Source organism: Cottoperca gobio, chromosome 2 (assembly GCF_900634415.1).
Source record: "Cottoperca gobio chromosome 2, fCotGob3.1, whole genome shotgun sequence".
NCBI lineage: Eukaryota > Metazoa > Chordata > Actinopteri > Perciformes > Bovichtidae > Cottoperca > Cottoperca gobio.
In genome coordinates, this window is record NC_041356.1 from 8,445,434 (window position 1) to 9,477,933 (window position 1,032,500).

Below are 1,032,500 nucleotides of genomic sequence, written 5' to 3' on the forward strand. Positions count from 1 at the left end.
AGGGAGGGTCCACCGGTGCGCGTCTGCCCTTCAGCAGAATCACGATTTTTCATGTTTGAAAACTGACTTTTACAAATATTGCAGAATCCTTTAACATTCAACAAACTCACGAGCCTTTTATCGACAAAACAATAGCCTGCAAGCTGTTTTTTCATTGCATTGTGGGTAATGTAGGTGCCAAGGGAGAAGAATGTGTGGGGCAAAAAAAGATCTCATAACTCTGATTCTGCTGCATCGATTGGTTCCTTTTTTTTTAAACCTGTCCAATGTGAGTTGTTGTACTTGGAGGACCTCATCCTACTACTACTATACTTATATACTATACTATATTAAGCCTTCCCAAGCTCATTCAGTTATTTCCACTGGCTGCTTACATTATATTCTCATAACTTTCACTAAAGACACAACTCACCAAAGCAGATTTAATCCATTTTTTTCCCCCCCTTTTCATATTTTTTATAAAGCGTAGTAAAATCTGAGCAAGGCACAAGAACATTCTCCTTCAAGGGATTATAAAGAAGGGATAATAAAACCTGGTAATTGCTGCAATTCATTTGCATATCTTCTATTGTCAGTGGCTACGGATGTGCAAACCATCACGCTGTTTGCATAAAACGACAAACAGTAAGGACAACTTAAGAGAAAGCCGTCCTGAGGACAGAAGAATCTTCTCTCAAAAAGGACACGGCGTTCATGACCATGGGACCTTGTTGTACTCGTCTGCCATTTTGGTCGCAGGTTTCTGTGGCAAACAGCCATCAGCTAAATGACTAAAAATGGAAATGATAGATTATTGCACTTTTAATGTGCAAATTAGTGGCTTCCAGACTGACTGCATTTCAAAGCCGCTATGATGATTGAGACTGAGTGAAAAGACCATTCACGCGTTAAAAAAAATAAATTCAAAATGAATGAAATCTGTTACGCTTCAATCAGAAATGGCATTCATGTTATTGTATCTGCTGTAACTTATTGTTTTTGCTGCCGGGTTCTTCAGATGTACAATATTAAGTGCTCAAAGAGAAGATTAAAATGTGTATTTCGCTAAAAGTCATGGTCATGAACTGTAAGAAGATTTCTCTTTTTCTTTAACATTTCAGCTTTTCAAACAACGCCTCTTTTACGAGGAGCGTGTTGGATTTGAATGTATTGTCATGTCTCTGATGTGATCCGTCTCAAAACCAATTTGCTTCACACTGGCCATTGCACAAGTGCAAACACAGAACGGGGATTTCCATGGATAGTGCAAATGAAAGAAGTAATCACCTTAAAACTCATAAAAGAGACGTTTTCCCATCGGGACACTCTGAGGAGACGGACCGTTATTCATAATGTGTGCATGTGTGTGTGTTGACCTCGTTCATGACCATGGGATCTGTCTGTCTTGGGAAATCTGCTCCAAATTGGACTATAAGCAGACCTGACTGTGCTTAATGAGGTGTTGATCAGGAGTACAGGTATGTAGCAGCGAGAATAGTTTACCAGCCTTAACAAGATTGACGGGCAGAATTATTCTCAGTTCAGTGTGGAGATGAGCAGTTCAGGTCCCATGTGATGTGGGAAATGAAAGTGATTGAACAAGCGCGGCAGCTTCCCCTTGTTAATGTGATGCTGTGTGGGATTGCAAAGCCCAAGGGACTGGATTCCTGTAAAGGAAGCCAGAGGGACTGTATGCACACACACCCCCCGTTTACTCTTCACATTGTCAAGTGTCTCATATCCAGATACAATCCAGATGTGTCAATACACTTACTCTATTCCAGATCACAAATCTGATTGCATCTTGCTTTTTTTCTTCTTCCCTGTACTAGATGCATAATCCAGTCCAGCTGGTGTTGATAAAGCACTTCAAGCTGCTTGGTGACACCAGCAGAACAACGACAATGTGGTCAGAACAGTAAACACACTGATGAACCACCGCTCACTGATCATTCAGTGGCTGCACTGATCAGGGATCAGATCAAGTCTACTAGAGCATGACATGCAGGTGATTAGAGTAGGCGTGTAAGGTAATATGCACAAATATAAAAAAACATCCAAATTATTGGAGCAATATCTTTTAAAATACAAATCATGTTTTAGTGTTTTGATATCGAGGTACATGCATGGTACATGAATTGGCGGTAAAAAAAAAACAGAAATGTGAAGATGTAGGGTTAGGTTTAGGGTTAGGGTTCATGCACCTTTTTACCATCTGGTTTAAACCACCTTGGATTGAAATGCATCTCTAAGGCCTCTTGTATTTACTGGACTTCAGAGGTCCAAAGGTTCAGAGCTGACAGCACTGAGAGACCACAGAGAATGTCTGCTCTCTCTGTCACATAGCAATGGTCAGACATACAACCACCTTCTACATCTCCATTAAACTCCCTTTACGCTGTCCTTTGCTCGATCTCTGTCACTTTCTTCCCCTCTTTCTCTTTTCCTCTTGTCCATTTAAAGTCATTCTTTCTGTCACTCTTCCTCTTGCTGGTTCCTGGGAGACAGCCATTTGGTGCAATTGAAGCCTCTTCGCTCACTCACGAGGGGAAAAAAGGAAAACAAAATGTTCCTGATTTTTTTTGCCACACCTGAACTCCGAATGCCAAATTGTAAGCAGAACTGTTTTGACACTGTGATTATGAGAATAAATCTAAACACAAGTTCAGGCTGCATTACTTTACACATCATTATCAGCAAGAGTTCACGTGGGGCCAAAGAGGATTTCACTTCTTGTATCTCCTCTGAAGACTTATGATGCGGAGGCAGCGCTATCAGGCCGCGCTGGTTAATTGTATTTGACAATTGGAAATAGTACAGCCATGTTCAAATAATTATGCTCGGCAAATTAGAAGATGGAAGGGATACAGGACAAAGAGGAGGAGTCCCTTTTTTTTATTCTTCAGTCCAATTCAAGGTTGACCTGAGGGAAACAGTCACGCAATTACAATGAGTTAATTTTGTGTTAATGATGTGTAAGTCCTGCCTCTCATATTGCACACGCACAGACCGGTTCAAACATGCATTTGTATTATGCAAAATATCACCCAAAAGTACACACATGCAGAAACACACGCTTGAAGCTTAACAATAGGTTTGGCTGCAGCTCAACAATCCATTATGCGTGGACTGACCCTCGAGGCTGAAGCGCCCTTTCTTTCTCTTTGGTGGTGCCTGTTCTCCACCGCCCGAGCTCACACTGAAGCGGCGAGACTTCACAAGTGGGGAAAGAGAAACTTCAAAAGGTTGGAGATGATTTCCTCAGATCTTTGCTCAGTGTGGTATCGCCTCGACGCACGCAGTGCAATTGTCTGCGCGGTTAGACCTCACAGACTCCGACCCTTCGGCCTTGAATGTGGATGGTAATGCAATAAGATGAAGAGGCCATGCTGAATCACAAAGTTACACAGTCACAGATACATGGGAAAATTATTTGTAAAATCTTTATAAAATGAGATAATAATATAAAATACAAATAATTACACTTTTATTATTTATTTTATTGTGAAATTAGCCAATTTGGTATTCAATTATTAAAAACATTTTTTTTTCTTTTCTTTTTTCAGTGAAAATTAAATGGTAAATATTATCAATTAATTAAAAAGATTTTTGGAAAATGTGTTTGAAAGAATATGAAATAAGTTGAAGAGTCTTTTTAATACATCAATGGGTTAGAAGAAATGTTTTTGTGTCAAGAGGAATTTTTTTTCTAGCATGTTTTTCCATCAGTGCCATAATAAAATAATCTTGATGCAGTGTGAAGACGGCTGCTTTGTTGCTTTGTTTTCAGCCCAGAGCCAGTTCATTTATCAGTCCACTTTACCAAACAACAAGCTAATTGTATTTCTATACTTTCGTGTTCTGCAAAGTTATCATCTGGTAAACGGCAGGAATAACTGCAGAAATAAACAGATGTCTGCGTAACATTTTCTTTGTTCTGCTTGTAGTGTTGCTGCAGGTCTTGGTGATTATATGATTTACAGAAAACAAGTGTGCGTCACTGCTTCCTCAAAACACTGATGGAGATGTTGACGTGGAAAGATTCTCTACATAAAGTCTCCTTATTTTCAACTTTACATGGACACACACATGGACATTTAGAATAATGGATTTTGTGTAGCGTTCGTATCATGTGGTCATGAAATGTTTGCCTTCAGTTTGACAACTTGTGGAGCCGTGGCTTCAAATCAAGCCTGCACACCTACAATCTTTAATTATTCTATTAACTTAGCCTAATGTTGTGTATACACACCGTAAAAAGTAATGATCTATCACACTATTATGGCCCTGTTTTGAAATAAAGCAGATATGCTTGTAATAAACGCAGCCATGCCAATCATTCTGACACGAGTCCAACGGAGCTTACAGGCCATTTAGGCTCCTTCCCACACAGCCGGGATCTTGTGCATCTCTGCTGCCGCGGTTCAATCCGAGGCTTCACCCATTAGAGACTACTGAGACAGACGCATATGGTAAAATAGACGGGTAATTGGATGCTGATGGACCTCTTTGCTCTGATGAGACATTTTGTTCCTCGCTCTGTTTCCTGACCAATTCTTGATCTCATTCAGTGTAATGGAATAAAACCGTCTTAATATTGCCGTGCTTCTTTGCATAGCTATGTGAATATGTGGCTTGTGATTACCCAACGCTTTAAGCACTACTTGTTTTTTTGATGCTAAGATGTCAAGTTACTACCATGTGTCTCTCCTCTACATTGTCTTGTAATAAACACCCTTAAGCTGCCTTTTTGTTGCCATATGTAGCATTCTCGCCTTGGGTTAGGTCTATCTTAGGGTCATGTTGTTCCAGTCAGTTTGTATTCTTCTCTCCACCTTTGGGATATTTGAACCTTGGCACCGTGTTTTGCTGAAAATGGCTGATTGTTCCTTGCACAGGGTCATGGAGGGAAATCACACAAGAAGCAGAATTACATTATAGTTTATTTGGAGGCCACAAGGTTCCAAGGGAGCCATCCATCAAATGTTTGCGGTGGGGTTTTTTTTTGCAGATCGTAAAGAGGGGATTCTGCAAACACTGCATAGTCTCAGGTAAGTTCCGCTGATCAAATCAAGTACAGCACACAGAAGCTCACCTCTTTACACATGGGCATGGCCAGCAGGTCTGGGTGAAAGATCAGACCGGAAACCTGTGCCCTATGATTGCGACTGCAGCTTAGGGGTGTAACAAAGCACCTTGATATGCATATTAAAGTATTAAGCCACCCAGGCAATCAAAATGTTTAGCTATTTTTAACTGGATATGACCTCTGAATGAGTCTCAATACTACAGTAGGGGGTTCAGCTGCCCCAGATAAAAGTTTTTGTGCCATAACCAGACAAAAAAGCTTAATTTACTACTCAAGCATATATCTATGACACCGCTCACATAACTTGCATTAATTCACTTCAAAATACTTAATCATACCAGCTTGTTTGCAAACATAGAAAATAATAAAAGTAAATGTTCCATTGCTGACCAACAGTGTCACGTTGTGTCACATATTTCTCCGAAAACTAATAAAAAAAAACATGATTACCACGACCGTGCATCAATCCCACGTACACCGTCTCGCTGCCAAAAGCGCCTCATTAAATTATAAAAGTAAACACATGCTCTATTTGCTCTAGTTTGAATAATGCTTGACAAAAACTACAGTTGCCACAAGGTCTCAGTTAGTGTTTCACTAAGCTGCTCATTAATAAAGGGGCACAGGCCGAGCCACCCACCACAGCCAGCCAGTCGTGAGCGTCCTAGCGGTGCTGCGTGATACACGACACGAGAGCATTTTACGCTTTGGACTTTTTTATGCCTTTGGATGGTTTTACATCACGTCCGGGCGCGAGGCGCCACTTAGCACATTTACAGGTGCAACTATTATCCGCTTCATCTCAATAAAAGTTTCAATTACAGGACAGAGATTGGATCAGATAAATGGGCCGTGATGGTGAAACACTGCGCGCTCATAGTCGGAGAGACGGAGAGGGCAATGGAAGGGAGAGGTGATTCACGCGCAATGAGGCTTCAATCACGACGGAAAGTTGGATTGTGTTCATTAGGACAATCTCTACGGCACAAATATACACATTGTAATATGTATACACCCTGCACGCATTAATGAGAGTCTTGTAAAGGAAGTGGAACAAAAGCAGTTATGATAACTTCGATAAATGTGTGAGCGCGTGGTGTAAAATAATCTCAGGGCAGATGCATATTCAGTAGGAAACGTGCATCGGTTTTGGCAGAAAGAGATACAAATATAGGTTTATTTATTTTTCATTGCAAGGGAAAGGATGTAGATTATGTTTCTTTCGACTCATTTTAAAACAATCACTCAGATCAATGCAAATGTAAGATCTATATATTACACTTTGTCTTGAGACATTTCTTTCACAGCTGCGTGCCTTTGTGTTGCTAAACATTGCATGGACAATGGATATCTGGGAGGAAGATGAGGAGTTTGCTAACAATAAAACTCAATAGCTTTGATAAATAGTGTTTTTGTAACGCAGCTAAAAAATGGCCAGCATGAAGCTCCCGGATAGGATTTAAAAAATGTTAAAAAAGTGAAATATTGCCTTATTGCCACACTAATGTTGAAAAGGTTGTATGGCATCCCACCTAGGATGTCTCCCTTAGTTCCACTTTTAGTGTGAAGGGTCAAATGTAGGAGCAGCGAGAGAAAGTGTGTCCTCTCTAACTGAAATCACATTTGATCCCTTCAAGTCTTGTTTCCCCAAGTCTGCATTTCTGTGGAAGAAATCACTTTGAGCAAGCAAAATGCTCTGTGCATGTTTTGTAATGGAGTCTCTTATGTCTATGAACGACGGGGAATAAAAACATCCCTCAGATCAAAACTCAAATAGGATTTTTAAGTGCTTGCAATTTGGGCAAATTACAAGTACTCAGTCGTACAACGATTCCATATATTTTTTGTTTGTTTTCTCTACCGTGATTGCCTGCATCTCACACACACACACACACACATTTTAGTACACATAATGTACTGTGCATTACACATACATGGGTCCGGTTGGTCCTCTTCGAGGCTACGCTGGCTGTGTAACGCTCATACGTATGAGATCATCCACTCTAGTTTCACGCTTATTTTCTATTTAGATAACGGCAGATGCTCATCAGTCATGAGCACATTGGCTTGTCCTTCACTTAACAATGTTTCTATAAAGGGTCAGTAGGTTAAAATAGTAATGTACCCAATAACACAAACAGACTCTACGCAGCTTCTATTACAATTTCCATTTTACCTTCACACTTGCACTCCGGCGCTTAACGCAGATATCATAAATCTTTTTATCCCTGCCGCCGTCTTTACAAACATAACCTCTAATTCAAGGAGGAAATCATTCATAATACTGGCCAAGGTTATTTAAATGAGCGCATCCGTGAAGAATCTTCCCAATGTTTCAGGGCGCTGAAAGCATGTGCTTTAGTGGATGTTTCAGCTTTGTGCACTAATGTGAAGTTTAAGTCTGATCACATCCTTCACCACTGCAGGAACAGTCATTGTATCACCTCGCATACCTTATTCTGGGGAAATATACAAAGATTTGATTCATGCACGTTCGTGTGTTTTAATGTGTTAACCTTGGCCAGATCTCTCTTGCAATGCATCTGTTTTTAGTTAGATGCCCAATGAGTCTTACGTCCTTCACTTCGCTTGTATAAACACTGTCATACTGCAATCGACCGCAAGTTCAGTGTCTTACTCAGTAAGACTTACTTCCTTTAATCACCGACACACTCTGACACTCACCCGTGGCCTGTTAAGCATGGCAGCTCTCAGCTCAGGACAGCGCGCGTCTGTGAACTACAAGTGTCTTTCCTTGACACTAACCTTAGTGTGACTTTTGACATCTGTAATCCGAAACGACTTCCCACCCCCCCACCCCCCCCAGTGCAGTTCCGTCTCTCAGTTAGTAGCGGGCCCTGAGATCCTCCGTCAGCAAGACAAGGATCTAGGCCATAATGAGCAGACAGTGGGCCCGCGTTAACACTGACGCTAATGGATTTCTACACTTCAGGAGTACGGCGGCGTCCCTGTGGTCTTAATTCAAACAGGGATTAGCAACAGGAGAGGGAGTGGTGTATGACGAAAGGGAGCAGATGATGGAAATCAGCGAGGAAGCAAGGTGGTGGTGTGGTTGGATGGCGGGCTCTAGTATTTTGCATCGAAACAGCGATGTATATTTGCAACAGTTGCAACGCTTGTTCACTAAATGGTTTGAAAAGAATTTGCGCAGGCAAAGGACTAGTGGGATCCTATTGACCCAGAGCAGTGTCTGGCAGTCTCTCTGAGGAACATTGTTGTATAACCTAAGCTACTGCAAGCAATTTTATTGAGTTCCCTTTCAGCGGTATGCTCTGAGTGAATTTTAGTTACCAGGTGAAGATGTCTAGGTCTTTTATTGTGAAACGTAAGAGCCGAAAAAGGTGGATCTGGTGTGCTCTGCCTTTGTCAAGGTTGAAAGTAGAGAATGTTGTTTGTTGCTGTTTACTTACAGCGTGGTTGATGCCTTTATTTGCAGTGCGAACACTCAGAAAAATCGACTTTGTTGGGAAAATACATTTTGAAGTGATGTCTTTTGGAGGAACGTTGTTCATCCCTCCAGAAGAGATGTTTTTCAGCATTGTATTGTATATTTGTACCAAATAGCACTTCAATGCACTTCATTTAAACTTGTCATACAAAATGGTACATTGTGTAAGTTCCATAACAACATAGGTGATGTTGCACCTATTTTTAGTTTGCCTTATTAACACTCATCCTCAACAGGAAATGCTACCGCAGAACTTGCCACACTACCTGCCGTGTTTGCTGCTATGTGAGCCACATGTACCCAATTAAAGTGGGTCTCCACAACCCCGCCAAGATGGCTCTACTGTCCAGGAAAAGAAAATGCAAAAACAATTCTCCTGTAAATACAAATGCGTTTCTAGTGAACTTGTGGTTTTGAATAAAAAAAGGTGTTTACTCTGTTTACTCCATTTACGTATCATTGTATGAAATCAGCCAAGAGGGCTGCAGCAGCTGTCTCTCACCCTAACTGTCACCGTTTGCTGAGGGTTTTCATGTGCTATGCTCATTAATTTGTAATTTACATCTTGTATATATATTGTTTTTCAAGACTGACGGCGAGCAAATCCTGAGAGTAATTCAATCAATAACATTGGTAGCTGCCAAGTCGATCACAGCCGCAAAGACAGTTAAATCACAAGTCTTATTACTGTGTTCTCAAGTCTGAGCAGAAAACAGAGAGAGAGTATAGAGGGAACTCTTCACTGATACGTCTGACACTCAGCCATGTGCAGCAATCTGCTGCCTCTTTGCTATATTTACTCCCAAAAACGTGCGTTTCACTAAAACACGTCGCTGAATAGCACAGAGCTAAATGAAGTAAATGGAACAGGGAGTGGGGTGGGGAGTGCTGCTGCCCGTTCGCTCGCTGATAAAATTATTCAGCATGAATTGTTGATGTTTTGGATAATTGCATTGTTTCCATGGATACGGTCCCACTGAATATGGCGTGCTCTCAGAGTGGAGAAGGGAGAGGCGGCGGCGGTTGGATTAAAACGGCAGAGAACATGGGAAACTTTGCACAGCTGGCGGTTGCTATCGCAGGGTCACAGCTCCAGAATAGCAGCATTAGCAACTGTAGTGTTACTGCGACGCTGCTCCCTATTTCCTCCATCCACTCTGTGACGTGCACCACATGCTGGCGTGATGGCTACCCCCGCAGACCATACTGTACTGTAAAAATAAATGTGAGGGAGATACAGTATGATGTAGCGAGTACGAGCAGATGTCAGTGTTGGGCTCATGTCAGTATATAACCATTGATAATATTTCAAACCTTTGTGATACACACATTGCATCAGGTAAAAAGAGTTTACCTTCATGACATTTGCTGATTCTTCTACCATTCCCCCTCATGTAATTGTTCAAACTGAACCACTGAAAAGTGCTGGAAATGTCAATATCGTGTTGTGCATTAAGCTATAGCGAAACAAAAGCAGTCAGCCTTAACGTAGGGGACAAATGCAACACATTTTCTGTAGCTGCTTCACAATTAAAGCCAAGGGTTGTAACGTGAAACAAGAGCAGAAAGAAAGGGTTGATTTGATAACACAGCCGCAGTACAGCCATAGGAGAGCATTTACATTACAGTACCTTTCAACAGACAAGCTCCCTCCCAAAGTTTGACTATAATTAGCAGTTTGGTGACCCCTGCTTCAAAGTAGGCTTTGAACAAAGAGCAAACAATGTACAGTTAAAGTATTGCCAACACTGATACTCATATATTTTGTCGGGTATAAATCATGAGTATGCAGCACACTTCAGAAGACTGCTGTCAAATTCAAAATGAAGCCTTGTTAGTATCTACCAAATTGTAGGATTTATTATGTTTTATTCATGTAATCATTGTGTTAAATATTTTTTACCGCCTGTCTCTGAGGATTCAACACCCAGATAAGCATATTGAAATAGAACATCCTGATTCATAATCATAGTATTATGGGGTAATAGTGTCAATCAACACCCACACTCGAAGCTCAGACTCACAGGTAGTGTAGAATTGTCGAATTTTTACATATACTTCATTTTGTAACTCTTTCCTAGTGATTATGCGCAGCAGACAAAGAAAAAGGGACATAAGCAACGTATTCATTTCGACAGTCTAGAAAATATTCATCTTGGCTGCAAGGTGTACAGTAGAACTTTCACCTCGGCTGCATTGAAAGGTAGACGTGGACAGAACGTAGAGGTACACTTAGTTGTCCGTCTGTGCTAAACAAATCCTCCCACACGACATGTAATAGTTTAAGTAGCAGCGCACAGTGATGGTTTCATCCACCACAGAGGGTAGGCGGCGCAAACGCAACAGAATCTCCCTTCGACTCACTTGTGTGTGAAGCAGAGTATCGTTTCTTCCTGTCTATGCTAGCATTGCAACGAAACGGTAACCATGGCCGAACAAACAAAGAAAAATGACTGCAAAGGGTGAAACTTCATAAACACAAGAAGAAACACATTAGAAGTTCAGAAGAAGCCAACCGCCACACTTGACTTGACTACACACAGGCAAAACCGAAAGGATCCAAAAATGACACCTGCAATTACCGCTTATCGCCATAAGTGGCGCCAAAGAGAACAAAACGGTGATCTTTGAGATTGTAACTTTAATACACTGTTAGTTAATGCCTGCAATGGACATTTAGCATTCTGCTGCATCATGCAACTTATCAACTTAGCCAACTACTACTCTCTTTAATTGTTTCTACTGCTGTATACTTATTGGTGTCAGTACATTATTTATATGTAACCATTCCAACCCACATTGATTTCCCTACATTTGTCCTACAACCATCTTACACTGGACATTTAACAGTCGGAATACATCGACTTTCTTCAGCTTTTTGTTGGCTGATACATACAAGTTGGATAAAAACTTTATTTTATTATTATTTATTTTTATTGTGCTGCCAAATGGGTAATAGGAAAACTTGCGTAACAGTTGGCAATGACATTACGGTGCCCAATTCCATTTTCCACCCATGCTTCGTCACAAAGGGTGTCCTAGGCAAAAATCAGAGCCAATATATCACTCAAAACAGCAGAGAAGTTGCACAAAGCCAACGTTCAAATAGCAGAGATGTTGTAGAATTGATCATGGTTTCAATAGAGAAAAATAGTACAGAATGAAAAGAGCAAATTATCGGTCTTTGAAACAGCCAAATAGTTCCAAATGCATCAATAGGCCCTCATCTTGACTGAGGTGATAAATTAATGGGCAAGGCCCATTTTCCTCAGTAGAAGCCTTAACTGGAATTCTCTCATGCGTGGAACTGAGCAGCCTGATGGGTTTTCAGCCTCAAACTGTCAAAGCATTGAAGAGAGGAGAGGGGGGGCTGAGGGGGTCCACCCTTTTCTATGCAATGCAAATTGAACAGATAGGAAATGTACATGTGCACCAGAAAACTGACCCTCTGTCCGAGGACAGGTAGCGTTTGTGCATGCATGCAAGCGGTATTGGACTTTTCCCGAGTGAGTTGAGGTGAAATGCAGATAATTACCAATTCTATTATGGATTTTGGAGTAGGAGGAAGGGGGGGGGGATATCTTAAGCCAGATTTTCTAATTATACAGTAGCAAATGGCCATATGCGATTTAGTCGGCAACCCCACATGAAAACAAACATCCTGTTTGCATGAGCCAAGATCCATCATAACAGCCTGCAAAAGTGAAACACTCAGGGTTTTTAAGTAATTTTAGAATGCGCCATGAATATAATAATGAGGAAAAGAAAAATCCCATAAAATCTGATTGTGTTTCTCTTATGAGTTCCATTGGCGGTGAATTTATCCAACAGCTGGGACCCATTGAATGAAACCTGCGAGGACTCATTTGTGTTGAATATCAATTCAATGCTCAAATGCATTTCTGAAAGTAGGGGCAATTAACAGGCTAATTATCAGGACCGTGGAGAACATTCTAATCAGTGGAAAGAGCTTAAGTGAAATAGTGTTGTCAACATTGGCTGAGGGAGGGAGGGAAATGTCTTTGACTCCTGCAACCAGGACTTGACCTTTGTAGAAAACTTGTGAAACTGATTAACTTAGTCCATAAATGTTATAGGGTTGAATATGTTGGTCGGATTCGCTTTCTAAAACAACATAAAGAAAGGAACGCATCCTGGATTTTGACTTATATACGGTCTACTGCCATGCTATCATCTCTGTGCGGCTGTACTCAGCCACACTTGTGCTCGGGGCTAAATGCTAGCGTTAGCATTGCAACACACCTAAAGTCATTTGTAGCATGGGGAGGTCATTAGGATGCAACCTCTGGGGACCGTAAATGTCTGTGACCAATAAAATCTATTATGCACGCAATATTTGTTGACATATTTCCGTCCGAACTGCCCAATCATTAGCAGCATCCCCAGAGTCCCACACCGAGTGTAATGGTGAGGTTGAAAGAAGGGGTGCTTTATTTACTCCTGAAAGGCTGACATTGCAAGAATTTCTCCCTGCACTGGCAATTTGTCGGCAGAAAATTGATGCAGCTGGATCCTTGGCACATGCGCTATCTTTTGCTCAATATTTATTTATATGAATGGGTAGAAGCTTTAGTGAATAGCAGCAGATTGTGAGTCAGGTATCCTTTTATACTTTGTATAAAATGCTTTATTTCCCCCAAAATTGGAACTAATCTGAGTGAAATGTTCAGCGACACAGGGACTCTTCATCTCCATGTGTGTGGTTGTTGTATAGGAAGACACTTTTTGTAAACAGCGTTTCAGTTAGTTTTCATATATTCAATAAAATGTAGATCTCTGCATTGATTAGCATCTGCACCAAATGCAACGGCACTCACCATCTCATTAACTGTGTGGTTTTCTTTTGATCTCCCGCCAAACGATACTGGGGATTGGGGAAAGGTGAAAAGTTTACATTGGGGTGGAGAATGCATATATTAAGGCTTTAATGAAAACACTTCACCGTTTCTGGCAGCGCACCAGAACTAGATGCAATGCAAATTCACTGGACCTGAAGGAAAGATGGTAATGTTTCCTTCCAAGCAGGTTCAGTCCCAGTCTGAGGCTATCTGTAAGCTTTATGTAAATGTGTCTCATGAGAACTAACATTGAATTAGATATACAAACCCATAACGGTACATTTATGTGTTTGCACTTCTCGTCTGCAGAGTATCGGTAAAGCCACTTGAGATCTTTTCCAGGCGGCTGGCAGTTAACCATTGCATTCAACTTTAAATTTAGTTAAGCCTGATGGACTCAGGCTGCGCTTTGTCCGTAATTTAGCTTCTCTGATTTTCATAGCAGCTCCAAGCCCTGGAGAAATAGTTAAACGTGAGCAAGCTTCTATGCAGTGTATACATGAGTAGCCATTATAAACACTGTGACAGTTGCTCCGTGCAGTTGCCTTGGATCACATTCTCTGTCCAGTGTAGGAGACACACAATTAACATTTTGTCTTTATTCTCACACTTCGAAATTGACCATATCAATTGAGTAAAAGCCCCTTGACATTAATTAAAGTTTTATTAACCCACATTACAAAAACATAACCATCATAGCCTTAGCCCTTTAAAGATGGCCTTCGGTGCCAGACACAAACCCTTGAAACTAATCAGTTTGTTAAACTACTATTTCCAGTTCAAAAAGGAACTTCTATGCTTAATATTACTATGATCTGATAACGAGAAACAAATTCCCATTTACTTCCATTGCATTGGAGTAAAGGCGTGTTAAAACCTAGATAAATAAAACATTATTAAGATGGTTGGATACCACTATGAGTGGGAGTGAGTTTATTTAATTGTATTTAATGAACAAATGAGGTGAACCTACCCTTTCAACTACTCCAAACTAAGTTGTTGTGGCAGCAAAAACGGTCTGCAACAAACCTGCATGACAATACCAACATAACACTCTCTCCAACATTCCTAGCTCTTCTTTCTCATCTTGCTCTCGTGCATTATACTGTATATATATATATGTGCAGGTTTGGAAATAACTATTCAGCTTACTTGAGTATTTGTATTTTGTAATTACGCCAACAAGTGTGAATATGATCTGTCGGCCAACGTTCTTCTTTTCTACATTTCCTTTGAAAATAAGTCTCGTCAAAAGACAGGAGTTTGATCTCTGGGGCCATTTTTACCTCCAAATGGTTCTATATTGAGCAAGTTGCCTGTTATTATACATCAATATAGAAGCACTAACAAGCTTTAGCAGTATTTTTTGTGTTTCTTATGTGGCAGATTCCGGCTTCCTCTCCCTAAAATGTAAGCAGATAATTAAGCACTGGGGACACAATTAAGCAGACAGGTATGTGTGCCTTTGAGTTAATTGACTGATTTAAAGAGGGTAAGTACAGAATAATGTTATCTGCTTGGTTACACATTCTCGGCAGTTGGATGTCCGCATGGGGAACATCATTTATCTTCTGACGGCACATACATTGACCTGTAGTCTGTAAACAAAAGTTATAAATGTCCAGTAATCAGACAGCAGACTCACACACATAATAATTAAGCGTGGCAAATTTCCCAGTACGATACTCCAGAGCTAAAGTGTTTCTATTTGCAATGCAAATGTATGCTATGAATTATAAAGACAAAAATAAAAAAGGGTGTGTTACATTAGTGCGCAATTAATCAAATCTACACCTGATTAAACATATGTTTGAGGCATCGGCTGACATCACATTACCTCAAACAATGCAAATTACATTTTGTGGCTTGTGCGTGTATAAGTTATGGTTTTCAATGCACACAAACATTGTTAAAACCGTTATTAATGCGCTCCTAAATTCTACAACTCTGGGAGTATTGTTGCTTTGTTTTTCTTAAAATATCTGCAAAGAGGTTATTTATTCATAGCACAGAGCAAACATCGCTCCCCAGGTAGGCACTGAATCATTATTTACTGCATGTCACTGATTATTCTGTAATGTCTACATGGACGGAGTCCTGATTGTTTTTTCTTCTGTATATTGAATCACGTGTGCCATTTCAGTGATAAAGGACCTTCCCACGGTGGGATCGATAAAGTTATACTGCAACTACTAATACATTATAGATGCTTGTCTTTCCTTATGCTACTGCTGCAAAATGGTTGGAAATGGAGTGAAGTCTAGTCAAGAGTATGTATGTACTGAATTTCTTCCACAGACAGTGGCTGGAACATATTACCAAAAGCAATGATACAACAATCCACATGTTCTAATTAGCAATTATGATTTTATATGGGTGAAATATTATATTACTCCTGGTGGACACATTGAATGTTCTTGGTGTTTGTGTTTGAGAAATGTCATTATTTCTTTTTACTATAAAAAAGGTTGAATAGTAATTACACTCTTATTCAATCTCACACGAGTTCCACGTTTCCCCTCAATTCTTGGTAATATTGATTGTGAATTTTTAATAAACCCAGATAAGATCAGAGTAAACAAACTCAGTTTTCAGCAATGAAAATACAATTACGGGTCCATCATGGAGCCTTATTCTCTGTGTTTGTTTCCATCTATAAATCCCCAAGTCATTAAAAGACTGCGGGGAGAAGGGAAAGATGTACTTTGTTTGACTAAAGTTGCTATCTGGCCTGCATATGAATAAGTCTCTTTCTATCCAGATCAGCATGCCACTTGGACGCCCCCATTGCTGTCTCATCAGCATTCAAATAAAGTGAGTCAGACACTTCCTGGTATAGAAAACTGTCTGGAACACTTAATCTCATTAAGGAAATCTAGTTTTGAGCAGATGTGCAGTGAAAAACTGGATTTCTTTAGGTTTTCCGAATCTCACTTTCTCCATGTCTCCATTTAAATACGGAAGCCTTAACCAGGCTGCCAACATTTGTTATCATATTAATGTGCAAAACATTTTTAATAGTTGTTCTGCAGGTAAATTGATCTTTACGGTTCTTGCCGTTGCTTTAAATTACAGTTTCTTCACACTTCCCTGCTTGAGCATTGATTTAGGTGGCAGGAAGAAAGGCTGACACCCTGTAACGCTGGATACACCACACCTTTTTCTTTTCCATTTGTGAGACACATGCTCGTCTAGTAATAGATTATATGACTACTTATTAACACACTTGTGCAATAACACATCTGGCTTCCCAAGAGTGTGACTACTATTCAATCAAGTGTATATCCCGCAGCTTCTAATCCTGGACAGAACTGGTTTTATAGACTTCTCCAGAATTTATTTAAGTTAGAAGAATTCCTTATGAGCTTTGAAGAGTTCATGCTTTTTAGTTAGCTAGTTCCACATTTAATATATTCTTGAAGATGAAGAGAGTGTTGGATCTTCGCTGCACTATATTACATTTTCTTATTTCTTTTTTTTTTTTTGCCAACATCCTAAGGATAATAGGTTGCTCTAATACCTCACAGGGTCTTTACAGAGCTATGAGTTATTAAAAGAAACTATTAACATGTGTGGTTGAAATGATCTAAGGCTGGCAATCCCTTACCGGCCAGGTATTCAGGGACACTTTATTTTATTCAGCAGAGAATTATGGCTAAACGATTCTCAAAAAAAAAGTTTAGTAGTCTATATAACGTAGACCTATAATTAAGAACACATATCACAAAAACATTTGCTTATCTCTAATTGTGTGAAAGTACGATATGTTTCTGATTTACTTAAAGAGGATTCATCTCATGTCAAGACCTCGGACCTCTGGACGCCTTCCTCTTCACTGTATATATACGATCTGTTTCCAGCTGCCCATCAGATAACATCAATACAATCCCTTCCTTCTGGCAAATTTCTTTTTTTGAAAATTAGAACCAGCTCCTCCCAGCACTTAAGCCAAAGGCTGTAAATAGAAATTCCGGTCTATTTTGAAATCAACATTTCCTCGAGGAAAATGATTGAAAGTGATTGTAAAGCCTCTAGGTTATTTGGAAATGCACCACATCTTTGGAAAGCTTCAGTCTGGGCCGTGGGCCCACGACAACACAGACAACACTTGTGAAGGTGGCCAATGATTTGAGAATCAAAACCAATTCCAAGAGGCTTTCTGTTTTCATGCTGCTCGACTTGACGGCTGCAATTAATACAGCTGAAGATGAAATTCTGCTCGATAGACCGCGTTAGTAGACTGGGCGGTCTGTGGCGTTTTAAATTCCTTTAGATTCTAAAGGGAGGCATTCTGGTTGGTTTAGGACACTTAAGCTCCGATTGTGGAATCCCTCAGGGCTCCATCTGTGACGTCTTTTGGTATTTATATCCTATGATCTCTCTATCCAATTGAATTGAAGATACAGTACAGGCTCATGGATGGGGTGGACTTTAGCAAGAATTCAGCAAAAAAAAAATATCAGCTTCAGCTTACAGAAAATGCTGGTTCCAGACAAAAATGATATATTTGTTCATTTGATCATTTCTCACCTTCATATTTCCTTCAATCAAATGTTGCATTACATCATGTAACATGTATATATAAATAGCCCACTTCCTGGCTCCATTCTTAACTTGAAAATATATAATATATAATTCCTTTCACTCCACTTGAGTGTGAAAGCAACAATGTGCATACTCTCTATGTCATATCTGTGCATCGTTAGGAATAGAAACAATCACCATGATCGTTATGTGGAATTGTTTTTGCATTCTGATAATAGGTATTCTTTAATGGTTGTGGGCTGAAGAGTTAAATTAATCCTGCATAGCTCGCGCCTCATTTAAACAAACCACCTCCGTAACTGCATTGCTTCGAAAAGATTTGCAATGCATAGCAGCATCGAACATTCATAAACAAGACTGGTAGAGACTAATACAATAAGACGGCAATTGAAGTGTTTAGTCTTTACCATTTGTTCTGAGTGGGACGTTCATAATTACGCGAGCATGTGGGTAAGTTTCAGTGATTCATCCTTCCTCAAGTTGTAGTAGCTCAGAGAAGTATTGATTAAAGGGGCAGATTCATGATCCTACAGTCTTAGAGGAACATGTTCTGTGGAAGCCTGGAGGTGCCGTGCAGCACCTCAAGTGTTAATGCGAACCGAAGGCGTAGTTGGACTCCATTTTTAGAGTCACTTGCATATGTGAGAGCTCTGGAGGGAGTTCTTGTTGCTACAGTTTGCATATTGATTGAACTGTATACAAACTTGAGAATAACATAGCGCTGTATAATCTCATTTTAGGATGGACATTACATTAAGTACTTACTAGGAGATTTAGCAATGAATAATATTTATGTCGAGCAAAGCTGTTCACCAGGGTCTCGAGGAACGACTGCAAGAAAGTGGAATTAAGCCTACCAAATATGCTTCTGGTATGTTGTGCCTAACACAAACATGATTATCTGGAGACCTAATGTGATTAACTTGTGAGAATGTAAACCTCTGTGGACCTTGAAGAGGAAGAGCGGGATCAGCTGTAATCGGATGTTTTTAGTCAACGATATTATGCATGAATCCTCCTCTGGTCCTAGAATGAGAGCGAGGGAGAGTGAGAGAGATCACGCTTGTGTGGGTGACTTTTATTAGCTGTGCCAAAAGGAAAAAGGAGAAAAGCAGTTTGGTTATTTTTCCTCCCATTAAATAGCTCGCCTGAATTCCGAGCAAATCCATGTTTATGAAAAGCATTAACACGGTCGTACCGCAGGGTTTGACAGGTTTTAACCAAGATTCAAGTGTTGCCAAAAGACTGTTGGTAGTTGAACTTGGTGTGAACCAATCCAAAACCAACTGAATGCAGATTTATTTATTTTTTGGCATGAGGAAATACACTAAGTACGCTTCACATGATATTCATGCTCATGGCTTTTTAATGGGCCGGTTCAAATTGTCTACATCACTGCTTTATTCATACTTTGGAGTGTTCCACCTACTCATTTGGGCTGGGAAAAACCCATAGTTAACTTTGGACGTACTTTTTTGATAAATAGCGCTACACTCTTAGGGATGATGGATGATGGGAGCTAATAGCAAAAGTCAGACAGGTCAGTCTGGCTGATTGTTCTTACAAATCAACAATAGGTCTGTAAGTATCGCATTAATAAAAAAAAGCTTTAATGGAAAACTTTTATTTGACAGACCCGGTTGGTACAAACAACACAACAGATTTTGGCACCTTCTGCACTGCACTACTGAACCAGCTACCCCTTTACCATTAGTCGTCATGCCTTGCCAACTAAAGTCATCATCCAGGAGTGGGCTGCTCTGCTTTAGCACCCTCTTCCACTTCTCCATTTTCCCTTACACACTCCATTCAGTGTTTTTTGCTGGCATTGCAAATATGGATGAGCATAGGTGGGAAAGCAGATACTGATTTCCCAAAGTGCTCGGAGTCTCTCAGGGTACACTACATACTGAAATAGAATTCATATGCGTCATTGTGTAGTGCGCTTGGAGAGTCCAGTCAATATTTGTGAGGTACTTTGTCCCATAGCTAGAATCTGGACAACCGAGCGTGGTACTGGAGGAGAAAATGTCCCCACATTGGCAGAAAACCCACTGGAAGCCATGACATTGTCCTCAGAGCGAGAAAGTTATCTCTGGCTGTATTAGACACAAAAGTATTGCTCTCTTCCTAGCTTTCTGAAGCGAGTATGAGTTCAACTAATTGATATTACAAATACTCTCAGTATTCTTTATATACAGGATCACATTTGTTGACAGTATTTTGTCACTCAAGAGTCCTGGAATATCATAATCAAGGTCCATTCACAAATTCCAGCCATTTTTTTTGGGTCTAAAGAAAAAGCTGTAGCTTCCCTAAATGGCCAAACTTAAAGCCTTCTTTTCTCCTCAACCCACCGTAAGAAAGGGATTTCGAAAAGAGCAGCCTGAGCTTCTTTTCCTTCTCCCATCTCTACCTCCTTCCATTTCATTAAGACATGTTATGGGTCACTGCAGTATTGCTACACTGAGCTGCCAACAAGCATATTATTTTCCATTAAGATCCCGCTCAATGGTTTCGGTGGCATTATTGGTGGAAGGAGCAGACGGAGATTATTTGACCAAAAGTGATGGCTCTGTCAAAGAGACACTGGTGGAAAGTACCCTATAGAGCCATAATAGACCCAAGTATCTCTGTATAGCAGGGAGAAGAGATTGGGAAATGTACTCAGTGGCAATGCCACATCGGTTTGAACTAGATGCTAATGATTTGGTTTCCATTTTATTGTGTACATTTAGCTTTAAAATAATCTAAATTTTAATATTAAAACAACTAATTAAAATCCTTAATGTTACTTCCTCTGTGCCAGTGTACAATTATAATTTAGCAATAATTCATGTTTGAGTTCTGATCCCAAAGCTCAGCAGCACCTCTGTCTGAGAAAGATTTACACCATGTGGCACTTGCTGTAATAGGCTTGTCCACAATGTCCAGCAGTGATTGATCTCCGCCATCATGCCTCATGTGTAAAAGTACTTTGATTTACACTTTGTTAATCTTTCACTACTGTGCAGAGGCTGTGGAAGAGCTCCCCTGGCCTGATACTGAACCTAACAATATGAACCCTGCTTGTGACTTATGAGGAAAAAGTAGGTTCATAAATGGCTATAACTGTGGGCTGTATGAAAGCATATAAAAAGATATGCATCCTGCTTTCTCTTGCCCTGCAGCATTATGAAAAGTGAATGCCCCATAACGGAGGCTCATGATGGGCCAGAGTGGAGTAGTTAGATGTAACACTATAATAGTTTAAGCCCTGTTTAGAGAGTAAAACGTAATGATAATATTCAAGGACTTAGAGCAGAAATGTTTCTTAACACATAAAACAAGTAATATATTTTCCTTTTTTCTCCAATGAGACCATCATGTAGAAAGTCCTTGCTTTTTATCTAAATGCCAAAACTCATTATTTATACATTATTAAAAGATCATTAATAAAACAGCTCTTATGGTTTACAGGAGCCGCCTAACAAATCAGCCACTACAGGAGTCCCTGTTGGGCCCCACACAGGATTTATGCTAAGAGAAGTAATTACATTCAGAAACACTATTTTTGCATAAATATACTGGATTTCAACCTTTTTGAAGCCTCGGGTTTGTGAATTGTCTTAGTCCATCGTGCTCTTTATTGTTATCTTGAGGAAAGGTGCTCGGAGATGCCAGCCATTTGCATGTCAGGCGTAGTAACACCGCTCCAGGACAGTTTTTTCCCCACTTTGAACATAGTGAAAGTTTTTCGCATCACTGTCAATATATTTGCCCTGTCGGCGTGCATTATGTGTCTGCGTGTGTTCAGGGTCAATGTTTCTGTTGGAGCGCCACGAAAAAGATGGGAGTAATGGGAATCTAAATTTAGTATTATCCAACAAATAGCCCTAAGCTGTGATTAATGTCTCCTGTTGGAAACCCAACTGCTGTAAAGTGTTGATCATAAATTATTCATACCACCTTGCACACATATTGTTTACAAACAAGTGCATTACTTACTGGAAACATAAAGCCAATTAAGGCTAGGATTTGTGACACTGCTTCCTGGTTTAACTATTATCTTTGACGACGCCACACGTCTCTGTAAGGACGATTGAAGCTTTCGTTTGTGTCTTTCTATATGTGTCAAGGGGATAACCTGTACATTTGCCTTCCATCCTGTAAACTCTGACCTAATCATGTATCTGTCACATGCTGCTGAGTACTTTCAGGTTGCCATTTGATCCCTCCCTCTATTTGTCCTCCTCTCTTTTTATGCACCATACTCACACACAAACGCGTGTGTGCACACAACAAAGGGGGAGTATAATTAACAGCGAGCATTTGAAGACAAGTAGTCATGCCATCGTTACAGGGCAGCCCATTGCTTAGAAGGATACACACACACACACACACACACACACACACACACACACACACAGTTCACAAGGGCACAATCTCCGCTCGACAAAGAGAGAAATAAGAGTCGGTGACAAACGGATGGACAGCATCTGTTTCTCAGTGTCAGTCGGCAGCCTGGTGCTAATTGCAAACGCCAGAAGATACAAAACCATGGCAAAGGTCTCTAGCAAACTTCTCCTCAGCTCTTTTTTTTTTTTCTCCTTTCCCTTCCTTTCTTTAAGCTTCGGGGGTAAACAAACGAGAGGGCCCAGTGGCTAGAAAAATCACATTATATATGAAGCGCTTCATGCTATCGCTGGTGTGTGAGTGTGTGTGTGTGTGTGTAATGAATCCCAACCACAGGCTTTCTATTCCCCAATCACCCTCTAATATGTTTCTGACAGTGGCTGTCATGTTAGAAAGCACATATTAAAAGGCTTGATTCCTAAAAGGAGGATTTATCAGCTCGTGTACGGAGCTTGGTGAGGCGGTGTAATGTTGTACATAAAATAATCATATCTTTATATTACTTAAAGTATACATCTGTACAATAAGAGTAGCTGGGGCATGCACCATATCTTGATTTCCATATGTGGCTCATGAGTGTATTACATATTATTGCGCTAAAATACATGATTTTCTTACATAAATTACAATATTTCTTCGTTTGGAGGATTTCTGCATTTAGACGACAGATAAATGTCATCATGTCATTACTATGAAATTGGTACCTGCGGTGTTGGCACCGTAACACCCTAACATAACAACCGGCTCCAAAATGTACCGATCTCCCGTTAATAGCAGCTGTGTTCATTTTGCCTCAATATTGTGTAATTTATGTATTCATAAATATCCCCAGGATACGATAAGTGATCATCCACGATACCCTCTCTGTGTTCATTTACTGTTTAATTTCATGCAAGCCATTTATCAACCAGATGTTTCCAATGAGTCCTAACATTAAGTACCTGTGGTAATAAATGAGACTTTATCATTCGTGAAAAGATTTGTGTGGTGAGGGGAAAAAAAAAAAAACTTGCTGAGTGTGACGGTAGATTAATTATCGGTCAAAAGCAAAGTCAAGGAAATGTTTTATTAAAAAAGGTCAATGAGGGATGACGAAGTTACTGATAAGTTACGTATATATTAAAATTGTTTGTTTATTATTTCCGCTAGCGAAGGTTCTTGGATAGCGAAGGTTGTAGTACATCCTGTCGAATCCTCCATTATTAATGCATTTCTATAGAAACTGGGCTTGTTTACAACCCCAATGCTTCCATGACATTCATCTATTGTGACACCCCACCAGCATGGCTTCTCAGCATGTCATAGAAGACATTCACATGTAGCGAGCTCTTAATGGCTTGAAGAAGCATGTATCCACAACAGGTGGTGCAGCAGTCTACTCTGGAGATGTATCTTCATACCGTCTGCAGTACTAATAAAATAAACTGATGGACTAATCAGCATTGCTGTAAAAAGGAAAATATAAGAAGAAGCTCCTTCATAGGTTCTCTGAACTTTACAACCCTGACCTTCTTTCATGTCATACCGAAGTGAAATATCAGTGGGCCGTGTCATGTTTCTCTCTATAGGCTCTCTTTCAGAGGAGGTGAAGAAAGATAATTGTGGACTGAGCTGCATTTTACATTTCGACAATAAGACATTCAAGGAAATGTGTCAAAGTGGTGACTTCCCATATTCAACCTCTAACTCTTTTCATAAGGCTGTGTGGAAGCTCGGTGATAAAAGTGTTGGTTTATGATTGGGTGGATCTTTTCAGTCTCGTTTTCTGAAATGTCAGTCCACCTGAAGTATATATATAAAAAAAAAAAACATAGCACATATTAAATAAAATAACATGACATTATGAATTAAAATAAAGGAATAAATACAAAATAAATGAACATATGTCAAGATGTTTTTTAATTAAAAACTTTAGTCACAGTATAGGGATTTGTGGTTGGCTACAGGGGATTTAGATCAACAGTGTTAATTCTCATAGCTTTAAAATTATATATTTATTCATTAAATATCCTCCATTTTGTCCACAGCTGCTTCCCGTCGTTACATACCACCATGCTGCATGCAATCCAAGGCCATTTTATGATTATGCATCGTCGGATTACTGACATGAAAGGGATTTAGCCATCCCATGCAGAGCTGTTTAAAGGTGAGCTACTCACAGCTTGACACCAGGAGGCTATTACCGCATCAGGCTGGAGCACAGCAGCCAATAGCGGAAGATTTAATGACCCTGGTGATATTAAAGGAATATGACAAATAAAGGAAATATCTCTACAAAGATCATATCAAAGTCTATGGAGGAGGTGTTTGATCTATATACAAACAATATCATCTTCCCTGGAGATCAGAAGACTTGTTTGGTTTAGTGCAAAACTTGGATTAAAGTCTGCACAAGACTAAAAATAGTCTCCGGTCTGACACACCAGTGGAGAAACACATCTTTTTTTTATTTCATACACTGGACATGGACCTCAGGACAGACACGTGGACAACAAATAAAAAGCAAATGCATATGTGCGAGAGAAAAACTACATGTAAACTCGAGGTCAGCTCAAGGAAACAATTCATAATTCATACATGAGCTCAGTTACATTTCCAAAGTAGTTAACATTGATGTAAGGAGAGAGCAATGTGTTCATGAATGATTGACAATCCTGGGCTTCGCCCTCCAGCTTCAGAGTTTGCCTCACTTATTTGGCCGTAAACAAGCATAGCATGACGTCGCAGAAACACTCTGTGCAGAACTCTGCCCTTGATCCTGTGGCAATGGTTCTACTTTAGATTTAGTTTTAAAGAAAGTTTCTCGATTTAGCCGTTAAAACTCATCCTGCAGCAACTGCATTAGCATTATCTCTTTTACAACTCTACAGACTGATGAGAGCTGAGATGGTGAAACATGTGTTTGTTCATTGCCATGCCTTTGTTTATTGGAGCAATGCATTATTTCCATAGGAATCTATCAAATGAATATTATCTAGTATGCCTGACACGATCACAGGATGCTGTTTTGAATTGAAGATGACCTTCCATTATATATCAGCTCATCAATCATGCAAAACTTGGTAGCAATCATATTTCCTTTCTTAGTCTTAGGGGTGAAGGTTTCCCCATCATTTTTACATTATTACTTCCTGGGAATATATTCTCACTTGAAAGCTTATTCAAATTGTATGATGTTTATAAATACATTATGTAAGTTCTGTCTTCAACACTATCTTTGAGGTGGAATCATTTGCACCCGTCATCAACTGAATTTTCTTTATTGTAATTAGTTAAATACTTGACTTTCACATCTTCCTCAGCCGTGCTAAAAAGCAAATGTTAGTATGCTTACAGGCTGAACTAAGATGGTGAATCTGTTGGATAATAGCATGCAGATGATTTAGCTAAAAGCTCAAATAAATACGGGTGAACTGCACGTATTTATCCCCAGAAATGGGACCAGATTTGGCTGAGAGTTCCCATGAAGTACCAGGATGAGACATCATCATCAGAAGGGCAAGACATCCCATATAACACAAGAGCACGGTGCAGTACAAGCACACACAGTAGAAACTCTCGCCACTCTGTAGCTCTGTGTGAGAGTTGAGCAGTGTTATTAAATGTGTACAATGAGTGCAAAGAAAAGATGAGCCTGTCAAAAAAAATATATATATATAAATAATAATCGAGACTTATTTGTGGTTAACATAAATGGATGTTTTGGCATGTGAGGCGACGAGTTGCTGTGTTCGGTGGGTGGGCCGGCATTGTTCATTCATGATAAATGTGCATTACGCGCATGAACGGCTGTAAACCGATTAAACGCGAAGAGAAAACAGTCGTCGGTTCCAACAGTTGGGGAGTGCCAGTGAAAAGTAGGCTGAAGTCCCGACATGTTAGCCCAAGCATATCTTGAGTTGTTGTGATGTTAAAAGCCATTTTAGTTATAGGCTTCGATTTTGTTGGCCGTATTTCTTCTGCTACACCCCTAAAAACCATCTTGTTGCATTAATGTTGTTGCCTCTTAAAGTTTCTCACAAGTGGAAAGCTACCTGCTCTAGCTGAGGAGAATCTGTTACATACCATTATGAATATGTTCATTCTCCTTGACATGGCTATAGAGCACACTCTGGGGTTAATGTTAAAGACCTCTCTCTCATCCCCACCCATTTCTGCATCTCATACTGTATAACACACACACACACACACACACACACACACACACAGAGACATTTGTGATTACAGTGATTAACAAGCGGTGAAATGAAGTCATATTTTGTTTCCAAATAACAGATTGTCAAAGCAACAAATGAATCTGCTCCCGCCAGCGATGCAAAATAGACATATTATTTTCAAATTTCAATTTATTTTCTTGTGAAAGCTGCTATCTTGTGGGGCTGCCACTCACACAATTGTTTTTGCTCAATAGTGTTAGCAATCAGGCGGTGAGACGTTGCCACAGTTTGTCAGAAGAGGCTTTTTTCCCCCCACATCTGTGGCTGCCACTGTTGAAGAATGTGGTTAAATCACATTCAGATGAATATTTGTTGTGTGCTTACAACATGTGCATGACTGCTGTGAAATTGGCGGGACCCCCTGTGGAACTTTGGGATCTCCCATGCTGCGTTGGTTCAGGCCCTTCATTTTATCTTCTCTGCTCTTTTTTCCCGGCTACTTCTAGATGAAAAGCATCGACAGCACAGGAAGCCTCTGAATAAGACACAGCTGCCTTACTTTAGTTGTTTTTAAATCAGGATTGTTGACTTTTGTTTTAATAATTCATGTTTATGTGTTAAGGTTAAAGATGATATTGATATAGGAAGATGCCAATCACAAACTCTAAAATCTCTCGCTGGATAAGACCATGTGATATGGTTGAAAGCTCCGGTTATAAAACATATTTCCTACTAGCTTTTTTAGTTACACAATATGGAATATGGACATTTATTAGATATCTTTCCCAAAAAGACAGAAACGTACACAGTGGGCCTTCAACAGAGCAAACTGCTGTAAAGAGTGTTCTGTCATCACTGTCAAACTAATGATTAAAAATGGATCTACGCTCATTACAGTTTCAGGCATTTCTCTGTCAGCTAAGGCGTTGTCACAGAGAGGTAATAAAAGAACCGTGAAACCGTTGACAGTTACCAAAGCAAAACAATTTCTCTCTGTCTGAGATGCAACAGAGAACAAACAATTGATTTCATGCAGAGACTTATACTTTATTCATTGCAGGGATATGGAACTGCCAAACTACCGGCTAACTTGTACGATACCAAAATCCTTCAAACAAAGCGATAAGAAAATCCAGACCCATGGCCCAGTCTGATGATGTCTTATCCAACGCTATTTTAACACAAAGCATGTAAAGATTCTATTCTCCTATAAACCCTTAGGATTTGTATAGATTGTTCCCTTCAGAAAGCTGTTACGTCAGCTTCTGTTTCAATGTCACACAACCCAGGACTCCCTGGAAGAAGAGATGGTGTATCACAATGGGGATAAAATAACTTTTACTCTTCTGGGATTAATGAGGCATCAACGAGGCATTGTATCTCCATTCTACTTTAAAGGCTAGTGTTTACCTTGTCAAAATTAAAACAGGGGCACCTCTTGTTGACCCGATTTAGCATCTTGTGCACCCCGATCAATGTACGCACAGAGATCAGAGTATGTGCAGGTCTCTAGTGTTCTTGGGAACCAGAGCATTGCTGCAAAAGAGACAGTTGACTCCAGAAATAGCATTGTTCTGTACTTGAGTAGCTCCCTAATTTCCCGGGTGAGGGCATCTACTTCCTTTAAAAAGGCCACAAGTGACTCACCCACTCCAATGAAGTGGCTTGGTACACAGTATAACTAGAGTGTATATCCCAGACCATGCCTGTGACAAACAGCTACAGGCAGTGGGTCTTTACCTGTTGAATGGCCACAGGTAGCTGCACCGTCACTCTCTATTCTAACTACTAATGCTAAGGTGAGGGTGTAACAAGAGAGACCAGCACCCTGCCACTCCTAGGTGTGTGTTAAGGGAGACCTAAGAAGGCAGCTAGAAAAGGATAGCCAAGGCTGGCAGCAGGTAGCTCATTATTTTGTAATGCGTTTAAATGTTTTATTAGTCTTCAGAACAAAACATTTTAGCACTCTGGATTTCTTTGTGCACATGGCCGATGATGTGTTCACTTCTGTTATTCTTGTGTCTGATACTTGGATGTTAATAGATCACATTTAAGATGCCCACTAAGCAGTGACATTATTTTTTTGTCATTGGCCGTAATCATTGATTGCTCTGCATGTTTAACCTATTTTATTTATCAAAGTGTGGATGCATAAATGAAAAAACAAGAATAGTGCAGGCTAATACAGCCATGCGGAGAACAAGATGCACACTGCAGGGAATCTGCATGTTGGCCTGTACTCTGTCCCTTATGTGGCGTAGTGTATACTGCATGTGCTTCCTCCACTAACAGTCTTTTTCTGTATTCTGCTACCATCAGTTCATCTGGCACATAATGTGTTTGTCAGGCATGGAGGCCCCCAAGCTCGGCCAGGCCCGAACTCCAACCATACGTCTTTCTTTCATTACTTTGTCATAGGGATCCAGTGGCCTCCAACTCTGGCCATTAATCCTAGGCCAAGTCCCCACCTTCGAGTCCCATTTTGTTTGCAAGTTGAGCCTCGTCTGACCGTGGTAGTTTCACTGAAAATGAGGACTTTCATCGCCCCGAGCCACAATAATTGCTCCTCTACACTTTTCTCCAGTGTTTGCTCATCAACCAAGCGAAAACAAACAGGAATTTCTGCTCTGTCATTGTCACAAAGCTATGATGCAGTCGATCTTGATCTCCTCCAAGACATTCAATAAGCACATTGCCTAAAATATACCAGTAATAAAACGTTTCTAGACTCAATAGCATGTGCTATGTGTTGGCCTACGTGTTCTACCATTCTTTGGCCATCAAATCCAAATTCAAACTGTACACCTAGAGATGAATCAATGCAACATTAAGCCACTGCAGCTTCATTGATCACACTTTGGGAAGAACTTCAGGGAGATTAATTCACCTGTGAACCTTTTTCTGACCAGCAGAAACTGCTTCAAAACTAATATTTGCCTGGTCGCATTTAATCTTCATTGCGGAAACATCTTGCAACGTTGGTTGTTTACTCATCATATCCTTATTCATCAGTAAACAGTTGAAACTACAAATAGGGGAGGAGGTAAGGAATGACTTGACATTCCTATCAGCACAATACACCGTTCTGGTTTGAAATAAGAAATGTCTGCAGTGAGGTATCCTCAGGTCGGTGCTACTGACAAATAAACCCAATAACCTCGAATAATAATAAGCACTAAAAGCCTCTTTAACATTACGTAATCAAAATACCATCAAGCAAATGTAGGGCAAGACTGGATCCATGGAAGTATGAATCAGACATTAATATTTATTACTTTAGTTATATAATTAGGTCTCGCTTTCATCGTTTAATGTTAACATCTTCCGTGTGATGAATAGCAATTTGCAAATTGAGGATAAACATTTGAATAAGACTGAAAACCTTGTGTATATATCGGCCTAATCTGGCATAGAAAAATCATTGAGAACATTAATAATTACATTGTGTTGTCAGCCATACTTACTCCATCCTGTGTAATGTGATGGGTGAAGCATTAACACCGTCTTAGCGGAATGAATAATGCATGATTTAGCTGCACGTATCCACTAAACGCTTGTTACCAATACTTGACACTAATAAATGTACATTGTGATTGCGCTTGATGGCTGGAATCACAAAACAGAGGGAGATGGTAGGAAAAGGAGTGAGACCTCTGAGTGACATAAGTGCTGATGGTGATGTGAAGCGCTTGTATGATAATATTACCCATCTAATTGCTTGGAAGAAATGATGATTATCCTATGTAAAATTAAACCAAACTCTATTTTGCCAGGAGCTGGTTAGTAATAAAGCAATTCATCAAATTATTTCCTGGAATGTTTTGCAAATAACAGTACAACTTGAAAATGTAATACTCTTGATTACATGGCATGACGTAATGAATCATTGATTCAGGGCTTGCTGACTTACTCACTCCCTGTGTGAGTGATTGCCTCTAGAGATCATTTGTACATAAGTGGCAACAAATATGTTCAATCCTCTGAGAAGGAGGTGAGTTGCATTATTGAGCATTGGGATTATCTTTGTTTACCGCTTTGCTACCCTTAATCTCCCTTTATCCGGAATCCCCACCCTGAGTATGACAAATTTATTTATAATTTGGTTAATTTGTGTTAAGACGTGTGTGTACAAAGCGGCTCGATTTGCTTGAACGCCCTTCACTTTCCTCTCAGCGGCGAAAACAACTTGGAACATTCCTCACTCATCTGCTGTTTTCCCATGCATACCAATAGGCCCGAATCGATGGCATCTTTTAATTGAAAATAGATGGAGCCGTTTATATGCAGACTGATCTGCTGCACCTTTAGCCCTGTTCCTCTCATGCGCTACGATTGCAGATACATGCTCTACCTAAACATCTTTTGCGTGTGTTTGAGGTACAAATCTGCCAGGCGTATTTCTGAGTAAGGAGCACTAATGCTATGAGGAGCTCAGGCCTTAATGCCATTAGTCAAAGATGGAATGTTTAATCATCCCTCCTCTCGGTTATTGATTTGCCATTAGTCGACAACTATTTAAAGAAAACCTTGAATGGAATCTCGAGCTTCAGCTGACGGCGTCTCTTAATCACCAATGGACGACCTTGGACTTGTTTAGTCGTATCACAACACCACATCACGTATCACAGATACCTCGCCTCTGCACTTCCCCAGGACTATACATCATTGCGAAATGCCCAGAAGGCTCTCTTGATTGTGCTCCTGAGAGCACATAAGGGATTCATGAGGGAACATAAAAAAAGGTAAGAAGAGGAAGATGCCACACAACAGCACGATGAAAACGACTCCCAGGTGCACCACTTGTGTGTGGCAACTTTTGTTTATTCATCACTGCGAGTAAACCTTAGTGCCTTTGTAAACACACAACTGGGGAAATTAATCTGATGGCAGAAATCAAGAATGTTTCAATCCAAGAACTCATCGGGTTTCAAAGAGCTTGTCCTTTGTCACATGTGGTCTCTTCATTGAGGTCAAGGGTCACTCACCCATTAAGGAGACACACAAGTTGCTTAGATCGCCATAGCATAGCACCAACTATATATGCTTTTTATGTAAAGACTAGATTGAAATTCAGGGAATGCGTTTTCCATCATGAGCTATAATCTGATCTGATCTGTCGTAAGGCTACCGTTGCAATCACATTTGATGAACCGTAACTGTAATCACACATATGCACTTCCCGTGTTTAAAGTGCTTCTGCCCCGCACACACAAACACATCACATGAAAGCTCGCCGAGATGGCATGACAGATAGCTTTAAATCCCTTCGGCTGGCAGATGTTGCGTTTGTCTCACAACATGGTACACTGTATGTCAACGCCGATTCTAACCCAGATTACTCTGCAGATGAGCACGTTCACCTTCACTTATGAAAGCCGCTCGAGTGGCGTCTATATGATTGACACACATCATAGCATCATTATCTGATAATGTGAGAGAGGTTGATGGAAAGTAAATTGGTTCATGTTTGTAATCCTTTGATCCCTACGGTTGATCTTTGCTATTGGAAGTAACCAAACCAAAAGATCATCTCTCTTTTGCATTTCAGATTAGGACGAGCACACACGTCATCGTCTCTTTATCCACACAGGGTAGTGGGCCAAAGACCTGGAGAGATGGCATTCAAGAAGTGGGTAATGCCAGGAATCGATCTCTGGCTCTCGCAGGTTTCAGAGTCAGCTGTCTTACAGATTGCAGCGCAGCACGTCTTCCCGTCACCACCGGGCAGAGCAATAATTATTGCGTTTTACATTTCGTGCACTTCTTTGACTTCTTAAAATGTTCCCATCAATGTTTTAACACTGCAGCACAGCGGCGTGGCGTTCGGCGCTGTCGCCTCACAGCGAGGTTTGAATCCTACTGGGTCCATCTGTAAGGAGTGAGCATGCTCTCCACATGCTTGCATAGTTCATCAGGCAAGAAGGTCAGAACAAGTACACGTAGCTGCCCATAGATCGGTCAGTCTGCTGGATGTCAGGAAGGCGACCTCTCCAGGGTATTTCCCTCCATCCTGCACAATGCATGTTGTGATCGCCTGCAGTGCATTTGTGACCCTGAACAGAAATACATTGGAATCTTGAAAATTCACCCTCACCCCCTTCAGTTTAGTTTCGCTCAATTCCTGGATGCCTATGGGATTATGATTATCTTTGATTCCATACAGATACAGTTGAGCCAAATAGCTTCATATAACATTCCTTTAGACTGAACATAATACGTAAACAAGGTCTGTCCTCAGGCGTTTATTAGTTTCTGACTCAAAACACCAAAATTCCCTCAAACTCCTATATCTCTGAACTATCTCACATTTAGGCTATTCTATGTGATGTTAGATTTTTTTTTTCCATTTCCATTCACTGATCCCCTGAAACAGTTTGGAGCCCTGCAGGGAAGCCCGACTCCCTCTTTAAAAAACTTCTGGTCTAGAGCAAGGCTTTTCAAAGTTTGACACAAAGTGGGGCCTCCCCTCAAGCAGAATTGAACTGCAACACCTCAACACCCCCCTGTCTACACCATGCGTCAAATTTATAGTGCATGAAAAAAGTTATTTAATGGACTTTGTAACTTCTATTAATACTGGTTATTACATTATATATATTTAGGTTTCACTTTATCCAAAGCGTTCAACCCCAAAAAGTCAGAATGAATGGATTCCATCAAATACGCTGATGTACTTTGATGTACTGCGACCGTAATCCGGGAGAAAATATGCTTCCCTTGAAACTTAATTGAGAATGCAGTTCAGTTCTATAGGAGACAGGGTTGTACAACTTCGTTTTTCTCCCCCCCCACTCACAGTTTGACAAAATGATGTGCTTTTCAAAAAGTTTTATATGTAAAGAGAAAACTGTTTATCCTCACAGACACAGAAAATGTCCTGAATCCTGATGTCCATGAAAATTCTATCAGATATTTTCATCTTAACTGCGTGTTCTCCGTCGGTATAAACAGACCACATACTGTATTGCCTGGTTGTGCATTTGTTTGCATTTGCCTCCTAAAACATGTTTTATAATAATAATGTGCTTTGATCAACTATACCATCTGCAGCGTGTAAAGCCCAGCTGAGGCAAAATAGTGGATTCGTCATCCTCCACGCCTTTCGTCTCTCTCTTTCTGTCTCTCTGGTGGAAATAAGCTGTTCTTTTTAGATCAGGAAACAACCACACAGCTGGTCCGCTGTCACACTTTGACTGATTTTCCAAGCCATACAATTCATAATGATTGTGATCAATTATCATCCTGTTTCCGGATGACCATTTGGTGTACCCTCTGTGGATTTCCATGCACTGATTGGTGGCAAAGTCATTTGGGAGTATTAGGAATATGACTTATCTTCATGCAATATATTTAGCTGTGTTTCTCCCCTGTTGCAATTTCAATTCCTCTCAAGTTTTGACCTAATAGTGTTTGGTGATTGACCCACTTATTAGGAACAACAACCTTCCCAGTTTAAGATTGATCACTGCATTTAAACCTACACTAAGTGGACAGGTAGGGAGATTAATTTACGCTGTTCATCTAAGAACATCAATAATTAATTACCAGATTTGGACGGGGCCGCAAAGTCAAAACATGCATAAATTAAACTGTTTCAGAAGAGGAGCTTCTGAATTCTATACCTGGATTGGATGGAAAAGTATGCCCTATGGATGACATTTGAAATGAATCTACGACTGTACAATGCTATAGATATATTTAAATTCCTCATAGCAAATACATGTGAAAAACTAGAAACTGCAGTAGAAAAGCACTGCTCCTCATTCAACTGCATTATGCAACTCCAGCTCTGACATTTAACAAGGGAGTAGCATCTGAAATGAACTTTTCCTGTTGATTTATATTAGTGCTAATGACAGCAGCATAGAATTGTTATTGACGCTGCCGAAATGAGGCTGGACATTTCCATGTTGCGGGGAAGCTGTCAATGAGCATTTCAAGGGTGTTCATGCTCACTCGCAGTGATTGACGTTCATGGAGATGCTAATGCTGCGGGACATGGGATCATTTTCTGTTTCCGTGTGTGCGCGCGAGTGATAGTTAAAGGGAGAGAAAGCATGTGTATGTTTGCGACGGGCCTTGTGTGTGTGTGTGTGTGTGTGTAGCTGGCCAAGACAAAGTCTCCTGCCAGAGAGTCGTTCAGGTTGAGCATTCTCATGCAAAAATGTCAACATCACTGAAAATGAATTTGAAGTAAGTGCGTTAATGGACTCGTTGGGGAACTGCCTATGTGTCAAAAGCAACTTGTTAGAATGAGATCAAGAGAGAGAGAGCTGATTAATTATTTGCATATATTACATTGGCATATCTGCTAAGGCTAGAGCAGTGTCTCTTGACATCAAGTTACCCCACAGAGGTTCAGCCGGTCTCCACGCACATAACACAAGGATCATCACCCATCAGCGATGTTCTGTTTCCATCTCAGTAAGTTTCTCGGATGTAGCAGTGGAATCATATGCAGCTTAATACTTCCAAGTTATTATGAAGACATTTTGACACTTTTTTGAGTCACCTCGGACTCATCCATGGGGTGCCTCGAGGTTAAGACTCAAAGGTAATTTTGCATTCTAGAGGAAAACTTTCAACAATTCTCCTCGCTTCAGTTATGCCTCTTGAAGGGAATATTTAGTGATGCTTAGATACATCCACTAAGCAGTCCTGCAGAATGTGAACCCCCCCCCCCCACACACACACCCACCTTTCTGGTTTAATATGAGTCACCTGAGAACCGCATGCTGTGTCCTCTTTGAGGGAAGGTGAGACGGAATGTCAATTAAACGCTCTTCTCTTCTTCAAAGTGTGGGAGATACAAGGGGCAACAATAATTCATTAACTTTTCTTGCCGTTTAGAATGTGGACGAGCAGAGTGACATGTTTCCTGGGGAGAACCTCGGCGAGGCGTCCTTTTATTACATTTATTTATTTATTTCGATTTCAAAAATGTGCAAGTAAAACAAATTAAAGCGAGACTGCTAGGCTTTTAATTAAATTTCATGCTACATGTGTAACACTTGGGAGAGATGCTTTAATTTCGCTAAAGGGGGTTTTCCTTTCAAACAACCCTCCTCCTGAACCCCCTGGAGTGCTTTCCTTTACATCATGCTTTGGTGATGACCACCATATCCATTTTTCCCCCCACCCCCACACTAAATTGAATACACAGTAGGACTTTGATGCGATTTATTCCAACTCACTGTGCATGTGATAAACATTTCAAACCGGGAGATATACATTTATGTATTTCTTTCACCTGTTTCTCTCCACGGAGCAGTTATACTTTCAGTCAGATGCATTGTGATGACATTTATGCGAGTGAGGGCTGAGAGGCTGAGACAGACGATGATGCGTCAATGATAGGCCTTTGATAGCTGTCATGTGTGCCGTGCATTCTCAACGGGCCTCAGTCAGGGATTCAAAGTGGAGAAATTGCGTTATAATATGAATATAGAACCAAATAATCCACCTGTATCCTTATGACCTTCCTAAAGTCACAGAAAATACTTGGCCACGCCAATTGTGTCCCTTCGTGGTATCCTTACAGCGGGCCATTGAGGAATATTCCCTTTGGTAATTGAAATCCATGTCTCTGTCAGGTCAGTACATTTGTTAAGATCTGCATTAGTTGGCACTGTAACAATGGCATAAGTGGCCTCAAGTGCTTTTTATAATTCACTGCCCTTGAATCTAAATTGAATTATCCATGAACATTTCATTGTCTCCAGAGAAAAGCAGCTGACAAACCAGCGGGCTCGACAAAGGAAACGTGGACCCGAGGTGAACTGGATTTTTGGTTCGGCGCATTTTAGGCACATAGCACAGAAAGATAGTTGAAGATAGACGTTTTCCTGCCACCACATGAAACTAGTTATTGATTCAATAAAGCTTTAGGAAATATATGGAGGAAGAATAAACCCATCTTATCGGTTAAAATGATGGGAAAAGGTGCTCCTCACTAGATACTGTAGATTTGACTTATTGGTCTAATTGGAACTTTGATATTGGTCATTTTCTTTGACACTCATCCCAATAAATAGCTGCAATTTTGTCATTGCCATCAAAGTCCAACTAGCCCGAGTCGCAGTGTGGTGCAGGGTATCTTGAATGAAGGAGGTTTTTTCTGTTATGCAATATGATTTTTTTTTGTGATTGCCAATGACTAACGGGGCACAGATATTGTATCATGTTCTTACTCATCACAAGGTCAGATTCTGGTCCTGACCTGCATTCACAGATTTGGATCTTTGTAATCCATTCACCATCTCGCGTGGTGCATAATCACAAACTAATATGGGACTGGTGTTGCTGGATCTGTTGCACAGGCCACACATCCTCCGGGATCAGATATCAAGAGCTGGAGGACTTCCAATTACACAAGGAGAGGGGATAGAGCGGAGTGTTCTGGTCAAGTCATGTGAAGTGTCCGTCCCTATAGAAAAGCCTAACTTACCATCATAATGGCGATTATACGCCTAACCATTATAAACTGTGGTGAATGACTCTGCTGCTGCCACCTTCTGCCCATCACTGAATAGACATATTATTTCCTTTCATTCATTCATCATCTATAAATGTAATTAGAGGGAAATGAGCTGAAATCTAGAATTATGAACCCCATTCATGAGGGTCTTTGTATGTAAAAAAGAGTGCTTGGAAAAGTGTGCATGCATGATAAAAACATGTTTGACCAGTAGAAGCTGTACAAGCAATACTGAGTCCTGGCTATGAATGAGAACTGCACAAGTGTTGGAAATGCAAAGAGAGGAACAACTTCATGCTAGTGATTCCAAGATTGTACATCCCAAGATCAACAATGTACAGGGCCTTACATTTGCATTACCTTTGATCAAATGGCAACCAATTTTGAAACATGCATGTGTTTATGGTTGCACTTGAATAAAAAGCGAAGCGAACATGGCAGCAACACTACACGATAATGAGAGTGAAATTCTAAAACTCTTTATTCCAACCGTCAATAAGATCCTATGAAAAGATCAAAGAATTGCTTGTGAAGCCAAATTCTTCTGTGCCATCGAGCTCCAGAAGATGATAAAACACATTTACGTCATCTCAGTATTTCTGAGTTGTGTAAGATCTCGGCACACGTAGACAATGAGGCAGTCTTGGGCTGACTGGTGGTACATTAGTTCATTTATGATCCAAAGCTAATACCAGAGCAAACTACCAACTGCTGGCCTTAATAAATGGAGAAAACAAACAATGCAAGAGATGACTGGTATCCCTCAACAGTAGCACGAAAGGGCACCAGATAAGTACCCTTTGGCTGCTGGGATATAATGCCTCAGGAATTACCGTAATAGAGTAGGGCATTATTTGTGATTCTCGGCGAAGCTTTTGAAAAATCTGAAGAAAGAGTAAACACAAATTGAAGAAGCTTCCCAATTCCTGCCTTTGAAAAGGTAAGAATGTTGTGCAATAGCTACAGGTTCACAGGAGTTTGCCTTCCCTATCCATAACCAGAACCTGTCAGGAGGCAGTGGAAGAATTGGTCCACTTTCCCTATACTCTCCAATGTGCCAGCCAAATGAATGTGTGAATGCATCATCAACCCCAGAGAGATTGTTTTCGTCCGCAAGACAACGTCTGAGAAGAGCGGTCTGAGATCATTCCTTAGAAAGTTGACATGTTTGTTATCATGCATAAGCATTATATTGCTCATTTGCCAAACAACATTTTTTTGCCCATTGCCATTTTCTTAAAGATTATTATTCATTTTTTTATACTATGTTGTGGTTGCTGCACAAGCAAGGAATGTATTAAATAAAGTGTTAAGCAATGGAAACTTTAACCCTGGTTCTAATCTGTGGTCTCACAGTATAGTGTGAATAAAAGGTAATGTGTACAAAAACACATTGGAAAGGTCAGTGTAAATTGCTGGAAAATACATTTTCTAGCTTGTTAATGCATTCCAATATGTAGCTAATGGATTGTTCGCCAGTTCATGAATGTCTTTTTTTTTTTTAAATGATTATAAAATAAACAACATTCTGGCATTTGTTGCTTTTATCCATTACGTATACCTTTTGAAAGCGCAGTGCAGGCATTGTACTTGTGCAGTAAAAGCTTATCGTGACTGATTCTGGGTCCAAAGTTTAGAAAGAGTCACAGTTACCAAGCATGGAGCCTCATTATGCCAGTCACAAATGTAATTTGTCTGTGTTTATTTACTCTTAGGTTGGTCAACATTGGATTAGAGCTGGTGGAGGCCACAATCCAGACACTACATCTCCACAAAATCAAATCTACAGCATATTGACGGTGAGCAAAAAACACAACCTGCACCACTTTTAAATCCACTTCCCTAGAAAATGGGACTGGAGTCAGAACTTCAGTCCCCAATGGTTGGATAAGTTTCCATACATTTCACTTTGTAATGTGAAAGTCTGCTGCTTCTTCAAATGTTTCTCCAAGTTAGAAGATAACTGCATATCCTCACTGACCATGATTTATCATTTCCTCATGACTGGCTCGGCGAAGTGTTTAACAAAACACATTTCTCTGAAAACCAGAATTCATAATTCCTTCACAAGGGTTGCATACATTCTTGTAAAATCATTCTCCATTTCCAGTGAGGAAAGAACAGCATACCTACTCAGAATCCTTAGCTTTAGAGCCTCTGTTCAGTAAAAAGCCCTTTGGTGTTTTGGATGTGGTACAAGATCCAAGCACTGAAATGTAAATTCAGCACTGCCACCTTGAAGCAAAATGCTGTAATGGGAGAAGTTGCTCCAGGCTCAATAATGCCAGTAGCGGTTGTACAGAAGTGGGCCTCAACCGAGATCGTTTTCATAGCTTGCATTGCCGCCATATTTCAGCTCTAAATTGCTACTCTAGTTTAGGGATTCTTTCTTGAAAAATAACAAATAAAAGATGGGGATTATGAGGTGGCATGCTCAGATACTGTAGCGGCATAGCGACACAGGTTTACCACTTCAGCCTCTAAGTGGACAACCAGGGAACACATTACGTTGCTCCTGCACTGTGTTAGGTGCTGTTGGTGCACTCTTCATATCTATCAGTCTTAACTTTATCTGGGTTGCAAATTATGTAATGTTAGGCTAACTTTGGAGTGGGGTGGGGAGGAAACCTCTGATGTATGCAAGTGCGGAGGGAGAGCAGGGATTTTTGGATCACATAGACGGAAGCCATTGGAGTATAGTTAGGTCTGAGAAGAGGAGATATTTACTGATATTGACGTTATAGGAAAGCTGATCATTACTCATACGCATCGTATATATATAAAAAAAAAACTATTACTCTGTGTCCCATCTTGTAACCCACTTCCATCCAATCCATATTAATCTCCAACTTCGACACCAGTCCAACTGAAATCACCTTTAAAAACACAACGTACAGCTACGACAGCGGTTTTATTTCATTCCTCCACAGGGGTAGGCTCCATGGGTACCTTAAGATACATCAACCATGTGATTCTGCTGCACACAAGAACCTTTGCCATAAGATAATCCCTCTCTGTTCTAGCTGTCGGTGTAGTGATGGCAATTACAGGCCATATGGTGCCAGGCAGGCGGCCTTTGAGTTTTAGATCAGTCAGGCGGTCTATAGGGGCCGTTTAACCTATCTTACCTGACTTTTTGTTTGAAACAATGAGAAAGAGAGAGAGAAAAATAACATGTGTGCATGACTGTCCTCACATGAAGATGATACTGATTTGAATTAACTTTATTGTACTGCAACTTTTCCAACTACCCTCGTTACACACACAGTATATGTGGATTTAGCTTATCTAGTGAGGCAAAATGCAGTTCAGCTACCCTCTAATTATATCTTCCCTCAAACGAAACTATATGTTTAGACTGTTACACACTGAAGGGTGGGATGGCAACAACATAAACAACATTTTCTCTCCCTCAGCAGTTCCTCATTCTGATTAACATTTCCCACAGTACAGTGTCAGCCCTTATATGACCGTTGGCAAACTTCTGCGCCGCAAACTTAACTTCCCTTGTTTTGAGGTCCGTTCAAGTAGAACTGCATAATCAAAGAAAATGAGCGTAGATCACAGTATTTATCTTTTTTTAAAAGCATATTAACTTTCCAACTGTGAACCCTCTTGCAGACAGGTTTATTTTATTGCGGGTTCTATTTTTGGAGAAACATTTCAAAATAATTGGGCAACAGAAAAACCCAAAAGGTCAGGTAAACTCACAGGAAATATGTAACTACCAGAGTCTTTTCAACTTTTCCATTAGTTTCACCAGTTTGGTGTTCAAACTGGATTGAAACTTTATTTTTTTTGTTGCCCGGAATATTGCATGGATTAGTTGCTAACTAAATAGGGTTTTTCCTTGTCATTGAAAAGACTACACTTTTCCCCTTTCGTGGACGAGTGTGGATGTGGCGTCACATAATTATGTTCTGGCCACGTGTGCTCTTTCACTTAAATGTCTCACTTGAAGAGCCAGAACTTGATCTCTCCAGCTATGTCTCAGGAAATATATATATATATATATATATATATATATATATATATATTTTTAAATCATCTTAATAAAGACTGTGACTAGGGGTCCGGATATTGTTACCTCAGCAATAACTGTATGCCCGTCTGCTGTGACAGTGAATACAACCAAGAAGGATGTGCCATCACCAAATCATCAACACGTAGCTAGGATTTTACACTGATTGTATCTGTGCTGTTACTATGTCGATGTATCGTGAAGGCACCTTCTCTCTGCAGTTTCATGGCCAGTTTGCGTGTGTTCAGTTCCTTCTCCCTCTTAATCATGTCCAGATGCTTTTTTTTCTGCATCAAAATGATCAACATGTCTCCCACACTCTCCTCCATCCATTCATTCAGTGTTGTTCTATACAGAACACATACCAACATACTGTATGCCATGTAAATACAAAAAGGAACTGAGCACAAGAGCCAAAGGTTCAAAGGGTTAATTGCCATGTGGTCATGTTTTGACTGCACTAATTGGTCGGGTTAAAAGCTAAAAAGGTGGAACATTAGCAACGACTATTTTCTTACGTGTGTGTTTTCAATAATATTTGCCATCTAGATTATATACTACTTGTTGGTGTCTTGTAGATGCTCTAATTATTAATTAATGTATAATTATTTAATAAATATTGCCATATTTGCGGTTTTTTCTTTTCTTATACGGTATATAGACCACAAACCTTATCTGCATATCCTCTGGAGTCTTTGTTAGCGGTTTGTTATCGCTCACTTCAACTTGTACATAGGATTTGTTTTTTTTTGACGCATCACATGTTACTCATCATTGTCCCCGGAAGAGATCATACCTAGTAGACCACTCTTCATGCCCAGTGTGAAACTAAAAGTCAGCGTTCACTTCCATATCTTAAATAATGTAACTTATTTTAAACCCAAAACCATGAAACACAACCAAGTAGTTTAGTTGCATTTGTTTCAATTTACAATGTTAACCACGTATTTAAATTTGTGGAAAATAAAATTAAAAAAAGGCAGTTTAGCTGTATGGGAACATTATTTTGTAGGAGAGGGTTGCAGGAAGTCAGCAAGGACAAAAAAAAAAAAATATATATATATATATATATATATATATATATATGAATGTTGGTTCTTGCATTTATATTTATATAAATGCTGCAAACGTTTATTGCAGACACTAACTCTGATTAAAATCACATTTGCTTCGTACTAATAGGGACCTCATAATGTATGTAGTAAAGATGAACGTACAACATTTATCACAGAGCACTGTCCTTTACTCCCTGCTTCTCCCAGCTTTATTTACAGCCTTGCTCCCCAAGCCTTCCCCTTCCCCTATAAGAGTTCCCCCTCACTCGCTCAAAATAACTAATCAACTATACAGCATGCTGTAGAGTACATGGTGACCAGTACCTGCAGGATACGCTGGTATGACGTATGTATTCATTGCCATTCCTCATCACATCACTTGACTCCTGCTGCATGCGTATTGTTATGTCTTCACACCAGGGAGCAGCACACAACACAGTTCCCTATTGCCTGACCCGAGCGGTGGCAAATCACTTTGACATGTTGTTAAGGTATCGCTGGGTAAACATCACTTGTCTTGAACTTCCCAGCTGCAGGTCTTCTTAATACATGGCTATACAGTGACACAGCGTTCCACTCCCATTAACCTCTGTCTACAAATATGGCTGTGGCGGAGGAAAGGGGGCTGCTTTGCATTTGCAGCACAGGTTGGGCGACGGGGAGTTTGAGGTAGATTGAGCATGATGAATGTTAATCGATGATACAGTATGTCCCAAACTGCATAATGAGCTCGTCTCTCGAGTCTTCCACACCCCTGCGAATAGAGTTTGGCTTCTTCCCTTCGTTCTGTATTCAAGTGTGTGTGTGTGTGTGTGTGTGACGCACCATTAAATCTTCACTTGAAAAGCTGAAGGAATCTCCGCACGCTCGTGTTGTTCCGAGAGCCTTTTGTCGTAAAGTCTGAAATCCAAGTGCAGAATGTGCCAGAGAAAAATGACTGCCGTTGTGCGATGTTTCTGCCACTTTGATTATTTTACCATTCAACATGCGGTAGCATTTGAGGATGTGTCTCACCTGGCTGTCATACAAAACAAGCAATCAAGGTTAACAGTCTGTTCCGTATTCTTTTTATTGTGATGTTTATGTGCTTTTGTCATTTGAACTGCTATAAATTGCACCAGACATCAAACTGGAAGTTTTACAAAGCAGCAATTAAATAATCAGGCGTTATTTAGGCGCTTTTTCCCTTTGATTATTTCACTCAGTTTATTGGATCATCTCACTGATCATGCATTCATCAATGCACAGTCAAGATCACGATTCACTTGATGAACAGACGGTAGCATCTGAGAGGGGCAAAGACAAAAGTGCGTTTAAATGACAATTACCGGTTTATTGAAACAGCGGATTATAAAATTGTGACCCAAACTTGAAGCATCTATCAACGTTTACAGATTGCTGGGTTTAAGTACCAATACGACAAAATGTATCTTACCAAACAAAAATGAATAGTATTAAATGCAGAGATATGTAAAGATAAACAAATGTGCAATGGATGAATTGATGTACTCTGATATATAATAGCAGCAATATGTATATATACAATATTGAGTCAAATCAAAGTCTTTTCAAATACTATGCAAAGTCTTGTAATACAACACACCTATAAGATGGTAATGTAATCTATTGTACCACTGTGCGCACAGAGAAGCAATAAAGAGTGTCATCTTTTGAACAGGAGAGTTGATATAAATGGACACGGTGATGAAACATTGTGAAATATGCGAGCCCCCTCCTGACTTTGCAAAGGCCATGTCTCTCCCCCGTGTTTATTATACTTGGGGAAGTGACTTGTACATAAATGAGATTTGACATGTTTGAGTAAGGCATAACAGACAAGCTGTGAAAAGTGGTCCTATAATCAACACCTGGGTCAAATAATGAGGGGAATGTCTCATTTCCTCTCATTACTGGTACCTGGAGCTGCCAAAGCTTCTAATGATGATTCTGCAGACGGCGGCTCGTCTTTTTACGCCTTTTATGTCTTATGTAAAACACGATGTATTGCCTTGTTGTTGCAAGGTGTGAGACAAACTTGCATCGCCTCTCCTTGACATACCGCAGCCGAAAGTCAGATATATTCGTACATTTAATACGCGTTACAATCTGGAACAATCATAGAATTTACTTTTGACAGAATTAAGATCTTATTCTCAGTCACTTCCTTTACCATTTACCATTTGAATAAATGTGGAAGAAGAAATACATAAATGTATTCCTGGCAGATGAGATGAATAATATATTGAAGGGTGAATAGATGGGAATTTGAATGACTTAACTGAGAACGGGAGTTTGCATTGATGACTGAGTGACAGATTGACTTTCAGCCAACATGTTGGCTTTCTTGTTGCATAACCATCCAGCCTTGAATTTGGTCAATACGGGGCATTGCTCTGAATTCAGGATGGTCACGGCCTGGCTTTTCTTCCTGTGTTGTGACAGCAGGTGTTCCCCTCCATTGAGGCTCCCAGTGGAATGACAAATCCAGAAAATAAGGGAGAGTTTAGTGCTGGATTCACACCGACCACTCTTGGCAGACGAGAGCGTTTGAAACATCACATGGGGCATGAAGGTTTTCCCAGCTCTCACTGCGGGGTGTTGGTGTGTGTGTGTGTGTGTGTGTGTGTGTGTCTGGAGGCCATCTTGGACTGCACTCAACAAGCTAGCAGTGACTGATGGGCTGAAGGGATGTTTTCCCCGTTGCCCAGCGGAATAAACACTTCGTTTTTTTTTAAGCACGTAACACTGTACAGCTCTGAGAAATCATGTGGGGAGTGAGCAGGTCCCAGAGCCTTAAATGGTACACAGTGAACTGGCACTCAGCCTTGGAGTGGAAGTCAAATGCATGGATAGCATTTTGTGTTGATGTAAATGAAAGTTGTTTTTTTAAAGATGTTTTGGCTGCAACCAAGTACGCTGTTCTATAAGTGTTATAACCGAAGCAATTCTGTAATCCAGCAATACAGTATCCCTGAAACACTCAATTCTCCCAGGAAGGAATGACTCAAATCCAGTTGAAGCAGCTCTGGTGTCCTTACAGTATGTGGCACTTGGTAGGATGAAACCTATCGTAGTCATCAGTGAGGGTTTGAAGAGCATCCCATAGTCTAAGAGACATAAATAACTGGTGACATACAGCGGCTTATTCTTTTGACCTTGCCATTGTCGGCTGTCTGACTGGATCAAAGATCAGCTTCTCGTGTGAGGGCTGCGCCAGTGAAGAGATAAAACCCTTCTGTGCAATTGCATAATTGTCTTTTTTGATGCCCCATTTGTAGATAATGTAAAAAGGTACACTGTTAAACAAAGGCATTCATTTCTGCACAGTTTTAGTTTGAGGCATTAAAAGAAAATCGACTTGGAGTTTGCTTAAAATAATTGACCCCCGACCCTTAATGACAGATCAGATGAACCGTGCACGACTCCACTGGACCATTTCTTTGAAGCTTTCATGCAACATGAGTCATTGCTAATCCTTTAGGGTTTGACTCAGTGTTTGCAGAAACACCACATTCACCCATCTATAAATCTGCAATTCAAAGTGCTTTCTAAAACTATTTATGGCACATATTTATGGCTCTTGTGCCTCCATTAATCTCTGTTTGGTTTAGGGTGCAGAAAACTGGTCCTAGATCAGCCCCTTAACTCTGAGATGGTTGATAAATGTCATTGTGAACCACTACAGCCTAAGTGACAGTTGACGTTTTATGATCGGAGCAATCTTAGTTACAAAGTGTCCGTATCTTGTCTGCCGTGTGATGTACGGCTTCGGAGGCGCTGTCAGAGAGGCTGCCCTGTTGCTTTGATTACACCGCCTACCTTGAGTTACTTAACAAAATCCACCGGGAAGAATATTAAAATTCAACTTGCCGCTTCAAAATATACTCATTTCAGATATATTGCCAAGAAGGACAGTCATCTACAAGATCATTAAGGGAGGAATAACTATCATAGCATGGCTGAACTCTCACCGGAACAGTGGCTAGAGATTTCATACATCATAGAACTGTGTGAACGTCTGCGTCAAATCAAATAGGAGCGGAATTGATTATGCTAAGCTAATTGCTTGTACAGAACAAGGACTCAGATGGGTTAAACACATACTGAATCAACATCTCTGTTAAGTAAGTGCATGATCTCCTTCTGCATATACAGAGAGGATAATAGAATGAAGTAGTCCAAACAAAAGCAAGAGCTTCCAGATACCTACGGTGGGTGGTTTAGAGAGTTCAATCAATATCTTCCTCGCCACAGTGCGAGCCTGTGCCTCTGGATGCAATGCCCTCTCCCACCCTGGAAGAAATCCATGCAGAAACAATAGCACTGTAATGATACAATAGAGAGGATAGTGGATGAAGTAGAGATTCCACCAGCGGCGTGGAGTGCGGGGCATTAATTTATACCCCAGTGTAAATGTGATGTTATTTGAAGCAAGCAAGAGAGCATCGCTTCCGTAAGCTTGTGACATAACCGTCCCGAGTCTTCCACTCACTCTCCCCGTCCTATCCTTCTCTCCGGGGGTTGAGACACAGTTCAACCGAAAGCCAGATTTGAAATGCCATGGGTCACTTTTTAAAAGATCAACGTGGATTTTAACTGACAGCTTCTACTCAGTGCAAAATTAATGCCTTGAGGTGGCGGTGTGTCATGTGATTTCATTCTCTTTTAATTGTCTGTGCAGTGAGTAACTGAACTAAGAGCGGAGATTAGGTACTAATAAAGATTATTTTTAAGAATCATTTCAAAGAGCCCTGGCATCTCACCCATGACTAATGCAGTTAGCAGCATTCTTCATACTACTGCTTTAATACAGCCTCTGTCGTGGGATGCAGTGTCATTTTATTTATTTTATTTTTATTTTATATGACAAGACCCGACACATACTACATGTTCCCGCCTCCTACAGCGCTTTGACGCCAAAATGCTTGATGAAATCTGCAGTCACTTTAAAATGTAATTCATTATCAAATAATTTAATTCCACCAGTTATTAAAACTATTTTATTTAAAAAGGCCAAAAGAGTATGTGTAGGTGTAGTATTAAATCCAAACAGATTTAAAATATAGCTGCAGGGCACCATAATCACTCTGAATGTTAAGGTTTCTTCAATTTATTTAAATGCCTTAGATTTTCTCGGTGATATTTTTTAAGCACTCGTACTGGTGGACAAAAAATTATACATTCTAGAAATATTCAGGGAGAAGCAGACATTCTGATTGCTGCATGATTCAACAAGAGTCGGCAGTCGCTCAGACTGTGAGGCTGTGTTTAGGTACAGTGCTGCTTTGCGCCAAATGCTAACTTTAAACATGCTGATGTTAAAGAAACATTATCAGTATCTGTGTGATTTTCAACATCCCCTGAAGCACTGACAGAGCCACCATTCTCCCGATTACAAGTCAGTGTAATCATCGAAATGAGTCGGGCGATCACAGAAGACAATAGGTTTCACTATCTGGGAACAAGTTACATGGTAATCCATCAAAATGTTGTTCAGCCTGGATCAACCGACAAAGACAAAAACAGAAAATATTCCAGCTCGCACTAGTTTCCTCCATATTTGCTGTACACAAGAATGACACGACCGCTGGCATACCTGAAGTACCTGCCAGGCTCAAGTGAGCAGACCAGTCACACAACTTAAGCTCATGTAGAACACGGCAGATATCTTAAATGGACATTATCTCACAAAGCTTCCGCCAGTTGATTCCCCTCCACTGAATATAGGTCATTGTACACAGGCAGATTCAAATTAGCTTCATATTCTACTTAGCTCATCCTCACCCGTTTGATTTCAATCTTCAAGCTTCAATCTGGGAAAAGTAATCTGAGTTGATCCCGTTAAAGAACAGATCCCACATCTGCAAGTCAACATCACATTCAAGCTGGTGGAATTAATCCACAACCGATGGCACTCGTGGAGGCCTCCGTGCTTTAACATAACTATTGTGTTCCCTCATGGTTCGTTTACCCATCTGGCTCAGGGATGACCGGGACTGATGGGTAATTCTCCATGCTCTTTGTTTGACCTTTTCATCTTGATGGACTCACAGAAAGAGAGGCGAACAGGGAACCTGTAGCGGGACCAAGCTTGATGCTGTATTGATGTTTTCTCCAAGTGGTTAAGTGTCGCTGTAAGCTATGCTGTCACTTCACAAACAGAATAAGAGATTTGGCGAAGACGAGCCGCCGTGCCAGCATGGGCGGCGGAAAGAGAATACATACATAGCAAAGCAGGGGGAATGCGGTTGTGAGCGAGCTGAGTGTCATCACATTACGCCGTGTCTGCCACCCTCCTCTACACAACAAGGGAGTCAAAGGAAAACGTCAACAAAATGCTTCCCATTTAGCAGCATCTGGTCCTCTCCCAGCAGATTCTGACCATTTATTATGTCAGGTAATTGTTTGGTAATCTTACTTCCACCATTCGCCTAGCTTTTGATGGTGCTGCGACGCTTTTCACGAGAGAAAACAACATCTCCAACAGTGACAGCGAGTCTTTCGTTTCACCTCAATCTTGAGAGTTTGGATACTTGGTGGTTATTGCAGAAGACCTTCACTTTGAAAATACATTACAGCACCCAAGAGCTGTGGCAGCTGCCCAGGACACGTTCAAAGGAAAACACACAGTCGCCCTCGCGTGCACTATGCCCTCGTATTATAAGCATGAGAATCTGCTCTTAGAGATACACACTTCAGTCGAGGTTGTGATTATGTGTCAGCGGGGAGGAGGGGGGGTTGTTATCTTCATGGCTGAACGAGAACGAGATGGAGGAAAGGGAACATCTTTCAGAAAACTCTAGCCGGGACTCGGGAAGATAAGGAGAGAACGCTCCATCGGACTGGCATTGTGGAAGGTAAAATTGAAGCAGAATTATCACAAAAGACCCAATACCCCCCGCAATTTACTTTCCGGATAAGGAATCATTGTAAATCATCCGTTAACAGACAGAGTGACCACTGCCGTGTAGGCTGATCTATGCTCACATGTGATGTTTTCCGTCCTGAACATGCCTCATGCTCTCCAGGACATGTTAAATAACACATGTTAATGTGTTTGCTTGAAGGTAAAGATCGTGCTTCAACAAGATTGCATGTTTCTATACTGCATAGGTCTAAATCGAGTGTGGAGCCCGACTTAAAGGCTTAACATTCCAAAGGCTTTACATGTAACAGTGTTTTCTGTGATTGAACAAATGGTGCTATTTATTAATTCATGATTTCTGACATGTTGTAAAGGAGCAATGGGCCGATCTCCCTATGATATCTTAATAAGGCAAGCAATGTCTGATGTGATGACTTGTAGAATAAAGTAGCTTTGTTCTGGTATATGGAGCGTCCTTCAATGATATCATCAGCAGAAGGAAATATTAGGTCAGCGAAGAGCAGACGTCTCACTTCAACCAATATTATTGTCCAAGAAATCATCTCGAAGGGCCTCCAATAAAACTGAAAGCGAACTGAACCCCGACGCAAGACATACTATATGTCATTTCCAAAGGTTCTTTTGTTTTTATTTGTCGCTAATGTATGTGACACAACGAGCTTTAAACTCACCAAAAATAAAAGTCCTTGGTGCAGCTCCCAGCAGGCTGTCACTCGCCCTCTGCGAGGCGATTCAGAGACAGGAGAGCTGCGGTCCCTTTATAATAATTTCAGTCCAAACTGTTGGCGCTCAGGCTCAGCTGCTTGCGGTGGCACACTGGGGTTGACAGGAAATGTGGGAGGAATAACTGCTGACATTGCTGTTGCTAAGGCACCCACCGGCCTCAAGACTGGAGGGGAAAATATATCACCTTGCCATATCTTTTAGACAATAAAATTAAAGAGCATAGATTACAGTGCATCTTCCTATAGTAGCTGTTGTTGAAGGCTTCTTGAGAGAAAAGAAAATAATCCCGTTGTGGTGTTCTGGAGCTGGAAAAGTCCAGGTTCTTATGCAACACAGTGCAAGATACAATAGCAGGAGAAGTGTTGGAAACAGATTTAAATTAAAAACACCAATCAATGTACGTCTATAAATAGCAAATGAGTTACGTTTTAAGATGGTTTTCCCCAATAGAAGGTAGATAGCTTAATATATTTTGCCTGTTACTTTATTGATGTCACAACTGGCAACTGTTGTCTTTTATGATTGCATTTACCCCAATCAAATCTGTAGATTTGCCAAAAGTAAAAAATAGTGGGGGTGCTTCAAGCGATCATTGTGCGATATAAAGTTTCTATTTCAAGTAGAAGACATCTCAAATCGACATGAATCTCAGTGTGAACTTAGTTCTGAGTTTAGCTAGTCATCCGGGGATCGCTCCCTCCTGATGCAAACATTTGAACGCTCTGCTGCTGCCACTTCTTGGCGAGACTGCCCAGAGTGCGGTCTGAACACTTAATAAACAAAACAGGAAGTCTGCCGTTTGTACTCCACAGAAGAAACACTGCTTGGAATTTACTCTACGGTTCCAGATAATGATGCCATCCTCATCATGAAAGATTAATCCAAGGTACAGCTGGCCACAGCATATATGATCACACATTTTACATCTGTAAAATGCAGCTTTCTAAAATAGGGATTTAATTGGATCTCTTGGGGTTCTCTTCCCAAACGTAAGACTAACTGCCATCAATGAAGTTGTATTCCTAAAAATACAAGAGTTTGTGATATGAAAGCTAGATTACTTGACAACCTCAACTGGCAACATTTGAGTCCTCTGACTGAAAATCTAAGCTGGTTGATGAATAATTGATCTATTGCCACCATTGCAGAGCAAGGAACACAAACTGTATTAGCATAAACTTTGTAAATGAATAATTTCTTGCAAACTCCAAACTGTTATTTTTAGGGATTAGCCTCACCTTGGACACTAATGGAAAAAGAAAGTGACATAATTATCGCCTTGAAAGTGAGATCACAGCAGTCTAATGGGGGAAGTGGGTGACCTCTAAAAAAACTTTTAGATATATAAAGTGGTTTGGATGTCAAATGCAGTTGTTGAAATTATTTGTTGGTTTCTTTTTTGCCAAAATTAAAAGGGAATTTATATTTTACTGTCTCTCTTGAAATGATGTGAGCGCATAAAAGCTTCACTGCTAATTACGTTTTGTTTTGTCGAGGTTATAAGAAAGCAATGAGTTATTTTGAGACGACCAGGCTCAATAGGAAAAATACAAATAAAAAAACGGTAAAAACTAAGACTTTTGGACACAAATCACAGAAAACCAGGACCTTATTACGTGTCGTTTAGGAAAGGGTTGAGCTGCAGTAGGAGTAGTCACTTATGATTCTAGCAGGGCTGCTCAAATGGAGTATAACAATTAGCTTTTTATTTCACACTTAACAAAGCAAACAAATTAACTGCGCTCTAAGTGCATTACTTGTCAACATAAACCAACAGCGCTCTGATTTACTATGATGCTCCCGACAACAAAGTGTCCATGTGTTGACCCGCAGCACAGACAATTTCAGGAGAGGTCACTTTTTCATTGACTTTTATGTGACAGCTACCCATTTTATCAGCAATGTGATACTTCTTTCCCTCCGCATTAAAGAGGCAGAGCAGTGTGCCAGGTAGGAGGGAGAGAAGAACAGTTAGTCAGCGTGGGAGCATCCAGAACCGTGTCACTCTTATGCGTTTCTGCAATTCATGGTGTTGATCATGTTGAAAATGCAAATATTGCAAATGGTGAATCGTCTTAATGACTTCTCAAAAATGCTTTAGCAATCCATCCATCGATTTAATCAGTAATAGCCTCTTTCACACTTTTAAGTATAGGCTGAAGTGTGTCAGGTAGCGGTGATGTGACTAGTTAAGTATTCCACAAAAAGCTTCTCCGATGTAATTCAGGGCCCGAGGCTGTGCATTTGTTAGCATATAAAGAGGAGAGGCTCCAGGGCAGGAGAAGCAAAGACACTTTTATTTTACCTTCATCTTGAAACTTTCCTTAGTTCTCTTTTTGGGGAAGTAGTCAGAGTGATAGTTTACGTTCATATTAAATGCCATCATCTTCTAAAAGCACACTGCGGACTATTTAGCTGAGTAAAGTCTACCAGGGGTGGGGGGGGGGGAACCCCGGCAGCTCAGCAGGTAGTGCTTTCCCCTTTTCCTGTCTTTAGCTACTAGTAAAAAAGGTCTACAATGAAGAAAGAGGCGATAGGCTTATGGTGACAGCTTTGCAATAGTGCAAGGTAAACTTCACTAAGGCCTGGGCTTAAGCTCAGCACTCTCATTACATTGACTGTCAATGCAAACAAGGTGGCAAGAGTCTTTTCAGTACACACGTTGTGTCTGTGTCAACATCCCTCTGGTAAAGGCGATGGATTCTTTATCCAGACATAGTATCGGATATGCTCCAAAACTCAAGATTATCACTCTTCATAGAATTGAAGCCTTAAGAAACCCGATTCATGAAGCTCACCTGACTTTCCATTTTAAAAAAGGCGATGCGAGAAGGAAAAATATAGGCTGACGTGTCATGCTGATTGGTGGAGTTGAACACATTTAAGTGAAGGGCTCTAATCATGCGCTATTGAGTTGCTGTTGTGCAGCTGATTACAAATTACATTCCAGGCTACCGTGTTGCCTTTGGGGTCGACTGCAATTGAATTAGACTGTCAGCGTTCAGACATCTCCAACTAGAGTGTGTTCTGTCTCTGACAGGTGTTCTTTCTCCAAGACAGGTGAGTATGTGTTGGAGACATCTCTGTTGCTTTTGATGGCGCTTGCTTTTAAATTTGATGGGAAAAGTGTACTATTCAAAGAAATGACGCCATGTCTGATGTATATTGATGAAAATAAATACCCAGCCATCAGTGCTTTTCTCTCACATATGCATGTTCATTCTGTCATCGTCTTCATAGCACATGAGAGAAAAGGAAGATAGCCATGACGAATGCATGCCACAAACTGTTTTTCCATTTATCCGCCTCTCAAAGTCTCTTCAAACAAGAATGTATTGCACATTTTTGACATGTTGACTGATAGCGAGATATACCAATCCACTCATGTGCAGGCCCTCTCGTGAGAAGTGGGCAGAGAGCTGCCGTTTTGGTGCGACTGAAGATTGAACTGCCAGGCATTTGCAATCGCATCCATGCAATAAATAAATGGGAAGAAACATAACAAATGCAGGTGCGTCCGTACAGGACAAGCTGACTGAATGTTGTTACTGGTATCAAGTTGATGTGAATCATTTGCTATGGCCTTCACAATCAACAGATCCGAAACACCTATAGGGATATACCATTTGTGTGACTGGTTTTATGACAGAGGCAGCACTCAAGAGGGTAAAAACTCATTTGCATTTGACTGATCTGTCATTCAGGAATCACAGAAGCGATTTTTCTCCAAGTTTGTCTCTGAAGGCTGTTTCAAGCCTGGTTATCACTCATAACTCCCTCTGCACTTCTTCCCCCATAAATAAAGATTTGACAAATATACACAGTTAACTCTTATTGTAGCATAACTCATTCAAATCTGTTGTGGAGGTACGCTGGCTACATTCGACTAGTGGTCACGTCTATCCAAGGAGAAAAAGCTGGAGGTAAAGGCCGTAGCTTCTCACATTTACAGACAGCATGGTGTTTAAACCGCCTTGTACCGACTTCGCCTCACCCTCATCGTCACAATAACTTTACGAGGTTTAGCTAAGAACCAGAAGATTTTCATAAATGCTTTCATGATTGCCAAGTTGGAATCAATGTGTTAAACAGGAGCCTTTCACAGGCCTGTATTGCAAATTAAACAGTTGATAAACTCTGCGGTGTTGAAATCAATACCCTACCCTTTCCTCTTAATCACACCACATATTGCATAACGTGCGATCAAAACGCCAAAGGTTTATATCAGTCGTCGCGAACGCTCACACCGAGGAGATGTATGCATTACTGGATTCATGTCATTGTACCCTGAATTTATTCCTTTCCCATGGGGAATTATTAGACAGAAGCACATTTAGAGTGCTGCAGTGTGTGTTTTCACAATTACTTCCTTCCCCATGTAATCTGCCTTCACGCCAGTTGTCAGGGGAAATGACAGCATCCCATATTGTGCCACACTAAAAGTCGAATTGTGCATGTTCTAATCACTGGTTCTGCTAAATAATACATTAATTGCATCAACAGTGGCTGCATTGGCACTAAGCTTCTTAAGCGAGCTGCTTGCATTGTGTCTGTTGTGCTGCCCATGAAGAGTGGAGATCAATGCGGCATCCTAATGGTGATGCTGGTGTGGTGGAGCCAGTGGTATGTGTGTATTATAGAGAGAAAGAGGGCTCTGGGAAGGCTGGATTCTCCACAGCAAGACCCTCGGGGCGGTGTGTGTCTGCTGGGGCCTTTATGGCTAACATAATAACACATCAGTGTAAGATGCTTATTTTGTGTGTCATTTAAAATCAATAACAACAGCATGATGCATGTTGCCAGTCTATTAATTCCACATGGGTCATAACATGCACCACAGAAGTCATGCAACATGGCATATGGGCTATATCTAAATGTATTATTTATCATGACAGATCTATTCCCGTCATGTCACATTAAATGGGTCTCATAAAAAAAACAATACAGACTATTTTTGATGATGTGCGCAAGTGCTTAAGGGAACAAATTAGATTTTGAATTATAGAGTATATGTGAAATACTTTGCAAAAATTGCAGCACGATTAATGAGAAAAAAGATTCAACAAAATCCCTACCTCCTACTAATAATATATAATATTAATAATAATAAAATAAATTATTAATAATAATAATAAAATATATTATTAATAATAATAATAAAATATATTATTATAATTAATAATAATAAAATATATTATTATAATATTAATAATAATAATAATAATAATAATAATATTTACTGGGCCTGTACTCCTGTTCTTATACCTCTGCACACTGAAACAAAAAGCTTTGAACATAGTCCTAGAATGTGTCTCTTCTGTGTACTGATGCTATTAGGTGCAGCTCTTTGCATTTTAGCGATTCAACCTTTCCAACCAAGAAGGCGAGTGCAGCGTTGTACTTTTGACAACTTTTTTTTCCAGATGTTTCTCTTGCTAATGAGAAGGTATTGACTATTCTGAGCGAGTATTCGATGAGCCTATGGAAGCTGGAGCTTCAAGTGCAGCCACATTATTCTGTTTTCCTTGTGAGACGCCTACATACATCAGAATGATCCATCTCCAGAGTCATTAGCAAAATCACTTTAGCGCCGTTCTGACAAGCCTCAGTGATTGCCGCTAATGAACTTAGCACATCAAAGATAAATCAAAGGTGAGAAAAAGACCGAGTTTGTGCCAAGCTCGGAAAATAGGTAAATAATCTCAGGTATCTATTCTTAACTTGGTTTGTAAAGAACATTGTCGTGTCACTCAAATACACAGGACTTGTCCTTTGAAAAAAGAAAATCACTCATCCATCAGGTAAACAAATAGAAAACTGCTTTCAACATGAACGCTTTGTTTGCACTAAGTGCTGTGACATAATGCTAATATTAACATAACATTACAGTTTCCATACAGAATGGAATCTTTTGTCTCCGAGGATGAAATCCATTCCTGAAAGAACATTTCCGTCCGAGGCTTTGAGAGCGCTCCAGCGTTATCAGTCGGTAAACTGACAGCTAAGAAAAATGTTCCTGAACAGTAGGATGGCTGTGAGCGCCACGTGTATGTTTGATAAACTCTCACCGCAAACGCCCTCAGCAAAGATGTGTGTAAGCATTTTACATAAGTCGAGCGCATCGTGTCAGAATCTTCCAGCGTGATTTATTTCCTGCACGGCATTAGTATTCCCCGTCGTCAGCGTCTCTCAGTTGTTGGAGCATCCCGCCGCGACTGCTCGCAGCCACAGGTCTGCTTACAGTACAACTGTGGTTTGCATTAGTAAAATCTGTGTTTGCTGGCTGAGGGTGGGGGTCATCCAAGCCGTCTGCTCAAAACCTCTACGGATGTTTGATTCATGACCTCATGTTCATCAATATTTCAGATATCCCTGCCATTGCTTGGGAGAAGAAAGCGTGCATTAGTTGAAATATCTGCCCATGTTGTACGATTTGTCTGGTATTGTTGTAAAAATGTGTCTTCTCCGCTTCCTTATTTCTACGTGGAACTATTTCCACGTGGATCTCCAAGGAGAAATAGACTTTTCGTGCCACGTTTGCCCATAATCGCTGCTCTTGAAAAATAAGGGGAGGCCAGCGAGCATCATGAGATGCTATAATCTTTGAATCAAGGCCCTGGCTCATGAAACATATCCAGTTCTTATTAGAAAGGTTAACTCTCAAGCTGTTTAGGGCTGCATTTTGCATCCATATGATGATCATTTACATCAATGGTGCCCAGATTCTCGAATGAAAAGTAATTCTGTAGCACTGAGTCAGCAGTTTCCCTTCGGCTTTAAATACCTTCGCACTAGGAGAGATTTGTCTTCAGCTGTTGGGAGGGATGGTGATAACGATGATTCACCTCAATCACAGGCATTTGTTTTACTCACACAATCTGCTGACCTTACGACTATCAAAGACACCGTCCGCTGCAATTTAAAGAAACAACGTGAATGGACAGATTTGATCACAGAACGGCTCACAGAGATTAGGCAGATTTGACATCGTGATAGTTTAGTGAGGAGTGTGTTTATGCCTACAGTGACCGCAAATCAGGCCGTGGTTTAGCTGGGAAGGCATCCTTTTAGGGAGCGACCCTCACCGAGTCCTCCTTTTGAGCTCAATTATAACCCTTGTTATTGAATGTGAATAAATGAACAGCCGGCCTTAGTGCAATTAGAGAAGACAAGAGCCGAATGAACAGCGAGGAGACGTAAAGGGCAGGTTCACGGTGTTACACCAGTCTTCACAACCTAATTGGAGCCCCAATTCTCTCCTTGTTTCAACACAATGCTTCCCTTCTAAAGCACTTTTTGGTTTACTGGACACACATGGGGATTAACATACAATCAATCAGTTGACCGTGTGGGCTAATCAGGGCACATTTATATGACGTTTGGTTAAACAGGGATGGTGACCAAGGGGGTTTCTGGTCTAATCAAAATGTCCACAGAGCTCACGGCGCTATTAAAGAAGGTCAGTTCTCCAAGAAGTGTGCCTTTTTTTTCCCGAGAACACACCATTTAAAATGAGTTTTTTGAAAATCATGATTTTATAACTGAAGTGTGTGGGAGAAATGATTCAACTCGTTTCAAAGCCTTTTAAACTTTGAAAGACAACTTCTGACACACGTTGGACTATGGACTCACTTTATAAAACACTCCGGAGACTTTCTGCTTCCAAAGGTTTTACTCTCCAATCCAGTGCAACTTTATTGAGTCTTTTTTTGGTTCGGAGACAATTTATGTCAGAAAGTAACACTTTTTCCAGCTTTTTTTTTTTTTTCCAGATTCCCATCAATGTGTGCAACCAGTGTGGGACAGTTTATTGTTTTTAAACAGTTTTCAGTCCCACAGTTGTAACTCTTTAAGCACTTACACTTTAAAAAAATGTAGCAACAAGCTTCATCCCTGTCAACATGTAAACATCTACCGTCGCGGAGTTCTAGTTCTATAGATCTAACATTGATGGACACTCGTGTAAAACTGCAAGCTGGCTCCTTTCTCACCTTCTGCTTTGGTAAACCTAAAGATTTGCACCTTGATTGTAAACCAGTACAAGCATGTAAGCGTTATGATCTCATGCTCCGCTGTTCTTTTCCACTAACAAACTGTAAAAACTGCTGATCTAATCCTTCTTGAAATTTTCCCTTTCTTCAACTTGCAGATTGCCCTTTAATTTTAAGCTTGTGTAACCAAACAATATGTTCTCAGGCTCGACTACTCCTGCTGACACAGACGCTTTAGTTTATGGGCAATTACACCGACTACGTCCTTCATTTTTTTTTTGTCTTTTTCTGGAAGGGTTGCACTTCTCGTTGTCAGAAGGGTCCGATCCCCCGGAGGGGGGGCGGACATCCCTCACAGCTCTGATCTGGTATTAGCAGTCGGTTGACTGGATGCAACTTTCACATGACTCCTCCCACACAGGTACATGGATTTTGGCCTTTATTCATTGTAATTAATTACCATCTGTTCATATGAGAATCACCGTTTATACCAGAATATGAGTCTAAAATCCAATTTAATGCAAGTGCACATGCGGTATGTACTCAAAATGTTATGTCAATTGTTGTATACGTGGTGTCTTAATTAGGTAACCAGTCGTACACAATGCACTTTTTGGTTTGCAGACACAAATAGGCGTTGGTGGTCTACGGTAATTATATTTACTTGCCATGTATTGGTTGAGACAAGTGACTCCTCTTTTCTCTAACAAAGCCCGAGCCCATGGGTTTGCCGACAGCAGAGAGAACTCTCTTCTTCCCCCCCCTTGCATTTCAAACTGATTTTGTCCAGTGCACAAAAGGCACCGTCCAAAAGAAAATCGCAGCCTAATGAGACACAAAGGATTTTAACACAGCTAGTGAGAATACATCAGACTTGTAAAGCAGATGCTTTGAAGATCTTTCACTTCTTTTTCCGCCTCCGCTCAAAGCCTCGCTGTCCCCGCCGCCACCTTCCCCACAGCAAGGCCGCACATTCTGCAATATGTTGATTCGGAACAAGAACAGCAGGGACTCATATTACTGACGTTGATTCTAAGTGTGATTGATATCGCCATTGATAAAACTCTGCAAGATCACCATTCTTATGGTCTGCTTAGTGGCTAAATCTCTTAAACAGTTTGCTCAAGGAATTTTTGAATAAGTGAACATTGAAATGTATTTGAGAGCTCCCTTTGGACCGGACACATTAAATGCTCCTGAATGTATCCTTGCTGCCGACCTTACCTTGGATCTACCTTGACAAATACAAGTCAAGTGAATCTGGGGTTCTGAACCCAGAGGAACAGATTTAAAAAAAAAAAAAGGCACTTGTTGCATATAAACTGGTATTAAAATGTGGAGGAAGTTATTGTGCATATACTCTTGGCATTGTTAAACTGCATATAATCAGTAATAATAAGTCAAGTCTATTCTCACTCATTTCCTTTTCTCTTTTCCCCCTCTTCCCTCTTCATTTCCTCGACTTTGATGACTTTCTGAGAAGTATTTGACGTATTTTAAGATGTAAATTCCCTATGTGAACAATTTGGGCTAGCTGTATTTGTCGGAGTTCATTGCTTTCAGGGGCATTTATTTGATCATCTTCCCAAAAGGAGAAGCTTCAGCTTGCAGAGTTCCAGCAACATTTTAAAGTAAAAAAAAACACCTTCTTGGCAAATTTGCCCAGGATTTGTGGATAATTAATACCAGAAGCGACATGCGTCTTTCCTCTTAGAGACGACAGTGACCTTGCGTCCCCTCCTGCTGTCAGATGATCACACGGAATTTCACGAGACACGCTTGCAGATTTAAGTAGAGGAAAATTGCACTTTCTGAGATTATTGCAGACAGGTAGGACTTTATCATCAAGGGCTTTTGCATTAACTCACAAAGCACACACACCACCCGCTCCCCGACTCTTCTGCATAAGAGAAAAAGACTGATTGTGCTTGACACCACTCTCAGTTCTGATATTTCAAGAGAACTTCGCCCCCCCCCCCCCCCCCCCCTGCCACTCGCTCTCATGTCCCTGCTGCGGCTGCCTTGTAGGATCATCAATATTTCCTGTGTGCAGCCATGGGTCTTATCGTGGGCATAAAAAGCCTTGGTGGAAATGTAAGCGGTGGAATGGAACATTTCAGACTCCATGTCTCACGAGGAGACAAATATTTCAGCAAATAGGAGCCGGGTCTGCTAACTCGGATGAGACAACGGCGGGGGAGGAGGTGAGCGAAGAGGGCGGGTGGGGAGAGGCGACGGCACCACAAGTCGTCCCTAAGACAAAAGGCTTCCCTTGGTTAAAAACACAGCTGCAGTCTTTGTTTTTGGCACTCATTTCACAAGTCTGATGGAAATTTGCAGCTGAGGCATTCATTCCCCGAGTGCATGGGGAGAGAGAAAGTGATTGAATGGGGGGGGGGGGGGGGGGGGGTGGAAGAGGAGGAGAAGAAGAAGAGAGCGAGCAGGGGAGTGAGGAGGAATGCAGAAAGTGCAAGGAGTGCACCATTATTCATGCAGCACAACATGTTGACCCATTTGTTCCAAAGATTTTGGAGAAGAGCCTGATTATGGTTTTCACGTAAGTAATTGATTGTCTCCCTTTGAGAAGGAGGACCAGGCTCCGTGTTTGACTTGATTTAGAGGATTAACTAGCTTAAAGTGGAGAGAGGCCTCAAACTCTATTGCGTGGAACGACAAAAATCCCCTCATTTCTTATCGTCTCCTCGTTTTGCTGCCTTTGTAATTAAACAAGTCGTATTAGTTGGTTCAATCAACCCAGGCGAATGAGTTCACAAAAGAATCTCCTGAATTCATCCAGCGCAAGATCTCAAACTAAATAAACCCACTGTTAATGGTTCATTTCTGTGTTATTACCTAGCAAAGTGCAGCAGTGTGGTCCTCTGCTTCCCCCCCCCTTTCTGCAGCTAGCTAAACTCAGAATCCGTAATTGGTTCCCTAGCCCTGTTACACCTCAAACGGCTTACCATCATTACTGCCATGCAGAGGAACGAGAAGGAAGAGGGAGCAAGATTCCCGACAATTATCTGTCCCTAGCGAGCAGGGCCTGCAAGAAGAACTGAGGCGAAGGGGTGAAGAGGAGCAGCATATCAAAGAGACCCGTGTTTCCTTTTTTTCGCCATTCAAATGCGCCGTCATTTTGCAGCCGAGGAGGGAGAGAGCCGCACAGAGGCAGGGATTGCCGGGTGGGGAGGGAGGGAAAAAAAAAGTTGCATCACTGCGTTGTCTCGGGAACAAAGACTTCCTTTCATGCGGCGACAAAACGGTGTTTGTGTATGTTTTCAGATAAAAAAAATGATTTCTGGTGTGGAAGTTTGGGAGACAAGTGCTGCTGCATGGCTGCCGTGGAACGTCTTAGTCACAAATACCCACATCTCAGAGGCCACAACATCATGAAGTGTTGTTTTGCGTCTTTTGTGCGAGCAGGGAAGAGCTTAAAACGACGACGTCGCAACATGACATTGTCGGAAGGCAGTGGAAGCCCGTGCGTGCTTCATGCGTGTTCCCATTAAGCCAATAATAGTGAGCACCTGTGATGCATGTGGTCATTGAGATCTGACATTCATTTACACAAAGCGTGGTGCAAAGTGAGGCGACAACTCGTAAAAACGTCAACTCGAGTTGTGCATTAGCGTGATGATATAAATGTCCCACAACTCATCACCGGATTCGGTTTTCCATCAGCTAAATGCAGGTTAGCAGACTGAACTTTAAAAAAAAAATAATAAAATAAACAAATTAACTGCTGCTTGAGCTGCTTTTTTTTTTCCCCCTGTCACATTATACAAATTGAACTGTACCACCATTTAAAGCACCCACAGAAGACATCAGACTATACGCATGTAGCAGGTACAAAATATAGTAAACGCATCAATTAACTGCTTTATAAAACATAATTATACATTATGTGCGACACATTAAGAGCTATTTTTACATTTGGATGTTTAATTGATAACATAACTCATTACTTTACAGAGCAGTTAATAAAGCTGATAAATGGCGTTTATTATAACATTAGTTTCTCCATCTTTATGCTGTACCCGTTATAAATGATGGAATTTTTATTTAATTTATTCAGTAGTAAGAACACATACTTACTCTTTTTTTTGTTTAACATCTTGTGCAACGATTAAAGTGAGTAACATTATGAATAGATTCAACACTTGTGATGGAGATTCACCTTGAGTAATAATTTAGCTTAGTTTGTTATTTCAATAAGTTGTTCACATTCGTCGTATCATCTTTCAGACATTTGCTTTTGTAAAGCAAAGTTCTCAGATCTCAGCAATTATTTTGGTGTTTACAATGTTTTTAAAATCACCAACAGGAATGATGGCCATCGCTGTAATAAATGAAAATTATTATTAAATATGGCTGTATCACAAAATCTAAATCACAAAGAGAACATAAAGTACTAATCAAGCTCTTATCTAACACAAGAGTTCTCTTGGTGAACATTTCAAAGTTTTATGATAAGCAATCTAGACTTAGTAAACATGTAAGTGTGCATCTCATTAATAAAAGAGGGCTCAGCATGCCACAGACAGCTGAGACAATTGCACTCTGACAATTAGAGGTAATGTGGAGATTTGGTGGGGGATCATTTCCACTGTGGACTATCCACTCTGCAGGATGTCACAGTGCGTCGTTCGCAGCAGCTGTCACACTGTGATGGGAAACCATTACATTTGTGTTCTGGATCTCTTTAGCCGTGGCGAAATGTTCAGTGTACACTCCAGCAAAAAAAAAAAAAAAATTGAGGAGTTTCTATTAAAGCGGGTTTTAAACCCTAAGAGGCTTTTTTTCACACAAAAACGTGCGGATGAGGGACAGAGAGGGTCTAAACACCATTATGGGAGAGTCAGCACCTCTGGCGCTTTAGAGCTTGACACTTTGTGGTGGAATTCCAGCTTTGACAGGTTCAACTTGACACAGAGTCCTTACTATACACTTAATATGCATCTCTCTCATCTGCAAGAGTCTCGTATCCACTCATCACCTCCCCTGACTTCCCTTTATCATCATCATCCATCCATCCATCCCAGCGGGGTTAGAAAAGTAGGACACACTTTAAACTGACAACCATGTACCACCACCGCTTAATAAAGTGGGGGAACATGCACGGTTGCATGCATATCCCAAAATTAATTAGGAGAAAAATACCTGTTGTGCGTATTATAATTACCGGCCACTCACTCTGGCAGAGGCGGCCTCCTGCGTGCACTGTCGACTACAGGATGACTGGCGGATGCAGAAGAAGGGGAGAAGAAGTGCAGGACGCTTTAATGATTGCACAGTTTCAATGTTTTCTTCCTCATTTCTTTTTATTTTTGTTTTTGTACTATTGCATATGCATATCATCATTTGTGTTAACAAGGAGGATGCCATCCTCTTTACCCTGCTTCCCATCAGGCTTCCCTCCCTCGGGATCCCACCAGCAAACAATTAGTTACAGACTTGATAAAACTCTATTACCGCAGAGTAAACACGAGCCTCTGGAAAGAAATCAAAGAAGTTGTTAATGTATTTAACTAAATGTATGGGCGGCTTGTTTGGGAAATATTCTTCAATTCACGACAAACAATTGATTTTGTTCCCCCCCCCCCCCCTTAATAATAGAAATGCAGTAATCTGCTGCTGCAGAAGTCGAGGAGAAGTGACACAAATTGTAAGGTTCAATCAGCAATTTAAATATGACCCTGTGAAATTTCTGCTTAGCTCTGGAATTATAGGGGCTGATAAAACTGATCTAAAATCAGATTCATCTTATCACCTTTAATCAACATATATATGATGTGTTTATCAGTTCAGACTTGCATGCATCCCTTCCACACATGCAAGCTTTCTAATCTCCACTGTTCTTCCCAAACACATTCTCGTGCTGTGCATGGGGCTGGTTAAATAGTGTGACACTGATGTGGAATGATTAAAACAGAAGAGACCCCCCCCCCCCCCCCTTTTCCTCACGTCCTCCCTCCCTTTACCCCCTCTCTCTTCCTCCCGCCCATCCTTCTCATCTCATCTCTGCTCCAGCAGTCACATATTCTTTGAAGGAGAGATTTAATTGGATCTCCTCAGAAGGTGCTGTCGGATTAACCAAGCAGAAAAACAGAGTTTGGCTGGTCATGCTTCTATCTGGGGCCTCGGATCGCTTCCGACAGACAGTGATCCCAATAATCCCACCGCAACATGATAAAGGGGGGGGCAGAGATATTGGATCAAAAGCATCTGTGCATTTTGACTGGGCTTTGAAGGCATGCGTGGCGAACAGATAGCGAGATAAATTTGCGGTAATTATGTATGGCCTCGACATGAAACATGAAATTGAATGGGATGTGGTGGTTAGAGACTTTTACTTTGTACTTACAGTGTGCTTTTGGAATGCCCAATGAAAGTTTTCCTGCTCGCGTCTGCCGAGTCGATATTGTTTCGGCGAAAACAAAACACATAAGTGGCGTACGGCACGTTTCAGAAAAACACAGGGAAATTTCAAATGCATCACAGACTTGACTTTCTATCATTTTACACTTGTATAGGCGTCTATGCTCCGCTACAAGAGTTTATCTTCTTTACAATTGTACGTCTGATTTCTCTTTATGTTTATCCTTTGAAAATGTCCTGTTGCCATGGGGACAGTTTAGAGATGTCTTATTCCAAAAAAGAAAAACTCTGGGCAATCGTGGAGCCACCAGCCCAAGTTTGAAGCAAAGCCCCTTCCACTGAGGGCTTCTTTGCAATTGGACTTTTGATTAAAGACAGCCACCCCCCCCCCCTCCCACCGTTTCTTTTATAATTAGAAAAACAAAAACGGATTTATTGTGGCAGCTCAGCTAATTAATAAATATTGTGAACAGTGAAGAACTGCGTTGATGGGGATGTGAGAATAAATCATTCCGCTTGTACAACCCAGCAGTGAGTTCAGAACTGTGTGTAAATGACTTGAAACTGTGGGACTTTCCCGTCATACTGCTTCATTTTGATGCCATCTGACTTTCATTACGCAAAACTGTGGAGTCACGACTCCATTTCAAGGACAGCATAACAGAACCGGGACCCTAAGAAACAGACTCTAGAGATGTAAGCCGATTTAATTAGGCTTCACATAAAAGGTTAGACGTGATTACCGTTGGCAAAAGACAATCAGGAATGTAAAGCGTCAAAATGCGACATCTGAAAAGGTTATCATCTGCTCTCTGAGTTGACGATGTCCAATCATAATTTCACTCATTATTATTGTGTCTTACTTTTGGGCGATTCACACCGTTGAAAGGATGCTTTATGCACTTCCTGCTTGCAATGTTCCCATGGATGTACAAACAACTGTACCATTTGAACAGGTCGTGAACAGTTCATTTAGTTGGAACGTCCTGCTGTAAGTTATATATGGTCCGAGTTACCTCTCCAACAGTTTTGGTTTTTCATTGTGTAATGAGCATTACAGCCTTGCAGGGCTGCATGTGGGGCTAAATATTTATACCATTTACTTTTTTTCCTCTCTCTTAATAAATAGAGCGGCTGTTGGTAGCAGTGAGAGGCCCCATTAACACATCCCCCTTCGGGTGCTCTTGAGGGCAGGGTCAGCACTGCATAGTAGGTAAACCAGGATGCTGTTTTCATGCTATTTTGTATCATGACCTCTGGTCAGTGCAGCCTTAAATGCTCATGACAGCTGTGCCTGGGGCTGTGGCGTATCAGAGCACAGGGTGTGTTGGGATGCTCTACATCAAAGTCCAGGCCTGTTCATTTGTCCGGTCTCTTCCTGGTTAACAGTTATGATGATGATATAATTATTTGTTTCAACAACATTGTTTGATAATAAAGAGTGTTCTTCAAGACACATGCATACTAATACAAAGCTGCACCTGTGTGTGTGTGTGTGTGTGTGCGTTCACACATAATTGTATTAAATGCTTCAGGGTTTTTTGATATGAATAATACATGCCAATGAGTCCCCCTCAGGATATTATGGAAATTCTAATCAGGGAAACGTATGAGTAGCATGAAAAATATTTGTATCACCCTTGTCTCCACTTGTTGTATGTGTGGGTTATAATGTGATCGTGATTGGGAACGGGGCTATAGATTTCCAACGTGGTAGACAAACGTCTGTTGACAGTGATATCCCACCCCTCCCCTGCTGTGATTAAGCAGTCCCCTTCTGGCAGAGATTACAAACTGCCTACATAATTTCATTCAAAAACAATTATGTATAGTTTACAGCCTGGTTTTCTAAACTGTGGGCCGGGACCAACAATGGGATGGGGGGGCTGTTTCTGCAGGATATCCATGTTTTAGGGATAACAACAGTGAAAGAATGGGTTCATCGCATAGAGTCCGTTACAGTGATTAATCAAACCTGAAAGAAACTCCGCTTTTGTTTAAATGTACGAGCAAAGTTTGACAAGAAGCTAGTGATTTTTTTTTTTGGTCCACGGTTTTGTTCTGTAGAGAAAAACAAATTCTAAAAAAAGGTTTGCCTTTTTTATTTTATCACTAGCTTAGGGCCTTTATTATTTTCATCTTTTTTGATATGATAACTACAGGGTCAACTATAACTATAAAGAGATGCACGTCTGTGGACGACAGCGAGTTCATGAACAGTGTCTCTAATTTTATCAGGACATATCTTTGCACTTAAACAACAGTGTAGCCTTGGCCTCCTTGGCTTAAACATATACCACCACACTGTACTTGTGAATGAGTCATGGGCTGAATGGACTGATGTGTTCATTATGTTCAGTAAGGAGACAATGGGTGCTGCACAAAACCGTCTTAACTAATGGACTAAGTGTGTTTTCTGCTCTGGCAGATGTAGTGACAGTGAGATAGTGCTTATTTCATCAGTTGTACAACTGAGCAAATCAGTATAACTACATTTCTCATGTGTAAAAGCTTAGCAATCAGGCGCAGAAAAGCTTAGGTAGAGTTGTTCGGCCCTTGGTACTTCTTGTCCATTTATATAATGTGATAGATTTGTGATTTCTGAGCAACACGGTGTTTCCTTTAGCTGCAAAATCCAGCATCAAGTGGATACACTTGTACAAACAGTTGAATTGATCAAGTTTTGGATAGGATTTACAGCTACGCAGATATTCTTCGGCAGGCTGTTCATGTTCTTGTAAGATATGGTGAAAAATACGGCCACATTAATGCAGGCAAGTAAACTAAATAACTGAGCATTACTGGTTGCAGCACACTGCAGCAAAACAAATCTTGAGTAAAACCCATTACATTATTTATCATAGCTTTCAATCACCCACATAATAGCATACTAATTAACCTTTTCACTGGCAAAGATGTACGGCCAATTACCCCACTGGATTGGCACAGACTGTTGATCACCAAAGATGTAAAATGGGGAAAAGTGATAACCGCGGCTGTCTGCACTGATGGGTTGATGCTGCCCGGTGCTCATCAACAAAAACATCAGCCCTCACTGTCTGTGCTAGAGTCTCATCAAACTGCAACCTATAAAGCACATAGATACAGTGTATTTCAGCAGAAGATGACTAACTGAACCCATTCAACCAATGGGTGTATTATGCATGGGGTCCACGTGGAGTATGATACAATCCCTTGTTCAAAATTACTTCTAATAAAAGGTCAAACGGGTTAAAGACTTGCTGGATGCTACTCACATATTAAATGTTTCTGCTGGTTGCAGTGCTCTACGTCCACTGTCCAGCCACTGGTCTGTGGATTAGGACACTAAAATAACCCAATAAAACGTTCATACAGCCACAGGGGCATTAGTGAGGTCGGGCAATGATGTTCGGTTGGATGGGGCCAAGGTCAGGGCTCTGTGTGGACATTTCTCAATGTCAAGTGCTAAATGGCATGTTAAGATACAACAAATATACATCAAATGATGTGTCACTACTTCAAGGTCATGGAGCCAAATCGTGTGAAAAATTGGTTTGGAACCTACTTAAGACTTCAAGAAAAGTATTGACCACTGTATAGATCCCCCACTGGGATCAGTGTCTTCAATAATAGCCTCAGCTTCCCCCTGCCCAGACGACCCCCCTCTGTGTTAACAGTCTGCAGTGTGTACACAGGCCATGTTTCAATCCCATGCATGCATATCCTCCCTGTGGACTGGCTGACACGCTGTTCTTTGATCGTTGTGGTCATTTCTCATGTCTACAAGTAACGAAAAATGCATCAGAAGGGTGGACTATCCCAGACGTGTCCTTTAATGCTACACAGCGGGTGAGGGGCGATTCATCTCTGCCTGTGTCTTGTTTCCTAATCAGCTCATGAAGTCGCAATGCACTGTGCCGTTTGTGAATGGTGCTGACAACAGAGGCTGCTTGGCTGATCGTCAGCTCCATCTGCCATGATAGACAGAGCCAGATTGGAGACGCTTCCTGGGTCTTCTCCACATGTCCATGCACTCTCTAGATGACTGGGTCCCAACCAAATTACTTGTCACTTTGATACCAGAGCAAACATTAGTCCCCTGTTATATTTTAGAATTACCAGGAAATGTAGTGCAAGTTATACCATGATGCATAGCTGCACATTTACTTCTGGATAACATTTTGTGATACATTCTGCATCCTGGATCATACACCATGTGTAATTAAGTTTACTCTGCTCTTTTTTACAATTCTGAGTGTGATTTATACACCGTGTCCAAGAACAAAGACATGCTGCAATGTAATGGGCTTTTTGCTTTACTGGAACTGAATGGAAGCTTTGAAGTTCACACTTGGATATGCAAATAGTACTTGTTTGAACTACACAGTGATACAGAAATAATTTGAGTCAACACCATTTACAATATATTGCATAGTAAGTGACTTTCCAAGCCTGTAGAGGAGTGAGTGTAATGAAACTAACTAAGTTTTATTGTTCAATTTTAAGCAAAAGATTAAACACTATATAAAGAGAACATTCTTGGATTGGAATCCCTTTTTCCACAAAAAAAAAAGATAGCTTTGAAATCCAGAGATGTCCTTGATCTTCACTGCTATTTGAATATTTTTGAAAAGTGGAAAGGGGCAGTGAAACATCGGATTTTGGCACTATCTTACATATATTTCCTCAAAAGAAATGACTTGGCAGGCAGGGAGTCAAAAATATACAAAGTTTAAATTGTCAAGTCTGTTTTAGCTGCGACTGTGATGGAAGTCGAAAAATCTACAAGTCTTGTTAAGAGGGGCAGTCACATTTTGGTTTTGAACTATATTCCATGTTGAGTTGAAAGGGATGAATGCTGGGATCATAGTTGTGGGACTTAAACATGTTGCATAATGAAAATAACCTAAGCAAATATCAGTGTAACCTTAAAAGGGATTACATTCCTTTGTAGTAACTAGAAGGGCACTTGGAGAGAGGAGACCTAAGCAAAGGCCAATGTGCTCCGCAAATGAATGTTTTCTTTCTTGGCTCATGCATCAACGTTCCACTAAGTTTCATAAAAATTGTGCTAACAGTTTCCCCCGTAATCCTGCTGACAAACAAACAAACTGAACCAAATACATGACCTGCTTGGCGGAGATAATAACACTAAACTCAGCAGCCTACCAACAAATGTATGTTTCAACGTAACATAATGGTTAACCAACAAGTCGCTGTGTGGCTTCCATCAAAGGTCGTGTTTTCTCTGAAGAGAAACTCCCATGGCGTGACCTTATTCTACGTTAATAAAGAAGTGGCAGGGTTCACGGACACCTGGAATGTCTGGTCCATTTCATCTAGTCCCTAGAGCATGCAAGGCTCTTAGTGAGATTGCGTCCTTACTATATTAGGAGCTACACACTAACAGTTTGTAGTGATTATATAACATTGACCCAGCTTCAAGATGTCTGAAACAATGACAAACACACAAGTCTGATGGCCTCAGTGAAGGTCCTCCATGCTTGGGCAACAACAGATGCCCTTTGGCTGTTACAACGTACTGCACAGCAATGAATAATACATGCTTTAGAATAACAATTGATTATTGCATTAGTATTGAATCCAAAGTAAGTATTTTAAGTGACTTGGAGGCAAATGTTCAAAGGGAATTCAATGATTTTACACATCAAGTTACAGTGACCCTTGACAATAAGGTAGGATCAAACGTAGGGTAAGATTCTTGGCTGTCACACTTAAATCACACACTCTTTGATCAGCACATTACATAAATCACCCAGATTCTCTTTTTTCCCCACCTACTCAAGATAGCTAAAGGTTGGTGCTTTATGTCCATAGCTGATATGAAGACCGTACATTATGCCTGTGTTTCATCCGGACTTAATTATTGTAACTTGTTGTCAGGCCTGCAAATTGATAGTACTACAAGTCTTCAAATGGTTCAGAATAATGTAGAATGTTAACTATGGATGGCTCCTGAGTCTATCAGATCTGATTTAAAAAAGGTACTTCTGATGACTTACACAATTGTAATTGGGGATGCCCCTTCATAGTCGTCTGATCTCCTTAAAGTTTAATCTCATCCTGTGCTCACCACTCTCAGAATACAGGGCTCCTGTCAGTCCCCAGAGTTAAAAAGTCCACGGGCTGCAGGGCATTTTCCTGCTGTGGTCCCTTTCTACCCTCTCTGCTTATATCTGACACTCTGATTCTGTTGAAGCCTTTAAATCCAAACTTACAACTCGTCTTTTTTGCCTTAACTTTAAGTTAGTTGGTATTGATGAATCTATAAAGCCTAGTACTTCAATTCCATGTTAGTCCTGCCGACGATAACGTCTCCAACCCGTGTGCGTTTGTGTGGTACGTCATCTTTCCAGGTGTCCGTGGTGAAGAGGAGGTCATGTGACTCAGGTCTGATTGGCGGCACCTGGCAGCTGCTCGACGTCTTCCCTAAAATCTAATATGTACAAACATATCTTGCATGTCTGTCAGTCATGGGAGAATTATCCCACCTCTGTGGCTCTTCCTGACGTTTCTGCAGAATTAACCTTACAAGGTGAATTTGGAAGTGAGGAAAAACTTGTCTGAGCTCTTTGTCAATTTCTGCCCCTCTGAGGATGTCAACAACTTATCAATCTTCCATACTGTTCTTCCTTTATTCATTTTAAGGCCATTTCCTGTAGTTGGTTTGAATTTGGTCTCCCTTAATGAACTGCACCCCAGTTTGCCTGAAATAGAACTAAGACTTAGGCAGTCTCAGTGGGGCTGTTTGGTGTGCACCCACACTTGAATGGCTTTGTTTAACCAAGTGAACCAGACAAAAGGATTTTCTCCATAGTCTGAATAAACTGCTGCAGATATGCTTGACATAATGCAACCTCAGGCAGATTCAAGCAATGCTGACAGCTGTTTGTGGCTCAGCCCTCTGTAAATTACCTTTATTTGCGATAACCTGCCAGATACCTGCAGCGTTAATAGGTAATTCCCATCTTGCTTAATGAGTTTACCATATTTTGGAGGTAGGGTGATGACAAATACAAAGCAGAGAGATCATCTTGGTAACAACAGTTTTCTAAGACGCACGCAGGAAGATAAGGTAAGCTTTAAAGTATTTAAAAATCAAGTCACCCGTGGATTTAATTAGAATTATAGTCAAAAGTAATTATTGCTGATTCTTGTTGATATGACATTTCCAACATTGTGCAGCGTTTTCAATTATGCATTTTCTCCCAACCAAAATCAACTTAAGTACATGGAAAGTAGATGATACAACATGTCTGTAGTCAGTAGTTTAATGTGTCCTGGCTGGATGTGATGTGTTTTAATATACCTTATTAATAGCACATTTTTCTACATGCAAACCAAAGACACATTTCTGCCTTTTGCACACAAAAAGTAGAAAACATATTTTCTCTCTTGCTTTCCCTTTCTAATTTCAATTTGTGCATAAAAATCCTGAGTGGAAATGCCGAAAATATCTTAGAATATAGCAAAAACGTTTTTATCCTTGGCTGAGGTGAAACAGCGGAATAGCGGCAGATCAAAATCGTCTGCTCGTCGCGCCACCCATAACTGATTTAACCTTCCTCAAACATATTTCCATCCACTTTTCTACATTGTTTTCACCGATCTTGTGGTGCCCTCTTCATCTGCAAAGGTATAATGGTTTTCCACCTGGAGAATTGGCTCCACCTACTGCTCATCTCAATAAACCAAATCCTTATAGTCGCATAACAGTATTGGATTTTCCCAAAATTCGGTTAGAGTTTGCATGAATACATTTGGATGGTAACCTGGATGGTAACGTCATTTCCTATCATGCCAATGTGTACGTTTGAGAATTACAAGACGGATATGAGACAGCACCGGTGTAGTGAAGCGTTGAATCTTACATAATGCATCATGGGTATACTACCAGGCTTTAGCTGAATCCACAAATCAAATGTTCGTCAACAAAAGAGACGTTTCATTACTTCCATGGGAGCCGCAGCTTGCATGCATACTGTATTAGAGATAAGTCCTTGTTTTAAATGACTCAAGACATGCATATTTTAACAGTGAGCAGATTAAATGAGTCACTCTCCAAACACAATAAGCTAATTATGGAAATAAGCTTGTCTGATCCAAATTTAACTCATTCGGATTCATTTGATCAAACTTCCATTGCTTTTGCCGCCATCGCAACGAGCTTGAGTTCCTCATTTATGTTTATCAACACGTGTTGAATATTCGATAAATAATAATTTACTGGCAGAGAATTGGTTTAATGTTAATCAAGACGTACAGTACATTTAGAATACAACATTATGAAGACATTCATCTGAGGGGACTTGAAATAGACTGTCAAGAACATTACACTCATTAGTTTTATGAAAAACAAAAACGCAAATCCACCCCCTTGGCGACTGCAGTCTATTCGCCGAATGATCCAGTGTTCACAGGTCATTCGAGGACTCATCAAAGCACTCATGACTCACACAGCTAGATGGAATATTCCCAGCAGCTTAAATTGACTAGACACCCCCAAGGTCGGCCAGTTATTGGCTCACACCCCTCAGTGAGAGTCAAAATACAACAGAGGAACAGCTACAATCAAGGAACTACTTTTATTTGAGGTGAACAGTGTGCTGCAAGTCATGTTCAATGTCAACGGAGAGAAAGGTTTGGGTTTCTGGAGTTTAAAAGGCCATTAGTGAGAGAAAAAGAATGCAATATTGTCAAAAATGCCAGACTGGGTAAGTCACAAATCTCAAAGTGAACGTTCACGTCAAAAAGTATCAATGCATGTTTGGCATTCAAAAGACAGCCTACAGTGTTCTAGTTGGTTATCACTCATTCAACAACAACTTAGCAAACCAACAGCTAGCAGACCCTCTGCACAGGCTACAGGTGACTGAGCAACCAATACAAGCCTCAGCGGGCTTTCTTCCAGCCTGTGTTGACAGCAGCAACAACACAGCAGCTTCAGTGTCCAGGAAAACAAAATACAGTACAGGACCTCCATAACAGCAACAACAAGCAATTAAATACACACACTGCAGCTGCAGAGAGGATGTCAGCAGTCAGGAAACAAAGCAGCCAAAGAGACAGACAGAAGGTGTATCTGACTTCTTCTTCTTCTTTCTTTCATGTAGAAGTAACGTCACACTACACTTGTTACTGGGGCGGCCATCTTGTTTGTTGACAGAACTCCTCTCTCCATTGCTGCTTCCTGTCAACTGAAACAGTGGAAAACAAGCGAAATGTCCTTCATTCAACGCTGTGCGATACAAAACGACCGTGACACCGTGTTCACCTCTTTCCTTTTGGTAATCATGACAGCAGTTGGCCGTACACAGCCGACACAAACACACAGGTGTAACTAATGAGGCTAACGATGACAGTGAGTTAGCATGAACAATACAATAGCAATAAAACTAGCCTAGCTGAATGGAATACAGGGCTAATCAGTGTTATTGATTACTGGTCTTTTCCTGCCATGGCATGTCAACATGTCTGCTTGGGAAAAGGTCCATACCTGCAGTACACCACACACACTGATTATTTACCAGCTGTTACAACCCAGAAAGGAACATTTATGCAAACTGGGCAAGAGCGGCCCATTACATTGAACACTAAATGTCAGCTTTTTTTTATTGCTGTGTTCATTCATTTACTTTTTAAATATTATTTTTATGACATAGTTTTGTTGGATAGTTAGGGAGGTTTCCTGGGGACCACAAGGGCGTTCTTAATTAGCAGGCAAATGCATAACCAGTAGTTACTTTAGTGTTTGCTTTTTATAGTCAACACCTTATAAAACAACCGATGTTGGGCGAGTTACTTTCAAAATGTAATATATTACATATTACTTTACAATATTACTATGTAGAGCAATGTGTTACTTTCACCAAACTAGTCACAGACGGGTAATGTTATTGTCATATCAGGTAATCAAAGCACAGAAGTTTATTGTAGCTCATTAAAAATCCAATGTTTGGCAATTTTGTATTTCTTAAGGGGGCGTGTCCATATACAGTATATCTCAAAAGTGAGTACACCCTTTAGATTTTTGCAAATATTCTGTTATATCCTTTCAGGGGATAACATTATCCTACTGAAACTTTGATATAACTTAAAGTAGTCAGTGTGCTGCTTGAATAACAGTATAGATTTATTGTCCTTTGAAAATTACTCAGTACACAGCTGTTAATGTCTAAACAGCTGGCAACAAAAGTGAGTACACCCCATAGTGAACATGTCTAAATTGTGCCCAAAGTGTCAATATTTTGTGTGACCACCATTGTTATCTAGCACTGCTTTAACCCTCCTGGGCATGGAATTCACCAGAGCTGCACAGGTTGCTTCTGGAATCTTCTTCCACTCCTCCACGACGACATCACGGAGCGCACGGATGTTGGACACCTTGCACTCCTCCACCTTCCTCTTGAGGATGCCCCACATGTGCTCAATTGGGTTTAGGTCTGGAGACATACTTGGCCAGTCCATCACCTTAACCTTCAGCTTCTTCAGCAAGGCCGTTGTCATCTTGGAGGTGTGTTTAGGGTCATTATCATGTTGGAAAACTGCCCTACGGCCCAGTTTCCGAAGAGAGGGGATCATGCTCCGCTGCAGGATGTCACAGTATATATTGGAATTCATGTGTCCCTCAATGAAATGCAGCTCCCCAGTGCCGGCAGCACTCATGCAGCCCCAGACCATGATGCTGCCACCACCATGCTTGACTGTAGGCAAAACACATTTGTCTTGGTACTCCTCACCAGGGTGCCGCCACACACGCCGGACACCATCTGACCCAAACAGGTTTATTTTGGTCTCATCAGACCACAGGATATGGTTCCAGTAACTCATGTTCTTGGATTCATTGTCTTCAGCAAACTGTTTGCGGGCTTTCTTATGCATCGGTTTCAGAAGGGGCTTCTGTCTGGGGCGACGGCCATACAAACCGATTTGATGCAGTGTGCGGCGTATGGTCTGGGCACTGACAGGCTGACATCCCACTTCTGCAACCTCTGCAGCAATGCTGGAAGCACTCGCACGTCTATTTTTGGAAACCAACCTCTGGATATGACGCTGAGCACGTGGACTCAACTTCTTTGGTCGACCCTGGCGAGGCCTGTTCCGAGTGGAACCTGTCCTGGAAAACCGCTGTATGATCTTAGCCACTGTGCTGCAACTCATTTTCATGGTGTTGGCAATCTTCTTATAGCCAAGGCCATCTTTGTGAAGCGCAATAATCCTTTTTTTCAGCCGCTCAGAGAGTTCCTTGCCATGAGGTGCCATGTTGTCCAGCATTCAGAGAGAATTGTGCCCAAAACACCAAATTTAACAGCCCTGCTTATCATTTAGACCTGAATCCTTGTAACACTAACGAGTCACATGACACCAGGGCGGGAAAACAACATCATTGGGCACAATTAGGACATGTTCACTATGGGGTGTACTCACTTTTGTTGCCAGCTGTTTAGACATTAACAGCTGTGTACTGAGTAATTTTCAAAGGACAATAAATCTATACTGTTATTCAAGCAGCACACTGACTACTTTAAGTTATATCAAAGTTTCAGTAGGATAATGTTATCCCCTGAAAGGATATAACAGAATATTTGCAAAAATCTAAAGGGTGTACTCACTTTTGAGATATACTGTAGGTGTCCAACCACCATGTATGATAGACAAGCATTCCCCCTTTGCTTGTTATTATCTATTTGGGCTACTATCTATTTGTTTCACATAGTTTTTTCACCATGAGCACCAACAGGAGGATGCTTTTATCTTTTGGTTTTTATGGCAGTGCACTGGCGGAAGTGGTGCGGTTTGGATGAATGAAAAAGTGGAAACAATAACTTCATTTTAGGTCACGACACGTAACTTGACTTCGTGAATGTAATGATATTGTCAAAATCCTATTAGTAACACATTTAGTGAAATACCAGAAATGGAAAAAAGTAACCCTGCATGTTACACAACATGTTTGTTGACAGAAAACCCATCACATAAGTGTCTGATGTGGAGACGCCGTGGGCATGTTGTGCTTTAAAAAGAGTGGGTCTATAAAGACACTTTGATGTCCTCTGGTTTGCCCCAGAGCTTGTGAAGCCAGCACTGAAGAAGGAGAGCGTATGTGATGCCTATATTTCTATTTGAAAGGTTTTCATATAGGGGTCAAAATAATAACCGAGTGAAGTGTTCTGGTTAGATAGATTTGAACAATTGTAGGAAGCTTGAGTGTACTCAACTTTGCGGATAACCGTATTGTTTTCTCAAGAGTCCCAACATGACTTCTTTCACAAGGCTGCCAATGCACTTGAATAATGCATGAGGTCACAAATCACTGAATCTATTTGTAATGCTAAGAACAAAATACAAACATTTATAATTTCTTTACACCTTCAAAAAATGATGTTTGGGAACAACCAGTGAAGTTCTTGTGAGCTGCCGTTAAGGGTCAAATTCAAATCTTGACCCTGTCTTCGAGTCCAATTGGTTATTTATAGTATTTTAATAGTTGCATTTTTATCAAGATTGCATGGGAATTGGTTGCTTGTATTTTATTACCGTCTTAATTTGCATGTATCACTGTACATCATAAATTTGTGCCACCAAATATGGAGCCTTCATTACTTGCACTTGATTTTACACCTGGACAAGATAAGAAGATGTGTAAACAGCCCTCAGATTAAGTGCAGCAACACTGCAAAGGCCAGTCTCAACAGTGTACTAAATATCACCTCACACTGAAGTAATTGTGTGATAAAAGCTATAAGCGGCTTCGTGTCCCTGTCAGAAATGTCTGTTTTTGATACAGTGGTTAAGTCAGCGGCTCTGTTGCATCTTCAAAACAGAGCGAAGGAACCCAGGCAAGCTTGTCATATGACAATGGCACTTATTCATTCAGCTTCTTATATTCTCTTTCACTCTCTCCTCTGTCACTCTGCCAGGAGATACAGCACTTTCCTCCGATACACAGTTCAATCTAGAGTTGAATGAGAATAGGCAGAGAACTCCCTTTATTCCCTTACAGATATTGGAGGCCCCCGATTAAGTAGAAGCTGACCAGCTGGTTATCGGTGCTTCCGTGCATCCACACATCCAGAGCACCTGTGAATCGGTTCTATTAAATACCTTTAGCAGAAGTCTGCTCGGCCGTTTCACAGCCTGTCACTCATTTGGCTTTCCGTCAGTAAGTTGCTTTGATTTTTCTGTCTCCATTTCTTTGAGTTTTTCTGTCCCTATGTCTGTCTGCCAATCTGGAAGTCACTCAACAAGCCCGTATCCCTTTCAGTATGTTGTGAGCAAAATAGATATGAATCACAATACATTCCAGTGTAACCTCATGCAAGCTTGCATGCATACAAATGAGTGTCCATTAAGGATGCAGATATGAGAATCAATGGTAGCCTCCAGAGATGTGTGCTCTCCCCATTGGACTTCTAAAGACCAAAGTTGCTGGTGGCCCATTTCATGGCCTGGATCCTCCAAAGGTCTACATTTCCACACCAAATGCACCATAACATGTCAAGAAGTCCCAATTCATATGCTTAAAGAAATGCATTCCACATTTGGAGTGCAGTGATCCCTTTGTAGCTCTCAGAATCCCATAATCCATTGAGCACTGGCCAATTAATTAATGAAGCAGTCAGGCAATTCCCCTCAACTCGTAAAGTTGGCAAATATCACATAAACAAATTCCATTTACCAGGTATTTGCACTCAGGTAGTCATTGATCATTGGTTTTATATATCCCTTAAACCAGACCAATGAAAAAGCTCCTATGTGGTGCAAATAATGTGAGTGATAAACTCTACAGTTGTGTGCTTGTTAGCGGTGGGGACATGTTGTTAATCAAAAGGCATTACAGGGAATGGAAGTCATGGATATATTTACCAGTCCCTTATGTGTATAAGAGTCATCCAGTACAACTCTTACTGTAAATATAATTAACCAGTTTTACAATGGCACTTCCACACTATTGGACTTTTGCTCATAAACCTTTACATATTTGACATTACGGGTTGATGAAGGCGGCTGGAATGCATCATTAGTTTCACTCTGTCAGGCTAGACACTGTCATTTTCAGAGGGGACATAGGGTCAGCCTGGCCTTGAGGATTTACGAAGGAGAGGGCGTGTCCATCGGAGGATACGGCCCGCGATTTGAGACACCTTGGGTATACAGATGAGACGCTGAACAGCTGGGTCTCTGGTGTGAACCCTCCCAAAACAACCCCAGTAGTATTGTGAAACACGGTCTGGCAATATGGAGGCCTTTGGCCCCGAGGCTACAGATGCTAATAACACTAGCATTTGATATATTGTATACATAGCCATAAATTATAAAATGTACTTAATGACAGTTAAGGGCACAATTAGCAAGAACGTAATTAGCTTAGCAAAGCAATGGAGTTATGTATTGTAGTTGCCAGTTTTAATTCAAAATGTTTTCCTTTTGCCATGTTTTCCTGCTTTTGCAATCATGACTATTGCTTGCTTATGTTTTTGCTCTCTAGTACACAAGTCTCCCAAAATTCCACACATCATTCAAGAGAGATGAGCACACTTAACACAGCATCATAAATCAACATTAAATACCATTTCCAGTGCACTCCCATGACTATTTTGTCAGGGTCATTTGTGATCATGTAATTACACAGCGTCCTGTGCATCAACTTTTAAGAATGATTTACAGTGCAAGGTTCATCTGGCCACATTAATCATTCTCATGTTAATAGGTTCCATTGGTGCTTGTCTCTTCTAGGGCCCAGGGTGAACCGAGGAAGATACCCAAGAGCTCAAAATTAATGCTGAGCCATTGCATGTCATTACTCACTGAAGAGTACATTGTCAATATGGGTGTTGATTGTGAGCAGAATAAAAAATGATGCATTAGTGATGTAAAGGCTGTCATATTGTATGCAGAATTTAAATGCGATATGCTTAACAAAAATGTCCATAATAACAAAAAATAGCGGCATTAAGATTCCGCTCAGCTTTGAAAGGTTTGTTTTCTAGTGTCGTTTTGGCTCAGTCATTTACTAAAGGAAAAGGTCACTGCCATTTATTACTAATGCACAGAAATGGCTGCGACTGCATAAGGCAGTCCATTTTATTACACTGGAAAACTGTGCAGCAAAGGGTATTTCACAATTCTGTATGTAGGAATACAATAAAAATAAAGGTTCTTGCTAAATCTCTATGAACAGATGTGCTTGATTTGTGCTATATCTTTTAAAATGAGTGTCACTGGCCTCAAGTTCGCCCCATTATGAAACATGTTGATTTCATAGAGTTTGTCTGAAGTTAAATTAAAACTCTTATGTTTGTTCAAATACAATGAAGGAACAAAAATAAGAGTCGCAGCATGTTTAAAATCTGAGAGATGATCAATTCTGGTTTACAGCTAAATCCCCAGATTTGGTGATTGCTTTATTTAATGAGCACAACAGAGAGCCAGAAAGACAAATTCCTACATTGTTCTTTTAGGAATTAGTGAATCTTATGATGTCCTGGTGGCAAAGGGGATTAATCCTTGGTGGAAAAAAAAGATGTAGTCTGTATAAATACCAGTTTTAACTGGGATTAGTTTTTTGCTGTGTGTTAATGAAGAGATGAGCATGCCATCTGTACTTAATGAGACCCCATAGATTTTTCTATATTTGCTGGAATTAAATTATGTTGGAAGTGTATTATTGTGTGCCCACAGTTAAATGCAAACCAGTTAATAACTCCCTAAATTGCAATTGTTGTTTCCTAAACAGCGAGTTCTGGACTAACCAGCGTTAAACCTTTTACATCACATTGTTTTGGCATCTAGCAGTGACACAAACAGTAAACATGAGTCTAGCTTTGTGACCGTGTCATGAGATTTCTGGAAATTGTAGTTCAGTTTGTGTAAATATTTCAAAAGAACCACAAATAATGTATTTCCAGATACATATTGTATGTACATGAAATGAATTTGTTTTACGGAGTTGCTGGCAATATCTGTGTTTTCTAACACAGGCATGGGTGACAGATTGTTGGGGGGTGGGCATATTTTTGTTGATTGGGGAGACAGCTCTGTGGAAGAAGCTTCTAATGCGGTGTTTTTTTGTGTTGAATGCTCCATAAGCACTTCCCAGATGGAAGAGTGTGGTCATGTGCTTCTTAATCCTGGTGCTCTAAAGGTGCAAGAGGGAGGACTGATGGGAAGATGTGAAGCTGCCTTCTTCTGTCACAGGATCTGGATGTCTCAGAAGGACGCAGTGACTACATGAACAAGACAATCCACTTCATGTCTGCACACGGACTCCTCACTATCATAAATAAGTCAATGTAAACGGCTGAAATGTTGTGCTGTCAGTAAACTTTAGGAGCTTCTCATAGAGGTGCAGCCACTTGTGTAGAACGAGGGTAGCACTAGCGAGCCACTGCTGAGGATGTGTTCAACATTTGCTTTTTAAGCTCGACTTGTTGTGTCTTACTAGTTGGGAAGCTGGTGATCCACCAACAGATGGGAATGGGCACAGTCAGCCGGGAGGGCTTGGTTTGTAGCAGCTATTGGAGGACAGTATTAAACCCAGAGCTGAAGTCCTGGCATTGGTTTACAGGCTCTCAGGCTGCTGTAGGATAAAGTGCAGAGCCATGTTAAAAATGCCCTCCACTGACCTGTCGGCTCTGTAGTCAAACTGATGTGAATCTAACGGGTCGGTGATGGATACAAGATAAGCAGTACAAGTCTCTAGAAAACTTTTATCACCACAGAGCAACAGGTTCCTCTGCTTCTTGGAGCTGTGATATGGGGGAGTTTTCAAATAAGGCAGGCAACAAGCACCGGTTTAGTGACTGAAGATGATTTACGTGATGATATTTTTCAAAGAAAAAAGAAAATATCTGTATATTAATTGGGCGATACATTTAGCTTTTGATAAGTCTAATATTAAGAAATGATATTTGCATTTTGATAAACTTATTTGTCTCCTAATAAATTATCTCAGAATCAGGATAGGTCATGATTACAGTACTCACCTCTCTTCCTTGCTGGCCAAAAGCCCCATCCATGGTCAATGGTAAAGGTTTTGTGGTTTGTCCATTACAGGATGTTTTAACAGCTTATTAACCATGAAGGAATTGCAAAAATGTTGCCTAATTAGCATTGTGCACTTGGCTCACAATAGCCACCATAAACTTCTGGTCATGGAAGACAAAGAAAAGTTGTGTTGAAAAAAAAGAAGGGTGCATTTCACTGGCCACCATTTCTACTTTTCATTTGTAAGAGATATAATGTTCTTTTAAAAGTTACAAAGTCTCACTTTAAAGCTGGAGCAGTTGATTTGATAAATGTTGAAACCAATGGAAATAATCAAAGAGAAATCCTCATTTTCACCATACCTCTCCCGGCCATGTCTAAGTCTAATGCAGTCTACAATATCAGAGGGGTAGAATAGGTTTTTCGGCTGGGTGTATTTGGAGCCCCATTCCTATCGGTGAGCTCCAGCATGGAGAAACTGGCAACTTATCACTGGCTTTGAAGATTGCGCTTTTATTTTGTTAATATCCATGGAAGCACAGTGGGAGCTATATTGGTCACAATTCTAGGGTTCAACCATTCCTAAAATGTGATCACTAATGCAAAGGTACAGCCAATCCTGTACTGAATAGCCTCCATAGAATACCACATAGTCTTTCAAGGTTAATGTGCAGCTGCTTGACAGTTGGCACATGCATGGAAACAGATGGAAAAGGTTGTGGTTTGATCAGTAGAGGGGAAAATCGGTTGAGCTTTATGCAACCTTACCATGGACACACAGCCAGTCCAATGGCGTACACTTTATATAATCGGAAAAGCTAATGAGAAGGATGTATTTGAGAGTCATGGTAAAACTCAAAAAGGGCATTTCAGTCAGTGTGCAGGGATATTGTATTTGTAATCCTGCAAGATATCAGTAGGTGACGTTTCGCAACGCTAACAGCCATGGCAGAGGAAAGCACGTCATATGATTGAAGCAGTAAGACAGAGAGAAAGATATAGCATACCCTGAATTATACCATCAGCTCTCTCACATGGAAAGCTCAAGCCCCATCTCAGTGCACATTAGAGTCCCGATAGCCTATGTTCTAGTCAATGCAGGGAGCTCATCCATCTTGTTAGCCAACGCCTCCACATTCCCTATGACATTAGATGAAAGTTATTTTTTCATTTTTGTTCTATATTGTCTTTATCTCCACCTCCACCATCCCTTTAGTAACCCAGCAGCTCACTCAGTTGATTCTTTGGCCTCGGGGGTTCAGCTCTGGAGCACATCCCAGGTGTATCTCACTTACAATATGTTACATTTGGGCTGTAGAAATGTGATGCAATTGCAGTATAAAAACATAGACAAATGTGGCAGTTCTTCTAAGCATGCTTCAGGGCCTGATGGAAAATAAGAAAACAGTAGAATAATTAAAAGAAATGGAGAGCCACTGCAATAGTCTTCAATTAGTTTTGTTTCGGAAGAAATACACGGAATGTTGAGTGTTTCTTGAGGAGATTAGTTTCTAGCTAATGCAAGCAGAATGGAGAGCAACTGTTTTCCTAAAAATTCTACTCCAACTTTCATTATTTGCGAGTCAAACGGGAGGAAAGCCAAGGCTTAGTGGGACAATGTCCAGGTTGCTACGTAGTTGGCAGAGGTAAGAGGGCAAATGCAGCTGTAGACTTAGAGAAGCTGAATAAAATACTGTGAATATCCTATGGGCTGGAGCTGAAGAGAAGAGGTTATTACAAGACAAGCACTTCTGTGTTACTGGAAAAGAGAATATTCTGGTTCCACCAATACTTTAAGAGCACAGATCTGCAGAAAGGTTTTGTGGCTGCGGTGAGGGCCTCATATGACACATTGCTGCCAGGGATCACATTGAGATGCTTAGTGGTCTGGGCAGGATTCACTATGTTGTTGTCACCAAGGATGAGCTTAAAGCGGCAGGCAGACATCCAACTTGATATGTCAACTATTTGGGCAGAGACCTGCGTGTCTAAGGGAGACAAGATGATGAAAAAGTAGTCGGCACTGTGAGGACAAGAGGAATTGTGGAATACGTGAAGGGGGCAAATGGAGCAGAGGGAGAAGAAAGAAGAAGAGGATGTCCAAGAGGATGTTAGGGAATGGCCTTCTACACAAATATGATGTGAGGGGTCAAAACCATCCGAGTAGAGACCCAGATATTCAGAGGGCAACATGAGGCATTTGCTGTTTCACAGTTTTGAAGGTGGACTAAAAGTTCAAAAAGGCCAGGAGGGAAGCAGCTCGCTCAGTGCAGAGCACCTCACTGGCAACATGCAATGCAGTGTGAGGACTGGGCCGCCTGGAAGCCAGAGTCTTTGAAGTGCAACCATTTCAGTGAAGGATTAGACAACTGATCGGTTCATTTGAAGCAGCACATTCAAGCGTTTTACAAAGAAGTGAAAGACAAACACCCACACACACACACACACACACTAACAAATACAAGGAGCAGATGCTACATCTGCAGCACAATGTTAATGCAACTTTGCACATTAGCAGCATTACATGGCACGGATATAACAAAGCAGCAGTGTGACTGTCTGACTTTAAATATGCTGCAACCATGCAATGACATTAGGTTAAAAACAGGAGTCCATTAAACGGTATAGAGCTCAGTCACAGGTACTACTGCTGACAAAGCATTTCACAGTTTTAATCCACAGTCCCTGTTGTAAAGAGAAAAGATAAATCCAATTGGAGATGTAGTTATTTTTACAGTGCAGTATATCTTTCGTGAATGACGAGAAAAGAAGAATGCACAGTTGGAAGGTATTTGCACACTAATGCTCCCTTTGGGACAGTTTAAGGTGATTTCCTGAGGCTGCCTCTCAACTTGATTGACAGTTCTTTCATTAAGCAAACTACCATTTGACACCTATTCAATCCAAGTAATGTTTTGGATGCTGTTAAAAGATGTGTTGCCATTAATAATACCTTTATTCATGTACAATCAACTAACACAACATGTGTCACTGTCCCCATTATGCGAGTTTACTGCTTTTATCGTCACAAATACCAATTGGGGTCTTTAGCATACGATCTACTTTGATAGTTGACACATCATCTTATACACAGTGTGTTCTCTGAATAATAATTAGACATAAAATACATTAACTATAGCCAAAGGCAACCTTGGTCATCCCCATCTTTTCCTTGTGCGTCATCTGATACTTATATTGTGCCTGGCCTGTATGAGGACATTTGTGTTACAGCTGACAAACTATGTATATTCAAAATACAGTCTCTGACAGTAGTTAATGATACACGTTTGTCATGCATTATGCTGTGATGTAACAATGTCTTCATTGCAAACAGTGCCTTTTAATAAGATTGACATTGTTGCCATATCTGGGGGCCAGATATAAATGGATGTATTTTCATGTCTTTCTTATTCGGACAGCTGTTTATTTTTTTATTTCTTTTAATTTTTTATTTTGACAGAATTACCAAATAATTAGTATATAATAATCAGCATTTATTATCAAAACAAATTACAAAATATTTAGATGTACAAAAGTTAGTAGAGGTAATTTTATTATGTAAGTATCTCTTTAGTTATAGTTCTTAAAAAGACCAATGCTACTCTCACGTCTGTATGCTAAACATGAAGCTACATCCTGGAGATGGTTAGCTTAGCTTAGCACAAAGACTGAAAGAGGAGTTAAACTGCTAGCATCCTGAAGTCTCCACTGACTGGCAACCTTTATGGTAAAGACATAACTCCAGGAAAATATTCCTTGAATATATTTGATAATTCAAATTCAATAACCAGAATCCAGATTTTCTAAAAATTCTGTAAAATCCTAAACCCAGACACAGCACATGCCAAACCATCGATATTGCACTCGATGCACATAACATATAAAAGACACACAACATATTTTAAAAATGTCTTTCATGAGCATGTGCAAGCCTTTTGCCGGAACGCCGACAACACGCGACGATAACTACCTGGAATTATTTACGACTGAGAAAATAATTGCATCACTCTCAAATGATGCTGTGTGAGGATTTTCCCAAATGTTATGTTTTTTTTCAACACCGAACGTCTCATTTTCCCAGAAGTGTCCCCATTATTAAGACATAACATGGCATTATATACTGGCAGCTCAGCATGGAGCCTTCAAAGCTGCACAATTCATCCTTCTAATTACCCCTGGCTGGAGTAGACTGCAAACTGATTCTGCCGGTTCCATGTTTAAAACTCTCTTTAAAAAAAAGGGAGAAGGCCGCGGAGCGAGCAAGCACTTTTCTTTCCAATAAAAACCAAGGCCATGGCTGAGAGCTTGTGGTTTAATTTGTGGATGATAGTTGGGTTTGAGGTTCTGTAAATGAGAGTGCGGGCTTCTTAGAGGTTTTTCCCTTTTCCTTTAACCTCAAGTACAAACGAAGGCAACCCGCGGCAGTATTGGATCGTTTATGTCCATTTATGGGTTTTCCGATTAATTACCATGCAAGAGAACGCCAAACGCGTGCACGATCACATAAAACTTCAATTTCCTGAGATGAATTGAAGCCACAGTTGGTGTTTAGAATGTAATTCTTTGTTAGTTAATCTACTTACAGAAAGAAATCAAGGCCAAACAGGAGGCGTGTGGAGGAGGTCTCACGCATTCAGTGACACAAATTAGCAAACACAATAACTATTCAATGAATGTTTCAAAGTTGAGAGGTATACCTGTCACGGTAAATGATATTGTGCTTATGGAATGCGAGATCAAGTCGCATCCACTGGAATAAGAAGAGAAGACATAAAGCAGTCTTAATTGATCCGCTGTACTGCTCCTGAACATGGCAGCGGTTATCTTCCCTCCCTCTCTCTGGCTTTCTCTCTTCAGTCTCTGATCCCACTTCTTTTTCTCTAAATTGAAATGGGAATGATTGTCAGAATCCTGTGAATCCAGGCTGCGCTCTCTCCGCTCACGCTGCTCCGAGGACGACTATGGAAATAATCGAAATCGTGTCACCAGAGCCGGAAAGGTTAATCTTCGCAGACAGAGAGTGGGCAGTGCAGCTGAAGAGATAGACTTTGGAGTTTACTGCGCCGCTATTTGTCATACTAAGCCTTTGCTTTAGACAAGGCAACTGGACACCTTGATCCGCTTAAATTAACTGTCAACATAAATGCAGTGCTGGTGAAAAAATAAATAGGAATAACACCCCCGCCCTGCTGCACCCACGACGTCCCATAAAAGAAGTGCTCTTGGATGGAAAGGTCGAAACTGTGTCGACCGCAAGAGTTAAGACAGCTCACAGAGATGAGTTTGAGATCCATAACAAGCCCTTAAGGGCTAGAAACCTACAGAACTTGACCTGAGCCCCCACAGACATCCCTCCACTGTATGTGATTGAAAAAAAACATCTATGCCTGCCAGCACATCAGCAGAGTGTGGTTAATTCCACAACAACAAGAATAGGGACAGGCTTTGGGGGCAGATTACTCATAACCGTGTAAAGCAGATGATAATTTATGGTTGGTGATCCATGTTTCCATCAGAGAGATACAGTCTTGGGCAACTTATGAATGGGAATTATTACAACGTGCCTCAGCAAGTGGTGTTTTCATAAACTAAAAACAACACAAATGTACAGCACATATGGTAAATATACAAATATGCAGAATATGTGCAGAAGAGCATGTACACACTGCTGCAGGAGTTTGGGAAGGACATTGCAGAATGCATTTGATCATATAGCATCAAGGTATAAGCTATGTCATAGTGATTCTTTTAGCTGCCATTGTTATCCCAATGGGCAAATCTTGTATGAAAGAAAAAGGTCATCCTCTGTCCTTAAACCATTTTCAGCTTCTTTGTTGCACTTAAACAAAAAAAGGGATCCCAATAGACCCTGAATCATTTCAGCTTCCATGGCCGTGTTAAAAATCCCCTGTGAAAACGGATATTTTCCTTTCCAGATGTGACAGCCTTTTTTTTGGGCAGTTAAGAGTCCAACCACAGCAGGTCACACTTTCCCCCCCTCTTTGTTTTTTTTTAAATCACGGATTCAAAAAATACATATACAAAATACACTCAGCTGCCTTCAGAGCTTTGACCGCTCTCTCCTCTTCCACATAAATGCACATCATTGTGCATACTTCGGTTCGGATGTTTATACGTTTTGGGCTTCTGTTCAGTTCCCTTTAGGCGCTTTGTGCAAGCCTCCTGAACTCCCATGCTGTCAAGAGTTTTGAGTTCCAGCAGAGACTCCTCTCCATCTGCCCTGCGCTCTCCAGGTGGACTCTTCTGACATTTTGTTCATTCACTGGCAAACAACGGCAGACAGGGAGAGGGAAATGTGAAGACGCGTTTTACAGCATCGTCATCAAACTGTAGCCTCACTTTAACTCTACTTTGCATATTTCTTACATTGAAATGATGCTGATTCTACATTTTACTTTTGACCCACCCCGCCTGTTGACCCATGTTTCTACAAACCCCTACAAAATAAACAGATCGTACTCATGGATATGAATATATTTAGTAGAATATATTGTTGATTTTCAGATGACATTACAAATAATTTGTAGTGACTGGGGGAAATGGATGACTTTTACTTTTAATTAACATTTTAATTGCATATTTCTGTGAACTGGTGCTCTGCCATTTTATACATTTCGTGAGATTTATGTTTTCGTATAGCAATTTACCAAGAGTGGAGCAGTTGTCGACTGAAAGGATTTACTATTTACTACATTTGCTACATAATGCTGAATTGCTGTTTACAATAAGAGATCTGAGAAACAAACAAAAAAAAAATAAAAAATCCCTCATTTTTTTTGCAAGACAAACACAGAAATGCTGTGTGCGTAACTATTGTTGAACTTGCTTATTGTTGTGTCCCCCCCCCCGCTCACTATTAGATGTAGTGTTGGGAAAAACTGGCTAATGAACTGAAAAATCTTACAGACTCAACTCCTGCATGTATAAACAAAATAGTGAAAATAGAGCTTCCCTGGTATGAATATAGACTTGTTTATTCTCTCGAGAAGTGCTAATAACACACACACACACACACACACACACACACACACACACACACACACACACATCTGACCTAGCAACAAAAAAAGCTCTGGCTTCAAAACCCCAAATGTGCATGGCGTTTGTTCTCATTGTTTTTTATCTCAGTCTTTGTGACAGTGGGTTTGTTAAAAATACGGTTTTGCATACGTTTGACTCGACTCGGGTTTGAGGCTAGTGAGCTGCTCCGCTCAGCTGGTGATTCTCACCGCAGGCATGCTGGTAGATTGCTTTCTCATCACTCCTCCCAGCCAGCCGCAGTGATATTCCGGTCACAAGCCCGCTCCTTTAACCAGAAATCTCACTGTGTTTTTGTTGATTTGCAACAATGTTCGACTTCAAAAACCAACTGCCTGGAAACGCTACAGTATCATACTCATTCAAAAGGAATCATTTACAGGAACGCCTTCATTTATCCCCTGGGGTTCAATCATCAAGCTCAGTATTTATCTACGGATGAAACTACCCTTTATTGATCAGCGCTTGAGTCCTATCATCAAACTCAATAATCCAAGAGATTTACGTCAACAGTTATCGCTATTCACATTTTGATCATTTATTTATCAAGCTTGAGGGCTTTTGGGGAATGCAGCAGAACAGAATAACAGATCAGAAACCTCGGTGTTGATTGTCAGCAGCGAGGAACAAAAGGATGAGGACTGCGTTGACAGTGTTTTTCGGGAACGGAAGCAGTTTCAAATAGTGCTAAAAAAGAATCTAAATCTCACAGGACTAACTTGAGAAACTTAAAGTTGTGTCCTATTTTGCAGCTTGACAGTAATGCATTGTTTAAGGTCTGGGAAAAATGCATACTGGAATATGATGTGATATTTGCCTCGAGTGAGTTTGAGTAAATCCCAAGGATGCATATAAGCAGGCTGATTTTATTCAGCTAGGGTAGGCAGTAAATACACCATACAGGTTGAGGAGGTCTCAAATTGTTTGCGGCAACCTCATAAAAAGATGGGAAATTGTCTTGGTTTTTCAGATATGCAGAGCCAAGGTGAAGGACGTGGTTCGGTTGGAGCCACAACACACACACACACACACTGCTAGAAGCAATTGCCTTTATCATGCTATTGATCTTTCCTATGGCGCTTGTCTTGTGGATTACCATATGTAAAAAAAACAAGGTTATGTTAACAAAGCATGTAAATGAAAATCATGGAATCTTTCTCAACACACTATAAAATACTCTACCTACCTACATCCATCCATTTGTTGGGAAATGATTCAATTTCCGCTAATTGCTGCATGTTTGACTCTTAATGCAATTAATGCATTTTCTCAGACGAGGAACAACCTCTCATGGTAAGTCATTTAGCAACAAAATTATATAATTTTCTGTGCGATAAGGTAAAAATAATAATGGAAAGCTACTTATTGATTTTTGCTCGATTTCCTCTGGCTGTTGCCTTCCAACTCAAGCAGACAGCAGTGCCAGATAAAGCCATCTTTTATGATAAAATCAGCCCCGTGGAAACATAAAACAACTGATAAAACCACACTGGCAAAAGAATTCCAAAGAGAGAAGCGGACAGTGGCAATAAGTTCAACAAAAAAATGTTCAATGGACTATCGAATGGTGTCATTAGGAGTGGATTGCACCATTTGCAGTGCTTCAAAGCCTGGGACTGGCTTTTAGGGTCACAGGATAAGTGTGACAGAGCTCAGAAGTGTTTGGAAGAGAAGAAGAGTGGTGCTATTTAGGTATTATGCTGCACAATTTTACTGTGAGGAAGCCAACTGTATGTGCGCTTCCTTTTGTTTGAGGCCTTTTTTCTCAGCAGGAGAGAAGAAACTACACTGTGTCGGCGGCACAGTTGTTATTGTTCTGCTCACGTTGATCTTGTCTCATCTTATACTTTTTTTTTTTACTTTTCTCGTTCCTTCTCTGCCTGGATGAAAGGGAAGAAAAACAAACTGCATGACATCATAATTAAACCCAGTCACATAGCTTCTGAGGGGGAAACACAGACAAGTCCAATCCGATTGTGATTAAAAATGAGAAAAGACGGACGGATGATAAACAAGCTCCCCAGAGTTAAACTGTGAATGTCAGATTCGGTGATGTCCATATTGTTTTCCATTTGGCTTAATCAAATGTCAGTGGCAAAGCTATGGGATTTGTCGAACGTGGCCTTGGTCTTACGACCTCCAACAGTGAAAGAGTACAGCATAATCCGCTCGAGTCTTGTTTATTATTCAAAAACACCCTCAACTAAGGATTAAGGAAATACTTGACTAAATTGGCACGTTCTGCTTCTGTTACAATCCGTCTCCAGCAACCAAAGGCTGCACATAGATGGTAAGCTTTTGTTTTAGCGGAGTCATTTTCTTCATATGTATCCTGAAATTTGGATTAAAAAGCCAAAAGATTATTGGCAAAAACTTTTCTATCCACTTTACATGAGAAAAGCCTCAAACCCTTCAACAGACATGCTACAGTTGCGTTAATGATTCTCTAACAAACATCTTTCAATTGCCTTTGAGAACTAGTTCACTGTACTCAATGTATGTATTAAATCTTTTCAATTCATCCTTATGCATCAACATAACACTCTAAATCTCCACTGGACACTTGGTTTAGCTGACAGTTGTTTAGTAACCATCAACACACTGTACTGTACATCACATTAACTGATTTCCACATTGTTTGCCTTTAGGCTTAGAAAATGTCAGCAGCAATGTTTCAGTATTTGGTGAACGTGCCCCGTGTCTGAGGACCTCTAACCACAGAATAGCTTTACAGCATAATCCGCTGAAGTCTTGTTTACCATACAATGCAAGCACCCTCCTCCGAGGGGCTTTAGAGAATGCTCAGGATAGAATGGAAGCAATGCCCGTGACTGCGGCTCATCACTTGTCACCATAACAGCCTCTCCAGTTGCAAAGTACGTAATTAGAATAATTGGCAGCGAGCAGCGGGGTAAATGTTCGACACTATATATGCACTGTTTGGATGTACATTATTTTATTAGCTAGCGCCGACATGTCGATGATGAGGCTGAAGCGGGGACCTACAAAAGGTCAACTACTCTAAAGTTTTCCAATGCACCATTTGTTATAAAAGTATTTGCGCACAAGATTCTGCTGGATGTTGGGGATGCAAAATGTAATGTGCGTGGGCGGACCGGGGTTCGACCCGTGGCCATTTGTCCCCCTTCTCTGTCCCCCTTTCCTAATCTTCACTACACTATCATTAAAGGCATAAAAAGCCCAAAAAAATAACTTTAATAAATGTAATGTGCATTGTACCCGTTCAATAGATAAGAAAATAAATGAGAATAAACAGAGATGTGAATGCTCAATGAGTTGAATGGTTCCACAAGTCACGCACATGCAAATACACTTTGTCTCTTCTTTCGGCTATTTTTTTTATTCTGTATCCGTTTGATCCAGTTAGCCTTTGTTGTTCTGCCCAAGTTCTTTATTTTCTGTGTGTCAGTGGCTGGTTGTAGATCAGCACTCCAAGATACGATGCAGTAACTTGGAGGGCCCTTGATTGAGTACAGCTCTTGTCTTCACTCATGGTAGACTCCATTACTTCTCCATATATAGATGGCAGTAGGGGGAAAGGATCCCCAGCAAATTTGATCAGCGAGATTACAAACCACCGCGTACTAGATCATTTAAACCTCATCTCTGTTGCCTGCGAGGACCACAATACATTACTCCCTCTGTGCACTGCATCCATCAGTCCCCTGCGCCTTGCCGCTGCAGGTCTCCCAAGATCAGATGAACGAAGAGGGAAGAGCTTGCTGACCAAACGAGGGTCCTGACCCGACGGGGTCAAGAGAATGTGAGACATGGCCAACAGTGTTCAAATTATGCTTTGAATGGGTGCAGATTCATCACGCTAGGGGTGGCAGGGAGCGGTGGCCTCGATGGAAGCTATCTGTAATGATAGACGGCCGCGCAAGTGTCTCAGAGCCCTCCGAGAGTACCCTGGCCTGGTCTGCACATTGCAGAAGGACACATAATCTATTGCTGTAATTGGACACCAGCAAAGGGGAAATCAACAGTGGATTTGTGGATTGGATGAACCATAACGGTGGGCGATATATCACAACTGGCATCGTATGTCTGGAACTATGTAGAATCAGTTACATGTGGTAGTTATGCGTTTGATACATGCTGTATATATATATCATGTTGACATTTTTAGAAAAATCCAGCAAGGGAAGTGGACTCAAATGGGAATTCTTTCAATAAAACTGTCTGGATTTGTGGTCATAGATGTCACTTAACTTAAGGCATCTAAAAGGGCTGTGTCGATTTAATCTCAGCCCATTTATTATACACGGTATACTGTTTATAGCGCTGGCCATCTTCCAAAGCATTTCTTCTTCAAATGTTTGCATCAATGAATGCAGCTCACCTTGACTTCAGTATGAAAAACCCATGTTGGACGAATCGGCAACCTCAGGTGCTGAAAAATAAAGCTAATGTGGAAATGTTGTAAAACTGCATTTGCTTGAATTGCCACTTGAGGCAGACTCCAAAAGCAAGTCAATCCCCAGAGATCCCCCCCCATGTTAAAATGCCCAACTTTACAGCAGAAATATTATTAGAAATAATAATTAAGGGCGTGACCACTTTAAGTGACAGGTGGGTGCCCTTATCGGTGCTGCGTAATCTGGGCCCGCCTTTGGAATAGCAGGGATTTAGGCTGAATTAACATCGCCAAGATAGTTACGGCCAAAGACTCCCACAATGAGCTTTACAATGGCTCTTCAGAGACCTATAGATGGCATCAGAGACTAGGTCCACTTTTTATATAGCCTATGCTGTAAACACATGAATCTCACTGAAAACATAAAAGTCCTCCTAAAGCATAGTGATGTTTTATAAATTAAGGTTTACCATATCAATCTTGGAAGAGGATCCATGCCAGATAGAGCCTGTAGTCGCCAGGAATCCAGGGCATTGGGGGCACCATCAGGCGACTTCTTGTGTGGTCAAATCAATCCGTGAGTGCTCAAAAGAAATTTGTATGGAAATGGTAATCTTGGATGGAGTGGTTTGGTGAATGCCTCCTTGGTATCGGGCTCATAGTGCCAAACATATCCTGCGTTGGCATGCATTAGACAGAGTTCAGTGTATGGATCCACTGGAATGAAAGGTTGAACCCACAGAAACCCCGTTAGTGGGAGAGCTCGTCTCAAATACAACAAAGAGCTGGTAAGGTTTTCGAAAATATTCCAAAAACACCTGAAAGGTCTCAAAAATCAGAAGGCCCTCTCAACACTTAAGCTTGACTTGCCTTTGTGTAACGTCCTGACTCATTGTCTCACATCTCCCACCCATTGCCATGCTCTCATCTCATTTGCATGTTGGCCCTGTTTCAGTCTTAATGCTGCATAAATGTCCCAAGGATCCAAACAAAATTGAATAACTGCCCTTAATTATTCATGTTTTGCCAAGATGCGTGTCCAGATTTGTAACCACTTCATCAGCCTCACCTCTCTGTGAAAACACCTGTGCTAGCAGTTTGCCTAAGTGTTAAAATTATCCCCCTCTTAAACTCTTACTACTGACTTGTGTTGTTTTTAATTTAAAAAGGGAACAACCTTGGTGTATTATGGCAGCATAAAAAAAAGGACAATTCAGTTTTGCTACCCTAAGCCCATTCTCTGGAGAAACAATTATCATTCTTTACTGTGACTTTTAAGAGCTGCTCGAGGGCCAAGCAGAAACAATGACAAGGACGTCTCCCTGTTTATGGAATTGTGTGAATATTATATTTGCTCCCTGCTGAGATGTTGGACTATAAGACTGATTTGCCTAGTAGACTCAGCGTCGCTATACAAGCCTTTTGTTCCCCCGCATCTCCAAACATTTTCTTTGCAGCTGTTTGAGTTAATGCTGTCATTAGACTATTGGATCCTGTAGCCAAATTATAATGTGATCTCCCGCATCATCTATTCTACTCTTCCCTCTGAGCTGATGAATAGCTTAAGGTCAGACTATCAAATTAGTGGCTCCCATTACTCCCCAGACACTAATGGCATCTTTATGAAAGGAAAGATATGTAATTTCTCCAAAAGGCTTTTGGAGACCAAACAGTTTGTCTGTAGATGAAATGTGAGTGCAGTGCTTGGTGAATTGCAAAGTGAGCTGGGAGGGGGCATGGTGTGTGACTGTTTGTGCCAAACCCAGTTTCACTTTCCTTCACAAACACATACTGAGCAATGTTTTTAATTAATATGACTATGCCTATAGCTGTCTATTAATCTGCGTGTGTCACCGCAAGAAAACAAGGTCGAATAGTGCACAGAATGACAAAGCAACCACAAATTGTGATCAATTAAATGGGTTGGGTCAACCAAGTATCCTTCAACTTACCACATAATTAAAAATGTTTATTCTGCTAATTAAACTCAGTGTTATTTGAGGACACATTTCTGTTGAGTCTCTGTGTAGAATGGTAATTTGAGCCTTGATCACCATCTAAATCCATCGTGATAAAAGGACATGGCTGGTAACAATCTTTATATTACTGTATATCTCATGGTTGACAAAATCCATGAAAAAACCAAGACAAATGCAAATGATTGAACAATTGATCGAAGTGTAGCCAAAGCTCGATGTAGCTCATTCCTCTGTGCCATAGAGCTCAATTGTTGTCCAGAAAACTATTAAAAACACATTAGTAACACTGTTGTACTGGACGACATCTCTTTAGTACCATGGGCAGTGGCACTGTTGTTTATTTACGACATCCTGCTGCCAAAAATACTCACTAGAGATCCAAATGTGCATTAATCCGCAGCTAAAAATAGTCCCCAACAAATGCATCATTTAGTTTGATTAATGTTTACTAAAAAACTACAGAGCTGTTTAGGATATTAGTGAGTGTTCCAAACATATTTGTGACTAAATGGGCTTGGATTCACAGATAGGGACCAATATTTTGAGACACATTTGTCAGTTTTAGTCTTTTATTGCCAGCCTTCAAAACTACTTTGATTTGTCTCTTAATAGAAATTGAAAGCAGCCATGTCCACATTTTCTCAGAAAAAAACAACAAAACAAAAAGATAACAGAGATTCAACTTGTGTTTGATTGTTTTTTGGAACATTTTGAATGCTGTTATTGTACCACAATTAGCAGCAAGTCAAATCTTTTGTGGTTCTTAGAAACCGACGTGTTGCATTGCCCACATTTTATTTGAATTCCCTGCCACCGGAGAGGCCAACACGGGGTCAATTGATCAGGAGCAGGACGGAAAACAAACAGCTTGGCTTCAGCAGGAGACCCCCCGAACAGCCGCAATGGATGTCCATCACTGGTTCACAGCCTCAATCCGTCAATGTCTGCTGCTGCTATCAAGAGCAGGTCCAAGGAGAAGACGGGAATGACTGCAGCGCTCCAGTTCCCTCTTTGGGTCAGACACTTACACACATAAATCTGTTGTATTTTTCATATTTCTCTTGTTAAGCGCACTCATTAAATCTACACCAGCCACATGCCAGATGATGTAGTTGGAAGATGAATTGCTTTGAGACAATTTGAATGTGAAACCGCAACTCAATTTTACGCAGAAGTCCCTAATATTTTAATAATATGAATATTGATGTCATTTCTCCTGCAAATGTAGTGGCTTTTGCTTCCCGGGAGGCAGGTACAAAGAGACTGAATTTTCGCCCAGACTGCAATCAAACAGCTTAGTTCACTAAAATATCCCTCCCTCCCACCTCCGCCATCTGCACTGGAGATCCAGGTTATAACCTCAATCCCTCACTCTGAGGTTGGAGATAGACTGTATTCACTTTCCTTTCAGCCCGATCTTATGTGCTCTGAATCCAACTGAAATGACTTACCAGAAATACATCTGCGTGCATTTTAAAAATATATCTTTCACCTGGCATTGACTCGGTGCTGTAATTGAAATACTTTTGTATCTTATTTCTTGGCAGGAGTTTGACACACATGTTGTACACCAATGTTCTGTTTTAACCACCCACCACTGTACACAATTAAGGCTGTGCAATCACAGTGCAGCTTCACTTTTAGCCATGTCCACTTATTTTGTCTCTTTATTGATATTTTTAGCCCAGGGGATGAGATTAGCTATGACGGGGGTGAATCCAGTTACTTCCACAGGGGTAGAAAGGCTCCTTTTGGATTTAACAGCAGACTTTGCAGACCTTTCTCTCAGGCCTGTGCGCCAATTCTGTCCTTACCTTAAGAGGTGAAAGTATGACAAAGTAATTGTCAGGTATCTTCTTTTCCTAATTCCTTATTCTGACAAAATTCACAACTTTGCCTTTTATAGAATATCTTATATGGGCATGAGAAAACTAGACAGTGTCAGGGTCTATGGGACATATCCTACATTTCCTAACACGCAGTGAGCTTATCATATGCTGTCAAAGCTTTTTTGTCCTCTTACCGAAAACTTTTTGACCGCCGATGTCTTTTTATCCAAAATGACAGTGGCAACAACAAGATCAAACACAAAATGTTGGTAATAATATTCCCAGCAGATCCTGTAGGCTTCGAACTAGTGACCGTTATTAAATGATAACAGCCAGTTGTAAATACTCAGGGCATCAAATTCTCTGGGAGGCAATAACTTTCTCAAGGCTGTTGGAAGCCTAAACTTAATTCCCCACTCCTCTTGTCTCCTCGCCCTGAGTGGATGGATTTTGTTAAAGTGTGATGATCTTTGCCAAAGGAAAAAATAAAAATACCATTCCAGGCACTGTTGTCTACTTTGACATGAGCAGAGATACTGGAACAAAAGAGGAGAGTAACACAGGGTTATGACTCACAGTGAAAGGCATCTAAGCACAGCTCCAGACTTATGTAATATTAAAAGATAAATATTTCCCCGTTCTTTCCCGTCCAAAAAGTTTCCAATCCTTGAGTTGGGATTGTGCCCTTAAAATGTGCGAGTGTGATATGACAAATACTGCACTTATCCAGGATTCGTAGAGCTGGACGGTTTTCTATCAGGAAACCATTTGGAGTTGGAGCTCAAAATCCAAAGTGTGCCTTTGTGATTTAATTAGGGGATTGCAAACGAGGAGGCAGGTCGGTCTGGAGATGGCAGGCTCATAACTCACCACTTCTGTTACCCCTCGCTCTCCAGTCCCCAAGACAAAGTGAGCATCATCCTGTGTTACAGAGTTACAGAATCCCCTTTGCAACGGCCATCTTGGATCCATTTCTCTGCACCTCTCCTGAAATAGGTCACATTCTATTCCTGTACTTGCAGAACTTCTTAAAGCTTTAAATGATGTTCAAGTTGATTGGATTTTACACCACTGCCCCTTCAACCTCTGTTGAAGACCCTCAGGAATTCTGATGATCTAAAAAAAGGAACCAGTAACCTTTATGTGAAGAGACCGAAGTTGAAAAAAAGCACTTCACTTCGCTCTGTCATTTTCAATTACCTGACTCTCCAGAGGGACTCATTTACTGCACACTGATGTAGTACTAGAAGTCCAAAAGGCCACAGATGTGTCAGACAACAACAACATTTTTTAATAATTGGCCTCAAAATACAGTAAGAAAGACAGTTCCTTGGTTTGAAAACAACAGAAGTGCAGAGTCTAGTTTCACCTCCAACATGATTGATTCCTTCTCAATTCGTAAAGGAGTAGCTGAAAAGTCTGCTAATGCTCATTACAGAGACAGCCGACAAGCTGCAGAGCCAGACGGATATCTGCCACTCGAACGTTTTGGGGTTTGTGCTTATTGTTTTTGTCAGTGTGTACGAGCTGGTTCTCTCTATGCAGTGTGAAGGCAGGCTTGTAATGTAGCTCCAATTATATGGTCTGCCTAAAGGTAAGAGCAACGAGGCTTACTTGAGCATCTGCTACTTTTTGATGCAGTTGCTGACCTCACACTGTCTACCCTTCTGGGGAATTATTTATCATTAAATATAACACAAATGAATACAAACAATACCACTTTCAACTCTGAAACAATGAGAATAATTTCAGTATGAGGGACAGGAAACAGAACCAACACGTATGATGTAATACATCAAATTATACTAAATGTTTAAACAAAATGCTTTTCAATCCTGGGAAATACAATAGAATGTTTTAGGACTAATGTTGATAAAAATGGTTCCAACAAAGGGATCATCGCTTTATGCTTTGAGATAAATGCAACTGCAAACACATGTTGTCAACTTCACCATCTGTGTATAATTGGTATTCATAGGTTGTTCACCAATTGTTTATGTGCTTATGAACAGTACACAGGAACAGGAGTGATGCAGTGACAATTAATGCACAAGGTAATCTAAAAATAAGTTCAATTAAACTTGGGTTAAAATGGAGACGGGAACAATGTTGCTGTTAAAACTTAAGCTAGAGTTAAATCACACGTTTTCCTTAAACTCTAAGCTGTCCGTCAAACTTTTTTAATAGAAAAATGGATGAACAGTGTTTCAAGTCACAGTCTCTCTTTGCCATTGAATTGTGGACCGAGATAATGATCCCTGAACTTGGAGGATTGTTCCCGTCTTCCTCTGTCTGTGTCACTGTGAAGTCAAGGCAGGTATTTCCTCAGAAATTCACTCAAAGAGACACTTGATCCTCGGCTGTCAGCAAAACCATCACACGGCTGAAGACAGCTGAAATTCTTTAATTCTACAGCTGAAATGTGTTAGGTTTCCAGCTTGTATTGCATTGTGTGATATTCTGCAAGAATCGTTGTATTGTTGAAAATACACCCTCATATCAAACTACTTAAAGCCTTTATATGTGGGGTTTTAACTCTCCGTCTTTAGTATTTTGACTTTTAACCCAAATCAATAGTTAGATTATTGCATATCGCATTTACAATTCAAATGATGTGGACTGACTGTAATCCCACTTGTGCAGCTTTCTTTTATTATGATTCTCCATGTGAATGCCCGGCGTGGAAGAAACAGCCCCATGCATGCCTGACCTTATTTCCACTCAGTATACATTATGCAATCAAATTGGGGTTTGCGGACGATGTTAATGAAGCCAACTTTATTCCAGCGCGGGCCTCCCGCTTGGGCAAACAAACATCTGCTAGTCAGCTAAAAAAGGAAAGAAAGGGCCGCCAAGGAAGCCAAGCTTTTCAGGTCTCAGGCCTGAATGCTTTTTCTTCAGTACTGTCCTCCTCGCTGAATCATTCTAAATCACTACATCAGTCTTGTATCCAGAGTGGTTATGAGTGTAGATTATTAATGGGTTTGAGACATGCATTGAGGGGAAGGAACTCTATTACAGTGGCTGCAGAGTACACGATATTCCTTTTGACTTAAATGACCCCTATTACCTACTAGCAAACACATGGAGAACATACAGAACAATCTATTTACATACTGTAGACCCACATAGACCTCAGATTCTCTCTTTTTTATGCAGTTTCCAACCTTATCTGAATTTGAAATTCATAATGTATTGATTATTTCAGCATGATGGTTTAAAATGGAACAAGACGTCCAAATCCAACAGTAGCTGCTGTATTTAGCACTTAGCTCAAAGCCCGCAAGCTAACATGCTTCAATGAAAAGGCTAACATGTTTAGCAGGTTTAACATTAACTATGTCTACTTTCATGTGTTAGCACGCTATCAATTGCCATTGCAACACTGGTGGGAATGTCATTATCTTTGCAGATATTTGGTGATAAATCAAAGTATTGGACACATTGAGATTGACCATTTTTTATTTCCTTTGACTTTGTCATCTGGTCAAGAGGACCATGCAGTTCTCATAAACAAAATACATTTAAGGTTCTCCCTGAAACATTGTCATTGATTATTCCACAACATTTTTAAAAGTTCAGTATTCACCAATTAAAGAGAGGAAAACAATCCAATTGAAGCTTCTCAGGTCTTTGGTTTGTCTTTTCTGCTGCACTATGCAGTTTCAGGATTTCACTATTTAGATCCGGCGACCAGACGGTTTATTATACTATGCAAAGTAAATGCTGAGAATGATCCTTTAGCTCTACTGGTAGAGAAGTGGTATGAGGTTTCTGCCTGTGTCTCAAAGAAGCTAAGAAAAGCCAAGTGAGCTGTAACTGATGGTAATTCTATTCCCTCTTCTTTTGAGACATTTCTTTCTCATCTCATGAAAAGAGCGGATGACCTTGCCTTCTTAATGTCTTGTCAACATGAAGCACTTTCAAATATTGCCAAAATAAGTGACCTTGTACATCAGTTGGCTCAATGAAGAAAGCAAAGGCCTGCAGACGGACTAAAGCAGGGAGACTGTTTTTTTTTTTTGTCTCATGCTGTTTCTTTAAGGTCTGAACATGAAGGCTGAGAGAACATGCTTTATTTTAACTGGTGGCAGGAACTTGTGAAGAGAAGGTCTGACTCACTGCTAAAGATCAACCTAGCGCCACATTGATTTCAGTCTACTGACAGTATTCTCTAAAGTGCCTCAAAATAAGAATTAACTTGAACTGGACCAAGGCTTCTGTACCAACCCACCCTACCGATCGTCTTCCTTCCCACATGTAACGACGGATAAAGAGATAAAGAGCAGGACACACTCAGAACAGAAAGTAGAAACGGTCTCTTTTTGATCCAGGAAACAGAACATCTGGTCCAGATGCCATTGATCTGTTAACATTGTTGTGACACTGAAAAATTGAAGCGGCTGAAACAGACAAAGTGGTGGTGGAAAGTAATTGGGACATCATCCCATCATTATTTCTTCTGATGAATTCCCTATTTTATTTTTGTCATTTGAAATTTGCATCAATAATCCCAGTGCCACAATGAGGAAAAAGGATTAATGTCAGCAGAATAATTGAAGAAATGGATTTGGGGATTGATGTTGCTCGGCAACCCCTTAATTTGAGTTTCTAATGGTAAGTTTAATTGTCAATTTTCCCCTTCCCACCGTGTTGAAGTACAATGTTTATGAGTCAGAAGTAATACCACTTGATGTAACGGTTTAAATAACTTATGACAAATCCATACTATCAACTGCTGCTGGTGGGCCAATTGCTCTAAATGGTGCAAGACTGCTTTTGTATCCGTTAGCATCAAAAAGTTATTAAATCCTAATAGTCGATAACCTGGGTCTCATTTACCAATCTTTATGCTTACATATTCTCATCAGACTTCTGTCATTGCTCCACACAACAAACCAGCAGGATACAAGTGAGCAATGTCATGCTTCTTGTTCAGCTATTTAAAGACATGTTTCTGCTGTGGTTGTGGGGCTATTCTGTTGAAAGAAAAGTGTGCTAGTTAACATTAGCCAAGCAGCTAAATAAATATGTTTCCTCCAATCATAATGTTTGAATACAAACATGAGATAGAAACCTTCAAGAACTAAAAGTCTATAATGTGTTTGATGTACGTCTCAGTAGGCCAAAAGGAAGTTATTTCCAGTGCATCACGTCCCCGTCCCTTTGAGTCGCTCAAATGTCCAAATTTCATTTGATTTCATGGCAGGACAGGAAAATACAAAATTCAAAGCAAAACATTTTCATTTTCAACGTGGCCATGCATGTGTGTCCTCCTTTACGGTTAACCAACACTGATATCAGACTTGTTGTTTGCACAGCTTGAGTGATGTGGCACCAAAGTGACCTACAAAACAGCCGTGGTGGGGCCATAAATCACATTGGCTCTGGAATTAATCACTGTGTAGAGGACATCTTCTGCCACCGCTGTCCTCTCACAATCACTCTCTGCAAAACGCTCACTCCCTCCCTCCCTCCCTCCGATCCATCCTTCCTTCCTTCTTTTCCTCCATCGCTCCATCGTACACCAAAGCGACCACCGATTGGTCTCGAGAGGAATAAATAAGAGCGGTGTCCTTTCCACCACCCATTTAAAAATGCAGGTTAAAGTTTATAGAGTTGCCTTCGTGCCAGCCATCTGAAATGCTTTTCAGCACAAGACAATGAAGACTTTGTTTTTTAAATTAACCTCAAGACCACATTTTATTTCACAGCCGCCACCTCATGACGCCACCATTATGATCACTGTCGGATTTATTTCAAGATGCTGACCATAGGGACCAGGGTGAGAGCAAGGAAGGGTGTGGAGGAAGCGAGGGGTGTGCTTGATTTATTAGACGGCAGACACAGTGGGGATCCAATCAACATTACATTGGATGCCAACAACAAGTCTGCATGAGGCTTATGGCACTTCACTTCAAGGGCAGCTGCCATCAGTTCAAAGACAAGCAGGCACAATGGCCATCATCTTCACAGTAAAACTCAGTATGCCACTCTCCAATCCGGCAACCCTTCACTGGAAAATTACAGTGCTTATAGTAAAGCCCTTTTATTTCAGCGGTCTGTCATAATATGACAATATAAAGTAGTGATTGTCAATTGGTGGACCAAAGCTTACCATTCTGACCACAAAATATTAATGAATTCTGAAAATGGGAACGTTGAGTGCTCACTATTTACTCGCATGGACAGAACAGAAATTTCAGAAGGAAAAGTTTTATCAAAAAAGTTGTGTCTTCACGTCTGTTATGCCCGCACTGTGCAACCTAGCGGTACGGTTATCATTTAACAGTGAACTGCTTCCTTGGCGGAGGTCTGAGATCATTTTCTAGTTAGGTGTTTAGTTATCATTAGGGACTGGATAGTTTTTTGTCTGTTTACACTGATATAGGCTAATAAAAAAAAGTACATAGTAATATACAAAACAAACTGAGGTGTTCCTATGAGGGGGAACAGGCGTTGACAGTAGGCCATTAGCCGATGTCCCCGAAAATCTCTATTTTACAGACTAACGTTGGAAGGTACGTTACATCTGTTCTTCAAACTGTAATCATTTGGTGCATGGAGAGTGAAATTCAAGACCCTTACTATATCCCGGTCATGCAAAATAGAATATATTTCTATCAGATTTAAGCAGGAGTAAGAGTGTAGCAGTGGAGTGGATAAGTTGTGGAAAAAACTGATTTTTTTCAAATGGCTAATGGGAAGGCTTTTTAATTCCTTCACCACATTGAAAGTGGGAAGACATTTGATCCGCAGGTTATTTAACACCTGACTTGCTTAATTATCGGTGTGTTATTACACACCATCACAAAAGTGTCGCTGCCTTTTGACTACAGCTGTTTCTTTTTCTTTTTGCTGCACATTATCCTTAGTCAATTCAATTTGAACTCCTACTACCAGACACTCAAATTGCTTCATAACAAGAAGTATAAAAACAGTTCAAACTGGGATAAAAAAAAAAAAGGAACAATGCATAGAGCTTAACGGTGTTTGACATGCTGTCCTCACTGTAACAATGTCGCTTCAGGGTACTGAGAAGTGTTTTTTCACTGCTTTTCCAACTTTTCTTAGTATTAGGTTAGTTTCTTGAATGGAGTCTGGTCATCATCCATCACCTGCCAAGTAAACTGGCTCCTTTCGCCCTTTGTTTATTCTCCTCCATCACCAAACCTCTTACTTAACTTTTGAAATCTAGTTATATTTTATGTGACCAGGTTGCCCAAACCTTTGTCATTTCTGGTTCAGGAAATTCTGATTTTTGGTCTGTTTTTTCCCACCTGCATCTGTCACCCAGGTGGCCTAATGGATTACAATCTCACACTACAGGAGACAGGGCAGTTTCAGGGTCTGAAAGCCATCCGTATATGTCAAGCCAAATTTGAGAATGCTGCTGCGGGGGCTGAGAGGTATCTCTCACCTCTCACCCCGGTGGGTTGAGGCAGATTTGATAGCTGATGGTTATTGCTGACATCTGTCCGACATATTTTTTCAGAGGTCAGTCAAAGGCCTCAGCGTGAACAATGTCTAATGTGTTCCTGAACCAACTGTTTTTTGGTGTATACACATATATTACTACTACATATAGGGCTTTGGCTAGGCAGTCTGTCAGAAAAAAAGAGGGGCCACAAGCACAGGTCACGAGTGGATTTCCCAATTTCCCAAGAGATTATGAGAGTATTCTTGATATATGAACACTCAGAATACACTCATTCAAGATGAGCGTTTTAGTGGAAACTCAAACACCTTACCTTGTTTTCATGTTTTCTGACCTCACACATTATGATTCAACCCTCCCACACTCATAAACCCTACTCGAATGCAATATACAACAACAAATGTAACAATAAATGAATAGCTTAAATGTCTGTATTACCAAACATACTGAAGCTTGATGATTGGTATTTTACTGCACGGATTCATATTTTCCTGGAGAACTGTTGCACCAATGCCAGCATAGATGTCTACGAATAGAAAATAGCAAAGGATCATGAGTTTATTTGATCCACTTGTTTCACGTTAGAAATGTAGGTAAGTTAAGTGACATTTTAAGCAGCGAGGGTGGGTGGGGCAAACCACCGAGCACATTCCTTAACATCCAACAAATACATGATCCATTTTGTCATCCTTACATTGTATAAATCCTTTTTTAACCGTAGTAGGAAAGTCAGTCTTTCCATCTCATAAATCTCTTTGATGGTTTCAAACCAATTATCAACAACAATAGGTGTTCCATCCAGTTTTGGGTAAAAATCAATCAAAACAATCTTGTTTTACCAGTTTGGTCACTGTCAATTAGTTCAGGAATAAAGGAGTTTAGGTTCTTAGATATAATGGTCGCAAACAGTTTATAATCCTGATTTTTTAAATTAAGATTGGTCTATAGGAGCTACATAACATTTTATTATTGTCCTCTTTTGGGTTGACTGAAATTACTTCACTCCACAAAGAAGGGGTTGACATTTTTCAAATGTCCAGTTAAAAGGTGTTTAGGATTACCAGAGTCAAAACTTCTCTCTCTTGTACCACTCAGCTGGTAGGCCGTCACTTCCTTGTGTCTTCATAACGTGATCTTAGGCACTCATTTTGATGTTATTGATGTGAAATTAGAGTAGAGGGCCTTGCAATATGCTTGATATGCATAATCGATCTCATCTAAGTTGTTATACCTGTGTCCTGTTTTAGGTTCTAGTATTTTGTACACCGATTGTGAAATCAGTTTTTTCCATATTTTCTTGGCTTATATTTTTGTAGCTTTAGTGCTTTTCTTCGTATTACGATTGATTTATAAATGTATAGTTTTTCTCTAATTCTTCTTTATAAATGTCAATATTTTACTTTATTTAACCATAATTTGGGGATTCTGATTTTTCCTGTGTTGCCTTTCGATCTCTTTCAGATAATTTCTGCCTTTTTTGATTGTTGCTCTGAGGTACTGATAACTACCTTCATGAGGGTCTTAATTTCAGATGTACCTTGTTCTAGAACTGTTGTCTCCAAAATATCTTTCCTTGGTCTATCTAAATGTAATAAAAAAGTAGATTGGAGTGGTCTGAGCTTTGTCTAGTTCCAATATAGCAATTCATGATGATGTCTATCGTTTTGAAACATAAAAAAATGGATCTTGAATACACAAAATGTAATTGTGAAGAGGGAAAATACTCAATGTTCTGCCACTGTGGCAGCTAAGCCTTTTTCACATCATTTTGACACAGTAGGAAAATAAATAAACAAAAAGGTGTAAATAATGAAATTAATAATGGTTGAATTCTATTTAGCAGTTTTAATTTCAGGCTCCTGGTATTGTGCACGCTGGCTCACTGTCACCTCTCACTGGAACACTTGAATAAAACAGAGCCATCGTTAGTGTTATTAGTAACACCTGTGCTATTCCTAGGGCAAACAGGTGTGCTGCATTTACGATTCCTTATATGGGCGTCTAGTAGTCACATAGGCTGTGTCTCAATTCAGGGGCTGCAGCCTTCGGAGGCCGCATTTGTAGACCGATTACATCACAGCAGCTGTGACAGAGGTGTCCCATTTCGGCGACACCTTCAAATGCAGCCGACAAATGCGGCCTTCTTTTGCCAGATTTGGAGGATACATCTGATGTATCCTACACAGCCGCAGGTATCCCAAGATTGATTGAGCGCCCGGATAAGTTTCTTTCTGATGAAAAATGGCGACCCTCGACCCAGTAGTAACGGCAAATGGATATACTTTTAAATGTAAGTATTGGGTTTCAACTGATTATCAGAATCAGAAATCCTTTATTTGTCCCACGACAGGGACATTTACGTTGTTACAGCAACATATATATATACATATTATTATTTATAATATATGCACTTATTAGTGGTGTACAGCTAAACTTGCTCTAACATTTTGTTTTGTTTTAGGGAGAAGGAGACAGAGGCAGAAGAGAGGAGGGAGAGCAGGGAGAGGATGGAGAGCAGGGAGATGATGGAGAGCAGGGAGAGGATGGACAGACTCTTCTTTCTGCTGGAGAAACTTGTTGACAAATGAAATGTAAATTAATTGAAATAAATAATATATATATATAATGATGAATATATTGTGTATTTAATTTACATGAACTATAAATGAAAATTAATGAAAACTTAATTGATTTCAAGGTTCAAGAAGGATTTATTTTGTACATATGATTTATTCATTTAGAAAAGGGATTATTTAATTTAGAAAACTATCAATGAATGAACAAAGAAAATGATTGAATTATTATAAACAGAAAAATATTATAAAACAATATAACATTTACATTATATACAGATAAAGTTTGCTGCTGGACTTGAATATGCTGCCACAATAAAACCCCTGGTGTCTCCTGATGCATCATCTGGGGGGGGGGTCTCCAGAGTGTGTATGAGATGCCCCTCCACCGTCTAAAATACAGTATGTACCGGTGATAAAGCATATCTTCAATCATGATTGAAAAGTATTATCTCTGGTTCCGTTCTCTGGGAAAAAATGTTAAAGTAAGCCGTCAACTGCGCTTGATAACTTCTGAGAGTTGCGAGGCGACGGGAGCGGCAAAAGGTAGGGGTGTGAACAGCTAGTGACGTACCAGGAAGTCCCTCGTAGACCAGTCTCATTTCGTAGACCGCTCGGTTCAGGCTTCGCGGCATACGGAGGACCCGGCCTCTAAAGACCACAAAGGCGGTGTCCTCCGAAGGCTGCAGCGCCTGAATTGATACACAGCCATAACCTCCACTCTAAACGCGTTATTATACAATTTTAATTCTGCTATATTATATTTTAATTCTGGTATTTTATCTGCTATTTTATACTATTTGAATTCGGCTATTTGTATAATGGTACTTCACACTCATTTACACTGATTATTGTACTGTAAATGCTCTTATTCGCATTATATATTTTATGGTTTGATCCTTATTTTCTCAAAGCTAAAGCATTTCCATAGTTATATTGGGTCTTTCTCACATTTTCCTTTAATTTTGACAAATTATAGGCTTCATATTTGTAATCAACCCCTTGTGGATTGTAACACATTGTGGTGTTTTTCACACTTTTCTCAGATGAAAACTGAAAATAAAGTATTATTTTTACCTACTATGACAATCCACCATCATAACTCCATATTAATGTAAGTCAAGCCAGTATCCTATTTTAGGTTTCCTCTTACAGTTTACTTGGATATGAAAGCCTTTTTTCCCAAATTGTATCCTTACTTGCATTAAAGTCTTTATTTTACTATGTTTCACCTTGTTAATTTTCTACTACTATAGACATATTTGTCATAATTCATGTAACTCCCTTCACCTGTGCTGGAAGTATTTTGTGAGGGTTTTTTTCTCTTTATACTGATTTTATTTTCAAGCAAAGATGTTGTGACAATGCTTTCTCAAGGAAGTGGTTGGGACTCTTTTGTGTTGCCTATTTCTGTCTTTATATTGATATTTTTTCTACCAAATAACAATTGGTAAGAACTCACCCCCCTTATTGAAACGCGTCATATCGACTAAATCCCACTGATTTGTCCTAGTCAATCAATCCCCCACTCAAAACCACACTCCCTACTGTCACAGAAATTAATCAGAAACCACTAATCTAGATCTATGAGAGGAAATCCTCACCAGGACACAGAAACTGTCCCCTCATTGGTGGCTGGCGAGTAGCAAATGGCTGTTGGAAAATCAATACTTTCCAATTAAGTGACATTTGTTCCCAAGGGATATTTATGTCCCAGCATTTGGTGTTTTTAAGTTGACTTATTTATCATCCCTTTCCATTATGATTAAGAAACAAGGGAATAATAAAAACACATTTAAAAAGGCATGCACACACTGTAGAAAGCATGCCAAAATCTTACATTATAATCAGAGTAGAAGCGAGAGAGCATGATGAATTTAAGGCAAATGAAAACAACCTCTGAAAGACTTTAAAACAACCTGCCAAAAATGCCATCAGCTACAATATGAGTACTGCGAAACAGTGATGCTATGAGGACACAATCTGTTTCAAGGGGCCCGGTTAAATTGATCCATCCAGTCAGCTGCTGCAGACACATAACAACCTCCACTGTCACCACCACCACCACCGACAAGCAAATTGCTAGCACCTAGCTCTGCTCCCTGAAGCCCAGCACGCAGAGTCAATTACAATATTGGGTTAGCAGCCATGATGGTCTCAGAAGGGCAATAGAAATTAGGTGCTGCACTTACACCAAGGTGGGCTGGGACAATCGGTAAATGATTGCAGCATTAGCTTCCCCGCCACCTTCCTCCGCCTTTGGTGAGTCACATAAAACACAAAGAAAAATACAATCCAATGAATCAGACTCCACTCTTCAGTAAATGAATGAACTGTGCATGGTGTCTATTAATGTCAACCCATGACATACAAGTCTGAGTCTTGCCTGGTCTGCACTACAAAAAGCCTTTGTAACATAACATGGGTAGTGCATAATTTATGAACACCCATAAATCACATTCTTTTCAACTAACCTACTAAAAAATTCATTGCAGATGCTTTTTATACAGCAATCGATTATAAGTGCATACTCTTAAAATGCCATATATATTTCCAAAACTCATTCTGAGTTAAAGAAAAAAAACATTAAATCAGAGATTGAGGGGGAAGCTTCCCGCAGAGTACATGACAGTGTTTGATATCTGAATGTCTTAATGCAACAGTGATTGTGTTCATCGCTGCCTTTTAGACTACAGCTCAGTAATTCAGAGTCAACCGGATGTCTGTGAGTATGCGGATTTATTTTTAGTCTGTTCATTTCATCAGGGATATACAAAAAAACTAGAGAAAAAAAGGCCTGAGGACGTTTGACAATTTGTAAAAGCTACATCCATCTGTAAGACAAAGTATTGAACCTCGATGTTAAGGGAAATCAGCAAACGCATTCATTTCTGTCAAGCCATACCACTGCGGACAAGAGAGGTACATTGTTTTCTATTTGCCAATGATCAATTTTGGATGAGAGCAAAAATATAATATTTTAGATGGAAAAAAAAGTTCATCTCAGCAGTGCAGTGTCTTGGGGAAAAGGGTTATGCACGTAAGGTATTACACTCAAGTATATAACATTAAGTTCTCACTTTTATTCTATGCGGATTTTTGTGTCCTGCAAAATGGGAACATTTGAGTTGTGTAGTTAGATAACAAGCCATTTTTAAAAGATATGTTAAACCATTTCTGCTCTGTCTGAAGGGCATGCGGCAGCAGAGTGATAGTGATACAAAAAAAGTCAGTTTCCAAATTAAAAATGAATACAGGGCATGTGCACAAGCCTGCTGAGTCCTCAGACGTCCCTTTGACTTCCTGACTCCGAGAGAGCTCCAGATTAACTTCCATTTACATCTTGCACATTTTAATTGATTTTTTCATTTTTATTATTAATAAAAGGTTGAGTTTCTTTGTCAGTCGGTTACAGAGCACGGTGGACACGGACTATCCCTTATTCTCTCCTTTCTAGGATTTTATGAGATCATGACCTAGTGCTCTTACTAGATTAACACTAAGGCTTTTAGCGTCATACAGGTTCTAATTGTCCCTTGACAACACAAATCCATTTGCACAAACGTCACAGGCTTGACACCACACAGCCAAGCATCAACTAATGCACTTTACTTTGAAAAGACTAAAGGCTCTGTTTTCATGCTGTCGCAGATCAAGCACGGTGACCTCATCCTGGCAGAGTGGTAATTTCATTGAGCACAAGTGGATTCCTTCCCACCATTCCTGGTAATTTCACAGCATTCCATGACATCACTCGTGTCAAAATAAGTGTTGAGGACACTACAATGAGGTGACAGTATTAAATTGGGGTGTAGTGCAACTTATATGCCAAAAATAAGCTTGAGCCTTTGTCTGTTCAAACAAGTTTTGAGAACTGATGCAGGTGTTTAGTGCTATATTGTTTTGTCTTTGTGGCTTACAAAGGATGACTCAAAAGAAAGAATAGTATGAAATCACATAAATGCATGTAATGCTCACTCTCTTCTGTCTCATAAATACTGTACTCATTTCAATGATTATGTCTTTTGCATAATACTATGTCATCCACCTTTATGAATTGTCTCTATGTGCATCCATTTAAAGGACAGTACATGGGTTCAATTCAGTACATGGGTTCAATTCAGAGTTTGATGCATTGTTAATATACTGAGCACTTTCATTAAAAAAGTTCTACTAAACACCAAGTGCAGACTTTCTGCATTTATAAATCAGTCAGGTTGTTTTTCACAACAAGATACTAACAGTGACATCCTTAGGATGTTTTGGTATAAAAAGCAACTCAACTGATCTTCAAGACTTCTTTGAAAGTCGAGAGGTCATGCTCTCAGAGCCAGTCGATCCCACTTAACCTTATTCCTAAACCAATATTGTGTTGCCCAAGTGAATGCAATATGACTTATTGAATGCATCAATACCCCAGGGATCCATTCTTGGCCCATTATTATTCTCCATCTTCATAGATGATGTTGTGGAACAACGCAGGGACAGCATGCTTCTCTATGCAGACGATACCACCATCTTCGCACCCATAACAGCATTAAATGAGTCTGAAGTGGCAACAATCCTGAACAAAGAACTAGAACATATCAGAAAGTGGGCCGATGCCTGGAAGGACACCCTCGAGCCCAGCAGGTGTAATGCAATGATCTTATCCAGAAAGAGGAATCCCATCTTGCCATGATCTCTTCTGTGTGAGCACTTGTATAAAGCTCAGTGAGCAGATGGAAGTTCTAGGACTAAACATTGACAGAATACTCCAGTGGACCAACCATCTGTCTAACATACGTAAAGGTGCTGGAGCATTTTGGAAGTTGGCCAACAAGCTTTGTCCTATAGGCAGAGCCAACGTTTACAAAACCCAGGTCGGGAGGATCGTTGAGTAATCCTGCCTTGCCTGGCTGAATACCTTTTTAAAAGGATTGTGCCATCACCAAGCTGAGCCATTGCAGTACTGCATTACAGTTGCTGCAACAACAGTTCTTTTCAAGATGTATAGTCCAAACTGTCCAGGAGACCTGAAAGCAGTACAACCCTAATGGCTGCATTTGGCTTCTTTTGTCAGAGAAATATCTGAAAAATGTCCATTGACATTAGTAGAATAATCCAACCTATCAAACCCTCATATCTGACGCATTTGTATGATTAATTGTTAACTGAAAAGTTGTATTTTACACAACTCCCTTTGCCTAATGGCAAGAAGTGACAAGCTTTTTTAGGATGCGAGGAGTTGATCTGATTGGCATTTATTGGTAATGTTTTCCACCCAGTCCAACTCCTTCCACAACGGATGAAGTCCTGCTGGGACAGTGCCTCTAGTCATAAAATTACCAAAGAAATCTGTTGGTCACACTCAAATGAGCTTGTGCCACACTGTGTGCCTCGTCTGCCTGTGTGCACTCAAGTGGATTAGTCAAGAGCATCAATTGACAACTATGAAATGCTTAATATTTACAAAGTCGAATTGATTATATTCTGGGCAATGTACTCTTGTTTGCAATCATATATAATATTGACTTACACGCTTACCAGGAATAATTTCCTCAGAAATGGTGTTAATTTAGAAATGGCACACACATCTTCTAATGAAACTTCTCAAACAGAGAATTGATGTTTCATTTTATCCCGCTCTCGGTTCATAGCTGTCAAACGGAGAGCTGAAGTGGAGCAGTGATTTACAGTCACACAGGACAGCCCCACCCCCTTACCAATCTGAACTAAAGTGGTACTAAAGTGCCACTTTACAACAAATCACCTCTGACACTGGGGAATCATCATCGGTACAGAAGCATTGTTCCTTTATCAGTGTAATACAACACAAACAGCCATCTTTCACAAAGAAAGGAAAAGATTGGAAGTTTTGAAATCCATTTCATACTCATGTGGTAAAGAAAATAAACACCTTTTTTTTTTACATTTGCCCCTACTCACACAACTACATATGGGTATAGGTAGATGTATGAGGATATCTGTAAATATGTCAACATGATTTCCAATATCTGCCAGATCATTTAAAATTGATTCCATATTAAACCATGGGGCTTATTTCAAGTAATTTGTTAACTGGTGCAGTGACTTTTAAGTTGTATTCGGTCCAGGGTCGAAGGGTCTAATGAAAGATGAAATTGATTTGCATAATGTGAAATGTACGATCCAACATTTCTGACCATTGCTCGGGATTAGAAGTCTGAATATCTCTGCTCTGCCTGTGCTACATCAATTTTTTCCATTAGTTTTTAAATCTGTCTCTTCTGAGTCCACCAGCTTTATGGAAGAGCAATACTACATTGATGGGGTACTAGCTCTTTCATACTTCTGGGGAAAACCTGCACATGTTTGACAATATATAAAATGGTATTCGAGTCAAAAACTAAATGTTTTAAACTTTTGACTAATCCATTTATTGGTCATTTATTTGCGTTGTTGGATAATATGAGTTTAGGATTCAAAGATTTTAAGCTATTCATTCAATATGAAATGCACAAGCTTGTTCTTTAATATCTGCATTTTTGTCAACATGTCCACAAATGTCACACAAACCTAAAAACCAGATGGATGGTTGGCCCGTTTGTTTCCGAAGCAGCGATTCCTTTGCTACCACGCAAGCAAACACACTCGCATGCGAACAAATGACTGTGGACACCTTCCTTGTGATTGATATCCCCTTAGAGATTTCGAAAGCAGCTGATCCAGAAACACACATGGGCAGGTTAATGACATGACCCCAATGTGACCTCATCCTCTGGTGTGTTTATGCGTACCATCAGCACAGTTAAAGCTGACTCAGGCTTTGTGTGTGTGTGTGTGTGTGTGTGTGTGTGTGTGTGTGTGTGTGTGTGTGTGTGTGTGTGTGTGTGTGTGTGTGGTGTGTGTGGTGTGTGTGTGTGCATGTCTCCATTTGTTTGTTTTGTATTTTTTGTGATTTTATGTGCATGCATGTGTGTATCCACGCACGCTGTAACGATGTTCCAGGCACCGCATTCAACAAGGCAGAAATAATGCATTTAAGAGGCAAATTGTTGATTGCTTCTTTTCATGCTTCCTGTTTACTGTGGGAATGGCACAATTTAATTATTGACTAAGTGAAAGTCAGGCCAGTTGTCTATTTCTTGCTTTAGTTGGTTGGGCTGTTGAAGACTCCATGTCCTCTGAGTCGAAAAAGCATGCTTTTAGAGGCGAAGAAAAAGCTATTCCCACTGATTAACTTTGAGTTGTACATGAGTCTAGATGTTAAACAAAATGAAAAATATATTAAAAAGGCTGATGCAGAAAATTGCCTCAACTGGTGAGCAGTGTTGTGCATGTACGTGCGTGCATATATGTATTTTGTTTACTGCCACAGAGCTTTGGCAAAAGGCCCGATGCGTCATTACCACTCTTCATCGCGGACAGGGGAGCGTGTAACATTTGCATGCACTCTCGGTCAGTAGAGGCCTTAGTACTGAGCGTTGAATGCCGTCGGCATTATAGGCATGTATTCAAATGTCCGATTTCATTTCAGCCGTCAACAGTCACAGAAAATGTCTGGACAATAAACTGCATTGATTTCTTGAAGTCTTGTTATTGTTGTTGTCCCCCTCTCTCTTTGCAGGTGTCACTTTTTATCATTTCAGAAGCCCATACCCCCTCTCCTCAATTACCACTTTTTCATTTGCTTTTGCATTGAACAAAATGAAGTCTTCATTTCCTCAACTGTCAGGTTTTTACCTTTTTACTCGGATTGACATATCTGCCACCTAGAGGAGGCATGAGACGGCAGCATGACGGGAGGCAACACAAAGTAGATCATGGGGAAAGACTGCACTCCATTTGCACTTCAATATGTCAACTTTTGAACTTGGAGCTTCAAAATGCATCCATGCACTTAAACTCACACTATAAAAACACTTACTCAGGGCCATTTAGCGGCCCAGCAAAGGTTTATCCCACCAATTCCTACATTTGCAGTACCAGTGTAATCTGATTTCAAAAAGGGGAGCTAAATCACATTGGAGAGAAAAAACTGCTGCAGTGTTCCTTATGGGTCGGTCTGTTTTTAAAGCTTGAATCATGAAAAAAGAAGGAAAATGCAACTTTCTGACCTGTAAGTTGTATCCAGGAACAACAACTAATAGGGATTGTTCTCTCAAGAATACACTGTTTCAGATTCAGTTGCACACACACCTGAAAGCTGCATGATACAACCACAATCTTTACTTTTGTCCACTAAGCAGCTCCAGTCGAGTAATTGAGGATTGAGAGCTTTGCCCAAGGGCATCTCTATTGGGAGCTGTTGATGGAAGGCAGTGTCGCTTCTCCTGACATCCACAGCTACTGTGTGGATTCACTGAATTGATCGTAGTGTCAGTATAGGTACAAAACAATGTTCTTAATCTCACTTATTTATATCATCATTATTATTATTATTGGCTCTTTTAAATGTTGTATCGCTGCTAATAAAAGAAATCTAACAAAAGTTTCCAGTCCTGTGTTTTGGATTTTGACCATTCAGTTTACATGTATGTATTATGCTCTTTTATTACTCATCCATTGGGTGGTCTGGTTTAATGGATTGCAAATAGGCTTGCATATCCCAGAATAGCATTTGAAATGAAACAATAATTGTCATCTTTTGGGGATAGGAGTACGACGTGCAGGCTTTTAAAAACATATATATGCTTTAGTGAGGAAGATAAAGTATCAGTACAACTGTGCTACACACAAACCAGAGTTTCCACAGTGATGCATGGGGTTTTCTTCTATAATATTATATTATATTCTTTCCTCCTCAAAAATATGCTTCAAATTTTGCTGAGTTGGATTAAAACAGAACAACTGAGTTTTCCTCTATTGCCATACGATGGTCAACACTTGTCCAATACTCTGGTTTATGACCACATGCCATTCATATTAGCCTCAGATGTACTTTGCATTGAGCGTACATTTTAGCATGTTAACTAAGGCAAACATATCAGCTAAACATGCGCATATTACCACTGTCATTTTGAGCATTTTAGCATGCTAACATTAGCATTTAGCTAACATCTGCATGCAAGCCTCGCAGAGCTGCTAGCGTGGCTGTAGACTATTTGTATCACATAGTCATGTGTCCTCTCCATAGATTATAAAAAAAATATGCAACATTAAAAAGGCATAGCGTACAGATGAAATGCAAATGTGTTGAATAAAAGAAGCAACTGCACTAACATAGAAACCACTGTACTTAAGTCTGGAGACTTTGGGTGCAGATGGATGTTGACATGGCCAAGACACAAAGAGCTGCACTAGGACGACATGTACACAGAGTTCAAACACATACTAACACTTTGTCTATATCTGTCTCCAACACACTCTTTACAGAAGACTGCTTGTGTGCTGCAGCAGAAAGTCGAAGCAGGCTGTCAGGTACTACGAGCTCTTCATTAGACACAGCACTTTCACAGCCATACCCAGCGCCATGTAATAGAATTTATAGAGTAGTAGTTGAGTTACGCTTCCCCTTCCATAAGTTCCCAGCTGAACGTGTGGGGAGAGATATTGGGACCACGGAAACTGTACTGTAAATTGATTTTGGGCTTTTTGAATTAGCAGACGGGGAGGCGAGGTGCTGATATTTGGTTTGGAATCTTAAATTGGGAACACTCCATTGAGATCGTCATACGCCATTAGTGAATGGCTAGGTGAGTCGACTGAAACCATTCTTGACAGGTAGAGTTTAGACTGACATTGATTAACTTTACATACCGCTTTGTCATGGCAATGGGACTGGGCCAAAGCGTAGACCTATTTTTTTAGCTTATATCATAACTCAAGCCAGATCATAAAACTTCTAAATTCTACTACCTGAACCACCTGAATTCACTCAGAAGCTTAATCTTTAATTGTAAAGGCAAATAGGTGGGTTTCTGATCGAGCACTTTGGGGGGGGATTAGGAGCAAGTGTTCTGCATATTAGGCAGCCGCTCTTTGCCAATCTAAAGTTAACATGACTTTCATTATATGCCCCTTCCTCTGTGAAGGTGGGACATCCCTGCCCGATGAAGATTTATTTCCACATGTCTCTTGGAAATGTAAGAATCTAATAGATATTTATGGTTGGGCTCTTTTTAATCTAAGTGGAATCGAGACATCTGCGGCAAATTTTGGTTGAATAAGACTTTCAATTTATCATATACACGAGCACAAGCCCTAAAAAGCTGCTGCTTGGAGAGTAAGGATGTAAATCTATTTGTAAGTGCTCACATGTTCCTCTATGGTATATGATGAATACAACACTGATTGCAATTTGTTACTGCTCACAAATTGGATTCATTTATTAAGACTCGAATGGAAGTTTGCTAAATAATTCTCATCTTGGAGATCCTGATCATTTGTTTTCTATCGCTATAAAGAAAAGATATCTACAAAGTAGATATATTGTGCAATAAAAGGTTCCTGTGCAAGGTTGATGACTCACTACAGAAGACGTGAAGCAACAGGTTTGCCCGTGATTTTATTGTAATTCGAGACGGAAAGAGACAAAAGGTCTATGGTACATGTACCATGTTTTTATTGGAAGCAATTGTCACCATTAAATTCAACAAGAAGTCACATAAGGTGCATCTGAACTCTCAAAGAAAGGAAGGCCAAGGTCTATCAGTCCCATTATTAAAATACAGATTGCTTCCTTTCCATAATAGGAATTTCACACATATTTCACTAGCGAAGCATATAAATGTGTATTAGGCTTGGCATTGGGTCGGGAAGAATTAGTTTCATTTGCATTATTCATCGACCTAGCAGGCAGACACATCTATCAAGGCTTGGGTGACTTGCTGTTGCAGAATTTTAAATATTACCTGTTAAGTTATACACAGGGTATTTACTGAGGCAATTTGCTCTGAGTGCGTTTTGTTGAGTGGTCACAACAGTATATATATATATATATATATATATATAATATATATACACACATACATACACCCGGGACCTTGGGCTGCAGACAACAACCTGATGTGCTAATAATTGGCTGATATCTGAACAGTCGGTGAAGTTTCTTTAGGGAGAGAGAGAAAAAAAAAAACAGCTGAGTCCATTAAAAGAAAGCTTACCATGCTCTGCTAGGACAACAACATAAACAGCTCTAGTAAGAATGGCAGTCTGCCAATGAATAGACTGGTATGCTGTATTAAATGCAGCATAGATGGCTAATCAATGTGCTGCAGTTCACTTTCCAATAAGCCCATCAGTTGAGGTTGATTACTGTCATCAGCACTAATTAAGCAAACTAGAGTACCGCCATTCATATGCAGGTGGGTTGAGTGTCAACACACACATACTGCTGTTGGTCAGCAATACTATGAAGCCACTGTGGGAATGTAGATGAGTGTACAGACTGTTTACTCATGCTAAATCTAAAGATTTGGAATCATATAAAGCAGATTTACTGTATTCACATATGTAATCATTGTTCAATGAATTCTGGATTACCTGGATTTCCAATCATATGTGGTCAGAGCTAATCCCCATAAAGTTTATTTCTGGTAATATGTTCTTAATAGGGGAGCATTGCCCAGCGAATGAGATGGTGCCTCATGCACGCAGAAACATATTTTCAATGGGGGTTGAGACTGCCAAGCATACTCGCTTGTGAAACGACCTTGTACATGAAACAAGTTATTGTTCTTCCCCGTGGATATTTTGAACAATTTAAAAAAGGGAAGAAAAATGCTGTCCCCGCACTTTCAGCCGAGGTAATAACAAAAAGCAGTCAGGATACTAAGGTCGAACACCGTACTGTATGATGTCCATTAAATTTGCCATATTTTACAAACATAGCAGAATGAATGTTTTTTGATCAGATATTATCTTAAAAGGTCAATATTATATCTGTCCCCCCCCCCCCCCTGCGCCAATGGGGAGCCTGGTACTTTGCAGATGTGGCTTACAAGGCACGGTCCCAATTCTGTTTTTCCCAGAGAAACGGGCAAATTATTGCAGTTGCACTGCCCAGACTAGAGTCAATCAATAGTATTATAAAGTAGTTGTACAGACAATTTGCAACTTTAAAAAAAACACGTTTAGTGTTAAGTTACTCTTGTTCATTTCAACCATTGTGAGCATCTGAGCTGCCAACGCACATGTTCTCTGCCTTAGTGGGGCACAGACGATAGCAGACAGAGCTGAAAATGTTCACATGAATAAATATGAAGTGAAAGATACTGTATGGTGGAAGCTGCTGAAGAATACTCTAAATCAGAGCGCAGCATCGAATGTGTCAACGGGTGGTTGAACATGGCCTTCAGACTTTCTCATATAAAACAATGGTCTATGTAAGACTTTCAGAATCCAGCTAATGCAGTGAAGTGGCAGCAGTGATCATGTGCTGTGAAGTACATCTCTGTCATCTAAAACTGGTGAGAAGGTGGCAGCTACAAGCCATTTCTTCCCTGTCTAGCTTTAAATGAGATACAAGCCATGTTTCCTGAAACAAAAAAAAGTTACACTGCCAGCCAACAGGCAGTCTGCAGGAGCCTCAAATATCATCTTGTGACAAATCAACTGGGGTTGCAGCGAGGTAAATCTATAGATAAACACGTGGACTCTGATACATGACTGGATGCCGGTAGATTAATGTCTGCTGTGCAATGACGCTGTTCTGCTAGATGGAACTTATTCGAACAAGCTACCAGGGAGAAGTCTTGAACTTTAATAACCCACACAGTATGCAACATGACGTCAGCAGACTCCGCACATCATGCTTGTATATTTAGTTAGTCTGAATGGAGAAGAGCTGTCTTGTAACTTATTATAACGTATTCTATAGCGCATTATATTTAAACAAAGTGAGCCTTTTTCAAGGACTTACAGAACTTTTAAGATGCAACTTCTCTGTAAAGATGTATAATTACTCCATCCCTCCTCTAACAAATCTCAACATCTGGGATATCGTCTCGTCTTATCTTTAGTCGGTTTCAACTCAAAACCATAATGCACCTCAAGACAGATTGCATCAGAGCCTCCATATTAGCAGGAAGAACAATAGTGTATAGGGGAGGGTGGGATGGTAATGAGTTCTGGATCACCAACCACATAAACAATACCCTTAACAGATGGGCGCCAACAAGTACCAGCTGTGGAGGCAGTGGAGTGAGGAAGAGACTTGTCGTTGGAGAGGACTAAATAAAACCCACTTCTGTTGGGTTTGGTCTTTCAGGGAGGGGGGGGGGGGAAACGGTGGCAGCGGTGACATCCTTGGAGGGAAGTCAGTCCACGGCCGCTGACGCAGGGGCGGCAGGTGGAGTGAAGAGGACAGCAGACAGTGTGATGGCCCCACGAGGACGCCATCTCCACTTTGATCCAATGCATGATTCATCACAAGCTGACTTGACCAAGGACAGCCAAGGAGCTTCCACACAAAAAAAACTTTTCACCACATTTCTTCAAAGTATCTGCTTGATTTATACCGGCATACTGAAGGTGGCGGGTTTATGGGGATTTCTCAGGGAAGGTTTATTTGAATGTGTAAAGAGAGTAATAAGCTGTCAATTATATGGTTTTCTCAATAATATAGACCCCAGTACTGACACCCATAGCTTTCCATGTAATAATGGAAGCTACACATTTCCCCATTATCATTTGAACTTCTATAGCTTACATTCTCAGACATTTGCAAACTCTAAAGACATTGTTTCTAAATTTCTGTCATTCTTTTAGGGAACAACAAAAAGACATAAAAGACCTTTACAGCATACAAAAATACTGCGCAACGCGTCGGCCTGCACGGCAACAATGTATTCATGAGTCACCCTGAGGCTCACAAATAAATGATAGCTCTCTTCTTGAATCACTAGTCTTTACAGAGCAAAAAGGACCATTTTGTGATGTCTTTTCAAATCTATCCAAGTAGAAAAACCTTCTCCGTCACATCTTTTGTCACTGCCACGAACCATTTAGTATCTAAAAGAAACAGTCCTTGCTTTATCTGCTAGATTGTGTCCCATTATCTCAGTCTTGTTTCATGACCTTCAGACATGTTTGAGTGCAAAACATATGGACTTGTGACACAAACAGATCGTGACTTTCCATATAATTATTCCAATCCAAAAATCGTGCCCGTGATTGAAAATGCATTTGGCTGATATATGCTTTTTAGGCAACGACATGAACAGCCAGCAGCATTAACAGGAAAAAAAAAAAAGGTGCCAGGCGCACAGATTGGAAAGGTCTCTTTGATTAAGGTGGCAAATTAGTCTCAATAAACAATCATTAAAAATAATACCCAGTGGCTTTTAAACGCCTCGAAGAAAAAACCTGTGCAGAAAACACAAACCGCGGGGCAGAGCCTTGTTTTGATATGTTGCTGCTTGTGTTATCTGTGGCTGTGCCCACCTGTGTGATGAAGCATTAGGACAGAGACAAAAGCTCCTTGTGAAACACTGTTGAGTATTTTTGCTGGGTGTGACTTGGCAGTTTTAAGCCTGTGACCCTCTGGATCTGAAACAGTTCCCACATACAGCAAAAGGAACAAAGCAAAACACATGAGATATGATCTAGGTTTCACTGTAGAAAGATTGGTTTCAAGTGTTTTATTTATTATTATTATTATTATTATTATTATGAGTGAAGTCTTGTTAACCCAGCATGCATTCAAACTGCTAAAGCTCCAGCTTGTCCAACCAGACGGGAGCAATGTAAAAATTAAAATTAAATGTAAAAAATAATTCAATTTAATTATTTAAGGTGGTATGTGTACCGTCTTAAATATTGTAGTGAATATCTGAACCCACCCCCCCCCTTCCCTGCGTTAACGCTGCAGACAGTTGGAGCATATTGTAACATTAACTGTCTGTAGGAGTTCCCTTTGTAACGTCTGAAAGCTGAGCCACATTTTGATTCCGCTCCAGGGACGTGAGCCAGGATGCAGCAGGAGTTCAACAAACAAGCAGTAAAAAAAAAAAAAAAAGTAGAAATGCCATATCTGTACACACACACACACACACACACACACACACACTCAGACACACACTTACACCTGGGAGTGAATGTGTTGCTGTAATGCATTACCACAGTCCTGTGCTGCTGGCCACAGAACTCCAACATACTTACTCGATGGAATTCAGCCAGCATCCTCTCAATGTCAAACTCTCTTTAAAGCTACAACATGCCCCGCATATTTTAAGATTGGCCATGAATATTTTTTCAGCGGGGAAAATGTGTGCCACTTTTATTTTTCAACATCTCTGCCACCCCTCACCATGCCTTCTCGAATATGAACTCCGTCTACGGAGATTTGCACTGCTCACGAGTGAGGGTAATGTTTGATTTAGTGGTCAGGGCAGCCTGGTCATTTCACCTGAGCCAGCATTTTAATCCGGCTTTGGGTGAATTACGGTGCAGACCAGGGGTGCAAATTGAGCTCGCCAGTCTGCGCTTGGTGTGTTTGGTTCAGAGAGTTTCTGCCAATCTCTGTTATGTAGTGTAGTTGGAGTACAACTACTTGTTTTGTTTCCCGCATTAGAACAAAAGCAGAATATACACATTGTAAAAATAGGTTAAAAATGACTAGTTATACAAAAACGTACACCTCTGGTTCACCTTCTTTAATTGACACTGGCTGGCTGCAATTTCTTTATTTCTAATAAATGTACGTGTCAATATAAAGTCCTCAGTAAACACAATATCTGACGGCGACATAACAGTCTCATAAAATTACACTGCTTCGCCTCTCAATAAATGTCTATTTTATTTGATCTTCCTTGAAATGTGTGGTAAACAATAGTAATTTAATCTGAGTTTCGCTGCTGTATATTTTACAAGTGCACACATTGTTCTCCCCCAGCCTTTCAAAATGCATTATGTTTTCCCATGGCATATTGATCTTTGTTTGTATGGCTATGATGTAGCATGGGATGATATTAGCTTTCTAACAAGGGGGGAAATGGAGGTATAATCAGAGGAGGCGAGAGAAGAAGTCAGAGGAGAAAGAACGATGGGAGAGAGGGAAACACTGCAGGTGTGGACAGACTGTTCTCAGAGTCGTGCACTTTGCTGTTAAAATTTTAAAATGCCTCTGTAACTTTCATCTGAATATATATATATAAAGAAAAGAACTCAATCCAGCCACAAGGTCAGTTTTCCTCAAAGACAACCGCTCCGTAGCTTACTGCAGCACCTGCAATTACAACTTCTATTTTCTCATTCCATCACACACACACACACACACACACACACACTGCAGGCGTGAGGGTGCAGGGTCATCCACAAGCAGCGTGTCAGTGTTTAGTTTCGGGGCATTCCAACAGGGATGAACTCATTGGTCATCAGAGGCTTCAAACCTGTGACCTTCTGGTTACAGGGTGCTCTCTTTAATTACCACGGAGTACTTCTCAGCTGAAACACCCGTACGACCCACGGCATCACTTTAGCTGTCCATCATCAGTCGTCACGATGCGAGCGGCACTCATCTTCCTTTCTCAGGGCAGGGCAGTGTACACTTCAGGGACGTGCGGCGGCGCCAAACTGGAAGTACGCATCACCCAAAACTATTTTTTTTTTTTTTCCAGGACAATTTGACGATGAATCATTTCGACAACGCACGAGACACTACAGTGATGATATGCTTGAATTGGAGCCGCGGGCGATGCCACTTTGTATTTATTTTTCAATTAAAAATGACATTCAGAATGACGTCCCCACTGGTGCTCTGATGTATTTTGGCTCCGTGACAGTTTCAACAAGGTGTGGTACCCCTGACAATAACAACAACCTTCCCCCCACGTGTACCTTCAATACCAGATTTGGGAAAGCTGCCAAACTACGAGAACCGCAACCCTGACGGATCAAATAATTCAGGACTCACTCCCTTACCTCCTGCCATCCAAAGTGCCTCAGTATCACCTTCACCCATCATCTCGTGTTACAATGCATTGCTTACCAGCGCTATCTGATATCTAGTTAAGTCATGAAGGATGCATATCAACTCAATTTAGTATCGATTGCTCTGGTAATTAGGCATAATTACATTTTGCCCACAGCCCCCTCCTCCCTCAGTTCCATCTTACCCTTGTTTTTTTTAAACCCAGAGGAAATCAGGAAGGCGTTGCCTGCGGAATATGTAATTTCTCTGAAAATGTATTCCCCAGATCGGCTCAAGCTGATAGAACACAGCTTCATTTTTGGGCAGATTGCCGAAGAGGCATACGGCTTCATAACTGAAGGAGTTATAATAAGTGTGTCTGTTATAAGTTTGTTGGCTGCAGGCGTGTGTCTGACCTGCAGATGAACTTGTGTAATACAACTTGGCAATACAATAACACCAATGTGTGGATAGCAAGACTACTTGTCTGTAGTAAAAAGTTATTTCATAAAGAAAACTCCATTTTACGTTTGATGAAATGAAAAGAGACTTTCTGTATTATGAAATATTAAACAGACTGTAATAATATCAGAGCCACTGTAAGGTTTAGTATGTGCAGACTTGCCTGGAACTCTTAGTTTTTTTATTTAAAGGAGCAATTCTGAAGATTTTCATTTATTAAAAACTCATTGTTGATAGTATTTAGAGTGTGCATTGTTTTCTGCAAGAGCCATTCAATGTATTTACATGTTGTAATTACCTCTTTATGAAGTAATTATTATTGTTGGTGGCAGAGTCCGCCATTCTCGCATAAAGGATTCAGAGGAAATTATGCATGAATCATTATTACCATTTTTAATTATCTAAATGATATTAGCTTTACTGTTGACTGTTACTCTCCTAATGCCATATTGGAGCCGTATTAAAGAGCTTGGACAGTTTTTGTTTTTTTTACCTTTTTTTAATTCAAGGCTGTTAAAACTTGGTCTACATTATATTCATAACATATATTAAAAAATATATATATATATATATAATAAATAAATATATAATAAATAAATATCATAAATATATAATTAATAAATATATAATTAATACATATAATCATAAATATATAATTAATACATATAATCATAAATATATATATTTATTTTTTTTCCATTTTAAAACAAAACATAGGATAATCTACATATGCTGTTCTTTTATCTGGAATTATGTGTACAATAAAGATAGTAAAAAATCATATCTGAAGGAAAATCCAAATCCTGCCTATGTATGTGCATATCGTGTCGCTATTTTAAGGCTGCAGAACATTTGAGAAGCATATTGTGAGTGGGAGTACTGGTCTGAGATCAGCACCCAGTTTCTCTTCAGCATATGATGTAACTCAGCATGACTGTCAATCACCCTGTGAGAGCGAAACTTTAGGGTTTCATTTGTTGCGCCGATTTGAAAATGACTTCTGATAAGCAGCCGTGGTAAAACAAACAAGAGAAATCCGAGGATTTACACACTGCGAATTGATCCCAAAATGGCTCACAGCTCTGCTTTGTTAGCCCTTATACATTATTTAAACTGATAACAATGTCCGCATCGTCGCCACAAGAGAGAGTGACACAAAAGGAGGAAGAACATTTGCATACCCTTTCAATCAAATGTACAAGCATATAATATCAGCCTGGATATCTGACAGAGACCCAAATGTTGCCAGGAAGTAGCGCATTCATGGAGTTCTCATTGTTTGGGCTTTACTTCTTCTTTACTCTGACTTTGAGCCCAGCACTTGATTTAAGCACAAGTCAAAAACACATTCTCAGCATCCCCTCGGTGGCTGTTTCACAACTGATGAGCTTCATAGCGTTGTGCCTTTGTTAAGGATAGTTAAGCCTTCTCAAGAGAGACATTTTCAGTGGTATAAGAGGAGGATAAAATGCAGACAATTTCAGAAGCATTTAATAATAACAAGCAAGTACTGGTGGGCATGTTTTCTACATATTTCTTCCCTAAAACTCTACTTAACAAGGAGAAAAGCATTTACTAATTTGTGCTGCCTGCCTTGTTAAATATTCCCAAGGTTTCACACCTTTTTGTACAAACCCGTAATCTGGCACCAAATGCACAGCGCTGAACCTTTTGTCGGTTCTCTCAGCGTACACATTGTCGCACCGTCACTGCTTCTGCAACTCATTAATGAAGTCGCTTTTTCTGTCATTTCCAGCACGTGTTCAGAAAAGCATTATTTTTGAAGCACCCAATGATATTTTAATTACCAAGCAGATAACCAAAAGATACATTCAGACCAGCTAGATCCCGTAGTTAAAAAAAAAAATCCCTTTAGTACCATGACTATGGGATACAGTCATTTATCATGATAGCATTAGAGCAGAACGTTGCGAGGAAAAAAAAAAAACAACTGCTGCTCCGCTTTCCTTTCCTACAGCGCAGCCCGAAGCCAATATCCATCACTACTTCAGAGTTCTGGCAGCCATTGTGTCCTGCACTGTTCCTGCCACGTTGCTGACATTTTGGAGTATGTGACTCAAAAGAGCCTGTAGTCAACTGCAGTCACAAGTCAGGGGAGTAATGTCAAGCCTGAATCAGATGTAAAGTATAAGTCATATCGGGCTCAGCTGGTAAGCAGGTTGGTATGCTGTGAAGACCCACAAATGGCTTCGAACCATAAGATCACTGAGGAAATTGTGTAAATAAAACCTCAAAGAGTCAGCGTTACACGAGCCAATTATAACAATTACAAGTTCACTCCAACTGCACTTAGTCTGCTCAACAATTCCTACTGAAGTAGTGCACCAGCAGGACATGGAAAAGGAATAATTTCATGAATATGGGAGTTCTTTTTTTTTTTTTATCTTGGGATAAGTTTGTCATCTCTGCCCAAAGTCCCCATACTGACATTCAGCAACTACTTACTCACTTCTAACACAAATGGGACCGCCAGGAGCGATCCCAATGGACTTCAGCATGACTCAGCACCTTACAATCTGTGGTACTGCCCGAAAGCTCGAAACAAAAAAGGTTAAAGTTAAACTTAATTGTATAAGAATTGCACATATTTTTTAAAAGGGATGACACATTGGTTATTGAAGTTAAGATTTTGCTACCCATAGTGCACATATCAGTAATGTCCTTACTTTAGACCCTTACTGTGGTTAAAAGCTCAGCCACATGGTGCACTCTTCATTGTTTGCATTTGCAAGACACAATGGAAGAGACATAACAGCACATGCATAAAAGAACTGATGTCATTTCAGCTTTCAGCACCTCCAGAGAAATGTTTGTGTGACTGAGTTCCCATTCTGTTGTGTTTTCAGCTGCCAGTATGTGTGTGCTGTGAACCAGTGTGACAGTCAGTGACCTCCTGTCGTTCCTGCCCTCCCTCCCTTCCTTGATAGTGGACGCGTTTCCCTGCAGGAGTACAACTCGGATAGATGATTGCCTTGGCATCCCCACCAGCCCCCTCACTGCTACTTTACCCCATGAGCCTTCAAAGTGCAGCTAGCCATGGAGAGGGGCCTTCTAAGTGTACAAAGAACTCTAAGCCCTGCTTTTCCTTAGCACTTAACCACATCGTTATTAGCATGGCTGTATCTGTGAGAACAACTTCCATGGCAGGAACCAGGAACAATGCCAGTGATGCGTTAAGGAAGTGCAGAGAGTCTTTAGTTTGTCTGCATATAACTTCTGAAGCCGTTCATGCACAGATGTACATTGCGTGTCGAATTATAACTCATGCATACTAAATGTGTCCTTTGCACTGTGCATATGCTCCCACTTTTAAATCACGCTGTTCGTGGAATATTTGCAAACACACAACTTTAAATACGGCTGCATTAGATCTTTTTTAAATGAAGCAGGGGTACAAAGAAAAAAGCTATTTTCTCTGATATAAAGAACAGAGGGAAAAAACACAGTGTGTTGTTAGTGATTAGGATCTACTGATATGTTCAAAGATTTTCGTCTCTCTGAACTCCTCAGCAACGGTGTGGCTGAATTATACAGAAAGTTTGACGTGACAGACTTTCTTTTTCCCCTCCCTCCTTTAGCTTTGAAGTTGATGGCAGTTAATTACTGTGACGTTCCAGAAAGAGAAGTTATTACACGAGAAGCTCCTCATTTGCTTTTGTTGTATTGTTTTTAGCTCAGATGTTGTCCCCATTTCTAGTCTCGCACTCCTTTTTATACATCTCTCTCTCTGTCTTTACAGTGGGCATTTTGTTTTTGACTGCATTGTGAGATATAGATCTCGTTAATTCTTGCCTGGCAGCGTCTTTTGAGAAATGCAGCCATTTGTATTTATTTATATATATATATATATATATATATATATATATATATTATATTATATTATATTATATTTATATATATATATATATATAATATATATTATATATATATATAGTATATATATATATATATATATATATAATTGTCTTATTTATAAGACAGCAATCATTTCACTAAGAACAACAACAATTTATGGAGCTAAAATAGTGTAGAAGTATATTAATACATTTGTGTACAAATAAATATTAATAAGTATATACAAGTAAAATAAGAATAAAAATGAAAGCTAAACAAGAGCAGATCAAATTGCAAGGTAAAGTGACAGTTATGCAATATAAATATTGTGGTTAAAATCAAGATTGCACTGGAGTTTTCTTGCAAGTGCACATGGGAAATGTTCAAAATGACAAAAGCTGAGGATAAGTTAATACAGTTAGGAAAGCGAAATACATATCAAAAGTATTACAATGATAAAACAATGTTGCACAAACACATCACCGAACTCCTTTTAAATATTGAGAACTTCCGTGTGTAAACACTAATAATATGAAGCAAACACTTCTGATCGTTTCAAAGTAATAATAAATAACTTGAGTGTGCGTAGCAAATGGGCGGCTTTCAAATGGAGCGTACCATAGATCATGTTGCTGCATATTCCACACTCATAAACAATATGGATGCATTTACTGGCCTGCCACATGTCCAATCTCCCACATCAGTGTATCAACACTAATCCAGTTACCACTGCTCATTATCCCCCCCGTCTGCCGATACACTTTGATTGAAATATGATAGTCATCTGAGATTGAATTAGAGACAAGGTCACGGTGGTGACCTTCCGACAAATTAGCACAGGAATGCTTTAAATATCACGAGCGCGGCTTAGAAGTAAGTCTGGTTAGTCCTGTAATTGCATGTGGGCTGCTTGCAGATGAACACGGCAAACACACACGGGTATTATTTGTATCCTTGTTAGTTGTTGCACAAAGTTCTGTGTCCTTGTTGTTAAAGTCTTTCATGCTCTTAACTCACACTCGCATCATTTCACAATGCATGTCCTTGTGGGGCGTACTGCCAACTAAAACTGTCCTTGAAGTTGACAATTGGTAGAATGCTAGACTTTTTCCTTGTCACCAATACAACAATTCTATTAAAATGGAGAGAGTAAAAGTGTAAGACCTTAATGTTTCTAGGCTCGCAAGTTTCTCCCACTTCATTCGCAGGGTACTTAGGAAGTATTTAGGAAGCCCAGTTCAACCTGCGTTTCCGAACCAGTTGATCGCTTCTGACCACATCTTTGCTACAGACATCAAATAAATCGTCAATCAGCGTCTGCATTCTGCTTTAATGAAAGGACTTAATGTTACAATTGTAAGAGAGAAAACGGTGCCACTGCAGACAGTAATCTATCCATCAATCGGTGCTGTCATGTTGAATCAAACTGCGTTGCGTTTGAAGTTGTAAAGAAGCACAGATTCGCATTTGAAGGAATAAATGGTGAAACTACAGAATGGTGGCATTTTACTTTCTCCATTTAGCTGTCAGGTCACTTCAGGAAACAAAACAACCTATTAAATACCGATTATTCCGTCAAATCCGGTCCAACATTACAGTCAGTGCAATAAAATGCAGAGAAGTGTCTTTGGTGCTGCCTTGGCGGCGGAATAACAAAAGGCAAATTAAAGCTAATTAACATCTGTTTCTGGCTCTTCGGCATGATTTAGGCGGTCACAGACCAACCAGAGACGGAGGCAACCAGAGGAGGCAGGAAGGAAGCCGTCGTAAATACATCACACACACAGATCAACAGTCCACGCGTGTACGTACACAAGCCGAGCCACACAGCATTACATTTGTATTAGAGCGAGCGCGCGAACACGCTCTACAAAAGACACATACGGTCGTCATACGGGAACACGCCACACAGACGCACGCCGTTCTAATAAATGAGTTATTCATTCCCTCTGCCAGCAGTTACAGAGTGTGTTGTGTGGGTGCACAAAGACAGCATCCCCTGCTCTCAGTACATCTTCTCAGCAAAAGCTTCCAAAAGTCAAACTATAAATTTAACTTTGCGAGATAAAAAAAAACCCCTCAATGGACTGAATATATTTTTCAAATCCATGAACAGACAAGGCCAAGAGATACTTAAAGAAGCATCCTTAAAAAGGTTCTACCCTAACAGATAAATACATACTGAACATAACTTCCACATAGATAGATTAGAAAACCCTTAACATGAGAAAAAAATTAGTTTGAAATAGAAACAACAGCGTTCATTGAGCATCTTTTGATCTTAAAAGTATTTTCTGCTCCGAGATTCACCTTTTAAACTCTGAAGATTTTGACTTATAGAAAAATGTTCTGAAGAGCGGTAGACGATGGGTGGATGGAAAAATGTTCTGGATCAACACACAATAGAGGTTTTCACCAGTTCTTGCAGACATTAGAAATGTGTAGCCATAAAGGAGAAGTTATATAAAACTGTGACATACTGCCCCTGCTGGCTCAAAAGCTCAATGACATGCAGGAAATTAACACATCTTAAATCCAAACTGCTACCTATCTATGTTCTCATTCAAATACAAATTTATTTTAATAGTTTTAGGATTTATTTGCACATTTTGTTAAAGGTGCATCACCAAACAGTCTCATGGGGCTGCAAGCAAAAAGTTGTGTTTGATTTTACTTTTCCGTGGAGCTGCATCAGTCTATGCCAATACAGCATCTGTAAAGAGACATATAACCCTAACCCTGGTTTGACCACAGAGGCCAAACCACCTAAAAATATTACCAAATTATTAATATTATAAATGATAAAGATATCTGAGCTCCTCAGCCTATCTCTAAGGCTGATCTTTGTTTGCAGTAACTCCCAAACCAGAAGGAGCAATCCGCTGACCCCGATGCCTATCCCTGCAAGTGGTAGACCCACAGGGTTGGCAGCTCCATGTTGTCCGTTTGGGCCGTGCAATGGGTCAAGGGCCCGGCACCAGACTCCCTCCCATGTCTGGCTTTCCCTTGTGGAGTGACTCAGCTCTCTCAGTAACATCAAGCCCTCAGAGAGAAGCATACAACACAATACAACAAAGCTTGGTTTTGGGTTCCCGTAGGTGGGCGGAGGACAGAGATGGGAATGAGAGAGATCTCACACACACACACACACACACACACACACACACACACACACACGCATTCTCACTGGCATGCAAAAACACACAGGGATGCTAATGTCAGTACACAAGCCAGCAATCGTGCTCGTAGAGAGACGCACAAACTCACACACACCGGGTTTGTACATACACCTTCCAACTGCACTGGCTTATCAGCGAGGCAGACAATACCATCCCACATGTAGTGCGATCTATCATTGTGGGCCAGGGACTGCATTACAAGGCCTTAGATTGTGGACTAGATGGGTCTCTCAAGGGGAAGGAGCAGAGTGTGCCAGAACCGTGGAAGCGGGGCAAAGCTGCATAGCCAAGCAGCGGAAATGAAAGCCGGCTTGGGCCTCTTGGATCTCTTTTTCCCCCCCCCTATCTCTCTCTTTCCATCCCTTCGCCCCTCTTCGTTTCCCTCTTGCCCTCTCTGCCATAAAGGGAAGATCATGCTTGACTGAAGAGGCGATGTCGGAGGGGCTGGGCTCTGTGGATATAATGATTGAGGGGAGATTTCTGATAAGGATGAAAAGAGGAGGAAATATAAAAGAAGTCAGTGTTGTCACCGTCGTAGATGGTGACAGGGGCAATGGACTTGCATCTAATTAAAAGTTTGCCCTTGGTGGAAAAAATGTTGTAATGGAAATACTCAAAGGAGGACATTAGAAGCATTGCATGATGGACAACATTCAACTGCAGTGTTTAAAAGCAGTGAAGAGCATTCACGTAGATGCTGATTGCAATACAGATAAAGGGTATTCATGGGAGAAAATCCACTCCCCAGATGATAAAATGCACTAAAAGATGTTATTCCCTACTTTATTTACACTTATAGGTAAAGCACTATGTTTACAGACACTTCTGGATGAGTAAGAAATAAAATACGACAGAAATTTCCACTAAATTATGACTGTGACAGCTTCTATTCTGAGAGAAAAAACACATTTGCTTTGAATTGTTCCAATGGCTTATTCCTCGTAACCTCAACAGTTTCGTTCAGCTCGAGTTCAACGCGCTGATACTTTAATGCGAAGTGACAGCGAGTCTCTGCATCCAACTACTGCATTCTACTTGGCATCCAGATGCAGAATAATTCCAATTTAAAAATGAACAAATCCCATTATTTCCTTTACGATGACAGTCAAATTGCGGGAAAAAAAAAAAGAGAGTACATTAAGTCATCTGCATACATTTAATTTTAACCTACTTTTAAATGATGAGTAATGCAGCAAAGCGTCATCTTCAGAGCTCTAAAAAGGCATGCACAAGCAATACCTGCTTGTGAATAATTGAGGATTGCCTAACGGTCGAAACAAAGTTATCTCACTTAGGATGCAAGCTTACCGAGTATCAGAGGAAAAAAATATTGGATCAGAGGAGGAAAAAGGCCCGGACTGCATCGATCGCGCTGCTCTTTGTGGTAAGACAGCGTAATGATGGAAAAATGACTCAGTGGCTGAGAGTGGATGAATAAAAGCAGGGGGAAAGTTAGTTTGACTGTGATTTCTGATGTTTGTACTGCTTAGGAGGGATCTATCCTCTCTTATTAGGATGTTTAACATCTCTAAAGCTGGCAGCTCATGTTTTTAAATGATATATTTAAAGGTAATCCTTGTGAGTGTTTGAAGCAAATTGAAAACAATTGCTCCTTCCAATTGCATTACTGTGACACATCCGTTTTCAAAATCATTATTTTTATCCAGGTGTGTTGGCTAAGGTCAGAGAATACTCTGCAGGTCTTACTTTTCCGAGGGCCAGTGGCATTTCACAATTGTGCTTTGTTACTATAGATCTGGCTTCATGATACCACATATTTTGACTTTTGTCTGCATTTAAAGTAATTATGTGATTGCTGCATGTCTATCCATTGTTACAGTGCAAACGCGAAAGAGTATTACAATGAATTTAGTTCAGAAATGGAATTAAAGACGAAGAAAAATATAGCCATTTAGAGAAAATAGATTTTTTTTTCAAAGAGGTCACTAACCCGTCATCATTCTGCCGTTAAAAATAAGTGGATCCGATTCAAAATTGTTAGTAGGTAGCGGAGGAATCATCCTGTTTCATATGCACTCATGTGGGTCTATAATGTGTTGTTTTTTGTATGCAAACATACATCTCTTTGTGAATCTGTGTGTGTTGGCTGAAACAACTAGACTGAAGCCTGCCCTTTTGACCTCCCCGTGGTAAAGTTTCTGCTGCCAAGACTAAATAGAGAAGAACCCTCCAGCTACCTTTGTTCCATTGGGCTTTTCACACCCTCATCCTGACAAATAGATACTGGTTTATTAAACCACTATGCTAATTATAACAGTGGTTTGCGGGCAGTATTGCATAAATACTGTATATAAAGTGGCCAATTGCATTTGTTTAGTTGAAGATTGAGATGGAAAATGAAAAGGAGGAAGGTTGGTAAGGAGGACAAGAGAAAGGTGATAATGCAGAGAAGATAAATGTCAGAATCATTTTAGAGAGGTCATATTATATTTCATGTGTTAGATAATTCATTCTGCTCCCATAGTACCTTTTTATTTATCCTTGCACTTCTCCACTACATTCATCTGCATCTTTTTATGGCTTCTTTCAAACTGCTTTAAAATTCCCTCAAAACTTGACTTCAAATGACTTTTTCACGTGTTATATTTATGACTTTTTTACTATACATAAGCAGCAATCAATGTTAAAGAGGTATATTTGGCTATTAATTATAAAGAATGTTACACTAAAACATCTTCCGGACTGTGTGGGTTGAACAGATTTGATTGACAGTAACACTAAACAACCTACAAGACTAGGTTCAAATATTGCTAAATCAGGATTATTGCATTAATTTTTTTTAATTTATTTTTAATTTTATTTTTTAATCAACTGAGCCTTTCCTACTTTAAACCACATATTTAAAAACAAAAGTAAAATAACACAAGCTGTTATAACTTCTGTGTGTTCAGGAGCTTTAATCATGATTTTGAATCTTTACTTTTTTTAATAATTAATGAATTAATAATTAATTTATAAGATCCTACTCGGCCTGTGATAACAAGACATACTCATGCATTTCAAAGGTTTGTCAAATAAAAATGAATAAATGAATAAAAATGACTGGTCGTACTGAAGCAGCAAGAGTGATGTAGAGAAATTGGCATCATTCTCATACACACGTCCATAATGCCACATTGAGATCATAAACAGTCAAACTCGGCAACCTGCTGCGGATATGAACAGAAACCGGGCTTCAACGAGTGTGATTCATGTTTTACTCGATCACACGGAGAACTCCACACAATCACACCCCGAGTGAGTCACACCTAAGCACAAGAGTGGGTGAGAAAAAAAACAAAAAACAAAAAGATAGAAAAACACAACGATTTTAAAAGCTTGTTCTTGATTTCCACAGCAACCTGCTTGTCGTGCAACAGAGCCCCGTTTAAAGAGGTGGCGTCAGGGCAACCGCTTGTTCCCACTCTTCGTCTTTAAAAAAACGGCTCCTTTGTGGCCATACGTGGGGATTTCCAATCACGAGGCTCCTTTCATAGATTTAACGATGTGGAACGATGAGCAGGTAAATCACCCCCCACGTCTTGTTTCATATCGTCGTAGCAACAGGGATACCACCCCCCCCTACGACCGTGGCTTTCAACTGGACCCCGCTGATCATCATCACATGTTCTTAAAGCAGAAAACAGAAACTGCAACCGCCCACTGTGGCAGCCTGTCTCCACACACACGCACACACACTTAGAACTGTGAGGCTTTGGATTTATCCATCTGGTACAAGCACTGGTGATTAGTTGGATGCCTAGTTTCTATTATCCACCATCCATGTCAGCATACATACCAAACTGTTAAACCTTTGGCCCGTGTGTCCTGGAGAGCGGACTTCGGAAGCTGAAACCGTTTCATTTTCTAGTTCTTTTTTTTTTTTTATATAAATAAAAAGCTTATGGTGGACTTCTCATATAACAGTAGTGCAAACTCCACTGCTGTTCTCACCATACGATTAGATACAATCTGTCCCCTGGAGGTAAACCCAATGATTGACATGCAACACAGATGTGTGGCAGGCGTGAATTATGGGACGTTCTTCCGTGCATAATTTCACTGAGCATGTGGTATCCATAGCTGCAGAATACTTATAGCGTGGCACATACAGTACTTTCGTAATACACTAGTTACAAAAAAAAAACACATGTAGCCATTTGTCAGGAATTTGACTTAGACACCTTGTTGAATATTTTCAGGCAGTCAGTCAAGACTTTTGCGTCTTTGTAGTCTTGACGCAGTTAATCTTTCATACGTCGCTTTTGGAGATCATCCCCTCAAAAAGGCACAAAGTCACATACCATGAGGGTTTAGGAATATTTATTTTGACTTCAGTTGCTATGCTATGAGGAACATGAGGATATTGTACTGAACACCACATACTGATATGTTCACCATCAACATTGGCAGTTATGTTAATAATCCAGGCTTCTGTGGTAAACGAGTTGTTTATTAGCATCGTCTCTAAGAGTTATAGGGTTGCTTTGAAGCACACTTTCCGTTACTCACATACGATCTACATGACCTATAACAGTTTGAAGCATCGGGTCGTTTATTTGTAGCGAGGCCTTTGCGATTTCTAACTTGAGGGAGGATGAGAAGAAAAAAAAACACATCCCGTGAATCACATGTAATCTTTTTCTTTTGTATTAAACTTCAGAATCAGGGAAAATAAGGTTTCTTTCTATAGTTCTCGACTTTGAGAATGATGGCTCTAAAATGTATTTCTTTAAAAAAAAGGTTATTTTTATGGCTTTTCCTCCACTGCACAGCAAATAGACTCGTGACATGACATATGTGTTTGTCTGCTGAACCATGCCCCCCGACTTCCAGCGGGCTGTGTGAGACCCATGCGCTGAATCCCAATGTCCTCATCCGTCCTCCTGCATTAATCCTCGTATAAGGCCGAGGTAAAGTTGATTTAAATGATTGACTGGCTTGATTGATGGGGCTGATTAAACTCCAATCATCATTTACTCGGCTGTCATTTAAACCGACTTCATTTACCAATAAAAGAATACTACTTAAATAATTATGACGATGAACTAGATCCTGGATTCGCACTGTTCCTCTGCAGATTTTTGGAACACATTAATATTACATTAATGTATTTGGCTGACACGTTTTATCCAGATCGACTTTCAATGACTGCAAGAGTAGAAAATAAATGAGGACATTTAATCCCTCTATAAGTTTGGAGGTTATAAAATGTAGTTTTGATGAAGGATTTGGAGGAAAAAAAAAATACTTTTCCCATGCCTGGCTTCATAAAGACTGAACTGAGGAGACCTTTAATAAATCACGCAACGCAAGTTTCTCCGGGGAAATTTTTTAAATGGAAGATTTGAGCGAAGAAATATCTGGTAAAAAAAATAAATAAATAAAAATTAATACAATCATACACAAGTGATACTTTTAGCGAGGGTGAAATGTTAATGAGCCTGGTTGAAATGTGCATTTTTCCCCCCCATTAGCACACCCTGAGAAGAGCATTCCCCCCACCTAACTAGACATGGAAATGGATTCGCCCTACTTTGCGAAAATTTAATTCAGATGTCAGTTTTGATCAGTTATGGAAAATTAGGCTCTTGCTACCATCCAACCCCTCCAGTAGCATGCCAGAGATCATGGGCTTTCAAAGTCAGACACTGTGAGCCCCCTTCAGGCTAAATTGAGACAACTGAACCACCCCAAGCTCAGTTTCTCAAGATCAAAAGTATTTGTTTGGAAAATTGGCACTATAAAAGAATATGCCAAATGAATTATTAGCACTTCCTGTTTGCAATGTACCCATGCAAGAACACATAACTATCACTGGACTACTTTAAAACGTTTCATTCTTAGGCAAGTTCTACTGTTAATATGATTTCTAAGTCATGTACGTTTATGTAAATCACACGGGGATATGAATCAGAGAAAGATGTTTAAGGTGTAGATTTTACAGAAGGCTCAAATCTATTATCTATCTGATTTGATAATGATTAGACCTTAAAATCTTGCTGCTCTACAAGATCACAGCTCCTTCCTCTGATTCTTTTTCCTCCACACAAAAACAGCTTAATGATTTGATCCGCAGAGCTTTAAATGTTAATCACCACGTACGATTGCTGCTTCCGGGTCCAAAATCACAGCTAACAGTTAGTCTGATTAATCAGAGGTTTTGATCTTTCTTTAAAGCAACAACAAAAAAGTGTCTCATTTGTGGCTAATGATAGGCTGGCTGTCTGCCACTGTAAAATGTCACAGTGGTCACACAGTATTATCTCCACTCAGTCTTCATTATGAAGTTAGACAAAAATGTCAAGTTGACCTTAAAAAAAAAAAAAAAAAAGCAAAGAAATGAAGGAAAAAGGTAAATACAGTGAGACTCTGCCCTCATCTCCTGGGCTTCTTTATTTATTTTTTTATTTTAAACAGGTCGGTTTAATCTAATGGCAAGGCTGTCAGGAGGCGACCGAGTGCCATAACAGGCTGTCATCACTTCCTGAAGGTGAGAACCAAGGGATTGTCTACACTCTTATTGTCTACAGGGCCCTCGATCCATTAACATTCATTAAGCAGGAGTGATTTGATACCGGAAACCATTAGAAACCTCTAAGGCCTTTTATTAAAGAAGTTGTTAAGTACTCACAGGGAACTATTGGATTAAACCACTAATAAAAACTAATCTGGGAACAGGTAAATGTTAATATTTAAGGTTATCAGGCTTTTTGAGTTCTACTGCTTCATTTTTTTCCGTCAGGTAAAAATGATCACAAAACACTTTTAACCAGAAAATCTATTTTCAAAACCCTGAGAATTTATGTATTTTCAACATACTCGATCGCACCGACTTCTGAAGGGACCGATAGTGCCGTCTCCTTCCAATCGCAGGCCAACCAGAGCCAAACGCACACTCTAAATGTCTGATCAAAAGAGAGCATTACCAGCTCAGCGAACTTAAGTTTAACTCTAATGAGCATGACGGAACCAACCTTTGTTTTATTTCCTTATTTTTCCTAGCGAAATCTTTATGGCTCTCTTATATGCGCTCATTATTCACCTGGAGCTTTCTGTGGAATACAGTTCAATTAAACCGCTGTGCTGACCTTAGTTAGATGCTGACTACATGGTGCTGGCGAGGTAATGTTGTAATGTTCTGTCTAGAATGAATAAAAAAAAAGAGCTAATGAAAAGATAAGATTATGTAATATTTATAGAATTGCACAAGTGCAAGGCAGCAAGGAGTAGTTCCCAAATGTGGGCAGGAACAGTTTTTAATGACGGCAGTAGATCAGTTTCCTGACAGACCAGTCCCATTATGTTCCGCAGGTTTCAGCAAAGGCACAAAGAAACAACAACGCAACATTACAACGGCTGGGACTGGAAGGAAATGGATTACTGCAAGGCAGGTGAGAGGGGGAAAGAGGGAAACAGGTGAGGAAGTGGATGAATGAGTTGAAGTTGCAATCCTTAAATCCTCCCTTACATTACTTCTTATATTACGAACTGAAATGATAAACATCGTTGCATGTTTTCAGTCAGTCCCTCGTGTTTAAGTAGGCTGAATTCGGCACAGGAATGGCGGACTCTACCACCTACACAAACGAGCATATAGAGTGTTAATTAATTCATGTAAATGCATTGAATGGCCAATGCAAAGATGCTGACCATAAATTGTATAAAAATTATTGTTAGTCAGATAACTAATGATGCTTGATTACATGCATGTATTCATTTCCCTCGTGTTTTAGTAGGCGATCTGGATCGAGTGCTTATAGAAACATTAAATAGCCAATGCAGAAAAATGCTGACCATGAATCAAATAAATAGATACGATTTTATGAAAGCCTCAAATATCATTTAATCGCATTATTATTCAGATAACATGCATAACATACTAGGCGTCCAATGTGCGTGACCTTTGTTTGTAGCTGGACCGAGTGAGCGCAAGATGCACTATAGTGATGTATGCATCTTTTCTAATGTCACTCAGTAGAAGCCTATTGGGCGAGCCCAGTGTTCGGTTATGCTCCTGCTCAGGGAGGCATCGCAGCCGCTGCTGCACTGGAAGTCTTATCCAGAGGGCAGAATGTCAAACAGGTGGTTGGGCGGCTGGGGGCAGGGATGGCAGCGCTCTCTGTTGCCCTTTTCCTTACTCTGGTGTTAGGATCTTAAATGGAGGGGCAGCTGGTGGCCTGCTACTCTCTAAGCGGGAGACGCACTTGCAATAGAAGAAAGAGTTATTGAGACACAAAGAGGATGCTGCACACGGTGCTCCTCGTGTCCATTAAATAACAACATTTCGCTCTTTACTGTCTGAAAGTGCTGTCATGCCGTCAGAGAGAGAGGCTTTTTAATTGTGAAGGTTTATCATATAATGGAGTCAGTCTTTCAAAAACAGAACTTATTGCCTTTGAATTTATATTTGACCAAGGTTATCTCTTTTATTTTCAACACTACGTTAATGGTACCATGCAATGCAGTATATAAACGGACTCCATATACTGTACCACTTTTGTCACCAAGAAATACCCACTACAGTACATGAATAAAATACATCAGGTTTGTGTAATGTACATAAACCTTCATTGAATTCTCTTTTTTCTCACCTCAGAAGACTTACTCTTGGGATTTTGTTCTCAAGTCTGAGTCCTTTGAAGCTATTTTTGACTTGCTCAACCTACTTTTGAAATGACATTCACATTTTTGCTCTCTTTTCGCTTTTTTGAGCCAATAATCCCTCTTGACACAACCTTTGGTCCATTTTTTAAGGGGTTTAGGAGGCTCAAAATCGACTATGAAGGGTTGTAGAGGCTTGCCACGCTGACTACATGAGTCAACTGCTTTTATGAGTTTTACCTCCATCAAAAAAGAAGGTGATATTTTCAGCATGGTTCGTCTGTGTGTTTGTTTGTCAGCAGGATTAGGGGAAAAAACCACCGGTCCGATTTTCATGAAACTTTGTCGAAGGGTGTAGCGTGGGCCGAGGAAGAAACCATTACATTTTAGAGCGGATCCCAATCACAGATCAGATGCACAAACTGTGTTTCACGTTCGATCTCTGCGAACTCAAACAGCGGTCAGTGTGTTGTTTAAACGTCTGAGCAACAAAATACAACACGGCGTCTTTGTTGCGTCTACATTACGACGTAGAGGACAATGGCACCACGGAGGAGCGTGTGAATGCAGCATTGGCCTTGGCGGATGTGTGTGCAATTCCACACACACACACACACACACACACACACACACACACACACACACACACACACACACACACACACACACACACACACACACACACACACACACACACACACACACACACACACACACACACACACACACACACACACACACACACACACACACACACACACAGTAGTGACGTGATCGCAGCTACTGTGCTTGAAGAACTTTGTCTATTATTGTCCCAAAAAGCTAATAGAATGTTAAAAACAATGAAGATAGAAATTGCTGTTACGTCAACCCGTCGCTGAACAAAATAAGCATCGTCGGATACATGATGTGGTCAGTATTGAGTAATCAAGGGACGAACACAGTATAGAAAGCAACAGTCATATGTATTTGGCCCTGACACTGAATAACTACTTGAAAAACCAAAGCAAGAAGAGTGTAAAAATGAGCAGAACAATACATTATTCACCGTCTATCTCGATGCAACAGCCATGACAAACACGGCATTAGCGAACGCCATTAGCTTTACGTTGCCGTCACAATACTCCAGCGTGTGATGTAATGAAGTATTTTAATAATGCCTTCCGTACTGACTTCCGGATTAAGCTGCTCTGAGAGTTCATTTAAAAAACTGAAAAATGTGACAGCTGCTGTCATTATATATTCATCGAGACTCAATTAAGTCAGTGAATCAATTAGCAGAATGAACACTATGTATGTGATATCTTCTTAATTACTTGCTAACGTTGTATGTGCTCACGCCATGTGGTCCCTCTGTCTGCTTTTGCTTTGACTCTTGCCATTAGAGGAGGGAGGCGTCGATACCCGTGGACTAAGCCCGGCTATTGGCGCTCTGTGTAACACAAAGAGAGGGAGAAAGTGGGGGACTCCACTGACTGTGAGCCCCACACTCCTCTTTTACAGTACATCCACTCTTCTCTCCGCCTCGCCCACCACCCTCCCCGTCTTTGTGTCCTCCTGCCGAGTCTCCTTTTACAGAGTGTTAGCTCTGCCTCGCAGAGCGCTGCAACGTGCTGCGGCCACGTGCTGGCGGCCACCTCACACCACAGGCTGGAACCTTGACCTCACTGCACCCTCCTTGAGGCCCCCCCCCCTCCGCAGTGCTTTTCCCTTCTTTGTCCTCCATCCTCCCTCTCTAGACACATTTCTCCTCCTCCCTTTCTGGCATTCCAAAATGTTTTTTACTCACCCTCCTAAACTGTCCCACTTATTCTCTCTCCCTCTCTCTCTCTCTCTCTCTCTCCTCCTTCTTCTATCCCTTTTCTTCCTAATCAGAACGCATCCTGCTCTTCGCTGGCAGTGAGAAGCCGGCCGCTTGTGACTGGAATCCCTCATTACGCTGCCGAAAGTGACAAATCAACAGAGACACACACACACCCCCATTCGCTCTGCAAGGTGCGACTTGTAGTAGCTTGGGAATTCACTTATGTGTGTTGTCCCCTTCCGTAGTATTTCCCTGCATGCAGACACACTCGGAGACATGAAGATGGATGTACAGTGTATAAATGACAGGCTCAAGTGATAAACACAGAGTAAGCAATTATTATTTAATTGAGTAGATGCTCTTCTAGGGTCTGCATATAAATCAATACAAATGCTGTGCGCAGGGATTTCCAAAAGAAAATGCTACAAAAGGAGGTTACGGGTTTGACATAATAAATTAGCACTTCTAGCGTCTTTTTCTGCTCTCTTCGGTGACTCATACGTTGTATTTTCATCCGTTTAATTAACGCCAGTGAAACCTCGACTGATTGTCTTACCGACTCACTCTCATTACCCATCTCCGCACTGATCTCTGTCACATTCACCGGTAATGGCATGCATGTAGTGCCATTACCGTGCCGCACTCTCCGTGTATCACAAGAGAAATTGACCCGCTTTTGCGATGAAGACATGCAGCTTTGCTTGCGATTGCATTTGTCATCTGGAAGAGGCTTTCAGCTCGCTCGCTTTCATAATTCAACAGCGGCTGAGGAAAATCGCCACGTAATGTAGACATCTGAAACAACTTTTTCTGGATGTTTACCTTTTGGGCATTTTTCTTTTTTGATATCTGCAAAATATCCTTGAAGTTGAAACCGGCTTTGCTGATTAAATCTCTCGCCTCGCTTGATGAGTCAAGTGTGAATGCGTGTGTGCAAACCTGGCCTAGTTTCCTCCCCAACAAACATCTCACCTTAACTGCGCTACAGTACAACACTCACACAGAATTAAAGATGCATGCCAAGTGACGCAGCTTGCCTGTCACGTATTTCAGCATATTTCCCTGATTGCTCTGTGAGATATCTATAGGCTCACAGCCCTTTTTTTTTTTTACCCTTGCAGCTTAAGCTGGCTGGCAGTCAGCCCGCACACACTGACACTTACAGACACACACAAATACAGACAGCCACGTGCAGACACGAGCACACTTCTAAAGAGCTGCAGGAAAGGCAGAGGCCGATCACATCATGCAAATCGCTGTCACTTGTTGGGACGTGCATGGCATCAGAAAAGAAGTGAGCAGAGGGGATAGAGGAGAGCAGGGAAGGGGGAGAGAAAAAAAAAAGGCGGAAAGATGGAGCAAAGGCGCGGGACTTAGAAGCTGCGACCATGTTTTTCAAAAGCTTTTGTGCTCTTGACCCCCCCCACCGGTTCCTCTTCACGCTTGCCTAGCCAAGGCGACGGAGTGTGTGACATGCCGTCGGACGCCGTAAAGGTCAACAAGATAAGCATATGGCCTTTGTGATAATAGAAGCGGAGGCAAATATGTATGTCGACCTGTGTATGCGTGTATCACCTTAAATCCCCCTCTCTGTCGGCTGGTCGCCGGCTACAGGTGGCTAGCAAGGTGACACGGCATCTTGTTGTCGAAACAGGAGCCGACCATATGCTTAGGCTTCTGCGGAAAGCTGTTTTCCCTGTAAGGCAAGCTATCGTCCGTGCCAAAAGTTGCTGCTACACCGGTGGACTCGTTTACTTCATTGTTGTCAGCATTTGCTTCCTTCCTCCACGGACATCTGGGACGGTGACTGCAAAGTTAAAGGACGGAGCAAAGTCTTTATTAATCTCGCACAGCAACACGGGTTGGACAAAGTTTTAAAATGAACTCAAAAATGTGACTTTTTTTTTCCCCACCCAAATGACTGCTTTTCATTTCATTTCCACTTAAGGAAAAAAGATCCTCCATCTGAAAGAATTATTTAGATGTAGATATCAACAACACTCCTCTGGTGGTAAAACAGTAAAATATGCCATCTGTTCCTACATTGCCAACATACAAAAAGCAGTGAAGCTTAGGCAGCTAATTTATCCAAAATGTTGCTCTTGCAGTCTGGGAATTATATTTGCAGCCAAATTATTCCTCCTGCATTGCAGCACTTTCTCCAGTGAGTGATGGTCCTTTAACAAGCTCCTCTAAATAGCAGGAAGGATCCCCAGGCTTAATGATGTCTGCCATCACACCCACTGCTCCAACAGGTGAGGTCGGGATTGCAGTTTTGTGTCAGCGTGGGCAAAGTCACCTTTATCATGGAGGAACACTTTGTGTTTAGAGAGTTTGCTTTGCGAGAAGTGCTGGTTAGCATGAAAGTAACACTCGGGTACGCCTCAGAGGCTGTTCTGCAAGGAAACTCCAAATCCCAATATCAAAAATAAAACATCTTTCCAGGAATAAAATACTTCTTTAAGTTGCCAAAAAACACTTTTTGGAATTATCCTTCCAAACATGACTTCATGAAGTCTACATGTGATGTTTCTAAACTAACTTGGATGAATGGTCTTTTAAAAAAAGTACAACCTTGTGCCACAGCGTCACCTGTGACTGTAGGTGATTTTGCTCCTTCATTTCAAAAACGCTTTTATTATTATTCATTAGATAATCATCTACTGTAAATTATGCTGAACATGCACAAGGCCCACAAAAGAAATCCTTTGTGCATACCATCCTTGAACAAAGATTTTGAAATCAGAAAAAAAGATGAAAATCAATTTGGTTATAAAAGAATAAAAAAAAAATATATATATATCTAAATTTGTCCTGACAGCATGAGTCCCATCGGGCAGGTTAAAAATACCACAGAAGACGAAGGTGTTTGAAGATGATTTCCTCAGTCTGGATTTTAAGTTTTGAAAACAAGTTAATCTCCTCCCTCTCTAAAGTTACTGCAGTGTCAATGATATCAAGCATTTTCAGCACCGGAGGCCAACCATTAGCTCCAGGCTTGTTGTTAAAAGATACATAGTATGTTTGGACACCCTCCGCGGCCCTGTGTGCACTCACCGAGGAGAATTTCCTTCGGGTGTGCACACACACACACACCTTGTGATGTGACATGAATCCACCACGGATTATATGCGCCGCTGTCAGACCTGCAGAACAGGTTGAGTGCTAGCAGCATTGCTAAATATTAATCTCCTTTTTTTTTTCTTTCTTATCATTTCAGTTGCATGTGTGTAATGTTTGGCAGGATGCTGGCAATGCTCTGGATCAGCCCTGGGGAAGCTGAGGAGAGTGAGGAACGTGGAACGCACCTCATCACAGGACCCCACCAGATGCTGGAGTTGTTCACCCATCGAGCATGAAATTTTGTCTGCGGGGAGATGATTTATAATTTTAGTCTTATTGCTGGGGGAAGGCACGGAGAGAGAGAGAGAAAAAAAAAAAAGGGGGGGGGGGGGGAATGCAGATCTATTTGTTTTCTCTTCCAGCAAATTCCAGAATGGTTTCCAGACTTTGATCTTTCTGTGACTGCAATAACATGAATGAGAGGAAGAACAGCAACGATGAAGAGGACTTGGCGTTTAGTTTGTGTACTGGGGTTGGGGGCAATGGTCCTTGCTGATGTTTTGTTTGCACGAGTCGGCAAAATCATTACTGTGCATTAGAGGAAACGGGCACATTATGGAGAGCGCCACATTGGTTGGTTATCCAGCATGCGTCTACCACTGCAAGGCAGCCATTAGTGATACATCCATTTTTGGTTTTTAGAAAAGCTCAGATTGATGGTTTGCGTGTTCGCTCGCAGTCAAGGGGGCCGAGTGGAAGGTTCCCCATCGCGGCCCGGGGACAACACAAAACGGGTTTTCTTCAGTAGAACAGTTAGTTTCAAAACCCTGCGGTGGGAAGTTTTGTCCGTTACTTAGCGGCCAGGAACATTGCTTCATTTTAATGATTGGAAAATGTGAGAGAACAAGATGCATTGTGGGCTATGGTAGTCAATTCCATGCTTTAGTCCGAACCTTGTCTATTTTATCCAGAAGGGTTAAATCTCCTAGGATTCTACTGAATACTACCTATATTAACAACATGGCCTTTTGGAAATACTCCAAAGTATTTGCTAAACTTGTAATGTCGGCCAAACTTCTGTCTTTCTTTCTGTTAATTCTGTTTATACTCTGGACTAATTAGGGCAGCACCAACACACCAGCCAAAACTACAGCAGCGTCATGTAAGTCAATGAGAAGTTTGGACCTGCCCTTTACAAAAAAAACAAACAGCTTGTGACTATAAAGGGTGATATAATCCTCGCCACCCCTCTGCTGGCAGGGATATTTGGCTTGATACATAATTCTAAATTGATGGGGGGGGATTAAACACTGACAGACAAACATTTGTTATTGAGGATATGTGGGGATGTCATTCATTTTCCATTAAAAGCTATGATAAGTAGCTTTTTAATGGCTCATTGACAAAATCACCATATGGTATGTCTGCTTTAGGGTTTCTGATCAATACCAGTATCTTGTCAGCCACAGTGAAATATTAATGTTTCTGTGCTTTAATTAGTTCACCCATCTTTACACAGTAACATTGTTCGAGTATCCGTGAACGTACACACCCTCATGATTGACTACATCTCTGAGTTTCCAAATAAAAACTCTTTATTGGGTAAAAAGTAGTAAAGTTGAAGCAGATTGCTGCTGACACGCATGTTTCTCGTTGCATGTGTCATCTATTTGCCCTCTGGCTTTTCTAATCCACTCCTGTGTCACTCCAAATCACAAATCGTGTCATTCTGAAACCCTTTTTTTTTTTTTTTGCCTCTTCCCTTTGAATGAATAGATGCGGTGCAGTGCCTGGATGTAATTGACCTTGTGAAATCTGAACAGAAGTAAGTGAGTTTAACTTTAAAGTGCCATCCATCTAAATTGTCACCCTAAAAACAATCGAGCGGCTTCTGATATACCTTGAAGTCTGTTTGAAATAACACCTTTTGTTGTTGTGAAACTTTATAGAAATCTCAAATGGCTGCGTGGACTTTTCTGTTCGCTGACCTCCCCCGCGCCAACTTTGGTTCCCCTTACTGGCTCGTCAAAAAAAAAAAAAAAAAAAAAAAAAAAAACCTTAAATAGATTTATCTAACCTTCGCTTATCCCAGGAAGGTTCACTGAGCAAGCATGCTGGTTTATTTTATATTTTTTTGAGAATGGCCCCGCTTCACTTTTATACACTTACACACATTCACACCTGGGAGCTGCCCGGCACCACCACAGTCTTCAACTAGCAGCCTCGGAGGAATTCCTCTCGGGCAGGTGGGGATTAATCGTCTCGCTCAAGGACATTTCAATGGGAATTGAGCGTGTTTCTCATTAACTTCCCTGTCCACAATTTCCCAGCTGTTAGGGGCAAACTGAACCGGACACCTCTGTCATCTCTTTTTTTTAGTCTGCATGAGATAATTTGCCTGAAAGTAACTGATGCTCCCAATCTCCTGTTGTATAATTATAACCAGGGCTGCGGTGTTTGATTCTGGTCTCCAAGGCTGCCTTTCAAACCTTTTCGACTTGGTCTACTTTAGTTACGTCCCAATTCAGGGGCCGTCTCCTGTGAAGGACTCTACCACACGTATTTGTCATTGGCTCTATTGGTCCTTGCACTTCGTCTAAGCCACAGTTGAATTCTTCATTCCTATTGAATGTATGTTCGTCACACAGAGAAGAGAGCGGTTTCATGCATGCAAAGAATGCAAGAATGATCCTCCCACGTGTACTGTTTAACAGTTGGTCTCATGCCAGAGATTTGGGTCTCTGGCATGGGTCAAATTCAGTCCATATGAAAACTTCTCAGAAGTTGTTAGATAAGACGGCACACATCTACAATAACCATGAAATATGTACAAAATACAGCCTTCTGACCTGGAAAAACCCATGAATTCAATGATACTTGACTGAAACATAAAGTTTTTCATGCCCTTGCACTTGGCACTTTCATTATACAGAATACCCGGGGTAATGGCTTCACAAGCTCCACCATGTGAGGGGATGTCATTGTCTTTGGAAGAGACGCTCCTTTAGTCAGTCAGCCTGAGCGCCTCCATCAGTAGAGGTACATCTTAACATCACATCTGAAGGCTACGTCTGGGTGAGTGAAACTCTGACCCTGCATGCGACTCTGATCTGCATTTCATATATTCAACCCCAAGAGAGTCACATGTGGCTGGAAACTATTTCTCCGGCAGACAAACTGGAGAGCTTTAGCTCACTTTGTAGGGCAGGAGCCCAGGGTGCGCAAACCTTGTGTAGGCAAAGGTTTTAATAATTTTTTCCATTAATCATTGTCTACTTCACAGCGCAGTGTTCCTGTCGGTGCACTGCACTGTTTTGATGCCAATGTCATTTATACTACACGGGTATTCTGATTTATTAGGAGGCATGCAGTATGAATTTAACCTCTGAGTCACTGCCCACATCTCATATATTTTCTGCAATGCAAATGCATAAATAAAGCACAAATAATGGAGCCAATCGGAACTTCATTGACGACATTAAGGTGGTGTACCAGAGCCAAAATGGCGCCATAGCAAAAGACGTCGAGTTGACAGTGTAGCTTCGTATGCATGTGCCACTCGATACAGATTGCTCAGGTTCTGCAGGTTTCTTTTAAGCGCATGATGCCATATTTTACACGCATATAATTCAACATGTATAAAGAATAACTCGGGGTGCATTAATTGGATTACTGCCTTCATCTGGTTTTTACACGTCTACACATGGATTGAGACGGACTTGTGCTGCAGCCCCTGGACAGATCAGTGAAAAAGTGTGGGTTCCCCCGCTCCTGACCGATGTGATCCCGCCAAACGGTAATGATGACAAAAGTATCTGTGTGACAGAGTGCCCACGCAGACACAAACCGAAGAATCTTGAAGGTTCTTTCATCATGTGTGGAGGTCAGTGGGAGCGGCGAGAGAAACACAATTTATTGTCCAAACACAGACTTGTAAATAACTGGCAGGAACGGTAAACAGTGGGATGTCATCTCAGGCAAAAATGATGAGATGAGGCTGCAAAACAGGGCGGAGGAAAGCGTTCACGTCATTAGTTTAAAAAAAAAAAAAACAGATTAATCTAACCTCGACGGCGTGGAATCTTATCTCGGAAACAATAAAAGCGGACTTCCTTTACTTTGACAATCTCGAAGAATACACACAGTGATTCGGCGCCATGTGATGAATGATGAATCATTATGCCAGGTTGATGACGTTTGATATTTATCATATGCTGGATTGAAAAAAAACACAAACACTCGAATTCAATAATTCATGTGCATTCAGGGGGAAACTGGAAATCTATTAGTGTCTCCATCATCTCTCGACAGCCCATTTGTATGGAAGATAGTGGCAACTTCTCACAGTCTCAACCATTCTTCATGCATTGGCAAACGCAATATATTTTATGATTTTACAAGGTTGCATTAGGCATTATTACGGAAACAGCTGAGGGGAAATGACTATATACTGGCTATTAACTCTCAATGTACATGTCACATTGTGTACATTCAGGTTTATTGATAGTTTTTATAGTTCATTCCACTGTGATTAACTTTAATAACCATTTTGTTAATACTACAATTACTTCTCTCATTTCCACCTCCCGTTTCTTCTTCTTCATCTTTTCTTTGTCCTCTTGTTTTCCTGCTTCCTCATCTTCTCCCACTGCTTTTTTTTTTGTATACTTATACTTTCCCTCTTCTAGTTGGAACAGTATGTCTCCAAAAAATAATCATAATATATTGGTTTTTTTTATATCAGCAAATGCTACCAAGTGGATTTCATAGTGCTTATTTTTTTTCCTCTTCTTCCTAATTTTACTACATTTTATTTATTTAATTTACAGAAATCCTTGTCCTAACTGCTAAATAACAAAACGGTTAGGTTCCTATTGCACATCTAGCACTCAATATTAAACCTGGTTTCCTTATTGTCATTGACTTGTTGAATAAATATGCCTTGATCTTCAGCGCTTTGCAGATATATGTTCTCCTCATTACATTTCAAAAGAATTTTTCATTATCTGTTGAAGAAGCATGCACATCCTGATGTCTTGGCAATTTATCCCTAATTACATAAGACGGGGTAGCATGCAAAAAATGACAGATGGGTCATTCTAGTGATCCGGGAGATGGAAAGAATCATTTCCCCAATGATCCAGACACCAAAAAAAACAGACAACAAAGTGCATCATCTGGACCGCATTAGCAGTCTGTCTCATTATTTTGAGGAGGAAAAAAAATTATATATCCCAAAACTGGATCTGTATTTGGAGCAGAATCCAAGACAGCAGGTTTGTGGAGGGTAAACAGATTTTAATGATTGTAACAACTATTACACTCTCAAATGTAATGTTCCCGATTGAGTCCCTGACTACAAAACTTCCTTAGAACCAGTTGCGCGTGTCAAGTACGGCGGGAAAATACAACAAGATCAAGCGAACGTCTTTAAAGCTGGGTTAGCCTCAAACACTTTCTTTACAAGAGCCAACACAAAACACAAAAACGTCATCTATATTCTGCTAAGTAATGCAGGAAGGGTTCATTGGCCCCCCCCCAAGTCATCCTTCTGCACGACATTTATCCTGGGACAGACTCAGCGGGGGGTTGACATCTGCAGAAGGATCGGGAGTGGCAGGGGCAGCACCTCTCAACAGGTGCTCACTATTAGCATGAAACCAGCCCCACAAAAAGAAGGAAAGTGAGAATTAAGAGAGGGCGGATACGTCAAAGCATGACTCAGCTCATGTTTATGTATACGTATGTTAAGTGACTCGTTTGACCGACACTCAAAGACGCCCAAAAGGTGGAAAAAAGGTGACTGGAGAACTACTTTGCTTCATCTCTCATGCAAAGAAACTCCTAAAAAAGACGGCAACTTTTAGATCTTCGTAAACATGCCGCCACCTTTTCTCGATACGGAAGTGACAAGAAGGGGTTCCGCATCATCACACGGCTTACAATAACGCTTCTTTTTCACTTTAGTTAAGCCTTGATCATAAACACCTCAACCATGTTCCTCGTTTCCAGCCCTGCTTGAGCTCCTTGCATCGTGCAGAGTTCTTTCACACAAAAGAAAAGCAACAGCATGTACTGAGGATCAGAGACCCAGCAGCTCTTAGATTCATCCGATCTGGAGAGCCTGTTCTTTATTCCCATAATGTTAGTAAAACGGGCCCCCGCTGTGACTAATCTGCAGGAAAAGAGAAATGAGACTTCAGCTGTAAATGGAAGGGGCAGGAAATAGCTATTTCAGGAGTAATATCGGTCAAGTGTTGATATTCCAATATGGCTCTGGGTAGATGTTTAAAAATATGAAATTATAAATGTACTCTGATAGATGTGGTCTTTTATAAACCAAGACACCTTTCGATAGGAATTAAATTTGCTTCGGCTTTTACGCTTTTGGAATTTATATAATGTGGGGAAAAAAAAAAAAGCATTACCTGGAAACAGCTACTTTTATATTAATAATTAATTAGTTGGATTGTGGACTGCTCCGTGGCTGCAACCCTCCAGCAATGATGATTGTGTAGGTTCAACCTGAGCCCTTTCTTTATATTGTATTGTTCAAATCTGACCGGCTCCCTGCTGAGCTGCGCAGAGGATTTCAGAATGTTGTCTTATGTTATAATATTGGTGGTTTGTTACTGGTGCATTAAGCCACATTGATATGTTGTGGCTGTGCACAGTGGAGCTGATATACTGTGTGTTTGAATGTCTTATGCATGAGTGAATGTATGATAATGACTTCTATTTGGGTGCATACATGAATGTCATGCAGTCAAAAAGAAAATTTAATTAGAAGTTGTCCGTTTTAACTTTGTGTCAATAGAAAATATATTTTTTTAGTAAGAAGGTAAAGTTAAGTAAGAAATGTAACTTACTTTGGCACCAGTGCTGTGTGTCTTATCACTCCTTGTAAAAACATATTGAGCAGCAGATAAGAGCACCGGGAGTGATCACAGCAAAGCCCCCATGGGCATCAAAGGAGAGCAGGTTCACAGGTGTGTTGGAGGGAGCAATGAAAAAGTGTAGAAGCAGCGGGAGGCGGTGGCACCAGCCCACTGAGCGGGTAAACACAAGGGTATGCAGGAGCTAGACGGTGGCGGACAACAGCAGAAATGGCAGATTTAGCTTTTTGTCTTTATTGACCAGTTAGTCTTTGTTCTGACCCTCACTGAAGCTGCCGGGGAGAAACATTGTGGGTTTCTACTTTGTACTGCAACTGCTACACAACAACTTTCCGAGGGATTCACAAAGTTCTACCCCGTCTTATCTAAAGAGTTGTTAGAAAAATGGACTGTTAAATGGGCACCGTTTTAAATCCTCTGTACTAACGTTAAGACTCAGTCTACTGTCGCTTCAAAAGCAAGAAGCATGACTGGAGAAAGACTCTGATCACACATTTTCTGTGAATTAGATTTTTTTTAGAAAGGTCACTTTCAGGAAGGTCACAGCATGATTCAAGTTAAGAGAGACACATCTAGCAATGATAATTTCACCTCTGGATCCCTAACTCGCAGTCTTGCATTGGAACCAGAGAACACAATCAATCACGTCCTCTCACGCTTTACAATTCTGTTATTTAGTGAAAGAATATTCTGCACTAATGGATGCTTTATCCAGCCCACATCATAGGCCTACACACTATACGTGCCACGCAGTTATGGAAACGCATCCTTTCTTTATTTCTTTCTGCATGTAGCCCGAGCCTTTTACACCAATAATTCAAAAGTATGGATGCATCCAAATAGAAAATGACTCCGTCCTTGGGAGTTGATGAGACATGACTTGGAATGAAACGCATAATCAAATTCATTGAGGACAGTAAGCCAGGAACTATACCACAAGGAATCTACCTAAACTGTTCCCAGAGTTGTGTGATCTTGGTCAAAGACGTGACAAGAACCCGAGAGAATGGTTCCGACCCCACCGTCGACGTCTTAGTCTGCGATGGAACATTTTGCCAGAAGGACAGTCAGGGGCACAACTCCAGAAGTGTAGGCCACACTTGTTAAGAGCAGAGAGTCGCGAGAGTGAAGCCACTCTTGAAATAATGATAGCAGCCTGGAGTATGTAATAATCCAGTTACAGATCCTGAGAGCATGACAAAAGAGATCTTATTGGCTGATACATTTGAAATTAAACTCTTCGAGCCAGAATGCAAAATGTTCCAACTCCAGAGAGACAGTAAAAGGTCAGATATATTCTTTTAAAAACTTCAGGACTACCAATAACCTTGCACCTAAAAAGGTGTTAGCCTTAGATATGGTAAATCAACACTGCAATGGCTTTAGAACAATGTGAAGCTTTGGGGTGACTAAGATAGCAGATTATATGTTGAGCAAATCTGTAAACAATGATGGGACAAAATCCAATTTTCAAAAATGTGCCAAGCTCATACTGGGATATCCAAAAACACTGGCGGCAGACACTGCCAACGAGGCTTAAGAAGCACCGATTTAAGGTGCTGAATACTTCCTGCATTCACGTAATATAATGGGTGTATTTTTGTCTCGTGAATTTTGAAAAGCACTAAATATCAATCCTCACTGTGATAGCTGTGGATTAGCAGAAGACAATGTGTCACATGTGTTTTGGCTCGGCCTAAAATTAACAGATTGTTGGCAATATATATATTCAAATTCTCTCTGACACATATCTAAAGAGCCTCTTGCCATATTAGCAATATGTGGCCCTGTACTTTCGTTTTACTCTTTTCTTGCCTCAATATTCTTTGTGTCTCTTGCCTACCACTAAACATATGTTATATTGTACATTTGTAATGGTGCAATAGTCTAGGGGTAACCATTATTCCATTATGCCCAAAGTTTTGTAAATGCATTTTGTAAAAGCTAAAAACTAATTGAAAATGTTTCTGAAAAAAATAATTTCTAACAAAAATCTCCCCACAAACGGCCCTCTTCACTTGCAGTCAGAGATATCTTTTTAATAACGACCTTCTTCGGGTCATTTTGCAGGTTTGTGTACTAAAACATTATTAAGAAAGTGAAGAGGACAGTGTGCGGGAGTCTTTTGTTCACCGTTGACCCTTGGTCTTCATTCGTCTGCTCTTTGAAAATAAAACTTTTAAAAACTTTCCTTTGGCTTCGTAGAACATTTTTTGGTTTAGAGTGTTGACAGCATTATTCGAACGATTTTGAAAGCCACACAGATACTTTAATTTTCCAACGTTCAAGTCTTACAATCTCAGATTCCAATGGCATAATGACATAATGTGCGTATAAACACTTAGATTTCACTTTCAATTCCAGACAGTGGCAGTGAGACAGTAGCACACAATATTCTCAGAGACACACTCAAGGTTGAGCTCATCTTGTGAAGAATTACAGAAGATGAATAATACTTGTGTGGGGGGGGGGGAACAGAGAAGAGTTTTTGGTCCAGCGCATGTGCAGAGAACAACTGCAACAGTATTCATATTTATGCAGTATATAATTAACTATCGATTTAAGCTGAAGTCCTAGTTTGCTGATGAAAAGTACAAGGAGGTTGCAAGCTAAAAATCTCTAACATTTTTAGTCTGCGATGTTAAGGGCCCATCTATTTGCTGTAGTCCACAGAGGTCTAAAGGGCGATTGATTACCCAAGCATTTTCTGAGCATCTACTGGAATCCAACTGACCTCAATGTACAGCTTGCATCAGCCCTAATTCATCGTCGTAACCCCCCCCCAGCCTCACCACCTCACCCTGCAATGTTAATACAGTTCAAATGAGTTGGGCATGTCGGCAAAGTTTTCTTCTTTCAATTGGTTTTGAGTCGGTGATGGACAGCCCTTATTTCACTCTGCCATGTTGACATGGAAGAGATGGGGCACCACCATTTAAAAGTCAATATCACTGAGACAGATTGGCAATTTGAGAAAGAAAAGTGACACCGTGAGTATTCAGAAGGGACATATCAGACATTAATGTGTGGCCCACTATGCCGTACGAGTGTTACAAAAAAAAACGCAAAGAATGTGGCATTTGTTAAAATGAACACACTGGCTTTGTAAAGTATAAATAATTGGCTGCTATATTTTATGACCGACAAGGTCGACATGAACTAACTATGAAATTCACCACAGGTACTTTTGAGTTTTTATTTTAAAATAACTCGCATGCTTTAATAAACAGCTGGAAACCAGGGCAGCATAGCAATTAGGAAAAAGTGAGTCAGTCTTGATGACAAATCATCCGCCTTTTATGAAGAGTCTATGAGCAAGATGAAGATTCTGTACCAGCTCAAAGGTTTCCACTTATTGACCCTGAGCTTTGAGACAAAGAAAACCAGTGAAAAAAACAGTTTTCACCCTGAGGGACCATTACTACAACAACAGTGGGACTCTGAAGCCTCGCTATTGGCCCCCAGAGGCTGCAATGATATTCACACCCCACTATAAAAAGACACAGGATGGCACACACATAATTAGTAGTTTGCGGTTCTTAGAGCAAGTAGTGTGGCTACAATTCAAGGAGACTCTAGGAGGAAGGGCCATTGGGTCATTAAGATCAAAAAGGGTTTACCCTCTTGGGAGCGTGAAAGTGCATTTTAACCTGAGGGAAATATTAATCCTCTGGGAGCAATTAAAAATTTGACCTCATAGTGGTGCTAGGGTCAATGAATGCATGATTAGAAGTTGGTTTATTAAGAGTTATTTTTATATTACTTCAGCACCAATGTCTGTACAAAGTTTCATGACGATTCATATGATAGTTGTCGAGATATTTAATGCTGGACCAAGTGGTGGTCGAACCGTTGCCATCCGTAGAATCATGGTTTTGTTAAGGCTAAAAAGTAGAAAATGGTTACAATAAAAAGAAAACAAAAAAACCTTTGAACTTTTTTTTATCCTCAGATGCTCTGAACTTTTGTTCCAGTTTGCCTGGAGCACAGGATGGACAGGATGTTCTTTTTTTTTTATCTGCGACCCCATTTGCTCAGATGGTATGTGCTACTAAAAATCAATCATTGTGTTTTTTTTTTTTTTTTATAGTTCTTTGAAAAGCAATTTGAAACAAGATCCTGTTGTCCAAAAGTAACAGTGGTCATCTCCGTTCATAGTCTGTGCATTACAGCGCTGACTGTGATTAACTTGTTTTTTGCCATTTTGGCAGCGTTCCTTTGTCTTAGTGCGTGAGGATAGTGTTTAGCCTGTAAGCACAACTCGTCGGACTGAAAGAATAAATAGATTTTAAAGTGTGCATGACAGAAAAGCACAGCAGGCAGAATGAAAAACAAAAATAGGCTTTCAGGGATTTTGCTGCTGTAGCTTGATATAGTGAGAAGAGTAAGCTAAATGTGCAACACTTTGATGTAATGAGGAAGAATATAACCACAGCTAGATTGTATATATTGTATAGCTTTCACATCATTTATGGACAATAACAATTTCCATCAGTGTCATAGCATAAAATGCACAATACCGAGCACAGGACAGGAAAACAAATGTTCCTTTTTGTCTTCAAAGACGCCCTCCCCTTCACATTAAGAGCATCAACAGTCCTTCCTGTCATGGCCAGGTCTCTAGACGACCAGTTTTGGTGGGATCCTTGCAGATAATTTGATGTGTGACTTAATATTATTCTCATGCATAATATGTCCTGTGTGCCTCATTAATGTTGTTTGATCACAATACCACGCCTTCATGTAATTACAACACTGTCCTTCCTGCTGTTTTCATGTAAATCCTCTTTTGGCAGTTCCTTCTGTGTAGTTTAATCAGTTGGGATTTCCCGCTGCCATTGTGTTCAAAATTTAAAAAAAACAAAACCTCATGAATTGTTAGTGATTTACAGAAAGAGCTCAATAAGTCCATGAGGGAACCTTCAAGCACACGGACCGGTTTCATGTAAGACAATATTTTCACGGACCGGCCTTCAAAGTGGGCGGGGGGGGGTAGAGATGATGAAATAAAATCATACGACCGGCATAAAAACAAATATAAAGTGCATTAAAAAAAACTCACCGTTACGCTGAAGTAGTGGGAGCCCTGAGCTTGCATCTCTGCAAAGAGCCGGTCCAATCTAGGGGTAAAGGGAACAATGACACCGGAAGTGTGTTCCTCACTGCAGAAAACTCGCTCCACAAAGATAGGATTGCTACTATACGATTCCTCTCCAACAATTGTGTCTCAATGTCCTCTGCTATTTTCTCAATTCTCATAGTGATGGTGCTAGCCGAAAGAGGAACCTGTGCTATTTTTTTAACTGCCGCCTCTCTTAGAAGTTCACGGTAAATGTCCTGAGCGGCGGGCTTGGCGCAGGAGAATCACCTGTAGCGATAAACTTGTTTTTAAGTAGTTTTAAGTGACTCCTGATTATGTCTTTTAAATGCAGCTATCCGAAGTCGTAGGCTCTTCTTCTGTTTCCTGCATTTGGTCTTTTCCCCTTACCAAAAAAGCTCTTTAAAAAGGCATTTGTTTTCCACTCATTGTTGCTAGCTTGTGGGATAATTTGTTTAAGTGACGTATCACGTGACTGAGACGAGCGTCTTGTCAAGACGCACAGACGGATGTATCCGGTCATTTTTCAAAATAAAACATCTTCCAGACTGATAATCAATAAAAATAAGTAATTCTTTCTTTCTTTCTTTCTTTCTTTCTTTCTTTCTTTCTTTCTTTCTTTCTTTCTTTCTTTCTTTCTTTCTTTCTTTCTTTCTTTCTTTCTTTCTTTCTTTCTGTGCAAATGACCCACGGACCGGTACCGGTGGTTGGGCCAGTGGGCAGCACTGAGTCGTCACAGACGTATCAGGAATCTGGATCCTAGATCTCATTGGAAATGGGTCAAGTTGTAGAATTATTCAGAATAGCATGCTTACAGAACTATCATAACAACATATAGGTAAAAATAAAATAACTCCCAGTTAGTTAAAACTCCACAAGTATTGAAAAATAGAGCTTTTGGAAAATACTTCTCTCAACTGCTGAGAAAAACCTGTTGTTAGGGTTGTGTAAGGGGAGGAAAATGCCTCTATTTAAAGGTAAGCTCACTTGGCCCAGGGCTGCATGTTTAATTCGGTTTGGGTCTCAATTTGGTTCCAGAGTGGTCAAATAACAGGAGGATTTTGGAAATAATGACCAGATCTTGTGCACCACGAACAAGCATTTATTTTCACCCCCAAATGTTTGACAACTGGCAGGTTTCATTATAATCCGTCTCTCTGTTGCTACTTCTGTGAAACAGATCCCTAATTAACTGAGCAGAAATGTTCTACAAATATTCAACAGTTTCCGTGACACACACACAGTTTTAGAACTTGTTTCTGTATAGAAAATCCAATTGTTATCATAAACTGTATGCCAGAGCATGCAGTCGGCTTTAGATACGGTAAAACTACCCTGGTTGGTTTCCTTGAACAAAAGATGGTTCAGCTGCTATTGAGCCGCATTCACTTCTAAACACGATGGATCTATAGCTCTCACTGTGAAGCAGCCAGGGCAGAGAATGACTACATCCTGGCCAAAGCATCAGATCTAATCTCAAACTTTAGTCTCTTGAACATGGCTTCCATTATCCTGCTTGATCCTTTCTGGCTGCAATGATCCTGTGGCTCTGTCTGTTGTAACATCACCACACCAACTGGCCTCACTCGTTAGCACTTCCCATTGCACTAATGTAATACAATATATTTCCCCCTTCTGTCTCTCATGTGTCAGCCTCTTTGTGTGCCTCATCATGCCCAAAGTAATCCTTCAGGTGTGACCTCTTGATCCTTAACGACACTTAGGGCTTTGATTTCTGAACTTTCCTCATTAGGAAGGCTTAAGAGAGAATGCAGTACAATCACTACATCACACAACTCAAACCTTTCCTGCACCGACTCCTGGCTTTGTCATTTATAAAACACTGAACTCTATAGAGCTATTAGCACTATTGCAGAGATCACGTAGCCGGTCCGAGCGTGAGGAGCGCTTCGTTTCACATCTGGTACGGGCTCCAGGGAACCACGCTGGAGCTCGCTTGAAGTATGGACAGATTATGAGACAACTGGGCCACTGTGCTCATGTTGTGCGGTGTCTATACAGACACAAGTAAATATTATACAGAACACCTGAGGGTACACACACTTCTTTTGAAGATGCTATGGTGTCTTCTTTGAATATGTTCTTCAAAGTAAATGTGGAGGCTATTCCTTTAGGTTTTTTTATTTTTTTAAAGAAGGATTATGGATGTAGCTCTTGGAATCTCCAATGAGAAACGTTAATAACAGTTACTTCTCATAGAGTTCCTGGCTTGGGCCTATGCCTAAGAAAGGCCCATTTGGTAGTCTATCCAGATCTGGAAGTTTTGTCCAAACCACCACAAGTTCAACTGCAGTTTGTACATTTATCTGAATATATCAAACTCTCAGGCAGCGACAGCTCCCGGTGTCGAACAATATGTCCAAGTCAAACAACTCTAGACTGTCTAACAGTTACCCTTTGGCTTAGAAGTGTTGTGGACTTCACTGGGATTTCTCTCACATACCAAAAGAATATACATCGTGTAAGTAAACTGGAGAGTCTCTACAACCATTATATCTCTGATCAATGCCATTGAAACTCACTGATCATTGGAAAACAATGTTATTCAAGAAACAGCAGCAAATTGCCTGAAGGTGCAGACACTTTAAAGCCAATAGTTCAACTTAAGTAATACTTTAAACCGAATGCACAGGTGTTGACGTCTTATTGCCATCAGGTACTCGTACTCAGAAATCATCAATAACAAAATGAACTGAGGGCGACTTCATAATGACATCAAAGAGCACAGACATGTCCATCGCATAAATAACTTCACAAGGGCAGAAACGTGGTTCCTTTTCACCCTCACTGACAGCATGACAAAGATGTGTTGACCTTAATGAATTAAAGAAAAATACATGAACAATTAGGAAACTAATTATTAGTGTCACTTGGCAGAATGGATGTCAGACTTCGTTGGCTTGGTATTAACATAACCCGTGCAGACCGTCTCCCTCTCGGTGCATGCTGGGATATGCTCTAGCCCCACCATGACCCAAGAGGGCTTAGTGGGAAGAAAAAAGGGAATGATTGACAACAGATGCACATCAGCCCGTCTCATTGATGTGTCTAAAAGCCGATACCGAATGAGTGCAATGAGCATCTCAAAAGGTGAGCCCTGACCCGACTAAAGACTACTGACAAGTCGGTTTCTTTATCCTCTTTGATGATGATAAACAACTCACCCAGCAAAGTGTATGCATGTTTGTGGGTGTGAAACAGAGGGTGCAAAATGAAGGCAAGTTTGAGAGAAAAACAGAATCTTCGAGTTCATCCCAATTAAATAAATGAATCATTGCAGAGCAATAGCTGAGTAGATCAGAACAACACTGCCAATGGGTCTCCCACTGTTCCAGCCAGCAGGCCTCGGCCACCCTCTGAGATTAATCAAATTCATGGAATGTTTGATTTGCATTTCATTAAAGATTTGGGTGGAAAATTAATGGGGAGGCACTTTGTTTTCGGGGGACAGAGTGCTACATTTCAAACCCATCTTCATTTGTGTCGTGTCTCCACTTTGCCGTGTCACTCAAATGTTTTTTTTTTATCGTCGGCAAACATATCTTTGGGTTTCTCTTTGGAAAGGGATCAGCACGGTCTGATGTTTATTTTCCCCGGCCCCAGAAAAGCAAGCTATATGTTTTACTCTGCGTGTCATATTTGCTTATGTTATACCTAATGTATAGAACAGTGGCACATTTCCAAAGCTGTACTGTATGCTTCAGTCTTTGCCAGGCCTCAATTTTCTTCCCTATGATTGAAAATAAAATAAGTTATGTTACTTGACATATTTCCATCATGCCATGCCCTGCATATCACAGTGCTTTCTATGCATGGTGAATGAATACATGAATAGATGTATGATATAGTGAAGCCTGTGCAATTGTACAGGTATTTTCCATTAATGCATCCATAATAATACCCATCATTACAGTGTTCCCCACTGTAAATGTTTTTATCAGCTGCACACATGCATTTTCCCATATACCTAGACAGCTGCCAGTTGCAATGGGCACTATTTGCACAGATGGGTACAATCCTAATCTCTTTTACTGTCCAAACGCATCCAATGTTTCGGTGCCTGTGCAAACTGTGGAACATCTGGGTCACATCAAATGTGTGACATCTGTGTCCTTTTGGATGTATGCCCCAGATTTCCAAAAACAGGGATATGCATACACTTAAAAAGTTCTGTTTTATTCTACTGGTGTATCACACTAGTAGATGCACATTATACTACTTTATTTTAATTTTATTGTCAATGTAATTCTCCAGCAGCCCTAGTGGCTCTAGTTCATTAAGATGGCCTTTTGTAAACGCAGACAACATAATGCATCTCCCGTCCCAGAGCAAATTACAATCAGTGAAAAGACACAATAGTGCAAAATCATCCAATTTAAGAGCAATAATTGCTCCTGTGCTGACTTCAGGAAAATTGCTTGTTTGCCATCCACTTTTGAGTTGCACATTTGGGAGCATTTCAGCATTCTTCCTGTGCCAAGCTGCATTAGTTCAACCACTCGTTGATCAAACAGCTAAAAGAGTATTTCCACCAAAAGCCTCCGTCGGAGTTGCCAGCCTTGTTACCCATCTGTATAAACAACATCGACACGAATGGCATGTCAGGATTTAAAACAGTCCAGATCATATCAGTGGCACGGGTAGTGATAATCAATTTCAATGAAGCTGCACTTTGTTTGGCAATCAATATTATGGAACTGCTTACTGGACTGCAGCTCATGTCAGGAGGTTGGCGTCTGAGGTCCAAATGTGCATCTCCAGCCTATTTTAACTCCAATTTTAATGGGTAACTGACGACGGAGTATAATGCACAGGGCTAAAGTTACAAATATAACTACCTCCTCCAAGTATTTCATAGTAATATTTTTATATTCAGCCTTCTAAAAAAAGGAAAAGGGAAGAAAAAGAAATAGCTTGGAAATGATTTAACACATGAGAATTAGAGCTCAGCAGTGTTGGATAAGTACAGCCATCAGCTGTGGTAGAGACAGATAGAAACATGCAACACAATCCACGCTGCCAATACTAACATTTTGGCACCGGATTGCATTTGCTTCCTCACTGAAGCAAATCATCCACATAAAACCAAGAGTTTTGTTTCAATAATATCTGAAGATCAGCACCAAAATCAGCCTCAACGAATGCCAACGAGGGATCACATGAGGACTGACAAGATTGGAATAAAGCCCGTTTGAGTAAAATTGGAAAGACATCGTTATGAAATATGTGTCCACATGTGAATGTGTTGCTGCTGAGCTTCATTAGCAGAGCATAACTGACAAACATGCTTACCTCCATAGCATTTAATTAATTAACACATAAGTGGCTCATATTATGAGTGACACTGCATTTCTTATCTGTAAATGTGGTATATTTGCAATTGAACTCTTGGGCCAATCTGAACTACTGCAATGCAGAGGATGATAATATTATTGAATTGATTTTTATTACTTAATTAATTTTGCCGGTTTGTAATTTCTGATGAGAAGAGCAAGAACATTAATGACTATGACTATTTCCAGAGTAGAACATGACTGTTCATTAACAAACTATATACGGGGGCACAGATTAAAAAACGCAATAACAAAGTGAAATATTACTTTAAAAAAAAAGAAAAAAGGCAAACGTTGGCACCGGCCATTTTCTATAACCTAATATATTTCATGCAAACGAGCCCCGCGTATCTTTATTGATCTTGGAAAGAAATTATCATAGATTTGCAAGGCTCTTACTGCGGGGCGGCTCATTATGGAGAGCGGTTACTTCAAGGAAACAAGGCTCTCATGCAATGACAGCACATATTACATGATAAAGTATCGTGCATGTTCCATCTCTAAAGTCACTTAATCCCAAGTCCTTCGAAATGTAACACATTAGGACTAACTAGTATTTTAAGGGATTACAACTTGAAATTCAGTAATTACATTAAACCACTAATCCTTGCTCAATTAACAATGGCGTTGGTCTGGTGTAACCAGTAGTTTATGGCACCTAATGTTAGCAAACCGCACATAGTAATTGCTATGACTTGTCTGCACTGTTACACTACAAGTGAGTTTTGACCATTCTATAAAAACAGTCAAAGTAAAAAGTAGGGAGTCTAACTTCTCATGAGGTACATTTAGGTAAAAGCAATTATCCCTTATTGGTTTTCCTTTTTTTTTTCTTTCTTCCAAAGCTACCAATTATATAAAAAGGGCAGAAACAGATGAGAAAGCTTGAAGCTAAATCAGGTAGAGTGAAGGGCTGCGTCTCAATAAAGATCTTTCAAATGTTTTATACTGTACATATTGCAACTGAAGCCTACAGCCATTATGCATGATGCATATATAATGAAAGGGAATCATTTTGATTTGAACATAATTTCCCCCCCATGAAACCTCATGTAATGGCTGCAATGCCTAGCAGCAGCAGCATCCTCGCCACAGATACATATTCATCCCCCACTGCCCCTCATGGTTTTCCTAAAAGGTTACTTGAACATTTGCAGTAAACACTTGAAGCCACTACACTATTCTTACCCCCCCCTCCTCTACTTAACCAGAAACCGCCCTTGCTGCACAATTATGTAACAACTGAGGTTAGGAGTTCACAGATTCATTAAATGCTTTTCTAATTATTATTGATTGAGCGCTAAGGGATCGAAGCAAATCTGGAGCGGCGGCGAGGCCAAGACAGGAATGAGGTATGGCGCTTTCAGACCTGCCAAGAGACGAGCCTCTCCCAAAGTGCCGCGGTTAAAACTACACCACCAAAACTTGGTGAGTAATCGGACGGGATACTCTGTGTGGCACCTTTTTCATTTTCAGATTATCGCATCTCGGCGTCTCCAAGGGAATGGGACATAATGTCAATTTCCTGCATCAGGCCAGAAAAAAATATATTGGATAAAAAAAAAAAAAAAGAGAAACTCAGACAATTTGCTGTCACTGTTTGCCGTTTTCTTCTGCCAAGTCAAGGCACTCAGAGATGGAATTAAAATAAGCTGCATAAACTTTTCTTTCTGTATGCAACCTTCGCAGTCACACCAAACAGGACTCTTAAACGGCAGTGGAGCTTCTTCCAAAATTAGTGCCATTCCTACGATTAGATGACATTGAAAACACTACATTTGGCGCAGAGAGCATACTAAGCAGGCAATTTGTAAATTAAGAGTTATACTTTTATTTTTTTTAAACTGTCCCACATTATGATGGTAATCAAATGCACTTCTCCAAGCTATGGAAGGAAAGTGTATCGTAACACAATGAATAATATAATGGATTATTAGATTTAATTAAATCCTAGATAGCCTTGGTTAATTAAAATGGCTTTTGGTAAATTCCCAATGTTCTTTCCGTCATAAAAACAGCATCAAACGCAACACTTTGTCTTCACAACTTTGTATTCTGCTCGGTTACAGCAGTACAGTGATGTAATTCCTTCAAGAGTTCACCCGCATGCAGCATTTCTTTCCTGCGTTAGTCTCAATCTGTCAATCAATCAGACGCATTGTTTGGGCATAATAACAAACAAAAGAATGTGTAGGCTCTTCCTTTCATGACCCATCACTCTGTGAGTGTGTATGTCGACAGATACCAGCCACGAACACTTCCTTTATTCCTATTCTTTTAGAATAACATGAAATTACAGTAACTGGAGCATATCTATCTATCAGGACCTGTCACAAAGAGTCAATGAAAACTCATTAGTGGGACGCATCGGAGGTGAAACTAATTTTAGATTCCAACAAACGGTAGGCACGTGTGCATGTGCAAGTGTATTTCCTTTTGACTTTTCATCGGTCTTTTTGACAAGCAGACGGCCCGTGCATTCGTGTGTCTATGTTTGCGCGCACAAACACTTGATAAACAGCTTATTAAACTATTATGATAAGATTGTGTTTTTCTTGTTTAAATGCTAATTCATGCGAGCATGTGATCTCTCTTTGTCTCAAGGTTCTCTGATCCTGTCTGTCTCTCCTGTATCAAACAAACAAAGATTAGTCTCTCCTCGAGCGGTGTCTCTTTTTTTACCTCCACAGTGCTCATTTGCTACATCATAGCTATTTTTGCAGCATTCATGGCAAGCAAAGATTGTCTCATATTCTCACAAGAGAGAAAATAGACAATAACTCTCAGAAAAGATGAATGGGCAGCAATAACTTGTGGGGAATTTATGGTGATTTTCTGCACGTCAAGTTCCTCACATCCACAAATAAGGCGACTTCGCTCACATCTCATTTGTTACAGATGATGCTTCGGCAATATACAGTTCAGCATGAACGCTACACGTGGCTGCAGGCTGCCATCAGGATCACAGACAAAGCCACATTATCATAAGAAGCGTATATTGTCATCTGTGAGGCTTTTGATATAATTGTTGCCAAGTTCTCCCTTATGTGATGTTTTTTGTGTTGCATTAAAGCTGTCAATCATGCAGTGGATTGGATTTTGAAGTTTAAATTTGTCCTTGAGCAGTTCTTTTTGGGTTTAACTTCAACATTTGCAAAATGCAAACTCCCCCACAATGTTGAAAACTTAAAACGCAATATTTCCATACAACAGCCTTTTTACAGTGTCATAATTTGCCCTGTATTTAATTCATTGTGTGTGTTTAATGTTTTGTTACTCACCTCTCTTCTCCTTTCAGAGCATGTCACTTCCTGCCTTTGTGTGTTTTCCCGCCAATTCTAACTGCTTTCCCCACCCTTATTAGTTTCACTGCAGTCACCTGACCTCCTGCTCACCTGTTTCCAATCGCCCAATTAGCCTGTCTCTACATTTAACTGCATATTTCCTGGTTGAAAAGAAGTGCTCTGTGATATTTCTGTCCTGCGGTATGTCAGGCGTGCTACCCCAGCTTCAAGCTAGCACTGGCTCTCCCACTGGTGTTATTGCGCAACACCTATCCCCAGGTCCATTCATAATATTCAACAGTCAGCATGAGAGGGCATTGATTAAGTCAATGGTATTACAATCATCCCGGTAGGCTTGCAGAGGCCAGTATTGAAGTTGAAGTGTGCCATAGAAACTGGCTAATAACTGCACACTGTGTGTTGGCAGGAGTGTAACGCAGAGTCAACTTTAAAATGGTACATTTAGTCTTTGAAGTACTGAAGCAACACACTTCAGACCTGCTGCTCAGTGATTACAATCCAGTCATCAGGATGTTTAATATTATTGTTTTATTATATTATTTTATTGCATGTTACTAATTGCTGAATGTAAAAACACGATAAATAAATATGTTTGGATTGCTTCACAATCTTGCAATATGTAGATTTTTCAGCAAAAACAAATCTTATTTCGAAAGAAAATAAAAAAACATTGCAGATTTTCGCTTCAGCTCTTAATTTTAAATCAAGTATTGTCTGAGTCTGACACCTTCCAGTTCCACACTGCACATTTCATAATGCAATATCAAAGGTTTGGCTTTTGGTCAGCATGGATTCCTCTGGGATATTTTCTCTGAATGGGAGTCTGGTGTCTGGTGTCAGTAACAATAAAGCATAGCTTCCCTCAGGACGGTTGAGCAGTAAAGCAGCAATGCTTTATCCATGTTCTGATAGAGGTCTTCCTGTGAGACTGGAGTGGCCTTTCCTTTCTTGCACCACTTAGTCCGTTTCACTATGTCTAGCGAATGTGTTTCCTCCCGGTCCCAGAAGCACATGAACACAGATAGTGGGTCGTAATCCACTTGCCATCGCCAGTGATTGATTGTTTGCACAGCTGCGAGACACCCGCTAGCTCGCTCTTCCTTCAAGGCCTGCAGGACGCTTGGCATGGGACATCTCATACATATCAGAATCCGCTGTGGAAAGAATCTGCCGTGACAGTTCAGAGCAAATTTTTTAAATGTTTCTTTGTAAAAACGCTGCAGGAATTTTATTTGAAGAAGTTCACTCCTTGATCTTTTTAAAGGCATTTATGAATCTTTAATTACTTTGACATTAAGAGTGTTATACTTCAAATTGTGTTGCCTTGGGACATTTCTTTTGTCTAAGAAGTTTCCAAGTTTTTCCAAATTATTTCACAGTTTCAAGCTTGAAATATGTAATCTGTTTGTGCTGCTTTAACAATCACAAGGTTGTGGTGAATGTCTTAATGTTTCATGCTTGGCTGTTTTTTTTCTACGCCTTTGAATATGTGACAGGCAAGATCAAACTCACAAGCGGATGCCCACGTAAAATATTACGAGAATGCAAACCGCTGTGTGATCATCTCTGCCTGAACAGCTTTTGCTTACATTTACCAATTTCCTTCATGAATATGGAGGAAGTCAGACCTGTTTTCATCTGTAGCCTTTTCCTGACCCAGAATGCATCCTGCTGATGCTTAAAAAAAACCTGAACAAGGGGGTCATATTGTACGGACGCAGACACACTCTCCCCTGCGGGGAAAATCACACTGTTCTTGTATGTTCAAAAAGGACATTGATTTTACAAGGTGTTCTGTGTTAGAGGCAGACTTCTATGTTTAGAGCAGATTTATACTCGTTTAGCAAATAGCTATTCATGATAACAAACTAAATCTATAAGACCAGAAAGCAAATGAGGTTTTCCATCTGTTTCTAGTCACAACACACGCATACATCTCTAATCCTGAAGATCTGTGCAATCACCTAAACAAAGCATACGCTCTGCTGTGTTTCCATCTGCTGCTGCCATAGAACTATTTTATCAACTGCCCTGCACAATGTTGACGATGAAAAGTTACAGCGAACTAGGGCTCCATATTGTAAAAATGGTCTTAATAGCTGTGCAAATAACGTATTTGATTTGTTTTGATCATTTGAACATCCAAAGCCTTGACTTCCGAACCATATCAGCAGTTTCAGTGTGCAGACAAAAGACTGAGACTTTCATTTACTTTTGAAAAGCTTGTCAGTAAATGAAGAAAATTGAGAGAAAAATGCAGTTTTTAATATAGAAGAGTAACCTCTTCATGACTCATTTCTAAAAAAAATTACAGAAATACAGAAGAAGTTTCAGATAGAAGTATGTAAGCACTTATTGTATGGCAACAACATCCACCATTTTTCCATATTATTCTCTGAAATGACTTGTTTTCTGATCTGCCACCACTATGGTTAAGTTTATGTCAAGGTTGTTAACACTAATATTTAACGTTAGGTTTGGGTGTGTAGCTACTAATGAGGACAGTGAGGGCATGTCATGTATTTTTCTTCTGGAAACCTGCGGGAGGAGTTAAATAAAAACACTTTTCAAGCCTTATTCCAGACTCCATTTAAATGTGACTATTTTCAGGCCAGTAAAGTTAATACATAAACACATACATGAATTATTCAGTGTTTGCCAGCAGAATTGTATTCCTTGCAGCATGCAGAGGGCTTTTTAATCACCATTTAGCCCTTCATTTTGGGCAATAAATAGTTTTTTTTTCCATATTCTTTCCAAGGAAGTTTCCCTCAAAAATATGTGATCTGGTACTAATTATAGGGGTAAAGAGACGGTTAGAGTTTGGTTAATTGTGCCAAGTTGTTGATTTCCAGACAAAATGTGCAGAAAATATCAAATATCAAATAATGTTAAAAATACAATACATTGTAATTGTATTGCTAAACTCGTATCTACAGTCTTGATTAGACATGAAAACTACTAGATGGTTAAAAGAAAACAATATTCCATCTACACCGACTTGCCTGCTTTTCGCCACGCCTTGTCCGTCTTTGTATGTGACAGATAGGAGTCAAAATTCACATGGCAGGTTTGGTCATTTTTCTTGTCATTAGACTCCTGCCTCCACGGGGGAATGGAAAACCAAGCACAAGAACTCTTCATCTTAATCAATCCAAGAACAAAACAGATCATTTCCACAGATGCCTTTTTGTTTGTTTGTAGCATTAGCATGTGCCATCGCAGCTAATTGCACAGTGATAGATTCAAAAGAAAACGTTGCATTCTGCACAATTTAATTAATCATTTTTGAAAGTTCACCCTCACTTTGTGAAACATGCAACCGTGCTCCCAGAGAAAGGCTTCTCTTTGTGAATAAATCACACTGACAACCACCAACTGATCCGTAATTTGATATCAAGTCTATAATGATGGTGAGTATGAGCAATCCTCTGTAATAGCAGTGCCACATCGATATCTTCAAATGATTTCTATTGTCTCCCCTCCCTGTAGTGTAATTCAAGCCATTCTGTAGTTTTCTTCTCATGTGTGAACCCAACAATGGAAATCAATAGTTTTTCACAGGATAACAAAGAATGTTGTACGTCAACCTCGCTGTATTTCTCAAGATGAATTTAATCAACAGCTGCGTGGGGTTCATTATTCTGTAGCGTTTCCGTTTTCTTTAGCTCGTTTAACTGGCATGTGTCAAACCATTTGGTAAAAACAACTTTGCAAATATTCAATGAGGCAGTGTTTTCAGAGAGATCTGAGAAATGGGGACACATTTTGGTATAATTTTGAGAAAAAGGTAGCTTGTTCCTGGAAGGTCACCTGTTTGAATTCGCAGATATGCCAAGGTACAGGGAAAGTCAATGAGCAACACCCTCCACAGAGGAAGAAAGGGAGACAAGAGACAGAAAGAGAAAGATAGATAGATACAAACGACCTCGGCCTCTGGAACTAAATGTCCCAGTACATCTAAGAGCCTATTAGAACTTTCTTCCTCTTTTCCTCTCAGCATATCCACCTCATCCTTCCAGCTGTGTCCATCAAGAAGGCAGGGAGGTGAGGACAGCCTCGTCTCTCTCCTTGGGGAAATAAACTAAGCATTTGTGACTGGGATGAATCCGCGTCAATGCTAGATGGCAGGTTTCTCACAAGAGATCAGAGATTTGACTCCTGTCCATTATTGGAGACGATATATATAGATTCAGGGAATTGGTAGGGTCGCAGGATCCAAATGTTATCTCCTATTATTGATCGTGCACTTCACAAATCAGTATCGGAAAGGTCTAATTTCACTATGGTATTTGTTGCGACGGACGGTTAGGGCGTTAAGACTAGAACAATGTAATACCAACCAAGAAGTTGGATTACTTACCCAGAATACAGAACCGAAACACGGATCTTATGGAGCGATTAACCAGCAGTAACCGTCTCTTTATAACCACAGTTCACATGTCAGAAATCCCCTCGGACCGTGTTTTCTAGCAAACTTGTCATGGACCTTGGTGCTTTCATGGACTGATGTACATATTCATCAAAAATGCAGACAAGGCACTTTGATCACAAACTAGTGAGGCTTGGAGAGCCAGTGCACAGGTGTTCGCTACCTTGACAATGTCACTGTCCCTATCCCATCTGCTTCTTCTGTAATATCCATATGCATGGCGTTTTCAAGCCTGCCTGCCATCTCGTTACACTTCACCCCTTCATCTCCCCCATCCATTCTCTTGTCAGTTCTATCTCAAGAACAAATATACCCTTGCAGCATCCTCCACAACTTCATGATAACACTCTTAGTTTTCATGCATACAAGAGCCGTGAGTGGAATATTATTTAAAGTTGTGGGGGAAGTGCAAGCTCAAGCGGTGTAGAGCGTTTACTGTGCGTGCAGAAATAGTGTAATCACGATCTCAATTTACTTGACGTGATTCATGTTCGGGAAAGCTTTAATTTCACACATAAAATCATCCAAAAATAGACTTTGTGTTATTACTGCCATACAGTACAGCTCAGTTGCAATTTGGGCATTTGAACAAGCTTCCTTTTAAGCAGAATGGCACTGCAACTGACTTTAGTGATGATGTCATCCAGAGACAAACCCCGGAGCTGCTCAACCGGCAGTGAATAATTGAACAACTGCTACGTCTCTGACGGCAGACATGGCAATTTTACTGGTGTATGGACACATATTCTGATACACAGCTGGAAGCCCTTCACATAAAACCCATTCTATGAGCAGCCGGGGCGGGTCAATAATTGACATCCTGCATAGGAAGATTTCTGTTAGTTTGTAGACAATCGCTTTAAAGTGCAAAGTCCCCACAATGGGGATTTGCAGGGTCATTTTTTTCTTTAACTTAAAGACACTACTTCTTTTTTGTGGAGCAAAAATGTAAATAATGTAGGAATTATATAAAATGTTCATACATGCCAGGCAATAGTCAACAAACACAAGCACATTTGTGCAATACAATCAACCGGAGACACGATCAGCTGCTACCTTGGAGAACGCTTTATCACAGTCTTATTGTACTGACTTGGACGTCGTGTGCAAGTTATTAATTTGATATCTTTTTTGCCTCTCGTGAAAACAAACGTGCAGTATTAAACATTGTGTAGATTTGTTTTGCCTTATTTTCTTAGTGGGGTGTTATTTATTTCTAATGTTTATTCCTTTTAATATGCAAGTCAATAAATCAATCTGAGAACTACAAGTGCTTCACTTTGAATGTGTTCCAGCACTGAAAATCCTTTGGCATTTAAACTGAAGAATAACCTCCATTATCCAACACACTCATATTTGGTTATATAGACCCAGCAAGTTGTGAAACTGTAATTAGAACACCTAGCTATTAATATGAAGCAGTTGGAGGCTGGTGGCTGATTATTCATTACCTCTTGTCTACACACTTGCACAGCTGCCCGAGCAGTGTGTCGCTGTCACTGTCGCCCCATCTGTTTGGGGCTGGTGGTTAAAGAAACCAATAAATGAATGAGAGAGGGGAAACAAGGAGGGGCTTTAGAAAAGGGACTGTAGAGAGGTTGTCATGTAAATTAAAATTATTACAATGAAAGGAACAAAGACGCTAAATTGGTGCATGGAGGTTTTTTTAATGATAGGTTTAGGGCTTAAAATATTGCATGACATAAATGCTCCAAGGTTTTCTCTGACGTTGGGTTTTGGAATTTATTCAACGCTGCAGAAGGAGGCAAAATAAAAAAGATTTTCTACATTGTCTTGCTTTAAAAAGATGCTATTTTAAGTGCTCTATCTCAATTAATCAGTCTGAATTTTGCTTTACGGAAATTAATGAGCTTTCATCATTAGCTTTTGATTGAGTAATTAATTTCATTGAGTACATTTGACAGCTATATGTCATGCACGGTAAAACTTGAAATTACATGTTAATGCCTATGGAGGCCCATGGAAGGAAAAAAAAGATAACATTGATGACTGAGGTAATGGCGCACTAACAGAGAGGACGCGCAGAAAAGGTGCATTATGCAAGATAAATATGAGTTAAATTTAGAAATGTACCTTGTAAGCAGAAAGATAACCATATATGGCCATTATTAAACCGGTGATGAGTAAATGTCAGGTGCTGTGCCAGCTTGCAAACCCAGTGTTGGTGAGCTGGTGGGTTGCCCAGTAAATTGGCATGATAGAAATGGGTATAAATGGACGGGCAGGGCTAAGCAGGAAAATACTAAATATTAGTACTTGCATTGCATTTACAATTCCAGATTTGAACATCTTTGGTCTCTTATGATGCTGGCTGTGCCAACATTTCCAACGCCAACGTCTTATTTGTTTACCGAGATGGTAGAGATGGCATGCATCTCAGGGGAAACATGCAATAGAGCAATATATCGTGCACTGTTTTAGTCTTTTTAAAGATAAGTATGGGGCATTTTTCAAAAAAAGAAAATCCTTTTTTGAATGAATGTCATGAAAAGACCAAAACCATTATTATTAGCATTATCCCTTCTCTGTTGTCTCATCTGTTGCTCCAAGTCCATTCATTTCTTCTGAAGATGGAAATAAAAATCTTCTATAATTAAAATCTACAAATATATATGTGTATATGCATGTCAAAGAAAGTGGAACTGAACTTTATAAAACAGGGGGGCACAAGAATAAATACTAAAAACAGCTCAAGGGTCAACCCTGCTTATGCAATATCCTCATTTACATTATATTACCGATCGGCTGTAGGAGTAAAAGAAGAATAGACATGACCTTATAGTTAAAAGGTTGTGTAAAAAGGTAGAAGACAATGAGAAAATGATCTGCTTTGACACTGTGATGTCACAGCGGGTGCATGAGAAAATATAACGGTTCACATTTTGGGATTATGGATGCCAAAACTCAGAGAAGCTGTGTTGTTTTTTTTATTCTTGCTCTTTCACATCACATTCTTTCCTTTTTAATTAATCTCGAAGCTTGGAAAGTCTTACAAACCAATTAAAAACAGTCGGTCCTCTGCCTCGAGTTGTTCATCAACTCAGAACCTCGAATTCTCCGCCTGTAAAAAGCAGTGTGTGTGCATGCATGTGTGTGTGTTACTGAGCGTGTGCACATGTAGCTCTGCTTCAACCTCCTGGAACCTTCAAAGGAATAAAATACATGAAAATCCATCTTGCTTAAAATTCCTCATCCACCATGGAGGGGAGATACTGGCACTGTTTCATAAGAAGCAAGACCAGATATGATCGTCTGAAGAGGAAACTTTGTGAGCGCCTCCACCATTTTAATCCATCATGCTACATCATTTCCAATGCCGTTGGGACTAGGGACTACTTTTTTACTGCAGTCTACATCACAGCATGATGCACTACAGAATATTGGTGTTGAATTACTTAATGGCTCCTGGAGAGAATCAAATTATTGACCTTTATCAGTTTGGAGGAAAATGACTGCATGCATTATTGGACCTTGCTTAGCACTCGGGCGACCATATTTCTTTATCGATGACAAAGTGGTTCTAGAAAAGTCCCTTTTTTTAAATAACTTATTTTCTTTTCAGCCCTGATTACTATGTTAATGGCTCTAGGGATGGCAATGTTAATCTAATAGAAAAGCATTTTGAAAAGGATTGGCTGTATTGCCATGGCATTTACTCAGATGTCTATGGTACCCAGAGGGTGAATCCTAATAAGTTTGATGATCCCCTGACCTCTTTCTTCTAGGACCACATGAGGTTGGACATGTGTGGTTTAAAGTGAAACGTCTTAATGGATGGATTGCCGTCAGATTTTGTGCACACATCCAATCCAGTCATACCTTGAATTGTAATCACTTTTATGCATCTACCGCCATCAAATGCTCAAATTTGTCCACCACTTTGGTCTGTGCCTCAGCCAGACTTCGTATTTACTGTTGGTTACCAAATGTTAGCATGCTAAGCTAAAATGGTGAACACGGTAAACATTACATCTTCTTATTATCAGCATGTTAGCATTGCCATTGGGATCATATTAGCCTACTAATGTTAGCATTTAGCTCAAAACACAGATGTTTATTATGATCAGATTAGTATGGCCTCGCAGTGCATGCTTGCATGGTTGTATAGTTATTTACTTCCTGCGAAATCGCTTCCTTTTAGTATATTTCACATACACACAAACAGTATGGACACACACACTCAAGTGAAATAATTGGATAAATAACAGCAACACGTATCACCTTATTAAAATGTAACTCTTGATTAATCTTTATGTGCCGGTACATCAGATTTTTAGGCTGACCCGTTTTTACGCCTCTCCGCTCCCCGATATGGTTCGTCAGTTAGCACAATTGCTCCGAAAATTAATAACACATCATTATGCATTTAAGGTAACACAATTAAACACCTTGTTATCGTTATTATCGTCCAAATATAGTGTGCTATGTTCCACTCCGGGCACTCGCTGTAACATTTGCGGATACCTTAATTGAGGACAACTTAACGAGGGCTAATGACATTCAATGGGAAAGTGTATACGTGGGGAAACAAAGACATAATATCTGTCACACTAATGATAAATTAATAAATAACACAATGCAGGGAGGAAACTCCATATGCCATTATGATTATACTGTAACAGTGATACTGTAGCACAAAACGTGGACACATATTTGATGTGAACTGTACTTGATGGTTGGCTGACAGCGTTCAACTAGCGCCGGCCTCCCCCTTGCTTTTTCTCCCATTGTCAGAAAATATCTCGTCTCCTCTTGAAGCAGTGTTTGGAGCTGGCGGCTTGTGGTTGAAGGCTGTGATGGGATTTGGGGAATAACTGCTACTCTAGATTAAGGATGGAGATGAGGATGACTAGTGACTGACAAAACAGACTTCTGGGAGGGCTTAGTTACTATATAGCATCAAGGTCAAGCCTTGGTGAGGGAGGACTCTATGCGGTGAGTGCTAGCTGAACAGACATGCTAAATGTGCAGCGACCTGCCTATTATGGTTTGGAAAAATGGTTGTGATGAGTGTTTTGTCATGGTGGTGAAAGGCAGGTTCAGGGCATCGCCTCAAGACCTGAGCAGCACAATTTCTCAGGTATGAATTCACCTGTTTTCTTCACGACGCTCTAAAAATAGTTATACTAACAACCGTTTTCTGCTGTTGTATTAGATCTTTTCTGGTAACGCTTCTTAAATAGTATTCAGCTGGAAGAGGGAAATTAATTATAAAGCTTAGAAGAAGCAACATATTACTTCAATGTACAGCACCTGCTACACACACACACACACACACACACACACACACACACACACACACACACACACACACTAGGAGAATGCCCACTGTATCCCTCCGATGGTTTACATAACTGAAATGATGTGCTTCAGCTCTTCTCTGCTTATCACCATGAGCCACACTTTATTGCCAGGGCCACCTCAAAGAAAATTAAATGCAGCCTCATCCGTTTGATACCCCGGAGCACATTTTGTGAGGTTCTATTGCTGCTGAGATATTGTTGAGCTGTTGTATTTTTCACTCCCCCTCCCAAAGATCCAGCTAAACGCCATAGCTTCTCTCTGTTTTCTATTTGCCCTAATCACAATGGCTCACATTAGCTTTCGAGTCCTTTAACGCCCCAGTGTGTCGAACAATGTCCTTCTGGGTGGTAAAAACAATGAACAAGAGAGCAGACAGAATACTGTTCTGTTGCAATGACATTTTCTATTCTGCTTTACTTGACTAAAATATTCCACTAGAGATATGTTGCAATAACTTTGAGCCTCACAAAAAGGCTTGCCCAGCAAATCATTAAATTATACAATAAGATTAAAAGCCCCCCAAATTAGTCCCCCGTAAGCTTTTTGCTCTAGACCATTGATCCATGGTCCTCCCTGCTCACAAAATATAAAAGCAATTATTCAAATGGTAAAATAAATGACTTATTTTCCTATTCAAATACAAATTATTTAATGTCTGTTTGGCCTTTGCACTAATGATGCTCGCCAAATAAATTGGGAATGAAGTTTTTAGTCCACTCAGAGATAAAGGAAATGTTAAAGTGAAATAAGGGGATACAAATGAGACTCAAATGCAAAGGCAATATACTGCAGCAGCATCAAACTGTTGGATTTATCTGATGTGCACGGTGGTCCAAACCTTTGTTGTTCCATTTAGATATGAGGCCTTGTTGATGTCATGCCACCAGTAGGGGGCGCTAATTTAGGAAACGCTCCTGATGGTCGTTTTTGAGGTTAAGAAGAAATTACCCGTGTGGTTGTAGGACTTGTTGCATTTTACTATACATTGATGAGACCTTTGGTATACTGCATGAAAACTGATTGTGGACATAAATAATATACTGCACATGCATACAATATGTCATGCTTCAAGAAATGACCAAAGCCACTGAAAAACATCCCCCCTCCAAAAAAAACAACCTATATTTGATCCATTTATACTGTGCTTATATGGTGCAAATTCCTAAAGGCATTAGTGGTAAATGAAGTTCCCCAAAACTAATTAATATTTACTAACTTATACATACAAAATGCATAGTGAGCGATAACAAAAGGGGGTCCAATCAGCTCGTTTTTGCAAAGGGGCCACATATTGTTTTGGGCCTGTATTAAACAAACTACATCTAAATGGTTTATTTTTTTTGTAGAAAGAAACAAAGCAACAGTCACTGTTCACGTGGACACCATGTGCTTTCTCCCACAGGACTATTATTGGCGTGTGCTGTGGTAATTATTAAAGAGTATTGAGCTCAACATTTTAGCCACTCTGCAATTACTCGTGGATTGTGTGTCCTTGTAATTATATCTCTGTCTGTCATTATGTTCATATTACATATCACATGAAGGCAGTGATTATAAATACTTTATATTCTTTGTCCAGCACATCCACCCCCTTTTTCACAGCACACCACCTTCTGCTTCACAAATTAGGACTGTATGATTGAATACAACCATTTATAATTTTCAATGAACCTGTTTTTCAAGAACCAGGAAAACCCTGAAGTAACACGTTCACACCTTTTTTCTGCACATTTTTCTCTGACGGAATAATGATGCAACTGCCTTGCAAATTAGTGCAACTTCACACGTTTCATTTCAAAGTTTAAGCTCAAAGAAAAAAAAAAATGTCTCAGCATATACTTTGGAACAGGAATGCCAGAATACCTTGGCAGACCTTAGAAAACGTTGCTTTCATTAGAACTAATGCTAAAATACAGCCGAAAAGTATTTTCTAAATATAATCTGGAATTTTGCTTTTAGAAATGTAGTTTGAAAGAATCGTGTCAGTACAAACTATTCCAAAGCTTCAAAATGCATGTAAAACATATTCATAGATTCTGTAGACAGCCTTGCTTTCAACAACTAATCATAAATAATAAAAACAAACCCATTTTTAGACTGCCTTTTAATAAATTCAACAATGCAATTACTGACATTATTGCTCACTTCACCTACATTACACGTCTATTATTAAGGTAGCATGAGGCTCGCCGCCACGCTATCCTGACAATATTCATGAAACCACAGAATGACAATTTAGGTGAGAAGTAGTAGGAAATGAACTTTAACGAGCTAAGGTGGGAGAGAGGAGAGATTTTTAGAGCAATTAGAGTGTGGAGAGGAGAGACGTGAAGTGATTTGGCGAGAAGAAGTTGATGGAAAGACCTTCTTGAACAATGAGTGACTCTGCTGTCTGAAGTCTTGAGGGTCATTCCACTACTGGAAAGCCTGAAGAGACGGGTCAAGACTGATTGGCTCCATGAACAGGTCAGCATTGAGAGAGGGAGTGCTAAGTGTCAAGGAGTGGCAGAGGATGCGCCGATGGGCAAAAACAGGACTATGGGAGTGTGGATCTCTTGGAAGTGGTATGCCAGCTTAGATTCGGAGGTCTGAATTTGATACAATCAGACTTGGGCTGCCAGGAGGAGTGCAAGGAGCAATTTGGGGATGATGAAGGTGAGAGAGAGAGGAAGGTGAGCAGAAAGGAGGAGGCGGACAGGTAGAAGTTTGCAAATTGGGATATAATATAAATAGGAAAGTTAGGTTGTAATTAATTGTGATTTGTTAACTTTGTGTTTTGGACTAACTCGTCTCAAAACAAGGAGTCACCTGAAACTCTAACCCTTAATCTACAAATCATCAGTCATGGTTGCAGCCCTATGTTTTAGTTCTGGACAATTATAGAAATGATGCCTGAATCACTACCCCAACCATCTCTAATCTCAACCTAAAGAAATTCAAGTTTCAAGACTTTAACCTTAAAATAGTGTCAATACTCTTTCCCGTGCTGTGTTAAATGTGAATAATTAAACTCCTTTCTCTTGATAATAATTATGCTTTTCTTATTTTGGTTGATTCTAACCTTCTAGTTCACAGTGCTACCTCTCATAACCTCCGGTCAATACTTTCAGCAGCCTTGCAGGACTGTTTGTCCTTCACATTTATTTTTTGTTGCTATGTTCTAGTACACAGTGACACAGAACCCCTGTAGAGGTCAGGGACTTATTGGAAAAAGAGCAGCTCAGACTTGTTGAATTTGAGTACGAAATGGTCCGCAGATATCCATCTGTCTCCAAGGCATGCACACACTTGCACCGAAACCAGAATGAAAAAAATAGACCCGAGTGTTGTTGACGTAGAAAGTCTTGAAACAAGATCACAGGCCCAAGGACTTACTCCCAGAGGAGAGGGTGAGTGCTGACAAAAGTTCCCCTCCACCATTCCTACTAAGAATGACAATGAATCTGGCCTCAAGGCTGCATCATCAGATTCACACTTGCAATGGGCTCCTAAAGCGCAACTCAAACAAACAGGTTCCAAAGAGGGGCTCCTAGGAGATTAACCAGTGTACTGTGCAGTGTTAGCAGTGAATGTTTTTAAAAATTTCAACTTTTTCGTGAGTTCCACATCTTAAAGCAAAGAATATACACTTGAAAGTGTCAGGAGTGTATTTTGGAAAAATACTTTCCTTGCCTATACCAGTCGCACCCCAATTATTCTATACTAATTTTGTACTTTGTACCAGATACACACATTCCCATTGGCTTTGCCTCAAGATAAACTTTCAAGTGTTTCCATTTGATTGATTGGAAGTTTCTAAAACAGGATACCTGCAGCGGAGATGACGGCGTTCCCACCATCAAAGAACTCCTGTTTTCAAAGAACAAAAATAAGATGGCCTCTCACAGGGAATGTCTGGTAAGTTTACCTTTCAGACGGTATTGCACAGCTGCAGGTTGAAGTAATTATATACTGTTAAGCGTGTCCCCCATGGCTTATGAGAACATGGGATAGAAATGTGTGCACTTGAAGTATTATATTCCTCTGAGAAGCACTCCATTTTTTTTTTTTCCATTATTTATTTTTTTCTATCCCAGAGTGGTTAGACTTCAAAGGGCTGAAACATTCCTCGAGTATCCAGGTTTCTATGTCTAATTAAGGATTCGAGAGGTGCTGCTTCTTGCAACCATGTGTTTTTGTAAACAATCAATATTTCCCTGCTTGAAATAGATACTTCAGAGGTAAATATAATGCGACTCAAAATCAAAAAGCACCATCTTCAGTAATAAACCTGCTGAAATTAGTTTGAAACCTGCTGTTGTAAAACACAATGCCTGACATATGCAGGGCCGCTTAATTCTGCACTATAAGCCATTATTACCAGCGTCTTAAAATGACAAATACATCAGCTATATTCTACCAGATGTAGGTTTTGCCTATGCAATAATCAATCAAGATCATGCTATATTGTACTCCTCGGAAATACATATTCTGTATCAAACAGCTGACTTGCCTCAGGCATCAATCATTGCCTTCATAAACAGAATAATAAAAGGCAGAAGCCCTCTTGAGTACAAAGTAGCCTTCAGTTGTTTTATACATGATTGTCCTATTTGGTGATGCATTTATGAATAATTACCCTTGACTGTGTATTCCAGTTTTTTTGTTTTTGAAACAAACTTCTGTTGATTTAATGGGAGAACTTTTAGAAAAAAAAAAAATGCATTTTTCAGAATATTATTGCAAATGTAAAAGTAAAATAAAGGAGGCTGATACACGTGGATATGGGCATGTGGGAGACGGGGTTTTTTTTTTGGCTGAAAATCTAACCACAAAATCATCCACATTAATATGGCAGGATGGGATTTAGTTCAGCTATTACATTTACATAATCCTTTGGTGAAATGTGGCTATTATTGTAATAATAGGATATGAGAGGGATCTTTTCTTTTTTCATAAAAATGTGGAAATGAAGGGGAAAAAAAAGCCTTTTCTAAGATCTGACCAGCTGGTATATCAATCTGCAGTCTGTGTTTTAATAGTTCTTAGACGGTAACAAAGACGTTGATTCTTAATTAAAGCAGTGGATACTGAACACCATTAAATGTGATGGTACTGCGTTGTAACTCTAGTTCTATGATCACAGACAGAAATGACAGAAGAAACACAGTGGTGTATTAGCATTTAGAAGTATCCTTCCTGAATTATATAAAATTAAAACAGGTCTTTTTAATTGTTTGTCGCATTTACGAGACATTTAGAATAGTCATAGCAGGAAAAACCTTAATTCTGTAATATTACCCATGACCATGAACCATGTTCTCTTAAATTATTCAAGTAAGCCATGATTGTGTGACAGTGAGCCTGAAGCTCATAAATGAAATTCAGCCATCATTCACTTTATTATTTACAGGTGTGCTTTTCCTACAGTAGGTGCGATTCACAACTTATAGGGTGAAGGGCGTTTGGGTTATTATGTGTGCTAAAGGTGATTATGCTTCACTAAGCTCACACAAAAAAATATAATCACGTGGTATTCATGCAGATTATACACACATCTTTTTAAGTGTGGGCTTATTAATACAAGCAACGTGTACTCCCTCTTCATTAGGGCTCGTTTCCCAACATTACCAATGTGTTTTGTGTAAAATCATTCATTTTAGTCCAGTGTTTCAATTATTCAGTTAAATTATCAGTAAATTATTATAAATAACAGAACACAAGCATAATTTATTTTTTCTGTGGCAGTTCTGCCACCTGCTCAATCAGGGAAAGTGGCAACAGGTGTGCATCCTTAGGTCCTCTTAGCAATTAGGGACTGGGTGCTCTTCAGCTGTGGGAGAATGGGTAATGTTGTTCTGGCATAAATTACATTCTGTGTATGTGTGCCTATAGGTACACTATGATATCAGCAGATATCTCAAAATGAATGAGCATTGTTTTGTATTGATTGATATTTCATCTGTCTGACTCACACTATAGTTGCGTGAGCAGATGGTATGTGTTTATTTAGGCTGAGAAGGTAAAAGGGCTTTTGAGTTGTAACTGTTTAGCTCTTGATTAGTACTTCCTAAACTAGGTATCTGCATTGAAGAGGCATTATCTAACAGGTTAAACAGGAACACAGATATGAGCTTGGCACAAAAGACACACTTGGTTTAGATCAGGGGTGGGGAACCACCGTCCTCCGGGTTGTATACGGCCCGTGAGACCATTAGATCCGGCCCTCGGCGTAATTCATAAATGCACGCTAAAAAAAATCCACTAGAAAAAAAATAATAGACGGCAATAGAATAAATCGGGCGTTTTTCCTGGCCATGGTCAGGGTCTTTGAAGACAACACGAGCAGAACGTGTCATCACATGGTCACGTCATGTCAAAAATAAATTCAATATTAAACGAGACGGTCGTTGACATCAGTGAACGCAGCGTGGCGAGTGTAAAACAGAGAAGGATGCAGAATGTCGCACTTTCCAGGAGAAATGGACGAACGATTATTTCTTTGTGGAAGTAAAAGGCCAGTGTGTCTAGTTTGTGCATAGTTGTAGTTGTCGACTAGTTTGTGTGTCTAGTTAGCTTGCGGTGATGAAAAATCTCGACCGTCATTACAGCATGAAACATGTCAAACTGCACGAGCTGAAAGGACGAGTGCGTTTGGATAAAGTTAACGCTCTTCGGCGGAGTTTGGCCCAACAAGCAGCTCTCTGCAGAGCGGAACATACAAACATTGAAAAATAGAGAAGTAGACCAATACACCAAGAACATGTGCAATATTCACTTTATTTTCTATTAACCTCTTGGTACTTATGTTATTATTCTATTTAATTATTGTGTACTGCCTTTTTACTTCATATGCTCTTTTGCTGTGACCAGATACTTTTCCCCGTTGTGGGACTACTTAAGGATTGTTTTCTGATAAAACAGAAATATACATGGGATAAAAATGTTGCTCTTTTGCACAGCATAAAAGAAAAGTGAAATGAATGGGCTGCGTCTTAAATAAAATGTGCAGAGGTTAGGAGGTCAATAATTAGTATGGCCCTCGAAGGATGTTGTAAAAAAAAAAAATGGCCCTTGATAGGAAAAAGGTTCCCCACTCCTGATCTAACAGGATAAACAACAACACAGATATGAGCTTGGCACAAAAGACACACTTGGTTTAGATGCATACAGGCAGCCCACTGTATCCTGATCTGTTATAGTGTCCCTTGGCGTATAATGCATAAGTCCTTGATGATGCGGTGGCTCGCATTATGAAGAATAACATGTTGATATTCAAGGTGGGTGCAACAAAAGAATAAATAAATAACAGCCATTGAGTTTTTCTCCTTAAGCAGATATATGAAGTTTGGTTCATCCGAGGGGTTACATGCATAATACACTAATATAACAAAGCAATGTGAGATACAATATTTGCATTATTACTGACAAATGCTGCTATTCTGTTGGTGGTGGCATGAATAACAAAATAAGGTTGTAAAATATGGCGAGCAGTGATACGCATTCATTCGAGTGTAGTCTAAAAACCTTTCATTAAATCAGATTATTAAATTAAGTCTGCACATATCTTTATATAATTGGCATGAAAGTTAGTTTAACCTGTGCTAAATGCGTCACATTTTTAGCCACTACGAATCGCAAATATTTAATAGTTTATGATTTTTCTTTAAAACAATAAATCTTTAGCGTTGAGTCACCTCTGTCTTTTTTGACAGGATAAGGGTTGATACAGAAGCGTTTGCCAAAAAAGATAATACAGAAAAGGGAGAAAGATGGAGGGGGAAAAGCAGAGTCGTATGGGTAGGAGGTTGAATCATCAAGCTTGGTGGAATTTCAGCAGCTGCAGAGAAAGAGGGGAGCAACACATTGTTAAGGAGATTAGAGGAATAGTCAGAGGAGAGAATCCCTTTTACTTTAATCCCATATGGGTTTAAATGGAGAGAAGACACTGTTTGAACATTTGTGCAACCGGGGCAACAGTCAGTTTGGTGCAAAAGTGGCAGAAACAATGGCTACTATCTAAATCTGCTAAAACAGTGCAAAGAATACTGTTTTATTGTTTTTATCCTGGTAAGCTGGAGCAAACACGTTGGGTTGGTGACGGATAACGAAATGAAGCACTAAATAACCTGATCCTGCACATTTTATGTTTTTCTTTTTTAAACCTGTAGAAACACATACATTTCGAACATAATCACATAATCACAAGTTACATTACAGGTCATTTAGCAGACGCTCTTATCCCGAGCGATTTAAAGTGAACTAACTACAGGGACAGCCTCAGGGTTAAGTACCTTGCTCAGGGATACAATGGTGGCCACCACCACCCACAAGTGATAGAACTATCTGAATGCATTAAACCAATTCAGTAAGTATTGTGATTATTACAGTCACGCCTTACGTCTCCAAAGTGGAAGAACTAGAATTATGCGAATGGATGCAGGAAACTGCAGTTCGTCAGAAAGTAAAAAAGGTAAAACTGTGCACATTTGGTTTCAGCTGAACATTTGGCAAATGGCAATAAAATGTGACCTTGGCTATGCAAAATATAAAGGCTCTGTTCACAAAGTGCAATCATTAGAGAAACAAATTAAAGGGTTCAGTCCAGAGGGAGATTTTTGTGCAAAACAGGAACTGCTGAGTCCTGAGACTATAAAACATTTTCTCTCTTTAACGTACTGACAATTGATGATTTGGGTTTAAAGGCAACAATACCGTTTCATTACAGAGTTGAAACCCAAAGTCATGGTGTCAAACTATGTGCCATTTAACACGCCTCCAGCCAGAGAGAAGGGACTAATCAGTGAAATGATCCTGCTAGTGTTGGAATTTAAAGGGGAACTTGAATGCTGTGAAACCACCAGGGCACATTATTCAGTTACATGGACCCAGAGGGTGTTCATTTCATAGTCAGACGTTATGATTATTATGCTTTTTAAAAAGCACATATTTTTATCTGCACTGTTAGTGTTTTTTGTGCTTTCCGATTATGGACATATTAAACCTTATGTTTTGTTGACATTAGCTCATAGACTGTATATCAGATGTGGACATATTCAACGTGTTGTCACCAATTGGTTTGTGGACAACGGTTTGAAGCCTCAATTTTGGTATTTTGGCCGTCACTGTTTTTCACCAACAACACTGCGGTAGCATCAGTCACAAGTTAGCCACGCCAAAAACCATACCCCACTTCATCAAATGTTTTACTCAAAATGGGACCATAGTTAACTAAATGAATGTCATGCTGTATTGAAGATGACTTAAAACTAGAATGTTTACGGAGGTAATAAATCAAGTGAAAAGTAGCGTCATTTTCTCATAGACTTCTATACAATCCAGTTTTTATTTGCAACCAATGAAGTCGCCCTCGACTGGCTATTAGAAAGAAATCTGGTTCAAGGCACTTCATCGTTGGCTTCACTTCTCAGACCCAGAGATTGCCGCCTTCATTAACTGTACTTCCTCATTGTTTGCAGTTATAAGCTGCAAAAAGCCACTTTACACACTCAAAATGATATTGAGCTGTCTGATAGCTGTTTTAAATGCATTACCTGAGAAATCATAAAGCATGATGTCGATAACTGTACACAGCACTTTCATGTACCAACCAGCCAATATGGATGCTCCATGGGAAGGCAAAGGGAGGAGAGACAAATGGTTGAATGTCACTGGGAGCATTTTTTTTCAAGATTACATTTGAATAACAAAAATGTTCCCAAAGTATCATTATTTACCCTCCATTTCCTCTTTTGCTTTTTCGTCTCCTCATCAACCATGACATCTAATCAGCGTTACATTGTTTTCAGATGTCATTGTTAACATAATCAAGGTTAACATTGAAGGGGAAATGTGGCTGAAAAACAAAATAGGGTATGAAAAATGAATGTGAACAATATCCTAGAACTATCCTGTCCCATCCTATTTATACCATATTGGTTAATTTGGCCCTCTAGTTGTTAACCAAACGGACACAATCAGTAATGACAGTATTAGAAGCGATCCCGCATTAGCATTCTTTTGTTTCCTAATCTTCTGACCTTGTTTATCTCCATTTTGTATCCCTTAGGTTTGTAAAAACAGCATAAAAGGAAACTGACAGTAAGTGTATTCATGCCTAGTCCGACACTGTGACAGAAGTGTAACACCACTGCTTTTTTTTTATCATGCCGCCATCTTCCTTTTGCCTCTTGGACCGGAAGACTCCCACCATCAACGTCAGCATCTCAACGTGGACGAGGGAGATTTACGCGGGCGCTCCCTCAACACGGCGCCCAACAAAGTGAAGGTAGCCTTGACAGGCTGCGAGCCAAACAGCTTACAAACTGAAGTGAAAGGCGAGCTCTGGAACTGTCTAAGAAAGTAGAATTCAACAACTTCCAAATACTGTACGTTTTTCAGCATCCGATGACATCCACTGAACAGGCACTCTGTCTGAATGCAATCTCACTTTTATTTACCCATAAAATACAAAATATACATAATCAAACTAGGCAAAAGCATAACATGATTTGTCATAATGTGGCTCACTTCCTTGTGGTGCACATGTAAGCCTGTATACTGAAAATACCAGCAAAGCTAAGCAGCTGCCGTGGCTTGTCGCGCCTTTTGAAGGCTTCTCCTACTGAGCCATCAAACACCCCAAACATTTTAGCTTCTCTTATTCTGGCACAGGCCTGTCTGTCTCATCTTTCAAAGCCAATCCTCAAAGCCAGGGCAATGGATTATCTTCCAATTTCTCCTCCAGAAAAAAGGAGGAGGAGGGGGGAAGAAAAGAGAAAAGATGAGGACTAGGTGGTAAATTATTCGTTTGTCTGTTGCTCTCTGCATCCTGGGCTGCGGTCTGTTTTGGATGTTTTTTATCAATTCCTTGCTCTACCTTCTTCCCTCTCTTTCTCTCTGACTCAACAAAGCCCTACTCAGCATCCTTGACGGGAGAGATCACAGGAGTAGAGAGTAATGAGACTCCGGCAAGCTCACTTCCACTGTATCCTCTCCTTTCTATCTCTCAGTCTTTCCCTTCTCCACCTCCCCTCCCGTCCCTCCTGCCTCCCTTCACCACACACAGTCAGTCACTGTCTAGACCTCTGCTACCTGGTGTGAGAAAGGGTGTAATTCATTAGCGAGTGAGGCTAGAAGGGCTGTCTTTTGTGCTGAGGAAAAAAAGGTGATGAAATCAAAACACCGTCTGATAGTCGAGGCGCACCCTCTTGTTTTGCTGTGCTTTTATTCCTCCACCATCCTCCATTTTTCTTTCTCTGTCTCTCTCCACTTTTAAGTATCTCACCAACAAGAGCCTGACTCAGCAGCCGGTCTCTCTTCAGCTCTCGAAGACTGAGGTGAACACCAATGTCAGGCAACCTTGACAGAGACTTATGGTGAGCGAGCCTGACACAGGCATGCAAATAAATTAGACACGCGCACATCAGCAGCGACTACAAATCACGCATTCAAACACAAAGTGCGTGCGGGAGGCAACAGTGTCACGCTCGGATGCACTCGCACAAAAAAACACACACGCACACACACACACACACACACACCACGGTGCAGAGCGGGAGCTAATTCTGCCATGCTGAATGACAACGACATGGCAACAGGATTGCGTCACAGGCTGATAGCTGGAAGACAGAGAGAAAGAGGAGGAGGAGGAGGAGAGGCGTGAGAGTGAGACAGTGTGTGTTGGAAGAAGGTGTAAAAAGTGATGGAGGTAAAGATAAGTCAGGTAAAGGCCGATGCCATAAGTTATACATTCACACCTGCTGTTTTCATCCACTTCATTTATGAGACTCTGTCCACCCTAAAAGTCAAGGATCAAAGGATGGAATCAAAGGCCTTCAGTGAATGGGGGGCAGAGATCCAAGGAGATGTGTAACCCCTGTGAGGCTCACTCTTCCCTCCTTCCCTCTCCTCCTCGAGTCACTATCACTCGCCCAGTCATAATCTGCAATACGACACCTCAAACTGTGTCTCGTTTCTCTCACTTTGACTTCCTGTCACTGCTTGGAATGGATTGATGGCTCCCTTAAAGGAGTACTCCATCGATTTAGCATGTCCACTGACGGACTTACGATGGACATTTGGGGAAAAAAAAAAAAGAGATCAAAATTGATGCAGCAGAACCAGGGACGTCGTCTCTTTTACTCCACGCATTCTTATTCCTTGTCAAAACCTGCCGCCTACGCTATCCACAATGTAGCTGTACTGCAGACGTTTCAGTTGGCGATTTGAGCGTGTCATGCTAATAGCGGCTAATGTAGCCTCGAGCCACTAGCCTCAATAATAGGTCTGTTAAGATCACTTCTTTCAAACTCCTCACCCTCAGATTTCTTCTTGAACCTCAACTGGCGCCGACTCAAGTGACATCAGTTAGGGCAACATAGATATACAAATACTTTTTGTTTCACATATGAAGTATATAAATATATAGTAGTGCTCCCAAAGAACTGTAGCTTGTAAAGTTGGTGGAGTCGTCCTTTAAATATAGAAGTTGGTCCTGTTTCAGTAAAAAAATAAATAAAGGGAGGGGCATATGAACTTATGACCTGTAATAATTGTAGTTGTAACTTAAACAGTTGTAGCAGTCCCTCACTCTTTGGCATTTTTTGTGATTACCCTTTTCCCAATTAATTTAAGCTCAATGTCACAATTCTCCTGAGTTGATTGGAGGGTTATTCAGATCACCTGTTCCTAATTAAGCTCCTAATTAAGAATTGCGAGCAGCTGGGTGCATTTCCCCTCTTGGCCAATCAGGGTGCGAGGACGCCCTTTCTTCAGGGTTTAGGAGAGGTACAGAAATACAAACCCAGAACATTCTGATCCATCCTTTACTTAATGCACACCTCAGTTCAGAAGATGTTATCCGCCAGAAGCTTTCTTTTCTTTCTTTTGAGACATCTTTGCTGTCTTCACTTTTCCGAAATGTAGCTGGAGTGAATATTAAATGTCAGATTGTCTGACAATTGTTTACTTAAATTGCATATTGTAACACTTCTAATGCATTTTTCACATATGGACTTCCCGTGCATTATCACCAAAGGTACTACATGTAATTGCATGGATCTTTTGCAACTGTATGTAAACCCTAACATTAGATATAATCAAAATGAGATGTTGCTTGCTGTAGTCATCCATTTTATTTGTACTGGCCATTGAAATGTATGCCACTTTAGTATTTACATGTTTTCCTAATGAAGATGGTATGTACAACTCTATAGAAGACCGGTCTTGTTTTGGCTCCAGAGTAGAGATGGAGATGTTGCTTTTGATGCCTCTAGATCAGAAAAGCTGTCCTGAGACTTTTTTGTTTACAGCATCTTGAAAGACTCTGCAGTGTTTCAGAAAGCTATTACATAACATTGCGATTAATTAAAAATATTAATGTATCCTTTAGGGGTATTGGCACTTAAGCAATCAATTAAACTGTTTTGTTAAACATCCTTTTTTTTATAGATACAGACTTATCCATTTAAATATATTCTCATCAATGTAAACAGAATGCTGGTGTACATCTGCTTATTGCACAGAGAGCGGCGTGGAAATGTTGTTCCCCGTTTACACTGCAGTGCTTGCTTACGTGCCTCACAGATCGCACGTATTTCACTCTCGCACCATCCACAACAAACACAGACAGCAATATTGCTTTTATTCTAAAGACGGTCATAGTAAAGCCAATCCTTGATGTCAGGCAGCAGACATGTCTTGGCAGTTTTTGAACCAGGCTTACAATTGTTACTTCACTCTCCTGAGGCCAGATGTAAAAGTACCAGCCATCTATTTCAAATGGTTGGAGGATAATGAACAAGGGAGGGAGAGAAAAGATCTATAAGACAATTAGAGGCTTGGATTTCCAGTATTTCTTTCTCGTGTGGGTGTGCCATAGATGTGTTGTAGCCACTTATATATAAATGGTGACGGGTTAGCAAAGAAATGAAATTAGCAGTTGAAGAAAACACACATCTTGACTGTTTCAAGGTTGTTTTTAAGTTTTTAAGCAAGAGCGAGGAAAGAGTGAAGAGACTTGTGACATATGTCAAACTCGATTCCATTTTTCTTTTTTCGTATTCCTTTGAGAATCTCAGCCAGATCTTTGACTAATGCAGCCAGAACAAATGTCTTCTTTGTTCCATGTAGTTTTGAGAATCTGCCACCACAGATGGGTCTCACCGTCGAGAGGGAATAGTGGACGGATAAGAAAAGAGTGTATTTGTTTAACCAACAGGTTTTGTGTGGTTTTTCCACTAACATTTCATTACCTTTGCACTGATATAGAAAGCAGACACTGATTGGCTCTGATGCAAGAAAGAAAAAAGGTTGTGTGTACGGAAAAAGGGATGGGAGACAAAACTATTGGAGCTGACAGTCCAGCAGCTGTGTGGCGAAAAGTAGAAATCACTGTTCCCCCATGAAACATCCGTTGAGTCAGACTATCCAAAGTCATGCTCTGTGTCATGCAGAGACGAAATATTGGAGCTGGACGTCGAATGCTCATTTCTTTTGCCAAAATGCAACATGGAACAGTGGACGGTCGACAAAGAGAGGCCATAACTGCGGGCAGTTTTTTGAAAAACGAGCAAAAAGACACCGCTGAGTGTCGTTTTCCTTTTGCTGTAGCCTCCAAAAATGTCCTTTTTTGTGTTTGTCAAAGTATGTGAGACAACCAGCTACAGCAGTGCCCCACCTGTTTCATATTAAAGAGACAGCAAGATTAAAAGTCAGACACCCTGCAAATTATTCAAAGTCTCAGAACCAGAGTAAAAAACCAAAATCAAAAAAACACAGCTAGCGAGCCAAAGTGCTGCAATCATACTGCCTTTCTCACTCTGTCGTCTGCACACACAAGTGAGATTCGCTGAACTGCAAAGACAAACACACTTAGTTTGTCTCGCAGTCGGAGCCAAACGTCAAGCTCTGTTTCCCCAAGGTGCGACATGTCACATAGAGCTTATGCTCATAACAAGGAAAATCAACAAACCAGAGAGTAGAATCAGAAAAAGCCTTTATTCGCATGGTGCAACAAATGAGCGGGTATTTTTTTTCCTGGAGACATCGGAGCAGAGGCAACCTTCATAGTAACACGGTACAGACTGTCACATGGTACAGCAAGCACAGGATGTGGTGGACGGAGTGAACACCAAGCAATGCACGATACATATGCAAGCAATATATACAAGACAAGAATATACTGTATACAGGCAGTTAGGGTACCAAACAATGACTGGACATAAAGAATGTGCATGGACAGCACATGCATATATGTACAAATAAGTTAAACACTTTTCCCATTGATCAACAGAGTGTCTGTCTCCATCAAAATGTCTCATTTCCACTGCCTTGAAATGGCCTTTTAAATAAATGTGTTTCAAGTCAATATTCATTGTCTGGAAGGCAGGCATGGTGTGTTGCCTGGTTAGGTTTGTTTCTAGGGTGCAGCCAGGTTTGCAGTTTCATGCTGCTCAACTGCAGCGCGGGTCAATGGAATCAGTTGCTTCAGTGAGCAGATCTTTTCTTCAAACTGAGAGGCTTGTCATCGGATACCGGACTCTAATCAACATCAGAGTATCTACGTGTGAAACTCTTGACACTTTAAGTGATATTATTGATACTCTTTTAACCCCAGGGTTCAATATAACAACATAGTGAGGTATACAGTGAATACAAACTTGGATAGAGAAACAGTGATACTTTTTTTAATGCAATCATTGCTTTTTGTAGATTTTACCACTCTAGCTGGCACAATACTTCTGGTTACAACACAAAAACACGTTTCCAATTTTATCTTCCACTTGCATTTGATGTAAAAGAGAATTGTATGCATACTGGATTACTTATCTGCTCCACCCAAACATGATGCAAAGGATCAGGCCGCTGCTGCTTTGGCCATGAAAAGCACCACAAGCTGAGAATGATAAAGCCTAAGCTGCAGGGTGACACCAGTTCCTGATTAGTTTTTCTTGTCGCTGGTGCCAATGCAAGGACAGAGGGTGTGTGTGTGCGCGTGTGTGTGTGTGTGACAACCTTTCTTAAAGTTACACTGAAAGAAACTCTTCATGCAAACAGAAAGAAGAGACAGTTAGACCCAGTTATTGACTTTGTTTCTGCATAAATGGGAAAAGAAGGTCTGCAGAGCTGGGGGAAATTAGTAGAGAGAAACTGAAGTTGAGTCTATTTATTATTTGCTTATTGGTTGTTTGACAGTGTTAAAATTGGGCTTCTGGCTCTGCTTGTGTCAGCATCTGCTGCACCAAAAAGGCATATATAACTGGACACTATGATTTTCCTTGTAAATGCTGTGGTGTCACCTTTTTATAATGACTTTTTGCTGCAACACATTCGCATCTAAAGGTTTTCAATATTGGCAGTTATAAAAACTTGTAACGCAGTTTCTCCCTACAAAGTAAAATCCATCATGTCTCCATCCAGCTCACTGAACAAACTCCACACGAATGATTTGTGGTATTTCAGGCCCAGCTGAAAGTGACACATCGCTTTGTGTTACCAAGTAGATTTTTCCGATTTTTCTTGCCAAGAGAGTGACATGTCATGCTCTGTCCTGACTGACAACATGCCGGCAGAGGAGCTGGAATAAATCAAATGCACACTCACAGCCAGAGAGTCAAAGAGTGGCTCAGTTTCCCCGCTGCCATGTTGCTTTACTGATGCGTTATCCTGCACCTGCTCTGACAACTAGGGACAGTACGACCGGCAGCATGTCGAAAAAAGTCATATAAGGAACACTGCTCCCCTGTGCTGAAACATAGCATGCTGTCGTGTGTCACGATACTATGGCAAACCCCTTTTGTTCAGGGCGCGCGAAGACAAAACCACAGACAGGACAACAGCCTGTAAACATTACACATCTGACAGAAATGAAGAGTAAAAAGGAACGCATAGAGAGTGGAGACACCACACGTCAGTCTCCCTCTTTCAAAAGTTAGCTGCCCTCAGCTTCGTCACCTACATGTCACATTGAAGTGAGGAGAGAGTGTATGGTCGGGAGATGTGGGTGGGGTAAGGGGGGCTGCCTAAGGCATAACATGAGAGGGAAGAAGAGACATACACAAGAGCGAAGATACACACATGGAGACAGCAAGCATGGTCATTGTATGAATGTGGGAGGACTCAATGTTTTATTTTGTTATTGTTCGGGTGAATAAATGCGACAATGATGGATGGGTATGTTGAAGCTTCAGCCTTCAGCTTAAACAATAATTTGTTCATGCTCAAGTATCTAGGCTAAATAATAGCAAAACAAACACAGTATAAGGAATGTGTTGAAGATGGAGGCTGTCATTAGATAAACAACAACATGCAGCCCACTCATTCACTTCAATGAGGCGTCATTGGCTGAAAAAATGTTTTTGAATAAAAGTGTCATAGGCCAATCACATATGTGCAAGCGTACATTCTCTGCAGGCCATTTTGCAACATGTATACTATATTTTGACAGGATAAAGTGATTTCCATTGGGGAAACAACAATAAAACTAAAGCCAGGCTTTTGCAGTACTGTTCAGCTATAGGAAGAACGTTCACATCCACGGCTGCCATAACTTTTCAGAAATAAGTTTTACCTATGTGACAGTAGATTGATGTCTGTGGAGCTTTGTCTAGGGGAAACCATAAAAGAAATGGATCCTATACGGATATAGGTGGATGCTGTAAATCTTCCAGCAACTCTGCAAACATGGGAGAACCATATCATTGTGCATGTACGGTAAATACTCAGGAAAGCACGGCAGTAGAGGAAGAAACAAATGATGGAATTTTGGTTTCCCAGGTCTCAATGGACACATATGTTATTCTTTTTTACAAAGGGAGTATACTGTAATGTGGGACTGAGCCTTCATGTTCAGAGAATTCGAAGAACAAATGCGGGATTGACCGGAGGAGTGGTTGTTAGCGTGTCGAGCGACATGCCAGGGACAGAGGTGGATAACAATGGTCACATACTTAGTCCGAAAAAGACACACGGCACATGTCTCTTCCTGGCAGCAGATCAAACGTGGGAGGACTGTAATCCCGCGCGTAGTCGCTGAGAAGAGAAGGCAGCAGAATCTCTTGACAGCAGAGGAAAAGCAGAAAACAAAGAGAGGGATGGACAACTGGTGTGAAACAAGCGCTTCCAGGCTCATGTGTTCAGATGGGGGGGAAACATTGAAATTCAACTCAAGACAGAGGGAATTATTTAAAGGATAATACAGATGGAGAGGGAGAAAGGAAGCTAAGAGGGGCAAAGGATAGTGAGGAGGACGGAAAGACATGAGGCATGGAACAGCATGAAGCTTCAACACAGAGAAGATGCTAACAGTACCCCCAGATAATTAGCATAAAAGGAATTGATCCACGGCTTGCTTCTCTGGAGCTGCTCGCTGTGCACAAGCTCAAGGCTGTGGTTTCGCTTGGCAGCTCACAGGTAAGTTACTTCCCCCTGCGGCAGCTTCTTCCCGCGGCTACAGCTGTAAATAACAATATACTTTCACAGCTGCGGTATGCATCACCAGCCGCGATGGTACGTCATCAATGAGCGTGTTTCTTGGACATAGCCTTGGATGAGCTTTTCAAAGAAAGTTGCTGCGCTTCTGGGCTCACACGCTAATGAAGCTAGCTGGTTTGCAACATTAAGGCGCCGCTAGAAGCAACAGTGCAGGGGTGATGCAGCGACAACAAAAATAGAACAGCGTCCTTGAACTTCAATAACAGATGTTGTTAGTTTTTAATTACAGCTTTACAGCTTTAAACCTGTAGAAAGACAACATGAAAAGATTGTATCACTACACACATTTGATAAATAATATTGAATTATCGTTTCTTCTCAAGGGCATCACACACACCATCAAAACAGCTCTTTTTCATGAAAGCCCACAAACAAATGAGTGTGTGATACAGAGCTCCAGGTTGAACCTGCTGTAGTGTCACCGGGAAGTCTTTCAGGATCCAATAGCAGCCTGATTACTCATCTGCAAACGTCTTTGCATAGTGTAACTTGTCTGACAAGAAAGTGTTGGTGTGTGAGTGGGTGAGGAGGCGATAAAGGCAGAAGATATTGTCCCTGCAAGGTTGTGTGGGCATAACATGTGCTCGGCCATGTGTGGGTAAGGTGTTCTTAGGACAAGGATGATGTGTGTCTGCACACAGGTCTTAGTTATGATTGTTATAAAACTTTCGGGACTTTAGGGACACTTTGGAAGGACAAAAATAATCATCTTGTCCTTGTCTTTTGAGTAAACAAAACGTTTAATCAAAAGATGTGCTGCAAATGTATATCAGTAACGTTTGAGCAAATCAACAAAACATAGTACATCCACCAAACTATGTGTAGAGTGACACATCTTACTGACATATCTAAATGTCAAGGATGTACATGTGTGTAAGTTATTTCACTTGGACCAGATAGTTGTGTTTAAATGATATATGTGACATTTCCCCCAAGGAGACCCGTTTTAAAAGCACAATCCATTTTTTTTGTCACAAACCACTGAGACCAAACACAATGAAAAGCACTCAATCATTGTCTTTCACCTTAATTAAGCCATCCATCACTGGCTGTCTGATGCGAAGGAATAGTCAGGGGCAGAGGCATGAGGAGACAGTGGGAGTAAACTCCCACCCGGCGCTCTAATACGGGCATCATTAAAGGTAAAACAAACCCTTCGGAGATGATTTTCGGGGGAAATACCTTGGGAGTGTTTCTTGTCCTGTGCGCTTGTAGGTGTGTGTGACTGACAAACAGCCCAACGGGGATCTGAACCAACAAGCAGACAATCAAGTGGAAAGGATGCTGTATCTGGCTGCCGCTGTAGAGGACTGTGGCATCACTCGTTTGCTCCAAACCTGTTTCCTTCCCTGTCAGTCACGCCGGTCTGCAGCAGAAGCTGCTTATGTATGTACATGGCCTCCTGCTGGGATGGAAGACGTCTCTTTGTGGAGAGGAATGTCAAACATACATGGACAGACATTTGTAGAAAAAGGACATGTGCTCTCTTTGTAGTGAAACTCCCAAAAGCCACCATGTTTTTCCCAGGAGAGAGAGTCCTCGACGTCTGTCACTGATCTGATCAAAGTCAACCGGAAGAGATTTTTCTGAATTTAGGTCTCACATTTTTATATCACTGTTTCCACGTTATGTCCATATCTCTCTCACCATGTTGAAACGTGTCAGTCCTTATTACTGAGCAACGAACCCAGACGATACACAGCGGGATTTGACAGTGAAGGTGAATGTATTTTCGGGGCCGTGTGTGTGTCGGTATTGGGGAAGCTTTTTTAAACTTATTGTTCTTTCTTTATAAAAGTGTCAAGGTCTGAGCATCATATCCAGACATCAATCTTCTCACATATCAGACTTCATCATTGTTGCATCCGTTGAAGATCAATGGTGACGTAAGACAACATACATATTGAGGTCAGGCTGCGTATATAGAGAGCGAAGCAAGGTTTTACTGACAACATTCGCTGTCACTTTAAAAAGTGTTGCTCTGACACAATGAGTCAAACAAGAAATACACAGCTAACATTTGAAACTGAGGAGTTTGAAGCCAAGTGGAAACGTTAATATGCTGAAGTTTATTAGATTAAATGTTTGCCTTGTTTACCACCTTTGGTTTGCTAATTGGCAATTAAAACAAAGTAATAATTAGTTCTATGCTTTCAATGTGTGATCATTAGTAGCACTGTATTTGTACAACTATCTAATAGACTGTCATTTTTCAATTGTAAGTTATGCTTTCAGTATAATTAATGTATAAATTAATTAAGTCTTCAATCATAAATGTTAGTAAGCCTTAAAGGTCATAGATTTTTCACTTTCTGATTACATCAACTATGTAGTTATGTTATTTAATTATCATCACAGGATTCTTAGGTTCTGACAACCCATCAAGCCTGCAGTTAAAAATGTTTTGTAACTGTAAAATGTTAATGAATGAATTAAAATGGCATTAGTGAATTTGTACCGACTAAAGCCCTGAGATACAAGCTTGCAGAAACCTGGAATAGTTCCATTCTGTTTATTGTTATTTGTTTTACTCATCCTCAGAGACCCAAAACTCCATTAAAAATAGCAATTTTCTCATTTCGTTGTCATGCTAAATGTTCTATACTACCTTGACTTCTTGATTTCCCTGCAGAGTTGTGCTTCATTGGAGTGTGGCTCTGTATGGGCGTCGAGCCATATGCACACCTATGACCGTATTAACCTAGCGGAGTGTTCACTAGCCACCAGAGTGAGATTATACCACCCGGCCCTCCCGCTTTTTAAAGCTCAGCACTTACGGGATGATCTGGAACTGCAAACCTCTGTACGCACTGATCCGCGGATAATATGGGAGGGAGAGAGGAGGTAGATGTATGGGGTAAAGGTCACTCGTTATCAATTTGTTATCCTGTAAGTAACACCGCTGGAGTGTGTTCAGGCACATAGCAGCAGGACTTTCTCTGTCTTCCTGCCTGTCTCTCCTCCGAACACACTCCCGCACATAGTCTACATAACATACCTGAAGATACATGTAGGTGTTCACAAGTGAAGATGTTCACGCTTATTTAAAACCCCGAGGGATTTAAGAGATTTTCAGCACTGAATTACCTAAATTACACAAATTGCGATGGGAGATTTGTGTCTTTGCAGAAGCTTCTGATGGGGATTCAGCCTGCAGCTACCCATTCATGAGAAAAAGAACCTGTCATGTTACTGTTTCCTACACTGGAACACACGAAGCGTGTTTAAGTGAATACAGTCTGTTCTGTGCATACTCATTACAGATGTAGCTACTTCTGTTGGCTCATCGCTGGTATTGCACTTCAAAAAGCCTAAATTAAAAGCAATCAGTGCAATTGTACAAGACACTGTCGTCCCTGCCCCTTGAGGGACTTTATAATTCAACAGTTTGGAGTAAAGCTTGAGTTCCAGCAAAGCTTTGTAATCTAACACATTTCAATCGGGAAATGACCAACGTTGAGCCAAGTAGACAACTTGTTTTCTTTTGTATAAAGCACTTTTCAACTGCAAAACCACTTCAGGTATTGAATTCAAGATCTTGCAGGGTAGACGTTCTAACCGTAAACCTGCACTGCAGCTATAACACTGTGGGAGTGAGCCTTTAACAACCAGCATTGGGCATAAAAGGCTCCCTAAGCGAGACTTGACTTCCGATTTATTCCAAAAGCCGACAGGGTAGCTGGTGATTTGCAGAGGGAGATTAAAAAAAAAAGAAAGTCAGTCAGTGTGACTGTACAGTCGAGAGATTATTCTTCAACAACGCAACACTGTTTATCATGAGATAATCCATATCCTGTTGTGTTGGTGAAAATACTTTTTTCCATCAATATTTAGCACAAACACTCAACGCAGGGTCAAGATATTCTTAAGATTTCCCTTGAGAAGATGCAATTGCTATGCATGTGCCACTACACTGGCTCAGCACTCTGAAGATACCACTTGTTTTGATCCGTATTCAGTTTGTTAGTAGATGTGAATATGAGGCCATTGTCAAATGTTTCCCCCTAAATTACCTCAATGCCATCAATTCAAACGTCTTGAACTCAAAAGATTTGCATGAAATTACTCAACAGACGGAAACGGGATTGTCTCTGACAATAGAGGCTATTCGACCAATGCTTCTAAGGAGATATTTGATAATCTGGCACCAGTTATCTTTGCTGGATACATCACCATGGAAATATAAGCCTGAGTGGGAATGAGTGAACCCGTCCATTGTCTCCAACTGAGCTGGGGCCAAGGCTTTACTGGAAGCTATATTCAGAAATAGAGCGTAAGGAGAAGATGAATTTCTCAAAACGCGTGCAGGGATAATTAACCCTTACACCGCTCATTCATATTACTGACACCCACAGCTTTAGTTGCATTGAAAGAAAGGGCTGATTTCTGACCAAACATGTCACACTGATATTTCCTTTTTTTCTTTCTTTGTTCACAAAAAAGGAAGTCTGGATTTCATAGTCCATGTTCTGTAGTGCATGGCCTCAACTGGTATCTTCGTGTCTAAATCATAGCACTTTCTGGTGAGTTGCCATTTCAATGATCACGCTCGACTAGGCGCAAATGTGGAAAGGAAGTTCGAATTGTCTCTATGTATTCTGCCCGAAGCCTCTTCCCACAACAGGGAGCACAGGAGTAATGGTCTGTTACGTAAAAGAAGTGACTCGAGGTCCCCAGATATACCTGCAGAGGTAACGTTGGCAGAGGAATTGGAGGGTCCGTCTCGAGTCCTTTGACATTCCCGTCATCTCGGATTAAAATCTCTGGTAAATCACTTGGACTAAGGCATTCTGCTTGTGTCATCTGAAAGCAACCGAGCAGTGGACGCAACGAGTAAGGAGTTGAGTGACACCTGGTGTGATTTACTGTGACTTAATCAAATTTGCATATGTTAATAGAAGGTATGATAGACTTACAGTACATAGTGCCAAACATCACTCTGTAGTGTTCTTACTTGAGAAAAAAGGAAGCCTGGGAGACATTTTCTTATTGCATAGTCAATCACAGATACTGCTTTCATTTTCTCTCTTCTTATTTTTGTATAGCTTATTGAAAGAAAATAATAGTTACAAAGCAGTGTATGCGACATCCATATAAATATGTTTTAGGTATAAGAACTAAGTGGGAACTCGACCAATTTCACATATCAAAGTGTTTTTATAGGTCGTGGGAAGGATACTGCATATGTTGTAAAAAAGAAAGATGTATAAAGTATTTTGTGGCTCCACAGGGGGCTGTGCGAAGTCTGATAAGTTCATCGTTTGGCTGAAGACTACGACTTAATAAATAGAATAAAATAGAAAGCTGGGGGTGTGGAGTCAGAATGAACCCTAACCCTAACCCTAAAGCTTAGCAGACGAGTCAAATTGAAACTGACAAAGCAGAGTGGAGCTTATTATGACGCATGGTTTTATCATTTTGAGTTGAATAAGTGATCTAGACGGGTTCATGGACACCCGCAATCTGGCAAGAAAAGCGATACAGGAATTACCATGTAACACTGTCTACAGTATATATACACTCAGAGGCCAGTCTATTAGATACAACTAGTAAATCCAGTACACTAGAGAAGTCTCAAACAATATCTGCATCTTACAGAACATCTGTGGTAAAATATTTGATATTTCATATGTACAGGAACTAACATCTTCATGAAGGCAGGATTAGTTTGATCTAGGTGTACCTCGTAGACTGACGACTGAATGTATTTCATCACAACTTGAAAAGATGTATCTTGGCATGCAGGCATAGTATCAGCCACTGGCAAAATTCCATCGGTTTGGCAACTGCAGTACTTTCAGAAGTTAAAATCACAACAGTAATTATGCCGGCGGCTGCATCCGTCCCCTCTCTGTTTTCCCTCAGTCTCAAGAGATACAGCTCATCATTTCCCCCTAAGGATTAAATCTGTCTTCTATAGTCTCACAAAACAGGCCGAATCTTCTTTGAATGAAACTTCCAATCCGCCTCTATAAGGGTGCGATTCGTTCTTCGGGACAGCAGTTCAAGTAAATAAACCGCCTCAATAATTCAGGAAGTTCCACATAAAGAGGATGGAGTGTATATGATTTGGATCTTGCGCAACATACTCTTAGGATGTGGCGGCAGCCATCTTAATGAGTTTGCAGCTTATCATCACTCACAAGAGAAAGCAAATCAATCACTTCCCTTTGCATAGTGATGGGTTGGGGGGGGGGGGGGCGGAGCAAGGAGAGCGAGACAGAGAGAAGTAGGGATGTGACATGAGAGAAAGTCCACGGCGTGTTGTTTACCACAACAGCCCTCTGTCTGCCAAGGATTTTCCAAAAGGGACACTTGTTTTAATAAAAAACGGGCCCCATATTAAATTCTAATCCATTAGCGTGGCTGGCGGGCTCTGGCAATGCTTTATCAAAGAATTGGAATAGATTAATGTTCCTTCATTATCACGGCTGGACTGTTTCTATAAACAGGGTCTGGTCTTTTCTCATGCCAGGGTTACGTTGGAATTCACTGCACACCTTTCCTGCGAATAATGCAGCTGTTTGTTATGCCAATTTATTGCTAAAAAGGTTGTGTCAAGGACATTCTGACCATATGGGCCTTTATAGTTATGAGGTTATTTGACATCCTGAATCAATCATGTCTTTGTCTTTTCTTTTTTTTGCTTCAGCATGATATAACTATATTTAAGGATTATGTAGAAGCTCACGTCATGATGAATGTGACAGCCACAGGCTCTCTTTTCATTAATTGCAGGTCAGAACCCCCATTTTTGAGACAGAGACTTGATAACTGCAGGCCTGGCTGCTCATTAGTCACCAGATTGTATTTTCACTATATTTAGCATTATATTAGGCTATGTAATATAAGAAGTAAGTAGTAGCAGTGGCTGCAGTGCGGAAATGGCCAAAGTGCCTCCTTTTACCCTGCAGGCTGATGACCATCAGAAGTGTTTTTTTTTAAGAGTTAGCCTTCAGTGTGATGAGCAGGGATGAAGAGCAGGACATCGATAACAGGAACTGGCGGTGGAGTGGATAATTAGCCTTAAAAAGGAACAAAGGATCAATAACCCCCCCTTTGCCAAGAGTTTGTTCATGGGGAAAGCAGGTTGAGGCCTCCAGTGCAGGACCATCAGCTTGTACGGGTGACACGAGGACAGCAAGGGAGACTCATCTATCAGGTTGGACTGATTTAAGGGATATACTGTAATGGAAGTTTTTTTTTCATTCATTCAAGGCTGTCCTGCTGATGCAGTGTCGCTACATCTGAAAGAAAAGTTACTTTGGGAGGAAAAAAAGCATAGATTTTCCCCTCATAATACACATAGAATACGATAGAGTGGAGTTATTTTTGTATCTCTTATGTGATCGACACCATACCTGGCATGATGTAAATTGTCCTGACAAGGTAAGTCCCAACCATCTGCTACTCCAGGCAGGTTAAAACAAATGCCATGAATGATTTAGACACACCATGTCACCCAGGACTGACTATCTTACCGAGAGTGGGTTGTTTCAAATGTAATCTGGTGCACATGATTGATTACACAGTGACACGTTATAATTTATAGCCACTAATTCATAATTGGTATCTTGTTGCATGCATTTTATGGGTATTTTTGTCTATAAGTATGTTGCTATAACTATATTACAGGTACAGCATTTCCACATCTACTTGTATTAAAATAATAATGTTGTGAAATTTACAGGGCACATTTATTATGCATGTGGAGTATTTGATATGTAAGAATGCTGACCAGATGGAGTCATTTCTTGTCCGCATCAATATAAATAAAGTCTCCAATGCCTCATTGTGATGTATTTTGCTTTACACATTTCATCTTAAATTACAGATTTTTCAAAAGATTTTTCCCCAATTATTCTGCTCCATCATCCATCATTATATTTAAAATGTCACACAATACAATATGCTTAGTAGCCTAATGACATATTTCAGAGTGGTAGACTTTTTCGTATCTTTGACTAAAGTCCCCCAGCCCTTAAGAGGTTAATTTGAAAATACTTCAAATTCAAATAATTATTTTAAGTAACAGCATTTTTTCATTATTAACAATTCTAGTATTTTTTGACCCACTAATGGAAGAGTGTGTCTCCAGTAGCCGTAAACCCTGGAAAGATTTATGTGGCTGGATTCAGAGGGTGTCATGATAGTCTACAGGCAATTTTAGAAGCTTTTTCACCCCTGCTGGTGGAAAATGTGTTCCAGCATGAGGTAATGTTTGTCATTTACAGCATGAAAATGGTGAAAAGTCGACATGTTCAAAGCATTGCACCAGCATGACACATCATCTATTGGGTAGTTTCAGTAAGATATTGCGACTGACAGCATGTTTTAAAATCTTTTTTTCAACGTCTGAATTGTGCTGTTGATCTTATATCATATAAATGCTGTTATACATTCCTTTCAAAGCATTCTGGGTATGATCACCAAAGGGGCGAAGGTATACCAAACAGGCAGTAATAGATTCATCGGCTCTGGCATGACAATTCTTGGCAGTGGATGCGAACAACAACAACTACTGCGCCCTTGAGCAAAGAGTTCCCAGTACTGACAGCGTGGCTGCACTGGGAAACTAAGAACACAAAGAAGCTTTTTTTGCTCACAAATCGAAATGCATGTTCAGAGGAGAAATCTGTAAAATAAAAGGTTAAACTGTTCAATCCCAACAAAGTAGAGCTCTGTAGCACACCACCCTGAGTTAGCATCCAAACAGCCACCATGGGGGAATGGTGAATAAAAACCAGAGCACCACAAAGGCCTCTTATCAGCCTCGTCTTCGGGTATTCAGTCCAGCATCGAGTGTCCCATTTGTTGTTCACCATCGACCTGAAGATACAGCGTGATGCGTTCCATTGATGAGCTGTGGCTTCAAAACAGGTTGAAAGAAAAAAATCCACCTACTAATAAGTGTTTTTTAAAGTGAGTTACGCATTGAGACCTGAAATGCAGAAGTCTGCGAGGGTACCCTCCAGGTATCGCGGGTCCTGTGTTCATAATAGCCTTCCCAACTTTAATTATTACCACAGAAGTAATCTCAGAGGCACAAATTGATTATTTGAATTTTCACATTAAGCTGGAACCTACAGGGACCCGATTTCGACGCCATTTAAATACGATCTTCTTTTGAAAGCAAGTTTTCATTTTAAAGCTATTAACAGGTTATCCAAACACACGAGTGGATATTTAAGGCACACAAGTAATGTCATTTCCGTGCCATGAATTATTAATTCACCGTGACTGAGTAAATATAATTCAGTCAAGCACGTTGATAGCAACAGTGGGAATTTAGGCGTATTGGAAAGAGGATAGTTTTGTCCATATTAACCTGGCAAATATATACATATATTACTTTTTTTGAAAGGTGCAGGTGATGAATTTGAATTTTCTTTAACAGTTGCAAATGTTTCTTTTTATTTCAGCACAGTGATTTGACATCTGTGTGTGTGTGTGTGTGTGTGTGCAACCTTCTTAACTTCCTTTTTTTTTTTATTTCCCCTTGTTATTATTTGTCTGAGTAAAGTATGACTGAAATATTGCTCCTGCTCCATTTCAAATTGGATCCTTTACGGAGCACAAAGGTCAAACGCTCTTATCATCACATTAGAAACTGGCCATCTGTAAATTGGCCAATTGTGGAGCCATTAGACGTTAACATTCAGTCAGCAGAAAGGAGAAGAGTAATTTGGGTTTACTTTAGTTTAAATACAGCATGTTATTAAATATAAACAGTAGGAAAACCTGTGGATATGATCATAACACATGTGGAACTTATCTCTAGAGGACTGTGTTGCTACTTGTGCTGGCAGATTCTCAGCTTTTAACTTTTGCTTGCAGCAAAGGCAGTATAAAAATAAGAATGTCAGCCTCAAGAGCAGAATGGACAAAGCTTTTACTGCTGGCCAATTAAATCATTCTTTATTTTCTTTTCTTTTTTATGGGGGAAAAGTCCCTTCGGAGGTTATATCTACAGAAGGGGAAATTGTTGCACCGGTGGAATGTCTTTTTTGTTTTACCACAGGTCACAGTGTAAACCACATTATATTGCTTTGCAGGTCATTTTTTCATATTATTATTATGTTGCAAAGTGCCATGAAAAAAAGAAAAAGGAAGTCTTTACAGTGCCCTTCAAAACATCTCTCACAAAAGGAACCCATACTTTCTCACAGAGCGAAGTCACGTTGCTGTTTCCAGTTGGTTAGATTGATTCCTCCCTGCTAATGGTTTAATTTTGGCATAATTCAATAACCACATTCTCCCATGATGCCTTACACATTTATATGGAGTCTATAATAACGTCTTGGCACTTAGATGAGTTGGGAATCTCTGGTGGTTTAATTTAGTACTAATTCCTCCCGTTAACATGGCAAATGAGATACACAGCGCTGACTTGTTCCTACTGTTTGCAGCGTTGCCTCGCTTTGGACCAGGTGTGTAAAGATGGGGGCCACTCGAGGATTACGGGGTGAAAAAGGCAAGGTTAATGTACATCTGTGGATTTGTTGGGCGGAGGTTAAGTGCTCTGATTGGTGTAAAACTGTAGAACATACATCACACACAGCTGTTTTAGTTTTAGCTGGTTTTGTACATTGCATCATTTCTGTTTGTTTTGAAATCTCACCATTGGACCCTTGTGAACTTCATTACAATACTCTCCCTCTCTGTCCTCCGTACATGTAGCCTACACACACACACACACGCGTTCGTAGGTACAGCTCAGAGAACATCACAAGTAGCTGACGTCAACGCTGCTGTAAGAGCTCTGAGAGCCCCTCCACAGGAGCCTTTTTTTAACAAGCACACCCACACTCTGCCAACTTCAGCCTTGCTATTGTCCAAACACAAGCTGCCTGTCACTCACGGCGCTCCGGGAGGAGGACAGTTGCAAAACAATAGTTTTCCCATCATGACAAGTCCATTTTGGATGGTTAAACTCCGCGCTGAACTTTATCCTTTTAGCAAATCCATATCTCGCGAGTTGGAATCATTGTTGTTGGGATTGTCTTTTTCATTTCCTTGTCAGTACTATTCAGTGGTATTTTCAATAGCCACATTAGTATGTCTCTCTCTCTCACAAGTGAGAAAATGAGTTTTTCTACCTCCCACCATTTCATTATCTGAGCGATCTCCCAGCGCGCAGTCTAATTCCTTTAGCAAGGCCCCGCTTTCTGCAGACTCCTCGCCAAAGCCACTGTGATAGAAACAAAATGGGGACAGGAGAGAAAGGGAGCAGGAGATACGCAGAGAGAGAGAGAGAAGAAAGAAAGAGAGCTAACGAGTGGAATTTTACAGTAAATCAGAAACTGTTAACGTGCGTGCACAGAGACGCACCCACAAAGACGTGCACGAGCCACCCACGTACGAGCTTTATCTGGCCTTATCTGGCTCTTCTAAACCATCAGACTTAGAAACCAATTTCACCAACAACAATAGGGCTTCTAATTGCGAACCAAACTCGTACTATGTAAACACATTTTCTTTTGAAGAGAAATTGAGTGAACCTGTAGGCCAAACAATATGCTAGACATCGCTTTAAAGGGGTATTGGACAAGTCATTTACAGAGCCAGTGGTTAACTAGTCAGACAGATGGAGGAGACGTACATTTTGAAATTGAAAAACATGAGAAATGTATATAGAAATATGTATCGGTATATATCAGATCATATGCGACTACACTCTAGTACACTGCATGTACAGCTGGCTTAAAGGGGACCTGATGGTACACATTAAGATCAGTATGCTTCGACTGCCTGCTTTAAAAGCTTGGGGCACGGAGTTTGAAAGACATGCAGGCGATGAAAAATGCTAATTAGTTGCATTATGGGAAATGTAGGATCCAGTCTTTTTGGAGCCTGACCAATACTAGGGACAAAAACATGGGATTTAAATGCATCAAGTGTGACCTCTCTTGTTTAAACCTGTCCCATGAAAGACAAACATCTTCCTTTTTCGTTACTCCTGACGGTGCCCCGACTCAACCTTGTCCCATACTTGCGCTCTCATGACAATAACCTGCAACACATGCGTTTATCATACATTATCGACCCTCCTTTGTCTCGTTCTGTCTGCGATGTGATGACGCGCGCGGGGCGTGGCAGGGCAGGGCAGGGCAGGGCAGGGCAGGGCAGGGCAGGGCAGGGCAGGATTCCAAAGCACACGCAAGACATACATAGAAGCACTGCTGCCTGCACGGGCTCTAGTTACATGACTTGACACTCTGAAGGAAGCCATACATCAACCTGTTGTTGTTGGTTTTTTTTTGGGTGCTGGGCGTCACTCGGGAGTCAGTAATGCTACGGTTGCCATTTATCAAACGACAGGGTTACTGCGGCTACGGATCAACGGGTGCAGCCGCCATAAACAAACAAACAAAACGGGAGACCTGATGAATACGACTAGGCTCCCCAGTGGGAGCAGAAAAACAGAGCAAGGGGAGGGAAAGCATGACAAAAGAAAGACTAAATAAAGCATTATAAAGAACATACTGTAGCGTCTCCATATCTCTTGCTTTTCCCAAAATAACTGACATAATGATGCCTCGTTGAAAGCTTTGATCACATGTATGTGTATCCAACCACGTCAGCTTATCCTATGATTTTCTTATTTGGCAGAAACAGCATGCGGTACTTTAAATAGAGTACTGTACATATGACATCCATAGCTCACAGAATAATAGGTAATTATTCTGTATTGAGGATTTCCATCTCCATATCAACTTCATTATTTACAATTCAGATTGGACGGAGGGAAGAAATCTCTCTAATGCTAAAAGGTTCTTGACATATGTTCATCTCGGGAAGTAAATCAAAGAGTGAATCGGCTTCTCGTGGGGGAGTAAGGAGCTCTTTCTCTCACAAACACATTGTATGTACATAATACCATATTGTAATGTGAGTAGAACATTTTTGTCGCACTGCTTTTGGATCAAATAATGGAAGATCAAAAGTTTAGTACACAAACAAATTCTGATAATCTGGAGATTACATTTTTTTTTAACATTTTATCTCAAGAAAATAAAAAGCATTTGTAATAAAAACAGCACAAAATAATAAAAAATGTGAAAAAATCGTAAAATACTATCTCAATTTTTTTTAGATTTGACCATAACATACTCAAAAAGAAACTATTATTTCAGTCTTTACAATGAAGATATATCCAGACAATATCCAGTTTAAAAAAAGAAAAAACTAAAGATTTATTTAAAATCATATTTTGTCAGCATGTGCATCGCAAGAGGGGAAAATGTCCTCACACCAATTAAATAAATGGAATAAAAGCCAGCCAGCCACAGTGGGCATGTTTATTCGGCAGATGGCATTAAAGTCTGGATCCAGACTGCGCTTTTAAATGCAAATCTGGATCCAGACTGCGCCTTTAAAGCGCAAAGGATTATATCTTGAAGTTTATTCAGCACAGGCTGGACAGTGGGAGTGTTAACTGAGAGGCTGATTACACCAGTTGATAATGAATATCAAAGTTGGGGAACTAACGGTGGAGCAGATATTACTACAGAAGCTAATAGATGATAAGTACTAATTTTCCTGGACAAATAAAAGCTAAACATGTCGCCCTTTTATCCATCTTGATTGGAAATCCCTTCATTATTCATAAACCTTGAGTGCTTTCTATATTTATGTGAGTACGTGCTTGATTTTACACAGATTTTTACAATAATTGAGTCCTTGACTGTCCCTTTGAATGTTAATAGTTTGCCATGACATTTCACGATAACAACACTTCATACATAATGCATTTTGACCATAAAAACAATCGGATGTCAATGCGTAATGATACGCACGTTGGATTTACACAAGACTACGGGAGCAAACATATTTCCTGCTGCAAAGTGTTATGCAGGAGACGGAGGCATGAATAGGGAAACTGATCGGTAATTATGACAACATGGGGTAAGAGAGGAGGAGTTGGTGGTTGTGGGGGTAAAAATTGGTTGAGTGCTGATGAACATTTGAGCATTTCTACATGCCTGAAGGAGTTCCATTAACCACTCTGATTAAAGTAATCATTGGAGCCATCGGTGCCTGTCAGATGCCATCCCTGCCCTCTCAATTACCCAGATCTCCTTGAACTCAATTGCTCACATCATCATGGAGACTGGGTGGCAGGCAAGCAATGAGGCTGCGCTGAGGACGAAGGATCTCCAGGCAGTAGGGTAGGTGAGGCGACGCTCGAGCATATGGGATGCGTCCACCCCCTCTATCTGTCTCAGTACGCAGAGGGCGGCCACTTATTAGCCTAATTATCACTTATTGTTGCCATGTCGGGTGGTACAGTCCAAATTTAGAAAATGTGGTGTACAGGTTAAAAAGAAAATAAATTGCAAGTAACACATCGTAAAGCATCTGTTAAGTTGTCAATCACAATAATCTATATGCTGAAATGACATCTAGAGCTGCGATATATGCTTATTTTCATAACAATTACTCTCGAGATTGTTTCCTCTCTTAGTGTTGTGGAAAAAGATACTAAGTTTATGATCATATTAGACAAGGAATTAGCCAATACTCACATTTCAAAAGCAGCAATTATTTGGTGCTTTTTCTTGGAAAATGCCTCCAAATTTATTACCAAAATAACTGACTATTCATTTTCTGTTAATTGACCAATCAATGAATCATTTTTGTACACTTTTTTTGGCAATGACTGTGTGGTAATGTGCACCACTAAATCACAAAGATAAGGGCCTTAAGGTGGCGCTACATAATCTTGAGGCCTTGTATTGTACAGGGGCTGTAAAAATCTAGTAAAATACCTTAAATATTTCATTTTATATGACATATCTTTAATACATTTACCACAAGCTAACTCAGCGGTCAATATTCCAGCTGTACCTGATGGGAGCTTAAAGTTAACAGTATGCATACACAATAATACACAATGTGGGGCCTCTTAGCAGCGTAATCTGGCCATGTGCACATGTAGCATCAAGCTGTTTTTATTTACCATAAACACAAAATTGTGCCAACACCATCTGATAAGCGGCGAAATACAATTTATTTTAGCAAATAACCGCAAAATCAAATCCAGCAAATGTTTAATTAGCCTGGTATTTTCAGTACGCTGTTGCCTTCCAGTCAAAATCAGTGTTCTGAAAATAGCCGAGTGATGAGCCAACACTTCATGCAGCTTGGACGGGATTCACGCGTTGTACAATTCCACATTTATCAACTCTCGAATGGGTGCGAAAGCAGAAAATGTAAGAGAATATTGGAAGAGAAAACTGCCCATCACTGTCTCGCCCACAGCTTTGCATGAAAGAAGTTGGAATATGTGTTGCGCTTTTCTGAGCTCCGAGCCAAGAACAAACTTAGACACCGTCTTCTGAACTTCCCTCGCTGTGTGCGGCACGCATTGAGCAAAGAGTGAGACTTCTGTGACAGCTACATCTGCACCTACATCACGCCTTGCATCAGCCTCACATCATACTCCGCACAATAGGGTTAGCCATGAGTCGGGGTGGAGGGGGACGGGGCTCTTGTGTAGAATGAGGCAACACATGCAGAGATATTTCAACCCAGAACTTCTTTCTTTTTTCCAAATACAGATGTTGACCACTGCAGAAATCTCACTGCAGAGCATCACAGCTGCACTGGGTGAACATAGGAGAGCTGCATAGGCACACAAAGCCCATGACAAGATATCAATTGAATAATCCAGGGAGGCATAATAAACTCTTTGCCCTTACTGTGATGCTTCCATTTGTGTTAAGACCTAAAGAGCCCATTGGCTGATTAAAAGCATTATTTCAACTGGCAAGAGTCTCTACACACGCACACTCCAGCTTCCTGCAGTGGCTTCACGCTGCCATTACTCTGGGACAGGGTGCTCGGTGATAACAGTGATAAACACCCACCCTGCAAATCTGGCTGGGTGAAATGTACATACGCACAGGATACAAGCACATTTCAAATGCATGATTTAATGAGTATGTAATTGTGCTCAATTTGTTTTGTTTTTATCCAAATCATCCTGAAATATATATATATTGGGAGGAGAAAAGAAATGCAGATTACCATGCGACATTTAAAACATTTTGTCTTCGCACAAATCGCAAATGTTTTTGTCCACCTCTTCACGTGTCATGTCGAAAAACTGTCGACACCGTGCCATCCCATAGGCCACCAATGCTGGGCGACTGCACACTTGGCTATGATTCACATCCCCTGCTACATGTATGACACATCCACAGTTACACTCGGTTCCAGGACTCATCATCTCCCAAATGGTGCCTTCTGTTCTCATTCTGGGCTTCTATGAAAAGCTGCAACAAAAGAAGGACCCTGAGCACGCCTGTTTCATTTTCTTCGCTCTTTTTTGTCATAGTAAAAAAAAAAAAAGGCAGCTGGCACATCACTGCTATTAAGTGAAAACGACTGAAAAATACATTTATTATTTATTTATCTAATCATAAACAATAATCAAATTTGTTTGTTCTTCTGATTGATGAAATAAGGGACAGATTAACACAGGCATGGCCTCTCCCTGTCTCGGTTGGGGAACATACGCAACAACAATTCCTAAATGAAAATGGTAGCACCGTGCATCCTTTGCATTTTTATAGACTTATTTTGCATATTGGATTTAAATGGGTCAAGTAAAGGGTAACTTAAAGTCCAACTGAAATGAAATTGCTTTTTTTTTTTGTTGTTGTCTGCAACAGCATAGGGAAGATGAGATTTATATTTTACACTTTGGGTGTCATGATGGCCACCCCCCTAGTGATGCATCAATTTAACCTGTTACCGTTCCATTATCCGTCTGCTTAGATGAAGACCTTACTTTGATACAGTCAATCAAATCTTGCATTGCAGAAGGTCACGCTGAGCCGGACAGCCGCCCGCCGCACGACGCAAAAGAGCGACAACAAGCCACATTAGGTTTCCTGCTAAACGTCTCCTTCTAATCCAAACGTGTCCTGCACCTCAGCTTGTAGAACGAGCCACAAAACAAACATTCATTGGGCAAATTAGCTGCTCAGCTGCAGCACCGTAAACAGCATGTAAACATATACCTGCAAATGTCACATCAGTCCGCTTACATGCTGGTGTGGTTCTTACTCTTTAATGCCACTTACAACACTTGTCTGCCCACAACATGTAGGCTACAGGGCATGTTTTGTTTGTCTGTGGTTCTCTAAGGTGTAACGCTGCTGTCAATCAAACAAAGACACTGACCCGCCCCTCAAAGCCAGCTGAGAAAAAGGAGCATTTCTGTAATTTCCCCAGGTATCTTTTTTTTTTCTTCCTTTTAATAATAAGAAACTATTAACAATACATTTAAAAAAAAAAAGAAATTGACAACAAAAAAGGGATGACTAAATGTGATTTCAGTTGGACTTTAACAAAAAAATCAAAACAAGCGCTTAAAAGATTTTTAAAAAACATGCAGCGTTTTCAACACATTCTCTTAATATCCTTTACCTAAGTTAAGAAATGTATCTAAAAGATGGTCACTTATGAAAGCAATTTTAAAAAAAGATTATAAAGTGATGGGGAAATAGTTGAGACAGCAAACCCTTAATCCAGCAGCTGTGCGTCTTAATCAGTGTCAAAGTTAAAATTGTTATTGTTAAAACAGCATTCAATTTTCATGTCAACTCCAATTATATGAATGATCACTTGCCAGGGGGCAATGTGGATGCTGTTGTCATGGTATAGGGGCTGCCTTAGATAATGCTCGTTGATTGAAACACATTCCAAGACACTAGCTGTCCCTTTGAGTGAGGCATACAGTACACACTGTATCTTTATCTGCTTTGATTGAGTCCACAACATAGCCAACTTTCACCAGCCAATGTATTGCCATTTGATTTCAAAATAAAAATCACTTTTATAATAAATCACTGGAGCACTCTTTTTTTTTTCAAGCTCTCCAATCCCATAATTTACACTGTTTTGATTCATAATGTCATTCACTGCCGAAATTAGAAAATATATTGGACCAAACCCAAATGGCCTCCTTCATATTATCACCAACCAGTCTTAGTTTCCTCATACGCACATTATATGAACCTGACATCATGTTTATTTGATGACAATAACATAGTTTGGTCAATATAGTGCAATAAGTGCAAAGCAATCAAAACAAATAAAGTTGATAAGGGATAGAGAATCTGCGAATGCTTGTATAAAAATAGGTGTTACATTGATTAAAATATCAGTATTACACAACAGAATTAATACTTCAAATATCATTTATGAATTTTTGTTTTGATAACATATCAATTCTACATATTAAGAATGAATACCCATATTCATTTTTAATATAATAATCTCCTTTATGAGAGCTCATTGAAGGCTAACGAGCCTTTCAATTCCAAAAAGTGCAGAAAGCATACAAAGACACTTTTTTTTTCATCTTCTTCAAATGACGCAGTCTTTTTTAAACATTGGGGGGTGTGCCACTTTCAAAAAAAGCCACTTTTACAATGCAGAGCTACAGTAAATGAAACTACAAACATAAGCCTTTCCATAGGATCATGGAGTATGATGACACAGGTAATATTGATGTAGAATCAAAAGTTTTGAAAAGACATGGCAGATTATATCAATAAATACTTACTTACAGACTACAGCAGAAAATAGTCCTACACAGTTTTGATGATCTGCTGTACAGTGTTTTTGTCCAGGAGTGATTTTTATAAACATTTCTTTTCTGATTCACAATATACCTTATGTATGGTTATATTCCTGAAAATGAAGTTGGGTAAGATTTACCTGTACACTTACATTTTGTGTGTTATTCGATCTTCACCATAGAAAAATAGATTTTGCATCATCAGTTAAGTAGAGCAATTCTGTTCATCCATGTTTCAGAAAGCTGTATCCATTCCTGTAAAGTCATGTTTCAGAAATAAGAGTAAGATTGTTCGGCACACCCCAATTTAAACTCATTTCGCTTTTGCTTGAGTGTGTTGTGCCAAGGCACCCTATAAACTGAGCCACTGTTCCAAGGAGGGTCAAGAGAGAAAATGCTTCATTACATTAATGATTCTGTTGCTCAGAACTGGCTAAAGGTGGTCTGTTTCTCAAGAACTTCGAGGTAATCAGGCTCCGACTGCAGTTTAGCTTTTAGCTCCAAATACTCATTTCTGTTGGGCTCAACATAAACAGTACTGGGTGCCGTGCCATAGAGCACAGTTTCTCTTATCCTCTCCGGGTGCAAGAACTGACGTCTGACATCAAAATTTGGGTTATACGTGTACGACACAGGCCCTGTGTACTTGTACTCTAAATTTGCACCTGCTGGGATGGATTGGATTGACGGATGAGGAGGCTGCTTATCGTGCTCAAGGATGCCTCTAAAGAAATGGTCTGCATCCGGGACAGGGGAGGGGTTTTCACGTGGCTCGATGGTGCTAACACTGTATGTGGGGCTCCTCATCGTGCTGCTATCCCTCTCATCATCCGGGGTACTCCTGTACGTGACCTTGAGCTCATGGAGGTCACGGTAATCCTCCACTGTGTTGCCTTCTCGTGACCTGTAAATGGGGTTTTTGCACATGTGGCCCATGGGGTGGGGAATATACTCGTAGACGTGGCCGACTGGCGCCTTAACTTTGGGGCAGGAGCGGTTGCTGTAGAGGCTGTACTGCAAGTTAAAAGAGCTGACGTCGGAATTGTTGGTGCTAGTGCGGTCACTCTGTGACTTTTTGCGCTTTTTCATCACTACAACAAACAGCCCTGCGGCCACAAACACAGACATAATGAAAACAAGCAGGAGACTGAGGATGAGGACGGAGAGAGGGACCGTGCTGCTGGGGGTGTTGAACTTCTGCGGGGCGTCTGTGGTGACAACTCGGTCGTCCATGGGCTCTTCCGTAGGGGGTGTCGGCGAGATGTAAGCGTCCGAGTAGTCTGGGCAGAGTTGGTCCGACTGGATGGAGCGCACGTCCATCCCCGCGTGGCGTCTTGGCGTTTCACACACGAGCTCGTTAACCACAGTGCCTGCGCTGAGCTGCTCCAGCCATATCTTCATCCCCACTATGTCACAAGAGCAGTCCCAGGGGTTTTCAAATAGATCTATCTGCACCAGCAGCTTCAGCTGATCTAAAACACCACTCACAGGCAGGTTTTGGAAATGGTTGTTGCGCAGATTAAGCCTAGACAGGGAGAGGCTGGAGAAGATGCCCACAGGTAAGGTTTTTAGGAGGTTATTGTTGAGAAAAAGCAGCTGGAGATTAGAGAGGTAGCGGAAAGTGCCCACATCAACCTCCTTGATTTTGTTGTACTCTAAATAAAGATACTGCAAGTTCTGCAAACCAAAAAAAATCTCTCCTGTAAGCCTGTCCATGAGATTACCATTTAAATACAGCCTACGCAAGTTGTTTAAATCCCCAAAAGCCCGGTCGTGGATGAGACTTATCCTGTTGTTTCCCAGGTGAAGCAAATCCAATCCAACGGCATCCACAAAATCTGATCTTCGCACCACAGGGATGTAGTTTCCAGTGAGATACATTTTTTTAGGATTGTATGGCTTGGGTTTAAGATCAGAAATGCTTTCAATCTTTCTCTCTTGGCAGTTGACATTTAGTCCAATCTCAGATATCTGCAGGTTGCATGTGCAGGCAGTGGGACAGTCCAAAGGCACAGGAGATTTGGTCTGAAAAGCAATGATGGGGCCATAATTGTAAGGGTTACCGCCTGGTATTCGGGAAGTGGGCTTTAACCTAGTTTTGTTAAATTGCCGTGTGCCCTTGGTAGGCCGAGAGGAGGACCTAGAAACAGCAGAGGAGGTGGCTGAGGATGTGGCGCTAACAGGTGTGGTCTGGTAATATCCATTGGTGCTGCTAGGAGGTGCAGGCCTGACAGAGTCTTCTAGGGGTCTTCGTGGGCAGAGTTCCTGCTTGGACACCTCATCCAGGTCCCTACCATGGAGCCTGAATGGCGTCTCGCACACCACTTCTCCCACCAGAGCCGTGTAGGCTATACTCTCCAGCCAAGCCTTCAGAGCAATCAGCTCGCAGGAGCAATTCCACGGATTCTCCTCTAGTTGTAATTCCACAACTTTGTCCATGTGCTCCAGGAGGCCGATGTAGGGGAACATTTTTAACCGGTTCCCCCTCAGGTCCAAGTGTGTCAGGGGGACATTCCGGAAAATATTCACGGGAAGAGTTGAGAGCAGGTTGTCGTTCAAAATCATCACTGTCAGTTGGTGTAGTTTGCTCAAGGCGTTGGGATCTATATTAGTGATGTAATTATAATCAATCTGAAGGTATTCCAAACTTTCCAGTCCTGCAAAGGTGTCATCCCTCATAGCGTCAATCTTGTTGTTGTTCAGGTGCAACCTTTTTAATCCCTGGAGTCCATTAAAGGCACCTGGCTCTATCTCCGAGATATCATTGTTCCCCAAGTGCAGGATGGTCACTCCTGTGTAATTGATGAAATCATTGACTGACAGCTTCTTCAGGAGGTTCCCTGTCAGCAGGAGGTGATACATGGAGAAATGGACCGGGCTGATCTCCGTCAGTCTGATGATGCCCCGGTTTTCGCAGCTCACCGTCAGGATCCCTTCCTTCTCCTCGCACGTACACAGGTTTCGACAGATCTCCCCATAATTGTCATACATCTCGATCAGCCTCAGAGATGATGCAATCAGAAGGATTATTTTTAGGATCCAGATATGCATTTTTCCTGGGAGAGGATGCCCCAGCTCACTCAAGTGCGGTACCAGTATGAGGTGTCATCTAAGGAGGAAAAGAAAAGGACGTGTTCTGTTTTATATAGCATGGAAAACAACACATATGTGACACATGTGTTACACAATGCATATATAGTAATAGACTCCTGACAGAGCCCAACAACTATTCATAACAAACACAAACACACAGGCAAAGACAAGTGGGCCTATTTATGTTTGTTCATTATGCAGATGTTGTTCATTATGTCCGCAATGTTTTTTTTGGTTTTCAGGGTGTCAGAGAACAAGCGACCTGGATGAATCTTTAATAAAAACATACTTAAATGATAATATATAATCAAGTTGATGACACAACTACCCGCGGTGGATGGTCACTGCGCATTTTTGATAGCTCGCCTGAATTCCAATCCATCTTGGGAGGGGGAAAAAAATCCTTCGCCATCTACCGTGTGCAGACAGATATATCTGGTCATCTACTAATTCAATCCCTTGAGAATTTCCACCAAAAAAAGGCTCGCTTTGAAAAATATATCATCGCTTTGTGTGCGGATGCTGTTGCGTCTTGTTTTTGTTTTTTTAACGAGTCAATCTTTCCAACAAACTAACATTAAAATCTTCAAGATGCAACTCCTATCTCCTAACCATAAAGATTTCTCACTCACCCCGCATACCCGACGACTTGGTAACAGTGGGGAAACTGTCGGATTCCTTCCCTCCACCTCCGTCCAAAAAAACATGAGGATGGGGAATGTATTCGTCTGCTGTGTTTAAAACGATCCCGGGGTAAGAAATAATAAAACTACCGGCTCTCATAAAGGAATCGGCGGAGAGGAGCAGTCAATGTTCATCTTAAAATCCGGCCTGCGTTAGAAAATGTGAATATCAGCCTACAAGGCGACAGTTGCAGCCTTTCTTCTGCCCACGGGCGAAAAAAGAAATGAAAGGAGTTGATCAAAGGCAAATAAGCAAGTGTTGTTGATCTCATGGCGGATCTCTGATCGAAATTGCATTTTGACGGGGAGTAAATAATTCTATAATCAAGTATTCTGTATGGCATCTGCTATATGGTTACAGATAGTCCTCTCTCTCTCTCTCCATCTCCCCCTCTCTCTCCGCCACAGACGCGTGAGTGCGCGTGCACACACACGCACAGGCACACACACGAACACGCACACACACGTTTGGTCTGTGTGCGCTCCTTAAAAGAACACAAAAGACTACACATCAACCCCTCTAAATCACCTTAAATATGCGCATTTTAACACACACGAACATGTATGGTTGCTATATATGATAAGTGCATCCACTTATGTCATTTTTTTCCTTGCAATTAAATGTATTACCATAACGTCAAGAAATACCAATCGCCTCTGGATATAATATAGATAACTTGAAAGCCAGTGCGTCTATCGCCGGGTATGACTGTGCAGAGTCAGGCTGTTATTTGGAACGAATGAAACTGTGATGATATATGTGAGCATACAAATGCAGGCTTGTTATTACCATAGCAGCCGCAGACACCTTGCTGAACAGCATTTTAAATCCGGATCAACTTCAGCAATGCAACTAAGGGTAGAAACAGATTTCAGCACCACGGACAGATCCCCCCAAAATGTTAAAGCACATAACGCCTCAGCGCAGGCTGAGAACACAAAATCATTGTCCTCTTACCGTGCTGATCCCGGTAAACGCCAAAGCATCCCGAAAATCACGGCTGTCCCCCGTCTTTTTTCTCCAACCTCAGTGAAAACATGGATTTCGTGATTTCACCGCCCGTCTTTCCGTCGGCTGTCAAAAAGAAAAAATACTTAAAGTCAAGTCTCCTCAGTGTTTAGCTCCATAAACCACATATACAGTCTCATTCAGGCCAATAACGTGACAGCCCGCGCGGCGAAACGGGCTCCTGTATTCTTCCAGCAGCGACTGAAATTAGCGGTATCATCTCGGAAAAAGAGCCAAAACCAAAGTTCGAACATGGTAAAGAAAAGGGGGCGAATAAAAACTCGGTAATCCCACATCAGACAAGACTTGCCGCATGCATTTTAACTGTGACTTTCATCCATGCGCACTGAAGAAGCGGAGGAGAGAGGCACGAATCCCCTTGTCTGCTGCCAGTGGTGCGGCTTGTACCAGTTTATGTATAGATCTGCCCAAGGTCTCTTTATTTCAATTGCCAGACCGTTCAAATCGACCGGAGATCAGTGGATATGTTCCTCCAGCAGCCACGGATGCAAGAATCCGATCCCCTTTCTCCAGTCCTCCATTGGTCATTAGATATCTTATGTATTTACACAAGCTGTATCTTGCCACCGACGTTTCAACTAGTGGAACTTGATCTTGGTTGGTGCAAACCAGCGCATCCCCTACAGCAATGGACGTATTATGAAACAATTACCATAGTATGACAGCCCAAATCACTCGTAAAAATGCATAAATCCCACAATTGCAGGACTGTCACAGCACGGAAATGAAAAGCAATTTAATGCGTGCAATACTCTTTAAGGGGGTATGGTAATGTAGAAGAGGTGGGATGCAAGGGAGGGAGTGATAGGGTGGGGGGAAACAGGGAAGAGGGAGGCTGGAATAAGACCCGTAGAGGGCAGCACAATGATGAAAAAGGCAGCTTGGCAGAGTTTTCAGGCTGCACTTTGTAATTCAGTGTATTTCAATTCAACAGCAACAACTATTTGATTTGTCACTCAGGGCTTTAGCTTTTACATTTTTTTTTTTTTTTACCAAGCTGGACATCTTATTTCCATGCTTTTGAGAGGCTTAACTGTACACCTCAAGCTTTTCTTTTATTATTACAACACTTTAAATTCTTCTCAACAAGGCTTTGATTTCCTTGGAGAGAAGTGAGAAGCAGCTGTGTATTGGCCTGACACTCATCCTGGATTCATCATGTCTCTTCGTTATTCAAACTGTAGAGATATTGCTTGAGACAGCCTTCAAATGATTGCAGAATTCGCCGCGCAGCACATTGTTCAACCCCCCCCCCCCCCCCCCCCCTCTCTATCAGTGGGGAGAGAACAATCTGCATACCTGCTATAACACTGGGATTTTCCCAATCAAAAATAATCTTTATATCCTCTCAATCGACAGATATGTTCGGTATCAGCTCATAATGTTACATATTCCCCATGAAGATAACCTTTAACCCATATTTAACTCAGTAGAATGGGTTTTAAAGTTGCATAAGGCAAATAAGGTCAAGCATTCATTTGTACACCTCTTTATGGACACTTTTAAATACATGGATTAAGCCTATAGTCCCAGAAAACACACATTTACAAGAGATCTGCATTGAACAAAGTGAGTGTACTGTAGGATTAGGCTTAATCCAGTTGTGCACCAAATACTCCAGCCTGCTAATGCTGCCATGTGCCATGTAAGTGCTCTGTATTTCACCAAATCATGGCTTATTTGCGCCTTGTTGAAAGAGCAAATCAAGTGAAAGCCTCAGCTGCCCTCTTACCCTCTTGCTGTGGGACAAGAAACTTTAGAAGCACTTAACTAAAGCCTTAACAGAAAATCTAATTAAATCTAGCATATGGTGGGCCGCCATGTCCAAAGAGATTTGCCACTTAGTCAGTATTGTGTGGTAATAAGTCAACTCTTATGCTCGCTTTAGGATGCAGGGAGCGACAATAAGCGGATGTGGCATCCATGCCGCATTTCCGAATTTAGCAGTGGAGATGCATTGAATTATCTTAAAGTCTCTAACTCTGTAATCGTATTAACAGTGGTCTATCCTGTGGGGATGGACAAATGGGTATCTGTGGAACTCCGGCTGGAATACAGAGATGGAACGTAGCAGGGTGTTTGCTCCGTCCCTCTAGAAGGGACTGTGGTTGGCTCCCGTGAGAGGCATCAAAGAGAGCGGAGTAGCTGTCCTAAATTTTTTTTGGACATAAATGACTTTGTGTACTCCCGCTGGGAACGGTAGATACCCTTGATAAAGTAGCATCAGGATGATGATGGTGTGAGTTTGTGTAAGTTTTATAGATGTATAAAACGGGTGCATGCTTGTATGTACACACACACACACACACACACACACACACACACACACACATAGCTTTTGCTGTGTGTGCATGAGCATGAATCTCTTCCTCACAAAAGGCTAATGGGTTCCTACAAACTTCAAGACTATTATCATAGACCAGCTGAATAAAACGTTAACTATTACAATCAGATCTCATATAAATGATTAAGTAATTAAATGCAAATGGAAGTTCACGCTATGTTGAGTTTAACATGTGTATTTTGCATGAATCAGACTTGATTTTTTAAACCATGTTAAGAAATATTTATTTCTAATAAGCTCATTACCATAATAATCGTTGAGTAGCGCACAGCCTGCTGCACCTAAAGTGGGGTCAAATAGCTGAAATCCATTCTATTTTTAGCATATTTGAGCTTTTTCTTATGTTGAATTTGGCATTAGTTTGTCGGCACATTGGCATGGTTTGGTACCGTTGGCACTGCAACCCCTGGTGTGACTGTGCCAGACAAGCATTATGAATCAGAACAAAGGTTTAGTCCAGGTACTTCAATTAGAGTAAGCTCCATCTCTACATAACATGGTTCTCTGAATCAAGAACAAACGCTTTGTTCTTGTTTGACAATGAAAAATATAATGTACTTTAATATTGTTCAAAGCAGAGTAGTACAACTTTTGTCAGCACTTAACCAATTCAGTCTTAATATGCTGATGTGAAATTAGTTGTGATGGCATTCTTATCCAAGTTGGGACTTGTGTTGTCTGTGATATCAAAGAACAAAGCCTTCTGGTAAACAGGCTACGAGCCAAAAGCAGTGGGCAGGGGAAATAATGAAATGTGTCTAAAAGAAAAACATCTCAGTAGGAATACACAATGCAGCGCTGCACCATTGGTTGTTTTTGTAATTTATTTGACAATGGTATATTTAAAACAAATCACACATTTAATTGTACAGTTCTGCTTGATTAATGGATTTCAGTTTGGGGATTAGTGTGCTGACTGGATACATGTGCACTCACTAAGCCTGATTTCTTCTACTGGACCTTTATCCGTGTATGGTCTTCTTCATCTAAAACAATAAAACTTATAATCCTATCAGACTTAGAACCTGATTTTCAATGACATATAGGTTCATTATATAACAATATACTATCTATCTATGATTACCGAATAATAAAGATAACCTATAATCTACTTTAACTATCTTACATCATATTATTTCTAAGTCTTACATGCAGGACATGTATTGAACTTTTTGACTGCATGTCATTTTCGAAGGTAAATGATTTTGTCAGTGGAGATCCTGACATAAATATAACAAAGATTAACTTGTTAGGTCTCATCTGGCGTCTGTGTCCAGGGACCAATTGGTGCTGCTAGCAATTTCCGTCATAACCCAGCAGGTCTAGAACAGGTCCTAGAGGCCAGGATCCATGATGCGGAATTAGTAAACAATTTTAGTTTGACAGTACAATCCAACTGGCACATCTTCTCTGTTAGTAACACGATGCAGTGAAGAACTACCGAAAAATGATCTGTTCTAAATTGCTTTACATTAACAATGACTAAAATCTGGAGGCAACATTTGGCCCTGTGATGGAATGAAGGCTAATGATACAACCAAGTATGGATGGGATCGGAAAGTACAAGTGTTGTATTGCTATGCACTGGTGTCACTACACTAATCTTACCACTGAAATGATTTGGTCCTTGCAGAGACACATCTAATGCAACTATCATGAAAGTAATACACACATATTAGTTGTACTTCCTTTGGACTAGTACATTTAACATATATAAATAAATAATCTGTGATTTAGAACAGCTCTCTGCCCACTGGTAACTGATAATGACCTTATGGACAGTCCTTCAACACTATCAGATTTGATTACAGCTTCATACTGATACATTTCACATTGATGGCAGCAGAAACAGCAGTTTATTTAGAGGTGGAAGTTAGCAGTGTCATTAACGTTCACTATGGTTGTACAAACTAAAGATTATCACAATGAGAAGCTCTTATTTCTCCAGCAAAGCAGACAAGTAAAAAGTTGTCTTTTACCCCTAACCCCAATCCCTAACCCTAACCCTAACCCCTAACCCTAACCCTAACCCCTAACCCTAATCCTGCTAGTAGAGGCGGTTGCCATCTGGTGGGAAGTAACACAAAGTCGGTTTCAGTTTCAAGAAGCCTCCTGAACAGGAAGCATTTATCAACAGCATTTATCAGATACGACAGAATAAAATGTCATTCATCATCATCATATAATGTTATCATCCGTCCAACTTTTACTACATCGTCAATAAATGTTTAACGGATGTTCTGTCAAAATAGAGTCAACATATCAAAACGCATACATACATGGGAAAAGGATGCACAGCAAGTTAGGATCAAGATCAAAACATCTAATTGGCCTAGCTCATCTAAAACAAGACCACTACCATTGATGAAGTAATGATACCATTTCATTGGGCTTTTAAATGATTGTAAAATACATTTCCTAAAACAATATGTTTGCAACTGTGTCTGACTTTTTCTAGTCAACACCTTGAGACTCGATATCCGTGTTATTCACTGTTGTCATGATGCTACCTGTCGATGGCACGGCTTCTAATCAAAAGCACCTGAGCTACAGCCGGTGCATTCATCACAGCTCGGGATGATGTAGAGCTCTGGTGTGAGTTCCCACCAAAGGGCGAGAGCACAGCTGCTCTGACAGCCGTGATTGATGGTCAAAGGAGGGCGAGGGGTTGCACAGGGAGCCCTTCCCTTTGCTTTCCGCCATGAGTTGGGTCGAGCGTGAACGAGCGAGGTAATTTAAGAATGTTGAATCGGTAACATGCAAACTTAAACAGGGGCTTTAGTGATTTGAGCTGCTGACAATGCGATAAGTGCATCCTCACTGTATCAGCGAGAAGATGGGATTGACTTATTAGCTCCCTGCATAGAGGAATAAAAGCACTGAACCATAACCAAGTTAAGTCCATTCATTCAACTGTAGTCAGCCAGCATGAAGACTTTTAAGGTTATGAGTGCACTGTAGGGCTTTATGCACAGGGAACAAATTATGCTTTTTTAAAGTTTAAACTGTCAGTTAATCATTCTGTCACAAAATCAATCATTAGCTAGCTAAATCCATGTCAGTGCTTTTAAGATGGCTTATTATTTAGTTCTACTCTCTAAGGGCGGAGACAAGAAACATGATCCGTTTAAAAGAGCTTGGATTCATGTTAAACACTGAAGCAGCGGCTGCACGGCGGCGCTCTGTGTGGAAAGCCACGGGGGTCTGGGTCATTTGTAAGGTGCTGCAATGACAATACATGGTAAATGGTTAGGATATGTATTGAATTTGTATCACAGCAAAGGATATCATGCTGTGCAGTGAGGATGTTCTCTATAAAGTGATGTATTTCTATATATATTAATGTAATTCTAATGTAAGCAATTTTGCTTCACCCATGGAAGCAGATGTTTTTCCACCCCTTAGCTTGAAGAGAAGAGACGTAAACGAGGGGCAAAACGTTAATTCCGGTGATGTTCAGCCTCTGAAGAGACAGCCAGGCTAGCTGTTTTCCCCTGCCTCCAGTCTTTATGCTAAGCTAAGCTAATTGGCTGCTGGTTCTAGCATCATATTTAGCGCACAGACATGAGTGGTATCAATCTCGTCATCTAACCTTCGCTAGAATAATATATTACAACATAATTGTCACAATGTTAAACTTTTCCTTTTAGCAGGGAAAGATGTTAGGGTCAAGACAACACTATAGCATCTGTTGACAATATCATAACATAACTGGAGCCCAGAGAGAGTAAAGTCAGATGGTTTAAAATCCCAGGCAATAACGGTGCCAGAAAACAAAACACACACACACACACACACACACACACACACACACCATTAGATAAATGAGAATTCTCCCAATCAAATCACAAGTGCAAAGCTCTACATTTGGTCTGTGCGTGCTAGTCTTTAGAGCTTCCTCGAAATCTAAAAGGAGCACCACTAACTGGCACTTCACGGAAGCCCTTCAGGGTAGAAAACAACAACAGGTGAAAGAAGTGGAAGTGAGGTCACATGTGGATATATACAAGCTGGCAGACTCTTTTTTGTTCCCATTTATCTAAACATGCACTGACTGTGACTATTTCCTGCAAAGACACCTTCTTTGCACTTGTTTTAAAAGTGTTACACACAACATGTGACGATGAGAACGCACCAAGATGAATTCAAAGGCTTTTCAGAGCAGACTACATGTCCTGTTGATAATATCAAGGGCAAAGCTCACTGATGCACATTGTGTGCCGTGCTATGCTTAAATAAGATTTGACTTTAAAAAAAAATTCAGCTCTGGATTATCATTTTGACTGCACTTTCTTCCATTTCAAATTAAAAATCACTGCTGGATTTTAATCTTTCAGTGAACAAGCAAGGGAAAGAGGGGGCGAGGCTTGCCAAGCCAATTAGGCAGGCAATAATGGATTTGCAAGTCACTAGAGGAACCATTTGCCCTCTATTTAAATAGTCAAGATAATTACAGTATATTTAAAAAAAATCAGAATGAGAATATCTGCATGTACAAATCAATTCATCTTGCCGGTTTCTTTAATACGTCTTGAATCAGAAGTCAGACGGAGAGACACAGAGGGCTTTTGTTTTTGAGCACTCTGCCTCAACATGTCAGCACCTTCGATGTTTCTGACGTTTCCCCCCCGAACAGCGAGACAGCAGAAAGGAAGCTTTTGGCTCCGATCTTCTGACACAAACTCAAAAACAATATTTCCTAGCAATTAGCATTGTTTAGATGCTCGACTAGCTAGACTTCAACAACAAAAGCACATTTCTTTTTTTGTTCAAATCCGGAGAAGCTTCAGGTGCCAAAAAATCCATTTCCTTTATGCTTTGATGATCAAACAGCTTGATGTTCCTTTAAATGCCATCTTTGTGACTTATTCTACCTTCCGGGTTAGATCACTCAAGCCATATTAAAGCTTTTGTTTCAACCTTGTGCTGGTTTTGCAGACACAGTGTGAAGTACTAGAGGCCTCGTAACAGCTAGTGAAGGTTGAAAGATTGTGCAGTGGCTGGGAAGGGCCCGACAGTCTGGGCACTGGATCAGTCAGTGGATTTGGGGACTGGCGGCTGGTGGCTAAAGCTATCCCCTAGGTGCACTGACAGAGCAACTTGCTTCATACTGGAACCAAGCTTGTGTGTGTGTGTGTGTGTGTGTATGTGTGTGTGTGACGGTCTGTCTGTGTATCTGAAATCAGGATTTGTCGAGCCCCTGGTGGACTCCCCGATGGCCTAGATGGAGAGCCCAAACAAGCCGAAGACTCCTAAGGCCCAGAAATAGATTGTACGCAGCCAGTGCAGAAGTGACAAGATTATATGAATACGGCATCATATTAAAACATTATTACATGTGCTTGAAACATGTTTAAATTACACTTTTGTATCGTTTTGGCTCTGTACTTCTTGACTTGAAATCATTTCAAACTAATTAAAGGAATTAAAAGTAAGTTAGGGTCACACAATGTACTGTTTTGTACCTTCATTTTTGATACTATCAATTGATTAAATTTATGTTTATAATAATAACCCCCGTTGCATATTTACCAACAATATAATGGAATGAGTAGTCATAAAATAAAGTTTATAAGCGCGTTATGATGTTTAATATTCAGTTAAACAAATATGTAAAATAAATGCTGAATAGCCCAATTTTCCAGCCATGACGTTGCAATAACTAGAATTCACATTATTTCATTTCTGGTAAATAATATAAATATCATATCTCCCTGAATCTTTCTTTTTCTGTTGAGTAAATGCAAAAATAACAGTCGCATGTCACAACAGTCTCAGCATATTTGTTCTCACTGAAAACAAACAGCCAAAATTGCGGCTTTGTCAAAATACGTAACAGTGTTTCCGTATATATTTCAGCAAACAATGAGACTTGGGGTGGTTTAAGAAACAATATTTATTTTAGTCATTCTCGTCTCATTTCCAGGTGATTGTGAGGTCGCCATCAGCCCCGTTTTCTCCCCCTCCCCCCTCCCACAAAGAGACCATTAGCATAAAATCACTCTTTCCTTCCCTTTCATGCCTCCACAGTGTCACTTCTCAAGAGTCACTCGTCATGAAAAAGAAAGGAGTAATGTGCCTAGTAAGACTTCAATCATTCAGGAGAAGATCTCAAGGGAGATTGGCGTTCATGTAGAGCATTTGAACGTCATGTTATTTGACATCTGAAGGGGAAACAGAGCAAGTGTGTGTTTGAGAGAGATAGAGGGAGAGAGATGGGGAGACCCCTCTGATACTTCCAAACAATGCTGCATTATTTATAGCACTGAGACTGTGGGTAACCTTATTTGACGCAAACAGAAATGTGTCACGGTTTGTGTTTTTCTCGGTTGTGCAAAATATTTAGTCGCCCAAGTAAAGATTGTCTGAGGTAAATTCATAAATTGTGATATTTGGCTATATAAAAACAAATTAATTTGATTTAAGGTATGCAGTAATTCCACAGTATTACCTTGTTTTTTGGGCACCGTAAGCCTTTCTTACATTTCAGTAGATATCTCAATACAATACATCAACATTACTTACTTTTTCACATTCTGTTGATGATGTTAGGTAATATTTCTGGCTATATTTTACACATTGCACCCTTGATAATGTCCTATCTTGTGAGATAAACAGAAGTTCTGTATGTAAAATGGAACTAACTTGTTACTTTAGCTGTAAGACAAATATAAAAAGTAAAATTCTCCTCTCTGAAATGTAGTTGAGGAGAAGTATAAAGCAAAATAAAAAGGATGTACTCAAGTAAAGAACAAGTAACTACTGACTATGGAATGAACTGGAGAATAATAAGAATGCCCAATGCTGTCTAATGATCAAATCCATGAAATTAAAAACACGTTCTCTGGGAGGAGAACACAAATTATCTACACTTTCATAACCATTTTAATTTTAAGAGACTACAACTGGGTCTTTTTAATTGTTTACAAAGTCAATGAAAAAACATCGTCCCTCTCGGGCAACATTTGATAAATCCAGAAGTGTCTTTCTTATTATTAATTTGGGATCTCCCAAAATCAATTCTTACAATATTAAGCTTCTCTCTTTGTGCTTGCCTCACTATGTCTGCTCTCCCTTCAGAGAAAGCAAAACATAACATGAATTAGTGAATGCACAGTATACGTCCATTGGGGAGAGGGTCATCTTGGACAAACTATAGACGCAGTATTTAGCTTTCAGTCCCCGTTGACAGGACACAATCAGTGCAGAGCAGCTGTTTATTCTGGAAGCTAGGTGGAGGACGGGGCTGTCATGACGTTCCAAGACCAGTAGCTGGTTTGACTATTTGATGTCGCACACAATGTGTGTTCAGACAAAGAGGCAGAAAAATACAATGACCCCTGGATCGCTATTTGGCAGCAGAAAGGATCATGCAAATTGTACTTCTAAGCAGAGAGTATGGTCGTTGTAGAGTCGCTGCGGGTTTTGCAGTGACAGCCGGTCGGACTCTGGATGCTTTGGTAGGCCAGCATGTAAAAAAAAACAAATGGAGTGGGTGCAACGTCTTTGGGTTTGGCCCTGTTGATGTTATTCCGCTAAAATAATCTTAAAATAAGGAGAGTTGACTCCCAAATAAGGGCAATAAATTGTCAATATAGTGGCTCTCCACACCTCAAAACTCATCACCCTAACCCTCAACGTTATGCTAAGTGAAGAAGAGCACTTGTTAATAATCTATGTTCCAGCTGACTGAAAGAAAACCTGTTCCTGGTAAAAGTTTTAATGAGCAAAGCAAACTTTGTAGGATGGTACTGTTTAAAATGTGTTGTTGACAATGTGATAGCTCATGATGAGATGATCTAGCTCCAATGATATGGTACCGAATACACAACTGCTGTCAAACTGAATGGGAAATTGGCTTTGTGTTACTTTCACTGAGTACCATAAATGCCAAATCTGGCATAATAATAATAATCATTTACATTGCCTATATTAGTTAATAGTAATAACACAGCTGATACTCATTCTAAGTGATCAAGATGATTTTCAGTTTGCTGTGTTTTCCCTCCTCTTCCCGTCTGCACACCTGTTCAGAATCAGCCTCGTTAGTCCTTCCCTGCTCCCAGCCAATCGGCTCCTTTCCTGCTCCCAGCCAATCAGCTCCTTTCCTGCTCCCTAATCACCTCATTACCCTCACCTGAGCTTCTCCACCCATCTCTCCACCTGCACGTTATACCCTTGTCAGATTACTTTGTATTCAAGTCAGCCTGTGTTGGATCCTTTTATTACAAGTGAAATTCCGGCTACTATAAATATTGTGAAGGAGGACATGTATTGTCTTTAAAAGCTATGTCCTCTCAACCATTTAGATATGCATAGACATTATCACTTTACAATATTAACAAGCAGCTTAGATGTGATGTGATTGTAGCCCTTGCAGAAGGGGAAGTTTCCTTTTCCTTGCATGGGATGTGTTGGTGGCAGTCAGAGAGTCAGTGATGTGCTGCAGGGCAGCGACTGTTGTAACTGAAGCTAAGTAGAGGGCATGTTCTTCCACCTCAACCTCGATCTGCTCCAGTAGTTTGAACTATGATGAGTGAAGCCCCCCCCCCCCCCATTCCCAAGCTTTATTGTTCAAGCTCCCCTGCAGGCCTCCACTGTTATCTAGAGTTATAACAGGCAGGAGAAAGTAGCTGAACTATATCTTAATTGAAATAGAAATACAATGGAAATACATTTGTTTCCTGGTTTTAACACGCTGTTGTTTTGTTTGTCTCCCTGGAAATAAAGAGGGGTTAAAGAGAATGAAAAGTTGTGAAGAGAAGGTGTTTGTCCCTCCCACTGGTAATTACATATTGATCCTGAAGTCACTGAAGATCTAAACGGTGACGCTGCGTTTCGTTTTATCTTAAAAAGGAACTTCTCTGTTTTTCTTTCTTCGCCAGTTGAGAAGAGGGAGGAGAAATGATATTCAGCTAATTACATTTTCATGGAGCCGTCCCTCTTCCCTTGTCTCCTGCGCTCAGGTCTCTGTTGTTATGGACTTTACAATCACTTGATAATTAAATGGTGGAGGTCTTTTTACTCTACTGTTTGCAAAGTCCTTTATTCGTTTTATGCGAGAGACTTTTTAAATTATCCAGTCACTCCCTTCCTCCGCCACTCGCTCCTCACTCTCTCTCTCTCTCTCTCTCTCTCTCTCTCTCTCTCTCTCTCTCTCTCTCTCTCTCTCTCTCTCTCTGTCTTTCAGACTACAGTCGTTGTCTGTCCAATGATCCAGAACAGCCTTCAGTGTCCCCCCGCTGATGAATTAAAAGTGTTCCTCTGGCATTCGAGGCCTTGGTGGAGGATTCAAAAGCCGGAGGCAAAAAAAAAAAAAGAAGTATTTTCTGAGTGAGAGAGAGAAAGAGTCCCTCTGTTAAGTGCAGTTGTTAAGCTAAACTGAGAATCTTTCTTTCAGGATGCCAGAAGTGATGGAATGATATTAACAAAATGTTAACGACAACGGCATCTCAAGGCTACCGGCAATAAAACATTTTTGAAAAAGGCCACTAGCATTCATGGGTAAAATGCACTTTAAAAGCTTAAATGGGACAAAAGAACAATAAATAACAGTTATTAAGCATGTAATGAATGAAGCTGTGTGGCTATATGTGTTTTTTCGAGAGCTGCTGACCATTCGCATTGAATCATATGAGCTGAGGAGTACGGAGACAGAATTAAAGAAGTTATTTTTCAAGTATTCTATCTTTTTTCTTTTTTCTGCCTACAAAGCCTGCCCCACGTGACCTTGGGATATTGTTAAATTTCAATTCAGTTTTATCTTGCACATTTATTTCCCAACACTCTCCAGGGTCTGGTTCACAGTCTGCGCACATGTCTGACTCACTCTGAGATTTCCATTGAGCTGACTGAGGTGTTGCATCACAAAGCCACGGAGTGTGGATAAGCTGAAGAGCATTTATCCCTACGATTCTGTCTCTCAAACCACTCTGAGATGGGTCAATATTCTCAGCTCTTCTCTTATACTAAGTGACCAAATCATTAGTGCACAATAGCAGTAGTATTTGTTTCTGTATACACCGTCTATACACCATAACTTCTCTTCTTCCATGGCTCTAATTCCAACATAGTCATATCATGCCCTGCTCTTCTCTTAGTGAACAAATTGCCGTTTTAATTCGCTTCCACTTTGCCAATCGCTGTAGAGCTACCATCAACGACACGCAACACCAAATATGTTTCACATTACAAGCCTGCCAGACTTTTCCATTATTTGAATACCAGCTTGTTTATGTATATTGTGCCTTGTCACAATTTGCAGGTGCTATTTGGCCACATATCTTTTTTAAAAATGAAATAAATCACAGCAACTTTAACTTCTCTGGTTCTATTTTCAGTAAAAGTTTCTACCAGACAGTTTCAGCATTTTGGACCCTCTTTTGAAGCCATCACATGATGCCAGGCTTCAGTATGAATACTTGACACGTTAAGCTCCATTTCATTGAAATGCACATATCATATTTCCTTATCTTTCCATTGCCGAAGCCAAGCCAGAAGCTTTCCTTCCGTCTCTCTCTTTTATTTTTTCACAATCCATCTCAATATTTTCCTCTTTTGCTTGAACCCCATCACCCTTCATTCTAAAAATGGGATTGAATATCTTTGTGAAACAGTCTTGTATCATTCTACCATCACTTTCCTGCTCAATACCTAGTCTATCATTTCCAGGACTCGAGGGCCAAAATGAGCAATATTCACTCATATTAAAGTCAATGAAACTGCATAATTTCCCCAAAATTGGAATTTCTTTGTATCGCAGGGGCCTGGAATTGCAGGAGAAGCCAATTTTCTGACATATAAATTGCGAGAACATATTTTTATGAGACTACAAGACATCATTCACTGATTAGTTGAAGTAATATCCAGGAGAACCTTTCCAAATTGGTCTTATCTGGTCTGTTCTTGCCCAAAGAAAATTGGCCGAAGTGATTTCTTACTCACAATCTTTTCATCACTCAAAAAGTTGCAAGTGTGAGATTGGTCGTTAGGGTTCTTTAGTTTTCTCATAAAAGTTACATATATTGACAAATCAGCTGATTTTGTCTTGATGCCTTTAGAGTATTTGGCAGATTCCATTTTTTTTGCTTGCACCCCATAGGAAAGCTAATGCATATCAACAAGACTGCAGATAAGACTAGATTTCAACTGTCTTCTTGATTGCTTTGCATCATAAATCAATAGGAAATTAGTTGAAAATGCAACCGTACAAGTTTTATAATGTCCCATTAGAAGCATTCACAACTTTTCAATGTCAAATGTGGCTTATGTTGGCACATTTGTATTTGTAAAGGCCCAGAGATGCTTGGCAGTTAAGGAGGTCTAATGCAACTTCTAATTCTCGCACAAAGACCAGATGGAGCATTCTTAGCGAGGGCCAAAGCAAGATAAGCAAAAGCACTTTTCATTTATTCGGAAGTGTGGACTAAGTGACAAATAATCGCTCCAAAAAAAGACACAAAAAGCAGCAAAGTGACGGTGCATTGAGGGAAGTGTTAATCTGTTAATCTAAACAGCAAGTAGAAACCATCTTTAATTAACCAAAGACATGCAATGGCATGTGCTCAACGTGACTCGACGTGTATAGCTGCTCTTAAAGTCAGTTCCCCTCTTGGATAACCAACAGTTGCATCACAAAGGTAAATGTATTGAGAAGACATGATATATGTTTTGCTACTTCCCTTGAACATGAATAAACTTCCAGCCCCAGTAATTGCTAGATTTGATATGAAAGTCATCTCAACCTCTGAGGTGTCATTATTCTGCTTTTGCCTCAGAATAGCAACACAGAAGGAAGTGTCTTCCTCAGAGTCTGAATTATGGCACAATTGGGCATCTGCTCAGAAGTGCTATAATTTAGCCTTTGAGAACAAAGACGACACGGCAGAAGTTAGCTTGACATTTTTATAGGAAGTGGCAATTTTCGTAGGTTTCTGGTGCGTGGTGAGGTACGCTGCACTGACATGATGACATGAAGATGATGGAGCATTAAAGGATGCATATCATAGATAATGAAGCGCTTTCATGTCAATACTGCACATTCTCTTGCAAAGCATATTGTAAATTGATCCAGTCAAGTAAAACATGTTCATCTTCTAAAGCTTTAATACTAAGCTAGACATTGGCCTATAATTTTGCTGCATACTCAGCATGAGCATCCCCTTAGCACATGCATATGAAAAGAGTCAAGTAAGCCTTCTTTGAGCCAGAATAGCGCTCTGGGCAGGAGGAGAATCTTTGTATTGTTTCTGCACCATGAGCCAGTTTGGCACACTGGAGAGAGCCTGCAACACTGGATCAGACCTGAGAAGAGGAAGTTAAAGCACCGCTGAACAGATTCACAACATAATGGTTGACTGTGTCACCGGCACTCCCGCCGTCAGGAAAAGGTTAAGAGCGTTTCAGAGATTATGTGCCATGTAGGAAATCCAATGAGAGCTGGTGCTAAATGTGCCTTTACCAGGCGGATCAGTGCAGAGCCAGTGGATGGAGATCTACGCTCGGTGCCATTGAGCAATGATCTGCGCTCCCTGGCCTAACCTTCTTTCCCCCTCACCTTGATGAATGAGAATAAAGTTCTGTATAATATATTGGAATATATTATAGTACTACTGCACCGTGCTATAGATTAAAATGAAGGAGTAAAACAAGACCAGCGTACAAAATAAAAGACTGGGTCTCTACTTTCTATGGAAATATAAGGAATCAGTAACATGCTTCTTGCAGGTTGAGAATAATTGAGTACAATTTGTGAACAGTGGTGTATTTGTGAAGAATTCTAATTCCCTAAGGAGGGTCAGGTAATTACATTTTTTGCTCAGTAGTGTTAATCCCATCTGGCCTGGCTGTGTCTTTGTTTTTCACCTTGTAACCATAAGTGCATTTAAACTCTGTTCATCTTCTCTTTGTCAAAAAAAACCTCAAAGTTATTCTGTTCACTTTGGTCCCAACGAGACAGATGTCTAATAAAAGGTTGTTTTTTTTGCCAATGCATTATGGAGAACATTTTCTATTACGTTTACTTCTGCTCTGTATAGGTGGATGTGTTTATTTCACTCTATTTATAACAACTAGATTCCATATCTGGGTTTTCTATATGGGAAACATAATGATTTAGTCTTAAGAGATTTCCTTCATTCTTCTCATTCTGCTACGAACTCCCAACGCAAGCTCCCGACTCCATTTACGTGTTTGTTAGGGGAATACCCTCCCGGCCAAATTAGACATGTATGTTCGCAAACCTTCCAGAAAGGCTACTCTGGCACACACAGATAAGGAAAATGAAGAAATGATGTGAAGAAATGGGCATGAGAAGTACTAATCCATCCCAAATGCTATATGCAACTCTATAAAATGTCTCCCAATGTCCTGTCAAGATCCTCAAATGCAGTTAATTATGCCGCCTGTGAAACATCGATTCACTTTAAATCCTTCATGTCCTCAGTGCAGCTCTTGCAAGCTGACCAGAAAGCAAAATATATTACTCTGCAAGTCTTGCATACAGCCTAAATCTGTCAAGAAAGGTTTGATAAGGGCCTCCTTGTATTTTGTCTTCTTTTTTTGTTTTCTTTCTCCCCACCAGCTCTTGTCTGTGGAGGGCTCTAAAATAAGAAATCCCTTTCCGCAGATATAATTAATCACTCTGGGAGAACAGGGCGTGTAATTATTTAGGTTACCACAGAACTCTCCAAACCTCATCCACCTCAACAAATCCCCCCCCCCCCCCCCCCCGCCCCTTCACTCTACATCGAAGCGAGGCTTTTCGGAGAGACATAACCACACCAAACACGGCATCTGACGACGAAAGTATTCTGCTGAGCCCTGTTTTGTTTGAAGGACAAGTACATGGCCACCATGCAGACAAATCTCAAACGACTTAAGCATGCAAACACACTCAGACAGGAAGTGATAAAAGCTGAATTTAATGTCTCTTTTATATATTCTGTAGCAGAAGATGTTGCTTTTTTGCGATACAAGCCCTCAGAATTATCAACAGTATGTTGGCGTTTAAATTGTAAGATGAAAGTAGGTATTCAGGCTTTCATACAGCTTGATATAACAGTGTTGGTGACGACAGTGATGACGATGAGAGATGACGTCTGGTCACTGGCCAGAGAACCTTTTTCTCTTTCACACTATAAGAGAGATAAAAGTGTTGGCAAACAGTGGCAGCATATTTGTTGAGCATGAGGGAGACAGTGAAAGAGGGAGTTGGGATCGCCTCGCCTCTTCTTTCCTCCCCAGCCTCACTCGCAGGCAATTATACACCCTCCCCCTTGCTGATGAAGAGTTCAGCATCAGTTCACCAAAAGATTAATACGGAACGATGAACACACCCTTTGGAATGGTCCAGGCCGATTCAGAATTAGCCCGATTAGAGGGGACCTCAGCTAAAATCCCCCTGCAGACAAGTCCAGCAGCCCATAGAAAGTTGCTATTGTGCAGCGTCAGCGGGTTTGCACCAAGCAGCCAGAAAAAGGGGAGGCAGGCCAGTAATGTGAGCGCTGCCAATTGGATAACGCAAGTGTCTAAATGAGAGATGGCAGCACTCGTCAGAAGGGTGATTGAGCCATGTTTTCTAAAGGGAGGGGAGATGGATAGTGTACTTTCTGCATGGTATGATGCCCCAAACTGAGGGAGAATGAAGCAGCCAGAGGACCTCGACATAACACATCGCTAATTCTCCTGATGAGCTGTGTTATTAACGAGGTGTCATATTGCTGTAATCTTTACCCTCAGTGATGTGAGGACCTCATCAAGCAGACTGCTAACACTGATATGAAAAACTGTTTGGCGAGTAGGGACGCAGGGTTTGACTTGCACTACAGAAATAACACTAAGAGACTACAATGCTATCGGCTCTATGAGGGTGGACTAACGGCGCCAGCAAGCTAACAATGACAATGTTACCATGCTGATGTTTAGCAGGTACAATGTTTACCATGATCGCCATCTAAGTTTAGTTGTTAGCGGGCTAAGATTAGCTACTTAGCATGAGCCACAAACTATACTTGAGGCTGATAGGAATGACACTAGCTCATGGGATCATCAAAGTCATTAGGATTCATACTCTGGGAACCATGAATTGTGTGCCAATCCATCCATTAGTTGTCCTCATTGTGGGATTAATAAAGGATTTATGTAGGATTCTTTGGGTAAAAATGATTGTGTATACAAACTTCCACTGCCGTTAGCCTGGCTATAAACACTACAAAGAACAATATTTGGATGGAACGGACGTGGTAACATATTTAAAGAGAAATGGCAGCTTCTTGGTGTCCACTGTGGTGATACATTTTCCAACTCACTGCAGTATATCCAGGACTTTTGGTGAGAAGGTCAAAATGAAACTCGAGCCGTTCTACTGAGCGACAATGACTAGTGGTGGAGTGATTTTCTGAATTTAAATCAAACCATACAATGAATGAACGTTTGTATACTCAGGCTGATAGCCAAGGATTTTAAGATCGTATCAGTGTGTGAGTGATTAAAGTAAATGCTGTATACATTAGGGTATGTTCCTTTGGTGTTATCATGCCAGTGTGCAATGGAAACATAGATACAAGCCCATTCAGCCCCCTCTCCCCCAGCCCATCTTTGTCTTTCATTTCTCTCCCACACACTGTCTCTGCTACAGCGCAGACTCTGGAGTGACTAATACTTTAAAAGTTGCTGCAGCCAGGGGAAAGACTGTCAAGCAAATTATATGTTGGAAGATATTGCATCATCGTGAATGTTGTCATTTGCCTTCCCTCAGCAAATGACACAACTTTGCAATTGAAAATAAACTGTACATTGAGGACAGAATAAAAATTGTTCTGCTGTAATTTACATAAACCTGCACAAAGTGTCTGTTAGAATTAAATTATTCTTATTTATTACCCTCAAATCTTTCAAAACAGAAGACAAGACATCATAGCTTTCAGAATTTACATCTGACAACTGGCATTGAGGTTTTTGACCTTTAATTTTCCTGCACCAACCCACAATATATATATATATATATATATATATATATATATATATATATATATATCCCTCCTATTGTCCTTGGGGTATTAGGATCATCATTTATTTTGTTTCATATTTATAATGTAATAGGGACAACTGGGTAAACATACATCACCTTCCAAAAATGGAAAGTTATTATGGTCCCTCTCCCCATTTGTTCATATGAGGACAGTTGGAAAGACTTGTAAGTAACCCACTTGCAAACCTATACTGAGTTGCTCATTTTGGCAGCGGCGTCCAATTGAAAAGGCAAAGAAACAGTCAGTCTCTGAAATGCTGACACTGGAAAGCAAATATTTCTAGCCATCATGTCTCTGAAGACATTCCATGTTGGCTTCTGTGTCATACACTTTGTGACAAACTCACACACACTGTATGTATAGAGTATATAGAATGACAAAAATACAAACCTTGGAGCTGCTTCGTCGTAATGACTATATACTGGTAGCCAATGAGAAGTTTCACAGAGGCAAAGAGGGGTTACCTTATCTTTGTATCCAAATCTTTTCATCAACTTAAGTGATTAGAACCAGCAACATTTAAGCAAAGACCTTCGTTATTCTCCCTCTCTGTTCTGCTGATTGTGCACCCGATAATTGTCCCATTAAAACTTTCAGAAAAGCAAACTATTCTTCCGCACTCAGAGCTCGAGCAAGGTCTTTGAATTGTTGCTGCTGTAGCCCTGTAATGGGCAGTTAGACACTGTGTACCTAACTTGACTTTGAAAGCATGAATGTCTCCTTTTTATTTGGATAACACCCTTGTGCCTCAATTATTGAAGTGGACTTGTCAAATTATAAGTAGGAAAACTACTATGAGGTTTGATTTTTGTATCGTCCATGTTGTACTTGAGTGACAATTTCACATTTCACAAGTTTTGCATTCATATTCTTTTCATCTAATTCCTTAGACGTTGGACAAAAAGAGTTCTTTGCATCAAGGATTGACCGTGCTTAAAATGTGCTGCCCTTAAGCATAAAAGGAGTTCTCTTGATTTTAATTAAAATCCTAATTATGATTACTCTTATCAATAGGAATTACTGAGGGGTACGTTCAACATGTGACACTGCTTTATTGACCACTATGTTGAAAATCTAGTGTCCTTTTTTGCACAGCAAAATATGTGATCTTGTATGGGACGGTCAAAATATTCCCCCTCAGCAGGTATTCAAATCTATCATCTAATAGTGATAATGCTGAACTCTTGCCAAGTGACTCACACTGAGTAACATAGGGTGATGTAGCGGCCTTCATATCAGTGATAATTGAGATGAATGTAACTTTTCCAAGGACAATGGGGCCAAAAAGTTTCTATGCAAAATAATTAACTTTATTTTGTAAAAGGAGACTGTGACGAAACATATATGCAGGTCCTGCACAAGTTGGAACTTTGGAAGAATGCAACTGTACAGTTTGATAACGCGATCAATACATTTCATCAAGTCAGCGCCATGTATCGGCCTTCCCAGGTCATGCAAGCCTTGCAAGAAGCACCGGGGCACAGATAGGCGAAGAAGGGCCTGAGGAGAAGAAGGATCATAGGGAGAGTAAAGAACAATGGGGGAAAAAGTCAGAGTAAGAGAAGAAGGGGGCCTTGACAAGGGCAAATGGATGAGAGAACACACTTGAATAAAAGAGGTGTCATCTTACTGAGTGAGAGACAAATAGAGATGGAGGATGCGAGGATAAGGACAAAGGAAACAACAATATGCTCTATCTCCCTTTTATAGGATCTTGAGTGTGGGAAAGGTTAACAGAACGCGGTGCCATATACGGTGGCAAATGTTCATTCAATACCCAACCAATGTTATTTTTAAGGTCTTGGCCTCTGTATCTGCGGATTATTTTACAGGTGAGCGAGCAGAGGTTGGAAAATGAGATTTAAGGTCATCACAAAGAGTGCACACTCCTTGCAATAAACTCGCACTGCTGAAAACGAAACAAGATTGCTGATAGATATCTAGGGAACGGCGGCACGCTACGAATATAACGTTACAATTACAGATATGGAATGAAGAGAAGTCATAGAAACTAATCTATAAAGATCACTTTTGCTGTTTCTTTTCATTGACCTTTTTTGTTTCATTGACTTTGACTCAACTCTTTTAAAAAAAACTTCCATAACTCGCAGTCTTAAAATAGGCTTTGCACTGAGATCAAGGGAAACCTGAACTTGAAACCTGAACGTATGGCGCCTGACTGAACTGTCTGTCGTGGACACTTCAAAAGGACTACTGCAACACTTAAATGGAAGCTCCTGCTGGTTGCTATTATCAACTTTTGGCATGTGAGGTTTTTAATTATAAATTAATTTCAAAAGGGCTTAAGACGTCTAGCCAAGGCAGTTGGGACTTTTTCTTTTTTTTACATTTTAAATGACAATTTCTTTCTTTAAAGTTTATCCCCGACTGACTATTAGATTAAAACCTGTATAGTTCTCTTTTGTCCAGCATGTGAATTGCTGACCGGATGTGGTGGTCTAATTCAAAAGTGTTGGGCAGGCTGTGTGCTTTTTGGGGCAGCCCCAGCCACTGTAACTGACAGGGAACCAAATCCTCATTGGCAGGTCCACTCACCCATTCTCAGCAGCTCTCAGACATTCGACAGCCTGGGAAACAAAATTGCTGTGTTGCCTTCTGATGATAAGAACCAAATCAGACGGCGGTGGTGGCGCAGAAAGGCTGATTGTGCTTTTTTTTTTGTTTCTTGCGATAATTTTCTTACTTTACACACATTCTGTGAGTGTTCGAGGAATAAAGGCAGACGAGAAAGTCGTGCAATCATAGAAGTTATTTTCTACAGAGAAAGGGTGTCACTTTGTGTCCTATCCTGATTTCACGCTTTCATTCTCGATGCCTCTCAAAACAGTTCATTTATATGGGCTACTATTAGAAAATGTTCCCACCATCCTTTAATTATGAGGCCAATTTATCCTCAATATCGAGAAAAACAACAACTTTAAAAATACTAAAAACAGCTTGTACTTGAAAAGAGCAGTGCAGATTCAGTGTTGATTGAATGGAAATTGATTTATCCCATGTCTCAGTGGGATTTCATTGAACTGCTCTATTTAGAAAGAACGGAGACAAAGACGGAGAGGGTGAGTGTTTCAGGGAGGGGATTCTGCTGAGATGTATTTCTCCCCTCTATAACACTGACTCTGAGTTTTCTCTGTACACAACGCGTTTGCTCGTTTCACGGAATCTCTCCCTCATTCCCCCCCTTAATGCTCCCGCTCATTCTGATTATGGCATCTACATTCTAAAGGAATACTAATCGAGCAAGTAAATGGTAACACGTTACACGGAGTGAAGTTCAAGACCTCAAGTAATTTGGTTTTGCATCCGAGTGGAACCGAGTTTAATAGGTCTGAAATACAACAGCTCATATTAAAGCAGACACACTGGTTATGGACACAATGTATGCATGTGTGTTATTTTCTATGACAGCATACATGAATTTCAGGTTACAAGATGAACAGTATATCTGTGCCTTGTTTTTAAGTACGTTTGTTAACGTGCAAAATCCAAGTATAAATAATTCCAAAAAGCAGGTAAATGCACGTACTAAAGCTTTACTCCCCGACTTAAAGGCTGTTCTGGAAAATGTGTTAGTCTAATGAATCCCAGAGATCCACCCACGTTTTTTCTTCCCAAAATCATGATTAATGATTTTTATGATGACTTAATTACTTCAAGACATGATGACCAACCCCGTGAAGGCATAAGAGCTCACAGGATTGCGCCTATCCATTAAAGTTTACACAGTCAACAAAAAACTTAATTGCACATGGCCTTATACCAATGTTACATTTTGTCCTTTTGCTCTATGAGTCAAAAAATTCAGCCCGACCACAGAACGCTGGATCCAATGTTTTTCTACCGCCTCCAAAAACACTCTGAGCTGACACATTTATGCATTCAGTTCATTGAGACACTCACCAGCCACGGCCAAAATCTATTAGCATTTGGCTTGTAGGTGGTGTTCATTTTATTTCTCACTTTGCATCATTCTAGACCTTGGATACCTAATCACTGAGCACAGTCCACATTGCATTTGCCATTACCTCTTCCTCATAGTGTCATGTGGTGCTGCTAAACTGTCAAGTGATTAATTGTTTTTGACAGCGCATTGAAAGGTCTCAAGCAATCTGTGAAGTAACCCTCGGATAGTAAATGTGCAGCTTTATGGTTATTCTTCGATACTGCTTGACATTTGATTCTTATATTTATCACCTAGATCTAATCCCTATGTGATGAGATTCCATAAAATGGTGGAAGACGAGACATGAAAAGGACATTCCTAGCGCCAGGGACAATCTCTCCCATTCATTTGTAACCCCCTTTGGGTGTAGTCACCAAAGGTTGGCCCTGCGGATATCAAAATGCCACGAATAGCATTAAAGCAAGCATCATTCTTTTGGATGCCAGAGGAGGATTTTTAATTATGAATTGACCTGTGGAAACCTAAGGCTGTAAGATCTAATACAGTCATTTGGAACAATGCTCGCCTTGAGGAATGAAAAGAAGCAGGAAGGCATTCTCTTTTGACTAGAGAGGGCCGTGGGTCTATTGAAACAACCTTAAATCAGTTGCCAAAATATGCACAAACCTTGAGGATAGAGGCTTGGAATAGATATACCAGTCTGTAACTTATGGCATCAGAAAGTTACATAGACATATTTTTTGCTTTTCATCACATTACTTGAACCTTTTTTGTTTTAGCCATGATGGGCAGGATCCTGTTATGTGGCTGTGGAGAAACCGAAACAGTGTCTTGAGAGAAAATGTACGAGGTTTATATAATGATGATACATTTTGTGTCGATTTAAGCTGAGTCAGACATTGGTGGATATTCATACAAGCAAGAGCACGGTGACTAGGAAAATGCAGGAGCAGGCCAAGTCAGCAGCAACACAGGCTTTAAGTGTGGGCCAGAGGACGTAAACCCATAGGTTTATCACCAGCTTCAAGACAGTAACACTGCTAGCCAGAATAATAAAGTCTGCCTTGGTGCTAGCAGCTTTCCTGTGGGGACGATAAAGACTCAGCCGCTGGAAGCTAGCAGTGCTAGCCTACAGAAAACTATGCTGCAGAGACTTTGACCATGGACTGCTTTCTAAAACTTTCTTGTGCTTATACTAAGTCAGTGTTTCCATAATACAATGCCATGTTTTAGCATTGTATTAAATCAGTGGGATAGTGGATGATAAGTGACTTGCATTCAGTCTAACAGTGGTTAGCTAGCACAGTTAGCACACAGCTAAAGGTTTACATTGGAAATGGAAACAGAGGATTCCAATCTAATCAATTTTTAATTGTCACAAATGTACACGGCACCGCACACACACACTCACATTTAAACTCTGCATTTATCCCATCCCAGTATTCGGAGCAGTGGTTTAGAGATGAATACGCTCAAGGGGCAAATTCCCCACGTCAGGGTCATCTCTGTTTCCTGGGTCCTTATTGTAAGAGATTGGTAAGAAAGTAAGAAAATGCTAAATAACAAAGGGAGATTAATGTTTCAAATGCAGTTTGACTGGTAAAAATCCATTAAGCCACTGCGGAGATATGTCTAATGTAAAAAGAAAGTGTGATTTCAATATAACAGGGAAATACTTATGCTATATTAAATACTTACATTGAACATGTCACCTAGGGAGAAAAGCATTGCTGGAAACATAAAAACCCTTTTGAAAGGTGTCACATTAAGAGGATATTGAGCAGGGGAGCATAGGACCCTGGGAAGACATGCTCCCATTTAAACAAGTGAGCAGAAATTATGCATATTTTAGCAAATACAGCTAACCGTGAAGGTTGACTATAATGACGTGAAATGCACCATATTCATTTCCAGTTTGGAAAATGTGTTTAATTGCTCAAGTTGTCCATTCCAAAATACTGCCTATCAGCTGTCGACAGAGACACCTTGCTTTTACAAAATGAAACTGTGGTTGTTTCAGCTCTGATTTCTAGAGAGGCTTTAAGCTGCCAGAGATTTGAAAAGCTCACAGGTGTGATTTTGTTGTGTTTAAGGCTCGCTCCTCACTCGAGCGAAGGAGACAAAGCGAGTGGCTCTTGGCACACACACACCTTCCCACTCAGAGTGCCCTCCAAGGCTTTGCCGGTTAGCACATTCAGGCCTCACCGTTCCCTACCTGTATTGGCCCCTCTGTGTGAGTGAGAACAATAGCTGTCTGGAAATAGTGTCGTCCTGTCGCTTCATGTCCTTGGCTCTATGCTGACAGCAACAATGTCCATGTCATCTTTGCATGGCTGCAGATTGGAGGGAGGCAGCAGTGTGGCTCGACTGGAGCAACTGGTCTCTCACTGGTTGATAGGATACATTATTCACACTTGCCTTTTACACTGATCGGATTAACATCAGGCATGAATGGAGGTGTTGGAAACCATTTTTAGTTATTCTTGGCTATAAAGATGTTGAAAATGTTGCTATTTCTCCAGATTGTTTAAAGGTTAGTGGCCAAGCATGTAAACATGGCACCTCCTTTCCGAGCAAGTGCAGAGTTAATGAGAAGTGTTTATCAAACGTTCAAGAACTGTGGCTCCGAAAGCTTTCATATAAAGTCCGTCTTCGTCATCTTGCACCACTCAGGGTTTTCTTTTTTTTTAATAAATCAATCAGTACCATGCTAAATAACCGGGCAAGGTTTTACTCATGAGTAATGTGACTATTTATGCTCCAGCACAACACTTTAAAAAAAATGTGCAAAGACCCTGTAAAATCCGTAGTTAATAAATTCAAATTTAAGGAGGTGTCAAGCGAATGCAGTCTGCTGGCTTTAGAGATACGTGCCTTTTGCTTTTGTATTTAAGAGTCAAGAATGACATGTAATATGTTCTTTTACTATCAGTTATTGTAGGAGCTAGACAATGCAGCTGAAATAGTGTTGTTTGAAATACACTGACACTGTTGGAATACAAACATATTCTTGACATAATAGCTTGAATGATGTGCAGCATTGTTGGAATGTATTATATGGTTTATTCAAAGCCCTGCAGATTAGTATTAAACCTTTAGCCTACTCATAACATGTTTTTAATCTGACATGTGCTAATTTGAGGATTTATGAAGAAGAAGAAGAAAGGGAAATCTGACTGATTAGCAAAGTGTTCATTGTTATTTTCCACTATGAAGTCTCTAAAATGCGGTTCGTATTAGGAAATAGCATTAGTCTGTCTGAGCAATGTCACTGTAACTGTGCAAATAACTGCCTTATTCCCAATGGGGTATTATGACAATCCACACTACACCAATCAGGCTGTCTTGACACCCACAAATGTGATTAGATGATGACTTCAGCCGTAGAAATATGCACCGATTGTCTAGTTGTTAAAATATTAAAAAGGCATCAACAGTGTTGTCAAAAAACACAAACTTCATTAAAATTTGTCGTGCAAAAACAACCTGTTGTGTTCTGAAAACACTCCAAATGACTTTCCAAAACTGTTTCCATGACAATTTATCAGTCAAAGAGCCAGTTTGAGGTGGATCTAACATTGTGGGGCTGTGTGAACCTTAAAAGCAGACCTGAAAGCCACATTACTCTCTTTTCGTGTCATCTCTGTTCAGGTTTTTACATCAAGGTGAAATTACACAATTTGTGTCCTGAGGCTTTTTTTCTGAGCCTTCTTTGTGCTTTTTGTGGCAAACTTTTTCTCCGCACGTTTATGCTCCCTTAAGGTTAGCCATGAGCAAAGTGGCTTTGCTTGATGCTAAGTGTTCTCCGTTCTGGAAATAGTGTTGGCAAGCAAAGGGTAATTTTAGATGCTCGGGAAAAGAATATAATATGATAAGGGTCCCGAAAGTCTCCTCGAATGTTATAAAACGATTTTCCATGCGCTGCTTGTGGTTTCTTTGCAGCCATTCTGTTGTACTTTTTTTTTAACAGTTGTGATTGTTTATTTGAACGTCTGTGGCATCATTGTCGAAAATTAGACACACAGCAAATTCTCCCTGAGCAAAAAGTCTGCACTCTTTCATATGTTATCATTATCTTAATAGACTCTGGTGCAATCAAAACTGTTCAATCAAAATGCAATCTCAAAACCCCATCTCAGAGTTTTCTTTACTTTGCTCTCACATTTAAGCTTTCCACTATTCCCCAGCTTAACTTCAAGAACCTGTCGGAAACACATCAGTTTGAAAATGTTTAATCTTAGTGGATACAAACAAATGGTTATTTTTCTTCTTCACCTACAGTGTGGTGAGATTTTGGTAATGCCTGCTCCTCTGCAGACGGCGAGATGAATACATTTCTGTTGCCTTTTCTAACTCCCTGTAAAGATATCTGGAACATCTGTTGGAACACACTTTCACATTAGTACCACAGGGTGACAACTAAAGTCTGGATATGCTATGCAGTGTGTGTGTGTGTGTGTGTGTGTGTGTGTGTGTGTGTGTGTGTGTGTGTGAGAAACAGCTGGCCCAAAAAGCCTCCACTGAAGTTTATGTTAACAGTAATAAAAACCTCAAATACCAGCGCAACCTGACTGTGAGCCTCATTGGACCGAAACATGGGGAATAATAGCTGACGTTCAATCGGTGATGTTGTTTCTAAAGACGTAGAACTTATTCTTGGTCGCTGATCAAATCAAAGACCCGTACTCCTACACAAGTTCTGACTTTTAAAACAAGTATTTTGGCCTTGCTAGCTTGTATTTGTTGGTGTTTCTCTCACCATCACTGCATGAATTGTCCACGTGTCAGTGGGTGGACGGGTCTGCCGTAAAAGAGAGAAACATGCACACTTTGAGAAGTTTTTGCTGAGTCACTGGTAGTGTTTAATAGTTGTATCAACCATGATTCTGTGCTATTTGGTAGAAGAATCCTTACAAACTGCGTAGACATTTCTTCTATATACCAGCTTTTAGAGCATCAATATTCAACTTGTAGATTTGTCCCAATTTAGGGACTACTTTCTTTGAAGCCTCCTTTTCAAGATCAAATACATAATACTGGCTTAACAAGTGCTTTGGCGGCCCAAGCGCTCCGAGAAATTCATCTGAGAAACGTAGCCTGAATTTGGAGCACACAACTGATGATTATTCTGTGGCCCTCCACATTCAGAAATTCATTACCAGCTGGTCAATCGTTTGATGTCATGACATATCACACGACTGCTTCATATTTATAACGGGTTCAGATGTTCACCGCTAACTTATTTAGCGACATATTTTTGCATCTAATAGATGGATTGGCACAGACCTCTTCGTAGGCCGAAACCTTCCACGGCTCCATTTTGTGGGATATTTTCAACATGGCTGCAGAAAACAGCTTATTTTCTCAGGGGAAACAGTGGCATGATTGAAAGATATGTGGAAACAATTACTAATGAATGCACTGGCTGATAAAGTGAACGTATGCTGATTATTTGGGTTGGAAGCTGATGACTGTGTGGTATGCAAATTGGAGCGATTCTGTGCATGCATTATCAGCATTGACTGTTATTTGCTAGTGCACAGTCGAGATGGCAGATGAAATGTGATTTGTTTGGTTATGTATCCGGTTCTGTGTGTATGTGTGTGTGAACCATGAGTAATTCCCTGAATACAATTACCCCGGGAGCTCCTGGGTTAAATTTATCTCAGAAATTACACATTTCTGCAATGTATTTCCAGGACTTTTTTTATTTTGTAAATGTTGAAATTATGCAGCAGAATGAATAGAATCTGTGATATAGTACCCCATTATGGTTTAGCAAAATATCATCTTAGTGAGTCGAGGCTGAGTCGAAACATTTAAAAATGGATTATTAGCTTCCTGTTATCATTTGCCCTTTTATATCGCTTGAATGTTGAGTTACCAAAATATCTAATTTGTTTAATGTCAGTTTTGTTTCCCTGTTATCACCTCGTGTGTCGTTTCTTTTGGACCAGTGTGTGGGAAAGTACCGCATACAAATCAGCGGTGCCCTTCAAGCTCTAGTCCATACACACATTAACTGTGCTTGAGATGTGAATCCAGTGTGACACCGTTATATCAAGACACTACGTTTCTGCATTTCGCCTGTATTTTCCCTCCAAACAGCGTTCATATCTCACTAAAATAATAACAGAATTTATGATTAATTATCTTTGTAATACTACATAAACACGGAGGTGGCAGCTGCACTACACACAACCTAATTTATTATATAAATACAATAAATCATTTGGAAATTAAGTATTCTTCTTACCCGTGGATCGTGGAAACTCTCATTTATTTATTTTGCCTGCATTTATTAGGCATACAATTAACATAAAAATATTAAATGGTGTTTTAGTTATACATTTAACTACCTTTAGTTTGTCCCTAGGTCAAAATAACATTCATATATATGCACTACATTTTGTGGAAAATATATATTTATACAATATGAATTTATTTTGATATATTATCTCATATATAATCTCAAAGTCATAAAGGTTACGACTAAACACATAAAACTGACTGTAAAAAAAGCCAGCTTTTTGGTATTATAATCATGAAGTTGTACCTGAATGTTGATGAAATAAGAAAATAAAAGTATATTATATAAAATACGAAGGAATTAAGTGTTTTTTTTTCTAAATCTCCAAAAGCACCAAAAATGAATCACAAGACCTTACAATACAACCATAGATATACTGATTTCCAACCCTGTAGGGTGTCTGACATGTAAAGATGATATTAAAGGAAGGAATGTCATGTGATGCGTACGGTATGTACGGTAGGCCGATGTGCTGAATATGTCAATCCAGGAAATGCCTTTTCAATTCAGATCCCCCTCCCCTGCTGAGCAATTCAAACGGGTCACAATGGAATGAACATCCCCTCATAGCCGCATGATATAGACAGCAAATGCTGTTTGAATTTAACTGCAGGTGCTTTGAAAGCATTCTGTAAATGCCATGGAAATGTTTCTTAAATGGAGCTTTTGTGTCTGGAAAAGCCATTTTTGCCGCTCGTCACCTCTTTCAGAGAAGCAGATAGGAAAATGAATGAACTAATTCCTTTACATAAAGATACAAGATAAAGGCAAGACCACCTTTTTTATATAACACTTTTCAAAAACCCTAAATAAGAAATACCGCACAAGGCGTTAAGACACTCTTTAAAAAGGGCAGAAATCTTTTTAAAGATTATAAAGATCTCACCGAGGTTTTAAAGGTTGTCTGGGCAAGAATTACAAAGGTGGAGGAGGAAAGTGAACTTCTGTCAGCGTGCGTTTGAGTAAGACACTGATACGGCAGCTGCTCCATTGAGGCTGCTTTGTTTTTGCTAGTAGGAGATTGGTTTTAGTTCCAGAAATTGTGGGATGTGAACACAAGGCATTGCATGAACATTGTATTTATTGCCAGTATAAGAAGATGTAAGGAAGAGACAACCAACAATGGAGGTTATGAGCACATAATGTCACAAATATGTGGTATTAACCTTACCCCACCAAAGCCTGTAGTGTTTTCCCATTCCATTAAACCTCACATGGTCCCTTGCCAATGGATACATTCTTATCTGAGCAGCACACACACACACACACACACCAATGGGTAGGTCAACTATAAGGTGACCTAGCTAAGCAATAGGATGAAATTACGCTTCTTACACAGCCCTTGGCCCTGTGCCTGGTCAAAGCGATTGTCCCTGACATTGTGTATATGTGCGCACACGTTGGTGTCTATATGAAGGAGATAGTTTGTGTGTGGAAGTCAGAGAAAAGTGGGGGGGAGTTTCACCTGCAGTGAATATCAAGTAAATGAATTATTTCTTCCATGGAGGAGAGAAAAGGGAGATGCTGAAATGAATCTGAGGAACCAGCTGTCTTTGTACCCTGTGCACTTCGCTGATGATGTATTCTATTGTCTGAAAGAGGATGAGATGAGTAAGTGAGAGCGTTATTCCTAATGCTTGTTTGGAAGGGTCAAGGTCAAATCACTTAACTTAACCGCAGATATTCATGTTCATGGGTAAAAGGAAGGAGAATAAAAAGGCAAGGACTTGTGTTTTTGTTTTGACAGTATTCGCAGCACCACTTAAATATTTAATTCAAAGTGCAACGAGAAGGGCACTCGGAGAGCAGAGACCTCTGCCAAGGCCGTTTCTGTACAGTAAGTGAAACAGAATGCGTGTATCCGCCCGTGATTTGAATCGACTAACGGGTTCTTCCTCAGCCTAAGTTTCATGAAAATGGTGCCAGTAGCAGAACTTTCCCCCGCAGCAATCAGCTTTTATAAAGTCCTGTAGAAACAGTAGTTCAAACATGTCCCGCACCACTGAGCTGATTGATTTAACTTTCTTGAAAGAGCATAATTCAAACTTACAGAAAGGTTCAGTTTCTCCAAAATGGTGATATTTCTTACTGCTCGAGTTTGAATATTTTTGTATATCTCAGAGATGAATTGGAAGACCTCAGAAGTCTTGAATTTATATTTCTGTAGTGGCCTCACGATTCATAACTTCTAAAAAACAAACTCATTTTTCATTCCTTATTGCTGAATACCATTATAAACCGACAGCACGGGGACCAACTTTGCTGTCTGCCAACTAACTGGCAGGGGGTTTGGTCGTGAGGCATTTTTTCTGCTTTGTGTCTTCCAAAATACATATTTATGGCTATCTGGAGGTTCACCGGGACTATAAAGTGTCGCTCCTGAACGGTGATTGGTGTGAATACAAATAAAATCAGGTTTTAATTGTCACTGAAATGAAAGATTTTCTACCATCGTGTGCATCATCTCATAGATACAGATTGCTCAACCAGAACGGACAGGTTTAAACGTGTTTCTACCAAGTCTTTGAACAGTCCTGTAATTCCCTCCGTGTCCAGCAGTTGTACACGGTGTATCCCCGCCTTTCAACATCACCTGACCTCCCCGACCAACTGCACACATGCTCCCGTTTCCTTCTTCAGCTCCTTGGTATGTATACCAGCCATTTTGGCTTGTGTTGTCAGTGTCCTTGCTCCCATCTTAGAACGTTTTCCTTTTGCTGATTGTTGTTTTTTCGTGAACTTACAGCTGGTTGAATGAAAATGTTCACTTGGTCAGTGTATGTGCACAATACACAGATATTCATATCCCAATTTAATTTGGGGGAACCTGACTTTTTCTCCAATTACTTTACCAACAAAACTAAAGATATTCCCAGCTGATAGCATGTTAGCATGCTAAACTAAGATGGTAGACGCGGTGAGCATTATGCCTTCAGCCTGTTAGCATGGCTATAATTTCTTCGTTTTGTTTTTAACGTTTGGCAGACTCACTATGTTTGTCTTTCCCCCAACCACACCATGTTTAATCCTGCAATTTAAGTCCCAGTGTTGACATGTCCACTCTGTAGAATACCCTGCGCCAAAATGCAGCCCAACATAATTATTTTTATTTAAATGCCAGGAGGAAGTAGTTTTAACTATGCTATCCAAATTAATTTCATGGGGACATTTAGCTACTCGACGGGTAAAATCCCACACTGCTCAGTTACAGCTATATTCTTTGTACTTTTATCCAGTTTTATTTCCCCTAAAGGCACATTGTTCAGGCTGTGGTGCAGCAAATACATAGAAATAATAATGACAGTTGTGTTTACCGTTTCCATGTGGGTGTCGCACTCTGCATACCAAATAGTTTGTTTTGAAGAATTTGGTTAGTCTCTCCTTCTTGTTTGTACTTCCATGCATCTGATCATCTGTCGGACTCATCCAAATGGCCAAACCCTTTATTGGATAAATTACTTTTTAATTCAATTCTCAGACACCAATAATAGTCTAGGATTTGCTTGTTCGCTGCTGTATGATTGTTTCAATCAGAGCAATTAACACTGCTCATGTATTTTAAGAAGTTGGGGGAGGGAGTATTTGTGCACACGCATGTATTAGTACTCCACACCACAAGCACAAAACATTATACTGTTTTGGAATAATGACCAGGCCTCGTCACAAGCGGATGACTTTTAATCTTGGAGCTCTATTTTCGCTCTAGTAGATCCACTTGAATGGTGAATTAGAACAGGAACGTAGTAGTACTTCTCCATTGTACCCCTTGAACAGTGATCATTTTCTATGTGTCACAGGCCTGGGTACTTCCTGGGCTCAATTTGAGGGGAAATGAAAGGGTGTGCTTTTGACCATTTTGAAAATAATTTTCCCTTTTTTGAACTACTGCCCCATTTTCCATTCCCATTTAATTGAGTGACTCACCTCGCAATTTTGACATATAAAAGCTATCCATGTTATTAGCAGCATATCATTTTTGAGCGGGATCCAAATCACTGGGCGGATACACGCATTATTTTTCACTTATGAAAATGGCCTTGCTCTGCCCTCTCAGAGTGCACTTATAGCTTTTCCAATGTGTTCAGTGATCAACAGGTTTCCTTGTTCATATCAAGTTTAATCTGCATGAATCTCAACTTGTTTGTGGCTCAAGAAATCCAGTTTACAACAGAGAGATTATTGCAACCTTAATTTGTAGTTTTCAGTTACGTGTGACTATCATAAAGGCGGACTCCTCAACACCCTTGATTAAAAGCCAACTGTCCCTTTAAAGGTCTGTAGCTCATTTGCATTGACCTGTTCCTCTGTGAGCGCGCTCAGTGGGGAGTCGGCAGGAAGCACAGATGAGCCAAAGGAGGCAGTCATTTAAATGGCTGCATGAAATTAGTCAGGTGTTGGCACTGCATGGGGCATATCAATAGCATCCCCCCTTTGCAACCACCAGCTCTATCCCTCCACCCCCACCTTTTCTCTATCCAGTAATGTGAAGGAAACAAATGCACCTCACTAAAGACTCATCATTCCACCCAGATTATGTTTGTTGAAAGCCTAATGACTGTGTCCGTGAGCGCATGCGCAATCGTGTGTGTCTGTGTCAAATTCAACCTGTCTAAATTTAGTTTGCTCCTTTCAAAACCTTCTATGTGCTGCGCCAAACCCAGTGCAGGCTCGTTTCCACATCCTCCCAGGCACATTTCAACCTATTAGCTACCCTCTTCAAAAAGAAAAAGATATATTTGTCAGTTCTATATTTTCTCCCTGTAGGTGAAAACATTTCATCTTTTGTTTTGAAAAATCCCTTTTATCGTCACGTTCGGTTAAATGTGCATCATTCCGTCGTGACCCCTTGATGCATGTGAGCAGAGAGTCTGAGTTGACCTGTAATTAGTCAGCGTTTGTCAGATTTTCATATTAACATTGAAGTGTGTTTTCACTCTTGTTGCCCTGCTGTCGGTTTGGATTATGACCTCTCTGAGTAACGGTTATTCCATTTGAAAGCAATATGTTTGATAAATAATATTCTTAGAAGATGAGAAAAACCACATCTCGTTGATTTTAGAGGCTTTATTTATTTTATTTCCACTAACAATTGACTTGATTGTTCTCTTTCAGGAAACAAAAACGTGCCAGAATTTTGCCAGACTTAAAGAGTGACTAAACACCTTTTTTTTTTCTTGGAGTACATTAGCACATCTATCAAACCTGGGAAAGTGTTCTCTAATCCAGCATTAGCACATCCATTTCAAATGCTTAATTTGATCTATATTTACTTCAAACCTCTCACAGACACACACATGTTTGACTTCTTTCTGTCAGGAATAAAGGCAGACAAAGTGTGATGTTATTATTTGAAAAACTACGCCATCCTGCTGATTGGGCATCTTTTGGAGTTGCATATTTCACTGTTGTGTACCATATGTACTGTATAATACACAGCTTCACTTCATACATAAAGAAAACCAATCGTTTGAGTCTTTCTGATGGATGAAAAACAGATAGAAATAGATTTTCAAAAGAGAGAGAATAGGGGATAGGGAGGGTTGTTGACAACAGCTGGCAGACAACGATGCATCTCCTGAAAGTCTTCATCTCAAGGCTGATGGATGATGGCAAGAGATAGAGGGGGTCTGAGCGGCTGCCGTTCTCCATCTTTATCACCATCATAAGAAAACTCATTTTTTTATACAATCCTCCATTTGATGGTTCACACAACAGTGAGTGCACTCGTCCTTTCACCTAGGCCTTTTGGGTCATAGCAGGAATATAAGAGAGCATACATCTCTGCTGTATATCAACATTAGAGAAAAGTGTTTGAACGTCCTACGTCTGGAAGTCACACGAGTGAGGTGGGAAAATCTGTATATGTGTATGTTTCTAATGGCTTTTGAATATAATTAGGAAAACATACTTATTGAAACCAGTATAAACCATAAGCAACCATTAAAACTCAAAAAGGAGACCAGAATACAAAAATAGAATCGGCAATGGACACTGATAGGCCTTTTAAAACTAGCTACAGTATATTGTATTCAGTATTACATTGCTACTGTAAGACAGTAATGATCAGAAACAACAGTCTCAACAATTGAGGTTATGAGTTCTTTTTGACATGTGTGAAATCCATAGTGGTAATTTGAGTAAATGATGGTTAGCAGCTGGGAGAACTCGTCTAAAAATACCGGGTTTGCGTCTCAATAAAACAGCAGGGAATTCAAATTATGGAAATATATTAAATGAATGAGAGGATATGCTGTGGATTCATCTCTGATTTTGAAAATATCTAGTTAGCACTTAGGCTTAACAGCTCACCAATGTAGGTAGGCGCAAAGCCAGTAAGAATTTAAAAGTTACCCAAAAAATGTGTAAATCTATTCCAAATAAGAATAGATAAGTCTGGTATTATTCCATACTTTTTCAGGAGGAAACAAATCCCAGAAAAAGATCAAAATCAACAATCGTCTCTCAGTACATTATTCCTTCCCTATCCTTCCTTGTGGCAGGTTTAATATTCAAAAACAATCAATTCAATTTAAAAAAGGAGACTATTAACACGGTCACATATATCAAGAAATATACCAGTATCGTCTGCATATAGATGTAAATGGATTGTATGTTTGTGTAGAAGCGTTGTATAAATACAAAATGAGAATGGACTGAAAGAAGTGCAGACTAGGAGTGGCTGATCTGGTGAATCCAAAACCTACAAAGCCAGTGCTGTTGAATTTTGTTGTGTCATGATCACGCTGTATAACTTCTAATTAGAGGGGATTTAAATCACATTTAAATCTTTCACTATGTGGATTGAGTAAGAAAAAAGTACAAACCAGCTGGAATATATAGGGTACCATTGGAACAGCCTTTAAGACTCCCAGCCTGGTAAAGGGGGGGAGAAAAAAAAAGGCTCTTTGGGGGAAGAAGTGAGACAGAGGCCCTGAGGGCATCAATAATCCTAGTGGACAGTGTCAGACTGTGCAGTGGGTCTGTTCCTGTAAGTGATGCTGGCATGGCTGTTGAGCAGCACAAGTAATGTGGAGTTTAAAAGAAACAACTTCTCCATCTCACCCTCCTTCTTCCTCTTTCTTTAATAAGGACTAACCTTGGGCAATAAATAAACGGCTCATTGACCTTGCTTGTCACCGTGCCGTCTGTTAAGTATAAAGTCAGTGTTTGCCTCACTGCTTTGTGCATAATGTCATAGTAAGATGGACCCTTCCGTGGCAGGGGATGTGTAATGGTGAGTGATTGAGCCACTAATGGCCTTATATTAGGCCAAGTGGAGCTTTATTATGTCACTGCAGTTAATGGCTAACCGAGTTTGCCATTCAAGTTATAACTACAGTTTTCCAGATTTTTCTCTCTCTCTGTGTGTCCATGTTTAATCCCCTAAAGTTGCTTTATCTGGCTTTTTAAATTATCTACAGCAGCAGCGGTTTGTTTGCCGAGACTGGTTAATTTATGGGATGGAAACGTTTGTGATGCATTGGTTATGCTATGATGGACTTAAAGTGGACATTTTCTAATCTCTTGTGTGTTTTATTTGGGTTTGAGGAACACACAGCTGTGGCTGTTGTGTGCAGTGGATCCTCTGTGTGTTTTGAGAGCTCTAAAGGTGGATTATACACTTAAGATGCTCTTTTGTGGATGTGGTGTTCTTGCTGAAATTGTTGATGTGCAAGGCGGTTATTTTACAGTGGAGGCATTCCTTACACACAATTCAACTGACTCAGAAGCCCCTTCACTTCAATGCCAATTGCATTAAAACTTCTGCAAACATGTTTTATGCTCAGACATATCAGTTAAATGTTGTTGTTTTTTAAACTCATTCATCTTTATTGACAATATTTTTAAATAACAAAAGTAACACCAGCTATGAGTTACTGAGTTCTTTATATTTAAACATGATCTTCTTGTTCACATGCAATCACTCGAACTTACCATTTGGGCAGCTTATTAAATAAGGATATATGCCATAGGCTAGTATTTGGTGCCACTGCTCATTGCCATTGGACACAACATTCCTGGATACCCTTCGACTCGCTCCTCCCTCACTGCGAGTGGGACCCAGATTGCTCTCAAATAAAACCCACCAGTTTGCTATCCTGGCTCCAAAATGGTGGAACCATTGATATCAGGTCAGCAGAAAGTCTTCACACCTTCCATCGCAGACTGAAAAGCTTCCTGCTTCAGCATCTTGATCAATAAAAGAAGAAAAGAAAATCTTATTTCTGTATGAAGCACTTAGATTTCTTTGGCTTATTTGAAGCTAATGGTTGAGCTTTTCTTCTATCGTTACAGCACTTACATTGCTCTGGCTTATTGAAGCTATAGTACTACCTTTTAAAACAATTTAGCCTATTTGAAGCTAATGTACTTGCAAGATTCTTGGAATTGTATCCTCATGATTGTTCGCACTTATAGTAAGTCGCTTTGGACAAATGCGTCAGCTAAATTAAATGTACTCTTCACATTATGTCTCTAAAGGAATATCTTTTTGATTCACCTCAAACTGACTGTTTTTCACAGTTTACATAGAGTGGAGTGGATAAAAGGGGGCGTAGAACAGAATTTGGTTTCATATCTTACTACCCAGCTGCAAACAGGCTTCTAAGCTCCACCAAAAAACACATGGTTACGTTCAGTTTAGAGGTGGTTGAGGTTGGAGTTTAGTGTTGCCAATCCTGGCAGAGAAGTAGTAAGAGATGCAAGAGAGATGGAAGTTGGAGAAAAGACAACAAAATCTGTGACATACAAATCTCAAAGTTTGATGCAATAATACTTCTGTTCATGTTACAAGAAGTGTTAAATGCATCACATAAGGCTAGACTAAAGTGTACTGTAGTGTGTTTGTCCCCCACTCGCCTCCTCTGTGCTTGTAATTACCTCTCCATCCTGATCCATTAATACCTCCAAGTGGGCAAACGTGATGGGGGTCTGTGTGTGAGTATGTGTGCATGTGACTGCCCATTCCCATGTGAGTTGAGCTGTATGCTTGTGTGTGTGTATACGTATCAGTATGTGTGCATGTGAGTCCTCTGGGGCTTTTTGCGCGCTAGATAAATAATGATGAATTACAGATTCATTACCCAGGAGTGAACGCTCCGGTATTAAACTTATTATGAAAGGCTGCAACCTGTGAGCTATACGTGTGTGTGTGTGTGTGTGTGTGTGTGTGTGTGTGTGTGTGTGTGTGTGTGTGTGTGTGTGTGTGTGTGTACGTACACTGGAGAACGCCCTCAGCTCTTGCTTTGCTCATAATTAAGAAAGTAATATTTCTGGGTCATAAACATAAGGATTGGCAGCCTGGCTTTTTAAACTATATTGATTGGATGTAGTTTGGGCGCTCAGAGCGAGGCAGCGGCTTTCCAGAGCATCAATATTGTACCTGTATTCTTCACATAGACACATTGAGTGGGTCGAATTGATGTAGCTTTTACAGCCCTTGCACAGTAGTAACCTATGTCGACCTGCGTTTTGCAAAATGAGAAATGTGTTGTTTTTTATGTTCAGACACATTGGTGAATTGCACAATTGAGCTCTCAAGAGTCTTTTGAAAGTAACATGGTGATAGGTTTAAGTGGAAGAGACGACTCATGAGGAATGCCCTCTGTGACTGGACGCTGCTACAGCTGCACAGTCCTGAACTTACTGCCGTTAGCTGATTGCAGTAATGAATGACAACCTTTAACAATTATGCTGCATTCACGTAATTTAAGATGGATGGTTAAAAAAAATGGAAAAGATTCCCATAATAACAACGTCATCCAGATTAAATCAGGATAAAAAATATTGTGCATCGACAATGTAACACCATATCCGTGAAATGTGGGTTTGAGTGATCTGTTTTGTTTTCAGGGACTTTCCTATAAGTAAGTGCTAATTTGGATATATCGAGTTCCTAGTTGTAATCACTCCTCAGAAGTTGACGTGAACGTTACTTACAAGCTTTAAACTCTGCGACATTCTTGTTTTTCAGTAGACATTTAGAGTTGATTAGCATTGATTAACATGACTCTGGAAAAAAAAGAAATTCTAATATATATGAGTTTCTCACATGCTGAGTGTAAAACACTGCTCATGGAAAATCCATAAAATAGTTTGCACAGAGTTCGTCCCCCAAGTGCAGTGAAGTATCCGTGGGTTTTGTTTCTCAAATGAGAGGGGTAAGATGGACCATGAGACTGATGGGCGCTTTGGTCTGCAGTGATGTGAATACTGCATTTCACTGTCACGGTGAAGAAAATCAGAGCTGGAAAGTGAAACTTTTGGTTTATCTACGTTCGTTCCCTGTGGTCATGAGCTTTGCATATAACAACTGAAGAAATGAGATAGCCGATACCCGATTTAAGTTGCCTACACAGGGTGCCCAAGGTCACCTTTTAGTGTCAGGACCTCTGACAACTGCAACTCGGAGTACAATCCTTACTCCTTGATGTTGAAAGAAGCCAGTTGAGGTGATTTGGACATCTGATTAGGATGTCTCCCAGACACCTCCCTCTGGGAATTCTTTGAACTCTCAACTAGCAGAAGACACCTGAGCCAACACGGGACACACTGGAGGGATTACATGTCATATCTGGGCTGGGAAAGCCTTAGTTTCCCCCAGGAAGAGCTGTAGGAAGTGGCTGGGGAGGAGGACTTTGCCTCGCCTGCTGCTACTGCTGATAAAGAAATATGGACGGATGAAAACCACACTCTCTCTTTGAGCTACCTCTGAACTTCGTCCAGGTGGCCGCTTTGGATCTGCTGCTCTCTTTTTAGTTGCCATTTCCATGCAATCACTTTAATGTGCACTATTAAGCAGTTGGCTGTTTGGTATTGTAAGTCTCACTCGTTCGAATAAATGGTATTGTGCTTTTGTTTTGTACTGCAATAACTCCGCAGTATGGGAGTCCCGTCCCACATGATACATTATGCTGTCAACATTTAGCAAAATGCATTAAATAATGTCTTTGTTTCTTACTGATTCAGATATCATCTACATTTTAAAGCCTACCTCCGCATGGCGTATATATTCAATAGGACTCCAATACCCGATCCAGCAGTGGGTATGTTTTATCTTTTGCACCACTGTTTCCCACCACTTTAACACCCAATCATTTTGTCTTTTAATCCCACAACCTTACCTGCATCCACTACTGGACAAACTGGAGATTTAGCATGGTTCAATGTTGTGCTTCTCCCATTTATCACTCTCCTGCTTAACCCGATACAATGCACAGTAATGTGCACAGAAAAGAGAATTGTTGTGTTGTACTCCACTGTGTCTCACTCCATGTTTCTCAAAATAAGTTGAATTAAACCAAAGCAATGATGTCTCGCAAGTTTAATCAAGTGTATGTTTAAGCGTAGTTGCGTTATTCATACCCCCTGTGTTTCATTCTATTTCATCTAAATACATCCATTAATTCCTCCTAATTATTTATTTACTTTAAAAGGAAAAGACATAATGGAAATATAAATCTAGTTCTCATAAATGTTCAATGATCTTTAACTCTGCTTTTTGAGAAATGTGTTTGGCTACTCTTTCTCTTTTTCCTCATTCCTCCAATTGGCTCCATCTGCCGTCAGTCATGGGGGCACTATTATCTACACCATCGGAACATGTGGGAAACAGTGTTCTCACCACGGGGAGCGAATGCTGTAAAATGGCCTTGCTTCTAGGGGCGTAATATGATCACGCAGAGCAATCATCAGACAGCATGGCTCCCTGGTAGGCAGTTCACATATCACAGAATCACCATCATGTTTAACTGGGGGTTGAAGCAATCCTTTGGCTTTCTAAAAATAAATATGTCTTGCTGGCTCATTTAAAACTTCCATCGTGCAGAACTTCTGGTTTCGTGCTCATCACTCCAGGATACGCACCTCTTATCCAACTGTATCTCGGATACAAGTGGTTTTCACATATGGCAGCTTTATAAACATCTGCTTAGAAGCTTTTAGACGGTCAGAGAAGTATTGCATGAAGTCCTATTAGTTTGCCTTTGCAATGTGCGCTATTTAATAACCATGGCATTAATGCTTTTCTGTCCCTGGGTGCACTTTTGGTACGCGACACCTTGCCAACAGTTTGGTCATGCTTGGCATATGGTTCGTTACTTTGTTCCGTTTCTCTTGCCAAATCCAACAATTTTCACTACAACAACTTTCTGTGGCCTGTGCACCTGCACATGGGGAACTCAGTGGCCTCTTTGAATCATTTTGTCCACTTCTTGCGCACCAAGCACTTGGTGTGTATGTGTGTGTGAATTGAGTGTGGGTTGTAGCATTTACATTTATGCCCCTCGTGCTCAATAAGGCAAATAGTCAATTTTCTTCAATAGATGCTCTTATTCACTGAAGCCAACTATTTCATTCTTTATAGGACAATCGGCAGTCCTGCCTCCCTCAAGCGTTTTCCCTTCATTGAAACAGTACAAATGACGCTTGGGAGACGTTGATGGAGAAATATAAAACAGAGGCGAGAGGCAATATCTTCCATCAACAGAATGATGCACAGGCTTGTGTTGTAGATACCCCAGGGCCCACGCTGATAATAGACCCATGAGAACCTCACAGACTCCCTGGGACTTCATGATCACCACCTCTGTGATGTTGTACAGCGTGTGAATATTTTCAACAGAAGATATTTTTAAGCATGTTCTTATCTCATTGGTATGGAGTCTCTAGAGCGCCAACATTATAAAGCTAGCTGAATTATTCTATGACTATCTTAATCGGAAGCTAAATGTTTTGCAACTGAAGAATTGTATAGTTCAACATAGTATAAAATGTAGATAACTTAATTTACCCATACCCCTCCGTTCTTACTCTCTAGCACAGGGGTGTCAAACTCATGTTAGTTCAGGGGCCAGATACAGCACAATTTGATCTCAAGTGGGCCGGACCAGTAAAATCAGAGCATAATAACCTGTAAATAAATAACGACAACTCCACACGTTTCCTTTCGTTTTAGTGCAAAAAAGTACAAGTACATTCTGAAAATGTTCAAATTTGATCTTTTTACAAAACATTATGAACAACCTGAAATTTCTTAAGAAAAAAAACATTTTGTAAAGTAATCCCGCGGGCCGGTTTTGGCCCCCGGACCGCGTGTTTGACACCCCTGCTCTAACACTAGCTTCCATTGGCTCTGCAACTTTTAAAAATGTCCCAGCACAACATATTGAATCTGCAACTGTTGCAAAGTTGTCAACACCACAACAGTGTCTCATTCATATAGTTGTGGGGGGAAACTGAGATTGACCCCATTTGAAGCACCACGACCCCATAGGAGATCCCAGCCCGAGGATCTCTGGGCATTCTCTCAGGAGTAAGTTTAATATGAAACTCTTAATGTTTGATAGAGTGTGAACTGCAAGGAAGGTAAGTCTGGCCTCCTGCTGCTCTATCAGACCACAGTAAAGTGTGGTGACGGGTCTTTGTGCCTGACACTGTGACATTTGCTAGCATGAACAGCTTTCCACAGAGTGTTGGAGGTGACCACTGAGAGCTGTTAGGCAATCAGTAATGATTGAACCTTTATGGTATTTTTAGCCCTGCCACACGGCTCTCTTAATAAGACAACATGCAGTTGTCTTATTAAGAGTGTGTCGGCATATGGAAGCAGTGTTGTTAGACAGACGATGAATAACACTGTAAAGTAATGATATGGAATTATTACACACACAATTATTGACTATATCACACTATTGTGTAACGGCACAATTGAAAACTTAATTTAGTTGTGAGTTGAATTAATGAATTCAAGCCTTTTCTTTATATATCAATTACGGTGCGTTCACACAGCGTTGGTGCAACTCTGCTGCCATGGCTATCTATGCCATCGAAATGGCTTAAAATAGGCGAAATAGTAACGTAGAGCGTTTAGCTAACTGATAATGACCCGGGCTAAATAATTAAAGCTGGATGATGCTCCAACTCAAGGAAATTGGTGACTGTACAATTTAGATCCTGCATTTTCTTTTCCTCTGTGTGGTTTCTGTGGTTGCCATGGTGAGCCGCGGGGGAAACTCAGGCGGTAGTGGCAAATAATCAGGCACATTGGCATTGACACGGCAAACAATGGAGGCAGCAGCAGCAGCAGCTCGCTGTCTGGAAGCACTTTTTATAGCTGAAAAGTAGAATGTTTGCTAGTTTGATGTTTCCCTAAATGAGTGTGGAATATTATCTTCTAGACTTCTTCTTCTGCAGAAAAACTACTCATACTTTGATATTTTTTGCTGTCAAAACGTTTGTTCTCATGCAGTAAATAGCACATGCGCAGGGGACTATTTTCAGTCGCGGATTAATACAAATTAGGAGCAATATGATGGTGTATAAAAGACTACAGTGGCTGCATGGAGGTACATGTCTCATTGATGTGTTTTTAATAGTTTGTGCACAACAATGGTGCTCTGTGGCACCGAGTAAATAAGATACAGCAGGCTTTTGCAACACATGCAATACTTGTTAGAATGATCTATTGTTGTTGACAATAAGAACGTTGTAGAATATCGCCAGCCTCATCCTTTAAACTCATGTGCATCCAAATATCCTCTTAATTGGTTAGTTCTTCACTGTGGAGCCCTGTTCTGACTCTTTCCTAATACTTTGCAACTTTCCAAGCAGGCTCCAGCCAGAACATAAAGGTTTCCCCCAGCTTCACACAATGAGTTTATTTTTTCTGTAGTCCTGTATGATTTGAGTGCAGAGTCTGTGACACTAAGGGAAGAATCAAGATGATTATTTTGGCATAAAAACAAATGCTCTATGTCAGTATGTTTCCACTTTCAGACTGAGAGCCTTAGTTCCTGCCAACTCTATAGTTTCTGCTAACTGAAGAGGAACATATCATCGTCGGCTTTTTATCATAGCGATTGCAAACAACGGAGCGTTTATAGCTCTCCTCCCTTAGATGTATTTCTCCTACTACACGTTTACATCTCACTAGCCAATTCAACTTAACTAATTGTTCATTTGGCACTCGGCACCGGACTTGCCCGCGATGCTTTGAGAATAGCCGTGACAGTTATGCTAATGTCTCTCCATCCCCCCCCCCCTCTTGGCACTCGTTCTTTTTTTTGCAAAGACTTAAACTATCAGTCAGAAAAAGACTGTTTAATTGAATTAATTGGGGGGGGGGGGGGGGGGGATTACAGTGCACTATAGAGCAAGAGTTATTATAGTGAGTTATGAAGAACAGCGTCACGCTCATGCCTCTCTGATGACAGACTGACGAGCAAGCTGGAAACACTGTGTGTCAACTGACCGGAAGGCCAGAATTCACATTTGACATTTGTAGCAGGTTACAGTGGAGATAAATACACACATTCCCACGCATGCCCCCTGCTTTCTTTTCTCTCTCTCTCTCTCTCTCTCTCTCTCTCTCTCTCTCTCTCTCTCTCTCTCTCTCTCTCTCTCTCTCTCTCTCTCTCTCTCTCTCTCTCTCTCTCTGACACACATACCCACACTGTCGCATGACTCGATCCCCAGGGACACATCCACTGCCTTGAAGTCTGCTGCACCACCAATCGCAATCTTCCAAGGCTCCGAGAACAGAACGACTGCACCCTGCTGTATCTAAATATCACTGCCACTGCATCAGCACGCGCGTGTGTGTGTGTGTGTGTGTGTGTATTTTGGTGTGTGCAACTTAGTCACACAGATCTTGCCTCATAGTGGAGCTGACGAATGATTCCTGGATTTTTTTCTTTTTTGGTTTGGTTCTTCTTATTAACATCCCTTGCGACATCACAGATAACCCAAACTAGCTGCAGCGCTTTGCCAGCAACACTCCAGACGAGATATTTTTACACTACGTGCGCATATCGTATACAGCTGCAATGAGGCTCGCTGACATCATCTCCCATGATCGGATCAAAACACGAGAGATTCTTGTTACACAAGATGAGAGGAGAGTGACAGAATGAGAGGAGAGGGAAAGTGAAAAGGAAAGAGTGGAGATGCAGAGTAAATGAGAGGGAGTGGAAGAAGATGAGGAGGACAAGAGAGAGTGGAACAGAGGGAGGCTGAGGGGGGAAGAGAAGCAGTCTGACTAAGCAAGACAAGCCTGTTATGAAACAGCAATAGGCTGCATACCGACTGGCTTCTCAGATTGATTTATAAATGTGAGCTGACAGCTGAAAACGAGTGAAAACAAACTTTCTGGTTTTGCTGCCAACAGTCGTCAGTGGCTTGCAGGCATATTATTCACTGTCATGTGATGCAAGTTGTAACAGTTACGCCGGCTCCCAGAGGATTTGTCTGAATAAAATGTAATAAAAATTGGTTTATTGAATGGCATTCTTGATTTTGTTTTGTTTTTACATTAGCTCTTCATTTTCAAACAGAAAAGGTTAATATTGTTTTATGTCTTAAAAGGGTGAAATGTATTCCTTTTGATGATTGAAAGTAATTGAAATGATGCTGGAACTACAGCAAATATGGCAGAGTTGTCGTGGAAGTCTACGTACATTTACGTGCTCCTTTAACATAAAGCAGCATGTGTAAAATCATCTGCAATCATCATCAGTCCTAAACAATTTAACTTTCCTTCAATGTTCACTGTACTTTCATATTCCTGCACCGGTAATACTGTGGAACAGCACTAGACTTTGTTTCTTCTCCCACCGTCTTTTATTTTAATTTTATAGTGACATTAATTACTTTTCCACTCTCGCCCATGTTCAATCATATTCTGACTCTTTTTATTGTTGCAGTCTGAAAGCTTCCTTTCCCAACGTAATCATTTCTATTGCTTCAGTGATCCATGCTTTCAGAGTTAGTCATTAAAAACCGCATTGCTTTAAATGCACCATCGTCTTAGTTGGCCGTACCCAACGAGAGAAACATCTCTTTATTCTTCGAAGACACTCTGCAGAAGTTATGCAAATCTCCCAGTATCATGATGGTGGTGCAACTGGAATGGCTGTATTAGTGTGGATCATCGCTTTCTTTATAACGACTTTAATGGATCTGGTCGAGTGTCTGCATCTGTGCATGACTGGACCAATCAGTATGTGAGGAGTTATGCAACCATTGGTTCAAAACAACCAGCAGCAGTTAGCATAGATACTATATATCGGAGTATTTCTTCTTCTTAAAGGCCGTGTCACGCATATCCATATGGCAAAAACGTATGCTGGCGTATATGAAGATTTGTCCAAATACGTCCAACTTTTCATTGGATCGGAAAAGTGAACGCATACAGATACGCATGTCTAACCTATTGATAGTGCATCACTTACTAATACAAAATGTATCAGACGAATGCCCAACGAATGCATAACGTATACAAACATATGGCTCTTCTACCGACTGGTTTCAGCAAGAGTTGGATTGACAGAAGGTTCCTCCAATCACCTGCCAAGTTGATTTGATTTGAAGTGCCTGCCCGTTTCCATTGAGTCAAATCTTTTCATAAAACAAACAAATTTGTGCAGACACCATAAAGAATACCACACTCTCAGAAGTGGATTTAAATTCATATTTATTTCAAGCAGAAACACTAATGTGTGCTTTGTAGACAGTGTGCATGCTTTGCCAAACAAATATCAACTGCCTTTACTCAACCCTCCAGCCTGCACACACACACTCTCTCTATCTCCTATTTTACCTCGTCTCTCCCCCCTTCTCTCTCTCCCTCTCTCCTTGGGAGAGCGATGCAGTGGCTGATTGTGTGGGAAGTTCCTCTGTCATCGTTAGCAGGGTTGGAGGTACTTGTCAGAGGCCACATTAGGAGTTTCCTATGAACTATCCTTCGCCTCGCCAGTCACAAGGACACGCAGTGAGTGGTCGGCGCTTATCTCATTGAAAGAATACGTCAATGAAGGTCAAAGACCCCCAGCAGGAAGCTGAGATGAGTCATTCAACAATGCCTTTGTCCTCATAACAACATTAGACTATTTCCTGTACAGTATTAATTACAGCATGATGACAGAACAAGCAGGTTTGGAGTTCAAATGGACAAAACCGACCTGCACAAGATGAGATGCTTTGAATCGAGCAGCGACCAATAAGAGCAGCCTGGTTGCTACCGAGTCATTTATTTTCTTTAAACTGAAAAGTGGAAAGTCATCAGGGGTAAAGCTTAACAGCAAAAATAACAGCAATCTTTCAGATAGGACCGAAAATGGTACTCTCCGACAAAGGTTACCTGCTCGTGCACTGGGTGTGCCGTATTGATTTATCCACACAAGGAAACATTTATTGACGTTTGGATTTTTTACCGGGCGCTAATTTTAGACCCTGCACAGATGGCTGGGACTATAATGTCAGCTTTTAAAGCGTAATACAATTGTTTCCTAATACTGTAAAAGCATTGAGGAGAAGCAGGAATAGGTTACTCTCTTTGAACAACAACCACTCAGATGCCCTTGAGCAGCAGTCAGCTCCACGAGAGGACGGACCGTAGCCTGTACTCGTGCTGAAGCAGCAGCAACTATGCAAAGCAGTGTGACACTTCTGAGGAAGCCGAGAAGAAAAGAATCAAGAACATGCTGAAGAGATATTACGTCGAGATTTGATCGTGAACTCCGTGTGCTTGTCAGAAGCTCAGATCACAGCACTCGCAAAGAGCAAATGGGGGAAAAAGCATCAGCACAAACATCACCTGTCTTTAGAGCTCAGCTATTCTGAGCGGTCATCATTATGCAGGATGAAAGCAGAGACACCTAAAGTATGTATGAAATCATTCAACCTGTCCTTCAAAACGTAATTTTCCCACCAAAAGCCATATATCATTTGACAACCGAAGATTAAAAAGCAAGAGAGAGAGAGAGAGAGAGAAAATGACAACAGTAATCGTATCCCTTGATATTTGAGATCATATTACTGTGGGCTTTTCACAATGAAGAAATTAAATGCGTATACTGAAGCCCATACAGTGCGTACGCCGTGCTTCTATTGAGATGAATCTGCCCTGCTTAACATATTAGAGAGAAATACCCAGAAATATAAAGGGCACTTGCAGACTCATCTTATTGAGCTTGTAGTAACAGTCTGCTGTGAAGGTCAAAACAGAAAAAAGGAAAAGCGGCAGTCGATGGCTTCGTGTCATCTTTAAAATGCTTTTATCAGTGCATGCAGTAGGCGTATATGATAGTATCATAACATCATAAACATAAGCCAGGAGAAACATCTCATGTGTGTGTGTGTGTGTGTGTTGCACACAGACATCCAGAATGATTTTTTTATCATCACACTTGTTGGAAAGAGCGTATGACAGATAAAAACGAGGTTGGTGCTAGAATAGCTCAAATATCACATGAATGTGATCAAAAATAAAGATATTTTTTGTGTTTTATTATGTGTCATGGTCACACTATTTACCCGTGTGCATATCGTCTGCAGTGTTAGTACGAGTTATTACCTAAGAGCTCCGGCAAGGTGAGTGTTTAGCTTTTGAATTGTACACCCAATGTTACCCCCAGTGTGAGGCGTGGGTCACACAAAAGCAGAACTTCATATCCACCAAGTCATATACTTATTTTTAACCTAAACCACGATATTTTACTAAAACTAGCCAGGTAGTTTTAATGCATAAAGCGTAACCAAGTCGTTGGGTAGAGCGGGATGTTTAAAACTTCACAACTGTATTTATATGATGTGTTGAGAGTCACTGGCGGTGGACATGGTGCACGCTGTCGTTTTGGCACGAGGACATGTTGTATTTACTCAACTGAAAGGATTTCTGTTATTGAAGTATGTGCAATTTCTTCCACCGAGGTGATTATACACTAATGAAAACAACCCTAACCCTAACCCTAACCCACTGCAATATTATATTCCATTTAACAATAAATCTACAAACATCATTCAGACTGGCAAACAACTCTATTCATATTTGGTTTGGCTAAATACTCTCTTTTTAGGGTTAGAGTTGGGGAGTATGTGTATGGACATTCATTACTACTATGTTCTGTGTGAAATGTTTGCAGGAGGTGCATTTTGTAACGTATGTGTGCGCGCATGCAAACTCCTAATGTGGTTTCGGAGAGTAGCTTTGGATAGATAGAGGTCCTCCGAAAGGGGGAAGTGAGTGTTTTAAAGCCAAAGCTCGGCACGTCAAGGAGATTAATGCGCTGCTATTGTCTCCCGCTCTCATCAGAACACTTTTATCTGCAGAAAATGACAGAGCTTGCACTTTTCATTATGTACGTTAGCTATCGAGCTGCGCTCCACGCCCCTCTCAGCCCCCCACTTTCCCTTTCAAAATAAGGATTGCTTTTTTTGGGGGGGTGAGTGCGAATTTGTGTATATGCGTACTATGGTGTCTCAGAGGGTGTGTGTGTGTGTGTGTGTGTGTGTGTGTGCGCGTGTCCAGGCCTCATTTGTATATATGCGTACTATGGTGTCTCAGAGGGTGTGTGTGTGTGTGTGTGTGTGTGTGTGTGTGTGTGTGTGTGTGCGCGTGTCCAGGCCTCATTTGTATGCCCTACTTGTCATTCTTGACTTCTGAATGAAATCTGACAAAGTAATTGATGTTTTATGTCTTGCAAACACGGATATGGAGAATATGGATTACTCTGGAGATGGCATTGATTATTTTAAGTGTCTCTGAAAAATGGGATGACATATGTGTGTGTGTGTGTGTGTGTGTGTGTGTGTGTGTGTGTGTGTGCGCACATGTGTCTGTCTTCTTTATTCCAAAGTGGCTATAATAAGGGCGTGTGTGTGTGAGATGACTAGAATATAACACGCCGGGCTTTGTTGACTCAACTCGTGTGGAGAGATGAATTTTTAGCGTTTAGTATGTTTTACTGCTGTGACTATTAAAGAAGAAGTCTATTGCACGTGTGTGATAAAATAGTCATATTTAGATATCGTACAGTAACGAGATGATAGGTAATGTCGGAAAACTTTCCCAAAACTTAACCAAGGGATTTGGTGGAATAAGGGTTTTGGGACCAATAATAATGACCCATTTGCCCACTTGTTGAATTCCCATTATTGTTCACACATAAACATAATTAAAACACACTGCTGCATTTCTGTGTGTTTGTACCACAGTACGACTCTTGGATGGACAAAACAGAATATTTGTATGTTTCCTAATCAATAGAAAATGATAAGTATTAGTTGTGGCTCTATGAAAACAAACACAACCATTAGAGCAATTGAAATAATTGTGTATGAATATTGGTGTAACCGGCTTTAATGTTAACAACTAAGCAAAAGCTCCCCGCGACAGAAAGTAATTGCTGCTCAAGGACTCAAGCAAGACTTGAGCCATGTTTGATTTGAGGGGCCGACGTGATGAAGAAGCGTTCACGGTTCATGCCCCTCTGCAAACATCCCAGTGTAGTGAATAAAGCAGACACTTGTCATTTAAATTGTGAGACTGTAAGAAGGTAACAGGAAGCACAAAAACACCTTTTTTCTTTTGGTAGCTGCATACTGTGGAGGCTTCTGTGACTCATAAGGCAATAAAGCAATCTGTGTGTGCATCACTGCTAGTTGAAAATGAGGCGGAGAAGGGACGTGAACAAAGCTAGCACAGCAGTAGTCAATCTCTACATCCAACTTGATCAAAGGTTTGAGATTTACGAGCAGAGAACTTTGATGCTGCTCCACCACTTTCAATCCATCTCTTTGACAGTGATCATCGCGCTTCATTTTGGGCCAGTGCCCTTTTTGAAGCCACAACTCAATTTGTTATTTACTAGGAAAAAAAACATTAAATCTCTTAAGAGTATAACCATGTAGCCTCGCCACATTGCTTATCTCACAGATGATTTTGTTCTCTGCTGTGGACCAAAGAAATCCCCCTCGAGCATTAAACCTGCAGTGGAATGCATCACTTTCCCATAGAGACCCTTTCATTTGATTTCAGTTAATGCTGTGCCGAGGCCAGGTTGGTAATAGATTCATTTAAGTAATTATTTAGAGGTGGAGAAGGGAGGGAGCGAGAGAGGCATCGAGGGAAGCAGACGAGCGGGAGTGGACTTAGGATGTAAATCCGTTGATGATTGCATGTTGCCGCGAAAGCAATAGACGGTTATCACGGCGGGAACCGGAGGATGAGCGAGACGGATCGGCATCATTATGAGGAAAATGAAGAGGTGGAGGAGAGGTGATCTGTGCTGAACTTATTCACCATCCAGGGTGTGGAAAAGCTCGTCGCAGAGAGAGCGCATATCATATACATCAGGAGTCTCGACACTGACACGCAAACAGCACCATTATCGCCATTTTGAATACCAGCAACCATAACGGGTACCGAGCCCCAGACTTAATTAGATTGGATACTGACAGTGCATATGTCTTCCTTCAGCCCCTTTGGAGTGACTAGAGAGGGCGTAGAAATTGAATTGAGCAGAGAACCGTGTTGCGATCGACAGCGGGAGGGTCTGGAAGGGAGGCTAACGTGGACACTGATGTTGGTACCGATTTAGATTAAAATTAAAAAATGTAAAGAAAATAATCCATTCTTTGTGTAGCCTTCGTTCTTGTAAAGGAGAACTTCAGCAACTTACATAGTGAGCAATACTACAAAGTCTGTGAAGACATTCGTATAATGTTTTCTGTGGCTCTGGAGGAGATTTACAAAGTCTGGGAACATAACCCTCATGCGTCATCAGGACTTGAGCGTGGAGACTACAAATGTTTTTCTTTTAACAGAAAGCCTGTGTTACTAATTGGGGTTGAGTGGAGAATGAAAAAGTCTCATGAAAGAAGAAAATGTAGGATCCCACGTTGAGAAAAGTTTTTTTTTTAAATATAATTTAATTAAAATCAAAATCAAGTCAAACGTCCGCCATATGCTTCCACATTTAAATTTCCAATACTTAAACCTTTCAGTAAACGAGGTGTAAAAATATATTGAAAAAAGTCACCTGTCCCTGCGTTTCCATCTGACGACGATGCATTGTCTGTATTTTTCAGCTTGGAACAGCTGCTGAGAGGTTTGCCGCTTTCTCTGACAGATGGTTAACTGACACACACTTGGATATTTGGCATCTTTGTGTTCATCCTGACACCTTGGGTCCCTTTTTAACTATCACACACACGTCAGTGTTTACCTCCAAACATGTGTAGTTCACTTCCCAGTCGTGCCGCTGGCCGCTGAATGAGTGCGGGGGGAAGATGAATGCAGCAGGCAGTGTACCACGGTAGGCAAATGAATCCTTCTTCGCTTATTACTCAACTGAACTGGGACATGCAATGTCAGCCAGTCATTTAATTCCAATTTACCATGGCCTGTTGTGGGTTATATAATAATTAATGATGCGTGCCAATTAGCCCAAACAAACTGCTGAGTAGAGGCAATAAATAGAGGCATTGCATTGTGTTCATTTTTTATCTCAGTGCATTTTATTTACCAGCAAAGAGTGGGATTTTCAGTTTCACTTTTATTTACACATCGAGAGGCTGTGATTGGACGCAGCCCACCGGCACAGCACCGTAATCCGCGTGTTCATCAGCCTGATGGACACTGCGAGGCTCCTCATGCGGTGTGGACCTGCTAATCAGGAGGACAGGGAGGGATCCCACCGGGCCGGTTGGACCGGTCTGGATGGAACAGATTTATAAAGTGACCAGGTTGACTTGCCGTGTGAGACCACTGCAGGTGGTCCATATGGCAGGCTGTCATTTTCTGTGTGTGTCCGGCTGGCATACAACACAGCAACATGGACACACACGCTGCTGCTGCTGCTGCTGCTGCCACGGCCTTCCAAACACACTAGATCAGATGGGTTTTGCTTGTGCAGTGTGGCACAAAAAGTGGAAAATTAAAACACTGGAAGCTGATACGGCATGGTGTTAAACTCAGAGAAGGTGCCATGCGGGCTGACGTTGCTACCTGGCGGCTGCTAGCTCGTTTGCGCAATAACAATGCAGATGATGAATGTGTGAGGTTCAGGCTTTTACCTTTACATACAGGCCGTTCTACTGTTCTCCCCACATGGTGAGTGTCCGTGTAATATTGAATCTGTTATATTTGATGTAATATGCTTGTTATTTTTGGAAAGGGTGTCTTTTATTGATGTTGGCACTTTCTTCTGTATGTGCTACATTAACTTGGCAACCTTGCTGGAGCTTCACCAAGGTAACAGGCTGTTTGATAAATGTAACTGTGCCGTTATCTTTTTCTTCAAGCTCAAATACAATTATATTGAGTGCAAACTATTATTAATGCACCCTGCAAGGTCATTTTTTTTTTTAACTGTAACACATAAGCAACACGTGGGAGGAAAATAATGTACACAAAGTCAATATGATGTACTTTAGTGTGAAACGCATGAATTGTCCTCAGCTTTGATCGACGCCAAACTGGTTTAATACATTTTTGTGCAAAAGAGTAAAAAAAAAACAAGAGTATGCAGAGCAGTAATGTCAGTAATTGAACACAGGGAAATTGATTGAATAGACAAGCTTTACAAGGGCGTTTATTTCGCGGCTTCCCGGATCTGCAGCTTTCGGAAAAAACCGTTGAACCCTGAAATGGGATTTCTCCACAGAACATTTCAGATACTTGTTCGACAATGTTCACATGCAAGAGTTACACTAAATGCACAAATGCATTCAAATAAAATGCAAATGAAGCAACCATTGCGGCGATTCGCAGAGCCGCAACACAAATCCATATTCTTCATGCTGTTTTGTAGCAGGGAAATTCACTTCTTGTCTTTTTTAAACTGCATTCTCTAAACTTTACATTCATGTCTATAGAACGGCACTGTGAAATATTTCCCTCGGCAATCTAAAAAGTAGCACATGCAGCACATTTCTTTCTCGCTGATGTACTGCACTGCACATTGGGGCTCTCCTCGGCCTGATACTGAAAAGTTGTATCAACTGGCTCAATCAAATAGAGTTTGCACGGAACAAGTGTATCTAATCCCCAAAGCAAATTGATCCACTTGAAGATACAAGGCCAGCTAGTCATTAATTGTTATCCCAAAAAAGCACATTGCACTACCGCCACCATTGTAGATATCTCCATAGGGAGAGATAGAGAACTGTCCAAATTAAGATTCAGGATGTTAGCAACTGTCCCTCATTGGAGGAGGGAGCTCAGTTTGGGTCTGCGGGGAGGTAACTGGATCACAGCCTCACCAAGTGCCGATGGATTCCAAGCTACCGCGGGGACCTCCATTTAAGGAAAACCATTCAGGGCAGCGCTTGTGAGACTGAGGGAAGAAGAGTGGCACATGGGAGGACAAATCATACATGGTTTAGAGGTTAATGCAGAGGAAGAAACGTTCCGGAAAATAACTTTGTGGACAATTCCACAGGCTTTACAAGGTGTCCCATGACAGGAATAATGAAAGGTCATGCTGTGAAACACACCTGAGCTAAATTGTATTTATGTATGTTAGCAGAAATAAGCTCATCCAGGGTAAAAAAAAAAAAAATTCTCAGCGCTGCAAAGCATCCTGGTTGTTACAGTGGCTGCATGTACCATAAATAACATGCGGGAATATCTTCGCTCCCAGCTTATGGGAAGGTATACCTTCTAGTTACAATATAAGATGCCAAGAAGGTAAAGGGTGCACTGCAGTTTCCCTGTAATGCATAATACAGTATAGAATCGGTCTCCTTTATTTCGATGCTATTTTTATCGTCTTTTGATCAGAGCTGCTCCGTTTTTAAAGACGAGCATGCACAGAAGAATTGTGGTAAGAATGCATGTCTGTATAGACAGCTCTGGATGAAAGGGATGTTTTCTGAATATTCAAGTAAACATCTAAATGAAAGAAAGAATTTTTCAAGCAGGTTCGGTAATGATGAATCCTTTTTTGATGTTTCTTGACAAGAATAGGAATGGTGCGCTGCTCGGGGGGCTGGCGTACACGGCTGGCGATAACTCGGGGGGTCCCTGCGTTGGGAAGAGGGAAGATATAAGACGGGGAAATGTGTGAGTCTTGGCTGATTTTGTGTTTGGCTTTGGAGTTCTTCACAGAGGGATTCATGTAGCGTGATCACATAGTACAGTATCCATTTTGGATCTGAAACCTTTCAGGGTACATTTCAGTGCAACAAAACTGTCAGTGTGCTTTAAAACATCAAGTAATTGTTTGCTTACTGTCATCTATAAGTGTAACGGTGAATGCTTGTAAAGTACATAATGAAAACCATACTTCCACAAAACAATATGACACTTTATGTTTGTCACATTCACAGTATGATCTTTACAGCCTTGTGTCAGTGTAAAACCAGTAGGATAATACAAACAGAATGTGTGTGTGTGTGTGTCTGTGTGTGTGTCTGCGCTACACACTCCTGTGGTTTATTTGTGTCTGGGACTCGGGTCAAAATCTCCAGTTAATCAGACAGAAGTAATTAGGAATTGTTTGCACAGGTGGAGACCAATTGTTTGCCCAGATGGAGGGCTCATACTTCCCAAAGTGTTACCTGCGCCGCGTCGCACCGCCTGCTTATAAATCCCATCACAAATTAAATCTCAGTTTAGTTTGTGATATCTCATTCCTCCAACTCATCTTATCTCGTGGTTCCTACTCACGAAGTTGCCTCAGAGCGGGCGATAAGAGGCAGAGGGAAAGGAATGCTGAGATCCTCCTCCTGACAGATTAATTCATGGGGGAGGTTGTGTCTTTTAGCCTGAGCATGTGATAATGTCAGCGATGGCGGGGAAGAGAGAGAGATCGCCACAGGCAAGTGACGACGTGCAAATGGCAAAAAACATAAAAGTTGCTGACAGTGTTGTCATAACTGTACGTCATATTTAATGTTGAATGGAATCATTTGGGTGCTGCAGAAAATATCTCACTGGACACTGCAAAAAAGTAATTATCGGCTATGTAAGTGTGCAGGACACAAAGTGTGGTCTATTAAAATCTGATGACCTCCGCGGGTGCAGCTCAGCAAAATCTTTATCATTTTTTACTGCCCGACCATGACAGAATTACTCCATCCTTAATGATAATAGGGATGGAGTTTATTAGTAATTGCTACAAAATAGTTCAGTCTTTCTGTGGAAACGGGTAAGAAAAAAAACAATAAAGCTTTTCCAAACAGAAACGCAAACAACAAGTGTATTATGATGTGTTCAAGACAACGCTGAAAAGGTTTGTCCCCCCTCAAAGAAATTGTGCAGAGACGATAACTTTTAGAGATTGTTTAGCGTAACCCGCTACCTGATAACCTTACCGTACAACGTTTGCTTCCATCGTTGTGTGACGTCGGACACCCGCTTCTTCCTGAAGTCAGAGTAGATGGATTTGGACAAGTTTAAAAGAAAGAAGTCCGACTTTGAGGAGGTTTGACAATTTTCAAGTTCTGAGTTGTCTTGAACGCAGCATTATGACGCAAGCAATTGAGTTGCAAATTGGAAATGTAGGATCCAGTGTTTTTGAAGCTGTACTTGCACTAAGTAAGAGTGAGGATATTTCGACCTCTGCTGCTCGTAAATCCAAACTGTATGAAAGAGATACGAAATCGGAAGTTAGGCCGACACCCACCATCATCAGCCTCTTGATCCATGAGTTAGTTTAATGTAAAATATAACGCATTCAATGGAGAATTCAACTTTTTTGAAAAGAACATCCTCATTGAACAAAGTATAAATCTCTCTCTTTGCCCTCCATCCAGATATTGTTGAGCTTGTTTCTATGGCAACATGATTCAAGTCATCCTGTGGACAGTGGGGGGATGGAGTAAGAAAGTGTCTGAGTGTGAAGTTCACTTTTTTTTTTGTCTTTTTCCAAAACTTCCCCTCCTTTATTCTCCGATTCCCTTTGAAACCCTGAGAAATGCAACTCGCATTCATGTCAGGCGTGTCGAGTCTTGACACCAATAACAATAATAACCTGCTTGAAATACGATGAGACCTTGATTTTTGGAGCACTTCAACTTAGCGAGAATCCTCTTCTAAGATGATTATTCAATTATCAAGTAAGAAGACACTTTATCAATTAACAACTGGTTCCCTGATGTGTTATGACTGCCCAAATATGACCTAAAAACCTTTTGTAATGCGCTGATTTGGCTCTTAAAAGTGGGGCAGGAGGAAGAAAGACACAATCCCCAAGTCAGATAAAAGCCACAAAGCATTGAAACCATAAAAAGCTTAGTCTCTATGACATGTGTTGAACAACTCTGGACAGTACACACAGGATGATTGATGTCAGAGCACAGTAGGCTTGTAGAGCTGCATGTAGCGGCTTTCTTCTTGTCCTCGGATAACATGACACATGCCTCCGCGAGCTCAACTGTCCCCGGGCTTTTGGCATCGCACACTGCTAGCTTCTTATTTCTAAAGGGAATAATTCATTATCAAATTTCCTTCTCCTGAGCGGTGGAGTCGGGGTTGCACGCACAATGTCGCGTGGAAATAGTCATACGAGTGCTTGATCCACATAGCGAGGTATAAAATCTAATAACATAGTTACAAATCTTTTCCAATGAGCAACAGCCCTGACATTTTACAACCAGTGACTCACATGCGCATCATGCACATTTTGAAACACATATTTGCAAATGCTGTATCATTACCGAAGCTTTTCATGACTATGATTCGGCATTGCCGCGGTCTCAGTGCCAAACATGTACCCGACGTGTGCAGTATAAAGTAAGATGTGCTTTATGAAATCCTTGAAAACTGAATTTTCTAGTGAATCAAGGTATTTCTTTTTCTTTCTGACAGAGCTGAATGCATTTGCCTGAGTCTGAAGAGCCTCAAGAGCACTACAGCGACGCTAATGCTGGTTGATAACACATAAGTGCTTAATGGCTGCCCAGTGACTTTTAAGAAGCATGTTGATAAAAGCCCAAACGTACATAGTGTATTATAACATATTGGTTTGATTTTTGTATCATTTGATGACTTAGATATCCAGTTCTTAGAAATCTTGTTTTTTTTTCCCCCCATGTTTACTATGTGTCCGTTTCTGTTCAAAGATGAAAAGGACACAGTCAATGAATGGGAGAATATATGACTCACTGCTTGTGTATTGTCCAAATGGAGCCGAGCAGCAAGCAGATCAAGGTCCGTACAGCTACTGTATGTAGAGTCCTGAGGCTAGACCGTATCAGTCACTACCCACACTGCTTAAAGCGAGGCAATGCGAGGGCAAAGTGAAAACCTTTCTCAGGCCCCATGTACAGTTTATCTGATATTATCATGTAATCTGGATAATGACATCCCATCCATGAGCCTTCGTCTTGACCCTTATTAATAAGTGTTCCCGTTGCCCAGATTATGCCTACATTAGAATAGATGTTGTCCAATCACATTATCCAGATACAGTTTGCTTTAACATGCAAACTGTATATGGGGAATCAGATTGTGCTTCCTAGAAGCAGTGTGTAATAATGCAGACCACATACTGTACATACTCAAACTCGAAAAAGACACAGTAGAATTATTATTATTTTTATTATTATTAATGTTAGGGGTAGTAGTATTATTTGAATTATCATAAATATATTTATTCTTTTTTATTTATTTATTTATTATAAATATATATTTTATTTTTATTTGTATTATTAATGTTAGGGGTAGTAGTAGTATTTGCATTATCATAAATGTATTTATTCTTTTTGATTTATTTATTATAAATATATAGTTTTTATTTATATTTTTTTATTATTAATGTTAGGGGCAGTAGTATTATTTGCATTATCATAAATGTATTTTTTATACATTTTTATAAATATAATAAATCACTGACTGTGAAACACACATGCACACACACTGCCAAAGTGTTCCCTACAATATGCTCCGCTATTTGTTTACCCTGCAAATGTAGAAAACAAGTGGTCATTTAGGATTTGCGTGCGTGCGTGCGTCCGTACCGTAGTGCTGCTCGTGCTGCTCGTGCTGCTCGATGCGCCGTCATGGAGGTCATATTACTCTGAAGGCAGATCTTTAGATAACGGCCAAATTGGAAGCAGTTCCAGCCTTGCGAGACAGTGGGGAAGATGGCATAGACAGTAATGGTGGTGCTAATGAACATAGATGATGTATACGATAAAGACCTTCTCTTTGTGTTTCCTTGGAGCCCGAACTGCGGACAACAAAAGGACAAATGTTGTCGAGAATGAAAAATAAACAAGTTTTCCTCATTTATTATAACATTAGAACCTCAAACCACCTTTTGCTCTGGATGCTCTGTCTATTTTTGTCTCTCTTAATAATTTGATTCATCTAACAAGTGGCATTCATATCATTTTTCACTTGATGTAATTGATCTATTTTGGTTGCTGACAAAAAAACGGCGCATCATTAACGCCATTTGAATGTTTTTACGAGGTTATTGGAAATGTTTTTGTCTGAGGTTCAAAACAGCAATGGTGAGTCAGGCTTAAAATCTCAAAATGTTAATCCACTTTCTTGCCAGTTGTAGCAGCAGCTAATTCCCTAAGTAGTTTAACATCTACCAGCTGCCCATGACCAATGCTTCACACCGCAAAATGCTTAGTCACCATAAAAAGAGGCCCCTATTATTTAAGAGTAGAGATTAATCACTTTGTTTCGTAACGAGCATAACTTTCGCACAATTCTGTGAGGAAATAAGGAGTAAAATGAAAGTTTTTGTAGTGTTTTTGACAAACTGATAGCAAGTTTACTGCCATCATCCTAAATCCCTGCTTTATATCCTCTTATCCTCTTTCTTGTTATTCCCCTCATCTCCCTACTGCTCCCAAATATCACCCCACATTATCCACTCGTCACTACTGTCTCGTGTTTAATCTCCACCATTTCTCTCCCACTTTCTTTCTAGTTTCTGGAATCTGTTGCCTTTGCACTGTGCTTCCCAGCGATCGCATGCATACAGCAGTTGTGCGAAACCTTATTCCTTCTGGGTGCCATGTTATTGCCAATCACGTCCCATAGCTTACTTATCATAAAGAGCCATAATGTGACAGGGACTCACAGTGCGAGCCCTGAACCTGTTTATGAACATCCTCTTCGTGTTCATAAAGCCTGTAGGTGACCGTATCTATTTCTGCTGCCAACAAGTTCCCTCCTGTAAATCTGAGGGTGTTTCCAAGAACAAGGCTGGTCTGAAATTATGTACCGTGCACTGTATTTTACTGTCATTTTATTTGAGTCTAAAGTCCTGTTCATACTTGAACTAGACGCTGTGGCACGCACAGAGTGCCCTGAAGAATCCCACAATGCAAAGCTGCGTTGTGTTTGGCACTATGATGAACCTGTTCATATCACATCCTGTCATTTAGGTTGTGTGCTAATATCTAAAAAAGCATATTCAAGTGCAAGTTCATCGCTCTCTTCCTCACACATTCCTCACCCCCCCCCCACTCCGACACTTCTTTCTTCTAACGTGCAATGAGCAGCGGCGCTGTACCATCTTCACTCAGAACATCCTGTGTTTGGTGAGCTGTCGTTGTACCCAAAATAGTTGTTGTTCTTCTCCTCAGCATCCAATTGTCAGGGCTTTGAATCATATCTCAGCTCCTCCAAAAAACAGAAGGCGCAGCAGCATATTAAAGCACCCACCCCCCACCCCTTCCTCCTCCCCCCACCCCCAACACAAACATCAAGCAGGCAGCAGTGTCCTACATAAAAAAAAAAAAGAGAGAGAGATGCAAAGCCCTAACGGCCTCCCAGGGGAAAGAACAGCAAGGAGAGGAAGACGGACGATGCAGCAGGCAGACCCCATAAACAGATCGGTTGCACGTGCACAGACACTTGAACACATCAGCAATCCCCCTACAGGAGAGTTTCTTATTCTCTTATTGTTAAAGCCCTCAGTCCTCATGAGTCACAGTGTGTGAGAGCAGGGGCTGTGGGGGCTCACAGTGCCTAAGAGTAACCAGTTAACACACACACACACACACACACACAAGTGTGCGTACAGAAACAAAAAGAGACAAGTATAAACACAAACATTTGAAACCCACCATCGCACATAATGACCATCTCGTTTAATTAGGATTTGGCTGACAGAACGGTCTCTTAAAATAAATGATACACAGGAGGTGCGGTATGTCTGCACTCAGCAGATAGATGTTGAAATAAAACTATGTATGTGTACGATCAAGCATTTATTCTTTTCATTTAATGGAAATGAAATGATGGTACATGCAATTAAAATAAGGTTAGATATGCTAAAATGAAAATGATTAAACTAATAATTTAAAATCTCTTGTCCTCCTTTGCCAGACTATTGTTTAATCTGAACCTTTTGAAGTCAATTAGCTGAATGAATAACGTTGAGTTTCATAAACCAAGTGAGAAATAATCATTTAATTGAATTGCAAATCACTCAAATAGCAATCTGATAATATAATCCAACACATATTTAATATTCTGATAAGGAAATTAAAGACAACAATTTGAGAACTACTTTGTCGTTAAGCCCCTGAAAGCAACCTTTTTGTGGTGTTAATGAAAAAAGACTCCTGATCTTAATAGACCACCATCTTTGATAGCATAAATGTACTTTTACGGGCGGCATCAGGGTCAACCTGAACCGTAATGGTAAATCAATATCTCGCAACTCTCACCCACTCACACACTCCCTTCTTTCTCTTCAATGTTTTTTGTCTTCTACAACAAACAAGTGATCTTTCAAATTCCAAAGCCAGAAAAAAAAAGTTAATTATTCCCCGGGAACACTGATGAGCTTTAAAAAGCACACACACACACACACACACACAGGAGCGGACAATATGATTGATACTGCACATGCAGCAATGCTCCTCTCCCACGTAATGGAGATTTCAAATGAATCCGTTTGTTGCTGTCCAATAAATTCGCTAGCAAGGGGAGCTGTAAGACTTGTAGTGCTCTGATATTACAGTGAGGATGAAAGGGAAATACATTCTGCATAATCTCTTTTTGATTTAATCACCTCTAATTTTAAATGAGTAGTGAGAATACAGAATTGATAGATGGGTTAATAACACAGGACATTATTCCTTTTAGTACGGATAAGTAAATAAAACTGGAATGATGTGGGCAAGAGAAGTACTTACGATGGGGCAGTAAAGTGCCAGAGTTTCACGCAAGAAGAATGTTGTCTTTGGCAGCTACAATTTAAAAGTGACACTTGCACGTGTTAAACCAATCAGCACATCCAGTTCTGTTTGAAGCAAATGACAAGACTGGATGACAGAGCCGGGGACGGAGAAGAGCTAATGGCCATTACTGTTCAAACAGTCCCCGCCTCTCGGGTCAGTGCTCTCAGTGTACGGCGAACACTAAAGCAGGCAATTATCTGTCATCCGGGGGACAAACCGTGCTGGAATCAATCAAGTGTTTTCTGACAGTTAGCATGTTGGGAGGAGACACTTGTGTGACTGGCTCAGATCTCAGGTGATTGATTGGACAGGAGCATCACGGCAGCAGTCAGTGATGTTTGATGAACTTTAACTGACTCCTCCAGATCTGCCGCGGTCGTGCAGCTTTATAGCAAACAGAAATGGCTTGTATAAAAAAAAAAAACTCCTCCTTTTGTGGTGCCTATTGATCCAGCTTTAGCACTGCAGCCGTGCCTTTCATTTCTTTGAACGTGGAACAAAAACGACGGGCAGTCAAATGTCCTTTCTTACCTGTCATGCGCTGGCAGAATAAAGAATGAGGACGAGATGAAACCTTTGTACGATATACCTCACACACACTGACTGATTTACACCAGAAGAGGACATTTCTGAAAACTTTTCCATTTTCATTTTGTCTGCAGGCTTATACGTGTTTCTATACATGTTGATATATACTATTTTTCTGATCCCTCACTGGCTTCCCACCATCCAGGAAGTAGCCACAGCCTCGCACTCTTGAGTCATTGACACATTGTAGCTTGTTTCAAGTAAAAGTACAAAAGTGCAAAAGTAAAAAAGACAGTAGTTGGACACTTAGCGCGGGGAAAGGTAGGTTATTTCAGTGTTGTTGTACATTATTCATATTTTCAGACACCTTTCTCTCTTCAAACTCGCCAAAAAAGAGAAAATATGAAGAACATGACCTCAGTGGAAGCTTCAGCCCTTCAGCAGGCACATTTTAATTTGGAGGCTGTTTTGATAGAACTGGTATCTTCAGCATATGGGAAATGTAAACTGCAAAATCTAAATGAACAAGTTGTTGATCAAAGCTCCGAGAACAAAAAGCCCCCAGCAGTACGAACAGTGTTTCTAGTAAATGAGCTACTTGAATCAGCACGGACTCATTATGGTTTCTTAAAAATGATTTGGCTCTTCTTGGTTCTATAAAGCGTTCGTCGGAGGAATTAGACCCAGTTTTCTAACCATGTACAGATATGACTGTTGTCCACAGGTTTTATTCTGCGTTACATCCAATATATACACGAGCTGGCACAAACATTTCCAACGAAAATCTTAATCTGCCACACACATGTGGTCGTCATTGAGCCGAAGGACCGTTTATTACATTTCATGAAGACTTGTTAATCTACTGGAGAATCAATTTCACCTTTTCAGTAATGACTCACGAGATAGTCAAGAAGGCTTGACTAATTTCCACCGGATAATAGATTTTATCCTCTCGTTTTGATGCCGTTCTCGGACAGAATGAAAGGCGGAAGGAATCGGTTAATTAATCAATCAATCAGTAAGTTATTCGGTGAAATCCCTCCATGCAAAATGCAAATGTTTCCACCTAAGACTTGCACGCCGTTTGAAATTCCCCTCCGTGTTTGGGGGCTTAAAAAAAAAAAAACCTTCTCAAATGAGGTACAACAAATGACGCTTGTCTGACAGCCATGCCTTTCAGAAACATCCATTTAGTGTCACAGCTTGCATATTTAATTTGAACATTCAGCAGAACAAACAGGATGCCACAAACATTAGCGCTAATGAAGGAAAGACAGATGATATGAATGATTATCACCGTGTCTACTTTCCGCCACTTCTTATCATGCAGCCTGCCTCCGCTTACCTTTTCTTCCTCTCTCTTCTATCACTCAGTCTTTCAGGTGTCCACATGATTAATAACTACATTATATCCATTTAACACTGGCGAGCTACAGTACCAACATAATCCATGAAGAGTAATTCAGGCCTCAAAAAATAGAAAGAAACTCCACATTTTCAACAACCCCCTTTCTTGCTCACTATGTTCTCATTAATTTCACCAAAGAGGCCTGTCAGCTGGCATAGTACATAATCCATTCATCAGCGCGTCATACTCAGGCAGCCCCATATATTGGCCAAAAGAAAAAGGTCAAACAACAAAATTGTGTGTTTGCAACCTAAAGTGCGCCATTCAGCATTTTAATTAACAAGCAAGGCCCAATGAAAAATGAACGAGCTGGGAGTAGGAGGGGGAAGAAAAAAAAAAGGCTTTGTATAGCCTTGAGGAGCACAGTGCAGAGACATAATGATAATGTACTAAATGAAATGAAATGGCTAGCAAGGCTACCAAGGCTGGATGGCAAACATTCTGCACCTTGTTACCGCCTGTCACATGTCCAGTTATTATATTTAACATTGTGAGCAAACATTTAAAAACTTAAGACAGTTTTTCTTACAGTGACATTGGCTCAGAAGCAAATGTTTTACATGCAGACACAATGCGTAGTGCTGCAAAATCAATGTGTGATGAAACAGACGGAAAGGTTTCAGCACCTTGGACAGCGCAACTCGATATATATAAGCCAATATAAACCCACAATGAAAAAACTGACACGCTGGTTGTTTTTTTTTCCCTTCATATTCACCTTTTGAAATGAAATCTACCTCAAAATAAGTTAGTTTCGCTGTCACAATGTGTCTGACTCTGGGAAAATGTGTGACATTTCCTGAGGTTTTCTTTAAGACATAGGGACATAGTGTCTGTCTGTTGCTTTGTGATTTTATTTGTGCGGATGCCTGTCTCAGAGAGATCCCCCTTGAAAAAGAGATTATTCATCTCAATGGGACTCTCCTGGTTAAATAAAGGTTAAAGAAAAGAATACACTATTTAATACTATATAATAACACTTTCCAAGTTGGGACCAAATGCTCAACAAAGCTTGTCAGTACGTCTTTTTTTATATCAGCCAGACGTAAAAACATTTTTGCGATATTTTAACTTTGTAAATCTTCAACATTTCCTCTTTTAAGGCACAAAAAAAACATGGAGATGTCCAGCAATGCAAAAAGATCTTTCTAGTGAGCCGCTTTTCAAGCTCATTAACAAGTCAAATCTCACATTTATGTGTGACATTTGGAGATTCCCATTCCATGTCACCTCTGACGGCTTATGAACTCCCAGAAACGATTTAATTGCTCCGTAAATTACAACTCACAGAAAACCTCAAATGCCATAAGCATAATCTGAATGTACAATATATTGTATGGAAGAAGAAAAATGACCACATGGAGAAAGACTCTGCACTGACTGGTGTGTTAAAGCTTTAAAAAAGGGAAAACCTTCTGACTGCTCCTTCGCATCTTTGCTCTTCACTGAAGACAGATCATTGTGGAGTGGGTGGAAGTGTCCATGATGGCATGCAAAAGCATCCAATGTCACACACCCACAGTAAAATGTAGAGTTTGAGTCACGCATAGTCAAAGTGTCATTGCCCTGCAAACTCTTATAGACTCAATTTATTCTCCATCCATTTGTTTGTTTTTGCTGCCCACTTTTTCATTTTTAAGTCAGGGCTGGAGCCTTTTCCATTATGCATTTTGCTCGTGGCAGAAGGAAGAGAAACACTATGAAGAGTCCATCACATGGTGTACACACGGATACAAAGGCAGGTGTTCCCTTGTCTTCAACACACCCGACATGTCTTTACAATGTCAGAGGAAGCCTCACACAGGGAGACGCTGCAAACTCCACCTGACCAGACGAGCTCTTGTGTGCTCTACTTTAAATAAATATATATAACTTGGTGTTTAATACCATTCATTTAAAAAATAATGAGATAGCAAAGAACAAGGTAGATTAAACATCTGATAATAATTGTAAACAAGAATGCTATTACTCAAATTTAAGAAAATAGATGAAAAGTCAGAGGATTTATTGACCACTTGTTCAAACTCTGTAAAGGTCAGTGACCTTTAACCTCTTGGTATTGCATCACAGCACTTCATGGCACATTTCCAAACAAACGTATCCCTGGGTTGTGTGTGGGAGGGAGAGTTTGTTGAAATATTTGTGAAAAAGGTTCTGAAGACCTACTTGCTCCTTGAAAGACAAAAGATTTGCTAAACACAGAGAGCTTTATTCGGAATCAGAGAGAAATGTTAGTTTTGAAGAAAACAGGTTTCCGGCTGATTACGACACCATATGCTGTCGCCGCGGTGACACCGAGACAGAAAGGCACACACGACTGACAAATGATCTGATGAGTGTTTCCCTTCATATACGAAGTGACAAGAATCAAGATCAGACTGGAGTTGTTACCACAGCTTTAGATGTGCTGTCCTCTGACAGGCTGTAAATGTGAAGGATGCTCTGATTGATGGAGAGCAGTTCTCAACAGTTGGAGACATTTACACCAACAGGCGGGAACGGTCAGGTGTTTTTGAACTGTTGGTATGAAGCAGATGGCAATAAATCATATGATCAGAATACGGTACATTCCCATGCAAAGTGCCCTAAATGATTCAGCCATTATCATTTATTATTACAATAATGCAGTCATTCATTCCCAGCCTCCGAATGGCTGATAGTAGTAATATTCAGATCATTTACTCATGTAAAAGTACCAATACAACCAAAGCCATTGTATTCTAAATCTCACTTAGTAAAAGTACAATCGGCGTACATGTAACTAATGTATTAAAATGAAAACGGCCCCTGTAACTGATTATATATATTTGACATTATTAGATTGTAATTGATGCATCAATGCATTGGTAGGATTGTTTGAGCTACTTTTATACTGTTAGATAGTTTAAACCATGTAAAAGTGCAATATCTCCCTTTGAAATGTGGTGGAGTGGAAGGAGAAATTACCATAAAATGGAAAAGCTTCAAAGTACTAATTACCGCTAACACGATACTTCAGGAAATGTACTTAGTCACTTCCCACCACTTCTGTTAAAAAGGTCTAATAAGGTCTAAAAAGGTGTGACATCCTGATGCTTCCTCTCTGTATGACAGTGCGTGCGCTTATTTCCCCCAGAACACCTGAGGACAAATCCAAGGAACAAAAGCTAACAGCAGTGTCAGTAAAAGGTTGAAGACAGCAGTTTATTCTTTTTGATCAATAAGACGAAAATAGCAATAGGAAGGATAAAAAAAGGAATGCAAAACACATTACATTCGTTTTAGACTTAAACACACAGATCTTTCAAAAAGTAGGGCATAATGAAGACCATATTCTTCATGTTCCTTTAGCAAGTGTTTATGCTAATAGAGGTGATGAGGCTCTGCTCTATATAGATCATTGCTTGTGGGATCAGTGCAGGCGTAGGGTTAACTGGATACACTGCGGCCTTACCATGTAAGGCAAGCGCCGTGGGATTACATAAAAAAATGAAGGCGCTTATAACGTTCTGCTTTCCTGAACTTGCTTTCTTGTGAACTAAATTTGGCTGCGTTTGCTGTTAACCTTTGATATAATTTGGGTAAGTGGTGTGTCTTTTAATTGCTAGCCTTAATTTTAGAATAGCACTCAGTAATTGAAGCCATAAAAATGTCCTCAGGTGGCTCTGGCCAGACATAAAAGGCACAGCATGCATACAGCAACTGGAGGGCAACAGTGTCAGGACCGAAGCCAGAAAGCAGCTGGTTTAGTTGGTGTCATCCACCACCATAATATTTAATGTCACCAAAGATATATGAAACCATGGTCCAAAAAAGAGGAGGATAAAAAGATATTTCCGTAAATACAGTACATGAATCCCTTTGATGCAAATGTGAAGAAATGCCACACATGATTTACCCTCTGGCACTAGAGCTAACAAGTGTCACTTATGCTAAACATGTATGCATGCAGCAGCATAATGATGCATATTACGATTCATGCTATTTATTACGTGACAGGAACATTTTTAATGGGTTTTGAGTGTGCAAACATGACCCAGAGAGCCACAATGTTCTGTTCCACCATGAGAAATTGAAGCTGTGCCAATAACTGATGGTAGAAGGGGCAGGATTAATTTGTAACCTTAAGATTTCATTATTTCCAATATATTAAGACACGGAAAAACACTATTTTATATCTAAGTCTATGCGTTATAACGACTTTCAGCCTCGGGAACAGAATCGTAAGAGGAGCAGCTCTGGTCAGCATTACACCCTCTCTGTGTTACCCGCAGGCTCTCTAACATAGAGATGCAAAATAACTCATCCAACTGTTGAATTTTTTAATTAAAACTTCATATGTTAAATACCAAATTCACTTTCCGCATTTCATTACACAAAAATTGGACCTTAGTGCAGCATTGGTCTACAAGAGGAAGGTCCAGTGCTGCTGATGTTGTTTGTTCTTAATCAGTACAGACTCAGGCTCCAGTTCCTGACCAATTATAATTTTATCTCATGTGACTTGAAGTGACCATCATGGCTCCTAATTTAAATGAAAGCCATGTATCACAGTATTAGGACTACTGCACTTTATCAAACCCTTTTTCCCCTCTGTGAATATGTTATGCTGCTGCTGCTGCTGTTAAATCAAACGCTCACATTAACACAATAGATGGACCGCACATTGTAGCCTGGCTTTGAAGCAATCTACAAATGCTAGTGTAAAGTCAGACTGTAGCATTTTAGTTAGAATCATGATGTGCACAATTTACACAATTAAGGCCGAGATATCTGACTTTCAGTCCCGATTTATGAGTCCAGCTGCAAAAGCGCTGGATCCTACAATTCCCATAATGCAACATTCCCTTTGATCCAGACTGAAATATCTCAAGAAAATATTGAATGAATGAGATTGTGAACAGATATTCATAGTCCCCAGAGGATGAATCCTGCTGACTGTGGTTATCTGTGGTGTCTTTACCTGTTAGCACCACCAGGTTGACATTTCTGCCTTTTTAGGGAAATGTCTTGACAATCATTGGATGGATTGGTGTTTAATTTAGTACAGGCATTTATGGTTCCCAGAGGATGCATCATAATGATTTTGGCACCACCAACAGGCCACAATGAGTCCAGTACCGTGTGCATCATCACCAAAACTAATAACATTCCCATCAGCCTCTGCTGTACTTTGTGTTTATTGCAAATGTTAGTATTCTAAGATGAGTATACATGCGTCACATCAGCATTAGTGCCTTACTCCAGCCTCACAGAGTCGCTAGCATGACTGTAGACTTTCAGGGCTTTAAAAAGCTCCCTCAAAGTCACATTAAAAAACTGCTTTCACAGTCTGAGCCCTTATGACAAGTGAACTAATCTGCATGTGTAAAATCCACAGAGTGCCCCTTTGATGCTCAAATGAGCACACTAATGTTGATAAGATATGTACAGCTAATGAAGAGCCTGTCTCAGATTTTTAACTAGCAGTCTGTAATTGCGACGCAAAATGTAATCAACCCCTCATGCACAAATATTGTTATCCAGTCTGTAAATAAGGTAAGCAAGTGAATTGCATAGCACATGTCTACATATCACAGACACTAAATTAATAACTGTATTGTGTGAGGGTTAGTACGCTGTCATATATTTGGCAGGACCAGTAATTATAAAACTAGGCCATATTGCAATGGGAGATAATTAACGTTAGCTCGTCCCTGGGAGGTTTTTGTGGAGTGGGGGGAGGCTTTGACACAGCCTATTCAATTATGTCCTTCCCTGTGGGTCCGGAAACCCAGAATATAGAATATCTAAATTAGGCACATGACAAATCTCTCACTGAGTCAGATTGAGAAGGTCACAGATGGCAAGGTGGCCAGCAAGTTGTGGGAGCAAATGGTGTTTGCAATTAGAACTCCTTGTGGTGTGATAAGGTGAGGAATATACCCACCACCACCGCCACCACAGCCGGAAAGCATTTATATAGCTTCTAATATTACCAAGTTTCTATTACTGAGGACAAGGAAATACATGAAAATAGGAAGAAAAGGGCAACAGCATGCCCCAAATCAATTAATGAGATGCTGAAAAATCTTCAAAATTGCCTATTGATTTTTGCACCGCATGTGTGGAGCTAATTGCATTGGAAATTCCTACAATGTCATGATTATTAGTTTGCTTGATGAAATTTGGAATAGCCTCCCAAATGACGCTCACGAGATGATGGGATTTAATAAGGCTGCAATTATAGACAAGATGCTAGCTGTGGCACTTACACCTGAGATGTTGGCGCTATAAAAATGATGGCTGGAATTGGATTTGTAATGGAATACAAGGCACAGTGTACTGCGAAGAAAAAAGAAAGTTCATGAGGACGCTGCTCGAATTTATTTGAAAACCGATCACATCCAGTAGCTATTATGTATGTATGAAAGTCAGTAAACATGCATCATTGTTGGGACGTGCCTCATGAAGGAGTCATTTTAGATTTCCCCTCTGTATTAAACAATTTATACATCATTTGAAATATGGCATGCTTAAAACACATTCAGTAAAAGCTGCAAGGGATTTGTTACAAAACATGTCCTCCCTCTGTACTGTATCTAGCACATCATAGACAAAGAAATAGGTCACTTTTATCAACACGGGAATTCAAGGCATCACATTTGACCCTCTATGCGTAGCCCTTTGAACACCTGCACATTGGATATCTAGCTAAAAATAACATCCATGCCACCGGAGAAGGAGCTGAGTGAGAGAGAAGTTCCACATTCGATGATTAGATAATCAGTAAAGTAGCTGGGAGATACCAGCGGGGTTGTTTTTATGTATATAGTTTGTACTTTCAATTTCTTATCAAAGAACCAGATATTTTCTACCATGATTGTTTATCTGTTTTTCGCACTGATGATCACACCAGGAGAATTTCACGCTGATCCAAGCCATAGAAGTGCTTCAGTTGTGAGTCACGTAACATTTTCTATGGGTTAAAACTAATGGGATTAAATGAGATTTAAAAAAAAAAGGAGCATCCAGGACCCGGCTGGGTGATAAATTGGCGCCCAGAGCCTCATCACTTTTCAGTTGATAGTTTATCACTTTTTTTATGTTTCTTTGCACTGTTGTGTGTCATATCCTAATTTATCCAAAGAGATGTTGTGGTATATCTTTTGAACTTGCTCTAAATTGCCTCATCTCCCCCAAATAGGGCCAGGACTTCTTCTTTTGTCGAACAAGTTTTCTTAATTTTTCAGAAATATTGGTTGTCCTGATTGAGCATCAACCTCCGGATCTAAAAAGTGAAGCCAATGCGGAAGTTCCTTAAACTTGCAACCTCTCTAATATCCAGCAAGAGGGGGGGGACTCAACTGTTTTCAAAAAGGCGACTGATTGCATAGAAGTCTATGAGAAAATTACCCTACTTCCTACTTACTTATTTACTTATTACCTCAGTAAACATTTTCCGAATGAGTAAATGGTCTCAACAGTTAGTTTCAAGTCTTCTTCAACACAGCATGATTGTCATTTAGTAAATGATATTCCCTTTTAGAGTAAATAGTGTATGCTTTAGGTCGGGGCTACGTCATACAGGTCACTGCCACAGTGTTGTCCAGTTTGGATTTTGTCTTACAACTTTAAACCTTTTCAGCCTCTCGTGTCACTCAGAGTTCCAAAAAACACAAGATGGCGACTACAAATAGGCGTTTGTAGTCGACAAACCAATGGGTGATGTCACGGTGACTACAGTCCATTCCTTTATTGATGCACAAGCAATAGTAAAATGGTCATTGCTGTTGCAAACTTAACCTTTGCTTGTACTTATTTTAAGTGTTACTCATGTCATCATTGAAGTAACTGATATTACCCACCAGTTTAAACATAAAGCAAGGTCCTCAATATAAAAGCATTGAAATGACAAAGTCACTAGGGTTGCAGCAATGCATCTTTAAGAGCTTTATCCTTGAACATTCAGCAAACTAAATAAAGGATAGGATATTTTAGATTAATTACGAAGAAGTCTAGTGCCTCTTTTCATCTCAGCAAGTATTGGCTGGTGGAAATAATTGTGCGAGATGTCACAGAGTGTGTTCACTTTGTGCAACTCTCTCATTATGAAACAAAATGTTGTGTTTGCAAATGAATGCAGAGTTTTCTGGGCTCCCAATATCTGTTTGTCACAATTTTATCCAACTAGTAGAACTGTCAGTTCCAAACAAGAAATAATGCACCATGTTCCTTGGAAACACTGCAGTGTCCTAGCTGATGTCGCAGCCACTTCTTCCCTCGTTTCTTAATAATGTCGAGCTTCTCTCGGATCTGACAATGCAAATTATGAGTTCAACTTTTGTCCCCGCCAGCTAATGATGTGGCGGCGGATGATCATTTATAAAGACCTGTTCAAAGATGCAGAAAGTGACACATCTCAGAGATAAAGCTGAATGATATTGCCTATCATCTCATCTTGCTGTGCTAAATTTGAACGGTTTCAAACAACCACCCAGTCTTGAAAGGCAGGTAGAAGTCTGTCCATTAAACATATGGCTGCATACCTGTACTTTGTATTCAGGGGAAGCAAACATAAAAAGCAGCCTGGAAGTTGTACTTGGACACTGAAGTTATTGCTAAAGCATATTCTTATGGAGCATGACTGTTTTATTAAAGCCATTTGTCTTGTTACTTAAAAAAGATTATTTATGGAATGTCCCATTTAAAGTTAATCTCGTAAAGGGCGAGATTTATACCTAATGGAATGCAACCATTACCCACTTGAGAATTAAGCACAATGGTACATGGTGTATTTCATGTGTTTGACATCAGCACATTTCGCAGGCTCTGGACATAAAGCAGCTACACGTTAAAGAAAAAGCTATTCTGTTTTGTTTTGTAAGCCTTATTCAGAACATCTTCTGAGCTCAGACGGTTGAGAATCTATACGTCTGTCCTTAAAGTGATAATCAAAACTTAATGTGTATGCCTAAGGTGCAAGTTTGCCTCCACTGGCAATAAAGGGAAGATGGACTGTGTTGACATTGTGGCAGCAGTGTGGGTGATTTCCCACAGATAAAGGCACATTTACTGGTTCAGAACATGATGATATGAAGCTTATTTCAGTGCAAAGCTCAGAGCACCATTGTGCGATTCTACAGATCTGGTCTTCTATTCATCACCAACAGGGCAGCTTGCATTTTCTATCTCTTGACATCTCCCAGACGGAGTGTCAGTCCTCCGCTGAGGACCCGACTGAACTTTCTTATAATATCTCACTTCTTTTGTATATTTTCCCAGGGTCAGACGACCACTGGGAGAGAAAAAAACGCCACTCATACAATCAAGAAGCTACCCTTCTTCTCATGTCTGTTCTCTTTTGGATTGCAACTCACAAGTCCTTTGCTTGTCAGTGCTAGCAACAGCTTACCAAACCTTCAAGCCTCTTCAAAAGCTATATCTTTTGAAGTTGCCGTGCAGTGGCTTTTGGGAGCTGAGGAGTTAGTTTATCCAGCAGTCGTGCACCATCACATCTGCAGAGCAAGGGCGTTTGATTAGGCTAACATTATTGATTATGACAACGCACAGAGTGATTCCGAGAGGAAAATATGGTCAGTGCTACACATAGTGTTTAAAATTGTCAGGGCATTGCTAGCCTTGGGCTTTTAAGGCCTCATGCTGATTATAGCCCCAATCAGAAAGTTGAAAAATCAAGAAGATAGCGGAGAAAACATCAGAAGAGTCGTCAGGTTTTCGCATTTGCATTTGGCAAGGTGGTGGGTGGTAAGAAAACAGAGGGCGGAGAGGGGGGGGAGGAGGGGTGGGTGGAGGAAGAGCTGAAAAGTCTGTCAGAACATTAGAGTGCTGCCTTTTAAATCCTGCCATGCCCTGGTCTTCTAAACCCCATGCGGTATAAATCAGACGAATGGAATATGAATGAATGAGGTGACAGGAAACACGTAGGCAGCCCTGCGAGCCTCGCCATCTCCGAGCTCGTGTGTGTGTGTCTTCTTTGCAAGAGGAAGGAGGGCGAGCGGCCCTGGCTGCCTCCCCTCCTGTGACAGCTCTCCTGTGAGCCATATTCCGCTCTGCTTCGGGCACAGCGATGACACACACACATGCGCACGAGCAATCCACTGTATCTCTTTTTTTCCCGGCTGTACAGTTGCACAGATACACATAGGCGTATTGGGGGAGTGACGGGCGAGTGAGACAGCTCAGGGCCCCAGCAGGCGTCACAGAGGCGATGTGCCAAGTCATAGTCTCTTTCTGTTCCACCCCAGCAGTATGCCCTGAGAGGCTCTGGATGACACACTGCTCACTATGGATAATATATGACTGAGCTGTGTGATATGAGAAAAACCACACATAATGTTCATGTCAGCACCTCACTGCTGAGAAACAGTCATGCCCTAAATCAACATCTGACTGAAATAAACACAAACGTAATACCTCCATATATGCTCCACATGCATACAGATACATGCATGCACGTACAAACCGCCACCACATATCCACACAAAAATGCATAACGAGCCTCCTCATGTATTCATGCATATTGCATGTGTGAATTGTTCTTGTCGGCGTGTGTAGTTGTGTCGAAGCAAACACCTGCACGTGTAAAGAAACATGACGTTTTGACAAAAAAAATGGGCAATTTCATCTTCCCTTTTATTATGGATGTGTTTGGCAAAGCTTAGCTCTGGATATTGTGTTGACGCTTTCTTCCAGGTGAGTTTTGAAAAAGACATGATGTGTAATGTTAACTTTCTACCACACAATATACTTTTGTTGTGGTTAAAGTGTATGCAATGAGTATTAAAACAGCAAACACTTGGGGTGCCAGGGTCAGAAATTAATCGATTTGATTTATAACCAACTGCTGCTGGTTAATGTTTCAGCATTGCATCGTCATTGCAGCATCACAACAGCCCTTAAAGTTGAATGACTTCATTTGGGAACTGCCATAATACATCTATATACAAAACACAGGAGATGTTTTAGCTTTACCCTGTTTTCCAGTAACAGAATATAATGAAGTGCTATACTTACACATTTGATGTAGGCTACTTGTTAATTCAGTTAATTGGTTCAGCTGGAAAATACATCAGTGCAAAAATGGAGGAAAAAAGGGCTGGTTTTTTTTTTGGAGTTTGTGATTAATCTGTTAATTTATCAGCGAGGATATACTCTACACTGAACTCGAGCATGTTTAAATTCCACTAGGTTTTAATCTGTGTTGATGTACGATGTTTCTCTGCCTGTAGTGTTGAGGCAGGTCGTCTGCTCATTCAGTGATAATGAAAACAGGTGTGCATCATTAAGCAGTGAGTGACTCAGCACTGTCAGGGTTTGGAAGGAATTGGCTCTGCGGTAAGTGACATTTTATTACAATTATTGCACTCATGTGTGTGCCCATGGGTAAATTGTGTTGTCAGAAGTGACGGAAAGATAATCAATTATTAGTTTGTTAGTTATTGTATTTCCTTCACATGATTTGTTTCCGTGTGGCTCCCCCTTCAATCTGAGCAGATGGTATGTTCCAGTTAGGTGCAATCTGAGAAAGCAACAGTCTCTGATAAGTAGAGGGAGAGTTGATAACAGTGACTACATGCACAACAAGACAATATGCATAATAAGCTGTTTACATGGCAAATGAAGATTCATTCCTAATATTCCCGTTCACATGCAGCCGTGCAAAATATGGAAAAGTGGCGCCGCTTTGTACCATTTTGCTTCCCTTGCATCGAAATAGGAGCCACATGTTTTACAAACCAGGAAAAGTCTGCGATGCTTTATACAAAAACATAAAATGTTAGTCTATTAATATTGTCGAATTTGCAAGAAAACAGTTAGTGTATTCAAAGCTTTCATTTTATTGCTTACTGAGTGCAGTGAAGTGGTCATATCCGAGAACTAAATGCATCAGTCTACAGTGCAGAATATCATCGTCAATTACTTTCATTTTATTTGTGGCACCATTATTATACATTATTGTGACTGAAGATGTATTTGTGCATACAAATCTTGTCTAATGCAACGTTAACGTGACGCTACTCAGCAAGCGAGTGTGTTCACTTCCTGTCCATAATTCCCATCCAATGATTACACCTCGAAGCTCATACATAGCCTATTTATTGCATTCCTAGTCTTATTTTTGAAGTTTTCAACACGTATTTTACTTAAGAGTTGATTCTAAACTAGTTTTCATCACTTTCTAATGGTTAAACTCAGTCCAGAAAATCCCAGCCAAACTCAACAAAACGCCAACAATAGGGTAATAGAAAGGCTGACCCCGCTGGATTGAAATGACCCGCACACCAAATGTATCTGTGCAATACCTAATACTCTATTTCACTGTTAATGTTGTCGTGCTGCTAGAGCTCAACCCCATTGTTGAAGTGAGAGGAGGCTTATGGAAGAAGCAATGCTGGGCTTCTTTTTCTGCTCTGTAGCTATCACAGTCGTCTGAACAACATCAGCTCTCGACTGAAACGTTTCAAAGAGCCGGAGAGAAAATGTGTATCGACATGTTTTTTAAGGCCTTGAGGACAAAGACATATTTTAGTGATGAATGTCGTATGTAAATATAACCGAGTTTGTTTACAGTGAAACCTCCACAGGGTTGGTTTAACAGCGCTATCTCACGCTGCCAATTCATTGAAATGTTTTAATCTTCAGACGTTTTAATCAGCCATAATTAATCTGTTCTGTTTAACAAGGTTTCCATCTCCCGCCATCACCCCGGGTCTAAATGAGTCCAGCGTATGCAATTTGAGGTGATTTTCATTTTTGATAAGGTTTCAATCAAGGAAGGTTAGAGTTTGATTCAGCATGTGTTCTTGTTCGAAGAGAAAACAAATCGATGGATGAGATCATTTAAAGAAAAAAAGGTGTTTGATCTGCAACAGTAGTCTCACTTAATAAACAACTGCGGAGCACATATAGTACTCATATATGCTTAGTTTATTGTGTTCATTGTATAGCAGGAAAAGCACTTTACAGTGTAAGGACTTTTTACATGTCGGGCATCACAAATAAACGCATGATAATAATCCAATGGATGCTAACAGGTTGCTTTAGCTCAATTAGCATTTACATGTGGCTACTTATTAAAGGGTTGCACATGAATCAAGGGGGAAAAAATGTTTCATTGCAGTTCAGCTTTGTGACAAACTTAAGCAAAGTTTTATATAAAGTTGAGCCCCATTAAAGCAGCTAGCTTAGACAGGCTTGAAACGGCAGCGACGACATCCTAGCCTCATTAAATGTACAGTGATCACTGTACAGTACATTTGTTCTGACTGTTGTTTTATCATCTCAGTATCTTCTGACAACTGAATGGGATCAAATAAATGGCATACTGAAGGGAGGAAGGAATAGTTTTGCTTATTATCAATATTTTATTAGTTATTCGGTAGATATAAGAGCCACGGCAAAAGAGCCTTGGGGCCAAACCGATAGTTAACATATATTGCGGTGTATATATACTTTTATATTGTGATATTGATATGTATCATGTTATATGCAAAAGTTATACAAAACACACATGTAGAAAATATGGACATAGTCTCTGCAGAGCCGTTGTGAAGGTCTATCGCCATCTTGGCACAGCCGACTCCAGCTAACTCTGGGCTAATGCAAAAATGGGCAAAGTGGTGGATTGTTGGTGGAGCTGAGGCTGTTGTAATGTTGGCCATTTTAACATGGGGGTCTAGGGGGATTGATTCGATTCGAAACAAAAGGAGAATATAAAAATAACCTTCGTCTTCAAATGCTGACTGATTACGATTTCTCTCTTTAAACGCTCGTCCCAAGGGGTCTTAATCAAGAGGATGAAATAGCCTTTGCACCTCTAGTGATGTATAGCTACACTCACCCATGCAATCAATAGATTGAGATGATGCACTTTTGTACTTCTGATTGTGAACAACAACAATCAAATGTCTTTCTAGACTGTATCCATCACAATCAATGCTGCTTCTTTTTCCTTCCCTGAAGCTTGCTGCTCCATTTTCCTGGAACCATAATGGAACATTTACAAAAGTTTTCATTTACTCTCCCAACAAGTATTATAATACTTTCATTTTTTACTTTTTTTATCCATCATCACATCCTGTCCGTCCCAGTAAATTAAATCTGAATTTACTGATTTGGATTGGGTTCTAAAATAAGATTTAAAACCGCTGACATCCTCTCAGTTTCCGCCAATCGTTTTAACAAATATTTATACGCCTAAAATTAAAATTATTCATGAATGCTAAATAAAGAAATGAGAACAAGGGAGAAGCTATGAAAATAAAGTTTTCAATATATATTTTGAGCAAGATAGAAGCACGGGGCAGACGGAGAGTTTTGTGTCAACTTCCTCTCATTATAAGTAACACCCATCCTGAGCCATCATGTTGAAAAGCAGGGACTTTGAAGGTTGTGCAGTCAGACAACCAAAGCATCACTTAGACATGCAGGGAGTTCTTATATCTGAAAGGATTTTATAACATCAACCTGCATCAGCAGTTCTCACACACACGTTTTCCAGGCAGAGGTTGCCAAGTTCATTTTAAACCCTGTGTTTACAGTGTGACAGGCTTTTTACACGCCACTTTCAATGATAATGGCGTGAGCGTTGTGGTAGAGTGTGTAGGAGGACTACAAAAGTGGATAAGCAGAAAATGGGGCACCTGTATGAACACCAGAGAGATCATGCTATTGTTTCTCCCCCGAGAGAGAGAGAGAGAGAGAGAGAGAGAGAGAGAGAGAGAGAGAGAGAGAGAGAGAGAGAGAGAGAGAGAGAGAGAGAGAGAGAGAGAGAGAGAGAGAGAGAGAGAGAGAGAGATGTATATATATTCTCCGGCTTGTGTCACAAGCTTTTAATGCCCTCTTGCTGTCAATTGGTAAAATGCATTATAAAATGGAGGATGCACAGGTATAGTGGTTAGTGGTTATACGGTGACATGAAAGGTGTTGTCCTGCGTATGTGTGGGTTTGGGTGCTGTAGTTTCCTCCCACAGTTCCAAAAACATGCTGGTTATATGTACTGGGATAGGCACGAGCTGCATATAACCCTTTATTTCACGTGTTATGTTCTTTTTAACCAGGAACTTTTGTTCCTAGCATAGGTTTCATCTGACATTACAAACAGGGAGACTTTAAGTTGCCAATAAATCTAAATATGAGTAAGGCTGTGGCAGAAATTACTTCCTATTTACAGCAATTTCTGCCATTGTATTCATTCTAAGGGAAAGGTATCCATTATGTAGTGCTCTTCAACACATACAACTAGTGGGCTCTCTACCTTTTGCTCCAACAATGCTTCACCTTCTGATGGTACAGGCTACTTTTCTAACCTATGCCCTCAAATTTGTGGACAGACAGTTTTCTTGACTTGAGAAATCGATATCTCCACGGTGACTAAATTGATTTTTCCAATTCAAACTGCATTGGAAATCATTATTTTAACTGTCAAGATAGTAAACTGGCAGGAAAAGGTTCCACTTTCAATTTCGAAGCTTAGCTTAACTTAAAATGGCACAATGTATAAAGTAAATTGGGGTATAACTACAACCTCTGCAGCAATATTAATTAGCAAATGTTAGCATGCTAATATGCTATATATGCTATGCTATACCTCCTAAACATCCACAAGTTAGCATTGTCAGTTTGAGCATTTTAGCATGCTAACGTTAGCATTTAGCTCAAAGCATCCCTGTGCCTAAATTCAGATTCACAGAGCTGCTGTAGACACACAGTATCAGAGCTGTGTCATGCTTTAACCTCTGCTATGTCGCCCATGATGAACAGATGTGGGCAACACATTGATATATTTACAACAGGATGGAGAAGACAAGTCACTGTCTGAGTAATAAACTCACACATGACTCATCCTTCAGATTATACATTGAGTCCCACAGACAGCTTGCATCTGAGAAGAAATTAAGTTAATATAAAAGGATTTTGGGGTTACTCAAGGCCCATAACAAGTGAGTCATAATGTCACATGGTCTGTTCTGCAATCCCAAAAGAAGAGAAGAAGAGTTAGAGTCACAGATGCCATCCCTGCTGACAATGTTCTCAGACTGTGAAATGTACAAAGCTTCTCCAAAGACCGTCAACGTATTGTTGTGATCCTAATGTGACACATTTACTTTGGACACATAGTTTACTCTCCAGCAATTAATGTGACCTTATTTCTCAGCTGCTGACGATATCAAAGATTGTCCAAGAAGCTGGGACTTTGACAGACAGGCCCTGTGTGAAAACAGACCGAGAAATGTAGAAATAATGAGCTGTAGTGGCTACTGTAGCACTTCTAGAAATATATGAGACATGAAAGGGAGGAATCAGTGATGAATACCACTGTACTGTATGTTAGCAAAGATTTAAAAATAGCTTCCTGCCTAAACATATGTTCTTTCAGGCCGAGGGATTTAATGACTCACCGAAGACGAGGAGCAATAGATAAGATTTTTTTTTTTCCCTCTCACCAGGATCATTTACTCCACATTCCAACACATTGCAGATGTTTTTTTTCAATTTCCATGTTCCTGCTGGGTTTTCCTGAAACATATTGAGACTTCTTCTCTGAGTAATGGCTTTTTCTGACATTGGAGGTAGCCTATAGATACAATTTACAACCTCTGCTATCTTCAGGAAGCACTATGGAATACACAAGTGTCAATAGCTGTATCAAAATGCCCACAGGGATGGTCTGATTTTTAATCTTTTGAAAGCTGAGAAATTCTGCTTATCCTCAGCACCAAAAGACATTTTAGGAGGTTAATGCATAGTGTAGTAAAACTTTCCTTTTGTTGCTTGTTTGGAGATTTGACTCATGTTTTATCAAGTACAAAGAAGGCTAAAATGTTGCTCGTCATGTGCAGTTGTTTAAGTTGCAGTTGGCTTCAATAATGTTTTACTGTATAATTTCCTACATAAATGACCTGCGGTGCACCAGGTGTCATTAGAAACATACTTTCGCGGTATGTGTTTTATTGCCACTGTTAATTTTATGAGGGCCGTTAAGTTAAGTGGAGGTGTACGCTGCCAGCAATCATGCTGCTTGAATCAGCGGATTATTAACACCCCCGTCCCGTCCCGTCCCGTCCCCGTCACATCCCAAAAAAAAAGGAAGAAAAAGTAGATCCAGTTATGTTTTCTGCACACCCTGAGGCCTGTGAATGCCACTTGTGCCCTGCAAGTGTTGAATGATAAATCCCCGGGTGGAATTGGAATGCAGCGATCATCGCTTGTATCGATGTCCCGCACTAAACTTCCTTCACTGACTCCGTTTAAAGCGGCAATGAGGGAGATTTATACCGCCCCATAACACAAAATGACCATAACATATCATCAGTGGAGTTATTGATCAACGCTAGTGACCCAGTAAAATACTTGAGCAGGTGTTTGGAATATTCTGCCTTCCAAAACTAACAGCACACCCCTGGCATTTTAAACGGCGTAGCATGGACATGACTGTGGTTGATCCGACTATTTCCAAAGCGCGGAAACTTTATTGTAGTTAGTAAGATTTCACATCTTTTTATCACTATATTGTGATCCTGTGAAGCTTTACAAGGACACAGAGTTTTATCAGTGTTGCCTGTCGGTCACATAGTGGGGACAATAAAGTTACAAAATACTTATTAGCCTTTGAACATATGGTGTAACTCCGAAGAACAGACAATACAGCATTGTGCTCTGACCAAGGACATGCACAGAGTTGCAGAAACACTCACACCTGAAGCTTTTAGTGTGAGTGGAAGGAACTGTTTTTATCATCTGGACAAGAAAACTTTAATTGTTAGTGCAAATATAGTGTCACTCAAACATTATTAAAAGTCTGTAAGACCTTGTACATGTACTGTGTCAACGCACACGCAATATCAACTACAATCAAACGTTGATTCTAACAACTCTAACAAAGTTTAGTTCAAATGAAGGATGTTGGCTTCTCAGACAACAATTGAGCTGAGGTTGTTCATGGCCTCTAGCTGGATTTCTTCTTTCTTCTGCAGTTGGGGAGATTGTTTCATCATTAAGAGTAAAGGGAGGGGGGGCGTGGAAGGTCCCTGTCTTTGTCTTTACCTTCAGATAAACTGTTAACAATATAATTCAATTTCTTATGCAAAAGATATAATCATATAAGTGACCATGTCTGTAGACCTTTCTGATAATACCCTAGATTGAAATGCCTCTCCAGAGTGACAGACACCAGCAGTCTCCAAGAGTCACTTTAGATGAAGGTGACACACAGAATGTAACCCCTTCCTCTTGATTTAAGGATTAAACACGCACATCCCTCGCCAACGGCCCTTTTTCATGGAGTGACTTTGGCCGCTGTCTGCCCTGAGCACTTGAAAGCGCTGAGCATTAACCCACGCCCCTGGCACATGATCAATAAAGCTTGGGTGATGCATGCACGCACACACACACACACGCACAAACAGAAATCATGCATTCCATCATTGAAACTATTAACACCTGCCAAAATCGATCAGTCACCCTTGGCTCTCCCTTCTCCAAATCCCCCCCCCCCCCCCCCCCCTCAACCATCGAGTGTGCTTGTGTGTAATCAAAAATGCACATCATATTTGTGCTCTGCAGAAGCCACCATACTGTTTTTCCTCTTTCGTTCTTTTTTATCTTGCTTGACAGCGGGCATCACTTCTTATAAGTAGGAAACATTCACAGCTGGGCGACTGTGCCAAACGGTTGATAAAATGCACGATTAAAAATGTGGAGGAAAAATGTCTCCATATCTGAATAGTTGACCTTTTGCAGAGAGGAGGAGGTTCCTGCAGCACTCTGATGGCAGGGATTCAACTGCAGGTTCACAGTGTAGTGCTCAGCAACTATCTGCTCCCCAGCGGTGCCATTAATAATGTGCAATCTGCCTCACTGAGACGTGGCAAATGTAGTCATCTGTAGCGCTGTGGTGTGACCAGCTAAATGTTGCTAATTGATATGGACAGCAGGAGCTTCCCAGTGTGTGGGATTAGAAGGTGGCGGGGTAGAGAGATCCTGGCATGTTTTCAGGCTGTGACAAACCCGCCAATATGGATCAAAAAGGCACAAAATGATTTGTTCTACATTTCTTTCACTCATCCAGACCTTTATTCCTCTCTCATCGCACATCGCAAATGCATCCAGAGTCTAGACACACATCTGTATTCGACCAAGCCTATTTTTACCCGTCCATTGATTGATGTATCCTTTCAGCATGTACACCCTTGCTCTCCACAGGGATGAATAAACCACAGATGAGCAGCAATCTGTGGGGAGTACACACACACACACACACACACACACACACATACACACACAAACAAGCACTTGCAAAGACATGTTGAGGTACAAATGTATATAGAGGAATGCCAACATACAATATGAAGACTAAACTTCACAGTGATGCAAAATACACACTGGAGCACACACACGTCATGCTCTTCAGCTTTGACTGTACCTTTTTCCATCCTTCACTCTGTTGCATCTGTCAGGGATTCTCTCTTGTTTGGCAGCAGTGTGTGTGTGTGTGTGTGTGTGCGTGTTTGTGCGGGCCACATTCTGCTTTCATCTCCCCGCCCTGTGACTCGGTACAAGACAGCCCCACGTCTTTTCATCCGACATGCTTTGCGAAACGCAACAGATACGAGTCGAACAACCGTGACCGTCGAGATGCTTGTCTCATAGCAGAGTCGCCTATACGGCCTCGCTTGACATGCTAATAGGGCCAGTTTGTGAATGATGGGGGGCCATTCACCGCCATTATGACCAGGGGTGAGTTATGGAGTTGATGTGCCCCCCTCTGTTGTAGGGTAAAGATACAAACAGGAAAAAATAAATGCACAGTTAGAAAAGATACAGGGCCGTGTGCTGGATGCAGTGCGTACAGAGTGACATAAGGTCTCAATCTTTTTCAGTCTCAATGACAGACCTAATTGTGATCCCTTTTACTCACGGACAGGCAATTTATAGGGTATTCACCTTGGGTGACTATTTATATATGAACAAGTGCCAGGGAATAGGCTACTTACTCCAGGGGGCATTGCAGCATGATTGACTTGCCTGGACGCTTTGCAGTGAGTGTTTTGGAGAGCCACCAGTGCCCTCTTGTGTCCAAAATCCTTCTTTTTTTTTTTAGACCTGGCTGAATACTGCTTCAAAGACATATGTATTTGTGTGTTTTTTCTCAAGAGAGGGGAGGAAATGAAGTGTACACTTAAGAGTGTGCTTTTGAGTGAATCTGTAAAATCGCAGGCGGTGTTTGATGGTTGCAGTGAAATCCGTACCCATGTAGTGGTCGAGCTGAGGGAGTCGGGCTGCAAACCTGTCACCGCTGAACCAGACTCAGCAGAGCACACGTTCACAGTGTGTGTGACGATATTGCAAAGGGTAAGCTTTTCACGCAGGAGGAGGTGGGGGTAGATCAAGCTGGGTTAAAAGGCAAATTATGGAGTGGCGGCTACTGGTGACTCAGCAAGGCAAAGCAGGTTCCATGTTCATAAATCCACGGGCTAAAATCAGATACATCGACTTATGTCTCATGTCAATCTCTTTTTCTTCTCTCTCTACTTTCTCGTTTGCGACGCCGCTTCACTCCTTGTCGTAGTTTCCTAGTAACAAGTGTCTATCTTCAAGAAAAGCACTTTCATGCAGATCCCTGGAGCAAAATCAACCGTTCGATTCTACAGTTCTTTTATTAGAAGTGGCAATCATTTCAGCCTAGGATAAGATAATTAGCAGATTTAGTTTGCCGGTTTAAAAGGAAAACAACCTTCTTGTAATGCAAATCCCATTTAAGTGAAGTTATTGTGACTTCAGTTCATCATCTCTAATAAAGTGGTTGTGCTTGCATGTCACGCTGCAGCCACGGGGTGTAATCAAGAGTTTGTATCTCATCTGTCTCGTGTGGCCTCGACTGGAGCTTTGATATTATGCAAACAAGGGTACTAAATCCACCTTCATGGAAGTTAATTCTTGCAAAGGGAACCTTAAAAATGCTCAGTGTCATTTTAAGGTAATCCCTCTTGCTCCAAACCAAAACCCTGCAGCGTTTGATCGTAGCTGAGCTGGACGAGAGAGTCTACTGCGCAAACGTTCAAACTTTTTGCTGTGTACGTTCATCCCCCCATGTGTCTCACTCTCTGGCAGGTTGTAGCACGCACCTGTCAAAGACCTTGTCACAGATTATATCCAGATTAAATTCAGAAAGTATGAATAGCAAATAACCACATGAATGTTGATTTTTGCAAATCGAATCCAAACAACAATTGGAGGTGGTTTGTAATGCGAATCCAATCCGATTTCTCCAGGTTTCGTCTCAGTCCAGTGGGGCGTGGCGCTGCTCAAATCAGATTTGAGACAGACACAGAGCCCGCTAAAGTCCCTCGATGCATTGTAAAATTGGCAAGCCACCTATCGTCATCAAAGTTGCCTGTGGGCTCCATGTTCCCACCAGGCAGTACTACAGCTGGCATCACATCTCTCAGTAGCGGCGTGGAACATTGCAATGTATACCAGGCTCCTACGTCACACATGAAAGCTACGTAGTTACTAAAGCAACCCCGTGCAGATAGGTCGGTGATGTCAGGAAACGCAAATCTGATCACTCGCAAATTACAGAGCAGTCTGTCTTAAAGATTTCATTTGAGACACTAATTGGATTTACCTTCAGTCTGAACGCAGCCTTAAATCCTCATTCAAACTCCTGGGTCATCCCTTTGTGTTCAGCCCCGTTGATCTCAACCCCTCTCACTCATTAAACTTGGACCCTCAAACTCTCCACCTACTCATTTGCATAAATAAATGGTCTTTGTGAGTAAAAAATGTCTAAAGGAGCGGCTTTGAATAGGGTTGTATGTCACAAAATATGGAACAGTAATTATTTACATACTGCAATATACAGTGTATGTATAGTCGGATTTCATTGTGGCATAATTCCAAGTACTATTTATATTAATTCTGTATGACATGAAACAGCTAGAGAGAGAAATCCTGCAAACAAAACACATCCCTGCCAATTATTACATATTTGTCTCCCACGTTGCGTAATAGCAGCAGCAGAGTCAAACCACATCCGGCGTTCCTGTTGACAGTCTAAGACTTCATCGCAGCATAATTAGCTTTGAGGTGGCGGCTGAAAGTAAACAGATAAATTAATACAAAGATACACAGCAGCTATAAAGAGCTCTTCTCTGACTTATTTGGTCTGCAGAGTGTGTGGGGGGGGGGAAGATGGTGACTCCGACTCTCTCCTTAAACAGAAGTCGTACATTCTGTTTTTCTCGCTGGGTAATTAGATGGCAGGTCTTTGTGTCTGAAGTGTGTGTTTACGCTGAGAGCACGCATGTCTCCGCGTGGATAGCCTTGTCTCGTGCATAAGCGTATGCACGTGTTAAGCTCCCGTGCTCATCTGTCAGCTTGCATGTACCTGAATGTGTGTGTTTTGTGTGTACTTTTTTTTTTGGGCAAATCACCTTCATTATAAATGTGTCTCATTACAGTAATGAGACGATTTCATTATCACTTAAACGACCTTGTCCCCGGTGCTAAACAAGGCCGGCTGTTACAAACCCAGTGGGCTTCTTGAGCTGATTCGCAGCGGGGGGCCAAGCAGGTGGGCGGGTCGGCAGGTGTTGCCAGCTGAAATTTGAATGGAGACATCTAATTGAAGTGCATGACTGCATGTACACCTAAGTGTGTGCATGTTTGATTGTGGATGAGAGGTAATGACATGAATGTTTAGTAGGTTGGAGTTTTACTCTTGTAAACGTTATATAAACACTTATAGGCTTCAAAATTGTTACTCTGTACGCTGCGGCTAAATGTTTATCATACATTTTATATATATATATATATATATATAATGTGTTCCTTCTTATCTGTGTACACCAACGTTAGAACCAGGTGGCAAACTAAATATAAACAATGCCACCGCATGAGTGCCAAAAACTGCAGTTCCTAGATTCGCCACTTGAGGCGGCTCTAAAAGCTTTACAGCTGAAATAAACATGTTTACAGCCTTCTGCAAAAAAGGGTTTTGGTCCCCATAGCTAAGATTCCCGTTCATAACATCTGTACGGAGGGTGAATTTGTATATACCTCACCCGTTTAAATGATATCAAGGTTTAGGGTTATGCTTATACTAAGGGAATGGCAGGCGGATGCCGTCACAGGTCGTTAGCTGACTGCTCTGTTGCGTCACCTGGGCCATATTGTTTTTGTTTATTGTTGTAACAGTTTTAAGGCTGCCCTCTTTGCCAGATTTGAAACTTAATGAGACTTTAACCTGGTTAAATAAACAATATATATGCATCCTGATGAGTGGTATTTAAGAGAGCAACTATTTAAGAGTGAGCAGCAACCACCACTGAGTCACAAAAGGCATTAACACAAAAGGGAAAGGCATACGGAGGGTTGGACTTCGCCCAATTGTTACCACAACGCAAAACAACGTCATCTGCCAACACGATGCGTTAGACAAATACAAAGCACACATCAGTGGTAGATTGGTCTGATTCCAGATCTCTGAATCATCGCTCGCTTCTCCCTTTTGTTTAGCCATACTAATAGGTGTGTTGTTGTGTCACGCTGCATTCATACCTCGCCCACGACACACTACATACAATAACCCTGACCTTTTGCAAACAGGTCAAACATGATGAGGGTGCAGGGTGAATGTTTGAAGAAGAAGGTCATCCTATTGGACAGATTTAATGCTATTTTTAGTCTGAACAACCTCTTAGATCAAGACCAGTAACGTCAGTCAAGAGGAGTTGGGGGATTTCCTGCAATCTCAGGATTTTATTTTGTAACGTTGCATGTTTTTATACAAACTTTTGAGCATACATAGTATAGATGAGTGTGCATCCTCACATCCCTTTTCTTTTTCCTGAGCTGTACCTGGCTGCCCCTAAGATCTCATCTCTCCTTGCTAAGCACTCAATCTGTTTGGAGAGTGACCTTTAGTTGTTGGAGAGCTTATCTTCTGCTTTTAAAGCACCCTACACCCCTGAACTAATCCTTGGATCCACACTGCTACCCTAATCCCCGCTCCCTAAAGTCCTCATTCGCTATGTATTTTCACTCTAATTGTCTTTCAAGGCCCCTTTAAATCTCAAGCATGCTGTGTTTTTTGTTTATGAGTGACTTTACTGATCTGTGGGTGTATGTTTGCATCATCTCATCCGTGTATATCTGGGGCACTAAAAGCTTGGTCCCTGTGTGTGTGTGTGTGTGTGTGTGTGTGTGTGTGTGTGTGTGTGTGTGTGTGTGTGTGTGTGTGTGTGTGTGTGTGCACATGTCTTTATAAGGGACCAGTGACCACACAGCCATCAGGGTGCATTTAGGAGGATTGCCACTGTGTAGGAAGGGATCAGCACCAGAGTCAGAATTGAAGCTGCACAGGCAGAAGCCCAGAATCAGCATTCAGCAGGTTAGTGGGGTGTGTGTGTGTGTGTGTGTGTACGCTTGTGTGTATGTATGCAGCAACCCCAAGGGTAACAGTTCCTGGTCACAGTCTGTGGATGAAAGTAATTGCCAGTGGAGGGCAACCTGCAGCTGAGGCCCAGAGATGGTGTGTGCGCCAGTGTGTGTGTATGTGCATGAAATTCAAGGCTGCTGCTTTTGTCCAGTGAAGCAATACTCCAAACACACTGTGCATTTCTGCTCAGACACATGCCCAAATATGCAGCGTTTGAAGCAAGGGGCAACCTCTAGACGTGCCTTATACCTGCAAATAGCCAGCAGGGGGCGACTATACTGGTTGCAAAGAATAAAGACAGATTGTATTGAACTCTTTGAGAAAATGACCTCACGTTTCACTTTCGCTAGTTTCAAGTCTTCAATGCAGCATGATGTTCATTTTGTAAATATAAAAGCCCAATTAGAGTAAAATAGACGATGTATGCTTTCGGACGTGGTTGCTACACGGTGTTGTCCAGTTTGGGTGCTATGCGTGTTTTCGTCTTAAAACTTTAACCCTTTTACAGTGTGATTTCACTTTATGAAAGTTACAAAGTAACATGTTGGTTCCAAAACCAAAAAAACAAGATGGCGACGGCCAAATTGCCAAACTCGAGGCTTCAAACCATTGTACACAAAGCAATTGGTGACTCTGTCCACTTCTTATATACAGCTTATGGTTTGAAGTGGCTATTAAGGGATACTTTAGTTTTTTAAGTTCTTACTTACGATACAGCCAGTAATGAATGTGGGTGCGTGTGGCAAGTTATTTCAAGTATTGATCTTCCCTTCCAGTGTGCTGCAGCTCTGCAACAGTCTAAGGTGCAATATGTGGTTCACTTTAGCCGGACAGCTGCTGGAGGACAGTTTGACTCTCGCCTCCAAAAGTATTCTGTTCTCTTCAGCAGATCGGGTCAATCTGATAGAGTCGGTGTGGGCGGCCGGCTCACTGTGAGGCCGTTTCAATGGGTGACTTCCTCTCATTCGTGGATGACCTCAAAAGTCACCTGAAATCCCTTTACTCATCTATTGAGGCGTTACCATAAATCTTTCTGACTTAGATTGATGGCTTCCTCGTTATGATATAAGGCCTATATTTATTTTAAGCCTATAAATAAAACAAGTTTGCATTTCTTCACCAGATCTTTACTGTTTGAAGGATGACGAATGCTTTTGAACGGTGGGGGTTGTTTTCTCTGTCTGTTCTGTTGGGTTGCAGGTGAAGCAGGGGTGGAGTCTTGCCTACCAAGCATTAATTGTTGATGTGTGGCACCTGCTCTGAGTGCTTGAGTTTAAAAGCCCCTCCTCCACCCAGCAGCTCGCTCCAGAGTCTCCCCCACACAGTACTTTCTTTTGTTCGGTTGATAAATTCAAAGTTTGGTCAATTCAACTGCGTTTCTTCCTTTTTATCTTTTTCTTTTTTACTTTGAGTACATACTGCAGCTGCCCTTACAAAGTATGTACAGTTGCATGCAGTGTGAATGCAATCGGGACATGCTACTTCGTCCTACACTACACGGCGTCATGAACTTTGAACCTCCTTAAATTAAATATCTGCTGCGCAAAGGATTGTGGTGTGAAAAGATGCAGTAGGACATCCAGGATTCTTTGGCATTTTGTATTTGACATACTATGATGCTATACTAAATAACCATACTAAATGGTATGGTATTATGGGTATTGGAACGCAGGGGCTGTCAATCATCCAAAGTGCACTGGGATAGGCAACATTAAACCGGACAGAAAAGAAAAAGCAATTAGCTGCTTCTTTTAATCCATAAAGCAGCAAAACTAACTGCAGTTGAATTAAATGACTACATTAAGACTAAGATATTAGTATTATATAACCAGACTCGACACAGATGCATAAGAAATGTATCGCTGTATGTGCTGCAGGCTGCTGGTTTACAGTACTGGCACTTTTCACACTCCTTTTCAAGCACTGCAGGATGTGCATAATGTACAATACATTAATGGATACACACGCCACTACTAATATCCACCATTGTATTGACGCATTACGTGCATATTTTGCATTTTTCAAGCCTGTTTAATGAATAAATGTAACCATACACAGATGAGATGCTGTTTCTTTTGTACATGCCTAATTAATAATTACAAATATATATATATATATTATCCAGGGACAAGATCAACAACAAACAATAATAAACCTAAACAATATTCAGTGTTGAATGTTGTTATGTGAAAGCGCCAGCAGAGGGCCACCAAAACTAACAATTAACAACACACATTCCCTTCAACACTACAAAGGTTTCTTGGGCTTTGTGGCAAACAGTGGAATTGACGTTTCTTCCCTCTAATCTTTTTATGAATTCTCAAGAGAAAAAGTTGATCTTGTTAATTTGTGACAACATATCACATTCCCCCACTTCACCCCCCTGAGCTTTGGATGTTTAAAATGAAAGCAGCCATGGATGTCCTGCGTATAAATGTTACAGTAGGCCCACAAATTGGCAATGCACCTGCATGAAAAATATTCTGCATAAAGGTGTTTATACATGTGTGTTTCAGGCAATTAATGCAACACTACAAGTTCACGTCTGTCCACTGCTGAGACTACTGAACCACACTGGCCACCAATTACACAATGACCCAAGCATGTGGCTCATTCAAAATATAGGACAGGACAGCGTAGGAGCCGACATGCAGAGTGACAGACACCGCGAGCGAAATAAAACAGAAATCAGAGAGCAATAGACCGAAGGACCATGTGGCAGAGGGCTCGCACCCCGAGGCCCTTCCGATCTCTATTAAAAAGCCACTTCATCAGCGGAACAAGCTGTCCTCTTTCACCAGAATATACGTCAGTCGCACTCACATGTCAGGATGGGCTAGTCATTCGCTGTGTTTCCTGGAAGTGGCTCATAAATCAACAATTAATAAAGGAAGGCTCAAAAGAAGAGGCGGCTCGTAGCTTGATTGCAATGTTAGGTTTTAATTAAAAGCGGCCCCACGTGAACAATAAGCAGGATATTGCCCAGGTAGTCATCTTTTGTGGCGGTTTGCAGAATGGGTGTGGCACAGGATGTGGGGTCTCACATGTGGATGACTAGAGCGGTGTCGAATGAACATCTCTGGAGAGCCGACAGGTGTTCATAGGGTGGAAAATCACAAGGGCAACGTTATCAGGAGCGTTCATATAGCATTTGTGACTCACGCGGGACAGGTGAAAGAGGCATGATGCTGAGGGGAAGGGCACTGTATGACGAATGGGATTGGATTGCTAATAAGAGTTTGGCTCAATAATAGATCAATAGGGTTCAGGCATCATGAGTAATGCGTGTGCAACATAAGTTAGCTTTACTTCAACTCAAGGACAAAGGGCTTCCATGCACAGTGTGTTTTATGTGGAGGGTTTACTTTAGTTGATGAACAGGTCGAATAGTCGGACGCCAGGTTATGCTGGCATTGATCAGAGGTTAGCATTAATCAAAGGTCGAAGTGATGAAAAGCTCACAAAAATACATTAGATTTGGAGTAATTTCATTTGCTGAGTCTTCATGTAGGGAAATAATGTGTCTCTGCGGCTGTAATTCAGAAGATCTGCTCATTTTTTCCCTCACAATTATTGTAATTTGCAGTCACAGCAGCAGATATTGAAACAAGAACTTGCATCATAGATCATAGAATCAAAATATGTGGATAAGAAATATATTTTGATATATTTAATGCATGAGTTTGAAGGTTGTTCATTGTCTAATCTTAATTGCCTGGTTATTTTTCGCATCAAATAAGGAACTTGTGATATATTGTGTTTTTAAGGTTTCTTAAGTGTTTGGAGCTTACAAGTATGTTGAACTGCATTTCCCTTGTGCCCTTGCGAGACACAACACAGGTATGCTCAATTAGTTTCCATTATAAGGGGCTGGATTGCGACATGGCAAACCTTTGTCTCGATGAAAGTGTGTGATTGAATGCTTGCGATGGACGTTCTGCTCCTTTGGTCTTGAGTGTGGAGATTTTCTCAAAGTGTGTATGTTGTGTGTAACAAGTGTTGGCTTCAAATGTAGTACTACCTATATGAACTCAGGCAGCACTTGTGTTTTTCCTGTCCTTTCCTGTCAGATCGTTGTACTCGACCGACATGGTAGCCATTGGCACCGGTTTTCTTACACTCTGTCATACACTTGAAGTGTGTCGCCCTGAGGGGAATGGGATCAAAACTGACACCTGCTATGTTCCCCGTCCTCCAGTGCCTTTGCATCTGGCTGCCATGCTTTCACCTTTGACCTCTTGTCACAATAACAGTGTAAAAATGAAATTGGAAAAAGAAATCACCACCCATACTCTGAGAACTAAGCTCTGCCACAATGAATGAGTCAAACTGTCTAAAAGTGGTTGCTGAGCATTCTTGAAATGTGTAACATTTTTAAAGAACTTGAATTACAACAGTGAAACTCCCGTGCTATGGTTCCAAGCCAACAGTGACATTTAACATAACACTATGCAATACAGGAGGAATGTGCTTTAAAACAATAAATTAAAAAAAAGCATGAACAAAGATGGTAAAACTAAACAAGTTGCTCATTCTTGTTTATGCTCGGAGCACTTAAGGTCAAATAGCTTCTTTGTTGTTAGCCGCAAAAAAGAAATTCTAACAAGTACAGTATCTCATTACAACCCATAAATCATTGGAAACAAGGTGAGGTAGAAGGTAGTAAACAAACCTCCCGTGTCACTGGAGGTTAAAGAAAAGCATGTTGAAGCACGAGTTATGTTTTCAGTCAAAAACACAGGCTGCATAGGCTGCATAACCCTTCGTGTCTCATCACGCCACGACAATAGACATGGACAAACATAAATCCCATCTCTGTATTTTGTATTTAGCTTTAAATTAAGGATTTCGGCCATGAACCATTGAACTCAATGAATATGCTACATTGCTTTAAAGGGCACTTACTGTGTCTGTTGCATTTGGCCTACTCCTAAATGCATAACACCACAAGGACAGGTTCAACTGCCAGAGCGTGACGATCAAACATCCTACGAGCCTGGACCTGAGGGAAATGAGCGTGCTACCGACGTCTCATACGTGTTTGTCAAAAAGGCAGGGTTTGAAACTCTGTCAACGTGAAGTTGTTGTGCAAAGAAAGGGCAAACGCAGCTTATGTCAGAAGATGTAAGAGTTAGCATGTGTAAACGTCAAACAAGATGCACATGTCTTAGGACTGACAGCTATTACTATTAAAGTACTGAATGTAAATGTCATGCAAGTTGTTTGTCCTATGTGACCCTGTGCTGCCGTATTACTTTCCTTTCCTTATCCGACATGTCCAACCACAACCTGTTGCATCATGCCAACAATAGCTGAGTGATACGTGACGAGTAGCATTATCAAAAGTATGAAGACTGACCTCGTTTAAGTGACTCAACCATCAAGCTCCACTGGGGGGGGGGGGGGGGGGGGGGGAAGTGACACTTTAAATGCCAGGAAACAGTTTCTCAATGACGGTTTTTCTCTCCGCTGCCAGTCCAGGCTCACGCTCTTACGTCAACATCAATCTTTGCCGTGTGGAGTTATTGCAGGGTTAATTTTGCACCCTAAAAATCGCACCAGAACAGCATTTGTGAGAATCAAAGGCCGGACCACAAGGACCCTTTGGGAAGTTACAGGGCAATTAGTCGAGCTAAAGGAACAGTCATGCTAACTACAAAGGCACTTGGGCCAACCAGAGGAGCACTTGTGGAGTAACTGGTCTGACAAGAGGAGCCCTCTGGGGCACTTAATTGCCCCTCTAGGGAACATTGAAACATGGAAGTGTGCCATTAGAACACAGGCATACGTACCTTTAAAAAATCTTTAAAAACAAGACTCTTCAGCGCTCAGCACACCACTGACTCAGTCTAGGAGCTATACTGTACATGTCACATGTGGAATATATTCGGTAATCATCACTGTTATGAAAGGATGGAGATTGTCCTAAATTACATTTTAGGGTTCCTCTTACAGTGGTGGGATATAAATGAAGTGTGTGCCCTGATGTACAATACATCTGGTCTTGGTTTTGAACGCTGACAAATAAAAGTGTTTGTTGACCTTAATCCACATAGTCCACTTCACTTGCATGGCCGCTTTTTTCACGATTTGAGGTGAACAGCGTAAAAGACTTGATGGGATTCTAAAGTTTGGGGTTTGAAGGCTTGTTTCTGGTGGGTCTCCTTTTTTTTGACAGGAGAAGCAGCGACGAGAAAGACTAAATTTACACACTCTGGATCCTGGCAAGAATCCCTGATGCAGAGCATGTGAGACATCTCAGACTGCAGCACACAAATTGTGTAGCCTAGGACTGTGGGTGGGCTAGCTCCTTGGGCCACAACACACACACACACACACACACAAAAGCAAGAAGACCTTCCATTATTTGGGAAAAGATTCTCATTGCAGCAGAAGCAGAAGTTGCCCTGTCTTTCGAATGTCGTCACGCAGCAGTGTTTTAGTCCTGTGGCTTCTTTGGTACCACGCTATTTCCGTGAAGATGAGTGACAGTGACATTAGGAGTCCTAAAAGTAGGAGCGGAGAGGATATGGCCCTGAATGGGTTGCGAAATCTGGAGACCTCGCGGTCCAAACAACGCCAAGAACGCATCTACAGTTACTAAAACGCAGCAGAGAACACGACCTTGACTGAGGGGAAAAAACCAGACAAACAGCTGTGGAATACATTGATTATAATTGTGCATATTGTTACGGAGCCATTATGCAAAATATTATGCAAAGAAACCTCTGTTTAGTGAAGGAACGTTCTTCAGACGACACTGAACTTTCAGAAAGCACAAGAGTTGCCTAAGAAAGCTGTGCCTCGAGAGCTCTTAAATTATGCATAAGAGCAGTAGTAACTAAGAAACGAACAAAACCAAACACTCACTATAGAACAGAATATGGATAATCTTGTTGCAAATTGACTACTTTCCAAATAACACATATTTAGCGTTCAACCACACATTCACTTCCAAATGCAATGTGACTAATGCTGCCCTGCCCTTGTGTATCTCCGGGCTCTCTTTCAGCTCAAACACTTATATCTGCTGCTTTATCAGACGTGTGGGAGGCATGTGATTAGGTTGATACAATAGCCGCTGTGTCCCTTTTCAATAAATGGAGATAACAGAGAGGTAACATCGCACTCATTACCGACGGCACACCGGGGGGAAAGACGTGGCATCCAATTGCGGATGCCATTAAGTATATGACGATTATACTGAAAATAGGACGGATGTGATTGAACAGTTGCCAACAGATGCTTCCTTTTGTGAGCGTCACACCCTACTTCTTCGTTTGTGTTTAGTTCTAACGATTAGTTTCAGTGTACGAAATGTTAAACATGCATTGAAGCCCGGGGCACTTGACTGTGTATCTTAAAGCCTTGGAAGTCTAACAAACACAAAAAAAAGAAAAAACCTAGCTCTCATAAATATAATTAACTCCGCTTCACCATCAGTGTTGACAGCCTTACCTCGAACTACTGTACAACTAATTGCTTTCAATACGCTGCTGCTTGAGTTGCTGCTATGCGAACGCTGCAAGATTATGTAATGTGGCAAAGGGAAACTCTGGAAAAACTACGACCCAGTTGTCACACTATGAATTCAGCAGTGCCTGAGCAACAACGAGAAACGACATACACTATATACAGCTGCAGTAAATAGCAGCCATTTGCATCAACATCCTCAGCAGTCTCAGAAAAAGACGACAGCAGCATTTATTCTCATAATTGTATGAATCAATGTACATTTTTTTTCCAACTATTTTGTTTGCTCTCTGTCTGTTCAGTGGTCTGCAATTGAGCTACAGTCAGAATTGTGTAATACAGAACTTCCACTGAAATCGAACAAGGCACGTATACTGTAGACGCGTTTATTTATATCACACATTTCAGTAACAAGGCGATTTAACGCGCTTCACGAGCACCAAACAAACACATTAAAGAGCCAAGAGAAGTGGAAATGAAAACGAGCTCAAATCGAATAAGACAGGTATGAAATAGACAAATAAAAGGTATATTGCAGTGTAAGAAATTAATAATTATATAATAAAAGGCATGCTTTAAAAGAGAGTTGCAGTTTCCTGCGAGTTTGTTCCAGATATATGGAGCATAAAAACTGAACGCTGCCTCTTCATGTTTAATTTTGCCTCTGGGGCCATTTATTTTACCCGACAAGGTTTTGCATAAAGCTTTGTGTCTATTGTTTTCCCATCTGCACATCGGTAGAGCTAATATGTAATTTGATTAGGAACAAAAAGCACTTCATTCCGTGATCAAACAACAGGTCAATAAAAAAAAAGACATCAATATTTGAGACGAAGGCTCCATCAACACCCACTTTGATCCTAGTCCCAGTCCACAGAGCCAAATGCAATACAGATATGCATCTTATTCCTCGATCCTCAGACTACCTCCTTTTGAGAAGATATATCTGGGTTGGGGTCACTGGTGAGGACGTGCACCACTCCGATGTTCCAGATGAGGGGTACATATACACTAATAATGTGACAAAACCACTTAGCTTGGAGACGCATAAAACCGCACCGCGAGGGATACTTCCCTGGCCCATCTGGAAGTGATACGCTCCAGGGAATCATAGCTGAGGTTTAGTTGCAGATGAATCAGCTACTATCTCATATTTTGAAATATCAAATTGGCTTTTATGGCTATAATATTGCCATACTTTATTCGTTCCTGCGCTATAGAAAGGTGAGAGGTCAGACTGAGCTACAACTCAGCTGCAACTGTGTGCACTCTAGTTGTCTCATTCAAGGACATACACCAGCTTGAACTCAAGTTCGCTGCATGATGGAAGGTATGCAATGATCAACTGTGCTTATCCCTCACTAAAACAAGTACAAATAAAGTGCCTTACTTTCTCTCTTATGAGGACTGACTGTTTCACATGTGTTGTGAATGGTTTAAGAGAGTATTTATTGGCCTATTGGATCATTAATCTGTGTTTCGGGTGCATTTGTTTCATCTTTTGGGCATGGTGCTGCAGCTAGGCTATTTAAAGCCCATCAATGCAAGTTTTCTTTTCCCTTGGTATTGTAAGAACCTCCAAGAGGAGGAGCTCTGTGTAACTGCTACAGAGCTGTCCCAGCTGAATCAAAAATAACCAGGAAATCCCGGAAGTTGAGCGATCGTCCCTTCTAATTAAAATGTGTGGCTGGAAAGAAATTAAACACAGCACAGTTACAGCATGCTCGTTTATTATAATAAAATATTGACTTAAATGGGTAGAATGTGAGTGTTGAGCTTTTATAATTTCTTATACATGTGAGGGAAATTATGTGAAAGAGATCAACAAATCAATAAATTCAGTGCAGCTCATGTCAGTTTAGCTCGAGGCTTTTATTGTGAAATGCACTGCCAGAAATCCCTCTATCTGTTGTGCCTGCTTTGACGCAGCTTCCCGTGTATGTAGTCCTCCTCTACAGCATGCAAATTACGGAGCAACTCCAATATATCGCAGATTGGTTAACTACACAGAGCGCGCGGCGCGGCGCCAGAGCTGGACACTGTGCGCGCATTCCTCATTCAGAGTGCACTGTAAAAGAAGAACCAATATCCTCTTTTTAATTACACCACTGTGTTGTTCTCGTGGCTCAAACCCGCAACTTAAATCGTAATTAATTCTGAGGAGGCTTTGGGAGCAGGACGACACTCAATCATCCCGGGACCGGAGTGAAACCTCAACGCGCAAGGGAATAATTAGTAGCCCGTGTGTGACAGCGTTGACAGACTCGAGAAAAGACTGTGGAGCAGAGAGGACAAGTGGGGACTGACTGAGCCTGCGAAGTTTCTCCGTGTGTGTGTGTGTGTGTATAGCTGTTCTTGAGGAGCGGAGAGAAAGTGTTGTGGAGGGTAGCTCCTCTCCAATGCGTCGGTTCCCCGTACACTGATGGACTGAGCACGGTGACATTTGGAATAGCCTTCCCCTGTTTTCATCAGTTTTAGACGGTAAGCACGAAGCACAGTCACTTCTGATATATATCTGTATACATCTAAAAGGTTGAACTGAATATGCTCTATTACTTACTTTCTTTATTTGTTTATTTTTTACCGGGTGGGCTTTATGGAAGGTGTCATTCTGCTGTATTATGGAATAGCTTAGGTAGGAAGGAATCCAGGTGTCCATTATGGGCGGGTTCCAACTAGTTAAGCAGCAGTGGACCCCTCCAGTTTCCTGTGAAATATACTTCTGTACATAAAGCATGTATGATACAAGTTATGTATCACCATCCTGCTTTTACTAGGAGAGAAAGCCCTGTAAAAAGTGGCTGGACTTGACAGAAGGAGACCAGTGAGTTTCCCTGAGGGGGCTCCATTACCTCCAGCGCACCTGGCTATTTGCCACACGCAGTTACTGTATCCTACGGCGCTGTGCAGGCTTATGTTAATCAAGACTGGTGCTGTGCCTATACACTGCATTTAATCACATACCTACCAAAAATACCTGAAAGTGGATCTATTGTTTGAGCTTGAACCCACATTCAGCGGTTCCTCCTTTTTGTGGCGTATGAATATTTATCATTTCTTGTCACAGGTGTTTAATATGAACTGCATCACGACTTCTAACAGCCAATCAGAGAGGAGAGTCTCCGTGTTATCAGAGGCATATTGTGTCTGTTCATGTCATTTCAAATCATTAAGGGGACTTCAAACAGTATGCATTAATCTCTGGACCTAACCGTAAATCACGACGGATTAAATCATTCTTGACTATATTTAAAGCTAATTTAATCTGTTTGCACTTTGTCCTGCTGGACTGAATTTTTTTTCTTCTTCATGTGAGGTGAGGTTACCGTCCTATTTAAGTTAATGAAGGGAATAAGTATCTAATTAGCTTTAAGTTCTGAATTGCATAATTGAGTTTGAGTCCCAATTTCTTGCTTGGATGAATCACTGGTTAATAATATAATATCTTAGTTATAAGCGCTCCATAGCATAAATGTATGGGCTGCTTAAACATAATGTGTTTAAATTGCACAAGATTAATTATTAATGGATGGTTTGTGGAGATGCATGTGGGCCATTCTAACAAATTATGCAAAAAGGATGATTCACACAGGGTTTGCTGCTTTGTTCATGTTATTGCTTTCTCCCAATAATCCTTTAGTAACACTAGTTCTGAGTATTTGTGTTGTAATGTGCGAAACAGCCAAACAAAGTGAGTCTGACCAGAGAGAGGAGTCTGCAGTTATGAGAGCCTCAGCTGCGGGGCACAACCGCAAAGGAGTCATTGTGAAACTTTATTAAAGCACACTACTTTCAGACACGGAGAGAGAGAGAGATATTGGAGAGAATATGCCTCTCCGTGACACGGTGAAAGGAGGCAGCGTGAGCCCACAGAATATTGAATCAGTCAAAAAATAGGGCTGGAAGAAGGGGCAAGGGAGTTGAACTATCTCTTGCCTCTTGAGTGGGCGGATGTCATAATTATCATTTCTCCAGGATTGCGGTGAGGGCCGCGGGCGATGGCAGAATCTCTGCAGATATGTGGGTGTAGTGGTGGTGGTGTCGACCCTGTAGGGCAAGCCACATCACTTCCAATACAGAAAAGAAAGGGACAAGTCCCAGCATAATTGGTGCCTGGGAACACTGCAGGGCGCTCGGGGAACTTGATAGACGGTCAGAGCTCGTACGCGTTCATAAACAATGCTAGGGACGTGCATGAGCACAAACACACACTGGCACACATGCACGCTAAGGCAATAGAGTGCAGGGGGCTCTAATCTGCTATCCCATGTCAGGCTGAAATGAAAGAACCCCTAGCTGGACGCAACAAGTCTCGCTATCTTGCATTCGCAGTCTCAGTCCCCCTTCTCATTCTCTGTTACAGCCCCCAAGCAAAAGCAATCCTGACTTTAAGTAGTAGTGGACGCATGGAACTGTTGGTTGGTGACCTCCCAAGGATGAAAGGGGGGGGGAGTGGGGGGGGGGGGGAAGAGATGCCTGTCCTGTGCTGCTAAACCAGGTCGTTGGTATTATCTGCTTCATTCTATGCAGTAAGGTGTGGCTAGTGTAAATTAAATTAAATTAGCAGCTTGCACTCCCTGCAAAACGCTTCCTGTGTCATTTTCAGACGAGGTATTCGGTATTCTTAGAACTAGCCTTTGCTTGCTAGTGTACAGCTGTTGTCCGAGAGTGTGTTATCTGAAATACCTGGAAGGAAATAGTCTGTTTCACTAAAATCCCGTCTTGCAATAAACCTCTCTGACATTATATAGGAGGTGGGAGCTTCAGGCCCGTGTGTCTCTTATTGGAGTCTGGCAAGTCGAATAGTCCTTGAAGGGCTCCAGACTAGATTTCTCCACTAGGAGCACTGCGGCTCCTTACTTAGAAATGTGAAGAGCCTCAGTCCAAGCGTAGGAACAGCACTTAAAAACCGTTTCAACACAACATATTACTCAGAGTGACATTTTAGAGAAATAATGCACAATGCAACAATGTTTTCTTGTCTCCCTGAAAACAGACACACGTCAGGTGCTCAGCCTGCCCGTCTATCTTGTGGAATGTGTTATAAATATTGGAAAAGTAGCACATACAATATGATGGGCTGTTGTAAGCGTTCTGGTGAATTGCTCAGTGAGCAGATTTATTTAGGGCAATAAACAGCCTTTGTTTGCAATGCAACACTCCCTTCTGTTGCATCAACGTCACGTGCGTGCACACATTTCTTACGCCAGATATGTGGTACAGTATGTGCTGTGTTGTCTGTAAATGCCTTTTTTTAATCTTCCAGTTTCTGTTGTTATTATAAGCAGGTGCACGGGCAGTAATCCATCCCAAATGCAAATAGGGTGTTGAGAAGGTTTTATGATTTAACTTTGAAGCTTTTGTTCTTCCAACAGGTTTGGGCTCCTGGAGCTTTACAATGCTGTCCAGTTCCTCTCACTGCCCGCTGTGGCATTCCAGCTTAATTGGCCGTGAAAGGTCTTGTTCAGGAGGACGGTGCAGGTCAGCTCAAGTCTCTGTAGTTGTTAAGTTGTCAGACACTCAATTAACTCTTTAAAAAAAGAAAACAGGTCAGAAAAACAAGTTAACTTTTATTAAATCTGAGCTAAAGTTGTTGCTTAACATGTGATCTAATATATTATTTAAAGCTTCTCTAGACTCGTTTTTTAAACCCTAAAACCCAAACTGGGACTGCAATACAAAGCAACACCCCCCCCCCCCCCCACACAACTGAGATTCCCTAGGTTTGTTCTGAAACTCACACGTCAAAGCTGTCTTTTTAACATCAGAGATCAAACTTCACAGTGAAGGTTCCAAGTTTCTTTTTTCTTTTTATCTCTCGCTCCGTGCATTTTGGCAAACCCTAAGCAAACACCCTCTTATAAACAAGTGCACCTACAATGAACTGCATATGGATTATGCACTGAGTATGGATTTCATGCACTATCTTGCATACAGACTTGCACAGACTTGGCATCTATCAATCTTTCCATCTTCTAACCAGATTATCCTGTTGTGGGGCGCAGAGATCAGATATGTTTAAATCCTCTGTGATAAACATTTTCAACCCAGAAGCTCCGTCTCTGTCTGATACTGGCAGTTCCAACAAGTCTGGTTTCTTTTTCCCATTAGTCGTAGACCGAATTTCCTTCAGGCATGTGCATCAGTCTGCTGAGGGTGTCAAACGGGTGGACGTACTTGCGCTGCATCATTAAGCAACTTAAACTCATCCCAGTATGTCACACGCCTGAATTATAGAAGTGTCTACTGAATGAAGAGGGCAGAGAATGACAAAGAATCCGAATCGGGGAGTACACGATCCAAGTAAAACTAAAAAAAGTGCATGTTTCCCAAACAGTAAGAGATAGTCTGGGACTTTGTGCTAATCTTCTCTCCTGTTATTACTTTTTCTTCCCTGGAATACCTGAGGGACTCTCAGATATGTTTTTGCTAGGTTAACTGAAAGCTAATCCAAAGGCCTTAAAGCCAGGGCAGCATTCTTTTGTGTATTTATTTGTTATTCTATTCATTCCGTTCATGTATGGGCTCAGCATACTGAAATATATCAACTCTATTACAGGATCACTTGCAGCGGTAATAGTCAAGACGATGACACTTTAATTATCAATTAAATACAAAACACAAGTTTTGAATATGTATTTATTATAGTAGGCTCTTTGATTTATGGTCATGAACGCATTCAGCTGGTGCTAATAACTACATCCACTTCCAGATGTGACTGTAAAAACAAGCTTATGACTTTATAGTAATCTGCCCAATTAGTAAAGTCAGCAGGTTTCTGTTAAAAAAATAAGCATACCGTGTATTACAACTCAAACCGGTTATACGCCTGCCAATTAAGGACGCCACAGACATGCATGTACACGCATACATAACACACATTGTACTCGAGTCTAAGTACAAATACTTCTGTCCAGTTAAGCTAATGTTTTATAGAGCACAGATGTCATTTTTCTTTCTTAGCTAGTTCAAAAAAAAAAGAAATGGAGGATTAAAGTCTGTTCACATGCACAACACAAAGCACAGTTATTCTGGGTGGTGCTGTGTTGGGTGGTGCTGTGTATCCTCTGTAAGCAGGTGTGTCTACCTATAATGCGTGGCTCCTTTGAGTCTGAACAATCTATGAAGTGAATCATAACACTATCATTACCGTTACCCTGACACATTGTTACTGAAGGCGGGTACTTGCCAATATGTCTGACTGACTAATTAACTCAACTGTACACATTTATTCATTAGTACCAAAATGATCGTGCGGTGCAACAATCCAGATGAAAAAAATGTACCCGAGTGTATCCCTTCACATATTTGCTTTGCTTGTGACGTGCCAGATTTTCCAGTCACAGCTGCCTCCGGATTGAGTATTCTGAATGAATTTATCTACAATTTACAAGTCCTGCTGGACACTGGTTAGTCACTTCTGAATACAATGCGTAAACCTTTTTAGAGGGACAATAATGTACACAGAAAAAAAAATCTACATCTGTTTGGTGCAGATGTCTCTCCTTACAAAATGCACCTTGATGCTGGTGTAATCTGCCTGCTCATTTCTGGAGAACTAATTACTGCGCATTAGTTAAACAGACCATTTGAAATGCAAGCCTGCTAAATCACGCTTGCCAGGGGAGCAGAGCCACCCCCCCCCCCCCCCCCCATCCCCGTGCAGTCTTTGTGCTTCTATTATTAGTTCTATCATGCATATGTTCGCTAACAGAAATTAAGGCCCACGAGCAGGGAACGGTAAGAGAAGAGGATATTCGGTAAACAAGGTAGGCGAGGGAGTGAAAGTGTTTTTGTACCTTGCTTATCTTAGATGTGCGAGGTTCAAAGCAGTACAGTATATGAGGCTCCTGCTGCCATATGATCAGCTGTCAGAACTGCTGCATGATGCGAGAAAGCACACAGCTGATGTAGCTTATTTTTTTACCGGGCCACTGATGATACGTCTCAAGATGCAAACCTTGTGGCAGCCGTCGGCACACGAGCATGATCCTCGCTTCCCTGGCCACCGAGGCAGTGTGCTTACAGCACTGCCAAGAGGATCTTTGTTTCTGCATGGTGGAGCAGCTGGTGGAGAAGCCAGGGGTTGCTACAGCCTAACTCCTTTCCAGGTGGAGAATGTGGGGTTGATTTCATAGTTTGATCCGCTTGATGTAATACTCAGTTGCCTGGAGCTGCAGTAATATGTATTGATATTGTGGGTATACTTCAGGAACTTAGGAAAGTTTGCACCATTTGTTACATTTTCCTCCGAGCACCATGGGCTAGAAGCATGCCACCAATGGCGAGCACGGATTGGTACCTTCATCGAGACATAGTTTGGCTCCACTAATGAGTCCAAAAATAACATCCTGTCTAAGAACAATTTACAGCTACTTGGAATTCACCATCATAGTGTTTGATCCCTGTTACGGAGTACAGATTACATTTACATTTTAGACATGTGGATGGCACCAGTATATAATACACTATTTATGTGACAGGGAATCTCAGGCTTCGGGGAATTACAATGGACTCCTTCACACTCCCTGTTGTCAAGCTCCATAAATCACTATCACTGGAGGTAGCCTAGCAATCGGGAGGACTGAGGTCATCAAATTTTTAGACCTAAGGTGGCCATGAAGCCTTTTAAAACGAGTAGAAAACCAAGGAAATTCTGAAAAAGTATCTACAAGATATCCACTCTGTTTTAAAAACCCAAATATGGGGTGACTTTTATCAGTCTTGACGGTAGTTGGGGGAATGGTTCTATCTGTCTGGCGCCACAAGGGATAACAAGCCTTTCATACTTGTACATCAAGTTGCCTCACGCAACAGAAAATGAATTAGGCTCCTGCCTTATGGGCTATTTGTGGCTCCAGCAAGCTTTACTTACTTTGACAGTGACGAGGACAGAACATGACTAAAGCTACGTTCATATTATCTGAGAATAATGTCCTAAACTGTCAAGTGGATAGTGTGCGCGTAAGCACATGGGCCTTTTGCTCTTCAGTAAAGATTGCATGCTCGGTGCGACCCCTGGATTTCCAAATGTATAGCGAATACCAGTGTCTTCCAGAAGTCAAACTGCGTCAAAGTCACAATCTGACCATTCGTATTGAAAACCAAATGGACTGGATGGGAAATGTCGCAAGAAGGAAGATATGTTTGTCAACATAATTGGGATCTTTAGTGAGAATCTTAATGTTGCTTTCCGTAAAACTGTGGCAATACATGGAGCTCGTTTGCTTATTCACAATACAATGCCGGATGGTGCATGTTTTACTCGAGGCTAATTCACCATTTTAAATAAGTCATGAAGTATGGTACAGCATCACGGAGTGGTGAACCTAACTTCCTGCCTTTTTTATGTAGGCGGCTTTAGTGCAGTGTTCGTGAGCGAGACACTAAATCGTTACTGGCTGCAGGACGCCACTGCCTTGTAGCCAAACCTGACCTTCCTGTGAAGGAGGTAAAATACAGAAGAGAAGTCCCTTTAGGCAGCAATAAAGTCTAAAAGTTGAACTTGAACACCACTGCAAGTGATGTGCAGGGTGGTTTAGTGTCCAGCCATTGCATGGGATATTCTGCAGCAGATCTATTGGCTGTTAATATCGTCTTTGCATTGAATAACAGGAGTATATTATGTGCATTGGTAATCAGTGAATACAATGTAAATCTGATCATCTTGATGAGACAGCAGTTTCTTAAAAATCTTATTGCGTATTCTACAGCGCCCGTAGAAAGCCTCCATGTTTGATAAATATTCAATTCAGATTGTTTTTCTTCTCCAATTCCCCTCTGCTGTCTTTCCTTCTTGAGCTCTGTACGTTTTTTTCTTTTCTCGAACTCATCTCATTTGATGTTGGACGATGAGTTGGCTTCACACGTATGCATGAGTGGAGAATTCATAGGGCTTTAGTAGACCTCTAATTGAATTGTCTGAACAGCAAGAGATGCGCATAAAAGAGAGCGCACCATAAGAGTGCTTCATCTCCTGTGCCTGTCACGCTGAGTTCCATGCAACATTGATTACGTGGAAAAATGGATCAGTTAAAGAAGTCTGTTTGAAAGAGGGCATGAGGCTAATGCATTTCCATATCTGCCCTCTGCAGTGTTATCATGCAGCATGCGATAACATCTGGTAATAGTCTAGTTTCATTTTGCATTGTATTACGAGCCACCGGGGTCACAGAGGTGAGTGCCTTGGGTACCGTGACCACCAGCAGACTTCTGAACAAGCAAATACAGGAAAAGGAAATGGACAAAGATATTCATGGATGCCACGTTTTGGATCCGTTTTCTGCATCATATCTCTGTCTCTGTCTTTAATAGGTTTGACAAATTAGATTTCTGTGTTTCATTAGGGTTCACCACATTGTCTTCCATTGATAGACACGGGTAATTGGAGCTCATAGACAATAAGCACCATATTTGGCCTATTATTGGTTCAAGATGGTCACTTGTTAGCTTTGATATCGAACAGGCTTCACAAATGCCTGATCTTTTATCATATTTTCCAAATGTTATGTCATCATCCGTCTACAATATTTCCTCAAAGGATATACACAACATTATAACATAGTCAAATGTGTCTCTTTTCTGTATCTTTATATGAAGATGACGTGAGAGGTTTACTTCCAAAATGCAAAATGGTTTATAGTTAGAGCGTTACCTGAAATACCTAGCACTCATGTGCACAATTTCTAGTTTTCCCAAATGACTTTTATTGAGTTACTTGTCATTTTGAAGGATTTTTCAATGATGGGTCTCCCTGCAGCTGTGTTGCTGTGCAGAGCACTGGATATCCCTTGAGGCGAGAACATGCAACTAATTATTCTGGTGTTTTCTGTCTGAAGATGTTATGATTCCCTGTGGAAATGAGTAAAAGGGATCATTAATTTAAGTTTGTGATATTTATTTAAGTCTGCAGGTAGATTGTTAGTGGTGATATTTATAGAGAGGTATTTATTTATTTCCATTTGGTTCATGTTGTTTCATATTTCTTTGTGTTCTCTGTAATATTTCCCAGTTCCCCAGTTTCTTGGAGCGAGTGTTGTGGCTGAAAAGTTTAGAGTGACCTTGGAGTATATGCCCTAATACATCAAAGATGTTGGAGGTAGTGTTGTCTTGGTTTTCATTAATCATTTTTATTTCATCCAACAGCACAAAAAAATATATCGAGGCCCTTTGAAACTGGCAAAAAAGGTCAAAGAGAAAGGAGTGAAGCTACTTTTTAAGAGACTCCTTCAAATTCAGCGTTTGTCTTTGGTGCCGAGAGCCCCGTTGAGGGGTTTGGTCGTCTCCTAGGACGCCTTCCGCATTGTGTGTGGGGTTGGAAAGACTTTCATCTGAACTAACTGCAGTAATCTGATATATCTTTTAACGTTTGTAGCAAGTATTTCAATTAATATAAAGCGAGGCGCAGAGGTACAATGGATAGATGTACTTTCTGTACGTGTTTAGCCCTGAGTACTTCAATAAACACAGCTCCTGAAATGTACCTTACATCTCATTGATTTTCAATAAGGGGTACATATCTTTGGAGAATTAGCGTTAAGAGAGAGTGAAAGTAGCATGCATAGAAGGATCAGTCAGAGGTTTCAGTCCTTGAAAAACACCTTTCTCCACAGGCTGTATCAGCTGAACTACACTTGCCTCGTCTTGTTAGAGTGAAGCTTTCCAGATACTAATCGGATTTGTTAACAAAAAACAGCTGTGCCTTCCTGCCATCTTTCCATGTTTTATCTCTTTGAAGAATTCTGTAAGTAGATACGGTGAATATATAGCTCTCCTCGATAATGGAAAGACGTCTATACTTCTCCACCAGTCCCCTGAGAGTGATTGAGCCTTTGATCCATCGTGATCTCAAATTAACGTAATTGGTTTAGATGTGGCACTGAGGCCTCTCGTCATTAAAATCACATTTCAGAACATAGAGCTCGATCACGATGAAGTTTGAATTCTCTTCATAAAGAGCTTGGTTGAACTTGTTTTTGGTGGACAGTGCTGTCTGTGCGCCCCTCTTCGATGGTGGAGAACACTGGAATAACACAATCAGAATAACAGTAAAAGAAATCTGATGAATATGTGTGATTCATGATTAGTTGTCAAGCGAGAGTTAACTGGTTGAACAATAAAGACACGACTATTAATTTCCAGTTCTTTATTTAGAATGGCTTTTATAAATGTTGCCATGCCATAGACTCTAAAGGGACTGAGCTTCTCCCATTGTATGACTAACACTGAGTAAGTCTTTGTCCTTGTTCATGAGACTGCATATAAAGGGCAGGAATATCAGTCAAATGAGAAAGTCATTTCTTTAAATGTACCATTATCTCAGTGTGAGTCACCGTAAAGAGACGCTGTCTTACTGTCTTTGCCCAACCTGTGAAATGTATTTACTCATTGGTCACGCAGTGTCTACGTAGATACTGCGGTTTCCAATGATGAAATGGATTATCAGCTGCTACACTTGGTTTAACTCCCAATTCCTCAAGTCCACCCAGAACACAACACTGCTAAGAGTGTTATTTCTTTACAAAATTAAAGGGAGTGTAGAATAGTGGGCATGTAGACACTGTTTGCCTTTTCCTCTTATGTATTTTTCATGCATGTTTTCTATATAAAGACAATTTCACCGCATCCTAGACAAGGGTGACTTCCACTCATGCGTATGATTCACCCTTGAATGTAATTTTACGCTGTCGCACTTTTACATGCAAGTTACACCAAAGTTGATGTATTGTATCACATGAAACTTGTATGACATTTGCACTTTGACACATACTGTACAACAAGCAAAGTTCATGTATCGTCCCACATAAAACTTGTATGACGTTTGGATCATTGGGACCTAATATAGTTTAACAGTCTCATACATTTAAATATAATCATTATTCAGAATACGTTAAATATGTGTCATGCTTTGCATTACTTGTAAAACTAAATGTACTATTCTTTTTCTTTTTTTCCTCTCCCCACTTCTTCACAGATATCTCAGACCGAAATGCTGCCCTGCATCATAATAATCGGCTTGTTTCTGACTGCGGCCCGATCCCAAGATCTCTATCCCTCACAGGCATCATCCTCTATAAGTGAGTCTTGTGACTCCTTGTGCTCCTGCGAGGGAAAAGATGGCATCCTTCATCTTAACTGTGAGCAAAGAAACATCAGCAAAATCTCCCAAATCAAAGTCCCGTCAGGTGTGCCCTTCCACCTGAACCTTTACAAAAATGACTTGGTTGAGCTCCGCGCCGAGGAAATGGAAGGGCTTAAAAATGCCCTTTCACTGCACATTGGGAGTAATAGCATTCAAGAGCTGGAACCAGGGGTCTTTAGCAGTCTCGGTTCACTGAAAAAACTCCACATAAATAGCAATTTCCTTGTCACTCTGAAAGAGGACACTTTTCAAGGTCTGGTGAATTTGGAGTTTCTCCAAGCTGACACAAATTTCATTCAGGTCATCGAGCCCGGGGCCTTCAACAAACTGATCCGCCTCAAGGTCCTCATCCTCAATGATAATTCCATCGAGTTTTTACCTAACAACATTTTCCGGTTCGTGCCCCTCACCCACCTGGACTTACGTGGCAACAACCTCCAGACGCTGCCTTATGTGGGCTTTTTGGAGCACATCGGACGGATAATGGAACTTCTCTTGGAGGACAACAAGTGGATCTGTGACTGTGATATTTTACACTTAAAAATCTGGATGGAGAATATGAGGTCCCAGTCAGCAATCGGGGATGTAGTCTGCAGCACACCACATCACCTAAAGGGGACCATTCTGGCTAAAGTCAAGCGGGATGTTCTCTGCCCGTCCCATGCAGATATTAACTTGGAGGAGCCCTCAAAGTCACTGGATATGGTTGTTACTCCCTCGTCCAAAGTGTCTCAGAGTCCCAAGTTGATTGACGCCAAAGATGATGCCAAGGTACCGACACCGTCTCACATTCCCGGCAGTCCTTGTGTGGAGCACTGTTCTTGTCACAATCACCCTGTGGCTGGGTTTTTGATGCATTGTCAGGACAGAGGCATTCAAAAGGTATCAGATATCGGAATACTTCAGCAAAGCCCGACCAAACTAGTCATGACGGGAAATATGATTCAGAAACTCTTGAAGTACGATTTTGTCACATATGATAGTTTAGAGCTGCTTAACTTGGCGAACAACAGGATTGATTACATTGATAATGAAACTTTCCTTAGCTTGAGCAGTTTGAAAAAACTGTATTTGAATGGCAACAGAATTGAAAAACTGTTCTCCACAATGTTTGTGGGGCTCCACAACCTTGAATACCTGTATCTGGAATACAACCTTATCAAAGAGATTGCTCCAGGCACATTTAATCCCCTGCCAAACCTGAAGCTGTTGTCATTAAATAACAACCTGCTCAGCTCTCTTCCAGCACAGATATTTCGCAATGTGCCCCTCACCAAATTAAACTTGAGGAAAAACCTACTTATGCACCTGCCAGTGAGCAACGTGCTTGATCAACTCGACTCGCTAGAGCAAATTTATTTAGAGGACAACCCCTGGGACTGCAGCTGTGACTTGCTCAGCCTCAAACAATGGGTGGAGAAACTCAGAAAGGACACGGTGGTTGGCTCCATTTATTGTCACACCCCAAAGAAGGTGATGCAGGCTGAACTGAGAGGCCTTCGTCATGAGGTGCTATGTCCCGGTCTGGGGACCTACTACCCTATGTCCCCAGATGGGGAGGAGAGCGTGACCGCCACTCTGGGGCCCGACAGCATTGGCAAGGGTTTGTTCAGCTCACTCACGGACACTGTCCCACTCTCTGTGCTCATCTTAAGCCTTCTTATGTTTGTCCTAATGATTGTATTCTGCTCAGCCGGATTGGTGGTGTTTGTGGTGCACCGACGGCGGAGAAGGGCAAAGAGAAAAGCAGCAGAGGAGCAGCCCAGAGAAAACACCAGCAGTAGTCCCATCCACTTACATTACAGCATGTACGGGCAGAAAACCACACACCACACTCTGACACAAAGAACAGGGTCTGCCACTCTGTATGAAGACAGATCACATAGTCCTATTGTGCAGATCTGTCGCAACCCCACCTACTGCTCCCAGCACAAGGAGCACGACACAGATTTGGATTATGGCCTCGACGACCCCAACACCAAGCATCACGTCTGCCGGAGTATCATGGAGAAGGAGAACACTTCTCCACTCACAGGAAACCCCAGCTCAAAGTTCCGACCCATGACAGGCGAGTGCCCTGCAGAGTTCGTCACGCTCGGGAATCCCAACTCCTTGTACAGGAACATTCTTGAGAGGGAGAAGGAGCTGCAGCAGCTTGGAATAACGGAGTACCTTAGGAAAAACATGCCCCAGCTTCAGTCTGCTGTAGACATGCAAGTCCCTGGGCACCAGGAGGAGTTAAAGCTAATGGAGACAATTATGTACTCGAGACCACGCAAGGTCATGCTTGAGCAAACTAAGAATGAGTACTTTGAACTCAAGGCTAACTTGCATACTGAGCCAGACTACTTGGAGGTTCTAGAGCATCAAACTGCATTTAACTGAACTTAAGCAGAAAACAACAACAACTATAACTATATATTATGTTTTGAACCAAGTAGTGCCTTGTCCTGTTTGCCCTCCCGTACTTTCCACAGTGTGAGATCTATATATCATGGGCACATCACTTTTAGTTAATTGTAGCACAGAATGTAACTGGTTTAGTTTGTGTTACTTTTCGTCTGTTGACAGCCATGTTATGTAGCTGGTGAAAGGTGTAGTAATGTTGGCCAAATGTAACGTAAAGCTATCAAAGTGTGTTGACCGGGCCTGGGTTTGAAACCCTCTTTGAAATCCACTCAATCAGCTTTTGACTTTGAATTGATCCGCACAGCTCACCCAGATGTTTGAAAAGAAGCGGGTGAATTTCAATCACCACTTGACCCAGAATTGCTGTGTAATCAGCCTAACCTGGGTATGACCTGATTACACCCTCTGTCAACATAAGCCAGCTGGAATGCTGTAACCAGAATGCTCATTGTGCCGTAGAGTCAGCGAAATGCCAACTGTAAATAGGAAAACAGTGGTAGGAGTGTGGTTCCACTGCTATTCTGTCAGCTCCGTTTCATCGATCCAACACACTGCACAGATGCAGTCATAGGTCTTTTATTTATTTTTTATAAAAAAAACTGGTGACATTCACAGAAAGGATGTTTTATTTTCTTTCAATCAGTAAACACAGCACTTAAAGTATATTATACACAACTGTAATCTTGTAAAAAAAAATGCATTGCACTAATCAAATGCCATAAGATGGTGCATGACAATCAACAGAGTCCTGCTGAAACTTTTTGTTTGTTTGTTTTGTTTTTTTTCTGCCCGAAACGACGAGGCACACATGTGTATGATACTTCAGTATGTTTGTGTGTGTGTGTGTGTGTGTGTGTGTGAGCGGATGTGAGATTTTGTTTCATGTCACTGTTTTTTAAGTCTGACAAGAGCTTCTTCCTCATGCTGATTGGCTGATTTGGAACAGTTGTGAACTGATTAGAGGCGGGGCATACTCACCTGTGAGCACATGTATGCTCACTGACGAGCAACATCAACCCAAAAGCTCCAGTTTTCCACGCAGACAACCTGCCAACTGACTTCAGCCAACTTTGCTCTGTTTCTCAGCTCATATTAAAGGAACGGACTGCTGGCGACCAACATGTGGACATTGTCAGACTTTACACTACACACTTCATTCATGGAAACATTTGAAACGGTTCATGTAAGCACACACTCTGTAGCTTTTCTACTTTAACTAGATTTAATTATTTATTCTGTATATTTTGTATATACTTATGTTCCATTATATCTTTTGTTTTTTTTTGTGTGCCTTCAGTGCTGTACAGAATATAAAGAGAAGCTGTAACTGATAAACAGGAAATAAAGAGTTGCAATATTACATTAACTTGGAACTTGGATTTATGGTTAGTACAATTGTGCATCATGGTGCATCTTCTAGATACTGTAGAATGTAAAGTGCACCAATTGTTTCTTAATGTGTTATCAGGCCTCCACAGTCTAAACGTGTATGTGCATGCATGTACTTGTGTAAACATCATTTGGTGGTCTTCCTGCTGTGTGAATAATTTAAACCCCCCACGATGGCTCATACCTAGTCCTTAATCACACAACAATGGCTGCAGGGTTTTTTCACCAGCCTTGCTTTGCTGCATGAACAGTGGACCATCTCTAATTCCTCCATTTTCTATCATAATTGATGCATCTGAGGATCCTTAGCAAGAACACACACGTTGCCTCGCGGTTTTGAAACACTCGCACAGGTACGCGTGCAGGACTCGCATACAAATCCAGAAACCCCACTAACATGAATACATAAATGGTAATACATTTGTCTGCAGACATGCATCATTTGAGGGATGCAAAGTGACCGATGAGCGCGCACGCAAACAGCAGGGAAGACAAATTATTCTCCGCAGCTTGATCCAGTGAGACTCATAAGCAATATGCTCCTCTAAAGGTGAGACATTAGCAAAGTGCATTACTGTGTTCAGAGAGATTCTTTACTTAAGGGACTGACTTCAAATAAATGGAATAACTTCTGAACTAAAGCTCACCAATGTTCCCATCTTGCAAAGCAGCTCCACCGTTGAATATATTTAATATGTTAAGTAAACAAGCACAATTCAAAGAAGAGGTAATGAAGTATATAATAACCTTTGCACAGCACTAAAAAAGCATTTGGGAGCAGAAAAATGTACTTTTCTAATTTAAGTGTCAAGATTTATGAAGTGTATTTAGCTATACTGTATATATTCTCTGTATTTAATTTCCCTATATTTTAAATACAAGTTTTGATTCATCCCTGAGAACTTTTTAAATATTTTTAAATAAAAGAAACAACATGAAAGAGAAATGCATTTATTCAATTATATTATTAATTTCTTTAGTTAGATTTAGTCTCCATCAGTATAGCATATCAAACAACGTCTCCGTCGCACACTTTTTTGTGAACGTGATGAAGTTATGCTGCATAGATTTGCACAATAATGATAAAAAAAACAGTACATTAGAGCTAAGTACCTCTTGTTTGGTATAAGCAATGGAAACGGAGCTGCGGTGACGATGGATGATCATGTTCAGAGGCAGCTGCTGCAAAGTAACGCTCATGTTCACACTGTTATCACGTGTAATGCAATTATGTGGAAGCATGAACAGTGGTGCTTATTGTAGGAGTCATAATAAGGGAAAAGGTAACCAATGGTGAAAGATTCAATACATTGTTTAAACACACATGCTCACAGGCTAGAGTCCCACCAGCTCACAGACCTCAACTTAAAAAAATGCACCAGTAGGATTCATTTTGAACACTTGCACCACAAGCGAAATGTAATTAAACAGACTCAACAGAAAAGTCTTTTTACACACGAGCCCAGCAAAAACATAATGCTTTTGACACGCCAAGTAACGCAGCATATTATTGCGATAATCCTATTTGTGTTGCCTCCATTAATACAGACTTCTTGGAGTGTCCGCTGTCTCAGATGATGTATTAGCTTTGTCAGTGAAAAGAACTGTCTGGAAAAAAATCCATATCATGTCAGGCGGTTATTATTTTTTTATGGTGGTCTGTTGAAAATGGGTTGCATCGTTCCCCAAGCACAAGTCATTAATATTCATATCTGGGAGCACAACAACAGAACGTCTCTTCTGGGCAACATTATCGACCCCTCTTTTGCATCCAAGACTTTCCCCAGGTTTTTTTTTGTAGTCGGCTGCAGTTAATTAGTGCCATCGCACATTACATTATTCAAACTGCACCTCTTCTCTCGCCTTTTATTCCTCCTGACATTTAATGAACAGTGAGCGGCAGAAATGCAGAACAATCACAGCGTTGGATATGATTGCTGGAGGACAAAAGAGATTTTAGTACGTACAAGAGGTGAAAAAACGTAGGTCTAAAGTTGAAATTGGCTAGTGTTCCTCGGGGGTGGAAGAAATGTTCAGAATTAGCATTTAAGAAAAAGTAACTCTTAATAATATAATAATAATAATAATAATTAGGTTTATTTTGAGAGCACATTAAAACACAGCTTAAGAAGAGTGTCATGTCTTTAAGATGATCATATATTTTGCATGTAAAAGTAATAATTAGTGCTGAAATGTAAGGGAGTCGTAGAAAATACAGGTTAAGTCCTAAAAATATTTAAATAAAATATAAATATTAAAGGTTAGTCATTTAAAGTGTCACCCAAGTGATTCAGTATGCTATGCAATTCATACTGCATAGTTTATAGTGCAACCATGAAGGTAGCTGCTTTGCATTTTACATAACCTGATTGTTCAACTCATCACAGATAAATAACTTACTAATAAAATGTAAATACAATAAAACCTAAATTATTTAATGAAAAGTTTAATGATCACAAAAGCAATTATTTAGTTTCCCAATAAAACATTCACATAAAACAAACAGTGGATGGATTCAAAGCCTGCTTGATTACCAGTAGCAGGTGTGAAAACATTCATATTGTGCATTTGAAACGTTGATTTAGATATTTTGAGGCAACAAATTGGTATTTTTAAGACAATGTAGAGTTTAATAAAATAAAAATAAAAATTCTCCCCATGTCATCTTTATCACTTCAATCCCCCCTGTCACTTTAAATGATGGGGGATGATTTAGAACGAAATGCACATCCATCAATCTTTTTCCGACACCGTCCATTTTCTACACCCGTCCTTTTACTCTTCGGGTTCATGAAGGGTGCTGGACCCTATCCCAGCATGCACTGGGGCAATGGAAGGCAAACGTGCATGAAATGTTTATGTAAAGGGATACGGAAGATTGAGCATGTTAGGGGAGAAAATGTTGCTAATGGCTGACAAATGTGTTGGCATGTATTCAATAGAGTCCATTGGCATGAAATACTTTGACAAAAATGCGACTTATTGACTAAAAAAGAAGAAGAAACCAAGCGCATAAAAAAAAAAAATCAAAGGCAAGGCACTGAAGGGTAATCCATATCAAGTGTCCATAAAATGTGTACTGTATTCAGAAGCTCCAACCATGAATGAAGATCCATTATGACGGTCTGACTGTCTGTCAGTACCCCCCCTCCCTCCTGACTGTAGTCTGTTACTGAGCTTTTACCCCGGGGGCAATCTTATGATGCTGGCTTGCCAAGCGGAGCAGCTTGCTATGAAGCCTTGGACATTGCACCCCTATCCTGTTGTTCGCTTGGCACATAGTTTGAAGAGCAAGCCGGTGACCCAATTGTGCATCAGAACATCAGAAGTATTAGTCATGGGATGCACTGTGTTGAATCTGTTGTTCTGAGAGCAGCCTCTCGGGTACAGGGGATGGAAAACCGCTGTATGAAAGGAAAAATACTCCCTTGAAATGTTAAAACCGTCCTCTGACGATACATTTTTGAATGTTGCGGGTTTGTTTTGTGATGTCACTTCCGTCATTTTCCCCTTGCGCAGAAACACAAAGCCTCGATAGACCAGAATGCAATGCAGCATTGAAAGAAGTGTGAGTTACAAACTTCCTATGCAAAACGCTATTGCTGTGAACCTCCACATGCTCTGTGTCACAGGTGGAAGTTCAGAGAGTTTCTGGGAAATGTAGGAAATCCCTATCTGGACTACAAATCAAATATAGTGAGAGAAAGTAAATTACAGCACTTCATCACCAAATAGCTCCTGGAATACGTTGAACACCTCAGATTGATGATATGTAACACTAAAAGTATCGTCGGGAGGATTTATCCCTTTAATGGAGTGTGTGCAGCGTTTTATCACACGCAGTATAGCATTGTGAAAGTGGACGGGGAGCAGTGGAGGGAAATAAAGAGTGTGAGGGAGATTATAACCAAGTGATGGATTAAATGACTGGTACAATTGGAACATGTGTATAAATAGATGTTATGAATAGTATTGATTTGTTCTGTTCTTTTGAAAAGACCTTTCTCTTTCTTAAATGATCCGGGGGAACAATTACGCTTTCATGAAGTACAGAACATTCAAAGAAAAGCCATCATCTTATTATATCCATTGAATAAGACTAGATAAATGTACAAAAAGCCCTTTAACTCAATATATCATGATCTTTTCTTTTTCCTCACATGTTCTCCCATCACCACATGGCCTGTGGCTGGATATAATCGTTAGGATGTATGTTAATGTGCAGAGATGAGAGTGGAAAATGCAAACATTGACAAATGTAAAGGAATCAGAAATGACGTTGAGACATTCAATTGAGTCCAGAAATGTAGTTTTTTGACACATACTGTCAGAGTTAAATGTAGCTCAACATCCGGATAGTACTGAAGGCAAACCAGATGAAAGGATTTATCAGTTTAATCAAAACCATGAGGACTTCAAAGGAATGTCTGCTGATGATTATATGTTGATTCTTTTACACGTCGAATTTAGAAAACCAGGTGCTGCGTTAGCTAAAGGTTTCTCTGTAGCGTTAAACATTGATGACTAAATCAATACAATGGAAGTCATTGAAAGTGAATGAGGCTGCTCCCTCTCTGCCCAATTACACCCTGCAAGATTTTTAATCTGATCTGATGTCCAAAGAATGCAGAAAATTATGTTTTCTAGTTTTGCAGAGGCATTTTTGAGGTTAGCGCTAACCTCGGGGACAAAAACATCCTGTTTCCGTCGACTCTTTCAGAATAAAAGCCTCCGGGTGTTTAATTTGAAAGTAACTGCAGTAGGAAACATTGAGTTTAGAATTAGCAATATTATACAATATGTATAATTTTCTGTTTATCCCTCCAAATACCAAATCTAAAGAGGTATAACATTTAGTGTGGGTGGGGTTTGTCTTTTAATTTGATTGACAGTGGCCTGAAAATATGTCATGAGAATTTCATTAAGACATTGCTCAATTCTGATGGTTGAATCTGATATTATATATTTAATTTCACGCTTTCTTTTCTCCATATATGATCCCATTGCTCAAAACTAAGAAGCCGTTTTTCGGGGCCTTTAACATTTCACAGCCCCCTTTTCTTTTTCTTTTTCTTTTCTTAAGCATAATTTCATGTTGCTTCTCCTCCTTTTACCCCGAGGCAGCCTGTAAAATATTATTCCTGAATTCGCTCTCAATTTGCTTCTGCAGTCAATTACACAGCCACGCTTTTACTTTTTAGCACAAGTTTTGTATCCCCCATGTGAGAGCATCAATGGCAGATGCTGAATATTTGTGTTAGCCACTATGGAGTAGATGACAGGCAACTTCCATGTGCAGTCACGTCGCATGCATACCGTTGAAAAATGCTACTGTACTATTTTGCACATTACAGGCTTGTTGCTTGCTTTGCATTTCTACTGGATTGTAATTGCTCATTCAGGCCTATTGACTAATTGCCTGAAACAGAGCATGAAACTGAGCACGAGTCACATAGAAGGCAGCAGCAAGTGAGAATCCACAAAAGTATTGCCTATACAGAGATGAATATGAATAAATAAAGAGGCAAAGCTCAATGAACCTGATCCCAGAGGATTTGTATTCCCTCTCTGCGGATTCAATGGATTGATTTTTACAGGCGAAGAAAAGGAATTTCATGCAAATTGTGCACGTATGCAGCATGCATGCATGTACATAAGAGAATGTATTTGTTATATCTCGGAAACACAGCGCCGATTATGCAGCGAGGTCGCCTCTGACGTGTCCATCTGAGATAAGACGTGCGAGAGACAGAGCAACACCCTCCAGAGTCACAAGTCACACTTGTGCTCCCGACATTAGAACAAATGTCCTCGTGATCACGCTGCAGATAGATGAGATGGTAGCCCAAAGTGTTTCTAATAATATTACAAGCTAATGACCCATTTCAAGAAGTGCCTGGCCCGGCCCACTTGGAACATTGAACAGGATCACTGATGGGCTTTCATGGCTGGAGAAGACATGCAGCACAAGCCATTCCTTCCTCCACTGAATGATGGCGCAATTAAATGTTTCATAGTGTGCCAAGATCACCACTGCAGTGGAGCCCAGCCATCTTCTTCCTCAAAGAGCTGTCACGCAAAGCACAAAGAGATGAGATGTGAAGTCGGTTCTCTCTCTTTCTTTTTTTTTTGTTTTCTTCTGCCGCCTCATTTTTAACTCCGTCTAACTTTATCTCCCTCTTTGTCTGCGCACTCCAGAAGCACATCTAAGCCACATCAATTAGACGAGTAAACTTTAAACCTTTTGCACTCAAAACGATCCGCGCGCGCACACGTAAACTTTTCCCGGTTTGCTTCCTTCCCCTCTTCTTTAAAAGGGAGTGGAGACGAACAGTAAGGAGGAAAAGCAAAAAAATGCAAATGCAAAATGCTTTTTAATTAAGGTATATCCGGCGTGTCGCGAGACATTGCTTCAACTGTGCAAGGTATCTGCAGGAAACAGATTGAGCGTCTTCTCCTTTGATCCCTTCGAGAATTCTTAGATCACAGGCGTGCAGCAGGACAGTCGGTGATCAAAAGTAGAATGTAGCAAGAAGAAAAAACAAGGCAGGTGTAAATGAGGAACATGATGCATGAAAAGACCATGCTTTGTACTGTGTTTGCTTAACATGGTGCTACATGTATGAATAATCACTCCGCCTTGAGCTGTTTGTGCTTTTGAGACCAAGCCACCATAATAAATTCATGTCTATAAAGACATACAATTCATGAACTCTTCAACTTCTGGGTACGTTCTACGAGATAACGTAGTGGAGCTTATATGTGTTGAACCACTCACATATTATCCACGACAAGAGACTTTATTTCACGTAGATTTGGATTTAGATATGGAGGTCGAACGGTCGATGACGCAACACCGAAGGTAGTTTGGCTTGTAATTGATGAGTTGCTCAAAGTCAAAAGTGCTTTGGCGGATACAGAGTTACAAAGTTACGTATCAAAGAGCTCTCTTTTTAATTTAAAGCTAAAAAAAACACTACGGAATGCCAAAGATAGTAACTCAAATGTGTTGCGATGGAATAGTTGGACGAAGCAGCAGATTGTAAGGCTTTCTGACGGCGCTGCACATCTGGCTGACTGATTCTTTTGTTTGAAGAGCGGCCTGAGGCGCAGGCTTTAGTCCACTGAAGGGACCCCTACATCCAAATGTCTGTCAGTTCATCTGTTTATGTGTTGTTGTCATTTGAGTAATTTTTTTAAATGTATTTTGTGTTACGATAAAAGAAAATGTTTTATGCATGTCGGGGCCCCCAAAAGGCTTTGGCTAACCCTTGTTTGGACTATAAACTTTGTCACATTGTTACTTATTTATTTGCTATAGAATGATTAAAAACACAATGACAAGTGTGTTAAATCTACTGTAAAATGATCAATTACTAAAACGTTACATGTCAATCTGCATAAAAGATGGCCGCTTGTTAAAGCACTTGTTTACGTTTTCGTGAAATCAATCAACAAGCCCGTCCCAGAAGTCTTTCTAAACCATCGCTTGCGACTCAGAGGTCACATCCCCCAACTGTCTGGAGTTCCCCACTCTCTGTCTTAGTGACACACTTCCACTGGGTGTTTGGGGCTTAAGACCATCCCCTGGTGAAATCCCCAAAGTCTCTTATGTGGATTTATGAAGCCTCTTATTTGGGATTATAGCCCGTCCTTAATCTTGTGGATTTAAGAGGAAGGGATTGCTCTCAAAGAAAAACACTCATTTCTGCAAAACCGATAATTAAAAAGTATGAGCCTGTGAGGTTACTCTTCTCGCCATCTTTCAATTTGAATTTGACAATGCAAATTTAGTATGCATTTATAGTGGGGTTGCAGAATAGTTTTTTTTATTTCTGCAAACGTCATGCAACAAATATCTTGGCATCTTTTCCTCTGGGCCCCGTCTGCTCCTGTTGTATTGTGTTGTATTAAGTCAAAACAATTGCGTCAGTCTTCACCCATAGGCCTGTGTTATATACTGTAGATGCTGCAAGAGCTGAGAAAGTAGGCGAATTCAGACCCGTATATATTCCTCCACACGGAACAGGCACTTTTGTTTCCTTTTCCAAAGATCTGGGACAAATTAAATATGTATCTCTACTGTGGTTTTAAAATCCACGTCACAGTTTGTAAAAATATCCCTAATTAGGAGTAGTTTTAAGCAGAACTATATATAATATGACTGCACTACTTGTTCCATTTGGATAGTTTGTTTGACAAGAACACACACACTTTATTTTATTTTCAATCCTCCAGAGGGTTCAGGATGTACTTCAGCACGGTGTTATAAAACGCGCTGATTGCCGTACCTACACCTGTAATAAATGTCAGCTCTTTCAGGTGAGCGCAGTAAATGGGGAACACACACAATCGAGAACACAAGAGGGGTCATTGGTTTGGTTTATGTTGTTGTTGTTTAGCTGAAACTGAGACCAACATGCGTACTGTAGATTTGTATACCACTCAATGCACACATGCACAAGTCCCAGCTTGTTGAGGAATGATTGCTAGGACTTGACGTTACATGGCCCAGTACCCATGGCTGCATATAATATCAACATGGATGTTTGTGTGTGTGTGCGTGCGTGCGTGTGTGTGCGCGCCCGCCCAGGCCCTCCCTCGAGAGTTTACCGTTTCCATGCTTATTTAAGCCAGCATGTGCTTTTTCGATACCACCCACCGCAAATCTCACCGCACAGGCTAATTTGTTCCTGATGACAACATCACACACTCCTACATTCCCACAAACGCTCACACTTTGAGAATCAGAGGGTCTGGTTGTTCACGTGTGTGTGTGTGTGTGTGTGTGTGTGTGTGTGTGTTTTTCACTTGACTAACTCAGCAGCAGCGGATCAATATTTGGTGTTAACGCTGAACTCCTGCCTCCACAAATGATCTGTCTTACACATGTGGGCTTTACACGCGTTGCATGCCGACCATTACCTTCCCCAACAGTTGCACACAGACAAATGTGAGTCTAACCGACAAGGTGAATCACGGCCAAAGCCCCCTGGAGAATTCTTCTTTTCTTTTTTTTACATGATGTGTTCAAGGGGTGAACCGGACACTGTTCAGGCTTTTGACACTGCATTGTCATCCACCCTGGTGCTAGTGGGCTCTGGCTCCAGTCATATCCGCTGTGAGCTAGGTCAACACGCTTCAGCAGGATCGCACCCGCACACACACACAGACACGTATCCAAAGGTGCACAAGCATAAGGGGATTTGTGTAACTGGATACACACTCCTCTTCTCAGCAGGAGCTCGAGCCTGCTGTCAGTTTGGTGAAAGGAGGCTGTGGGCCCCTGCAGTTTGGCCTCTTCTCCTCCTATCTTCTGCCGGATTCTCCCCAATTCTCCTCACCTCTCTCTCTCTCTCTCTCTCTCTCTGTCCTTAACACACACACACACACACACACACACACACACACACACACACACACACACATTGATGTCTACCTATCAAACAGGGGACTTTTATAGACTGCAGTAGAAATGTTCACTGCAAATGTTTGTTTCATTCAATTGATCATTTAACTTTAGTGTTTTAAATATTTAAACGTTGTTATTTGATACAAATATTACAGAAATAATCACGTCCACTTTACTTGAGAATAAATACCTGCAAATCAGAAGCATGCACTTATATCAAGGACTGCAGCTTTAGCAGCAAAATGTACTTTATCTGGGCTTAAAGTTACATTTTAAAGCTTGATTACACTTCATACTCATTTTCTCTTTGGGTGTTATTGTTGGTTATTTTTATGATCTGTGTGAAATGGTGAAGAATACATTTTCCTGTGGATTATATCTTGTTGTGTATCTGCTCAGGAGAAAAAAAACATTTCCCAATCTTAGCTTTTGAGTCATGTGTCGACCACACTTCATCTCCGGGTAATTCCAGATCATTTGCTCCTTCTTCATGCATAATTGTGTAAATGTTGCTTCTGTCAGTCTAAACAGAAGTGGACCTATTAGTAAAATCTCATTTCAAATGCTCTGGATAATACACATCTTGCATTGCTGGAGTCAAAACAATAATTGTATTTTGATATGATAAACACACAAACAATCCCGCTCCCACACAACCTCCTGCGCTTTCCTTCCATTCACGCGCGAAACAAAATGCAGCAACACGCCACTATCTGTCCCATGCTCGTCGAGTTTCAAGCATGCAGCTTCTTTTGCTCCATCACCCTCTGGGCTATTTATAGCCGCCTTGCAGCACCTACACAAATGAGCCACAGCCTCCTCCGACTTAACCGGAATCTCATTATGCGGCACCTTCGGAAAGTTAGACGAGCGGTGGAGTAAATCTCCGAAGATCGAATCTCTTTGATTCACTGGGTTTGTGTTGCAGAACAGGTCCCTCAATTCTCCAGGAGATAACAAGGATGTGACTGCGGTGTTTCTGAATTCTCCAGGTCTCTTCAGTTCCTCTTCTTTGGTTCCAGCTTGTTTTCCTGTGTGCACGAGGACTCTGAAATCACTCAGGCATTTAAGCTATGCCCCCTTAGTTCTGACCTGTCAATCACTGTTAGAGCATGTACTTGTAAACCCAGAGGCCACTTTTCACATTTCTCCACACTTTCTCTTATTTGACTGTTTTTGTTACGGACATCTGGCTGTCCTGAACATGCGTCACAGGAGTTCCAGCACCGGAGGACGTTGACCTTTTGTTGCTGTCTCACTTTTATTTAATGTTGCACCAGCTCTTTGGCAATATGTATTTATGGGACGCGCATAGGGTGACTTCACCGGTCGGATTGAAATGAAAGAATCAGAGTGCACAAACAAACACGGGGAGGGAATGCTATATCACATGGCCGTGCCTGAGCAATGAGATGCTATACATGCTTGAGGCGTTTTGGCTAAGGGCCTGACAGCATATCATGGTTTGGAAACGGGATTCTTTTGTAAGGCAGGGTGATGTAAAAGGTATCAGCTGTGTCGGCTGGGTTAATTTCTCACAGGTGGGGTTTAAATGACAATGGCAGCTGCCATTTTGGAGCCAATCAAAGACACTCGCTCTTCACGGAGGCCTCGCACGCAGTCGCCTGGTGCTAGAAAACATGTGAAAATAACTAGTTCAAATGTCAGTGAAGTACTTGATGATTTGGGTGGTATCTTATTTTGAAATAAAACACAGAATTGACGAATAGGAACTGAGTAACTGCTGTGCTAGCTACAGAAAGAAAGTCTTAACATACAGAGTGGGTGTAAAAAGCGCTGTTAGCTAGGATAGCAGCGCTTCATTTTGTAATCACAAACTTTATCGACACTAATTGTTTACAAACTGAAAAGCTATTGTTAGATATTAACAGCATATATCTCAACATATATCCGTGCTATATCTAAAGCTATGAAACAATTAGAGCTTTTATACTGGTAAGGCTTATTAAAGAAACCAGCAAAGTCGAAATGATTCTTCAGCTGGTGAGCAAAATGCTTGTTTAAGCAGTTTGATTGTAGGTAAAGGTGATGGATGAGCTCATAAAAAACGGCCAGCATTACATCGAAATGACCAAGATATTGGCTGGGAAAAAGGTTGTCTGTGTGTAATAGCTTTGAGGAAGGGAAAATTCATTCTTAATTGCTGATTTCAAACAAAAACAAGCTTTTCTTTATTACGTAAATCTCACAGACTTTGCAGGCACGCAGAGGGTTACATAGATTTAAGTTTATTGTACCTAAAAGGAGCCACTGATATGCAGCAGTCGTTGTGACTTCAGGGCAGCTTTGTGCTCAACCATGGATACAATGTGAAATACAGTGACAAGCCTCATTCCCTCATGTGTCAAGATAATGAAGCCCTGCAAGGTTATGCATAGCAACCCAAGGAGTGTTCATGTTATTTGGGCTCCTACACTCAAAAGCTGCGATCCACACGTGAGTCTATTTTAAGGTGACGCTTCGGTGTGTCTTTCAAGGGCTACAAAACTTGTGCTGGTGCATGAAAATGTTCAAGTGTCAATTACAGATAAATGGATGGAATACTGATGTAATCGGGTTTCCTCACTGCGCGCTCCATACACAGTTAGGAAGTGAGATGAGTAGAGAGGGATGCCAGCTGCAATGTAATATACAATTAAGAGATTCACTGTTCACTGCCAAAATATGAAATGAAAGATTTAATGTGATTGCAAAATGTGTGAGCCACAGTGTCCTGAGTGGGGACCGTACGTGACGTTCAGCCTCTGAGTCGGCACTTATTTCACCACTCAGCCACCCTTTTTTTTTGGTTGTCACCTGTTTGAAGAGAACCGCTGTTATTTTAGGCAAGAAATGTGTTTCGACTAGCTTTGTTCAGGCTTACACAACTGCTATTTTGAGTTCTCGTCGTGTTTGCTAATAAAGTGTGTCAATTGGCTCACTCACTATGCTTTTTTAAGACGGAGAACAGGCTCGGTTGGATTGGGCGTGTATGATCGTTTTTTTTTGACCACAGTCCTTAACAGACGACTGTACGCATGCATCATGTCGCATCAGGCTGTCTCCGTCAGTGCGTGTCTGAAAATGCAGCAGCAAAATGAAACATTGTTCTGTGTGTATAGCAAAGGAAGATGAGCACACTGCGGTTTGCTTGACTCGGCCAACTAATACTTGAGTATTCTTGTCAGCTAGTTACTGTACTTCTGCAGCGAGTTGTCAATATGGGCTTTTTATGATTAATTACAAATCGGTGTTATGTGGGGGGAACGTTCTTTTTGAGGCACATCCCACAAACCGCTTCAAGGTAGCTGCCTAAAATAAATGATCTAATACAAATCAATAGTAAGTGCAAGTCTGTGAACAGATTAACATATTTTAGGCTGGAAATGTCACATCAAACATTAGAAAATGTCAACTTCCAAACGGACATCTTTGGCCGAATTCAATCATTTCCATCACAGCGTGAGCACACACACCTTTCAGGTGAATACTTGTGCATTTTGAGTCTATTTCATATTGTTTGTCCCCATTTTACTGTGCAATACAATCCATATTTCATTTGCATATTTTTAAAGATAAAATTAAGCTTCAAAAGAGACACTTAATAGGAAAAAACAAAGTTTGTAAAGTGACATGTTTGGGGGGATTATTCCCCGACAGAGACGTCTACACCTTCCTGCGGCAGATTGGCGGTTGGCAGAGTGTAAAGTAATGCCGCGCTGATACGAAGACACTCAACTGTGGCAACAATGAAATAACGATTAAACAAGCTCGGACAAAAGCAAATTAAGTCTTCGTGTTTACTATGATGGATTACCTAGCTGGAGCTGTGGCAATTTCCAAGTTGTTTCAAGTACAGACTTGAGTGGCGGCATATAGCTTCTTCTGAAGGGATGCAAACGAGCCTCCAAAAGAATCCTTTAAGCCGGCAATCGCAATGATTGATTTTTCTTTTTCTTAATTCCATGCTTTGTGCCTTAGAGAGGCTCCGTGCAAAAGTCACAGGGTAACGATTTTTGATTCGGAGGAACTGGAAAAAAAAACTTGAATGAAAAATGAGGCCCTATGTATTGATCATTACTGCCTGATGAAGTCCCCAAAGTGAGAGAGAGAGAGAGATAGTAAACCGATGGAGTAGTAAGCAGGCGATTACCATTTAAATAAGTCTTTGTGGAGGTGCTGAAGAATTACTGATGAATGAAGAGAGTTGCCTGTCCAAGACTTGCAACGCCCCCACGAGAGGGAGAATAGTGTCATTCTCCAGATGTATCTGAAAGGCCTGTGAAGAAGCCAGCAAGGTTCCTTTGAGGACATTATTGGTCGGTTCACTTCGCCACTCGATCAGCTGACAGACGATCTGGCTCCTGCAGAGCGTTCTTCACTTGAACAAGATCTGCTGATATCAAGGCTCAACGTGGACCTTCACGACCGCCCAGCTGCTCAGACGCTCTGGGCTGAAGATGGTTCAAATATTCTCACTGACGTCTTTTAGCATGACCAACTTTGTCATCACGTCGGACTGTTTCGGGTATTTTAATGCATTTTTCTATTCATAAGTATTAAAGAGTAGGGCTATAAGGGAAACAAACCACTTCAATAATAAAGTCCCTATTACAATCTTACAAGGAAAAACTATTTACAACACCAACAAATGTTGTTATTTCAAAAAGTAAAATAAGAAATGTACAAGAACAAAGTCATACTATTTCTGAAATAAGGTCGTTATTTTACAGTAAGTCATATTTCAAGAAAAGAAAGTCAAGAGTATAGTTGTAATTGTACGTATAAAGTCATAATATTATGACTTTCATCTTGAAATCTTTTTTAGTTTTATCTCAGACAGTGGCCTCAGTGCCGTGCCGTAGATTTCTAACTTTCAGTGACTAGTACAGTTTACAAATCATTTATTGCTTAGCCATTGCTGCACATATCTCCGAAATATAATCAGTTTCAACGAGAAAGATAAGTAAATGCAAAAAAAAAACGTTGCAAGAGCCTTAAAAGTCTGCTCCAGCTGAAGTAAACATTTAGTTGTGGGTATTGATCAGCCCTCACAGATAACTGTGCTCAGTGATTTTCCATCTGCTACAATGGCTCGAGGCCGCTTGCCAGCTGGCTTAACAAGTTTACAGGTCCTGGCTCGGTGTTAAATAAAGAATAAAAGGTTCATTTATCAGGAATAAATTGTCTTCAAGTACATACTGTTTTATCTTCAGTATTAAATTAGATGATTACCTCTTCTTTGGTACCCTCTTCCCATGTTGTTAAACACAGTCTTGCTTTGTTAAAGTGTTCATAGCAAACTGCAATATGCTGCGAGGCGATGTATTCTGTGTCAAACCGCAGACAAAATGTGATTTATTAATCCTTTTGAAGAGTTACATGTGATGTGTTTTAAAAAAATATGACTTTTAGATTTCCTCAGGGCAATAAGTGTGTGAACTTGCCACGTACTGGCAGGAAACCTGCGCGCTAGCAAGGCGATGATGCGTCACTTCCCAACATAGATTTCCAAACATGTTCATCATCAGCGGGATACAGAGAGTGCGAATTGTGTGGACTAAGGCCGTGGACCGTTAACATGTGATTCACACAATCTGCTGAGCAGTGTATGAGAGGGATGCACCCTCAGGGGGAGAGGTTAAGGCATGTGGGTGATCAGGCCGACCACACAGAGTTCATGTGTCTTATGTTTTTTTTTTTTTAAACTGCTTTTATTAGACACACTTGTTTAAAATGCTGAATCCATTCTGCAACAAAATGCACTTATGGCATTCCTATGGTCTTGGGTAGTTGATTGAACATAAACAAGAACAATTCTTAATGCAGTCTGGAATATCAGATGCATACAATCAAATAGCTTGCTGGATACCATGCAGTCGAAATGCTCCTGCCAATCATAAAGTTTGTTGATTAATAGCTTGTCACTAACTGATGGCTTCCATTAAAGTGTTAGCGTACACAACTCTTGCATCTCAAGTGTTTCATTTCCTTCATTGACAGCTGCAAACATCGACCATATGGAGGGGGTTCTTTAGCAGAAACCCAAACACAGATGAGGTAATGTAAACCGTCAAAATACACAACTTCATTTGGGAATGGCCTCGCTCGATTTCAAAGTAAAAAATATGCGGCGGTTTTTTTTATGGGACACTGGAGTCACTTTTTTAGGTTCATTTTCTTTTTGCTTTATTTTCCTTTTGAGCGCACGCATAGAAGACTGAAGAAGAAAGAGCCTTCTGTCAGTGGGCCGCTTTCATCTAAATCAAAATTATTACACTGAACCGCATTGAACTATCATTGGAGCTGAACTGCTAATGACTCTGAATCTCTGGCTTTGGAAAAGAAGGAAAGAAATCTCCAGCAGTGGTGAAAGAAGAGTCTAAAAGAGCTCATTACCATCCGGCTACCCTCATTCCTTCTACTGTACATTCGGCCATTATTAATCCTGCATTTTGGATATAATGACCTTGTGTTGTTACATGGCTGCCATGGGTTATATCAGTAATGGTCCTCAAGCCACTGTCTCTCACTATTGCTAAAAAAGTGACAAAAGTTCACATGTGCGCACACACACACACACACACACACACACACACACAAAGTCGATGACAGTGTTTTCCCCGGCCATCCCCGAAGGACCAGAGAACCATTGGCCAAGTCGCGCTGTTTCGACACCTTGTCACAATCCTTGCTCTGAGTGGTCAGAATTGTGCATGTGTGTGTGTGTGTGTGTGTGTGTGTGTGTATGTGGCAACTTCCTCAGACGTGTTCACATAGCGAGCCATATCGATGTGACACGGCAAAGTGCAAAAGTGATTGCGGGTGTATCGCTAACAGGATGTTTGACGGCGGTGAGCGTGCTATGAAGAAGGTCATTTGCATCAAGTTGTGCTTGATGTAAATTGGACCATTTTCAATTGGCTATTAGATAACTGGGTTACATGCCCGTTTCCGTGGGATCTATTTCCTGCTCCACTGATCAAGAGCGAGCAGAGGGATGAAAAAGAGAGGAGCACGTAGTAAAGGACGATGTCACAGATACTGTATTTTCGTAAAATGACGATGTGATGGTTAATTTTCGAACTTCACAAGTGGAAATGAGGATGCTATCCAATGTTACAGATCTGGAGCATGAAATAGCAACCAACAAAAAAAAAAGGATTTGAGTAGCCTTCTGTATTTCCTTTGATGTGGTCACTTGATCATGCAAGCGAGCAGTAACCAACTGTAATGTAAAAATACAGTTTGGGAGACACATCCGTTTTGCCTGCTTAATGTGCCTCAGATCAAAGAAAGTACATAATTTTGTTTTTCCACTCAAACTTTAACCGCTCCCAGGTCCACTGTGTATAATCCATTTTTAAGACTTATTCACACTGTGTACCTTTCGGCTGAACAGCGGGTTAAGGAGGTGGGAGGGAGCATTTGTCTTCCTCCACTGTTTCTTCCAGTTTAGTCACGACTTCTCGGGGAGGCCGACTAAAGCTCCTTGTCCTTTCCTATAACTCAGACGCGGGGAACAAAAGTAGGAATGCATTAAATATTTCAGGATGGTGTCTTCCTTTGTAATATCTCAGATGGAGGTGGCGCATTAATGGTGTTGAGGCATTGGCTCCAGCGTATCCAGGAATCTGAATTATTCATGTCGGACATGACAGTAAATAGAATAGCTTGTATGTGTTGTTCGGTAAATGTTTTAATTCCCTGTTAGCTTGAATATTTGGAGAGCCGTGTCGATGTCTAATCACCAGTATGAGCATTTAAGAATTCAAACCGTCCTTTGAGTTCACAAGAAATGTCGATATTTCTAAATCCTGATTTGAAATGTCCGCTCAATTGCTGTCCTTGAATCGCCCTCTAGATCCTGTATGTTTTCCGTTCCTTACAATAAAACTGATATCATCTCAGCAGCTTAATATATATATGTACAAAGATAAGATGGAAAGTCATTAATTTTTAAATCCTCCTTCTTGCATCTCTGTGTGTGTGTTTGTGTGAAGTGACTTTCCTCAGGGACAATGTGTCCTGCTACGCCAGAGTCATAACATCTCTTCCTGCAGGGATCTCCGAACCCACATTGTATTCCAGCGTGGGCACATGTGTGTACTTACATGTGTGCATGAATGCAAAAAGAAACAGAGTGAAAGAGCAATAAGTTATAATAAGAACATGCTGCTTCATGTATATTTTAAATACTTTACAGCTATTTCTTCTCCAAGGGAGGTATTTCAAAAGTTAGAGAAGTGTAATTTAAATACTCTGTGACATTGCATTTACGGAAAGAAAGATTTGGGATGACTGGAAGGAAGGCACTTTGCTCACCAAGCACGGATGGTCCTCCAGTTCTGAATCCAGAACTGTGAAGTCTAGGCATTCAAGGAGCGACGCTTTAAAATGTCAATTAACAGACAAAAGAAGAACGCAAAGAGAGTGACGGATCTAAAAGCGATGCGGCCGTCAAGTAAGAGTTTGAACATTTTCTGCAGATAGAAAAGATGTACAGACAAAAGTCCCCTTCACATATTCCATTCATCTTCCCTCGCATCACTTCCTTGCCTCCTAAATTGGAGGTACTAAGAAAAAGACAAAGTAAAAATTGCCTTTGGTGCCCCCACTAACCATTGTCTCCAAGATATCCATGAGCCGGCCCAGTGTTTCAAAGACTTACATCCATACTGCCTATATGGCTCCCGGCGTTCAGCGCTAATGCAGGAAGTAGGGAGAGGGAAAGATACAAAGCTAGTTAGGTTAGCGGATGAGCGTGTAGATAGTCCAACTTTCAAGCAGGAGAAGGGTTCATATATATAAAAACCACACACACACACACACACACACACACACACACACACACACACACACACACAACAGCACTGGCTGCTTAGCAAAGAAAGAAAGCCAAGCAAATACTAGATAACTCAATAACCTGTCCCTATGTACTTTTGCTTTCTGTCAGGCATATGGCACTGATAGGGCAATCTGGTATTACTGCATGGGGGGTTAAATTCATACCTAACTGCCTGACAGGCTGCCCCTGTACTTCCTGTCAAGCATCTGGTATTGTCTGGCAGCTACCTACTCTAGCTTGGCTTCCTGGGAGGTTTAACATGGCATTCACTGCCTGACAGACTGCTTGTATGTTTAGCAGCCTGTATCTCGCATCACTTTGTACCTACTGCCTTTAAGGCACCGCTTTTTAAATGCAGCCCGCGAAGCCAATTCTACTTTTCTAGAAGTGTCCGCCAAAACGCTTTGGCAGAATATCTCAGAAGTGAAGTCCCAGTTAACACAGTCACTGTTTCTGAGAGGATAATCTCTGCATGTATCAAGTATTCAGAGCTATTTAAGGACTGATATGAGTAACAGCATTTTTGTTAGTGCCAATTTTAATATAGAGAGGTCTAAGGTTCATAAGAAAGCAGATGGAGGCGGGTTGGATAATAAAATGCAAACTACCCAGAACACAAAACAGTCGCCTCTCACACTCTGGTATTCTCTGACAGTGTGGTCTGCACTCGCTCTGTTAGAAATCACTGTGGTGATTGGACTGTCCTTGATTACAACTTCAATTAGGATTTAAAGGTACCGGTCCAGTCAATCCTGCTCATTACTTATGATTGGCTAGTTGGCGGAAAGAGTTGAAGCAAAAGTGCCACGCAGACTTAGATTAGATTCATGGACAGCTGCGAATGAATCAGTTGCAGTCGTGTTTTATAATGAATTTGACCAACATTTACCAACATTTCAGTTTGAAAAGGTCCGCCTGTGGAGTTTCAGCGTCTCTTCCCAAAGGCATAGAAAGAAGAGAGAAGACAGACGGGAATAGAAAGGGCTGCAATCTGGCTCCTCGAGGTGGACTGCAGGCATCGGTGCAAACATTTTCAAGAAAGTCAGAAACTGGAAACATGGCAACAGCATCAAACAGTTCGTGAAGACTTGAACCAAATCCCAGTCCACCTGAGTTGGTAGACAAACGCATCGCCCGGAGCGAAAGAGGGGAAGTGTTTCATTTACAGAGCTGACAACGATGGACATTCATCTGACGTTTCAAAAGCAAACGTTTCAAATCAGCCGTCAGGTATAGTGGGATCCTGTTGTGCAGTGTAATGTAACGTTCACCTATTAAAGTCAACATTACTATCAAAGTTTCAAGAGAAACGTCTGGACTTTTTGAATTAGAGGTACATTTTCAAAGATGACTTTTGGCCAACTCTCCAAAGAATCCCCCTCATTTGGTGATCTCCATCAGAAGGGGCAAACGTGAAGCGATTTAAATGAACCCACGTTACACGCTTTAAGCAATGCTTCCAATGGGATTACGTTGGAGCTCTTCAGATGGATTTGTTTGAGTGTGTGTCTGTGTGAAAGAATATCGAGCTCTCAGCAGCCAGATGTCTGCAGAGCAATCCCTCTGCACAATTACCTCCGGACATCTGGGACCTATAAACACAGCGAATGAGCTCCAGCTCTGTTTCTTTTTCTTTGTGCCTTATTGTCTCTTCATCATTGTCCTCTCCCTTAAATATTTTTCTTACTCTTACTCCCTTTTAGGTCTGTATTAGCCCCCCCCCCCTGCAAGCAAACCTTTATATTTCTCTTCTTCCCTCTCTTGCCTGAACACGTGTTCTGACGCCCCTGCATCTGCATATACATACACAGTCGCTCTATTTTCTTCTCTCCCATCTGGTGGCCACCCTGCTTTCTCTCCCGCTCCCTTGTCTTCTTCTTCTTCTCTCACTTGTCCCCTCCTTTTGACTCTTGTCAAAACTCATCTCCTCCCTGAGCACCAACAGCAGCGGGGCCGATTTGCTATTCAAATAGTGTTTTCGTAACATCGTCACCAGGTGCGTGCGTGCGTGTGTTGTTTGTGCGCGGCATAAATCGTCATGCAAATGAATGTACATAGTGAACAGGCGAGCGTTTTTGAAAATGCACTTGTCACCCATTGAAAAAAAGTTATTTCTTACTTTATTCATTCCATAACTTCTGTTATTCAAACTTGCCTTCCAACAACTCTCCGCCTGCTACACCTACAGGTGCTGTGTTTTGTATTTAACTCGAGTAATAGAGCACGAGCAGCCAGCCTATGTTTTGGAAGAATTTAGCGTAGCCTGTCCTCACTGTGAAGCTGCAGAGTTCACACACCCTCCCAAGATAGAAGACACAACATTACAGGACCATAACCACGATTCTACTGAAGTTATGAATCCTAATCCTCCAACACAAATGCATCTTTCCTCACATATTTGTGAGTAGCCACCAAAAAGTCTGCAATACAACAGTTTTTCTGTTTCACAATGGTCTACGAGCTGCTGTCGAGGCCTTCTCAACAACATACAGTAGATGGAAATGTGCCCAGAGAGGCTCAAACTTAAGGGTGAATACACGTTTTTTGCTTGAGATGACAAACAATATTTGCACTTTTCCTGGCTTTATAAATGTATTGTTACTTCATAAATGTAAGGAAAAAAGTGTTCTGCATAAATGCTAATGAATCCTTTTTGTCCAAGTATGTTTTACTTGTTTTTGCACTATAGTCACCGTGACAAATGCAACATAATAGAAATTTTATTAAGTCAGTACACTGTTGCCCTTTTGAGATTTAAGTGTAATGGCCTCGCTGCAAAAGTGCTTATCTGACATAAATAATGACTTGGGTTTTACTGTTTGTGAATAGCACACAGTAATTGCCTTTTCCACTACTTCAAACATTCATTTAAGCAATAAAAAAACAAGGGCAAAGGATCAGTTTGTCCCGGACGGAAAGCAAACCACACTGATTGTGTTTAAACACAAAACACAAAGTTAGCCTCAGGAAATGAGTTTACCTGAACAACCGGTTTAAAATACTGTAATTGTGTGGGTGTGAGTATTATGAAGCAGCCATGCAACAAACAGCATAATAAGAAGAAAACAAGCATGTATCGGTGTGAAAGTGCAGAATCCAAATGTGCTTTGTTTGTAAAAGAGGCGAGTCCTGTATGTACCGCGGCTGAGGCAAGGATAAATAACTTCTCCAGGAGCGGGAGGCTGCTTGTGATGATTATTGGAGCCAGAGGAGTAAACGGGGCCCACGAAAGTTTACCATGGCCCAGATAGCTCAGGTAGGCTGTCACGGCAATCTAAATATGACCGGCGGGGAAAAAGCCGCTGTGAGTTAACTGTTTTTGTCTCGAGGATAAACATTGGTGCACAGGAGGCTGATTTAAGGGGGACAGAGGTGGGTGGCTGCATGGGTTCGAACTATCCTTCTCAGTATTTTAAATACAGAAGTTGATGTTCCTATTTTAGCAGCCATATACTTTAACTTAATGTCCAGATGATGTATAATAAAAGCTATTGAGGGTCATTTAACATGCTTAACCATGCGTGATTCGAATGTAAAGATGCCCCCTTCCAACTCAAACTGACTCTTTCGCCTTCCTATAGTGCAGCATGAGAACACAGACTTCCATACCCTTCTTCTCCTGTTTATGTTTTGTATCCCACCCGCAGTATAACACATCGAGGTGCAAAGGGCATCCAAGGACCGTGAGATGACAAACAATGTCATAACACGAGCGAGAGGAACATAAAAGGTTTGGCGGGAGTCAATGACCCTCTTCATTTTTCAGTAGAACATAGCTCTCTCCGACAGCGCGGGGGCTGTTTTCCCCCTCAATATTATCGAGCTGCTCCCTGACGGCTTTCTGAATGTGGGACAAGGCTTTCCATTTATTCGCGGACGCCGTCGAGAGTCCTTGAACTACTTGTCCCTATCATCTGGAGTTTCAGGTGGGACTGTTGACCTTGTAAAACAAGTCGAGCGTGGCTCGCGGTACACGCAGATCCTCACTCTGGGCCCTCTTGTCACCAAGTATCTCGCAGGGACACTAATCCAGTATCACAGTCCGGGTTTACATCAATACACTTCAAATGATCCATGTCACTAATAGGGAGCAAAGTCAGCTGCTTATGTCTACAGGCCATGCAAGGTTTTCCAAATGAAAAGTTATCCTTAAGATCTTAGCGTCGGTTGATTTTGCAACACTCTTGGTTACCGTGGTAACAACAAGTGCGGGTCATAAATACAGCAAGCGGTTAATGACGTAACAGTTGAGGCTAATTTGTCGGGAATACAGCAGAAGCTCAACTGAGTTATGTGTTTACAATGCAGCCAAACAATGTTTTAATAAAGAAGTCAATCTCACTGTAGGTTACCATGCAACACAGCGTAACCGCGGTGACAAGTGCATTGTGCAATGAGTAGTCTGCATTAGCAGTGGCTCTTCCAGTTAACAGCAAACAGTGAGGCTAATACATGTACAAGTAACTTTACTCGACAGTTCATCTTTGAACAGATTAAATACTGCGTTTTGTGAATACTCACTGTAGTGTAATGAATAACAGCGACATACAGTGTTTCTATAATCACCACTTTTCTTATCGATATTTAAATCAGTGTTTCCTTTGGAATTCTTCAAATACAAAATCGGTCACATTGCAACTTGAGAAAGTTAATTATTGGCAGGTGGCCACGGTGATGCCACGTCTCGGCTCCTCACAAACTGATTGCTTTCGACTTAAAAGCGCGTATTTGAGGACGACCACAGGGACGTGGAACAGGTATCTCATTGCTGTAATAGGAGAGTGAAGCTGTCAAGGTGTGAAATATGAGCTAATGACCTTTGGTCCCTGGCAATGCATTAGAGTGGGGGTGCGGAAAGATAAAGCGCCATTCAAACGGCTTTTGAATTGCTGTTGAAAAGACAGGAAAATGTGTTACTAAACATTCAACTTTGACCAGAGTTTTCTATTATATGCCTCCTCCTGACTTAAAAAACGTAAGTCCGCTGGATTCATATGGAGCTTCATCTTGACAAAACTTTTTTTTTTCATTTTATAACCATGTGTGTAATGTGCGCTTCTTTTCTTCACATAATCCTGCAGGGCAGTGAAGATTTGAGGCATTAAGAAGACAATTGTTTGTGAAATACTTTCACATAATCCTATGACCCACTTTTGGTCTTTGCAGAAGAACCTCATTGAATTCCTTTATATAGCTTTATCACAGGGTTTCTCTCAAGAATAAATTTCCATCGTTTAATGTGAACTTTTTGCAAGTTTTTTTTTGAGTTTTTTTTTTTAAAGATGATTCCTATACAGCCACTCAGCATAACGATGACTCGTCTTGTGGGTGAGCAAAGCACGAAGCAGACCTAACCCTGTTTATTTTAACAAATGTAAATGCAGGCGTCTTTTTGAAGCTGGGGATTTATTTTGTGAGTTCATTTCCAGGGCTTCTGTATCCTTAATAAATAATAAAGTGATGATATTGGAGGTGTTGTGTCCTATTTGGTATGTGGATTGTATTACAGCTAGGCGTTTCCCGTGTGAACCTTCGGATTAGTCAGGTGATGCGTGCAGGTACTGGGCCTGGAAACCTTTTTGATGTGACAGTGACTATGTTTAGACACAAAACATGGCTTTGAATTCAAAATAATTCAAACATGCAATGCTTTGCTAAAAGATACCAGTATATAAAGATCAGGAGCTTAAAGTTGTCTCCTTGCTTGTACATTTTCCACTGGGTTCACTCAAGTGGTCCTTAGTCGGGAATAAATATGTTGTTTTGCTTGGCCCAATGAGTTTATATCCTTCTCAAGAGCAGACAGATTTTCCAACCTAAACTATGTGCAAATAAAAAGACAAACATGTTGCGGAACAGCACGAAAAAGAGTATCACTTTTTATACGCTTACAACCTCCGGGGTGGACAGATAGAAAACAGGCAGCTGGCAAACTAAGAACTTCCTAGTCGTGTAAACCTTTTCTAGTTGAAGCCATTTGTCTTGATTCAGGAAGGAAACGAAAGCAGTTTAGTTATCGTTCAGTCTGTTTATGTGATGATGCACAAAAAAACAGAGCAGAGCTGGTGAAACACCTGTTCTCAGCTTGTACTTGCATTTAAACTACACCTTTTTGGATTTAGATGCTAAAAACCACTAAGCTTATGTAATTTTAGGAGGCAATCATTAACGTGTTGATGCAAATGGAACATTTTTCCATAAAATAACCCATCACAGAATCTTAATTTTCATATGATATGCTTTCTTCATAATTTGCACAAAATAAGTTACACAAGACTCATTGAAGTGTCTCTGAGACAAATATTCCTATAATCAGATGTGTGAATAACTGGTACACATGCGCGGCAAAAATCTGGATTGCGTAACGTCACTTGTGTCACTACGCGCCTTTGCGTACCTGACAGGTCATCAAAACGACACATAGTTTGTCTACACGTGTGTTTCTTGACATGTCCAAAAAAACATTAAGCAGCTACTTTGGAGTTTTGCCACATGCAAAAATAACAGCAAAGCGAGCCGGAGCAGAAGAAAACATTTTCTTTCTTCTGAAAAGTAGACCCAAGACGTGCCGTAGCTGGATGCTAATGATGAGCTGGTGCAACATATGCCGCTAGCATCCACAGCAGGTGCGTTTTATACAGACGCGAAGCATTTCAACCACCTTTTGTTTGAAAAACATGAAAACAGTAAGGAGCACGTCAATGTGGCGCAAGCTATTGCTAATAAACAAGCTAATGAAGAAGAACTATCCAGCCGCACACTTGCTAGCTAGCGAAATCTCGGAGGTGCATATCACTCACGTGACCCTCGCGCAAACTATCAGTGGGGAGTTGAGACTCAAGTTGCAGTCTGCTGAATTTTGGGAGCTGCTTTGGGACATCTGGATCTGAGGACATCACACAAACCGAGCAGGAGATCGTTTACATCGTGTCCAGCAACGGAGAGTTTACTTTGGACTGTTTGAACTTGGTGCTAGCCGAACCGCGCAGGCCGTAACAGACGGACGTGTGAAGCGTTCCCAGGAGGCAGGCTTGGATGACTGGAGGACCAAGGGGAGGGAGACTCTCTTGTGCACATTCTGTTAGTACTAAACACGGTCTCCTGGTACACATAACTCACAAAAAAAAATGTGCACCCTGGTTATAATGACACAATGATGTCTTTAAATACCAATTGTGACTATAGCAATTTATTTCACAGAAGAAAAAACAACAACAACAAGGTTTGGGAGAAAGGAACACTGTGATATTTTGGCTAGACTAGATTGAATAACATGTTCAGAATAATCAGATTACTAAAAAACCAGACAAACTGATTAGAAAAGATTAAAATGCCAAGACAACTTAATTACAACTTGACTAAAAATAACAGGATAATGTTGGAAAACTAACAGGGATATTTGACTAAGACGAAATAAAAAAATATTAAAATCTTTTTAAGGGTTGTTTTCCAGTCGGCTGTGCCCCACACAGTGGCACATTGTGCTTCTTACATAACACATTATTCCAACAAAATGGAATGCAAGTCAATATTTTTAAAATCAAACTACAGCAGCTGAGTTTCATTTCCCCCAGAACTACAACTAGGTAAATGGACACCATGTGGCAGGTTGTAAAGTGCACTTCCTGGAGATACTTTTGAACTTCCTTGATCTTAAACGGCTGCCGACGGGGACCATCCGTCATGTTCGAGGAGAAAAGTGAAAGCAGATAAGTCTCGTAAGAGTTTGACTGTAAACAGATCTGACCGGCTCGTATGGGCCCGTAAAGAACGCGACTCCGCACTGTAAACACTTCCCATTTTTAGAACGCTTAAGAGTCGACACTAACCAGACAGTGGCCTCCGCGCCTCCCGAGCTGCGCTGATCAGAAGAGCCATTAAACACAACTGTGAATTTGAATTTGAAAAAGAATCTTTCTTCTCCGTAGCTCTACATCTGTGACTTTTACACTTAAACGGAGCCATGATTCCCCACGGTGTCATCCTTTTGTAACACCTTCGCCTGATAAGAATATATGAGGAGGATCCCTCATGGGGATGACAAATGCATTTTTCTCAAAGCCCATGGTGTTAACAGTGATTACAATGCTGCAGTTCTGAAAACACACATTTCTTTTGCTAATGGTACAGTATTGAAGATGTTTTTCGACCTGTCATTCTGAGTACAGTCTCCCCTCAAATTACCCTAAATTCCAGCGTGAAATTGTTGCAGCAAAGCCACAAACGATTAGCAACAACGGCTCTTGAAACACATTCCCGTTGTTTCTGGGAGGCATATTTCACAAATGCTTTCAAATCCTTTCAATTCTTCATTGCCCATTACACGACGGATTAGAAATGCTGTGATCAAATCTCCACAATCCTTTTGATGACCGAATAAAGCTCCATGACATCAGTAGCATTTTGGTACACGATTTTTTTTTTCGGTAGCTTATTCAGAAGCTCAGTTTGGTATTTCCTGTCAAGACTGTGCTCCTATTCATAACCCAATCACTTTGATACCAGCCATCCTCTGTAGTCCCTATGACCTCACTTGAGAGTTCCCCCACATCACTCCAGATGTGATGTGATGTTTGATCCTCTGATAATAGTGCAAAGCCCTCAGAACCTCAGATAAGACCCAGACTTTGTGTCCAACTTGCTTCGGCGGCCCTTTATTTTCCAAGCTCTCCGAATTGCCATCTCGAATAAAAAGCATTTTGAAAAGTACAAGAGGAAATGCAGAAAAAGTCAAAAGAGGATCACTTAGTGGAGTAATGATGCCATTTAGCATCGCCAGTCTCCCAGTTTGTGTGACCTAGATAGAGGATGACACGAGCAGACTGTGGCGACTGGAATCGCTTCCATTCACTCCACACTGCTGCAGTGCTGATACATACAGAGATGGGATGACTCTGTCAAACACAATATGCAAATGTCAGTATTTTCCCCAAAAACCATCTGACATTTTAGCATTTAATTTAAGGATGTGCTTCAGCTGGGATGGGAAAAGTTTGGGCAGTGAAAGAAAAGGTAGTTTTCTTGTTTCTGCATGTTTCCTGCAGGATTCCCTCCTTTTTTTGTGTTTGTTTTCCCCCTGTGTATGAAAGCTTTTGAACATCAGGTTTGCTTATTATTAAATGTTAAATCCACAATGAGGAACATCGTATGATTGCAGAGCAAAGATGTTCCGACATTTCCAAATTCTTCAAACTCCTCCGAGTGGCCGTCCTCATCTCGCCGTTTACATATTCATGAGGAGCAACTGATATTTTGGTCTACGAGGCCTTCATCAGCACGGCGACGTATTGAGATGATGACAAATTGGCACAGATCCTCAAGCGCACACACACACACACTCACGCGTACACACACACACTCCTGTCACGATGCTGGAGTCCACTAAAGGGGACAATCCAAGGGCATCTTCTGGTCCCAGGTGCGCCATAGTCTGACAATTCTGCATCACTCTGCACTTTCTTCATAATTCCCCCTACCACGGGTCCAAGTGACCTGCGTGATCGCCATGAATATCAATGTCACGCGCGCTGGGCAGCGTCAATTTGGCTTGCTTTGATGCATGTCGCTGGTTCTGCTTGGCTGGACAAGGAGGAGGAGGGGGAAGAAGATGCATAGGCCGGGTATTGCTGGCTGAAGCATTTATGTCATCCTTTAAAGCTATGTATACATCACTTTGAAGAATGTTAGAGAAATTAGAGACTCTTTACTCCACTGGAGAGCTTCTTCACGATCTAAAGCATCTTTGTCACTGTCTCTTGCTTGCTAAATAATTGTTATTTTAACATCCTGCCCAATCATGATGGGAATTATGTTTTCGCTGCGTTACCTCTGACTTGTGCAAACAAGCCAAAGTGGAAAGTCATTTGACAGCTGAGTCAAATTTGCATTAAAGGTGTGTCCGATTTTAGGAAGAGTAAAAAAATGCAGCAGGGTTATGTTTTTTAGATTTATTAAAGTGTTATGTTCACAGAATCCAAAAAGCAAGTCAAGACGAGTTTAATAAAGTCAAATTTAATAGGAATATTTTGGAACAAAAACCTCTTTCTGATGAAAGGTGAGAGTGAGTTGTGATTCTTATTAACCTCTAAAAGTTCATATTTTGTAGTGAGATATTCCACTTTTTCCATTAGTGGTGGAAAGATGTTCAGATCCTTTACTTCAGTAAAAGCAACAAAATGTCAATTGAAAAAATATTCAATGAAGTATTTGACATCTTTTCATATGTTCAGCGGTTCAAATGTGTTGTAATTGAAGTCAAGGCTGTTCTGAACAGACATCCATTGGAAGTTTAACCAAACCTTTGCAATGAAACATTAAGAGAGTTAGAGCACGCTGTCGATGTTTTAATCTTTTCTTTGATTGAAGCTCATTTTTATTTTTCTTACAGATAAATAAAAATGAAAGAATGAATCATTGAAGAATGACTTTATTATTTTTATGGTTGAAGTTAAGAATGGTCTGAACAGGAAAGCATTGGCATTTTCAAAGAAGGTTTTCTATGTTTTACATTGAATTTTTTTAATTTCAGTTGACCTTAAACGATTAAAAATGGATTAAACAAAGGAAATCAAAGTAGAATGAGGTCAGTTTGTATGTGGTTAAAGTCAAACAGGAATTCATTCCAACTTTCAAGGAACATTTTTCACTCAAGGGAAATTATTATAAGCAAACATAGTTGCAATACCAAATGTTCAGACATAACGGCTGCTTTTGGTGTTAAATTTGAATTTATCGTATAACAAATATTATATTTTGACAGAAACTTCAGCTGGAATATATAAATTTAGTCAAAATTGATAGTTAATACTTGAATGCAAATGTTGCATTCTACCACGTATTGGAAACTCCTTTGAAACAGAACTTCCTCATTGGACACTTAGGGAAAATCTTTTAGCGTTGGCTGCACCTTAAGGCAAAAGAACCCAGTGAGAGTTCAGGGAAATAGAAATTAACACACTTGAATATGTCTGTATTCCTTGCACTCACCACTTTCATCCCTTATCACAGTGTTTTTTTTATCAAGCGTAATGTTCTAATTTTATAAGGATTGAGGAAGATTATGTCACATTGGGCTCCTGCTGTCATTCTGTGTCAGATTCTCTAATATGACACAGACTACCACTGGTACTCAGCCAGCACAAGTACCCTTCAAATAAAATATTACTCTGCCAGATTTCAAAACGCAAAGCCATCCGGCTCAGCTGCTCCAGCTTCTGACCTCTCAAACTGGCTGCTCTCCACCACACATTGCATTTGGATAACGAGGGCAAAACATAAAAAAAAAAAAAAAACTGACTCAAGTTCTAAAGGTTACATTGATCATCAATCCTTATTAGCATAGTATTAGCTCTCAAATGTTTCCGCTGTCTTTTATTTACTGATTGTTTTGTGTGTAACGTGTAGCAGGAATCAATGGAACACCCTCCCAAACTCTCCCCATCTGACATTTGAGGCAGACAAAAGCAAACACGTAATTGTCTGACGCAAATGAGAAATAAATAAATATGAAAAAGCCAGAAATATACAGGACCAGAAGAATTCCTTCTTTTTTTTTTGACTTCAATATCAGACCAAAAATGGTCCCTCCAGCTATTTTCAGCCTGTTCTTTCTAGTCTCTGAATATCAGCCCAGACATCACATGACACATCACTAGTTTCATTTACTTTACCGCTAAAGAAATCCAAGAAAAGTTGTGATTAGTATCTTTTAAAGAGCTTGTTCAATGTGACCACTTTAAGGCAGGCCAGCGTATGCAGCTGCGTGTGCAGTGCTGCTTTTGCTGTAAAAAATAATTGCATGCACAATGTGCCTAGAGTACATTGGGACCTGTGCCTTTTTATTTTTTTTATTTCCAAGCCCACTCTTGTGTCACTTTCCAGGACATCACATTTGGTGAGGGAACTTTACTGTAGTGATGCGGCCCACTGTGTGCTACAAATAGTCCCCTTTGTGCAAATAAGCAGGACAACAAGATGAAGCTGATGTTTCCTGATGCACAGCTCAGAGCCGGTACATACTATATGTGAAGCAGGACGGAAATGCTGAGTGTGAGATAAACTGCAACACTTTTGATGTCAGAAGCACAAATAAAATGCTGTGCACTAGTAGCTGTTCTGGGTCTTACTGTGTGCTGCAAGTTTCTTAACTTAAGCTTTTCTGCAGCACCTTGATCATACATTTCTCTCCAGCACCAGAAAGATATAGCTATCAATAATTGATTCACCAGAAGAAGAAGAAGAAGAAGAAAGTGTGCTCTTCAAGAGGTGGCTGGTGTCTGCAGTCATTTTTATTAAGCATCTCAACACCACACAGTTTCAAACTCCGACACTCCTTGCCACTTTATCTTCCTTTTTGAAGTAAAATAAAATATATCATTTGAATGGAAGTCCAAGCACAGCAGTACTTTAACAAAAATTGGCACTCTGTTGCAAAACAGAGCACATAATTCAACATTATAACCTCAAATCCTTCCAAGTAAATTTCTCCGAAAATGCACTTCCAGTGTAGTAGATATGTCTTCAGAGCAGGTTGACCCAGATAAATGGAAGGTCTAGGTTTATCGTTTTTAAACACTGCCATGGAGACTAATAGTCGCCATTAAAGGCATCCATTTGCAATAAATGTTCATGGGAATCATGTATTCTATAAAATATGAGTCCGACCGGCTTCTCCCGAGGGGACAACAAATGCATTGCACATGACTCATGTCTGGTAAAGAGGACACTAAGTCGAGGAACGAGTGCACTGTGTGAGTGGCATGTAGGGAATGAGACATGCTGTCGCTTATAGCACACTGTGCAGTGGATCGTGTATCAAGAGCCGAGCCAATGCAAACACAGATTAGAACTGAAAAGGCAAGAAGGTGTGTAAACAGGAGAGACAAAATAAGAGACGTGGGGAGAAACCCATCTGGAATATCCTCTGTTATTAGATGTGATTTTGCCTCTGAGGAGATGAGCAAAGAACGTCCCTGCTCATTACTGTAAAAGTGTAGCGGCAGGGGGGTGCGCACGCGATGACGGCACAATCGCTGTCACATACTTGATCCTGCTTTATTAACTCTCGGCGGACTTATTGTGCGACGGATTAAATGGAGCATACTTGAGAAGCTCTGAGATCAATTTGTATCACTGGAAGCATGTCCTGACGTTGAGGGGAGTCGGTGTGTGAAGAGACATTGCTCCACGTTAAATCTAGCACGATAACAATTAGCATGTTAAATAAGAAAGGTTGTTTTTTATTTAGGATCCAGGCTACAGCAATGTTATCGTCCCTTGAGGAGGTTTGCTGCAGCAGCTCGGATAAAGATTTTTCAGACTGATTCCTTCTGTCAATATGAAGTTTTGATCATAATCAAAGAATGCACTTGTTTCTATCGCGAGGGGAGTCGTCAGAGTCGAACTGACACGAGCCTTAATTAGAACGCAATCCCCGCAGCTCTGTCAATTAAAGCAGACCGTGAGGTTAGAGATAATAAAATGGGATTAGATGAAACTCATTGTCCTCTGAGGACTTTCTCACAGTTCAATTAACTCTGCAAATAACCTGCATAAAATATGAGCATATTGCAATATTCATCTTCTGCATTGAAACTGATACTGTGTGAATTATGCAACGCATAAAGAAAGGACCATCCAATGTGGAGATGCGTGCGTTTGTTCGCAATGTGAAAATGTGACCCAGAGAGGGTAAAATGAGCATTTTGTGGATGTAACCTAGCAGGGAGGCTTTGGCTGCAGTGTACACACCATCGCTCTCCCCTTTTTATTCCATCCTCTATCTGGCAGAGAGGAGCTCTTTTAACCTTTTCTGTCTGGAACTCAAATTAGAAATTTAGTCTCTCACTCGGAGAGCCAAGCTCATTAAAACATATTGGGCTTCAACTCGTACTTTTAGTATCCAGGCCATGAATATGCATTATTCAAGCATAGGACATTATCTGTCTCATTGTGCTCCCTATGAACGCTCGTTTATAACCCGGGGGCAATGGAAGTAACGATATGAAATATTTTTACGACACTAATATGTCATCCTCGTAATCATGAAAACATTGTGATATTTACAAGCTTCTAATTTATTGAGATATTCTCAACGGGGGTTAAATGCTTTTTATTGCTGCAAGGAGACATTCGTCGTGGTGCACGAAGGGATACAGCGACTTTTCTAATTTACCCGTTGATCATTTTGAGCATTATACCAACAAGAGTGCAGCAGTGTCAATTACATGATCTTAAACTGCTGTCATTCGCTCCCATCTTGCCAACAGCACAGAAGGGGAATGAAGTCTGTTCAAGAAACTGCAAGATGCTTGAGGAGAAAATCACACTTTGTGACAATATGCATCAGCTACACTGCTCTGTACATTGTGTCCTGGTTGTATAAATTCCCACACATGATTTAACCTTGCAGAGCATTGATTATATGGCCGACAGCTTGATATTCCGGCTCCAGTACATCGAACCGCCGCAAACTCCTTCACTGACGATGAACGCTTTTTTGGGAAGTTTGTGCATTTCTTTCTAAATTTAACAGCATTACCTGCACACAGGGAAGACGACACAAAAACGTTCCCCTCTGTGCAGCTCATTTGTCACCCTAATGATAATCTATAATAGCCAGGTTGCCTGCTTGTGTGGGCCGCACTCAGCTGCAGCCTGGAGACTCCTGTTGCCATGCACATTTGGGAAACTATATCAGATTTGAGTTAGCAAAAGGAGAGAGTTTGGATAAGGTGAGATTTCTTTTTTTACAAATGCAAAATAATTTCTGATGACATTGCTCTTACTAACACAGTTCCACATCATTATGTTTGCCTGCCTGCAGACTGCCAGCGCGGCACTGTGCCACAAATATATTGACCGTTGGTTGTGCCTGTGGTTTGATTGCTAAAATGTGTCATGGGATGTGCCTACCAGTGTCTGGTGCTTGTCTGTTATGGCCAAGTGATGATATTATGATGTGCCCTGGAGTAGCTTATTTTTGGGAAAAGACAAAGAAAAGAAGAGAAGAGAGGCAAAGCGAAATGAAATGTAAAATGGATTACGACATCTTAAAGACCCAGTTTCCATACTCCTTTCACAGTTGGAATAGAGGCTACAGTAAACCCTAGTGACCACTAGTTCTTGTGGAGAGATGTTTGATAAGTGTCTCCCAGTTTCATTTGTATCTCTTGCTCTACTACCATACACATGCGGTCCAGTTTTCTTAAAGTGGGAACCGATTTTCCACATCAAAGTCTGTTCCCAGGACTTGGAGAGTACAAAAAGAAAGAAAAGAAAGTGTTAGCTTATAAAGCTGTTTGTGGCTTCAGTGGGAGCTGTGTGAAGTTTGATAAACTGGTTGGGTTTGAAGACTACGAGTCTGAAAATCTGTGTGGGTGTGGAGTCAGAAAGAAGTGGGTTTACCAGAAGGCTGTCGCCCGCCCCTCACTCTCTGCTGCATGTGCTGCAGATTGAGTTGCATTGTGGGTAATGTAGGTGACGAGTGTCGTGTGGTAAAGCATCTGACTTTTGTACAGTATATGGTAGTTCACATCCAGTCTCAGAACTTGAAATAAAATGTTTTTATTATTTTTAACCCTAACTACGATGTTTCCCTAACTTGTGATATAGTTGCCTAACCCTAACCTAACCTTAACTAATCTTAATGATACCATTGTACGTAAGCAGAAGCAGTTGACGTAGATGTAGATGATGAAGGCTCCTAAAATGATATTGCATATTGCAAAATATATTTTTCAAACCTTAAACTCTGCATGTTAATCAAGTGCCGTGGTAATCTGTGACATCCAGTACACACATCGATTTGACAGTTTCTCTACGTGCCGTACAAAATCATCACAGCAATTTTGACGCTTAGTACAAGAGATGACTTGTCAATCAGCTACGTTTTTGATTTGTATTGACGTTCGAGTGGGAGTTGCGCTTTTCTTTGCTTTGTTGTTTTTTGTCTCCTGCTAATTACCCGCCTCTACTGCTGATACCAGAAATGTAAAACACATTTATCCTAGAGGATGCCAGGAAAGCCAAACAATTGTACTGTGTTGTGGCTGTAAGCAAATGTAAGCAAATGTAAAACTCCACAGAGAATGGAAAAATTAGACACTAATTTGTTTGATATTTATTTATAGCACAAAGAAATGGAACGCTAGCGTCTCACTATAACATATAGAACATTAATTCACCCCCCATCCCGACAATAATCCTGAGGGACATGGTTCAGAGACACTTGCCTGCTTTTCACAGTTTCCTGCTGCTCTGCTCGCTACGGGTCATGTGGCATCTTGCCAGTGTTTGAGGACGCCGGCTTTTGTCAGAATTTGTGGATGTAAACAACTCAATAGGCTGACAAGAACCCAGCCCTCTACAATAACAGTGCGCTTTTCCCCCCACGGCTCTATTTGCTTTCATGTTTGTATCTTAAGAGTGTGGCTGCTCTTAGCAGGGGAGAAAAAAAAGTGAATTTGCTTCCAGCGCTGGTCCCAGAGTTCCCTTGAACTTCAAAGCTGAAAGGGAAACTTTCCTACATCTTGATGCTGCGTTCACCTCTGTGCCACAATCAGGAAGGCTCCATCTATTTCCATCTTCAGCTGCTCACTGATACAGGCCTGGAATACATAAGGATTTCTTTTAATGATAAGGTTTTAAAACTGATCTGCTCCCACTGTGCTTCGAATCACTACAAAACCTGTAGCAAACTCACATGTGACATATGGTAATCTCATTCACTGCATGGTTGTTTTTAAATTAGATTCAGCATGTGAGTGTGGTTGCTCGAGAAAGTGGGGGTTTGTCACGCAGGGGGCAAGCTGATTGGACGGACTAATCAAAAGATACAATTGGGGTGATTGATGAAACGCAAAATCGAGATGCCTGCTCACTTCCATATTTGCATTTTTTCCCATTTAAGCCATTTTCCCAGAGACATTGTCACCTCATTCAAGCTCCACAGCCTCTCAGAAATATAGTTCATTTTAAAAGTGATGTATGATTAGCTCTGCCAGCCACGATCCTAATTGAAATGAGCTTCGGCTGTGCGGCGGGGGAACCGGGGCAGGGATCCACAGCTGTGCCTGTTTCAATTGGTCGGAATCAGTTGTTCGTCCCATACCGCTGTGCAGACTAATCATTTGCTTGCAGTGGTTGCAATTTAATGATAAGGTCATGTGAGGGAAAGTTTTAACATCGAAACACACTTGTGTTTTCTACCAAAGGAACTATCGTTCTCTTTAGTTCAGCGGTGAGCAAAACTAAATAGAAATCGGTTCATTTGCACCTCAATGCCAATCCCGAGTTACAGTACTCTGTTTACCTATTCAAAATAATTCATCTCCGGTGAATCGTGACACTATTGTCCTGGGGTTTGGTACCGCATCAAGATCTGAAAGCAGCTCAAAACTAGACGTGCACACTCTGACAGTCAGGAGTGCAGCAGTGTCACAAACAGTGTATGGTCAACTGTGTGGTGGCTTCTCTGGTAATGGGAAAGTGTGTGTGTGAAAAGCCCCAAAGTGTTTCCCTCTCACCTTCGGAGTAGCAGCACAAGGCATCCATCCTTTTCTTCCTTCCAGTAACAAGAGATTTGTCTCCCCCACCTGCCGCCCGTGGAATCTTGTTCGGTTGCTTCAGGTCTGTTTTTGCAGAGTTCTGCACAGTGACTGATGTCTAGCCTCAGCAAAGTAGCAAATTATTAAACACAGTTTGTGTTTGGCATTGCAAGGAGAGGAAATATCAGTTAATAAAAACAGGAAATGAAAAATTATTGAAGCCAGGTGCCCTGGGAGTACACACTTGTTGCAAAGATAATGATAAAGATGCAATTGTGACACCCATTTTGTTTTTATTGTTGTTGTTTGTTGCTGCCAGCGGCTAATTGTTATTCACAGCAGGGACAATTTGTCATCTTCTATTTGCTGGGGGATTGAATTGATATGGCTGGAAATGCACATGTTTATCCCAAGGAAGAGAGACGCCAAGGGCCCATATATTATAGCGGCACTTCATTTTGATAAGCACTTCCTCTTGATAGCTTCAAAAAAACTGAACCTTGAGGCATCATAACCCTAAGACCTTCTGTATAATTGAAATGCTGTGCAATAGTCCGGGTCATACTGTAAATTTGTTCCGTTCTGGAGCTACGCAATATTTGTTTTCTAAAGATAATCTGAGTTACAATTCTCTTAGATGTATCACCGAGTATGAGAAGCAAATATTTGTCCCTTTGTTGTCCCTGCATGTGTCCTTATTTGATCTTTCTGCTGCTTTTGCTTTTTTTTGTACTGAAAAAAGGTTGTCTTAAAGCACAAAACAAATCACTGGGTTTGTTTTTGTTTCACGTGTCATTTTCATTTTCTTACTTTCACAGTGGTGTGTTGCATCATTACTAAATCACATCAAAAATCATCAGGCGTTTGCTGCAAAATGCAAATAGGATTCATCCCATGTTTAATGTGAAGCATCAAAGTCCAGAATAAATGTGTGGCTGCAAACGGCATAAGAAATAATTGCATATATTTTAGTGATATGTAGCACGCAGATTACACTTTAATTAACAGTATCTTGATTTTATCCGGAGAGATTAAAAAATACTGCACAGTTACTGCAAATCAGATCAATTTAAGGAACACATTATCAGTTAAATCATCCAAATACTGCCGTTAGCTTAACTTCAGTATTCAAAGTTCTTTGTAAAGCCACAAGGGATCTTCTGGCCTCAACCGGGAGCTTGTTCCACCATTGGGATGCAAGAACAGAGAATAGTTTTGACGCATGTTTCTAAGGACCTTTGTGAGCAGCTGACTCCGGGCGAGCAACTTGAGAGACCTCGCTACAGCACGGGGTTTTGCCGTCGCCTCAAGGTAGACAGGTGGCAGCCCATTGTTGTCTTTGTGTTAGCATCAGGGTCTTGAATCACGGGGGGGATCAAGAGCGGTGTGACACAAATATTTGGACAAGTTGAAGAGGACTGATTCATTCTCTAGGTTTACCTGCATCGCCAGCCATAAGAGCGCTGCTGTAGCCAAATCCGCTGTTGGCCAGTCTCGTCCATGAACATTCCAAGAAGTTCCTCACTGTCCCCTTTCTTCCACCAAAAGATCAATGGAAGTTCTCTTTAATCATTCAATGACTGCAGGTATAAGGAAATTATATTACTCTTAGTTTTAAAGTTTGGACACGCCATCTGCTTTAAGGACATCATGAGATCAAGCCTCCCAGGAGTGTTCTCAATTAACAATAATATGATGTTTTTAGCAATTGGTACATTTTTTGTATTGTTCTTAGCAAAAATACACATTTTTTCTAACACCAGTTCCCCTTTTTTGTCTTTGATCTCCAGCTTTTGGAGACCTCAATGTTGGCCATGTTGAAATGTCTGATCATAGGGAATCATAACTGGGGTGTATTTTTAGTTTTGCTCCAGGCTTGGTAGGCAAAGTTAAAGGAAAACAGAGACAAAGGAAGTTGGCTCCAGTTTTTCCTCTATCCACTAGCAGAGCCAATAGCAGTTAGCTTGCATTTTGTTGACAACATGGGGTGAAGCTTTCATGCTCCGGAGAGTCAACTAGTCTGATGCCTGAGTTAGAAAATTGCTTTGGATTTTGACATATTATCATACTTATTTATCTTCACTCAGCATGAGGTTTAACACTAACGAACCTGCAGCTTTAAATGTCCAACACTTAAAGCATTCCCAAGACTTCAAACCATCGTGACTCGGGCTGTGAATGTGTGTGTACAGGGGGGCGTATGACTTACAACTGGTACCACTTTTCTCACGATGTCATCCATCGTAGCTTCTAGATCAGGGGTCGGGAAACTTTTTGACTGGGAGAGTCATAAAAGCCAAATATTTGTAAATGTATTTCCTTGTGAGCCATACTGTCCGAGATCCGCGCGTGCGTGGATATTTTTATTTGTTCACTCCTCTCCTTTCCTCCGCTCTGTCTCTGACTGTAGGTGTGTGCACACGTGTGTTTGTGCCGGGAGCGAAGCACCGCCCTTCGCGAAACATAGCTCAAAATTGTCTGCGAGCCATATGGCGTCATCAAAAAAGCCATAGGTTCCCAACCCCTTTTCTAGATGATCAGGTTTTTTTGTTGGGTGTTTCCCAATACAAACATGACAATCTAACATGAATTCAAATGTTTATATTGCAAGGCCTTAAATCTGTTGTAAACCAACAGACCTTCCACAATGCATGAATCAACAAGTCCATGTATATTAAGCTACCATACTCACAAAATGTTTTCTTATATTTACAACATTCTGCAGAGTTAATGTCATCATTTTTTTATGCTTCTGATACATATTCATAAGAACCACCTACAATATCACTCTTTGTTTGAGTTTATGGAAATGACTGTTAAAGTTAAAATGACCAGCCTGCTCTAAGTTTCTGTCTGTTCACATCACCCAATTCCCCCTGCTTATACACCGCTGTGACTTATACCTCACATCACGTGGTTTGAACAATGTTCTATACAGGAAATTGGCATTTTCATAGTGTTTAAGAGGAAGCGTTAAGGCAAGAAAAATGTATATGTTATTTCAGATGTGAAATTTTATTTTTCTTAGTATATTTTGCTCAGTTTTCTTTCTATTCATTGTTCAAATGTACTCTATTCAAACTTCCATTCCATGTACCGTCTTAATAAATAACAGAAAGAAAGTAGTATGATGGACAGGCCTCTGGTCTGTGAAAACATATTTTTGTTTGTGAAGGTTGACTACAGGGGCATTCTATTATCCATGTTTTCCTCTAAATTTTGAGTTACATTTTGTATTCATGTTTATCTATTGGCAGAAGTAGCAGACTCATTAGTCCACTACAACCCTATTGTCAGCAGGTCCCAGTACCTAATTCAGAACTCTCTATCCTCCATCGTCGACACAGTATAACTGCAGCTTTACGTCTACATCCACACATAGCTCTAATTGCCAGTGCCTGTCCTTTCCACTGACTCATTAGTACTGTAATGCACTGTGACATCTATCTTTGGGCCAGAATGCTGTGCTCAGCTCACTGTGGTCAGTCGTGCCAACAAGAGTCCTTAATATTCAGAGGGGAATCTAAAATATATCCACACATGGCTTCTTTTCGACTGATATTTTTGGAATGGTTGAGTAGTTCAACATAATTTGGAAAATTGTCTGAGATTTAGTTGGCCAAGTCACTCAACTTCACTCTCATCTCAATTTTAAAATATGTGACTTATATTTCAATTAAAGAAAACATAGTTATTTTTCAGAGATTGGTTGTCATTACCAGGAACCAATGAGACCATAATCATAGAGGGAAGTCAAACAGGAAGTCCCTCACAAAGGCCTAGTGAAAGGTGTAACAACAAAAAGGCAACAACATATTTAAAATGAGCTACAAATAGCACCCTTTTATTAAAACATTATATTACTAATGAATTCGGGAAATTGACCATTTTCCTCAGAGTTAGATGAGAAGATGCAAACAATGCATGTGCGCTAAATGTGAAGCTACAGCCAGTAGTCAATTAGCTTAGCTTAGCATAAAGACTAATAGTAGGTGGAAACATATAGCCATATGCCTTTTGAACGAGTGCAGCGAGTACTAATAAAATAATAAGTAACGAAGGAGAAAATCTAATCAAATGTCACTCATCTTCTAGGTGATGGTGTGTAATTACTGAGGTATTATTTCAACATAATTTATAGATGGATTGAATGTGCCCATGTCACCCACCGGCAGTCTAGCCTTTATACATGCATACTTTATCCGTTGATACTGAATCTGTTTTATCATACTGAAATATACATCTGAGTACAGAACTTTAACATTAGTAAATCACTTCAAGGACTCTTGATACTTGATATCATTACCAGAAACCAATTAAACCAAGATGAAGCCTGCAGCCTGTGATGCAGCTGAATTAGCTTGTGCCTTTTGGCACAAATGGACATTGCCTATTAGAACAGGAGGAAGTCATTTACTTTCTCACAGCAGATGAAACTGAAATTTCACTCAAACAGAAAAAAGACAAAAAAAAAGAAGAAAAATAATGTAAAACGCATAAAACTTTGAAAAAAAGGCACATACGGACCTACGTGTAACCACAAAAAGTCAACATATGTTGTTGTCTAAAATTACTTCACGTTGCAGCAATAAACTGCACATCATAAGTAATCATTTAGTGTAATGATCCAGTTCATCTGCAGGCTACAACACACCTTAAGAATTCTTTGTGAACTACTGTTGCTTTTTATGGCTATAAAACTTATTTCATAGCCCATCTGCTGTGCTACCACTGCGCCTGACCCTGGTGGTGAATCAGTTTTCACAAAGCCTATTGTTTGGTCTTTATAGATACACAAGTCCCAGGAAACAAATCCCTAGGTAATACATTGGAAGTAAGGTCACAGAGTTTCTGCAGCGCTGGCACAAACAGTCTTCCGACAAAAAAACTCCCAATAGCCCTTGACATCAGCTGAGGCCACTACATTTTCAGTCTGAGCTGGTGTGAAATAACGGTCTAAAAGCAAAAGATTGAAGTGGTGAATGTATATCCTAAATGGAAATCTGGACTTTTATTTAGAAGTATGTGGTAGGTAAGTGGGATGCTTTGTACAAATTAACTGCCACCATTACCTCAAGTTTAGTTTTGAAAGTTAGTTCAACTTTGAGGTAAAGGAAACCCTGCTGTTGATGATCTTCTAGCTTTGCAGACGGGACTGAAATACATTTGTCAGATATGTCATTGGAATATGTTCTCGTCCATTTTGCCGAGTTTGTCAAAGCACAATTGGTTCTTGTTCCTGAAGGATTTAGTAGCACTATAGCCGGGTCGATGTACTCTCCTTCTTTCTCAGCTCAGTCCTCGATGGCGTCTCCCTTCAGAGTGTGACATCACCCCAGGCATTTTCTATCTGCTGTTACACGTTCTAGTTTGAGATGATACTTTGCCCCATAACCACAGGGAATGGGATACTAGGCTGAAATCTTAACAGGAAAACAGCAGAATGTGTCACCTAATTTGGGCTTCAACATGTTTGTATAATGACATAAAATAAGATCCAGCCATTAAATTGAATTTTAATAACTAACTTGTGGCCAGAAATACACATAGTAAAAATTCTCTTACTACTTTCCTTCTTCAGGCAGGAATGGCAAGCATTGTGCTTCAGAAAGCATGGAGACTGAGGAACTGTGAGGTCAAGAGATAATTTGCAGAAACTTATATTTATTCTTCATTGTCAGCACGTTATGCATCAACGAACAATGGAAAGTTATAGTAGAAGTATTGTGGGAGCTAAAGGTAGTCGTTAAGGCGGTTAGCTCATCCTGAAAGCATTAGACTTCATATCAAGTGATGAATAAGAGGCTGAAGAAACATTCTGCCTTCTTTGATTATGGGCCTAATTGGCCCCCATTCTCAAATCTGTTATAATAATGACACCGTAAAGACAGAAGCGTAGCATATCAGTGAAAGGAATATGTCCAGGGATGTATGCAGTGACACATTCTAATGATGAAACATTATGTACATGTGAACTTGAAATATCACTTGCATAATCATAAATAATTACAGCTATTATATATTCAGGGGTGTTCTTTATTGTGACCAAGATGCAGTTAGAAATAAGGCACAGCGCTTACCGAGACCCCACAAACACAATGCAGCATATTATTAAGGGTGTTGTACTTCAAATTGGCAAATGTTAGCATGCTACAAATAAGAAAGTGAACATGATGCACATCATGCCTGCTAATCATCAGCATGTTAATATCGTCATTGTGAGCTGGTTAGCATGCTGGTGTTAGCATTTAGCTCAAAGCATAGCTATGCCAAAGTACAGCCTCACAGAGCCTGCTCATTCAGCCATTTTCTACCAGGCGCCTGTAATATAATAACACAGGGTTAAAAAAAGGAACAATCCAAAGTAGGAATCTGATATTCAGAACTTTTACAATATGAAATGTAAAAGTGTTTAATAAGTCTGTCAGACTGCTGGAGTAAACTTTCCCCTTTTTGTTTACAGATTAAATAATATCCGTGGACCGTCACAACAATGTTTACAATTCCTTCAAAAATGGTAATGAAAAGCTAATTACAGTGTTGCTCTGATCTAACCCCTTCCAGTTTGAGATATTAAGTTGTAAAATTGAGAAAAGAATCCCATTTCCTCTTCGGCTAATGCATCTTTTAGCAGTTCTTTGAAAATCCCCTGTGAGGGTTATTTGAATATCAATAAGCCAAGAGACTGTGTGTGATCAAAAAGGCTCCTGAGTCGAAAGTTTGCAGGCAAGCGCGGATGACCCAGACAGATGGCAGCTCTCAATCCCTGGACAGTGAAAATGAGACTCAAGGCAAAACTTGAGAGGGATGAAATTTGAGTGAGCTTAAGAGGGTTGTGTTTCTCTATGAGAGAGAGGGGGGAAAGAGCGGGGCTGTGTGTGCGATTGGAGAGAGATTGAGACAGAGTAAAGACTTGTATTTATGGGAGAGGTCTGTACTTTTACAGCTGGGGTCTGTACTTTGCGAGACCTTGCAAGGTCAAGCTAAGATAGTAAAAGGAGATGCCACTCTGGAACTGTTTTTTTCCACTGTCCTGCACAGTGCAAACAGTAACATTTAATTCTCGAGCTAGAGGAAAGGGAACCAGAATTGCATTCTGCGATGGCACACAGCCAGATGGGTAAAAACACCATTTGGCTCATATAATGGTTCATGAATTCCATAAACTATTGGCCCCAAATCACAATCATTGGCTGCCAGAGGGTGAATATTGTATGCAAAAGTATATTAATAAATGTTATAATGCAAAGCACAATGTTCCAAACCACAGGAGTGGAATGTATGAAGAATATGAGTTCCCCGTTAACAATTTAGAAAAGAGAATTTAACAATATTTCATGACGGTCATCAAGAGTTCTGGAAAAAATGCTAATGGATATTTTCTTTTATTTCTAAGAGAAGTATTACTGAACAAAACACAAGATTTGATGTAACTATTCTTGAAGCATAAAAATAGGATAAGCACCCACATGCTTGAAAGTTGGGAAATGTATGTTGCTGGAAATAAAGTACATAGTTCCCCTCGATCTACTTCCCATGAATCGTGACCACAGATATTCATTATGGGCAGAATCACGTCAGAGATGCCTCCCTAACAAACTGATGGCACCATCACAAGCTGACAAGAGTGCCACCAGTAAATGTTATGAAGTGACAGCATGCTTAAATTTACATAATTCTCTTCAACAGCAGCAATTAAGCCGTCAGGAATCTTTCTTCAAAGGCAACAAAGTATTTGTGGATAAAATGATGGAGGGATAAATAAGGACATCAAACAAGTATTAAACACAATCTTTAACACAACAATATGGGATGAAAGTTTAGTTAACCTTAAAGATCTACACTCCAATTAGATCTGCTGCTGAAGGTATAATCAATGGTATATTAACTGTTGTTTAACTAAACTAGAGAACATAAAATACCAAAACCTTGGTGAGCCATCTAAATCATAAAGGTTGGAAAAAGCGGACACACATCGATCGTTGGTTAGAACATGAATTAAGTTTTTTCGGCTTACAAAATTGGTTCTTGCAAATGACTGAGAAGAAACTACTGTATATTCAATTGAGTCAGCGGTGTAAAAATGTATATATTCTGAATATTTTACAGAAGATTCACTATTATTAATGTATAAGGGGAACAGCAGTGGCCCCAGCACAGATCTCTGACAAGCCCTTTATTTATTTATATTTAAAGGTCTTTATTGAGTTTCAACAATCAAGGACAAAATTCAAAACATACATATAAAAACAGTTTATAAAGTTAAATACAATAAATATCATACAGTTTAACTGCTATAGGCTATACAGTAAAGGGTTCCGCATTTTATTTCATGTTCAGTATGTTCCAGGGAAGAAAATGTCTCATACAATGCATCATCAAAAAATATGTCTTGATCGTCATAAATGCTGCGGCCACCTAGGAATAAACGTGAATATGAGTCGTAATAAACAGCCTGCACAGACGATTTATTCAGCTTTTGGATCTATCAGTAAGACAGTTCATAAACCAGGAAACTGCAGTACCATCAAAGTGTACTTTTACACCATCTGAGCGTACTATGTGAATGAGATAACTATGACGGTACTCATTTATGCAATACCTGTTTGATAAATAGCAACCACATTGGTCCACCCTCAATGTAATCCACAAAGTAGTCATCTGCGGCATTTAAGAAGTACTCATTCATGCCACCCAGAAATAAACTTTTGAAGTAAAGAATCCAAATAGCTTTTCTCTTTTTTTTCAGGGAAAATTGACTTTACCACCTTTTTGACTGGACTTGTGTTCCTGTAGTTTGGACCTATCCTGTGCCCGATAGGCCCATTCAGAAATCCATCCATGTTCAAATTGAGGTCCAGTACATCTGCTGTTTCTCAAGTGGAGAAAAATATTACGAATAATAATTAAAACCATTAAAATACCACATACAACCGGTTGCCTGCTTCCAAAACAGAAAAGTTTTGGACCTCACTGTACTAAACTAAATAATTTAAAGGCCTGTGAAGATTCTGGGAGGCACATCATTGCAGGTAAAGTTGAACAAAAACTCATCCTTGGGGTTGCCCCCAGTCATAGAACTCACTTGCGTGATGGCCTCGGGAAACTGTCCATGTCCTGCTTCTGCTGAAGAAGGGACTCTTGTTTGCTCTTACATTTTTCCTGTTCTGTCTCTACTCTTTAGTAATAACTGACAAAATACTAAAGCAGACTGGATTGCTCACTTTAAATTGGCAACCCATTCAAGTCTGGAACACTAACCCTATTTCCTCTTTTAATAAAGGATGTTTGTTTGACAATACGTCTCTACAATGACCCTTATTCAAATACATTTTCATACTGGAAGTTGTGGTCGTGGCTTTTTTTTTGGTCACCTTCCCAAGGTTACACTTCCCTAGGCTTTTATTTGTTCCTGTGATTGATTGCACTAACTCAATGGTACCAATTAAATTCAGACAGACAGACAGCGTAGCCTCTATCTGGCAATTGACAGAGCTTAACAAATGCTTTAAAGTCACTTCTAACAGTTTCAAATCCTGTTTTTTTTTACAGCATATCACCAGTGAATGTTTTATGCCCTGGTAATTTGATTTTAAATGAGCAAATTTAAGGTCCAATTTTATCCATTTAACTTGGATTTAAAACAACTTCATGTAGATGAAGAAAGACATTTTGTGGCCATGATTCAAATACATCCAGCACGTCCGGAAGTTACGATGAACTTAAATTCGCCAACATTTGGCTAACAGCTGGTATTGATTTAATATTTTTGCAGCGATGAAAAATTGGCTGCTCAAAAATCAACATATTAAAGCGAAAGGGTGGTTTGCGGCTGTTTCATTTGTTTTCTGGGGTATTTTTAGCTGTGGAATTATACACTCTGTAGAAAGCCTACAAATGTGTGTGTATGTGTACAAGACTGCATTTTCCTGGCGTATTTGTTCTAATTATAACAGAGCGGCACGATTCTGAAAATGTTATCCTTCCATCTACTCACAACAGCTATGAGCCCTCCACAAAAGCTAACCACACACACACACACACACAACACTAAGATGATTTCCCCACACAAGGAGAAGAAAGATTTGATTACCGAGTGTATCCTTTGTTTACCTTTTTGCATTTGGCTCGGTGAAAACCAGAATCCTTCCTTGGCTGCATGTTAAATCAAACTAATTCTTATTTATTTGTTCAGCTGACTAATGACTCTCACTTACACCAGTGACTTGGGAAGCAGCTGCAGGGGCACAAAGGGGTAACGCTAAGGGCCAAAGTTTGTCAGTCAGATACCTCTACTTCCCTAACGTTACCTAGATCCTGCTTTAGCTGCCATGAGTAACAAAATACGGGAATTGTGTGCATATCTTGATCAGGAATGTACAGATGGCTGACAAACAAAAAGGAGAGGAACAGCTTCTCTGTTGTTCTCTTGGCATGGATTCTAAAAGTCTTTGGAACTCTCCTGGAGGAATTAAAGCCGTTCCTCCAACAGATATTCCCTCAGTTAGTGCTGTGATGACGGAGATGGAAAAGGCTGTCTACCATGCTGGTCCAAAGTTTACCAAAGGGGCAAATTTGGTTGAGATCTGGTGATTACAAGGCCATAGCAAAGTGGTTCCCATCCATTTTAACCCTTAATAGCCAAACAATGCTTAAGGGGACATTATACAAATTTGATTTGGTCTGAACGTTAAAATCAAAACCAAGTACAACCGTATTTCCAACAATGCTGTAGTAGTGGCCATGGTAGCTACCGTGGTAGCAACAAGGTAGCAAAGTCCTAAAGCATACCCTGCTTTATCATCCTTCGAGGGCCATACTAATTATTGAATTCATAATCTCTGCAAATTATTTTTAAGACTTTTCTTATATGCTGTGCAAAAAAGCAACCTTTTTATCCATGTATTTTTCCGTTTTATCAGAAAACAATCCTTTATTAGTCCCACAACGGGGAAATGTATCTTGTCACAGCAAAATAACATATGAAGTAAAAAGGACAGTACACAATAATTAAATATAATACAAAATAATATAAGTACCAAGTGGTTGATAGAAAATAAAGTGAGTATTGCACATGGCAGTGATAATTGCACAGCAGTGGTGGAACAGTCTGTTCTTGGTGTGTTGTCTACCTCTCTATCTGTCCATGTTTGTATGTTCCACTCTGCAGAGAGCTGCTTGTTGGGCCAAACTCCACCGAAGAGCGTTAACTTTATCCAAACGCACTCGTCCTTTCAGCTCGTGCACTTCGGCATGTCTCGTGCAGTAATGACGCTCAAGATTATTTCTCCTGGAATGTGCGACATTCCGCGACCACCTTTCTCTTTTTTACACTGCTGCGTTCACTGATGTCAATGACAGTCTCGTTTAAAATTGAAGTTTTTTGACATGACGTGACCACGTGATGTGTTCAAAGACCCTGACCTGTCGGTTGCCCATTTCAAATATTGCCGTCTAGTTTTTTTAGACTTGTAGCTATTGAGACAACAAACTCATTAGGAAAATGTTTACTGAGGTAATAAACTAAATGAAAAGTAGGGTCATTCTCTCATAGACTTCTATATAATCTGACTTCTTTTTGCAACCTGTGGAGTCGCCCCCTGCTGGCCATTAGAAAGAATGCAAATTCAAGCCGCTTCCACATTGGCTTCAATTTTCAGAGCTGGAAGTTGTCTCTTGCTTGCAAACCATTAGGGAGTCTTGACCCCCAGTTTGGGAAGCACTGTCATTGCATACTGTGTGAACCATACACATAGTTTTCATAGTCAAACCTTTTAGTGACCTTTTGCTTTGTATTGAAGCATCTGCACCATTGTGTCATTCTATCGTTGATTAAAACACTTAAAAGTAAGTGTATAGTTTATGAATCTATTTCTGGCTTGTATTCTGGTATGAAATTAAAACAATGGCAACTGTTAGGTCCAGTGATTAGCCTGATTGCCACTTCTCTCAATCTCATTCAACAATCATTAGAGCTGTATGTCTACCCACGGTATCAGTGTTTTTGTTGATTGATTGACCCTGACCCTTTAATTTCTTCAATATCTGATGCTTTCCTCTCTCGTATAAATAAATCCCAATCATGTTACACATAAAGTGCTTCATTAGCCTTTTCATTTTGTTTTGGATCCATTTTTCCAACTTGTTATGTTACTCCTTGCCCTAGACAAAGTTAAAGGTTGTACCAGCTACCATGAAAGGTTGGAGGTCAGTCTAAACTAAAGTATACATATAGTATGCTTGGGAGCCTTAGTTATATGCTTTGTAAAATCTGACAAAGACGAGACAAAATGCTTGAATATTCAAATGAGTCCTTGAAAGTTATGAAACGGCTGTGATAATATATGCCTAACCTTTCATAAGGACATAGTTGATGATGTTTATCACTGAGGTTTGAGCATACAAAAAGCCTCAGTCATGAGGGTTTCAATGTTTGCATACTTGAACGAGAACGAATATGCAAATATATATAATCAGTTTGAAGACGTGATCTAAAGTCAGGTCAAGGTCAGCTTGTAATACATGAATTCTTTATACTTCCAGTTGTAAACATCACCATAATGGCTTCAATTAAAAATACCGGTGTGCCATTAACAGTGTTACCTTGACTCACTGGATATAACAATCTCTATGTAAATCAAGGGTCAATGAAAACACACTCATCTTGTAAAAATATATGAAATGGAGCTGTTTATTAAACACAAACCTTTTCCAAATAGTTATCTCCATATTTTGAGTTGAGACTGCAACACTGTAGAACTTGTATGCGCATTTATTTGAAGTTTAAGTATTATTGGCTGAAGAGTAAAAGCAGAGCAGGCCCACTGCCGATTTCACTTCTGTTCAATACAACAGCAGTGGAACATTTAAAATAACGATCCCATCATTTTTAACACACCTTCCCATTGTTCATGATTGATCGCGAGGGTGTACATAAAATATAATAATTACACATTGATCTCCTTCCTCACGAATCTATTACTTTTCCGCTCGTGCAAGTGAAGCGATGCGGAATCAACCTGTAAACCTCTTTGTGCACCTGATGCACGTTTTTCAATATATGCAGATTGTTATCTTGGATAAGTTGGGAATGGCGAGAGCCGTCACATCTCTGGGATCAGGAGACATTTTAAGTGGAAAAGAGTGTGTGTGTGTGTTTGTGTGTGTGTACATTACAGGAGCTAAGAGCTGAAATCAAATCCGCCTCGCCTCACTATCTTCCTTAAAGCACACAGACTCGTCACAGCCCTTAAACATAACACTACGTTTGTATGGAAATGGAAAAAAAGGGAACCAAAAAAGTTTCTTTAAAAGTAAGAAAAACTGAATACAGAATTGACAATCACACATTTTGTGAGGATGTTAATGTGTTTTCTGGGCCTGAGGGTTGAGAAAGCCACTTAAAGTCGAGCCACGTTTCCTATACAAGAGCAATAAACAATAAAAAAATGCTAATTATGCTAATGCTCAGTGGTGACCTATTGTTGCAAACTCCCTCCAACACGGCAATCTGGTACAAACTTCATTTGTGTAAATGTTGTCTGCTAATTGCTCAGCGCCACCTTATCCAGCTGCTATTATACATTCCCAAGTTGTAAGAATTTAAGGGAGAGCCGGCTTGTGTTTACCAGGTGTGGACTGTACTAATAAAGGGACGAGGATAGCATGACAACTGCCCTTCACTTTCATAACAGAGGGGCGCCTGCCAGGCACCTTTTGGCACTTAACGAATCATGTTTACACAGACCAACACGATTGATAGCTCCCGTCCATGGCTGTTTGACAAGCTGCCTGCATACTTTAATATATTCTCCTTCACAAGAGTGGTGCAAGACTCAGATGTCCACTCGCACACTTCCCCGTTCAAACATACATACATGCAGAAAAAAACAATGCGGTGCAGATTTGTTAGGACTTGCAAGGAGTCACGTGGTCCTGCAAGGCTTCTGCTGTAGCTGCCAGAGCATTTGAAACGGAATGCTGACCCACTTAGCTCTCTTGTTAAGCGCAAGAGGTCTGTGGGAACAAGCACACATAAACACGTTCAGGCAAAAGCGCGCGCAAGAGGTATGCGCGCTCTCACACACACACGGATGTGAACGCACACCTCAGCAAAGATATAACAATCCCCTCGCTGATAAACAAGCTCTTGGGAAACAACTAAAATAACTTGAATGTATTCACGGACGAGGCTTTGTATGGCTTTTGCTCACTGAGAGCTCTGACTTCTTCACACCTTGACAACACTGCCTCAAAGCCACTGATACCTGAGGTTGAGGCTTTCGTGCGTGTACCCTCGCATGTTGTGTGTCCATACCTTGAGGTGGCTACGCTACGTGCATCGGATTCCTCTGCCTCTGAGCCAACGACACCTTGTTTCACTATCGCTTTGATGTGCTGTCTGATTCTTCCCAGTTATTCTTTCTTCATACCCCCTGGTTGCTCCCGCTGCACAGCAGGGTGACTGCATACTCTGTGGTCAGCGGCTTACATAAATACCCAGCCACAATCATTCATCCAGTGCTGACTCTGAGCATTTTTAATGTTTCATCTTTTAAACACAGACGGCAACAAAGTCTCTTTAGCTTTTAGGAATTAATCGCTGTTTGCAATTACTTTGAAACGAATATATTGCTGTATTGCCTTATCGGTTATCGAAAATGAAGAAAGCTATGGGCCCACTCAGTGTGGGATGATCCCATGTGATGAATTTGAGGAGGTTTTGTTTATTTTATTAATTTTTAATCTCCACTTTCTCCATGAAAAGACTCATCTGAGCCTATTTAGTTAATTAAGTTCTTAAAAGTCCTGGTTTTAGGGCTAGAAACACAGTTGGGTGCCTTGTAATACTGCAGCGTGCGCATTAACTCAGAGTCCTTTTAATACAAATAAAACTTGTGTTTGGCTTTCATTTCCAACCGTGTGGTTTGGAAAGAATACTGTTTATGTGAATTATAGATATTTCTGACATATAATATGACGTGGTAAATGCAGTAATGGCAGTGTTGAATGGACTTTCCCTTTTTAAAGGAATTGCTTTCATATGGAAAGACTTGAACTGCATTTACAGAATTATGTAACACAATATGAATTCAATGTGCAAAATATGAGTCGAAGTCAAGTATGCTTTCACATTTAGTAGTTCTGCAAGAGAGCCAGGAACAGAACAGAAGAAAGAAAACATCGCTATGGTTTGGAAAAGCTGTGCAAAAATACAATTAGCGCTCACAAGATGTTTTGCAAGAACTAAAAAAAGATTGAGTTCTTGGACTTTAGTTACTTTTAATAAGACCCAAGGCGTACAGTGCTGTACAGTTTGCCCTCCACATTAGCACTGCTGTCTCCTCTTCAAATTAAAAGAGCTGAATAGACCCATTCCCTTCAGACGCACAAGAAACTTTGAAACACATGTATTCACTTTAAAAATAGATTAGAGTGTTTTGTGGTTAAAACTGTCATTTCTTTAAAAAAGAAAAGAAAGTGGAAAGTAACTGACAGTCCGTGCATGAAATGTACACGGAGAACACTGAACCTCAGCACAGGTTACACCCTTTGACAGTGATGATCTTTAACGGATCCAGGCTGCATCCTGAAGGATTGGGAGCAGCACTGGGAAATGCAAAGAGATTTATTTGTACACACTCCCCAACACACGATTTCTCATTTCTATCCTAATGTTTGTTCTTTCTAATTTCTCATTATGACTTAGCAACTCTGTTTAGGGAAGTGCTGAACAAATAAAAATATTAAGTATCTCTGTGAACTGATTTACCACATGAAGCGTTTACAGCGACACATTAGTAGAAGCAGAACAAATATATATATATATATATATATATATATATATATATATATATATATATATATATATATATATATATATACGTTTTTGTTGACTGTGTTGTTCTGTGTTTTCTAAAAATAGATCCTCGAAAGAAAATATATTTGAAAGATGACATATAGTTTAACAGACATCACAGAAACACATGCTGGACATCCAACATTGTTGAACATTTAAATAATGTAGAAAATAAGATGAAACCTCTGCAATCTAAATATTCTTTACTGTAATACACAGACAGGATATTATTTCCCAAATGTAACATTCAGCACAGATCTTACAAAGTTGCACAACCTCGCTAAAGCAGAGCTGCGAATGCCTCCGGGGCTTGTCAAATCACTTTGATATATTTCCCAATGAGCAATTTACAGAAAGGTAATGTTTGATAACATATAAGAAACACTTGATGTGAAATTGCTGGTGTCAGTGTTCTCATACTGTGTACTGGCTGGCTACATATCAGAACAACTAAATCCACCCTGATGGATGGATGATAGCCCAATCTTATTATCACTGTCATAATATTATTCATTTGAGCCAAGCAAAATGCATCAGGGAAGGTTCCCACCAGTTGAAATGATTGCGGTGTGTAATTGTTGGTTTATTCCGTAGATAACCGAACACAGACGATATTGTCTTCGGTACAGAGTAGCGTAATTACGCCCAATAATCTGACCGTGTGATGTAGACAACACTCTCTGTTTGCTGGTATATTAATAATACGGGGCTGGATGTTAGGCAAGCTATACAAGTAAAATATTTACGTAGAGCAGACTGCTAGCTACTGTAATGCATTATCACTGCCAATGTTTTATTCATTCAGGAAAAACCTGAATATTCTAACAACAGACGACACAAAAGTGATTTGTTTACCTAGCCTACTTAGCACATTGTTTCCCTATTCAATGCTAGCGAGTAAATATCTTTGTTGTCACTATTTTTCCTCGATTACAGACACGCTGTCGGTAATCCCGATGAAACTCGGCGAAAGGGCGTAGCACGGGCCAAGAAAGAGCCCAGTAAAATTTGGAGCGGATCCGAATCACGGGGCGGATACAAAACGATAGGGCACAGCCTTGGCGGAGGTCTGGGCTCTCTGAGTACCCTTCCTGATTTTTAATTGCCCGTGCTTCATCCCTTTTTTTGAAGTCCAAAGTCCCGTCAAAGAGATTTCTATGTATCACCTCCGCCAAGCAAATTATGTTTTTCAGTTTGGTTGGTTGATTTCTTTGTCATGTAATGAAATGAAACTAGAAGGGTGTAGCATGGGCCCAGGAAGAAACCATTACATTTTGGAGCGGACCTGAATTTTGACATGATTCTAATAGTTTTGGAAATATATCCAGACGTGTAACGTGTCGGCGATTTTGCAGGTCTGTGCTCTCTGAGTGACCTTCTAGTTTTTATCATTATTGAGAGGAGGAAAAGTCAGAAATGAGTGGATGAACGAATGTGGTGGTGTATTCATGGGGTTTGTTGAAAGTACAGAACAATGCCACTTGATTTAAAATGACATATTTCTCTGTTTGGACATAGTTGGAAACATTTGGGATAGTGTAAGTACACAGCTCGGCAAAACACCAAGTTGGTCTAGTAGTTTTTAGACTTTGTCATGTGGTCTAATGTGTAATGTAAACCAGTTTCCACCTCCATGGAGCTCAAAAACATCCTGTTTATCAAAGAGTCGTGTCAGTGCAAGTTAGTTGTCTTTGCTTACGTGCAACAACTACAATTTATGTAACAGCCAGCTCAGGAGTGTGATGCCCCGAGGCTTCAACAAGTAACACTATCAAAACCAGTATGAGGATCATGAGACAAATATTAAATCAAGTATCAAATCTCTGAGACTAACGCAGTTATTACTTTTCTCACGGACGTTGAACTGCTATCAAGTTAAGTTGTGTTTACAGCAGAAGTGCGGGTGTTACGTGATTAATCATGAGACCAGTAAACAGCAGTGAGTCTGTGCTTTTATAACAACGCTTTGATCTGCAAAATAGACAGTTTTCAAAATTGCCTGTTTTTACCCTGTGATCTGTTCAGATGTCTGAATAAAGATTATTCAGTGTCACATTTTGTTTTATTATCTTTTAATCAAAAAGTTCTGGTCTCGACCACATCATCAGAGCACTTTCACAGCTTGCATAAATAGATTTAAGTAGACTCGTATGTTTAGAAATGTCTCTCTAAATTTCACATTAGCATTCTGAAGCCATGAGGGACGTGCCTTTTTATTTCTCTGGGACATTTGAACTATTTAAGTTAATCTAAAGTACACATGTGGGAGCTTTTCCCTCAATGTTTTTGGTGATAAAGATGAGCCAGTCAGAATTAAGTGACCACTTTCTTTCCCTACTAAACAACCATCACAAGAGAAATGATTTGGGAGAATCAGTCCTTTTTGTGTTTATTTATATGTTCATCAAAATTGTGTTGTTGCCAATCTGAGGCAGAATCAAGACGAATATTTTATCAGCAGAGGGATTTTAATACCACGTGTAAATGTTCTCTCCACACGATAGATTTAATAGTTTGCTCCTTTTTTTTTTTTTTTTTTCACCCTGATATGTTGATCAATCACATATTTGTAAGAACACAAGCAGAGCATGTCCTGTCTGGCGGATAAAAGAGCATAAACTAAACCGGGCTTCATCTTATAGATAAGCACTCCTGCTCTGATCAGGAGGGCAAATGCATACTTTGAAGCTCTTTGCAGTAAAAAAAAAAGAAATCCTCTACAAAGATCTGCTTATGCAAGAGACGGGATTTCACCTCAGGTCCTCCGTGTTGGAAACCAAAGATTTACAAGTCAGCAAAAGAGTAAATGAATCCTTCCTGGCAAAGGGAGATATTTCTGCTTATAGGGTTTTAGGCAGAGCTGCTTCACTAAGTCCTTCCTATTTCTGTCACACGGCTCTTGCTTCCTCTCTGGCAGCTGAGGCCCTGGGGGTCTGAGTGTGACCCTTAGATGCCAGAAGTCATCTGTTTCACACCTGGACCACGACGCACCCCCACAGGCAGGTGTTCTAGGTGAACAATTCTTAACCTCCAGGTAGGCAATTATGACCCCCGGTGTATTTAAGTAGCCCACCAGGACCACACGGGGGGTTTTTATACAGACAATATGTCATCTTCTAACCTCAATCGGCAGGGTTCACAAATGTAAGTTGTGGATTTACATCAGTATACGCTTATGGGCACCATATACCACCATTATATAGAAACCATATGTACTCTGTTTTTCATCGCCTCCCAGCGAGGAGCGATGACGTGCGAGCAGTGAAGTGAAAATCCATATCAACATAGCCACAGATACCGGAGTAAGTGGCGAGATTAGCTTTGTGTTTTCAAAACAAACATTTTGACCGTGCATCAGCAACGCAGCCACAGATGTGTAATGTTTTTTTTAACAAACCGGGACCCGCAGGAGGTGAGGCGCTAAAAAGCAAGAATCTGGGGAATGTATCGACGCACTGGCATCCACAAGTAACAGAAGAAGACACGGAGATGACTGGAGTTTCTTAGGTGGACATGAACCATAGGGGATGTTTATATACACAATATGGGATTTGTATCCACCGTGGAAGAATACCTCGCTGTGCTGAAGTGCCCTGCAGAGATGTAATATTAGATCAGTGTGTAGCATTGTATATCATATTCCATCATGCTCACAATATATCAAACTGATGTCCTTTCTCCCTAATTGGCGCATCTCTCTTATCCATCTGTGGCTGCTGGTGCTCTTCTGGCACCTGGCTGGGATCATTACAGACACATGTGAGGTGAGGTAAAGCACGGTATAATAAAGAACCACAAATGACAATTAGGGTTTGGAAATCAACGTTGTGTGTTCCTGCTGCATTTCTGGGAGTAAAATAAATGATAGAGAATCATTTAGATGAGAATGTAAATGTTTTACTACATGTCTTGCTGTGCAACAAACACACAGGATGATATTAAAGACTAAGTTCTGGTTCTTGACTGTGAAATTTTAGGTCAAGTTTGTGAGTTGTTATTGCTTTGACCCCATTTGGTTACATTAATACGGCAATGCTAATGCAGAGTCACAGTAGTTTGAGCACATTTGTCAGACCCAATTTGGCGTCTTTAACAAACTGGCATCACCAACGCAAACGCATTCGAGTTAAATCTGCAACACTCCACTGACATTTGCTTTTCATTACTTGTCATCAGCAAAACTAGAGTGCCTTAAATTGACACATAATCACTCCCAACAGTACATCTATAAGCCTAGAGTAATTAATGAGGTGCACATTTTCTTTTTTTTTCTGTTCTTGTTGTTTTTTTAAACACTAAATATGTCAGCTCTGGCAAACTCAGGAGGTGCTGATTGTGTGTGGCCTGGCTGGAACTCAATTATACATAATTATAAGTATGTGTCATTTATTAAGTGTTGATTTACACAATGAAAGTGCATTTTAGCCGATAATTACAACATCCAGAGTTGATAGTTTTATGCACATAAAGATGAAGTGTAAGCAACTTGGGTCTAAGTAGAGAAGAGAAAAATCTGACTAATAACTCAATTTCATACAATCTTTCAGATGCATAAATATTACATAACTGTGGGGAGGGGTGCACTTAAATAATACACAAAGTCAGGGGTGTAACTTACTTAAATGCTCTATAAATTATTTAATTTAGAACTGTTGGATCCCCTGAGCATCCCTTGTCAGCAAGTCATTGGCATAATGGTTTGAATAAACTCTTTCCTTTTGCTATGAGCCGCCTGTAATTGAAACAAAAAGAAATGACATGGCAGCAAATCCATACAAATTACACAACCAGTGTTGTTAGAGCAAGAAAAGGCAAGATGTTTCTGTCAAAATAACAGCCGCCTCATCAGTCTGAATCACGCAATGGAGCTGCAATAAAGACTGTCCCCATCCTTAGTTGAGATATTGTTGTTAAATGTGTTCTATTATATAAGAACACTAGATATGTAGAAGGAGGTGACGAATCTGACAGTGAAGAAGTACCTTACGGAAAAGGGGACACCTTTTTCTTTCTTCATTTTCTAGCCTCCGGTCTTCGTCCCTTCGTTGCCGGTCAGTAGGTTCGTCGGATGTAGGCGCTTTAAAAAGTATTGAATGGATTGAAAATTCATGGTTCACAGAGGATGCACGTTTTAATACTTTGGGTTGGATTACTATCGCATCTTTTGCTTTATATAGATCAAGACTCCTCTAAGTGCAAAGAAGAACTGCTGTCATTGCATTAGGCGATGTGGCTTCTGGGTAATGAAGTCCTTCAAACAGTCAAGATATCAAATAGTCTGATGTTGCCACTTTGGAGATCTATTGAAAGGTTTGCATCTAGAAAGTTTATTGAAAGAGAATGTCTTCGTTATGGCTGCCGACATCTAGAGTGGCTTCACCTTCCACGTTGGGGAGTGCAGCTTTTACTTTATGTAGAATAGATAAAAAAAAGTGGGTTAGGTTGCATCTTTTCTTTTATAGGTTTATGCTCAGTATCACTTTCAAATTCCATGACACCTGGTTGACAAATGCAAACAGTGTTTTTGGCCGGCAAACATCATGCGCCGAGGAGTTGGCAGGCTGAACAGCCGAGCTCAGGTTCTCAAGCGGCAACAACAGGTTCAAACTGCATATCTTGTTTTCGTTGGCAGTGTTCAGATTCCAAAAAAGCAAGCTGTATTGTTGACATGCCTCCGCAGGGCACACCTTCAAATACTCTGCGTGATCGCTGCATCAATTTCTAGGTAAGCATGCGTCCTCCATGATTCCAGGTAATCTCGAGTGGTGGGGTAGTCACTATGGTGGATTACATGCCTGCTGTGGGACATGACTGTGGGACATGACTTATCCTTACATGTGTATGCTTGGCACATCTATTAACCAGCTAATCCATTCTGGCTTTTATGTTAAGGACCATATGGCGATGTTTATCCCCGCTCACAATTATGTAATCCTCCTGACTAGACTGAATTTCTAAAGCGTAAATACAAAAAGAAATATGCATGGAGAATTGTGATTTTAAACAGAGTCAATGTACATTTTTATTTACAGTTTTCTATTACAGCCACAAGTATCCAAATGTGATGCATAGGAACAAAATAACATATTTTAGACACATTAATATGACATGGAGAAGTTAACTGCCATGTGGAAGGAACTCAATTAAATGCTTATTTGAATAAAATTGTCATAAATTACATGTGCCACTGATTTTGAAGTATCGGCTGAATAACCAGCAGCTGAAGTAATTACTTTATTGAAAGTTTTAATCAGTTAATTCTCGTGCTTTTATCATTTAAATGTTAATCATTTGACTGATACAGTATTCTTATGAATTAATCTTACATCAACTGCCGTGACAAAGGGTCCAATTATCAGTATTATAAACGAGGACATGTGGAACTTGTGCAAGACATTGAAATCAATGGATGTGCTAAAAAAAAAAAATGAATTTACATATAAAGGAATAATTCAGAATACGATGATGCAGTTGGTGGTCACGATGGCTGTGAGTTGAATTTATATTTTTGGCACTTTTTTCCCATCCATCCATCACCCTGCAAATATCAAACTCCTTTCTGCAGTTAAGCCTGATTAGTGAACATGTTGGGTCAAGCGCAGGTTAAGCACAGATGTTTTTGGTTGCCATGTGTTATGATAAGGTCATTTATATGTTTCTACCTCTAGGCCAATAGTACAGCAGACGGTAATCACGCAGGAATGTTATCTGTCTGTCAAAACGCGTCGCGGCGAGATTTATGCAGATAAATGCTGTGGATACACGGAGATGTTTTTATTATGCACAGCCTGCCTTCTGTGATTGTGACTTTGTAAGAGCATAAGATATAATCAGTATATACTTCATTCAGCCATTTAGAGGATTTCTAGAGCTATGAAGGTATTTTTTTAATCTCTTAAATTACCGTTTTACGCATTAGCGCGGGATATTAAATGAGCAAAATGAAGCTGTTTCTCCGATAAAGACTCCTCACACAGAGAGGATGGCATGTTGAGGTGACAAAACAATGCAGTGAAAACACATTTCCTCATGTCATGCACCATGGGCGGCATTTAGAAAAGTAATTTTAAGAAAATCAGTTAAAATGCATCTTTAATCATGTCTTTATTTTTCATTGGGTCTTAACAGTTTATTAAAGTTCTGTTTTTGGAAATGTTCCTCTGATTATGACTGCTGGGAAATAATAGTGTTTTGGATGGGAGCCTCCTCTCAATGCTCTGCTGCCTGTTTCATTTTGGCTGCATTTCTTAAGGCTCTTAAACCCTAGGCAAATCCAAGCTCATTTGAATCACTCAAACCTTCTCTATTTCACACTCTAACTCCTTTCTTCTTTCTTCTAATCACATGCAAGCTATTTCTTTCCTCTAAAACAAATGCCACTGTTCAGCTCTGTGAAAAAAAATAAAAAACCCAAATAAACTTAACATAATGAGAAGAATTGTCAATATTTCAACAGCGGTTTTCCCTTTTTTTCACTGGCAAGTGACGACGTGGCGGTGATGAAAAAATAATTAGCCGTTTGTTGACAAGAGTCGGAGCGGTGGAATTCTACCGGTTGTGGATCAAAACGATCCATTCATTAATTTAATTGGCCGCTATGAGATGGCTTGGGTGTTTTCCTATGACTGCGTTAAACAGTGATAGTTGTGGCACATGGGAAATTAGATATGGCCGTTCTTTGTGACTGGAGAAAAGAACCAGGGGGGCTAATCAGCCTCAGAGATCTGTGGAGGTTTTCCCCTTTTTTTCCTCTACCATATAGAATGATCCTGCTGAAATCTATGGGAGAATGACTCTGAATGAACCCTGGCTATTATAGGGCATCGCTCTGCATTAGTGTGCAGGCTAGCAAACCATGCTAATGCGCTCCCGTCGCTGCACTCTCTCTCCTCTTTTACTCACTGCACACACACACACTCACACACAGACACACACAAAAGCCCCCTGTGTTTCAGGGAGCACAGAGGGGGCTCACATCTCACTTTACCAGAGTGGGGGCATATCAGGAGGCAATTCCAGACTGTGTCTCGGAGGGCAGACAATAGCCACATCTGATCAAAGTGGAGGAGATGCATGACACTTGAATTGAATTCAAGTTCATGTGCTGTCTACAACATCATGTACATAAAGGGAGAATGAGGGAGAGGTAGTGTTACAGGGAAAATGACAGAAAGGAGAGAGGGCAAAAGGAGAAAGGTTCAAGAAACGAAAGTGCAGAAATGTCCAACGGAGGAAGAATCGAAACGAAAAAACAAGAGGGGAGAGAGCTGGGTAATCCAGAGTGACAGAGAGTGTGTACGAGTGGAGCGGCGTACATAAAGGCATGCCTGTTGAGTGACACATATGCCATCCAAGTCAAAGAGGACTCCTGTCTATCCAGTTGGGTGACAGATAGGGTCTCCAGATAGCAGATAAGCGCTCCCTGCAAGCGACCGACCGTGACCTCTTTCAAATTCCTCCCTCGGATGGCAGTTTCTAATATTTACCATTCTAAACCTCAATGGATCCATTACTACCTCCTATTACCCCCTTGTGATGTAACGTATCCTCCACTTTCTCCATATTGTTGTCTGCTTGCCCCGAGTCCTCTTATGCTACCGTACAAAGGGGATCAGATGTACAACAGGCGCCGCTCTGGGATCTCATGAAAAAAAAGAAAAAGAAGGAGATTCTGTGACTTTTTACATGCTGAGTGGCGATGAATAGATTGGAGGAGAGGATAAGCCTCGGTAAACATGCGGCTTCCAGTCTGGAGCTGCGACTGGAAAATAAATAGCTTCGGAATATTTGGTCAACATGTTGTTGAAGTGGTAAGCCCCAAGCAACGACTTGGCTCTATGTACTTGCTTTACTGGATACTGCTGCAGAGTCTAACTACAAACTTATTTGTTGTACTTCAACGCTTCAAATCCTGTATTCAACCACACAAAATAATATGTCAGTGATAGATCGAAAAACATTGACAAACCTTTTGAGTTTTTCTGAGTCTCACTTCCTCATTTTCCCTTTTGTCTCCAGACAAAAACGCTGTGGAACAACAAACCATGAATCTCTCCGTAGCTTCAACTCCTCGCACGCTCATAACGGCAAACGCAATCAATCAACGTTCTTACATAAGCCACACGCACACACACAGGCTGTCTCCACCTGAGAGTGGATTCAATCAGAAAAGAGGAATAAGAATACATGCTCTGAGGCAATTGCCTCTTTGACAGTGAATGTAACCTTTAAGAGCAGGTGCTGCAAATCTTTGAAAAAAAATAATCTGGTGATGCATTTGGGTAGAAACTGGTAAATATGAGAGACGAATAAAGTGTTATGATACAAATTGTTGCCTCAGGATCAGAAAGGAAATAAGAGGGAAGGAGGGGAAGGGACCGTACAAACGGAAACCAAGCCAAAGGGGCATGTGAGTGAATAAAATGAACCAATGTAAATCCAACCATAAAAAACCACAAACCTTCCTTTTAAGATCCCTTTAAAAACAAAGCCAACAGTTGTTGCAATGTGTCTCCTAAGGCTGTGTGGAGCCAGTGTAGGCTGATGTCAAGCTTGGTGCACTATACAGATGTCCCCTTGCTGAAGACACACACAACTAGATGCAGATCAGGAAGCAGCTGAGTCTCAGGCGAGTGACTAGACAATGGTATTAAGAGAAGCAGAGGGAGATCATCCGGTCCTTTGACAATGTGAATCCATGCACTTATTCTGTTTATCTTCCGCCTACAGTAGTTTGTGTTGTGGTCTGTTTGTAAGATAAGGGGACATTTAAGAAACACCAAGAGGAATGCACCAAAAATCAAATGTAAGAATGGCTGTGGCCGTTTTTGCCTATTTCACAGATTTTGCCCTCCGCCTTTCATGTGTGAAAGTTTGGATAAATAGGTGAACCAGCATCTGAAGAACTCATTTCACTCTGTTATAATTACATTTCCAATGTAGGCCCCAAGGACAAAAAATATCACCCAAAACATGACCCCAAAAAAAATAAGACTCATGCTGCTGCTGATAGTAAAACACCACAAACATAACATAATATTTATTATTTTCTTGCATTTTACGTTTTACAAAGATTAGGTACAGCAGTTATGCGGCATTTTACTTGAGTTTTCCATCCTATTGGTATTAATTCATGAAAAAACATACATCAAACCAAGTTTAGAAGAAAAAAATCCTCAAGAAATTCCACAAAGCCAAGAGTGACCTGACATTCGTACTCGTCCTGTAACTTTTAACATGATCACAATGCCATGACATCCAATATTTTCAGCACGGGTGGCTCCTGTTGGAAACAACTCCTGATCTGTGCATGATAATACAGGACCGTCGCACCGACTCGCCAACACTACCCACTCTTCTTTCTCTTCGGATGAGAGAGAATGTCACATCAAACCGCATGCTGAAACCAGGCAGTTGAATGCGGCACGGCTCCCCGACATCCACACATACATTGTAGATCAAAATGCTTTATAAAAACGATTCCCCAGATGCACCTTTTCACTGTCTTCTACCAAAAGTCACTTTAGGAGACGGCAGCGAAGAGCTGACAAGTGGAATTCTTCTTCAGATACTGTTCTCTGACGTGTTGCATAGGGTGTACATGTATGGCAGCTAATGAGGTGACATTAAGTCACTTTCTCAGCCATATTTCCAATATTTGGAATTGTTTTGCTGACTTTCTTCTGTTCTACAAGCTTAATAAATACAAACGTATTGATAGTAGATGTAACTCGAATCTCTGATGACTCTAAATCCTACAGCATCTCATCTGCATTTTGTATCTGCATTGCCTGAATGGTATATATTGGCTCCTTCACAAACCTTATTGCAGAGGTGAAATAAACAAACAAAGAAAAAGCAGTTTTTCTGTAGAGTAAAGATTAATAATGAAGGAAATCCATCATCAAATGTGAAATTTTAAAGTCCCCCTCCGCTCAAAAATTCACTTCACTTCACTTGGATTCAGTCGTCCAGAATGATGTACGTGTTTGACACTAGAAATCTGAGCACCAGCAGGATTTGAGAAATTACAAGTAGTTTGAAAGCCAATCGATAAACCATGTCTGAGAGAGATGCATTCACAAGTGAATTCAACACTTTGGCACACGGCTAGATTGGCAGCATATTGTCTCTAGATGCTGCGACCGAGCGTGAACGTGTCGCAGCCAAGTCTGGTGGACATTGAGGGTTACGGGTCCTCCGAGGGTTAGGGTTGATGAAAGAAATTAATGAAGAGAATCTGCTTTACATGTTCCCTCCATCGCTCTACCCAAAGGACAACACTTTCTACAAAAGAAAGAAGCCAGTTGCACATACGAATACAAAGTAAAAATGGTTGCTCAAAAGGTTCCAACAAAGAGCGCATGACACATGCTCTGGCTCGAGCATTACTGTGTTACTTCAATTTCACTGGGACGCAGGTTTCTGTGGGGATTGGAGTTTTTGTAATGAGAGTGCACAATGTCAGACATCGGTCTTCATTCGAGGAAATGAAAGTGCAGCTCTGGTACGAAAGAGTGCCTCTATGTGAGCACCAGCAACTGGCGGATGTGGGCCATTTATCAATGATTCATGGTAAAAAGACATGCAGCTTTGGGAACATATCACAGTTCAATAATAAAAGTAAAAAGAAATATCATATGTGATAAATTTAGGGCCAGTATTACTCAGGGGAGCAGTTGAGCAGAACAACGCCTGAAGGTGACTCTCTTAGAAAACTGTATCAGCGCCATGTTTCTGTCACACATAACGGGAAGCTCAAGAGGCCATAAACACATATTAGTAATGCACTTGTGTGCGTGTTTGTTTATGTGCTTTTGACATGCCGAATAGTTTAGCAAGACATTTTTTAATTATCTGTTATAGGCACCGAGCAGAAACATGTCTGACTTTGGAGAGTGATATTATTATATCTGGCATCGAGGGGCTGATGCATCATTTCCCACTACAACAGATGAAACGACAAATGGGAAGATTAAGAATTCAATCTGGAGAAGGAAACGCACTCGCACAGGCTCATTGTGCGTCCTATTCCCGGGGTCTTGGACCAAACTTGATGTTATGAGATGTACTCATGATTTATGAAAGTAACTCCTCCATCAGCCGGAGTGCAGTCGTGTTTTTTGTCACACTCAGACAGCGGTTGTACACACACTTGCTTTTTGGGGCACCAAATGAAGTGACAAGGGGTAAAATAAAGCAGCACTCAATGAAATCCCACGCGTCTGGATAGTATATTAAAATTCTTTTTTAAATCAGAGCTTTTTAGTGAGATGAAGTCCCTTAGTCAGCCTCGGTGAAATGAAAGCGTATCAATACAGGCAAGAGCTGCAACAAATTAAAAGAAAGAAAAACATTTAAGACCCAAATACACAAAATGTCCCCGAAGAGCACTCATGCCATGTTTATAAAACATAAACGGATGAATAAAAAAATGGGAGGAAAAAGAAAAACTCAAGTCTCTCCAATGTCAGTTTCTCTTTGAATCTGATAAGCAAAGATGCACCCTCAAGTCAAATGAGGAAGTTCAGAGGGAGAGTTTGGTTGTGTGGAACGCACCCCTGAAGAAAAGCTAAACAGACAAATAACAGCTAATGGTTTCTAATGGGGCACTTCATCTGTGTCTGTCTACACCCATGAGTCACGCCACTTTTAAACGTAAACTTCTTCCAATGCGTCACTGTTGGCTTGTATCTTCTGCAGATCAGTTGGAACATGTTTTTACTCTTATGCTATGTTCCTATGCAACACGACACTGATGAAAATAGTAAATACTACTACTGCATATACCGTATTAGTGTATTTATTAAAAACTGTGACATGATTAGCTAGCTACCCTCCCTGATGTTATTATAGCACCCCCTACGGGCCAGGTCACAACAGCGAAACGTTTTAGTTTATTTTACTGGGATGAAAAAGTTGAGAATCCTTTGGAAATAAATCTAAATTCCACTTCTCACTGTCTTGGTTGGAGCAAGCACCTGGAGACAGCAATGTCTGAGTCAGAATTTCAGGTTATGTGATGCAAACTGGCCTAAAAATCACAATCAGGTCAAAAAGTACCAGCTGTAAAACAAGGAATACATTTTTAAGTTAAAAAAAAAAAGCTGTATCAATCAGTTATTTGCATGCCTGCAGGAAGCCAAGAGGAAGTAGTCGGCTAAGCCATAAAAAGACTTATCCTTTTATAGGCCCAGTTCTGAGGGAGTGTGAAAAACTTCTTTTGGTGTATGCATCTTCCTAGTATTCTCTCTTCTCGTAATACACCCACACAACAGAGAACTGGAGAGTCCATAGAAGGGGAAAGCTAGCCTCTTTAATAACAACTCTTAAAATAAAAATTCACTGAAGAGACGGCAATCACGTGCAGCACGTTGTCGTAAGGAAGTAAACATGGAGGCCACTGAAGTCAGGTTTTACGGTTGTGTGGATGAGGAGCCAGGAGTGGTGGCATCGGGGACTGCTTCAGTGAAACAGATTTCACCCAAAATGTCAGGATGTAAGAGTCGCTTTACATAAGCCTGTCAGTGACTCTGAACTGTGTTAACCAAGTGACTCCAGCCAGCGCAGAGTTGTGTCGGATTTTGATCTAGAGTCCCATAAAAGTCGCATCAAATCAGACTTGTATCTGCTTAAGGACCGCAGATGAAAGTGGCCCAAATCAGAATTGAAAAGATCAAATTTAGATTGATATCTGCACAAAAGGCCGCTTTTGCCTGCCGCCTGAATGTAGCCGTAGAGTACAGAAATTTGTAAGATACAAATGTGGGTCATCCATTAACTAATTTGCCTCACTGTGTATCATCTTATTCGTAGCGCCATAGGAATGAATCTCACAATGCCACTTTCTGGTCAGATCGAATTCAACTGTTAACTGGAATGACCTTAGAAGAAATTCAATTTGGTGCCACTATTGGACAAAATCACACTTTGTGCAGTAAAGTTAACGCATTAAGTGGACACAGTTTGGGCAAGGCTTTAAACCTGGAAGTAGACCAAGAGGTCCTCACTAGTAATAAATGTGTGTGTGTACTGTATTTACACTTGGGTCAGTGTGCACCAGGAAGAAAAATACAGCACACAGAGCAACAAAAGGAATCAATATTGCTATCAGAATTCCTTGGACGCCACTCCCTTGACTCCCTCCCTCCACCTCTCCTCCTCACCTGTGATTACCACTCCAAAGAAATCCCCTTCCTCAGTTCTGTCCACATCAAATCACACTCCCATTTTATTAAATTGGACACCGCGTTCAATGCATGAGGCGTAAGATGACTGTTGTGGATGATCCAGTTGGGTGGGTTGAGTATTTAAAATGAAGTGATTTATATAAAATGTCTTTTGCCCACGTTGTTTGTCCTCTCTTTACTCTTTGAATTTAAAGAAAGCCACCTGAGAGATGAGCCGTGCCCACCATCCCCTTTGATTGTGTGTGTGTGTGTGTGTGTGTGTGTGTGTGTGTGGGTGTGGGTGACCGTGCGTGCAGTACATGTGTGTGGGCGAGCGTGCGTGTGTGTGTGCGCATCTGATCGGATGCGTGTCTGTGTGTGGTTCTGTTGTTTTTCGGTGGGTGGTGTTAGCGTGTGCTAATTTGTGCCTTTTCAGTGTGCGTGCGTGTGTGTGTGGGTGGGATGATCTTTACTGCAGACGGGCTTTCTAACAGCACTGGAAGGAATAAATTGACCAATTTTTGAAGGTGCCAAACAATTGAAGTGAAAAGGCTTTTCCTCAATTTTCAGAAGGAAGTTTTAAAAGAGCACTATCGCCGAGCCTTGAAATAATTGACTTCTTTGTGGGAATATTCAATCATAGGAGCGGCTCCTTCCACTTGGCACGCTAATTAAGACTCTTCTTAAAGAGAGTGCGTACAACAACTTTACAGTCGTTACAGTGTTTCCTCTGTAGCACGGAGTGAAAGCAGCTTTCAAGGCCGGCAAACTTACTTTTACTTTTTAATGCCCTTGAGCTCTGAGATGTCTCATTTCTCGCACGGAATTAAATTAACGAACAAACATGCAATGCCATTTGGAATAATGTAAGCCCTATTTAGACAGGATTAGTTTTTCCGTGGTAGGTGTTGTAATGCAATTTGTATGCATTACGCCTGTCAATCTGGGGAGCCATTCATTTCAAGATAAAGGATTGCTTGTGATTTCCCCTCACATCACTGCCTGTTGCTCAAATGTAAAAAATATATATCTGCACATGCTTCTGCAAAAGCAAGCAGTGTTGCATAATGGAGATGAGCCATGAGCTGTTGAGTTTGTTGAGATCATTTGCTCTGGACCTTTTACTGCCTCTACTTAAAGATTTAAACACATTCATACTGAATTAAATTGCACATGTTCTCACTACAAATGTAAGTTACAGCACCTCCTTTAATAACAGTAATAGGTCAATCGCCATTCCCTCCACGTCCTGCAGGGGTCCTCTCTGTTTTCCCGCCTTTCTACACCTAACTTCCACACATGCCTGCACACCTGCTACCAATGTCCTAATCAACTCTAAGTATATACTACGCCTGACCTTCAGCTCTGGCTTTTTGCCCTCTTGTGCCATATCTGCAGTATTGGTTCAGCATCTCGTCTTATTTCTCCACCTGCCTTATTTTTTGGTTTGTTTTTGGACCCGTTTTTCTGAGCTTTCACAGGAGGTGCTACAATAACATAAAGCTCACTGCAGCAGAAAGTGTACTTCTGCACCTAATCAGAGGTCTCCTTATCGCTCTGTATGCAGGGGTTAATCTAATACAAATACTGACGGGTGTGTTTGTACATTGCAAACACTAAAAAAAATCTGACAACCCATTTAATTTAGTGTTGAAACGGAGATGAGAGGTCATTTGTTTTCTTGAATGGTGTGTGAATTATTTCATATTCGTTGAGTTCTGTGTCCTGAACCGGGATCTGAAATTGTTCACAGAGAATGACAAAGTAAAACTGCATTGGAAACAGTAAACAATGATCTCAGCCCATATCAGGAAATCACTACCAAATGTGTTGAGGGGTATATCTTGCTGTATTAAAGGTGTACTCCTCAGTGTTACACTTTAATGAGTTCATAAGTAGACTCCGAGCACCAAGCTTGTGGTGCAGGCTTTATTTTTTAATGTGTATCCATCAAGCCAAAGCCAAAATTAGCATGATGACGATTGATCATCAACGTTGCCAGGTTCCCCAGAGACCAGTGCCCCTTTTAAATGATGTATCTACTTAGATCTAGGGAACAGTAATTGAAATGCCAGAACAAACAAACCTATTACAAAAAATTATAATCTGGTTGATTTTCTTCTCCTACACAAACTGCAATGGTGTTTTCAGAACTACTATGATGTGCTGCAGGCAAAAACAAAGGGCAGCAATGAAAAGCTGCCTTAGAACTATCAAGTGTTTCCTGAAAACTAGACCTAATTCACAGGGCTGGAGTGAACATATTATATTGATGTGTCAGTAGTTGATAGCTTATATCCTCAGATTTTTAATATTGCACCGTATACCATATTTCTGACCTGGATACATTGCTGAATATTCAGCGTTGGAATATTGAAGAGCTGCAGCTCTTTTGATCTTTTAGTGATAAGAAGATGAGTTTTTACATTTTAGTTATTGTCTGAACTGTCTGTAACTAACGTTCCGGTTTTCTGATGTAACCTGCTGTAAACTGGCTGTGTGGTTACACCCGAGTCCCTTATTTATTGAGTCATCTGACTTTCTTTGCAATGCTTTGTTTACTGTTTTTTTCTGGTTTGTTGTATATCTGTCACCATTCAATAATCGTAGACATTCTGTACTGCCAGTTGGCATCAAAAAGTTGTCAAACTTGTCACTCAAACGGAGCTTGCTCATCCAAAACCAGATTTTTTTTACCGGAAACGCCTTGGTTTGCTGCATTGGAGTTAGAGAGTGGGCATGTAAGGAAAGATTAAACTGTGTTTTATCTCTGGAATAATGGAAGTTAATGGAGCTACTTATCATTGCAGAATACAAATAAACCTTCTCACAAAGCTTTTAGTGCCGCAGGTACCCCAACCGCTTATAAATATCACTAATTAAGCAGTTAATACTTGAATAATGCTGGAAAAAGCATGACTTGAATTTGTGAATATCATATATAATTGTGCATCAAAGGTAAATGCAAGAAATGTTTAATGAAAGCATTAATGCGGTTTGGGATTATGACGTACAGTGCGCTCCGGGGCTACTGTAAGTGAATAAGTAGTTCCCTCCAGTCCGACCAATGATGTACCTTCGAGAAAGACACTTAACTGCTAAATGCTCCAGTGGAGCGGCTCAGTGGCCAGAAGTGGAAGACTGTAGCTGTGCTGAGCAGCTCCCAGCTGTGAATGTGTCTAACTGTATGAAAGTGAAGCAATGCATTGACAGGGAAAGCATCCAAGCTCAGCGAATCAGGAGTAAGGGCTTGCAAACTTAAGTGTGGCTACATCTCCAGAATTTAAATACAACATTAAATGATTCATCAAATAAAAACCATTGATGGAAATCCAAGATTAGGACTATATATTTGGTAATTTGAGAGCTACTATTATATGAAATTCTTTCGCAAATTCATCCGTTTTAGAGAATACTTTTACTGATCAGTGGGCTCCACAGGCTATGAAAAATGATAGTAAAATGCTCCAAACGATGGATTAGTCCAATCTGAAACACTTAACACAATTGTCCTTGTGCAGATATTACAAACACAGCATGGTCCAGCACAGTTATCCTTCTCTCTGTGGTGCTTCATTAGGAATAATTGGCCAAATGACAAGTCACCATGTTGCACAGCCATTTCATCAGCAATAGTAACTGTAATTGGGAAGAGGCTTGGCGGCGAGAAGAAGGTTACCCTCCCTAATAGGGAAGGAAGGCTGACTTCAATCCCCACTCCTGGATATAAATATATAATCTTAATGCCTTAGAATAAGCCGAAGCACTGAAATGCGTTTGAGTCGGTCACAAAAGGCTTCAGAACCGGCGTTCAGCACCGAAGATGGAGGCCACTTCAAGAAATCAATAATGAGCCCAACATGGTGCTAAAACTACAAAAAAAACAATGTCTGCATGACACTGGCAAGCTTCTGTTCTGCTAATGTGGGGAAATGAAAGGAAAGGAGACTTTTTCTTGAAAATAAATAACAGGGGGGGTGTTGTGCAATGACTGCACAGGAGATGCAATAATGAGATCAGCTGATCAGCTTTGCTATTTTTGTCGAATGCAAAGACATTTCTATGTTGTTTTTTTAGTCCATGGAGAAGGCTCAGGGTTTTATAGTGTCATTCAAATCATCAGACATGACCATCGGTGGATGCAAAAACATGTGGACACCTATTCTAATTGGTTTTAGCTGCCTCAGCCACACACATTATTAGTAGGCGCATAGAATATAGCATACAGCGATGCAATCTGTAATAACAACAGTGACTTGGCCCTGCATGGGATACTTTCTATGCCATTAAGCCCTGCTGTTTTGAAATGGAAATGACGAGGAGAAACAGCCATTAAGCAATAGGCCACACAAACTGAAGCGCATAACATTTTTTGTCCACAGTTGCAACAACCAATGCAGAGTTTCAAACCTCCTCAAGAAACAACATAAGCACAAGATTAGTTCAACGGGAGCTTCATAACATGAGTTTCCAGCTCTAAGCAGTGACACACAAGCGGCATGAGTCATGAGCCATCTGGAGTGGAGTGAAGTAAACTGTCGTTGGACTCTGGAGTAGAAGTCTTCATATTTTGGACCTACCTAAACCCAAACCTTGTTCAAAAGGGAACCAAGCACAGTCGCCAACATCGACAACAGCAGCAGCTATTTTACAGATTGACACTCGGTGGCAGTAAAAATAAACTCTGGTTCAACTAGGGTCCTGCATCAGGTTTCGGTTTCTTTTAACATTTCCCCCATGTACAAATTGAAGTCCATAAAGAAGTTTCTTCAAACACATCCAACACCTCTGGGATTCATTTTAACGGCATCTGCAGGGTCAAGGCTTAAACACATGGTTAACGTTTTGAATTGAAATAAAACTACTTCGGTAAGGTTTAGAAAAATAGATGGGCTTTCATGGCGGGACTGGAACAGTGTGAGGGACTCTGTTTTGCGGAGGGCAAATGGTGGAGGGCTTTGTATGTGAGGACCAGGATTTTGTATGTGATACGTTGGGAGACGGGAAGCCAGTGGAGTTTTTTGAGGACTGGGGTGATGTGGTGCCATGATTTGGTGTGCGTAAGGAACAGGAGGTTGAGCCGATACCGTATCCATCTTACCAATAGATGATAACGGCCTACTGAGCCAGCTAGGAGGTGGATTAGAGCCATACCACCTCAAATTTATGCTCCCGACAATTGATAACGGCCATTTAATCGGTTGATAACCTTTGCAGTGGGTGGATACACCCAAGTTTAATGTTTGGGAACCCACATAGTTTTGACCAAATAGCGTAGATACACAGTCAGATATTGACTGACTTAAAGTATCAAACATGATCGCAAGTGATTATAAATGCAATCAATGGATGCAAAGTATCTGCATCGTCTATACTGCTTTACTGCAACGGGGCTTTTCCAAACATCTTTATGTGGTGGAGCAGCACAGATGCAAATAGAAAGCAGCTGTTTTCCACTCAGATGTATTCCTCAAAAGGTGTATGTTATTAATTCCTCTTTATTAGAACCAAATAACATGAAGATTCATTTAAAACCCCAAAACATCTGAAGTTGCTCCACATTGGCTCAGACTCCATCCCTGGCAGCAGATTCTGGGTCAGCGTTAATTCAAACAGTAAGACAAAAAAATATGGCGGCTTGGACCTCAGCCTGCTAAACCAGGCCAGACAGAATGACTTGAAACACACTCCAATAGCTGTTTCCAGGCTTCAGAATATCATTCCCATATGTATGAGGGAATGAGTGGCAGAGGGAGAGAAAACAGCGGAAGGAGACGGAGAGATGACCGTATGAAGGGAAGAGAATTTAGCAGCTAAAAATAACAACAAAGAGATTCACATTCCAGGAGAGGCTGTATCATATTTAGATGCAAAGTAGCTTCTTTAGCTGCATTAACAACTATGATTAAGCCCAGTACAGTGGGAGTTAGTTCAGCTCTGCCGCATTCATTGGCAACTTGGTATCTGAAGAAGTTTTTGTGTGGGTTGGAAACCTAGAGAATTCATAATAGGAGAAATTGAGATTGTCTTCATGAAAAATGTATGCAAAGAGCTTGAGGTTAGAGCCAAATTGCAATGCATTATGAGCTGTACAAGTTGGAAGGCTATACAAGATGTATAGCATTGTATCGTGTTTTATGTTTTGGGAATTGAGTCGGTTTTGGTCCAGGAGACGTAGTGCTGCTTGCCTGCGTTGTGGCTAAGCTATAAACTTTACGGCAGCTTCGCTGATTACTTCCACGTGGCTTGGTTCACTTTCCGGTTGTGCAATGTGGTATAACTCGTGAAAAAAGTACAGTTACACTTTTGGAGCCATTCTGCTTATGTTGAGCTATATATATTTTATGTCTGGGGGGTTAGGATCATTCCTTTTCCTTCGTGGGCAATAATTAAAAAAAAAAAATTCAACCCAGGCTGCAGTGTGTGTATATAAATATATCTGTATGCCACTGTTTTATAACATCTTAATATCATCTTCCTTTGAGAGGAAATGGAGGTGGGAGAGCAGGAGGAAGTTATTTTATTGGATAATTTTGCACAAGGTAATGTAAGGTGACAAGCTGGCGTGTGCCGCCTGAGTGCTGTGTTTTCTTCAGCGCCTCAGGTGGAGGAGTTGTCTCTGGGTTTGAGTATCTTTGTCTCCATTGGCTGTAAAGCTTGTCAGATTATTATAGATGGTTCATTAGAATCCATTAGCTGGCAGAACAAACAACGCTTCCCTACACATTATCACTGAGGACTGACGAGGGCACACAAGAAGAAAGATGAAATGAAGAGAGCAGTGAGTTTTGAGATGAGGCGTAGCTGTGTGCATGTTGTTGTGCACATATACCATACCAGTGGAGGTGCTGAGTTTTGACATGTGCTGGAAGTCATTCGGAGCCCACTTCTGTTTTCCAGAAAGAAAAGGGTGAAATGACTGTTGGTAATGTGAACGCGGTGGCTGTTGTGATAGAGCCACAGATAATTATCACCTTATATGGAGCATTTTAGCATTTCTAACATAATGGTTTTCGTTTTATGGCCTTTAACTTCCCTGTTTTGGTTTACTCTCCATGCTGTTATTAACCAGTTTAGCATTTAGCTTCTAAAGAGCCAGACATTTCCCTCAGGAGTTAGTGGCGACCCAAAGAGAGCCAAAAGGAAAGCGAATAGTGCACTGATATTCATTAAATACTCCTCTAAATGCATGCTAATGCTGCTCCATGGATGCTGTCAATGTTGTGTTTACAGCTTGGTCCACTGAATAAATCATTATTAATGCAGCTTTAATTTCATGTTTTCAAGGTCAGGTTTCATCTAAAAATGTAGTATTTTCTGAAAGATCAATCTGTGCAGAGAAGCACTCTCGTGAATCCCTTTACTGACATATTAAAACCAGCCTTGAGATAAAGGCTGTGTGAAGGAATGGTAACCACATGCATCCACACAAGCTAGGAAAGTATACTACAGCTAATTATTGTCATGACCCTGGAATGGATTAAGAGGATAGAAAAACTGTACGAATAAGAATCAGATGTTTTACATGTGCTCATGAAAATTGCACGCGTAGGAGATGTAACCACGTCACGATAATCGTCATGGAAGATAAATATGAACACTCACCAGCATATTCTGACTTTTAGATTGCAACAAAGGCTTCAAAGCGCAGCTCTGCAGAATGAGAAGACTTTATCAGCATTTTCTTTATCATCTCGAGTACGTTCAGTTGCCAAGCTGGGGCTTATCTTCATACATCACAAATAAAGATACACGTCAGACAAAAACAATACGCAAACCTAACTAAAGTGATTGTGACGGCTGACAAAAGAGTGTCTGCTGTTTTTTTTATTGAGAGGAACTGGTTTCAGTGGTGGTTGCATTACACAGTGGCATGTTGTGCCTAATACTTTCTGTACTTGGCAACAAAACATCATGCCAACTCGAAAGAAAAACAGTGCATTTGTTGCACTTGGCAGGAATCCATCTTTCTTTCCTGTTTGGCTGTTCGTCCGAGTCTGAGTTGCGGGGGCAGCATCCTCCAGCTCTTACTGGGGGATCCTGAGGTGTTTCAAGGACAGCTGGGATAAGAAATCCCTCCAGCAGCTTCTGGGTCTGCCGCAGGGTGCCCTCTCCTGTCAGACCGGCCCCGAGACATCTCCACAGGGAGGAGTCCTGATCAGTTCAACTCAATGGGAAAGATGAAGCTGCTCTCCTCTGAGCTCCTCTCATAAGATAAAGAACCAAATTATCAAGAAGTGCACAACTTGAAATAAAGCAGGAAGTAGCTGTGTAAGTAGAAACAACAATGTGATGGTCCATCTCTTTTTCCTTTGGCTTCCCTGCCTTGTGGCACTCGGCTCCAAACCCTACTGAAGATTTCAATGTTTTTAAATGGAGCACAGAAATATAGTTTAATTTTCAGAAAATGCTCAGTGGTACTGTATTTTTTGGCAAATGTTATTTAAACAGAACCAAATTTGCAATTGTGGGGATTTGTTTTAGCCGTAAATACATGTCAATGAGAATTTAAAGCACCAGTGTAGTGGATTTTGGTTATACTCAAAACAAACTCCAATGCCCATGTTTGTTAGTTAACTTTCAACACATGCTAACAGTATAATAGCCCGACAAAGTCCCCATGGCGTCCAAAACTGCACCTGCATGCGTGTTGAAAATGATCCGTGCATTTAATTCATCGACAAGTTTCTCTCCAGTGACAAGTGATCCGGCCTTAAAGCCCTGCTTGGTGGCTGTATAGGGTCCCAGATAATGTTGTGAATAATTTATGAAACAATGCCAGTGCTTCTTCATAATGACTTCAAATGGACATCAGCCAAGCGTTAAATGACAGGGATTAATCTACTTTAGAAATAATAGTCCTAATGGAATATTGAATCCTCTGGGACGCAGCCCAGCTTGAGAGCCAACTGTGACACATTTGCCTCTACCTTCAGTGTGCAGTGACCCCAAAAACACACTATTAAAAGTTCAGAGTGTTCAGAAGTTCACTGCTTTTCTTCGGGCTGTGCTGCAGCAGTATTTTTTCAAACGGGGGCCCGGTTGTGTGACTCCAGAATTACCTTGGGATTTCTTCCAAAAGGAGAGATGGGTAAAGCCAAGTCAAACGGGTCAATTAACACTCCAAAGTACATATCGTTTTGTATGAATTAGGGTGTTACCTTTGGACAGAGCCAGGCTAGCTTGTGCTAAGCTAGGTTAACCATCTCCTAGCTTAAGCTTTATATTCAGCATAGTACACATGAGAGGTATCAATATTCCTTAACTCTCTGCAGGAAAGCAAATAAGGGTATTTCTCAAAATGCAATTATATTCCACAATGCAATATATAAGCCAGTTTATTGCTTCCGCTCTTCAATATGACGCTTGGCACTAGATGGCATCACTGCAGAACCGCAATAGAAATTTGAAGGGAAGGTTGAATAATGCATGTGGTATACTGGGGAGGTTTGGCAGGAAGTAGAAAGTAAGTTTTAAAACAGTTCTCAGTACATACAGTACAAACATTGCACATGCTAAAAAAAGAGTCCTACTTCCTGTTGTATTAAAATTTCATACGTGTTTGACGAACACGTGTCCTCAGTTTGACAATTACATGGTAAACTACGAACAGCAGAAGCACACTGACGGCAGACATGCATTAACGTTGGAACTTTCTTCGTTGTGTAAATGATCTATGATCTAACTCTCATGAATATTACAACCAAGACACAGTGAAAAAGAGATATGATCACGAATACATAAATAAATTGCACGCCAGGTTTGCTTTGACTTCACCAACCATTCAGACATCTTTTTGTCCCAACTGCATGCAAATGTAAATATGATATCCTGCACTGGAGTTGATCCAATGGAGTAATTGAATTGCGAGAGACACACATGTGATTGAAATTATACGACGAGCCTGGAGTAGAATTCCATCACGAGCCGTGGCTCATTCATCCAACAATCTTGCTCAGTGATGCAAATACTCGTCATTTAAACTCATTTATCCCAGCTTTAGGGTAAAATGTGATAGCTCTCTCACACACACACACACACACACACACACACACACACACACACACACACACACACACACACACACACACACTCTCTCAAAAAAAGGTGACAAATAAAGCAGGAGTGGAATCCAGTGGAACGCATTCATTCATTACTCAAATAGACTTGTTGCTTTTAGCGATACGAAATTGGTGCCATTTCATTTTACAGCCTTCCAAGCACTTTCTCCTCTAAGGTCTCGCTCATTCATCCTTTACCCCCCCCCCCCCCCCCCCCCCCCCCATTTATTCATACACAAATGTTCCAAATGATGAGAGAGTGCAGGCTAAGTTCAGACGGGTATTCAACAGTGCAGCTGCCAGGCTGAAACAAAGTGGTGAAATATCCCATTCTGTTTCATAAATGATACCTATTCTGTATTCTTCAGCCTTCCTTCCTCTTTGATAGCTTGTGCCTCAGAAAGATGTTAATGGGAGTTATGATCTAAGAGTGGGTGCGGGATATAGTAATTGACCCTTATGATATTCATGCAGATATTATTTATTGATCTAGGCCGAGGGCATGGCTCCTTACTCATTTCTCATTTCTAGCGGGGGTTGATGGACGCTTGTCTAAGTTTAAATGAGGGTTTTTTTGTCCACCTGATGACCGTATTTGAATAAAGTTGCTCTTGGAAGAAAAAGCATATTAAAAGTAAAAGGTGGGCATTTCAATGTGTCGGATGCAATTAAGCAACGTTTAAAGCTTTTCCTCATTTTCAGGTTGGAGCTACAGGTTGTGAACATTAATTAGGTTGCCTCTCAGTCAACAAAAGGTGATTACATATTGTATTTATAGCTTTAATTGCTGGAAAATGTTTAAAATTAATTAGATTCAACAAGAGATTAGAAAGAGTTGTTGTTGAACCCCAACGCTCAATTGATCACATTTGACCTAGCAACGAGGCTCAAGCTGTGTTCGACTACTTTTCCCAGGAAATATGCTCATTAACATAAGGAGTGCCCCTTTCTGTGTGTGGATGAAGTTAATAACATACTTTGCATTTCTCACAAGTGTTGCGTGTCACACACTGGAGGCAATTATTGCATACTTGAGCAAACGGCAACAATGGGACCTACCTGTACAGTGCACTCAGAGGATGCATCAGCGTTACTGTATTATTATACCCCACCTGGTGTGACGTACATGCAGCCCTGCACGCTGATGGTGACTAAGAAAGGTTCACATTCAGCAGTTAGATACAGATCTATATCTGTTACGCTTGATACACTGAATAGAAAACATTACAGACATCAAATGAGGCAAACACGCCACCTCCACACAGCTATGGTGATAAAAGGTGTCAAAAATGTTGTTGTTTTTTGATCGCTGCAGTTCAGTAGAAAACTTTCCGTGACAATATAATCTGACTGCAGGAGTAGCTATCTGTCTTTGACAAAATGAAACGAGAATGCGTGGCTTTGGGGACGTAAATAAGAAAGCCTGCATGCAGTGTGGTGAGCTCATAGCTGGGGAGATAACTACGATAGCGAGCGAGAGATATGCCTTGCTGAGTTTTGTTGCCTTTTATGTGATTTATCCTTCCCTTGTTTTTACTTTACCTTCCCTTTTTGCCCATGCAGCACACACATTACACTTCATGCAGTGGGTATGTAAAGTACCATCAGACTCCCCGGTGGTGTGATCTTCTGTGCATTTTGAGCGCGTTCTTGACCTGCAGAACACTTTAAGAAAACATTCTTGTCTGTATCAGCACATCAAGCAGTCCTCCTGTGGGGCTTGTCAGACGCCCGTCACAAACAGTGACTATGACTGGCATCCTGGTGACCCGGCGTAGCTTTGGCACATGCACACAAACACACATAGAAGCTTATTCTTCTCACAAACACACACAACTTTAAAACTCCGCTGAACTTCAGTAGTGATGCGCGCCGTCCTTAGTGACGTGTGATTTGATTACTATGGAGAGCTGCCAGCAGTGTTTGTGCTAGAAAATCGCAGTTCTGACACTCTGTTGCACACACACATTCATTCAAACACACACAACACCTTCCCGTCCTTTCAAATTCTCGTAGAAGTGCTCACATTCCTGTGATGGGAGTCACTCGGACAGTGTGTCTGATCTCAGTAGCTGCCTAGTGATTGCAGAGATAAAAGGGCATGGAGAAGCCTAGCAGGCGACACCGGCGGCTGCGAATAACACCCAACACTGATTCGCGGCAACATCAGCGGCGATGGGGGCCGACAAGGGTGTTGAGTTCCATCGAGGGAGGTCAGGGTTATCGCGGACGTGAAAGAAAAAGCCCTTGTTCGGTCGGTTTGACAAGCTGGAGTCGATGTAGATCGGTAAAAGGAGGAAAGTTTTATCGTGTTTTACAAGCGTGGAGCGGTCAAGCTGTTGTACAATGCCACTAGATCTAATGTCGGAGGTGTACGATAGCCTCGTTTCAGTGTAGAATATGACCCCTTGCTGACTTGGCAAAGGTGATTTCATTGTTGTTGGTGTGAGACAGTGTGAGATTTTGCAGCCGTAGCTTTTTCCTCTTGTTTTTTTTAAAGGGTATTTGTAAGTTGTTTGAACTGCAAAAGTTTCTAATCAGATTTCTTTTTCTTTTTTTATAGTTATCTCATTCAACCCTGGATAATACCCCATATCTGATTACAGCGAGGTAACAATAACTTTCATGATTACTTTGTGAGTTCAAAACAGATACCAAAGTTTCCCAGTGGGTCTCTTGTTTTTGAAGCACATCAACTACATTCTTGACTGAAGGGCAGCCAGCCCTCTCCTGACGTGTGGAGCCAAGCCAAGTGCATGATTACTGTCCTCTTGACGAACGATAAACTGCAGTGATGGGGAGGTTATTCAAATTGAGCCGAGGGTAGGAACTGCTGACAAGTGGGAGTGCAGAGGGAAACAGACAAATAGAGACAGACGTCTACCTAAGTGACGGAGCTCATTCTTTAGTTTGCCAGTCACAGGCGGATACTAATGTTATAACTTTTAATTTTAGCTCGGACATCAACACATTCTGTGTGTACTTAGCTGGCCTTGGTGGTCCGTTGGGGAAGATACTTTTTTTTTAATGCGTCAATGTTTTATATGATAACAGCCTCGTTAAAATAATTCCACTGGCATATGCCCACGGAAATATAAAACAGAAAAGAAAAAGACGCTTCTTTTGTTTCGCACCTCAGAGATGAGCTGTAAAACATAGATAATACAATGGATTTGTGTTGTATTCTCTCTATGATTGGTGTTGACATTGGTGTTCAAGCAGCATTAACTCCCAAAACCCCAATAAGTCTATTTGGATTTGTTTGTTTATAATAAATGGAACAGGAAGAGAGTTGTAAGTCAGCATGTAGGATAATATATTCTGTACATTTCTTTCTAAATAAATGGAATAAAACTGCCCTTGCATAATCCATGTAGCGTGTAAAACAGGAAAATGGTGAAATACCACTGCTTTATGGTAATTTCTGTATTTTTACACCATCATCAAATGCGCAATTCTGTGGCAAAGGGAAGGGTTTACACCGTTCTACATTTTTAACAAGTTCAGAAGAAAATAAAACATATTTATAAGGAGAAAAGAATGTAGATTGTTCAATTACTATTGTTATTGTTACAGATTCAGCCACGGGGAGCCTAAGCAAGTGGAACGTCAGTGTCAACAAACATAAGGAATAATGAAATACAGGAGTTTGTTTGACATACAAATGAAAGGACCCGGGTTTGCTGGGAATGTAATAACAGGTTAATCTCAGGCTTTGCGAAAGCCCGTTTGGCAACCAAAGCTTTTTTTTTTTTGCAAACATTAAAATGAGGAAGGAATTTGCAGAGCGGCACTTTAAAAGTCGCTTGTTGAAAGACATGGGTACTTGATTGAAGCCTCAACCAGAAATACAGCATGCTCTGTACTCGTAATGTGAATAAATGCTTATACAGACGGCAGTTAAAAGTGATGCTAATTTAAAATCAATGCAGCAGTCAATGAGGATACACTCCCCTGACTGCTGTACCTGTGGTGCTGTTATATTTTTGCGTAGATAAGTGGTGAGAGCACATTTGAAATACTTCCTGATGCAGCATTTAGCCCCCGCTGCAAGACAGAGCGCTGTTATCGCTGCGACAGAGGTGGAAAGCAGCTGCTGGAGGCGAAAAAAAACAAAACGAGAGCTGCCACTCAAGGAATAAAAGATGTTACACAAGCCAGTGAGATTTAAATGTGAGGAGATGTACTGCCTCTGCCCCAGCGTTCAGATTATGCATGGGAAGCATTAACCTGGCTTTTAGCGTGCCACAATGGGCCCCTTAGCCTCTGTCAACCCACACACAGCTGAGTCCCAGCGACATCTACTGCTCTGCACAACACCCTCATGCACTAAATGCATAAAGGCACACATTCATGCACACTCAACCAGACAAGATAATGAATCAGAAACGAGTGATAAAACCTTTCTGAAAGCACTTTATTTAAATACATTTATTAAATGCATTTGCAAATTATGCCTTGGTGTCAAATCGAAATTAATTTTTGCACAGCTGGGATTATTGTCTACATCTAAATCCTGGTTCAAAATATGTCAGGCTTCCACGACACAGAATAACATACATTACGGAAAGAAAGAGAAGTCAGAGAATTCTCTTCTTGCCTATTAATTTATTACAGCATAAAGCAACAGGGAACGTGCCCCCGGGGACTTGATTTGTTCTTACATCAAGCTTGGATGGACACAATCAGTGGCACAGCTGAACTTCTGGAACAGCACTGGCTATGTGGCCGATGACAAGAGAAGACTGAACAATGAATATGTGACAGATCAAATGAAGAACAGACCCTTTGCATCTTTCTATAGAAATTCAAGCTGCACGAAGGAAGCGTTTTATGCAAATTCACCCGTTTAATCAACTAATGAAGTCCTGCATAGAGAAAATAGACAAACTGTCATGTAGAGACAGTCTGGGTGCAAATATTTCATACAGCCACACTAGAGGCATGGCTATAGGGAAGGTATTGTCTGCGCGTCTGTCCAACATTTCAATCCGGACTGAAACATCTCAACATTAAGATCAATTGTCATGACATTTGGTTCATACCGTATATTCATGGTTCCCAGATGATGTATCCTAATGACTTTCATGATCCCTGACGTGTCCTGTAGCGCCACCATGTTCGCATTGTCATTGTCATTGTGAGTATGTTAGCATGCTGATGTTAGCAGCCTCACAGAGCCACTAGCAATGGCGGTGGACTCTTAGTCTTGTCGTGTTATGTTGAAATACCAAAATGTCTTGCACCCAATCACTATTAAACATATTGACCCACAACCTTGACACTCATACAACCTACCTACCCAGCCAGAATAAATTGAATATATACTGGCTCGGATCCCAGGTTGGGTCGACTACTGAGTGGAGCTTTGGGGACCTGTATCTCGCATTGGAATTGGAATTTATTCTCTGACCATAACAGTGTAAAAGCCTTGCTTTTTCTTTCCTACCCAGGAAAAAATATAGTCTTTGTACAGTATTGCAAGGTATTTTATATTAAATTCCAACGTGTAACATCCTTTAGACAGTCAACTGGCAGCCATTAAGATCAGCAGCAATTATGCTCTAAGGCAAAACAGGCAGAGATGCAGCTAGTGGCTAATTTGCTTCCCATTTAAAAAGTTTATCTCACCCTTTCACCCAAAACCAATGGCTCATTACCTGTATCACATGTGTAACAAGTGATCAACTCAGCTGTTTAGCTATAATTGCCTTATCGATTTCCTCCCTTATGAAAGGCCCCCTCTAGTGACTGTATTACCATATTCAAATGTGTAATCTCCACTGAAAAACAACTCATTTAAGGAGTGATTATCTGTAGCAGTTGCAATCGCAAGCAAAATGGGATTTGCATGTGCAGCGGGGAATCAGTGCAGCTGCGCCTGTTTCAATTAGGAGGAACCTGTTGTTACCCATACTTCACCCTGCAAACTGCTGATTTCCTGCCAACACTTTTTATACGACTTATAATCGGCGGTGACGCCATTTGAAGAGGAACTTTAATGGTTTATATGCTGACATATTCATCGGGGGCTTTTAGCCGGGACAGGTGGACTGAGTTATTATTCTGCTTTAATGCTGACTTTATAGTGAGACTATGTAACTTTTGATTTTTAAATGTTCTCCTACAAATGCAGCGCAAAAATGACGAGCAATAGAAAATGTATACACTCAGCAGTTTTCACTTTTTGGTCTGATATGACCAGTAGCATAAAGTTACATAGTCTCACTGTCATTTCGTGTTTCCTGTTTTATTTTGAAAGCTTCACTCCTTTTGTGTCATGTCTAGTCTTACTTCCTGTCATTGTGTTTTCCCTCCTTTTGTGATTATTTGATCCTCCTGTGTCCAATCACCCTGCCCTGTCTTTACCTGCCTCCTCCAGCTGTGTCCCGTTCCTATGATTAGTGTCTGTGTATATATATCTGTCCGTGTCATTTGCTCCTTGTCAGTTCGTCAACTATGTTACATGGTGTTTGGTCCTATGGCTTCTTTGTGTCCTGGCTCGTGTTCCCTCGTGTCAATCCTGGTTGGTTCTTTCTGTTTGACTTTTTACCTTTTGTATTTGTAAGCTTTATATAAATAAAGCTCTCTTTGTGTTTAATACTCTTGTCCGTGTACTGCATTTGGGTCCTCCACTTTTCACCACCCTGTAACACTCACTTTAACTAACTTTAACTTTTAACCAACTGCTGAACTATGAATTCTCAAGAAAACCATGTTGAGCCTTTCTTGTAGAACATTAAACGGGTCATCTCCTCTTTTCCATTTTGCAGTTGGAATATAAAGATGAATGAGGCAGAGAAGAGCCTTAATCTGGTGCACATCTGTGTTATTTTTAAGGCACTAGAGAGACATTAGCAACCTCCAATCCTCAAATGTACAATAAGTGCTCTACAAATTCATGCTTTCAAATAATCAATTAAATCAGAAAGTACCTAGGCTCAGAGTTTTGCTCTCTCAAGATACTATTTCATCCTGATCAAAAATGTAGAAATCCCCTTGAAAAACCTACCACCGCTTTAACCTTGGCCTATCTGGGGAGCTGTCAGCGTTCAAATGAAACGCTACTATTTCTCTCCTACCTCTCGCTGAACATTGCAAGGCCACCAGACACATATAGCTCATTTGGAGCTGCAGTTTAATGTCTGCGCCTTGATGTGGGGAACTGTCAGCCAGCTGTCTTTTCTTTGCTATTTTATATATAACATTCCTCAGCTCTTTTTTTTTTTCTTCCCTAGCTCGCAAACATATACAGTACATATCCTGTGATGGTTTTTAAACATTACAACGTGCATACTGTAATGCTGAGAGTGGTGGGCTGATAATGAAAGGTGGCAGGAGAAAACTGCTTACAGGACAAGTATGGCTGGCCTTCATTTAGAAGTGAAGCAATGCAGTCAGAGTTAATTGCCATATATATATATAGGTGATCATTCACTTTTACCATTAATGATTCGTCATGGAGAGCCAATTGAACTCTGCAGAGTATGTTTGCCCACTGAGGGATTACCAATGCACACAAGATAAGCACAAACTCTAATGAAGAATACAAAACACTCCAATGTAGAAGAAGAAATGATGAGACGATATGGTATCTCGAAACGGACGCATGGAAATGTTTGCTCGAGGTGAAATTCAGTCAAGTGGAAGAGCCTCAGTTAAAATTGAGGTCAAGCTAGGGCATCTGAAGATGCTTTGCTAAACATGATGATGCTAGTGTTTTATCTTCGTTGCTAATACAATATGGAAAAATCTACACCCACCAGAATATTTGTTCTATAGTCAGATGCAACAAAGGTTTCCTGAAGGTCACAGGCTCTTATTGTTTTTCCAAAGATCCATTATAAACAACCTCCAGAGATGCACCTCTGCACTGACATAACATAATCCATCATTTTCAAATAAAGAACAAGTATTTCTTTATTCATTTCTTGGCCACTTGGTTAATTAAAGTGATTTACCGCAAAATCTATTTTGCAGCGTGCCCTTCTTGACTTGAAAGATGGGTTCTTTTCTGCACCATTGGCATCTATTGTAATTTACATGAGTTCAAGGTGAAGAAAGGGCAAACAACAAACCCTTTACAGCCAATCATAATTCACCCCAAAAGTGAGTAAGTATATGTACATATGTATATGCCCAGCACTTCCAATGTGCTGTCTCCATGTCCTTCATAAACCTTTTATGCCGGCAAAATGTTTCTGTAAGTTTTTTTTTTAGACATCATGTTCATTTCCCAAAATATTTCTGGCAACCATGCATCATCACAGATGTTTTTTTCAGGGCAGGGTGAGCATGTCTCATTCATTTCCCATGTCTGCATCTTTCCAGGTGGTCCAGGGACTCAAACAGCAGCCTTTGAGCCATGGTTTTGCCTCCTCGTCTACCAGGCTCCTGCAACCACCACGTGGGCTTTCTCTGAAACATTTATACAGGATGTACATGAACTCCTCCTCAGCCTGTACTGTTGAAATATAGAGATCTTCACCTTTTGTAATGGCAGGTTTTTTTTTTGTTGCACTTTTCTATAATTTACATCAAGGTCTTCCTGTGTCGCGTTTTAGGGTAAATCGAGTCACCTTGAAGCATCGCTGGAGGCCCCAAGCCTGCAGGGGCTCTCGTTAGGAGCTGCAGTGAGGAATCCACATCAGCCGTCTTCTCCGTCAAAAGCGACCTCTCCTGCTGACTCCATCCTCCTTCGTACCCATTCCCCGAGTGCCCTGAGTTATCACTGTATGCAAGCGGTATGGGGAGGTAAAGTACCCTTTGTGATCCTCCCAGACAATAACCTTCATTTGACATTGGCTAGATTTACAAAAAGTTTAGTTTTGTGTCTAACTGCAACATTTACACACCATAGAAGATGGACTTAAGTGACATTACTAGCCTGAGATGTCATTTTTTGAAATATAAAAGCAAATCTGTAATTTTCTCTCTCTGGTTTTTAAGTGAGTTAAACTTCTGAGTGTTACTTGTTGCCCTTGAAACCACACCCAACAGTGATGTCACAGCGCACTAAAATACATTTAAGTCTCACAGTCCTTTTTCGTTGTCAACAGTGTAGCCCGGAGACAAAAGACGAGTTCATTCACAGGTCTTCCGTCTGAAGGAGAGACTGTTTATAGTTGCTCCGAGATGCGATAATCATTTAAATATGGGTATCTTTAGACAATCCCTCTCAAACCCTGCCAAGTTTCTCACCTCCGCCCAGCTGTTCAATCACCTTGTGAAGCGTCAGGCATGCTGGCCTCTTGGAGCGCCACACGTATACACATGATTGTGTTATTGGACACACGTTATTGGTATTGCAAGCCACTTGGCCCCAAGCTGTCTCGCGTTAGCATGGAAAACCCTAACTACTTAACATGCTAGACTTGATCATTGTTATAATTGGCCATTTAAAATTATAAAGGCAGGCTATTATATTTAATTTAGCTGTGTTATTATACCAAAAAGAAATTCCATGCCAAGTTTTAGTCCTATATACCGAATGCAAGTAGCCAGAATGTGCTGATCTCTAAAAAAAAAAATGAATTCAGTGAGTACCTGTACACTGCAATTAGTCACTAAGCATTACAGCACCCGATATTTTCACATTTCTATGGAGGATATTTCAGTATGTTTAGCTCCCTGGCAATCTGTCAGCAGCAGAACTCAGGAGTCGTAGCTTTCTCAAAAAACAGATGGGAGTTCATGCAGCTTCTCAATGCTACCGTCCAGACCTCAACGTATGCTTACACTACATGTCTGCCCGCTGTTTGAAAATGTGTCAGCGTTTAGTGCCGCGGTCTTGTTTTTGTCAGTGTACAGTACAGATATTTGAATGCAAAGCGTCTCTAAACTGTGGCAGTGTCGTAAAACGACTGCAAGTAAAGAGTCAGACGGCACTTGTAAAGTATTATGTGGGTTTTACGGCCCCCTGGACTGTAACAGGAAGTGTAGAATACTGTGGAAATTCAACACTGAAATGTGCCCCATTTCAACTACTTCTTCTTCAGCAAAAACATAGGATATTATAAGAAATGTGACACCATAGAATTGTACTTTTCTGAGAATTGTGTCTCTTTTCGTTTTTACAGTACATGGCAGGATGTACAGGAGGATGTATGACATGGACATACTTTAAGTGATGCTACATTATTAACCGGATTCCTACTGAATAACAAGAGTTAGATGGAAATACTTTTATTTTGAAGGGACTGTACAACTTTCTATGGCCTTGACTTGCAGTCTGACCTTTCTTGTTCTGAGTACACCATCAAAGTTACACTAAACATGAATTATATTCATGAAACAAAGCCAGCCTCCTAAGTTAGACTCGTGTTCCTCTCCGTACAAAGACACTTACAGGTTTTAATATGTATGGCCAGTTACACGACTTAGAAATGTCAACTGGGTTTAAGTTCTGCCATAGTGTTATCTACATTTAGTTTCAATTAATCTCCAAACCGTACTATTAAAATGGGAAAAAGGTTCATTGTACACGTTTCAAGTTTCTCATAGTATAGAAGTTTTCCTTCATTCATTTAACCTACATCGTATAAGTTTTATTTAATGACATTAAAAGCCTTCTAAGTGAGGCATTCCCTTTTCATTTTTAGCAATCCAACACCGGCCTCTGCTCCTGCTCATTCTAGTGGAACTAAGAGGGACCAATGAAGACTCGCTCTACTTCACAATGGTCTGTACACCTCCTCAGAAGAGCTGAGACACTCATTGTGAGTGTCTCTGGCCCTCTCACTACACAGCGACGGATGCTTCATCTGCAGTGCGAGTTGTGAAAGTCTTGGGAGTCGCTGTTAGGAGGAGCAGTTAATTTGATATAGGGCAGCTCGTGTCATCTCAGTTTGCTTTAGTACGCGACACCGAGCTCAGTCTTCAGGGTGCAAAATGGTGCTGGTTTTCTTTCCTACCAGCTAGTTAATTGCAGTTAATTGCATCCACCTCGCATCCCATATGTGCCTCATTAGGAGGCTAGGGGGAAAGAAATCCAGGCTTTGGAAACCACTGTGTTATGTGAAGTGACATAAAGAAGCCACTGGCAGCCATATTGGATGTCCTCAGTGCTCGGGCAGCTGTGAATGATATTTCATTGTGATTTTAAAGTGGATTTTAGCTAAATAGGACTGCGGACAAAGCCGCATTTCAGGGAGAGTAATCGCTCATGATGATCAGACTTTACACTTTTTGCTTGAATCCACCAACATCAACTAAAGCAACCTTTTTTTTTTATCTCTGTTTGTTTACACTGTTTGCACACAATCATCCAATGCACCTCCATCTTGGCACCAGATGTGGTTTTTCTTGAAGATTCACTTATGCTTTTTTGTCACATCCTCCACTGTGTCCTTCTGATCTGCGGTGTTTCCCATTATGTTCTGCTCGGTGCTGCTCTGCTCTCCTCTGATACTCCATGGTCTTGTGTGTGTTTCTTTCAAAATCATGTTGTGCTCCACTCCTCACTCCATTCAGTCATCTGCATTTACAACTGTGCGTCGAGTATTTCTCTTTCAGTACTGTAAGAGGAGGAAAATAAACAACGCCAACAACCTTCAGCACAACAACATTTTTGTGGTCAACATTTGGCTCTTATCTTTTCAATGCGTGACGCCATAAACACAAGTGGCACAGACTGAATGCATTAGTGCAAGAGAAGTCATAATCTATCATCCAAAGCAGAGATTGATTTTTTTTTTTGCTTTCTGCCAGTGCTTTGCTCCCAGAATGCCCCCATTTACAAATGGACTCAAAGCCATTTTTAACTTTGGTAAAAATGTTTGTAGTTCGTTGAATAGATTTAAGAGGCTTCGTAATCACAGTGTGCAAAGACTTCGGGACGCGACGTAGATAACGGCACCTCGCTGGAACATTTGGAAGTTTTGCTGTTAAATGTTACAATATGAATCATCCATTTAACACTTTCTTCATTTTCTTGCCTCTCCAAGGAGCGCCTTTTATTTCAGCATCCTGTCCGACTCATTTTAAAGGTGTCTTATCTCATATGGTGCTGCATCATAGAGAGTGTTACTGCTCAAATAGAAGAGGCACTTCACTAACGTATACATATGATTCATGAAAGCTTGCTCTTGGTCCATTCAACCCCTTCTGAGGGCAGGGTAAGAACCGCTCAATAACGACCGCGCTCGCTATATAATATGTTTTTTTACAGTTTTCCCACAAGCTAGTGCTTCCTCACAAGATGACAGCGCCGCAGCCCGCTGGACATGCATGGTCATTTACTAGTTTGATGAACATGAAAAGCATATCAAACAAATGCCACAGCTGTCTAAACTGCCAGATCTGCACCCAAGTGAACACTCCAGGGAGGGGGTCTGCCTGTTGTTGTCAGTATAGCACCCTGCCTCTCGTGTATACAATTAGTTGCAACCTCACATGGGAGATGTTCATTATAGCCAGTGTCTTGTGCAATCAGAGCAGCTGGGGACCGTGTGCCTTGCTTAATGGCACTTGGATAAAAGGCGCTCATTAGCTTTAGCCAGACGAGGATTTCGGTTTCTCTCAGAGGACTCGAAACAGGAGCTAGCATGGCTAGCATGCTAACAACAGCAGATTATTTTGCAGGTCGGAGATAATTTAGACTGAAATTAAAGTATATAATCACCTAAGTACCATTTCTTTACCTGTAGTAGCGCAATAGAGCAATGGTTTCGCATTATTCTGCCGATCGACCGGTGGTGCTAGTGCACCAAGTACAGCAGCACCAAGAAAAGAGCTAGCTGGTAAACATAAGCTTTTGTTTGTTTACTAAAAGGTCAGAACAGAGCACCTTTAATTCCCCATTGAAATGAATGGCCAACAAATTTAGGTTTGAAATCTCCGTCCATATCCACAGAAGACTTTTAGTCCCCGCTGTGAGTGAACTGAACTTAATGTGAAAAATCGATGAAGTAGCCTTTTAACAAAAACCCAAAACAGCACTTCGACCTTCTCCCTCTGTAGTATCAAGATGTCACACAACTGTAATCCATGTGGCAAATTCCCTCCAGGCTATATTTGGTAAAGCAAATGAGAAGCTCAGATATTATGTGCAGAGTTGCAACATGAGTCCGTGGGCTATTCAGCTCAGGCTACAATTACTGTGCAGCACTGCCTACGCCAGAACCACTAAAGGACCATGAAAGTCTTGAACAAAGTGAAATCAGGATCAATTAAGAAAAAGGGGTTGATAGGTGAGAAGACTGACTTTGCCCTTTTCTCAGGGAGACAATGTAGATTAAAGGTAGGGTGAGGTGAGCTGTGGATTTGTTACTGCACCATGGGACACTTAATCATAGCGTTCATAATAGGAACCTCATTTAGTTGCCCCGGGCTCCTCTGGGCTCTGTTGCCTTAGAACAATAATGCGAGAGCAAGGAGCCTCCTTTGAAGGTGACATTTGGAGAAAAAGGTTGCCGCAATGCCACCGCAGACTTTGATAAATTATTTTTCATCAGCACAGAGCACGCTCTGCACCTGTGCATGGGTCTAATGAAAGAGGAGAGGGGCAGTGTTGTTCGCCAAAACACTGCGCGCGAGCCCGCCCGCCTGCCCCGTGCGCGTGTGTTCTTGCGTCACAGCGAGTTTGGTGTGTGCTCCAGCGTTGTGTAACCCAAGGGATTCTGTGTTTGTCCTTTTCGGCTTCCTACAAATGAGGAGAAGTTATTGAGACAGCATGGGAAACGAAAGCCAAACATGAAATACGAGTGGAGAGAATGAACAACACAGAAGGTATCCTTTTAATCATACAGTTCTTATATTTTTTTACCAAATCCAATTATCCACACATCTGAGGAGAAATTGGAGAGAAAACTCCCAGTTGTTTTGCTGCAACATGGCATTGAAGTGCACTATGTGTGAGGATATGTATTATACATTGTAACGTTGCTCTGAAAAAGCAGCTACTTCAGTCCTGAAATGTAAGAGAAAGCCAACAAGGCAATCACTGTCTCTTGAAAGCTGTCAGTGCTTAAGGCATCCACCCATCACTGGAACCCCTGCTGTGTTCTCCGCCGCGAGCCTTTATTTTCGGATGTTTTTTTTTTTTTTAATTCACACTGTCCCTCTTGACAATGATGTTGGTGTGTCTGCGCATGTACCTCATTGAGGCATTAAATGACAAGCTGGCAGCCTCAAAACAGACTTGATGGAGCGCTGGAGGGACAGCGTTGAGTGCTTCAGAATGTGCTGATGCTCAGCTCGCACCATAAATGTGCTGCAAAACAAAAGTCAAGGGATGAAGGGGCTGGTGTGATCGTAGCCTCGGGGTGCGAGGATCACACAGAAAGCTCCCACATAAGGTGCTTTACTGTTACCAGCTGCAGGAGGAAAGCTCAGCGTGGAATGTAGATAATAGACGACGATGATAATGTTCATCATGCACTTTCATTTACGCATTTTATTAGACGTATTCATATTTTTTAACCAGCTAAATGTAATGCGTGATTTAACTGCTGATTTATTTGTTTACGGCTGCATAAACAGATTTGTTTTGTTCATCGGGGGGGCAGAATAATTAGCTGCATAACAACAACATCTGACACATAAATGACTTGGAAATTGTTAAGCTAACGTGCTCAAACGTCCACAAGAGTTAGCAACGTTAGCGTTCGTTTTAAGTCGTGTTTCTGACAACCTGATGAAGATGAGGCCATTATTTCATCACCTTTTGACTTTTGACACATATCTGGCTTGCTAACTTGTCAGTCTATCGTTTGGTGCCTGGCAGGCAGCGCGCTGTGGATCTTTAGAGCTTTTTTTTTTACTAGAAACAGCTGCTTGCTGTGGCTGGAAGTGCTGACGAGAGCAGTGCAACTGAATCAAACGGTAAAGTTACGCACCATAAAACCACAATTATGAATAAAAAAACACTAAAGCACTTCATTGGGTGTGGGTGACACCTTTCACATTACACATAATTATTTCATCCGTTGGTGATATAACAATGCAGCTTTCATTTAGTTTAGATTTTAATCATTCACTTCCTTCTTGTTGCCACTTAATACAACCGCTCTGGGCTGCTACAGTACGTCTGTGTGCAATATATTATTATAACGTCAGACATTCACGAGAGCAAATTCTATCGTCCCGTACGAGACGTCCCTGACAAGCTACTTTGTCTCTCTAAAATTAGCAGCGAGATATCATAGACGCATGGATCCCTATGTGACAAATTGCTTATGTTTCCCTTTGGACTGTCTCTGGCATGTAATGATAGTCAAAAAATATCTCTGGAAAGCCTTTAAAGCTCATATTCAATGCAATGGCCAAATTAGTCATCTGGTCCCCTAGCAACTGAGCGCTCTGGGAGGAAGCTGTGCTGTGAGACGAAGTTCACATCAGTTTCTGGGATGCTGATTCTTTTTGTCCAATCGTCTTACAATCCTATACATAACATATTCACTGGATATTTCTTTAAAATATGCATAGGCCTGGTGCTTAAAACAACCAAAAGGGCTATTAATTATGGATCATGGCCCCCGCTGTTCCGTCCGGTGTCTCGCAAACAGTTGGCAGCAGTGTGTTGGCATAATGGGGGCTGTCATTTCTTCACCGGCAAACCTGAGGAGGGAAAAGGCAGGGGGATCGGGTGACAGCCAGGGAGTTAAACTTTGAAGTATATGATGGTTCCCACAAGTTGTGTTGGGAAATGTTGGAACAAATGGGTGAAAAATGGGGGCGACACAAAACATTCCTCTGTCAGCTGCACATGTGTTGTGTTTTATCTCAAGCAACTGTCAATTTAAGCCAATGGTCTATGGTGGCTAATGTCAGCTAACGATAGCAAACGTTAAATATCTATATTGCTGTGCGACTGAAATGATTCCACGATCTGCTTGTGCTTTGTTTAAACATCCCAAACATGTCAACTGGTTTGTCATAACGGGACGCGAAGACGCCATACCTCGCCAGGAGACACGCTTATAAACTCATTCCACCTAATGGTGATGTCATTAAGCAAGTGACTCAAGAGAACCATGGGAAATCAAGGGAAAATTGAAATAGCCATTATAATGTAATCGCCATGTCTTGCGACTGTGGCTGCTGTTCAGCAACACTCTCGCCTTAATGGCTCCAATAACATCGCCAACAACATCTTATCGCTCGTAATTGTTTAAGATATAACTCCAGCCTGTGACCTCAATTACAAATTTAGTTGAGTTTCATTAAAGTATATTACCGCCGTGCACTATTTAAGGGCTGAATCTATAGTTTGAGAAACCTCGCCCTCGGAGGAAATCCTCTTTTTGGAACTGAGGAACCTTGCTCGTTCCTCACTGTCGAACCCTTCAGTGCTGACTGTGATAAAATGCTGCATGAGCCCACTGCTGTGTGTGTGTGTGTGTGTGTGTGTGTGTGTGTGTGTGTGTGTGTGTGTGTGTGTGTGAGTGAGAGAGAGAGAAAAGGAGAGAGGGAGAAAAAAAACATATGTGGTGGGGAGGGTCAGGAAAATGCGGAGGGGATGTGATGGAAGGGACAGGCATGAGAGAATAAAAGAAGTGAGGGGGAAACAAAGGAGGAGAACACAACGACGAGGAATAATGGATGTGTTGATGAAAGGAAGGAGGGGCGAGATGAAGGGGAAGACGCACCGACGAAGAATAATAGATGGATATATGTGAGGAAGGGACGGGAAGCAGGTGTATGAAGGAAGGGAGAAGAGAAGGGTACATTGCAAGGGAGGGATTACCACTGGAAAGTGTATTTATATGCACTTATCCTCCACATTATCCGAGAACACTTAGCGACAACTTGACCCCAGAGTCATGTTTATATGAAAGGCAGTAATGCGGTGCCAGAGAAAGCCTGTACTTGGTCATGTTCATATTCCCCTCCCTCCATTAAAAGACTGGTGGGCCTTTTTAAACGGGTGGATGCTTAATTTACTCTACGTTAAGAATAGCGCTGTTTTTAGCAAAGAGAAGTGGTGCTAATGTACACGGCGCTATAAGAGGCACAGAAGAAGTGGATCATTCCACCAGCCTCCTGTGTTGGCTTTGTTGATGTTTGTCAGTAAACAGTAGCGTCAAACACGATTTTCCTTTAAAAAGAAATATCGAAATAAACAAATGGCTGAGCCAGGATCGCCTCACTGTCACGCTGAGACGTTCGCCTCAGAGTGAGTGAACTAATAAGCTATTATTCAACACTTCTCGCGCTATAAATAGTCTCCACTTGTCATGTCCGGGATTTGATACTAAACCCGTGGAGATCAGGCTGACAAAGAATTTGAATAAAGCTCAGAGAGACGCTTTCAATAATATCCCTTTCAAACAGCAAGTTCCTGTTTGAGGATTTTCTTTATTTGTTTGTCTGTCTGGTCCGCCGCTGCAGCTGACGAGCAGGCGCATTCATCATTTCTCATAGTGTGTCATATCAGTCGGAGGTGAGCGCCGTGGATAATCAAGTGAATCATGAGAATGGAGGAGAGCAATTCTTTGTGCATTGGGACTTTTTGTTCTCTGAATTCCCCCCCCCACGTGGCCAATTTGTCGACTGCACGCACGCTGCAGCAAGATTACACACACATACGTGCAGAAGTATGAAGACGCGTATCTCATCTGTCATCTCCTCCTGTCAATATCCTGTTGTTTGGATGCGTCAGTGCCCAATGGGAGTCTTGAGTAATGACTATGTGAAGTACTAAAGTGCATGTTTGCATCATGTTCATTTCGACCTTGAGCGGTCGTCTTTCAGGTGGCGCCACTCGTTTTCGTGTATAAATATTATTCCCAGACTGCAACGTCCTAAACAGCCCCACGGGTCAGCCGCGATGCTGTAGGAATCTCCCACTCTGCGGATGTGACGGCACACGGTAATGAGCTACCTGTAAGTGGCCTCTTGTGAGTTCACTGTGACTTATAGTTATAGTCTGTCAAATAGCCTCCTGTTAGACAAACTCCAGTTTAATAATAGCGTGATGTTTGCTTAAACTCTCCCCCATCAAACCGTGGTTGTTCAATCATAGCGTAGCAACCGGAACTACGCACGGCAGGCCTGTCGAGCTTTGGATTTCTCCAGCGGTGTGCACAGAGCCGGGAAGGGAGGTGTTCCTACGGAGTCTTATTAGAGATCCCAAAAGCAAACATACAAGAGCAAAAGTGTACATTAGCTGCAAACGTACTCCCATAGCATGTTTGTTGTTGTGGGGTTGCATATGGCATTATATATATGTGTCTTCTTCGCTGGTGAACACGCGCTTAAAGTGCTCTTGCATGATTCTTTGTGTCAGATCTGTCGATTTTTAAATGAACTCATTTACAAAACGACAGCCCCGGGAAGTGTGATAACTGTCACTGTTTGTGTCTTCCTTTAACTTCCACTGTTCTATTAAGCAGTTTAAAACAAGTGGATGACTAGAAAGGAAAAGCCTGGTGTTTTCCAACCACTTAGGATCCTGCATCAAATGCAATCGGTGATGTTTTCAAAGCCTGACCTGCCCGGAAAAAAAATGCGAAGACAGCCACACTGAGACATGTAGCGATTGTGCAATGAGGCTAAAAATAAAGTGTGAAACACAGCTCAGGTTCACAAGGTTGATTGTCTGACTAGCTTATTCGCCCGTACATTAATCTGCCTAATGTAACACAGTGTTTCCTAACGCCCTACTCGGGTTTCCAACTGCCCTGTGTGTGTGTGTGTGTTTGCGCTAAACTCCTGCACACGTGGTCCGAACGTGTGTCGTGGAAATACATGGCCCTTAATTGGATATGGTGTGAAAGAGTCTTGCAAGACTGGTGGATCTTTGGGAGTTGGTTAAGTGGTTTCATGGGGCCCGGAAATATAATTTTGGTGGGTTTAAAAAGTGGATTGTTGCAGCCCAGTGTGCTGACGGTCTGTCCTCGCTTCCTTACAGAATGTAAGTTTTGTTTTCGGCTTGACCTGTTCTGTTCTTTTGAGAGAAAAGTAAAAGTTTCTCAACTCAACAGAGAAACGTGAAAGCTAAAGACTCGGGGGGGGGGGGGGGGGGGGGGGGGAAGAACAAACTCCAGTTTGGAGGAAAAGATTAACATATTTGGGAATAATGAATGGTTTAAATGAATTATTCACAATGACAGCTAAATAATACCTGTTTCATTATCTTCAGCAGGTGTGCAATTCTGCCAGAAATGACGGTGGCATTCCTGAACTCAAATATTGCTCACGAGGAAGCAATTATGTACAGAGCAACTCTGAATGTTGAAACTTTTGAAGAGCCTGAGCTTCAGAGGCTAATAGGGCTTGTGGACACAAACACGGTGCAACAGAGCGGAACAGCCCTCGCTGTCGGAAAGAAATTGGGCAGATAAGTTGCGAGGGGGTTTTGAAAAACAACCACTCGCCAACTTAAACCCTTTTATACCCCGGCTCCACCGCTGCACATCCCTCCCTTGTTTATCCATTTCATGCAACACCATCCCAGGTGGATATCCATCCACACAGGTCCAATTTTACACCCTCGCTGTCGAGACTTAGGGGACGTGATTATCCATTCGCTTCCTCCGAGGGATGACTGGAAAAAGAAGGATGGGAAATCTGAAACACGGGCAAAACGTGATACTCTTACATCGCACACGGCGGGGCATTAAGAGACACTCAGGTGGCTAATGCTCTGGGGCTCCTCCATTCAGCCGTGTTCTTAAGTGGTAGGCCCCCCACCCCTCAGGACCGCCGGAGTGAAAACCTTCTTTTCAGCCTCAGCAAGACCTAAACATGTTTAAGTGCTTAATCCCAATTAATCTGGAGTTTACAAGAAATCCTTTGTTACTCCACTGATTTAGCTTAGTGGTCCTAATCCCTTGACAATAAGTGCAGGCGTCAGCACACACCTTGTTTTTACAAAGATCAGTGTTGGTTACAAGGGTTTATAAGGAGAGATAAAGGTATTTATTCTGGTAATTATAGCTGTACAAAATCGTTTATGTAAATAAAGTTATAGGACTTTGAAGAGACATATTTAAAACATTGATAATGAGGATTAATTAAATAACGGAACAGCAGAGTCCAGGATATCCTGGCTTTTTAGTCCTTAATGTACTTACAAATCCCAAACTACTTGAGCCTACACTTCCCATGATGCATTTGAATAGCTTTCACCAGACCCTGAACGCCCATATCTTTGAAACTCATCGCCCTCAGTTTGCAAGGCGGACTTTCCATTATGACTTCGTAGTCTCTAAGCACAAGCGGAGATAACCTGATGACATCGTCAGACTTTAGCGCGCTCCTCCAAAAGCTACAAAAACATGATACAGCTCTTTTCACAGGCTTTGCAGTTCTCCTCATATCGAGCATACTGATCTTTTAAAGCTTGAAATAAAATATACAGAGTGCCCCTTTAACCACAGAGTGTTCATACCACTTGTTTGCATATGGAATTTGAAGGAAATGACTAACGACACATTGTCATTTACTTGGTACAATATTGGGTTAAGTTGGCAAAGGATCAGCAGACATATCCTGCTGACTAAGCTTGTAAAACTCTTGATTCTAGGCAGGTAATGTGCCTCAGATTACCGTGAGAAAATAACCTCTGCAGCCCTGCCACACGCGTACAACAAAAGCACACCCCTGCAGTATAATGTTCTGCTCTCAAATGATAATTAACAATTTAATGTCACGGCATATAATTGCAGACGAGAGAAATTAATCACATTATCTTCATTTCATAGAGGCTCTCGTGTGTCCAAACAAAGACTAGAGCACTCGTGCGACGCTGCGTGTCTATTTACGTCCCGCGTGGGTTTATAAGACGCGGAAACTAACTTGTCCTTAATCCCCATCTATAACCAGAGCACTTATTCATCCAACCTCATTTATTTAACCTTGTTTACTGTACAGCTGCATTTGAATAAGTGGGGCTTTATGTTTCATGCTGTGGACAGTTTGACATTAGCAGGGACATTAAGGATGGATTGATGCTGATGGGACAGCATTAATATCCACCCACCTACTTGCTCCACCCACCCGACCTGTCTGGGTGTCCAAACCAGTGATCCGTCTTGATTTGATTAAACATATCCAAAGATGAGAAGGAGACCAGGAGTGAGGGTGAAATACAAGCAAACCAGGCTTAACCCTAATTAACCCTAACCCTAATTGTCTTTAGTCATTCAACTTGTATTATTCTTGCATCATAATCTTTAAATATTTGTGAAGCAACACAAACAAAGCTTTCACATACATCATCAGGAGACGCATTTTCTTCTTCGAGGCACTTGACTTGTTTTGTAACCTTTTAGAAAAGGCAAAAAAAAACCTCCTCAAATAACATATGAGTCACACGGCTCCTTCAAAGGGAGACAAAACGCTGCTCTCCACATACAAGTCTGCATGTGCATGCGCGTCCTAATCCTCACACACACACACACACACACACCGAGGCGGCTGCTTGAGTGACGCAGGAAGCTAGCGTTTTATTCTCTGCGCGAAACAGGATTTGGTGTCACTTTTGGTATAAAGTGTAAGATACGGTCATGTGGAGAGTCGGTTCAGCGCCTCTCCAATGGAAGATCTGTGTGTGTGTGTCCTCAGTGAACACAAATATTTCTCATATTTAAAGTGCTAATCTAGAATGTCCAGATGTCTCAGACTGTGTAATCACATGATTCATTACGATTCGCTCGGCCGGGATATTTGAATGCATTACCGCTGGGAAAATAACGAATAAATATGAGATAAAACATGGCTTCCTGCACTTCCACACAGTTATTACAGTGTCCGACGCTATGATCGAGATGATTTACATCCAGTGAGGTGATGTCCTCCATTGATTCTTTTTCCCCATATGCTTCATGTGTTTTAGCGAGTAAATGAAATGAACCAGATCACATCTGAGTCATAAAACAAAGGCCTGTAGGCTTCCTGGTGGCTCAGCTGGCAACTACACGTGACATTATGAGTTTAAAATCTGGCCAACAATTGCAACATTCAGCCTCGGGAAGCCTGTGGTCATTGCAAACGGGAAAGTAGGACAAAATGCTGCAGTAGCAACATAAAACATAAAACAAGGCTTAAATAACTTGTTTTCTCCAATATTCTATTTCAAGCAAATGTGATGTTTTTTCAGCGGCGATGCGGCCGCTGTACCTCTCAAGTCAGCCAGATAATGAATAAGATAATCACGGCTTTGTACAAGAACAACAAGAGAAAAAAAAGAAGAGTCTATTCATCTTTGCAACGCTCTCCACTCATTATTCCAGCAATCTGAGAACATAACATTTGTGAAAACATCTGCAGTGAGAGGAAATGATGCATTCATTCAGTGGGTGCTGAATGGGAGTTAATTATACTGCGGAGGGCACACTTTGAGTCAAGGTCAGTTTTTATTAATTGAGGCGTTTGATTATTTAACACAATCGTGCTTTTCATTAAATGGTGTGGGGCAAAGTTACAAGCAGCTTTACTTTACCAAAATACTTTTACTTTTCATGCTACGTCCCTCCAGCTTTGCATTATTGCACTTCATTTTAATCAACATCATGACAATGACAATACATTACTTCCATAAAGTTAAATTCTCACCTAGTTTAGCTCTAAAATTGGTGTACATTTAAAGTATTAAACTGAGATAACCTTGATGACATCATCTCTACAAATGTAGTATACTCTTATCAGGCCAGTGGATTTGAACTACTTGCACTGTGTGGTGCGACCTCCACCTTCCACGCTTATATTAACTATAAACTCAACAGCCCATTGCACCTCCAGCAGCCCTCTCTACTCCACTTCACAAGATACAGTCACCCCCAGCCTTCCCTGCTCCTGCGGTATTTTGCTGTATGAGGTGATATTACTACCTCCGTGCTGATTCAACACATATAATGCAGCCTTATGCCCAAAGGCTTTGAAATAACCGCGTCAATCTGTAAGAGAACTCTGCACTGTAAATCACCCTGAGCTGGTCCGATAGCTACGACCAAAACAACCAACACAGTTCATTGCTTGCACAAATTCAGCTCAAACTTTAATTTGGCGAGGCTCCAACAATGCTCCAGCTGTAAGGGCATCGGGGATGATGCAAGTCACGCTGCGATCGTGAAGTTAGGTGCGATGACTTGAGTCTGGGCGTGTTTTGACATCTGACCACGGACAACAGATGCAAACTCTTCTTCTTGTCAAAACTCTTCTTCTTGTTGATCGATGTCCCTGCAAATGAGTCACTTCCATGAAAAATGTCAAATATTCCTGGTATCCTTACAAAAGTAGTTGTAAAGAATTAATATAGCAACTCTTGTTGGACACAGGAACATGCAGTAATGGCAGCGATTACAATGAAAGTTAGAGCAATTACAACATTATTTATAGCTCTCATTACAGCCAGTAGAATAGAGGCATGTCAGGTCTTGCCAGCGAGGGCTCCAGCCGACAGATAAACTGAAATCTACTAAATAAAGCTTCCAACACCTGCCAGACTGCGCAGGTGAGGACAGTGGTTCAGAAGCGGCGGCGGCGGCGGCAGCTCATCGAGCTTCCTGGAGGTGCCGTGGCCCTAATTTAATGTGATGTGTGTTCAACGTGACCATCTGTGATGGGTCGTGCACACAACCGCCGCCACGAGCTTCAAAGTCACTGAAAAGATGCTCCGAACAATACTCTGATGACACTTGCGTTTTAATTAATTTTTATTGTAATTTCATTTTGATGGTGAGTGATGTAGATCACGTGACGTGATTAACGGGGGTCTGACCCGGTGCCCCCCCAGCCCCCCCCCTGTGTGTTTAGTCAGACCCATCACAGAGCAGGGATTAAACCCAGTGTGCTGCTTTAAGAACTGTCATGTTGTTTACAGTGGAGGCTTTCATTGCACTCTTTTCTTAATCCCGTCTCCTCCTCTGCTCTCTTGAAAAGGCACGCACAGCATTGTCAGTGTCTCGCAATAAAAGTGGCCAAGATTTCACTTTGATCTAAAACCCCTGGAGATTCGGAGTTGGCTGCGGTTTAGTTGTGCATCTGGGATACAATAAGTCATCAATGATGTTTATTACTCGTAAAAACTCTCTCCGGGCTAATACTGAAAGACAGTACGCGCCAGTGTATAAACCTTATCAATGGAAGGGAGTTTAGAGGGTGACTTTTGATTTGTTTACAGCCAGACACACTTAAAGTCCACATGTGTTGCATTAGTACATTGTCTTTATTTCCCTACATTAAAGGGAGACTAATGTTTGCTGAGGACATTGTGTAAAAGTATTCAGTTACGCAGCAATATTAACTCAGATGTAGTCACAGCCAGAAAGGTTGTACGAGCACAATCTTTGAGGGAGTGCACACGTTATTGCTCATCATTGCTTCTTTTTATTTGTTTTCAATGTGTCTAAAAAGTTGCATCACTTCAGGCCAAAACAACAATTCATCATTTATTGCTACTGACACATAGGACCTTCGTATACCTTCCACACACACATGCCAAATGTGACATGTGACACAAGCAACATTCTAACTCCTCCTCAAGAATACAATATTTTAATTTCTAAAATGTAGTTCAATGACAGCTAGTTATTATGAGTCACTCTTTTCTTCATCACACCATTTAAGGTCAGCTCAATTTGCCTCTGCCAGAAAACACAGCAGCCCTCTTTCCCCACCTGGTGGCGCTTCTGTGCCATCGCACCCTCACTCCACGCCGTAATGCTGGCCTGGAAAAATGTTCAGCTATTTCACGCATCATTAACGTGCATCAATGCTGACAATAATAATGAGGATAATTGGATTTTAAATGAACTCAGTTCATAATTTGTTCCAGAGATTGATGGGGATTATTGATGTGTGTGCCCTCCCACCAGCCCAGTATTAGTTTACACTCGTGTCTCACCAGTTTCCTTGTCTTTGTCTTCAAATCAAACCGGAAGCTGTGTATTTACAGACGACGGTCACCTGCTCATTCAGTGGAAACAGGTGTGCATCCTAAGGGCCTCCATGACTGTGAAGGTACAACTACCCTGCAGTGCATTACATTCTATTAAAGCGTGTGCTTTAATTCAGCAGTAAATGAAAGAGCTTGAATTTAATAAACTGTTTTGTGCGCCGTCCCATGAAGTGGAAATGTGGCCGAAGATGAGCAGGTTACAAGGTTACAGATTTATTTATTTTGAACACAGGGTTGCACAGTGAAATGGAAATTACAGCAGCTTCACACATAAAAGTAATATTTAAATTAGAATATAAGGTCAAATTGATTAAAATTTTTACAGTTACTTATTCAAAGTTTACTATTGACCTGGGAAAGTAACCTTAGTAACTGTGCTTGAGCTGGATCTTCATTAGCAGATGGAGTTTTTGCTGTGTGATTATAGTGTAGCTAACTATTTGAAATTACTGTCAGATCATCCACGTGTATGGATTTATTTGCGGCGTGTGCTACTACTTTACATGCTTCTTCTTCCTGCTCCATTTTTGGTCACAGAATGTGTTCACATTTCTTGGATTACAGTGTTTTATTATGTCTAAAAATGTGTGCTGGAAGTATGTACAGAAATAAGCAAAATTAAATAAATGAGCGACTATCCAGACTTCTCGTTGCTTTTCTTTTCTTTCTTTCTCTACATGTGCAGGCCTGTAATGTCGCCTTCTCGCCACTAGAGGTCGCCAAAGGTCACATATGACTGAAAGACTTTCAATGTCACTTGTCCAATCTAAAAGGATTTATTACATGTTGCCATCCTTCTACATAATGTGAGGGCTGTTTATAATATTGTTAGGATTGGATCCATCTTGAGGAGATAAATCACCACAGATGGATGAAGAAAAACAACAAAATCTCCTCCACAAGGGTGCATTCTTCATCATGTTGTTCTTCTACACTGCTTACCTTTTGTGTTTCAACCAGACAGTTTTTTTTTTAAGCATCTTGCAGATCACAGGGTAATTATTTAGCGTTCGCCTGAGATCACAGATCTGCTTTATTCAGTGTTTTCCTCATACTCGGCGCCCATGTGCATCCCGCAGAGCTGCCACCGTAAACATAGAGCGCCATCCATCTAAATAATTACTGGAATTAGTTTCTCTGTGTTGCATAGCTCCACTATCGTGTCACTCTGCTATCACTGGTGCTACTCGCCCTAATTACAGTAGGAAACAATTACACCTTCACTTTCAGCAACATTCACTGAACCAAGCTGTTAGCAGTGCAGGCAGTCGCAGCTGTCAGAACATCAGCAGGCATCCTGCTGTACAAGCGTTTCACGCTCGCAGAATTATTGACTGTTTTTTATTTTTTTTATGTTCATAACTGGGTTTTTTTTCCTGTGAAGCCTAAAGAAATCTCAAATAGTACTTTTGGTTCTGACCTCGCTGAGATGCACTGCGTGGTATACTCAAGTTTAAACCCACACACGCCCTTTAGAGGATGGCAAATTGCAAATTGTGTTTTTAGAAAGTCTTCTGCGTGTCTACATTTCCTCTCCAAGAGGATTACAAATTGATGCATACCCACACATCATTTAGCACCGGAAGAAGGATACAAAGAAGTGCTTAATTTCTTCGTGTTGGCTAACCATCTCTGTGAAAGACATTTTCTTTAAATAATAAAAGAAAGATTATATTATATTATAATTCTGCCTGATAATGTTTGTGGTTTTACAGTTTCATAATGGAACGGTTTGAAGTGAAGAAGGTCAGAGGAAACCAAAAGCCACTTTGTCAATGTTTGAATTGATCATTGGAAAAGCCAGAATGTCCCTGCCAGATGATCTAAGAAGTGTGATAGAGTGTGACATGTTTAATTAGCGGGTCAGAAAGGTACTCAGGAGAAAGGCCATGAAGGGCTTTACAGACACAATGAATAATGTCATAATCAATTCTGAGACTAACCATAAGTTATTGCAGATATCTAAGAACTGGTGTCATAATAAAAACTAGCTCTGAGAGAAAAGTCCAACGCACTTCTCAAGCCTTTGGATTAAGGTATTAGTTGAATGTATTTAAATCAAACAAGTCATAGTAATGACTTTTTGAAATTAAGATCTATTTTATTAAACAACTTTAGGGGTTGAATGGGAGATTTTCAAATTGTTGTTCAAATATGGACTGTAGTGGTGGAATTAAAAACATTTTGAAACATGTCCTTTTTGGACCTTTTATAAAAATTGTATCTGATAGGACAACCTTTATAATATTTAAAATCAAGTAGAATTTCTACCTTCAATTTGACCTTTTGACTCCAATAAGTAAAAACAGCGCCCCCTCGTGGTTTAACGGTTGATAAATGTGACGCAGTGTGCGCGCTCACACTGCTTCACACACGGAGTGGCTCTCGCGCCTGACCCGGAGAGAAGACAGCTGACAGACAGACAGACGCTTTACTTTCAGTTAAACATCAGTTTAAACTACTGTCATGCCGCTACAACACTGTGACGGCCGCTTACTTTGGAAAAGAAACTCAAGTCACGTGTGACTGGTCTCTCACACACAACTGTAGAAAGTTAACAAGATTTAAATGAACACACCTGGAGATGTAATTAGCCTAACGTGCGTTAACTGCGGTGCCAGTGTCCGCTGACGTGCTGTTGTAAGCCTAGCTTGCAGCGATGGGGAGACGGACATGAGGACTTTTGTCAACAATGTGACCTTCATGTGCAAGTGGGACATTATTTGACATGGAGGCTTCTTCTACAATGAGAGAAAGAAGCGAGGAGGTCAGAAATGTAAGTCAGATACACCTGTCTGTCTCGTTGCTAGTTTCCCTCGTGGCTAACTGTCTCTCTGCTGCTGTCTGTCTGTCTGTCTGTGTGTATTTGCTGCTTGCTGTGTTTGGAGGTTTCATTATGCAATGTGCAATGCAATCTTTTATTGTCTGTACACTGAAGCTGCTGTCTGCAAAACATGGACATGGACATGTCAGGAATAATGTCATAGTTTTAAACTGGTTGCATGTGGTCAGTGTGATATAATTAACTCCTGCATTTATTATGTATTTGATTTACTACAATTTGTAATAGTCAATTACTATATGTATGCTCAGGACAAGAAATATTAGTGTACTACATACATGCTAGAGGTACTCTCCTCCACAAGGGGCGACTGAAACGATACCAAGGAAGACATATGTGCCAAGAGTTGTGGACGCCTATGGTTCTGGCCTCAGACAACCAATGGGAAGAGGTGGGGGAGTCTGTGAAATCTGTTTGGCTTGGAGGCGGGATGAGGCTGTGGAACTGCTAGAGCAGTGGTCTTCTCTATTTTCTACACGAGAGCCACATTGATGGGACAAAGTCAATAGGAGAGCCACTTGCCACAAAGTATGAAAAGCATGTCTGCTTATTAATCTGTCATCCCATCCGTAACATACAATATGCAATGCAGTCAACCAATACGTTCATTGAAAGCAGCATTACCTTAATACTGGGATGAGCGGAAGCATGCATGCATCTCCTTGACTTTCTTCATGTCATATTTGTAGTTTGTTGTTGCAATCCTCGTGAGGTGTTGAAGATGTTCATTGGTAAGGCGGTTTCTTTGTTTCCTCTTTATAGAGTACATGGTTGAGACAGTTGACTCACAAGTGTATGTGCTCACAAAGGACACATCACTTTTTGCACAAGTGGCTTCAAAGTGGGAACATCTTCCTCGGACACCAAACTCTAGAAGTGACCAACATATAGGTACAACAAGGTATATACAGGACAGTTGTTTTGTTCTGAAATGCTCTGATTGCATTCAGCATGTTGCTTGGAAGCTTATCTCTTCCTTGAAGTTGCAAGTTTGAGAGTGTTCAGGTGACAGGTTGATGTCAGTCAGAAAGGCCAGCTGTGTGATCCAGTTTGGGTCTTCCAGCTCTGGCTCCTGTTTTTCCTTTTGCTGTCCAGGAAAGTGCGAATCTCAGGGAGGAGGCTCAGAAACCGTTCAAGCACTTCTCCGCGGGACAACCATCTCACCTCGCTGTGCATCACTAAACCACCATACTCGGTGTCATAGTCGTCAATGAACTTTCGGAACTGTCTGTGGTTCAGCGCTCTAGAGACGATAATGTTTTGGAATATACCAAATGACTTCTCTTGAAACCAGAGCGGGTTTGTTTGCACATTAAGCACAAAGGGTTCGACTCATGGAGGACAAATAACAATTCCTGTCCACTTGTCTTGAAATGTCCTCTGCTCGTTTGTGTGGCTCGTACCTTTTGTTTATAACGGGAGCAGCTGTTGTCTGTCCACAAACCACATCTCCAGCATCTTCCTCTCGATTTGCATTGGTTGGATTCTCCAAAGACAAATCTGAATTTCCTCGTTTGTCACGCTTTGTTTCTGTCCACCTGGTGTGCAACTTCTTTTGGTAAGAAATCGATCCACTTTACGTCTGTAGAAACACACGCGAACTAGCATGTAATGGTGAAACGAGTCGACCGGAGCCAAGCTAACGCGAGTATGAAGTGCCAGGTTGGTCGTAGTATCCTCCAATTTAAATGCTCCAATTTAGCGATATAAATATTTTTAGCAAATGTTAAATATCTTGTTTCTAGTCTATATTTTCATTTTTTATCTATTATTATTATATATTATTTTTAGGCTAATAGAGTAGACTGTTTCAGTGTTTTAATGGGTTGTATGTAATAGCTAGTGATGGCGATATGAAGCTTCATGAAGTATTGAAGCTTTCATCCAATTGGTTAGCTCATGGGCCGAAGCTTCATGGTGCTTCATTTGCTCTACTGCGCCATCAAGTGGACAATAAATGTAAAACCGGCAGAGTGATTATAATGGCATGTCTTAGGTGTGTGTGAAGCAGTGAACCTCTTCAGCCAATTATTTAGAAAATGGGTTCATTACTTGAAGCTTCTGGCGAAGTGCAAGGCTGCAGTAGATGTAAAGTATCTTTGCCCTAAAGATTATTTGACGCACACATATAAGACTGAATATAATGTTCTATTTAAAAATTAAGATTGATGATTGTGTTATTGAGAAGAGAGTGCCTGGAAAAACAAATTGGGCTTTTTACGCCTTCAAATATATATGTATGTGTGTATATCTATCTATCTATCTATCTATCTATCTATCTATCTATCTATCTATCTATCTATCTATCTATCTATCTATCTATCTATCTATCTATCTATCTATCTATCTATCTATCTATCTATCTATCTATCTATCTATCTATCTATCTATCTATCTATCTATCTATCTGAAGTTATTTGGGGTTTGAACTGGAAAAAAAAAAGACATCGCTTTGAGAAACTGGAGTGGACATTTTCCACTATTGTCTGAGCATTACGACCCACTAAGTGAAATAATTCCTCATGATGACTGCACTGTTTCTGCCCAACCGTTATGTCTAATTCCTAATCTACCAAGTATCACTGTAGAACAAGTCTATAAAGTGCGCTTTGAGATGTCTCTGTGTGCATGTGTGTTGTAATGGAGATAGAGACAGATGGGGAGCTTAACGCAAGTAAAGTTGTCTTAGATCTGAGCTCTCTTGCCCACTCCAGCATGTGGGTGGAATGGGAGGAAAGGAACAGATTGATAATGACTTGTAAGGGAATTGTGAGTGCTTCTGCACACCATGCAAGCAGATTTTCCTCAGCTGGAAGAGGTTGGTTTTTCGTCAGTGAGACATTTTTAAAAGGGTTATGGGGTATTAAGGAAGAGAATGGTGTTTACAATAAGAACTGGTCGTAAATCAATTTGAAATGGCTATGGGTGTCAAAACGGCTCAGGATTCTCTTGGCTTACGAGGTGACTTAAATCTAATTTCCGCTATCACGGAGCAGCTGTTGGTTTAAGTGTATCCTCTACACGCTGTAAACAAACAGGACTTCTTTTGATATTCCTCTCACTGACCGACTGGGTTTCATAACATAAATAACACATTTACAAGTCAATAAATCTTGTATTTACCCCTTCAATCTTTTATTGAAAGAAGTGGAATTTATAAGGTGAAACTTTTCACTTGTTTCAGCATGCAACAAATACTGGAACATCTGATTTGCCTTATTTTCAGATGTGATAAATTTACCTATAATAGGTGTATAAATCTAAAGCTACTTTTTTTTATTTATTTTTTTATAAGTATGCCAATTTATGCGTCAAGGACACAATATAATCCAATAATCTTTTCAATGTGTCGTACCTCCGCTGTCACTTTGTATTTATTGTGTTTTTGAAAAAATAAATGTGGACACTTATGCCACCAACATTGTATCCTTTGCTGTTTTCACAAAGTCATGTTTCGGCATTTGCAAATAACTCAAAATAAGCGCAAGCAACGGCAATAAGTCATAAAACCAATACTCGGTTATGTTTGAAGACACGTCGGGTGAAATCAGTGACGGGGACATGCAGCCCAGATGTTTGGATGCTATTCAATTGAAAGTCTCATATAGCCATTTGGTAAACTAATTGTCTTGTCATGCAGCTTTCGTGTTTAATATCCAGTATATTATGTATTTAATTTAATCCGGCCTGCATCTCCAGTTATTTCAAAAGTAATTGCAGATGCAGGCAGTGTGGAAATTGTAATGTTGCATGGGTATATCATGCATGTCGTCCTGTATCTCCATGTGCTCTCCTTCCTGTCTGCACCGCTGTACTCTATTTGCTACTGGCACCAAGGCTGTGATGTAACATCGAAGCTTGGCACTTACGTAAAACAGATGCTCGCACACAGAAAACAGTTCTGCCGACGCAAAATGTGAAACTTTAGGAGAATATACAGTTGGTTTAATAGCACCTTCAGGTGTCTTGCAGTTTGCAAATTGCCCCAAAGTCAGATTTGAAACAGCTGTTCCTCTATCGAACCAGGAGATGGCGACATTCCCCTCAAAAAACAGCATGTGGATTTGTTTCTGTGCTGCTAACATTCATATTATTGATAGACTGCTCCATGTACAGTGGCCATGAATGTGTTAACACCTTAAAAGACCTTTTGTGTGGTGGGAAGTTGCCCACCTACACCATAATTGAACCGATTTTCAAAATGGAATAGGAGAACAAATTGCATGTTTACGTTTTAAAGTCCCACGTCTTTGAAATATATTTAGCATGTGTTTAGAAGTCTAATGCTGACACGTCGATATAACAGGTTGCATCCAATTAGCATGAAATTGCAGTTTCTGGAAGTTTTGCCCGACAGCTAAAATAGTCGACTTCTATGAGAAAGAAATCTCAAATTTCATCTATAAAAGTTTCAAGTTCCTTCTTGTTTTCTGGGACTCCCTAAAGCAACTCAGATTGGGCACCAATATGTGTATATACAAGGTAATAAAAGGAGGGTTTTAGAGAGACAAGAACTTCTTCAGAGAATGATGGATTCAGAAAGCAGACTCCTTGGGGAGAGAGGGAGAGAGAGAAGTGGGGGGGAAAAAGGCTCTCTCTTTGGGAGGCCGACCAGAAAACGATTTCTGCTGAAAGACAGTCGAGAGAAGAAGAGAGGCCGCTGTTGGGAAGGAGGGGACGCAAAGTATGTTGTGAAGCTGGTGGCTGTGTGACTGTGTGAGGCCGTCAGTCAGCACACAGTTAGCTGGAGGACTCCTACTGACCAGCCCCTTTGCGGATTGACACCCCCTTTTGTGTAGCAGTGAAGCATTGTGGGAGTGTGGGACTTGGGACTCCAATCACGTTCTTAGAGCCACTACAGAGGTATTTCACCCACTGCCAGACACGTACACACACACAACGGATAGCTTAGTCCTGACTTGTGTTGGATGTTGGATTGGCACTGCCATTGTGTGGCACTGAAGCGATCTGGGACTGCAGACTTGGAACATGCACACACATCCAGGCATGCATGTTTATGTACAGCTGCCAGACAGCAAATGAACAGCTTCAGTTGGAGAGGAATTAAGAGGCAGCGGCTGAAGCATCGGGGACCATTACAGCAGAACAAGTCTTCCAGACATTATACCCAGGTCTCTGTAATTTCCCCATCAATCTGAAGTCTGTGTTTGGCACAGACTCTATAGTAAGGCAGCACGGTGTAGGGGAAATATGAGATGGCGTTGCTGAATACATATATATTGTTTCCTCTAAATAAACGTGTATTAAAATGCTCTGCTTTCAGTATACTGCTTAAGTGCAAGGAAATTAGTTCCATTTTTTTTTTATTGAACTGAACACAAAAGGCACTAATGTAAAAAATGATTGTAACATTTGAAAGTGCAGTTTTCTACTTTAATACACATTTTCAACTAACTCCAAAAATCCCTGAATGCAATATTGCAGTCTCGATGTGCACATTAGACGTAGCAATGACGATAAAGAAATTCTATATTGTGCTGCCCAACTCCATTACTGAGGTAGAACATTACAGACAGGATAAAAGGGAGACACACTTCAGTCTTAAACAGCATTAATATATGCCTGTGGCTTATCTGTCATGTTGTAATAAATGGCTTGTCCCCAGAAGACAACATGACATCATGTTTAGATATTAAGCACAGCTGTGGAGGCAATGGACTGTGCAGTTTACAATATGTAACCGAAGAAATGGGGAACAACCAAACAAGAAAAACGGATCTTTCAAGTACAGACTACAAAGCCCAAAATGCAATGCATCCACAATCCTTCATGGGGGATTTCTTTGTAGGGTGCTTTTAGGAGTCGAAGTGAGTTTGTCATTTATTTACTAAATGCCTACAGCGAGGTTTTGTGCAGGTAAAACACATTAGTACGGCTAAAAACGAGACTTTTGCTCATGTATTTTAAGGCGTTCCTGTGCAGAGAAAAGCAGAACATTTATTGCAGTGCTACATAAGCACAAGAGTTGCTCAGATAAGCTTCCTTTTATATCCTTTTCATCCTCTCCCTTCAGTGCTGATATAATCGCATCCATCACTTGATCATGCGACTTCATGACGATTCTTATGTCTAAGCAATTACAGAACATAGCCCAAGAGATCATCGCGCGTGTGTCGCCCATGCTACAGCTTAAGTAAGGAACTTGGCCTGTTTTTTGTCTCGCGCAGACATGTTTTGATGGAAGCCCCCCATCTCTAATAAACACATTTAGCCAACACGAGCTCACCTCCGTTCTCTCTTTGGGGACTGGAAAAAAGCCCTTATGGGAAATGTATGAAATCATAACCTGCAATTACAAGTAGATCAGGCGGGTTGAGAGCAATATGGGCTGTATTACAGGGCCTCATCAGGAAACCCCTCCAGGGGCCCGCTGATGATGGATACAGTGTTACAGTGAGCGCAGGGCTTCACTCAGTTCACTTCAGGGTCGGAATGTTTTCTAATACCATTACATGAACTAGTACAATATTGCATACTGGAGCTGCTGTTATGCTGGGTGACTCCAATAACTTCATATTCGTCTTGATTCAAAAACAAAGTTACAAAGTGCTTCACAGGGGGAAACGCATAGTTAGAAAAAGTAAGCTTCGTCCTTTAGTAATAACCTTGTGAAATGCATCATAGTGTTACAGAGCCAGCTAAATAATCAGTCAGAAGTTGAACTAATTGAATTCCAAGAACTTATTTAAAATAATTATATGAATTATTACCTAAATTAATGGAAAAGAGCTTGAATCGGATCATTAAGAACTACTGGAGGCGACTAGAACATATTAGATAATTTATGTAAATCTATGACATGCATATCTATTACAATTCTTTATAAAGTACTTAATAGGCTACTGACAATGAACGCTATTCTGTATGTTCAGCATGGAAGACGGTTGCTATAGGCTACATGGATGCCAAATTACTTTTCATATATTCAGTCCATTCTTGAAGAGGACTTTCTCTAAAATTGGCGAAATAGGAGATTTTCTTTGCCTTTAAATGATTCTAATGAGCAGTCTATAGATACAAGATTCAGAGTGCAGGAGCTGTTTCAATTTACATTTTGAATTAAATGGATTAAGAGTGCCTTGACCCTCAACCCAGCTGCACTCGCACTCGCAGTGCTGACGGGGAGTGCTGAAAGAAACTCCACTCTGGTGTAAAAAGTTAATCGGCACCTTTTTATTTTTTAGACTTTCTTTTTTTTATAATCAGAAAATGTTGCCGAAGAGTTGAAGTCAATGCCGTATGAAAACATACCTAAGAGCTGAAACATCTGAAGATGTAAGAGTAAATGTTTTTTCTTGAAATCTTTAGTGACAGAAAATCATTTTTTTAATGATTACGTCTCAGCTTTAGAGAAAATACGCCGTCTGTGGCAAAGAGCTGCGGTCTCTGACTCAATGGGAGACTGGGGTTACTAGAAAAACACAAACCTGTTTAATTTCTCTCCTCCTGTCTTTATAGCACTTTTGTTGAGCTGGAAAATGATAAAAAATCCCAAAAATTAAATAAATCCTCTACACATAATCTTTTGTTTTAGACATTACAAACGCTTCTCATGTGTTTTTCCAGAGGACATTAAACAGATGACGCAGTGGCTGGGCTTCTGTTTACTCTTAACTGAACACATCCGAAACAAGGACACTAATATTATTTTTCCTCTAATGTTATTATGAAAAAGAAAAGCAAATTGTGTCGTGGTTCGCTGTTATAACCCCGAACAAGAACGTCTTGTTCATTAATCAAACTTATTATAGCGGACATGCATATAAATCATTAATATGCAGGCAAAGCTGACATCAATAAAATCTAACAGCCTTAATGAGTGAGGGGAGAAAAAAGGAGATATGAGCAGATGTTCAAAATGAAAACCTCATCAACAATGGTTATGTAAAAAGGTCATATTAGAGTTCGGCCACTGGGTGGTGCTGTTGAGCTGAAGAGAGAGTGGCGGCAGTGAGTGTGTGTGTGAGATTTTGCAAAGTGTGTGTGTGTGAAATGCAGAGAGAGATAGAGGAGAGATACAGTGAGAGGGGTGAAGGCTGAGAGAGATACAGAGGTGAAGCAAAGGAGCTAAAGAAGTAAGGAAGTAGCAGGGTGGAGGGTGGAGGGGGCAGAGAAGCAGAGGCAGGAAGAGTATTTCCTTAGTTTGAGAAATCGCTAGTGAGAGGGGATAAAGATGGGGAAAAAAGGGGGTAGTGAGTGGAGGGTATATGTGGTATAAACATCATATCAGTCTTCCCCGCTGTGTTAATTACATCCATTATTACCCCGCTAGTTTCTGGGTCAGATGAATTTTTATTCACAACAACACCCTTGGAGGAGAGATTAAAGAAAATTACAACAAATACCGTAGACCTCATTCAGGAAGGAAGGCCAGGTCTTGTTTATGGGTAATTGTGAAAAGCAATATACCGCTCTGTGAAAAAACATGTTTACCACTTGAGCTCTCCCCAAGCGCCGCGCCACGGAGTGAGACACGCAGCCAGCATTACATTTGTTTTGGTTTCACAGCTCTCCCCCCCCTTTGACTATTTGTCTCCCACCCCCCCTGCTGTCTCTAATGCTACATACAGCGTCCTTACAGGCAAACAAAATTGTACTCTGCACGTTGTGACAGCGCCATGAATTGCATTTAATTACACCAGAGAAGAATGATATCCTCACTTTCAGGCAGTTGGTTGATAAGCCGCCACTGTGCGTTTTGCACATGTTTCCCAAGCACCTGAGCGGGTGCATTGTGAGCGTGTCGACGTGCACATCCCCCAGTGCAGGCAGAGTCAATCTGTGCATTCTGCCTTTTTTGATGAGCGGATATCTGAACAGCTTGTCAGCTGCATGTACAGGTTTTGCAGACAGAACAGACCACCGAGCGACGTTCTGCTCGGTGACAACAACCTCTGGGAGAGTGATGTAACGCAGAAAGGAGGGGGGGGGGAGGACAGACGGGGGGGGGAGGACAGACGGGGGGGGGGGCCACACGTGCAGACAAACGCAACACACAGAAACGCATAGCCGGATAGAAGTAGCAGCACAGTGGGGTAGATTGTGTAACAGATCAGCTTGTTGTCAAATTGGTGAGACTTGCTGCGATGCCGTTTCTTAAAGCCAGACAGGAATGATGCAGCAAATCTGTGATGACTGCAACACACACTCGCAAGCATGAATCATTTATTTATGGCTGCGTAAATCAAGCAGCGCGGCGAGATAAACAGCAAAGACGATTTTGTGAGATCTGTCAGTTACACGGTGGTACAAATAAAAACACCAAATCGCGAAATAACAGAAGCAGCCATGAATCTGCCAGCAATAGCTGACACCAGCTCGTTATGGTGCTAACGGAGCGGCGCTCCTCTGTGACGCACTCGTCCTCTGAAGGCTCCTCCACTGGCCTGCACTGAAGAATATTGAAACATGAAGTTGGCACCTGTAAAATGGTCCGCCTCAGATGGACATGGCAATTACATGAAGCCGCAGAAGGTCCTTTTAACTGTCTCATTTTAAATGGGGGGAAATTCATACAAAACATCCCTCACTGAAAGCATCCCTGTGATGTGAAACTAAGGTCATACCCATCTTATATATAAAGCACGGAGGCTCAGGCAGCTAATTGCCTTCTGTTTCCTACATTACTGTGAATTATATTTAAGCTGTTGGAATATTTCTTAATGACATGTACACAAGAGGTGTGATGTCACTTACAGCCAAAAGCCAGCTTTTGAAGAAGAAGAAGAAGAAGAAGAGTGCTGAATCGTCATTAATCCTCGATCAATCTAATTAATTTGTGTATTTTCCTTGAAAAGCTCTAAGAAATGTCTCGCTAAATCTTACTGATGTAACCAGAATAACACCAGATGTGTCGTATTCACTGGAGTTTGTAATCGGAAAACAAACAAACCATGATTCCGAAAAAAACCATTTCATTAGAGACGCTAACATTCCCAACTGAAAGCCAGAAGTTGCTTAATCGGGTTATAAAACACATTGTTCAACGAGATCAAAAATATTACAACAACCTGCTGGGGCGGCTTCAAATAGCCACACAGTCGCTGTTCCATGCTGCGAAGCACAAGTGGGCCTTCTTTAGCCTCCTCAGCCTCCTACTCTAATACAAAAAGACATTACAGGTCCAGGTGAAGGCCTTAGAGATGTGAAGACCCGTTCTTACCTCTTTGTTATTCATGTTGATGTCAAAGTGTCTGCAGCTCTAAACTTCCCCAAAGTCCCCAAAAGGCTCCTAAACATTCTGGTCGTGTTAGAGAGCAAGGTTACTGTAGATCCCCCTCTGTGAGGTACTTCACCGTACCTTAACTCGCCCGAGACGAGAACAGAAAAGGAGATACACTTTTTCCTGTAAAGTTCTAATGCAAATCACAACGTCCAAACACCAGGATGTCTGTGTGCACAGATTGTGGTCAGGCATTTTGCATTGAATAATATGGTTGCAAGAATATCTCAACAGCCCTGGAAGCACTCTGCAGTGGTGGTTATGTACACCAACACAGCCACATGGATGTATATACTGCAGTAACAGTGACTTTATACTGCATGTTTGTTTTATATGATGCAATGGACTCTCAGGGTCTTTTTTTTAATTAACAGTTGTTTGGTCTTTAGATGAACAACATCCACTCTCATCTGCCTCTAGTTTGCAAACACTGACATGCCGTCATGTGGATCGTGAAGGTCAAGCACTCAGTCAGCTGCTTCTCCGTGCGCCTATCCGCTTGCTCCATGGCATGTAGTGAGTTGCCGGTAGCCTGGTGGGTTTAAGGACGCCCTGCACTCTTGTCATATGCGATGATGCATCGCGGCTGCATGACCAGGCCACAAGGCAAGACGGGGAATGACCGGCGCTGAGCTGGCTCAACATTGACTGTACACAAAGAGAAGCATATCTTTTTTTTTTTGTTTGCCATAAATTACAAGCATTCAATATCGCTCCGGCGTTTTATTCTTGGCAGGGTGGAAAGGCCTCTGCAACACTACAGTCAATTCAAATCCAGGATAATGACATGCTTTTAAGTAAGCTGGCACCTCACCGACTTAATGGTTTCAGGGGAAACTCTTAATGTGAAAATTGACACAAATCATAATTAAGTAATTAAATGATTAATATAATGTGCCGAGGAAGTAACATTTCTTCCTGATACACTTTCCATGCAGCTGTGGGTTAAGCGACCCTGTTTCTTAAAAATGATGTTCATATTCAACCGCAAATATGTTTTTAATGCTGCCCAGAATACATCTTCTATCAACATAATAAGGAAATGTTTAAATGTAATGTGTTTGTGAACGACTTACTGCCAAAACAAAATGTTCACGGTGAACATATCTGCAAAGCTTTAGTGTGTTAATGTTTTTAATTTGTTTTCCCTTCAATATCCTGTTCACAGCAACTTCAGCATGATTTTTGAGGCCCCTCAAAGCAAGTAAAGATGGTGGTCTTGACTTAAGTATTAAAGTCCAAGCTCACTTAATACAGGATGACAGGATGTGTTAGCGTTTTCAAAAATGAACCACTATCTTCTTTTTTTTTTACATTAATGAAGTCTTTAAGTGCACACATATGGACACAAAGTAGCGGGTTCTGTTGCTCTTCACAAGTCTGAAGCTTGAGGGCTTGTTTATCGTTAAGTACATCATTTACCTCCTCTGCTCTGATTGGGCGGTCATTTCCACCTGTTTATTCTGAGCCCAAACACTGGAAAACTAAGTGTTTTGATGATCAATTGATGGTTTTTCTTTTTGGCAAAATGGCAAACATTAATTTCTGCAATGTGAGGATGTGCAGCTTTTCTTTGCCTCGCGTGATGCATTAAAAATCAGACGTCAAACGACAACAACAAATTAGATATTATTTAATTGGCAATTTGATGACATCACTTAAGGTTTTAGGACATTTTGACAATGACGTTTTTGCAACTTGTTTTTATTTCTTGTTATATTTGAAATGAAAGGTGTTGTGGGGAAATAAATAACGATATTTTACTCGCCTACTTAAATCCCCAGATCAATTGATAAGGAAAACCGATATCCAATACTTAACAGAAAAATGATCGGCCTGACTCATCCATTGAGCATGTTGCAGTACATGCAGAGGAACACGCATAAACTGTCCACATGCAGGGTGGATCATCTGCATTTATTTCCTTATCATATTATTATTATTATTGGAAAAGCACATACCAATACCACAAGGCAGCACTTGAGTCTAATGGGAGAACACTGGCATACGAACAGTTTAATAATCCATTTGCTTCTCCCAAAGTAGCCCGCGATTCAAGGCATTCTGAAAAATCCCCAGCATGAGACAGATTTGTGTGAAACCGCAGAGCCATTTTTGTCGTAAATGAAGTGCTCCCATAATGCACTGCAGTACTTTATTGCCGCGGTTCAAAGACGTAATGACTGAAAAAGCGGCATATGTAATGATTCAAATAACTCTCTTAAGCAACAAAATGAAATGAAATGATTGTAATGAGTGCTTCCTTTCATGTAGCATGGGAGCCCATCCATTTCCCATCATTGTTAGGACTAATGACTGGCATTTACAGCAGGCGCTATGCAGGTTAGAATGGTGTCCGATCAACTAATGGCTGTGGGAGAGAAGAGTGTGATTTATAAGAGGACACCTTGCTTGAAAAGCGTCTGAAACCAGTTTACACGTTTACATCGGCACCCAAGTTGATGCACTTTCAACAGTATAAACGAGAATATGTGTACGCATTTGTGAAGATGACAAATGTGATCATCGGCTTCCAATTAATGTTTCTCCTCGGCCTTCTAGTTAACAGCCATCTACAAACAAACGCCATTGAAGCTTCACAGTATCAGCAAACGAAGCGTTAAATTGCACATTTAATGTTTAGAGAAAAGAACTCCTACCAGCGTGAGAGTAAGAATATACCCACTGTGCAACAATGAGTGTACATAAATATGAATGTAAACCTCATTTGATGGAGACTCCACGAGTCAAGTTGCATGATTACAACATTTCAGGACGTACATATTTATTTCTTTTGTTTGTTTGAGTGATTAATTTCCCCGGCGAGCATCATGCAGTTTTGGGACTATCAATAGCAAACAGTCAATGCCAGAGAGCATTAGCTTATTACTTTGGCAGAAGGAAGTAGCTGCTTCATGTCAATTAAGAGGGAATAAATGAGTTGGTGAAAAACTGCCGTTTGATGCTTTTAGCTTCGAGGAACATTTCCATTTGGCATTTAAAACGACAGAAGGCTGCTTGAAGGCAAACTTCAGATTGTGGCCATTTTGGTGATTTGGGCTCATGGAAGAGAAAGAAATAGAACAACCAGAGCTTATCATATCATATAGCATTGAAGAACATTTCCAGCTAAATGTTCTGAACTGCTAATAATGTATTGCTGCCAGATGATTGTAGGTCAAGGACTTTTGCCTTTGGTGCCAAGCTCTTGACTGACACAGAGGGAAATACCAAGGGTGGGCTGAGGTACACACACTAACACTTTACAGCATGTTCTATTGCTGCCCCGCTCTGTTGAGTAACTAGGCAAATGACATCCTTTGAATCTAGCTTACAGAGGTCTCACACATTGGCCCCGAGCAGAATATTCTCTGCTGAATGCCATCTGGGAGTCTCTCCATCTCCTTTTGTATGACTAACAGTCTGCGCGTTCAGCATCGGGGTCCAACACTCAGCAGGATGCTTCCTTTTGCAGAGTTTCTGAACATTTCTGCACGTTGCAGGCATATGACTAAAGCTAAAAAAAATTGTCAGGGTTTCAAGAACTAATGGCTGTTTCTGAACTAGCGTTGTATACTGCAGTAGGACTAATATTTACACTGCCCACAGCCACTCGTGTGATTATCCGCACAGTTGAGTATGTTTCTCATTCAATGCGTGTTCTGACCCGCGATGGCTCGGGTCATTTACGCCTTTTAGCCTTTTTTAGTTTTTTTTTTTTAAATGTTGCTGCACCGCCGAGCAGGTTGCTTCATCACATTAGGGTCGGGCCACAGCGGCGGCCTATTGTTGTTCAAATGTGTGTGCTTTGGTTATTGATAAGCCACTTGCTGCTCATTATGGATTAAGACAACCTTTGGTGTGAAATTGGATTCCATATTTCCTGTTTGTTTAATTTATACTGGAGGTCTTGTACTTGATGTCAACAGGGATTGTGGGAAAATTGAGCTGCAAGACTTAAAGACATGGAGTGCATTTCATACAGCTTTACATTCTGTTTCTTTTCACTTCCTTAGTCTTGTACTTCTGTGTGGCACTGTACGTGAGCCAGTGTACTACAGCTACATGAATCCCTTACTCCTTTTTCACTCACCTGTCACCTCGATTTGTTGTTTGCTTTTTCCTTAATCACCTTGACACCGGTGCCAGACGCAATGTTGTTTCCAGAGAGTGAGAAAAAGTTGTTGAGGATAACACACTGAAAGCCTCTTTGGCCTCTATTGAACATGTCGATTTGTTGTCTGTGAAAACGGTCAATAAAACAAACTAGCTAAACAAGCGCAGATGCAAAGGGGCTGCGCAGTCCTGGTGCTGCAGTGACACATTTTAATTACGCTTTACAATGTAATTTCCTGCGACCGCTACTCAATATTCCCAAAAAGTCCCAGTCCCCAAAGCTATATTCACAGTCCCTGGAAGTGAAAGCTATTTATCTATAGCATTAAGTATTTGTAATGACTTACGCAAGAGTCAAAAGCTTAATAACAAATCTGCAGTGTTCTTTAGTTTAACAGTCGAGGACTGTGTGTGTGCTTTGATCAGACTGACTGATCAAAAAAACCCAGCAGCTTTCATCACATCTTAACTCAAAATGTTGCTCAATCCTAATCGGCGCACAGACGTCCCCACTACCGATCAGTGAGAAGAGAGAAATCCTGTCGCTCGTAGTGAGAAAATGATTGAAAGAAATATGTTTTTAATGGACAGAAAGTGCATGCAATAAATGAATGGCTGCAGGTGGTGGGTGGGAATAGGCCGATATTCTATATCCAGCACTATACTACGGAAAGTTTTCTTTCAATTTCACCACCATAAACTGAAATCAACCTGTTTTAATAGGCTTTAGAGTGCCTTGGTCCAATTCTGAAAACTGTCTTTGCACTGCGGTTTGCTTTTAGCTGCCCTGCAGCACTAAAGCTACAGTATGGTCAACTTCTCAGAGAGAAACGCTTCAATAAAAACATTTTTAAAGAAAGTTTTCCGCCAGTTATTCCATGCGTCAGGCTTTAGAGTGTGAATTGGAATGCAAACTTCTCCCAGAATGCAGACAGTCACGGCATTAGATGCACAACATTAGCTATAACGTAACCTCCGTCACACATGTATTTGTTAAAGGACCAGTGTGTCGCAATAAGAGCGGCTGACTCACAGGAAACTGCAAGACAACATTGTGTCTTGCAGCATCCCCTCAACCCATAACACACGGTGTGCTCTGTCTCTGTTTGCTAACAGCCACAGCCAGGACGCTCAGTCAGTGCAACCTTTTGTTTCTGTCCTTATGATGACGGATAAAGCACTCTGATGCTCCCTCAGACGGAGGCACACACATCCGTTAGACCTCACATCCTTGTCCTGCATCCGTGCAGACGTGTGATCCGTCAAACTACCTGTGTGTGTGTGTGTTTGGGTGTGTACACATTTGTTTAGTTTTTTTGAGTAAAAGCACACCTTTTGAATCTAAATGAGGATGTTTCATGTATTTATTTATCACACAACTAGATTTTCTGAGGCTCAACCTTTTTACATTTAGAACAGGAGCTTCAATTGTAATGCATAATGGCCATCATATGACACTGGACTGACAAAAACAGCTTTCAAACCGGTGGGGCTCCCAAAGTTTTGTCCTTTTGACACAACCCCCCGCCCCCCCCCCCCCCATCCCGATGTTTGTTCTGCACATATTGCTTGTACTACCCTGCTGTGCTACATGAAAAGCTGTTGTAAAAATCAAAGGCCTTTCATCACAATAGTCACTGGACATCTCGACCAAACAAAGCGGAGGATGTGCCGCACAACAAAGGCTTCGCACAGGTTCAGAAGGGGTGTTTGAGACGAGGCCGGCGGAATTAATGAATTCAGGAAAGCCACAATGGCGAGTCAGACGGGGATGTTATAGTGGGTGAGATCTCCGCAGGGATTTCAATACAAAGGAAAGGGAAGAAAAAAAAATCTGTTTTGGTTGTAAAGTGCTTTTCATGAGGCACACTAGAGCAGGGGGAAAACATGATGAAGACTTTTAATGAGCTGTAAGATTATAATGTGAAAAATGATTGGTTCATGTCGTAGCAGCTCCATCATAACTTTACATGTTCTCGTGTTCCAGCGCTGCTTTTCTGTTTCTATAAAGTTATAAGATAACGCTGTTTTGTGTTCCTGCTCCAAACATTCAACAAACTAAAAACAACGCCCTACAGCATTCACCACAAAGACTTGGTACTCAATAAATGTTCCAGCACAGCGGCTCCTCATTCACAATCAGCCAGTTGTTATAGACGACATCAAGGTCGGCTTGTTTCCTTCACTTTTTAAAAATATTTTGCACCTTATTAACACCTTTCCCATCACTTCTTCACAATTAAAGCCCCTCCGCGTTTTGCAAGTTGCATGCTTTTATTGTGATTCAGCTGCCATTTGCATGAGCTGTAACTTGATACAGCTCTGATGCGGTTTAAAGAAGGCGGACAGTAAACCGTGAGGCTGCATTACATGCATGAATCGCTTCTATAAATCCTAATGCGTGGAAAGGCCATTTGAATCCAGTGCAGGTATGGCGGACTCCACCATCAACAATAAAAAAAACGACCATATAGAGAGGCAATTACTGGAATGTAAATACATCTGATGACTAGTGCTTCAAACATGGGTTCTGATTTCAGGAAAATCTTAGCGTGGCCTAAGTTAAAGAGAACCTCCTCTGACTTCTGTGTCTGCTTCAAGGCACCAGAGGTGTGTGTAATTGTGACGGTTCACGATAAAGAAAGTGTTTTTGCACAATGAACCATATTGACTTATTGCACTTAATTAAGAGGATGGAGTGCTTAGTGAGTCTCCCTGCCCATCTGGTATGCTCAATGATTTCACTAATGCACTGTCTGCTTCAATGGCTCCGGGCCAATTAATAAGGTATCATGCCTTTCTTTTGTTTGTTTTTCCATTTTCAATGGATGCAAAGTATTGTCCGAGTTTATTCAAACAAAGAAAGAGTTTTAATTGTAGGTCAAATTCACAATGTAGAACCCACTGCGTATTCTAACCCAGCTACAGCCGTGCTGTCATATGCCTGACTTTTTAAAGATTAGATGTGCAGCGTTATTGGTCTTTGACACAGAATTAGCTTACGAATCTCTTGAGCTAAATCAGGCCTTTAAATAAACTCGCCTTCCCCACTTAGCATGGACGACAATGTTTTCTGCGTTGCACTCAGAACTGATTTGTATCAAGCGAGTCTGGTTTGTACAAAGACGGGCCTTCAGCCGAGCAGCAGTCTACCTGTTGAGTGCTACACTGCCACAGAGCCACGACTCCATTAATCTTTCAATCTTTGGAATGAATTATTTTCTTTTGCTTTACATTTGTGTAATTGAGCTAGTGTGGGCCTTGGTTAATCCCCCTTTTTTTAAAATGAGATTGAAACTGCAAATCAACGAGATACTCTCCCCTTCTATTCATAATTATTTCATTATGCACAGCCACGGGTGTTAACTAGGAAGAATTGATTGTAGCAGCTGCCGATACGGTCGACCTGATGGGGCTACTGTTGACTTCACTCGGTAAATTGTCAGCCTCCTGTTACCCTGTTTCCCAGCGCCTCCAAACTACCCAGGTGATAGTTTAATTAGCTTCGCAAATGCATTTTCGGGCAAATATCAACATGTTTAAAAACAATCATCCCCATCACACTGCAGCTGAATTCACTCTTCTCCGTTTGTGCTTTCATGTCACATTGGCGCCGTTAACCTTAACGCGGAAATAACGGCAGCGCTTTGCCGCAACTTGACATTTATCTCACCATCAATAACGACGACAATAAAAACGGCAATCTTGGAACCGGAATCTTGCCGCCAACCGGGGTCGTGCCACCATCCCTCTCATTCCTTTCCCACAACCTTGGTGCAGGTTTGCTTTTATTACTCCCCCCTCCAACAACAGCGCTTGATCCTCCCCGCCTCGCTATTTTTCTTTTCACCCAGCCCAGCTGACACTAACAAGCAAGCGCGCCTCCGGATCCTCAACCCCGCCGTCTAGATACACCTGGCTGTGATGCGCGGCGGGAAAAACCAGTCATTTAGTCTTTTTGGTTCATCGAGCAGGCCAATGGTTAGTTAGCCCCAAGGTAAAGCTGTCTGGGAGAAGAGGAGGGCGGGGGTGGAGGTTTGTCCTCTTCCATAATGCTGACATAAGAAGATTTTATATTGTATCAGAACAGTTACACAAAACGCAAAGGTGCTGCACATGTCACAGAGAGCTATGCCGTGAAGAAGTTTACATTTAATGAGAAAGATGGTGGACTAATTGCAATGCTCCGGAGTTCGACTTATATCTGCAGGTGCCTTTTTATCGTTGCTTGAAGTTTTTATTCACCTTTTTAACTCAATTTATTTCCTCTCCTCCCTCGAGAGGCCTCGGCGTCCAAGTGGTAAACTAAAAAAAATCATAAAAATCAACACGTAACAAGGGAGGACTACATAACTCGAGGCATTACAGCAAAATGTTCAGATTTGACGCATTATTTTTGCTCCGTGTGTGTTTATGCTTTGCTGTGAAAGACATGTTATTACACGTCAAGCCCTAACCAGATTACATTAGGATAGATATGTCACCTCTGTTGAGTGATGCTCCCTCCGTGTCTGTATTGCAAGACATTTAACCTTATTCTACTCACCAGAAAGGACATACAATTGGCAGGGATTCTAATTTATTTAAATCTGATTCACCACAGGCCTCGCTCTTTCAGATGGATGAAACGGCTCAGGAGTTTTGACATCGAGGCCTCTGTGACCTCCAGAATCTTTTAACCATTTTGTGTGTGTGTGTGTGTGTGTGTGTGTGTGTATGTGCAGATGCACTTCATACAGTAATATATATTTTTCTAACTCATGACTTTGCACTACAGGAGGATACAATTATACAATCACCCTAGTGATGTCATCGGGTTACCTCGACTAACGTTCTAACGAAGCTTGTGTGGGTTGTGAAAGGCATGAGCCTTAACCAGGATGAGTAGATACAGTTGCATTCTGGGAATTGTAGGATCAAGTGTTTTCGGAACTGGAGATGATCTATGAGTCTCTCCTGCATACGTTTTGCAGTGTATAGCCTTTTATAAAGCAATTTATTTTCATTATTCTCATACAAGTATGACACTGTCTCATGGTTTTCAGATATTGCTTTTAAAACGCATAGTTGACTGGTTTGGCTCCCTTTTTCTATTTCTATCTTTCTATGACAATCAGTTCTGAAGTCGAAAAACCTAACTTAATGAATGTGATAATTCATAATAACATCCATTATTTATTGTCCTCCCTACACCTATTCCTTGAGGTCAGACGACACAGTATCTACATCTAAGGACATAGTTACAGTAAGATGCATGACTTTAAAGGGAGAGAAAGAGAAACATAGGCGAGAAGTGTTTTTATGATTTAGTAATATGTAATTAAATAATGGAGACAGAGCTATACAAGTTTCACCAAAGAGAACGCATTACAATAACACATTAAATCTGGCAGTGCGATATGTGTTGCATTATGTGTTGCCACTACACAACCGAAAGGTGAATTATGTGTGAAGTAAAAACAATGCAAGCGACGCCACATGTGTTTATCTTTTAACAGAGTAGCAATGTCACTGCACACATCACCAGACGCGAGTGGATACGTTTAAAACCCGCAGACTTGCAGCGCTGCATCATGACCCAAAAGCCCAAAATTAAAAAGAAAAAGGCATGTAATATATATGGCAGCTCGTTATCACTGCTAACTGTAGCTGAACTTGAATCTGTGATTATATAGTCTCTGTCAGGGGATAATAACTGCAGTACAATGAAATGGCAAAAACATATGACTTATTGAGGCTGTTGCAGAAAAAAGTTTTATCTTTCTGGATTTGAAAAAGTTGGTGCAGCCAATAAAGTGAGCATGGTTCCTGACCCACATCCCTGAGAAATGTCAAATGCTGCACGTTAAAATAAAAGTCCTAATGCATTGTTTCCATCCTCTACGGCGACATCCGGCCTCCGGTAAGGTGATAGAAGTACGTAGAAAGTGTTTCCCACTGCACCAAATGAGCTGCGGTTTTAATTTTCTCATCTTATTAGCCCTTCCATTAATCACCCTGCGTCATCTCTGTGCATGTGTGCGCGACACGGTGGCTTCAGATCATTAATCGACTCGAGGCGAGCCAGCCAGGGGCCTTCCAAAATGTCAGGGGGCGCGAGGCGAGAGTTTGCTGCGCTCTGCGCGCTCCTACACCAGGGAGCTGATCACAGCACATCACTCCCATAGGTCCCAGATGGTGGCGAAGAGAGGGAGGATATGAGAGGATGTGTGTATATATATGTGTGTGTGTGTGTGTGTTGGAGAAATCCCAGTAAGTCAGTCTGCGTTGGCCACGTTAATCACAAAAAACCAAGCATATTGTCACAACATTATGCCAGGCTAAAATTAAACTTTAAAACAACTTTTGTAAACTGTTTTTGAAGTGATATCAGAAAGATAATAAGCTCCCATTTCACACTGAGGCACACAGGAGCACTCTGCTTTTATTTTGGTGCCACACAGGTTCTTAGCATCTCTTTAACACCGCAGTGCTCGCTGTGATGAGGTGACAGTAGGAAGGAACATTGTGACAAGAATAGAGGAGAGAATTGGTGGGATAGAAAACAGCCAGTGGATTTCTTTTACAGAAGGCCAACAACCTGTCAGTTTAAAAGCGGTAAACAACATTTTGAATATAATTTATTCTCCAGCAAGATATTTAAGGCCTCCTTTTGGGATTCCATTTCTAAAATTCGCAGCACCAGTAATTTGACATTGGCTTGACTTCTTCTTCTAAGGAGTAGTAGCAGTGCAGATGCTGAATGAGGTAAACAAAATATCTATGAGCACGAGGGAGAGGACAGTGCATAAGTTCCAGACGAGAGCCGAGGTTAGGAAGAAGCTTCCCTCTGGTGAGGAGACACAGACGACGTTTTAAAGCTTATGCAGACTATAGCAAATGTAGCACCTGTCATTTCTTAACGGGAAATTCCTATCTGTGTAGTTTTTATCATCCCTGTCATTGATAACTTTACACGATTCAAAGTAATTGCTCTGGAAACAAGGTGACGATGCTAAAAAGAAGTCTCAAAAGAATTTTGACAACTAGTCAAAGCGTCTCCCCACATTGACTGCCGACTCACACTGGGGACTGCATTATCTCTTCAACTTTCACTGTGATGAGAAGTTCAAAGAGTCTGCAAATGCTACATGTCAGAGGAAGTAATTCTGAAGACAAGTTGCACAAATGTGACATTTAGGTGACGCTTTGAGGTATTTCATTTTCCCTTTAACATGTTATAGTGAGTGCTGTCTGATGTTGTGTTTCTTGACTTTGTTTCCCTAAACTCGAACACATAAGAGTAAGTTTAATACCTAATTACTCGGATGATGATATGAGAGGGAGAAATAAAGCCAAATGCATGGAATGTATTTGTTAAGCTATATTTAAATAAACCCACATCTGGAGAGCAAATGTTGCCTCGAAGCTGTGCATCTGTCAAAGACAGCTTTGTCACATGTCTAGTAATTCTGTCTGTATACAGTCACGTGTCAGTCTTCAGCACTTGTGCCGATATTGATAAACTCAGGAGGATTTAGTGGCAAATTATCTGAAAAGTTTTCCCATAACTCGGGGTTTAACATAGTGTATGGAAGAGGCCGACAGCAGAAAAGCACTTTAGATGCAGCGTGTCACTGTGTACCAGAGTGGGTACATAGGGGAACAATGCGCCGGTTGACAGCTAGCCTGAGGTCTAGCATAAACAGAGGATGGTAAAGCCCAGCAATGTACAGCGTGCCTCATGTGAAATAACCTAGAGGGGTTTAACAAGGCTGTGAACTCCAGTTTATGTGTGTTTGTGTGAATGCAAAGGGGGTTTGGATAAGGCTTAAACGAATGAAGAAAGGGCAGTAAAGCTTAAATGTCGAGTCCCTCCCTGCAGGAGATTGTTAGCTCGCCATGCATACTGTACAGAAAATACACACACACACAAATCAAGCAGCACATGAGCATACACACACACACACACACACAATAGGATAATGTCATCCCATAAGAGAAGACGCACAAACTCAGCACTGTGATTATAGCTTTACCCTATTCATCATCTATGAACATCCGGGCACACACACACCTCATCTTTGTCCCTGTCCATTGCACCAGAGTCGGCCATTATCTTGGTGTGCCCTTGTTTGAGTGTGAAACATTTTCATCTGCTATGACTCATTGCTTTGAGAGTGTACCAGCTGCCCAATGCCCAAGTGCATGATCATGGCATAAAGCATGCGGTGGCTGCCTGGGAAGCCTCAGCAATGGACTAATTAAGCTTCTAACAGTGAAAAGGCAACAGGCTTGAACTGCAGATGGCGTGCACGGGGAAACTGTCATAATATAGACTTCTCTTTTTGTCAATATGCAGCAGACTCCTGTAGAGCTTTGGGTTCTTTGACAGCCTGCGAGGTGATCGAACGATGCCTGCCTCTCCGTCGGCAATTAACACCAAGTTGCCCTCGAGCGAGGCTCCCCACATGCTCCAATATAGTTGCTCAACTGGCCGGCAGTAGATTTCTATGGTTGCCCTTGGCTGCCTCCAGGTGTGAAAGTTTCAACTCCCCCCCCCCCCCCCCCCATGCAGTATGATCTGTTTACGCTCATCTGGGAAGCCATTATCTGATTAAGTTGCCAAGTCATTATGTGCTGTAGTGTAGTGTCGTGCCGTTTCTCGCTGGAAACGCCAAACAGTGTGTTGGTTCCACTGAGTGATTAATTAATTTCACACTACTGTTATTTGAATCTCGTATCACTGACTCCTTTTTTTCAGTGTTTCCCAACTCTTAAGTCAGTTATAACTGCTAAATATGCAAACTGGCAGCACTCTTGCTTGCCACCATTTATTTTCATAATCAAAGTTGTAAATCGTGCGAGCGTCTTGCGTGGGTGTTCCAAGGTTTTCATGAGAAGTTAGCGCAGAAGTAGAGCAATATTATGTCACTTATAGAGAGGGACAGGCAGTGGGATTAATCAGAATTGGTTTGTATTGGTAGGATTTCTCCATTGTGCTGCATTGAAGATGTTTTCCAGGAACAAAACCTTTTTCTGACCACTTCCAGAAAATCTCCATTGGTCGCACCAGTATCACTATGACAACTGAGTCAGCAACTGTTATTTGGGTGAGCTATAATTGTCAGTTAAGCACCACTCTAGAAATCCACTCTGTCAACAAGATTCTTATTCAGTAACTAAATGTGCATTTGGCTGCTGATATAACATTTTAAAAGAAGACAAATGGCTGTTCTCACAAGATCGAGTCGATTTTCAAAAGACAACTCATCTTTTCAACATTAGTTCATGTTGAGATGTTTTTTTTATCTCATCAAACATTTTCCTCCCTCCCTATCTTAACTTGTTGAAGTAAACTTTAAAATCGACTGAACAGCAGATTAACAGAAGTTTGAAGTTGTTGCTCTGAGCATGTGTGTTTGTTCCCCGTGTTTGCTGTCGATGCCCACAAAGAACTTTGCACTAAAGAATCCGTTTTCATTCAACTTGTCACCTTGAAGACGCTTTTTCATCGGGCTAAGAGCACTCCCGCTTGTGTGAATGGCTGCGTTATAGCACTCTCATATACAGATTTAAAAAAAGATTCTAAAGCATTCGGTTGCCTTTTATGAAGCCAAACAACTCGCACTTTCTTTTCCATTACTGGAGTCCATCTTAAGGTGTGAAAGTGAGCTGATCTCCTATGACACTGTTCAATTCCAGCATTTGACACAAAACGTTTTTTTTGTGCATCTTTTTAAATGCCCGTCAAATCCTCTGTGACAATGCAGCAAGTATTCGGAGGCAATTCAGCCAGAGCAAAAGGGCACCACATCAGCCTCCATTTGCACGCTGCATTTTAAAAGGTCCGGCGAGGGGACAAAGGAAATGTCTACGATTGCAAATGGCACGCTGCGACTTCTCCGCACGTGTTGGCATTTTCGAACACTTTGTCTTCTGTTCCGCATGTTTTCAAGCGGAGCCTAAACACGGCCATACTGTGATATGACTGGATGTATGGTGCCAGGTTTATGTGAGGCCCTTAAATCCATTGGATATCGTTACACGGTCGGCGCTTAGGTCGGTGCATCCGGCAGGTTTGAGTGCATCGTCTCTTCCGGACCACAAAAGCATGAACAAAAGAGTAAATGAATACATGGACGGACATGCCGACTCGCAGATATTTCACACTAATAAACATGACAATTAGAGTTGCCTGTTATGCGGAGATGAGGAAATAATCCCGACATTACTCACACTTCATGTTAATTAATTTAATGTGCACCATCAATGGAAGCCAGACACTTTCTGCTCTAGTCAGTTTCAGAGCTAAATTGAAATGACATTAAATAGTAGACTATTTATCCACGGAGAACTTCTCATTTCATCCATTTTAGCCCGATTTTAATTTTTTTAGATAAACTCTCCCGATGAGCTCATTTGAATTGGGGGAAAAAAAAGCCTCTGACAGTGACTCATAAGCTAAAGTGTGTCCCACCCATCTCTCTGTTGGAGGCTCCTCAGCGCTAATGATTAATGGGTGACATGTCCAGGCCTAATTAGATCTTTGAAATACCTTCCCCCTTTGTCTGAAGGGCTTTAATGGCCGGGTACTGCGACTCCACTTTCATGTGGCGCTCCAGCTCGCACCGCGCGCTTCCTCTCCGCTAACACTGGCAACAACCGCCGTGTTCACAAATAAACAAATAAACACTCTCCACTTGCTCTTACATTAGCCTACAGAGATGCTCTCTCGCACACACTGACATCCAAACACAACTCCCTGGAGAGACGTTGCCAGGCAACAGGAAGCACCCCCTTTTTTATTATATCTTTCCTGAAGCTTCTATCAAAAGTGAAGGGAAGACAAAGGTGTTGGAGACATCAAGTAAAAGCAATATTTCCCTCCCGTGATGAATATTTATTCCCTGGGATACTGTGATACAGCCAAAACACAGCAAAACTGAGGATTCAAGTCGCAGCCTCACAACTTCAGCCCCAAATGTCATATTTGTCATTGTCTGGCGCAGCTCAATGGACACTTTACTTACTGACATGAACTGAAAGCCTTCTCACACATGAATGGACAAACGCACAACTCACTCGGCTGTCATTTATTTTCCAATATGATTTTCAATCTGGGAAATCATGCCAGCTGTTTGGGGGGGGGGGGAAAGTCCAATTTCCCCCTGAACTAGCCACCAAAATTGGTTCCAGAACACATTTAAGAGGAGATATTGGCCACACGGTTGCATTATCATCTTCAAGGCCCTGAAAACATATTTTCTCAATCAGTGTCTTAGTGTGTGATGAGTTCAAGAATTTAGCATCATTTGAACAGTTTTGGGTTGTTCCTAATTTAGCCGTGAATATTCAGGAATAACAATATTTAGTTTAGGAGAGAAATGCTTAAAACGGCATTTGCTGATTTTAATTTTTTTTTGCCACAAGGGGGCAATGTGGCAAACTTGTTTATCGTACATCCTCGCATTTACACATCTGGAAGATACGGAGCCACTTTAGTTTCATTCTGTTTTGGTCTCCTCCGACTCTTGACATATCTTTGGCTACTCCACGATGTTCACCAGCTGGTTGTTAACCTACTGAACGCCACCCTTAGAGACAAGTTTTCAGATGATTCGCTCTGAAAACGGGTGCAAAGTACCAACGAGCGGTTTGATTTAACAAAGAGGAATGTGTTCTGCATATTTCACTTGTACTTCCATATTTATCAAGAGCTATTTAAATGTGCTTCATCGATGGGTGCTGCATTCTTAGTCACTTTCGCATTTCCATGTGTAAATGATTCCTGTAATTAAAAAAAAAACTAAAATAGTCAGGAGATTGTTCTCCCATTTTCAGTCCAGAAAGCAAACCTACGGTGTCCTTCCCAAGACTAATGACGAGCCTTGTTGTCTCTCCATTTGTTTCCCTCATGTCCTCTGCCGCGTCGCGACACAGTTGGAGAGAGATTACAGTTGTATTGGGCGCCGCCTGTCGCTGTACAAATGCCTGTCATTAATTTCACAGGCAGAAGGCAATTTCAGAGTAGTGGATAAGTTGTGATAATGATGCGAGCTCTGTTGTGCTGTCGGGCTTGGCGGAGATACATCGGGTCAAAGACGCTTCTTCTACTCATTCGAACTTTTGTATCTGCTTGTTTTTTTTTCAAAAACACAATCGTTGACCTCTTTGTAATGTTTTGTTTTTCTTTTGTCAGACCTGAGAAACTGTGCGTGTTGTGGGCTGGAAATAGGGCTTGAAAATGGAACGAGTGAGATGGAGTGTTAGGTGTTATGAATTGCTGTATGATTGTTTTAACATTGCCATTGCCCTCTTATGTACTCCACATAAATCACCTCGTACGCCTGGTGTGCATAAGGAGCTGTCAGCTGGAATCTATTGTCACTTGTAGATTTGTTTCACCCACTCAGAGAGCTGCTCACATTCATCCCCAGCCATGTATTCATCCAACCTCCTCCTCCTCTCCTCTCTAATAACTCAGAGTGTGATTGCATTAGGGCCATGATAAATGTAAAATAGGAGCTCACCGCTGAGTGCATCATCCCAAATTACTCTGCAGACGATGCTAGCTACAGATGGGACCAGGAGAGACCGTGTTGTCTTCGTCACAGCACTGTTGTTTCCACACTGAAAGCGAGGGCACGCATCCTCTAAATCCACCGAGTCCTCCCCTCGCTGTCGCCGGCGGATGAGATTTGTGCCTACTCAGCCCAGCATAGAAATGTAGTAAGGTTTCACATATGCTAATAAGACATTTTATATGAAATATTCTCGAGCTGCGTTGGAACAATCTCTCCTCTCTGTTTAGCCTCTAACACGGAGCCATCCCGACACATTTACTGCACATACTGTAAATGGCATAAAGAGATTTTTCCATTTCCCTACACACCATGACATTTATATCAGGAGTTGCAGTTCTGTCGCTTCTCTTTAGCCTGTTCTATGTATTCTGCATATATAATGTATTCTTTATTATTAATAATTATTCACACTTGAATTAAAGATCAATAATTTTATTATTGATTGACTGCCTTATTGAATGAATGTTAAATTGTGTGTCACATGTACCACAAAACAGCGTAAAGGCGAGTTGGCATCTCTTTCCGTGTTCTAGACCGGCATCTTCCATTATCGCTTCCGACCTCTACATGTGTAAACGTCGCCGATTTCTCCGGCCTCTTTCGTTGTCGCCTGCTTCCCTCCCAGATATAAAAACACACCCCCGGAGGTGTGTCTGTCAAAGGCAGACAGCCAAAGCAGGCAGCTTAAAAAAATGACTCAACAATTTATATTTGTACTCGATGTTCGCGATATAGTAATTTACTACATCCCACGTGTAACGAGCCGCAACCATCGGAAGCATTCGATATATCGCCCACCCCTAAGTGGAAGTCGAGGAGAACACCGCGTGAATCAGAATTTACTTGGCAGTTGTTGCTGTTTTGCCCCTTTTTTTTCTTTTTTTTTTTTTTATAAAAAACAAACCTCTTTGCCTCTCTTTCAGAACACTAACTCCAGGCACGATGCCCATTCCTCTGCACCGATGATAAATAATCCATTCCACCTCTGCAGCTCTTCCAGAAAACGACTGAGAAGCTTGTCTCACAAATTTCCCAACAATCCGAAGAGTACGTGCGATCGTTTGCTCCGCTTTGCCGCGCATTTTAATTGGCTGTAAGTGTGAAGAACAACTGCGACCGCAACAGTCAAAGTTGTAGCGCTTCAGCGGCCCGTCTCTGGAGCGGCAAGGCAGCTTTCCTCCAGTGCTCTGCAAATCTACAGGCCTGACAAATCCTTATTAGGGGCATCTACTGTACATCACTATGGTGTGTGTGTGTGTGTGTGTGTGTGTGTGTGTGTGTGTGTGTGTGTGTGTGTGTGTATGATTCTGCTGGACAGGCAAACCTATTTGACCAATTAAACCAGGATGTATTTGTGTGTGCTTGTGTCTGCCGGGTGGGTGTGGAAATATTTAGAACCCTCTTGACACCCAATTAGAGAGCAACCCGACATGACCTCCAACTTCAAGAGACACCATAAAGCTCACTCCAAACAACAACTTGGAAGTGCTTGACAAAATGGCCCCACTAATAAGCGTCTGTAAACACAACTTTAGTCTTGCTGATTGCTATTTAAAAGAAAGTGGAAATGTACAGTGTGTGTGTGTGTGTGTAGACTGTATGACTTTAATTACCATGCATAATGAATGCACAGAGACTGGCCACTGCACCGGTGGTATCCTACGTTTTGACTCCATACTGCCTGCATCAGGACAGTGTTATACAAGGCACCACCTATTATTTTCAATGTGTTAAAAATGATTTACTTCCAGATTTATTACTCGCTGTACAAATACATATACATTTTCCCATTCGCCTCTCACTTTTTTATAGAAATGTACACTCTGTATATAGTATAGAAACGACACTTCCTATGAAGCAGCTTTATGAAGTCGGTTTTCTGGTTTATTGTAGCAGAAGTTGGACCCGATCCCAAAACTGGCCCTTCAAAAAAAGCATAGATTAACTTCCAAAAAAAGAGATATTAAGTCAAACCTGATCCGAGTAGACCTGAGGATAATTGAACTGTATTCAATAGTCCGAAAAGCCTCACTCGCCCGCAGCGCACTGTGGTCCACTCCTGGATCTTTTCCTTCACCACGGTCCATGCAGACCAATATTTTACCCACTTGTTACACTAGTATCAATTTTAAATAAGTTGTTTAATGTACTCCCTCAAACATATTTACTGTTGTAGGGTTTTCATCAATTGTGACGTTCTAAAGACAAAGAACACTGAACCCATGTGCATCGTCACAGCGGGGAGGAGAGCGATGTGTCAAATACAGTCTCGTCAAAGCATACAGTTTGACATGTCTAAATATACCCTCTTCCTTATACAATATTGTCCTGTAGCGTAAGCATAGCTCATATTTAAGTCACAGCAACAAAGGCCCCTTGGGTAACAGCAGGGCTCTTTGTACTGTACACGGATGTATGGAAGAAGCCGAGATACTCTTAGTACAGTTAGTCGGGATGTATGCACAGCATTTCCATCACTGTGACACAAAGTCTTCCACGTCATGTTCAGATGATCGGCTTGCTCTTTAAAGACGCTCACTATCTTGTCTAAAAGTAAAAAGGTTGACGGTTTTGTCTCCTCCTTTTTGTTAAATCAAAAGCGGTTGGCATTTGTCTTCAGCTGTCACGTCAGACCTTGTACGCTCGGCGATGAAAAGCTCTGTCATTATTTTGTGAGATTCTTTTCTCAAATTTGCTTCCGCTCCTTTTTTCATTCAACTTTCAATCATGTGTCAAGCGACTCAATTGCAGTAGTAGACACTTTGATTACATTTAAAGCTGCGATTTCAGGTGACATGTCCTTGTGTTACCTACACGGTCATTAAACTTTTTTTTTTGCCGTCGCTAAGAAAAGGAATAGTTTTTCTGCGGCTCTTCCTGAAGTGACGAAACTGGAAATGAGTCCGACTCCCCCAGAACCTTGTCCCTGCCCGCTCCGGTCCAGTGTTGGCCGCTCATATCCCCGTCGATGGAGCTCATGAAAGCAAATATAACCAGTGATCAAAGCAGCTCCGGAAGTCCCCAACGGCCACAGACTTCATTTCACAGAAGAGCACCAGATCTGCTGCAAGGAGGGAGGAGTGTGGACGGGGGTGGAGGATGAAACGGAATATGAAACAGTCAAATCGAGATCAACTCTGCTGATCCTCCTTTTTGATCTCCGTCTGGGCCTGCTCCTTGAAATATATGACTCCACACAGGCAGCATGAGGGGCTCCGACTCTGTCTGTCAGCTCTCATACACACTCCACCTATACACACACACACACACAGGCACACTTACAGTAATATCTTTTCCTACACGCACGCCATCACTCACCTCATATCATATCACAGTTTGCTCCCCTGTTTCTGTGTTTGAAATGTAGATTGTTTAGATGTATGCCACAGGAAAGAAGCTGCTTTACATGTACAATATGCAACTTTGCACCTCAGGGCAGTGTATTGTTTGCATATCTGCATCCATAAAGCCATCACAGAAGCTGACAGCGCATGCATCTGCAGTGGAAATGACAACACTAGTGTTTGCTCTGTTACTCTGTGCGCATTTGTGTATAGTGTAGTCCGTTTGTATTTATTGCTATTTTAATGGGAAAACAGCGTGCACTTTACAGCTAATTATAATAATGTGCATATTGACTTGTTATATTCTTTTATGGGCCTGAAATTCAAGAAACAAAGAGGCCATGCCACTGTAATTAATCAAGCTTGTATTAAATAAGTTGTTAAGGGCACCCACAGGCCTCTGCACACACGCACACACACACACGACAATGCTGCATGAATGCATACCTACACATCACTGTAAATACACAACTTAAGCACTCCACACACATACTGTACACCCACATACATAATTATTAGAGTGCTCAACGTTGCTGACTGACCACTTTTTCAATCAACCTGCAGCTCTCTTCCGCCCAATCCATCAAATCTCCCCGAGCGTCGCACCATCACCGACGCCGCTATTGTAGCCCGGGCTCCAAGTCAATAAAACCTGGAATGATTACAAAAGGGATTATAATTAGTTGGAAGTGATTTTTGAACAGTTTCCCCCCCCCCCCCAGCTTTTGTTAGGACTGCTGATTCCAGATCACAGAGCAGCGTCTCTTTCATAGCCACATTCTTAAAGATGTTTAAAAAGAATAAAGTGAAGTCAGACTGCTTTAAAAAAAATAGTGAATAGTGAAGTTCCTTGAAAGTGAGATCAAACCAAATAAATAAAAGAATCATCATCACAGCAGTAATAATAATACTTTTGAACTTTTCCCAAGTGAAGACGATCATGGAAATTGAATCAATGAACGTAGTCATGAAAGGGTTTGCGATTAAACGTGTCGGGATGCATTGTGAGTTTCATCAATACGCTGTTTCCTTGGGCAACAGATTGCAAATGGATTCCGACCCAAGTTGACTTTCAGAGTTTTTTTTTTCCAGCTTGCTTTGAAACAAAATTGGCGAGAACTCTTTTGGTAGACTAAGTGGCATATCAAAAGAAGCACAGAGGGGAAATAATATGATATGCTAATAGGAGAGAGCTTATGGGAGCAAAGGCAGATGGAGAACACATTTTTATTCCAGAATATGTATTAATCAAACCCAACCTCATCATCATATGATCTCAAAGGCAAAATCAGCATTCATACATCAGTACATGTAATAAGCACGGACCCTGCAGGACCGTGGTTGGTGGAAACATTACTAAATCAAGCATGCAGAACACAGGACGGGCAGGTCGGCTCGTTGACACCACTTACGATAATGGTTGTGTTTATTCGGGTTCCTGTAACGGACACCCGGGGTTGATGCACGTCTGCTTTCATCTGGCAATAATTGTCACAGTGGGCTGCAATCATCGATATGGATCGGGGTGCGCGTCATGATCCATGTGTGAGGGTGTTGGCAATAAAGCTTCCTTGGAGAGGATGGAGATGGTGTGTGCGTGCCTGTGTTTGTTGAGAATCAGCAGTTTGAATGTCATTATGGAACACAACTCTACTGCAAAGCTTTACAGTTCTACTCGAGTTGTGTGTTGATTGGTAGAAAACATGGTGTGTAACGATTAACCTGTCCACAGAGAGGTGGCCTTGGATGCTACCCAGTTATTGCACATTATCTACATTTTAATGACTTTCACTATTTTCTCGCGTGTCCATGGCAGAGTGTATTTCTTGCATTAATCGGATGTGCCAAAAAGTTGTGTGCTTGAAATTTGGATGCACAAACTAATGAACGTTGGACAGGCAATTTTAATTGGTAATGCTGTGAGCCCAGGTAAATTGTTTTTGATATGAGGGGGGGGAAAAAAGTCATTAAGAATAAATAAAGACTGCTCGATATTACAACCAGATGACAAGTTTTCATCTCGTTCTTCACTGTGTAATTACTTTTGAATTGGTGCGAAATGAGATGCCTGTGAGAGAGAGAGAGGCTCGTGCGAGGAGAAATAAATCAAAGTTTCCCTTTAACAACAGACATGGGACGGATAAATAAAGGGTTAATCATGACATTAGCTTTATAGCTCTGGGAGGACAAGTTGCCCTGGACCAGGGAGGGGTTAAGTATGCTCAACAGGTATATGGCCACATGAGTAAGCAGCACCGATGACTCAGCGTACACCTAATTAAGGAGCAGGTTATCCTGTGGCCTCGTCAATTAGGAGTCATGCCAGTTTCAGTCGGCACCAGGAGAGCGACCTCCTGATCTGCAGTCAAATGTTCTGCTTCTGATTATCCCTGGCAAGGATCTGTATTAAGTCTTATATGGGCGTATGATAAAATAAAGCAGATCAAATGCTGATCTTTTGTTTTAGTGAGTGTTTGGTCTGCTGCACTGATCTCCTTTATGACAGCTGGGCTCTACAGCGAGAGCCCTGTGCTGCATCTGCCAGTGAAATGTAGGATGTGTTAATGTGAAATACGATGTGGTTGCAGCGGAGCGAGTTACTTTAAAGTTCTGACGCCCGATAACAAATCTGTTATCAGTCCTTTCCCACCTCATGCTCATAGTTGACTTTCACATTATTTTTTTAATGTGCATTGGCTTGCATCGTTTTTAACTTTTCTTATCACAACCTCTGATATTTCCCAACTCATCAGAAGTAACTCTTTCCGCTTTGAAACTCAGTCTGCATGTTGATCGGATCTGTAAACCCTTCACCATCCACTCCATTAGTCCTAACTAACCCCAACATCAGCATCCTGCTTGACTTATTTGCCAATCGTTTTTGAGTCGGTATGAAGCATAACAAGTATAAAGCGTGCAGTGGCTCCCGGTGCGTGACCTCAGTAACCCCCTCCTCACCACAACCTGCAGTTCATTGATTTATATGTAACTAGAAGGGCCCTGGGAGAGCGCAGACCCTGCCAAGGCCGTTTCCATAAGCATGTATCTGCCATGTGATTTGACAGATACACATATTGGGTTGTTGTTTGGCCCATGTTACACACTTCCACCAAGTTTCATGAAAAACGGGGGCCTGTAGTTTTTCCCGTAATCCTGCTGACAAATCAATCTGAAAACATAGAGTCCTTAGCGGATGTGATGGTGCCACAAAGAAACGTCTACAAATGCACAATTAAACCCCTGAGCTACATTTAGTGATATGACAGAGGCACAACAATGTGATTATTTGGTAAATGCCTCTGCTTTGGTGTAGGTCACGGAGCAGAGGGAGACGGGAGCATGCTGGCAGAACGCTGACAGATTGGATGAGCCCTCCGAGCGTGCCCTCCCGCAGGATGAGTGTCCGTGTATGTGTGCGTGTCAGCCCGGCTTCACAAAACGTTAGCATCAGTAGTTCGCTCTTCACCGCGGAGGGGATGCGCCCGACTCTGTCCCCAGACACCTTTGCAGGGGGTCCGGAAGTTGCACTCCGACTATAACGTCCTGACAAGCTATTACTGCTTTTGCTTAAAGCTGTGGGGTCGTCAGCTCTGTCCCTGCTCTAATATCATTTACACATAATCAGTGGTCTGTTTTAATCTGCACGGATCATCAGAGTAGGGTTTACAGCAAAGATTTATACACCACAGCTATAACATGCATGCACAATCCCGACTCATAATCTGCTCGTGCACTCTGAATGCTATTTGATCAAAGTGTGCGCGCGCCGCACTTCACGCATGTCATCAGGAAAAACTTGCGTTCACTTTCAAGGACACTTCGAGTGCGTGTGGTGAAACAAAGGAAGCTCACTTGAAGTCGAGGCAATATTTGACAACCAATCTCGGGGCTGAGGGAGACGAGTGCACTTTCAGGTGGAGGCACTGAAGTGGAATATCACACGCTGACTAAAATCTCACTTATACATCCAGCAAAAAAGCATCTTTTACAAAGAGGGACGCATCGCCACGATGGATCAAAGATCTAGCTGATTGCCTGAAGCTATCTGAGCGTACCACTAGCCTGGTGGCTCTGTACAAAATATTCTAATTCTTAATCATTACGTTCAATATTGTAATGATATCTAGTGAGTTTTATCGTAGTGTTAACACATTTGTGAAATGTCAAACTCTGAATGACCTTTTTGCTTTGGCATGTTGACAGTTTTTCCCCCGCTTGTTAGGGTTAGCTAGGGTTAGCTTGTTAGGCTCATAATTACTGTCCGAACAACGCGTCGGCGATGTAAGACTGGTCTTATTGTGTGCCACTTTTACTATTAAACAAGTCCTTGAATATACAAGTGCCTGAGTTCACATAAGAGTTACTAAGTGCTATTACTATTTGATGTACTGTCTTTTGATACGTCTTTATATATGGATGTTCTTTGGTGAACGCACACTGAATTGCCCTTTTTGTACAAAATGTAGAAACAAACTTGTAATTTGCTTTTCTCTAAACACGGGCAGAAGCTGCATCCTTGCCAATGTTTATCAAGTGCTACAATATATTACACTGTTTTCCAAGTAGGAAAACTACAAGAGGGATGAAAGACTAAACCCTCTACAATAACGTTTACACGCAGTATACCGGCCAGAACCAGCTGTCTCCGCTATATTCTCCTTCTTAAGTTGTAATTATTTCCTGTGTCTCTAACACTTCAAACTAAAGCCGTGTTCTTTTCGTCGGCGTGATACACGGTAACATTACAAGGCAGCACGGCGCGAATACGTGTCAATGCACATGTGCCTCCCAGGCAGCGTCCCTTTCATCCATCCCATCCAGGGAAATATGGAGAACTTCTTTCCCTTTTTAAGCTACATATGAACATAGATCAAGGTACTGAGCGTCTGACACTTACAGACCAATCTACAGTGTATCCATGTGAGCAATGCACACTTGTATTAGGTCTTTTAACTTGACCTGCGTCATACCGTTTCATAAAGCTGTTGTATGAAAACACATTTCTCAGCTTTTGTTGACTATTTTAATTGACAACATGAACAGCCTCACATCCCCAACAAACCACTTCTGTATCTCAGTGTCTCAGCTTCCGTTTCCCCCCTACGCCACCCACACACCTCTGGATTAACTTTCCAACCTCCCTGACCCCGCCGAGATCATGTTGGGAATTCGATGGATCAGCGGGGAGCTCGTGTGTGCGCTTATTTATTTGTCTCTAGACCTGTCTTGAGTGCAATACGCTCTGATATTATTTTCCAGGTAGTGTTTTTCCTGTGTTCTGGCTGTGTGTAAATGTGTGGGTTGTGCGACTCATATGTGCAGGAGAAAGTGAGAGCGACTCGGGTTGCTGTAATGATTAATGGGGCAAACTTTCAGTGCTGATTCCATTCGGATAATAGTAGCCAGGCAAAAAAAAAGCAATCTTACTTGTCGCTCTGTTCTGCACAATTGATCCAAAAAGGGGGGGAAATATGTGGAAAGCTCTCAATTTCTGAGCCTGTGTTTTGATTCCATTACAGTACTCACACGCATAACGGATACATGTGAGCTCATAGGTCCACAGAGAATAAAGCAACCTTGCACGGACGCACTTAAAGCCGCTACTTTTCTCATCCGGGCTGATTGATCTGGGCATTCAGCATCTGGCATTTCCACATTTTGTTCCCGTTCTCATTAGCTGCTGACGCTGACATAATTAGTTGCCACAGATGGACCGAGGATGTCTGGCCGACGCTATCTCACTCAAACAGCCTCGCGGCACATTGACAACTTTGCATTGTGACACCGCTTAAAGGTGTTCAAATCTGCACGGCCTTTCTTTGCTCTGGATCGCGTCACTGCACAGCGAGCGGCTGCGCTTAATGAAACTCGCAGCCACTTTTTAAAATCCACCTTCATGAATTCAACCAGCGTTAATAACAATGAGACACTTTTTTTATTTGTCTGTAGAACATAATGGTATCAGATGAGTATATTCTAGTCACACGTATTATTTCCTTTTTGTCGCTTTTGGGATGCGCTTTATTTATTCACACCGTCTGATTAAGCCGATTTGATTGACACCGCCCGAGACGGAGTGGGATTGTTCTCACCACACCGAGTTTTAAATTAAAAATACCTCCTTTTCTACATCTGTGTTCAGACTTAATGTGAAGCAAACCTCACGACGTGACAAAGGAAGATTTTAGCAACATGCACCAACACGTGGGCTGCAGCTCAGACTGATGTTAAAAAAAACTTACTAGTTTACAAGTTCTTTGATATTTTCCCCCCTCCAGACGTGAGTCACACAGTTTGGGTGAGATATTTAGATGTGAATAGACGTGGACGAGATGAAAACATCTGTCTCTTTTTTCCTTCATCTTTCATATGAGCAGAACAAAACATTTCCAGTGCAACTACACAAAACTGTTGCAGGGATCCATCAATAATTTAGAACATTTAAGAGAACACAACTGCTGTGGTCCTAACGCACTAATTATCAACCGTAGAGATGAAAGAAACACGTGCACGCTGCAGTTTGGAGTCTTTTTTAATACATTTTAATCGTCTAATCTCATCAAACGGTTCATATGTGCCTTTGTGTTACTTAGGGGAAGCTATAAAGTAGGCATAGACACTATTTACTCAGGGAAGCCTCCAGTCACCTTCAGTACTCTCTATTCCTTACACCTTTTTTAATTCTCTTATCACTTTCAGCTCAAGTTCAACAGTAACCATACAAACTGTCAACATATAGCCTGTCTTCTAAATATGTACTGTGGCGTTAACTTGTTTCATTTGCCAAGAACATTTGTATTCCTGGACATGAATACAAATGTTTGGTAATCACGTCTTAAAACAACACGCATGATAAGTTTATTAAAAGTGATGGCGTGTTGAGTATTTGCTTATAGTGCAGTTTGGAGTACAGTGCCTTGGCTGATGATGGTGTAATGGTGAAATAATAACTGTTCAATCATCCACGGTATTTCGTCACACTTGTCCTACTGGCTCGACTAGGTGCAGACTCGGGAAGTACATTAGAAGCTAAATATGAAAATGGAAAAATAAGGTTGGATATGCATCAGGGGAAAGCACGGGGTTTAAAAAAAAAGAACAGAAGAACAGCACATATAGTAAACTAACACAACACTAAGGCAGTAAATCTGGAGGACATGAGATAAGAACTCAGACACTTCTGAATGTGAAATAAAAGTACACTTTGGATACTAAATCTTGAGAATTGTGATAGTGAAGATGCCAAAAGTCTTATAATAAGCAGTGGGACATAGTAAAGTCTGTATTTTCTTCTCTGTTTCAGCATCAAGGCACTTCCACTGAGCCTTTTTCCTTATGGAAAAAACAAAACGGTACATTAATAAATAAACAATTGAAGTTCCTTGACATGGAAGCCAATGATATCGCTGCAAACTTTTACGGTCTGAAAATGAGTCTGACATTGAGAAAAAATCCCAACAACAATGGATCCCACGCGGCGCGTCACCAAACTTACTTTTAATGAGGTTTCGGTTGACTTAATAGTAGCCTGACAATTAGAGCCGTGGAAGCCAAGAACCAGGGCTCTAATTGGCTGCCTTGAGATCCGCTGTGTTTTCTTGCTGCATTGTAGATCACACAAACTAACTGTACAGATCAAAACACCATCCAGTTCTTTCTTACGTACTTTCCATGCTGTCACTTTAAAAATAGAAACACTCACAAGGCGTGGTGCAACAGATGACTTGTTTGTGGTTTGTGGCTTTTGCAGTTCCATTGTTATCTGAAGCGGCAGACGCATTAAGATGCTGCGATATTAATGCACTTTTTACAGTGTAATTCTGCCACCGAGCCCGAAATGCTGAGGCCGGTGGGAGACGGGCTGCTCTTCTGGTTTTTTTACTTGAATAAATCAAATTGGGATTAGCACAGTGATTAAGCATTAAAGTAAAGGTCAGCTCTCGAGGCTACAGAATCTGCTTCCACTCGTATGAATCCACAACTAACCGCATCCATGCTGAATGACATGAAACAAAAAAATGTAATGTTTGCAACCGTTTAAAGATCATTGTGAGCAATTATTCCAAAGCTTCTATGGCAGCTGCGGGTTGATTGGTAACAATTAAGGGCAAGGCGTTGTATTAAAGATGACATGTATTAAATGCAAGTGCTCGTGCTGCTGCTTTTTCACACGGGGGAAAAATGATAAAGCGGGCAGAAATGCATTATTTAGTCTATGAAATATTTAATTTAGAATCATGTCACTTTGTTTTGAAGCAAACCTATACAGACAATTTGAAGTCAAAACTATGACTGAATAACATAACTGACGGAGCAGAAACGCCTCGCTAATTAAGCATCTTAATGAACTAAATTAATTTGAGAAGATTGTCAAATCACTTCTCAAGCTCTAGGTGTGGCACAAAAAAATCAGTTTTTTTTTTGCCATTTGAAATGGAAGCTCAGCTGCGTTAAGGTCTACTGCCTGCAGAAGGAAATCCTTGCAAGTCAGTTCTTCCTGAAGACTTCAAATAGGCCCGGCATAGCTTTGATGCATGTTCAAGCTCATGGCATTCCACTGCAGAATAAAGTGAACGCTCTCTGTGGTCAGCGTGCAGTTGATCCGTTACTACTTACAGTATTTCACTCTAGAATAAGGGATGCATTCTTTTTAGTTGACTTCTTCTCAATCATTGCATTTACCTCTCATAACTTCCACCTGTTTGAACTTAGATTCATGTGTAGATCGAGCAAACCAGACGGGCAAGAAACATTTGTAGCCTGTGTGGCTCTTGAGCATCCAGTCGATCGTACAACTACTGAAGGATATTAAATGTGACATTGAACTTAGTACCCCCACATATATCACATGCAGTCCCTGCCTCATTCAAAATCTGAGAGTTCTGGCGACTCGCGCATTTCAAACACCACCGTGGGCTGTTTCTCAAGCCTGTGTGAGCAGATCCGTGTCAAGTGTTGCTCAACAGCCAAAGCTGGGAGAAGAGACGAACGCTTCTCGTTTCCCAGAGAAACTGACGGGACTACATTTTGACTCTCTTCCTCAAAGTCGACTGTATTGCTTCACTGTCGCAATGTCCGCAGTATAATGTTTCCAATGCTACATGTATTTGCAGACCTTCAACACATGGATGCTAACTTTTTGCCACATCACAAGCCGACAATGTGGACTGTGAACTAACTTAGGGTATAAAGTGAACAAATTTATTACAAAGAAATATATGTCTTACAATAAAGCATGAATGGACACTGAATTAGCGTCCTCAATCAAGCTACATCCCACATGGTAACAGCTAGTTAGCAACAACTAGCAGAAGGCTTTAAACTGATAAACTGTATTTTGCTTCAGGCTACTTTCTGCTAGTTGATTGAAATATACAAAATATATGCACATGTATGCAGAGGATTGATTCCTATTTAAAGCTATGCTGGTAAATGACCTATATATGTGATGAGGAGCGCATTGGTTGATTTAATGAGTACACTTTAAACAAGAAATATGCCATAAGAGCTTGATTTGCTTCCTCTCACCTAACTTCCCTATGCCGTATATAAAGTTCCATGGTTTGATACTGAGGGGCTAATTCAGACCTTAGCATTAAATCCTCAGATACTTCAGTCCCCTCAGGCAGAAGGAAGAAGTCCTTTACCCAGAGCATATTTTACTTCTGGGGTCAATGAAGTGCCAGTTAACTTTCATTATTAGGAATAGCAATGTGTCCGCCATCATCCAATTACCTGCCGCCGTGACTCAACTTTCCTTTTTTCCTTCTAATCTCGCTTCAATTCCCGTGATTAACCTCGCTGCCAGTCAACATCCCATCTTCTTCTGTACCTGTCATACCTCACCTGCCCACTCACCGTGACCATAGTTTAATCAACTGACCCTGTCACCAGCCGGTCCTCGTTTACCCAATCAAACTTGGGAGTATAGAGCAGCAGCGAGCTACCATTCACTGAGTGTAGCATTAGCATTTAGCTTCTGCCTACCTCAGCCCCATAGATTTGTTGGACTTCTCTGACTGTTGATGAATCAGTGGGTTCAACATCAGACATTAAACTTCTCTGGATACTGTTTTTAACTAAAGGCCCTCGAGCTATTTCAATCACGTTCAGTCATTAGCTCTCGGGGAACAGCTTGCCTTTTTAAGGAGCTCGTGAAATGTTTAAACTGAACACTCAAGACCAATGCAACTATTAAAACGGCTAAACATGACATGCCTATGCACCTGTTCTCACCGCCAGCCTCGGTGAATTAGTCTGAGCCTGAGTCACACAATTTGCTTGGGGCTAACTGCGTGTGCAGGGCTCTTTTGGGGGACTTGTTTGTGCCACAGTTTGATGTGCATGAATGATGTATGGAGCAACGCTTGTGCAGTTTAAGCAAATTAAGTCGAATATGATGAGCAAATTGTTTAATTTTAGATTGGCCAACAAATGCAAAGATGTATTAACAACCTTGCAAGTAAATGTTGACCCTTTTCAACAATTGCAGAGGTTGAGTAGTGAGTAGAAGTGTGCGTGTGTGTGGCTCTGTAGGAAGAATTTGGTGGGTTCAGGAGCAAACCTTGGCGTCAACTGTTCCCCAAAGAAACAAGGCTAAGAGTTGAGGAAGAGTTAAAAGGTCAAGACTTTCTACCAAACTGCATCCAAAGTAGGCAGTGAGTGTGCAAAACGCAACAGTACAAGAGACACGCGTTGATAATAAATTGTCTTGAAACTTTGCTGGTGAGAAGCCAAATTGACTGAATTATTTAAAGGAATGGGATAAAAACTAATTGAGGGAGTAACACAAATCAAACAGCAACACTGGTTGTAACACGGTGATTAAACTGAACGGCTTTCTGATTCTGTTTGATATAATCTGACAGTCATTTGTGAAAAAGAGTCAAACTGTGAATGTTTAATTTAAAATTGAAAGTTGTGAAACAATTAAAAGTTGGTTGGTGTCCCAGAGCTTTGGAAAGAAAACTATATATCTTCTGCCTCTTGCTCGATCAGCCTGTCTCCCCTAATGCTTTTCCGGGCTGTGTTGCTATTCATAGCATGTGTGTCTCAGAAACTAAGGTCTCTGATCAATTAAACATGCCCCTCAAGATAACTACATTAATTACACTGCTGTTTGCCTGAGTCTCGTTGCATTGCAGTGCACTTGAGACTACAGACTGAATAGAAGGCCAAATGGGAAGCGTTTCTATCGGGCTCAGATTCTTAGATCATAATGAATTCTTCTGGTGGTGTTTGGAGATCAATTAAGCTTTTCTAAGAATCTTAAACACATATTTAAAGAAAGTATTTAAGTCGTTTTTAAACCGCCGCAATCACCAATATGTTATTTCATAAGGTCACAGTAGGACTCCGTTTTTTGCAAGTTGGGAAAAAAACTGAATGTTTTCCTCCCATAAGTATTTTTTTTGTGCTGAGAGAGAAAATTGAAGAGGAGGAAAGTTGAAGGGAAGATATTTTATAGCATGTAGAAGAGAAAAATCCAAAGGAGTGGTCTCTCTGAACTGTATACAGACTCGGCTTTGGGAAAACAACCTCAGCCAAAACCGCTGAGTAATGCAATAGTTGCAGGTCTCAGCAGACACGCATATATACACACACGCACACAAACATTTGAGTCAGCGCTGCCCCGCAGTCTGCATCAAAAAAGCCCCTCAAGTGATAAGCTTTGGCGAGAAGAACGAGGATTGCAATGCTAATCTCCTAAACATGATTTTTCATACCGCTTTGCACAACATGCCTCCGGATTAAAGACATTCTATTAAAGAGAAGGGGCTTAACATATGGAAGGGGAAGAAAAGCCAGCTGTACTTGGTTGGGTTTAGCTGTCTGAGCTATAGTTCAATAGTCCCCTTTTTTAAGTGCATTTGCTCCACAGTATGTGCTGTGGGATGATCCCTCCAAGTAGTAAAACATCTGAGCGGGAAATTAAAAAAAATCGAATTTGAGAAGTTTTATGTTGCTATTTACGAGGATATCTAGGTGTCGCCAACACTCCTTTAGCCAAAGTGTTATTTTATGGAAAGTGGTTTCAATTCTCTTAATAAGCCGCACAGAAAATAAAACATCTCTTCTTTAAAAAGGGGTCGCGAGGAGAGGTGAGTAAACAAATGATTTGGAGCAGCTGTTCTCCGGCCGCCTCGTCCTTTTCTCCCGACCTTATGTTATTCCCTAAATTGGACAAACTAATTGCTCATCCTGACAGTATCGTTTCCAGAGTTTATATTCCGCAATCAATATCCTCCATTAGAAGAAGGGCTTTTTTTTCTTTTTTATTCTTCTTCATTGAGCATAAATTGAATTAAAATATTCTTCAACAGATGGAAGATGTGCCTTGGCATGCCTGTGTGTGGCATATGGGTGGTATTACGCTTGGTATGGATGATTATACTAACAGGCTTTGTTGATGCTAACATTTGTATCCTGTGCTTAATACACGCTGGTGTAGTAATACATTCAAACATATGATTCCTTTTATATATCAGCTTAGGTATCCCAACTGGAGACTGTTTTGTATACATCTTAAAAGATATCTCTCGCACGTCCTGTAATTATATTAAATAAACAGAACATCTAAGAAGATTTTGTTTTAATAGTCATTTAAAATGTAAATGTCTCCAAGTGCAGCCATAAAGAGGAAATTGAATGTTTGCTGTGTTAATTTGGAGAGAAAAATACGCCAAGACTTAATTGATTTCCACAGAAAAAGACAGACCAGCACAAGCTTGAATCTTATTTACTTCAGACTATGACAGTGTTGGTAGAGGTGGGAAAACGGGGCTCCAAGGAGTATCAGATTACCTTTATACCTGCAGGCAACGATATGTGACAGTATGCAATAACTGCGCCAGTGCTCTTACAGTATATACACTTCTGCTTCTGCTGCTGCCCAGTACACACACACACTTCGCTCAGGCAGTAATATTCTCTTGGCTGTTAAACTTCAATGTTTAGAGCCACAAGAGGACCGCAAGGTAGTTAACTGCCAAGCTGAACAGCAAATAACGAATCCAGGATAAATACACATTTTCAATGCTATGGAAGCTTTTGTTTCTTGTAAATTCAAGAAAGGCGTGACGAGATGGAGAGGAGGTTATTTATTCACAGAGCTCACAAGCTGTGTGTGCCTTTTCCATTTCAACTCAGGGTTCACTGTATCTGTCAATGTACTGAATCCAGGAAGTGTCAATTAAAAGTGTAAAACGCGTCCTGTAATATGTGGTTCACATTCAAACGCGTCAATAGCTCGAAGGGTATCTGTTGTGTCCTAGATTGGAAGGACGTTCTAGCTCCCATTGTTTGAGGGAACAAATCTAAATATTGAGACAAAGGTTCAGTAAGGCGACCAATACTTTAAAAACTTTACTTTACTAGAACCTTTTAGGAAAGAATGTGTTGGGGAATAAGGCATAACATTGTCTCTGACGACGCAGTGGGGAATGATTAAACATTCCAGAGGTCGAAGAGGCCTTACATCAATGACGAGGACAAAAGTATTGAACGTTCCTTTAATTGTCATTTATTTAATTCCCCTTTAATTTCCAGCTTGTTATTTTATCAAGGTGGAAGTGGCTTGAAATACGACAGTGACACCGGGTCGATTCATACGCACAGAGTGAGAGGGCTTGCGGTCAAATATTAAATAGCAGAGAGCATCCAGTCAGCTCCCTTGAAGAGAAGGATCCGTGCAGAAGCTAACCTGCCTCATGATCAGCTTTGGTGGTGCTCCTCTTGCTTCAAGTGATGAGTCACCCTGAGTTTTCCTTCCACTTAGTCCACCCATAAGGCCTACACATGGAGCAAAGGCAGAGTTGATGGGGTGGGGGGGGGCTACAAAGCCTTAAATCGGTATGTAATTGTACAACTAAGTGCGTAAAAAGTGTAATTATTGAACCCCACGACTTTCAGATTTGGAGACTGACAGGTCAACGCGGTGGTGGAGAGAGTCTGTTGGGTATTAGGAGTCACCTTTTAACTAGCCTCTGAGTATTAACTGACGATTAATTAATATGGCGCTCAAAACCCTTTTTAGTGCATTTGATTGGCAGCCGCCCAACTGCTGGAAAACAAATAGTGCGGAGGCTTTAGCCGTAATTGGCATCCGCACGGCCCACGAGAGAGGGTGGGCATAATGTCCCTGACATATTACGCGGGTCGCCTCTTACCTCTATGACAAGCAATTAAACATATAGTGGTCCGATTATGAATTGCCTTTTGCTAAACATGCGTAATTGGAATTTTATATTAACCTGTTTTATTTTAATTGGGATGTTTGCCCCTGTTCAAAGTGCAAGGTAATTATTTTTGCTTCCCCCTATTTACGGTAGCCCATAGATTCCACTAAAAGTTGAAATTGCTTCAATTAACCTTATCAGACTTATTTCCATCCTTGTACCTGAACGGAACTTAACTTGTTTAATAATATTTAGCTTCTCGACATATCATCCCTGTAACTTTGTGATGCTTTGGGTTAGAAGCACCGAGTCATCATTTGAAACAACATAGTTTAATTCTAGTAATATTAGGCAGAACACACAAACGGCAACTAATGAGTTAACTGTCGATGCCATTTGTGTGCGTCGGGTTTCCCACACTACCTTTTTTGCAAACGCACAGTTCACCTTTCCCAGCGTGCAATCATGAGCCAGGAGCGAGAGGGTTTTCATTCCAATCAAACAATAAAGCTGCTGATTTTCAATGCGTCACGTCTTTCACTCAACATGTTCTAATCAGTGAATCCAGCAGATAAACTCAGGCCAGCACGACTCATGGGAGACTAGTGCTGCTTTAGATCAGCGGTACATAATCCCAGTCCTGAGGACTTGGTACTCTTTTATATGCACCCAGGTGGTTAATCCATTTAAGTCAAGTGGAAATCATTAACGGGGGACAAGGGACAAATGAACCCTCCAACGAATGCAAAAAACCTACACAATGACATCCTACAATTAAGTTTAATGACATTAATTCACATTGTTGAAGACAACTGTATGGTTTGAAAGATGAATCTGCAATGTACATTACACATCGAGTGTCTCTTGCTTGAGTCACACCATCTCTCATTAGTGGCTTTAATTTGGAAACACTCTGCACACACATTCTCCTTCGCCACAGCGGCTTAGTTTGGATCTCTCTCGTTTTACTTGTGTCCAGCTTGGCAGCATATGAGGAGGTGCAGTGCGGAGACCAATGTCTAGCTTTGTTGGAGGGCAGTTCACCGAGTGTCCACAGCCAGAGCTGGCTGCCTTGTCTGATAGTAGTCCATGTTGAAGGATGTCTGTAAACAGTTGGCCAACACCTCAGCCAGTGGAAGGACCGGCAGCCACCGGGCTTAGAGATGCATCCAGATCACTTACACAGACTTCCTTTTTGGCATGTTGAGGTTGGAAAGGGCAGAATCGGGTTAGGGCAAAGTAACATGACAGCATGCTGGGGCTGAGTGGTTGCTGTAGCAACAGACTCAGGAGCCAGAGGGGTATCCCTTGCGGAGATGCAACTGTTGTTTGTCAATTTTAATAGGTTTTATTGCTGTTTCACATGAACTGTATACAATAAAAGTCTTGTACAGATTTGTATTATTTCCAGTTGTCAAATTCTTTTTTCTAGTTTCCTGTTTTTCTATCTATTAGCAACACTGAACACACTCCAGTACAACTATTATCCAGTCAAAATGACTCGCATATAATGATCCTGTCAGTAATACTACTACACTGTAAGGATTCTAATTTTATATTATAGTATTCAGCAAGGCTGTGTGCAGAAGATATGAATTCAAAGGCAGTCTTGACAGTCTGAGACATGATAATGACGGATTCTTCAAAGTCTCATCAGAATAAAGATGTGGGTGAGAACATGTCACTCAACGTGACAATGGTCTGCATGTATGTAATCTGGGGATGAGCTAGAGAAATAAAGGGCGACCAGATAAGGAGCTCCATTGACGGATCAGCTAAATGGTCAGCTAAGCTTGGGCAGTAGTGACCAATTTTGTGAAGAAAGAGGAATATGTTGTATGAAGATTCCCCCATTTCTCTGCCCTTTTGCAGCAGATGGAGTTCTTTTTTTTTTTTTACTCAACAACCTGGCTAGCAGACCCAAAGACAAAGTGGGTGGCTGATGCATCATCAAACGGCGAGATGCAACCACAGAGCTCCCTGGTCATTCTGCCCCCGTGTGAAGCGGAGCTGCACGACGTTGGAAAAAACTGACATTGCAATAATTTTAATAACATTTTAAAGTTGAATGCATCAACGTGGTGCAGTTTGAGAGCACATTTAAGAGGTTAGATAAACAGTTTCGTGGGCCTCTCCCTGAGGGCCAGCGAGCAGAGGATCCACCCACACAAAGCAGTCGTCACTGACCCACCGCAGACCCCTCCCCTTGAGATGTGTACAAATATATAAAGGCCCTATCGTTTAATATGAAAGTGGCTGGCTACATATATAGCCCACTGTGGAAACACTGGATTAGTCATGGGCAATTAGAACCGTAGGAGTCTCTTTGTATCATGCAGCAAAAAAGTCGTAGCATACTGTGTTTGAATGAGTTAATTCGTTGACATCGAAGGTCCTGTAGTGGGACTATTGCTCATTGCAATGTCGATGCAGAAGCCTTTGACCGACTCTTGCTGGGTAGAGTGGGTCAGAGGGATCAGAAGTACAGTTCTCTGGTGAGCCGCAATCGCTCCGTCCTTTGAAAATATTCCTTTTGTTCTTGCGTTGCATGGCAGTAAGGGTGGTGTGCTTTATGTAGACTCAGATATTAAAGCTGCATGTGGGTAGGAGTTAAAGTCAGCCTCTCCTGTGTAGTCAATTTGAAGGGGGGGGGGCATTGCTTCTGAGCCACTACAGACCACCCCCAGTACCATTTTCTTTGTCCGCTGCTAGTAACTATCACTCATTGATGCCCACATGTTTTGATCTGATATTTATCAAAATGTGAAGCCAGCAGAAGTGCCTTGAACTTCTTACTAATGGCCACCAGGGGGCAACGCCATTGGTTGCAAACAAAATCAGATTATATAGAAGTCCATGAGAAGATGACTCTACTTCTCACTTGATTTATTATCAAAGTAAACATTTACTTATCTCCAACCTCTTGTGTCACTTCTGGTTCCATTAAAAACAAAAATGGCGTCCACTTCCTTTATGCAGTCTATGGCTGAAACTCAACCTTGTTGGAACCCCAAAGAGGCTCTGCTCACATTGCTCTGTGACGCTGTCATTATCATAGTTTGTCTCGTTTATTTAGTGGCTCTACAAGTCATTGTCATACAAGGCTGTGTGGTTAATGTGTATAGGTTTTGATAGTTGTCATTCCTGGAACAAACACACCTGTGGAAGACCTTTTGGAAGCACATTGGGTGGTCATTGAACTCTCATAGCTTGCCTATGACTAAAAGAGCAAGTTTTAATCATAACACAAGTCAAGTGCTGTTGTAGGTTTATTCCCTGCTGGGAAGATACCGCGAGAGACGGCAGAGGAAGATGAATTATTATGTGGACGTTCTGCTCTATCTGCACTAAAAGTGATTATTTATTTAGATGGTGATGTAGGCTTACGGTTTCGTAACTATGTGCTATGCAGCTATATTATGCAGGGGAGAAAATACTGTCATTTTTAATGGGACTCAATTTTAAAGATGATCAAGACATTTGATCTTTCTACTCTTCACTGGGCTCTTCCATCAACAATATTAATAAGTCATTGAATTAAGCAACTCTGGCTCAGGTGCTCCCTGACCTCTGGCCAGTTCAGTAAACCTTCCAAATCATGAATTCTTGTCGACATGTGCATAACTTAACACAAATGCAGCGTCACTATACTGTGGCTCTAACTAAACCACAATCATGAACATAACATGCTCTCGTAATGCCATGGTGGATTTACGAGCGAGTTCCAGGAGGGAGGGGATAATAATTGCAGTATTCAGAGATTCTCAGATTTCAGTTTTGCTTCTTGCCGACATTACATATCACACGTACACACACTTTGATTGGCAAAAATAAAATACCTTAGGCCTCAGAAAACAATCCAATGCTCTAAATGTAACAACGTACTTTGTTTTTAACCGGAGCAAAGACATTAAAAATAATATTTAAAAAAATCCTCTGTAGGGTTTCCTTCAGCACTTTTCCCTGCTGTGAGATAATCTGAGAGTACGGTGCAATGTTGTGTCCCACCATATGTGTATGTTATTTTCTCTCTCATTAAATCTGGGTTGGGAGTAGAAGCCCGCAGTATCTCATGTTTTATTTATGGCGAAGATGTGTCTGCTCTGCTCGTCTTCAGCTCAGGCTTTTTGATCTTCTTTCATTAGAGGATGTTCAATATTTATCAGTGCAGTTTCCCATTATTCTGCCCATTGATGGGTCCACCTCTTTTACCACTTCAGAGTTGGGCAACCATCATGGCTTTCTTACGGCACACATTTTGTTAAGGAAATAATATAGTTATCCCTCTGAAATGCTCCTTCTGTGGGAAAATAGGGTTTCAAATATCTCTGAAGCATTTGAACAGATGCCTGTAGTATTACTTGAGAATGATTTCCTCAGCACTGCACTTAAAGGCTTCTGTATTACACTGCGAGTTATAAAGCACAGAGAATATCAAACATAAGACCCAATTTGGCTATACGTTTGAATTCCACCTCCACAAGTTGAATCTTTTGTCAACTAGTTCCTTACATATCAGTCTCCCAATATTTAACTTCTTACCTGACTCCATGAAGTAATTTTATCTTTGCTGAATTTCCCTAATTAAGGTTATATATGTGCTTTTTGTTTTAATCACGAGTAAATCATCCACTGCAATGGTTGGTATATCACTTGATAAAACAGAGTGTCCGACTGTAACCTCACATGAAGGCCGCCGGTGTGTTCAGTGTGCAACAACTCTCCTTTGTGTCCACGACGCTGTAAGGTCACCTATCATTGGTACGAGCTGTTGCTAGTCAGACATGCCTTGTTAGCAATCAGACCCAGCTCGCCACCTTGGCGCAGCGTCTGACGCCCCCGGGTGAGGTCGAACCTTTCGTCGCTGTGGGCCGAATGTAAAACTGCGACCTCGTGGAGGGATGTGAATGGAGTGCTATATTTACAGCTTTTTATGTGACATTAAAGAGGAAGGCCAAACAAGAGCTTGTGGGGCTGTCTGTTAAATGGACAAAAGCGTAAAATGACAAAGTGGAACCGTACAAACCGTGTTTTTTGTGCTTTGGCTGTGCAGTGGCATGAATGACTTTTAGTTTTGGTTTTTCACATCGACACCTAAGTGATTCGAACGGTTGAAGACGGTCAGCCAAACTGCATGGCACCTCAACAAACGGGAGCTGCCAGGAGAACAATCTGGTTTACTATCCCTGAACTAGGATTACAACATTCTTCTTTTTTTTTTTTTTTTCAATAAATGATCTGAAAACAGTTCACTCGCAGAGGTCTGCAGCATTCACTGCAGAGCCGACCACATGCAGTTTCAACTTTCACTCTCAGCCTGTTTTGAAGAGAAAATGAGCACTCTGGAGGCTGCTGTCAGATTCTAATAGCTTACAATAACAACTTGACGAGGTACTGCGGCGTAGGTGGATACAACAAAGGGACGGGGATGTATGCTGTAATACATTTCATATTTCTCCTCTTCATATGGGAATAATGTAGCCAGATTTAAAAAAAATTTGAGCAACTTTTGGTTGCCTACAGCACTTCTGTGTGACTGTAGATCGGCCTTAAATTCCAATAAATCAGATTTATGGTCACACAGAAGCCCTCATTTCACTTTTACTCTCAGTGACATACTCTAGCAGGTAAGTAAGAGATCAGCAGGGAAATTGAAAAGGCATTCCTGATGTATAAAAAAAAAAAAAAGTCTTGCCAGAAGACTTAAATCACTCTGTCTCCCTCATCCCCGTCCTTCCAAATGTTGAAAAGTAGCAATAGCGGCACAAAGGGAGGCGAGACAGAAAAATAAATTCAACTCTTAGCAGTGGGTGTCTGATGTGTTGAAAGGCTTCTCTTGGATGTACTCGCAGTATCTCCTTTTTCCTTTGCGGCGAAACAGATTTGTTGATTACCCCCAGAGTCGAGAGTTTGCACCGTGCAGGAGACATTTCCTTTCCCCTCAATTCGCAAATCAACTACTTCGCTAGGACATTTTCACATCTGCCTCTTCTTGAAAATGAGTGTCTCTTATCATGAAATGGAGAGCTTTCAATCAAACACTCTGAGCACATAGCAGCCCAGTACACAATAGAACAGCACTTCAAATACTTGGGGACGATTGTTACATTTTAAATAGTGTACGTTAAGACATTTCTCATCACCGAGTGCGTCGAGCTGGTGTTGGCTGTCTTTGTTCATGGGTCATATCAATACGTTGTTTTAGTCCTGGCTTTATGGTCGTGTCATAAAAGCTCATGGATAATTAATGGTTTTGCTGGGTAAAGAAATGACGACTCAACCTGAGTAGGAGCAGCTTTGAAAGACATATTATCCTCATTAGTTAAGTTTAATTTTATAATCGTCCCCCTTCTTGATGTTACGGTGAATTTCATTTAGTGGTTAGGCGGAAATGTACAGTTTTCGTCATTGAACTCCTTGAATTTAGGAGAAAATCTTGTTATCATTCAGCAGCTCTCATCTAATACACAATATTGTTTCAAATAGGATTTAATTGACGGAATCGGAACGGACAGGGCCCATCATCTGCTAACGCGCATTAAAGAAAACAAAATAAAACGCTGTTGTTTTCGCCTCTGGGTCCGCTCAGCAAGCCAAAGAGGGGTCAGTTCCAATCTAATGAAACCGCAATTTCATAAGACAAATTGAGTCTCCATACCAAAAAATTGAATTTCGCCGTGAGAAGGCTACGATAGCTGAATGTCTACAGATGATTAGCCATTTCCCTGCTCACCCATGAGGCCTCAGTTGGTGTGATTGGATTTGAGGCAACGCAGATATGCTGGCTGGGAGAGGCACCCAGTTATTCACTCGGGTATAACTTCAGGGAGCTTTTATTGGACTTCATTGGTTGCTGTCCAAATGTTATTGCCTGTACATGTGTCAGTGCATGCAGGTATTTTATTAGGCGTTGGAAAATTGCCTGAAAATAATTCTGATTTTTAAGACTTATTGCATACTAATCCCTGTGATTAAATCATGAGGCGCTAACATGCGGCACTAGAATTGATGAGCAGCTGTAGAAGGACCCTGCAAACTCAAGTAACGCTACAATTAATTTCCTTATTCTTCCCCCGATCTGTGATCAAAATGGCATGCCTGTAGTGTAAGAAACAAATGATTCCAGCTCATGACGCTAATGCTAAATTGGACAAATTGATCATAGCGTTCATACAGGAAATGCCACCTTCTTCCTGTTGCTACTCCACCTATTGACTATGCTTTCGTCAAGATAGATGAGGTCTATTTGCAGTCTGAAGTGATATTTCTCTGGGAGCTCTCTCTAGTTAACATGATACAACTTTCCATCACAGTTAAGTGCACATGCACTGTAACACTTTCCTTGTTTGTCCAGACCAAGGTAACCAAACGACATACAAATGGCTTGAATCCTATAATGTCTAAAAGTGCATCGTCGGCCCAATAACGGCAAAAAAGGAGAAACACGGATAATTCAAACATATTTGTTCCAGAAAGAACAGCACGGACGCGAGGGATCAATAAAATCTGCCATAAATGTCCAAAATGAAACCTGCAGCCTGCATGTCCTTTTCAGGCTCCGATTGATATTATAGCAGCAATAACGACGTCTGCCGGATGAGGCGAGATGCCTCTTTAGAACGGAAAATAAGACTAGAGGAAGAATAGAAAAGCCAAAGTTTAAAACGTTTTTTTATGACTCCGATTCGAGGCTACGCACGTAATAGCCTATATTTGAGGTTTATGCAGTATTGATATTACCGTAAAGCTTTACTGAGCACCCTATCTAATCTAATCTTTCTTCTATTATAATATATCCAACCACCTGTGTGTGGACACAGCTGTACTAGTTGATGCTTTATTGCAGAGGTCGCATCATCAGGAGCTCATCCTGACAGTCAATGGCTTGCTCAGGGACACTTTTTCAGTATAAATCCTCGCTGGAACAGGGGCTTGAGCCTGCTCCAGCATACATTAAGAGGAATTCATCCTAGACACTCACATTTTTCCCCCACAGTTTCCAATCAATCTGGCTTTGAAACGGAAAAAATGAGTCCGGTGAGAGCAATCCAAATCCCCACAGAAAGCGCCCACGAACCGACCCCGGGGTCCTCTGAGGTGACGGCGCTGACCACTGAGCCACCGCCTGCTGTAAAAGAGTTGAACATCTTCTAAATCATTTTTGGCTTCAACACCCGAAGACTCCTACTGTCCTTTTTATTATTTTTCCACTCGGCACATTGTGTTTTCGGAGGGGTCTCTCCGCTGCACAGAAAGCTCACTGCACATTTTAAAGCACTTTAAAGAACAGTTGAACTGCCCGACCTCCACCTCCCACAATTAGTTTTGCCTGATGCAGCTCTCCGTTGTATTGATCCAGACTCTCCAGCGCAGGCGGAGAGGGAGTGGATGAATGGCTTCGCCCTGCTTACTCGCTCTGATCTCTGTAACCACGTTTGCCCCAGTGCTTTTCCACAATCACATCTAGAATTTGTCGATATACATATCCGTCTCCTCCCATTGACGAAGCATGTGTTTCACAAACCACACAGACTCCGCGTGTCCTCGAACCATTCTGTAGTCTAACGCCTCTTATTCTATATGTTTCACACTTTACTGGCTTCAGCACAAGTTGAAACACACGTTTTTTTTTTCCAGTCTGTTTAATTGCATATTTTATTCAGCGATTGTCTTCGTGCAAGCGCAGCACAATATGTGTTGACTGGTGGAATTTGTTTGACTTCACCCTTCCACCCCCGCACCTATAAAGTGCTAATGCTCCTGTTGTAATGTAGCCAAGCACACAGTGCATTAAGTCTGAGGAAGTTTGGTGGAATTCTCTCGACGAAATAAAAATAAAACTGCATATATTCAAGTCGAGGGACGTCGTCAGTCTGACAGTATTTGTTTGTCGCACAATTAACAGACGCAACTTCACGCTGTTCGAGCACTTATTGGTAAGTGTCGGGTAAATAGATTTTTCTCTTTAAATGGAATACTTTGAAAAATAACTGTTTTGAATTGTTAGATAGTGCCTTTGAATGGACACATTGTCAGGATAATTATCATTTTGAGTGTTTACTTTAGCCACGTTAGCCTCTTATCCAGTCAATAACAAGTGACAGGAAATTAATGCTTATGCTTTAAAATAAAATAAACATTTCCCATCACTATGGCAGCGTCTCACCTCCCTAATCGTATGCCTTTCAGAAAAATGTGTTATTTAAAAAAAAAAAAGACTCTCAGGCTTAGAGTAATTATGAATTGATGTATTTTCATTTCTTTCACTGAAGAATCTTCTGCCTAAAGTCCAAGATGGCATCAGACTATTTATGCTGAAGCAATGAGTGTTATACTCTCAGTCTGAGAACATTGAACACGTTACAGTTGATACATGAACGAAGCCTCAGAATGACACATTAAGCATCGGGGGCCACTAATTAGGAAAGCACCGGGAGCCATAATCACCTGTGATGAGACGGCCTCCTCAGATGGCGTGTGAGGATTATGGCTTCTCTTTATGGACTCATTGAGAGAAAATGGCAGTCGGAACATGAGGCAGTGATCAAGAGGCCACTTCGTATTTTAGTGTGGATTTTGATTTGACAGTCGGCCTATAAATGTTGCTCCGCGAGACATGATCACGAGCGGGAAACATCGAGTCATCCAGGAAGTTAAGATGGTCTTTTGCCCTTCACATATTCAGCATCTAAATGACATTGTTAGCTAGACGTCGTATTTATTGTGAAGCACTCAAATAGAAACCTGGTTCCAGAATCACAAAGTATCTGTTCTTCCCGCCAGAAGTTTTCTCTTCAGATCAATTAATGAAGCTGCTGTGAGCAACTTTTTCCCCCTAATGGAAGACTGAAGGTTGACTTTCTTGCTATTGATAGCCTGGCTTCATGAATGCACTCCGCTCGTTGATAGATGCTTGTGTATCAGAAGCCAGACTTTTTTTTTGAGAGAGCTATCAAACACATCAACATTTTCAATCATCTGTGCGACAGAACGTTTCACTTCATGGAAAAGATACCCTCTTAAATCATCGTAGTACGACGCAAAAGAAAATAGGACTCGCTTTCCATTTCTCCTCAATGACACGGCTCACACACACACACATGGTGCTTTTCTCTTGGATATTTTTTAATCTTTCCACTTTAATAGTCTGATGCAATTGAAGATCTTTGGCAGAGAAATAACATCCGGCCGTACTTTTGCTTGATATGATTATGATATGAAATTGGCTGGTGTGACAGGTTTAATATGGTAACTATATTCAGGTTAAACTATTCTGAAATGTAAAAGTAGAATGGGATTATGCAGAGTTGTCCAATATTGATGTTCTTGTCTAGCAAAAACTAACAAAAAAAAAGTGTTTGCCCTTGGCGACAATAACAAATATGCACTTACCATCAAAAATACATTTTGTTAGATTCTGTGGCATAATTTGTTTTGGTTGGCGGACATATCTCCATATTTCTAACTGACATGAAAGAGAACCTCTGTGATCTCGACTAGCTGCCGCTCGGAAAACTGCTTTGCAATTCAATCGTCGTGGCTTCTTTCAACTACGGCAAACTTTTCAAGGGTTTAGCGTTCTGACAAACAGACTCACCTGCAGGTCTGTAGGTTTCTTCTAAAGGACACGTTGGGGAAGGGAAGCTGAGCTAAATTATGTTTGTAATTATTGGTACGATGTCAAATAAAAGTTGGATCATTCACATGAGACGGTCGTCACGATCGTGGTGCTTCTCGAGCTCCGCGGTGCCAACATTAAAAAGCCAAAACAGCCCATCTGATTGGCATTCGGAGGAGATTCCCTCAATTCAGTTGTGACAAGTGTGTTGCAAACAAGCGGGAGAAGCGCAGCCACCAAAATGGATGTGGCATGTTTTTGTTTTTTTGGCTGTTTGTCTTACTGTGAGCACACACGCGTGGCTGGCTGTCGGCTTGTGTTGGGTTCGGGTGACATCCTCAGACGGATGCGAACAGTCAACGAGACGAGGAGATGTGTGAGCGAAGCATAGGTGATGCTTTTTCTTCATAGCGGGAATTTAATTGCACGGGGTTTAATTTGGCCATCATAATACTAAGAAACCTAATGGCACCTGATGCTGCGTAATCACCGGACATGATTAAGCCTAATTTAATAGCCGTGCAATTAATGTGCTGTTTCCATTGGCTACAAGTGTATTCTGATTGGAAATACTGTCCCTGGTCACTGGCAAACATTCAACAGTGGCATAATGTTCAAATGTATTAATTTATTCAAAGAAATGACAGCTGTTTTGTTGATTACATTATTTAGCTGATGTCTTTAAGCGAAAGTAGTTTTTTCCCGCCCTTTACCCGACAACACATTGACTTCTATATCAGAGCTGCATGTATTGACAGTTGATGCATAACAGGATGTGCAGAGTTAAAACGCCTCAGGCTACTTTGCCAAGTCTGGAGACGAGCCAATGTTCCCCCGACTGTGTCGAGACCTCAACTAGACACAGGATCTATCTTGCAGTGAGACACGACTGAATGTGGCTCTGACTTTATTAATTGATTGTAATTGGCACAAAAGTTACATTATCACAGTGGAGAATGGTAAGCGAGCTAATTAGATTTCAGGTCCCACAGTGCTAGTCCCGAGCTACTGCATATTCCCGCATTAAACATGACGCTCTGCTCGGGGACATTACACATTACAAGGCAATGAAAAATGCTAAAGTGTACCGTGGGCTAGAATAAGAGAGAAGAGTCATTCAGCGTCTGTCTCTGCTGTGTCAGTTTTAGAAAACATGTCCAACTAAAGTTTGCTAACGCTGGCTAATATTAGCCACCATGGTTAAAAAAAGTTTCCATCGGCAACAATATCAAATGTTGATGCTCTTATTAGTTTCTTTGTGCCTTTGATGCACGAGCCAATGACGGAGGGTCTGGCCTTATAACTAAATATGAGATTTACACGCGTTTTTATAGTTGTTGCACTGAATAATATACTTGTTTAAATTATGTTTATGGCTGTGGTAGGAAAGTAAAATGCTTACTTTAACAAGTTTTGCTCCACTCTTTAAGAATCTAAGTGGGTACATTCTGAATTTATGTAGGCAGATAGTGGCTTTAAATTAGAAGCAATCTGCAGGGGATAATTTCACAGAAAAAGGAAAATGCTTGCATGCTGTAAAAATTGTGCTTATGGCCATAAAGCAGAGCACAGTGCCCATAATGCACAGTGTGCAGCTGGTCAGGCAGCATCTATAAATGGCTCGTGCACGATGTGCTATACAGTTCAGTGTGAGTATTTAATTCTTATGTTCATATTTTAAAAACTGAAACAGAAATCTAACATTTCCCGCAGACGGTGTTTTTTTCCCCCAAAGTCATATACATTTTTTAACATGCCTAGAGCCAACAGAATACTTAGCAAATTAGTCATTAATACTGAGTCAGATTGTGCTGATGCCATGTATTTTTTGATTAATACATGAGTTTAAAAAAAGGCATTAAACATCTGCAACGTGTGCATTTTTCTTTTGTACATTGTGTATTATAACTGATCATAATATATTATCATCAGAGATATGTTCCTCTAAATATTAATAGTCTCCAAGTGTCAGAGTTCACGGCGGATTAGCTATTAATTGATTGTACGGCTTCGTATCGTAATAATGCCAATCTGTGTGACTGGAATACGAGCAGATTAGTGATTTATTCCTCAGAAAGGACGTGGAGTAGCTTGCTTCAACTGCATGAAGTGATACGAAGGTAGTTCATCAGGCCAGTCGGTGTCTATGTACAGTGGACACACCGTATGACTCACGGTGGACACAAGCGAGACAGGTTACCGTGAGTGACATGCGGGCTGATTGTTGGAAACGTAAACACGGGTTCATGCATCAGTTGGCAGACTTCTGGAAATATCCTCCCCTGTGACAGTTAATCCTTTATTTTTGAATTAGGTCCACTTTAGCCAACGTGGTGGGTTTTTTTTTTAATGGAAATGGAAATTGAGGCTTTTGAATCCCCTTTTAATGGTCACACACGTGTACACAGCACACAGTGAAATGTAAACTCAGCATTTAACCAGTCCTAGTATTGGAAGCAGTGGGCAGCTATTAGTTTGATTTTCTTTTTTGAAACGCAGTGCAACAAAAAGTGAATAGTTGACTTTCACTCCTGTTAAATATGAATGGAAACAACTTGACCTTCCATGTCCGAAGGTAACACAAGTGTGCCGACCACAAGAGGTGTGGTCGACGCCAATTAACACATCATCTGTCACTAGTAAAAATGACAATTCGCAATTTTATGGATTGTTATCTCGGCTATTAGCCACCATAAACTACCGGTCGAATGTCCTTGGTTGTCCTTGTAGTCCTCCATATTATCTGTTAACATGATCTTGTTTAATTGATTGCTGTGGGAGAGCATAAATAACAAACTAAAATCAATATTCGCCACTCTATAGATTGCATCAATATAATCATTTTCTAACCTTCCCAGCTGCAGGGAAAAACAACTTCAATCATACACACCGCCTCTGCTGACAGACGGATTGACAAGCCACGCTGTCAATCATGCCTTCAGGTGACTCCAGGAAGAAAAGAAAAACGCAACAAATTAGCATTTGTCAGAGGTTGTCAGACGCAGAACCACAACACTGGGTCAACAGCTGCCGGCGATTTGATTAAAGCGGCAGCTAAGTTAACTCAGAAAGCTTCAGAAAAAAGCCTGCCACCTAATTAGAAATGCATTACCAGCAGATCATTTCTATCCTGGATGGTGACAAAACAATTTGTAGACCAGTGACAGAATTATTGTTGACTCTGTATGAGCTACAGTATAACAATTTTCTCCAAATCTGAATTACAAAAGAAGTGCTCTTCTGGCTTTGAAAGTCCTCATAATTACCCGTTTTCCTTTCCAAATGTGAGTTGTGGAAACGTTCTTTTGTTGAGTTCGGTTACAAGATGAACCCAATTTTTAGGATTTAAATGACATTTTGTTCAGACAACAAGAGAGGCTGTTATGATCCTATAAGTGACTGACACCTCGTCACCTCCTCGTCACCAATCCCAAAATTAGACGCCGTGATTTATCGGCCTCCCTGCTAAAGGCGATGCTCGTGGTGACTGATGTTCGGCGCCCACGCCTGACTGGTCGCTCTTGAGAGCCTCCTGTGAATTCACCGTCCCCAGTCTCTGAAATCTGAAGTCACAAGTGGGAACTGTCGGCGTGCAATTTCATACAGACAAATTGCCGTGTGCGATTGCAGGCCGACAAGCAAATGGAGTGTTCTGCCGCTATGTCGAGCGATCAATGAGACAGTTTGATACATAAGAGTCGAGACATGTGTTCATGTTCAGTTACGCATTCAGCTCCAACATCTCTTACATGTTCTCCTCAGATGTACACATTTTTCTAGCCCTAAGAAATGTATGATCGATAACGCGATGGGCTGCATTTTAAGATTCCGTGTTTCAGAGATATGTAACTATTGATTGGGTTTATAGTGCAGACGGATCAAGCTACTTGTCTATTTCTTACGGTGATCCTATACTGCTTGGTAATGTTGAATGACACCTCGGAGATCTCTCTACCACAGGGAGGTCAAGCAGTCAATGTTCAGACACTAGGCTGCCACCCTGAGGCTGTTGGGAAGTCTATTCCATTTCAAATATATAATATACTCTATACATGTAACCCAATTTGGGAAGAGTATTAAAATCCAGCGCCAAAGAAAAGACATGTACATCATAGTTACACATCAGTCTCCCCAAATGCTTCAGCGTGAATAAGATCTTATGGCCGATTGCCTGAAGTGGCATCAGAACTGGAGGTTTCAGCCACTTTCTCTCAGGTTAAAAAGAGACAGTCACTTTAAACCGTGATGCAAATAGATGAGGAGTGACTGCGATCAATAACGACTTCCCAAGTGATGTCGGGGATCGTCACATCAAGATCTTGGTTTCAGGCTTCTTTTGTTTGGGTCGGTTTGGCATGTAAGGTTTGCTACAGGACGTGTATATTTTCCTCGAATGGGCAAAAAGAGGGTTTAGTATTATGGCGGCAAAGCTCAGTGCTCATTTGTAACCAACTTCCTTCAGTGTTTGGAACTATGGGGTTTATATTGTGTTGAGGGAAACAAGGGAAGGACATAGGGCTGGTTTGAGTGTAGTTCCACAGAGGACCAGACAGACCTTCACTATCAATAAAAGTAGCCACATTGACAATTTAGCAGCTCTTAGTTAATAGTGTGAACATGTTTGCTAAACTAGAAATTGTTTTATATAGCTACAACTTTAATGTTCCATCAATGTCAGGGGCGGCGGACTAAGGATAATAAAACAATTAATGATTTGATCCTGGTCAAACAATAAAACATGTAATTTAATATAAGTCAGAGTTGTTTGTTATTGTTATAGACTGCTTTAGTGTGTTGTGAATCAGAAATCCTTTATTAGGGACATTTACATTATTGTAGCAAAAGAATGTATGAAGTAAAGTGGCGAGCACATGATACTAAAAAATAATAATATTTTTAGTATCCAGGACTCTTTCCAAACCAAATATACAAAGAGGAAAACATCCAGGAGACGAGCCAGACTGATCATTTAAGATCAATTTGACTCGATATTCAGATGATGTATCACAAAGCTCCTGTTGAAGGTAGACACACAATAAATAAAGACATTACTTACTTTGCTTTCGCCCCCACAAATATGCATACAGTATGCAAGGAATATACACATTGCTCTGCGTTGATTCATAACAGCAGACCTTTGTGGTGAATTAACAAAAAAATGCATTAGCAGGCATTCATTATGCAAGGCAATGACTCAGAAGTAATGTGCAAAATTGCCAGGACTTTGCAATCTATTATAGTGACTGATTTTCACACTGGGTGAATAGAAAAGAGTAGAATGGAATGAATTTAACAGCCACATGGGACAACACACACACACACACACACACACACACCTTCAAGCTATCTTGGGTTAGGGTTAGGGCTGTATGAATGTCTTTATAGAAAAAACATGTCACATCACCTTTTCTGCAAAAGCAGTTCTTCCATGTTGTGTGTGTGTGTGTGTGTGCACCTTTTGAGAGTTTGTGTATGTGATTAATTCAGCATTCACATTTGTTCGCTGTCATTTATTAGCTGACTGAAGTTTCAACCTGCTGGAGGCGACGCAGGCTATTTAAAGAAAACAGAGCCACACTAAGTCTCTTAATGAAGCAGGGGGGGGGGCGGATGAGGGAAGGGAGAGGGCACACGTGGAACAGAAACGGAGGCGCAGAGGGAACAAAGATGACACGGCGGGCAAGAATTATGGAGAGAGAAGATGGGAGGGAAGGAGTGTCTGAGTGCCAAGAAAGTTGTGGCGTCACAGAGGGGGAGAGATGGACGGCAAAGTACCAGAGAGTGAGCGAGCATGATTGGAAGGAAGTAAACAAGCCTTACTTTGTGAACTGAAGGTAAGGGAGAAGTGGAGCAGAAGTGGATGGAATAAATATGATCAATTCAAGCCTAAACTTGAAATTAATTTAGTAAATCATCATTTTAAAATGTGTAATGATTAACAACATTTCCACTACAGCAGTAGGTTTGCAAATAGTGTCCTATGGGATGAATTTGGCCCTTCGACAAACATATTTAGAGCCCTAACTAAAGTTTTCGTCAAAACTTTTACATATTTGTGTAAGTCCCAATACATATGAGCTTGTTACAACTACAATCAATGACTTAGGATAGCATAACATTATAATAGAAACTAATTATTGGACACGATACACCTGATGGTGGCGCTGGATGAGAAGTTAAGGCATCACCACCGTGGAAACATATGTACTGGATGAAATTCAGGCGACGATTAGGATTCATCCTCTGGGGAGCAGAAATATCCGTACAGAATTTCATTGCAATCTATTTAATAGTTTCAGTCTGTGCTAAACGCCGACATTTCCATCCCCTGCCAAAATGTCAACTTATGTTTTCACCATTTTTAAGCATTTACTGCAAAAGCTGTCCTCAGAGTGGTTCAAAGCATTGAAGCTCGCTGAAGATAGTACCTTTCAAACAACATCACCCAAAGCATTTTATGAAATGCAGTGAATTTGGCTTGTTTTGCTTCTCGGCAACACTTTTCTGTTTGTTTGCTATTGTCAAAATGCTGCTTCAAAACGAATGCAGCCTTTGTCAGCAACAAACGAGACCCCGAGCCAGAGAAGAAATAGGGTCTTTTTTCTTTTTCTCTCTCTCTCTCCCCAGTCTGAACTAAAGCTACAATTAAGCCACGTCTGCTTGTTTTTAAAGGGGATTCAAATGATGGTGTGCCTCACTGCCCCCAGATATAATGTCTTTTAACTGGCTTCATTCTACCAGCCTGATGAGAAATTGCCTCGAGCGGCGTTGCACGGAAAGTTGTGGGAAAGTGTTCTGCGAATTATCATGGAAGGAGGAATTGAATTGGAGCTATTGGTATGCTCTTTAAAAACATGTTAGTCTTCCTCAGTCCCAGACGAACTGATGATAACATGCCACCCTTTTCAAACGGCTTCATCAAGCAGCGTAGAGCAAAAACAGACTAATTAAAATTTAAAATGACATGTTCAATGTTTTGTAGGTGTACTTTCTAACTTTGCCTTAGTCTATAGGAGCGTCGTTAGCACAATCTAAAGCACCAACTAATTAAGCTGTCATTAAGATAACAAGCCAGTGTGCTGAGATTAATGAGAAAAGTGTTTCAACACTTCTGCTGACTGACTAGCGGAAGCAATTTGAGGAAACTATAATGTAAAGCCACCTTGAGATGATCAGCACTTGACCCTAAAAAGATTAACTTTGACAACACATCAGTATGAGACATGACATGAACTCTAACCAGCTCTTCATCTATGATCTTTATTACACAAGCGGTAGTTATTACAGGCCAGTTTCAGATTAAAACAAATGCAGTGATAATGAACTGTAATTAATTGTACGTGCCCTATTAGATCACGCACAATGCGATTATGTCACATTCAATATTAGTCCGGGGGAAGATGGGGGAAGATGGGGGAAGCAGGAAAAAAAAGACTGTTTGCCTGTAGAATGGGAGAAAAAGTAGAAATAAACCGAGTCGGGGAGAGTACCCCGGTTAAGACTCTGAGCCAGCGAGAATCAATATTTCAGAGGAGGGTCAAGGGATTAGTAAAGGGCCACTGACACAGTCCTGCGAGGAAACCTTTAAATGATTAAGAAAATGTGAGCCAAGTTGCAAAATAAAATACAGACAATTGGAGGCCCTGCCAAGTCAGGGCTCCCCTGACAAAGGAGGGCATGCAGAGGCTGGTGAGCCACTGTAGACAGCTGGGCTTTGATAATTGTTTCCCACTTTATTACAAGTGACTTGTGCAAAACGTGTAACATCTAGCGTCTTGAACAGACAATAACAACATATTTTCTTGACCTCGTGTGGCCCCCTGTGCACAGTGGCTCTTCTCAATCATTTCACTGCACTTGAAGGCACACAAAGCCGTGTCATAACATAATGAATTCACGTCGGAGGCATCATTAAGAGTCTAATTTAGTCCATCTGTCTGCTGGTGATTGCATTGGGCAGGCTCTGGAATAATGAACACTTTCTGTGATTTAGATACATAATCCTGTTTGATAATATTGTCGCCCCACCGTTCAGCTATTAGCATATCTCAAGTCGCAGCCCAACTGAAGTTCGTCAGTCCTCCAAAATTGATGTTAAAGCACTTAAGGGTCGGATACAAAGAACACTCACATAAAACAAACTTCAACAAACCAACAATCCCCCCCCCCCCCCCCCCCCCCCCCCCAAACAAGCTGTGGTAATATGACAGGATATGAGGATTAGAGGGACAATCTTGAAAGGGTTCTTTAAAATGGTACTCGTGGGGCCAGCCAGCCAGCTGAGAGTTAGGAAGGGATTAGTCCAGTGGATTTGTCCAAACTGGATGATTTACATTGGAGGGTTACAATGACACTATCAACTACAGCTTTGTGGTGTGTGCTTTCTAAATCTAAACGTCTGCGTTAAAGATGCCGTTTAATAATCTGCTTCAAATCTATATTAATCCCACACATCTGGAAGTGACTGTTGTGATATCAACACTGTAATAGCGGTGCGTTCTGCCTGCCCTTTTGTCATATGTTCTCACAGTACTTAAACTACAGCCTCCAGTCATTGGCTCACATCCTGCTTCATCCCAGCTGCTGGTTGTCTGGCACTTGGCATCATCAGGTGTTTTTGTACCCTTAATGTGAGAATACATGGGGATGTTATTTCCTCCGGTCTCCTCCATGGAATCCAATTTTCCCTTCGCTCATTAATATCCCAACCTCTTGTGATATTCACACCCTTTGCGTTCGGTGCCTCGGGTAAAGCCTTTTCCTGACGCCTCTGTCAAAGTAATATATTTATTTCTATATCTAAGGACTGTGTTTTAATTTCATGCTCCTTTTTTTTGGTAGGTAATGAATGTGCATAGTTTTCCCAGTGGTGACTCAGGCAATGCGATTACATTCTGTAGAACATTTAAAGGTATAAAAAGCTGCATTTTCATGTGAATCGGTTCATTTATGATGAATACTTAAAATGTCTAAGACCGAGTCTGATTGCAAATGACATAAGGCTAATGTGTTCTCAAGACCTTCTAATGTGTCCTTGCTTTTATTGTGAAGGAGCAGCAATACGGTGCTGGGTTTACATTAGCAGGAACTTAGAACATTGCGTTACGCTTGATACTCATGCTTCCTTTTCTTTAAAAAGAGTTTATTTGAATAACCCCAATGTCTCCACGACCTGAACCTTACCACATGTGCAGATATCGTAGAAAGTGGCAGAAAATGTTCTGTCTTTTGACATGGGGACTATTTTGAACAAGCTAAAGTTAAATTTAAGGATGTAACACAAGCGAAAATTAATCCCAGTGGTCCAGATGGGATGTGACAAAGGCATGAGTAACTTCCTCTGTGTCCTGAAAAGACTCGTTGGTTCTGATCGTATCGATATTCCTGAGACAAAAGAAGCCTGACTGAACCAGTTTAGTAATCATTTCTTACTACTGGCATTACAGGGAGAGATAGGGAGCCCAGGGATTTCTGAGCTGCATCTGCGACGGGACGGATGATTAAAATTTCAGTCTAGTTCAACTGGAGCGAAATATCAAGCACGCAAGAGAGATGTCAAAGAGAAATATGTGTATTATAGTAGTTTTTGTCAGTGAGGTTTAGTCATAGGCAGTCCTTCACATATTATTTAGATTTTACAGATTACACATTCTCAGTTTTAAATTGTATATTTAGCGAGCACCATGGGGCTAATTTGTTTGTCTTCCCAAGGACATCCCCAATTTAATGAAATTATCCATTAAGTAGCGCACGGTCTCCGTTTGATCTGTGTCACTTTGAATAAATGGCTCGTAATCATATGCATACTGTCTCGGTGAAAAGTGATCCACGTGTGCGAGCTCTCTCCTCGCACACGTGGACACAGGCGCTCGGGTAATCCCACGAGGGAAATTAGCGAAAGCGCACATGTTGAAACATAAGGCTGAGCGTGCCAAGGACGACGTTTAGCTGTGTTGTTACATCGCGAGAAGTTAACTGAACTTTTCACCGGCTTTTACAAGAAAGCACGCTGTTGGTGGTTTTTAATTGTGTGTCTGAAATTCAAATCCGTGAAGTAAGATTCCTCCGTCTTCTGCTATTTTTAGCTAATTGTCTTATGTTACAAGGTAAATATCATGACGTATCCCCATGGGTTACACACTACTAATGTTAATGTGGAACAATAATTATACACCTTTTGCTCATTTCAGCTTTTACTCATTTACTCATTCATCCTAATAGACCCCTGTATGATCAGTTAAGAGTTAGCTGACAATATGCGTTTATTACAGTATGGGACCACCTGCACTTAAAATGGCGCTCCCACAATCGAGGGAATCCACTGGTTTCTAAAGTCACGCTCTGCACACTGGCTGTATTTACAGAGCGGCTATGCCATAGCTACATTATAGCGAGTCAGTGCTTACTAAAGTACTTCCCTTATAGCCACATGTTTCACTCTGAAGTGAACATCTTGCAGCCCTTGACTGTAAACGCTTCTCATCAAGAGGTATGTTCATGTTATGGACAAGAGCTGAATAATGTCGTCTGATGGATGGAAAGGCCTTAGTGGATAAATGAAAAGGATAATGTGGGCTTTGCTGCCTGTAGTTTGAGTACAAGCTGCATTATTAATGCCTTTTTTTTTTCTGAGATTCCCTGCTCCATCTACAATACGAAAACATCATCATTATGCATTTGACCATTATTTAACGAGCCCTAATATGATTTGTAATTAGTACAACTCGCAAAGTGTGACATTTGAATTTATAATCGTGCCAGAATGTTTCACAATCTTGTAGCGAGACAACTAAATGCACTTTAGAGAAATGTGTTTTGGACAGTACATTGCACATAAACATATTCAACAAATACGAATGCCTAAACAATTACCAGAATGATATCTCCGCGCTGCTTTGCATGCCGAGCAAACGTTTAATCATGCATTGCAAAGACAAGCAGAGTTTGCTTTTTTACTAATGACACATTGTTGTAAAACATTGTAAACCCGAGCTGACTCGGCTGATTCACGGCTGTGTGAGATCCATAATTCAGGCAGGTGATTTTTAACTCTCGACAACGATTGTCGTGAGTTAAAAATCTTCTCACGAATTATCTGTGCAATAAACTATAAACTTGTGTCTGATCTTTTTTACAAAAATAAAATGTGTCTTTGCTTTGTTGCACTAGGTTTTTAGTGTCCGCTCTTTATAACCAGTGCTCTATGTTTACCTCGTGCTTGTATGTGGCTATTAGTAGACATAAATAAATAATGACCTTCCAGATAAATTCACTTTCGCACTCGTATGATGTTTTTGTACGTGTGCATGTTCCCAAATATAAACTGTACGCAAGAAGTGGTTATTCTACTACACTTTGCATTATTTATACGTCTTCAACGCTTTTTTTTCCCCCACCTCCTTCACCACACAACACGCAGAACATCCTGTAACACATCTTGTACCAAAGCCATAAAACTGCTTTACTCCGCAGCGCTGTTGATGTAAGTTTGGGTGTTAGTGGAGAGATGCGACTGTCACTGGATTTATACTGAGTTGAGAACGTAGCTCCAGCCTAATGTGCTGTGCAGATACTGATATTCAGCAAGACAAACAGCTTCAATAATCCTCCGAGTGAACTAAAGGACATCTCAACCTACACCATGTCTGGGCACCTTTTTTTTTTTTTTTAAAGACGTGATAGTTTCCATGATGGAATGATGCGAGTCATGCTCACTTTGGGTTATCTGCCATTATTAGAGACGGCGGCTCGGATGACCTTTTCATTACAGGTGAAAATAGTGAATGTTGGCAGGGAGGCTGCACACAGGCCATTAGTCAGCTGCAGTGTGTGTGTGTGTGTGTGTGTGTGTGTGTGTGTGCCATCTCCAGAAGAAAAGACAAAAGCACATCGTTCACCTATAAAAACCTTTCCAAAAATTGTTATCTGTACACATCCAGACGTAAATGTCAAAGCGTGTTGTATATCACGTATAATCGCTGACATAGCAGTGCATCATAGCGCTTACTAAAGAGAGCGGATCCTTTGCCACCAGCTGGAAGAGGTCGTCTCCTGTAAAATGCCAACTGCATGAGCGTTGTACCTTTTTTCATATTTTAAAGTCCAGTCAGCCTGGGTTCAGTGTGACGACACAACCAGAGGGAGCGTTGGAATCAATACAAATCCCATTTAGGTAAAGTGACAGGGAAGCCTACCCTTCCAGCCGCCATTGTGGCGTTCTCATCATGCATTACTGCATCTCGGCACATCTTCACGCTCAATATCTGATGAGTGATGATGCACGGAGTAGTTCCTCGTGTGAGCCAAGTGGAGGCAGAGGAAATTGACAAAAGGGTGTTCGGCGCTGCAAACTAAGTATGCCGTACTAGAGAGAGAAGAGCAGCCATTTTCCTCCTATGTTGCTATTAATATTTCCCGCTATTATATTCCCTAATGAATAATTTCACCGCGGTGCTGAGACGGAGTACATTTGATCCAGAGCTGTATAAATAACCTCCGCATTACGTCTCAATTGGCAATCAACTATTGTGCGGAAGTCATTTTTTTTTGTCACACACAAGTACCACAAGTTATTTGGTTTTAATATATTGGATCTTTTTCTTAAAATAAGGCCTCAATAATCATGTTTTATATTCCAATCCAACCACTCCCCCGTGATATTTCATTTATAATATTTTATACAGATTGGATTGTAATTTGTTATTGAGTTTGCAGTATGTATTCATCGCTTATGGTCATTAGGGTTTACCACCTGTGATCACAAACACATTACTGCGGCTTACGAGGATTTCTTTGAGGCAATGCACACTATGGTTTTCAATTTTTGCATGTTATGCAGCAATGTTAAGTGTTGATGGCATCAGACGTTAATAATTTAGTTCTAGGGCTGCAACTCATTGTTGTTTTTCCTTATCGAAAAATCCCTCCATTTATTTTCTTGAATAACAAATTAATACGGTGCCGAAAACAGTGAGAAATCCCTGTCAAATGTTTTTAATCTAAATCTAATCTCGTGCTCAAAGAGATATCATCTCGTGTTTTGTTTCGTGTAATTCTGAAACCCCAAGGTATATAATAATACTCGAATGTAAGCAGCACTTCCGTTTGTCTTCTTTAGCTTGAGAAATAAGTCATATCTGGTAATAGGGTTGGTGACCTGTTTATTTGAGTTGTCATACACACCAAAAACATGCACATTAAACATTTTAGATTAGTAAATTGTACTTTATTGGTTTTGGAATATCCACGAGGTACCAGGGGAGCCGTCATGTGTTTGATACTATACTCTGTTTTTTTCTCTTTGACTGTTTCTACATCCTCATTAATTATTTGCCGTTTGCAATATTGTTGCTTTGATCGGATGCGTTTACCCAGACAGGACACGTAGATATCAAAGATGGGATGAAGTAAAGTGGTTGATTTGCTTAGATCTCGTAGGGAACGGCGTCGTGTGTGTACAGAACAAACACAATTGCCATTTTATTTTTTTGTCAACTTGATAAATATTCCCCATCCTCTCATAGAGCCGACTCCATCCACAGAGGTTCACTGCATGAGAGAAATAAGACAATTAGAGATCTTAGTCTCTGTAGAGGTACCCCCCCCCCCCCCACACCACCACCACCACCCTACTATAACCTCTAGTGACAGAACAATTTGGACTGAAACATTGAACACAACCAAGACCAAATTATAGCAACAGCTCCAGAATCCGATAACCAATTTTCAACTTGTAACGCAGCGGCTTTGTTCTCAAACTCATCAAATGGTAATTAAGCTTCTCCCGCTGGGTTTCACGCTTCAGTTTGAGCGGACTGCACAACCTGGCACACAAGTGCGAAGAAATCCACGCCGCACAAAACAAGTGCCTTTTTTTTTTTTAAGTAAATGTATATTCAAAGTAGTTTTTGGTCCATACCAGCATCCCTATTTTCCCTAACCCACACTGTGAACGTTGTTTAACTTTCCCCTTGGATAAAGCTCACTGAGCTGTAACATTAAGTTTCCCACGTTTCTATTACTCCACCTTAGAAGTGATAGGATCCTGTGACAGACACTGTCACAGAGTCACTAAGACCTTCAATCTTCAGATATCAGGCTGTGCCGGGGAGTGAGACTTGATAAATGAAAAGAAGTAGAACAAAAGTGAGAAAAGCACTTCAGTGAGTGGCTCCTCCTCTGAGTCCTTTTGACATGTCGACAGCTGATACTCAGACAGTAATGGGGGTTCGACATCGGGCTGATGGGCACCAAGCCTAGCACGACTGAGGTGGAAGGCTGTCCCGCAGGCCGGCCGTGGATGTGGCAGGTGGCTGCCACCTCTCTTGAGCGTGGAAGTCCTCTCTCCAACATACTACTGACAGGAAGCGGGTTGTGGCACTAAGCACACGGAGGCTCTGAGGCTCTTGTTTTGAAAAACAAATTACAAAATGATTATGTTTAAGCTTCACAAATGGGAATTGTTGGTATTTTCCACTGTTGGTTGGACAACACAAGACGTTACCTTGAGCTCTGGGAAACATTTCCTGTCATTTTAAATGCAGTGCTTTTCTTGTAGACCGCCGCGCCATTGACTCAATGAGCTTCTGCCTTTTCTTCTGCTGATAAACACGGCTTCTCATTCACAATTACCCCGCATGACCATCAAACATACGACGAGCAGCAGCATCAGTCATACAAACCCCTATTATTGCTGTTGTCATACTGGTCGTTTTAATAACATCAAAGCAGTCTGAAGTTATCCCGGGAAAGTCTTCCTGATCCTCTCGGATCAGACGTTTGAGCAGCTCGATGATGAAAAGACTAGAAACTGACAAAGGCTGCTGTTGATGTGACACAGTTTTTAGTGTTTTGTAAGCTTCTGCACAGTACAGTAGACTTATTCTGCTCTACTGTTTCAACTCAATAAAGCTTTGTATCAGCCTGAATGGCCAACTTTGCTTTCAACTTGCCTTTCCCTACCCCCCCCCCCCCCCCCCCCTGGGCTCATCATCTTTAACCAAATGTCTTAAACTTTGAACTATCTCTGGTATAATGTCTTTCATCTCCCTGCGCTTTGCCCAAAAATGCCCAGGCACAATTAAGCAGACACAAACTCATTTATACTCAGTGGTGACAAATGGTCAGTGAATCGTAAAACGATATAATTACCTTTCAAAAAATATGGCGGACCTCATTTAACTGACGTTAATTAGTCAAACTGTTTGAAACCACACTTGAAATCCCTCCATGTGTGAATGATCATACGAGTTCTTCTCATAATTATGCTCTCTACTTTTGCAGATATTATCTTTAGGTCCCATGTGTTGATGGGAGTATTATCAGGGGACCTGTTCCCCAGTTTTGCAGTGTGTTTTCAGATCCCTGTGAACGGTGTATTCTATCATATGTTGTCCACACCACTGAGCAAGAACTGGTCAAGAACAATCATGTTTCTTTTTACTGACTGACAGGCTCCCCATTGTGAAAGTGAACATGCGGAGGAGAGAAGACGATCACATAAAACCTATACTCAATATTTAAATGTATAATTCAGGTGTTTAGGATAGGGTATGACGAAGCTAAAGGATGTCGAGCTCATGATCATGGATATTGTCCCCCTTGTTGTTGATAACTGGATTTGACCTCTCATGGCCGCTAAACGTTATTTGCATTAAACGGGGGGGAAGCAGAAATCTCTTCTTTGGTTGAACCTGGACTTAACCCATAATGTATAAAATCCCCTGTTTGTGCAGCGATTCGTACTATTCCACATGTCCTCAGGGTAATCAAGCTCGCAGCATTTGAAGCTGATGACCGTGAAGCGGAATAATGCCTGTGTGTATTTCAGAATCTGTGCGTATGTCGCCATAGTTTGCTTGATTTCTTTTAAGTTCCACACACTCCTGTTGTGAATATTTTGCTCTTCAATTCTTGCCGTTCGCACCAAATGTGACAAATCTTTCAGTGTTTTTGCCAAGACGAATGTTTAGCTCATAGAGGGCTGCAAACTAAGTACTGCTACATCTATTCATACTCATGCTGCAGTTTGTTGATCTTGTTGAAATACCAGATTGTGTGCGTCTTAGTCTTCCTTCCTTTATACCAAGATATGTATCTAGTGTTATCGGTTGTGTATTTACAGTACAAATACTACTACACATGTTCTACTAAAATTGGTCCTGAACAAATGTTGGCTATGGATGTAGAAAGTCGATTTCCATCATGCAATAGTCTGTATGACTGCTGTCGTATATGGCCTGCACCTTCTCACAATGTGACTGGAATATCAAGCTGCAGCCCACCAGGGATGCATCGTGTCCCGTACACACAGTGTCTGCGTGTGACCTCTAATCACTGATTCCACATGTCTGACGACATATAGCATCGTAGATGTTAGAAATATCAATACTGATCTTAATGATCGGCCGTCAATCATTATCAGTTGATATATGGGGCAGGAGGAGAGCTAGTTAACGTTAGCTGTTAACGGAGATGCATTAAGTTACATTTGAATAAATACAGTTTGAAGGACATGTTTTCACAGCAAAATAAGTTAATCAGGAGATTTATATACCGGCAGGATTGCACCTCCACTGATCTTCCTTTCTCTTGAGTGCGTCACCACATCCTTCACCTTCTCACCGTAATTGGCCTTCTGTTAGACTATGTCCTCTAAAAGCCACAGAGTACTCATCGGTGTTCTAAAAGGCAGCAGAGCCTTTTAGATCTGAAAGATTGTTGGAATATGTACGGTAAATTATTATTTCCCTTTTTTCTTTCTTAGTGCAAACACCATTAGTGGATTCACTATTCACTGGTGGTCCCATATGATAATCCGACAAAGACCTAGTATTTTACGCTCTGACTATCAGCAAGAGGCCCTCGTAATTGGCCGCGGTGTATATCTCCTGTTTTTCACAGAGCGTGTACACTATGCATCCTGGGTAAGGACCACAAAAGCAAACAGAAGCTACTCAGAGACACACCCCCCCCCCCCCCCTCACCCTCTCCATTTTATTTTCTAAGCATTAAGTTCCTCCCTGAGATTGTTAAAGCAGAAGAATTCTTGACTTATTATACAGCCGTTTACATTTTTCATAGTCTCCCAGTACGGATGGGACTAATTTCTGTGTCTGCTATGATTACCCCTCAGTTGGCATCCATTACGAGTGCATGACTCTCATCCTGAGCAAAGTCATCCTTTCCTTACACCCAGCCCCCCCATTACTGGCCCACTGATGCCCATTCCCTGCGCACAGTTAAATCACACGCTGCAGGTTTCCAAATGCTTTGCACCCACACAGAGGCAAACCACCATCCATCAGCTACACCCGCAGCTGTGAATAGCTGATTTTTTTTTTTTCTCCCTTCCCATTTTTGCTCGCTCGGTACACAAATGATGTGTGTAAATATGGCAGAGGGAGTTAATAAAAGGATGGTCCAGGATGTTCAAATGAATGCGGCCTCTTAGGAAGTGCACTCTTAATGTAGAGGTCATTAAACTGTTCAACCAGCCCTTTCCTGTATCTATCAGATTAGTCAAATTAAAGCACTGGGCTGGCACTGAAAAGCATTTGAAAGAGTTAGTCGTATTTAGCAAAGAGGCATGCGGACATTGCGGAGGAATAGGCTCGGGACCTGTGTGGAAGTGAACTTGAGCAAGGCAGCAAACGCAATCGCTCACAATAATTCAAGTGTGAGTCTGTGGAGGGAAGTTAAATGTTTACAGCAAAACGGACTAAATGTGTGTCGCACCAGGGAAGTTACCTTGCTTCTTCAAGCTTTCCCCCAGTTAGTTGTTTATAAGCACAGTGGCAGTGAAAAGGTCCAAATTTACTCTAATCAATGCCTCGTCACACAAATGTCTCGCTGGAGCCGGAGAATAATTCTCCTTTCCGCTTTGCATAAATGTCGTGCCTTTTTTAGCGAGAGCTGGCGGAGACCTTGAAGCAATTTAGACAATTTTAAGATTACTTTGTTTGCTTCTCTCTCTGTGTGTGTGTGTGTGTGTGTGTGTGTGTGTTTGTGTGCATGCACGTCTCCAAATGGCCCCAAACAACTGGAGGTGGAAAGTAAAACAGTTTCAGTCGTGGGAATTTCTTTTGCCATTTTTGTTACGTTTTGATTGTGCATTGTGTCTTTAAGAAGATTGCAAAAACCAGAACACATATTGAGTCGGCTGCCCTCAGGTACATTCCTGATTTGCGGTTAACATATTTAATTTAATATATTTTTACTGTCCATGTGATGCATGCTCAACCACGTACTGCTTCTAATGGCAGGGTGCACTCAAAGAAGCAATCGCAGCGGAATCTTGATGTTTCTTAAATCAAAAAGCACTTCTCACTCTCCGCCACTGTAATGGTGTCAAATGTGTCATTTAGCTCTGCGTTGTCCAGGGAACAGACTGCAGGCCTCTGCGGTCATCGCGGGAATCAATGAAGACGCCGGCGGCAGCAAAGCAGGAATATTCAACACAGCCGCTACTCAAAAGACGACGTGCTCCCCCAGCGTGTTCGTCGCTCTGAGATAATTGTTGCGCTGTTGTACAGATTCATGATATAATTACACAAATAAAGACAAACGAGACGTCTCGTACGCTCGCACACGCTTTCAAAAGGTCCCTTCAGTGGGCTTGAAAAATAAGACATATTCGAGCGTGTCCATGGTAACAGCAGTCGAAACCAACCTTCAGTTTTTCTCTTTGTTTCCCGAGGAAGTCTAATCCTTCAGAAAATGATCTGAATTGAGGTCTTGTATTATCGTCATCAGAAGCAACAAGTTATTTTTCTTGCACACTTGCAATAAAGAGACGTTTTGGAAGGCCCTGATTGAAGGAGACGAGAAGAGACAGCTGAGACGGACACTCAAATGGGCCACATACTGTATGCATGGTCTTCAACTGGCACTTCAGCTGCTCTCTGTCGCCTTGATTCAGTGTGTGTGGTGAGTGTTTCGCAGCCCATGAAGGGGATTAAAGGACTGGAGAGAGAGAGAGAGAGAGAGAGAGAGAGAGCGAGCACGGACGGGGAAGGAGATCTTCTCCTTGTTTGCATTTATTTGCTCGAGTTTCTCTTTCGCCACACCTGCCTCCCGTCTCTGAACTGTTAATTTGATGCTTCTTAACTGCCGCACCGGTCACACGTTAGCATATATGTGTATGCATTTGAGAGCATATATGCATGCCTGCAGGCTGGCCTCCTTTTTTTCTTTTCTTTTTTTTATATTAAGCTTCTAAAAATACGGAAAAAACGACATTACTGACCTTTGCTTTTCATTTGATGCTACCCATGTGGAAAGGCTTTGCCACGTCTTTAGGTCATGCATCAGGAGCTCGGCAGTGAAGGGTGAATTGTCGCAAGGAATGTCATGCATCCTGTGGAGTTGCGTATTTAATGCGGGCTTTGATGTTTACTCTCTTTGTAGAGCCGCTGATGTTTGTGCTCATTTTCAGGTGATGCGGCTCATACCAACAAAATCAAATCATAAAGTTCTGCCGTCTTTGAAATGTCTTTTTATAGGAATTTATTTATTTATATAATCTCCATGCAATGGCTGGATAAACAAGGGAATTAATGTTGATATGTAAGCTTCAATTTTCAGATCTGTGTCCATAGTTCCAATTCCTGAGCGTGTACAATGGAGAAAAACTATTAAATATTGCATAAGTGGGCCATAGGCTCGCTCACCACTGTGTTGCCTCCTTCGGCGATGACTTACCAGACATTGATTTAAATGAAAATCTCCAAGATTGCCACTTTAAACTATTTCAAATAATAAACACGATTTGGGCAGGAGTGGAAATCCAAGCCTAAATATTGTGTTGGTGCAAAGATGTATTTGGCAAAAACCCTTTTATCTTATAGTATTTAGTAATGTAGGACTACTGCTAAAGGACCATAAGAGCAAAATGCAATCCATTGTTAAAGATGTGGTCTTAAATGAAATGAAGAACACAGTGCCGGCTTCTGTCTGAACACAGCCTTCGTTGGTACAGAGCTGCCAACGTGGAGACGTGCCATTGTTCCCTTTTTAATACTTTGCAAAGACCTGGAAGCTATAAACAAATCATCCAAAAAAACACGCCTGGTTTGCACAACTAAGTGTCCTACAGTAAAATAAATCTTTGGGTGCAGTACATTCAATTTATTCTTGGCAGAAGCACCTACCCTTTCTGCAGGCAACACGAAAACCTGCAGCACAGAGCGGCTTAAAACAAGCGCGCATGATAACGGCGGTCATAGATATCAGCTTAATGGAAGCGTACTTGTTTACATTGCTCCCGGCTTGTTTAGCTTTAGCATTTATTGGCTGGTCTTGTGTCAACAAGTGAAATGCCATTGAGGGATTATTACACAATTAAGTTGTATCCAGCGTGACAAAGTTGACTAATATTTTCTAAGCAGTTAATTTCCTGTCCCCTCTGCTGCTGATAAGGCCTGAATGCAATGATTAAATTTCATCTAATAAAAGGCCAGTAGACAGACGGCGAGGGCTCTGCGTTTCTGCTAAATTAAATGCATTCTGAATTGATCCAGGCATTGATTCATTCGCAGTCTGACCTCGGCAAGCTCCAATTACACACATGCGGTGCAGGATTAGACGATATCCAGCATTGTATGCTCCAGAACCAGTGTGCGTGTGTATGTCGTCGGGCCGTAATGCATGCCCTTCCCTGAGCAAATTGAAATTGCCAGCTCCCCAGCGAGCGTGTGCATCTTCCTCAAATTCACTAGAAAGTGAATTCGGAGAGAAAACCATGATCACCCCCTATTCTGAAGACGACATTGGACGAGCCACTCGCTTTCTCGAGGGCTGCCCAACATCAATCACGTTCACTGAAGGTACAAAAAGGACCTTTTTAAATCTTCTGAACTTTGCTGGAGCACACGCTGTTACCTTCTCCTCAGTGCCCTGTCACAATGAATTGGGTTGTGCTTTGGTAAACATATTTCCTGCTCTTCCTTTGAACACCGGTTTCTTCCTCGTGGATGTGGGGGGGTTTAAAGTCTTTTTTTCTTCTCTGTGTGGGTGCACGTTGGAGTGGGAAGAAAAAAAAAAGCAGAATTTATAATCCATCCCTCTTCTGTTCCTCCTCCATTATCCTCGTACTGTAACTCGATACGCTTCTTTCACTCTAAAAATAAATAACGGATAACGACTTAATATCCATTTACTTCAACATGCCACCAGTGTTATACAGTCTGTGTGTGTATGTGTGTGCTTCGAAGTCTCAAAACAGGCTGCATCATCATGAATCCTCCTCTTGATTTCATTGGCTCCATTAGAGGAATGAGGCTATGGGCGAGCAAGATAGCCCTCGTTAGGGAGACGGAGAGAGGGAGGGAGGGAGAGGGAGGTGGTTCTCGTGACATGGCGGAGGGCCAGGGTCTGTGACGGCTGACTAATGACTTTCACTGAGGGTGTCAGCCTCAGATTTATGTCCCCCCCCCTCCCCCCTCGCCCGAAATCCACTCTTAGTATCTTAAAGCAAGAGTTATTCATGAAGTATCGGGGCACGTACGCAGGCAAAAAAAAAAAAAAAAGGCACCCTCCAAGATTTAGAGCCGGGGCTGTTTGCCAAAGCGAATGTGCACACACGACCGGTGATGTAGCAGTAAATAAAATGCTGGGCAAAGTACACGCTCCAGACGGTGATGATCATAAGGCATCAAGTCCACAAATATAAACAAATGTCAGTTAGAGATGCGGGAAAGCGTTAACGTATGCCCCTCCTTGAAGCAGTACGGCAAGTGTGGCAGAGAGTGCCCTGTTGACATTGACCTTTAAATAATGGAAACATTGACACAGTGTTATCCGCGATATGAGTTGTTTGGCTTGCTGTACATACAAACAACAGCATTACTTAAGGAAAGCTCTGACCGGCGCTGGTAAAGGTTTGACATATGCCACCATCATTGATTTTGACAGCAAAAATACACTGTAGTTTTTGTCAGCATATGCATATTAGGACTTTAATTACAGCCATGCTCGTGAGACGGGAGCATATCTCTGTCCCCAGGATATATTCCCTGGCTCAATATCCTCTTAATATGACACATTAAGGAGACCTTTGAAAGGGTTTTATGGTTCTCTGCTGTGCTTCTTTTTTTTTTCCTCAGGTCAAATGTTCAATATGCTTCCCTGGGAGAGTTATGTTGAAATCACAATTACAGTACATCGATGTAATTCTCCTTAAAAACCTACGCTCACATTTGCGGACAGTCTTGAATTTAGATATTAATACCTCCACAGTGGCTGAATGGATTTGTACCATTCAAAGAATACAACAGTATTGCATGCAGCTCAGTGTAGAGGTCCACTTGGAACCCAAATGTGTGGGTAGTGTGCAGGACTTTCTTCATTCACTAATTTGTTCACTCATTCAGCTGCTGTTCAACCCCTGCACGACTACACCCAATAATTATTATTTTGTGAAAACCCCAGTGTATTTAAATCGCACTACTTAATCGCACTACTTCATTTGACGCTATTAAGTTGTTAACTAAATGAACACATTCTCAGCAATCTATATTTGTCAATTATTTAATTCAAACAGGAGTATGCTAAGCTTTAACATGTGGTTATTTGTAGAAGGGTCACATTTGTATTCTCCTTTTGTATAAAGTACCTGGGAGCACAAGATACAGAATTGAAGCAACAGAGGCCAAGTTATCCTGACTTTCAGTCACTAGTATGGGTCAAGCTTCAAACACACACTACATTTCCCATGATGCAACCAATAGCATCCTTTTTAATGTAACTCTCTCCCCAGAATGTTAAATGCCCTCATCTTTCAAACTCCATGTTTGTAACACACAGAGGCTTTCTGTTATAAATCTCCCAAGACGTAAAAGAGACAACCTTGTGACATCATCGGGGTCATTTCCTCAGACTTGATGAAGCTCATGTCGAGCCACAGAAGACATGTTTTTACAGGCTGAGTTGTGCTCTTCGTGCCGACTAAACCTTGAAAACGTCTGCCGTTTCAATTTGCAACCCCGCGTGCAGACAATTTGCACCAACTAACAATTATAAAGGCAACAACGGCTGTTTGCTGATTTACAAAATATAAAAGAAACGGGGAACAGAATGTGAAAGGCATTTGAAAAGAACGGGAGAAAACGTACGTGCGGCGGTGTCTTAACTAACTTGGCTGCTTCAATGATCATAGGATGATATATACTTCTTCCAGCACTAGTGTCATCTACTTCGTTTTAAGTTGATAAACCGTCTTGTCATCCGCTGAAAAGTGGCTGCTAACTCCATGTGTAGTCGCGAGTACTGATTTACAACCTCCACTGACTCTTGGACGGCTCGTCCGGGCTGGTGGTAAATGTTTGGAATTGGCAAGCGCAAAATTACAAGTCAGAGCATTCTGAAATGTTTGTTTACTCCCTGATAGTATTATAACCTACTGTACATGCAGATGCACATTATGAAACCCAGAAATAATAGGATTGTTTTTTTTTTTCTCAGGTGAGATAATCGCCTAATTTGCATGCATCGGCTGAGTCAAGCAGCTCATGCTGCTCGATGGCAAGATGCAGAGGTGCCTTTGAGCATAAACAGGGAGAGAGAGAGAGAGAGAGGAAGAGAGGATTTCACACGTCGCACATGGCGGATGCTTTTAATCCAAATAGCTTTTGTGTGCTCTGAGTGCAGAACAGAGTGTGAATGGGGTGGGGGTGGGGGGAAAGCAAGGGGGCTTTGGCAATGACATGATGAGTCAATTATCTGGACTGCATGCGTGTGTGTGTGCGTTTGTGTCTGCATGTACCTGGTGTCTGGTCCACAGAGCCTTCCCTCGCGGATGGCCCCTGTTATCAGTGCGGGTTAAACGCCAAAAACGGTAATCAAAGTAGAAATGGTTTCATCGCTAGCCTAATCCAGACTGGCACCAAGAAGTAGGCAATCTAAATGTTTTTACTGGGTGATCATCAATTGAGTGTTGGTTTGGGCCTCACACGCACGCACACACACGCGCGCATATTTTCCCCAAACAGAGTCATTCATACTAGAAGATTAACTGATATGCACACACACACACACACACACGCAGATTTGTGAACATTTCAACCGAGTGACTGTGAAGCGCATAAGGACATTTGAGAGAGCTGCAGAGACCAGCCGGTTAGTGAGTATTTGGCAGGCAAGGTAGGGGAACCATGATTACAGTCTGAGTGCTATTTTTCCATCGACCCCCAGATGGCTAATTGAGAGGTTTAACGCCACAATCATTTGCAAGAAAAGGGAAACGATAACCTTTGTTAGGTATGAAACAAAACAGATATCACCGTTAGTGTATTTTAAAAGGGAATGTCTGGCTATTTTGCATTCAGGTCTCCTGTTCAGTCACCATTTCACTCGGTTATCTACAACTTTCAGCAAACAATTCCCCCCCATTCATCCGTTACACGTAGATAACTGCTTCAACCATTTATCCCGCAGTGTATCCATTTGTTTCACACACCCGTGTTCAGTTGTTGCAGCTGCACTCGATGTGGATATATATTTTTAATTTGAAACATCAATACTTTGTTTTTGAATTAGTGGAGCTACTCCGCAGTCTTTCTACACACCTGCTAGCGACTTGAGAAGCCCCCCTGTGAGGTGCACGGTCGGGGATCCCTGCCCTGCAGTACTGTGGGTCAATGGCCAGCAATGTTGATGTACACGGTGATAAATAACTTTTTTCTCCCCGCTGCTCTTCATGAACAACTTGCTAGTCACCTTAAGGGCTTTTTCAATCTTCCAAGGATCCGTTGGTGAGAACTCTACAGGACCAAATGAAAGGGCAAAGCAAGTCATTGAGGCCTCTGGGCTTCTGTTCTCTAACGGCCAATGTCACAATCTCCTCCCCTGTTGTCCCCAGAAGGTGGTCCCAACAAACATCACACAACTGTCACTAACAAGGACTCACATGGAACATCTTCACATCTGCAGTGGAAGACTAATAAGATGTTGAAAAAGTGATGGCTTTCATTAATATTTCTAGATGTATGAATTAAATATGGACCCTCAGATTCTGAGGAGTAGAATTTCTCTTTTGAGAAAGATATACCTCATAACACTCTCAGTCTGACATTATTGGTTATATCTTCTACTCTTTCTTAAGCTGTTGATTCAACACTAATTATCTTTATTTGAGGGGGAATTAATGTGTTACATCTATGGACCCCTTACTTAATTTTAAATCAACATCTTGTAAAGTACCTAGAACAGATGGGGACGATATTCATTAACAACTTGCCAGTCCTCTATTTTCAATGGCTTTTCCCACATAAATTGTCTATTTTCCTCAGACGAGCCTCGCTCACAATGTGTCTTTTTGAGAGGAGTTCAACATTCGTTCATCAGCTGTCTTTTAAAAAATATCCTCTTCACATTCAGTGAAACGAATGCATATCGCTGGCTGCAAGCACACGAGCCTGCTTTGCCAATAGGTGTTATTACGTGTTTGAACAAGAAACCCTGGCCATGATATCAAACCAGTGAAAGAGTTTTTGAATATTCCTATGAGATCTGGAGGATGTTTTTGATGCCCACCAGTATGGCTAGAAAACAAGCTTTTTCTTCCAAACTCTCTCGACACAAATATATATTTTCGTCAAAATAGCACAAATGCAACAAGCAAAAGTGACTTTCATGGACGGTCAGATTTAAATCTCCATTTTTTTTTTCAGATGACTTGCTTTGGACAGCTGGGATCTGACATTAGGCAAATACATTACATTACAGTTTAGCTAATTATTAGCAGCTATTGGTCGGAATGATGGTCATGTGGCCAGAAGGTCCGTGGGCCGGGCCTGCACAGCCGTCATCTGCTTTAGTGGAGAACTACACACTGCAGATTGACTCGGGTCAGGGGCAGAACCAAAGCACCTCTGTGGCACCCACTCTGTTAGAACTCCAGGCACCAAACAAACACTTGGTTATAGACGCACGTACTCTCGCAAGCATTTGTGCAAGAACTCGCTCAAATACAGGTAGCACACACACGTCATGTCTCAACTCTTTCTGCGAGTTCTGTCACGTCGGGAGTGTTGAAATGTTGCAGCAGGAAGCAACAAAAAAACAAAAGGGACTCACCTGTCGTCTTGCAGGAACTGTGACAAAGCCATACACACATGCACGCACGGCGAAGCTCACACTGTGAGAGAGATTACACATTATTAAAGCGAGGACGTACCACCGTCACCTACAGCTTGTGTTGTTCCAGTTCCTTCTCTGTGGATCACTGTACTGGTTAGCTTACAGATGGAACGCCACTATCTGTTCTATATGTAAATTCACTTGCTGTGTAAATGTATTCACATATGCTGTCACAATTTGATATATTTCTTTGATATCGAATGTTTCTTTATTGCCTAGAGTGTAAATAGAACGGTCCCATACCTTATGACATCGACTGGTGCAAACATTGTCTGGATTATTAGACACTGAATGTATACATTATACATTTTTAAGCAGGACTGAAAGGCACTAATGAGTCCCCTTCCTTTTTGTTTATGTATTTGTTATTGATCCAAGTCAAATTAATGTCCTATATGCAATCATTTGAATTCGATATTCAGTCTGTCCACTATATTTAGTTTAGTTTTTTAACTGTTTACTTACTTGCTATACTTTTGTACTTCCTCTTGATCTTGCACTGTCCCTTAGCAGCTGTAAAACTGCACATGTCCCCGTTATGGGACTAATAAAGGATCATCTTATTTATCTGAACTTACAAATCCCAGATTCCCACTATAAATGACCCACCATGTGTACATGTTGAGTCCTTCCTTAGGAGTCAAAGAAGTAACTTCCTCAACCGAGGAAATGATTCCTATCCCTTCCAACAAGTAGGACAGCTCCTGTATAAAGTCGCCATGGAGACGGCGTGCGGACGTCCTGTGTGAGGGGAGATGTTTCCTTTTACTAAAAATGAGTTTTGACTGAATAATTTTCTGACTGACCTTGTTCGGGAAATGAGAACACGTGCCGTCCCTGCAAACTCCAAGGTCCTCGCAGCCAACGCGCTTTTATTTCGGAAGATGCAGCTTTGCAACGCTGTCGGCGAGTTGAATCGTGGGTAAACATGAGATTAAAGATGTGAAGGCAACATTTGCATTTCACATGTTTACCTGGATTATTTTCCTATCGCATACACATAAAACATCACTCAATCGTAACAGTTTAACGGAAGTCACCAACAAGACACGTGTCCTCCGATGTCCTTCCGCCCACAAACTAGTTCCAAAGTGTCCCCGGGCCCTGCCAGTCCCGACAGAGATTAATCTGTGTGTGTGTGTGTGTGTGTGTGTCTAAGTGTGTCTGCTGAAGTTAACACTGTCTGTCTCTGGAAGAAACCTCTGGTCCCATGAGTAACCAAACTGACACGCACACAAAAACATACACTCATCATCCCCATAACACACACACACACACAAACATTCTTAAGGCATGAGTAACCCGGGTTGGAAGCATCAGGGGACGACCTTGCATCTAAAACCGAATGCCCCTCTTCACAAATGATTTGTGTCCAAAAGCCACAGTCGTCCTCCCGTACTCCTGCAGTTCTTCTTCAGGGTTCTTTGAGGAGACTTAACTTTGACTTGGACTTCCTTGACACTCCTCCTCTTGCACTTTCCCCGCTGAGACGTGTTGCATAACACTTGGCTTTAGTCGCCAAAGTGTCTTAAGTCAGAAATGTTTCGCCGTGTAGGGTTGTTTTTGTGTACGGTAATGAATTGAACAATGGCAACTGGCGGTTATGTTCAGCCGGGTTCATTCACGTCATGTCATTTTGTTGCACTGAAGAAGCCGCGAGTGAGGTTTAGCTAATGTTACGCTCACTTGCTAACTCACCATTACAAGAGTCACCGCAACAAAATATAAAACATAGGTCCAGTCATTGTTAGAAATGCTACATGTTGTACCTTTAAGTGACAAATGGACTAAAACCAGAGACTGATAGAGAAATGTTCTTTGGGTACTTTGTCTTTTATTAATATGAAGTCTGGGAAGACAAACGTTCTCCACTTCCTGTTTTCAATCAATGTTGCTGTGGTACAAGGACATTGGTCATCTGTTGTCGTCTATATATTAATTATTTCGTCTTCCTCTATACTTGCAGTCAATTTTCAATCCTATTATCAGCTTAAATACATAAGGAGGACTGCTAAATACAATGTGATATCCCTTTGTTGAAGTGAACATTTGACATGGTGTATAGCCACTCGGGAACATCTGTTACAGGTAATGTAGTGCTTGGACTTATCTTAAATAATCCTACTTTATAAAGCACAGAAACCTAACACTGGGGCTTTATTACTGCTTTGATATTGCCTCTAGGTTTGACAGATACAGATCAGTCTCTTCATTAGCAGCTCCACAACATCGTCCTCATCTCTTTGGTGTTCTTAGTACACAATCATCACAGATCAACATCTGCGTTGACAGATCAACTGCTTTAATGCAACTTAATCTCATCAAGTGAGTACTGTTGCATGCATTTGATATTTTAAGATCAAAGCATAGTAAAAAAAAAGAAGAAAAAACTCCTGCAATTCATGTATTTGTGTGGGTGTCTTCCACCAAACATAGATGACTGCTGGCACACAGGCAGCCAAGCTGACAAATTAAACATGAAGTAGCAGGTTCAAACCACAGCGCTGACCGCAGGGTGTTGTCCAGCTGTGAGATGTCACACAGTGGCTGGCAAGTATTTCATTGGCGGTGTAAACCATCAAAGGGGTAACTGACAGACCCTGATTAAGGCACTGAACTTTAATGGTGCTGCACTGTGGGTAAAACTCCACCAGCCATTGCAGTAAAACACACGATACCTCAGATTCTGCCGTGTGTGGACAGTTGGAAACGCAGCATTCATTTTGGCATTTTGGCGTTTTTCAAGTTGGGAAAAGATATTTCACCATAGTGTTCATTTTACACTATTTGACACTGGAAACAAGCACAAAAACAATTGTTTATTTCCTAGTCTATGAAGATGTGAAACTAACAGTATGTAATCAAAACGTCTGGTGTCTTACATGCAAAGAGCTTAACACAATTAAGCGAGGACATCAAGAATAATGCTCGTAATGCTTGTTTTGCTTTTTGTTGCCAGCGCCTGAAAAACGAGCTGCCTGGATTCTGTTAAACTAGATTAAATTGGGCGTAATAAAGTTTGTGTGATGTATGTTTTAATATTGATTAAAAGGGGGTTATGATGGACGACCACTGCAGAAATACTCTCATTGGATTGATGCTTCACTTTGGAGTGTCTCGTGACTCAAAAGCGTGAAGGCAATTCCTCACGTACCCTGGTGGCACGACACAATGTAGCCCGCGGAAATGCCCATACGTCTAAATCGCAAAACCCAAAATCGATTTGAAATTGAGCCCGAAACGGATCTCAAAACTGTATTCATCATTTAAAGGATGCACGGAGTGACAGGATGCATCTCCGTTGGTTTTACACCCAGTGCTAGAATAAAGATGCTCTATTCAGAGGAGCTCTCTGTGTTCTTGTCAAGCTTGATTTGTTCTCCTGCAATGGCTCTGTGCATACCAGAGTGACACAACAACCTCTGCAAGCCCGAGATAAATTCATAATGGAGATGTGAAAGAAAGCACACACACACACACACACACACACGAGTGAACAGGTGGGAGGAATCACCTGACTTACTGTAATGCACAACACCAGTGTTCTGCATTTTTATATGAATGTATTCGAGTCATCTTAAACATAATTCTTTAGGTTTGTGCTATTCTGTATTCATGGTTTCATTAATTTTTTTTATGTTTCCAAGAAGAAGCTCTGGAAATTGAATTTGTCTGGATTCTGGGATGCTCTACTATTCGTCATTAGGTTAGAAATGAGTTTTACCGCTTGATTATTTTCCCCTATTGAAATGTGAACACAAGAGACGCTTTATCTCGTCGCTGAAATCATACATCAAATGGCAATGATTAAATCCTGTTAATTAAGCCGGTTACAAAGACTAAGTATGTATTCAACCGTTTGCAAATGTAAAGTAAGGACCTCTAGTTTCCTCTGAGATCATAGCTTCAGTTCTGCGGTGCGCACAAAGCCTCAAGGATACACGACGAGACTCGGCGAGATAAAGGAGTACCAAAGAGGGGTAATGTAATGTGAGAACAATACGGTTGGGTTAATGAGAATATCAGTCTTTGTCAATTTGCGGAATATGTTCTCAAGCGTGATGTCTGCTGCTCTAAAGGTCAGATGAGGAAAAAGATGAACGTGCAACCTGGAACATCTCCAACTCAAAGCTAGACAGCGAATTATTGATTGGAGCCATAAGGAGCTGAAAACACAAGTGAACACAAGCCTGACTCGACATCTAGAGAAGATTTCGTCCTCCATCTAGTCATTTTACACTCTGATTTTGAGATGCGAGATAGGGGGGGGGGGGGGAAATCAATGTCGAAGAGAACGCAAATGTTGGTTTGATGCACTGTTTTTATACACTTTAAAGAGACAAATATGGGACGTCTCTGCCCTGCCATGTGGGAAATAAAGCGCAAATCATACTCATCACTTGTGCCTTTGCAGACAAAAAGATACTGTGAGGCGGAAAAATGATTGACTGCTCTACTATTCCCAGTCTAGATGCTTCTATAGTCTAGTGTGGAAAGCCAGGATAAAGTAACCAGACGTTGATTTGAACATGTAAGCAAGCGGCTGCCTGCTTTCACACCCAGCAGGCACATAGTGACACGAGCATTAATTTGGAGTTGTGTTTGTGGCCACGCCAATTATATCCATTCTCTTTCTACCTCTGTTTTGGTCACCACCGACTCCTTAGGGATATTCTGGCTCTTCAGTGGCTAAATTCTCAACTTCTCTTGTTAGCTAGTTTTAAACTTTGATGGTTTTCTGTTGATTTGTCAGAGTTGGAAAAGAGGACGGTGACTAAATCAAAAAGCCATACAACCAAAACAATAAGCTGAAAGATGCTAAAATGCTCCATAAAGCTTATAGTAACTGCAGATTGGGATGACTCCTTTCATATTATACGCAGTCTCATGATGTCACTTGAGAAAAGTCATTTAAGAGCGGCATGAACACTGCCATATTATAATTTCATCCCTCACAGAGTCGAATAAGATGTGTTCGGTAAAGCACGTACTGCACATTTAATTTTTGGTTCAATTAGAGCTCCATTAAAGGGGGCAGCCTGTGTGAAATAGAAATGTAGAAATAAGTGACATGTCACAACTTCATTTAACTTTACCTACTGTCCACTGTGTTGTCTCGAGATCCGCTAATAGGTCCACAATGAATGGTCAGCCCTCAATTATGCTCCTCCACCCTTGTGTTCTTTCTTCTTCCGACCCTCCACATGCATCTCTGTGGCCAGGCAAATGTCACAAAATGCCAGGCCAGGCTCACCATTCCAAAAGCTAAATGTTAGTTCATCTGTTATGTCAATTTCCACTCAGCCCGACCAGCTGTTGTCTGGGTTGGCTCTCTTTAGCCTCAGTGACAGGAATATGAGATTGATCCTTTGCCCTGTGCTGGCTTTAGTATGTCAGACATTAGCAATAGATGCTGAGAGGATGGTGGAGAAACATACTAACTGGGTGCACGTCCAATCCATATTGAGTTACGAGGATCCCATCCAAATGACTTTCAATGGGCACTTGCGTTTTTATTAATTTCTCTCAAACCAGATTGCTCCATCTCAGATCAGATTTTGACCTCCCCAGACCTCCAGACCTCCCCGATTGCTGATACATTTTGTTGCGCTAGCCCTCAACAGTCTACTTCTTACAGTCTTGTCAATAGGACATTTTTAAAAGGCACTCAAGGAAATGAGACATATTGTTATTGCTTTTAAAGTGCACCCTTTTGTTCATTATGGGGGCGATTCATCAAACAATCCGCTTGACATATTCGTTTTACAAATGCTGCACGGCTATAAACAGTTTGCAACGGCGTCTTTCCCTTTTGAACTTTTGTTTTTGAACTTCGTGACAAGTTTTCACATCTGAAATTGTCCACTGTGTGACTGCATCTGGAGGACAATGAACCTTCTGTTGTGTTAATTAAAGCTTTATGAAATGAAGCAGACGACAAATAAGCACGCCATGGCATGTTGTTGGAGTAAAAATATTACTTCCGCATAATTACCTTTAATATTGTATTTAGAGGAGCGACTTATTAGAATTGCAATCCAAACAGAGCGTCGCAATCAAATATGGAAACAAAGATAATTCTCTAGGATTATTGCAAAGAATGAATCTAATACAAACGTATGAAGAAAGCAGCACTATTGCAGATTATGGGTGTTGTGTGTAGACACATCTAGGTATATTGCATGCCCTGTTGGTTATCATTGACGGGGAAATTACCATCCGAGGGATTCAGCCTGACAAGTATGTGCAGATTGAGAGAATCTCTTCAAGTATACCCTTGGTAACCGTTCCATCTCTCTCTCTCCAGTCCGTCCTTCTCCCACAGTGACACTCAACATCTGTAGCCACTGTGACACAATCTGCAAGTAATCTATAATCATAAATCCGATGACATCTTGTCTGGACGGTGGGGGGGGTTACATCCCCGGCAACACAGGAGCAATATCACCGTCCACTAGCCAAGCATCTGCAGCACCTCCAAGAACCTTGAAATTAGAACAACCGAGCGGAAGAAAGGTTTTTTTTTTATTTTAAATCCTTTCTGACACATTCACAGGCACACATTCTAGACATTACTGGATGTACCATTTCATCAGGTTAATTTGGCGTTTTATTAAAAATCCGATTCGGGCTGGTCAATGTCGTTCGCCACCGATGCTATCAAGGTTCTTCCATTACCACAGGCTGTGAATACATCGCTGTCCACTGAGAGCGATGGCGCGTGGACGTATTTCTCAGCTGCTTCAGAGGTAAATGTCTCTAATGCTGTAATGAAACGTGCCTCATCCTGCCTTAAAGTGAGACCGTGTACCTTTTGTACCTCGTATGGATGTAATGAAAAACACCTGCTCAATTCGATACGCTCAGAGTCCTGCAGCAGGTCGGGGACCTGGCGGTAACCTGCAAAAGAGTTGCCTAACCGGTAAAAAAGACAATTGTATAAATCCACAGGTTATAAAATAACTATATGCAGACGCACAGCAGGTGAGAACTAAAATATGTTGGATTTTTCTGAAGGAATCAGAAATAGAAATGATAAAGTGAATGAAAATGGAAGAGCTATTGGCAGCTTTGATACAATCATACAAGTCTTAAAAATGCCAAACTCGTCAAATGGTAACGCGCTTTAACAGTGATGTAAAGTACATTAAACGCTTTAGATTCATGCTGTTTTCGTTCCATTCCTTTCCAATCTAATGCATCTCGCACCACATGCTTAGATAGACCAATGATTCCTACATATAATCAGGCCATATTTCTATCTAGATTGCATCTATCATTCTACTTTTTCAATGCATACTGTACTTTAAAATCCCTTCATCCCATATATGGCAAGCACGGATACATATTTCCTATTGTCCAGTAATCCATGATAGCATCAAGTTCATGCAGTATCTTGCTCCAAGCCTATCTCTATGGTAAATAGCCTGCGATAACCGTACTTATGCCTCATGCAGCCAAGTTGACATCTATGAAATAACACCGCTATTAGCCGCTAATGGTGAGCTCCACAAAAGACAGATTTGGAGTGAAGACACTTAATTCTCCAGGGGTCAAGCACAATAAGGGTGTGTGTGTGTGGCTGTACAGTATGATTGTATAATGGTGCCACTTGATCACAGTTGAGGTCACTGGAGAGCTCTTTAACAACTGTGAGTGTTGTTCTTGAAGATTAGCGTGAGCACAGATGGATGGTTTGGAATGGCAGTTTAATTAGAGCTTGTTATCGCAATCTATAACTGCGATATAATGTATCGGAGACCCTGAGGGTTATTATTCACTGTCAAAACACTGTGAAAAGGGCAAAAAAAGTCGGTAATACATGTTGTAAGATGAGCAATAACACACTTTGTATTCACCTGATACCAAGCGATAAACGCACTACTGTTGGAACAGTATCGCGCTCTGTAATGCACGTTTAGAGGTCTGATATATCAAGCTCATCTCAGGTGTAAATCATTTCCCTGGTGAACAAGATGGATTTATATTATCCAGTAGAACCTGACCTGCGATATGATCGCACATGTAGTGCTAATGGAAGTGTGGTTGATTGCACCGTAGCACACATGATGAATTGTTAAGCGACGGCTTACAGCTAGCTGGGCTGGTTTTTGTGGGCAGCTAATGTTGGGTGATGTCAGCTTCTGGACTCGTGCAGAGATCTGTAGGAGAAGAGAAGCCCTAATTACGAAGTCTAGACCTCCAGCGTGTCACTATAGAGTGATTTCTAAAGGGACTGACTGGTCAAATATTTCGAAGACAGATTGTTCGATCGCTCGTTAATGTGAAATCTCAGCAGGCTGGTGTTTTTAGTTTGACGGATATTTGACTGAGACCAAGCTGCTCTAGAGACAAAACTACTCGATAACTGTAGTATACAACTGATGCAATAATCTGGCCAAGCTTCCAAATTCAAACTGTAAACTGTTAATTTTCAATCTTTATGGTGCATTGGTTATTTGATTAACCATATGCCGATTAATTCCATGATTGTAAATTAATACATTTTTAATGTCAATTAGTCAATAAGTCAATTAGTGGATTAACAAACCATTCAGTCCCAGTTTCTCAGTTGGATATGCTGCATTTTTGTTTTGTCTTATATGATAATAAACAGAATATATTTGGATTTTTATAATGTTTTTTACAATTGTACCACATTTTTTAGGCCAACAGATGTTATTCTTTTATCTTTGTTTTGGTCTCCACCGACTCCTGCGGTAAAAAGCTCTTCAGCAGTTATTCTTAGATTCAGTAGCTAGTTGCTAAAACTCTCTTAGAGCTGATGTTCGCATACGTTGGCTTTATCGCAACTTTCTTCGATTTAAAAACCGATCCCTTTAAACGAGGCTTGTGAGCAAAACCAATCAGTATGCGAGACCCTCTTCCCTATTAGACATGTGATGTACTGCTAATATGAAAATATAATAAGTATCACTTTAATAGCTGCCTTGTGGCAAGGGTACATGTCTAAAATAGAAAACTATTATTTTTCACAATGAGGAACTCGACTAGAAAAGTGACAACTCAGTTGAACCCCCAAAGCTGGACATTTAATGGCTCTGCGTCCATGACATGTTTGTCTAACTCCAACCTGTTAGCACAGGCATCGTTCCATGTCCCTTTTGACAACACAATAATTCCCCTATATGTTATCAGCTCCAGATCTCAGCACGCCGAGTGACCCGCTGTGCCTTTTTTGCTAATACTGGCTTATCTAATAGCAGCTGAATATGGCAGATGCTCTGAATAATGTGGCTCCAAGTGCCGCGCACGAGAAGCGCGAGCAGCCCGGGAGATGAATCGGCCCATTGTCGACTGGTTCAATGATCACCCAAATGTTTTATTGAGCGAAATGTTTTGACCAATGATATGTGAACCATAAATATGTATTGAACACAGTTTGATGAATAGGTTAACAGTGTTTGGACTCAGCTGAGGATTTTCACTCGCAATGAAGGGAAAAAATAAATTGGAAAAGCTGAATTAGAAGTGAACCTATTGCTGCGCGTCAATAGAAAGTGATTTGCGGCTTTGGGTGTTTTTTTAAATGCGGGGGTTTGGGTCGGCGAGGATGTTTGATTATGTTTGGCCTGTTAAATCAAATAAAACTAAATAAAACGTGGGTTTGGTTCAAGTAAACAGACAAATAGAGCACTCGCATGTAAACAGAGTACACTCGTTTGGCTATTTTGGAAGGTCAAAGGTGACGAAACCTTTGTGGATGGCAACATTACAGCATTGCACTTCCTGATTCATTGCATTGCAGCTGAGCAGGTCGAGTTATAAACTGTACAAATGGGCGAAAGGAATATTAAGGGTTTATTTTTTTGAGTGCTTTTTTGCAATGAGCATAAAAAAGAAATTTCACTGGCCTGATGCTAAAACCCATAGCTCTTAAAAGCCTTCAAATGGATGACAATTTAGAGCAAACCACAGTGTAAAATAGCGTTCACTTCATCGTGCTGCCTCGTGTGCGTCAAGTACAAAGTATCTTAAAGTTTGAGCACTTACCAAAGCGCCTTTCATCATGCTGGTCTTGTTTTTAAATCCTTCTGATTTGAACTTTGTGAAGGTTCGCTCTCTGTAGATGGTGCTGTTTGCTTTGTTTGGTTCGGTTATAGTGACAAATGTGCTCCCTATAAGTTCATGCCCTTTGCTTCACTGCTCTGATATGATCTCCTAAGTGCATTGGGATTTTTCCTGTAGTGTAAAATCCGCCCCACTGTCACCCTGACATTAATGTATGGATGAGTTCATCGTTTTTTAAAGCAAAATGAGCAAAGAACTGAGATTATTTTAGTAGAACTCAAAGGAGACTTTCTGCACTCAAATGTTGGTGGTTTTAGCAAACGGATTACAAATCTAAGGGAGTTTTTTTAGACTGTGAGGTAAAGTTTAATTCCCATTTCAACAAGTCATTAAAACATTTTCGTAATAGAGATATTACCAAAGTCTGACCTTTTTTAACTCCAAATGCTGCACTGCCTACCTGTGTCTTTTACAATTGCTTTTAAAGTTGTTGTACTTATTTATGAAGCTTTAAATGACCTTGCTCCTCCATAAATCAGATTTATTTAAATTTTATGTGTAAGCCGGATCAGGTTTCTTTTAAATGTTCCTTATGTGACCCATAAAGTACTCTTTTTATGCCCCTAAACTGTGGAACTCACTGCCTGCATATTAAAATGACATATTCTCTCTCTTTCAAAGACCTATCTTTTTATTCTGACTTTCTATTTTGGAGTTATGTTATTGTCTTAGTTTTTAAGCTTGAATTGTTGTTGTTGTTGTAGTTTTTATCCATAGTGTTTATTTTATTGACATTTACATTTTTAAACTACAATATTCTTCCACACATAGCATTGGTAACAAAAGTATTTTTACAGCATCTAAAGCAGCAAATCTGAAAATAAAAAACTGTCAACAAACTGTTAGATCAAACGGTGATGGATCGAGAGCAGCCGAGCATTTATGTATGAGAACATATCGTGGATTATTAAGACACACAGTATGCAGAGGGTGCCGTGTCAAGTGTCACAGCAGAAACATGCACAGCACTGACGTCACGTAGGGACTCTAATTAATTCTGGCATTCATTTGTAGGCGTCACCTTTTTCTATACTGTGTGTCATTGACAAGCAATACTCTTTAAATGCCATGTCCTTGGTCAATCCTCTCATTTTCAACATGGCTTTTTATTTAATTTTTTGAAGTAGGACTTTGCAGCATTCAGATCCTCATTTGCACGTGTTGTTCTTACACTGCAGTGCACTGAGCTCTCGGGTCGCTATAACAAACCCGGCAGCAAGGTGTCTAATACCCGCCTTTACAAACATGCGTGGCGCGATGATTGCTGCTAAAGTTGTGGGAAAAACGGACGAACCTCTCAATTCAGATTCTTCAGCAATATGAGTCATCGACACGGATTAAAGGATCGCTCGGTGGGAGACCGAGCCATTACTGTAATGATGAAAGGCAGTGCCATCGCTGGCTTGTCAGCGAGGGAGAGTGTGCACTTTTTTACCTCCGGACTTCATTAAAAGGAGATTCAGCGGGCTTAGCCTAAAAGACCACTGCTGGCAGGGGATTGGGGGAAAAGGGCGAAGGGGGACTCTGTATGCATGTGCTTGTATGGTTTTGTGTGTTGTGGTTGTGTTCGCACGTCTCTTGTCCGTGCTTTGGTTGCAGAACTTTTTATCATGCTGTGGCCTCTGACTCCCCTCCCCGTGCTGGTCAAAGATGAAAGACATCTGCTCCTCTGACGAGGGCTGGGGGGCACTAGATATTCCTTATCGGCTCCTCCATGTGGCCCTGGGATTTGCATTGATAACTGATGAATGAACACACGTTTTTTAATTAGTGCCGTCAATTCAGCAAAAGCGAAGGTCTGGCAAGGTGTGCCAGTGCACTTTCAATTTGTAACAACACCACCTCACCTTCTATTAAAGATATTTCACAAGCAATCAAATTCTTATTTTGCCAAATCTTACAAAGGAAAATAAGAGCCTCCCAGCTAAACGGGTTTGTCAGTGCAATGTGTGATCAGATGAGTGACAAGGAAGAATGAACATAGGAACTTAGATGATTAAGATTACTGCCTCCCCGTTAAATGAACTCTACTGCATTTAATCCAATCAAAGTGAATGAATCATTCAGAAGTTACTGGCAAAGTCTCAAATTGGCAAAGCCACTGACAGTTGACGAGCTGTGGGGTTTTTACAACTGCCGGTTCGAAATTAGCATTAGATAAAGTTAATCTTCCAGCAGCCTCAGGTAGCTAGCAGGTAGTTAGCATTAGCGCTGACCCGGTGACCTAGCACTGACACGCAAACCATCACCTGACATCAGCGCTGAGTGTTTTTGTCCGTACGAAAGATTGATTTATCCAAATGAACAGAGGGAACGTTTACAGACAGCTCTTGTTCTTATCTGGTGTCCGCAGATGTAATCTCAACGCAGAGTCGACAAGGTGGACGGCTAATTTCCTGAGTGGGAAGTCTCAGGAGTCCATCAGCGGTCCGCCGGGCAGTGTACTAACATCCCAATTCAGGTGCGGGAATACAAGGTGTGGCTAAACTGACTACATGTAAACAACTCTGTGGTCTGACTTGAGTCGTTGTTCACATGTGCGGTACAGTGACGCTTTCCTTTTGAATGATTTCTTTCTTCTCAACATGTATATTTTCAGAGATCAATGAAGCTCTAAAGGAAAATATAATCTTACACTGTCCTGATGATCGCCCCAGAGGTAAAGTCTAATGTAGAAATAGTTATCTGCACTTAATGCTGTACAATATGTAAATATGTATGTACATATATACACATTTAATGGAAGAGGGGGAAAAAAGAGCTTATGCAAGCACAGATATGAGAGCTGCACTTGATTTGTTTAATAAAAATAGCATAAAACTACCAACACAATGTGTTTACTGCTGTAGCTTTTTATCTGAGGACAAAGTACACTATCATAGCATGTGTTGTCGTCTGAATTTGTTCCAAGATTGGCATCAGGCATTATTTACTGGTTGGAGAAAACAGCAGGACAATAAATAATTTCACAAGCTTGTTAGCCAGTTGAACTCTGTGCAGATTGTTTCTGTAAGCCAACGCATAGTGTTAACTTCTTTCTTTTCCGTTCAATACGTTTGGTGACAACAACAAAAGAAAGGGACTGTTTTCATTTAATTTTCTTTTTGTCTCCTTCTGTAAAACTATAAAATCAGACATGTTGTCTCCTTTTATTGTTTGTAACACTGGGGGGGGGGGGGGGGGGGGGGGGAATAATAGAGCTGCAGCGTTAATACCTGTTGTTTTGCTTTACAATCCGAACACAACAAGTCAGATTAGGCTGATTAGCTCAGACGATCATATGTATTAGACTTGTCGTCTTGCGCCAGCTGTGTCGCACCCTGTGCACATTCACATCTCTTCACCGCAATGAAAACAGCTTTTCATTTCAAGTTCAAACAGATCGCTGAGTGCCTGTCTACTCATCCATCCATATTGTGATACCTGTGTGCATGAACATCTGCTCACAACCTGCATCAATTGCTTTTTAGATGTCTTCTCATTTGCGAGCTCTGTATTTTTTTTCTTTTTACACAAGTGAATGTTTTTTTCGGAACATTTCGCACATCGATAATCATCTACCTCGTGCAAACCAATGACAGTGAAGGCTACGAACCATAATCATCTGTCTGGGTCCTCTGCAGTGCAGCATCATGTGCAACGAGCAATCTGTTGATCCAACGCAGTCTTAGATATAACACGGCTTGCCTCGGGGGGGAGTCGGCTAATATTCAACATGCTGGATCACACGATCAAAGAGTGTCTGTGGAGTGTGAGCAAAGTCAGTGAGCTCAAAGGCACATGGTGGCTATATGCACCCTACTGCATCTACTTGGTGTCCTTGATTTTATAATGAGACAGTTTGGGCTCTTAAAATGATTAATAGCTGGTGGGCGGAGCTCACTATTGACATTTCAAGCAATGCAAATGACAAATGTGGAATGGTAACGCACATTAAAAGTTCTGCGCTCGTGCATGAATCAATCCCAGTTTTGCATTCATGCTAAATATGCAAAATGCTGCGAACATACAAGATGTATCTTGTTTCAGCTCCATCTTAGTTTGTGGATAAACCAGCTGAACCTTGTTGCTTTATTTATTTATTTATTTATTTATTTATTTATTTATTTATTTATTTATTTATTTATTTATTTATATATATATATATATATATATATTTATTTATTATATATTATATATATATAATTTATATATATATTTATTTATATATATATATTAATTAATTAATTTATTATATATATATATATATATATATATATATATATATATATATATATATATATATATATATATATATATATATATATATATATATATATTCCTCTCATATCTCTCATATCTATATCTCTCTCTATCTCTCATACTCTCTCTCTCATACCTCTCTCTCATAAATATAAATATAAATATACCTAAACAAGCTCCAGCCTCTGAAAAACCTGGTGCCCTGACCAAGCTTGCATTAAATTTTATGTCTAGTTTTGAGAGAGTTTTTTTTGAGTATTCAATTACACTTGACCTACGGTGAAGAGCCAATCAATGAGCTGTGCCGGTCGCATCACATTTCAACACCCGAATAGGACTGCATGGAATTAGTCCGGCAACAAATCATTCAATCAGAGTTTTATTGTGCAAAAACTTAAAATGAATCGTCAAAATCTTTTCTCGAAAAAGTTGATGCTTTTGAAGCAACTACATGTGAATGAGCCGGAAGGAAAGGAAGATTTTCTCGAGTTCACACCTTTTCTATTTATGTTGCAGCAGATCCATGTGTCAGTTTCCTGAAAGGCACTGAGTTGTTATGGTACAGTCCTCCGGCAGCTGCTGGTTGATCACAGAGGTGTACCCTGAAGCCCACAGCAAGGGCCACTAATGGCTTGAGAAAAAAAGAAAATCTGCATCTGAGTCCCCCTCTTTCTTCTTTCTGTATATATAAGAATGCAGCCTCCAAATGTGTTTTTTTTTTTAACAGACTATTTATTCCCTCTTGCACATCATATTTTACACAAACCGCAGCTACATCGTGTACCATTCTCTCGGAGATGTCGTTCATCATCCTGCTCCGTTTCCTCAAGCCGAGTTTTAAACTTATCCGCCGGCCGAGCTGATGCTGAGCGGCTCGTTTCTCAGCCCAAGTGATAACTATCTTTTGCATGCCTGGCACAGGCGGACCTGAGAACCCTCCGTGTGTCTCTCCCCGGGGCCATCGGAGCGTTATTGATTTGAAAGTGTTCTTGATTAATTCAGGTAGAACTGTAACGGGAGAAGCCGTGCTTGTTGCAGTTTGTTGTCATCAACGTTGTGGCCGCACACAAACACACACACACACACACACACACAGTCCAGAATGCTAAGCTCCATGACAACAAATTGTTATGTAGGATTTGGATGTGGATTCACTCAGGCTTACACAACTGCAAAGCTGGCTCAGACCAAAATACTGTGGTCCGTGTGAATTGCTTTGCTCCAAAAAAGGCCTTTGCAATTTGTTTCTTCTTTTTTATTGCAAATAGATTCCTTTCTTCTTTTATGAAATCATTGTCAGTTTTGTTACGCGATAGCTTTGGGTTTCTCCCAATATTTCAAATGCTACTTTTCAAGTGAATCATTTGGCATCGCTTCAAGTGTGTCAAGAATGTGTGAAGACCCTGTTCTATATTAAGATACTATAATGTGAACCACAAATGCATATGCACATGAATAAACAGCATTCCTGCCACAACATATACCCAATAGTCCAGGCCATAGCGCATGTGATGTTCCAGCGTCTAACTTCCCCTTGTGAATTATTTATGCTCGCACTTCTCTGGACATGGGCTCGGGTGAATATTTCATGCAACTATTTGCCCACTTGTAATAGGTTTGACTTAAGTCTTGACTCTAGCATTCTTGAAGGCAGCCCTTGCCAATTGGATGGCTAAGCTTTCTCCGCCCAAAGTCTAAAATTGGGCCACAGAAGGAATGAGAGGTCTTACTCCGTTGGCAGAGCCTGATATGTGATGTGCAGCAGTGCTGATGCAGGACACTGTGGAATACCGCGCGCTGTGTATCCTGAAATATCCTTATTTTTGTGCCCACAATTATGTAGCTTCCAGTGAATTCCTCTGTAGCCAGCTGTAAAATAAAACATTCGCTAAATCATTTTTAATCCATTAAATACAAATTTGGTAGATTGGTGACTATTTCCTGAGCTGGCGAGACCATTTGATCCGGCCCTCGAGGTAATTCGTAAAACGTGCGCAAAAAGAATCCACTAGAAAAAAACTAGACATCAATATTTTAAACGGGCGACTGACTGTTTTTCCTGGCCAAGGTCAGGGTCCTTGAACACAACACGAGCGGAACGTGTCATCACGTGGTCACTCGTGTAACAAAGAGAAAGCTGGACGCGGAATGTCGCACTTTCCAGGAGAAATGTACGAGCGATTATTTCTCTGTGGAAGTAAAAGGCCAGTGAGTCTAGTTTGTGTGGACGCGCTTGCGGTGGTGAAAAATGTTCTCGAGCGTCATTACAGCACCAAACATGCACGAGCTGAAAGGACGAGTGCGTTTGGATAAAGTTAACGCTCTTCGGCGGAGTTTGGCCCAACAAGCAGCTCTCTGCAGAGTGGAACATACTAACATGGACAGATAGAGAGGTAGACCCCCACACCAAGAACAGACTGTTGCACCACTGCTGTGCGGTTATCACTGCTGTGTAATACTCACTTTATTTATATTAACCACTTGGTACTTATATTATTTTGTATTCTATTTAATTATTGTGTACTGCCTTTTTACTTCATATGTTCTTTTGATGTGACGAGATAAATGTCCCCGTTGTGGGACTAATAAAGGATTGTTGATAAAACAGAGAGACATGGATGAAAAAGTTGCTTTTTTGCACAGCATATAAGAAAGGTGAAATGAATGGGCTGCGTCTTAACATTTTTTGCAGAGGTTATGAGTTCAATAATTAGTATGGCCCTCGAAGGATGTCGTAAAAACTAAAATGACCCTTGATAGAAAAAAGGTTCCCCACCCCTGGTTTAGATGATCCATCAACGTCAGGAAAAAGGTTGAAGTAAAGAATGCAGAGTGAAGGGAACCCTTTCATTGACTTAAACACAGTTCAGCTAAGTGGAACCAACACACTGGTTTACTGCAGCGAGCTTGCAGAGTCTCGTATATTCAAATGTACAGCACATTTTTAACAGCGAGGCTCGAGACTTGACTGAAAGCTTAACTTTAAGTGTGAAACAGTGTAACATTAAACTTTTACCTCGGCTGCTAAAAGTTTAAAGCTCTGTGTATATTGTACAAATATAAATGTTTTAAATGTGTAAAGTGAACACGGTTTAATTCCCTGAAAAACGACCGATATGTTTGTCGTATGAATTTACTTGCATTCCTGCGTAGGATAGATAAGGGCGGGGATTGTGTAGGCTTATGTAGCCTTCTCTATGTGTCCATAGTAATGACTGCATCACGTGCAGAGATAAGAGACTTCGACTATTTATTAGTCTTCAAAATGTCTCACAACACATATAAAGTACACACACAGACACACACAAAGCAGCATGGATGGCACTCTAAATGCTGAGGGGGAGGAAACCACATTCATCCATCTCCCAAACCGTGGAGGCTAACGTAATCCACCCGTGGGTACAACTCGAGGAGCATTGTCTTCCCGCGCTCGCTACAAGTGCCTCCAGTTCCCGGAGAGAAATGAAGAGAAAGAGTGTGTCACATGTGGAATGTCAAGTCCCGGAATCTGTGCAGAATCGAAGCTTTGTCGAAAGCTTTCAGGCAGCGAGGTCAGGACAAGTAATGTTCCAACGTTACAACTTTTGATGGGAATAAAAAAAGGAATGTCTTTTCCTAATGGTCTGTTTGTGCACGAATGTACCAAACCTCCTCACCTAAACAAAGAACATGTTGTGGCGCTGGAACCTGGATGGCCCGCGACAACTATTTTATTTTCAAGATTGACATTTCCACTCATAATAGCAGGGACATTCTCAATCATTATTTCCTGATATAAAGTATTCTCCTCTAAAAGCCGTTTTCTTGTTGTTGTTCAAAGAGCACATTATGTTCTCCAACTCACTCTGGTTCAGAAATGCTCACTCAAGTTTTTTTATTCTGTCTAACTAACATGTTCCATCTTTATCTACTTGATTTGTCCTCTAATGGAGATCCAAAGTCTCCTCTGTGACAACCAGTCACAGATGTCACACATCATACCAGCGTGTAGTAACAATGTGCATCAGTTTCTCTCACTTCTTCCTCTTAAGTGTCCTTGTCTGTGTTCTGCGAGGCTGCTCCGGCGCACAGTGTATCTGCGTTCAAAGCTTCTGTCGTGTACTGTCTTGTACAATGTTCTGAAATGGTAGTAAAGTAATGCAAAAACCCATGAGTGTTGCACAGCTTCTAGTGTGATGTATATCCTGGGATTGCCTGACAGAGTTGTTATCATTTAGCCGAAGCATTAAAAGTATGCTGAATTAGCCATTAGCTGCTCCTGTTCCTGTTAGCCATTAGCTGCTCCTGTTAGCCATTAGCTGCTCCTGTTAGCCATTAGCTGCTCCTGTTAGCCATTAGCTGCTCATGTTATCCATTAGCTGCTCCTGTTAGCCATTAGCTGCTCCTGTTAGCCATTAGCTGCTCCTGTTAGCCATTAGCTGCTCCTGTTAGCAATGCAATCATGGATTTATAAGGAGCGCTGTCCTGTCTATGAATAAACTGATTCATGGATGTTAATTCAAGGAGATGATGGTATCCTCTGAAAGTGTCTCACTAAATCTAAACATGTCTAGTCGTGTCTACACATTTTATTTAAACTACTGCTGCAACAAGCAATTATTGTCATTGGCGATTAATATGTTGATCTTTTTTGGTCTATAAATGTTGAAAATGTTTTATCAGCGTTTCCTAAAACCCCGATATGACCCCCCCTTGTCATAGAAACCAGAAAATATAACAATTTAAGAAGCTGGATTAATATAATTTTGACTTTCTTCTCTTTAATAGTTTTAATTTAATAGTTGCCGCTCTAATTGAAACAATAATGTCCCTTACATCTCAGTTAGCTTGGAATGTGGACATTTGTGAACTAAAAGTGGAAAAAGAAAACTGGCTTTCCACTTTATCTGAAGCTTCAGTATTTGAGACCAAAAATAGCAAACCAGGCTTTAGTCTTTGCATCATTTCACGGTGAAGAAAACTATTTATTTTCGCCCTGGGAGGAAGTTGTGATTGCGGTCCAATATTTTCCCGAGCTGAACAGACTGGGCTTATTATCAGCTCATGCTGGCTGAAGTGTGTGTGTGCATCTGTGTGTGTACATGGGTCTGACACTGTGTTATCAGTGCATCACCGATCCAGCCCACTTCTCTTTCATTAACACCCTAATTAACTTTTCATGAAGTCCATTTCCTGCTTGTTTAATTAACTGCCCATCCCTCTCTTGGCCAACTCAAGCCAGCGCTGAGTGGAAGGAGGTAGAGGAGCCAACCAAAACAGAACTTGAAGTTTCTGGTTCATGACCTGACCTTACCTGAATTCATAATGGGGCGCATTTTGTGTAACATTCATAATTTAACCCCTCAAGTTGCGCAGATCCTCTCTAAGTAATTACATTTGTATTATTTATGACACCATGACGACACGTCTATGTTGTAGATGCACACTTTGGTGACAAGTTTGCGGTAAAAGTATAATTCATACCCTCACCTTAAAGATCGTCGAGGGGAATGTGTGTCTGTTTGCCTATCACGTTCTATCTCCTTCAGCCGCTCAATCATGCAGACGATTCCTGTCGCACACGCACCCGTAATGGACTCAAATCATACAAGTGGAGCCCTATTAGATTAACCCACATGATCTATCATCACCCTTCTCTCTTATCCAGAAGGCAGGTATACAATTTACCCCCGCGGCAGCCATTAGAGCGGCGACCCTGTATCTTTCTCTGGGATGAGACTTTCAGAAGCCAGCAGCGTGTGGAAATTAAAAAGCCCCCCACCCCCTTCCCTTTTTCCTTCTCGTTCTTTTGATCGCTGTGCCAGGGTTTTTAATCAGATATGGCCAATGGGAAATATAGATCCCCTTCACGCCAATCCCACCGCCTCGTCGTGATGGCAGGCGTTTCCATGGTAACACGGGGAGAGACGCCAGTAAGCGGCAGGAGTTGCTGTAATTATGACTGATCTCGGGGAGATCTGTGGAAGGAGGAGCGCCGCTGCCGAAACCTCTGGCTGCAATCTGGCCAACCTCCCTGATGAGAGCGACACAGACGGAGCGTGTGAGGGAGAAGAGAGAGAGGGAGCCAGCGAGTGACATTAATGAAAGGGACTGTGTGTCTATTAATAGTTCTATTATTTGTGCTCGTATACGGAAATGTTGTATAACCGTGGCTGGACGTTCAACTTTGCAGAAGAAAATGGTCACTTGTAAAACTTGAACATTTTCGTTTTAATAAGGTCATTTCACGCTGCAAAGCAGGGAGAACAAAACTGTTGGTTTTACTTACAACACATTTCATTCAAACATCTTTTGTTCTTTTGAACTTTTCTAACAACAGCAGAGATAATAAACCGTGTCGTGTAAATCCAGGGAAAATACAATGCGAGTGTTCTGGGATCCAGCGTGTTTGTGTCCCCAGAGTCGAGGCTTGTGCCACTAGAGGAAAAGCCAGGCGCTCACCAAAGTCAGTAAGAGTCATTCTCTTGGGTCAATGGATGTCTGTACAAAATGTCATGGCGATCCATCCGATGGTTGTTGAAATATTTCAGTCTGGACCAAAGTGGTGGACCGGCTACCATCCCAGGAGCGACGCTGCTGGCATGTCTAAAAATTAATGATTAGGAAAGTGTGAGAGCGACTGAGTCAGTGTATCTATTTACCATCGTGGGTGTGTGTCCTCGCATTTCTACAGAGAGCATCTCGCCTTGTGAAACCCAGAACTAAGTATTCTAAATAATCTTAATTGGACCCACAGAAACAAAGAGCCTTCTGGGCACAAAATATCAACTTGTGGCAACTAATGACTTCATGTGTTATCAAATTGGCAGCGCCCCGTGTTCACTCGCACTTAAGTACTGAATATCATTGAGTAACTGCCTAATCAAAGACTGTATGTATTTTCTCGTGCTGTTTTAAGGCATACGTTCAACTAGAATTTTCCATGAACTGAGACTAATGCAGTGGTGGTCCGACTCATTAGTTGGACCCCCCACTGACTGACATCACAGTGAAACATAGACCTCATTACCTTGTAAATCAGAATGGATCGGAGCCAAGCCTCACCTAGCCTCCGCGTCAAGGAGAGAGTGCATTCTACGTTAAAGTAAAGGATCAGAACCCGCAGTGATGTTAAATAAATGCTGACATTGTTCTAGTGTGGCAGATGGCCTTTAAAAAAATATATATATCATCAAAACTGGCAATCAAAACGAAGAGTGAGTTTTTGATCCCACGAGTCTTAGTTGTTATAAACTTAACTTAGAGGAGCAGATGGTTGAGCAGACTAGAGTTGGTGTAGCTACTTTGAAGATTTAATGTGTGTAGCCGTATTCCTTTCTAATCTTTGTCTAGTCTTGTTTAGTGTACACTGTGAAAGCCAAAACAATCAATGTGCATTTCATATTTATACCTCAAGACTTGTTTATTTATTGCACCATAGAATGCAACACCACCAGGCATATGGACGCCATATTTCTTGCATGGGCTACATGTAACCTCAATAACGCTATTACAGTAAATGTATGGGGTCAATAGGGGGAAGTTGGCAGCCTCCGTCAGTCTCTGCTCTACATTTGACACTGAGTACCACAAGGTCGGGTTCCTACTAGAGATCTAACGGATAGCCGAAGGCTGATTTCACCAAAGAGCTGGAATATGCAGCTATTCAAGTTTTAAGATGCAGCTGGAACCTCGTGAACCTCACCTGAACAGCCTGACAAAAAGTTATATACTTCTCAAAATCTCATCTCCAGGTACCTTTTTTTTTTTAAAGGGATGGTTTGGATTGTTTGAAGTGGGGTTGGATGAGGTACTTATCCATAGTCCTACAGTAGATGGCGGTCGGCTCGCCCCCCAATTTGGAGACACAGCCAGGAGTTACCACACAGAAGTAAAGCAATGTACTGCTATATATTTACAATATGTTCACCGCTCTACCTTGCCAAGACACTGAAATATATGCCCTCTTCAAAGCCACCAGACTCCTTTAACAAAAACAGTAATTTTAGCTTGCAGAACACAGGAGTTGCTGGTTTACTGATGCCTCGTTCGGTTAGTTAGCTTCTGTTATTGTGGGACTTTGCTCTTATAGAGGATTAGTTTTAGATTCACCAGTCATACAATGACACAAACAAACTAACGGATTAGGGCCGCAGTAGACCAGCAACCCCTGTGTTCTGCAAGGTAAAAGTACTGTTTTTGTCAAAGGAGTCTGGTGGCTTTGAAGAGGGCATATATAACACCTTCAGCTTTCCTTTACCTGATATTGATTTCCTTTTTAGATGGGTTAAATACGTTTCCCTTACATTGCTTTAATACCATGCTGGTTCTCCAAACCGACCGCCATCTACTGTAGGTAAAACACTCACTATGGATAAGTACCTCATACAAACCCACTTCAAAAAAACTGAACTATCCCTTTAAACTGTGAAAATGTGCATTAAAAAATCGTTGGGAGATCACCTTTTACATCCTACAGTAGCTCCTCTGGTGCTACCCACTCCTGGCAGCCAGCATTGAAAAAGTTCCCCCGCACAAATGACGCAACTAGTAAAGGAGCTTTAATGGGAGTTGTTATAAGCACCTCTACCTTTTCAATTCATTTCCTGTCTGTCTTGTGTTATTGTCCATTTTCCATTTCTGTATCTGCATGCCACAATATAATTAGCTTAAGAAAATGATATATTAGGTTTGTCTGTTGTGTTTAGTACTAATGAAGCATTCCCCGACATGTAGTCTCAAGACATGTTAGAGTAAAGGTGTGTGTGTGTGTGTGTGGCAGTCTGTGTGTGTTATTGATATTATGCTCTGACTGTCAGGCCAAGGGAGCTGCTCTGACATGTGATGAATTGTGAGCATCTGCACTCAATTTTCTCCAGCCTATGGGCATCATTTTCCGTCAATATTACCTGTGTGTGTGTGTGTGTGTGTGTGTGTGTGTGGACCTTTTTTAAGTTCTGGGACCAAGAGAGTCCCTTGATCCGCAGTCTCATCAGTGATGATAAGTGACAGAACATGCATGTATGTGTCTCTGCGCTTCACATGGATTATGTAAAATAACTGCAGTCATCTAAATTAGCGCCGTGGTTAATGAACTGATTCCATGTTTGCATTCGGTCGATACAATGTGCTTTCTTCCTGTGGATTGATTTGTTTTCCTATAACAACATATCATTTGTTCCATGCTCTCTGTCACTTTCTATTCAACTGCTTATTAAGAACAATGTTATTGTTTTGGCTGGGTAAAAGAAAAAGTAGCTTAACCGTAATTAGAGGTATTAAATATTTTACAATGACGCATGCCAACTGTTTAAGGTTTAGCTAACACAGTGATCTACAGGAGATCTTTGGGGGTTTTGACCTGCATAAATGTAAAATGGATTCCACTTCAAAAGACGCCCGTGAGGGACCCGGACACACTCTAAGCGCCGACTGCGGGTCTTTCCGGGGCATGTGCCAATACCTATGGAGCGCATATTTCTATGATAACATTTCCTACACAGTGGGATAGATCTTTTTATTTTTTGGAGGAAGCGCTTTGCTCCTTTGAACGTAACGTACCCGACTGATGAGAACAGTGAGGGAGAGGTGCCCTTGGTCTGTCTCCAGCGCTATCGGAGCGCTGTGAGCCAGCAAGAGCCGAGGGGGCCCATCTCTGCACGTGTATCCACACACACGCCTGGGTTACACACTGCACGGTGCATCGGGGTGCGAGGCAAAACCTGTAAGTGCACAGAGCCGATACCAGGAGCTATGTGTTTGTGTTGTATCTGTCTCTCATTGCTGTGTCTGTCTGTCTGTATCTGGGTGTTTATGCAGCAGGACTGGAGGCTGGAATCTATGCTAAAATTATCAGACACAAGCCACGGGTGTGCACTGTAGAAGAAGAGCATGCCTGCATAATCACTGACTCGGGCATGAAGCAAGGCCGCGCTGCCTCCCTGCACTGAAAGTAGGTGCTCTGCTCACTACTCCATATCAAAAAGACTTGGCCCAGCAGTTTAGACATGTGTAATGAATGGCCAAGCAGGTCGGTGGAGGACTGGCTTTTTAAAATCAGCTTAGAAAGCTTCCCCGTCCAGCAAAGAAATTGCTTCGAGCTTAGTTTATTTGACCGTTCTAACGCAAGTATAAAGTGAATCTTAATTTACACTCTGGCCTTTAAGTAAGTATATATCCAAAATATGCCAAAAGGAATTCAGCTAGACAAATGATTACTTCCTGAGCTCCTCTGCAAAAACCATATATATATCGGAGGGCTTGAGGTAAACTTCAGTAGATAACGTTAACGAGCTAGTACTACTATACAAAGACAGTTTAGCCATTTAAAGTTATGCAACTGAAGTCATCAGCAGACTCGACTTTCAAGCTAGCCACACTGGGCTTGTAACTGCGTATCACTGGCGTCATGTTTTATGTAACTGGTGCAGTCACAGGACAAGCAACACCGTGGAGTATCCTGAATAATGACAGCATTCATAATACAATAGTTGGGTTTTTGATCACTGCTGCTGATGGGACTGACAACTGGAACAAAGGCTGTGCTGTGTTTGGCCTTTCCCGCATGTCGCTTGTTATGGCGGGAAAAAAAGAGAGACATTTGTTACAGCCTCGGTAGATGAGTGTATTTAGTATGTTTGTACAATATGTTCCATTATTACTTTATCAAAATGTCCCTCAGGATCAAGCTCACACACATTGAAATCTCTTTCACTACATGACTTACATTCCTGTTATAAGCCAACGGCTTGGTGCATTTCGACAGGACACGGAGTGAAATCCCAGGTGTCACAATTGCCTTACACAGACGTCTGACAGCTAGACCCACTCGCACATACACACAGTAAGCCCGGAGACTAAAACAAGAACTGAGGAAACGGTTCAGGCTTTACTGTTTTTTTTTTTCTTTCTGTTTTTCTTGAACTGTGCAAAATTGTCCAGCTGCTGCTCACCCTGACCTGCACCAATCATCGGACGTCCATAGGGGTGTATCCCGATGTTTACCTGGTGGTTTGACCCGTCTCGATGGTGTGCACGCAAAGATCAACCTATCAATTGGACGGACAGGAGTTTGGCAGACCTTCCCAACAGGAGGAAATGTTTTGTTTTTCTGTTATCACTGACCTGTCCACGGTTAGGAAGACTCAACTGAAAGGCTTCACTTGCTGCCTACGCCGTGTGACTGATGTCTGCCTCCTCTCGCCGGCAATGCACTGAAATGCTGTTTTAGTTTGTTAGCGGTGATGTCGACTCCGCAGGTGTTTTGGTGTAACAACTATGAGGATGCAGTTGTCATTTTATCTGCCGTGTTGAGTACCGGCTGTTTAATTGGCTTTTTTTTCACTATAATGTATCTACAAGCTTCAGTGCCTGTAACTACTGTTTGTGTTAAGAAGCACTCAGTGAGAAAAGGTTTCATCAAATGGTTGTTCATCAAGGATAACAAGCAGTGGGATGTCCAGACACATGTAATTGATCTGCTGCTTGTTGGATATGCTTTTGGATTATTTTGGCTGTACAAAGAGCACAAACAATAATCTTTAAGTCTTTGTTAGATTTAAACAGGGTTATCGATAGCACTATCATGTCTGTCACTCTAAAGGCTATTAGCTTAGCATAAAGACTGTAAGCGGGGGGGGGGGGGGGGACAGCTAGCCTGGTTCAGTCCAACAACTAAAACAAAAACTGTAATACATTCCTAATACCTATAAAGGTAAGATGTCATCCTATCATTATTCTTCTTACATAGGGTCCAGTGACATTTGGTGTAGTTTGAATGAAATATTGTAGCTGTAATCCTATAGTGACACCTGAATGTGATACTATAAGTGCAAACAGTTCATGGTTAGTAGAACCAAATGTGTTTTTACATTATGTTACGAGTCTGGCAAACTGATGGGAAGTAATCTTGATGATTCTTCAACCTCCCTCTTATTAAATTGGATCAAATATCCCTCACTTTTCATATTTGGACGCCTTGGTGCTTTTTCCCTTCTCCTGTTATCATCTCGCAACCACACGACTAAATAATATTATGCTCAGCCTGTCAAAAATGGACCTAATGGAACCATTCATATTGAAATTTATTCTAGTGTTCACCTACTCTAACTAGGTCTCCAGGCTTTCCTGCATCTTGAGGATTTAGTCGGTTAGTGGAGCACAGAGTGAGAAAATGAGGCTGTTTACATCAAGAACGTCGCACATTTCTTTCCCCCCGCTCAATGACGGGGCCGAGTTAAAAAGACTCCTCTGGCTAAATATAGCCACTTGGTCTTGTGTGTGTTCTCTTCGACCTACACAGCTCCTTCATCCCCTAACAAGCTTGAGAGAAACATGCTGCATAATAAAATCATAACGCCATTAAACTTGGGGAAGTTGGAGCCATTACACACGGCCAAATTACTCTTATTAACCCCCAACAGCAAGGATTAATCATAGTACAAGTGGAACTTTCCTCATACGCATGCCCACACACATACACAGTGCGATAGTTGCGAAGTGCAGTGATTAGTCTTGTCATTTAGATGGAAAAGATCGTAATGATTTCATAATTTTGACCTTGGCCGGAGGCTTGATTATACACATGGTTTTAATGTGCTGAGGCAAATGATGATTGATATCAATAATGACTCCTGCCAATCATTGCTCATAATACCTTCAGGGTCCAGGTGGTGGGAATCTTATTAAGCTAACCAAGCTGGGTGAGGAAAAACGTTGTTGTAAACGGAAAAACTTTGAAAGGATTTACTTTTTACTTTTGTTTCATTTTCTCCACTAACTCTTCCGCTGGCTGTATTCCAAGCACAATTATTTCTTTATCCTCCATTTGTGGTTAATTTCAGAGCCTAGATGTCAATAATTGGCACCTTTTTGGTTTGCAATGTGATAGAAATTAAAAGAAAACACCATTTAATTCTCCAGAGAGGGAACGGAGGCTGAATCTTTCACCCCATAATAATGTGTTGCGTCAAATGGTGGCAACGCTATTGTTTGATGTTTCAGAAATAAGAGCAACCCGTGAAAAAGGAAACACGGATGAAAGACGATCGTGCATGGGTTCGCTGCTCTCACCGATCCATTCATGGTGTGTGTCATAATCACAGAAAAAAACACACAATTTTAGGCTTGCGTTCCCCTCGTCTGTTTCCCTAAACCTCCTAGACGAGCACACGCCTGCTGCTACAAAAATATACCGTGGGTGTTGTTGCTCACCCCTGTTCCTCTGCATCCCGTGACACCACGCCTCTCCTTATTTCACCGGAGCACTCAGGTGGAAAAGCATTTAATTTGCTAAACAAAGTGGAAGGCTGCCACAACACAGGGGCGTAATGGAGAGTGATGGGTGGCCCCCATACCAGGAACCGTGGTACAAAGCATAATTACTCCTCCTGTCAACACCGCAGCATCCATCACTTACTGCTGTCGCTCGCTGCCACTTCCAAAGAGACAGAAAAGTTTGTGTGAGGGGTGTCTATTCATATTTGCGTGCCTGTTAAATACTGTGTGCGCTTGATTGATTATTTTTGGGCATTTGTGTGTGTCTGTTTAATATTAAAACAGCGTTTGTTTGCGTGCAACTACCCGAGCGAAACCTCGCAGGCACTCATCTGGATGCCGGCGTTCATGAAAGATGTGCAGCACGTCAGCGTGTGACTTTGTGAACTTACTAAGTAAATGAAGAGAAAATCTTTTTTCTTTTTTCTGGAATGAGCAGCATAGATTTCTTTTCAGATGCTGATTACTTTACTCAAAGCGTGACTGTGAACCGTGCAACAACAACATGGAGGATCGGCTTTGCAGTGTGTACCGAGTGAAAGTCATCAGTCATCAGAATAAATTTCACACGAATGTCTGTCTCCTCAAACCCGGAGCTTAAAAGCTCTCTTTTGTAAAAGCATGCAGACGCCATCGGAGGAACTCTTTTGGGCTTCATTTTCAGGATGCAATACATTATTAATGGATGAGAGAGTTAGCTCGCTAAAAAAGTGTTATGCTTGAGTTACTAGAATATTTACAGGCAGTAAAGCAGCAGCAGCTCTAACAATAAGTGTATATATATGATGACCATTAACTGGGAATTTGTTTGTATTCCTTTAAAGGCCCTAAAAGGCTGTTTTTAGGAAGCGCTACTCAAAGAGGAAATGTTGCTTTTGTTTGGGACTATTTTAACTACAGCGTGTGTGTGTGTGTGTTCATGGTAATAAAGGAACATGTCACATGTGGTTAATTGATGTGTATTTAATATTTTTTTTGACAAACATGGAGCTCAAAAAATATCATTTATTGAATAACTAAAGCATTCAGTGTAAGGAATCAAAATTGATTTAGAAGCATTGCCTGAGACTTGTCAGAAATGTCTGCAGACGTATTAGATGTCATGACAACGCATGGATTAGTTTGTTGTGCACCAGTTTCGAGCAGGAGAACAAAAAGGGGTTAGTCAGAGTCCCAAACCCAGAATAGATAAAAGACTGCTCATGTATATTTCATTTCTGTCACGGTCCAGCGTGGAGGTGTCTCAAAAACTACTCAAATTCTTTAATTAGATTCAATCCTGTCATTTCTTTTCCTCGTGTCACCCCTCTGTAATGTCACCTCAGTCTCTTATTGGCTATTATTTGCATTTTCTATTTAAAAACACAACACTGTTGCAAACATACTAATGAGACTCTCCCTTTTTGTTTGACCTTTTAACTTTTTTGCTGAGCATGTGTGCGCTTCTCCTGCATCATCCCTCTTCTTCATAGAGCAGCTACAGACAGCACACTGTGAGCAACAGCAGCTAGCTTGTTTGCTCAGGGGCGTGTTAGCAGCAGCAGCTGAAGGATTTGAAGGTGTGTGTGTGTGTGTGTGTGTGTGTGTGTGTGTGTGTGTGCGTGTGTGTGTGTGCGTGCGTATCATTTCAAACATCTCTGATCTTGGATCGGAAGCAGAAATACATGTGCGGTAACATATTTGGTTGTTTTTCGAGGTGCGGGCAGATGTGACTTCATATTCCTACTCATTAGGATATGCAGATGACATCATATTGTTTATCTTTAGTTCCATCACATTCACAGATTGAGGGAAATATGTTGAGACTTGCACAGCTGGTGCTCTGCAGTGCATATCCTCTTCTTTTTTTTTCAAGTGTGACTTTGAATTTAGTGAGAAGAGCATTTTGTAGCATTTGTCTTTCCACGTGTGGTTTTTGGGACCTACATACCTCAAGGCAGAGAGCCCCCTACTTTCACACAGATATAAAAAGGCACAATTATTGTTGCACATGTGAAGGGACTGAGTAACACTTATCTTGTTTTTTGCCAGCAGAGAGATGAAGTTTGTATCTCTATCTCACAGGCACACTGTATGTAAGGGGCCGGTTAGGGGTGTATACAGAATAAACAAGAGAAAGACAACATGTTCGGAGACTGACTCCAGGCTTTTGTCAGAGCCGAGGTGGTTAGTTACTCCTGGCTTTATGACCGTCCTCCATCTCTCAAAGCAATTTGAGGCAACCATGAGAACAGAGCAATTATCCTCTCCTTTCTCCTGGCTGTAGAAATGAAGGATTGACTCATCTAGACTGTCTCAAGGGGTCCATAGCTGTCCGAGCTGGAGACACCTTTTCACCAATTGTCACCTTTCCCCTGGTATCAATAAATCTTGGTGGGCTGGCCACAACTTGATGCAGTTCACTGTTTTTCGTTTTTACTGGAACAACTCAAAGTGCAAATGGCCAGTAAAGGTTAATACTCGGTTAACTTGAAGCAGGGTGGTGCTGACTGTTAAAATGGCCTTTTACAATAGGGATGCAAAGCTCCTCTTTTTCATACGCAATTTCCATCTTCAGCCCCTACCCTAATACACAACTTTTTAATTATGCACTATGTTTAACATTCATCTACCATTATATACACAGCATATCTTATATTTAGACTCATTCATGTTATTATTGGATCTATTAAAGTACATGGTTACATGTGATTGTTAAAAGCTAAACTTATTCACAGAGATATGAGGAGTATAATAAATGATGGTACAAATATGTAATTTGTGGAGCATTTCTATAATCTTATAGTACATTATGAATATGAAATATTGATTTAATTGACTCCCATTCACCTGCTGGCCACGAGAGTTCACTGCTCCAAATGATTTCCATTATAAACACTCTCACTCGTCCTCAGCATTCCACACACACACACACACACACACCCATGCGCGTCTCTTTACCGACATCGACTGCATGCTGACATTCTCACAGTGACATTTTGCGGACTGTGACTTGATTGTGTTAGCTGACATGTCAAAGTCAGTCCCCTAAATAAATATGCCATCAACCTTCCAAAAACATCCATACTCACACCTTCACACCTCAACCACCTGTCAGAAGTCATAAAGAAAAACACATGACTAATAAACCCAAGGCATCAGTTTGGATATTGTCAATTCCCCCAGTAATGTATGTCTGAATGCCTATAATTCATTTATTCAGCAGTTTTGCATATTATGGGATTTGCATGCAAATGAGCGCCTACGTTCATGAGCCACGGAGCATGACTGTCCTGATACTGACGTCCTTTAAACGGAAAGAGAAGCAGCAACAGTATTATCTTAAATATTACAAATCATGACATTGCACAGTGTAAATTCCATGCGCCATTGTTTCTTCCTTAAGATGGTGTTGGGCATGAAAATATAGCCGCATGGATCCCTTCCGGGGCTTAACAGTACGGACCAAAGATAATGCCCTTGTAAGGCTGAGGAAGACTTCGCCCGGTTCTTTAAACTGTGGATGACTCAAAAACATGTCAAGCCAAAGATTATCTGATCACTGGCTCATATAGAATTTTCCAGCTGTGCCTGGCGAAGAATAGAAGACGGGCAGAAAATCCTTAACCTCATTAGACACAGAGGATTCTACAGTGCTGTGGAAAATTGCTCGATCAGACCAAAAAAGTGGCTTGCGTGGCCGTCTTATTTTCCCTGTGAGTGTTATGGATTCAGGAAGTGGCGCTTTATAATTTTATGTCAGTTGACATTGCTGAGACAATTTCCGACCCGGATGATCTGTGAAACGTGTGCCGTTGTATTGAAATCGAGGGCTCTTAAACGGATGTCTGCAAAATGCCCAATATGCTAAATGCTGCTCCTCAATCAGTGCCAATCCACGGAACTCAGCACAGTGAGCAATTGTGCAAAGTGGTAGAGGGCATCAACGGCGGAGGCCCCGTTCTCTTTCCACTTCCTCCTCGACAAGTGTTTCATAGTCCCTCAGATCTTGTCCCAGCCAAACGGAGGAGTGCATCAATTGCTCTGCTGAATTTCCATCCGTCTTCGTGGATGATTTCCCCCGTGGTCTCTGTAGTCGAACAGGGAAGGGTGGGTGGGTTTTTGTCGACATCGTCTGTCTGCTCTGTCGCCTCATCTGAAAGGAGTCTTCCCAAAGTGTGATTGAGCGCTGAGTTAAGTGGTCGACGGCAGAGAGGTTTCTTGGCTCCTTTGCCTGATGAGGTGAGGTAGGGCACAGATGCCCATTTTTGCAAAGGCAAGCAGATGCACTCCGCACCAGGGATGCTTTTCTTTCAATTACTCCCAGCAATCAATGCAATCTGTGTTTGGTAATCTGCTGCACTGTCGCTCCGGCGGGGGAAAAACACTGAGGAAGAAACACAACGGAAAAACGGCGGGGAGAAGGAGACGAAGTAGCTTGGAGAATCACTAAGCATACGCAACTATGGAAATAACGGTTTTGAAATGAATTCAAAAGGTGTTTGTTTTTTTTTGCACCAATTGAGAGTCTCCTGGCTCAATGTAAAAACGGCCTTGTTCTCAAACTTATTCTGCTGCCGAACAACCATACGGTGATGCTAGCAGGCAGAAAACAAACACTGAGGAAGAATCAATTCATTTCAGTAGGAAAAAAAGCATCAAGAATGCAGCACAGGTACATCTGTTAAGACCTGGAGCGAGCCAGGTTAATAAAACACCAATGAGAGAGTGATGCTACTTGATTCATGCAGGTGGTGAAGTATTTATTATCTTGATCTTTTGTTTAAGAGAGTGAAAACAGGTTAAACCATTAGTGGATGGTTTCCATTGCCATGATAAAAATACACTCCATTGAATTTACATTTGAGTTTGGTACCCAGAGATCTGCTTAATGGTTGAACCTAATGGAAATAGACACAGCACAGCACTCAGTGAAATGTAGACTCTGCTTTTAACCCATCCTAGTATTAGAAGCAGTGGGCAGCTACTATACAGTGGCAAGAGAGGTGCCTTGTTCGGGTACCAGTAATCACTCCATACTTGGTTCGTTTAGGGAAAATAACTGTTGACCCTCCAGTTTCCAAGCCCGACCCTACAGACTGAGTCCTGCTATTAGAACTGTCTCTCTTTTATGAACTGAACACGGTTACGGTGCTCGCCAGCAGGTGGAAGCCAACCCAACTCGACTCTGTCTCTTCCTCTTGGACGCGCTCTGGAACCCGGTCGCTACGTTTTCACCGAGTTTGAGGTCCAGAAACATCCCGAACACGGCACAATGAGAAGATACAGGCAGAGATCAGGGTCCCCACACACTTCTAGTGGGCCATAAGTGATGAGTCTATAATCCTGCTCATGCTGCCTTTTTTTAAATGGAAGCAAATTTGATTCAACCAGATTGAATTGCTCTTGGTATTAAACATAAGGCCTTCAAATCCATGGGCCAAACATGGCTGATAAGGTTTACAATTCCACACTCACTGCAGCAGATACAGAGCGTCTGAATTGGTGGAGAAAGGATTCTAAAGCATGTGGTAAAACCCAAAGGGACGAGCAGTTCTTGCTTCAGCACACTATCTTAGTGTATTCTGAATAACACCTTTGAAGGACAGATATAGTTTATGCTGGTCTGATTTCAGTGGAAAAAGAAGGTAACCAGTCACAGAAACCTGCTAATTTCACGGGGAATGATGCAGGCATGAATGCCTATATTTAGGAAAAGTCTGCTTTGAAGTAAGTACTTCTTTAAATCTAGGAAGTTTTAGAGGTTGCACCGAGTTTGTCCTAACTTTTAATAATAACTTGGAGAAGGAAACGTACAGGGTTATACACTTCTTCTGGAAAACAAAATACACAAAGATCTGCATTCTGGTGAACGCTTTGCAGCATTCCAGCTCATCGATCATTCTGCAACACACTCTCAGAAGACAGAAATACTTGATTATCACAAATCCGCAAGCAAACGGCGTGCAGCATGTTTTTAAGTTCACTTTTACAGCTGCAAAATGTCAGCTTATGTAAGAGACGGCGAGCTGTTTCTTCATAGATGACCGACGCAGACGAGGGAGCCTGTGTTGCAACCTTGGGCAGGCATTTTAATCTAAACTACAAAAAATAAGAGCTCATTCTACCCACAGATTACAATATCAATCTCATCATGCACACGCCGGATCATCAGGATACTGTACATCCATCATGATCACTGACGCCGTCGTCTCTCATGCGAGTAGAGACGGGAGATGCCTTGGTACTAATTTCACACTTAGGGTCACCGTCGTTTCTTTGGTCTCTATTAAGTCGCGCCGTGAAGTAGGAGTGAAGTGATATGTTAAATGAAATGAAAAGTGTTTCCCAACACTATTAGTCCAACACAATACAGATAATGTCACACTCGAGGCGTCTGCTTGCTCATTTATTACGTTTGTGTAGTCACTTTTAATTGCGTCTCTCGCACAACAACAAACTCCCCTAACTGGTTCTCTCTCAGCTCCATGTGCATCATCCTCTCAGGTAACGGCACACGGTTGTATATTTGTTTCATTATGCTGGAGTCAAGTATTGTTCAAGCTTCTTGCAGCCACAAACACAATAATGCAGATTTGGGAATTGCTCCCCTTGGATTTACACTAATTAAGATATGATTTTTAGCATTTTTCACCATTACGCAAGGCACACTCTTTAATGCAATGAAGAGCATTTTGCTATTTTTCCTTTTGGGAATAATCAAAGAGAACCGACCTCATTATGTGAAACTTAATGTTGCATAATTTGCACATAATGTATGCATTTATTATTTACAGGCAGCCACTAACAAACTGTTCTAACGGGCGGAGTCTGTTGATGTCATGTGGGCAACATTAAGTATTTCTCCTGCCTGCAAAGTGTCGCAACACAGTTTTTTAATTAAGATTAATGTAGTTTAGCATCGCCACATGGTAATGCATGATTCATTCTTATGGCCCGGTGCAGGAGGAACATGTCCCTAATTTGCATGACGGGTAGCCAGCTTGCTAGAATCTGATGGAAAATCCATTGTGCTTTCTCTCCAGGTATAGACCAGCAAACAAATCAATTAAAATGTGAGAGCGCACTCAAGGGCACTTAGCACGTTTGTCTCGCACACAAAAGTTGCATAATATGTGATTTGCATGCTCACGGCAAGAAACTGTAAAGCTTGTTCGCAACATCTTCTGAATCATAAGTCAGTTATCTTTTGAATTTGATCTTTTCATTATTCTTTTTACTCAGCGTTTGTCACGCAATATCAAATTGCATTCCAACTCAGTTAATTATAAATTCATTAAAGGGGAAAAAAAGAAGAAAGGGAAAACAGTGGCTGATACATGAACGGAGGACGCACACTATCATGACATGGCGACCAAAAGCTGATCCCTGGATGCCAGCTTTAAATGCTAAAGTTGAGCCCCGCACTTTCTTATACACATATATGAGTCACAAATCTGATGGCACGTAAGGGTAGACCCTTACTTCCGTCCAGGGACTTTAGTATCATGCCAATAATTGGAGGCACTTAATCAGGCTGTTGCCGTCAAGTTGAATGCGACCAACACCGTCTGCGCTGTGTCGAGCATATCAAAGAGCAAACCTTGTCGTAAAGGTCGATGTGCAGGTACATGTGCCACAATATACACAGCCTCGGTGCACGTTGAGTCATCTACTCCTCGGCGAGCATTGTCAGGAAGCAAAAGGTTGATTCGTCAAACCCTTTTGAACTGTGTTCATGGGATGTTGTTCTTCCATATTTGAATACACAAAATCAAAAGGAGACTCAACACACGTGTCTATTATTTATATCGGTGTCATTGTCTCTTTGTTCTCATTAGCCTAACAGCATCTCAAGTCCCCGGTGCTGAGAACAGAACCCCTCACCCTCCCCTGTCAACATTTGGCTAGTCAAAAATGCACATTACAGCTGCGCGATCACCTCATGCTAGGATGGCCGCGTTGAGCCGTATGTTTCCCAGCCAACATGTAGCGCCCTCCTCACAGGGCAAACTCTCTAGCTGTCGCCTGTCTGCGTCATCAGACAGTAACCTCGTACTCCGGTTGAGGACACGTTAAAGTTATGTTTCCAAAGTTTCCATTTCTTCAAGGAAATCAATAATTCAGTACACATTTAGTTTGACCCAGACTGTGAGGTATATGCAACTAAATATATATATTCAGTGCAAATGGTTTCATTTTCACTCTTCTGGCCACTGGCTGTACAAAAACATATTTAGCATACATTATATCAATTCAGTTGTGACTCAGGAAGGTTATTCTGCTTTTCCTGTGGTCGGCAGTGCCGTGGCGCTGCAGGTGTAGAGCAGCGAGGAAGGACTCGCTCTGTTTAAGGTGTCTCTGAGTAGCATGTTATTGAAATGACTCGCATTTTGCGACACTGCTTCGCAAGCTCTATACTTTGCCGACCGTTTACCAAGTTGCCATGTTTGTAATAAAGCCCCAAAAATGGGTCTATGCTTCTCGTTTATAGGTGAGATTCGTTTTCTGTCCGTCTCAGTGGAGTTGGTGACGTAAACCTTCATCCCCTGGCAGACAGGACATACAGTGAGCACTAAAATATAACAGGGTGCATCGTTTTGGGAATGTTTTTGAGAGCGACCTGCATGAAATTGGCTGGCATTCCCTCCTGAATGTCACACTTTGCTATTTGAATCAATCCAGCGGCCTCCAATGGGGTGCTTACATGCAAACTCATAAATTGTCGATCTGTTTGCCCTCATGATTTTCCGGAGTCAGGCTCATTTTTCCACCTACAGGAAGTGATGAAACGAAAGAAAAGAAACATAAACAGCCTCTCTGACAGTAAACATGAGCGTGTTGTGCGAAGTTTACTGACATCATGTTCAGAATTTAACTTTTGCCAATTCACTGCGTGGCTTTAGGTTAGGTTTTTATTTTTTTTAAAGAAGAAATACTCGTCTTTATCTTTCAAATTTTAAAGTTTACTTCAATAAAAATAACCATTGCTCAATCCAGAAGTGTCGTATCTACAGCGTTACTGACTGATGTGATCAGTAGCTTATGGTGGCTAATGTTAGCAAACCTGTGTAACTGGCATACAGGGATGTGGCCACTGTTTATCAAAAGTTACAGATATAATGAACAACTGGGATTTATAGCTTCTTTTAGCGCATTGTTTTGGTTTTTGGGCCTGGAAAAGATCTCTGCTGGTGAACACATTGGACCATTTAGCAACTAAAGAGAAAAACATTTCAAACAGAACCAAAAACAAAAGCTATGAAGAGGGCGAGAATTAGACTTACATTAGTCCAATTTGAATTCTAACAATTGCGAACAAGTTTCCAATCTCAACTAAATGTGATAACATGTCGGCGTTTCTTTAAATACCTGCCAAACAAATGTTATTCCTGCTCATTTCGCATTGCATTCCTGCCGCTTTATTCATTAAACATACCGAAGTAAGAATAGAATATACACAAGAGTCTATATATAAATTGCGTCTCCTCGAATTGGAAGCGAACCCTCTCTCCAAGGCCCCGCAGTTCAAATGAGGTTCTCACACTTAGCAAGCCAAGCCGCTTCTCATGTGCATCTCGGTCCTGAGAGGCAGCCTCTGTACTTTATAAACAGTCTGGGAGTCGACCACTGTCCTCTGATATCCTGTCTAGGGAGGCAGCCAGACAGCAAATGAAAACGCATTACGGCACATCTTCATGTCTCACGGTCTGCGACGACTCGAGTCAGTGTGAAGGGAATATTTAGTTCAAAAATGTAGCAGCAGGTACAGACGTTGTTTCCCTCCCCCCCCTCCTTTCTTTCCAATGCAGAGCCCAACAAATGAGAGGAATGTATGAGTGCTGCAGCATCTGTTCTTGTGAAAACACACATGAGATCGTCGGTGGTTATCTGAGGTTAATCGGCGTCATTTTAAAAAGGTCTCTGATGTGGGACTTGAAAACAAAGCGTGCCTGATGGAGGGACAAGGCTGTGTCCTTGTATTTTCATCCACTATCTTACATCAGCCCGTTTTCTCATTAGTATTCAAGCTTCGTCATATATTAAAATAACTGCCAGCATATTTTGTCTCCCTCCCCCCCCCCCCCCCCCTTTTCTATTCCTTCATAATCCATTCGATGATACTGCCAAAAAAAAAAAATCTAAATTATCATCACTGCAGAATTATTCAGCCTTGCAGGATTCCACCCTTATCGTGACCCGTTGAAAATACCGTTTTAAAACCAAACTTTGACATTTTTGGCATGTCAGCATCAGGAGTTGCTCTCTGGAGTGAAACCGGTTCGCAGGATAGGGGTGCAAACACTCTGCATTCAGCCGACGAGACAACAGGCTGAAGCCGGAGACTTCAAGGGAGAGATGAGGCCGGCAGATAAGAAAGACTGGAAGCAATGTGAGGTGAAAGTGAGGGGGTGCTTTTCACCGAGACTCAGCACAAAACACAGGCGTGATAGAGTTACTGGGAGAGAGGAGATTCATGTGATAAACTCGCACGGACACTGCAAGATTACCGAAATATTGAGAAAGAAATATCAATGAGAACTTTGCGGTTGAGCTGTTTTATTGACCTTTACTCTTCATCTTTGAACCCATGCTGCCTTTTCTCTTGATTATTTGTTATTGACCCAGTTTAGGGGGAAATGCCCGTTCGCCCAACACACACGCGTGTATATATATATATATATATATATATATATATATATATATATATATATATATATATATATATATATATATATATAAATAAATATTATTTTATTTACAGTATAGATCTACTCCTCAGTATTAAAGTTATAGGGTCCACAACCAACGGCTTGTTTTCATCACTCATCAAAAATTCATTCAGCTGACTCTTTTCATTCTTATATAGCAAATATTATTTATAAATTGTACGGCAACTTTTAAAAAAAAATGTATGTGGTACATAATTGAAAGCTGGAAGCAGTTTCCATTTCCTGTTTACAGACTCAATTTGTTTTCCTGACTTTGCATGGCTGTAAATGTATAATTAGCGTGTGTGTGTGTGTGTGTGTGATCCCATCACAAGATGATCTCTAGTTTTATGTTTCAAAGGTTGAAATCTGCAGGAACACTTGAAGAGGGGAAAAGGTGAAACACTAGTACTGCTATCTTTTTCTTTTTGCATTTTATTTGTGGGAATATTTTTCGCCGCTCCCTGTGTATGGGGCTCCTTTTTTAAGTATCTGAGATAAGCAGCAGGGCTGGCGAGGACCAAAACAAACTCAAGAGGGAAAAAAAAAAACAAAAACCTCCTGTGGTTGAATCTTGAGAAACTCTGTGTCGCACTCGTACACACGCTCACTTGTCAAGCAGATTACGGCCTCGCCGCAGTCGGAGCAGTTGGTGAGGCTGAAACACTATCTCGCTCACTGGATCTGCACACACACTAGCACTCGCGCTGCTGTAAGGAGAAATATTCTCCTCACGCCTCTGCTGCTTGCTGCAGGTTACCTGGTATAGAGGCATAATTAGACCACATTAGTGTCAGTCTCCTTATGTGTGTGTGCAGGCGTGCATTATGAGTTTACTCAGGCGCTCTTCAACAGCTCCATCATGGTCAGTAATGGTCTCTGACTGCTAAAACATCCCAGCTTTTAAATGAATCAGAGTGAATTTATAGGCTAATATATTAAAATAAAAAAGTTAAGGGTCCATTGTTTCCCATCAGTGTCTATTATGGATGACAAGGACACTTCTGAACTGCAGACCTGGATGTAAAAATGGCTGAATATATATCGATGTATTTAAAACTCCTTTTGTTATAAGAATTTGATTTATTTGATCAGACCTTAAAAGTGCTCGTGTAGCTTGAACGAGAACTTAAATGGAGCAGTTCACATGATGAATGTTTAATAGCCACTTTCGCTGTTTTATAAGCACTTGTATCCTCTTTTGTTTTTGTATGATTCCAGCGTGCGTAGAGGACTTCAGTATCAGGCGTTCGCAGTCCAGGACAGCGGCAGCTCCGTGAGGTGTGGAGGATTACATTCCCTGACAGAAAATCCCAAACACTGCCGAAAATAATATTTGAAGGCGTGTGCTTATCACACATTAGCCGGTAGTGTTCACACCGTGTTATGTGCTGGAGTCCTGAGAACTACTTTCTAGGGTTCCTTTTTTTTTTTTTCACGACTCCTGCGTCAACTTCTTCCGTGGATCATTTCAGTCGAGAGCGAACAATCCAAAAATAAGAAAGCTGTTTTGGGTTTAATAATTCATAGAACCGGGGGGAGATACTTGTGTTCAATCCTTTGCGAGGAGATAATGAATGTTTTCCTGATCTGCAGAGTGAACAGATGTGAGTCTGTCTGCAGATTTTGTCTTCATCAAAAGGAGGTGGAAGTATTCTTTCAGCAAGGAATTGTGGACACGCTTTCCCCCTAATTCATATGCTCGGCGGTGATGAAATATTCTATTTGGATTTGAAATTCATATCTCATCCTCTCACCGGCTCTCATCCTCCCCTCTTTGCCAGAAGCCCGTGTGAGTTCCACTCGCATTACAGATCAAATATTCACTTCACACTAGTTGCAGTCATTGCAGACCACGAGACATGAGGATGTGCTGTAATGCGTTTTCATTCGGCCGCCTGTACTGACAGGATATGAGTGCAGAGTGGCGTCCTCCCAGCCCGACGCAGGCGGCCTCTCAGCACGCTGTTATTTTAGGTCGAGGACCATTCAAAGGAAAATAACAATGTCTTTCTCTGGCTTATTTGCATCACGACAGAGCCAATACTGTTTTATGACACTCACTGGCCATTTCCTGCAGAAAAGAGTAATAAAAGCTGAGATTAAATAAACAGCTTGCAGCTGTTAGTCTCAATGTGAACGCCATGAAATGTGCATCTTGTCCGTCGTTTGTCTTGTTTTCTTAAAACTGTCATAAAGACACACTCTGTGTCTGTTGCCCTCTCAGTCTGCAGTCCAATGCACACGCTCAACTGCCCCACCCAAGTTGTTATCATTGTTTCCATGTGAGAATGTAACCTCATGTGCTCACTTTATCCAAATAACACCCTTTTTGGAAATTTGCTGGGACAATTTTGGAGATTTGAGAGTCGCTGGCGGGGAGCCTCGAGGCCGGTCCAGGCCGCCGGTCTTCTGAGATCTTCAGCCATATTCGAAATGCTGTTGTGCCAAACACATGCCTGAGCTGCCTAGACTAGAGGGGGGGGACGTTTGGACCCGTTTTACGGCTTCCCACGTGTTGTTCGATGTAAGCTACGAAAACATTCGGCTTAATTTGGTTAAATATTAAGGGGGAAATAAACATTTTTAAACAATTTCCTAAACCTTCACCACTTGCATGTTTACAGAAAGAAATGCTATAAAAGTATTCTTAAATATAACAATATTTTGCACATTTTGCATGAGCATTTGGACAATGCATTCAATATAACATATTTAATTTTAATTTGAAATAGTCCTTACTTACAATTTCTAATTTAAATGAAACAAACAGACTTGTTGACCCCTTCCTCCTGGCAGTACCACGTCCGTCATAGTAATGAACCACTTTATTACAGTATGTTCAAATCCCAATGCTTAGTCCTCCGTCACGCGCACATCACTTCCTTTTGTCACAGTTCTGTAAACAACTCATTAAGTATCCTGTGGATGTGTTTCGTGGCTCCACGTGTGCAAATCAAATTCAACCCATGATGTTGATTTTAGGTGGAATGTGTTCAAATGCAATCAAACAAATCAACACTTCTATTAGTTGCATGTTAGAACCAATCAAGCCCAGACCCAGTAATGGCATTCCAGACTAAATCCCCACGCTGTGATCACGTCATCGCACACTCGTGTTAATCTTACGGATGATATTTGGACTGACATCTCTATCAATCTTCGGCCTTGTAATATGTTAGCGTGCCGACCGGAGCCCTGTGGAGAAGGATGGAGAGGTTACCCTCGAGGGTAAGGAAAGAAAACAGTTTGTTTGTTGGAGCTGGCTCTCGCCTGTACTGGAATGAGAGATGGTACCTCTAAGTCTGGCGCCGTGGTACTTGGTCAGAAAAGGGTTGATTGCGCCCTTAAAAAGTGTAAAGGAGTTGCAGTGAAGGAGTTCGACAGGTGGATCAGGAAAGTCTGTCTGTCGGGGGGGGGGGGGGAAGGGGAATTGTGAGCGCGAAGGTGCAGTTCTTGATTTGCTGGTCAATCTAAGTTCAATCCGTCACCTGGTCATGAGCTTTTGGGTCGTGGTTGAAAGAATATGGATTCGAGTCATGGGTGTGATTCTTTCAGTGTGTCACGGTTCGATTTCGATACTTAGGGTCACAATTTGATTCAAAACGATTAGTGGTGCTTATTATGGCATGAAGGCAGAGTGTGCAAGAATATGGAGTTTTTATATATATATAGGTTATATCAACTGATTGTAATAATGTAAATACAACAAGGCAATATTTATTAATGTTAAACTTGCACAAATAAACACTTTTTACGATAAAATGTGCAGTCTTACGCTAGCTGCCTTTTTTATTTCTCCAAAACTTATACGAATAGATTTTTTTTCAAGTTTGACTTGGTGTGTAGGATAACTGTCCATCAGAGGCAATATCTAGTAAAAAAAAAAAAAAAAGATAAGAATCTCGATTCTTATACGAATAGATTTTTTCCTCCACCCCTAATACAATAAATGACATTCCTTGACAGGGTGTCTGGTGGGGATGGGTTTGCTGAAAAAAGAATTCTCACCCAGTACCGATTCCATCTGATTGGAGTGACGGGGTGACCTTGCACATCCTCGGTGCATTACTGCTGCTCCTTCACCACAGATGAAGACTGTTTTGGACATTAATTCTGATTTGGATGCCTTCATGTGTTGGGAAGTCCAACTGGGAGGAGGCCCAGGGGCAGAACCTACTGGAGGGATTATATATATCCCATCAGGCCTTGTGGCACCTCAGAATACCCTGGGATCGGACTTTGAGGAAGGACCTAGTGAGAAGGCCTTCAGGACCCTCAACCCTGACAAGTGGCAAACAGTGGATGGATAATTGTTCGGTTTTGAAGGCGCTGACCAGTTTTATCCACTGGGGGTAGGAGGACATGTGCATAGAGTTCATCCACGTCCTACTCTCCTCCTGGAATTTGTAAAGACAAGTGGATTAAAAGTTTAAATGTATGCCAGTGTAAGCGATAAACTTGTAAACAACGAGTAGAAGAACTGCTGCGAACGGCTTCAAAGTCACAACTTTGTATTCATCACAAGCTGTGAATATTTCCACTTTGTTCTCTTCAGGGGAACGAAAAAAGTGTCTTTCAAACACGGAACAATGTTCGGAAAGGACACCATTTAAATTCAAATATGTGTTCAGTGAAGAGAAGTTTCAAAATAAAACGTAAATGTAAGGAGTCCTATCTGCTGGATCCATGACATGTGACTTTGGTAACTAGTAACATAACAAACCACACTATGCTGCAATGAAAAATATAATCGTGTATGTTGAGCATAAAGTTCCTGAAGCAACACAGGTTTTTGAATTTGCCCATGAAATGCGATTTAAAATATGAAGCAGGTCTTTGAATGCTGCCACTTTAATACAACATGAAGGAGTCAGCATCGCTGCTCGTGTGTAAAGAGACTGAAGTCTCTCATTCACACGCTGAGGCAGGTCAATCTAAGGACGTCCGTTGTCCTGCGAGGACTGTTCAGCACGGGGGTGGGGGGGGATATCGATGTCCTTGTGATGGTGTTAAAGCAACGCAGCCACTGGCAAAACCCCGCAACAGTCACTGACTGTCACACACCGCTTCACTTTCTTTCCCTTTTCTTTTTTTTTTTTTTTTACAGTTGTCTTTTATTTCTCAGCTCGAAACCAATCCGCAAATGTTAATAATTCAGACAGAAGTGCTTACAAAGCCCTGACAGCGACGCAGAGCTTTAGTGCTGACGGAGAGAGAAACAGTCAAAGCTGCTCTCATGCCTCTCACGGACATCACACGTGTCAAAACTTTGCATTTTTATTCGCTTCTTGTACAACAGCGCCGGAGATGACAGGTATAGCTGTTTCTAAAAATACATCTTGTCAAGATAAATCCCTTTTTTTTTAAGGAACGGCGGAGACGAGGCTATACCCTTTTTTTTTTATCATGTAGTGTTAGTCGAACTTAAGCCGGGAGGAGATGTCAACAATGTAACATTCTCACACAACAAGCATCATCTGTTTTGCATGATGTCGTGCACACATCACGTTCAAATGTTTTGTTGAAGTTTGCCAGCCGAGTATCAGACGATGTGCATGTAACGTCACCGTGATGACATCACCTCTACATTCCTGGTTAATGGTTAAGTATGAATTAATATTCCAGGATGGAGTTGCACTTTAAATCCATATAATACAGTGCCCTGTCTGTCCGGACCCAACCTGCTGACATGCACTAATTCATCATTTGAAACGGCGCATTTACAAGCTGGCAACAATTCCCAAGCAGACATTCAAGTGCAACTATCCTTTTAAAAAAAAAAAAAGCTTGCCAGTCACATCCATTATTATACCCTCAGTGTAAAAATATTGTTTTAATGATTGCCCCCGCGCCCCGTGCTCTGAATGGGATTTTGACTTTGACTGGCAGAGCGTTTGAAGTGTCCTTTAGATTTCATAGAGTGCTGTGCTGTTAATCAAACACCATGTGGATTATTTTTAGGGGTACTTAAAGTGCTTGAGTGATGATGCTGAACATTTCACAAAGACCAAAAAAAAAAAAAGGTGCTAAATCAGTGTGGAGCTGACATTGTGAGCACGTTTGGCATATGGCACTGTGACATTATAGTCTTTCTTTTTGCTCCTATTTCAGTGAAATACAAATTGTGCACATCCTGTAAGACATAAAAGATGTAAAACATTTATCCTGAAGGCAACAAACCACTGCAAAACTAAATATGCTTCTGAATGTGAGCATCTTGAGGCCTTTGCATGTACATAAAAGCTATTGCATGAAATAGGTGGTGCTGAAGGCGTGGTGGCGTAGTAACTACTAGAGGGGCGTGCAGGCTGTACCGCTGGTTTTAGCTAGTTTTAGCTAGTTTAGCTGTTTTTTAGCTGTTTTTTAGCTGTTTTTTAGCTAGTTTTAGCTGGTTTTAGCTAGTTTTGCTCTTGGTGAAAAGGTTGCAAAGAGAAAAGCTCTATTTCTGTGCCAAGGGGGGGCTAGGGTTTTCTCTCAGGAATTAAGGAAAGCCACTCCATGTTGATCCCAAATAGACACTGAGTGTCAGTTCCATGTCACGGCCATGTCTTCACGTTTTGAATAGTTTCCTCCGCTGATTGAAACAGCGTTGTACTTTGTGGTAAATGTCAGTACCTTTACTGAAGCCATGTAGCTCAGCAGAGATTTATGACTAGATTACCTTGCTGTGATTTTGATTGATTTGATTCTTATTTCTATTTATTTTTTGCATTGTGTGATGATTTTCTCTTTTCCTGCCAATGCTGACTCATTTCAATTAAATACACAAGTCACACCGTGACAAAATCCAACATGCTCTACCACTAGAGGTACAGCATGATATGTTTAGATTTTTATATCCCAATCGGCACCTCATATTCGCAGTAATTCCAACATGGCGGTGACATATGGCAGCTTCTTTACATCACTTGTAAAATCTCGATGGCAGTGAAATGTTGCCACGGGCCTAAAACCAAGGAGGATTCAGGGAGATCAAGATACGGGAAAGTCACACAGAGCTCGCTGATAACGCCGTTCTGTGTGGCTCGGCCACGTTAACACTCACACACTGCGAGATGAGAGTGTATTAATTGTCATCCGCTGGCTACATTTGAGCACAGCAAACACACACATGATTTTTTCCAAAGTCACCTGCTCCCCCCCCCCCCCCTTCTTCTCTCTCTCTCTCATGCTTTCTTCTTCACCTTTGCTCCTCTCTCCAACACCACCTCCTACCAACTCTCTCACACACGCACGCACGCACACATGATGTGCAACACACACCGCCTCCTTCTCCTGTCTGGGCAAGGACACAGTCAAGCTGACTCACCCAGAATTGAGCTGTCATCTGTGTCACCTCAGGCTTGTGCGCGGGCGTGTGTGTGTCCCCGCTTGTGTTTTTTTTTTTTTTTTTTTTGTGTTGTGTGTGAGCGTCACCTTGGGCTGGGAGTGTACTGTGGGAGGTTACTGACAACATGCACAAGCTGGGGTGTATGGGCAGAGGCACAGGACTTGATTTGATCATCATCTCAGAGACAGAGAGAACATGACTAATAGGACTGTGTGTGTGTGTGTGTGTGTGTGTGTGTGTGTGCTTACGTATGTGTGAGAGAAAGTCCTGGTTTTCAGAGAACATACCCTACTCCTACACACTCGCAGCACACAAACACACTTGTGGGTTACATGCCGTGAAACAGAGCAGGGTCGCAAACAAAATGAATTACAGGGAACATTATTAACGAGAATGAGATTCAAACCCATGCCCGCAAGGGGGGATTAATTCAGGAGGGTTTAAAGTCAGCTGCCCCCTAAATGCACCAATCGCACCAGTTATGGGCAGACTATCCTTTTTAGCGATCTGCATTTGTCTGGTCCCTCACACACACACACACACACACACACACACACACACACACACACACACACACACACACACACACACACACACACAAAGGCTAAACCTTTCCTATGAGCATCTGGGCAACAGACAGGCCTATTAGCCCACAGGGCCTCGCAGTGCCAAAATAACAACTGCAGCATATGCCTGCGTAATAATTGCATTAATGTTGAACATGTCTCTCCGGGGGGTGGCTGTGGTTGACGACTTGGGGGAAATTAAAGCTTGTTCTTGAAAGCATGAAATTAGAATTTAGTAAACGTTTGAATGGAAGAGAGTACAGCCAATGATCGCTAACTACACAGTAATGGATGAAGAGTGTGTTTCCAAAATGCTGGAAAACAGATCATTACCTGGAGCTCTGTGCTTAATATCTCCCATAATGCAGCATCCAAATGTGACGCAGCGTCAACATCGGCTCAGTAAGTCCTGTGTGCTTACAACTTACATTACCCACAAACCGTTTTCCAATTCTCGCAAAGCTGTAATCGTTAAATGTTTTTTCCTACCTTCCAGGGGCCCATTGGTTTCAGTTTGTTTTAATAAGCCGTCAAAATCAAGTCGCGGGGCCTTGAAGCTGTCTCAGCACAGCGACTGCATCGCACGGAAACACTGTCGCACTGGGTTTTGTTAAAGATACTTAGAGATTTAAAATGACCTTCAACATGCAGTAAAGTGACAGGAAACACATACAAAGTCATGAATAATTGATAAGTATATAATGTTTCCCCTAAATGAACAAATCACATTTAAACAATTAGACAAAAAACAAGCTCAAATATGGCACTAAGTAAGTGGCACTAATGGAAGGTGTAAGAACATGTATTAGGCTCAAACATGTAATACCACTGGTAAAGTTATTGCAATGCTTTAAGTGTATTATACACGTGTTTGCTTGAGAGGTCACCACGAAGGTTTAGACGCGTCTAATGGTCTTGACATTCATTTATGTGAAAGTTGCATCGAAATGGATGCAAAGCTCCGTTTCATGTCACACAGGCGTGTATTTCATTTTGTATTTCTCGAATCAGAACGACAAGCTTAAGCAAATAACTAGCTGGAAGCTAATAGAGCTTGTTTTGGCCTCAGAATCACAGCAGTGTCGGGATAAGCGCTCTAAGGTCATTTTAGCATCCCATCTTCATGCTACACCGTTTAGCATAGCGAGGTGGATGGTGGCAGGTATTTAGTTGCGACATCACCTTGTGAAGTTACAAATTGTTTTTGTGCCCCGTAGCTAAACATAATGAAGATTCAAGGTGTGCCAGGGAACGCAGTGATGCGTGTCCAAATAACACATGCATTCCAGATACCAGGTGTGCGCGCACACACTCTTTGTACATGCAAATGCTCATACCTTCTCCACCAGCGCCACACACACACGCATCTCTTTGCCTGGTGGACATTCATTAGGATGCAGAGTGGAAGGATAATGTGGTTTAAGCAATCAAGGAGCTGGCAGACCTGCTCCCCTGCTGAATTAATGATAAATCCAAACACCTTGAGAGACCAGATTATAGGCCCATATGTGGATTTGGCCCAAAGTAGCCAAACGTGTGGGCGTACAGTACGTGCATGTGTGTCTGTAAACGCACGTGTGGCATGTTTGCACATATCAGACAGCATGCATGTGGATTAGCACAGCCAGGGTTACATGCAGGAATAACTCCTATAAAATTGTGACACCTACACGTCGGTTATAATCCCAAATGGACGCGTACACGGACAACCCGGACGCTAATAGATCTGTCTGGACGTGCTCAGTAGATCGCCACGGTAACACATGTCCGCAAGGTGCGTGTGGTCACAAGGACTTGGAGCCGTTGGCAATGAAGATCTTGGTACACACGCATGCACATGTTTGCTGTGTGGTCTACGTGTGCACGCACAGACTGGAGCATGCATAGATGCTTTTCAAAAAGAATGAAATAAAGTGAGCAAGAATGGTCCATGTCTGGTTTATGCTCCGGGTGCAGGGTTACTGGACTGCATGAAAACGAGTGTCACTGTGATAAATGGACCTTGGGGAGTCTATTGTGTGCAGAATGTTACGTCTGAACACAGACGGGCTCTCTGCTTCCCACCGCCTCTGCTCTGTGTCAGATGACCTCAGGTGACTCTCCTGAACATACCAAACTTTAAGAAACATATAGGTACAAACTAAAGAACAGAAAAACAACTCATCAATAGATCATAGGTCAATAAGGGTCAGAGCTTCATCGTCCATCTCACACTGTTATCATACATAGAGATTTGCTGCATCTCTTCTTGTTCCTGTCGACGCATGTTCTTCTTCTTCTCTCTCAGAAGATGCACGCGCACATACGCAGCCAAACATCTCGTCTCTACGTCCTGGTGATTCCACAGCAGGACGTAAAGACAAACACTGTTTTGTTTTGAGCACAGTTCATGTAGTAAAATACTGTGGTTCGTGCTTTATTTGAATTAAGTGCATGTTAATTTATGGTAAAGAGGGTTACCTTGGAAACCAGCCTCATGTGCAGTGTCTAAGCTTCTAAAGATTTGTCGCGTATTATATAACTTTGTGTTGAATTCAGTGCAATTTGCACGACTGAGATCATCGAGGTCGAGATAATGATACAGGCATTGAAGTCGTTCTTGAGTTGCATTGCTGTGAGGTAAGAAGCAACCAGAGGGAACGTAGCAGCTGGAAAATGTCCGTCTTAGGGGTAAAAAAAAAGATTCTCCACATGCACCGTTCTTCTGTACATCTCGTGTAATCTCTGTCGAGCAGATCAGCAGTCAGTGACGCAACCTCCGAGCAATGTCTCATATAAAGGGAAAAAGTTCTTTATCAATTATTGACACTTTGAGATAATCACTGTAATTAAATGTGACATCTCACCGTGTCGCACACGCCAGCATTACTGTTAGTGTGTGTTTCTCACTGTAACATCCATCCAGCTCCATTAAGAGGATCATTTTTTTATTTTATATATACTGAAGTAGCAATCCTGTCCGTTACTACTGAAGACAAATATATCATTCAGCTGGGCACTGTAGTGTTTTTGAGGGACTATTTTCTGTTGCGGATTAATACACATTCAGTGTGCTAATGCGTATTAACATGGGAAAGTAATTCAAAAGACATTATTTTTGGACAATTGAACTTAATGCCTCAGAGGAACAAGATTATATATATATATATATAGAGAGAGAGAGACTTTAGCTACACACACAATAGTTATGTTTCCCTTGAATTGGCAAGTGTCACTTCCTTAAGTGCCGCACAGAGCATCCCACCACGTTAGATTCCCTGATAACATCAACTCTGCGTATGTTGAACTGCGAATAAACCCATCCTGCTAAGTCTCATTCTGTTGCATAGCATGCAGACGTAAACACAGACAAACTTCACAGCAATGGCCTCATTAGTGTACTGTAATCATATAATGTCTAATTATATCATTTCTAAAAATACAAAATGCCACACGTGCCTCGGTGCACTTGCCACTGACCGCCACACAGTTGGAGTCAACTGGCAGGATTCGGCCCACCTGCTACAATGTGTGTGTTTTTTTGTGGGTCAGTGTGTTTCTGTGTGTGTCTGCGTGGTAAAGAATTAAAGGGTTATCAGTCTTTATTTCCCTAAACTGGGGCAGGCCGCATTATGTAAAGTGCTGAATTATATATCAGATCTGCCTGCATGTTGGTTTGGCCGAAGGGAGAGTGGCGAAAGGGAGACAAAAACACTCTCACTCTTGTTATCTCCCCTGAATACACACACAATGTCTCCTTCTTTGTATCTACTACACACAAAGAGACAACACCTATTTATAGTTTATTATCTTGGTATAACCTCAAAGCGCACACACACACACACACACACACACACGCTCTAAGTTCTCTCACACAGGCTGACAGATGGGAGCACCAGATGATGAGCGCAACCAGATTTGTGTCTCGCGGTGGGAGCCATCGCTGACACCATTTAAACTGAGAGAACACTCAGGCTTACATTAGCACCCTAAATGTGTGTGTGTGTGTGTGTGTGTGTGTGTGTGTGTACATTGTGTGCAGAACACTTTTGAATGAACGGGATTATGTGTGTGATTTGTGGAGGCATATAGATAGTTGAATGAGTGTCTGTGTGTGTCTTTCATCTTGGCCTTATGTTAACATCTTAATTCTTGGGTATATACACACACGCACGCACACACACACACACACACACACACAATGCATAGTCAACTATGCAAATGAACAAGTTGGCTTGACATTCTCTGCTTGCTCAAGCTGCTTTCATCTTTGCAATGAAGAACAATGACCTATTAACAAACCTCTCAAGCACATATTGGGCTCCCTACGTCAGGGCTATTTGCTCGTTCTCTGTGTTTCTGCTTCAGCCCCTCGCCCCCTCCTTTTCTTCCCCTCTCTGTCTTCCCCGCTTTGTCTCTTCGCCCTCTTCCTCCCTGTAGACCCCGAGTCTGAGCAGCCACCCTTTGAGACAGGCTGAACTTAACCAAACTAATCTTCAGAAGAAGAAGAGGAACAACCGCCTTCCTCCTCCTCTTCTTCTTCTTCTCCTCTTGAGACACTGCTGACATTTCGCGATGAGAAAGTGTGTCAGTATTGGGGGGAGGGAGGGGAGGGAGGGAGTGTGAAAAGAGTACAGCACTAGAATGTTGGCTCAACTCTGAGTGTAAAATATTCCACAGGGACCCGGCTCCCACATTGTAGCCTGGCAGCTCTCAATGAGCTCTCGCTGGCAAATAATGACCTATCACCCTCTGATAATATCCCAATGTGCACCGGTGGGGCTGCAAGTCACTCGCCGCAGCAACTGTTGCAAAGTGGCATGAGACCTTACAAGTGCTTAGACATCGTGTTCTTGAGCAGCGATGGGTTTTCTTCTTTTCATTTGAACTGATATCTGTATTTGACCTCGGCCACTGCAGATTACTGTGTGTAATACTGTTTTATATCTACAGTATGTGTTCACTGTATCTGTAGTTGCATAAGAAGTCACAGACTCTGAATGACCCCATTTCTTATATAATGGCTATAATCAATATTTGTTTATAATTGTCAATGTGACTGAATCTGCAGCTTCAAGAAGGCGTTTGGTCTCATTGTTTAGCTGTCCGAGCCACAACTTTACAGTTTTGGCATAGCGGCGTCTCGCAGCAGGCAGTTCCTTTTAAGGGAATAAGCTCTAAAAAGCCACTGTAAACTACCTGCTCGGCATCAAACGGCAGACAGACACAGTTAGAGACAAGCTGGTGAACACGGTGGAGGATTTAGCAGCTAAGTAGACAGATATTTCCCCCAGGAGTTGGTGGAGACCAAAAACTGAGCTGAAAGAGGGTAAAGTAGTTTACCTCCATTAACACAAACACCTCGAAAATAAGCGTTTGTCGGACAGTTTTGCACCAAAGTAGTCTCGCAACAGATGAGGCGTAAGAGCTGAAGAGTGCACCTCTTGGCATTGCACGCAGAAATAGCAAAGGACAGATTAAACAACAGCCTCATTGATTTTACTGCTGGCACATTCTGTCATGATTACGTTTGTATCCTTTGTTCTTGGATAAAAGTGTCTGTATTACCTTCTAGCACTCACTCTAACCATCCTGTGTGAATAGTTTCCTGTACTTCGGGGTGTAACAAAGTGCTAAGGTTAACAGTCTCTTATGCTTCTATTGTTCACATTCTAAGGATAATATCGCCCGCTATTGCCCCATAAACTCAATCATAATATTGAATGGTATGCCGCTCTTCTCTGCAACTCCTGAATGGTAAAGGGGGAAGTTTGTTGGGCGTGTCGAGCAGTTTAGGGAAGCCTTTTGCTTTTGTCCGTGCACAATGTCATTTATGCAAACTGTTAGTCCACAGCTCTCCCTCTCACTTTCCTCACCTCGCAAGCACACATGCTCGCTTGCATCCGAAACGGCCCTCTGAAGGGCCTTAGCTGCGCGCGTCCCGCCAACAGTTGAGATTTATGCCCCCGGTGGAAGCCATCTCTCTATGGACTGTGTCGGACTATGAATGTCAGTTCCAAGCTATGCCGGCTCCCATCCATCACAGGAAAAACAATCCGACGAAAGACCCGAGTTCAACCACTGGTTCTCACTCGCCTGCTGAAAATCTCTCCCGACCTGCACCGACCAGCAAGGGGAAGATCAACTGGATAGAAACGGTACAAGAAGTGAGTTTTAATAATGATAATAAATGTGCTTGTTCTGTGTGTCCAGATAATGCCATCTAAATAAGTCCCCTGCACCTGTCGACTCCGGCGCCATGACTTATGGCCTGCTCATCGAAACCATTATTAATGTTGGCTCGTAAAGTGAGACACATAAAATCCTCCAGATTATTCCCAAACCTCAACTTCTATACAGTTAAAGTCAGCATAAAGGACAAATCTGCTGATGTAAGTAATGCTTTATGAATCTAATAATAACTACAACCTGAAGGATGTGCTGTGTTTCCACAGAGCTAATATTAGCTTGGCTTGATTCATTATGAAACGGTGGATCTACATTAAACTAATCAAACCCTGTGATTCTCCATGTTCCTCTCAGCAGCAGCCCTCCCCCCCTGATATCCACAGAAAGGGGGGTGGGGGGGAAAGGAACCAGGCACTTTTGGTCTCTAAAGCTAGACTTGAAAGTCATTTGATTCTGTATCCACAAGTGGACATAACTTGTTGTTATTGCATTTTTCTGTTGGGATTAAATAGATTCTATAATATTGGATGGCCTAAACTTATCCCAGTCCTCGCTATCAGTTCAGAGATATGCCCCGAAGAGAGCTCTGCCCCCCAGCCCTGAATTGATGTTATTCCTAAAAGAAAGATGTTCTCTCATCTTCTGAGATAATTCTGTTTCTAATTTATTTCGCGTGAAGAAACTCCCACAGGCCAAAACTTTTTATTCAACACAGTCGTACCGCACAGACCCCTTGGGTCACTGCCTATCCTACAGCAACTCCTGAAGTTTTTTCAAGGGGATTTCCCCCCCACCCCCCACCCCCACACTGCCACCATAACATCTCGTATCACCCTACACATCCACCCTCTTTGTGTGCTGCACTTTTTCGCAAACACTACAAAGAAGCCACCAGCCATGACACAGAATACTCTACTCGAGTGTGAGAAGTGGAGGAGGAAGGTTATCTTAGTTTAAGACCTTCAAACTTTACAACGGCGCCGAAGAAGTACGTGTAGAGAGATGCCACCGCATGTTTAATCTACCGTAAAGAAAAATAGCCTATGTGATTACTGCACGGTGGCAGTAATTAATTGCAACACTGCTCTCTTTCAGCGGGGCTCTGGCTTACTGTACCCTGGCCAATCTCAAACTTGTTGTTTTTATGCTTCTCAGTCTGAGACCACAACAACATTCTGGACATAGTCAAGTCAGGTCTCAGCGTGCATCGCATCAGCTCTCCTCAACATGACACCTGATTTATCGGTGTCTTTAGTCTTCTGTTAAACCTCTTGGCTGCCTTCGATCACTTGGACAGTGCACGGGAGGCCAACTGGCAGCTCTCCGGCTACACGTCCATAATTTGTACTTTATCTGTGTAGGGACTTGAACTGACCCTGTGGTTAACAAGCCTGCGCTACTGCCACCCCCAAACTCTTCTTGCAGTTGGGTCATGCACGCTCTTATGAGTTGCCTTTTAGGATATCAATGTTTTTTCGGCTAACATGCTGAACGCTAGCTGTACTGTAGAAACACGTTTAATAAGTTACTCCGTCGTCAGGCATCATCTTAACATAGGGTAGGAATAGGTTATCCACTCGTTATCGATACATTGGCTGTAGGATTCACCGTCAGCCGACGTAGCCTATATCTAACGTACCTCTAACGTAGTCACATAGGTATTCACGTACTATATTTACGTAGGTAAGTATTCACGTACGTGTTCCGTATTCACGTATGTCTAACGTAACGTCTGCATATCTTATGAAGCACACGTCGGGTAATTTTCGGGTAAACATGCTCAAAACATCAGCGTTCAACAATGCACCCCAGCGTAACACCGCCTGCTCGTAACGAATACTACTTGTACCTTACCTTATATCAACGTATCAACACATTTTCGTATGCGCCAGCATACGTTTGTCATACGGATATGTGTGACAGGGCCTTAATCAACTTTCCAATATGGTGTAACCAATATTTCATGTACACATCCAAGAAATGTAAATGCTTAAATGTTTGACAGGTAAATTCTGCTTTAAGTAGCTTTTTGAACTACTCAATTGTTTCTCTCATTTAGGACCCTGAAAAATGTTAAATGTTTGTATCCAGCAAATCCTAAAACGTTTGTGTCACCTTCATGTTATTATGACTCTGCTGGATCTCTATTATTTTAGTTATGTTTCACTATATTTGTATTAGCTCCTTGCACGTGCAGAAGGGAATACACAGATAGTGAATAGATGTAGAAGTCCACTGGCATTTTGCACATTTAGTTCCACCTCTCTTTGTGTATTTATTAAAACTGTCCTCTAACAGTGCAATAAGATTCTCCATGAGGCTGAAGGTACAAATATGGTCTGTCAAAAGCACCGGCGTCGTGTCGATCACATCCAGTTTCTGTCCGGCTTTTGCCTCCGTCTATCTGTCCTACCCTCTGTCTCCCTCTCGCTCACACTCAGACATCCAGCATGTTGTGCATCTCATCACATCGTTAGTCGAACAGATGTCGGGGGAAAGAAAATGTTTTCCAAAAGAATTCCACTAAAAGACGATTATGTGAATTACTGAAAAAGTGCCAGAAGTGGAACTGTGTCAACTGGCTGAGTTGTAAAAACCAAAACAAATGTTGACCATCCATTCATTTGCATAACAAAGTAAATAAGATAGTCAGTTTAATCACAGGTCATTGTTTAATATTTGATTGTTTAATACAATGTGTGTCGAGTTCCATTAACATAATCTCCCATTTGATGTGACAATTTAGGGGGATTTATGTCGCGATCAACGACAAACTGCATGTTTACTCCCTCACAGATACTGAAACGCTTTACGACGCAGTATCTACTGAAAGCAAACGTTGACCTTGTAATTAAGTAGACTCCAACTCCCCCAACACATGTCAAGTATTTACAGATGACAGAGTAAAGGTCTGCTTGCATAAGCCTTAACAACTGTGTTAACACATGCATAAAGACGTGAAGTATCTAACTTATACTTGAGAAAATGAAAAGAATGTGTGAAAAATATGTTCTTATGGCGTTAAGGAGCGCACACTTGAAACACACGTCTCAGTCTGTAATCACGCCTCACTAGCACGAGAGGCACACAGTGTTCTTAATAGCTGCATAGCTATACATCTGAACGCAGTACGAGCCAGTTCTGTGAGACTCGTAGTTGCCCTCGGTGCATCTGTGTAAACGGCTTAAATTCAGAATTTTATAAATCCTGCATTAATTTTGGAAAGCACAAATAGACTCTCCAAGGGAAGGATTTGCTGAAACATAATCTCGATCGAAATCTGAACTCTGCGTCCCTCCCTGCAGTGCTGTAATAGAAAAAAAAAAAGTTGTTAGCTTGAGCGTAGTTGGAGAAAAAATATTATTCCCCCCCCCCATGATGAATGTTATGACATGTTCCATATATTGCTGCTGCTGATATTCTAATGCACGCTGTGTGTAACCATTATACTCTACTGGCTGTGGCATTTGGACTAAACATAATTATCATCACAACATACAGAATGACAAAATGTACGTATAATGTGCCTATTTTGTCGTGACATTTATAATAATTTACATGTAAATACATTTGCAAAGTCCACTAATGACTTCAGCAATCCATTAAGCATCCCACCGTGTCACGCCTGTAGAAGTCAAATGCAAGCAGCCTTACTTTTCGCTTCCTCTCTCGACACCGCAAGTGTGCAAAGCCGACACCTTGCATTAAGTGGAGTGTGTGACTCCGGTGACCTCCTCCTTCTCACCTGGATTGCCTCTTCACTGTGCATTTGTGTGTGAGAGACATGGCGTCGCTGTGAGTGACACACGCCGCCAGCCGTACTCATCCCCACCTCAACTGTCCAAAACAGAGACAGCTGGGGTGAGGAGGCGCTGCACGGAAACAAACAGATCCACATGTCTAAATACTGTTATTCAACATCTCCGAAGCAAATCTCCATCGCAGTTATTTACTTATTAAGCAGTAAATACAAAGTACGACTGAGGCTGGTGGGGATGTAGTCTGCAGGACATAAACCAAAGTATTGGACATAAGAATGTGTGCATACAATCTATATTATGTGTGTGTGTGTGTGTGTGTGTGTGGCAGAGGAGGGGTTTCTTACATGTCTTGAAAGAAGTTCAACAGTCAAGGACGCTTTAAGAGTGAGCATACAGGCGAGCGTGAATATAACCCACATACAAAGTTCTGAAGATCATAAAAGCCTTTTATTAATAGTGTCCCTTTGGAACCGCTCACATGCTTTGTCGCGTTTCTTTCTTGTTTCATCTGTTCCTTATGTAACTCTTACTTCAGACTGTAATGTTCACAAGAAAAGTTTCACTTTGGATTCTTTAGAATGCCTTTAAGAGAAGAACAATATACAAGTGTGAATGGGGAAATTGTTGCTGCCTTTTCAGTCTCTGCATTCAGAGTTGTGCACATTTGATACAATGTTCTATTCAAAGATATTATTGTAAATTGCGGGAAAAAGCTTTATTAGCACCAATTGGCAGAGTGGAGCAAACTGCTGTCATTGTATCTGGTGCTGGTTGATGCTCCCCCCCATAGAATAACCACGCTAGCGTGAGCATGGCCTGCCCCCCTCTGTGGTTGTGTGGAGAAGTACATTTGAGCTTCTGCTGTGGTGTTTCTTTGAGAATGATTGACAGGTGTAAGCTCCATTTCTTTGAGCATACTCTTTTTATTCCAGTGCTTTGTGGGTAATAAAAAACAATTCATCCAATCCTGAGGCACTTTGAGTTGATAATGCGAGTGGTTGTCGTTTTTGCCAATTATATTAGACAACTAGACATTGCTGGGAATTGCATTTGACCTGCACACGTGTCTCACACACCTAGGAAGGAGCCGAATCACGCCATCTTTGCCCAACGGCTCAGGCAAGACTGCAATATCCCCAATCTGTCTGAAATACCCTGATTGCGTGACACCAAAGGGTTGTCATGAGCTGCTGAAGGGCCACTATTGCATGGTGTGTGTATGTGGTTCTCTCCAAGAGAGGATCCAGTTCAGTGAAGAGATCCAAGGATATGGCTCATTAGCTGGTCATTATCCCGGGATACAAATGTTGCAAAATGGCCCCTTGTGTCACTTTGCAGAGTTTTCATTGCCTTCAAATTGTAGCAAGCATTACAGTTCCGCGCACGGATATAATCCAATCGCTTTATTTCTTATTGAAACATCCAGAAGAGACGATACTGTACATAATTGGGTGCTAAAATGACTGAAAAATTCAGTTAATTAGATTTTAGTCACTTCAGTAAGTAACAACTCACCACTTCACAGATCGGAGACTTCCTCCCTCACTTCACTTTGCTTGGAAAGTTGTGCAGCCCACTTTGTTATGCAGAGATGCATTTCATATGTCTGCCCCCGGGGGCAGACGGTAAAGAGGGCACGTACAGAGGAATCAAAAGAGGAGACATGCAGGCTTGCAAATCAGAAACAGCAGTCACCTTCAAACTGATACCTTTTTAGTTTTACAAACTCACCTTCTCTCTATGCACACGAACAAGCGAGGTTACATCCCGGAACAGCATGGGGACCAGCGTTTAAGATGTTTCACCAGATGCCGCGGTTGTAAATATTATTCTTACCAGCTCCAGTAGTGCTGCACTTAAGATGGAAGTGTACCGACCACAGAGGTGAACATATTATGTATGCACGTAGATGAATAGCATAATTGATTATTTTCTTGCTTTTACAATGAAAAAAAAACTTTATTTACCGTCTAACGTTTGTCCACAGTGCTTGTAAAAGGGGAAATCCATACTAGTTGACCTTAATACACATTTAATAAGGAATGAAATGCTGCCGTTATATGCTCTTCTTCCATATATACAAATACAAACTTAAACATGTCATGTATACAGACCATGTCGGTGATTATTTACCTCACAAGTGAAAAAGCACATTTACTTCTGAAAGACACAACAATATATTGGATTTTCAACATTTTAAAAATAGCGTTACAGGTCGATACTAACAAAGAGCGAGAAAGTCTTGCAGGATAATGGCTCTGAGTGGGCAGCAGAGCCACTGTGCTTTACCTGGTGAGTTATCGTATCGGATAATAATAAGTGTTTGTGGCATTTTTAAGCTATTTGCCCACTCTGCTATTAAGGAACACGTGTCAAACAGAGCAGAGGTTCTCTAACCGTAGAGGTCTGAGACACGCCTCAAAACCCCACGATATTCCCCACCTGGCTAAGAAAATATCTTGAAATGACTTTAGTATAAGTTTAACACGTTGCTGCGTATGAAGTAGAATTTGTTCGTAGCGTTCCCAAGTGTGATGTGATGTAATGTATATCGGTCCCACATTCCCACCAATGCCCTCAGGCAAGTTGTGCAGACTTTGTGAACAGCAAAGCTTCATCGCCTCAACATGACAAGCCGGTATCAATGATGCCCTGTGTAGTTTAAATGAGGCAGTGATGAGACTATGAAACTTAATTTACACCGTCTGCACTTTTCTCCCAGTAATGCTCTCTGGCAACTGTATTACTCGTCACTGTTGGAGTTTTTAAATTGCCTGTGACTGTAACTATGAACAACGATATTGGCATAACGTCCTTATTTCCCAATGGAGGCAGTAATGTTTGGTTATTTGTTATAATTGGGCCTTTTACTGGAACTAAATGAACAGATTAATGGTCGCCAATAACCAGAAAACAGAAAAAAATGGGTTCAAAAATCAAACCTAGAGAGTATTTGGGAACAGGAATCTAGAAAAGTTGCCGCTGTAGAGATGGGCTATAGGTCAACATTGTTTTTGTATGTTGATGTGCTCATAGCAAGACTGGAAAGTCAGATTTTTACTGCATAAGTTGCATGACCTGTTACCCAAAAGTGCCAAATGTGTTGGGACTAACTTAAGAGTATTTATCTCCAATATCAAGACGAGCTAATTCTTTTTTCAGACTCCAAGACACACACACACACACACACACAAAACTTGTAGCCACTCTGTAGGAGTCTTACCTCTTGCTTAATGGCCTGAGAATGGACATAATAAATCAACCGTGAAGTAAACCACCTCACCGCGGCAATCCAAGTTGGGCCATTGCTTCGTGATTAGGTTTGCAGTAAACTCAACCTAATCTCCCGGCAGCTCGGGCGAACGGATAATACGACCTAATAGCGGGGAGTAAACTCGGGGTGGAGGAGCTTCAAAGAGGGCCGTCCCTGGAGAACTCTTCTTCCCCTTGTGCAAAGACTTACTTCTCATCAGTCAAAGGAGAAGCGACTCTGCAAAGCGCTAATCTGCCTGATAGCGGCTAACCTACGAGGAAGTTCAGGCTGCGCAGGGGATCTTGAGAGAGGGCTAACCCGAGAGCTCCAGTGCATAAGTAATGGCGTGAGATTAGACCAGCGTGATAAAAGGTCCTTATCATATGACCCGGCTGGGAACTATCGGGAGAGAGTTCACCTCCCTCAGATGAACTCCTCTAATGATTTCCTCCTTGCAGCCATAATTAAACCCGTTGCCCATTGTCTTGATTCATTAGCTCCACAACCCGGTTTGCCAACCTTGATCAATTACGTGACCACCTATCTCAGCCAAGCTCTTCAGTTAACACTCTCACGTAGCTTTGTCGTCGTGCAAGTGACAGCTCGGGAGCAAGGCTGTGTGTGTGTGTGTGTGTGTGTGTGTGTAAGAGTGAGTGAGTGTGGGAGGCATTATCATTCTACACTGCGATTAGGGGAATCTTAATGGACGTCTCAACAGCGACAACGCTAAAATGAGACAAGCATTTAGTACATGTCTAGACTGAAGAAGTGCGAGTGTGTGTTTGCCAGTGATGGCAGCAATAGCAGAAGCACTTGAATGGTCTTTAAACAGAATAAATGCATGCAACTCTGACACTATTTAATGGCATGTTTTTCTGTGTTCTAATGGGAGATGGAGAAACGGGTGGGTTAGATGTTGCTATCGTGATAAAATGGAATACAGTGTAGGGCGGTAGATCATAATGTTGCATGACAGATCAGACGTACTGAGCACACAAACACATGCAGACACACTGCAAGCTTGTATTCATCATGGGTTTCAAAGAAATGTTGAAAAATAAAACAAAAACAAGTGACTGTATTGCTGTAATTAGTTTTTTTTTTCTGTCCTTTTTTATCTCCCAACAATTAAATGTGACAAAAAACTAATTTGGTCTCAAAGCCGTCTTGTCATACGTTTTATTCCAAGAATAATGAGACATTTCAGTTTCAATATTTTACTATTTCTGTGTTGTTCTTTGGTGTTGTCATGTTTTTCTCCTTCCAGTCCGCCAGACGCACCGATAAAGCCGATATTGCCGTCCCATTGCCCAACCCTACCGACCACACACACCCGTTCCTCCTTCCGTCGTCCCCTCTGCGAGTATGTTCCTGCCCTCTACCCCCAATCCTTCGCTCTTTTGTCCATTGTTCCTTTACTGCAATAGCCTTTGTCTCTTATTCTGTCTACCTTTTTAGTTTAGTTTTTTTTATCTCTTCCCGTCTGCATATGCCTCCTTGGACTTGTTCACCTGTCCTGACTGTCTGCCTGTCAACATCAACTTTGAACACTTACTAAACTTTGCTTTCACTACCGTATACTTAAAAAGTGTGAGCCACATATTCAATTATCTGGTTATGTATGTCTGAATTTCTTTACACCTGCAGGTTTATTTTCGCTTAGATCTTTGGCTGCTAAATGCTCCACTAAGTTCACCAGCTAGCAGGTAGTGAACTGTGGGTTTATTAGCTCCTTTTCACTGAAACTAGATTCCGGCTGCGGCTTTAAGTTAAGTAATGGAGCTGTGCATCATACTTCAGCTCTGCTCCAGCTCGAACACTCGTACAGCGAGAGGTTGAACCAAGCAGTCACATTATGAACACTCCACAGTGAAAGACAGCAGCTTGGGATTAACATAAACGCAGACAGACATGACAAAGAGGCAAAGGAAACGCAAAAACAAACAGCAGATAAGGCAGGGAAGAGATAACGCACCCACAGACGATAGCAAGAACAAACAGCAGACGCATACTAAAAACTGAAATGGAAACAAACATGTCTGCTGCTCTCCGGGTGAACAATAAGAACAATTCTAGTAACTATTTAATGCAGAGCATTTGCATGTTATCCTCGTCACCTTAACTACATCATCACCCTCGCAGAATAATTCCCTAACCTACGCTTTTGGCCTGAGACACCTGCTCCTTGCCAGACAGCCGCCTGCATGCACACAGGGACAAACCAAGGGTACGTGTTGCTCAGCCAATTTTCGGTGTAACGTCAATTGGGAGAACGGCCAGCAAAAGCGGTCACATGATCAACAAGCCTTTAAAATCTTTCCTGGCAACAAGTTGCTCCTGTGGGATTAAAGCAAAAGCACTAAAGGCAACCACTTGGGTGATATTGCAACTGCTGTAATACATCTTTCTGCAACTTGTGCCACCTCGTCTGTACTCCCGCGCACGGTGTACTTCATTGTCTCAAGCACCTTTTTTTTTTTAAAGCTTTTATTTTAGGGTGATGTATCTTGAAGATTTCACAGTACAGCGTACTAACTGAATATGTGGCTGAACAGTTTCCTTTTTTGGAGGTGACTCACAGACTACCAACTACCTGGAGGGAAACATGAATAACAATCTTCTGTCTTTGGTATATTACCATTTATTAGAGGGGGATACTTGGCAGCATCTAGAAAAAAAACAAAAAACGTTTTAAATAAATCCCATTTTAAGTATTTATAAATGCAGTGTTTTGTTTATCAAAGACTCACACTTAAAAAATAATGTACTTATATCCCCAGATGATACTGGTTACAAGGCTTAATTATGTTCTTCATTCATTTGTCAAAATCAAAAATAAAGGCAAAGCAGTACTCTGATTCTGGAAGCGTAATTTGTCAGATATAAAATGACACAGCAGTCCTATAAATAGTGTTTAAATCAAGCAAGTTGACCTTTATTTTTTTTTATGAATGAATCAAATATGCGAGTAGAGCCAATTGAAGATAACCAATATGCCTCAGTCTGCTGTAATGTATTGTTTGCTTGTTTTACGCAATATATTTGGCCACAACCGCATTATAATGGAAATCCCTGCTGCCAGACAGCTGCCATGTTGGACCTAAGGACAGACTCTGGCTTTCGGTTCACGCTGCAGCTTTTTGGAGAGCTCGATAAACACCCGCAAACCCTTTTGTCATAGCCCCCCGAAACCCTGAGCAGATTTTCGAGCTTTTCTGCAATCACAATCTCCACACGGCCTCCGAGAGACATATTTGCCAAAAAGATAGAAGTGCGAGCGCCGCTGTCATTTTTTGATTATCAAGTCTGATGAGACAGCTACTGATGTGGGAGCAAATAGAGGGGATTACTGTGTTCTGCAGGACTCTGGTATATTCAGGCGTTTGCTATGGTCTAATCTCAGCTGTTTTAGAGATAGGAAGAACCAACATAATATTGATATCATATCTGATATTTGTATAGGTTAGTTTAGGCTTTGACAGGAGGGGGGGGGGAGATAGGGATGACATCCAATAAAGCATCCCAGGCTGAATTTAAACCCCCGGAGGTGCAGGTACAATGTGCATGATGTTCCTCTCTCACCAAATATAGGTTTATCTCCAGTCAGAAGATTTCCCAACACCGTTAAAAGTAGAGCAGACGGCATTGTGTTGGTCGCTCGATCCTAACTGAACCTGACACTGAAATATACCGGAGAGCTGCAGCACCCGGCTCTGATTGGCAGGCGGTGTCAGCTCCTCTGAATCATATGATGCAAACCTGCGAGTGGAGGCAGAGGAAACGTGTGAAATGAAATGCTGCGAAACCTGTATAAATCAAAAAGCATTTACATGGTTCTCTTGTCTTGTCATGCTAGTGCTAAAAATACAAGAGGCTTGTAAAAGTGAATGTTTACTGATTTTAAAGAACCCCGTGCTGCATAGAGTTACACATGCTGTTGTTATAATAGTATTTTCCCTCCGCTACGTGGTGTGACGTCCTTTTCTTGTAGGCCTCTTATGCATCATGAGATTTATTGATGTCTTTTTCCTTATTTATGTGGCCGCAGTGGAAATAAATGAGTAACGTCTTCAACATCCTGTGGTGCCTGATTTCCATATCACGACTTAAAAAAAAATGCTCGCATTGGTGGAGTGCTTTGCCTATTTTTATATCCAGGGATTTTATAGTCCCGTGAGGCTGTTTAATCAGAGTTAACTCTGTCTGGAATGGAATTACAGGGCAGCCCTTCTCCCTGAGCCCGCACACACACACAAACATTCTGTATATACATACAAACACTGACAATCCCCCCCTCAGCCCAGCCCACACCTACATGCACGCACATGGAGGCTCATAAAGTGCTCGCACTTTACGCTCTCACTCCAGACAGAGTGATAGAGGGTGGTGCAGAGAGTGATCAATATGTTTGTGCTATAAATAGCCGATAGCGCAGTGTGGTGCTAAGGAGGAGGGATGCAGGGGTAATATATTTGATGAGGGGGGAACCCAGTGGTGCTCAGCATGGAAATGTTGCTGCGAATTCACAAAAGCTTAGCCGGGGACGGGAGCACCACAGCTATGTGTTACCTGGCCGAGGCTTTGGAATGCATCTGGAACACAGCAGCGCAGTACCGCGTGACATATGGGAGCCATCCATATTGTGGAAGGGATATATTTTGAGAAAATGTTGTTCAACATAAAGGCAACAGACATTGAAAATACATATCAAACACAAGCCAATGTATGGGGAGATACCCCTGGTTTGGAAAGCTTTGAGTGACAGCACAGTGAATACAGCAACACAAGTGGCTTGGATGCTAACATTAGAATGTTAACAAAGACAACACCAATACACGTGGATGTTAGCATTCATTCTGTTTTTAGGGACTAAAGATTGATTCCCCAGTCCAGGAGGTTATGTTTGATATTAGATTAGGCTATGAAATGTGAAAAAAAAGGCACAAATTGCTAGTTAATGGCATGTGTAAAGATGTGGGGATCACCAATAACATGGGGAACCTTGGATTACCTCATTTAAGGGTGTGGGGAATTTAAATTAGTAGAATGCAATCGATAGCGACTGAGATACTGCACGTCAGTCTGAAAGTGGCAGACTGACCAACGCTGCTGGCCTGGCTACAAAGAAATAATAAATCTACTTCCTGTTGACATGAAATATCACCAATGGCAGTAGAATCGATACATAATCTGCCGCCACGTGTCATTGTGTTTACATAACCCGTGTACTTTTCTCTCGCACACAGTCTCACTTGGCGACGGTGTGAAATCACCTCTTGATATTTAGATAATACCAGGAGACGAGGCCAGCGGTTGTTCCCTCTATCATTTCCTCTCATTTTCCAGGAATGTCAACATGTCAATAACAACGACCAAACGCGCTATAATCAGATATATGGCGGGGAAAATGCTATTATCAGAAACCTGTTTGACACCATTAATTTCAAGGTGCATACACACGAACACACGCAATAACAAAAAAGGAAAAAGTCCCAAAAAACTGCCATTGAGTCAACTACACTTATTATGCAAATACGCTTCATCTGAACTGTAATCACAACAGACAAGGCCCCTCAGGGAGTGATGACAGATGTCAGCCCTTGATTATAAATGTCAGCTCGGAGAAGAGCGTTGTCCCGGCTGCCCAGACGCACTCGGGCCTTGATTTTTCATCCAGACATAAGCCTACATCTATGTTCTCATTAGTGGCGTGTAATCACCGCGTTAAGCACGCGTTGGCACCGTGTGATATTTCAGAAAATGATTTGTGATTGATGATCCCTGCAATGAAGGTGTTCAAGGAAGTGGTCACGTGGAGATGTCTTTAAAAAGAATTAGGGGGAAGCAGGAGGGCTTTTAATTAAAGGTAAGTCACCTGAAATAATACATAAGTAATCATTAATGAGGTAAATATAAAGTCACTTTAAATGAATGCTATATATCGGGGGTTGTGTCGAGTGTCCATGTGGGTAAGGGTCTCTGAATTGGAGAAAACAATTCCTTGCAGTGGGTGGCGGTGGGATGATTTATGCGTGTATACAGTTTTGGATGACGTCAGAGCCAAAGCACACGTCTCCATTAGAGAGCCTGTAATTGCGGTTCCATTTTTTTTTTTGTGCTCCCTTTGTGTTCTGTTGGTATGGAAACAGCCATCAGAGAAAAGAGTGAAACGCATGCGGGATGGACGTGGGACGTTCACATGAAAGCCAAAAAAAAACCAACCAAAGGTAATACAAATCCCATTCAGTAATTTAAGCTCCTCCTCCCATCTATCTGCTGGCAAAATATTAATAAAACTAATCTGCAGGCAATCCTTTCCCACCCAGCACGTGTGAAGATACGTGCAGGCTGATCATGCTAATCCTTGCCCTTTGGAAATGGATGCTGTATTCATACAAATGCACTACATGCACGTAACAAAAGTTGATATTATCAGCAATGCGTAGATATATTAAATCACACCTTTTGTGCAATTTGTTTATCAACAGGTACATTGTTACATTGAGTATTTTAGTTTATATACATCTCACATAAAACAATACAATTGCCCTCCTGGCCAATTTAGACCATCGCAGTTAAATTGTCAATCATAACATACTAACTTCATATGAATATTTTACATTCTCTGCAATCATGTATAAATCATTATACTGTGAGCAAATGCCAAGAGGTGCAATAATAGTCCCCTGTAATATGATTAAAATTGGTAAATGATTAAATGAGGTCTGATATTTTTATTTTGCTTGCTTATTTATTTTATCCCACCGACCAATTTCCGATTTTTTTTAAATGCTCTCCGTGCGTCATGCATATTCACTGCTTGACACTGTACATGTGATGCACCGCACATGTCTCTGATGCCCTGTTCGTGTCATGTTAGATATGCAGTGTGTTGAAAACATGAAATACAAGCACAGCTGTCTTGTGCTTTGAGTCTTACCCAGTGCATTGCTGAGGAGCAGTTTTTAAAGCTTGTTTCAGAGGTGGATTACATTTCTGGGTCTTAATCCCCTGTCTTCGGCCCATGGTGTTGGCTGTATTTAGGATTTCACAAGGGGGGAATCTAGGAATGTATTATTGAGCAGTCGCCCGCAGCTCTCCCCAGTCATGGAACACAATCACTTTAGACTGATGCTTTGTTTATACCTCTTGTTTTAAACAGCTTAAGTAGGCATCCTGTTGGTTCCTTTCTACCTCAGGTGGTTTCGCAGGAGAATATGTTGCATTCATGTGGTTTGAAAGTGGAAACAAAATGGAATTCACGGGCAATCTTATCACATTTACGTTCTCTTTAGAAAACGGGGCTTCATTTCAGTTTTAGGGTAGGAAGAGGGGCTCATCCATTATATGCACTTGTTCATTAGTATGGACACAAATGTCACATGATGCGTCACTCTATTCCCAAAAAAAGCTTTTATATAATCCTCTGAATATAGTTGCCCCACGTTTCTCACCATACTGTATATGCAGGACTGTGAATCCAAGTGGAACGGGAACATTTCCCTACTACTGTAGCGAGTGTCCTCGCCTCCTCGGTCACAGTGCGGTGTGGCAACACAACCCTTGAGAGCAGACAGTTGGAAAGAGATGCAGTCACAGTGTCGAAGATCATTGGCCGTGACCTTCCCTCTCCTCTCACCTCTTCCCCTTCAAATCCCTCTCTTCCGGAAGGAGGATCCAGAGTTGAGACTGTTCGATACTTGGCCTCTGACGCACTTGTAGTAGTAGAGCAAACATTAGCCAACAAGCACTTTAAGAAGTAGGTTGGTAAATGTGATGATATGTTTGTCTGCTTTTAAGAGCTGCAGTGTCTACTGTATTGAATTGAAGTTGAATTAAAAAATGGGAGACTCTCAAGGGACTCCTCCGACCTGCAGGGTGGGGGTTGCTGAGCCAGCATGTTTAGTGCTATCGCTGTAGTGCTTCATACTAGAGTCTATAACACAAAACTAACTGGCTCTAGATTCTAGAGTGTTTGAGTTTTAATACTTGATTGTTTTCATTCAAATAAGGTATAAGGTCAAGCCTAATGACCCTTTCCGCTGTCTCCATTTGTCAGATGACCCTTGCCGTGAAGGTCGTGGCGGTGTGTTCTTTGTTTCTAGCCCTTGTAAAGTATGTACCAGGTTTATTTTTGTATTCAGACAGAACACAATTACCATACAGGTAATTGCTCTTCCAAGAAAAGAAACATAGCATACCACTGCCGATAAGCCATCAAGATAACGTTTTCATCACTTGACTTTAAAAAAAACATTCAAATTCCACATAATGAACATATTCTCCAGTGCCGCAGACAGAATGTTGATAGACCATAGTCATTCAGTGTTATGACAGAGTGCCGATAATGTTTTAGTGTGTAGTTCATTTGTCATGCTCGATGTGCAATGGTTCCTTTCTCTGCAGTGCTGATAAGGGAGCTTTTCACTGAAAGGTGGATACTTTGAAAATGCACATCAGCTAAGGAAATCTGTAATGAAAAAAATAAAATGAATATGAAGCACCCTGTCCTCCGTTCAAAACGAATGTCCTTGAGCATCACCACCCTTTCAATTGTTTCAGCATAGTAGCTTAATGGAGAGCAGTGCAGGCTTGTGGTAGTGCTAAGCAGCTCTAATGAATCTTACTCCTGCAACTTTCCCCACTTGTTGTTGCCTTAAATAAGAGTCAGATAAAGAATACGTGTAAAATGCTACAAATGCAGAATTTGATTAGAAGCATTGATGGAAAAATAACTTATTTATTCCACCCTACACTAGCCTGGAGCCAAGTTGTCATCACCATTCAAGAGTTTTTGAAGCATTCTCCTGCATCCCACTGGCTACATTTGCGTTACTATTTGAATCAAGACATGACATTGAGCTGTGCCAATCAGAGGTTGTATAACAGCAGTATCCAGCCAAGTGCTCTGTCAATCAAAAGTGTTTGCAGGAGGTTCAGTGCTTGCTCAGGGCCATTGTTGATCTTAAACTCTTTATTATTTATTTCAGACACTGAAATGTAAATTCTAAAGAGGATCAAGTGTATGTCTTGAAGTCAGATTGTTTTTTTTTATTACAACCAAGGTAACTTAGTGACTCATTTGCATGCCTAACAACAAACTGACTCACTTTCTGTGTGAGGAAATAAACACTCCAATGATTCTTTATCATTCAGCATTGGCTATAACCAATAAAACTGTTAAGTTTGTATTCCAATCGGAAAGTAGAAACTAAGACTCCCGGACCTAACCTAGCTTGCTCACAAAAACAAAAGACTGGGCCATTGCGGCAGCTACACTTCAGTAGGGTTAGCGTGACGCGCTTCATGTAAAAGAGAAACTGCTTGTAAATTGGGTTGACTGTTAAAGAGGTAACCCTGAAGATCCCTAGATACATTTATTTCAATTGAACCCCATCGGTCACTGGGTCCGAATGTCATACTTCTATATCATAAAACTTTAATTATTCTTTTCCTATTACCATTCTCCTTTTTTGGGAGCTGCTTTTATCTTCTCTTTCATGAGCAGTGCTGACAACATCTGGTCCGTTAGCCATTTTTTCACAGTCCTTTTGGGAGGCTCACCGTGGCAGCAGGTCTAAAGAGCAGACCGCACGTCGCCTTCCCGGCTCCACCTTGGGGAGGTGCACCTGTCGTCCGGCCTGCTGAGAGACGTTGTAATCTCTGAAAAGTCTGGGGTTGGCTCCGGGTTCTGCGTCCACTGGGACGTGTTGCTGTAAGAACAACCTCCTGGTGGGGCATGAAGGTGGCTGACCCGACACCCTTGGATTTACCTCGTGTGGACTCAAAGTCTCATATTAGTTTCCAATGAGATGCTGTCGACAGCATATTTGCTAAAAAGCGCATTATTATGTGGTATGATTACTTGCACAAAAAGTGGCATTGAAATGGATGAGGAAAGTTCAAGGCCATCTTTGAAAACGCTGATGACGGCTGAACCACTTCACCGACTTCCTGTCAGACAATTAAGATAACAGAATGGAGTCTTAGGGCTTTCTCGCTATCCATTCTACCTAACCTTAACGGCCGTTTGAAAATGGATTGATGAATTAAAGGAATGAGGCTTTTAATGTGAAAGTTACATTAGAAACCTTTTAGCTACATTCATGCAGGATTCAAAACTGCTTCTATAGTTCTGAGTCTTTCACAATTTATCCGATATTGTGTTTCTTTCCACCTATTTAAAGCTGATAATGAAACGCTAATTGCCTAACCCCTTGCACTCTGCTTGTGCAACAGCGATGAACAAACTATTGAGTATTCATTCTAAATGCCAGAACCCATACCTGCAAAAGGAACGACACAAATGGATAGTGGTGTGAGATGGCAAACTGGGGACCTATGATCTGCTCATGCATCATTTTAAGTGACACATTGCTCAATACAGGTATTCCCTATCGGGAAATCAATACGCCCATTGAAAAAATAACAGTGTTAACGTTGAGATAGAAGGAAGAATTTATCTAAAATAATGTCTGAGTATAAACACCTGAGGTTCTTCAAGGGGAACAGACTTTCTTTGTACTTCACTCCTTATTTTTTTTTTGTCCATTTTCTTTGCAATATGCTGGATAGCTGTAGGGTACTATGAAGCTCGGATGTGAGGGTGTATTAATGGAAAAAAGCACCCGCACCAAAAACCATTTATCAGATCACACCGTGGCTACCTGACACGCGGAATAGAGTGTGCGTGCATTGTGCCTACCTGGTTGTGTTTATGAGTCTTTGTGTGTGTGTGTGTGTGTGTGTGTGTGTGTGTGTGTTTCCATTTAAGTGTTGCCGGTGTGACACATTCATCACAGGGGACATAAATGAGCTGAACTCAAGCTGTGGAAGGGCACAAGGGGAAAAGAATGGGTGTTAACTGTGGAGAAAAAAACCATAAGGAGATGGAGAAGAAGAAAAGATGGAAAGGTACTCTAAATGCTCAAACAGGAGCATAAGTGATAAGAAAGTGTGCGTGTTGCTTGTGTGTGTGTGTGTGTGTGTGTGAGAACGTGTGAGTGCTTAACGGGGCTTAGTCAGAGAGTCGGTGGAGAAATGCCTCTCGTACTGGCTCCAAGGAGCCGCCATCCCCTTCTGCATCACTTCGCTTGAAGGTCACAGTATGCCAGGATGCAGTTTTACTGCGGCTCAGGTGCCTCAAAGTGTGAAGAGTGAAATCTCCACACTTCTGTTGGATTATTAAAAGGGACCTTTTACCTTCCACAGAAGCTCCAAAAATATGTGCACAAGGTTTTTTCTGTGCTGCAGAAGCAACTAATAAGCAATATTAGAGTCCGTATTAGAGGGCGTAATTTCCAATGGGGATGGTGTAGTGAATATATTATTTATGCCCCCCCACTGCTCCAATGTGTTTGCTTTAGTCACTAAATTCTCTCTAAACTATACCGCACAATTAATTCAATTCATATAATACTTAAGTCATGCTTTAGTTGCTACAAGCACATATTGTAATGCAAAAACTGCCCATGTTTAATAAAAAACAAGTATATTGTCAATTAATATTTTCCGGAAACATTTTTAATTAACATTTCCTCAATATGTAGAAAAAGTAATAATAATGCTGGGGGCATTATGTTTCCGTCAAAACGTATTTGCTCTTGCAAATTAGTCATTTCTACTAAATATTATATATATAGATAGTTTCAGTAATCAAGTTAATCCAATTAAAAAATTCTACTTGTGTACGTGAGTTCTTGTGACTAAGTCTTTTGACTCGTTATGAATGAATTGTATTAAGTTCCGAATACAATATGATCAGCGCGTTAGCAGATGTCCCAGCGTGCGTCGTTTGAGAGTTAAAACTCTTCACACATTGGTGTGTTTTTGTAATTTGAAACAAACACGACATGATGGAAACTTGCTGTGTGTCTTTTAGTACACGTTGAATTAACTCCCTCTTACGTTTTGGCAAACAATGAAAAAGCATAAACCAAAGAAGCGCAGTGTGTCGATGGAAATGCATGTTGCTTTCAATGAGACGGATTATTGGAGCCTGTTGAGGTCATGTTGGAAATATAATATAGTGGACATCACTCTTATTCTGACATGCAGTTGCCATGAAAACCCAATGATGATGACAATCTGTGATGCACAATATCAAACGTCTGCCATTTTTTTTTTACCCTTACCCGATCAACCATCTGAGCCATTCCAGTCAGGACAGCCATTACTGACTATGAGCTCTATAATGGCACCGATAATTCTGCCACACAGCCTTCTCTCCAAGCTGTTCATCCAGCAGTATTTCAATCAACCAGCTTTCAATAACGGGCTAAACGCTGCCATCACTCAATGCACTCTCCCCCTAAACAGACACTTCTATGATTTATTTCCTATTTACGCTCTCCTCTCAAAGTCATATAATACTTTTAATCCTCTGCTGTAAACACACCTTCATTTCATTTGTTACAAAAATAAAAGTCCAACACTTCTCACCACTTTCTAATAAATTGCCCTCGTGGGGTTTTGAAAATAATATCAATCGAGGAATATCTGTTGATCCTCTTTAAGTTAAGGGTAATTAAGTGCTTTTGTTCCTATCTCACACCTAAGCCTTGCTGGAGACGCGGTCCATCTCCATCTAAAAAAAGTAGATAAGGCTATATCGTTGACGTGTCAGGAGATCCTTTTTGGAGCAGGAGAAATTGTAGCCCACGCTTTTATTTTTTAAACTCTGGCTGGCAGCAGTTCTAAACTCCTGGAAGAACCCAACTAATCACCACTTCACATCGGGGTGCGGGGTGCGGGGGAGCAGGCGAGCTTAAAAGAGAAAGAAAAGACAAAAACAATCATAAAATAATACAAAAAGAAATCCTCACCTCCTGCCAGCTCATCACAGCAAGTGCAGCCTCAGCAGCCGCCTATGCTAAAGCGCTCTGAAGATTATGCAGACACCAAAGAACGCTCGGAGCGCAAACAGCTGGCTCGGCCTTACCGAGGATCATGAAGAGTCTTCTGATCTTTCTAATATATTCGGTAATTACTGATATGTGTCGACACTGTATGTGTGTGTTGGAGGTGAATATGGCGGCAAATTAATTCCAAACGTGTCCTCGTGTGCACACGCATTGGCACCCTTCTGACCCTTTAAAGATGCAAAATCCTCATAAGCGCACTGATTCACGGTTAACTTGTCCGATGTGCATTTCACCTAAAGAAGCGACTCCTCCACTTTACTGTCGGCCCCCGAGAGCAGCGTGTTTATGCTGCAAAGCTTCAGGGCTCACTGTGAATAACCCGCTCCACCCATCTGATCGCGCTGTGTAAAGTTCATGCACTGCTCCACTCTTTCTACAGCAGTTGTTAAGGAATCGGTAATGACACCCTCTGGTTAATATCATTACCATCTCATCTCATCTCCACATGTTTTATACATTTTGCGCGTCTGATATCCAGGAAACATCATCTACATGCACACGTGCGCCCTCCGGGTGTTTTACGTCAATACTTTGTCAAATCAAACAACACCCACACAGTCTTGATGAATAACGTTACATAAGGATGTTTTTTCATGACTAAATATGCGATCAATAAAAAAAAAAAACGATATAAACAACGATTTTAGTTGTTGTTGTTGTACTTTTCAACGACACATGTATTCTGGTGATTCTTTTGTTGTTGTTACATTTGAGCAAATGACATCGCTGATCCATGTCGTCGCATACATCGTGCGAGGTCAGTAAGCGATTACACAGTATGTGTGAAAACACATTAGATCATGAGGTTTGATGGTCACTGGGTTGTGTGACGGGCCTCGTATTGATTGAACTGGAATTCCATCAAGTTCCCAAACAGGCAAGCGAAAGGGAAGGGAGTGTGCAGATAAAAATGACTGCTTCGTATCGATCAGCAAACCATAGAACGCACGGACGACAACAGAGCACGGAGAAAGTTCAAGCGCAGGCAGCCAGAAATAATCAAATTGAACAACTATAATATTGACCCAGATGTAGATCTTGAAAGGTTGGTAATTTGCTGCAGCTTTTTACTGCTAATGTGTGCTGTAATAGATTAGAGTGTAGAAAGAAGCTCACGTGTCTGTTTTCTCTCAACTATATCATGGTAACAACTTTCCTTTGTATCCCCTGTGTGCTGCTATCCACATACATATTTTATAATTGTATCACCAAGTGCTTGTGATGCATCACTCACACATCTACTACAAAGAGTTGGTAAGATTGTGCAACACGTCTGAAATCTGTGAAACTTGCATTAAAAGAGAAAGCTTTTTTTTTCTCCTTATATTAATGACATAATTCCACTCAAACTATACGATTAATACCTCTTTTTTTAAAACTATATGCACAAGGGAAGGGGTTTGATGTAGTGGCATTAGGGCTGTTACGATATCAGATATCAAAATAACTCACAATAACAATGTGATCGCGATGTCTGTGGGATATTTGAAGAAGTCGAATGTGTTTATTGTGCATTTTGTCTCTTTTCTTTGCCAATTAATTGCACTAAAAATACAAGCGTAAAGAGGATTTAATAATTCCACAATATTAGCATATGTGTATCATTAACATCATATTAATATTTCATTTTTTAGCATCAATACTGGTACACTGCAGCTGTCTGTCACAGTTAGCAAAGTCTATCTAATTTGCCACAAAAACAACAGATGGAAGCACGTCTTCCACAGAAAGTGAATCCGAAGATGGGTTCAAAGACGTGACACTCGTGGGACGTTCCTGCACCGTGTTCCTCTTCTCTGACGTTTGAACAGCCCCACAGTAGAAACATCACTCGTAAAAACTAAGTCCCAGCCATCGCTCTCTATGTTATCGTTCTCGGGTTTTTATGGGTCCAAGTGCAGTTTTGCTTTGGTCAGGTGATAACAAACCGGGCAGGGGAGAGGATACATCTGTCTGCCGTTTGGCTGTGAAACATTGAGTCAGCTAAAAGGTTTAAGCTCCGTCAGCACCCTGCAGTGCCTTTACAGTTTAATACAGAGAGCTGAGACGGGCTATCAGACGGGGGGCTGCAGCTGCAACATTATAAAACACATCCATTCACACAAACACAAAGACAGAAGGACCACTGTTGAGCTTTACATGTTCTAGCGCCTCAACTGTTCCGCTGGTTATACTTCCTGTAAGATGACCCTAGAACAGGGGTCGGGAACCTTTCTGGCTGGGAGAGCCATAAAAGCCAAATATTTTTTTATGTATTTCCTTGAGAGCCATATATTTAATAGATTTGAATGCAACTTTATGCGTGCATTTTTTAAGAATAACACTTCTCGAGTACTAATAGCGGCATCAGTGTTTCATTGAACACGTGCTCTTTTATTAAATAAACTAAACGCTTACGTTATTTATCTCATTTATGAGCACGTTTCAGTGTTTACTGCACGGGTGTCAAACTCAAGGCAATTCTATCCGGCCCGCGAGAAAATATCATATGTCTGTCATAACTGGCCCGCCGGTTTTGGTAAATCAATGCATGGCACAACCACGGGGAAATACATTCGAGGAAGTAACTAAATATGTGAATGGAATGAAAGTTTTTGGAAGCAAAGGGAAACACACCACAGATCTCTGGGACGATGTGAGCTGGCCTGTTTGTGCGACATAACGAAGCCTCTCACTGTTAAACCTGCAGCTTCAGGGCCGTGTGATCACGGACATGTGTGATGCAGTGAGAGCTTTATAAGCCGAGCTGCCCGTGGCAGACTCTGATGCAGCAAGGAAACTTTGGTCACTACGTGTTTCCAAACACTGACAAACATCTCCACCGCTGTGTTCCCGACAGCATTCTGCTGATCAACTGAGACCATTTGCCGACTTTGCAGCTCAGATATTTAAATTGAACTGCTCAACAATCCGTCTGCAGTTGACTTAAATATGTTCCATATCTTTTTGCACTTTATCCAACATGTGTACCCTGTTCAATACATGTGGACCGTGTTTGGCCCTCGACGTAGTCCCAGTTTTTAATGTTAGCCCTCTGTGATTGAGTTTGACACCCCCAGTCTACTGCTTGCTTTGTGCAGTTTCTCCTCTGCTCGGTTTCGCGACGGGCGGGGCTCCGCCCCCTACACACACACGTGTGAACACACCTTCACCTACAGCCAGAGACAGAGCGGAGGAAAGGAGAGGGGAGAACTAAAAACAAATCCGCTGCTAAATGTTTTACTTTAAAATGACACAATATAATTATTTATTACCTGTTAATCATGTTAAATGTCAGCTCAAAATTATCTGCGAGCCATATTGCGTTATCGAAAGAGCCATATATGGCTCGCGATCCATAGGTTCCCGACCCCTGCCCTAGAAACTAGCTGTACATGTGTAATCCATCACAGTGATTTTATATGTTATACCACAATGTTACATTTTAACATTTGCACGCGGACTATTTTTTGGCGAATCTAAAAAAGACTTTCCCGAGATCAGAGAATTGTGCAGGAGCAATTTACCTTTATTATCTCAACAGTAATGCCGGCTGCCACATGTTGATAGTGTAATGATACTCCAAACTATTTTGGATTGCTGCTGCTGCCTCATTTTTTTGTTTGCTGTTGATTTCAAGGGTGAATTCAGACAGACGGGAACAAATTCAGCAGGCGAGCAAAAGAAGTCACAGAAAAAAACAAAGGTAAACACAAATTAGGTCAAACTTGGTGCAGTAAAGGCTGACATGCACTGACTTTTCTTTCTCAAATATGAGTTATTAGACCCCTGTACAATCTCTATAAAATATATGGAGTTCCCATTTAACATAAACCTTGAACACAGATGCACAACCACGAATGAAAAGGTTCCCACAGAAGATATAATATGCACACTTTTTGAACAGGAAATACAAAGTAAGGAGCTGTTCTAAAACATGATTGACAATGTCCTATCACCTGGTTCATATGCAGTATTGCCATTTATTTTCATACAATCTGATTTTCGGTTGTCGACTTCGAAACCCTCAGCCTGTTCGCTCGCAGTCGCACACAAAGCAATACCCCAGTTTCCCTCAACCATATGTCTGCAGGAGCTTTCTGCCAGTGGCACAGTTTCAATAACAAGCCACAGGCCGGCCGCATGACGTATTCCCCCTCTCATCCTTTTGTATTCTGTTGAGTCGTGTGCTTACTCATCCCTTGTATCTTCAGTGGAGCTTGTGTTTTGTGTTCCACTGGAAATATGACAAAGAATTCAAACGACTCAGCCGGCTGGTGCAGTTATTGTCATGGAGTCACAATGGCGCAAGTTGAATCTCAGTTCATCTGGTTAATTTTATGCAGTTTTTTTGTCCCTCGCCGCTCTGTGTGCTCACATTTGTGCAAAGGGGGCATGGAGAAATGGCCTGCTCGAGGCTCCGGTTTATCAGCTTCTCTAGTCTGTGATTGTGATTGCTAATGGATCCTCGAGAGGTCTGGCGACGATCAAACAGCCTCGGATGAAATGTGCACAAATAGCATTAATGAAGTGTTACAAACAACGTCTTACTTCCATTCTCGGAGCACCTCAAAGCTGCACGCGGCTACTGATGCATGGGGAAGGTTGCCATAACACACTGGTGAAGACATTGTGTCTTTAGTGTTGATTGACAAATGATGTTAACCACGGAACAATTCTGCATAGCCTCCCCCACCGTCTCTGGTCCAATTACCTCCTGTGAAACTGAAGCACGACGCATAGCTGGCTGCTCATATGATTCACGGGCAGATAAGAGATTGAACTTGACAGGGTACAAGGAAATGCACATGTGGTGCAAGCATAAGTGTGATGTTTGCATCTCAGGGAATTTATTTCACGCTCTTATAAATGCGTCAATAGAATGTAGCTTGCAAAGGAAAAAGAAAGTGTTTCTGTGAAGCTCCACTTAGGCACACATGCAATGTGGGCTCAATACTATGTGTATAATGATAATGCTAACATGTTCAGCATGTCTAAGGTGTCTAATGAGCTTGACCTTGAGTGTCTTCTAATTCTAGAGGACATGAGCAAAGACTTGATGCTACATCCTGTGATGACACTTGAGACAGTGAGGACTCCTGAGATTGCGAAAGGTTTTTCCAGGCCAACAAAGGAGAATGTCCTTCACTCACTAAATCACGAAATCAATAAATATCATCATATCTGTCAAACCTTACATCCTGCAGGGATGAAGATTTATTTACGAGATAGACTTAAAGTACATTCTTCCTTTCAACGTTGTCACCATTTGATCTCATGACTCACTTAGTTGCATATTATCATTCTCATGGCGCTCTACGATTGTGCAGCCCAGGCTTGGGATGGTTCATCTGAAGAGTGTGTTACAGTAGTTAAGTGGCCTTTTTAAAGGTTAGTTAATGTATGTCAGTCTCCACAGTCCTGTGTTGTGCAGCTACAACAGGCCAAGGGCACATGTTTATTTTAGCTGTCAAGATTAAGTAGGTCTCAGTGAAAGGTTAAAGCCAGCAGGTCAACACACAAAGGCTGATGGATGTCTGCTGCCTGCAAAGGAAGACGCCATACAAGCAATAGGAGACACTTGAACGGAGACAAATAATCTCGAGGTTACAGTCGTACATCTTTAGTTTTTAAGGGACAAGGACCAGCATATAGGGAGCTGGCCAAAACCGGGGCAAGACAGAAGGTCACGGCGAATTTAAAGTATGCTGTGGCTCAGGAGTTGGAGTGGTTGTCCACCTGTCAGAGGGTCGGTGGTCGATCCCCAGTCCCTGCAGTCAGCATGTCAAACTGTCCTTGGGCAAGATACTGAACCCCAATTTCCCGATGAATGTGTGTGAATGACGAGCTGAAGTGCACATTGTATGGTAGCTTGTATGATTGCCTCTGACTCTGTATGAATGGGTGAATTCTGACATGTATTGTAAAGCGCTTTGAGTGATCACAAAGATGGGAAAAAGCGCGATATAAAAGCAGTCCATTTATCATTCATTTGGGAATGGGAAACACGGACCATTAGATCAACTCAAACTTGAGATGACAGCACCGTCATCAGACTACGCTACAAGTCTTCAAGGGGACAAACACTCTCTGACTTTCAGTGTAGTTCAGCACTCTTGATCCGGAACAAAAGGAAGGACAGAAAAATCCATTGTTGCCTTTTTAGTTCACAGCTTCAGTGACCTGTGGACGGAAGTCAAAACCCAGTTAAATGTGATGATGCAAGTCATGCTGCTCTCAACCAAAATTGCTTTATTCATGGTCTAGGTAAATGAGAATTCTTATAAATGTCACATGTATCACTTTATAGCACATTTTCTTCTTTAAAGTGCACCGGCACTTTCCCAGCTTTTCAGGAGCTTTTCACAATCTTCAAGTGCTTCCCCCTTCTACACCATAGAGATCCATTGAAACACATGTTGCGTCGAGCTTGAGTTTCTTTCATAGTCCCATTCAGCTAGTGTATAATTTGTAACATGAATGTATCAAAAGTCGCATACTGGTATTTTATTGGACCATAAAATGCAATCGCCTGTGGAGTGTTCAAGCCATTTGCAATACCAAGGGGCAGATCGCTACCAACTGGAAGCCTGCTCGGGCTGGCTCTAATGATTTCCAAATTAGAAAACTGCATGGGACGGTTTAAGTCTGGAACGAAATTTGGTTAATAAATGAAAGTCTAGTTTATCTGCAGGATTACAGGAAACCCGTGTTTGATAGCAGAAAAAAAAACGACCGTGATTGGGATACAATTCCTATTAAGATGAAGAATTAAGAAATAGTTCCAGATGAGATCTTAAACTGCCAATGTACCAACTGTATGTTAGCTGTAAGCTTAGCTAGCATGAAGCCACAGACCATGCCCATTGTCCTACAACAACAATAGCACACATTTGTTTTTAATTCATATGATTCAGTCATGTCCAATGCTTTTAAGAGCCTTTAGCATAAAGCAGGTTAAGATCCCAGTTAGAACGCTGATGTGTCATTGCATTAACCTAATCATGTCCATCACTAAACGTAAGACTCTTGCTAAACTCGTGCTAATAGCTGCCAATGTACACCAGACAAATGGGACATGTCATTGCACAGCGACTCAGTAGGAGCTTGGAGAAGACATTCCTCAGGGAAGGACCACTACTGTGCCAATGGACTGAATTTGGTGACAAACATTGCTGGTGAAGTGCGGTGTTGAGGTTTTTTTTGTGCAATAGCAAAAGTCTTTGGGGGAATAAATCTTTCCAGAATGGTACCATTCTGAAAGTATGAATACTGTATTTCCAAATAGAGTTATGTTATTTTATTCAACATGATTTCATGGGGAAAAATGAGCGTGGTAATCTGCAGAATAAACCATTTTTACATCCTGTATTACAGGCATTGTACTATTGGACTTGTGACAAGTGCACAGCATGGAGCTTTACTTTTTCCTGCTCCCTTTCCTTGTTGGTAATATCAGACTGAATTGAATGTTCTGCCTTGCCAGTTCACACTCACACACTACTAAATATGATTTGCATTCTCATTTCACAGATGAAACTACAGCTCATGAAGAGAATAGACACAGACGGTGGAGGTTTTGAAGGTTCCCCAAGACTGGAGAGTCGTCACGGTGGCTTTGCTCCTCACACTGTAAGTCTTCGTTATTGCCTACCTTTCCCGGGTTATTTGTATCCATCACTTGCACACACGGAAATCCCGCAAGTTTTGATGACTACTTTTAAAATCCAGGTACCCAGGTAAATCACTTTACACCACCTCAACAATGACACAAGACTGTTCTGTGGCTTTGAACGGCTTAGCTTGAGGACAATGTTTTTTGAAAAGGGAAAATACATTTCTCAGTGAAGAGAAAAGCAACACATTTGACACTCGTGTTGCCAGACACAGCGATGAGGACGTCGCGATCCCGTCTAAATCCGCAGCATCGTGAGCGTGTGGGTTGATGTTTGAAACAGACTCTTACAGTCTGTTTTTTTTGATCATCATTGTTGTTGTTTTTTGTGTGGGAATCTCAACAGACGTGATTATATGGCTGATAGCGTTCCTTTGAGGTACTTGTACTTTATCTGAGTATTTCCACTTGATGCTACCTTATACTTCAGAGGGAAACTATTGTACTCCACTAGATTTATCTGACAGCTAGTTATTTTCCAGACGTTATGTTAAAAAAGATAAGCTTTAAAAATCGAATGCATTGTTTAAACCCGTGGCAGAAGCAGAGCCCTATGAGTTATTATTTCTCCTCTAAACTTCCCAGATGGTTTAATTTCAAAACGTATGGAAGTCCTGCGACCTCTGAGGCCTGACCCCGAGGTAAAGACCCCCGCTACCTGACTGTAAAGTATTTCAAACTAGTGCTACGTACACATTGATCCGTCACTAACACTGAGATCGCTTCTTTACTTTTATTTTTGAATGCAGGATTGTTTTCATGTTATGAGAGTATTTTTACAATATTATTTCAGACTGATAATGGACACTAATGCGTCACACGCAACAAATAATAATGAGAAATAACTTAATCATACGTGCACTTTAAAGAATCACAATAATTAATGAACTGGGCTATTATTTAAATGAAAACATTTGCAATTACAACATTGGTTTAATCTAACGTCTAGATACGAACAACAGTTGAAAATGTACATGTCGACCTTTTCAAAGTGTGCTCTCGTATGTTTTTATGCTTTAATTCTAAAGGACATTTGTACGTAACTAATTAAAAGAATAGTTTCAACTTAAGTGCATTATTGTTTTTAATGTAAAAGGCCAAAAATGGTAAATAAATGGTCCAAGGTCATTAATTGTCTCTTCTCACCCACCCTCACTAATTTTGCATTTGATTGTTTGTGAGTAATCAGCTTGCCAATGATGCATATTGCAAAGGGACTGAGAGTAGAGAGAGTGCGGATAGAGAACAAGTGGGGAATTGAGAGAAATAGCGATGGGGAGGAATAAGGAAGCTAAGAACAGCATGTGTTGTATCTCCCCAGCCGATATGTGGTGAGAGCTACATGGAAGCCACCGCTAAGCTCCCTGAGAATGTCGCCATCACCCACTGGGGAAGCGGAGTAATTACAGACAGCTCTTGTCCCCATTTGCCTACAGTAATAAGCCTAAATGCCTGGCAGATCAGCCGCTAGATAATGAAGATTCACCGAGTGTGGTGAGAGCTATCTTTTGTAGTTAACATTACATGCTAGTGGCTTTGAACACACTTGCCCCGAAGTTTTGTCATCTCGTGTCGACATATGGAGAGCAGTTCAAGCCTTTTTTTGCCTTGTGCAGGGGCTGAATCCTTTCACTGTATGTTTGTGGGAAGATGCAAGAGCGTCCATCTGGCGGTGTCAAGACTACACCTGGAAGTTATAAAGCACTCGGGCTGCGGAACAATTCCTGCTTTGCATGCAAACAGTCTGCAGCTGTATACAAACGACTGTTCTTTGGGCGAAGTTAGGAACACCCGTGCAAACATCTACCCGTAAACTGCTCAAACTAAGATAGACATTTAACATTGTCATACAGATGTTACCGTTCTAAAGGTTGCATTGTATTAGGATGATTGACTTTTAATTAGAATCTTAAATATCAGAGGTGGCGTTTGGATTTGTCCCTTGGAGCGCGGCCACTTTGAGTCGTGTTGTTGCTCCCGGCTGGAAAACACAATCCTTTATCACTGAAGATGGAAAAGCTTCCTTAGCTTCCTTTTGTAATGAGCTTGTGCTTGCTGCTTTTTCTTATCTATAGGAACATATTCAACGTTATTTCCCATCAAAGCACCTTATCTATAATTGTGAGAAATACTACAGTATGCATGGCTCCAGTTGTGTTGCAGTAAGAGCAGCTGCCCCGCACGACGGCCTCATGTTTTTTTAATTCAAGACTCACGTTTCCTTTTGTGTGATGTTACAAGATCAGATGCTCGGGCAACAAAAACAGTTGTTATAATATGATATTGTTAGTCTTTGTGTGCTTGTGAGAGAGGAGGAAAAGGTGTGACATTTCCTCGAACCGGCTGGCACATGCGTCCCGTCGCTGTCACGCACGTTCTTGCTTTTTGTCGTTAATCTGTGTTTGGAACAATCGTCCAAGGACTTAACAGATCCAAAGCCTCAGCCCGAAAGCCGCGTGTAAAATCAATATCGGAATATTTGCAAAAGGCCGTACCCCCCCCCCCCTTATTGATCCACCTATTTGAAACACTTCCCAAAGCCAATGTGAGGAGAGGGAAATGGACTTGAATGTTTCTTGTGAAAACAATGTCTTGGAAGTGAAAATCTTTGATGTCCTGATTCCCAGCATGCCCTCTGCACCGGTGATTAAGAGAGTCTGCGTTTCAAGGCGTTTTCTCAAGCAGCACACTGATCAAATGTTTCTCACTTGTTGTCTGAAGGTGAAAAGGATCCTGCAGGGCAATCGAGGAAAACGTTCTGTGTGTGTGTGTTTTTTCCCCGTGGGCGTTCGCTGGTAAAAGCTGAGGTATTAGCGCGTGTCAATCAACGCTAAGCTGTGTGATGCACAAGATCTTTATCCTTCAAACAAGAAACAATGTGACCTAAGCGGTGACTCAGAAACGGGGTCGTAGGCAATGTGTTCTGTTCTGTGTTCATGTCCTTGCTCTGCAAAGGAAGCCGTATGTGCACATCACATGAAACTCTCCCGTAGGCGCACATCATTTAGATTGTTGAGTTTAGACGGTGAGACATGGTGTCTGGGTCAGCGGGAGAAGTGTGAGATTCCAGGAGGCCGTGTGTTCAAATGACGTTACACATTTCAGACTCATTATTATGTGCTCTCACCACTGAACTCTGTGCCCCCCCTGCGAGTCATGTGACAACCGCTGTGCGGGGTGTAGAAATAATGATGATCACTCGGCTCAGGGAGTGGACTGTGGGGAGCAGCGTGGTTGACTGTATTGTCTTTTGTCCACATGTCTTACATGGCATGAGGAATTATAAATAGCAGGTATTTAAATGGTGTTAATACAGTATACTAATACCCTGGCATTAAAACTATTTGCACAAACTTACATGTTTTTCCCCTACAAGTAAAGGTTAGCAGTGTATTCATCTACACGAATGGATACGCTTGACTGAAAGGGTTTTCAATGCGACTGCATGACGAGGAAAAATTAGGGAAATCGATGCACTTACGCTGCTGCAGGTACAAATTAATAATGTGTTTGTGATTTACAAAAGTCTGAGGAAACATAGACTTTTAAACCAACCAGCCATGTGTACAATCCTGGAAGAACGCTTTAGCTTTTGCCGTCATTTTCTATCGGTTATGATACCGTCGTGCTTGTCAATCAAATTGCCCGACGTCTAGGAACAGAGTATTGCCACGAAGCAGACGAGCTGTGAACAGTTCAGTCGGATCGTCTAAAGCACTTTGTGTGGAGGTAAAACTGAACGTACATGCGGAACGCTTTTTATTTAGATAAATGTTGCGATGGACAAATGTCAGGAGAAAATGATTATTGAAAATGACAGGTTATTATTATGGCGGCGGCGATGAGCTGTCTCTTCCTCACTATCTGATGTTTCTCCAGACACACGTTTTGCTGGGTGACAGGATTCAAGGATTGAAAGGTTTTATTGTTGTCGTAGTCGATGGCGAGGAAAATCTCAAGTCCCAGGCTCCTCCAACAACAACAACATACAGTATTCTAAAGACATACAAAGAAATAAAGTTCTACAATGGTGCAATACAAATAGGAATGAGTAGAATGACAGACACCATACCAAATACTTTAAGGGAAAATCGTGCATTTTCGTGGAACTAAAAAACGATTAAAGCGACCCTTACATGTGCTTTTTGAAAACTGATTTACTTTCCAATTTTTCCAGCACAGGACAAGCAGATTTCTTGGGTTGGATGACGCGGTGTGTTATAATCACTGCGGGTGACAATGTAGTTTTTGCGTCATGCTGCCGGCGTTGTTCTCTTTCTGTTTCGATCTCTTCATGCTAACTGTGTTGTATCCTCGGATCCTTTTCAGATTGGACAAAATGATTTATGCACATGGAGTTTAGTTATGTTTTACATGGACCCATAATTCACTGTGGCATTTTATAGTCGGAGGGCGCTGGTGGCATCTTTAAATGGGTCTCCCTCATCACTCCACGCACACCTCTGTGCTCATTTATGTCATCATGCACTTTGAAAGTTTATTAATAGCAACACTTAGTTCCCTCGCATGTATTATTAAAAATAATTTTGTATTGCTTTCCTGATTGATTGCACCGCTGCTCAAAAGCAATCTCCCTCATTTTGGGGAGAGTACCATTACTTTCTCCTCCAAATTGCATTTGTTTCAAACTAAGACGCTCTGCTGGCTGGATTCAGGCGACATTGGCAGAAGACCTTTGCAGTCGCTGCCAATCCTTCCCTTTTCTCCAAGCCTGTAGTGTCATTTTGTCATCACCAAGAGTGCCTTGTTGTTAGCACTTAGTCTAAGCACATTGTACCTGCTTATCGTATTACCCAGGTGTCAGCTGGAGAGTGTGTAGGTAATTGAAGGGAGTAACCTGCCAGTTGAGGTGTTCCTCATTCATTTAGTTAATTGCATTGTTCTCATTGGATGCAGGGAGTCGCCACGAAGACGAGAACATAACAGCCCTGTAATCAGAACTCAATGCAGCACGTGCAGCTCTGATAAAAGACAAGTGTGATTACGAATTAGACAAGTTGTCATATTACGGGATTAATTAGAGAAAACAATTACACTAAAACTGTCATTCTGTCAGGTCGTACTTGGCTTTCATGCAGAAATATTCCTTTCTTTCTTTTCTTCGTTTTAATGTGTTTTCTTCATCGCCGAATGTCTCATCCGACAAAAGACGATTGTGCAAAGGCAAAATGACTGATATCAAATCCAACTCAAAGGGATCAGATGGGGATTAACTCGCTGCAGGAGTTTGGATTTCAAGCTTTGCCGTAGTCCATGATGAGCATCAGAGCGCATTGTTTTCTACGGACGGGGTAAAGATGCTAAACGTCATGACAGCTCTACCTTGGGCATTGTGCTGCGCTCAGATTTTAGGTCTTGACCTTTTCACTGTGAAACCAACGAGATAATGAAAGGATGGAAAACATTCCCTTCACCGTTCCTAAATATAGGTTTTCTCTTCTTCTTCTTCTTCTTTAATACTAATAATAAGCTTTATTTGTATAGCACCTTCCATACAAGAATTGCAGCCCAAAGTGAGTGAGTGAGTGTCCTCTTTGTGTTCAACCAAAATAATACCAATTAACTTTAGGCTCCTTCTGTCCTTCAAATTGCACGGCAATTTTGAGACTTTCCACTCAAGAAAAAATGGCTCAAGAAAAATGTTATGAGTGTTTGTAATAGTTTTTGGAAGGCACAGTCACATCAGAAAACACTTACATGTGTCGTTCTGGGAGGCAATTACAAATGGCAGATGTTGTTTGGAGGACTTTTCTTACAATTTGCACACTTTGTTAGCTTAACTTGTGTAGAAAGCTTTATCATTGTGCCTCTGTTGGAGCCATCCACGATGCATCAGACGCAGTATTATATGAGTATATAGAAGCATTGATTTCTCTACAGACTCACAGTTACTGAAGAAAGGGTCGTGTGCAGACAAACCAGAAAATCAATGTAATATATGGTAGAGAAATGAACTGTGTGTGTGTGTGTGTGTGTGTGTGTGTAAGTTAAACAGATATTGTGCGAACGTTTCCCTGTAATTCTTTGGAGAGCGTGTGTGGAAGGTTTCCCAAGAATTGTACTCGAGAAGCATCTGTGAAGTCTCTGATTCAGCAGCAGAGGATTGTTCAAACCACGCAGCGATCAAAGATTGCAGGAGGTTTTTTTGAGCAGCACATTTTATTTTGTTTATGCTTCCTAAATAGATTCCTTCTTTGTCACCACTCTAGCATTTTTAGCTGTTGGTTGAACTATATGACGGGGCTCCTTTTGGCCTCCACGGGTCACAAGTCAAAGTATTCCCATTGATCAAAATGTCAGCTTCTAGTCAGTTCATGTATGGGAGTACAAATGGCAGACTCTATGGGACTACAAATGACAGGCTACAGAGGAGAGAAGTCAACCAGGGGTCAGCGGGTCAGCGGAGGAAACAGCAAATGAGATGACAGAGATGCGCTCGCAACAAGAGGACACGGGGGGGGGGGGGGAAGGAGAGAAAGGGAGGGTTAATGAGGAGGGTGTAGCAGAGGTGCGAAGGGCACACAGAGAAAACACGATGCTTCCCTGCGTCACCGTGTGATGGAAGGCGCCCGCCGACTAATAAATCAGAGGCGGTGAAAAGGCAGGATGCTGAGAAGGGTATTCGGAGCGACGCTACGCCGCGCTCTGGGTTGCCGAGAGAGGAGAGACGTGTCAGGAATGTAGGAGCAGATGCTCGCACACGGAGGAAGAGAGAGACCAGCCTGGACTAATTTAGCTCGCCTGATGAAAAATGGACAGGAAAGTGCTTACTTGGCTCGCCCTTCCCTCCACTCCAACGCTGCTCCTCCTCATTTCCTCCACCCGCTCGCCCCAACCCTTTGCCCCCCCCCCTTTTATACCCTCCATGCCCTTCCCACTCCCTCTGTCTCTCCTTGGTTCCCACACTTTGATCTCTGTTGTCTCCCCGCCTCCCTCGCACAAATACAGACATCCCTGCACTGTCTACAGCCAGACACCATTTCCCACGCGTTAACTGCTACTTGTAAAAACAGATATGTGCGCATGAGTATTTCAGACCAGGAATACACGTTTTTTGGGGGGTTTTCGATTAACAACAGTGAAATCTTATACATTTTTGTGGAAACTTTTACCGAATGCAGATTGTTTCCAAGCAAACCTACGTGTCTGCATGTGTGATGGACGTATTAGTCGTTTGTTCATTAGAATAGCTCCAGCCCTGTGGGCCCTGATTTCCCCTCAATTATTTTTAGATATTTTTCCGTCCTACTCCTCTCCTCTCCAGCCGTTCACCTCTTCTCAGTGGACAGGCTCCCTGTCGAAGTGTGAATCTAATTAGTGCCGCATCACTCTGATCGTCTCTTCCTCTCTGTGATCTCTCATCACTCGGACATCATCGCTGTCTGCTCCAACTGTTCGCTCGGGTATCCCGGTGGCCGTGACGCCACCTTTCATGCCAATCACAGAGTTGTGTGTTCCTTCCACGCAGAGCCCTTGCTAATCCCCTTTAGAACAACCCTCCAATATAACACGTATACGTAATTATAATGTAGTTTTTAAAGTAATGGAAGGACTCTTTTGTATTACTGCTTTCTTCCTTGTCTTGTAGCATCTGTAAGTTCCACTTCCAGGTGATAATTTATCAGCCACACTGGTGTCGCCTGTTAACAGTGTCCGGGGATTGATGTTAGCCTTGAACCCTCTGTGCCTAACCTCGACTCGTCACCAAAAATAATCATCAAAAGCAAACTTTCTCAGGGATTTGGTTTGAACCTCGACATTCACGATCCACATGAGGATACATGTTACCATGGAGAACACATTGTACAACCTCTGCCTTGTTTACAGCACCACAGTACTTTATCTAATATTACTATGTCCTTGTTTCTGAGAAATACTATTACGACACCCTGTGTGCGCACATGTATTATAAAACATTGGACACACATGAACTGACCTTTTCCTAACATAACGTGTCAACGTTTTTAAAATGAGGCACACCGAGACATACGCTGAGAAATATTCACTTCCATAAAAGAACTAGAAAAAGCAAACTGCAATGATAACATTCTGCACAGATCGTTGCCAGACATTCCCATGATGCACTGCTTTATTTGCACGGTTTCAACCACAAGGTATCGGCCAGGCGAGCAAATAACAGCCCCACACTCAGGCCACCCAGGGGCCTTCATTTTTTCTTTGTACCTGCCACAATAGACCACCATCCTGATGGTGTTGATTGCTCAGTGTGTGTGTGTGTGTGTGTGTGTGTGTGTGTGTGTGTGCTGCATGGGAAGTGCAGTGCACACAGTGGGCAGCTTGCAATGATTTCACAGTGAGGCATTACTTTTGTGCCTGTGATGTATCAAACAGGAATTCATTCTCTTTGTTTCACACGTACTCAGATGCCCACACACACACACACACACACACACATACACACACTCGCCGAGGAGCTCACGCAGTGCGTGTCCTGATCGTCCATCTCAACTTGACACCCCAGAACAGTGATGTTTTCCTTTGGTGCCGATGGCACGGGGTATATTTCCCTGACTGATAGCGTTCACTCTCCTCGCCGTACTACTCCTCCTCCTCCTCCTCCTCTCACTTCATCAACCTCTCTCTCTCTTCTTAATATGTCTCTGTCAAGCTTGATCTCTCTCTCTCTCTTGTGTCATGCTTTTCTTTTAGCACTCATTGGACCTTTAATCATAAGCTATGAAATAGAAATGTAGATGCAGGGAAACAATGTGTGGAATCACTGTTGCCAAATGTCAAGCCGTGGTGTCTACAGCTATACATTCAGCAGAAGAAGAGGAGGCAATTTCTCCATCCACGGTACCATCAATAGTCGTGTTTTGAATAACTGAGAACGCTCGCTTCTTCTTGACTCTCTCGCTGTCACTTTGCTTACACTGCTGCTTTTGCACTCTTCACCGCTACATATAAATCACAGCTGCAGTGAATTTTCCTTGTCCTGAAATTACATTTTTGTGTTTCTACCAGAAGACGAAACAGATGTGGAGCTAACTCTGAGAGACAGTGCCGCAGCCGAGCATTTGTATCAGTATAGAGCACGCACATAAACTGTCACCCTGTGAGAGAGACTGCAGCTGAGAGCAACAAGTTTACACCAGAGTATTTTGGGAAGTTTAGTACAAACACATATAAAAAATATTTTTTGTCACATTTTCTGGTCGAAGGTAACTAAATGAAGCACCATTGACAGAAAGTGTGCAAACAGCTCATGTCAGAGCTTGTAGAGCATAAAAGGTTAGTGTTTTAATTCACCTCATACAACCACGGTGAAATATTGTTGCGGTGTTTTTGTTGTGTAAAGGTTAAGGGTTAACGAATAAATCCTCTCAAATGTCATCATTTTGTGACACGACAGCCTGAATGCAGTGTCGCCCTGAAAGTAGCCATAACAAATGAATTGCAACATCAGGACAACTGTGGGAAATACTCCAAAAATGCACTTAATTTCCTTGAGGGATATCTAATAGAGTAAGAGTGGATTTAGTTCCCTTGAACAAGAGATCCTGTTTATACAGCTCTTTAAAGTACATTTCCAGGATAATTGGGTGGAACTCTGTAGCCATCTCTTGAGTGGTGACGGTGTCTGCTGAGCTAATCTTTATCCCACTGGTTCCCCACCAAGGCCACAGGGTATAATCCTTTTGCTGAGAGAGGCTTTCTCACAGGAAGTTGTGGAAGCGGCGTTCTTTATTTATCCAAACTAACAACAGCCGGCACTAAACAACCAACACACTGTAAAATATAACTTCATTCATTCGAGTCCTATACACACACCTGCCATTCATACTCACCGGAGAAGGAAGTCTGTCTCAATCCGCCGCTAAAAATAGTCCCGAACAAAAGCTACTCCTGTTTGAGTAATGTTTGACACAAATTACAGCGTCCGTCTGTTTAAGGAAATGTACGTTAGGGGCCGTAAGCTTCCACGCATCCAAATAATCCCAAAGTATGTTATACAAATGAGTCACGGTTGTCCATCGCTCACTGTCTGCTAACTTAGTTCTCGACGTACACACTGTTATCTCTTCTTCCTGCGCCGTGTTGTTGGGTATGCTTGTTTTCGTTACCTTCCTGCCTTCAGAATAAAAGTGTCCCCACCTATCTCTGTTTAGTTTCCCCCCTTTTTCCTTTTCAGTGTGACAAATAGGCTCATACATTGGGCTCGAGGCTCCCTGCCACAGGCGGGGAAGGTAAGTCAGAAATGATTAAGAAACAGACAAATACACATTTGGCTTTGTAGTGGACTTATTACCAATAAGACAAATAAAGAATAATGTCAGCCTCATCCTTTGATATGAATATGATAGCAAGATAAGTCGGCGGACATGGCATTTATTATATTTCCACAGAGTACACAGTAATATGCTTCTACCAGTGGGTCACCAACCTAACAGCCACCAGTCTGCCAGCTTGAAATGGCCACGTTCTTCAGATGGCTTGATATTTATTTTTAGTATTGAGCTTATAATGTTTTCCCTGTCTCGGGTCATGGACCTGACCTCACGACAAACCCAGCACCGCCACCAGACCATGAGGAGGATGTCTGCAGATTATTTGAGTTTTATAGAGACCCGGCCCTCCTCCTTCTGTGTTCTGTGCCTCTCTCCACCACTACGACTGGAAGCAGAGACGTAGCATTGTCCCAAGAGCGTGAATGAATGAATAAACGTAGTGGGAGAGGGAATTACGTACAGGTACATGGGCCAACTTGTACAATGAATACTGCAAAGAGAGTGCGTTTTCACGCCAATGGGATACCCTTACAACCCTGAATCTTCTCCGTTGTTTACTCTGTTTCCAAATGTACAGACGGAAGCATTCTCCTGCACTCAGCCTCTTGACAAGGACCCATTAAAATGTGTTGGAGTTGTGTATCGACATAGCAGGCAGCTTCTCTCTTGAGTATTTAATAATGTGTATTCATTACTGTGCACTCCATTTTCCATTACAGAGAGGAATGAAGCAAAGTGTCCTCCTTTTGAAACAAGTGAATAAACATGTAAATAATGTCCAGGAAGACCAAGAGATGTAGAAGTTCTTTCTTTGGGTCGCTTTGTTATATTATTGCTTCATTAAACGGAGTAATAGCTACACAGAAAGTGTGTATTTGTATTGTGTGAGTGAATACAATCGAAACCAGAGAGAAGATGATGCTGACCTTTAATACCAATGTAATGTGGTGGCTGTGTGTGTGTGTGTGTGTGTGTGTGTGTGTGTGTGTTTGTTTCCTAATGCAAAACATTTCAAAGGCAAACCCATCTGTGAATATCTGAGAAATGGTTTTACCGAGTTATGCAGCCCATCATTACAAGATTTTAGCCACAGCATGCGTTAGCTTTGCAGTTCCACACATTGTTATTTTCATGCAAACATTATGTCGTATGTAAAACATAGCCTTTAAAACAATACGTTTCTTCCTCGCTCTCTTATAGGATGAGGCAGAAGTGAGCCGACGTACACATTACAATATATTATATGACCCCTGCAGGCCTGCAGGCCACAGAGTTTAGAATGTCACTTCGTTGTATGTTCATGTGAAAGTGCTCCAGTCTGATGCATTTTGCTGCTAAATGTTAAAATATCAGTGTCATAACGTTTTCTGGACTGCGTCATTTCCCAAAGTAATGACATCATCCAGAAGAGGATTAAATCACAAATTAGAGTAAAGAAAAGGTGTAATTCCTGTCACTTCGGTAGAACTGCACTGGTCTTCACTGTTGCTGCCATGCTTCTCTTAGCAGACTACACACACACCACAGGGAGGAGTGGTTGGCATCAGGCTGTGTGTACACATGCCGTCTGTGTGGAGTGAAAGGCAGCAGAGCTGCTCGAGGATCTGAAGGTGATGCATGCATGGCTGAGAAGTGAAGAAGGGGGCTTTGGGATAATGTCTCAGAGTCGGGCAATATTTGACTGTTGCAGAAGTAATCCTCGTCTTCTATTCCCCCTGCCTGAAGGTGATAATGTCTTTGCACTGCTGCCAAGCTGCACATGCGACCGGGATGAGACGCTGGCGCTGTGTCACGTCAAAAACGCTTCGCCAGAAGAGATGCCATTGTGCGGCAGTAAGCTGCGTTTGTTTCAGAGTAGAGAGGCGCTCATTGTCTAAATGCTGTCTTTCTCCATCCGCTAAACAAATCAAGCTGTGGATAAGTTCTGAGTTTACAGTATGTGCGCTAAAGGTCAAACTGCAATTTACAGGATCACATCCAACCCCTACACCATTGAGTAGAAACAGAAGCGCTTGAATGAAACTTTCTTCATTTAATAACACGTGTGATTGATGGGAGTCAGCGCATTGATCGTGGAAGTCAAATATTGATTTTTTTTTTTTCTTTTCTTCCCTTTCTAAAAATGTTCCCTAGTCTTCATTTTTGAAAGTGTATTTAATTGCTGTCATATGTTTGAAATATTGATACCCGCACAAATTCTTTTGGAGAGGTTGAATTACGACTTTGCTAAACAAAATGAACAAAAAACCTCAGAAGACTGCTAACGACTGCCAATGAGTGACAGCCTCTGGCAGCGCAGACTCCATCTTCTGGGATGCAGCACTTTTGATTAAAAGGGAAATAACTTCCATTATTGTTCGGAGAAAAAGTTCGTCCCCAAACGCCAATATCAAAAGCCCTCGTGTTTCTGAAGTGTGTAAAATGTAGATCTCAATATTTAAAATGGATTGTGGAAATACTACATGATTAAATGTTTTCAAACGACAGTAAAAATATGTTATGCTAGTGTCAAATATTATGTCCAATGAACAGTGGCTATAACCTTTGACCCCAAAGGCACTGACCTCCAACATGTGTCCAGTGTCACGACATTATGTTATTGTAGAGAATAATGAATTGTATGCATCTGTGAATTCTTACAACTCTAGCATGGCAGGACATACTAGAAAGGACAGGGATATGAAATTAATATTTTTGATGTGTCACTATTTGATGTGGTGTGTTGCATCTTAAGTAGCTGCTTTGCAGACTCATGCTGCTCTTTATGTCGCACTCGGCCTCATGAGAACTATCTGCTCGTGTTGGCTCTGCACGTTGTTGAAGGCGCCCTGTGGAGCAATGTGCTGATGAGCGGGTTGTGTCTGCACTAGCATGCACAGCGGCATGCGGGTAAAGGCTTCTCCGCGCTGCACATTTACAAACCTGCACAATGGTTATTCAGAGATGTTTGCATCGCCAATGTTTTTTACTATACGTGTACAAATGATCACCTTTTTTCTTGTACTTGGCAAATGGCAGGGAAGACATGGAATCTGAACATGTATGCTAACATTATAGGTTTTCCAAGGAACGCATTTAATATGCTTGTTAGCCCTCAAGGTTAAAGACAATGTGTTCTGCTGAGTAATCACAAGTAAGTGTGTTTTCAATAAAGTCCACAGGGTACCTTTACCTCCCATTAACCCGCACTGCAGTGTGTGTCAGGTGACGTGTCCGGCAGCCAGCAGTGCTTTAAAGCTTAAACGCTGAGTGATCCTCCCAAACCTCAAGATGGGGGGGATTGGGGGTTTCCCAGGGGGATCACTAGTGTCACTGCGCCACTGACTACTGATTGTCTGTGTGTGTGTGTGTGTGTGAAGCATTGTTAGAGGGGACTCTGATTCTATCAACCTTTCTGTTTCTTTTTAGTTGACCCCGCTGCTACCATGCATAGCTGTAATAGGAGCCAAGGGTATCACACACACACACACACACACACACACACAGCCCAGATTCTCAAGGAGTCCTGTCATCAATAATGATCCTAATGCTTGTGGGTGTTGGAGATGGTAAAGGGGGCCTTGAATCATGATTTATCACACTCATGGGTGCGCGTGCTCCGTGGCGTGCACGTGCATAGTCCGATCGACATTCACACACACGTCCAGGCTCCTGCTGCTGCTCCTGATGATCATTAGCGAGGACTGGCTCGTCTAATGACGGCTATCCCTGCGCTCTTTCTCCCCCACTGTACGCTCTTTCATTACCCAACATGAATACCTCACTTGTTATCCCCCCCCCTCTCTCTCTCTCCCCTCCTCTCTCTCTTCCTTTTATACTGATGCACACATATGCAGCGCGCGCACACACGCGGACGCTGCTCCTCTGCACATATCCCATCGTCTCCGACTTGACTGCTTGTCTCTGCCGGTGGCCCCAATCCATGTGTTATTGATGGAATCCTTCCAGACGCAAACACACACACGCGCGCACGCACACACTGCCCACTCAACCACCCAATCGCACACAGCGAGACCCACGGTGACTAATACTAGCTGATCCTCAGTGACCAATAAAAAGAGCCTGGAGACTGACAGGTTGCTCGGCAGCTCTGATTTATTGAGTAGGGTCTGTAGTCTCTCCCCTTCTCCCCTCGCCTTAATTACTTTTCCTTTCTCTCTCTCCAGGATGTTTCTCTCTTGTTTCTGATTGTCACCTTACTCTGCTTTCCCCCCCCCCAACTTTCTTTCTTCTCCATCTCTGTGAAGAGGGGAAGAAAAGAGGCTGCGGTCCTTTACAACCCCCTGATGTCTGAGTGGGATGGTTGCTATTAATAAAATTAGCAGAGACATAGAGGAGTAGAAGGAGGGAGAGGCGATATGAGAGGAATGGAGGGACACAGTAGGTTGGGAAATAAAGTGAGAGACGGATCCTAGATGGATGATAACAAAGTAATCTCGGGGGAATTGTGAGGGCCGAGGTAATGGATGCCGCAGATCCCAGAGATGGCGAGACAGGAAGAGGATTAAGTACTGAAAAACAAAATATTACTTCTGCAGCGATTTGTGTGTGTGTGTGTGCATCAAAGTGAGGCTGCGCACTGATGAGAAAGCTCTGTAACAAATAGTTAAAAAGTCCCTCGAGTATTTCTCAGTGTGCACCCACGTGGTGCTGTATATCACTGTGGCAGTTTATTTTTTTTATATCTACTTGTGTACCTTGTTTGCATGGTTGAGCACCACAATATATCTCTGCCAAGGCAGGGAATAGCTCAATTGGCGAGGGCAGAGGTTTACTTTTTACCAGGTGGCAGCCAGCGTAAGGGTGAGAGGTTAAATAGCTCTTACCACAGTAAAACCTTCTCACTGTATTTCACAATATAACCAGGGTCAAGTGTGAGCCGCCATCACTGATTCACAAGTTTGAAAGGCTTTCTCGCTGCAAGCTACTAAACAAATGTTGCTGATATGGTTATGACAATGTGTTGCTCATGCTGAACAAAAAACAGTGTCGTGTGTGTATATATATAAAAGAAATTGCAACTGCTCTTGTATCATATTTTGTTGTTTGGGTTTTTTCTGATGTCTTTGAACATGTCACCCTTGAAACCGTGCCTGTCAGAACAGTCAGATTGTCGCAGGAGATAAAGTTGGAATTGACAAGCAATCCTACATTCTGGCTCTTTACATAAAGGCACGCTCTCAAAGCAACAGCTCTGTAAGATGCGTGTACTTACTGAGGCTAGAGAAATTACTCAAATACATTATCATTTCAATCTCTTTCATGATTGTGCAAACAAAATGTAGAACAGAAGAATCTGTGTTAAAAGTACAATTTATAAGGTACATTTGGCAGAAAGCAACTTCCCTACATCCCCTCATTTAAATCCCATTAGCTGGTCTGAAGGAATTGCCCGATGGTGCTGAGCAACTCTTTGATATATGTTAGAACAGAGAGATGTTAAGATGAGTCCAATGTTCTCAATGCATGTTTTGAGTTGCACTTTGAAGCCGCATGTCACCACACACAATAGATGATCAGATAGACGCCCCGTGTCCTCAGTGAACATGCGAGAACACTTTGAAGCTGAATTTCTTTTGAAAGACAAAACTTCATTCCCAATGCGCCATGTCACTTTTTCAGTTTTTCACCCGTTTAAAAAAAAAAAAAAAAAGTTTCACAATGGAGTGGCTCTTAAGTCTATAACGACATCTAGTCTCTTTCAAGTCTATTGCAATTCTTGGGAGTCTATTACACAGTAAGATGGACGTTTTATTTTCAGGGTCACACATCAGATTCTACTTAGACTTCTAAAAGATACAATAGTGCAAAGAATGTGTGTGTTGTGTGCTTTTAACAAACTAGTTTTTTGAAGGATTAGTTATCAAATAAAGCAACATCATTATCAATTTCCAATATATGGAATTTAGCTTCAGTAACAATACAGTTATTAAAAGTTCTTGTCCTCCCCCACCTGTTTCCAATCCCTCTAATTAGATCTGCTATCCCTCGCCTGTCCACTAGCCAGGCACCATCCAGTTTTCCCGCCTCTTTTAATCACCTGACCCACCTGCACAGCTGCTGCTCATTCACAATTAGTCCTCCACCAGTACAGGCCCGCTGGCACACGCTCTTATTTTGACAATCTGTCTATGCTCTCCGCAGAATTTTGAAGCATTTTAATTCTGGCTTTTCTTTACTACTACTATTATTACCTAAACTACTTTTCTTGTCTTGAAGTTTGTTTTTATTTTATAATATTTTTCATAGTAATATTTTTTTACAAGTTCCTTATATTTCTATTTAAATGTATCTTACTTTACACCAAAGCAAATTCCTTGTAAGTAAAATCATATAAATACTGCAGCTGCTGATTTGATATCTAAATGTTTAAGGGCATAACAAAGTCAGAAGCTGGAAAAGAAAAGCTCAATTATGTTTGGAATTATTTCAGGGAGGCAATTGGCAACATGTAATTTGCAGTACATTTCAAGCCCACAATCATCGTCCATGCTCACTTATTATATGCTTCCTGAAAGCTGCAATAAAGCTGATATCTTTGGTTCAGGCACATGAAGTCACTCTGTATAATCAACCTGATTATCCTGAGATAAAGCTACATACCCATTTGCTGAAGAGAGTAGTTTATCTAATTGCCCTACGCAATTTGTACATCAGTTTTTTTTGCTAACTGGAGTGGCAGGTCATGACTTTGGGTCAGTGAGCGTTCATGGCTCTAATATGCAGTTTTGCTTCCCCACTAATGCTTAGTTCAAACGTATGTTCGCTCCAAACCACTGGGGTATCATCGCATGTATGATGCCTCAACATCACAAGCTTCACTTTAACCAGCATAGAATGTGTTTGCTTTAAGTACGTACGGTACAGACGGTACTTAAGTAAGTACCGTCTGGCTTAAACTTCGCTGTTTCTGTTATGTACACAAAAAGATCAAATGATACTGGCCTGTTGCATTAAAAAACAACAACCTGCAGGCTTGACTGAGCTGTGCTTTTAGAGTGCGCCGGTTTTGGCTGCAGTTTGATTTATTTTGAAGGGTATCACGTTAACGTTTTGTGGCTTTTGCTAGCCCGACGTGGCGTTTTACTTGCCCTGGGAAAGCATGCAATCCTTATTGTTTGAGCGGGATTTGGTTATGACATGACACTGCAAACAGCTTAGCACTAACCGTATTACAAATCTGGTTTGTGAGTAGGAATCACATAAAGAATGTAAACGGCGGAGCTCATGTTCAATCACAGTCTGATGGCTGGGCTTCATCAGGCTAAGTAGTAGGCTACAGATTATTTGTTTTCCAGCTATGATGAGGCGCTCTCTGAAAAACCACACCTATGTAATTTCCCTGAAAGTACACTGAATGTAAATGTGATTATCAACATGTTAAACTTCTCTGTATTATAGATAAGCCACTACTTCTTTAGAATTGGTTCTGGTTGCCTGCGACCTGTGGGAACACATGAATAATGGAGCTTTAACGTAGGCAGTTGCCTTAAACGGAATAATGTATAGTACTTCTTTCATTTCCTCCCTCCACAGGGTTGTTGTCCAACGAGGATGCTCCAGCTGTGTCTGGATGCAGTCGTATGGCAGATTTGCGCCCCCCCATGCAGAGCTGCTCTCATCACAATAGATTGACATTGAACTGGACATAAGAGTTAAGCATACCAGCAGAGTGTCTGGTATGGTTGTATGGCAGACCCTTTCTTTCGTCCATATTTTACGTCTATGTCGACAGAAATGGATTGAATTGGTGAGTTATTCGCCCATTAAGGTGTAAAGTGTTCGTATTTTCACTAAAACAGTAGTTAAGTAAGTCAATTCAGTCCCTAGCAAACCATGTCCATAAAAATAATGACGGGTTTTATGCAAATGTGGCGCAGTGACTAATTAGATATATCTTGTCATTTTGTGAGTCATGTCAAGTACTGTCTGCACACAACTCCCACAACATTAAAGCAAGAAATATTGCTGTGATGTCAGTTTGTCACCTCATTATTTAAGATCAGTCTCCCATTCACTCTGGTCCAGCCTCTCTCATCACTTCCCACTTCATCTCAGTCATACTGCATGCGTTAATGTATTCCATTTACTGTACATTTAGGAAAAAAAAGTCAAAATACTGTTTGGGTATAAACAAAAATGGAATCATATCTTTCTATAATGACGTGTAACAAATACAATTGATTGATTGATTGCAAACAAACAAACCTTTGTTGCCCAACTCTTAATATTCGCATGAAAACAAAAGACACGATGAACACATTGTCACAACTTTGTTTACTTTCCCAAACCTACTGGGCATCAATTAGTCCCGTCTCAAGCTGTGAGGCCGTGACCCTTGCGTCTGTCTGCCTGCCCTGCACTGAGGCGAGCCCAGACCTGCAATATGTTGGCACCAAGACAATCTGTGTGTTTGTGTGTGAGCGTCAGAGCCTCACACGAAGCTTTAATATGAGTGCAGGAGCATCAAACCAGTGTTTTGTCTCTCTCTTGGCATTACCTTTTGTTTTAAGCCTCGACACCAGATTTCTTCCAGTGTATTAATGTGTATTGTCACATGCGTGAGGCTCTATATACGCGTGTATATGGTGTTTGTGTAATGATATGGCACAGCTTGGATTTCAGCTGTCTTCGGCGGCTATTAGGGATAAAAGAGGCGATGCAGTGCTCGTTTCGACAATGCCAACTCTGTCAGAAGGCTTTCATCCAAAATAGAACTGCCTTTTATTCCCTGTAATTAGAAGAGGTTGGATTTGCTGAATACACACTAGTGTTGATTTGACAATAATGAAAACAGTGAGGGGTAGATCAAAAAGCATAGAGAAGGTCCTTGACTCGAAACAAAACCCCTTTGATGTTCCCAGATATGTGAAATCAATTACACTAGTAGTGAATAAAGTGTAAGTGTGTAACTCCTTTTGATTTTTTTAAATGTCAAAAGCGGCCACCATTGTCGTGTAGCGAAATTAAAATGATAAAAATAAGATGAAAGGTAATATGCCCCCTCTGCTTCGTGAAGCTGACCTACTTTTGTGCTCGCGGTTCTTGCGCTGCTGAAACCCAGCAATCTTAATCTCTGGGATTAAAAACTCAATTGAATAATTATGTGGCTGACCATGCAGGTTAAACCGCACATTAGTTTTCCAAATTAGCACCATATTGTCTTGATTCTTCCTGCGATCTCTGCAGAACTCTGTCATTTTCTCCGGGACTCTTGCTTTCTGATCAGTTTAATGTATAAAAATAGAACCATCTTTGCTTTTGAAATCCCTGTTATGACTTACACGAAATGCAAAACAGTTTCCATTACAGCTTTAAGCATCTCCACTGTCATGGGCTCTGGAACAAAGGCAAGGGGACACACATGATTGGGAACAATAGCGGGAGAGAATAGGGAGATGATGCAAAGAGATACAAACTGAAGACTACTGAGACCGCTGTGGTCCGGTGCCAAGCTGAGGGGTTTAAATTGAGACTGAAATCCTCATTCAGTGAGAAGTCATTTCACAGACATCACTGCCAGCACCTGTGGCAGTGATGTCTGTGAGGGGGAGAGAGGGAGAAAAACACTAAGCATAAATCTGTTCGAGATCTGACCTGAATTTACAGCGTGCTCGCTGGTAAACATCCGCTCTGCAGCTCCGTGCAGCCTTGATACTGTGTTTAAAGCCTCAATTGGATGCGCTCTGTTGTCTCACTGATGCATCATGATCGACTTTGTTTGTGCGTTGATTTATTGGCTCGAGGGTCGTCCTATGAATTTTTACAGATGTTTATTTAGCTCTGAATTATCGTATATTTTCTAATTGCATATCCAGGTTAGCATCAGTCGTGCACTTGCTGCTTCAAATACATCGAGGCTTTACTTTAGGACTCTAAGTGGTGTTTCAAAGCCTACATGCCAGACTCGGTTAACATACACATGCATTTATGCAACATAATCCCATTGGAGCCAGACGTGATTGTGTCACTTTTGAGAAGATATATTTGGAGCTGGTTGACCTCCAGGAAACCTTGGAACACAGGAATGCTTGTTGCTTGGCCCAAGTGAAGCGCGAGTGTGAGGACCTTTTTACATAAGTGTTTGCTGCTTAACCCTTAACCATACTGTCCCTTTACTTCCATTTACCGAATCAATCTATCCCCAGCTTTACTCTCAGTTCCAAGACGGTCAGAGATGAGTTCATCAGAGGCTGAATATACAGGTGTGGAGGTCGAGATTGGTGGATGGGCCGGGTGGAAACCTGAGTTTATATCTATCGCAGACGTGCAATTAGTGGTCACGTTTGTTAACCGTAGCATGATATTATCCCAGACTAGTTTAAAGGTCTGTTAATTTGCCATAACCATGACCTTTCTTCCCCAACCTTACTTCTTAGTTGCCATCTGCAGAATAAACAACATTCTGTCTGTGGATACGGTTCAGTCCCAACACACACACACCTTTCTTCTATCTCTCTTGTGTCATGCAACCGTCATTAAAGTTCCAACACAGACATAAGTTCTACGAGTTCTGACGAGTCTTTCAAGCATATTTTCATTGTACTGACGCAAAAGATCAGATCAGGCATGAAACTTTGCTGGTTAAGAGAGAGTGAGTGAGAATGCGCGACAGTGTAAAATATACATTATATTTCTGTCAATGAGATATTTTCAACATTTCATCTTTCTCTTCTGAAGCTTTGACTGGACCTTTGTTGTTGTTCACACTGAGGACTAAGCTTTGAAAGCATTATAACCTACAGGGATGTTTCTGCAGAGAAATACACAACAGCTTTAATATTTAATGCATTGTTTATGCACTAATGCATTTCCACTTGTCTGTTGAGCTATGTCATATATGACACGTACTGTACGGTGCCCGACAGGATGTGAAGCAAACAAAACATGCATTATAGATGAGCGATCTCCTTGACGGGTGTCCCATTATTTATAAATCCCATGCCCATGCTGTGTATTTGATATTTAAAACAGTCGTATGATTAACCACTCAGTGAGTCTATTTCGAAAGCTTGTAAGCAGTCAATGTATTTGCTTAAGTAAGTAATTTGATTACATAACGTTCTGTTCCGAGCTACACTGTGAAGAGCACATTTAAAATTCATACTGTGTCGACAGTACATGGCTAAAGAAGGTGGGGAATTAAAAATGCATAATTTGTCTCAAGCTGTTTCTTTCCTCGTCTCGAAAATTAGGCTTGATGATCATTGCCCAATAATTTAATGTTTACACACCTCCATGGGATGAGCACTATGTTCAAAGATGTGGTGCCGGCCAATAACCGCTCTACCCTTCACACGAGCACTCTGGAAATACCCAGCAGCAAGATGATACATCTCCTACATGGCCCACCCAGCCATCTTTGATCTTCCAACCCCCTACAGTTCCATTTCACCCTAAAGCTGTACAGTCTACCATGACTAAGACAAACCGCACCATTTTAACCTTAAGAGAAGGAGCCATGCGTAAAGATCAGTCTGCGCCAACCTTCAAACCTTAATTTCATTTTGTGTAGTGAAAATGTGCACACATCACGTATACTTCCCCACACATGGTTTATACAAGTATAATAATAAGACTTTTGTATCAGAGCCAGAGATGTCGTTTTACAAATTCCACGCATTCCTCTCCACAACGTTACCCACAATGCAACTCAATCGTCAGAGATTTGGCTATTTCATGCTAGGAGAATTCCTGATCAAACGCCTGAATAACTAATTGCATTCCCACCAGTCTCAGCTGTACTTCATGTTTAGTGCTAATTAGCTAGCATTAGCATGCTAGCACGCACAACAAAGATCGTTAAAGCCATTAAACTAGGCATTTAATATATGTGTGTAATTAAATATGGAAGCATAATGTAGGACAGTTGCATATATACTTTAAAGCCCCTGATTCTTAAGACTTACTACCTGTTTTTTAATGTTTAATGTCATACTTTAGTTTTATTTAGCCCCTACCTGTGGGACTACAGTCTCACTCTTAGCATCACACAAATGTGTATGTCCTGCCGACTTGTGAAACTGAGGATGTATGTGCTCCAGATTGCCATCAGCCGAGTATGACAAGCAGCGAAACTGAGAAAATGGTGAAGCAGCACGACGTGTTGTCTGTGTTGAATCTTGGAAGAGAAAATCCTTTTTTTGCTCCGTGCCCACGTAAACAACAGCTGTAGCCTTTTAATAAAGTAGCGGGTGGCCTTGGTTTTCTCTGAACTGAGGGTTGTCAGAGGTTTGTGTTAGATCGTGTGTGTACGTGTGTGTGTGCGTCTGTCTGTAAGCACTCAGCCATGGCTGCCGACTGATTGATGGCTGAGCAAGTCCAGGATGCTCTATGGCTGCTACAGATTGGCACAGCGGAAACCTGGCAATAGAAGTTCTCCAACACACACACACACACACACACACACACACACGTGCAGAATATACTTAAACATAATTCATTTATTTTTTTCCCCCCAACACCAAACCCCGGGCAGAACATCCCAGAATGGGGGGTTGTCGCCCACATGCCCTCCACATCTTGTCACTGCTCGAACCTGCCAAGTGTCATTTTTAAGTGCCAGGATGTAGCTGTGAACATATGGGGACGGGGTTAGGATTACAGGTTGTTTCTAGGGCGGAAATACTGTTGCTGCACACACATTTAGACATGTTATACATTAGAAAATGACTCAAATGGAATATGTTTATGGACTATGTACAATATACAGTACATATGCATATTCTGCAACAATATAAATAAGCCATCTTGAACAACAATCTATCAGGATCTATAGGATGCTCTCCCGTGTCCCCTCCTGAATTACAGGTTATAATATACCATTCTGCTCACCTGTGTATTATCCTATTATACAACCAATTTGCGGCTTGTGAGCTGATCTCAAATATGTCATCACAAAATCATCAACCCGAGAAGGGCGGAAAATACATTTCTGTAATAAACCACAGGCTGTTGAACAGGTTTAATACTTTGCCCGTTGCCTGCGGATAAACACGTCATTATTGTTGTTAATCTAATATATTATTAACATAGTTTAAATAACGAAGCAAAAATCAAGCAGAGGTGCTGTTTCCTGGACATGTTTTCAAGCTGTGAACCAATCAAATCGCTGCCTCGGGCTCTCTCGTATTCAACATTTTCTGTCAGATTCCTCCACAGCTGCGTGAGCTTGAGACAGAGATGTGACTACACAAGATTACTCTCCAAATGCTGCTTCATGAGTGGGTGATTCAGTTGCATCATGATCTCCGCAGCAGCACATTATTGAAACATAACGGCTGAGCGGGCTGTGGAATAAGCAGGACAGAAGATACCTGCAAAAGACACCAATTCCAACAGTGATATGAATAAAATCCCGATTTAAGATGGACTTATTTCCTAATGCATGTTGTCTATTGATATGTTTTAGCTTGGTAAACATGCACAGACGCATGTGATTTGGTTGTGTAAGCTAGCTAAAGAGCCTAATAATTCAGCAAACCAACCAATGTCTTTTTAATTCACTCATATGATTCAAAACACAGCAAGCTGTTCACCGCCTCTAGCCAAAAACGGAAACCCACACATCATCAAGTTCAACTCCAGTTCAGCTGATCTTGAATGCCACAAAAAAAAAAAGTCCCGCAAACCCACTCGGCAAAGAGCAATAACAGCTCAGCGTGGTGTGTGTGTGTGTACCCCGTGCAAGATTTAAAGGCAAAGAGGAGATTTCACAGTTTGATTTTTACTTCGGCCCTGAGGAGGCGAGAAACTCTCGGAGTGTCTCTGTGAGTTGTCCGGTCATCCGAGTGAGTGACCCCTTTGTCAGCACGCCCTCGCTGAGCCATTTTGGGAACCCGTGCCCTCGGTGATGTCTCTGACCTTTTTGACGTTGTGCATGCAGGGTCAGCTGTGCATGTAGACATTTGAGTTTTTAAATCATGTGCAGATGGCTGCAGTAGCCTTAAGGTTTAAAATGCTTGTGAGGACAATCTGGGAGAAAGTATATGGACGAATACTCACCCTTAACTACAGTGAAGGTCTTTGGCTGGCACCTATACGGCCTCTAATCTGTCAACTGCAGCAGCTCAGTGTCCGGCAGAAGGCGGCGGCAGATTTATTCAACATCATGAATGTAACGCCACGGTAAGGGAAGAACAAAGGAAGTGTCGATGCTCAGCAAAGCACTTACCTCGATATATAAAGGCAAGAAAAACACAGAGTAGATAGCGCGCGGGGCTAGAGATCAGCCTGATTAAACATCAGCAGATGTTCTCTTGGCTTTATCAGACTTTGCTCACTCTGTCGCCTCGCCTCCTTCCTGTCCTTTTCTTCTATTTCATCCATTTTAATTCCTGTTATCTCATTTGAACTAATCTGCCTCATATTACAGATAGCGCACCTTTTGATAGGTATCCTATTGATTCCTCAGAGAACAATGGAGGGTCTTCTCCTTTCGACAGCTTCTCATTAGTAGTCCACAGGAGCACGTCCCCGCACACTGCTGAATAATAACACACGCATGGTCATGCCTCTGCTGAATAATAGAGCTGAGTGTTATATGATTATGGGCTGTCCCTCTTTGACCTTCACATTTGCAATTTATTGACTGCATTCAGTCTGAGCTGGCTCTTTTTGAAAAAAAACTAACTATTCACCTGCTCTCCATTGGGAGTGTTTGCAAACTTGTTAAGTAAGCAGCAATTTGCAAAAAGCTTCAAGATGTCCTCGGCCCTCGCTCAAAGCTTAGCACTTTTACCACGGATGCCTACAAGCTAAGCATTTATAAAGTTTTCAGGTTGAATTTGTGATACTTTTGAGGTCATTTTACACTTCCCAAGGACTTGTTCTCGCCAGGATCTCTTTTTTTTTGGCTTTCCGGGGAAGCTGTTTGAGCTGACATCTTCTGAATTCTAGCCTTGGGGAGACCTCGCCTTGTCTCTGTGGTCCTCACGTCAAAACAGGAGCTTCGACTCAAAAGGAATTATCAAACGGATGCATGTCTTACAGAATAACGATGCATGCTGTCCAGATGCATAAAGCATCACAAGTTAAAGAATAAATCTCAAGAGGCCAGATTCTGTGAAAGTCTTGAAGCTACGGATGTATCGTTTCTAATTTCAGCATAGTGCATTAGAACTTTGAGTCTTAAGAGTGTCAGCATAATTCATAAAGATTTCCACACTGAAGGGTTCAAAAGATAAGAAAACTTACTACCACAGCCCGATGATGGGAATAGTAGGAGAGTGTCGAATGGCTGTGGATTGTCATTTAATATGAGGACTGACGACTTTATCAAAGCCCCCTCTACTATCAATGACACATCTTTGAAGTATGTCATTTTGGGTCTTGAAAATAAATCCTTAACTAGAGAGCATCTTGTGAAAGGGGATCACACCAGCCGCAGTGCCACATTCAGGCCGTGGGCTAAAGTTGAGACTATTCCCCACGCTCTACCCCCCTACTGCTGCCGCCTTTGCTCCGACCAACCCCGTCTTCAAACTCTCCCTTTATTTTGATCTCTCCTACACACCTGTAAAGTTTCCTGTCTGCAAGATAAACCCCTCGAGATGTACCATATCAGTTTCGAAGGGGGTCGCAAGCAAAGCCTCTCAAAAACGATGGAGACCAAAACGGTGCAATGTAACACAACGATGAAAACTAATAGCAAACAAAGAAAGTGAGAGAGAACAACAAAGAAAGCACAACCTTAGACGAGGCACGGTCAAGAATAGAGAGAGGAACAGTGATGGCATTACCCAAAACATTGGCAATGTGTTGAAAGAACAATTTTGCAACGCCCCCCTGCAGTACTTGAAGACCTACGCTGTTGAAGACCTATGCTCTAGACCCGTAAAGAAGATCTGATCAAAGCGTAGTAGTGGATAATTTGCCGTATAAGGAACAAAATAGTTAAGTTAACACGTTGCACGGTTGTGACCCATTCTGTCACTGACTATAACACATGGCAAAGTACTAAAGAACTGCCTCTGTGGTCGTTCCTGCTACACTAGGTGTACACAGGAGCCTTAATCACAAACGCACAAGGGGAAAAAGAAACTAGCGATAGGTCAGACATCTTTTGTCTTCGTCTGTTCTCTGCTCATTGAATCTAGGCTGTTTTTATGCTGCTATTTTGAAAGAATACCGTTACATATATTTATATGTTCTGTTGAATTTAGACGATTCTTTGCACAGCTGAGGAGAGATCTGTTGTGGAAGGCCCAGGAGACACTGCAGCGCATCTACCAAGGTAAGAAAAATATGTTGTATTTTAAGATGCATGCTATATTACTTTGAGCTGTATTGTGTGGCCTATTTGCATAGCACAACAGTTCACCTGGGAGACGCTCCTGGTTCAAGTGCAATGCATCTTGTCAGTTTTGCAATTCGGGTACAATAGCCCCGAGTGAAGTTACCTCACATTAGGCAATGGGACATCTGTTTAAAAGCGCTGCGAGCATGGATCTGTGTTTCAGTCTGAGATGTACTTAGTGCTGTAATGGCAGAGCAGTTCTGTGGGCAGCAAGACAGATCACCAGCCGGAGCATGGACGTGACTCATGAGAAGCTGAGGAAACCTTGTTTCTTCAACATTAGCCTCTAAATTCTACTTCTGGCGCTGCTGTACCCGGTTCTTTTTCTCCAACTCCGTCACATCTCACACTCGCGCTCCATTGTTATCTGATTGGTGGAAATCTGCAGTATCAGTTGTGCTTGTAGCCTCGCTATCAATCATCTACTGTACAAACAACGTGCGGATTGTCACCACATTGTGGAAAAGACAAATGCCACTTGACAAGAATGTTTAGATAAGAACTGAGCACTGTATCCACACAAAGCCTGGGATTAGTCTGAGGATTTAATGCAATACAAGAACTGGAGCCCTTTTGTTCTACTAGGGATGTCAGTGATTAATCATTGGTATATGGCCACTGATATGTTAACCAGTGGTGTTGTACCATTTAAGGAGTTGGAGTTACAGGTGTGTGTGCTGGCTGCCTGTAATGGCCACACGCATCAATAAACAGGTGCCCACCAAAGATAAGAAATAATTGCACCTTTTTTATTGTGTTGATTCTGTAACGAGTTTGTGATCGATCACTCGATTACCCTTTCAAAATAAAGTAATATTGTTGTCTGGCAGCTGTTTGCTTTAGTAAAGCTCATGCTATAGTAATAACAGTGTGTGTGCGCCCCTCCAGGACGTTTTTTTATATCTGAGCAGGTGTTTTCAGCAGCCGGTTTGCCCATTCTGTTTACTAAAACCAGTGGCAGATCGGTGTAACCTATTGTGTGTGAGGTAACAGCCGTTTGTTTTTGTTTTTGTTACCGGATGTTCCAGTCTCATCTAATTTGTATCCAGCGAAGAAGCCCTGGAAGTTGTGCTCCATTATTTTCTTTATTAGATATTGTGAACTTCCTTGTAGCATGCATCCATATATGCGACACAATGCAATGATGATAATTGAATTCAATTGTATCATCGGCCCAAACAAATCAATGGTAAACCTTCTTATAAATGATCAGGTATATGGGATATCTTTTGGATGCAGAAATAACTATCAGTGCAGGGAGTAGACCTAGCCGTGCATCCACTGATAGTGGGAGTCAGTTAAATCCACATTAACACAGTGAACCACATTTACAAACATTAGAATATCTGCTGTGATTTCCTCATGGTTAATTTAACATCCATGAATAGAAATCACTTGAGCCTTTACCAAGTAAAGCATGTAAACACTGCTTTCAAGATGGCGCAAAGGAATCCTTATTTATAGTATTGTATAATGATATAGTGTGTTATTGCATTCGCAGTTTAATTATTGGTTAGCAGTTTTGAGGTATCTTTAGCCTTTTTCAAATGTGCATCTGAGGGCACAGATACTGCACTTCCATATGGAAGCTCGGCAGTTGAAGTGGTGACATTGTGAGCGCAAGCAATCATTGTGGTGATGAAAAGAAGAAAAATAAAGTCCATATGAAGATAATTATCCTCTCGGAGTGAACACTCAACTGCACCCAAATTTAGAGCTTTTGTGGATTTGTGTTTGTCAAAGCCTGAAGTGATTCTAGTTGATTTGTTTTCTTCTTTTTGGGTCTTTTCCCCGAAGGGACTGATTAAAACTACTGAAATTGGACATATTTAAGACGGGGGATGGCAGGTGAGACTTCTTGCTGCACCATAACAGAAATATCTGTATTAATTACCCAACAAACATAGATTCTCTACTATCCACAGCTTCCCCATCCCATTTATCAACGTGTGATCATCTCTTGAAATGAAATTCAGATTATTAAATAAATATGGTGGCTGTGAATAATGTGTTCAGCGCGGTGACCAGCCAGCAGCACCAATAGGGAAATCAATACGACAATTCATCTAATATTAGCTATCATGAATACTAATGAAAAACACACCATTCATGGATCTTTGAGGCCTTCAGATCCTCGATTTAAATGGTGGCGGATGACAGTGAAATGGGAACTTAGCGCTCTTATATACATGCTGGGAGGTTGAGTTGATGTGATACATTGTGAGTCCGTCTAATAGCTGGGGGGAGCTAAAGTCATTTCCATTGTCAAAATGTATCTTTTTTTTTTTTTTTTTTTTTTTGGGAGCATCATTACATCCACATCAGTTTGCCTGTTGACAGTTTGCCGCTGATTAATATTGACAGTGATGTGACTCGATCACAGGAAACGTGTTAATGTATTACACCTTCATTCACCCTCTTCGCACTTTTCTATTCTCTTGTTTATGTCATGTTTTGAACATCATGCCATGATGACCAAAAAAAAAAAAAGAGCGAGTAGGAGCGTTAAATAAGGGAATGTGGGTGAGAGACCCTCAGCCTCCGATATTGATTGCAATCAAACGAAGTACAAAGCAAACAACAGTGTTGGAATTGTGTACCAGGAAGTATAAAGACTGGCAAACACCCACACTTTCACCCGGGAGGTCGCAGTTTGGAACCACACTTTGTCGTGTAACGCCACGTCTGTATTGATTTAAAACCCAACGTTGACTTGTTTTTCTCATGGAATAGTACGAGCACCATTCAGTGTAGTGTGTTGGTCATTTTACATTCTGGACCTTGAGACTTTCTCCAACAGCCCCCCCCCCCCCCCCCCCCCCCCTTAGCTCTCCTCATTCTCAAACAGTGTTTGCAGGCAGGCGAGATAAATTAGATTTACTTTGACTGGCAACAGAGGATTCTGATAATTGTAGCTTATTGCACTTTTCTATTCTGTTTTTTTCACCCACCTGCCCGTGCTCTCCTGCGCTGTTATTGCCTTCTTGGGGCTATTTTTTTTTGTGTATTTGATTTGAGGGTTATAGAAGTTCATAATACAAGTTATTCTGTGCGAGGCCTCTCTGCAGCCACTTCCATCACAACCAAAGAATTGCATGGATGTTTTGAATTCCCTTTCTCATCTGTACGGAGAGCAAAAAGGTGATTTATTACAAGTTTTAAGATTGGAAAGAAAGATGATTTTAAATTACCATAAAAGTATATGACATTGAAAAATCATACAGCATTATTTATTAATGTATCGCTTTCCTGTTGGTCGGAAAGCTTTGATTTCCAAACAGTGTCAGGTGTAACATGTGAGCCTGGACTCATGGCATGAACAAATCCACGGTAAAAATAGCACTGCTTATCTTTTTTTGCAGTAGAAATACATTTATTTTTCCGCACGTATCGAGACAGATTTATGAACAATGACTCATCGAAGCGTTCAGTAAAGAACATAAAGAACTCTCCAATTCCCTGTCTCTCTTTTGTGTCTTCCATCGACGTCTATCCTTTGTACTTTATTCTCCACATTACATCTATCAACCCTTTGTTATCATACCTATAAAAAGAGCTCTCGGGGTGAGCAATAAAATCATGGATTATTCTACATACAGTACCCTTTCCTTTTAAAAAATAATAATTGTCTCCTTGATGGTAAAGGAAACATATACATTTATTTTGAAGCTAGGAAAATGTGCTGCCTTCTCCACATGCATTCAAATTGATATGTTTTTGCTTCAGGATGGAGCTCCTTCAAAAATATAATGTGCAACAACAATTTGCTTGTCCAGTGTGCGAGAACGCAATGTTCAACATTGCACCATCTACCTTTTTCACCGGTAGTAATGTCCTACATTACCCAGAACAAACTACTCAACAAACTATTTCTCTTTTGAGACTGTAAAATGTAGACCAAAGTAAAACTATGCAAATGATCCCCCTGTCACTGGGCTCTTTGTGAGTGACAGCATAAAGGAATAGCCGGCTGTATCTATATTCACCGTGGACCACATTGATAGAGATAACAGTGTGCTGCATTGATGCTGTTTGCTTCAACACTTGGCGTCAAATCACACATTCAGTGTTTTCAGCAATCTCTGAAGTGGCTGATAGAGGTCTTTTTTAAATGCACCCCACAGTGGGGGAGGTATTGACATCAGTCCATCAAAGAGCATTCACCTGCTTCATTAGACCGGGTTATGTCAAAACAAACTTTGATATCTCACTCTATTGGAACAGACATGACAGCGCTGTTCTTCAGTCTATTCCAGCGACGGCAAATGACAAACCTTTTCTGTGAGTGTGGCTGCACACTGCATCTTTATTATAAGTATGTTTGCAGGCATTCAGGTTGCTGCATGCACACATTAGCATATTTATGTCTATATTTTTGAGTGTTTCCAGAGCAAAGCTTAGGTGAGCAACAGCTTGCTGCAGTGCTGTCACCAAGCCAGCATTAGTGTGCATTATTTATCCAGCCTGCAGACTGATTCAGAGAAAGACATAACCATAGCAACCAGAGCCCGTGCACACACACTCGCACTCGCGCGCTGTGAAGAGAAAACATCGCTTACACTGGCACGGCGGTGGCTGGCATTGACCTAATCTCAAAATTCATATAGTTCGGCGAATCTCCCGCATTGTGGTTCTCAAAGAGCGAGAAATGAGGAGCGTTTTAGAAGCTCTGCAAGGCCTGTGCGTTTCATTCAGATGGCATCCTGGCTGCCTCCCTCACTCGATCCAAACAAACAGCAAAGAGAGAATTTCTTTGTCAAAGGTTGGGTATGTCACAAACGTCGATGTGCGCTGGCAGGTCCACAAATGCAAGGTTGCAACTGCATTCCACAGCCCAGAAGCTGCTTATCTTTTACACTCATACCAGCACTGATTCCTAATTGCAAGAGAAAGACTCGGGAAGGTTAGTGTATTGATTATAGGTACTGACACTCTGCTTTGTTTTCACTCAGGGGGTAGCATTGTAAAGAGGGATCCCTAAAACAGCCAGTTTTTTATTTGAGTCCAGGTAACAGGATTGTTCTAGTTCTTTTTTTCCTGTTAAAGGGGCAGTGATGTAAAAATTCATCCAGCCAATGTTAGAAGATAAAGTGTCCACTTATAGCTTTGCTTCTGATGACAGTTCTGTTACTCGTATCCACACATGTAGCCTAATCCCAGTGCATTTTTAGCAAACTGTAAGAATCCAGCTGGTTCTTGCCAGTACCCACTGCGGAATGCCATAAGGCTGATCTACCACACTTCAGGGAAATGACAAGGTTCATGCCAGGATTTGCAATGAAGAGAGAAGTGACTTCCTGGAAGACCTGGAGGCGAGTCTGCTCTGGCATCGAAGGCTCTTTCCTTCATGTTCACCTCCTGCACCAAGATGCTGTAAACAGTATTTCTCTTGCATGGCCATCAGCCTTGTCAGTCCAGCGTGTAGGTGATGACATACACTGTTTGTCATTCTATGGGATCTGGCAGCAGAGAAAAGAAACGAGACACAAGAGGATGTTATGTCATGTTGTCGGGCCTGCTGGTCACAGCAGATCTGCTCACAGGCCAGTGCACGAGTGGTGTGGTGTGAATGTATGCATTTATGAGAGAGGCATGGAACTCCAAAGTACTGAAATAAGCATAACAGCGCAGCAGTGGTTAATCACTGAGGAAATATGTACCAGGCAGGGCCATTATTATACAGGTGAGTGCCATCAGCTTGAAGGGGCAGCAAAGAGGATGAGTACATTTTCTTAATGAATGTTAGACCGCTCATCTACTTCCTAATGCCCACTGCTCACTCTGCCTGCAAGACACCTTTAGGATCAGGCGTTTAATGCAAACTAATTAGCACTGATGCTCTTGGTCATATCATTAATATAAAACCTGTGAATACCACTTATTGTGTGGCTCATGTAGTATATTTGGTCCCACTACTGCATACTTATTATTATTATTATTATTATTATTATTGTTTGTTTGCTATTGTAGGAAACCTTGCTTTAGGTAATAGATTGTTACCCGGATCAGCTCTCACCTGGTGACAGAGATCCATGTCACACAGATACAAAGCAGCGAGAGCATCTCAGGTAGCTGTGACTGACAACCTGGATTGTATCTGCCACCGAGCTCCCCAACCTGCACCAGCGATAGCCCCTGTGCACACATCAGGCTTGATAGATTCCTTCCCTCACACTGCTGTCACAATCTCTATGTACATATTCTTGGGTACATTGTTAGTACATGTGGACTGTGTAAAGACGGTCCGTAACACAGCAACAGGTACATGTTTCAGCGAGACTCTTGTGTTGATTGAGCGTTAAAACATTTTAAAATTAGGAGCAACAAGCGTATAATGAAAATAATTCAATACAAATGAAGTAAACAAACTGGGAGCGATGACAACCACAGAGATCAGAGGTAAAGAAACATTCAGAATGAAAGGCAGTGAGTGTCCTACATTGGCAGCGTGGAGTCTTTGTACTTTGGCTGAGAAAACCACTTTTCACTCAGAAGCTTAACATATGAAAGCTCTTATTTTTGTTGTATAACGTCAAAGGAGATGAAAGAGCGGATCTTTAATTTGACCTTAATTTTCTGTCTCTCGTTTGCGTTTAACAGTCGGTGAAATGTCAGTTTTTCTATTCTCAACGAGGTCTTATTCCGATTGTTGGTGGAATAAAAGCTTCCTTGTAAATGCAGATGGGGTTCCAAACACTCCACTCTCCCGGATGCTCTCCATTGAAGAGGTCGGGGATGGAATAAAGCGCTCCCAGCTCCCGCCACCTCTGTTGATAGCTAGTGGTTTCACTCTCGATTCATGACAAGAGCAGCATGAACACTGTGATTTAGCCTCTGCATAATACAGAGACAGGGAAACAAAGACTGTGAAGCATGGCACACACAAACCATTTGCCTAAGTCATACTTCACCCGTAGTATTTGAATAAAATCTGTATCTGGTCAGATTGTTTTACGTAAAGCACCTTCAAAATTGTATAGGGTTAGGGTTAGTATGTGTTGTGTCCTCTTCCATAAACAGGACTTGTGCAAGAGATGCATCTGTGTTGGTTAACAGAGGACACTTTTGTTACATGTTTCCCTGTTCCATTTTAAAAGCCCCTTTAAATGGATCTTACACAGAGAAATAGTCCACCAGAGGCAGTTTAGTGTCGTAGAGAAATGGTAATGAAATCAAGCTCCCTGTTTTGGCCAAACATTGTCCCACGCCAAATATTATTGCTTCATTTATCATGCTGCACCTTTCCCAGAGTACATATCCTCAGAGGGTTTACGCTCTGGTGTGTCATTCGGATGCAGAAAGTGACCAGCTGTGTTACTGCCAGTTTAATGTTGCATGCATTCAGTAATGGATGCTTGGCTGAAATGGTCCTGGATTGAAAAACCCATTCTGACATACAGACCTTCTCCAGTCGCCTGCTGGGACTCAGAGGTCCGCTCTCTGCGGTGAGTTTGTGGCCGGTTACTTCCCTTTTCCCAAATTTCAATCTCCTCTCAGACATGGGGGAACGGTGTCACCGTCTCTGGGGCGCGCACTTCATAAAAACCTGAAGTCATGTCGGCCAATTGTCATCTATCTCTGACATGTTCCATTGTTTCGCTTCTTCGACATGTCCTTTCTGTTTCTGTCACTTGCTGTTTATTTCTCTCTTCCTTATCTCCTGTGCATTCTATCCTGGTGTCACCGTGAACTGACTCAGCCACTCGAAGGACCCATCCCTTTTTTACGAGTTTTCGAGTGTGGAACTTTCTATAGATGTCTGCTTTGAATACGCGCTGGCGGTGTCAGTAAAAGCTGACAAGCATTCAGCGGTAGGTACGTTACATCGGGGAGACAGCTGTCTGCCGTACAGCATGCCTTTCTGTAGATTATGTGCACTTTAAAGTCACTGCAGACACTCTAACATATCCTCTGTGGCCTTCGAAGGCGATGGCCCATCTCCTTCACCTTAACTCTATGAGGCAGTGAAACATATTGGAAGGTGTGTCGCATATTCCCTCACATGACCACAAAAAGAATGAACTATTTCATCTATGTCTTTGACTGATCTCTACACCTACAAGGTGGATTGGTTGCCATGCACTTTGGTGTCCAGTACTTGATAGGGAAGACAACACTATGAGATGGTTATATCAATGAGACTCACACAGGTGCTAGCACGGCTGTAGGCCCGTAGTCGCCCTCTAGCTCTTTTACTTACTGTATTCTTCTACTTAAAATGCTTTTTTCCGAGCATTAGTAAGGTCCTGTTTGCAAAGCCTTCGAAATAATGAAATTACCTTTTCAAATTAACTGTCTTTGTAAGTATCCAAACGTGGCTTCAAAATGACCTGAAATGCACAGTGAGTTGCTCTTACTGCGGTTTTTAATCAGTCCATATAGTTCCAGGACAATTAAACCTGCCCATATAATTGTCTTTATAGCCTCGTTCCCTGAATGCGAGAGAATTTCCCCCATCGAGCTTGTAGACTTCCATTAAATTAAACTAACAATGTCCAAGGAAATGAATCAATCTGCATATAATATGAATCGTTACTGTGTCATCGTCGACTCTTGACTATTGATCTCAACGTAATTACATTCCCCTCCGACTCCCCTCAGGAGTGAAGACGCGCAATTAGAGGAGACAGGTGACAGTGTGCAGCCGTGTTGCTCAATAAAAGACTCCTTCCTTTGGGTAATTAAAAATCATCGCATGTCCTAAATGAGCAAAATCAAGGTCTCTTCTTCTCTTTTGACTTCTTTATCCATAACCCCTGGAGGAAGCTGAGAAATGTTTGACTTTATTTGGCGCTAATTGACCAATTTCAGTCAGATAAAAGTGTTGTTTTCCCACCAGCAATGAGATTGGAGTTGTCCTCCCAAGTATTTTCCTCTGGGTGGGACATTAGCCGCCGACTTTGAGAGGACTGTGGCAGTGTGAGATAAAGAGAGCGGGAGGAGGCGCTCACACAACTTTCTTGTAGAACAGTTTCATTTCGGTTTGACGCAAATCCACACACATGCAGTTTACATGGTCGTCAACCCTATAGGACCATCTGGACCATTTTTAAGAAGATAAGGCAAATTATGTTAATATAATTTGCATAGCATCATCATCCCCAATGCACACACCAATTTGCATGATGATCTTTTCAATATTGACTTTTAATAATTACTGTGTTACATCCAAAGGCGGTGATTGCTTGACAGCGTGACAAAAGCTGCAAGGAGACAATGTCAGCGCTTTCTTGGTAAACAGAGCAAAGCTTTTGAATTAATGCAACACGGAGCGGGAGGGAGAACTCCTTGTCCAAATCTCCCCACTGTTATTCAGTCGTTGCACAGAGTACATCTTCTCCCCCGCGGTTGGTCCCTTATCTCCCGCACGTTATTTCTTCTTCTGCGTCTCTGACAATCGAAGTGAAGGAAAAATAAACCCACCTCCGATGGCGTGAAAGCAGGAGCGCCAATTTGTGAGTAAGAGTCTCTCTCTCTTTGCGGCCCCCACTCTAGTGCTTTATTATGTTGGAGGTGTGCACTGCATTCTTATTCAATAATGACACCAATGACAGTGAGATAAGCTGTGCCTTCTTAAAGATCATCTAAAACAAGCAAGTTAATGTGCAAATGTGCTCTATTGTCTTATCAATGAAAGCTATTGTCGGTGCTCTGTAAGTCTTTGTTTAATCGAAAGATTTGACCTCTGCTGTTCTTGGAAATTACCTGGAAGAATTAACAGAAGAAAATAAAGCGGAACGGCTAATCGGCATGAGCTTGAGCTAGGTCAAAACAGATAAAGCGAAGACAACGGGCACAACGTGCAGAAAATCCCCATGAAATTGATTATCCTGTTATTTGTAGGAGGTTTGGTGTAGATACAAGACGGCACACGAGGAGAATCTTGCTCACTGACTCATAATATAGAGATAAAGTGTCGGGTTTAGTGTGTTTAGCTTTAGTTTGCATGCTATGGAACAGCTTTAATGGCTGGTACAGCATGTGCCGGCACTGTGCAGGCTTTCTATAAAACCTTTTTGTATTACTAGCTGAATGCAGTTGAAGGACATCACTTCTCTCAGATGTGCTCTGGTTTAAAGTCTGTGAATCTATTGCCAGAAAATAAATTGCGTGTGTGTGTGCCTCAGCCATTGTTTGCACGCACATTCTGCTGCCTTGTCTTTTATTCTCAATATTTGTATTTCAATAGAACTTTCCCAAAAGTTGCAAATAGGCTCCTGCACACTGTCCAACTTCTAAAATATATTTATTTATTTATTAGCCAGACCTTTATCAGGCAATAAGTCGAGTAATATATGTAGTATTTTTGTATTTTTTGCTACTTTTGAGCTTCTCGTCCGTCTCCTTTGCACCCGTCTCATGAACTGGATTTGTGAAGTGAAATGCTTTCAGTATAACGTTCCCACCTCTTCACTCTTTGCTACATCAAAGCTTATGTTGTGGCTCTCGTCAGCCAAGTCATAGTGGCTGTCCATAAAGCGTTTTTGAAATATGTCCAATAGCACACAAAGTAGCCATCACCATCATAAACCTGGAGATGCCTCGAAACATCTCTGACATACAAGCGCTAATAAACAATGAAAAAGAAATACATAAGCTAAGAAATGCAACTCAGAAATAATAAATGTGAGTATAAATGTGAGTATAAATAAAGAAATATGGGTGCAAACCGTGGTGTAAATAAATAAAAATAGCCTGTTCCAACACTAATGGTTCCAACGGGGACTATAACAGCAGCTGACAATCTAATGGCTCTGGAGATGTTACACTGCGGGTGACCTCTGAAGACTTCCATATGTGTAGAGTCCTGTATGTATATATGCGACCAAGAAATACACACAGAAGTGGCAGATGATTATAAAACAAAATAAATATGTCACGGAGGTCATTAAAGATGCACTTCTGTGGTATTAAAGGGAATTTAGAAAGACTCTGGTGGGTAGACAGTGTCCTGTTCTTGAGATTAGCCTGTCAAAACACACATCCAATTAAAAGATTCACAAGGCCTGTGCCCTAGGACTTGGCATTGCTCCAGTGTGTGTGTGTGTGTGTGTGTGTGTGTGTGTGTGTGCATGGAAAATAGAGAGAGAGAGAGTGTTTTATCTCTATTACTGCACATGTCGTTCTGTCCACGGCACTGTATCACTGTAAATGATAGCACTACCAACCATGTAATTTCATTCTCCCTTTCTGTGTCTCCATCTACACCTCTGTATTGTCTGTGCATGCTTGTTTCGGAGCAGTGGCGCGTGCATTTGTGTTTGAATATTTGCCCATTTGTGTGTGTGTGTATACACATACAAACGTGTGCTCGTGTGTGTGTGTGTGTGTTTGTATGTTAAATGCATAAATAGGGCATATTGCCAATGGTGCACCACAGTGGAAGTGGCCATGGCTGAAGCTGTTTCCCTTAGCTCCCTCCCTGTCGCTAGTAATTAGGCTGATGGCCTGTGTGTGTGTGTACAAAGATGTGCCCATATCATGTGCCTCCTTGTATAACTGACTCCAAGTCTTATCTCCTTTACCCTTCCTCTGTATCTTTGTTTTCTCTCCAATAATGACGAAGCAAAAAATTTAAAAAAAAAAAGGCTCAAAGTAAACAAACAACAGCTCTGGGAGCTTTGTCTGCTCCGAGAGGCACGAAGAGGCAATCGATGATGTGACATCACACCAGGGCCTGGAATTAAAACTCTCAAACTAAATATAGATTTGCCTTACTCGTGACTCAAGGCATTTGGAAGAGATTAGCTTTAGTGTTTCCTTCACAGTCTGACTTTCCAAATTACAAGTTTGCCAGCCTCTTGGCGTTATTTCCCAGAACTCCAGTAGCCGTTTGTTATTGTTGCAGACGTCTTTTCCTGCACAAAGAAATGGGATGATATTGTACGCCGTGTTTCTGGCGTTGTTGTGTTGGGTGCGAGCAGCTCTTGCGTGGATGTTTGAGGGAAGACAATGGCTGGGATTATCATGGACACATACTATCGCTGATGTGTCATTGTTTTGGGTCTGCGGCACTGCATTTCCAGAGGATTCTGCAATAACGTCTGGCATTAGTGAGACAGAAAGTATTAGGACAGAGATGGGTTTTGTTTTCGCTCAAATCCACACTGAATGAAAATGGTTGAAGTTCAGATCCTTAAAGGATAAGGCTGGCAATATTCTATATTTTTCTTATTCTCAACAAATCCCATGCAAAGAGAAAAACCCACAATGATTTGATCCCACTAACAAGTATTGTTTGTGCAGCCAAAGCCGGATTCATCTTTTTCCTCTGCGCCATAGAGCTTCATTGGAAAAATGCATTACTGAGTAACCTGTCGAACATGAGCACTGTTGTTCTGCGGATACCATACCTCGACTGTACCACGCACAAACCACAGAGCCGAGCTGTTTCAGGAAATGATTTGGTTGTTTTAAAATGTGTATTAATTGTACTAATTGTTATGTTTTTGCTGTGAAGCACTTTGGGCTGCAATTCTTATGAAAGGTGCTCTACAAATAAAGCTTATTATTATTATTAAATTATATATTTTCGACCCGTTTTAAGATTCAAGTCTTCAGTATGAACCATATGATCTTCTGCATTGGTGACTTGTCCCATACTGATGCATACATGGATCTGTTCTGCTTTAGATGATGATTTAGTTGTGTACTAATACAGGTATTCTTAAATAAACTCAACAGATTACATGCCAACCTATCCTCTACTCTTAGCAAGAGAGACAGGAATGCATTGTGTCCGCATTCAACAGTGTGTGTGTGTGTGTGTAGCTTTTTTTCTGGGCTATTTGGAGCATAGACTGATCTTTTTTGGCTGCACCCGAACAGACCGCTGAGCAGTAATCAAGGCGCCCGTGTCACTGACACTGTAGAGGCAGGGGTAAGAAAAGCGGAGCGTCTTCTCTTCACAATATCTGTAATGTGTTTCTCCCCTGACAGCTGCCCATCCAGCAGTTCACCGAGCAAAATTTGAACCCGTTCAATATCCGAGCCTTCCTCTGATGGGCACAGCTGGTTATCATTATTCGTAGCTTGACTGGCCCTAGTTGTTCCTTATTTCAGTTATTTCAGTGGAAGCACAATGTGTGTGTGGAAACTGAAAGCCTGCCGTTCAGCTTAAATGCACTGATGGCTTTTTAAATTCATAATTCCAGTTTAAGTTTGACAACCTCCTTCTTTTGTTTGACATGGTGACATCTTGAATGCATCTTTTTTTTTTTTTGGAGCTTCCGCTTTGGTTTTTCACCCCCAATCAAGATCTATTGAGCGTCTCAATGAGCTCGTTTTCCTCTGGTAATGCTAATCGACGCGTGACTTCCTCCTCGCTAACGTGAGCTGATTTTGACACCTTCGGATGGTAGATAGTCTGTCATCCGTGTTCAGCAGGTCAGTCGCCTGACAGTGGCGAGCTCAGAATCAGATGGAACTTCAGCGCTTGAACTGTCAATCAGGCTCTTTTTTGAGGCGGCTTTTACGACGGCAATGTGACGAGTTTATAAGAAAGACAAATGCTGTTATTGTTCTGGATGCCTGCTGTGTGATTAAAAACAGCAAGCGTTTTATAACTTACTACAAGATCTCCACTTAAGCTGGTTTATTTGTTATTATTACAAGTTAAACCCTTTATTTTTCCTTTTTAAGATCACATTACCATACAAGTGTGCATGCAGAGGGATTTATTCTTACAAAGTTGAGATTTTTAAGCCTTGAATTTCACTTGTAAATCATGGGAGGCTGACTCCATGTGCAGCGCTGCCACACAAATGTTTCTTAGTGTCAGTGCCAGTATTGCAAAAGAAAGGAGCTGCACGCATATGTGACGGTACCCTGGTGTGTTGTGTAATACGCCCGGAGAGTTTTTTTTCTTTCAACACCAACAATTCCTGCCGTGTTAGGGCCTCTTTCTCCACTCAGACCTTTTCATTTGGCAATTCTTCCACTGCACAATGTGCTAATACAAAGCTCTCACAGCTCGTTTACATTGTTGAGAATTGAAAAAGCAAGCAGTTTGTTGTGGAAGATCCTGGGACGAGCTCGGGGGGAAGATGAGTCCAAACGCGTTATTCCTTTTTCCTGAGAGTGTGCAAAGATAAGGTTGTTTCGTGGGTCAATGAAGCGCTCGGAGAGAGAGAGAGAGAGATTCGCAAACACACTTTAAAAACTCCAATAGGTTCCTAGGCCACATTGTTAAATCCGTCTTGTGTGTGCGTGTGTCTCTATCCGCCCTTGAACCACTTGAACTGTCCAGACGGGCCGAGAAATACATCAAGCTGGAGAACTTAATTGGTCCGTAGAGGACGTTGCTAAGAACGGAGGGACAGAGAGTGTTGAGAGAGAAACGGACAAAATATGCCAATAAGCGAGGAAAAAGTCTGGGAAGGGAGAATAAAGAGCGGAAGGTTGAGAGGAAAGGGAGAAAGATGACAGACACGTGGAGGAAGTGAGACGGAGATTGTCAGAGAGCTGCTGAAAAGAGGGTGTAGAACGGGGGTTGTGTAAGATTGAGAGATCGGGTTGAATTGAAAGCAGCTTTAAAGGGAACTGAGGGGGGAAATGAAAATGGATTGAATGGGGACACGAGGGGAGAAACAAAAGAGAAAAGATGAGCGATGGTAATCGAGAGGATGCGTGCAAGGCTTCGACTGATGAGAAGAGGAAAGGAAAAGGCTTTCATGTCTCTTTTTGTGCCGCCATCGGATAATGAATTATAGTTGCGGCGAGCAGGAGAATATTAACCTGACACTCATCCTGAATTCAAATGTTGTTCCTCGCCATCATTCAGTCTCAAACTGCCATCCTTGTGCTGGCTTTCAAACAAACCAGAGCAGAGGGCATTGTTCAAAACCCACGTCTTGTCTCGTTCATCTTAATCTTTAAGAACGAGGCTTTCAAGAAACATGTGGGTTTTCGAAACCAAGGCAGCTAAAAGGCCACGCTGGAAAATACCTTTCCAGCGTCCTCCTGATGGGTAGAGATGTGTTGCTTTGACTCAAAATAAATCAAATACACACAGAAAGAGAGATGCACGGCTGAAAAAGGAACACATTATAGGGAATACGTAATGAAGTACACTCGCGACACCTGTAATTTACAAAAAACACATACTGCTATTTTTATTCCCACCATTGTCACATGTTATTCCTGTTTGACAGCTTACTCTATTCCATCCAGGTCATGCATAATAAGTGCTCGTTCATGAATGACGCTCATATGTTACACAGCGCACCCACCATCTTTTATATAACACATTTGGCAGTGGGATGTGTGACTATATGAAACCCAAGCCATTCCAGCAATGTAGGCGTGAGTCTCTTCCCAAGTCTCCTTGATCATTCCAGGCCAATAGGCTCAAGGCTTTGCTGAGACCTGCACTAGTTTCAATTCACTTCCATCAGGGCGTCCTTGCCTGTGTTGTTTTCATCAAGCGGGAGACAAAGAGAAGGAAGGTGGAGGACACTCCCGCCCATGGCTTCCAACACTTGGCAGCTCCACTTTCAAATTTCCCCCGTAAGACTCAGGGGCTGCGCGGTTCAGCCAAGAAAAATCTCAAGATTATGAGTCAGATTTGGAAAACAGCCATGATTATCAGATTTGGAAAACAGCCATGATTATCAGATTTGTCATCCAGTTAAGATTTGAATATATTCTTTATTATAAATGCCGTCTTTTTCTTTGTGTAACGAGGGCTTATTCAGTATTCATAAATATACGTCCGTGAGTTTGAATAAACTTGGACCCGCCCGGTGTTTCTAGTGGAAATAACATACAAATAATAATAATTTAAAGAAACATTTTAATTGCTGTTTTATTTTTGATGAGGTTGCTTTTTAAATATGTAGGATCCCTGATTATGTATTACTTTTTGTAAATCTGAGCACGGCAAGCAAGAGCGACCCTTTGTGCGGGGAAGTCAGTTTAGTGCGAGTGAGGTAAGAATGAAGGAAGCTTTGGGTTCTGATGCCATTACAAAAAAATACAATAGGAGTTTGCTTTTGGTTTCAGACTGAACCTGAACCACACCAGGAAATAAAAGCCTCCAAGTACATCGTGTTCCCCAAACAATCCATTGGTAAAGGTTAATATGGACATTCATGCACACTAAATACCACGACAAATAAGATTCATCTTTGAATGCATCTGTATGTACAAGTTAAAGCAGCCACACATGAAATGGGCCAGTGTTTACTATGATCATAACATAGAGGCATACAACAAGCTCGTATCTGAAAAGGGAGAAATAATGAGCCTGGGAAAAGGGACAAGACTTGAGTTTAGAGCCAGCGTACATACAGTATATACACATGTACACCCAGCCAGTCAGTGAGCCAGCCAGCCAGCTAGCAAGCAAGCAAACAAAGCAGAGCAGAGCGTGGGTTGTCATCCCTATGTTTCTGTAGCTCCACAACCATAAATTAAGCCCCTGGGAGAGACTGGAGAGCTGGATAGGGAGGGATAAAGAGTGGGTGAGAGGGAAAGAGAAAAAGGTTGAGAGAGGGAAAGCAACAGAGCGAGTAACAGACTCAGAAACGAAGACAGGAAGAGAAGGAGAACGAGACGAAGCCTAGAGACCCAGCGGAGGCCCCAAAGACTGAACAAGAGAAGGAGTGGGAGGCAGCAGCCCGCCCTCCCCTCCCCTCCCCTCCCCTCCCCTCCCTCCCCCCTGACAACTGTGCAGCGCTGAAGGCTTTCATCATCTCTGATTTTTATGGGGTGATTTTCAGATTTGAGATGCGTCGCTTCAGCGGGCGTGGATATTGTGGAGATCACACAGACTGAGATGGATCATTTGTAAGGTTTGTGAGTCCCGCAATAGTTTGGGGTGTATGGAGCAGATAAAGCATTCTGGGTAGAAAGAAATCCCTGCAATCCCACTCCCTCAAATCCCTTTATTTCCTCTTTAATGCATGTTTAAATATAAAGTGTCGGCCCTCAAGCCAAGTGTCATGTCATACACGTAAGGGCACGATGTCAGCTGTCAGTTAAAGTGTTATAAATTGAGACGGTAATTTCTCACACACACACACACACACACACACACGGACATGCACAGAGTTCTTACCTTGCCCCCGTGCAGAAGGCCTCCCACACTGGGAGTGTTTTGGTATTGTTAGAGAAGATGCAGTCATCCATCATCCGAGCATCAAGGGAGAGACAGTGACAGGTTAGAGATTGGCTCTCCCTCTCTTTTTTTTTTTTTTTTTTTTTTTTTATCCGAGGAGAGGACAAGGGACAGAAGATATGCTCCATAGTAATCAGCACCCAACCTGCTGCTGTCCATCTCGGGGAATATTGCGACGAGCACCGCAGTGACTCAGCCTTGAAGTGCTGCCCCTCAAAGATTGTCTCTTTTTCTGCCTTACTCACTGCTATTTTGAAGACTTCTGTCCGAAGGTTGAAGCATCCTCTTGAAATAAATTGGCTTTTCATAAAGTTTGCCTGCAATTACATCCTTTTTGGGATCGCAACCGCAAGATTGTTCTTTCTTGTCGTCTAAATCAATTCCTTTTAGAGTTTGTGTGTCGTGTATTTGATTTTGTATTGGAGCCTCCTCAGGTAGGCGTGAAGGGAAACCTCCCAGCATGCACCAGGGCAACTGCAAATCTGATTTCATAAGAATTCTTGCATCACAACTAGTGTGTTTTACATTGTGTCCCATATTGTTATCGCTGCTTCCACAATTCCGTCATTGTCATACAGCTGGGTATTAAAAATAAGGATAACGCTAGAGTTTAACTTTATTAAGAAGTCAGTTAGATTCAGTATTTAAATGATAATGCTGTGTTCCACCTTCCACTGCAAAATCAATAGTTGTCATGAATCAGAAAGGAAACCTTGCATAACGTGAGTTTTGTATCCAGATCATATTTTGATGCCAGGTGTAAAAGAAATTGACTTTGCAACGTCTGGCAGCAGATTTGTATTATCAATGCAAAATGAAGGGGAATAAAAGGAACAAATACCGCGTCGTACCGCACCTGCAATGTATTCTCACACACACACACGCTCCCTGTGCCTCTGATATGAAATTGCTTCCCACTTCCTGACACAACAGTGTAGGAATAAAATATGGAGGCAACACAGGAATGATATACAGTATGAAGTGCTTTGAAAATGAACTCTAGGATTGGTTTGTTTTAACCTTCCTTTCACCAGCCTATCATTTGCAATCTGTACGTTTTCCCCCCCTTCCCTGTCCTTCCATCAATGAATCCAATCGACTCCCGCCCCCTCCTCACCCCCATCTCCCCTCCAGGCCTTCCTGTGTCTCACTCAGAACTGCCGATAGTTATTCCCACGGGCCTTCTCCTATTGCTCGTATTTGTTAAACACAATCAGTGGCTGGCTCGGCTCACCAGACCGCTAACCACAGCTCCTGTCAGACGTTAGGGCTTTTTGAAAGAATGATATCTACAATGTTAATTGAGTACAGCTCCCACATTTGGCACCGAGCAGTACCGGTACCACCTTGCAAATACCTCCGAAAAACAACATGAAAAAGGAAGCTGACCAGAGGGTGGAAATGCAACATCATCTCCTCTTCCTCAGCCTCTTTTATATATGCCGTTTCCTTCCAACTGCTGGCTCCTGACGATATGAGTCACACGCAGAGACTCATCCCATAGTGGAGTTGTTTCACCACTACTACTATTACTACTTGGAGATACCTTTTTGGAGGGCTTCCCACACTAACAATGACTCAAAGAAACTGAGTGTGAAAAAGCCAGGGTTTTTATCTCAATTATTTTTAAAAGAATATGTTTTTAGGTTTGAAGTATGCACAGCCATTTGTGAGCTGAGCTTTGAGACCTCCATCATTGTGTCATTTCATAAAAGTCTACAAAAGGAGGCAGTGTTATCTTTTATTCTGTACCTTTTGATAGCTAAGTGACAATAACACCATTGGTTTCATACTGTGTAATGCTTATTCTCTCTCTCTCTCTCTCTCTCTCTCTCTCTCTCTCTCTCTCTCTCTCTCTCTCTCTCTCTCTCTCTCTCTCTCTCTCTCTCTCTCTCTCTCTCTCTCTCTCTCTCTCTCTCTCTCTCTCTCTCTCTTTCAAATCAAGTGGATTTATCCATCACAAAGCCACTAATTTTGACCTGCCACCTCTTCGCTGCTGCAATTTCAGTGCACCAAACACTGCAACATAAAACCTCCATAATCTGCTTGTAGACTGCTGCACTATATAGCTCAACAGAGCGCAGGCATGTGCTTACGCGTGTGAGTGTGTGTGCATGTTTATGTGTGTGTGTGTTTGTTGTGTTTCGGCAGACCCAGTGTTCTTCGTATGAGAGTAAGCTAGAATGAACGCCCAGGGCATCTGTTGACCCAGCTGGCATTTGCTGAGCGGTTGTAGTACGCCAGGTTAAGGACAGCATTTATCCAGCATGCATTTGTGCTTGGGTATGTGAGAGAGAGGGAGGGAGAGGGAGGGAGGGAGAGAGATTATTTTGTATTTTGCGTGTGGGGGTGTGCATTGGGGGATGAGGTCTAAGGGTGACATTTCTACCGTGTCTGTTGATTCTGGTGAGGAACAGAAAAAAATAAAACAAAATCTGCAAAATGTTATTTAACAGCTAAAAGGGTCAACAAGCAGCTGGCAGCCAGAAATAGCCTTAAAATAAATTCCATCACACCAAACAATGGTTTAATTGCCAGTGATATTTTTTTCTGAAACGTTTGCTCAGTTTCTCTGCAATAAACCTTTATTCCCTTATCTCCCATACATGAGCGCAACGCTGGCGCTTCATAGCCTCAGGTGCTAAGCAACAACTCAACGCTCTGTCTAAAACTAAGTATAAGAGAGACAGTGAGAGAGGAAGAAGACGCTCTTGTGTTTAAAACAATAAAATAAAAACTCCTTCAGGCAATAAGAAGATGGGGAAGCAGAACTTTTCTTCGAAAGCAAAGTCATGTCACACACACACACACACACACACACAATTGTATCTACGTTTAAACAAAGAGGGATGAAGACATAGTGGACAGTTTGTCTGACGCACGTAACAGGGCGGAAAGCTTAGCGACGTCAGCGCTTGTTTTGTTTTCGCTCTCTTTTTGTGGACTGTTGACGATGGGGATGATGATGTGTTTGTTGTGAACTGTCACGCTAAATTCAGTGGGTGTAAGGGAAGTCAATTCCTCCCCCAATCCCCGTCTTTTGAAGAGCCTATCGATTAGCCAGTCGTCAAAGAGGGACAAAGGAGAGAGAAACCAAAAAACGCATCCGTCTGAAGTAAGTAAGGGAGGGGCAGGGGGGGAAATGTAGATAATGATAAGGGTGACCTTTGTACCATTCACGCGGAACAATCCACCTTGAAGAGAAGATTTAATTCTCTATGCTGTTTCTAAAGCCTCTTCAAGGACGCTCGCTCATGTGACATTAGTCATGGCGCCGCTTCTTTCACTACTCAAACATTTACATTTACCTTCGACGACTGAATTGTAAATTCTTTGGATATCTAATTGAATTATCTGTCCGGGTGCACAGTCGGAGTTAAAAGCCTCAGTGTGTGTGTGTGTGTGTGTGAGTCTCCTATAGGACATTAAGCCCATATGTGCTCGTCCTGTCCCATATGGACACTGGCCAACACATGTCACACAATGTCGACCATATCGCAGCATGCTGTGTGTCTGCTCAATGGTCCTGAAGCTCTGGCTCAGTATGTGGCAATGCAAATGTCCTTCGTTTTTCATGTTTTCCATAAATTCGCCGACGCCACTGAGCATGCAAATGTGAAGAAAACAAAGTGAAGTTCTTGTTTTGGAAATGATGCGTTCAGGTGTCTGGTAAGATGCATCAGGCTCGCTGTAATTACCACGCCTGGAAGGTTGTTCCACAACACTTCATTATACTCCTTTTGGAAAACAAATGACTCATTAAAACAAAAGCAACGTATCCTTGAGATGACACTGCTTTGGTACCAACGAATCCAACACGTCTGTCAAGTGTAATTGCGCTACTTTGCAATTCATGGAACTTTGAATTAGTTCAGTGAGGAAACGGTTATGTGCACGGAGCCATTTCCAAAACCTTATTGCTGTTTGGTATTCAAAGCCTTGTTACAACTTCAACATTTGTGTTGTATTATACAAGTAAATAATGGCACTCCATGCCTCCAAGCAAGCTGACAAATATCTCATCTAGTGAAATATGATCACCTCGCTCTGTACGTTTAGAAAACTCCAAGGCAACGAGCTTCATTAAAGTGTCGAGTTCTCGAGTTAATAATCAAATTACAGTGTATTTAATAAAACTGATATTTAAATAGGATAGTATACAGTATTAAGGAGTCTAAATTTGGTGGCACAATTAAGAATGAATTTTTTTTTAAGGCCTAACAACTTGTATTGTGTAACAGTTGTTACAGAATATGAGACCCTGGACCGTCTTTAGCGGCCCAAAGAACATCCCCGACATTGTTTTATCACCGTGAAATGTCCTAAATGAATGAAAATTGCTTATACTTGTGATTTTGAATAGATTATTTCTTACTTGCTTACTTCTAATTAAGGGATCCCAGCTGTTAAATACAATGGAGCTTTACAGAGTGTATATCTCTGATCGATGTTACCCACCCTTAGAGTTAGTAAGAGATTCTGCATTAGACCTCTACAGGGTCTAACTGGTTAAACATCACCATGTAGGATAACACACTGTACATTTATTTCTCTCTTAATGGCCTTTTGGCCAACAAAAGGAATATAAACCCATATAAAAACCTTCAAACGTACCCAGTTTGTAGAAAAAGGGAAAGGTTACTCCTGAAATATGTTTCTCTACTGCACCTTTTGGGTTTTAATGAGGTCAGTCGAAGAGAGAGAAATAAATATTTGAAGGAGAAAATGTTTAACTTTGCATATTCCGCTTGTATAGGTAGTAATGGAGTATCATTGTGTACCATCAAGCACCTTAATGCCTCTCCCCCTACGAGAGCCCTGTTTGTACACATACTTATGTGTGACGGGTAGCTATATACGATGTGTCTGGACGTTCTCTTACTGAGCGCTCGGTACGCCCTCCCTAAGGCCCAGTAATCTGTTCTCTGACCAGCCAGATAATTATAAAAAACATTGAGGGCAGTCTTCCTTGGGTTCAGACCAAGTTAGCCTGAGGAAATTAAAAGTTCTAATAGCGTCGGTGTCAAGCTGTAGATTAGGTGCATGACCATACATCCACCCTGTAAGGAGAAGGGGGGGGGGGTCGTTTAATGAAGTTAGCAAGTCCGGCGCGTCCACCTTCCTCCAAAAACAAATCCACAAACCTTTCCTCGTGACTGCAAACCAACTCTCTTTTGTATTGCGGTCGTAGCTCCCGTTCGAGCGGTGTAATCAGATCAGGTGGAGCCACATGAAGCCCAAAATCCCAGTGAGGGATGGGCGACTCATGTGGCCGCTAAATGAAATCAATGAGATAATCGATAAGCGGGGGCTGGAAGAAGAGGATTACTTGGAGCTGGAGGAAACACTCGGTAGGCCATTCACTCCTCTTGATTAAAGGTGTGCCGTGGGTTGACACCCGATCTGGGTCAATTATGAGTTGAGAGCCTTTTAATTACTCTGGATTCTTTGCTCTATAGTCTGTCTGGCAGACTTGGGAATATGAATAATGTTTGAAATATCTGAACTCCTTGTGTTTTTGATTGATTTATCTACCCACTTTTTAACTCCCAGAGCGGCTTCAAAGGTACGCAGCCCGTACTCCAGTTATTTCATGTGCTGCCGCTTTGTTGCAAGCGTGGCTGTGATCTAAAGCTGCGGCCTACTCCAGCTCTTGTTTAGTTGCCATCAAGCCAAATATACAACAATATAAGACTGATTAACCACTCGAGCAAGGACTCACAGTGATTTCATTGGATAAAGTACATTGAGCAAGGCTGCAGCCAAATCTCCACCGGGCACAAACATGCGTTTTAACCGCTGAAGATTTCCCTTTGTGGAGGTAATTTGTGTTTTTCTGATTTTTTTTCAATATTACCAAGCACAATGATTAATTAAGCTAATGCCTGCTGTGTTTCCTGTCATGTAAAAACACTCCACTGCATTCAAGCTGATTCCCAACGACGTTAAAGAATGGACGGCGGTCCACGCACTCACTATTGTGGCCTCACAAAGAACATAAAACCACAAATCAAACCCAACCACTGAGACTTATAGGCGAAGTGCTTCGCTGTGGATGGGCTAATAATACTATCTGGGAGTAACACCAAGAAATCCCTGGGGATAATGCCAGATAATCACTACTGCGCACTCCCCTGGACTTGCAGCAAGGGGCTGCAGTGGCTGCAGAGGTTTGAAGTGCAGGACTACTGGCAACTCTTCAGTGCATCACATGGGATTTTCATCAAAGCTAACATCAAAGGCTAATACCCGAGCTAAAAAGCTTTTGGGGATCTTTACAAAACCTAAACAAGAGCAGGCGCACTGAATCTGACCATTGGGAGTCGGATAAAAAGCTAGCCACTGACGCTTTAGCGCTAATTAAAGGGAAATGCTGGTGTTTAGAATTCATTTTCTCACCATCATGCAGCCGTTTGTAACTCAGCATTAATCTGAGACATCACAAGCAGGATACCAATACGCTGAATGGCAGTCCAGTTCGTCTCGAACGCTACCTTGTTGCCTCGCCCTTGCGGCCAGTTATCACCTCGAAGGAACAACATATATAAAAAAAACAAACAATGCAGATGTGCCTGAGGTAACACACAAACAAGACACAATGTTAGTAGTGGGTGTTCCAACTGTCATGAGTATTGCAACTGATGACTAACCAGCCAAAGGTACACTATTTCCTTTAGAGTGCAGAGAAGTAACCCTGAAGCAAGGAAAGCACAGTTTCCAAATACAGAACACAAACTATTTCCCATACCCCGAGGATTAAATGTCCCACATTTAATCCAAAACAGGACCACGGAGACTTACACCGAAGCTGAGTGTCTGAGGTGTGCGGATGATGTTATCCCTGCTGGAAGTGTTGCATCAACTGCCAGCTCCTCGGGGGGGGACTATCACACGAACTACGGCAGGCTTGCTGGGCCACAACAGTGTTGGAGTGCTGTGTGCCCAGCGTGCAAAAGAGGCTACTCCACTCCGCTGTGATTCCAACAGCTATCATCCGTCGCATTAATGAATGGGTCCTACTGTTAGCCACTGAGTCACACGGACCTACAGCTCGGGAACGCCTGACGGAAAGCAACCGCTAATGGATTAAAACGGAGGGAATGTTAGGTTGTGACGATCTGTTATAATGGAAAGTGTAGCACAGTGCTGCACAACATATAGCATTAAATGTTACAGGAGTCCATATGTTGACGCGATAGATAACAGTGGGAGGATTAACCTCATAGTATGACAATGTTAATGGTCTTATATGGTTGGAATTATTGTCAACTATGTTGTATACTCCATATCCATGTTGTAGTGATGGGCATTGTGTGAACACAGGCAGCACTGCAGCAAGAGTCTAAATGTGTCATTTTCTCTCCAGGGTAACGAAGAGCTAGCATCCAAGAATCATAATAAAACAGTCTAAAAATAATATGATATGAACATATAACAATGCAATACAATGTGGAATCCTTCACGGTAGTTTATGCTAATGAAATGACATCATTTTGAACTGTTTTCCATATTGAAGGACAAAGATGTACTCGGACTTAGCATATGTAAACCCTTTGTCGTATGAAGTATGCTAAACGATATGAACAGATGATAAATCAAACCTGTCACATGTCCCTTCACGCCAACTCAAGTCAAATCCAATGAAAATTCCTAAAAGCAAACATTTGTTTTTTTACTCAACCTCAACCACACTTTATTTAACAAAATAGAAGCAGGTCAAATATCGCAAAGCATATAAATGTAACTTTGAAACACAGCGTTTGAAAATTATGACAAATCATCAGTGGGCTGTGGCACAGTAATACTCCACAGAAGAGACACGTAGTTACCCCAAAACCCCCCCACCGCCACCAACACCCGTAGTGATTGAACAGAAAAGTGGGGGAGCGGGAGTTGAGGGGGAAGCAAGGTGACTGAACAGAAATGCAAGGAGGTGATGATGAGTGTTTGTCACAGATCTGCTGAAATGTTAGTCCCCAAGGTCAAGCTGCACGTGGTTACATGGTGCTAATGGGAAGAGGGAGGGGTGACAGTGGGGAAAGTAAGGGTGCATACATGCAAATTGTCACGCCTCTCTCTCTCTCTCTCGCTCTCTCTCTCTCTCTCTCTCTCTCTCTCTCTCTCTCGCTCTCTCTCTCTCTCTCTCTCTCTCTCTCTCTCGCTCTCTCGCTCTCTCGCTCTCTCGCTCTCTCTCGCTCTCTCTCTCTCTCTCTCTCTCTCTCTCTCTCTCTCTCTCTCTCTCTCTCTCTCTCTCTCTCTGCGGGTCTGCATGCCTGTGCACAAACACGGGCTGCACACACAAGCATATGCACGGGCAAGGGGCAGGCAGACAAAGAATGCAGGGGGTAGTGATTCAGCATCATGGACAGCGCTAGTCTGCATACTGGGGAGATACTGTAGGCCTGCTAGCTGGGGAGGGGGAGGGGGGGAGTTCAGGGGTGTAAGCCCATCCCACATCAACCTCTGTACACTCTCGTCATGGCCATAGCATGTTAGGATTGTTGCCGAATTATGCTGAAATCTTGTCTAAATTAAGCATCTTTTTTTTTCTTTTTTTTTTTTTAAACAAAATCAATTAGCAAAGACAAATTTCACCAGCACTGTAATATTTCATAATAATACAAAAAAGAAAAGTTGCACATTCCTTGCATCTGTTTTAGACACTGCAGAGAAGTTAAAGAAGTGTGTGAATACTGGAGGTATGCCCCAACTGTTTAATTATTTTAGTTGTTTTTTTTTCCAAATCCGAGCTCAGTTAAAGCAGTATAGGCTAGTAAGCAGCAGACCCCACAGCTGAGCTCTGCAGAACAGGTATTCAGTCATGGCATTGTTTTCATGAGCCCACAAAAACCATGCGACCCCCCCCCCCCCCCCCCCTCTCAAGATGAGTATCTCAAGTTCAAGCTGAATTGAAAAAGGCATCTTGCATTATCAAATTACCTCCGCGTATGTGTGTGTGCCTTTTGTTACATCCCCTCAGTGAAGGAGATGCAACTCCTGTGTCTTTATGGTCTGGCCACATGCTGAGTACTTTCCATAGCATGGCCCCAGTTTGTTAGAAAGCAACAACAAAAAAAACCTCCCACACACACCCAAAAACAGCCTATTTCAAGCACATTTTGTAGTAAATACAGTGAGTTTCAGTTCTCTTATTTGGACAAGATTAGATGGCTTTACAAAAGCTCACAATATGATGAAAGTGAATCATAGCCATAAGCTTTTATGTGGAGGAATACTTTTTTTTCTGACATTAAAAAAGCATTCTATTCTATATCAGTCTACCTGCGCGGTTTACATAGATCGAATTATACCTACATAGCTCAATTGAAAACACTTCTTTGCTCAGTTGTTGAAAAAATATGATGGTATAAACCCCCCATTTAAATGACTTTTTTTTTTTTTTGTTCCTCTCACCCAAAGCAGGCTATATTCATTGACACACAAAACCACGGAACTGTTATTTTAGCTACATTAACTTTGCAGCATAAGCATCTGAGTGACGTTAATTGGTCATGCTCATCTGCATGTCTGAATATCTGAAAGTCAACAATTGGCACACCATAAAATAACACAATTTACATTCATAAAGGAGATGATGACTGCGCAGACATGGATTTAATCTGCACCATCTAGTACGGTATAAATAACCCCAATATTTATCGACAATCAAATGATAACAAACAGAAAATAACATGCACTGACAGCTTCACTTCCATCACTCCTTTCCCAGAGTCATCATTATCAATTATTTTTTTGTTCTCTTTTCTCCAAACAAGTTTAAAACAACAAATACAAATCCTAACTGCAGGTTCACAAAAAATAGAGAAATGGCACTTTGTAATAGTCATATATAATTCTTAATATCTATATATTGTTGTCATATTGATATAACATGAAAAGGGTCGAGTTTGCTTCTTTGTTGGTTATGGTGGTTATGGTTCCTCGCCGTCGTGTGTGTGTTGAAACCATGCGAAATATCATCATGCAGATTATGATACATCGGTCCGAGTATTTACATTTACATTCATGCGTTCGTGCACCATTTCCCGGGTCATCGGTCTTTGCTCTCTCTCTCTCTCTCTCTCTCTCTCTCTCTCTCTCTCTCTCTCTCTCTCTCTCTCTCTCTCTCTCTCTCTCACACACACACACACGCCCTCTCCCTCTCTTCTTTTTCTCCCTCTTTTCTGTCTCATATCCGTAGTCCGATTGCGGCAAATAGCAGAACTGGGAGGAGGAGGGAGCGAGGGAGGGGTTTTAGCCAGGGGGCTTGGCATATACATATATTACAGAGTGGGGCCTGTGCAGCAGCAGACTGACTTACTTGGTTCAACTGGAGAAAACAAGACATAAACAAGTCTGTGTTCGCCACTGACGGAACAGAAGCTGGATGATTTTTGTGTCAGTCATTTATGTGCGCCAGTCTGTCAGTGTGACTGTTTGTAATCCAGTCCGGTGTAGGTTTATTGTACTAGACCAGAGCAGAGTCCCTTTACGCATCGTTTGTCGTTGAGAGGTGCGTGCTGCAGTCGAAGCCCCGGTGCGCGCCCCCGTCTGCGTGATAAGGCCCGCTGTGCCAATAAGACGAGTCACACACTGTCTGTAAGGAATTGATCTCTGAGGCGGAGGAGTTCCCGTCCCTCCGCTTTGATCGCTTTCGATTCCGCAAAATAAACACAAGCATTCCTACGACAGTGAAAGCGGACGTGACAAACACCAACAGCAACCCGGGGACGAGCACTGAGATGGAGACCCTGTTTGGCTCCAAATAAGTGTTCGAGCGCGTCCCCGAGTCCAGGGTGAAAGTGCTGTTTTTGGACAGGGGGGTGGGGGAGACTTTGTCATAGAGTTTTGGGCACATGATGTCATTCCGGACTTGGCGGAAATCTCGCTTCCAAAACTCTTCGGGGGACTCGCACTTGAGATCACTCACTATCACATCGGCCCCGAGTTTCTCCGTCCACTGCTTGAAGGGCACGATGTTGCACGAGCAATCCCACGGATTCCCGTGCAAATCGATCTGTATGATTGAATTGAGCTGGTCTAACACTCCGACCACAGAGAGATAGGGGAAATAATTATTATGCAGACTAATTTTGGATAAAGAAATCCCAAGGAAAGCATCCACGGGTAAAGATTTCAGCAAGTTGTTATTGAGGAACAGGACCCTCAGATTTGGCATGGGGCTGAATGCACCCGCCACTATCAGCTGGATGTCGTTGTATTCCAAACTGAGATATTCCAGATTCACAAGGCCCACAAACATCTCTGCGATCAGCGTATCCAGATAGTTCTTATCCATATACAGCCATCTCAGCTCGCTCTGGTTTTGGAAAGTGCTGTTGTCAATCACCTTGATGTTGTTCCCACCCAGATCGAGCAGGTTGAGGCTGGAGTAGCCGAGCAGGTGGTTCTTTTTCACTGCGTGTATGTTGTTATCTCTCATGTTCAATTCGTGTGCGGCCAAGGGTTTAGGCTTGAGGTTGGATAAGCTCTCGATCTTTTTGCCCTCACAGTTTACCCCCAGCCCTTGTCTGGAACCGACCAGCTTGCAGTTGCAAGGCTGGGGGCACGTCATGTTGTGCAGCAGCTCTCTGTCCCCGTTCACACCTGACACCACTGGAGTGGGCCTCGTTTTCAGCTGCCAGTTCTCACGAGATTTGGAGCGGCTCTTGGACCCGTGGCCAGGCGTCGGGGGCCCGCTGGTGTCTCTGTTGGGCTTGTAAGGCGTGGGACGCGGGCCCTGAGCCGCGCTCTCAGAGGTCTCCTCCTGGGTGGGAGGGGCGACCAGGCTGGTGTCCACGCCGCCGCTCTGTGAAGGGCACAGATCTGCTTCTGACGTCTCGTTCAAGTCGCTCCCTTGCAGCCTGGTGGGAGCCTCGCATATCATCCTCCCAATAAGCGCGTTATGCGGTATGTTCTCCAGCCATTCCTTAAGAGATGCCAGGTCGCAGTTACAGTCCCACGGGTTGTCCTCCAACAAAACCTCCGCAATGCCCGGTATTTGCTCAAGGACCCCCTCATAAGGCAACGTTTTGATTCTGTTCCCCCGCAGGTCGAGATGCGTGATGGGCACATGTTGAAACACGTTTATAGGTAGCGCACTGATGAGGTTGTCGTTAAGTATTAACACTTCAAGTTTATTTAGGTCCCTGAAAACGGCGGGGTCAATATCCCTCAATAGATTGAAATCAGCTTGGAGATATTCCAAGTCGTCTAACCCCAGAAATGTACTCTTCCTGAATAATCGTATCTTATTGTTATTGATGTGCAGCCTCTTCACCAGCTGCAGTCCCAGAAAGGCGCCGGGGACAATGTCGTGCAAGCCATTGTTTTCCAAATGCAGGCTCACAGCATTGTAAAAGTTGGCAAACTCGTTGGGAAATAGCCTGGATAGAGAATTCCCGTGCAACAGCAAGTGATAAAACTGCGAGCTCGGGCCAGTCAAATGCTGCAGAGTGGCGAAGCTCCTTTTTTCGCAGTCTATGTGCAGATCTCCCTCGACCTCGTTGCAAGAGCATATCTGCTCCTTACAAACGTCCCTTGTAACATTTCCACTAGCAACACAAAGAGCCGCATTCAGCAGAACAATCCAAAGCAGCATTTTTCAACGTGAACAATTCATTCCCGGTTTCAAGACATACGAGCTGTGAATTCAGTCTACATCAATAAGAAGAAAAATGGGAGATATAGACATTTAGGGAGAAGATAAGGCAGTCTTTTATAACAGATCCATGCTGCATCTAACCTGCACTTGTGTCCAGACTTCCAGTTTGAAAATGATCACATAAACGTCTCTTTCACATCGACTGAATCCTCAGAGCCTGCGCGTGTTTATGATAAAAATCAAAAACAGCGAGCGACTGTAGAGTCCAACACATCGTTCGGCTGTTTTCAGTTCGTTTAAGACTGACCTTGGAAGAACAAAAAAGAACAAATCCGTGCCTTTTTCTCCCCCGGTCGTGCTGCGTGTTGCGGCGTCTGGAGCTGTCCCTTCTCCCCTGGTGCTGAATTCACACCCTGCGCTGGAGCTTTAGAGGCGATCCCACCGCTGCAAAACACCCGCATCCCCCCTTACATCCTTCGGCGTCTTGCCTCGCTCGTCTCCCCCTTTGTGGCGATTTGGGAATCACAAAAGGAGGAACGCAGAGACAGTGTTCATCCTAGCGCGGTGCTCTAAGAATAATCTGACACCCTCTACTGAGCTGTAATGGCAAAAAATCCGTCGACTGACTGAGGGAATGCTGAGAAGAGAGAGCAGGAAGAAAAAAAATCAATCCACATACAAGGGTGAGATATTTTTTTTTTTTTTTTTAAATCACACTTAATAGCAAAACAAGAGGTTTCTGCCACCAAACCAGACTCCCACTGTAAATTCGTGTTTTTACTCTTGAAATTTGCGGCTCCATGGTAAAAGTGTCCAACTCGGCATCGTCGAAAAACACCGGTGAGATTTCACATTAGGATCGTGATACCTCAGTTGACTGGCTTGAATTTACCCCCCCGTTCTTAAGGGATAAACGGCATTACTTTGGCGGATCTCCCTCCGTATGTGAGCCTCCACTGTTACAGCCTTGACTTTCGCCCCTTGCTTTGAAAACACTGTTGAATGCGGTAAAAACAATAATGCGCTACAGGCATGCCTCAGTCCAGCAAAAAAGAAAACAGTTGACTATACAACAAACGATGCGTCAGTGTGGCACCCTATATGCGCATGTGTGCGTGACGTTTTTTTCTCCTTCCAATATAAAATCCTTTGCAAAAAAATAGATCTACAACTGGAAGAAAAAGACAAGGGAAGTGGTTTGAACACAATCTCATCTCCTATCGATTTTTATTATACTCCATTGTTTGAGAGTGTTACATCAGCTGAAGCACAGGAGAGTTAAGGTAGTTACTACCCCCCCCCCCCCCCCCCCCCCCCCCCCCCCCCACACACACACACACACACACACACACACACACACACACACACACACACACACACACACACACACACACACACTCCTCCTCCCACTTATGCAGTGCTCAGAATTAAGAGTAGGACAGAAAATAGGATGCAAAGTTAAATATCCTCTCTCTCTGACATCATTTCTTTGCGGAGAGAATACACACACCTGCACACGTGTAATAAGAGACACATTTAGGGGAGTCAGGAGACTCCAGCAGAGCATTTTGCAATAAGCAAAACATCATTAGGACCACCTACAGATGGCTGTAAAGCATTCCCATTATAGTCCATTGACTGGTTATGATTTCTCCCTACCCACCTGGCTGTCTGTCTGTCTGTCTGCCTGCCTGCCTGTCTGTTTGCTTGCTGTTTTTGCTGTTGCTTGTCAACTCCTCTGCCGACCTGTGGGCTTGTCTGTCTCTCTTTCTGTCCGTCTAAACTTTTTTTCTTTTTTTTTTAATCTGCATCTGTCTCTCTTTGTCGGATCTATTTGTCCACACAACAAGAAGTGTAATTCCAGAGATCACATGCAGGGCATTTTCTCCATGACATGTAACTTACTCTACAGACTAAATGCAATGTAATTGAGTACATGTACTGAAGGGTGCTTGTACTTTACTTGAGTATTTCTATGTTATGCTACTTTGAAATGCTGTGTAGTGGAAGTTTAGAGAGTAATATTATAACTACATTTATTTTAAGCTTTAGTTACTTCAGATTATTTATACAAATTATAATGTTAAAAGGAGAATGTATTCATACGGAGTAAGCCACCCAGCAGTATATGAAATAACTATTATGAATGTTTTGTTTTGATTGATTTATGTATCCGCAATACATAAAAAACGCATTTTGATATATATATATATACATTTGATATATATATATATATATATATATATATATATATATATATATATATATATATATATATATATATATATATATATATATATATATATATATATAATCAATCAATCAATCAATAATATATATATATATATATATATATATATATATATATATATATATATCAATAATATATGCAAAGCCTCTTTGTATAATATTTGTCAGAAGGATTAACGCAATAAAGCCCAAGAGCTTATTTCCATTGTGGATCTAAATGTATCAATTATGTACAGTAATTAGAATCCAGTTATATAATATTTGTTTTACTTTTGGTAGACCTTCAAGTATAAGTACAAGATCTATTTAAGAGTATTTCTACAGTGTTGCATGTCCATCGCTGAGAATAATAAAAGTTATTGTATTGTAGGGTTCGGCATCATGATGTGATGCTTTAGCGTAGCATTAGCGTGATGCAGGACGGGAGCAGCTCCTGCAGCACGCCACTCGTGTAGGTAGTCGCCGAGCTCGCAGGCTTGAGCTTTTGCAGCACTTGCAGACAAGGTGAAGGCGTGTTTGTATTTATTTAGTGATCATTTTAATCGGGACAAGTATATAGCAAAGGACCAAAACTACACCTAGCTAGTCTGCAATGCATGTCCCTGTTTTATATGCATTTTGTGCAATGTCTTAAACAAGGATACAATAAAACGAACATAAAACAACTTGCGTTGAAAATGATCCCTGTCATGATCCAGTCTGAGTTCAACATCTTGTTGCCTGAAGAGAAATGAATCTGTCCAAAGGAGGATTTCCAAAAAGGGCCGTTCCCCACAGACACACAGCGAGTCACTGAACCAGAAACTCTGAGAGGTAGCGCCATGTCACCGAGCAGGAAACGATGAAAACAGAAGTCTGTTGGGGCTGAAGACTACACGTTTGAAAATGAAACAAATCTGCGGGTGTGGAGTTAGAAAGAAAACACCTGAATCCCTGGGTTGCATTTTGGGTAATGGAGGCGCTAAACTTATACAATACAGCTAAACTGCTGTATTGATTTTCAAACTGTCCAGTGTGACAGTTTATAACACCTACTAAACATATTTAGCTTTTATTTCATATCGTCTTGAACGGGCTGTTGTTGTAGAAGCTTCTTCTGACCAAGAAGTTCCACAATAACTTAAATGTAAGCAGGAAGTGGACTTCATGTTGGTAAAAACACAAGGTGTTTGAGTGTGTGTGAGATTCTACATACATTTTAATACATATTTAGTGTTATTGTTCTCCTTTCTTCTAATATGTTGTTGTTGTCTTGATGGTTTTCACTATCTCCTGGCTCTATAAGATGACTCTGATATTGTTATTGACACACAGTCGCTGTTATGCTCCGTCTTCAAGATAATTATATGTCCTCGTGGAATGCAACAAACCAGATAGTGTAATAGTGATTGCTTTTCGAGCGCTTTTTGTAATTGTTTGCATGATGCAGTCGCCATAGAGTCAAACCGACACTAAAGCCAATCGATAGCATTCAATCAGGCGGCAGAGTTATGTTTACAAGACTACTTGAAATCCCCCTCTCCCATTCTGACACTCGAACCTGTCACATTTTTTATTTAGTGGCTGTACATGGCACCGAGCGACATGCTAGTCACGATTTGACACATTTGATGTCACCGTAAATGTCATTATCAAAACATATCTAATGTTATTTGCATACCTGTTTCATCCTTCCCTGAGAGAGTCGTATTCAAAGGATCCTGGGATTTATCGGGCTGAGCCACCATGTTGTTTTTTGTAGGAGAATCTGCTTGACCTTCCCTCAGGCCCGTATTTGAAGGCTTATTTTCCCTTCTTCCTCATACGATTAAGACATTCACTGAGCACATGACCTGGATAGAAACAACAAACCTAAATCTAAAGCTCTCCAGTTAGCAGTTACCCTGCAAAGAGAAAATAAGATATTTTCCCTAGTTATCCGCATCCCCCACTGAGGTTTTTATTTTTTATTTTCGGGACGGGTGGGGAGCAAACACATGCCACATCAGCTCCAGATGTGCACGCCCGTCTCCGGGAGAAGTACTCTCTCCCAGGGCTTCAAAGGCAGGAGGTTTTGAGAGACTGAAATTCTCTATGGGTAATTAGAGAAAGGTCAGGAGCAATCTTAAGCTTGTTTTTACATCAGCATGTTCAGCTGAGGGTACGCAGACAGCGTTAAACCAAAAAGAAAAGGCATGGATGTTTGTGGTGATTCATGCAATGGGAGTAAATAACGTTTGATCAGCAAGTAGAATAGTTGAACAGGAAGAGGGCATGAGTTTTACTCCATTTAAAGTGTTATCTGACAATCTTTTCTTTTCATATTTCATTATAGACAAAAAACATGGTACTAAATCCTCAGTTTAGCCCACTGCAATGTAGGTTATTACAAATAACAAATAAGTTAAACAGATTATACTTGAGAAAAGGTGTTTTATGTGAGATAAATGCTCTTTTTGAGTCCCTATGCAACACTTTTTTTTTTAATTATGCAGCAATGGTCTTGCAGATGTGTCATGTACAGAAAAAGATGGGTCAAGTGCAGACTGGAAGTCAATAGAGCTATTGGCAGAGGCGGCAGCAGCCCCCCCGATGCATCGACCTGCAATGCTTTATGGGGAATCAGCAGAATGTTTGACTTTAAATCTATACACATCTATCCGCAAACTCCATTAACCCCCTCCTGTCTGTACCGTCAACACAACTCACAGCTGACCCGCTGAAAGTCAGCTGAGAATCCAGTGAAGGGGGGCTGAGAGGAAAACACGTGTGGTGCTCTGAATCAGCGAAGGAAAACTGTTTATTTTGACCTAAAATAAAAAGATTTCTTCATGAGATGATTGTGAACGTTGAGTTCTCACGCTATGACTACAATCTGACATTAGTTTTAGTCACTTGCCTCAAAAGACAATCATTTAATTATAGCTCCCAACCGCTATGCCTCACGACAGTCTGCGTGCTGTAGCCGGAAAGTGCTTCAAATAGACGATACAAAGAAAAGTGTGTCAGTTCTCTAGTCAATAGTCAGTTCTCTCGTGCAGATTTGGAAAGTATCGGTGTTAATAATGCATTTTTGTAATGTCTTTGCAAGCTAAAACGAAAGATAACTTCATAGTTAGACATTTACATCAATCTGCCAATATGTATTCTTAGTATAATCCTAACTTTGAATGTACAGATGTGGGGGTTTTAGGGAGTGGAAGGAATTACAAATGATGTGATGCTTTAAAAACAAAAATTCTGTTCATTGACATTTTGCTTTTATAAATCACAAAATCAACATGTTAAATAAATCCAGCATAATCCCAATCCTCCCATGTCTGCGACAAATCCCCTGCAACATTAAACTCAAATAAATACATAACAGACATACAGTGACCTCATTTAGATTTGGTTTCTCTTAATATTTAATCTTAATGTGTTTATGTAAATATATATATATATATATATATATATATATATATATATATATATATATATATATATATATATATATACATATTACATTATGTTATGTACATATTAAATATTAAAATAATATATATATATTTTTAATATTTAATTAAATATTTTATATAATTTATATATGTATATATATATATATATGTATATATATATATATATATATATATATATATATATATATATATATATATATATATATATATATATATATATATAATATATATATTTTTATGGGTTTTCACTCATCATAAAAAATAGCTCTTATTTGTACTGCTACAATGCGATGATTTTTTATAAGCTCCTACAAATAAGGATGTATTTAAACTCAACTCTGCATTATTAAAATTGTCATAAATGTAATTTCACTCAATAATCTTATGATGTGAAAGTGATTCACTGAAATGCTTTTCATTTAGATGCCCAGATTTGGTGCAAAATGTTGTATAATGGTAAACATTGCATGTAACTCCTGAAATATGTAGTAAATATGATGAGTCATGCTCTGCGTAAAACACTAAAAGAAATGTTCAATCTGTATATCTACCTGCTTTATCAGTGTGGTGTGACACATTCGTATGAACACTAATATGTGAGATTATCTAATATGTGTTGCAAGGAACGAGAAACAACGGTCACCCCTCGGTGTGTGTTTTGGTTGTGAGTGGCCATCACATTAATTAATCTTTAAAAGAATATGACCGTGCCATGAAGAAAAAAAGTTGATATAAATACTTTCATTCCTACATTGTTTTTTGAAGCATTGCTATCTCTCATGCTCAGTCAGACAACAGCATATTGTCTGCTTCTCAAACATTTGTTTTTCTTCTTTTATGTATCTGCCTACGTAAACATTTACATATAAAAGCCTGGCCTAAATCTTGTTTGTGGGACCTTGCTTGCTGTTATTCAGAAAGTGAAGTGTTTGCTTTTGAAACATTTTAAAGGTCTGGCGATGCAGCGGAATCTTTATTTGTACCCGTGTCCTCCCTCCCTCTCTCTCTCTCGCTCTCTCTCTCCCTCCCTCTGTCCGTGTTGCTTTACAGTACATGTTTGCCAATTAAGCTTGTAACACATTCCCCAATTAGCCTAAAAAATCCACATTCAAGCATTTTGATTTTGTGACAAGGTGGGACAAACAACAGTTCACAACTGCCACAATGAATGCCACGGTGGCTTTTTACCATAGTAGTATTTCTTCTCCACCCACTTGGAAGAGGCATGGTAACTGACAGGATATCATCTGAAAAGAAGCTCCTTAGTGCCATAAGCCAGTTATAATAAATGGGAGTCTAAAAGCCAGAGACAAGCAGATAGGACAAGTGCTTAGTAGATGTTTGTCTGGTTTGGTTGCCTGCGAAACGCTTTTGGTTTACACGTCATGTCTTCATTAACGTTTGCATGCTCGGAGAGTTTATCACATGTCAGTAAGGAGAGCTCCTCAACTGCAACCTGAAAGTCACGTCTGAACTGCGTTATAAGCACTTTCTTGTTCTCCCTGTAAAGCTCACAGCTTTTGAGAGGTGACCCTGACAAGATCCTGTCCTACAGGATGTTTGCTTCACTTCTGAGGGTTTGATGATCCTGACAGCCTCCGTGCTCAAGTCGGTTGTTCTACAAAGAAAATGCATATGACACACATTTCTACGGTTGATGTATGACTTGTGAAAGCGTCTGTTTGGGGTGGTAGCACTACTGGCTTTTTATTGTTTTGAGTATGATTGTTTGCAAATGTGCTGGGAGAAATACAACCTGGTGAGTTATTTTGTTGAAAATCTTAAGCGTCTTTTTCGTCATTCTGTCAAAGATGCTATTAATTAAGTCACCATTTATATTTTTCAATAGCTGTACTCCTCATAATATTTTACATTTTACTCCACTTTATTGATTTTTGAAATGTTTGGTTTTTATTTATTATTATTGGTTTGTTTTTTTATTGGTTAGACAAACACCTTCGTGAAGGTGTCACTCATTATTTTCTGAACTTTGACCATCAATCAATAAATGAAGAAAATAATAATCAGTTTCAGTTCCATACGAAATAGTAAAAAAAAAATACTTTTACTGTTAATAAATGTAGAAGTACATTTTCCTGATATATACTTGGACACTTTTACTTAAGTAATATTTTCAGGATCTGAAAACTTGTATTATTTATTAGTGATGCCTTTCTGTATACCTTGCTGGTGATTTTATTTTTGCAATGATCTACCTTGGCCCTTCTTGATCTCATTCTCAATGGGACTTTCCGAACAAAGAATATTTTTTGCTGGTTTTAACACTCGACCCTGAGTCAACTTGGACTGTGACAGTGGTGTACTCAGCCTTGACTACAGCCCTGCAAGTAGCTCAGTTGTGACGCTTACTTATACAATTACAGCGATTCCATCTGAGTTAAAATGGATAGCAAATGACACGCTGTGCCATTGAAGTACTTTAGATGCAGCTCCACTTATGCGTCATACTTCCCGTTTTGGAGGTGCTGTGGCATTTCGTGAGAACTCTGTCCACCTATTCTCCTTCTTCCCTCAAAGATTAGAGCCCTGCTTTTGAAAGGGTTGACAGATTGGGTCTCCTTGTTGGTGATCAGAGCTCTTCAATCAGGCTTTTGAGGCTCAAGTTTACTTTGTTATACCCTCACAGTATCTTAACTTTCTCAGATGACAAATATGAACAGTTAGACCTCCTTCTGTAATTCATTAGTTTTTGATAGGTGAAAGTAGCTTTTATTTTCCTGGCCACACCTGAAACAAAGGATTATTATGTCTTTGAAATTTGACACGCAAGTTTGTGGTGATGTCAAGGTTTGGACTACATTAATTGAAGTGAAGTTTAAAAGCTGCTAAATATTCACCTGCTTTTTCAGCTTAAATCACTTTGACATGTGACGTGTCACGTTCTGTTATGTGTCCTGTTATGCGTCATTTAACGTTGCATGTGATGTGTCATGTAGCACATCGCATGCCACCATACATGCATGACACGTTACATGCCATCTGACACATGAATTGACAAATCACATGCTATGTTACGCATCATATAACATATCACATACCACGTACATGCCACATGACATGCCACATGACACATCACATGACATGTCAGATGACACATCACATGCCACGTTATATGCCACATGACACATCACATGCCACGTTACATGCCACATGACACATCACATGACATGTCAGATGACACATCACATGCCACGTTATATGCCACATGACACATCACATGCCACGTTACATGCCACATGACACATCACATGCCACGTTACATGCTACATGACACATCACATGCCACATTACATGCTACATGACACATCACATGCCACGTTACATGTCGCATGACACATCACATGCCACATGACACATCACATGCCACGTTACATGTTAAGTCACTTGACAGGTTACATGCACATGTGTCGTGTCATTTCACGTGCCATGTGACGTGGCACATGATGTGTCAAGTGATGTTTTTTTATCCAAATTATAATAAACTTCTAGGTATTGTATTCACACCTAATCACCCAAACTGGCAAATAAAAAAAAGTCAGACAGAAGCTGCAGTCATGTATCAAAAATTGAAATTGAAATCAAGAAAAGTGTACTAATATAAAAATGTATCCACCTTGATGGAAGCAGCCAATACAGAAAAAAACTAAAGTTTAAATTTCACATGGATATCTAATGATTACCTCTCAGTTTAGAGTATTTCTTCATCTACTCTCATCATAACTATTAGCAATACATTCCGCACACCTAAATGGATGTTTGATGAAAACAGAGGTTTCATTGAATATTCATACACCAAACAACATCATCATTTAGCAAAATCAATAGGCTCTAAACAAGTCAGGTTGAACATAAATACCAATTTCAGATAAAAGACCTGAATGCTGTTCAGGCCCTGTATATGCCACCCGGGATTTAATTGTGTTATGATATTCAACATTCAAACATCTGCATATACATGCTGTGGATCACTGGGACAGTTTAATGGTCCCTCCAGCACATGACAATATCTCTCTCTCTCTCTCTCTCTCTCTCCCCCCCCCTCTATCTCTATCTTTCTCTCTCTCTCTCTCTCATGTTGGCATTTATATGACCTGTTTAGAGCCACACGTCTGTTATAGAGTGGTAGTCATTGTTTCTGAGAAATGACAGCTACATATGTATCCGTCATAAGTAGTCTTACTTTTCTTTTTACTGCATGCCGCTTTGTGCTATAGTGCATTACTGCGACACTGTTGCTGCGTTCCCAAGAGGAAATATTTTGAAAGATTGAATTCTTTCATCTTGTCACTCTTCCAAGGAAAGATTAGACAACCAGTTGCTTTAAAACCCAATTTCTCAGCAGATCTGTTTAGGTGGAATACTCTCTTTTATTTTCATATATGACATTCAAACACAGGCTATCTTTTGTTTCTCCTCTCACTGACCCATTTGTATCTATTACAGCTTTAATTTGTGCTCTGCCATGCAAACAAATGCATCATTGCTGCATGTGATTGCCATTTGTGTCCTGAACTATGCCACAAATTCAACATTATCAAAGTGTTAAATCTTAATCAGGGCTCATTGTGTTTACTTAGCCTCCCGGTATCCGATATAAAATGTTGAATCTCTTTAGATTTTAACAATCTCATGAAATTAGGTACTTTACTATAAATTCATTCAATCATTTATTCTTGGTCATCTAGTGTATGACAGTAGAAAAGCAGGTTGTCCTCTGTTTGAATGGTTTCTGGGCTTATTTCCAATATTTTTAATCCTCATTTCATTGTGCACTCAATCTACCAAAACTAATGCAGGCATGCTGTGTTGTGGCCAGTCTTTCACTTTTCATGTGAACTGTGTGGAACAGCTAGTTAGGCAGCTGAGGGGTTGTGTACACACCACATACCTGCTATTTGATGTATGTACACTGTAGATTATTCTCATTATCTGCAATATTAGAGAAAGTAGTACATTCAGAGCTAACTATGCATGCTTTGATGTATTTTCTTGTATTGATTCAGATTCGAATAGATGTTTTACTGTATATGACGGTTATTCTTTTTTTTTAACCGAAGCAGTGGCAGTGATGAGACGGAAGCAATCCGAGAAACTGTGTTTTACTCATTTCACATGAATGAGCAATGATGGCAACAACGAATAAGGCATATAAAATAATTTTGGAATAGCACCCGTAAGGAAAGAAAAGAAAAACGACAACAAAGGGCTTTCTGAGAAGTTTCTCACAAAGAAATTAAACATTATTAAATAAATAGAAACTACCAGTTCCCAAAAGGTGAGGTCAAAATGACATCAAATGACAAACACTTATAAAAAAGGGACAATTGAGTGAACATAAAACCCCAGAATAAATCATAGATGTTTTTATTAAAATAATTATTGCATGAATTCAGGTTTGAGCAGCCAGCACACCACAACATGTTACAATTGCCCATGTAACCTTGTCCTTGGAATGCTGCAATGTACTCAGTGATATACAGTAGATATTTAATGAATAAGGTTAAGGAGAAGTTACAAGGTAAGAGTGAAATATTGTCATTCAAGACACCACCCATGGCTACATCACAATAATTGGCAGAATAAATGAATATGTTTGAATAACCAAGTGGAAAAGGTTATTCTCAAAATGCATTCACACATGCTGAGGAATACTGGATTACCATCACAAATACAGAGATACTGAATGTCACTCTGTACTCCATAATAACCATCATTTATATAGCTATGCTGTTCTGTTAAAGGCTTTACCTAATACACCCATGTGATTCAGTTCCATGGACAGTGATACAAATCATCGATTCAGAACATGGATAGTAACACAGTATCTTTGACAATGGACCGTGACACAAAATGTTCGATTGAAATTTATGAGCAGTGACACCCAATCCTTTAACCAACACAGTTCTTGATTCAGCACCATGGACAGTAACACATAATTATTGATTTTGGAACATGGACAATGATTCAGCACCATGGACAGTGACACAAGTCTTAATTCAGCACCATGGACAGGGACACAACTCTTAATTCAGCACCATGGACAGGGACACAAGTCTTAATTCAGCACCATGGACAGGGACACAAGTCTTAATTCAGCACCATGGACAGTGACACAAGTCTTGATTCAGCACCATGGACAGGGACACAAGTCTTAATTCAGCACCATGGACAGGGACACAAGTCTTAATTCAGCACCATGGACAGTGACACAAGTCTTAATTCAGCACCATGGACAGTGACACAAGTCTTGATTCAGCACCATGGACAGTGACACAAGTCTTGATTCAGCACCATGGACAGTGAATCAAGTCTTTATTAATTTTTTTTTGGTCACAGCTTGATTTGTTTTTGCGTTCCTTCTGGTAAGAGTTTGGTTTACTTCTATTAAAGCCCCCATAGTGAAATAATGAGCGCCACTAAGAGACTTGCACTGCTGATGAGATATGCTTCATTTAGCTGTATTCACAAACACCAACATTTCCTCAGTGAGAACAGAGAGAATCAGAAGGACTGCGCAGAGAAGACTGATAGCAGTGAGGACATTCAGATGGAGCTTGATCCCCAGCCAGATAGGTTCAACTTCTGAGACAAAGCCTGCTTTGAATTATTAAAAGAAGGACATTGAAAAATACCACTTTCTTTGTTGTTTATATCCCCTATTTCAGCAGGCGAGTAAGACTAAAGCTAAGATTAAGAGAACTCTCTCATTAACTGCGATGCCTGGGGAGTAGCTGTAGTACTTCCTAATTGAGGCAGTCTATGAGTGGGAGAGAATATATTGAGTGGGGCCTGGTGGGGTTTCATTGCAGGCAAGCAAAGGCACATCTGGGGGCGTGTTTGCTAACTACAACATTACAGTACCAGATGATCCCATGCATAGGATTGGAAATAATTCTAAAATTATCTCATGAAATGAAAGTACCTTCTAGAAATCCTTAACAAGATGGTATTAACGGGAATTTAAGGATGTAAATATCTAATTAGTTAAATGCAATGCTTACTGAGAGCCTATAATGTGTTGACGCAGTAATGAATCCGAAGTAAAGCACAGCGATAAAGTAGTGGGAGTAAATGTAGTGATTCTTACCCTTGTGCTACTGCATACATTGACATTGTAGCACAATGTGGGATTTACAACATGTGAATACAGTCTTTCATTGTGAAGTGCATCCACTCAAAAAGCCTGTCCTTCCCTTACAGATAACATAGCACGGCAGGATAGCACAGAGGCAAAATCCAGTCCATTATTTATTTACTGATCTTATACTCGGCTGGTTCAAATTATAGTTATCTTACAAAAAGGGCAAAATGATCTGATTAAATCTGCAAATTCCACTATATGAAATGATTTCTATCCTCTTCACACACAAAAGGGAATGAAAAGTGTTAAGTTTCAAAGTAGAAACGCAAATAAAAAATATCATAAATTGTTGCAAAGTCTCCGAGACCAAACCGGACGCTCCACGCTCAAATCAAGCTTTTTGTAATGGATATAAGGCAGATGCCGGCATTAAATTTGTGCTAATCATTTCCAGTCGCAGTTCACATTTAATCTTGGTAACAGTATCCACTATTCTGGGAGCATTTATTTACACCTACCCCTTCGAATCCTCAGCACCATCTACTAAGCTTCAAAGTACAGAACTCGCAGATAAAGTGGGTCTTAAAATCCCTCTGCCAAAAGCCACAGTGACCTTGGGATTTCAGTAATGGTAATTTCATTTAGAATCAGTGTCTAATTGAGGCATCCAGGCGGGTGTTCTAGCCATACTTTAAGGCCTCAAAGTGTCCCTGAGTGTGTGAATAATGTAAGTGCATCAGTAAATCTTTTTGTTCTCTCTGAATGATCCCCCTCCAAACCCAGAAGTTTGATATATATGTAAAAAGAAGCAAAAATCAGATTTTTTCGCTCTCTCTGCTTCTGCAGTTCTTCAATTTTAACCATTTGGAGAAAATCTGAGCAACAACTAATACGTCACTGAATTTTCTTTTTCTTCTAACTTTTCTTCATGTTCCTTATTATATAAAGAGGCTGAATTCTCTGTGGCAAAAGATTAGACATGCCTGCCTTGCACCATCCATGCAAATCCTAACAGGAGACCGTAGATCAGACTGCAGGCAACACAAATAATTAATACTCAAGGGCACTGGAGTTCTGGTTCTGAAGGATTCCTGAAATTTAAAAAAATGAAAGAAGATGAGAGTGAAAGGAAAGGGAAGGGAAGGAGGTGGACTAAATCTGGGTTTGACACCTGTCAAATTATTGACTTCGTCGGGACACATGTGTGCGTGCGTGTGGGACTTTGCATGCTTGTATCCTGTCTTAGATATAAATCAATGTGATGAGTTTCACCTTGAGGCCAGCCCAGAGCTGTGAGTACTGCATGTTACAGGTGAGGTGTCAATCAGCAGGACCTCAAGTGTCACACGGACATGATAGATGAAGTGCCCCGTACTCCAAAACCATGCGGTGCAATCCTCCTGCTTTTGTCATATCTTGGTTTTGTCTGTTGTCTCTTTGTGCCTTTCGCTCTACTCTCTTCTTTATTGTTGTGATTGCACAGTGTTGCCTTATGTTGTCGTGCTCTGCGAGACAGTCGCACTGCAGGCATCTTTGTTGGTGTGTCACCCTGCGATGACCCAATGTGGGCAGTGCGAGAGTGTCCGATCGTATCTATATAGTGCAGTACTGCAAGTGCAGAACTCTGAACATGTGCTGTTGCTGCTCTGCTATTTCTTTAAGTGAATATCTTCTGGCATTATAAGTAGTGTTTATCACAAATTTGGAGTGCAGCTTTACTTTTTGAAGAATATGTATACGTCTCGTTTTCAAACTTTGTTTATTTTCCTATATCCATTATTTTTCTGTCGTGCCTGAAAAATATATAAATAAATAAATACATCACATCAGAAGAGAAAGATGTTTTACCATGTACTGCTTTTATTATATTTCATGTTGGTTACCCGCATTGATTTAATGTGGGTGGTATAGTGAAGGTACATGTTTTGATTTGTAATGTTATATCAGCATCTCTATATTTGACATGTTTGTAGATGCTGATGTATAATAACAAAATCAATGTACATTTAAAAGCCAAACGGAGAGTGCAGAACTTTGTTAAAGCTGTTTCTATAAGTAGAAAATAATGTGTGTATGTCCCAAACAAATGGGAGAGAATACAGTCCAATATTATATGTGTTTATTGCGCTTAAAAGGAAATGATAAGCATGTAATATAGCAGTTTTGTATGGTACTTCTATAAAGTTTGGGGATATAACTAAATAAAAAAATCAGCCACTCCAGCAGAAATGTAGCTGCTCAAACAAGAAGAGTGTTTTATGTGTGGTATACCCCTGGACTGTGATTTGGATTTAGTGAACACACAGCACAAACAAATAGTTCCCATGTTAGCTACACGGTCATAGATCACCACTCCACCCATTCATCTGTCTCCCCCTGTCATTCAATAAAGACCTGTTCACTGGTTGAAGAGACAAATCATCACAGTGGTCGGTGAAATGTCAAGCTAAATGTCATTTCACCTTTGACCTCTTGTCGGCCGGACGCGCGCACACACACGGGCAACGTGAATGAAGACGGATGATCGCTCGGGGCTCAGCGGTGTCGACGTCGTAATCGTGGGCTAATTCATTGAAATGGAGAAAGAGCACCAATGTAACAAAAGAAGCTGGGGATATTATGAAATATTTAAAATGTACAAGGGCTTGTATCATCCGCAGTGTTGTAACATTATTTATGCAAATGTCCCACCAAATGAAATGTTTAATAAGCACCCAAAGAGCCATAATGTGTGATCACAGTTTGAATTTCACAGAATAATATTGCTATAGAAAATGTTAATTGGAGTGAATAAGAGACCGTTTCATAACAAATCTTTAAATGAAGATAATGGTGGAATTACTCAGAACAAAAGATAGTCAAATTAGCATCAGTAGTTTGCAATACTTTTCCCATTTGACTCGTGCTTTACAGATCTATAAAATGAAGTAATGACACTGGGGGGCTCAGTTGGAAGTAATCCAATCGCAATAGATTTTTAGTTCTGCGTTCTTTTGTTACTCTTTTAGTCCAACTGCACTAATGATCCATTTGTAAAATAAATCATTTTGAAAGTAACCGCACCAGACTTAAGCATAATGGATGATGGATGGGGGAAAAATCAATTGCAGCACGTAGGAGCAAAGTGTGATGACAGCATGAAAAGCCTGTAAAAGTGGCTTTTATCATGGGAGCCGTACTGCTAGAAGAGTCCGAGCACTGACGCAGGGATACGACACACATATGCACGTGGGTGTATGTTCATAATCTTGATTTATTCATGGACTTTTACAGTGGTAGAAATGCTCCATTTTCTAATACATCTATTATTTAAAGATAGGACCCTGTAGACATAGCTCAACAGATTGCGGTGTAAAAAATGAATGCAAAACCAAGCGTGCGTCGGTCCTCCTGTGTGTGCGTCTGGGTGTGTGTCCTGCTTCCAGTTGCGAGTAAGAGTGCTTACAAACTTTGGGCTTTTTGGCTTCTCTATAATAGATGACAATCACAACAGTTGCCTCAAGAACACACCTGCTCCTCTAAGATAGAGTCACTGTGGAGCTCCTCTAAAGCTGGGTAAAATGTATTTCGAAGGAAACTTTCGCGCAACTCAATTTCTGTTTGCTTTGAGATTATTTGGGGATTAAAGACCCCATACAGATTGTAAATAGAAGTTTGTACACACACCTAAAAATATAAGGGTGCGCTCTCGCATGTTGCATACTGGCAGCTCTAGTAACAGGTAAATTGATGCTGAAGCGGATTTACGAACAACTACGGAAGTGTTCCGCACACGCCGTAAATAATCATGTACATAGGATACGGCTGCAGCGGAGGGATCGAAGGAGCACAAAGATTGCATGTCGGCCAGTTCTGGAAAAGGAACGTGTGCCGCATACAATAAATTGTGGATCTTTTGAGAAACGCAATTCAAATGAAGTGTTAATTATGGGGGGAGGGAATAAATGTCTGCTGTGCAGAGGAGCAAGAAGAGAACTACTTTGCCAACTGTTGCCTTATTTCGGGCCATATTTTAAAGGGCTGTGTAACAATTGGGTTATATTTTGCATAATTTAGCAAAGAGAAAATAAGCGCAGCTAAGGAGGGAGGGTAGAAATGAAATCTACTAAAACTGCAGACTGGATCAGGCTTTGATGGTTGGGCCCAGAAGGGGGGGGGGGGGGGGGCGTGAATGATACAGGCCCAATAATAAAAGTGAAAGTGAGATGCTCCCTTACCCCCACTGATCATATGAATCTTTTAAAGGTCATAAGGACTTGCACAGAACAAATTGAAATGAGGCAAAATATGTAAAGTTGGTAGCTTTTTAGGAGCCCATTCATAATTCTGATCCTTCACTTTTTATATGGGGTGGAGATGTCCTGCCCGGGCACATAACTGACTCTTTTAATTTGGTCAAACGGGGTAAATCGTAGCCGGGGGTTACTTCAGGATTGAGATGACAAAGACAGGAATAGTCTTTTCACCCAAAAATATAATCTTGTGCAGCTTTCAGTGTAATTGAAATCCTTTTTAAAATTGAATTATTCAGTGATTTTTAAGATTCAAGACTGTAGATTATGCGCAACTAGACAGCCAATTTATGAATATAATAACCAGGCAGGGAATTCTACCAGTTATTTCTGTCTATCCTTCAAGCTCCTGAACAGGTTTGCCAACTTCTCACTGTAATCCAGATCCAAATGTGTGTCTAAGAGTTAGTTTTTTTTCCATTTCCCATCTTTATTAGAGGTCTTGCAGGGTCCCTGAAGGAGGCACCTCATTAACCCTTGTGACACTCATTACAATGTGTGACGCCAAGTGTCAGCCCTATGAGGGGATTCCAGGGAAAGTCTCACACACACACAATTATTTCTGCCTCCTTTTGTCTGTTTGACTCTTGATCCCGGAGAGTTTGTCATTTCACATTCATCATTGCTTATCTTTAGTCTCACCTTCTTGTGCACTTGCACGTGTAGATAGTGTGCACATTACAATCATGTGCTGTACGTCAGAGTTCATTGTGCCCTCACTGCGACTCATCGTGAACCATTGTTCCAGAAATGTATTTTATCCCCCAAGGAGTAAGATGGAAAGGCAAAACAGATTATTATCCAGCTAATGCCTTTTTATTTATTTATCTTTACACTAATTCCGACAGGGTTGTGAACAAGCCTAATTAGTTTCATGTCTCAGGATCATGATGCTGAAACGAAAACATTCCCAGGACAAGGATAGTAATTATAATATAATTATAATTATTATAATCTTTATATTTTATATTTTAATTATTATTATTATTATAATTATTTTTATTATTTTTATTATTAGAATTATTTTAATTTTTAATTTATTTTTTATAAATATAACCAATGTCTCTGATGTATACACTTGATATATGTGTGTTTTTATGATCATTATTACACATATGTTGCCTTAGTACATACATGGCTTTTTTGTGGCCACTTATTAGATTGCTTTTAGAAATTGTATTTAATAATGGATACTCATTTTAAGTTAGTACTTAAGTTAACTTAAGTTACGTAAGAATCGTGCTTATTTTAAGATCTTAATACAGAACGTTAACCAGGAAGTGGGAAGCTGCTCAGTCTGAAGCATTATAATGATAGTGATATCAACTGATGACGACCATTTAAAGGGTTATTAACACTCAAAAAAGGTAACCAAACAGCTAAGGTACCTTACAGCACCTTTAAAGAAAAGTGTAAATCCAGACGGTTAAGGGCTCATTGAAAGACCGCTAAATGGTTAAAACAGTAGGACACTTTTATTTCCTTACAAGTGCTCTAGTGGAGGTTGGAGGCATCTCAATGCTGGCTCCTTTTATTTTCTGGGTTCAAATCCCCAAATAACTGAATAGATTAGTGCTGCTCGCTGTCCAAACATCCCTGTCTTAAGAGCATGCAACTTAACCTCTAAATATATCAGGGCACCTTCATCTCTGAAGAGCAATTTAGCGTTTCTAAACATGAAGAAAACACACATCCCTCGTGTTATTTGTAAATTCACGTGAAACGGACAGGATGCTGAGGAAATGAGTACAGTCTCGTTAGAGATGTCAATCAATATTTCAAACTCCACGCACGGGAAGAGTGGAGAGGGTAAATATTCAGGGTTTATTATACATTTTTTCTGCTCATATTTCTTTAAAGCCTACTTGTTGAGATCTCGTTTTGTTGCGAGTATCATCTCTGTGGAGTGTCTGGTGGTTAGAGGAGGCGGATGAGTGGGGAACAGACGTACATGTAATAGAAGAGTGCAATAGAGGAAGTAATGGATTGGCTCTAACCCTAGCCATTTGACAGTTGCATTATTCAAATGAAAAAAACAGGAGGCTACTCTGAAAGATCCCGCATGTGAGGGCCCCGACAATTGAACTTCCAACTCACAGCTCACATGACAACGAATGCCAGCGCTGCCATTCTTTTTTTGTTATTCTTTGTAGGGTACAATGGAGGACAAAGAGATGCAAGACAACATGAAAAATGAGCAGGGACAGGTTGAAACTAAAGCTTTACTTAATACCTGTAAACAATCGCAGCTTAAAGGGAGTTCAGGGAAATGAAAAGAACTGGAGTGTGACTAGCCTGAGGGAGTCGGCCGCAGACACGTTTTACATAGAGTTCAGGATCGATGGGGAAAATGGAGCTACAGTAGGGAGGGCATCAGAGGCGGCCCGTGTTCTCAATCCGTTCTGAATGTCCGGAAACGATCTCTGTCCTGCTTCAAACATTTATATGGCAACCGATAAAATCCAAAGGGGACAAAAGGGCTGTCTTCCTAAAGCACCCGCATTAAGCGTAGGCAAATATTTACTTAGGACGGCTACCTCAAAGCCGCTCCAGAATTTGAAATGAGTCCTTTTTCAATGTAAATACAAACCCTCCTCACTCACTTGTCTTTGAGATGAACACTCCCCCTGCATCCCGTGCCACTCTTAGCTATATCTTTGGAAAGCTTTCGTTTGAAGAGGCCACTCTCTCCGTAATAACGCCTCCCTCAGAGAAGCAGCGTCTGAGTCAAGGAGCTTTTACTTTGATAATTCACTACGAGCAGTTTGATCGAGCCACAGGGGCACATATTATACAGTTCCAACGCGAAGAGCTGTTTTTAAGAGTGGCCTCTTTTTTTTTTCCTCAAATCTCTCCACCAGTTCAAAAGGCAGTGTGGGAGGACTTTTAATCAGGGAACATGCACACAGGCCACATATTATTACCATAATGCATTACAAGTTGTAATTAAGCCTTAAAAAGCAACGTGAACCCTACGGGGACGTTGCATCTTCCTTTTTATTCATTCTAATATTTGTCATAATTAATTTCCCTTTGGCTGCTTATTGTATTGAAACTCAGACAAATGTGACAACGCTGGTGCAAGTGACACATGACACGTCTACTGTGCGTGTGCTAAAGTTCAATCCAATGTTCTTTTGGCAGCTTTATTGGATTTATTTCATCAGTGACTTTGGACACAGAGAAGAAAGCTGGTCAAAATGAGGCTATTCATCAGAAATAGGCGGCAGATCATTATGTTGTTGTGTTAAAGCGAAGTGGCGAGGCCAAATGTTGCGTGTGTATGTCCAAGCTTCTGTATTTGGAGTGCTGGTTTTGTCTGCGAGCATCTGCCCCAAGCTTTAAAGGAGCATCGCAGCTGAAGCCTGTTCTCTGCCGTGCTGGCCGCTCTTCTGACCACATGTGCACCTCCGATTTGTTGTTCTCCCTCAATCCTCTCCCCCCCGCGCCTTTTTGTTTTACCATGAAGCCTTCATGTGTTTCATTTCTTTCTCGGCATGCGGGCCTCCATGTGTCAAGCCGATGTGGAGTCAGCTCGAGCCAGGACTGCGGGACCGTGAGCCTCTTTTCCCTTCGCATTTGTTCCAGTACCCATCACGCCACCGCCTCTGGCTCTACCCCGGCTGATCGGTGGCGCACCGCCGCTACGGCCACCTTACCTGACCTCAAACCAAACCACTCCTTCGCTTCACAGCTCAGTGGCACAATCCTGCTCGCTGCACTTCCATGCGATTTGTCCTGTGTGGGTTGTTAAGTGTGTGTGTGCATTATGCAATGTATTATCATATTGCTGTGCAAAGGATTGTTTCAAAGAGTAGTGCAGAGGAGTGTTATATCCTCTCCACCTACCCCTGTTGCATGGAATGGGTGTGTGTGTATGTTTGTGTCTGACGTATGTTGAAAAGAAAAGATCGCCGCCAAAGGAAAGGTCAAAAATCCAGCCGAGGTTTACAGAATCTCAGACAGTTTTTCCGAGAGGTCGACGTGGTGTTGAGTTTTTCACCTTTCCGCCGCCTCTCATCGTGCTGAATCAGAAAGTGTATGTATGTTAACCTCGTGCATGAGAGCACAGACAGAGATGTAGCGAGCTGTTGTTTTGTCTGCCAATATTGTGCTCATTCTGCATGTCGGAGCCAAAGACAAATATGTAAAGATAATAGCGAACTTTCTGAACTGTGTGCATTCATCACATGGCACTGAATAGCCTGTGTGAGTCTTTGCAAGCTTTTGATCTGTTTGCTGGAACTGTATTCAAGCTGTATGTATGAGTCTCCAGCTGAGCGGGATAATTCCTCTAGATGCTGTCTGTGAACTGGCCCCTCACATATCCACCACTGTAAGAATTGTGGTGATTAAATTTCCAATTCATTTCATACATATGTTGGTCTGGCTGCCAGGAGAATCAGGCCCCTCGCTTCGCTACACAGGATTCAATCGCTCAATGATTGCACGATGCATTCTTCTTTGCTCCGCCGATAGATGATGCACACTGCTTGGACGGCTCTCAAAGAGATAACTGTGAAGGTGGATGAAGGTGGAGTAGTTGGTGGTTAAATCTCCCAACTTCTCAAACCACATGCGTCCCTGCTGGCCTCACATCAAAACCAACCTCCCTTTGTTTGTCTTCTCTGCTTCATGTCCCTTTCTGCTCTCCTGTTACACTCAATGCTCTTCTAAAAGAAACCGATAATAAAACTGTCCATTTATGTGAATTGTTAGAGCGTACCGCGGCCTATCACACTGCTTTCCCTTGCTTTCTGGCCTTATATGGGTATGGGTACTTACAGGTCAATAATTAAAGTTCGATTGGATGATGGTCAATCATGCTAAATGCCATGTTTAGCCAGTCTGGAAAGCAACAAAGGCAAGGCAATTTCGATTGCAGCCAATTGATTCTGCTGTGACAGACAAGTTGATGTCTGAAACCTAACAGCAGCCAGTTCAATGAGTAAACTGAAACACTGGCAGCCAGTGCAGCCAAATGGAACAACATGGAATCTGTCGTGGACCTTTCCTCCCCTGTACACGGTGGGTTTCGGCTGACACAGGCTTTTTGATGGAGGATATTTTTAGACTGAAGATGGCGGTAGGTGATATTCAGTCTAATTCAATCGGAGAATTATTGCCAAAAAGGATCATCCCTGAATATAACCCTAACCCTAACCCAAATGCGGTAAATCTGGAAGCAGCAGAGGATGAGGCAGACCGCCGTGAAATGCTTTACGTCTATGTTGAGCCAAAGCAACAAACGATGGCGGTACTTCCTGCCTCGTGTGAGATGTACGCACAATCTTTCCACATCGTACTCAAGAACACTTTACTTTGTTGATTACCGGCTGAGCCTCTTTTTGTAGTCCACTTTTTTTGTTCCTTTTAATACAAAAATAACACATGGATTCAGTATTTCCTTGGATAATCTCTTTCTTTGTCAGAGTGTAAAAGCCTAAAAAACACCCCTTTGATAATTATGTGACAACAAAACTCTCCAGCAGGAACCATGTTAATGAAAGTCTTTCAGGGTCAGCGGCTCATAAAGGCAAGGTGACCAACAACACCTATTCAATGATAAGTGGAAATCTGGCACACATTAGGCTTTTAAATTGGAAATTAATTCACAAAAACATTACCGATGCTAATGCAGATAGGAAATATGTTGCGCTTTTAACGACAGTGAATCCATAACCTCCATAAATTAAGTCAAGTGGCACAATATATGCCCCTAATGAAGAGGCAGAGTCCCAACAAAATGGCAGTGGACTCCACTTTCTGATGTCTTTAGGGCCGGGTCAGACATAAAGGCTTCTGCCAGATTTGAGTGGCGTAAAGTCTGTCAGAGAACACAAAGGTGTAATTTTGGTCTTGAAAATAATCTTTATAATGCTTTAGAAGAAGCAAAAACATAGAAACAAGAAAGGCTAGAAAGATCAGGAACAAGTAAAGCAAAGTGGCTACAGATGTAAGCCACTTGTACCGGCTAAAATCACGCCTTTTAAAGCTGCTACAATCGATACTTTTATCGCTTGTACAATCAAACCCACAGAGAATTATCACCACATGCACTCCCTGTCAGCTCTACTGAGCACCTTAGCATATTTCAGCCCATTGATTTAGTGTTGCAGCCTGCAAAATTAACTGTTTAGGTTCACCGCTCGTATTAGCGGAGCAGGCAGCTGTTTGCAGCTTAGATGAACACTGTGTTTGCTACCTGCCCAGCACCTAACCACAGACGGATGAAGTTAGCCATTAGCTGGTGAACATCCGACAACATTTAGCAACCAAATAAACTAAAATACAAGGAAATAGCTCTTTACGTTTGGAAATATCAAAAATGTTTCAAGAACATGACGAAACAGGATTCAGTCGTTACGCCCAACATTACCCTGACCTCACACTGGCTGAATCCAATAGGTCAAAGTGAACTTGCAGCAATGACGTGTGGCACCTTTCAGAAATAACTGTGCATCCCCAAGAAAATTCAAATGTGCCCTCACCACAAATAGACGGACAAGAGAGTCAGAGAAGGAGAGCAGGGAGACGGGTGGCAGCAGAGGTGGTGGTGAATGATGGGAGCCGAGATGTGTATAATGGGGAGGACTGTCATGCACAAGTTGTCACGATGCAGATCTTCGTAACCGGAGTGTTACCAGCTTGTACGATGGGTTTGCAGAATTTCTCTTTCTGTGCAAAACTAAAAATGGAAAGGCTCATGTGCAATTTCTCACACATGGTTGAGAATAGAACCTAATGAGCTGCCAGACCTTGAGTGGGCTGAGGAGTCTTACCTCTGACGGTCGCTGGCTTTCCTCTACCGGGAGGTTAAAAAAAGATCCGCCTCGGTTTGATTTCATATTTTCCATTATGGTGAGATCACAACAGTGCAAAGTTGCAATGTTGGTGGATGAAAGCGGGAAGGAATGAGAATGGCTGTTGCCTGGAGAAGGTGTGGAGATTATGGCAGAGCGTTCTAGGAAAAGTTATTTTTGTCTTTAAGCCAAATAAAGTCAATAGAAGATCGGTTGTTTTTCCATCCTGCCCAAAACCAAATTAGTGTTCTTATCCATGCTGTTAAAAACTAATTTATATCAACAAATATATAATATGCAAACTGCAATGTAGCGGACAAACCAGAAACATTCTTTAGGTCAAACATAACCACACATTAGCATTGTATTCACACTTTATTCTCGTATTCCATGCTGCAATTTGATATTCCCTGCAGGCTGTGGCCTTGTTCCTTTTTTGACTGTGATCCATGGACTCACATTTTGAGCTGCGCCGCTGCCCACGGGAGCTCTATGCCAAAGCAGTGGGACGATGACCGTTGCCCGGGCACTCATCCAACAAGCCATCGCAGAGAAATAAGTAGTCTCTATGGTCACTCTGCTGGAGCACGATGTAAGTACACAGCTACATTATTTCCCAGACACTCATTGGGAATGCAAATTTAATTTTCGCAGATTTATGTTTGCATCGAGACAGAGTGATTGGAGAAAGGCAAACACAAAACATAATATGCAATAAGACCACTTCAAGCATGTCTGTGTGCAGTCCCCATGAGGAATAAAGATGGTAAGACGGCTGGTGGCCAGACATTGTAACCAGCCTCTTAGCTTAAACACCAGCCTCACCCTGACCACAATATTCTTTCTTCTCCAACCTTTCAATGTCAAGCGACATTGTTTGGGTCTCCTTCACACAATCCTTTGGTGGCTGTGAAACACTTTTTCCCCGTTGTTTTTTTTTAGAGCATATATTTGCATTTCAAAGCATCCTTTTTATTGTGCAAAACTTTTAGGGAGCAGTTTGTTGTGTCTGAGTGTCTGTGCGCAAAAATCAATCAGTACACCTCCACCGCTGTAGTTACTTTAAGAGTCAGAGTGGTTGCGGTTGAAAGGGCCAGTGTTTGAGTCTGAAAGCATTGGCTTTCTGTACTTCTGGCTTCCACTACGGTTGTTAATGACTGCTATCAGGACACTAACACCAAAGAAACAGAGACGTTGGTGTAGAAACTTGCAGAACTCCCAAAAAAGATAAGGCACCTTTATTTGTAATGGACCTTTCAACAACAAAGCAATTCAACAAGGCTTTACATAAAAAGGCATTAGGCAAAGAAGCAAATATAAAAAGGCACATTTAAAAATAGGATTCTGTAGTAATGTGTTGTGGTCAACCATGTCGAATGCAGCACTGAAATCTAATAACATCAACACTTTTGCACAGTCTGTGTTTAAGTGGATGCAATTCAATGCGGTCTCAGTTCTCTGCTTCAAATTGTGACTCATCAAAACAATTATTTAAGGCCAGAAAGTTGTGGTAGAGAACAGCCCTTTCAATGATTTCACTTCAAACTTGAACGTTTGATATATGCCTACAGCTGCTCGTTACTAAAAGGTGTCTAGATTGTTCTTTTTTCTTTGAGAGTGGCTTAAAACCTGCAGGTTTCAGGGCCTGTGGGAAATAGTGTTGACTATTTGCATAAGATTTGAAGCCATGCAGTTAAAAAAAAAAACACTTTTGAAAAGCCTGTACGTGGAAGACAGCAGGAGAATGATTTCAGATGTTGCAATTTCTTCCAAGGTTTCATAGCTGACGGGATTAAATTGTGTCATGCTGATTGAATTGGGTTTAAGTGGACATAGTACAGAGCCTGGTATTCACAGTGTGTGTCGTTTTGTCAAGAGAGAGGCACATTTATTGCACGACTTAGTGGATAGAAGTTCAGGGTTACAACAGTTATTGTAGGTGTCCTCAGTCACATGCTGAGTCAGTCCATACTTACCCAGAATGCAACTCAATTATGTGCTGCTGCTGCTCCTGGGGGGTTGTAAACACAAATGTTAAAATCACCAACAATAACCCCACAGTCAAGTCAATGCAAATGATAGACAGCATGTCAGCCTATAGGCCTGTAGCTGCTTTAAAAGCAAATTTCCCATAAGACATCTGTCTGCGCTTGAAAGAATTATTAAACAAAATGGCAACACCACTTCCTCTCGGTTTGCTCATAAAACTGAAAAAGTTGTGACTGGACTGTTATCTTGTTCAGTTTCTAATAATCTAATAAAACCAAGATTTTGCTTGACAATTCATTTGTTTTAAATTACTTTCCTGCCAAAGACCGGATGTTTAATAAAGCTGAGAAAAGGAATAAGTGGAGGAGTGGGTGACTGGAGAGGAGGCTGATGTGGATGGTGTTAGATAGGGTGAAGAAGGTGAACTGATGGTGGTTTGTTTGTGGGGTGGGGAAACTCCCTTGGCTCTCATGTTTTATACTCTCTTCAGACGGGGGCTGAGGTGGCTCTCTATCGAGGTATCTGGCGTGCTATGTTACATCTTGTCGTTATTTGTGATTCCTCTGTCCTTGGCGGAGAGAGCAGATGGGGTGATGCAGAAAGTCAGATAAATTATAGGGGAACAATGTGACCCCGTACGTGTTAAGGCAAAGGCCATCTGCCTTAAAAAAAAAAAAAAAAGTTTGTTGTCCAAGAGGATGCAGATGAAAACCAGGTGCTCATTGGCCCCTATGTGCACTATGATGTTTTTCACACTTGGGTGTGCAGTAGAGATGCTTTATGCTATTTTGTCTGTCGTGTCACAGACCATATCCTTGGGAAAGCAGCGTACTCTCATGTTCTTTATGCCTTCTGTATCCTTAACATCAAATTCACCCACTATCAGAGTTTGAGGCCCAGTCGTCAGCTTTCCCTGTAGCCTTTTCTTTCAGTATTGCTTACCCTGCTGTGTTTGGATGAGAGGATATCCAGGTCATCTGACAAAGATCTGTGGTCCTGCAGCAGCCAGTAGCTTCCTCCCATTTCCCAGGGAAATTGTTTATTCTTAGGCTTTGCACCAAGAGAGTTCCAGACTACTTGCAGATTTATTGCCTGACAGGCAGCCCTTTGGTTTCTTGGCATAGTCGTGTTGGTGCTAATCAGCCACGTGTTAGCATTCTCTTGTTGTCCACTTTGAGTCCATGGTAAAGTGGTGTCACATCTTGCTTCAGCTATGTCCCAGGTGTCCAATCGCTGTGGTTCAGGCCAAAGACTTGTGCTATTGGGAGGCCATGCATAGCATAACAAGGAATTCCAGTGTTATCATCAATCAAACATATGCTTATAGCCTACTGTGTCTTTCATATATTCATTTTCAAGTGATTTATACGTTTCCAGGAACCCCTGTCAATTTCTACCAGAAATGTAAGCAGAGCATCAGAGAATCTGAACTCTAAGAAAGCAGGACATTTGTTCAAAGGTTCAATGTGTAGTTCTGAGCCACCTGCTCCAAAGAAATATGGGGCAGTATTTCACCTCTAACTGGGTCCACACATTCTCTAATGTTCATACTTTAGTTTTCCTTCAATCTGTGTTTACTGGGGCACCAATGTTACCCGGGGCTGTAGTCTGGGTAACAATACATTAGTTTGTTTACTGGACTAAATCCAAAGTGGCAGAAACTAGAAATCGACCACATATTCTTCTCATCTTCCCGGTGTCGCCGCAGCCAGGAGAGCAGAGAGGTTGACCGAGCCGGCAGTCGCGTCCGTCAGACGGTGCCTCTGTCAGCGGCCGAAGAGACTTTGAGCTCAATTCCCCGGTGCTGTGGCTGAACTCGAGCTAACTGCTAACTAAAGCTATGCCGTTTCCCGGGGCTGCCGACAGCTCTATATATCTCTATATATATCTATATATATATATATATATATATATATATATATATATATATATATATATATATATATATATATATACATATATATATATATATATATATATATACACAAACTATAAAACAGACACGGAACATGACGTGACTCACTATCGCCTCTAGAGGAACGAGTGGTATTACAAGGCTGGACGGAGTGGCACTCGTCAGTTAGACTGATCATTTCAGTAGATATCTCTGCAACACAACACGTAGACGTCTTGGACATAACATCAACACTGTTCCCTCTTCACATTCTGTTGATAATGTTAGTTTATTGTTAGAAGTATAAATTCTGCCATATCTTACACATTGAACTTTTAGGATCAGAAAGAATTGAAAAAAGTGAATTATTGAACATCTTTAGCCCATTCTCCCGCACTGCCTGGGACTAGATTTTAGTAATCGAAGTCAAGGGCCAGACTGAATGAGTAATAGACTGTCAATTAAATAAATAGTCAAAGCATTTGCTTCCCAGTCGACACTTATTATCAAATCACCTCAGGTTGGCGCGGTGTCATTTTCCACACAAATCATCTTGACAGAGCAGATAATTGAGATAACTAGGATTAGTATTCAAACAGCACTTTGCCAGCCTGCTATAGGACGAGCACATTTGAACACCTACAGTATGTATATAGTCACTGACAGGTCCTTCAGAGGAGATTCTGTGCACACTGTTGACACGCACCTATCAGTCCATCTGTCTGTCTGAGAGCCTGTCTGGCTTTCGAATCTAGTTCCAAAACACTGCAGTGCTTAAAAATGTGGGGTCAACAGTATCCAGGGGAAGACAAGGACATAGATTATGACAGAGATTTGGCAACAGCTGCCCTCTTGGATTAACAAAAATAGATTCATGGACTATTATCCAACAAACACCAAGCATCTATTTTCCCATCATAATAGCTGCTTCTTTTCACTTCCTGCCTGTTATTTTTAGCATTGTTAAATCTCAGTCGGCAGCAACCGTCTCTCTCAACCTTGAATCTCTCGAACGCAGCCATCTATCAATCTGACGCTGATCTATATAAATGAATGGCTTCTCTTTGGCACTGTTGTTTTTGTTGCAGGTGTTGAGGACAGATTGACCTGTAAATATTTAGTCTGTTGATGTTCTGCAGCTCATCATGTGACCAAGCAATCCTTCAGTGTACAGGTGGGAGGATTGCTTCTGGGTGGTTTTCCCTGCATAACACCTGAGCATGTTGATGACAAGCTTTGCTGTATGCATTCATTACCTACTCAAAAAGATATTGTATAATATATAGGTATGGATAAATATAGAATGATGCTGTTTGAACTTCCAGACGCGTATGTCCTTTGTGCATCATTGCCTTAAAACCTACTCTCCAAATCCAAATTCTTTTCCTCCCTCTCTGCTGGATAATACCGCCAGTTCCGTCTCGTTTCTTTATTCGGCATCATATTAATTTCAGCAAGACCTGCAAATCCACTCTGCCATTGCATAATTCATGGAGCCCCTCTGACAAAATTCCCTTTCATGTGGGCAAGGCGCCCTGAACGAAAATCCTTGGAAACCCGGATAAGCCCAAATGGCTTATACCTGATGGCGGTGCACAGCTGTGCTCAGGTAAACTGTCATTCTGTCTCGCGAAATAAGGTCAGAAGTGAATAGCTGCGATATTTGATGTCATCAGCTACGATGAAGCGGGCGGCGTTCCAAAATGTTTTTGACAAAGACGAGAGGGGATTGTGAAAGCCATCCGGGGAAGCATTTTTTTCTGGTGGTCCCTCCTGCACCTGCTTGAGATTAGAAATGTGTTGTTGCACCAATGCTGTTTAAGATACTGTGTATCTTTTCAATCTAATATTAAATCTGTGGACGTATATATGAAATGAATCTCTTGTGGTGAATTGTTTCACAGGTTTTTATTTGATGGGTTGAATGGACCCGAGCCAAAAATGTTATTACTCTTATCCATTATGGCAGCTGTATTAAACACACTTTAAAACTGGGACTACTATTTTAAAATGAAAGCTGACTCATTTCTTAGTAAAACATCCTGAATAAAAAAAAATCGTGTTTCATATCACATCTTTATGATTTATATGATAAATGTGTTTGCGTCAAACATCCACATGGAGATCCCTAACGAGCAGCTGTGTTGCATATCCTCAATCTGCTCTGTTCGCTGTATGTTGTGTTAGAATGCAGATGTGCAGTGATGTATTCATTTCACCTCAACATGTCTCATGTTCTTCATTTAGTGATTGCATAATTAACTTGCAGACAACATGAGCACGGTGCCACCTGCTAGTCAGTAGCATGTTTTAAATATAGCCGAGTGGTGGCACGTCAACCCTCTGGCAACTTGGCAAACTCCTGAGAACAGGGCAGAACTTTGTGGTTCTTTGTGGAACAGCAATATGATAGGGAAAGTTTCACTGTTGAGCTGCTGCCGGTGCCTGCTGTATTGTATTATCAGGTTATATCCTTCATACATATACAGTACATACATGAAGTACACGTCTACATGTTTACTTTGGCAGTTGCAGCAATGCTACAAAGTCTTCTCTATCACAAACTCCAGAATAATGGGAGAAACGGAAAGCAATCCAAGCAGACTAATCCTATATTTGACTCTTAAATCCTTTAAAGGTGACTTTAGACTGTGCAACAACAAATACCCTGCAAGTCTATCACATTGCGAATGTTGTGGGTGTTTTGCATTAACTTCATATAGAAATTAGCTTAAAAAATGTTGCAATGCCAAGTGTGTTCTGCGTCATTTCAAGTCGTAATCCCAGGTTGGCTGGTGCAAGTGTTCAACACATTGAATAATTGAAATACTACATTTGTTTAAGTCTATTTTAGTATTTGGTGTGTGTGTGTGTGTGTGTGTGTTTACATGGCTATTACGAGCACACAGGTTTGACCAAACCGCTACCACCAACAGCTAAGTGTCTCATTAGCCGGAAATACCAGCAGTCAGCCTTTTTACACAGCCTCTGATCTGATGCCTGGGACAATTACATTCCTCCTTCTTTTGCACTCTCGCTCTTGCTCTTTACATCCCTGTCCCCCAGCGTCAGCTATTTCAACACAACCTCTAATTTGGGCCAAAACATTTCCTGCCAAATAGCCAATCCCAAAGTGCTGTCTGCTGGATTAATACCTGAGCCCGCTAATTTATAATTGCTCCATTGTGGCATGTGTATATTGAACGTATCTGTACACTGTATACTGACAGGTTGTGCGTCTGTCTCCCTCTCTGTGTCTTATCTCGATGCCCTTCTCTCCACACCCTCGGGATTTCTTTTTCCATCTTTTTCCCAACAATAAATAACTTGTAGATTCACCAGAGCGTCTCTAAAAATGCAAAAATCTTCCAAGACAAAGATAAGAGAACAACAGTCTGATCAGGCCCTTATTTTTCTCTTTGTTTTTGTTTTTTCATATCTGTAATAAGTTTTGAGGGAGAAGACTTTTTTTCTTTGAGATGCGGTTGAATGAAATCTAATAAATCTGTTCAAGTCCCATCAGGATACAGGGCATCTGTAAAAGACATTTATATCAGGGGGGGAGGCAAAGTCAAAGTTAAATTAGGGAATATGACATTTACTTGAAGAAGAAAACGGGAGGAATTTGCATTCTGCTTCATTGCCATTCCCACCGCTCTCGAACAAGAAGTCTTAAGTGATTCACTATTAATGAAAGGTGTTTAAATAGAATTGGGATAAACCAGTATGGCTGTTCTCCTATAACACGTACATGATGAGGCAGACTGGTGAATAAGCCAAGACTCCTAACCTGTTGGTCTGGATTATGTATTCATGAGGCTTTCTTTTATATTTTAAACTCTATATTTTATTCATTTTATGTGGTGATTCCATTTTTAATTCATATTTATGACAGACAAAGATAGGAAGATAGTGTTGTGAATTTAAATCTGCGAAACTGATTTAAGTATTAAGACTATATGTCACTTATGGCCAAAGCCGGGTAGGTGTTGAAGCCGTTTGTGTGGCTTTCTGCTGCACAGCATGTTTATTCGCTTCAAAGACTTGCATGCTCTGTACAGCGCTTTAGGTTGTTTATGCTCTGCAACTCAAAGGCTGAGTAAATCCTACAGAAATGTTCCAGAGGACATAAAAAGGGACAATAAAACACATCACAAGCACAGCGGTTTACACTCACAACAACATACGGATGTGACATATAGAGGCGTGTAATGTCAGGGAAAATAATTAGAAAGTGGTCCTGGAAACCAATTTTCTCATCAAAGACACTGTAGTCCATAAAAGTGCCTGATAAACTATATACATATGTATAACTTCAGAGCCTCATTTATGACAACTGTATCTTAAAGGAGGTCACGTTGCCTTCTGAGGCTCTTAGACGTTGCATGTGCTGCACAGTGGGTGCGGCCAAAGCAGTGGCGATTATGCTCCAAAAAAAGCTTCTACTTGTTTTAAATTAAGGATGCAAATGCAAACACGGCCATCTGGCCTAAAGTGATCATCGCACACTGGTCAACAAGACCCCGAGCAGCTGTACTCTCCTCCTACACACCAACGCCGGGAGGAATTGGTGCTGTGTCAGCACAGCGATGCAAAGGACACAAAGTAAGTAGGTTCAATGTCACATGGTGCCAGAGCCTGTTGCAGAGAGCCTGTGCAGGGGGAGTCACAAATTCAGACATAGCAAGATAGAAACCTTTCTTATAACAAGCTTTGAGAGCACTCCAGATTCAACAAGGACGACTCAAATTGCCATAAAGTGTTTTTACTTCCTCCAACCACACAAGCCACTTAAGGGAAGGAAATGTAGGTCCAAGCTGTGTGCAATTATACTTACCTCACACCGTCTACAGTCTACCGTCCATAAACTCAGATTTAATCGGACATGTCTATTGATTCCAGCGTGCCTGTTTTGGGCCACGACTGGATGTTCAATAATGTTTTTAAACCTGCTACACCGTAATTTGCCTTCACCCGAGTGCTGACATCTCCACCACTGATGTAGAAAAGAAAAGATAAGTACAGAGTAGAAGAGAATGGAGACCTTTGAATGCTGTTGCAGCATTTATTGGTCTATATGTGCATGTTGCAAATATGGGTACTTATGTTAATAATAATAATATTATTATTATTAATATTATTATTGATGATATTATTAATAGTATTATTATTCATAATAATATTATGGACATTTTAAGATTTAGTGCGACTCACACTTTTCCCATGTCCATTTCAAACAAACCTCCAAATATATGCTGAAACCTTTTAACCTGCCTGAGGATTACCACATTTTTAAGTTTTCTTCAGTATCAAAGTAGTGATAGCTGTCTGGCATACTTTTAATGATGAAAATGTGCCAGCATGTAAAAGACAAATAGGGCCCACAGTGTCAGACACTGAAAAACTCTGATATACATATCAATCAGACAAGATCTTTTTAGGAACATTATATGACTTTAAGTCCTTTAAACTCAAAAAAGAAATCAAACACTTATTTCCCATTGCCTCTTGAAAAGTGTGAAACTGTGGACCAAACATGATGACTGCTGCAATTTAGCAGTGTCGTGGCACACACCTGCAGGCAGTAGCACTCGCTTTCACACTCATACCTCATGCAAACAATATTGCTGGCAGTGCAGAAAGCAGCTTTTGTTCAAATAACAAAGATGAGAGAGAAGAATAACTCCCACATACTACTATGTTACAGCAACACACAAAATAAGAGGCTTGTGTTAGTAGTAATCACTTTTGGTGTCCTTTTCCATTCTGTTGCTCTCCAAATGTGAGAAAAGAATATTCTAACAAATTTTGAATAAAAATGTATCCTTTTGTGAAACTTTAGTATTCGACATTACCAGCACCACACAGCTGTTAAACATAAAAGTTTGGGTTACTTCATGCAGTTTGTCACGTTTTATTCTCCTGTTAGGATTAATGATTACAGGCGTATGATAATATGCATGCTTCTATGATCTGAAAGCAAACCATGTAGAGGAATGCACAATTTCAATCATCAATAGCAGAAAAGACTTCAAATGGATGTGCTGTACCCTGCACAGTCACAGAACAAGACATTATGTGGTTTGATGAATATTACAAGCACAAAAAAGGCAACAGTGTTGTAGTTCAATCGGCTAAACTAATGATGAAGCCTCAGGTGTTGACAACTTGAGTGCTGGGAAGCGACCAGCCTCCAGTCATCTAATGACTACAGATGGTGTAATGAATTGTAGATGTACTGTGATGAAGGCTACAAAACAAATGAATACTGGACACATTTCTCTTCAAGGTAAATGCTTATTAGGTCTTGCAGTTCATAGTTTGATCCGTGTCAACCCCAACTTCCAATGTCTTCATGCCCTGAAAACACAAAAGGAACAAAAAAGCACTGCTACATTGTGGGTGGCTGCATTTAAGCACAATAAATAAACCCCTTTTTTTACAAAACAAAGTACTTGTCTATCATAATGGCAGCCATTATTAGTGTGGGCACAACATCAGAGGAAAACAAACACCCCAGAGACCGTGATTCACAAGTGACCTTTAGAGGCAGTAAATGCACAGATAAAACAATAGAAGGCACTTTTTTTTCCAGCTTGGCTGTTTCTATGCTTCAACTTTTCCTTATCAATTGCATTAGCAATACAGAAGGTAATGGCCCTTTATTAGTTTCAATGATACCACTATGTTGGACCAGTGCAGAGGTCACACGGAAAACACAGGATCGTCTGCATAAAGGTTGACCCTGGTTTTCCACGATGCAATGTGATGATATTTGACAATGACATACATTCAAGCATACGTCCCTGCTGGACTACTTAACACCAACACTATAATTCTACTGTTAACCTCACACTCATTGAGACGAAGGATAAAAAGATGTCAGCTTGATAACTTTCCAGAGGTATTTAATCCGGCTCATAGTATTATTAAACACTCTGCAGTGTTCTCGCCCCTGATAAGCCTTCAAACTCACAGATCTCTTACTCAAACTAGTCTTCCTGGATTGTATTTCATCATCTAATCTGTATTTGAAGCAACATACACACACCAACGCAGTTCCTTGTGTTTTCACGCAGTGCTATTTTCCATCTGAACTCCCGCTACTAGATACTACAGCGTGTTGTGTGTTTCTTACTGTAGATTCCATCATTTTATCACTACACAGAATACATTAAAACCAATGAATGGGATTATTGTGGCATTTGTGCTCTGGGAAATGATAGAAATTTGTTTTTACGAGTTAGATTTTGGCAACACCATGCCATCTATTCCTTAATACCAGTTCTGGCTCAGTCATGGGCAGCAGTGAAGCATATTAAATCAAGGGTGCACACATTCTGATCATATTCCAGGCCAAGAGTCCTTCCTCATATTGACGTCTAACGGCTATTGACAGGGGCAGACCAGCTGATCTCTGAGGCCAGTCATCTGAATTATGCTGAAAAGGTCAGTTGTTTGATACATAAACACCAAAGATAGGCCCTCAGCTGGAGCTGGAAAGCCTGGAGGTTTGGAGTGCAGGCTGCTGATGTGCACTTGAAGTGAAGCATTTAACCCGCGGGTGCCGTGCCGGAGTTGACCCTTCCCTTAGAGGTCCATGTGGACATGAATATATTGAGTAGATTTACATTTCTGCATGCAAGTGTGAACTTTCTTGTAATACCAATGAATTCCAGGTAAAAAAGAACCCCTTGCTCCAAGTTAACTAAGGATGACCCTTTTCAGACATACAGTAAATACTGCGTATCACTGCACACGCTCTGCAGCCCACTAAATACAAATATGTACCATATGCACCATAATCTAGGATGAGCTGTCTATTCAGGTCATTACTGCATAATCCTTATTAGATAAATGTAATCTTTATTTAACCAGGACACATGACTGGGAAAACATGTATTTGGTACAACAGCTTTGGCGTGCAGTTGCAGAGGACAAACTCGGGCTCCCCTCTGGGAGCTGCCCAGTCCAACCACAGTATTGCACGGAGCAGCTCCACTGCTGTAGCTCAGGGGTTGTGCATCATTCTTAAGCAGTGCTTGTTTACTGCTCCCCACCCCCCCGTCTAATCTAGATTCTCTTTACTGGTCTGAAGCAACTGCCCTCAGGTTAGGATTCTGCAGTTATCTGTTATACCTAGAAGGGACTTACTTTGTGATCGTTGTCCTTCTAAAGTGTGATATAAAAATGTAATTACTGCATACTAGGAAGGAAGTAGAAATGAACCAGCAACTGCAATCACACAGACACAAACATAAGGAGACACGATGTCTGCATACCCTTATATACACACACACACACACACACACACACACACACACACACACACACACACACACACACACACACACACACACAAAGGTCTACACAGGAGTGTTAAATGGGAGGAAAGCCCACGGGGAGCCTGTTGAAGCAAATTAGCTTTATATGTAAGTCTATCAGCACTCAACGCTAATATGCAGCAGTACAATTGGATCATTGGTGCAATTATCTCAGTGACTGTCAGCTGTGTTTTGTGCTCAGAGCAGTCACATTACTTCAAACTAAAGGCTGTGAGTCTCAATTAAGACGCACAACACACGTGAGGCACTGTAACCACCAGCTGCAGTCGTCGCACAACTTCCAGTTGGTGAATATCACCTTCCTAATGAATTCCCACTTTACTTCCAGTGTCAAATATCCCTTCAAACGAGAATATTTCCTCTCGAGATGACTGCAAAAGAAACAAATGATATTAGTTTTGGGATATGAGATATTTCCTGGCTGACAAAAAAAGCTCTCCTCTTCATTTTGGTGATATTAAAAAATGATTGTGAGTCTCAGAAATATTATAGAGCATCGCATTTTGGAATTCTGTTTTCTGCCTTTGCTTTTAATTCTGGCAGAAGTACAGCACATATAAACTTTTTACACACACACACACAAACAAGAATAATGGCCGAGTTATATAAATGATGGTTTGTATAATTTGAGTATAATTGTCTCACTGCATGTTTTGTCGCAAAGCCTGTAAAGAGGTTGAATGAAAGCATATTGATTGTAGAGGGCAGAATATTCTTATGGTTTGTTGTTTACTTCCAAACCTACCAAGGTCAGCCAAGGATATGTTATTCACAGTACAGAAACACATGGAATTAAATTGTTTCAAGACAGAAACAGAACTACAGCCATGCTAGCAGCTCTGTGAGGCATAACTGTGCTTTGAGCTACATGCTGGTTATATATTAACAAGATTCACGAGTTTAGTGTAGCTGCATGCTAACATTTGCTAATTAGCACTAAACAAAAAGTACAGATGGTTGTCGCCAATCTTTTTTTCCTCCTGAGACTGAGAGGGACATGATTATGTGAAATGTCATGCCAATCCATCCGATAGTTTGAGACATTTCAGTAAAAGTCTCGATCTCATGCTGAGGCAGGAAAGAAAGTAACAGGAACACCAATGTCAGGAGTCGCCAGCTGCTAACGAAGCTTAAAAGATGCCAAAGCAACATAAAAATTGACCGTATAATACCAAACCCTACAATCACAACCTCCTATCTGTTGCTGATAGTAATTAGTAATGGATGGTCTTTTGTGTTCGCCTGTGTAATCCCCATTCAAGTCTCCAGTTCATGATCTCTGGGTGAGATGAGCAATAGCTAGCCTGCTGTGCCATAGCAGGGTTTCCATTGATGAGTAGATCCACACCGATCAATTTCACAGCTTTCACTCTGAGCAGCAACCAACCTGTCTAAATATATCTCTTCATCTTACCTTGAACAAGCACATGAATCACAAAACAACTCCATTTGGTACATCCACACATCCTTAGGCAAATTACTCAAAGCTAAAAACTTTGTAGTCTACTGGCAATAAAAAACAAGTTATGCCTTTTTAATTTGTTTAGCTTTTGATTCCTACAAAGCTTTCGTTGGTTCAACGTTGGTGACTCTGCCGAGGCAAACGGCAACATCAGTGAGTCCTTCAGTGAAGCGCAAAACTAAAAACTGCCAACTGCAATTTAGGGAATCTAAAATGAGGCTACAACACCACACAGATGAAGCAGGAGCACTGACAGACACCACAAAAGAAAGATCACCAGGATTACCAGAGTGTGTTTTGACGGCAGAAATGGCGTCTTAATGAAAGCTGCTGTAATGTCTGAGGATCGGAAATGACTCCTGACGTGAAAGAAGTGGAAAAAGATGCACTGAAGGAAAACTTTGAGATGAAAAACATTTATGTTTTTTGATTATGTCCCCAAGATTTCTCCTTCTCTCACTATTTTGTTCATTTAAGAAGGCGGCTGATACGCTGCTGTATTTCAGGACACCCTGTGGATAGTTTTGACCCTGTTGGTTTTAAGCACTGCAGTATTTTATCTTCTTTTAATACAGCCATATGTTGGTATATATATATATATGTGTATCTGTGTTTATCCTAATACAACCTGCCAATTTCTTGCTTTGCCTTATCTGAACCTACTGAATCCCCTAACCCTAACCCTTCCCCTGTCATCCAGAGCTCAGTTGAATTTAATTCTCATCATCTATACCTGGACTGATATACATCTGAGAATCAATGTGAATACAATTAACTCTAATTAATTAGGTGGGAGGATAGAATAATCAACAGTAGTTTGGCTCCCGACGATCAAATTGAAGGGCACCGGATTAAAAACCTCTCCCATCCTCATTACAAGTACTCAGTACAACTTTTACCTACATTTAATCAAACGGTAACAATGCTCCATTGCTCTTCCTCTCGTTGGAATGTCCTTGATTCCAAGGGCCTTGTGTACAGCTCTTGTTTGTGTATGCTCGCATACACTCCCACTCCTTATCTCGACTCTCAAACCACCAAACTGCAGGCCGGGGCTGCATTCGGTTCCACATTAGCACATTGTCCTCCTTTGATGTCCTCCCTCCAGAGAGCCCCCTAGTGATGGAATTTGTTACGTCGAAGAAGTTAGTCCTTCTGTTCCTCGGCGAGGGATCAACACGAGTTCACACTGAATGACCCTCACAAAAAGGGGACTGTTGATTAGGAAAAATAAGAATATGCCTTTTGTGTCTTACACTGCGACCTGTTTACACTGCAGCAGTGTGAATGAAGAGATAATGAAAGCAGCAACTTTACCTTCATATTTCAAGGTGCCCTGTGGAGCTTTCTTGTAAGCAAATAAAGTTGTGTGTACATTCATTTCTACTCTCTAACATTGATTGTGTGTGTCCTTGAGGCCCAACAAACCTGTTGAATTACTTATTTTTTGCAATGTAAAAAACAAATCCATGTTTACTAGTTTCCAGTCTTCTGCTTCACTGGCTTTGTGGGACTATTACGTTCCATTTATTTGCATGTTATCAGCGGCAACTGTCACTCAGTGGAATATCGTTAAACCCCAGCAGCAATGTGTATCGAGGCGTCCGCGTGCTCACAAACCTGACTGCCCACTTGTAAAAACATTGCCCCATAGCGTCAAACAGACCGACTCCACAGGATAACTGAAAATGTAAAAGTCAACTTACATTGGAAGCCAGGTTTAATTGCCATAGCGCCTCCTTCAGCATCTCACATGTGCAATCTTGCTCATGCCATTTCATTATGCATTCATTCATTTAGGAATGTGTAAGTACAATAAACTGATATACTAAAAGCCTTGAAACTAGGAATAATATAAATATAGATGCAGGTTTCTTGAAGAAAACTTCTACAGAGCGATGGTGCGTTTGAAGATCAAATGTTTTCAATTTAAATGCTACAGAAATGAATATGTTTCTCTGAAGAGTTATGAGATGCAAGCCAAAACAAAAATGAATATTGGCAAATGCAAATTAAATTCCGAGTGTGAATTCTCTGCAGTATCGTATCATTCTCTGGCTTTTGAAATTGTGTTAACATGACAACAAGTCTCGACAGTGCAGCACAATCAAAAGAGAGTAAAAGTGAGAAAAAAGTCATTCAGGGGAGCGAGAGAGAGAGATGGAGAGAGTCACAGATAAAGTGGAAGAGGAAAAGAGATGGTAGAGTGTGGCAAGAAAACTGCATTTCCACTCCAGGGACTGTTTGGAGTCTGAAGTAGCTCGGTCTCTTTGAACACAAGCCAACAGGAATCTGTGCTGCAAAAGTGATTCCACTTTTAAGCGAAGGGGAGATTCCTTCTCACCTCGTCCTTGTGCGCTTGAGGTTTAAATGTTCCTTAAAAGCTTTTTTTTTTTTTGGAGAAAAGAGTGATCTCTCGAAGCACCATTTAACTTGGATTAATTGTAGCGGTGTCTGAGCGGGGTCATGAGGGACCGCTGAGCCATTTGAAGCTTTTAAAACCTCTCTAATGATAAATGCGTGTATGCTATCTCGGTATCTTTTCAGCACCTTGACAAAGCTTCTTTCTTTTTGGACGATGAATGAACAGTCGAGACAGGCACCCGCTGATCTAGTTAACGATAGCATGTTCTTCACACAAATACGCTAGATTTAACCGCGCTGTCGTCCAAAGCGACTAACACGAACACATTTCCGGCCTTCACGCCAGAAACGTCTCTGCAGAAAACAGGACGGTGGCTGCAGCCTATAAATAGCGCAGTATAGGGCTTTGTGTTACAGGATCTTCTTTTGATTTGATACTGTGGCAGCCGTTTGATGTGAGCAGAGATGCTGTCTGTATCCTCTAGAATTGGGACGCCTATGATCGCGGGAATGGGCGATGTGACGTCACAATGGCTCCGTTTTTATTTGATCAGATTAAATTAGATGTTGCGGCGTGTGTTTGTCACAGTTCTGTCTTTTCTTCTGCCATTTAATTGGTATGGAAACCTATGGAATGGAAAACATGCTCATTTGGCTGAACTAAAGAAGCATCACTTGCTCTCTTTTGAGTCCAAACAGCTGTTAAAACTATTTTAGTAAAGCAGAAAACCCACCAACACTTCATTAGATGTGTGTTCTTCTGTACAAATGTGCTGTGGTGGGCTCCCAGGTGTCCTCGCATCACACTGTATCAGTGAAGGCTGAGAGAGAAGACAGTTTTATCAACGAAATCCCACCGTAGCACTTATTGTGAAGTCAGACAATATCACGCCAACGACCCCAGAGAGGCTGAAGATAAAGGGAAAAATAAATAATGTGTCCTATCATTTCCAGTAGTTTGTATTGGACCTGGTTTGTATTGGACTTGGAGTGTTTATAAACCAGCAATTATTGGATTGTATGTTTCTTAATTTGAATTGTGATTTCAGAGCAAAATCTGGCGTTTGTAATGATTGCCGTGTCTCAAATGTCTCGTACTTCCACCATTTTGCCTTCGTTCTCTCTCTCTCTCTCTCTCTCTCTCTCTCTCTCTCTCTCTCTCTCTTTGTGTCTGTGGCCTTGATTCCGTATCACAAGTCAACATGACTACGAGCCAGTCATTCTGCCTAAGGATTACCAATGTAAGCTGTCACGCTCAGCTGCACCGCAGATGTGCCTTTGCTAAACCTTTTTTTATAATTGCATTTTATATTTATGGAATTTCTGACTATTACTGAGCAGTAAATGAATCATGGCTATAAGTATGTGTAAATCCCGTGTACACATGCATTTGGTTTTTCTTTAAATGATCAATTGTGAGGCAGAGAACTGAAATGTTGTGATTACTCTGAATCTGCTCGTGTGATATATCACGGGGAAGAAATGAGGCATGGCTTTGCTAAGCACCTTCTATATACGTACCTAGCTATAAACCTAATCTAAGTATTGTTGCAACACAAGATCGGCTTTCTTTTTTTTTCACAGATCTGATTAGTGAAGCAGAAAATTAGACGTGATGACGATACTGCAGTTGATTTGATGGCTCGTAAAAAAAACCGCTCCTCATTGTACGCACAACTGTGAAGGCTTCTCCATTTCCGCTTGTTGTTCATCCATTTTGAAGTTAAAAGGAAGAGGTGGGAGGATAGGAGCATGACTTTTTTTTTTAATTCCACTGTTGGATATTTGGGAAGCAATTGGTGAAGCGGTCTTCCTGCATTAGACCTTTAAGAGTTGAGGGATAACCGAAGTTTTTAAAATGTATTTTGTTGGGGACATGAACAGTTGTCGAGTCTTGTCGTGGTGCTAGAGGACAAGTGATGGGATGTCACTGAGATTCATCCTCTGGGGGCCATGAATGTATACACAAAATTGCATATATACATCATATATAATAACAATAAAAAGAGAGCACAAGACATCCAGCACCATGTCTTCGCTGCATCCTTCTCGTGGGCCTTCTGTTCTTCAGCATGTGTGTCGAGTGCTTCTCCGATGTTAGACGAAGGCTTAGGTTGGTTGCACACACTGTTATGTTGTTGTTTCCCAAACAGCAGTAATCCGTGTTTTTTGTCTAAAATGCGTGAGAATTCTCAACCCGGCTTTATTGTGTCAAATTTACACAAACTTGATGAGTTTACCAAGCTTCACTGTTCACAGACGTTAAAGGGGCGAATTAAGGTGGCTTTAAAAAAAAGGAGCTTTTAGCTACTTTCAGTCACCAACCTTACACAAGCTAACTGAACACTACCTGTTAATAAGCATATGTGCACTAATTACAAGTATGAACATGTGTTTTCAGACACCATGCATCTGTGTGCGTTCATCGACGCGTGCTGCAGATAACGCCACCATAAAGCCTACCACAGCGTCCTTTCAAAGGGGACTTAATAGCACCAATGGGGACAACAGTTTGTCCCACTGTGTATCTCACTGTGGATCTAAGAGCAGCAGCATGCCCTGCAGGTCAGCTTGATGAGCAAACATTAGTGAGGTATTCAAGAGTGCACCGTGTCGCAGTCAGATATAATGAGCTACATTGCCCGCAGAGCTGTGTCTCTCTGTCATAGCATGCAGATATATTTAGCATATTAATAAGTTACGGATACCGGATACGTTTAGCATGTTAATCGGATGCTGATAACATTTGTCTGTTGGCTTAAGGGACCGGCTTCAGATAAACATGAGCTGATTATTATTTTTTTTAGATGTGAAGCACCTGATGAAACCAGCTTGTAGGTCACTAAAGCTAACACGTCATACTTAAGCACACTGAAGCTCATCAGGGAGACCAACTTGCACCATCTACAGGAAACTGAAATAATAGAGAGCCGAAGTGAAGCCAGAACTCCCGGGTTATGTTCCTGAAGAAAGGAAAGCTTTCAAAAATACCATTAACATTTGGAATAATGTAAATAATTATACTTCCAGCCTTAGAACATAGCGTACTCTCCATACCTCTTGAAAGGGAAGTAAAACATTTATAAATCTGACTTTTTATTCAATATTTCTGCTGTTTGAAGAGTGCTAATAAGCTGGAGCTCTAGAAAGAGCGTTTGAGGATTTAATTTAGTTACAGCACAGAAGCTAGTGGTACAGAGGCTGACCCGAATGTGTCCTAAGGTTTGTTTTCTCTAACGATTTAGACTAACAACGGTTGGAAATCCAGCTGTGACACCACTTGTGTAAAATAACACAAGTGGTAGATGGAGCCCAAAGGCCAAACTGCTGCTATTAGTTCCCTTACTGACAGGTAGGCACTGATGTCCTCGTTATGCTGACGTGATGACCTTGGTTTCTGCAAGTGAATATTCAGTTTGCTAATGGAAAGTGCTTTAGTGATTCCTCTAAGAGTTTGTGACTTGATGTCTATGAAGGGGACATGGTTGAAGGCTTCCTCGTTATCAGTTGCATTGAAACTGAAATCTAAAGCACGGTGAACTCGCACAGAATATTAGAGATGTCAGCTTCACAGAATAAGCTTTTAATGCAGTAAAATACATTTTGTAAGGAATATGATAATGGCCTGTAGAAATGACAGAACACTGACCTCTACCTTGGTAGGGGTTTCAGTAATGTGCAATTACAAAATGGAATTCATTACTTGCGATAGTGGCCTAAAGTAGCGGTGCGGGAGAGGTGGAGGATGCATCCGCTCCTCTTGGCGGCCAAGTGCAGCCACAGTTTGGCACTTTGTAGCTCCACTCGAGCCCCCGCCTGCTGGTTAAAGTGAGGTTTCACTTTTTAGCAGGTGCATCATGTTCTTAACAGTGACAGTGACATGATCTAGTCTTAGAATCCAATGTCACCACCCAGGATGCAGTAGAGCTAATCTCAGTTTTCAGAACCTAAAATTTCAGTGTTCAGACTCTCTTAATGTGTTTTCCTTTTGTCTTCAATCATTTTAGGCTGGCTTAATTCAGACGTGCTTTATTTGTTACTCACTAGCTAGTTCCATGCGCCACAGAAAGGGTTTTATATTCTTTCGCTTTTATGTTGCACTGACCCAAACACTTCCATGTTCTTCAGCTAATGGCTGCAAAACTCTGTTTCATCTGTGATGACTAAGCCGTTCCAAACATGGCAGGTGGACATGGCTGCCTTGGTAATGGGGACCAATGCTGTTCAATAAAACGACTTGTTTTCAGCCTACACACCGTTCTCAGCCTTGATCTACAGCGACTCTAAACACATCATTAAAGTCCACCTCTCGAAAAAAAATGTTGCTCTGCTGATTACTTCAGCTGGGTAGAATGACGCATGTTCATTCAATCCGAGGGGGTAAGTTTCTCTGCACCCACATTAAAGTTAGTATGCATGAGCATGAGTTTAACATGCGCCTATGTAATGGAAAAATTCAATCAAAGTATTATTCAAAGCAGAGTATTTAAATATATGGTAAAACATGTCTGGAGGATATCTTTTCTGTTACCACTTGAGTTCCTTATCAAAGAAGATTTTCAAAATAAAAGTTCTTCATATTGGTCATTGTCCTTTAATCATATACAGATTATAATGTACATTTTCTACTAAGTTAATGCGATGAAGAGGCTCTTTTTTTAGGGTCAGGACTCGCACTTAATAGCATTGAGCAATAAATCCCTTTTAAGTAACTGGCAGCATTACAACAAACCAATAAACTATCAATCCATCTAAGTGTGGAGGTTCTTCCTTCTTTAAAATATGTTACCTTCCGTATTGCTATTGTGTTTCTACGTTGGTCAGCACAAAAAGTATTTTTTATTGTTTCCCTACGATACAAAAAAGTTTTATCATAATTGAAAAGCAAGAGCCGTGGCAGTGTTAAGATAATACAGGTAACAGCCTGGAGAGGAACCCGTACGGGGCGGAAAGAAGAAGGCGTGGTTAGAGATAGAGGACGCTTTTATGACCATAGCAGCATTTCAACAATTCCATCACTCCGGAAAAAAATTAACCTGACATTTCTGGGACAGCACAAATTGAAACGTCGACGGTGCGCAGCCTCCTGCGAAGCAAAGAGCGGGCTGGAGCAATGTCATCCGTGTGCACAGAGAGTCTCGGCGAGCTAAAGGTCGTGTGTTTTTGAATCAACATTATAAATTGGATTTATGGGCTTGAGTTTAGTAATCCACAGTTTTGCACATTTGCAGAACACACTGCAGTCCTGCTGACAATAAGAGCCCCTCCCTGTGTTAGCCATGACATCTATAGTATGTTCATGCAGCAACGTCGTGTTCCTCGTACGGAACATATCATAAATGTTTTGCTGCTGTGTGTTGGATGAACCAGCTGTTGTCATAACACCTGAGGCATCATAGAGATTATGTTTTTCTTTTTGGCCTTCAGACTTTTTTTTATAATTAGTTGTGTTTAGCATCAACATGTTTCTGTGACATTGTCATTAGATGCTAAGTGCATAGGGGTATTTTGCACACACACACACACACACACACAATGTGAGCTTTTCAAAGCAATGTTTGCAATGCAGACTGTCCTCATAGATCATTCATACATAAAGCATTACGTCTTCATGGTAACAGAATCCTATGTATTATACATCATGTAGCAACAAGCTGAGATAACCAGTTAAAGGGCTGATAGTGCTTTCACACATGATCTCATGCATGTTTGTAGACTGACGCTCTTTTAAAAGGAACTTTGAATTATTAATATGTTCAGTGAGTTACAACGGCGTAAATAGACTTTCAATGAAAGAAGCACAAACACAAGTTGGGATGAGATCTCTTTTCATGTAGATATACCGTATATGTATGTATGCATGTATATACTAATTTATGCTGGGAAATAAAGCACACAATGCACGTGGTGTGAGCGTAGTTTAAAAGCCATGCATATTCAATGACACTTTCTGAAAAGATGTTATTAAAAGCTTGATGCAAAGTTCAAATCATGGGCAACAATGAGGGAAGTGTAGATTATAATGTGTTGCTTTTGTCTATAATCACACTCAATACATTATAGATACATCTGGATGTTTAAAATCTGTCTATAGATCCTGATAATGACTCAAAAGTCCTGCACATTTTGAGTTGCCTCGGACTGCAACGTTTTTAAATATTTTCTGACAAGTTCAGTTTGTACACACTTGCACTTTACTCCCCTAAACATTGGATAAGCATCGTTGTGCCCACAAGGTCAGCGGTTCAAATCTCCAGAGCAGCTGTAAAAGAAAGTGTGAGTCATTTTCACCTCCCCAGCGGTCTCACTAAGTGCTTCCTGTTGGGGGTTTAAGGCATGAATGTTTCGAGATTAGCCCCAAATAGCTTTTGATCGGGCAGTTTAAACAACTTTTACATAATTCTCACCATCTCAACTCTCACTATCCGTGTCCTTTCAGGAGCGCTGCCTACAGAGGTTTACGCTGCACAAAACTGCAGGTGAAGTTCACACCAGACACCTGGCTGCAGCTTTGTAATCCGCTTTGAATGCGTCAGAGGATATACCAGAGTTCAAATGTCTGATGTGTGTGTATGTGTGTGTGTCGTCAGAACGGCTTTGTCAGACATCTTTTGCTGTATCTGAGGAATATGATCTATAGCATTTTAAGCAGAGAGTGCAATGTCTGGGTCAGAGGACGCAAGATGAAGTCAGTGTAAAGCCTGCAGTGCATAACAAAAACATGACTTCAAACCTCCTTTCTTGTTTATTAATTACAGAAAAGATGATGTCGACGTCCACTTCGAGCCATGCAACATCGCTGGATGTTTTTGGTGAATGGCTTGAACTCAATAATGTATTAATCTGCCCAAACACTATCTGGTGGATTTAAGTGAGCAGTATTAAAAACGTTGCATCATTTGAAATTAAGAAACGGCCAGTTCGATGTAATTGCTCAAAAGGTATTTAAAATATATAAAATACTGCTGATTGACATTTGTAAAACTCCCTAGGCTAGCAGTTTCCCTTACTTCCCTTCCTGCTTACAGTCTTTGTGCTCAGCTCTGCGAAACATGTCACTGATTTATGTCTGTATCGGTGCGAAACCAAAAGGAAAAGATATTGACCGTCTCATTTGGATAAGATGGACATGCACCGTTGGCCAAACGTTGCAGACGGCGGTGGAAATGCAGGCAGCTGCACTGGAGCTCTTGGTTCTTTGTATGCACGTACATCTGTGTGAAATCTGTGACTGAAACAATGTTATAGTATGTCGAGTAAAAGTACATGACTACAGCGTGTGAACGCGTGTGCACGTTGAGCAGTTTCATGTGACCCCCCTTCTCGTCTGTACTAGTTCACTGACGCTCACAAGCCTCCTCAGACATTATCTCCAATCTTATTAAGTATATGTCAGAGGCGGGTAAAGTATAATTTCAGACTTGACATATTGATTCCTATCTGTTTCCGACATTTTTTGATTTATCGCGTGTCATTTCTGTCAGTCGGGGAGGAACATTCATCAATATTTTGTGCAGGGCAGTACCCAGATTATCAGTCATGAAACATTCATATTATCTGCTCAACTTCTTCGCACAGTGCATATTTGTTCATGAATTAATTTTGACGGAAAAACTTTGGGAGCAAAAGTCATGTATAATTTGTATAATGGCATATGCCTTAAAGCTCATGTATGAGTGATGCCGTGCAATTTAAACAGTGTAATATTTTACACGCGTCACATGGACATGAATACTGAGGTTAGGGTTTAATTTAAGGCCTCATATTGATATTTTAAGACTATACAAACCACTCCTCACCAGCACTGGAAGGAAACTTCAAAGACGAGATTAATATTTTTATTCATTTGGTTTTTATTAAACCCACAGATATTATGACACGCGCATTATGTGTGTAACATCCCCAAAAGGACAATCCCGTCACTGAATTATATAACAAATCTTTGTTGTCATCTTCATCATCATCATGGCAGGACGCCGCTGCCCCGGAGAGAACTGTGAAACCTCTGAAATGTAATTAGACATATTCTGGGTTAGAGCTCCACAAATAGAGCCTTTTTCTGCAGCGGCTGGAGGAGAGGGCTGTAGGCAGATTGCTTAGGTTAATGACTTTGTGAATTATTCATGTTCAGGTCTAAGTGAAGAGTCTGAGTAATCTGGCCGAGCCATGCTACATTTTTTGCACTCATAACTAAAATCTGTGCCACCTGATGTAAAACAGGGAACACATCCCTTTTTAACCCGATAGCATCGTCGTGTTCTTTTGTTGTGCAGCGCCCCCCTTTGGAAGTTTCATTGTTTTACAACATTGGATTTAATGCGACTTCTTTGACACCGAGTACATATTCCCTCTTGTGATATGACACGCTGGTGAAGCTAATTGGTTTTCGAGGTCACCTGTGCGTAGTCGAGGTCTTTGAATTGATTGTGGGATAAATACCCCGAGAGGCTCAGCGAGAAAGTGGTTGAAAAGCACAAGTGAGAGGGTCGATAAAAGAACATTACCTTTGGCATTAAAGTTTATATTTGTGTTGATCGAGCCACATCTACTTTGATTTAATACTGGGATGTCGTCAGAGCTCCAGGGGGAGACTGCCGTACCAGTCGTTAGGGGGCGTCTGAAGCTCAGCCAATTAAAAATATAGAAATTGTTATTTGATTTATTTGAAAGACATCCACATATTTCTGTTAAACAGTAGAAACAGAAAACATATTAACAGTTAAAAGCAGAATGTATCCATTACTAGCGAAACAAAAATGTGTACCATGTCACTTATAAAGAAGAAAACGCATTGTAGCATGATCTACTTTGATAGTGTTGAGTAACATCCAGTGTATAATCCATTCGTAAGGGATGTATGTGACCGGTGCCGCGGCTCTTCCAGGCTACTTGAGCCCATGTGACAGGGCTGTCCGAGTACATCAGGCGAAGAAGGTTTGGAACCGCGGCTATGGAGCCAAACACATACAGCTCCCCCGCGGTATATTTAGCTTCATCTGACTGAAGAGGCTTTTAAAGTCTCGTTTTCAGCGGAGTCCCCCCCCCCCCCCCGTTTTCTACAACGTTTGATTTGATGACAGTCATAGGAGTCCAGTTCCTGCAATGTGACTATAATTAGTTTTGTAAAGGAGTGTGATTCCTACTGTACTCGCACGAATCACTACCACACCTGATAAAAGACGAGTGTTCCAGTCCATTCCAAAGAACTTGAGTTTCATCCGATAATCAAAGTCGTGCGGTATGTTCGCAGCGTCACCTAATGATGCTGATGTTTCCCCTTTGAACCTTTTTAAAGATCAAATATACACAGCCCTTTATTTATGCATTCACCTCGACATGAGGCTTTTGCATCATTTTTAAGTGCACCCCTCCCTCGCTAAAGCAACCTCCCACTCCACAGACTTGATCTTCCGCTCTGGCACAAATCACCTTTTTTTTTTTTTTTTTCGAAGAGATTGCCTCCTCCCTTGTGCAGTTTTAACTTCAATGGGGTTAGAAACACAATTACCTCATCTTCCCTTGAAATATAATCTGGGGCTGTAAAGAAAAATGAAGAGAGAGAGAGAGAGAGAGAGAGAGAGAGGTGGTGGAGGAGGTGGAGGGGAGCAAGCAGAAATGGGGGCAGGTGTAAGGGAGATAAGGAACGTTAGCTGTGCTCATAAGATGATGATTCAGAAAAGGAACGGTGGGGAACAGAGTTCAAATGGGCTGAGCTTTCAAACGGCACCTTAATCATCCCCACCGTGTGTATAGCTTCTTATGGTTCGCCAAAAACCTCTGCAGGAGGAAACGATGATTCCTGCATATCAAACTGGGCGAACGGAGATCAGAGTAGAGTTATATCACTGCAGGAAGACATCATGACTTTACAACATGTCACTGTATACGGCGATATGAAGGTACTGTATGCGCAGCATTGTGCCGTTACAGAAGCACGTCTGGGTAAAAACATAATGTCAGCTGCTAGAAAGAATGAATAAAACCTTAAACCACGGAGGCCGTCCACTTAAGGCTTTTATATGACAATTAAATGGCATTCTGAACGGCAAAGCTTTTAAAGATTTAATTGCAGGAGATAACGCAATTAAAGGTGAAGCAAATCTGCAAAATCTGTCTGTTCCATAACACATTTAAAAAAAAAAAGAACACACTGTATTCAGTGTGCGGGGTGACTCACGCCACTGATCAAACCCACATGCACTAAAGTGACAGGTAGCCTGTATGGTATATTAAAGCCAGTTATTCAAATGTGTTTCCGACTCATTTTTACATCAGCACATCATTCCTAATACCGGCTGCTTACCTGCGACTGAGTGAGTCATTCTTTTCAATTTGACTTCAGCTCTCATTATCTCACCTGTTTGAGTCCAATTTGGATTTTCACCAAGGCTTTTACCAGCCGTCGCTCCTCTCCTCTCACTGAGGAGAAATAATAGAAGCAGGAGGAGAGGCAACATTTTCAATCATCTGCATTAGCATGTTTTGGGGAAACTTAGTTCACGTTAAGGTCATTGTTTTTGATACTTTAAGGCATTTTCATTGCAAAATCATTTTTTAAATTGCCACCAAAACACAACATATGAGGTGAAGACATTGGAGCAAGAGCCTACAGCCGTGCTAGCAGCTATTGCATCAGCACAAAGACGATGCTAACGTGCTCATGTTCAGCAGAACTCACAATTGAAACTGATTAGCATTTGTTTTGTATGTTTTTTAAGTATTAGACTAAATGAAATTTGGACTAGATGGAATGAAAAGTTAGCAATTGTTATATGAAGGAACGTCCATCCTGAGGGGGGACATGAATATCCGCCGCACATTTCCTGGTAATCCTTTCAACGATTGTCGTGACAAGAATAAAAGTAATCAGGATTCATCCTCCGGGCACCCTGAATATTTGTACAGAATTTCATGGCAATCCAGTAGATGTTCAATTATTTCTGTCTCCACCAAAAATGGTGTTGACGGACTTCGGACCCAGTAAATACAAATATCAAGTTTTCTTGAAGCTTCAGTTTCCATATTTGAGCTTAAGCTGCGAGAATAGGTCGATTTCAGCAACTTCTGTTTCCATGAATGTAAAATGCATCACCTGTGTACCAGTGTTTCTTACGGCACACTGTGTCCAGCTACTTTTAACAAGTGATATACGTTCTCTATTCCTTTTAGAGCAGCGAGACCGGCGTTCAAAGCATATTTTCTCGTTATTAATCAGCCGGCACTCTGCGCCTGCGTTGGTCCATGGGTAGCAGAAACAGAGAAATGTGATTTTAACAGTACAGACTGCAGTGGTGGAAAGTTGGAACTAATTCTGACCTAGAAGCGAAAAAGCCCTGTGTTTGTTACCTCCAGTTCAGCCTCTCTCGACAGCATCTTTCTCCCAGGCTGCAAAACTTTGCTCCTTTTGAGTTTTCTTTTCAAGTTCTTATCTGCCAAGAGACCTTCGCCCATGTGCAGCGAGTATTTCACATTGCATGCACACCGATGTTTACATCCTGAAGAGGGATAAGTCGATTAAAACCAACATGTAGATTTTCTTTACGGCCCTCACGTGCATCAGATACTTGTTTTGGCCTAATAAATGATCAGGAGGGATGCGGATGCAAATCGTGTCGCGCTCGACACACTTCAGAACACCAGATCAAGGCTCGCTCAGTTAAGAATAATTTTCCATGGAGCTTTATGCTAATCCAGTACCATTGCTCCATTACGAGCTAGACTGCTGTACATATTTAATACATGTTCGTCTATAGGAGGGAAGATCTTCAAAGCATCGCAGGCGACGTGTTGCAATCCCCACTCCACTAACTTCTGCCAGTGGGTCTTCTCCACACCGCTTCAGAATGACTCACACAGCTGGAGACTAAAAATAGCCCATAAGTCTCCCTCCTTGGCTCGCAATCTCTCCCTCTCATCTCTTTACTCCTTACCGCTCCTGCTTCTTTCTCTCTTCCCATCTCATTTGTCTCTCGCGCTCTGCATTTTCCACACAAATAACCCAAACTGGTGAATTAGAAATGTGAAAAATAACATGGGGAGAGGAGGAAAAGATGATGTCGCACAGCTGGGATGAACTCAGAATATAGGTCACAGCGAGATGATGTTATCAAAGCTTAAAACAGACAAAGGGAAATGATATGGCTTCGTTCCATATTTATTATTATGGAACTTAACCTACTTTTACGACCTACTGTGCCATGATGCTGTTATTTTTATTATCTATTTTGTTTAAAAAAGCTGAGTCAAAATAATCCAAATCCAAATTATTTAGCAAAATTGCATTCCCTAGTTTAAGATACAGCCTCCTAAAGGCTGTTTTTACTCAACCGCCCCGCTTTCCTCTCAGTCGCTCTCACTTGGGAGCTGCAGAGAACAACCACAGGCTTGTACCGACGGTCACCGAGCTGTTCCCCAGGAGCAGTCAGACTGGTAAGTGCCCGACTCAAAAGCACCTTGACAGTAGTTGCTGATGGAGGACAGATTGTTCCTCGCTTTAATTCACCAGTCTGATCCTTGTATTAAGTAATATGTGGTCGTGTTTCCCATCGCTGTCTCTAAGCAAAACTAAAATAGAATGAAACCGGCAATTAAACAGTATTTGAGTATTTAAACTGATAGTATTTTGGTGGTCAAAGGTCACCGTGACCTCACGTCCGTCCCATTATCGTGAACTCTCGAAAGCCTTGAGGACATTTCTTAGACATGTGCAGAAACTTGTACTCAAAAATGAACCGATTAGAATTTGGGAGTCTATAGCTGTAAGTTTCCTTCACACTTTGCCTGCACAGCACTGCACTGTGCATGGTGCACCTTCAATGCCTGCAGGTGGTTTGGGATCTGCCATGTTTCCCATCATTTAACAACACTTCTGCTGTATAATGTTCAGCGTCTAACCAGCAGCCCTCTCACACTTCCTCGCCAGCTAACCTACCCCCTATCAACTCCTGGCGAGGAACATTTGTTCATTAGTAAAACTAACAGCCCAGCCCTAATAGACTTTCATGCGTACATCCAAGTACTCTGCATTCTCAAAAACATCAAGTGGTGCTTGGCAAGAACAGCGAGTGGGAATTTCATCCAGTGAACCTTGTTTACTTTAATGGGTTTGAGACTAGTGATGTTAATTTTGAGAGCTATCGCCGCTAATGACGGGTACAGCTCCTGGTGACGCCACGCTGTCACGTTGTGTGGTAAAACTGACCCCTCGTATTAAACACACCTGCTCCGCTGTGTAAAGGAGCAGTTTGTCGTCTCGATGCAGAGTGCTAATCACGATTTGGCCAGCTCTCAGACGTTTTAATGGCTTGACTTTATCAGTCGTAAAGAATTCATAGAACTGTAGTTACATTATGTAACTGTTGTTTTAACGCCGGATAACGACTCGCGCGAGAATGTGACGTCGCCTCGTACTTCACAAAAATGGATTTCATACAGAATGACTGTATTCCTTATGTAATTAAGTTACTCCACGTGTAATTTATTAACTCAAAAAAGTGGATCTAGTGTTAATCTACCTGTTAAAGGGCTTACTTTATTTCCCTTTTGCACATGCATTTAAGTAATAGGAGATCCATAAATGAGGTTGATTCTGCATTAGCATAATATTAATGCAATATGCCAGCGTCAGTTCTGTGTGGAAAATGCTCAGAGCCGTTTGAAGTACCTTTTGGAGGACATCATCTGACATGTAATTAGCCATAGAAGTGTCAGTGTGCTGGGAAACCAAAAAAGAAGCTTCTTGGGAACAAAAGGAGTGTAGCGTCCAGTGAAAATAAATATGATATGATACTAGCCGGTACCTTGGTAAACCATAGCCATGCTGTTAATTGACACCGTTTCCTTTGTATGACTCATCTCTCTTCTCCTGCACTGGTCTGTAACGCGGTTTCTTTTAGTATATCCTGTTATCGATTTTTTTTGAGTTGCAGCCATTTAAAATGTTTTACTTTCTACTTACTTACTATATTTCAGCATCATTGAATGTTCTTTTCTTTCTTGAGCTTGTTAATAGCTCCACCCTTGAGAAGTTTCTACCACAGTGTGCATTAGGCTCTCCTTCACTCACAAAATGAGATTAGTAGGCAGTCCCAGTCGCTGACTGCGTAATTACAGTCGCTGCTGCCTTAGTAAATCAGACATTAATTTCACACAGATTGCAAGTTCACATTGCATGAAACTCACCTTTCATGAAAACCTGGTCCTGATTGACGTTATTACCACCTTTTTTATGATTATTTTTATAAATGTTTGACTACTCTGAAGTAGCATTTGTGATATAAAGAGATTCCGCAAATGTGAGGCTCCTTTGTTGTCCACCATTGCTAAACTAACGGGCACAAAAGGTCCGAGTGGTAACATGGTGAGTTTGCTTTGTATCAGTTTTATGAGCAAAAGGTGTTTTGCTGATAAGACTAATAAGTTTCTGTTTTGTGTATTGCTTACTGCCTTAAAAGTGTTTCTCTTCAAAGTCATACACAGGAAAAGGAGAGAGCGAGAATGCCTGCTAACTAGCTCCCTTGTTACTGCAACAGTTGGAGTAGTAATCAATAAAGCATGGACAGCTCTCCTCTGGGAATTATCTGCAGGGCTGGAATACATTTTTGACCAATCAGAGGGCTTGGATGATAGTACCTGTTGTGTAAATTATCGAAAAGGCCCAGACACAGCACCATATGCTGGATGCATGTGTGTGGTAGATATGTGTCAGAACACTTACCGCCTGAACCTGCTATCAAACCCCAACTACCTCGCAGGATACAGCGTCTGTTATACAACAAGGTACAAACTCAGAGCTCCTTCCTATCCATTTTTGATTGCCGCGGTGCCTGTCAATCATCTGATTTTAAAGGGAAACCTTCACAGCCGTGTTATAAATCCTGGAGACAGTTTGACTTGACAGAATCGCTCTGAAAGCCGGCAAGAGCAGCTCAGTTCACTGAAGCAGCAGAATCATCTGGGTATGCCAGGTAAAGACTGGGAGAGGCACAATGCCTGATGGGTCTTTTCAATTCATCATAACCTTTTGTGAAATTACCTTGAGTTGTTAGCAGTTACCAGTGTTGGTGGGTTGGTCTGTCCATCACTTGGGTGCAGAGTTCGTACAGACATTCAAGGCTTTTAGTTAAATGTGACAACCATTTGCTGGATGCACTAACTTTTCAAGTAGCGCTACCAGCAGGTCAAAGCTTTCACTTATCCAGAATATTTTAACATTCAGGAATCTCAATGACTTTGGAAATCACAAATCACTTTCCATTTTTCTGCTTTTGACACGGACCGCCAATTAACAGCAAACCAGATTCTTTATTACCTCTGCCAAGGAGCCTATGTTTTGATTATGTTTGTTTGGTAGAAGGATGTGGCATGGGCCATGGAGAGACACATTAAATCTTGTAGAGGTTCCGAATCATGAACTCTGCTTCCCTGTGAGATAGGGCATTTGTCATGCATTCATGTGGTATCAGAAAATGATGTTCCTTACTCGGAAACTTCACGCGGATGTCCCTAAACGTCGTAAACAGCTATCAATGTGCTGTTTTTAAAGCCCTGAGCAATAACATACGGCATCTTCTATAGCGTCCATGTAGTTTCCACATTACAATGTATGCGTCATTAACACACCAAAGTCGAAAGAACGACTTCCCAACTTGGGAAATGGGAGCATCCAAGGAGCACATGAATGCGCCATTGGCCTTGGCAGAGATGTGCTCTCATTCTAGTTGTCATTGATTTTCCAGCTGGTGATTGTGTCCACTGACTCTAAATGCACCTGTTTCAAAAAATAATTAATTCATGCTTTGCCAACATTTGAAGTACAAGCCAATAAGGTGTGCAACTGTCAAAGCAAGGGCATGCTTTGTTTTCTTTTTACCATACAGCAGCAGATTGAATTCAAATGGCATGGACATGTATCAGTGTCTTATGGGTAATAGAGGCTTGGGAAAGGAAGCAAACGCATGCATACATATACCAGACAGCATGAACAGTACACTTAAATTCTGTCTATCACCGCCCACCTACACACACACACAGACACGCACACACAGGCACGCACACACAGGCACGCACACAAACAGTGTTGCTGTGTTACCATTTCTCATTCCCTTTCTATCTCTCTGTTCTCTCTTTTCAGCTTCCAAGAGCAGGGTGCGGGGAGTCATTTGCTAATTGGTTTTGCAGTGGAAACGTATTCACTCGCCTCTTTCTCCTCAATACCCCAGGGCTCTCTTCCTCTTAGATGATTCCCCTGTCTCTTGCTCCTGCCAACTCAGCCAAGCATTCACCGAGGCTTGTTATTCTTCTGCGCAGTGTAAATCTGCGGCGCTGCAGGGGCTTCAAAAATGCTTCCCCCAGACCTGGAATCCATTAAGTGTTTAAGGGAGGGACTCTGTTGCCTTACACTTGTTTTACACAGATATGAAATTATGTGACTTTATCCAACTTTTGCCACTAAAAGACTCGATATGTTGGAAGATTGGGGTGGAACATCTCCACAAGTTTCTTGAGCTTCACAACATTGGGAGGAGTTCAAGTTTGGGTTTGTAATTAATTAGTTCAGGAGGTCTTGCAGGAGGCATCAGCATGTGCACTGGGAACAAACTCTCAAATGCAATGAATTGCCCCCAGCGGGAACTAAAGGTTTATATTTCTACATGGCGCTACAGTTTTCTGTTTTTTTTTAGAAAAAAGAAAGAATACCAGAAGTACCCCCACAAATAAAAACAAGTGGTACAGATATAGAGTTCTATTTTAAGACATTTGTCATAAACTAAAAGTTTATAAGGCTTGATTGTTTAGTTGTTATGGCATTCACCATAAACTGAAATGTCCCACATCGTGTGTCTTTAATATTGACACATTTACAGTCTATGCCTACAGTCCATGTAGACCATATGGGTAGATACACCTCCATTGATAGTGGTTTTAAAACATCATCGTCTAGAGGGTTGCCATATCTAAAGCGTCTTTCAAAAGAAGTTCAACAACATGACATTCTCACAGCTTACACAACCTTTCAATTTATCTGTGTTAACATGCTGTGTGTGTACCGTGTATATGTCTTGAGCCTCGGCAAGCTGTTTCCCCCCTCTACGAAACGAAACAAACCACAGATGGGCGCATCAGCTCAGGGGTATTTAGGAGTTTGTAAAAGAAAACAACAAAAAAAAAACATTGCAAAAGTCATAAAAACTTCTAAAACATCTGTGGTTTGCATGAGGGGATTGAGATGCATTAAGGATGAGAATGCCTGAAAAAGTATCGTTCTATTTTCAGATACAACTTCTGACTCTAAGAAACGCTTGAGGCTTGACTAAAGGGTAAGTCCAGAAACAGGCTCTCAGGTGTTAATGAGAGGGTTGTCGGTCAATTATTGAAACAAGTCAGATAATCAGTGAGATAATTATTTCTTCATCTTGGGTCTTCGTTTCTAGACTTTACCTGTACTGCATACCCTTTAAAGTTTGTATCTTCACAAATTGCATGCATGTTTACCGCCGCGGACAGTTTGTGAAATCGTTATACCAGGGGGGAAAGGACATTTTTTCCTGTTTCCAGCTTTCTATGGAGGAGCACTCGGAGATGTTGCTCTCAAGTTTCCATTTGTCAGTTCCTTTTAGCCAAGAAGTGTTTCATTCCAGGAAATACAAACTTTCCGTGGTGATGAGACACTCAATACAGCCATTTTTTTTTTTTGTATATCTTTAAACGTACCAAAGGTATTGCCAGCATCAGGAGTGAAAAAAGCAGGCAAGAGACGACGCACTCACTGTCAACCTTTTTGACAAGTTCACAGATAAACTCTCAAGTTTCACCCGTGTGACTGCCACCGTCTTGTTGGTCCCCGGGTGACGGAAAAGAAGTCGTGTCCTCGGGGTTATGTGTGCATCTTAGAGCACAGATGAAACTCCGTAGGCAATGTTTTGTCTACTGTCATGCTGAGCTTTATTTACACCCTAAGCTCCTTTTGACTTTTGGGACTTTGCTGCTGTCTCACAACTCGGCACATCTGTCCTCTACTGGGAGAATCTATGCAAGGGAATTTCTTTATTGTCCAAAAGAAAAAGAAGAGGTACCACATTTTCAGAATACATGCTGCATGTGCCAGGGTACAGGTGTAGTGCTTGATCGCCAAGCACCGGCCAGAGAGGATTCACTTCCCCGTAGGGGGTGGAGGCCAGAAAGCAACCAAGCTGAGAGCTCTGGCCCAGAAAGAACCCTCAATTATTTTATATTAAACCTCTATAGAAGTTTTGCCTCCATATAGCACCAATAAAGTCCCCAATAGCAGCATCTTAAAAGGGTCTTGGGCTTGAAAGGTCATCAAAGTACTTTTGAGTTCCTTTCAAATGTATGAACCGACCTCATCAACCTCTAGAATCTTCTTCAGATGGTCGAGCGTCTCCTTGGCCAGAGTTACTTTTCTGCTCAGGACATTCATGGCCTAAGAAACCCTGACATGGAGTTCATTAGGGATCAGACCATGCTGCATGAACAAACTCCCAGACTACGATGGGAACAATGGACCCTGGTTTTGCCGTCATCCAACGCTTGTAAACTCCTTGAGGCATCTGGCAGGATAATGCTGAATGTCTCTGCAGCAACTCCGACAGCGATCGGGAAGTCTGCTCGCAGCGACCGTGGAAGCATCTCTCCAGCAGCGGAGATATCACCGCTGTCAGCTGAAGACAAGATCCCATTACCTCCCTCATCCATCTCCTAATCCCCGCCCTCCTCTTCTCAGGGGGGGTTGAGTGGAGATAGACAGAAACAGATGGTCCAGAGCCGCGGCCTCTTTCCGACTAGCTGTCCTCAAGGTGGACCTCACACTGAGGCTTGGCTTGAGAAAAGTAACCTCTGTGTTGTTTATGCTGGCTGTTGAAGTGATCAGGCCCCATGTTGGGGATATGTTACCTTTTCCTTTTCCCACTCTGAAAGCAGCTGACGTTACCTAGTTATTGAACTGTTGTGTGTGTGTAAAGATCTCTAACTATGATATTGAGGTCTCAAACCAAGATTTATTATCACCATATGTTGAAACTGATGCTATTTTATCAACTAAGCTGAGCAGTGAGTGTCCCACAGAGACAGCTTGGATTTAAATGCCAAAAGCTGTACATTTAAAATGCCTTTTTTTAAATATTTGATGACCCTCCATGAATGTAACATAGCAGCTGGTCTCACTCTGCGCACATTTGTGTTCGTAAAAGTTTAGTATTTTAGAAGTTCAGGGTGTAGCTGAGAGGTTGGTCTAGCCCTCATATTATGATTTTAATTCTGACTGACACATCGGAATGGATACATGGGAGTCGTCTAGATGCTAGCTACGAACTCCTTCTGCACCCAAACTTATTAACATTTCATGCTAATAGCTTCTAAATATGCACAGGATGTTTTTTTTGGTGATTTGTTCGGGAGGCGGGATTAATGAAATGTTCATATGAACATGACACGGTTAGTACGCTTACATTCTCTCATCTATCAGTTTAGTTTCATTTTAACACCCTTGATTAGTTTATGCTTTGTCAAAATGCATGTTCCAGTTACCAGACAGCAGACAGGTGTCAATGCAATCATAATGGCACACTGCTGTGTAGCTCATGGGAACAGCTGTGCATTTAATTCATTGCATTATCTCAGGATCAAGATTTAATTGCCTCTCTATCACGAGATTTTATTATTTTCTCCCTGCCTGAGCCTGAGAGTATGTAAAGAAAGTTTAAGGTGGAACCGACTCTCTCAGAAGTGGAGATTATAATTGAAAGGTACATGTATCTAATGAGGGTATTACAGGCAGAAGTTACAACCAGTAGCCTCAGTAATTATCCAATCTAAAAATGAACGTATTACATGACTGAATGGAGGAATATGGAAAGCATTGTCTTTGTTACTGTGTTTAAATAGTGTGAGCAAAGTGTCAGGCTCAAAACTTTAATGCTCTGAGGTGTATATATATATATATTTTAACATAACTCAGAATATAACGGCAGGTTGCTAATACCAAAATGATTTTGGTAGTAAGATGCGTTAGAAGTGTAACATATATGACTAATTGCTATATCACCATCTGAGCTAATGCCTCCTCTCATGTGTTCCCACATAGCCATGACTCCCTATATATTGCACTTTCATAATATTCTGGCTAGTACGATCCAAATCAAACTTCCTCTCTGCCTTCGTTTACCATTATCGGCATGAGGATCCAGCGGTGCACAGGAAACGTGTTTACAAAGCTAACTTTTGTTTTGCAGTTCGATCCTCCTGTGAGAAGGAGTATTCCACTTAATCAGTGTGGCAGTGGCCAGATTGATGGTTGTGTGTAAGGAAAGAATAACGTTCCTGTGTCTAAGACAGTCCCAGTGTTCATGTTACTGGGTTAGCATTGTGGCTAAATAGATTGATTTGAGTAACCCAAGCTGTCTCTCCCTCCTAATGTGTGTCCCCCGGCCCCTACCAACTGCTGCCTGACTCATTATTTAATAAAAAGGACTGTGCTTTCGCCACACTTACTGTCTCACTCTGTGTCTCTGCCATGAAGTAAAAAAGAGAGTGTAGCAGGTACTGTGCCAAAATAATAATTTTTCTTGGTGGAATAAATTGAATAGCAGAAGCTCATTTTAAAGTACAGTGTGGAGATGTTGTATAATTCTCTTATTTGAACAAAAAGAATAGCTGGAACAACTGCTTTTGACTAACATGTTCTTTATTTTAATGATATGATATGACATGATAGCTTCATTATGGACATTTTCAGTATTTAGAAATGAAGCTGCACTTGTCCTTGCATTTTAAATTAAACACGGCATGTTAGCTTGCCCAGCTGGGCATGTCATGCTTCATTTCCACTTCATGGTTCGGCTCCACTCTACTCCACTCATTTTTGGTACCTGGTCCTTTTCTCTATTTTAGTTTTCCACTTCCCCTTTAATGTACATGGGATTCTCTGCTGATTGCCACGTGAAACAATCTGTGTCGAGTTAATAAAACAATTGCGCTGCCGCCTTTGCTGGTGGCTTGGCTATTTAAAAAAAAAAAAAAGCAGTTTGTGCAGGATCCACAACTTGTGCTAATGATAAACCAACAAGAGCGGGTCGAGTCGAGTGGTGCCGTGGCGTACCATGCATGGAAATGTGGAATAACCAGTGCTAAAAGCCAGCTAGTAGCAATGCTAATGCTAACTATACATACAGTTAGTTCTACATGTAGTTAGAAATTGAATGTGAAAGTCCCTAAACAAAACCCTGCCACACTTCTGTGCTTTTATTAAACTGTGTTCCAGTTTAACGTTGGCATATCCTGTAGTAAATGTGTTATGTTTTGCAGCAAACTGCTAAAGCTAATAGCTTATGTTGCACTCTTAGCTAACGGCGGGTATTCTTCTTGACATAATGAACGTTATCCACTCATGGCTTTTATGATTGCTGCTATTTAAGACACACAAACTACTTTTTATGTTGATAGACCCATAAGCTTCATAAGTAATTTAGTTTTTTCTACCCCCCCCCCCCCCCCCCCCCCCCCCCCCTTCTGCATTCACATCTCACTGATGACATTGTTTGAGAAAAGCTGTCTATAGCAGTAGTTGTATTTGAGTAACTCTTTATTTTCACATTTAGAGGCTTGCTTAACTTCACACCATATTAAAGTAATCAAAAAGCATCCCTGAGCGGTTGCTGTAATTACCCAAGTGCTCCTAATTCTCACAATCCAGCTTTAACTGTTCAGTTGGACCTCAGTCTGACATCAAGTGGGGGAAGAAAACCAGCTTATAGGATGAATAAATGATGATTTTACAGTTTGTTCTCAATGTAAAGGAACACTTACCAGCACGGAAAGGAACATATCAGGACTCTTAACCTCAGTTTGGCTTGTTAGTTCAACACGGGGACTTTTTTCCACATATGCAGGCCTACAGCACTAACCCTTAATGCACACATGCTCAACCTTGCACTATATCTACACACAATCGCACATTTTCACAGCCACACTCTTCCAGCCAATTTAACTCACACAAAGCTGAATTAACTAGTAATCCCTATGTTCTCCCCGGGGCTGTCTTCACTTTACACTTGTCTCTGTGAATCATTGGAGGCGCTGCCTTCTCTTTCTAGAGCTCCATTTATATCGAAGGCACATTAACCCGCTGCTGAGACGTCTGTATTTTTACCTTATTTGATGCAATAAGCATTCCCCAGATTTCCATGAAGCAATTTTGCAACCATGTCAATAAAATGTCAGCGCTTTAAGGTTACTTAAGGGGGAGTACTACGTCACTTGACTTCCTCCTTTTCTCCCGTCATAATTACAGCGGCCACTGGAGGCAGCACTGCACAGTTGGACGCGTAGGGCCACTGACCACGCTGCCGTATGTGAAGGGTCGGCACAGAATTGAGTCCTTTTAGATGGAAGTCAAGTGTTCGTATTGCATGAAGGATGCAAGGACAGACGAGCTTATTATCAATCTGTGTTACGCTCTCAGACATAATGTCAAGTCTTCGTTCACTTCAATGACTCTCCAGTCAATCAGGCGGGGCGAGGGAGCATGAGCCGTGCCCGCAGGCTGCGCTGTATCTATGCATCCGTACAGTTCAATCCGAAGAGGCCACGGCTCGCCTGCTGTCATGCTGAGAATTGCTTCCACCCCTTATCCCCCCCATCTTGTGATGCCATCATCCTGCTATTAATCACAACCTCGTGCTGCATTTGCTCAAGTAATGTAAGCAATTTGTGGATTAATTTGAAAATGAATGCAGCCACATACATCTGCTTTGCATGTAAAAGCCTTGTAATGCATTGTGCTTCGTCTGGGTTTTTGTGCAGTGAGTATGCAAAATGATAAGAACCTCCAGGGATTCTTTTGAGCTTTCAGGGTAGTGCTAATTTTGGCAAGGATGTTCATTTCAGTTCAGTCTTGGCTATTTACAGATTCACTAGGCTTTAGATTTCATTACAATTTTAGCTGTGAAAAGCTGTGGTAAAAAATTATATTTGTCAGTAAACATCCCTTTCCGTATCACAGAGATGTGTCATGTTCTTTGCTCTAATTTAGTTACGATGAGTTAAACCTTTTATTCTCTGTGTGGGCAGATGAAACATGCATCTGCATTAGTGTCAACATGACCTCAAAAACCTCATGAATTGACTTATGCTGCTTGAAAGGTGCTGTGAATTATTCTACAAGCGTTTGTGCTTTTTGTTCATGGCAATGTTTCCGTGGTGGCATCAAACTGTCCAAAATGTGGAAAAGGTCAATTTACCTGCATAGGAACAATACGTACGGCTGGATTTCTGAATATGATATGAAACATTTGAATAGTTTACTATTGGTAATGCACTAATACAGTAGTAATTGTTATTACTCCAATAGAAGGTAGAAGAAACTGCCAAAAAAAAAGAGAAAGAATTCAAATAAATGAAACATTTTAGAGACTAAGAGAAGTGCAGGGGGTGAAATTGGACCCATGGCATGAATTAAATGTTCTAATATAAGGATCAGTCTGTCATCGTTTTCAATCACACATTTTTCATCATCTAATTCGACGAACTAACGAATCAAACCATTTTTGTAGCAATGAAATGGCACTTCCAATCTTAGGGTTTTTTTTTTTTTAATACTTTCTCCCATATAAGAAGATTAATATTCTAACACAGTGTTTTATGAAACGCTGTCAGTCTGAAGTGTGAGAGGATCCCTGACAGCCCGTGCACTATACCACGAGTGATCTAACAACATCAGACTGTTAGCAGTTGTCTCTCCGTCTCTGTGGGGACTGAGACGGCCTCCGTCCCGCCTTTTGAAGACTGCTTGTAGAAAGTAATTAGAGCGAACACAGATCTCATTCGCGGTGGCCAGGGTCGACCACTTTGCACGACTGATCGGAAAATTCTCCCCGCACTCAGACACATCTTATTGCGCGCGGTTTGTTTTCAGCTCGCGGTGACAGTGCTGTCACATTGAGGGCAGAACCTTTGGGATTTAAACAGGAAGCTGTAGCTGAAACCACTTCTATTGTTTACGGAGCATTTGCATTCAAATTTAAAATATTTTGACACGCACACAAATAAGTATAAATTCAAATCAGCAACAGTGAAAGTGGCTTTTCATGTTCGCTCATTGTCTGTGGACACTACATGTTTTGTTTTTCCTCAGGCGGAGTTCAATGAAAGATATTCATGCCTGCTGACGAGTCGCTTGTGTGTGGGCTCTGCTTCTCACAGTTTTCACCATGGAAACCGCAGATGGTTGAAATTAGAATGACAACGGCTGATATTGTAATCCAAATGGTCCTCGTTGCAGATAGAGAAGCAGGATGATGGCGCCATCCTTTCCAGTCTACCCCTGCTTCAGCAGCAGCAGCAGCAGCAGCAGAGGCTGTTAACATTTCAAAGAGTACATTTGTGATTAAAGTGTCACCCGGTCAAATCTGGTTTGGAAAATCCAGCTGAGGGTTAGTAAAGGAGACACTTTGCTCAACAGTTACCGTCAAGGTCTGGCCAATAGTGCAAGTCGAAGGCAGAACTACAGTAAGGTAGATCCAGTCTGTCTAGTTGTACCACTTCCTTCCCACGCAACTGCTCCCACCAGGTTATTAATGTCACTCGACACACTGCAGAGAAACATACATGTGTGTGATTTGGTTAGGATCACAATATAATATGTGTCTCCATTGTATGTATTACAAAAGATGATAAGAGAGAGAGACACATTTAATCATCATCATTATACTGACATAACTTGCTAACGTTTAAGATTACAGCATGTCAATTACTGTGGGATTGTTTAGTGTATGCAGGGGATTAATGCAATACTTAGTGGGTACATGTGAGGGAGGGAGACAAAAGGTTAAGGAATTGTAGTAATTACGGACTATATATTATTAATTATATGGTACAGTAGTGTTAATCGAGGGCAGGAGCGATGGAAAAGAACATTGGAATGATTTTAATTATGATATATCTACGAAAAATAACTATTTTTGCCATGAAAAGTGTTTTTTAAATATGGAGTTCTTATTAATAGCCTATTTTAATGTGTGTTTTAATAATCATGGTTGTTGGTAGCATTAGGCTTAGCCTGGGAAGACTTTCAAATCGTTACACGTTTGGTCCTGACATCATGTGACATCCGTAAGCCAAATGATGTCAGGTCATCTATACAGCTCGTTCCCTTTGCAAAGATGTGTGTCTGAGTGAAGACGTCAGCTCATGTTTGATCTTCCTCATCCAATATTTAAGAAACCTCAACTTTAAGATGACTTGTCTTATTCAAATCATATCTGTGTGTCATGAAACTTTATATAAAGTTGATATAAGTTTTCCGCACCTTGTACCTCTAGTCAGCTCTTTCTTCTGAGGTTTAAATGCTGTTTGAGGTGACACATGGCCCGACAAAAAGATGGGATCGTGAATGTAAAGCCATGTGATGAACCTCGGTTGGTTGGTGCAAGAAGAGATGTTACGAGACTCTTGTTAAGACATCGTTAAAATCCAACACAGCACGGAGGCGTTTAGGTGCCATGAGGGTTTAGATCACAATCTGGCTTCTTCTGACAGGAGCCTCGTACATGTGCAAGGACATTCATAACCTCACCACTCCAGCACGCTCCATTGAGCGCTGAGTTACGTTTTTACACTGGACAAAGCCAGTTCCCTGACCTATACCTCATTGCAAAGGCCACACACTCTGTGGAGATATTCTGTGTGGATCCTTTGCAATGTGATCTCTCACCTTGTCAAACTTCATGCTTTGGTTTTTGTCATCTCAGATGAATATCACATACAAAACTCTCCTTTTTCCCTCGTGTCGCAGAGCAGTCGATGATGTTTCCTAGACTGCAGCGGTGTCAAAAAAACGTCTCTTTGAGGTGGGAAATGTCGAAGGCCCGGGTGCATTGTTGACTGTATCGGCCGAAGCCTTGCTGCTGTGCTGTAGCTGACTGGTGTTATCCTCCCACACAGTTGTGCTGCTGGAAAGAAAGTCTCTGACCAGCCCGAACCCGTCCTTCTGTTGCCCTCTTTCAGTGTCATGGCCTGCCGTGTTGTGTTGCGTCGAACTGGGAGAACACGTGAATTAAATTGTACTGATAGAGAAGTGCAGCTTGTAATTTGTGTAAATGATGTGAGTTGAAACTAGATTTGCCTTTGTTTCCAGCTGGATCCTGGTTCAGGGGGGACTAATCATTTGTTCACTTGCTCTCATTTTTCATTCTTGTTTTTTCAGGAAATTGTGTAATTAAATCCGATATTAGGCATATTTATCTTTTATAGTGAGTTATGAATCCATCAGTACTAATTAATTAATTAAAGGCTTAAGACCTGTTTCTATTTTGTTTGAAATAATTGCAATAATGCAAGATTTAATATTGATTTAATGCATATTAAAAAAGTTACTTTTATATGTTTGTAATTAAAATGGCTCCTTCATCATTAGTATTACATGAGAGGTTTTTTGGTGGTATTGTCCTGGCTGTGAAGTAGTTTGGTGGAAGGACAGGTCGAGTCCGAGACTCTGCCCTGAATAGATTTGGGACAAAGGAGCCCAGTTATATCTTCAAACCTCCTCGAGGGTCACATCCTGGTTCTTTACACAACGTGACCCACTGCGCCGCTGCTGCATAATACATCACCTCCTTGACACCCAACTGGAGAGACACCATTGCACCTTACATCCTCCAACTGGAGAAAGACAGGTCTTTGAAGCTCCACTGCATGTTAACTCCACAAAGTGTCAGCAGCATCGCAAACTGACATCACTTCTGAAATACATTTCTTTTTTTTAAATATATAGGATTTTAAATGCACAGCAGCACTTTGAGGGCCAGACTGTTTGTCTCCAGATACATATGCTGCTGGGATGGAGGCAGAGGGGGGGGGGGGGGGGGGGGAAAGGTTTATCTCAAACACAGGGTTGTACGCTTTGACAGGTAAATAACGATGTGTTGTTATCAGTATGAGGCTACCAAGAGTGGAGTTACAAAATCACACCTGCTCTCATTTCCTCGACTGCTGTCACTGGGGAACAAACAGGATTCCTGTCCTGCAGTATGAAACGGGCACAAAGGGAAACATATGCATGCTAAAGTGAGCGGTGTAGCAGCACTTTTCAGACTGATTTGTCTAAAATACTCTTGAAAGCTATAACAAGTAATGACTCGAGTAGTGTATGTTCAAGATTCAATTATTTGTCTCTCAAATCTGCTACTGACCGCCAGGCTCTGTCTCAGTGAAACGGTTGACTAAACTTAATAGCAATTATGTTGTCATTTGACAAAAACCCTTTTAATAAAAGGTGCTATTGAAAAGTTTGCTTTCAGCACTTCAATTTGCAATCAAAGCGCTTTGTTAGTGCGAGAGAGAAAACTGGGGTATTTGCAGCATTTTCAGCTTATGATCAATAATGTAAACCTTATTTCGTGTCTAACAGTCGCAAGTTGAAATGCGAGAGAACATGCAATTAAATTACAATTGAATCTTGTCCAATATTGGGCAGTAAAAGCTGTCGCTGAATAACAGAATGAAAGAGGAAAATAGATCCTGCGTTGCACAAAGCGTTGTCATTACGGCCTCGGTGTGTCTGCTGCCTTTGTGACAGAGTAATACTATTCTGCAGCACACAAATAAGAATGGCTGCAGATTAAATGATCACATTTAAAATAAAAAAAGAATGTCATTACAATTAGTTATTTCTATAAATGGATGCTCACAGCTGTATAGTGAGCTTTCTATAGTGAAATTAGCCGCTTCCCTCAAATCTAATATTGATCCGTCAGCGGTCATTTAAAACGGCATTTCACAATGATAGAAATGAAATTTGGATAACCACATACACCAGAAGTTGCTGTATATCTTACTGTGAAGCAACATGTCCAGTTGCCTATAATACACAGATAGGTCAGGACACACTGTGGATAGTTTCCTCATTGGATGTGACTTGATGTCGAGTTTCAAGCGATAATAGACTTGATGCTCGCCCTGCGCACTTCTCCGCTGCCACAACACTGCGGACAACAATCGTCCAGACTCTTACAGTCCTGTTTTCCCACAGTCAAAACGTTCCTCCTGACTCGCCAAAACTACAAATTCGACAAGTGAGAACAACAGCGCTGATTTGAACAGATTTCCTGTCCGCTGTGTCGGAACTGAGTGGTGCTTGGCATGTGTGCTTCAAATGCTGGGGAATCAGCCGACAGACCGACTATTAGCACACACACACACACACACACGCACTCGTACACCCAGAAATCAATTACCTGCTGTTGCCTGAAACAGAGCTTGAGTAAGCAGAAGTGTAAAAATGTAAAGGTAATTAGCAAAAGGCGTTAAGTCGATTTGGGGCCTGGTGAGAGTGTTTGTGTGTGCATTCGTGCATATTTGTGTGTAAGTGTGTGTGCATTAGCTCTGTCGAACCGCAGCCAAGGGTGCCATCGTCTCTTATATTAGCTGCCCCCAACAAATGTTATCGCCTGCACCCAGCATCAATACAGCAGTGTCGCCAATAAGGGAACAAAAACACTTTCTATGTGCAGTAAATGGCCAAGAGTATTTGGACCTCCCAAAAAACAAGGATTCACCCTTTTGTGATTTCTTTAACATCTCATTCCAAAACTATTACCAACGATAAGCTGTAATAACAGCCTCCTTCTTCTGGGAAAGCTTTCCACAAGATGTTGGAACCTGAATATAGGGACTTGCTCCCACTCAGGAAGAAGATTATTGTGGCATGACGCGGACATTTCTTTTTCAGTCCTGTGCCAAAAGATGGTGTTCAAATGTAAAAGAAAAACACACAACTATTCACTGAAATGTGGGTAAAGCAACGCTGCTTTGACACGTGAACGGGTTTATCAGATTACATGGGAAACAACTATAACACATAATTCACTGGGTGGACGCTGTTGAAGATGGTATCTTTGCATTTTAAAATGTATACTGTGTGAGGAAAGAAAAAGAGGAAATGTGTATAAGATATACATATTATATACATATATATTCTGTAGCTCAGCTGCTTTCTTGTGGCCACAGAAGAAATGTCACCATGTTTGAAAGAGGAACAAAGAAAAGTATTCCAATTATGACAAATTCCATCTAGAAAGAAGGATTTGGACGTAGGAAAACAGTTAAAACAGGAAAGACGCTTAATAAATATAAGATAATATATTGCTTCTATAGAAGAGGGACAGTTGCATTTTTTGATCCCTGTTATGTTTGTCTGCCTGTCTATCCCTCTCAGTCTTTTCCTCTCGCTCACACAGCTCAAGGTGAGTTCAGCCCTTCACAGCCCAGTGGGCTCGTAGCATTTCCTACCCATTAGGATGGCTAGCTACGCACACACACACTCACACACACACAGTTGCTCACAAAGGCGGAGAAGGGAAGGGAAGGCGAGGCGAGCGCCGGGCAGAATGCAGCCCAAGGTTTTCCGGTACACAGGTCTCATCCCGCCACACGTCACCCTCAATTGTGCTTAAGGCCACCGTGATCAGAGGCTCCCCGACACTCCTGCGTTGCTTCGGCACCCAAAGGCGGAAGGAAGGGTAGAGAGCAAGAGATTGGGAAGAGGAGGAGAGGAGTGACGGAGGCGACAAGAAGGCAGCGTGTGAATAAGGAAGGAGGCGGGAAGAGAGTGTGTGCCTGGTGTGTGTGTGGGTTGAGCTGAAGACAAGGAGGAAAGGTGAAAAGATATTGGTGTGTGTGTGTGTGTGTGTGTGTGTGTGAGAGAAAGGGAGAGGTATGTTTGATGGCGCGTAGATTTGTTGAAGGGAACATCAGCGCTGGTGCCCCATCCGCTGGTAGTTCTGCTTCACTCTCCTGTCATTAGCCAGCATTACTGCTGCGGCAATTATCCTCACAACAGTGTGTGCGTGTGTGTGTGTGTGTGTGTGTGTGTGTGTGTGTGTGTAAATTAATTAGGAGTGAGAAAATGAGGGATGGAGGGAAGGAAAAAAAGGGAAGAGTGATCATTCTCCTCATCAAGCACTGACAAAATACAGAACACACACTCACAGCCCTTTAGGAGATGGTGTGTGTGTGTGTGTGTGTGTGTGTGTGTGTGTGTGTGTGTGTGTGTGTTCAATTCAATCAGGCTGCTAATTATTTGATGTGGACGTTTACTAGAGTTTCCATATTTTGAGTGTGTGGTTGTGACTGTGTGGGTGTGTGCTTTCTCTATAGCTCCATGCCTCACGCTGGACTCAGTCACGCAATCATATGTGTTTGTAGGTGTGTTTCCAACTTTCTTTTTTTTAACTCTGTGTGTGTGTGTGTGTGTGTGTGTGTGTGTGTGCGTGTGTGCGTGTGTGTGTATGTGGTGCCAGACCCGGTCAAGTAGCCTCCCTCAGTCTGCACTCATTCCTATTACTCTCTCTCGCTCTCTGCATGCAGCTTCTCCCCTTTCTCCCTTCTATGTGTGTTTTCTTCTTCTCCTCTCACTCTGCAATAACAGTGTGTGTGTTTGTGAGTGTGTCCCCATCAGTGTATGTGTGTGTTTAGGTAATGCTAGACTAAGCCGCGCAGTTTTGTTGCCCCAGTGTGGCCCGGTGATTCACCTTTTCTCCTCCAGGTTTCCACCTGGTCACTGGAGCGATGCGCTGATACGACCTGACACCTGTCTGCTTGGATGGCCAGCAACAGGCCTCACACACGCATACACACTCACACATGCATCCAAGCATTCATGCCAGAGCCCTCATTTGCACACAAACAGATGAGGGTGAAGCTCTTGCACAAGCTTGACGATAAAGCTAGATAAATGTACACACGTGAGGACATGTGCATGCACACGAAGGGAACACACGCATTCCTTTGCTTCCATTCTCGTGCATTAATCTCACAACACAGACGAAGTCCTGACGTTACTGAGCGCACAGTGCCTCGAAAGCTGACAAAAGCCTGTTCTGTAAAGGAGTCGCACCGTGATGTGTCTAAATATGTCACAGTTTATCTAGTGCTGTTTTCATAAGGCAACAAGGCACAGTGATTCACAGCCAGCCAACTGCATTCATGCAATGCAGCTCTGCGTGCTATAAAGAAGCTTTTGAATCATGTATATGTAGATATCTCGAGGGAAAATGAGGAGACGTCTCGCGGAATTTATGGGGTTCTAAATACTTTGGGGTATTGAGACGTAAATATTCAGAATCGCCACTTTTTCATGAAAAGAAAAATCTCCTTCTGCGTTGGAATAAACTGACAAGCAGGGGGAAGTTGTGGGTCCATGCGATTTCAATTCAGCAGTTAAATGCTCTTCAGTCAAAAGAAGGAGAAGGAGGAAAAGGTATTGGGTGCTAAAACACGTTTACACGCTTTAATGTTCAAAAAACACATTACTTTTCTCACACCGCCTGTCTGAAATGCTCCTGTCGCTTTAAGCCCGCCTCTTCTCTGATTGGTTTGCCAGAAAAAACATATAGTTGTTGAGACATTTCACTCGAAAACCACAAATGTCCACTTCTTCATGATTCAAAGTCAATAGGCTTCATCCTCTGGGGAGCATGAATGTCTGCTCAAAGCTTCATGCCAATCCATTCAATAAATGTGGAGGTCTAGACCAAAGTGGTGGAGTGATAGTCAAACATCCTCATGCCTCTAGCATGGATACAAAAAAGCAACTGTCTTTAAAAAAAATGTCCCCTGCAACCATATTGACTTTGTGTCTTTGACTTTAATACAGTGGGGGGAATGAGCCCGATGCACGTGAGCAATAAAAGCAAATGCCGCATGCGGAACTGTACTCGTCTTCTTTTTACGATACTCTCCTCTCAAGCTGGCATCCTCATCATCACTGAGGACAAGGAGTCGCTGCTGCGAGACTTTAAATAGCGTTGTCAAAGTGAATTTGTTGGCATTAGACGTTTCAGAATGTAGGCCGTGTCAATAGGACTCTGTGTTCTCGGCTTTCATCAGTTTCACCGGCTCTGGCAGATAAATTGTTTTTTAAAAGCAGAATGAAATAAAAGGGGAAACAAGTATTATATAAAAATGATATGTTGTTACGTCTCCTTTGCACCCACTGTCTTCATAGTGTGTGTGTGTGTGTGTGTGTGTGTGTGTGTGGATACTATTAACAATTTATATGTAAAATCTACATAATGTATTTTTATAATTGAAACACTCCAAGTTTTAAGTCGTCGTGAGATTTTAGTGAATGCATGATTTAACAAGTGCAAGGGTTAATTAACAACAAGTGCTATTTGCAAAGTTGGGATGACACCATTTTTTATTAATTACACTCACTTGTTTAGACTCGGTGGGTAAATGCTGTATATAATGCGATTTAAACCTATGCATAATAAAACATTACATATGAATGACTCGGTTAACTATAGCGTGTAGTGTATTAATGATGCAGAACCCTGGCTCCTACAAAGTGCGTATATAGTCAATAATATTATAATTAATGTTCCAAATATATTTAAAAAGGGAGGTTAGGGTTAAGCTACTAAAACAGTTGTTTAAGGAGAGACTATGTAACAAACACAGTGTAAAAGTAGCTCAGAGAACTGACTGGAGTGTGTGTTGTACATGAAAACAATGTAACGTTTGCTCTCAAGACATAATGGTTGTTGCAAATGAGTTCTATATGAATGCATTATTGGTATAATTGGACTAGGGGGTCGCAGACGCCCTTTTGAAGACCTCTGCTCTAGACCATCTGTGTAATTTGCCCCTACTTGGTATGATGCAATCAGTGAAGACGAGTGTTGTATGCGTGGTTGTGTCCTCCGTGTAACAACACAGCGTCTTCTCTTCTCTGGCTTGGAGTAACAGTTGAACAGCAGTTGTACGCAGCCATCCCCAGGAATCCTTCTCTCTCACGTCCCCTCAATCGCCACGTGATGACTCCAATGTTATGACTCAGAGATCTGGCACTGGTTTAAGTGTTTCGTGGCAGTTTTTCGCACACAGTCATGAAACGCTGTGAAAAGACTCGCTAATGTGTGGTCTGGAAGCCGTTTGCCTGCGTTCGCATGCAGCCATAAGCAGAGCGGCTCTGGCAGCGGGATAGCTCGCAAACCATCTTGCCATCAGTGCGGATGACAATGAATTTGGTTAAGGCAGCCCCAAAGACTAATTCAAATGATAATGTGGTTATAGAGCTGATATGAACAAACCCAATATGAGTGCTTCACAGGGCTGGATCCAGACTATTGCAACTGTGCAGCAAGAACAAGTTATGAGAAGCTCTTTAAACCCTGATCCAGGTTTCATCTTCCGTTCTTGGTGTGTCTGCTTTGGTATTGCCACATCTGGTGCCCAACAAAAGTAATACTTGTTATTTCACCAGCTTTTTCAGATGTAACAACTGTAGGTATGACTTTTAACAAGGCTCCATGGCAACAGTGCACTAATGATGCACTGTTGCTCCATCCCCTGATTCACATTGTTTGGGTTGTCATTGTGGACTCCCTTCAGCCTGGGAGAGTGTGAGGAATGTGATGAGGCACTCATCAGTCACTCCAACAAAGCCACAAAGTACCTTTTGTAAAAACGTTTCTCAAAATGTAAGCTGTAACAATGTGGGGCACATGGTGCTCAGCCTTATCTGGAACTCACAATGCTTTCTCCCGTGTATTGAGGCTATCTTATATCGCATTGTCTGTGGATGAAGACCCTATTTAATGACCGGAACCCGTCAGCTCTCATCCTGAAGACAGTCCAACTCCCTCTCTATCATAAAAAGCCCTTAAGCCTCTCCCTGAGGCGCTAGCCACTCCAGTGTCAGAGGTGGGCCGGCCATCTGGAATTGCAGTCCACTAAGGGGTCCAGCAACATGTATGGAAGTGCTGATATAGATGAGAAACTGTCATGATGCAGGTGTGTATCAGTGGGAAGGGGGGCTCACAAGTTCCTCACATCTAATGAGGAACCCTCCCCGGCTGCCATCTTTACTTTGATTCAGTCTAACGTCCATGTTTAGCAGACAGCGACTGGCTGATTTCGGAGCGCTAAAGAGCCTAAAACATGGAAGACGGACGCAAAAGTGAGATTGAAAAAATGCCCTCGTGGGCAAATTGTGTCCAAATGTCACAAATTAAATCACGCAGCTGCACAGGAACTGACAAAGCAATGTACATGTTGCATGTCATGTAGCGCCAGAATGTGTTTTGCATGCAGTCGCTGGCGTTCCACTGTATTATCCTGCCTTCAGGTGCAAATGCACATGAACGTTGAAAGCAGTAAATGTAGATTCTGTGTCATCTTCAATTTGCTCAGATGTTAACCTGGAAACATGAAGATTTAAAACAGCGAAGCTTTATTCCAAATATATAAATTGCTGATAAAATGTTCTGATTTCATGATATTCTGCATATTTAATGAGCTTTTTTCTGAAAAACACAGTTGATTTGTTCTTCCTCCTACACTTTTAATGCTACAAGACGATTAATATGCTAAATTATTAGACGGTTGATTTGACATTTCTTCCTTAACAATAGATCTATTATTTTTTACGGTGCATGAGTGAATTATGATGAGAGTTGTCATGAGCTACAAAATACATTAAATGTCGCCGATTCACTCCCATTGTATCACCTGTAAATAATACAAAGATAGAAATTAAAGCCTCCCATTAAAGATGTTAATGTTCTTATATGAAGCCAACATTGAATCAATGTGCACTGCAACCACACAAAGTGTCTTCCAGAAATTCTTCTCTAGTTTTTAACATTAGCGTTAACCAACAACTGCCATTGTAGCCAACGTGTTACCGGCTGCCAGTCGCTGTTGAATGTACCACTCATTAAACACTTCACTGAGACATGTAGCGATGGATTGCAGTGGCTGCTGCCAGGGCTAATCAGAGGCATGAAGGAGGAGGTTAGGGAATTGTGATGCCAAAAGCCAAAAATATTGGAAATGTTTCTTCTTACTGAAGCTCCAAATGCCAAAATGGCTGAAAAATATTCTCCATCTTGCATTTCTCAACCTAACAGCAAATGTACCACGTACTTTTTTTTAACTTTCTAATTCTTTTGGCAGATATTAAGAATCCCAAAAGACATTTTTATCCATGGTCCACTGGCTTCAGACTCGTTTGCATTTTGCTCATACAGGTGTGAGCGCTGGCTCTCTGGCACATGCATGCCTCGTGTTTACCGTGCAACATTCAGGTGCTCATAATTCTTACATTCCTTCAAATCCTAACGCATCCATCACTCTAACTGAATCCATTCCTGATTGCAATCTGACCCCAATCTGGTGCCAGATCTGCAGAGGATTGCAGTTTCCCCTTCTCCATTCCACTGGCCTCTATGGTGCCAGGCGGGATCAATCAAGCCCTGCTGAGGCATGTGAGAGGAAGTGAAGTTGTGTTTGACCCTGTAGGTTTGCTGCCAGACGATGACAGTGAGCAGAGTGGACAGGTTCAGCCTGCCTCCACTCTCCAGATGACCAACCTGGACTAGACTGGACAGCCAGGGGAATAGAGATGAGCAGTGGGATGACGACCTTATGCATGTACGTGATTGTGCTCTCCTGTGAGAGGATGCACTTCTATATGCATGTGTGCATGTGACGGCTGTGTGTGAGTGATGCAGTAGAGGGTGTGTAGTTGTGTGTGTGTCAGTGGCTGGTAGAGAAGTGAAGTGGTCTCTTAGAAATGCAATATTCAAGACTCCATAGGGTGTTATTTTAGGATTAGAGCTGAGAGTTAACCCACCGGAAAACTAAATAACTCAGCTGTGTTTTCATTGTAGACGGCTTGTGATTGATTTGCTCATTAAATAGACGTCACAGATTGTAAAACCAGGCTCAAGCTCCGCGATATGATTTTATTTTATTCTAATAGCCATTAACGGCTACGAAAGAGCCACCGAGGATACAATTCCATGAGATGGGGCCAATATCTGCCCCGCAATTTTGCTGCTTTTCTTTTTCTGCGAGAGAAAGTGGCGTTGATAACAATGCAGGATAGATGTCTCTGAATGGGAGAGACTTTTGCCATGATTACTTTTTTTTTTCTATTTCTGGCAAATAGACTTATCTCCGGGCCAACAGCTGCCAGACGAAATGCTTTTTGAAGATACAATAGATAACAGGGTGGGATGAAACTATGCTTTCAAAATGTACACTTCCTTACACCAAACTTTTTGAGATTTAAGTGTGCACAGGACCAACTCGTGTTTGTCCCCGGAGTCTACAAGAATATCACGTTGGCAGTTGTTCGGCCTTCAGTTCGTCTGGTTGCCTTTCTACGATCCATTAGTGCGATTGTTGCTTTTGTTACAGACGTTTGATATTTTTGAACATGTTCTATTAAAATAAACGCGGTTAGTGTGACTTCTTTTGGCCATGATAACATGTGACAGCCCTATATCTAATATAGAAATCCATTATAAATGTGTGTTGCGGTTTGTTTTTTTAGTCTTTCCTCTCCCATTATTCTTCTCATGACCCGTAAGATGTATCTTGTGACCATTTGGAGGGGTCCGACCCCTAGGTTGGACACCACTGGACAACTGAACTGTATACAGAAGTCAAAACTAGCGCGAGCAGCAAACTCACATTCATTATTAACGATCCCATAATGTCATATATGATTACATATACACAAGTACTTCAACTTCTCATACTTTAAGTGCATTACGCTGATAACACTGCTGTACCTTTAATTATATATCCAGGCGAATCTCTCTCAATGTGACAAACCTCCATTAATAAATCATAAGCATGTGACCTGTTCCTCCCTCTGTCTTGCCGGAACATTCTGTACATGTCCATACACATAATCGATATGCTTCTCTTTAACAGTGTAAGTGCAAATGACACAACTTGATGCTTCTCTTCTAAAAGGGAAACAAAAGACACGACACAGGCAGGTGGAAACTGCCATCCAGAACAAACACTGCATTGATTTCCAGTCATTGTTGCTGTGCACAACCCCTGTTTGCTGTAGGAGGAAGAGGTTGTGGGTGGAAAGGCAGGGTCTCCATGGGGTTACATTATTGGACAGCAATAATTGGCTGGTTATTGTACAATTTGTCCCATTCATCTCCAGTGAGCAGCTCTTCTAATCTCAGCAGTTGTGACGCAATAAGGAATGTGTTAAATCTCAGATGCAGGTGACGCATTGTTGTGGCAGGATTGATGAAATTAATTAAGGAAGTGTGGCTACAATGTAACCTTTTGTAATATCTGCAATCTGGTTCTTCTAATTCCATCAATCAAAAAATGTCCTCCTCCTCTCACTCGACAGCTGTGACATTATCTGTTAAAGTTTATAGGCAAGGGGCCCATAAAACGCCTGAGCCTTAACCCGGCTCCGCCAGGGGCCCCTATGTAGTGAAGTTTATAGGCGCGAGGCTGGAAAGAGTTGCCATCTACAATGAGATATCCACCACTTTAAAAATATTGACACCCACTCCTCCAAAATGATGGCTGACATGAACTCTAAGCTGGTTATAGTGCCGTTTGTTTGTTTTTTTATAGTATGTGCGTCCATGTGGCCAACATCACAGTGCAAATTAGCATTAATAACACAATTTGATTCAAAATAAAAAAGCAAACAAATGCGTACATGCACACCTGGCTTCACAAAGTCAGTCAACAGATGGGTACACTGCAGGCCAGTTATTGTGGGGAGGGGGGGGAATGCTTATGAGCGTTCACTGTAGGGCACAATCAAAGAAAAACAGCGGGAATGGACTCTGTTTGTTTGGCCAGTATGTAGTCCAGGGTGATGGCGATGCCCAGAAATGGGGAAGCAGCGAGCGGGACACAACAATGTTTGAGTCTTGCCTGTCGGCCAGCTGCTGGCTGCACCGCTGCTCTCCTCTGCCATCGCTGGCTAACGTGCAAATATTGAAAATTCCCATTTTGTCGGCTGTTCCTGTTAATGGCCAATTACACAACCACATGCCATAACATGATCTTGATCCTACACTTGCAGTCTGGTAAAATAAAATCCATGGCAAGTTTACTGCGGCTCATTTTTTTGATGAGGGGTGAAGCGAGGACACAGCGTACCGTGCCGGGTGGAGGGAAAAGAGGAGCATGCAATTTCATGCAAATAAGGTGACGCCAATTTCCAAAATGTCATTCGGCGTGTAAAATATTTGGGGTCCAAGAGAAGAGGGAAAATAGCCTTTATAACGGCCAGGACAGGAAGCAGAAATATTAAGGTTTCTTTCGAAGGCGCGAGCCTCCGGAACCGCACGTGTCCAGAAGAGCCCAAAGAGAAATATGCACTCAGCAGGTCGCCCACAGTTGTTTGTGGAAAAAAAGGCCAAGCAAATGGCATATTTAACAGCTTCCATTCACTGTGACTTTTGTAAGTCACAGCCTTCTCATGCAACCTCTCTTCCTCCCTGTGGTCACCTCTGTATCCGAGACCTTTTTTTTTTTCTGTTGCAATAATGGCGTGGGATTGACACACATTTTGCGTCACTGAAAGTGTCAAGGTTCCTTTTTAAAGGTGTGAAAACACTTGCAAGAGGGAAATTAAAGTGTGTGTGGTGTGTGTGCGTGTGTGCGTGTGATGCTCCCACTATCATGCCGTTTTTCGTCATATTTCATTTAAATATATATTTTGGTTAAAATGTCCTGTAAACCTTTATATATGCTTCTATATTACCTTTTTAATATCATTATTCTATGTAGATCTGTCATTTTTGGAAAGAAACCAAAAGAGGCACCTGAGAAATAATCTGAATTAAAACAAATTATAGCACTTCTTTAGATTGTACTGAATCACTACGCCATGGTTGAGACGATGATGATACATGTGCAAAGTGCAACCCCTGTGGATATATTGCATTTAGCAGAAATAACTCTGATGATGATGAGGTGCCTTATGGAGCCCTCGCTATGCAGAAAATACTGCTGGACGCTCGGAAGGAGTGAGCAGTTAGTCATGACCTCAGATGATGGGGGGGGGGAGAAAGGCGTATCGGCTGAGCGGAGCCGGTTTCAGGTTGGATTGGCAGCGTTATGGCAGAGTGATAATGCTGCTGGATCAGAATCACTCTCTCTGTTTGAGCATGCTGGTGCTCTCTGTGTTAATTAGGCCTCCCTTTGCTTCTCTCTCCCTCCCTCCCTCCCTCTCTGACAGCACCCCGTACAGCCGCTACTATGTCTGTAAATCTGAAAACAACTCTCTGTCTCCTCCTGTCATCCCCGCACATCACTCTCCTCCTCCCTCCTTTCTTCTCTACGTTTGATTGTGTTGCTTTATTACAGTGATTTCCAACCAGGGGGTAAAGCACCTCTGCAGTATCCAGGGGGTCCGTGGAATAACTAGCTCACGCTAATTTGACAAAGATAATACAAATTAATACGAGTTAGCATGCTAGCAGAGAAGTAAACAGTTAGCTAATGCTAGTATTATATATAGTTAGCTTAACAGTTTAATAGTTAGCTCAAAAATAATAGATAAATGGTTAGATTAGTTGGCTAAAAGTAATGTTCAGGGATAAATGTTTGGATTAGTAATGGATAAACAGCTAAAGGTGAAGGATAAATAGCTAATGTTACATGTTTGACGTAGATAGCTAGATTAACGGAAGAAACAATTGGAATAGTTTGCTTAACATATCAGCAAATAGCTTCAGTAGGTCATAAATAAAGAGTTAAAAGCAATGAATGAAGAGTATAGCTCGAGATAAAGTGGTAGTAAACGCAATTGACAAAACATATAAAGAAAAAATATTGCTTTATATAATTAATAGTGTTGAATCTAGTTTTGTAAAGCCATCCTGTCCTCACTGGACAATTCTGACCATCTCTGTCTTTTCACAGGTGAACCGACTCGTCACAGACGCTTGGCCAGGTCCCCCCACTGAGTGAGTAGCCCTACTACCTAGTGATGTTTAGGCAACACATCTCCTTGGTTAGGTCCAGTGAAATATTGTGTTTTGGGTTATAAATAAGTAAATTTGTTACGTAGCGTAACTTGAAATACCTGGTTTTGGTTTCAGCAGTCTCCTGGGGGAGAGTCCTGTTTTTGTTTGAGCCATCCATACTCTCTGACCTCCTCCCTACAGGGACTCTGAGCGTCTAATAATACCACGGGTGGGGTTATACTGGAGTTACTTGAAACTCTCTCATACGTCTCATGCAGACGCTGTAGGGTGCCTTGTATACGCAGAGGGCCATGACTAAACATTGGTATTTGACACCCTTGGGAATGAGACCAGAGCACTACCACCTTTTCTTTACATCTCCCCTTCCAATTGCAATTGAAGCCAGGTTAAATTGCAGAAATCCATATAAGATCATAGCTTTCACTTGGATTTACGCTTGTCAGTCTCTTTCACCCAAAGCGTAAACGCTCCCTTTAGGATGCTCAGAGGATTTAGCGCCTTGGTTTTCATTTGCTGCCTTCTTCTTACCTTGAAGAGAGATTGTCTTTTCGTCTGCGGCACGGGTTGAATAAACGGCTTAACTGACTTCTAACTCTGTCGCTCTCACACCCTTTCATTTTTCTGTCTCTGCCGTGCTTTCTCTCCGTCAGCAGAAAGTGATGCAGGTATCAAATTGCAAAGCAATAACATTCTTCTAGCACCTTGGTCAGACCAGCAGATATTAGAAAATCAGGCGAGCAGAAACCTCTCTTTTCACGCTCACTGCAGACCTTTTTTTTTTTAGGCTACACACAAACACATATTGTGGTCATGCATCATGGTCACAGTAGTCTTAAATACATATCCACAGGGGCTCATTCTCCACATGCACGTGCTCGTAAACGTGCATACAAGCGAGACAAAAGCAATTAGATGAATAAATGAATCGATAATAATAAATTCCGCTCTCTTTGCAAGTAGACCCCGCTCAGACCTCTGACTGGCTGCTTTTGAATTATAGACGCTTGAGTGACAGATGCGAGATTGATGTGTGTCACTATTCTTGTGTGTCTGGCATATAAATATATTCCCAAACTTCCTCTCTGCACACACACAGAGGCCCACACATACTAGTGTCAACAGCAGGTTCCAGTGGCTCCTTGAACCACACGAGGTATTCACTGTTGTGGTGGAGAATAATGATTGACTGGCTGGAGCCTGATCTGCGTCAGACAGAGTAGAAGACTCTGAACTGTGCTGCAGGCAATTACTTTGTTTTAGAGAGAACGAAGGGGGAGGGGATGAGAGAGAGAGAGAGCGAGGGGAAGGGACACATGGAGGGAGAGACAGGAGTGAGGGGGGGGGGGATTTGCCCGGCTGGGGAAAAGGCTGCTGTTAGTTAACAGTGACACCTGGTGGTGACACCTGGTGGTGAACTACAGTGTTGGAATCATATTACCGAAAGGAAATGATGTTTTTGTATTCTCACTCCTCTGACATACCGTAATCCCTTGCTCTACCTATTATTCTGCGTTCCAGAGCTGCGTAATAAAGTTCAATGAATAAAGTTAAACCTTCATGTTGTGCATACGCCCACATATATTTCCCTCTGTACCCTTGAGGACTTCCAATCGATTATATGGATTTGTAACCTCGAACCCTTTAACCTTAAAGGTGCTACATGCAGCGCTTGATGCTTCCGTCTCTCACTCTCAAACTAATGACATCCTGCATCTTACTAATGACACGTAATGCACTTACTGTTGGACTTGTGAGGCATGTATTTCCACATCATAGTATGATATAGCAAATAAGATTTTTGATCAACTTCCTTGTACGATATCATGGCCCTTAATTAAATCAATGTGTCCTAAAAGTTGTAAAATGCACAAATAGTCGAATCCAGAGTTATTTTCCTTCTTCCGTTCATATGAATGAGCTTGACACCGAGCGGCCATCTTGCTTTTTGGAGTTAGTTTATACGCTGAGCAACTTTCATGGGAATGGGCCCCGCCTTGAACGCTGTATTGAGTTGTCTTTTTGCGTACATGCTCAGCACGTTAGCTTGAAGCAGAGGTTGCTCGTTAGCCTCCATACCAAATGTGTCTAATTTCATATTGTGGGATCTTTACCGCTTTGCTAACGTTTGCCACCACTAAGTCTACATCCAGGAATCAGCTGTTGTTTAGAGTAGAAGGATGCATGTGTGGCCTGTTACTGTGTAGCGACAGCCAGTTATGCTAGCTGTTGATGGTCAGTAGCTTTAACCTGATGGTGGCGAGAGGTGCGACCTTACTTTTAGCCCTGTTCAGACATAATTTGTAACAGTGCTTGCTTCATCTATCTGTTAAAGTAATTGCTTTACCTTATTCATACATACGTTTCTGTTATATAAATGTTCCCTATGGTTCATAAGACAGCACATTTACGGAAATAGCATTAGCACTAATTTTGCACCTAAAGATCGCCTCCGTGACTTTTATGTAACATTAACGTGTTGGCATTTAAATGTCAACACGTTAATGTTACACAAAAGTCAGTTTAAACCAAAAGATGCCTGTTTTAAAGGCTTTAAAAGTATGACAATAAAGCACAAGAGAACATTGCTAATGTCTTGATAGTTTCACACGAAAACAAATAAACTAAACCAAAGGGTGAATGTAAAGAGAAGTTTCAGCTATACCTCCAAAGGAAGCTATAACAACAGACAGGAAGTGAATTAATGGCCTCTTCGTAATTGAAAGATGGTGCAATGTGTTGAAACTCTGTCACCTCACTTATATAGATAATATTTCATACTCTCTCTTTGTTAAATTTGGTTTCTAAGCTCTGATAGCAAACTGCATTACTTATGTCTTGGCTGGTGAAACGCAAGTGAAGGTTGGCTGTAGCTCCCAAACATTTGTAATGTTAAATAAATTATCCATCCAGACCAGCAGACCCTAAGACAGACTACACTTTTCACATTATAAGACAGAATACAGGGTGAACCGTCAGCTGTGCATTAATGATTCTGCAGGTTCTATCTGTGCTGCTCTCAGACCTCAAACGTACTTGAAAATGCTTTCAATCAATAATGACGTACAGCACCATATATGTATTTCACCTTATGTCTTGCCAGGGCTTCATTAGATAAAGATATATGCCTAGATTATATTCATATTTATACTAACCTCCTACCTAATGCAATGCTTTGTGCTGCTGGTCATCCAGCGGCTCCATGGAAGGTGTTGGGGGTTAATTGCCATGTTAAAGGGCACACACACAGAGGTTGTAAGAGGAGTGCATTACTCATTTGCTTTGCCCAAATCGTCGGCTTTCGGATTTAAAGTTGCAGTCCACTACCCCGCACGCCTGTACCCCCGAGCTTATGGTGGAGATAATTTAAAACAGTCGTGCCTGATGCATTTTGTCAGACATTGACTGGCTTCCGCTTCGTACACGGCACTTTCAAAACAAATATTCACAGAATGCATTCAATTACTAAATCACCTTGGTCTGGTTGCCAAGCAACATTAGTGCAAAACCCGCTGCTTCCATTTCCTTTCAGCCTCTCTGGTGATTTGTCTTGTGTTGTTTATGTACATTAGTCTGAGAGAAAAGAAAGGGGAGTAAAAAAAAAATATGTTAGAATGGATTTACAATGGGACAATGGTAAAAACACAGCTCTGCCGCAATGCATGCAGCCACATCAGAGCACACAAACACACTTTTCGATTTTGGATTTGTGTGTTGTTGTTTTTCGTCCCGCTTCTCCTTCCTGTTAATTACGCTCATGGTGTCCTCGGCTTCCCTGGTGAGCACTTTGTAATGTTCTGCAAAGTGTTCCTCATGAATAAATTTGACATTGTCTCTCCTGCACAGACATAAATGCTGTGATGGAGTGTGCGTATGAGTAGTTTATGGTAAATGTGTGATGCATTTAGACTCAGTTGGAAGAGAAGAAGCTATTTCCTACCTTTTGATCTGTTGTCCAGCTGTGTGTGTGTGTGTGTGTGTGTGTGTGTGTGTGTGTGTGTGTGTGTGAGAGAGAGCTGCAAGCAACTCATCCCATTTAAAATCCCCAACAACCATATTGATTTGTGTACTTTGTGTGCAGGTATTCACAGGTGCGTATGTCTTTGTACAGGTTCTGTAATGCGTAGGTGGCTGTGTGTGATCAGGAAGGAGACAGGCGCACTCCATCATCCTCAGCTTCATCTGTCATGGCAGGACAGCCGACAAACACACGCGTACAGATGCCCGTCCAAAGGTTAATGAGCACGCCACGCTATGTGTGTTTTGCTCTAAGTGGCTCGGTCGTATGATGTATGTGCGCGCTCTCAGTGCCAGGCGCCATCACATTTTCTTCTCGCTCGAAGGGGTAAATGAGTCAATCGCTGTTATCCGGGACACATGGGGATTTGTCTTTCCTTTCAGACCTGGAATAACTTTATTTGTCAAGAGGAAATAAATGGGCCTGGGTTTGTGTTGGGGACACTGATGCAGCAACATTTTGACAGATAAGATTACAGTGCTGTTACACATGGCAGCGTGCTGTCTCACACATGGTCTTTGGACCCTGTTTTCTGACAGCTTGGATGTATTTTGTGTTTATTTTAAACTTGTCTTGGTCTCAAGTCCTTTTGGAACTTTTTCTGTTTTGTTAAAATGTTCTGTTAAATATTTGTCATTTAGTGTCATTCAACCACAGCTGATTGTGGATTACTGGATCTAAATGAAGGTGTTCTTGACTATATTTATATCCAGGTAACTGGAGGTTCATCCACCAGCTCCAGTGTCTTCTTATATCCAAACAGATTACCCATTAGAGCTGAGCATTGTACGATTTAAGAAGAAGCTTATTAGTAGTGCTGAAAAACTAATAAACAATTTATTTCTCCTGATACTTACTTGAAATCCATATGGACTGGGTCTACACTGGTGCGTGCTGCTTCCAGGAAATAGCCAAAGCCCTCTATGTGCTAGGCTGTGTCTCAAAATTGAGTTTCAACCTCAAAGGAACAGTTCAACATTTTGAAAATATGCATATTCACATTCTTGGTGACACCACCGGCAGCAGCATGTTAGCTTAGCCTAGCACAAGGACTAAAAACATGGGGAAATAACTCGCCTATATACATTTATATGCTTCCAGTCTAGTGTATATAAGTACGGAATAAGAAGTGGAAGTGGGGCTCAACAACGCTAATTCAATTTCTTCTGGTTGGAGAAATCTGACTTTTGTGAGAAAAATAATCTGTGCAAACCAAAGTGCACGACACCTTTGAACGTCCACCACCATTTTTGTCTTTGTCTGTAAAAATGATTGCCCATAAGGTCAGATACATTATACAGTACAAACCCCATTGACAGATGAGCATACAGCTCCATTAGAAGAAGGTTATAGCCAAGCCAAAGATTCTCTAACGGCATAATTATTAGAGAGGGGGACAAATGTCAAAGCCCTCATTAAGTCCCTTTGGTGCCAGTGTGTCCAGTGAATAAATCCAAATGGCCTCCATTCTAAGTGGGAGGGCACTGATGTCATCCCCTCTATGGCAGCACTTAACCTATGCAATGCCATCAAATCTGACTGAGGTCATGAAGTGTGAAGTGCGTTTCCACAGATGAGAACTCTAGACCGTACAGTGCAGGAAAGCTGCAGGTGTGTCCCTTCTGTGATTGATGATGAGTGAGGAACTTGGCTGTACTGTCCGTGGACACTTTGATAAGTGTCTTTTTCTTCTGCTTGAGGTCAGACTGGACGGTACAGTGCCTCGCTATCACCTACAGGACACTCTGCAACATAATACATCGCGCTGTGTGACATAACCTCTGTAACTGTCTCATTTTTAAACTTAAAATTCTGCTCATATTTTAAATATTGCACCTTTAAATTCAACCTTTCTTTTTCATCTGGTAATAATTAGCCTTATTCTTCATTATAATTTTATTATATCAATTATTTATAGCAGCCGTAGAACTTAGCCTGCGGATAAAAAACGATCTGTTTCATTGTGCATTGTCACTGTGTGTGTGTGTGTGTGTGTGTGTGTGTGTGTGTGTGTGTGTGTGTGTGTGTGTGTGTGTCCTCCACAGAGGTGTCCTTAAGCGAGGCAGTGAACAAAAGGAGCCTTTCTTAGCTCGCTTGCAAAAAATATAAGCTAAAAATATACTGCTGCGTTTCCCCCCCACCCCACCTGCATCTCACCAGCAAAGATGACTGAACAGCTGAACTCTGCTCAGTGCTTAATGCTGTTTTCAGAGCTGCTTTTTGACAATGCCACGACTAAATCCCTCCGTGCCTCGACTTTCACAGCTGACTTCCAATAGTTTTTAGTGTTATGTTTTGTTTTAGACCAATCCGTTATGAATGAGGCATGTGGATTGAGATTTGAAATTCAGGTGTTTTTTTTCTTTAAATCCGTGCAGTTCACTCAATGTCTGCTCCTTTTCTCGGTTGACAATGTTGTGCAGGAGGGGTTACCATGGTTTTTAGATGGTTACATAACTTTGTGTTGGGATTTGATATTTTGACATTGCTGCATATTTCGCCTGCTTTCCTGTTTCCTGTCTTTGCCGGTGCCTCATCTTAAAATGACACCTGATGTTCCAAAATATCTCGTGTGCAGACTCATGTTCCCTCCATGACGACTTCTACTCACGAATGACATTTGTGGCTTTGAGTGAAGTGTCCTGACAACTAAAAGGATGGATTGCATTGATTTCGCAGCAGACTTTTATGTTCCTCTCAGGGTCAGCTGTAATTACTGTGGAGCTCCTTTAACTTTCCATCCAGCGCGATCGTCAGGTCAACGTTTTAATTTGTCCAATACTTTGGTTTATGGCCTACTAATGAAATTCAGCCTCAGCTGTTTCGTGCTAATTAACATAGTTAGCATGCTGACAAGGATACAAGGTTTATTTGTCATTTTACAACACAGGGTTGTGCGATGAAATATGAGCTGTAGCCCCTGCACACACACATAGAACAAACAGTATATATACATATTTGAATTAGAATAGAAATTCAATTAAATGAAGCAAGATGGTGAGCGTGGTATTTATGGCACATCGGTTAAACATCAGCATTAATCACTACCTTAAAGCTTCCCTTTGTCAAACACGACACAACAGTGAAGAGGAAAATGAATCATCTAATAAAGCGACTTCAGCTTGTAGTTATCCAGAGATGCACGTGCAATGTACGTATGTATAATATGATGATGGAAGACTGTTTTCACACAATATCTTCACTACAGTTTCCCCAGACACCAGAAATGACCCTCCCACGATCAATGACACTTCCACGGGATGAGGTGGATGACATTGGTTAACACGCAGTTGATGGAACTCTATAGTTAGTTCAAGTGCAATAACTTTTCGTGTTACTTCATACGAATAGCCGAATGAAATCCTGCTTCAAATCTGGACTCATTGTTGGAAAAGAAATGAACTCCTCTGCTATGTTCTGATCCCACGGACTGCTCCTCGTAGGTTCGGATTTGTAGAGGCTAAAGTTTATTGGATTTGCAGCCGATCATACAGCTTGGGAAAATCTACTTTTTGCACAGCAATCGATATAAGTAGGCCTTTCCACTCAGAACAACAAGAAAGGGAGAGTGTTGGAACATTTTCTTAAAAAGAGGCAGAGTCGTGATCATTGTGTGAGACCAGGCCTAATTTCACTATGTTTTGCTTGGTGGATTAAATATTCTATTATAGAAACTTTTTTTTTATAGCCGTCCCGATCGAATTGCTCAAGGAGAAAGAGAGAATATGGGAAGATAGCAGGGAAGCCAGAAGAAGGGAGGGTGAGAGGGGAGAAATGTTTCAAAAATTAATTCCTGGGGTTTATTCAACTCATATCACTTCATCCTATCTGGGCTTATGCTCTGGCTTCAGAGGGAAAGTGGAGGGAGTGAGAGGAGGCAGACAAAGGACGAGGATGAAGATGGGATCATATGGAGGTGTGGAAGGAGGGAGGGCAGCGAGTGGCTGAATTGGGTGAAGCTTATCGGAGTGACGCACACCTGGGCCGCCGTCCTCTACCTCTTCTCGTATCTTTTTGAGAAAAGCTCTTACAGGCCAACGGCTATGCAGAGGTCAGTGAACTGAGCTGTGTTTGAAATACTAACATACTGCATACTACATACTCAATCTGTATGTACTGCATACTGCATACTGCATACTCAATGTGTATGTACTGCATACTGCATACTGCATACTCAATCTGTATGTACTGCATACTGCATACTACATACTCAATCTGTATGTACTGCATACTGCATACTACATACTCAATCTGTATGTACTGCATACTGCATACTGCATACTCAATCTGTATGTACTGCATACTGCATACTGCATACTCAATGTGTATGTACTGCATACTGCATACTACATACTCAATCTGTATGTACTGCATACTGCATACTACATACTCAATCTGTATGTACTGCATACTGCATACTACATACTCAATCTGTATGTACTGCATACTACATACTCAATCTGTATGTACTGCATACTGCATACTGCATACTCAATGTGTATGTACTGCATACTGCATACTACATACTCAATCTGTATGTACTGCATACTGCATACTACATACTCAATCTGTATGTACTGCATACTGCATACTACATACTCAATCTGTATGTACTGCATACTGCATACTACATACTCAATCTCTATGTACTGCATACTGCATACTACATACTCAATCTGTATGTACTACATACTGCATACTACATACTCAATCTGTATGTACTACATACTGCATACTACATACTCAATCTGTATGTACTGCATACTGCATACTACATACTCAATCTGTATGTACTGCATACTGCATACTGCATACTCAATGTGTATGTACTGCATACTGCATACTACATACTCAATCTGTATGTACTGCATACTGCATACTACATACTCAATCTGTATGTACTGCATACTGCATACTGCATACTCAATGTGTATGTACTGCATACTGCATACTCAATGTGTATGTACTGCATACTGCATACTACATACTCAATCTGTATGTACTGCATACTGCATACTACATACTCAATCTGTATGTACTGCATACTGCATACTGCATACTCAATCTGTATGTACTGCATACTACATACTCAATCTGTATGTACTGCATACTGCATACTACATACTCAATCTGTATGTACTGCATACTGCATACTACATACTCAATCTGTATGTACTGCATACTACATACTCAATCTGTATGTACTACATACTGCATACTACATACTCAATCTGTATGTACTGCATACTGCATACTACATACTCAATCTGTATGTACTGCATACTACATACTCAATATGTATGTACTGCATACTACATACTCAATATGTATGTACTGCATACTGCATACTACATACTCAATCTGTATGTACTGCATACTACATACTCAATATGTATGTACTGCATACTGCATACTCAATGTGTATGTACTGCATACTCGATCTGTATGTACTGCATACTGCATACTCAATGTGTATGTACTACATACTCAATATGTATGTACTGCATACTGCATACTCAATATGTATGTACTACATACTGCATACTACATACTCAATATGTATGTACTGCATACTACATACTCAATATGTATGTACTGCATACTACATACTCAATATGTATGTACTGCATACTGCATACTACTCAATCTGTATGTACTGCATACTGCATACTACATACTCAATCTGTATGTACTGCATACTGCATACTACATACTCAATGTGTATGTACTACATACTGCATACTACATACTCAATGTGTATGTACTGCATACTGCATACTCAATGTGTATGTACTGCATACTTGATCTGTATGTACTGCATACTGCATACTCAATATGTATGTACTACATACTGCATACTACATACTCAATATGTATGTACTGCATACTGCATACTACATACTCAATATGTATGTACTGCATACTCAATGTGTATGTACTGCATACTGCATACTACATACTCAATCTGTATGTACTGCATACTACATACTCAATCTGTATGTACTGCATACTCAATATGTATGTACTGCATACTGCATACTACATACTCAATATGTATATACTGCATACTCAATATGTATGTACTACATACTGCATACTACAAACTCAATATGTATGTACTGCATACTGCATACTACAAACTCAATATGTATGTACTGCATACTGCATACTACATACTCAATATGTATATACTGCATACTCAATATGTATGTACTACATACTGCATACTACAAACTCAATATGTATGTACTGCATACTGCATACTACAAACTCAATATGTATGTACTGCATACTGCATACTACATACTCAATATGTATATACTGCATACTCAATATGTATGTACTACATACTGCATACTACAAACTCAATATGTATGTACTGCATACTGCATACTACAAACTCAATATGTATGTACTGCATACTGCATACTACATACTCAATATGTAATGGTGCAAGCCATAAAACAGCGACATGGAGTGTTGAGTTTAATATTTCACGTGGTGTAAACCTCATGAAGCTTAAATGAAGAGTTGAACAACCTTGAAGCTACTTAAGGTGGAAATAAAGATGTGAAGGTGTTAAAAGTAACAGTTGTGTTTATTAGGTTAGCTTGCCGTGTCGCTGCAGGGCTTCCGACGGGTCACTGTCATGACATGTTTTGCAAAGAACTGTTTCAGAAGTTTTGTTCTGATTTTTAATGGTGACGGTTCGGGTGTTGTCTGAGCAGGACGTTGTGAGGATTCAACCACTATCACAGTCACACTCACAAACAGGGCAGCGTTCACAGGAACAGCATCACATCTGAAGACTGAACACATGCTTTGTGTGCCCCCAGGCTCACAGTTTCTGCAGCTTCCCATGATCAAAGAGCACAATGTGGAGGGCGAGATGGAGATGTAAGGAATGGACAGATGAAGAGATGTGCCTGAGCTTGCATTAAGTGAGCAATTTAGAGCATTTCTGTTTTTAGAGTGAGTGAAGATGACTGATTATTTTTAGCTACTATTATTAGTATTCATAGCAATGCTCTGGTGAAGTGTGGTCACAGTAAAGAGAGGGGGGGGGGGGGAGCACATGCATAGACGTTGAGCTGCGAGGTGCCAAAGTCCACAGCTCCGTATGTGATATGACTCGCTAAAGGGTTTTATGACAGTGGCTGGATTCTCATTCATATTTAGTTATTAATAAATGGTGATAAGTCCCATAATCCTCTGCTGTCTTTCGTGTTTAGCGCTAGTTAGCAAATGTTAGCATTACAGCGGCAACGATACGTCGATCGCCATAAAATAACCTTCTAATATTTTGTTAAAGTAATTTTTCCTGCAAAAATGTCAAAAAATGCTGTTTTGCAGCCTCTGAAATCTGAAGGTCTCTTGCTCTCACAGTTTTGTGTTGTGGACCAACAAAGCGCCTTGAGATTGCTTTTAGCTTTGAAAGGCGCTTTACAAATAAAACGTATTGGTATTAATTTATTATTAAAGCTAGACATTTAAAGACATCACCTTGGACTTTGAGCGACTGTGAAACATACACTGCTCAACACCTTAACTCGTCTCAGCAAAAGATGTTTTTCTTTCCATTATTTTCTGTTTTACTTGCTTAGCAGCATCACAGGAAGATGTGCCTTATCACCACTGCACTGAAACACTCCAGGGATGCTGGGCAACAGAACTGCATTTTGTGACTGCTTGTTTCCTGCAATATAAATAGAAGCCATCCTCATAGGAAAGGTTGAGGAGGTGGGTTCTATTGTATCGACCGCTCGGTCTCCGTGGGAAGACTGCTGTTTGATTCCACCACATGAAACCGACTTAGCGGGCGGAACAATAGAAAAAAGTGTCAAGACAGCCGGTACAGTGCCAGCCAGAGACTTGCCAATGAATGACCCCCATTTTGCCCTTAAAAAGCAATTATGGGAGTTTGATGTACCTTGGTGGATAATTTCTCCACCTTATAGGCAGTGAAAGGCCTGAGGAGGAGGTGTTGGCACAATCATGCCACTGTACAATGAGACGGACAAAAAGAGAGAACTCATTGGGGATGAGGGGGAGGAGAAACGAGGGGCCTGGACATACTGAGCATTAATATTGTATGTCTTCCGCCTCCATTTGTCTCTCTCCCTCTGTTTTGCTCAAACCTAATATACGTTAGGGACACATGAGAAAGGGGGTGTGCACATGCATGCACGCCTCCTTTGGTGCACCATCATTTCTACATTTACGTGAAATAATGGCCTTCTTACCAAGCTGAACTATTGAAATTGCTTTCTAAAAAAACAGGGTTCTTCTCACATGGGGGGGAGTTTTACCTCTGCACTCTCCAAGACACAGGTTATTAAGCAAGGCAGGGATATTAGCCGAGTGAATGTAGCATCCCATAATTTCTGCAGGATAATCTCCTCTACATTATCACCGTGTGAGGTGAATAGACAGTGTTGGAGTGTCTAACTCAGGGACTCGTTTTTTGTTTTGTTATTATTGCAAAATGTGTTTTAACAAGACTGATAATGGGGAACAAGTTGGCACAGTCAATGATTTGACCTTGTGTAGGAGTGGTGGTGAGTGGGATCCTCGCACTTCAGCACAAATGCATTTAGTAACTCAGCCAGCCCTTCATCATATACTGTGAAATCATGAATTTGCTTCCCACAAGCGTGGACTCATATTTGACCAGAAGCATCTGCCTGCTACCGTGTCTACAAATCTACTAAATGCTACTACATTTAGTAAAAGTTCTAGGCTACTAGCTCAAGTTTAGAAGAGTAATAAAGGATGTGGACTACATTTGTAACATCAATAATGCAGCAATATGTTTGCTAGCATTAGCCACCATAAGCTACAGGTCATAAAAGATCAAGTAAGGAAGAAAAACAGTGTATTGAGTTGATCAATGGTGCATTATAGTGCTTATGAATTCAACTTTTATGTGTAAAAAAAACAAACAAAAAAAGCTGCATAGTGTCCCTTTAACCAGTAATAGGCTGCGGGACTCTTAATGTTACTGACTGCTGCGAGGAAATTGAAATGTTAAGAAGAGACATAAATACAGTGTAAGATATGAAATAGTTCTAAAAGGACATTTGACGTTGAACTGCAATAAACCCCCCCCATCCTCGTTCATCTCAATCTAACCTCCGGTCAATACCCGAAATACATTTTCTCGCACGGCTACAAGCGACTGATTCCCACAGAAAGGTTAGTTCACTTGAGGTCCAAGCTGATGGCAAAACGACAAATGAAAGAAGCGTTCACTTACATGAATACCAGGCCAGGTGTGTAAATGAATTGATGTCATTAGATGGTTAAGATGTTAAGCCTGTGGCCTAATGGAAATCTTAATTATCGCTAATAGTTCCAAAGGAGGGTTGTGACAAGCGGAATTAACAGAAATGTGGACACGACAAAACAAGAAGGATTTTTGTTCCAACCTCTGGAGGGTTAATCTGCTTCAGGCTGCGGGACAGACATCATGGCAGGTTTAGGGTTTCCACTGGTCTCCCCGGTTCAGGGTGCAGCTCTCCTCTAAACCATCAGGGAAGGGTTTTAAATAGCTATTCAAGTTGAAAAACATGTCCTTGACTTGCCTCATAATTGTGCATCAGCATGAATTCTGTTCAGGAAATGTGTTAATTTATTGGAACCGGTTTAAAGTAAACTACGTTACAAAGAGACAGAAGAAGAGGAAGTGTTTGGCCTAGAATGATGTAGAGTCTGGCTTCACTTCTTTGCCAAGCGGTTAAAAGGTTCAAAAGCAGACACATCAGTTACTGAATAACTTTGGTCCAAGCTCCTTTTATATAAATGTTTGTGTAGGTAGATGTACAAAATGTTTGAGACGGGAGGAATCGCGCGCTGTTTTTTGGCCGGACATCAAGGCCCGATCACCATAAAAGAAACCTTAATTATAACAACATAGCTCTATTTCTCGTGCGCTTTGGGAGAACTGTGCAACTGATTATGTTTTCCTCTGGGAATTAAATAGCTGAATAAACAGAGCATCTGTCGATCATCTGATGTCATCTTGATCCAGATTCAAAAGGGTCGCGACTTCCTTCGCTTGAGTCTAATACGCGTAATATTTTAAAAATGCCAGCGGCGTGAAAACTGGGTGGGAAAGGATTGCAGCACATGATGTACTAAACTCTGCAAACCAGACTGCAAGTCAAAAAGGTTTTTTTTCCTTTCTGTTCAGAAGACAGCATTGATGCATTCACAGTACCTTCAGTCTGTGTACTTATCCAGAGGACCTTCATGAGCTCTGTTGAAGTCTAATAATAACAGTGTGATCTTACCGTACGTCTGCTAATACAGTGGCAGCGCAATTTAGATCAAACATCAAATATTCGTGACTAAAACAAAAAGCAACAATGTAAGTTAAAGCCGAAAGCGCACTGCGAGGAACCTATGTTTAGATGCACACTTTTTATTTCTTTGTGCAGAAATCTGTTTTCACAGCACACATACCAGTGAATGGCCCTTTCACACCTACCGCGTTTGGTCCGGATCAAATTGAAACATTGTTTGGACTTTCTGACTAATTACAGGAAGTTGTAGCAGGCTATAGTCGGTACCGGAATAAGGAAAAGCAGGTATTAGGTCCTAAGTGCATCAGTGCAAACTAACAAATATGCAAAGACAAGAGACACCTCAACTAAGAACATCCAGAGCTTCCTCACTGCTCGAGGATGAACTTATACTTCTGTAGTTGTTTGTTTTTGTCGCCGAATTGAGCTCAATTACTGAACAATAAAATCTTTAACGTATAACAAAGGTCAAGCAAACACAGCGTGGAGGTTGAGTTTGACGTCACATCTTCTTCTGCATCGGCGCTCGGCGGAAGACAATCGCCTGCATTTGTGGGACCAGACTGATGTTGGGTTGTTACCCTGCTAATAAAACTTCAATTGCTTCTGGGAAGGGGAATTTAACTGAGGAATCATGTTCGTTAGCACAAACAGGGAAATGAGCTGTTTGTGGAAACAAATGCCGCTGATTAGACCGCAGAGAAAAATGAGAAGAGGGGCAGGACAAAGTGGAAGAGGAGGGGGAAGAATTGATGGTGGGGAGTGAAGTAGAGAGAGATAAACCGTATCGTAACTGAGCGAGGGGAAGAAACAGAAATGGAGACAGACAAATAAATGGCAAGAGAACTAATGCAGCATAAAAAGCCAATTTCCTAAACCTCTGAAACCCCCTCCTGGGTGGAAACAATTACTGCGAACGGGGGAGACAGTTATGATTAAACAAGCGAATGCCTTGACAGTGGAGATAAAGTTTAGAGAGGATGGGCTGACAGAGAGTCGTGTTTGCTGCAGAGTATGATAGCTAATTCGCCTCGCTGATCGCCGCCTGCAGTGAGAGCGGCAACATGGTAAATGACAGTTCAGAGTCAGATGCATTGAAACACAGCCCACACACACACACACACACACACACACACACACACACACACGCAGAGAAGTCGAGGCTGAACTTTACGTGACTTTCTCGCTTATCGTGGATCACGGCCAAGTGGCAGTTTCTCAAAGAAATAAAAATGACATTAATTGTATTTATTTGAAAAGCAGCACGGAAAACTAATTTGAAGAATAAGATGAGTCGTCCAATGAAATGACGCCGGATGGTTTCAGAGTGCTGGGCTGAATAGCTGCATCTTCATCATCAGATTAGAAAACAAGCGACAGATACGACACTTTTGTAGATTTTCAGTCGAATTAGCAAATTAAAAGTGAACAAGTCCTGGCGAGACCGAGAGGAAATGGCCAAACAACAAACTGCGACGTCACAACGACAGCAGGGGGGCCCACGCTGGCGTCTACTGAAAGCTGCGGATTGTCATTAAATAAATAATGTTTGGCTGGATCGCTTCCCTCTTTGAAAAACACTGCTGTGTGAAATTGGTACGCTTTCTCCGAGGGAATCATAAGCAGATAATAATTGCCACAAACAGTGCAGAGGGTTTCAAATGAGGATTCGTTCTCTTTCCACAAGAATTAGTCACACGCTGGTTTAGTTCAGACCCAGAGGACACGTTCCCGCCTGAAGTGACCTTTTCCTTCACTTCAGTGACTAATCATACATATTTTGGATGTCTCGAGTGTCAGTGTTTTTAACAACTTCTTCATGCCTGCTGCATTCTGCCTGGGTCTAGAGAGACCAGGACATAGCCTGAGCCCAGGTCTTTAAGACCCTACCCTATCAGCAGAAAGAACATTTATATTGGTCAATTCTGGGAAAGGGGACACTGCATTGGCAATAAATCATGCGGTGCAGAATCTTTCAATATTGGTCATTACGAGAATACTGGGCTGTTAAAACCCCCGACCCAGGACCCAGAGCTATAATTTTTGTTTTATTTAATTCATTAGTGACCGTTAGCTCATCGGCGTTGGCTCCACTTGCGCGTCCCCTCTTCCCACCGGGGTCCAGTTCACGGCGCAGTCTTAAAGAGAGAGAAGGAGAGAAACTTATGTTACGTTTGAAAATAAAGTTTCTGCATCAAAATGACCCCGATGACCAATCCAGTTGTAGGCATGTGCACCCACGAACGTCTCTCGTGCAATAATCTTTCTAAAAGCTTAAAACTGCAGGAAGTGACTTTTGATTTTCACCTTTAAAGAGTTGATGTGGCTAATGTTAGCAAACAGGGGCCTATTGCGCTAACTGTGTCTGTCGGACACTCGGTGCTGAGCAGGTAGTATTAGTATGTTTAGAGCTGTGTAAAAAAAACACATGCAGGCTGTAAAAAACACAGCAATAAGTTAAAGGGGGGGCTGCAGGGTTGTGGTGGGTTTGTCTGCGATGAACCCTTTTTCTACACATATTGATTTTATCCGTTGTTAATAGAAGAAATATTAAATAGAGCAGCTTTAATCTGGGAAAGCAATTAAGTTGTTGTTTGTACTGAATCCTGCTGCGAAATAATTCTTTAATTCACGTATGAAACTAACTGTAAGAAAGAAAAATAAGAAACGTTGCTGTGGATATTTGCCAGTTTCACATAATAATAATAATAATAATAATAATAAGGTCTATGATGCTGGATTTCTGAGGAAAATCAAAACAACAACATTACAAGTAGCTTGAATCAGGGCGGTGACACCAGTTGCTATGATACACATGCTCTTTGCTTCCTTGTTTGGAAGCGGTTGGCGCTCGTCCTCTCCGGTCTCTTGCACTCCACACAGATTTCAGCATGTGTTCCAAACATGCATCCCGTCTGCCTTGTTTACACATGTAAAATGACAAGATAAGTGTAGAGGATGGGTTCCGAGGCAGATGCCGGCACTCCAGCTCTGTAAATGGCAGTTTATGAGGAACAACAGAAGGAGAGATTTGATGGTGGTGGGGGGGGGGAGTGGAAACCATTTCTGGAGCGGGATCGCAGCCTGTGGCTCTGAACTCATTACCGCTCGAATCAAAAGATTCTGTGCAAGGAGCCCGCCGCTTTCACTGAAATCTCCACCCCGCTCTCCTTATAGAACAGAACTTTACTTTCCACCACGTCATTTCCCCCCACCACCACCACCACCAGCACCACCTTCCCTTCCTCATCTGAAGATGACAGGCAGCAAGACTTCACACGGCCGCCTCAAACTGGGTCAATAACAAACTGAGACTGAGCGGAGAAGGAGGGAAGCGAGCTCGTCACGGCTCTAGTTTCAGCACGTAAATAATAAGACGTAACAAAAGGGTAATCTATCATATGTTGTTTGTTTTAATAGCTGTTCCCTCTCTCTCTCTCTCTCTCTCTGTGTGGGTGGACACACATTAGGGCTACACTGAAAATATGCTCTTTAGCATCTGCAGCATGCCGTGGCTCCCTCTGCTGTCAGCTCAGGCGATGTCACAGTGATTGGCAGCCGTGCAAAGTGATTAAACGGAATTTTAAATGTGGTTGTTCTTGTAAACATCAAGATTAGCGTCCGGAAAAAAGCAGCCGAGGCTTGGTTTGAGAAGTGGGGGAGACACAATGAAGTCAGGGGTTGTTAATGTTATGTGAAGTGTTGTATTATTTATGCACTAACTCTATAATACCACTTGTTTCTTTTTGCTAGAGAACTGATTCCCCACCAGATGCATAAAGCTCTGTGTGCACGCACAGAGACAGAAATATGAATGCACATTCTTTTTTGCCAGATTTATAAAGCTGCACTTACGCCTTATAAATCTCAATCATGGAGGAGCTGGGCGCACGTGCGCGAGCCCCACAAATACGATTGTGTTCCGTCGACGCCGTTCTCCAATAGCGCTCCAACAGCTGTCATTATGGGGCGACCATTGCACACGACTGTGGCTATTTATAGCACCCATACCACTTATTCATCACATGTATCTGTAACCCACTGCAGTGATCTCTCAATCATCATTATTAAAGGTCAGAAGCATGATCCATAAACCATTTAGGGAGCTCATATTCAAACGGACAAATTGCTTCAGGATAGAAGGAAAAGATCATTAAGACAGATGTGGCAAATGTAAATAAAAACAATATTTAAAACTCACCTTTATGTTTAATCGCCTTACCGTATCACCTGCAGCTATCTTCAGTGTGTGTGTGTGTGCTGCTCTGAAGTATACGTGGTGTGTGTGCGTGTTAACAGGTGCAGATTCATGTTGTTTGTACATCTCGCCTGAGGGATAGCTCAACTAATTTGACAAAAACAAAATACAAAGTGTGATTTGATTAAAAAAATGAACACCTGGACACCATATGTTGCATTTGATTGTGATTGAGAGTAGCCTATCAGAACACTTGTTTTAGGTCTGCAGGGAGACAGAACTTAAAGTAATTACAGAAAATATGTTTTTGTTGTAAATGGTAACATTTTACATACATTTAGTCTTCATACTTTTCTACAGCTGTGCATGTAACATTGGAGCCATTAGGAAACTGAATAAAGTAATGGGCACAGAGGTGATATCTTAATAAAACCATTAACATGCAGAGTAAGAAATATCGTAATGCATAAAAGACTTATAATAATGATGATAATAATTTATATATAATATGTATATATATATATAGTTATTTCCCCCTCCACATGACATAATAAATTACCCTAAACTGCAAGGTTTGCAAATATTAATTAATATAATATAATATATATTTAACCCAAAATATGTACAGAGGAGGATAGAGGGTTTTCTCAGCCCTGCGTAGTGCCTGCAGCCCTTCTTTCAGGCTACACACACACACACACACACACACACACACACACACACACACACACACACACACACACACACACACACACACACACCTCCAAAAAGAAGTTAAGACGGCCTGTATTTTGCCTCGGAGGGAGACACAAAGCACTCGCTGATGCTTGTTAAAGAGTAGCACTAAATCTACTTTTCAGAGTGAATAAATTACATGTGCTGTCACTTTATCACATGATTTGTTGATCCTGGTCCCGTTTTGTGGTGTTTATTGCAACACAAGTTATTTTCTGGCCTGTATCTGCAGCTGCAAGTCCTTTGACACAGTTCCAACCTTAAATAATGACATTTCTTTTTAACCCTGGCTTGTTCTCTTCTCTGTCCACAATCCAACTCTTTACTGTGATGCTTTCATGCAATACCTGCAGCTGCAACACGGAGAGACTTAACAACAGTTTAATCACTATTACATATTCTTTGAAATATTTTATTTATTTGAAAATAAAAACAAAAGAAGGTCAAACATGCATATAAATGCAAAAACACGCCTACGCAGTTTAATGAACTTCCCGAGCCAAATTGCCGCCTGACAGACCTGTTGTTTTCAGAGTGAAGAGCTTGTGTGGGAGTCTGTTTGTGTTTACTGTTGTATGCATGGACTCTCAATGCTCAACTATCTGCAAAAAAAAAACCAAAATCCTTTCCTGCTGCACAGAAGCTTTTAACTTTGACTCTCTGGGTATTGTCGCTGCTTTCAAAAGCACAGATTTATCATAAGTAGAATCTAACTCTATGTGAGGTTGGTGGGAGATTAGAGATGAAGTGAAGCGTTTCATCTTCTTTCATGGAGAGCAGGAGTCAACGACAGCTTCCAGTTCATCCTGGGACCAGCCTCCCCTGGCTTTTGGCTCCAATTAGCCTTTCGCACTCGTGCCACATGGATGGCAGGTGTTCATTGTGGCCGCGATGACGTCTGCTCCCAGTTGTTACAACTTCTCCGTCTTCACATTGTCTCCAGAACGAAAGCGGCACATTCTTGTGTATGAAATTTTAAACTGCAAATGGATTTCGGGTCACTTCCATCCACCTCTGGCTGTCTGCAGAAATGACTATTAACTCACAAAGTAACACGCAGCACACGGGATGTCACCCTGGAGTGTGACGAGCTGTCACAACAAGAAGATTTCCTCTCAGTGCTGCTGTGTGACTCCGCTTTTAAAAGGTGTAATTTTGAATAATGACAAACTATTTTGGCTCCCTCATTTTGCCACAAAGCCCACGGAGTGAACTTGTTTCACGGTGTTTGTTTTCTGATTTCTCAGCAGAGGAATTTAGTTTTTTTTACTGTTTATCTCCAAGAAACTCTTCTTTGGTGCCGTAAACTCCCTTTGTGCCATAAAGCAATCCGAGTTCTACTTTGTTATTTGTTATTTACACAAACGTCTGGCATCTGTTTCTTTCCTGTGGCGGTGTTATCGCTATCAATTGAGGAAAAACAACCATAAATCCACTAGGAAACTAAATAAAACCCTTTAAATTCATTAAAGTGTTGCCAATATATGCTTTCATTTGATATTTAAATCATTATTTTTTAACAAATAAATTGCTCCACTTTATGGATTTTAGAGAACTGCACTATATTCCTGTCTATTTAAAACAAATGTCATTCTATTTGGGTTTTTCTTTTGTTTTTAAATGTTTTTCTGAAAGGTGTGAAACAAAAACAGGCTCAGGTGTAGCCCCCCCGGCTAACTGACCTACTCCATGGCAACGTAATATTTTGTGTTTACATCACCCAAAACAAGTTGGGAACGCTGGCGGTCATAATCTGAAAAGTATATGAAAAAGAAAACAAAGAATGCGAGTGATAATCATCAGGGCAGAACGAAGGCTCAACAGGGTCCTGACACAGACGCAGTCCTGACACAGACGCAGTCCTGACACAGACGCAGTCCTGACACAGACGCAGTCCTGACACAGACGCAGTCCTGACACAGACGCAGTCCTGACACAGACGCAGTCCTGACACAGACGCAGTCCTGACACAGACGCAGTCCTCTCTCCATGGCTGGAAAACATTTGAACATAGAGGCAAAAATACAGTTTCCAATTTGGGTCAAACTTCTTTCTTTCTTTATAAAAGCTGCGCAGAGTTTCCCCGCAGGCTGTTTTGCTCTATTTTCAAAGCGTTAAAGCCAGCATATATATATATAATCAAAAAACTTGTTCACGACACTGCCTTAATAACAACTCAGTGTGTTTTCTATTACAATGTTAATCCATAACCAGAGGGACTTGTCTCGCAGTCCCGGCTGACTCTGGACTCCGCAGCCAAGCTCGGCCATTAAACGCCATTCGAGGCCGCTGCTCACGAGTCTGCTCACGTTGGGCCCAACAGCAGATTGCCCTGACTGCCCGAACGCAGCGCCACTATTGGCTCGTGGCACATTGGGTATGGCTGAGGCATCATCGGCTTCCTGAAAACCTTTTCTGCTGCTCAGACGGCCCGCTATAGACCCTTTTGTGCCGTAAAGAAAGAATGAGGACGGATTGAAAAGCAGGGAGGAAGAGGAGGGAAAGAGTGACACATCGGCGGAGGAAGAAGCCAACTGGTGCTCACATAATGCTCACTGATAGACATATAGTCTGAGCCAGGGAGATTTTTTTTCAGGGGGCTTTGGGATTCATATGCGCCGGGCGTCTTAGGCTTTATTCACACCAGGAACAGAAAGTCACATCTTTCTCCTTGTATGACCCAGAACTAATAGTTGTTTGAGACGGAGAGCAGATGCGATGTAGGGAGCCGTAGACTTGTCCTTTCCTGTACACATCCACAGAATAACGCTGCAGCAACAATTTAATATTTGGACAAAATAAAGACACAGCACTCCAGAGCTGATGGCTTGTGATTTAAGTCATGAATTGTGACCACTTTCAAAATAAAGCTTGCTCCTTATTGATATTTATGGTTTTAAACTTCTGGATTTAAATCAATGAAGTCGGGAGATATTTCTGCTTTTAATGCCCATGGCTCAGAGTTAACTGGAAGAGTTGTGGGTTGCTTGGCAGAGTAGGAGCGATGTACCTTGCTCGCTATTACCCCCGTCCTGCCAAAAATCCAGACGTGTTGGCTCTGAGCTGCTGGATTTCCCCCTCCACCTCATCCATCACCTGGTGGTGGTTGAAACACGGCTAACCAGATTTTACACTGAGAACAAACAGAAGATAATAAATTTCCCTGTTCCTCTTTCGCTAGCAGTCCATTAACTTCATGCCGAGCTCAATACAGCACCGCAATATCTGTGAATAATCAAAACGCTTATTGTCTTAGTTACTGGGGTCATTTCTCAGCCTAAACAAAGTACATCTTCGTCCTGTAATGTCCTATTCTTATGCAATAACGCTCATCTAAAAGCCTTTTTATTCCTATTCCATAATTAGCTTCTGGAGCCAACGTTGAAAGTGTTGCTCTAGAATGATTATGTCATTATAAATCACAGTAGATAGAGGCGTTATTGATGGTTTGCATGAGTGAATTGGCAGCAACTTTGCTTACAATGCTGCTCTCTGTCGCTCCCACACAGTCAGAGTGCTGGTCTCCGTTGCTCCATTGAATGTGGCCCTTGTTTCAACCCCATTTGGAATATGAGCATTGTTAATGAGACTGAAAGTGCGACTGCGGCTCCGGCAATGAGGCAGCTACTATTACGCCGAACCACGATCTCTTCCCCCGTTTAATTTTTTTTTACTTTTAAATACTAGAATAATTCCTCAGATGGAGAACCACAAAGAGAAAAGGAGCTCTTTGCTTTGGGTGTATATTCAGAGATGCACCGAGAACACGGCGAGCCACCAGAGGGCCCGGCTCTTTGATACTTTTTTTTATTTCTAAGGTTGAGTAAACAAAGATTTATTGAAAGAGCATAATTCTCAGCCCACACACACACACACACACACACACACACACACACACTTGGCAAATGACTCCTCAGATGTGGCATAAGGTTCTGCGAACGGCACCTGGCAGGAGGATTATTCTGATTCTTTGTCCGTTGTTTCCATTTCCTCCAAACATTTCTTTACCCCCTGGCGTCACTCCAAATGGCTCAGTGACGCCGCTGAGGTGTCCGTGGTTCTGCCCGAGGGAAAATATCTATTATCCCCCCCCCTACTTGTTTTTCTTGCCTGGCAGAGGAATAATCACTCAGCGATTCAGGGCTTCCACCTCTACTCTGATAAAGGTTATCTTGGCAATTTAGTGCTGGCGATATCGCATTATGGAGAGAGTTATGAGGCGGAAATCACATTTTGCTACCAGTGACTCCGAGGAGAGGGGGGGGTAGAAGGTGTATGGGACTGCACAGCTCTTGATACGGTGGAAGATGTTGTGTGTTCTGCGAGAGTCCATATATGTGTTAGTGCGTGGGCGTCTGCTATTCTTTACCGTCACCCGTAAAAGATGCAATTTCACTACAGTGGAAAGTGCTTTTTACAAAATTGCTTCAGGCTCATTTTCTACATGAATACAGCCGAGCTGCCTGACGGACATGCGCTTTGCAAATTGCTGTCCGCCAACTTTTGCTGCAGCCAGATGCTAGTTAGTATCTATCTTTGTTTTAGATCCAATCCATCCTTTATTAAATCATACATGTTCAGTGTGTTTGACATGTAGTCCTAAAAGAGGTGTTTGGGGAGCCCACAGTGTCGGGCTGTAAACGCTGCTGCACTAATGGATCCAGAGAGCAGCATTTACTCCACCACTATTTGCCATTTGGATAATTCACTTGCTCTGCAATACTGGAGGGTTACCTGCAAACGCAATATGAACGCCAACACGGCACACGTAGCGTTGGAAATGTAAAGCTGATAACTGAGTGTGTCGAGTGACACCTCCTGCCTCTATATTGGAACAGGAAATTAGAGAGGGAACCTGCGGAGCACGCCATCACACCTCGTGTATTTGTCAGGTGCATTATCACATTATTATATTCACAGTTTATCAAACTCCCCGGGGAGCGAAGAAATATGCTGTTGCAAGGCTCTGCTGCCAAAAAGGTTGCCATGACAATGATTTCACTCTTAGCTTTCTGTATATTCAACTTTCCTCGTGTACAATTATTAAGATATCACCATTGTAACAGATTTTCCTGGGGATATCATTTTAGCTGCTGCTCTATACTTTGTGGAGGTTTCCAGTTTATAAAACAGAATTAAGGAGGGGTGCAACCTTTTGTACCTCAGAGGTAGTTCTCTGGAAGCTTGGTGTCCCACAGGAAATTGGTTATGTGATGGTTTAAGCAAAGCCGAGGAACATTTTGATACGACGGTGAACCGCGAGGACATCGTGTAACGGGGAAGCGGGACCAAAGTGGTTCCACTGTCTCAAACACAGTCAGGGCACACAAAGAATAAATGACTTGATTAACTTTCTTTTGTGTCTTATCAAGAGGGATGACCGCTTTGAATGTCACCTCATTGTTCTGTCTTCTGAGACAACAAAACACAAGCAGAGCCGCCAATCTTAAAGCATCACCGTTATGAGGCTGGGAGTGTAAGTCAAAGCAGCGGAGGTCGATTGTGTGCTGACTTTTAGTCCCTAGTAGAAGTCAAATTCCCAAAACACTGGTTCCTACATTCCCCATAATGCAAACTGATAGCATCTTTAATTAGAGCTCTGTCAAAACCTTTGCAATGCAGATCCTGTGCTGGATACATGCATTGTGTTTCACTTGTGTTAGCATTGTGTGATGGGGCGTGTTGGCAACATTCATGTAGTGTTGGAATAATCGGAAAAATGAGTTCCCAACTCTGGAAGTGGGATCGTCCGAGGAGCCTGTGGATGCAGCGTTGGCCCTGGTGGAGGTCTGCGCTCTCCCAGTGCCGTTCTAGTTTACAATGAAAATATCCCCCGTAACATATGACTAGTGCTAATTGGTAATATGTTGTATTAGCCACGCGTGTGTTTGCTAATTGCAAATGTTAGCACGTTTACGTTAGCATTCTGCTAAAAGCATCACGTGCAGCGTCACAGCTGTGTAACGTCCTCACACACGTCAGCTTCATCAACACACACACATTATAGACGTCGGAGAAGGTTGTAAACAACTTCCTCTCAAAGTGAGTCCCCTCCTCCGCCTTCAGCCTCCTCGTACCTCTCATCGTGATAGATGACGTGACGCTGAATGACTCGCAAACACACAGACTCATTAAACGAACCACAGCGGTGACCCCGGCTGGATAGCTCCAACCCTGAGATGTGATACCATGTCTGGGTTTGTTTGGCTTCTCTGCACCTCCCACAGTGATCACACCTCTAACCCTTCCTATCACTTCACCGAGAGAAAGGAAGACTGACGCAGAGGCTTTTGGCTGCCACAGAATCACAGGATGAGGGATTGGATAGAGTATCCGCACTGTCTTTGTCTGCTTTTATTATTCTCTGGTAGCTGTTTTTGCTCTTTTCCGCAGTACAGCCGGCCCTTGTTCCCCATTTGAGCCACACGTAGGAGTAATGTCCTGTGACGAAATGCAATATGCCTTTTGTGCAATTTTAACAAAGATTTAAGCTTCTTCTTTCCCTGCAGTTGAACACAAAAGTTCAAATGTAAATCCCCTCGAGGGTCAAGCATCGATATACGCGTTTCATATTTGTGAAAAGCTGATAACCTTGTGCGTCTCTATCCTCGCTGACACTATGCTGGCACACACAGGCTTCCAAAAACAGAATGAGTCGAGCGCCCTTGAGGTTTCCACACCCTCCCTGCTACTAATCTGTGACATTTCTTAGAGCGTGGAAGCCTCTTCTCAATGTGTTGTGTACTCGAGGATTATATCGTTAGAAACCAGATTTGAGAAATGTCTTTTTTTTTTCATGTGGGGGTCAGTAAAAGAAGTTTAGTTAAACCTCTCGTCCACAGCAGCTAATGAGCTCAAGATGGAGCGTCGAGAGGAAGAAGTGCTGAGCGGGTGCAGAGGTCAGAGCGACCGGACAACCTCTGGGAGAGAGTACTCCTATAAGCAGGGAGGGAGAGTTTCTTTTTAAAGTTAGATTTTCCAGCAGACGAGGAAAGTCAATATTGACACACAATTTTCACATATTGGAAGAAGTTTAAAATGCAGCATATGAAATGACTTGTCAAGATGGACATTTGTGTAGTGTTCAGCCAAGTCAATAGCCAGGTTCTCACCCGCCCAGACAAAAGCATGGCTGCCCGAGCCTCACTCAGTACCCATATCACGACCGTAGCACCAACAGCAACTATTCTGTGATTCCCTTTTTCTCCTCTCCAATTCTGCCCCGACCAAGCATGCTCTGAGCGTCCACTGAGACGCTTCAGCATCGCCTTTGTGTACTTTATGTATTCTCTGTTTTGTAATGAAAAGGAGAGACAGCAGAGAAGTCAACAAGAGTTGGAACAGAGTTAGTATTCAAAGCTGTGAACTCCATAGGGTCATGCTATCCATATAAGCACGCAGATACAGAATACAAAATAATAGAAATAAAGAGCGATGTGCAGAAGTTGTTTTTAGAAAGGGACTATTGCAGTTTGGTTATTATGCGCTCGCAGGAGTTCTTTATTTGCTGAACTAAATAGCAGATGTCCTAAAAATGCAATTTCTGCAGATTTTAGTTTAGACATTGATGTTATTTAGGTCACTGCCCCAGAGTCAGCTGCAATATAACTCTTGATCTGAGCCGGTCAGATATTGTTCTGTGTCTGTGTGCAGTAGTGTTTCTATAATCAACCAGCCAATCAGTAGCCAGATAAATATTAAGTTATGTCCCCAGTAAAACTAGAAATGTTCTTTTTTCTGCTTCCTGGTGCGAGTGATATCTTGATGTTTCCTTATCGCAGGAACTATTTTCTTTATATCCATGTCTCTTACAAGGATCATTAGCTGGCGAGGACACCTGGGACATGTTAGCTTTAGCCTTAGTATGATAACATGCTATTCAAAACCTCTTTTACAAGATTATTGTTTTAAAACAAGACGGGTAGAGATGTTAAAAGAAGTCAGCCAGAAACAGCATTTTCAACCCAGTCACGCAGCGAACATAAAATGTGAAAGCAGGTCAGATTTATTGATCCCTAAAGGTGCACATGGCACATAAATGCACACCTCTGTAGTGGGCACACGTGTGAACAGACATAGCGGTACAGTGCTTCACCTGGCAGCTGTAATGGCCCACTCATCAGGCTACAGGATGATATCACAGCAATGCAGCAGCTTGAGCTCAGTCGCAGCGTGCGTGCCAGCGAAGGGAGAAGAGGTGATGGGCTTTGAGACTCTGTCCTTTTTACAAAGCCATTTCAAACAGTTTGCCGAGTCTGCCTGACAATCCAGACACAGTTCATCTCCTGCATCAGCAGGGGTTTTAGGTTTCATTTCTATTTTCTCTTCCGTTCTTCTTTACGTGCAGGGGCATTCTGCGAAGTTCACTGTTCAGGTATTCTGGAGGAAGAAAAGAAAGGGCATTGCTCACAGTGCAGGACCAAAACTTTTGGGATTGCTGTAAGTCGGCCATCATTAAATACTCAATTTTCAGACCTTGCTGGCTCCACAGTAAAGGGGCATTTATCACGGTTGATTCAGCAGCCTGCAGATGGCTGGGCCTGTGTACATGACAGATGGACACTGGAATGCGAGCTAAATTCAATGAAGTGGCCTTTCATTGTCACGGTGGATCAACAAATCTTCCGGGGACAGGATAGGAGAAATAATGTCATCGTCCGTCGCCAAGCTATAATTAACTCGGTGCTACAAATACATGAATCTTAGTGTACAGTAAACTACATCTTCAGCATTTATGTAGTGAAAAGAAAATCCTTAAGGTGTCTTAATGTAATGCTAGTGAGGTGGAGCTGGAGTATAGGAAATGAAGTGTTTGATTGCACCGTTCTGATGATAAGTGCGAAGTAAGAAGGGGAAATGACAGCTGTCTGTCCAATTCAAGTTGAAACTCTCTAAACAAACTCAGCGCTACATAATCAGAGAGGTGAGATAAATCTTCACCCTTCACTTATTCGAGGCTGCGTACCTCGTCAGCAAAAACTGCGTCTGCCGAGGATCCTTTCCTAATCGCTTTGAAACTCGTTGTTTACATTGAAATCCACGAGAGTCATCGAGGAAATTGCCGAAACAAAAGAGAACATCATGTGCTCTTGCAGATAATACTCCTCTATTCTTGTCTTTTGTTCTGGGAGTTCTCACGCTGAGACTGCATGTCTTGTGCTTTACAGATATCCGACAAATATCATAATTTAGCAAGGCAGAAATTCTACAAGCTGCAGCAGTGGCCCCTAGAGGCCGAGTGTGGTCCTTAGAAGCAGAACTAATGGGAAAGCAAAGGTAATGTGTCCTGGGTCTAAACCGGGATGCCATGTTTTAGTACTCCTTAGAGGTTTGCTTAATTTGAGAGGGAAAAAACAAGGCTTTGAAGTTTTTGAAAAATATACATAAATAGACATGGGTCATTGAAAGTGTTATTTCGATATTTGAAAGGTGCTTTTAATTTGATGTTTACGAAGGTGTGGGTATCAAACGTGTTATATTACACCATTTCAGTCAGTTTCTTCATTATTCCACAACTTTAATATAAAGGTATTGACGATAACCAGGATAAATATTTATATCAACATCGTATGTTGCAGCTGCCACCATGTCGCATTTTCATTCCTACTTTTAACACCATGAACAAAAGCTTTAGAGGTAAATGAACAGCAGCCGGTGAGACACGAGAAACAAAGGAACATAAATAGTTTGAAGAAAGTCTTGAAAGCTTCCTGACCAGGATCCAAGTTAATTTGCCAGGTCCTACTCTGAGTTGATTAAAGCGACTTCTCCCTCTGGCAGTAAATGATCTGACACTCTATTACTAAAGACAGAGGAAAGGCAGGAGAGAGACGTCTGAGCTCTCATTGTTTTTATGGAAGGTCTGCTCTTTTTGTCTGTGTCCCGGACTGACACAGGCTAATTGGTCTTTTTATTATTTCTTTAGAAAAGGTCTCAATTTCATAGCTTTACTACAGCTGGGTAAAACTGTGTTTGGAGCCTGACTGAGTGTGGGAATTGACTTTTAAACCTTGAATCTCATCAAATGTATTGATTCATATCTCATTTTGCTCATGATTCCCTGTATTTGTACATGTACTTCACTGCTTCTTAACATCTTCAGAACATCAGTCTGTATTACAGAGAATTTTGGAAACTTTCCAGATGTCTGTCATGAACTTTTAAACAGATTTGATGGTTTATTTTGAAGCGTAAAATCCAGCCTCTAGTCGTTGCAGTGTACAGTACCTTAGAACAACCACACGGGGGCGCTGTTCCATTATTATTCACAGCAGCTGAGGGTAAAAGTATATTGGTTAGCTAATTAATTGTATCAGTTACCATGGATTGTATTTAAATATATATATATATATATATATATATATATATATATATTTAAATAAAACTATCAAACTGGTATGAAATACTTTTGCTTCTCTCATACGTGGGCAAAATAAAAGTCCAACTAAAATATCTGCGGTTATAGTGATGGGAAGTAACAAAGCAGCCAACATTAACTCCAACACTTAAGGACAATTTTGAGGTACTTTAGTATTTAAATTTTATTTTACTTTGTCTTTCTACTCGACTATATTTCTGAGGGAAATTAGGGAAACATGCACTATATCTTAAAAGTACAGAAGTATCACCAGCAAAGTATAAAAAGTACTCTTTATTCAAAATGTATCTATAAAATATATTATATTATTGGATTAATATTGTTTTTACAGATTAATTACAGGGAAGCAGTATTTTAATGTAGCTGATCAAGCCAATGTTAACTACTTTATATACTGCCGGGTAGTTTGATCTATAGAAAGGCAACATATTGTATAATTATATTTTGTATATGAAATGTTAAGCAGCTATAGCATCATATAAATACATGTATCTATTAATGTTTCAGCGACACAACCACACATATCTTAGTGTTTTTTTCCCTCGCATTATTCTATTAGTACTTGTTTTATGTTGTAAAACACATTATAAGTGGCACTTGTGAAACTTAAACTTCCACACCAGCATGAACTACAGTAACACATTCATTTCAGGGAAGTGAAATGTAAAGTGCTGCTTGACAAATGGGTCACCAACGATAAGAAGTGGAGGACTTCAGGAGGGCAGCAGCAGTGTTTGGCCCCTGCAGTATAATTGATAAGACTGGGTGTGAATGGTTGCTCTCTAGCAGCCAATGGCTGAGCACCGGATGCGAGATATCCGCTGCAACAACAAGCGCTCTGTTCCCCCCCCCTTCAGCTTGACGCCATTTACAGCCCAAATCCCGACCTCCTCTCCGGAAAGAGCAAAAAAAAAAAAAACACACTCATACACGAACAAAAAAAAAAAAAAGTACTCGCAAACCCTCAGAGTCGAGCGGATAAAACACACCGAATTATAAATACTTCTGTGTTGGAGTTTCTTCTTCTTCTTCTTCTTCTTCTTCTTCTTCTGCACGCGGAGTGAAGTTTGCACGCGGTGATTGATTGAAGTTTTCCGTTTTATAATGCCTCGTGCTCTCGCGCAGAACATGGGATTTACGCTTTAGCGCTGCCTTTCATGAAAATGCGCTCCGGCTGGAAACTTTCTCAATGGATTTTACTGACGGCTCTCCAGACTGAGTTGTTGATGTATGGAATAAACTCTCTCTCAAATTGGATTTATTTCACCTAAACGGGGGCTGAAGTGTCGAAAGCACGGTAAGTGTTCACTTTTTTCTTAAACACAAAATGTAAAACGATGCATATTTCTTGGCTGAAGTGTTATAAACATCCTTAAAGCGTAGTTTTTGTAGTTTTTAGCTAGCCTCTTTTCAACTGTTTATCTTACTATATTGCTCTACATATAATTGTGTGGTTTTAACAGAAGGGGCTGTCTTACTTTTGACATATTTTAAACATGTTATCCGTGGCTGTTTTTGATAAAAGGTGCGGTTTTCCTGCATCTATAATTAGCTAATTCTAATTTAATTGCTCACTGCTGGTGTCAGCTTTATTAGGAAATAGTCGTGTCCAAATTAGCACATGTGTTTGCTCAATATGAATCTGCAAGACACAGTGGGAAACACTGCTTTGTCAGATTTGCATCAGAAACGATCTATATTTAACTCAACACACCAACCTTCGTCCTTTTGTCGTTTTAGCTGGAAAAAGCTTTTATCTTTTCATATCTCTAGCCTGTCAGTTTTAAGAGTTGATGCCATCAGCTTGCCCCACACTTCACCCACCCACTGTGGCCAACATGGCTTGCACACAGGGCCCTGTAAGTGGATGAGGGGGCCCCCCCTAACAGGTTAAAATTTGAGTGTGCCTGCAAGCCCTTCATTTGCAGCAAAAAGGCTCATAAATCCTAAAGAACCCTCTCACACAGAGCAAGGCTTTAAAAACCACCCACCCTCTACCTCCACCATTGAACGCATCACTCACACTTCACATGGACTCTTTCATGCTCCAAACTTTTTTATCTTGTCACTCATCTTCTTTATCAAGAGTGTCACAATGTAAAATGCGTAAGAATGGGGAAGGTTGCTGCAGGCCATTTGTCATGCAACAAACAAAAGCCCTTCCTGTATTGTCATTGAAAGGGAGGAACCTCACAACCCCGAAGATGCCTTTTGAAAGCTAATTAGCACAAGGAAGGAGAATTAAGGCCAACACTGTCAGTTTCTTTACTTTGCTGTGATCTGTTGGTGAAAACAAGGCTGTGCATTTGAATATGTTAGCATATTGCCCTGTCACTCTGCATGTATCTAATGCTCAGTCTCTCCATACGATGGATCGGGGAGAGTATAACTGATGTGGGGCCTTTAGACTAGCGGACAGAATTTGGGTCAAGGTTAGAAACTTAAATATCCAGAGGCCTCGTTCTGCCTTTAACACTCACCCTTATCTGTTTCTCTCATATCAGTATAAAGTACCCTACTTCCCTCAGCCATGTTTTCTTCATTAACCGTTTGGACCACAAGATTGTAAAGTTTTAGGCTATATCATGAAACACTTAACTTAAGATGCAGGAGTCCCCCGCAGATACACTTTCTGTCAATCGACTCATTGATTAATCATCCATCATTTCTCTCATTTTCTAAACATCTCTCTCTGTTAGGTTAGTCGTTGTTGTGTCATGGGTGTGGGGAGACAGGAAGTTTGCACAAACTACTGGCAGGGAAGCATCTAAATTCAATAAAGATATCAGTTGGTAAACACGACGGCTGGATGTAGAATCAGTACAACTTTTGTTATCATTTATGTTTTTATATTCACATGCATAGTTGTTGTTTCGTGGACCCACTGATTGTAAAAGCCCAACCACGTCTGTCTACTGGCTCCAAACGTTGCATCACTGTGATGTGTTTGTTTGGGCTTTATTTCCATAGTGGTGCTTGTACAGATATCAGTTATGATTTGCATGGCATCATTTGCATGGCTTGTCACAGCCAGATATAAACTGTGTGTGTTTCTGTTACAGGACTTCAGATGTGTCCCATGCCAGCCAGAGTGGCCCTTCAGTCCCGCGATGGATTCCACAAGTCAGAACGACAGCGATGGGGGAGGAGGACGCCAAGGGCGGTCACCGTCATCGACCGGCTCGCCGGGCACGCCGCATGACGAAGGGAGACCGCAACCACGGCCTCCCCAAACCCACGATGGTTCGCCAGATCCTGGGTTGACCAACAGGCAGCTGCTACATACTCCAGCAGTGCTTTCTCTGGATCAGATCCGGATAACTGGGAGTAGTAATGAGTACACAGACGGGCCCACAGTCGCCCAAAGGTCTCCGGCCTCGCAGCAGAGGCAACAGAAGAGTGACTTGGTTACGACACCAGGTTCAAGAACCAGTGAGCAGCAGGAGACTCGGGAAGAGGGGCCTAATAATCTCCGTAACCTGCATTCATTGACTCAGTATGGAAACACAAATGCTTCCATCCCCTCCAGGGAGGGCGAGCTGCGGTCCTCCAGTGCAGACTCTCAGAGTAGCATCAGGACCAGCGTCGGGAGCACTTCTTCAGGCCAGAGGGTCTTCAGCAGCCCGGCATGCAGCAACCAGATAATCAGAACCCAGCCCAAACGTGCAAAGCTAAACTCAGAGGAGCTGAAACCCCTGAGCGTTGAGTCCAGAGCTGTGTTGGCCGTGCCAGGCAGCGGAAGCTATAAAAATCAAGGCATACACAGCAACAAGTGTGAGGACTGTGGTCGGTGCTGTTGCCCAGAGTGTAGTCGCCCGCGGGTGCTTCCTTCCTGCTGGATGTGCGGGCGCCGGTGCATGTGCTCGGTGCAGAGCGCGGTGGAGTACGGCACGTGCGTCTGCTGTGTCAAGGGGCTTTTCTACCACTGCTCCAGCGACGACGAGGACACTTGCACCGACAAGCCCTTCTCGTGCACGCAGTCCCACTGCTGCGTCCGCTGGGCCACCGTGTCGCTCTTCTCCCTGCTCTTCCCCTGTCTCCTCTGCTACCTCCCAGCTAAAGGATGTGTCGCCGTGTGCCAGTGCTGCTATGACCAAGTCACACGACCCGGCTGTCGGTGCAAGAACACAAACCCGATCCACTGTGAGGATGTTGACAAGCCAACGTAGACGAGATGGTGTATGTTGCGATGCAGAATGATGTAAAGACTATTGTTGACTGAACTGATAGATGGCCCTGTAGTTCTGTCGTGGAAATGTTTGATTAGAGAGCTAATGATGCTAGAGTTTTTGTGTTGTCCATCTAGATCTTCCTGCCTACCACACCTGGGCAGAGTCACATTTTGCCTTCAAATGTTACTGCAAAAGGCACTGGAGGTGCATTCACTCACCCTAGCATTATGAGTTTCACTTGAAAGGTAAACCAAAACAAGCGCTCCACATGTTAAAAGACATATCCAACTACTGTTTTGTCCTGAAAAATAATTTCTTCACTCAAGTGCCCAGATATCGTGTTGTTGCTACGAGAGTCCAAATGGATAGTGTTTTATTTTAACATTTAATACAACTTATATGCTAAGAACAGACTCCTATTACTAACTGTATGTAAAGTAGTAAATGCAAAGGGTATGTACATTAGAAAATGAGTTTGACAGATGTTTTATTTTTGTACATATAATAATACTTCAACTGTGAAAAGTTTTCTGCCATACCAGACGGCACCTTGATAAATCCACATTTATATGAATCAGTAACTTCATTCATACAATGTTTGTACATTCACTGGAATGTATATCAATCATTTAATGTAATTTACAAAGGAAAAATCTTATCCCTTCTACTTGTAAATTGTACAGTGACCTTATATGAAAATTTTATTTTCTAATTCCAACATTGTTTAGTGTAAAGTTAAAAAAAATATATATTTATTTGAAGGTTTATTATTTTATAATGAAAAATATTTATTTTGAGAAAGCATTGTTAATGTGTCACCTCTTATGGGGCTGCTCTGTAGTGGCTGCAGATGTCGAGGTGACCTGTAGGAGTGTCAAAGTTGGATGAATAGTTCACTATGAATTAGAAGACAAATATATTAACGTTTGAAATTAAACAACCTTGAAGTCTGACGGAGTATTCTTCCTGTTTTTATTCCTGCATTGTCTCGTGTGCTCTTTAAAACGTGTTATTGATATGACCATAATGTGTTTCTACGCCTCTAGCCGAACATGTAGAAACAGACTTAAGCACAGTTTTTGACATTTTTAATTGAAGCTCTGCACGAGCATCTCGAGTAGAGCTATCATCAACTCGGCTCTGCAGCACAATCGCTCCACGATGTTTACGGAGATCAAACGAGGACGCATTAATGTTCACCTTGGGCCCTTTTTTTAAGAAAAACATCTGGCTCTGGTAACGCCATGTGTATAGGAATGTGCTCGTGTGCACTCCAGCAAACCTCTTGAAAAGGATTTTAATCTTATAAATCAAGCACCTGCTTTTTGCAAATATGCATTCATGTAAGAAAACTTTTTACACTGTGTCCTGGCCTCAACTTCATTCCATACACCTCTAGTATCCTGCAGATAATAAACCCTTTTTATCAAAGGTTTGTTCAGGAATTCCTTGGTCTTGAATGTCCCTGCAGGCGAAACATAAGCCCCTGACACTTGTTGACAGCATACGGACGTGTTTGCGGCACGGTATGCATTCAGAGCCGTGATGGACACGCGGAGGCCCAACCTGCGCTCACTTGTTTGTTATTCATCCCCAGCCTTTGACTGACAGGAGGTTTGCTTTACATAATTATCAACTTTCACCTATTTTACAGCGCCGGCGGAGGAGATGGAAACCTAACGGGCAGAATCCCATTAGAGACAGAAAAGGGAGAGTTGATCTTGCGTTTACTCTTTATCTCTCCAGTCGCAGGCCTCCTCTCTCCCTCCATTGTCTCAGCTGTGAATGAAGAGGGAAGGGGAGGGGGTGGGTTGTTAGGAAGAGGGACCGCAAAGGGTTAAAAGCATCACTTTGAATGACAAAGACCTAACAGTTTACCCCCGTATTCAGCCCGGCATGCATTCATCCTGTTTTCAATAGTCGGGGGGTCATTTTGGCTCCCCAACGCTCCTCTCAGCTACCTGCTCCTACTTGGTATTCCCATAGGGAGATGGTTGTCTTGTTGGGGGGGCAATCAGTTGGTTGTGTTGTGCTGTTGGGACATGCAGTTATAAAGCAAGATGAGGTATTTCTCCACTTGAGGAAAAAGTAATGTTCTTCGCTTAAAGCTCCCGTCTCCACACATTGCTCCCATTACATCTGAAACACTGTTTCCCCCTTTTATTGCTGCAACTTTGGTCTCTTTCGAGTCCACATCTCAGCTGTGAGCAAAATGCTCAGTGGCACACTTAGATCAAAAAGTGTCTGGAAGTCATTTTTTGTAAAGCATTAGGACCCTCAGGTCAGTTCAGTTCCTCTGTGTAAGTAAGTAAGTGTAACCTGATGTTCACGGTGCACATTGCATCCAAACAAAGTTGCTTTTTGGTCGAAGTAATACGTTCAGAATCCTTTTATTTCATTCTACTACTGATGCTACTTTCATGTTTAACTTTCATAATCAAATACTGTTCATGCACAGACTTATTAAACCAATAAACTGACAGAAAAGGTGAGTTAGTGCAGAAAGGACGACGTTCTGACAACAAAAAAAGACAGTTGGTGCATAAAAGGATGAAAACAAGATACACTGAGATTGTTGATCCGCCGACGGTCCCAGTGATTTGGCAGCAGAGAGTAGCAGGAGGAGGAGGAGGAGGAGGAGGAGGAGGAGGGGATGTGAATTTGAAGAAAAAAAAAAGGCCCCAGAACGGCTCTCTTTGTTGGTTTTATCCGCCATGGCCCCTGCGGCTCATGGCGGCTGTGGGGCAGAGCGGCCTATTCACCCTGCTCACCAAGGCAGAACGCAGCACAGGAAGACAGGAAGGAAGCGAGGCTATTCTTCATGGACGCATTGTCTGTCTGTCTGACGGCCAGGCTTAAGCAATCAAACGGCAATGTGTGAGCGAGAGAGGGGAAAGAGAGAGAGAGGACACGCAGGGAGATGTGTGCCGCCATGTGAAAGCATTACAACTGTTGGGAATATAAAGATCACAAAGGAATGAAATGTAGGATGCACGTAGAAATACTCCCAGTATTGTTCCGTAGAGCCGTGTTGTAACTGCCTCGTGGATGAACGTCATGATTTGTACGTTTATAGGCATGTAACTAAAGTAGTACTCAAATATAGTAAAAAAGTGTTTGCAAACTATACTAGTACGTAAGATGTGCTATAAATAAGTGTCCTGTGTATGTCCTGTGTTAATAAATCAGTATTTATATCCTAAATGTATATTATGTAGTTGGAACCTCTGTGTATTTTTGAATTATGGCGAAATGTGCACAATAGCTGCGGTGTCATTATAGTTTCAGCACAACTTCAAATCCCTGCACTTTAAACACATTATGTAGATTATGAGTCAGGCATATGGGCAACGTCATCCACTTATGTGACTCTGAATTCAAAATACAGTAAATGAACTAATAATACTTAAAGTGTTGTTATAGTCATTTCACTTTGCTACCACTGGCAGAGGCTAGACCAGATGAATTAAGCTTTTCATACAACAATCATCAAAAGTTAAATGTTCTTTTCTCTTCGGTGGTAAATCATCTTCCTGAAAGTGGCTGGACTTTGCCACGGTGGTTTATCATGTTTGACAGTCAGAGACTTTCCCTGAGTTGCACAACCTCCGTTACTAAACTGAGAAGATGCATTCAGTGTTTTTCTTAACATCAAACCCAACTTTTAATAGATTGAATTCAAATCTTGCGAGCTTTTCTAATGGCTTTTTGTGGTCGTAGCTTGTTGCGGAAAATAGAGGCTAAAAAGAACATAGGTGTAAAAGAAAACCGCACCTTTCTCTTCTCCATCGGTGAAAACCTTTTCTCAGAAGCTGAACTTTTCTTTACTGGTTTTCCGACGTGGGCGGCGAGAGATGCACACATCTAGAGCGCATTCCCCCCCACCCCCACCTGACTGTGGTTTTACTTTCCATTGAGTTTGTCCTCTGCTACTCTCACTTTGTATTCATTCGAATGATATAACGTCAAGTTTTATTCCAGAATATTGAATAGGTGACAAATCCCAAGTAAAATGTCCAAAACGGCTCCTTTTATATTACAGCTTTTGCCCTTTTTGAATTTCATATTCACTTCTTATAGAGAAGCCAGGAGACATGTTCACCCCTGCAGCTTTGGGAGAGCGTGCAGCTTTTGCAAGGTGAATTATGGGGCGAGCCTGCAGTTAAAAATCTCATGCAACCCCAGTACTATCTCAGTGACAGCTGAACTACTGTTATGCCTTTAGGAGGAAGATTACGGCAGCCAGGAAGGCAAAGAGAGCAAATAGAGGGAGTAAGAGAGACACTAGAGAGTGTATCTGTCATAAAAGTTTAGTGAGTGTGAAGAGACGGAGGGTGTGTGTGCAGCAGAAAAGCCTTTGCACATGTTGAAAACTTTAAGAAGTGGACCTGTCGGCGTGCTAATGTTCATATATACATATGTGTTCTTGCACACGTGTGTGTTTCTGTCTGCATAATCGAGTCCTTCGCCCAGACAATGAAGCCCGACTGGAGGCCTAAGTCTAATAGCAGCACTTAACTTCAATCCACCACAGGAAGTTGGCTCATCTGCACGCGTACACACACACTCACACTCGGAGTTGGTCCGTTGCTGACAGCCAGTGGATATTTGTTGGCGACACCGTGGCTGCAAGGCTCTTTACAGCTTAGCAGCCAATTGTTGTTCACCCAGATACACACACGCACACACACACACTAAGAGCTTAGAGCTTCAGTTGTTATCCTGAAAGGCAATCCTGATCCCTCTGCTACACAGTAGGACAGACACACATAAAAAGAGGAATTAGTGCGGTCTGACAGCTCACTATACCACATCGCATTTAGTGTGTGTACCAGTGTGATGGTGGCAATTATGTGTGTGTGTGTGTGTTTTAGAAGGGTGCATGCACATGTGGATGCATGTGTACAATCACTAACAGACTAATTATATAGTAAGAGTTTACTTTCTATGAAGAGAATAGCAGCCATTTAGCATTCATATAGCTCTCCGTTGATATGGTGAAAGCAAACAAATGCCTATTTACACATCCAGCGGACGTGGAGCAACATTAGCATTCAGTAGCATTAGCAGAGTTCCTGGAATTTAAGCCTTTTAGCTTTGCTTTGGTCTCCATCAACACCCGAGGGAAATAATAACTCCATGGCTGCTAAATGCTTCACTAGCTAGCTGCCAGCTTTGTCTGTTTGTGCTGAGCAGGTAGCGTGCTGTGGGTTTATCACAGTTTCATTTCCTGCTGCTGGGAAAACCCAAAACATTAAAGCTGCCGGCCAAAGAAACAAAACAATTAGCTGAAAGTTGCTAAAACGCTCTTTAACACCTGAAAGAAACGGCAGATTTAGATGTGGGTTATGAGCGGCACCTTTCACGTTTAACACAGTAATGTCATTGATTGTTAGAATAAAAAATATTGATTTGTGCGGTTTAATACAAAGGCTCCAAACCTGGGGTCGCACGTGGATCTTAGAGGGGCTTTGAGATGAGATGAGATGAGAAGACATTTTGTAAAACAAGTGAGTGTTACCTATTTAGGACTAAAAACGAATCCATTGGCTGTGTAAAGGTTGAGATATAGTTATATTTTATGGCTATTTTCATGCACGCTACTCTGTTCAGTTGGTAAAATAGGGGAAAAGTCATTTTCCACAGACACATTGGGACTCTAACATGCAATAGGAAAATATATTTCCATATTTGAGTATTTCACTTCTTATTCTGTCCATATTTGCAAACCAACTTCTCCTTTTCCAGGTGCCCCATTCACCTCAGTGGCATCATGTAACCCTCTACCTGAATGGTGTCATTGAGGCGCAAATGAAATTATTCAAATTACAGCACAAGGAAGGAGGGTGAGGGCATTTGTAAGTCAAATCTACACTCGCATAACTGAAAAAAAATCAAGAATACAGGACGTAAAAACCTGTCAACAGTGTGTGCATCCTGAGATCTTACTATACGTGTCTCCATTGTCAACCGTCTCCGCAGTACCCTGGAGATCGTGAGGGGAGAGAGTGAGATCATGTGGAACAAAGCTGAGGAAGAAAAAGATATGATCAACCTGTGTTCCATTCAGCTCCATTAAAAACAGATTCCCCTTTCTATGGCTCAAACTTAATGATGCGTTGGGTATGTCTTGGAGGTTAAAAGACTGTAACTAAGACGGGCTGCACTGAACCGCAATGTGCCATTAAGTGTGAGATACTGATACACACTTGAGGCCTCCAGGCGTGTGTTTTGTATTTAATTGTATTTTGCCTTTAGTAATTTCTAAGACAGGCGCAGGAGCATAATTTCTTTGTTTTAATGGTTTTGTTTTGACAGTAAAGTCTGTGGGAAGGCTTGTTGCCGCTTTCAGCTTTAGTACACAATGATGTGCTGCTCATACTTTGACCTGGATATTACCTGATATTCACACACACTGTTAAACACATTTATCGGGGGTTAAGATCCCAATATTTTCCAGCGCTTTAAAATAGTTATTATGGTAATAAGGGGAAGTGGATATAAAGAGCAGAACAAATGATTTTGTATGGTTTGCATTTGGACACTTTAGAGTTTGTTTTCGTATGTAGATAGAAGATAGGTGGTTAAGATGTTGCCTTCAGAAACTGGTTAAATCCAAGTGTGTGTACTGTCAGATCAGTGTTACGGTGAGTGTGTGTGATCTGTGGCTTTACACGACTCCAAGTGGCTCGTTATTTAGAAGTGTTGACCACAAAAGTAGACGTTGCACAGGAAATGGTGAAATGCGTTACTGAGAAACGACTCAAACACCTCTGTCCTGTATGAGAGGTTGTTGTTTTGTGTTGTCCTTTTTTGATCATTATATTTAGGCGATATGAAGGTATGTTATAGTGCGCTTCTTGCTTAAAACCTTTTCCATCCCCGATGCTCTCTCTGCTGGAGGAAATGGATCTCTTGAGTCTGTCGGGCAGCTATGAGAGCGCTGCGAGCCACAGGTCTCTGGTTACCATTCACAGGTGCGACACGCTGACAAGCCCATGATGACAGCCGAGCCAAGATGTGTGTGTGTGTGTTACCCCCGGCCTGAAGACAGAAATTTGTCAATGGCTGCCGAGATTGTCGGCATAGTTGGGATTCCAAACAGCCAGTGACAAGACGGAGAGGTATATAGGAGAGGGAGAGGCTTTCTGCCCAAGCTATCCACTCTGTAGCGGGCGCAGGTGCAATACTTCACAAGATAAAGGCCCCTCTGTTTGGAGAAAAACTCTGCTTTACAGCCATGATATACAGAGAATATTTAGAGGCAGCAGGGAAAGCAGCTTTGGGATGCTAAAACAAAACAAAATTAAAACCTGGGGGCTGTACAGTTCTTGAAGAAATAGCTGCAGCATCATTATAGTTCGAGTTAAAGACTTAAACGTATGATAGCCACTTGAAATGTGAACGAAATGTTCCATAACGAAGCTCTTGTAATGCTGACATGACTGAGAAAGTCAGCGCAAGCATGTGTTTATAGAACTTACCCCACGTTCCATCTCTGATTCGCTGGAGGCCACGAGACAGAGATTGCCTCATTGCAGGGACCCCAAAGTTAGAGAAAACATGCCGCACACTTAACATGTCATCTCACTGCGAGGCGTCTTAAGAAGTAGAGCTGCGGCTGGCCCCGAGCCAAACACAACAGAATTCCTTCAGCTTGGAATGCCTGCTTGATTAATATAGAAAACAGAGTCTCGCTTGAGATCATTCGGTGGAGAAGTGTGGCACTTTCCTGCTAGTTAAGTTGCCTTTCAAAAATAACTACGCATGTCTGCCGTGACGGGGGAAGGACTTGACCAGAGCACGCTTTTACCTGATTACTATAATCAGCTTTTAAATACTTTGATTAAGCAAAGAGAGCATGTGAAGTCGGTGTCATTTCTCGCGCTAACCCTTTATAAAATGATGTCTCAACCACTCACACTAAATTGACTTTTTGTCATACACTATCAAAGCCAAAGTCAAAATCAATGCTTTAGTCTCCAAGGTCTCATGAACACACCGACATTAACATTGATTTTCCTCCGCACGTGCTGACACCAACACTGGATGAATACCACACATGGGAGCGCTTGTCCTGGAGGAATTTTGTGTGCGCAGGTGTGTGTGTAGCCATGTATGTGTGTGTTTGCCCAAAGAGGAAGTTCCTGTGGTGAGACGGCCCTAAGCTGAACACACACACACACACACACACATACACACCACTGGAAAAGCTCTGGAAAACAACTTCCTGTGGTCACCTGCGCTCAATGAGCCTGAAGAAAGAGACCCTTACAAACCAAAACTCACTGTCTCTCTCTCATACACACACTGCTCCCCAGGCATGGTTGTATCCAGGGCTTGGCTGTGACACACAGGGAAAGGAGGATGAATGGGGCCCTCAGAGAAACCTTCACTGTGACGGGCTGGAGAGGGAGGGAACGCTGCAGAAAATGATTCAACCCAGCAATCCTTTAAATCTTGTTGACATCTTCAAATAAGCATTTATTTTTCACTTACTTTTTCCCCTAAAAACTGCGAGAAATACCTCTGACTTTGGGGGTAACTTCATGAAACAGTAACTGCATCCCATTAAAATCTGCATGACATGACCGCACACAGCCGAGGCAGATTCTATAAGTTTCCCCCCTTCTTTTTGGCACGGGGCACAGTCAATGAAATCACCGTGCCTACTTGAGTTTTGCTTATTTAACGCTGTTGGGTGGACTATTAGGTGTCCACGCCTGTGGGCTGCATCCAACACAGATAGCCAAAGCGCTTGTGTGATGAATTCTGTATTTAACACGAGCAGGACTGGGGCAAATGTTCTAAATGAATTGAGAATTGAGACCATGTGTAGGCTTGTTTTAAGCTTCCCCCCCCCCCCCTTGTACTTGCATGCCACACAATTAGCCACTATTCATTCCACTGTTATTTGCAGTTACAGGACAAGATGCAAAAAGGCTCCTAACGCAGACTGAGGAGAAGTGTTGCTGAGCACAGGTTAGTCAAGAGGTTACAGTACCAAGCAATGCTCCTGCCAACAGGGGGTCAAGCCTTGGCAGCACTTGTTACTGTGTCTGTGTGCGGGGGGGGGGGGGGGTTGCTAAGTGTGGGCTTGTCACTGTAACACATGAAGTAGGTTACAATATAAAAGGGGACATCTAAGAGGCCCGGGAAGAGTTGAGGGCCCATCGATGTTTCGGCGTCCCCCCTCTAAAATTTGAGCACTCAAATACAGTCAAGCACTGTTTGTTTTGCGTTCCCTCGAGGGAGCGGCGCTGTCATTGTACGGCCAGGAAGACAAGCAAGGACAACCTTTAGCTGGTCTTAAAAACAAACAACCACCAGATGTGCTGTTCTACAAGAAAAGGCATCCAGAAATGTTTGACATTTGACGGACAGCACGACTTGACTTGATTATGTCGGGTCAGAGTTCTGTTAATTAAAGGGGACATGTAACGTTCATTTACATGGTTCATACTTCTTTCTACTAGAACATGTTTACATGCTTTAATGTTAGAAAAACACATCATTTTGACAAGATGCTGTTGAGTTGTATTGTGGGAAATTGACTCGTACTTAAACTCTCCAGTAAGATCTCAGCTACTACATCAGCCCCGTCTCTGTCCCGCTTTGGATAGAATACCAATTCAATGTTTGAGTAACATTTTGACTTCATGTATCAAGATGTGTAATCAAGCACAAGACTGTCACAAACTATATGAAAAGCTACGGCCAGTATTTTGGCATGATCTTATTTAAGTTGTGAAATATTATGTGTATCATGGCCTTAAGCCAAAGAAGCATTTAATGGCCTATTCTTTCTAGCCAAAGGAATTCTGTCTATAATCTTATTTTCGTAGGCCTCTGCATAATCCCCTCTGAGCAAAAGAGGAAGTTACTTATCAAGGATCTGGTCTACCTGTGCCAAGCTAAGCTTCATGTTACTGCCTCTTTAACCAACCCAATATCCTGAGTGTGTGTGTGCGTGTGTGTGTGTGGAAGCGTGTGTTTTCCATGTGTTTCTTGGAAGGAGACGGACTACAGCTCCTTCATGTTCAGCCTCAAACAGACACACACGCCGTCGCAGACACACATTCACACAACCGTACACACACACTCCGAGCACAAACAGACTGCTGCTCTTTGAGGCCGCAGAGCGAAAGCAGCAAATGATCGCCGTAAAGTTTGCTGTTGCTATCGACAAAGCAGCCTCTGTTCTTCATTTTGTGCCCCCCCCGACCCACCACAGACGCCTTCCCCCTCCTCCTCCTCCCTCACATTTCATGCCTTCTCCCTCCTATATCCCTCTCTCGCCTCTCTTCTCTGTCTCCATGTCAACCCCCCTCTACCATGCTCCATCCTCTCTCTCTCTTCTGTCAGCCTCCTCCCTTTCTCCCTCCTCTCTCTTAATTCAGCTCACTTCTCCCCTCTCCTCTCGCTCCTCGCACTTCGGATGTAGGGCAGGAAAAAGGAAACAGCGCCAAGCTCTGTTTGTCAGGGGCAGAGCAGGGGCTGAGACTGCGGCAAAGAGACCATTTTATGTGTGTGTGTGTGTGTGTGTGTGTATCGCTAGAGTGAGGTGTCAAGGGGGAGTGTGGGCAAAGAGGAGAGGAGGGATGAGAAGATCTGTGTTACAGATCAGTGAGGGGGTTAGAAACCTGCAGGGTGCAACTCGTGTGCAGGTGACGCTGCCAGGGTTTGTCCTTGTAAACATCATATTCTGGAATAAGCCCGTACGGGTACTTATTTCAAAATGATAGTGAACCTCGGTGGTGTATCTATATCACTTTTGCTCAAAAATGACATATTGAGTTCACGTCACACTGCAGCAGCAGCAGAATCGTTTTGTGCATGCATGTAAATGTCACACTCTTTCTTCTTAAAGACTTAAAGATCTTTTGATCATACAAAAGAAAGAGGGACGTTGCAATCAAATGAGGAAAAGAGAAGTGACTACTTTGCAATGCCAAAAAACGATTATATAACTGATTGACATTGAACAATTACTTTCTCCAGTCGCCTCAATAGACCAAAAATAAAACTGCTGCGTTCACCTTCACTTATTACACTCAGTTAAACACAAAGGCTTAATTCACCAGTGGATGAAGTAGGAGAGAATTCATCTGTTGAAGTAGGAGAACACAGGTGGGCCAAAATGTGTAATATAAAACATAAACAGTTACTGTAATAAGTCATGTGTAATGGGAAAGGTGTCGCTGGCTAAAGGAGCCACAAATATTCCCCTCAGCGGTTGGTGGAGACCAAACAAGAGCTAAAAGTAGAGTGAATATTGCACATTTAATGCTGCTGTTCAGGTGCAGCTTTAAGTCTTGTATTAATATTACAGATCTTTCTAACAAATATAAAGTTGTACTGGCTTGTAATCGTGGATAGCATGTAAAGGATATTTGCCGATGAGGAGATGAAGACAGGGTGAAGTCATCTGGCTTGATGCATTAATTGATGGATCCGGGGGAAAACAGGGGGATGAGCAGGGGGGAGATTGTAGGTCAGAACGTAAAGTTGGAATTAATTAGGGCCCATCGGAGGGCAAATGAATGGCTCATTGTTGTCACGGACAGACAGCGAGGAGGAACAATCTGGGCTTTGTGCTCCACGTTCACCTCGCCGTCCCCCTCTTTCTCTCTGAGTGCGTACATAGACGATAATGTTTCAACATGCAACACAAAGAAGGATAATATTTACATGTTGAAAACAACATAATGATACTAACATGAGAAGGTAGCAGTAGGTAGACTTTGGTTATTCAAAAGATGCACGATAAAAACTCAAACTACTCATTTACATTTTGAACTTAAGATACGCAAAAATAGCATTTATCTACAAAAGGTAGTATTATTTTAATGTGGCAATTAATATCCACACCCCAAATGATGTGCATGGATAGTTCCCATGTTCATTCTGTGTTTGTGAAGTAATGTATATGAGTTGTAGTGAGACTGAGGGCTCTGTTTGAACTCAGCAGAGGGGAGAATGGGACAGGCAGGTGGCTCTTATCTCTGGCAGAACACAGCACGGGGACACTCGCTGCATTGTATTCTCCCTCTCTCTCACACACACACACACACACACAAACACACACACACTCGAGCATAGGCCGGCTGGCTCGGTACCAACCATCTGCTGTGGGGGACAGGAGCCTTCCACTGGTGGTGATGTATGGTGTCTGGCTGCTACTTGCCACCTCACCCAGCAGTCATAAGTTCAACACTTCATCATCTAAAGCCAGAAGTGGGTCAAACTCACTAATTGCTTTGAGTGTTTGAGTGCTTTGTCTGAACTGGACAGACTGTTTGTCTTTCCAGGTGGAATTTACCTTGAAAGTCAAAAGTATATCAATATATTTGTTTTTTTTACATTTATGAATGACTTTGATGATCCCTTAATGTTCGCCTGTTAAACTACATCCCCCATCAGCCGTAGCTGCACTTTGTGTTTCGTGCTATTTAGCAAATGTTTGCACGCTAACATGTGAAACCACGATGACCGACGTGGTACACATTATACCTGCTCAACGTAGACCCTCATAACACTTTCTGCACATGCTCATGTCAAGAGAAAACACTAACCTTCGCATTATCATCCTAACTCTAATGAAACCAAGTCCAATTTATTTTGTCCTGGACTTAAAAGATTCCCGTCCCGCATTCAATCTCAGCCGTCTGCGAGGGAATTGGAGAGCATTTGCCAGTAAGTGCTGTTTATTCCTTCTAACTAATGTGGATCTACGCAGCAAGGAGAGTGTTAGACAACCTCTCCTCCCAATTGACATCTTGATAAGTGGAAAATTGGGCCTGGAAATGGAGCTGGAGAAGGTTTACCGAGTCTCTCCAGCCTGCATAATCGCAGCCTCGAAGTTGGCCGTAATTAATCTTTGAGAAAACTTGTCAAATTATTAATAGGGCCCTTAAGTGATGGCCCTGAAAGGAGGCCACTGTTCGGAGACGGAGGAGAGGGAGCGAGAGAGCTTTCGGAGGGGCTGTTTACTGTGAAAATACGAAGACGTCGCTCTCCAGGAGTTCCACGACTCCACGTGTCACGGCTCTCCACACATGAAGGAGTTAAAGGGAGCGCAGGTCTCTCCGGAAGCCAGAGAGCTCAGAGTCCAAACTTGAAATGTCATCGGGTATGAAGTGAGCGGCTCTAAATGGAAGATTCTTTGTCAACCGAGAGAGATGCTCGTGTTCGGATAGACATCTCTGTTTTCCAGGACCTACGCTGCACTCTTTACCCCCAACCCCCTGCTCCCGGTGAACACAACACACCATTGTTTTCACCAACTGGCCACCTCACACCATCCCATTCACACTTTTGCATCCCTACAAGCCCTCTATGTAGCCGCGTGCGAGAGGGATAACTATTCACACTTATATATCAGTCGCTCGTACGTGCCACGCACACAGTCTCAACATTTATTGAAGTTCTGACATGAAACTCAATCAGAAAGCTCGTATACTGCTCGCTTTTTATGAGTAGAATGGATTACGTTGGTGCATAATAAACTCTATAGTCAATTTATTATCTCTCTATTATTGTTTGCATGGAAACTAATTACATGCTTGAGCACAGTTGTTCTGCTTTCATAAAAAAAACTAAATGAAAGCAAAAAGCTCAATGAGGGAAACAGACTGCTCTCTGCAAATAAATCTCTCTTTTCTTTGTCTATTAAATCACTTTGGCAATCATTGCTCCTTCTAAATGCCTATTATAGCCGCTTTCTTAGTGTCTTAAAGCTAAGCTCTTCCTGCACAACCGGGATATTTACTTATGTGAAACGTGTCTGTGTCATGTGACTTCTGCGGATTAATGAGCGGTTGCGTCGTTGGTATATTATTCCTCACCTGGCAGACCAGGTGGCATCCACGGGAGAGTGTCAATATTTGCTGACGTTGAGCTTGTGTGCATATTATAAGTGTTGTTCCAGAAACACTGCTGCATGGGAACAAGGGATAAATGGTGCGGAAGTCAAACAAAACATAAAGAAAAGAGGCAGGTTGTATGTTTGTTGATCAGTCTGGGTGTAACCGCTGTCCTCGAGCAAAGAGGTGGATTTGTTGCGCATGTACTTTAACAATTCTTCCGTTTTTTAAGACCACTTCCTAATGTGATATCGCTCTGCTGCTACTGTACAACTGTTTTTATATTTGTCTCTTTAAAGACATGGATCAAATACACATTTTAATCCCTTTTATTTAAATCCCCAAATCTATTTTGGTAACACATGGGTGTGGTTCTTCTGCACAGGATTATACAAAAAAAAGTTTAAACAATTCCCTGGAAAAAGAAGTGGAGTAAACTTGCCAATGCAGGACAACCCACCCACGAAGAATCACCGCACGCATTCATTATGTAATATTTGGTTTAAGACTTTTGTGAGACATTCGCATCTCATTGACAAATCCCAAAGACACCTTCCTGGCCACATTTAAGGTTTCACAGTTGTGGGAAATCCCTGTGTTTGTGCATTAGGAGTGTGTTCAGAGTGCGTGCAGCCTTGTGAAATGTCACAGTCCCATGCTTGACATTCGACAACAGACAGGTATGTGTCCTGGAAGCCGTTCCAAACCCATTCTTCCTGTGTGCATGAAAGATGCCCCGAGGCCCTGCTGTTTGTAGTCACTCCTGAATGAAGGAGGCGTGTGTGTACATGTGAATGCCAAAAAGCGGAACACACAGCCATTCTCTTCTTCCGCAACACCTTGTTTCGTGCCCACTTGAAAGCAGCGCTGCTGTCTTGTGCCAGAGAGATTACATATTTCCTCACCTCATGCCCCAGGGCTGACAAGTTCTGCTCTTGTGTGGGAGACTGTTGTTGTGAGTAAATGGAGAGTTCAGTGGCAGAACTTATCATTTAAAATCTTTTTTATACAACATCAATAGAAACTTTAAAGGTCTGTGGTGTTTGTGCGTGGTTTGACAAGGCTGACGCAAAGACGTTTTGGTACAATCCTGTGTATGATCGCATCACTTCACTGGTTGTCTGTTTTTAAATGTGGTTCTTTTCCATCTTTTCTTTCCAGGAAGTCATTGAACCTAGCCAGGTGGTCGCCAAGCATTACTGTCATCATGTAACTTCCCGTAAAAACCACAACTTCTCATTTATACATTTTGATATGTGTAGCCTATAGATTCAACAAACAAGATGTAACATGTTAATTAGTCGAACTAAGAAGTGCTGGTAGGTGTTTTTGAAGTTTTGGATAGCCTGTTTGCTGTTTCCAGTCTTTATGCTAATCGGGGCCAGCTCCACAGTTAAGGCACAGACATGAGAGTGGTATCAATCTTCTCATCTGACTATTATTTGAATACTTTGGACCACCAACAAACTGTCACACACGGTGTGGCTGGACACGACCAGGCAGTGATCACTGTATTCTCTTTTGTTCTGGAACTTTTACATTTTAGCACACATGCTTTTTTGGCTATGTCAAGCGGTTGGCTATCAATAGAAACACCCACACACCGGAAAGCTGCTGGGTGAGCACGGTGAAGCAGACACACACTTCACCAGTTGGTTTGAGCACACACATCCTCTCTCACACACACACAGTCGGCTGTAGCCAGGCAGCCGAGGCCCTCAGATATGTTGTTGACAGAGATTATCAGCACAGTTCCCTGGCTTCCTTTCTCTCTCTGCATGTGACAGAGTTTACTTTGGGCTCGGACTAGACCCCGACCAGGCTCCACCTGGTCAGAACGTGGGCGAGAGACTTTCAGAGAGCGAGAAAGGATGAGGAGAATGAGTTCGGAGACAGGAGAGGGCCTCATAAAGGGAAACATTTGCAAACCGGAAGGGAGTTATGTAAATGGGTCAGTCATTAAGGCCTCCTAAAAGAGAGGAGGCCAGATTGGGGCCAGGGGCAGGCGGGTAGGCAAGTAGGGAACATAAACCCATTATGTGAATAGGCTTCTCTGTTCAACGTAAGCTCCTCTTTCTTTTTCCTTTTTTTAACTTCTTACAGTTTTACAATATTTACTTATAGGGTAATATCAGCAATGGGTGTACACAGTCAGAATATCTTAACGCAGCAATGAGGCGTTCACTTGACTCATCCTTTCAGACACTGATTGTTATTCAGTGAGCTTCTGTGTTACTATGGTTTTCGGATACATCAACACAGCAGGACTTTACGGTTAATTGAAGAAAACCTACACAGAAGACTTTTGTTTTTAAGCAGAGACACTACAGGTGACCAAGAAACTTTAAGACAATTTGTGTTACAAGTTTCCTGAAATGTTGTGTCTTCTTTCCTCTATTCTAAAAGGAGAGAAATAGCACAAACTCTCAAAATTGACCAGTGCATGAAAAAATTATGCTTTTGTCTGTAGAATTTCGCCATTTTCTGACAATAATGCCGATGAAATTGACCGAATAAAGGCATCTTACACACAAATCAACTCTCCATAATACACAGTATTTTATTTTTGCTTTGTGGAGTTATAAGCTGCCGTCGTAGAACCAGTCCTGGCAGCTCACGTGGCTGTCGTCAGCTACATAAAAAAGAAAAGAAGAGAGAGACAGAAGGAGGGGGAGGACAACATCCTGTGTCTAATGTGACACCTATCAAAACCTGCTGTATAATTTACACAGGAAGGCAAGAGCAACACCTGAGCCGTGTCTGTCAGGAGGCCGGAGACAGCTTGTAGCTTCAAGGGTTTCACAGTGAACAGGCAAACGTAGTCGGGCACATAGAGGCAGTACGGGAAGTGCTTAAATGTGGTCTTGAGTGAGGTCCAGATTTCTGTACTGGGATCATGGTATGTTTTCTGTTTACTGGCTGAAAACTCCACTTAAATGCCAGAAGAAGTCAGTGTAGTCCATTATTGTGCGGTGCAGAGGGCAATGGGTGAATTAGATTTGGATCCCTGTTCTTTTTTTTTTTTGGGGGGGGGGGGGTTACCTATAAAGATTAGTGCCTGCAAGAGCATGAAGATTACACTAACATCATGCCACTCTTAATGCAAGGCACTTAACCTGTAACATCTCCACTGGAGCCAAACCTCAACATAAAGTCTGTGGTTTTACTTTCCAGATTCCCACAAGTGAGGGGAACGTGTGCAACCGGTGCCCCCTGGTGGTAAAACGCACAATGACAATATTCCCATGCTGCAGGTTTTGAACATTGTTTTGTGCTACCTTGCAAATGTTGGCATGCTAAAATAAGATGGGGGACATAAGAAAATTACATATTGTACGTTTAATTTAATCAGGATGACCTCATAAATATGTGAAATATATATATGATAAACTTGGCATTATAGGGTTAACATTAACATTATCAGCCAAATATGCTCAAATTATAAAAAGTAAAAGTACCCATTGTGCAGAAAAAGTACCCCTTTTATGTATTAGTATTGATCAATGTGTAAGCACTTTTTTAAATCTTTAACAATGCATTGTTTTTTATAGCCGTCTTATAACTTTTTATTAAAAAATGATTTCCTCTAAAATGTTGTGAAATAGAAGTATAAATTACCTCACATTTGTACTTAAGTAAAGTACTTGTGTAAGTGTACTTTCCATCACTGTAGGACCCTGAACTGGACTCAAACTGGACTGTTTTATACAAACTGTAGTCAGGGTACCTAATAATCTTAATTGTTCTGGATGAGAATCAGCTAAATAATAATGACACTGAAGTAAATTTATATTCATGATCTTCTCTGAGCCTGGAATTATTCAACACTGTAGTAAACACATTTAAATCATTTTCCCTAAAAGCATCCTCAATAATAAATTCATTACATTTATTGTACCATTCTTTTATAGTTCCATATGTTACCTACTGTGTGGAGGTTTGGGGACATACACACGTTGAAGACGAATGAAGCGTGGCCAGAGTGTCTACTTTTTCATAATTCTGTCTGTATCATCAAACACTAAGACTTTTTACCACTTTCTCCCCCAGGTAAAGAAGCTGTTTGGACACCCTCCACAAGGCTGTGGAAATAAATTCTTAAAATTTAAATGAAAGTACGCAACTACACTGCCGACCCTTTGCTTGTAAGCTACAGTTCTCAGTACCTTTTAATTTCTCCTTAAAGAAAATAAATGAACACCATTGTACTGAAGCAGAATAATCCCTGTCTTCTTTTCTCCCCAGAGGAATGCGGAGTTTCCAGACCAAAACTGAGGACGACCGAGTTTCTTCACTGAGCATAGCATATAAAAATAGTATAGCATATAACACAACAAAAACATGCCCAAAAAGTCAAAAAAAAGTATTTAAAAGTGTCATAATAATTATTAAATGTCAACGCATTAAAAGTAATTACAAATGTCATACTATGCCACAGAAAGTAATTTAAGTAAGAAGATTGTTTGCCATAAAAGGTATGATATTGTCATAATGAATGTAAAATATTAATATATATCATGATATACCAAAAAAAGGGGGAAACATGAATATCTTAATGTCGATATTTCTTTTGTGTATTGTTGTTCTAAATATGTATCACTGTGTTTACTGTTCTTGGTAACTATTAATGTGTCTGCTTGTCTGTATTTATTTATGAAAAATATCATGAAGAAGTCATAGTAAAGTATAGTATATAAATATGAAAAGTCACAGTATAGTATGTGTAAAAATATGAAAGGTATAGTATGTATAAAAATATAAAAAGTCAAAGTATAGTATTTATAAAAATAAGAAAAGAAGTCATAGCATGTATTAAAATAAGAAAAGTCATAGTATAGTATGTATATAAATATAAAAAGAAGTCATAGTATAGTATGTATAAAAATATAAAAAGTCAAAGTATAGTATGTATATAAATATAAAAAGAAGTCATAGGATAGAATGTATATAAATATAAAAAGAAGTCATAGCATGTATTAAAATAAGAAGTCATAGTATAGTATGTATAAAAATAAGAAAAGAAGTCATATTATAGTAAATATAAAAAGTCATCGTATAGAATGTATAAAAAGAAAAGAAGTCATAGTATAGTACGTATAAAAATAAGAAAAAAAGTCAAAGCATAGTATACATATAAATATATAAAGTCATAGTATAGTATGTGTTAAAATAAGAAAAGTCATAGTATAGTATGTCTAAAAATATGAAAAGAAGTCATAGTATAGTATGTATATAAATATAAAAAGAAAAGAAGTCATAGTATGTATATAAATATGAAAAGTCATAGTGTATATATAGAAATAAGCCATCATATAGTATATATAAAAAGAAAAGAAGTCATAGTATACATATAAATATAAAAAGTCATAGTATGTATTAAGAAAAGAAGTCATAGTATATATATAAAAATATAAAAAGAAGCCATATTATAGTATGTATATAAAAAGAAGTCATAGCATATATTAAAATAAGAAAAGTCATAGTATCGTATGTATAAAAATATAAAAAGAAGTCATAGTATACATTAAAATATGAAAAAAAGTCATAGTATAGTATGTTTAAAAAGAAAAGAAGTCATAGTACAGTATGTATAGTATGTTTAAAAAGAAAAGAAGTCATAGTACAGAATGTATAAAAATATAAAAAGAAGTCATAGCATGTATTAAAATAAGAAAAGTCATAGTATAGTATGTATAAAAATATATATAAAAAGTCATAGCATAGTATGTATTAAAATAAGGAAAAAGTCATAGCATGTATTAAAAATATAAAAGAAGTCATAGTATAGTACGTATAAAAATAAGAAAAAAAGTCAAAGCATAGTATACATAAAATATAAAAAGCCATAGCATAGTATACATAAAAATATAAAAAGTCATCGTATAGTATATATAAAAATATAAAAAGTAATAGTATTTATAAAAATAAGAAAATAAGTCATAGTATAGCATGTATATAAATATAGAGAGAAGTCATATTATAGTATGTATATAAATATAAAAAGAAGTCATAGCATGTATAAAAATAAGAAAAGAAGTCATAGTATCTTATGTATAAAAATATAAAAAGTCATCGTATAGAATGTATAAAAAGAAAAGAAGTCATAGTATAGTACGTATAAAAATAAGAAAAAAAGTCAAAGCATAGTATACATATAAATATAAAAAGCCATAGCATAGTATACATAAAAATATAAAAAGTCATCGTATAGTATGTATATAAATATAAAAAGAAGCCATAGCATAGTATACATTAAAATATAAAAAGAAGTCATAGTATAATACACATATAAATATAAAAAGTCATAGTATAGTATGTTTAAAAAGAAAAGAAGTCATAGTATAGTATGTGTTAAAATAAGAAAAGTCATAGTATAGTATGTATATAAATTAAAAAGGAGTCATAGTATAGAATGTATTAAAATATAAAAAGCCATAGTATACATATAGTGTTGTATGTATATAAAAAGAAGTCATAGCATAGTATGTATATAAATATAAAAAGTCATAGCATGTATTAAAATAAGGAAAGTCATAGTACAGTATGTATATAAATATAAAAAGTCATAGTATAGTATGTATTAAAATAAGGAAAAAGTCATAGTATAGTATGTATATAAATATAAAAAGTCATAGCATAGTATATATAAAAATATAAAAAGAAGTCATAGCATGTATAAAAATATAAAAAGTCATCGTATAGAATGTATAAAAAGAAAAGAAGTCATAGTATAGTACGTATAAAAATAAGAAAAAAAGTCAAAGCATAGTATACATAAAATATAAAAAGCCATAGCATAGTATACATAAAAATATAAAAAGTCATCGTATAGTATGTATAAAAATATAAAAAGAAGTCATAGTATAGTATGTATAAAAAGAAAAGAAGTCATAGTATAGTATACATATAAATATAAAAAGTCATAGTATGTATTAAAATAAGAAAAGAAGTCATAGTATAGTATGTATAAAAATATAAAAAAGTCATAGTATAGTATGTTTATAAATATAAAAGTCATAGTATAGCATGTATATAAATATAAAAAGAAGTCATAGTATAGTATATATAAAAATATAGAGAGAAGTCATATTATAGTATGTATATAAATATAAAAAGAAGTCATAGCATGTATAAAAATAAGAAAAGTCATAGTATAGTATGTATAAAAATATAAAAAGTCATAGCATGTATTAAAATAAGAAAAGTCATAGTATAGTATGTATAAAAATATGAAAAGAAGTCATAGTATATATATAAAAATATAAAAAGAAGCCATATAATAGTATGTATAAAAAAATATGAAAAGAAGTCATAGTATAGTATGTATAAAAAGAAAAGAAGTCATAGTATAGTATACATATAAATATAAAAAGTCATAGTATAGTATGTATTAAAATAAGAAAAGAACTCAGTATGTATAAAAATAAGGAAAAAGTCAAAGTATAGTATGTATAAAAATATAAAAAGAAGTCATAGTATCTTATGTATAAAAATATAAAAAGTCATAGTATAGTACGTATAAAAATAAGAAAAAAAGTCAAAGCATAGTATACATATAAATATAAAAAGCCATAGCATACATAAAAATATAAAAAGTCATCGTATAGTATATATAAAAATATAAAGTCATAGTATAGTATGTATATAAATATAAAAAGAAGCCATAGCATAGTATACATTAAAATATAAAAAGAAGTCATAGTATAATACACATATAAATATAAAAAGTCATAGTATAGTATGTTTAAAAAGAAAAGAAGTCATAGTATAGTATGTGTTAAAATAAGAAAAGTCATAGTATAGTATGTATATAAATTAAAAAGGAGTCATAGTATATTATGTATTAAAATAAGAAAATAAGTCATAGTATAGAATGTATTAAAATATAAAAAGCCATAGTATACATATAGTGTTGTATGTATATAAAAAGAAGTCATAGCATAGTATGTATATAAATATAAAAAGTCATAGTATAGTATGTATAAAAAGAAGTCATAGTATACATATAAATATAAAAAGTCATAGCATAGTATGTATTAAAATAAGAAAAGAACTCATATTATAGTATGTATAAAAATAAGGAAAAAGTCATAGTACAGTATGTATATAAATATAAAGTCATAGTATAGTATGTATTAAAATAAGAAAAGAACTCATAGTATAGTATGTATAAAAATAAGGAAAAAGTCATAGTATAGTATGTATATAAATATAAAAAGTCATAGCATAGTATATATAAAAATATAAAAAGAAGTCATAGCATGTATTAAAAATATAAAAAGTCATAGTATAGTATGTATAAAAATATAAAAAGTCATCGTATAGAATGTATAAAAAGAAAAGAAGTCATAGTATAGTACGTATAAAAATAAGAAAAAAAGTCAAAGCATAGTATACATAAAATATAAAAAGCCATAGCATAGTATACATAAAAATATAAAAAGTCATCGTATAGTATATATAAAAATATAAAAAGTAATAGTATTTATAAAAATAAGAAAATAAGTCATAGTATAGTATGTATAAAAATATAAAAAGAAGTCATAGTATAGTATGTATAAAAAGAAAAGAAGTCATAGTATAGTATACATAAAAATATAAAAAGTCATCGTATAGTATATATAAAAATATAAAGTCATAGTATAGTATGTATTAAAATAAGAAAAGAACTCAGTATGTATAAAAATAAGGAAAAAGTCAAAGTATAGTATGTATAAAAATATAAAAAGAAGTCATAGTATAGTATGTATAAAAATATAAAAAGTCATAGTATAGTACGTATAAAAATAAGAAAAAAAGTCAAAGCATAGTATACATATAAATATAAAAAGCCATAGCATAGTATACATAAAAATATAAAAAGTCATCGTATAGTATATATAAAAATATAAAGTCATAGTATAGTATGTATATAAATATAAAAAGAAGCCATAGCATAGTATACATTAAAATATAAAAAGAAGTCATAGTATAATACACATATAAATATAAAAAGTCATAGTATAGTATGTGTTAAAATAAGAAAAGTCATAGTATAGTATGTATATAAATTAAAAAGGAGTCATAGTATATTATGTATTAAAATAAGAAAATAAGTCATAGTATAGAATGTATTAAAATATAAAAAGCCATAGTATACATATAGTGTTGTATGTATATAAAAAGAAGTCATAGCATAGTATGTATATAAATATAAAAAGTCATAGTATAGTATGTATAAAAAGAAGTCATAGTATACATATAAATATAAAAAGTCATAGCATAGTATGTATTAAAATAAGGAAAAAGTCATAGTATGTATAAAAAGAAGTCATAGTATACATATAAATATAAAAAGTCATAGCATAGTATGTATTAAAATAAGAAAAGAACTCATATTATAGTATGTATAAAAATAAGGAAAAAGTCATAGTACAGTATGTATATAAATATAAAAAGTCATAGTATAGTATGTATTAAAATAAGAAAAGAACTCATAGTATAGTATGTATAAAAATAAGGAAAAAGTCATAGTATAGTATGTATATAAATATAAAAAGTCATAGCATAGTATATATAAAAATATAAAAAGAAGTCATAGCATGTATTAAAAATATAAAAAGTCATAGTATAGTATGTATAAAAATATAAAAAGTCATCGTATAGAATGTATAAAAAGAAAAGAAGTCATAGTATAGTACGTATAAAAATAAGAAAAAAAGTCAAAGCATAGTATACATAAAATATAAAAAGCCATAGCATAGTATACATAAAAATATAAAAAGTCATCGTATAGTATATATAAAAATATAAAAAGTAATAGTATTTATAAAAATAAGAAAATAAGTCATAGTATAGTATGTATAAAAATATAAAAAAGTCATAGTATAGTATGTTTATAAATATAAAAAGTCATAGTATAGTATGTATAAAAAGAAAAGAAGTCATAGTATAGTATACATATAAATATAAAAAGTCATAGCATAGTATGTATATAAATATAAAAAGTCATAGTATAGTATGTATATAAATATGAAAAGAAGTCATAGTATAGTATGTATATAAATATGAAAAGAAGTCATAGTATAGTATGTATATAAATATGGAAAGAAGTCATAGTACAGTATGTATATAATTTATACATACTATACTATGACTTTTCATATTTACATGCATACTATACTATGACTTCTTTTCATATTTATATACATACTATTCGATGACTTCTTTTCATATTTACATGCATACTATACTATGATTTTTTATATTTATATACATACTATACTATGAATTCTTTTCATATTTATATACATACTATACTATGACTTTTCATATTTATATACAAACTATACGATGACTTCTTTTCATGTTTATATACATACTATACTATGACTTATTTTCATAATTATATACATACTATACTAATTTTTTTTATACATACTATACTTTGACTTCTTTTTATATTTATATACATACGATACTATGACTTATTTTCATATTTATATACTATGACTTTTTATATTTATATACATACTATGACTTCTTTTCATATCTTTATACATACTATGACTTATTTTTATATTTTTATACATACTATACTATGACTTCTTTTCATATTTATATACATACTATACTATGACTTCTTTTCATATTTTTATACATACTATACTATGACTTCTTTTTATATTTTTATACATACTATACTATGACTTCTTTTCATATTTATATCCATACTATACTATGACTTTTTATATTTATATACATACTATACTATGACTTCTTTTCATATTTTTATACATACTATACTATGACTTCTTTTTATATTTATATACATACTATACTATGATTTTTTATATTTATATACATACTATACTATGACTTCTTTTTATATTTTTATACATACTATACTATGACTTATTTTTATATTTTTATACATACTATACTATTACTTCTTTTTATATTTATATACATGCTATACTATGACTTCTTTTCATATTTATATCCATACTATGACTTTTTATATTTATATACATACTATACCATGACTTCTTTTCAGATTTTCATACATACTATACTATGACTTATTTTTATATTTTTATACATACTATACTATGATTTTTTATATTTATATATATACTATACTATGACTTCTTTTCATATTTATATACATACTATACTATGACTTCTTTTATATTTATATACATACTATACTATGACTTCTTTTCAGTCAAGTATGTATGTAAATATTTAAAGTCATCGTATATTATGTATAAAAATATAAAAAGTCATAGTATAGTATGTATATAAAAATGAAAAGTCATAGTATAGTATGTATAAAAATATAAAAAGAAGTCATAGTATAGTATGTATAAAAATAAAAAAAGAAGTCATAGTATAGTATGTATTAAAACATGAAAAGAAGTCATAGTATAGTATGTATATATATATGGAAAGAAGTCATAGTACAGTATGTATATAATTTATACATACTATACTATGACTTCTTTTCATATTTATATACATATTATACTATGACTTTTCATATTTATATACATACCTTTCTATTTTTTTTTATACATACTATACTATGACTACTTTTCATATTTATATACATACTATACTATTTTTTTTTTATACATACTATACTATGACTTATTTTCATATTTATATATATACTATGACTTTTTATATTTATATACATACTATACTATGACTTCTTTTCATATTTTTAGACAAACCATACTATGACTTCTTTTTATATTTTTATACATACTATGACTTATTTTTATATTTTTATACATACTATACTATGACTTCTTTTTATATTTATATACATACTATACTATGACTTCTTTTCATATTTATATATATACTATGACTTTTTATATTTATATACATACTATACTATGACTTCTTTTTATATTTATATACATGCTATACTATGACTGTTTATATTTATAAACATACTATACCATGACTTCTTTTCATATTTATATCCATACTATACTATGACTGTTTATATTTATAAACATACTATAATATGACTTCTTTTTATTTTTATATACGTACGATACTATGACTTCTTTTTATATTTTTATACATACGATACTATGACTTATTTTCATATTTATATATATACTATGACTTTTTGTATTTATATACATACTATACTATGACTTATTTTTATATTTTTATACATACTATACTATGACTTCTTTTTATATTTATATACATGCTATACCATGACTTCTTTTCATATTTTTATACATACTATACTATGACTTCTTTTCATATTTATATCCAGACTATACTATGACTTTTTATATTTATATACATACTATAATATGACTTATTTTTATATATGTACGATACTATGACTTCTTTTTATATTTTTATACATACTATACTATGACTTATTTATATTTATATACATGCTATACTATGACTTCTTTTTATATTTATATACATACTATGACTTTTTATATTTATATACATACTATAATATGACTTATTTTTATATTTATATATGTACGATACTATGACTTCTTTTTATATTTTTATACATACTATACTATGACTTATTTTTATATTTATATACATACTATACCATGACTTCTTTTCAGATTTTTATACATACTATACTATGACTTATTTTTATATTTTTATACATACTATACCATGACTTCTTTTCATATTTACATGCATACTATACTATGACTTATTTTTATATTTATATACATACTATACCATGACTTCTTTTCAGATTTTATACATACTATACTATGACTTATTTTTATATTTTTATACATACTATACTATGACTTCTTTTCATATTTACATGCATACTATACTATGACTTTTTATATTTATATACACACTATACTATGACTTCTTTTCATATTTATATACATACTATACGATGACTTCTTTTCATATTTATATACATACTATATGATGACTTCTTTTCATGTTTATATACATACTATTCGATGACTTCTTTTCATATTTACAAGCATACTATACTATGATTTTTTATATTTATATACATACTATACTATGACTTCTTTTCATATTTATATACATACTATACTATGACTTTTCATATTTATATACATACCTTTCTATTTTTTTTTATACATACTATACTATGACTTCTTTTTATATTTATATACATACTATACTATGACTCCTTTTCATATTTATATACAAACTATACGATGACTTCTTTTCATGTTTATATACATACTATACTATGACTTCTTTTCGGTCAAGTATGTATGTAAATATTTAAAGTCATAGTATAGTATGTATAAAAATATAAAGTCATAGTATAGTATGTATATAAATATGAAAAGTCATAGTATAGTATGTATAAAAATATAAAAAGAAGTCATAGTATCGTATGTATAAAAATAAAAAAGAAGTCATAGTATAGTATGTATTTAAACATGAAAAGAAGTCATAGTATAGTATGTATATAAATATGGAAAGAAGTCATAGTACAGTATGTATATAATTTATACATACTATACTATGACTTCTTTTTATATTTATATACATACTATACTATGACTTTTCATATTTATATACATACCTTTCTATTTTTTTTTATACATACTATAGTATGACTTCTTTTTATATTTATATACATACTATACTAATTTTTTTTATACATACTATACTATGACTTATTTTTATATTTTTATACATACTATACTATGACTTCTTTTCATATTTTTATACATACGATACTATGACTTATTTTCATATTTATATATATACTATGACTTTTCATATTTATATCCATACTATACTATGACTTTTTATATTTATAAACATACTATACCATGACTTCTTTTCATATTTTTATACATACTATACTATGACTTCTTTTTATATTTTATACATACTATACTATGACTTCTTTTTATATTTTTATACATACTATACTATGACTTCTTTTTATATTTTTATACATACTATGACTTCTTTTTATATTTTTATACATACTATACTATGACTTATTTTTATATTTTTATACATACTATACTATGACTTCTTTTCATATTTTTATACATACCATACTATGACTTCTTTTTATATTTTTATACATACTATACTATGACTTCTTTTCATATTTATATACATACTATACTATGACTTCTTTTCATATTTTTATACATACCATACTATGACTTCTTTTTATACTTTTATACATACTATACTATGACTTCTTTTTATATTTATATACATGCTATACAATGACTTCTTTTCATATTTATATCCATACTATACTATGACTTATTTTTATATTTTTATACATACTATGACTTCTTTTCATATTTTTAGACAAACCATACTATGACTTCTTTTTATATTTTTATACATACTATACTATGACTTATTTTTATATTTTTATACATACTATACTATGACTTCTTTTTATATTTATATACATGCTATACTATGACTTCTTTTCATATTTATATCCATACTATGACTTTTTATATTTATATACATACTATACCATGACTTCTTTTCAGATTTTCATACATTCTATACTATGACTTATTTTTATATTTTTATACATACTATACTATGACTTCTTTTATATTTATATACATACTATACTATGACTTCTTTTCATATTTACATGCATACTATACTATGACTTCTTTTCATATTTATATACATACTATACGATGACTTCTTTTCATGTTTATATACATACTATACTGTGATTTTTTATATTTATATACATACTATACTATGACTTCTTTTCAGATTTTCATACATACTATACTATGACTTATTTTTATATTTTTATACATACTATACTATGATTTTTTATATTTATATACATACTATACTATGACTTCTTTTCATATTTATATACATACTATACTATGACTTCTTTTCGGTCAAGTATGTATGTAAATATTTAAAGTCATCGTATATTATGTATAAAAATATAAAAAGTCATAGTATAGTATGTATATAAATATGAAAAGTCATAGTATAGTATGTATAAAAATATAAAAAGAAGTCATAGTATAGTATGTATAAAAATAAAAAAAGAAGTCATAGTATAGTATGTATTAAAACATGAAAAGAAGTCATAGTATAGTATGTATATATATATATATATATATGGAAAGAAGTCATAGTACAGTATGTATATAATTTATACATACTATACTATGACTTATTTTCATATTTATATACATACTATACTATGACTTTTCATATTTATATACATACCTTTCTATTTTTTTTATACATACTATACTATGACTTCTTTTTATATTTATATACGTACGATACTATGACTTCTTTTTATATTTTTATACATACGATACTATGACTTATTTTCATATTTATATATATACTATGACCTTTTCTATTTATATACATACTATACTATGACTTTTTATATTTATATACATACTATACTATGACTTCTTTTCATATTTATATACATACTATACTATGACTTCTTTTCGGTCAAGTATGTATGTAAATATTTAAAGTCATAGTATAGTATGTATAAAAATATAAAAAATCATAGTATAGTATGTATATAAATATGAAAAGAAGTCATAGTATAGTATGTATTAAAACATGAAAAGAAGTCATAGTATAGTATGTATTAAAACATGAAAAGAAGTCATAGTATAGTATGTATATAAATATGGAAAGAAGTCATAGTACAGTATGTATATAATTTATACATACTATACTATGACATCTTTTCATATTTATATACATACCTTTCTATTTTTTTTTTATACATACTATACTATGACTTCTTTTTATATTTATATACATACTATACTATGACGTCTTTTCATGTTTATATACATACTACACTATTTTTTTTTATACATACTATACTATGACTTCTTTTTATATTTATATACATACTATGACTTTTCATATTTATATACATAGCTTTCTATTTTTTTTATACATACTATACTATGACATCTTTTTATATTTATATACGTACGATACTATGACTTCTTTTTATATTTTTATACATACGATACTATGACTTATTTTCATATTTATATACTATGACTTTTTATATTTATATACATACTATACTATGACTTCTTTTCATATTTATATACATACTATACTATGACTTTTCATATTTATATACATAGCTTTCTATTTTTTTTTATACATACTATACTATGACTTCTTTTTATATTTATATACATACTATACTATGACTTCTTTTCATAATTATATACATACTATACTAATTTTTTTTATACATACTATGACTTATTTTTATATTTTTATACATACTATACTATGACTTCTTTTCATATTTTTATACATACGATACTATGACTTATTTTCATATTTATATATATACTATGACTTTTTATATTTATATACATACTATACTATGACTTCTTTTCATATTTTTATACATACTATGACTTCTTTTTATATTTTTATACATACTATACTATGACTTCTTTTCATATTTATATACATACCATACTATGACTTCTTTTTATATTTATATACATACTATACTATGACTTCTTTTCATATTTATATACATACTATACTATTTTTTTTATACATACTATACTATGACTTCTTTTTATATTTATATACATACCATACTATGACTTCTTTTTATATTTTTATACATACTATACTATGACTTCTTTTCATATTTATATACATACTATACTATGACTTCTTTTCATATTTTTATACATACCATGACTTCTTTTTATATTTATATACATGCTATACTATGACTTCTTTTCATATTTATATCCATACTATACTATGATTTTTCATATTTTTATACATACCATACTATGACTTCTTTTTATACTTTTATACATACTATACTATGACTTCTTTTTATATTTATATACATACTATACTATGACTTTTCATATTTATATACATAGCTTTCTATTTTTTTTTATACATACTATACTATGACTTCTTTTCATATTTATATCCATACTATGACTTTTTATATTTATATACATATTATACCATGACTTCTTTTCATATTTATATACATACTATACTATGACTTCTTTTCATATTTATATACATACTATACTATGACTTCTTTTCATGTTTATATACATACTATTTGATGACTTCTTTTCATATTTACATGCATACTATACTATGATTTTTTATATTTATATACATACTATACTATGACTTCTTTTCATATTTATATACATACTATACTATGACTTTTCATATTTATATACAAACTATACGATGACTTCTTTTCATGTTTATATACATACTATGACTTCTTTTCGGTCAAGTATGTATGTAAATATTTAAAGTCATAGTATATTATGTATAAAAATATAAAAAGTCATAGTATAGTATGTATATAAATATGAAAAGTCATAGTATAGTATGTATAAAAATAAAAAAAGAAGTCATAGTATAGTATGTATTAAAACATGAAAAGAAGTCATAGTATAGTATGTATATAAATATGAAAAGAAGTCATAGTATAGTATGTATTAAAACATGAAAAGAAGTCATAGTATAGTATGTTTATAAATATGGAAAGAAGTCATAGTACAGTATGTATATAATTTATACATACTATACTATGACTTCTTTTCATATTTATATACATACTATACTATGACTTTTCATATTTATATACATACCTTTCTATTTTTTTTTATACATACTATACTATGACTTCTTTTTATAATTATATACATACTATACTATGACTTTTTTTCATATTTATATACATACTATACTATTTTTTTTTATACATACTATACTATGACTTCTTTTTATATTTATATACGTACGATACTATGACTTCTTTTTATATTTTTATACATACGATACTGTGACTTATTTTCATATTTATATACTATGACTTTTTATATTTATATACATCTTATACTATGACTTCTTTTCATATTTTTATACATACTATGACTTCTTTTTATATTTTTATACATACTATACTATGACTTATTTTTATATTTTTATACATACCATACTATGACTTCTTTTCATATTTATATCCATACTATGACTTTTTTTCTTTATAAACATACTATACTATGACTTCTTTTCATATTTTTATACATACTATGACTTCTTTTTATATTTTTATACATACTATACTATGAATTATTTTTATATTTATAAACATGCTATACTATGACTTCTTTTCATATTTATATCCAGACTATACTATGACTTTTTATATGTATATACATACTATAATATGACTTCTTTTTATTTTTATATACGTACGATACTATGACTTACTTTCATATTTATATACTATGACTTTTTATATTTATATACATACTATGCTATGACTTCTTTTCATATTTTTAGACAAACCATACTATGACTTCTTTTTATATTTTTATACATACTATACTATGACTGTTTATATTTATAAACATACTATACTATGACTTCTTTTTATATTTATATACATGCTATACTATGACTTATTATTATATTTATATACATGCTATACTATGACTTCTTTTCATATTTATATCCAGACTATACTATGACTTATTATTATATTTTTATACATACTATACTATGACTTATTTTTATATTTATATACATGCTATACTATGACTTCTTTTCATATTTATATCCAGACTATACTATGACTTTTTATATTTATATACATACTATAATATGACTTCTTTTTATATTTATATACGTACGATACTATGACTTCTTTTTATATTTTTTTACATACTATACTATGACTTCTTTTCATATTTACATGCATACTATACTATGACTTTTTATATTTATATACAAACTATACTATGACTTCTTTTCATATTTATATACATACTATACTATGACTTCTTTTCATATTTACATGCATACTATACTATGATTTTTTATATTTATATACATACTATACTATGACTTCTTTTCATATTTATATACATACTATACTATGACTTCTTTTCATATTTATATACAAACTATACGATGACTTCTTTTCATGTTTATATACATACTATGACTTCTTTTCGGTCAAGTATGTATGTAAATATTTAAAGTCATAGTATATTATGTATAAAAATATAAAAAGTCATAGTATAGTATGTATATAAATATGAAAAGTCATAGTATAGTATGTATAAAAATAAAAAAAGAAGTCATAGTATAGTATGTATTAAAACATGAAAAGAAGTCATAGTATAGTATGTATATAAATATGGAAAGAAGTCATAGTACAGTATGTATATAATTTATACATACTATACTATGACTTCTTTTCATATTTATATACATACTATACTATGACTTTTCATATTTATATACATACCTTTCTATTTTTTTTATACATACTATACTATGACTTCTTTTCATATTTATATACATACTATACTATTTTTTTTTATACATACTATACTATGACTTCTTTTTATATTTATATACGTACGATACTATGACTTCTTTTTATATTTTTATACATACGATACTGTGACTTATTTTCATATTTATATACTATGACTTTTTATATTTATATACATCTTATACTATGACTTCTTTTCATATTTTTATACATACTATGACTTCTTTTTATATTTTAATACATACTATACTATGACTTATTTTTATATTTTTATACATACCATACTATGACTTCTTTTTATCTTTATAAACATACTATACTATGACTTCTTTTTATATTTTATACATACTATACTATGACTTATTTTTATATTTATATACATGCTATACTATGACTTCTTTTCATATTTATATCCAGACTATACTATGACTTCTTTTTATATTTATATACATACTATAATATGACTTCTTTTTATATTTATATACGTACGATACTATGACTTATTTTCATATTTATATATATACTATGACTTTTTATATTTATATACATACTATGACTTCTTTTCATATTTTTAGACAAACCATACTATGACTTATTTTTATATGTATATACATGCTATACTATGACTTCTTTTCATATTTATATCCAGACTATACTATGACTTTTTATATTTATATACATACTATAATATGACTTCTTTTTATATTTATATACATACTATACTATGACTTCTTTTCATATTTATATCCATACTATACTATGACTTTTTATATTTATATACATACTATAATATGACTTCTTTTTATATTTATATACGTACGATACTATGACTTCTTTTTATATTTTTATACATACGATACTATGACTTATTTTCATATTTACATGCATACTATACTATGACTTTTTATATTTATATACAAACTATACTATGACTTCTTTTCATATTTACATGCATACTATACTATGACTTCTTTTCATATTTACATGCATACTATACTATGACTTTTTATATTTATATACAAACTATACTATGACTTCTTTTCATATTTACATGCATACTATGACTTCTTTTTATATTTATATATATATACTATGACTTTTTATATTTATATACATACTATACTATGACTTCTTTTTATATTTTTATACATACGATACTATGACTTATTTTCATATTTATATATATACTATGACTTTTTATATTTATATACATACTATACTATGACTTCTTTTCATGTTTATATACATACTATACTATGACTTATTTTCGGTCAAGTATGTATGTAAATATTTAAAGTCATAGTATGTATAAAAATATAAAAAGTCATAGTATAGTATGTATATAAATATGAAAAGTCATAGTATAGTATGTATAAAAATATAAAAAGAAGTCATAGTATAGTATGTATATAAATATAAAAAGAAGTCATAGTATAGTATGTATATAAATATGAAAGAAGTCATAGTATAGTATGTATATAAATATAAAAAGTCATAGTATCGTATGTATATAATAATAAAAAGTCATTGTATAGTATGTTTTAAAATAAGAAAAGAAGTCATAGTATAGTATGTATATAAATATAAAAATTCATAGTATAGTATGTATAAAAATATAAAAAGAAGTCATAGTATAGTATATATATAAATATAAAAATTCATAGTATAGTATGTATATAATAATACAAAGTCATAGTATAGTATGTATTAAAATAAGAAAAGAAGTCATAGTATAGTATGTATTAAAACATGAAAAGAAGTCATAGTATAGTATGTATATAAATATGAAAAGAAGTCATAGTATAGCATGTTGTTAAACGTATTATCTGTGGTATTAGTATTAATATTATAATCTGACAGTTTTACCATAAACAAATATTTTTTTCCATAATTACTGAGAAAACATCATGAAAGACATCAAGAGCCTCCGACTCTTTATGAATGGGTGAATGCTGACATGTGTTGTAAAGCGCTTTGAGTGATCATAAAGATTGGAAGAGTCCATTTAGTAATATTTAGCTAGTTAAGCTGAATTTACTCACTGTTTTCTTCCTCTCCATTCCTTTGTAGGGAAGTGTCAGGTTGTTGCAGGCATTGATGGCTCTACAGGATTGATAAACAGAATGTGTATAATTGTTTAATCACTTCTTCGTGACATTGTCTGTTTTAAAACCTCCACCGAACGGTTTGTAGCGTCTCACATCAAACAGCTCAGTGACATGAGACATGAGAAGACCTGAGGTTGTTGTTTTGATCCTGATGAGGTCACTGAATGTTTATGTCCAACACTGAAGGTGAAGCAGTCAAAAACTCTAACATTACAAGTTGTCAGTTCAGGTAGCTAAATACACAATGTATATAAATACATGAAGAGCACAGGGCCAAGAGCGAATGAAATCGGTAGTATTGAAAGGCGCCTGTGTCGGGTTCAAGACCTGCTCGTCACCCGTGTGTAATATTAAGAGTAAAGTTGAACTATCATACCTAAAGCAGATGAACAGCAAATACAGAATAAAATAAACAGTAATGCCAGCGCATTGAGGGGAAGCTCAAATCCTGCGTGTGTGCATGCTTGCCTTGTTTCCTGCGTGCGTGCGTACTTTGGTGCATGCCTGCGTGCGTGTGTAGGTGCGTGCGTGCATGCATGAAATCTGAACCACGGATCAAAGCCAAGTGGCTTTTCATTCTAGAATGTTATTACATCATCAAAGACACTGAGCGGATCTTTATAGCTTCAGCTGAAACTCCATAGAAATATATTGAGAAAGTATTATTCCTCGTTGGACACATTACTTATCAACATGGATAATAACAAACTCAACATAGATAATAACAAACTCAAGATGGATTACAAGGTAAGAAAATCTGGCCTGGAAAAAAGTCTACACCAATTTTGATGAATTATTTTTGATCAAATCAAATGTGTTCTGTCAAAGTGTAAAAGATACCTGGCTGTTAAAACCTGATACACAGTCATTCTGGTGTCTGACATGTGTCGTGAGATCTTAGATTGGGTCACCACCACGATCCTGGACACTGTGGCACCTCAGGTTCAGGAAGCTGATTGGCCCTCATGAGTAAAGTTTTATGTTTTGTTGCACTTTTGATGTAAATAAATAACTTGATATTATAACCCAAAGATTCCTGGTCCATCTCTTTACAGATTTGAACACTTAACAATACTGTGGGATAATAATATCCAACACAAGTGCTATGGGTAACAATCTTAAATAAACCTATCATGATGTGGCTCCTTCTTTGTCTGATACATTATTATTTATTACTGTGGATGGTAAATGATCTGCTCTCTTTTAAACTTAATACAACCAGAGTTATAGAAGAAGGTATAGGCGGCAAACTCGCTGTTCATTGCCAAAAATGTTCAGGAAAAACTTTGTTGTGTAGTCATTGCTTTTTGAATGTTTGTTTAAATAAATCCAGCCGATCAAATCATTATGTTGCTAAAGAAACCCACTGAAGTTATGGCTGCACCTTACCCTGAGCCTGCTCCATCAAACTAATGGCGTGTGTGCGTGCATGCATGGAATCTGAACCACGGATCAAAGCCAAGTGGCTTTTCATTCTAGAATGTTATTACATCATCAAAGACACTAAGCAGATCTTTATAGCTTCAGCTGAAACTCCAGAGACATATTGAGAAAGTATTATTCCTCGTTGGACACATTACCTATCAACATAGATAATAACAAACTCAACATGGATAATATCGAACTTAACACGGATGTTATCGAACTCGACATGGATTACAAAGTAAGAAAATCTGGCCTGGATTGGAAAAAACGTTTTCACCAATCTTCGATTCATTATTTTTGATCAAATCAAATGTGGTCTGTCTGAAAGTAAACTTTCAGATGTACTTAAGAGATGCTTTGTGAATTATGCACAGCACCAAGTACAACATCTATTAATCATTTTGTCACATTTCAAACATGTAGATTCTTTCTTACAGTTTCATCCTAATGAGAAGTGTTTTGTTGGAGTGTAAAAGATGCCTGGCTGTTAAAACCTGATTGTTTCTCTTTCTAGATTCCATCAGATGATCTTGAACTGAGGTGCAGCAAATTGGAAGTGCCTCTGTTCACATCTGACCTCTTTGAACCGAAGGTCATTTCATTTGTGGATAAAATGTCACATGAGTAAGTTACAAGTTAAAACTCTTCAAGCAAATAAGCTCTGAAATGTTTGTTTTGCTGAATTAATGTTTGTTTTGCTAAACCATTCCTAATCTTTTCTTTTAGAGAATGGATCATGTTAGGAAAGGGCCAAATGGACTCAGACACAGTCATTCTGGTGTCTGACATGTGTCGTGAGATCTTAGATTGGGTCACCACCACGATCCTGGACACTGTGGCACCTCAGGTTCAAAGCAGGATGCACAGCCACGTTGAACTGGAGGATGCCAAAAACACCTCTGTCACAATGTAAGTCAAAGGCTTCACAGCCAAACACCGTTTTCTTCACTTTCACAGTATTTCTTTAAGCAAAGCTGGAAGTTAGCATCTCCCTGGTCACCTTGACAAAAAGACAACAGGATTTTGGATTACTGCAGAAAACGTTTATGATACCGACACGTTTTGTTCAACAAGATGATCTTCACAAACGAACACCACTTTTATGATTTTTGATGCCTAAATGCAATCAAGTAAATGCATGCAAGTGAAGAGCGGAGTGTGCAGGAAGTCTTTTGAACAAAACGTTAAAATCTCTTCAGCTTCTGTTCACCACAACCCTTATTATTAGGCATCTAACCAAAAATCCATTATAAACACATTGATTTGGAGACGAGGGAACTGGAAGTGCTAATATGCTAACTCCTTTCAGGTTTTAGGACTCATTCCTGCAGCATTTTGTAACCTTGTAATTTTTAGAGTCCAGATCAGTTGACTAATGCCGGACTGTTTTTCTTTTTCAGGAACGCTTTTGATATTTCGCAAGAGCGTAATCTTAACAGCGTGACAGCGGAAGATATTCTAGCCAGCCTTGGGGAATCATTTGACTTCTGTTTTGGTGCAGCACTAGAACGCCCACAGAAGAGGTCCCACGACTCTGTAGCAATACTGAAGATGTTCGCAGAAGAGGTCACAGAGAGAGTGAACCAGGCACTGCATAGGACCACTCAATCTTCACCGCAGTTAACTGAGTCGCAAACCTCAAAGGAATCTACCACAGAAGGCATAGTCTACTATATCGGCAAAATACTGATGGGGTGCATACAATCAGACAAAGAAGAAGAAGCCGTTCGCTCTTCATCAGAGATTTCAGTTGTCTCAGCCTGTGACGTCATACAGCTTTCTGTCAGTACCACAGAGGAGCTGCCACATAAGTCAGGCAATGAAGAAGAAGCAGTTCACTCACAGGTCTCAGCCTGTGACATCATACAGCTTTCTGTCACTACCACAGAGGAGCTGCCACATAAGTCAGGCAAAGAAGAAGAAGCCGTTCGCTCTTCATCAGAGATTTCAGTTGTCTCAGCCTGTGACGTCATACAGCTTTCTGTCAGTACCACAGAGGAGCTGCCGCATAAGTCAGGCAATGATGAAGCAGTTCACTCGCAGGTCTCAGCCTGTGACATCAATGCCACAGAAGAGCTGCAGAAGTCTTCAAGAAAAAGCATCAGCTTGAGAACAAAAGTCAAGAAGGCTCTCTGGCGCAAGTCTAGAAAGGTTGCCCCCGTCAGTGAGACAAACACATCAGTCTCTCAAACGGAAGTCATCGGGCTAGTGAATGGATCGACGCCACCTCAGAGGAGACAGAAGTTCCCCGCCATCCACAGAATGTTCGCCTCCGCAGCAAAGTTCCTGAGGAACCCGTTCAGCGAAGGCAGCAGCGCTGGAACAGACCAACCATCCTCTCCTGTCTTCTGTGCAGTCGATCAATTGAGTTCATCTCGTAAAGAAAATCACTCGGCCAATCTTCAAGATGAACCCACACTCTTCAGAAGGATTTGCGAGTTTAGGAGAAAATATATATATATATATAAAATACAAGTTTATGACAGTGTGACACATGAGCGGATATCCTAAAAAAGAGGAACCCGTTCAGCGAATATATCTGCGCTGTAATAAACTAAGTATTCTCTCATATCTTCTGAACAGACAATCACTGGAGTTCATCTTGAAACGATGAATTCACACTCTTAGAAAGGATGTGCCAGTTTAGAAAAAAATATATATATATACAGTACAAGCTCGATTGACAATTTGACAAAGGAGCTGATCTCCTACAACGGCCTCTGTACTGACCTGGTTTATAAAACATCCTTTTTAAGAGTGAAGGCGTCACGGTGGAGTTTGCATGTTCTCTCCCGTGATGACAGGGTTTTACTCCGGGTGCTCCGGTTTTCTCCCATATTCCCAAAATATGCAATAGTTGGAATCTCTAAATCAGTGGTCCCCAAACTAAGCCCCTCCACATTTGGCCCGGCCCCCTGAACAATACCAGAGACGCATTATGATTTTTTTTTCAGTCTGGCCACTCGAATCCTAGACTAGCCCCTGTCAAATAGAACAGAATAATGGCGGAAAGGTTAGGTAAGAGAAACATTGATTCAGAATGCAGGGTATTTAACCTGCAGTGGGCAAACGATTATTTTTTTGTTCAATGCAAAGTTTATCTCATCTGTCAAGAGGCGGTGGCGGTATTCAAAGAATACAATCTGCGCCGACACTATGAATCCCGTCACAAAGACAAGTATGATAACTTGCAAGGCCAAATGCGAGCAGACAAACTCTCAAAGCTAAAAAGTGGACTGTTAGCTCAGCTTGGTTATGTGTGGCTTTCTGGAAAACGATAAATGTTTACGTTTAGGCACCCCTGCGATCGTCACACTTTTTCTGTTACAAACTGACCCCGGCCCCCATCAGAGAAGGGAAAAGTTATGTGGCCCTCACAGGAAAAGGTTTGGGGACCCCTGCTCTAAAGGAACAAACTTTAATAAAAATGAGAACCAACTAATACTTGTTACATCTCTTTTGTCTTCATTTACTATCAGAGGTAGATTAAGAGTCAGAGAACTTTCTCTGGATTAGAACATTTGTCATGTTGAAGGTAAAAGGTCACACTCACACACACACACACACACACACACGCACACACCAGGAGCTGATTATGATCAGAACAAAGTGAGCGGTGGCTGCCAGGGAGAGCAGGCGCGTAGACACAAAAGTATCTTTGTTTTGTCACAATGTGCCTGGTGTGATGCTCACAAAGAGTTAAAAGTGACTTACATTTAAGGCGCTTTAATTCTACACTATCTACTATCAATAAAAAAGGCTCAAATGTTACCTTACTCTGAGAGTTTATCCAGCATCCTGTGCTGGTCTCGGAGGCTGAGCTTCTTGTGATCAGCCTCCCTGTGGTTCTCCAGCTGCTCCTCCAGCGTTTTCTGGAAGAAGGAGATGTAACGAAGACAAATGAGCTCCTTAAATGGGCTGTAATGTCTGCTTCAGGTGTTCTGAACACGAGAGACAATGATATTCTCGGGAAGTGTTCACACAATGATGTCTGTTACAGACCACTTCCTATAAATTCATGAATTTTCAAGACATTCATGACAAAATACTTTGCGTGCTTTCAACATTGAACACAGCAGCTGGTAATACAGAGACAACATATCCTAACCTCAGAGCTTCTGCACAGAGAAGATGTTCCTCTTCTTCCCAGATGTCATCCTTTGAGGCTGCATATCTACATGTGTGTGACAAGTAAAAACATTAACAATCTTCCAATAATACAACATAATGAATGAAACGGCAGGTTGCCAGCTATGCTATAATTTAACTGCAAGCTGTTTCATTATTTGTATAAATTCGTTTCTTAAACCCAATGTTACACTAGTTGTGAGTATTGTGTTAATTATCAGCCTTTTTCCTCGCATCCACTGCTCGTCCACAGGTGGCGTTGATTACCTATATAACGGTAACGGTATAACAGTAAGAAAAGTACAACAAAAGCGATATAAAACGACATGTTCTCACAATAAAGTGTAGTTTTATCCTCGCATCATTCGGCTGAATTTGACCGTTAGGCCGTTTGTTTATCCGCCTCTAGCAACAACTAACCGTTACAGACGTTAGCATAAGTTAGCTGTTAGCTAGCTAGCATCAGCGACCGTGAGTTTGTTTATATATATATGAGTGTTTATCCTTTGACTAACTCACAGAAAACTCCAGTTCTTTCTGTTGTTCTCCTCCAGCGTCTCTCCTTTTTTTTTAATCTCGTCTTCCATTTGTATTTATGGAGCAGCTTCGTTCCTGTTCGCGCAAAGCATCCGCTCAATGCTCTGTTTCTCTCTTCGTTGTTCGCTGACTCGAGCGAACAACTCACTTCGCTTTACAAACAGCAGAGGGCGCTGCTGCTGCTTCTTCACAGTGCTTTGACTTTAAATTATATTTAATATTCCTTTTCAAGAAGTAAAAACAAAGCAATAGTCCTCTGTTATAAACTATTTCACTCATACAAACCAAGTCATTTCTTGTCTGCTAGGTCCATATTCAGGAACTGTTCTGCTCCCTGTAAAGAAAATTAGTTTGAGTAATGAGAAATAAATATGAGGTTACCAGTTATTTTATTATTATGACAAATTTATGAAACTATTTCTGTTCCAGTAATAGTTAGAAAAGTAGTGTAATATATGTTGTACCCCTTAATCAACACATCAAGTCAAGTAAACATGACTGTAAGCATGTGAGCATGCTGATGCTAGCATTTAGCTCAAAACACTGCAGCGTGTACAGACTTAGAGCCAACTAGACTTGTTATTATGTATTTTTAATTGAAATACTAGAAAGAAATAGCTTTTGGATAGAATATTACCGCAGGCTGAGCTTCATTGATGGTACAACTCTGCAGGATTTCAGTTTATTTTAGGATGCAGTACTTAATGTCATTTTTCTGCTAGCTGACCAGTGGTGTCTTCTCACATAAAACCAAGCTTTTTAGGTGTTAACATGAGCAGCTGTGTGAGGAGACAGGGTATAGTTAATAGCCTGAGGCACTGGAGTGTGGACACATTGATCTAGCAGAGAGCAAAAAGCAGTCCCAGAGCAGCGCTAAAGAGCCTCTGCCTTCTATTTATCAAGAGTGGGACCGCTGGACTCGGATCAGCGGTTAGGTCGCAGCGCCATTTAAACTTCAAGAAAACCACAAGAGTATAAGGGGTCACAAATCACCAGTGTAGCGTAGACGTTTAGAGACTAAAAAAAAGATATCACATCATCAATGAAACAGTGTTAAATTAAATCTTTTAGAACATTTTGACTTTTAGATTTTATACAATAAAAGTCCCCTTCTCCCTTAAACTTTAGAAAATCAATATAAAGATCTTTATTTTTCAGATGAAAAACCCAAATTCACCTTTTATCATACCTACAAAAACAGTTAAAAGTGTTGTCATAAATTAAATGAAGCAATGAACAGAAACCCAAAGACAGGACACGCTTGTGTGGAAGCGAGGCTTTCTCAAAAGCAAGTGTGCTGAGCTGCTGATGAAACTACAGGACAATCTCACAACACGTACTTGGCTCCATCTAGTGGATTTAAGGAACACGTAAACCCACTTGCAGTACAGTGCTTTGAGCTAACATGCTCACAATGACAATACTAGTAACATGGTGATGTTTAGTAAACACCATGTGCATGACTGACCCTGTGGTTAAACCTTTTCTTTGCTCTTTGTAGTGCAGGTCTAATAAATGTGAACGTTTGAACATTATGCAATCTCTAATTTTGAACTGTGAAGGTGAAGGCCAGGGGACATAATACCCCAGAGAATGGCCAGTGAAGCTGATTTAATGTCAATTTTCACGCTGACAGCAAAGCAGCAACAGCAGGGAATGAGCCTGATGATTGACAGCCAGTAAGTGTTTATGTCTCAGGACTTAAATGTGGACGCCACAGAAATACAAATGTAAAAAACAATACTAGGTTGCTTCAGTTCCACTGACAAAATCCAGGTTTTAAGTGCAAAAAAAACAAACAAAATCCACTATGAAACTTAACCGCCAGGCTTTTGAACTTTATTGGCATTTTTGCAAGAAATCATTAATCAATTTAATTCCAGTTACAATAAATGCATAACAACTGTTTCATGAGACGATACAAGGATTATCTTGGACAAAAAAAAAAAGCTTGGCTGCCGTCTCATTTTCTCTTCATTTATTTACAAACAAAGAAATCTAGATTAATCTTATATCACCCCACTCGTTCAGGTGGAGAAATCATGCGGCAGAGCTTTAATTCGTTAAAAAGTCCTTGATATTGCTGAAAGACGCTTTAGAGTCGGAAGAGAAAAAAAAACATTTCAAAAAGTTGGGCAATACTTAAGCTGTCACAGTTTAGGCTAAAAGCAATGAAACAAGACACACAATAACAATATTATCATAAAAAAAAGAAAGAAAGAAAAAGTGCAAAAGGCAAATTATCCATTTGGGATGATTAAGAATTCCAGTTGTTCTCTATCCACCACAACAAGTTAAGCAGATTCACAAATCATACTGTACAGAAAGTTCTTCAAAGTGCAAATATTATGAATTGGCATAAGCTGGTATATACATTTAATTTCCAGTGATGACAAAAATAATCAAAAAGCATGTTTCTCTTTGTCCAGTCAGGCCGTCATTTTCACGGCGCACAAGCTCACACCGGACGGCATCTCCTGGCTTCATCGCTGTTCCAACATCTGCTGATCGTGTTCTCGTCCTGATAAGAGCCACATCACCAGAAAGCTTCTCGCGCCATGAAAAGAAGCCCGATTATAAAAGCTGAACTCTCAGAGAGGGATCATGTGTTGGGTTCCTCTGCATGAACATGGAGCATCACACACATTTTATTACCGATTTACTGGTCATTTAAATTATTTTGTTGGCAAGTGTGTGCAGTACACACGCACGCACACTCAGCTTTATCTGTGGACTCAATCTCAAATGAATACACTATTCGACTACACCTATCCCACGCTCACAGGACTTTGGATTATTGTAGGTCATCACAAATAACTCAATTGCATACGACTCTTTTATTCCAAAGGGTTTTAACTCAAGCCTGGCACGCAACAGTTGTATTATTATTATCCGTCCCACTGAAGCAGGAGATGAAGCTCACTTCCCAAAGTCCTGCCTTTGGGCCATTTTCCACCGATCTGACTGGAGCAGCCTGCGTGGCCTAAAAACACTCATTTGTCCAAGGAGCCTCCACTGATTAGCTGCGCTCCTCAGTGGCTCACAAATACCGTTTCGCCAGATGTATTTTGGCAATCAGGTTGGAGTTTGAGAAGAAGAAAAAGCAGATCTGTAGTGAGAAACTGAACCCCATTTAAAAAAAAAAAGTGAAAAAATGATTTGATTAAGTTTTGGTTTTGGTAGTTAGGCAGACGCTTTTCATTTTTCTTTGATTCAATGTTGCACTCTTCCTCTAAAAATGTCATGATGGACGAACATCTTTACTGCATAGGTCAGGTCAGCATGATAATTGTTATTAAAAAAGGCAAAGAAAGCAAAATAAAGCAATATCTCTAGATGTTTGTGCACATGTATCCATATAAATGTTGTGCATATTTGACTGCCAGTGACTCAGAGTATCAAAAAGAATGTTGTTTCCTGTTTCAGCAAGTTAAAAATTCCTAATTTAACCGATTGGTTGTCTCAAAAAATTGAACATTAAGAAATAGTTTCAATGTATCCAAAGCTGTTTTCTGTCCTGTGCCACGTGTTGTCAGGTCACAGTAAAGGGAATAAGCTCTGACGAGTCTGACGGGTCTGTGATATGTAAACTTGAGTGTCCTCAAGATGAAAACCTCCGATCCTTCCTCGTGGCTTCCTAATTATTTCAGGGGGCGGAGATGTTAGATGTCAGCTAAAGTGGACGCGGTGCTAATGATGGCGTGCAAATGCTACATCGCGGTTAAAGTCAGACTTGTTCAAAACTCCCTGAACTTAAATGTGGAATGGCGAAGACCAGTGCTGAAACTGCTCCAAGATGTTTTGTAATGTGGTCAAACGGGCTGCACTCTGCTTCAAATCCTCTTTGTCACTGAAGTCGGGCGAATAAGGCAAAGCTGACGGGGAGATTTAAATATCAAAGGCTCAGAGAAGGTTTCCACTTCCGGCACATTGTCTATTCTAATGTTCCAAACGTAAGCTGATAATACTGATGTCTTGTTTGTTTACGCAGGGAAAGCAATATAATAGCAAATGAGCTACAGTAAGTTTTGTGTTTCTTACATTTACGATGTTGGCTTAAAGAAATGTCATTGTGCTTTCGTGTAATGTTTCCGCGTCTCTTCAACTATTGGATATGGTAACTAAGGTCATGTATTTTAAAAGCACTACTCTTGAGAGACATGTCACATACGTGAGGCTTTCAAACTGTGTTAAGAGCTTTGAATCAAAGGGAAATGAAAAACAAAGAAAGGGAAGAGATCTGATCATCAGAGACTTATTTTCCAGCCTGGTTCAGAAGTTCAGAGTGAGCTGTGTTATGCTTCTAATGAGACTGGTAACACTTTCTCCCTACGTCTTTCCTTCATTCCTTCCCCGTTTCCTATCTTCACTGCAAGGCTCCTCGCTCAGGTTAATCAAAGGGGTGGGGGGGGGGGGGGGGGAAACGGGTGACTTCACATCGGAAAGGAATGGTGATGGTGTGGAAACCTGTGAGAAATCAAATAAAAGAAATCATGAGAGCGAGCAGAGATGTCGCGATCATTTTTAGATTTTTCACAAGAGATTTGACTTTGACCTTTTAGTAGAGGAAGAAGAGGCGTGTTCGATGAGAGGTGGCCATATTCTCGGACATGTTGCGGACTTTAAGATAGTTCACGAAACCCCTGAAGAACAGCAGGAGGCCTGCGGAGGGAGAGCACAGTTCATTTCACAACAGAGATCGCCACTTGAGATTCCAAAGTGAAGAAGAAAAACAAAAAAACATTTCACTTTGCAACGTACTCACCGAGCAACAGGAAGATCCACCAGAGCCAGTACTGACCATTAAAGTATCCGGTGAAGTAGTCGGAGAACTGGACACAGAGACACACTTTCAGTATTGTTTTCACAAGACGGTTACAATTCAATTCAGCACCGATAAGAAAAGAACAATTGTGAGCATACTCTGACGATAAGAATCCACTTGATGAGGGAGAGGCCGAAGCCGCAGATGGCTCCGTAGCGTCCTGCAATGGTATTGGTCAGACAGAAGGACAGGCAGAACCCGATCCAGTTGAACAGGAAGGCCACTGGAGGGACAAAAACAAAAAGGTCATTTTGCTTTACAAAATAATGCTAATGCTGAAACATTTAGTAAAACTTATACTTACACAAGATAATTAAATTGTATTACTTTTCTGCAATATTCTATTTTGAAAATGGCTGTGGGATTTTTCTAAAATTAAAGCTCTGGGGAATTCATGTTTAATGACAATGACTTTGAGATGGAGGATGATTAGGAGTCCTGAAAGAAAAGGCCTTGTTTGAATGTTGTGACATCCTACAAAGATGTGCCACATTGTGCCGCCACAGAGGAACATCACACGTTGTGTTCACAGCAGGGTCAAACCTGAGAGGTATATCTGAAGAATCCTCTCACGTTTAAACAGAAGCATTACAAACGTTAACATGAGACTTACTGAAAAAGGCCAACATGAAGATTCCATCGTTCCCAACTCGAAGCTGATCAGCGTCACTGAAATCATCTCTAGGGGGGAATTCATCATCCTACAGACACACACACACACACACACAGTTAAAAAAGATGTACAGTAACAGACACACCCACTAAACAAAGTCAACAGATCACCCTGAGAGCCATTTCCTTCACGGGCGTTGCCACTTGCCATCTTGATTAATGCTCAATCAACTCTAGAAATGAATGATTCAAGTTTATAATATGTAGCTTAGCATGTAAGAGACGTAATACAAAATACATTTGCGGTGATGAAAACTAATTACAAACCTTTATTTTATTCTTACATGTCCGTGAGTTACAGAATACGCACCTCGAGCTTGCAAATATTATGAAGCTGTAAGAAGTTGATAAAACGAGCCAATAGAAACACAGAAAATAAGAGAAGTAACGAGAGGATCATGTGTGGGAGCGTTTGTCCTCACCCGTGGCATCACCTCTACAGTGGAGGTAGCCAGTGCTGCCGCTTTGGCCTTCTCGGCTTCGTCATATGTGGGCAGGGAGGTGGCGACGCTGTAGGGCGGAGGCACCGGGAAGTCAACTCGGTAACTAGTCTCTGTGGGAACGACGGAGGAGGAGAAGACTCAGTTACAGACGGCAGAAATGGGACTGCATGCAGTAGCTGCCAATAATGTGCTAATGCAGTCATGGAAATCAACAATGACTTATGACACTCCAGAAGTTGCTATAAATCTACAGCTAATGCTGTAAAATAAAGTTGTAGCTAAGAAAATGTACATTTAAAAGGAACTGGATAAAATGGAAAGTAATCCTCTACATACCGGGTGCTGCAGCGGTTGCTCCCAGGTCAATGGAGGCGTAAGGGGGTGGAGGGGCCTCTTCCTCTGCTTCCCCCTGAGTCCTTGATCCCGACGCTTCCTCTGCTGCTGCGCTAGTCGCCATGCTGGCCTGGCTCTGGCTGGATGTACCAGCCTGGGCTGTGGCAGAAGTACACGGCTGCTGCTCGCTGGTTGAAGCCTCTGAAGAGTCGTCCTCATTGTGCAACTGCAGGAAAAGGATGAGACGGGGGGTTAGAGGAAATCGGCACAAGCAGATCAGCTGATCAGTCAGCCTAAAAGTGTGGCTGCTCGAGGCGATGTTCACTCCGTGTCAAGTTTCTAAAACTGGCATCAGCCTTGTATTTTCTTCAGCTTCTTAAAGATGTGAGAAGAACATAAACATATAAAGAAGACCATAAAAAATGGCCTTTGCTATTTTAGCCACGTATTAAGCAGAGTGTTTTATAGTCTGAGAACTGTTTTCTGATAGCAGCAACAACAGGTAGTTATTATGTAACTAAATGAGCTTTGCACACTGTGGTTCTGTTTGTCAGGATGTTTATGTGGGTCAGACAGAACTGATTCGTTTTTTCTCTTTTTTGAATTGATATTTTTAAGCTGAACGAGTGCGTTGACACAGGAAACACAATATTTAGTTACATCTTATGGTCAATTTCTTTCCAGTATTTTACATATTATTCATATCAAAGTCGTCAGATGAAGGTCAATTTCTAGATTAAGTTTATTACATTGAACATTTGGAAGTCTAGTTTTGCCCGCAGCCCGTCTATTTTTAATTTATGTTAAACATGCTAGAACATGCATCAACCATTTCTCACGTGTAACAATTACAAGCATCTTCAATTCATTGGATAATCAAAATCCCATGAAATAAAAGTCTGTTCTTGCTTAGTTTGTCTACATTATTAAAGTTACACTCCTTAACATCTTCATGAAAACAAACCACATTTGTGGTACGTTAAGTGGTCTGCAATTCTTATGCAATAGCTTTTCAATGCGTTTCAGAAATTACCTTTCTATATATAAAGTTGTTTTTACTTGTAGCGACAGGGTACACCGCACTGGAGTCAGATTGCCTAACTACGAGGGATGTAACACCAGCTCCATTTGTATCTCATCGATGACAGCTTCACTGTTTACTGCTCACTCTCTCGACATTGTGTCAGAGCTGTATTCATTTACCACGAATGCAAACAGAACATTTAAACTGGCAAAACACGGGGAAGCTGCCACAGAATTTACAACGCAGGATTTAACTGCTATCTGGAAGTATGTGCTGGAATTAAATGACGGCACACATGGTAAGAACTTCAACGTTTGCCCTCAGCAGAATGTTTGACACTGTAAGCAAAGAGACGTGAGACTATATCGGTATGTCAACAGAGGAAGGTCTCTGCAAAAGTGATACGTACATGTAATCTGTTAATGAGCGTCGCCACTACAGCTGAGAGAGTCAGTTACACACACACCACAGAGTCAAACACCCTCTGAAATAACAGAAGGGCAATGGGAACTCTGGACGAACAAAGTGAGGGAGTGATTCCTCCTCACCATCAAGGTGCCTTTGGAGGAAGTTAACTGCATTGTGAAACCTCACGCTCCTTATTGACACTATATCTGTTAGTGACCTTTAATGTCAGGTCAAAAATCAGCAGAACATATAATGTTTTGGCTTTATGGTTTATCCACTAGTATCTCACTTTAAGGACAATGCTACATCACCCAGTAGCAACATGATTGTATGTTTATACAAAACAAAGATATACAAATGCCATCTCAATGTGGCCGAGCTAGTTCAACTTGTTCAGAGCCGTAAAACACATTTCTTAACAACGAAGGGAAAAGGATAAGTGACGTGACCTTAAGTGCAGAGTATATTTGTAGTACACAATGTCCAAGTTAGCATGAAACAGTATGATGTTGTTTTGCGTACGTGTGTTGATATACCAAACATCATAACCTCCTGTTTTTACCATTTTATTCAAAGACCTTCATCGAGTTAGCAGTTTTAGTTTGGTGTACAAAGGTTAAAACCTATTTATTTCCATCACATTTATCAATTCCAATTATCCAAGAGGGAAGTTCAGCAAAACAATTACTCATTTTATCCATGAAGTAATGGCTATATTCTTATAAACACAACACAAATGTGGGAACACCCTTTGTAAAAACAGCTGACTTATAACTACGTCACAGGTGACTAACAACAGGAGAGCTAAATTAACTACTGACCATGGAAATACAATTTAGTCATAATTAAAAGAAAACCATTGTGCGTCACCATGAAGATAAAGCTCTCAGAACATTCCTGGAATTTAAACCAACTTGTAGAACTCAACTAGTGCAGGGTCGATGGACAAGGCAGCGGGTGAATGAGTGGCTGGGAATCAAGGACAAAGCATAACGCACCCCCGTGCACAGGGGATTACATAAGTTCTTAATAACATAGCCACAAGTCTCCTTGTGTGTACAATTTACCTAAAATGCATGTGGGCCTGCTCAAAGCATCTTCGCCCGTATACTTGCAGAAGAATAAGACAGCAAGAGGGCAAAATTCAAAAGTATATAATGAAATGAAGACCAGTCTGTCTACAAACAACATCATCAGATAACGTTTATCAGCTTGGCTCGAATGTGTTGAACTGTACAGTATCTAAATCCTCTGTTTAAAAGTTGATTAATGTGTGTTGTGCTTGTTGAAATCTGCACTTTGCTCCAGGGCTGAAAAGTTAAGAGCACAATGCTGATTTGCTTTGGCTCTTACTGAATCCTATGGGATTATCGCTCACATACCCAGAACCACAGGCATCAGAGCACAAAGCAGACTTTATCTCCAAGTGGCCACAAGTGTTTTTCAGAAATGTCTAAGCCACTTCTGTTACTTAACATGCCTGGTAACACTTTTAGAACAGCAAAAAACAAGAAGTTTAATGCCAGCACCCAAAAGATTGGGGACTTGGGAGGTTGCCTTTTATTTTGTTTTAACCCAACATCTACACTGCTTTTTATTAGTAAAGGGAAAATAAATGTTACTGCCAAACATGCCAATAAGTCAATAAACGTCTTAATAAAAGGTATAACATAGTCTAATACCTTTGAAAAGTTAGTTAGTTTCTTAGTTATAAGCATAATTTCCTTCACAGGACTCTTACTAACCCTTTGGACTTGAATACTTAACCGGGGCGTTTGCTAATAACACATAGTTAAGTGGCTTTAAAAAGTCCCTTTAGGCTAACGTTACATTAAATATTAGCTAGCAAATAAATTCCCCTACTAACGCTAACTTACAGCTACAGCTTGTTTTACACTTGTGTTAGCTTGTCAACAGTTGTGTAACTTAGCAAAAGGTGTACAGTAAGCAAGTAAATATACCCAACTGAAGGTCTATAAAGTGTCCAACATAGTTTATTAGGATGTTAACTTTCAAGGCCTTCAACATTATTGTTAGCTTGCTAGCTAACGTTAGCCTAGCCAATGCGGAAGTGCTTGAGGGCTATCTGTCAGCCATAACAAAACAATCCGAGGAAATAAATACAGCCAAAACACAACATAAGTAAACATTCAACGGCAAATGGATAGGTTTTGCTTTCGTCTCTCAGAAATATAGCTCTTTGTACTTTAAAAAAAAGAAAATAGCAATGCCTTAATTCTAACAAGGCCTTGTTTCCTGTCACAGGCCAAGCTATCAAACGGTGTTTTGATCGGATCTGTCCACACTCACCACTTGGTATCGGCTTGCTGGGTCCATCCCGACGAGATTCAGCTGGCAAACAAGCCAGCCGAGAAAACGAGAGGAAAATCTGAGTTGTTGTCACCCCTAAATGTGTTCCGGACAGGAGAGACTTCTCTCAAACAACGTAGAAAAACAGGAAACAGCCCGATGACAGAAATGGCTGCAATGTTGAGTGCACTCGCTTAGAAAAATACCGTTGTTGGTAAAACCAACGAAGTCAAACTACTAATGGAGTCTGATACTTCCTGTCAAATATTTCAAAATAAAATTATGTTATTATATATGTTATATTATTAATGATTCATCAACACATCACTTGGTCAATGTAGAGCCAATTTTAACTAATCTATATACTCTTGGTTAGTTTGATTGTTTGTTCATATATTTCACTCTAAAATGTATTCAAGTAGCCTAAAATAAAAATTAACAATTTTTGACAGATTAAGATGTTTTATTTTGAAAGCTGAATCCCCTTATTTGATTTTAGTCTGACTCGAGCTAACTTGATGGCTCGGGGTTGTTCTCGGAATTCCACGGATTTAGCAAAGCGTGATGACGCAAATGCAAACAAGAAATATAAATAAACGAGCCACGAGATGGAGCCAAAACCATCGTTTATCACAGAACCACGACGACCTGCTTCCATCATGTTCCATATGGAATTAATTTTACATGCCTCAGTTTTTTTAAAGACAAAAATGTAAAATAATCCCTTATTTATCAAAAGTGAGTTACATTTTTAAGCATTGTATAGTTTTTATTTTTATTTAAATGTTAATTATTAAAGGGAGCTGCAGAAATAAGCCACGGAGAACGTTTGGCAGTGGATAACAAAATGCAACATTTAACAAAATAAGCATTTTTCTGGAGCTTTCAACCACATCACATGGTCTTCTCACAACTTTATCTCTAAGCCAACATAGACAGGAAGTCCTATGGACGAACCGTTCACTTATAAATCCACCTCCATGACAGCTGAGCAGAGTTGTTTTGCAAGAATGCGTGCACTTTTCATGCAACAACCTTAAGAAGTTAAACCTTTGTTGTAGATTATTAATCACAGGTTTCGAAGGAAAACTTTGTGACCTTTAGCACTGCTCCCCTTTGCATGTGTAACACCATAGAAACAAGCAGGTCCTGACCCCCCCGCGAGCCTGTCCTGCAGAGAATAACCTCAGATGGACTTTCTTTTGCTCTAGGTTGTGAGCATATGGGGGGGATCGCATTCTGCTATATGTTGCCAACATTAACAGCTCACTGTCAAACAGAAACAACACTGAGCCATTTCACAGTCGAGACACTTTAGCATGCTTGTGTTTGTTTCCAAAGACCCATATATGAGGCAGGTTTTTGTCTTTCCCTCATCCTGAAGTTTACTCTGTCATGTGTTCTGGCCTCTGGGCTAATCCTGGATCAGCATTGCAGTGGATCAGTGCACAATAGGCTCTTGGTACTTTTATGAATGCAAGTTCTGGAGTTTTAAGGATAAAGCACCAAGAGGTTCAGAAACCATTATGGATTGACTTTAGTTTGGAGTTTCCAGAAAGATGCATACCCTGTAGAAGCAGCTGTGTTTAGAATAATAGGAGTGTAGTGGATATTGTGTTGCTGTGATGCATTGCTCATAAAATGTTTTTCAAACTTCCTGTTTAACCCCAGTGACTCGCACTGTGTTTCTAGCAAGATGCTGAAAAATGCACACTAAAGAGGTGCAGATGTGTGATTATAAATTGTCCTTACACTCCTATCTGCACAATCTATGGCATTCATACCATTCCTTCAATTTGCCAAAAGCTGGGTAAAGCCACCCTAAACAGGGTGAACATGTGTATTGATAAAAGGCTCTTCTTGAATTAAATATTAATCCCATTCGCTAAGAAGGGGATTACTGTAGTACATGTATCAGTTAAGCAGCTCATGCTGAGACAGAGAGGGAAGGAGAGGGTGAAAGAGATTAGAAGAAAGTGTGAAAAACACATGAGGTGGGATGCAAAAAAAGATGGGAAGAAATCAGGTGCAATAAACTGCATCATTAAGTGTTTTGCCCTTTGCAAGGCAGCGGGCATTAGCAGCATTAAGGATTAATGTGCAGTAGTGATATACGAGTTCCTGCCTGCACCTTTTTAAAGCAGCAGACCTGCATGAGAGTAAAGAGGACTTGAAGCCATTTGCCCAGCTGCTGTTAGAGGCCCATAACGGCACTTTAGCACATCCATCACTGACACACACCTGCAAGAAGACACACACACACACACACACACACCACACAATCAGGATGCTGTTACTTGGCAACATCATTTCAAGGTAAATAGGGGCTGTAAAAAGGTGTTATATAAAGAAACAGTGGGTGTCTGTCAGATGCTGCACACTCATTCTTATGCTGTGAGAGCTGTGCAGTTTGACTGGAGGAGAGGCGAGCGTGTGTTACACGAGAACACATCTGTTAGCTTTGCAAGGACACAAGAAGTAGTTTGATTGTAGCTGCAGTGTATTTTACGTTACATTTCAAGACTATTTAAGTCAATTTATGTGTGGAAAATTGAATTTGAGGAAGTCAATATATTTCCGAAATGCTGCATATACATACACACAAGTCATTTTTCGTAAGGGACGGCATTTGTACTGTATTTCGGGTGGAGATGGGGGTTACACAGGAGTAAGAAAAGGTAGAAGGTTATGTATTTTTATGGATATTACTGATTAAACATCATTTCTACCAACAGTCATTCCCAGCCTCACAAACAGGAGAAGTCCATTTAGCAAAAATCTTTTTAATGTGTTCAATTAAATAATTTTAAAAGACTAAAAACAAGACTTTGATATCCTTTAGCATTTAATTTTTTATTCTTAATTTAACGAATATTAGAATGAATAAATCTATAGCAGTTAATTATTACGTTCTTATCTAAACAAATCTATAACTCTTCAAATCAAATACGTTTAATGATTAATATATCTCAATGCATTTCTCTTGTTTTGTTGTTTTTGCATAACTAAAACAATAGAAGTGTAGAAAATAATAAATATAAATAACAAATATTATGTACAGTACATGTGGTCTCTGGTATATTCTTTATCTTATAAATCTGATACACACAATGCAAGCAGCTTTTACTAAATATATTTTAAAAAACGTTGAATTGAGTTGCCGTCCAGCCCACCTCTCTAACACGGACTGTATATGAAGAGAGAGCAGTAATTGAAAAGTGTAAATAAGCAGAAACTCTGTCCATTAAATTGGCCCCTGCACAGTACAAACTACAAACATGGAGTAATTAAACGTGTAATTATGGTGTCTGAGGCTCTATCGACACAGGCTAAATAAAATGTCTTTTAAATAACTGTCGGTATGAGATACAAGCAGCTGCTAATTAGCAAGAAATGGGAAAATGGAGAGCATTAATCACACACACACGCCTCTCTGTGTCTGCAGATGAGTGTGTGGGCGTGTGAATCTGTGATGGGGGGGGGGCATACAGTGAATGCATGCTGTATATACTTAAAGCGTCCAACAGAGGGCAGAAAACACAAGGTTATTTTCTCAGGTGCTGTATCTTTATACATGCTGTGAAAACACACTGAACCACACTTCTCCTGAATACTAGATGAATAGAATAATGTTGGAATTTTATTTTTCACTTACACTTTCAAATCCAAATATGCTAATGCATCTAGGTGGGATTAAATCGATTGTTCAAAGTCAAAAATGTGCATTTAATTTGTCAGAAAAGCCACAATTGAGCGGTTTCTTAGCTTCCTTTGTTCCCAATAAAAGAGCAAATTGACACTTACTGCGTGACTTAAACACATTTGATTGGAAATCTGCAAACAGAATGATAAAACAGACTCGTTAACCTTTTTGGAGATATATGGCGACATTTAAAACAAAGATACTTTTGTGTCTACGCGCCTGCTCTCCCTGGCAGCCACCACTCACTTTGTTCTGATCATAATCAGCTCCTGTCGTGTGTGTGTGTGTGTGTGTGTGTGTGTGTGTGTGTGTGTGTGTGTGTGTGTGTGTGTGTGTGTGTGTGTGTGTGTGTGTGTGTGTGTGTGTGTGTGTGTGTGTGTGTGTGGGGAGGGAGAACAAATGGGAGGACAGGCTGATATTGTCTGAACACAGAATATAGGAATGTGTAACAAGTGATTTCATCTTGTGTTCTGTCGTAGAATTGAGAAAGAATTTACGATCTCATTCATAATAAATGAAAAATGTAACAATATTTCGTCCATCATAAATCAAGAGAACGTAGAATTTAAATACCTGCAGAGGAGCCTGCTTTTCATCACCTGCCCACCAGTCGTCCTCAGTATGTTTCCCGCCTAATTGAACACCTGACCAGTCACATGTCTACACACCTGATCCTCATTACTCATCAGCACAAATATAGGCTGTGTCTCAATTCAGGGGCTGCAGCCTTCGCGAAGGCTGAACCGAGCGGTATATGAAATGAGACGGTCCAGTCTACTTCCTGGTACGTCACCAGTTGTTCACTCCCTTACATTTTGCCGCTCCCGTCGCCTAGCAACTCTCTGAAGTTATCAAGCACAGTTGACGGCTTACTTTAACATTTGTTCCCAGAGATAATATTTTTACTTTTACTTTATTTTCAATCATTATTGAAGATATGCTTTATCACCGGCGATAATGTATTTTAGACGATGCATCAGGAGACAGCAGGGGCTTTATTGTGGCAGCCCTGTAAATGTTATATTGTTTTATAATACTTTTGTTTATAATAATCATTCAATCATTTTCTTTGTTCGATAATTCATTTCCATTCATTGATAGGTAAGTTTAATAAACTAAATAATCCCTTTTCTAAATTAATAAATCATATGTACAAAATAAATCCTTCTTGAACTTCATTACTTTTCATTTATAGTTCATGTAAATTAAATACACAATATATTCATCATTATGTATATTATTTATTTCAATTAATTTACATTTAATTTGTCAACAAGTTTCTCCAGCAGAGAGAAGAGTCCATCCTCTCCCTGCTCTCCATCCTCTCCCTGCTCTCCTCTGTTCTGCCTCCGTCTCCTTCTCCCTAAAACAAAACAAAATGTTAGAGCAAGTTTAGCTGTACACCACTAAACAAAAGCAGATTAAGTTGCAAAATAAATGAGTGTGAAACCCAATTCTTACATTTAAAAGTATATCCATTTGCCGCTACTGCTGGGTCGAGGGGCGCAATGAATCTTGGGATACCTGAGGCCGTGTAGGATACATCAGATCTGGCAAAAGAAGACCGCATTTGTCGGCTGCATCTGAAGGAGTCGCCGAAATGGGACATCGTAATCGGTCTACAAATGCAGCCTGCGATGGCTGTAGCCCCTGAATTGAGACACAGCCATATACTGACCCCCAGCTGAAAACAAGGAGCTAAAAGACGCTAAATTTCCCCCGTAGAGTTTATAGGAGGTGCAGAGTTGGTGATAATTCTCTGCGGGCTTCTGAGCTTTTTCAGGTTACACTGTAGGCTACAGTAAAAAAACAAAATGCAAACATGATGAAACGATTGTGCCAACTGACAATCTTTGAAATGGCATCTATGAGATAGATGTCTCTCCTCCTGTCAATAACAGTTTGCCAATTTACACATTTAATTGTCATCGGATGATGTTTTTCTGGTAAATCAAATAGCCTGACACAATTGTATTCTCCAAAGAGACGCAGACAGCTGAAGAACTAGAGATGCAGAGATGCAATCATGTTAAAGTTCATTTGGGATGTATGTTGCAGTACAAAGGCTTCCTCCCCAGTTTGACCATGCAAAACAGCGGTCAGTATTCTCTTTAATCTATCTCCAAAGGGCCTGTTTCTTCTTAATAATTATTGCAGTGAGCAGATGTGACTCAAGATATGAGCGAGTTGTTTCTGGGTCATACATAATAGGACATGTTATTCTCTGTAGTATCGAACACTTGGGGAATAGCCCTTTTAATGTTTAATGATTCAGGGATGTGCAGTTGCCTCTTCAAGAAAACTTTATCATCTGGGGACTCAAAGGTTTCGTTGTAGGAAGGATGAGCCATCAAAATATTGTCTTGTACAGTACGCCCTTGGTTTACCAGCTGATGCCAGGAAGTGTGTCTTACAAAATAAAAGGACCGCTTATAATGAGAGAGCAGAAAGAAGGTGCATGCAAGAGAGGGAATCAAGAGCGTTGATGACGGAAAGGGAGCAAGCGAGACAGAGGGCGAGAACAGTAAAGGGAGAAGTAGGCTAATACACTGCTGCTGCTGTTGTGTATCATTGAGTTCATAAAACAGAAAGGCATCATCAAAAAGCACATCGAAGAGTCAATGTATTCCCCCTAGTCTCCGAGACAGTCTTTTGATGCTGAAACACACTTTCTTTCTCTCCATCCTCCCATTCTCACTCCTACTATCTCCCACGCTCCCTCCATTGCTCGCCATGCTGCTGATGAATTAAAAGAAAGTATGTCAGTTGGCAGGCAGGGAGGGGAGAAACAGAAAGAAAGAAGACATCAGAAAGAATTCATTCAGTGAGTTTCGCAACAAGAAACACGAGCTGAATCTTCACCGCCTCGTGAGTTTTCGGGGCTCAAAAGCGGTTATTTGGGTCAGGCAACAGGGTTGAAAATCCACCTTGATCCGTCCACTCAGCACTTTCAACAAAAAACGGGACGAATGAGGCGATAAGCTGCGTCATATTCCCATCAGAACAGCTTGGCCCCGGTGTCCGTGGGGTGCCTCGTTTTTAACAAGCAGCACTAAACACAGCTACTGTATGTAGGAAGCCCCGGCTGTGGATGCTGCTGTTGCTATGCGACTGTTGAAGGCTTGTTTTGAGTAGCAACGCTAAAAGTTGAAATGTTTTTATCTCGCAGCTATTGATGATCTGAGTGCATCAGACGGAGAGAAAAAGTGGATGTTGGGAAGTAGGCTAATGTTTCCAGCATGAATGCACTTTGGATTATGAAACAGATTCTAGTCCCAAAGATTTAAACTAACTGAAACTTTAAAATAACTTTAATTTTAAAGGGAGACAATGTCACTTTGTGTGAACAGCAAAGCAGGACAATAATAAATGCTAAACATTATTTAGTATTAGCTTAGTAAAGAAGAAACATGCATTAGCCACACAGCATTAGGGGCCTATCCCTCTAAGGTAGCTATGCTAACGTTACCTAGCATTACTATAAGCTGCTACGTTTCTGTTTTTAACGGCTCTTAAACACTATTTTCACTAAGATTCGGCTATCGTCAGACCTCTTGACTTTTTAGTCAATGCTATCATTAGGTCAACATGTCAATTTATATAATGCTTTGGTTTTAATAATTAACATTAGCATGCTAACGCGACAAACTATGATGGTGAACATTGTAAACAAACACCAGCACTTTCATTGTGAGCATGCTAATGTTAGCATTTAGCTCACAGAGTGGCTAGCACGCTGTTGGCTCTTGGTCTTGTTTATCCACAGGTTATACTATATTGTTGTAAACATATTTTTGCCCTGCATGTTTCTTTCTATCTTTTTTGTGCATTTTTCTTTCTTTCTTATGTATTATTCTTGTAATATGTGCTGCTGTTGTGACCCCATTTCCCCATTGGAACAATAAAAGTTGCATATAATCTCTATTTTATTATGGAAATGAAAAAAGAAATAATTAAATATTCATATTCTTTTTCGCTGCACTTTTATGAAAGCAATAAGTCATTTACCACAGTGCTTCAGAGCAGCTCATGCCTAACAATGCCTCTTACCCTCACCACCTCCATAAATGCCTTTTGAGGCTTATTGCCTGTAAATGAAGAACTGTGATCCGTGTATAGTTTTGACAATATTTATCACCCTTAATATCAGAGCATCATCATAACTCTTTGAGCAATTATACAGATCCAGATCCTTTGCACTGCCAGAAAATGGTGTCAAGCCCAGAGGCTGTGCCCTTTATACATCTAGTTATCCCTTGCTATATTTTTAACTTATGTGTGAACAGCTTTTGAAAGCTTCAGCATCAGGATCCAGACAGAGTCGATAAGATCAAAATGAGTGATAGCGAGGCAGAGAGAGAGGATGCTGCTTGTAAAAAATACTGTTGTCTTTTGTTCTGATAACCTTTGGGTGACTTCTGCTTTACGGCCCTCTAGAGCGTTTTTTATTAGTGACTTGGCATCTTGTTTGCCTGAGGTCATCTATCAATATCTCATATGTCAGCCTCTCAACAACCTCCTGAGAATCAGGCAGGACTGCAAGCTTTGATATTAACTGAAATCCTTAATTTATTTATTCATTATTTATCCGTTTGGATGTTCTAAAATAAGGTCTGTTAGAGGTTGTTTCCAACACAGCAAAAGAACCTGACAAAGTTGAAGAGTAGGAGTATGTTTGTATTTGTCTTTTCCCTCTCAAAAGTGAGTGCAGAGATGATCTAGGGACCTGGTGTGCTAGAAACAGTTTGACAGCAGAAGAAGTAAATCTGCACTTTGGTTTCTTTGAGTTTGATGGTGCTGAGGAAAGAGCTGTGTGTACTGTGAGCAGGAAGTGAGGCAGGTTGTTACGGCTGGATAAACAAACACTTTGCCTGAATATGCTATTTTAACTTATTTAACAAAATTAAGCTTTTCCTGTTTTTCTGCCCACAACACCATCGTAGATCTAACCCTCCATCCAGCCTGATTATCCTATAATTGTGTTCCCCTTTACACCTCATGATTGCCCCGGCCTCATTATAGCATATTGGAACTGACAAAAGAGTATGAGTTGCTTCTGTATGTGGGCCTGAGTCTGTCCTAGAGACAGAATATGTGCCTTGTTATCAACAACAGCTCACATGCCCAGCTCAAACTGCTGAACGATGATATTCTTTAATGATTAGTTTAATGATAAACTGTGCAATACACCTCAGGGCTAGAACCCCCATATACATTATAAAGGAAAGAGATTAAAAATCTTTCACGCGTCCCCCCCAGGGACTCATATATTGTGGAGAGGCATGGTGGGGACTGGAAAGCAAAACTCAGCATTTTCTAAAGTCATTATGAATATTAAATACTGTGTTGTATGGCTGATATTATGTTCTCATCTGAGATTTAGAGGCAAAAACAGACAAAATGTGATGCATCGAGCTGTTCTGGAACGGGGCTTTTTAGCTTCCCGGGACGGTATGTGTCACTTTGTTAATAGGTGACTCATCAAGATTAAATTATTAAGTAATTCAGATTCTTTCCTTTCATAACTAAATTAATGCTAAATGCTCCTGAGTGTCTTTTTAAAGGTCTCTCTAGCACTTTAGTACTTCTTTGACATAACGCTGAGATATAATTACTTAAAAAAAGTACTGTACATTTGATTTGTTGAAGTAATTGTACTTTTTCTTGACTATTCCCATTACCTGCTATTTTATACTTCTACATGGCAAGGCACATATTGTTATTTTTATTCCACTACATTTATTTGATAACTTAAGTTACTTTAAATATTCAAATTAAGAAATGCAAAGAAACATATCGATCAAAAGCTACCAGCAGTATATATAATAAAAAATAACTTTTCCTCCTAAAATGATGAAATCAAATATTAAAATACGATAATATATATGATTCTGAAGGAGTACTATAACTTTAGTAGAATTTAGACTTTAACACTGAGGTATTACTTCTTATACTTAAATGTTTTTACAGACCTTCATGCCAGTTGTTAGTTAACCAGCACAACTATAGAACTTGTGCTCTGACATCCTTCTAACGGCCTAATTATAACCATTAGCTTTAAAGCAGGAAACCCTCTTTGTAAATTCACATTACAATCAATAGTTGCCGCTGGTGTAGCTGCTGTGATTCACATGGGGGCCAACAATAGCTGATTCTCTAAATGCTGCTAAAATGAACGACGATACAAACTTTTCTCCAAGACGGTACGGCTCTGGAGACAGAAATAATCTGATTGGTTGAATTTAAGATGCTAATAAATCTCATATCGACACACGTACGATTAAGTCGCTAACGCCACTTGAGTAAATGGAAACAGTTGACAAATTACGTTGGCGAATAATAACCCCCAACTCTTTTTTTTTCTCGATCTTTATTCATCTGGGGAACTACTGTACTCTTATTCACAAACACTCTGGCACACATTCATAAAGTTCACTTCATACACAATAGACGTCCAACTGGGGAGTTTGAATAAAAAGTCTTCAGCCCTCCCTGTGGAGTTGCACTGATTGGGATCAAGTGCGTTGCTAAAGGGCAGCTGAAGAGTTGAAGAGGAGATATGATCAACAATGTCTGTTCATTGCAGCTTCTACATGTACAGTATGCAGATTCTTCATGGACTGTCATGCATGCTCGCAATACCAAATAAACAGGTACAATGTATATAATTTATTTGATGGTTTAACATGATAATCTATTCAAAAAGGAAGAGAAACATACAGAGATATACAGTATAAATCTAAGCCTAAATACATTTTGTGGCAGCACAGAACATTTCACATTCCATTATGGGACCAAGGCCATACAACACCTGAAGTCTTTGATGACTCGTTTTTTTTATTACTTTTTTTATTTTTATTGTAGGCTCACATGGCATTATGTCATCTCTAAAATGAGCAGTTGGCAGCTCTGATGAGTGAGTTTGCAAAATATCTTTTTTTTGTTTTATTTTTCTTATCTTCCCAAGTCACGAATTGTAGTTGCATGCATGATAAACAAGTATCAAGAGTAACCGTCTCGTTCACTTTTCAACTGCACGATGTAGTTCGGTAATTCAAATAACGACTCATTCGATGACCAACGGCAAAAAACTTGCCCGGAAAGTAATCGTTGAAATCAAGTTGAACCAGCAAGCCATGAAGTAAAGTTATTTTCGAGCTTCAAATGTTCAAGAAATCTGTCTTATTGTATCTTATTTACACGACACTGAAGCGTCATAGAGTGACATTTAATCCTTCAAACTACGCGATGCAGCTTGAACAAACTGGTTCCATGTCGTAACAGGAAACATTGCTTTGTGCTTGAGTCGAACATCCTCTTCACCGCGTGTTCAGACAGAACGCCAAACGACTTTAGTGGCGGCGCAGCTGCGTACAAAGTCGAAAACGTTTCATCCTTTCGGAAAAAACGACGGCTAGCTTCAAAAACGAGAGGGAAGTAACAGAAAGACACAGTGCGTCCATCGCTAACTAACCTCCCGATACATTTGCCGTTTTGGGGCCGAATAAACAAACATTCGTACAAATGTCGCATGTTGAAAACTTCGCTTCAAATTCTTTTTGAACACATCTTTAGCGAGATGTTTTGACTGTTATATATGATATCATTATTTCCTTCTGGAGCTTTCTTCTGTCTTGGACCCAGGTCATTTGTGCACTGCGCCCCGTCTACACAGTAGAAAACAGGACAAGAAACCAGCTTGGGGTCACTTGAATGTGGAATCAACTAGAGCCCTAATTAATCAGTGTGACCTCAACACTGATTAATTATATTACATATTATTATATAATCCCTATTTCCAGAAAGAAAATTGCATTTGTGCAGCAACAATCCAAGTACAATACATTCAGTTCTTAGTCATATATCAATCAGTCTGTACACATAAAACTTTACAATTGTTTAGTTGAATTGATCCCAACTCTGAGCTCAATGTTACCAAGTAGCAATGTTTTCACGTACGGCGTATGAATGTTAATATAGCTATGACAGATTTACATCGTCGTCCATGAGTTGTAACTGGTTGATTGCTCTGTGACCTTAGGTGGAATGGCACACAGTTTATCAAAAGGAGTGGGACAGGAGAGCTATTTTTATCCACAAAACTATTACACGTTGACATTTGTCCGTAATCGAGCAAGCAGCACAGAAAATAAATGGTCTACCCACGCCCTTCCTATCTCAAGCTCTCCTTATCCAGTTCCCATCTTTCTCACACACACACACATGCACATGCACACACTCTTAAAAACACCAGCCCTCCGCTCTCTTTCGTCATCACTCGTAAGAATGGGCGTGTTACATTCTGATGGAGAAATGATGACCATGGCTCATTATCCTCTCCCTGAAGAATGGATCTGATACATTCAGCGCTAGTATGTGCTTATTAGTCGACAGGCCGGTTATCGTGCTCCGTCTGCGGAATCAATGAAATCCATTTGGATCGGCTGCTGTATGGCGGTACAGTAACTCTGGAATGCGGGGTGAACATACGTACAGTGTCTAGAGTGGACTTCAACGTGGTCGGATGTTTTGAGAAGATATTGCCCCACAAACGCTCAAAAACTAAACTGATGCTTGAAACTGACCTGTTGGTTAATTTGTTCGTTTTTTTTTTCTTTAGCCAGTTAATAGCCAGTATCACAAAATGTTTTCATTTTGGGTTGTACACACAGTATATATACATTTTTGTATATACACATCTATGTACTTATGTACAAAAAACATGGGTTTCATTCCTCCACTCTATCACCACAACAGGAGTGTGAAAGAAAAACGGGTTAGGAAAATCAATTGAATACCTGAAGACACAGAGTACAAAAATATCAAAGTATTTCATGGGTAGAGTAACCGTGTCGCCCAAAAGGCCCTTGGCAGTTGTTTTAAATTAAAGTAAGACAGTTTTTTTTTAGAGGAAGTTCTTAAATTTGAGTGCAATTCTGTCATGCTATCACTTGAAGCGCTGTTGCTAGAAGGTAGAAGTGAAAAAATGGCAGTTTTATTCATATTTGTGCTTTCTTTTCCTTATCAAATTACCAAAAAGGATACTTCAGTGACACTTTCCTTTGTCAAGAAAAAAATGTCAAATAGCAAAAGATTCAGAACCTGAGTCACAATCATCCTGAACAGAGGACAACATCCTCAACTTTAAATTATTGTGTTTGGGTAAAGGTTTACCAAATCATTGCATGACACAGTTAATAAGTATACCGTATATTTTCAAAACTATAAACAAATGCACATCATCAGTCTTCTGTAAAGTTGTGACATAATCCAAGGCAAAAAAGGAGTCGTTTTCCACTATGGTTGATCATTACATGCATTAATAGTGCATAGGGTACCAGTCAAACATACATTAGTTTGTTTAATGGACTTTTAGGAATTGCCTGCATTTATCTGACCACCTGTGTAGTATAAAGTTTTCTTAATTATAATTTCTTTGATTAGAAAAATCATTGCATTAACTACTATTGTGTTTTTCTTTTTTTGCAAATACTGTACTATGTATTCAATTGCTGGCTTTGTATCTCTCTATGTACACATTACTGAGAGGGCAAATGTTGGGAAATGACTGTCACAAGTCCCAATTACAGTACATACTTTAGAAAATAAAAAGACCATGGTACTAAGGGTTCAAAGACTGCAAATATAAAAACAATTTTGACAAGAACTTGGTCCAAAACTCAGTAGTCTTTTCTCAGTCAGTTTTCTTTTGTCTTGTGTGTTGCAGTCTTTAACTCAACAGATTCCATCATGTATAAAAGCAACAGAAAAAAAAGGAAGAAAAAGAAACAAAATGAAAAAAAAATCAAACAAACAACAACAAACATCTCAACAAAACAGTCCAATCAGACGTAGTAGAGCCAGTAGACGAGGTTGAACAGTGAGAAGACGGAAGGGAAGATGATCCGTGACCAGCGGTCGATGGCGTTCACATCCGTCAGGTCGGGGATTTTGATTTTGAGCTGCGAGGACCGCCTCCTCAGACGGCTGCGTTTAATCTGGGCGGCGCGGTCCAGGGAGTGCCGGCTGGTGGAGCGCGGGCCGATCCCGCCGCTCTGCTTGCGGTACTGGATGTGCGACGAGGCTGTGCTGTCCAACTGCACCATGGACTGAGAGTTCCTAATGTCCGCCAAGCTGGTGGTGATCTCGCCTCCCGCCACCTCGTTATGGATCTCCAGAGTGGTGAGCAGGATGTTCCCGTGGCCGTGCGGTTCTGCCTGAATGGATAAAGAAATGAGAAAAACTAATTAACAACATTATGTGCAAATAAATGGATAAGCTAGAGAGGACTCTACCTCAAGTGCTAAGGCACTCCCCCTCAGTGCACTGTGCATCCAAGACCATGACGTGTGTATGTCATCATGGAAGGATTACTGAACGGGCCTACCGGGCACAGACCTGGGGGTCCAAACTCAAAAGACAACAAAAACTGGCAACCGGCTACAAAGAAATGCAAAACATCCACAAAGGGATGCAAACATCTATAAAGAGACACAAAACATCTGCAAAGGGATGCAAAACACCTACAAAGAGACACAAAACATCTGCAAAGGGATGCAAAACATCCACAAAGAGACACAAAACATCAACGAAGGGATGCAAAACATCTACAAAAGGATGCAAAACACCTACAAAGAGACGCAAAACATCTACAAAGAGACGCAAAACATCTACAAAGGGATGCAAAACATCTACAAAGAGACGCAAAACATCTACAAAGGGATGCAAAACATCTACAAAGAGACACAAAACATCAACGAAGGGATGCAAAACACCTACAAAGAGACGCAAAACACCTACAAAGAGATGTAAAACATCTATAGAGAGACAAAACATCTACAAAAGGGATGCAAAACATATACAGAGACATAAAACATCTCCAAAGGGATGCAAAACATCTACAGAGCTACAAAACATCTACAAAGGGATGCAAAACATCTACAGAGCTACAAAACATCTACAAAGGGATGCAAAACATCTACAAAGAGACACAAAACATCTACAAAGAGACATACAACATCTAATAAGGGATGCAAAACACCTACAAAGAGACACAACATCTACAAAGGGGTGACAAAACATTCTACAAAGAGACTGCAAAACATCTACACAGGGAGGCAAAATGACTACAAAGAAACGCAAAACTACTAATCGTGCCTGTGCCAAGGGCCCATTGTCTCATAATCCCTCCATGTCTCTTTGGAACATTGGGACATGTTTTTCTAAATCACCCTCATTGCTTTGCTCGTGACTTCACAGGTGTCTTCTTGGGAGTCATGCCTCGTGCTAAACCTGAGGCTCTCCCCCTCTGAAGCGCTTGAAGAATGTTTTTCCCCGGACGGCGGCGATGTAAGCCCACATCTTTCAACAGTTGTATCAAACACATAGGACACACATCAGACTCCATGCCTATGATGTGTGCACCACCAAACAAATCAACACTAATGGACGATGGCGATCGTTCATGCAAATGTGAAATTCCCACATTTCGCTTTTTTAAACCACATCCTGACATTGCGCAATGTCACTCTGTAAAAGCTGTGTAAGAAATGTGGCTTTTAATGATGATTTCAATGAGGAAGAAAATGTAGAGACAGCATGCATTCAGGATGACCTCTGCAAGGAGAAACAGGTTCATATCTCAAACACCAATGTTACAGTACAATCGAGCATGAGCACCATTTCAATGTACAAAACACTGCAATGAAGAAAGTCCAAATGAACACTCCTGACTTTATGGCAATGTACATGAAGATGTCTGTTGTCGCTTGACTCATTCCATGGATGGGGAACTATTTTGCATCACGGCAAAATAAAAATAAAAGCATCCATGTCAGCTGATGGCAATGGCAGAGTTGACTCAAGGATATTGAGTCTCACTGAACACACAACTCACCGAGCGTGAGTGGCGAAGACCTTTAATCTGATTGGACCGCTTTAGGGACGCGGTCCTACTACCTGCCTCCTGAGGAGATGAAAATATTCAGCCACATGTGGGGAACAAATACCTGAAAATTGTTTTTTTAACCCAAAAATACGAAAGCCTCAATCGGGGACACAGATGCCTATGAATAATGTGATAATGTAACACAGTTCAATTATGCAGAAGATTTTCCTTTTGCTGCTTCTGCTATCGAGAGCTGACAAACAGTTCATTTTAGAATGATTGGATCGTCAGGGCTGTTGGAAGGAAGACAAATTAAGGAATATTAGGTCCAGGAGTTGTGCTGCAGCATCTTCTGTGGAAATAACCAAATATCTTAAATCCATTTATCCAAGTCCATCATGTCACAAACCATCAAGTCCAAACTCACCCTTGCAGCGTCGTACTTGGCCGCCCTCTCGTTGTTGGCCTTCTCCGCTTTCTCCGCTAGCTTTTTTTGCATCTGGGGACCCCTCCCGAAGAAGATGTAGTTGACGAAGGCGTACTCCAGCAGGGCCAGGAAGACCATGACGAAGCAGCCCATCAGGTACATGTCGATGGCCTTGACGTACGGGATCTTGGGCAGTGTCTCTCTCAAGTGGGTGTTGATGGTGGTCATCGTCAGCACCGTGGTGATCCCTAAGATGAGGAAAAATAAAACAAAATAAGTATTATAACGTCCATAAGATAGCCAATTTGAGTCGCCGTGCAAGAACTTGTCTGATGAAGAGCGGGAAAAGGAGTGCTTTGCTAGCTAAACTGCAAAACAAACAAGGACTTTTTACAAAACATTGCACATCCAGAGATGCAGCTGTCAAGACAAGTTATGTCTTATCCCACAACATCGCTAGAAAAGGTTTATCAAGGAGTGTTTGGTGGATTCTGCAGCACTCGAATGAAAGGGACAACAACAGGGAGGGATGTGTTCACGGAGGTAAATGCATGTGTGGACAAGTTGGGACTGAAATGGGACAAGCTGGCAGGCGTGACAGCGGATGGTTGTCCAAATCTGACGGAGAAAAATGTTGGACTTGTGAAGAGAATGCAGTATGAAGTGACAGAAATGAACCCTGAACAGAAATGGGTATTGTTGCATTGTATTATACATCAGGAAGTGTTGTGTGTGATGTTGTAACTAAAATAGTTAACTTCATCAGGGCAAGAGCTTTGAATCACAGACAGTTTGTTGCACTTTTGGAGGAAAATTAGACTGAACATCGTGACATAGGCTACCACGCCGCTGTCAGGTGGCTCAGCCTCAGTAGTGGGACCTGAGAGAGTCGAGACTTCTGTGTGAAGAAAGGAAAAGACGTCCCACAGCTTTCAGATGCAGACTGGATGGCAGACCTTGGTTTTGCTGTAGATGTGACTGCACTAATGTATTAACAAAATGTCAAACTGCAATGCAAGGGCCTCTTTGTGCATGAAATGTACAGCGCAGTGAAGGCTTTCATGAGAAAGTTGCAGCTTCTCTCAAGCCAAATGGAGGACAACATTCTCACCCACTTGCCAACACTGAAGGAAGCCACACCATCAGCTGATCACCTCCACAGGTCCATGTTAGAAGCTGCATGGTGAGTTTGAGGCGATTTCAAGACTTTAAAACCGTTGAGAATGAAATGCACATGATCTTTCTTCATTTACATGCAATGTGGATGATGCACCCAGTGATGTTCAGCTGGAACTCATTGACCTGCAGTCTGACACACTTCTGTCAGAGCACTTTAGGTCAGTCTCACTGCCTGAGTTTTACTCTTCCCTGAAAGAGGAGAACTTTCCACACATGAGGAGACATGCTCAGAAGATTCTGCTCCTCTTTGGATCTACCTACATATGTGAACAGACATTCTCAGTGATCAACAAATCCAGATACAGATCCTCCATCACTGATGATCACCTGTCAGCTGTCCTGCGCATATCCATCTCAGACATTCAACCAGATCTCAGTGCACTTGTTCAAGCCCAAGACAGACTGGATGTTTCTCACTGAGCAAGTAAAGAACTGAAAAACATCAAAAGCACTTATTGCTTTTTGTTTAAAGTTGATTCATTGCTTATCTTTACATACTGTAAAAACACCTTTTCAGTATTGGTTTGTGAAGAAGACTTTCTCTTTACCACTCTTGGCAATCAATCTTGCTTAATAATTCCAACCCTGTCATACTATGAGCCCGAAGAGCACCTCTCCCTTCTAAGCAGATGCTTCTATCTCGTCGTTGACCTGAAGGTCACGTTGGAGAAAAACTCCAACAGATGTCTTAGGTGTTACTATAGAAACAAGGATAAAACGTGTTTGTTCTGTGTCTATTTCCTCTCCTAGTTAAGAGCCGGATGAAAAAAAAAAATGGAGCTACTTTGAGATTGCCTTGCTGAAGTGTCAAAGAAACAGTGAGTGGGGAAGGAGGGGGGGGGGGGGGGGGTGCTGCATGTACAGTATTTCTACTCTTATGAAACCGTTTCTTGATCTCGTTCCTGTTTGATCTTACTTACATGAACACACATGTACTGGGAGCTGAGTGCATGAACTTTGCCTCATTGAAATTCAAAGGTCTGCCTTGAAACCTCCAACTGCCCCTTGGTCACCAAGCTGAAATAACTCATTAGAATAGTGCTGCATGTGTCAAGCCTCCAGCTCTTAGTAACCTTAACCACAAGGGATACAGAGGGGCGTGGCTATGTGCCTGGCGCTCAGTAAAGGCACCTTCACACCTTGTATGTTTCAGCATGACAGAAAGAGAAGGACACGAAGTGAGAATTAAATTGGCTGAGGTTTGATACGTTTCTACAGAGGCCCTGAGAGCTCAATTCATAGTGGCTTAGGAAAGCACAACTAAATTCAGCAACGTGCTGCAAAAACAGAAAATACACCTAAATATAGAAACACAATAGAAAACACAACCAAATATAAAAATGACTTGCAAATTACTCAATTGTGTTCTGTGCGATTTGCAGCGTTTCTCCTGCTTTACTTCTATACACAATGTATCTTCCATTGCCACCAAACACACAAACACGCTGCAATGTTTTGCAACTCATTTCCATTGTGATTTTGCAGCATGTGTCGCTGCACTGCCAGATATATCTTCCAGTGCCACCACACATTTGCCTCACTCTTATTCATGCAAACCCTGACCTTCTGCGATGCAATATATCTTAGCTCATTATAGATACGTGGCAGATATATCTCTCCTCCTATATCTACCCATGCCGCAAACAAATAGAGCCTATCAGTAGCCAGGCCGCTCGTATAACACACACGGACAAGGCTTTCGGAGAGTGTGTGTGTGTGTGTGTGTGTGTGTGTGTGTCATAAAGTACAGTGAAGAGACAAGGAACAGTCAGGGGGTTGGGAGGAGGGAGCTGGATGGCTAAGGTCAATCTAGCCCTTAGCGTGATTTATTGGCACATTACAAGGCTAACACTACTCGTGTGTGTGTGTGTGTGTGTGTGTGTGTGTGTGTGTGTGTGTGTGTGTGTTGTCAGAGACGGTGTGAGAAGTGTGTGTGTGAACGAGCTCGCCTGCACAAGCACATGCTCCGTGTCTCTGCCCCTATTGGATGGTGCAATCTCTAGTTTTTTTTTGCTTAACGACAGCCTTGTTCTTTATAGGTGTTCTCTGAGCTGCGCCATTACTCTCTGTCCTTCACTCCCTCCCTCTCTCCCTCTCTTCTGCTACTTCAGTCCCTGCTCGGACAATTTAATCAAGGGGTCCAAGCGCCCATGGGCCTTCCTCCTTTTTCATCACGCTGTTACACTCTCCGGGGAGAAATATAGTTTTATAGGGTCACTCTTACTCTCTGTCTTCCTCTGATTCCCTCACCCCCTCTCTCTGTCTCGTCCAATTGGTATCTGCAATCTCTCTGCCTCTTCATTCATCCTGTACAATCCAGATCTCACCATCAGTTAATGGTGGTCTCCCTCTTTCCGTCCCTTCCCCCCCGTTTTCTCCTGTTATATGTCCCTGAATCGCTTTACCACCTTAACAGCTGGAACAAAGGCACACGACAATCAAATCTCCTCTCATCACAAGCTAATAAGCCATTAGCAACACGGCTCACAAAAGATATCATGTAGGATGCAGTAAAGCGCATGAAACAGCAATAAATGTTGTGAGAATAGAGGCATGAGTGGTAAATCAAAGCAGCGTTAATTGAACTCTTCCATTCATCACTTCCAGACGGCACAAATTGTCAGCTCTCCAGTTAGCATGTGCAGTTTCAAGACTTGACATTTTTGCAAGATGAGAAAAAAGACGCACAACATACAGTGAACTCCAACTTGTAGTCTACCATTACACTAAAAGTGCTCCTACACCAATTACAGCTAATGTCCACACCTTTACGGTTCATATAATATGATTGTGAGTGAAGGGCATCACTGTGGGAAATGGCTTGCAACCAGATTAGGGTGGGGGCAGGTCATTTGTAACTTTGCAATCCTTCAAAATTGCTCAGGAAAATGTGATTCTACTTCAAACAATTCAATTGCTCGCTTGCTGACTCCTTGAATTGATTTCTCCCTGATCATTACACTGCTCTTACTGGCAGGTTTGCACACACAGGAGGAGCAGACGCACACGCATGCATTCCCCCCCACACACACACACACACACACACACACACACACACACACACACACACACACACACACACACACACACACACACACACACACACACACACACACACACACAGCCTCTTCCACCATCAATGCACCTGCTGAAAGCTTGTAATGATCCATCAGGAGAAGTGAATGGACCTCCGGTTACATATCAGCTGAGGAGGCACACACACACACACACCGGATATTTGCAGCTAGCAGGACTTCACACGTACCCTCACAAACACACACACACACACTCTCACACACACAATAGAACCAGTTCAAACATGCAAACGGTGGATATAAAACACATAAATATATATGTGCTCTCCAGATTCCAGTCTCTAACAAGCTGCATGTGCCCGTGGATAGCAGGAAATGGATCAAAGCCTGTTTTCCAAAAAGCATTATGATGTGTAAAGTCGTATCTGTTCCATTATCCATCCGTATAAAGAGGATTTAAGAGCCAAAGCAGCAATCAATTGGCAGGGCCAGATTGAACTGTTAGCTGGCCCCCCAGGGGGAAAGATATCCTGCTGGGCTCCTATTGGCCCCCAGTCTGAAGCATGTCCACACAGCACACATGGCAGCTTCATTATATGCCCATATTGAAATGACCAACTGACACACAGGAGGGCTTTTACCTAATTTGCCTGTTTTGTATTCCGGTCGACTGCTGAGCTGCTTTTGCTTTGACGATTACATTCTCAAAGAATCTGGTCGTGTAAAAATGTCCAAGGCAGACTTATCATTTCTAGCTAGTCAATTTGGCCAGCGGAAATGACAACTGTTGCTGGCAGATTTCATCAGCTGTAGCTGGCTAGCTAATCAAGCTAGCTCCATGAGTCGGTTGAAACCCCTGCCTCCAGCTGTGGATGGATGAGTGCTCAACAATACACCAACAAACGTGTCTTTTTAAGTACTGTGAGCTTACATTAGAGCACATTGTTTAATCTATTCTTCAGACTTCTTGTGTTTTTGCTTTTGGAAAGGCTACAAAAACAGTAGGAGGTGAAAATCCTAGTTACTGTTGCTAAGCTTATGATTGGACCGTTGCTGTTCAGGGGAGGCGTTAAGCGAACGGTCAATTGCCAATTTACCGTGGTACTAATTACGACTGCGGTGGAGTGTCTTTTGTGTAAATTGCATTTTTATCTCTCGTCTTAACAACCTTCATATTGCAAATCGTCCCTGCTCGATTCCTCATGTGTCTATCTACCGGCTTCAATATTCAAGACAAAACTGTGCAGCAAACTCCTGCGAGGAATCACAATGATTACAAACCAGCGACCTGCTGCTTCCATCTCTGCCTTGTTTACTGCTCACAGGAGCCCCACAGTGCGTGGGCCTTTGCACCCACACATGCACTCGTCAGTAAGAAGTAAAATTATGCTCATTAGAGACGTGATGTATTTATAGCTCCTGGAGGCCTCTCAGTGACCACAGCAACAACAGACACAAGGTATGACGGTCGGAGTCAAGGTTGTGTATTCATGCTTTTGCCCTACGTTAAGCCACAATGCACAAGACAATGTTTACAGGCCTGTTGCAGCATTTCAGCTACAATATTTACATATTTTAAAGTGACATGTTTCCACATACTAGACAAATACATTTTCATTTGGTCCCACTGATTTCCAAGCAATTCCCCGAAGTGAAGTCAGGGAGGTTGTGGCTCATTCTGGTCCCTGATCTCATCTGAGAAACCCAAATACACAGCCACTGCTTCTTACCTAGAGCCACTCTGGCTGCTGACGCGTCGTAGTTTATCCAGAAGGAGACCCAGGAGAGGATGGTAATCAGGATCGATGGCATGTACGTCTGCAGGATGAAGTAGCCGATGTTCCTCTTCAGCTTGAAGCTCAGAGACAGTCGAGGGTAGGCACCTGAGGAAAGTGTCCAAACATTTAAGAAATCACATTTCTAAAGTAGCATCAAATTTATTAATCATTATTTTGACAGTAAAAGGAGCACACAGGGACACCTTGTGTTTTTGTTTCAGTTTCCATGACAACCCCCAACAGCATGGGCTGGATTTATTGCCATGGTAACAAGTATCCCCTCCACTCGCTCACACACACACACACACACACACACACAAAGCCGTGACCCTGTTTTGTTCCGACGCGACACATTATTTAAGCTGCTGGTAGAAATGTTAGCACATTTTGATGTATCATTCCTGCACATCTAATCCACCGGCCTGCATCATTCATGGGATGACGTGAGTCAGCATTACTGCAGGAATAATAGCTTTCTAAATGCATGTAGCAGCGCCTCTGATGCGCCATAAGTCAGGGAAATAATATTCCTCACCACGATCTGCTGGGAGCATTCCTGTCATTACTTTTCCATGACCTGGAACGTAAACAGCATCTGTGCGTGCGTGTGCTTGAACGTAAGTGTGATGCATGATTTCTCATCAATCTCCCGGCACACGTCTCTTCCTGGATTGAATCTATGGCTTGTTACTCCCACTATTTTCCCATTTTCTCTTTTATATTGGAGGAGAACCGGGGGCCATTACACTGTCATTTCCAATCCGTGGGTTTCAGCGAAAGCTACTTGTGTCGAGCGTGGGTCCAATCGACTGCGTGTGAAGAGTTGGATAGAGAGTCACTCTGAAAAAACAATCTCATTAAGATTCTGAGCCGGCTGTAAGTTAGATTGCAATACAATCCCAAGATGTTATTTTAAAGGGCCGGGCTGTTCATCAAATGTTATTATCTTTAACGGCTAGTGACGGCGAAGGCAGTCCCACAACCACGGAGACCAAGTGGGCAAATAAATGTCTCAACACCCTGTCAGTTAGTCCTTCGTTACGTCACTGCACACAGCCGTCCTCCAAAACACAAAGCTAACTGTTGCATGGGCGAAACATTTAACAAGCAGACTTTTCCTCCCGTGCTACCATTAGGTCCACAGTTGTGAAACTTCTTAAAACTATTGGATGGATAAGGTGAAAACATTTGTGTTCCCCTCAGGATGTAATGTAGTTCTTTACCATCTTTTATGATACGGTCTAACAATAAGACGTGGCCTTTCCTTATTAAATTTGTCCTATAATCATTATTTAACTCGTGTGCAAACACTACATTTGGGAAAACTGCTTTGTGCCGCACACACTTGGAACATTAAAACTTTTGTACCTATTTAATTTGATTTATTAATGTGAAACCATGATTACAAATGACATTTTAACGGTATTCTGTTTTTTGTGTGTTGTGTATACATTGTTTTTATTGTAATTCTCATCAATTATTCATTGTGTAGCTGTTTTAATTGTACTCTCGACATCATTGAAAATGAGGTCATGCCCTTAATGACTCCTCGATATTAAATAAAGGTTTAATCTCTTCATTTTCTTAAAATGAATTCATCCAATAATTCCCATCAGCCTCAGGGGAGACGCTACAATTATAATAGTAGTGATAGCATACAGCATGTGTTTGTTTGCGGGTAACAGAGGCAGCGCCGGGCACTTTGCATGAGCTGCACAGTCGACATGGTTGATCAAAGACAGTGGCACTCACAGGAATAGAATCAAGGCAAGACAAACAAACCAATGGCTCAGAGACGAGAGACGGTCACTGTCCTTCAGAAGGTAAAACGCACTTAAAGATCAAATAATTATCTACGTGGTTTAAGGGCTTTTAAAAAGGGGCCTTAAAAGAATATATCATAATCCTATTCTTTTACCCCATATCTGGGATTGTCCCTTCCCTTTCACTTTATAAATTAAGATCCTCTTAAAAGGTACAAGTGGTACCTATAATGTTATTGTACACTGTTACAAGAATTTACTTCTTAACTTACCTAACATCTAATGACACGCTAAACATGCACTTCATTACAGTGTGAACATGGGAACAGACTGTCACAGGTCTTAAAATATCCCATTCACTTCTTTTGATGCCTCCTTAATGGCGGCTCCTCCAGCCTAAACGGGAGCAGAGTATCTTCGCAGAAGCAGAAGTGGTTTGAGAAAGCAGTAGGCTGAGGTTCACTAGCGAGTGGGTGGAGAACTGTACCGGCTGTAACTGCTACACCAAACAACATCCGCGAGTGAGAGGAACACCATGTGTGAGGCCGAGGAGGACAGGGAGGAAGAAGAGGGGATGAAGGGATGAAGATAAAAGTTGAGTGGAGGATGACAGGACAACAATAGAGTCTGGGAGGGCAGCTGGGGAGACAGGAGCGCTGAGGAGCAGGAGGTCTGTCAATCGGAATGGGACAAGATTTCGGTATCGGAAGCGATCTGGTGTCCGTTTGTAGTCTGAGATGTATTGACCAATCACGTTTGAGCAGGCTTTGGTTGCATGCAGGTAAAGAGTCCGCGTGGAGAGAAAAAGAGGTCGAACGCATTGGCCGTAATGCAATCTAGGAACCCATCGCATTAATACAGCTTCAACTGGGTCCTTGCTTTTCAGAGCTAAAAGCAAAACATGAGTATGAACTTTGAGTGGTAAATCTGTAAACTGCGTGTGTGCCATTTGAGAATGTAAAGCTTGAGAGGTGTAGCAACTATAACTGAGGACTAGTGCGTTAGTCATCCGTGTATGCAGAGCGGAGAGTGCTACTAATGAATTTCAACATATCTTCAAAAAGCTGTTCACGAAGCATTTCATGTTTTCTAAAACGTATAAATGTGAAGGAATATCCAAGGTCTATACAGTCGAATGACAGCGAAAACATGAAATATAGATGTTGTTGAATATTAAAGTTGTTATTATTGCAGCTATATTAATGAGGATGACAGAGAGGATGAGCGTGATGGCAGCCATGACATTGATGAATGCGAACGATGCACAAAACAGCACTTTTAAATGTCACCTCACCCTAACCCTGCCTGCTCACACATGCATTTGCATATGGACATGCTTACTTACGTACACACGCAGACATGCAGTGTTTGTATGTGTGCTTAGAGGAGAATAATTGATGTTGTGGGCCACATGAATATATGATGCCCTGAATCCTGGGCTGTTTTTCTGTCAGAGAGCAGGGTAATTGGAATCCAACCACACCTCTTAAAAGAGAGGGAAATACGCACTAATGGAGGTTAGGGACGGAAAAGAGGAAAAAAGTTAAAGACAGAGGGTGAGAGAGATACCAATGCAGGAAAAGAAAGCGGGAAAAGGAATTAAAGGCTGGCTAGTGGCTCATGTATAGAGGGAACCTGGTCATTAGCCAGCCTTGCAGGGAGACTTTGATGTGTTTCACACATCCTGCCAAGAGCACGGGAGCAGATCACTGGACACTAAACTTTAATTGACACCACCCACAGGGTACATGCCACTTCTTATAAACAAGTGTGCTCGCCTTGGCACATTCACATGTGATTCACACGTACACAGCCAGGATTGATGCTTAACGCAATGCAGCACGTGCAACAAAGACAGTGAGAATGAGGGCGAGAGCAAAAGGATCTTGTGGGAAGACTGAGAGGCAAAAATACCGAGCAGCCTCAAAAGAAATGTTAAAAATACCCGAAAACAAAAGAATGATTTACTCTTCATGTCCTTTTCAGACTGGGTGTGGCTCCTCCTCATGAGCATAACTTCTGTGAGAAATGATGTTCTTACTAAATGTCACACAGCTTTTATTTCCCCGCTACGGCTGTGGAGAAGCTGCCTCGCTGAACGAGTCTCTACTGACCGGATTATATGGCCGTTGGTTCGGGAGCGTCAATAAAGTTTTGCATCAAGGATTAAATGTACACATAAAAATCTGATTAATTTAGAACCTCTGTGTACATCAAATAAAAACAAAAGTTCATCGCATAGAGCATAACTCCCCTGTGAGCAATGACGATTGTTTAATTTCTTAGCAACAGAAATCATTTGCATGAAATATGAAACTGCTAATGTTTTTCGTCTTCACTAACTTGACAAATTGCTTTAACGTGTCACCGTGTCTTCCGACTAATTGCTCCGGGAGATGAAACTCTCTTCAGAAAATGCCTATTGTGAGCCTATAAATAACATATGATTGATGTGTTTCACAACAGCAGTTAATGCTGACAGCAAAAGATTTATTAGCTGCTCACAACTCTTGTGTTTGCATTTATGTTTCCTGAGCATCCATGTTTAATTTCTGATCCGTAAATGGAGGATCATTTGGGTTTGCTGCAGGGCATTGATACTGTTACACTACTGTCAGTGGTGAAATGTACCATCTGAGCTTTGATACATATGCTGTAAGTATGTCACAGCTAAACACGACGTATAACTTTGAGTCAAACTCATTTAAGAATATAAATACACTGAAACTTAAAGGCCCTGATAATATGTTTTCTCAATAACTTATTGGGCTCTGACACAAAGACACAATCGTCGGCTAAAGTTAGAACAGTTTGGGTTAGTTCATATGAATTTCATGTATTTGTCGTTGCTTTTCTCACTGGTTTGAAGTGGGTGGGACTTACTTAAAGTAATGTCACGTACGTCTATGCACCAATCAGAATGGAGCCAAAATAAGCAGCAGATCAGCTGAGTTAAAGGGCCAGTGTCCCTGAAATGAAGGGCTAAAGCTAAGCTAACAAAAACACAAAAAGTCTTAGTTTCAGGTGATTATACAAACCGCTAAATCCTAAGTTTCCAGGGGCTTGAGGATAAACCCGCCACTGATTGGGCTACAGTTTGTTAGCATTAGCATGATAACCAAACCATTGTGTCGAGGGTCAACGGCCACCTGAGATGGACAAAACGTGCTCTGTAAATCATAATGTTTTGGTTAAGTACCATTCCCACATCCTTGCATCAGCCGCTGTTACTTGAGGGATACTTCAAAGGCAGCGCATTTCCTCACTTCAACCCAATTAGAAGCACTGACAAACACAACTTTGGCTCTGAGGATTTAAGATCAACAGATCAAGCTTTGGCACAGATTTGTTTGCTTCAGAAAATTGATTAGATAATCAGCGTGAAAATAGGCCAACGCTTGATATGAACAATATCCTCTAAAAACGTAACATGCACTTGTCTGTCATGTATTATTCCCACAGGAAATGAATTGTGTGGAGACCAACGCCCAAAGCGACACAGTAAAACATTCACCTGTGGAAAAGACTACGTTTCTGGACACCAGCTTGTAATCGACAATAGAGAACTGAGGCAACTCGATCCGCGTCACCCCCGTCACAGCCGTGTCGCCTCCTTTCCAGTAGAACTCGATGTCGTCTGTGGTGTAGCCATCTGCACAAGGAGAAACACACACACACACACACGCACACGCACACACACCAAGGTGTAACCATCTGTCTAACCATCACTGGAGACCAAGACATGCAGTGTTGCTGATCATCCAACTGGGCTGTCATTCGGGAAGAAACATGTTTGAAGTTGTTTCCAAGAACCAGACGTTGCTTTGAAAAGCGAGTCGGTTAATAGGTTCACTTGAGTTTACAAAAATGGCAAAGGATTTTAAAAATAGCTGACAAGTGCTGCGTTTTTATTTCTTTATTTTTAAGTCTGATAGAGAAACTATTGCAAGTGCTTTATTATTTAAACTGTATAACAAACTTTAACTCAATCTAACCTACAAGGACGCCAACAGGATCATCCCAACTCGTGTTCTGTATAACGTCTCTCTCAAGAGTCTCCAAACGTTATGGACGTACAATATTACATCTGGTGAATACCCCTTTATGGTAAACTGATGAATTACGTCGTAAATAGTTACAATGCTGCAGAGCTCAGGCGCTTTTACAGGAGCCAATGAGAGGGCTGGTTTAAAGTCATTGCTTTCGCCCTGCAACAGCCTCGAAAGGGTTAAATAACAGGCTACTGTTTTAAAAGCAGAAACTAAATGTATTAATCACAGCACTCGCATAAGAACGTAGCATTATCAGAGCACTAAATAGTTTCTGTCAAATCAGCAGCGGGAGCCACGTAAAAAAACAGCTGTTTGCTTCTTGCAGCGCTCTCGCTCTGTCTGTCTCTTCCCTGTAGCTTCCCTTTTGTCTGTCGATTGATACGATGCGGGGAAATGGAATTAGGGCAGAAAGTTCTATTTACAACCACAAAAAGCAAGTGACGTGTCTGTCTGTCTACGTTTCAGTACTTTTGACAGCACCGTACCTACACATGCACGTCTTCTATACACAATAAACAACAGCTAAGCCATATTCACAATGATTTAGTTGCCCCCTTAATCTGGACATGGTCAGGCCAGCTCAAAAGAAGAAGAAAGGAACCAGGTTTGAACTGTAAGACTTCACATATGTGTTGATTCTCTTCTCAGCCTGTGCAGTGTGCTAACAGTCGGTCCTGAAGGCATTAGGTCTCTGTACTCACAGCTCTCTATCTCCAGAGTGCAGTTCTGTTCGTCCAGAGGATACCTCCTGAGGTCCATCATACACGCCGCTGTTGTTGTTATCCTGAAAAACAAGACACCGACGAGGGAAGAGAGCACGCAGGAGAGAAAACGTTAGATACTGTATGAGATTTACACAGAGGAAGGAATTATTATTATAACACTAAAGCGGGTAACTTAACGAGGAAGTATAAGGGAGTGTGGGAATACAATTAGATTACAGCATTAAGGTGTGAGCACTTGACTTTGTCTTATCATCTTTAGAGGAAACTAAATGTCCATTTGTCTTTACACTAACTTCCTTTGGCGTCATATTACTGGAGAGTATTGGCGTTGTCATCTTAAAATATGATTATGGCACCTCCTCCGAGGTAAAATGCTGACTGTGTAACTGTATACGGAATTATGCTACAGATCACAGACGGACAAGCAGTCCTCACTCACTGTGTTTAAATCAGTTCATGTCCTCCAAAACAAACTGGCCACCCTCCATCCGGTGATTAAGTGAACATTTGTGCAAATAAAAATCATATTAAGGCAACACAATTTGGCAGAGTTTAGTGCCTGCTCATCTGAACTGGGTCATGAGGAGGTATCCCTTTGTTTATCAGATGTATGAGCTCAAACGGCTGATATCACACAGTTAAAATAAGCAGCAAAGTGAAATGCAAATTCGAAATGATTTAGGCTAAGTCTGCCCTGATTAAAAGCCGGCTGCTTGGCAGTTAGCCACTGGATGTCTTCATTCAGTTAAGACTCAGATGAGGCTGTGGAAACCCATTAGGTGATATTATTATACAGCTAAAATTACAACAACATCACGTATTGTGACCCTTTCTTACTTACATGACTGAACTTTTTAGTATAGCATCTATGATCTCATCCATCATTACCTGCTAGTCTTTTATAACGGTAAATCTAACGGCGTGTTATGGAAATGAAATGAAGGTGGTCTTAAAGAGACTAGGCGCTAAAACGGAGCGTTTCAGACAGAGGGGGAATAAAGGTGTGTTCAGACAGAATAAGTACATAAGTACAACTAAATACAAGAATGAACGTATTGTATGTTTCTTTTAAATAATAATAATAGTAAATAATCACATAAGTAAATTGCGTAAAACGCATAAATTGGGAAATAATTAAATAAATGACTAAAACTTAACTCATTATTATGAAAAGTTGTGTCACTATTCTTATTTCAATGCCTAGAATTGACCCACATACAGAGTGCGTTCTGTATTCAGTGTGTAACTCAGCCTTACCTGACATACATTTATTTAACAGCTCATATCACAAACACCGCGTCACACATCTCCCTCTGCCTTTGATCTCTTGAAAGCATTGAGAGGTCTATAAGTAGCCCACGAGGCTAAGTGCTATGAACCCCACTTGCATAATCAAGCATGGCTGTATGACTGTAAAGTATGAACACTGACGGACACAAACACAAGCATGCAAGTGCAAACACACACACTTTTCGCTCTGCACTCTAATAATTCAAAGCATGCATCCATATTCATAGGTCACACTAACTCTTCTGAACCCGCCTGTCGAAAAGATCAATGGAAATTCAAAACAAGGGCTTTATGAAACAAATATCAAACAACAGCTGCAAGCTTAACATTGCATTAATGCACCGTCTAACCTGTTCATACTTCCTTTCATGGGTGATCTCTGACTGCACCCTCCCTCTCCTTAAAAATCAAAATGCCCGGGTGCCCTTGAGCACGACACATAATCCTCTGGCTGCTCAGCGGCCAGCAGCAGATAACTGCCAAGTGCTCAGCATGGGCAGCCGTGGTGCCGTAATTGGGCTTTAAACACATAGAATTAACTTGACGCTGGGAAACATCTGAGAACATTTTTGACCCTGAGATTCAGTTTGTTGGATGTTGTGGGGAGTGTTTCTCATTTGCACATGGCGACCCACTTTGAACTTTGCACTCGGACACACAGCTGATAGTTACATGTATCTCAATACTTCCTCTACTCCGACTGTGGCACACAGACACAAGGCCATTGGTTCCTACTAAAGAGATAAAACACTACAAACTGGTCACAAGGCTGTACAAAAGGGATTTCCTCAAACAGCTGGACACAGTAGTAGAAACAGTGTGTTTGTTGTAGCTCTGTAGCTTTTAGCAAATGTTACTAAAACAGGAAATAGTGAATTTGTTAGGGATTATTTTGTTGTGGATTAATACACATTTGGAGTAAGATAAACTGCAGTGCCAAAGTTCATTGTAATGGAGGAACATATTATAATATAACACTGATTTATGTTTATTTAATAGTTTTTGTGCAACAATGAATCTTTAGGAATAAGATATTGTTGGGCATTTTGGTCGCCTAAAAGTGTCTTCGTTTGGTTCCCAAAAAAACAAGATGGCGACGGCCAAAACGCCAAACCCAAGGCTTCAAAGAGGTAGGTTTTGGTCTTTGACGCTTGGGGGGGAGAGCGAAGCAGAACCCACCTGAGGCCGTAGAGAACGGTTCCGTCTGGATGCAGCCGGATCATGCGGTTTTTGACGGTGACTCCGTGGACGAAAGACTTCTTGTCGTTGAGGAAGTAGGTGTCGGGGACCCAGAGCTGGTCGGCAACCCTGTTATCCAGGGTCAAGTTGAGGGGGATTCCTATGTAGGCCAGACGCTTGTCCCTCCAGTACTGTTGGAAATACATGGTCAACGTGTAGTCCTACGGATACCAACACAGGACAAAAGACAATGAGAATAGGTCACATCTGGAACATGCTAATAAATATACATTCCTTCATCGAACAAGCTGTTGCAGACCTCACAAATATCCCCCTTTGTTAGTGCTCCTAATATGTATATGACATGACACAGCTTCCGACAAGCTGGACAGCGCGTGGGCCAACTGGTCCACGCGCTGCGGCCAACGTCCCAGACGTGCCTTTGCCCTCCCTCCATGAACACAGCAACAGTAATGTGCTGTTGTACAACAACAAGCGCGTGGACGGGCTCATGTAGCTGCAGCTGTAGTGGAACATTTCATAGAAAATGTCCATTAATGTATCAACAGAAGTGTATTCCCAGTGTAGGCATTGATTCAAAGGCTTGACGCTTGAGCTTTACTTCTTTCCCTTAAATACATTAAATTATGTTTTGTTGTATGCAAACTACTGTTATTTTCACTCCATAAGGACCGAAAGGAAATACATACCTTAAGTGACAATTTATTGTACCGTCCTCTGAGATTAAACCAATTTTGTTCGTCAAATAGCTTTTTCCCCAAAAGCAAAATAAAAAGACTGAAGTGCAGTATATAAGAGCTTCGTCTACGACTATTCTCCGAATACAATTCTGTCGCATACGTCCCTCTACATTTCACAAACGGGCATCACCATTGAGTAAATTATTGGTGTTCTTTTAAATCGCTTAAGTGTTTGCAAACATGTAAGATTTGGATAGTCTTTGTATCTGTCTGTGTAACAAATCCTCGCCATCTGGCACCTGAGCCAAAGAAGCATTGGCAAGACGTACTTAAGTCCAGCCACGAGAATACTATTAGTTCTGGCATATCCAGCATTTTTTAGGGCGGTTGTGTAAGTAAAAAAAATAAATAGGACGGGCGAGAAAATAAAGGTTTTTTGTTTCGCCTTGATTCAAGTAGTATTTGACCAAAGCAGAAGTGGAAGCGGAGATAGAGGACAGAGCCCCTCCCTCCTTCCACATCACATAATCCACTTACCCAAGCTAACAGTCTCTCTTCTCTATTTCTGCTGTCTGTCTGCACCTCGCTCTCTCCCTCTCTCTCTCTCTCTCTCTCTCTCTCTCTCTCGGGGCCATGCCATGATCTCCCCTCTGCCCGCTGTGGCGTTGAAATGAAACCAAGCTGGCACTTGCTGAGGCACACATGTCCGTTGGTGCTGCATATTTCAGGTTTGCACCAAACGGAAATACAAATGAAGATTAAAACAGCCTCTGCAATGAGCATGGCTTCCAAAAAAAAAAAAAAAAAATGTGTGTTACGTAAGTGAAATAGTTATTTGTCTCACTGTGTTACTGAAGCCTAGAAAACTCTTTTGCATTTGCATGAGATAACTAAAGAATAGAACAAATTAAAACGATGCCTGCATGTTAATTATTCATTTGTTTATTTTTTCTCTGCACTCAATGAACATGTTTTCCAGGATTCGTTTGCACAGAGATGTGAGCGGGGAAAATCTTAGTCAGCACAGGATACAGATTGGTCCCCCAGCATGAGGAGGAAAGATCACTGGCACCGAGCCATAAACGTATAGTGGTGCAACCGAGGCCTGTTTGGTATCCGCAGCCGCCAAAACTATGAAGCCATTCTGGTTGTGGTTTGTTATTGCCAATAATGTGGGAAGAAATATACTAATATTAAAAATAGCAATACTATGATATCATCTCTCAGCACAAATCTGCAACATTTGCTGCTTTTCTCTGTTTTGCATCATTATAAATTAAATATCTTGGTTAAGGTGTCACCAAGGGCTCTGGGAACGTGTGATGGCCAGCGTCATTACCCTCTGTTGTTTTAAAAAACGACATTATTGATCAATAGATTAACAAAAAAACAATGAAAAGATTCATGAATAATGAAAATGATCATTAGTTGCAGCCCTAGAGGAATGTGTGGCAGATATCGTCATTGGATATTTGACCCATTATTGATAAACACACAGACGTTTCATGTTAAATATTAACGACAGTGCTGCAGCAGGCTGGGCTGGATGCTAACCTGCTTTACCCCGAGGGACTGAAAGCTCATAGTTCATGATCTCCATCGCTTTATGGAAACGCAGCGTGTGGAAACGCATGTGTTATATCATCTGTGGCTCTGGAGGAGCTTTGCCAAGTCTGAAAAAAAATAAACCTGCAAAGATGCCATTGAGTTGCATTGTGGAAATCGTTTTTGACCCATACTAGGGACTAAAAGGCATGAAAGGTTGTTTTTAAATCTGCCTTTTGTAAGTCCCTTAACTTAAACTGAACTATAATACTAAACGCAGCACTCCTTTAGTTACTCTATAATATCCGCTGTGGCTCTGGAGCTTTTCAGTCCGACAAAAAAATAAGGATTGACACTATATAAAAAATGATATCAAGGTCTGAACGGAACCATGGATTTAGAGAATCGTTACACTCCTACTAAATACATTTGTGTTCAATAAAATCCTCACATACCAGGGCCAAACTAGGCCCCTAGTAGGGTAATCATTACATAACAGGGACTACTTTCTCTCTTTCTCTGGTTCCATAGCAGCTCTGGCGGATGAATACATTGTTGCTCGTAATATAAATGTATTGTTCCTGTGATAAAAGACACAACTTCTCACTAGAGAAGTTAATCTCCTTCCTCTGAATAACTTCCCCGTGCAGGAGGCTGACAGTCGACCACGGATAGCATGGAATCCTTTAAGTGATAAGAATAAATCCTTGTCAGTTTCCAGGATAAAGTGTCATGAAGGGCAATAAGTGTTATCAGTCATACTCTCATTAAAGGAGTCGATGTGGATTGATCACAGCATGTGGTGAAAATTACATTTGCCGAATAATGTAGACTCTCCTCCATCACAAGCGTAACATAACCCTCCATCAATCCCTACAAATGACTAATGTCTCTTTCACACAGCCTTCGTTTGACCCTTATCACATCACTTCTCCCCCTCCTCCCTCCCCCCCTGCGCCGCCTCTCTGGGTATGCATTTCCATCTCCCGCCTGAGTGTCAGCAGGTGGGCAGAGCAGCGAGCGGCTACAGCGCACACGACTCGTAAGACATGAATGATAAATTAACCATGTAGCCTGTACAAACACACGGCCAAGGAATCCTCATCAAAATTGCATGGGGACAATCAACTTGAATTGCAGATGAGGACGAGCGCAGCTTTGCGGTACCTGCCCTGGAACTCGAGGGAGGTGGGCTCTGATTTTCTGTGAACTAGGACTATGGATTATGAATTATTGACAACTCTTTCATCTCCCAGAACACATGAATTCCCAATACACACAGCATTGCTGCTGCTCGTTGGTTATTAGCATATGTTTTCAGCAGAGATAACGACAGTGACCAGTGGAAATCATTTCCAGCAAGCCTCAATTATTCAATTAACTCGACTGGATAATCACTTTCATTCAGGGTGTGTGAGAATTCAGATAAGCAGAGTTTTGGCTGTGAACTGACCCATATTCAATTTAATCTCTCCCCTCTCTGTGCAGCGCTAGCGTACTGACTGCGACGTCGTGATACCACCAGTATCTAGGAAATATCCTGCTAACATTGTTTGTCACATGGCATATGCTCTCTGTCCCCAGCATATGCTGCAAGTAGCTCAGCATCATAGGCCGCCGCACAATAGGAGGGGATAGAAAGCGTGTTAATAACTGAAAAAGAAATCATCATTACATGTGACATATAACAAAGACGCTTGGCCCCGGCATGAAAAATGAATGACCGCAAGTTTTCCCCGGTTTAAACTTGACATCTCGGTGAGAGAAGCGAGGATATGATATGTAATCACTGTGTACTCCATATGAACCCACGTTCAAGTAAAGCAATTTGAGTCATATCAATGTAATTTCGGAGCCCTCCCTCGGGATGGCCCCGAGGCGGTATATCACCGCAGTGCGGGGGAATCCCTCAGCGAGCTCCTACCCCCCTCCTTCTGCTGCTATAGAATGGTAAAAATAGCACTGTCCCTTATTGAGAGCAAACACAGGGAGGTGACTGAATTGGGCTTTTTCCTCCAAATGACAGTGTTGGCCGTCAATATACGGGACAATTACCTCACTGTTTTATGTTGTATTGCCTCATAACAAAGTGAGAGATGGTAAATGTACAAATAAAACACACTGCAGTACACATAACTGTACACACTCTTTGGTATTTATCTATTGGTGTATGTCACATTGTTTCCCCCTGAAGAATTTCTTTCATTTACACAAAATACGTTTTTGTAAAGCTATTATAAATTGATGGAAGCATCAATTTAACCTGCTATTTTTGGGTTGTCCTTTATTTTTGGATTCCAGAAAAATGCAGAGTGTAAGTGTAGGATGCTTTTTTTTATTATTGTCCCAAAAGTGCAAATAACAGATGCAGTTAGAGAAGGCGCAGCTTGAGGGGAAAACAGGTACAAGAGGTCTTTTGTGTAGGAAGTACTGACTCTAAAGAAGATACCACACCTGAGCGAAGGCATTCTCGAGTCTATCGCCAATTGTTTGCGCGTTTTCCTGTGTTTAAAAACCTGCATATACACATTTATTTGGTGTCTTTAAATCAGCTTTGAATCCAAAAGGGTGGCGTATTCGTTCATTTCATTGGTGCAGGGGTCTTTACTCTCCTTCTCAAAGCTCATATATCTGCCCCATCCATTACAGGACTGTTGACTGATGACCTTTATCCAATAACTCCCATCATAAATCCAGCTCATAGTTTACCTGCCCCTTTATATTTGCTTCAACACAACAGCAGCTTGAGTGGCACTGAGAGAAAATCATTTTTGATCCCCCCCCCCCCCCCCAAGACGTGCAGTGTCTTCAAGGTATACGCAGTTCAGAGCGAGGCTACTGTCAATGCCCTCGTCGAATCCCCGCGTCCTCTCGGCTGGTTGGCACTGCAAACAAACCAGGAAGTGCCCGCTCCGCTTACTCTAAATCTTAGCGATCATCACTTCACCCTACAGCGTGCTCTCTCCTGAGGCCAATTACATTCCATCAGGCAGGAAGCCGGATGCCGGATAAAAGACATGAGGGTATATTAAGCCACACTCAGAGCACACAGAAAATATATGCTCTTTTTTGCATATCTGGAAGCCCTATATACAATAATTAGGGTGGCACAGTTTGTGCAATGGCAACATCTGATTCCAATATTTATGTCATGCGGTATATGAATGCCTCGGTGATTGTGTCAGACCAGGCTGTGTCACCTTCATCGCAAGTCTCCCTGATGTCACTCAGCAGAAGTCGCACGTGTATTTAAATCACTTGATGGAGCTACTTCATGGGCTTGTTGTGTTACTGGTGTACTCTAAAACACAAACCAGGCAGCAGGAACATTTGGAGAAGGAGGGAGAGATCTTTTCACCTCTCCATAATGACAGATTTTTTTTCTTTTTGACACCCACACGCAGCCGTGGGTGTATGGATGACTAGCTTGTTCAGCCTGTTAACTGCAACTACATTCACAGTGCCGACTCTGACCATTTCCCTGTGAGAGCGGCGCTACTTTAGTTGCAATTTAATTTCAACTAAAATGACGATGTCTTTCACGAGGCACGGATAATGGGCTGGGATAAAGGCCTCCGTTTCTGCAGGAGGTCATCATAATGAAAACACACCTACACATGGTGCCCTGCTTTTGCACTTACATTTTCTTAGGAGTATTTCAAAACATTTAAAATGCAGGCTAACACTATGCTGCAGTAAATACAGTCGATACTTTCATTTCCACCTCCAAACCTTACATTTAACCAGTTGTCCAAGAAGCCTTTTAAAAACTCCCCTCACTGCACTAAGTGACACATTTTTCATAAGTGTACAACTAGTTTCCAAGTAAGTACTGCCTCAGCACACACATAATCTATTTTGCCTTGCTCTGATCTTGTCCCAGTATGTGTTTCTCATCAGCGGAGGCCCCCGGCACACCACAAACAAACCTCAGAGGTAATTAGTGTGCCTTTCTCAGACGCTTTAGCATCTGCTAGTGCAGGAGCTCGAGCTCCGCGAAGGCGTCGGAGTAGCTGACTCCGTCGACCTGCCCTGCCAGGTGGATTCTTGGAAGAGCCAGATGCCATATTCACTTGCCGTCTTGCGAGCTCGTGGGGTTTTTCGATCAGCTGCCACCTCCTCTCTCTACCGTTCCCTGGATTTCTCACATCTCTAAGCCCTCGCTTTGTCTGCTCTTTTCTGTTTCGCTCAGTCACTCGATAAATCTTTAGATATTATGTTCTCCGCGCCCCTTTATGTCTTCATCCGTTGATTGAGTGCTATAACAAAGTCATTACTTCCCCCGTAATAATTTGTGTACAGTCCCTAATAAAGCACTTTACACCTTTGACCTGCATCTAAAAACATCTCTGTTTCCCACTCATTGATACAAAGGATCAATAACCCCTCTCTCTAATACATATTTACACACTCACGTGCATGAATGCACACATACATTACCTTGAAAACCTTTGTCAGTCTACACGCATTCTGGTTTTCTCTTTGTACGAGCAAAGCGTCACATCTGTGCTCCTTGTAGAACACGCTGAGTAGGATCCAGGCCTCATTTCAGCACAGCAAGCAGTACTTGTCAACTTTTAAAACTAGTTTCCCATTTATGCCTGCGGGTCATTGCACTAGGCTGGTGAAGTGGGTTTAGTAGCTGAAGTTTTATTGAAATGAATGCAAGATGGAGCCTAACAAAAGAAGAGAGAGCAGCATTTATCGGGGCTGTGCTGTTTAGTGTTGTTCAATGGATAAACCGTTGCACTGTCACTGGCAGGACAAAAGTACTCATTATCAATTTCCCACTGGAGAAATCCCCCATGCTAAAGCTGCAGACGGTCCCAGCATTGGATGAAAAGCATCCACCAAATGTCAAACGCTGGTGAGAAAATAACAAACAGCTTGAACAGTCTTGTTTTGGCTTCAACACTGGATCACAGCCACGGATTGTTCATCTAACAGGCACAGATGCATCGATGCACACATGTACAATCCCCCAGTGCACTGGTGGCAATGAGAAATAGACCTAATTAATTATCAATTTAAGTGTGATCTCAGCTGTCTGATTGCCTGGCCTTCATTCGCTCTGTGAAGAATAGCATACTTGGCTTGCTAGCTACTGTTAGCAACAGAACTGTTGGCAAACAAAGCTTATAGCATGGATCAAAAAGGTGATTCTGCAATATTTGCATGAAAAGTGACTTTAATGATTCGTCAAAATGCATTTTAAATTGCTTTGTTTGTCGATCAACTAGTCAATTAGTCCACTTATCATCGCAGCTCTACAAATAAAACAGACTTATAATGAATAAGATGAAATATGAAGATCGAGGGTCACAAAACATAAGATCAGAAGGATAAAGACACCGTATTATATATCAGTAAAGAGGGAAAATGCCAATTTTACGTCTTCAATAGATGTTTGTTAAGTAAAAAACCCATCATCAATCATTTAAGACAGCAAATCCTCACGGGTGAGTAGCTGGACATTGGTAATATTTGGTGTTTTTGCTTGAAATTCTTTATTTTTGTCATTTCCAGGAGTTGCTTTGGGCGTGTGTTGAAATGTCAACGGTCAGGGAGCTCTTGTTTCACTGGAAAGAGGCTTGGAAGTCAAAGCCAGGAGTCACCAGGTGAAGAAACTATTGAGTCACTACTATTGATCAACACCCGCCCACACACACACACACACACACGCACACACCTCCCACCAGATAAATAGTGATCGCTTTCTTCGAATATGGTGCAGTAAAAATCGAGCATTTGCCCTCTTAAGTAGATCTGGTCAATAAGGAACAGACATTATGTGAAATGATGCTCTGTTCACAATCATATAGAGGTCAAGGTGTAAACAGCTGGCTGACCTGAGTTTGACTCCTTAGTATTGTTGTAAAAGCTCATGGGCTCGTCAGCCATCGTCCATAAAGAAAGTCATAACGGTAACACCCAGGCAACGGCCAATGAAACATGTCGGAACAAAGGTGTAGATCTGGAATCAGCGATTGCGGTTTGTGGGTTTCAGACCCTGCATCCAAACAATCTCCACTTGGACAGGCCATTCAATGTGGGCTTAAATATCATCTTTCTGCAAAAGAATTGCAAATATGGCCAATGGGGCGAGACAGTGTCACTTGTTTCCAATGCAATGTGGGTCTGCTATTTTAAGACACAATAGCCTGAAGTGACTTTACTGCATGTGGGGACACGTGTCAACACGGGCCGAACCTGCATCAAACTCACAATTGAGCAAAGCCAGAGTTCGCTGCGAGCTCTCTGCTCGTGGGGCCTCATGGGAGGACACTCCTGAAACACGGAGGTTAACAAGCAGCGGTTTCTTCTGGCTGGGATAAAAAAAAAAAACACTTAAAGAGTGGAGAGTCCAACATTACCAGAGCATGTTTTCCTCACTCTGTGTCCAGCATTGTATGTGGACTGTATTGATTGCCAAACCACTGTTGCAGCTCTAATCTTTCCTCTAAGTGAGCTACTGTCTGAGGATCAGCATTGTCGGGAGCAGCATTATGTTTATTTTTTACACCCGGGCTCGGCGGTTCTGTGTATGTAAGGTAACACTGTGTGCAGTGTGTGAGATAAAGATGTCTTACTGCTTACAGGAAACCCAGCCCATCCATCTCAGCATCACATAATGGCTTGAGAGGAAAAAAACTGGATTTACATCAGCACTTCCTAGGAAATCATGTTGTGTGAGTGCCAATGTACAGAGGCAGCAGGACTGCATGTATTATGCGTTCAAGTAAACACAGAGAAACAGTGTAAATTCACTCACCATGTTGACTTCTGACACCATGTCTATGCTGGCCACATCTATGCTCATCCCGACTGCAACAGGGGCCCCTGAAAGAGGTTAAACAGCAGGATATGTATATAGGCCCACACCTCTACACCTGACCACAACACTGTGAATGGCGCCAAAAATAAAGCTGAAGGGGGATTTGATGGAGGTAAACACGGCACATACCTCCAAAGTCCGGCCTCAGTCGGATATCATATCCCTTCAGTAGTTTATCCACCGTCTCCTTCACGAAAGACATGTTGCCCGGTTCATTGACGCTGGAATGACAGCAGAAAACAAGAGGGGGGGACATCACCTTGACTCTTGTGTCAATCAGCCCGGGCCATAACCTTGACTTCACACAGACCGACTAAAGCACTCACCTTTTTGCGCAACACACAATCGAACCGACAACCAGTGCGGACAAGACGCGAAATTGACCGACCCTGTGCAAAGCAATCATCACCCTTTTTTCCTGTTTTTCTTTCCGCGTTGTTTAAAACCACAACAATAGCAACAGTCGAGACGGTTCCGGACGCTCTTTCAAATCAGAGTAAATCCATTGATTGTCCGAGAGGAGAAAGTCGACTGAGGAGACGGGTAAAAGTCAGCAGCTTGCTGAGGATGGAGTCAGATATGAAATATGGGTAGACATCGCCTCCCCGGTCATGAAACACTGGCTCCGCTTGTCTTTGCCGTCTCTGACTGTGCAAGAAAAAGAGGCTCTTACATTCAGGATCTGAAGCGCATATTGATGAGGAGGGTGTACAGGGATGCTGCTGCTGGTGGCGGTGAAGGCACTCGGCTTGTTCAAATGAGAAACGAAGCCCAACACTTACACACTGTAAAAAATCAATTAAAAAAAACCTACCAGTAGCTTTTATTTATTTTTAATTTTTTAATATGTGGGTGGAAATATCCTCAGGTTTCTTTCTTTCTAATACAAGTTCACTTCTGTCCAATTCAATTGTTCTTTTTTATTTTATCTAGTTAATTTTAAGTGTTGTACACTGCTAGGGTGTGTATTTAAAGGGTCACATCATTGATATATATTATATATATTGAATATATTTCAATCAATTGTTTTTTCCTCACAAAGTAATACATTTTAAGACTCAATATTACAAAAAAAATGCCTTGTTAAGACGGACATTTTTTACAGTGCTCCTCACTCCATCTGCGCCAATCCCCTTCCCCTGTGTTTCCTACAAAAATGGCGGGACCCAAACCATGTCGAGGAGGGACAGGCTGTATTTATCAACCTATCAATCGATGCTTGTGATTGATTAGCTTGTTAATAATGGCCCATTTTCCTCATCTTAAATGCAGGGCTCTACCATTGATTATTTAGGCTGAGAAATATTGAAGTCGCTGGAATTAAGAACACGTGTGTGCGCGCACGACATACAGAGTTGGAGAATTTCATTAATAAATAATCATGTGTCTTTGTGTGTTGTTGTGACATATCCTACCTCGTGTCATAGATGGCGAACAACTTCTTGTTTCCGTCAACAGCATTCCTGGAAGAAAAGGGCGATGACATCATTAATGATAAAATAGCTTTTATTCAATGAAAATCACATAAATCACTCCATTAACATAAACACACATCTATTATTTGGAAACATTTAGTTTTCATATTGTTAGGTTATGTTTTTGTGGCTTTAATTTACATTTGAGACGTTTATAACCTTTAAAAGGTGGATTTTTGTTGGTTTAACCCTCTCTCATATGTTGTGGGTTAACTGATCTGCGTGGTCTCTATCCCTTTGTTTCTACATAGGTGTGTAGCCCCCCAGTAAAGCAGGAATGTAAAACAGTGGGATGCATGCAGTCAAAATATTGAAAGGCAGTTCATTTCCTCTGGGAGACCCCTTAGCCCCCACCTTCTCATCTGCACACACACCTCTCTATCTTGTCGCCCCCCCCCCCCCCCCCCCCCTTCCCTCACACATTTGTCCACTCGGTTATCACTCTGCAGGAGCTGTCCGTGGCGCTGAAACCAGCCTCCTGGAGGGACACACCATGGATGTAAACTGGTGTTATTTCCCTGCTGCACAGACTGCACCTCCAGACGGATTAAGCAAAGTGGAGGGATGCTAAATATCAGACACTAATTATACCGTCTACGAAACATGGAACTCGGCTACCCTCTTATGGCAACCGTCAGGATGATAACGACTTTGGTTTGGGACTTTTTTGAGGAGGACATACATTGGAACAGGTTGTTTTGACGGTACCTACAGTATGCACATTAATTATTTTAAAAAAGTGAGTTGACTAAATCAAATAAACGCAGTTTATAGTTGCAAGTTTTGTATTATTGCACTCAGTTCATTCAGAACTATGGATGTATTAGAACTGTTGCGTCACATTGATTTTTTCTTCATACATGACACTTCACGTAAAAACAACAACCAGCAGCACTGTTTATTCAACTCAGATGTCTCAGTGGTGTTTACAGTGATTCCCAACCAGAGGTGCCTGTAACGTGGGGGCACTTCTGCAGCTGGCAGGTTGTAACTTTAGCCTACGTAGAAAATGTGTCGAGTAGGCTTAGCTCCGCTAATTAGAGAAAATACAAACAAGAGTGCGTGAATACGAGCTAGTTAGCGAGCAGAGAAGTCTAAACAGTTGGCTGGAATAGTTAGCAAAGAGTAATTAATAACAGTTTGAATAGTTAGCTAAAAGTAATTAATAACAGTTTGAATAGTTAGCTAAAAGTAATAAATATCAGTTGGAATAGTTAGCTAAAAGTAATGAATAATAGTTAAAATAGTTAGCTAAAAGTAATTAATAACAGTTTGAATAGTTAGCTAAAAGTAATGAATCACAGTTGAAATAGTTAGCTAAAAGTAATGAATATCAGTTGGAATAGTTAGCTAAAAGTAATCAATAACAGTTTGAATAGTTAGCTAAAAGTAATTAATAACAGTTTGAATAGTTAGCTAAAAGTAATGAATCACAGTTGAAATAGTTAGCTAAAAGTAATTAATAACAGTTTGAATAGTTAGCTAAAAGTAATAAATATCAGTTGGAATAGTTAGTTAAAAGTAATGAATATCAGTTGGAATAGTTAGCTAAAAGTAATCAATAACAGTTGGAATAGTTAGCTAAAAGTAATGAATATCAGTTGGAATAGTTAGCTAAAAGTAATCAATAACAGTTGAAATAGTTAGCTAAAAGTAATCAATAACAGTTGGAATAGTTAGCTAAAAGTAATGAATAACGGTTGGAATAGTTAGCTAAAAGTATTAATAACAGTTTGAATAGTTAGCTAAAAGTAATAATAACGTTGGAATAGTTAGCTAAAAGTAATCAATAACAGTTTGAAATAGTTAGCTAAAAGTAATCAATAACAGTTGGAATAGTTAGCTAAAAGTAATGAATAACGGTTGGAATAGTTAGCTAAAGTAATTAATAACAGTTTGAATAGTTAGCTAAAAGTAATAAATAATCAGTTGGAATAGTTAGCTAAAAGTAATTAATAACAGTTTGAATAGTTAGCTAAAAGTAATGAATAACGGTTGAATAGTTAGCTAAAAGTAATCAATAACAGTTGAAATAGTTAGCTAAAAGGAATCGAATAACAGTTGGAATAGTTAGCTAAAAGTAATAATAACGGTTGGAATAGTTAGCTAAAAGTAATCAATAACATTGGAATAGTTAGCTAAAAGTAATAAATAATCAGTTAGCTAAAAGTAATTAATACACAGTGTAAATAGTTAGCTAAAAGTAATAAATATCAGTTGGAATAGTTAGCTAAAAGTAATGAATATCAGTTGGAATAGTTAGCTAAAAGTAATGAATATCAGTTAGCTAAAAGTAATTAATAACAGTTGGAATAGTTAGCTAAAAGTAATGAATAACAGTTGGAATAGTTAGCTAAAAGTAATGAATATCAGTTGGAATAGTTAGCTAAAAGTAATGAATATCAGTTAGCTAAAAGTAATAAATATCAGTTGAAATAGTTAGCTAAAAGTAATTAATAACAGTTGGAATAGTTAGCTAAAAGTAATGAATATCAGTTAGCTAAAAGTAATTAATAACAGTTGGAATAGTTAGCTAAAAGTAATGAATATCAGTTAGCTAAAAGTAATTAATAACAGTTGGAATAGTTAGCTAAAAGTAATGAATAACAGTTGGAATAGTTAGCTAAAAGTAATTAATAACAGTTGGAATAGTTAGCTAAAAGTAATGAATATCAGTTAGCTAAAAGTAATTAATAACAGTTGGAATAGTTAGCTAAAAGTAATGAATATCAGTTAGCTAAAAGTAATTAATAACAGTTGGAATAGTTAGCTAAAAGTAATGAATAACAGTTGGAATAGTTAGCTAAAAGTAATGAATATCAGTTGGAATAGTTAGCTAAAAGTAATGAATATCAGTTAGCTAAAAGTAATAAATATCAGTTGAAATAGTTAGCTAAAAGTAATGAATAACAGTTGGAATAGTTAGCTAAAAGTAATGAATATCAGTTGGAATAGTTAGCTAAAAGTAATAAATATCAGTTAGCTAAAAGTAATTAATAAACAGTGTAAATAGTTAGCTAAAAGTAATGAATCACAGTTGAAATAGTTAGCTAAAGTAATTAATAACAGTTTGAATAGTTAGCTAAAAGTAATAAATATCAGTTGGAATAGTTAGCTAAAAGTAATGAATAACAGTTGGAATAGTTAGCTAAAAGTAATGAATAACAGTTGGAATAGTTAGCTAAAAGTAATGAATAACAGTTGGAATAGTTAGCTAAAAGTAATTAATAACAGTTGGAATAGTTAGCTAAAAGTAATAAATATCAGTTAGCTAAAAGTAATTAATAAACAGTGTAAATAGTTAGCTAAAAGTAATGAATCACAGTTGAAATAGTTAGCTAAAAGTAATTAATAACAGTTTGAATAGTTAGCTAAAAGTAATAAATATCAGTTGGAATAGTTAGCTAAAACTAATCAATAACAGTTTGAATAGTTAGCTAAAAGTAATAAATATCAGTTGGAATAGTTAGCTAAAAGTAATGAATAACAGTTTGAATAGTTAGCTAAAAGTAATGAATATCAGTTGGAATAGTTAGCTTAAAGTAATTAATAACAGTTTGAATAGTTAGCTAAAAGTAATGAATATCAGTTGGAATAGTTAGCTAAAACTAATCAATAACAGTTTGAATAGTTAGCTAAAAGTAATAAATATCAGTTGGAATAGTTAGCTAAAAGTAATGAATAACAGTTTGAATAGTTAGCTAAAAGTAATGAATATCAGTTGGAATAGTTAGCTTAAAGTAATTAATAACAGTTTGAATAGTTAGCTAAAAGTAATAAATATCAGTTGGAATAGTTAGCTAAAACTAATCAATAACAGTTTGAATAGTTAGCTAAAAGTAATAAATATCAGTTGGAATAGTTAGCTAAAAGTAATGAATAACAGTTTGAATAGTTAGCTAAAAGTAATGAATATCAGTTGGAATAGTTAGCTTAAAGTAATTAATAACAGTTTGAATAGTTAGCTAAAAGTAATGAATAACAGTTTGAATAGTTAGCTAAAAGTAATGAATAACAGTTTGAATAGTTAGCTAAAAGTAATGAATAACAGTTTGAATAGTTAGCTAAAAGTAATTAATAACAGTTTGAATAGTTAGCTAAAAGTAATAAATATCCGTTGGAATAGTTAGCTAAAAGTAATGAATAACAGTTTGAATAGTTAGCTAAAAGTAATGAATATCAGTTGGAATAGTTAGCTTAAAGTAATTAATAACAGTTTGAATAGTTAGCTAAAAGTAATGAATATCAGTTGGAATAGTTAGCTAAAAGTAATTAATAACAGTTTGAATAGTTAGCTAAAAGTAATCAATAACAGTTGGAATAGTTAGCTAAAAGTAATGAATAACGGTTGGAATAGTTAGCTAAAAGTAATCAATAACAGTTGGAATAGTTAGCTAAAAGTAATAAATATCAGTTGGAATAGTTAGTTAAAAGTAATGAATATCAGTTGGAATAGTTAGCTAAAAGTAATCAATAACAGTTGGAATAGTTAGCTAAAAGTAATGAATATCAGTTAGTTAAAAGTAATGAATATCAGTTGGAATAGTTAGCTAAAAGTAATCAATAACAGTTGGAATAGTTAGCTAAAAGTAATGAATATCAGTTGGAATAGTTAGCTAAAAGTAATCAATAACAGTTGAAATAGTTAGCTAAAAGTAATCAATAACAGTTGGAATAGTTAGCTAAAAGTAATGAATAACGGTTGGAATAGTTAGCTAAAAGTAATCAATAACAGTTGGAATAGTTAGCTAAAAGTAATAAATATCAGTTGGAATAGTTAGTTAAAAGTAATGAATATCAGTTGGAATAGTTAGCTAAAAGTAATCAATAACAGTTGGAATAGTTAGCTAAAAGTAATGAATATCAGTTGGAATAGTTAGCTAAAGTAATTAATAACAGTTTGAATAGTTAGCTAAAAGTAATCAATAACAGTTTGAATAGTTAGCTAAAAGTAATGAATAACGGTTGGAATAGTTAGCTAAAAGTAATCAATAACAGTTGAAATAGTTAGCTAAAAGTAATCAATAACAGTTGGAATAGTTAGCTAAAAGTAATGAATAACGGTTGGAATAGTTAGCTAAAAGTAATCAATAACAGTTGGAATAGTTAGCTAAAAGTAATAAATATCAGTTAGCTAAAAGTAATTAATAAACAGTGTAAATAGTTAGGCTAAAAGTAATAAATATCAGTTGGAATAGTTAGCTAAAAGTAATGAATAAACAGTTGGAATAGTTAGCTAAAAGTAATGATATCAGTTGGAATAGTTAGCTAAAAGTAATGAATATCAGTTAGCTAAAGTAATTAATAACAGTTGGAATAGTTAGCTAAAAGTAATGAATAACAGTTGGAATAGTTAGCTAAAAGTAATGAATAACAGTTGGAATAGTTAGCTAAAAGTAATGAATATCAGTTGGAATAGTTAGCTAAAAGTAATGAATATCAGTTAGCTAAAAGTAATAAATATCAGTTGGAATAGTTAGCTAAAAGTAATGAATAACAGTTGGAATAGTTAGCTAAAAGTAATGAATATCAGTTAGCTAAAAGTAATTAATACAGTTGGAATAGTTAGCTAAAAGTAATGCATAACAGTTGGAATAGTTAGCTAAAAGTAATGGAATATCAGTTAGCTAAAAGTAAATAAATATCAGTTGGAATAGTTAGCTAAAAGTAATGAATAACAGTTGGAATAGTTAGCTAACGTAATGAATATCAGTTGGAATAGTTAGCTAAAAGTAATAAATATCAGTTAGCCTAAAAGTATAATAAAAAGTGTAAATAGTTAGCTAAAGTAATGAATCACAGTTGAAATAGTTAGCTAAAAGTAATTAATAACGTTTGAATAGTTAGCTAAAAGTAATAAATATCAGTTGGAATAGTAGCTAAAAGTAATGAATAACGTTGTAAATAGTTAGCTAAAGTAATGAATAACAGTTGGAATAGTTAGCTAAAAGTAATGAATAACAGTTGGAATAGTTAGCTAAAAGTAATTAATAACAGTTGGAATAGTAGCAAAAGTAATAAATATCAGTTAGCTAAAAGTAATTAATAAACAGTGTAAATAGTTAGCTAAAAGTAATGAATCACAGTTGAAATAGTTAGCTAAAAGTAATTAATAACAGTTTGAATAGTTAGCTAAAAGTAATAATATCAGTTGGAATAGTTAGCTAAAACTAATCAATAACAGTTTGAATAGTTAGCTAAAAGTAATAAATATCAGTTGGAATAGTTAGCTAAAGTAATGAATAACAGTTTGAATAGTTAGCTAAAAGTAATGAATATCAGTTGGAATAGTTAGCTTAAAGTAATTAATAACAGTTTGATAGTTAGCTAAAAGTAATAAATATCAGTTGGAATAGTAGCTAAAACTAATCAATAACAGTTTGAATAGTTAGCTAAAAGTAATAAATATCAGTTGGAATAGTTAGCTAAAAGTAATGAATAACAGTTTGAATAGTTAGCTAAAAGTAATGAATATCAGTTGGAATAGTTAGCTTAAAGTAATTAATAACAGTTTGAATAGTTAGCTAAAAGTAATGAATAACAGTTTGAATAGTTAGCTAAAAGTAATGAATAACAGTTGAATAGTTAGCTAAAAGTAATGAATAACAGTTTGAATAGGTTTTAAAGTAATGAATAACAGTTTGAATAGTTAGCTAAAAGTAATGAATATCAGTTGGAATAGTTAGCTAAAAGTAATTAATAACAGTTTGAATAGTTAGCTAAAAGTAATAAATATCCGTTGGAATAGTTAGCTAAAAGTAATGAATAACAGTTTGAATAGTTAGCTAAAAGTAATGAATATCAGTGGAATAGTTAGCTTAAAGTAATTAATAACAGTTTGAATAGTTAGCTAAAAGTAATGAATATCAGTTGGAATAGTTAGCTAAAAGTAATTAATAACAGTTTGAATAGTTAGCTAAAGTAATAAATATCAGTTGGAATAGTTAGCTAAAACTAATCAATAACAGTTTGAATTGTTAGCTAAAAGTAATGAATAACAGTTGGAATAGTTAACATTAAATGGTTGAAATAGCTAATCTAGTTAATGGAAAACAAATCAAACGGCTAGAAACCGTTGAAACAGTTAGCTAAACGTAACGGATAATTAGTCGATAATTGGTTGAAATATAACTGAACCCTCATGAGGTTAAAATATACCCAAACTCTTAGACAAAGGGTTAAAATATACCCAAACTCTTAGACAAAGGGTTAAAATATACCTAAACTCATGGATTAATGGTTGAAATGTCCACTCTGAAAAAGTGGTAGAAATACAAACACAATTGACCAAAACGACCTAAACATTAGTTCAGAAAACTAATACTTTCCCCTGCAGGAAATTGGGTTACGTTACATATTATGTCTTTATATTATTGATGGTGTTAGATAACATCCAATTTAAAATCAGTCAACATTTGGATCATGGCAGGTGGGGATGAATGACTTGACTCAATCTGACAGGGATGACTAAAAGGGTTGTGAGGAACTGTTATAAGCTACTTTAATTGCCTCACTTATAGATAAAGCTTAATTGTGTCTGTTAAATCCAGCGATAAGGTTTAAAAACCCGCACCTGATTTTGTTAACATCTGACTTCCCCCCCTCCCCACTGGCAGCGTGCCTCCTCCTCCCAACCCACCAATGGGCAGCACCTATTACAAAATTATTAGCCTCTGTTGCAGCACTTCATTCTCTCGCACCGGCAGTAGGCGGTATAGCAAAAGCGACGGAAAAAAATGTGGAGTGAATCCAGTCTCCTCCGAGGCTGGCGGATAAGACCGAGGAGGCAGCCCGTGTGATGCTGCTGCTGCCGCTGCTGTTGCTGCAACACCTCTGGAGGCGATGCAGGAGACGCGGTGCAGCAGGCACTAAAGGAGGAAGGCGGTGTAGCCTATAGGAGGAGAAGACCAGACAGACTACTACAACACCGCCTGATGGGGAACCGCTGACTGACCAAGAGAAAGAGAGAGAGAAAGAGAGAGAGAGAGAGAGAGAGAGAGAGAGAGAGAGAGAGCGGGAGAGCAGAAACAGCCCATGGTGGATAAGCTAAGGAGAAGAAGGAGGGGAGACAAGCACGGGGATTAGGTGATTGAACCCGTGATCGCCCAGTTTCAGCACCGCCGACGGAGACCCCCAGCCTCCAGTCGCTGTTTTGGGGGAAAAGCCGAAAACATATGGTGATGGATCTGCATTCAGGTAGTCCCATTTTCCCCCCTCTGGCTTTTTTATAATTAGACACAGCATGGCAAATGAGAATAGGAATGCGATTCATATTGTTGGTGATGGAGAGAGAAGAAAAAGGTGATGGTGGAGGAGTGGGGAAGGAGAAGGTGGGGGGCTGGCCCGTTTGAATTGTAATGCGCTGGATTCAAACGCAGTGGGAGCTTTACACAATGGGGATCACACTGCAGAAAACAATATCCTTATTTGTATGTATTTTTCTTTATGATATCCAAGCATGTATAGTGTCTAAGGATTGTGAGGTAGATGCTTTGCATGTTAAAGAGTTACAGCCTTATTGAGCAGAGGTTGTCCCACCGCTTGATTTAGTGATTCCTGTAATGGTCTGCCTCTGTATGCAGCGGAGTTTCTTTGTGTGAGTTGGGGCACCTTATTAGGTTTGCTATACATTTTAAATAAATCATATTTAGAAGATCGTGAAACATAATTATTTCTGTTGTGCTATTTGGTGCTTTTCTGATGCAGTTATTATCTTTTCTTGTGTCTTTCTGTATGTGGATGTGTTACAGCTCTAAACAACAAAGTGAGCAGAATTTCAGTCATGGCGAGGCTTGTCCTTTCCATCCTGCTCCTGTGTGGATGCCAAAATAGGTAAATAAGAGCTCAACATACGTGAAGCTGAAAAAGTCTGGTTGTTACAGAATGTCATGCTTTAAAAGTGGAATGCTATTTACCTGCTAAATAAAGCTACTTAAGTATGTAGCTTTGATGGTCTTATTATAAAAGCAAAATGTCTTCAAGTTGCCATTTTCTGGATAATGTTCAATCATAAGTTGATGTGTTTTTGCTCCATCTAGTTGTATAAATGCCTCTCTGGTATATTGATACATAAACATATTTGTTTCCTGCCAGCTCTGACCTCCTCTCTTGATCGCATATCCGATCTGCACTCATCACTACATTGCTGCTTAAGTGGCTGTCCTGCACTCAAGAAAAGCGAAAAAAGATCTTTAGGCGATGCTGTCAGTAAATCACTGGAATAGTCACCTATCATCTGAATAGATCAATGGCTTTGAGATAAAATGTTAAAATGCAGTTTGTAACCTTCTTCTGTGTCTTTCTGTGGTAAATCCTGTGCATGAACACAGTGTTCTTTATTAAAAAAGAAGAAGAAGAAGAGTGTAATTTGCTCGCCACAGAGAATGTGCTCTTCCCTGAGACACAATGGCTCTCTTCTTGCCATATTTAGCAGGAGAACTCATTTGTTTATATTTGGATCACATGTCAAAGCCTTAATTATCTCTACTGGTAGTTGTAAGCAGTACTTATGTTCAATAATGAATAACAACAAGGCTGTCCTTAATGTGGCGAGCTAATTAATCACAATAAGCGTGTCATGTTTGACGTCCTGCAGATTAACCAATGCCAGGATGTAGTTTCCCCCCAGAGTTTCTTTACTCATGTTCCTTTGTTTCCTCTCCTCTCCTAGTCTCTGCCTGTCCTCCTCAGAGGCTCAGAAGGAGGCGGCCGCCAATGACAACAGTACAGTTTTCACCAGGATCCTAGATGGGCTCCTTGATGGTTATGACAACAGGCTCCGGCCAGGGCTTGGAGGTTTGCTGGGGATCTTATTTTAGCATAATTCAGAGGCTTTTTTGTTGTTTTTAAAACAACCCAATAACCTTAGATTCTAATATCATAATGCCACAGTCGAGCCCTGCCAGCATGCAAACCTAACCCGCTAACCTAGACTCTACTGTGGGAGGCCCCGTTTCCCGCTGCGATTTCATGCACCGATTCATAGGAAATTGCTGGGAGACTGAAGGGTAGAAACTGTGTGAGCAGATGTGCAATTTTGCTCCCATGTCAGCTAAGGTGAACGCACACACATGTCAGATGCTGTGTTTCTTTGTGATCTGTGGCGAGGGTCACGTATGCATGCATGAATGCATGTCTTTTCTTGTACGCCGCCAGGGTAGGGTGAGTAAATCAATCAGGCCTTCTTCAACAGGGCTGGAATTTAATGTTGCTAAGGTGTTTTATTCACGTTCTTCACCCTGGCAACAGGAGATAACCTTGAGAGCAATTTTCACTGAAATAAAAAGCTTTTCATTTTCGCCATCCCTACCTTCTCGTTCTCTAATGGCGTGGCACTCACGTCTTTTATTCCACTGATTTCTCCGACCAGCTTTTTATTTTTTCATCATGACATCGGTCCTCATTACAATTTGTTCCCCATGTACATACAGTACTTGTACCATAATGGGAAGAAACTAGGCTTTTTAATACCGAATGCCTGATGTGTCATGGCAAAAGCCTGCTCTCACATCCTGGTAACGGTTGCTACCCTTGACAAGAGGACCTATAAATACATACCAGAAAAACATTCAGGCCTTCATTCAGCATTCAACAAGTTGCTCTCCACAGCACGGCAGAACCACATTTCTAAGCATACGGGAGATTGTGTTGGCTTTGCTTGTACAAATGACAATAATGTGTAACTTTTCATCTTCAGAAGAAACAATCATGGAAACACTGAGAAAGAACAGGTTTATTCTGTATAGCTGCCATTTCACTGATTTCAAAGCCAATACTGATTTAATTGCTCAATATCTTATGAATATCTTTTCCTTCTAAACGTTATATTTCTCTAGGATAATATCTTTGTAAATTGAATATATTTGGGTTGGGGGATTTGAAGGCATCACAGTGGACCTTTTTCACTACTTTCTTGCATTTTATAGATTAATCGATATTGAAACTAATCATTAGTTGTGGCCTCTGAGGCGACGAACGTCCCAAATATCAGGGGAAGACATCGCCTTGCAGATGGCTAGTAAACCCCAAAATCTGTTCCTATATTGCTCCACTTAAGATTCAGTATAATTATGCTTTTCACTGCCTTTTTATAAACTTCTCCACACCTCAAACATTCTGACTTGTGCTCTCTCAACAGAGAACGTCACAGAGATCAAGACGAATATTTTTGTCACCAGCTTTGGCCCGGTGTCTGACACGGAGATGGTGAGTTCATCTGCAGCCGTACACCGTAGATACACAAAGAGAGATTGGCTGAGCTGGGGCAAACGCACACAAACATGTCAATGCCCACCCGGGCTACTGTAGGTATTTTTAGATCGAAACATAGATTTACATTTCATGAGACTGGTAGCACTGCTCATGCTGTTCCCTGGATGTACACTGGTCCTGCTTTTGTCTTTGAAGATTGGTTCTTTTTTTCTGGTTTCTTGTAAATGAGATGAAATTTATGTGGATGACATTTTAGATTTAATGCAACGTGGCTGGCCCATTCCAACATGTTCATCCCTTTATTAATCCGTTCTCTTATGAACTATAAGGTTCCACTTGGATAGCATTAAATCTCCTTTTTCATTAAATCTTCTATTACACCCTGCCATATCCCTGGCACACTTTGACACAGCAGTTGCCACTTTCCTATAATTGACTTGAAAAAGGTATTGACAAGGGCGCATTAATGATTAAGGAAATGTGGCAAGAGACTTGAATGGTTTTGCGGTCCATAAAAGCTTTTATGTCAGCGCCATTATTCTGCGGGATGGAGTATTCGTTTCTTGTTCATTTGTTGTTGTTTTTGTAGCTTGAAGCGGGTCGATATTCCACCCAAGAGCACATTCATGACGGATTTCTACAATGTTTGATCACCATATCTGCAAAATCTTAGTGGATTTATGAAGGCATAAAGGAGGAGCTACTGCCAGAGTGAGCTACAGCCATTTTGTGCTGATTGACAATTGACTGCAGCGCAGAAACTTAAATGAGCTTTTCTGCCTTAATGTACTTATTTGTGACTCTGAAATGAGCCACGAAAATGCCCAAAAAGCTCCATTAGGGAGGAAAATGATGCTGCAACAGAAACTGAGACACTACATAACTCTAAATTCTTGTTTTGGGTAAACACACACCAGACAAAATGATGCTCTGAAACTTGAGAGTGAAATAGACTCCATCCAGAGGAAGATCGTTTGCCTTTGGCACCCCTTCAGCATGTTTTAAGATAAAATCATCAGAGAGCAGACAGATTGGTAAACATGAGAGCAGTGTGTAGTTTACTGACATTGCATCACATGGCTTCTGGGTCCAAACGGTTAGCCTTCACTACTATGTTGGGGCTCACATTTCCAGTAGAACTCTCTGAAACCATTCTTTTGCTTTTGTCTCAGGAATATACCATCGACGTCTTCTTCCGTCAGAGCTGGAAGGACGAGCGTCTGTGCTTCAAAGGGCCCATGGAGATGCTGCCGTTAAACAACCTACTGGCCAGCAACATCTGGACCCCCGATACCTTCTTCCTTAATGGCAAGAAGTCTATTGCTCATAACATGACCACGCCCAACAAGCTGCTGAGGCTGCAGGATGACGGCACTTTGCTTTACACTATGAGGTAGCTTCTATCACCTTTCTCCTACACAATCTATTCACATAAAGCAGGTGTAATACCTTTTACATTTAGCATCTGAGCTATGAAAAATCATCAACACCTTTAGTGTCCAAAGTTGGTAATATGTTGCTATCCTTAGAGAAGTACTGAGGTACAGTGTTTCTATGCCAGCATTGAATCTCAAACAATCCTAATTGAATGAAGGAAACCTCACATTTATGTGCCCGACAGCTTTTACCGGAGGTTAGTACAGAGAAGGTTTTTTAAGAGTACTTAGAAATGAAAAATAAAACAGCTAGCAAGGCCAACATAATTCACAATACAGCTTTGTACTCAGAGAGAAAATACAGAGGTAGAAGCCCTCAGTGTGTGACTCAGACTGTAGGAGAATACTGTCACCTAGTGGCCAATCACAGGCACTTGTCCTGGAAAAGTCTGTATTCAAGTAAGAGCAATTCTTGTTCATTCTTGTATTTCTTCTAATTATTTTTGTTTAGTTTTTTAACTTACATTGAGACGTTCATGAGACATTATGAAAAATGGACACCAGAGTGAAGTGTCTCTTTAAATGTAGGGTTTTGAGAAGAAACTACAGAGGGAGATCATCCATTATGAAAAGCAGCCTCATTGTGAACTATAGTTTTTGGCAGTAATGTAGTGAACTATAGTTTTTGCCATTAGTGGTAAATTATAAAGAAAGAGGCAGATGGTGAGGACTCTTAACTACACCACCAGTTTTAACAACTTAAAAAGCTTGAAAAATGAGAAAAGAATGATGTTACATCAAGACGTGATCTCGGCTCTCTGATGTACAAATCGTTGTTTTTGTTTAGTAGAACAGCAGTGTAACCACCAGGACTGACTGTGACCTTTTCACCAGAGAATTAGAATAATTCTGTGCTTATCCTCAGGAGTTACTGTAGCTGCAGGACTTAAGAGTGACTGTATCACGGATGAGAGCACTCTATCTGATACCAGTAACACCCACAGGGACAATAATGCTGGATGGAGGACAGATTATCCATATGCAACCACCCTGACATATATACATATCTAAAGAAATGTGCACTTATAGTCACCTCTTTGTCCCATGCGTCCGACGCACACACGGACACACACGTCTTCTGCACTAATCAGTTTTGGTGGCGCTCAACTTTGACCTTAAGGCTTAACAAGTGAGGGATTTCGTGAATGTGTGTGCGTTCATTTCCATATGTGTCATTTTATGGAAATGTATGCATACATGTATTTATGTCTGAATGCAAAAATGTGTACATGTGTGTGCATGAGAGAAAGAGCTAGTGTTTCCATAATCTAAAAATGGCATCACATTCCCTGCCACAGTTGAAATGAAGCAGCAGTAGGTTGCTTTTAATCGTCTAATTGTTACAGTACTGTGCTTGTCATTACCAGCGGAGCTTAACCACAGGCAGCACTGGTTTCATTTCCTGCATAAACACACACTAACACACACATACACGCAGGCCATCTGGGTACTTGCAGGTTACAGCTAACTCAACAACAGCTTCTTTTTTTCTCTACTTGCCTTTTTACATTGTATGTTATTTAATTTTTCAGATTGTCATCAGAATAATAAGGAAAAAGCTGATAATTTAGAGAAAAACTCGAATCTAAATCTAATTTCATAACATAACTGTAGTTATATAAATGATTTACTCGTACGATATATATATATATATATATATATATATATATATATTAATTGTTTCTTATTTGCGCACACATAAGACTGCATAAAATCCAGAAAATAAAAGAAATAAGAAATGTGTCAAGAGGTCAAGAAGCTTGTATAACACATCCATTCAAAAACATTTTAAAAAAGAAAGACAAAAAATAACTAAGCAAACATAATTTAGAAAAATACAACCAAGACAACAAGAAGCACACGACGTGAGCAGAAGAACTAACCAATAAAAACAAGAACATTCATGAATATGTGGAAGAAGAAGAAGGTGAAGATGACCAACCTGTCTAATATCATATGAATAAATTAGGGAATTAAACTAGCTAAACAATGAGGGCAGAGGAAAAGCCAAGAACATATCAATAAAGATTTATTTGAGCCTAAAAGGTGATTAACTGTATTACACAAATATAACAATCCCCCCCCCCCCCCCCCAGTAAATGGAAAAGCTACGGATACTGTAAGCACATACTTTATTTTCTTAGCAGTAGCACCCATTATATAGAGTAATGGCACCACATGTGCACATCCCCATAAGATTTGTCCAGACACTTTGTACACCAACACGGATACTTTAAAACATGGACACTCTATACGAGTAAGCAGAGATACGGACACACATGTCACATTAAAGACATTACGTCCTCTCCTACACACACACACACACACACACACACACACCATTTCCACATAAGAGTGTCAATGAGAGCTCCTCTCTCATGTCATTTGAAAAGCATTACTCCGAGGAGGAGCGATCGGGTTTATGGAGCAAATTTTAATGCATTTGTCTCTGTGAATAATTCATAAAATGCCCCTTTTCACAACCCTCCGCAAGCTTAATGCATATGGAGCTTGATGGCAGTCCATTATAGCTGGATAGTCGGTTGCAACATATACAGCTTTATCAGCTGGTTTGAAATCTCTATATTGCTACGGAGTGAGTGCATTACGCACCATTATCATTAGGAACAGTTGAGTTGCCGTTCTCATTTATGTTCCTAGTGTTGCCTTCATGCTGGTGGCCTTCTATGTTGTCATTTAAATGTGCTAACATACTGATAATTTGTATGAATTATAACGACAGTTTCCCCCCCACACACACACACACACACACGTTGATATATTATATAACCCCAACTCCTATGAGATCGATTGTATGTGATATAAGTTGGGAGATTGTTCAAAATGTGCTTGTTAGTGTGAAAAGACAGATGGTGCAGCCTGGTGGCCCAGGGTTTAATACAGCACAAAGCTCCTGGACTCAAAACTCAGCTCTTTTTTTTTGTTTTGTCCCGTCGTCAAAGTTCTCGACTTTTCTGCAAGGTCATGCGTATAGGAAACCTTAGATTTCCCACAGGTGTGAAGGTGCGTATGTGGGATTGTTGTCCCTGGGATGTACTGCTTTTCACTCACACACACACAGGAGTTATTGTGTGTCTTTGGTTTTGGTTTCCCCGTGTTCTGCGAGGTAAAATGACTGCTTTTGTCAAAGGACTATGGTGGCTTTGTAGAGAGCATAGATAGCGGCTTCAACCCTACTTCAAAAAAATCCAAACTATCTCTTTAATGGGACTGATTTTCTGGCACTAATCATACCCCAAATTAAAAGCAACTATCTTTACAGGCATCCCTGCTAATGGGGCAAGGCCACATGAATAATTAGGACATGGTATAATAGCCAACAGTCATGTTCTCATTTATTTATCCCAAAGACACTCTTTCCTCTCCTCCACACACAATCCTTCAGCTGTTTTAGACACAATAATGCAATTGGATAATCCTGCACTGATGTGGAAAGCAAGCTGAGCCCCCAGTCAACTCTGTAGGGACCAGAGGTGGCCTCTTATCCCACTTTGCTATGCTTCGCTCACTTTAACGATATAATTGGGAAACCTCCTGCGGTAGATACACACATCCAGGAGGTTTTGTGAGCTCGAAAAAAAAAAAAAAAAACCCGACCCTGGAGGATTTCGCCACGTCTTGGTGACACAGTTGTCTTCAAGATTACAATACAGATCAGTGGAGGAAAAATAAAAAGCTTATTCTGTAACTAATGTTGAGGTGCAGCAAACAAAAGCCTCTGCCGGAGAAACCTTTAATGAAGTAAACATGTGCTTTTAATTTCCCTTCATCCTGCCCATTAAGTTCAATGAATCCACCATCATATCACTGTATTCCTGTGTATCATCATGAAAAGAGCAAGAATACCCAGAGGGACTTCAATCTAGGGCAGATATATAAAAAAAGAAGGAAGAATTATGATGTGTGTATGCTTGGTTTGTGTGCTTGATTCACTTAATCTTGTGCTTCTTTTAGGACACAGAGGTAACAACATGGCAGCTAAAATCACAACATGTTGAATGATTGGCAGAACATTTCATTTGAAAAGCTATCGGCGTGTATGTGAATGATTTAAATACAACGAAGCAGGAGTTAGAATTCAAATCAAGTCCTTACCTATTCAAATTGTGTCCATTAGGAGATAGAGCGAAGACTCATATCTGAACCAAATGAAAAATGAGGAGAGGTCGTCCCAAGCGGTCATTTAGAAGAGTTTCCCTTTCTTTTATTGCAAGACAACTAACACAGGAGCTCTGTGACCACCAGGTGGTAGCATTGCCACTGTAATACTAGAGCTGCTGAGAGAGGGAGGAACTGCACTTGCAGGTGTCAAAATGTACTGAGCATTTTACTGCTATGGGAAAAACAACTCTTCTTAGTGTAAGTCCTTTATTAGATTCTTTCACTGCAAAGATAGTAAAGCTGTGACCGTCCTTCTAATTGTTTTTTGTATCCTGTCATTTGAGTGATTCAGCAATTGTAGCTTTTCCTGTAATTGCACAGTGCTCCGTACAAAATACCAAATAAATAAATGACATAGCAAAGGTGGTGACTGCTACAGTAAGACTGTGGTACGTGGTTAACGGGTGTGTTGTGTGTGTTTCGCCTTAGACTGACCATATCAGCAGAATGCCCCATGCAGCTGGAGGATTTCCCCATGGACGCACACGCCTGCCCTCTCAAGTTTGGCAGCTGTGAGTAAACTCTCCTCTGAATGTCTACTTTTATATCCATCTCGTCTTTCACTATCTGCTAATTCCAGCTATTGTGATGTACAATGGCGATAATCAGGCCGATGCAAAGGGCTATACAAAAGTTGGATCTGAATTTAGAGAACAATAAGGAATCGTTTTGGCTAATTGATAGAATGCTGCTGCAGAGTCGGTGCAGAAGTCATTATCTACTGGAGATTGCTGACTTTGCTGTTAAAGCAAAGACTGTAACTTTTACTGAACAGCATCCACTGCAACTGCTCTTTATCATTTAGCTACAACGATAAGCTATAAGTAATGTGCATCATAGAGCAACATCTTAGTTTACTTAGAATTTAAGTTCACTAACATTAGCCACTCAGCAAAAAAAACCCTGAGTACATTGAAGGAGCAATGCTGCGTTTTACTGCTTATAATTTCAACCTATGCATGTATAATATGTCTAATATGTATAATAAGAAGACTGTGTTATGTTTAGTTTGAAGCTTCATTCATAACATTAACATTCAAGCTCTTGCTGTGCAGCTCCTATTCATTCTGTTTAAACACTGTATTTCTGCACAGTTGCAGATAAAGATTAGTCCACACACACACACACACACACACATACAGTTATTAGTATTATACTATTTGTAGAAATTAGATTCCAGTGGTGCATAGGATTGTTTCTGACTTCTGTGATACAAACATTTACATTTCTCCAAAAAGTCACAACTTGTTTTTATCCAACGATAGAAACCTGTTGCTCTACTTCTCTCCGTCTCGCCTCACAGAAAGGCAGGCGAGCATAAGAAAGTTGAGTAACTCATTAAATCTGATAAATCTCTTTATTCAAATTGAGGATTTGATTTGAGTTTAAGAAGATATACTTGCACACTGGCTTAGCTCCACGTTAGATCAACATCAGTTCACTACGACTACAACAGTAGTAAGCAAAGAAGTCATCTACTGGATTCTTCTCAGGGTAGACCTGTCAGGGTGGATTACCAACTGACCGAGGGTCAAATCACTTGTGTGTTTTACAGTATGAGCCACTTTAAGTCTACCAGAATGCATTGCAAAGGGATTTAATCCAAACTCACAGTCAAGTGTGGACCTCTGATGCTGCTGATTTTTGATTCATAGTCCTCCATTGCAACTACTATTACAAAACCTTGGAAGAGGTCGCAGAGAGAAGAGCAGATTAATACAAGACGGCTTGTTTATGTGTCCGACCAGTGTCACTTAGAACCTTGAGTGTCCCCGGGGTTATTTAAAGACAAATCTGGCCAAATGCCACACCTTGGGCTAAAAGGATGATGCGCTTATCCCCAGATCTCTGTGAGACACTGTCCATCCACACTCACTATGTCAGGGAAGAACATTTGACATTTGCAATCGGATTACAGTGTAAGGAGCTGTTGGGCCATCCCATGGCAAAGTCTTACCTTAATCGCCCCGGGGCGATTCCCTGCAGGTGAGAGGTGTAAGTGTATAACAGGAATAATGTGTTGATGGTGACACTGCAGTATTACAAGGGGAAGTGTCCTCGTAGGGAGAACATCTCTCCTCTTGTCATCTGTAGTGAGACCTCCACCTCCTGGTTAAGCCTGTCCTCAGGTGGCATTACACCATACATACTAAACCTCCACATCCCGCTGCAGCAAATGTGCTGGACCTCCTCGATCATTAGCACAACGTGGGAGAATAGTTAAACCTGCATAGCAAACAGAAGAAAGACAGCAATCCCTGTTCTTTAAATAAACAAAATGGCGGACGTGTCTGACAAAGACATTGTTTTAGTCCAGTAATCTGTGACAACACTCACCAGTATTCAGACTGTGTCCACTGTTTACTATTGTACACCAGTGGGGGATGAAAGGAGACAACATCCGGTGTAATGAAAAATGGGTAAAATTAATCCCTCATGTAAAAAAAAAAAGCCACCAAATCTCTCCATCCCCTCCTCCTTTTATACAGCATGTCATGATTTGATAATTCAGCACTGCCCTACAAAGGCAGAGAGCAGTAACTAAAAGAGTTAAAGGGTTTTCAGGCCAGGAAACTGCGTAACAGTTTAAAACGTTCATTTTAGGCCTTTTTATGTTGAATATCTCACCCCATAAATCATCGCCATATATACTACATGCAGTATCTACCCATGTGTTTTCTTTATTATCCCTTTTAACGACTTGAAACATTTCCATTTACTATTCAAATTAGCATAATACATACAAAATGTGATTTAAATGTATTTCAACGTATGAATTCCACTAGCGTCGAAGCTGAGATTGTAGTTACTGCCACTCTAATCAGTGACCCGAGGCCAATTAAAAACTTGAATTGAAAGGACATTGGCGTAGACCCGGGTCGGACCTAATTAGGTTCGGGCAGAGAATCAATGCTCTACATTTAGTGGGAGTTTAGCTGACATTTATTTTCAGTTTTGCGGAAACAGCTACGGCAAAATCGATAGCAATAACTATGACTAGCTCGTCAGCTAGCTTTCACTTGATAGCTCTCTTGCTCGTCTAGTCGGCTGTTTGTCTGTAACAGAGGTCAACGGCGGCTTCTAGATTATCGAACAAGACGGCAGAGTTAAAAGCACATTGATGAAGATCACAATAGCATTAAAGTTGCATTCATGCACCCGTCTTCCATTGCTCCTTGTATCCACTCATTCGTGACAGAGTAGTGATTTATTGTGCAATAAAAGCACGACGGTCTGCTGTAAAGTTGTTCAAGGTAAAGGGCAACTAATCCCTTATTCTAGCCTAAAGGACCTGTATCCTAATTTAGCTGCTGGCCTTCACGCAGCTCCTCACATACACACCGAGGAGTTAGAGTAATACTCTATGGTGCTCAGTTAATGGTGAGCCCGGTGATGCGTAGCATTTCATTCAAGATGCAATCCTTTTTCTTCAAACACACGACATGACAGCGAGCAGGGCTGCACCTTCTTAGCGTACCATGAAACATCAGAAACTTCGCACTAGTTTTTGCAGTGAGCGTTAGAATCTCTGCGATGAACAGTTTGGAAAACCGTGACAATCTTCCTCAGTGAAAGGCCACAGGTTCAGAAACACATTTGCTAAAGAAAACAAATCACCGCACGATCGCTCAGACTAGTCATGATCTCTCAGCTCGTCTTCGACCCACAATGATCCCGCTGAACATGTGTAGTCGTGAATCATTCTGCGATTGCTCTCCTTTTTATAGTCAAAAGATATGAACGTCTGAATTAGTCGTATAAATAAACTTGAACAGCAGAAAGAAGTCCGCGATCCCAGACACCAGATCTGAACATCAATGAATTTTCAGGATAAGGATTTCGTCTTTAACCAAAGTCTAACATCAGTTCAGGACTTAGAGGGTCAAAGGGAGGGCTGGAGCTGTTCTAAAGCCGAACCATAACCTACATTCCTGTTGGATACTACAAACTCTGCATTTGTCTCCCACTTGCAGATAAAGTTGTCTTTCTCAAGACAAACCAGTGCTGTTTTTATGCTTTCCTGACAAGTGACCTTTTGAAGTTGTGAGAGTAATCGAGCCATTCTTCTCATGTCTAGCTGATTGTCCATTTTACAGCTCAAACGACATCTGTCGCCAGCAGAGCATTGGCGCCATACGTTCTTTGTAAACACAAGAAACTGTTCCATAGTCCACGTATGATCAGTTACAAATGTTTACATTACCCTGTTATGTAAGCTTATATACTCAGATAATTAAATAACAGATAAACAAACACTGGGCTGATATTAACTCGTGTGACACGTTGAATATTCATTTCTCTGTAACTTGTGTTTGGGTTTGTGAAATCCTCTGGTTTATTTCCATTATTATTTCAGGCCGCTTCACTCGGAGTGTGCAGAGCTGCTGTATAGTAAGTGATGAGTTTGGCTGAGTTATAGCTCCCTTTGCCTCACACATAAGACGGGAGCAGCAAAGCATTAAGCGTGACCTGTTGAAAAGTTGGCACAGGTGCACCGTCTTTCCTGCCAAAGTCTTTAGCTCTTCCATTGCGTAATGCAATTCACCAATAATCCCTTATTGCAATATAACTACCCTACAATTAAGGCCCTGGCTACAATGCTCACATTTAAACACTACGCATATTGTACACCAGCATGCTGCTGCCAAGTGAGCACCCAGAATGGAAATACTCAAGTTAAGATGTTATCCCCGGGACAGGAAATAAACCGGACACAAGGCCAAGCCAAGGGTTTAATTAGTGTTTGTGAAAATCAGCTAAATAAATTGTAGTTTTGGCTCGTCCTGCGTTCTATTCATAGATGCTTCATGTACTTGTCTACTTCACACCAGGGTCATTATCGTAAACTGAAACGATGGCGTCAAGATAAACTACATTTAAAATGATATATTCTGGTTAAAAAACAGACGAATACACAACAAAGTTAATGTTAATTGATTTCAGTTTTACTTTTATAGCTATAATATATCACTTTTGTGACATTGAACCACAGAAATTGACATGCATGTGTGACTGTAAACTTTGTTTTCGTCTTTCTTTATTACAGTGAAGCTTCAAGAGAACCTCAAAATAAACTAAATACAAATTAAATGAAATTGCCCTGCTTATTTCCCAGTTTCCCCCTCACTCTGTCTGTTTTTGAAATATATTGTTAAGATCGTCATCAAGGTGTCACGATCACAAAAAGCTTTTTAAAGTCCGTGTCCTCGTCCCTGCTCTCATCCTTGAAGGTTGTTTTCTGTGTGTTCAGAATGTGTCAACACAAACAGGTGACAATAATCACGATAAACAATGAATAAATTAGATATATTATCATCTTTTCAATTAAATTGTGCACTTGGATTGAATATAAAGCCGACTATGAAGGATAAAAAACAACAAAATGCCATTTCAGATCTAAAACATTGAGAGGGATAAATCCGTCTCTCCATCCAAGTAACAATTTTCCTCTTTCTGTATTTCAGCCCACACCGGGGGGTAAGATGATAGATCGATGTCCAGTGTTTGTACATGAATAAATGAAATAGTAGGAGAGGCTTCAGAGTTTGAGCTCTGTTTTTCATCAGTGTGTGATGCAACACATTTTGGTTAATCTGACTCGGTCTGGTTCCTGCCGACAGAGGAGCTCACCTCTGACCCAGAAGTGTGGTTTAAACAAAAATACACTCAAATATCCCCCACACACACACATACGGGCATGCAAGCCAAATTCTGTTTTTGGCTTTAAGCCTACGGTCTAATCAAAAAGTGCTAGAAAGACTGTGCCAGCACTCACTCAAATACACACACAAGCACATGGGCGGCTGCACATTATATGACAGATGACGAACTGTAACATGTCACTAAGTCCATTAACTTGCATTTTGGGTGTTTGTATATTACAAATGTTAAATTCTCAAGCTAATTGTAGGTCATCATTCTCTTTCTCTCTCTCAGATGCCTATCCGGTGTCAGAGGTGGTCTACACATGGACTCAGGGAGCTGCTAAGTCTGTGGTGGTGGCAGAGGACGGCTCCAGACTCAACCAGTACCATCTTATTGGGCATAATGCCGGCACACAGAACATACACACAAGCAGAGGTGGGTGTGTGTGTGTGTGTGTGCTATGGATAAAGAACAAACTGGAATGTACATTCATAGCCAATACAAAGAAAAGAAACGCGTTTATAATAATGGTTCTGGAATAGCAGTTAAACGCACAATATGTCATTTTCTGCCAATAGATCAATTAAAGCAATAACAAAAGATGGAGTTTGGTGGCGTGTCAATGTAGTCAGCTTCTGCCGGGTTTCTTTGCACATTTTAAATGCAGAAATGTTACATAGTATATTTTTAAGTGGCGCCGTTACTGTAGAAGGATTAGTAAAATAAGTAAAAAAACCGTAGTAGGAGTTAATCCCAAAAGAAGGACATGTTGTGATGAAAGCAAAAAGCACAAACAAGACAAATAAACAGATAACAAGTGTGAAAGAATTAAACACCTCAGCTGTAGAACATGCACTGGAGCAAACACAGGGACCGAACAGAGAAGAATGTGTTTACCAAATCCTATTTCTGTAAAAGGATACATACACTCTTTGGAGGCACGTATAATGGAGTACAGTATGGATTCTGAAGGATGTGAATGTAACTCCAGATAATTTCATTTGATGAAGGGAGCGAGCCAGCATTGCCTGTTGCTAGGAAACGTCTGTAGAGCCATCCATTCAGAAGCAATCAATTATGTATAGTCTCTGTAGCCGTGGCTCAAAAGAATAGTTTTGAGGAGGCAAATATTATATTTAGCAGCCGATCCTTTGTGTGTTTTATTACCTCTGCCAAGGTATGTGTTCAGTTTGTCTGTCAGCAGCATTACGGGGAAACTACGCGTCCAAATGGAATGAAACTCGGTGGCCAAAGTGAGATGTGGAGCTGTGGGCTCTCCGAGTGCCCTTCTAGTTCATGTCTGTAAACATGGAGACATATACGTTTCAGATTTAACATTCATTTAGTTTATCATGCTAACCTCCCCAACACTATTTAGCTAAGCTACAATAACACCAGCTGTGTAACTCCAGACGCCACACGCCTCCATTGTTGTCCAAAAACAATTAAAAACACAACACTTCATCGCATCGTTGCACCGGCTGACATGTTGCTTCATTCCCATGAACATGGGGCCCTTGTAGTTTATTTTCGTCACACAGACGTTACATATTTACTCCTGTTTGAGTGCCCGGCTGTATTAGGAAATCACTTAGGCCTTTTCAAAGATGACTCATTTTGAGAGTTTGGTTTTATCTGTTCAAGCAGAAACACAATTATTCATAGAGATGAACAAAGGAAGACAGAAATAACAGAACCTAAAATTAAAAACAAAACCACCCACCCTCCATTTGGTCCACTTTTACAAAACAAATGAGTGTTTTGTAGCATATAAAGTGTATAGCTAGCATACATAATTAGACATGTCGTCCTCTTAACTAATTCAAGTAGATGATGCTGCTACAGAGTTGACTACAACGTGATGGGAAAGTGCGTTTCTAAGCAATGGGAGCGTTATCGAAGTGTGAGCGTGTAGGTTGCCATGTAATGTAACATTTCTTAGTCCACCCTCTAAGAGGGAATTTGATTATTTCAAATTGAAGTTATTAGATCAGCCTGCTCGGGGCTTAGGCGATTTCCGGTGCAGAAGGATTGCATTGTGGGCAATGAGAGAGGCAAAGGACAGGACAACTCAGGGTATATTTTTATGTCTTCACAGAGGACTAATGGGGTTGCGTGCCACAGACAAGGCATAGGCTAATGGCATTGTTGGTTTGGGCCTTTTATGAGGTTTTGTGGCATCAAGACAGATATAGAATAATGCCTTACCCTTTAACCTTCTAAAGAACATAAGATGAAATGTGTTGCAACGCATTTGGATGACATCGCATTTACCAAAGTAATCTCCAACCACCACCATAGTGCAACAATTCTATCCTCACTTCACTTATCCTCTCATTCAATCACCCTCATTCTTCCCCGTTATTGCGCACCTTGTTCATGACATACTGTGTGTGATTCACGATAAGTGTAATACCAAATAACGTGATGTAACTAATTCTAGATTAGAAAAGATAAACGCTGCGAGGAGAGATGGCCGTGCGAGGCAGAGAGTAAATGTGGGAAACATTATCAGGAGATCAGAGTCAATGAGTGGAGGCTAGTGGAGGAGAGTAGCCTATCCCTCACACAACCAGCTGTCTACAGGCCCGGACAGCCCTGTCAAACAACACTTATCCCCGCATGAGCCCATGCGCGCACACACAAACACACACACACACACACACACAGAGCTAGAGAGAGACCTGAGACCTAGGGTTAATCCCCCCCATCCAACCACCCATCAGCTTTTGCATAAGAAGATGACATCACAGATCAGTGAGGGATTGGTTGGTTGGCTGTCGCTGAGTGTATCTGTGTGTTTGTGTATGTGCTCTTGTACATTTATCCTCATGAGTACCGAATGTCCTCACAATAACGGTGAAACATCTACAAAGTCAGGACATTTTCACAGTACCTGGTTGATTCGTCTGCAGGTTATATCTGAGCTGGGATAGTATTAAGATGAAACATTAAATCAATTAGATTATCCGAGGTTAGCAGGTTGAAGTTCAGCATTATGGAAACAGTTTGACTTCAAATCTGAGCTAGGTCATCACAAAGATAGAGAAAGAAATCTGTGTGTGTCTGTTTGTATGTTGGGATTGGACAGCCTCGCTCTGACGCGTGGAGGGGGGGGGGTGTGTGTGTGGGGGTTGGGGCGTTGAAAGGCATCTGCTTAATACTCTTATGTAAAACGGAACTGTAATACACTTCAGTTTCTAGTAGAATCATTATTAAAAGTGTGGATTTCCCCCGTTTTTTTTATTTATTAGCACGACACAACTGAAACCTTGCTTTTGCTTTGAAGCAAAGGGTTACAGGGTTCGTCGGTTGTTTTCTTTACCGGCTGGATGAGTTGATCCGTTTGCAAGTTAGTTGACCAGTTGATAAAAGGTCGGCTGAAAAGGCAGTATATGTCTAGCTGGAAAATGTATTATGGTAACTATAAATACACAAACAATACTAAGGATATCTTAATATCCCTGCGTGCATCACGTATAAAAGAGAAAGATGAAGATACAATTAAAAAATCAGCTGTGTGCAGCCTTCCTGCAGAACTGGAATCTACTTTAAATTAAAGTTCCCATGTGGAGTTTTTATTATAAGCAAACTTCAGAACTTGCAAAGGCAATTCTTAGTACATGTTTCGTCGGTTATCGTCCGACCACGTGACCCCTTCTGGTCCGACATTGTTAAATGACACCACTTCTCCTTCCTTCTTATCTGGGTGATCAGGCATAGACAACTTATTTATACACACCGTTTACTTAAACATTTCTTCAACAGTCATTTTATATGAATTTATACGTCTTACTTGACAGTATTTGTTCTTAAATCATCAAACTGGCATCTGGCGTTCTGATTATTACAAGAAAATGCAAAACATTATCTGTGAATTCCATTTAGCCGAAGGACTAAAGGCGGTAAATCATCATTCATGCAGCTCAAAGCTGTCTGGAAAGCGTCCAAATCAGTGTTGGGGATTGCTGATGAGTTTCAGCTCAGGGGTCACATTCAGTCCAGTAGGTTAATTTACTTTCTCCGTGCGTGTGACTCTCTTGCACAAAACTTTCACCCACCAAATATGAGACTTTCAGATACGCTCAACATGCTAACATGCTTTAAATGAAAATATTACCACCGTACAGCTGACAGGTGTTACTGGAACCTGAAGCCATTTTTGCAACTTTAGCGACACATTCTCACAGTTTTTAGCATTGCATGGTCCTGCTACATGGCTATATTTGATATTTGAGTACGTACATATCTAATTTCAAGAAGAACTGACCATTAGAAGAAGTGTTCTCCAGAAGCCTCGGTCCAACATGGCAGCACATCGTCAAACACTATCAAAATTGTATATTAATGGCAATTAATGTCCCTAAAATAGGTGCTTGTGCTGCAGCCAGTAGATTTCAATTTGTTCTGATAAAAGTTACCTGGAGTGACTATTGTTCCCTTGTTGATTAAAATAACTCTGGAGTCCCCCTGCTGTTTGTCTAGACATCGTAATGAAGCACTTGTAAACCTGAAATTCAAAACAGCAGTCAATTAAAGTTGGCCTGGCCTTTCGTGTGTTGTTACTCGGAGCAGTAGCAGTTTGCGCGCCGGCTCTGGCTGCATGGCCTCAATGAAAAAGTGTTTCTTTTTATTAGTTGCAAATGAACATTGATCTTGGAACCTTCACGTATGGAGGTCCATAGCTAAAAATATTGTGTGCATGTGATGTTGTGAGCCTTTAATTAGCACATCTAATCTTAGACGGCACTCCCATTTGAGGACATGAGGGAGGAGATTAGCCGCCAGGTTTCCTTATAAAGACATCTTTAAGGATATGGCTTCTTCTCAGACAGCAATATCCTCCTTAAAATAACTCATAACTCTAAAAGTAGATAAGATGTTCTACAGCTTCAGTTTGTAGGGACTTGTGGGGCTTTAAAGAGTACACGCTTTGGATTATTTGATCTCATTTCCAGAGGATTATCACTGGTGTGAAAATGTTTGCGAGTTAAAGGCAAAAATAACATTAGAGTCTGACTCACCAGTTGACCAGCATGGCAGCATCGTTCCCCGAGATAAAAGGAAGTTCCCCTTGGACGTTGCGAAATACAAATCCTTGGGAGAAAAGCAGTAAGATCCACCAGAGGAACATGTTCCTCCTCATTCCTCTTCCCCCAGTCCTGTCGGGATCCATGCATCAAGGGCAAAGGTGACCCCGGGGTGTCCCAGGTCGGCAGCGCCTGGACGTGTCTTGATGTTTCCGACAGCAGTAGAAGTTGACGGGGTAGCTGTGAGCCAGACGGCCTGGAGTCATGAGGGCGTCAGAGGGCCCAGGTGATGGGGTCGCAGTAGGAACTAACGGTGTTGGGGATCTCCTGATTGAGGCATGGCCATGGTTTTGATAAGTGTTCTTTATATTTACCTCACTTTTAGTTGATGCCGAGATGCCCACAGTGCATGTTCTGAACCGCTTCTTCTTCCCTTTGCACGCCAGCCAGTCCCATCAAGACTTGAGCATTATTCCACAGCTGTCAAATAACAAAAAAATAAAAGAATAGAAAAGATAGAAAATGTCCACACACAGTTAGCCCCCCTCCATTCCACCAGTGATTAGCAGCAGCGAGTGTCCCTCTCCGTGGCTCACAGTGTGTGCGGAGGTCTGTGTGTGTGTGTGTGTGGCCGTCAGCGGTTCAAAATCATGCTTCATGTGTGTTTCAGAGTGTGTATGTGTGCGTGTCGGTGCCTGGATTGGCAGGGCCGAGTGGGCGGGGCAAAGGGCTCTGTGAGGATCCCGGGACAGGAAGCCTCACCCCTCCTCCCCCCTCCCTCTCTTTCTCTCACTGATGGCAGGATGCAGATTGTAACCAGGGATTAGGGAGGTTCAAAAATCCGATTTTGCCTGGAGAAAGCCTCATGTATTACTGTGTGTGTGTGTGTGTGTGTGTGTGTGTGTGTGTGTGTGTGTGCGCGTGTGTGTGTGTGAGGGAGAGAGAGGGAGAGAGAGAGCTGCATGTGTACATGTGCCCTAGTGTGTGGAATATAGTCATTGGGTTTTTTCATAGTTCACCAGCGCCTGCAGTCACAAACTGCTGCTGGCGAGAGGATTTTTTTAAAGCCTCAAATGCAATCTTCACTTGTTTAACTGAATATTGTGCAAAACCTCCCCCCCCCCACCCCTCCCCTTCTTCTGTCTCTCTGCACCCGCTATACACTTTCCCTGGATTTACCTCCGACAAGCTCCATTGTCGAATCCCAGACATTAACCACATAATAATCTACTGTCGTGTCCTTGCAATAATTACTCTCATTTTTCAGTTTAATAATGGATTCGAAGTCAGGTTCATTTTGCTGTTATGCTCATCTAAACATTTTATTTTCACTCTTCCACCCCTGTAATTGTTTCATAATGAAATAGCAGGAAGGAGGAGAGACATCTTTTCAAGCCATCAAGTTTGTGGTGATAAAAAGTAATTTAGCCTGTAATGATCATGATGTCCTGTGTGGTAACCCAACACCTGTGGTGCTGTAAGGAGGTCAAATCACATATTAATAATTCCACTCTGTGCAAACAATATTTACCCTGCTGTGGCTCAGCTAAAAGCAGATATCTGGCCTTGTTTATTGTCTCTATCTAACTTCATATCCTTGTTATTTCTCTGCCTCCCCTCAGGACAGTACACAGTGATGATGGCCCACTTCTTACTGAAGAGGAAGATTGGATATTTTGTCATCCAGACGTATATGCCATGTTTCATGACTGTAATCCTGTCCCAAGTGTCATTTTGGCTAAACAGAGAATCAGTTCCTGCAAGGACTGTCTTTGGTGAGTGACTTATTTACTAATTTACTTTGTAACGTTTTATTTGCCCATGTAATATTCCTGTCATGCACATTCACACAAGGGACAACAATAACAGTTGGCCTCTGAGCAGCAACACTGCAGCAGATGGCAGTTAAGAGTTATTAAAGCGCCCACCTTTGTTGAGTGAGGGGAGACTGTAAAAACTCAAATTAAACTTGTCACTGCCTTTGTTTGCACCCAGGGGTGACTACTGTGCTGACCATGACCACCCTCAGCATCAGTGCCAGGAACTCGCTCCCTAAAGTGGCGTACGCTACAGCCATGGACTGGTTCATCGCCGTCTGCTACGCTTTCGTCTTTTCTGCCCTCATCGAGTTCGCCACGGTGAACTACTTCACCAAGAGGAGCTGGGCCTGGGATGGCAAGAAGGCTCTGGAAGCACAGCACCCTAAGGTACAGTTTGTGGGCACAACATTAGATTTTTAGACAGGACGTCTGCAGGTCCTTAAAAAGTCTTGTATTCAAATTGCCTGAAATGTAGGTCTGAAGTTATGGAAAACTATGAAATGGAGTTGTTATACTTGACCACATAAAGTGCACCATGACTCATCAGGATATTGATATCACTTCACAGCACTGATTATGATACAAGTGGCTTGCTTTAATATTACCGGAGGTGCCCAGGGAGACTGTCGTGCATTTTGTTAGCAGCACTGAAACATATACCTGCATATTGCAATCATAATGAATAACAATCAGACTGCTACCTGAGAGAAATTCAATTACACAACACCCCCGCATTTTACCAGAATGTTTTTGCCAGAAATGTTTCCCTTCTGTAAAACCACTAATCATTCCAGACAGAATGAAACGCATTGATTATCCAACCACGCTGCAGAGCAGGGCTTCAAACTAATGCACTGCTGAATATAATCTGTCCCGCTTTAGAAACGAGACCCCATGGTGCTGTCCAAAAAGCCCAACAACGTTTGCTCGGCCGGTGTCAACTACACCCCCAACCTCACCAAGGACGTGTCCATCTCCACCATCTCCAACACAACGTCGGTGCAGCTCCGGGCCTCGGAGACCAAGATGGTGGACCCCAAGAAGACCTACAACAGCGTCAGCAAGATCGACAAGATGTCGCGGATAGTGTTTCCCGTCCTCTTTGGAACCTTCAACCTCGTCTACTGGGCCACGTATCTTAACAGAGAACCGCTGGTGAATGGAGCGGTCACGTCAACGTAATCTCTTTTTTCTGAGACAGAGTATGTGTAAGGGATTCAAGTTTGAGAGCGGGCGGACTAAAAGAGAAAAGGGGACAAAAATTAAAAATTAAAAAACAAAAAACTGCGCTTGAAGAACAAAAACAAACTATACTCAACTATCTAATTCAAGCACTTTGAGTGGATGCAAGGCTGCAACAGAATCCCTTTCCTGTTTTTCATGGCCTAAAAAACTGCTTGATCACAAAGAAACTGCTTCTAAGACGACGTCGACGAGAGAGCGAGTGCTCCGCTTCTTTCTCATCTATCCTGCTGCAGTTTGCATGACGCTCTCCTCAAAAGAAACCATGGACCCCTCTTTGTCTTGAATACCGACCATGTATATGTCAATCACCGCTTAGAGTATGGGAGAACACTTCATCGAGGTTTTAAATTAAACTAACGTAGGCGTTTTGAGCAATTTTGCCTAAATTTAAACATATTCTCATCATGGAGGCTTGGAATGCACTGAGCTTATGCTATGGAAAAAAAAAACCCTGCAATATAACATGCATTTAAATTAGAACATTTATTTTAAAAAATGTACTTAATTCCACACCGTGTGGAACAAACAGTCTCTCTTTTTATTTTATTTTTTTATAAACCTTTGCCATTTTGTTTCTCTCCTATTGCAGCGGGTGCTTGTGTGTCTCTTTGTACATCTTTACTTGAAGATTCAAAGCCTTCTGCTGCAGGCCTGGTTTTGCCAAAAGCATTGGCAGCTGGGGTCTCAGTGGAAAAACACTGAAAAAAAATCGAATGCTACCTGAAGGTGAACATTTCTTTTATTTGAAATATTATCATCACAGGGGTTCTTAAATAAAAAATAAAAAAAAGTCGACAGTTAGGGCAGCTTGCCAACAAGAAGATCAGAAAAACTTATTTGGCCCACTTACACTGGGTGACTGGACAGCTGTGGATGGTGTGTTCAGGACACATTTAGGATTGGATATATGTGCTTTAACTGACTTTTGAGCCCGGGTCACTCAGCTAGGAAACTAATATTCACAGTTGAGAGACGAGGGCTCGAAACGCAGACGGTGTCACATACACATCAGCTGAGTGAGAGTTTGGAAACTGTCATTCAATGAGATGACCAGGATGCAAACCCTTATTTAGGCACACGTCCATCTTGGGCTGCAACACTACCAGCTCCAGGGGTCGTGTCACAAATGTCGACTTTGCGTAGAACAAACTAATAGTCAGATTTCACATAAAACGTGTAAATTAAACTGTTGCATGAAGCTGCCTAAGTCTTTACAATTACCCAGAATTCATGGCAAATGTGTCCTTCTTAAGAAGACACTTAAGAAGGACACATTTGCCATGAATTCTGGGTAAATTAAGGGTCTTTTCAAACAAACAAAAACACACGATTGACCAATCTCCATTTAATAGAGCAGAGATGTTAGTGACTTACAGGTCTAGCTGGTAAACTACTGCAGCTGGAGCGCTAACTGCTCACAGGCTAGCCAGCCGGGACATGTTAGCGCTTGTCAGTCACAATAACTGAGCTTCTTCCATTTTCTTTATCCTGCAATGATTAGATTTTTTTTGCCATTTTAAATGAGGTGTGATCAGACCTTTAAAGTACAAAAGATTTGGGGAAATAAGAGAATCATGTAAATAAACGTAATTTTCCACTTTGCTTTGACACAAAAAAAACATGTTGAGATTCTCACGTTTCATTTTCAAGCTCTTGCAAGAAAAAAAAAAAGTTGACTTTCAATTTCTGAAGATGTTTTCATCTGATATCTTTCTTAATGTTCGTGTGCACATGTGTAAGATTCTTTTCTTCTCGTTGCTTGTAGAGGAGCTTACATCTGATCAAACTTGGCTTTTGATCTTTGAATCCGATTTTTGTTGATCGATTTCTACATTGACTTGATTAAACCGGAAGCAATGAGCACACGTTGTGGCATTTTGGCTCGAGCCCACCATAGCACAGCATGTGCGACTTGTTGGACTATGGTGAGACACACTCAGGAACAAAAGGACCCTTGCTCCCAGCAGAAGAGTTGCCTCAGAGTCACTGTTTCTTTAATCTCGTGGATTTCTAACAGTGCAGTCGGGAGCATTGTCAATGAAACAATGGCTTGGTGAAAAAAAAAACACATGAATAAAGACGACATCAGCTGCTACTGTACCGGCTTTGCTTTGTGAAACTGGGACCTACAGTAAATATCTTCACAATATCAGCTTGAAATTCTTTCTAAAGCGCTTTCATTTTGGACTTTTTGCTGTATAATTTCCTGTAGTGTTTTTGTGCTGGTTTGGTTGATGTTGAATCTGCATTCTATGTAAATCTAAAAAGGTATTGCTGTCGGTCAAATGCTCGGTGGGTGTCTATCAGCGATGTTCCAGTGCTTGTTAAAGCGCAGCAGCTGTGTGTGGCAGCAAGTCCAGATGAACAGAGCACACATCCTTTCCCCCCGATAACAACATCCAACCTCTGACTGCTGCTGAAACATCATCAAGATGCTAGTTTCCCCATTGTTTCTGATTGCACCTGCAGTAGTTTAGGGGTCATTTGTTTGTTTTGTCAGAGCTGAACTGATTTCAGCTGACTAAGCCTTATTTTGAGTTATATTACCAAAGGAAATGAAACTATAATAAGCATTTTGGTCCATAATCATGTTAGTGTTTTTAGCCTCCATTACTTTCTTTATGGATGCCTAACGTCTGTCCACCACTAAAACATTCCCATCAGCCTTAGCTCTACTTTCGGTGTCCTAATTAACAAATGTTAGCATGCTAACACGCTATGGCGAACATGGTAAACATTATACCTGCTTAGCATCAGCATGGTAGCATTATTATTGTTAGCATGCTGACGTTAGCATTAAGATCGAAGCACTGTTGTGCCTAATGCTGCCTTCAAATGGGGTTGTGTTTACCGTGTTCACGAGAAGAGTCCGTATAAACGTCCCCTAATTATTCACAAGCTCGTAAGTGGAACTTTTCTAAACTGGGGCGTTGTCAGAAATTGGAGGTCGTGGAAGTTTTTGATGCATAACAAGTTAATATATTGTAATTTTAGTGGTGTAGTCGAGTTTTTCTATGTAGTTTTCTATGTCTGAGGAAAATGTTCCCACAGCCTTATCTTTTTCCTCTGTTATACCTTTTAACTTCCTGCATTACGTTACCTGCTTGCTAGCTTGCTAAATTGTCAGCCTCAGTGGCTCCTAGACACCGACAGTAACGTTAATGTTGCCAAGCATATTGTGTACACAACTCCCCATGTCGAATCTACGAGCTCACAAGCTCCATTTGAAGGCAGCATCAGTAGCTACAGCCTCACAGAGTAGCGTAGCTGTACACCAGTGGTAAGCTAACAGCGGCCTGTGAGCCAAATCTATCCTTTTAAAAACAAAAAGGTTTGACCCACTGACAAAAACTGAGATTTTCCCTTTTGTAGTTTACAAAACTTTCAGATTATTTTCATAAATAGACTACTGGCAGACTACATTCTGTCCATACATGCATCATTCAAGAAATGCGTGCCCCCCCTCCATCAATCCATTTAACCACCCCTCTTTTCTCTATTGCTGGCCAAGAAACGATTGCCCACCCCTCCCTCCTTCCTTCAGCCACTGTGACAGACTCATCTGCCATACATCTGTTAGAAAAGGGATTTAGTTCCGCTTAAGTTACTTTCACCCATTCAGGGGGGCCCCTTACAGCAAAGCGCTTCACTCCAATTTAAGCCCCGACTGGCCCAGCCGATAACAAATGCTTGTTTTTCTCTCCGTAGTGTCTGGACAGCTGTGGCTGGTGCGTGTTTGGGAGAAAATTTAGGATTGATTATATGTACTTTATCCAAAGCTAGCTCATGTGCGGTGAAGCAGACTGAAGTTTTGAACTTGGGTCTCACGACTGGGGAATGTAACGCAACAGTCATCTTAAAAAGACTAAACGCAGGGCTGCGATCGCAACAGTTGTCTATCCCGGGACGGCTACAGACAGCCATTACACACATGCATGAAGTTCCTCTTGCTTTTGAGCAACCTTAAAGAACTGTAATTCTTTTTTCAGAGGAAACATTAAATTGATATATTTGCTTAATTCTTTTTTGTTGCAAAAATGCAGCAAAGCCATTGTAGCTAGCTGAGCTTAACAAAGTATTTGTGTTATTCATTATTTGTTTTATGTACTGTATTTGTTTTATGTATTATACTTAAAATGGTCAAATAAAAAGGATGAGCAAAGATGGTATTCGTTATTACACATGGGGCAAAGCTGCTGTATATTATAGAATCTATTTTATAGCTGTGGCTTCTTTAATCATAAATGTAGCTGCTGATAAAAGGGGGATCTGACTGCACTTACTTGGTGTATCCATCTTAGCTGACTCCCTATTGATGTCTAGCTGCTTTATGAAAATAGCTGTGTCGTCCAATTCTACTTATCACACATCTGGGAAACAAATCTATCTGTCTCCGCTTTGTGAGAGCACCATTGTCATTCCAGAAAAGACTAAAGAAGACAAATCAACTGCCAATCCCTATTTCTCATGTCAGTATCTAAGGCTGTGGTTATTCTCGTCACTGTGTTTGAGGACGAGTGACCAGCTTTTTATAGATGAAATACTTTAACTTCTTAGATGATGTTGAGGACACAGAGACAAGAACATCAGCAGAGAGGGAAATCATTAATACACTCACGTTTAAAGGGTTTTTATGGGGTAATAGGGAGTGGATACAGGCAGTGGTGGGATGTAACTAAGTACATGTACTGAAGTACTGCACTAATGTACAATTCTGAGGTACTTGTACCGTCTCTAAGTCACTAAAAGTATTTAACAGTAAAAAAAATGTTTTATCTTGTGACCCTTTCGAGGGGCCCAAGCCATAGGTTGGGAACCACTGAACTACCTAACTGTATTTGTATGCATTATGAATACAGTATTAACAATGTCTTAGTCACAGGGGATATTTATCTGCAGAACAATTACTTTTTGCTGATAATACATTTAATTTGACTAAGATCTTGAATACTTTTAGACTTGGAGTAGTGTTACACTGTAGTACTGCTACTTGTACCTAAGTAAAATAGTATTAATAATTAAAAAGTGTGAGTTATTTATTGAGGTCAGTGCTGGTCAAGAGGTTCACCCGCTGGTTGCAGCACTGCAGTGCACATCTAATCCTCCTCTCTTCCCTGTCCCGCCACCAGGGGGCAGCGGAGCCTCTCAGTGTGCAGCTGTGTGCAGTAAAAGCCTCACAAGTTTTGTGGGCTGAACACTGGGCTGCTCCTACTGAGTTGTGCGCCTATTCACAAATGACTTATTTTGAGTGTTGAACAGAGCTTGCTGTGACTCTGCGGTACGTAATCGGGTGTGTGTGAAGCCTGGATAAGACTTCCAGAGGCGACCCTCATCAGGGAAACAGCAAACATCAATAAAAACAAGTGCACGTTCAGGGAAACTGATATCCTACTGGGGTTTTTTTCATGACTTAATGCTCGTATGTTTTATGATCTGCACGGTGCAGCATACTTTACAATGGTGGATAAAGTATTCAGAATATTGAGTTTGTATATAGTAAAAAGGCAATAATCTACATCCTGTTTCAGCACTTAACTAACCAATTAATTAGAGTAATTACAAAACACATAACCTCATTGATACAGATGTTTAAATATGCAATGAAACAAATACATTTTGATAATGACGTAGACTAAACTAGATTGGTTTTCACCCTGATAATGCACTTGTGGCCCAGGTATTGTATGTAGCCTGAGCACAGTTATGAGTCACGCAAGATCTTCTAAAGGTTCAGCAGCAGCAGCAGCAGCAGCAGCAGCAGACACCATCACCCAGCCACTGTTGCCCACAGAGGCGTTAAAGAGGGAGGAGTGCGCTGCTGGATCCCGTCCATTCGACTCCAATCCGCTGGACTGATCACATTGATTGATCATCGGGTGCGTCCCGGAGGAAACCCTGCGTGGATCTTGGAGGATCGGAGGGTGGGGGGGCGGGGGGGGGGAGAGACCGCTGTGTGGTCGCAGATGACACGCAGGAGAAAGTGTGTGGGCGGATGAGGAAGTTCAGAGCACGGATTGATGGTCACACACCGACTGTACGGGCACAACAGCGGCAGCAGCAGCACAACGCCGGGATCTCCATCCACCAATTTCTGTGATCGGAGGGGATCCGCGCATGGGAAGATGACAATCAAGTTTGGGCTCATCCTCTTCATACTTCTCGTTCAATGTGCTCGGTGAGTCGCATTTGCACCTTTTTTATTTGCATGATCAACAGCTGAGAGGTGTTTAAAAGTTGACAGTGTGGGGTTTAATGGCAATTACGCATTTTATGTGAATGAGTGGCTAATAATGCATGCAATGTTCACCCCCCCTCCCCTCTTTCTAAGGGCTTTCCCCGCACATACACACACAAAGACACACTCACACAGACAAACATGACTGCTGTGCCCAAATACAGAGTCTGGCAATCATTCAGCTCCCAAATATAATCATTCCTGCTGCGACAAAGTTTTTTTTCCTGACAATGGCGTTTATTAAAGGGGAAACATGACTAACGACACCCCCCACCACCTCTTGTTTTCCACCCCCTAGTTCTGATCTACTGGAATATGGCGACGACGATGAAGATCCTAACGATACCACTGTCAATCAAATGCTGGTGCCCAGGTCGCACCAGGAGGATGCCACACTGATACTGAACAATTTGCTGAAGGAATATGACAAGACGCTGCGGCCGGACATTGGAGGTGAGGCTGCAGAACATGAGGACTTTAAAGCTTGTGGAGTTCAGGGTTAGAGGCGCTGTCCAGGGTGCTGATTGTTATTGGTTGGGAGTGGAGCTGTCCATGGTGCTGAAACGTGTGACGCTGCGACACTGGATGTCCCCCCCCCCTGTTTTAGTAGCTTTAAGGCTGTTTAAAGTCTCTTGTGTGGCTTTTTCCAGATGGAAAAATTCTGCTTCTATTGTCCATCATTTTATATACATTTCCTTAAAATACAGGCGGCCATGTTTGGTATATTTGAACACTTTGGGATGTCGAGAAATGTTGTTTAGTCTTGACCAGGCCAGCAGCTTGTCCGTTTGCTGAACATAATGTGGTTTCAGTATCTACAGTATGATTGTGTTTTTACTAATTCTGGTGCCGTAGAACCCAAAGTTAATCGCTATATTATCATAAATGACAAGGGCTTTTTTTGTAAATGAGTAATTAAAACTTAATTTATATAGCACCTTTCAAAACCAGCGTTTCACAATTATAAAAAGATGATAAAAGCGTTAAATTGTCAACAAATCAGGGCAATGAAGCTCCTATTCCTTGGAGATAAAGTAGGTTTTAAGTTGACATTTAAAACATTCAACAGGATTTGCTGATCTGACTACATAGTGTAGGAGCCAGGACTGGTGAAGCTCAGTCACACGAGTCTTCAACTGTGAGCGACCTCATTGATCTGCAAAGGATCAACAAGTCACTGATACATGGTGGACACCAACTGTGTAGATACAAGTAGTTGGAATGGTTTTAGATTCAGGCCAGCACTGGGATAACATGAGTAGTCCTGCAGCAGAATTCTTAAATGAATGTAGACGTGCTATGGCAGAAGAATAACAAAATGCAATCAGGACCCGAAAACACAAAATGCTGGACATTTTGTTCAAGCTGTTGGAAAGATAACGGGGAGAAGTTTGTAAAATGGACAGATTTGAAAGTTCGCCATAGCAATGAAAAACTTGAAAAGTATCTGAAACAATTCAGCGGTTATCAACATATCAAAATAGATAAATCTTCTGCCGATCAGCTAATTGATTAATCGACTGATTGTTACCGCTCTAGCAATGCGTGAGCAGAATATTCACTATATTTGTGACAGGAAATGCAAAAGCTGCCCCTCAATCTGGGCAGTAACGTAGAAGTTATGTATCCACACATTTTATAATTTACATAAATAATGTTTTTTTTAATTCTTGTTAATTTTGAAAAGGCTGCTTTACTCAGTGGTGGAGGAAGCACTCAGATTGCTTCTTCTACCTTTACTTTAGCAAAAGTAACCATACCACATTTTGCATTTAAAATGTTTCTTAGATAAAGTATTATTAGCAAAGTACTCAACTGCAAAGATTGGGACACAACAAACATTTTATTTTTAACACATAAAGAAGCGTTACAAGCAAGTGTGATTGTTCTTTTGTTCATAAGGCCCAGAGCTATTGACAAGTTGTTTACCTGCACGTCCAGAAAACATCAAATCAGGTGATTTTTAACTTTTTAGATACACTGAACATGTTCCTCAATGAGACAATTCCCTGTCTCCTTAAGATAAATAATAGATTATGTGTCAAGTTGTTTTGATAGCTCATGAAAAGTGAAGAAAGTTTTCATAGGATATCGACATGTCTCTGAGATAATGGTGTTGTACTAATATAAATCATATATATCTTTCCTCATCTTCATCCTACATGAGATTGTAAGGCTGACATATTGTACATATAAGAATGTGTGTGAGAGGTTGAGGGTGGTAGACTGAGTCCAAATCCTTCTCTGATTGCAGCCACATTGTTCCGATGCAATCAAAACTCCCGAGCTTCTTGCAGGAGGAATGTTTCTCTTTAGAGAGGCAGGGAGGCTGACCGCTAATCAAATGGTTACTGGTTTGATCCCCAGAGTGTTCTCACTGGAGGGCCCATTTATTGTAACTGCTGGAGAAATCAAGCCAGTCTGTCTTTACCTATCTATCCATTTATCTCTCTCAGAATAAATACACATCTGTGCTCTTGAGTAAAGTGTTGCATGTTGAAGTGTCTTGACATAAAGAAACCTTCAGTATGTTTGTTTTTCTACTTATATTTTATCTTTTCTTTCCCCTGCATTTGGGATTTAGCATTCAATGTTCTGATACAATGAGAGGAATAGTAGATCTGATATGTGGAAAACATTTGGGGATGGCTCTACTCAACATTTTGGAATACACACGGTGTGTTTCTTACCTTTTTTTAGATGCTGGTGAAGCGCCATATTGGAAGAAACATTAACGTTACTGTCCCGTGTGTCTTTAGGACCATATCAGGATACTTTATGACAAGCTGTTGTGTTGACTATTACCTTTCACATCAGCTGCTTTGCGTGCTTTACGTCGACTAAAGACACACCTGAGCAACAGGTGAGTAGAGTTGGATTAGTTAATTGAATTATTAGCTGTCAATTAAGGACGTTATTGTTTGGACATGTGTGTGCCATATATCTTCTGAATGTTGACCCTTGGTAAAGACATGTGTGCAGCCCAGTGTGCCTGCTCATCAGTGATGGTGTTGAGCCAGACGTTGTCAACATCCGGGGCTCGGTCCAAACTAGGGGGGCCCAGGGGCGCTGCCCTGGGGAGATTGTGTTCCCATTTATGGCAGCGACATGCGCTATTTTTAAAATATGTACATCATTTGAGAAAAAATAATTGTTGCCAAAAAAAACATACAATACGTATCATGATACAGGAGTTATAATTCTATATATTGCGATAGTGTAAGCAACTGTCATGGTATAAAGAACACACCTTCACACCTTCACTCTGAGTAAAATACGTTTGTTTTTAAATGTATTTGCTTTACTCCGATTGGTAGAAGATGTACTCAAGTACTACTATCAATAAAACAAAGTAAAAATACTCTCTTAAGGCCACACAGCTCCGTATGACAGAAACATGCCGGCGTATATGACTTATTTAAAACGGATCAGAGCGTCCGGCCAACGGAGCTGGAAAAGTGCCGTCTGGTTCACGTCATGCCGGAGAACAGCTAACATGCTGAACGCTAGCTGTCCTGTAGAAACACGTTTAATAAGTTACTCCGTCGTCAGGCATCATCTTAACATCGGGTAGGATAGAATAGTGTGAGACTGCACTCTGTACCCTGAAGATGCCACCTTTGTAAGGGCTTCAGTTGGAGTTTTAGTCGAGTTACGCTCGAGATGGAGTTTCAAAAGACTTTTTTGGAAAGACTCTGGTGGGAATACTTATCTCCATATCATTAAGAGTGTTTATTTGTGTTATAGGTTATTTAAGATGACCAAGCATCCATCTTTCACAGGCAATAATCTGCTGGTGGGAATAGATTTTTTTTCCCACCTCCGCCGCCGGCTGTTTGGCTCGCTGCAGTCGGGAAGCGAAGGAGGAATCTCCCTCCAGCTCTGCTTCCATAATTAAGGATGAAATTTTGATGAGATCCAGTTGACAAACCTCAGTGTCGTCCATGAAATGTTAATGTCTTCGCAGGATAATGTAAGGCAGTGGAAACACACGGGAAGAAAAGAAACACTCATAGAGATACATGACGCTGAGTCAAAGACAGATCTGGGACGTTTAAGTCACTTAAAAAAAAAAAGGAAAAAAGAGTGGGTTAAATTGAGAACTGCTGCAAAACACACACACACACACACACACACACACACACACACACACACACACACACACACACACACACACACACACACACACACACACTCTCTTTGGTTTGGTAGTTCTGCTTGGTTATATGCTGCTGGCTGTGGAACCAGAGCACATACTATTGTTTTAAGCATATTTCAAATGTCTGTATTAATTGGCCATTAATTCAATATTATAACTGTATTTGTATCTCACAGTCAAGCTCACACAACTTCTTTAAGCTTTAATAATGTCGGGGAGACCGGGGACCATTTTTGTTGTTTCTAAATCATTATTTTCTGGACTACTTACACTTCTTGTTTTGTGCGGATTAAACAGGCGAGGCACGTTAGTTAGTGAGCTTCAGAGGCGCTCGTGAGAGGGTTGTCCCACTGCTTCCACTCCATATCGATCTTCTCATCAAGGATACTAATAAGCGCATTTACAGAAACGTAGAACACATGTAGGATTATGTATCACACATTCTTTCCCCCCGTGTAGTACGTTTGTAACGTACCTCCTGTGAAAACGACCTATTAGCACAAGCTAACCATGTTACGTAACTCAATCTAATGCGCTTCAAAACAACACATTTACTTAGAAAGGAGTCACGTTTAGCTGTGAGCACTTCCACTTATTTCAGGCTTCTCATTAAGATGTTTTCACTTTTATCTTACGAGCCCCTTCTTGTTGATTTAGTCCACTAATTGGTCGTTTTTGGTCGTCATTATTTTATGCTGAATGATTTATTTCCGAGCAACGTATGAGTGCCCCCTCTGGTAAACACAAGATTAAAGTTGTGCATGCTCCTTTGGAGAGAAACTCAGTTTTACAGATCTGTCGACAGAAACGTATAAATGTTAGTCAATTTATGAATTTCTTTAGTGGAGGACAGGCGTATATCCTGCAACATATAAATGTGTGTTATTTAGGAATCAAAAGTAAATTTTGAGCAGTGAAGCGAAACTCACAGAAAATAACAGTACAAGATCCAACATTATTATCTTAGTTCCCGTGTTTGTGTACCCCCTGTCTCTTTCAGTCTTTGGGAAGTCAGACGCAAGCCTAATCGTCATATAAAGTGGGTGACTGGTCCACATTTCCCCCCAGCAGAACAAGTGTTGAGCCTCACCTTAACCGAGAAGATGCAGTTCGCCTCAGAAGAAGAGATGAGACGCTTTTGTGTCCCTATTGTGTCACTTTCCTTTTGAATTCCGAGTGTGATCACTGCGTGCGATGTGTGTGATCCTCGTGTGCTGTGCGATAGCGTGCATGTGCGTCGCGTGTGTCAGTGTTTCTGTGTGTGCTCACCGAGGGACTCGAGGACAAAGCGCGTTGGAGTAGAGGGCTTTGTGTGCAGCCTCGCACATGTAGAGTTTGGGAGCCAGGGATGATTCAAGGAGTTCGATTTAAGGTTTGAGCCACACTCCAAAAATACAAAAGTCCTCCAACATATTACAAAGTACCCTTTTGAGCAAGGTCAGGACACATAACCATTAATACACACTCTGTAGTTTGTTTGAACTCAATCGCTCACACACTGTCCTGCTGCTGTGAAGACTCACTGGAGCGCCATTTATATCAATCCACTGCTGAAAATAGTCCCCAATAAATGCTGTATTTGCTTCTTTTGAGTAACATTTGCTAAAACCTACATTGTTCATCTGATTTAGGAAATTACTGAGACTTTATTTAAAATATAAAACTAAATGTAAGTTCTGTAGGACAACATGGGTTTGAGGTAGAGAGCCACAGACGCCATAGTGTTCATACGTTTTAAATTAGACTCCAACCGGGACCAGAGAAAGTCTTAATTTAGATCTTTACATGTTCACTTCTCCACCTTCACATGTCACACTGCTGCTTATAAAAGGTTAACTCCCTGCAGAGATAAGTGCGAGTCTTGTCGAGTTACCTCTCAGAGTGAATTTCAGTTCCCTCTGGTACGCAGAGATGCAGCATATATGTCTAGGGCTTTTATTGTGAAAGGTCAGAATGGAAAGAGTGAATCTGTAATGCGCCGCTGCTGCCATTGGGAGCGATGAAGAGTTTGCCTCCGCGTAAGCACGACTTTGTGAGTCTGCTTTGTCGACAAGCCCTGATCAGGCCTTCAGAAAGTGGAAGCAGAGCGCTTCACTGAACACACACACACACACACACAGCGCCGCTGTCGCAACTCATAAATATTATTTAAGCACTTTAGCACCGATACTACTAAAAAGGGGTATTGCACCAGTTGTAATGGCAATACCTTCCTGCTATACTATGCTGAAGAAGGTATACTTCTCAACTTCTGCAGTTATAAGTAGCATCTGAGCCTCAGCATGTGTGAGTCACACTGAATCCATGTGTGCATCATGTCTGGTACTTCAGATTTGACTAAGAAGGAATTACATTTTTGACAGCCGATTGCCAATGCTTCGAGTTTAAAAGTACCGTAGAGCCACTGCTGCTTCTCCACTTGCTGTCTGTTGATGAGTGAACCAATAACTAACTTCCTGTTGTTTGCAGAACACCTGCATGCACTTGTCCCTTTCACCTCATGCAGTACCTTTGCCTCACGCCTCTCCCCACTTCTACTACTTCTAGTTACCCTATTAGCTTGACGACTGAGAATCCTTGTAGATATATTGCTACAAACTACTGGAGAAGAAGCTGTTGTTGCATAGCAAATGGTGCATTTAACAGCAGCAGCTGTTTGTTTTGCAATAAACAAAAGAAGAGCTGGCAAATAAACACTATGGCTGAAAAAACAAGGGAATTAGCCCCATGGACAGAGACAGAGAATCCAAGGAGGAAGAAGTCACAGTACGACATTTCTGCTTAGCTGCTCAGACAAAATCTGATTAAGCTTTTACCACTTTAAGAAACTGCCCTGAAATCCTTTGGCAGAGTAAAATAACTCGACCCTTTTCTTTCATAAAGTTAATCCTAAAGAAGATGCTGGTGTTTACTCTGTCAGTTACCAGGTCGCTGCAATCATATCCGCCATTACTGCCTCCCTGAATGTGTCTGCCGCTTAAAATGATGTCTGTGGATGGGAGTGAAAAGGGAAAGGCTGTGTGTGTGCGGTTCAATAGGGAGGTGTGTGTGCAAGCTGCTACTGTTTGTAGCTCATCCATCTATATTTATTGATTTGCTTTTTATTTATAGGATTTGTGGTCACTGGTTTCCTTACACACTTTTACCCCCAGGAGAGAGAGAGTGTGTGTGTGTGTGTGTGTGTGAGTGTGTGTCAGAAATGAAAAACAAAGCTGCTCAGACATCTCTCACTCTCTTTCCATCTCTTTTGTCCCTGCTCTCCCTCCCCCCCCTCTCTTTCTCCCTCCCCCTACTTCCTATCAATTACTGTATGTTGCTACATAATTCATTTCGGTATTTGCGGCCCAGATTGCAAGCTTTTTAGAACCCAAGTGAAATTTTGACCCACTTTGCATCCTATATTAAACCCTCATAGATCTGATTCAGAAGTCACGTCAGATTCAATCACCGCAGGGCGAAGCACGCGATGAGGAGGATGGGATTTAGGCACTGCAACATTTTGGTCTCAGTGAATTCTACTCATATCCTTGTACGTTATATGTCAGCGTCTCTACATCCCCCCCCCCCCTCCCCTTGTTTGATGAAAGATTTAGATGTGTCCTTTGTTTTACTCAAGCATTAAATCAGTGGGAATCAGATCTTAACTTAGAAAGCTCAGACTGGGTTTGTGTTCTTTACTGTATCCCAGCGCCAGAAATAACAAAGTGTTTGTCTTGTGATTTTACTCTGACGAGGAGCTTTCACTGAAAGTGAACGGGAGTGTTGAAGAGGATGTGCGGTGGTGGAGGAAGCGTTCAGATCCAGCACTCTGTCCTGCATTGGAAACGTAATAAAGTAAAAGTACTGGCCTCTGTGACTTATATACATTATCTGCTTTGGTGACGTTGTATTCGGCTCTTGATTCTATAAGATCATTGTTTTATAAACAGTTTTGTTTTAAGAAATGTATAGAAACTTCCCCCAAGCTGTATTTTGGTGGAGGTTTGATATCCTGACAGCATTCATAATCATAATTGTGTTTCTCTGAGCTTTGGGTCAGTGTGGCATCCCATTCATCTTGCAAGTCAAGGCTGAACAACCACCATTGTTAGATTTTCACATCTCTTTCTCACATCCTCGAGTAACTTCCATCAGCTGATGATGCTCTTTGATCTTTGAAATTAAAGATGTGCGTCTGTAAAGGTGTTAAACTGTCTCACGGCGAAGGTAAAGGTTTTAAATTGAGTTGCCTTTCAGTGCATGGAGCTTCTTCATCAGAAGATCATGTCGAACGCTAAGAACTGTGAGCTTTTCTTTTGTTATTATCAAGAACTTGGATACATTTGCCAAAAAAGCAGAGAGAGAGAGAGACAAACTGCAATAGTCGTAATGCTGTTAAATCCAGCTTGTTATCCAGATGACAGTGACAGTTTGGTTACATTTTGAGCCATGACTTCCTGGGAAGAGCTCACAGCTGCTTAAAGGAAGAACCCTCCGAAATTAAACTTTTCGCCTGGAGTTAAAATAGTTGCACTTTCCACCTCTGGCTCAAATCCAGGAGGCTTGGAGGCTGACTCGGTCCTGGCAGGCTTCTTCTCCTTGATCCTCTCAGAGCTGACATTTGGCACAGCGGTGACACCTCGCCAGCTAAAAGGAACACGTCTTAGACGAGCCTCCTCAATATTTTGAGTCCAGTAACATTTCGTTAGATGAGAAGAGAAGTTTAGATGTTGGCAAATGCTTCTGCTCACGTCTTTGGGAGCCAGATTAGCCGGGCTGACAGTCACCTGTGGGGAGGCGCAGGAGCTTCTCACATGGTTGCAGACACACATAAGCTGGCGGATGGCGTAACCTTTCATGAGCTATGCATTCTCTTCCACTCTTTGTGTGTGTGTTGGAGGTCTAAAGTCTCTGGATTAGAAATGTTTTCACATTAAAACTTACTGATTTTTTGGAGTAACAGTTGTGTATCAACCAAATCCATTTTCAGCCGATGACTGACGTTTGATTGGCCGATAAGCAGCAAATTAAATAGTGGATGAATCTTTCATGTCGACGGCGATGTCATGTTATGTTTTGTCATCTGCCACAATGGTACGCTCCATGCGGGACATTACGTCGCCAGCGTGTTGACAGGCATTGTGATCATAGTAATTTACGGGAAAGATGATCTCATTGTGTTTTTTGGAAAACCTTACCGCATGAATAAGCAAATTAGCATAAGTGAGCACAAGGTTGCTGACAGGCATGCAAATGAATGCAGTTTCCTGTGCTACTTCTGAAAGAAAAACAAAGAAGGGAAAACAGCAGGCCTTGTCCAGAAATGTAGCTTCTCCTAAAATGTTTAATTCATCTCCAAAGAGACGTTGTGGAGCGGCGAATACCCTCACCTTTCATTCCTCCTGCGTTCCCGAGTTAATGAAAAACTACAAAGGAATGGCCCAGCAATCGTGTAGCGCTTTAGAGCGGGGGGGGGGGGGGGGCTGATGCCAAAGTGAAGTGCATTAGGTGGTAATAAGACCAAGCTGGGGCTGGATCATGGCTGACACATTTCCCATGCCTGTGAGCTCTAACCATTTAATCGATTTCCATCTGTGTCTCCCATGTCCACTCCACTCCCGCCAAAGCACCGCTGGTTGTCCAGGGATTCGGGAGGCGGGATGGACTTTTGAAAATGTAGAAAGGGAAAGGGCGGCTCGCACCTGTGCGGGCTTGTATTTCCAGTTAAGCCTCGGCATTTAGCGGAGTTACTTTGGTGAACAAATCCAAGGCAACATTTTGTTAGAGATGTTTTGCTTCTGTGGCGATACTTCGTTCTGATTGGATTTTATGGAAGATCTAAAAGGCTTTAATACATCACACATTGTTACATGTTTTTCCTTTTTATGTATGTATTTACTGTTTAATAGTTAAATAAATGTTTTTATTTAAATTATTAAATAATAATAATTAAATTAACTATTTTCTAACTCATTGATAATTAATAAAAATGTAAAAATGCTGCTTTCAGACTCAAATATGGAGATTTTCTGCTTTTTATTTTGTTTAAATTGTATTAAAATTAATATCTTTGAGTTTTGGACCCACGAAAATAAGACATTTAATGACATCACCTTAGATTTTGTGAAACAGGGACACTAAGCCCCGCCCAGTATCATGCCACCAAGCTGTGATTGGTCCGTTTTACATTTTGGTGTCCCTCCTTCTAAACTAATTAGAAAACTAATGAGTGCTATGCATTAAGAATGCATTTAGTTACACAAATGATTGTTAACACATACAATATGTATTTCTCCGTCTTCCTTAAGATTTTCTAACTTCTGGAGACAGATGTGTGATTTCTCCCTGAGAACCTGCACATTAGCTTGTTTGGTATCAGACAGTTGTTGTTGCACTCGGGGAACAAAATAATGCATAATTCATTGTTTACCTGGCGGACACAAAGTCTAATTAAATCTCCAAAGTGTCTCCAGCGTTGACAGATTTTAGTGTGTTAGTGTCAAAGTCGCCCGTCGCCAGACACCGAACTCTCCCATCAAGCTTACGTCAAGTCTAGCAATGTGGCGACTGAATAAGGCAACTAATATTCTGCCTTTTTCCCACTTTTCAAAAAAGATTTAAGCGTTTAACCTCCTCGTGGCAGACGTCCAAGGCTTATTTGCATTATAATAAATATATCCCGTCACTATCCTGGGAGCAGCTTGAGCAGAACAGCTTTCCATGTGCTCCATTTAAACAAAGTCGATTATTTTAAAGTCCACGTTGTCGTTAATTCACAAAGTAATTAATACAATAAATGGATGATATGCGACATTTATTTCAGGTATAAGCGCTAAGTATTTAATTATTCTTTAACGGAAATTGAATTGAGAGATGGTTTATAAAACGCCCTCCTCACTGCTTGCATAAATGTGTGTGTTTGCGAGCATCCCCTGCCCCCTCCCCTGTGTTGTTATAGTTATTGCTCGGTGTTAGCTGTGTGATTGCCTGCTGGTGATTCATAAGCAGTGAGACCTTTCCCTTTGCCCGGTTCTCATTAAACCTCTCAGGGAAGAGAAATACCTTCCCTTCCCAGATCTATTATATTTCAGTCAGGGAGGTGAACACAATCTGGTACAGTATGTGCTCACTCAGGGTCCCCACACACACACACACACACGCACACGCATGCACAAACCACAAACACACACAGCCTGTCGATATCTGTGTGATGGGAAGTCTTTTCATTAAGACTTACATTACTTTTATATGCGCTCATGAAGAGAATATATGAGTTTGTACCAAATCGTTGCATCTTTTATCTCTGTCCAATTAAATGAGCTCGTGTTAGTTCTATGATAAAACACACTCTGCAGGACCACCTGGTGAAGAATATTTGTTTACCCAAGGAAGATTTGCTGAGCAAACTACCCTGCTCTAAATTCATTCAAGTAGATTTACACAGAGCTAGGTGCTCAGTGCGGCTGGCTTTGGAGAGACCTTGCACAAAGGCACCAGGTTAGAAAAGAAGAGAGGGGAAATGTGTAAGTGCTTTGCTTCTACTTAAAGCAGCCATAAAAAAACTGAGAATATGAAAGGGGGTCGCTCCTACAGAGAGTTATCACCCACTGCACAGCTGCTTTATGCTAAGCTAAGCTAACCAGCTGCCGGCTCTCGCTTCATATTTGCCGTACAGGCGCAAGAGTGGTATCCATCTTCTCATCTAACTAAAGTATTTCAGTATTTCAGTTTCAACCTCTCTCTGTTTCTCTCTTCACAACTTCACCTCAAGACATTTCCCAACCAGCGCTACGACGAAGAACTTTAGGCACAGACGGTCAACTGCTTTCTCTTTGCTGCGTATCAAGTTTGTCAAACTCAGGCGGTACTCACTTCCCATGTGGTACGGTCCAGAAATATTCGTCATGTTAGACAACTTTAAAGGAAGTATAATTAGCTGCTCTGATTCCACTGCTGGCGGTCAAATGCTCCAGCTTCTGTCGGGCAGAAGAGTTCAGTAAACCCGCTTGTGAAGAGCTGCAGTTTCCCAGTAGTATTGTGACTGCAGCCGTCCCTCAGCGCTGCAGATGCTTCCCAAAGTACAGATGTGGGTCGAGTAGCATTTGCAAATCATTTTTAGCCTTTGCTGCTTCCTGTTTGTGAGAAGCAGATGGTTTCTGTCTGCCACATGCAGTGTTAGTTATTTAAACATTTCTTGGAGGCAGAAATAGTTGGAGGAGTTAAACCGCAGTTCTCACCATTAGAGGCGGCTGTTCCAGGGGTGTTATTTTTACCACATCATCTGATATTTAAGGCTGGCACCTCGCTTGCGTGACTTGAGACGACACTGGAAACTGAGCAACTGAAATTAGGGACCGTCTCAAAAGTGCACGCGAAGTGTCCGAGAGAGATGTGCAGAATGATATGTCTTTTATAAACACGCTGAACTGATCTTCTTCTTCTTCTTCATCATCATCATGGTGAATTGCAACCAGATGGAGAATAAAACGGCACCTATTGTCGCCTGCCAAAAATATCAGCCGGGTTTCTCTCTCTCTGTCTCTCTCTCTCTCTCTCTCTGTCTCTCTCTCTCCGTCTCTCTCGATGATTGGCCTCACCTGGGTGCAGGTTTGGCCGGGTCAGCCGCCTTTCACAGGGTTGTTGGAAGCATTGAAGGCTGCCACGTCTGTGTGAAGCCACCAACAGAGGACGCATGAATAGAAAGATAAGATATTCTGCTCAGGCTGTCTGAGACCACACAGCCAAGTTCATTGATGTTTTCACTGGTTTCTCTGGGTGGGCGCAAAACGCGAGGGTGTTGAAGCACAGCTCAATTTATTGCCAGCAGAAATAACCTCCACAAGGCTTCTGCACCATTGGGGGCGGTTGGCTACGACTCTCCACAACCAACTCCAACCCCAGAAACTTATAATAGGAAATAATACACTTTATTTATAGAGCACTAGAGATGTAGTTCAAAATGCTTAAAAAACAAAGAAACTTTTGGCATCGTGTCGACCTGGTGGACGTCCTCTATGTCCTGGAGGTCGTCGCCTGCTGCACAGTCCTGCACAACATCTGTCTCAGCAGTAGGGACCTGTTGGAGCCAGAAGATGTTGCTGTGGGAGCAGCAGGGGAACCAGCACCTCCAGGCTCCATCTGTGGAGCAGAGGACGGGTTGACACTGCTGTGTTGTTCACCGGCTCACGACTATGCTCTGTAAATCTCAGTAATATATTATTGGATTGATGTTTTGGTGTTTCCTGTTGCCCTTCATGACTTGTTTTTGTCCTGGAAATGTATAGGTTTGAAAACATCTTGCCAAAGCACTGCAATAAAGAATAACCCAGAACACAGAAGTATGAGTTAATGTGTTGTCCTTATACACCAGAAGCTTCCTGACAAAGTAAACTCTTGCAGAAAGTCAGATAAGCATTCCTTATGCATGTTGTGTTGGTCTATTTTAATTATTCAGGACTTTATTGAGTGATTATTCAGCAAGACAAGACATCAGGGTAAGATTTTTTACGTAACTGCTTTTACATTAAGGCCATATGTTGCAGCAAGAGTCAGAGTTATAAATAATCCATTAGAAATCTGCTTACAGCTGAACTTTTAACAGCAGTTCTTTTGCATTCTTCATAAAATCTGCAGTTTGCAGGTCAAGGGAATATAGCGTGAATAAAAGATAAATAAATGATGTTTTATCTAAAGGTTCTTTACTCAGATTAAAAGCATACGGACGTGTGTTCTTTGTCGCAATATATTGACTTTCTCACATCATGGCTGTGGTTAAATTACACCATACCATGCCAGCATGCGCACACATATTAAATGATGAGGTGCAGATTTTAATAAGTGCAAATGGACATATTGAACCCACCACCGTTTTCTACCTCTATTTAATTGTCAAGTGGATTTGTGGAGTGGAGCAGATGTGCGCTCTGACATTTTGCTCAAATGTTAAGTAAATAAATCCACCGGCTAACACATTCATTGGATTGATTTCATTAAAACTTAGTTTAGAGCGCTTCTTATGTAAATCGAGTCCTTGAGCTCCGTTTGTGTTTTCTGGCTCCTCCTCAGCAGTTTTTGACATTTTTCAGTAATCAACTATTTGTTGTGTGCATGTGCCAGTGTGTGGTGCAGCGCCATGCAAAGCTGAGGACTGCTGGAGAAGACGGCACAGAGAGTGTTCCTCCCAACTGGAGCTGCTGCAGACACATGCATAAAGATTATGTGCCACTGTGCAGCACCCACCCCCGCATATAGACCTATGACATTTACAATAACTACCGTTGGTTCTGTTGTAGCTAAGAATAGTTTGACATTTTAGGAAATATGCTTATTTGCTCTCATCCCAAGAAATAGATGAGAAGATCGATCTATTAGCGCCTCTGACGCTCACACATGAATTCATTACAAAAATAGAAAATGAGTTTTACAGGATCTAGACTGTGTACTTATAGTATTACTTGGCTGGGTGCGAATACTTCTTTTAACATTTTAACATTTTAACATGCATACAGCTCTAAAACAAGTGTTTTGTCTTCTGAATGTGTGCCTTGTAGTCCTGCATGTTCCACAGTTTCTATAAGGCACATAATGTTTGTACATAAGAAGGAAAGTATAGCTTGCTCTTGTTTACATCTTTTCTGTGACTATAGCAACAGAGACTGCTCACTGCAGGACTGTAGCGGCAGCAGAAACAGCTTTTCCATGAAAACATAAAGCAAAGGCAGTGTGGGCTGCAGGGCTTTTAGACACACTAACACCGGGAGAGGAGAGGTCATGCATGACATGATGTGTGATTACATGGGCAGTACCAGAGAGTATGGAGTGATGGATTACAGTGTGTGCAGACGACACTCTTGTGGATCCATAACTGACTTGAACTATATGACCCGTAACTGTGACTTAAAAGGATAACTGAGCAGAGGCTGTAGTTACGTGCAGCCTGTTGTTTGCTCCACTGGATATATCCAAACGACATGTTTTGTCCACAAATTTACAGGTGAAGCATTTCTGATTCACGCTTCAGGCCGGCGTCTTCGCCATAGCAACAGCAGCCGAGGCTCTTGTTTTTCTTGATGCACATTTATATTAATTTATTTGTATATGGTGACACTGATGCAGTAACCTGAGGCGGATAGCTGCGGGGATTTAAGGGCTGTCGATGGCTTTTGGTTAACAGGACGTGATTAATTATTTTGAAAGTGAGACTGAAGATGTGCGGCTAACCCTCGAGATCTCCCAGCTCACAGCTCCTCAGAACATACGGTCAGCTAGAGTATGTACGTCTGCAGACATGTGTGCGCCGGGGCTGACGATGAGTAATGCTTTGTCATGCCGGCAAGGCCGAGCAGGGATAAAAGCCCTTTCTTCTTAATCGAGGCACCCACAGGGTAATGTGGTAATACAGATGGGGCCTGTCATGCTTTTCTGAAAAGCAAGACGAGGAGGAGGAGGAGGAGGAGGAAGATGAGCAACGTGAAGAGGAGGAGGAGGAGGGATTCATCTGGCCTCTGTGGCGTCTCCATTAGAGGTGGAGGATTGGGTTGATAAGTAGATGGGTTGATAGGTAAGGTAGATGTTTTACCGTCTTTGCATATTGATTGAAAGTTCTTTTCAACTTTATTTTTCTCTTTGAGAATATGAAAGAGAGCAAAACAAGCTCTCGCACAGAAGTCTTAAAAAAAAAATAAACCGTCCTGAATATTCTCTTTTACAGCAGCGTCATCTCTACCTGTGCACCATCCAGCAGGAATCTGCCATGCGCTGTTTGGACATGTGTCAGGTCGGCTCAGATTCTTTGATGGTTGTGTTTGCTCGCACACACTTCAGGAGGGGGTGGGGTTGTAGGTACTTTTCCTTTTTTTTTTATTTTGTTTTGACTTCTAAATTGCACAATATTTCACGATATCTGATTTTTTTCTTCTTCATATATCAGCTTAAAAAACTCCAGTAATGGTCGGGCTCTAATCCTCTGCCTTGATTATCCACTGTGGTGTAAATTAAGGACAATTCCCTTCAGGTTGTCCCAGTTTCCAAATCATGCTGAGCTGTAACAGATCAGCTTTTCCACTCCATGCTTTCACTTCTGTCTTTAAATTGTCTACATTTCCTCTGTAAATGGGTTCCAATGGAGGGACACTGTCACCTAGGTAGTTGGACGAGTCTCTGTCTGAGATTGGCCGTGTGTCCCAGCCAGCGTTTCCCACTGCGTGCTAGGAATACGAGCCCCTGGTTACCCTCCATGAAGAATGAATGTGTCTCTCTATAATTTGTATGTTGTAATTATGTATTGTCCTGTGCGCCTTTCAATGTCAGATTTCCCAAAATGGACAATAAAGATTTGGTTCTGAGCTTGAACTCGGGCTTGATGCCCAGTAATGGTGCCAGACAGTGCTCAAAGGAAGGTTAGAGACGCTAGCCAGTGACCAGAAGGATGCTAAGAGGAAGCCCTGTTATGCAATGATTAAATACAGAAATCAACCAAGATAATTCTCTCATGGGTGCAAAGGGTGGGCTCGAGAATGTGTACCAAAAACGTGACTATTAGGAGATGTTCATCGAGATGAGCAGTAGGTGGCGCCAATTCTCCAGTCGGTAAACCATTATAGCGTTGCAGAAGTAGAGAGCCTTAAATGTTGAAAAGTAATATAGAAAACTGTTAAAGTGAACTATGACGTGAGGAACGTTACATCATGTGCGGAGAGATTTTAATCTGCCGCTAGCTTTCACTGGATCTCATGCTTCACGTGCGTCATCATTTATTCGTTAAATCTGTTTCCATTGCACTTTGTGGCGTTTTTTCTTCTTATCGATACACCAAGTTTTCCACATCAGCCAGGCGTAAAAACCTTTTTACAATAATCCAAAAGCTAATCCATAGCAGATGTTGAGCTGGATAACAGAACACTTTGACCCGCTGGTGGCGCTGGATGAACAGTTATTAGGATTCACCCTCTGGGGACCATGCATGTCTGTAACAAACAAACAAAGACATTTAAAATGTGCTAAATATCTCCTCTTTCACAAAACCTCTTGCTGACCACCGGGTTCTTCGCTGTCATTTCTAAAAACCTACATTTAAAACTTCTGCTGCCTCATATTATCTTTGACTCAATACAGATCTCAGAGAACATATCTGTAGGCGTCGTACAAGCTGAACTATGGACACATAATAATTTAATTTCTTGCATTGTTGTCCCTCATTGTCCAGTTGGTGGAGCAGAACATGCCGTTGGAATTGAATCAAAGCCTCCCAGCAGGCCTTCATAACCACAACTGTTTGCATCAGTGGCCCAGCACAGCAGATCCCCGGGGACATAACACGCAGATGTGCACACATGAACACACTTCAACTCTGCTATTCATATCAACATCACAGAATGACATGACTGTGAAGGCAATTTAGCAATATGAACGTATTCCATATGAACCATAAAGAGCCAGTAAAATGAGCGTAACATGGGTCATATATTCATTAAGTAGCTCTCCCCCCAACATGTGACAACTTCCATTACTAGATTACATGCAGGTGCTCTTAATTGATATAGCTGCTGTCTGTAGATATCCAACTGAAGTCACAATGTTCTTTCTTTTTATCAGCCTGAGAAGATATACCTGATAAAATGTGTTCTTTCTCAGCATCACCCTGCTTGATATTCATTCTGGCGCTGATGTGCACACCAGGAAGCTGCTCTGTAAAACAGCAGACTGCTCTTATCTTCTTGTTGGATAGCAAGCAGCTTGACTGATAAAGGTCAGGGGTTAAGCACACTGCTCAGAGGCACCTTTCCTTCAGGGAGGAAGGAGTACAAGCACGAAAAGTTGAACCTACTTTTGTGGGTTTTCTTTGCAGATCTTATAAGGACAAGGCGGCAACAACGCTTCGTGTAAAACTACGGAAACTAATATTTTAATTGTTTGCATAAAACACAGCAGCTTTAAGTTAACTCCCCACGTCTAACCCAGGGGTCGGCAACCTTTACTATCAAGAGAGCCATTTTGCCTCCTCTTCCAGCGAATGTCTGGAGCCGCAACACATATCTCATAACACAGCTTAAGTTGTAAATACTATATATAGTTATATTATATGTGTTGCATTTATGAAATTACACAAATACAAAGGAAACTGTTGAGATTATATTGTTATTAGGACAACACCAAAGAGTCACACATCAGAGTTCACACACCTGCATAACAGCGCTGTCTGCTCATCATCACAGGCGATTGAATATGCTTCAGCTGAATTGATGTCCTCAGTTTGCTGTTTGGTGATGTGTGTTGCCATTTTAATGGCCCTGTCCTTGACGGTGTTTGCAGAGAGAGACATATCTCAAATGTTCTGAACAATTTCACTTTTGAAGTCTGAAAATAGACGCTCTGATATTTTTAAGAATGCTTCTTTCATGTATTCTCCATCTGTGAGCGGCTTTCCACGCCGCGCTAGCTCCTGGGCGGCCACAAAAGTAGCAGCAGCAGATGAGTTTGAAGACTTCATCCATTTCTTGAAAGAATATTTGCTCCGTCTTTCGACATTACATTTTGTATCTGTCCGCGCAGAATTAAACTCCGAGACTTTTCTTTTTTTAGTTGTATCCATTGTTAGCCGGGGGTCGGAAACTCAAGATTAGCCACCTGCAGGGAAAGGCGCCGCGCCCGTAGACGCAGGAGAATGTGACGCATATCTTTTTTCAGTGTCACAATATCACCTTGAACTCCAAGATAAGAGGTGTTTCATTCGGGTTTTTTTGTCAGAGCTTCAGGGAGCCACTGCAGAGAGGTTAAAGATCCGCATGTGGCTCCTGAGCCGCAGGTTGCCGACCCCTGGTCTAACCTTTAGCACACAACATGGCAGTCAATGGCCTCTTTACTTCACCCACTTCCCCAGCCAGGCTGCAGACTCCAGACCACGTCCCGTCTGCAGGTCACAGTCCTGCAGAACATCTCACTGGGGTAGATGTACAAGAGCTCTCACACGTGCTCATTCTGTGCGTCGTAACCAAAACGGCTCAAACTGCATTTACAACTATTGTTGTGTTCAATAGAGAACACAGTGTGTGTGTGTGTGTGTGTGTGTGTGGTGTGTGTGTGTGTGTGTGTGTTAGAGGTTTAGAAGAAAAGAAAAACCAATTTAATGTCTCAATTGAAATTGACCCGGTAAACACGGCATGAAGGACATGCAGTTGAGATACATTTAAAGTATTCTGAGAACAGGAAATATCCAAGGACTTAGAGTTAGAACATCTTTTGTGATTTTCCTTCAGTGTAAAGTCTAAACGGTTAACCACAAAGGTTAAACTCATGCCAGCACGATGCATGTCCCATATAAGGAGTCTTTATTCTGCATGAAGGTCTGGTACCAATCCACGTTTCTGATGCTCCCGTTTTCTCCTCCTCAAACGAATGTTGTTGTCGAGCAAAATGTGCCAAGATCCCACATACTCACTGGAAATGCTATTAATTGCCATGGTAACACGGTAACTGCTCCAGGAATCACGGCGCTGCTTTTGTGATTTCAAAAGTAAACCTTCCCTCTCTGGGTGGAAGGGGGGGCGGGGGGAGAAAAGGAAATGGTGTCATTTGTGGAGGTGACACTGAACGATGATAACCAATGTTTTAAACTTGATTATCGATTCGACGTTTTGGCTGCGGACGCACGTAACAGCATGAAAACACTGGCGAATAAAGTGGAATGATTGCATGTGTACATCTCACGTGTCCCACCTACAATATGTGCAGCCACCATCACTCACTCTTCTTCCTTCTGGCTCTTGCAGTGAAACCTACAGTCATCGATGTGGGAATATATGTCAACAGCATCGGGCCTGTGTCATCCATCGATATGGTGAGTTAAAGCCGTCCGTCTCTCCCCCCGTCACACACACACACACATATTTGCCCCGTTGTCCAACGTTAGCATCATCATACATGAATGCCGCCATTACTCACGGTGTATTTGGAGGCGACCGCAGCTGTTTTCTGGGCCACAGGAAGGACAGGTGTGGACGCTCACATCCTGCGGATCAGCTCAGATTAAGCAAATGAGTAAAACATCAAGATGAGAGATTCTGCTCACCGCTATCGAGTCACACAGCAGGTACACACACAGCTCTGTGGGGAGGAGACTGTAACAAAGTCTTATTTCTCTCCTGTTCTGCTTTATATAGTAAGTGGATCTTTTGCACCAGCATGAAACTTCCCATAATTAAGTTTGACAAAGAGGGTTTTTGGAAGAAGACCAGGACTTTGATCGATGCATACGTCATGATGGAAGCCCTGTTCAGAGGCAATAAAACGTATGAAATGCTGAAACTGAAAGCTTGATGTGCGATAATGAGAAAATAGCTGCTATTCAGACAACTTGAAGCATAAACAGTCTCTTGTTTGGCCTTCAGGGAGGTGCGGTGGACTAAATGGAAGCAGCCTTTCATGTATAATCCAAAGAGCCCATTCTATCGCTGTCAATACACTCGATTATGGGATTTCTCTGCTTCAGAATTCTCTCAAACATGAATGTGTTACTTTGTAAATATTAACTGAGCTAGACATAATAATGAAAGTGTTTTATCTCTGAACTCACCATGTGATGTGACTGTTTCCTAGCAACGTTAAATATTCCCATATATAAAAGCAATTTAGCCTTATTTCTTATTTTTTTACTCAACACAACTTATATTATTTAAGACCACATTTGCTCACTCAGAATTAAATCGCAAAAGAAATGGAAATTAAATCTGTGAAAATGATGCAAGTTAACGTGCACCGGCAGGTGAGAACGCACGCCTGCAAACGAGTTGTTCCAAATGAATTCATGCCAGAGCATTACTATGCAGTCATTTAGCAGAAGACATTTAGGGTTCCTTCCAAAGTGCAATTGGGTAAATTGAATTGTGGATGCAAAATGGCGTAGTTGAACTTATAGTTCATTAAGTTGTTGTTGTTGTACTCTGGACTCAGAGGAGCCAAGAGGAGACGCACGGTCACTTTGGGAAATACTGTGAACTTAGTGCTCAGTGTTTCTAACCTATTAATCTATTCACATGAGGGAGAGACGGTCAGAAAAAAACAGTTAAAGTCCCTTAATTAGACTTTCCACTGAGCAACAACCTTTAATATGACCTTTCACATGAAAGAAATGCATTTTTAAATAACTGCTTTTCAGCCTGCTATACAGCTACCCGTACGTAAAGCCTTCAACTAAAGCTACACTGTCAGCGTCTCTGCCTTGTTGCAGCTCAGTCTGTTTCTCTTCTCATCCAAGATGTGAGACGCAGAGCTGAACTGTCACTCACTGTCCGCGCTGCCGTGTGGAGCACAGAGCTGCAAAACGGAGTTGATTATTTCTACAATATCCGAGTGCGGTCGCATTTCTGGAAAGAAAAGTGTCTTACAAACTGCATGTCGCTTATCTTTCCCTGAGACAGTTTAATACCCGCGCACAGCCGACATTTTCTTTCCAACAGTCTTTTATTGAACATTGAACTGAAGCAAAAAAAGTTTTATGACTAAAAACGCTAAAATTAGGCTAGAAACGTGATTTCAACGTCACCAACACTAAATAAAAGGCGGACTACTATTCGGCATCATAGAGTTTAATGTCCTTCACACCTTCTGTAGTCTCATTTAGCCACTTGTTAGCAACCACTTTTTTTTTAAGACAAATACTTTCCTGGAGATCCTTTGTGCATGGAAAAGAAACCTAAGTCTAGCAGTGGCAATGGCGGACCCCGCCACATACAAAATAAGCTTATATAGAGCACCGTCTGTTGCAGGGCTTTTATATTGGATTGCAATCTCTCATTGCATTGAAACATGTTGTGATTTTCACAATAAAAGAGTAGCTGGTCATTGCTCCAACTTAATCCTCTGCAGGATGATTCAGCAAGTAAATAGGAGGCTCAGAAGGTGCTTATTTTTTACCTTTCTGCTGGATCCTGCTCATTACATGGCTCTAAACAAAAGACATCAATCTATTGACACTACAGATCAAACCTGATGCATATAAACACAAACTAAACCCACTGAGAAGCTTACCTTGAAAAGCAGCCCAAGTTAACAGCTTTGTCGTAGAAGTGAGCTGGCAAAGAGAAAACTAAACGGACCAGACGGCCATGTGATGAAAGAAATGTCTGAACAGACCTCAGAATACCTTTTACTGGCCAATCAGAATGTGTTCAACAAAGCTGTGATATAATTACAGTAGATTATGTAGCCTACATGTTGCAGTAAAAGCATAGATATAAAATACAAGACATTACATCATGGGATAACCGTCCGCCATCTTACCTGGGTATCGTTTACAAATGCCACCTATAGGCAGTTTTGCAGCATCTAAGTGTTTTGTGGTGTAAAGAGGAGAACACAAATGTATTAATACATTTGACACGAGGGATCACAAAGGCAACACCATGTAACATAGCTGACGAACTGACAAGGAGCAAAGGTATATATACACAGACACTAATCATAGGACCGGGACACAGCTGGAGGAGGCAGGTAAAGACACAAGGGCAGGGGGATTGGACACAGAGGGATCAAATCACGGGAAGGCAAACAATCACAAAAGGAGGGAAAACACGAAGACAGGATGTAAGAAGACATGACACAAAGAAGACAGACAAAGAGATCAGGGGAAAAGAAAGAAAGCATGTATGATTTAAAGTAGGGGTCTGAGGACTGATCCATGGGGTGCTCCTTGTTTGACGAGGGCAATGGTATTATTTAGATTCCTTGATTTGAACAAATTGCTCTTTTCAGCAGTTTAAAGGTCCTAAAAAAAGTTTTAAAAAAGCCCTAAATGTTCACTGTCCCCATTTCTAAATCCAAACCTTCATTGGCAGAGTTGAGCTGTTTGAGGATGTCCTTGTTTCTATTCATAACTACAACCAGCTACGCAAATCCTGTTTATTCGAGCATTCACTTCAAGTGAGAACATCTCTTGATTTTACTCTGTACTTTTCTACTGCAAATGTCCATCTTTGTAAATCATGTAAACTCTTTGTCTATGTTAGTGCAGCTTGTACAAACTAGAACGACTACGCACAATCAGAGGTAACACAGTTGTTGTGAATTAAAAACTCCTGCAGCCCGTAGTGGGTCAGTGAGGCATGGCTGGTTTCGGCTCGCTGTGGGAGCCCAAACTTTGTTTCAGTGAGCAGGATCCCGCTGTGACATTGCAGTTACTTTCCTCTGTGTAAGCGCTGATTGGCTTCACCCTGTCAGGACGCCGGTCAGTGGAATGTGAATCCCCAGCCGCCCCCGGGGGTAGACTGGACTGTAGTCAGTGCAGACTCACAACTCTTTTATCTCACTCTCCCCTTTTTTTACGCATTTCCGCCCAGAAATGTTACGGTGTCAGAGAGAAAACAACAGATTTCTTCAGCGTGGCCTGGCATGGCTCGGCCTGGCCTTGCTTTTAAAACGTTTTCGTTCAAAGCTCCACATTCACACTGTGCTGCACACTTGAGTCCGATGCATCATGTTCCCTCCATTTAGCGTTTCTCTGAACTGCACGGGTTTGTGAGACTTCCCCGGGAAAAAAAATAGGTCAAAACTGAGTTGAATCAAATGCATGATCCATATTGATCACACACACACACACACACACACACACACACACACACACACACACATGCACACACAGAAACTGTCTCCAGCGCTTAGACTTAGAACAAACTCCAGGAAGCTTCTCATCTGCCTTTGAACAAAACACATTATCTTTCCTCATTTGCTCCAACGGTAATGGGCACTGGCTGGGATGATGCAATGCCAAATGAAGCTAATAGTAATTTAGGACATACTGTGATGAATGGTTGAGTGATTAAACAGCATTAGCCGCATTAAAGTCAAGCGAAAGTGCCGGGCTTTTATAGCTGCTGCTGGGAGAGTCAGATAACACAGCCAGTAAACTAACAGACAAAGATGGACGCACTTTGACATCGACACTATGTTCTTGTCGTCTATGCTTGAGCCAGTGAGTGGGTGGCATCTTGAATTTACTGCTCTGCTATTGAGCATGGCAGCGTGTCTCAAATTATTAGCACCACCTGCCCTGTACATAATATGGACCCATCTGAGGAAGGAAATGGACGAAGATGTTCAAGCCTTGGCACCGTTTAACTTGAGTTGGACACTTGCACCATGCGCCATAGATGTAGTTTCTTATATTTGATTAGTCTATCCATTTATTTAGGCTAAAAGCGTCACTGCAGCCGCTGGACATCACGTTTTTGCCGTCAGCCAGAGAGGAAATACTTCCTTTAAACATCAGTGAAGCCGCTTCACTGCTCACATCTGACTGAAGTGTCAAAGCAGATCATTTTCACTTATGTTGAAGTGTCAGGATGCTATTTGCAGCCGTGTGAAAGTTGTTCCGCAGCTCAGCTTTCTGTCACATTCCCAGTGAAAACTTACTACATCTATTTATAAAGGTGCTTTTCTTCTTCTAGAATCACTCAAGGCTTGATTGGTCGTTAGCTTATTGTGTAGATCGCATGTCTATAGTTAGTGTTCCCACTCCCGCAACACATTCAGGGTGTCATGTTGTAAAGATTTGATGAAGCCACAGTTGATGAACGTGAAGAGCAGCGTATAGGAAAGCAGTAAAATAATCCGATACCATGTTTTATTTTGAAATGAGTCCTTTTACGATCACAGAACAATAATCGGCAACTATTCTAATAATCAATTAGCTGTTAAAGTAATTACAAACTGTGAGATATGCACACTATAGCCGCAAACACATGGGAACACACGTAGGACTACTTCCTGCTGCATTAGCTTGATGTTTATAGTGAGAAGCTTTCAGAAGGGTTCTTATTCACCCTAATTACCTTATTTCTGATTCCATCAAAGGCACTTTTTTCTTTTCTCACTCCAAACATGGCAGTCTGAAGTTGCCTCTGCAGAGGGGAAAGGGATTGATACATCCAGTACAGGCAGCCATTAGGCCAGATAAATGTGTTTACATGAATAATCTTTGAAGAGACGTCAGTCCCAGCCAAGAGACAACGTCCCTGTTTGACAGATGCAATATTTCAAAGAGGCTCAGTGTGACTTTACAGTCTATGTTTTTCTCTTTCTGTACACTAAGTCCGACACGAAGCAGCCCGTAAATGCATCCTCTGTGTGTGTGTGTGTGTGTGTGTGTGTGTGAACTGCAATTTTATCTTGTGCACTGATAAATCCACCGAAGAACAAGTTCTGAGTGATTCAGACTGCTTCCATTCCCTCCTCTTGATCACTTCTTCTCATTGAGATCCTTTATTTATTTATTTTGCTGGAGGCTCAGCTGCTGAAGACAAAAAGTCTCTTTAATTTATTCTTTATACAAATCCTTACTCATCCGGACTTCAGATCAAGGTCGTCCTTTTTTTTTTTGCAAAGACAAGCGAACCAAATAAGCGGACATATCGACAATGAACACATTTATCATTTCATAATTGCAAGAGGAAAAGAGACAGAGAAGGACAGTGAGTCAGAGATGGAGGGGACAGATCATTATTGTCATTGGGCACGCCATCAATCCAGCTCAGCCTTCTGTTTTCTTTTAGTCGGCATGCGAGCACATTTCAAAGGTGTTTTTACTGACCCAAAACACAAAGCGGGGCATTGCAATACAGCACAGCCGCACTTTTAAGTTGTTGTGATTGAATGCTGTCAATTCACGGTGCATTTCTACATTTCCCAGTGGCCTGTGGGAAGCAATCAACACTATAATTATTATTTTTTATGTCTATTGTGTTTGGCACAATAGCAGCATGGGGACTGCTGCTTTTTTAATTCATTTCTTTGTTTTTTTATTCAACTTTTTCTTAATGATGCTCTAAAATGGAGTTTTTTGTTCTCAGTTATCACCACTTTGGTCCAGGCTGTAATATGAAAATGTGGAGGATTGCAATGAAGTTTAGTACGGATATCCATGCCCCCCCCCAAAGGGATGAATCCTAATGGCTTTCATTATCCCCTAACTTTTACTTTAGTGCCACCGCAAGGTTGACATTTGTGGTTTTAAGTGAAGTGACTCAACCAAACAAATGTATGGTTCAGACGTTCACGTCCTGTTACACTGGAAAGAGAAGCCATGCTAGCCGTGTCAGGGAGGGCGCTTCCAAACTTCTGAAAGTACATTTTGCACATTTGAGTAGAAATTTGACTATTGTGAGCCTGTTATCATGCTAACGTTAGCACGTAGCTCAAAGCTCTGTTAAGTACGGTCTCAAAGAGCTGCTAGCTTGGCAGTTTTAGTCTTTCTGGCCTGAGTAATTTAATACACGACAGAGACGTGTGCATGTGAACTTACACTTGTTTTTATGTTTTTGTTTTGGATGTAAAAGGGAGTGACGGGTGAAATAAAAGAAATCTACCTATTGAAGCAAAAGTGCATCACAGTGCAAAGTAATGTGATTATAAAAGACACTTTCCATCTTGGCTGGAGAACAAAGCAGCTGTTAGTTAATTTATTTCCTCATGTTTCTCACTGAAGCTTCAACTCTTCACCTCCTCTAAATGGAGACCTTTTTTGAATCTAATTTTGGCAGACAGGTTGAATTGCTTGCGTCTCAATCAGTAGTGATTGGACGCTCCATATCCTGCAGTTCCACTTAAGTGATTAAAGTTGATAAAAACAGGTGTTGTTTTTGCATAAAAGCTTGCTTAATGCTGCTTTAAACTATATTCCGTGGCTACCTTGCTACCATGTTTCTGGGAACACTCGTGTTTATTCTTGCTTTATTCATCCCTGTAATTTTGACCCCCCCCCCTCCACAAATTGACTCAATCTGTACATGCACTTACCCTGTCAGAATGAAAGAAAGTGTGCACCCTCAGTAGCAGCAACAGGGGACGGACTCACTGAATAATTGAGTCCATAGAGATTGAAGGACATCTCGAACTTCCACTCTGAAAAGACGAATGAAGCTATTTTTGTGGCGGGGACACTTACTTACAAGGTACACAAACTTCCCTAGAACACAGACGCACACTTGCTTGACTCCATCCATCTATCCATCTATGCATAATGTGTAAATACACACACCTGCGCACACACACATGCACATCAAAGGCTCCGACCCATTTCAGAAGAGACTCTTTTCCTTTTTGTTCAATATTCGCTGCTCATTTTTGCTTTATTGGCTGTTGATAATGTTTGTGCGTCTGTTGTGGAGTACTTGGCAACATTTCAGAGGGTACTGATACATTTTATATATCACACACATACGATGAGGCACTCTCTGAATCCACTTTATCACAATAGAATAAAGCAACAGTGTGACAAATGGCAGTTTCCATTCGCTCTATGTAGCGTTTTAGCAACTTTCAGCTTTTTGTTTTGGTCCACAACTTTCTCTGTTTTGGTTCACTCTCACCGCTCTTATTCGCGTACTTCTCCGCAGCAGCAGGCAACTGTTGTCAACAAAGAACAAGCTCTGAGTACTGCACAGTACCTGCATCTTCATCAAGTGTTCACAAACACGATGAATGCTAATGTTGCTTCTGTGAGTGCTGGATCTATAACTGTTTTCTAACAAGTTCGCTACCTCCACTTAGAAGAGCTTCGTGTAGAAGCTCAAGTATAAACCCCCATCTCGTCAAGGTCTAGTATTAGCCTATGTTTATGCAATGTGCATTGGTCGAAGAGTGCGTTTGAGCTCTGGATGTCAAATGTCCCTTTAAAGTAGCTTTTAAATGTAGCCTTGGTGCATGAGTGTGCATGTGAACGTGTGTGTGGGCCGGTCTGTGTTTTTTGTAGCTTTTTCGTGCTTGACCTTCAATGATGTGACTCATTTAGGTGCTGGGTAAAAATCCACGAGAAAAGGTTATCTGATTGCAGTGCAGAAGGTCGCTGTTCTTTGCTTCTTGCACAAAGACATTATTCAGACTGCCTCATGAGTTCATTTAGAAAAACGACATGGCATTCATTGTGTTTAATTGCATTCTCCGTTGGTTGATGAGAGACCTGTGTGGCCTGGCAGGTCCAATAATAAAACCCTTTTTTTTTCTGTTCTTGCATAACTGTCATATGTGCTCTTTTTAAAAGGGTCACACCTGTTGGAACTGGAGAGCACTCAGACGGGGCTCCTCTTGTGAAACTTACTTCTTGTGCTACGTATAACTAACATACCCGTAGGAGTTTCATAGCTTGTCTCTCTAATTTACGAACTCAAATCTAAAATAAATGTACTGCACACTTGTATAGGCATCCTTTACATTAAGTTAAGTCCTTTGCAGACATGGAAAAAGTGAAACTCCTGGCTGGTCATACGGTTTCCTTTAATGTCAATGATCCTTACGTCTTCATTTAGACATCTCATCACAGACCTGCATTTGACACTTCCCTCTTTATTAACCCTAAACTCGATCTTTCTCTAACCTTAACCTTAACCTCATTTGCTTTTCATGACATGACATATTAGGTTCAAAATGTTCAATCAAGCAGTTTCCTGTCGATGCAAATGACTTCCTGTTTACAGCTTGCAGTTTTCAGCTTCTCAAATATGGAGATTTTCTACTTTTATATCATATTAGAGTGAATATCTTTGGACATCACCTTGGATCGTTAGTTGGAACCCTAAACGTAACCCTCGTGTCGTAGCAAAGCGCAGATGTTACAGAAAACTAGAATCCAAGGTTTTGCAGAATTGTCCAATAGAGAATGAAGATATGCTGATACGGGTTTGAAGTAAGGTGTACTCTTCGAGACGCTCCCCAATAAATCCAAGCGAGAGTGAGCTGTGAAAGCAGTAAAACCCTCCAGGGAGACACAGAACGGAGCCGATAAAGTCACACTATGCAAGAGATGCCTTTACCGAGTATGGAAATAAGTAAGTAGAACAGGTGGAGCCGGGTGTTGGAGGTAGATATCAATCATCGGTGTCGGTATACTGCAAGGAGCAGGTGGAAAACGCACAGCCAGCAGCTGCAGCGTTATGTAAGCATGACACTGCCTTCATTAGCGTTCACTTGTTTGAATATGATTTTGAGAGTCAGCTGATATTGATTAGCTGATACAGCAATAACAAAGATCACTAATCGGGTTTTGTTTGTACTTCCTTCTCGCCTCTCCAGCATCTTTCCTCCTAAATCTTTCAATTCTCATTATCGCCCCTCATCACTTCCCTCGCCCTTATTAGATCCTTTTTACCTTCCACTGTTTCCTGTCGTATCTAATTACTCCTCTTTTAGCTTCTCCTCCTCCGCTTGTTTTTTCCCTCAGAATCACCGTACACAGAAATGTAGTGTTTGAAGTGAAACTCGGCGTATACATTAATTATGAGCACTTTGTGTTTGATGGGCTTTTCCCACAGCCTTGAGAAAGATCACCTGTTCAAAGACAACTGGAGAAAAGCTCGAGGTATCACAACATGTTTAAGGAGATAAACAAGGAACGCCGCATGTTGTGCATTGAAAGGACTTTAAAACCCTGCAGCCGAAGCTCCTATAGAGAGGTGCAGGCTTTAATATTGAGTTCAATAGGTCAATCTGAGACTTATAGATGCAATACTGCTGCTACGTCTCGTCCTGCCAGTGCAAAAGTAAATCGTTTGTCTTCGAGTTGGACAACACAGGTGCTGATTGCACCTCAGGCTCAGTGAAGGCACAGCCGACACTTTGCGTCATTTCTCATTTGGTGTTTCTTCATCCCTCACAAACAGCCAGGTATGCAAATCCTTTCCTTTTGTTTCTCTTAAAAGGGCTTTCTTCTTTTTGATTCTCAGGGATGAAACAGACGGAAGCAATGTTCATGAAATTAGCTCCACAAACAAACCAAAGAAATCTTTAAAATGCCACTCGTATCCGCAGGTACACAGCTTTGTTTGTTGCATGCGAAGTTCATCACCTCCCCTAAGCGGGGGCTGAATGGTCGCGTTTCTCTCCGTCACACACAAGGGGTGTCCCGGAGGCAACCTCACAGCGATGCATCCTGGGTGAGGGTGTGTATTTGGGGAGTGGATATGAGGGCTCGGAGAATAAAACCGCATGTTTAGATATCGTTCAGGACCGCGAGAACCAGCTCAGAAATGGACTCGAACGCTCCTCGTGTTTATCTTCTTCTTCTTCAGGGATTAGAAATGTAGTCCAGCGACCAATTTCCCAAGGTCTGGGAGATATAAATATTACACTTATAAATATTTATACCAACTATGCGGCATCGGTTTTGCCTGAAGAAATACATTAGTCAGTGATCTGTGCTTAAGTTTGAGATTTCCTTGACTGCAAAGCTTATTATTATTATAATAAAGTGCAAGACAGTCTTTTAGAGCTCACTGGATTCTACTTGATCAGCAATGAGTGCTTTTATGAGGGAGTTGTAACGGTGAAATATTTATGATTTTGGAAAGTTAATTAAGAAATCCAGCAGAACAGAAGAGTAACACCAGTGGTGGAAGATTAACTCAGATCCTTTAAGTTGTGACTTATTATTTGTTATTGGATAATGATGACATTCTTGTCTGCTGATAGGGTGCCTGCAGAGCTTCTGGAAGGCTTTTATTGTGAAACATCTGTGCAGGAAGTGTTGAATCAGCTCAAATAAACTAGACTTTAAACGCAATTTTTGTTCATGTCCAGCCCCGACGCCAGGTAACGAACGGAGGAATCGTCAGTAAACAAACGGATGACTCAGCGTAATTATAGATTTGAAAGTGTTGATACGAGGAGCACCTTTCATCTCCAATCCCAAAGTTTGCAATCTGACACATTCAGGCGAAAACAGAATTTCTGGCTCAGTGAGTGTGAAGATTTCAATCAAGCTCCCAGTGAACACAAAGTAATAACGATATAAAGTATTAAGTTTAGCTCCCCTCTGGGGAAACATGTTCTGGTACATGGATGTGGAAAATGTGGCCGAGCGACGTCCGTAAATTGGCGAGCCAGCAGAAGTGATAAGGCTGGTTAAGGAGGAAGTTATTTGTCCTGCCGCTGTTCAAGTCATCTAATTAATTTCAGTCAGAAGTGCTTTGCCGTCTACATCCTTTGGCTTTAATAATGGATTTCTTATTATCAGATTCTGAGAGGTGTTTGCATTCTCAAAGAGGGTTACGGGCAAACTTGTTGATTTGTACCCACGTGTGTAACGGCAAGTCAGCAGTGTGTGCCGAAGGAAAACGACATCTTCCAGGGTGTGTCATCTGCACCCTCCTCCTTTACTATAATAGTACATTGACAGTACATACAAGACATGATACATGTTTAACCATGTGAGGGTGTTCCCGCTCTTCCTGTACCTGCTGTGTAAAACTTAGTCAGGGAAATAGTTTGTCACATTTTAAATACTTTAAGACCTCAAATTAAATATGCATACCCTAAATAATGAACTTGCAACTCGCTGTCTCTGACTTTAGAGAATACACAATGCAAGTCAGCCGTGGTTATCTCGCCTACAGGTTTGCGCTCTATTGTTTTTTTGTCAATAGCGGTGAGTAATGGACTCCCTTCACACCCTTCGTTTTCTAACTTTGAAAGGGAGCCCCAGGGGAATAATGCAAGCCTCTGGTATTTAATTTCAGTCGGGTATCTCCCAACACTCGGCTTCATTGTTCTGCATAATGCCCATGAATAATGGACCTGCTTCAGTGCCTTGTCTTGTAGGTGTAGCCCCCAAAAGGACAGAAAATCCCATTCTGAGAGTTCATCTGCGGCAGGCGTAACGTGTAACACTTTATGGTTTGCTGTCTGAATTATGGGCGTGTGTCTCCTTATCATTGTCCTCCAAAGGTCACGCAGGCCGACAGTAACAATGGGGATTGGGCGACAGATGTAATACGAAGGTCAGGTCTCGTCTGTCTGCTTTTGGAAAAAGGGCAGAAAAGTCAGAGAGTGAGTGACACCGTGTCTGAAATCGTGATGTTCGGGGTGTGCGCTTCACCTGCTGTGCTTTGAACATGTGCACACTGTGATGTATCTTTAGATGAGTCACTTTGCAAACTTTTTGTTGAGAATAGTATAAAAAAAGAAACCGCCCCCGGGTAAAAAAAATCCCCCTATAATTGCACATTTTCCTCTTAAACCCAGATCAGCTCTTAGCCAAACAGGATGGTTCCCAGACAGCTCCACTTTCCCTACGTTTCATATCAGCTAAGAATCTGGAAGAACTTCCACAGAACTCTCGCTGTCTGACCTTATCATCGAAGGATCCGTCCGCCTTGTTTAAATTCTATAGAGGGCTTCCAGCTGATGTTCTGACCTTCTGTCGGCCATGTTGGAGGTCCTCAGCTGTGAATAGCTTGTCATATTTACAAACTGACTTAAGGGTATTAAAATGTGTTTAATCTCTGCGCTGTTTCAGATCGATCGTGCAGTATCTCTGACCATCACAAAACAAAGGAAGTCCATGCATAAATTAAGACGGGAAACATAAAACTCCACGTTTTCTAATTACTACATCCAATCTTCCAAACGCTTCCTCTCTTGCAATCTCAGCAGCTCATTGTTGGACTGATGCCCCCCCCCCCCCACCCCGTGGTTTTTATGTATGGGATTTTAATCCCATTGGAATTTACTTGACTATTATTATAATTTATTGTCTCAGAAATTAAATGTGGTGTCTCATAAAAACAATATGAAGACGCTGATAAACATGGTTTTGCAGACCTTGTATATATATTTATATATATATTTATATACATAAGTATACACACATATGAATATATAGTCGACGGTAAAGATCACTTTATGTTGCTGGGTTCAGTTCAGCCGTTATTTAGACGCGAGTCTCTGAGAGTCTCAGAGAGCAGGGGTTACATTAGTAACTCTCACAAAACCTTTTTATATTTTCACATTAACATCTTCCAAGGTTGCTGGATTAGGAAAATTTGCTAATCTTTGATCCTGTGAATGCAAATAAAATGTATTCCAATCCACTTTTCCAAGGATTCAACATATAAAAAAGAAAAGGAAACACGATGCAGGCCTTTAACTTGTTTCACCTTCTAACTTCTGATTCATCGTCCAACAACTTGTCACACTTACAAGAGGCGTCGCTGCCGAAGTGAAAAGTAAACACTTTGAGATGGTGTAATAGAATTTCCATATCAAAAGCATAATGTGCATCTGAGTGTTTCCACTGAGTGCTGCGCTGCTTTCGTATTTCCTTTGATGTGGACACATTTTGGACACATTTGTGTTCAAACAAACACATTATCAGCTGCTCCAGAAGGACACGCACACTTCATCTCTCTCCGTCGCCACGCTAAAGGGTTTTCAGATCAGTATATTGAGTCTACTTTTCTCTCCCCAGGAGTACCAGATTGATATCATCTTCGCCCAGACCTGGGTGGACACCCGTCTGCGGTTTAACAGCAGCAGCAGCATGCGGCTAACCCTCAACAGGTACGCTGGATTTACAGCTTTATTTCAAATGTCCATACATGTCAGCTGTGTGGCTGCAGCATCGACGCCTGCTGGTACTCTTACATCTTACTATGTTTGTGCTGTGACTCTTGTGTTTCAACATATTCATGTAAATATCTCATTTGGAAACGATATTCTTCTCTCTCGCGAAGAGGCCTGTAATTAATGGAACAAATTGATTGATGTGCTTTGTTTTCCCCGTGTCGCCCGGGTATTTTATTATCCTCTTACTGGGGAGTGGAGCTCAGAACATCTCAAGGAATTCAACAGCAATCATTTCTCACCCCCCCCTCTCCCCCTCTCTCTCTCTCTGCCTCTTCTTCAACCAGCAATATGGTCGGCTTGATCTGGCTGCCCGACACCATCTTCAGAAATTCCAAAAACGCCGACTCTCACTGGATAACGACACCCAATCAGCTGCTCCGCATCTGGAACAATGGAAAAGTACTCTACACGCTGAGGTAAAAGACATGAAAGCACACCGTACAGTAGGATACAAGAAACAACTGTGAGGAGATCCGTACAAAGAAGCGAACACAGAGAATCAAAGGCAGGAAGAACACCTGCAGTAACAATCCTTTTGTAATGCACATAATTGCCTGTTTGTTTGTTTTTCACCTTAAAGTGACAGTTCACCCCAAAATCCTTATTTCATATCTCCACGGCCGTTACCTTCAACACTCGGCAACTCACAGCAGAACAATTTGGCTTTATTAATAGCACAATTTGAAGCTTTGATTTCACTTTATAGCTTCTTCCTTTCTTGGGAGTTACTAAAACTACAACATCCAAATTTGGGCAAAAGGAAAGAAGCCTGAGTGTTGCAATGTGCGAACTTGTCGCACTCATTAAAAGGCAATTATTGGTGCATTTTGCATTAATTAATTCAAACTGCAGTCATTTAAATTCATGTCTGTTGCAGTAGTGACTCAAAACTTATGTTTGAATGCACAAAAGCACCCACCTCACTGTCCTTAAAGCCCCTGAAAACATGGCTTCAAATCCTAAAGAGTAACTTTACACGCATTGTGTTAGAAGGCCACTTGATAGAGAATTATAATATCTTATTTTTAGCTATAAAGCATGCGTTACCTGAGCAACATGTCAACATGTCATGTGCTCCTGCTCATTTAGTTCTGCTCTCTGACAGCTTCTCAGTGGAGGAGAAATGACACACGGGGACGGGGTCGCGCGTGCACGGCCTCATGACAAAATAACCCTCACCGCGTCTGCAGAAAAAAGCACTCAGGATTCGAGAGGACGGGTTCTTTTTGAATTTGAGTGGCATCTGGGTTTATGAACCCTCAAGCTCTGACATGAGCTTTTTCTGTCTTGAGGATCCAATTTCACCTGCGTATCCAGGACTTCAAACGAGACCTCGGCCAAACAGCAAACACCACCATGAGTGTTTGTCTTCAAGCCCTTGGAGGAACCATGCACAGCTCCTGCTGCTCCCGCAGAGCTCCCATCCTGTCCCGTAGAGTCGATCCATCAAATTAAGATTGTACCAAAACAACCATAACGGCTTAAAATACAACTCATAAATGTTGGGGGGTGATTTGATCATCATGAACTTTAAAGCTCCACTAATAAAACACTAATTTCTTGTTCATTAGGTGACGATCACACATAAATAAAATGGTCACTTACTTACGTGTTGCTTATACTCATGCAAAGATATGCAACAACACACATATCTATTTTTGTATATAACTAGCTAAACATAACCTTTACCAGACAAAAACAAACACTTTTCCCCCCAGAAGTTTTCTTTTGTTACAGCCAATCAGCAGCTGAGTCTCGATGCTGCTGGAGCTCCTAAAGACGTCAACATGTTGACTCCTAAAAATACACAAATGGGGAAACATATTCTCTAGAAATTCCTCCTCACGGCCACAAACTTCCCACTAAATGTTTGGCTTTTAATAGCTAATTTTCCTCCTAATGTGTGTCTCGTGATGAATTTGAAAAATATTGTTTCATTAAAAGGATATTAAGTCTTAAAGAGGCGTGTGGTCGGGGGCGTATTTACGTTGAGTGATGCATCCCTCACACTCGCGTCAGTCAGCAGTGTTTGCTCTCCTCACCTCAGCATGTACTCTTTATGGCTCCTGACAAGGATGGAAGTGTGTGCAGCCTTTTTTTAAATAAAGACTCCTGCAGAGGGTTACATAATGCTTTACAGGGTATTTGCGGATGTTGTGGCCAACGGAGACACAGACTCATCTCAAGAATGGCTGGAAAGAGACAAGTATTAAACATATTGCTGGTAGCAGGTTAAAAGTAGAGCCCAGATTTAAATGCCATACCAAGGACCCATTTACAATGAACCTTTACCAAAATGGAGAAGAGAACAGCACGTTATCATAGCAGTTGCTACTTAACACTCCGGAGGCCAGATGTGTTGGGGAAAGCGAAAATATGGAAAAGAGAAAGTAGAATATATAAAATAAAGAGAGAGATATAGAGAAGAGAGAGAGGAGATAGAGAGAGATAGAGAGAGAAGAGAAGAGAGAGATAAGAGGTAGAGAAGAGAAATAGTAGAGATAGAGAGATAATAGTATAGGAGAGAGAGATAGAGAAAATAGAGAGAGAAATAAGAGAGGGAAGAGAGAAGGGAGAGAGGAGGAGAGAAAGAGGGAGAGAGAGGAGAGAGAGAGAAGGAAAGAAGGAGAGAGAGAGAAGAGAGAGAAGAGAGAGAGAGAGAGAGAGAGAGAGGAGAGAGAAAAGAGGAAAAAAATAAGACAGGATAGTAAGAATATAGAGATAAATAATATATATATATTATATATCTCTCTCTCCTCTTTCCTCTTCCTCTTCTCTCTCCTCTCTCCTCTCTCTCTCTTCCTTCTCCTCTCTCTATCTTCTCTTCTAAAAATCTCTCTCTCTCCTTCTATTCCCATATCTCTCTTAATCTCTCTATTATCTTCTATATTATATATAAATAAAATATATATAGATTATAATATATATATATACATCTCATCTGCACTTCACATACAAACGAGACGGGCGAAGCAGCTGCTGTGAATGAGGCTCCTCTTTTGTGCTCGAAAAGTCAGCTAATGAGAAACTGCACCGGGAACAATGGCGCAACTACACTGAACATTTTTATGAGGGTGTCATTTTTACAGCCATTATCCTATCCAGTGAAAATTAATTTGAGGATTATATATATGAAGTAACTCACAGAGAATATAAATTAAGTCAGTTTTTATATTTTGCATGTAATACTAATCCCCTGTGTCTTTGTGAGCCGCGATGCTTTTCCCAAAACATCTGCTGTGTTGACTTGTCCAGTGATCTTAGCTAAGTACTCCTGTTTTAGACGCTTATATCCTTCCGGGGTCTGACCTATAAGTTAATGCCGTCTTCGCCAAAAACATGTCTGGAGCGGATGATTAAACAGTTCTGTCATTTTGAGGGATTTCACACATCAACCAAGCAACCAACTGTGATCCTGCACCATCTGGTTGGAAGACGCCGCCTCAGAAAAGTGCATTATGTGATGAAGCAACGATGAATACTGTGCATTCATACCATGTGCTTCATGGACCGAGGAATAAGGAGCTGACGTGTTTTTGGCGCCTCGAACGTCTTTGTCTAAGTATGTCTCTCTCTCTCCGTGTTTCTCTGCATTTTCAGGATGACCATCAACGCAGAATGCCAGCTGCAACTCCATAACTTCCCAATGGATGAGCATTCCTGTCCTCTTGTCTTCTCCAGCTGTGAGTATTGGCAAGAGCGTAACGCATGGACACACACAAATGCACAAATATGCACATATTCGTGCATAGCAGTGGCTATACATGCAACACCTGCTGGAGTAAAGATTTCAAAGCAGAAGTGGACGCTAAAAGAAATCCAGATAGCGTCGACAGAATTGCTTTTTGCAATACGAGGTGGAAATGATGGTACAATGTAGTGCTAATAAGAGTAAAACGACACTGAACTGCTCACCCATCTCAACTGCACACGTGTCTTTGTACAAGGTCCTAAGTTGAAGGGTCCCAGTTTCAGTCTTTGATCGGGGATCAGCTGCATCTATGGCTCAGCAGCAGCATTAGAAAGCATCCAGGGATGTCTAGCTAAGACAAGTGAAGAGGGAGTTGCAATAGTCTAGACGGGATGAAATCAAAAGCGAGAATAATCATCTCCATCTCAGCTTGAGGCCTAATAGGCTTACACTGAGCTATATCTCTCAGCTGGAAAAACTGGAACGAATAAAACCTGTCCCTCGCTGGTCCAGAGTCAGTGTCAGGCCACGAGTGACGTCTGAGTCTCTAACTGAAGGTTCAGGATGAAGAGAAGGAACCCAGGGACCGGCCGGGGCGTAAATAAAGACCATTAGATACTTATTAAAACATGTTGAGTTTGTTTTTCTTCTTCAACAATGGTGGAAATGATGCTGCAGCATAGCTGGATACAAACAGGAATCAATAGAGGTACCATTATACTGAATCAAGACAACAAAGAGACAAACAATCAGCTAAACTGGAGCACAAATAAGCAAGAACTGGGTTTGTTAGCGTTCCTATTCATTTCATACATACTGTACATCTCAGACACTTTAAGTATTCATGTACAAAAAGACCATTTTCAATTACAACACATCTCACTTACTTTATATAATCAGAAACTGGCCACATGTCCCGGGAGAATGAATTACTTAAGCCCTAATGTGTTGGAAAGTAACAACTTAATTGCGTTAACTACGTCCATGTTTTTGCACATCTCAAGTGCTTGAGAGCCAGAATCTGCAGCATGATGACTGCACCAGCACCAGCTTTCTGCTGCCGTGAAATTAGAGTCCCTCAAAGCGTTTATCGTCCCATTAACCAGTGCCTTATTCAGTTACCCATCACCTAAAAAGCATCGAAATCACATTTGATTTAGTACGACGGGTCGTTCTGCTGGACCAGACACCCTCCAGCGCTACATGTGCTTTAATTGAGGTAATAATCAATACCTAATGCGCTTACACAAAACTTCCTCTTCATCCAGTTTGCATTATCAATTGACTAATTGAAGTTGATCGCCAATTGCTCGAATATATTTCGATTAAAAATTAAATAAATGCACGGCCTGGAGATGTTCCTAAAAAGACATTCAGAGTGTCCAGTGTGAGTCTGACAGCGGCGTCTTGATAATAAAGAAGAAAGGACAAAAACGTGCAGAACATCTGCTCTTTTAAAACGTCCAGATTGTTTAACTTTGTATCTATGACCCTGTTTTATTTCTGGAGACGGCGGCACGGACATCTTGCACACATGAGTCAACTCTTTTGGAAAACGCAAAGCCCGCTCTGCAGATTCTCATCGAGAACATATCGCAGCACAATGTTCCTTTCGATGCCGCAGCAGAGCGTGTTAAGCGTTGCGACAGGTCAGGCTGTTTTGCATTGATATGTTGCCGGCCTACAAATGGCACGTCCCATGATGAAGAAGCTTCACACGAAAGCCCTCGCTTTCCTCCACTGTCCAAACACATAATCCTTTCTCACACGCTGCCGTCGACCTCTCTCGCCACTCGACATGTTTGTGTATTTAGAGCTGAAGCGACAAGTCGATCAACAGAAGGATTATATTATGTATCGCATCAATAATTAGCCTCCACATTAGCAATCAATTGTATCCCTGCAACGTCTTCTTCTTTATTCCCTGTGCAATTCGTCAGGAAAAAGTTCCCTGAATGAAAAGCTTTAACTATGATTACAAGGACTCACGCAGTTATGCACACCACAGCCACAATCACGTCCTGCAGAACCCCCTCTGTGGAGCTATATTAGTCGGATATGTACATTCTTACTGCACATACCATTATGTATGAGTAATGATACATCTGTCACAAGCTGCTGCCCATGATTTTAGCCAAGAGGGTAATTGAAGTAAAGTATTTGACATTTTCAGCACATTTCTCTTCATTTCTTAAAAGTCAGAGAATTACTAAAGTCAAAAGGATTCGTTCTCCTTGGAACATGAATGTCTGCACGTAGTTTTACCGCAAACCTTCCTGTCGTACAGATTTCTCAGCGAGCATGCGTAAGAAATGTTAAATGCAAGTAGCGTGTGTGTGTGAAGAGGTTTTAATCATATAAAAAGGCTAAAACCATTCAGATGTGTGGAGAAGGCTGTCGTTCAAACGTCAAAATGTCTGTGAGACGGGATCACTTCCCCGTACATTAAACACCGTCACCAGCAGATCTGTCACTCGTGTCCAAAAACAGCTGATGACCACGATCATAACTGCCACATGTCACTGACATCCTGTCACAGTACTTCTCGAATGGTCAATCATGAGCAGTTTTTACTCAGATTTTATGCTCTCCACGACTTTCAATTTTGAAAACGTCATCCAAAAATGGCCTGGTGTGAAACTGTTGGGTGTCAGTGGAAAGAACAAGGGGAAGAATTTGTAAATGCTCACAGTTTAAACGTATTCCCAAAGCGGCTGACGCTGGAAATAAACTGTAACTGACCTTCTGTGAGGTACACGTGGTTGTTGCTCTGCAGTCGGTGGGGAATTGTGCTGAGAGTCGGCTGTTTTCTCTCCCTTCACTGTCTGATGAGTTATCTTCAGTACGCAGCCGTATGCATGCATACTGTCGGTACATACGTACACATGGCGTCCACATGGCGTCCACGTCTGAGACAATGAAGAGAGCGTTTGAGTTTGGAAGATTCTGAAAACTTCAAATCGTATTTTTTTTATATCAAACTGTTTAAAATGTTTAATGTTGTAAAGGGACAGATTTTAAATAGCTAATATGACCCACGCTATGTGGACGCTATGGTTATAATATGAAAAATACATCCATCGCTTCAGAATCACTACGGCTTAAAATAATAATAATAATGATTATAATAATAATAATAATTATAATAATAATAATAATAATAATGATTATTATGATAATAATAATCATCGTCATTACTATTATAATAATAATGATTATTATTACTATTATAATCATTATTATTATTATAATCATTATTATTATAATAATAATCATCATTATTATTATTATTATTATTATTATTATAATAATCATTATTATTATTATTATAATCATTATTATTATAATCATTATTATTATAATCATTATTATTATTATTATTATAATAATCGTTATTATTATTATAATAATCATTATTATTATTATTATTATTCTAATCGTTATTATAATAATCATTATTATTATTAGAATCGTTATTATAATGATCATTATTATTATTATTTTTATATTAATACATTTATTTGTAATGCACCTATCTAAACACAGTTACAAAGTGCCTCATAAATTACACGAGCATAAAACTAAAACGAAGATGAGATAACATTGAATATTTGATATTTCCTTTTACTTCCTCACACGAGAAACGAGAGGATTTAAAATTTCAATTCAACTTTAAATCCCTCGTCTCTCTACTCGCATAATATTGTGTTCACTGGCAGATGACCTCACACATAACTGGACATTGTTTGAACAGTAATATGGCAATATTGTCTTGTTTGCTTGCAGGATAGACGGAAGATATTAGAGCCGGAGCAACAGAAGAGGGTGTTTTATAACATTGTGCGGGAACATGTTGCTCCAGGAGGCTTTTAAACGCATGAAGATACACTGGGAACATAACACTGTTTGCAGTTAAGATAATTGTACAAACACACCAAGAGAAATATGATAGCAATAACGTTTGCCATCAATATTAGTGTTTGGAAAAGTAACAACTCTCTTTTGCATGATGGTGATTGCTCTTCTTGGTTATAGATGGCCATCCTCTAAATGAGACTATTTACATAATTAGTCTGGTTTCCACTACAGGGCAACAACAAGGCTCGCTCGTTATTGCTTTCACTCATCTGTCTCTGTGAAATTGCTTCAACTTGTCAAATGGGCTCAACTGTTTGTTGACGTGCATCGAAAATATTGTGTAGCGCTCGTGTTTAACTGCTTCTCCCAGAAAGCATCTGCATGAGATATCGTTTTAATACGGCCGGGATCAGAGGCTTCAGCTTTAAAGCAGGTTATTGTCACTGTGAGCAGCGCTCGGCTCCTCCGTGGAAATATGCTTTAACTCGTCTCTTAAGTGTAACAATAGGTTTCACTAAGAAGCATGTGAGACGTGTATAATCTCACGCTACAAAAATGACCTGAAAAGGCCATTTTATTAAATTCTTCTTAAAGTAGCCTCACCCAAGATGACAGTATCTTTCAATAAAGGTTGTTACATTTTCCCCCATTAAAAAAACATTTGGTTTAAGAGCGTCCTCGAGGCCAGCTGACTTGAAATAAATCCACTGAAATTGAAACTGAAATATTTAGGACTGAGTAATACATTGAATTACAAGAGAGTGGATATGTGTTCACCGTCGGTGCACTACTGCAGATTCCAAGCGCACACACGGTAACAATAATTGCTCGCTTGGTCTGCAGTCCGCTGAATCGCCAAACTCACTGTATGAATTAGTATAAATCATGCATACAATAAAAGCTGCATTGCTGCATTAATCGTTCCTATATTCTTAGTCTTCAACTTTTACCTCTTGTCTTTGTCTTTCTCACTTTTAACTCTGTGTGCGGTTTTGCAGACGGCTACCCACGAGACGAGATTGTGTACAAGTGGAGCCAGAACTCGGTGGAGACTTCGGACCAGAAGTACTGGAGGCTTTACCAGTTTGACTTCATGGGGCTGCGAAACTCCACAGATGTGCTCACGACGACGGCAGGTAAGAAAGACGCCACGGCGTTATGGACGTTATTAATCCCACGGAGGGCGAAGGTCGAGCACCTGTTCAAGCAGCCAAACAAAACTCCGGAGCAGCTCGACCACCTCCGTGTCCCGACTTTAGCGCAGGTTAACATTAGCACGGTGCCCATAAATGTAATCGTATAACTACAAGCTCAACGCTCATAAGTATTCCCCTCGGGTGCGAGGGCGAATAGGTTTCTCCACTGACATTAATCACCCAGATTAAAGATTAAAAAGGAAGTTTAATTATTCACCCCTTTCCCCTCTCTCTCCCCGCGCTTCCAGTGCGTTTATTAGGCCTTGTGCTCTTTGATGATTTAATTTAAGTGTGTTTGCGAGGCACAGAGAAATATTGCTGCTCCAACAGGTGCCCGTAATTATCCCCACAACTGGCACGGGGTGGACAAGTTCTTAATCCATTTTTAATGCTTTCACGTGACAGATTTTAACAGCTTAATAAGCGGGGCATTATGAATGAGGCGGTTGGAGAAAGAGCATGACGCAGCGACTGTTAACCCTGCTTAACCTTGTTTATGAGTCGCATATATTCCTTCTAGTTTGTGCCATGCTGTCTTTGGTGCCCGGCCTGCATAATGTGACCTATTTCAGCTTTCTAAGAACCTGCGTTCATGAATATTCCAGGAACAGGAGTACTCGGCGTGATTAGGAGAGAGATAACAAGGAGTGGCATCAAATTATTAAGGAGCTCAGTGGAAATTAGCCGTACGGCTTCATTTTACAAAGTGTTTGAAGGGTGGTAGTGTTTGCACCGGTGCTCCAACATGACGTGGCTTTTAACTGAAGACGTTAACAAATCTGTGTGAAATCACCCGTTGGGAATGCTCATCAAGCATCCTGCTTATATCGAAGGAGAACTTCTATTTGTGTGCGTCTGATCACGCGACAGAAAGGTGACTTATGAGCATCCCGAGACTTTGATGGCTTTATAAATGACATGTTTTCCTGGACTCCCGCTGCATCCTCAGAAACACAGCCAACCTCATTTTCTGCTGAGATGCTCAAAAGCAACCGCACAAACCTACACATCCACCTCACGCTGTTCAAGAAAATTAGTCGTTTTCTCATTTATTACCTCGTTTCTTTTTCCCTGTTTCACTTGCCGGAGCTCCGGCTCCACACGCATGATGATTAGATCCCCTGCTAAAAATACCTATCATTAATTTACATCATGACAAACTTCGAAAGTGCTGCGTTTCTCTTCCTCTCCCTCGCTCCCTCTGTCTCCTAACTCTCCAGCGTTATCCCTCATAAACACATGAGGTACGGGGCTGTTTTAATGAGGACAGAGTGGACAGATCCCCGGTCACAGTGCCACTGGGGACCTCCGCCGCAAATCCACCGTCGTTATCAATTCAGCGGCCTCCTCTTCAAAAGGCCCCAATGCCGAATCCCAAACACTTCACTGCTTTGTTCTACTATCCCCCATCGCCAAATCCCCGAAAGCTGCCGCTGTGCCCTTTTCTGCTGTTACATTGCAGAAATGCTGATGTTCTTCCCTTTTCTTTCTTTACATGTAGAGCCTGGAAGTCTTTTGTAAAGAATCCGTCGTGAAACTGCTGAAAATCCCGTTTCTTGTTCTCCGATTGCGTCACAATACTGATGTTTTATTTGATGCGTTCGAGACTTCATGCAGCCTGTGATTCACTAACCTGCAGCTGACTTTAAAAACACTACGCACAGCAGTCCTGTCTGCCTTTGGATCTCTTCACGTGTTGTGCATGTGGCTGAAGTAAGAGAGAGCTTGAAGGATATATAATTGTAAAGAATCGGATTAAACAGTGTGTATCTGCTCGTGCTACTGTTAGCATGTTGGGCTAACAGTAGCTGTGTGCTGCTTTTATGTTTACATACATTATCTACGTTATGTTACAGAAGAAGAATACGCAAGTTTTAAAAGAATATTTAGCAAAATGTTACAGATTTTTAAAACGAGTCAGCTGGAGATAACCTTAATTAGCTACATCTGATAAAACACGTTATCTTAATTAGCTATTAGATGGTGCCGCCGATAAGAGCAGGTCTCGTCATTGCAGCCGACAAAATCGACAGTCAGCAAAAAAAAACAAAACCTGCTTTTGTACAGCTCTGACTGAAATCAAGTAACCATGGTTTCCAAAAAGATAGCCAGAATTGTATGTGGAAATTACTTATAAATAGAACTTAGGGGATGTGTTAACACAGAGAGATACAACAAACACACACACACACACACACACACACACACACACACACACACACATTAAGTCATTGGAAATGTGAAAACCTGATAATTCTGTTTTTGCAGTTTCCGTTTTTTAAATAATGTAAGTTTTTAAGAATACATGCCTTTCAAACCCTCTGGTGGGTTGTGGGAGTTCAGAGGGTTTCCTAAATTATTAATAACCATCTTGCATTGATGAAATAGTTACAAAAAAAACACATACATACAAAAGTGTGGAAATATTTCCAAACCTAGGAAAGGAAATGCACTCCTATACACGCTGCTTCCTTGACATCACTGCACTAGTGGAGGAGGAAGCAGCCACAACAACATTTCACTCGTCTTCATCTCATTAATACAATAGTTTTCCCAAGAAATTCCCTCGCAGCTTCCAAACAAAGTAGACCCGGGCGTATGGCGTGACAGTCTGTAGACAAGTGTAGAGCAAGCAACCCGGGCTAATAAGTATTCTGCAGGAGTGTGTAAACACAGGGCTTGTTTGCTACGATGCACAGTTGCAGCACAGAAGTCACCACACTGCTGCGTGTGTGCACACAGCCGTAGTTAGTCCATCTGGGATTGTACGTTTCTGTAGCGTCCATACTGTCATTAATGCAAGCTCAACAATATTGTCCTGCAAAATTTGCAAGATTAACTTTCGCTTATGCATTAAACTGTCAAATGAGACTTTGTGAAGCTCGGTCTGCTGCTACGACTGTTGTACTGAGAGAATAATTCAAGCCATGCAATGAATTGTTGTTTTATTTACCCCTGTTGGTATCTTAAATTGTTTGTTTCTTTATCTAACCAGCCTTATGCTCCTATCCTTACCCACGCTGGATTGCTTTAAAAATAACTCCCCTTGTATCTCGGACATAAATGGGCGAATAACATAAAACTAAACCGTTTTATTTTGGTGAAATAACAAAATAATCTAATTTTATGTTGCGCCTACCTACCGTGTTGTGATTAAGGTTTCCTTTGTTGGAACATTAACCAGGTAATTTGCATTAGTCTTTCTGATGTACAGTCTAGTAATTCTTTTTATTACAAGATCTGATTACATGCATCCTTCCTTAATGCGCTTTATAATTCCCCTTTTGGTCTTTTCTTAATAGCATTTTTGTTTTGGCAACCATGGGCTTTACATAATTGACTTATGAATAAAAGCGGATTTAAATGCACCTTACGTGTTATCTCCATTTTCTACTTCCACACATTTTGTATGCCTCAGTTTGGTTTAACAGTAATTCTTCAAAATGAGTCCGTTCGTGCGCCGTTAATGAAGTAAAAACATGGTCGGACTAGTTTCTATCATCAGGTCCTGGTTTTAATCATGTTCAGGATATGAAGCACGGTCCTCTTGTTAGTGGAATGCAACATTTGTGCAACAAGTGCTGCAACATTTGTAGGATTTTATGCTACTTTTACTACAATATTGTACTTTTGTTGTTACTTTGTACATTCAGATTATTAAATCTTACATGTTGTATTGTTATGGTACCCAGCTGTGCATATCGTAGTAGTCTCTCCACCTTTACGAGCTGCAACACTAGCGGACAGATGAATAAATCAATAATTATAATCCAGTGACACCACAGCGTTCTCACTGTAACGGCTGGTGGTAACCACAAATAGGTCTCAAATGCACGACTCAGACACGGGGGGGGAATTCAATACCGGAAAACAGGTTCAGTACACGGGTGATCAATGGGAGACCGGCACACAGCAGGGAGTCACAAACACGGGCAGAGATCAGGAACATCGAGACAGGAAACAAAAAAAAAAAGCTGTGACGCTCGATACTGAGGACAAAGACGACCTGGCAACAGACAAAGGGAGCGGAGTGCTTTATAAAGGGAGAGACTAACGAGGGGAGGGACAACAGGTGAGGTGGCTGCAGGGCTGACGAGACAGGTGAACACAAGCAGGGCAGGAGGTGGCAGCAACGAGAGGAGAGGTGAGATTCAGTATTTATAACTCCAAACCAGAAAGCCTTATTGAGTTATGTATTATTGCAGACACAGAGCGCACATAACCAATAATCAATTATCAAAACCGTTGGCCATTATATATCGCTGGACTAATACATTCTGTCGAGTAATCGTTCTAATGTATTCATGGAGATGTGCAGATCATTATTGCTCATTATTTCTTTTCTCACTAATGCTGGATGATGAGCTGGAGGGTCACACAATTAGCAGTAGCCAGCAGTTTCAATTAACAATCTAACAATGTATGTCGGCTCCTATTAGAGTCCATGCAGTCGACCTGCAGACACTTCTCAGCATAGTTTGTTCAACAATGAAAGGCTGTACAGGAAGTAAAAAGGTCTGAAATAACTTTTATTTAAACGTGGCATTTGCCTATAAAAGGCCGTGGACGTCACCAGGTAGCGAGACATTGAGGTAGTGTGCAGATCACTTTCCCATGCTCGCAATACAAGAGATAAACACCCCTCTGCAGTGTTGCCATGGCACGGCTCTTTTCATTGCACCTGGCGATTAAAATGATTATTTCAATTCTATGTAGAGTACGAGCGTGAGGTGGGACACAGCTGCAGATTATTAAACGGCATCATTCAGTGATATTTAAAGTAAAATGTTGTCAAAGTTACAGCTCCTCGTCTCCCTGCTGCTGTCCATTAACGCTGGCAGTAACGAGCATCCTACTGTAGTCGGACCACTAAAGAGGCAGCAGGTTGAACTTTAATAAACCTTCACATTGACCGTGGCATCGTGTTGTTGCTCAAGTTCAAGAGAAGATTCTTCTTCTGTTTTCTGGGCTTCATTTTCTAATTCACCCGTTCTCCACCAGCTTCCCTGTGTTCTTCCGTCCTTGTCTTTTCGCCCTCTGTCTGTCTACCTTCCCTTTTGATCCAGATTATCTTACTTTAAGCAATTATAGACCGAACTCAAATGTCCTGCGAGCAAAAACATACATTTCCATATCATTTCAACAAAGTAGAATACCGTTAACAGCCACATTAAACTTGTATGGCACTTATATGGAAAGCAAATAGTTTTCTTCACCATGAATAAAACGAGTCTTTATACAATGAACTTAAAACCTACATTTGTAGCAAGAGAAAACACAGAATCTCCTAAAGTGCCTCTTTTAGAAGAAGTCCAAACAAAGCCGTAAGCAGCTCCTTTTCTCTTTATTTATTTACTTGCAATATGATGCAACTTATTACAGCAATATTACAAATACTTAGGATGTTCACCATCTTAGTTTAGTGTGTAGGCATGCTAATGTTTTCTGATTAATAACAATATTGATAATAGTAATATCAAATAAAGTGTGTATGAATATATATGTAGCACCAGAGATGAAGTGCTTTATAGAACACAATTAGCACTAGATGGCAATGTCGTTTAAAAGTATAATATAAGGTCAATTGTACTGAAACGGTATAACATGTTTATAATAAGATATAGTATTATATAGATTGATATTGTCAACCTCAGTGGAAATGAGTCGAGTACAGCAGAAGGTACATACAATACACATAACATAAAACTTCTTATATGACCCAGCTGGCCTTTGGGACAGCAGATTCTAAGGGCCGGTGATTGACAGGGGTGCTTAACATATTAGAACATTAGTTGTTGTTGTTTTAATAGAAAAGTATAACCTATCATCATTAATATAATCTTTTATTCACAATGTAGTTGTAAAATTAACGGTTTCTTTTCTAGTTTTTGACAAAATAAAGTAGAGCCTCTCTCTGGATTGCCCACTCCCCCCTCTATTTACATGGAATGGTTCAGTCCGGCCCACAGACCAGGTGCGACCTGTACGCTAGCAGAGTAAATTGCGAGTGAAGAGACTGCAGGGTGCAAAGAAAAGGCGACAGTTTGTACCCCAATGTTTCATAAAACCTCTACTCCTTTCACATTAAAAACAGCAACTTAATGCCCCAAAATGTTGTAATACATAAGCTCCGTTTTCTCTCTCGACAGGAGACTATGTGGTGATGACCGTGTACTTTGACCTCAGCAGAAGGATGGGCTACTTCACCATCCAGACCTACATCCCCTGCATCCTGACTGTGGTCCTCTCCTGGGTCTCCTTCTGGATCAAGAGCGACGCCACGCCTGCGCGGACGGCCCTAGGTACACAAACGCACCACCCAAGTAGCTGTGAGGGGAACTTCACTTGCTTTCAAAAGGGCTTGTACAACTTCACCTCTTGGGAGTCATTTATATTGCAATCCCTTCTCTGTTACACACTAACTCCTTCCTTTACTTGCGGATGATTAGCAGTGGGGAATAGTGTTAATGTCCAATATTTTGTCATCCATTTTCTTTTAATTAAAGTGATGGGAATACGTTCAGCAGATAATATAAAACTCGCTGCTCATTCAAGCTGTCGCTGAGTCTAATATGAGGGAAATGAATCGGTTGCAGGATTTAAAGCTTTTTTGATAATTCCCATTCAATCTGAGATTTAGACGGCTTGATAGCGAAAGCAATAATCTCTTTTTTGATTTATAACTCAGCCTTTGTTGCCGTAGTTATTACCGGCAAAAGTAATCATTTTACTGGAATACTTGCAAATCACTCAACATTTTTTTGGGTGGAGAACAAATGAGGAACAAGCTGCTACGTGTGTGTGTGTGTGTGTGTGTGTGTGTGTGTGTGTGTGTGTCGTACTGTATATTCCACCTTTAGCTGCTCATTATTGAAATGTATGTCCCTTCAGTTTTTCTAGTTTCTGTTTTGTCCTTAATTGTAGATGTTAATCTTAATTTTCTTTGCATGATTTGACAATTATTTTTGCATTATTTCCCCCCCCCCCCCCCCCGCTGCATGCCTCCCCATTAGCTCATTTGCTTTCCTGTGGATGATGATATTGTGCTGATGGTGCCTGTTTAAGGTGGAGTCCAAGGTAAGTGTCTGTCCATGACGATATACTCATGAGTTCAGTAGTGAACATATAGACTGCCGATCAGAGGAGCATTATAGTGAAGATTGCAAAATGAAAAAGAAATATCATAAGATAAGATTAACAGAGATATATAGAGAAAGTCAAATAAATAAGAATAAAATACAATAAAAGAACATTTGGAGGCAAAAATGACAAGATAAAGTCACTAATTAATGTGACTAGCAAGCAGACTAATATATAATATGATTAAATTATGGTACTTAGCGTCTGCCTGTATTAAAATAATGTACTCTAAATATAATATAGAATATTATGCACAAATTATTAACATAATATTGTATAATGTGGTGAATTATCGCAGTGTTATTATAGAATGGAATATCAAGTAAAATCCAGTATAGTAGTATTTAATATAGTAAAGTGTATTTATAATAATGATGAATGTCGTGGATTGACGTCACAGACCACTTGAACAACACGCATGAGTTACTACATTGTTAGCGAGGAGGATTTATCCGCCTGAGGATTCAAACCCTGGACTTTTGTTTTCCTGGAGAAGCTGACCTGCTGACTTTCTTTACGCCTTCTCAGAAGCTGAAGCAGGGACACCACATGTGTCTATTTAAACCCCAAACGCTAGTGTTGGCGATAACACGCTGAGATATATCGCATACGAGTGAAGACTTGTGGAGATGTACATTGAGAGTGAGGCTCGGATGCCGGTGTGCAAGCTGCAGTGGGTCTCTTCTTGTCATGTGACGTGAGAGCGCTGGGACCCCGGGTATTGATTCTGGAGAGCTGCCTTGCTGGAGGAGGGTGTGGGGTGCAGCGGTTGAAATGTCATGAGGGCGAAGAAAGGATGGAAACTTCATGTCGTGAGGTTAAATTGTGAAGGCCATATATAAACTCTTAGGGGAGTAAAATGTCACATTCAGCAAGTTAAACAATGCATTCAGGAAAAGGTTGCTGAGGAGGCAATAAAGCCGTAATCTGACACAGCAGTAAGATAAACAACGCAGCTGAGGGCGATGGGACTGTCATTGGTTTTGGGGCGAAATGAGAGTTTGACCTGATGATGACATGAGATGAAAAGTTTAAGTCTGGACTGGAGCGGCGTGCTGACCCACTCCTCCCCAGAGCCAGAGCTTTACAAACACACGTAAAAACAAAAGCTTGCAAACTTGACGGCTGATTTATAAAAGCGCACAGTTTGTCACAAAAGCAGCCGGACCGCCATCAGATAGCTAATTGTATTTTCTGATAACCACAGCCATGTTCCGTGGCTCAGCCCCCCCCCCCCTCTACGCCATTTGATCATTTCCTATAATCCTAATTAAATTTACTGGCTGATTATTCCATAGCTGGTTTAATTTAATTGAATCTACTTAATTTACAGCGTAACGGCTGTAATCGGGATTTGCTCATTTACTCCCCTGTTGTACACTCGGGTGCAACGTAACCTTTGGTAACACCTGTTGCAGGAGATTAGACCCAAACTAATTGACTCACTTGACCCCGAGAACTCAACCCGATCCGACCTCTCCACCCTCACCCCCGGATGTCACTCGCACGAGGCAGCGCACACAACTCTGAAGTACTTTAATTCCACTCAGTCCCTCCTGCCCTTCATCAGCCTGCCAGTCAGCCAATATCACAGAAGGTCATCTGGAACGCCTCAGTGGTAATAAAGAAGTTATATTGGACTTCTGTCCCTCCCTGTTCGTTATCAAGCTCCAAGAAGAAACTTCACTGATAGTTGAACAATAAAGCCGCCCTCGCGTTGTATCGAATTCAATAATAAGCTTGCGTTACTTGTCAAGCATGCGCCGGGACAAATGGATTCCTTCGTCTGGCGCTGGTAACGAAAGCTGATCGTGATTGGAGGTTGTGTTGTGCGTTCTGCTCAGCTTACTGTTTGTTGTTATGTTGATGAAGGTTGACACGGTGACAGTCGAACATCAAAACAGCGTGAAGAGAGACAGAGGTTTATTTTCAGAGCTGTGTCTGAACACACCGGAGATATAATACTGAGTTCTGAGTCTCATAATTAGATTAAGAGTAAAAGATTTCACTAACATATATCACCATGAGGAAAGCTTCCGTGCCATTTGAAGCACAGTTTAAGCTGCTCGCTACTGCGTATCACTCTGCTTCACAATGTGTGTGTGCCCGTCTCTCCATCTCTCTGTCAACCTGCCTGCCTAGACAACAACCAAGCGCAGTCGAGGCTTACACTACGTGGGTGGAGGTGTGATACATGACCAAAGGCAGTGAGAGGCTTGTGATCTCCCTCAAACAACAGGTAGCGCGGAGAAGCAAGCTGTCCCAGTCCTGATAAACATCCACATACAGCTCGACAACAGAAAGTCATTTGCCTTTCTTCTCTAGTACATCGTCCCCGTTTTCAGGTCGGCCCGAGACCTGATCCCAATGCTGAAGGGGTGAGGAGGAGAGATAAGAGGAAGAGAAGAGAGGGACAGAACAAGAGTGTAAGGTGAAAGCTTCTGGCACGTAGCGGCGGGGAGAAATGTCAGGCGGAGGATCGGTCGGTTCAGGAAAAAAGGCAGGTGATGCCGCTACCCCCACCCCGCCCCTCAAGGCAGTGTGCCTTGACAAGCTACTAACATGTTCCAGGTGGGCTTTCCAAAGAGCTGTCACTCACCTGCTACTCTTTCAGCAGCAGGATGTTTGGATAGTGCTCTGGTTGAGTCCCATTAGACTTCAATCTCTGCGGCTGCAGTTGCATTGTGGGTAATAGAGCTGCAAAGATTAATTGATTAGTTGCTCATTTAACTATTAAATTAATCACCAAATACATTGTGTTGTGCATCGGACGATATTGCTCGTCAACAAAACGTTTTGCAATTATCTGACATTTGTGTGTAGACCAAACAACTAATAGATTATTGGGGAAATAATCAATAAAGAAATCTGTTTCCAATAATGAAGTAGGCGCTCTGTTTTCATGAGGAAGAACGTGCGGAATAAAAAGTTCTGCGGCCATTAATTTGATCTTTTGCTGAAACAACTGTAATTGTAGTTTTCCTGGGGAGTCTCACTGATACACAGTTTTCACTGGAACAATTGTAAACCAAAGAAATTGCGCCAATACTCAAACAACACCATGTTTGTTTAGAATGTATTCATCTCAAATATTGGGCCCCGGCTTGGAGCGAGCACTGGCAATGAAAGAAGCTTATTCCTCATGATATGGGTGTGGCGGGGACAAACATACCCATGGTTTCCCTCCGAGAAGCCGTCATTCACACAAATGCCTGTCAATGGTGATATGTCAGCCTGGGTGTGAGAGCTGACAGTGTTCCTCGTGGGAACTCTACCAAGAAGGCAGTGAGTTAAAGATTTGTGGGAGTACGGAGACATCAGTCCCTCAAAGTGTGCTGTGAAGAGATGGGGGAACCTGAATCAATGCGATATGATCGGCCATGTTTTTCTAGGGTCTAACGTCAGCGGTCACTTCTTCCAACACAATACGTTCATGTACTGAATTAAAGCGTCAATACAAAGACGTCTTATTGTTGCCTCGCATATCATGGTGTGCAGACATCAAGCGGACCGTCAGTAAATGCATGATGGAGAGTGGACACGCTGCAGGCTGTTTAGTCCCATGTGTCTCCTCTTGGTCAGAGGGCACTCGTGTAGGGCCATCTCACTGATTACATGCATGGGAGACGTGGCTTGAAGTCGAGGCCTCTTCGGTGTGTGTGTGAAGCACCTTTAATCAGATTAGATTGGGGTTGCCGTGTGTAGCATTTTAACCTCAATCACTAGCACATTAATTTGAAAACATCAGCATAATTACCACAAACAACCAGGCTCTCGCCGAGGAGGCTGTCTGCTCCCATACACGCCGCGTCTTCACTTCGTGTTGATGTGGTGGGAAATGTGCCGGTGTGCTTCACAGCTCGAATCTGCACTTTTATTCAACTTCAGCTGTTCTAACTGCATAATTTCAGTGTCATATTAGCATACTCTGTCAGAACACATTGAGTGTTATTTGGGGCCGCTGCGATCTGTCATCTTTCTTCCTGCTTCAGAGCAGACGCACTGATACAGTGACACCCACCCTGTAGTGTGACAGTTCAGAGGTCAAAGTGAAGCCAAACTGCTTCATGTAACAACAAACATGCGTAAAGTTACAAATTGCAGCTTTTTTTATGAGCAAACCCAAAATTCGAAACACCTTAAACCTGTAATTATAATAAAACTCGGCCCCTCATCCCTGACTGGTGCTCCTCAGTTCTATTAATAGACGCTCCAGGAACACAAGCTGTGGTCCCCTGGTTTACACACAAAGGTCAACGTCTGATATTTCTGAACACCCCGTCGCAGTGTTATGTCTTTGAAATCTTATTTTGTAGATGCATGTAACAGACAATCTGTTTCTTATTGCTGTGATCACACCGTCGATATTATTCTGCAGCATATTTCCCTTGCACAGGCATATGCACGGGAGCTTCTCTCACGTCTATGTGTCGGCCCTTGTTTTCTGTCTCCAGACATGAGACTTTCTGCTGCTCGGGTTGCACAAACGGGAATCAATTCCCACAGAATGAATTCAACTGTACGACGAAAAGATGTGAGCCTGATTTAAAATAGCAGCCCAAACTGTGAGCAGCCGGTGGGGAGCTTGTGATAACAAAAAGAAGGAAAAGACAGTGGTGTTGTTCCCCTAATGTTCTCTTGATGACACTGTTTACAGTACAATGGGGTTTGAACAGACGATTTACGGCATTAGCAGCAGAGAGTTGATCATTTACCTAGTTTGGCGTTAAAGTCTAATGAGCGGGCGAATAAGAGAAAGTCTAGACGAGCACTAGACCAGAGGAGGTAGCTTGAAATAGATGGGAGCCACTCGTCTCTATGGAAACCACAGGCGAAAACAGTGGCACGCACTGCCATGAAAGACATGTGGGAGACGAGGATGAAAGACAGAGAAGAGAGAGTGAGAGAGAAGGGGACGATGAGGAGCGGCAGGGAGAGAAAGAGGGGAGGATGATGTGTGTGTCACAGCAGTAGATATCGATGCCCCCAGTGGGCATTAATGTCACCGGGTTCATCTCTCTTTGAAAGAATTGATTTCATTTCACCAAGCGAACACAATATTCTCCTTCAAGACACCATAGGGAGTAATCTCTCAAACAATGGCACTGATGACACAATGAGACTCAGAAGTTATCAATCAGAATACTTATTTACCAGTGTGGCAGGTAATTATTGATACAGATAACAGCCACTTTCACAACTTTACATCTATTTTAGAAAAGGTTAGAAACTCTCACGTCAGGGACACAGATCTGAGTCCACTTGAGCCCAAAGTCCAGTTCAGTAGCGATTCACGTTAAATCAATCGATGCCAAATGTCGGTAACTGATGGTCATCTGGGCTAGAGAGTGTGAGAGAGAGTGAGAGAGAGTGAGAGAGTGTGTGAGAGTGTGAGAGAGTGTGAGAGAGTGTGAGAGAGTGTGAGAGAGTCAGAGTGAGAGAGAGTGAGAGAGTGTGAGAGAGTCTGAGTGTGAGAGAGTCTGAGTGTGAGAGAGTGAGAGAGTGAGAGAGAGTGAGAGTGTGAGAGAGAGTGAGAGAGAGAGAGAGTGTGAGAGAGTGTGATAGAGTGTGAGAGAGTGTGAGAGAGTGTGAGTGTGAGAGAGTGAGAGAGTGAGAGAGTCTGAGAGTCTGAGAGAGAGTGTGAGAGAGAGAGTGTGAGAGAGTGTGAGAGTGAGAGAGAGAGTGTGAGAGAGTGTGAGAGAGTGTGTGTGAGAGAGAGTGTGAGAGAGTGTGAGAGAGTGAGAGTCTGAGTGTGAGAGTGAGAGAGTCTGAGAGAGTCTGAGAGAGAGAGAGTCTGAGTGTGAGAGAGTGAGAGAGTGAGAGAGAGTGAGAGTGTGAGAGAGAGTGAGAGAGAGAGAGAGTGTGAGAGAGTGTGAGAGAGTGTGAGAGAGTGTGAGAGAGTGTGAGTGTGAGAGAGTGAGAGAGTGAGAGAGTGTGAGAGTCTGAGAGAGAGTGTGAGAGAGAGAGTGTGAGAGAGAGTGTGAGAGAGTGTGAGAGAGTGTGAGAGTCTGAGAGAGAGTGTGAGAGAGAGAGTCTGAGAGAGAGTGTGAGAGAGAGAGTGTGAGAGAGAGTGTGAGAGAGTGTGAGAGTGAGAGAGAGAGAGAGAGAGTGTGAGAGAGTGTGAGAGAGAGTGTGTGAGAGAGAGTGTGAGAGAGTGTGAGAGAGTGAGAGTCTGAGTGTGAGAGTGTCTGAGAGAGAGTCTGAGAGAGAGAGTGAGAGAGAGAGAGAGAGAGTAAGAGAGAGTGTGAGAGAGAGTGAGAGAGTCAGAAAGTGAGAGTGTGAGAGAGTGAGAGAGAGAGTCTGAGAGTGAGAGAGTGAGAGTGTGAGAGAGTGAGAGAGTCTGAGAGAGTGAGAGAGAGTGTGAGAGAGTGAGAGAGAGAGAGTCTGAGAGAGTGAGAGAGAGAGTGAGAGAGAGAGTCTGAGAGAGTGAGAGTATGAGAGAGAGTGAGAGTGTGAGAGAGTGAGAGAGTCTGAGAGAGTGAGAGAGTGAGAGAGTCTGAGAGAGAGAGAGAGAGTGAGAGTGTGAGAGAGTGTGAGAGTGAGAGAGAGAGTGTGAGAGAGTGTGAGAGAGTGTGAGAGAGAGTGTGAGAGAGAGAGAGTGTGAGAGAGTGAGAGTCTGAGTGTGAGAGTGAGAGAGTCTGAGAGAGAGTCTGAGAGAGAGTGAGAGAGAGAGAGAGAGAGAGAGTAAGAGAGAGTGTGAGAGAGAGTGAGAGAGTCAGAGAGTGAGAGTCTGAGAGAGTGAGAGAGAGAGTCTGAGAGTGAGAGAGTGAGAGAGTGAGAGTGTGAGAGAGTGAGAGAGTCTGAGAGAGTGAGAGAGAGAGTGTGAGAGAGTGAGAGAGAGTGAGAGAGAGAGAGTCTGAGAGAGTGAGAGAGAGAGTCTGAGAGAGTGAGAGTATGAGAGTATGAGAGAGAGTGAGAGTCTGAGAGAGAGAGAGAGAGTGAGAGTGTGAAAGAGAGTGTGAGAGAGAGTGAGAGAGGGTGAGAGATACATGGTGGGCTAGTATATAAATAAATAAACTTAAGCTCATTAAAAATATGTTAACATAAGCATGCTTATGAATATGGACATTTGCTAAAAAATAATTGATATCCCTAAATTGGAGCATTTAAATTGGAGGATACTACGACCAACCTGGCACTTCATACTCGCGTTAGCTTGGCTCCGGTCGACTCGTTTCACCATTACATGCTACTTAGCGCGTCTTTCTACAGACGTAAAATGGATCGATTTCTTATTTTAAAAAGTTGCACAGTTGGACAGAAACAAAGCGTGACAAACGAGGAACATTCAGATTTGTCTTTGGAGAAATCAACCAATGCAAATCGAGAGGAAGATGCTGGAGATGTGGTTTGTGGACAGACAACAGCTGCTCCCGTTATAAACAAAAGGTACGAGCCACACAAGACGAGCAGAGGACATTTCAAGACAAGTGGACAGGAGTTTTTATTTGTCCTCCACAAGTCGAACCCTTCGTGCTTAATGTGCAAACAAACCGGCTCTGGTTTCAAGAGAAGTCATTTGGAGCCACATTTCCAAACGACGCATCCAAAAGTCAATGAAAGTTACGCACCTGGAAGATAAATTAGGAAAAAAGCTTCTGGACAACAAAGGCTCAAACACAGGACGACTAATGCAGCTGAACGATTCACTGAGGCATCCTTTGAGATCGCATGGATTTTGGCTCAGGCAAAAAAACCTTCTCAGACTCAAACATTGTGAAACTGCTTTTTGGCTTCAGCAGAAATATTGTTTGCAGAGTTTGACAACATATCCCAGTATTAAGGTAATCCTGCTTTTAATGAATGTGTTGTTTGGCTGCATCACATATTGTATGTTCTGGCTGGGATGACTAATTAATAAACAGACGTGCTTTTTATGACTGGATGAAGCTTTTCATACTTTGCGGTAAAAGTGGCTCTCCTATTGACTTTGTCCTCTCAATGTGGCTCTCACGTAAATAGTGAAGGCCACTGCTCTAGACATTGCACCACTGTACACAATCAATCACCAGAAGTCCGTCTGATGGCTCCTTGTGATGAGAGGATGCTGCAACACAGTCACATTGGTGAATGCAGCTTTACAATTATGCACTTAAAAAGTTGCTAAAACTAATTAAATAGAAAAAATTAATAAGTACATAGTATCGTGCCCTGACCCAGCCGCCCAGATCCTCCCTGACGCCTCTTTGCCCAACCAGAAGTGCCCTCTAAGGGCATGATGGCTATGTTTTATTATAATTATTATTTCCCTACCATCTACCGTCCTTTGTTTAATACTGTCCCCCACTTTCGCTCTCTCTCCCCTCTGTATCTTTCACTCCGAAAACCCATGTTCCCACACAAACACACCTGAACACAACTACAATCAGGAAAATCTAGGCCAAACATTTTGCATCTTTTCTTTTTCTCTCTCTCGTTGTTTGTTTCGGTTTGTTTGAGTCTAGTTCTGCCGCTTGTCTTGTGCCGTCTCATATGTTTTATTTGTTTGTTTTCATGCTGGCCACATGTATTGCACTAGAAAGAAGCCCCCCAGAAAGCCTGAACACTTCAGTGTTTAGTTAACGCATGATTGCACCACATGGCAATTGGGGCTTTTAATGGGACATATTTTAGTGTTGTGGTGGTTGGGTTGTCAAAATTGCCAAAAAGTACATTGTGATGGCTACATGTTATGCATATTTTGAGATCTTGTTTGTGTTGGACAGAAGGCGAAATGTGTCTTACATTTGATTGTAACTGCCATAAAAAATCCTACAAGAGTTTAAGTTCTACTTTGAAACTTGCAATATTAACTGCCTTCTCCATGTGGACCCACACCAGCAGAGGATTGTTATATTATTGGATTGTTTCCCTTCAGTCTTCCTCTAAATATACAGCTAGGTGGAGCAGGGAGCAGCTAGGTGAGTAAGAACCAGGGTGACGTTACGCTTATTAAGTATGTTACGCTATATATAATTAGATGGAGGAGTAATGTAGGAGCCTTCATTGGAGAAGGGGAAAGCATTGATCAAATATTAAGTAGAGGAATGAAAACCAAGGCCGGATTTCATATATATATATATATATATATATAAATAAAAGGAGGCTCCAATCCAGAGCACAAAGGTCTCCCAGATAGGCCTGTCAACGAGAGGGCCGATTCAAAGAACAAGTGGTGCAGGAACACACTGAGCAGCACAAACAAAGGGAGGACCAAGAGGCTCTCCGCTGTGAAATTGAGGAACTCCGAGCCTAAACTGTGCACCAACGAGGCCCTCAAAGAAACAAATGCACAGCTGGAGCTCAGTGGGAAACCACCATTGGAAACCAAGTCGAGTCCACGATGAAGAAAGTGTCAGACAAAAAGAAGAGCTGCACTGAGATCATGTTGGAGAGAACATATGTAATGGGTGTTTTTGTACAATAAAATAAAGTAATTTCAAGTCAATCTTTGTTATCAATGTTTTCTCAACTTGTGGTTATTACCAAAGGTGTGCGAGCTTTGTTTCACAAACATTATCCTCAATGATCAAAACCTCCTCAGGGAGTTGCCATTCTGGAAAGTTTCCACTGTGACAGATAATGTAAAACATTATTGAATTCATTACCATCACAGACATAGGGCCAGCTTTTTATTATTTCATGCTTGCTGAATTATGGCTACACTGCACTTCACTTCAGAGACGGGTCATGTTTCAGTCATGAGGTGTCAGGATTGGCGTCATAATTTTGATGCGGCTCCACTGTATAATAGAGTTCTTAACCCTCAAATCGATTTATGACACATAATTGTATCACCTTTTTAGATCGTGAGAGGAAAAATCATTTAAACAAATCTCCACTGCAGCTGTTTATTGATGCATACGGGGACATCTACCCAGAATACCCCATATGCATTATTAATGGTGATTAATAAACCTCTGCACGCGTTATATAATCACTGACTTCCACATGGGTCACCCTAGCTATTCACCATGCAGCCAGTGTATTGTATTGCTCCTCCTCACACATGCATTACCTTCCTAGGTATCACCACAGTGCTGACCATGACCACGCTGAGCACAGTGGCCAGGAACTCGCTACCCAGAGTGTCCTACGTGACGGCCATGGACCTGTTTGTCACCGTCTGCTTCCTGTTCGTCTTCGCCGCCATGATCGAGTACGCCATGCTCAACTACTGCTCCTACAGTATACGCAGACCTCCTGCCAAGACGCAGAGAATGGTAAGCCTGTGGTGAAAGTGTGAGTGATAAGCTAGGTCTGTGCATTAGATCTGCCTTTTCTGTGTGTCAACATCCACCTCCACTCGTGCCAATGTTCCTCTATGAGCATCTTTCATCTTATCTTTCATACAAGGCTCCGTGTGATGGAGCAACATGGACAGATTGCAGAATGAGCGTCTGATTTGAGTGACGATGCTCACAAAGACTCATCAAAGATGGAAAGTGACTGGTGACTAGTAGTCTACTAGACCCATTATCTCATAGTCTGTCCATGTGTATCACGACTCTATAATGATCTCATTAGTTTAAGGACAGTAGGTTTATGGGTGTCATAGCAACCTTGGGGGCCGTTAAGACCCCCGGGAGCCCATGGGATCAGCACCACTGACAAACACAGGATACAAACTAAACATCTCTTCAGCAAAAGGGAGTTGTTCACCCTGCTGAAAGTGAAATTATTCTTAAGCGACATAAAAAGCGTTTGAATGCTGACGATTGGTGCATTCAGTCTAATAATAGCTTTCCAAACCGTCATACTTGAATCCATAGGGTGTCAACAGATACTGCATCGTGCCCTATACGTCTGTATGCAGTTGAAAACATTTCCAGCAGTCGCTCCGGTGTGAAAGCCTAATGCTCTGTGTAGGCGTCCTCAAGACTGCACCTGCTGCGAACGCTTTAATGGCGACAGGACACATCCACTAAGACTGAGTCAGCCACCGCTGCTGTCATTTCCTTCCTCTTCATTATTTCCTCCCAGTGTAGAGGACTTCTACTGAATGTGTCTCAGGGCTAAAGAAAATACTGTCAGCTCGGGCAGAACAATTAAGTTGTGTTACATTCAGTCCCCTCCTCTGCATTTCTGTCTCTGCTGTATTTTGGCGGAGCGCGTCTGTGGGGAAGCCTCACATTTCCCTCCCCCCTCCACCATCCGTGTGGCCCCTTTGTGCCGCCCACTCAGTCAATTCTGTTACTCCATAAGACACATCTAACTCTTTCTCTCCCTCGCTCGCCTCCCACTCTTCCTTTAGCTGAGGAGAGGACTGGAAAAATGATTTTTACCCCAATTAGTTTGTCCCACACGATTTTACAAACACCAGGGAGGAAGTCACATGACTCATTTTCTCAGGAGGAACTTATTCAGCATTCCTGACTAAACATTCAGGCTATATCTAAAAAAAGAACAAATAATGATTCTTGTTTTTATATATTTGCATTTTTTACCTTCAATTAATGTTTTGAAATAAGTTTCCAAAATGTATTTAGAAGAGTGAACCTTTTATAATCCCTTGTCATCACTCTGCTGTTAGAACAACATATTGATTCAGCAAAGTGTTTAGCATTAATGGATCCAAAGTGAAAACTAGACTGATACATCTCTTCATTTGTATTCAGCTCATCAACTCTGCCGTTTGATGGAGTTTCTCTCTTTATGGAGAATATCTTCTCTTCAGCTTCAATGGACCAGAATGCAATGCAGCAAAAAGAAAAGCACGTTGCATTTTGACAAAGGCATGCAGCCACAATGACGAAGAAACCCCAATATCTATAAACTACTCGTGTTCTTTTACTTGCTTTTACTTTATTTTTCAAAAGTAAGGGTACTTATAATTGTTCTTGTATTGCAGCGCAGAGCTAGTGATTCCTATAATTAGTAAACGGTCTGTTCCTCCCTCTCTCTGTCGCCCCGTACAGGCCTACTCATCTTTCAACATGGGTCACACCCCTCGGTCCATGATGCCCATGGGCAACTCCTTGTTCTGGCAGGAATACGACGACAACTGCCTGTACGAGTGCCTGGACGGGAAAGACTGCAAGAGCTTCTTCTGCTGCTACGAGGAGTGCAAAGAAGGCGGCTGGAGGAAAGGACGCATCCACGTCAACATCGGCGAGCTGGATGCCTACTCTCGGGTTTTCTTCCCCACCTCTTTCTTGCTCTTCAACATAGTCTACTGGGTCAGCTACCTCTACCTCTAGTCGGTCTCGGGCTGTGACACGTGGGTCCTGCTGAAACAGCCACAGTCCCCGCCACTTTGCACCGCGGCCTTAAGGTCAAAACTAAGCGAGGAGGAGGAAATAAGGTGGATCCACTCTGTGGCAATTGTGAAAGACATGTTGCCTCTGGAGCGGCAACAAATACATGTGTGCTGCAGTGCACAGTGAAAAGGCCATGACACTTTGAGCAGTGGCACTCCGAGGAGAATAAAACGCTCAGCTGTAGAACAACAAGCCGCCAGCATTAACTTGAATGGTCCCGTTTATGGCTCTCAGAAACCAAACAACAGACAGCTGTGACTTCAGAGACGTTCGGGGACGGGGTTGCATTGCTGAATCTTGGTCATCGAGATGGCGAAGCACCCATAGTGCCTTCTTTAGAAAGGGTGCGGCACCAAGCTTCAGCTTCAGAGTTCCCTTCATTATGTTTAAGCAGCGATGGTTGTCGGCACGGCTGTGGCGGCTCGAGAAACAATCCAACGTAACTATTACAGCGGCTACTTGGCGGCGTCATCTCGCTGGCAATTGATGACTATGAACCAAATGTGCTTCACACACAAATCTTCTTTTCCTCGAACGCCGAAGCCGCCGCCTTCGACCTCCGCTGCTTAAAGTCCCCATCACACCGCCGCATGCTGAGCTGTTTATTCTTTGATTAAACAAACCCGGAACACCACTGGAGAGGTTTAAAACTAACACTCACCTTTCATTTTGTAGCACATTAGTTTTAGTTGTACCCTAGAATTAGTTCTTTCTAATAATAGCAACCTTTTCTTCCTCTTATTATTACTATAATTAGAATTAGTTGTATTTTTACAGTCAACTAGCTCAGCCATCAGTTGTTAATTGTTGAATATGAGTTTGTGTCAGGGGCAGTGGATGTCTGTTTATTCAGTCAGTGATGCTTTATGATGATACAGTTTACAGTAGATGCCAAGAAGATTTGTGTGTTTTATAACTAAATGCTGGGTGACGTTCTTGCACACAAAATGTATAAGAACTGCATAAATACATACCAATCTAATATTAAACATGCTAATCTCATCCATAGGCATATTATGTAAGTTACAGTACATGAACAGATCGAGCTATAAAAACAGTTCCACTCTTTATTTTACACATTACTATCTTTATTTGCCTCATTGGCCTTTAATTTCTAATTTCTCCTGTTAGATGATGCAACTTAAAACTTCCTTCATCTTCTGTCAACATAGAGTCAACTTCCAGAGCACTGATTCCATCAGAACATTATTAAGTTCCTGTTATAGGTCAAACCCACCAACCAGAACCAGTGTTTATGAAGTTGCTGAGTTGACTGGCAACTGTTTTCGGTTTAGAAATAGTTTAGCAACATGTAGCTGAGCAAGATGTCATTTTCACACTTTGGGTTCCTGTATGGATTTCGGCATTAATAAAGCCAGGCCAGCTGTGATCCTGTTTCCAGCCGGTTGCTGCTGCAGCTTTAAACTTTGCGTACAGACATAAAGAGTCGTCATCTTTTCCATTTAACGCTCCGGCTCAAAGCGAGTAAGCGTTTCTCTCAAAGTGTTAAACTATTCAAAAGCACATACAAACACACACTGTACATGACCTCGAGCTCTGATAATAAGTACTGATAATCATCCCGTTTCCCTTAACGGCACATCCTCTTGTGCCCCCCGGCGATGATCACAGGTGCTGTAAAATAGGTTCTATATGTTGTGATAAACTCACATACTGTACACAGAGCGTAATGATTTAGGATGGTTGTTAATGTCCCACGTCGTCTCCTCAAATATGTGAAACCGATGCTACACATGGAGCTACACGGACACGACAGGACGGTATACGGCGTTTGAAACATTTTGGTTCTGTTTACTGTTCTATAGTGTTTTTTGCAGTCGTTTGGCTTCGTAGAACAATCAACCCCCCTCTCCCCCCCCCCCCCCCCCTCCAACGCACACTTTTCCCCCGGTATTTATATGTTCAGAGAAAAGCTTTTATGTACAATGTATCTAATTAATGTTTCTATTTTCATACAGTTATATATGGAATGTAAATTAGGCCAGTAGCGAGGCCGGAGTCAATCTGGTTCCAGTTCAGTCAGTTCAAGCCGCCTAAATGATTCAGATTTAGGATTCCTATTTACCCCCGAGGCCTGCAGACACGCTACTGGCCCGGAGGTTTGTAATTACAATAGAGTGCTGAAGGGATGACGCACCGCGCCGAAGTTAGCATCGTGCCGAAGTTAGCATCGCGCCGGCTTCCCTCGACAGAATTATTTTATCGGATTTTACATTATAAATAAAAAGCGAATTTAGGAATAAACTAACTATACCACAGTCACATGACATCACCACCACTGAGACGTGGAGACGTTTAAGTAATCTCATTTAGCCACTTGTTGACATTCAATAAACCCTTTCCCTTCTAGACGAGGGAACCGGAAGTGCGGTCAATGCCGACTCATTTCCGCGTTTAAGGATCCGTTCTTGCAGCACTCTTTTTTAGCTCCTAACCGACAGTGGAATTGCATTAGTATTTCAGATCTATACGAACTGACTGAACGGAACAGAGCTTGGCCCACACCGCAGTTAACCCTCCTCACCTCTGATATTTCTACTACACTTTATAAGTGTCTTAGTCTGTTGAGATACTTCAATAAAACAAAATCACTATTTTCTACGTCTTAATGAAATCACCTGTGTTTATAAAGCCTCTTTTGAATCAGAGTACTAACCCATAATCAGCATTACTCGCTCAAAAGCCTCGGAGACCTCATCACCCCCATCAAAGCTTCTCTGAAAAGCGGTGCATCGGTCGCACCGCGGTGTCACCCGCCATGTACTACTCCTGCTTTATCCTGCTAACCAATTTTGTTTTAATTGTCAGTGAGGTCTCCGGGGACGAGACCGTATAGAAGAAAAAAAAAAAGGCCACTCTGACTTTGCATCGGCTCTCCTGAGGGGAAATATTTTATGAAAACAGGATCTAGAGTGAAAATAGGTATCTTTTTTCTAGTGTGTGGTACATTGCTTATATTAATAAATAACGTTTTGGTCAAGTGCTACTGTGAAGTCTTTTTCTGGGAGAATGAGATAGATCTGAAAATATCTGGGAGGAAAGGCAACACTGGATATTCCATCACGTTTTCACACGTGTGTGTGTCTCGTCCACATCCTTCGTAATGTTCTTCTGGTCCCGAGACTCCTGACAAAGTGACCCAACAAACACGTTTCTCTTAAAGCCGCAGTTTACATGCAAACACTGAATGTGACTGCAATGCAAGTTAAGACGATAATACCAGAATGAACTCGTATCTACTGTAAGTGTGGTGTCATGTGCTGCACCTGCTGGTCCATTATAAACCTGCATATATCTACAGCATGCTGGATTATTAGCAAAGACGTCACTCCATGTTAACAACTCTGTTGTATTGTTCTTAAGACACTACAGGGAAATATTCTAACTAATAGATAACCATGAATTGAGTTGATTACTTACATTAAGACAATTATTTTTGTATTAAATAGATATATACGCTAACTTTTGTTGAATTTACTCTATTTGTTACTTTTATAATTATGCCAAAACGCATATTTCTATTGCAACATGACACATTTGGTGCTATTCCTTAAAAGAAACGGCTCACAGAGACGTTGCATTAGTTGGTGTTTACTGAAGGGACACTGCAGGTGTCAGTTTCACTTCACAACCCCAGGTGGTCTCATCTATAAACTGAATTATTCAGAATTCGGCCACATTCATTGGTTTCATTAGTCCAAAAACGCTCTAATTCAATGTTCTGATGGGCAAGTTGACAAATCAAGCTTTCCATATACAAAAGAATGAGTAACAATCGTCCTCAGGCGGTCTGCCTGCTTAATAACAATGATACGACTAATATCCAGCGACAGATGCATGAGCACGTCATTGCTTTGCCCTGAGTTTGTTGACCTAGATCGAAGCGAGCGGCATGAACAGAGTACAAGCGAGAGACAGACAAATAAGTGGAGTCAAAGGGTGGGTGTAACAGTGTGGAGCCCAAACTGGAAGAAGCTCCTGCCACCTACGCGAAGCAGGAGCAGCATGGCACGCTAACACAGTGGATGTGGAGAGAGAGGCACTTATGCAGTAGAAAATTGAGCTGCCAGTGTGCGTGTGTGTGTGTGTGTGTGTGAGTGTGTGTGGCTCAGAGGGAAGCTTTTTGTGTGGGTGCATGTATACACTCATGGTAGCCGTGTGCAGAGGTGACATAAATCAGTACGTGTGTGTATCTCTACTCAACATCAACACTAAATGCATAAACTGTCCTTCACTGCTTTGTCTTTGCTTGATGATCCGTTCTTTAGTGTCTTCTGGGGAGAATTATCTGTACATACAAATAGATTGTTGTGTGCAGCAAACACCCACCAGGAGGATTGAGCAGCTTGTATGTTGCCCTACAGGTAAACAGATTAAGCATTTTACTGCCTGCTCTAACTGTGATGTGTCTTGTAAGAAGCGTTCAATCTTTTGGGAATCTTTCATTGTGTTTTGCTGCTTTTCAGTGAGTTTCAGCCGAAGCGTCTCCGTCACTTTGATATTAGAGGGATTTCAGGTGTTGTTATGCTTCCTCGGGCAGCGTCACGTCTTGGGAAATGGCGTCTGTGAAAAGCTGATTGCACTCCCAAATATTCCACTCACACGTCTCAAACCGCCATGTTTTTCTGTAAAATTTAATTTTCTAACAATGTGATTGATACTTAATTTAAATAATGTCAATGGGTATCACATCCAGCAAATACCGAGCAAAATGAGTTTCGTGTTTCTGGCTTTGTTTTGGTCTCTAACAACTCCTGAGGGAAATATCTGGGTATTAAGCTGCTACACGCTGCTCTATGTTCACGAGCACTTGTTCTGTTTGTCATTTGGTGCCGACTGGTCGTGGCTTTTTACAGCTTTTTCACTTTAAAGTAAGTTTGCCCTGTGTTTCTTACCTTATTGGTGAACGTTGTTGGGTCAGGAAGGAACACGTGAAGACACTCTGGGCTGAGAGACGCACTCTAACTTCCATTTCTGTGTAAAACAAACAGCAACACTTAATATATATATCTTTATTTACAGTTATATTCCCCTACAAAGAAGCGCTTTCTGTACAAAATGGTGGAAATACAACGTTATCTCTCAGAAAGTGTCTGATGATCACTTTCTTTTAAGTAGAGCCATTTTAATTAAAAATTAAAAGAAATACATTTTTAATTTAAAATGTCTGTAGTGCATTGGCAATATGTTTCAGATATGTCATGCAAATGAAGCTTATTTAAATGTAATGCATTAACAATACACAGTATTTCTGGATAATAGTAATATAATAATAACTATACACTGCATTTATTAGGCACTTTTAAAGATAAACGATGATTTAACGATTTAAAAACAGTTGAAAAAGTACATTAAGTAACATAAAATAATCAATAAAATAAGAGCAAACTTATAAAAATATGATTAAAAGAGGATAAGCAGCTCGCTGGTCTCTTTAGGGGAGGCACAGATCATCATTGCTGGCACCATAAACATTTCTATCATCATTTCTCCTTTGCTAGATTGATTTAAATGTGTTACTTAAACATACTGAACATAATTTAACACATTTGCTGTTGCTGTTCACATCGTCTCGTCAAGATTCATTTGCCTTTTATCAAAAATAAACGCCCGCACTTGTAAAAGCGCACACATTGGCCGTTTGATATATACAATGCACTCAATTCAATAAGATCTGACGCTCGTGGAGCTCGGAGATGTGAGGCTTAACTTAAGATGACTAAACTGTTATTTATCCGCTGGCAGTCTGATGTTGACTTTTCTCCTTCTTCTTTGTTCTTCTCTTTCGCAGACTTTTAAGAGATCAACTGGATTTACAAAGCAAGAAACAAACATGCTTATGTAAACTAATAATTCTGCAGAAGTGGTATCTATTTACAAAATCCTAATCTTGTCTGCTATGTAAAGGGAGACGTTGCTTTAACAAGTCACCTTGTGTAATGGTGCAACATGTAAATGCTTTGCTTCTGACTCGTTTCTTATCATTACGTTCTGATATGGAAGTAAAACAACTGAGAGATAGGACTGCTGCGCTGTCACATCTCTGCTGCCCAAATCCAAGATGGGGGGTTGGATGCTTCCGCATGATAATGGAAGAAGCTGGGCGGTAGTCATTATCAGTTTTCACTCTCTGAACCATCTCATTCGAGTCCCTGTGCAGCAGGAACAGCAGGGAAACACTGATTTTATGGAACAGGATATGGAGCTCATGCGGTCAGTTATAATAGGCAACTGCTGCTCATTTCCAATATGACGAAGAGTCTTAATCAGTTTCAAGATCCAGGTGATTTATGATCAGAGGGAAGTCAGCATGGAGAAGGATTTAATCATCACAGTCGTGCAACACTGGATTGTTATCGAGTGAATTCAACAAGATGTTCATTCATCAGCTGCGACGAGACCTGAACATAAGCACGAACAACAGGAAGCTTTAGGGCGGGGCCTTGTGATTGACAGGTCACACACAGGGGGTCATGTCATGTTCGGTTGACAGGTTACATCCAACACGCATCTGGTCATGTAAACGCTGACTCAGCTAATTAATAATAAATGCTTCAATAAACCACATTCACATAAAACACTTTATCAAAACATTTAAAGGGCGCATTTGGATTCATGACCTCAGCGTCTCAACTCCTGAATACATAATGCTTTAAAAGATCCTATAATGAAAATCACTCTGGAGTTATCCCTTTAACTGAACTGGCGGTGCATACATCTCCAGCTTTAATTATTCATTACTAACAAGTTGCTTCCTTGGGCATGAATTGGTGCGATTGCAACACGTTGCTGCATTTCTCCTGAGTGACGTTGCACTGCGGGTCGGGTCATGTTTGTTGCTGGGACGCAGCAGCGCCGTGTGTGGTGGGATAAGAAAGCACAAGCTATTCAAACAAATAATGACATTTCAGCTTTTTATGTGACTGAAGAACATCTGCTCTTCAATGTACTCATCTTTATCCACTGATGCCTCAAATTGCTGCGTAGTTTGTCGCATGAATGGTTGTTGTTGATGAACACTTCACAGCAATTCGATAACAATACGAGGCCTGAAATTCGGCAAATAGCTTTTCAACAGCGACTTCAGGCACAAGACGGTGGAGCAGTTTTAATATAATTCAAACGATCCAGATGACAGCATCAGGAATATTGACGGTTATTAAACTGGTTTGTCTGTATGGGCGCAGGTACCTGGACTAATTATTGAGGATCATTTACTCATCTGGTGCTAAAATAATCCTCAGAAAACAATCAAAAGCTGCGTGATGGGTGTGCGACAGCCTGAGGGCTTCAGACGCAGAACATCGTTGCTTTAAAGACGTTTAATTGTTAATAGAGGGTAAACGTGAAAGTCAAAGTAATAGACTTTCTAAAGTTCCCATTAATGTGATCAAGGCCGTTAACCTCTCGCTGCTCACCGCGTTGAATCCGTTCATGGATCTACAAACCCGTCTAAAAGAAAGCAATCTGACATTCCAAGGAGTTTAAAAATGAAAACTGAGTGCGTCTGTTTTAATACAGCCGCAAATTGGATAGTGGAGTGAAGGCATGTGCCGCATGCACAAACATATCTCTGACAACTCGCAAACATTTGGGCCTCATCTGAGGGCTTTCATTAATGGAAACTCGAGGGAAATCTGTTCGCTGGCTACGTTTGTCTGACTCTCAGCCTCATGCAGAAATGTTTACAACGCAGCAGCAGCAAGGAGAGAGAGAGTGTGTGTCGGGCTTCATCTCACAATGCCCACCACTGACGACTTCATTAAAGATGCATCCTGTTTCTGTCTGGGTGCCTAAAGTAACAAATAGGAGCTCAGGGGAAATCTGACCAAAATAGTCTCACAGAGATGTATCTTCGTCTTTCCGAGGGGAAATCTTCCGATCAAAACAGAAATCTGACGGGACCATCTGCAAACCCAATTTATATATTTATTCCGGTTCATTTCTTCAAAAACTGCCGGCGTTTTCTGGTGAAATCTTAAAAATGTTTTACAAAATACATCTGGAATAGGAACAAAAAGTCAGGCAGAACATTTTTGTTTCTGCAACACGATAGGAGGAGCTTACAGTTTCAGCTGCACATGTAAGAGCAGCATGCACTGAGTCCAACACAACTGTCCCCATTATCTTTTAGACATTTCCAATTCTGGATTTAAAATAAAGTTATTGATCTGTGACGACGGGCATCTGAGGAATAGAAAACTAAACAGAGTATAAAAATCCAAAAATATCTGCACATCCGCTCGGTTAGATCTCCTGTTCCACTGCGCACACACAACCGCGGCTCGGGGGAAATCCTTCGACCATCACAGTGATTACAGGAGAGTGATTGAGAGAGATGAGCAGCCGTCGTGCAAACATCTGGGACGCCTCTGTTAGCCCTTTTGGATCCTGCGAGGGGGAACCCGAGTCAAAGTCATCAGGTCCACCGGCTGTCACCGCCGGGCGCTCACCCTCCTGAGGTTGGCTATTGTCATATTTTAGATACTCCAATTAGTGTCTGCACCTCAGGTTCATGATGCCTTTGGATCTCAATTTAAGCCTGAATTGGCATGAATGCAGCCATCTTGTGGAATAATCACACGATCAAAGTGGCTTTTACAAAATCAGGATTTTAAACAAGAAGTCCCGATTGACTTCAAAGGCGGATTAAAAATCGGCCGAGCCAAAAAAAACTGCGATTAGGATCCTGCTTTGGAGTGACCTGCTAGTTCAAGTGTCTCATGGCACAGAATGAAAGGATCTGAAGGGCTTTTATCTGACTCATGCAACTGACCTCGAAGAAACCCCACGCACCCGTCAGTCCAGTGTCTTAATGGAGACGCAGAGTGAGAACAAAATGTTTTCACATAAATGCCTTTGGAAATGTAGCGCACTTCAGGTGGAATATCAACCTACGCCGTGATGTTTCTCTCCCTGCTGACGCTTTTTTATTTGCATTTGAAATAGAAAACTGCAAAAAAAAAAAAAAGAAACCCGAGGCAGAATCAACAGCAATCTTCTGGCAGCTGCCGCTTTGCAGAGCGCTCTCTCTGGATTGCAGTCGAGGACGGGGCCAGATGCCAGAGGACAGGCCGAGACAAAAAACACTGTCGGAGTACAGAGGTACGACGTTCACAGGAGCTGCACCTGGACCACGGCTGAAAGTGCACCTGGATATCAAAATACTTTTTTAAATTCTGTCCGCAGAGTGTCTTTTAATCTTGTGTGAAAAAGCTTTTCGTCTAAAGCAGTCGAAGATATTTTCAAGCTTTTGGAATGTGTTCACAGGTTTTGATTTGACTGAAAGAGCCTTGAGATTGTGAAACTTAAAATAGCGTTTGAGAGGCATGGAAATACCATTTTCAGGGTCGTGGGGAGGCTGATCGCTTCTTCAGCATGCACTGGGAAAAGCTCGTACAGTACAAAATGGTGATGTGTAAGAAACAGGGCAGATAATTGAACTTATCACACTCCCATTGAGACGCTGCTCAAACAGACAGCTTTCTGTTGTAGCTAACACGTTACTGACAACACAGTGCTGCAGGGATCACATGTTTGTGCTTAAGTATTTGATGTTATAGTGCAAAACATTAAAAAGGAGCTGATTTCAGGCATGTTACTAAAAAAACACATCGACTTCGAGACGAGGAAACCGGAAGTGCAAAAAAAAATGCTGATTCATTTCCGGGTTTTGGGACTCGTTCCTGCAGCACTCGATCACGAGCAGGGAAGACTTTAGCACCGGGGCAGGGGGTCAGGTCAAAATGAACGCGGATCCACACCTGTGAGGTTTGTTGGGCGATGTCGACTCTACTCCTGCGTGGGGATCTGGGCTGAAACGGCCACCGTATTGATTGGATGCTCTTTGAAAGCCTCCATTCCAGGCACATGATGGCATAATTGGACTGACGCCACAAAACCCATATATAAGACGTGTGAAGGGTGCAATCATGTGAAGTGGAGAACCTTTAGACACACCGACTCGTTTAGAAGCTGGAGCCCTCTTTTTCTTTTTTTGCGTGTCTTCTTTTGAGCTCGCTCGAGTCAAATAAAATATTCAGGCTTCAACCCTGCAAGCTGAAGACACTCCGGATGGAATTTTTCTGAATGCACACTCTGCCTTTCTCGGTCTCTCTATATCTCCGTCACACACACACACACACACAACATATACTGTTTGCCTCTGTGCTACAGATAATCTTTATGAGGCAGATACCCCATTGAGAGTATTTATAGCCAATCAGACGGGTATTCAGCCTTTTCTTCTCCTCTTTCCACTGTTTCTGCCTTTGCTCCTGTGTAAATGTTGTGAGCTCCACGTTAGCCTAGCATGTGTACAGTATGCATGTGTGCATCCTGTATGTGGAAGCAGGTGGTAATCCTCAATTGCCTCAACCAAAACTAACTTGTCCCTTGGTAACGCACAAATGTGCACGCACGAAAGGTGGAAAAGGCTGTGTGCGCACATACGTACACACACGTGCCTAACTACGGCTCTTTCAGCCAGTAATCACAGTTGTCAAGTCAAGACGTGCAACTCCAGATGGCAGACTTTGAGGTGAGATCTTGTTAGCTGCATGTCATTTCTCAGGGAGCTGAGCTGTCTTCTTGCTATTTATTTTGTCAGTCCTAGGCGAGAGCAACGAACAGGTGTGTGTGTGTCTGATCAGTGATGTTAGAATCACACTTCTAGTGAAATCTTGCAAGAGATGACAAGTCGTATCCGTAAGCAGCTACCATATCTCAGTAGTGGAGAAGAATACACGAGAACGGCAGGATATGAATATTCTTAGATCGCGTTTGTGTTTATGTGTTGGTGAAAATTGGCCGGTGACAGTCATGTCTCACTTGCTTTCATCTGGAGAAGTGGGTGGATGTATCCCAGGGATATGTAATATACTGTACAGTATGGTGGTTTTTGATTTAAATTGACAAAACTAAACAACCTTAACAGGATGTAACGAGTGCTAGAAGAGATAAAAAGAAAGAAAGCCAGAAGGAGCTTTAGGATCACCTGCGTAATAAGACAACATCCCTTTTGACTGTTTATCTGTAATCATCCGTAATTTAGCTTCGACCCGGACCTGCTGCATCCCGATTCAATACAGGAAAGTGCGAGAGAGGGAGGACCGTGGGTTTTACATTGTCCAAGCCATCATTAAGGTTGACCACGCGGCTAAAGGCCCTGTTATTACACGCTACCACGCAGCTGTCACACGCCGGGAAATTACAGGGATGAAAAATAATTAGGCGGAACAATGCAGAACACTCTCTCGTGCCTATACAGACGAGTATTAGGGAACATAAGGAGAGAAAAAGAGAGAAATGCAATTTTATTTTTGCATTTTGAGAATAAAGTCATTCATTACAAGCGCTAACGCTATAGTACTTTGATTTATTCTTAAAAGTTCAATGTATATTATTGACATTTCAACTTTATTCTTCAAATGCAAAACAATAATGAAATAAAATAATCTTCCGACTGATTTATATTTTACACTGAATTAATTGTATTATACTGAAAGTTTGACCTTATGCTTGACATTTGGATTTTATTCTCCACATTTCGACGAAAATGCAAAAAAATAATAATAATCTTACCCCCCCCTCCTTACGCCTAATGTCCTAATACTCTTCCGAATGCCTGACATGCAGAACCATTTCTATTTTATTACAACAAAATTCAATGTTGTAGACACACCTCATCAACACCCTGCTATTTCCTCTTTCGCGTGCGACATCAATCAAGCGCTTTAGTTCCTTCACGGCCAAACCACACATCAATCACGCACTGATTTAGGAGTTTCACACAATGCAGATGCCCCTGTGGGGGAATGTGCTGGCACATTGCACGGAGAATGAGACAATCAGTGTGTACATGTACACAAGAGGTTGGAGGTGCGTGCAATCCCTGTGATTGACTACGGACACACCTTGTGTGTGTGAGAGAGAGTTCTCGTTTTCTGTCGTTAAATCACTCCAATTACATGACAGTTGTTTATGAAATGTGTAATCTCAATACAGTCGTCTGTGCAACATCTGAAAATGGGGTTGTAAACAAAGTGGTTATGGCTGATCTGAGGCACAGAGTCTGGTATAAATCCTGCGAGCTGTAATTAAAATTGAATGAGACAGGAATATTGAGAGGACATGCAGGGAGACAGAGGCTGCTCGGAAATTGGTTGTACTGTACCTGACAAACAACAATCTATGAAAATGGGCAGTGGTGAGTGTACAAAATTAAAAATAGAAAGAAACAGCGAAGGAATGCACCTGCTTGTTATTTAAAATGGATTTAATGATTTCTTGCAGGAGACATATTGCTTGTTTGAATGTTGAATATTTCATTTCTCGTTGCATTTCTGATGGGGCAACACGAGATGGGATATGAAGCAGATGACATACGGTAAAGGTCAAGGCTTTCTGCTGGGACTAGCAGAGCTTTTTCATTCAATTATCAGCACTAAACTTCTACAGCGCTGCTTTAGCTTGGATGGAGCACCACGAGGAACAATGGGTTGATCCTCTAAGTTACTTATTCTAATTCAGTCATTTTAAAGTTTTAATTAGTATCAGTAAATTCCAATTGAAGCCAATTCACAAGCAATCCTGTCCCTGCAGGACTCCTGCTGGGAGGTGTTCACTCTGCAACATCACAAAGAACAACATGCTTCCTTGTTTCCATCAGAATACATAATTCATATGATCTATATTCCAGCGGCCGCCTGCCTGCTTTGACAATGTTGTTGCAGTGTGTGGACCGTTGGCATCTGAGGGCTTTGTGATGTCAGGTGTGTGTGTGTTGTACAGGTTTGGGGTCTGACAGTGTTCTCATGTAGACACACCAGCAGCAGACGCTGGATGACATTCGCATCCTTTCAATAATGAATGGAACAGGATATAGGAAGCGTAGTGACCTAGTTACTCTTTACATGTAGCTTTGAACAGTCGGGAGACACAGTCATTCACACAATTCAGCACAGACAGACATGTGCTGGCAGTTTTGGCAACATGCTAGTTAGCGCAGCATATTGGATACACTTGCTAGGCTGTTAGCTTAGTTGTATTAGTTAGATTGCGTATTACTAAGGGCGAAGGCGACATGTTAAAATGTCTTGTTTTGTCCGGCCAACAAGTAGTTTGTTTCATAACTAAATCTAAAAACTAAGTGAACCTACAAAGTTTATTTTTGAAAAGAGACCGTTTGCATGAAATGAGCTGTAGCTGCTGTAGCTGCTGTAGCTGCTGTAGCTGCTGTAGCTGCTGTAGCTGCTGTAGCTGCTGTAGCTGCTGTAGCTGCTGTAGCTGCTGTAGCTGCTGTAGCTGCTGTAGCTGCTGTAGCTGCTGTAGCTGCTGTAGCTGCTGTAGCTGCTGTAGCCGTAGCCGTAGCTGCTGTAGCTGTAGGGGGACAAAGAGCGTCGTAGTTTGAAGCAAAGGGCCAATGACGAGCGTCGGTATTTGACGAGTGTACGATGGTTAAAACATCATTCTGAGTATTGATTTAGTGTCTATAATATTCAGGCTAAATCTGGGTTGATGTAAGAGAACCAGAAAAGTAGAGGTTCGCGGTTAAATGGGATCCAGGAGGGGAAGCAGGCAGTTTCGCTCAAAGTCGACATCAAAATGTAGCCAATATAAAAGACATGAGCCCCCAAAGAAGCTAAACAGAAAATACACACTTTTGATCAATTTCTGTTGTTTTGTCTTTCAAGTAATTTTGTGATTTCCCCAGATGCCAAACAACAATCTGAGAGAAGAGAGGCTTTTTACCGGTTGAGGAAAAAGTGACATTACATTAACTATATAACACAAACTGTGGCTGTATGATCTGTAGATACGAGCTGCACCTGGCCAGACAGAGGGGAAAGATTTAATGAAAACTGCCCTCAACAAGGTGAGTGTTCATGAACGAGGTGGCAGGTGCAGTCCGTTACATACAGACAATACAAATGTCTTTTAACTTTATTCATTTCCAGTGCAGGCAATCCTTATTGGGAGAAAAACAGAGCCTTGTCAACAACCAGTGTAAAATGCAGCAATTTTAGCCCACGTTACAGAAGACGGCTCGTGCCTGGAAGCCCTCTTCTCCAATCCCCTAGAATATAGAGAGGGAAGATGAATGAGTAGCACTCTTCTGTCCTTCGGCAAATATAGTGCCGCAAGCTCGCTGTGGAGCTGCTCAACGAAAATAGGTAGCCAGTATACAGAAGTGCTCGTTGAATGGTCGAACAGCATTTATTGATTTCGCAATTGGGGCACGTTGCGTCAGACACTTGCTGTAACTTTCTGAAACAAACAACATTCAAACAGTCCAAGCAGGGAAGAAGTTAACAATATCTGAACTTCTTTCTCCAGCTCGCTTCTTTAAGCAACTGCCGACGATTAGAAGTTCACCCCTCTCAGATGTGTCTTAAAACAATGCTACAAATAGGTAGCATTAGCTTAACACCGCAGGCTAGAAAACAAGAGAATACATGAACTTGTTTTATCTTGTTTGTTTAATCCGCACAATAAACAAGTTAGCGTGTTCATTAGTGAGCGTCGGGGCTGAAGGGCTGAAGCTCTGCTGGTCCTTGCAGAGCTGTGGTGAAGATACATGAACGTTAACACGAGAAGCTTCTTTTGACTGGCAGAAGCTATTTACTTTTTGATGAATGCTTTCTTTTGATGCAATCAATAAGCCGTGAATCTATAAAGCTCTGGAAAAAAGGATTTCTGGGCTGATAGTCTATTTCAAACTGAAACAACACAATTAAAGCCGGTTTTCCCTTTGATTGATGGAAACAGCGTGACGTTTCTGTAATTAATCACTGCCAGTGCAGAGATATTTGCAAGAAAAATAAGGATATCTTATTATCTTTTTGAAGAATTGGAGGATTCCAACCCTATTATTGAAAGTTGGATGTCAAAGTATTCACATGAATAGTAAGCAAGCATGTCCTGCTGTGAGAGAAATGATTGACAGATGACGCAATGGAGATAAATGTGTGTGTTTGTGTCTGTTTGTGTGTGTGTGCGGGGAATGTAGAGAACGTGTTGGGGGTAAATGGGAATATACGATGAGATTGGGGTGAAAATGAGAAGGGGGAAACCAGAATGGAGATAGACGAGAGAGGCAACAGAAATAGAGCGGAAGAGAAGAGCGAGGGCGATGGCAGCGAGAGAAAAGAAGTCTTAGCGGGAGAGGAGATAAGGGAGGGAGAGAAACAAGGGGGAGGGGGAGATGGAGAGAGAAGGAAGGACAGAGAGAGAGATAAGAGCTGGTACTTTACAGGCGCAACCTGCTGATGTGGACAGCTTGGGGAAAACACATCTAAACACAGAAACTCCCCTGCTTGGGGGAATTATTCCCAAAAAACTCATCTATCCTACAAAAGGTACAACCACAGAAGAAATGTGCCATACGTGGCTTTCTCTTTTCAAAACAGATTCCAGCCTTGCATTGCTTTTCAGCGAGGAACAAAAGCCTTTCAGAGCCAACGCCAGTCACTAAGAGATGAAATGTTATCCGCTCTTAGCTGTTTTTTAAAGCAGTTTACAGACGAATGTGCTTCAGGCATCTCCATTACCCCGTTAACTACGGCTGGGTGTCAGTATACCTTTAAGCTACAGGAACAACTCAATGCTTTCACTCACATTACGGCTATCGAATCAAGTACTCTACTACTTTAAATGATACTACCGTGGGCTTGACACCTTGCCCAACTGTGTTCATGCTTATGAATGTATGAATATTTCATCTGGTCCTTCACAAGACCCATCCGTCGTGACTCAGACACATTAAGTAACAACAAGCCATCATCTGACAGCACATAAATGTACATAAATTAGCCTAAATCAAAGTGAAAGAATCTTTAAAATAGCGTACAAAAACCTGCACATTTCCCAAATTACATTAAAAACAAATCCATGGAAATAAATGACTGTTACGCTTGGCTGAAGTGGAAACGTTAGCGTAATTCTTTTTGAGAAAAAAAAAGCAGGAAATAAATAACACCAGACGGCCGAATCACTCGGAAGGTAAAGAGGTGCTTTTCCACTAGATGTTTTATAATTGCTTTTTAAATTTAACGTGACTCACTGCCTGTGGGATATGCAAAGGTCACTGTTTCATAAGGTTTTCCTTTCTAGTGGTGAAAGGTTGTTTTTTTCAAAACAGGCAAAATAAAGAACTGAATGTATATATGTTCGTAATAGTTTGATATTTATTGATTTTAAACTGAAATGTTGGCCACTTGCGTCAACATTGTAAATAAAAGCAAATTTGCCACAAAACTACCTGGTTAGGTGTACAAAATAAATCATGATTTGGCCTAAAATAAGTATGTTTGTTACGTCATTAAGGAATCTGAACCAAAACAGCCAAGTTGTGGACCATAAAACCAAAACAACGAGCTGAAAGACGCTAAAATGCTCCGTGAAGTTGAAGGGGAACTGCATAGTCTGGTGATAATTCTCTGTGGGTTCATCACTACCAGAAACAACTTTAATATAAGAATATTGATTATAGCAGCTTTGAAACTAAGCCACTAACCGCTTGGTTGCCTTTCGAGGATAAATTACTCAATTCTTTGTTCAAGCCGGTTCACGGACGAACACAGTTAAGGCTGCAGGAGCAGTTAAGAGAAGAGCCGTGCAGACAGAAGAGCATTTATCATGCAGAGGTGCAATCAGGCTGAGCTCTTAAGTGGCACTGATACAAAGAAGAGGATAATTAGTGGTAAAGCCTGTTGTGTGTGTTTACGTGCGTGTCTGTCTGCTGTTTGTGCGGCTGTCAGAGTGGAGGACAGGGTGTCTCAACAACACATATCACCAGTCTGGAAGTATTTTGTACTCGTGTTGTCATCTACTTCACTAAATCATTTCTAATATGAATCTGAATTTGCCGGATTTTCACATGAGGGATTACATCTGCGTTAGTACACGCCAGGAGAACAGAGCTTTTGCTATGGAACAGTGAAACTCCTCACGGAAACCCTCTCACTTCCTGCGGCTGTGCATTTCCGTGCAGTCAATTGAAGCTGACAGTAGAGAAATTGGTACTTCTGCATGCTCAGAGGACTGACACCCAAACCTGACACTTTCCCTGCAGACGTTTTTAGCTGCGTTGGAAATAACTTCCACCACATAAGAACAAAATGAACCAGCTGGGCAAACCAACAACAGCTAATAGTTTTACCAGATCCATTAAAGACACACTCTAGTAATTCAGAATTGCACAAAAATGTGGTTATTATCTTAATTATATCATTTTAAAGTTACACAGTATGTATATATCTAAAAAATAAATGTCAGAATGCAGCAAAGGTGAAGATGTCCAGATTTCCTGTCCCTAATATGAGCCACACTTGAATTCTACAATCCCCAGAATGCAACTGGACAGCATCTTTTTATTTGACCTCCCCTGCCCGTTGAACAAGTAAACTGTAAAAATGGCAGAAAGCCTCTTTAAAGTTCTTTTTTTTATTATTTTAATCTTCACAAAATGGACACTGGAGTGCAATTATAAAGTGAAGAAGCAAACTTCACGAGCAGATGGATGCACATTTGCCAAGTCTGATGCTGGCATCTGCTATGCTGAGCATGACAGTTTTGTAAAAAGAAAAGAACAGATCTACATTGGATGATGAGATTTACTTTTACATTTTACTTTGAAAGTCACCCAATTAACCTGCATCTGTCTGCAACTCGCTTAGACTTCTATTGGATACATGTTTGTTTCATGTTCTCGCTCTGCTCACCTGCCATGTTCTCGTGGTTTCTCTATTCACCCTGTGTGTTGTGATTGTCTTCTCTGGTGTAGTCCAGTTTCATTCAACCATGCATGACAACTGAGACAGAACAAATGTTCTGGAGGGGGGGGGGGGCGCAGAGTGACGCAACAGAAGCAGCCGCACAGGGCTTGTACGTCTTTATTTTGAGCTTGGTGTTTTTTGGGGGAAGGTATCCCAACTTTTAAAAAAAGGAAGAAGAATTAGAAGAGTGGCTAACTGCGTGATGTGGCTCCCTCATGTAAACTGGTTTAAATAAATCATGTCTCCTCTGAAAGGCTCGGCGCTATTACCCAAACTTCAACTGGGCAGAGAGAGGACAGCCTCTCTCTGTTTGTCTATATCCATAAATATCAACAGTATTTATTCACATCAAATCATCATTGCTGTTCCAAAACAGACAAAAAGGGACAACTTGTCCCCCCGTCCTTTCTTTTCTGTCTGTCTCCTCTGATATTGCCGTCTCTGCTTACTCTCCCAGTGGAGGAGAAAAAAGGGAATCTTTCAATAGAGCACCAGCAAACAAGCTGCCCAAACATCACAGAAACAAACACATAGTGAGCGGGCAGCTTACTGAAGTCAAAGGCAACTTAATAGCCGAGGCCGACTGGAGGACAGTTTTCATGTTCCTTTCGGGAGTTTCATCCCCGACACTCATGTCTGCTGTGTTTGAGGATGTTGTTAAACTGCAACACACCAGCTTTCAGACCAGTAATCCACAAACGACTTGTCTGACTTGTGAGGATATGATGATGCTGCAAGAATAAAGAACTGGAGGTTGTCCAAATGGTTAGCTTTCTTTTAGATCAGAAGATCAATACCGCTGTGTTCGTTAAATATGAAGGTACAGCCAGCAGTCAGTTAGCTTAGTTAGCGACTAGAAGCAGGGGGAAACAGCTAGCCGGGCTCTGTCCAAAGATAGCAAAGTCTGCCTGGTCACAGCAGAAAGAGGCACAGTGAATGTAATACGCACGTCTTTGTAAAAATATTTGGTTGGGGGGGAGGAGGAGAAGGGGATGGATATATCTCAAGCTTGTTAAACAAATAAGTTATTGGGCTTGTTAACACATCAACTAACATTAGTTAGAAAATGTTATCAACTTTAATTGACTGAATGTATTGAAAAATTTAGCTTATCAACATGAATACTGTGTAATATATGTTTTAACTCTCCTATAATTGGAACAGCGTTGCACTCAGTGGGAGCAGTGATGCTGTGGACTGAAGGATGCTGCAGGTCAGGAGGAAGTTTGGTGGTTGAGATACGATAATTATTGTTATATAAGTTCTAGTTGCAGACTCTCTTAAACTTCTTCTGCATTCATCAGCTCGATTTCTTTCTCAACGATAGAAAAGTCTTGGAAGTGCTGACTGAATTCTGTCATGAGACGTGACATGAGATGAGAGACACATATTTCCCCTTGTCATCAGAAAGGTTGGCGTTTGGAAAAGTACATTTGATTTCGGACAGCGTGGGGAAGTGCGCAACATTGAAGTTGCGCAGTTGTGTCTCAAAGAGACGGAGCTTCACGCAGAATGCTTTCATGTGCGCAGTCGGCTCTTGTTCAGTGTTGAGATGACCAGTAAGATCAACTAAACAGGTCTGCCAAACATGGAGGGTCTCTCAGCTCATGAAGAGGTCGCTCCTTCTCTTTCAAAAACAGATCGAGCACGGAGCCGCGACTCAGGCCAGCGCACATCAGAACGGTGGAGTGCGTCCCCGTATTCAGCATCGACATCAGACAGGAAAGCTTGGTAAAGTCCTCGTGCCCTTTAGACTCCTAAGACCAAGCAGCTCTTCCGTAACACAAAAGTTATCGCCAACTCCCCGCAAACAAAATGAACAGCTGTGCGGTGTCTGTCCCATCTGTGCTCTACATCACATGCAATCGAGTAAACATCTAAAGCACAAGCTTTATCTGACACGTGATGTTTTAAGTTAGCTGACAAGTCAAAACTGTGTTTCTGTGTTAGAACTAAGAAGTGCAAAACATTCAAGCCAAGTTTCTATCTGGGCCATATTCCATTAGACTTTTAGAATTTGCTGCAGGCCAATTAAAAATGGGCCGCAGTTTGGACACCCCTGTTCTAGAGGATTGAAGGAAGAGCCACTAGGATCCTAGATGATGTCACTGCCTAAGTCCCCCCCCCCCCCACCTCTTTATAAACGACTTTCCTGAAACCTCCTGGGTTCAATCCCGTCCTTGGGGCCTGTGTTATACCCTCCCCCCATGTCAACACTCTGTCACATGATGGCCCAGAATAAAATGACTTGCTATTGGTCAGATATTTGCACATTTATCTGTCAACAAAATGTTTCGTTAGCAGCAGTGAGCTTAAAGCTTTGATTTACTCCCAGCAGTCCTAAGTCTACTGATGTTTTGCATTTATAAAAGTTCAAACATGTCAAGCAATTACATGTGTTCCTACAAATAACATAAAGGAAGGAAAAGGAGCTAAATTTAGACAGCATGAATGCAGTAGAGTACATTATATTCAAAGAAATGATGGGCTACCTTGGTCCCTTTGAAATTTCTGATACTAATTCACTTCCTGCATTTCCATCACAAGACAGCGACACCATACATGAGACACACACCCTCAGTCCACACACTCTTTGTGTGGACCATTCTGTGAACTCTGACTCCTATTCGTCTAACTTCTACTCGAAAGAGAGCGAGCGTATACCTGCCTCTAAGTGTAGTGCATCAGCAAATGCACCATGTTGCTGCTCTGTAATGGAAGGAGCAGGAATAGCTAAGAGGCCATCCTACACTCTGTGTGTGTGTGTGTGTGTGTGTGTATGTGTATGTGTATGTGTGTGTGTGTGTGTGTGTGTGTGAGAGCTGGAGGATTGTTCAGAGCATAAATAAATACTCGGGACAGAACATATAGCTAGAATATGTTCCATGTTGTTGGTCTGTTAAACTGTGTATGAACATGAGCCTAAAAGCCCGATTCCGAGTCAGCACACACACATGCTTGTATTTTTGGATTTAATGGTGCAGTGAGAGCTTTGGAAATAATTATTGGGAGCCAGGAGGGGTGAGCGAAGGTAGGAGAGCAGGTGTTAATTGCTTATTTTTTGAGAGGTGAGCCACAGTGTGTGATTTTTGCCAAGCGCCTGTCTTCTTTGAGTGCAACATGCCTTAATTGCTCATTCTTGTTGGCAGGAGGAAACACTGCATATCAAACTGTCCTTTGGAAACCTTTGGAATACGGTGCTATGACTGTCGCTGTTGCTTCGGTGCTCGGGGGGGAAAGTAAATGCCAATTAATCTAGTTTCCAAGTCTGCTAGCTTTGCTAAAGCTTTTATTTTTACAGGACTGACCCGGAATATTTCAACAGAACAATCCACTTTGTTACTCGATGTTACACTCTGAGATCATTAATAAAACATGCATGTTGCCATTCTGAGGTAAAAACATGATGTTTATCTGTTTGGCGCTCGGACTCGAACAACAGCAGTGAGCAAATGCTGCAGCTGCTGATTCAGAGAAGACGCCACCGGCTGGACACGACCTTGGTGCGGCGTGAAAGGACAATGAGTGCTTTGTTCTCAAAACCAAAACAAGGAGCTGAAAGACACTAAAGCGCTGAGGGGGAACTGCAGCATAGGGTGATCATTTCCTGAAGGTTTGATACTACGAGCGACTTGAAGTCATTTAATCCAATATGTGGAAATATCGACAAGTGCAGCTTTAACTTGACGACAGAACAACAGTTTTAGGTTTACATTCATAGCAACAATTATTTTTTCAGCCGTTTACAAACGTTATTCCTCGACTGGGAATGGCAGGTTACGCAGATCACATGTGTACAGCATTCCCTGTCTGTGCTGTGGAGTCATGCACACGCACCCACAGGCTGAACTGCTGAGCAAATAATAAAATTAAAGAGACTGTTGAGCGGCTGATGATGATGTGATTACCCACTTTATGCTGGGATTGCATCATGAAAACATCAGCTGTTGCGTTTCATTCGCCCACCAGCCGACACGCGCTGCTGATCTGTAGCCAGCGAACGAGACTGAAAGACAGATTGCAGTCATCACGTGCAAGCAGAGCCTCGCTTCTGCAGGAACAATTCTCCTCAAAAGTCGGTGTGGTGCAGACGGCGCTGAAACACCTAGTCCTCCTTGAAAGCATGCCAAAGCATAAATAACAAGAGGCGAAATGAGCGGATGAGTCAAAACAGAAAAAGAGGAAAGAAAACATCTCGTTTGACATTCAGGAAACAATTACTTTTGTGTAATGTGATGTTTGATGCCAGGTTACACACAGAACGTGACCAGTTTATGAAATGAATCCCAGTGTCCACTCCAAAAAACTTCTAAATATATACAGGCAGCTGTTAGAATAACAATTGACAATCTCTTCATGGTAGTGAGGCACAAAGTACCATACGATAACAAGGCACTTGAAGATAATGGACTAGTGCTGCAAAACTCTCCAAACTATATTGCTTTGTTGAAGATACAAGGAAACAGACTGTATTTGTTATGCCTGGAACATCTGCGTGGAAATAAATAAAATGTTCACAGGGAATGTTGTCTGAGAAAACACTAACCCGAGCCATGAGCCCGTCAGCTGACCCGGTGCCAGAGCACACAGTGCTGCTACTCGCTCGTCCTCTCCCTTCCCGCCTGAGCAGAACGGACATGTATTTTCTGCTCTCGTCAAAAAATAGCACAAGGCCTGTTACACTGCAGCCACCAGAGAACCAGAGAGTGGGATGCAGTTTCTCAGCTCATTACAGAGCAACAGTCTCGCTTATTGGTGTCGCAAAGCAACACCTGGGAGAGCTCACACCCCAAACAGCCTCCTCCTCCTTAAAAGAGCAAAGGCATATATTCATTTAAATGTTATATTTATCCTTTGGTCAAAGATATTAGATGATAAGATAGAACCAATTTGAATTCTAAAATAGGTCTTTAGTCTCTCATCCAATCGTAACTGCAGTCCTGTGGGGGAGGAGATGAAGTGGCGAAGAGGAGGCTGGTTATTATGGGTTAGAGGGTTAGTGTTTTGATATGTAGACAAGAACATGTTGTAGGTGAAGTTATGCATTATTGTTCTTCCTTTGTCTGATGACATACATGTGTATATGGAAGAGGAGGGTGGCAATACTATGTTTTGTAATCTTAAAACCGTTGAAACATTTATCCAGAGACATCAACGTACCGGGTTTATGTGCTCAGATCAAGGGCTTCTTCATCGTGGGTTACTCGCTTGTCCTCACGAGATAAAAGGGCAGCGTTTGTTGATTCTTCAAAAAGCTCAAAATGACCAGAGTTTGGTATCAAAGCAGAAAGTAACATCACTCAGACTGCAAAGTCATAAGGATGTGTTGTTTCCACATTACAACTTAAGCTCACAAACACATCAAAGTCAGAAGAACGACTTCCATGCGAGGAGCGCGTCAATGCAGCATTTGCCTTGGTGGAGGTCTTCGTCTCCGAGTGCCATTCTCGTTAGCATTGCGTCTGTGAGCATGTTAGCATGCGGACATCAACATTCAGTTCAAAGCACCACTGTGTAATAACTTTGGAGAACTTTTTCTTCGAGTGCAATCATCAAGGTGAACAATACACTTAGCGTTGTGAGCTAGTTAGCCTGCTGACGTTAGCATTTAGCTCAAAGCACAAGTGCAGCATCGCAGAACCGCAAGTGTGGCTGCAGACGGTTAGTCTTGTTGATGATAATATGAAACGATATGGTTCATCCTTTCGATACAATTTCTAGCTGCTATTTAGTCAGGTTGCAGTGATAACACAATTAGCACCTCCAGCTCTTCCCAGAGGAGTCCCAGCATGTCTGTGCACAACACTTACAAAGGGAGGTGCCCAGGGAGCCTCCTTCCAAAGCACTAAAATAATCTCAACTGACTCTCCCACAGTCCAGAACAACATCCACATCGCTTTAGCTGCTCCCTTATATGAAATAGACCTCAGGACCTCGGACCTGGAAGTACTGATCACAGCACACAGCCAACAAACTGCTCCAGTGCACATCAGTGATCACAGTTAGCAGAAGAACAGTGTCATCAGCAAAGAGTAGATAACACCTTAATGTCAGTGAACTGGACTCCCTCCAGACCTCAGCTGCAGCTTTATACTCTTTGAATGTTACAAAGAGAAAAGAGGGGAATGACCTTCAGGTGACTCCACCTTAAATGTGTTTTTGCCTTCGTGCCAAGGAGACGCAACCGTTGCTTGGACGGACCTAATGGCTTGCAGCAGTGTCCCTGGCAGTCTCAAAGGAGACGTTGGGCAGAACAGACAAAAGCCTTTGCCAAATCCACAGAAAACACATGTAGGCAAATTCTGTGGGCCTTTGATTCACCAGCAACCTCAATCCGTTAAATACATCTTGCAATGTATCTGTCTGCTTTATGAGAAATACGGAAAACAGAAATAAAGCAGTGATGAATAAGTGCCACCGCCACACACAAATCATTTACTCTTATGACTCTAAACTACACAGAAGCTATGAAATAGGCTGTGGGGTTAGTTTTATTAGGTTGGAGGCACAGTGTGTGTGTGTGGGTGTGAGTGTGAGAGAGTGTGTGTGAGAGTGAGGTAGGAAAATCAATATTTCATCTCATCAGGTGTTTATCAGAAGCGCCATGCAGTAAATATCACTGATGGATGGATAGCGATGGGGTGGGAGAATGCACATTACACTAACAGGTCAAGGCATTTCACACATAATGTGCACATAATACACACACACACACACACACACACACACACACACACACACACACGAAGAAAGAAACAAACAAACAAACAAAAGCCAGGACGAGCAGAATCAGCAAACTATAAATCTTTCTAATTTGATCCTCATAAAGACAGAGAGAGAGAGAGAGAGAGACACACACACACACACACACACACGGATGCACATACGCACGCACTCACACACTCACACACACTGTAATAGCACTGGGTAACCCCAAGTAATCCGCAGCCTTCTCTGTCTCTCCCAAGCAGCTGTGTCGCTCATCCCTCGTGCACGTGTATGTGATCCCAGAGAGATTCGACAGCAGCATAGCTGACTGTGATGATAGCTGACAGATTATTACTAGCCGTGTGCACTCATGTACACATATATAGGTTAAAGCGACCCACTGTGTGTATTTACACTCCAGTTATGGAGGGTTGCCTCAGACGTCCTGGGAGTGGAAACATAAATGTTGTCAGTGATTTGTTGGCAGATTTTCTGATATGTGTGTGTGTGTGTGTGTGTGTGTGTGTGTGTAATAAAAAAAATAGAAGGAGGTATACAGTTTGACAAGTGCAGTGGGAATGAACGTTGCATGCTGAAAGTATCTGCGCTCTTATGAATGTTCTGTATGCGCATTCATACATACTTTACATACTGTGAGCTATTATTGATAACTTTAGCATGATAACCTGCACTGAATAAAACATAAATAAACAATGATCTTGGCTACATGTTAACCTAACTCGAAAAAATAAGTTCTTGATATGCTTTTAGTTTTAGCACGCAGACTGCTGTGAGATTGCTGTAATTGCTAAATGCTAACATCAGCGTGCTAACATCAGCATGCTAACATCAGCGGCTAACATCAGCGTGCTAACATCAGCGTGCTAACATCAGCATGCTAACATCAGCATGCTAACATCAGCGTGCTAACATCAGCGTGCTAACATCAGCGTGCTAACATCAGCGTGCAATGTTAACATGTTGATGTTCAGCAGGTCTATTGTTAACCCGTTTGACTGGATGTTGGTGCCAGAGGAGAAGTCAATCCTAACTGTGAGCTATTTCAGTCTGAACTTAAATGACACCAAAAACATTTTTGATAAAACACCTGCTGCAAATATTTAGTACTTACAATTATTTTTTCTATAATGTTCAGTTGCATTATAAGTCCTTTCCTATTAGAAAATAGAAATAACATATTAAAAGCACTACATATAAAAACGACATAAAACTAGGCACTAAAATGAAAACGGACAACATATACAGTAGGTACTGTAAGGCCATCGCTGAACATGCTATCCAAGCTTTGGCTTAGCAAACCGACCATTAGCTAAGCTTTCTGCCCATGCTATGGAAGCCAGTAGGTCAGCCTGCACTGAAAGCCTGTTGAGTACACTTCCATCCAACCAGCAAATCTCTGTAAGCGGTCAGGAAATAGAGCGTGACTTGGGAGCCTGAGGGTTGGAGAAGTGGGCTGGTGACAGGACAATTGCTGTCTGAAACCCCAGAGTGACAGGGGACACCTGGGCAGGTGGAGAGGAGGAATAACACTCTCTGCAGCTTAAGTAACTTCTGTCGACGTGTCTTTGAGCAAGGCAAAACACCCACTGAGCTGCCCAGCAGCAGACGGGACAAAGTGTTTAAGTGAGGAGCCAGAAACAACATGTATATATACATATATATACACATATATATATATATATATATATATATATATATATATGTGTATATATATGTGTATATATATATGTGTATATATATATATATATATACACATATATATACATATACATATATGTATATATATATGTGTATATATATGTATATATATATACACATATATATATATATATATATATATATATACATACATATATACACACACATATATATATATATATATATATATACACATATATATATATATATACACATATACACATATATATATATATATACACATTCTTTACCACATTTCTCTAAAAACACGACCAAACACCTCCATGTGGCGAAGACAGCAGAGGAGAGAAAGTGATGAGACAATGTGAACTTTAACTCTTATTTAACCCTTATTAACACGCTGTTGTTCACAAGCTCCTGCAGCCGCCTCGGGGACAGTCACACATTCACACACTCACAGCTGGGATGTGCGCACCGTTACCAACAACTTGCCCACTGATGATGACCTTTCAATATCAAACTTTACTTATTATTAATACATATGATTTAGTTTTGCACCAGTCTTGCTTTTAGTATTGATGATGTATTGTTCATACTTCTGCAAACGGCTCTCATTCAAAGAGGCTTTATTGGCACGAGACATACGTTAAATAAAATCAAAAACAAGAATGTGTATATGTGTGTGTATATATATGTGTATATATATGTGTATATGTATATATATGTGTGTGTATATATATGTGTATATGTATATATATGTGTGTGTATATATATATGTATATATATGTGTATATATATGTATATATGTGTGTATGTATATATATATATATATGTATATGTGTATATGTATATATGTATATGTGTATATATATATGTATATACATATATATATATATATATATAGAATAAATATATAGAGATAGAGGAGACACATAGAGAGAGGGAGTATATATCTTCTATATCATCTATCTCTATACTCTATCTCTATATATATCTCTCATATATCTATCTCTCTACATCTATCTACTATTTGTATACATATCTATATATGTATTATCTCTACATCTATCTCATATATATTCTACCATATATATATACACATATACATATACATATACACATATACATATATATATATATATACATACACACATATATACATATATATATACATACATATACATATATATATACACACATATATATATACATATACACATATATATACACACATATATATACACATACACATATATATACACATACATATACACACACATATACACATTCTTGTTTTGATTTTATTTAACGTATGTCTCGTGCCAATAAAGCCTCTTTGAATGAGAGCCGTTTGCAGAAGTATGAACAATACATCATCAATACTAAAAGCAAGACTGGTGCAAAACTAAATCATATGTATTAATAATAAGTAAAGTTTGATATTGAAAGGTCATCATCAGTGGGCAAGTTGTTGGTAACGGTGCGCACATCCCAGCTGTGAGTGTGTGAATGTGTGACTGTCCCCGAGGCGGCTGCAGGAGCTTGTGAACAACAGCGTGTTAATAAGGGTTAAATAAGAGTTAAAGTTCACATTGTCTCATCACTTTCTCTCCTCTGCTGTCTTCGCCACATGGAGGTGTTTGGTCGTGTTTTTAGAGAAATGTGGTAAAGAAAGAATCCCTATTTGTGCTTGTTAAAAGCCATGAATTAAAAAGGTAAGCACACAAAGCATCCACGAGCACTGATACAGTATCTGACAGTAGTAGGAGCCTTTCGTAGAAACCAGAATTGTAATCTGTATCTGAGATTAAAACTGTGCTATGGGCCTTAATCCTCCCCAGAGCGCATACACACACTGATGAAGCCCGGCAGCATAAATCCCACTTAGGCAGCTCTAAAGCACGCTTTAATTGAAAGTATTCCACATATTTAGAAGGTGTCTGTCGCACTGCAGCTTGCATCCACACACACTGGTGCGCATGCAATGGAAATGTATCTGGGCTCAGGATTACTGCGCTGTAGCGATATAAAGTCAAACTACTACGTGACATTCATGTTTGTCTTTTTAATTGATCCAAAGACAACATATTTATTTCCTTTCTTTGCACTTTGATACCCCTTGTTGTCCTTTTTTGACCTTTCCATGACCTCTCTAACCACTTTCTCCGACGCCCGAGGTCACTGACACTGAAATGTACCACTAAGTGTGTCGCTCCACAAGATTGAGCTCCCCGTCATCACCTGACTTCACAGATTAGACGATCGTGAAATTGAGTGCCAGGGTTAAATCAAGTTGTAGGCTGGTTTGGCCGACGCCCCGCCTGAGGACACGGAGATGGAGCTCGTGAGTAACACCCGCTGTATCTTTAAATAAATCAGAGAAGCGCTCAGAGCAAAATGGGATTTAATACAGAGCGGGTCGGGAACATAACAGGAATACAACCTGAAACGCCAGGATTAAACCAGGGCGTCAACTCTGAGTAACTGCATGATAACAAAGGTAGGTGTGTCACTACACTGGATGCTAATTAGCAGCAACTAGATGTGACAAGTATCATGGCTTCAGTTTTAGGACGTCTACACTGGTTGCCTGATTTCAAGGTTTCCTGATCATTCGTTAGAGCAACTTGCCTGAAGAACTCCGGCCGGCAGGATCGAAATCGTCTTTTAAATCTCTTCTTATAACTCTCGTATTACTGCAAAGCCCTCTTTGTATTGATGGTCACCTTCACCTTGTGCTCCATTCTACCTGGCCTGTCTGCGTTTCACTGCATGAATTCATCTGTTACATATTTTCTGATTTATCCCAGTGCGTTGTCATATTTCATGTCATCGGGTCAGATCTTTCTAAGTTGCCATTTGTAACTTTAATATGAAAAGCTCTCTATTGATGGTTGATATATTATTACAGAGGCAGGCCGGGCAGAACGAGGATTTATGCAAAGATTTAGTGGATACTGAGCAATATAGGCTGGTGGTGTCTGCCTGCTGTGACAGCATGCCACAGCGCAGGAGAGGACAGGCATACTTTAAATGAAAAGGAGCGCAGACATGGTCGCCTGTTGATATCTTTAGACGATAATGCACAGGCGTAATTGCCTTTCATGATGAAATCAGCGGAGGGACTGTCAGTCCCGGCCTATCTGACGGACCATCTGTTCCTTCGTCTCACATGAAACCTAAGGCGCAGGGATTCTTAACCCAAACATTATAAACACATATATATCTCAGAAAAGTAAGCACTATATTCTGAATACTTTGACAAAGGAAATGTTCCACGGTATTGCTCCATGTGCAACGTTTACGGGTGTTAGGACACTCCATTAGTCACAGACAACACAGCGTGAACACCAGTTCATTTTACTCACGTTTCAATGCATCTTTATCTTAGTTTTATGTTCCCCTCCACTGCAGTGATTCCAAACCAGGGCTTGTTCCCAGTGTGTCCATATAGTGCAGTTTCACAGCTGCAAAAGTAAGTGAGCTATGTGTTTAAATACGGGGGGGGGGAAGTAAGCAGTAAATCTGTGCCGCTGAATAAGTATAAAAGCCAAGGAGGGCTAATGCCATAAACGCACCCGAGTCCATTTGTTTTATATTACGGTTAAATAATTTACAGTCCGCTTTAGATTTAGAGTGGTGTGTTTTTCTGAAACTGTATGAGAACACAGTTTGACAACAGCACACTGCTGTAATGTTAAACCTTTAAAATGCCCTTTCGTTTAATGAAAACAGACGTCTGAACAATTACACAGAAGTTAACAACAATCTTTTGCTCTAATTAACGCAGATCTTTGAAAGCTGGAACACTTTGCTAATACTGCTGCTACTCAAAATGAGGAAACATGTCTATTAATTAAATGGCTTTAGTTACTGTGACATCAATTATAAATACATTAGCCAAGAATAAGGAAAGAAAACTTGTCAAGGTTACGTTGAATGAAACTCGACAGCAGAGAGAGCTTCAGTTTCTAACACGCGTCTCAGAGTGATAAATATCTAAAGCTAGAGGTAGACTGTAGTTACAAAAGGCTCGGATGTTCGACAAGCGCACTGTGATCTCTGAATACGGCAGAATGCCCAGTGCATATCAGGATCCACAATTCTGCCGGTGGTTAAAATGAAGCTCTCTTGCTCGAAAAATGTACGATCGAGAGGAGAGGGATGGAGCCAGACATGAAAACAGAACATTCGCTCTCTGTTTCAGTCATTTTAGTACCAGGCATGCAACCAAACATGTGCCCGAGCTGACAAGGGGTTAGTTACCACATAGTTCTCAAGGTCAGGGATGTGACCTTGTGCACTCTGGAGTGTCATGACTCGTGAATCTTTTCTACGTCCAATCATTTACCTACAATTCCAACACTTTCTAAATGCTGTTAAAACTTTTGAAACAGTTAAATGTCCCGCTGTATACTTTTAAATATGTATAATTCATCCGCTTACGTTAAGCCTAATTAATCTGGACAACACGCATTCTTTCAACGGCAGCAGCAGGAAGCAGCGACATCTGGCACACTTTCAGAAAACTCATATTTTGTTGTTACATTCGCAACAAACTAGAGACCCACAGATCTGCATGTGGCACAACGTTTTCTTAAGGTGGACTAAGATGTGCATCGACAACATGCAAACAATTCAAATGTCCGAAGTGGTAAAGAACGTACTGTAAGACGAGTAAAAACTGGGTTTATGTGTAAGCATTCCTGAAATCCCATGATAATATATCACAGTGTAATTATATGTAACAGTGAGACCTACAGCACGGTGTTGTAGTATCACAAACTCTCCCTGGGAATACTGCTTTTCTAGCGCAGTAATTGGATAGGTGGCTTGGAGCCTGTAAAGCTCACTTCACTGTTTGTGCTGTGGTTACTGAGCTAATTAGCGGTAAACAAGCAGCTAGTAACCGCCTTTCTGATTGTCTTATGTTGTTTTGTGTCTTACATGAAAACACAGCGTTTCCTACAGCACTCATGCGTTGGTACTCATACATTGGGAACCGTTGTTGAAAGCAAAACATCCCTCCAGGCTCTCCACTGGAGCGGTTTGAGTCCTTAAGTGTCGGCGCCTCTCTTGGGATGTATTGCGAACATGTGTGAGTATTTGAGTCATATGGCTGCGCTGTATATGGAGTCAACGGTCACTGAGGGTCGGCTTTAATTGAAAGAACGCCACTGACGTTGGGACTACTTAAGAGTTTCTAATTATCTTACAGTACAATGGCATTGGAAGCAGTGCTTCACACCAAGAGTGACATAAGAGCAGTATTTATTTCTCCTATCCTCCTGGTCTTTACAAAGGATTAACTCTGTCCCTCTCTAATGACCCTGATTAAAAAGGGTCATCAAGGATATTACAGGAACATGACAATGATGTTGCGTCAGTGGAGGAAAATATGAACTATAATGGACTCTTAAAGCATCACTATGGACACTTTCCTGGGAGGGTTCACCTTCCTTATTCCTAGAAACTTCAGCTCACTAACATGCCAACTCACAGTTCAACTGCATAGAGTGCACTCACTTTCACATCAACTGAACTACATTACAGGTCAACTACCACATGGTAAGTCACCTGAACTGTCTGTAAAAGCACCTCGTGGACTTGCTCCATAAAGGTTATTATTTTACTATCTATACAGCCCTCTCACTGCGTTCCTGTCGCTCTTAATAAAACGTTTAAGAGGATAGCACCAGAGCCACAATCACTTCATTTAACACGGAGAAGAAATGGATAGAAAAGGTGTCAGGGGCGAGAGGTGCTTCGACAAACCTGCAATTACACAAAGAGTATGGACACGTATGATGCAAGGAGAACAGGAAATGATCTAATAAGGTGGCGGGAACTACTGCACATGCCCGCAAGCAGCAGTGATTTGGGTCTTGACCCCGACATCTTGTAAAGCTCTACCTTAAATAGAAAATACGTTCAGAGAAAAACAACCTAAAATAGCTCCCATTTCCTTCTCTGGGAATTATTTTCGAGAACAGATCATCTGACTAAGAGATGTGCATGTTTAGATATATTAAATGTAAAAATGTTTAACCGTGAAACACAGTGATGCAACCTTGAAAGCTGCTGGATCTGCACTCTGCTGTTTTTATACAAGCTCCAAAACATCCCGATCCGAGGCAGGACCGGCCTCCTCTCCCCCCTGACGGGAAGAATTATTTGATTTGCTGTTTGTTTCCATCAAAAAATAAACATTTATATTTCTGTCTGGAGAAATGTCAGGGGGATTTATGTGGTCCCCGTTTTGTGCCGGTGTCCTATTTAATGCTACAGTGCACAAGCCCTCACAACCTGGAAATGAAAGCATGGCTCTTTATGAAGCCGGCCGCCAATCAAACTGACAAGAATTACAAATTCAGATCCTTGGATCGTGCACCTGCTGATAGGAATCGTATTTTCAGGTCAGTCATACCCTGAATAAGACCCACTATAGAACTAAAGATGGGAAAAAGGTAGTTCTGGGGACTTGCATCTCTTACTCCTACTGTAAGTGGGAGGCTTTTACAATAGCTTCACTTTGATAGCCCTCATTATGTGCACATAGCACAAGGACTTCTTATTTGATAAAGCAGAGAGTTCTAGCTCGAGGACATTTACTCAGAGATGGACATGCAAACAAAAAACCTTAGCCTTGTTACAAAGAGTACTCAGATTCCTTTTAGCCTTTTTTCTCAGAATCCAGAGTATTAGTCCCTCTGTGGTTCGGCACTGTGACATCTGCCTGCTGCTTTTTCCTATTTGGATCCTCCTGTTATTCAGTCATCTCCACTTTCAGATGTGGTAAAGCAAAGAAACACCCAGCAGTCATCCGTGCGATCTGACTCTCACTTTGCTGGGGATAAATCCTGTAAAATAAAAAAGGTACGGTTTGAAAGAAACCGCACAAATGCTTTCACTGGGAGGTAAACTCAAACACGAGGGCGACGATTAGTGATTGAGCCGACACTTGCAGGTCATCAGCTCCCAGAATACGCTAATATGAGTTTAATTTAAGGAAACTGAATCCTTCCCCATTGCATTTGCAGTTAATTTTTCATATCATTTTCATTTTTCAAGCTATGTCAAGGGTGGCAGAAGCCTGGTATTTCAAAATGCAACATGTCATCACTGCACACACAAGGGATGAAGTTTAATTAGTACAATTCATGTCGAGCGTTCGTTAAGCTACTATAGAAGAGAGGAGTGACTCAAAGCAGAAGTGCAGATGTGTTTTGAGGCGAGTAAAACGTGACGTAGAGGTTAAGTATGATGCACATGTAATGACATTTAAAGTAAAGGTCTGCTGACAAGACAACAGAACAACGTCATTCACATTTTTACTTCCATTCCACTCATAATCACCGGCGCCTAAGTGCGTCAAACAAAGACAGCACCTCCGTAAGATGACTCATGATTTCCACTCTGGTGTTTCAACAAAAAGGAAGTGAGGGAAAGCTTTTTGCACCACAACTGTAAGTGAGAAAGATTCAAAGAAGTTCTGAAATCACACGGCACTCAGGGTCCAAGTTATGAGACTCTGGCTTCATACTTTCTCAGGTCCGCAAAATCGTTCTCTCACTTTGAGATTGGGGAAAAACGCAGATTTGAAAGGAATCAAAGAATAAATCAATCAAGGTTAACCTTTAAAAGAAATTACATTTAGTATATATATATACATACATATATATATATATATATATATATATATATATATATATATATATATATATATATATATATATATATATATATATATGGCTAGCTCACCGGCGACTTGAGTTACTGCATCCTGGTCATTATAGTTGCTTCAAAGTTTACAACCTTTTTATGGCAAGAAAATATTGAAGGTCATTAGTTGAAGGTGTATTCTCTCATGCATGTATATAACACCATCTAGCATCTAGCAATTGTAGCCTTAAAGAAACTTCCCGACGGGGTGAATTATCTGTCGAAGAAATCCACTGCAGACCTTTGGAGCTCTGATTTAGAGGAGGTGTAAAAGCAGCAGAAATTGCACCAGAGTTTCAGTTCACCTGTTGTAGCTTCTGTGACCTGCTTCCATTATAAGTCCGCTTGAGAGGGCAACTCACAGACATGTCCGTGTTGTGCCGGCTCGGTTGTATCTCTCACTTAAATGCACCCAATTTTGCCAGATGTAGAAGCGTGCCATCGCTTAATTTAGACGGGCCTTTGGGTGATTCCGCTCTGCCACTGGTTCAGGGCACCTTGCCACTGCCACCGCCATTACGCCTCTCTATCATCCAGCACAAGACGTGCAGCAGACTCCACATTTGCATGACCCTCAGCTGAAGTTCGGAAAAGGTGTGGGAAGACGTCAGCGCTGTTATTCAGAAAGAAGTGGTTTAAGTTGGACTCGGCGGTAACGCTGAGGAGATGTTTGTTATCACCTCGACAACCACGTCTTCATTCTTTTCTCTCTTTGCTTGAGCACACAGACATCAGTGCAAAATTATATTTACTAGATACGATAGATGCTGACTGCTGGGAGGATGACTGTATCTCCTCACACACATCAAACATACTGTCTCTCTCACACACACATTTCTGTTATTACACTGTCTATGACTTATTCAATGCATATCAATGATGTTTAATTAAATAAGTAGCTACAGTATTAATTCCCTGCACATGTAAACTTGTAGTAATGTGCAAAATACAGTTAATTTATCAATGGATTGTTTCTTTTTTGAGCTGCAGTGAAAGCAATATCTGTCCTTTAACGCCCTGATGGGGAACTAGTTTGGCTACAGGCGCTCGTATCTCCGTGGATCCAACCCAACGTCTGAAAAATGTGACCTTTTCTATTAAAAAGAGTGTGTGCAATGTGTGTTTGTGTCTAAATAAGCTTCTTCCCTTTACTGTATTTTTCTAAAGCACACTGCTCAGTGAGCACACACACACTCACTGGAGGACAGATACATGAGGAAACCTCTAACTGCCAAACTCACAGAGTTGGAGCTCCCTCTAGGGGCGAGAGCAGACGCATACTGCACAGGACGCCGTCAGAGTGAGTTCACAGGGTGTCGGCTCTTTTGATCGCAGCTTTCTTTTTACAACCGCATACTGAGAATCTTTTTAGATGTTCAACTCAAATAAATGTAGGAATAATACCCGGTCCTTGGCTGGCCACACATCGGCGAGTGGCTTGAATACAAATCGATACCAAAAACTAGTGTTCAAGTGTTCAAAGATCAAGTGCCACTGTTGTTGGCAGTATGATGCAGTTTAATGGTGTTGTGTTGCCCACTGACATCATACAGACAATATAACGACATAAACTACAGCATAGAAATGCACAATGATCATTTTTAACTGAATGCAGTAACGGGATGGAGCTTGTTAGAATATACTGTAGCTGTGCTTATATATGGATCTGTGTGGGCGGAGGGATAACGAATTCCCAGGCTTTGTAAGAGCAAAGGAGGAGAGCTTACTGGTAATTTTGAGTAGGTGGGAGGGAGGCTTATACGTGGGCGAGAAAGTAACCAGGTTTTATTTTACAGAAGTGGCAGGGCAAACAATGTGGAGTGTTGTATAGGTGAGTAGGACGGGAATGTTATTTGTTTTCCTGCGATTGTGCTTCTTCACATGAGTGTGCACAGAGCGTACGTGTCTATTCAAAGTCTTTCCCTGGTGAAGTTCTGTCGGCGACTCCGAGTTGCTTCAACCTTTTCATCACTCTTTTTCCCATCTGGTTGAAGTCAGACCTGTAGGTCGCCTCCATCTGAAGCTCCCTCTGGTGCCTGTGACAGAGCAATTTAACATTTCAGATGGAAGAACTGAGGCCGGATCCAGCATCTAATGAAGCTCTATAAGAAGTATTGGTGATTGACTGAATTAAAGCATTAACATTTCAGAAAATCATATTTTCAGTTTCAAATTAAACTGATCCTAGCCACATTGTGTATTATTTTGTCAAAATATGCTAAAAATGTCCCTCTGAAACATGAACATGTATATATATCGCTTGAAACGTATGAAAACACATTAAAATGCAGCATTAAAATACAAATAAATCTATCCTTCAGTTGAATTTTCAATTTAAACCAATCTAGTTTGACTAATAATTTAATAAAATGCTCCTCTAAAAGAGCTGAAAACAATAATATGATTAAATTCATAGAAACATTTACTAAAAACAGTTTAACACTAAATTATGTTGTAAAAAGTGTGTGATTTTTAACGTATGTAATGACTGCACTGCTTTTTTTAATCGTCAAATGAATTAAATCAATCAATGAAAAAGTGTCATTAAATATTAAACCCTTTTTCAGGGACATTTCTGTTGCATTGAGGCTTCAGCGTAAAGGCAACATGTGATAACAGAATGACGCACATGACGACTTTATGCTCGCTGACATGAAAGGTGAGTTAACCGAGTTCATATCCAGTTCATCCTCAGTTACGAGTCTCTGCTAGAATCATGCAAGGCACAAACCTCACAGCACAATCTTGATTAATGTTTGAAGACAATGAGTGTTCCTGCTCCCAGGAAGCTTTTGTATGAAAGAACACCATCCAGGTACAAGATTTGCACATTTATAAACTTCATGTTTTGTTTATCCTGAGTATTGCCCCTCTTAAAACTAAAAGTACAACGTGTTTGGGAATCTCTGTGTCTGTATGCGGATATGCTTGAACATTCATCTTAGTTATTGCGCAGGACGTGCTTCCTTCATGTAAATAAGCAATCATTGTGCCTAAAACCTCCGTATATCATCTCGTGCATCTCCAACGTGAAGCTGTGAGAGTCGACAGAGGGGAAAACATTCTGGGGATTTATTGTTATAGTCTGATCTAAAGTGTTGATGACTTGTTTGCCAGGATACTCTTTCATATGTCATTAAATAAATGTACCTGAGAAACAGTTAGGAAAAAACTCATTTGCCAGGATAATTTTTATTTAACGTGCAGGTGTGAAAAACTGCAGTTATAATATATATATATATATATATATATATATATATATATATATATATATATATATATATATATATATATATATATATTCTCTGTTCTTAATTCATAAACAGAGGAGAGAAAAGATTTTAGATCAGACTTGGATCACCAGACTCTTTGTTTTCATACTGGCCTCTCTGGGCTTCCGTATGCTTGTGACCAGGTGAGTAAATCTTTGTTTACGTAACATAAACATCAGCGGACTTACCTGACTGCCGTTCCTCTGCTGAGGTTGACATTGGAGACCAGAGCTTCCCCAGACAAGAACACTGCTCTGATTATCTCTGGCGTTAGTTGGACGCCTGAGCCTTCACACCTGAGCACAGACAAACGCACATCATCTGAGCATGAAAGGATCTCGACTATAAAAAGCTTCCATCCAGAAGATCAATAGATGTCAATACTGCATGTGCTTACGCTTTGTCCATTAGAGGTGGTACGTCATTAGAAGGGCCGGTGAGAAGAGGAGGAGGCGCAGTGAGTGGAAGTATATCTGTGCTGTAGTCCACAGACCTAAAGAGGACACACACATTGCTGTTTCCCCTGAAGAGCCAGACCACACATTACCGAATGGATATAATGGTCAGATATCTACTCCATCTTCCTTAGATGAAAGGACTGCTTCGGGTTGTTTGAAATCGCAGTTTGAACAGGAATGATAACAGATCTCCTGAGTGAAAGTTGATACCACTTAGGGGCACAAAATAGAATTAAAGCACTGACAAGCCACAGGTTTGCTTTTGGAGGCTTTGAGCAGAAATGTCATGAGGCAAGGGAACACAGTTTGCAATTTTGGGTAGACTGATTCATTTTGAGACATTATTAAAACACGTCTACCATATTTTACATCCCCTCATCCTCTCATCAATCTAAACGACATGTCAGCAAGCTTTGTGAGTGAGTGGTGGAATGTAACTAAGTACATTTACTCAAGTACTGTACAGTTGTTACTCCACTACATCTCAGGGGGACATTGTACTTTATACTGCACTATATTTGCCAAACAACACCAGTTACTTGTTACTCTACAGATTCAGATTAATACATAGTAATATAATATATATATATATATATATATATATATATATATATATATATATATATATATATAGTTGATGCTATGAAACCGTACAGTGTGTTGCAATCAATAATCCTAAATTACAACATTTGTAATCAAACCCTCCTGCATTGTGTGTTTCAGTAGGTATCTTTTAAAGTGTGTTGAGGTACAACAGAAGCCTCGTAATCACTCGCACGTAGTGTATTAGTGTCTCTCCTTCTCCTGATGTCAAGTTCATTCTCGTCTTTTATTATAGCCACCTGGCGTAAATGGTATTGTTTGTGTTTGTAGGAGAACTGGAGAGACTGTAAATGTAACAACCGAGGCAGTGAGAGAAAATAAATAAGGCTGAGCAGGGAGGCTGGGGGGGGAGGGGGGGGGGTGGGGGAGTTATCTCTGCATGATAAAAGAAGAATATATCTACAGTTATCCTGCAGATCAGTGCTGACAGGCAGAAAGAGAATACTTCGCCTTGCCAGGCATCTGATTTGGTAACACAGGGACAGTGAGGAGAGTCCGAACACACACATTCACACCAACATCTTGTGACGAGTCGCTGCCCAATCATGCAAGAGAAAATGCAATGTACATGACATTATTTTCTCGGGGGGAAAAAAAAGGGTCAGAAACAGAGTTTTGCATACCTGAGTGGTATTCACAGTGACAGGGTGCAGAGAGAAGCATACGGGGCACCACATGGAACAGCCCCATGCAGCGCTCACTAATACTTTACATCAGAATATCATCATTTATTCACCGTCTGTAGGATAAAGACTGAGAAAATCCTTATTTCACAGTGTAAGTGAAGACAGTGTGCCTCCATATGACCTAGAAGTATTTCACTGTAGGTATACTACAGCACTACAGGATAGAACGATATCTAAATGATATATTTAGTACAACACTAGGTTTCAAATTCAGATTTTCCGTAAAACTAATGCAGACACTGCAGTAGTATCAACACAGAGTGAGTGAGTGAGTGGTACGCCTTCCATACAAAACACTAGAAGGTCGGGAGTTCAATACCAGGCTGCACCATTGTACCCCTGAGCAAGGATATTAACCCTGAGTTGCTCCAGGGAGGCTGTCCCTGTACTTAGTTCACTGTTGCTCTGGATAAGAGCGTCTGCTAAATGACCTGTAATGTAAAAATGTGCGTGTTTTGATGAAATCAGAGACTCCTGAGGGAGAAAACTAATCTCAACACTCAAGATTTCAAGAACTTTAGGGAATATTTCACAAAAGGAGACGTAATGAGGAGAAGAAGAACACACCACTGTGCTGCATTGGGATAGATGCATCACATCCTAATAGGATTTAAATAAAAACACAAAAACTAAATGAAATCTGAACCAATACTTCAAAAATGATAACTGCCGTGAGTGCAAAATACTACAAGAAGTCACGTTTCGTTTCTGTAATACTGCGTGTGAGATGATGAATGGAAGGTCAAACTATTAAAAAATCATATACAAGCGTTGCCTTGGCAATTTGACAGGATAAATATTTACTCTAACAAGATAAATGTCTACGCTAAGTGACCACTCGTTAGGCCAGAAACATGAGCCAGCAGCTCACAAGCCTTTCTCATGTAACCGACATGTGAAGGGGCTCAGTGAATCTGCAGATATCGATCAAGACGTCAATCATTCATTTGACTTTTCAAGGACTTTCCAGGCTCCCTCACAATCAAAGACCCAACATGGCATAATTTCATTTTTATAATGAGAAGTGTCGCAGGCGTTACAGAAGCTCACATTCGACTTCAGTCACTCATGAATGCACGTGACCGCCGCTCTGAAACAATGCTGCACCTGCAGGAGACGCGTGCAGACAGCAGAACGTGGCCGGTTTACTAATGTTGAGTGAAAGAAATTATCAAAAGAACTTCAATTTCTATTATTTCACAAAATATATAAATTCCAGCAAATGTCAAGGACCCATATCTGTTTATGTCATCAATTTCACAAACCTTCATGTATTTCAAGGACCCTTGGGAACCATGAAAATAGACTGCTGGTACACTTTATTGATATACATCAGTGAGATGCTTCCCCTCCACTTCTATGTATCGGATGAAAATGCCACTTCTGACTCAGCTGGAGAAGCTATAATGAAGCGATTGTGACCAGACGGTCATGAGTTCAAATTCCTCCTCGGACAGAAAATAAATGTACAGCGGACGTGAACATCAGCCAATGTCCACTCTGTAAACAAGTAGAGTAAACATGTACTTCTTCATCCCACAACAGTCCAGTTCTCTCTGTGGGTTTACGTGGGAACCTCTGGGTGAATATACCCATTTAACTTTTGGGTGGCTGCTGTCAGTACAGTGTGAAGGCATCTGATTGAAATAGGACAAGCTAACACGGCACACAGGGATTAAGTTCTGACCTACCTGCGCAGGGCACAGTCACCGGGGGGAGCAGGCTGGTTGGACAGACACTTCGCGGTAATCGAATCAAAATCCTTCCATGTCATGAGCCCAGTTATCACTTCCTGTTGTTGGTAAAGAAAAAGGATCTGCATCAGTCCAATCACACACGAAACAGGAGCTAGTTTCAGATTAACTTCCAACTCGTGTTGTACTGAATGTCATTTTATTACATTTCAAGCTTGAGGTTTTTTAATGAAATGAAGTGACTCATGGGATTAAATGAGTTTAATCTTGTTTATTAAACCAACGTGCCTCCCTTTGTGTAGCAAGCAGCAGAGCAAACTGTTTCTTGACCGCAGTGAAAATGTTGTTTTTGATTGAGGCTGAATATTTTGTTAGATTAAAAACTCTTCTTTCTTTACTTTAAAAGCACTCTGGAGGTACTGGAAATGTTTGGATCACACAAGTCTGAGACAAAACGTACGCAGCCACCTATGGAATCTAACTCTACAAATATTATAAAACAAATAATATCATTTAAACCAGCGGTGGGGAACCTTTTTCATGTCAAGGGCCATTTTATTTTATCCTTCGAGGGCCATACTAATTATTGAACTCATAACCTCTGCAAAAATGTTTAAAAACACTGCCCATTCATTTCACCTTTCTTTTATGCTGTGCAAAAAAGCAACTTTTTTATCCATGTATCTTTCTGTTTTATCAACAATCCTTTATTAGTCCCACAACGGGGACATTTATCTCGTCACAGCAAAAGAACACATGAAGTAAAAAGGCAGTAAACAATAATTTAAAAAATAATATAAGTACCAAGAGGTTAGATAGAAAATAAAGTGAGTATTGCACAGCAGTGATAACCGCACAGCAGTGGTGCAACAGTCTGTTCTTGGTGTGGGGGTCTACCTCTCTATCTGTCCATGTTTGTATGTTCCGCTCTGCAGAGAGCTGCTTGTTGGGCCAAACTCCGCCGAAGAGCGTTAACTTTATCCAAACACTCGTCCTTTCAGCTCGTGCATGTCTCGTGCAGTAATGACGCTCGAGATTATTTTTCATCAGCGCAAGCGCGTCCACACAAACTAGACTCACTGGCCTTTTACTTCCACAGAGAAATAATCGCTCGTACATTTCTCCTGGAAAGTGCGACATTCCGCGTGCAGCTTTCTCTGTTTTACACTCGCCACTTGCGTTCACTGATTGTTCACTGATGTCAACGACCGTCTCGTTTACAATTTAAGTTTTGGTCACGTGATGACACGTTCCGCTCGTGTTGTGTTCAGGGACCCTGACCTTGGCCAGGAAAAACAGTCAATCGGCCGTTTAAAATATTGCCATCTAGTTTTTTTTGCTAGTCGATGTTTTTTGCGCACGTTTTACGTCAAATATTTGAATGGCAACAATATGAATGAAGCTTCAAACTATTAAGCTGTGTTTAGTTTAAAGCTCCGACAGAAAGTAATTACCTTGCGGTCCAGAGACTTCTTCTGAGTGTGTGGAGTGTGTGTCTCTCTGCCACACATTGTATTCCTGCAAACAGAACAGTCAGGTCTATAGAGGGAATTATCACATTTCAACCTTTCTTACTTTTATCAACTAAAACAAAGATTTACAGAATATAACCATCAACGTGTATTCAGTGTTCTTGTTACCTGGGCAGGGGGCAGAGGTGGAACTCCAGGTCACTCTCCAGGTATTTCGGGGTGGGTTTGTAGGTCTGCAGGCCTGGAGCTGGGTTCTGAAACACATGATGAGATAAACACGGAAACAACAGTAGTTTAAATAAACTGCCATACTGATATGTATCGTGCCTAGAAACACATTTAACGTACTATTTCAAACTCTGGATTAAATGCACAATGTGTAACTTTCTTCGACTTGGGGTCTCTCGATCAAAACAATAACAAAAAGATGGAGTTTGGTGGCATCGTGAAGTAAGGGTGGCATCATGGGAGTAACGTCCATTTATGGCAACACTGACGCAAGCTCAAAGGGGATAAAACGCCATAACAGGAGACCAAATGAAACAGACAGAACACTCCAAAAACATTTGGGATAATGTTAGTACACAACTCCACAAAATATATTACAGAGGTCTTTTTGTTTTAAGCCATTTTATTGCGGAAATGTTACAAATGATACTTTTAATAATGATAAATGACGACCTTACAAAGATTCTGAGTGGGTTTGCTGGAAAAGGTCTGAGCAGAGCTTCGGGGGCGCTGAAGGAGAGACAGGCCGCCTCCACATGCTGCGGATCCTCCCATGCTAACGCTGTTGTGGGAGATTGGGCTCTGACCTCATTGGGCACCAGCTCGTCCTAAGAAAGTGTCAACAACACAGTGAGAGACATTATAAAAGAGAGGATGATGAGTGAGGAAATAAATGAATAAATATCTTGTTATAATATGTTTTAGTGTGCTGCATTACCGGGGCTCCAGAGCGAAGTGGTCTGGCCAGAGAAGTGGGAATATAGGAGTTAAATGCCTCCCAGGCGGACACAGGTTGGTAGCCCATAAGCTTATAGTGCTGGGGAACCTAGAGCGACAAAACAATACCAACAAATAGTTATGCTGAGTTAAGATTAGGCTACTTTGAACTACTTTAGATAATGTAGTAATTCATTTTTGTCCATTTTTTATTATTTATTTCCTTTAAAGAGATAAAATCCTTATTTGAAAAAAAGCTTATTCTTGATACAATCCTATATCTTTTATAGCATCTGTTTTATATCTGTGAATGTCATTTTATATTTCTTTCATATAAATGGAAATGAGCATTGACACAACAATATACTGTATCTATTATCTTCTTTGGATGAATACAAATATGTGAAACACACCTGCAAAGAAATATAATATCTCCCTCTGAAATGTAGTGGAGTAGAAGTGCAATACTTAAGTGCAGTACTTGAGTACTTGAGTACTGCTTCTGGGTACATATGTGTTGATTTATGAGCGTGCTGTTCAGACGACCAGGTGCTGCAGTAAACACCTACCTGGAGCTTGAAGAAAGGAATATGTGTTGTCAAAGTCTCGTCGACGGGATCCACGGGCAAAATGCTGTGAGCCTGGAAATATCAAGGAGACAAATGGCATTATTTGTTCAATTGAATGCAGAGGCCTTTTCTCCGCAGGGCATCAGGTAAATGGGAGATTTTATCAAAGTGCGGGAAACTGAGTTTCCTCTTTCATTCCACGGCGAGATCAAAGACGTCTTTCAAGGGAAATAATGAAGGAAAATTGTTTCATGTGCAGCACTCACTTTTCAGTTGTTTCTCATTTTCCATATGTCAGAAGCCATTTAAGTTATTTAGGAGTTCATTTCAATAGGCTTTAACAAGACAAACCCATTTGCCACAAAGTGGTTAAGATATTGTGTTGACAGGCCGCCGATTACAACCTTTGACGTTGTTGGTGAAGTGCGAAGGAAATCTTTATGAGCAGAGTACTGCAAACCACAGAAGCTGCAGGAGACCGACTGGATGTCTTACGCCGCAGGTTTGTTGGAGCTTGGCCAAGGAACAGAGGATGAGCAGCACAGAGCTGTAGTGACAGTGTGGGCCACCATCTATTCTCAAGGCTCTATACTAGATCTACCAAACACTGCCATCGGAGGGTGACCTGAGGCTCACTGTGGTGTTTTGTAACATGAGAGGGACAGTCTAAGGTTTGAAATCGTGTATTACATAAAGCAGAGATCAATAATTCCTTATCAGTAAGTATATTTCAAACAGAACTAAGCATCTGTAATCTGCAGTAAGGATTGTTGTTCAGCGATGTAATGTACTCACCAGTGGGTCATCTTCTTCGGAGAAAACGGGGAAAGAAAATGGAAAGACTGTGTCAGGCGAGATGTTCAGATCACAAGTCGTGTCCTCCTCAACTGAAAGACATGAGACGGCTAATCATGAGAAAACAGGTTGATTTTTACAGATCGTTACTTGTTAGGGTCGTGAGGAATGTTGCAACATTCAATGCGTGACTAAATGCATGCAGCACCATAAATAGCCTCATCCCTGAGGCTGGCATGTATGTTCTAAAAAGACCATAATAACCAGAGGGGATTTGAATTTCACCTCCAGGGATGAATTCAATTAAGCATGCTTTGGTGTCATGGCTTGATGAGATTACTTCTGAATGGAAAGACTTTAGGATAATCAAAACCTTTCTTTGCCATGGGCGACTTCTTCATACTGTCTGAGAGTTTCTTCAAGCAGCTCAGTCTCTGGTTCACGCGGCATCGAATCACAATCTGGAAGGTAGAGAAGAGTTCTTCCAATCTCAGGAGGCGGGATATGGACACAGTGACACACAAAGAACCCTTGTACAATAAAGAAACAAATGATAAATATATAAAAGAGGAAAGAACTAACTAACTTCATCACGTTTATTTTACTTGCCACTAGGAAAAGAGAAGCGGGCTCTTCCTGTGGCTTTAAGAGACAGATTACTCTGCTTTTACTGGAAGGCACTTTAAGTTCCCAGGAAAATCGACTTTACTGTAAAGAATATTATGTGTTTAGTGAGAGGAATTTACCCATGGCCGTCCTAAAGGGACAGATGTCCAGGGACACTAGCCCACTCCTGATGGAAGAGGAACGCGTGTGTTGGTATGTGATGGGTTTGTGCATCTAAGCAAATGCATATGCATGTATTCCTCTTGCACATGTACACTCAGTGGTTATACAGTACTGTGGATTGAGTGTACCTTGCGGGCTGCCTGCTGGAACAGTTTGAGGGCTCTTCGTTTCAGTTCCCACTGAAAACTGGAGTAACGCTGGAAGGATGGGCCCCCCTCGCAGGTCTGGAAGAGGTTGGAAACGCATTTAATGATGACATGTGCTCATTTGGCATCCTTACATTGAGAACATATGAAAAGGACTATAAAATGTCATGAGGTTTCAGCTTGGAGTATTAAAAAAGGTCAAAAGACGCTAAAGGGAACGTTAAATTTAATTTAATTAGGGATGCACGATGATATCAGCAGATAAAGGCTTTAAAAGGAAATTTAACATTAACATTTTCTCCGATATGACACATGAAACGTTGACAAAGCGCGTGCAAAAACAAATATGTCTGCGCTGTGGCTTTGTTTAACTTATTTGTTGTATTTTCAGGATTGCCTCGGGGACAGCATCATCCAAGCCTGTTAAAGGAGGTGCATTTTTCACTTTTGTTTGAACATGTTACATAAAAGAAACATGCGGCATGTTTCACTTGCTAATTCCACGAAAGGAGAGACTTGATTACTTCTCTGTAATAAGGTGGAAAAACATTTGTGCACGTCCAACATCGTGCATCCTTATTTTAATTATAATATAGAATATATTGCAGGAGGGGCCGTAAGCAACACATTTATTTCCTTTATGTCCTTTACGAGCCAGGTGTTTTCTACAAAGGAGAATAAAAAACAACGCATCATGTGATATTGACACATAATATAGTAAATTATAATAGTGTGTATAGATAGTGTGACATATAAATGGAGCTTGCACAACAAGAGGAGTCACTGAGTCTCACTTTATCAGAAGCTGATAGTCTATCTGGGAGATTATTAAACACACCACAGAAGAGTTTTACCTGTCCTGCTTCACAAACTACTCGTCTGGAAGAAGGTTTAAGTCGTCCAGCAGCAAAGTCTTCCTCGTGTCTTTCGTCTCTCCTTTTGACCTACGACGCAAGCAGTTAGCTGAAGGCAAGACATCTGCTCACAGGTGTTACAGTACAAAGGGAGATTAGTATACAAGCAACATGTAGAAGCTGTTCTTTCTAGTTTTACTAAACCCGTCAGAGTTCTGGTACTGACAGATGGTACAAGCAGAAACAATATTTCAACATGTTTATCCTCTGTAGTAAGAACGTCTTGAAAACCTTTGGCTGAAGAGGCAACAGTCCCTTTTGTCAAGACATAAGCTTGATGGGTTTTGTCTTAATTCTTCCAAACAATAGCAACCATGACAACTAATCCTGTGGAGCACGGTCTCAGTTGTTTGCTAATTTAACTACTTTTGTTGTCCCAGAAACAACCGCGATAAACGATATTATTGTCATTTTAAGACCATTTAATGCCACTGATATAATGATAATATAATAGCATAATAATGCTTTCAAAATACACTTATTATTGTGATTCAAAGTAACAACATATTAGCTATAAGTTAGATACAACAACACTCCTCTGTCATTTGGCTTAAACCCAAAATATTCCCACACCAGAGCTCAAAATGATTGAGGTCATGTACATGCATCGTAACGCAATTATTGTGACAGGCCTACTTATAGGAACGATATATCATGATATCATGAAAGAATTTACTATGACACACATGATGAACGGATAATGTGACAAAGCTGTAAAGCATCACTGTAATGCAAACAGAGGAGGACGCTTCTCTGTGGAGTTATTGCAGTTCTGGTCTGCAGTCGAGACTACAAAGAGGACGTACAGAAGAAGACACTAGCTCATATCGTAGAACAGCAGAGTGCCCATAACATATCAAAGTCTGGTTATTTGAGGCTGTAAACCAGTGTGTGAGTGTGTGAGTGTGTGTGTGTGTGTGTGTGCGTGTGTGTGTGTATGCATTATAAACAGTGCAGGTGGAGAGGAGATGGGGGAGGAAGTGCTGTTAAGTGTCTGTGAGAGTTCTGTCAATTATTCAAACAACACACACACACACACACACACACACACACACACACACACACACACACACACTCATTTCATATTTCATATCTCATATTTCATTTCAGAATACTCTCACCATGTATTCAGTGTATTCATGTCGTGAAATCTCTCTCTCCTCTGCGATCTGCCTCCTGCTGTGCTCGGACACGGGCTCCTTACCAAGAAGAACTTGCCTGAATGAAAACAATATATTTTTTAATTAATTAAGCTGTCATCTTAAAAAAACAAATACACTGAAAAAAAACTATATAATAATAAAAGTAAATCTTCTTTCATGTATTTGTGAGGTCATGTTGCGTTTTAGTTTGACCTACCAGCTGAGGTGGTTGTCTTGCTCCTCCTTCACGTTCTGCTGAACCTTATTTATGAAGAGTGCTTCCTTCATCTGCCTGTTCTGCAGACCAGCCAAGCTGCCACAGGATATGGCTGAAGTGAAGGGCATGCGGGCAAAATGAGAGACATACTTTGTTATATATGTATAATCTGAAATGCGATCTACTTCACTGTTCGAAAGGAGAATACAACATGATTAGGATCAAAAGATACAGCAACAGGTTTGCAGAGGTGACATGCATGTCACAAAAACACAACAGCTGCAAGAGTAAAATCATCAGGTGGCATCTACCTTCCTTCAGGTCTTTATAGCCGAGTTTATCAGAGTCTCTGATCAGCATCTTTGCCACCCCTGCAGGGGTGCAGACATCTATCGGAGGCTTCAGTCCAGGCTGAACACTCGCCTGATCTCTCAATGTCTGGATTGGGGGAAACAACTTAGGTTATTTCTTCTCTTATTTAAAAAGAGAAAATGTATTAATCAAGGTACAGTACAATACTAATAAGCACATATTTCATTGTACTTGAATTAACACATTAACCCCCTTCCCCGTTCATATAAGTGAACAGGAAAACTGAGAGTCAGACTGTGACTGAAGCACAAACACTACCTTTGATTTGTCAGCCTCCTTAGTTGACCTGTATCTGGTTTTACTCCGAGGGGGCACGTCAGTGGCAGGTGAAGGTCTTCCGTGTTCTGCAGGCTCTGCATCCCCATGACCCGCCTTTCTCCCCAACTCACTATCAAGCAGAAAAATAAGCACATAAAAGTATGCCTTAGGGAGTAAAACTTGTTTTAGTCATGGCAGAACTTCGCATATTAGCACGAGCCGAAACAGATTAATCAGTATAGAACACTAATTTGACTGCAAGTGACATTTTTGCAACTAATTTGAGGTTGCTGGTAGAAAAGTCTGAATGAACAAACACAGAGGATGGGAGTGGGGAGGGGGTGCGGGGCACGGTCATTTGTTCAGTTTTGCTTAGAGGTCCAGGATCCGTCCTCCAGCAGAGAACGGCTCTAAATTGGGTGTTTATACAATGATATATGGGCAGTGAGGGACTTCAAGGGTGTGGGGATTGCAGGGAGGCTGAGTAACGAGGTCAGAAGCCAGATGATTCATTTTCATTATATTTACATTTCTTCAGCTGTCAATTGTTTTGGGGGGGGGGGGTGACATTAATTAGAAAGATATCTCAGTGCAGATACAACAGTATTTACAACTATGGCCTTTAATGACCACAGAGTTCACTCAACACTTCTCTGACACTTTGTCAACAGAGCTTGACACTAAAGGCGTCACAAAGATTTACGAGGTTTAATCAGGCATTTATTGCAAGATTGATTAGATTGATGGAAAATAGAACAAAGTCATAAAAGATATTACAATGATCATAACTTAGATCATTCAGGCAGAGCAACAAGCGAGTATCAGGCTTAGGTTCTAGCTGGAAAAACATTAGCTTGTGCATATATTTCTTAATCTTTCAATTGCACATATCTCATCTTTTATTTGGTTCCACGGCGGGGAACAACAAACAGAGGGAGAATGTTTTGTATGCTAAACATCCATCGTGAGGCATATCAATCTTGATATCACTGCAACAGCTACCAAGCTATTCTCATGAATTATTAACTTTGGGCCAAGATAACACCAAGACAGTGCAGTGGATGGAGCCACTGCTGCGTGATGGATGGCACCATCTTTCTCATGGGAACAGAGATACACATTAGCTTTTAAACTGGCTGGGAAAGAAAAACAAAACAAACTGTGCAATCAGCACACAAGCCCATTTTCTCTGAATCCATTTGGGTGCGTGCTTTTACCCCCAAATGGATCACCTAGTTTAGTAATTAGTTTGTAAATACATCCTGAGCGCTGTGGTCATTACTGGACAGCGAGAAGAGAAGGGATAGGAGCCAGGATTGTTTTGGTGTAGGTTTGCAGATGTTCTTTCTGCCTTTTTGTGTGCAGTGGTGAAACTAGAAAGAATCTATCTCCCAATCAACCGCTCTAATCACCTGAAGGCTAAGTGAGGGGCGGAGCTCCCGGTGATGGTACAGAGGAAGGGTCTGCTGTTGAACTGCGAGATGATCAGCTGGATGGTGACCTGACAAGTCTCATATTGGAACGGCCTAAAGGTCACAATGATCTTCTCTTCACCATTGGCTGGTATCACACCTGGAGGAGCAAGGGGAAGACAACAGGGATGAAACAGGTGTACACAGCTGACTTCTGCAGGAAGATACCAGTGACAATTGGCTAAATGCAACCTTAGGTCAGCTGTAACACCTGAACAACACCTGTTAGCGCAAAATAATGTTTTTATACTGTAAGCTGTAGCTGTTGCCATAGTTTATTGTGTCGAGAGGACATAAGAAAAAACACTAGTTCCAAAATAAGAAACTCGTTTGTATCTCTTCCTCTCATTCCAGGTTTGTACCGAACTTAAAACTGCAATTCAAATCCTAAGTGCTGCTTTCCGCCATCTGTTATGATGCTTCCCAGACCGTGAATACTGCTTAGTGTCGCTGTGTGGAACCTGGAGGCATCCTTCAGGTTCTGTGGTGACTTGTTTAATACACAACCAGTCCAAGGTTTTGAGAAAACACAGCACTCCTGCATTCCCGAAGGCTTTAATCCTGACTATGACTAATGAGAACCATCATCCACATACACAGATAAGTAAAAAGGAAGGAAATGCAGAAAGCCAAAGTATTATCTATGACACTAATTGTACTGTAGAAATAATGTGCAGTGCAATGAAAGACAGGATGATTTTAAATTAAATTATTTCACTAGTGATTCTCAAAGTGGGGCCTGTGGCACTCTGCCAGGGGGGTCTGTTTCAGATTAATTATCATGATATAAAAATGGCTTCATAGTTCAACAAATAATATTTTATAATAGTTCATAGATTACTTTTTAATCTAACAAATCTATAACTCTGAAAATATGTTCAACTCATGTCTAATATCTTTCTAATATATTTCTCTTGTGTTGTTCTTTCACATAACCAAAACTAAAAAATAGGCTACGTCAAATTATTCCAAGGGACGGTCCCCGATATATTCTCTATATTGTAAGGGATGAATCATTTAGAACCTCTGCCATGTTCCATGTTCCATGTGTATATATATATATACACACAGTCTATGGCACATAGTAAGGTATGCATATATACAGTCGATGGTCCATACCTGTAAGGGGAAGGATGGCGAAGGCCTCATGGGGCTGAATAACGTGCACCTGGAACTCAAAGTCAATGGGGCAGCTGCATCTCAGAGGAATAGCATGACAAACACTAGAGACAGGTGGAAAAGAAGGGATGAAGATATTTGTGTTATGACTTGACACCAAAGGGTGAATGAAAGCATGGCTGGTTGTATGGAAGGATACGAAGAGACAGGCCAGCCTGAGGGCAGATGGGAGGTCAAAAAACGATGCATTGAAAACCGCACACAGATACTGTACGCAATACGCACACACCTATGTCCAAGTGGTACGGCTGACAGGTCGATATGAGGAGGGATGCGCAGGTCATCGATGACGGGGTAAGCATGAACTGGAATTAACAGGTTCTCCTCCCCCTTAGAAAGGGTGTGGGTGGGTTGAATGAACAAGACAGAGAGAAGATATGGAGATAAGACAGATTTTTTTAGATCAAGCGATTAATCGGCCGATTAAGGTAATGAAAATAATCGTTAGTTGCAGCTTTCCAGTTATTATTAATGTCATTGCAAAGTCCAGAGAACCATTTATTATTAACAGCTTTCACTTAATGCCTGAACTGTAAAGATGTTGGTGTAAAACAAACAGCAGCACAACTCTTGGATCCTAACCTTGCAGTGAACCCGAATAGAGTCATAGAAGTAACGCCACTCGTCGGGACACAGCCTGACCTTCAGTGTGTAGGCGAGCCCCGGGATGAGTCGATACTAGAAGGAAAACAGATGGAAGGAGGCTGAATCAGCGGAAACAACACTGCCCTAATTGCACTAATGGACAAGTGGAGTCATAATATAACATTCAGGTCAGCAATTTGTACTGAAAAAAACATACCTTTTTGGTATAAGTTGTTTTGAAGTGTTTGGTTTGAGTGGGAATGATATGAATAATCACGACTTCAGATGAGATGTTGATTAGTTTCTGAGGGAGAGAAAGAGGAGACGAAAGAATAATTCATTCCCATCCAATTATGTGCACTTGAGAAAAACATTTCCATATTCTTGGTGTTTACATCCAGTCTGCAGTGCTTCGTCATGCATATATGGAGTACAATCAGTGCCCATTCAATTAAATTAAATTTAGCCTAGATCAGCAGCGTGCACAAGGCCGGGCTAAAGTTGCCCGAGCAACAGCCCATGTGCACCCTGTGGCTGAGCTGCCCCTGTGGAGGGAAAACAAAAGTGGTTTTATTGTTGCTGTTGTGGGCGCACAAATACGAGTAGCCCGTAATTGCTAAAGTTAGCCCAAATTAAATCCCCATATCATCCCAACTTTAATTACTTTTTGATAGGTTTGATAGAAACCCTGCCCTTTTCTTTAAGTTGGAGCAACAGCTCTCAAAATGTCTGTGCACATCCCTGGCCTAGATGGAAACCAAATGACATGAATTTATGATGGGATAGGATTTTTTACAATTATTTCAATACTGTACTGAATTGCCTCAACATGTTCAACAAGCATTAACTGTAAAAGACACAATATGGCTACAACACAGAGCAAACAGACGTCTTGGCATAACGCCAAGGTCTACTTCCTGCTTCAAGTCCCTTCATGCATTCAGCTCTAGGGGAAAACCTCACCACTGTACATCGAGCTCAAACTATGAACTAAACAGACAACCTCAACTTCTCCCTGACCCAGGCTATTGTCCACATCTATTAGTCATCAAGTGCCTCAAACATGTGGATATGAGTATGAGTGTACATAACTTCCTGCCACAATGAACCCAGATCAGAATGATAAGCAGGACTGTGAATGCATCTAAGATACGCATGGCCCTACCACATCTTGAAAAGGAGCAGACCCTGGATGAACCAACACTATAACTATGCTCTCACTAGTATAATAATATATTTTGTAAATAACTTCAAATCAGTAAATTAGCTGTTCAATGTAGCCTGTGAATGGAACAATGAGAAATCAATGGTAAAAACTCTTCACCAGAATCTTTATGCAATCCTTCCCCAGATCAAACCCACTGAAGTGCAACTCCGGGGGATCTGCTTGGATCAGGCTGTTGCTTTTCAGTTTGGCATAGATTTCTAGAAAGGGGAAAAAAACAATTAGTAAAATGTAATAAGCTTTTGGCATGACAGAAAATGGATGTAATGCAGGCTTTTCACATCATCAAAGAGGATTTCCATACATGTAAAAAACAAAAACAGTATTAAAGCACCAGAGGGTTTAGAGGGCATGCATTATATGTACTTGATTCCAGTAGATGATTGGGAATGTTGGCTCTGCTCCTGCTCTCCTCCACCAGCTGGCTCAGAGGCCGAGGGGTCCCGCTCCTGAGGGGCTCCGACAGTATCTGTGGGGCAGAGAGGGCCACCTCCATCCTGGCAAAAGGTCAGTTCTGGCTCATCATGAGAGAAACGACAGAAGGCTGGAGGACAGACGAGTAGACAGCAATGTGTTAGGAAATATTATGATGGTAAAGTTATATGAATATATAATCTGAATACAAGTGGGAAGACATTGAAGCACAGCAGGTTATTATGTGTAATAATAGACAAATAGAATATGATTTATTGTCATACTGTTGATATGAAGATGCAGAAAGTATGTAATAGGGGAATCACATTCCCTCCAGCTCAGTGCATTCAGACACTTTCACTTTTTTCACATTTTATTATGTTGCAGCCTTATACTAAAAGTACTTCTTTTATTTTATTAGATAAATATTTAAGGAAGAAACTGACATTCTCTCTGTCACACACACACACCCATAATACACACACATGGCTAGTGACTGTGCAAATGTTACCAGCCACTCAGTTGATTACCATTGTTTTTTGGCAAGTGACTGAAGCAAATCTAGCATCCACTTATTTTACCAGTTTTGGCTGGTGCTAATTTCTAACCCTGAAAGTACCTAGCCTAAATCCCCAGATCTGTGCCTCAACACAATCCTGTCTCTGAACTCTGCAGGCAGCTCCTTTGCCTGCTTTGTTTTGGTCTGATATGCAGCTGTGCGACAGGTGTGTGCCTTTCCTAATCATGTCCAATCAATTGTATTGATCACAGGTGGACTCCAATCAAGGTGAAGACACGTCTCAAAGATGATCAAAGAAATGGGAAGCACCAGAGAGTTCATTTCTAAAATCCTGTTTCGACTTTGGGTATTGAGTGTAGATTGATGGGGGGAAATAAATATTTAATATTTTAATATTATAATAATAATCTTAATACTTTTCTGAATGCACTGTATTTGTGCGGCATGTAATTAAAACAATAACAGTAAAATATCTTTATGACCGTTACATATTTTAGATATTGGTAGGCTCACTTCATTGTCATATTTAAATTAAAAACATTTAAATTGAAAGAGGATATATATTCTTTGTTATATTGACAGTTGGTTATAATTGTTGTACATGTATCTAACGATAAGTGCAACGTTAGCAACCAGGCTAACAAAGGTGCTAGCTCCGGTACTGTTTACCTTTACCTGTTAGCTTAATTTAACTTTATGCTAGCGTACACTTGAAGCTTCATAGCAAGAGTTTTATCAGCTTCTCATGAAAAACTTTTTGAACAATAGAACTTAAGAACTTACTTAAGTTTTAGACAATGTCTTGCAATTAGTTGTTGAGATAAAAACATACATATTCCGCTTATTTTTCCTCCCAGGAGCATTTAGCTGTCGCTGTTGAGGGAAAGGACCCCACTCTCAAACACTGCTGTTGCCATAGTGACGCTCGTGCCCTGAAGGGGCGGGACCAATTTATCCCATTAAAATCAATGGCCCAAAATAAGACCCAAAAACCAGCCATTCCACCTTCAAAATAAAAGCATACTCTACAGGTATACTGTGGTTTGTATTGCTTTGCTATTATTTGTTTTAATATATACAGTGGAAGTAGTTTATATGACTTTGCATTTTCTATTACTATAGCTTTGTTACTATACATTACAGTTTTCCCACATTATAAATGTATATTATGTCAAGTTTCCACGAATAAAGACTTTATTTTGAAAGACAAGTCTGGAAGTTGCAATTGTATTTATTTGTGTGCGTATCAGATTGTCTTGATAAATACTGTGCATAATTATCGACACCCTGAGTAGGCCTATGTTTGATTTTCAGACCTCGTATATCTGATGCATGGCAGGATGCTTGCTTTTCATTCTAATCAGATATACGGCGTGAGGTTTGGACTTAGGTACCTATGTTGATGGAAACAAGGAACCTGCCAGACACAATGAAAAAAGTTGGACTTATTGGAGTGCTGATGTTACCCAAGGTGAGGAAATAGATGCATGTTTAATTTGAATCTATATATGTTAAGAACAAGTTCATTATTGTGTCTTGTCTCATGTGCAACTTATTTATAGTTGGCATCTGGATGTCATCCTCATGTTAACCTTGTGAAAGAGGAAGAAAAGTGCATAACAGATCTGCTACTTTTTACACACAAAACAGGTGAGTTAATAGTTTCTAGATTGTGCATTTTACACTTATTGCGTTTTATTATTAATACATCACGATTGCTGCTTTCTATTGAAAACATGTTGATCTCTGAAATTAATAACATCTTTGAATTAAGCCTTTTTAACCTACAGAAATGTCACGTAATGTTTTAGTGACACCTAGTGGTCACATGACATAATGCACCCTGAATGTATTTCATACTGAAGGATCAAGATAAATCCAGAAATGGAGGTTTTTGCAGTGTTTTAATCCTGCAACAAAATCAGAGCCATTATTTTGTATTATTATTGATTTTGTCTCTGCAAATAAAACATTTAATTTCTGTTCCATCTATGAAGAAAACAATATCAGTGTACACTGTAAGGGAATGTGGGATGAGCTGAACTGCTGGCCGACTGCTTCACTTGGAGAAACTGTCTCTCAGCCATGTCCAGAGTTTTTCAGTTCGGAAGGTGAGACACATGTTCAAATAGATACCCATTATCTGTCCCACACTGGTTAATTATTTGCCAGGAAGCTCATTTACCTTTTCCCTCTACATGGTCTCTGTGTACACAAGCATTTTATGGCTGAATGTTTGGATAGACACACCGAGTAACACACTAGAGTGCTGCGTATTTGCTGAGAGGTGAGGATGATCGATTTGATGATCATTATCTGACGTTTATAGAAGCACCTGAAGAGGGAGCGAAATGGTTTTGCATCTTATTACTTTAAATCCAAGTTTGTGAACACAGATCTACATGCTACACACACTCCTGACCAGCAGGAAAAATATCCTGCAAGATGTATTTAGTTTTTCTCTCCGTCTCTAATGCATTTGATTGATGATTATATTGTTATTTGCAGGTAAAGTGCATCGTAACTGCACGGCCAGTGGCTGGACGGACCCGCTCGTTCCATATGAAGATGCATGCGGCTACACTTTTAATGAAACGCTACACTTTCTCGGAGAGGTTGGTGGTAATTATTATGGTGTGTGTAGTCCATCTAATATAAAGTTGCATTAAATAAAGCATTTTTTAAATACTAAACTATGCATGTACAGACATACTGGATCTCTTGAGGTGGTGAAGCTCAACAGTAGTCAATTTAAATATGTTTTAAATGATTATAACTCTTATTTTTATGAAGGCTTAGGTCTGTGAGCCAATGAGAAGAGAGTATGGTCCTCGTACTGGAGATGCATCACTTCCTTTTCTGCCAGAGAAATATAAAAAGGATATAAAATGTAACTCCGTTTGGTTCAGAATTAGAGAGTTAAAGACACACAAAGAGTTGTTCAAGCTCTACAGGGCAGATATAACTTCATCTGTTATAAATATGCTTGTAACTAACATTAGAAAGGTGCATTTATTTCACAGCTAACACACAAGAATGAATATTTTTGCTATTTTCTTGCGGAAAACAAACATTACATTTACACTACTTAAAGTAAAGGGAGCTGTTTTTAAATCTGGTCAAATGGAGGAGATAAAGTGACGCTCTCTTTCCCTTGTTCAGTCCTCAGACTCCCATTTGTATTTCTCCTACGTGAAGACCATGTACACCGCGGGATACACACTCTCTCTCATCTCCCTCACCATCGCCGTCACCATATTCTGTCTGTTTAGGTGAGAGACTTCTTTGTTTGAAGACTTGATGGAACCTGCTCTGAAAGCTGCAGAATTGTACTGAAACTGTGAATGTTGATATTTCCTCAGGAAGCTGCACTGTACCCGGAACCACATCCACATCCAGCTGTTTGTCTCCTTCATCCTGAGAGCCATCTTCATCTTCATCAGAGACTCTCTGCTGTTTACTAATGAAGAGCTCTACCACTGTGACTACTACCCGGTATGGAAGCAGGGACACGAGCAGCTCATACTGCGTTATACAGAAAGGGAGGATGTGTGTGTGATTAACACACCTTTGCTGTGCGGCAGGTGGCATGTAAGGTGGTGCTGATGTTTTCCAACTACTCCATCCTCGCAAACTACAGCTGGCTGCTGGCGGAGGGTCACTTCCTCTTCACCCTGGTCAGCCGCTCCTTCTTCTCCCTGAAGAAACACCTGGCCTGGTACATCGCTCTCAGCTGGGGTAGGGAGGTTAACACAAACCACCTCGCTCTGTGCAGCTCAGTAAAGCAAATATTGACTCTGATACTCAATATTTATTTTATCACACAGGTTTACCTTTGGTTGTTATCGTCTCCTGGGGATTTGCCAAGTATTTTTATGAAGACGAAGGGTAAGAGGGGAAACGATCTGTCTCGCTCAGTCATTTGCAGTTACGACATTATCAAAGTGTTTTGATTTTTTGAAATGATTTCTTATTTTATTGCCAAAGCTGTTGGGAAACCAGGAGACATGAATGGATTTGGTGGATCCTTCGAGTGCCAGTTCTTCTGACTATATCTGTAAACACTTCTTTATTATTTTATTCTTTGTTAAAGGCAGTTCAACGTTTAGGGGAATACACTTGTTCTTGTTAGATGAGAAGATAGATACGACTCATGTTTATTCAAATATGACGCTACAGCCAGTTAGCTTAGCATAAAGACTGGAAACGGCTACACAGGCTCTGTACGGCAGGCTCTTTATGCTAAGCTAAGCTAACTCAGCATACATGAATATACAGTATGAGAGTGGGATCGATCTTCTCATCTAGCTCCTGGCAAATAAGTGTATGTCGAACTATTTGCGTGACATAATAGTGTAACAATAGTGTTTTAATCATTTCAGATGAACCTCATCTTCTTCTTGGGCATTTTGAGGATACTGGTAAACAAACTGAGAATGCCAGATGCACAGAGGAATGAATTCTGCCAGTATAAGTGAGTATTGTTGCATAAAATAACATAATAAAGATTGTTCCTATATGTTAATTCTAGTAAAAGTACACATGCAGAGACGCAAAGATTATTATTATTGAGGACAACATTGTGTTTTTCTCTCAGGCGGCTGATCAAATCCACATTTTTCCTGGTGGCTCTGTTTGGTCTGCATTACATCCTGTTTGTTTTCTTACCTGTTGAAGTCAGCAGCTCAGTGTTTAAGATATGGACCTTTGCAGAGCTGGCTCTGTCCTCCACACAGGTAAAGTAGGTGCATTTATGAGACAGGAAGTCAGATTAAAGACCAGTAAAAGTACACTCACCGAACTCTCGCCTCACATCTCTAAGGGTTTTGTGGTGGCTGTGCTCTACTGCTTCATGAACGGAGAGGTAAGAACTGTTTAAAAATCTACTAAAGTGTGGAGCAAATGTGGGACGATCTATGATGTGCATATTTTCTAGGTGCAGCATGAGTTCCAGAGGAGGTGGCGAAGGTGGAGGCTGACTCAGCACCTTCCAAGTCGGCGCCGGCAGTACCACGGCTCCATCAGCCACAGCGGGTCTCCCCACACACAGGTGTCCCTGCTGCCCTGCTCCACAGGCAGCCCGGCCACCAGTGGACTCCCCGTGGATACTGTGGAGATGTGATGCAAGTTGGGATCGGCTCTCACTCTCCTCGTCGATACATAATGGATCAGTGCTTAAGTGTTTAATACTGTCAAATGCATATTTTATAATCCCTGGAGTGTTTTTATTTGATGTCATAAGGATGTAAAATGCACTGCAGAGTTAGTAAGCTACCAGGTGTGTAGTACTGAATGTGGCAATGATTTGTCTCAGACACTATTTGTATTGAAAATGTAAATAATTAAAGGGGTACTGCAGTTTCTTTGGTATTGCACCATTAAAGGGACAGTTAAATGTAAAACAAATCAATATCAGTCTAAGTGAACGCTATAGTCAGAATATGTTCACTGCTTTACCTTGCAGTCAGACAGCCTATGCTATACATCTATGCTCTCTTCAAAACCACCAGACTCCATTGACAAAAACAGTCATTTAACCTCGCAGAACCCGGGGGTTGCAGGATTACCGGTATTGTGTGACTTTGCTGAACACCAAAGAACAAGTCTTTATTTTTGATAGCCAGATGCTCTTTATTGACACTGTTTTTATATAAAAGATGTACATTGTATTTGCACTTAAAAAGGAATAGTTACACATGTTAGGAAACACATTTATCCACGTTCCTGCCGAGAAGGTCTGTGAGCGAGAGCCAGCAGGCGATCAGCCAAGTAAAGCTCATCACCTGCTGGCTCTCGCTTCATAAGGAGCACGTTAAGAGTGTTAAGTGTTTTTCCCAAAACGTTGCTATTCCTTTACATGCTTCTTTTAGTTTGAACCAGGAAGTTCTCCAAACTGCAGTGTCTTACACAGTAATAAAGTACCAAAGAGTGCAGCATCTGTTGTTGAATCTTTTGTCTATAATATTACAGAAAGATGCTAGATCCCAAATTTTTTCTTTAGGTCCTCCACCAAATCGATATAGGCGGCCATCGCTTCATCTTTGGACAGGCCTGAACGGAAACAGAAGAACGTTTTATCCATGTGAAGGCAAATTATATATCGGTTTTAAGTTTTGCGTATAATCTTTCATGATCTGACCTTTCCTTCGTTCCCATGCGTCCCATTTTCCTCGTCCTGCAAGGTCAAATATCCCTGGACGCCCTGTGGAAGTAAAAGCAACCATCAATAACTGAAACAAAATGTACACATGTACATGTGCACACAAACCTTTCAAATGGTGTGCACAAATGTCTTTAAAGCCGTGTTACTGAGCACCTTTGCATCTTTACCACACAGGTGTGCCAGGGTGCAGGTCACAACAAAAGGCCTGTTAATGGCTTTTTATATCAGTTTTGACATCTTCCACAGAAAGACACCCAACTTGTCAGACCTCATTCCTGTCTCACCGCACCCTGCTGGAAGCGCTGGACAACTCAGAGCACTTCTTTTTTTAGTTTCCATGTGAGTTCTACAATGTTAGAAACCTTACACCCACAGAGACTCACCTATGTTAACATCTCCGACTGTGGCTTGCTTATATAAACCATAGATTTCCCCCAGCTCTGCGTAGCCGGGTTTCTGTTTCAGCAGCTTCACCTCCTCCACTGCTTTTGCAAAGGATTCCTGGAAGGAGAGAAAACACAATACAGAAATCTTCTTAAAACTAAATGTATGAATTTAATTTCTCTTCTTCAGTGATCTGACTTATTGTCTTCAAATCTTTACAGCCGTAAATAAATAAACAGATGCTCTGCAACAACTTCCCTTTGAATTTGGATCACACCTGAGAGATGACTTCATAAAACCATAAATCTTTCATGTTAAGCAAATTCTTAGAAGAGATAGTACTTACATTCATGGTGACCATGTGAAACTGACACTGCTTCAGTCTGCGCTCGTCAAACTCGTCCTGCAATCATGTTATTTGTGAGACAATCCAGTGGGAGGTGGTTTCTTAAAGCCACACTGTCGGCAGATTAACTGCTATTAAATTACACAATTCTGCATTTAATAATAAGGGAATATAATACTTTGATATGACAACTTAACTTTGTTTTTACATTATAGCTTGGAGTCTAAATATGTGATACTTTCCATAATAATAATACTTCTGCCTCCTTAATTTAGGTTTATAAAATAACATTCTGTCACAACCAGGGGGACAGATAACACGGGCAGCACAGCAAAACAGATGTTTAATAAAATACTGTCTTTTACATATATTATATACAAATATTTATTTTATTTGGGTGACCAGGGGGACATTATTCCTCCGCCACAAGGTGGCAGCATCAGCATGTTTAATGATTTGTCAGCCTGAGATCAGATTGACCTTTTATTTGATTTTATAAGAGTTGACATCAGTAAAATCTTTAAATAACAAAGAAAAGTGTTTTATTTCAGCCTCAGACTCAACTTACATGAAGCATCTACAAACAAATCTCGTTATTTACGACGTAAACAAGAAAGAAAATGATTTATTCTATGTTCTAGAAATGCCTATCGTATTCTCTACATCAACATCTTTGTCGTTAGAAACTTAAAGTTCAGTACACTATATTGATATCTTAATTTACATATTTATCTAACACAGAATCACCTTTGGCAAAACACAAAACTAATAAAATAAAGACAGAAAACGGTTCTTTATGCTCATAATGAAAACGGTACAAACATTCTGTAACAGCGTATTGATCAGCAGGTCAGTGTAGTCCAGATCTGGGAACAAAAGAAAGACAAAAAAGATAATACTGTACATCAATGGTAGTTTTCTAACAGTGTGTAACCTCGTCTGAGCTCATGAACAACACCTGTAAGGGACTGTACACACATTATTATTAGGGGTGGCCATAGTCTGACCTTCTTGGAACATCGTTAATATGATCAGTTCTGGACTCACACACACTTCTAAAGTTAGAAAACTGTAACCCAGACACATAAAGCTCGCTTTGCATATAAAAACAAACTCCCATGTGCATAAAACGGGAGCGACAGGCAACAGCTTGCCGCAATAATTACATTTTTCTACAGCCGGAGGTGTGTTCATGTGATTCAGGCTTCCCTCCCAACCCCAATAACTTCCATACAGTCCCCAACCGTTTGAATGAATATGACATCGAATTGTCACAGTATCGCAAAATAAGATGTCAAAAAGAAATGAAACACTGATGTCACGTCACTGGAAAAAAGCTCACGACAAGGTGCGGCTGACAAGTCTGTGCAGCGGTCTTGAAGTGCACAAAAAAAAAAAAGAACGCTGACAGGATTCCCCAAGCGAAGAGGAAGTGCACTTCTGAAGAAAAGTACTATTTCAAAGACTCAATTGCAAAATTCTGTTACGCTGCTTCAGTTGTAAAGTCTTCAGCAGGTTCATTAGAAGTGTAACAGGGACCGAGTCTTTAAAACGTGACAATAAATTAAAGTGAAAAGCATAACTAAACACTCATTAGAGAACATGTATAGTGCAATAAGGTATATCTCGACGGAACTATCAGATCATTTGTTGAAAAGAAGCTCACACATCTCTAAATCTCTCATTCTCCTGTGCGAGTGTTTATATTCATGAGTGCACACATAAGGGGCTCTGCTTCTACACCCTTTTGTCTGGATCTGTTTCTCACACATTAGTGACGTCCTCCAGCCCGTTGCGGCAGTCGTCGTCGTCCAGCGAGGAGAAGCGGATGTGTCGGCTCTTCTCCCAGCCGCGGCGGATCCGTGCGAGCCGCCAGGCCACGCAGGGCACGCAGAGAGCCAGGTGGCCCAGCAGAGCGACGATGGGAAGAATCAGGACCAGCATGAAGGTGGGCGGCAGGTTGAAGCGGTACTGGGACAGATGGAAGGCGTTGTCCCAGCCGAAGAGGAGTGTGTGGATGGTGGCCATGGACAAGGCACAGTAACCTACTGTGGACTGCAGGAGGGGAGAGGAGGTCACATGGTTTAAAACAAAGATTTAATTCTAAATGTTCCTTGTAGTGACTCCTTACCAGTTCATAACAGTCCTACATTAGCTCATGTTTTACAGGCTACTGCAGACCCCGAGGAAACACACTCATGTCCTGAATGAACCCCACTGGTGTGTGTGTGTGCTGCATACTGTGCCTACAGGGCCCACTAATTAAAAAACGCTTCCCAAGGTTGAGTCTGGTAGAGGCCAGGGGTTAAAAATGGCCTCATTTTTTCCTGGATGATAATATTTTCAATATAAGAGTGAAGACTTTTTGTTAAAGTGCTTTCAGATAACTGAAAGGGGCTAAATAATGATTGTAGATGGATAACACAAGCATACCAGAGGTGTATCTAGAGACCAAACTTCAGCTACATTGTCGCCTTTCAGTTATTGTCCGGTGTTAACATGCGTACCAAGAGCTCATTGTGTTCTCTGGTGTCACAGAGCTCAGCAAGAAATTAGTGATTATGAGAATTATTAGTCGAGACTGCGACTTGATCTAAACATCTAAAACACTCCTGATGGCTTTGTCACTGCCCAAGTTTAACACCAAATGTGGGGCAGCTGCAGGAGTGCAAACAGTGTTTGTATGTGCCATGTGAACGTGTAGGAGACATGGCGTTCATCTGTCTACACATCAGCGTGAAATCTGCCTGTATGTGTCAAGTGTCAATCATTAGCCACCATTCTGTGTTAACCCTGTCTGTCTCTTGCTCTGGTGTGTGTGTGTGTGTGTGTGTGTGTGTGTGTGTGTGTGTGTGTGTGTGTGTGTGTGTGTGTGTGTGTGTGTGTGTGTGTGTGTGTGTGTGTACCTGTATGAAGCTGAACTCCCTCCAGTTGACATTGGCGGCCACTGAGGGCAGCGAGGTGACAGCCAGCAGAGAGAGCAGTCCCAGGGCCATGATGCCCGCTGACAGGTACAGCTCCATCCTCCACACCGCCTCGTCAATCCAAATGTCCTCCTCCGCCGCCGCCGCCTCCATCTGGACATTGTACAAACAGCTAAATCCTCAATGTGTCCAGGGTAGGGTATTAAGCATGCTAAGAAAACCTAGCATGACATTACGCCGCCTAAGAGTGTTCACATTAGTGCTTCTCTCACCCGTTTGAAAGCGAGGAGCTGTTTGAAGCGTGCAGACTTCCTCATGGGGAGACACAGGCTGTAGATGGTGTGCAGAGCTGCACACAGGAAGCTACACAGTCCAAACTGCTTCCTCCTGGTCAGCCACCGGTCCAGCCAACTAGGGAAGCGGTTGTACTTGGTTCCCCACCACAGCTGGAGGAAAGCGCCGCATAAACCAGGCAGGTAGACCAGCGCCAACATCACCAAGGCAACGGAGGGAAGAGTGACATTAACGATCTCAATGGGCATTTTGTAGAAAACACTCTTCCCCGTTGTGATGTAGGGCTGCAGGACGTCCCGGAGGAAGTTGTACACGTAGAAGAAGATGAACAGGAACAGGGTGCAGAGGACTGGGATGCGCCAGGAGGGGAACAGATAGAGGGGGAGGTTTTCGATCTCCTGTGAGGAGGAGAGGGGGCCCATGTCGACGGGGATGAAGCCCATTCTACGACAGAGCTGCGTCACAGAGCTCTTGGCCTTGCTACTGTTACCGCACAGGAAAATCTGGAAAGATAAAGTTCAGACATTTCCTAAAACTGGACTCAGCTAGCACTAAAACATACTGGAATCACGTCACCTCATATATTTGTATATTCACGATTATCCCTCTCGTGGGGGTGTTTTACCGTCCCATCCATCACATCCATGAATCTAAACTTCAGGAGGCGGACGATGAATCCTACCTGCCTGCTTCCATCCCGCGGTCCCGTCTGGAGCGTCCAGGCTGATATGGTGTTAAACCCTTTGACAACAGAACTCTCTGGAAACAAGTCGGCCAGCTGTTCGGCATTCGAAGGCCGGTCGTGGTTGATTCTCAAACCATTGCTAACATCCACTAGTATCTTTCCGGCTAGTATCGGCTTCAGCTCCACCAGCGTGGGGTGGTGCTCAGGGAACACAGCGACAAAGACCATGTCTGCCTTGCTGGCTGCATTCATCTGGGAAGTCACCTGGAAGACAAAGACAGAAACGTCATAATCCATCAAATAGCCATCATGTGCATCATGTTTCTACTATTTTACCTCTGTTATGACTGCAAGCATGCAGCTCTTAGAGTTTTAGTATTGGAAATATTTGATCACATGGGCTACTAATGCATTGAGAAATATCTTATAGATATTCTCTGATGCGAATACTGATATAACAAAAACAGTAGTTTATAAGAATCCTTGTTGCTTTCTTATGTGCAAATACTGACAATATAAACAGGGCTTTATTCTTATTCCCAGACCACAACTGAGGTTATCTGATAAGTATCTATTCAGGATAATAGCAACTGTTATTATGCCCTGTGGATATAGTCAGAGAGTTAATGTATAATTATCACCAGAGGGAGAGAAACAAAAACAACCATTACATGGTGAGTGTCAGTGTCAGTGTGTCACCTCGGCCTCTTCAGGGAACAAAGCCTCAGAGCGCTTGTGGTTTCGACTCCCCACCACCACTTGGTAGCCTGAGGCCAACAGCCTCCGAGCCAGTGAGCGGGAGAAGTCGCCCGTACCCAGAATGCCGATAACTGGCGCTTCAGACATGGAGGCCTCGAGATGTCTGGAGGTTCCTCCTTCACCTCGGATTAACGGCCTCGCCATATCATCAAACATAATGCACTGATGAATCTATGGAGAAGACTTGGTCATGGTTTTGGTTTGGTCATTTGCACCCAGATTACCTCATTTAAATGCACAGTATAGAGAATGGAGAGTAGAAGGAAGACCTAAAATAAAAGTAATTATTAGTAATAAAACAAGTAAAGTATTCAGTTTTACATGCAGTTCTATCTGCTCTAGAATTCCCATTATATATACACATTTGTACAGTAACTCTGCATTGTTTGATTAATAACCATAATATTAATATAATAACCACGCAGAAGTCTGACATTCATGCAAAACTTCATTCACAAACTCCCCTATTAAATGTGATACAACCTTTATCGTACGGTACTTACAGTGGAAGTGGAAATAATAATAACTAGTACAAATGTACTTTTTTATACAGGTCCTCCTTGAGTAGTCATTGAGCTATATGCCGAATTAACCAGAACACTTCCAGTCTTCAGAAACAGTTTCAAGTAATGCTATATCACTTATTAAAGCCGACCGACCAGCGATAAGACATTAAATTGCAAGAAATCCATATTCATATTCGTCAAAAGCGAAAAGCGATCCCCTTGCTTCATGTCCTTGACTGAACTCGTGGAAACTTTACCTCCGAATAAAGTTCCTCTCTTTGACACACAGGACGACGCAGGTAAACATACGAGTACATTTGGGATAAAATAATAGCTTACATTACATAATTGCGCTTCTGTTAGTAGTTACTAGCGATATTTTTCACCTACTTTCAGTTACTTGCTCGCGCCGCTTCTCAGCTCTCTGGAGGGTGCGCGCGTTTCTTCCTGATAAGATGACGCAGCAGCCAAAGCCCCAACCCAGCCACGCCCCCACGTGTGTGCAGAAGATAAAGCAGAAAGCACTGGGCTTACATGTACAAATACAATTATTATGATCAGGAGTCTTTGTAGGAGCTGTTCACATTACATTACATTACAACAACAACAAAAACACTTATTTACATAGCTCTTTTCAAAACATGTGAAAGTTTATTTACAGAAAGTAAATAAAGAACATTAATATAATAAGAAGAAACAGAGTTCTGTGGCACGTAATTAACTGCACAGCTGCTCCAGTTTTAATTCAGATGTACTGTGCATATTTTTATTGTATTTTTTGGTATATGTACACATTTATTATTATTATTTATTTATTTGATTTGCTCCTATTGTATATAAATAAAAATAAAAATGGCAGGAAACTCTTGTTTTTTCTTTTTTGATGTAGCGATGGTTTCGTTGCATTTCTCACACCACACTGTGTTCTGCTGGAAAATGAAAACATATATATATATTCTCTCATAGAGTCTTTTAATAGTAGTTTCTCCCTTGACTCCATCTGCTGCTGTCGGTGTATTTGATAATCTGGCCGTGGGATTAGATGAAAAAAGCAAAAGCAAAACTGTGTTAAAAAAGAAGTCTGACCGGAGGTTACACACTGTCAGCATGACTTCATCAAGTCTGCCTTTGCCACTTGCAAAAGGTTGAACCCCCCTGGCTCGCAGCTCTGCATCAGTGTCACCCCTTGCAAACACATACACACAGTGCATGCATGCCACCCTCTCTTTCAGTCACTCTAGGCCATGGCCTTGTGTTTGTTTACAGCGCTTAAGGTCACATTCCTTGACATAGATATTTGATTTTATCTAAGCATCGATTATTGTCACTGTTACCATCATTCTTACGAGTCAAATCGATTGACGTTCTTCTGATCCAGACAGATCCCTAAAACACGCTTGCTGATTGAAAACGTTAAACTAACAAGTAGTAGCAGTAACATACAGGGTCATTTAACCTTTCCAGGCCTTTGATGCTGTTGTCAGGTTCATAGATTACCATTTCCCCAGCAATTAGAGAGTCAGATGTGAAAGGCACGGTCATAAACGGTTAGCCTGAGGTGGACGGCTACAGCTACATGTTAACATCTGACAGGGCTTCACTGTCACAGTGCTACACGGAGGAAGACGTTTGTTTCTGTGCATTCAAGGGCGGAGGTGTCTTCAGTGCCCTTCATCAGGGATTAGGGACATGTGTTGAGACAGGTGCTGATGTTGCAAGTTCTTACAGCTGTACTGTTGTGGCTCAGTGACGGTCCCCCACACACAGTAAATACAGCATGTTCTGCCAATCCTAAATAAATAAATGGCACTATTCCACCTTTAATTCATCCTGTAGATAAACCGTAGTGATTCATATATATAATATAAATAAAGCACTAATAATAATAATAATATAGAACTATTGAAAGGGCAATTCTGCAAGATGAGAACATTTATTTTACCCTTTCCTGTGAATCCCTCTTGCTTGACTAGGCAATTTGAAAGCATTACAGGAACGGCGGACTCCGCCACCGCCAAGAGACAATTATACAGAGAGATAATAACTGAATGTAAATACATTGAATGGCTATTGCAGAACAATGCTGTAAATGGAATAAAAATATGTTTTATTTCATGTAAATCTTAAAGATTCTAACTTTAAATAGGTTTGGCTACATTTTGCTGTGATAATACAAAAGCCCTCAGTCTTCACGTTTCAGTGTTTACAGTTTAAAGTCTCAAAGCAGCTAATGATGGACTGATTTATTTGTCTCACTGTATGGTTAGTGTGTATGACACAGCAGTGCTTTACCAAGCGGCGTGATCAGCAGCACGACAGCGACGCAGTGCAGGAGAGTCTCAGCAGCTGCAGTGCATAATGTGGACAGTGTGTCGTGCATGGCTCACCATAGCCTAAAGATACAGTTCACTGTACTAATCCTGGGTAAAGGTCATTTCTGCAGTCATGTAGCATAGTCGGCGAGCATAATGTTCTCTGTATGCCTTTCTGCATACTTATTTTTAAGGTTTTGTTTCGAAGATAATTGTCATTTCAGTGAGCGGTAGATGAACATTTAATTTAATTAATCATCATTTCATTTCCAGCTTTGCCAGGACTGTACACATTTCAACCTCGATGTCATTTCTTTCTCACCTTCAGACATGAGCAGCCCGGCTGGAGTCATGTTTAGGGAGTTAAAGCTGAGCTGAGCACGAGTTGAAATTGTTTGGGGGGGGGGGGGGTTGGCTTCTGCAGTGTGACTGTAGGGCTTCAGCTAAGCCTCGTCTCCGGCCTCTGAAGATGTTTCAACATCGCCTTTAGCTCTAAAGCCTTCGTTGTGGATGTGAGGCCTTCGCTCCAATTCCAGGTGCTTAGTTCCCAACCCACACTTTTCAAGTATTTCAGGTCATTCAGGAGGACATTTTTGAGCTCGAGGACAAAATCGATAGATGCTTTAATTTTTAACGAGCAAAGCCTCTCTTTATTTAGTGGCTCAAAAGCTTGAACTCCTTGGAAAAAAACAAAGAAAGGCAATAATAGTCTTATTCAGCTCATAAACCACACGGCTAGAACAAGTGGTGGCCTCACAACAAAAGAGGTATTTAAGACAAATCTGTATGCAATAGAGTAATGATCGAGTGCACACAGGAAGAATTTTAAATGGTTGGAGAATCGAAATTCAAGGCTCTCCACCTCGTGAAACAAGACATCAAATATGTCCGTGCCGCGGGGGAGCTCGGAGCTGAAGGTGTCAGCAGCCGTCAGACATCTCTGGTCCAGTTCCTGCATAAATTATCTGCTGTTCTCGCTCCCCTCTGTCTGCTGCATGTGGTCATCTGATGTCACCACAGCGAGCCTGCCCTCAACCATTGGTTCTGACTTTGAAGAGTCATGGTCTGAGTCAAATATTTGGATGTATTTAGTTGCTGTTATCACAAGTTAAACATGATTTTAACCTTTATTTTTCTCTGGGTGGATTAATACATTTGGGCAGTTTATTGGATATGCTTAAGGCATATAAAGGTTTGCAAAAAGATTTTAAAAATAAATACATTTCCCACACTGAATTATCATGATATGTTAGACACAAATCCAAATCCCCAATCTTGTAACTGAATAATTTATGGATCTGTTTCTGAAACCATAACTTCCAAAGGGGAATAGTAGAATAAATTGTATGGTAATGTTGGCCTCTAATGTATTCCACCTATAGGATGCATAAACGGCTCTCCACAGTTGAGATTTAAGCAAATAAAGATGCCACCATTTGGCATTATAAGGCTATGCATATATGCATGGATTGATACATTTAAGTATAATATTGAGATATCTTTCTACATATAAATATTGAGTGTCCTTTGTTGCGGAATCATAATGAATATTTAGTGCCATCTTGAATAACAATTGCGCAGACTTCAACTTTACGCACAGCCTGATCCTCTTATCAAGTCAGTCAAGTTGAAATACACGACTTCCTGTTGCACATTTAAAAATAAAACCCTTACTGACGATCTGTTTTTATGTCTAATCATAATACTCCTGGGTGGGGTTAGCCTGGGTGGGGTTAGCCTGGTGCAGTGGTGGAAGGTGTATTCAGATACTTAAGTAAAAAGTGCAAACCACACTGTGAAAGAAATAATGTTTTAGTTTGTAGAAGTTCAGCTCATTTCCCCACGTCATACTGTTGGGTAGTTTAATCTATCACAATGCATCATATATTATAAACTGATCATATGTTTTGTATATGTGTACACTCCTAATCTGCCTTCAGCTGTCAAATACATATGATAGGAGTAACAACTACTTATTTTTAAATGACAGTTATAGTTCTTTCCTGCACGGTGCATACCAAACACCGTCGTTATTTAACAATACAGATTATATGTATTATTTAAATGACTCATCTGATGTCTTTCTTTTGTTTCCTACAGAAGGCCTAATCATAAATGCAACCCCTACTTGACCTACTGTTTTAATTTGAAGGCTATATCCCCTGTCTTCCGGTCTTATCCTCGTTAACTTTGACAGCTGGCTGCAGCTGGACGCCGCTGTCCGCGCGCACCTATCCATCCAGCCAGGACGCGCTCCGCTCCCCGGTCACAGCCGCTGCCCGGTCACAGCCGCTGCCCAGGGGCTTGAATCCATCAATTAGAACAGCTGGGCCGAGGGATGCGCACTTAATTAACTTCATCTCTATTATTTTCGTCGTCCTGAAAGTACGTCCGTCATCCGTCACAATTCCACTCCAGAGGGGCTCCGCGGGCTTTCTGTCGTCCATTCGTGGAAGGAAGTGGTCGGTGGTCTTCCTGGTGACCGCCGTCGTGATGGTTCTGCTCGCGCTGGCCATTGCTGTCCCGTTACTGCTGCTCCGCACCTCTGAGACCTCCGCCTATCACTACGAGATGATGGGCACCTGTCGGATGGTTTGCGACCCGTACACCCCAAAACCGGGAGGCGCCACCGCCATGGAGGTGATCCAGAACGTGAACGGTGTCGCTCCGCAGCCGCCGATGGCGCAGGGGAGCCGCGGGGAGCCAGGGCGACCGGGTAAACCGGGATCAAGGGGTCCACCGGGAGAACCGGGACCCCCGGGTCCGAGGGGGCCCCCAGGAGAGCGCGGAGTCAGTAAACTCGCCTTCCCCGCGGTGACCGGACCTGCTGGGGCTGAGAACGGAGAATTAGAAGGTGTGAACTCCACGACCAGCAGTTTCAGGATCGCTTTTTACGTCGGTCTGAAGAACCCACATGAGGGATACGAGGTGTTAAAGTTTGACGACGTGATTACAAACTTGGGGAACCGCTACGATGCGAGCACCGGGAAGTTCACCTGCCATGTGTCCGGGATCTATTTCTTCACCTACCATGTGTTGATGCGGGGAGGAGACGGGACCAGCATGTGGGCCGACCTGTGCAAAAACGGACAGGTAATTAAAGATGAGAAACAATGCAGCTCAACAAGACTAGACTAAAGAGTATAATATTCCATAGCAGATTCATCAAAATATGGATTTTACGCATAAAAAGCGCGCACAACATCGCATGTTATTCTCCTTTACACGACTTGCATATACTATTTTGATTACAGGATACCATCAGTGCTCTGTTTGTGTGTGTGAACCTGTTTGGATGAGTGTTTCCTGCAGATGTTAGTCAGATATGAGTCTTAATATTATCATTGTGGATAAGCGTCAGGCTCAAATATTATTAGAGCTGCGACCTCTTAGTCGATTAATCGGTCGTTTTGGTCTTAGTCGTGAAGATTTCTGTCGTCCATTAGTCTTTTTTTAAATAGTATTTTTAATAACATTCTTTTGATAGGAGAAAAAAATTAACCCACCAAAAATCCATGCCCAAAACACGACACACACACACACACACACACACACACACACACACACACACACACACACACACACACACATACACCCAGGGGGAGGGATACAAGTCAGAAGTTCATCTCTAGACAAACAGCTCACAGCGATCTGAAATCATGTGATGGCTAAACACAACCCGTCACAAACACAAGTCCTACATTAACTAACAACACTGAGAAGAAAACAGAAAGCCGGTTTGTGAAGCACGCTGGCGTTGGCGACTTACAGTTCTCGAGAATACGTTTAGTAGCGAGAACCATGGCCATCATTACAGCTGTTTGAATGTGTGAGCGAGTCTCTGTCAGCAGCGAGAGTCCTAAGGTAAACCCCAGAAGAAGAAAAACATAAATTAGTGGACAGCTTGATTTACATTTATCACAATTTGGAGACACGGAGGGGTAAAATGTGTGTAACGTGACCTTAGAATATGACATGAAACCACATCTCTGGTACAAGGGATGCTAATTGTTATTACAGGAAGTCTTGTCCCCTGTTCCCCAGGTACGGGCCAGCGCCATCGCTCAGGATGCAGACCAGAACTACGACTACGCCAGCAACAGTGCTGTGCTGCACTTGGACTCTGGAGACGAGATCTACGTCAAACTGGACGGCGGGAAAGCTCACGGGGGCAACAACAACAAGTACAGCACCTTCTCCGGCTTCATCCTATACCCCGACTAACCCCCGCCCTGCAGCACGTTACGGACAGTAGCACTGAGAACTGTTTCCATTAAAGTATATGGTCCAATATGTTTGTTCACAGACAGGATTATCTGTGTGTTCTGTTTATTTATTTATGTGCTTGATTTAAATCCAACTGCTCTACTGTCAGAGTGTGTATCATGCAGACCTACAGTAACACCCCGCACCAAGCGTCATGTTTCTTAAGCTCCTTTGACACATTTCTAAAGCGCTTTAGGGGAATGAGCACAGGCCTCGCCAGCTGCTCACTGTGTGTATTAATGGTATCTACTATTTTAGGCTCAGATGACAAAAGAAATTCATTGAAATGAAGAGGAAAAATGGACTTAAGGCCCGGTCACACCGGCATTTTAAATGACATTTTATGGCAATTACTTTCTCTGGCGGGGATAATGCACGCTAATAAAGAATTTACTTTAGTGAACTTCGACACACATTTACACCTTTGACCTTTGAGGGAACAGAGAGCCGAAGAGTCCAAAATGGAGGACGCTATAGTAGCTTATTAGTTTTACAAAAGAGACACGGTTTGCAGATTATGCGTCAATAAATCGACGTGGTTGTGATGTCGAACGTGACACAGCAGAAAGAAAGAACGAAGGATATAGCCTATTGGTGGAAAAAGAGTACAAGTTAGCCTGCTAGCTTGGAACAAAAGGGAGTAAACAGTACAGAGAAGCGCCGAGAGCTACAGTACTTCATAGCGTAGGTCACTACGTCCTCGAGCTTCTACAACCAAATATGTCGCGAAGACGCAAAACCTTCTGGTGGGACCGGGCCGGTACTGTGGTAACTCAGATACTGACAGTTATAGCCACATGAATAACTTTCATTCTCACCAAATAGTAAAAATGGAAGCAGCGGTTCACCTTTCCCCCCCATGAATCACCTGTCGTGCACGATAAGCTGGAGCTGCAAAAACATCGCGGCCATCTTGCCGGCTATAGCGAGCAGAGTTGTGGAGCTTTGAGTTGTGTTCAATGTTTCACTAAATAACCCAATAACCACGGATACAAATGGAAGTCTTTCATCGATATTGACTTGGTTATATTTTGTTGTCATATATAAAAATAAATAGTGTTTGACAAAAAGTTTGCTTTGTGTGTAAATCTCTGACCAAGTGTTGTTTCTGGTTTAAAACGCACAATCATTTCCTGCCACTAGGGGTCTCTCAAAGAAAACAATCGCAGGTAACGGAGTTTGGTGGCGTTTTTAAAGTAGTGTGGGATCATGGGAGTTTGTCATTGCATAAATATAATATAGGTTTAGTCGTTTTAATGCGAAAATGTTACATATTGTACCTTTAATCTAATGTCGGAGCCGACAGACTGACAAGAGAGGGGCCACAGTGTGCCCTGCGCTCCGGCTCACAGGTTACAGGTGCCCCCTGAATGTCCTTTGCTCCGCTGTAGCTTGCAGCCTCGACACCATTCTGCTCTCAGACGGGGCTGTTTAGTGTCATTCAACAAGTTATTAGTAGATCATTAATCTGCAACTATTGGATAATTGATAATTATGCTGCTTTGCTGTCACATGACATCGTAAAGTCTTTGTGTTTTGGGTTGTTGGTCGGTTAATGCCGCCCCCCTGCACTTGTGTCTCTCGCTGCTGCCGGCTCCTGTGTTTCACTCCCGATTAACTTGTATTAAGATTTGCAAATGCTTTACCAGACTCAAATATAGCTGTAAGCCTTCATTAAGATGATGGTTGATGTGTGTGTGTGTGTGTGTGTGTGTGTGTGTGTGTGTGTGTGTGTGTGTGTGTTTGATGTGTTTTCATTTATTTATATCCCATCCCCCTCAGGAACACACACAAAACAGCTGTTTACACACCACCCCTGTCAATTTAAATGGAAATCATAGAAAACAAATATTAGCATGTCTGGTTAGATAAACATCTATTAAGTTGTTGGCTTATTTCCCTGCACTCTACACACTAAACCTGTCCTCCTCAGGGGGGGGGGGGGGGGACTGTGTTATTCTTGAGCTGCTCCAAGAAAACATTGTTTTTTATGAGGGATATGGTGCAGGTGCATTTAGGTAAAACGCATGAACACACACTTTAATAGTATGCTTTTAAGTTTGGTGTCTTTAATCTCTACACCCTACGTGGCAAATTCAAAGTTAGCGTGACCAATAGAGACACACTTATGGGTTATAAGTTTGCTTTCAGGGGGAAAAAAGTTTCCAAAAATCATCCCCGGTTAATAAATATGAGTGATCTGAGTAGTGACTTTATTTCTGGGCGAAAAAGTAAAAAGGTTCTGTTCCAGAGATTTATAAATGTGAGCTGCAGAGGCCTTTTAAACTGTTTAAAGATCAAAGCATGGCGGTCGTGTAAAGGCTCTCAGCCCCCACTGCAGACACATTTAGGATGAAAAGTGGAGCTGCTGACACCGACTGAGACATCAACAGCAGTGTGTGTCACACAGAGACGGATGCTCTCACACACACACACACACACACACACACGCGCACATTTAACAACACGATAGATGATCGTTCATCCCCTCGTCTGGGCGACAGTGAGGTATTGCTGACTGACAGACTGGAGTAGTGAAATTCTCTGATGGATGAGATAAGTGGGACAGATCCTCTCACACACACACGCGCACACACACACACACACACACACACACTGTGTTCAGGTGAGAGCGGCGGCTGAGCAACAGGCCTTGAGTTATGATAGTATGTGTCAGCAGGCAGGTTTTATGTGTGCTTTGCATGTTGTACATGCCACCGTCATTACAGAAACTATTCTTAATTAAACCCTGTGAGTCTAATAATGCAGGAACGCCCCGCCCTGCAGGGAAGAGCAGCCTGCCCCAGTTGATTTCAGAAAGTTGCTGATTGCCAAAGAGACATGAAAAATAGCAGCCGACAAGCTCTCCGCACAGGCAGCCAATCATCGGGACATTTTTAAAACCTCTTCTCATTCTCTCACTTTGCTGATTTTCTCCCCGCGATGATTGATCCATGAGTAACGCTCATGCCTGAGATGCAAATGCCAGTGTGGCATGAGCAAAATATAAAAGAGGGACATCTGAAGGGACCCGCAGAGAGAGAGAGAGAGAGAGAGAGGGTGAGAGCCGAATCTGACACCTAAAAACCTTCTGCTTATCTCCCTCTTTTGTTTGTTGTGTAAGTCTTATTCAAGCTGCCGAGCAGCAAACACAGCTGGGAGTTAAAAGTGAAGAGCTGGTGCATTAAAGATGTGACTGTGTACAGTGGAACAATGACTGTCTGGGAGACTCAACTGTATTTTGTATGAGGTATGCTCAGAACAGAGAAATTAATGCAGCTTTTGCATATTTAAAGATGAATGAATGAATGAATGCATTTTACAACACATGTTTTTAAGGCTGTTTTCTTAAAATCAGTTTCTTCTGAGGCAGAAATCTCCACTTCAGCGTCACTTACATACACCAAACCTTCCAAATGTTATACATATTCTATAATACAAGGAATGTTTGTACGTATGCCAGTATAAGTTTAAAATAAAATATATATCTCATGGAGGTCAGCTGTCTCCATGTCTCCAAAACAAAACAATACACAGTAAAACACAGAAGCCGAGACGGAGACACTCCTACATGTTCCTTCAGCGGAATATATTCTCAGTATTACTGGATAATGATACGGCCAAATGCTGACTCACTTCTCTGTCAGTCTGCACTTTGAAAATTACATCTCTTTTGTGGTTTAATCGGCCAAACGAGGGAGAGACTTTAGGAAGAGACTGAAAGAGAAGGAAACAGAAATCATTGAGAGGATGAACAAACAAAAAAACACACTCACAGAAGTAAATACAAAAAAGACAAATTGCTCCTCGGGGGGGGGTTTAAACTCTGGGTTAAGCTTATTTGGCAAATAAAATAATGTTGTGAGTGCTTTTGAAAATAATAAGCTTCCAGGCTCATGAAGATATCTTCTGTGAAATGCTGCACACTTCAGAGTCATATTGTTGTTTCTGAAAAGACATAAAGCTCAAAGGCTGCAGTGGCAGTGAGCAGACGGTGATTTTCATTGATTTAAAGCTGCTCGTCTCAACATCCTCGTGAGAGCTTTGCTGCGAAGGCAACAATTTGAATATATTTGGATTGTTCACTGTTGTTTTTAAAGAAAACTAAATCATCAGGAAAGGAATCGCTGACTGCAGCCCTATCTTGGCCTATAACAAACATAGTAAAACACATTTTGATGTCATATTTCATCCTGATGCAAGGCAAGAAATCTTCTCTGGCGTGAACTTTGAACTCATTATTTGTGATCGTTTGTCATTTCTGAAAATAACTACTGTAATGTGATGTCATGAAGGTGCCGCTGCAGCTTGATGTCATGAAACCTTACTGTGTATACATCTGCTGTTCCTACTGTATGAAAAGGAAATATTCTTATTTGCTTTTCTTGCTGAGAGTTAGTCGATGCCACGCTCATATCTGTACCATATATAAGTCAGGAGGTGGTTAGCTTAGCTTAGCATAAAACCAGAGGCAGGGAGGAGCAGCTAACCTCTGTCTGAAGGGTCATTGGGTGAGACAGATGTCAGCTGCTCAGTTGTGTAAAGCAGCGACCCGACTCACCTTCTACGCAACAGGTTCCCACTGAGCTAAGGTTTAGCAACTATTTTGTTCCCTCGGCAATCAGACTGTTAAATTAGAGGAACAGCACAAAAGGATTTGATGGTGGAAGGGTGAAGCCGGGGCCAAGGACCCATTACATTTGGGAGGGGATCCGACTCACGGGGCGGACACACACATTATTTTCCGCTCATGAAAACAGCCTTGGAAGATGTGAGATTTTAATTGGTTAACCGATAATGATAAAGGCAGCTGCTTCCAGTCTTTATGCTAAGCTAAGCTAACCATCTCCTTGCGCTAGCTTCAAAATTAGCATACGAGAATAAGCATATTTCCCAAAACTGTCAAAGTTTTCCTTTAACACCTTGCTCTTCAACATGGTCCTAATGCTAATCTTAAAACAACTAATAATAGTCAGAAATACAACACACACACACACACACACACACACACACACCACACACACACACACACACACACACACACACACACACACACACACACACACACACACACACAGATGATCTGCAGGCAGGCAGGAATATGGAATAACTGTCAGAAACACTCTTGTTCTCGGTGCCGGGCCATAATGAGGGGCTAAAAGAGCCTACGTAGAGATCAATCACACACACACGCATGCACACACACACACACACACAAACTCTCCTTATCTCCTTATCGTCAACCACCTCTGCTGCCGTCTCCATCCCCGCTTCCTCTCACATTTATATCGTCATTATTTATGTCCTGCCTCGTCTCTCAGCTTTCACTTTTAGAGCCTTTAGAATATGTTCACCATCCACCTCACACAGAAGCTAATTTAAATGATTGTTACGCATTTCTAAAGCTCTTCTTATGGTCTTAAAGTCATTATTACGTATTTCTCTTGGCAGGAGTTTACACATTTTAGCAGCCGATTCATTCAAATCACTTTATTTTCCAACAGTGTAAAAAGGCCGTCATCTGTCTGCTTTCTAATGTGACGACGACTTATCCCAGATAT

General features: G+C 40.9%; 14 protein-coding genes across 43 annotated transcripts in view; 6 read left to right on the forward strand and 8 right to left on the reverse strand.

The window, feature by feature from the left end:
• LOC115020102 (male-specific lethal 3 homolog) overlaps positions 1-142,716 on the reverse strand; it is a 411,372-nt gene extending 268,656 nt beyond the window's left edge. Inside the window, exon 1 of the mRNA XM_029450009.1 lies at positions 142,565-142,716. The gene's annotated coding sequence lies outside the window, so the exon portion shown is untranslated. The remainder of the gene's footprint in view (positions 1-142,564) is intronic.
• A 67,560-nt stretch (positions 142,717-210,276) lies between these two features.
• On the reverse strand, positions 210,277-637,666 carry slitrk5 (SLIT and NTRK like family member 5). Of its 3 annotated transcripts, none has more exons than XM_029446433.1 (3): positions 637,001-637,666; positions 216,266-216,382; positions 210,277-214,640 (listed from the first exon to the last, which is right to left on the reverse strand). In XM_029446433.1, the coding sequence occupies exon 3, from the start codon at positions 214,580-214,582 to the stop codon at positions 211,955-211,957; it is 2,628 nt and encodes an 875-aa protein (XP_029302293.1). In that variant the 5' UTR covers positions 214,583-214,640; positions 216,266-216,382; positions 637,001-637,666; the 3' UTR covers positions 210,277-211,954. The 3 variants fall into 3 exon arrangements, with proteins under 3 accessions (XP_029302293.1, XP_029302301.1, XP_029302308.1); XM_029446441.1 differs by lacking the exon at positions 637,001-637,666 and adding an exon at positions 216,098-216,160 and having other exon boundaries at positions 216,266-217,016; XM_029446448.1 differs by lacking the exons at positions 216,266-216,382; positions 637,001-637,666 and adding an exon at positions 215,257-215,613.
• slitrk6 (SLIT and NTRK-like family, member 6) lies at positions 291,105-328,646 on the forward strand. 3 transcript variants are annotated; one of them, XM_029446474.1, is made up of 2 exons: positions 291,105-291,136; positions 324,691-328,646. In XM_029446474.1, the coding sequence occupies exon 2, from the start codon at positions 324,706-324,708 to the stop codon at positions 327,241-327,243; it is 2,538 nt and encodes an 845-aa protein (XP_029302334.1). In that variant the 5' UTR covers positions 291,105-291,136; positions 324,691-324,705; the 3' UTR covers positions 327,244-328,646. The 3 variants fall into 3 exon arrangements, with proteins under 3 accessions (XP_029302334.1, XP_029302320.1, XP_029302327.1); XM_029446460.1 differs by lacking the exon at positions 291,105-291,136 and adding an exon at positions 313,726-314,198; XM_029446467.1 differs by lacking the exon at positions 291,105-291,136 and adding an exon at positions 314,899-315,033.
• Positions 431,777-781,806, forward strand: spry2 (sprouty RTK signaling antagonist 2). 12 transcript variants are annotated; one of them, XR_003833277.1, is made up of 8 exons: positions 431,777-432,170; positions 593,232-593,330; positions 619,808-619,878; positions 673,965-674,140; positions 729,332-729,375; positions 772,119-772,180; positions 781,114-781,208; positions 781,309-781,806. XR_003833277.1 is itself a non-coding variant. In XM_029446510.1 (6 exons), the coding sequence occupies exon 6, from the start codon at positions 762,137-762,139 to the stop codon at positions 763,193-763,195; it is 1,059 nt and encodes a 352-aa protein (XP_029302370.1). In that variant the 5' UTR covers positions 431,777-432,170; positions 525,882-525,989; positions 593,232-593,330; positions 619,808-619,878; positions 729,332-729,375; positions 762,089-762,136; the 3' UTR covers positions 763,196-764,151. The 12 variants fall into 12 exon arrangements, 4 of the variants coding, with proteins under 4 accessions (XP_029302370.1, XP_029302361.1, XP_029302376.1 ...); XR_003833276.1 differs by lacking the exon at positions 673,965-674,140; XR_003833275.1 differs by lacking the exons at positions 673,965-674,140; positions 772,119-772,180.
• Positions 645,539-650,896, reverse strand: slitrk1 (SLIT and NTRK like family member 1). Its single transcript, XM_029446485.1, has one exon. The coding sequence runs from the start codon at positions 649,659-649,661 to the stop codon at positions 647,550-647,552; it is 2,112 nt and encodes a 703-aa protein (XP_029302345.1). The 5' UTR covers positions 649,662-650,896; the 3' UTR covers positions 645,539-647,549.
• Positions 781,807-806,435: 24,629 nt separating the features above from the next.
• On the reverse strand, positions 806,436-819,048 carry ndfip2 (Nedd4 family interacting protein 2). Of its 2 annotated transcripts, none has more exons than XM_029449658.1 (8): positions 818,916-819,048; positions 810,901-811,123; positions 810,544-810,674; positions 810,063-810,150; positions 809,548-809,672; positions 809,390-809,456; positions 809,180-809,286; positions 806,436-809,091 (listed from the first exon to the last, which is right to left on the reverse strand). In XM_029449658.1, exons 2-7 carry the CDS (start codon positions 811,019-811,021, stop codon positions 809,183-809,185), a joined length of 636 nt encoding a protein of 211 aa, XP_029305518.1. In that variant the 5' UTR covers positions 811,022-811,123; positions 818,916-819,048; the 3' UTR covers positions 806,436-809,091; positions 809,180-809,182. The 2 variants fall into 2 exon arrangements, with proteins under 2 accessions (XP_029305518.1, XP_029305508.1); XM_029449648.1 differs by lacking the exon at positions 818,916-819,048 and adding an exon at positions 814,640-814,866.
• A 5,950-nt stretch (positions 819,049-824,998) lies between these two features.
• LOC115021416 (gamma-aminobutyric acid receptor subunit beta-3-like) lies at positions 824,999-883,892 on the reverse strand. 4 transcript variants are annotated; one of them, XM_029451873.1, is made up of 11 exons: positions 883,713-883,820; positions 856,154-856,201; positions 854,868-854,959; positions 854,676-854,743; positions 845,658-845,878; positions 843,165-843,247; positions 841,926-842,063; positions 836,601-836,753; positions 830,657-830,904; positions 830,239-830,307; positions 824,999-828,559 (listed from the first exon to the last, which is right to left on the reverse strand). In XM_029451873.1, the coding sequence occupies exons 1-11, from the start codon at positions 883,724-883,726 to the stop codon at positions 828,188-828,190; spliced, it is 1,506 nt and encodes a 501-aa protein (XP_029307733.1). In that variant the 5' UTR covers positions 883,727-883,820; the 3' UTR covers positions 824,999-828,187. The 4 variants fall into 4 exon arrangements, with proteins under 4 accessions (XP_029307733.1, XP_029307746.1, XP_029307741.1 ...); XM_029451886.1 differs by lacking the exons at positions 856,154-856,201; positions 883,713-883,820 and adding an exon at positions 855,065-855,471; XM_029451881.1 differs by lacking the exon at positions 830,239-830,307 and having other exon boundaries at positions 828,188-828,559; positions 883,713-883,892.
• Positions 863,904-888,880, forward strand: LOC115021438 (gamma-aminobutyric acid receptor subunit alpha-5-like). Its single transcript, XM_029451900.1, has 10 exons — positions 863,904-864,409; positions 864,964-865,045; positions 865,884-866,008; positions 867,351-867,418; positions 868,597-868,817; positions 873,472-873,554; positions 878,980-879,123; positions 885,341-885,493; positions 885,714-885,925; positions 886,421-888,880. The coding sequence occupies exons 1-10, from the start codon at positions 864,388-864,390 to the stop codon at positions 886,718-886,720; spliced, it is 1,410 nt and encodes a 469-aa protein (XP_029307760.1). The 5' UTR covers positions 863,904-864,387; the 3' UTR covers positions 886,721-888,880.
• Positions 888,881-892,764: 3,884 nt separating this feature from the next.
• LOC115017994 (gamma-aminobutyric acid receptor subunit gamma-3-like) lies at positions 892,765-957,672 on the forward strand. The gene is made up of 10 exons (XM_029446785.1): positions 892,765-892,958; positions 893,317-893,471; positions 912,924-912,991; positions 926,384-926,475; positions 926,826-926,957; positions 930,142-930,224; positions 935,089-935,226; positions 941,436-941,588; positions 952,432-952,628; positions 954,324-957,672. Exons 1-10 carry the CDS (start codon positions 892,801-892,803, stop codon positions 954,603-954,605), a joined length of 1,458 nt encoding a protein of 485 aa, XP_029302645.1. The 5' UTR covers positions 892,765-892,800; the 3' UTR covers positions 954,606-957,672.
• cfap221 (cilia and flagella associated protein 221) lies at positions 906,185-1,009,313 on the reverse strand. Of its 5 annotated transcripts, none has more exons than XR_003833301.1 (25): positions 1,009,084-1,009,313; positions 1,007,733-1,007,910; positions 1,007,466-1,007,566; positions 1,006,359-1,006,445; positions 1,006,139-1,006,234; positions 1,005,786-1,005,886; positions 1,005,497-1,005,600; positions 1,004,318-1,004,477; positions 1,002,906-1,003,035; positions 1,002,587-1,002,713; positions 1,002,276-1,002,387; positions 1,002,038-1,002,134; positions 1,000,857-1,000,946; positions 999,985-1,000,080; positions 999,441-999,528; positions 999,068-999,159; positions 998,273-998,344; positions 997,705-997,812; positions 997,445-997,594; positions 996,927-997,012; positions 996,741-996,804; positions 995,284-995,384; positions 959,582-959,660; positions 932,975-933,141; positions 932,790-932,872 (listed from the first exon to the last, which is right to left on the reverse strand). XR_003833301.1 is itself a non-coding variant. In XM_029446727.1 (25 exons), exons 2-25 carry the CDS (start codon positions 1,007,860-1,007,862, stop codon positions 990,480-990,482), a joined length of 2,526 nt encoding a protein of 841 aa, XP_029302587.1. In that variant the 5' UTR covers positions 1,007,863-1,007,910; positions 1,009,133-1,009,313; the 3' UTR covers positions 990,082-990,479. The 5 variants fall into 5 exon arrangements, 3 of the variants coding, with proteins under 3 accessions (XP_029302587.1, XP_029302570.1, XP_029302579.1); XM_029446727.1 differs by lacking the exons at positions 932,790-932,872; positions 932,975-933,141; positions 959,582-959,660 and adding exons at positions 990,082-990,609; positions 992,034-992,141; positions 992,243-992,338 and having other exon boundaries at positions 1,009,133-1,009,313; XM_029446710.1 differs by lacking the exons at positions 932,790-932,872; positions 932,975-933,141; positions 959,582-959,660 and adding exons at positions 990,082-990,609; positions 992,034-992,141; positions 992,243-992,338.
• A 287-nt stretch (positions 1,009,314-1,009,600) lies between these two features.
• On the forward strand, positions 1,009,601-1,013,826 carry sctr (secretin receptor). The gene is made up of 13 exons (XM_029446796.1): positions 1,009,601-1,009,771; positions 1,009,863-1,009,950; positions 1,010,298-1,010,411; positions 1,010,809-1,010,915; positions 1,011,463-1,011,572; positions 1,011,663-1,011,795; positions 1,011,885-1,012,038; positions 1,012,128-1,012,188; positions 1,012,288-1,012,357; positions 1,012,683-1,012,774; positions 1,012,898-1,013,036; positions 1,013,123-1,013,164; positions 1,013,237-1,013,826. The coding sequence occupies exons 1-13, from the start codon at positions 1,009,697-1,009,699 to the stop codon at positions 1,013,420-1,013,422; spliced, it is 1,371 nt and encodes a 456-aa protein (XP_029302656.1). The 5' UTR covers positions 1,009,601-1,009,696; the 3' UTR covers positions 1,013,423-1,013,826.
• A 249-nt stretch (positions 1,013,827-1,014,075) lies between these two features.
• Positions 1,014,076-1,017,094, reverse strand: LOC115018059 (acyl-CoA-binding protein-like). Of its 2 annotated transcripts, XM_029446874.1 has the most exons (6): positions 1,016,962-1,017,094; positions 1,016,016-1,016,059; positions 1,015,194-1,015,250; positions 1,014,847-1,014,964; positions 1,014,440-1,014,502; positions 1,014,078-1,014,351 (listed from the first exon to the last, which is right to left on the reverse strand). In XM_029446874.1, exons 1-6 carry the CDS (start codon positions 1,016,963-1,016,965, stop codon positions 1,014,278-1,014,280), a joined length of 360 nt encoding a protein of 119 aa, XP_029302734.1. In that variant the 5' UTR covers positions 1,016,966-1,017,094; the 3' UTR covers positions 1,014,078-1,014,277. The 2 variants fall into 2 exon arrangements, with proteins under 2 accessions (XP_029302727.1, XP_029302734.1); XM_029446867.1 differs by lacking the exon at positions 1,016,962-1,017,094 and having other exon boundaries at positions 1,014,076-1,014,351; positions 1,016,016-1,016,954.
• On the reverse strand, positions 1,014,925-1,020,814 carry LOC115017972 (metalloreductase STEAP3-like). Of its 5 annotated transcripts, XR_003833304.1 has the most exons (9): positions 1,020,752-1,020,814; positions 1,019,796-1,020,026; positions 1,019,094-1,019,360; positions 1,018,390-1,018,914; positions 1,018,100-1,018,270; positions 1,016,962-1,017,248; positions 1,016,016-1,016,059; positions 1,015,194-1,015,250; positions 1,014,925-1,014,964 (listed from the first exon to the last, which is right to left on the reverse strand). XR_003833304.1 is itself a non-coding variant. In XM_029446745.1 (7 exons), exons 2-7 carry the CDS (start codon positions 1,020,009-1,020,011, stop codon positions 1,016,044-1,016,046), a joined length of 1,482 nt encoding a protein of 493 aa, XP_029302605.1. In that variant the 5' UTR covers positions 1,020,012-1,020,026; positions 1,020,752-1,020,814; the 3' UTR covers positions 1,015,553-1,016,043. The 5 variants fall into 5 exon arrangements, 4 of the variants coding, with proteins under 4 accessions (XP_029302605.1, XP_029302614.1, XP_029302633.1 ...); XM_029446745.1 differs by lacking the exons at positions 1,014,925-1,014,964; positions 1,015,194-1,015,250 and having other exon boundaries at positions 1,015,553-1,016,059; XM_029446754.1 differs by lacking the exons at positions 1,014,925-1,014,964; positions 1,015,194-1,015,250 and having other exon boundaries at positions 1,015,553-1,016,059; positions 1,019,796-1,020,124; positions 1,020,752-1,020,795.
• A 4,091-nt stretch (positions 1,020,815-1,024,905) lies between these two features.
• LOC115018034 (complement C1q-like protein 2) lies at positions 1,024,906-1,027,998 on the forward strand. 2 transcript variants are annotated; one of them, XM_029446837.1, is made up of 2 exons: positions 1,024,906-1,025,766; positions 1,026,694-1,027,998. In XM_029446837.1, the coding sequence occupies exons 1-2, from the start codon at positions 1,025,167-1,025,169 to the stop codon at positions 1,026,895-1,026,897; spliced, it is 804 nt and encodes a 267-aa protein (XP_029302697.1). In that variant the 5' UTR covers positions 1,024,906-1,025,166; the 3' UTR covers positions 1,026,898-1,027,998. The 2 variants fall into 2 exon arrangements, with proteins under 2 accessions (XP_029302697.1, XP_029302705.1); XM_029446845.1 differs by having other exon boundaries at positions 1,026,718-1,027,998.
• Positions 1,027,999-1,032,500: the final 4,502 nt, after the last annotated feature.

What these genes read in the sequence shown, in the direction of transcription:
- slitrk5 (XM_029446433.1), bottom strand. Translation starts at nt 214,582, where the DNA reads ATGCATATCTGGATCCTAAAAATAATCCTTCTGATTGCATCATCTCTG.
- slitrk6 (XM_029446474.1), top strand. Translation starts at nt 324,706, where the DNA reads ATGCTGCCCTGCATCATAATAATCGGCTTGTTTCTGACTGCGGCCCGA.
- slitrk1 (XM_029446485.1), bottom strand. Translation starts at nt 649,661, where the DNA reads ATGCTGCTTTGGATTGTTCTGCTGAATGCGGCTCTTTGTGTTGCTAGT.
- spry2 (XM_029446510.1), top strand. Translation starts at nt 762,137, where the DNA reads ATGGATTCCACAAGTCAGAACGACAGCGATGGGGGAGGAGGACGCCAA.
- ndfip2 (XM_029449648.1), bottom strand. Translation starts at nt 814,666, where the DNA reads ATGGACCCAGCAAGCCGATACCAAGTG. An exon ending in CTGTAGAGGTGATGCCACGG is followed by an intron (nt 810,151 to 810,543) that starts GTGAGGACAAAC and finishes GTGTGTCTGTAG; the next exon opens with GATGATGAATTCCCCCCTAG. An exon ending in GTGGATCTTCCTGTTGCTCG is followed by an intron (nt 809,287 to 809,389) that starts GTGAGTACGTTG and finishes CTCCCTCCGCAG; the next exon opens with GCCTCCTGCTGTTCTTCAGG.
- LOC115021438 (XM_029451900.1), top strand. Translation starts at nt 864,388, where the DNA reads ATGGTGATGGATCTGCATTCAG. An exon ending in CTGTGTGGATGCCAAAATAG is followed by an intron (nt 865,046 to 865,883) that starts GTAAATAAGAGC and finishes CTCCTCTCCTAG; the next exon opens with TCTCTGCCTGTCCTCCTCAG. An exon ending in CCCTCTCAAGTTTGGCAGCT is followed by an intron (nt 873,555 to 878,979) that starts GTGAGTAAACTC and finishes TCTCTCTCTCAG; the next exon opens with ATGCCTATCCGGTGTCAGAG.
- LOC115021416 (XM_029451881.1), bottom strand. Translation starts at nt 883,864, where the DNA reads ATGGATCCCGACAGGACTGGGGGAAGAGGAATGAGGAGGAACATGTTC. An exon ending in CACTCTGGAGATAGAGAGCT is followed by an intron (nt 842,064 to 843,164) that starts GTGAGTACAGAG and finishes CTCCTTGTGCAG; the next exon opens with ATGGCTACACCACAGACGAC. An exon ending in CCAAGTACGACGCTGCAAGG is followed by an intron (nt 828,560 to 830,656) that starts GTGAGTTTGGAC and finishes TTATCCATTCAG; the next exon opens with GCAGAACCGCACGGCCACGG.
- LOC115017994 (XM_029446785.1), top strand. Translation starts at nt 892,801, where the DNA reads ATGGTCACACACCGACTGTACGGGCACAACAGCGGCAGCAGCAGCACA. An exon ending in GCTGCGGCCGGACATTGGAG is followed by an intron (nt 893,472 to 912,923) that starts GTGAGGCTGCAG and finishes TGGCTCTTGCAG; the next exon opens with TGAAACCTACAGTCATCGAT. An exon ending in TGTGCTCACGACGACGGCAG is followed by an intron (nt 935,227 to 941,435) that starts GTAAGAAAGACG and finishes CTCTCTCGACAG; the next exon opens with GAGACTATGTGGTGATGACC.
- cfap221 (XM_029446727.1), bottom strand. Translation starts at nt 1,007,862, where the DNA reads ATGGAGGTGGCCCTCTCTGCCCCACAGATACTGTCGGAGCCCCTCAGG. An exon ending in AGGATTGCATAAAGATTCTG is followed by an intron (nt 1,006,446 to 1,007,465) that starts GTGAAGAGTTTT and finishes TCTCTCCCTCAG; the next exon opens with AAACTAATCAACATCTCATC. An exon ending in TAGTTTGTGAAGCAGGACAG is followed by an intron (nt 1,000,081 to 1,000,856) that starts GTAAAACTCTTC and finishes AACCTCTTCCAG; the next exon opens with ACCTGCGAGGGGGGCCCATC.
- sctr (XM_029446796.1), top strand. Translation starts at nt 1,009,697, where the DNA reads ATGTTGATGGAAACAAGGAACCTGCCAGACACAATGAAAAAAGTTGGA. An exon ending in GAGTGCTGATGTTACCCAAG is followed by an intron (nt 1,009,772 to 1,009,862) that starts GTGAGGAAATAG and finishes ACTTATTTATAG; the next exon opens with TTGGCATCTGGATGTCATCC. An exon ending in GTACATCGCTCTCAGCTGGG is followed by an intron (nt 1,012,039 to 1,012,127) that starts GTAGGGAGGTTA and finishes TTTATCACACAG; the next exon opens with GTTTACCTTTGGTTGTTATC.
- LOC115018059 (XM_029446867.1), bottom strand. Translation starts at nt 1,016,099, where the DNA reads ATGTACAGTATTATCTTTTTTGTCTTTCTTTTGTTCCCAGATCTGGAC. An exon ending in TCAATACGCTGTTACAGAAT is followed by an intron (nt 1,015,251 to 1,016,015) that starts GTTTGTACCGTT and finishes ACATGATTGCAG; the next exon opens with GACGAGTTTGACGAGCGCAG. An exon ending in TTCACATGGTCACCATGAAT is followed by an intron (nt 1,014,965 to 1,015,193) that starts GTAAGTACTATC and finishes CTCTCCTTCCAG; the next exon opens with GAATCCTTTGCAAAAGCAGT.
- LOC115017972 (XM_029446745.1), bottom strand. Translation starts at nt 1,020,011, where the DNA reads ATGTTTGATGATATGGCGAGGCCGTTAATCCGAGGTGAAGGAGGAACC. An exon ending in CGCGGGATGGAAGCAGGCAG is followed by an intron (nt 1,018,915 to 1,019,093) that starts GTAGGATTCATC and finishes TTATCTTTCCAG; the next exon opens with ATTTTCCTGTGCGGTAACAG. An exon ending in GGGAGTTCAGCTTCATACAG is followed by an intron (nt 1,017,249 to 1,018,099) that starts GTACACACACAC and finishes CCCCTCCTGCAG; the next exon opens with TCCACAGTAGGTTACTGTGC.
- LOC115018034 (XM_029446837.1), top strand. Translation starts at nt 1,025,167, where the DNA reads ATGGTTCTGCTCGCGCTGGCCATTGCTGTCCCGTTACTGCTGCTCCGC. An exon ending in ACCTGTGCAAAAACGGACAG is followed by an intron (nt 1,025,767 to 1,026,693) that starts GTAATTAAAGAT and finishes TTGTTATTACAG; the next exon opens with GAAGTCTTGTCCCCTGTTCC.